Here is a 1153433-nt window from a genome sequence, read left to right as displayed (position 1 = left end):
ATAGCACCTAGTCCATATATCATGAAGGGAAATGTTGTCATAAAAGACAATGGACAACAGACTGTAGTGCATAACCTCCCTCCCCTTGCTAAGAAGAAGTATTATTATATGATAGAAGATCTCTGGGCTTTGTCAGCAGACCCCATACCTTAGCCTATTGATGGTAAATCTACATCATAGGTTTTGTCTCATCATCATCATCATTTTATCTTTATTTCGGTCACTAGGACCATAAAAGAGTGCAACAAGTATACAATTGAAAATTAGACTATGTAAAAAAATAACACACATGATTAAATTAAAATCAATCATAAAACAAATGAGCTAGAATCATCAAGAATATTCATTCAACTGTGTTAGCTTAATACATCGGTTACGGCTGATCCACATTGTTGTTAAAAATTTTGCGACAGCAAATACAATTGGGGCGGATAAATCTGTTTTTAGGATTCTGAATGCTGGAAAATGCTGCCTAAAGCCGAGATTTTGGGACAAGCCAATAATTCCTTGGTCTTTGATAAGCTGGACAAAAGAATATAATATGCAAATCAGTCTCTCGCGGATACGCGCAAGCTGGACATTGCACTGTGGGCTGAGGATATGTCCAGTGGTCTGTATTAGCCCTGAGGGGAAGAGTACTATATCGCCATTGCATGTATAGCTTCCTTGTTAACGAAGGGCCTATATCATCGAATGCGAGCTCTAGTTGATATGAGTCTTTAAACCCCAAGAAGTGTGCGGATAGGGACCCCTCCCGTGCGCTCTTGATTAAAACGCGTAAGTTATGCTCATAGTAAGCCTTGGAGATGGATTTGCGTGAGATCCTGCAGCATGCATTTCCTGGATCAGACCACAAATCCGGTCTTCCTAGTGACTCACATGTTTGCTTGATATGTCTTAGCCATGGGATTTGTACAGCTTTAGCAAGACGCAAAATCTCTCGGAGCTCGGCTCTGTAATTAGATAGTTCCGGCGTGCTCCATATTTTGCACCAAAAAGTTATGGGTTTGAGTCCCAACTCCTCTGTAATAGGTCTTAGGCCCAGGTCTAATCTCAGTGGGAGGAGAGGGGTACTAGACGGTAAAGCTGCCAATTGCCTTACAAAGTTGTTCTCCGTTACCTGCAACTTCTGGACGGCAGTATGCCCCCATATTTCACCTCCATAAGTCACTGCCCCTCTTGCCTGGATTTTATAAATTTGGAGGCGGGGACCAAATGGCTTATATGTCAGTCCTCTTGTCATCCTAGCTATGCCACCCGTCAACTGAACCAGTTTCAGGTTTGCCTTGGTTCGGTGTGAACCCCACGTCATGGACTGGTTAATTGTTACCCCCAGATATTCGAACGTGTAAACCCTCTCTAATCTGGAGGACCCTATAGCGGGATTCGCGCGTGTTGAGGAGGGCGGGTTGAAGCTCACGTACTTGGTTTTAGAAGCATTAGTCTCCAATCCACGTCTCGCACAAAAATTTGCGAATCCGTCCAACACCCGTTGTATACCCATAGGGGATTTGGAAAGCAGCAGGGTATCATCTGCGAACATGATAGCAGGAACCCTGCTGCCATCCAACCTAGGGGCATCGATGTTGCTCAGCTCATTGAGATGGTTAATGACCCCGTTGACAAAGAGGCAGAAAAGGGTCGGTGCGAGCACACAACCCTGCCTAACCCCCCTGTCAACGGGGAAGCCATCCGAAAGAGTACCTCCTCTTCCACACCTAACCCTGGCAAAATTTCCCTGGTGTAGTCTTTTCATAATTAGTAAGATGTCAGCAGGAACCTCAAGGTCCATTAAGACAGCCCATAGTTTATCCCTGGGCACTAAATCGAAGGCGGCTCGCAAGTCCACGAACACCGTGTATAGGCTGCCGCCCTCGATTAACACAGTCTTCCAATATAGAAGGTTCAGACGGAAGATTTGGTCAATAGTGGAAATACCTCTTCTGAACCCTGCTTGATATGGACTCATAATCTCGCATTCTTCAATCCAATCTTGAAGGCGATTAAGCATGAGTCTACCAAAGATCTTTTGGGGCACATCGATGAGACTGATGGGTCTGTAGTTGGCTGGGAGCAGAGGCGAGCCCTTTTTGAATATTGGGACAATCTCTGCGCCCAGCCAAGTATCAGGCAGCTCCATGCCCCCCAGGATAGAATTAAATAGAATCATAAGATAAGGTGCCCAGACATCCGGTTCTTGTTTAAATAAGTCACCGGGCAAGCCATCCAAGCCTGGTGCCTTGCCTGATGCCAACCCGGTGATAGCCGCTCGGACCTCCTTTAATGTGAACGGCACCCCTTTCGAAGTGGTACTAACCGTCTGGGTGGAGTTTGTCCTATCCCCCTCAGGTAACTTATAAAGGGACTGAAAATGATCTTGCCATGCCTTAGCTGAGATATTGGGCTCTATGGCAGGGGCCAACTCATCAGAACCTGTATTCACGCAACGCCAGAATTTGCGCGAATCCCTGAATGCCAGGGAGGTGGTAAGTTTTTCCCATCTTTGGTACTCCCATTCGCTTTTAGCATTGATAGTCAGGATCTTATAGGCCGTTCTCCTGGCCCTAATTTCCACACTTCCCTTCCCCGCCTTAATCGAGGTCAGGAGATCAGTTTTTGCCTTGCGGCATGCACTGTTATACCAGGGGGGGGGCCGGCAGCGCATCCATTAACCCTTTTTGGTATGATGGTAAGGATTTCAGACACCGATTTAATAAGGTCTTGTGTAACTGCCCCAGTTGTTTATATGCACCCTGGGTAATGCCTTGCAAGTTTAGTGCCTGGACCTTTTCAAGTGTAGGAATTACCCGAGCGTACAGCTTGGATATCTTCCCTGAATTGGAAGCTATTTTCTCCCACTTCACTCTACGTCTATTGTTCGCAAGGACTAACCCCACCTCAGATGCCTCCCTCTGCTTCCCCCTGACCTCAAGACCAGGGTGGTCATATTCCAGTTCTAAAGCGTTGTGGTCGCTATCTTCCCTGGCTGTCACCCGGAAGTCTCTAATGAGTGACCACGAGGCCAATGGAACCAGGATATAATCAAGTCTTGACTCCCTGCCCACTCTGTTGTAGGTGCATCTTGGAGGGATATCAGATTTTAGCCTTCCATTACAGGCCCAGAGACCATATTTCAAGGTTAGAGATGTGATTTGTAGAGCCAAAGGGGTCCATGCGCTCGGGCCGGTGCCTGCGAAGGAGGTATAGACCACGCCAGGTTCTCCTCCTGAGCCAAACCATTCTGTGTGTCTGAAAGGGGCTCAAAATGGCAATTCAGGTCACCGCCTATTAACAAAGGGATGCCCTCCGGAATTTCGTTTAGGGCGAGCGCAAGCTCCTCAATGGTGCACGACTCCTGTGTAATATTGACTGGCCTGGAGTAAACATTTATCAGCAGGAGGCTGTGTGAGTTTGGCCATTCCAGCAATACAACTAAAATGTCCTCCATGTTCAATAGGAGGACAGCGGCCCTACATCCCAGGTCGCTAGCCACCCAGATTGCGAGACCTCCCGAGGGACGCCCTCTACCCCCCCATGCTGCATGTGTGGAAAATACAGCGAAGCCCGTGCGGGTGACGTCTTCCCTCGCCCAGGTCTCTTGGAACAGGCATATATCTTTATCCTCAATAAAGGAACTCCAGGCCGGGCAGTTCAGTTTATTACCCAAGCCCGCCACATTCCATGATAGAATCTTAAGCGAGGAGGGGTTAATTCTCTCTGTTTGTGAATTAGGAGGCGCAGCCATACCAAAGTGTATCCCCAGTGAAGGGTTAAAGTCAGAGCTACCAGCTTGAGCAGCCATCACCTCGGATGTATTGTGTGGAGGGCTGGGGGTCCCTGCACGTCCCTCTCCATTTATTTGGATATGCTCAGAGTAATCCTTCTCCGTGGGGATTGCTAGTCGTATATTGGCTATCAGGATCCTATTTTGGCCCAGGTCCTCTCCATCCCCCGTCTTACTCGGTCAATCCACCATATCTAAGTTACTAAACCTGTTATAGGTGGAAAAATGATCATATCGCGGAAACCTGGGAATAGGGTGATCCCTTCTTTCACTTGGGCCCCACCTACCTCCTCTCTTGCATACTGGTTCCCACCCCTCCTCTTCCTGCTCATTACTTGTGGAGGGATAGAAGAATGAAAGGGGAAGGGATTGGATAGAAGTCCCCTGGGCGTGGTGAGGCCAGCTACATATATGTGAGACAGTAAGAGGGTCCCTGAAATTAATCAGAACACAGTCTCCATGAATAGATTTTCTGGTGTTACCTAGCCAAGGGACTCTCCTCACCATGAGGACCTCACTATGAATACCTTCAGGGAGGGGCCTGTTAGTGGAAAGCCAGTGGATTACCTTGTTTTTTAGGGCCTCCATAGGTTCTCTAGTAGATGGTTTTAGTTCGGGAATACCGGTTAAAATAACTGTGTACGGAATGGCCTCCGGTGGCAGATTGACTGGCCTATATTTTGTACCATTACCATATACCCCTATTACGGGCGCAGCTAACTTCTCTTGAAGACTAGCGTTTGCTACGCAGGATGGAGCCTGTAGATTTGAGGTTTCTGGGGTGGATAGTGTGAGATGGTGTGTTTGTACAAGCTTTGATGGAGGGCGCCCTTCCTTAACTGGAGGTGCTGGTGTAAACTTCGTGCATTGGCTGGCTATTTTTGGGGCATCTACTAGTTGTGCAATTCCCTTTTGAAGGTTCAATAAGCACGTTTCGATCTTTACTAGACGGTCTTCTAGGGGATCTAGCATTTTCCTCAGGAGAGAGCGAATATCCGAGAGAGTGAAGACCTCCTGCCCTGATGTGACATTGAAGCTAGGAGATGTCTGGACTGGGGTATGGGAGGGCAATGCCCTTTTTTTTTAAAGCGGGTCTAACCCCTTACTAACTGTGCCATGTTGGTTTTCCTACCGCATCGGATTATGCTTTGGGATCTTGGGCTTTCGGCCCCCTGTGATTTGCGCCCTTCTTTTTCTTTTCGGAATAGCTCCCTCCCTCTACCCCTGTGTTGTCTGCACAATCAAGTGAGCCCTATCAATAATTGCGTCCTTATCAGGGACACTCACTTTGGCAATGATTGGAGGTGGAGGGGGCCTAGATGATGGGAAAGGTAATATACTAATCTCTACGGGGGCAGAGATGTCACAATCAGTGATGGATATAATAGAGCTACTTAAATCAGGTAGGACAGGCATGCCATTTATCCCCCCAGCATCTGTTAATATGCAGTCAGGCGTTTGTTCTGGGGTGGTGGCATGTGCAAGGGGTCCCAAGGAGGATCTCCTAACCCAGTCGATTTCTTGTGAAATACGCCTTTCTAGGGTAGTTATTTCATCAATAAGAAGTGACCCTGCCTTAACAAAATACGTGTCCAGAGTACCTTTTGCCATCCCAGCGGCCAGCGTGGTTTTGCTCCTTGTTTCTCTTGCAGTCATGGTCCAAAGCTCAGCTCCACGATTAGATGGTTTTAGGCCATGAGGGGTGGCCCAGGCCCTATCTCTCCCCATTCTCGAACGGCCTCAAACGGCCCGCTCTTTGCCCGGGCTAGGCCCCGCTCACGTCCCGCTCGCGCGGGTATGGGCGTGCCTTAAGTAATCAAGGGAGGGGTCAGGAAGAGGCCCCCAGGTGCTGGCGATGTTCTTGGCGCAAAGCGCCCTGGTCCTCACAGTCCTGACGTTGAAAATCCCGAAGGCAAAGGCACACGTTCCTGTTGTTTAATGTGCCCTTAGCTCCACAGTCAGCTCAAAGTAGTCTGGAATTAAGCAGCAGAAGACCCGGCCTACGAGCGGCTCCCGCAAAGCGGGGGCCGCGAGGCGTGAAATACCTTTCAGGGGAGGGGTCAGGAAGAGGCCCCCAGGTGCTGGCGATGTTCTTGGCACAAAGCGCCCTGGTCCTCGCAGTCCTGACGTTGAAAATCCCGAAGGCAAAGGCACACGTTCCTGTTGTTTAAAGTGCCCTCAGCTCCACAGTCAGCTCAAAGTAGTCTGGAATTAAGCAGCAGAAGACCCGGCCTACGAGCGGCTCCCGCGAAGCGGGGGCCGCGAGGCGTGAAATACCTTTCAGGGGAGGGGTCAGGAAGAGGCCCCCAGGTGCTGGCGATGTTCTTGGCGCAAAGCGCCCTGGTCCTCACAGTCCTGACGTTGAAAATCCCGAAGGCAAAGGCACACGTTCCTGTTGTTTAAAGGACCCTCAGCTCCACAGTCAGCTCAAAGTAGTCTGGAATTAAGCAGCAGAAGACCCGGCCTCACTCTTCTCCCTGAAAGGTCCATCTCCAATTGTGTGCCACCTATTCGTGTACCGCACTAAAACGTATGCTGTACAAACAACAGCTGCATCAGTATGTTTTGTCTAAGGGCTAAGGTCTGGCCAGAACAAAATAAAAAGGGGCATTGTTGTTCGACATTGCACATAATGTTCAGTCAAAAACCCAGGAATATGCAGAGAGCGAACACAGGGATGATTTCTCATGTGAAATTGATAGAGATCAGGGTGTATATAATATCCCTACTTCCACGGATAGAGTAATCCCACAGTTACACGCACATACATTCTTCATACACTAGGGCCCATTTCACTAACATACACTCAAATACTCCACCAGCAATAACCTGTGGAAGGAAAACTCTGAAACACCCTGCATCTATATCGAGGTCGATAAAATCTAGTTATTGTGACTGCCCTTAAACATAATCTAAACAATCTATACAATAATAATCAAAATATAATACTCAATGATTGACAAGAAATAATAACCAACACAATATTCAAAATTATATTGCTTTATCTAAAATTAGTCAAAGGAAATCAATCAGAATAAATCATTTTTCTCATAGTTACCTATTCTAGCTAAATGTCAGAACGGGTCAGGACAAGTCTCTCGGTAAAGTCTCTCAAGACGAAGTCCTCTCAGCAACGATCCTCACCAACGCAGATTCGGAACGCGGCAAAGGCAAATGGCAAGTGGCAAAAAACCCTCTCTAGGCTAACAATTCTTATAGTGAATTAAACAAAGGAAAGACACATTTTGTATTGACTTCTTCCGTCGAACCTCTGAGCAAAGCGAGGAGGAAAGGATGTAGTATCGCTACATTTGAAAATCTCCGCTCAGGAAAAATCACAAAATAAACATAACGGAACAGGAACCAAAAAATACAACTGTATCTTGTAGTTTCCACATTTCCTCTGCAATGAGATCATAGTTCAGAGTCTTTCTTTAAAGCTCCTTTGTTTCCCAAAGCTGCCAAGGACGTTTCATTTCATTTGGAGATCGCCCAAAACTGCTGCTGTCCTCACGGAAAGTTTTAACCAGGCAAAGCAAGGACTGTGGTCAGCTGACTTCAGGACCATATTCAGCAAGGCTCTCTCTCGTCACAGTTTTCTACTCGAGGCCAGGCTCTACATGTCGGCCATCTTTACTTAGGCCACAATAGGCCACAATAGACCATCTTAATTAAAAGAGACAAAAACAACGTTACCACAGCATAGTGATTGAACAGTGTTAACCCCACTAATACCCTTATGTGTATGTAATTATCTAGCTCTTGCAACATAGAAAAGCATTAATTCAAAAAGCGTTTTGTGCTTAAAAATAAACAGCACACAGCAATCTTTAAACATGTAAACACGCACATTATTATTAAACAGCACACTTATGCGTTCCCACGTGTAATTCTCTCTTGTTAAAACAAACGAGTTGATTAGTACAAACACTTACACAAGACAAATAATTAATAATTAATAATTAATAAATTAATATAACAAATAGACATGCCAGAGCTTCAAAACCCAGTTAATTTTCAAACTGAAAACTCTGCTCTAGCAATCCCCCCTTTGGTGATTTTATCACCAAATAAACCCCAAAAAAAACTTAGTGAAAATTTAGTCCCATTTTTGGAGAAATCGGAAATGTCTTTTTCTCCTTACACAACACTACACACCAGTCACTCTTTCATCATCCCTCTTTGTTTCTAAATAAACACTCTCCCTCAATTCTTCTAATTCAATTTCTTGTGGTTCTCTTTTCAACCTTTTGTTTTTCTTCTCTTTATTTAATTTCTTTTCCCCTCCCCTGTTTTTACAACACACACACACTAATCTCAGTATCAATAAAGCAACAATTATACAAGTTAAAGGAAACAATATTCTACCTATAATAGTACTACCTATTTTTGCAATAAAATCTTTAACAGCTATCACCTTATTAGCTATTTTAGTCCATAAACTCTCAGCTTCAAGTGGTACTAATTCTTCATGCAAATCAGTAATATTTTTGATATAGACCTTCAGGTCTTTGCTTTCATCTGGAATGTAAGTGCAACAATGTTGAACTTTCAGTATTCCACAAACTCCACCCTCCTTGGCCAATAGAATATCAAGGGCAAGTCGATTTTGCATTGACATGGCACGTACGGCACTTAATTCCGTATTCACTAAAAGAAACCCTCCAGCGGTACTTGTTGATAAGCGATCCACCACTGTTGACAGTTTCCGAATCCCATAAGCATTTAAAGAAATTCCCACTGCTGGAATTAAAGCTCCAAAAATGTCACCCACTATTTCAGACCAGGTTTCTCTCTTGAAACGCATTAGTAAATTAATATGTTCTACATCTCTTATTTTATCTATATGGAAAATCTTTGGAAAGACCAGGCCCACATAACACGTGCCATACCAATGGTCAGGCAACTTGTAATAAGCCTTGTTCCCACAAACATAATACACTCCTGGGAAAACTGTATCTTCTCCACCTCTGAAACCCCAACCTGTTGCAATGAAGTATGTATCATGGCACTCACTAGTCCCAACAAAATATGTATCATATTGGGATTTCCTCCTTGTAATGCATAGCTTACCCTTCTGTGGTGCATCTAGAGCTAAAGTTGGACTAGCCCCATTTCTCAATTCTTTTCCCATCTCAATGTCCCAAATTGTCTCACTTACTTTATGTTTCCCTGCTTTCTCATGCATGTTCAATCTCCTTTCCTCTACCATATCCAGGAAAGCTTTCTCCTCTTCTTTCAGACTGCAAGTTAAATTATTCTTAAAAATGTAATCTAATGTTAATCCTTTCTCTTCAATAAAAATTTCACCAACAGTGTTAGCTTCTTTAGCTGGATTCAGCTCTTTGTTCATTGGCAAATGCCCAAAAATACTATCTCTGTTAGACATCTTATAATCTATTTTCCCTAACAAATAGAAAACACTACTTAATATACTACATGAAATACCATATGTAGCTGGCAAATGATGATAAGTAACACCCTCTGAAACGGATGCAGGTAATTGCATACAAACGTAGCAATCCCTAACTTCCATTGTTTTCACATATTCGTATAACAACTTCGAAAAAACATTACTAGAAAAATTATTAATTGACCTATCTTTGTGTATGTAAGTATTAATAATTCTAGTCGGAACTACTTTTTGCGAATTCTTCTCTATATCTGTAATATTTTCTGTATGCATCTCAAATGTAACTTTAAAAGTAACTAATAAAACTAAAACTCCCCATAGTAGCATTAATAATCCAGTACAGCAGCAGCACATTCTACACCATCTTTTAAAGAAGGCACATCTACTTTGATTATCCTCTATGTTAGCCATTTTACTACTTTGACCTTGTCTTTTGACTTAGCCTCTACTACTCCACTACTGTAATTTCCCAACTTTGGATTACTTCAGACAACCGAATTTCAGACTTTCTCCTTTCACTTTTTCTCCAAGTGATTTCTCAGTTCACTCAATTTGGATATTCATCAGTTTTTACTCCTTCTTCTTCAGTAACATCAAATTGTATCAGATCATCAACAACATCTTGTGCATCTGACTCTTCTCCAATGTCAGTCAGGATAACTTTTAAGATTCCAACAGTTCCTTCTTTTTCCTCAACCACTTTTCTCAAGATCCCCTCCGGATTATCTCGAGTCACTGTTTCTTCTTCTCCTTCTTCAGACAGTGCCACATAAGACCATTCCGGTGATCTGTACTTTTGGTTGGGTCTTCTTATTCTTTTTATTTCCTCAGGTTCTCTTGATTCTTCTTGCTCCTTTCTTTTTACTTCATTTTGACTCGATACTTCATTCACTTGTTCAGCTTTTGATGTATTTGCTCTTATTACTCTGTATCTCAATCTCTTTACTCTGTTGTTAGGCCAACAATCTCCTTTTATCACCTTTTTCGGCCTAATCTCTTTATTATTTCTTTCTCCAATCCAAGTTCTCTTTCTCAGAACTCGACCCTCTGTTTGTTCATTCTCACTCTCATCCAATTCTGTTTCAAGTGCCTTCTGTTTTCGTTTTCTAGCAGTTTTCTTTTTCTCCACAGTTTCTTTCACCACTGTTTGAGACTTCCCTACTCCTGTCCCTCCTCGGGTCTCCGACACGCAATCTTCTTGCTGTCTACTTGTCCCTTCACCTAGCTTGTCAAGAATGTTCCCTACACCTCCTCGGGGGTCTTCCGCAATCTGTCCCTCTCTATCTTCTTCTGACCCTGCTTCTTCAGGTGTAATCTCAAGTGGTTCTTCAGTCTCCTCCTCTTCTGATTCAGGAGTAATCTCTGTGGAATTGCTCATTTCTTTTCTTTTTTCTTCACTGCTTTTTGAATTTTCAGGCTCTCTTACAGAATCTGATCTCCTTTCTGAGACTCCCAATTGTTCTCTTGAACTTGTAGAAAAGGCTTCTTTTCTCACTTGTTCTGTATCTTCATCATCACTGGAATCCGATTCTTCAAAGTACTCTTTACCAGTTCCCTCTTTTGGGTTTGGAACTCTCAGAGTATGACTTGCATGTATCCAGTTTTTCACACCAGCACACTTTACTGCAGTTGTTGTAGTCAGAATGACTTGTCTCGGCCTTCCCCACCTTGGAACTAAGCAATTTCTTCTTCTGTGCACCTTAATCCTCACCCAGTCTCCTGGACTCAGGTCATGGGCTTGCTTCTTCTCAAGTGTGGTAGCTTCTTCTCCAACCTGGTGAAACACAGAATGAACTGCGTCAGCCAGGCCTTTACAGTAATCCAAAATCATGTCATCAGTTATTGTCATCAACTTATTGACAGGTACAAATGCATGGCGCATTGCACGTCCCATGATTATTTCGTGCGGACTTAAACCAGTAGTTCTATCTGGAGTAGATCTAATAGTCATTAGCACTAGAGGCAAGACGTCGGGCCATTTCATTCCAGTGGCTAAGCACATTTTACCAATCCTGTTCTTGATTGTGCCGTTTATCTGCTCAACCACACCAGAAGCCTCTGGTCTGTATGCACAATGTAGCTTCTGCTGTATGCTTAATGCTTCACAAATCAAACTCATGAGTTCATTATAGAAGTGTCCACCTCTATCTGACTCAATCGTTACTGGAAATCCGTACCTAGGAATCAACTCTCTTAACAGTAACTTTGCCACTGTTACTCCATCATTTCTCCTAGTCGGATAGGCCTCAACCCATTTTGAAAACAAACAGACTACAACTAGTACATATCTCAGTCTGTTCACTTGGGGCATTTCAATGAAATCAATCTGCATTCTTGTAAAAGGACCTCCTTCTCTGCCTATTGTTCCCAGACTCACCACTGTCTTTTTCCCAGTGTTAAATTGCTGACAAATCAAACACCTTTGACAGATGCTCTCTGCAATTGTCCTAAACTTTGCATTGTACCAGGTTTGCTTGAACGACCTGATCATCGCATCCCTCCCCAAATGTCCCTGGCCATGATACATTCTTGCCATTGACGACAAAATGGAGTTTGGCATTACTGGTCTGCCATCCCTATAGACCCAAACATGGTCTGTTTCTCTTGGAGCACATCCTGCCTTAATCCAATCTTTTTTCTCTTCCTCTCCTGCCTCATCCTGCAACTGTTTCACTTCATCCCATGTCTCTAAGACATTAGTAAACATCACAGAGCAAAAAGACATTTCACCCTCTCGTTCCCGATTAATAGACTGATTGTACTTCGCACAGTATTGAGCAATGTCATTGGCATAACGGTTTCCAACCGTTACAAAATCCTCTCCTTGTCCATGGGCAGCACACTTTACAACTGCTAACTCCTTAGGCAGCTGTATCGCCTCAAGTAATTTCCCAATCACTTCAGCATTCTTTATTGGAGTTCCACTCGATGTCAAGAAACCTCTTTGTAGCCAAAGCTGGCCAAAATCATGCACAACTCCAAATCCATACTGACTATCAGTCATCACAGTCGTCCTCAAATCTTTCCCAATTTCACAAGCTCTTGTCAATGCCACCAATTCAGCAACTTGTGCAGATTTCACTCCTTTCAATGGTGATGCTTCCATAACCTCTGAAACTTTGCACACCGCATATGCTGCACATAGCACACCATCATCATTTCTCAGGCATGAACCATCCACAAACAACACATGATCACTCTCATGCAAGGGAAGATCCCTTATGTCCGGTCTCGGTTTTGTACAGTAATCAAGCACATCCAAACAATCGTGATCATCTTCTGTTTTCACACCCATATTTTCAATATCCGGCAAAAGTGTCGCTGGATTCACATTTACACATCTCTCAAGAGTCACATTCGACGCTCCTAGAATCACTTTCTCATATTTAGTCAGCCGACTATGTGACATGTACTGAGTTCTGCTTCTTGTCAAAAGAATTGCCACATTGTGAGGTACGAATACCCTTACAGGATATCCCATTATGATTCCCTCACTCTGTTCCAGACTCCTGCATGTTGCAGCCACAGATTTTAGACAACCTGGTAAACCCACAGCTACAGGGTCAAGTGTCGATGAGAAGTACGCAATAGGCCTTCTCAGTAATCCATGCTTCTGAATTAACACTGAAAGTGCACATCCATTTCTCTCACTGCAGTACAATTCAAACTCCTTCTCGTAGTCAGGCATACCCAAAGCTGGAGCCTCACACATTCTATTTTTGAGCTCTTCAAATGCTGCCATTTGTTCTCCATCTAGTTCCAATGGGTCTGTCATCTCACTTTTTGTCAGTTTAATCAGTGGCTTTGCTATCAGCGAAAAATTAATTATCCACTGACGACAATAACCCACCATACCCAGGAACATTCTCACTTCCCTCTGGGTCTTTGGGGCTTTCATTTCCCTGATGATTCTGATTCTGTCATCAGTCACTTTTCTCAGACCTTTTTCAATATTGTGTCCAAGATAATGCACCTCTTTCTTGCAAAATTGCAATTTGGCTGGAGATACCTTTAACCCTCCATCTGCCAGATGATTCAGTAAAGCTATGGTATCTACTTCACAAGCTTCACGTGTCTTTGATGCCACAAGTAGGTCATCAATATATTGTACTAGCACTGAGTTTTCAGGCATGATCAAACTCTCCAACGATTTTTTCAACAACTGATTGAATATCGAAGGACTCTCTGTATACCCCTGTGGGATACGACACCATGCTAAAATACGCTGGCCAAACCTAAATGCAAAAATCGGCTGGCTGTCATGATGCAATGGAATTGAAAAGAACGCATGACACAAATCAATCACTGTATACCACTCAGCATCATGTGGAATCTGATACAGGATCACTGATGGATTTGGCACGATAGGACAACATGCCACCACAATTTGATTAACTTTTCTCAGATCCTGTACGATCCTAAATTTCCCATTAGGCTTCTTTAGCCCCATTATCGGTGAATTACACGGACTACTCAGTAGTTCTCTCAGGACTCCCTGCTGAATCATTTTCTCAATTATAGGAGTTATTCCTTCAATTATTTCTGGTGTCATTTTGTACTGAGGAATGTTAGGATATGTAATTCCCTCTTTCACTGCAATTTTCACTGGATCTACATTATTCATCAATCCCACATCCTCTCCAGTAAAATCCCAAACTGTCCTTTTCACTGTGTCCCTCAGCTCTCGAGGCAAATCCTCTGGATCAAACACAGCAAATGCACCAATTAACTCACTTTCCCTATTTTCTAGAGTCACTCGGTACAAAACATCCTCATCTGGTGTTTCAAAAGCTATTCCATCCGGTGTACAGAAAATTGTGCAGTTCATCTTGCACAACAGGTCCCTACCTAACAGGTTCACTGGACTCGTGTCACAGACAATAAATCTGTGCATGTCTGAAAATTTCCCTATCTGTACTCTTACTGGTTCCGTAAGACGTGTCCTGATTTGTGTATTGGCTACACCAACTACTTGGATTGCTTCATCCGAGAGAGGAAGATATCTAACATCTGTTGACCTGACAGTTGATCTCGTCGCACCTGTGTCTACCAAAAAAGTAACACTCTCTTCATTTATTTTCCCATCTACAAATGGTCCTGCCTGGTCTATTTCTAGAGTTGCACCAAGTATGCACTCTTCCTCCTCTCTTCGGCACCGTCAATAATCACCCTCAGATTCACTCCCTTCATTCTTTAACAAGTACTGTTGTACCTGATTAGAACGCCTTGGTTTGTTTACCTGTTCATCATTGTAGAATCCTGAATCCTGATTATACTTTTGTGACCCTCTATTCTGCGGCAAGGGCGGTTTTGGCTCTTGACTCTGCTGTCTCACAACTTTCTGTTGTTGCTGCTGTTGATTACTTCCTTCACTCTGTACCTGTTGATTTAAGGGTTTATTCTCATTACTCGCTAATGGTGGATTGGTACATTCTGATCTCCAATGCCCCAATTGGCCACAGTTGTGACAAGGAAACTTCTTCTTTGCTTCCTCAAGATTCCCCTTTCCTTTCCCTGCATATCTAGGTCTATTCCCTGCATTATTTCCTGGATTATTTGCCTGTTCCATCAACTGTGCTTCCTGTCTTTCTGCAACTTTCACTTGTGCCCACATTGCTTTCTCTTTCAGCTTTCTTTGTTTTGCTTCAATTTCATCACTGAAGTATTTCGCATGTCTCAAAATCTCATCTATTTTCTTACTCTGCCAATCCACTGTGTGCTCACGAATTCTCTCACCAATTTCAGGTCTCAGGCCATATACAAATCTGTATACAAAATGACTCAAATCTTTGTCACCCAGGTGTTCATCTCCACTGAATTGTTTAAACGCCAGTATCAGCCTCTCGTAAAAAGCATGAACTCATTCTTTTGCTTCCTGTTGTGTTCTATCTATTTTTACCCAGTCTGTCTCTTTTGCAGGTACTTTACTCTTCAGGTATACCATCACCTGATCATATTTTCTCATTACCTCTGGATCTGGTGCTCCTGTTCTTGGATCTCTTGGATATTCCTCAGTAGGCCAACTCACAACTATTTTACACTCAGTCCACAAGTCTGCTGGAACAATTATATCAAACAGACTATTCAGGTCAATCCACAGCACTTTTGACAATTTCACAAACCTATCTACCTGCCTATACCACTCGACGGGCTTTTCTCTCAATCGAGGGAAATCATTCGTAAATGATAAAATATCCTGTCTGGTCCATGGAACATGTACATATCCTCCTCCAGGTATTTCTCTCATAGGATAATTATCCACTGGTTTCTCTTTTTCTCTCACTGGAAATGCTGAATAAGTTGTTCTATCTTCAGATTCCTCTCTTTTCTTATACCACCTATCCTTCCATTTTTCTACACCTCCCCATCTTCGCAATAACGCAACCATTTCTTTAATCTGTCCTGTTCTACCAGTTGCATTCAAATTTTCAATATCCTTTTCTGTAAAATCCATCCTGTAGGTTTTTTGCAAAGCTTTCACTTTATCAATGTCAACTCCCTGCTCATTCGCTATTGCTCTTATCCTGTCATGTGTATTTCTCGCTCTCCAGGTAATATTTTTGCACATGAACATTAACTCACCATCATGATGACTCTTAAGAATTTCTGTTGGAACTGTCCCTGTAACAAGCTCTTCTAATTCTACACGTAACCTAGCCACATCAATTGCTTGTGAATCTTTATCCTTTTTCTGAAGAACTTTCATCCAATCATTCAAATCTTCAGCTGTTATTCCAGTAGTTTTTCTCACTGGAACCACTCTCTTTTGCGGTTCTAAAATTGGCATCCCTGAACAACTAGCTTCACTAGCATCCAATATTTCACTACATGTGTCATGTCTGGATTGTCTCAGGTCACTATTTTCTGTCCTTTTTCCTGAATCTCCTGAAGGACCAACTGAACTTATCAAATTATTCCCAACATATGGAATCACCAAACCATTTTCACCCATTCTCTGCTTGTCAAACACAGGCATAACCGGACCTATGGTTACAGGCACCATAACAGCTTCCAGATTCTTCGTTAATTCCCTAATCTTTTCGGTCAGCTCTGTGGGAGTTCTGGCTAGTTCTCTTGCATTTTCGTCACCACTTCGATTCCCTCTCTCCCTGAAAGAATTACCACTTCTTGATTCAGATGTCACATTTTCTGTCTCAATGATACAAACTGTATCTCTTATCGGAGAAACAACTGGTGTACTCTCATCTGGTTCTGGTCTATATGGAGGTGGTCTTTTGTAAATCATGTCATTCAAGACCTCATCCTCATATTCATTAACTCCATATCTTCTCATTTCTGACTCAGGAACCCTCTCGGCTCCCCCTTCAACTGTTCTCATCGGATATAATCCCTCTGACATACTAGCATCTCGCCACCTTTTCATTCGATCATGATGAGTCTCACGATCATGTCTCCTCCCAAACATGTACCTGTACTGTCCTCCAGATCTCTGTTTTTCTCGCTCATGTACTTCCTTTTCCCATTCCACTAAAGCCTCAAACTGTGTAGGTCTTGGTTTCGGGTCTAGACATAACATCTTTTCCCGTAAATTTCTCAACACGGCCAGATTAAATGAACCATGTTCTGGAAATGCTAGAACACCATCCTCTTTGGTATACCTAACCCAATTCTCCAACCATATACAGGTATGATACCCATATTTTGCAGCCATGTAGGATGCAGGTGTTTTCGTTGGAGGTAACAATTCACCCTCTCTCGTCTTAACATCTTTATCCTTGTTAAACCACTTTTTAATTTTTCCAAAGAATGTTTTCTTCTTTCTCTCTTCTTGGTAATACATTTTAGCTTTTACCAAAACTTCTACTCTTTTCCCGTATTACAAATATACCATACGAATTTTCAACCAATAACAGCGCGACTCACACTAACGCACCAATCCTGGAGCGTCTACGTCACTAGAATAGCTCTTCCAATCCTTGCGCGGCTCACACCAACGCACCAATCCCAGCGCGAACACTATTCTGATCTATTATCCAATCAGAGCGCGGTCTTCCTGATGTCAGCAGTCGCTGCAGTCGCTTGTCTCCTGTCTCCTGTCACTCGTCTACCCCTCCTTTACAAAATCTTTTCAGTAGACTTCGTGTCAAAATTTCTACAAAATCTATTAGTTACAACATATAAACATCTCCATTGTCTGCTTCGCTAACCACAGAATAGTAAAGGAAATCTATTTCACAAGAACCATCAAACTTTCATACATCTCTTAACTGTTTCCTCCAGGACTTATCCAAAGAGTCTTACAATCAATTAAATGTATATGCATTCACGCACATTCATACAAGAAAATATAGTACATACACACAGAATCCTGCTTCCCGAGAACAGCGAACAATCTGTCCCATTACAGAATTATAACACACGTTAACCAAGCAGCTTACCCCTGCCCAGTTCCTCAAACAAGCTCAGAGAATACCTATTACTCCTCCCGCGATAAGCTTTAACGGTGAACCTTACGGATCCCTGGGACTTAAGACCAGAGTTTCACAGATAACCTTCACTACCATACACACTCCTTATATACCAGAAATATATTCTAATAGTAACATACAATAATGTCACTGATTCCGAACTCAGACAATGTGACGCGCAACTTCAATTGTCACACGTTTTTCCTTACAATTCCGTATTTCCCGAGAGCAGCATATACTTCCCTCTGCCCTACTATGGAACTGCTACCAGCTTCCAAGTTCCAGAAGCACTACATATAACTCAACATGACAACTCCAACATATAATATTAGTACATATATCAACATCAATAATCAATAATCAATATGTAATCTAATCAGATCAAGACAATCATCAATAACCATCCTCTGCTACCAGGAAATTGATAGAGATCAGGGTGTATATAATATCCCTACTTCCACGGATAGAGTAATCCCACAGTAACACGCACATACATTCTTCATACACTAGGGCCCATTTCACTAACATACGCTCAAATATTCCACCAGCAATAACCTGTGGAAGGAAAACTCTGAAACACCCTGCAGCTATATCGAGGTCGATAAAATCTAGTTATTGTGACTGCCCTTAAACATAATCTAAACAATCTATACAATAATAATCAAAATATAATACTCAATGATTGACAAGAAATAATAACCAACACCATATTCAAAATTATATTGCTTTATCTAAAATTAGTCAAAGGAAATCAATCAGAATAAATCATTTTTCTCATAGTTACCTATTCTAGCTAAATGTCAGAACGGGTCAGGACAAGTCTCTCGGTAAAGTCTCTCAAGACGAAGTCCTCTCAGCAACGATCCTCACCAACGCAGATTCGGAACGCGGCAAAGGCAAATGGCAAGTGGCAAAAAACCCTCTCTAGGCTAACAATTCTTATAGTGAATTAAACAAAGGAAAGACACATTTTGTATTGACTTCTTCCGTCGAACCTCTGAGCAAAGCGAGAAGGAAAGGATGTAGTATCGCTACATTTGAAAATCTCCGCTCAGGAAAAATCACAAAATAAACATAACGGAACAGGAACCAAAAAATACAACTGTATCTTGTAGTTTCCACATTTCCTCGGCAATGAGATCATAGTTCAGAGTCTTTCTTTAAAGCTCCTTTGTTTCCCAAAGCTGCCAAGGACGTTTCATTTCATTTGGAGATCGCCCAAAACTGCTGCTGTCCTCACGGAAAGTTTTAACCAGGCAAAGCAAGGACTGTGGTCAGCTGACTTCAGGACCATATTCAGCAAGGCTCTCTCTCGTCACAGTTTTCTACTCGAGGCCAGGCTCTACATGTCGGCCATCTTTACTTAGGCCACAATAGGCCACAATAGACCATCTTAATTAAAAGAGACAAAAACAACGTTACCACAGCATAGTGATTGAACAGTGTTAACCCCACTAATACCCTTATGTGTATGTAATTATCTAGCTCTTGCAACATAGAAAAGCATTAATTCAAAAAGCGTTTTGTGCTTAAAAATAAACAGCACACAGCAATCTTTAAACATGTAAACACGCACATTATTATTAAACAGCACACTTATGCGTTCCCACGTGTAATTCTCTCTTGTTAAAACAAACGAGTTGATTAGTACAAACACTTACACAAGACAAATAATTAATAATTAATAATTAATAAATTAATATAACAAATAGACATGCCAGAGCTTCAAAACCCAGTTAATTTTCAAACTGAAAACTCTGCTCTAGCAAAAGCAGTCATTGAAATTATTGCAGAAATAAAGACGTGTAGTAATGTGCGCAAAAGCAGCAGACCAGCTGCAACATGCTCATGCTAAGTTAGTTAAAAATTACAAAATCACTATGGGCCCACGTGGCAACACGTTGCTGATTTTGTAACTTTGTCTACTTTTCTGAAATCTATCAGTTTTCTGGGTCATCCATGGGATTCACACTGGTTTTCACTACAATCTGGAAATAGGTTGAGAGCACAAAAATGAGGAAAAATGGGCTACATCTTTGAAAAATGCCAAAACAGTGGTAAAACATGTTTTTTTTATACAGCTCTGCATGTTTCTGAAAGCTGGGAAGATGGTGACTTTAGCACAGCACACCGTTTGTTGATGTCATTTTTCAGAAAAAAAACGGAAACTTTTATCAAAAGTACTTCTTTCCTATTTTTCCCCCAAAACTCAACATTTAGCTATATTTTGCCTGTTTTCTCCATCCCCACTAGAGGACTCCACAAACCCTGGGGACTTTTCGAATTCCCAGGATGTTGGGAAAAAGGGACAAATTTTGTGTGGACACCTTATGTGGAACAAACGTTATGGAGCCCTAAATGCAAACTACCTCAAACAGCCCAAAAAGGGCTCAGCCCATCGGGGGGGAGAGGGGGCCACCTCGGCGATGGAGCGAGAGCAAGGTAAATAGTTTTATTTATTTAATTACTTATCTTACTCCTGTCCGTCATATGTCCGAGTCCACTACCCCCCACCCTGCCCCGCCCCCGCTTCCCAACCCGCAACACTCCCTCGGCGAGCCGGCACTGCCATAAATGTTACCAATAATAAAACAACGACTGATGTTTTAAAGCCTCCTTGATAAATTACAGTTTAGGTATTATTTGTCTCTCTAGCGCATGACACCTATTTACATCTCTAATTCTATTTACATTTTACTTGCTTGGAATAGGTTCGTATGGTTCCCAGTTCTGAAACGTAAGAAAGTTTTCCTCCTTCTTGTTAACAAAAAAAATGCTAATTGTTGAATTTAGCAATTGCGATTTTTATCGTTGATGAGAATAATTGCTATTTTAATTGTAAAGAATTGCATCATCCTATGTATTTTAGTTGTTACATATCTATACTTGAACTTTAAATGGCTATAATTGCTATTGTTGTTTGCTATTTTGATGTTCTCAATAAAGCATTTTTAAAACAACAAAAAAACATTATGTTGCTGAGCGAATCAGTGCAGAGATCTGTGCAATTTTTATAAAAATAAGTATACCATTCTTCAGACTATTGCTTTGCAGAAGCACGAAATAGAGTGGCATCTTTGATGTATAATTTTACTTTTTTTTTTTTTACAAGCTGGATGCATTTTCCTGTTTTCCCCGCCGTTAGACAATTTTTAGCCTCACATTGTGCGCGGTTTTGTTGAAGCACAGCTCATTATATGTACAGGACGCCTGCAACAGGATGAAATGAATCAGGCGTTTCGCAGTCACCTCCAGTGCCACCTGTGAAAGAAGATTACACCAATGATCCTCTCCCACACACCGATGAGGGGTCACGGTGCCATCGCCCTTGACAAGCCGTGACTAGATTAATATAAAGGATGTCTTTCTGACAAATGTAAGTTATCTCAGTGCCTCATCCGCAGCATTCGCTGAGGCCAAAGCTAATAAATATACATTCTTTACTGACATTACTGAGCCTTGATGCATCTTTGACTTTTTCAGCATTGGCTATAAAATGTCTCTGAAACCAAGATGTGTGCACTCTCCACCGCGGTGGTCCTTCTGCTTGAATGTTTGTTTTAAAGGGATTTATTTCAGACAGTGAATATTTAGTTTTACTTCTTTTTATTAATGGTATCCTGTAACACATTAAAGGTATATTAGTAAAATAAATTGCAATTAAATAAATGTGCTGAAAGACTATCAGGCAAACCTTTAACTAATAAATATTGATTTTACTGAATCGCCTTGTCTGACACTGTCTCGACATCCCCCAGCTCTCGACCATGAAAAATGAACAATGCACCGTGCAAACAGCAAAAGAGTTTGCCAATTACTCAGTGTTTGCAAATTTGGAATTGGAGGCGAATTCTCTCAAACACAAGACCACCAAAGACAGTGAAGCCTGGAATCACGAAACAACACAACATATCCCTTTTTCGCACAGCTACAGTTTGACTTTCAATATGTCAATTATAAATCACACGGAAAACATGTTTTACAAACATTACCACCTATAAATAATCACCCACTAATTGTGTCATATAGAAAACGAGAGGCTCACAAACATGCGCATAGAAAAAAAGTTTTATTATGAGCAAAGTACATATGAAATAAAAAATACGGCACAAATGAAAATTGCAAACGGGTGTGCACCAAAATCACTGGAGAAGTAGGTTTCTACATGGGTACATCTGCAACATCAAAACAAACATCAATCAAACATGCATGCACCTGCGCAATACAAAGAAGGCACATATTCAGTATCAATAAACCTCTCCATTGCACAACAAAATGTAACAACATAGATGATTATGACGATTGTTGGTTGACTGAGGTGCGAACCCTGGTCAAGCAACATCGGCAATCATTTGCGGATGTGAACCACAAAACCACAAAAAGTGATTAAATTAACCTGTGCTTAACCCTCCGGTAGCTTGCTACAAGAAGCAGTCAGGCTAAACTTAGCGACAATATGTAAAGTATTTATACAACACACAAACAATAATAATGTGAAAACACAACACAACCAAATCTATACAGAACTATAAAATGAAAAACAAAATTGATTTTAAAGCCAAAAAAGAGGAACGAAAGAAAAGATAAGTGCAGACATTGCTGTAACGCTGGTTGTACAATGAGAGGAAAATAACAAACATCAGCAGAGACAGTAATTAGAATATTTGAAAAATAAACTCAGGAGATGAAACTCATTTTCAAAGTAATGCTCTGGCAGAAGCAAAGGTCCTTCCTAACTCAAGCTCACAATCGGGACCTTATATTGCAAATTTGGTTGACAGAAAGATCACAGCTGGGAGTACATGCCTTCTGAGGATGAGGGGATGGGCCAAGCCAAACAGAGTTGCACGACCAGAAATGGAAGAGTAGGTGAGAAAGTGAACAACATACAATATTTCTACCGTAAAGAGTCAATTAAAATCATGGGCTTATTAAAGAAAAACCTGGGACCAGCTCCCTTGCACACATGAAAAAATACAAGGAGAAGATCCCAGATTTTAAAGCTTAGGAAATATAAGTGAATATAGGATTTTTAATCACTGCGGTTTGCATAATACAAGGAAATTTCATTTTCAATTTCATTCATGAGCTTGTGATGCAGTAAAGCGCAGCAAGTCACCTAGCTGTGTTGCACTGCGTGACTGGGAAGGGGAGGAATGTGCGGTATTTAACCCCTTGTATGCATCGGACGGCCCTCGCCCGTCCGACGTCACGGTGTGTGTGTGCGTCGGACGTCCAATCTGCGCACACGTGGAATTTGCCTGCACCGCGGGGAAATTCCAGCCGCGCCCAAAGGGTTAAGTCAATACAGTGCATTCCTGTCCTTTCCCTTGCGCTTTTTTGGCAGCCCCGCACCAACACAGGCCCCCTTACATCATGGTGCAAGGGTGCCTGTGTTGCATGCAGGATTGTGTTTGTAAAGGAAGGGGCACCTTCCTGCACAAAAACAATTCTGGGAGGCATATTCCTCTTTGTATGTGTGCTTGAATGCAGCACACATAGAAAGAAGAAGAAATGAGGAGAATTAGACATATTTCTCCTTGTTACACTTTTCCTGGAAAGGTGTAAGATTTTGGCGCATCCCCATGTTTACAAATTCTTGTAAATCTGGGGATGCGTCAAAATCCATAGGAGTTGCATGGGAACACCCATGCAATGCCCATGGAATGCCTTACCAGGGCAGAGTAACTCAATGCAGAGACGTGCGCGGTGCTTCATTAAGCTAGATCTTTTAAGCCACTGAGAGCCATGGAAAGTGACTTTGCGTGGCTTCAAAAACTGACTTTGAAGTTTGTATCACACATGTAACACATTGCTTGGTACAAACGTGATGTAACCCTCTCATAAATAGACACCCTAGTGTTTGTGAATAAGTGAAAGAGATAATCAGCATATATGAAAAGGAAAACAATATGACCTGATTTTAAAGTGATTTTAGGAACCACCAGAAGCACATTATTCTCCTGAATACATGACTTACTTAAGCAACATTCCCCCAAAGATCTGAACACGCATCTCTGGCTTATGCAGTCAAATATTTTCTTATTATCTAAGGGGGACACTGCCTGTGGCTCATATTTGCTGACTATGTGTATATTAATATACATTACTTTCATCTCAGTATCAGGAATTTGATCTAAATGTTAGTATTTATCTTTTCACCTGATTTCATTAGGTAAATAGGCCCATAATTGGTGCAAATCTTCTAATACTCTTGACTGCAGCATCTAGAGTTTCAAAAATGTGACCATATTGTTATATTTAAGTTTATTGGTCAGCAATTGATGCAAAAATAAATTCAATATAAAGCAGACGGGGACTGTCCTATAAAAATTCAAATGATCCTTTATTCAATGGAACAATTACAGCTCTATGGCATGGACTCGCAAAGATCTGTAGAAGTGTGAAAATTCAGAACATCAGACTTCACATCGACCAGAAGAAATAGATACCCTATGTTTAAATTTTTTTTCCACTAATTCCTTGATGGAGCTTGATATTTAACTGACCACCTCAGGTAAGCTATAATTGTTGCACTAAATAAAAGAGCTGCAGTGCCAGTAGCGGTCCCCACAAATCTGAATGTGATTTCTTTTTACAATTCCCTCACTCAGTAACATTGTTTTGTAAGGCTTTTGCTGTCATTCTCCAGTATCCCCATATACAGCCACTTATGTTCTCTGTTGAGAGTTGTAGGATTGTAAATAATGTGGTGAACATCCCTCTGGTTCTTGTGATCTCCCTTATTACTGTGCCAAAGGGGGTTTCTTGCCTATCTTTTGATTCTTTGTTAGGCTTTTGCATCACCGATTGTCAGAGGTGACAGTACAAAATAATGATTTTTTTTTGCAGTTATCCCATGACCTAATCTCTCAATTTTTAGAGATTCTCCAGCATTTTACAGTTCCTTTGTCACCATCTAAAAAGCCCCCTTCATAAGCCAATATGGCTTCCGAATGTACTGTCATGCACAAGTAAGGATCCATTGTGTACTCTTTGGGAAAAGATATGGCATCTCATTGGTTTAGTAGTATACTGGTGATTTGACTGCAATAAAGTCTCACTGACCTGTTGGATTTCTATCCAAAATGAGGTAAAAAAGTGCCCTTCCCACTACCACTCTGTCCATATGACGCCAATGTTTTCCAGGTTGTCTCTGTGATCATTCCACCACCAACCGAAGTTGAGTCGCTCCATAGTACTGGATATTGGAGAACCCCAGGCCCCTTCTTGTGATAATACCATCAAGAGCTTCACTGACAGTCAGGAGTGTTTGCCTTGTCAGGCAAAGTTCCGCATTTGGTGTTTAAGCTTCTTAAACGTAGGGTTGTTGATGCAAGTTGACAGGGCATGGAATATGTATATTAACTTGGGAATTATGTTCAATTGTTAAGGCTGACAACCTCCACAGCTATGGAATATATTAATCAACAGTCTCCTAAGCTCTTCCCTAATATCTCATAACAGTGGCAGTAACTGATGAGCTGACGATAATTTGGACTATTTGGTCATTACGTATACACCCGAATACCAAACATTCTCTCCGACCACTTTTCCAGGGCTTGCGTATTTGCGAGAGGCTTGTTCCATTATTGCTAGCATGATGTAATCTGTGTTCAGTGCTGTTATATGTTCAACCCAACTGATTATCACTCCTTTAATAGGAGCTAAAGCTCTTATGAGCATTGCCAGAGGTTCTATTGGAGAGTAAATAGAAGGGGGCTAGAGGGCATTCCTGTTGTGCACCTTTGCCCAGTCATAACCACCAGGAATATACTACATTTAACAATATCATATACCTCAGTATTTGGTAAGACACGATTTTGATATACCTTTACACTATCTAAAACATCTCCATTAACTTTCTAATGAATGTCCAGCTCACCCCGTTGAAAACATGTTCTGCATCGAGTACAAGCAGAACCATACACAGCTTTTTCCTAGTGGAGGTTTTTACAAAGTGTGCCACACTCCTGATATTATTAAACGTATGATGCTTTGTAATTAATCCAGCTAAGTCTGTGCAAATTAATTCTAGTGGCACTTCAGTCAATCTCGACACTGGTATTCATATATGTTTTATCATTAGATTTTGGAGAGCTATTTAACTGTAGACTCCTCACTCTAGGCCTTCTTTGACTGGCTTGGGGAGAACTACAACTTTAGCCTCTGTCATGGTCAGAATGACCACCAATGTTTGATTCAAAAACTTTCTCTAAGATGGGTGCATATTTGCGAGGAAAAGGTTGTATGAAATTTCCCTATGAACACATCTGAATGTGGGGTTTAAAACAACTTCATGTTTTGTTATGGCCCCCTCTTTTCAATCAGTCATAATTGGTGTTGCTAGACGTTCCTGTTGTTTGTTTGTTTATTGAGAGAAACGGAGGTGGCCCAAACTTTGGGGCTGATTACGATGGCGGATGGACTGGAGTCCGTCCGCCATCATGGTGGTGACCGGGACTGTCCGCAATACATGAGGCGGTTCCGCACACCCAATTAGGATGCGACCGCCACCATGGCGGTCGCATTTTGCATTTATAATTGCGGCGGGTGCTGCTGATAGCACAAAGCACTATTCGTGGTCATCTGGTCATGCTACTCCATGGGGAAGTTACAAGTTCAGGCCCACCATGATGGAGCACGAGCCAGCTACAGAGACCAGGCTAGTCCCGCTGAAAAAAATTACCTTCTCAAAGTACGGTGCAAATAGTTTCATTCGCGGTGGAGGAGGCTGCGAGGAGCAAGGAATGCACTGTGGATTATTGTTGCTGTATTGTGAAGAGCAGGCCGAGTGGCACAGGCTTTCATCACTTTATTGCAAAGAGCTGGTCAAACGTCACAGTCATTGCTGAAGTTCCACATTGTCGAGCACCATGGGTTGTTGCTGATGTAGTGTAAAGTGTAGATCTGACATTGCCGGTAGTTGCTAACAGCCACTGTAGCATGAAGAGTTGGGATCACCGGAGCTTCATGTTGCAGGTCATCGTGCATGGCAGAGTCTCTGTGCAAATGGGCCTCTTTGCAGTTAAAAAGAGGCCAAAACTTCAGGATTTTATCTTTCTTTGTAGATGAGTTGTCTATGATACCAGCCCAGGGTCCAGAATCTGGGGAGGCACCTTCTGAGGATCAGCCGCTCACTCTAGCAGACGCCATCAGGGCTAAGGGAGGTCCAGTTCCAGGGCAACGCTGGTCCAGTGCAGCAGGTCAGCCATGGAGTTGCAGGAAGACCTCTGGATCTTGTTGTGTCCCTGCAACTCAGAACAGACCCTTGGAGTCACTTGTTTATTTCACTGTTTGGCAGGAATACACACACCACAACAGCAGCGCCATTCACAGTCATGTGACTCAGGGCACTGGCAGAGGACACCAAATGGTTAGGGCAAGAAAATTGAAACTTTCTAAAAGTAGCATATTCAGAATTGTGACTAAAAATCTGACTTTACTATTCAAAAGAATTTTAAATTGTATTTAATTTAAGTCCAAACATAATATTTCGACTTGCTTGCAATTAAAAATGTAGCACTTATTATATGTAATGATGTGACCCAATGGTATCCAATGGAAGAAACATACCTTCTAGTAGTGAAAAATAAATCTTGGAGCTTTTCACTATCTGGACATCTAAAACGTAAACCCTCATGTACTACTTTTTAAATACAATGCACCCTGCCCAATGGGCCTTTAGTGCCGGTAGTGCCTACCTATATGTATTAAAAAAGAATGTTTAGGCCTGGCAAAAGGTTTATTTTGCGAATACGAAATGGCATTTTAAAACTGCACTACAGGCTGCAGTGTCAGGCCTGAGACATGTTTTAAAATGCTACACAAATGGATGGCACAATAAGTTCTGCAGGCCCACTAGTAGCATTTAATTTACAAGCCCAGGGTACATGGAGTACCATTCACAAAGGACTGACAAGTAAATTAAATGTGTCAATCAGGTGTAGGCCAATTATACCATATTTTAAGGAGAGAGCACAAACACTTTACCACTGGTTAGCAGTCGTAATGCCAACCAAAATGGATTCCTCAACAGAAGGGAGAAATATGGGGAGACCCTGTAAAAAGGGTCATGTCCAGGACCTTAGTTCGACACATGACCTGTGCCTAGTGTTAACGTGCTCTGCCCAACTTTCCTTTTACAAATGCATGTCTGGCCTGTCTGTCTGTTAACAATTCTAGAACAGTTATTCCCATTGCCCATCAGAACATGATTGAAACCCTATCATTTTTTGTATTTTCGGTGATGTGAATCTTTATCAGGTATTTCTAAGTTGCTATCCTTTGCGCATCCCTCCACATTCAAATGGGCCTCTTTGGGAGTGACCATGTCTAGTTTCTTCCTCAATAGTAATGATAGCACTCATGCTCCATTTGGTGGACAGTTTAAACCAAACATCCTAAGAGAATACCTCGAATGAGTGCACTTTGTGTGTCTCTGTTGCCTGTTTCCAGTTCTGTTTTTTGTGATCAGTATTGCAAATCCAGAGCGGGTTTTACTTCCCACGCCGATCCCATTTCGCATCTCCATAACATACAACTCAGGCATTCCTCCCTTAACTTTTAAATTGCTTTGTTTGGCTTTTATAATTTATTTATGACTTCCTCTAGCTCATAGCAGAACTTAATTTGCACAAGTAGTTGTGACCTGTATCTTTTTCTCTTTGGGTATGAGCAAATCTTGTTCCTCCTGTTAGCTGATTTTGGCAGCATCTCTCATTTAGGAATATGTTTTTCACATGTGAACCTGTTTGGCATAGGTCATTCTAGCTCTGAGTAGATGTCCATTGGTTATGCTTCCCCACTCTGTTCAGCATTTTCTCTATTCTGCTTTTCTGTCCTCCTTCGTGTTCCTTAGCAGTGTGCCTGCCACTCTGGAGCTACTCTTTTACGACTTTTACTAGTACTTTGGTCCTCAGTAACACCAACTTGGTCCAAGGGTTCCACCCTCATGAAGACGAAAAATTAAAATTAAAATCAATTAACGAAGCTCATAATATGCCTTGGTAGGCTGCTGTTTCATTTCTCTTTAACAAATGGAAGCTTTAGAAATTGCTGAACTAGGAGTCGGACACACCGCGACTTAAAAGGGCCACCTAGCATCAGAGCTCCGTTTCACGCCGGACTTTTAACGCAATTTCGGAGCAGTTTTACTGCTTGTTTTTGCATTCGAATGGCATAATATTAAATCGAAAGGTTGGTGCTTTCCAGGGATACCTTTTACAGAGATGGTCAATAATTTGCTGAAATAACTTTATACAGGTGACAGTTTTGCATTATTGACGGCCGCCATTTTTTTCTACTCTATGCTGGATTTCTCCTCATCCTTCTTTAATTGATGTCCTTCATGCATTTTCTTGATATTTTCTACGAATTTTATGCATTCCCCCCCCCCCAACTTTCATTATCTGGGGGAAAACTTGCATTTTCATCGATTTGGGCCTCTTTTCTGAAGTACTTTGTTGTTTCTCCTGTGTAACGTCACCATTTTTCTACGTTCTCCTTACCTCACTTCATGGGTAGGAGTAGACGTTTATTGCATCACACCAAAACAGTGGAAGTGCATGATCCTAACTCTTTTGGAGCCAACGTTTCTACTTTCAACAAATTCTCTTGTTTATCTGGACTTTTGCCAAAAGAGAACAGCCCCACCCTCAGAAAAAATCCCATCATTATGGCATCTAAAATGCCGTTATCTTCAACCACCAGCAAGAGGCTTAAGCAAGATCCTCCTTCGCCACCTAAGTCTTCTTCTCCGGTCTCATTGGACATGGTTTTGGAGGAGTTACGTGCTCTTCGTCCATTCATTGAGGAAACAAACTATTGTTTACAATCGTTAGACGATAAATGGTCTACTATGGAGTCCCGTGTTACTGTGTGGAACCTCATCTTACTGAGATACAAGCCTCAACTTCTAAAATATCCATGTTGGAGAAGGAAATCTTACATCTGAAGAAAGCGACTGAAGATTTGGAAAATAGGAACCGTCACAATAACTTGCGCCTTTATGGCCTTCCTGAGGGCCTTGAAGGTGATGACCCCGTCACGTACTTTGCATCTTTTCTACCACAGTTTCTGCGCCTCGCCGCTACAACTAAACTGAACATACAACGAGCCCATAGACTGGGTCCTCGTCTTTCTTCCTCATCTGCTAAAGCCCAAAAAAATCTATCCTGGCACGGCACCAAGGTATTCATTTCCCAAGATGTTTCTTCAATGACTGCCAAACGTCGAAAGGAATTTCTAGATCTTCACCCTGCTCTTTGCTCCTTAGGCGCAAGATACAGCTTGTTTCATCTCTGCATATTTAAAGTCACCTTCCTCAACAAAACTTCAACATTTGAGGATCCAGCTGATCTCCGCAGATTTATCTAGTCCCATTCTTCTACATCAATGGGAACTATCCCTTCCTCCTCTGGATCTTGACTTTTATATTTTTCTCATTGTGATATTATATTGAAGTTGCTATTCTAACTCTTGTTTTTTAAACCTCCCCCTCTCCCCTAAAGTTATTATACATAAACACTTGTTTCCTTTACAGGTACATTGTGTGCTTTATCCTACTCTCTTTCATGTTCTCCATTCTTATTTGTGTTATTTATTAGACACTTCGTTATACTATCCGCTGCCCTTTCTGTTCATACTATTATTCTTTCTGTCTGTCACCATCTCTTTCTTTATTTTGTCTTATCGCCTTCCTAAATATTCCTATTCCTACTTCTTCTCCTTCTTATTCTCTTTCTGGTCTTTAATGGCTTAATTTATTGTCTCGGATTTCATTATCTGTTCCTTTTTTCTTATATGCATCTTTATTTATATTTATTTATATTTACAGGTGCACCGTAATGACTAGTTTTTATTCATGTTCCATATCTCCGCTCCTGATCGAGTTTATTGTATAGATGTCCTGGTGTGATGTGTTGCCCCCTGTCAGGTGTGATGTTTCCGTTGTCCCTTGCCGCTTCTCATTCTTGTCCCTTGTTCCTTAAGGTACGTATTACAGTCGTCGTTTGACATGTACTGTCTTCTTTTATTCTTCTTCTCTCCTTCCTTACTCTCCCTCCTTCCTATTGTTTCTAATCCTCTTTCTCCTTGTTTGTCTTACTCTCTCCATTTTCTTATTGGTTATCTTATTTCCTTCCCTCTTCCATCTTTCATGTCTTTGGTGATGCATATTTTGTATTTTATGTTCTTTCAATGTTTTTACATTCAGAGTTATCTCCTGGAATGTGAAAGGTTTTATTACCGATTAAAAGACAGAGAATACTCTCTCATCTTGCCTCTTATAACCCGGATTTAGTTCTCTTACAGGAAACCCATCTTAGGCGTTAAAATTAAAAAGAGGTTAGGTGGGCTCAGTTTTATTCTCACCTACCACTAACAAAAAAAACGGTGTTATATTATTATGCCATAAGAAATTGAATTGTAAAGTTAAATCACAAGAAATTGATACAGAGGGTAGATTGTTGTTGGCTAAATTGTTCCTTTAACTGTTTTTGATATATATGGTCCTACACAGCCTGATTGTACTTTTTGGCCTCTGACTACACAGAAATATATACAGTTCAGAGATGATTTCTTTATACTAGGAGGTGACTGCAACAAAATAGTTGATCCCTTTCTTGACCGCCAATCTCAAGTTCGCTTCATCTCCCATAAAACTCATAAACATTTTCTTAACACTATCTCTCAGACACACTTCGTTGACTCTTGGAGACTCCCCCATCCTGATACTTTAGACTTCTCTTTTTTCTCTCCTCCTCTTAACTCTCTCTCCCGTTTAGAATTTATTTTTCTTTCTCAATCTCTCCCTCAAAATCTAATATCCTCTATTGAACCTATTGTCATCTCTGATCATGCCCCAATTGTGACAGATCTTGACTTGCTCCCTCCGCATCCCAGGTCCTCCCGTTGGCGTTTTAATAATCACCTACTTTCTGATCCCTTTTTCTCTTCCTCTTTTCATTCTTTTGCCAAGGAATTTTTTTACCTTAAAAATGAACCTGATTCCCCTCCTCATATACTTTGGGATTCCTTTAAAGCTACTGCGAGAGGCTTTATTATAGATTTTGTATAAAAAAAGAAGCGTTTCCTTCAACAAAAAGCCTCCTTAGCACATATTAAGAATTTAGAGCATACATTTTATACTTCTTCCATGGACACTATACCAACAGATTTGATACGAGCCAAATTAGCTTTCAATAAGACTATGACCGATAATGCATCCTCAATACTTCTTCGCAGTAGTGCTCGCTACTATGGTGGTCGCAATAAAGCAGGAAAATCTCTAGCAAATTACCTTAAAGGGCGCAAAGACCGTACTTTAATTGAATCTATTTACTCTTCAGATGGTTCTCTCATTTACAAAGACCAGGATATTCTTAATTAGTTTAAACGTTTCTATAAAGACCTTTACACTCCGGAATCTCCTCCCTTATCCAAACATACCTTAATAATCTTCCAACTCCGTCTAATTCTCACCTCAATCTTTCTAACCTTGAATCAGATTTATCCCTTCATGATTATCCACTGCCTTACATTCTCTAAAGAAAGGTAAGACTCCTTGTCCAGATCGATTCTCTGTTGAATTTTACCTCCACTTTTCTAACCTATTACTTCCTAAGCTCTTTAGTCTTTTTCATTCATTTTTTCTAGCTGGTAAGATGGAAGGCAATTTTCAGGAAGCCACAATATGTCTTATACATAAAGAAGGTCGAGATCCTATGTTTTGTAAAAACTTCCGCCCGATTCCACTAGTTAATGTCGATTATAAACTGTTTGCCAAAACACGTGCTTTACGCCTAGACCCTCTTATGCCCCAATTGATTGGTAAGGAGCAGTGCGGCTTTGTCAAGGGTATATTAACTTCAGATAATTTTCATCTCTTTCATAATGTCTTAAACAAAATTCCCTTCCTCTCCGATTCTTTAGCGGCCAATTCTGTCAATGCCGAAAAAGCTTTTGACAGAGTTGATTGGTCCTTTTTGTTTGCATCTTTGAAGTGGCATGGTTTTGGTCCCAAATTAATTTCTCTTATTTCATTATTATATTCTGCCCCTAGAGCTTCGGTATTAGTTAATGGCTCTACCTCATCTTATTTTTCTCTTCAACGCGGTGTCCACCAAGGCTGCCCTCTCTCTCCTCTTCTCTTTATCTTGGCTCTCGAACCTTTTCTTTCTTCAATTCACAATAATGATTCCATTTCAGGGTTCTCTTATGGGGATCATCACTTGAAACATTCCGCCTATGCGGATAATATTCAACTTTTTATTTCTGCACCTGAAACTTCTATTCCTCCTTTATTACAGGAATTTACTTCCTTTTCCCTTGTGTCTAGTTATAAAATTAATTCAGATAAAACTGAAATTCTTCCTCTTACTAAATTTTGTCTACCCTATTCTTTTTCTTCTACTGGTTTCACATGGAATAACTCAAAAATCAAATATTCAGGTATGTGGTTCTCCAATTCTATCGCGGCTTCCGTTAAATTAAATGTGTCTGCCGTTATATCTCGAATTGACAAATTACTCTCCTCTTGGAACCCCCTTTTTCTCTCTTGGTGGGGTCGTTTAGATTCAATTAAAATGATGATCACCCCCATACTGATTTATGCTCTTTCCATGCTCCCTGTCCATATTCCCTCCTATTATTTTAAGCAAATTGATTTGTCTTTCTAAGTTTCTCTGGAAGAACAAAAAAAGCTAGGATATCTTTATCTTCTCTCCGTCTAATGGTGGTGTGAATTTCCCTGACTTTCCTCTATATCATAAGTCATTCTCCCTACGGCAGGCATCGAAGTGGCTTCTTTTCGAGCTCTCCCCCTTCACTCACCTCTGGCTGTCTATTGAACAAACTTTTTTATTACCCTTCTCTCTCAAGGAAGTTATGTTTTTTTCGGCCAAAAATCCTTTTACCTCTCTTCCCCTGTTTAAACACACTAGCTCCCTTTTGAGACCCTTCATTCTAAGTACATTCTAACCCCATTTCTAGAGAATCTTTTCTAGAGTCTCCAATATGGCACAATTCCCTTATTCTCATTAACAACAAGACCATTTTTTGGAAATCCTGGAGATTAAAGGGTATAATTTGGGTTAAAGACCTATTTGATGGGTTATCTCCATGTTCCTTCCCACAATTCCAACTTTTATTTCTTTGTCCTCGATCTTTTGTACAGAAATTCACTACTCTAATGGCAATTATTCTAGACACTTAATATTCTCTCCCCTCTTCAGCTCCTCCTGTATTTCAAAATTCTCTTCTTAAGATACTCCTTTCTATACCTAAAGCCTCTCTTATCTATAAATATTTTTCCGCTTCTAATTTAGAACATACAAAATACAAACTGGATCTTTCTTGGGAATCTGACCTGTGATGCGAATGAACCATTTTCTTTTGGGACAAACTTTGGTCCCATTCTCTTAAAATCTCTCGATCTGCCTCTCTTACTCAATCTATGTTTTTTCTTTATTATAAACTCTATCTCACTCCTGTCTCTATTGCTAAATTTTCTCACTCCGCAGTCTCTAACTGATGGACCTGTGGCTCTTCAGATGCTGACCTTATTCATCTTATCTTTCTCTGTCCCTCGGTTTCTATCTTTTGGGAGAAAGTCTGGACCTACATTTCAAGCCTGTTCTATCTTTCTATCCCCTATTCCATTCCTCTTCTCTTCTCTGGAAGTCTATCTGATTCTTTAGACCTTTCTTCTCATAGTCATGGTCTTTTTGACCTTATTATTGCCCTAGCTTTCCAACACATTTCTCTGAACTGGAAAACTCTTACAAACATCTCTATACCAGCACTGGTGGAGTAGTCTTTGCCATTTTCATCGACTTGACATTGCTTTCGCCTCCTCATGTAAACCAATGGTTAATAGAGACCTTTTCTGGTTATCTCTTATGATTTATCTAGATAATTTATCTTTAGCTGATAAATCCTGTTTAAATTCTGAAAATATTAAACCTCCTTGAAATGGTTATCTTCTCTGTTCTCCGCTTTTTTACCCCGGTTGGCTTATTGCTCCTATTTATTAATTAAGATTTAATTCACCTTCCTATGTAAATATGCATTATCTCATTATATCAATGTGTAAGATTTCGCTCCCTCTCCTATTTCTCCCTTTTTCCCCTCCCTCCTTCTTCCCTTCCTCGTCCCCTTAAAAGGAAAACTTTAAAAAGCTTTTGTTTTTTCCTTATACACTAGCCAATTCTTCTATTGTGTTTCTATTTTATTATATTTAATCTGTTTGCTGGTCTTGTATTTCTTGCCTTTTTCAAATAAAGCTTTTCAAACACAAAAAAAGAAAGAAACAGAAATTGCTGAACTATGCACACATGTATTTGATAGCTTTACCTTAATGTGACTTGTTTAGAATTTTTGTCATAACTACAAAATGTTCTGGTTTTGTAAATGTATTATTTACATGTTCTTGTTTGCACCAAGCTCGAACTTCCTATCTCTCTCGTCTTACTATGATACCGAATAGAAAATGGCATATTTTAACAATAACTCTCATTTACATGACATGCGAAAAGCATTACCTAACTGGAAATCTGCAAGTAAATGTTTCTGTTCATTGTCATGCAGTGAAACATTGAATAAATGGTAGAACAGACTCTGCTTAAGCTTCCCTGGGAACCAAGGTTAACGCTTCCAGAAACACAAACGTTTATTGATGCCTGTTACATATTTGATAGTAAACCATTGACTTCATGTGGTGTCTGTGGAAAAAGGAAGACCGAATCTTACGACCCATCAAAAGTTGTCTTCCCATTGGTCCAGAGTGATATAACCTGCAACAATGTTGTTTGCATGTGTTCTTGTCTTTTATATTAGTGTGTATATCTAGTTAGAGACTGGGGTTACGAGCAGAGGCTGAGGCTTCTTTCTGAGGAGATGCTACTAGACTCTCTTGGAGACTTTTTGCGCTTGGCAGGTAATAGCTACTGCTGCATCTGTTGACCCAGATCTTCCCTTTTAAGGTTTTATTTGTACTGATTGCTACTGCAACTATATGTTGATGCTCTTTGGATATTGAGACTTGGCTGAGTTTCATTAACTACTCTTTATGGGGAGTTCACTTACTTAATTTGATCTTAAACTTCATGCACCTTTGATCTTACGTCTTTCCTGAACTCAATGTTGGTATCTATTAACTTATAATATGGACCTTATTTCAGAATAGAGATTAATTCCTTTATGGAACACGCTTGTTGTTTTGCATTATTATTGATTCTAACCATATTTTTGTTGATATACTTCTAATATAATTGACATACTATTTGAATAAAAGGAAAAAGACAATGACTAATCTCTTTATGAGAATAAAGGTTTTCGAAATTTATCTAAAAACTCTCATTACCGACCGAACGTAAGAACTGATAAATTGTAATGTTGTTTAATATATTTTGATGTAGCTTGCATAAAAAAATGGTGGCAAAATCTGTCGCCTAGAAGAAGAATTTGGCATGGAGTTGAAGCCCATTCATTATAAGTCACAGGTTGAACTGGTACTGGAAATAAACATGTTGGACTCTTTCCACAGTACCAACCCTAAGGGCCTGAAAACCTTTTGTAATATCTTGAAAGTGATGGTGCACCTCCTCACATTGGAAGCATAAGCCTCACAGTACGCCCAGACGAATATAATTCATTTCTTCAATCAGTGGATGGAAAGCCTTTCTCTTGTTCAGTGTTGTTTGGAGAGGTCGTGCAGCAAAAAAATCTTACCTCTGTTAAAAGTCAGTTCATTTTGCCTCCTTACTTTTTTATTGTATGTATTTCTTTTAGGGGAAGGATTACAACTTGCTAACATGTCCTGGGTATTTTGCTAAGATGTCCTAGGTATTTTGTTCTGCTGTTACCATTTTTAGTCACAGTTTGTAAACCTTTTCCAGGCCCACCTCCTCTTCTCCTTTCAGTCTTAATATTTGGACAAAGAGCAGCTTGGTATATAGCATGAGTGTTGTCTTCTTCTGCTCCTTCTGTGTGTTCCACACTTGCCTTGATCTATTTTCAAGGTATTTGCTTTCGTCAGTCAGAGCACGAAGATACTCTGACACTCTGTTGATTTTTTCTTCCTGCTTAATGTGTAAGGAACGGTTCTTTAACTTTTCAAGTCTCTGAGCTAGTTTATGCAAGTCTCCTGTCAGATCGCTGATTGCCTCTGTAAGGCTTTGCCTCATATCACCTAATTCATGCCTCAGGTTCTCCCTCCACTACTACCCAAGGTCCTGCAACATGTGCTATAGTTCACTTTTGGTCAATGGCAGTTCTGTCTGTGCCCGGTACATTTTGGCAGCTCGTTTTTTTCATAAGAGTTACTGGAAGTTGCCTTCCTAGATTTGTCAGGGTTCTTATAAACTTTTCTGATATGAGTTTGCCTTTCCCTACAGCTTTGTACTCATTTGTCTGTTGTGCTTTTTGGGCGCTCTTGGTAAGCTCTTGTTCTTAGACAATAGGACTTGTTTTCCCCAGAGGATTTTCTTGGCCATTCATGTAGTGTCATCTGCAATGAGGGGTGGACCCTGCCACATTCTCCACGGTTTCTTTTCATCACCTTAGTGACTCTGGGACTTTCTCAAACGTGTGCCAGATTTTCACTGGGAGTTTTCATCTCTTGGATTTCAGCGTTTTCACAGCCCAGAACCCCCTCAGCCTGTTTTTCTACACCTAGAGGGTGGGCATGTCATTCAACCAGAGTTGAAAGGGATCTACTATCTTTGTCATGGTGCTACCTCCCACTTGCTTCCACCCTCATACCAATAGACTCCAGACACCCATCCAAACTCTCCTAACCTTGTTGTCAGTTCAATTGGCTCTGCCTGCAGTTTTAAGCCTTTTCAACAGAGCCCAGTTTGGCCACTAAGTGCCCGGTAACTGGATATCTACCAGTGTTAGCAGCTTCCACCCACTGTGCCCCCCACACCTCTAGGCCCTGGATACTTTCCTTTTTGGGTAACTATTCACAAAAAAAAGCTCCTCCCAACCTCTGTTTTGGTGAGCTGTGGCTCTAAATCTCTATGTCACACCTTGCACACCATAATACTGGGCTCGGAAGTCTGACCTCATCTGCAGTGAACCGGTAAGTGACAGCTTCCATTTTGCATTTTGTCTATCCACAGAGGTATCTGTGCCCCATACTGCCTATTCTAAATTTATATTGTGGCTACTTCCAGCATTTTTCAAGCTTTAGATTCTTCTCTCCACACAGCATCACAAAATGTCATCTGTCACCTTTCCAGTCACATCCATGCCCCTCTAAATGAAAAATTCTGATCCAGCAAGTACTTGTATAACTGCAGTAGGTAGATTCTGTCTAATGCCAAGGGGCATTATTATAATCTTCATATATTTTCAATTTTAGGTTCCCCTTTTGAAATATGCATTGCTTGTTTATTTATGTGGATGTTTCAAATATAAATGCATTCTTATTTATGTTGGTATTCAGGGCAACATGATCATTCAGCTTGCTCAAATATATTCATGTTTATTTTTACGCTACTTGAATTGCTTTTCCAGTAATTGTTTTAAATATTGAATAAGGCTTCATAGAAACTGACATCTTGATTTCTCAGTTATTGTTTTTAAACAATAAGCAATGTTTCACAGATTATAAGTAGGCAAAAGGTTAGAGGGCCTTTACTATTAATTGAGTATTTTGAAAATGTTCAACCGTGTTTAATTGGAGTATATAAACTAGAACAATCCATTATTAAACAGATTGGATTTTTGCTCCAGTGATCGGAGTCTGTGGGTCATTTACTAGTTGTAAATACCTTTCCTTCAGGGAAGGCGCATTGTGTCCTGTGCTCTGCTTATCTCCCTATGTAAGGACATAGACATAGAGACACATAGAGGAACAGTGTGAGAAACCGGGTTGTTGACTGAAGGGGGATTGACCTCTATTCAAGCAACAGCCACAATCCCCATCAAGGAGAACCACAAAAAGTCCTAAATTTACCCGTGCTTAACACTCTGGTACCTTGGCACTAAAGAATTCAGGCTTAACTTAGAGGCAATGTGTAGAGTATTTTTGCAGCACACAAACAGCAATTAAGGGAAAACACAACACAAGAAAAATCCCACATCAATTTAGAAAAATTGAGTATATGCTAATAAATTATTTAAAACCAAAACAACAAAAATCCAATCCGCAGAACTAGAGATATGCAATTTTATAGGGCTCAGGTAAGTGAAGTGCCTAAAAGCACAAAGCACCAGTCACAGGAATCTGGTCGTGCGAGACTGGGTGAAAGTCACAAGTTCCGGGTGACCAAGATAAGTGTAGGCCAGATACAGGGACCAGGTTAGTTCCGCTAAAAAAGTTAGCTTCAAAATCCATTGTAAGGAGTTCTGTTCATGGTAGAAGGGGTTATGAGGAGCAGGGAGAGCGTCACGGATGGTCATTGATGTGGCACGAAGATCCTGTCAGGCATAGCGGATTGTCGTTGCTGTAGCTTTGCATTGGCGGTCACCAAGAGGTGTCAATGCTGTAGCATGAAGTGCAGATTTCGGGCTGCTGAGCGTTACTGGCAGTCACTGTGGCAGTCGGGTTCACTGGAGCTGCACATTGGCGGGTGGCAAAATCTTGACGCAAATGTGCTGTTCAGGATTATCCCAAATCGTCAGGCTTTCTCCTTTTCTTTGAGGAGATGCTTAAATGAGGCCACACCAAGGGTCCTGGACCTGAGGGACACCTCTTGGGGGTCTGGGAGTCACTCCAGCAGAAGCCAGCCAGGCTCAGCCATGTCCAGTTGCAGGTAAAGACACCAGGCCAAGTGGGCAATTACTGGGAGCGTCTGGAACTTGTTATGTCCCTATAGCTCAGAACAGGAGGTCAGCTGATTGACCCTTGGAATTATAATAATCTTTATTGTTTGACTAATTAAACTCATTACACTATACATGCACATTCATGTAGTGTTTAAAAAAAACAACCAAAACAAAACCTAGAAGTCACTTCAGCCTGGGAAGAAGGGTGCAGGTCCATTTTAACTTCTCAACTGGCAGGGCAGTGTTCAACAGAGTAGCAGGGCAGTATAGTGGCAGTCCTTGTGGCTGAAAAGCAGCACAGAAGTCCTTCTTCTGTTGTATCCACAGGTCCAGGAGTGTACTGAAAAGTTGTGTCTGAGGGTCTACTATTTATACCTGTGCCCACTTTGAAGCAAGAGAAATATCTAGAAAATGTATTTTGAAGTCCTTCAGGTTTACTCCCTCCCCTGTTCTGACTCTAAGCTGGCTGAATGAACAATGTAGTGGTTACAAGTCCTTTGTGTGAAGGCAGGACATGGCCTATTCATTTGTAAGAGGGGCTATGCCCAGCTCCACCCCACATCCTGCCTCTTGATGGTCCATCCAGACACACCTAATCCCTCATATTGTGGGGCTGTCTGGGAGGATTAAAATAAAGTGCAATTGCTAACTACTAAGCCTGGGCAAAGCACTACGCTACGCTCGCGTAGTTTGCGAAGTTCGCACTACTTCGTACTACGCGAATTGCACGTAGCACAGTGCGAACACACGTAACGTAGTGTTGCGTAGTGCTGCGGTCATTTTTTGCTTGCTCGCGGTCCTCAACGTCAAGTTGGCGACCGCGAGCAAGCAAAATGACATCCCGGCGAGACTTTTTTCCTTGTTCGCGATCAGCAACATCAAGTTGGCGATCACGAGCATGGAAAATAAACCTCCCGGCGAGATTCCCAACGCGAGGAGGTCAGGTTTCTCATTGCGAGTGGTCGCGTATGTTCGCGACCGCTCGCGATGAGAAACTACCAGTTCGCGTTGAGAAAGCTGCCGCTCGAATAAAAATCTACTCGAGCAGCAGAAAACTACAGCTCGCACTGTGCAAGATGCCATTTTCAATGATTGCACAGTGCAGGTTGCTTGTCCGCACTGTGCAATCATTGAAAACGACATCTGGCACAGTGCGAAAAGGTACTGCGCAGTTCGCGAAGTGCTACGCGTAGCTCGCGTAGTGCGAAGTGCACTTTGCGAAGCTTCATGAAGTGCTACTTCGCGAACTACGCCCAGGGTTACTAACTACACCGAGTCATGTGACATAGGAAACAAGCTGGAGGATAAGGGTGGGTGGCATTTTACCTCTGGCTGTGGAATTGGAGGAATTCGGTAATTCCACGTTACTCTTGTAATGCTGAATTACAGAATAAATTGTCACTCAGCCAGCAAAATTGATCTGCACTTGTTTTTAAGTTAAGATGGCTGGAAGAGGGAGCAGTCTCTCTGTGTTTAAAAACCACTACAGATAAAGTTTAATCCACTTTGCTTTTTTTTGTAACACAGAGGGACTGCTCCCTTTTCCAGCCCTGATTATACCACTGCACAGCAGGGCATACCCCTCGGCTCCCTTAAATTCTTATGCAATGCAGTGCATCCCCCACTTTGCCATCACATAGTATGTAAGTGCACTGAGTGGTATGCGCTGGAGTGGATACCCCTTGGTGCATACTTATGTAAGGGCACCAAGGGATATGCACAGCACTGCACTGTACTACAGTGAAGTGCATTCCCCTTGGTGTCCTTACATCAGTATGTAAGGGCACTGAGTGGTATGCACTTTAGTGAATCCCCCTTGGTGCCCTTACATACTTATGTAAAGGCACCGAGGGGTACGCACTTCACACTGCATACCCCTTAGTGGAATTCAGTGAAATTACATTAAAATTCTATGGACCAAATAGGGCCAAAAAAATCCAACTTTCTGAATGTGGCAGTTTCAGAATTGTAACTTAAAACCCGACTTTATCATTAAAGACGATTTTAAATTAAACATTTTCAGACACCAAACATGATATTCCTATATGCTCCCAATTGAAAGTTACCACTTATTGAATATAATAAGGAATCCCTATGTTATCCAATAGGAGAGGTAGGCCTCACATTAGTGAAAAACAAATTTGGGAGTTTTTCACTACCAGGACATGTAAAAGTTAAACGTTCATTCCCACTTTGCAAATACACTGCCCTTAGGGCTACTTATATGTATTAAAAAGGGAGGTCTAGACCTAGCAACATCTTTTTTTGTCTGGTTAAAATGTCATTTTAAACTGCCCATATAGGCTTCAATGGCAGGACTGAGACATTTTTAATGGGCTATGGTGTAGCACAGTAGGTGCTGCAGGACCACTAGTAGCATTTAATTTAAAAGTCCTGGGCACATGTTGTACCACTTTAATAGGGACTTATAAGTAAATTAAATATACAGAAAAGGTGTGAGCCAATGTTACAATGTTTGAAGGAGAGAGTACAATCACTTTAGCACCAGTTAGCAGTGGCAAAGTGCACAGAGTCCTCAGGCCAACAAAACGAACTAATCAAAAATAGGAGGATTGAAGCAAATGGTTTGGGGGTGATCTTGCAGAGAGGGGCAAGTCCAACCACAGAAGTGGCTGTTTCTTTATGAAACATTGGTTGAAGAGTACAGCCACATAGAAATGTTTAACCCCATTCCAGGGATTGATGCGACCGCTCCAGCTTTAAACCAAGTGACAACGACATCAACTGATGAATCAAATCATGCAATATAATTGCCAGTTTCAATAAGTAAATCTGATGCTGCAATATCAACATTTGCATCCTCTGCAACTGTGGGTTATTATGAAAATGACTCTGATTCATGAATTGGAATAAGAGAAGTAATCATCCCTCCAGTCAGTTGGCACTAAAAATGGCTTCGTGCTTGCTGTTGGTTTTGTGACAGATACCTTTTTCCACCATGCTAATATATTACACCTTTTCTGGCCAGGATACTTTAGATCCTCGAGCTGCAAAACCAAAGCTCAAAGTAAAAGGTGAAACTGAGGGCTCCAGTATATTCTGTCCATTCTATTGTGGATTATACCGTTGATTTCCTGATAAAACAGTGCTGTTTAATATGGTTAAGGAACTAGAACGGCATTCTTCTTCTCACAGAGCAAAAGAGATTATCATGCTGTGAATATTACTGGGTGTTGTTTGTGAACAGGTTCCTCATCACATTATGGGTCCGATTCAAATTATTCATGTTCTAAACATTTCTTTGGCTGATATCAATATTCCTGGCCCTTTTGCGAATTCATGGAGCAAATATGCTGTTAAACAATTAATGAATTATTTGAGTTCATTCACCCCATTAGATAATGAAGATGCCAATTTAATGAAGAAAATCTCCGAGAGCTATTTTTGTTTTCAGCATAATGGAATCCAGTACATTAATTGATTTAGCAACACTAGAGAAATAATTAATTGGACAGACTGGGAACATTGTTGAACCTGACCATAAAGAATCCCAAAAGGATCTGTGACGTATTCATGCATGCGTTTAGAATGCATGCCTTTACAACATGGGCAATACAGCGAATGTGTCATTACCACTCGTTCCAATTACAACGCAAGTCGTTACAACAACCTGCTTTTGGGAAGCGCTGGAGTTTGTAATAATAGGGGACGCTCTGTTTCTTTGCTTAACTCCTGCCGTGATGGGAACGGCTGCCCAGTGATCTTCGTCTTACCTGCTCTCGCTGCCACAAACAATCTTTTGCCGTGAGGGGAACGGCCTGCACACAGCACCACAACTCCCAGGGGGCACAGCTCGGCCAGTGACAGGCGTCACCAGAGGGCGCCAGGGCACCAGGGCTATATAATCAGCACCTGCTTTCCGCAGCGCGGGACGCTCTTTTTCTTTGCTTAACTCCTGCCGTGATGGGAACGGCTGCCCAGTGATCTTCGTCTTACCTGCTCTCGCTGCCACAAACAATCTTTTGCCGTCAGGGGAACGGCCTGCACACAGCACCACAACTCCCAGGGGGCACCGCTCGGCCAGTGACAGGCGTCACCAGAGGGCGCCAGGGCGCCAGGGCGCCAGGGCTATATAATCAGCACCTGCTTTCCGTAGCGCGGGACGCTCTGTTTCTTTGCTTAACTCCTGCCGTGATGGGAACGGCTGCCCAGTGATCTTCATCTTACCTGCTCTCGCTGCCACAAACAATCTTTTGCCGTGAGGAGAACGGCCTGCACACAGCACCACAACTCCCAGGGGGCACCGCTCGGCCAGTGACAGGCGCCACCAGAGGGCGCCAGGGCACCAGGGCGATATAATCAGCACCTGCTTTCCGCAGCGCGGGACGCGCACAGGCACGCCCGGGCGAAGCCCGGGCCAAGGGTGGGCCCGTCTCATGCCCGTCATCGCCAGGAAGAGGCAGGGCTGGACCCCCCCTCCAACGCCTGCTCCCTGACCGCTCCCTCAAGGTACTGTCGGCTGCGCGGTGTATTGCTTGCACCATCGAGACTATTTGGATTGTGGTTTTTATTGTTGTATACCAGGATTGCAAGGGGTAGTTACTTGTTAATTGCTACCCTAGTGTTTCGAGCACGTGACCCTTGCGGCTTTTTACATCTGTATTCCGGGGGAATTATGGTGCTCGACATTGTGGCCACATAAGTGTTCTATAGAACCACCGATCCTGCTAGCTTGATTCCCTACGTGTCATCGCTTTTTATCGCAGTTTATTACTCCATAGCAAGAACCCTGGTCTGTATTCTAATACATGGTAGGGAAAGGGAAGCGCACAGGGGGAGGAGGGACAGTCACTGGCACTCTAGACCAGTTTATAACTAGGGCTGTTTCGGTCCTAGAACACGAAATTGCCATAACTGAGCGGCGACTCTCTACTGAGCCAATGCATGTTAGACGTTCATCCATTGGGCCATTAGCATTAGTACAATCTCCTACTAGGCTAGTGGGGCATGATACTAGTGATCCATCTCAGTTTGGGGATCTTGAGGCTAGCCCTATTATCCTTCAGGATAGCACGAGGATTACTGAGGCCTCTGGAGAGGTCGCTTCTGTAATCGAAAGTTTTATAAGACCTGAAGTAACATACCCTCAGACAAGGGCTAGTAAAAAAGTAAAACGACCCACCAATCCAAAGAGGAAAAGAGGTGGGGATACTCAAGGTGGGAGGCAGCCGAAAATCCCTAAAAACCTGGAAAATTCTATCAAAGTACCTGGTGTCTTATTCGCTGGTGACTGTCAGGTTTCCGGGGTGGGTAATAATTGCCTCTCTGATCAGCCACAATCTGGTGACATGATTTCCCAAATCGAACAGGTGGTTCGATCACTAATACTCCCTCTCTTAGAAAGGGTAAAATTGGCCAATGAAAGAATTGAACGTCTTGAACAGACGATGCTTGATAATTTTTGCTCTTTAAAAAATGTCATTAAATTAGTAAAGGAGAGACCTAAACCTAATTCTAATCCTGTACCTTTGGGTGCATCTATGATGATCCCTACACCTGTTCCCACTTTTGATCCGGTAGTGTCTATAAAGGATAACCTACGGGTCGATTCTCAAAAGGCTCTGGCTAACGTTAACCAAACTAATTTCCGGCCAGGTCGAAAAAGTTTAGAATCTGGGGGTAATATTAATAGGGAGAATAAGGGTACGAGTGAAGACGTAAGTAGAGAGAGACTCATGATAAATCTATTAAACCTGCTAAAGGTCACGTCCATCTTCCTCCAGTTTCTCTTCCTTACGTCGCAGTATTGACCGGTGTTCCCGAACTAAAAGGTGTCAAGTCTGAATCCTACCAAGAACTCAAGAACAAAGTGACATTCTGGCTAAATAAAAATAGACCAATCCCCGATAACATGAACGGGAAGATTTTATTTGTCAGAAGGGTTAGTTGGGTTGGATCCAGACCGAAAGATGTCTCGGGTGACTCTATTATTGTGAATTTCCAAGATAGGCGCCTAGTGCGCTTTATCTGTGATTGTCCACCCTTTGGGGACCGGTCTGGAATAGGGGTGCATGATCTAAGCTATTTTTATAACTCGGCCTTTTACCAAGGTGGAAGAACCAGACAATATTGGGTTTAATATTCCCTCCTTCGACTATCCAAACGGTTTGTGCAATCCAGATTAACTGGATTGACCAGTGTTAAAAAGCCCGAATTTATTGGCCTCCACAGCCGGAGACGTGCTTATGGTTGGAGTAGATGAAGTGGACTTTGTTGCATCCGGGACACTTAATTTAATAAGGCCGACTTCACAAACGAACAGAGTGTATCAGAGCCAACACGAAGCAAGCCCTAAAACCAATCATCAGGCTAAAAAGCTAGTATCAGGGGTGGGTTTAATGATCTCATGGAATGTTGCTGGTCTGAAGGCAAAAATGGACTCTCTGGAGTGGGTTGAATTCATTGGTAACTTCGACGTTTGCCTTTTCCAGGAGACTTGGTCCTGTGAGCCCCAGTTCTTGCTGGGCTATTTGAACTTCTATGTTCCAGCATCCAAGGGACCCAAAGGGCGCCCTATGGGTGGCTTAACAACTTGGATCCACCAAGACTTATTCTCAACGGTTAACGAGCTACCAACAGGGTCTCCTGATGTCCAATTAGTTAGACTCTCCCTGGGCCCTCTGGGTGATGCGGATATTTATAATCTGTACCTTAGAGGGACCAAAGGGATAAGGTCTCAGGCTTTGGTTACTTTGGATTCCCTTATTGACCAGCACTCGAGTGAGAGGGGAGTGCTCGTCGTGGGGGATCTGAATGTAACTTTTGAACCACTCTTAAACCCAGACTTTCATTGGAGCCTTGATCCTGAGGAAGAACAGCTTTGGGGCATTCCTGGACTTGACCTAGAACCAATCAAAAGGTGGACAGAGGCTGTAGTGCAGGTCAATGCTCTCTGTTATGAGAGAGGTTTGAGGGCATTGAACGGGAGGAAACAGGGGGACAAGGAAGGGGCAAACACTTTTGATAACGGCCGCTACAGGAGTAGGATTGATTACGTCCTCTGTAGTATGAAGTTATGGCAATTTGTCAAAGACATGGTGGTTGAGTCAAGACCCGAAAGTGACCATAATCCTCTATGTGTAACCCACTGGTGGTGGATGAACGGTAATACAATAGAAGAGGTCATGAAACTTAAGCCACCTGAAGTAGTCCCCTCTAATGATATGCGCAGGCTCAAGTGGAGTGTGGTTAAGTCCAATGACAAGGTCACTGATAACATTGATAAACAGTTGACCAAAGCCACATCGGAACTTGAGGGTCTTATGGCCACTGTCCCAGGTAGCGCACTAACCACTGGGCTTCACGAAACCTTTTTTGAGGGAATACGCCGGCATTTTTTGAAACCAGCAGGAAAAGATAGGAGGGCACCACCCAAGTGTCTACGATGGTATGATAGTGACTGCAGGAGAGCCAGAGCTGATTTGACCGTAGCCCTCTCTAGTGGACATAGCGATTGTGTGCAAAAGGCAAGACAATCATACAAAAAATGTATAGCACAGGACAAAAAGAAATGGGATGAGCTCTACTGGTCTGATTTGAAGAGTGCCAGCCATGCCAGGAACACTAGATTATTCTGGAATATTATTAAGTGGGATAGAGGAGGTTTGCCTGACAGACCTTCAAACCATGCCTCACAAGAGGAATGGTTAAAATATTCTAAACCCCAATATGCATGTGATTTTCAGTCTAATCCCACTTGGGAGATAACTCAGGTTTTCTATCGCCATGGTCCTTTTAATACTGAAGACGCCCTAATGGCTCTGGGATCCGTAGCTAGTGGACGAGCTCCGGGACTAGACGGGATCCCGTCCGATCTTTTTCTCCACAATAAAAATTCCTGGAGTAAGTACATCACACTACTGGCAAATGCTGTGGCCGAAGGTGCCCCAGTCCCTAAATCTTGGGGGGGGGGGCTGTTATTATCCCAGTGTTCAAGAAGGGTGATAGGACATTACCAGGTGACTACAGACCAATTAGCCTGATAGACACAATACAGAAGGTTATAGGGAGGATGGTTCTGAACCAGATATTAGTGTGGATCGAAGACAACAAGATCCTATCCCCTTTCTAAGCTGGCTTTCGCAAAAAAACTAGCACAGTGGATCAGGTTTTTCAATTTGTGCAACTTTATTGGAAGGTGGTTACCTTGGGAAAAGGCAGTCTCTATGTTGCTTTTGTGGACCTAAGAGCTGCCTTCGACCCTGTGCCTCGTCTGCGGTTGTGGGCGGTGTTGGAAAAACTAGGGCTCCCCGCAGATATGTTGACTTTGATAATGAGGCTACACGAGAATAATTTTGCTAATATTCAGTGGGGAGGACCAGGTGATGTTACCCCCGAGTTCCCGGTGGAACGAGGTGTGCGGCAAGGCTGTACTATGGCTTCCACGCTCTTTTCGCTATACATTAATGGGATAGTAAAATCTATGCTTAGCGTCACTACAGATGCCCCAAAGTTGGCCGGAGTTATTACTCCGATACTGATGTTCGCGGATGATACGCTTATTGTATCAAAAACTCCGAGTGGCCTGCAAAGAGCTTTATTAGTCTTCGAGGATTTTTGCCTTGGTCATGGTTTGGAGGTAAACGTGGCCAAGACGAAACTTATGGTTTTTAACCCTCATCCAAGCTACAGAGGGAGAAAGTTCTTTATGAATGGAGAACCACTAGAAATGGTCACCAATTTTGTTTATTTGGGTATGTATGTAACTAAAGATAATAAATGGGGCAAGCACATAGAGATGGCTGCCCTGACATTTAGTCAAATATTGGGAGCGTTAACTAGGGAGCACAAAAAATCTTTTACTAAACCTATAAAACCTGTGCTCCAAGTCTACGAGGCAAAGGCCCTAAGTTCAGTTTTGTATGGGGCAGAGCTATGGGGGTTCGACCGGTTAACTGCCTTAACTATAGCTGAAAATAAATTTTTCCGTAGTATAACAGGTCTTCCTCAGTGTACCCCTATGGTTCCTCTAATATACGAGTTAGGTAGGAAGGCCATCACGGATATAGCTATACTCCGTCCAGTCTTATACTGGCGAAGGCTCTGGACTACTCCGGAGCTTTCCCCGTATGCTATGGGACTTATGGATGTCATAAAACTTGATGTCTTCCACAAAATCGGATGGTTGAGGAAGCACCGTCAGACCCTGATAGCCTTGGGTTTGGAGGGGCTGTGGAGCGACCCAGTGGCCGCACCGTTTCCTTAAAAGAGAACCCTACAAATGATCTATTGGGAACGAGTTGAACATCATGTATGGAGCAGAGCAAATTCCTCTGGGATGACTGGTGGTTATCTGGAGGCAAAGATCTCACCTGCTCTAGAACAATACTGGGACCTGATTATGAAACCCGGAGATAGGAAGCTCTACTTCCAGCTTAGAGCTGGTTCCTTACCTCTTAGGTTTCTTACAGGAAGATGGACCAGGGCTTGCGAGGAAGCATGTCCTGCTTGTGGGTTACAAGCAGAATCAATTGCCCATTTCCTGTTTGTTTGCCCAGTATTTGCCACCCCAAGACGAGTATGGCTGTCCCTTATGTGTCGAATTTTAGGTACTAGGAGTTGTGCTGTTGCACTAAGAATCCTATGCACTAGCACTTTACCAATTATTTCTATATCATTAGCCAAATTCTTGGGATGGACATGGACCCTAAGAGCCCAAGCCTCTAGCAAATACTTTGAAGCATTCTCATTAACTTACCCAACTAATGCAATTTGTTGTGACCCGTACTAATTGACATTCTCTTACTCTGTAGTAGGAGTGGGTGATTTTAGTTATGTTAATTTTAACTTTGTAGTCATCTTGATCTGTTTAATGCTTTTTTATGATCTTTTAAGTATTTATTGATGGATTCTAATTATTTTATTGGGTTTATTCATGTTATGTTTGTTTATATGTTTGTGTCTTTTATGATCTTTTAAAGTCGAATACAGACTGATGATGATGATAATAGTATATTTCACTATTCCAACTCCTGTCTGTGCAGCAGTAGGGAAAGTGTTGGTTTTAAAATCCAACAAGGAGTTCCCTAAAGCAAGAAGTTGTAATGTCTTGCATGGTAACAGAACGCATTGTAGTGCAACACGTGGTACCGACACGTTTGTTGTAGTGCCTGTGTTGTAATGACACTGCATTCTGACACCACTGTAAATGCTGTTTCCCATCCTGAAAAGTACCAGAGAAGGTTTCTCTATTTTAATGGTGATGACAGATACAATCCATCTGTTTTTTATTATTTTCAAGAACCAGAAAAATTGAAAATGATTCTGATCTTGAATCATAGAATTATTTCTTCCACACAATTTATTGATTCATTTGCAGAACAAGGTTATGAATATTGGAAAGAAAAGAAAAAAAGAAAACGTGTTTGCAGGGACAACATTTTGGCATATCAAATGCACTGATAACCTTTTTCTGGCTTACATGACTTTCAGAGAGACAGGATATTTCTAAATTAAACAATGGAGCAGCCCACATCCATGAGCTCTGCTTCTTTTGAAGATCTAAAGACAGCATCAGTTGCAAAATTTATTTAACACACTTTTCAGGCTGGAAATGGAAAGAAAATGTTCCTGATTGTGATTTAACTGAAATGGCGCTGAATAGAACATATGACCTAAATGTTTAGTTCAGATGGAATAGCCTTGTGTCCAATAGATACTGTGTGAATGCACAAGTTTCTGTCAAAAGCTGCTGGTCCATTGCCAAACAGTCCAGAACCTCGATATAATATATATTCTCCCATGACTGTAACTACATATAGTTTTGGGAAGTTTTGCCAGATATGGCTGGCCCATTCTAGACTGAGCAGTGGCATTTGCTAGAGAATGTTGGGGGGGGGGGTTTGGGGAGTTTAGAAAAAAAAAGAAAAGAAATGAAGACTTAGCTGCCGAACACTGGCTGCCGCCTCTCCTCTGTCCTCCCTCGGTTCCTGGCTCCCGGCAGCATCAATCACGATGCTGTTGTCACCAGCATGACAGCAGTGTTGTGATTAGTCTGAGTGCCGTGGTTCGGCACTCAGACGGGGACTGAGAGCCTGTACATGTTCTCCACCCAGGCTGTGCAAAGAGAGCCTACCAAACTGTCATGCAAACTTAAGTGCCCACCACTCCTCCCCCTTCTGGCTGTGATGACAGCCCAGGCCCACCCCACCCCACCCCGTAAAACTGCCTCAGGACAGAAAAATAAAATGATAATAACATTGTGTTATCATCATTTAATTTTTCCTTTTTGCACTGCTCAAAGAGTAATGGGGCGGCGCTCCTCCACCTTAGCAGAGGAGGTGCCGCTGAGATTGAGTGATTTGAAAGAACACCAGCCAAAGTTTAGTGAGGATGTGGATTTAAGTGATTTTCTTGTGGGGCTATATCTTGTCAAATATAAATGATTTATATAGACTTTGATATATAATGCTATTAAAGAGGAGCAGTCATGCTCTGAAAAGGAAGCTGTAGAAAGAATTAACAAAACTGACAAATAAATAATGCAGAACACATTAAACGTCATTGAGTATGGTTTCAAACATTATCCAAATGCAGAAATACAATCTCAATCATTATTTCTTTGGTTCTCAATCTTTCAAAAGAAGATTTGAATGCCCTGCAACAAAGGCAGGCTCAGGTGTTGGCAATACCATAATTAAACTTAGCATTACAAACTCGGAAAACAAATAAAGTTCCATGGCTGATCATAAATGAATCAGACATCTTTCTTCCTTATAACTGTACCTCAAGACAGATAAAAATCTCCAGAAAGGAAGCATTTTACAATCTTTTATCAATACAACATATAGAAAGCCCTCTCTTCATTGTAGCAGAAGAACCACCACTTATGTAGCTCCTGCATGGAGTAAGTTCTTCAGTAATCACTACTTTTCATTTCTATGATTGTCAAAACACACATCATTGGGTTGCTATAAAAACATACATGATACTTTACTTCAACATATCTGGAAATTTTCCTTCAGGTTCAACTGTTGGACAAAGGATTATGCCACATTCATTAGCAAATCTGCTTCCACCAAACCAGTAGAGCACTCGTTCCTTTGTTTTTCTTTCACTTTGTAGGGAGCTTGCAACCCTCTGATGCCTAGCCTTGCCTGTAAATTCCTTGCAGCACCACATTCATTCCTTCCTATCTATCATTCACTCCTTGGAAATGCTATCTATTTAATTAGAATAGATTAATCTTTCTGTGAATGTATCCCTGGTTTCATATGTACGTGCCACTCTTTAATAGCAGTGAAATATTGTGGTATTGCATTTAATCTTCCCCCAAATAATGCACTGCAAAGTGTTCTTCAACCAAAAGTAGACATGATTAATATGCACTTTGATAAATGAAACATGCTTGTTACAATTCTGATATAGAAAGAGGTGTCTTTAACCACTGTGGTAGCTAGTAACCTTGCCCTGCAAACAGCCTGGTTTACATTTGAAACTCAACAGTGTCTGCATCCCCTAACACATTTTTCTAACTTACTGTACATCACCTTCAATGCATCAAACACAACATGCATACTCAAAGTTTTTAAAACTATTGTAACTGGTCTATTGACTGGCTTCAGGGCTATTTTTTGGTGTATTACTACCTTCGTCAGTATGTTGTTTTCAAATCCTTTTTGTACAATCTCAACTACACTTCTGCCACTCTTATTTTTTCCTGAAGAAATAAAGCCAGCATAGAAGCCAATGTGAATGAGAATAAATTCTATCTGACTGAACAACGTCATTAATCAATGGCATTTTACGTATGAGGAGATCTTAGGAACAGGTCATGTGAGAATTTGACTTTGGCATTTCACAATTTCCAAGTTCCACAAGTGAGACCTGCTTTTTGGTGCATAATATCTTTTGAAACAGTTTATTTGGACATTCCATTGGAACAACTGCTAATAATGTCCCTTGACATTTGGGAAATAACTTGACTAAGAAGAGTGCATCAAGCATTCTGCACTCCAATGGAATTGCCCATCTTTAAAGAAGTTATATGGGACGATCTGCAAATGTCTTCTCCTAGGTCATCACTGCCCATGCTGAACATGATAAGCACCAAACCACCAGCAGTGTCTGCGTTTTTTGGATTCAATTACTGATGTTATGCAAAATGTTTCAGCTCGTCTTTGAAACTGCCAATGGCATTATTTTCAGCTTTACTTTCTTCAAATATGTTTAAGAGATTTATGGCTTCCTCACCATAATCAACATCAGGAGAAAATTCATAAATCTGCATTGAAGCCTAAGGCTTTAGGTATTTTCCACTGCAGAAGGACCATCACTATTCATATCTAGATTTTTTTTTTCTGATCCGGTGAGTGTGAAAATGTCTGTGTGCGTGGTGTGCCCATTCACAACTGTCACTAAGGAGATCCTCCTAGCTCCCTCCTTTTTGATTGACTGTTTAAGTAAAGCGGCTCAGCTGTGGAACAGTTGTAGATACCACTTCACTCTTCTTTCTATACTTCATTTACTGTGATTTACTGCAAGACAATGTTGACACTCACATCAGGCTTTATCTCACTATACTGTGACCCCCTTCATAATGACAGACAATCAGGGTCTACGTTTTGACTGTGACTTTGTAGCAAAAATACTCAGTGCACCATCCCTTCTAGGAGCAGAGGATTCCATTCCAGCAGGGAGTAACACAGAGGATTTGAACTCAATAGCGGCCCTGAAAAAACAACAGGTTAGGATTGCCTTACATGGCTCCATAATGACTGAATATTTAAGAGCCAATATTATACAGAAAGGCCTTTTGGTTACGATTACCCTACGCCTCTTCCTTGATGATACCACTTTTAGGCGTCAGTGGTCACAGATGGCTTGGAAAAGTACCTGCAACTGGTTACTCTTGATCATTAATGCAGCAAAACACCTTTCAAATGCATTGCTAATCAGGATAACCATTGCAGAGAATGCCCTTAAGGCAGGTATCAGCATCCCTGCATTCAAATCACGCTTTCAGAAATTAATTAAAAGGTTCGACAAGGAGAGGATGGATCCCTATATTAAGGGAGACTGTCAAGCACCCACTGTAGACACCTCTTTTAATGAGGGTTCCACCACATCTCACAGAAAAAACAGCTCCTTCAGTAGTGCATCTAGTAATGACAGTTGGAGAAGCTATGAGAGCCACCAGGGGAATCAACCAACATCTCTATATGGCTACTCGATAGGCCCTTCTCTTGGAACCAACCAATGAGTCAATACCCAGAACATCCCCATCCCCATTGTGGCACCCGATATACCAAATGGCCACCCAACCTCAGTTGCCAATGTTACGACAACCTTTTCCTCAGCCATCTTTTTTAACAGAGGATGGGGGAAGAGGCAAAAGAAGAGGAGGAATCAAAAGGGTACAATGGCAACAACCCGAACCTCAGATGTGGACCAGGAGTCAAATAGCCTAAAAAAAGTAATAGTCAATCTATCATCTAGGGTTTTGACAGAAGATGAACAAAATGTTTTACAAACATTTTTGGGCTTTGTCCCTCCCCTCGCAAAGACAGATTCTGTCTAAGCAGTGAACTTCACCAATTCTTTAGAAAGGTCCGTCCTAGAGCTTTCATTTAGAACAAAATAACTCCTTACCAAGAACTGTGGAGTTTACTAGACCCGTCCAGATTTACCCCTACATCAGCAATGAAAATGAGCAAGGTGATTACCATCCAAAAGGCAGTGCTCAAGGACACAGAACATATAAACCGTCCCATCACGTTTAATAACTTATCCAACAGAGAGATGGAAATCATAATAAATCTGACAGAAGACCCAATGATGATCATCAAACCGGTGGACAAAGTGGGAGAAATGTCCTTTTAGCCACTACTGATTATGACAGTAAATGTCCCTATCAATCAATCAATCAAAGTAAGCTTTATTCGATTTTAGTCATATAAAATCACAAAAGCAGATATAACAGTTAAAAACATAATAAAACACTCTTAAAATATATCAAATTATTCAGTATTTCCGAGAATTCATCTACCATAAAAAGGGTCCAGGAAGTAAATTTGACTCAGCTGTTTAAAGGTGGGGTGAAAATATTATGCAATTTACAATACTTGTGATACTATCATTTACAGTTTACTCAATTTTGGTTATTTGTGACAATTAGCCTCTAACAATCTACCTGATTCTAAGTACACTTTTTAAAAAACTAGCCATTGCACTGACACTGTAAGAGGTATCAAGTAATTGCAAGTATAGGAAGGATGGTCAGCATTGCCTCCAACCCCCTGCCTTCAAAAGGGGAAAAATCCATCTCACTCTTTCTTTTGGATACAGTTTACAAAAAAGGACCACATGAATTGTAGATTGTGGGGATAAATCAACACACGGGCAACAGCATAACTCTCTTGACCAGTCATTCTTATTTGGATAGCTGATCAATCGATGGAAAGTCCCAAATCTAAAACGCGTTAGCACATATCTATCATATGTCCCTATCAATTTTACAACGACCAGTACTATAGCCCTATTGATTGCGACCCAACAGTAAGGTTGTTATCTGGTCAGCGAAGCAGAGACAGACGACTGGGTGACTAAGAATGAAGCAGACTTCCTGGTCAGTCTCTCACCTAGGCCCCCCTAATTTTATATATTGCCAAAGATACAGAAGGGGATCTCACCACCACCGGGAAGACCAATTGTATTCAGTGTACTCCCACCTAGAACCAATGATCAACTTTTGCGATCACTTCCTTCAGCCTTTGGTCACCAGGATGCCCTCGTACCTTAAGAACACCACTGTTGTATTGAATCTTTTCAAGAACTTCCATCAGAACAAGGGATTGATCTACTGGTCACTCTCGATGGGGAAGCATTCTATACCAACATCCCTCAGGATGTTGGTATAGAATCTCTATCGAGGTGATGGAGATCTCTATAGAGGTCTATTGAGGTGCTGGATAGAATCTCTATCGAGGCGATGGAGATCAGCCTCCAGGCAGAGACCCACTGGGACTCGGCGCACTGATCAGATTCATCCTCGATTGTGCCCCCATAGATCCAAAAGAGAATTTCTTCCAATGCAAGTATCAAATCTACCATCAAGTACAGGGAACATCTATGGGAGCACATTAGTACCGAGTTGAAAAGCAATACATCTTCGGGGGTCAACAACCCATACAACACCAACATTTTGACGTGGCACAGACTCATTTATTAAGTTAAAGAGAACTGGTAGTAATGCACTCGGTAAGAAGGTGTGTATAATATTGTTGTTTACTAACTCTGTGATGGTACTTGAAAATCTTAAACGTGCTTCATGTGCACACGGTGGAAAGGGCTCCATCCTAGCCCAATAATGAATAATTTGAAAAGGAAACTAGAACTGATGTCCTAGACACTGTGTGCACTGTTGTGCCCTAAGGTTGCTGCGTCACCTGAAAGAAATGCAATTATTCAAATATTAAATAAAACATCATAATCTTGCTCAAATGAATTAACGACAATCAATTTGTTTCTTTTAGATTCTATTATTTCTGCAATTCAAAATATCTTTCATAAATGTAGTTTCGCATTTGTTTCATTTACAATAGAAATTTGATTTTTCTTTTGCTCAGCCTTGCAAACAAACCCAATGCATTTCGGGTCAAAAAGACCCTTCTCCAGGGGTCACTATAATCAAAGAAATCAAAATTCTTGAATCTGATGTTCTGTGCTTTGTGTCATGTTCATCATGTGACTAATCCTCTGAAAGTGACTGAGTAGAAGAATAGATGGCAAGATGAAAAGTGGAGTGAAGTAAATAACTGTGCAATAGATTATCTGCAAGATGAGTGATCTTAGCATGCATGTATTAAGGAGCTACAATTCCCAGCATGCAGCTAGAGATTGATCTGTAAAACCATGCCAATATACACCAATAAGAGAGACCAAATCAAAATAGTATTTTAAAGCTTTTGGGTGTTTTGCGAGAGGTCCATGCTTGGTGTTTAGATAACCATGCTGGATTCTAACATCTAGACCAATGTCGTCAGTCTGGGGTCCGAGTGGTGTTTGTGTGTAAAGAAATACAAGTTTCTTTGATTATAGTTACCCCTGAAGAAGCATCCCCAGGAGACAACAACGCACTCTCCGGGGTCTACCACCAGTAATGGGACACTACCCATGTGGAATGTGCATGGTGTGCCCATTCACTACAGTCCCTAAGGAGGTCCACTTAGGTGAATCACATACTTTGACACAAAAGGGCCCATCAACCGTAATATCAAGAATTGCAAATATTGAATCACCTGTCACAGTGTACTAAATTATGTGGGAAGGACAACAAGGCAGATAAAGAGGAGAAAAATGGAACATCGCAGCAGTGTGCATTGCAAACTTGGCACTACTAAGATGTCTGCACATTTTCTCACTGTCAACCATACACCAGATGACATCAGGTAGACTGTCCTGGAAGCTAATGAATGTTGGGACGGTTGCTGTTCAACAGAGAAAAACACTGTAGTTTTGTCTGAAAACCCCCGTACATGGATTGAATGGCAACAGTGTGCGGCATGAATGTAACAGATGATGCTGAGAACCAAATTATCCAGAGTAACCTATGATCATGACATCCCCTGAACACACCCAATGATATGGGCAATACAACACACATTTCCCAATGTACATCTCTCTCACATAGGTAGTCTACTCAATGCTACGACTTCTATCCCTGTAGGAGTCAATATAAATCCGACATGGAACAATTGTTCTGTGTCTTCCTCCAAAAAGACACTGTTGTGGAAGGTAGTCCTCTCCTCCTTTTGATAGGTAACCCAGAGCTATTGATCCATCTAGACTCATTACCATCTTTTTTTCAACGTATAAGCCATCACAATAATATCTGAAGGAAGTGGACTGCTTAGAGTCACCCGGGTCACTCACGACCATGTCTCAGCCTTCCATACCAAATGAAGAGTCGGTCAGACAGTAGAGAATACAAACCAATATATGTTTATGTAGATACACTCAAGCGGCGCCCGGTCTGCCCAGTCTCTTAGTAGTGCTTCAGAGGTACTGACATCAGCAAGCATGAAGACACATTATATATGTTTCAGAACCAATGAAGGCACACCCACAATGGAATTTTCTAGGCAGATGCAGCTAAACAAAGAAGTACCGATGGATAAGTTTTGATTCTGAGGCTAGGCACACACTATCTACGACTCAAGGTCGCTACGCCCGTGCCCGCCACTAGACTGGTGGGAAGAGGCCTCTGTCTAGTGGGAAAGGTATTCACTAACAAGAACAGTGTATTCATTAACAAAGCAAGGCCCAACCTTGGAGAAATGAAACTCATGAGAAGCCGTTTCTCAGACAGACATTAGTTTCGATCATGGTTTAAAATGGCGGCCAAACATTAAATGGTGCAACGAATGCTAACTTACATAGAATAATGCACAAGCAAAGGTAGCAGAATTTGTTTATTCCAACAGACTCTTCTTTGACCATGAGCTAACCAATTCATATAGTGATCAAAGAAAATATAACATGTTTGTGGACAAAGGCGCATCAGTATTAGGAGCAGTTCATATATTCAGTGTCAGGAAGAGAAGCTGTGAGGAAAGAGGTAGTCTCAAAAATACCTTCATCTATCTGCATCAAATCATCAATATCAATTTGTATCATAATTGCGGCATTAGTATCATGAATGGATATTTTCTGTTTGGGAGTGAGGATATTGACACAATGGGAGCAACAAGCTGGGAGACATTGTATGCAGAGGCAACATGTAAAGCAGATACCGGCAACTACAGCCAAGAAAGTAAGGATCTTCCAACCCCAGGTTGTTAGCGTGTTCCAAACCGACCCCGACAGTGTCCAAGTACCTGTTTCTTGGTGTATCTCAGCCGATATTCTATGTAAATTTTGTATAGCTGAATAAACATTGGGAGCATTATCAGGTAAATAAACCCAACACCTGTTTTCAAAGATGCAACAGGTCCCTCCCTGGTCTGCAAGTATAACGTCTAGCACCATCCTGTTCTGCAAAGTGACTAATCTCGTGGCCTGGAGCTCAGCAGTGAAATTTGTCATGATCTCAGCAGTTGTATTGATAACCGCTTCAACAACTCTAGTTAACTGACGAACTTGAAGGCTATGAGCCATGGCACCCCAAAAAGGCAGTAGGCCCTTCACAGCATCTCCAAATTGCTGTGCGGTGGTGTCCGTCTGATCTATATCCGTTGTGTCAACAACCCTTTTGACTCGGGTCATGAATGCAGTTCTACGTTGCACCTGATGAGTTTTGTGATAATTAGATTGGGCAAAATATACAGGGGGAAAGAGGAAAGAGAGATAATATGTGCCTGACCATCCCCACCGGGAGCCAGACATGAGCTTGTGACCCACTTACAAATAGACATTATGGGGCAAGATCAAAGATGGACTATTCGTCGTATTCAGCTTGTAGGTGAAATTACATTTACTCTCCCCCACCTTTATCTCCACAGTCCCCTGGACACAAAAACTAGCTGTTGTATTAACCACTGGCACAGGTATCGGTTTATCTTTGGTAATATTTTGACATTGGAAGGATTGAAAGTACTCAGAGGTGTTAAACCATTGGAAATCAGCCATTTTCATGCAAAACCAGGCATTATCCTTTACTCTATGGTACGATTTCAGACATGACTTTGAGGACATTGTCCCTAGAGTCCCTTGTTCTGATAGTCCTATGTGGGTAAACCCTTGATAGAAGCGTAAATATTAATTCACAGTGTGAAAATCAGTGGATGTCATACCCAAAGTAGAAATTTGATATTGGAAGTACACCAGTCGAAACAATTTGTACCGACCCTCGCAGCTGCCAGTATACGACCGTGGCATTGACAAAACCCACAAACCTAACAATTAGTTATAGTGGACACATTTTGAGCATGATGCAACATTTGTATAAATACATTGTCTGAGTAGGACTGCCTTGGCGCTTTGTTGTGTGGGGCTAGAGTAACAAAAATGTGTTCAGGGGGTGTGGGAGTTGTACCTGCCAAGGAATGTACAGGAAATGTCTCCTCTAAAAACTAAGCTGTACCAAACATTGTTGCTATTGCAATCACAATTAATATGCCTAGTATTTTACTCTGTGTGGACCAAACCTTTGTTAAACTTGGTGGTGCAAATGGCTGTTCCTCCTCATCAATAGGCCGACCAAAGGGATGCATAACTAAGCAAGAAAGGAAATGCAACAGTAAAGGTAGATGTTCCTAGTGTCCATCAGAGCCTCACTAGTACAGGTTCCTATTGTTCAGCAATATGTTGGCACTCTTGAGCACCAGCGGTGGATCTTGCTCTGCCCTAAGCTCTTTGAATGTATCCCACGTCGATCAGGATATAGTACCCCAAAGGGATACCTTTTGATCTATCCTGTCGAATGTTCAGAACAGTGCACAAGTCTCACCTCACCCTAAACTAATTTCGCTGGTACTATGGCAAAGTACACCTGACTTTCACAGTCCATCCTTATCTAATCTGACTTCTCCTTTTGTGCACCGTTCCTCAACCGAGGACGCAAGTTGTACCTGGCAGCCTCAGGCACCGTTGGATCAACAAACAGCGGCTCCTTAATAGCTCATATTTCTGAAGGGACCGCTGCATTTAGCACTTCATCATTTTGTAAATCTTTGAGGGTCCAAGTCAGCCTGGCGTCACTGAAGGGGACGAACTGAGGCACCTTCTCGCACTCAGAGTCCCCTATTTCATCCTTCACCCATTGGTCATAGGGCAAGGGCAGAGGTGTTCTGCGGCGGTGGGTGTCGTGCACCCAGTTCTTTCGGCCAGCGACCTTCACAGCCGTGTGGGTAGATAATCACAAGGCTGGATATCGTTTTCAGGCCCCTCTGGTGTAGCTGGCAGGGCTTCCCAGACCTATAGGTGATTAGAACGCAAACTTTCAGTTAACTGGCAAAGATAATCTATTAACAGTGGATACTCAATATCTGAAAACCGCAGAGGGCGAGGGACGCCCCAGACATTTGCCGGGCGTCCAAACACGACCGCGGACGGTGACAATTCTGTCCTAGAATGTGCTTATTGACAATAGAGATAACGGTAAAGCATCAGGCCACTGTAACCCTGTCGTCTCCTGAATCCTAGCCAATTTTAACTTGAGAGTACCATTGTACTTCTCAACCAATCCTGCTGACTGGGGGTGATTGGCAGATTGAAATTTCTGCTTGATACTCAAACCATCACATATTAGCTGAATTACCCTGGCATTAAAATGACTTCCGTTATCACTTCAAGTCAAATGGGGCGAACCGAAACGAGGATAGAACTCCTTCAGGAGTACCTTTGCAGTCGTAATGGCTGTATTGTCTTTACTGGGATAAGCCTCAACCCATTTACTGAAAGCACAGACAACCACCAACACGTACTTGAAATTATTACATCTATCTAGTTCTATGTAGTCCATCTGGAGGACCTCAAAGGGGAAAGTAGGTGGTGCAAAATTACCGGCTGGTGTAGGGGTGCCTTTTCCAGGATTGTGTATCATGCACACCATACAATAGTTCACTAAATGTGCAGCCATTTTCGAAATGTTATCATTCTGCTATACAGTGCCTAACGACTTGCAAATACCTTTAGCACTGATATGGGCTGGGCCATGAGCCATCGTGACCACAGGGAGAAAATATGCATCTGGCAACATCCATCTCTGTTTCCCTGACTTATCAAGCCAACATCCCTCATCATTCAATTGTTCTATACTCTCTTGCCATATTGCTAATTCATCTATTGTATCCTCACTTTGTATCTCTTTCACATTCTCAAGCGTATCCCTCAAACATGGTAACTTCAGGCACCCACCCAGTGGGACCTGCTACCAACATTCTCTTCATTTTAGTCCATGCCGTTTCCTTAACTATCTGATCAGCAAAAGCATTTCCCCTACCTACATCATCAGTAATTTTCCTATGGGCACTACACTTTACTATTGCCAACTTCGTAGGGAGTGTCAAAGCAGACAAAAGCCTCAATATAAGGTGTCCATATTGGATCTTTGTACCATGGGAAGTATGGAACCCTCTCTCAGCCCAGAGTCGCCCACAAATGTGCGCGCCCCCAAGGCATACTGGCTGTCCGTATAAATATTGACAACCAGTCCCTCGCTCAATTCACAAGCTCAAATAAGGGTGGCTAACTTAGCTGCTTGGGCTGACTGATAAGGGACTTGTGATGTCTCTATGACTGTTTGCAATGCGGTGATAGTATAAGCAGAAGTTGTAGTGACATCTGGTAATTTGAAACAAGAGCTATCAACATATACTTCCCCTTGTGGGCCAGATAAGTAAACATCAGTCAAGTCTACCCATCCTTTCGTCTCTTCTTCTGTCTGGAAGATACAATCATGTTTCTCATTTTCATAATTTTCAGAAGGTAGTGCAGTAATTTGGCTGGATTCAGAGTGGCACATCTTTTGATCGTGATATGTTTAATGAACACTGTTAATTCATAGCCTGTCAGATGTGCACTGGTGAGGTGCTGTGTCTTGGTATTATTTAAAAGTATATCCACAGCATGGGGTACCATGACTGTGAGATCAGTATCAAGCATTAGTCCAGCCGATTGTCGTATCGAGACAGCCGCAGCCGCGACCGCTCTTAGACAGCTCGGGAGGGCTCTTGCAATGGGTAAAAACAGCAGAGAAATAAGCACAGCGCCATTGCTTATCTCCAAATTTTTGTGTTAAAACAGAAAGTGCACAACCAGCCATCTCATGGACGTACAACACAAATGGTTTCGTGTAGTCTTAAGTGCCAAGTACTGGAGCAGAACAGAGCGCAGTTTTCAGTTGCTCAAAAGACTGTTGACATTCAGATATCCAAGGCAGGGACTCATGCACATATTTTAATGTTTGAGCAAACAGGGGTTTGATTAGTAGCGAGTAACTAGGTACCCACTGCCGACAGTAGGAAGTGATACCTATGAAAGCACGCACATTTTTCTGAGTTTGTGGAGCAGGCATTTTAACAATGGTACTAATGTGCTCAGGAGTCAATCTCCTACCCTCTTTTGACAGTAGGTGACCTAAATAGGCGACCTCCTGTCGACAATACTGAAATTTGGAAAGGGAAACTTTATGTCCGTGCTGTGCCAAGTGCAACAACAATTTAACTGTACTATCCCTGCAACCTTGTTCTGTGTCAGAAGCGATAAGGAGATCGTCAACATACTGAAGCAATACATTACTTGTAGGAAGCATAAGGGAATCCAATTGGGTATTTAAAGCTTGACTATAGATACTTGGACTCTCAGTATAGCCCTGAGGACCACGACAGAATCTAAAGCTTCTGCCAGCTAGTGTAAAGCCGAACAAATACCTGTGGTCTGGATGGATAGAAACACGGAAGAATGCATTTTTCAAGTCAATGACAGAAAATAGTTTGTCAGTCGAAGGAATCATTGTCAAAAGAGTAGTAATGTCAGGGACCACAGGAAACTGGAGAATGACTATTTTATTAACTTCACGCAAATCAATCACAAAACGATAAACATCTTCATGATCATCAGAAGAACCCAAAGGTTTCCTTTTAAGAAGGGGAAGAATAGGACGATTACAAATATTAGCAGTTGTCTCCTCAACCACTCCTTTCTCAATCAAATTCTGTACAATTTGCAATAACGCTCTGTCAGAAATGGGGGTCTCTAGTTTACAGAGGTAGGTACCCTTGTCCAAATTGGGACCCTTGCTTCTAGTCAGGGTAAGGGGAATACATACTTTAGATAACCCCTGCTCACCCCCTTGGTAGTTTGGCATGGGCAGATAGGCTTATCCCAAAGGCAATGTGTAAAGTATTTGCACCAACACTCACAGTAACACAGTGATAGCACCAAAAATGGACCCTACACCGGTTTAGAAAAATAAAGTATCTTTATCTAAACTTGACAAGATCAAAACAACAAAAATACAACATACACAGTTAGAAATATGACTTTCAAAAGGGTTTCAAGAACTTGTACCATAGAAATCTATGGATGCGTGAATTTTCACCAAAGTACCTGGAGTTTCGTCAAAGTTCACGAAGCCAAACAGCCACAGCATCGGAAAACAAAGAGATGCAACACTCCTGAGATCCTGGGGAGGTGATGCGACAGTCCCGCTGCACGCAGAGGAAAGGTTGCGTTGATCCCGGTATGTGTGGGGAGTGATGCGTCGATTCATCGAGCCAGTTCCGGTCCGCAGGTGATATGTCGGGGAAGCGTGTCGCACAGGTACGATGTGTGGATCTTAGGGATGCGTAGGCGATTGAGGCGGCGGCAGCGGCGGGCCGTGCTGCATATGTCCTCTTCAGCCACGATCCCTCGATGCGTCATTTCTTGCAGCGATGACAGTTGCTGAGATGTTTTTTTCAGCAGCACAGCGATGCGTGGAAATTCTTCTTGCGCCGTGAAGATGCGTCGGAAAAACAGCCGCAAGAATAGCGATGCGTCGGTTTCTGTAGTTCTTTGAGTTTCTTCTCTCTTCCAGCACCTAAACAGCAGCAACAACCTACAGAGGCCCACAACTGGCACAGGCACCTCAAGGCAGGTCAGAACTCACAACAGCAGAGTTCAGGGAAGCTGGGGGTAAAGTCTTTGTCCCTGAGATTTCTGAACAGGAGGCCAGCTCACTTCAGGCCCTTAGAGAGCTCCTTCAAGCAGGTAACACAGCACACAGCAAAGTCCTTCTCCTTCTCTTGGCAGGCACAACAATTACAGGCCAACCCCAGACACACAGCATGGGCAGTACTTCTCCTCAGTCTCTTCAGCTCTTCTACTCGGCAAAGGTTCCTTTTGAACTCCAGGAATGATCTAAAATCTGGAGTTTTGGGTCTGATACTCAAACCCAAAATGTCTTTGTTCTCTTTGTGCAAGGGGCTCTGAGCCCAGTTCAAACCAGTTCTGGGGGCACTCTGCAAGTGCACAACAACATCCATTGTCAGGGTGAGCCTTGGCTCTAGACACACCACAGGGGGGCAGAGCCAGCATTGTGCAAGGCAGGCACAGCCCTATTCAGATAGAGGTGCTACTTCTCCCACCACTCCAAATGCAGATCAGGCCTATTCAGCCTAGTGCTGACTCATCCAGACTCCTGGAGCCACTGTACTTCCCCAGCCCCTGTCACTCCAAAGTCAGACAGTCAATCCACAACCACATAGAGGCACACTGGATGGTTGAACAAGAAAATAGCCACTTTCTAAAAAGTGGTATTTTCAAAAACATAATTTAAAAATCATCTTTACTAAAAGATGTGTTATTAAGTCCTGAGTTCAGGGATACTAAACTTCATTTTTTCATCTTATCCTTATGGGAAGAAATGCTTGTAAAATGTTACAAAGCATTCCCCATTCTGTCCTATGGGGCAAGATTGCCTTTCAACAGTGAAAAACAAATTGGCAGTATTTCACTATCAGGAAATGTTACACACACCAGTACATGTCCTACCTTTCACATACATTGCACCCTGCCCAGGGGAGTACCTTGGGCCTACCATAGAGGTGTCCTATGTGTAAGAAAAGGGAAGGTTAGGGCCTGGCAAGTAGGTACACTTGCCAAGTCGACATTGCAGTTAACAAACTGCGCACAGGCACCTAGGTGGCTGGCCTTAGGCATCTTTTTAGGGCTACTCATTTGGGTGGCACAATCAGTGCTGCAAGCCCACTAGTAGTATTTGATTTACCAGCCCTAGCACACTCAGTGCACTTTACTAGTGACCTACTGGTAAATCAAATACGACAATCATGGATAACCAATCACAATAACAATTTACACAGAGAGCATATGCATTTTAGCACTGATCATCAGTGGTATAGTGCCCAGAGTCCTATAGCCAACAACAACAGGTCAGGAAAAAAATAGGAGGAAGAAGCAAAAAGTTAGGGCATAACCGTGCAAAAAGGGCCATTTTCAACAGGCTCGCTCTACTGCCTGTGGTATTTTATACTAAGGTATATGAGGCAAAATAGCATTGTCTTTAACTTGGATCGAAACCAGTGGTATCTGTAAGGGTCCCACATCTGTGCCACCTGTTGCCCACAGTGTGGGTGGCACACCCTTAAATTCAACAGGAAGGGGTGCATCTTTGGACAGACACTGTTTAGTGTGTACCACATTAGGACCCATTTTCATGTACACACCCACCGGGGAACAGTAAATCGTAGCTTGCAATTTCTTTGACAAATCCAAACCCATCAAGTTTTCTCCACAATTAGATGTCAACAAGAATGGCAAATCTACAGTGAAAGGACCAATAGTCAATGCAAGAGGTCTTGAAATGGGGCTTACAACCGGTACACCAGAGAAACCTGCTGAAACATTATTAAGGCCAGACAGAGCCACCCCAGGGACCAAAGAACGAGAAATAGAACTTTTTGTTGCACCTGTATCCACCAAAAATTCCTTAGCCGAGCTATGCAAATCTGAAGTAACATAAGGACCGCATTGATTTTAAGGTATCGGTAGGCCTGGGCCAAAATTCCGTTCCGTTCGCGGAAATTGCAATAATTTGGCATTTTCGCGTTCCGCGGAAAGCGCGAAAATGTCAAAATTTCCGCATTCCGCAGCTTAGCGATAATTTGTTTCTTGCTCGTGCTGTAAACTAATACATTCTCGCGTGCGCGCGATCGCCTTACCTGAATCCCCGCGTTCGCCGACAAGTTTTCCCGATCCGGTCGCGTTCTCCACGAGATGTTGGATTGTTGGTAGCCATTGCGCTGTCTTGCGACAGTTCGCGCCCACAGTAACGTCATGCGTCGCGCGATCATGTCTTTCTTCTCGTGATCATGCACCGCGAGACAATTGAAAACAAGATGCCCCCGAGCAACCGCATGGGTAAGGTGGCGAGCCGCGACCACGCAGAAAATACCGCGAACGGGCGGGAAAAAAACTTCTGCATCTTCGCGATATTTCCGCGTGTTTGCGGAGATTTTTAACATTTTCACAATAATTTGCGAAAGTGAATTTCGCAAATTCCGCCCACCCCTAGGTATCGGAACTGGTCCCTCCCTCTGTCCCTGGCTGTCCTAGCTGTAAGACATTCCTGTCACCTCATCCATGTCATAATCATCATGATAATACTGTCCGCCCGAGGGTCATCAAATAATTATTATCAGAACGACCCTGTGAGGCTGCAGCATGTTGAGCCCTGTCCGCCCCACCAGCTCCACGACCCCGTCCATGAGAACCTTGTCCTCCAGGGACCACCACCTTCTGCAACAACACGGGACACTTGTTACACCAGTGTCCCTCCTCTTTACAATATGCACACTGATTTGGCCCTAAAGGCATAGTATTAAGCTGCCTGCTCGTGCGTGGAAGCTGTCGGGCCAAACCACCACGTCCTCCACCATTCCCTCTAGAAGCCTGCTGCAACTACACCTTTTTCCTCAAATCCTTGTGCTTCTTTTCTGTCCTCTCCTTGTCTTCATATTCCCTATGCTCATAATACTGTGCCAAATACAAAATGACAGAAGGGGACGCAGTGGGCCAAGTGCTTTTGAAAGCCTGCAATCGAGTCGCAACCTCCGGAAGCAAATTGGAAACAAATCTATTAACAAACAGCCAGACACCTCCCTCAATTGACTAATCCTGCCCACTATAATTCAGAAACACATCTTCAAACCGAGTGAAAAAATCAGACACACTCTAATTTTTCTTCTGGTGACAACCCGTTAACTTGTCCCAATCAACCTTCCTCGATGGAATAAGAGAATGCATATATGTGATAATGAGGCCTGGCAAAGCAAGTATCTCTGCCTTAGGCTTATCACCTGGCTTCCTTTCCTGATCCCATACTTTAATTTGATCCCATGTACCACCCAATTCCGCAACATGATCTTGTGCGTGCACTTACCTCCAAATATCAATCGGAACCAATAACCCAAAGAACATTTAAATATCTGCAAGTGTCATTACTGTTGAAGAGGCAGTTTCAGTCAATTCTTTATAATATGCAGTAAGATTTTTCCTTGGATCAGGTAACTCCTTGAATCAGGTAACTGAGTCTTAAGAGACAAAACTTCACTCCTTTTCCATGGAGTATAAACCCATTGTTCTTGGAAATCGGCCGCCACCCCCGGTCTATTGACAACACCGCACTGATCTGTTAACTCTGGTATTTCGGGTGATATATAGGATGAACCTCCCGCATTGGAAACTGAGATACAGGGGTGGGACTCTTCTCAAATAGCCTACCCGGGTAAGTGATCAATGTCGTAATACTGCCAAAAACTTGGTCATGCTCCATATTACTAACATGTACACGATCTTTAATATCATATAAAATCTGTGGTGCTGCATCTTTGAAACACTGCTCCCAAAGACGAATCAGAGTAGCAGACATATGCTTAAGAGCATGCTGTTGTACAAAGGGCTCATAATCTTTCATCACATTCCACACATCTTCAGCACTGTAAATGAGGTTTCGGGTCCACTTCACAGCCTGGTTAGCCACTACCTCTTTCTCTGCATCTCCCACTTCAGATCACACATATGGACCTATTATCTCTTGAAACTGTGTCCAATCTGCATCTCCAAACCCGCTCACAGGCGTCCCATCCCCCTAGGAAACCGGAGGATGAAAAACCAAGGAAGGAGAGGCAACCAGAGTGACAGGTACCAACGATGCTGAGGGCTGCCTCACAGGGGATAAAACTGGTGAGAAGGATGCTGAAACAATGGGTTCAAGGGGGTGCTAACAGTCACAGTTGCTGCAAATGGCAAGGAAGCAGAAGGAAGAGAAAGGGGAGAAGGAGCCGAGGCCACGGCCTTCAAAAAAGCAGCAGTAGATACAGGAACAGAGACAGTAGAAGCAACAGTAACAGGTGACTGTGAGGGCAATGGAACAGTGGGATATATCCTTTGTGGGGCGTATGGGGTGGGGGTCTATTATCTAATAACTCCTCCATAAAAGTATCATTTTCTTCTTGGGCCACATAAGAATTATCAATATGTAATTGAAACCTCCTATCTTCACGTTCAATCCATATCTCTTTTTTCTCTCTATCCTGTGCTACAGCTTTCCGAGTCAATGTTTGCATTCTCCCCTTTCATGCCTCCTTTTCCATCTTTAATTATCTCTGTTTCGCCTACATCTGTCATGTTCGAAGTGAATCAAACATAGACTGTCTAACTTTTTTGTTCATCCAAAGTGCCCGTCAACGACCATTGGAACTCAGCATTGTCCCTCGTATATTTATGCCATAATGTACTAAACATAATAGGGCCAAGACCATGTTTCACATACATATCAAAATTAGGAGTACCTTCTGGAGGCGCCGGCTGAGCTTCTTCTGATTGAGCATCTGCAGGACAACAACAACAACAAGAAACCAAGAATCGACTGGTCACAGACATTTTTTAAAAGGACCCAAATTTGTTATTTTGCCTGGCAAAGCAATTGCAAGAGCTTTGATCCCAAAGACCGTCCTCAGACCATTTCAAATACAAGCCAAAATGGTACCATATCCACCACAAAGAACCAAAACAAACTCACCTGATATATGCAGGTCAAAATAATGTATTCTTTACTGTCGACTTTTCAGACCAAACGGTCAGATCCAAGGGTTTCACCGTCCAGGACCCCAGTCGGGATAACCCCTGGGCGAGGCACCGTCCAGCGGGACAGAAGGGGCAGCTGCGAGTACAGGAACTCTTTCATGCAGGGATCCCGCCCCGACAATGGCCCCACCTCCCCACACATCTGCGGGAGGGGTTGGGTCACACACCCAAAGGGGTCCCTGTTTGGGTGGCAACTGAAGGAAGTGGCCCGCTTAGGGTCACTCGGCTCACTCATGACCACCTCTCAGCCTTCCATACCAAATGAAAAGTCAGTCAGACAGTAAAGAATACAAATAAATATATGTTTATTCAGATACACTCGAGCGGAGCCCGGTGTGCCCAGTCTCTTAGGAGTGATGCAGAGGGACTGACATCAGCAAGCATAAAGACACATTATGTATGTTTCAGAACCAATGAAGGCACACCCACAATGGAATTTTCCAGGCAGTTGCAGCTAAACAAAGTAGTACAGAAGGATAAGTGTCAATTCTGAGGTCAGGCACACTTTATCTACGACTTAGTCTCGCTCCGCCCTTGCCCGCCACTAGACTGGTGGGAAGAGGCCTCTAGCTAGTGGGAAAGGTATGCGCTAACAAGAACAGTGTATTCATTAGCAAAGCAAGGCCCAACCTTGGAGAAATGAAACTCACAAGAAGCCGTTTCTCAGACAGACATTAGTTCTGATCATGGTTTAAAATGGCGGCCAAACATAAAATGGTGCTGCGAATGCTAACTTACATAGAATATTGTGCAAGCAAAGGTAACGAAAACATTTTAATTCCAACATATCAACATCTCTCCAAGATGGCTGCCCTTTAACTTTTGAATCCGGGATCAACCCTCTGGATCTCATGTGTGCTCTTTTAATATGTTACATGGGGAGGGAAACTGGAAGCCAAATAGCAACGTTATTTATGTACGTAACCCTCAAATGATCCACCTAGTACCACAACACAAATGGCTAAGCTGGCTTATTTTTTTGTATTTTAAATAACCCCTTTCAGAGATCTTTAGTCAATGCCTCAGCTATATTTTTTACCCACTAAGATGACTGCATGGAGTCGACTTTCAGTGTGATTCATCACACTGAGACTTGCTCTGGAGGTGACTCGGTATGTCACTCGGAGGAGCCCAGGTGAGAGGAAATAATTTAAACTATCAATACAGAGGATACCAAACAAAATATCTAAGACCATGGATTGGCCGTTACAGATATGGCAGGGTTGGGTGAATTTCCTAACATAATAGCAATCTTCTAAATGCATTCTTACTAACTATGGCTAGGCTAAGATGGCCGCACTAATTTGACCCAATACAACGTGACCCAGAATCCGGGAAATAATCATGTGAACAAGGTACACCTGACTAAGATTCAACATATATAAACAGTTACCCCTAGCCCAGCACATTACCTCCAGATGGGCAGAAAATGGTAGGTCACAAGCGAAATTCCGCGTCAGACTATGTGAGTACCTTAACTGCAGCTGCACGTCCCAGGCTTTCCCCGGCGCTTGCACGCATCCCTAACCGATCCTATTTATTATTTTCACAGTTTGAGCTATTCTTACCAAATGGTTGTCTGCCCTGATCTAAGGTGCATCGACCTGTACACCAGCAGCGTAAGAGCAAACCCTACCCTGAGCTGGGAAACAATAGTAAATAGGTATATGGGTGTCGAGATATGTTTAAGTGTAATTTTTATATGTCTGTTTTTCTTGGTATGACAATGTCTGTAAATACTGCTATGTCACTCGCCTTATTCGTTTTGAGCTCTATTTCACCAACCATCACAAAGGACCTATGACTGCGGTCCTAGCACGTTTTTGATGCACTTTAAGACATAAGAAATACCTACCTATATATTTTAAGGAGTTTCTCCGGAAGGTACTTACCATTTATATTGCATTAATGGGAACTTCTCTCTATACTTTTTTTTCTTCTCATTCTGTGTAGGTTGGAATTTGAGGATTTTACACGTGGTATAAAGGACCTTATTTCCCTAGAGATCACCACATGTTTTCTTTACTATGTATCCTGCTCTGGTGTAGGGTAGGGATTCCTTACTTAAATCGGTCGTGAAGAAATGCCACAGATCCCTCCTGGATCACGCAGGAAACATGTTGACCTTTTGATGACACACTGCAAAATTGTCATAGCTTATAACACCCCCACTGACAATCTTTGCACTCTTGTTTTTAACCCTGCCAAGGGGATCATAGATTAAAGAACCTAGTTATACCTCTTAGGTAGATTTAAGACACAATTTTTCAGCACAAACATTACCCTACCTCCACATACCGTAACTTCTCATTAAGACTGAAAGAGATCTCCGCCAAAGAGGCCTCTTGTGGGGTCCGGGGGGCATTGCAGTGCTGGCCCCATGAGGAGCTAAGGCCTATGATGAAGCATGACACCCAATTGGGTTTCTGAGGGCTCCATCTTCCAGTAAGGAAGATCTCCTCAATCACCAGACCTTCCAACCCTACTCTCTCTCTCTAGGAACAGCTTTTATGAACAATGTGAGCTTAAACGAGATAGTTACAAATTACTGTTTAGATTCTGAATCATTTTGTGCTTATTATTTGTGATTAATTTTTAAATTATTTTTGTACCATGCCCCAATTATTGAAATTGAAATAGGATATTACAGCCTAGTTTTTTAAATTTATCAATGCATATACATACATATACCTATATTCATAATATGGACTTCATCATCATTCTAGGAATGTTATAATCATCATTTGTTTTATGTTTTAGTTATTCCCTTTTGAATTATACATGCTTGTTTATTATGGTGTTTGCTATAAAATAAATTCATATTTATTAATGTTCGTATTCAGTTCAAATTTATAATTCAGCTTGCTCGAATATATTCATGTTTATTTTTGCACAATGAACAAGACTTCATTGATATTGACATCTTGATTTCTGTTGCTTTTAAACAATAAGTAATGTTTCACAGAACATGAGTAGGTGAAAAGCTAGCAGGGCTTTGCTAATTAGTGCTTCTTTCGAAAATGTTCAACAATGTTCAGACAGAGTATGGAAAATGGAAAATAAGTGTCAATAGATAGAAAGTAAATGCAAACACCTTACCTTGCTGAAGGCTCATGGAAGGCACATCCAGTCCTCCGTTGAGATTCTCTACATATGCATTGACATACACACTGAGACACAGAGAGGAACTTCTGCTCCTGTTTCTTTAACTGAACATTGTTTCTGTTAATCAGAAACAGTGTACTGGTGTGAATTATCTATGAAACTCGAGTAGGCCTCGTGTTGGTGCTAAGTTTAGCTTAGCCTAAGAAAGAGGGGTTTTGGATACTGTGTAAAGAAGCATGTAATCACCATAATAGTACAATATTTTTTATTGTTGTGCCTTCTGACAATATTATTGCCATATTGTGCTTATTTACTTAATATTTACTATTCAAACTGTGTGCACTAAGATAGCATTTCAATTTTAATAAACCTTAAAAATATGTTCCTAGTGTTCTTAAGTGTGCCTGTGCATGATGAAGAGGGTTTGAGTTTCACTAATTAGCCATGTGAAGTCTTACAGGGCTGCTGTTAGGAATTGGGGAGCTTATTTAAAAGCTGATTGTGCCGCAGGTGCAGCACTTTTTGTGACGCACCGGCAGCGCAGTGTGCCTGCCCATATCTACAAGGCCACATATAGCCACCATGAGTGGCTTTTCATGGCCTTCTTTATATAGCCTCCTTTCACACATAACTCTGCGAGAAAGGGGCGTTTCATGGATGTTGCTGTGGGAGATCCCACACAACATCCCTGGAACCTGATGCATTCCCAGATTTACAAGGTTTTGTAAACTGGGAATGTGTCAGATTCCTTTGCCGTCCCAGGGAGGGCGTAAGGAGGGCGAAACTAGGAGAAATACCCTTATTTCTCCTCGTTTTTCCATTTTCAAGCACACATAGAAAGAGGAATCACCTTTTGTGATTGTTTTTGTGCAGGAATGTGTCAATCAATCACCTCTACAATGCAGTCACCCTTGCACCAAGTCGCAATGGTGCCTGCGTTGGCGCATGGCAGCCCATTGGGTGCAAGCAATGCAGCAGTAAAGGACAGGAATGCGCTGTATCTTGTAGATATGGTGCATTCAAGCCCTTTTCTTTTGACGCACAACACCACAGCATGAAGGCTTGTTTCGCTACTGTGCATAAAAATATTGTAAATGATGCCCTGGGTCTCCAGTTGGCAGAGGTATGCACCCTGTCGAAGTAGAGACCACAATCCTAGTCAGGGTAAGTCAGATACACACCCTAAATTAACCTATGCTCACCCTCCGGTAGCTTGGCACAGAGCAGTCATCCTTAACTTAATAGAAAATGTGTAAAGCATTTGTGCAACACTTAAAACAGGACATTAAAAACGCCACACAAAGGTATACAAAAATAGAGCTTAATTTTTTTAACAAAACAAGACGAGTCCTTCTCACCCAGGCAGAGAGGGCAGCAGGCAGTAGGCAGGTCAACACAGGAGAAAAGCAGTTCTTCCAGAGTAGCAGTCCAGCAGAGTGGCAGTCCTTCAGCAGCACAGAAAGTCCTTCTTGGCAGAGTATCCACAGGCCAGAAGTGTACTGAGTTGGTAGGGTCAGAAGCCCAGTTCTATACCGAATGGTGCCTTTGAAGTGGCAGAGACTTCATAGAGAGGCTTTGAGGTGCACAGTTGTCCTCCCATCCTGCCCTCACTCCAGACACCCTCCAGGTGGTCATGCAGCCCTTTGTGTGGGGAAAGGCACAGACTATTCAAGTTTAAGTGTCAGTTCCGCCCTCTCATCCTGACCAGTATGGCACATCAGGATGCTGATGGCCCATCAGTCACACCTAAGCTCACTTTGTGTGTGGCTGTCGGGTGGAAATGCACAAAGCCCAGCTGTCACCCTCCCTAGATATCTAGTCAGAGACAGGCAGAAGGCACAGAATTGTTAAAGTAAGACAATGACAACTTTCTAAAAGAGGGATTTTCAGACGTGCAACTTAAAATCCAACTTCACCATAGTTTGCAATTGTGAGTCCAGAGACACCAAACTTGACAAGTCTATAATTTCCAAATTGGAAAGTACACTTATACATTGCAATAAGGTAATCCTAATGTTAGTCTATAGGAAAGATAGGCCTCGCTGTAGTGAACAATGAAATTAAGAGCTTTTCACTACTAGGACATGTAAAACTTAAAAGTACATCTCCAACATTTTAACTACACTGAGCCCTGCCCTTGGGGCTGTCCAGGGCCTACCTTAGGGGTGACGTTTAAGTACTAAAAAGGATGGTATGGGCCTGGCAGGAGGGTAACTGGCGAGGGCAACAGGGCAGTTTAAAAATGCACACATAGGCTCTGCAGTGGGAGGTCTGAAACATGTTTAAAGGGCTACTTAAGTGGGTGACACAATCTGTGCATCAGGCCCACTAGTAGCATTTAATTTACAAGTCTGGGGCACATGTAGTGCACTTTCCTAAGGACTTATAAGTAAATTGAATATGCCAACTATTGATATGCCAATGTTACCATGTTTTAAGTAGAGAGCACATGCACTTTAGAACTGGTTAGCAGTGGTAAAGTGTCCAGTGTCCTAAAGTCAACAAAAACGAGGTCAGAAAAAGAGGATGAGGAAGACAAAAGGTTTGGGGGTGACCCTGGAGAGAAGGCCATTTCCAACATCTGATTATTACCTAAAACACACCTCACTCAAATAATTCTCAGATTGTTGCAGGGTGATTACAGTACAGCATGTTCTCTGCCTCATATTTGTAAATTTACTAAGTCGATAGTGACAGAGTGACAGAGGGTCTAGAGAGCCCAGATGTATCAAGCCTTTTCGTTGTCCATGCATCAAACAAGGCGACGCAAGGACCACACAAAGGCATCACTAATATTTACAAAGCCACGCCAGGGGCGATTTGAGTCACCTTGCATGGCTTCGTAAAGAAATGTAATGCAATGCAGCAGCTTCTGCTGCGTTATGTTACATTTCAACTTGGGAGGCATTGCATGGTAGGAGCATGGGCGTTCCCATACATTCACCCATGGATGTTGTTGCATTCTCAGATTCACAAAAGAGAGTAAACCTGGGGATGTGTCAAAATGATGCCCCTTTCTCAATGAGGTATATCGAGGAGAAATATCTGTTTCTCCTTCTTATCTCCTCTTTCCACATGTGTAGCATGCTGTAAAACAAATAGAAATAGGAAAATACCTCTAAGAATTGTTTCTGTTCAGGCAGGTATCCCTTCCTACACAAAACCAATCCTGCATGTAAGGAAGGCACCCTTGCACTATGGTGAACGGATGCCTAAGTTGGTGCTAGGCTACAAACACTGCGCCAGCATAGTGAGAAAGTAGAAATGCTCAATATCTTTGTAAATTTGGATAATTTCTTCTCTCTCCCTTTCACGCAATGCAGCACAGCAACTTTGTTTTACTGCCTTGCATTGCGTGAAAGACTAGTAAATATGCACCTCAATTCCAGGCTGTCGGGTGGAAATGCACAAAGCCCAGCTGTCACCCTCCCTAGATATCTATTCAGAGACAGGCAGAAGGCACAGAATTGTTAAAGTAAGACAATGACAACTTTCTAAAAGAGGGATTTTCAGACGTGCAACTTAAAATCCAACTTCACCATAATTTGCAATTTTAAATTGTGAGTCCAGAGACACCAAACTTGACAAGTCTATAATTTCCAAATTGGAAAGTACACTTATACATTGCAATAAGGTAATCCTAATGTTAGTCTATAGGAAAGATAGGCCTCGCTGTAGTGAAAAATGAAATTAAGAGCTTTTCACTACTAGGACATGTAAAACTTAAAAGTACATCGCCAACATTTTAACTACACTGAGCCCTGCCCTTGGGGCTGTCCAGGGCCTACCTTAGGGGTGACGTTTAAGTACTAAAAAGGATGGTATGGGCCTGGCAGGAGGGTAACTGGCGAGGGCAACAGGGCAGTTTAAAAATGCACACATAGGCTCTGCAGTGGGAGGTCTGAAACATGTTTAAAGGGCTACTTAAGTGGGTGACACAATCTGTGCATCAGGCCCACTAGTAGCATTTAATTTACAAGTCTGGGGCACATGTAGTGCACTTTCCTAAGGACTTATAAGTAAATTGAATATGCCAACTATTGATATGCCAATGTTACCATGTTTTAAGTAGAGAGCACATGCACTTTAGAACTGGTTAGCAGTGGTAAAGTGTCCAGTGTCCTAAAGTCAACAAAAACGAGGTCAGAAAAAGAGGATGAGGAAGACAAAAGGTTTGGGGGTGACCCTAGAGAGAAGGCCATTTCCAACATCTGATTATTACCTAAAACACAGCTCACTCAAATCATTCTCAGATTGTTGCAGGGTGATTACAGTACAGCATGTTCTCTGCCTCATATTTGTAAATTTACTAAGTCGATAGTGACAGAGTGACAGAGGGTCTAGAGAGCCCAGATGTATCAAGCCTTTTCGTTGTCCATGCATCAAACAAGGCGACGCAAGGACCACACAAAGGCATCACTAATATTTACAAAGCCACGCCAGGGGCGATTTGAGTCACCTTGCATGGCTTCGTAAAGAAATGTAATGCAATGCAGCAGCTTCTGCTTCGTTATGTTACATTTCAACTTGGGAGGCATTGCATGGTAGGAGCATGGGCATTCCCATACATTCACCCAGGGATGTTGTTGCATTCTCAGATTCACAAAAGAGAGTAAACCTGGGGATGTGTCAAAATGATGCCCCTTTCTCAATGAGGTATATCGAGGAGAAATATCTGTTTCTCCTTCTTATCTCCTCTTTCCACATGTGTAGCATGCTGTAAAACAAATAGAAATAGGAAAATGCCTCTAAGAATTGTTTCTGTTCAGGCAGGTATCCCTTCCTACACAAAACCAATCCTGCATGTAAGGAAGGCACCCTTGCACTATGGTGAACGGATGCCTAAGTTGGTGCTAGGCTACAAACACTGCGCCAGCATAGTGAGAAAGTAGAAATGCTCAATATCTTTGTAAATTTGGATAATTTCTTCTCTCTCCCTTCCACGCAATGCAGCACAGCAACTTTGTTTTACTGCCTTGCATTGCGTGAAAGACTAGTAAATATGCACCTCAATTCCAGGCTGTGTTCTAGAGGGAAGTGTCAAAAAAATATCAGCATTGCCACCCCGGATAGAGAAGAAGACACTGCCTTTGTAAGAGATGCAATACCCCCTCAATATGTCCCCTTATCAGCTGGTCACTGCCACCATCCTGAATCTCATGACTTCAATTGGGGTTGCACTGAAGCCTAATATGAGCATGTTGATTGCCACCACATGAAACTACTGACTGCACTGCATTTTTTTGTCACATACCACTTGCACAACATATTATAGCATCAATATGCAAATTGGGCTGGGCTATAGTAAGTGGCCAGCACTATAGAAGTGACCACAGATGCTTGAGTGGCCCCTTCTGTAATACTGATTGTGCTGTTGTATATTTTTCTCAGGCCCAATCACGAGGATGTATCCAGTCATTTGCATCGAGGAATGGCCCTATGAAAGTGGGGAAACACCTTGCCTCCGAATCAGTGCTGTATTACGGCGCCCCATCAATGAGGCCCCCAAGGGCACATCTTGAGAAGTGTGATGGGATGTCAATGATCCCCCAGGTGTGCCCCTGCAAGCAGGTGCTGTCACTCACTTCACCCACATACAGTAGGATTTTGGGCTGCCCATTGAAATACAGACTGGATGCCTCTTGCACAGTGAAAGGTGGACTGTCTGCTTTGAACAGCTAATCTGTCTTTCACTAATGGACTATTTCCAGAACAGGTGCAAGTTCACACCTGCACTGGGAAGAGTGCATTTAGTGTAGTAGGGTGCACTGTCCCAGCTTCTTCTGGGGTGCTCAGGTAAACGTATGCCATGGCACAGACTGTGAGGCTGTAGTCTCCTTGTTGCATGTTTGGGCCTGGATTTTCACACAATGCTGCACTGGGTTTCCTGGACAAATCCATGACTTTGTGAGCTAGAGGCACAGCAGAGTTCCTCACTCCATGGATACACAGGGCCTGCTCTGGACATGCCTTCTAAATGGATCTATAACACCCCTATCACCGATAGGAAAGGCCAAACGTGTCACAAGACAGCAATTCTGGGTACCATGAATAAATGTTGAAAAGCACAAGAGGTTGATGTTTGGTGATACAAAAAGACCATTCACAATGGATCCTTCAACCTTTAGAGAACAAATCACAAGTATGTCTGCAAATGTCGTATATTTAGAAAATATTTGAATACTCAAAAAGTGTGGCCTAGTGCTATAAACTGACGATTACACCAGAAAGAACTCAGTGGAAGGTGGTTAGGTGGAATCTAAACATGTTTTCATTACATATGACACCTTTTTATCTGCCCGAAAAGACATGCAGAATCAATCTTACTCCCTAGCTACATGGAACATAGCAGGTTATAATAGAAATCGCAGTAATGAGGATTGGTTGTCCATACTGGCTACCCATCAAATAATTTCTTTGCAAGAAACTTGGGAGACGAACCCAATACATATTGATGTGTATAGATCCTACCAAACAATGGCTTCCCCATCCATAGGGGGTAGGTCAAGGAGAGGTTTGTTAACACTGATTTCTAATGTGGTGGAACTGAAAGTTCTGTCTTTCGTAATTATATCTCCAAACTACCATATACTGGTGTTTAAAGGACCTGCAGCTTGGGACTTTATATTGATAAACTATTATAATAATAATTTTCTAGATCCAGTGGCGGTTCCCCAGTCTCTAGATAATGCATTAGAAGAACTGGTGGACTCATACCAGAAGACACTTCACACAATATGTTTTTTTTTCTTCAGAGTTTTATATAGCGCGAACTTGACCCGAATCCAATCAGGCATCAGAGCGCTTTACATAGCACCAGTTACGTTACACAAGGACACACATTAATTTTTTGTTAGGCACAGGGAGATTAAGTGATTTGCCCAGAATCACAGGATGATGGGTGATTTTAATCTAAAACCCTGCTCAAAAAACTCTGCAGAGTTATGCAGAATTTTGGTCTATAAAAATGAGTGCATTGACCACTTTCATCATAGTACTCACGGAAATGTGTTCAATACTATATTAATGAAATGGCAATATGTAATCCATAATGCCAAAGTCGCACACACTGGGTTTTTCTCCACAACATTTTATAGAGGCAAATACTGCTCTACACTAGACAATATTATCTCATCTGAGTCCTTAAGCTCAAGGCTTCTCTCACCCAATATCTCCTTTACTGAATTTAGGGATCACACAATCGTGTCCAGTGCCTTGTTTTGGCCAGTTGATAAGCCTCGAAATGGCATTAATTTCCCAAACCAATGATAAGTAGACAAAATGGCATAATTTTGAAATGGGAGAAGGTTGATGTGGCCACTCTTTATACTAGCTTTGTCCGGGCTAATCCAGAGAGTATACATATTTGTTTGGATCCCTCATTAGATCACTGTCATATAGTTGAGGTGTTTACTACACTACTAAAGTTCCTAAGATCACAGCTGATACATTCACCCACCACGAGAGATCCCACACTCAACTGGTGGTTTGACAAGAGCTGTACAGCTGCCTCGCAAAACCTGCATACGGCACTTAAAATTACCCCTTGAAATATACAGCAAATCAGGATTCTTAGGAATAATTATAAGTTAGCCAGGGCATACAGGCTAAAACAGATGAGAACAGAGGCATGGGAGAACCTCAAAAAAGCATTTCTTCTTTGGGATAACACAGCTTTCTGGAAAACTGTAAGTATGCCCTTCCTGATTGATAACAGCATCCCTTCTTTAGATCCTCACATCGATGAAGCTTCATCGGCAAAACACTTTCAGGATATCTTCCAAAGGGAGGAGCCCTCTCTAGATACATGTGACCCCCCTTTTTCAGAACCTCCAATATATTTGTCATTCGATTTGGAAGAAATCCAATTAGCCCTGAACCAATCCCCTTGGAGTAAAGCACAAGGGCCTGATGGAGTCCCTATGGATGTTTTCTTAGCTAACATCCCATTCTGGGCTCCGTTCTTAACTATACATTTTAATGCCATAGCTGTGAACGGTCCTTCTCCGTCTTGGAAACAATCTATATTTATTCCTATATATAAAAAAAGGGGACGCCTCTGCACCTGCCAACTATCGGCCATTTTCTTTGCTCGATACTACTGCTAAGTTAATGGGCTGTGCATTACTTAACAAACTAGAATTATGGGCAGAGGATAGGGCCATTCTGTTGGAAGTTCAGTATGGGTTCAGACATAGTAGGGGTGCGTTGGACCAGTGTTTAAATCTGACCCTAATCAATGGCAAACTTAAGAAAGCAAAAAACACCTAGATTTATCTGGCATTAATGGCCTTATCCAAGGCCTTTGACTGCGTGGTCCATAGCAAGCTCTGGGAAATTTTAAATGAAATAGGAGTGGACGAGGGCATCATTAATTTTATAAAGGAGCTTTATGCGGGCGCTTCCACAGTGGTACGATATGGGAGAAATGGTGAATGCACCAAACATTTCAAAATAGAGAGGTGTGTCAGGCAAGGGTGTGTCCTGGCCCCTTTTCTGTTTGCTCTCTATACCAACAGATTAAGCGCAGCCTTGATGGAGACAACTAAAGACGCCCCCTCGGTACTATCTTCTGCCCTCCTGATACTACTCTATGCAGATGATGCCGTTTTATTAGCGTGTGTAGGAGAGTAGGATCTGCTCTTATAGTTACCCCCGCTTTTTGCTGATGTTTCACTGTTTTTCGACTTTAGTCTGGCTGGGGCCCTGCTATTCAGGATCCCAGCCTAGCTCCTTCCTCTCTAAATTGATTCCATGTACCTTAGGTACACCACAGATTGGATTCTAGGGTGTCCTTATAAGTCCCTAGTATATGGTATACTATGTACCCATGGCATAGGTATCCCAGAGGCCTACCAGGGGCTGCAGCATATATTATGCCACCCCTGGGAAGCCCTCCAAAATGACACCACAGGTCTGCTACTGCAGCCTGGGTAAAGTGCACCCCTTACAGAGATATAGGTTCAGTATATCTCACCCTATCACTGCACATATAAACCTATCAGTCACCCCTATGGCATGCCTTATCAATCCTGAAGGAAGGGTGCTTGGTTTTGTGTGAGAGGGTGCCCATGCATGAGCAGAGCCCCTCTGCAGCCTTCAGAATCTCTTCTCCTTCTCCCTTGGTCTGTTGTGTATTAGCTTCTTTTTTATTGGCTGCATTGAGAGTCCGTAAGGCCATTCGCACTTTATCTTACACACTTTAAACATTTTGCTGCTGTCACTTCAGTTTGTCTGTTTTAAAAACAATAGTGTTTCTATATTAGTCTAAACCCTCTCTGTAACGAACATTAATGAGCATTTCGCACTGTATACATTTTAATGTATTTATTTGATTGCTAGCTTGTTTGAATCTACTTTTTATTGTGACCATTTTTACAATCTACAGAACAAGTATGCTGTTTAGCTCTCTGTACTAATAAGCATTGACTTAGATTACATATCTTGGTGATGTAGGAAGCACACTTAAGGACATGTTGAAAATTCAAATTACAGAGCAATGATCTCTCCCATGAACACTTTGTTGTAATGCCTGTGCATACAACTCAAGTCAACGATAACCCTTGAACTGGAAACAGAATTTACATAATTCCAGCAAAGCACAGAGGAATATCAACTGTATTGGAAATGAATGAACGGATTGAGAACTCTTCCCTAAGGAACATGGCATTAGGTAGATGCCTCCCAAGTACACGACACATGCACATCTGCATGTGTATCCTCTGTATTAATATTTTGTACCTTACACATCTGTTTGCCTATGTAGAAGGCTGTGGCAATATACAGAGCCACCGGCTGATGACCACTCTACATGAACCTGCAATTGCTCCAAACCAGATTGGACCGGACAGATTAGACCAAGCCTTCAATTAAACACACATCAGGAGGTGTAATACTATGTAATGTCCAGTTGGACTATTTAAGAGCCTTTTATTATGCCTTCACTGCACACTCCTCTGATGCTTACGGCCTGTCAATACCAGAGGAGGGGGATGAGGCCAATGACGACCAAAGTGATGATTAAGAAGAGGCACAAGTGGGATAAGACTACCATCATCAGGGTGACAAGACAGACATCAGAGTTTACCTCATTAGCATCATTTATTTATTTTAAAAGGTTTGATACAGCGTGAACATGACCACAGCGGGTATCAGATCGCTTTACAATTTAGCAATGGTGAAAGGTAGAAGAGAAAGTAACAGAAAACCAAAAGAATAACATACAACCATCACAGTCTCACAGAAACTAGCGTGACCTAGAGAGGATTCTTTTTTATATTTTTCATTTTCAATAGCCGTCAGTATGACAAAAGTACTCAACTATAGAGTACTAAAGGAACAAAAATGAGTAAAATTCACACACACGCAAGTCAAAAAGTTACTCCATTATAGCCAGAGGAGAAAAAAAAGAAGGAAGACAAGAGATAAAAAAGCAAAGAAAAAAAAGCAACAGCTAGATTACGGGGAAACAATGGCAAGGTGCATAGGATAAAGTAACGATGCAACGATGATCCAATTGGAGACTAGACCAGATCCTTCTAAATTTTAACCAAGAATGGGGACCTCTGACCTTGGCTAGAGCTAATTCCAACTCATACACCTGTCTATGTACTGTCCAGACTTCATTAAGACTTGGGCTAATATTATTAATCCAGGCTCTGGCAATGCATAGATGGGCACATGCAATGATAATAGTGGCTAATAAGCTCTCATAGCTAGCTACCTCACATATAATCCCAAGAAATATTTCCTTTTCAGTAAGCTGAAAGTTACGGCTGAGGTGTAGTATGAGGATAGAGGAAACATCATTCCAAAATATGTTGAGCCTTTGGCAGTCAATAAACATGTGCCTTAAGTCTGCAGCGAAGAGCTGACATTTTGGGCAATATGATTTGGCTTGGATTCTAAGGCAGTAGTTTCTCCATCAATAATATCACTTTAACTTCCTTTTTGAAAAAGGCAATAGAGAGATGCAGTCTGAACTCAGGGGGCAGGGAGTTCCATATTCTTGGGGGCGATCCCCGAGAAGAGTTGATTGAAAGTTTTCTTTTTATGGAATTTCTGTGGTTTGAGCAGTAAGGTGCTGGCACTTCTAGAGGATCTAGAGCCACCAGAAAGCTCCAAAATGTGAGCAAGGTATATCAGGGTGTTGAAATGAATGGCTTTGTGGGCAATGCATGCAATATTTAGTTGTATCCTTGCTTCATATGCGAGCCAATTTAGGGGTATCAGTTCATGCATGATATGATTGTTTCCTTTAGAACCTGTCATGAGCCTTGCAGCAGAGTTGAGAGTGGCACTAAGTAGAGCTGTCTTCAATCTAGAATGGCCACCTAGGGTTGCGCTTCCGTAGTCCAGCTTAGAGATCACTAGGGCTTGCACCGCAACCTTTAAGTTATTAGAGGGGTGGAAAGGTTTTATTTTCCTTAAGATGATGAGTTGGAAGTTCGCTCCTTTGGTGAGTGCACCAATGTGCTTCTGCATGTTCAAACTCTTATCTAGCATTATTCCCCATGAGTTTGTGGAATCAATGATGTGTTGTTAGTTGACTCATCCATTCTTCGATGACTGGTGACTGTTTGGGTGGGGCGATTAAGAGAAATTCCATTTTAAGAGCGTTTAATTTCAGGTGGTTAAGTGTCAGTCAACTTTGTGTTTTCTGTAAAACTGAGTTGAGGGACCTGATGTCTTCAGGGGAGAAGACCTTCAAGATCAGTTGGGTGTTGTTGGCATACATATGGTAGTGAATGCTGGATAATGTCCGAATTTCTGTTAAAGGCTCCATGAACAAGTCGAAGAGAGTGGGTGATAATGAAATCACAGCAATGCACAATCAAAATAAATGGACTTTGCACCATTTATATCTTATCATATGATTTCTATCTCCAGTCCTAACTCCAATTATCTCTATTTCCAAGCAGCTTAATTCTATCCTACTGGATAATCCCCAACTAACAGGTCAACTACATGTACACCCTACTCTAAACCATACCCTAACTACCCTATCCTACTTCCTTCTCTATTTCCAACAATCCCCATTCTCTGAAAGCTCCATTCACCACTGATCCCCAACAGACAATCACATAGAAAATTTTAGCTTGTTGGGTCTTGGCTTTTTGTTTGATACACCATCTCTCTGTAAACATTTTCCTAGAACCAGACTACAAGCAATCTTCTTAAACAAAGTTAATCAGGATAGATGGTACATTCATAAAAGGAAAGAATCTGAAAAGTTTTTTTTTTTAGTTTTAGCTACTACCATAATCTCAACTATTGATACAAACAGAATGAGACTTAATAATAACTTTTTTCAGGGTTTGCACTGCCCCTGACTGCTAGAACAATTGCTTGACCTATCTGAGGAGACCCGTTGAGAGGCACTCAAGGCGTTATTTGTGGGCTTGGATATGTGCCATCATTGCTACCACATGCTTCTTAGAATCCCAGATGGTGTATTTTACACGGTATAGGACCATCTTTGTGGCCTTCATCTGCCCTAAATAAAGTGACCAGCATTCAAATCCATCCCTTATGTCCCTGCTGTGCTGGATATGTTGTTGTGGTATCTGGTATGCACTGAAACTCCTGCCTCTCCCCTTTCACCAGTCCAGCTGTCATTTACAGGCCATCCTCATTGCTACGGCTGAGTTCCAAGAATGATTTGAGAGGGTAGCTTGGCTACTCTCCATGGCTGTAAAGTTCAGACCACACTGCACAGTGGATTTTCAAGGCTGATCACAGATGGCCCAGCTGCTGTAGATAACCCAACAACAGCCTCTGCATGACTGATAGAAAACAGGGCTCCGCGTGGCTTGGCACGTCAAGATGGCGGCTGCACTCTAAGAGTGCTCCTGGACCCCTCCGTCATCCGCCCAAGATCCGCCTGTCTTTGCACCCATCCAGTCTCATAATTCACTGCAATCTCATCGCTACAATGGCAGACAGCAATTTCTAGCCGCGGAGTGCTCCATGAACCCGCGATTCTGGGATCGGCGTTGGCGGGCTGCCCTCGCCCACAAGATGGCGGCCTCTGTGCCATGACTCGCGACACACGAACTTGCCGGAGGTGTGCAGCCCAGATTCCTGCCATTGTGTCCGAGATCACAGAGGTGGCCTGTGGAGCTAATGCGAGGCACCCATAGAAGGCGTTCCGCGGTTCTCCCTGAGCGAGCTGGGGAACTGATCTCCACCTGCTGCCCAACTGAAGCTCCCTCTCCCGACTGGCCCATACCCTGCCTTGGCGGCTTGTTGCCAGCGCTTTCCTGCACTGCTCCAGATGGGGGGCCCGGTCTCCCTGGTGCATGGCTCCGAGTGCGAGCTGAGACGGCCTAAGCCACCTGGGGCTGGTCCGTTGGCTCCCCTGCGGCAGGCAGCAGTGCCAGCCGTCATTTCGGGTGGCGAGGACGAAGTCTGTCATTGGCCAGGATCTATCTGCAACTGTCGATCTGCGGCCCACACGCCTTCCGGGAGGGGCTGTCCGACATCCAGTGCAAGGCCCGGAGCGCTGGTGAGTGTCCTGGCTACAGGGGGGAGCTAGGTTTGTGTTGAGAGGTGCCCCCCTCGCACTCTGGGCTGCCTTCTGGGAGGGTGGAATCGGCTGCTTGGTTGTGCAGCACGAGGTCTGGAGCCCCCTCCACCACTCCTGCTCACCTGCCCTGGTCCTGCAGTGCTGATCTGGTCCCCGCCGAACCCCACACCCGAGCCCACGACGTTGACCTAGGAGACTCGGAGACACTTCTGGCACGTGGGATCACACGGAGGGGGAGTGGAATCGGCCATGAACAGCGAGCGGCAAGGGGTCCTGGGAGAGGGCCTCCTCCACCCCCCTACCTATGACTTGCTCCTGTGGCTCCTGGTAGTGCATCATCGGCACTCCATTCCAGGGGCCCCTGCTGTTGTCCTCAGAGACCTAGCGCCTGTGATGCTGCTGCCGTTGGGGGGCACAGGAGACCGGAGTAGGATTAGCTGTATCCCATGACTGGTGCGGAGTCTGAGGGTCCTGCTCCTGTGGCCTGTTAACTTGGACAACGGTGGGGGGATGGTGGCTCGCTCCCTCCCCTGTGGCTGTGGTGGAACCGGGGTGTGGGATTGAAGTACCTGGGGCAGACAGGTACCCCCTAGAGGGGTTTGGCCGTTGTGGCGGGCGGCTGAGAGTGAGGGGCCCTACCTCTCATCTGGCCGCCACCGTTTCCCTCCACCCTGCTCTGGCCTGCTTTAGGGATCTCTACGCCTGGCCTCTTGAGTGGGGGCCTGAGGGGCTCTGCTGGGGCGAGTCTCGGCCGTCGATCGAGCGGCGGGTGGGTGGGTGTCCACCCTCCCTTCTCCTCGCATCCTCCTCTTCTCATTCTCTCCCCCCACCTGACTGCCAGAGGGCTGCTTGGCTCTCCAGCCCTGCTCAGTGACGACCATGGGCAGACATCGGGCCCCAAAACCCCCGCAGCGCAGACCAAAATGGACAGGTACACAACCACGGACCCTGGGGTGACTGGAGGAACCAATTCAGACTTGACCACCATCCTTCAAGCCATACATACCTCACAATCCTCAGTGGAGGGCAAGATTGCTGAAGTCCGGGTCAACATGACCATAAACCGGCAAGATCTCCGCAATGCTACGTCCTGGATTAAGGAAGCGGAATCCCACCTATTAACTGTAGAGGATGATGTCCACCAACTCAAGGATCAGGTTGCTCACCTCCAGACTCATACCCAAGAGCTCCACCGACGGGCTGAAGATGCCAAAAACAGGTCCCGGCGCAACAACCTCAGCCTGATGGGGTTTCCGGAAGGGGCAGAACAGGGCCGGGCAGCTGACTTCACCGAGCGTTGGCTACGCTTGTGGATGCCTAAGGGTTCCCTCTCCCAGTGGTTCGCAGTGGAGCGCGCGCATCATTCTCTTGTGCCCAAAACCACCACCGTGCGCACCCCATAGGCCGATAATACTGCGGATCCTCAACTTCAGGGACCGGGACTCCATTCTGGCCAAAGCCCGCAAGCAGCGACGCCTCCAATATGAGGGTCAAACAATCATGGTCTTTCCGGACTACACTCGAGAGGTTCAGGGCCAACGTTGCTCTTTTGGTGAGGTTGAGCAAAAAATGTGTGCCCTCAACCTCCAATACAGACTACTCTTCCCGGCCTGCCTCTGGGTTGTGTTTCAGAACAAGACCCTCTTTGATTCCCCTGAGGAGGCCTGGGCATGGGTAACAGAAGAACGCCCCATAAGGCTCAACACCCGGAGTCCGTCACCCCAGGGTGATGCCGGAGGCTCCTGACGTGGCATGCCTGCCCTACAACCACAGCATAACCGCTCTCACAGGAGGCGGGCCCGAGATGGGCCCGTTCAGATTTACTATTGGGTCCCTCTCTTAATCCGATGTCTGGAGCGCCCCTGGGGATCCCCGCACTAGGCCATCCCATCACTGTTGGACCTGGCGGACACGGACCTTTCCCGTAGCATGATTCTTCCCACAGGACCTTCTTGAGCCCGCCATGACCCTCCAGCTGCAGCCAGTTCTGCAACTCTGAGGCTACGCTTCATCTTGTAGTACTCTATCTCCCGATGGACATTGCCACTGAACATCCTGCTATGAGGAGGGGTCCTCCACGATTCCCCATTCCCAAGCGATTTAGTTTGGTTTTCTTTGTGTTTCCTAGTTAGGACGACAGATGCTTCCATTCCTGAAGTATAGGGAGGGGGAGGGAGTTCGATTGGGGGGGAAGGGACCATTGTCCCGGTTTTTTGGTTGTTTCAATTGTTTACTGCACTAACATTCCTTTCCAGCAGCAGAACAAGCACGTCAAATCCCAGCACTATAGAGTTGCACCCACTACCTCGTACAAGTATGCCTCTTCACCCACTCCTACCACACGCACTGGGCGACGATCATTTTCCCGCTTTCCCTATGTCTGACAAATATGCCAGGGTGGCGTCGCTCCACATAATGTGCTGGAATGTTAATGGCCTGCTAGATAAGGTCAAGTGCACAGCGGTCCTTCGATATGCCCAGCGTCACACCATAGGCATCCTGTTGCTCCAAGAAACTCACCTGGTAGGCAATCACTGTCCTTTCCTGGCACTATACTGTTATGGCGGGGTCTGGCACTCAGGTTTTAATCGAGGATCAAGAGGGGGGACTGTCCTGGTGCGCCGTGCCATTCCATAAGTGGTGCGTTGGGTGACCCACGATCCTCAGGGCTGCTTCATCATCTTGGAGGGGAGCCTTGGGGACCTGCCTCTGAGCCTTCTCACTGTATACTGCCCCCCTCCCTGCTGACCTCCACACTTCAGCGTCTCGACGCTCTGGTAGATGCTTTACCCCAAGGGATGACCATCATTGGGGGAGAGTTCAATGCTGTTATGGACCCCGACCTTGGCACTGCTAGGGCCCCCTCAACCTCCAGAATCACTCACTCCAATCTCCTGTCGAACTGGGCCGCTGTTCAAAGCCTCGGGGATGCTTGGAGACAATGGCATCTGACGACCCGACTGTACACCCACACATCGGCATCCCATCACACACATGGACAAATAGATTATGTTTTCATGCCAGCCCTGGACTGTCGAACAATTCGAGATATTACCATCCTCCCCAGGGGTTTATCGGACCACTCTCCAGTGGCGATCTGGCAGGGTAACCTCCCTGAATCCTCGCGCCCAATCTGGTGGTTAAACGCCTGCTTTCTCCAGGACAAGAAATTCAGGGACCAAGTGGGTGATGAGCTTCACCAGTACTTCACCACCAATCAGGGCTCGGTTCCCTCTCCTGGTACCCTGGCCAAGGGTCAACTCAAACTCCAGCATGCGAAGCAGGACTCCCGACTCATGCTCCTGGAAGCCCAGGCTGTTCTATTTGAGGCACAACCTCCGGAGGAGAGAAATACAGCCCAAGATAGGAGACTAGCGTTTTTGAGGGACGAGATTAAGCAGGCCTCCCTGGAAGCCGCCAAGCTGTTGTGGAGGTCCTCTGTGGTGCGAGTGTACAGGTGGGGAGATTAAAATGGGAAACTCCTCCACCGTCTGGCCACGTCTCCCATGGCCAATTGTATTACCTAGGTGCTTGACTCGGACGGAGTGATCCAGCGAGCCCCAGTGGCGGTGGCCCACTGTTTTGCCACATACTACGCCAGTCTGTACTCTGCACAGCCTCCCAGTCTATCACTCCCGGAACTCCTTCGGCGCGAACATTTCCCTCTTCCGCGACTCAGCGGATCAGAGGCGGAGGCGCTGGACGCTCCGGTCACTCCAGAAGAGATCAATGATGCCATATCACGCATGGCCGCCGGTAAGACACCAGGGCCAGACGGACTCCCACAGGAGTTTTACGCATCCTGCCAAGATACGTTGGTCCCTTACCTCCTAGAAGTCTACCAGGAGGCAGTTGAACGTGGCTCATTCCACCCAGAGACGGACACGGCCAGCATCGTGGTGATCCCTAAGTCTCAGCCTCCTTTGAAGCATTGCCCCGACTACCGCCCCATTTCTCTTATAAATTCGGAGCTCAAAATATTTGCCTCTATCTTAGCCAACCGCGTGAGAACATACCTGGCCAAGCTGGTCCACCCCGATCAGTGCGGATTCATGCCTCTCCGGGGGAACCAGACACTGCCTTAGACGCCTCCACTTGGCTTTAGCAAACCAACACCAGTTGACCCCATATTTATCCCTTGTTCTCGTGGATTTTGAGAAAGCATTTGATTCGGTGGACTGGAGATATCTAGAGACAGTGTTGACGGAAATGGGGTTTGGTGCTCCCCCCCCCTCCGCAGCCTGGTCAAGACATTATACTGTAAGCCGCAGGCCCAGGTACTAGTCAATGGAGCCCTGTCCTGCCCCTTTCCTATCAGGAGAGGCACGAGGCAGGGATGCCCCCTCTCGCCCCTCCTTTTTGCATTGGAGATGGAAACCTTTGCCAGCCTTGTCCGAGCTGACAAACTCATCATGGGATGGCGGTGGCCGGGCTTAGAGGAGGAAAAGATTGCCCTCTACCCGGCTCCTCACTTTGCATGACTGGTTTACTGGGGGCTGGTCAGACCAGGCATACCGCTTGGAACTGCACACCCTGGGCCTGCCCAAGGGATGCTGTATGGGAACACGATTTCCCAATCTATGCCTGAGGTCACACGTGGGGTGCTTTTGGCCTGGCGGGCTTCTCTGCGCCATACCTGCTGGTCGGATAAATTGACCCAATATACCCCATTGTGGAAGGTTACATGGCTCCGGGAGGTCACCAACCTCTCTGGTTTCAGGGCATGGGATCTTATTGGGATTTCACAACTGGGGGATGTCTGGGGTGGAAACCACATACGCACCTTTCAAGACTTGCAGACCAGATACTCCCCTCACACTTCCCAGTTTTATCTTTACCTGCAGTTACGCCACGCCCTCCACTTTCATATCTCAGAAGGCACCTCCCTAGCTGAATATAGCCCGTCCGAAGCCCAGATCATGACCGGTAACTTGGAGAGGGGGAGATCTCCAGTATTTACCGCTCTCTTACCAACAACACTCCCAACAGGCTATTCCAAATCAGGGACAGATGGGAGGGGTGGATTGGGTTCTTGGACGCCGCCGATTGGAGGGACGCATTGATGGCTCCCTAAACAGTCACAGACGCGGCACGGCTCCGCCTTGTTCAGGTATATTACTTCCACACTGCCTATCTCACACCGCTGCGCCTCCACCGCGCTGGGCTCTGGCCTGATGCTTCCTGCCCCCGCTGCAACAACCCACAAGCCGATTTCTATCACATGGCATGGCTTTGCTCCGCAATTACGTGATGCTGGGAATCAGTGACGGGGGAGCTCACGGAGGTACTAGGGTGGGAGATCCCCCTTAACCCACTGAATCTGCTTCTGGGTATTAACGAGGGTTGGATGGCTCTAGGGCTGCAAACTCTTTCTGATGGTGGCTAAAAGGGACATTGCGGCCAACTGGCTGAACTCGGCTGCTCCCAATATGGCGCTTTGGCGCAGGGGGGTGGATTGGTGCGTGGCACAGGAACGACCCCTGTACGAGGCCAGGGGATGCCCGAAAAAGTTTTGCAGAATGTGGGGCAAATGGGTTGGGGTGATAGAGGACTGATACTTACAGCCAAGGAATGGGGTGGGTGCAACAATGTCTTCTCCTTGTTTATCAATTCATGAATGCTGGTGTTCTATCATTACATTTTTGCTTTGCGCTGATACCTGTATATAATGTTGGTATTGTTCTCTCTTGTTGGTCTCTCACAAAATCAATAAAACTTGATTATCAAAAAAGAAAACAGGGCTCCATGCCAGACTGCTTTCGTCAGTGTACGAATGTGGAAAATTGTGGGGACTTATTTTGGGCATCACTTTACAAGGGCACCTCAGATCATGCTTGCAGACTATAAAGGAAGTCAGAAAAAATGTTCTGCTTGACTACTGTTTATGAAGAACAAATGTATGGAAGGCAGCACAACAGGGGTGATAAGCACAGTTGGTCAGAATTGTGCATATTTCCATGTTTAGGCACAAAAACTGAGGCAGCACAAGACAAGGCCTGGCAAAAGTATGATGCATGTTGAAGTTTCCCACATATACTCCAGTTCACACCGGACTCCACTCTCCTTTGCGTTTGTTGTTTTCTCTCTTAGGTTTTCTGCTTTAGCCTCCATTGTGCTTCCACACTGCTAAGTCTTTTGATCTGTGCTCCTTCCTTATGTGCATTCTGGCCTGCTGGGATTTAGGTTTGGCTGTTCCCTAGGTTTAGGTGGCAGACTGGTAGGACATAATGAGTGTTTAAACATCATAGTGTGTTTTTCGTTGTGCTTTCCCTGATATTGTATGACCTATGTATTTGCCTCCTGCTTATCTACTTGAGCACTTTCTGAAGAGTGATAATTTTTTGTCTTTTTCTCTCTTTTAATCTATTATAGTCTTTCATACGTTGCTGTGTGCTGTGCAAAACACCTGAATAGCACCAAGTGGAAGTGGAGGAGAATTTGCATTTGCATCAAGTCCCTTGGTGTTAGAGATCCTGACATAAATGTTGGCCCTCCTCTCCTTCCTCCTTGATGATATCCCTTTCAGCCTGGCTGGAATGCATGTCAGCTAGTGGGGTCAGAGAAGACTCAGAATGTTGTGTTAGGACAGAAGGTACAGCAGCTGGGATCCTGGTGTCTTTTGCACTTCACAGAGGTTGCAGCAGTCAGAGGGATGGGCAAAGCGGTGGGGGCATCTGACAGGGCCACAGAGGTATCAGCAGCTGGGAGTGATGGCTGGAGTAGTGCCTGGCAGATGAATGAGCCACAGCGGCAGTAGCAAATCAAGATCTCGGTGGTGCTGGTGGTGGCAGATTGTTGGGCCACAGAAACAGCATTATCTAGAATAACAGTGGCATTGTGAGTGGGTCTGACCATTGTCAGACTGTTCTATAGAGCAATCAGGCAGTGGCCGAAGAGTTGGTCTGTCAGGTCAGTGTGGGCCTATTTTATTTACTATTTACAGACCTGTGTATAGTCTTCTGGACTGGTTTTTACTGTTGAATTATATGCTATTAAAGCAACCATTGCCTGCAAAAAGCTCAAAGCCCTGCAGTCTTCCTGACTTTGCAAACCACATATACAGCATGTCTTTACAAGTTCAAAACTGCCCCAATTTTCCAAATTGGACCACTTTGTTTAGCTATCAAATTTACTAATAGGGGGCACTTTTTATTTTGGTGCCCAGGCCAATTTTTGTCCCAATTTGATCCTGGTGCTGGCATGGGAGCATGTCACCTGCTTCATGCAACTTGTGTGAGTGGCAGGGGATATGTAGGGGTTGGCATGTCCTCCTCATTCTGGATGATGTCACCTGCAAACAGAGCAGTCAATCAATAACATGTTAGTGTCACATTGTGCTTTCATTTATAAATTGTGCAGTGCCTAGGTACATAAATCAAGCTAAATACTGTGCAGAGATATGACCTCAAGCATAAGTCCAGTAAAACCCACATTTAAAAATTTTGCTTGTGTGAAAATGCCCCTTTTTGTCGAATTTGTGTTTAGACTTTGCACACCCGGGAGATGTTGTCCAGTGCCCAGTGTATATGCTGTGACCCCAAAAAATAACAACTGTCTAATCCCTAATTTGCATATTTAACTCTCCTGTAAGACCATAGTATGTTATGTAGAAACTATGACTATCTTATGATATCTCGAAAACGAGTGGGGGTCCAAGGGATAAAGTTTACAGACTCTAATAGTTGTGAAATCCCCAAATCAACACTATAATATATATAAACAACTATGAGTCTCATACAATTGAAGACCTTGACACAAGAGTAAAGGTGATGCTAAAAGTAGTGGAGCTGCGAATTCATGTATGCATATATGTGTGTATGCATAGGTGTAAAATTCCCATCATCCACCCAAAGTGGTTAGCTTCATCATCTGGGAATCAAAGACTTATTAGAGAACCATCTTCTACTTGGCAATTTGTAGATCTTGGTCTCTTATGTGTCCCAAACCAGTGGCTAGTATATTGTTGTTATTGGATGATGAAAGGGTGTGATGGTTACAGTGCTCGTGATAAGTGGTAGTGTATAGGTGCTATTTAAAAAATGTCTAACAAGGCACTAAACACATTTTATTAGATCGCTACCTTGTTGACAAAATCTAAAAACAGTGCTATAACAGTTTCAACGATATAATAACTGTGATGGAAAAAAAGGGTCTACATGTTTCTGCTATTGGATGAAATTCATCCAAGCTTTCGTCAGGACCAAATAAGCTACTGCAAAATAAATTGATACTCAAGTGAGCAGTGAAGTGGTGAATACAACCTGGACCCAATTGAAGGGCCAAGAAGCTTCGTGGGAAATAATTTTACTTCACTGACCTGCACAGGTGAGAAAAAGAGAAGAAAGAAAACACAACATAGCAAAAACCCTTAACAAAGTGGTATTTTCAAGGTCAACATTTAGCATCCAGAAAATTTATACAGTATGCAAATACTCATAAGTGTATCAAGACTGTGATAAGTCTATGTAGTTAGGTAAGGTAAATAGAGTTCATAGCACTTACCCAATTTGTGATGGGTGTGCACCTCACCTCACCTGGCCACTGCTCAGGTTTAGGGAGGCCCCGCTCTGTAAAACCATCAGAGGGTACAGAAGTGTTACTACCCAGATTTTGGGCAATTTGAACCGCTAAAGCCCACTCCGCGATGTGCCAGAAAAACGCCTAAACCCACAGAATGTCATTCGAATGCTGCGTAATAAATGAAATCATTAGGCATTGTTGGCTCAAAATGAGCTGTGTAACCGCCGTTGTTTCGACTAAAAGGAACCCGACTTGCGAGAGCAATCGGGTCTGTTAAAATAAAGCCGTGCCTCTGTCAGAATGCCCAGAGAGCACGAACGATAGGAAAAATACGCTTGCTTACTGACATTGGAAAGGGTGAGGAATTCCTACTCACCTATCCGTCGGTACCTCAGGTCGGAGCTGAGCTCGTAGGGGAGGCAACCTGCGGAGTGTGAGCACTCGATTGAAGTAAAGAATGCCGGTATCGGTTGTCAAGGCAACCAAGTGCAAGGCCGTCATTGGGACGCTGTTCAATACGTCATCCCGTCACGTTTAGTAAGCCTGGGAATTGTAGTATTTGACGGCCGCCTACATAGAAAGACGGGTTGGTGGCCAAGAATACATTCATAACTAGTTTTGTCTGACAAATAAGAATGACGATGAAAAAACCATGCGATTGCTATCGCACTACAGTGTAACAGCATCAAAAACATATCGTGCAGATAGAGGTCGGTTTGGCCGCAAGTGTTAGTGTAATCACGGATGAAAACACAGGCGACTTTGTTAATGTGAAAGCACGTGATGTTAGAATCATGCCGAACCTGAGTCACATTACATGTACGATACCAATATATGTCTATTCTTAGAGTGAGGACCATGGAATATCGTCATTGAGCCCATTCCGATCACTATGGAGTCTAAACACCCATTTCTGTTCTTTGTGAAAAAGGTAGTTGGTAACATCTGTTATATGTGATGGAATAAATGGTTGTTCCAGGACGAGCCATTTCATATCTTCTGGTTTATGGTTCAATGTCAGGAAATGGTTGGTCATTCTGGTTGCTTGTTTTTTACGCCTGATTGTGCTCTTATGTTCACTAATTCTCACTTTAATTTTACGGGTGGTCATCCCTACATATTTAAGTGAGCAAGGACAAGTAATCAGGTAGATAACTTTCTCTGAGTTACAGTTGGTGTGTTTGTGAAGAACCCATGGTTTAGAGGTGCCAATATCTACTGATTTGGTAGGTTCTGTCTGTGGGCACACTGAACAGGAGCCACAAGGATAATGGCCCTGCACAGGTGGCAAGTCCCAGAGTGTTGATGTAGGAGGATTCCTCTTGGTTTTAGGTCGTGTATGTACAAGACTATCCTTGAGACTCGTCCCTCTCTTGAATGAGAAGAGTGGAGGAGGAATTTTTTCGTTGTTCAGATTCAGGATGCGCCAATGTTTACGCACCACTTTTTGCACGTCGTTAGATAATATGCTGAAAGTATTGACAAAAGTCAGTCTCGTAAGTGGTGGTTTTGGTGTTGAAGGCGCAATGAGAGCGTCTCTGTTATTGTTCGCCGCTCTTTTCTTAGCTTGTCTTATCAGGGACGTAGGATATTTCTTTGCTTTCAGTTGTTGAGACAGGTCAGCAGCGTGTTTGTCAAAAGTCTCTTTAGTGGAACAGTTTCTGCGTATCCGCAGAAATTGTCCGACAGGTAAGTTTTGTCTTAAAGACTTAGGATGGTGACTCTGGAAGTTCAAAAGAGAGTTCTTTGCTTGGGGTTTTCTGTACAATTCACTCCCAAGGGTCCCTTGTGTAGGGTAGATGACAATGTCTAAGAAAGGCAGTCTGGCCTTATCGTGTGTCACTGTAAATCTCAGAAAGTTATTTTGGGCATTTAGCCATGCATGGAAGTCAAGCAGGGTGGTGACGTTGCCACGCCATATTACCAAAATGTCATCAATATATCTTTTCCAGACGACAATCCTGTCGCGGAAAGGATTGGTGTTATTCAGCACATTGTCCTGTTCAAAAAGATGAACATAGAGATTCGCCAGGCTGGGCGCAAAAATACTGCCCATCGATGTTCCTGAGGTTTGGAGGTAGATGGTTTCCTCAAACTTGAAGAAATTTTCTTTCATTGCTAGCCTGGCGCACTCCATGATGAAGTTAATCGGGGTGATCGTGATACGATCTTTTGTATCAAGTAGACCCCTAATAGCTTCTAATGTTTCGTCTTGGGGAATACAAGTGTAGAGTGATTCGACATCGAAACTAACCAAAAGGTCTGTTTCGATGTCGAATGTAGTCTCAGGCAACAGTCTTAGGACGTCTTTGGTGTCCTGTAAAAATGTTGGCATCTCTTTAACCAGTGGTCGTACAAAAAAGTCCACAAAAGTGGACAAGGGTTCTAAGAGTGACCCTATCCCAGATATAATAGGGCGTCCTGGTGGTGGTCTAGTGGCTTTATGTATTTTGGGGAGGACGTAGAAGTAGGGCATGACCGGATACTTCGTGATCAGGAAATCAGACTCTTGCGGTGTAATCCAGCCAGATTCTTTAGCTTCATAGACCAGGTCGTGAATCTCTTTAGACAGTCTTACTGTTGGGTCTTCGGACAGAACCCGGTAAGATTTACCGTCATTCAGTTGTCTTAAACATTCGTTCCGATAGGCTGTCGAATCCATAATGACAATGGCACCTCCCTTGTCAGCGGGCTTAATGGTGATGGTATCGTCATTGGATAGTGTCGTCATGGCTTGTTTTTGCAAGAGAGGAAAGTTGCAGTATCCTCTCTCACTTCTAGAGCAGAGAGAGGTGACCTCATTAATTACAGCTTGTTCAAAAACCTTTACGTGATCTGGCACCAAATGTACTGGCGGGTTGAAATTGGAAGGTGGTTTCAAACCTGTGTTAGATTCTAAGGGTAGGTTATCTAAGCCCATCATATCAGTTCCTTTTTCTTTATTCTTGAAAAAGAAGTGCAGACGTACTTTACGGAAGAATTTTCCAATTTCGCACCTCAGTTGAAATGGGTCGCCTACACACGTTGGGACAAAACCTAAACCTTTGTTTAGAACCTCATGTTCAGTGGATGTCAGTTGACGTTGGCTCAAATTCACCACTAATTGACTATTTTCTTCTGTAGTCTTAGTGGTTGTATGTTCCTTGTGTTCTATATGTTCTGTGGTGGCTGATCTGTTTGCCAGTGTACTTGTTGTGCTTGTCCTCCTCTTCTCCTGCCTCTGTTGCGTCCACGGCCTTGCCCTAAAAAAGGTTGCTGCCCAAAGAAGGTGGGTGGGGGCGGCTGGCAAGGAAAGGGGGGCATAGGTGGAGTGTAGGGTGAGGGTTGATAACCCCAAGGTGCTGGGGGCCACCAGGGACTTGGTTGATCATAGTAGTTTTGTGTACCGCGTCTTCTACTGGCACGTGAACGTTGATTGTTTAGTCTTTGCGACGGTGCCGATGTAGTAGAACCCTCTGAGTCAGATGAGGGGGTATCCGTCCCTGACGAAGAATAATTAGAGCCGTATCTCTTGCCCTTTTTGTTATATTCTGGCGGGGTGTAGGTGTCGTTTGTGTACGGATAGACTTTCTCAAAAAAGAAACGGGCCAGATCTTTTTTAAATTTTTCAATTTTCGTCAGTAGAATGGTATCTTTATGCTCTTTGTTGGATTTGTTAGTATCCTCAAGGTTTCTTTTGAATAAAGCACTCGTGATTGTGGCTTTTATTTGACCCTCTAGAGTTTGTATTTCTACAAGGATCAAATCAGCTGACTTTTTGGCTGTACTAATGATTAAAATAAGCCAATCGCGGGTGCATCGCCACGCAATAAGCGACCAATCCTTGAGAAAAGTTTTGTCTGTCAGGAAAAGTCGTGGTGTGTTTGTTACTATCAAGCCCATAGGAGCACTGTTACTTCTTAGGTATTCTGTCATTATCACGAGCACTGCAACCATCACACCCTTTCATCATCCAATAACAACAATATACTAGCCACTGGTTTGGGACACATAAGAGACCAAGATCTACAAATTGCCAAGTAGAAGATGGTTCTCTAATAAGTCCATGATTCCCAGATGATGAAGCTAACCACTTTGGGTGGATGATGGGAATTTTACACCTATGCATACACACATATATGCATACATGAATTCGCAGCTCCACTACTTTTAGCATCACCTTTACTCTTGTGTCAAGGTCTTCAATTGTATGAGACTCATAGTTGTTTATATATATTATAATGTAGAAACTATGCCCATGTTATTGAAAGTTAAATGTCATCTGTGGATCGCAGCAATTTATGTGCCATCCTCTAGTATGACCAGTGAAAACATGGCTTCAGGTTTACCCTGTAAAGCTTGGAAGAGGCAGGTACAATCACTATTACTTGGTGAAGTCTGAAAGACCTACTTTTACACTCCTAATCACGCTAAAAAAGTACAATGCAGATAGGACGCTAATAAGGTCTAACCTGATATCTGACATACTAAGTGAACAATTCAGACCATTTGGGGTGTTCAGTATACAAACTTTTGGCCCTGAAGAAGACTTACATTCACTTTTCAGGCCCCTCAGAAAGTCAAAATATATTGGTGTGCAACATTAGGTTGAGGGCAAACAATCATGCTATTGTCAGAAACTCTATAATATCAAGAGATTTGGACTGTCTCTATGCGAGGATTGAAAGTCCCAGGCAGGGAAATTGCTTACTAGTCCCCACACGCAGGGAGAAAATTCCCTATGAATGAGAATCATTGATTTTTTCTTTTTCCTGAATAAACTTGAATTTAGAGAGTTTATTCTTGAAAGGCAAAGTCTTTGCAGAGGAGATGCATCAAGCATGCAGCCACTCGGCAAAGCATCACTGACTTCAATTGAGCTGCCTGGCGGAGCTCTCTAAGTGTGGAAAGCGTCATCCACTGAGATGGTGCTGATGGTGTCCATCAACTTGGTGGCCTCGCAGACTGCCCTTCATGCTCTAAACAACGCCCATAATATAGGTTACCTACAAACTTCATTAAGTGTGCTTTATGTAAAAAAAATAGGGGAAAATGTGAAATGAATACTAATTTAAAGAAAACTACACCTGTGATCTTCAGGAGAACACTTTAACAAGCACCAGTTCTGAAAGAAAACAAGCATAGATTTAGAACATCATCAATTTGCCTCTAGAAATCACCTCTGCACACTTCCTCATGCCATGTGGTCTACCAAGGATCTACAGGATGATGCCCTCGCCCTCTCACTAGATGCAGAGGAGGCATTCAGTAGGATTGAGTGGAGATACTCTGCAACCCTCTTACAGTTTGGTTTGGGGGAGGACTTTATAGCCAAAGTTTAATGGCTTTATGATTCGCCTACTGCCCAAGTTAACTGTAGGGAGCTTTCTTTCAGGCCCATTCCCAGTCTAGTGAGGGACCCAGCAGGGCTGCCTGCAGTTGCCCTTGTTGTTCCGTCTTGCCCTGGAACCCTTGCTGCCTCTCTTTGCCAATCCCTGCACGTCACTGGTATTACCATCCCTGATGGGATGACATATTGTTCATACTTTTGGACCTCTCTCATTCTCTCCTGGCCCTCCTGGACATCCTGTCTGGCTTTACGGTGATCTCGGAGTATCGGGTTAATTGGGACGAAAGTGAGGCACTACCCATGTCACTGGTGATGACCAGTGCAACAATATCTGCTTATACCTTCTTATGGAAATCCAAGTACATAGGGCTTTACATAGACTGAGGACTAGACCGCATAGTCATGGATAATCTCAATCGTCTGCTTGCTCAAATGAAGTTGGACTTCGAGAAGTGGGCCCACCTTGGACTCTTATTATGAGTACAGGCTGGTTAGATGGTGGCCCTCCACAATACATCAATACACCTACATTCTTAGCATGTTCCCCTACTGGTCCCTCTTTCCTTGCTGCGTTACTTGTACGGGAGCATATAGTCCTTTGTTTGGGGGACCTCCAGTTCACGGCTAGCCATCAGAAAACTCCTGGCTCACCGATCTTGTGGGGGCCAGGGCCTTCCCTCAGTTGAGCACTATGCTCTGACCCTGCATTTGGTACAGATCACTTGCATGCTTCCCGGGGCTCTGGATCCGCCACAGTGAGTCCTAGTGGAGAGCACCCTGCTGAGTTTCCAGCAGGGACTGCACTCACTCTGCAAGAGTGGTGCACCTGTGCCAAGCCCCACCAACCCATTGCTGCAAGCCATGGTCAAATCTCTTGGGGGTGGTTCCCCTTCTTCACAATCATGCACCATTATGGTGAGGTGGTGAGATGTTGAACTAGGAGGCGGTGTTCTGCGGCATCCACAGCCTCCATCAAGTCCTCAAACAGGGTGTCCATAAATCTTTTGCAGTACTCCATAAAGAATTTGGTCTTCTATCCAATCAGTTCTGGTGATATTTTACGGTCCGACATTGCCTCAATCGTCCCCTGGGTGCACAGCCCTTGGTCCTCTAGCCCTCCCCTGTTGTTTCCTACCTTAGAATATGGGGTAGTTTCCCGGGCGTGGTGTTTAGTTTTCAGAGCCACTTAAGCCACCATCTTTTCCCCCTACCCCTTCTAAATAGCCCACATGGAAAACCAGACTCCAAACAGAATATGAACCAGAGGATTGGGCGGACCTCCTGGAGGCATTGGATAGTGGCACCCCAGAGGAACCAATTGAAATTCTGTTTCTTTAAGCCATTGCATGACTGGCACTGGACTCCAGTAAAACTGCAGGCAACAGGCATTTTACCTCATGCAAATTGCTGGTGCTGCACCCACGGCTGATATGACATGATGCACATCCTCTTTGATTGCCCCCGATGCAACCCTTTAGAGAGTCTGTCCGCACCACGCTAAATGAGACCCTACCAATCATGTCACCCCTACCTCATCCCCTGGTCCTTTTCCACGTTCTAGTGACCTCCATGGACCTTTCTCGCCTTCAGGGTCGTCTACTGCATTAGGCTCTTGCCACGGCTAAGATCTGCATTCTTCACCACTGGTGTTCCCCCACATCCCCCTCCCATGGTGAATGATGAAATTGTTAGTATATGAGGTTCACATTCTACATGGTGGAAGGCTGCATGCCATTTCATTGTAATTTGTGGATTCAATTGCAGTGAATCACAGTATACTTATATGACAATAATCACATTTAATATGTCGAATGTGATTTGATTTATTGTTGAAATAATACATCATTATAAATTCACATCACAATTTCACCACTCCAATATGGCGGCCATGTTTTATAAAGATCAAAGGGCCGCTGTTGGCCTGAGTCTTATCGCAGTTTCTTTTACATTGAAATAGACTGACTAAGATGGCACTGACGCAGAACGCCAGCTTCCGAATACATGAGGGGCCTACTTCTGAAAAGAGGTGAGCACTCTTACTATGAGTTAACAGTTGTCTTTTGGAGCTATTTAATAACATTGAGAGTGATTCCGGTACCTATGCTTCATAAGATGGGTTGTTTAGATAATTTCAGAAGTTTGGAGGGTTAAGTCTCGAATGAGGAGGATACTTATTGATGCACTTTGGTAACTGGGGAATTACCATTCTGTTACAGATATTACTCAGTATATTACCGGTCCATACTCTGGGACACGAAATATATGGTAAGAGATCTTGTTTTTTCGATACTCGTTTTAGGGATGGCATGATGGAATCCTTAACTGAGTATTATTTGTGGTTCTCCTTAGATATGACTTACAAATTATCCAATTGATAATGATAAATGGATCTGTAACTATGAGAGACTTAATAAATGTTGATTACGTTTAGTGTGAGAAAGAGGTCAGTTTTAGTGCTTGATATTAATCTACTAGCAAGTATACTTTGGGTTATTTGAATCTAACCAGATTCACTATATAGATGGCATGTGATACACAATTGGAGCCTAATAGCATGAAAGACAACTCTATATACACATTCCTCCCTTTCTTTCTACACCTCTATCAAACTTCACTATTTTAACGAATCATCTCGCTCCTGCATCGACACTTACCTTTACAGTTTTTATTATCTAATGGGTCATACGTAGCATGATTGGGGTGACTTCTTGGATCACTGATCCAGGTGATTGGAATCTTTAAAAGAACATTTTAGAATTTCCTTTGCTTTTAATATATGTATATTTACATTATAGCCATGGGGAAGTCTGCTGTGACAGGATACAGCATAGACGAAACACGTGTTGGGAAGGAAATTGGGCTATTTGCAAGTCTGAATGTGTGGACTAAAAATCAGATACTGCAATAAAAGTACAAGTGGATACCGCAACCTTGACAGTGATCTATTGAGTGCTCGGAGACCTAGTTGTTTCATCTTGCACTGTGGTTTTCAGTACAGCATTACTGTTTCACATATGGTAGCTTATGTTCCCTGTCATGCCTTCCCCTATACATTGATTTGTTTTAATAATCTAATAAAGAATTGTGAAACAGATTATGATCCTGCTGGCACTAGTTTGAAAACATCCAGGTTTTGAGATATTTCCTGAAATGAAACAGGTTGGTCTGAGATTTTAAATGCAAAGGTAGACTGTGTCACAATTTTCTGGGGGAAAAGATTAAACTTCTGCCACCTCAAACTGCTGTTTTAAATTTAGGTATCACTAAATTATTTGAAAATGTGAAACATAACATTCTACTAAGGACATCTTATTGGAATCTGGTCTTCAGACATTCTGGGCCAGAGTCATGAAGTGCTTTATGAGCAAAGCACAGAGCCTTAAAAGCAACCTATTTTTTATACCGGCAGTCATTGAAGATCGACTATTTCCTATTAGACTAACTAAAATTGTGGAATATTAAGGAGAAGGGAGGAGGCTACGTTTTGTAGGATCTGGAGTTTATTTAGTGATCGTTGTTGGATGTCAACATATAAAGCATTGCAATAGTCGACTCTGGATAGCACTAGAGCAACAAGTACAGTTTTCTGAAGCTCAAAACGGATGCAAAAACAATTTTCCTCGGAAGTCTTAGAAGATAGAAACAGCTCTAAGTGACTTGGTTTGACTTTTCTGGCAGGATATAAAAGAGTGCCAAGATCCTGAGGCCACCAGATGGTGGACCAAAAAGAGGTGTCATTCCAGAACAAAAGAACCTCAGTTGAGTTTAAGACAGTTGTTTTTCATCAATCTACCAACCTCTAGCATGCAATTGTGGAAACGATTTGCTACCTCGAGACGGTCACTGCACGGTCACTGGAAATGGAGACCGCAATATGGGTGTTGTCAGCACAGGAAACTAAGGAGAACCCAAAGGCACAAATCAGCTTTGCCAAAGGTGTGACATTCCCATTGAATAGTGTAGGGCTTAATGATGGCCCTTGTGTAACTACACAGGTGAGGGAGAAAGACTAAGATATGTAATCACAGAGGGAACCCGACAGTTCCCTGTCTGAGGGGTAGGAACTTAGAAGGGCTAAGGCAGAGCCCCTAATCCCTATGCTCTCAATGTCAATGTGTGTAAAAAAGGAAGGATTTACTACACATCACTTTGTGCACACACATTTTAGGCATGTCAATACCGGCATTATGCAAGGAAAATAGAAGTCTGCAATGTTGGTTCTGGTTGGAATGTTTGAATGTCCTTAGGTCCTCCTCGAGCGGGTGCGGATTTATTTTTTATCTTTTCATCTGACCTAGGCCATTTTACAGAGACTCAGTGTATTCTGGTTGGATTAGAAAAAAGACAACCTGTGAAATAACAGAGCATGTCTGGCCGTCACTAAACTCGCAGCCACGCTCCCCATGGCATGTAGATGTTAATGCTTGTTAAGAAGCCCTCATGTACCCACCATCATATAATACAATTATGTGACATCTTGACCATTTGTCCCTTTCAATGTGTTAGGATCCCTTTGAGTGCCACAACATATGACCGATAAGAATGAAAAAAGTGATATGCAATACGCTCTTCACATTTTAGCAGTATGTACAAAAATGTAAATATTATTCACACGTACACTAGTAGTAACACATTTACTAATCCAGACACTGCTACTTACAGCTCACCAAAATTCGGTCTGTGCAATCTCAGCATTGCTCAAATAAGGTCACAGCTGCTTTGACAATCATTGAAACGCCTGAATTTGGAAGTACTCCAAAACGTTAAGTACAAAACTCATACTGCAAACACTTCTTTAATGTGCAGATAATAAAAAAAAGTGTGTACGATAAAATGAGGGCAGGATATATGTAGTCTAAATGAGCAAGATATTGTTCCCAATAAAACACTTTTATGAAAATCCACAAAAGTTTTCATTTAAGCGCAATGCACTATTGATAAAAAGATATTTATTGAAAAACATGCTGTGGTTTTATGAGCTACTGTCAGCGTGAAAGATAAAGGTAACCTGGAAACATGCATACCAATGAACCTTTTCAGATGCTTGTCAATTTCAAAACAGTTTAAATCCTATTAAAATCTTTAAGTGCCATTCTTTGAATGGAGTGTCGGAAGGAAAGAGCTGTTGCTGCATTACTGATAAAACACAAATTAATTTTCAAGGTTGCCATGGAATCTTTGCAGAAAGCAAAGAAGAAACGTCTCTAAATTCGAGTTAATGATTTGGTTGCAAACATACAATTTAAGAACAGGTATTGAAGGTTACAGAACACCTTCTTAGAGCTGGCTAAACAGAGCTTAGGCTCTCACAATTGAGTATTGCATTTACAGCGAAAAAGGCAATTAAGCAAATGGCTGCAAGAGATCTATTTTACCCTTTTTTTTTATTGGTGTTAATTGTTGACTTTCAAACGTCATGGCTGATGACCTAAATATTTTTCTTAATTTACAAGTATTATGCGTAAAAATATCACCCAGTTTTCTTTTACCTCGTGTTGCACTTATGTTCATTTGAACCTAGAAACCAATGTAAAGTTATGTCGTGCTATTTTGTGTAACTTTAGTTGAAAGGACTGTGTATGGAATCCTAGGTGTGTTTGTATCGTTTTTTCCCCTCTTTTTTGTCTATGCGATGCAATGTGGTGATTAAAGTATCATGAGACTATCAGGCACATGCATCAGAAGCTTTTTGCGATCGCAAACTGTGCAATTTACAAAAATCGTCCGTTTGCGATCGCAAAAATAGCTTTTGCGATGCATGAAACAACTTGCCATTCGCAATGTAAGAAATAGCAAATTTTTGCGATTTCTTAAATTGCGATTGCATTTAAGGAATCGCAAATTGTGATTCCTTAAATGCAATGCAAGATGCCTTTAAAAATAGTGATTTCGCTATTTGGGCCCGCTATTCACCGTGGAATCATACCACATGGTAAACAGCGAAAACTTAGAAAAATGCACTAAAGTGCATTTTTCAAAGTTGTAGGTTACACACACACATGTCCTTGTGTGTGCGCAACATATGTGCACGGATCAATTTCAGGGGTGCAACAGGGTGTCCTTTTGACACCATTGCACCTTTGAAATTGCATGCGCAATTTGCAAGTACCTATTGGTACTCGCAAATTGCGCTTGCAATTTGCCATTCATTCCTATGGGCCCATAGGCCCATAGGAATGAATGGGAAGATATTCCTTATTTTTTACTCGCTCGCACTCACCAACGTTGAGTTGGTAAGCGCAAGCAAGCAAATCTTACTCCGAGCCACCTCCCAGCGAGCTTTCTCAACACGGGCAGTTGCGGATGGCTGCTACCACTCACTTTGTGAAACCTTCCGATCACATTGAGAAAGTGGCAGCTTAAGTAGAAAATCTATTGGCAGAAAGAAGCAGCACCCTCTTGCGCTGCGTATGGTGCCATTCTCGCTTATTTTGCAGAACGGTGTTACCTAACGCAGTCTGTCGCTTGCGGAACTCTGCATAGCGTGGCAGAGCTTTTGCACGGAACTCCGTGAACTCCGCTCAGGCTTAAAAGACATACTAGTTGATGAGTTTTTGTTATTTGTACTTTGTTGTCATGGTAGAAATTAATGAGAAACCTTACCTACTTGCAAATCACTCAGTAATGCACAAATATTTTGTTGTACACATTTAGAATAATATGATAGAATGTATAACAATAGCATGAATACAGAACAATAACTTTAAAATCAGTCTTCTATTTTGTGATTCTTTTCTGTTTTTGAATAAAGGGACATTAAAAAAAAAATGGGGACGAAGCAAAGAAAATAATATAAAGTCAGTCTTGGTGAATGAAATTATAACTGTCTAGCCAAAACTATTTGAAGTTCAATGTACAAAATATACATGTCCTCAGAAAGTTTTATGTGACCAGAAATAGTCCAGAGAGTGAATGGTAGTAACACGCTGGATAAAATTAGATTGCGTTTTTTTGTCAGTGGTGGGGGTATTGCCATCCTCTCCTTGTGATGAACATGTGTGCCTGCAGGTGGTTGGTGGATCAACAGTTGCAGGGACTGAAGTGGCTGCAAGTGTTGCCTCTGGTGGCAGGGCCTCCCTTTGCGTGGCTGAGGCTGATAGGGTAGGGCCAGATGGAGATGTCCCACAGAAAGGGGAATATCATGCAGGAAAAGCTTTGCAGCACCCCAGTCAGGGAGTGCACATTGGAGTTTAGATTCTGCATTTCTACATTGTGCTATCTCTGCAACTGTGTCTTCTCTTGCACCCCGGACATCATTTCTTGGGCCTGAAGGACTGGGTTTTTCTAAGACCCAGCGGTGCCAGGGAACAACACCTGAAACCTTCGCGGGTTACCTGTTCTGGCGTACCAAACACAGAGACACGGGACACTTCCAGCGACGTCAGAGATCAGCGTTTATTTACTGCAGGGATACAGAGGTCACAAGAAGTACACAGCGTGTAGGTTCTCGGAGACTGCTTCAATTTGCAAAAGTGGATCACTCCTTTTATACACGTTTTTCCCATAGAACAGTATAGTGAACAAAGATTACAACCCGGTTCCCATAATAAACTTCAAAAGGGTTGCGTTCATGTTTCAGGAGGCCGGAACATAATCACCACAGTATTGCCGGTTCCCAACTGTAAAAACATATCTTCTCTGCAATAAAACACATTCCATCCTGATCGTAAACACATTAGGAGAAGGGACAAGAACAGATGCAAAGAAAGGACAAGGATGCACAACAGATTAGAGAAGAGTGTTAGGGGTAATAAAGGGAACTTGATAACGGGATCAGAGACACCGTGTCTAATGTATGCATGGCTGAAACAATAGACCGGCACGGCAAGATGAGCCTTGAGAGGGGCCATCTGCCTTCGTCGTGTCGTTTCCCTCGTCATAAAAGTCATACTCCATAGAACACGTGTCCCTCATGTAAGCTTGGGAGTCCCAGGGTCACGAAGCGGACAAAGTCCGTTCGCTGGCTACTTGAGGGCAAGAAACAAAATGGATGCCGTATCTAAAATGGAACCCGAGGGGTCAGATGAACAAACCCAAAAATCAGACGAACCATACGTGGTTGCGTAGCGAAACTGCGTACACCCACTATACTCGTCATTTGCGGTTCATAGATACCCAACTCACCCATATTCGTCACCACCCAAAAAGTGTTGTTCCGTCCCACACGGAACCTCAGACGCTCCTTTTGCCCTCATGTAGGCAAGCACTAGTCAAGATCGGAATCTATTTCAATATTCATCAGATCGTGCAGTTGCTGCTGGAACATTACTCTATTCATCAACGTCTCCTTGGTAACAGATGGTCGTCTTATACACGTTGTAGCACATAGGCCACATAAGGCAGGACCACACTGTACACAAAGACAACACGTGAACAGAAACGTTACAACAACCCCTACGATCATCAGAATCTTCCAACCCCAAGTTGACATCAGGCCCCAAAACCATCCTAGTAGCGTCCAATTACCCTCGTCCACGTGTATGGACTCGGAGATCTTGTGCAACTTCGAGATGGCTTGGTAGACAGTTGGAGCATTGTCAGGAATAAAAATGCAACAACTCGAATGGATAACTTTACACACGCCACCTCTATCTGCGAGAACAACATCTAGAACCATACGGTTCTGTAACGTCATGAGTCTATCCGCCTGAAGTTCAGCTGTGAGATTACCAAGGGCACTTGCAGTAATATTAGCAGTCGACTCTACTACACGTGTCAGCTGTCTTAGGTTCCTACTATTAACCATAGGTCCCCAAAACGGCAAGAAACCCTTAAAGAAGTCTCCTGCTTCTTGACTGGCAGTATCCTCTTTGCTAATAATGCCTCTCACAACTCTAGTCTTGTGATAATCTGAGGCAACTGTGAAAGTCGGTGGTAAAAGATTCGCAATATAACATGTACCCGAAAAATCACGGGGTAACCATGTATAGGCATGTTCATAACATACAAAATAAGTGCCCTTAGCAGTCAGAAAAACAGGGGAGGAGAGCATCGGCAGAACATACGTGTCAGTGCAAGCACTGTTCCCAAGTTGTGCTCTCGGATTTCGACCCAGACCTTTCAAGCAGAAATTACCGAGGTGTGGTACAATCCATATTGGGGACGAGCTCTTAAGCTGTCTATCACCCACTGACGTACTATACTCAGCCTCGCTCAGATCCTTATAAGCCTGTACCTCTTCATCTGGGATAAGCGATGCATCAAAAACATCTCTATCTAAATCCGCTATCGCTATCGCCAAAGGTTTGTGATACGGCCCAGGACCAAAATTGGCAGAACGTGGCTCTCGACTGGGGTAGGAATCTAGTGCACTACGGAACATAGTTTGGAATGCTCGAGCCGAACCCTGGGAACTGTAAGGAAGAACCAAATATGGAATACCCCTATCCATGGTATGTGGCATTAACCCACACACCCAACAATTGGTAGTATTCATCACCAACTGATGCTGATGTAGAAGTTGAACGAAGGAGTTATTCATAAATTCCGCACGCCTAACCTGTTCATGTTGAGGCAGGGGATGAAAAGAATGTGGGGAAACAGTGGTGAGGGAGCTCAGTTTAGGAGCAGAGGTAGGTGAAACAGAAGGCAATAACAACTGTACTCCAAAATACACTCCACCCACCAATAACATAGATACGATCAGGAACAATAGGAACACCTGAAACAAAAAGCATTTTGTACATACAACTCTTCTTAATTCTGATCTCTGCGCCGACATCCTTTCTACTTCCAACAGCTTAGAGAATGCCATCCTCTACAAACCGTCCGTGACGTATTTGACGCACTTCGTTCTGAGTAGCGATTATCAATCCCCAGGAGTTCCCAGGAATCGACAAAAGTAACCGACCTAGCGTCAGAAACCTGCTAAACAGAAAGGAGTACCCGCACGGCCCTACGGTGACCCGGATGGAGAGGTTCCCTCGAAAAGTTTAGATTACAAATCTCTAAGCCGTGGGAAAGCACATAAAAACTCAAAAAGGAAGGATATAATTGTCCATAATGTTCATAACATCAAAAGCAAATATACAACTAATTTTTATTAGTCCTTGAACGAAGAAAGTATCGACTTCTTCCAGGTCGAGTTTGCTCTACAAACAATTGTTCGGCTGGCGCAACAGTATTCGATGAAATGGACAACGAGTCAGACCTTGGGCTTTCTGCTACCGATAACTCCACATGTGGGTTTGGCAGTGACAAATCATTCCCCACAGGTTGAGCGTCGCTAAACGGCACAAAGTGCAAAGGAGTCTCAGTTTCTGTTGTCGAAATCCCAGTCCTCACCCAACCATCCGTCGGTAAGGGAATCGGTACCCTTTTCGTATGGCTGGCGTGCACCCAATTCTTCCGGCCCTCCAGTCGAACCGCAGTCCTCGTCGTCAATAAGACTTGAAAGGGGCCTACAAATCTTGGCTCCAAGTTGCGCTTTCGACCAAAATTTCGGGTAACAACCCAGTCTCCTGGCCGGAGCTGGTGTCCAGGGCCCTCTGTCTGCGCCGGTAGAGCTTCAAAGACCTGTTGATGGATTAACCGTAGTTTAGTGGTCAAATCATGCAGGTAATCAATTAACATTGGGTACTCAAGACTATTAAAAGCCCTTGATCTCGGGACCCCCCAAATATTCGCAGGGCGGCCGAACACAATCTCATATGGGCTAAGCCCTACTCGAGAGTGTACGGTCGCTCTGGTCGATAGGAGAGCCAGAGGCAAGGCATCAGGCCATGATAGACCAGTCGTAGCCTGGATCTTGGCGAGTTTTAGTTTTAGGGTACCATTGTACCCTTCAACCAAACCCGCTGCCTGTGGATGATTAGCGCTATGGAACTTTTGGTGAATTCCAAGACCCTTGCATTACACTTCCCACGAACTCACTTCCATTATCCGACCATACAATCCGTGGCATTCCGTACCGAGGAAAGTATTCCTTCAGCAGGATTTTTGCTGTGGACAGGGCAGTGTTATCCTTAAGAGGATAGGCCTCAATCCATCTGGAGAACGCACAAACCACAACCAAAACATACTTTAGGTTATTGCATCTCTCCATATGGATAAAGTCCAGCTGGATAACCTCAAAGGGACAAACAGGAGGAGCAAAATAACCAGGTGGAGTGGGAGTGCCCTTGCCGGGATTGTGCATTAAACACACCATACAGTTCTTAACCACTCTCTCGGCACACTTAGCAATACCCTCATTTCTCCATACAGGTGACAAAAACCTACATATTCCTTTCGCACTAATATGTGCCAACCCATGAGCCATCGTCACAACAGCTAATACGTACGCATCTGGTAACATCCACCTCTGACATTCCGTCAGGTCAACCCAACATCCATGCATGTCCAACTTTCCCGTACTTTCTTTCCACTTAGTCTTTTCAGCTTTAGCTTTAGTAGCTTCGTTCTGAATTGCTTTCACACTCTCAATAGTATTTTCACACATACCAGTCTCCATCGGCCACCTCACTGAACTCGTGACATACATTCGGGTCGCAAGATCCTTAGCCGTTTCCTTAGCAATCTCATCCGCGAACGCATTACCACGACCAACATCATCCGTCACCTTCCGATGTGCACTACATTTAACAATCGCCACTTGTTTAGGCAGTGTAAGTGCATCCAAAAGGTCATTCACAAGCTGCCCATGCTGAATCTTCATACCATGTGATGTCATAAATCCTCTTTCTCTCCACAATCTTCCAAAGTTATGCGCAACACCGAATGCATACTGACTGTCGGTAAACACATTCACTCGCTTTCCTTTAGACAAGACACAAGCTCTTGTCAATGCAATCAACTCTGCAGCTTGCGCTGAATTCTGATTCAATCTCGCAGTTTCCACAACCGTGCTCAACGTCACTACAGCATACGCAGTCGTCACATCACCATTCGGCAATTTGAAGCACGACCCATCCACATACAAGGTACCATCGGGATCTGTCAAGGGAGTGTTTTTTAGGTCCACACGACCTTTTGTTTCTTCCTCAGTTCGTAAATAACAATCATGTGGTGGCACATCATCTGATTCCATATTAATCGGCAACAATGTCGCCGGATTCAGTACATTACAACGTTTGATCTGTATATGACTTGCCAAAAGGGTCAGCTCGTACCCAGACAACCTTGCACTCGTCAGATGTTGAGTCTTTGTCCGATTCAAAAGAGTATCAACTGCATGCGGAACCATCACCATGAGCATATTATCCATCACAAGACCTGCGGACTGCCGAATAGACGCCGCTGCTGCCGCTGTCGCCCTCAAGCAACTTGGCAACGCTCTAGCTACCGGGTCTAAGGTCGAGGAAAAATATGCACACGGGCGCTGCTTGCCACCAAATTGTTGCGTTAAAACACTCAACGCACAACCTTCCCTCTTGTGAACGTATAATGTGAATGGCTTGCTATAATCAGGAGTACCTAACACAGGAGCCGAACACAGTGCGTCACGTAGTTCAGAAAAACTTTTCTGACATTCCTCCGTCCATGGCAAAGGAGTCGAAACGTCCTTGCACGTGAGAGCTATCAATGGCTTCGCTAACAGTGAAAAATTCGGAATCCACTGTCTGCAGTATGACGTGATACCTAAAAAGGCACGCACATCTCTCTGGGTCGTCGGCACGGTCATTCGAGCAATTGCTGCAATTCTTTCAGGGGTCAACCTTCTTCCCGCCTTTGACAATAAGTGACCTAAGTAGGTAACTTCTTGACAACAATATTGTAACTTAGAAGGTGACACTTTATGGTGTAAGTCACAGAGATGCTGCAATAGCGACACAGTAGCAGTCCGGCAAACTTGTTCAGTATCTGCAGCTACCAACAGATCGTCAACGTACTGAATCAAAGCCGCACCAGTTGGCAGCACAAATGCATCTAGTTGACTTTTAAGAGCTTGGCTGTAGATCGATGGGCTCTCACAGTAGCCTTGAGGTGCGCGCTTGAACCGGAAACTGCGACCTCCTAATGAAAATCCGAACAAATGACGGCTTTCCTCAGCAATCGGAATGCTAAAGAACGCATTCTTCAGATCGATTACCGAGAACCACGATGCAGAGGCTGGAATCAGAGTCAGTAAAGCTGTAATGTCTGGAACCACAGGAAACTGCGGGACAACAATTTTATTTACTTCACGCAAGTCAATAACTAGACGGTACACGGGAGGCTTGGACGGATCAGTTCGTTTCAAAATAGGCAACACGGGACTATTACACACGTTACCTCGTGTCTCCTCGATAACGTCTTTGCCGATCAGATCATAGATGATCGCTAATAGTGCCCGTTCACCATCAAGGGAAATACGATACTGTGGTATGCGTGGTAAGCGCGCATCAGCTTTCAATTGAACAACATAAGGTGGGATGCTCAGTAGGCCCACATCATTGGGACCTGTCGCCCACAAAGAAACCGGAAGAGAACTCAATTCCGGCGGGAGCTTATCAATTGACAGGTACATAGGGAAGATCACATTCTCACCCAAGGTAAGCTCCACACCCGTAGGAGAGCAGTACAAAGTCGCATGTAACCTCTTCAGCAAATCCAAGCCCAAAAGATTCTCACCACAACCAGTAGTCAAAATCAAAGGAGCTTCTAACTCATGAGACCCAATCGTAAGGGGCAAGGGGCTAGAGACTGGATTGCTAACGGGGGCGCCAGAGAATCCAACGGAAACATTCGTTAAGCCAGACAAAGGCGCGCCAGGGAGTTTCGAATGCATAATGGAACTTTTTGCTGCACCAGTGTCCAACAGAAAAGGCTCAACGACGCCCAATGTGGCTACTGCAACATAAGGCCCTCTCTGATCAACCGGAACTGATACTTCTCCCTTCCTTTGTCTATGGCTGTCTGTGAGAAGTTGGCCTGATATGTAGTGCTCACTATTCTAGTGATCACTGTGTATCATTCCAAACGACCCTTATTGATGATTGGTTGTAAGTCAACCTTTTAGACCAGCTATCCTAGTAGCGTGGATACGAGCAGTCTTAGGCTAAACTCTAGAGGGCGTGTTAAGCCAGCTGTTTACCATCACATATACCCCTTGAACACCAAGTGAAAGGACACCACACAAGTTGTTATGAAAATAAAAGGATATTTATTTATAACAAGACTACCCTGGCTCTTTATGAGTCAGGGAGCTAAGCACACTACAAAACTCTTAGGAAAATACTTCAGTTGCACAATTTACACAAATGCCCGAGGGGCACGAGAAACCACCTACACTAACAGTGAAATGCGAATGGTTAGAGTCTGGAGGTACTGATTCCGGAGTGATCCGATCAGTGGGACTAAACGAAAAAGGAACTGGACACTTGTAGAGCAAACCTGCGATGGAGCACCGAGATGCTCGAGTTACCTAGCCCGGAGGCTGCGGCTGCGTGAAGTTCGTCAAGATGTCGGGAGTCCTCGTGTAGTCTCAGGAGCCTGAAAGAAGAAGTTGCTGGCAGGCGACCAGTGACGATGTTCAGAGCGATCCAAGCCTGGATCGGTGATGAAGGAAAACCTGAAAGCAGAGGGGACTCAGTTCTCAACCGCTAGCCAGCGATCGTGTGGGTACCAGGAGGGTACCGGCTGAAGTCACCTCGACCAGGTGAGTGGGTGACGTCGGACTCGGCTGTTCCTCGGACCAGGAGGCGCGGCGGCGACCAGGATGGAGGGCGAGCTGTCCCACGAAGGTGTCTGCTGTCGAGGATGCTGGGCCCAGGAAGGGGCAGCGGATCTTGGCAGTGGCAACCCAAGCGGGGGAGTCAAGATGGCGTCGGGAGTGGACCAGGAGGGTCCGGGGTACTCCTCTGTTGAAGGGGAGCAAGAGCCAGTCTGGAGCAACCAGACTAGTGATGAAACCAAACGTGGTGCGCCGTGAAGAGGGCCACAAGCCGGTCGGCAAGTGGTCGGACAACGCGGTGAACAGCAAGGAGCGGAAGGGCCCCCACGCAGATCTCGTGGATGCTGGGGAGACAGACTTCGATGCTGGAGCTGCTCAGGGTTTAGGGCTTCTCAAACCCTAGGTGCACTCACTCGAGGGTCCCTCGGTGGGCGTGCTAGATAAGCGTCGTGCAGGTTCTGAAGATAGCCGGTCCCGCAGGTCTCGTCACACCTACGACTCTCAGCTGAGCTGATGAGGGAGGTAAAAGGTCAGAGATGGCAGGGAACTCGGGTCTCGTCGAGCTGGGCAGTCTTGATCCGTAGGAGAGACTTACAGCAAACCGCAAGCGCTTAGGTGGTGCCTGCTGGTGCAGGGTGGCTACTCCTTAGCCACAAGGGAGAGTCTTCAGAAATAGTCAAGAGTTCCTTTCGTGGAAAGTGGTTCGTGATTCGGAGGTATCCGATTATCTGATTATCCAATTTGGGAAGGGGACTCGCTCCTACCTTTATTCTAAGAAAAAGGGGCTGGCCCGTGACTAGGTTCTACCTATGGGTGGAGCCAGGAGGGGGGTGGTTACACCCCTATCCTTTGTCCGGCTTCGCGCCAGCTCAGGGGCTGGTGTGCCCCCGAAACTGGTTTGAGCCGGGCTATGCACAGTGAGCACCGGGGTGCCACTTGCAATCACCTTCCTTTCAGCCCTGCCTACCTGGGATACACAAACCCTGTCTGGGACGGTGCTGACACCGCCCTCGACAGGAAACCCTTTGTCCAAGCTCCCCTCGCTGGAAGGTCCCCCAGCAGCGGGAGGTCAGACTTGTGTCTGGTGGCAGCATCCATTTTGTGATGCTGAGGCTTGAGTCAACTTTAACCGGGGTTCAAGGTTACTTCCATGTCGTGTCCCTCTAAAAGGGGGGAATGCCAACCCCGTCACCAGGACTGGCGAGGGGTTCGTATTCCCATTCGTATGACACCTTACTCGACATGTGTAGGTGATGCGAGGCCAAAGTTAGCAGATAACCGCAAGGATTATAAGGCATTAAAAGTAGTTGGCCCGCGTCACCATGGAACGGCTATTAGGACTTGGTTCCGCAAGCCGTCGACGGCTCAGCTCGCGCCAGAGCACCGTCCCACAGGATCCCCTGCACTCTGCCTTCAGGATTGATAAGGCCTGCTATAGGAGTGACTGATAGGAATCCATGTGTCCATTTTAGGGGTTAGGTGTAGGAATACTACACCTACAGCAACGGGTGATTACACCGCGTGGCCCCAGCTGTCGTGCAGCCAGTTGTGTCAGATTTGGGCGGCCATTCCAGGGGTGGCATAATACATGCTTCAGCCCCTGGTAGGCCCTGGGTACACCGATGCCCTGGATACCTGTGGTATGCTGAGACAGGGACTGACAAGGCGGCCCAGTTCCAATTAGTGGATGCACCTAACGTACATGTGTGTTAATTTCGAGAGAGAACAGCTAGGCTGTGGGTCTGATTGGCAGGCCCACAGCCGGAGAAAGTCGTAAACCAATGAAGCAAAAGCAAAAAATCTGGGTGATCATAGGATTGCAGACCCTACTCTCCTACATGACCCCCCCCCAAACTTTGGGACAATAAGCTAACCTTGACCAGGTGAGTCTTCTTGCTCTAAGTGGAAATACCTGGAGAGCCCATCTGCATTGCCATGATCAGTGCCAGGTCTATGCTCCACTGTGAAGTCCATCCCCTGTAGGGAAATGGACCACCTAAGTAGTTTGGGGTTTTCACCCTTCATCTGATTTAGCCACAAGAGGGGCTTATGGTCGGTCTGAATCTTGAAGTGAGTGCCAAACAAGTATGGCCTCAACTTCTTCAGGGCCCAAACCACAGCAAAGGCCTCCCTCTCAATAGCTGACCAATTCTTCTCTCTGGGGGTCAGCCTCCTGCTAATAAAAGCTATGGGCTGGTCATGACCATCAAAATTCAGTTGCGATAGAACAGCTCCCACACCCAGCTCCGAAGCGTCTGTTTGGACAATGAATGGTTTGGAGTAGTCTGGACTCTTTAGGATAGGTGCTGTGCACATGGCCTGCTTTAGGTCATCGAATGCCTTCTGACAGCTTGCTGTCCACTGAACTTTTTTTGGCATCTTTTTACTTGTCAGGTCGTTTAGCGGGGTCACAATGGATCCATAATTTCTGACAAATTTCCGGTAATAACCAGTCAGGCCCAAGAAAGCTCGAACCTGAGTCTGGGTGGTTGGAGGAGCCCAGTCCTGGATGGCCTGTATTTTGCTCTCCAATGGTTGAACCTGGCCTCCACCTACAAGGTGGCCCAGGTATACAACCTGTGTCTGCCCAATCTGGCACTTGGTGGCCTTGATAGTGAGGCCTGCCTTCTGCAGGGCCTCTAACACTTTCCTCAGGTGGACCAGGTGATCCTCCCAGGTGGAGCTAAAGACAGCGATATCGTCCAGATACGCCGCACAGAAGTCGTCCAACCCAGTGAGAACTCGATTCACCAGCCTTTGGAAGGTGGCAGGTGCATTTTTCAAACCAAAGGGCATTACCACGAACTGATAGTGCCCACCCGGGGTAGAAAATGCTGTTTTGGGCTTGGCCTCCTCAGCTAACCTGATTTGCCAATACCCAGCTGTCAGGTCAAACGTACTTAAGTAGCTGGCCGAGGCCAACCGGTCGATAAGTTCGTCTGCTCTTGGTATCGGGTGGGCGTCAGTCTTAGTGACCGCATTGAGACCTCTGTAGTCCACGCAGAACCTCATCTCTTTCTTACCGCCCTGGGTGTGAGGTTTCGGCACGAGCACTACGGGACTAGCCCAGGGGCTGTCCGAGGGTTCAATGACTCCCAGCTCCAACATTTTCTGCACCTCTGTCTTGATGCAGTCTCTGACATGATCAGGTTGCCGATAGATTTTACTCTTTACGGGCAGACTGTCCCCAGTGTCGACCTCATGGGTACACCACTTGGTCTGACTGGGTGTCAGAGAGAACATATGTCGAAAGGATTGAAGAACCTGTTTACAATCCTCTTGTTGATGTCCAGAGAGGCTGCCACAAAAGACAACACCATCTACTGATCCATCGTCAGGGTTCTGAGAGAGCAGGTCTGGGAGAGGGTCACTCTCCTCCTCCTGTCCCTCATCTGTGGCCATGAGCAAGCCCATGCCCTCCCTGTCGACATATGCCTTGAGCCTGTTTACATGGAGCACCCTGTGGGGGCTCCGAGGAGTTCCCAGGTCTACCAAGTAGGTGACCTCTCCCTTTTTCTCAATGATCGTGTGGGGCCCAGACCATTTGTCTTTGAGTGCTGCTGGGGCCACTGGCTCCAGCACCCACACCTTCTGTCCAGGCTGGTACACAGTCAGGACAGCCTTTTGGTCGTGCCAAGCTTTCTGTAATTCTTGGCTCGCCTCCAGGTTTTTAGACGCCTTTTCCATGTACTCCGCCATCCGCGAGCGGAGACCGAGCACATAGTCCACAATGTTTGATGCCGGCTTTCTGAGAGGTCTCTCCCATCCTTCCTTTACCAAACAAAGGGGTCCCCTTACAGGATGTCCGAACAGAAGCTCGAAAGGGCTGTAGCCAACCCCCTTCTGCGGGACCTCTCTGTAGGCGAACAAGAGGCAGGGTATCAGGACATCCCATCTCCGCCGAAGCTTTTCAGGTAGTCCGTGAATCATCCCTTTTAGGGTCCGGTTGAATCTCTCAACCAGCCCATTGCATTGTGGGTGATAGGGTGTGGTGAACTTGTAGTTGACACCACATTCCTTCCACATAGCAGTCAGATATCCCGACATGAAGTTTGCACCTCTGTCTGAGACGACCTCCTTAGGGAAGCCCACTCTGGAGAACACTCCAAGTAGGGCCCGTGCCACCACAGGTGCTGTAGTGGTCCTAAGGGGAATAGCTTCAGGATACCTGGTGGCGTGGTCCACCACCACCAGTATGAACTTGTGCCCTGATGCTGTCTGGGGTTCCATTGGTCCGACAATGTCGATCCCCACTCGTTCAAAGGGTACCCCCACCACTGGCAGTGGTATGAGGGGGGCCTTTGTCGTGCCACCTGACTTACCACTGGCTTGGCAAGTGACACAGGAGCGGCAAAACTCCTTCGTATCTTCGGACATGTGGGGCCAGTGAAAGTGTGGAACAATTCTGTCCCAAGTCTTATTCTGGCCTAAGTGACCTGCAAGGGGAATCTCGTGGGCCAAGGTGAGAAGGAAACCTCTCAGAGACAAGGGGATGACCAACCTCCTGGTCGCACCAGGTTTGGGGTCTCTTGCCTCGGAGTACAGGAGTCCATCGTCCCAGTACACTTTGTGGGTACCTGTGGCGTTCCCTGCAGCCTCAGCAGCGGCCTGCTGTCTGAGGGGTTCAAGTGAGGGGCAGTCTAACTGTGCCTTCCCCAGGTCTTCCCTGGAGGGTCCCCCTGAGCCCAGAAACTCAACCTGACCAGGTTCAAGCTCTTGCGGCTCAGTTTCCCTCAGTTCTTTAAGGTCAGCCTCCTCGGAGACTTGATCCACGACCTGGGGCAATGGGGAAGGCGAAGCCTTACCCTTACTGCTCCTTTTCTTGGAAGGTGCCTGGTCCGTTCTTCCAGGATCCAGCACCTGTTCAGTGGGGCATCTTTTGGCCTGTGACCTGGTCACAGCAAGGACATGTGCTGGCAAGCCTAACATCTCCATGTGAGTCCTCTGCTCCACTTCTGACCATTGTGACGTTTCCAAATCATTGCCCAACAGACATTCTACGGGGAGGTCTGAACTAACCACAACCTTTTTCGGGCCACTTACCCCTCCCCAGGAGAAATCAACAACTGCCATACTGTGATTGGTAGTGACGTTGCTGGCATTGGTCACTAGGTAACTGGTACCTAGCATGATCTGTCCAGGGTCCACGAAGTTAGGCGTCACCATGGTGACACTGGCACACGTGTCCCTGTAGGCCTGAGCCACTCTTCCATTTATCAAAGGTGTCTGTCTGTATTTGCCCAAAGTATTGGGACTGGCGTCAGGGGACATATCCATATCCCCTGTACAGACAAGGACGGCCTGAGTGAGCGTGCCGACTAAGTCGTCACTCCCCTCGGTTCCCAAGGTTAACCCAACTAATGCCTTGGGAGGCGCACTACCACTGCTGACTGTACTAGGGGGTGCAGGTGCCTTAGGGGCTGCAGTGGCAGGAGTTTGCCCTCCTTTCTTGGTGCACTCACTAAACCAGTGAGTCTTACTTTTACAGTATTGGCACCACCTTTTTGACTGGCCTTCTTGAGTCTTCTTCTTCTGTGAAGCCTGACCCCCACCCTCTTTGGTTTGTTGGGGACCTGTCGAAGACTTCTGGTCATTTTGTTCGTTCTTGTTACCCTTTTGGTCTGCTTTCTTCTGACCACCCTGGTTCTGATTCTGGTTCTGCTTGACCCTTGTTCTGACCCATCTGTCCGCCTTCTTTCCCAATTCTTGGGGAGAGGTCAGATCCGAGTCGACAAGGTGCTGATGCAACAATTGGTTCTGACAGTTGTTTAAAATCTGTTCTCGCATGATAAGATTGTACAATCCTGTGTAATCAGTAACCTTGCTACCCAGCAACCAGCCTTCCAAAGCCTTAGTGGCACAATCGACAAAGTCAGCCCAATCCTGAGACTGAATTTTCTGGGTGTCCCGGAACAGCACCCGGTACTGTTCCGTGGTTAAGCCGAACCCATCAATCAGTGTGTTCTTCAGGACCTGGTAGTTGTTAGCATCCTCAGCTCTTGTAGTGAGGAGCTTGTCCCTTCCTTTACCTTCAAAGGAAAGCCACAGTATAGCTGCCCACTGACTTGGGGGGACGCACTGGACAGTGCAGGCCCTCTCCAAGGCAGTTATCCACTTGTGGATGTCGTCCCCTTGTTTAAAGGGGGGCACGATTTTACTCAGGTGTCTAGTGTCTATACCCCTGTCTTTCTCTCTATGGAGAATGCTGCCACCAGTGGGATCTAACCCACTTAATTTCTGCTCTCGGGCCAAGGCAAGTCTTTCTTTGGCGAGGGCAAGTTCTTCCCGCTCGATCCTCAGATTGACCTCCCGCATCTTCGCTTCATGCTCCCACCTCTGAGGGGAAGTCATTCCTCTCTGAGAAGATGCCTGAGAGACATGTGTATGAACCGATCTGCCAGAGCCTCTGGAGAGAGACCTAGCTCGTCCGTTCCCAAGGTTAAGCCTGCTTGAGCGTGGGCCCGGGGCTCCCCCAGTTCCATTCTCATGCCTGCTTAAGTTGGTCCTTGTAAGCCTGCCGACTACCACTGGACCTTTGTCTGCCTCGTCTCCCGATAACTCGTCCTCGTCCTCCTCCTCTGTGTGAGGGTCGAGGTCCGGGTCACCGAGGGTTCCCTCTAAGGGCGGCATGTTCCCATCTGCACTGGGGGGACCTGTGTTAGAGGACCTCCTAGCATCGTATGCCTCTAAGAGACCTATCAGTATTGCGATGGTAGGGTTAGAACCCTGGTTTAGCTTCCTGGAGGCACACAGTTGTCGCATCTCCTTGAAGCTAAGAGTTGCATATCGTGACACGACCTGTGGAGGGTCACTGACCACTAAGGGAGTCTGCGAAGACTCTCCGTGGATCGACATGCTTTTCTAGTGAGGTGTAAGTGTTGCACCTACCTACACTATGGGTTTACCTACTGATCCCTTGCTAGGAGTTGTAGTCAGGGTGTGCTAAGCCCTGTTACACTACAACAGCCGGTTCAGTAGAACTCGGAGTATTCTAAGTTAAGTTATATGTACCTGGGTACTTATGTGATCTTTCACTGCGATATTCTTAGGATACGTGTGTGGTAAAACAACAGCAAGCTCAAATCCCAACCGCTGCTCACCAATGTGAGAAGTTGGCCTGATATGTAGTGCTCACTATTCTAGTGATCACTGTGTATCATTCCAAACGACCCTTATTGATGATTGGTTGTAAGTCAACCTTTTAGACCAGCTATCCTAGTAGCGTGGATACGAGCAGTCTTAGGCTAAACTCTAGAGGGCGTGTTAAGCCAGCTGTTTACCATCACATATACCCCTTGAACACCAAGTGAAAGGACACCACACAAGTTGTTATGAAAATAAAAGGATATTTATTTATAACAAGACTACCCTGGCTCTTTATGAGTCAGGGAGCTAAGCACACTACAAAACTCTTAGGAAAATACTTCAGTTGCACAATTTACACAAATGCCCGAGGGGCACGAGAAACCACCTACACTAACAGTGAAATGCGAATGGTTAGAGTCTGGAGGTACTGATTCCGGAGTGATCCGATCAGTGGGACTAAACGAAAAAGGAACTGGACACTTGTAGAGCGAACCTGCGATGGAGCACCGAGATGCTCGAGTTACCTAGCCCGGAGGCTGCGGCTGCGTGAAGTTCGTCAAGATGTCGGGAGTCCTCGTGTAGTCTCAGGAGCCTGAAAGAAGAAGTTGCTGGCAGGCGACCAGTGACGATGTTCAGAGCGATCCAAGCCTGGATCGGTGATGAAGGAAAACCTGAAAGCAGAGGGGACTCAGTTCTCAACCGCTAGCCAGCGATCGTGTGGGTACCAGGAGGGTACCGGCTGAAGTCACCTCGACCAGGTGAGTGGGTGACGTCGGACTCGGCTGTTCCTCGGACCAGGAGGCGCGGCGGCGACCAGGATGGAGGGCGAGCTGTCCCACGAAGGTGTCTGCTGTCGATGATGCTGGGCCCAGGAAGGGGCAGCGGATCTTGGCAGTGGCAACCCAAGCGGGGGAGTCAAGATGGCGTCGGGAGTGGACCAGGAGGGTCCGGGGTACTCCTCTGTTGAAGGGGAGCAAGAGCCAGTCTGGAGCAACCAGACTAGTGATGAAACCAAACGTGGTGCGCCGTGAAGAGGGCCACAAGCCGGTCGGCAAGTGGTCGGACAACGCGGTGAACAGCAAGGAGCGGAAGGGCCCCCACGCAGATCTCGTGGATGCTGGGGAGACAGACTTCGATGCTGGAGCTGCTCAGGGTTTAGGGCTTCTCAAACCCTAGGTGCACTCACTCGAGGGTCCCTCGGTGGGCGTGCTAGATAAGCGTCGTGCAGGTTCTGAAGATAGCCGGTCCCGCAGGTCTCGTCACACCTACGACTCTCAGCTGAGCTGATGAGGGAGGTAAAAGGTCAGAGATGGCAGGGAACTCGGGTCTCGTCGAGCTGGGCAGTCTTGATCCGTAGGAGAGACTTACAGCAAACCGCAAGCGCTTAGGTGGTGCCTGCTGGTGCAGGGTGGCTACTCCTTAGCCACAAGGGAGAGTCTTCAGAAATAGTCAAGAGTTCCTTTCGTGGAAAGTGGTTCGTGATTCGGAGGTATCCGATTATCTGATTATCCAATTTGGGAAGGGGACTCGCTCCTACCTTTATTCTAAGAAAAAGGGGCTGGCCCGTGACTAGGTTCTACCTATGGGTGGAGCCAGGAGGGGGGTGGTTACACCCCTATCCTTTGTCCGGCTTCGCGCCAGCTCAGGGGCTGGTGTGCCCCCGAAACTGGTTTGAGCCGGGCTATGCACAGTGAGCACCGGGGTGCCACTTGCAATCACCTTCCTTTCAGCCCTGCCTACCTGGGATACACAAACCCTGTCTGGGACGGTGCTGACACCGCCCTCGACAGGAAACCCTTTGTCCAAGCTCCCCTCGCTGGAAGGTCCCCCAGCAGCGGGAGGTCAGACTTGTGTCTGGTGGCAGCATCCATTTTGTGATGCTGAGGCTTGAGTCAACTTTAACCGGGGTTCAAGGTTACTTCCATGTCGTGTCCCTCTAAAAGGGGGGAATGCCAACCCCGTCACCAGGACTGGCGAGGGGTTCGTATTCCCATTCGTATGACACCTTACTCGACATGTGTAGGTGATGCGAGGCCAAAGTTAGCAGATAACCGCAAGGATTATAAGGCATTAAAAGTAGTTGACCCGCGTCACCATGGAACGGCTATTAGGACTTGGTTCCGCAAGCCGTCGACGGCTCAGCTCGCGCCAGAGCACCGTCCCACAGGATCCCCTGCACTCTGCCTTCAGGATTGATAAGGCCTGCTATAGGAGTGACTGATAGGAATCCATGTGTCCATTTTAGGGGTTAGGTGTAGGAATACTACACCTACAGCAACGGGTGATTACACAGCGTGGCCCCAGCTGTCGTGCAGCCAGTTGTGTCAGATTTGGGCGGCCATTCCAGGAGTGGCATAATACATGCTTCAGCCCCTGGTAGGCCCTGGGTACACCGATGCCCTGGATACCTGTGGTATGCTGAGACAGGGACTGACAAGGCGGCCCAGTTCCAATTAGTGGATGCACCTAACGTACATGTGTGTTAATTTCGAGAGAGAACAGCTAGGCTGTGGGTCTGATTGGCAGGCCCACAGCCGGAGAAAGTCGTAAACCAATGAAGCAAAAGCAAAAAATCTGGGTGATCATAGGATTGCAGACCCTACTCTCCTACACTGTCCTAGTAGATACCATCCGTATCAACATCATGCTCAACGTAATGGTCATCCACATGATACTGCGCAGATCTACCGGACGATGGTTCACGTCGATCGAAACAATTCTGCGAGTCTGAGGAAGTGGCAAAACGCTCGGCCTGATTCTGTGTAACTCCACGACCTCTACCACGTGAAGCTTGTTGAGGACCACCACGACCTCCTCGAGCTGACACACCATTATTCCTATCACGGAGAACCGGACAATTAAACTTCAAATGGCCCTCCCCTCGACAGTACGCACATTGATTATATCCCAACACAAAACGAGGTGCGGGAGAGTCATTCCGTGTCTGCGATCTAGAGAATTGTGGTTGCGATCTATTTGGCTGGTGCGAATCATTGAAATTTGAGCGCGGAGGATACGCTTGCTGCAATAGGACCTTAGTTTTAAGATCCTTCGTTTTCTTATCTGCACGTTCACTTTCCTCCTTTTCCCTATTTTCGTAATATTGGGCCGTAGCCAATATTTGAGCAGTGGTAGAAACAGCCCATGAACTCTCAGAATTTTTCAACTTATTGCTAAGTTCGGGCAACAAGTTCGATACAAACTTATCAACAAACAACCGCTGACCACCTTCTGAACCCATGTCCTGGCCACTATGATCGACAAATGCTTCCTCAAATCTCGTAAAGAAGTCGGACACGCTTTCATCCCTCTTTTGTTTGCACGCGGACAACTTGTCCCAATTGACGCGCATCGCTGGCATAAGCGTTTTCATGAGGGTAATTATCCTCTGGGGCAATTCCACAATAAGCTGCTCAGGCTTAGCCCCACCAACTTGCTGAGCGTCTGCCGCTGTAAGGGCAGCCCAATCACCGCCCAACTCGGCCGCGTGATTCTCGTGACGAATTTTCGCCCAAATCGGCTGAGGCACTACATTGCCAAACAACATATCAATATCAGCAAGGTTCATAACAGTAGCATCCACCAATTGAGACAACTCCTTATAATAACCCGCTGGATTTTTATGGGGATCAGGCAAAGTTTGCTTCACCTGTAAGACTTCCGATCGTTTCCAAGGGAGGTGTATCCACACTCTCTGAAAACGGCCTGGGACAGCAGGGTTAGCATTAGGATCACCTGGCATCCATACTGGGGGAACTTCCCGCATCGGATATTGACCAGGTTGCGCCATCCACGCTGCAGTCTCTTCCTTAAACAATGCTCGAGGTTGCACTGTACATCGAAATGATAACAGACGTTCTAGAGCTTCTCGAACCTTGTCACCTACGATCACACCAGTTGTGAACCGATGCTGAAGATCAGAAACCTCTGACGGTACATTATCTACCACATCGTAATCCCACTCCTCCTTCAACGATTTACACAATTCCTCGAACACGAATCGTTGAGTGGGCAAATTAAACTGAGAAAATGTGTCAAACACTACACGTGAAGAGTATTTAATGGGATTACGTATCCATTTACGTGCCATTTTTACCAGCGATTCACGTTCCCTATCATCAGGAAGCTGACTACGCCGCTGAGCGGCATCAGAAAGAGTTGAGCCGAGTATTGGCCCAAAAAGCGGAGAATAAAGAGTAGCAACAGCAGTCAGGAGACGACTGCGAACAGAAGGAGAAGAGGAAGACGATGCAGGCGCAGCAACAGTAGGGGAAGAGGCAATAGAAGTTGACGCGGCACCAGGAGTAGTAGGAACGACAGACTGAGGAGGGACTTGAAGGGGTGCAGTAGGAAGAGAAGCCGGTAAAGGAGGATGAACGATCTGCGGTACAAGAGGATTCGGGAGAGCGGGAGGAACAGCGGGCTGACCAGCGGCCGCCAAAACAGCAGGTGGAGGAAGAGGTAGAATCACCGGACCCAGAGTATCGGGAGCATAGGGAGGTGGTGATTTCAACAGATAAGACAATAGCGAATCCTCTACCGCTTCTTCACCTGACTTATCGTCATTAGATGGTAGCACCGGATAACATTTATCCACCGCCATATGATGAAGTCGAGCCCTAACTTCCTGCTCTTTCTCATTTTTGTCTCGCTGATACTGTTCAGCATCTTGCATCACCGCAATAACACCGTCTCTTTTATTTTTCTTACTCTGTTTGATTTCTTTCTGCTTGGCCTCTTTCCGCCACAACCGGAAAGAATCAAACATGGCCGGCCTAGCCTTCTTTTTAAACAGTTTAGCTTCCAAATTATCTAAAACGGCAGTTTCGAAACTACCATGAGATGGCCAACTAAGAACCCCATCATTTTTAGTGTAGCGGACCCAATATTCATTATACACGATAGGACCCACGCCATGGCGACTATAGAGCTCGTAAATTGGAGTTCCAACCGGAGGTATCGGACATGAATCCTCCAGCCGGGAATCCATTCTGCAACATTTGAGAAACCCGAACAAAGGACTACGGCTAGGCATCGCGCACACTAACCGAGTTTACAAACTTCAAGGGCTATCGAATTTATGATATCCTCGCAACAAGTTTGCGAGACCCTCGGTTTTTGGCAATTGCAATCGTCAAATAAAACCCAACAACTAAGAACCACTAATGCTATGGTACCATGCAAACAACAACGGAACACTGGGAGTGACCCACAAATACTTAACTGAAAGAACAATGGCGTCACCAGGAAGGCCCGTCTATCGTCTCGCCGTACAAAGGACTACGCCAGGCGCCAAAACAGGTCGACAGTCAGGGCATCAGTCCGTCGCAGCCGTCAGGAGGCGGGGATCTTCGCGGGAAAAGACGTCGGGCCACTTATTTCGACAACTGGATCGATGAAGCGGGGTGCACCTTCCCTCGGAGATTTCACACGAAGTTCCTCACGATCGTCGGGCTTTGGACCGGTACCGCTGATGTCGCCCCACGTTGGGCGCCAACTGAAGGACTGGGTTTTTCTAAGACCCAGCGGTGCCAGGGAACAACACCTGAAACCTTCGCGGGTTACCTGTTCTGGCGTACCAAACACAGAGACACGGGACACTTCCAGCGACGTCAGAGATCAGCGTTTATTTACTGCAGGGATACAGAGGTCACAAGAAGTACACAGCGTGTAGGTTCTCGGAGACTGCTTCAATTTGCAAAAGTGGATCACTCCTTTTATACACGTTTTTCCCATAGAACAGTATAGTGAACAAAGATTACAGCCCGGTTCCCATAATAAACTTCAAAAGGGTTGCGTTCATGTTTCAGGAGGCCGGAACATAATCACCACAGTATTGCCGGTTCCCAACTGTAAAAACATATCTTCTCTGCAATAAAACACATTCCATCCTGATCGTAAACACATTAGGAGAAGGGACAAGAACAGATGCAAAGAAAGGACAAGGATGCACAACAGATTAGAGAAGAGTGTTAGGGGTAATAAAGGGAACTTGATAACGGGATCAGAGACACCGTGTCTAATGTATGCATGGCTGAAACAATAGACCGGCACGGCAAGATGAGCCTTGAGAGGGGCCATCTGCCTTCGTCGTGTCGTTTCCCTCGTCATAAAAGTCATACTCCAAAGAACACGTGTCCCTCATGTAAGCTTGGGAGTCCCAGGGTCACGAAGCGGACAAAGTCCGTTCGCTGGCTACTTGAGGGCAAGAAACAAAATGGATGCCGTATCTAAAATGGAACCCGAGGGGTCAGATGAACAAAACCAAAAATCAGACGAACCATACGTGGTTGCGTAGCGAAACTGCGTACACCCACTATACTCGTCATTTGCGGTTCATAGATACCCAACTCACCCATATTCGTCACCACCCAAAAAGTGTCGTTCCGTCCCACACGGAACCTCAGGCCTGCTGTAGTGATCCCAAGAACTGGTGAGGTTGGCCTAGTTGATACCGACCCCAGTGGCCTAACTATGCTGGGGTCCAGACCCACTCACTTGACCCCTAACCCCACTAACCTGTGGCCTTGGCACAGTGTGTCCCATCCCACTGCTTCCTGTCTGGACTGGCGGTGATGATTGTGGTGTTGTCTTACAACCAAGCGGGACTGAGGGGCACAAAATGGGGCTTCTTGCACTTCATCCACAGAAACTGGAGGGATCTGTTGACTGTGGTGTTACAGCTGGGATGGTAGGTGCAGTTGTGGGCCTGGTGAGACTCACTGTAGTGGTGTGCCCAGGCTGATGTGATGGACCAGGTGTGTCATGCTCATCCAAACTGTCTGCACTGGAGACATCATTGGAGGCTTGCTCATAGCCTAGAGTGGAATCATCCAGAGTGGCAGATGTTTGGCCATGTGCTGTGACAGTTGGGTCTAGCAGGAATGCAAGAGAAAATGTGTATGTAAAAGTGTGGATTTCACATCTAACAAGTTGTGAGCACCTATAATGTAAACACAAAAAGGGGAAAAAGACTTGCATATTGAACCTTTCAGTGCACAACTTTCTTTAGTACACAAACAGTTTACGTTTCATACAAAAGGTCTTGTAATTTTCAGGTAAGTAGATGTCCTGAAATGAATAAAGAAGCTTTAGTAAATGTACCTGAAACGTGGCAACCATTCAACCCAACACACAGTATAGAGGAGAAATGTGAAATTCACCATACCAAGGCTTGGCAGGCTAAGAAACCAACATTTACACAACTCAGAGAGAGGTTTAGAATTAGTCCTCATATGGACAGTGCATAGTTCCGTTTTAAGATATGCCACATGTATTCCACATTAAAATTTACATAGTATATATTGTTAAGGTCAATGTTTTGTGGTACTAATGACTTCAATTCACTTACATGACATGAAAATGACATGATCCTAACAAAGCCACAAACAATTTTCATAAGAGAGCATTAAATAGGGATTGATGACTGAATTACACTTTGGCATATGGGACATTTGTTGAAAAAGGGGAGAATGAGCTATATTAAATGGCAATATTGTTCCCACAGAAACAAGGCATCATAGTAGCTGTAGTTTTTTTCCACTCAATATTCATAACACTTGCAAAATTGTAACTTGCACAGACCTTGTGTAAATCTGAAGTAGTAGGAAAACAGACAGTTACTATGGGAAACATATCTATGCTATTTGGAGTATAAACACTTACAAGCACAATAACATCATGTGCAATGTGATGGCTATTGAAAGCTGTTATCTTAAATACATCTCATTAAAATCAAACAAACAAGCCAAAGAAGATGTTACTGATACATTTAGGTTTCTATGTCAAAAATATTTGTGCATGACACATTAGCAACAGCGAATGTCAAAGCAAATAGGAGATTTGTGCTTTGTGACATATTAAAAGGTATTGCCCACCACTCTCCACTCCACCAGGGATTCCTGTCAAGCCTTCAGAATGTAGGACGGACAAGACCTTCTCTTCCCAGGGCATGATATGTAATGGGAGGCTGGGAAAAAACACCACTCTACCACACCACTCCAAAGAAAAGCTCTCTCAAAGGACTCCACCACAACACTTCAAGTAGCATGTGCTGCTTGGAGGCCAGGAAACACACTCTCCCCCACAGGTCATTCTACTGCTTGCTAATTTCCTTCTGTGTATGCATATTGCTAGTGACAGCATTCACTCTCTCTGTCAACTATTCTGGTCCACATTATGCTTTTCAGAGACACTTTTGTATTCTGTACTTGTACTCCAAACAATTGTGGCTCCGCTTTTATGCTTTCAGCCATTATGACTGATAATTCTCTGTCTGTAAAACAGCGATTGTTGGTGTCAGGCTTTAGGGATAAAATTATATACTTAAATTATATTAAATGTACACAAGGGAACAAATTACATTTTAAAACAGAGGGAGAAGAAACAGGAAGAACCACAAAAAAACCTGCTTGCCTTCTGGGATTCAGTATTAGTGTCCGAGTGCTCTGTAATGGCAAAGGATCATAATCTGAAATTGGAAGTGTTTTATAGTGTAGGAGGCAGGTGTTCACAATTGTGCAATTGACATAAGGAGTGTGATGCTAACATCACCACTCCAGCCACAGAGCAGTGCAGTGCTCACCATGGACTCACTCTGTCAGCAGACCACAGATATGAGACCGCCAGGCCTATTATCTAAATAGGCTTGGTGGAACCCACTGCCCCGACGGTGTTGGAGTACTAACTGCCAACATTGGCGTCCACTATATCAGCTGCAGTGTTCCGAGACCACCCTTGTAACCACTCAGTTGACGGTGGCTGTGAGTCTGCCCGCATACACCTAAATCTTGCTGACAGTTTGTGCCAGTTTGATGGAGTAGTAGGGATCACTGCTGTGCTGGGACAGCAGGACTACCTTTAAGATCTAAATCAGATTCTTAGTCTCTTTTTTGGTAGTTGAAAATCTCGAGCGGGATGATGCTGGATGCTATAGCCGACAAGCATTGCAGAAGGTTGGCTATCCCTTTGGCGAAGGGCCGCTGAACTGGATTAGCTGCAATGGTGAATAATATAGTGGGATTATGACCGGTATTGTACCTTGGGAGATAGACAAGCAGATCTGTCCCAGTCTCCTCTCGGTTCTCAGAGCAGTTTTGACAAACATTTTGCAAGTCCTTCATTTTGGATTTTGGCTATCTGTGTCCCTTTAATATCACAACAAATGATCCAGGACTGGAGGGGCACCAGTTGGGGGTTAGGACACACTCAGGCTGGGTCCAGGTTCCGGTTCAAAATGTTGGGAGCCCTTTCTTTTCTGTTGTGGGGCTCTGTTTAGGAGGCCAGCCAAATAGCCCTTGGAGTGACTCTGGGTTCAGTAGCAGAACAGGGCTCAAGCAGCAGACTTCCGGCAGCAGAGTAATCCTTCCAGGTGCAGCAAAGCAGTTTTCTGAAGCATACAGCATGTCACAGCAGCAGGCAGTCCTCTTAGAGTACTTCTGCAGGTCCAGAAAGTGAACTGAGGAGTGGGTCTGAGGGTCCTATTTTTATATCTAGTGCCTTTTTGAAGAAGGAGATGTTTTGAGATAATTCCCCTTGAATTGCTTGAAGTTTCATTCCTCTCCTGCCCTGGCTCTAATCTGGCTGCATGAACAATGCAGTGCGGATAAGTCCTATGTGTGAAGGCAGGGCTTAGCCTATTCATTTACAAGTGAGGCTGTGCTCAGCCCCGCCCTTCCCATCTGGCCAGTGATGGCCCATCCATGTCCACCTAATACCACTATTGAGTGTCTCTCTGGGAGAATTAAACAAAGGCCAACTGTCAACTACACCCCTTCATGTGACCCAGTAACAGGTTTCAGGCACCAAACAGCTAGGACAGAAGTATGCCAACTTTTTAAGGTGGCATTTTCAAAATTATAACTTAAAATCTTACTTCACCATCAAAGTGGATTTTAAATTACAATTTCTCAGACACCACGCATGAAATGTTTACCTGTTCCCAAAAGAAAGTTAGAATTTATTGAATGTAATAAGGCACATAATGTTATTCTATGGGAGAGGCAGACCTCACAGTAGTGGAAATTGAATTTTTCACCACCAGGACATGTACATCTTAAAAGTACATGGCAAACCTTTTAATTACAATGTACTCTTCCCTGTGTGCTACCTCGGGCCTAGCGTACAGGTGACTTATATGTACTAAAAGGGTGTTTAATGGTTGGCAAGGGGTTTATTTTGCAAAGTCATAGTGGCAGTTTAAAATTACATCCAGGCTGAAATGGCTGGAATGGCACATGTTTTAAAAGGCTACTTAACTGGGTGACACAATATGTGCTCAGTGGCAGCTTCAAGGGAGTGCTGCGGGGCGGTTGGGTGGGGGAGGTGCAGGGGGGGACAGTAAACTCCGGAATACAGCCGAACAGAGTTGAGTAAATAAATAAATAAAACAAATTACATTCGCGCTGCATCGCCGATTTGGCGTTGCAGCGCGCACAATGTAATTTGTTTTATTTATTTTCATAACTCCGTTCGGCCGTATACCGGAGTTTACTACCCCCCGCTCCACCCCACAGCACTCCTTCGAGGAGCTGCCACTGTATGTGCTGCAGGTCCACTAGTAGCATTTGATTTACAGGCCCTGGGTATATGGTATACCACTTCACTAGTAACTTACAAGTAAATTAAATGTCCCAATCAGGTGTAAGCCAGTTTTACCATGCTTTAGGGAGTGAGCAAGTACTGGTTAGCAGTAATAAAGTGCAGAGAGTCCTATTGCCAGTAAACAAAATTTAGAAAAATGGGGGTAAAGGCAAAAGGTTTTGGGGATGACCACCATAAGGCTGAGAGGTCTAACAGTGAACACACCTGGACCAAATTAAAGTCAGCAGAATATCTCTTTTTTGCATGTCTACCTTCCAGAAGTATATTGTTTTAGTTGGAATACTCACAAAGGGATTCCTTGCAGGTGTAAATGGTTTTAATGCTGTGGATTTTATGGCCACAAGTGCATTGAAATCCTTAGTAGTAAATCCCATATAAGGGGTGGGAAGTGGATATAACAAGTCATGGGTATTCTAGAAAACCTGGGACTCCTCCAAATATGAACATTTGTGGACATTTCTAAACCATTTGTGGTGACACGACTGTCATGAGGGAGACAAACTATAAACATGTAATTTGTTCAAAGGAGAGAGAGGCTGGCAGTGTTGTGCAGCCTGGCAAATGACCTTGCATGTGTGAAGAAGGCACTACTTGATGACTCCTAACTAAGGCAATACATTTCCAAAGGAATTCTGAACACTCACAATGGTTGTAGATGCTGACTGCCATCTTTAATTACTGGGTTTAAAATTCCTAGTATTTCACTATATACTTGCCGCAATGTTGGTGCAACCAGGACCCTTGCTCTTATGATGTTGTAATTTATGTTGAAAGGACAACTACATCCTTAAGAGCTTGCTGAAGAACAATTCTGGTTCAGAGAAATATTCTGGATATCAGGTCAAGTTGGTAACAAACTTTGAGTGGTTTTGCACATGGACTTTAGCAATTAAAGACTGTGAATTATTTTGTGAATAAACAGAAATAATTTATTAGATAAATCTTGCACGTATAATTCATTTAGCTTAAAGTGGTACATTTGTGATTAAGAATAGGCATCACAGAGGTGCCGATTCCGATCCTGTAAAACCCGGGTGAGAACCGTCGTACGGAGCGTTTTCTCTGTCCAACTCGTACCCGGGAAAACCACCTTACAAACCCGCAAGTACGATTCGTACAGAAATACCATTTCCGTATGAATCGTACAAAACACCGACCTGCTAAAATATACCCACAATTCTGATCCGGGACACCGCGTACGTGACGTCCGGACGGAGTCAGGCAGCGTTTTACGAACAGCAAGTACGATTCGTGCCTACGTCACTCCACAAGTAGCATTTTTTATGGGAACCAAAAACTGCCGGGAAATTGAGGAGGACGCGAGGAAGGAGCACCTGTACGCGACGGACAGCCATGGACGCCATCCTACGTGTCATCCCGGCCCTCATAGCCTATGACCTGGTGCACAGGAACCGACGCAGACGCCGCAGAAGGTCAGAACAACACCCAGGGGCAAAGGTGGGGGGCAGGGGCAGGAAACATATCCCCCACCCAAGGCAAAATGTATACATGCCCTGTATATACCGTACCTCCAGGGACTGGTCACTCCGGGGGGGGGCGGGTCCACCAAGGCCTGCATCCCGCCACAACGGAAGTGGACGTGGACGCGTCCCGTCACCACAACAATTGTGGTTCGCACCGTACCCACGCCTTAAGAGCGTGGGTACGGGTCGTACCACGCCTACCCCTACGTCACCCCAAAAATGGTTTTACGGCCCGTATCCACGTTCTGTAGGCCTGGGTACGGGCCGTACCCCTACGGCACCCCAACAATGGTGGTACGGCCCGTACCCACGTTCTTCAGGCCTGGGTACGGGCCGTACCACCATTCTTGGGGTGACGTAGGGGTACGCGTGGTGCGACCCGTACCCACGCTCTTCAGGCCTGTGTACGGGCCGTACCACCATTGTTGGGGTGATGTAGGGGTATGGCCCGTACCCAGGCCTGAAGAGCGTGGGTACGGGCCGTACCACCATTGTTGGGGTGACGTAGGGGTAGGCGTGGTACAGCCCGTACCCACGCTCTTCAGGCCTGGGTAGGGGCCGTACCCCCAATGTTGGGGTGAATTAGAGGTACGGCCCGTACCCAGGCCTTAAGAGCGTGGGTACGGGCTGTACCACCATTGTTGGGGTGACGTAGGGGTAGGCGTGGTACGACCCGTACCCACACTCTTAAGGCCTGAGTACAGGTCGTACCCCCAATGTTGGGGTGACGTAGGGGTCGGCGTGGTACGACCCATACCCACACTCTGAAGGTTTGGGTACGGGCCGTACCCCTACGGCACCCCAACATTTGGGGTACGGCCTGTACCCAGGCCTGAAGAGCGTGTGGGCGGGTGGGTGGGTGTCATGCTACGATCCACATCAATGGACAGAGACATAGGGGTGGGTGCCTATCACTCCCAGCAGTGCCCAGACATATGAGGGGTGGGTGCCTATCACTCCCAGCAGTGCCCAGACATATGAGGGGTGGGTGCAGAGGACTCCCAGCAGTGCCCAGACATATGAGGGGTGGGTGCCTATCACTCCCAGCAGTGCCCAGACATATGAGGGGTGGGTGCAGAGGACCCACAGCAGTGCCCAGACATATGAGGGGTGGGTGCCTATCACTCTCAGCAGTGCCCAGACATATGAGGGGTGGGTGCCTATCACTCCCAGCAGTGCCCAGACATATGTGGGGTGGGTGCAGAGGCCTCCCAGCAGTGGACAGACAAATGAGGGGTGGGTGCAGAGGCCTCCCAGCAGTGGACAGAGACATGGGGGTGTGTACATCATCCTCCCATTAGCAAAACTCCATGGGTGCATGAAGGCATCCACAATGTATGACTATGTTGATAGTGCCATGAGAACACATCACTGACAGCAGTGTCCCACTCCCATGAGGATGGATGTCCTTCCCCCACTGCTTGACACACCACATGTGGGTGTGATGACAAATTACACATGCATACCCACCCCTGGCGGTGGCAGCACAATACACACACTGAGATCATGCAACAAGACTGTATCCTCATGTTAAACCCCACTCAACTAAGAGAGCCTAAGGGAACACACACGGTCACCCACATTCCAGGACTGATAGGAATGTACAGGTGCTGGGGCTGCCAACAAGTTGTTGCCTCCAATGGAGGGAAAAGGGTGGAGTACCCACAGATACAATGCCCACAATTGTCAGTCAGGTGCCCAAATACCCTGCAGAACAAGTAACACATGTGTGCTAGGCTGGGAGTACACACATGCATAGTGCGGAAAAGGGACCATGTCCACATTAAGCCATGGCAACATACTCCATACACAAGTACAGTGACTACCAAGGATGGCACAGACGATGCAGGCGGAGACATTGCTGAGCAGGCATGGGCAAAGTTGAAGGAATCCCTCACACAGCAAGGAAATGTAGACACAGGTCAGCAAAACAATTGGGAAACACCCTGCAGGGAAGAAGTCAGGTGCCAAAGAGGAAGGAACACTCCTTGGGACAATGTCACCATACAGTAAGAGCTTACATGACCAAAGATTATTTGCAGAGACCTTGTGATGGCACGCAGCTACCAGGGTCCTCCCCATGAGCAGCACACTACAACATTTCCCAGACACCTAAAACATTATCACCTCCCCAACTCAGGGAGCAGCAGCACCAACAGCAATACCAGAAAAGCATTTGTGTGCAAATGAAAAACAAAATGCTTTATTCAGCATAAAAAAAGATTGGATTTGAAATGTAAACTATATACAAGGCCCATAGGCCAGTCCATATGCGAATTCCGGGGGGGGGGGACACATTGGGACGCGTCTCCCCTAGCTTGCCTGCACAGTTCAGAGATCCTTTCCATCCACAGGGGGGGGCCATCATGTGGAGGGGAAGGACCAGGCACCGCAGGGACAGGAGGGGCAAGGGTAGGTGTTGTGGGTGCAGGGATGGACGACTCCACCACAGGGGGTGGGGCAGCGCCAAAGGTGGTGGTTAGGATGGCGCTGCACACGGTTGCAAGGTCTCACAGCGTCTCCCCTGCACCCGAAGGAACCACAGGCCCCAAGGAGGGGGGGTCGGAGGGATGGGTTGCAGCGCTACTGGGGGAGGCTGTGGACGGGGGGGACTCAACTCCCCTGCCTGGGGTGGTGTCACACTGGGGCTGAGGGACAGACTGGCCATGAAGGTCTCTTTGTCCGACTGTTGGGCAGGGGAGCTAAGGGGAGTGGTTTTGGAGGAAGTGGGTCGTGAGGGCTGCGGACTCCCAATATGGCTGCGTGGCTGCCGTTTGCCCTCCGACCCAGTGGGTGTGCCTACTTCCCCCTGTGTGTGCATGACTGGAGTTGTGCGCTTGGCCTTCCATGTTGGTGTGCTGCCTGTGTCTGGTGGGGTGCGTGCATGGGGATGTCTGGGTGTGCTTGGGACAGCCATGGGAGTGGAAGTGTGGATGGTGCAGGGGTAGGGGGAACGGAGCAGGAGACCCACTGCTGCCGTCAGTGACGAGTCCATGGACCTCAGCAACATCCGTTGGTCAGACATCGCTGCTGACATGCCCTCCATGTATGACACCATCTGTGTCAGCAGTCTGGTGTGGCCATGGAGGACATTAGGCAGCGATGTCTGACCAACCTGCAACTGCCGCAGGATGTCCACAGACTCGGCATTGACGGCAGCAGGGGAGACAGGGGCAGGGGGTGCGGTGCCTGGCACGAAGGAGAAATGTGGTCGCCTAGCACGGACAGAAGGGACCCGAGCAAGTGGGAGGGTGGCGATGGGAATGGAGGGGGCGGCGAGAGATGTACTGCTGCTTTCAGCTGTGGAAGCAGCCTCCGCCCCCTCTGGGAGCTCAGCCTCGGACCCGTCAGCATCATAGTCGGTGTTGGGACTGGACAGGTCCTCCGCCTGACTCCCCTCGCCCTCCGTGCCACTTGCTGCGTCAGACTCCCCAGCACTGGTGGCACTGGTGCTGGATCCCTCCTCCACGTCCGTGCCGGTGTCTCCCTCGGTGTCCCCCGACGATGCTGTGGGCAAGGTGAAGAGACAGGAAATAATCAGACACCTGTATACATATGACACATGAGTCCAAACTACATAGGTCACAGTGCATAGCATAAAAAGCATCATGAGTAACATTTACAATACTACACACATATGTAGGCCCTGCACTACACAGTTGGTTGACCCACCATGCCACTTTGAAACAATGGAGAGCATGACACAACAGCAAAGAACTTGATATCGAATTATACAGAGAAGCTAGTGTCTGTGGACAGTCGAGCACAGCATCTGAACCACACACCGTTGCCAAAAATGGATGAGCAGGAACCATGTCTTTTAACTTTTGACACATGCTCCAAAGCACAAACATTGAACCCTGCACAACATGACTGGGTCAATACTTGTTGAGTGTCTGTTCCGACTATCATCACACACAGGCCAGACCTGGCAAGGAGACATAAGCTTTGGACATGTAGGCCTTGCCCGCACAAACCCCCCTCCTACCTGAGACAATGTGATTGAGACAGAGGAAGGACTTACACCTCTTAATCAGGGATCACAAAAATGGGCTCCATTAAATCCTAATTGCACTCTAACTACCCCTCGTGGGGCTGACCACACATAATTTTGACAAAGAACCATCATCAGATAGTTGTACACAGACACACAGGCACCGGCCAGTGTGAGGATGCACAAGCCACATTGGGTCACCCTGTACAGTGTACACATGTAGCACACTTTGCGTAAATACAAATGAGACCAGGGCAATGCCACAGAGGCCAACCTATGCTGAAGACACTGAGAATGTCCACAGTGTTGGATGACACACATGATTCCTAGGAAAAGGTGTCTCAGGGAACTGTAGTGGCCACACTGCTCCATGGTCCTGGATAGATCTGACTGCAACAGGAGCAACCGTCCCCGCACTATGCATATCTCCCCCTCATGCACATCATGTCTGAGGCCACAACATCGGTCATGCATGCTGCAAGGCAGTTCATTTTACGCCTCACACTCCTATGTTGAGACTCTGCATCAGTGCCAACAATCATGGACCCCCAAATGACTGAACTGGACAGGGCAAAGGCAGGGTCCCAACACATGTCACAGACCACCCCCACACATGATGCTGCAAGCATTGGGCACTTGGATTAACTGCCAGCCTAGATTACCTTGTACAAGAGTGACTACACACAGACCAGGGAACACATGTTAAGGAGGGGAAGGGAGGAAGAACAGGACCGGTTGACTTTGGGGAACAGGATATGCACTGCACATATAAACCCTGGCAGTGTATCCAGGCGACTGAGCACTTCCAAAAGCTGGTGACACACAACAAACACACATGTACCTACCCCCTTCCTGCTGCTGCTTCTCCTGTAACCGCCTATCCATGTCAGGGAAGACCACCGCCAGGACACGCTTCATTTGGTGGGTCAGGTGCCGGCGCCCGCCGTGTTTGCGTGGAGGTGAGTCCCCCAGCAGGACTCGGGCGATCCTCCTGGTCCAGCACCGGATATCCTGCCAGCGTTTCCTCACCTGGGCCAGGCGCCGACTGCGACCCTCCACCGACCTCACTGCCCTGATGGCCCACTTCCAAATCTCTCCCTTGGCGTAGGCAGCTACCTGTGAGGATGACAAAGTGAGACAACATCAATACACCTGCTCCATGTCACAGAGACACACATTAGAACAATTGGGCTTGTTTGAACAGGGCATAGTATGCAGCCAACTCATTGCACCTTTGTCATAGGGACATTATCCTCTGGGGAAGGCCAAATGCACTACGTGGCATTTAAAGTACACAGATGGCATGAGGGGTGCAACAGAATCAATTATCATGGCTCACACTGTGCATCACAAGCAACACCAGGATTATGGACAGCACCTCAAAGCAGTCACATGCCCCAGGCCACTGACGCAACCTCAGCGGAGTACACAGACACACACAGGCACAGGACAATCACCTGCCATTGGCAACTGCGGGTACAAACATCACTCTGCACATGTGCCACTTGACTGGGGGGAGTCACAGGTGTGGGGCTTGCTCAGCACGTCAGACACACAGCACGGCTCCCTGCTCACATCAGATGGGTAGGGCATATGCATCCTCCATGCAGCTGGGGTGCAACACTGCACATAGACACTCACCCACACGACAGGGGACTTATGTTATGTTATGTTATGTTATGTTAGTGCTATTTGTATTGCGCACGGCTGCTCCAGCGAAGGAGCGTCCCGGCGCTTACACACACACCAATGTCAAGGGGCCGTACACTTCATTTGGACACTATCACCACAGGTACACTCAACTCACACACATCTGTGGGTACAGTCACCTGTCACACTGGGGGGACCACAGAATCACATCAGGACTATAGAAACAACATTCCCAAGAGGATTAGCCAGGCTGAATGTGGCATGCACCATGCAGTGATTGTCACAGTAAGCACAATGCAAGTGAGGAGTGCAGATATGAACCACATCAGGCTCTGCGTGGGAGACATAAGGCATTCCCCCCTGGGACCCACCATGAACAACATTGCATGTCTGTCACACCTGGACATAATGCCAGAAGTGACAGACACAAAAAAGGGGCACAGTCACAGCTAGTGGAGTCAGCACTCACCTGCTCCCCTGGTCTCCCATACAGGCAGGGGTACTGTGGGAGGATGACGTCCAGCAACGCCTGATTCTCCTCTTGGGTGAAAGGCTGGGCCCTCTCCACAGACCTGGACATGGTGCCAGAGGAATTACAAGCAGGGTCCTGGCTGCCTTATATCTCCCTTGCTGGGCTGTTTCATTTACAGGAGTACAGAGTAATTGGTCAATCTCATTTGCATCCTACGTTTCCTCCAATCCCTTTAAACCTACCCCAGTGAGGGCCTTTGCATGGTTCAAAATTTGAGCATGATGTCAAGTCAACAACCACTTGGCAACATAGTATATTGTCTCCAACCGACTTTTGCTGGCCACCTGATGAAAATTTTTGAACTGGAAACTCGGTCTCCATGACAACCAGCATGCTTTTAGGCCCTTATACTTGTCCCTCATGTGTCCCCTATGTAATTTCACTATCCACACACAGGTACGGTGCGTTCCACACGTACCCCTAGGGTACCACTACTCCAGTGATACGGTCCGTACACTCGTGTGTAGGGCCCGTATCACTTTGGTAGTGTTGCCATAGGCGTACGCCATTGTGATACGGGCCGTACACGCGTGTGTAGGGCCCGTAGCACTATGGCGTACGCCTACGCCAACACTACCATAGTGCTACGGGCCCTACACACGTGGGTACGGCCCGTAGCACTAGGGTAGTGTTGGCGTAGGCGTACCCCATAGTGCTACGGGCCATACATACGCGGGTATGAGCCGTATCTCTATGGCGTACGCCTACGCCAACACTACCCTAGTGCTACGGGCCGTACCCGCATGTGTAGGGCCCGTAGCACTATGGTAGTGTTGCCCTAGGCATACGCCATAGTGCTACGGGCCGTACATACGCGGGTACGAGCTGTATCTCTATGGCGTACGCCTACGCCAACACTACCCTAGTGCTACGGGCTGTACCCGCGTGGGTAGGGCCTGTAGCACTATGGTAGTGTTGCCGTAGGCATACGCCATAGAGATATGGGCCGTACATACGCAGGTACGAGCCGTATCTCTATGGCGTACACCTACACCAACACTACCATGGGGATAGGACCAGTGTGTACACGTACGTGTGTACGGTCCTTGCACACACGCGTACTCCTACCCAAACCCCATATTGTGATACGACCGTACACACGCCCTCAGAGCGTGTGTACGGTGCGTTTCACAGCTCACACTGGTGATAGGAGGCGCACAGGAAAGGAATGGAGGTGTATGACTCGCACAAGGATGGATATCAAGTCATTTTCAGTGCAGTGCATCATGTGTAGGGCCTAGGTGTGTCAGGCAGTGAGCTGGCACATGTCTCCTCATGTTTTAACCCAATAGTTGTGTGATGACCTGTGTACACATGTCATGTGTGATGGGGCACCATGTGGCGCACTTCCCCTTCACACTTTTTACATGTGTGCATGTATTTCAAACTTGTCAAGCACTGCATCACTGGCATGGCACAGTCCCCAACACCCGCAACTGTCCCCTGATGCCAGGTACACGGATGATGACACCTGACATCTCACTACCAGCGTGCCACGATGTGACTATGTCATGTGTGTGTCATGTGTTCCCATGATCTTGCTGTTGGTGTTCCGTCAACGGCATCTGCTGTAGCTGCATCCAACATGTGTCTGTGTGTAGATGCCCATGTCACACTATTACGCACACCAGGACACATGTGGAATAACACGTGACGTGTGTCTGTATGCATCTAACAGGGACTTGCGAGCTTAGGACATATCTGCGTAGTCTCAATGTCTGTGTGATCATATTTGACATGTACCCCTTCATGGCAAGGTGTGTGGTCTGTCCTTTTTCCATGACATGTGACCTGTGCGTCTAGCTTGCCGGCAGCTGTCTGTATGAGATGACATCCTTCAAATGCACATATGTGGATGTATGTCACTCCTGTAATGTGTCTGGCTGTTCACTCACACTGGCCCACAGCTACTTTCATGGCATGTCATGTAGACCTTGACAATCCACGTTTGTAGCTGGCTCTTGGTAGGAGTATCACCTGGCTGGCATACGTGTGCAGGATGTATTGCACAGACCAGACTCTGTATGTGGCATATGTGTATTAGCTGTTGAACATGTGCTCAGTTCATTGACATTGGTGTAGTAATGTACTCAATCTTCGTTATTCCTTCCAATTTTCTGCAGGGCACCGCCTCTCCCCCGACCAATGCCAGACTTGGCTGCCATGAGGGAACGTGACTGCATACGCCGCTACAGATTCCCCCAATGGTTAATTGTGGACCTGACAAACAGGCTGGCACCACACCTCCAACCGCGACACAGTTATCCGACTGCGCTGACCCCCAAGATGAAGGTGATGTCAGCCCTACATTTCTTTGCCACCGGTACGTTTCAATTGACCGGAGGAGGAGGAGGACATCCGGAGTCAGCTCATACGCAACTTCTTCTCATAATGGTGAGTCCCTGGGACTGAGTGTGCACACTTTGAGCCTTGTGTGGCATGTGTTGCAATGTGTGTGTCCAGCTGACTGTATGCTAAGTGACTTTGAGGTGTGTGCTGATGTGTCACTCGAGTGCTGATGTCATTCCACACATTTTAGCTGACACACTCAAGTGACAACTGGCATGGTGTCAACCTTATTCATGTAGAGTACATGACCATGCATGCGGATGACTATGTTTTTCCTGACTTCTTGTGTGTCTCTCATCCCCAGGTAGTTGCGCATGCTGTCTGCTCGTGGCATCGTTGTGCTCCTGCTATTCCTCATGAGTAATGCAACGTGTGCTGAATCAGCATTACATGCACGGACATGGTGAAAATTCTCCTTTGGGTAAGGATTGCAGCAAGGCTTTTTGGGTGTGGTAGTTGTTTATAATGTGTGGGCACTGCTCCTGTGCAGGTTATGTTACTATGCATACATGTCAACTCACCATGGGGCACATGACATGTGGCATGACTCACATGAATTGATAGTCACACTTCGTGACAGTCATCTGTTATGGGATTGTGGTTTGTGATGAAGGCATCAATGTGTGTACAACTTCCCTCGGAAACATACGGGAGGCTACGGGTGGACATATTGCGGGACATCCCCATATGATGCTCAATGGGGAATTGCAGCCTCTCCGTGTGCAACAGGGGATGTTTGGCTCAACCCCTTCACTTGTGTGCCAGTACAATGGATTTACAGCATCTGTGGTGCAAATGGGATGTCCGGTGTAGGTCCCACATGTTAATCCAATAGACCTGTGAGTCTGTTAATGTTGATGCTTTTGCATAGGTGTGAGCCTGAGTAACAAAGGTGTTCCTCAGCCTCCAAGGTGCCTCATCTCTGTCAATGCAGGTCTCTTGCCACTGTGCATGCAGCATCTCTGGCATGGTTGTCAAGGATTGTGCATATGAGTCTATGTGTATATTAGCAACCTGCATGCTGTTCTTCATGTATTTGATTCTCTATTGTGCATGATGTCCATGGCTGTGTATGTGTTTTGGCATGTTAGTCCCCCCCACGGGCCGTCAACACCTTCTGGGGTGTGTTTCCTGTGTGCAGCTCGGCCTTCAGTTTCATGATCAGGTGTCAGTCATCTTTGGTGATTGTGCAACCTTTGTCTCTGGGTGTGCCATTGCAAACCGGTAACTCCTTCCTTGACATACACCTGTTGCAGTAGTCCTTTCTGACATCCTAGTCTTTGCGTGGATATTGTGGCATAATTCCCAGGACATGCCGCCTGCTGTTGCAGCCACTGCAGCAAGGGCACACGTAGTTTCCAGATTTGGCAACACACACATCAAAGGTGCTCCTCCCTTCCTCCCTCAACACATTCATTTGGCTGTCTTCGGCTTGTCTGTGCCACAGTTGCGGTCACGCAGTACCAAAGGCTGGACCATCTGCACATGCAACGTGCACATTGCATGACCCTCAGGTCCTTGCATGACCCACATCACACTACAGTGTGATGTTGCAGCCACCCTCCAAGCAAGGTCCATCCACAAATCTCCCGCCTGCTCTCAGGCATGCACTGAGCGCACACACAACACCTTTGCATGATGAGTGTGCAACTCCGACTGCCTACACAGTGCTGCCACACCTTCCAGGACCTGTCACACCCACCAGGTCATGTCCCTCCTACTCCCCACCGGCTCTGTACCCCTGCAAGGCCAAGGGAGTGTGACTCAAGGCTTCTGCATGTAGTATGCTGTCGTCGTGAGGCACATGGCACAGGTATCATCTCTCAGCGTGTCAATCTACAATGTGTCCAGGAGTCTAGGCCTGGGCGGTAAATTCCGTTCCGTTCGCGGAATTTGCGGAATTTGGGTAATTTCGCGTTCCGCGGAGAACGCGAAATTGCCCAAAAATCTGTGTTCCGCGACTTCGCGAAATTTTTTGCTTGTTCGCGTTCTCAATATGCGTGTTCGCGAGATATTTCACCCCGAGCACGCAAACAGCGATCGCGAACAGGAAAAAAGTATCGCGAACATGCAATTCCGCGTGTTTGCGGAATTTCTGCGTGTTCGCGGAGAATTTTTACCGTTTCGCGGAGATTTGCGTAACGCGATTACGCAAATTCCGCCCACCCCTATCCAGGACCCCCCTATCCACCATCACATGCGCATACAACCTCATCATCAACTCGTATGCCATTGACAGCCAGGCGCTCCTCACCAAGGACGCAGACATTTCCAGTTCCAATATTCAAGATTGCATGGGATCCATAGATGAATGGCAGAACAGCAGCCACCTGAGGCTGGACTTGTACAGGACTGAGGTCAACATCTGAGGATTGTCCCCTTACAGCTGTCTCAACTGCTTGTGTCCCACCCACAGAAGCCCCGCACAGGCACCCAGTGTCCATGCACACAAGATGTTGTGCATCATGGATTGCTTGCTCTAATTTGCCATGGTAATCACCAGCATCTGTACCTCACACTGCAACACCCTCAGCATTATGCACATGATCCCCAGATAGATCCACTCCAAGGTAAGACGGACCATCCCCCAGGTCCACGACAACTTCCGTGTCAAATACTGCCCTGCCCTCCACGGAGTAGCCACATCCAAAATCCAGGGACACTTGTCCACATCCAGGCTGCATCTGCACACCTCAGCGTCAACATCCCGCGCCCCAGCCACATCACCGTCCAGCAGAGATAGCTGCAATGGATCACTGGGTGCTGCAGGATGACCTTCAGACTCCTCACCCACACTCAGGAGGCAGGCCACAACCCTGACCCAAAACCAACCTTGTACCACTGTTATCCGAGACCCCGTAGTGCCATCTCTGTGCAGCCAACCTTGACCTGGCCACCATTCTTCTGATCCACCGTACTCCTGCATGCAGGACATAGTTCTCCCACCTGGGAACACATACCTGGGATTCCCTCCCCGGGAACCTCCAAATGAGGCATGACTTCTACGCCTTAATGTTACTCTTCCAAATAGGTGTGTCCTCACAGTTTCCCTAGCACCCCCTCAGCAGCTTCAGGCCATCACAGGTGAGTATTGTGCTCCATGTCTGCATTGAATGATACATTGTGACCCATGTGTGTCCTGTACCAGACTCCGATCCCAGGGTATGGATGTGTGGAGTTAGTTCAACACTCAGGCATAGTTTGACATTTACACACACATATGTTGGGGAATAATGCCAAATGACAGCAACATCTCATGACAAAATAAAGTATTTATTTTTGGTGGGGTAAGTCTTTTGGTGGATGAAGTAAGGTGCTCCACCGGGTGCATTGAATCCAAAGTTCACAGGTGGAGATGGCATCCTTGTCAGTTGGAGTCATCAGAGTCCAGACCACAGTGTTGGTCATCATTGGTCAGACTGTGACCAGCAAGTCCATGTGGCAGAGAATGTCATTGGGTGAGGTGGTGCTGTTGCGCCAGAGGGCCAGGTGCCAGGCCAGGTGACCTGGGAGATGTGGATGGTCCGCTGACTCTCACGGTCTTTTCCGTGGATGACTCACCTTCCTGGGGGGACTCTCAGATGCAGGCCTTGACGATGCTTGTGATGCTCCGTCGGACGAATCCTCCTCCTCCTCCCTCCCTGTGGCTGGTGGTGGTCTTCGCCTGGTGGCACAGGGAGGGTTGCCCATGTTGTCGGCGATCCGACGGATGAACGGCTCATGCACCACCAGGAGCTCAGCCAGTCTTGCCTCCATCCGTCCTTGGTGTTGTTGTTGACTGGCATGTTGCTCGGCCTGCAGGTTCTTCATCTCGTTGAGGGTCCCCTTGATGTCTGTGAGGCTCGACACAACCTGGCTGATGCCCCTGGTGTCACGCCGGTATGTGTCCAGGATGTGGCGCATGTGTGCCATACCGGTTACCGCAGCTGGCTGGTCAGGTTCTCGCCTCCGCCTGCCTCCACTCCCACCACCCCTGCCCACACGAGCCTGGCCTGCTGTTGTGGGCACATCAGGTCTACGGGACCCCTGAGGGATGGCATTAGCGTGGTCGTCTGCCTCCTCCTGGGTGCCCAGAGAACCTTGTCCCTCCTGGTCAGACTGGCTGTGTTGTTCAGTGCGAGCAGGGCTCCTGGGTGTCTCCTGGGATGTGGCAGGAATGGGGGTGGGGGTTGGCACAGATGTACCTGACGCAGGTGCTGCAGGGGCTAGGGCACCAGAGGGGCCAGGTTGGTTGGGGTCATCCACGGAGTGGTGAGAGTCGTCGCTGCCGGTGGGATCATCTTCACGCTGAGCCTGGGACTGTGATTGTTCCCCCCCCATTGTTGGGGGAGGTCGATGACGTTGCCCTGTGTGTGTGAGAGAGACAATGGTAATGCTGTTTCATGCCACATCCATGTTTCATACATATTCAAGTAGTCACCGTTCCTCCAGGTGGTTGGATGTGCCTAGCATTCCTCTCAATGTACACTTGGGGATGGGTATGTTGCGGGGGACAGATTGGTATGTGCTCCTGAGTGTTTGCCAGTAGATTTTTGGCTGGGATGCTTATTTGGCTATGGATTGGGCTTGTTGTGTCACATGTCCATTGTGAGAGTGGGTAAATACATTGCCTGCCCCAGGGGTGTGTACTTGTGTGAGGGGGTGTGTGTGACCAGGCCTGCTGTTGTGTGTAGTGTGATTTGTCATTGGGTCTCCCAGGTGATGTGTCTGTCCCCTCATGGTGCATGCTGGCATGACAGTGTGTGTGAGTTCCTGTGCTGGGTATGTGAGCTAGTGGAGTTGTTGTTTGAGTGTACAGTGGTCACAGGAGGGCCTTGTGCTGCCTTCAGCAGGGCCAAGTGTCAGCTACCTTGTCATTACTTTGCCAGTCCCTGTGCATTGGGCATGGTGCATGGGTATGTACCTAGGCCATATGGGCTGTGGGCATTGGTGTCTGGTTCTGAGTTGCACAATGTGTTGTGTGAGCCCCACCCTCCCAGCAGCCCGGACATCCAGTCTTGGGTTTGTGGTTGGTGTGGCCTGGGACATGGCATTGCCTTTATTTGTGAATGGGGCATGGAGACATTAGTGGCATGAGCGTGGTTTTTGGGTGTGGTTGTGTGCGGTGAGGGCTTGGGGGTAGTTGTATTCATTTGGTGTATTTGTGGTGTGGATGCCATTCCCCCCATGTTACATGAGTTGTTTGTGTACTCACCAGGCTCTGCGACTCCTTCGACTCCGTGTACTCCCATCGGCGGAAGCGTGGCCATCACCTTCTCCTCCCAGGGATGGTAATGTACGGGTCTGCGAGACAGCCCACCTCCAGTGATGTTACTCTGGGCGTATTCCTCGTTCATTTTCCTCTTGACTTCCCTGCGCAGATCGTACCACCTGGCTTGGCATTCATGCCTGGTCCTTCAGATGGGCGCAACAGCATTCACCTTATCGACGATCCTCTGCCACAGGCTGGATTTTTGGGCTATGCTGGTCTGTCTGACCAATGTTTCAAACAGCTGTGGCTCGACTCTGATGACTTTGTTGACAAGGAGCTCCAGCTCCGCCGTTGTGAACTTTGGATTCTTGTCAGTGGGTATGGTGTGGGGTGTGGGTGTGGATGGTTGTGGGTGTGTGGGTGTGAATGTGACGGTGTGTGTGTGAAGGTGAAGAGGGGGTGTTTGTGAAGGAGGTTGTGTGAAGGTGTGTAAGTTAAGGTGTAGTTAAGGTGTGAGTAAGGTGCAGTTGTTTGTCTGTGGTGTCTGTGAGTAGTGGGTCTGTTGCAATGGCTCATGGGTTGTGTGTGTGGGCCCTTTTTATTGGTCCATTTGTGGGTGTGGCTGTGTTTGAATTTGTGGTGGGTGTGTTATAAGAGGTGGTTGTGATTTGGTCCTCTGTTTGCCTGTTTGGATGTGCCAGGTCAGTCATAGAGATGTATTTTGTCATGTTGACGTGTTTTGTGGTGTTGTGCGAGTCGAATTGACCCTCCTTGTGCTGTTTTACAGTGTCCTAGTTCTGTACGAGTCTTTTTCGCGTAGGTACGGTCCGTACATATGCGATGCTGGGTGAGGGTGCTGGGGTACGGTGTTGGGGTACGGTACGTACAGGTGCGGGCTGTGCTACGGTGTTGGGGTACGGTGCATACAGGTGCGGGGCTGTGCTACGGTGTTGGGGTGCGGTGCATACAGGTGCGGGCTGTGCTACGGTGTTGGGGTGCGGTGCGTACAGGTGCGGGCTGTGCTACGGTGTTGGGGTATGGTGCGTACAGGTACAGGGCTGGGCTACGGTATTGGGGTACGGTGCGTACAGGTACGGGGCTGGGCTACGATGTTGGGGTACGGTGCGTACAGGTATGGGGCTGGGCTACGATGTTGGGGTATGGTGCGTACAGGTACGGGGCTGGGGTACGGTGTTGGGGTATGGTGCGTACAGGTACGGGGCTGGGAGACGGGCCTGGGGTGCGGCACGTACAGGTGGGGGGCTGGGATATGGTCCTGGGGTACGGGGCGTACTGGTGCGGGGCTGGGAGACGGGCCTGGGGTGCAGAGCGTACAGGTGCGGGCTGTGCTACGGTGTTGGGCTACGGTGCGTACAGGTGCGGGGCTGTGCTACGGTGTTGGGGTATGGTGCGTACAGTTACGGGGCTGGGCTACGGTGTTGGGGTACGGTGCGTACAATACGGGGCTGGGCTACGGTGTTGGGGTACGGTGCGTACAGGTACAGGGCTGGGAGACAGGCCTGGGGTGCGGGGCGTACAGGTGGGGGGCTGGGGTACGGTCCTGGGGTACGGGGCATACAGGTGCGGGGCTGGGAGACAGGCCTGGGGTGCGGCCCGTACAGGTGCGGGGCTGTGCTACGGTGTTGGGGTACGGTGCAGAGGGGGGGCACGGTGCTGACATACGGGGGTACGGTGCTGACATGTGCGGGGTGAGGGGGGCTGTACGCCTCGTATTCGGGCACAAGTTTACCGTGTACATGTGGGCTACAGCGTTCGCTCCATACGGGGCCTTTTACATGCGGTTGTGTATTCGGACGGGCGGTACGGATCGTACTTGCGCGCTCGGACTTCTGTTTTACGATTTGCACGTAAAAATGTCTGGCTCCCTGTCGGACACTTTTCCCGACGCTATTCGGACCTAAAATTTTACGGCTCCCTCTCGGACCTTTTTCCCGACGCAATTCGTATGTATTTTTCACGTACGAATCGTACTTCGCAGTTTGTACGGTACTTGTACGATTCGTACGTAAAAAAATACGGATACGAGTCGGACGGTAAATTTTTTTAACGGATCGGAATCGGCACCAGAATGTTTATGAATTGGTATTATTTTTTACTTGCATAAAAGACAAGTCAGAGAATAAGCTAACCTGTCTACAGAGGTAAGTATTTAATTTGCACAGTTAATAAAAACCAGTGCAATACAGGAAATTCAAGAATACATAATAGTGCATGGTTAAAATGAAAAAAAGATTATAAAAATCGACTTTGTATCAATTAAAATTGCTTAACAAAAATTGAAAAAAAGAAACGCATATCAGACAGCTAAAAAGCCTATGTGTAACCAGTGCAATTATATCAGCCAGATGTACCTTATTATCAGGGTTCCAACTGTCCTTCAGTACTGGCCTAGGTCGAGAATGTGCAAAATGCGGTAGGCCCCCTGAGAAGATAACGATCCTCAATGTCAGAAGTGTCCTTCCTTAATGAGGATGATACTTTTGGGCCAAGTTCAGAAATTACAAAGTGCACTGCCTGCTTTTAAGAGAAACCCAGTGGCACTGATGCCCGTAAGAGCAAAGCGTATGGACCTCCTGTCTGAGTGACATAGGAGGCCGAAGTTGCAGGGCTTCAGCTGGCCACTTTATTTGTGACATCAGATGTAAGGGGTGCAGTATGCAGGCTGGCTTGTGGCATTTTCTTTTTCACCAGCCCAAGACATTTTTCCAGCCTGCAGTTTAACTGCGGGTCCCTTGGCCTAAAGGAGGCCAGCACTGCCTTTCTCTGGGTGTGGATCCCTCTGTAATTAAAATGAGTTTTGAGCAGCCAGGACCTTTCCCCCATCAGCTCTTTACAAGTGCATAGCAAATGCAGCAGGCCCAACGTTCCTTTGCCACATAGGAGGCAGGAGGATGAGGCTGAGGTTGATTCCCTCTGCCAAGATGGAAGATACAGAGCAGAAGCATGTATCCCCAGACGGTGTTTAAAAAAGAAGGGCCATATTATCAAGGACAGAGTTAAAAAGTATCGCTGCAGAAAACTGCTGCTAAAGTGGCGATAATGGGCTTGATAATATGCCCTTGTGAATTCATATAAAAACCCAGGTTCCGGTGTGAACCTGGGCTTCTATGGGAATTCTCCAGGGCGTATTATCAAGCCCATTATCGCCACTTTAGCTGCAATTTTCTGCCGCTAAACCGGCGATAATTTTAATGCCGTCCTTGATTATATGCCTCGAAATTCTTTCATGATGCTGGAGTTACAGAGTACAAAATACTTTTGAGGGGTGATTGTGCAGTAGCTATTTATTGTCATCCAAGTGTGGCTTCTGCCTGAGAATGTGGTCTTGTCTTCAATCAGCGACAGCCTTTTTTATTGATTTCCAAACTAGTTTTTTTTAAAGCATGGCTGGTTTGTATGTGCTAAAGCTGGGACAGCCTGGTTTTTGCAAGAGATTCCTGAAGATAGTTTCTGTCGTTGATGTATTCCTGCTGGCAGTTCATTACAAAGGAGATTATTTAAGATGTTTGGGGATGCGTTTTCTGATCTGATGCCAGCAGATGGTAAACGATCCTTGCCTTGCCAGAGACTGTGTCATTAGGCCAAACTCTAGCCGAACCTGTGCCGCCGAGGAGTGATTTGGGAGATTGAACAAGATTCTGTATGCCTTGACCCAAATGCCATCCAATATTTCAGCATCTCTGCCTCTCAGGGATTTGCGGCAATGAGTGATTGTAGGTAGTATTTTAGCTTGAACCACCCAGAAGAGAGGGAGCAGTGCCGGTCCTGTGAGTCTACAGAGGTGAAATCAAAGAGGGCATCACTCCTGTTTGAAACACAGTACAAATGTCAGTGCTTTCTGGCAGAGAAATGTATTCTGCCAGACATAAACAAAAAAACACTGTTGCAGATTCACTACTGCTCTGTGTATTGGGCTAAGTATGGTTTAGATAAGTCTCCATTGAACTGGATGTACTATTCCTATAGGGTGGTGTTATTGTAGTATGTGGTTTCAAAAGATGTTAAAGAGAATGCATGTTTTAAAAAATGTACTGTAATAAACCAAAGTTTCGGAATATTTCCACAGCACTTCATGGCTGAAACAAATGTATTTACTCCATGCTTTATAGCGGATGGCTATCTATACATTTTACGTTAATGATTAGAATGCTGATATGTACTATGATAACATGTTTCTTCAATTAGGAGATGAAGATAGAGGAGTATTGACGTTGCATACTACATAATGAAAATTGTTTACATTGCTAATATAAGGAGTGAATAGTTGTGGAGAACATTTTAGAGAAATTCACTTAGTGAATGAATGGTTGTCAGAACCCCTTTCAGAGGGCCACTGGCCACGCAGGCATTACGTGGCCCAACAATGGGGGTTGAGGCCTTTTACCCTTGATGTCCTACTATGGACCCTGAGCTGCTCGGCCAAGTGCCCCCTTCTGCACTTGACTCTTAGTGGTAACTGTAGTTGAGCAGTTCAAGGCTCCCTCCGGGGGATAGGGGGGAGGTTGAATACAGGTTAGTCAACACTACTCATAAATCAAAGAGCATACAGCGGTGCCAATAAATCAATGTCCAGTCAAATACTTTTTTCGTGATGAAAAGTAGCATTTTATTTCTAACTCTATGAATTCAAAGCAATGTTACGACATATGTAGGCAATAACATATTTCCCCTTGAGGTTGGGGCTCTAGACTTTCACTCACAAATCCTTGTCGAGCCGTCTCTAATGTGGTTGGGGTTATTCCCCCTTCACTGGTGGCTGTATCCAGGGAATGCTCATTAGTAAGCCTTAACTCAAGAGTCCACTCTGACTCTTCATAATATAGTCAAAAGTGTTTTGGTGCTGCAGTGCCCATAGCAGCAAGTCCCTGAGTGCCCGATTGGCCCATAACCAGTCTTATTAACTCCAGCTGTGATGAGGGTTGGAATGTGTCAGTTAGTGCACTGACCTCGGGTGCATAGACTGCTCTGACCTTGTTTAGAAAGGTGGCTTCCTGCGGACTCCCTCCTGAACAGACGCGGCCTCTCTAGCAGCAATCAGAGGTGCTTCAGTGCTCCTTCTGCGCAGTAAGTCTTGTGCTCCCCAATGGGGATGGTAGCTGGATTCTACTACTCCGGGATGGGGTCCTGGTGATATTGCTATGCACCCATGGTGTCCTCTTTGGTTCATGAGGGAAAACCTGCATAGCACTGCTCTATCACTGTACTGTGCCCTTCACAGGCACACATACATCCAGCAGAGAATCACCACTCCTGCGCAGCACTCTACATTTAACTGAAGCAGGTGAAGGGGAAGTTAAATACAGAGCAGTAGAATAGTAGAAAGATGAGTGAGCCTGTAGGCCTCACTCCAGTGGCACAGGTTAGAAACTGATGCTTCTAACACCGTGCTCGTGCTGCTTAAGTCTTTGTGAAGGGAGAAATCTTCCACCACAAGAAAAAACAGAAGATCAAAACAAAAGAAAAAAATAAGGATTTGCACAAGAGGCTCTGGTTCCCAAGCGTAATTCTATGTAACAGAATTGCACTCATGGTGATATAGGGACCTTGGCATCCGCACCCTCCTTGACCAATGACACACCACAGCCCTGATCCTACTCAACCTCTCTGCAGCCTTCGACACCTTCTCTCACCGCACACTCACCGCAAGACTCCACAAAGCCGGCATACAGGGATGCGCCCTCGACTGGCTCCGATCCTTTCTCACCGGCAGAACCCAAAGAATCAGACTTCCACCCTTCCTCTCTGAACCCACAGAAAACAACTGCGGAGAACCCCAAGGATCATCGTTCAGCCCCAAGCTCTTCAATATCTATACGGCCCCCCTCACCACCATCGTCAGACATCACAGACTCAGCATAGTTTCCTACGCTGACGACACCCAGCTCATCCTCTCCGTCACCAAGGACCCCATCACCACCAGACTCAACTTCCAGGAAGGAATGAATGACGTTGCATCCTGGATGAGCATCAGCTTCCTGAACCCCAACTCAGAGAAGTCAGAGGTCCTCGTCCTCGGACCCTCCCTGTCTGCATGGGACAACTCCTGGTGTCCCACCGCCCTTGGCCCTCCCACCCCCACTGGTCATGCCTGAAACCTCCCTTTCCATGACCCGGCAGGTCTACGCCGTCGCCTCCAGTGGCTTCAACAACCTCCGCATCCTCCGGAACACCTTCAAATGGCTCCCCCCCGAATCTAGGAAGACCGTCACCCAAGCACTCATAACCAGCAGACTAGACTACGGAAATGCCCGCTACACCGGGATCAACAAGTCTCTGCTCCCCAATCTCCAGATCATACAGAACACTGCAGCTAGACTCGTCCTTCGCATCCCTTGACATGAACACATCACCCTGCACCTGCGTAACCTCCACTAGCTCCCTGTCGAGAAAAGAGTAACCTTCAAGATACTCACCCACACCTACAAATGCCTCCACAACACCGGACCCCAATACCTCAACCACGGATCCTCCTTCCACGCACCAAGAGAAACCTCCGATCCGCCGATCTCACCCTTGCCGAACTTCTGAGGCTGCAGAGCAAAAAGTAGTGGAAGAACCTTCTCCTACATCGCTGCCAAGGCCTGGAACGAGTTGCCAATCAACATCAGATGCGCCCCCAACGTGCACATCTTCCGGAAGACCCTCAAGACCTGGCTTTTCGACTAACTGGAGCTGCTCACCTTCCCTCCCCCCCAGCACCTTAAGACCCTCACGGGTGAGTAGCGCGCTTAAAACTCCCTGAATGATTGGGATTATGTCACATGCCACAGCTTTCCCGGTCGACCCCTGGAAATGTTTGTGAATACTAAAAATTAGTAAATCACATGCTTTCACTGTTACAGATTTACTACTGTTTTGTGTATTGAGCCCAGTACGTTTTAGATAAGAGTCTCCATAGAACTAGATGCAGTATTCCTACAATGGTAGTGTGATTGTTTCAAAAAATGTATTGTAATAAACCCAAGGTTCCGAAGGTTTCCACAGCTCTTTATGGCTAAAACAAATGTTTTTACCTCATGCTTTATAGCTGATAGACATCAATCCATTTTATGTTAATGACTTTAATGCTGAAATATGCTATGATAAAATATTGATTCAATTAAGAGATGAAGATAGAGGAATATGGACATTGTATATTAAATAATGAAAATGGCTTAGATTGCCAATATAAGGAAGGGATAGTTGTGAAGAACAGTTGAGAAAAGTTCACTTAGTGAATGAATGGCTGTCAGAACCCCTTTCAGAGGGCAACTGGGCGCACAGGAGTTACTGGCCCCAACCAATGGGATTGAGGCCTTTCACCTCTTATGTCTACAAATTCTAACAAGTATTACAACATATATAGACAGTAACACATTTCCCCTTGAGTTCCAGGCTCTAGTGTTTCACCTGCAAACCCCTGTACCACAGGCTCCTCTTAATGTGGTAGGGGTTATATCCCATTCACTGGTGCCTGCATCTAGGGAATTCTCACTAGTAGGCCTTAACTCAAGAGTCCATTCTGACTCATCATAAAATGGTAAAAAATGTCTTGGTGCTGCAGCGCATGTAGCAGCAAGCCCCCCTGGCTGACTAACCCATAACCAGTCTTATCCGGTCCATCAACGATGAGGCTTGCAGTGTCCAAATGAGTGCACTGACCGTAAGCACTGACACTGATCCAATCCCATTCAGTCCTGGCTGGGGAGATGTGATTATGCACTTATGGTGTCCCCCTCTGTTCACAGGGAAAACCTGGGTCAATCTGCTTCAGAGTGATCTATGGGTCATGGCTCACAGTTCTTGGGCAATGGCCTGATCCTTAGAACAACTTGGATGTCAGCAGCCCCTCCTGGAACGTGGGGTTGCCATAACTCTACCGGGCAAGGCATTGGCCCTTACTGCATGGTAGTCCATACCATGGCGGCCCCTCCTGGCATAGAGCGTTGCTGATAGACTTCTCACAGTCTTCAGTCCTTCGTATCCAGCACACCTTACACAGCAATATGTGGTGAATGCAACCTGCGCTGCACAAGGTTCCATTGCCTGCACGGCCCTCTACTGATGGGTATCTTCACGGTGGCCCTCGCCTGGCACACAGGGGTTGCAGACTGCAATCTGCAAAGGGCAACAACACTATAGGTACAGCAGCCATCTCCTCACACCTCACACCAGGAGTCCACTTGACTGAGCTCCCAACTGGGCCATGCTCCCTCCAACACTGTTCTCTTCCTGACACGGCACACTGGTCTTGGCAAGCAACTAGGTGCTGGTGATTCAGGCTCCAGTGCAACTGATCTAGGTTTCCCCGAATGATATCCCGCTACTCAGCAGGGAGCCTAGCAGGCCTTGGCCTGCAGTTCAGTTCGCACAGCTAGTCTGGTTGCCTGGCAGATGACACATTTTTGGGGTCTAAACTTTCACTTCCTATAGTACATTTCTATCCACCAAATGGGATTTAGAGTCTGGGTATTTAACATTTTTGTTTAAGTTCTGCTTCTTTTGAAGTGCACACTCTTCTTTTCTCTTTTTTCTCTTGAAAGGCTGTCTGTCACATCAGGAGTTACTGAAGCTGATAGTCCCACAACACAGGTTATTGGAGTGACTAGATTTCACACCTGGATGTCAGTCACAGTGATATGTGCATCAAAAGTATAATCCCGACCTCCCAGCCCTACTATTTATGATTCCCTTATCAGCCCATCTCCTTTCTGAGACTTGTTCATGTCTTTTCCCTTATGATCTATCACTAAATCAAAGAGCATCCTTTGAAGTATACAGGAGGACTCTCTCTGTCTCCCTTCTCCAGTGTGTCCCACCCAGCTTACAAGAATGCAGCAATTCACAAATCTGTCTGGGGGAATTCCTCTACTCCTCATGTCTTCACCAGGCAGGCATGAGTTTCCCAAATCGGAACCAAGGTTCCTCCATGTAATGTACCATTGCAGGCACACATGCACTCTGTGTACATATAGAGCACACATACTGACCTGTACTGTCACCTTCATGTCAGGCCACTCCAGGCACTCATACATTCAGCACACAAAATCACTCTGTGTGCACTGTTCAGTACTGTATCCTTTCTGTATTGTGCCATGGTGTGCTACAGGTGAGACGAGTTGCGGTGAGTGCACAGCGGACTGCGGCCTATGGTGACTGGGTCCCGCACGGTCGAGGACGAGGTGCCGGTTTCTGGTGGACGAGAGCAGCGTTGCCTGAGACCCAGAGCAGTGAGCCAAAGATGAAGATTGACTGGGAGTGCGGCGGGGGGCGGCTGCGAAGGCGCCACTGCACTGAGTGCTCGTGGTGACGCCTGGCCCACGGTTAACGGGCCCTGGGGGCTGTAAGGCCAGTGGCAGATCCAGCATTGTTGAGGCTGGACACCAATGCGGTGGCCCCTGCTGTGCCCTGCTAATGTTATCCAGTATCTCGGAGATGCTGCCCTCCCCCCGAGAGATATATCAGTGAGTGCAGAAGCTGCCTGATACACATTGTCAGTGTGTGGCATTACAGAGGGCCCTTGCTCCACTACAAGTAAAGTGTGATTATGACTTCTCCATGGACTTTCAGGCTATCAGGCGCAGGCGGGCCTGAAAGGCAGAGCGGCCCTACTGAGAACATTGCTTCAGTGCAAAACTCTTTTAGCCAATAAAACTAAGCACGATATACCAACTAGGTGCAGGATTGTGATATCACGCTGGATTAGACCTATTGGTGCCACCAATAGGGCCTCAAAACTAACCGAGACCCCAGAAAGGGCGAAGCTGGCCTGGAGGACCCACACAGGTCGGACGGAGGCACCAAAAACTGACCTGAAAAAGCAAACATAGATACATCCTGCTAATGGGATACGGCAGCTGAGGGGGGACCTGATCAAACAAGATGTCGAGTCACAAGGGACCCGATGGGACACATCTGATGAAGCTGGATAAATGAGTGCAGCCAAAATCAGATGGGCTGGCTGCAGAGGGGGGGATGAGCAGCAGCACTAGCCAGGTACAGAGGAGAGAGCCCTTATTCTACAAGACACATTGGTGGCAATTAAAGGGGTACGCTCAGCCCTAGAGAATGAAATTGATACAGTTACTTCGGAAGTCACACTTATGCATGCAGATTTCCGTAACTTGGGTACCTGAGACAAGGTCACTGAGGACTCTATAACTGAACTCCTGAATACCACTAAAACACTTGAAGTTCACGTAAAGGAGCTCCACGCTACTACAGCTATGTTGGAGGCGAAACTTGAAGACTTTGAGGAGTGCGCACTTAGGAACAATGTCAGAATCCTAGGGGTGCCAGAGAGGGCAGAGGGCCAGACTTTACAGTTAATGTCCAACGGTTGAGGTGTTCCTTCCTTGAGATGAAGATGGTGCTGTGCGAAAAAGAACTAAAATATGCAATGTTGTTTGCAGTCAAACTCAGGGTGGAGGCGGAGGGAAAGATGTGGTTCTTTAGCTCACCTGAGGAAGCCTGGGACTGGCTAGATGGATGGCGACAACCTGGGAACAGATGATCGAATGCATACCATCAGAAGAACAACAAGGAGAGACAGCGACAGGCACTACAACAAAGCCAGAAGGCAGGAGATGCTGAGGTGATAACTTCTGACATGATTCCACCATAGAGATATGATGTCCAGACCTGGTGAGACCCGGAGGGGCTTCAGAGCCTATACACACACACCTTGGTTACACTTACAGAACCTTGCACAGAAACAACGGTCTTGGACCCGAATGGGTCCAGCTGGCCAATATATATTGGATCTGCTGGGGTAGTAAGGGACCGGGCTGATGACTTTTCCCTCATCACTAAACTTGAGTTGTTGATTTTGTGAACTGATGCCAAGAGGACCTGGGACCCTGTGGTGACCCGTTAGGACAGCCGGAGTGTGGTAAAAACATTACATGCTTACCTTGGAGGATGCGGGGCGAACTATCTGGTTGGGGTATGCCCACCCATTGTTAGTCATCAGGGATGGGATACACAGGCACTCTGCAATGTTGGGGTGTGGGCAGTTTTGAGTCCACGCGGCAGGATGGCAAGTTGTGTTGCTGTGTTCTGTTGGCTATGTATGTAGATGACAGCTCTATTAACTAACGGTAAGTGTTTTGGACAATTGGACAATATGGGTTGGAGTAAATCCTTGCGGACCTAATGGCATGTTTTGGGGGCTTCCCTGCTGTTCTCCAAAATTCCAAGTTTAAATCGAGATTCTCAACTGGGACAACCTACCACCCCTTTGAGATGCTGCGAAAGTGCATATGGTAGATAATATGAGTACTTCCCAAGTCTCCTGTAGTTTTACAATCCTTTCTTAGAATGTGAATGGGTTAGGGGACAAAATGGGGGATAGTACTACAAAACTTGAAACATCACTCACCCAGTATAGCCCTTCTGCAAAAAACCGACTTGCAAGGAACTACCTATTGCATGCTAAATATATGGGGTTACAAGCTGGTAGCACATGTGTTAGGAGTTGCGACCAAGCACTCACCTGAAATCCAGGACCGTCTGCAGGGGCGATAACTAGTTCTCCAACCCTCCCAGAACACCTCTCAGCGCTACCGAGGAGAACAGGAGCCCTGGCAGGCATCCCAAGGGGGAAGGGGTTTTGGAGGAGAGAAAAGAGAAGACACCGCTATGTTCTGCCACCTGGGCCAGCCAGGATCCTAGTTCTGGGATTGCAGGACTACCGTTCGTCTTTTTTACCTTTTACAAAAACCTTAATTAACTAACAGGGAATGTATAGCTATCTACATATAAAGTATCTATATGTTACTATGCCTAAGGAATTACCTCTAATGTTTGGTCGATTATTATCGTAAGCAGGAATGCACAAAGGGTCACTTTTTCCCCAAGCTTTCTCTCATCATAAAGATATTCAAAGCTAATGTTGACAACTGGTGCTGTACAAAAAATAAGGAACAGAACATATAATGATGACATGCTCTTTTCCACAGTACGTACTAATATGCACCCATACAGAACTCTCTCACCTGTGATGACTTGTAGGACTCTATATATATTATATCGTTGCGCTGATACTTCTCAAGCGCGTAATCGTCGATTAAAAGCCCAGCACTAATATCAAAAGTCTAAAGCCCAATTAACAAGAGTCCAATGTCCACTTTAAGCAGTTATAAGGGTTATCAAAAATCAGGCTGTTAAAACAAATAAAGAAACATGTTCTGGCCATACAACCATGGAAACGTGAAACGCTAATGTCCAAAAGCGGAACACACTTAGCACATAGTTAACTTAGCTGACACGCGGCATCAGCCACAGTCCTGCTGTTGAGAACATGAAGAGCTGGAGCCAGCTTGACGAAAAGAGGAAAGCCCGGAAGAGTTCTTGACACGGAAGACACGTCTGCTGCTGGAAGATCCGGCTGAGCTTGTGACACGACGCGGCAGGGAAACAAAGCCAAGCGCCGCATACCGGGGTTGTGACTATTTATAGCCCATGAGCAGGGCATTGCCGGGCCCATTGTTAGCAATGTGTTTGGTGACGTTATGTTCCCACGTGACTGGCTTGTTGTTATTCTCTGGTCTCGTGGAAGAAGCGTTGTCATGGCAACCAGGAAACATAGCACCATCATGGCAAAGGCCCCCCCCAAAGCATGAATTCCCGCAATAAAAACACACCACACAAGTGTATACTTGGGAAAAAATTGCTGCAGGTTTATTACATACAACATTATGTAATCTGGTGGGTGAGCTTACGGGTGACAGGCAGCCTTCTCGCCACCTGCCCTCCTGATGAGCCTAGCAGCCCCGTGGTGAACCACTTTGTACTGCACCTTCTGGTGATCCCCTTCCCGGATCACCTGACCACCCTAGGTCCATTATACTCACGCCTCATTCTGGGCGGAGCGTAGCTAGGCAAGCCCCCGGTTGCTCTGGCCCACAACCGCCCGAAGGACTAACGGGGCACCGACATAGATTCCGTGAACCTCCCATGAGGCTCCTGGGGTTTGGCTCTGGCACCCCTGTGTGCCGCGCAGAGGTACCGTTCTGTACCCGTATGCTTCCAGATCTCCCTGTATCTCCGCCACAGCCCTGGAGGCAGCCAACCATCACTGCTGGGGCCCCCCACCAACCGCTCTAGTCTATTACCTGCAACCCTTTTGTGCTAGCGCCTCCTCCAAGTCTAACAAGAGCAAGTCTATCCCCACTGGAGTGAGGTGTACCCCACCAGCCTCGAAGTATCCTTTGACTCTTTCCTGAATCATTTTGTGTCTGATGAATCCCAGGCCCCTCTGCTGAGTGAACTTTGGCATGGAGCTGTTCACCTGTCTCCTGGACCGCTCCACCGCCTCGCCAGACTTAGCCCCCTGCCAGACCCTCCGTGGCACAATCTCTGACCACCAGAGCTTGCACTGACCTAAGCGCTCAGTTCCCCCAAGTCAGTCTTCATGGCATGCAGGAGCAAGGTCCTCCCAGAGGCAGTCAGGTCATTGCCCCCCAGGTGGATCACCCAAAAATTAGGCGGGGCACCCAGCGCTGCTAGCGAGTGCTCCAGTCTGTTCATGAGGCTGCTCCATCTCATCCCTGGAAAACCCAACCACTCAAACTTTGTCTGCAAGAATCGACGTATCCAGCTCCTGATCAATGCCCAATGGGCCAACCGGGAGATGGCAGCGTGCTCAATGACCCACACACGTGACCCTGATGAAACAAAGGACACGTTTCAACTCAAAAAGTTTATTTCCATAAACAATATGTCATTGCACTTAAAACCACAAAACCATAAAACATGTGGCACACAACACTGCACGTTACAGTACTATTTACACTAAGTAGGCCCCTTCAGGGGCAGATATATCGCTTATAACACTGTGACTCCCAGCACCCTACTTTTTTAACACGTGCAGGTTCCAAGCCTGCTGTGAATGCAATAGTGGCTGCCCCAATCCTGAAAGAGTGGCTTGAATATTTTTTATCAGCCTGGAGAAGGCTGGCCCTGGACAGGCAAGCACCCATTACGTGCTCCACCTGGAAGATGGTTAAGGGAACTAAGTCTGTGTGTATCAATAAGTACCCAGGTGCTACTGGGCGAACTGAGACGTATTCCCAGACCTTGGCAACCGGGCAGTACCTGGTAGGGGTGGCCGGAATTTGCGAAATCACGTTACGCAAATCTCCGCGAAACGGTAAAAAATCTCCGCGAACACGCAGAAATTCCGCGAACACGCGGAATTGCTTGTTCGCGATACTTTTTTCCTGTTCGCGATCACTGTTTGCGTGCTCGGGGTGAAATATCTCGCGAACACGCATATTGAGAACGCGAACAAGCAAAAAATTTCGCGAAGTCGCGGAATGCAGATTTTTGGGCAATTTCGCGTTCTCCGCGGAACGCGAAATTACCCAAATTCCGCAAATTCCGCGAACAGAACGGAATTTACCGCCCAGGCCTAGTACCTGGGGTCTCCTAAAGGCAATAACTCCACCTCCACCCCCTTCCCTTTCTGGTCCGTCTTTGACCTCCTGAGGTGAATCGTCAACTTACCCTCCAACCGAATATTCACTATGCCCAGAGCGTCTCCTGACCTATCTGTTTTGGACCGGGCCACTAACTCACTGATACGGAACGCTCCATAAAATGCTAAGCAGAAAGCAGCGGAAAAGAGGGACGCCTCGTAGGGCGAGTGGGTGACTCCTCCCAGGATGTGGAGCATGGCCTGCAGGATGGGGAAGGTGATGGGGGACCTGTTGTCTGGAACCCGGAGCTTGTCCCTGGCCCACCCCTTCAGTTCCGCCCTGATGACAAAGGACTTGGTTGGGTCCTTTCCTCCCCTAAGCTTGACATCGTGGCTGACCGCCGCTAAATGACCACAAACCTATGAGTGGCTCTTCCCTTGTTTTTTGGCCCATACCACAAACGCCTGTACCTTGCCCTCCATGGGTTCCCCGGACAGGCCCAAGGCATCAACCACATTGTTGAAGGAGGTCATGTGTGCCAGGTACCGTTTCCTGGTACCGGAGGCCAAGGCCCGTTCCCCCATGGCTCTTAACTGTTGTTCCACTCCAAGATCCTCCAGAGAGTTGCTGAGAAGGGGTCATCTCCGGTCTCGCCTGCGGCCAGGCCTCCCAGAAACAGAGCCACTGAAAACGAGAGAGAGCGTCAGCTGCCAAATTCTTGACCCCCTCAATGTGTCTAGCTCTACACTCAAAGTTGCAGCGCAGGCTCCCGTTGATGGCCTGTACGACCGCCATGTTGTCCGACCAGAAAAGGACCTTTCTGTCCAACAAGATCGCGGGCCACAGGTGGAGGGATATGACAATGAGGAAAAGTTCCAAAACTGTGATTTTATCAGTGATGCCGCGCTTGCGCCAGGCGTTGGGCCATTCCTGTGCGCACCACTCCTCGCTCAGGATTGCCCCAAAGCCCTCTCTCCCAGATGCATCCGTGAACAGGCTGAGCTCGAGACTGTCCACCCAGGGGGCCCTCCAGATGACCGTCTCATTGAAGTGTGACAGGAACTCCCCCCACATGACCAAGTCCTTCTTCAAGCCTGCCCCCAACTTGACCAGGAGGTGTTTTTAGCTGTGGCCCTGGCTAATCTCCTGGCGAACACTTGCCCCACCGGGATGACTCTCGCTGAAAAATTGAGCTTGCCCAAGAGGCTTTGGATGACACACAAAGTAGCTTTGTCTTTCCCCAGCAGTGACTGGATGTCCTGTCGCAAAGCCTGGACCTTCTCTGCAGGGAGCCTAGACACGCCCGTCACCGTGTCCAGCTCAATGCCCAAAAAGGTGAGAACCTTTGCAGGACCCTCCGTCTTACCAGGTGCTAACGGCACCCCAAGGTGTCATGCCAATTTCTGAAAGCATTGTAGCCCCCTGCTGCACTCCTGCGTACCCGCACCCCCAATGAACAAAAAATCATCCAGGTAGTGGGTCACCCCTTCTACATTAAATCTCCCTGAGAGAGCCCACTGCAGGAATAAACTGAAGGCTTCGAAGTAGGCACACAACACCGCACACCCCATTGGCATGCACCTGTCGTAGAAGAATTCACCTTGCCACTTGAATCCAAGGAGGTGCTGGCTCTCAGGGTGGACAGGGAGAAGGCGGAAAGCAGACTCAATGTCAGCCTTGGATAACCACGCTCCCCTGCCCGCCCTCATGACCATGTCCACTGCCATGTTGAGCAAACAGTAAGAGACCGAGCAAGAACCCTCCACCAGCCAGTGGTTCACTGAATACCCCTCCGGATATGACAGGCGTTGGATCAGCCTGAAAGCCCCTGGCTCCTTCTTAGGCACCACCCCCAAGGGGGAGACCACAAAGTTCGGAAGGGGGGGTTGCAGGAAGGGGCCCGCCACCCTCCCCAGGGCCGCTTCCTTCTTGATCTTTGCCCCTACAACTTCGGGATGGTCCCTGGCCGACCTGAGGTTCTCAGCGTCCCTGTTGACCAGTGGCCCCTGATAGGGAATTCTGAAGCCTTCCAAGAACCTATGGGCTAGAGACAATCTATCCTTAGCATTGGGGTACTCCCTTAATAGTGGTAGCAGGTTGGCGGTGACAATGGGGGACGGACCTTTGCCCTGGTGGTCCAAGGAGGGGGCACCACAGGGGGTGCAAGTTGGGCTGACCTGGGGGGAGAAGGGGGGAGGACCTGGCCAGGGAAGGCCGGCCCAGGGGCCTACTTGTCGTGTCTGGCCGGCATGAAGGCGTGCTCGCGCTTGTCGCAAGAGGTGGCCGAGTGTGGAGAACCGTACTTGCTGCAGGTGTTGGAAAATCGACAGGCCTTGCCCCAGGAGCATGCCCCTGCATTGAACAGCCTGCATGTTCCACTGAAAACTCTCCTAGGTCCCTGCTTCTGGCCCCCACAATGGCCTCCCCGAAAGGGCTGCTTAAACTAACCCTTCCTGTCCTGCCTCTGGCCCTTGCTCGCCTCCCCCTTCATCACGTTGGTGCTTGGCTTCATGTCGGCCTCTACCCTGCCCTTGCCCATGTGCTGGACCCAGAGACGCACCTCCAACTGGTCCCACCCCAGTTCCGGACACATGGCCATCTTTTTCCTGAACTCGCAGTCATACCTGTACCAGTCTCCGCCTCATTGGTAATGATGCCGGCGTATTGGAACAAACCCGGCCCTTGTTCTGGGTATCGGTCCATGACCACCGCTGCCAGGATAGCAAAGGCCTGCCCCCATCTCTTAATTGTTTTATCAGACCATGCTTGGAAGCGAACCTTCTTGTCCTCCTCCTTGCCACCCATTTTCCTGGTATCCACCCCTTCAGCCCCGTGCATCAGAAGCTTAAAAATGTCGATGAATTCCCTCCTCCATATTCCTTCCTTGGCGGCAAGTGGCACCTCCCATGCTAGTGAGCACTGGCCTGACAGCAGGGGGGCCAGTGTGACTAGTGGCGCAGGAGCAGGGAGCACGGGAGGCATCGCAGCGGGGGGGAGGGAGTGCCTGCTGCTGGGGACGCGGGCGGAGGTGTCGCGGTGGCAGGAACCGCAGGGTGCGCATGTGGCTGTGGGCGGGAGGGCTGGCTCTGCCCGATGCTGGCCGCCTAGCCCAGGAGAGGTCCCCCCTGGCGCACCGGCTCCCGTAGGAGTGAGGTGTGTGCTCTATTGCCCCGGGCTCAGGCATTGGCACTGAGACCCCTTGCTGCAGGCTGCCCTGTGGCAACTCTGCTCGGTGACTGCCCCCCCACCTCCACCCCAAACGTTTGTGACTGAAGGGGCACCTAGTGCCGCACGGGTGGTGCTGGTCTAGCTACCCCCATGCCACTGTTCGCTATGTTGACCACCCTGGGGTTGTTAACCGCCAGGAGGCCAGCTCTGACCTCCGTCATGAAGTTCGTTAACATGTCCGTGAGCTTACCCAGGTCGTCACGTGTGGCAAAGTTCGGTGGCGGCGTTGACCAGGGGGGCCACTGGTCCGGCTGCGGGGGGCAGTGGTGCATCGGCCACCGGCAAGGCCACAGTCCGCACAATGCCCGTGGTACAGCTCTTAGATTGCAGCGGATCTGCTGGGAAGTCCTTAACTGTGGCCTGCGAACCCTCTTGGATCTGGTGGGACCGTTCTCCTCGGCGGGTTCCTGACCCGTGCATGGGGCCGGCATGGCGATACCAGAGTCGTCCGGGCTGTGCTCCATCAACAGCTCAGTGGCCCAAGCCACTCCTTTAGCCCTGACCATCTCCATAACGGCCGACAACTGCGCATCTTGAGAGGTTCCTGGCTGGGAATCCTCCACCTGGGACATCAGCGAGAAAAGCAGAGGGGATCCCTGACTATTCATCCGGACGGATCTGCGACAGCCCACCTGGAAGAGAAATTGAACTGTGAGCCAAAACCTAGCTGCTGGTGCCAGATCGGCATTCCTGTCCTCGCCTTCGACGCTCGGTCCCCAACCCTCGACCCCTTACTGTAGTCGCTACACTCTTCCTGATGATGCTCGTGTTGTCATGTTGCCTGGGGAGGATCTTAATGAACCCTGTGTGCGGATGATGGGAAAAATGTTAACCATTGGACACTCAATGGTCTGCCGACCGCTAGCACGGCTCCCATTCCCTGCCTGCCCATCATGTCTCCTTTCCCTCCTGAGCTGGTGTTGTTCTTGCATACCCCCCAACCTTGCCCCATCGGCTGTACTCCCCCCGTGCGTTACCTCTGAAAACACCTCTGTGAGAGGGCTGGTGCTGCACCCTGCACCTCTGCGATCGTCCAGGAGCGTGAGACGTAGCTGGAAAACAAACCAGTGCGGCGTAAGATGAAGGTGGTGACTTATCCTCCACCTGACTACGGTCACCCTGGAAGGCCTCTTAGGTTACCCTGGCCATGTGGCGCACGCCCCCTGGCCTGTAGAGAGGACACACTCGCCCTGCGCCACACTGGTTGGCGTCTAAACGCCCTTTGTGTTACCTTGCCCCTAGCGGCTCTTACCCTTTACCTGTGCGGTCCTGGCGAATCCTTAGGAGGGGTGGGGGGGGGCCTGGCATCAATCCCTTCCTGCATAAACAAATAAATCACATTAATACATTTGCACAGGCCGGAGCTGTCGCAAACAAGGCAATGACGGCAGCTATCCGCCGGTGCACTGTGGTACCACCATAGCTAGCTACACAATGTGTCCCACAAACTCCCGCGTGCCAGTAAGAGGGCTGGGTGATCAGCGGAATCCGGCTGGGGCTCCCAGGTCTAGGAGCCGCACCGTTCTCCCTGGGGTCATCAGGGCCGACCTTACATCCGTGCCCCCCAAGACGGCAGGAGCCCAGCCTGGGCTGTAGTCCCCTGAATATGCATGCATGCAGCGATTGCGTCTCAGGAGGGGTGGCACCGCCACAGGCAGCTGAAAGGGGAGGGTGACACAGGCAAGCGGCGTCGGGGCACCTGGGGGGTGGTGTAAGGCCACTGGGGAAGAAGGCCGCTAAGTGCCGGGATGAAACCCCAGGGCCTCAACACCTGGAGCATGCGCACTACCACTGAGCTCCATCCCTCGTAGAAGCACTCAGCACCTGTGAACTGCTGTTTTGCTGATGTCATACGTAAAATTTATATCTTTTTTTTTTACAGTGTCTGGCCCGGAGTCTGCCTGAGGAAAATATCACCCAACCTAACGGGGAGAATTACAGTTGCCTCCACTTTTATTGAAAAGAGATCCTTCAAGACAGGAACATTGGGAATTGAACTCTTAACCTTGAGAGTAAGAGTCCCAGACCTTAACAGTTGGGCCACAGTGGCTCTGGCTGAGCAAGCAGAGACCTTGAAAGACCAGGGCAGGAGCATCTAGTTGCAGTGTGGAATCTAAGACCTAACCATTGGCCCTCGTGACTCAGGAGGGAGAGGAGCGCACCGCGCATGCCCTGACCCGGAGCGCATGCTCAGCGCGGGGAGTCACCTAGCCTGCGAGCAATGTTAGCGCGAGGCCGTGTGCTGAGACCCGGTCTTCCCGCCCGCCTTGGCAGACCCCGCCAGGACACGCTCCCCCCCAGTGCTGCTCCGACGGGGGGACACATGCCCCTCCAGCACAGCCACGGGAGCACCACAGGGATCCTGCGGCGCAAGGCGGAACCCGCAGTGCTGGGGCGCACCACGCGAACCCTGCCTCCCGACCGCCAAACAAACCACGAAACATCACCACTGCAGTGTCGCGGGATGTGGGCACAGCCCTGAGGCACGCGCCCCAAACACCCACCCCAAGGCCTGCCACCAGCACCGGACCGTGACCCATCGCGGACTCCAGAGCCCCCGCCGGCCACCGTGGATCACCAGGGAAGGCAGGAGACAGGGAACATGAGGGCCGAGCCGCGACTCGCAAGCAGAGCCCCACCGCGCTCCCAGAAGCACCCGACGCCGCCCCGTACCGGCTGCGGCAGGCCAGAGAGCATGTCCAATCCCATGCCAAGCAAGCGCCAAGCTTCCCAGCGTTGAGCCCAGGGCAGCGGCAATTAACCCCAACATTGGCAAGAGGCTCCACACAAACATAGGCCGCAGTGCTCGGGAGGATGCATGCGGTAGCTGCACAGTCGGGAGGGCCCAGGAGCGAGGGGGTTGGTACACGGGCTGCTGGCCAAGCCCCTCACGGTCTCGTGCTTGCCCACAACCCATGGGCCCAGCTACATCCCCCGAGGCAAGAAGGAGGGCAGGTGGGGGTGCCGCGCGGAAGAGTACGAGGGGCCCCAACGCACGAGGATGGTGCAACGCTGCGATCGGAATCAGCATCCCCACAGCAGGAGGGCCCGCAGGGTGGGCGACCAGCTGCGTGCCCCGGCGGACCCCCAAACACACCCCCAGAGCTGCACCCTGCTCCCCCTGTCCCCGGCAGCCTCCAGCTTAGGCTGGACCGCCCGCCCTAAATCACCCACATGGGAGATCCGGGAGTGGGGGGGCATGACCTGCACCCACCACGCTAAATCGGGTCAGCTCCAGAGCGTGTGAGAAGTGTGGTGTCCACGGCGCGTCCGGTGCACAAAGAGGCAGAAAAGGGGGGAGGGGGACATGTGTAACCCTCACCCTGCCCTGCGCACCGGACGTGACGTGGGACACCCGCGACCTAATGGGGACTCCTCCCCTGGCCAAACCCCCTGGGAGAAAAAAGGGGGGGAGAAAGGTGGGGGGGTGGTGGGAAGCCTGAAGCCACTACAGGGCTGCCCTCTGGAGTGGCCCCCTGTGGTGGCCTCGGGCAGCCGCAAAGCCGGTGCGTGTTTTCCAGGCACGCAATAGCTTGCTTTTTATTACAAAAATAGGGACAACCAGGAATGCACAATAAATAATACAAACAAGCATTTGCAGTAACAAGTATTGTATGAAAACAAGCATTGGCAAACATCAGGAAGTCATGAACCTTTCCAGCAAAAGCGTATGTTGTTAGAAGGCGGGAGCATACTGTAACATGATTTCTGTGGTGCTCACGTGGGAGACTATTGCAACATGATTTATGTGGAGACCATAGGAATGTTGGCAAATCACACAGGTAATATTACCAGCGGTGTTCTATGAATTCCTGACAACATGCTGGCTACATTAGGGGCTCGAGAGGGAAGGGGATCCTATTCGTAAATCTTTTCCATTCACCATACGTAATATTGTGCATGACTCTCACAGGCGCTTTTTTGGTGCTATCAGGACATTGGAAGGGCAGGTTGTCCCAAATACTTTCCCTATATACACCCCGAGACTCCATGCTGCGACACTCAAAGATCTAGACTCCCTCACTGTCTCTTCGCCACAGGGGGAGCTATTCATAGGGGTGACTGCAATGAGGCTCTCTGCGGGGAACTTGGCTGTTTGCCAGCAAGGCAGGGAGACCATTCTGGTAAGGCCTTGGCAGACTTTTTGTCGGCAATGGGCCTTGTGGATGTGTGGAGGATGTGCAATCCACTGACCTGCCAATATATACTTTTCACTCTGGTGCACACAGCAGTTTGTCACGTACTGACTATAGGTTTGGACTCACAAGACAACACCTAACATTTGGCAGGGTGTACCACCTCCTAAGGGAAATCTCGATCATTCCCCGCTCTGCGCAACTTATGGCAGAAGAGCTATGTCTAAGGTAAATGTGATGCCACTTAGCCCATGGTATCTTAAGGTGCCATCGATCAGAGTACGCCTGCAAGCGGCCAGTGCCCACTATTTTGAAGAGAATGAGGGATCAATCGAGTCAGCCTTAATCATATGAGAAGCCTTTAAGGTAGTAATTGGAGGTCAAGGGGTGCCTCGCATTGCAGGTCACAAAAAAGAGAAAATGAAACAACTGGCTGTGATAGAAGAAGAGATCAGGGCATTGGAGTCTGAGCTGCTGTTGACAGAAAATAATGGTGCTCAGCACAGGCCACAGATCAAACAAAAAGAATACAGAGATATTGCGGAAGAGGAAGCCAAGGCAAGATACCGGGTGACACTAAACCACTTATACGAGGTAGGGGATAGAGTGTGCAAACTTCTGACGTGGTTGGATAAAAGGGAAGCAGCTTCTCAATCGGTATTTTCAGATAACCAAAGAGGTTGGCACACCAGTTAGAGACAGACAGGGTGTGGCCAATGCCTGTGCTACTTACTATAAACAGTTATATACACCGTCATCATGAGCCACTGTAGATGACAGGGACAGTTTGGAAACGAACCTTACGGATAGTGAAGTGGTCCAAGCTATTAGGTCGCTGAAGGCCGGGAAGGCTATGGGCCCGAACGGCCTCCCAATTGAATTGCATAAATTAACTGCATCCAAGTCTCCCCTTTATTGAAGATGTATCAGGAAAGTCTTAAGATGGAGACTCTACCGGAAAATCAGAGACTCATCAGTATGGCACTAATACATAAAACTGGTACACCGCCAGATAACTGTGCATGTTAGAGACCAATCTCTCTGTTAAATGCTGAGGGAGAATACTAGCAAAAGTGTTGGTAATCCATTTGGCTCCAGTGTTGCATAAATTGATCCATCCTGATCAGTCAGGATTCATGCCAGGTAGAAATACAGCGCTCAACTTGAGATGCCTGCACAAAATGTTGGGGAGGGTGGACTACATTGGCCTCTGACATGATAGAATGGCCCTTCCTGTTTGCTGTCCTTAAGAGATTTGGACTAAAATTCTTAGCTTAGATACAGCTCTTATACACTGACCCCCTAGTGCAAGTAACAGTAAATGGGGGACGCTCTGCAGTTTTCAAATTGCAAAGCTGCCCCCTCTCCCCACTAATCTTTGCGTTAGTATTAGAGCCGCTGGCAGTTTGGATACATGGGGGACCATTGATTAGGGGACTAAGATGGTCTGAGAACTGAGAAGATAGGATCTCCCTCTATGTAGATGACATCCTTCTTTATGTGGCGAGCTCTTATTCTATACTGCACAGGATATTTCATATTTTTCCCCTCTATCAAAAGTATTTAGGCTATGTTGAAGGAAGTGTCCCTTAGGGGCCACCCAGGTTATCTACAACCTCCTACTCGCCAAAATGAAGAGTTGGTCAGGCAGTAGAGTATACAAACAGTTGTTTATTAGCAATACTCTGCAGAGGAGTCCAATCTGACCTGCACCCTAAGATGTCTGCCGAGGGACTGGCCCCCCAACAGTCTGCAACGCATAACCATTCCTCCCCAAGAACCTCCAACCACGCCCACAGTGGAAAGTTACCAGTTTAGGACGAACATGAAGAAAGGCGGCACAGGAGGATGGGCTACCACCTGCCAGATGGGTACACACTATCACAGTCTCAAAGTTGCTGTGCTGGGTCTCAGTGTCTCCTAACGTGGGAGCAGAGAAACACACACGGATAGGTATGCGAGGGCAGAATGGACTAATCATTAGTAAGTCAGAAGGCAACCTTGAACAGGAAAGAAAATAATAACTAAATACAGTGTTCAGCTGAGGCAAGCTGTTGCAGGGATTCTGCTTATACACAGAACTATGCGTAGAACCCCAGGACCTCAGTGAGTTGTGGTGTACCAGAAACTCACCTCAGAACCCAGAACCCAGTATCCGGCTAGCATAAGTGTCCCATTCGTTATCCGAGATTTAGCTCGGCGGTCCCAATGAAAAGACAACCCAGAACAAGCGACTCAGTATACTCTCAGTAATGGTGGGAATCGGAAATACCTGTTCGTATATTATTCTCACATCAGTCCACAACAAGAATCAACAGAGACACGGTAAAAATAAAAAGAGTTTATTTTTATAGACCACGTGTCCTAAGATGCAGTACTTTGGCTAATACAAGCAGACAAATGATTAAAATCAAAACCGTCAACATAGTTACAATTCCATAGAATATAAAAGGGGTGATCATGTTATAATGACAGTGGATACTACCACCTTCCCTTTACTAAGAAGCTAATATTATTATTAGACTAACAGAAGGTCTCTTAGGCTTGAATAGGGGACCCCATACCTCAAAGATCAGCTTAGTGAAATCACATCACAGGAGCATCAGGAGTCTTCTCGCAGGAAGGCTCGTCTTCGGTCCGAATAATAAACATGATGTCTGTGATATTAAAAGCACCAACTTTCAGGTATTTGCAGCTGCTCGTGTGTTATGACTAAATAGTGGGTCGATCAACCTAGAGTGGAAAACATGCATTGTCTAACAACTCAGACTGTTTGTCACATCGTGTGCAGACCAAGGTCGCTGCGCAGAGCTCGGGATGGTAACAACAGATTGCTCTCGTGTGAGGCAAAACTCGAGTCAGCAGTTTGTTTAAGCAATAACATGTGAACGCAGTGTCGTGTGCAAAAGCAGCAAGATGGCTTTCTAACCTCTAACGTGGTTATGCTAACTTAACAATGTATGTACGTATTAAGGGAGTCCTTACTACATGCCCCCTTGATCGAAGCACTACTTAGTATGCAAGAAAAGAGAGAACGCAGAGTTCAAGCGCGACAGAGCAGAACAAGGCGTATCCAATTTAAAAAACACTGGTCAGTTCAGGCAAAGTCCGAATAGGAAAAAACCAAAAGTGGAAAGAAAAAACAAAAAACCTCAAACGTGCCGTGTGGGGTGAAAAAAACAAAAAACGCCTCACCGGGCAGAAGTGCAGACCTACAGGGACAGTTCAAGACACGTGAGGAAAACACAATGGACGATAGTTCACTCAATCCATGAAAGTATATGCAGCATATGTGGCCACTGCTTCCAGCAGAAAATCATTGGCACGGCCACTGAAGGTTTCAGCCATCCAGTTAATCAAAGAAAAGGAACATACATGTTCTTCCATTAGCGGAGCCTCTAGCACCATCAGAGGGCAACCAGCGTGTACGTCCAAATAACTCATATCCAAGAAGTCATATGCCGCTCTCGCGATGTCCCAATTACCCAGGATACCATGCGCCGCACCGCAGGCCATAATCCGAACACCAGAACAGGCGGACTCGTGAGACACTAAGGGCCTCATCAGTCGATCATAATCCGGGTCCGGAGACACCATGTTGGTTAAGCACAAATCCATAGGCCATTCAAAGGGACAATCTAGGCAGTGGAAGACAGGTTGCACGCAGGTGAAGTAGGAATACCGGAAGGATAATCCATATGCCAGGCTCAAAGTCGCCAACGGCAGGACACCATAGTAATCAAGCATCCTGTCACGAAGAAGCTGCAGACGGGACAGGCTGTCGTGTGGCACAGAAAGAGCAGCCATTCCGCAGGATGAAAAGTAAAAGTAGCACACCTGCCACCAGCGCCAGAATTAAAGGAACACCTCCAAAGACGCTCGAGAAAATAGAATGAAAAAATGCCGGAATCACACCAAAAATAGTTTGGAAAGAGGTCACGAGGCCCGAGCCCACAAGTTTAAAAAAATGAGCCAGGCCAGTCGTGGACGAGGCATTGAAAATTGTTTGGATCAAAGCTCCAAAATGCAGGGGGAGGTCAGTATTCAAAAGCGCCTGTACCTCAGTGCGCGTATTTGCTACGTGAAGGACAAATGTTTCCCGGGAGGAAGTCAATGGCACCTCTTTCTGGGACAATAGCGCTCTTATTCTGCTCATCTTGTTGAACTCTGCTTTCAAGGTTGGAATCGAAGGCCAGATGGAAGCATCCAGCCTCCCATGCGGGGGTGGAAACAGGACGTTATTGCAGCAGACAACCCTCTGTGATACAGTTACTATATACGGGATCCCTACTAACATCCCGCAGCAAGCTTCATTGTTTAAAATTAAATAACTACCGTTTGCAAGCAGCGTGAAAGATGGCGTAATTACTGGTACCGGGATACCTTTGAGGACGCAGGCCAAATTCGGAGCGTGGACATTACAAGCTCCGTGCAATTGAATGTGCCTACATACAACAGAATGATCAGGTGACGTTGTACATTCTTCACCCTTCAGATAAACCTCAGTACCGTCCCTTGTACATCTATACGTAAAGGGGAGGGACCAGACTTCATGTATGAAAGCGGTACCCAGCTGTTCATATCTACCCAGAGCATAGTGTTTCATACAAGAGGTAAACTTAAAAAGTGCAAACGGTAGAGTTATCAATCCGTGTAAGAGCCACACAGCGGAGTCGACTCCCGCTACAGAGAAAGGTAACGGCTCCAATTTTTCAATATGTAGCAAGGAATATGTAGCATCCTTCATGGACATGAACTGCTGTTTGTCAGTAAGGTTAAAGGGAAGAAATAGTGATGATGTATTCAGATAGTCCCAAGGGACCTTCCCTGCCTTCAATGTTTGTAATGTCCATGCAAACTGCATAACAGAACGCAACTGGTTTTGGCCATGATACAACACAGACATATCATCCTGCACAATATCCACAATTGAAGAAACAATATTATGTAATGTATAAATGCGAGAAGAAAGAGTGCTAATGCTGTTATCAATAACTGCTAATACTTTTTCCATATTAGCCTGATCAATAGCTCTCAATCTTGAAGCTGCCTCAATTTGCGACAGTTTCCATACTTCGTTGTAAATAGCATACGCCCATCTCTTGGATCTGCCACCCACAGGACCTTTAACAAAATCATTCAAATCTATTTTGTCATGTAACTTCGATAAATGAACTTTGACAGATGCCAAGGTGGAATGTCGCAGCCAGGACTGACATAATTTCCCTACAGAGTATGTAGTTACTGTATGTGACGACTCAAACCGGGGGTCCACGCGATCTTGAGTATACCCCGGTTTCAGTCCTAGAAAACGACGTTGACAGGTATCAGAACTGCTTTGCCAAATTAACCATCCCTCACTATTAAATTTCGAAATATTGAAAGATGAATTAGAAACCAATAACTGCAAAGCAGGAAGGGACAGATCTGTGTGGTTATCCCAATTAGGGTAAGCGCCCAGATCTGGCACAGAAGGCGAATTTAGTTTTTTAGAAGTGGCCAATCCGAAACAGGTGGTTTGGAAGATGGTTGCATTTAAAAACAACATATGATTTGGTACTAGACAGGCACGGTGTAAAGCTTCAGTTCCCTGAACCTGCCACGGCTTGGAACCCCAAACCGACTTAAGATCAATAGTAGCCTTCCATAGATCATAACCTTTGATTGACAACTCATCCATAAAGGACTTAGAATATAGCAATTTGGTGTGTGTCAGTCTAACCTTAGAGGCAGACTCAGGCTTAACTTTAAAATAAAAGGATGCCGGGGCCGAAACACTGAAATCAGTAAAATAAGTAAACTTATCAACTAATGTATGTGAACTGCCAAACAAGGGGGTGGGACAGTGCTCCCACTGGGTAAAATTTACAAAATTTCTAAACGTATTCGCTTTATGCAGGAAGTGATTGCCATAATGTTGAAAACAATACTGTTCCGCATAATTAGCCGCATTTTCATACAAATCCTCAGCATCAAAGGCGGCATAATATTTCAAATCTGAAAACAGTGCTTCAATGGCGTGTACATCCCAATCATCAGAACGTATGTTCTGTTTAACTACATCACCCATAGAAACACGAAATACATTAGGCACATTAATGACCTCTGTAGGCCCATGAATCTGAAATTTAACTGCATCCCATGCGATTCCATCCATGACGGGCCAGGCAGTAATATTCACAAAAGTCTGGTCCCTTTTCATGATGTGGGATGAGGAGTGGGGGGCCAAAGTTCCATTGATAAGTCTAATTGTCGATCTCTCTTTGAGATAATGGCCATCCACCAAACGGAAGAAAACTACAACAAATCCAATGGACATGAACAAAAAAATACTGAAAAGCAGCAACCAGATGTATGTCCAAGGGGCTATCAAAAAATGTCTCTTAAACCAACTTACAAAAACAGCAATGTTCGATGGGGGAGTTGAGGGCAAAGAGTTAGTGTCAAAGGAAAAACGGGACTGGCCAAGCGCTGTAGATTGCAAAACAGGCGAGGGTCCACGCGTAGGATAAGCATACTCAGTCTCTTCGGGCAAACCACCAGCCGGTGGTATCAGCAAGGGATCAGTAACTGAATGCATCTCGATGGCAACATCAGACAAGGTGGTAGAAGCAGGAACCAACATTGAAGTTCTTTGCATTGTCTGGCATGAAACTGCCGGAGTCATACTAAGAAGTATCGGCCACTCGCTGAAGTTTGACATTGTCAATAGAGATGTACCTGTTTTCTTTGCGACCAGGAAGTGGAGGTAAAATGACTGTTCTTGTACCCTGCACTCCAAGCACTGGAACTGGTGCACGATAAGAGGGGCCGAACTCCTTCTTGTTCTCCACCTTCTCACGGACCAGATCTCCAACTCGGGGTAGCCAGCCGACTACCGGAATCTGAACCTCAGCTTCAGATGTGGAGGGCAAATGTTCTTTCGAAAGAGAGTCTCTGGCTTCTTGTAGAGTCTGCAAAACAGCACAGTGATCATCTACGTCAAAGGGTGCGGTCGACGCCGCACTGTCTAGACCATCAAGGTCTGGAACAAACATTCTGATTCCGAAGAGCATCATGTACGGGGTCCGCCCACCCAGAGACCTTCTAGGGAGATTATTAAGTGCACGTTGGACGTTATACAAATGGGCTAGCCAGTTCCGGCCCGTGCCTAAAACACGTGCTGTCAATGATTGCTTTAAGTCACGGTTCATTCGCTCCACCACACTATTACCCTCAGGTCGGTAGGGAGACGAAAATTTGACAAGGACCCCCAAATTTTTCATAGCCTCCTTGTAAGCCTTAGAGGCGAACGCAGGGCCCTGATCAGAATGGAAGGTACCACACGCAAAAGTTCCCACAAAGACACGCAAATCCCTGATGACAGTCCGCGAGTCAGCACTCCTTTGTGGCCATACCCATAGAAAACGTGTGCACGAATCCACTGCAACCAAGATGTACTTGTACGCAGTATCAGAAGAAAAAGGACCGCAGTGATCTAAATAAACACAACCAAATGGCTTATTAGAGATGTACAGCTGTGTCTGTGGTGGGCGCGCAACAGTAGAAGGTTTAATCTGTTGGCAAATGTCACAATCAAGAACATAGGCGCGCGCTTGTTTATATAAACCAAACCACCAGTAACGTTGTTGTAACAGAGATATAGTAGCTGACACACCGGCGTGGGCTGACGCCAACCCCTCGTGCGCAGCTAGGATCAGTGCTGGTCTGCAGTCCGCATTGGGAATAATTCTATCACCAACGTCGTTAATCCTCACTAATGGGACGTTATCAGGACTTAAATGATAAATATACCGAGAGGGAAAACCCTTCGGGTAATCACCTCCCTTCTCTGTAGCAGCAATAGCTGCCAAGATGTCATCATCAATCTTACTTTTGGATCTTGTAACTGCTGCCACTAAGTATGTAGCCACTGCTGTTTTCGCTGCCTCGTCAGCTAAGCTGTTGCCGACAGCATGGACACCAAGCCGCTGGTGACCAAGAGTGTGTATAACACTCACGAGAGGGAGAAGTTCTTTAAAGTCTGCCACTTGAACCCAAAGCGTTTTATGCTTAATTGTGCTACCTTTAGTGTCGCGGTAATCATTCTGAGACCAGAAGTGTAAATTGTCATTGTAGGACTGGACACAGTAGAAGGAGTCACTAACTATAAGGGTAGTGACTCGGGGATCAGCAAACTCCAGTGCAAGCACCAGAGCCCGGAGCTCCGCCAATTGCGCGGTACAATCACCCAATGACTGCGTATGCACTGCATCAGATTGGAATTCACCATTTACGAATGTACCTACGACAATTGCGCAAGCCGCTGAATAAGCGTGCTTCGATCCAATTGCGGGTTGCGCAGACCCGTCCGTGTATATGACACAATGGTATTCTTCTAGCGGGCGCAAAGACAGAGGTGCCGGATGAACGAATTCATACTGCAAGTACTCTTGAGTCTGTAATGAGGCATCAAAGATGTAAGTGACATCTGGCGACGTCAGTGTTGTGGCCCATTGTATCCACCGTGGATGCAAAGCTTTAGAATTTGGTACACTTGCTTTAGTCACTGCCTCTAAGGCAGGATATGGTGTTACAACCAGAATCTGTTTCCCATGCGACAGTGCGCGTTCCTTGAGGATCGCCATCTGCACAGCAGTCAGAACTTTTTCGACCGTGGAAAAACGTAATTCAGCAGAGGTGTACAAGTGGGATTTGTATGCAATGGGGACTGTGTCGCCCTCATTAAACGTCAAATACGTGAACCCCACGGCGCCTGGTACTATTCTTATTACCAGGTTAGTGTGGTTATCACGTGTCAGCAAGTATTGTGAAGCAAGAAGGTCAGCCTGTAAAGACTGTAAAATTGCAGAGTGTTCTAGCTGCCAGCTAGACTTCGAAAACGAAGGTTGTACCAAGGCGTAAAGCGGCTTGATACGCTGGGCATAATCAGGAATGTACGTACGGCCGAAATTCAGAAAACCCAGCAAAGATTGTAATTTCTTCAGTGTCGTAGGAGCACTTAAGCGTGCACACTTCTCCAGAAAGTGGGGGGCTAACCCCTTACCTTCATTGTTGAACTCGTAGCCCAAAAACAACACCGTATATTCTGCGATGTGTGACTTCGCAAAATTGAATTTGTAGCCATAGTCAGCAAAACTCACGATAATATTGTCGAACGAGATAGATGCGGCATCAGCTCATCATCCGTAAGATAGATATCGTCAACATAGGAGTATGCGTCGGGGTCTATTCTTTCCAAGAGAGAAACCACGCGAGCAGAAAGACGCCAGGGCTATTTTTGTAACCCATGGCCAATCTTGTAAACTGTTTTTGTTTGCCGCCCGAAGTAAACGCCGTCCACTGGCTACTCAGTGTGGACAGGTTGTGGCTAAAAAAGCCATTGGAAATGTCAAGTGTCGTTTTAAACCTTTTACGCACAAGACTGTCGACCAAAGCCGAGCTATGTGTATTTTGTACCGCGCAGGTCCGGCAATGGGAGTTTAGGTGCCGGTAATCCAAAACTAAACGGTACGAGCCGTCAGGCTTCGTTACAGTGAATAAAGGGTTATTCATAGGGGACACACATGTTTCAATAACACCCTGATATTCCAATTGTTCAAGGATTGCCACGACGTGGGGTCTCGCTTCACGACGCATAGGATATTGAGGTTGAGGCTGGGGCATAGACCGCAATGGAATCTCATGGCAGGGGGACAACCTGTCCCATCCCACCTGAGTACGATACACCGCCGGCGCAAGCGCCCACTCACCAGCATACACTTCAGCTTGGTCCTTAGGCACTGTGTGCGCAAAGGACGGGAGGATTACTTCTTCCCCTCTAGGAGCCTCTAAAATGAAAGCTGGGGGCCAATCTGCCTCCGCTAGGCGGATATCATAGGTGGTGGTCAGATTATCCCAAAAAATCCCTTTTATTGTACGTTGTATGTCACCCTCAATTAATAAGACTATTTCATAAAGTCTGTCAGGGGGAGCCACTCTGGTGTCAGCTGTTTCAACAGTAACCGAGATATCAGTTGCTGTCACCGCCAGAAATGGACGCAGAGCTTGACGGACTATGGTAATTTCCGCTGCGCTGTCCAGGAGCGTCAGCGCCCATGTCCGGTTCCGAAGCTGTGTCCGCACTATCTGAGGCATACCTTGCCGTCAGAGCCGCCACTTTCTTCTTCTGAAACGGGGGTCTTTGTCGTGCAAATTCGTCCTGCTTGCCTTTACCCTCAGTCTGTCGGGGCTGGTCACGCTGTTGTGGAGCACCCCGACCTTTGCCACCGCCTCCGCCACCGGACTGTGTAGCCGATGTTTCCTGTGAAGAACGAGGAGAGCGCTGTTCAGAAACCTGAAATCTATCAGGAGACTTTATAGCAGCACGATCGCGCAGATCATAAGTGCGTTCACTACTTGACTGTACGGGAGAGGCAGGCCGAGAGCCCTGTTTCTGTTGCTGCTGCTTTCCCTGTTGTTTAAACTGCCATTTTTGTTTTGGAAAAATGGGTCGTTCGTCCTTACCAGACGTTTCAGCCTTACCCTGCTGTTTTAGATCGGGATTCTTTATGACAGGCTTAACTCCTAAAGAGCTACGACCCAAATCCCGATATGCCTCTGCGATTATTTTCGCAAATTCCTGCGGTTTGTCCTCCTCAGCAACTCGCTTCAGTTCATTTCGAACCTGGAAATGCAAAGCATCACCCTTTAGGTTTCCAATTATCATGGTAGCCACCAGGTCAAATTGACCGAGGAGCCGCATCCCTAACTCTATCGCAGACTCCGCACCATGGTTCTCTTGAACTCTTTTGATAACGGAGGGCAGCTGCAACATAGACGGAGTGCCAAAGCACTGCGCGTACGTCGCTGCAAAGACCTTGCCCCAATTTACACAATCATCTATGTGGGGGACCAAGTCCTTAGGCAAACTAATGGTGAGGATCCTGTGTTTCTCCACAGGAGTAGTATTCGGGTAAACCGCTTCTATCTGGTCAAATTTTTCAGCAAGCCAAAAGGGGAAATCATCCCTATTTTGGGGGCGCTTGCCCATAACAGAATTAACCATAACAGGACTAATGACCACCGCGTGGTGATCAGTAGGCTGCCCCGCAACAGCAGGTGCCCCCGCCTGCATATTGCGCGACACGTACTGCACCAACGCCCTATATACCGTAATTAGGGCAGTGTGTAGTACACGCAACTCAGCTACCGTCACCGTGAGGTAACGGGGATGAGGCGTAAATCCGGCTAGTACCGGCCAAGTGGCCCCTGCAATTGATAAAGGGCCCATTCTCGGCGGTATAACCACATGGGGAAGGGCGCCATTAAACCAAATAAGATGCTGCCAAGCAGATATCGGTATTTCCTGTGTCCTATACGGCGTATAGCTCGCTGGCACGGCAGCGGCAGTGTAAGAATGAAAGGTGTCATCATCCCCCACCGCCGGAATCGTCACCCAAGAGTAGAACAACTCATAGGGATGAGCCGCATCGGCTCCCACCACAAAGATGACGTTCATACCAGTGTCCGGCACCCCATACTGCGTCAAATGACGCTTCAGAGCTGCACGGCTATGCGCCGCAATATCCACCGACATTAAGAAAACACACTTGAAACTATCAGTAGCACAAGGGTTCAATAACCTTTTTAATTATCAAGCTTGAAAGAACCTATATCAATAGACCTAGGTAGGTTTTAAATCCGTCAGACTTGTTATCCGGAAACAAGAATGAGGGTGTTGTGGACAAACGCGAGCACTACTAAGGCGTTTCAACTCATAGACCAAACGTTAGGTGCGCCATGTTGCAGGGATTCTGCTTATACACAGAACTATGCGTAGAACCCCAGGACCTCAGTGAGTTGTGGTGTACCAGAAACTCACCTCAGAACCCAGAACCCAGTATCCGGCTAGCATAAGTGTCCCATTCGTTATCCGAGATTTAGCTCGGCGGTCCCAATGAAAAGACAACCCAGAACAAGCGACTCAGTACATACTCAGGAATGGTGGGAATCGGAAATACCTGTTCGTATATTATTCTCACATCAGTCCACAACAAGAATCAACAGAGATAGGGTGAAAATAAAAAGAGTTTATTTTTATAGACCACGTGTCCTAATATGCAGTACTTTGGCTAATACAAGCAGACAAATGATTAAAATCAAAACCATCAGCATAGTTACAATTCCATAGAATATAAAAGGGGTGATCATGTTATAATGACAGTGGATACTACCACCTTCCCTTTACTAAGAAACTAATATTATTATTAGACTAACAGAAGGTCTCTTAGGCTTGAATAGGGGACCCCATACCTCAAAGATCAGCTTAGTGAAATCACATCACAGGAGCATCAGGAGTCTTCTCGCAGGAAGGCTCGTCTTCGGTCTGAATAATAAACATGATGTCTGTGATATTAAAAGCACCAACTTTCAGGTATGTGCAGCTGCTCGTGTGTTATGACTAAATAGTGGGTCGATCAACCTAGAGTGGAAAACATGCATTGTCTAACAACTCAGACTGTTTGTCACATCGTGTGCAGACCAAGGTCGCTGCGCAGAGCTCGGGATGGTAACAAAAGATTGCTCTCGTGTGAGGCAAAACTCGAGTCAGCAGTTTGTTTAAGCAATAACATGTGAACGCAGTGTCGTGTGCAAAAGCAGCAAGATGGCTTTCTAACCTCTAACGTGGTTATGCTAACTTAACAATGTATGTACGTATTAAGGGAGTCCTTACTACAAAGCAAGACGAATAACGGGGCCTAGTTCAGACACAGCTTAGGAATTAAGGATTGCAAAATACAAAATAGAGTCACACTCTCTAACTGAAGCTCGCACATTGCAGGTATAACTCAGTGGGTTGCATAACGTGGATACGAATGGTGTCTAATTTAGCCGCATACTGCTAACCTAAAATAACACGTAACAGGTGTATAACGAGAATGGGGTTTTCAAACCTAACAATATCATAAATTGGGACAAATCACTGATAAACATCCTTTTTGGCCCGAAACCGTGGCTCCCACGGTCATGTACAGCAAAGGTTGTGACAGAGGGATTTCAATACTTAGGTATATATGTAACCAGATATCAAATGGTTTTTAATGAGCGTAATTTAGACCCCACCCTGTGGTGACTTTGTGCAGATGTTCAGCACTGGAGAGCACTGCCCCTGTCATTGCTGAGAAAGGCTTCCCTATAAAAAATGATGGTGTTACCCCGCTTTTTATAAGTTTTACAAAATACGCCTTGCCTAGTGCCACCTAGATAATTTCAAGCGGTAGAAGTGCTAGTGCATTCACTTCTCTGGGACGGGGGAACTCTATGGATAGCTTTACCAAAACTGATACAAAGCTGGTAGGATGGAGGGATTGCTCTTCCGGCACTCCAGTATTATTGTTGGGCTGCGCAACTCATAATGGTTAACCAATGGGTCTATCTCACACAAGATGAACCAGCTTATAGGATGGACAGATATATTATGCGAATGGGGGATACCTCAGAGCCATCTATGGGGAAAATATGAAATGGCAAAAGTCACCTCGACCTCGGTGACCATGAGAATATGTCATATAGCGATGGCTACACTGGAGTGGCGGAATAAGACTCCGCGAGCTACTCCGCTATGGGAATCGAAACGGTTAGGTCTACTAACGAATCAACCAGGCTTTGATAAATGGGACCTTATTGGTATTTCGAAGGTGGGCGACCTATGGAGTGACAATCTTCAGAGGGACCAGGAACTGACATTGGCGGAAACCTTCCGATATCTCTGGATACGACATGCATTACAGAAAGCAATTCCAAAGGGGACAGATCTTCCAGCCTCCAGCCTGCTGGAAGATAGGTTGTTAGATGACTACCTACAAAAAAAAGGCCGTATCCCTGATGTATCGCAAGATACTAAAAATCTCATCTGACGTGTTGGAGAAACTACGTGATAAATGGACGGAAGAATTGGGGCAATTAGGCGATGATGAGTGGCTGGAGGCTCTGTTGTCTCCTAGGGAAGTGGCTATAAGGTCCTGTTTCGGACTAGTCCAGCTGAAAATATTACATAGTACATACTACACAAGAGTAATATTGGTTAAGATGGGCAGACTAGATTCAACGCAATGTCCAAGGGGTTACGGCCCCGAGGACACATTTTTACACATATGGTGGGACTGCCCGGTGATTCAAGACTACTCAGATACGGTCATAACCTGTATGACGACTCTATGTGGGAAGGATATAAAAGCCTAGCCTCAGGGGTGCCTACTGAATATTTGGGAAACAACTGACCTAATTGCAGGGTAGTGATTATGGGTCGCAGTAGGCCTATGGTGGCTAAAGGCAACATGGCAAAAAGATGGAGAGGGACCTCAGGACCTACACTGAGTGAATGGAAAACCGATATCATTTGGTGTATGCAGACAGAGAAGGTGGTGTATGAAATTAGGGGCTGTCCGCATAAATGGACAAAAATGTGGGGGTCTTGGAACAAGAGTAGGGGAATGCTCTGTTTGTCTGTTAGTGAGATTTCCCAGATGCTAGACGATTAAGGGTGTAGTGATGTATGCATGCCACTGGGGCCTAAGGGTAGGGAGAGAAAGTAGTGGAATAACAATACAAATTGAATGTCCTGACACTTGCAATGTCATATACTCTATGATGTGTTGTCGAATTTGCTGAACTCCCCTGTAATAGGTTTTCATTGCAATAAAAATAGTTTTTTTTAAACAGTGGCTTTATGGAGTAGTGGTAGCTTCATTTTGGATAGACTTAGTGTAGCGATTCCTAATGGGTCTGCAAATAGACCTACCACTTGAATATTAACGAGGTAGGTTGCAATGTGGAACCCATTGGGAATCGCTGCCATCACAGTGATTGTGGCCGGCTGAGGTCAGCAGACACCATGTTATTTAATAAAGCAATCTTTTTTTTTAAATGCAGTCTATTTTCCTTAAAGGAAAACAGGATGTATTTAAAAAGACTGAAAAATTAAACTTTTAAGTTGAATTCTTAAAAAGTAGGCAGTGGTCAGTTGGACCACTGCCTATTCTTAAAAAATATTTACTTCAACATTCACAAACGGTAAGAGGTCCCTTTCAGACTTCTTCCCATTTGCAAATTGTTACCACCTCCTTTGAGGTGGTGGTAAAAAAAATGAATGCTTTGCAACTGTAATCAGTTACAAAACATCCATACATCAGTTTGCTTTTGTGCACTGCTCCATTACTGTACATCTGTTTGAAAGTGTCACACTCTGGACTGTACGCATGACATACACTACACGTAGTAGTTTAGCTGTTGATTAAGATCCTGTTGGTGCACCATCTGGATATGCACTGCTCATGTGTGCCATTATTGGTACACATGTATGTTTACTGTGCAAATAGGGGTGATGGGGTAGGTTGTAAATCCATAGATGATGGACTTGCGTTTCTATTTTTGTCACACCTCGGAGCAGGCTAGCTGGTTGTTGCATCATAAAGGATGGACATGCTTGTTGTGTTCTTTGTTGCACCATTATGTAGGGTGAGTAGACCTGCCTTGTTTCTCCTTTAGTCTGATGTATAGCAGTGTTTGCTATTTAGTTGCATGTATGTGGGTGGACATGTAAAGTGGAAGTGGCACCAGAGCTGAGTGTACTTTCATATTGCTAATTTTGCATTATAGGTTATGCGCCTTGTCCAGGTTAGTGTGGGCAGGTATACATATCACTAGTGCATGCTATGCACCTAGGTCAGGATCTAGGTCCTAAAGCAGTCTACTGAAAGGTTGCATCCAAGATGGTGTGAACATTTACTTGCCTTGTGGCATCCTTGTGGATGCACAATGTTTATAGTTTGCATTCTGACAGTTCACAGGATTCGATGTTTTTCAAGGCAAGGGCATATGGTGATTTAACATACCTTTAGTAAATGCTTAGGGACTGGTTGTGGACCTAGGTTCCATATAGTATGGAATGCATGTGTTGGAAGGTGATTTATTAGTATGTGCAGGTAGGTACTTACAGCTAGTAATAACACCACATCCATAAATTAGGTTCAGCCAAATCTCAATAGAGCAATTCTACTCAACCCTTGGTAGTATGGCTGATGAGCAGTCAGGCTTAACTTAGAAGACAGGTGTGTTAAGCATTTAATACCAACACAGCAATAAACAAGTAGAAGACAAAACACAATAAAAATACAACACCAATTTATAAACGTTGAGAATATTTCTTTCTTTAAAATTACACCACAATGACAAGCATCCAATGTAGATATGAATTTTTAAAGTTTAAATAAGAAAATATGTGTCCAAGTGCCTAATAGTGTAAACTGCCAACCAGGGTACCAGGTTGCACTGGACCAAGACAAAGTCAAAGTTTCAGGCTGACCGCGATGGAGTGTGGGTCGGACATGATGAGTCGTTGGACCCGGTCAAGTTTTTACCCTCTGACTTAGTCACTTTTTTGGAGTTTTTTCTCTTGACATCGGGTCTTCGGATTCGGATTTCGATTTGACGAAGGAGGCCTGCTGCAGTGTAATGCCTCACTGAGTTGTGGAGGTCTTTGTCTTAATCGTTGATGGCGAGGAGTTCCGGAGCTTTAAGTGGGGCTAACCTGCATAGTCCGGCTGAGTCGTGGTTAAATGCTACTGTGTTGGCTCTAATTGTCGATGCCGGTCTTCTTCTGGAGCTTTTTCCACAAAAGTTGGCAAAACATTACCAAACTTTCAGATCTTCTTCTGAAAGGTTCCTTGGAGGTCAGAAAGGGTCCACAGTTCCAGCAAAGGGTTTAGAAGCTCTGGTTTGCCTCTTGGGTGTCTGGCATTCCAACTCCCACAAAGCACCTGGTCAGTTCAGGAAAATACATATGAAGCTGGTCAGCTGGAGTTGTCCTCTTAGTGGATGTTGCAGGTGGCTTCTTCCAACACTGTTCTTCCTGTTGCTGCTCAGGGAGTCCACTCTTTATCCTTGAAGACAGGCACAGTCCTTCGTATGTGAAGCCTTTCAAGTGCAGCAGGTATAGTCCTCCTAAGTGCAGTGCTCTATTGTGCATTGCAACGGTCTTCTTCAAATGTTTCAGGCAGGGATCCGGGGTGCTCTTACAGCTCTCTCATATTTATTCCCCATGACAACTTCCTGTGAAGTGTGGCACATCCTTGAAGTTCAGGTCTGGATAAACCAACCCACAGGTGTGGCTAACTTTTTTCTACACTCCCCTCCCAGGGCCTGGTCCTGGCCTGGGTCCTGTGGCATCTGTGCTTCTACCTTTGAATTTCAGTTTATCAACTCAATCCCCTTCATGTCCCTGGTTTCTCCAGGAAGCACATCTTCACCCACCAAATGGCTGTATTGTTTGAGCCCAAGTCCTATTCACACCAATCAGGTAGAAGCTTGGCTCAGACTGTCAGAGGCTGGCAAATCTGAGGAGACTGCTACACAGCTGGTTTAGGTAACTTCAGGAAAGTAAGTTCTAAAAATACTTCCTACAGTAGTTATAATAAATCTGATCGTGGCAGGTTGTTGGATTTATTGCAACAATAATGTTGAAACTTTGAATTATGTTGCAAGCTAACTCCTGTCAAAAGGTAGACCTTATTCAAATTTAATAAAGCCGTGCCATGTTCGCCTAATGTGACCATGCAATCAGAATGAAACCTATAGTACCTAAAAGATTTACCAAAGTGTAAGGTGCTCAGTGAGATAGCCAGATAGTGTCTGCCTAAACCATGCATTACGCGGTGGACTGAAGATAAAGTCTAGCATACAATGTGGCATAACTACTCAAACATCCTTCAAACGTCTAGATAAAGTGACAATATTTATCCCACTTCACTCCAATATCCAACATCTACTTTATCAGCAGTTGTGGTTATGTACATCAAATTTTGTCCACACTACTGAGAACCTCGAAAGACACCTTAAAGGCTAGTCAGTCTAGTGAAGGCTTCTTCAAATACTTTCGGCCTCCATATTTTGGCCTGCTAGTTATCCAATGATGGAATTTCTGTTTGCAATTTTGAACTGCATGCCATTGCAATGCCGATATAAACCAAGTACTGCACATTTTTGCTGACATTTCTGACAGCATAGGAAGAGCCGAATAATGCTAGATGATCTCGGGTATTTTAAGGAATTGGGTGAAATCTGTAAGCTCTGGAAATACTTTCGCCCAAAAATCATGAAGAGATGGGCATTTAAAAAAGATATAAAAAAGATATAAGACCATTCTCCTGCCCCATTTATTTGGCAGCAAAAGGATTGTATCTACCATTTTATGCAGCTTTTGAGGGGTAGAATATGCCAACTAGGGCTGGGTGGAGCTCACAGAGTTGGGCTCCGAAGAATTCTGTGGATTTGCCAAAAAACCCTGCAGAATGCCACAGAGTTACCTGAGCGGATAGAGTTCTTGAATACCTACCATGATCCACTGTTGCCTATATTGAGTGGTACCAGTGATGCAGTGACGTGTACAGGGTGTGCAGACTGGGCTTACCTTGAACACCTTGCTGTCGCTGAAAGCACCGTCACCCAGCTCACCGATGATGGTCATCTGGTTACAGTCCTGCATCACTTGGCAGGGAGGTGGCATCACATGGTCCTTCTCTGGCAGGGAGGTGGCATCAACACGGGCAGAGCCAGCGTCACTGCTTAACACAAAAATCCACAGTCCATAGGTGACCACCGGAGTAGTAGTAGTAAATCTTTATTCGGTTATAAACCATTAATAACCATAAAAGTACATAAAACACATATTAAACACAATTTATGCAATGCAAAAAAGCAAGTGAAGTATAAATAGATTGTTAAAACTCATGTGGTCAAAAGGCGTTACATAAAAGTAAACGACAGCTGGGGCATTTTTCCAAAACTCATTCCGACTCAACGCATTACATTGCAATGCCAGTCTGAATGATATTTTTTATAAATCGCTTTTGAACTGCCCTTTTCCATGAGTTGATAAAATTTACTTCATTCAAGATTTACTCTGTGTTTAAATACACACTTTAAAAATGTGCTAACGACTTTCGAAGTCAAAGCAGAATTCAGAAATTGCAAGTGCAGCATAGCGGGACGACATATTCTAAGGACAAGAGTTCTCAGCAAGGGGATTAGCCATAGATTGCGATGTGCGGTGTAATATTTACCAAACAAAACGGTGTGCATCGTTGATTGTTCGGACATTTCGTCGCAGGGGCACACCGTTAAACGCTCATCCCAATTGTGTCTTTTAGGAAAGGCTACAAGCCTACGAAAGATATTCAATCTGAATCGTGCCAACAAAAAGCGCTCAAATTGTGACTCAACGTATGTCAGAAATGGTTCTATTTCCAAGGTGGTCATTACTACCAAGGAATGTAGGACTGATGGTTTATTTATTTCCTTGCTCAACCGCAGTTCTTCCATATGGCTCAGAGCCCTTATTTTTAAATCATTCTTTGGGATCTCAGCGATTAATTCGGGGTTAGAATAGTATTTGTCCATCCCCAGGTCTGCAAGGAGATTTTTCACATAAAACAGCCACTCAATTTTCCCCACATGTTCCAAGGACATACAGTCCGCCACTATCTCTTTTGTAAATGAATTTTTTGTTGACGTCCAGATGCGGCGCCACAACAAAAGGGGTTGGATTTTTGCCAAATCCTCGATGTGAGGCATTCCAAGCTCTACATGGCAGGAAAAAGTAGATGTTCGCTTAGGTACCGCCAGGAGGAATCTCATAAATGTATTCTCTGCTACCTGTAATACATTGGTGTTTTTGTATCCCCACAGCCCTGCCCCGTAAAGTGCGATGGAATGACACTTTGCTTTATAAATACGGAGCAGCTCTACTGGTGGCCTCTTTCCTAACTTCTGAGAGAATTTTATGAGAGCAATGATTGCTCGCAGAAGTTGGTGTTTGCGAGCCTCGATGGCCGCTTTCCAGTTGAGCTTTTCATACATCATAATCCCGAAGTAAGGGTATTGGGTGGTCGAATCTAGTCTCTCTTTATCAAGAGAAATGATCCTTCCCCTTTTCTTTCCCTTTCCTGCCACCATAACATATGTTTTTTTTATATTTATTTTAAGATCCAGGCGGCCCATAAACCTTGAATATCTTTCCAAAGCTTTCTGCAGCTCTCGCGGGGTGCGTGCCAAGATCACTGCGTCATCCGCATAAAGAAGCGCGGGCACCAGGCGATTTTTCACTCGAGGGAGGTCCTGACCCCCCCTCAACATCTCTACCTCAAGGCCGTTGGTGTAAAGGGAGAAGAGAAAGGGGGCCAGCACACAGCCCTGCCTCATGCCCCGTTCCACTTTAAAAGGCTCAGTTAATTCACCCTGGGTTCCGAAGCGGACTCTAGAAGAAGCGTTAGAGTATAGTGCACGGAGAAGGTCTACAAGGGCTGGATCTATACCCATCTCAGTAAGGACTGACCAGAGCTTCAAGTGGGAGACGCAGTCAAAGGCCGCAGATAGGTCAACATAGACCATATATAACCTTCCTTGCTTTGCTGATACATATTTTCCCATTATTAAGGCTGAATTCAAAGCCTGCTCGGTTGTTCCGAAGCCCTCTCGGAAGCCGAACTGAATATCGGATAGAATCTTACGGTCATCTGCCCACTCCTGGAGACGCTCGAGCACCACTCTGCCCAGTACTTTTCCGAGCGAATCCAGTAGCGAGATTGGACGATAGCAGGTCACCTCCTCCCTGTTTCCCTTCTTAAATATAGGGACCATAATCGATTGGGTCCAGGTTTCAATTATCCCACACTTCATTGCTGCGTCAAACACCCTCTTTAAAATTGGGGCCCACAGGTCTAATTTAAACTTGAAAAAATCGACTGGTACTCCGTCTGGGCCAGGGGCTTTTCCACATTTACTCATTTTAAGGGCATTTATAACTTCAGTGATTCCAAAGTTTAAGGGAATTGGGAATAAGTTGCTTAGTGAGCTCTGATTATTCTCCTCTGATATATCTAGTCCTGGTAGTTTGCCAAAGACTTTAGAAAAATGATTTACCCATGCTGGGCCCTCAATCGCCACTTCTACTGTTGGGTGATCACTTGCATCTCTCAGGAAGGGTGTCTTCACCACCTTCCAGAACTGTTCGCTGTTTCTGTTCTGGGAACTCTCATATAATTGGTCCCAGAGTACTCTTTTCAATTCCTGTTTTCTCATTTTGCAGGCTAATCGATAGGACCTTCTTAATCTGCGTATCTCCTCTTGGTCTCTTACGGATTTTGTCAGGGCCATTTTTAGGGATTTATGCGCCATGGTACAACCGTGGTTAAACCACCCTTTTTTCCCACCCTTGTTCCCTTTCTTGCTGCATATTAAACAATCATTTACCTTCTCCAGAATTAAACTGAAGTTGTGCAAGAGTTCCTCTTCACCAATGTTGGTGTCTAAGCACTTCACTATGGCGGGATATACCGCGAGTACCACCTTGTTTGTCAGGTCTACTGGATCTATCTTTCCCCATCCTAAGGCATAGCCATTTGTTTTTGTTAAATGCATCTTATTCAAAGCAAGTGCGGTCATCAACAGATGTGAAGTTAATTGCCCCTGGTCCACAACCAAATCAAAGGCCAGGGCAACGTGATCACTAAGAGTGTTAACTATTAGTCTAAATCTCTGAGCATTAGTATCGAGGGTCGCTGAGACCAATATATAGTCAATCGTCGACTCCCACCCCCTGCCCAGATAAGTTGGCTGTAACTGCCCACATGGGGTGTTAGTTTTATTTAGTATCACCAGACCTAATTCTGACAGGGTTTCGTTTAGAAAATCTCCTACCCCAGAGTGACTAAAGTGGGTCGTATAATTTTCTGTTTCTTCCCCCACACCACAGATGTTGCTATTTTTCGCATCGCAGGGGTGATGATTAAAGTCACCCCCCCAAACGATGCATGGGACATCTGACCCTTGCATTCTTTTTATCAAGGTGGAAAGTTTATTACGGAGAGCCCCGAGTATTTTTACTCTCTCACTTTCTAGCAAGTTGTCATATGTATTTACCAAGATGATTGTCCTCTTCTTGTGGAACGATAGTCTCAGTATCTGATAATTAGGCTGTAAACTAAGAGCTGTTACTTCTAACCCAGGTATGGTGTTTTTTATATATACCATCAAGCCACCCTTAGCCCTACCATGAGAGCCTGCGATTGCCGCGGAAAAATAAGTTTTGTACCCTGTCAGATGCAATTCATTGGTGGTTCATGTCTCCTGTAAGCATATCACGTGGTAGTCATGGACGAAATCCATAGCACTTCCATTCGTTATTTTTGTGCGTAACCCCGCTATATTCCAGGACATAATTTGTACTATATTATCGTCCTTTTTAAGGTCTAGGCATTTGTTTGTGCTGGCATCCTCAGCTACGGGTAGATTCTCCAAGACTTTTTGCACATCATCCCCCATATGAATAGGTCTACTACAAGGAGTAATCCCCAGGGTAATAGGGTCAGCTCCTCCAATTGATGTCAGATTAGATAATGGTGGGTAGTTACTGCTTTCCATTTCTTGTCTATCTACACTTTCGCTTGGGATGGCACCCTCTTTGAGAATAATAAGGTCTGCCACGCTAGATTTATGTAGGGGGACCTGGTCTAGACTAAGTCAATCTACATTTTCCAAGCCAAACAGCGTTGAGAAATGGTTAAAGGTGGGTACATTAAACCTCTGGTGTAGCTGGGGGCTGTTGTACTGGTATGGTACATTAAGCCTCTGATGTAGATGGCGATTATTATTCTGTAGTCCCCTAAATCTGAGGGTGAAATGAATGGTTGCGGGAATTTTGATAAGGAAATTGATAGTCTACTTCCCTCCAGTCTAACAGAGAGTCTTTTACAGGGTTTGGTTTTAGATAGGAAGTCAGTTCACGTGGGTAAAAGTAATTAACATAGTGTGTAGAAATACCATCCCCCCCCTCTGGCTTCGTACCAGTCGCCAATACACCTAACAGCTCTATGATCCCTAAAATGTATGATTATCACGTCCCCCTTCTTTTCTTTTGGTCTTGTTCCCACCCAACTCGTACGTCTCACCATTAGGATTTCCCCATTTATGTGCGCGGGAAGAGGTCTGTTTTGCTTCAGCCAATAAATGGTTTTATTTCTTAAGGCGTGATGATCCTCCCTAGTTCCCTCTACCAATTCTGGTACCCCAGTCATGATGATCGTATATGGGGCTGATTCTGGGGGTAGGTCTACTCTTCTGCTCGGTAGAATATGGGGGGGCTGAGGTAGCCACTCGCTATTCCCAATCTCCGATCTATCTTTTACAGGTGTATTATTTGTTACCAAAGGATTTATTTTGTTTTTTATTTTTTCTGCTTCTCCTGTCTTTCCAACTTTGGAGCTATCGCCCACCTTTATCTCCCTTTCATTTTCTTTACCATTTGGAGGGGGGTTAATTTTACCTTTATCTCTAGGTTCTTTGGATGATTTGGCCAAAGATTTTTTCCCCTGCGCGGTATAAGATTTTGTTAGGATGCCGCTGGTTGATGGCTGTTCTGGCAGTCGAGTAAGAGGGGCGACTGGGTCAACAATATTGGTTTTGGTCTGTTCCCTTAATAATTCGGTTAGGACCAAATTATTCCCTTGTATTTGTTTGCCCAAATCGTCCAAGTGTGAACTTATTAGTCTAGTCCTCTCTAAAAGAGGGAGTAGGAGGGACTTAACCATGGTCTCTATTTTGACGAGTAATTCGCCCACGGGGACCTGGCTAGTAGGCCACCCTATAATGTTGGTGCTTGCAGGTGGGTTATTTATCTCAGAAAGCCCTATAGATGTCAAAGTTTGTACTAAGGGTTCTACTTTCTCCTTTTTGGCCAAAGATGACGTAATAGGAGGACCTCGTCTCTTTTTTATGTTTGGTCTGTTATCAAAATGCCCTGTAGTCAGCGGAGGGGATATAACCAAATTCGGCGAGTCCGATAGCCCAGATATGGTTAAACTAGAAGTATGGTCGAAGGAGGCAACTGCACCTGGGGAATTTATCTCAATAACTATTTCTTCCCTTTCGGGGGTTGGATGGGTTCTGGTACAACCTAAATCCTCATTTATCGCCCCCGGAGAGAGTGCTTTCCCAATTGTGCCTAGAGAAGAACGTTTACCAGTTAGCAAGTCTAACGAAAGGCGCTTTTCTGTGTCCGCAATTTCCTTTTCCAGAACAGTTGTTACACGTTTAAAAAATTGGTCTATCGTACCAGTTACTGGACCTTTAGAAGTGTTGACTGTTAATGTGCGCGATTTCCCTGCGTCTGATGACATATTGGAAAACAAAAAGCAATTGACAATTACCACGAGTATAAAACCAAAGTTTAAGAGGGATACAGTGTCCGTGTATTGTGAATAGTTGTAGCAGTTCGGGGATAAGGCTCTTACCAAGAAGTGGGGGTTAGGGGGGTGGCCCGTCCCGTCCTCAATCATCCTCGGACAGCCACAGACGGCCCGCCCTTTGCCCGGGCTTAGCCTCGGTCTGCGCCCCGGACGCGTCCCGCGTACGCGTGATTAGGGGTTCAATTATAGTAGTGCTCGAGGGAGGGACCGGGAAGGGCCACCAGCTGCGGCCAATGTTCAAAGCAGCAGAAAGGCCGCTGGTACTCGCAGTCCCGGGTAAGGTTTAAATATTAAAATCAGCACTCCCGCACTATCTCCGCCCTGCAGTATCCTCCGACAATCCCAAGGGTCCAAACACAGTCCAACACCAGAGTCAGACTCCGAGCGGCTCCCGCAAAGCGGGGGCCGCGAGGCGCTTAGTAGTGCTCGAGGGAGGGGCCGGGAAGAGCCACCAGCTGCGGCCAATGTTCAAAGCAGCAGAAAGGCAGCTGGTACTCGCAGTCCCGGGTAAGGTTTAAATATTAAAATCAGCACTCCCGCACTATCTCCGCCCTGCAGTATCTTCCGACAATCCCAAGGGTCCGAACACAGTCCAACACCAGAGTCAGACTCCGAGCGGCTCCCGCGAAGCGGGGGCCGCGAGGCGCTTAGTAGTGCTCGAGGGAGGGGCCGGGAAGAGCCACCAGCTGTGGCCAATGTTCAAAGCAGCAGAAAGGCCGCTGGTACTCGCAGTCCCGGGTAAGGTTTAAATATTAAAATCAGCACTCCCGCACTATCTCCGCCCTGCAGTATCCTCCGACAATCCCAAGGGTCCAAACACAGTCCAACACCAGAGTCAGACTCCGAGCTGCACCGGAGTAGAAGGAGGTCACAGTAGAGGTCAGCTGGCTGAGGCGGCCCCTCGGTTCCAGTCATCAACCAGCCAGTTTTGGCCTCAAGTTTCCTCCAGAAAGGGCGAAACAACACTCCCTTCTCTAACTCAATACCCAACAAATCTCATGAGAACTGTGCAGCTGCCGGTATGTGTTGTCTGCTGCTTCAGGTAATGTAATGTTGATTGTTGCAAAGTTGTACCTAGAGAGTCAATGCAACTTCATCCAGGAGAGCTAGACTGCGCATGGGTGAGAAGTGAGCACATCATGGTGACGAACATCTTAGGGTCAGGCAAACCTATTAGTAACTTAAGCAGACTAAATAAGCCTGCTTACAAATAGGGTTGCCTGACCATAAGATGGTCATCACCATGACATTTTCACTTCTCACCCTGGTTAAAGACAGACCATAGCAGTTGCACGCCGAGCCTGATCCTGTAAATATTAGAAGTGAGCGGTGTTTGGCAGCGACTCAAGCATGCCGGTAAATTGAACTCTGCTCCGCTGCCAGTAGGTGGAGTTTTTGCAATGGAACTCCACGCTCCAAACGGAGCGCAGAGCGCAGAGTGGCAAAACTCTGCAGACTCCATCGGCAGAGAGGAGATTGCTTCCCACCCCTAATATCAAACACCTAGATAAAAAAGCCATCCTTTTGAAATTTTTGGCATGGGAGGATTTGTGGCCCATTTCTGAAATATAGCGTAATTCCCCTTCAGTAATTCTGCAACTTGTTTCATGATAGATTTTGTCCAGAATTAAAACAATCAAGTGAGAATCTGTATTTTTACACAATGCCCGATACCAATTGCCCATACCTGTTAATTTACTTTCAACTAAAAGATGCAACACTGCATGCGTCCCTTGACTCATTTCCAAATATGCTGTGCAAAGTAGGCTAAATATCTGTCTAAAACTAAACGTTAGATCTCCGGATCACCTGATTGCACTATATTAATTGAAATTTGTAGCAGTTTTATCCTTTTTAACAAAACTAACAACTATTTATTTCTTGAAATATGTGAAAATAACCCTTCCCTCCATGTACTGATTAAACAAGCTATCTAAAAAGGGAAACAATTCCTCAGAATTAAAAAAAAAAATCTGTGGGTATACCATAGCTACTACAGGCTTTCCCATTAGACATATTTTTAAGTGCACATACTGCCTTGGCAACCTGTGTTTCCTCCAGGATTGCATCTCTTTGTTCCCTAGCAAGTTATGGTATTGTAACGGTATTAAACGGTTCTAATCTAGCGACCTCCGTTTTATCATATACGTTTCCACAGTGTTGAACAAAAACCTCAGCAATCTCCCTGCTTTCTTCAACCATACGCTGAGTGTCCGGGTTTTTGATCCTATCTATTACCTGTTTATCCTTTCTAAGTTTTGTGAAAAATGCACTGAATTTGACAATGTGTTGGCTTTCCTCATAGATTTTTTGTTGGAACACATTATGGCTATTGATCTCTTCAATTAGAAAGAAGTCCGTACAGCATCTCCTGTTTGGCTCCAGTCAGCTATTATTTTCTCGCCTCCCTATTCCCAATGCACATATTAGCATTTACAGCACCATCCACCGCAGCTTGCATCAAACAGACCAGAGTATTATACTCTTTAATTTTGTGGACCTGATAGGCTATAACATGACCACGAAACGTGGCCTTGAAGGCCTCCCACATTATTGAGTCATTGGCTGTACCTCAGTAGATCTAAAAAATCCTTAATAAAGGATCTAGTATTTTTTAACCAAATTGGGCCCGAAGGTAAATAGCGACTGAATCGCCATTTGGGTCTAGCTTTTTTGCGGTCCTTTTTTTAAATTTTCTATTTCAAAGTATTTTTTATTAATTGTTATGCAAAACATTAGCATTTCTGTTACAAGGTTAGCCAGTCGCAGTTTATGCAACAGTGTCCTGAGACATTATGATACATTTGCTTAGCTAACCCCACATGACGTTATTTATTGAAAACAAGCGAAAGTGAGACAGAAAAAGGCAGGAAAGAAATGGGTGAAAGCAGAACACGGAGACAGGCTCTGAGAGTTACATAACCTTTTAATCGCTTGTTAATCTGACATACGACTAGCATACTTGTGAAGAAATTGGAAAACATGTTGGCCCACATGCAGGCCCATGGGGCCATAGTAGTTGCGCCCGGTTACAAACACTTGTCCGTACATAAGGGGAACCAGGGTAAGTTTCGCCGACATGTCTTATTTTCATGGGGGTTCATAAAAGTCTAGGTACGTGTCGAGTGATTTCCACATCCCTCTGGAGGCTGGTCTCCAGGGTGAGTTCTGTAGTACAATGTTGTCCGCTCCTCTGAGATGCGTGATCCAGTTGAACCAAACTTTGTATGAAGTCTTACTTGTGTCTTTCCAATTGGCTAGGACCATTTTCACTGCTGCGGTCAGTAGCAGATCTAGTAGGTCCTTATCATGAGCTGATCTCAGTTCTGCGGTCATAAATGCAGTGGTGAGGGAGGAAAATTATTTTCTTAGCGTACTGCCTAGCATCCTATTTATAAAACCAAAGATTTCCTCCCAGAATGTTTTGAGTGTTGGGCATCGAAAGAGAAGATGCGCTAGATCCCCCCTTTCCTTGTTACGGGTCTAGCATAATGCGTCCACCCTGAGACCTAATGAGAATAAGCGTGCAGGGGCCCAAAAAGCCTAATGGAGTAGCCAAAATTTAGTTTGAGAGAGCACTGGGGAGATTTTATTGCGTGAGGCTGAGCACCATAGTGTGGCCAGTTCTTGTTCATTAAATGTGGTTTTAGTTTGATTATCCCAATAGGTAATTGTCTTATCATTAAGTTTAGAGGATTGTGGGCAGAGGAGTTTGTAGAGGTGTGAGACCTGGTACCCTAATTTATTAATGTTTGACACATATCGGGAGATTGACGGTTGTGCGGTGGATAGTTTGGTTTTGGTCAAGCTCGCTCTGATTTTCTAAAAGTTATAGAATTCAATGTCAGTTAGGTTATGCCTTGACTTGAGGTCTGTGAAAGTAACGGGGTATGCACCGTTTTCTAATTGGTAAGGGTGGTAGATACCTTTCTCAATCCATGTATTTAAGGCTAGGCTTTTCCCCTTGTACAGAATCTTACCATTGGCCCAGAGTGATTCCATCTTAGAACCCTTGATGCTATTCTCCAGTTTCTTATCTATCTTTAGTTGTGCAATTTTTGTGTTTTTAAAAATAGACTTGGAGGTGTGGTGGTGTCTATTTGCTGTTAGTAGAGCCAGAGGGCTCAGATTGTTCAGGATGGCCCTCTCTACCTGAAGCCAAGCCGGTGTGTAGTTGGTAGGGGGTGAACCAGTATGACCCTTGTTTTGCCAGAAACGCTAATTGGAATATTCTGAAGTCTGCTAGGTTTACCCCTCCTTGTTTTTTCTCTACTCATAATGTTTTTATGCGTATCCGTGCTTTCTTCCCTCTCCAGAGGAATTTAGAGATCAGGATATCTACTTTGCAGAGAAAATCATCTGTGAGGAGGAGAGGGAGCATACTGATCAGGTAGTTAATCATTGGGGTGGTCATCATTGTGATAGTTTCAATTCTGCCTCACCATGTTACGAATTTTGGAGACCAGGAGTCCAGAAGTTTCTTGATCTTTTCTAGTTGTAGTTTCTCATCATGAATTAGTGTGTCAATTAGGTCACTCCCAAAATGTATAACTAGATATTTGATAAACCCTGTTTGCCAGGCTAGGCCCGACCCCCCCCAGAATATCCCTGGTGCAGTGAATATTTAGTGGTTTGCATTCTGATTTGTCCCTGTTTAGCTTGTACCCTGAGAGCCCGGAGTATTCTGCTATCGTATCCATTAGGGCCTTAATTGAAGCCTTCGGTTGTTCCGTTACTATTAGTATGTCATCAGCATTGGCGGCAAGTTTTATCTCAACGCCATTAATAGCGACCCCTTTTATGTTCGTGTTTAGCTTGATGTCACGGATAAGGGGTTCCAGTGCCAGTAAGAATAGAGAGGGGGACAATGGGCAGCCCTGTCTTGTACCTTGCTGTAGTGTAAAGGGTTCAGAGAGTGACCCATTAACGACAATATGAGCTGTTGGCTCCCCATACAGGGCCATAACCATCTGTATAAATCCTTTCCCTAAGTTGAAAGATTGCATGCAGCGCTCCAGGAAGGCCCAGGAAACCCTATCAAAGGCCTTCTCAGCATCTAGGGTAATAGCTACTGCCGGTTCTGATTTTGTGGCCGTATGTTCCAATATATGGCAGAGAAGTCGGGTATTGTCATTAGACATACGAGTGCGTAGGAATCCCACCTGGGAGTTGCTTATTAGTTTGGGTAGGGCAGAATTGAGTCTGACTGCCAAAATATTAGCGTATATTTTACAGTCCACATTAATAAGGGATATGGGTCTGTAGTTTTTGGGTGACAGTTGGTCTTTACCCTCCTTTGGAAGGACTATTATGTTGGCTTCCGGCATGGATTTTGACACAGTCCCTGTAGATGCACAGTGGTTAAAGACCTGTTTCATGGTAAGTTTCAACTGTTTTAAGAAGGTCTTGTTGAAGGCGGCTGTGAACCCATCTGGCCCGGGGGCTTTGTTTTCTTTCAGTGCTTTGACCGCCAATTCAATTTCGGTATCGCTAATTTCTTGACCTAATCTAAGTGTATCCTCGCGGCTTAGCTGCGGTAACCTGAGTCTGTTGAGGTATTTTGTGTATTCCTCTAAGTCCGGGGTCTGATCATTTTTGTAGAGTTCTTGATAGAACTCCTGAAAGGGCTTGAGGATGTCTTTGTGTCTAGTGTGGGTTTTGTTGTTTGAGTCTGTGATGGACGAGACGGTAAACTGGTTGCGTTTGTGTTTTAGGTAGGGGGCAAGTAGTTTCCCTGCTTTATTGGCTTCGCATAGGTTAAGGGCCTTGTATTTATTAAACCACAGTTCCGCTCTCTCACTCAGGATTTTGTTGTATTCGCACTTTTTTTGTTAGTTCTGCTAGGAGTTTGCTATCTTGTATGGCCCTAGCATGGGCCATTTCTAAGCTTTTAATCTCCTGCTCAAACTGTGTCATCCTCAGGTTTATGCTTTTGTTTATTTTGTACTTAATTTCTATTATTGTGCCTCTGACAGTCGCCTTCAGGGCATCCCAGAGTGTGTTGGTGCTAGTCCCCGGGGAGTCATTATGTTTGAGGTAATATGTTATGGCCTCCTCAATCTTTTTTTTGTTTGCGGGGTCTGATAAAACGTCTCTGTTAAAACGCCACCTCCGGTGTACGGCCTCGTTGTGACTGCCGCTCAGTTTTAGGCTGATACATGAGTGGTCTGATACTAGTCTTGGAGCTATATCTGAGTGTTCTATTTGGTGTTTGTGGGGTCTCGAGATTAGTATATAGTCTATCCTGGTGTAGGAATTGTATGGGTTAGATTAGAATGTGTAGTCCCTAGTGTCCGGGTGCTGGAGGCGCCATGCGTCCTTAAGGTTACATTTTGAGCAGATATTTTGGAGTGTGGCATGCAAGTTTGTGGAATGATATTGGCAGGATGATTGTCTATCCATTATATGATCCAGTGGTATATTAAAATCCCCCGCCACCACCATGAGTCATTCTGGGGGAAACTTTCTAGCATGTGCGATAACTCAGCCCAGAAGGCTGGGTTGTCCGCGTTTGGGCTGTATATGTTAGCTACATGGATTAGCTCCTCTCCCCTTCTCAGATGTGTCACCAAAAGCCTGCCTTCGTCATCGTGGGTCTGTGAGTCTATTGTTAAGTTGGATCTTTTGGATAACAGTGTCATAACCCCTCGCTTATTTTTTTCTGCAGGTGAGCAAGCCATCTGTGAGATCCAGTTGCCTCTCACTAGTTTGGTTTCCTTCATGGACAGTTTGGTCTCTTGTAACAGGATTATATCTCCTTTAGCTTTGGCTAGGTAGTCTAAGATCTTCCTGCGTTTAATGGTGTGGTTAAGCCCTTTGACATTGAGGGACACTATGTTGAGGTCAGTTGCCAGGTTGAGTGTGTTACTGTGGGCCATCATCTAGGGTGAGGCGTGGCGGGCACTTCCGTTCTATATACCCAATACACAAATTCGCTATCTCAGAATTTAGAGCTGGTTGGTGGCACTATTCATCCCCCCCTTCTCACACCGTACAGTGAGGCTTCAGCCCCCATGCAATCTGCATGTAAAATAAGTGTCGTCTCCGGGTGTCCCAATTATATAGGATATCAGGGCTTGCCAGAAACCTTTTGTAGAGAGAAAAGCTGTGAAAATGGAAAGGAAGATAGAGAATATAGAAAGCAAAGAACTGAGCGATTCCCCCCTCTCCCACCCCTCCCCCCAGCCCCAAAACCTTGTGTGTCGGACGTGCGACAACAGGGTCGTTGACCTGTCTCCCGGGGAATAACTGACTTGTGGGTTATTTTTCTGTATTCCCAAAGAGATCCTAGAAGTCTCGTAGCCGTATATCATTTCTGTGGTTGTAGGCCCCCCCCACTGATATATGACAAAGCGTCTATAAATGATATGAGGTTTGTCTCTTGGGTTGAGCGTAGGCATCTCGTGTCGTACCCCGCCGATGTCGATTGTCCGTTGGACCGTTGGCTCGTGGATGAGACCTGAGGTGTCCATTGAGGTAGGAATGTGTAGCATGGTGAGGTAGATACTGGTTGCGAGTCTCTTCTTGCTCCATAGAGCACACTGGATTCGCCGGTGAGGTAGATGTGCTTGATGGCTTAGTGGCACTTTCCAAAACCCACCAGGAAGGCAAAAGCAGACCCCTGGCTCTGTGATTGAGTTATGATTCAATCAGTCACTGGCTCCAGTGAGGCTCTCCTTTTGCTGGTTCCGGCTTCTGATGTTTCCACTTCTTGGGCTTTTGGGCCGCCCAGATATGTATCCAGCTCCTCCGGGATGTTGAAAATGTGAGATCGTCCGCTGTCGCTTATCTTGAATTTTGCGAGTCCAACAAAAGAGAATTGTATGTTTTTTCTCCTGAGTTAATCACGTAGGGCAAGGAACCCCTTCCTAGTGTCTACCGTGGGTTTAGAGTACTCCTGCGTAAAAATTATTTTGTGCCCTTACCAGGTGATCTGGTGGTTTCTACGCGCAAAGTTGAAGATGGCCTCCATGTGCTGCGATCTCAGAGGCTTGCAGATTATAGACCGGGCTGCATTTCTTGTTGTAGATTTAAAGGTGGGAACTCTGTGCGCCCTGTCTATCTCAAACTGGCGGTCGAATTTTAGGTTTGTGAGTTGTGGGGATCAGGTCCTTGAGAAAGGCTAAGCATGAGTCTGCTGTGTCTTCAGAGCCCTCCGGGACCCCCAGTTTTGGAATGTTTCCTCGCCGATTGCGATCTTCAAGCTCCGCTGTCTGTTTCTGGAGTGACGTGGTAATTTTTGTTAATGCCCTCACCTCCTGGCCTGAGCTGTGGTTAGTGTCCTCAATATCACTGATTCTTTGTTCTGCTGTGGCGAGTCTTTTGTTAACTGTGTTCAGGTCGGCCCTGACCGCTGCGATCTTGAGCTGGATCGCGTCTGTAGTATGCTTTGTGGTTTTAGCCAGGTCATGGACATCTGCTAATTTCTTTAGGATCATCTCTAGGGTGCCGTTGATGTCTGGTTTCTGCTTGAGCGGGGAGTCAGATATCGCTGGTTCTCCTTTGTTCTTTTTAAGCTGTTGTTGGAGAATATATTCTCTCTCCGCCATGTTTGTAAGTCGTGGGTTCTTCTGGTGTTACACAGGTTTTTACGCTATTTCTTGGTTTGGTTGTTGCCCCCTATACAAATGGGCTTGTTGCTATCAACCCAATGGTTTTCTTGTGATCCGTTTTCACCTGTTGGTTTCTGTAGCTCCCTACCTTGGTGGCAACAACCTACTCAGCGGTTGGGCCGCGCTCCTCCACCGTAAGTTCTTAGGATGATGCCTTCCAGTGCCCATTCCCCAGTGAGGTGTAGTTCTGTTGAATCCCTACTTCAGCGACTCTCGGGTGTTGTTGGCACTGGGGGTGTGTTAGGGGTGTGTTAGCATAGGGTGGCCTGTATGGTGGACCTTATGGTGTACACTCTGCCACCTGCTTGTTGTCCCGCTGTAGCTGTTGGTATTCTATTGGTGCCCCCCTGTCTGCTTTCCAAGGGGTTGCTGTTGGTGCTACTTCGCTTTTATTTCTGGGCCGTTAGGTGAGTGGCCTCTCTTTTGCAGGTTTTCTTTTTAGAGCAGAGAAGCACACTGAGTGAAACCTTTTAGCTCTCCCCCGCCGGGCTACACTGTGCGTTGGTTGAGGGCATCATGCGCTGGTTTTGGGCACCGCTCTCTTTATATTGGGTGAGAAAAACTGCACCCCAAGGGCTCAGGGGGTTCTTCTACTTTTGTGCACCAAACGCTATTTTAAGTCCCGGCGGTTTTGTTATCGAGCTGGCTCTTCTTCCACTCCCCCAGATGTCCGCTGTGATAATGTTGGGACGAGCGCTAGACTGACAATGCCGAAGTGCTCCCTGATCCGTTGGTTCCTGGGATAGTCGGCTTCTGGCATGCTGAATTCTCCGCATTTGAGGGATCACTTGCTACAGACTCTGCTGCGGGAGGAGGCTCCCCTTTTGCTCCTCTGCCTGACCCTCCGGGCTCTGCTTGACACTCTGCCCGCTGCTTTTAGCCCCCTTTCTGGTGCAGACGTGCTGGTATCGCGCTGTGGTCCCGGGGAAACCCGGTGCGTGATTTTCAGGCGCACTGGTAGCTGGTCTCTATACCGCCATTTCGTGGGGTTATGCGGCACCGCAGTGTATGGGGGTTTCACTTTCGTTTCTTTATGAGGGGTCTGCCGGGTAACCGGCCATTTTTGGTGTCGGTGCTCCCGTAATGTGGCATCTCTCCCCTCTCCTTATGCTGCATTAATCCCTGCCCTTGTTGAATTCATCGCTCACGCTCTCTGTATTTTTGCTGGTTCGAGAGTGGGGGAACCCTTATTCCTTCGCCGGTACTGTGTCACCTTGTGATCACCCCTCGCTAGGTCAGCCGGTGCGGTCTCAAGCCTCCGCTCGTCTCCCTCATCTCCCTTGCCCTTTGTTTTCAGTGCTTGGCTTACCAGCGCTGGATAGAGATGGAGATAGAGATGGGTAGAGCAGCGCCCCCTCTGCCTTTTCAGTTTTTGGTTTAGTTTTGAGTTTCCCAGGCTGCCATTTCCTTTGTGTACTTGGACTCCTCACACCGGGCTCATCACAATTTTCTTCCTCTTTCCAGCCTCGGGTGCCTTTGTGCTGGCGTCGGCAGTAGCAGCTATCATTCCGATGCACAGAAATACATTTGGTGTGCGTTCCCTGTTCGTTGATCTCTCAGGATCGGTGTTCTACTCCCCCGATCCGACGGAGCGACGTACTCAGGCAAATTGGAACGGGACTACAAAATGGGTTGAGCACATATTAGTTGCTTCCCACTTAATTGAGCACTTAAGGAGTAAGGAATCCAGACATGAGGCTCAATTGAGCTGTCATGAAAAGCAGGTATATTGCATATGTTGTAGATGTTCCGCATGCTATGGATCAATCAATAGGAAATCATGTTTGAACAATGCAAGGGCTTTTAACGTTCAAGACTTAAGTTGTGTTTTTTACCCTGTTAGAAGTATCTCGTCTTAATTCTTGAATGGTATTGAAATCGACCCCACAGATCATTGGTCCATCAGCAGTCATTGCTGGATTGTGTAAGTGTACTAATGGCTCTGTGTTGTTACTGATAGGGTCATCATAATTTATCAAGTTTAACAAGTTGCCCGTGACTTGACCCACAGCCAGCACCCTCTATATTCTCTGATCACATCCTGCATTTGCTAATCAATGGTAGTTGCTACCCTCTTCACCGCAGCCCTTGCTGATGCATAAAATTAATGTGAATATCTGTTAAGCATGAATGACTTAGGGAAAATATCCTTATAGTGAGTTTCCTGAAGAAAAATCACTTCTGGCTTAAATGTTGACAGACATCATAGCGTGATTTTTACACTTATTTAACATCCAATTTGTGTTACAAGAAACAATCTTAACCTCTTGCACCATGGGGTTTGCCAGAATTTTGCCTTAGTGGCTGCTTCCGTCTCCTTCGCAGACTATAATTTATTAATTTAAAATAAATAGACTGAACCTTACAAACTTCAAATATTCTTGGTGACATCACTGCTTATTTTCTCAGCTTGTGATTCACCCCATCCCCACACCGGCCGGCGACCCTGGAAGGGAGTTATACCCACCATCCTCCCTATCAGCACCTAACTCTCTTCATGGGTGCCCTGTTGCTGTACCTGACTGTGAACCGGTCGACCCCCCCTCCCTTCAGTGAATGACATAATTGTATAATAAGTGCTAAGTGCAAATCAACAAGGGCTGGTAAGCATAGGATTGTTGAGATTACAGGCACATGCATCAAGCGTTTCAAAAATCGCAAAATCAGCGAATTGCTAAAAAATGGCTTTTGCGATCGCAAAATACCTTGTAGCAATGCATCAACTGTATATTTACGAAAACACAAGTTTTCGCAAATATAAAGAATCGCTAAACATTCTGCGATTTATATTGCGAATCTGTATTTGCGTCTCCCAAATAGCGAATCGCAAATAAAGATTCGCAAAATATATGCATGAAAACTTGCAAATTGCGATTTCACAGAAAATCGCAATTTTGCGAAAGCTAAATAAGAAGGATCACAACCAGGTGGTAATCATGAGTGCAAATCAGATACAGCTGAAAATCAACTTAGACCTATTTAAACACACCCAGAATGAGCTAGCACATTTCTCAATGGCAGGGATTTACGAAGAGGATGAGGCTGCAGGCTGCTGGACACAGACGGAATCAAATAAATGAGTGCATTTTCAGAGTCCGCATAACTTTGCTAGGACAGCAAGAGGATGAGATATACGATAAGTATAGGCTCAATGCAGCAATGATCCATGATCTAATCAATTAATTGGATCCCATTCTGCAACGACATACACGTAGGACCAATGCTATCCCAATGCATGTGCAGGTCCTATGTTGCCTACACCTACTGGTGTCAGGCAGTTTTCAGGGGGTCATTGCTGTAGCGGTAGGTGTGTCACAAAGCGCACTTTCAAGAATATTCAAAGCATTCCTTGATGCCATGATGCCTTGATCGGGTCACACATCAATTTCCCTACCACTGCGCTTGACCTTGCGAAAACTAAACAGGAGTTTTACCAGATAGCTCGCTTCCCACATGTTTTGGGTTGTATTGATTGCACCCACGTGGCAATATGTCCCCCTGCAGCACAGGAATATTTATTTAGAAATAGGAAATGTTACCATTCCCTCAATATTCAGGTTGTTTGCAATGCCAAAAACATAATAACTGACATTGTTGCGCAATTTCCCGGGAGTGCACATGATTCTTATATATTCAGGCAAACACACCCGTCTTCTCAGGGGAGAATTTGGAGAGGGACATCTGCTTGGTAAATATGTGTAACTGATTCTCACAGTCATTGCACGTATGTCAATGTCAAACTGCCACTGACCCTTTGCTTACTTACATGTAGGTGACAGCACATACACCTTGCGTAATTACCTTATGACGCCTTACCTCCATCCCACATCTGCCAATCAACAGAGGTACAATGCAGCACATATTTCAACAAGGAACATCATAGAGCGCACATTTGGGCTGCTGAAGAGCCGATTCAGATGTCTCCATAAGACCGGTGGAGCACTTCAGTAAAACCCTGAACAATGCTGCAAGATAGTAGCAGCATGTGCCATGCAGCACAATATTGCGACAAAGGGAAGAATGGAAATCGAGGTGTCTGACAGCGACTCGGAGGATAGAACCAGCAAGTGCCACACTACCGTGCAGCACAAGGGGCAAGCGCAGCAGAAGGGCGCAGGAGAAGATTGGACATCACACAAAATTATTTCTGAGGTGAGTAATGATGACACAGAAACTTTATATTGCAATCAAAGTAATCTTTAATTAAATAAATAATGACATGAGTATTGAAGCACACTTTTAATGTGACCAGTGGCACAGGATTCTGAGTAATGGACATAAATGGATTGAAAAGGAATAATAACTTGTAAATCAGTCAAAAGGTCAGATTACAACAATGGTTACGTCACCATATTGGAATGTTATTGTACATGGCAGTCTAGCGCTTTCTCCCACGAACACCCAGACGCCTGTCAGAGCCAGCATCATCATCCCTAATGTTGGAAGCGGAGGGGGACCTGCTGCGTGTATTGTGTCTTCCTGCAGTGGCGACTGGCATTGCCAAACTACTTATACTTGAGGCCCTATCACTACCCTCTTCCTGCATGGAAATGTTGGCCGCAATTGTGGAAGCATTAATCAATTCCACTGCATTGGTCACCTGGTCCAGTGCTTTAGCCACATCCCCGCTCCAATGGCACATTTCTGTTTGCATGGTCACAGACCTACGTGCCAGCAGTGCAGTTGTTGTGGCCAGCCTATTGTTTGATTTAGCATACATTTTGAGGTGCTGCATTAGTTCAACGATGGTGTCTTTTCTGGGATACATGTCCCTCCTGCATGACCTTGGTCAGTTGCTGCACACTGTCAGACAGTACTGCAATATTGCTTGCCATCTTCCCAATTTGTAACTGTACTGCACGTGTGTTCTTGGTCTGCAGGCGCTGCATACGGAGCATCTGTCACTCAAGACCACCCCAGACATCATTTGGTTGCCCCGCCTGCTGTGTTCTGAGTGATCTAGCTCTTCTACGGCAGACTCTGACATTGCTTCTGCGGACCTGTGTTTGTGGATTTGGGATGGGAGTGGCTTGGCCATGGCTGGCATCTGGTGTTGCATCAGCCTCATCATCAGAATCCATGGTGACCAGTGATGGGACAGTTGCCCTGCGTGAGTTTGGGGCACGTGATGGATTTTTTGGCAACACGGGTGTGTTCATATGTTCAACTGCGCTGGTGTTCTGCATGTCCTGGAAATCACTATCCTCAGTTTCTACACGTTGTGCATCTGTGAGGTTAAACAGTGCAAAACAGCATTAATTAATCTCTGTGATGTCATGTCACAGTAATATATTTTTTGATTTGTTATTAAATTGAGAATATATTACACTATTTAGAGTTGTTTATCTCATATTTGTGTGTTTGTCATTGTAACTGCTTGACCAGACTACATCTCCCATAATGCACCTCCCTTTATGAATACATTGTGTACTGGATGTTCAAAGTGTAGACTTGCACTGTACTGAGGTCATGTTCTACCTTTATAATTTAGGACAATGGTAACATGCATTCATCTTACCTTCAGATGTGTTTACAGCTCCTGACGTGTCTAGCTGTGTCACACCAACAACAGCTTCAGGCTGGATTGTGGATTCAGGTGGTGCAGGCTGGACCCGACTGTATGATTTCCTGACGCGTTCGCGCCCCTACACGGACATAGGAGTGCATCCACCGTGTTCTTTTCAATGAGGAGAAAAAATAGATATTCCTATTGTTGATGACATTATTGATATTACCCCTGAGGTTTTCGACCCATCTATACATTCAAGACATTATTTCATCATATGCACGCATTTACGCCATAAGAACTAGGCTAAAGAAGGCTAAAGTAGACTTTATCAGCTTTTGGCCTGTTGTAGCAATCTGAATGAGGAACAAGGAGGAGTTTATGAGCCCTTCATTAACCGATGTCCAATTAATTGGTGCATATAAGATTGTTTATTGACGAAATGGGAGAATTTTATTACTTGTCCTGAAGAAGGTGGTCTGCTATCTTCATACTTCCACCGAAACGCGTCGACGCACTTGTAGGAGGGAGAGTATAGATTGTTGTGACTCTCAGTTTCCAAATTACGCGATTGTTGATATTATCAACTAGGGAATGAAGAGATCATGATCATATGTCTCCTGTCTCCTGATGATGAGAGATTATAATACGCTCCTTACTGAGTCTCCCCTTTTTTTTATTTTACATTATTGGATTTGTAGTGTGTAGTGTGTTCTATGTATAGGTAGGATACTGTGCACTGTCTTTTAGAATATTTTTGTATCGTCATTCTGTGTATTTTTATGAATTTGTGTTTCATTGAATGATCTATTTTATAAAAATAAAAATATATGATAAAACTTTTTATATACAGGCTGCTATTGAGATGATTTTTGGGTGTCTTGTCCTGGTGATCAAGTGTATGAAGGTGTGATTATGTTTTAAATAAGTTGCTTTTCCAAAAGGGGAATCTTTGTTTTGACCTGTGTCTGTTGGCGCTCCACCCCTTTTGTGGTACGGGGCCCCTCTCTCTTGAATTTTTATATGGATTGTGGATTCTACCAAGTCCTCCATGGGAGTGTTCCCAGTGTCTGTCGGTGTTCCCCCTCCTGTCTTCATTGCCTCCTTGAGCCGGTCAGCAATGCGCACCTTAGCCCGACTGCGCAAGTCGTACCATTGTTTTTTCAGCTCTTCGGCGGTGCGGTGTGTCACCCCAATGGCATTGACCCTGTTTTGGATCCGGATCCATATTTTTCTTTTCTCCTGCTCTGCCACTTTTAATGATAATTTGCCAAAAACCTTATCATGGCTGTGGACTACTCCCTCAATGAGGGTATCAATTTCTTTTTCAGAAAACTTTATTTTCCTCTTCCTGCCTGTTTGGCTGGCCTCTGCTGTTTGTGAGGCTTCCATTTAGTTGAAATTCCAGGTGTTTCAAATGTCTCTGTCCCACTCCTGTTCAGCTCCCAGAGCCAGCTCCCTCCTCTCCCTGAGACTGTGCACTGAAAATGAGGCTGGAGCTGCTCACTTCCTGGTTCTGATGTCATCAAGATGCATCAAAAAGCGACTTCGTAATTGCGATTTCGCAAATAGCGAAATCGCTAATAGCGAGTTCGCAATTGCCGGAATCGCTATTATATTTGCGATTTTTAGAGATTCTTTAATTTATCTCAATTTTTTTGTTGCATCGCGTTTTGCGAGTCTTTATTTGCGATTCCTTAAAAATCACAAATAAGGAATCGCAATCTTTAACATTGATGCATGTGCCTGATAGTTCGCTAAAATATAAATTGAAAACTTTGTCTGGTGAAAAATGTTATATTACAGTGTTTAAAGAAAAGATAAAACAGTTCAACCGTGTAACCTATTTCAACAGCTGAATCTTGATTGTATAACCACTACCTAGTTCTCTGCCTCCTAAATAAGGAAGGAAAGTTCCTTAGTGCCTTTGAGCAAACTGGTATATTAGTGACTTAGTGCCTGATTTAGATCTTGGCTGATGGGTTACTCTGTCACAATGGTAAAGAATACCCCGTCTGCCGAAATATAAATCCCATAGGATATAATAAGATTTATATTTCGGTAGATAGAATCTCCGTCACAATTTTGAAAAAGTAACCCTTCTGCCAAGACCTAAATCAGGCCTTTACTATGCTTTAAGCTAAAGATCAGGCTGCGCCTAGTGCAAATACGTTTTACATGGTATATCACAAATGTCCTGTCCTTTATAAAACATATTTGCAACATTTCTTACGTCCAGGACAGATAACACCCAATGAATAAAAAAAGAAAAAAGGGGACTCCTTTCTATCTCTTCCTTTTTAGAAGATGTGCAGATAGATCAGTGAGTTAAGCACTCAATAAAGTGATCTGTGCCCACTGTATGAAAACAGCAGGGTTGACTCAGCCCCTACTCCTCTAAAGCCTATAATTTAATAACTATTAGGTGTATGTACCATACCTTTGTAAAACACAATTACCTTCTATGTACCACCTCATACCATGGGTTCCAGAACAAAAAGGAGTAACTGGCACTCGCCAATGAGCAGAAGTGGCATTTCGCTGAGAAGTAGGGTTTGAGCGATATGACCAGAATAATTTAGCCTTCCTTGTGCCTTCATCCTGAAAAATACAGAAGTGATACCAATCGCTTTTAACCCTCATAGGAAAATGAAGATACAGAAATCCCTTGGAACTTAAGCAATACATTACTATAATATAGTATATTCAATATACCTGCAGAAGCAGAATGAACTATAAACGATTAAATAATTGCTCCTCTGTGACCAAATGCAAACTTTCTTGCCGGATAGGAAAACATAAATATACTATTGCAAAACTTAGAATGATAGTTACCTGGATGCTATGATGACTAATTTTAGTACTTTAGTGGCAGCAAAATCGTTGTTTATCTTATCTTCTTTGAGAATGTGAATAAAAAACTATCCATGCTGTGTTTCAAATATGAAGCTGAAAATGAAAAACTGAATAGAGGGCAGAATTTACCTTCAGTGAGTTTATGACTGAGGTTATATAAACTCTAACTATGAATAGGAGACCTTGACAGAAACCAAACTGCAAACATAAGCAAATTTCTGTCTTGCATTTGGGTGAGTGTCTGAAAAGTTCCAGTGCTCTATCCTCATCTCCTTGTGTTTGCTTTGTTTGCCCTAAGTAAAAGAGTATGCCCAGACGTGGGTCCCTTGCTCCCTTGTTCGGGCTGGACTGTTCCCATGAGGCACAGGGTCAAGACTGATTTGAATATAGCTGTGTCTGAACTGAGGTGAAGTGAGCTAAAGAACGATGAAGTGTTCAACCCAGATCTGTGACTGGGGGTGAGAGTCTGAAAAGTCTGAAAAGTTTCAGCTCTCCGTCCATCATTTGTATAAACATGATGCAGATAGTCAATTGATACAATAGAATGATTAGATAGTACACCTCACACACAGCCTCTGCAGGCCAGCACACTTGCTCTTAATTGAAGGGCCATAGGAAATTCCCATTAGGGATACATGGGAGCTTGTAGCTGAGTGGGGATTCTAAGATGTGCTAAAAGAAGCAAACATGGTGGTTTCATCTTGCAAATAAATTACCAGGTAAAACCAGGTGAAATATTTGCTTGGGAAAATTGCAACACTCCAAGTTCCTCACCTTGGTTTACTCTAAAGTAATTTGTTTCAGCTTTGACTCATTACGCAGCACACTAATTTATTAAGTACTTTGGGGCTTGTTTACAAGCCCATTGCCCCGCTGGCGAGTCATTTTTTTTTTACACAGTGCAATGGGCTTGCCTAAATATACAAGGCTGCATAAAGTCAATCTGCAAGACATTTCAAGGCCTTGTAAATATGTGCCCCTTTCACGCACTACTCTGCGTGAAAAGGGCCTTCAATGGGTGTTGCTGTGAGTGTTCCCTTGCAACATCGGTGGAACCTGAAACATTCCCAGATTTACAATGTTTTGTAAAGCTGGAATGCGTCAGAATCCTACGTCTCCCCAGGGGAGGCATAGGAGTGGTGCAACGAGGAGAAATACTTTTATGCAGCACGCATAGAAAAAGGAAAATGCCATAAATTATTGTTTTTGTGCAGGAAGGTATTCCTTCCTGCAGAAAAACAGTCATCCCCGGAACGCTTGCACCCTTGCAACATGACACAAGTGTGTCTGCATTGGTGCACGGCTGCTGTTTGTGTGCCGGTGCAGTGGGGAAGGACAGAAATTTACCACCTCTTGCAGATATGGCGCATTCCAGCCCGTTTATTTTGAAGTACGCCATCGCATCAGGAAGGCTTGCTGCACTGCTGTGCATCAAAATATAGTAAATGAGTCCCTCCGTCTCTACTGTGACTTACATTGCTGAGCACTTCTCTCATGATGCAATTTTCTTCTACTCTGATAAGGCATCATTGTGAAGTGCTTAGAATCTTTTTGAAGGTCATGTCAGCAATGCTAGTCATCAGGCTTAGGTCAACTCTTCAACAGCCTGTATTTATAGACTGTTCTCCTTCTGGTTTCTTGGGGAAGCAAAATTGATCACCTCCTTCAATTGTCGAAGCACTGACTATGAGTTGGCTAGAAAAAGAATCATATACTACCACACCAGGGGGTCTATTATAATGGCAGGCGGATCCAACCGCCCGTATGGCGGTGGTGATCCGCCCGTCTTTATGCTCCGCCCGCATGGAATTTACCCCCCGCCTGATTATGTTGGCGGGGGGTACCGCAGCGGACGGGAAGACCGTCTGCCGCTTTTTCGCCCGGTCGATGAGTTGACCGGGCGGATAAGGTTTGAATATGGTGGCGGTGTCTGTTAGACACCGCCATCCATATTACAATGCATGCGGGGAACAGCCTTTCCGTGGCGGCGTTGCCGCCATGGAAAGGCATGCGGATTCCGCAGTTGGGGGCCCGTTGGTGGCCCCAAGGATGTTGGGGGGTAGAGTGGGCACATGGGGGGTACGTATAGAACCCCCCTGCATTGGCAGAGACAAAGTGGCAGGCACCGCGCGGTGCCTGTCACCTTGTGCATGCCAATGCACGACGTGCATTGCCAGCATTGTGGCGGGCGGTGCTTTGAGCACCGCCGCCACAATGCTGGGAATAGAGGATGCCACCGCCATGGTGGCATCCTAATTGCCGACGCGGGACAGCCGCACCACTGTTGGACGGTCCCAGCACCGCTAGAGTGGAGGGCGGACTTTCGTTCTAATAGGCCCCATAGTGTCACTGATGCCATGGGCTGATGCTCCATAGTTTAACATTCTTGTTCAGTTTAACCTCATTAATATGGGACTACTCAACAATTATTTTTGAATACAAGAAGCAGTGCTCCTGGAAATGTTACGTCATGTACTCACTAGTGCTATTTACTAAAGAACTGGAGGAAATCTCAGCCTTTGCCTCTCTATCTCTTATATGAGGAGTTCTCTGCTATTAGTCCAGAGAAGTCAGTGAAAGTAGGTCTATGTTTTTTGTATACATTTGGATGGGGCAATGGGCAATAGCAGGAAAATGGGAAGTACTAAATAATGGGAGAAAAACAAAGATTTTAGGATGGGTACAATGAGGGACATGCAAATACAAGAATAAAATTATAAAAAGGTAAGTTATGCCATGTGATGTTAGCATCACTTAGTACAGCACGCCAAATCATTCCTGGAGGAATAGCTCATCACTTTGGCCGAACTGTAAGAATACCGAAACTAGCTAAAGCAGCCATGTTTTTAGGATGTTACTTATACTTTCCCAGCTCAGTACACATGAAAATTGGTAGGGGAAGTCTATTCCAGTAGAAGGGGGCCAGGTAGGAGAAAAACCTCCCACCAAATCTGGAGGTACGGATTCATAGAATTTTAAGTAGGGCTTTGTCTGTGAATCTCAGCAATCTGGTCGGGTGATAGTATCTGAGTCTATTTTGTAGGTAGGTTGGGACATTGCAATTCAAGGTTTTATAGGTTAGGTAGGACATTTTAAAGATAAGCCTTTTCCTTCTAGGTAGCCAATGCAGAGAGTGTAGTAGTGGAGCAGAGGGAGAACCAGATGGAAGATTGCACAAGAGTTTGGCTGCAGCAGTATTCTGCACCACCTGCAGTTTAGACAGTAAAGTCTCATTGGCTCCAACAAGTAGGGCATTTCCTCAGTGAAGACGACATGTGATTAAGCCTTTAACTAGGGTTTTCCTAGAAGTAGAGGTTAGCCAAGAAAATGTTTTTTTCAATAATTGCCTGGTGGCAAAATAAGTTCCACAGATGGTTCAAACATGTTCTTTCTTGGACAACAAAGTGTCCAGCTTAATACTGAGGTTTCTGACTGCTTGTTTTGGGGATGGGGCAGGTCAGAGGTCGGATGGTCACCAGTCCGACTTCCACAGATGTTGGGCTTTCCGAACAGAAGTATTTCGGTCATTCCTCCATTCAAGTTCAGGTAGTTATTGGACATCCAGGAAGCTATCCTCCGCATGCAGTCAGAGAAGCTGGCTTTCAACTCTTCAAAATTGGGGCCAAAGGAGATGACCAACTTGAAACCACATGCCGTGACGATTTGTGCCAATGGGGCAACATAGATGTTAACTAATGTGAGGCTTACTGTGGATCGCTGTGACACTCCTTTTCCGACTGGTATGGTATGAGATTTAAAGGGCTTCAGATCGATAGTTTGAGGGCAGTCTTTCATGAAATCAATGAACCAAGCCTACAAGCCGTGATGGCAAAGGTCAGCGGAAGGATCAAGTGGGGGAAGGAAAGGGAGGGAACAGTAGGGAAGGAGATCTGACGGAAAAAGAAAAGAACACCAGACTGAGAACACCTTCTTTTACACATATCATGTGAACAAAGGTTTAATCTAAAACTGACCATACCAGGGGTGGATACACCTCGTATACCTGAAAATAAAATGAAAACATCCTTGTAATGGCTGTTGCTTGGGTAGAAGGGGATGCCTTCTATGTGGACGGAACTGGAATGTTATAACTGTAGGGAGGAAACAAGAGAACATATAGCCATATATATATGCACACTCCTAGCAGCCAGAAGCAAACTGTAATGACCTATACTCTGTTATGGAACACAAACCTACCCTTGTCTCGACTCCACCGCACTTCACAGGGATAGAGCGTAGGCTCCTACCACTCATACCAACCCCTGTTAAAGATAGACCCAGAAGAATTACTTATAACGAGACCTTAGATGTCCTTGATACAATTAAACCAACAGCAATCCATAACTTTTACCACTGCAGTAGTAATACAGTCCTTGGACTTTAATTTCACAAATAGTCGTTTGTATTTCCATGTAAGCAAGAACAGTAGAATAGGCCTGGGCGAAAATTTCGTTCCGTTCGCGGAAATTGCGATAATTTGACATTTTTGCGTTCCGCGGAGAGCGGGAAACTGTCAAAATTTCCACTTTCCGCAGCTTGCCGATAATTTGTTTCTTGCTCGCGCTGTAAAATAATACATTCTCGCGCGCGCGCGATCGCCTTACCTGAATCCCTGCGTTCGCCGACAAGTTTTCTTGATCCGTACGCATTCTCCATGAGATGTTGGATTGTTTTTAGGCATTTGCGCTGTCTCGCGACAGTTTGCGCCCGCAGTGACGTCATGCGTCGCGCGATCACGTCTTTCTTCTCGCGATCATGCACCGCGAGACAACTCAAAACAAGATGGCCGCGCCCGTGAGCAACCACATGGGTAAGTTGGCGACCCGCAACCATGCAGAAAATGTTGCGAACATGCGGGGAAAAAAATTCCGCATCTTCGCGATATTTCCGCTTGTTTGTGATAATTTTAAACATTTTCGCGATAATTTGCGAAAGTAGATTTCGCAAATTCCGCCCACCCCTACAGTAGAACCTCTAGTGTAATGCCTCTTACACCGTAAAGTCTTTGGTAATGTAGAAATATTAACTCAAAGTGGCCCAAAGGGAAAACGCTCAGTTGTAGAGTGAACACATAAGAGAAAGTAAACCACTCTGCTCTAGACAGAAGTAAGGACCGCTAATTACGAACCCCCGCCGGCCGACAATGCAGGCCGAACAAATCCAAAGTCATTTAAACCCCTCGCCGCTGGCCGGTAACGACAGCCGAGGAAACCATCAAGGAAGTAAGCGAACCCTCGCCGGTAACGCCAGCCGAGGAAACATTCAGTGAAGTGGACCAGCCTTCGCATGAGCAGCCGCTCTCCAACGGAGGTTGGTCTAACAATCAGGGGAAACAAGTGGTGCAAGGCACCCTTACCGCTCTACGCGAACCAGAAACAGGAACGTGGCAAGAATCACCAGGGACGAAGAATTTCCAACGCTGGTCTCCGGACTCCATTGCCTTTTATGCCGACTTCTCGCGATGTTAGACGTGACATGCGAGTGCTCATGGGAAATGTAGTTCAGGACACCGGCACTGAATGCACTCTTAGAAGGATTCGTCATGCAGCGTGCACTCGCTGTATTGCGCTCATGACACACCTAATAATTTTCTCCATGAAAATTAAAATCTCCCAGAAGTAAAAAATTGTTGATGCTAGGATGTGAGGGGTGATATGGTCTGTTAAGAGATGACTAAACATTTTCCTCGCTCCAGGGGGACAGTAAATTAGCGTACTCTTTCAGGAATCGGTAGCTGAGAGCTTGATTCTAAAAATACACCATTCCATCCATTCAGCTAACAAGGTCTCGTTTATAGCTATTTCCACTGTTTGTTTGAAAGCGATTAGCACTCCTTTTCCTGGTCTGGAGTCTCTATGCAGCTGGAGCAGTTGATACAGCTTTGGAAGAGCTAAAGGGATGCATGGTAGAACTGCTGAGTTCAGTCACGTTTCTGTTAAATAGCACAGGTCAGAAGAAAGTGTAGTGAAGACAGGGTTCTGCTTGCACACATTGCTCTGTTAGCATAAGGGTATTAAAAGTTAAACGCCATTTTGCCACTTTGCCGCTTCTGCACACGACACTGCATGTAACTGTTGTTGTAAGTTACACTGCTTGCTTTTCTTCCCATGAGAACGGTCTGTTTTTCACATCCCTACACTTACACCGCGACCTTAGTCTGTACTCTGTGTGCAGAAGTCTTCAAGGTCATAATAACAATGTATGCTGTTGATTCAGGTTGATCGGCCCCCACTCTAGACACAACATGCACACAGCTGCAACTAACAGAAACTCGAGTGCCTTTAATATTGCATTGTATGAATGATTTGGGCACTTGGAGAAAAAACCTTTCCAGACAGAGAGCGCTGCTGATCCTGTGATGTGATTCACCTCAGCTGATCTTGGAGGTATGGGGTTCCCCGTTTAAACCTAGAGACCTTCTATTATTATAAAACTAGCTCCTAGCCAGGGGAGGGTGGTACACAAGGCACTATAAGACCTGTTTCCACTATCATTATCACATGATTTCTCCCTTTGTGTTTTATGGAATTGTAACAATGTTGATTGTTTTATTTCTAATCATTTGCCTGCTTATGTTAGCCAAAATACTGCATCTTAGAGCACGTTGTTAAAAATAAACATTTTAAACTTTTCAGTGTCTCTGATTACTCACGTTGTGGGCTGGTATGAGAATAAAAACGAAAGAGTGTTCTTGATTCCCACCATTCCTGAGAGTACCCTAAGTCGCTTGTTCTGGGTTGTCTAACCATTGGTAGCTTCGCTGTTGTACGGAGAACGAATGAAACACTGATGGTAGTCGGATAGGGGTTCTGGGTACTGAGGTGAGTTTTTTGGTACACCACAATTCACTGAGGTCCTGGTTTCCTGTGCATAGTTCTGTGCATGAGCAGAATCCCCGCAACATGGTGCACCTAACGTTTGGTCTTGTATTCCAGACGCTTTAGTAGTAGTGCTTATATTTGTCCACAACACCCTCACTCCTATTTCCGGTTGAGAGACCAAGTGTTACACTTGGTGAATGACTTGAGATCAATTGGTTGGGCTGCTCCAAACTTACTTTTGTATTATTGGGCAGCTTTTCTGCAACAAATGGGTACCCTGCTGAGAGCAGATATCTCTGCACGGGAGGACGGCTTACCATCTGGCTATTGGGGAGGAAGCAACGAGACAGCTCGAGCCCAGTTATTATAAAAAGGTCCGCTTTAAGTGCTTGAAAGCAGCTAGAATGGTATGGATTAAAGTAAGTAAAATTATGAAAATCCCCAAATGCAATAGATATACCCCTTTATGGCGATCTTCGGTTTTTCCTGCGGAGCTATCGGATGGTATGTCCAGAGATTGGGCACAGGCTGGTATTCATCAGGTAGCGAGCTTAATTAGTGATAAATTGGAAATACTACCGTTCCCAGAATTAGTTCAAAAATTTGGGATTAACAGCAGATCGCACTTTAAATATATCCAAATAAGGGGGTGTTTAAAATTTTTGTTGGAAAACGTGACAAACTTCGATCAATACCCCTAATGGACAAGCTATATCGGGGTAACAAGCGGATCGGGATTATTTTAACATACTGATGGAAACAATACCCAACGATTTAGGTAAAACTGAGACAAGGTGGGCGTCAAAAATAGGGGATAATGATTTTGATGTGGATATGTCATTCGAATTAGGGAAAATATATTTTTGGCAGCAAACCTTAAAGCGCAACACTACAAAACCCTATTTATCTTATATTATACCCCAGCAAAACATTTTAGCTGGAGGAAACAAAAGACTGATCAATGCCCTAGATGTCAGCATAGCCCTGCCGATACTATACATATGTTTTATGAATGTAAGTCCCTGATTTTGTTGAAAAAGGGTATAGATAAATTCTGGGGAAAATCAATTAACCGTGCAATTACTATTAGCGCGCCGCTGATGCTATATGGATATGATAGCCGAATTGGTCTATCATCAGCACATCGGGATTTTGTGTTCGTTACAATTGTGGTAGCAAGACTATTAATTGCTGCATGGAAGGATTCTGAACCCCTTGTATATACTGCTTGGCTACATCGATTATTGAATATACGTATTCTCGAAATGGCTCTTTATAAGAACAAGGGCCACTGAGCCAGAGTGAAAGGGGGTAAGATGTGGGCACTGATGATAGATTGGCTTAAAGGAAACCAAGGGGAGCCGGCAAGTAGGACAGGAATTGGTTAATCTGTGTTTGCTGTTTTTCTTTTGTTTTTCTCTTTGCTTCTTTCCTTTTCCAATGCCTTTTGAGAACTCCAAGTGTATACTGTAATAAAATGTATGAATTTAGAAATGTAAACATCTTTTCTTTTTGCCTTATGATGTACCTAACGGCATAAAATTAAAAATAATTGAAAAAAAAAGGAAATTCAACGTATGGTTGAATGCAATTCAATCATATCTCTGCTGCTACGTCCTGCACCCAACAGACACGGTCGACCAACCTCCATTACACATGGCCATAGCCCGTGTGTATACTGGGTTGTATGTAGAAAGTGGCTTTCATTCAGGCCTTGTGTCTACCCATTCATAGATAGACAACCCCCACCGCATAAATCCTGCAGACATGCACCCATCAATCCGCATTGGCCAACTTCAAAAGCTCCGGTCATATGCTTTATGGGTTGTCCTCAGGGCTTGACCTGCAGCAAGGCCTAAAGGCACAACCCTCACCAGGCACCAACCCTCACTGTATGGCCTTCAGTTGTGTGGATTAGGGGTTAGATACAAGGTTCGGCCTTTGGCCAGACCCTGCTTCCAACCTGCCATAGGTGGCCAATCCCCATTGTGTACAGACCTCGACTGTTCACAGTGGGGGCTGGACGCAGGGCATTGGACAAGTATGTCTTGGTTTTCATGGTGATGCATCCCTTGAGGATGATGTCAGGTGAAACTTAATGACATTTTCATTAGGTGAAACTTGGGGTTCAAATCTGACCATATTCATTTTGCTGTTGAGCAGGTTTTGATGCTAGTCATTCTTGGAGAAAAGTTGGAATTCTAATTTGATTGAGTTAAGCTTCAGGCATTCAGGTCTAGATGTGATGCAAGCAATGTTTGACGTGTGGATGGCTGGAGCAGAGTAGACTTTCAAATATAGTTCTGTATCATTCAGCTTATTGGTGAATAGTTTTTGTGCTATTAGCAGTGAGTAGATTCCTAAATGACTCCATGAAGATGTTATAGATGACAGGGACAAGAGGGAACCATGGGAGACCCTGGAGGGTATACAGATCTTATGAGATTTGGATGTGTCCTAGTGAATGAACTCATGTAGGAAGGAGAAAAACCAGGGAAAGACATTTCATTGAAGTCCATTTGAGATTTTTATTTGTGAATGTGGGTGGGGTGGATAAAGACATTGAAGGCAGCTGAGAGGATCATCAATGTGAGAGGGCAGGGGCCATTTTAGTATCTGGTTGGAAGAGCATGGTTTTGAATTGTAAGGTAACTGTCCCAGTACTACACTGTGATCCTAAGCTGAATTGGTAGTCATGCATGGTATGATCAGCATTGATGTGATGTTGGAGATGCGCTTAGACATCTATTTGGATGATATTGCTAATTAAGGATAGATGAGGGTTGTCAGCATCTAGTGAGGGTTCCTTCAGGAGTGGTGGATCTGACAGCTTGGAGAGCGTCAGGGAAGATGGAGTCAGGGAGAAAGGCATTGACAATGGTGAGTAGTGGAGAGAGAGCTTCCCTGGAGAAGGCATTGATAAAGGTAAGTCTTCATTCTCATAGGTGCTGGCTATGAGAGAGTTGCGGATGTTGGTGAAGTCTGTGAGAGACAGGGATTAGAAGGATGCCTATTAAGCGATGCAGCTCGGAGCTGTGGGTGTAAAAAGAAAGGCTTGAGATTTGTCATGTGCTTTGGATCTTCTGCATTTTTTCATTTAAGAAATCATTGATTGCATTTCACTTGTCTGCAGAGTGTGGGCTAGGAGGGTCAGCCAAGGGGTTGATGCAGTGCTTAATAGTCTTGAGGAATGTTCTGCTTCTGTTGGCAGACTCATTAAAGAGTTGGTACAGTAATTGGCATTGGCTGGTGTGATGACTTATGGTATAGCTGGCAAAATACGTTATTAACTTTTAATTCAAACATAGCGACATACCATCTAGTCAATACTTAGAATGAATAGTACTTTAAATTACTGCATGTATGGAAGTGTATCTATTGATTTTGTGAAGCTGTACAGAAAAGTGACATTTGTATTACCAGTTCTCGGGCAAATGTCCCTGTACTTTAGCTGTTTTAAATGAATAATGATGATTTATATAAGGAAAACCTGTTATACTTTTTGGACAAATGGAGCAAGTCCATGACAGCATTAGCTCCATTTATGTGGTGTCAAATAAAATGGAATATTGATCAAACTTTCAGAACTACTTTGCAGATAATATAATGCATTTTTTTGTTCTGCAAATGATCTTGCAGAGTGTGCTTCCAATTGATTTTTAATTTAATATAATTTATACTAGATGTAAATCTATTAAGCACTGCAGCGCATAATGTCGAACATTCAACGAAGCAGTAACTAACCAATCTTGAGATGTTCGCTTACTTTCTGGTTATTCTTTCTTTTGATTTCAAACAAAACCTTTGCTCCTGCTAGCACATCTATTAGACCAGTTCATGTCATTTAGATAGTTATTTCTACTTTCATAGCAATACCTAGCACTGTTTGATGCATTTTGCACTTGCGGTTTACACAAAAATGTGTATAAACCTGCTGGGATTTGTGCATTTGTCGCATGTGTTGGACAAGAGACTGCACTGAAGGGCATATTTACAAGCCCCCTGCACCACGAAAGCATCTCTTTTTGTGACTCACCGCAGCGCAGATTACAAAATCATATTTATGAGGCCAAAAAAGCCACTATGTGTGGCTTAGAATAGACTCATAGATATGGAATAAGGCAAAGCACCGTAAATCATACCATTGCCTTTCTCTGCGCTCGGGAGGCATGCCATGGGAGTTGTGGGGTATTTTCTCACACAATGCCCATTGATTTTGACACGTACCCAGATTTACAAGACCATGTAAAGCTGCGGAAGCTCCAAAACCTTACTTCTCCCCCCTAGGTAAGGCATAACAAAGAAAATAACTTTGTTTCCTCTCGTTTTTTCCTTTTTCTATGTGTACTGCACTCTGCAGCAAGCATAAAAAGACGAAAACGCCTCTTAGGATTATTTTTGTGCAGTAAGGTTTCCTTTCCTGCATAAAACACATGGTGCAAGGGTGCGGCAACAGCACCAGCGCAAGGTGAAAGGACAGGAATGCACCATATTGCATAAATTCTATGCATTTCTGCACTTTCACTTTGGCATAGGGCAGCGCAGCAAGCTGACTAGTTGCGCCACCCTTCACTAAATTTCCCAAAATGCGGCCAGTGTAGGAAGGGAGAATTGTTCCCAAAAATTCAATCATACTGTTCTGTAATAACATAGACCAAAATGCATTCACTGATTTGCATGTTCATTTATTTAAAGCAATTCCAACATTTTTAAGTCAAAAAGGAGGAAAGTAAGAACAGCAGCTGACTTGTGTTTCACCCGTAGGGCTAAATAGGCCAAGGGTTTTCTCAAGGCTGGTGGTCACAGTGGCACCCATGTGATATATTGGACATCAATTATGTACAAAATGTTGAGATCACGCTCGCGCAACACATAATACGTAGGGGTTTCCAAAGACGAGGACGGCGAGGACGAGAAAGGAGAGTGAGACCAGGGCGAGCAGGAGGCAGCCACAGCAGGTAAGTGCCTTTTTAAAATTATAGTTACATTAGGGATGGTGGAGGGGAGAAGAGCGGAGTTCCACAGAGTTTCTTTCCAACTTCGTGGAACTCCACGTAGTGGCACTCTGCTATCTCTGCCAGGGGTTAATCAATATATAAGAGCAAAGAGAATCGGAGAACAGGGACACCCCTGTCCTGCCCTCTAGCAACCTCTATCCTTTTGGATTCCCTGCCCATCTTTTCTATTCTGGCATAGGGCTGACAGTACGTTTTTTTGATGGCTGTAATTGATTGTGGCCTGAAGCCATTCTGCCTTAAAATATTCCACACATAATCCCACGAGACTCGATCAAATGCTTTTTGTGCATCAAGAAGAATCACAGCCATCTGTTCCCCTGTGATGGTGACTATCTCAAACAGAGCATTGGCTCACCTAATATGGTCCGTGGTCCCTCTCCCCAGTATAAAGCCACGTTGCCAGGGGCTGACCAACCGGGATATGATCTTTCCTAATCGAACGCAAAGAATTTGGAGTAAAGTATTGCATCTGAGTTTATAAGGGAGATAGGGCGGTACAACGCTGGGTCCTCTGGGGGTTTCTCTTTCTTTAGAAAGACAATTATATCAGTGCCTACCCAAGACTGCAGGGACTGCCCCTTATGTTGAATGGCCAGAAACAAATCTAGCAGTAAAGGAGCCAACTAAATTTTAAACATCTTATTGATTTCCATAGGAATTGTATCCAGGCCTATGGCTTTCCCTGAGGCCATCATCTGAATTGCTTCTTTGACTTCCCATAATGTGATATCAGCCTCCAGTTCTTGTAGTACAGGAAGACTAACCCCTGCTATCCCCCCAGTAGCTAATACCTTTCTGTATCTACACCCATGTCATGTGTTTCTGCCTGGTACAACGCCCGATAGAATTCTGTAAATACCTTAAGGACCTCCTCTGGATCCGTTATATATGCCCCATCTTTCTTTCTGATCTTAAAAATATTGTGTTTAGTTGTTTTCTGTCTTGTGCACAGAGCCAGGAGCTTACCAGTTGTCTCTCCATACTCATAGTTTTCTCTGCTGTACGCTTGGTGGGCCTCTGACACCTTTTTATTGTAATAACTATTAATCTTGGCTTTAATCCGAAGGACTTCTAGCTGTAGTTGATCTTGTTGTTCTTCCTGTCTCTGTGCTATTGCAATAGTGTGTTTTTACTCAAGTGAAGCAAGCTGCAAGGTCAGCCGATGCATCTCATCTTGCTGACTTTTTCTGGTCTGTCCCACAAAGCTAATGACTTCATCCCTTAATCCTGCCTTAAACGTATCCCAAACTACTTCCATCAAGGCGCTAAATCTATTCTATTAAAACAATTATTGGCCCCAGCCCTACAAATGGGTCAATAATCAGTAATTCTCGATTGAATGTCCATTTGGACCGGGGTTTCATGTGCTCTTGTACCCTGATATCAAGAACCAAGGGATATGGTCTGAAAGTATTTTAGGTAATTTCCTAATGCTTGTATCATCAACGAGTGTGGTGGGCACAAAGAAATAATCTAATCTCACATATTTCCTATGGGGAAATGAAAATTACGTATAACCAGAATCTGATGGATTTCTCCTGGCCCAAACATCCACTAAGCCATGACTAGCCTGTAATGCTGCTAATGCCTTGTACACTTGTGGTTTTCTCCCCTGATATTTGTTAGTCAGAACTCCGCTAACATCCAAATGGATATTTAAATCCCCGCATATTATCAAGGGATCTGGCCAGGAGGCTAATTCCCCCTAAAATGTTTCCAATGCCTTAGGGTCATCCTGACTAGAACCATAGATGGTGCATATCGTCAGCCCTATGGGTAATGTTATCGTGGAGGTCTGGGTAGAGCACGCCAAAAGTGTATATCCTGTAAACATGATAGGTTCCTGTTGACATATTATGTCAAACTCCAGGATCTTAATGTCTCACCCGCCCCACTGCATTTTGTTTTGTCGTTAAGACCACCAATGTTTATTTAACAAATAGAATTTTACCCATACGTGTAGTAGGTAATCAAGCTAATCTCCATTCTAAAGTTAGCTACAAAAGGATCATTTTTTTTCTTCGCTGGTTCTCTGGATTTTTTTTCCCCCTGCTACACCCCCACACCACCATCCACCACTCCCACACCTCTGTCACCAACCCACCTCCCCCACCCTCTCCCTCCCACCTTTAAGCACCCCTCTAATGAGGAAAAACAGACCTGTGTTGGTCTGTGGTGAATGGAGAGTAGCTTTCCCAACCAGTGGCGATTATTACCTATCAATTACCACCCAATACCCTCTACCCGATTGCCCTACACCCTCACCACCTAATAAACACCTAAATTTACTCTAGCAACTGTATTGCTCACTAAAACCTCAAAGACAAGATAGGGGGATTGACCTGCCAAAATAGCCTACGGTTATACCCCATCCTCTGCAAGGAACTCCTTAGCTTTAATTTCCGAAGTAAAGAATCGAGTCTGCTCCCTCCAGATCACTTTCAAACAAGCCAAGTTCATTAAAAAAGCCTATGCGCCCTTCTACTGAAATGGTTTGATCATTTGAGGGAGCCGCCACCGCTGTTTAACAGTTATGTGGCTGAAATCCGGCCTGGCACAGAATGAGAGGTCCTCAACAAATCACCGAGCTTCAGGTCTGGCTATCTCAAAGATATTTTGTCTCAGGAAATAGTTTCCAAAGTGCACTAGCACAGCACAGGGTTTTGGGTCAGCTTTGACCGGTTGTCACAGGGAGAAAAGGACCCGGTGTGCTTGTTGGACCTCTTGATGCCAGTTCCATCCTTCTAGTTCCTGAAAAGCTTTACTCTGCAACTCTACCATGTACAGCAGCATGTCGGATCCTTCTCTCCCTTCCGGAACTCCTCCGAAACATAGGTTGTAACTTCTTTGGTGGTTCTCCTGGTCCTCCAACTTCCACTGGATGTTGATTAGTTAGGATTAATGCGCTTCCGTTTGTCCACAGGTGCCTGCAACATCTGTTTCAAGAGCAGCAGTTCTGAGCTCTATGCCCGTCACCCGCTTGCTAATGGCGATGCATGTCTTGGCAATCTTCCTGATATACCCCTGTAGATTACGTGTTGCAGCTTGTGAACGGCGGCTATCCTGCCGGGCCACTTTGTGATGCGACATGACACACTGTAGGATTGTGTCCAGGGTTGGGGGTACAGTTGTATGAACCTCTTGCAGCCCGGTAGCCTCACTTCCAGCCTCTTTTCTAACCAGCCGGTCATCTGGGGAGTAATCCCACTTGAGTTTTTTGCCCCCCTTACTATCATGGCCACCGGCTTTCCTGGTCACATTGCGCACAATAACTACCGAGTCCACTCTGCTAGTATTGGGCCAGCTCTCAATCTCACTTGGCTCCACACTTGATTGTGATCCATCTACTGACCAGTTTCCAGCCAACAAGGAGCAAAAGGAGTCATTTGTCCCTGGGTCAGAGTCCCAGTCAGTGCCCTCTTTCTCCACCCACGTGGAATGGGGGGCTGAGTGATGGTTTTGCTTCCCCCTTTCATTACATCGTGAAGGGATTACATCAGCTGCCTCCGCTGAGCCCGCCTGAATTTTCATATGGTTTTCCCTCACACCTTTATGTTTGTCCAATATATCTTTTGCGTGTTCTATGTCATCCTCCAGAGGAGTTTCACGTGGTTGGGCATGCTCCCCTGCTGTGTCCTTAAGTGCATCCCCCTCGCCCTCATGTGCCAGCATCCCCTTACTTAAATTCTTTACCTCCGCTAATACAATCATCGTCGCCTGTGCCACAATCTTCCCTGAGGCTTCCTCTATAGGATCTGAAGGTATGGCAATCTCCTCATCTTGCTGCAGGCTCTCACCATCCTGCATATTTCTCTATTAGCTTCCCTAGGATGGTTCATGGGAGGTTTGCTGTTGGTCTTGAGCCGTAGCTGTCCTGGCTGGTAGGCTACAAAGCAGCTCCAATGCCATTGTGCTGGGCAAACGTTGCTGGGGAGGTGTGGTCCCGCCCTTCCACTTCCTTTCAGATGAAGTCTCAGTCGAAGTTGAGGTTGAGACCTGCAGTTGGGGCCCCGATCATGGAGTGGATGCTAAAGCTATGTCTGTGTCTGGTGATGCAGAAGAGTGAGCTCTGGGCAATTGGGGGGGCTGCAGTCACCTTTCCCCTGCCACCGGCTGTCTTAGGTCCCATGGCGAGCGCAGTGTGCGAGGTCAGCTGTGGGCGTCTTTGATCTGCACGGGCTGCCACTTCCAGCATCTTCCAGCAGGCAAGTACAAGCTCCGCTTGCCTCAGGATAAACTCACAGCAGAGTGAGCTCTAGGTGGGTTAATTCACAAATACTGCTACTGTAGTTGCAGTAGTATCAAGCATTTTTAATTGTGCGGGAGAGAGGATAAACCTGTCGACTGGCCAGGGAGCTATGCACAGCCGTCTCAAGCGGCCAGCATCTTCCCCCTCTCTGCTCCAATGAAATCTTCCACCAATACAATTCCAGAATCATGGAGAAGTAGTGTTCTTCACCCCCATCTTAAATTCAGGCTCATGGACAAACCCAGAGAACTACAGATGAATTGCCCAGATTGATGTTGAAGCTAAACCTTAGCTGCTAATCTTTTAACAGATCTGGAAGCTTGGGCATCAACTGAGAACATCATCCCAGCTACTCAAATGGGTTTTAGGGCCGGCGTGAGTGCAACCACCAATCTTCTGGCCCTTAGTCTTCTGATCGAGAAGGCAAATTACAAGCCTTCCAACTCATACACCTGCTTTGTTGACTTGAAAGCAGCATTCAACACGGTCCCAAGGAACCTTATATAGGTAAAGATGGCTAGATGGGGTGTACCTCCAAACCTTCTCAAGGCCATTATTGAATTATACTCAGATACTTGGGTACAAATTAAAATAGGGATGGGTTATAGAAGGACTAGAAAGATCCCCACATTCATAGGCCTAAAACAAGTATGTATCCTCACCCCTTACTCTTTAACATATACACACCAGACTTGGATACCCTGCTATCAGAAGTCTTGAGTGATCCACCAAAACTCACAAATAGACCAGTGCACAGTTTACAATACCCAGACAATATTGTTTTGTACAGCCAGATTCCCATCGACCTGCAGCACCAAATTACTGCCCTCCTTAGTATTACTGAATCATTAGGCCTGAAGCTAAATGACAGCAAAACTAACGTCTTCTGCGAAAAAATCAACAGGAAAACACAAAACTTAAATGGAAAGCAGCTGGGAACAGGATCAGGCAGGTCAGTACCTATAAATACTTAGAGGTGGAAATGGACTCCAGATTAAATGTAAAAAAGGGCCTTAGCTAATAAGCTATTCTTCAATCTAATTAAAAAAAGATGGGGAGCTTGTCTCAGTTAGATTTACTGCAAATCTTCTAAGCAAAATTTCTACCCTCTCTAACCTACAGTTCAAAACTTCTTAAGGGCAAAGATGTAACGACTCTCAATCATCTACAGTCCGCCCTGTTCAAATGCATCTTTCACCTACCACAACACATTTCTCAAGCACACGGGTGCCTGGAATTCAACCTGTTTTCACTAGCTCCCAGTGAGGATGGCCGCAATAAGTAAATTGTGCTGGAAGATGAGAGCCGCTCCACCTGAGTCATTGGCTGCTCTGTGTTGGTCTGAAATGGAAAACCAGCATACCAATAAAAATGACTGGCCAACAGTGCTTCACCAAGCTTTGACATCTCTTAACCTTTTCAAGGCCTGGGAGTTAAACATTAGCCTTACAGCATTTAAAAAAATAAATCGCCAACAAAGCAGCTAAGCAAAAATCTTGGTCACTTGACAAAGCGGAAGTGCCCAGAAAAAAAGCATGTCTGGGCAGTCTTCCAATCTTATAGCAACTGGGGTCCCCAACCGTACCTTACGTGCTATATCTCTCAAACCATCCAGCCTTTTTTTCTAATAACCCGAATGGGAGATTTTCCCTCAAAAGATCAAGTTCCGCAGGAAACAAAGATGGCCTAACTCTCTTTGCCATTTATGTGGCCAATTTGATGAAAGCTAATTACACTTTCTGTGTATATTCACTATAGTTAACCAACTGAGACAGAAATTACTCTGCCCTGCCTTTCGGGCACTCAAGATAGGATCCTGCCGCTGTGCAGTGCTGACACTAGTGAATAGTAAATCAATCCAGCTTTCTAGGAGGGCCGCCAAGTTCCTACTACAAGTATAATAATTCATCATAAGTACATTCTGCCACGCTAGATAAGAAACTCTCCCACCCCCGGGCATGTGCACTACAGACAAAGCAACTGGAACTTGTCAGCTGATCAACGCGGTTATTTCCCATTACCACCTAACATATAGCCCTTAGCCATCAAGGAGCCCCAGTTCCTTAAACCTGCTCAGACAAATCCACCTTAGCCTGACTTGCAAACTCGTTGAGGCCTCCCAATTAGAAGTTGGTACAAATTCACCTGCAAATATCGGGAGTACCTGGGCATGGAGCACTTTAATGGACTATTGGTTGTAATGCATGAGTTAATCCTTTTTATACAGTATGATGCTTTTAACAATGAGCTCATTTTAATCCACAACGCTTATAATAATTATTTTTGTTTCATTCTCTTGTGTGACTTAAATTTGTAATGATTTTAATTAATCAGCAACTAAATTATTACTTACTTGATTGGGTTGAATCTTTGATTTGTTCTGCATTCCGACCATCATTTGGGTGTCTTTTGTTGTCTCACCCTAAGTGTATCCCAGGCTCACTGTGCCACCAAATTCAAGCTAGCCTGGCTGATGAGGGGTAATACCACGAAACCGGTTTCAGGATGCTTGTTTCTGGCCCAGGGAGGGCCCTGCTTGGAAGTTTGAGCTGGACTGTTCCCTTGATGAGCAGACTGATTTTCATATAGCTGGGTCAAAACTGGGGTGGCATGGTGAACACAAGAACAATGGATTTAATCCAGATCTCTTGACTGGGGTGAATTTTAGATGTTTTCCTCATTCTGTCCATCATTTGTGTCTTTTGCATGACCACCAGAGGCAGAAGGCTCCAAACTGACCCTTTCTATTTCCCAACTCACCCAAATGTCACAAGATTGTCACAATCAAAAATCATCAACAGACGCCTCACAGAATACCACAATGACCACTGACTCCTTTACACATTGTCTGGTTTCAAACCCAACCACAGCACTGAAACTGCCTGATCGCCACCACATATAGCATCTGCATGATTCTGGATGGCGGTCCTCATTCTTCTGGATTTTCACACAATCGCCCACTCCATCCTCATCCAAAGACTACACAACATCAGACTCCAAGGACACCCACTCTGATGGATCCACTCCTCACTGGTTGAAAGGGCCAAGTCACTCAGCCTGGCACCGTAAACCTAGCATGCCCACTACCTCATCTGCAGAGTTCCACAAGGATCCTCCCCGAGCCCGCCCCTCTTCAACACATACATGATCCCTCTAGCCAGAATCATCCGCTCTCACAACATGAATGTTCTCTCCTACTCTGACAACACCAAACTCATTCTCTCCCTCACGGACAAGATGCCCAGTACCCACATCAAGTTCAATACCAACATTACTAAAATTGTCTACAAGATGAAGACCAACTGTCGAAAGCTGAACACTGACAAGATGGAAATCGTGATATTCAGGAAGAGAACTTTACTGTGAGACTCCACTTGGTGGCCAACAAAGTTAGGAACTGACACCCACCCCCCACCGCCCACTGCAAGAACCTCGGAATCGTCATCAACAGTAAACTCGACATGACCACCCAAGTCAATGCTTTCACCACTTCATTCTTCCATACCCTGACGATAATGAGGAAGGGTTTGGAATGGCTTTTACTCAGCACCCAGAAAACTGTCAGGCACCCCCTGGTCACAAGCAAGCAACACCCTGTATACCAAGAACAATAAAGATCTCACCAGAAGGCTGCAGACCATTCAGAACTTGATGGCTACAATCAATCTTAACCTCCCACACAAGACTCACATCACATTATACCTGAAGGCCTCCCCATGCACGAACAAGTACAATTGGGAGGCATGGCTTAGCCACCATGCTGTAGAGACACATTCCGGGGCAGCTCTCTCTTGCCCCTCTTTGAAATCCTGTATAAATCCGTACCTCAGCTAAAGCATCACAACTGAAATCTTTCCCCTTCACATATGGCAACAACAGTGCACAGAGACTCAAGGATTTGCCCAGTCTGCCATCGCTGGTGAAATTGCACCTGATCCTCAAACGAGCAAACATGGAGCCTACACTGCTGCAGCCTGTTCTGCTGTGGGATTCTGTGGAGGATGGGTATGGGAAATTTGGGGGCATTCATGCCGCTGGGTCCTGCTGGCCTGATGTGGGAAACTGTGGTAAAGAAAAGGCATCACTGCGATAAGTAGCGATTGAGAAACTGAAGAGCACGGACTAGGTGGTGACCAAGCGAGGTACGCTGAGGCCCATGCTGTGCAGTGCACACACTGCCAGGGGATTCAACTTACTGGAGCTGGCTAATGAAGCCCGGGTGATTAAGCTGGCCATGCCCATGCTGCTGTCAGAGCAGCATTCACACTGGATTGGCTTGATGTCCAATTGATGCCAAAGTGAGGCATGTATCATCAGAATTTCTGCTCTACACCCTGTGAGGGACTTGACAAGATGCACTGATCCTGCACGCTAGGGCACCTGCAGGTCGCACTTGGTGAGAGATCCGGAATAAGCACACTGCATCAAGCTCATCATGAGTTTCTGACATGCTCAAGGAGGCAAAAGGAGCGATGACGCAGGTGCCATCGATAAATATACCAGACCACTATCACAGGATGACTGTTGGAGGAACATGGAGCGCAGCACTGACAACCCATCCTTATCAGACATACTCAAGGTAGTCCAGTAAACAAGGAGATCCTTGGAACATAAAAATGACTCAATGGCAATCGACTTAAACTGGGTGAATACAGACCTGCGAGGTGTCACCTAGCGGGTGACACATGTGGAACCACAGTCTGTAGATTTTATGAAAGACCTCCTAAGTACCACCAAAGTGACTAATGACCTCTTGCGCAAGATAAAGATACTGTGTGGAAGAAGCAGAGGGCAGTAATGCCGGAATAATATATGCCAGGCGGGACTCCCGGAGTGCGCAGAAGGTGACCGTCTCAAACTCTACCTTGAGAAGTGGATCCTAAAACTCTGGCAACCGAAAGGACTATGGCACTTCTTCTCAATCGAGAGAGCTCAAAGAATGCTGGTAAACCCCTTCCAAGATCTCCCCCAAGCACCATCATCTTCCAGCTACTTTTTTGCAGAGACCAAGATGCCCTATTACAGGTGGCAAGGAAAACCTGTAATCTGCATATTTAAAAAGCATGTATCAGACTATTCCCAGACTATACACAGCAGGTACAAAAACTAAGGGGGTCATTTGCAGTGGTGAAGCGTTGCTGCAGAAACGCGCCATGAAATACATGATGCTTTACCCAGCTACACTGAAGATCCTACATGAGGGTAAGGTCCACTGCTTCACAGAGTCAACCTAGGCTTGGGACTGACTGGATGTTAGAAGTGACATAGCGACTCACGAGTAAGAATAGAGGAGGCAGAATACAGCATCCCAGGATTTTGTGGGCATCAAATCGATGGCATTGGACTTCCTCCTGCCCACCAAAATGATGGTAAACCCACAAGTCTCAAAGCACAGGACACTATGAATGCTGAATGAAATATTATTTTCAGCTGGGCAACGTTTCGGGGCATGCAAACTTTCATGTATGAGTGGGACCGTTGACCTGCAGTGAGTCTTTGAGTGGAGCTCCTGAGCACCCTACATGGTCTGGTCAGCGTATGCGTAATTGTTTTTGCTAAGTATAGTTACCTAATACAAGCAGGCATGCTGGTTTACACAGTTCATTTACTCAGTTCACAATATTTGCATTGTGCACACGTTGTTAATAGTCGTAGGCATCTGAACCTTTATACCATAAATGAGCCCACACTGCTCGACTGGCAAGTAGGGTAGACGACATGGCACAAGCAGAACCGAGACACACCCAAAGGCTGAACACACCGTGTACACACCGATTAACACCAATCTAATGGACGAGATTACACTTTTTAGATGGAACGTTATGGCCCTTAACTGCTACTCCAAGGGGTTGAGGGTGTGGGCATATTTATGCACACATGTGTACAAGCAGCATATTTACAGGAGACACATCTACTGACAGTCGAGAAACAAAGGCTGACATGCAATCGGAAGGGGCATGTTTTCATGTGATTTACACTACATATACAAGGGGTGGGCTTGTGGGTCTCACTGACTCTTTCATTTGCAACTGATATGATACACCTTGATGAAGATGGTCGCTATGTTATAACGCATGGCAAACTAAATGACAGGGACCTATTCTTGGGAGGAATTTATGCCCCAAACACAGATGATGGGACTTTTTTCCCCAATCTTAGACATAAACTCGCATCATATGTAGGCACACATAGCTGCTTTGGATGGTAGACCTCAACTGTCTTATGGATGGCGATATAGATCGCTTCCCTAGAAATCCTGTCTATAAACATAGGATGCCACCTTCACTCCGTCAGGTCATAACAGACCTGAATTTAGTGGATATGTGGAAATGGGGCAATCCACACAAATTGGAATTCGCCCACCCAGGAGGCCCTAGCCAAACCCACTCCAGATTAGACTTTATAAATGTGCTCAGAAACCACGTGAGCACTAGAGCAGTGGAGTGGGAAGGCCCTTAATGTTGTGGTGTGCCGTGGATCAAGGACACAACATCGACTCCTATAATATCGAGCTACAAAATTATTGAGTCACTAATATAGAATACAAAAATATCAACACCCAATGAACAAAACTAAAATAACACAAACATCGATAAAAAAATATTGTTCATAAAAATTTCTATGATAAAAATATCAACAACAAAAAAAGAACACAAGAATAACGATAACAATAAAATAACATATATCACAACAAAAACATCGATAGGCATAATATTGACATCACAAACATCGATAAAATACATATAAGCTATACCAAAAAATGACATTTAAACATAACAATAAACTATTTTGAATAATATAAACAAACAACATATGTCAAACATTAAAAACAAACACTAAAAAAATTACAAAATTAATAAAATTAAAACACAAACAAATACACTTAAAAATCAAAAATAAATATATCTACTATCAAAAGTTAAAAAAACATATACATAGTGCATATATGAAAAATATACAACATGTATTTACGCATACATTTTTATTATATCACTAAACAAATTTATTTACGCATACATTTTTATTATATCACTAAACAAAATAAAAACTAACATTAAATAAACATAATTAACATTAAACAAATTAAATTATAACTGCCAAAAAATTCAAAAATAGCTATCTCGACCAATAAATTCAAACTACATCAATACAAACCAATAGGAAACTCTAACTAATTAAGTAAAAACTATACAAGCAATCTGTTAATTAACACAACATTTACTGTGAAATGGACAAACACTTGAGAAGCACGAAAGTTTGCAAGACAGAAAACAGAACGAAGAAGATCTACACAAACAACTAATCAGAAAAACTCTCATTAAAGGTAAGAACAAAACTTTTTTTTTAAATTAGCTTAAAAGAAAAAAAATGATAAACAAATTAATTAAAACTATAATAAGCTTCCCTTTATATTTCACAGACTAAACTTCACTAGAGCTCCACCTCGAAAATTCAAAACAACAATTTACTTCCAAAACAACAAAAAATATAAAACAAAGTAAGTATAAATCTTATCCAACAAATAGAGTTAACTGATGAAAACTAAAAAATGTATTGAAAAAGCAAAACACAAACTAACTAGGGTTCTTGAACATGAAACAGGACATTTACCATCCATCCCCAATCTAAAACGCCTAATAGCCAGAACTAAAAGATCTAATGCTCAAATACCCGCCACCCCCAACCTTTTGCAGAAATAGAAATGTTACAAGAATACATAGTCACTCACAAAGATGAAAATGTCATTCTTTATGACAATAACAGTCATGAAAAAATAATTCTCATCTTTGCCACCAACACCAACATTCAAAAGTTAAAGCAGTGTGAAACATGGTTGATGGATGGGACATTTAAAGTTTGCTCTACACCCTTTTACCAACTCTATATCATCCAAGGAGAATATGGAGAAACCAACATCCCCTTCATATATGCACTATTTCCCAACAAACAAAATTCAACCTCTATAAAACTCCTTACAGCAATAAAACAATAGACAGAAAACTACTTCCCACAAAAAATAATAGTAGATTTCGAACACGCAATGATTCAGACAATTGTAAAAATATTTCCACATACTGCAATATCAGGTTGCTATTATCATTTTAACCAAAGTATCTGGAGACATCTGCAAAAATCTACCCTACGTATAGATTATGCTACAAACAGCAACTTTGCCTATGAAATCAAAGAACTAATATCCCTGACCTATGTACCAACAACAGAAGTAGCCAACCACTATAATATACTTATTGAAAGTCCTTTCTACCAAGCCAATGAAATGAAGCAAAACTAACACCCTTCCTTGCCTACTTCGAAGACACCTGGTTAGGAAGACTACACAGGTCAGGGCACCGAAAACAACCAAAAGCCTAAATCCCTTAGTGGAACGTCTATGATAACACCCTAGCACAAAAAGATAAAACAAATAATGCAATGGAATAATGCCTTCCAAGCCACAATAGGAAGAGGACAACCAACGAAGCCTCGAACAATCCCTCACTAAAATAGGTCCTAAACTTAGTAAGGAAACAAAAACAATGTACCAATAGTTACAACACAAAACTCGACTCTACCCATACACCAAAGGACTAGACCAGGGGTCTCCAACCTTTTCTCTACTGAGAGCTAATTCTGCTCAAGGAAAGTCCTGCCGAGCTACTAGCATATTTTATCACTGTAAAATGCTGATGATCTGTATTAACTTTACCCTATGACCACCCTAAGCACGAATATCAGTAGTAACCACCCAAACATTCTAGGTGAAGTTATCAGCAGAATGCTAGGAAGTCATTTATCAATATTAAATGCTTGTAATCAAGTGACAGTCAAATCATCACTGGCTGTGTGCCACAAAGGGTATTACCACAGCAGTAAGTCTCCCCAACTCAAATTGAACTATCATTCAGCTAACAACTTTAAATGTGTTTTAGATTTGCAAAATTTTGTCTTCATTAGCATATTAGTTTTTGAAAATACACATATTTTTCTATCAAAACCACTTCCCACTTTGAGCAATCAAACTCAATTTTCAAGAAGAAAAACTTTTTCTGAAAAAGCATAATTTTGTCCTTTAAAAATCAAATCAGTTTTCATTATTAGAAAATACACAGTCCCTAAACATCAGCTTTTCATTTTCATTGAGTACCGCCATGTAAAATTGCCTCTCATGGACAAATTCTGCTTCAAATACCCAAGCATTAGAATCATAGGCCATGCTTGCTTAGCATAACACTAAGAATGCCTCTTTTATGCTAATAATTAGGGGTGGGCGGAATTTGCGGAATTAACCTTCGCAAATTATCGCGAGAATGTTTAAAATTATCGCAAACAAGCAGAAATATCGCGAAGATGCGGAAGTTTTTTTCCGGCATGTTCGCGAGATTTTCTGCATGGTTGCGGGTCGCCAACTTACCCATGTGGTTGCTTGCGGGCGCGGCCATCTTGTTTTGAGTTGTTCTCGCGGTGCATGATCGCGAGAAGAAAGACGTGATCGCGCGACGCATGACGTCACTGCGGGTGCGAACTGTCGCGAGACAGCGCAAATGGCTAAAAACAATACAACATCTCATGGAGAACGCGACCGGATCAAGAAAACTTGTCGGCGAACGCAGGGATTCAGGTAAGGCGATCGCGCGCGCGCGAGAATGTATCATTTTACAGCGCGAGCAAGAAACAAATTATCGCCAAGCTGCGGAAACCGGAATTTTTGACATTTTCGCGCTCTCCGCCGAACGCAAAAATGTCAAATTATCGCAATTTCCGCGAACGGAACGAAATTTTTGCCCAGGCCTACTAATAATGCCCACCATTAAACCAGAGCTACCACTGTGCCACAGCTGGATGCCCAACATATATCAATTATGGCCATTATTATAGGAGAAGCGGTTGCCACTCTGGCAGGAATGGCTAAAAGCAGGCCAGTCATGCTCTTAATATGTCAATGATGGCAGCAAGTATGTAATTACTAGACTTGTATGCCCAAAATAGTCAAGGATACAAATATTATCGCTATGGCACAATTATACCACAAACGGGCACAATTGCGTCAGAGATAATACTCTTATGATGGGGACCAGCATACATATTTAGCAGTCCTTGACACTAGGAGTAGCTTTAAGGAATCAACATTGTTAAATAGGGAAGGACAAAATGTCACACACCCACACAAAAATGAATGTGATGCTTTAATTTTCTGCTGCCCTGGATGCATACTCTCATCTCCTCAGTTCTTTGGTTGATCATGCTCTCAACTAACACATTTTCACTCTAGTTCTTGCAGTCACACACTTTGATAGGTCAGCCCTGGTTACAGCTGCCACTATTCTTTGAAGTCACACACGGTTCGACTGATAGAGCAGGGCATATAACATGGCTAATCTCCTTCTTAGGTAGATTTAAAGTGGATAAAGATGGTTCATGTGGCAGGACCATAGGCCAACGCCGTAGCCTCCACATGCTTTAACACCCTCTGCATACTCCGCAAAACCTTCAAATAGATCCCCCCGAATACAGGAAGACCGTCATCCACGCACTTATCACCAGCAGGCTGGACTACGGGAACACCCTCTATGCCGGAATCCAATAAATCTCTACTCCAGAAACTCCAGACCGTTCAGAACGCCGCAGCCAGACTCGTTCTCAGCATTCCATGACAAGACCACATCACCCAGCACCTACGAGACCTCCACTGGCTCCCCATCGAAAAAGAGTGACCTTCAAGCTGTTCACACACAACTACAAAGCCCTCCAAAACACCGGAGCCCAATACCACAACAAAAGAATCTCCTTCTACGCCCCCAAGAGAAACCTTCACTTCGCTAACCAGGCCTTGGCTGAAATCCCCCACATCCCCAGAGCCAGAACAGGAGGCAGATCCTTCTCCTACATCGCGGTCAAGACCTGGAACAAATTCCCCCTCAGCATCAGATGAAGCCCCAACCTGCAAGCATTCAGGAAGAGCCTCAAGACCTGGCTTTGCGAATGACCGGAGCTGCCCAAATCCCCCCCCCCCCAGCACCTTGAGACCCATTGATTGATTGATAGGCCAACACAGTGTGTGTGTTTGAGTGTTATCAAGAGGCCCTGCCATTGGTTTGGCTGTCTGTAACTCTTACGGATAATGAAACGAGTAGTGCTGCCTTCTTTAATATACACAGAAACTCGGTGATCGGCTTGGTTTAGCTTCACCTCTGAGAGCTACTTTGAGGGTGCTGGTGAGCTACCAGTAGCTCCCGAGCTACTGGTTGGAGACCACTGGACTAGACTGTCTAGAGACAATAGCCCAAACTATAATCTAAACAAAAAACAATCGCAAGCACCACCGAGCATTTAAAAATTACAAAACATTTGAACACCATATTTCTAATCTTTTTTAAATTTATAATTATAATTAAGTCATTAAAAAATTAAAAACGTACATAAAGGAGCCGATTCCGATCCTGTATTTTTTGTGTCCGTACGACCTGTATCCGTAAATTTTTCCCTACGAATCGTACAAGTACCGTCCGACCCATGAAGTACGATTCGTATGTGAAAAATACATACGGATCTGCCCTATCCGTACGAATCATATCTGGAAAAGTTGTACGAGACGGACCCGGACACTTTTCCGTACGAAGCCTAAAAATACAGTCCGACCATACAAGTACGATCCGGACCGGCTTTCCGAATTACGAATTGTACGGAAAACGTCCCGTACACGGGGAATGACTTGTACATATGCAATGTCGGTGTACGCACCGTACATAAGCAATGTTGTTGTACGCACCAATGTTGTTGTACGCACCGTACATATGCTATATCGGTGTACGCACCATACATATGCAATGTCGGTGTACGCACCGTACATATGCAATGTCGGTGTACCCACCGTACATACGCAATGTTGTTGTACGCACTAATGTTGTTGTGCGCACCAATGTTGTTGTATGCACCATACATACGCTATGTCGGTGTACGCACCGTACATACGCAATGTCGGTGTACGCACCATACATACGCAATGTCGGTGTACGCACCGTACATACACAATGTCGGTGTACGCACCGTACATACGCAATGTTGGTGTACGCACTGTACATAGGCAATGTCAGTGTACGCACCATACATACGCAATGTCGGTGTACGCACTGTACATACGCAATGTTGTTGTACGCACCAATTTTGTTGTATGCACCAATGTTGTGGTACGCACCGTACATACGCAATGTCGGTGTACGCACTGTACATACGCAATGTCGGTGTACGCACCCTACATACGCAATGTCGGTGTACGCAGCGTACATACGCAATGTTGTTGAATGCACCAATGTTGTTGTATGCACCAATGTTGTTGTACTCACCGTACATACGCAATGTCGGTGTACGCACCGTACATACGCAATGTCGGTGTACGCACCGTACATACGCAATGTTGTTGTACGCACCAATGTTGTGGTACGCACCAATGTTGTTGTACGCACCAATGTTGTGGTACGCACCGTACATACGCTATGTCGGTGTACGCACCGTACATACGCAATGTCGGTGTACGCACCGTACATATGCAATGTCGGTGTACGCACCCTACATACGCAATGTCGGTGTTCGCACTGTACATACCCAATGTTGTTGTACGCACCAAAGTTGTTGTATGCACCGTACATACGCAATGTCGGTGTATGCACCGTACATATGCAATGTCAGTGTATGCACCATACATACACAATGTCGTTGTACGCACCGTACATACGCAATGTTGTTGTACGCACCAATGTTGTTGTATGCACCAATGTTGTTGTACGCACCATACATACGCTATGTCGGTGTACGCACCGTGCATACGCAATGTCGGTGTACGCACCGTACATACGCAATGTCGGTGTATGCACCGTACATATGCAATGTCGGTGTACGCACCGTAAATACGCAATGTTAGTTTACGCACCGTACATACGCAATGTTGGTGTACGCACCGTACATACGCAATATTGTTGTACGCACCAATGTTGTTGTGCGTACCAATGTTGTTGTACGCACCGTACATACGCAATGTCGGTGTACGCACTGTACATACTCAATGTTGTTGTACGCACCTATGTTGTTGTATGCACCAATGTTGTTGTACGCACGTACATACGCAATGTCGGTGTACGCACCGCACATAAGCAATGTCGGTGTATGCACCATACATACGCAATGTTGTTGTACGCACCAATGTTGTTGTACGCACCAATGTTGTGGTACGCACCGTACATACGCTATGTCAGTGTACGCACCATACATATGCAATGTCGGTGTATGCACTGTACATACGCAATGTCGGTGTATGCACCCTACATACGCAATGTCGGTGTGATGAATACAAGCCCCAGCTAGGCCCGCAAGAGACAAGGGTTCGCTCTTCTGTAACGAAATCTATAAGGAAGTTGGCACGGAAACTGCAAAGTACAAAAACAACGTTTATTAACCCTTAAGGGTGGTCCTACAATCCACACAACACTCTTCAGTATTGCAAGGAGTAGCACACAGAACTTGCGTACATTGTCCCCTTTTATACACAACAGAGGGGCTCATGAGTGGGTGGATACCACATGAAGTCGAAGAACATTACCATTTAGGGTCATTCTCGATACCAAATCAATACATGGGCGGAGCTAACACACTCCTTGGGCCCGCGAAAACACATGGTCAAGCAAAGCTAATTATAACAGATGTGGTCAAGTCTGGGCATGCGCCAGATGGACAAGAGAGAGCTATTTATAACTGTTGCTAGGCAGATTACAAGAGCAACTAACACAGAGGTCGGACTCTCCTCGTGGTGAGCACGTGGCAGCATGTCAATACAAAATGGAGTCCGGACTTCGGCCAACATAATGAGGAAAACACGATAAAAGGGAAACACTAATGTTTTCAGTGAATGCTTAATCACATTCTGCCTTAATTTACAACAGACGACCCTTTCAGCATTCACTGAAGACATCCGGTTTCCAAGAATAATCATCGTATATGTCAATTATCATCATTCCTTTAACCTCTTTAGCTAGACCCTTCTGGCGGGCAACATCGGCAATAGCTTTCTTATCTGGAATGCAAAATGAAATGCATACGGAACAGCACAATGGTCCACATTGAATACACATACAGAGAAAAAACAGAATTGCTATAATAATGCAGAGACCAGTTAAGACCTTCCATCCCCAGGCAGTAACCAACGCCCAAAACCATCCAGAAAAGGACCAAGTGCCGTTTTCCGTGTGGATTTCAGCTGCTATTTTATGCAGCTTATTAATGGCGTTATAAACGGATGGCGTATGATCAGGGATGAACACACAGCAGCTACTTCCAATAATTTTACAGGCTCCTCCTCGATCAGCTAGCATCACATCCAATACCATACGATTCTGTAATGCAACAATCCTGGTAATCTGTAATTCTTCCGTAAGATTCCCAAGAGCAGCAGCAGTCTGATTAGTCACAGCTTCTACCACTCTTGTTAATCTTCGGATCTTCCTACTATTCAGAGCGGCTCCAACAAAGAAAAACAGTCCTAAATTAAAATCAATATACTGTTGCAAGCTGGTATCTGTTTGATCCACCTCATCAATAGATAGAGTACGTTTATATCTATTTACAGTCACATTATTCAGCAATTTCAAATCCTTATGATATGACGCAGGTGCTAAGAATACAGGAGGTAATAGGAATGATACATAGCATACCCCAGACCACCCAGCCGGCAAACGGTAATAACCTTTATTTCCACATACAAAATAGGTATTATGGGATGCTAGGAAGGTGCTGTTATTTAACCCATCAATGTTTAACACAGTTATACAATCACTGACACCGACAGGGATAAAACCCACACTCTGGACGCACAGGTCCGCTTGGGCTTGTGCTACTTGGATTACAAATTTATCCTTCCCCACAGTGTCTCTGGTGTTCGTGAAGATATAGGGGATGGATTCATTGTCCGGTCGGTACTCTTCCCATTCCCAAATTGTCCCATTCGCTTGTGGATATCCATTCTTGTCCTGATGGCATTCTTTATTAAGTCTGAAAAGCAATCGTCCCACTGTCGGTTTTCGAGTGGCAAACAACAGAGTGTACCATGCTCTACAAGAGCCATTGTGAGAGAAAGGAAGGGGTATGAATGGCGTACCTCCTTTCTTCTGATGGGCTGGCATCATCCCACATATCCAACAGTTCGTAGCATTTGTAGCAACGTGGGTGTGATGCAGCATCTGAATGAAAGTGTTATTCAAATAGGATTGTCGATGCTTCAACTCTTGGTATGGCAATGTGTAAAAGTAGTGCTCCGCAGGCACTGGAGTCGTCAACACAAGTGTCTCTCGGGCAGGAGTTGCCTCCTCCACAAACCATGTGGTTATACCAATGATAGCTACTGTTAGCATGAACCCCAGTGCACAAAGAATTTTCTTCTTCTCCATGTCAAAGGAAACAATACCCTGGTATCTTCCTGAAACTAAAAAGTCTGTCAGAACTCTTCCCCTTGGGCAGCGGTTGATTTCTTCACCAGCGGGCCAAGACGGGTGTCGCTACACTAATGCAGGGCTGATCCCCCCCCCTTGCCTCATTGGCTCTCCGTTTCACTAACCCAAGGGCCGTTCTGACAGTATGTCCCGGTACTGGAAACCTCACTTCCTTGGTCGCAGATGATATCGCCTTCCTCCAGAAGTCGTGTGGTCCGAAAAGAGCTCCTCAGTGTCGTTTGGCTCTGCAGCACGGCCTGTCTCTGCTGCTAGGATGTCTCGTTGATCGGTCAGCACGGCAGACTCCACCAATCCGGGCGGTACCTTTCGACAGTGCAAGGAATGGATCCAATTCTTCCTGTTCGAGACTCGCACAGCCGTCCTTGTTGCAAGAAGGACTTGCTCAGGTCCGACCCATCTCGGCTCCAAACTGTTCGATCTGTCGAAAACCTTTATCATCACATGATCTCCAGACCGGAGACCATGTCCTTCGCCAGTAGACCGATCAGGGAGCGCCTCTCGGACCTGTTGATGAATAGAAACCAAGTTATCCGTTAACTGTGCCAGATAATCACTCATCATCACACAAGGTACATCATACACAGCCTTAGGCCTTGGTGGACCCCAAATGTTCATTGGGCGTCCAAATACAATCTCATAGGGTGTAAGGCCGGTTCGGGAGTGTGGCACCGACCTAATTGACAATAACGCCAGTGGCAAAGCGTCTGGCCAAGTCAAAGACGTTGAAGCTTGAATTTTGGCGATCTTAAGCTTCAGTGTACCATTATATTTCTCGACTAGTCCTGCAGACTGAGGGTGGAACACGGCGTGGAACTTCTGGGTGATGCCTAGGCCCTTCAAGACATACTTTATAACATCTGCTACAAAGTGAGGGCCATTATCACTCCACAGAAGTCTACAGACGCCGTATCGGGGGAAAAACTCTTTCAGCAATAGCTTCGCTGTAGTCATTGCAGTATTGTCTTTCGCAGGGTACGCCTCGACCCATTTACTAAAGGCGCAAACCACTACTAGAACATACTTCAAATTGTTACAGCGCTCAAGCTGGATGTAATCCACCTGCAGAACCTCAAAGGGTGCAGTGGGTGTCGCAAATCCTCCTGCTGGAGTTCGCGTGCCTTTCCCTGGGTTATACTTCAGACAGATCATACAGGTCTGCACCACCCTCTTTGCCGTGCTAGCAATCTCTGGATGCTCCCAGACTTGGGTAAGCAATTTCACAATTGCGGAAGCTCCAACATGTGCTAGCCCATGTGCCATCTGGACCATAGGTTGTACAAAAGCCGTGGGTAATTTCCATCTATCCATCTGCTTATTTCTCCAGCAACCCTCGTCATCCAGTTCTCCTTCGCTAGCCCATTGTTCCCGCTCTTTGTCAGAAGCGATCTTTTGTATTTCTCGCACTTCCTCCTTCGCATCATGCCATCTCTCCACCTGTGACTTCACTACATACATGGCAGTAGTACCGGGCTGCATCGCAGTCTCCCGTGCTACTCGATCCGCTAACGCATTCCCTTCTCCAACCTTATCAACTACTTTCCTATGGGCACTACACTTAACAATGGCAATTTTCTTTGGGTATGTCAATGCAGTTAAAAGATTGTGGACTAACTCCCCATGCATTATCTGCACCCCATGTGACGTTAGAAACCCTCTCTCCTTCCAGAGTAGGCCGAAATCGTGCGCTACTCCGAAGGCATAGCGGCTGTCTGTGTAAACATTCACACACAATCCTGTACTAAGCTCACACGCTCGTGTTAACGCTATCAGTTCCGCTGCTTGGGCTGATTTCTGTGGTATGCGTGCTGTCTCCACTATCGTCTGTAACGTGGTAATTGCATATGCTGCTGAAGTCGTACCATCTGGTAGCTTCAGGCATGACCCATCTACCCACAACTCTCCATCTACATCTGAAAAGGGCGTATCCTGGAGATCAATACGACCCTTTGTTTGTTCCTCAGTCACAAGAATACAATCATGCGCTTTCTGTGCCTCAGGCTGTGTCTCGGGGTATGGCAACAATGTGGCCGGGTTTAATGTCACGCACCTTTTTAACGTAATGTGAGGAGCTAAAAGCGTCAACTCATATCCCGTTAAACGGGCACTGGTCAAATGCTGCGTCTTTGTTTGATTAAGCAGGGCATCAACAGCGTGGGGAACTAACACCAACAGTTTATGGGACAATACAATTCCTTCACTCTGCCGTATTGACACAGCTGTCGCCGCAACCGAGCGAAAACACCCCGGCAATGCTCGGGCGACAGGATCAAGTACAGCCGAAAAGTATGCACAAGGGCGCTGCTTATCACCATGCATCTGTACTAAAACTGATAATGCGCATCCATCTTTCTCATGCACATACAACGAAAAGGGTTTTGCATAATCAGGGGTCCCTAACACTGGTGCTGAACAAAGGGCCTGTCGCAATTGCTGAAAAGCAGCATCACACTCATCTGACCAAGGGATTGGGATAGGCGTATCTTTTGTCAAGAGGGCTAGTAATGGCTTAGCCGTGTGTGAAAACCCCAGTATCCACTGTCTACAAAAAGAAACGAGGCCCAAAAATGCACGCACATCCTTCTGCGTGGATGGCCTCGGTGTGTCCAAGATTACTTGGATACGATCTGGTGTGAGTGCACGCCCCTCCTTAGACAAAAGGTGACCCAAATAAGTCACCTTTGGTCTACAGAATTGCAATTTCTTCCTAGAGACCTTGTGATTGTGGGAGGCTAAAAAGGAAAGTAGGGATAGCGTGCTTTTCTCGCACAACTCCAGGGTGTCAGCCGCCAACAAGATGTCATCGACATATTGAATAAGGGCGACCCCCTCGAGTAAAACAAAGGAATCCAACTGTCGCTTCAAAGCCTGACTATAGATACTAGGGCTTTCTGTGTAGCCCTGGGGAATTCTACAAAAACGATAAGATCTGTTGTTTAGTGTGAACCCAAAAAGAAATCGGCTATCAGGGTGAATGGGAATAGAAAAGAAGGCATTTTTCAAATCAATCACTGAGAACACGGTCGCCGTAGGCGGGACCAAGGTAAGCAACGTCGTGATATCGGAAACCACCGGGTACTGAGGTATCACGATCTTGTTTACCTCCCTCAAATCAATTATGAACCGATAGACCTTTGCATCCGTGTCCTTTTTCAGAATAGGGAGAATCGGACTGTTACAGATATTATAGGGAACTTCTTCCACTACTCCTACTGCGATCAAATCCTGCACAATCTGTATGAGAGCTTCCTCGCCCTCCTGGGAAATACGATACTGTGGGAGGCGTGGTAGCACCGCCCCCTCCTGGACACTAATGTGGACCGGAGGAATCACCATTTGTCCGACATCTGTGTCCGAAGTCGCCCATAAAGCTTGGGGGAGGGTAGCCAACAACGCATCCTCTGAGATCGTACACATCCGCCCAGATCGGGGGTAGTTGTCATTTAAAATCACCCTCACACCCTCAGGGGAACAACGAATTGTAGCCCTAAAGTACTTTAACATATCAAGGCCCATAATGTTATCCGGTGTGTACGGAGCAAGCAGAAACGGACAAGGCGCAGAAAAACAATCAACTTTAAACGCAAGGGGCTGTGAAAGAGGGCTTCGGGAGAGTGTACCGTCAAACCCTACCGATGTAACTATTGAGCCGGATGGGGGAGCCCCCGGAACCAAGTACCTAGACAATGCACTACGTGTCGCTCCTGTATCCACTAGGAACTGATCAGTAGAACCTAAAACCTCAGCCGATACATAAGGACCCGTCTGATCGACCGGCACCTCAACTGATTCGGACCCCCATCCTACGCATTCCTATGCATGCTGAGAATCATGATATCCCGAGTGATCGATGTCCGATACATGATACTGATGCTGGCGATCGAAAACGTTTGAGCTATCTCGGTGCTGCCCAGCAGTGTCGAAACGGACATTATCGTTAGGATTCCCTCTAAAGTTCGAAAAGCCCCCTCTACCTCTCTGGCCACCCGGAGTGTGCCCCTGCCGCGAAGCACGCAATGCTGGGCACTCCCTGGCCCAATGGCCCAACTGCTTACAGTACGCACATTGGTTCTTATTCAAATCAGATCGGCCCGAAGGGGGACCATAAGATCCGCCCCTTCCCCTATTATTATTACCCCGGCGGGGCGGGCCATATACTTGTGCTAACATCACTTTGGTTTTGAGATCTTTCGATTTCTTCTCCTCCTGGCCCTTCGCCTCGTGCTCCTGACGCTCATAATACTGAGCGATGGTCAGAAGGGCCGTCGGTGTCGCGGAGGACCAAGAACTCTCACTCGCTTTTAACCGGGCCGCAACTGCCGGCAGCAGATTGGCCACATATTTGTCCGCGAAAAGGTGGCGGCCTGTGTCGTCGGTAAGCGACTGGCCACTAAAGTCATGGAACGTTTCTTCGAAGCGCGTGAAGAAATCTGCAACTGACTCATCAACTTTCTGCTTACATGCCGCTAACATATTCCAGTCAATCTTTTTAGGGGGGATTATTGTTTTCAATTTAGCCACAATAGCAGCAGGGAGATCTAGAATATTCTGGGGTGGTTTCTGTGCGGGCTTCCGTTCCCTATCCTCATCCTCAAGCTCAGACCACCGGGCCTTAAAAGCAACTGCATCATCCACCTTTCGGACAGACCGCCACGTGTCCGGTGGTAGAATAAGGCCAAAGAACAGATCTATATCCGCTAAGGTCATAATGCAAGAATTCAAGGCCCCCTCGACTTCTTCATAGAAGGCCGCTGGATTCTTGCGGGGGTCAGGCAATGCATTCTTTAACGCCATAACATCGGCCCTATGCCAAGGAGTATAAACCCAATTATACACAAAATATCCCCTAGCATCGGCGGAGTTAATGTCCGAGCTAGTCCCTGCTCCTTTCGGAGGGACATACAAAGGTGCCGCCTCTCGCATCGGTTTAGCATGCACTACATTATCCTTATCTGACTGGGAGGTGGATGGGTGGCCCCCTGCCGCAACTGAATCCGACCGCTTCTCCTCCTCCGCTCGTTGGCGTGCTTTCTCTCGAAGGGCCAGCACCTCGTCCCGCAAGGCGACAGCCGCCGAGCCGCCTCAGGAGCCTTAGAGGGAGAAAAAGCACCGTTACGTATTGCTCTGGCATCCGAAGACACTTCGTCAGGCTCAAAAACATGAGAATATTTTCGGAAAGCATTAATCACTTCATCCGCGAAATGACCCAGAAAATACACTTTATCTCTCTCCTGCCATGGCCCCCAAATTTGAAATAATTCCTCCATGGATACCTTGCCTTTAAGCGTACGGAAGGAAATTTGCCGAAGCTCAGCCATTTGCTCGGCCGGCAGCATGGACCGTGTGTCTACCTTACCCGGAGCCGGGTCAGAATCTTGCGGCCGCGGAGCGGATGCGCCAACATAAGGGGGCGGAGAGCGATCTAGCAAATAAAAATCATCATCAGGATTATTAAGGACAGGATAAAGCGGCTGGCGAACAACATATTGACCCGAAACTTGTAGCCTACGCTCTTTCTCTTGTCTGTCCGTTTGCTCTTTGTCCTCCCGATGCTTGGCTTCCTGCGCTCGCATATGATCATTCTTTCGTTGCTCCTTATCAAACAGCGCTTTCTCACGTTTCTCCCGCTCACGCACTTCCTTCACCCATAATCGCACACACTCAAACATATCCTGGCGAGCACGTCGCTTACACATACACTGTTCCACATACTCAATCTTACGTATATCAAACGATCCATACAAAGGCCATCGCAACTCAGGATCCTTCCTAGTATATTTCCTCCATAACGTGCTGTACATTATGGAAGAAAGACCATGCTTCACGTACATATCCCTATTAGGAGTCCCCTCTGGGGGAGCTGGAGCAGATTCCTCGAGGTTCAACCGGTTATCCAAACAGCAGCACCACTTACGGAGTGCGCTAAAAGCAGGCATGCTAGGAATAATGCAAAATATGCAGTATTATCAAGAAAAATGGCACTTAATCGTTGCGCCGTTCCAAGTTTACACAGCTCCGGAGAAATTTCTCCACATTACCTGCCTATATGTGTTGCAACGCATATATTTTCACAAGGACAAATTCAAAATATGACTAGTCACCATCAATCAAACTCAAATAGCCAGACCAGGCTTCAAAACTCGGAGCAAGTACCGTACAACGGTTCTTACCAATCAAGAGTCCAGGTTCCAACTGCCAAGCTCCACAATCGCCCAAACGGCTCTCACGGCAGGACCGACAGAAGAGGTCTCAGTCGATGACCGGCGCCACCCAGATGGTCAGCTCGGAAGGGAAGGAAGAAAAACCTCGGGATGCCAGGGCTAAGACGCCGCTGGCAGTGATCACATCCCCGGCCAAACTCCTCACCTTCGTCGCGACCAGTCCTTCGAGCATCCGAGTCGCCGATGAGCCCCACGTTGGGCGCCAATTGATGAATACAAGCCCCAGCTAGGCCCGCAAGAGACAAGGGTTCGCTCTTCTGTAACGAAATCTATAAGGAAGTTGGCACGGAAACTGCAAAGTACAAAAACAACGTTTATTAACCCTTAAGGGTGGTCCTACAATCCACACAACACTCTTCAGTATTGCAAGGAGTAGCACACAGAACTTGCGTACATTGTCCCCTTTTATACACAACAGAGGGGCTCATGAGTGGGTGGATACCACATGAAGTCGAAGAACATTACCATTTAGGGTCATTCTCGATACCAAATCAATACATGGGCGGAGCTAACACACTCCTTGGGCCCGCGAAAACACATGGTCAAGCAAAGCTAATTATAACAGATGTGGTCAAGTCTGGGCATGCGCCAGATGGACAAGAGAGAGCTATTTATAACTGTTGCTAGGCAGATTACAAGAGCAACTAACACAGAGGTCGGACTCTCCTCGTGGTGAGCACGTGGCAGCATGTCAATACAAAATGGAGTCCGGACTTCGGCCAACATAATGAGGAAAACACGATAAAAGGGAAACACTAATGTTTTCAGTGAATGCTTAATCACATTCTGCCTTAATTTACAACAGACGACCCTTTCAGCATTCACTGAAGACATCCGGTTTCCAAGAATAATCATCGTATATGTCAATTATCATCATTCCTTTAACCTCTTTAGCTAGACCCTTCTGGCGGGCAACATCGGCAATAGCTTTCTTATCTGGAATGCAAAATGAAATGCATACGGAACAGCACAATGGTCCACATTGAATACACATACAGAGAAAAAACAGAATTGCTATAATAATGCACCAATGTTGTTGTACGCACCAATGTTGTTGTACGCACCGTACATACGCAATGTCGGTGTACGCACCGTACATATGCAATGTCGATGTACGCACCGTACATAAGCAATGTTGTTGTACGCACCAATGTTGTTGTACGCACCAATGTTGTTGTACGCACCGTACATATGCAATGTCAGTGTACGCACCGTACATACGCAATGTTGTTGTATGCACCAATGTTGTTGTACGCACTGTACATACGCAATGTCGGTGTACGCACCGTACATAAGCAATGTCGGTGTACGCACCGTACATACGCAATGTTGTTGTACGTACCAATGTTGTTGTACGCACCAATGTTGTGGTACGCACCGTACATACGCTATGTCGGTGTACGCACCATACATACGCAATGTCGGTGTACACACCGTACAGACGCAATGTCGGTGTACGCACCCTACATACGCAATGTCGGTGTACGCACTGTACATACCCAATGTTGTTGTACGCACCATACATATGCAATGTCGGTGTATGCACCGTACATACGCAATGTCAGTGTATGCACCATACATACACAATGTCGTTGTACGCACCGTACATGCGCAATGTTGTTGTACGCACCAATGTTGTTGTACGCACCATACATACGCAATGTCGGTGTACGCACCGTACATATGCAATGTTGTTGTACGCACCAATGTTGTTGTATGCACCAATGTTGTTGTACGCACCGTACATACGCAATGTCGGTGTATGCACCGTACATACGCAATGTCGGTGTAGGCACCGTACATACGCAATGTTGTTGTACGCACCAATGTTGTTGTGTGCACCAATGTTGTGGTACACATCGTACATACACTATGTCGGTGTACACACCGTACATACGCAATGTCGGTGTACGCACCGTAGATACACAATGTCGGTGTACGAACCCTACATACACAATGTTGGAGTACGCACCGTACATACGCAATATTGTTGTACGCACCAATGTTGTTGTATGCACCAATGTTGTTGTACGCACCGTACATACGCAATGTCGGTGTACGCACCATACATACGCAATGTCGGTGTACTCACCGTACATACACAATGTTGTTGTACGCACCAATGTTGTTGTACTCACCAATGTTGTGGTACGCATCGTACATACACTATGTCGGTGTACGCACCGTACATACGCAATGTCAGTGTACGCACTGTACATACACAATGTCGGTGTACACACCCTACATACACAATGTTGATGTACGCACCGTACATACGCAATATTGTTGTACGCACCAATGTTGTTGTATGCACCAATGTTGTTGTATGCACCGTACATATGCAATGTCGGTGTACGCACCGTACATACATAATGTCGGTGTACGCACCGTACATATGCAATGTTGTTGTACGCACCAATGTTGTTGTATGTGCCAATGTTGTGGTACGCATCGTACATACACTATGTCGGTGTACGCACCGTACATACGCAATGTCGGTGTACGCACCATACATACACAATGTCGGTGTACGCACCCTACATACGCAATGTTGGTGTATGCACCGTACATATGCAATATTGTTGTATGCACCAATGTTGTTGTACGCACCAATGTTGTTGTATTCACCGTACATACACAATGTCGGTGTACGCACCGTACATACGCAATGTCGGTGTACTCACCGTACATACGCAATGTTGTTGTACGCACCAATGTTGTTGTACGCACCAATGTTGTGGTACGCACCGTACATACGCTATGTCGGTGTACGCACCGTACATACGCAATGTCGGTGTACGCACCCTACATACGCAATGTTGGTGTACGCACCGTACATACGCAATGTTGTTGTACGCACCAATGTTGTTGTACACACCAATGTTGTTGTACGCACCGTACATATGCAATGTCAGTGTACGCACCGTACATACGCAATGTTGGTGTATGCACCGTACATACGCAATGTTGTTGTACGTACCAATGTTGTTGTACGCACCAATGTTGTTGTACGCACCGTACATACGCAATGTCGGTGTATGCACCGTAAATACGCAATGTCGGTGTACGCACCGTACATACGCAATGTCAGTGTACGCACCCTACATAAAGCAATGTCGGTGTACGCACCGTACATACACAACGCATGGGGGTGTGTGCCTGTACGACTCGTACCCCTGTACCGTACTGAACCACGAACACTGTAAAACAGCACAAGGAGGGTCTATTCAACTCGCACAACACCACAAAACACGTCTACAGTGCACAAAAAATGGAAATGACTGACATGGACACATCCAAACAGGCAAACAGAGGGGCAAACTCACAACCACCCCTTATAACACACCCACCAAAAATTCAAACTGATGCCCGCCCACAAATGGACCAATAAAAAGGGCCCACACACACACACCATGAGCCTTCGCAACAGACTCACTGCAGCTACAGAGCACACACCAACAACTGCACCCATCCACCTTAACATACACACCTTCACCCAACCTCCTTCACACATACCCCCTCTTCACATTTAGACCCACACCTTCACATTCAGACCCACACACCCACAACCATCCACACCCTCACCCCACAACATGCCCACAGACAAGAATCCAAAGTTCACAAGGAAGGAGCTGGAGATCCTTGTCAATGAAGTCATCAGAGTCGAGCCACAGCTGTTTGGAACATTGGTCAGACAGACCAGCATAGCCGAAAAACACGCCTGTGAAGAGGATCATCGATAGGGTGAATGCTGTCGCACCCATCAGAAGGACCAGGACTGAATGCCAAGCCAGGTGGTACGGTCTGCGGAGGGCGGTCAAGCGAAAAATGAATGACTACTACGCCCAGAGCAACATCACTGGAGTGGTCGGCCCCGCAGACCAGTACATTTCCATCCCTGGGAGGAGAAGGTGATGGCCCTGCTTCCGCCGGTGGGAGTAGATGGACTTCAAGGACTTCCAGAGCCTGGTGAGTACACAAACAACTTATGTAACATGGGGGTAATGGCATCCACACCCCAACTACACAAAATGCACACAACTACCCCCAAGCCCTCACCCGCCAGAACCACAGTCAAAAACAACGCTAATGCCAATAACATGTGCATGCCCCATTGAGAAAGCAAGGCCATGCTATGTCCCATGCTACACGAAGCACCAATCCAAGAATGGATGTCCGGTATGCTGGGAGGGTGGGTGTCACAAAACACATTGTTGAACTCCAAATCAGACACAATTGCCCTCATCCCATATGGCCCAGGTACATGCACCATGCGCAATGCACAGGGATTGGGAAAGTACTGACAAGATACCTCACACTCGGCCCGGGTGTAGGCAGCACAAGGCCATCCTGTGACCAGTGCAAACACAAACACCAAGACAACAAGGTCAGATATCTAGGACACAAACTCACACTCACTGTCATGGCAGCATGCTCCATGGGGGGACAGCTACATCACCTGGGAGCCCCAGTGCCAAATCACACTACACACCAGGAGGTCCTGCCACACACACCCCTTACACAAGCAGACACCCCGGGACAGGCAATGTATTTATCCACTGTCACAATGGACATGTAACACAACAAGACCAATACATAGCCGAAGAAGCATCCAAGCCAAAAATCTACATGTCAAAGACTCAGGAGAACATATCATTCTGTCCCCCGCAACATGCCCATCCACAAGTGAACAGTGAGGAGAATGCTAGGCACATACAACTACCTTGAGGAACAGTGCCAACTTGAATGTGTATGAAACATGCATGTTGCATGAAACAGCATTAACATTGTCTGTCTCTCACACATAGGGCAACGTGATGAATCTCCCCCAACAATGGGGGTGAAGAATCACAGTCCCAGGCTCGGGAGGAACATGATCCCACCGGCAGCGACGCCTCTCAACACTCCGCGGATGACCCCGACCGACCTGGACCCTCTGCTGTCCAAGCCCCTGCAGCACCTGGTTCAGGAACATCTGTGTCAACCACCACCCCCATTCCTGCCACATCCCAGGAGACACCGAGGAGCCCTGCCCGCAGTGAACAACTGAGCCAGTCAGACCAGGAGGGACAAGGTGCGGCGGGCACCCAGGAGGAGGCAGACAACACTGCCACTGCCATCCCTCAGGGGTCCCGTAGACCCGATGTGCCCACAACGGCAGGCCAGGCTCGTGTGGGCAGGGGTGGTGGGAGTGGAGGCAGGCGGAGGCGAGAACCTGACCAGCCAGCTGAAGGGACTGGTATGTCACACATAGACAACATCATGGACGCATACCGGCGTGACACCAGGGAGTTCAGCCAGGTAGTGGTGACCCTCACAGAGATGAAGAACCAGCAGGCCGAGCAACACGCCAGTCAACAAGAACACCAAGGACGGATGGAGGCAAGACTCGTTGAGCTCCTGGCGGTGCAAAGGGACATAAGCCATTCACTCCGTCGGATCGCCGACAACATGGGCAACCCTCCTTGTGCCACCAGGTGAAGGCCACCACCAGCCACAGGGAGGGAGGAGAAGGAGGATTCGTCCGATGGAGCGTCCCAAGCATCGTCAAGGCCTGCATCTGAAGGTCCCCCGAGGAAGGTGGGTCATCCATGAAAAAGACCGTGAGAGGAAGCGGACCATCCACATCTCCCAGGTCACCTGGCCTGGCACCTGGCCTTCATGTGCGACAGCATCACCTCATTCACTGACATCATCTGCCACATGGACCTGCTGGTCAGAGTCTGACCAATGATGCCAAACACTGTGGTCTGGACTCTGATGACTTCAAATGCCAAGGATCCCATCTCCCCCTGTGAACTTTGGATTCTAAGCTCCCTGTATTGCACCTTTTTCTGAGCACAAATCACGCCCCAGACCTATAAATAAAAAATTATTAATTGAAATTTTATGTTGCAGTCAGTTAGCATGAGTCCACAACATACGTGTGGGGATATGTCAAAGTATGCCTGAGTGTGGAACTAACTCCAGCCATCCATATACTTGGATCTGAGTCCGGTCGAGGACACAGATGGGTCACAATTTATCACCAAATACAGACATGGAGCCAATACTCACCCTTGATGGTCTCAAGCTGCTGAGGGGGGTGCTTGCAATACTGCTCAGACAGACAGATACTGGAAGAGTATCATGAAGGTGTAGAGGCCATGGGTCATGTTGAGGTGCCCGGGGAGGGAGTCCCAGGTCTGTTTGGCGAGGTGGGAGAACTATCTCCTGCATGCAGTTTTTCTGTGGATGTGATGAATGGTGGCCAGGGCACGGTGGGCTGCATGGAGTTGGGCCAACGGGGTGTTGGATGACAGACATCCAAGGTCGGTTTTGTGTCTGGGGTTGTGGACTGCCTCCTGAGTGTGGTTGAGGAGTCTGAAGGTGATCCTGCAGCAGATAGTGAGCCATTGTAGCTATCTCAGGTAGACGGTGATGTGGCTGGGGCGGGGGATGTTGAAGATGAGGTGTGCGGATGCACCCTGGATGTGGACAACTTCTCCTGCAGTTTTGCTGTTGTTCTCCATAGAGGCCGGTGCTGTAGTTGAGCTGGCTGGTGTTGTGGACCTGGGGGACGATCTGTCTTGCCTTGGAGTGGATCTATCTGTGGATCATTTGCAGCATGCGGAGGGTGTTGCAGCATGAGGTACAGATGGTGGTGATTTGCATGGTAATTGTGAGCGATGAGTCCATGATGAACACCAGCTTGCGTGCGTGGCCACTGGGTGCTGGTGCGGTGCCCAGGCTGGTGGGACACAAGGAGTTGACCCAGCCATAAGGGGACAATCCTCAGAATATGACCTTAGTCCTGTCCAAGTCCAGCCTCAGGTGGCTAATGTTCAGCCATTCGTCAACGGATCTCATGCCTTCTTGAAGTTTGGATCTGGCAATGGCTGGGTCTTTGGTGAGGTTGATGAGCAGCTGGTTGTCAATGGCATATGAGATGATGATGAGGTCGTGTGCGCATGTGATGGTGGAGAAGGGGGTCATGGAGACATTGAAAATCGTCACACTGAGAGATGAGCCCTTGGGCATGGGCCAGATGACCCCAGTGTACTACATGCTGCAGGGTGGAGGCCGACTCCCTGGGCCTTGCTGGTGAGCTACTTGTTGATGTAATCCTGGGCCCTCCTCTAGATACCAGTGTTGGAGATGTGTGAGCTGACAGTGTGGTAGCACATGGTGTCGAATACCGTTCACAGGTCAAGGGGGGTGGTCTCACCATTGTTGAGCAGGGCAAAGTTGTCATTGGTGGTGGCAATGATGACGGTTGCAGTGGTGGGATTACTGTGGAAGATGGTCTGGTGCCGGTTGCCTGGAGCTGTTTGCGTGGACGAAGTTTGTCAGTTGCTCGTTGAGTGTCTTCCTGATGACATTTGCTGGGTAGGGAAGCAGGGTGATGTTCCAGGAGATCCTGCGGTACTGCCGTACGTTATTTAAGAAGGGCCTGGGTCTCTGCATGCCTACAGCTCCCATGGAATGTGTCAAAATCAAAGGAGACATTCATGACGCGCTGGACGTGGGCTGCAAGGATGGGGAATGATGTGGTTGAGATGTTGTGTGTGAAGGGGCCTGATGGAGAGCCAGAGTGGATGGTGCAAATGAGGCAGGTGGTGTTTTTGCTGCTGACGGGAGTCCAGAACCTGAGGGGGCTTTGTCCTGTGGATAATAGTGCTGTCTGCCTCTGTGTGCCAAGGCTGTTGCGTATGGCCATGAGCTTGTAGTGGTAGAAAGTTGCAAGGGATGTGATCTGCCTTGCAAGGGTGGGGTGTCTTTTGGATGGAGATCTGCTGTCAGTTCACTCACCATGCTGATGAGCTCCTTGATGTCGTGTGTTTTGGTGCCTCGGCCCTATCTGAAGGATCTCCACTTGTCCGTGCTGATGATATGGTGATGGCTGTGTGTGGTGTTTTCCAGGGCTGTAAGGTAAATGATGGTTCTTTGTGTTGCAAGGTTTGCACAAGAGTCTGGCTAGATCTGTATGAGTCCAGTATGTCTGCCTTGTCCCAGTTGGCTTAACTGTTGTTGTACTTCACAGGAAAGTCTTTCAATGTGGCAAGATTGTTGGATCAGTTGCTGATTCAGTGTGTGAGGTTGCAGGGTGTGGTGGTAGTGTTGTTTTGAGTGTCCCACACAGCTTGTCTGTGGTGACTCACATCAAGCATCTTTGGGGGATCGGTAGCGGGGTGTGGGGCAGTGTGTTGCTTGTGGGAGACGTGGATGCAAATGTTGATGGACCAATGATGGATGGTGGTTCTCCTCCAGCAAGAAGTTACTGCCCCCCAGCCACATGTAGCCTGTGGAGGTGAGGGCGTACGTGCAGATGTACGTGTTGATGGCTTAGCGGAATTCTGGATATAGGCCCGGAGATCTGTGGATGAGTGTTACTCTGAGGGTTGCCAGGAGGTTTGTGCGAATACGGATTTGTAACTCTGAGGGTGTACCTGTGAACAAATTGCAATTCATCCTCTGTGATTGTTGCTGGCATCCCTGCGGGTGATCTTGTATCCGTCTGCGATGGCAATGAAGAAGTTGTGTGCTGAGGATACTTTTATCGAGGTTACTGTCATGAAGGTGATGTGTGGGGCTGTGTTGAGGAGGTAACAGAGTCCAATGGTGTGCTGGTGGATGGAGCGGGTGTGGAGTAGGAGGCACATGACCTGGTTGTTCTGACAGGGTCTGGTAGGCAGGACAGCACTGTGTAGGCAGTTGGAGTTGCACACTCAGCATGTGAAGGTGTCGTGTGTGCGCTTAGGAGTTGCCTGATAGCAGGCGGTTGATTGGAGTACATTGCTTGGAGGGTGGCTGCACCATGAGCCTGTTGTGTGACGTGGGTCATGCAAAGACCAGAGGCTCGTGCACTGTGCAGGTTGCAGTCGCAGACGGTCCTGCCTTTGGCACTGCGTTGGCGCAACAGTGGCACAGACAAGCTGCTGGCTGCATTTAGATTGGGTGGAGGGGAAGGGAGGAGCATTTTGGAGGCATGTGGGTTGCAGAATCAGGGCACTCGGTGGGGCGGTGCTGCAGGTGAGGCAGAAGCAGGCGGAAGGGGAGAGAAACTATGCAAAAAGTAGCACACAAAGACAAGGAGGTCATAAAGGCACAGTGCAACAGGTGTATGTAACGGAAGGAGTGTGAGGTTACTCATGGGTCACTCCGAGAAAATGTATGAACAATCACCAAAAATTACAGCCTCAGGATCAGGCAACAAAATGCGGAGCTGCGCACAGGAGACACACCATCAGCAGGCTTTGACGTCCCGTTGTGGGGATGAACCTGCAGAAATAAATACACACCCAGGAACTTCATGCACAATAGATATTATTAGCCATGAAGAACTGCATGCATGTAGCCGAAGTACACATACACCCATATGCTCAATCTTTGACAATTATGCCATAGATGACGCATGCAAACTGGCAAGAGATCTGCACTGACAGAGATGAGACACTTAGGATTGTGCTGAACATCTTTATTCCACAAATTCACACAAAGGGAAATGCATCCATATGAACAGACTCACAGGTCAGTTGACATAACATGTGGGTCATACGCTGGACCCCCCTTCACAACACTGATGATGTAAATCCCAATGAACTGGCACACAAGTTAAGGGGATGAGCCAAACACATCCTGCTGCACACGGAGAGGCTGCAATTCCCCATAGAGCCTGTTGTTGTGATGTCCCACACTATGTCCACCCGTACCATCCGCAATGTTTCTGAGGCAAGGTTTACACACATTGCTGCCTTCATCAGACTCCACAATCCACTACAGATGACTGACAAGAAGGGTGACTATCATGTCATGGGAGTGATGCTACATGTGATATGCTCCATAGTGAGAAGACATGTATGCATGGTACCACAACATGCACAGAAGCAGTCCCCACACATTCCCAAGCCGTACCACCAAAAAAAAGCCTTGCTGCAATCCTTACCCAAAATGATATTTCCGCTTGTCCGTGCATGGAACGCTGATTCTGCACACATTGCTATCCTCATGAGGAATAACAGGAGGACAATGATGACACGAGTAGACAGCAGGCGCAAAAACCTGGGAATGACAGACACACAAGAAGTCACCTGAAACAAATCTCCTCACATATATGGTCATTTACGAAACATGAACAATGTTGGACATATGCAAATTTCAAATAAAGTCTCTCTGCAAAACTGTGTGGCATGACATCATCACTCGAGTGACACATCAGAACACACATCAAAGTCACTTTGCATTCAGTCAGCTGGACACACACATTGCAACACATGCCACTCAATGCTACAAGCTTGCACACTCATACCCAGTGACTCACCATTATGAGAAGAAGTTGCGTATGAGCTGACTCCGGATATCATCCTCCTCCTCCTCATCACTAGCCTCGTGACCCAGCCCTTGATCCTCCACGGGTGGATGTTCCTGCTCATCCGGATCCAGGATGAGTGGCACTGCCTTCTCAACTGCCATGTTGTGCAGCATGTAGCACACGAGGAAGATTTGGCAGACCTTCACCGGTGCATATGGGAGGGACCCGCCTGTCTTGTCAAGGCACCGGAATCGGCTCTTCAGGAGTGCAAACGTCCTCTCAATCACTCACCTGGTCTGCCAGTGTGCATTGTTGTACCGGTGATCTGCAGCTGTTCTTGGGTTGCGGAGAGGTGTCGGCAGCCATGGCATGTTGGGATATCCAGAGTCCCCTACATGGAAACATCATGTAAATAAGTGGGCCAGGAGATGGCGTATGAGCCAAAGATACCACAACACACAGGCCAAATAGAGTATACCCACCAACAAGACATTCTCGTTCGTTGTGCAGCCGCAGCATCATTTGTGGCACCCTGCTACGCCTCATGATGTAGGCATCGTGTGCTGATCCTGGAAAACGTGCACAGAGATGGGAAATCAGCATGTTAGCAAAACACACCACAAGGCCATTTATTGAGTGGTAATGTTTTCTGTTGCGATAGGCTTGCTCCTGTGCCTGTGGTGGTACCAAAGCCACATGTGTCCCATCAATGGACCCAATTACATGGGGCATCCCTCCCAGGGCATAGAAATCACCCTTAACATCTGTCAACTCCTCAGAAGTAGGAAATTTGATGAATTCATCAAGGTGCTCCAACATGGCTGCCAAAACATCACGCAGGACAAGGCTGAACATTGTCTGTGACATCCCACCAACATCAGCTATGGTCAATTGAAACGTACCTGTGGCAAAAAAATGTAGGGCTGCCATCACCTTCATCTTGGGGGTCAGCGCAGTAGGATACCTGTGTCACGGTTGGAGGTGTGGTGCCAGCTTGTTTGTCAAGTCCTCAATCAACTGACGAGTGAATCTGTAACGGCGGATGCAGGCACATTCCCTCATGGCAGCCAAGTCTGGCATTGTTCTTGGGACAAGCATTGCCCTGCAAGACATTGTTTGGAAGAATGAAGATTGAGAGTCGGCCAACATCAATGTCACTGAACATAGCACATGCTACACTGCTACTACACATCAGGTAACTATGGAGTCGGGTGTGTGCAATACATCCAGGACACAGATGCCAGCTTGCTGGCACTCCTATGAAAAGCCAGATACACCTGTTGATTGTCAAGTCTACATGACATGCCCTGAAATGACCTGGGGGCCAGTCTGAGTGAACAGCCAGAGATATCACCGGAGTGACACACATCCACTTTGCTGCATTGGAAGGATGTCATCTCATCCAGACAGCTGACTGCAAGGCACATGCACAGGTCACATGGAATGTCAAATGTACATATCAAACACATTGCGATGAAGGGGTACACGTGACAACAGAAAAACACAGCCATTGAGACGACGCAGACATGTATGCCTGGGAAAATATGATGTCCGATGCACACAGACCTTACAGCTGTGGGAATCCACATGTGGCATGATGTGCGTAGATGTGTGCCATGGCCATCTCCACACAGACCCATGTTGGATGCACCAACAGCAGATGCAGTTGACGGAACACTGACAGCAAGCTCATGGGAACACATGACACACACCTGACATAGTCACAAAGGGGCACGCTGATTGTGACATGTCAGTTGGTAGAGTGTCCCTGTCCCTGGCATCAGGAGACAGGTGCGGGTGTTGATGACTGTGCCATCCCACTGCTGCTGTGCATGACACAGTTGGACTACAGACACACATGTGGCAAGTGGCAAGGTGATGTGTGCCACATAGTGCCCCATCACACATGACATGTGTCCACAGGTCATCACACATCAACTGTGCAACTAGATGAGATGACCTGTGCAATATCACTGGCTGCCACACCTAGGGCCTGCACATGAAAGTATGCAATGACAAGTACTTGATGGACATCCTTGTGCGACTCGTAGCCCTCCATTCCTGTCATGTGTACGCCTGTATTACCATTGTAAGCATGTGAAACACACTGTACAACTAGTGCGTATCTGTACGTGTGCAACGCACCGCACAACTAGTGCGTACCTGTACATGTGCAACGCACCGTACAACTACTGCGCAACTGTACGTGTGCAACGCACGTACAACTAGTGCCGTAGGGGTACGTGTGCAACGCACCGTACAACTAGTGCATACCTGTACGTGTGAAACGCACGTACAAGTAGTGCCGTAGGGGGACGTGTGCAACGCACCGTACAACTAGTGCGTACCTGTATGTGTGCAACGCACCATACAACTAGTGCGTACCTGTACGTGTGCAACGCACCATCCAACTAGTGCCGTAGGGGTACGTGTGGGTACGTGTGCAACGCACCGTACAACTAGTGCGTACCTGTATGTGTGCAACGCACTGTAAAACTAATGCCGTAGGGGTACGTGTGCAATGCACCGTACAACTAGTGCCTTAGGGGTATGCGTGCAACGCACCGTACAACTAGTGCGTACCTGTACGTGTGCAGCACACTGTACAACTAGTGCCATAGGGGTACGTGTGCAACGCACCGTACAGCTAGTGCCATAGGGGTACTGGTGAAACGCACCGTACACCCACAATCAGACACAGACACACATGTGGCAAGTGGCAAGGTGATGTGTGCCACATAGTGCCCCATCACACATGACATGTGTCCACAGGTCATCACACATCAACTGTGCAACTAGATGAGATGACCTGTGCAATATCACTGGCTGCCACACCTAGGGCCTGCTCATGAAAGTATGCAATGACAAGTACTTGATGGACATCCTTGTGCGACTCGTAGCCCTCCATTCCTGGCATGTGTACGCCTGTATTACCATTGTAAGCATGTGAAACACACTGTACAACTAGTGCGTACCTGTACGTGTGCACGCACCGCACAACTAGTGCATACCTGTACAAGTGCAACGCACCGTACAACTAGTGCGTACCTGTACGTGTGCAACGCACGTACAAGTAGTGCCGTAGGGTGACGTGTGCAACGCACCGTACAACTAGTGTGTGCCTGTACGTGTGCAACGCACCATCCAACTAATGCCGTAGGGATACGTGTGCAACGCACCGTACAACTAGTGCGTACCTGTACGTGTGCAACGCACTGTATAACTAATGCCGTAGGGGTACGTGTGCAACGCACCGTACAACTAGTGCTGTAGGGGTACGCGTGCAACGCACCGTACAACTAGTGCGTACCTGTACGTGTGCAACGCACTGTACAACTAGTGCCATAGGGGTACGTGTGCAACGCACCGTACAACTAGTGCCGTAGGGGTACTTGTGAAACGCACCGTACACCCACAATCATTGCGTGTGTACGGTCCGTATCGCTGTTCTACTGGTGCCGTAGGAGTACGTGTGCAATGCACCGTACACGTCCACTTCCGTTGTTGCGGGTACGCAGGGGTTGCTGGACAGGCCCCCCCAAGTAACCAGACCCTGGTGGTAATGTCTGGTCTTCATATTATAGGTTTGGGTTTGGGTATGGGGTATGTTTCCTGCCCCTCACCCCCACCCTGGCCCCTGGGTGTTGTTCTCACCTTCTGCGGCGTGTGCGTCGGGTCCGGTGCACCAGGCCGTAGGCCAAGAGGACCGGGATGACACGTATGATGGCGTTCATGGAGTGTACGTCACGTACCGGGGCTCCATTGCGTAGCGGTTCGCGTAGGACTCTGCTTTTCTGGCTGTGTTTGGCTCCCGTAAGAAAAGAGCCGTACGGAGTGCCGTAGGGACGAATCGTACTTGCTGGGCTGGAAACCGCTGCTTAAATAGGTCCGGAAGTCGCGTACAAGCTGTTCCGGATCAGAATCGTTGTTTTTTTTTTCCCGTATGGTCTTTTGTATGATTCGTACGGAAAAAGGTTTTCTGTACGAATCGTACTTCCTAGGTTGTAAGGAAAGTTTACAGGGTACGAGTCGTATGGAGAAAACGCTCCGTACAACAATTCGTACAGCCTTTTTCCAGGATCGGAATCGGCCCCAAAATGTAGGAGATAATATAATGATTAAAATAAAAAAGAAACAAACAATCCAAATGTTACCAAAAACATTTCCCACCCAAAATAATCAAAAATAACTTACAGTTCTGTCGCAGTAGATGGTCCTCAAAAACGAACATATCGAAACACGAATCCATTCAAAAGGAAAGCCCAAAAAAATGCAACAATACAACTGTAGAAAATAGGCTCCAACGACGCAATCCTCTCAATAACAAAACCCTCAAAAACCCGAAAATTTGCTTAAAAAAAACAAACGCTCCAACAAACCTGAAAAATGAAAGGAAATGTAAAAAAGTAAAAACGCGTTTTCAGCACCATCCCATAATGAAATGGGAAACCTGCAAAAAACAAAAACAACACCCTCCCACAATAACATATACAAACCCACATACCTTAATTACAACATTAAATACAACATAGCATAATTAAACATCACATAACTAACACTATAGAACACTATTTAAAACTACGTCAAACACATCAAACACTAAGGGCCCCATCACGATGGCCGGCGGACCACTGGTATGGAAAATGGGACAGACCACCAGAGGTGTGGCGGTCCCGCGGGGCCAATCAGGATGCGACTGCCACCCTGGCGGTCGTATCCCGCATCTTTTGCATTGCGGCCGGCAGTGCTGTAGGCAGCACCCACCGCAATGTAAAAGTGTCATGTTGTGCATTGACATGCACAACGTGACAGGCACTGTGTGGTGCCTGCCACTTTGTGCATGCCAATGTAGGGTGGTACCATAGGTACCCTCCAAGTGCAGCCCCCCACCACTCCCCAGGTGCTCCCAACTGTCCCCAAAGCAATTCCAGCATGCCTTTCCATGGCGGAAAGGCCTTCTCCACCAGGCATCCTGATATAGATGGCGGTGTCTTCCAGACACCACTACCATATAAGGCCGAGTTCCGCCCAGCAGGCAATTGGAACAATTGCCTACCAGCGGAAAAGCAGCGGACGCTCTTTCCGTCCGCCGCTGTAACACCCGCCATTGTAATATGACGGGGGGTAAATGGAGGGCGGGCGGGGAAAGATGTTGGGCGGATCGCCACCGCATGTCCGGCGGTGGCGATCCGCCCGACATCATAATGGACCCCATAATATTTAATATATATTAAAATATATATTTCTTTCATGTATTGACCCTGCGCCCACTGGGAATAGTCCAGGCCTGATAAGGGGTGAAACCCCGAAACTGGCCCTAGGGAGACCCTGGCCTGGCAGCTCGGGCTGGACTGTTCCCATTGGGCACAGGGGCAAGACTGATTTGAATTTGGCTGGGTTCAAACTGGAATGGCGAGAAGAAAAACTGATGGATTTGGCCCGGATCTCTGTACTGGGGTGAATGTATGACATTGTTCTGCATTCTGTCCTTCAATTGTTCTTTTTGCATTCTTCTTTTTGCATACGTTTAGACATAACCAAAAAATAGAGAAAGAACTACTGCAGAACCACATGTTCTGACAAGCACTACACATGAAGGGAGATAAAGCGGGCAGACTACTGTCCTGGCTGCTAAGACAGGAAATGTCTCCACCCTATATCACTGCTATTAGAAGAGTAAACATTGCAATAGCAGATACACAGGAAGAATAAATAACACTTTCCATGCGTACTACCAACAACACTACAAAAATCCACACTCTGCAGAGAAAGACGCAGTATATCCAATATTGAAGGTGCAAACTGACACAGGACCAGAGAGCCCAGCTAGATGAGATGCTCAACACAGATGAATTAAAGAAGCCCTGATAGAGCTGAATTCCCTTTATTGCATGCGCTGATGGCTGAGCCATTAGACTGCCAGCTCAGGACTTCTCTGGCGAAGTGGGCCATTGAGGTGGGTGCTGCCACGATTGCTACCAATGTGGATGAATTTGACCAGCAATCAGTGCTGAAGGTCAATACGCAGAAATTGATGCTGTACCCATTGGGCTTTCAACTCAGCCTAGAGTCCAGCTCCCCCACCCCCAGAGATCCCAAGGAGAACTGAGGCATCTCGTTATCTGGGAATAATGCTATCCACTTTGGAATGCATCTGGCACAAACGGAACACACACAAACCGATACAAGGCATAAAAGACTCCACACACTTCTGGACTTCCCTCCCACTGTCAGTGGCTGGGCGCATTGCAAGTAGCAATCATAAAAATGATAGTATTAGCTAGATGCTTTTAACTCATCCAATGCAGCATCGGAAATACATTTGAGATTCCACTCCCTCATAAACACACATCTGTGGATGAAGAAAATGAGCAGGCTCAAAATGGACACACTAGTCAGCACATATGAGGAGAAGTGACAGCGAGTCAGAGATATGAAAGCATATTACCTGGCAGGAGAACTGCGGATTGAGGCCAGCTGGTTTGTGGCCGCCACTAGTACAAATGGGGACTTCTGCATGGCTATGTGGAAGATGACTATCTGCCCAAGCAGCTCCTTGTGTTGCCACGGGTGCTGCGGGGGGGGGGCACCCCATATTATGCACAACATGGTACTCCTCTGGCAGAGATACTACAGGAGGTGGGCAAATACAAGCCATATGCTGTGGACCTGTCAATATGGTAGATTCAGCAATTTGCCCACCAGGAGGACAACATTTATATATCCAAATGCAGCCGCGGTCCATGCAGGTAACAGCTTTGGGGCTGGGTAAGGGGGGATATTGAGGGACGATGCTGAGGAAACATTTAATAAATAATTAAAGTTGGTCTATCCTGTTTACGAGACAGTGTGGGTCAGACGCAAGGCCGCCCGACATCGCAATTGCCCCCTATGTGTCATGTGAAGCACTCAGCGTAGGCATTTAAGTGGTGGGAGTAGAGAGCAGGAGTATCACTATTGATAAAGAAAGATACGGCACAAGAGTATTGCCAAATAATTACGTCAGATGTAATGTGGTAGTAAAAACGTAATTGGAGAAAGGTTTAACAGTTCAATTAGGCAAATGTTTGGTTGCCGATAGGTAATATTTACTACAACCATTCCCGCCGGAACAGATAGGTAATATTTACTATAACCATTCCAGCAAGTACAACAGTAAGGAAACTGTTCAATTGCAGAGGGGTAAAATGTACTATTCCCACTCCAGCCAGTACAACAGTAGGGAAAGTGTTGGATAATGGAAAAGTAAAATTTACTATTCCCACTCCACTCAGTACAACACTAGGGTAAGTGTTGGATTGCGGAGCGGTTAAAATTGACTATTCCCACTCCAATAAGTACAACAGTAGGGAAAGTGTTGGATAGAGGGGGTAACATTTACTATTCCCACTCCAATTATTGCAACAGTAGGGAAGGTGTTGGATAGCGGAGGGGTGAAATTTACTCTTCCCACTCCAATAACTGCAACAGGAGGGAAAGAGGTGGATAGCAGAGGGGTAACATTTGCTATTACCACTCCAATAAGTGCCACAGTAGGGAAAGTGTTTGATAGAGGAGGGGTAAAATTTACTATTCCCACTCTAACAACTGCAACAGCAGGGAAAGTGATGGATAGAGGCGGGGTAACATTTACTTTTCCCACTCCAGTCAGCACACAAATAGGGAAAGTGTTGGATTGTGGAGGGGTAACATTTAATTCTAATTTATCACAATTTTTTTATTTAGTTACTACCCACCCTATAACCCCACAAAACTATCGACCTGCACCTAAAACTTCACTTAAAAAAAAACCAATTACACTATTGATATAAATATTTATCAACAAACCAACTATAATTAATTAAATATTTATTATTAATGTAATATAATTCATGTACTCCCACAATATACCCCCACAAAACACACAACACACTCATAAAATTTTACAGAAAATTATTTACACAATTACCATTATTAATTATCAAATTAATAATTAATATTAATAAAGAAAAATAATTATGAATTACTTAAAATTAATTTACCTCCCATCCTATACCCCTACAAAACCCACAACCCACATATATATAAAAGAAATGCACAATTTACACATTATCAATTAAACAAATATTATTTATTAAAAACCAAATATTAATTAATTAAAACAAATTAACTTCCCACCATTTACCCCATAAACCCCACAACCTGTACCTAAAATTAAATTGAAAAAATTAATTACTCAACTAAAATATTCAATTGTAAATTAAATATTTATTAGTATTTAACAACTAATTATTAATTAATTAAAAATGTACTTACAAAAAAGAATAACACAATTAACATAATTACATATCAATTAATAAAAAGTGTGCCATAAATGTATTAAATTAAAATACTTCCCAACCTATACCCCTATAAACCCACAACCCACTACGGAACAAAAAATCACCAAAGTTAATTAAATCAAATTTAATAGCTACTAAAAATTGAACAAATATATTAAAAAACATAAACAATTATTATACAAAAAATTACATCATATACATTTAAAATATATATTAAAATGCATAATAATAATTAAAAAACGATATTTTAAAAAACTATATTTTTTCTAATGATATTAATGTCTTCGATTTTGGAAAAATCAATATTACTTACCTTAAAGTTCATATTGTTGATATCAATATTCTTGCTGTTGATATTTCCATATCAAGATATTTTAGACTTGATATTCTGTTATGACGATATTTTTAACTCAATACGTTTCCTACTCCCACTTCAAAACTAAAAAGAGAATAAATATATATACAAATTAAATACAAAATAAATTTCAATAAATATATTACAAATATGATTTCATATTAGATAATTGATGTGATTCATTGCAAATCACAATTGAAGATATTACTAACACATACTTAACAATTAAATCCCTTAAAATATATATCTTCTTAAATCACTTCCAACCTTACTACCTTAACAACTCAACACCCACCAAAAACATACTACTTGCAAAACTGAACACACTAATAAAAAAAATGAAATTAAAATCATATAAATTACTCATAATTATCAAATGATGAATTAATCAAAAATGCTCATACATAATCCATTTAAATGATATCATAAGTTTAAAAAACTATTTAAATCATGTACACAAATAATAAAGCAATGAATCAATTAGTTGCTGAATTTTAAAAGTATGCATTAAAGGCTTTTGCAATAAATTAATTCACATAATTCGTTTTTAAACAGACAAATTAAAATCTATTCAATATAAACTGCATGCAAACAGCTATAAATTATATATTTAGAAAGTCCCACCTACCACTTATAAATAAATATAATCGAATAAGATCAGAGATATAACATTGAATATATTACCAAAGTAAAAATAAAACAAACTGTAGAAAAAGTATTACACAAAGCTAGCATGAAAATAATATTTACATACAGCACAAAATATAATTTAAATAAATTGTAAAACACTATGATAAACCGCTATAATCAGAAATAATATAAAGCAGTGGCCACTAAAAAAGGCACAAAAAACAAAATGCCAAACCTGACCCTCTATCAAAAACCACACTCACTTGCACACACTTTACTCGATAACAGCCGTTGCTAACAAGTATCTGTTACCCACAGTTTATTTATTTTGAAAAAAACCTTTTTGTCACACACAGAAAAACACAGGCAAATTATAAACAGTATTTGTTTCTCCCACCCACAAAATACGTACATGACAATAAATATTCACACAATAGACAAACAAATCAACATATATGTAACAAATTAATACATTAAATCAAGTTTGACGGACACTCATCCAATATTGCATGGAGCCATGGTGAGCGAACAACTAGAAGACTGTCATGATCCCAGATTGAGCGCGGAGCCATAGGTCATGTGATGACATAGGTGATTTATGAGAATGGCTTTGTCCTACGTTCGAATCATGACAGATCCCAACTAATGGATTGTACCTACACTACGATACTATTGAGAATGGACATCAGTTGAATGTCCTGAGGAGAACCCCATTAAGGTGGAACAGGGGTTTGAAACGCGTCGACCATTTACATTGGATCCACTGTTGTAAAGTGGAAAATGTTGTGTATTTCTGTGTACTGGCTTAACCCAGGGAATACAAAAAGAGAATGATTGAACAAATGTGCCTGGTGTTCAGTTTTGCTCTAACAGGGATCCGATATTTAGCAAATTAGGGAGTGTTTGGATTCAATTTGAGAACTATTTAGAGGCTTATTGTACTTACCCTGTGACGTAGCTCCTGTTTTTGTAGAAAATTAACTGATGTGTTGATGGATTTTTTCTGCGTTAAACCTTGATTTGATGTATTCATTTGTTACATATGTGTTGATTTGTTTGTTTATTGTGTGATTAGTTATTGTCATGTATGTATTTTGTGGATTTATGAGTAGTGCAGAGTTTCCGCACTTTTCATGTGTTGAGATTTCGCACTCGTAAAGATACTACTTGTAAATCCCTTTGTGAATAGCAAACAATCTTAAACTTACACAAGAGTGTAGGTTTACCTTTATGAATTGGGACCTGAGTAAATATCTGTGGATGATATACAGATATGTTAGCATACCCCAATGAAAAGATTTGTGGGTGAAACCATTTGTGGTTTCAGTATATCTCTCATATAAGGAGATAGGTGGGGCCATTAAAATGAGCTTCTACATCTTCTAGATACCCAACTTCTCTTCCATGGTGGGAGAGAGGTTCTTCTATAACAGATTCTTATAAGTGAAACAAAATCATTACTTGTTAAAGTCCATGAGGACTGCAGTAATAATACAACATTAGCTATATTATGACTTATAGTTCTAACATAAAGCTTCTACTGAATTTCTGCTTTTTCATTTCAGGTATCTTGTGTTACTGTTGGAGGATTGATTAAGCTGGTACCTCACCCTTGCCAGTGTGTCGTAATCTAGTGCACTCATACCTGCAAACACTCACTCATATGAATAGAGAGCAAGGAGTACCAGCCACCGAAGGAGAGGAACAATTTACTACATTTGATCTGGCTAATGCTAACTAGTTACGCGACCCCCAGCAATGATGAAGCAGGCCACAGGTGGTACCTCTGGGTGAGGACCCTAATATATATATATTCCCAGATATATATCCATAAAAACTCTTCTTTACTCTCACACAAGTCCGAGACAAATGTACGGTGAGCACCGATTTACCTGGTTACTGTTACTTACTGGCTCTCGGATAGACCATATACATGCACTTTATGATATTTAAGATATTTTCTCATTTAATTTGTTCAAACACCAGACAGAACATCCTTGTTCATGTGCACTCCCTCTTCATTTAAAGAATTGCTTTCAATTGGACTTTACCGAACAGCCTTCATCCTATTACTCTGCGTCTTGTAGAACCTTTCCACACGCTTCTGTTTTAGTTAGCTTCCCCAATGCTTGTATCTTTTTCTAACCAGATTTACGAGGAAGACTGTTCACTATGTATCCTTCTTTGGAGAAATGCACACTGCTGAAATCCCTTGTACAGCAACTGCTCCTGAAATATATGCTGGAATACTACCTGTTTTAAGACACTACCCTCCATGGAAGCAAAGGGAATGACATGAGATCTGCAGGCTATGCGAGCAAGGGCCGGAGGACATTCTCCACGTACTATGCTTGTGCAGTCCTGTTATGGGGGAATGACGCGTGCTTTTGTTAAGGAAATGGAAAGATTGAGGAATGAGGTCATGCAGGGAGGTGGTGATGGCCTGTTTTGAATCAACAGATCCCCTGCTGAGCTGTGCATTGGTGTCATTTCTTTAGAGGTTTTGGAAAAGAGATCTGGCTAAAGATCTTGCGGAAACAGTAGGGGTGAGAACAGGTTTAAGAATCTAACTTGCATGGTTTAGTGACTTGCAGCACCATCGAGAACGTACATTCTGTAATGCCAAAGGGTCCCTTTAGCTCAATTTCACCTGGCATTGAGGACGATTCTGGGTGAGAGTTGGTTAGGGCAAAGTACTTTAAAATACCTTCTGCTTTTAACCTTTTGGAAGGTCTACTAGAAAATTAATTTTGCAGCTCCCCTACTTCTTGCAACGACCATTTACACTTTAACATCCACATTTTCCTATGCACCTTAACTGTCGCACTGAAAACCGCAGACTTTCTAATGCGTCTTGCAGGGAAGGTAGTGATGCACTTGTTTGGTGAAGGCACAATATTTTAAGGCACGCCGGCTCTTGATTCCAATGCAGGCCTATAAGAAAGCCTTTTGTTTGGCCATAAATTGTAATGTTCATTTACACATTAACTTCCACGCTGCCATATGCAACTTTATTGGCACAATTGCACTTTAGTCCCCACTCAGTCATATGCACTTTGCGAGGAGGGAAGGAGCATGGTGAGGAAGGCACTAGCACTTTAATTACATTTCTCTTTCTGACCCAATGTAAGGTTGGTTAAAATGGTTGTCCTGGGGCCAACTTAGAACTTATTATGAGCAGGTGCACTTTAACTCTCATTGTGCCCTATGTACTATAAACCCCATGTTTTAGGAATGGTGTTTAACCATCATTTAAAACAATGATTATTTTTAGTATAGAATATGTACCTTTTTACAAAAACCTTGCCCAGGAGGATTGAGTGCATACAACAGACGACGTTACACATGTTTTTTGTTTTTGTTTTGTTGTTTTTACTCAGATGGGAAATATGTCATCGACCCAGAATCACAGGGTATTGAGCAGAGATCAGCATGCAAATCTGGTTTCCATTGTATGCAATACCATTTCAAAATGAGAGATCAATGTTCTCATTATGGACCTGATTATCATGACGGTGAACCCGCCACCGACAGGCTGTCGGTGGCGGGCTCACCGCCATCGTGAGGCCATTTCCCGACCTCCATATTATAATGGTGGGTGGGTCCATGGTGGTCGGAAAATCTAACCGCCTCGCATCCGACGGGCTCATTCAGCCCATTGGTGCTGCGGAGGCCCTCACAATCCCATACATGGCAGCGGTGCCTACCAGGCACCGGCATTGGGATTATGATGATGGATTTTGGGGGCCCATAGCGGGCACCCCTTCATCACAGGCACTTTTGTTTGGGGATTGGGGGGCACCTATCATTTCCCTGCGCCTTGTGGCACACATCACATGGTGCCTGCCACATAGTGCAGGGAAATGTAATCAGTGCCTTTTTTGCATTGTGGCGGGTGTTGCACTCAGCAGCACCCGCCGCAATGCAAAGTAAGGCGAGTGTGACCGCCACGGTGGTGGTCGCATCCTAATACCCCCTGTGGGGCTGCCGCCTTGTAGGTTGGTGGTCCCACTCCCCGAGATGATGGCATCAGCCCCCTGATCTTCGGAATTTGTTACCGACATCCAAAGCAAATGCACCGGTATCATAGAAAAAAGAGACAAACCAGTGAGCACGGGTAGCAGGAGAAAATACACGCCCTGAAGAGTGAAAGTACCTATAATTATCTGTGTTTTTGCTCACTATAAATGTAAAATAAATATATTTTTATTTCATGTTTTCCTTTGAAAGCTATACGGTGAATATTCTAACAATCCGCAAGACGTCATTTGCGCAGTGAACCATTTTAGCAATTGGCGTAAAGGCCTATCTGTATATTACGTTTATTTGTTCTTCCCGTCCAAAGAAGTTTCCCTGTCTCCATATTCCATTTGTAGGTATGGCTTGACAGTGCAGCTCTTTAAAATACACCACTTGGCTTTGGCTTCACCCTGAGGAGTATTATTGTCTCATCTCATCCCACTGACTATTTGCTATATGATTCTTCCTTACTGGAATAGCCTTCATTGGAATGCATGATGGACATTTTCTGAAAAGTAGACCAAATCATCGCACAGTTTTCCACATTCAATTAATAATCTCCTTTATGTAATCTATACAGTGAGCAATCTTTGCTACTTGTTTCCCCAGCACTGATAAAGTGAATAGGACAGGCCTTAATGTGATATAAAGCATCTGTGCATTTGTGAATGCCTGCGTTTAAGTTTGTTAGCATATTAAAGACAGAGGTATTGACTTGACCGATGTTTGTTCATTGTGGCCTACAGTAAAGGTTATATCAGTTTCTTGAGTATAACGTTCTTCATTAAATATCCTTCATATTAGAAAGCGGGCTCGCATTTTGTTCTGCAAAAACATGGGCAAAATATTTCGCTTTTTTTGTACAGACTGAATTCATATCATACTCTGCAAACAATTTTCTTAAACTGTGCATATGATTTACAGGACTCCATTGAGCTGTATTTTAACTGCAAAAAAAATGTCAATAAGAGCTCCAATGTTGTTTTTTAATCCTTGTCATCAAGAGTTCCCAGGTGCTTATGTCCCTCCATTATATTCCCAGTTTCTCATCCTAAAAAGGCATAATCTTTAGGGCTTTGTTGTCCCTTAGATGGTATGACCCACGCGTTAAACACAGCAGAGTTGGTTGTCTTTTTTCACTAACCTTTTATGAGAAAACCATTTCCCTCATGTAAGCAGCTTTTATCTTGTTCTTTTCTACTTTCTGTTGTCAAGACATTATTTTCAAATTGACTGTCTCAGTAAAATATAGCAAATTTAGTCACGACTGTTGTTACTAAGAAGTTTTGTTTTGCTAAATGTATTTTTTGACTTGCATTTCTCTGATTTTCAAAATGTCATAGGTAAAGCCGTGATGCCTCAAACATTACATTTATCCACTAAACCTCTAAGATGTGCACTGAGTTACAGATGCAGTTGCATTTGTTGGCCTCCCTCATGACCACAGCTTGCAGCCAAACTATGGGCCAGATCGCTGTAGAATTCAGCCGAGAGAGTTCTCCGTCGCAATGGGGCGCCCTCTCTGCCAAACCGAAGGTCTGCCTGCCTCATTTATAGTTTCAGCATGCCGAAGGCAGAGACTGCTTCACATAAATACACCTCAGACGGCCCAGCAGAATAATGCCCATTGCAGGTTTTTCCATTCGTCCTCGAGCCCTGTTTCGAGTGGCCAGACAAGAGCTAAATTCTCACTGTCCATCCCCGCGAGTTAAAACTTGACTGTAAGTGGTTGTGAAAACTGCAGAACGACCCCCATGCCATGTGAGAAACCTGCCATGGCAAGGGTTTCATTGATCTTTTTATTTTCAATAAGACAAAATCCCTCTTTGAGATTTTGTTTTTTTTACAAATATAAAAATTTGATGGATGGCTCCGTCATGTTGACAAAGCTGTCGATCAAACTTTCAATGCTTTTATAGGAACCTTCATGATGGCCGTTCCTGGAAATGCAAGAGGTGTCTGCTGGGTCACCAAATATCTCTAACTTTGGTGGGCAGAGTACCCTCGCCATGGTAGGACTAAAGTACTCCACCATGGTGACAGTGCACCAACTCTAAAATAGGCCCTATGTTTTGTTGCACTGGAATTACAAAAAACAGATGCCAACCATGCTTTCTTCTTAGACCCATAAAATTTGGATGACAACCGCAGCTATGATTTGTGCGTGGGTTTCATGTATAGTAATGACAGACCACACCCTCCTCTGGGAATCTCTCTTTAATGTACTGATGAGTACAAAGGCACTCTGACTTATGGCCATTTTTCATGTTTCATGCACCAGCATAAGGGAGGCTGTTAGAAATGGGGGTCTCTAGTTGGCAATGGTTTGCACCTTTGTCCACGTAGGGCTCCTTGCTTCTAGTCAGGGTAAGGGAGTTACTCCCTTGGACAACCCTGCTCACCCCTTTCCAAGCTTGGCACGAACAGACAGCCTTATCTCAGAGGCAATGTGTAAAGCAGTTGTGCATACATAGAGGAACACAGTGAAAACACTACAAATGAACACCATACATATATCAAGATATCATCAAAAATATGTTTTTCATACAAATAAGGCTTGTAGCAACAAACACCTCCACCTGGTGCTATTACAATGTCGAGACAGATGAAAAATCCCAAAGTACGGCGCCAACAGTGAGGTGTGCAGCATCGGGCCCCAAAGAACAGTACCATGGCAAGCGATGAAAACGAAGACATTGAACGACATCGGAGAGGTGATGCTTTGTTGGCGCCGGGCAGCGTCTGTTCCTTATGTCCACAGTGGGGGTGAAGTGTGCGTTCCTTACGACCATACGGGAGGTGAGGCGTGGGTTCCTTACTACAATGCAGGGGAGGTGGAGGTGAAGCGCCTTTTCCTTACTGTTGCAGAGGAGATGACGTCGCGGTAGTGGTGAGGCTGTGGTTCCTTATGACGGTGAAGTGTCGATGGGTTGGGGAGGTCACCCACATCAGGTATTGGCTCAGCGATGCTAAAGCACCAGCGTCGGTGAGATTGGGGCTGCGGTACGAGTTGGGGCGGAGTGTCTTGGTTGTCACGCACGGTGCCCTGGGCTCCGGTCCAGGCAGCAGCCTCAGTGACGGTGTCTGAATTGATACAGTGTGGCATTAGCAGGCATCGGGGTTGTGGTGCAAGTTGAGGAAGTGCATTGTGCACTTCTAGAGTGGTTCCCACGGCTTCATTGAAGGTTGTAGGATCACTCACCGGCGTTGGTGTTGCTTTTTCACTCTGTGGCAGCTGAAACCGCAGTTCCAGGTGCAGGAGGACAAAGGGAGTGAAGTCTTTGTGTCCCTGAGACGTCAGAATAGGAGGCAAGTTCTGCATGAAGCCCTTGGAGATCTTCTTCAAGCAGGATACACAGCACAGTTCTGTCTTTGTCCTCTCATTGGCAGAAGCAGGCACAGATGGCCAACCCAGCAAAGCATCCACACAGCAATAGGGCAGTACTTCTCTTTCAGGTTTTCCAGCTTTTCTTCTTGGCAGAGATTCCTCTTGAGTCCAGAAGTTCTGGGGTCTGTGGCCCAATATTTATACCAAATTTTCCTTTTTCCTCTTGTGACTAAAAGCCTCTCGGCTCAGTCTAAACCAGTTCTGTCCTCTCTGGACCAGCTTCTTGGCAGGAGGTGAAGACAGCATTGTGCACAGGAGACAGGGCCTAGTCAGGTGCAAGGAGAACTCCTCCCACTGCTCTAAATGCAGCCCAGGTCTATTCAGCTCAGCTATTAGTCATCCAGGATAGGCAGGACACACTTCAACCCCCCCAGTGACTGTCTACAGTCAATGCACATCCCCAGCTCCTGTCACTCCACAACCAGAGAGTCAATACACAACCCAGCAAGGCACATAGGATGGCTTAGCCTAAAAGTGGCATTTTCAAACACACAATTTAAAAACCATCTTTACTAAAATATGTGTTATTCAATTCTGAGTTTAGAGAGTGTGTGGCACAATCAGTGCTGCAGGCCAACTAGCAGCATTTGATTTACAGACCCTGGGCACACCCTCAGTGCACTGTACTAGGGATTTACTAGTAAATCAAATACACCAATCATGGAAACATCAATACAGAAACACAATTTACCAAGGAAGCACTTGCACTGTGGCACTGACCAGCAGTGGCAAAGTACCCAAAGCATCTAAACCAGCAAAAACGAAATCCAGCACACAGCAAAAAATTCAGGAGGCAGAGGCAAAAAGACAGGGACAACCATGCCAAGGATGCCAGGTCTAACTGATGCATACTATGTTACATATACTTCTGTGGTAAAAACAGTCTACATGAACAGTCTACATTTGTAGCACTTTGGCTGGCAAAGAAGGACAGCACCCTAAGAGCATGTTCTGTACTTTTTTCATCTCTTCGTAAAGGCAAAATGTGGCCTCACAGAATTTCATTTTGCCTTCAACATGCAAGTTCTGTTTGTATCCAAACTCTTTTTGTTATTTCTTTTTTTATAATTATTAAGGATGTTTATACTGTATTTTGGGTAGTCTTGTGGTTACTGCAGAGTGTACCGGATAGATCATGTAAAAGATACACAGGTGACCACAGCCCACGAATCATGGTTGGGTCATGATTGGAAGTTTGGTACAAAGACGCAGAGAGAGGAGGGATAGAGACAGAGAGAAATGAAATTGAAGTAGATAAAGATTAGACATAAGGTAGAGAGATGAGGATGTTAGCAAGGTGTAGTAGTGGGAGGTGATATGGAAACAGAATAGTGAGCATAGTGAGCACAGAGAATGGGCTGAAATTGCACAAGAGCTGAGGTACAGAGATTGGGTTGAAAAGAAGTGATAGTTACAGAGTGTGATACTTCTGCTGCTTATGGGCTGCCTGGGCACCCAAGAACCACAATACTTTGCAGCATTCCATGGTTCCCGGTCCTCAGAAGATGCTGTATGAAGCCCACAGCAGCTGGCTTTCACAGTCTCTCACCTGGGCCTGTTTTCCTCTCATGCTCCTGGGCTCCTGGTTGCTGGTCTTTCTCTCTTCAACTACAAAATTGCAATCATCTCTCTAAGCGTTTCCAGTAGCCTTTTGAGGCAATTCCACCACTAGTTAACTTCATGTTTCCATTCCATTTTTTTCCTTTCCACCATGGCTGTTCCTCAGTTGGTTTCTTTCAAACTTTCCTAATCCGTCATGTTTCCTGTCAAGTGCTATTTGATGTAATTTCCTTTTCCTTTTCTTTTACTATTTAAAGACATCAATATGGTTGGATGGTGCATCACTATAAAACTGTGTTCCTTTACTTGTTTCCAAGCTCACTGCATTTGCTGATCCTGACTCTTCTCTCTTGCAACTCTCTCAGTTAGATTCCTGACTCCTAATTTTTTTCAATACTGTGAAATACTTCATTAGCAATGAAGGTTTTTTATGGCTTTTGCTTCTTCCTCATTATAATGTAGCATCTACTTGTAGACACTTGCCCACCACATATTCCAGTGTGTGTTGATATAAAGGCTTCTGGAAACAGTCACTCTCATCTTGAACAGCAGAAGACTCAGAACTAGGAATATGCATGCATCCTGCCCTGAACAGAAGAAGTCAGAAGTAGAAAAGAGAAGGCTAAGAGGGAGGCACATTGGATAAGGAGAGGTAGATGGAATTGCACATAGACCCTCCGCTCTGGATTTTAGAGCATCTGTTCATGTTTCAAAGATAAGAAACAAGAAAGAAAGAGAATTTTGAATATGAACGTAAAACAAAAGACTTGATTCAAGCATTGAACTCTTTTTCTTCTGTCTCCGTGTACTATGTAAAAGACTGATACTGTGTCAGTTTTCGTTCCTTTTTGTTTGTTGAAGTATAGGAATTAATTAATTCCTTAAGTTAATGATTAACAAGGTATCATTATGAGTGGACGGTGTTGGCTTGTAGGGAGGAATGCTGTACTATATATAAATGTATAAGGCTGTGTTGGAATTATTCTTTTAGGATCACAACTCGTAAGCGTTGTATATACAGTTTGCAGTTCAGGTTGTCAGTGGGAAAAGAGGGAGGTTTTGGGTAAGAGTTCATGATTGTGTTATATACATTTTGCAATTGACATCAGGGATATTGGAAAGAGTAATAGTTGTGATCTTGTATTTTCCAGACTCAATGACGCAGTCAGGTTCTTAGCAAACATTCCTTGTGGACCCTAAGTCTTCATTTGCTTTTTTTTCCCCCCCATGGTCTGTTGTGACTGGGAGAGTGTATCTTCCTCCAGTGATAGCATGGCTTGGGAAACACGGGAAGGTAACTTCTGAGTACTATTCTTGCTCCTACAAGATTTAGTTCCACCATCAGTCATTGGTGGTGTTACCCATGACAGATCGGCCTGAGGGTGGGCTCAGAAGGTAATGACATACACAGGTTCATGGTACAACTATTCAAATCAGCCTTCACTGAGCTCAGTGAGTGGGACTGAGAGTCTGAAGTACAAGGGGCACACCGATTACCCTTTGTTAGAATGCAGTCATGGGCTGAGAAACTGTGCCATGAATCAGATTCCAAGCCAATGGTTATTCAGGTTTTTTTGGGGAACTACTTACTGAGACTGAAGGTGTATGAGAAGGCTTGACCTGACTCTCAAAGTGAAGTTAATGGACATACCATTTTTACTAGACTGGATCTGTGTCATATTGACAGATGATCATCCCTTTTTCAGGAGAAGGGATGTCACACATTTCTATTAAATCCTGCTAGATTAAAAGTGGTCAAAGATGGGAGAGCTCTATTTTTCAGATATGGAGACAAAATAATTTTTGGAAACACAGTAACTCTATTTCTGGTGTAAAGTATATGGGGCGTGGGCCTGGACACGGCAAATATTCAGTTTAAACAGTTTTTTCACTCGAGTTAATGGTTTTTGGTATGTGGGAATATTTGAACAACTTCAATCACTGGGCATTGTTTGGGTGTCCTGGTGGGTGGAGAGGGAAGAGTGACAAATCGCAGATGTATCCAAGGATAATTTTTCTGTGTGGGCTCTGCTACACAAGAGGGATAGGAGATAAGGGGTGGGTGGGTAGAGTTGGGAGGGGGAAAAGGGGGAAGTGGCAGGGAAAAGGAGGAAGGTAGCAGGGGGTAGGGTGTGCATCTACGGTGTTAAGGGCATTTTCAGGCTTGTGGAGAAGAGTAAGGTGGATGTTGAGGATGGTGGCTTTGGTCGTAAGGTCTGGAGAAGGAATTGTTCAAATGGCAGGAGGGTTTGTTTGAAAAATTGAGGTTGCTGCTACTTAAACTGTGATTGTTTTTCAAAACCTTTTTAACCTTGCTCGCATGTTGCACTCATATTGCAGTGCATGCTAGAGCCCACATTGACTCTCTGCCTCCTTTTCTCATCTTTCAACAGCCATTTTGCTCATGCTGCATAAAGGAGAAGGTCATCGCTCTAGCACTGACTTCATGTGCCTAATGGGGTATAAAAAGCGGGCCGATGCGTGATTGTGCTGCTGGTGTGCCAACGCAAGCCTGTCAATGCCTGTATAGCGCCAGCTACCAGGAATGCTGCCTGTTTGAACTTAATGGGTAAGTGCTTTTAATACTCTCACTCTGAGCTCAAGAATTGGGGGTGACATTTTTAATCCAGTTAATACTTATGTGGCCTGCTGTATGCATGGTAATTACTGATGGTGCAGGTAAAGCAACATTTTGTATACCTCCTCTATTTTGCATGAAAATACTAATTACATAACCTACTTATATTATAATTTGAATTAACTGTTTGCAGTGTTATATTAATCAACTATTTGCACCTTTATTAAACACCAATTACACGTGGGATTTATTGCTATTTGCATGGCAGAATAACACTAATAACTACATTTTGTACGCCTATTAATAGTAGTACGTGCGGTAATAGGATATCGCATGATTTATGTCACTTTTGTGATGTTTCCGTTTCCATTTGAGACCGAAGGGTGAGTTTTATTGCTTTAAATGTTGCTAAAAGCTAGGAAAATACTAATACGTAAAGGGATTAGTGAGGGTTTAACATTAGAATCTTCATTTCTGTGTATTAATTACTCTTTTATGTTTGTTTTGCTTAAGTTGGCATTTGGGCCTACCAAAACATGGCGTCCAAAATGGAGTTCAGAAGTGGCCACCGTCTCGTGAACGCGATGCCTACTGCACAGACTCGGATGGCTCCGTAGACCTCCAGGCAACCTCAAGTCCGAAGCACAGTGTTCCTGGTCAAGGATAGGAACATGGAGGACTGCCAAACTTCAGTCAGTAAAATCTGGTCTAAATGAACAATTGAGACATACAATCAAAACTTTACAATGTTGCATGAGAACAACATGGACGGAGGAAGTGAACCAGCAAAATTCATGAGAACCCATACTGATGTGAAAATCGGATGATATTACAAAATTAATCAAATTGACCAATCATCTGCTTCCTTAGTCTAAGAATGTTTCATGTTATCCCGAATTTCATTATAAAAAGGGTAGTAGAATAGGGAGGAGCTGGCATTCTGCAGTTTTCAATGACTGCACAACCCTATCGACCCCACAGGCGATGACAGATGCTTGCACAATTCCTGGTCCTTTGGAGATCTTTGGGACTGTAACGTGCTGAGCAAAGAACTTTCGGACTTTGAGTTTTGGCCTGCTTTCTTGGGACAATTAAACGGCTAAATTCGGTTATGCAGAGCCAAATGAATTAGGAAAAATCCCGATAGCAAGAATAGGTAAATATAGATGTCATGAGATTTGTGCTGATTGAACACAATTCTAAACTTTGATTGACCAAAATGCTAATATTAATTGCAAACAATATTTAGATAAACAAATAATTGATTAACAGAAATTACGAGTTTGTGGTTTTTCAATGAAGAGATTAGAGGATTCTGATGCTTAAATGTGTTTTAGCTGGTTCTAAATCACCATCAACCAGTCCAACTAATTGGTCCGTCGACCAAGTGGTGGAGTGTCTTGATGTCTAATGTTAGGATCCTATAGGTGGTGATGCAAATGTATATTTTGTAAAATAACTTTTCTTCCCTATAGGTAATAAGGTACTCCCCCACATGTCCAGCCCTTGATTGTCATTTTTATCCCTCCTGTGTGCAGACTCGAGTGAGAGAGAAAACGTATGAGTGTTGGTGTTAAGGGCCACACCAATGACTGCGTGTGTGAATGAGCTAGTGTGACGTCAGGTCTGCGATGCAGGAAGGATAGTTGTCAATTTGCCCCCCCCCGATTTCGCGCTGGATCAGTTTTTCTGGTAGCAGAATGATGGTTATTATTGGCTAGTTTGGTGATTATTGCTTATTTCCGATTTTTGATTATTGATTATTGATTGCGGATGTTTGGATGAGTGTTGATTTATGTACTAACATTCTATGTTGAGTTGCGTTGCGTTCTATGTTGTTTTTGAAGACTTCTGGGATGTAGGAAGTCATATGGCCTGTGGCAAATGATGTCACATGGTGAATTGTTTGCTGCCCTGTAGGTACACGGGGAAAACGTGTGACGATTGGAGTTGCACGACGCATTGTCTGGGTTCGATTTGGTGACATCGCCGTGTGTTACCGTTAGAGACATTTCTGTGTGAAAGTGGTGTATGGGTAGCGAAGGACATCTGTGAAATTTTGGTCTTAAGTAACAAGAGTACATGTGAGCTCTGATTACGCTTATCACTGGAAAGGTAATAGGTGTTCCCTAAGCTTGTAAGAAGGATAAAGTAGAGGGAAGTGCTACTTTATTAACGAATGAAATCATTCTGTAGTAGGGCAGAGGTAAGCGCTGCTCTCTGGAAAGACAGGATTCTGCATGAATGAACTACATTTTCCATATGAATGTGTGTAAATGAAATAGCATTCAACTTAATTGTGAAACTCTGGTCTTAATTCTCAGGAGCAGTGCGTCTTCAACAGGTGTCTTATCTCCAGAGAAACGGTTAGTTAATGCATTCTAGAAGGGTATGGTAGAGGGAAGTGCTACTTTATCGGTGAATGTAATGATTCCGTAGTAGGGCAGAGGTAAGTGCTGCTCTCGGGAAAGACGGAATTCTTGTGAAAAAGGTCAAGTCTATCTCTTTTGTTTGCAAAACAGATAATGGTGGTGTTTTAATGTCGTTACTAACAGAATTTGAGTAAAAGAAAACGTAAGAAAAGTTTGCCGATATATTTTGTAAAGGAGGGGTCAGCAGGAGTAGCGAGAAAAGCTGACGTCAGAAAAGACCGCGCTAGGATTGGCCAGTCAGTAAGAGACGAAGACGCTCCTGATTGGTGCGTTAGTGTACGCCGCGCTAGGAGTGGAGAATTACAGGGTGACATAGACGCTCCGGATTGGTACGTTAGTGTAAGTCGCGCTGGGATTGGAAATTGCAAAAGTGACATGGACGCTCTGGATTGGTGTGTTAGTGTGAGTCGCGCTACGATTGGATAAGACAAACAGAATAGTCGTAGGAGAAATCTAGCGATACTAAGAAAGGAAAATGATGTATTACGATCCACCAGAAAAAGAGAAAATGTCCTGGTTCGGAAAGATCAAGAATTTATTTAAAAAGGACAAACCGATTGTGACTAGAGAGGGACAGTTGCTACCTCCACCGAAATCACCTGCATCCTTTATGGTTGCGAAATATGGATATCATGCATGTATTTGGCTTGAAAATTGGGCAAAGTATACAAAAGATGATGGAGTTTTAGCATTTCCGGAACATGGTTCATTCAATTTAGCGGTATTTAGGAATCTAAGAGAAAGAATGATGAGATTAGAACCAAGACCTAGACCTACTCAGTTCGAAGCATTGACAGAATGGGAAGATGAGATGTATGAAAGAGAACAACAGCAGAGTGGCGGAAGGTATAAATATATGTTTGGTAGACCGTGTGGACAAGGGAATCATGATGACAGAATGAGGCGATGGCGAAGTACAAATATGGCTGATGGTATGTTCCCTATGAGAAGTGCTGAAGAGACTAGTAGTAGAAAATGTACAGAGAAGAGAAATAATACAGGATCAGAAGGTTATAAGTGTGGTGTGCATGAGTCGGAGGATGATGTACTTGAGGACATGTTTTATAAAAATCCACCCCGTACCAACCAAATTCCACATTGTTGACACCAAGTGCCCCAGTAAAATGACAAATGAAAATTCAGCTGAATTAGCCAGAACTACTTTAGAGTTAACTGAAAAGATTAGGGAAACATGGAAGCTGTAACTGTTCCTGTAACAATAGGACCCATAATGCCTATTTTTGATAAGCAAAAGGATAGTGAGCATTGTCTGACGATTCCTTATAACAGTAATAAACAAAACGAAATGGAAAGAAGAGGTTCAAGAGAAAATCCATGGGGACAGGTGGTAGGAACTTCTGGACTAAGTACTCCTAAAAATTTGACAGTAAATCAGTCTAGCGAATAGAGCAATAATGACGACAGAATCAGTACCAGGGTCACCAAAAAGTTTAGAACAAACACGAAATGAAACAATTCCTGTAGGTCCTACTTCTGATGAATTAAGTGAATGGTTAAGGAGTTTACAGCAAAAAGATGCTGAACCTCGACCTTTAGATGTGGCTAAATTAAAAATAGTTTTAGAAGAATTAATAGTAGGAACTATTCCCACAGAAAAATGAAAAGCATATCAGGATGAAGAACTAATGTTTCTATGCAAAAGTATAACATGGAGAGCAAGAAATTTACATGAAAGATTGGAAGCAGTAGCAAGTGAAATGGGTATCGACTTTGAAAACATAAAATCATTACAGAAACCATACAGAGTAGACTTTGCTGAAAAGGACATTGAAAATTTGAATACAGCAGGAAGAATAACTCAGATTAAAGATCTAATTGTTTTACTGAGAAAATGGGGCGATGTAGACAAATGGAAAAGTAGGTGGTTTCGAAAACGAGACGATGCAACAGACAAAAAGTTTGCAGCTTAACCAGTAAGAGAAAAAGAAAAGGGGGTAATTGAAGGTCCCATGAAGGAGATTCCAGGCGGAGGCTATGTGCATGTCCCCTGGACCAGACAAGACATTTTATCATTCACCAATGACTTTCCTCGCTTGCGCAAGAAGCCGGTTGAATGGTACAGGCAGGTAGACAGGTTTGTAAAATTATCAAAAGTACTATGGATTGATTTGAACAGTTTATTAAACATAATTGTGCCAGCAGACCTATGGGCGTGTAAAATTACAATAGGTTGGCCTACTCAAGAATACCCTAGGGATCCAAAAACAGGTGCTCCTGATCCAGAAGTAATGAGAAAATATGAACAGCGAGTTACCTTCCTTAAAAATAAAGTGCCTCCTAAAGAAACTGATTGGGTAAAAATTGATAGAACTCATCAAGTAGTAAAATAATCTGTACATGCCTACTATGAGAGATTGTTGTTGGCTTTTAAACAATACAGTGGTGATGAAAATTTGAGTGAGAAGGATTTGAGTAATTTTGTATATCGATTTGTGTATGGGTTGCGTCCTGAAGTAAGTGAAATGATTAAACAGCATAAAGTGGATTGGCAAAATAAAAAGATAGATGAAGTACTGAGATATGCAAAATATTTTAGTGATGATATTGAAGCCAAGCAGCGCAAATTAAAAGAAAAGGCCATGTGGGCTCAAATAAAAGTGGCAGAGAGACAGGAAGACCAACTGATTGAACAAGCAAATGGTACGAGCATGAAACAAAAACCCAACATTGGGAAAGGGAAAGGACAGATTAGTATAGAAGAAGCCAAAAAGAAGTGGCTATGTCATAATTGCGGAAGAATAGGGCATTGAAGAACCAAGTGTAAATTTCCCCCAAGTGCTGATGGCGATAATGCATCATTGAATCCACAGGTGCAGAATGAGGTGAGTTGTCAACCGCAGCGACAGCAGCAGGTTGTTGCCTAACAGTGTCAGGTACCAAAACCACCTTTTCCACAGAGTGTAAATCCTCAGAAATACAGTAATGAGACAGGATTCTACAACGAAGAACAGGTAACTAAGCTGCTGCGCGCTAGTGCTGTTTCGCAGTATTGGCTACAATGCGATGAGAGTGAGTCAGAAGAAAACTATTGACGGTGCCGAGGGGAGGAAGAAGAGTGCGTACTTGGCGCAACTCTAGAAGTAGACCAGACAGGCCCTTTTGTGGATGGAAAGGTTAATGACGAAAACATTACTTTCCTAGTAGTTCTACTGTTAGGTCAGCTAATGTCAAAAATCTTCCTCTCTCGGATGAAACAATCCAAGTAGTTGGAGTATCCAACAGATAGATAAAAATGTATCTCACTGAACAAGTTAAGGTTAAAATAGGGACATTTTCTGAAATGCACCGTTTTGTCGTGTGCGATTCAAGCCTTTAAATTTGTTAGGGAGAGACTTGCTGTGCAAAATGAACTGCACAATATTCTGTACTCCTGATGGAATAGCTTTTTAAACTCCTGATGAGGATGTACTATAAAAGATGACTATAGCTAATATGGAACCTGAAATTACTGAGGCATTTGCTGTATTTGACCCCGGGGATTAGCCTCAAGAATTGAAGAAGACAGTAAAAACAGAGATATGGGATTTCACAGGAGAAGATGTGGGATGAATGAAAAATTTAGATCCCGTAAAAATGTCTGTAAAGGAAGGAGTAAGTTACCCAAATATTCCACAGTGCAAATTGACACCCGAGATAATTGCAGGAGTTACTCCTATAATAGACAGAATGATTGAACAAGGTATTTTGAGGGAAATAATGAGCAGTCCATGTAATTCACCAATTATGGGTCTGAAAAACCTAATGGAACTTTCAGAATAGTGCAAGACCTGAGAAAAATAAATAAAATCGTTGTATCATGTTGACCCATTGAACCAAATCCATCTGTGATTTTATATCAGATTCCTCATGATGCAGAATGGTACACAGTGATTGATTTGTGTCATGCTTTCTTTTCCATTCCTTTGCACCCTGACAGCCAACAGATTTTTGCGTTCCGGTTTGACGAACGTACTTTGGCATGGTGGCGAATCCCACAGGGGTATACAGAGAGTCCCTCGATATTCAATCAAATTCTGAAAAAGTCCCTAGAAGATTTAAAAATGCCCGAAAGTTCAGTATTGGTCCAATATATCGACGGCCTACTTGTGGCATCGAGAACTCGAGAAGCTTGTGTGGTGGATACCGTTGCATTGTTGAATCATTTGGCAGATGGAGGACTTAAAGTATCCCTATCGAAATTGCAATTCTGTCAGAAAGAAGTACAATATTTAGGCCATAAAATTGAAAAAGGACTAAGAAAAGTAACTGCAGATAGAATGAGGACAATAAAAGGAATGAGAGCCCCAATAACTCAGAGAGAAATAAGAATGTTTCTTGGAATGGTTGGATATTGCCGTCAGTGGATTAGTAATTTTTCATTGATTGCAAAACCTCTGGTACGCTTGACAAAAAGTGATGTAAAAGACCCCATTGAATTAAATAAAGAAGAGTTGAAGGCTTTTAAACAATTGAGAGATGGTTTGTGTGAAGCACCAGCTCTTGGCATGCCTGACTATGAGAAAGAATTTGAACTCTATTGCAGCGAAAGAAATGGATGTGCACTTTCTGTATTAATACAGAAACACGGAAAATTGAGGAGACCAATTGCATATTATTCAGCTATGTTAGACCCTATAGCTGTAGCACTGCCTGGTTGTTTGAAAGCTGTAGCAGCAACTTGTAAGAGTTTGGAACAGAGCGAAGGAATTGTGATGGGATATCCTGTGAGAGTGTTTGTACCCCATGATGTGGCAATCCTTTTAACAAGAAGCCGCACTCAGTTTATGACACATAGTCGTCTAACTAAATATGAGAAAGTCATATTAGGTGCAACAAATGTGAGCCTTGTGAGATGTCTGAATGTGAACCCTTCAACACTGTTACCTGATGCTGAGAATGTGGAAGTCAGAGATGATGTGGATCATGACTGTTTGGAAGTGCTTGATTTTTGTACCAAACCACGTCCTGATATAAAAGATGTACCTGTGACAGAAAGGGACTATGTGATGTTTGTGGATGGATCATGCATGAGAACGGATGAGGGAATTTTGAGTGCAGCGTATTCAGTATGTACGGTAGCTGCTGTACTGGAAGCATCCTCTCTGAAAGGAGTGAAATCAGCCCAGGTTGCTGAACTTTTTGCATTAACAAGAGCATGCAAGTAGGGAAAGAATCTGAGAGTGACTGTGATAACCGATAGTCAGTATGGCTTTGGTGAGGTGCATGACTTTGGGCAGATTTGGTCCCAAAGAGGGTTTTTGACATCGAGTGGAACTCCTATAAGGAATGCTGAAGTGGTTGGAAAATTGCTTGAGGCGATACAGCTGCCTAAGCAATTAGCAGTGGTGAAATGTGCTGCACATTCAAAGTCTGCTGATTACATTTCAGCGGGAAATCAGTTCGCCAATGACATGGCACAGTATTGTGCACGAAATCAGAACTCTGTGAATCGGGGTAGAGAAAAAGAAATGAATTCATGTCCCTTGCTGTTTACTAACACTGTGAATACATGGGAAGAAGTGAGGCAGTTACAAGAAGAAGCAGGAGATGAAGAAAGGAGACAGTGGGTAAAAGCAGGATGTGCACCACGGGAAAGAGATCATGTGTGGGCTTATCGGGATGGAAGACCAGTCGCGCCTGATAGCATGGTTTCTACCATGGCACGGATGTATCATGAACAAGCACATGTAGGAAGAGATGCTATGATCAGACTTTTCAAACAGACATGGTATAATGCAAAATTCAGACTTGTAGCTGAATGCCTTTGTCAAAGATGACTTATATGTCAGTAATACAATCCCGGAAGAAAAACAGTGGTAAGTCTGGGAACGATAGGACGAGAAGGAGGGCCTTTCACAAGAATGCAGATTGACTTCATTGAAATGCCCCCCTGCAACAGGTTGAGGTATGTTCTAGTGATAGTTTGTCTGTTCTCTCGATGGGTGGAAGCATACCCAACTAGAAGGAGTGATGGAATTACAGTAGCAAAGCTACTATTGAGAGAGTTCATTCCCAGATTTGGTTTTCCAGTCACGATCGAGTCAGATAGAGGAAAACATTTCCATAATGAAATCATGAAATTAATTTGTGACATTGAATGTACAACAGAAACTACATTGTGCCTATCGCCCAGAGGCTCTGGTGTGGTGGAACAAGTAAACAGCACCATTAAAAACAGATTGGGAAAAATGTGTTTAACCACAGGTTTGAAATGGCCTGATGTCTTGCCTCTGGTACTCATGACTATTAGATCTATTCCGGATAGGAATACTGGCTTGAGTCCTCATGAGATAGTGATGGGGAGAGCAATGAGGCATGTTTTCATTCCTGTCAACAAGCTATTGCCTATATCTGATGACTTGGTGTTGGATTATTGCAAGGGGTTGGCTGATTCCGTTCATTCTGTGTTTCATCAGATTGGATCGGATGCAACCAATCTTGAAAAGAAGCCAGCTCATGATCTGAGCCCAGGTGACTGGGTGAGAATCAAAGTGCATAGAAGAAGAAATTCTTTGGTCCCAAGGTGGGGTAAACCACGTCAGGTGATCCTGACCACGACGACAGCTGTAAAATGTGCAGGAGGTAAGAATTGGATTCATGCTAGTCATACCTTGCAAATTCCAAATCCAGTGGATAACAGAGAAGAAGAATACTTTGAAGAATCTGATACAAGTTCCGAATCAGATACAGAAGAAATAAGAGCAAGACCAACTCCTGAGAGGGGGAAGTCAGAACCAAGTTCAGTTGTAGCACCAGAGAATCTACCATTAAGAAGAAAATTGCAAATTTCTAACACCAGCTCAGAATCAGACACTGAACCAGTACACGCACATAAGAGCGTAAACAATAACAGTGAAGAGACTGTCAAATAAATCCTTGATAAAGAAGTTCCGTATGAAAAGGCAAGAGAAATTCCACCTGAAATAACAGAAGTAGATGGTAAGGTACCAGATACAGAGAGAGAGGGAAAGATTGTTGCGGAAGACCCCCAAGGAGATGTAGGGAAACCATACATCCAGGTAAATGAAGGGACAGTTAGTCAGCAGGAAGATTGTATTGAAGAACCACGAGGAGGGACAGAAGTAGATAAGAAAAAGGAAGTGGTGGAAAGAAGGACTACTGAAAGTAAGAGTCAAGTTGGAACTGAATCTGAGGACAGTGACGAAGAAGTACCAGACGGTCGAGTCCTGAGAAAAAGATCATGGATAACTGAGAGAAATGAAAAAGGAAATAAGTTAAAAAGGCCAGCAAAGGATGATGTTTGGCCAAACAAGATAAAGCGATTGAGATACAGATTGACACCAGTAAAATCATCCAGAGCTGAACAAGTGAATGAGGTGTCTAGCCAAGAGAAATCAAAAGACGTTGAACAGATACCATCAGAAGAAAGCAAAAGGACTAGAAAGCCTAACCAGAAGTATAAGTCACCAGAATGGTTGTATGTGGCACTTCCTGAAGTACTAGAGGAAGCAGACAGCCAAGGAGATCTGGAGGTGACTATACCAGAAGTGGTTGAGGATGACGAAGAATCGGAAATCCAGAGAGTTATCCTGTCCGACATCGGGGAAGAGACGGATGTTCAGGAAATTCTGAATCAAGATTGTGAGAGAAAAGTGAAAGACGATCAAATGCCAAACTGAGGAGACAAAAGTGCTCCAGAAAAGAAACTTGAAAATTACTGAATAAAAGACATAACAGAAAAAGAACCAAATAGGTGCTTAGAGCCTTGGGTTTAGACAAAACTAGTTGTGAAGTAGACGAGGCTAAGTCAAAAGACACTGATCATTTTCCGAAATGGCAAACACAGAAAGTAGAAAATCTACATGTGTGTCCCTTCGAAGATGGTGCAAAATGTGTTGTTGTTGTACAGGATTACTAATGCTTCTGTGGAGTTTGTTGACTTTAATGGTTTCATTTAAAGTTACAATAGAAACAATAGAAGGTCATAGTGAGAATAGGACTGATGTAGAAAAGATTCAGAAGATTTACCCGACTAAAATAGATAGAAATTATTTACATAAAGATAGGTCCATAACTGATTTTTCTAACAATGTTTTCTCAAAATTATTATATGAATATGTAAAAACAATGCATGTGAGAAATTGCTATGTATGCATGCAGTTGCCTGTATCAGTGTCTGAGGGAGTGACGTACCATCACCTTCCAGTGACATATGGAATAACATGTAGCGTATTAGCAAGTTTGTTTTACAAAACATGGAAACTAGAATATTATTTTTCAGATGTAGATAACATATTTTCACAAGTACCTGTAGTCCATAAACTGAATAAAGTAAAACCTGGTAAAGTGTTAGGTGAATTTTTCTTAGAAACTAGAGAATTAACATTAGAGTCAGTATTCAAAAATAATCTCACTTGTAGTCTGAAAAGAGAAGAGAAGATTTTCTTAGATATGGTAGAAGAGAGGAGAATACAAATGCAAAAGAAGGTACCTGAAGGAAAAGAAGAAAAGACAGTTTGGGATGTTGAAAGAGAAAAACATTTGAAAGAAGCTAGTCCAGCAATGGCTTTAGATTGGCCTCAGAAAGGGAAATTGAGTATTAGAGGAAATCAAACTGTGCATGATAACTATTTCATAGGTGCAAGTGATTGCCATGATACTTATAGAATCATGGGTGGATGGGGATTTAAAGGAGGAAATGATCCAGTATTTCCTGGATTATATTTTATCTTTGGGAACAAAGCTTATTATCGATTACCCGACCATTGGTATGGCACATGTTATCTAGACCTGATTTTCCCAAAGATATTTCATGTGGGTTAGAGGAAAAGCTGGTGCACACGAGATAGGTAGACAACTAACACGTAGAAGAAGAGAAATTGTAGGAGACATTTTTGGAGCGTTGATACCAGCAGTTGGACTATCTCTGAATGCACATAAAATTAGAAAATTATCAACAGTAGTGGATCGCTTGTCAACAAGCACTGCCGGAGGATTTTTATTGGTAAATACCGAAATGGTTGCCATGCGAGCCATGGTGACTTGCCCTTGATATAATTTTGGCAAAAGAGGGTGGAGTCTGTGGAATGCTGAAGGTTCAACATTGTTGTACTTATATTCCTGACGAAAGTCACGATTTAAAAACGTATATAAAGAATATAACTGATTTGCATGAGGAGATTGTTCCACTGGAGGTTGAAGGTATTTGGGAAAAGATTGGAAAAAAGTTTTCTACTATTAAGAACTTTTTACTAAAATTAGGTAGTACCTTTATTGGTAAGGTTTTATTTCCAGTAATATGTGTGATATTCTTAGTATTAATTCTGAGATTAGGATGTTTATGTAGCAAATGAAGAAAAATACGAAATAACATAAAAAGATAAGCTGTAAAGAAAAGAGAGAAAGAAGGAAAAGAAAGAGAATTTGAAGAGGTAGAATTAGAAGAATTGAAATAGAATGTGTATAAGAAAACAAGAGAGGAAGAGAGGGGAAACAATTATGTGATCTAACAAAACTTAAAGAGAGCTGAATTCATTTCTATTACAAATGTTATCAAAATTTAAGGGATTTGTGGTGATATTAAAAATCACCAAAGGGGGGATTGATGGAGCAGGTAAAGCAAAATTTTGTATACCTCCTCTATTTTGCATGAAAATACGAATTACTTAACCTACTTATATTATACTTTGAATTACCTGTTTGCAGTGTTATATTAATCAACTATTTGCACCTTTATTAAACACTAATTACACGTGGGACTTATTGCTATTTTCATGGCAGAATAACCCTAATAACTAAATAGTGTACGCCTATTAATAGTAGTACGTGTGGTAATAGGATATAGCATGATTTATGTAGCTTTTGTGATGTTTGCGTTTCCGTTTTGGACCGAAGGGCGAGTTTTATTGCTTTAAATGTCGCTAAAAGCTAGGAAAATACTAATACATAAAGGGATTAGTGAGGGTTTAACATTAGAATCTTCATTTCGGTGTATTAATTACTCTATTGTGTTTGTTTTGCTTAAGTTGGCATTTGGGCCTACCAAAATATGGCGTCCAAAATGGAGTTCAGAAGTGGCCACCGTCTCGTGAGCGCGATGCCTACGGCGCAGACTCGGATGACTCCGTAGATCTCCAGGCAACCTCAAGTCCGAAGCACAGCGTTCCTGGTCAAGGATAGGAACATGGAGGACTGCCAAACTTCAGTCAGTAAAATATGGTCTAAATGAACAATTGAGACATACAAGCAAAACTTTACAATGTTGCATGAGGACAACATGGAAGGAGGAAGTGAACCAGCAAAATCCATGAGAACCCAGACTGATGTGAAAATCGGACGATAATACAAAATTCATCAAATTGACCAATCATCTGCTTCCTTAGTCTAAGAATGTTTCATGTTATCCCGAATTTCATTATAAAAAGGGTAGTAGAATAGGGAGGGGCTGGCATTCTGCAGTTCTCAATGAGTGCACACCCCTATCGACCCCACAGGCGATGACAGATTCTTGCACGATTCCTGGTCCTTTGGAGATATTTGGTACTGTAACATGCTGAGCAAAGAACTTTCGGACTTTGAGTTTTGGCCTGCTTTATTGGGACAATTAAACGGCTAAATTTGGTTATGCAGAGCCAAATGAATTAGGAAAAATCCCGACAGCAAGAATAGGTAAAAATAAATGTAATGAGATTTGTGCAGATTGAACAAAATTCTAAACTTTGATTGACAAAAATGCTAATATTAATTGCAAACAATATTTAGATAAACAAATAATTGATTAACAGAAATAACGAGTTTGTGGTTTTTCAATGAAGAGATTAGAGGGTTCTGAGGCTTAAATGTGTTTTAGCTGGTTCTAAATCACCATCAACCAGTCCAACTAATTGGTCCGTCGACCAAGTGGTGGAGTGTCTTGATGTCTAAGGTTAGGATCCTATAAGTGGTGATGCAAATGTATATTTTGTAAAATAACTTTTCTTCCCTATAGGTAATAAGGTACTCCCCCACATGTCCAGCGCTTAATTGTCATTTTTTTCCCTCCTGTGTGCAGACTCGAGTGAGAGAGAAAACGTATGAGTGTTGGTGTTATGGGCCCCACCAATGACCGCGTGTGTGAATGAGCTAGTGGGACATCGTGTCTACGACGCAGGAAGGATAGTTGTCAATTTGTCCTTTTTCCCCCCCCCGATTTCGTGCTGGCTCATTGGCATCCTGTGTTTACATTAGATTCTGGGGCCCATATATTTAACAGTAAAGAATGATGTAAGGTTTGGCGTACACATGCTCAGGTTACCCTGTCCAGGAGGGGATTACTTGTGCCTTGATCAATGCATGTTCCATGGCCAAACACAGTACAGAAATAGGTGAGCTGATCTTAATCCAGGACTTTGATGTTTTGTTCGTCACTGAGACCTGGACGAAAGAAGAATCTGGACCTGATTTAGTAGTGCTCATCCCTCCGGACTACACTAGTGCTCAGTTTGATAGACTCCTTTGTAGATGTGGAAGTCTGGATATTATTTCAAAAAATTTAATTAATTGCACTTTAGAGCTCAGCCTACTAGCTTGATTTTACCTGACACCCATGAACTGGTGGGATTTGGAGTCAAAGCTAAAAATAAAACAGCATTCTCAGGGCTTTTGGTCTACCGCCCCCCCTCTGGCTCTTGTATTAAATTTTTTGACGCATGGAACCAAGCACTAGAACCCTATATTGCCAACACCAATTTTACGATTTTGGGTGATTTTAACTTCTATTTGGAAGATACAGGGTGTAATGATTCTGTTATGTTCTTAGAATTAATGAGCGATTTGCATTCTCTCAATTGGTCATCTTCTCTTGCCATATGGCAGGCCATATAGTAGATGGTGTTTTCGTCAATCATGTGGCTTTGGTGATGAGAGATCTTCTCCTGTTAAGTTGGACAGACCACCTAGCAGTAACCTTTAAAATCAATCAATAAAAGGATATAGAACAGATGCAGTGTAAATACACTTTGTATTGAAGGTGGAGCAAAATCTCCCCTGAATACATGGAATCTGCACTGAGCGAGTCATTAGGGAGAAACTACAGTTCTCAGGAACCAACAGCAGATGATTTTAATGTTTGTGTGATGACTACCATCTATCAGATCACCCCTATTGTCAATAAGACTGGCGCCAGAGCTAAAGATTCTGCTCCTTGGTTTTCAGAGGAATTAAAATACCTCAGACATCAGTGTTGGAGGCAAGAATGAAGGTGGAGGGCAATCTTTACTCCAGACAAGAGATATGAGCACAAAGGGCCCGATCTCACTGGGAAAACCCTCCATACGACTCGGATCCGGAGGGCTTTCTGAGCGAAACGTGCTCCGGGAGTCCGAACGAGCGAGTATGAGGCAGCCATATGCTTACGGACTCGGTTTGCTCGAACTCCTATTGAACTCTACGGGAGCCTATGTACAGGATCATACACAGGCTCCCATAGCAAAAAGGGGTAGGTGGGGAAAAGCCTACACCCTATGGCGGGCACCCCATAGTGCCCACCACCCTGTGCATGCGTGGAGCGGGAGCCCCGTGGGCAACTCCCTGTGACAGATTCGGATGCCCTGGTATGAAGGGGGGCCTGCTACGGCCCCCTGAATGACAATTCCGACAGCCATTACATCTTGCTGAGACCGGTGCGAAGCGGGCGTCCGAATCATGCATCATACTAGGTCGGAATTTGGCTCCATTGCGCGGCACGATTTGGCTGCGAACGAGTCGTACGGACAGCTCCCGGAAACAATTCGGTTCACGCGTACGCGATCTATGCATCGTACTTGGTCGTTCGGACCTGTATATGCTTTGGTCGTAAACAAGGGCTATGAATAGGATCCGGGAAAGCCAAATCTGATTCAGAGGCCTTTCAAACGGCATTGGTGTTGGGCCCAAAGAGTTGATTCTCAGGTACAAACGTGCCACAATGGCTGCCAAGTTTTTCTTTTTTTTACTAAAATAAGATCTGCCACCAACAAACCTAATTAACTTTTTGAAATGGTTAAAAACCTTTCCACTCCTTTGGTTCAGCAAGCTGTGAAAAAATCACAAGGTTTTTGCAACAGTGTTGCTGCTTATTTTAGGGATAAGATCCTGAAGATCTTTTCTGATTTCAATGTGAATGAGGATAACCCTCCCCTCAAAGGTAAAGATGAGGATTTGATTGACTGGATATCTACTGCTACATTGTCTGCCTTCCCCCCCCCTATATCTCACTCAAAAGTTAAAAATCTTCTCATGCACATGACATTGGGCTCTCCTGATGACCCATGTCCTCCCAGAATCTTACAATTGGTGCCGGATCAGATTGTTGTGTTTCTTGAAAAGATATACAATCAGAAACTTATAATGGGAGGATTTCCACAATTCTGGAAGGATGCACTAGTTATCCCCCTCAAAAAGAACCCCAAAGGGGATTCTGAGGACTTAAAAAAATCTTTGTTGTATTTCCCTCTTACCTGATTGTTGAAAAATACATTAACCAGGAATTGACAAAGTTCATTACCATCCAGGATCTTCTGGATTCCTCTGAGTCATAGCACTAAATCTGCTTTGCTGGCTGCTGCACATTCCATTCCTTGCCATGTGGACGAAGGAGGCTCAGCCATTCTGGTAATGTTGGACCTGTCCGGAGCATTTGATAAATTGCCTCCTTCCCGCTTGGTGCAAAGGCGGGTTGAGACATACCAAATTGACCCTTTGGGAGTCCTTTCTGACTAACAGGACCCATACCATTAGTTGTGGGAATTTCAGGGCAGAATTATTCCAGCTTCCCTGCAGAGTTCCTGCAGGGTTGTTCCCTCGGTCCCACCCTGTTTAGTTTATATATCGCCCCCTTGGCCAAGCTGGTGACGTCATTTGGTTTTCAGGTGTTGTCCTGTGTGGCTGACACCCAAATCATCATTTCTATAGCAGATATGTTGCTGGTTGCAGAAAAGTTCAAATGTTGTATTACTGAAATCAATATCTGGATGAAAGATAATTGGCTGAAACTGCATGCCAAAAAAAGACTTTGATCTTTGGGGAACAGACTTCTGTATGGTCAGAGGTTTGGTGGCCATAGACATTAGACCCCCTACCTCTTCCAGTGAAAAACCTCAAGGTGATCTTCAGCAATACCCTTACTTTATACACTCAGGTTGAGAGGACTGTGAGTTGTTTCTTCATTTTTAAAACTTTGAGAAAGGTTTTTCACTTTATACCAGTTGAACTTAGAGTTGCAGTAGTTATTGCGCTAATTAGATCTCACCTTGACTATTGCAATGCCATGTATTTGAACATTAACAAGCCCTCACTGAACAGACTCCAGGCCATTCAGAATGTTGCAGCTGGACTGGTTTGGATGTACTCAAAAAAAATTCAGTCAGAACGGGTATGAGTTCCCTTCACTGGCTGCCAGTCAGGAGGCGAGTGACCTTTTTAAAGCCCTTTGTTTGGGTACGGCTCTCCACCTTCATATAATTAAACACATTTGTTGAAGCAATATGATTTCAGGCTAAGCGTGCCACACATATTATGTATCTATCTATCTATCTATCTATCTATCTATCTATCTATCTATCTATCTATCTATCTATCTATCTATCTATCTATCTATCTATCTATCTATCTATCTATCTATCTATCTATCTATCTATCTATCTATCTATCTATCTATCTATCTATCTATCTATCTATCTATCTATCTATCTATCTATCTATCTATCTATCTATCTGTCTCTCTGTCTATCTGTCTCTCTGTCTCTCTGTCTCTCTGTCTGTCTGTGTTTATATATATATATATTTTTTTTTACTGAAAAAAACAAAACAAAGGGTACAAGACGTCATAGTTAGGCTCAGATTTCACTTGTATAAACCATAGAAATTCAGCAGTTATAGCTAGCTAAGCTAACTATAACTCATGCACCTGCAATGCACTGCTTATGACCTCACATATCACACCACTCATGACATGGTCCGTGACATCACTGGTGACATCATCCAGTGTCTGTGAGTGTTTTTAAAAAGTTTATGAGTGTTAAATAGATATACTAAAGTTTATTGGTGAATCAGTGGGTGTATGAGTACCTGTCTGTATAATCCAGTGTGTAAGTGAGTAATTAGGTGTCTCAGTGAATGTATGTGTGAGTGAGTTATTTTCTCGAAGTTTTATATAGAGCGAACATGAACCAACGGTATCAGGTATCAGAGTGCTTTACATGAACACCAGTTGATTTACACAAGGGCACGTTCATTTTGTTAGGCATGGGGAGATTAAGTGATTTTCCCAGGATCACAGGATGTTGAGCGACGTTGCTGAGCTTCGAACCCGGTTCCCCAGATTTGAGGTCGACCGCCATAGCCGTTAGTCCACATCCTCTCCCCTTCAACATTGTGTGAATCTTTTTTATCAGTATGTTAGTTGGTGTCTAAGTGGCTGTATGGGTATGTGAGTGTGTACATAAGTGGCTGTATGTTTGATTGATAGGTTGTTAGAGTACCTGTATACCTATATGAGGGTTTGTGTGGGTGGGTGAGGGTGTGTGTGACTTCCTGTATGGATGAGTGAGTGGGTGAGTCGGGGCTGTATGGGTTAGTGTGTGTGTGTGAGGGCCTGTATGGGTGAGTGAGTGGATGTGTCAGTGGTATATATATATATGGGTGAGTAAACAGGTATGTGAATGGCAGTATAGGTGACTGATGGGGTATATGAGTAACTGTATCAGTGAGTGAGTGAATGTGAGAGTGGCTGTATGGATGAGTGTGTGCTTGTGTCAGTGACTGTATATGTGAGCGAGCGTGGGTTAGTATACGCATGAATAAGTAAGTGGGTGTGTGTGTGCGTAACTGTATGGGTGAGTAAGTGGCTGTGTGATTGACTGTATGGGCATATGAGTGGATATGTCAGTGGCTGTATTAGTAAGTGAGTGGGTGTATGAGTGGCTGTATGGGTGAGCAAGTGGATTTGTGTGCAGATCTATGAATCAGTGAGTGGGTGTATAAGTACAGGTATGGGTCTGTGAAGGAGTTTGTGAATGGTTGTGTGGTAGTAGAAGTTGAAGTAGGCACATTAAAGGTTCATTGGGGTGTGAGTGGGTGAGTTGGTGATTTGTGGATGATGTCATCAATGAATTAATTTGAGATGTCATCAGTGATGTCACTGACCATGTCATGAGTGAAATAATATGTGAGGTCATAAGCAGTGCATTGCGGGGGCATGAGTTATAGCTTACTCAGCTAACTATAACTGCTGAATTTTACTGGTTTTCTATGAGTGAATTCTGAGCCTAGCTATAACATCCCTGTAACCTTTTTTTCAGTGAATTTCTAAGGTTTTTTAAATTATATTTCCTAACTATAACATCCGTGCAACCTTTTTTTTTTTAATGATTTTTTAACGTGAAGTAAGATTCCCATCACAATGCACAGTGGGGGTGGGGTTGAATGCAAGGCTTGGCCTAGCATTTTGCTGTCCCCACCAAAGCTCGCTGCTCCTGCCCCCTACTCCTTGCCATCAATTGTTCATGACCCTGCTTCCTCATTACAGCCATGTATGGCCGTTGTTCTGGTACTGCCCTTCCTGCCTGCCCTAAACAGTTAGCTTGCTGCCCCATTTACCTCCTCCGTACTCTCTGTTGTCCGAGTCCATGCACCAGCCCCTACCTCATGCACTGCATGGTCTGATGTGCTGCCACTGCCTTCTATTTAGCTCGAACCCCCTGCCCACTTCCCCTGCCCTCTGTTCTTCAATTCTACCCATCATCATTGTCCTCCTGCTTAGCCTCTGTGCTTATCTTGCTGTCCTACTCTCCTTCCCCCTGCCCTCCATTGTTTCTGCGCATGCCCCATTCCCTCCTTTCTGCCCACCAAATCTCATGGACATGCCACCCTCCTATCTACTCTGAGGGGCATATGTACAAGCCTCTATTGCCACCACAACATCACTTTTACCGACGTTGTGGTGGCGATAGGGGCTGCGCCTTATGTGCAAGACAGCGTTAAGCCACTTAATGTGGTTTAACACTGCCTTGTACATAAGGCCCCCTTTCACACTATGGTTAGCATGAAAGGGGTGGGCAGTGGGTATTGTGGTGGGCGTTCCACCGCAACACCCATTCTTTTTTACGTTGTCTCCTATGTACAAGGGTGGCGTACATAGGAGGCAGTGCCGAAACTAAGACCAGGTAAATCCTAGTATTAAGTTGGTGAAACAAGGATAAATGCATTCTTTCTCCTCATTTTTGCCTATTCCATGTGTGCTGCCTTGTGCACTTTAATTGAATGTGCGCTGTGAAAACATGAGACTGCTTTAAGACTGTCCTTTGAAAGACAATTCCAATATGGCTGAGACCCATTGACGAAAATCTCTCTTTTAGCACTCTAGATGTTGCCAACAGGAAGTATGGGATGTGGACGCATGAATCCTTTGTTGTTTTTTAAACACTGGTTGTGGGTTAGATGGGCTAGCCCGGTAGAAGGCAAAAGCTGAAACGTGTAGGCTTTTCATTGGGAGGTGTTGCTAAGATGCAAGAAAAATAATAAAAGTCACCTAGCACTGGACCGGTGGGCACGCTGTAATTTTTTCAAAATACGAGGGAAAGTGCGGCTGGACTGACCTGGAAGAGGTGGTAGTCATTGTGGAATTATATTACAGCGTGATCCAGCGAGCTGATAGCCTGCACGCCCAGAGGAGAAGCACTTGAGTGGATGTTTGGGAAGTCAAGTTTAGAGGAAGAGCTGCTCTACCCCGGTTGACTGGTGAAGCACTGTACATGGAGGAAGGTGGATGTCAAAAGGGACCCCGGTAAGAGTTCTTTTGCTCAACTGTTGTTCTGTTGGGGCGCGGGCTCAGCCTGGGTCTCTGTCAGCTGAATCAATGCTCCGGACGTTATTCGGTCCGACCACCCACACGTTCATAGGAGGGCGGCGTGTCAGATCCCTCATATCTGAGCATGTACATTGTACGGACGGTGTGCATACACAAAATTGGTCAAGTGCATTTGATAAAGATATTCAGCAACACCCACCACAATAGCAACTATCTTGAATCTGATCTCCTGAAATACCTGCTGACTATTGGTGCAGAGTGATTGACATTTCTTAACACAGATCTTATTCCAACGTGGCTGAACAGAAAGCGCAATGGGAAAAAGCTGCTTTGGATGTATTCAGCAGCACAACAACACAAACGGGCACATGTCTTGAGAGAGCGGGGTCCACAAGAACACCGTAGGTAGTGATAAAAGAATGAGAAAAAGCCTGAATAGCTGAATTAAAAAAATAGTGGGAGATGACATTGCTAACCAAATACATTGAAAGTAAAAGAATACCTTGGGATTTGTGGATATTTGGAATGCCAACTTTTGAAGACATGGATGCAGATCTAGTTGAGGAATGGAGAGCCAACATAGAAGGTTGCTGCTTCAGATTGATGGACACCATGAACACTCATGCTAAACGGCATATGGAAAAACACACAGCTATATTTGACTTAATAACTCAAGAAATTGAAGCTGTCAAAGAACAGGAGAAAGTTAGAACGATCCGGAAGAAAAAGGAAGAACACATTTAAAAGCAGGAGGATGAGTTATGGGGGCGAAAGGCTCATAAATTCAATATAGACATTTTGCATTATCAATTTGGGAGAATATACACCTTTGCCAAAAAATATGAACCATTGAGAGCCAAAGAAAGATTGAATAATCTGAGCCGGAAAAATATGTCTGTCACTGAGACACAAGTTCTGAACCAGGATCATTAGCCGAAGAAGGACCAAGGGAAACATTGGATTTTCAGCAGGACATGCGACTTCTGTGGTTGGTAATGCCCCAAAGAAGGAGAGGGCAAAGTCGAGGAAGAACACAAGGCAATGCAAAATGAGGAGGGGAAAGAGGAAAAAGAAAGGCAAAAGAGGTGACGGAAGCATAAGTCGAGTTCTCCCATTGACATGGAAGACAACAAGAACAACACAGTTATTAACATCTCTGGCATAACGCTAACATCTGGCCAAATGAAGTTGCTCCGATTATGATTTAAGCTTTTGCCCCTCGGTAGGACCTGATTTTGTTGTTGCAAAGATTGAAGCATATAAGTTTGTGTGGAAATTGAAATTGAATAAATATTTAGCGATGAAGAACTCCCGACCCTCCCATAACATACATTCAGTGACTGATCAATCCACCGATTTCCCTGCTGGGGACATCTTGAGTATTCTGGAATTAATGCCGTGGATTCAGGCGAGGAAAGTCACAACTCTGGTGCATTGTCTGAAAGCATGGAGATTTCTTTGCCTAATCAAATAGGATTTTCTACTAATCGAACAGTTGATGGTGGCTTGAGGAGTAGAGCAGATTCACTCCCCAATTGCCTACTGGTAATTTGGTTGATGTCTTTCACAAATTTTTTATTGATGATATTAACAAATTGAGAACAGCAGGACGACAAAATAATCAGAGTAACTTTTCTGCACAAGATTGGCTTGAATTAAAGGCATTATAGAACAACAAGGCCATTGTCATTAAACCCTCCGACAAGGGTGGGGATGTTGTTGTCTTAAGTACCAATCAATACAGAAAAGAATTAACCCCTTCGACGCGCATGACGGAACGGTTCCGTCATGCACGTCGGTTGGGCTGTGCTTATGATGGAACCGTTCCGTCATGGCCCCGCCCGCGCTCAGAACCTTCAGCGTGGCGCGGAAATCCGCGCCGCGCTGAAGGGGTTAAAAATCAACTGAAGGTTAAGGATCACTATCAAGAATTAAGATCTAATCCTATTAATGAGGATCAAAAAGGATACAACATCTTGCTGGAGGGTTGAACTCAGCAAGGGCTGCTATCACAGGAAGAATTTCAATATTTAAAAACTGACTATCCTAGAATGCTGGTCATATAATGTCTGCAGAAGATACACAAAAATCTTCAAGAACCTCCTGGTAGACCAATAGTTAACATGAATGGGTCCTTGTTAGAAAACATCTCCAGATTTCTGGATTTATTTCTTAGCCATTATGTCACTGGCCTTGCTTCGTACATCCAGGATATCAATGATTTTTTAAGAACGATGAACAATATATGGTGGCGCAGTGGGTACGTCATGGTAACACTGGATGTCTGTGCCCTTTATTTCATTTTGCATCAATTTGGGATAGAAGCTTGTTGTTATATTTTGAGATCCAGGGCTCTGGCACTCACTCAACATACCATGATGCTTCCTACCATGCTTTCTTTCTGTCTAACCCACAAAACTTTCCTTTTTGATAAAAATAAAATTCTCTAAAGGCAGGGTGCTGCGATGGGGGCAGCCTTCGCATCCATGTATGCTAACTTCTACATGGGATGGTGGGAGAAAGAAGTTGCATGGGCAGAAAACAATACAGAGTACACCAACAAGATCGCCATGTGGGTACATTTCATTGACGATTTGTTCATCATATGGGAGGGAGATGAAGCATCTCTTTTTTTTTTAAGGTTCAGTAGAGTCTTTATTGACCCTGACCCTGAGCCTGACGAAAGCCGTATAAAAGGGATACACGAGCAAACAAGGACGAATTTAACGGAGATATCCAATCCAAAGTTAACTGAGACCCACCCTGATATCTCTCACAGTCATTCGTTGTCCCCTGGGCTTCCTACACCTGCAGGGCAAACTGATAACTCCAGGTAAAATGTAGGTACTCCACCAGGAAACAATGCTACCCCCCAACATATACACTCAGATACTCACTGCTTCAATCATGCTGAGGGGCTAAAAATCTTATCATGGAATGTGGCGGGTTTATCCTCCCTGTTGGACTCCGCCGATTGGGGGGAGTTCATAGATGAACATGACATTTGCCTATTCCAGGAAACATGGGCATTGAGGCCCTACCACCGCCTAGGGTACGTTACTTATTGGGAACTGGCAGTGAGGGCCAAACGAGGGAGGCCTTCAGAAGGGCTGACCATATGGGTGCGAACGCATTTGGGTTGTGCAATCAGGAAAATCATCACTGACTCGATTGATATCATGTGCCTAGCTATGTCTTTTCGGGATAACCGCGAGTTGAGTCTGATAAATATTTATTCCCGCCCAGTGAATAATGGCCAGGTTTCCAGTACTCTCTCCAGTTTAGAGAAATTTCTGAGCTCATTCACCAACTCAGACCACCAGATAATCGGTGGCGATTTTAATTGCCACTATGAACCCTTGAATGGGCTGACTACTCCAGTGTCACAGGAAGAGAATCAAGCATGGGCAATTCCCTTATGTCATTCTTATACCACGAGGGCTTGGACACCTTTGGTCCTCCAACTTACTTCGATAACTCTCACTTTTTCTCTAAGGGCATGCAATGGAAGGTTTTCGGCAGACAATCCAGGTAAATCTACCTTTGAAAGGAATGGTCAAACATCCATTATTGACTATCTAATGCTTAGCTTGGGATTGTGGTCCAGGATCCTGGATTTCCAAGTAAAGCAACGATGCGAAAGCGACCATAACCCCATTGTTGCAACTATGGAGGGCTTTAGTAACAGCCCACATCCCAGTAAAGACTTGATCCCTCCAACGGCCCTGGTTACAACCTGTGACGCTCGTAGAGTCAGATGGGAGAAGATTGTCCAATCCCAAACGGAGCTAAGAGATATGTACAGGGAGATCTATCCCCTCTTGGAGAGGACACTGGGTGAAGCCGCTATGGGTGAGGTCTCACTAGACCAGGCTATGTTAGGATCTACACATGTAGAGCTTTGCAGTATCTTGGAGACCCATTTCCATCGGGAAACCAGGAGGAAACCGGCAGCCGCGAGGGGGAATAACTCTTGGTATAACAAACCCTGTAGGGAAGCTAAGCTAGCCCTTCTATAAGAACTAAAAAAGGGAAATAAGACACCGATTAAGGAAGCGAGGGCATATTTTAAGAAAGTCACAGAAGAAGCTAAAAAAGAATGGGAACTAAACAAATGGGAGGAGATCTCCTCTGCACTAAAGAAAAGGGACTCGAGGTCCTTTTGGAATCTGGTTAAAACTGGGTCATCAGGTTCCCAGCAAGCAGTTCAACCTAACTTAGGGGAGGAACTATGGCGTAGCTACTTTGAAGACCTTTACGCCTCCAAACTATCAGATTCAGATGCTCCTTCTCCCTTGCCAAACGAAACCTTATCCCCTTATCAGGGGGTGGTCCAAATGTGCACGCTTGCAGAAGTTAAAATGGCTTTGAGCAAAGTTCTCCCAAACAAAGCCCCAGGCTTAGATAGGATCCCAGGTGATCTATTTAAGAGCGAGCCGGACATCTGGGTTCCCTATCTACATGCCCTTTTCAATGCAATCTTGGCTGGAATGCCGTTACCGCCGACATGGGCCGGTGCCGAGATTATACCCATACATAAAAAGGGTTCACCCCTTGATCCGGCAAATTATAGGCCGATCAGCCTAATCGACGTGGCCCAGAAGATCTTTGCGCGTATTATACTAGGGAGACTCCAAGTATGGATGGACGACTCCAACATTTTAACACCACTCCAGGCGGGTTTTAGGGCTAAAATGTCAACAATAGACCAACTGTTTAGATTACAGATGATCCACTGGAAATCCATTATCTTAGAAGGAGGCAGCCTTTATCTCTCTTTCGTAGATTTAAAGTCTGCCTTCGATATGGTGGATCGCCGACAGTTGTGGGAGTTGTTAAAAGGGATGGGAGTGCCCCTCTATTTATGCCATTTACTAGAGCGCTTACATAAAGACACCTTCGCCAGAGTTAGGTTTGGCCTAAACGGAGAACTAACTTCCCCGTTCCGAGTTGAGAAGGGAGTCGGGCAGGGTTGCGTACTAGCGCCAACCCTCTTTTCTCTTTTCTTAAACGGGCTGGTCGAGGACCTCCTGGCCTTAAGAGATGTAGACGCACCCAGGTTGGCAGGCAGGAAAATACCTGCATTAATGTTCGCAGACGACACCTTGCTCCTGTCCAGGACCCCAATGGGGATGGAAAGAATCCTGGATGGATTCGCTTCATTCTGCAGGAAAAGGAACCTGGTCATCAATGTGAGCAAGACTAAATATATGGTTCTTCATGCCGACACCACAAATCGCCCCATGCCAAAATTGGATGGCTTGCATTTAGAACGGGTGAGCATTTTTGACTACTTGGGCCTAACACTTAATAATAAAATGAATTGGGGCCCCCAGATATCAAAAGCAAACTTAAAATTTACACAGATAACAGGGGGCATCTTCAAGATGCATAAAGATAGCCCACTAAAGCTAATCAGCTCATTAGTAGAGGTATACAAGGTCCAGGCGAGAGGGGTGGTCTCATATGGTGCTGAACTTTGGGGCCATAATATGGTCCAGATTTTATCTAAGTCAGAAAATCATTTTATAAGACAATTATTGGCACTACCCACGAGTACCCCCATCCAGCCTCTCAGGATGGATTTGGGCATACACCCAATTGCCGACCTTGTAGCCTCACGCCCGGTCATGTACTGGCGTAGACTATGGAGCACTCCTGAACTTGTCAACTTTCGGGAGGAATTGAAATCTATTTTGTTGCTCCCAAAGGCAGGTGCCATCCCGTGGCTAGCCTATGTAAAAAAATCTTTGAGGGCAATCAGGAGAGAAGATCTTTGGCACACACCTGAGGAGTCATGCCCTATCCTCCCAAAAAAGACCCTGGCTAAAGCCTTGGAGGAACATAACTTGATGCAGGCCCTACAGACAGAGAATAGAACTAATCTGACCTCGGCATTTCTCGAGGTGAAAATCGGATATAGTTTTGAGCCTGCACTAGACTTGATTCACCCGCTAATCGCCAAGAAATTATACATGCAATTTAGACATGGATCACTCCCCCTCTTTTGCAGAACAAGTAAGTGGGTTGGTTTTAGTAGACAGCCTTGTCCTGGGTGTGGTGTTGATGAAGAGACAGAGGTCCACGTCATATTCTTCTGTACAGCCTACAAAATCCCCCGTAGAAAATGGATTATCCAGCTCGCTAAAAACTTGGGGGCTAGGAACTATAGAGATTTGTTCAGGCTGTTGAAGTATGACCCATCCCCTTTATTCGTCACAGCGATAGCTAAATTCTTATTTTCAATGTGGTTAATCAGAAGACGCTTAATACCACGATAAGGTATATCTCTGTACTATTTCCTTTTAAACATAGTGATAAATTTGCTGTTCTGGCCTAAGTGTATGCTTACATGCCTTTTTATCCACACTTTTAATGTTGTATCTTTTTATTTAATTTATTGTTTTAAAGTATTGTGATGTATGAACTTTTATGGCTGACAGCCGAAATAAAGTTTGCTGACTGACTGACTGACTTTATTAACGTCAATACACCGTCAGAGGTTCCAGTTAGCTGGAGCCGGCTGTAGAACCTTCACGTCAACAAATCACTCGCACATTCCAAAAGGGTCTGGACAGAAGAGGAGGAGGAATGTACCATTTAGATACATTAAAACACACCTTCCTTATTAGGGAGAAAAATAAAAACAACAACAAGGTCTATAACAAAACGAACTAAACTGAGTCAAAGACAGACTAGATAATAATGTCTCACAACCTATATACATACTATGTATACACAAATACCAGAAGCAGAGAGCTAACATACCCTTAGTTGTGGATATGGATATGTAGAAATGATAAGACAGATACATCATTTAATGCTATAATCCCTTTCCCCCGCCCCACAAAAAAAGACCTTTATTGACACTGCGCAGATTTGACACAGCAATATGCCTACATCCCAGTGGGCCGGCACTGCGCTATGCGATAGTCTTTGCGTAGGACGATGGGGATGTGAACACAGCAAGCAGCCTACAACCACATTGGGCCGGCCGTGTCGGGTGGGCAAGCATTGTGGGCAGCTATCAACTCAGGTCGCAAACAAGTGCCATTAAAACATCAAAGACATTTAGTCACTTTAATAAATCCATCCTCAGCTAGTGTGCCAGAACATTACCAAATTCAGTTCCCACCCACCGCCCTCAAGCCTATGTCTTTTTCCCCACATAGTCGATTACAGTCCCTCAAACAATGTAAGGAATTCAATGCGTCCCCATCTCCCGGACAGCCCCTGCCTCACAATGTCCCTCTACATTCCTCTCCATGTCCTCACTCTGATTCGGGTCCGGGATCGTGTCCCTAGTTACAGTGTGTTCCAAAAGATATGTTAGAAGAGGAGCCCAAATATCTCTAGGGCGAGAGGAGGGTGGCATAAGGTCAGCATAGGTGTGTATCTGCTCCTGGCAATATATCAGATCGTTCAGCCAGTCCTTGAATTTGGGAGCATGGCCACGTCCCCATCAGCTGGCTATTCGTCGTTTCGCCAGTAGGAGAGCTAATGAAGCATATCTCCGTATCTTGGCAGGGATTTGTTCTGTATAACCTAGAAGAACAGTGAGGGGGTCATCAGGCACGTGTAATCCAGTCATTTCATCCAGCGCGTGAAGTACTTCCCTCCAATAATCCCTGACAGATGGGCATCCCCAGGCTAAGTGTCCGAAGTCCGCACCTCCCGCCCGCATCTATCACAGCAGTCTGTGTCTCGTAAATGCAAACGGTGAAGCCGAGCCGGCGTGTAATATAATCTGTGAATGTATTTATAATGTATAAGGCGTAGCCTACTATTGGCAGGGATGGCGCCAGTCTGGCGACAACAAAAGGCCCATTGTTCAGTCATGATGGGACATCCCAATTCCGCCTCCCATTTACCCTTGGCCAGAGCCGGATCCCTCTCCCATTCCCCCTGAGTTGTGCGATAAAGTATCAATACTACACGATCAGGGGAGTTCTGTTGTAATAGAGGAAGCATAACATGGGGCTCCAGCGGGAAACACTGAGTCAAAGAGCGCATGTATTGCCTGAGCCGCATATAATAGAATAGCTCCAAGGGAGTGGGGGATGTGGTTCCAAAAAATTCTCACTGGTGCTGAACTTCCCATGTGTATACAATTGGCCCCAAGTAAGGCAAGACAATTTACGCAGCAATCGGCAGCATCCCCCCTCCGTCGTAACTGGCAGGTCGTGTCATCTCCATATATGTGTTCAGTCTCTCGTATGGGGGGGGGTCAGCGGCGGTCCCACACAATTTGGGAGCCATCTTTCCACTTCCTGTCTCCTATCGTTGTCTGCAAGAAGCCCCTTTATGTGTGATTCCTGGCCCGGTTCTATGTGACTTGGACCCTACATGAGCAAATCACAGTAGTCTCGGTTCACTCTACATCTGATGTACCTCCTCCGCCAGCTGGGTGTTGGGGCGGGGAGGAGCCGCCCGTTGCTGGCTTCGGTAAGGTCTTGAGGAAATCCTACACTAGCTGCGGAGTGCTGAAGAAGTGATGTTTACTCTGGTATGTCACTTTGTGTCGGGCAGGGAAGAGCATCGCATAGGGAATGTTGAGCTGCTGCAGCTTCTTTTTCACAGGGAGGGATTTCCTTCTCTGTTCTTGAACTTCCATGGTGAAGTCGGGATAGAGAAAGATATTCATCCCCTCATACCGGAACTGGCCCTGTTCCCTTGTTAGGCGTAGGGCTGTATCCTGATCCCGGTAATTGAGTATCCTGGCGATTATCGGGCGGGGCTCCAGGTAACGGGCAAGTTGCCAACGAGTGATGGGCTCGCTCTACCACCAATACCGGTGAGAAGGCCTCCCTACCAAACAACGTAATAAGGAGGTGCTCCACGTATTGCTCCATCCTGCCCGTAGCCGTTGATTCAGGCACTCCCAGTATGCGGAGGTTGTTTCTCCTGGAGCGGGATTCCAAGTCCTCATTCTTGGCCGCTATAACTTTCAGGACACTCTCCACTTCTAGCGTTCTTGACGCTGTTGTGGTGGAGGTGTCTTTCAAATCTGAAATTCGTCTCTCCGCCTCCGTCAGTCGATCCTCATGTTTATCCCCTCTATGCGTGACACCATCTAGTCGAGCATTCATGGAGTCCATCTTGGATTCTATGGAGGTCAGGCTGGATTGCATAGCCAATAGTAACTCTTTCAGGTCCGCAGTTGAAGGCGCTGGTGCCTCCGTTTGATCGTCCTTGGGATCCGTTTGAGAGCGGGTACCCTTCCGCGCCTCAAAAGTAAGCTTCGACTGGCGCACATCCAGTTTTCCCATGATGTCTGGGGGTCTGGTGTGTCCCAGTGTAGGCCCCCATAAAACTGTTGTTCTGCGCCTATTGGTGTGTCCAAAAAGTTGAGTGATGGCAGAATGGGCCACCGTCAGCAAGTCCTAGCCAAAGTGGGATTTATGCCTTTGCTCTCCTCTTCCGCCGTGTCACCCTCGCGCCCGCCGGCTACAGGGCGGGACAGCAGCCGCTGTGCACTCCTGCCGCAAACGGAGCGTGACAGGGCCAATGAGGCCGCCCGAGAACCGCCTCAGTATTGGAGTGTATGCCTACGGCCGCACTCCTGCCAGAATGACACAGCGGTCTGCCAGGCGTGATTAGCAGTGTTGATTATGCCCAGGCACACTCTCGCGCCTACACGCTCCAATGTCCTGTATAGCGGTCTTGAGGTGCAGATGCACCCAACTCGTGTTCAGCGTCCCCTGTTAGTCTGAATCCCTAACTATTGCTGTATGGGCCAGGGCACAAAGCAGCACATACGGGGGTGGTTCTAGGTCGGTGTGCTTCCCAGGCAACAGCGGGACCGGACCCCCAATCAGGTCTATTCCCCAGTTTCAGCCTTGCCTCCTGATGCTTACTGAGGCCGTTCCGGAATGGGGAAGGGGAGGGGGTGGCACGTCTCGACAATCGCACCCCCGCAGGCATACAATTCTTCCTCAACAATGGGGCCAGTGCAGCTTCTCGCGGCACTCCACAACCTCACCGCACGTGAAGTTTCTCGCGTCTGTAACCTGCCGGGCCTCCACGCAGAGCAAAGAGCTGGGCCATGGAATGCACTCAGTTAGTTTCCCAGTTGTCGGGCCTCCGGTCTGTGCAGGCAGCACGGTGTCAGCAGTTCGTTTCTATTTCCGCCGCATGGGAGGGCCAGCCGGCCCCGGGGGATGTAAATCACTCACCGGTCACGATCCAGCAGCGCTCCTGGTCTATGGCCCCTCTTCACAGCGGCCATCCACCTCCACAATAGTCCGCCGATCCGCAGCAGCACGTCCTTGGGCCGCAGCGTCAGATCTGAGAGGGAGCAGCACACATCCTGCCCCGGCCACCAACAGGGTTCCTCACTGCGTTCTTTCCGCATAGGTCATGAGTTCCGGCCAGTCACTTCAGTAGATTTCCCCTGTGTCGCTCCGTTCCGTGACTCAGTCTCCCTCCGCCGCCATTTTGTGAGCTTCGAGTGTTGGGGATCTGCGGCAATTTCTGCGCCTCTGTAACCGGGTACATCTGCTATTTCATTTAATTTGTGCTGCCAATATGTTCCGATGCACAAATCTTTGTTTTTGGCGTTTCTGTGATCCGAGTTTACCAGGATCTTGAGCGGATCTATCCCCGAACTGCAAGAGCCTCACGCAAGTGTGGCCATCTTGCTTGGCGCCCTCTAGCGTCCCCGAGATGAAGCATCTCTATGTGAATACATTGCGATTCTTAAATTCAATCCCTATGATATACAATTGACTGCGAATTGGAGTACGCAAGAGATTGATTTTCTGGAAGTAAAATTACAAGTGGCTGGTTACTCATTACAAACCAAGGTTTACAGAAAAAAGACTGCCTTTAACTCGATTTTACATGGTAATAGTGGTCACCCGTGTTCTCTAAAGTGGAGTATCCCATACAGTCAACTGTTGAGGGCCTGCAGAATCTGTTCGAATGATGAATTATGTGAGAATGAAGCCAAGTTGATGATCATGAGATTTGCAGAAAGAGGGTATCCAATGAGGGTCCTTAGGGAAGGCAAACAAAGGGTTTTATCAAAGAACAAGGAATAGCTATGAGCACTCTAGCCTCGTCTGCTCCAATATGGGGCATGGGGGGGGGGGGCTTATGGAAACCAGGACCAAACTATATGTTTTTTATGGGATACAATATGGAACACAGTTTGATCACTTCCTTGATCAACAGTAACTGGCACATTTTGAAACATGTTTGGCATCTGAAAGATGTAGTTGGTTAGCACCCTAAGATCACATATCATAAGGCACCCTACTTTGGGGATTTGTTAACTAGATCCATGTATCATTTAGAATCCAATTGGCTGACTGAAAGGAATTTAGGATTCAGAAAATGTGCCATTTGCAAGTCTTGCAAATGTGGACTGAATTGTGACGAATATAAGACATTTGAGGGTAGAACGATCAAAATCAAAGAACTGATCACTTGTGATACTGAATATGTTGTATATATATTGCAATGTGTCAGTGGGTTGCGCTATGTGGGTAGCACAATTAATTGGTTAAAACTCAGGATTTTGCAACACATTAGGGCCATCAAACATCAGGATTGTACATACAGCCTGCCGCTCTCCCTTCGTACTGCTGAGTCAGAAACCATTTTCCGACATATCCTAAAGATCCAGTTGTTTTCCAGCACCTAGAGCCCTCCTGGTTCCCACTTCTGTCGTCTGTTATAGCACCGGGACACCCCCATCGGGGGTAGCTGTGCGTGCTACAAACTTGTGAATAACTAAATAAATACTCCATGGCTAAGAGGTAACAGAGAGTTAGAATTGCGCAAATGTGAATCAGGTATGATCATCCTTCTTAAAGGATAAAGACACTGGATAATATATTTCAAGACATTGGTCAAGAAATCCTGATGAATTATAGTAGAGGTCCCGAGCAGGGGGAATATTTGTACTATGTCAATGTAGACGAACCCATGTGACAGCATTTAAATATCTGTAAAATAACAGTGCTCTTAACAGTTGAAAAAGGCTGCAGGGACAGCTGAAACGCATCCTAAATTAAAGCTGCTGCATTTGGTTATGAAAACTGTCTGGTGTTTGAATCAATGACAATACTCTCATCCACCCAGACCCATTAGCCTCGTGCCCTAGAATGCCCCCTGCCCTGTCCTCACCCTGGCGTTAAATCAGCCTGCCGCGCCAGGGGGGCAGACCCCCCTGGCACAACCCCCCCAGCCCGTCTCCCTGGCTGCGCACATCACCTGCCACCTGAGCTCAGTCTCCTCAATAATACGCCGCTGGTCGCGTATGCGCTCCTCCAGCATCATGTTATCCCGCCTATCGGACCAACGCCCACCCTCCTCTGTACTGGGGCCTGGCCCCCTGCCCCTGGAAGGGCCAGGGGCATCACATCCTGGCACCACCTTCGCCCCCTGCTCAAGCGCTGCCTTCAAGGGGCCTTTCCCCTTGCCACCCCGCCCCCCACTCCCACCTTGGGCCCACCTGATAGATTGATCGGCTGCTCTCCCCAATCCCCCTCCTCCCCCCAACAGAATCACTGCCTGAATATGCCAAAACAAACTCTTCTCCAGCCAGGACTTCACCGTCACTCTCCCCTTCCCCTTCCAACTCACTGGCTTCACTGGGAGCAGCACTGGGGCCTTCCAGCACCTCCCTGTGCCCCTGCGCGCTTCCGCCTGGTGCCTGCAATCTCCCCCCTCTTCCCTTCCACCCTCCGTAGCCTCCAAAGCTACCGCTTAATTCTGCACGCACGCGGAGAGGCTCAGGTGCCGTCCCCCGTGCTTACTGGCCTCTGCCTGCCGCCTTCCCCACCCCCGCGCTGCCATAGCCGATTTGTGCAGTGGTGGCTCGTCCTGGCACGCCACCACCGCTGCTGCCACACCTGCAGATGCCGACCGTGGCGTACGGGTCATTCCGACCAACGCCTGGTCGAGCACGCTGGGCCGCAGGAGATCGGTTCTCCCGGCCCAGCCTATCACCAGTAGAGCGGCAGGCACGGCCGCCGCGTCCGACTCAACCCTTCCCCCACCTTCACTGACGATCCACCTCCGCCGCCGAAGGTACCTTTACCAAACGGCCGCCAACAGCCCTCCGGCCTACCGCACACCAGGACACCAGTGGCGCGAGCTCCCCAGTCCCGGCCGACGGACCAGGCCAAAACTACCTATGCCTAGACATCGGAAATCTTTTTTCTAACCCTCCCTAAGGCGCTGGGGACAGGAAGAGGAAGAGCTTCCTCTCCTGCCCCCTTTTAACCCTTTCCTAAGACCCCAGCCGCTAAACCCAACTAAACCCCCCTGTCCTAGGTCTCGCGCAAATTCCTTAGGGGAAGACTAGTCTGCCGACCTTACTTCCCCTGGGGGCCGCATTCTGAAAGACCCTGAAGCTTGAACAAAGGCAAGTGCGTGCCGATTGTAATGAAAGTTACTTCGGAGCTGGGACCACGCACGGCAGGAGCCTAGTGAAGAGGTGAATGCTAACAAGAACTGCAAATACTGTTAAATGATTTTTTTAAAGCAGCAAGAACGCTGGGTTTTAAATTTTGCATTTTTGCACAGTGGGTTTTTATTTTCTGCTCACACCATAAAGACACTGGATAATATATTTCATGACATTGGTCAAGAACTCCTGATTAATTATAGTAGCGGTGACGAGCAGGGGGAGTATTTTTACTATGTCAATATACATTTGAGATGTCATCAGTGATGTCATCAGTGATGTCACTGACCATGTCATGAATGATGTAATATGTGACATCATCAGCAGTGCATTGCGGGCGCGCAAGTTATAGTTAGCAGAACTAACTATAACAGAGGAATTTCTATGGTTTTGTACGAGTGAAATGGCCAGCTAACTATAACACCCCTGAAACCTATGGTCTTTTCTGTGAATTTCTAAGGTTTTTTAAATGCTAATTTCTACCTAAAACATCTCTGAAACCTATGGTTTTTTCAGTGAATTTCAAAGCTTTTTAAAATGCTAATTTCTAACTAACTGTACTGATTTTCTACAGTTTTTGAACTGTTTATTTATAAATATTTTATTCATTAAATAACATTATAAATTTTTCTGAAAATTGCACATTTTTTAAAAAAAATTAAAACTGAAATATTGATGAATTTTCTTGTTTTCATTTTTTATTTCAATATATTTATAATATTTTCAGAGTCGCGCACTCAAAGCGTACTCATCACGGTGGGTGTGCGCATTCTAGCTGCCATTTTAGAAAAGTCATGAAGGATCCGCGCATGGTGTGCGATGGCTGCGTGTTTTTCAGTAACTTCATATACATTTAATATCACGTGATGTGCGCGATTGGTATGCGACCAGTCCGCCATTCCTGCTCCCGCACATTCACGACACATGCGCATTAAGGAACGAGATGTTTGCGCGGTTGCGGGTCCCGCATGACATCATATACGTGCTGGGGTGCGCTGGGTGTGCGACTCCCGCAAAAAAAATGTATGTTCCAAAATGATATGTATGTGTCTTTAATATGCATATTAGGGCAAGAGATTATGTAAGATATTCATAAAAATAATATATTTGTACTTATAATAAATGTATATTATTTTTAAATATATTTTCACGAAGTCGGGTGCGTGCATTGTGAGTGCAGAAAACCAGGTCAGCAGAGCTGCTGTAGAGCCAGAGAACCAGGTCAGCAGAGCTGCTCTAGAGCCTAAGAACTAGGTCAGCAGAGCTGCTCTAGAGCCAGAGAACCAGGTCAGCAGAGCTGCTGTAGAGCCAGAGAAACCAGGTCAGCAGAGCTGCTTTAGAGGGAGAGAACCAGGTCAGCAGAACTGCTTTAGAACCAGAGAACCAGGCCAGCAGAGCTGCTTTAGAGCCAGAGAATCAGGTCAGCAGAGCTGCTTTAGAGCCAGAGAACCAGGTCAGCAGAGCTGCTCTAGAGCCAGAGAACCAAGTCAGCAGATCTGCTTTAGAGCCATAGAACCAGGTCAGCAGAGCTGCTTTAGAGCCAGAGAACCAGGTCAGCAGAGCTGCTCAAGAGCCTAAGAACCAGGTCAGCAGAGCTGCTCTACAGCCAGAGAAACCAGGTCAGTAGAACTGCTTGAGAGGGAGAGAACCAGGCCAGCAGAGCTTCTCTAGAGGGAGAGAACCAGGTCAGCAGAGCTGCTCTAGAGCCAGAGAACCATGTCAGCAGAACTGATTTCGAGCCAAAGAACCGGGTCAGCAGAGCTGCTTTAGAGCCAGAGAACCAGGTCAGCAGAGCTGTTGTAGAGCCAGAGAAACCAGGTCAGAAGAGTTGCTTTAGAGGAAGAGAACCAGGTCAGCAGAGCTGCTTTAGAGCCAGAGAACCCGGTCAGCAGAGCTGCTCTAGCTGACACTGACTGACTGACACTGACTGACTGACACTGACTGACACTGATTGATTGACACTGACACTGACTGACACTGATTGACTGAAACTGACTGACTGACACTGATTGACTGACACTGACTGACTGACTGACACTGATTGACTGACACTGATTGACTGACACTGACCGACTGACTGACACTGATTGACTGACACTGACTGACACTAACTGACTACTCTCTACTACTCTACTACTCACTCTCTACTAACCTCTACTACTCTCTACTACTCACTCTCTACTACTCACTCTCTACTGCTCTACTACTCACTCTCTACTACTCTCTACTACTCACTCTCTACTACTCACTCGCTACTACTCACTCTCTACTACTCACTCTCTACTACTCTCTACTACTCACTCTCTACTACTTCTCTCTCTACTACTCTCTACTATCCACTCTCTACTACTCACTCTACTACTTTCTACTACTCTCTACCACTCACTCTACTACTCTACTACTCTCTCTCTACTACTCACTCTCTACTCCTCGCTCTCTACTACTCTCTACTACTCACTCTCTACTACTCACTCTCTACTACTCTACTACGCTCTACTACTCTCTCTACTACTCTCTCTACTACTCACTCTCTACTACTCACTCCCTACTACTCTACTACTCTCTACTACACTCTCTACTACTCACTCTCTACTATTCTCTACTACTCACTCTACTACTCTCTCCTACTCTCTACCACTCACTCTCTACTACTCTACTACTCACTCTCTACTACTCTCTCTCTATTACTCACTCTCTACTACTCACTCTAGTACTCTCTACTACTCACTCTCTACTACTCTCCACTCCTCACTCTGTACTACTCACTCTCTACTACTCTCTACTGCTCACTTTCCCCTACTCACTCTCTACTACTCGCTCTCAACTAATCTCTACTACTCACTCTACTACTCACTCTCTACTACTCTACTACTCTCTCTACTTCTCACTCTCTACTACTCGCTCTACTACTCACTCTCTACTACTCTCTAGTACTCACTCTCAACTACACACTCTCTACTACTTGCTCTCTACTACTTGCTCTCTACTACTCTCTAGTACTCCCTCTACTACTCACTCTCTACTACTCTCTACTACTCACTCTACTACTCACTCTCTAATACTCTCTACTACTCACTCTCTACTACTCACTCACTACTACTCACTCTCTACTACTCACTCTCTACTACTCTCTACTACTCACCCTCTACTACTTCTCTCTCTACTACTCTCTACTATCCACTCTCTACTACTCACTCTACTACTTTCTACTACTCTCTACCACTCACTCTACTACTCTACTACTCTCTCTCTACTACTCACTCTCTACTCCTCGCTCTCTACTACTCGCTACTACTCACTCTCTACTACTCACTCTCTACTACTCTACTACGCTCTACTACTCTCTCTACTACTCTCTCTACTACTCACTCTCTACTACTCACTCCCTACTACTCTACTACTCTCTACTACACTCTCTACTACTCACTCTCTACTATTCTCTACTACTCACTCTACTACTCTCTCCTACTCTCTACCACTCACTCTCTACTACTCTACTACTCACTCTCTACTACTCTCTCTCTATTACTCACTCTCTACTACTCACTCTAGTACTCTCTACTACTCACTCTCTACTACTCTCTTCTCCTCACTCTATACTACTCACTCTCTACTACTCTCTACTGCTCACATTCCCCTACTCACTCTCTACTACTCGCTCTCAACTAATCTCTACTACTCACTCTACTACTCACTCTCTACTACTCTACTACTCTCTCTACTTCTCACTCTCTACAACTCGCTCTACTACTCACTCTCTACTACTCTCTACTACTCACTCTCAACTACACACTCTCTACTACTTGCTCTCTACTACTTGCTCTCTACTACTCTCTAGTACTCCCTCTACTACTCACTCTCTACTACTCTCTACTACTCACTCTACTACTCACTCTCTACTACTCTCTACTACTCACTCGCTACTACTCCACTACTCTCTACTACTCACTCTCTACTACTCTACTACTCTCTCTCTACTACTCACTCTCTACTACTCAGTCTCTACTACTCTCTCTCTACTACTCTCTACTACTGACTCTACTACTCACTCTCTACTACTCTCTTATACTCTCTCTCTGCTACTCACTCTCTACTACTCTCTACTACTCACTCTCTACTACTCTCTTCTACTCACTCTCTACCACTATCTACTACTCTCTACTACTCACTCTACTACTCATTCTCTACTACTCACTCTCTACTACTCACTCTCTAATACTCACTCTCTACTACTCACTCTGCTACTCTCTACTACTCACTATCTGCTACTCTCTCTACTACTCTCAACTACGCTCTACTGCTCTCTACTACTCACTGTCTACTCTCTATTACTCGCTCTCTAATCTCTACCTCTCTATCTCTCGCTACCTCTCGCTACTACTCTCTACCTCTCTACCTCTACCTCTCTACCTCTACACCTCTACCTCTACACCTCTACCTCTCTACCTCTCTCTGCACACACACATATGCACATATATATGTATATGCATTTATATATACTTGACGAATCACCCCAAGACTTTCAGGGTAGGAGCTGAGCGGAGCGCCCCTTTAGTTTTGAAAATTTCACGAAGATAAGTCAACCGGCGCCAAAGTTTTTCAAAATAGAATTTTCAGATTTCCTATGGGAACTCGGTCCTAACTATAACTATCTACTGGCGACCGCCAGTAGATAATGTATGTTTATATATATGTATATATATATATACATACATATATAAGCATATATATATAATCTGCATATCTATATAAATATAAATACATGCATACATATATGCATCCATATGCATGTTATGTGCATGAAAGTTTGAAAAACACTAATACAAGCAAAGCTAAAAGCCACCTAATTACAAACGGAATTGCTTTAACTTAAACGAGTGCGAGACCTATTGCATTTTCAATGCTTGTTTACTTTGGTTCCATCAAGAAGGCATTCAGATGTGTCACACATTTGCCATAAATTCTGAATGGTAGCACTCTAGTTGCTCATTAGATCACTGTAGTAAAGCTACTGCTCACCAGGGAAGTCTGCTGCTGGTATTCAAAGTGCATATTTCAGTCTGCATGTCAGAATATTTTAATGAAATAGAAGAGGATTTGAGAAGTGAAAATGTGCCCTAATTTTTCTTTCTGCATCACTAATCATAATTTCTATGGCAAAATGAACCCATTCATTTTGTTCCTTTGCAAATTAAATGTTTTAATTGTTACCACTTTATTCCAATCAAGATGGCTTCAGGTGTGCCATACTTTTGTCATAAGTAAGACTGTTAGCGCTCTAGTTGTTCTTTAAAACACTCTGGGACATTCTGTCATTGGGCTATACTTGGGCTACATCTCGGTGATATTTGTGCTACATTTGGGCTCTTTTGTCTCTGGTGGCCATCTTGGGAGACTTATTTGTTTTGAAGTTTCCTAATTTCCTCATTTACTACATTCTCCTCAGTAGGCATACTTTCAGTTTTTTACTTTGATTCCACTATTTTACTGTGACTTTTGTCATAAGTAGGACTGTTAGCGCTCTAGTTTGGAACACTCTGGGAAGCTGCAGTAGAACACAAAGGAATCAACTGACAGTCTCTGCCCTTGTTGGATGTACATGTTTTACTGAGAATGTCAGACTTCATTCTCACATGACTGAGAAAGATATTGTGAATTTACAGAAAATATGTTCTCAGTTGAGCTTATAGATCACCTTCCAAACCTCTGTGGGAAAAGCATGAGAAAATAGTTTTCTCTCAAACATGATTCATGATATCCCAGCAGAAGGCTTTTTCACATGGTAAAATCACCTTAGAACATACCACAATTCCTAAAATGAGTATGGTACCATCAACAAATGATTTATAATGTAACTAAAGTCTTAAAACCTTCTATTAATTGCAATGCTTTTTAATAAGGTGCTATCATGTATATTGGTCCCAAGATGGCTGCCAAAACTTCTTGTAGGAAGTGCTGACAGCCAATCACGATGAAATGTGTGGTTAGGCTCCGCCCAGATATATATGTGATTTTACTTTTGATTTTCTCAGGCACTACTGAACGGATTTACACCATTTAAGCAAAAGGCATGACTCTGAAGCAAGGTCTACCTTTCTGCCAAATTTGGTGTCATTCCGTTCAGCAGTTCGGGCTGTAGCTGCGGCTAAAGGTCCTATGGGAAATTGCATTGGGAAAACACGTTTTGGACCCCCCTTTTTTCTCAGCCCCCGCTACATGAATCATCCCGAGACTTTCAGGATAGGAGCGGACCGGAGCTGGCCAAAAGTTTTGAAAATTTCGCAAAGATTCGTAAACGGGCACCAAAGTTATTCCAAATAGAATGTTGCGGATTTCCTATGGAAAATAGGTCCTAACTATAACTGGCGACTGCCAGTAGGTAATATATATATATATATGTATATATATATATATATTTTCCACTGGCGGTTGCCAGTAGATAGTTATAGTTAGGACCGATTTCCATAGGAAATCTAAAAATTCTATTTTGAATAACTTTGGCGGCGGTTGACGAATCCTCGCGAAAGTTTCAAAACTAATGGGGCGCTCTGCTCAGCTCCTACCCTGAAAGTCTCAGGGTGATTCGTCAAGCGGGGGCTGAGAAAAAAGGGGGGTCCCAAAACGCGTTTTCCCCATGCATTTTCCCATAGGACATTTAGTCGAAGGTACAGCACGAACGGCTGAACAGAATTAACTGAAATTTGGCAAAGAGGTTGTCCTCAGGTCAGGAATGTGCCTTTAGGATATATGGTGTCAATCTGTTCAGTAGTGCCTGAGAAAATTGCAGTTAAAAGTACATAAATATCTATAAGCGAGCAACCGTGCGCGCACGGTGTGCGCACTTTAACGTGTGCGAGTGTAATTCTGATTGGTGGTTACATGTCAGTCAACATTCGAATCGGTTGAAATCAGGAAGTGTCGGCCGCCATTTTGTGTGTGACAGTGAAAAACAAAGGTGGAGAACGTGAAAAGGGGGCAGGGTAGAGAGTTCCTGACCCCCTAGCCTTTGTCAGGGGGTCCCTGAAGGACTCCGAAGGGTGAAAAAAACATTTTTTTTTTTTTTTAAATCACGTTGCACGCACCATGAAAAAAACCTTAAAAAAAAAAAACATTTTAAACTGTTTATAAGTTTATAGAAGATATTAAGTATGCTTTTCAACTTTATCCAAATTCAAAAAAAAAGAGCTGAGCCATTCCATATTACAGGATACAGTCAATCTATAAGTATATACATAGGTAGTTTATTGTAAAATAAATATATAAAAAATATAATAATACATACATAATTTAGCATTTAAAAAACCTTACAAATTCACTTAAAAAACCATAGGTTTCACACATGTTATAGTTAGCTGGACATTTCACTCGTAAAAAACCATTGAAATTCCCCCGTTATAGTTAGTTCAGATAATTATAACTCGTGCGACCGCCACTCCTATCACAAGGATGATGTCATCAGTGATGTCATGAGTGATGTCACTGACCATGTCATGAGTGATGTAATATCTGACGTCATCAGAAGTGGATTGCGTTCGCACGAGTTATAGTTATCTGAACTAACTATAACGGGGGAATTTCAATGGTTTTTTACGAGTGAAATGTCCAGCTAACTATAACATGTGTGAAACCTATGGTTTTTTAGGTGATATATATATATATATATATATATATATATATATATATATATATATATATATATATATATTTTTTTTTTTTTTTTTTCAAAACAACTCCAATGGGATATACCAGAGACGGCACTCCACGAAGTGCGGCAGAAACATTTATTCAAAATGCTCGCATATCGCAGACTACCACGTCTACCACGTCTACGCGTTTTGGCTCTCACTGAGCCTTGTTCAGCAAGCAGTATGTGTGTCAAAGACCCCTTCATGCCAGCCACAGAAGGAAGCTTCTTAAGCAAGGGAGGCACACAGTTGTCTGGCAACACATGAAGCAATTGGTTACTGACCAACTAGGAATACTTACATTCTGAGTATGTTTTGAGTCCTCAGATCACTACATTCAGCAGCTGTCATTGCCACACATTTTCTGGTCATTTTCTGTTCCCGACCTCTACGATTTTCACAACAGGGGAGCCAAATGGAACAGTGAATTGAAAGAGGCTGAAAATTGAAGGGGGTGGTAACCCAGTGATGTAGTGAAGGCTGGGCATAACAAATGCAAAGGCATATGCAACCGTACTGAGAGGAGTAGTAGGATGCGAAGGGGTGCAAGGGGTGCAAAGCAGGACAGATTTAAGGGCAGGATAGGTTAAAGGTGGAGAAGGGCAGAGCTATACTGTGCAGTGCTCTGGGACATTAGTTTAAAATCCACACTGAGTGGAACTGGAACTCAGTGCTGCTGAGGGGTCTCATTGGATTGTTATTAGAGATGAGTTTTGTGAGAAAGTGGGTTATTAGGTGGGAAGAACGGTAGTCCACCTCAAGTAATAAGGTCACTTTCCTAGTTAGGTCCATTAAAATCTTCAGTAATTATACCTGCGCTCAACAACTAGTAGCTTTGGTACAGAGCACACAGGCTTAACTTGAGAAAAATGTGTAAAGGATTCAGAAGTGTCAAAGCAGTTAAAGAGTCGACAACACAACACAAAAAAATACAACTCTAAATTACAAAAATAGAGAATAATTTAACAAACAAAATGACACCAAAAAACAACAATCCAATAAGAGGACCGGAGATATGAGTTTTTAAAATTTTAAATCAAAGTAGCATCTAAAAGCATTAAACACGAACTGTGGTAATCTGGCTGCACTTGACCAGTACCAAGGCACAATTCATGGTCAAGCATAATGAAGTGCTGGTCATAATCCAGTCAGAAATGTTACCTTTTGACATAGTCTTTGAAATGCAATTCAAAAATTCTCAGGAGGGCAAGGCAACAGGCTGTGCTTGAGATGGACTCCACAAGGCCAGATAGTTGCTAGACGAAGTCCAGGTGAAGCTTTTGGTGGGAAATCCCAAAGCAGTCAAAAATTCAATATTCATGCCCAGGGAAGGTCTCTCACTGGCCGGATACTTTTGGCAACTTCACCTACATTTCTATGCTCTGACTTAGTTGCTTTTTTTAAGCTACAATTCGTGCTGTGGGTGAAGGCTGCAGACTGTTGCTGAACAGGGTTCCACAAGGCCAGATACCCTCCTCGCCACATCCTGCTGCAATTAATTTGATGCTGTGGAAAAGCTCTGAGCAGCAGCAACCTGAGTCTTTGGCCTATGACAACGCACCTTCATTAGATTGATTTGACAGGTTTGCCCACATCCTCTGGAGGTCTATGGAGCCCAAAAGTTTCCAAGTCCCAGATTTTTCCCAATGTCTGGAGGAGTATACTACACAGCCATGGTTCCTAGGACATAAGGAAGAGCTCTTGAGGGATGAGTCACTACAGTAGAAACCACCAGCAGGGTACAGGTCAGGGCCAGTTGGAACTGAAAAGCTGGGATCTTCAGGGAAAGGGCGCCTAGCACCTTATTTTGTCCCTGTAGCTTAACAGGAGGTCAGCCAACTGATCCCTGGAGCTCACTTCTTTGTCCTGGGTACCAGTGGGAGCAAGCCTTTGACAGGTCTCACAGGTCTCAACAGCAGATGCAGTTCCTCTTCTGCCTTCCTTAGGTCCAATAGAGTTTCTAAGGGGGCCACAATCATGCTTGGCTCAAGCCTCTGGGTCGGGTGTCTCTAGGCCCCTCCCTTACCGATAGGAAAAAATGTCCTAGGGGTAACTCTGCCCTCTTTTGCCGCAGTTCATGTGTGCCCAACTGCAAACAATCCCAACCCACAGTGCCACTCTCTGCCTAAATCCAACATGACAGTAACTTTCTTCCCCTGTACAGAGCTCCTGTGCCCACCATGGAAGTGAACTGGTTCTGGGGCAGCTCCTCTCCCACTGAAATAGTGCCTGGCATACTGGAGAGACAAAGAAGGTGACAGACCTACGTGTTAGCTACATCTGCCTGTGACAGGGTAGGCCTCTTTAAAGGTAATTAAGTTCCTGAGCACTACTCAGTTTGTCATCCTTCCAGAGGCAGAGAACACCTCCTCTATACCCAAGGCCTTTGTCTCAGTTCTAGGAGCAAGTTCACACCTCATCAAGTGCCCTTTTCAGCTCCTGGAAGGCAGTTGGAAACTCATGCAAATGGGCTTAAGAGGTCTAAGAGAGGGAAGAGCTGACTTTCTAAAAGTTGTTTTTACAAATTAAACTTTACCCGTGAATTGGGCTTGTATTAAATATTTTTAAAAGTCCAAGAATGCACTGACCTTTGCAGCTGTTTTATAGGTGGAGATAATATGATTAGATGTATTATTCTTTCCCATGGAACAGATAATCATGCTACAGTGAAAATAGCTTTTGATGCATTTTCACTGTAAGAATGTTTAACATTAAACTTTTACATGTCCTACTTTTAAATGTCAAGCACCCACACCTAGTTAGGGGTGACTTAGAAATAGTTAAAAAGAGGGATTAGGACAAACAAGAATATGCAGTTTTAAAGCTGCACAGACAGGCTACAGTGGCAGGCTTGTAGGCATGTTTACACTATCACTATAGGGGGTGGCACAATACGGGCTGCAGTCCACTAGGAACATTCAACTTACAGGCCCAGCGTACACTTTGTATCATGTGCTAGGGACTTGCAAGCAACTTAAATATGACAATTAGGGGTATAGCCAATTTTTACATGTTTTAGAGGTCAGAGCAGATGCATTAAGGCCTGGTTAGCAGTATTCATGTGCAAAGAGTCAAAATACAGCAGAATCAGCCCAATATTATTGAGGGCAATCATGCAAAAGGGGACATTTCCCCCCTAAAGGTTATCAGTGATTGATATGAGCTGAGCGATCTTGTATGTGCTTCCTTGCAAAGTTCCTATATAATACCTCTCCAAGGGACCATGCCCTGACTTTACTGCTTTGGAATCACCTGCACCATCTTCTATCTGTGTTTGTCACTTCATTTTTTCCACCTTTGTTTAATGTCATTTTCTGGTCAATTTCTCCATCACTACTGTGTGAGGTGGCATGATGCACCTATGCATATAGCTCTAATTGGTAACGTGCAGCCGATCTTTTCAAACACCTCAAAGCAATCTGTCCACTTATGTTAACCAAATGCATGACACAGAAAATCCTAACATAGCAATGCTCTGAATCTATGGACACCTTAAAATGTTATCCAAATACTACAGGCAGAGCAAAATGCTATAGCTCGGCCTATGCTGTTTTCAACTGGAAAGATAATATTTACAACATAGTTTAATTCACTCTAGGTCAGAAATAATTAAATGTAAGGCACCAAGTCCTTGTGTGTTAGTAACTGCACAAAAATCAAAGGTGTCACTCATAAGATGTATGAAGGGTCTACGTCCCCCATATAATTGATAATTATTTCCATAGATTCCCTGCAATCCCACCACCCACCTCTAAGAAAAGCATGAGTTCACCCAAATCACCCCCCTTCTTTACAAGGGTCTCCACCTAATCCTCAGCTGTCATGGCAGTAGTGTCCAACCAATAGATGCCACTATTTGAAGGACAGGAAAAAGAGTTGTCCTAGCCGCCACATTCATGTGCTGTTAACGCAATTTAAGAGACTACAGACCATAAACTTAATTCATATGGACTTTAAGCATTTATTTGCTAAGTTATTCATTTGTTTTAGAAACTTTAATCCAAATTATTTCCTGTGTCAGACAAGTATGGATACGTATCAATTAGTGAACGCTATAACAAAACATGTGACAACACGTAAAAAGACACTGAAATCAGCTTTGTGAAACAGCAATGTGACAAAACATACAATTAATAAAGAACAATAAAGAATAACAATTGTGTACGATAAAACACCAGTCTTGATTCACAAAATAAGAGCAGCAACTGGATAGTCTTTAACATTCAAATTGTCTACCACATTTACAGTGCTGCTACACACAGGGAAAAGCCACTGTGAATAGTAGTTAGAAATTTGAACAGCATTTCTACTAGGATGACCTTAATTAAATGCAAGAGTCCCGTGCCTACAGACAGATTGAACACTCAGAAGGCAAATTTCTTCAGTTGGAAGCCGGACCCTCAAGCAACAGGAGTTGATGCCTTCCTCCAAGACTGGCAGGGCTTAAAGCCATATGCCTTCCCGCCGTTTGTTATGCTTCCACGTCTTCTCTTACATGATCGCCGCTATCTACAGAGCATGGTGGTGATAACCCCTCTTTGGAGGTCTCAGGCATGGTTTCCAGTCATCTTGGAAATCACAGTCGACTTCCCTCTTCAAATACCACCTTTCAAGCAACTACTCCTGGGTCCTCAGGGAGAATCACATACTCTTATAGACCAAGGTCTAATGGTTCTGATGGCCTGGAAGATTTCAGGCAACAGTGGCAAATCCTTGGCCATTCGTAGGATGCTTTCCAACTCATATCTGAGTCTTGGGCATCTGGAACAAAAAAGGCATATCGACTGGCATGGAACAAATGGGTTCACTGGTGTCTTCAACGACACTATGATCCCGTTTCAACTGATTTAGTGCATGTAGTAAACTTTCTTTTGGAACTGTTTGCTCCTAGCCTAAGTTATAGAACTGTTAATGTCTATAGGTCAGCAATAGCTGCAGGACATTCCTTAGTCAATGGTGTCTCGGTAGGACAAAACCTTTTGACAAAAGATTATGAGAAGCATGCTCGTTGTTAATCCTCCAACTCCGAAATATACAGCCTTATGGGACGTAAGAAACATATTACAACTTATTTCTTCTTGGGGAGATAACATTAACCTCTCTCTTAAGCGTATTTCCTATAAGCTTACTGGGTTACTTTGCTTGGTCTCTTTCAGTTGAACCTCAGATGTTAAGGCTTTAGGCATTACTAGCAGCCTGAAGGAGTTTGTTTTTACCTTAAGAAAAGAACCAAAACTATGTCATCCTCTATCTTCTATCCTTTCTTTCCACTAAATGAAAGTCTATGTGTTGTCAAATGTCTTAAAGAGTATGAAAGGAGAACTGTAAGTCTGAGAGGAGTTGGAATTCAGCTGTTGATCTCTCACAGATCCCCTCATAAAGCAGTTTCTTCCCCCACACCCGCAAGATGGGTGAAAGAAGTGATGAGTGAGAGTGGTGTCGATGTTTCTGTTTTCGGTGCACATTCTCTTAGAGGCACATCTGCTTCTAAAGCTTTTATGTTAGGTGGAGGGCTCCAGGATATTCTTAGAGCCGCTGACGGGTCGAATGAGAGTATGTTCAATTTTTTTTATTTTAGACCAATCAATAACGTGATTGATAACGTACTTAGTTCACTTTAACTTGCATAATGTTGGTGGGCAGAAAATCTGGATTTTATTAAGGACACGGAGACCAAGATTATCCCTCCACTTTCTAACCCTCCCTAGGGATTTTACATTTTGACCTGTTGTGTCTTTTTTCCTTCCAGAATAAGACATCTACAGATTGTTAAGAAAAGGAGTTATTCGTTCCACATCAAATTTGAAGTCATGTTTTTTCTGAGTTTATTTCTTGTTTGCAGCACTTGACAAAGAAGGAAGATGGCTGAATTCTCATGGACTATATATTGTAATGGATCGTTGTTTGAAGTTCTATATTCTCTTCATTGTTACTGACAATAAAGGAGATTTGTATAATCTTGGCCTCCGTGTCCCTAATTAAATCCAGATTTTCTGCCCACCAAGCTGTGAAAAATCTAAATTGTCTACCACAGTAACGTGCTGCTACACACAGGGAAAAGCCATTGTGCCTAGTAGTTAGAAATTTGAACAGCATTTCTACTAGGATGAACTTAATTAAATGCAAGAGTCCCCGTGTTGTGAAATGCTGACGTGTTTCGATTTCCAAGACAATTTGCGGGATTCTCTTCAGGGCGTGGACTGGTTTATCTAGAGAAAGAGGGGATAGATAATTAAAAATAAAAAGATCTCTAAGCCTCCCGTTTAATGTGCTCTCAAATCTAATTCTCCTGATAGTACCTGATCAACAGAGGTGTATTTGCATAGGTTGCAGTCTCGGAAGGCCAAAGTTATAGCTTTCACTAATTGATACGTATCCATATTTGTCTGACACATGAAATAATGTGGATCAAAGCTTCTAAAACATATTAATAACTTAGAAAATAAATGCTTAAAGTCCATATGAATTAAGTTTATGATCTTGAGTCTGTTAAATTGCTTTAACAGCACATGAACGTGACGGCTTGGACAACTCTTTTTCCTGTTCAATTATATGGCCCTGTCCAGCCGCCTAGGGCCAAACCCCTTCCTCCTATAACATTTACAAGCAGGTCTACACCCATGAGGGTACCTCTTTTGATTGATACTATTGACCATTTATCACTTATGGTCTAGTTGGTGCAATCCCGAGGGATTGGTAACCACGTACACAGTATGTCAGAGAGGGATACAATGTAATTCATGAAGAACACATCCAAAATCTGATCTCTACTCCTTTCCCATTCTCCACAATATCTGTATGTACCTCTGCAAGACATAAAAATGAGTCAGAGAAATTAATGCACCTCCATAAAAAACATACGAGGACGGAACTACATGGCTTCTTCCTTTTCAAAAGTTTTAAGCAGGCATAATCCCCTGGGGCTTACAAGTTAAAAATGTACCAGTGATATTTACAGATGACCCGGAATACAAGAAGGGCTTCCGCTGCATCCCTTTTGGAAAAAATTGAAAAGGAATTGACAACTTTCAAGGACAACATTATCAGCTTTAAATCAGCAAAGCTTGAGAAAGATATCAAAACTTTTAACCTTGAGTCAGTCTATCTGTACCTGAAAGAGGACTTTTTATACAAAAGCTGAGACCCAGAGGCGCTGATAGAACACCAAGGTCAGGTTCCAGACATCTTCGTCAGTCGACAAGCGAATCTGATTCGGGCGAAGGCCCTTCAAACAGGAACCAAGCAAGACAAAACTCTTTTTTAGAGAAAAGCCAACCTCAAAAAAATGTTTGCTTTAAGCTACAGCCCTGGGCGATGTGCACACGACGCCAATTCTACAAGACTTAACAAATACAAACATTGTGAATTTGTCAAATAAACAGTCTACGAAGGAAGAAGAACAAGTACTCCAACTAGGGTTGAAATTTGTGCCAACGTCTTGCACAGATTTTGCCAGACTTAAAATGGAAGCGATGGAATTTTTTCGCAAAATTCGACTCAGAGCCTTCTTCTCTACAAGAGAGACTTCACTCACCCCGGAACTATCGGGATTAGCTAACAAATTCAACTTCATACCACCATCACATACCATCCCCAAAGATATTATGACATTTGAGCAGGTCGTTCTTTCCTCCATTTAACAACTTGAGCAGAGAAATTCCTTCAGTAAAAACAACTTGACCAGTGCACAACAAAGAGCGATAAAAGCACTGAAGGAAGATGATTCTATAGTTATAAAGGAGGCAGAGAAAGGGGGAGCGGTAGTGGTGTGGCCCACGGTGATGTTTTTAAGAGAAGGACGCAAGCAGGTACCTAACCTCTCATGTTACAGACCAACCCAAGAGGACCCCTCACGTGAACTTACAGAACAAATCAGTCAAATAGTCAATGCTGGCTTCGAACAAGGAATCGTAGAAACGAAGTAACATTTATTCCTCACTACGAAGCACCCAAGGACCCCAGTCATCTACTTTCTCCCAAAGATTCACAAGCAACTACAAGAACCTCCCGGCAGGCCTATAGTATCGGGTTGCGACTCGATCCTGGAACCTATCTCTAAATATGTGGGCAAATTCTTCAAACAGTTCCTACCTGAAGTCCCTTCATATTTACGGGACACCACAGATTTCAATAATAAGGTTGACTATACCCCTTATGACCAGTTGCAGCAATGGCTAGTAACCTTTGACGTAGTTTCATTATACACCCAGATCCCGCAGTACGAGGCATTAGAAGCAATGGAATCTTTTCTGGATTCCAGAACACAACCACACCGGGTCCCCACGGGAATTATTCTACAGTTAGCTGAAGTGGCATTAAAGAAGAATTTTTTCAGGTTTGAGGAGACCTTTTCCTGGCAAATTAAAGGAACAGCTATGGGTTGTCCCTTTGCCCCAGAAATGGCCGTACTCTATATGGTAAGGTAAGGACATAGGTGTTCCGCGATCCCACCCCCCACATGATTGGAAATAGCCCTGGGGAGGTGGCGGTCTCCGGGGCTGTGGCCGGTTCCAGTGGGCCTGCCCATATTCATAATTAAAAATGCCCCGGGGAGGTGGTGGTCCCCAGGGGTTTGATAAACCCTAGGAGGGGAGCCCCGTGTGCCCCCTCCTATATTTCTCATATGACCTGGGACCTGGGCCACCTGGGAGTTATTTAAAGGCAAGCATGGAGCTCATGCTTTCTTTTTAAAAAATGAATTTGCTTTGGATTCCAGAATATTGCGATTTAGCTGCAACATTTAAAAAAAATGCTTTTATGCCATGGAGGGGCACTAAGGGGGCCTCAAGACCATGGCTTAGGGATCAGGGTATTCATACCCTGCCTCCTTTTATTTCTTTTCACTTTTTTGGGGGGCTGGACTCAGTGAAGTGGAGTCCCAAGATGCTGCCAACACTTGAACGGTTAGCAGCCAATCAGAGCGGTGCATTTCCCTTCATAAGCTCCTCTTTTTTCACGAAGAGATATCACTATAATTTCCAATTTTAAAATTTTCAACAACTACTGAAAGGATTTACACCAAATAAGCAAAAGGCACTTTCTTGAACTAACATCTACCTTCCTACCAAATTTAGAGTACGTCCAGCAACTCGGGCTGTAGAGGTGCCTAAAGGTTCCTATGAGAATTAACATTACAAACGCAAACTTATATCGCACCGCAAATTCTCGCTCTCCACTGCATGGATCACCCCAAACTTTCCCAATGAATAGTACCCAAGGACACTTTTTTGGCAAAATTTCATGCAGATTGGTCAAACAACGTCAACAATGCTTTTCCTATGGAAACTAGGTCCTAACTATAACTTCCTACTGGCAACCACCAGTAGGTAATATATACATATATAAATATGTTCAAAAAGAATAAAAAGTTGCTGGGATGCTTTCATTAAGAAATTAATTAATTTTGTTTTAGAAATTCGCTGAAAAAACAAAATAGATGTCATCAGTGGTGGCACTGACCATGTCATGAGTGATGTAATGTGTGAAGTCATAAGCAGTGCATTGTATAGTTTGCTCAGCTAACTATAACTGCTGAATTTTACTGGTTTTGTATGAGTGAAATCTGAGCCTAGTTATAATGTCCCTGTAACCTTTGTTTTTTCAGTGATATTCTAAGGTTTTTTAAATTCTATTTCAATTCTATTACTTCCAATTGCCAAACACTTTTTGCACAAACATGAAGGAAAGACACAAGAACTGATATTGTGGGATTAAGCACATCGAAGCTGGAGAATGAGGGGGCAATCGAGAATTAAATCTAAGAAGAATGGAATCAAGATTAATAATAACAATAGGCACAGAGCCCCCTTAGACATTATTTGGATGCTGAATTACATCATGTGCACCTTTAATACAAATAACAGTGGAAATTAATTGGATAATGTGCATCACATTGAAGAACAAGGTGTTAGAGGATTATTCATTGTTATATGTGTTGTTTTAAGCTCTATCTCCTTATATCATTGGAACCTTATCTTTGAAACATCACTTTACACAAATTGGACAAGTTTTTAATTGCCACACTTGTTGCCAGGTTTTTAGATTAAGATTTATATTATTTACTTATGTTGATGCACACGCTATTATTAAAGACACAATATGACAGTAAATCAGAGAAGGACAGTATTTATTCGGGCTTCCGTTCTTCTTTAATTTTCAGTAAAGTCTTCCACTCCCAACACGTTTCGTCACTATAGGGGTTAACCCAAACGACTTCCTCAGGGCTTTTGTTCTTTGGTTCAAAAATCCCTCCAAATATTTTCATTTCAATTCAAATTCCCTCAGAGTTCATGTTATTCGTAACAGTTATCAATGTTGATATAAAACCCCTTATTCAATACGTGAAACCAGCACCTCTGACTCCCACGTTGTCCAATACAAATAAAATCTAGTATTATCATCTGAGTATCAGGTCTGTAGTCTTCAATGACCCCACAAGTGTATGCTTCACAAATAATTCAATGGTAGCGTTCCAATGTAAAGGACTTTATTCAAAACGAGTTCCCTGAAGTACCGGGACCTCTCAATGCTCCCTCCAACCCGAATACAGATACAGATTTATATTAGATATATAATTGAAGAAGAACTGTTCAAGAAAAATTGTTGAATGCACATGCACTTTATTGTTCTCTAGGGGTGGTACAATAAATCATAGTCATTGACACTACATATTTATAGCACTTTATAAGGGGTGGTGCAATGAATCATAAGCACTGACACTTTATTAATCTATAGGACTTTTTTCTTTATCCTGGATGGAATAAAATGGCAATATTAATCAAGAAAATTGAGTACATTCATTTATGGCATATATACTTAATTACTTGGGAACCTTTGCCGATTCCGATCCGGGTCGGAAAGCACTCTGACCGAGTCAGATCCAGAGTATTTTCTGACCGAGCCGGATCCCTACAGTCCGACCGAGCGAGTACGATGCGCACGTATGCTGTCGGACTCGGTTCGGTGCCCTTCCGACCCGGATCGGAATCGGCCCCTTAATGTGCATAGCAAAGCAATGCTTAGAGATTTGTGCAATAAATCTTGAAACATTTTGTTAGCACTTTATGTGCACAGCAAAGTATTTGCTTAGAGACACATCTAGAACAGAATATTCCTATGATATATTTGCATACATTCCCCCTTATTAGATTGGCATTCCTGTTCTGTAGTTCAATTTAATCTACTGAAAATATATACAAATTGCTGGCATCTGTAATTATCCATGAGAAACTGGATGTGAAAATAAACAAGGAATACATTTGGTGAAGATTCGTAAATGAGGGCCATCCTAGTAACTGGAGGGAAGCAGAGTTACTATAAAAACATGTACTTTACATAAAAAAATGTGTCTTATATCTAGTTTAATCTCATTACATTGAGGTATGTTAAGTTTTATTATACGAAACTGTGTTCCATCTCAAGGAATAATTGTATTTTACAATCCTAAACAATTCATAACCCCTTGTTGCACTTAGGATCCTAGGAAATGATAAGTAATGTAAAAGTACCTTCTAGTACCTAATCCTCCTAATACAATACAGAAGAATATGAGTCCTAATTAGGAATTGATATACTTTTACCTCTTTCGATATTGCTTTGGGTGAAGAATTTAGATCCAGTGTCTACATAAATAGATAATCTTGAAATAGCATGAAAATGGTTTCTGTCTTACATAATCATGTTTTTTTACAAAAAAAGATCTTTCTACAAATACGTTGCATTGCATAAAATATTATTTGATATATTATTGTGTACTTTACAGTTGAAAACCCATTGAAAATGTTAAAGATTGAGAATGACAATGTTAAAAGCAATATGGCAACGTGTTTTGTTAATATTTTGAGCGTGTGCATTCTAGTTGTTTTTAAAATTAACACTGTTCAGGGACAAGCAATTGATTAATAATTGAAGTGGTTTCAAGCAAGGACTCTATAGTCCAGCAGAAGGTAACAATGATGAAACGCATCGGCTGTCTTTTCAAAATTGTACACCGATGGTGGTTTGTGGAGCAGAATTAAAAATATCAACAATACCTCCTTTGTGTGCTGCTCTTTCTAAACTCAGCAGATATATTTGGTTGAGCTAACTATAACTTACATCCCAGAAATGCACTGCTTTTGACCTCACATATTACATCACTTATGACATGGTCAGTGACATCACTGATGGCATCTCAAATGTAGAAAAAATCAATTCGGAACATATCTCCACATATATTACACAATTTTACACACTAAAGGTTTCTTAAAGTAATCTCTAGAGTAATGCTATTCTAGAGAGTATATACACACATATATATATATATATATATATATATATATATATATATATATATATATATATATATATATATATATTATCTACTGGCGGTCGCCAGTAGATAGTTATAGTTAGGACCGTGTTTCCATAGGAAATCTCAAAATTCTATTTTGAATAACTTTGGCGCCGGTTGACGAATCCTCGCAAAATTTTCAAAACTAATGGGGCGCTCCATTCAGCTCCTACCCTGAAAGTCTTGGGGTGATTCGTCAAGCGGGGGCCGAGAAAAAGGGGGGTCCCAAAACGCGTTTTTCCCATGCATTTTTCCATAGGACCTTTAGTCGCAGCTAAAGCCTGAACGGCTGAACAGAATTACGTGAAATTTGGCAGAGAGGTAGCCATAAGGTCAAGGAAGTGCCTTTTGCAGGTATGGTGTGAATCTGTTCAGTATTTCCTGAGAAAATAGCATTTAAAAGCATATCAATATCTGTACGCGCGCACCGTGCGCGCACTGTGCGCGAGCGCAATTCTGATTGGTTGTTAGATGTCGGTAAACATTCGAATCGGTCGACACCAGGAAGTGTCGGCCGCCATTTTGTCTCTCGCAGTCTGAGGGGGTGGAAAAAAAAGGTGGAGAACGTGAAAAGGGGGCAGAGTGGACAGTTCCTGACCCCCTAGCCTTGGTCAGGGGGTCACAGAAAGACCCCCAAGGGCGAAAAAGCCAATTTTTTCATTTTTTTAAAAATCGCGAGGTGCGCGCAGGTTGCGCGCATGGCGATCCGTGGGTGCTCGGTGCGCGAAGCGCACCGAGGGCCCACTGAGCGCGCATGGTGCGCGAAGTGCACCGTGCGCGCAGGTTGCGCGCACCTCGCGATTTAAAAAATAAATAAAAATTCACGGTGCACGCACGGTGAAAGACCTGAAAAAATATATTTTTATAAATACATAACTTAGCATTTAAAAAACCGTACAAATTCACTGAAAAAACCATAGGTTTCACACACGTTATAGTTACGAATTAGCATTTAAAAAACCTTGCAAATTCACTTAAAAAACCATAGGTTTCACACATGTTATAGTTAGCTGGACATTTCACTCGTAAAAAACCAATGAAATTCCCCCGTTATAGTTAGTGCAGGCAACTATAACTCATGCGACCGCAATCCTCTGCTGATGACGTCACATATTACATCACTGATGACATATGTGTCTTTATGAAAAATAAATATTTGTAATATATGTATAGCTAAAGATTAATGGAAGAAGACATGGGTAAATAAGTGTCTAAATACAGTGAAATAAAATCTGACGTCATCAGCAGAGGATTGCGGTCGCGTGAGTTATAGTTGCCTGCACTAACTATAACGGGGGAATTTCATTGGTTTTTTACGAGTGAAATGTCCAGCTAACTATAACATGTGTGAAACCTATGGTTTTTTAAGTGAATATATATATATGTAAAACTGAAACTGCTTCCTACGTACATATAAGTCTTTCACAAGCATGAAACGAACTGAACAACGACAAATGTCTTTAACTTCTTCTATCTGATCAAATTTTATTTTTAAACATTCAATTCCTTCTTTTTTCTGATAATTAATAAAACCCACAACTCTTCCCATAGCTCCATTCACTAAACCTTTTTCTACATCCAAATTTCTCCTTAAAATCACTCGACAATGCAAACATATAGATTTTTTTCTAATCCAGCTGTTTTGGAAATATTCTTCTCTAGTGAATCCAATTTATTTTTCAGTTTGCCTGTTAATGTAAAAGTAATTCTTTCATGCTGAATTTTGTCCTCTGCTTCCATTTTCTTAATCTCTTCCTTTTCCAATTTCAAAAGTTCCTCATGAATATTGAGCACTCACGTAGTGTTGGCATTAAGCAGATTACAGTATTTTTTTCTGCAATGTTCTGGTATTATATTTTCTCTGCAACTATTTCTTCATTTGGAAATAAGTTATGTAGCAACCGACTCTGTAATGCTTTTTTGCCAACTTCTGTGAGTAGTCCAATTCTGATATCTTTCAGAATATTTGCATAATCTTCATCGTTTGCTTGTCTCATATTGGTAGTGAGTTCTTTGTACTCAAAGAATGACCAAATATTCGCATTACCAATGCTTCCTAATGACTTCTTCGTGTCTTCATGTGTCACAGTATTAAACACTGGTTGTCCTTTAACTGGAGTGAGCTGTAAAAGATCTCCAAAAACTATGACGTGTTTACCTCCAAATAACACGTCATAGTCTCTCTTAAGAATTTGTTGCATTCTTAAATGCACAAAGGCAAGCATTAAATTTGAAACCATGCTCACCTCATCAATAATGAGAACTTGCATCTTCTTCAACACTCTTGAAACTTCGAGGCATGCTTCTCCAGTTAGCTTGTGGTATTCTATTTTGTTCTCATGCTCCACTGGTAACATTAGCAAGCGATGTAAGGTAATTCCTTTTATGTTATAGGCTGCTAACCCAGTTGGAGCAGTTACCACACAAGACAAATTTGAAGCTGTTTTTTGCTGTAGGTAGCTTCTGATGACTTTTATTAAGAAACTTTTACCAGTTCCAGCTTGTCCACTCACATACATCCTGATTGGTTCAAATGATGTGCATGAGCACTCTTTCTTTTCATGTAGTAATCCATGATCAATTTTTTTGATGACTTCTTCATAAATTTCTTTTTGTTCTTCATTCAGTTGTAGTTCCAGATTTAGTAAGTCGATTGAATCTTCCTGTGCTTGATTCATAGCCGTTTCTACTTCAGTCATGGCTACTGCAGCTTCATTTTCTATGATTGGTTGTCCTAGGGGATCTTGACTAAGTGTTCCTGAACTTTGGCTGTCTTGAGAACTGTCTCTAGCTACTTCAGCTGCAATTTTTGCTTCCTGTTCATTTTCTTCATTTAACATTTGGACATAAGTTGTGAAAGTACTGCATTCTATACTGTCTTTGCTAGCATTAAAAGAATCTTCATAGCTTTGAAATTCTCCCAGTAGTTCGTCCTCTGAACGCCATGGTTTAAACAGCTGTAAAAGAGCCAAGTAGTAAAATTCCTTTTTGTCAGTAGTTTCGCAACTGAGCTTCCTGTGATTTATCAAACTTCCTTTTGTTTGCTTCACCAAACATCCTTCCTCACCAATGACTTTATATTTTCCATTGTTGATGTCTTCTGTGGCTTTCCGTGAAAAAATGTAGTTCTGCAGCACTTCATAGAGACACATGTTCTCAAGATGATGACTTCTCTTTGGGTAATATGTGTCCAACATGTTTGATTTCAAAATATCTGTACTTTCTGGGTCATTCTCGGCCAAATATTCAATTTCTCCAACAGATTTCAGTACCCGATTTCTCATTCCTGCAAGGCCTAAGCTTACCCAAATTATTTTTCTGGATTTTGAGTAAAGACTTGCAGATGATAACCTATCTGAGCATTCGTAGGATCCAATTTCTCGATGCGATAACATCTTTAAACTGAAACTGTACAGCTTCTTACTGACAGTCTTCTCGTGAGAAATCTCTTCCCACATTTCCTTCAATTCTGTTTTCTCAGATTTAGTGATGTAAGATGTGACATACCGAGCAACAGCAATAGAATTGTCTGCCACATACTGAATATCCATGTTAGCATTCCACATGGATAAAATGACTGGGTTGAAGTCATTTATAAATTTTGACTCTTCATTTCTTTTTAGGTTGTAGGTATTTTTGGGAGATTTTCTGGTTATAGTATGTCGCACAGCTGACATAAAACTGTTGACTCTTCCTTTTGAAAGAGCAGGTCTAGGAAATCCAAATCGACACTTTGTGTAGAATTTATCTTTGGTCTTGTACTTCCGTCGACAGTATTTTCCACACCGATGACTTTGGACACGTAAAACTTGTTCTTTTAACTTTTTCTCTTCTGTGCTTTTAGGTATAGCACATGTTGCATATTCTTCAATGAAAGATAACACTGCTTCATCAGTATCTGTTCCAAACTTTGGGGCATCCTTGATCCACAACAGCATATGAATATGAGGAGCACCTCTTGCCTGGTACTCTTTTCTCCAAAAGAAATCCACTACTTCTCCAAGAGGTGGATTTTTTTTATTGCAGATGAAGGACATCATAGCCTCAAATCTATGATTGAAATATCTGCAAACATTAACTGGATCCAATGAGCACAGTTCTCCAGCTGTCTTGTATTCAATGTTTTTAATGTTTGAATTTGCCTCTCGTAGAAAATCCAGTAAATCATTCCAAGCGTACTCGGCACAGCTTAGGGTTAGAAACCATGTAGGAGTTCCTAAATTCCGTAACATGCATTTTAATTCACCATGGCGTCGGTACCAATATTCATTTGTCCCACGCTGACAAGCCATCAGATTGATCAGTTGTGTTTCCAAATGATCATCTTGGTGCTGCACTTTCTCCATAAAATCCTTAGCAGACACATTTTGTAAATGTACTCCACTTTTTAAAATGTGATTTACTGCATAAGATAATGCAGACAAGTCGCTTTCAAATAAAAGATGGAACAAATAAGGAATACTTTGACGAAATCTTGGATCTTCTGCATATAGTCTTGTAGTCCGATACTCAGAAGCTGGAATCTGTTCTGGACGATCATCGTATCGTCCTCCTTTTCCTGTAGGAAACAGCTGGGGAAAACATCGAGCTTCCAAGCTCTCCTCCCATACACTCACGGGAGTTCCTTTTGCTTTCTTCATCTGAAACAGATCAATAGTGTCTCCCATAACTTCTTTTGAATGAAGAGGATGTATGCTAAAATGTTCATAAATTTCTTCTTCCTTTGACTTGTCCACTTTTTCAATTTGACCAGTTGGTGTTTCTGTGTCTTCTTGTAAATCTTCTTCTTCTTCATCTATATAAATTGATTCATACCATTTATTATTTTTTTTCAAATACAAATTTGCTCTTTGTACTTTTCGTACACCCACCAGCTCCTACTAATGGTTCAGTTTCCAAAGTATCTGCATCAATAGTTTCCATATTTTTTTTCAAATCCAAGGGCAAATACACCACTCTTCCTTTTAAACCTCTCAGTAAATCAAAAGGAGGTAATTTACCAGTTTTGGGCTCCATACGTACTATGGTCTGGAACGGATGAACACATTGAATGAGTATAGACTCATATGTATTTAATTCAGAAAGTTCGGCAGGAATAGCATCCAATTCTAAATTATTATGTACAGCTCTGGTCGGCATTCTATTTTCTTCTAACTTATTATAACAGTATTTACAAATACGCTGATCTTCACCCAATTCAAAACAATTTTCAAGAAATATATATGTTGCAAAATCCTTCCACTTATAATTATCTTCATTTTCACTTTTTTTATACAGATCAACATTCCTTGTTTGAATTTTTTAATGACTTCTGCGCCAACAAATACAAGTAATATTTGGTCTTTCATTAGAGGTGATAGTAAATTTTGTCATTTCATCCTCAAAATTTTTAGTAATAATGAGTTCTACATACTGTTCCTCATTTTCCTCATTTACTGTGTCCTTTTCTGCACTTTCTTGTTCTGGACCAAAGTAACAAAACTGAATCTCATCAGTAACCTTCACTACATCTGATACAGATCCACGGAACAGAGCATTATTCAACTCATTCAACTTTACTGCTGGACTTTTAGCAAAATACAATGTTCTCACAAACTTTCTCATTTCAGTATGATGAACAGCCAGCATCCTAAAATGATGAAAAACACTTTTACACACTTTTCTAGATAGACAAGCCAGAGAATGTCCCCGCAAACCAGTATTTTCTCTCACTCTGCATGGATCTAGTGTTTGAAGCACCTTCATCTTCTGTTTTACACTCTTTTTACTATATTCTCTTAGAAAGTCACGTAATTTATCAATAGATTCCTGACGCACAGTACAAATACTACTACAGTTCCAAGTGTACATTGGGGCTTTTGGACGTCTCCCCATAGCCTCAGCAGCCATTACTTCTTCCTCATTTCTTGGGACCATTTTTTCTTTTTCCATCACACAACCATCCTTAACTTCATATGCTCTACCATTGGTGTCAACTGCATGCAACAAACTATTACTTTGAAGATAACTCTCTTCATTAAAAAATGGTTCAGTACTTGAACTGTGTTTCCATTCTCCCAAGAACACTTTACAAAAGTTACTTTTTTTCACTTCTCTTTTCCTTTTGCTTTGTGACATCATTGCATTCACTAATTTATCTAATCTACGCATCCTATTCAAAATTAGAATAAAAAGTTTTCTTTTTATTTCCAAAGCCTTACTTACAATATTTTCCATAAATTATTTTTTTCTTAATAAATTTTGTTTTTTTCTTATATTTTTTCACATCCTTTAGCAAATTTAACATCACTCTTCTATGAAACATTTTTCGACGAATGTTTTTAAAATCTAATTTTCGTGTTAAATCAGTTTGACATACTTCTGATTGTACATTAGCTTTTTTTTTTTGCTGTTGACTGTGTTGTTGTTTTGAACATAAACCTCTGTTTGTTTTACAGTTATTTTTGCCATTTTTTTGTTTTTTGAAAATCTTTTTTAAGAAATCTCTGCTCTGCTTACCAGTAGACTTTTTCTTTTTGCCATCACCAGCTTCTCCTGCTATTTTTTTTCCCAGTTTTGTCCAGATATACTTGTTGTTGCTTTTCTTTCCTCTTTCTTGTCCTTAAAGGCATTTTTTTTTCACTGTTGCTCAGCAATACCTGCAAGGAACTAAAAAAAAAATCCTTTTTGTGATTATAATTCATTAAAATATTTTCTTTTACTTTTAATTTATTTCAAATGTTTTTCCATTTGTCTCTCATTTGTGATTTACTAATTTGTGCACAGTGCTAACCACCACAGTTGAAAAAAACCAAGCTGCCCCTTTCCTGCAAGTGCATTTTTTAACAGAACAACTGCAACACAAATTATATCTGTGGCCACAATTCCTGTGCGCACACAGCCTCATGGTGTGCTTCTAAGCAGAAAACAGAATTTGATTTGCAAATTCAAAGCACATTTACTACTCTGGTAGATCAAGTGATAATTGCTGTTACAGCCTTACACATTTTCCTTGTAGATCACAGAGGCAGAAAAGAACACATTTCCTAACAGCTACTTCATACCATAAGTATCTGCAACCTGGGTGAGTGTTTAGAGTAGAGCAAAGAAAATGAGGCCTTGGTGACGTTGAATGTGTTTGCATTACACACTGTCCTGAGTAGTACGCATGGGAGTGTTAGAGAAGCTGCTGCGTGTGTCCCAAGAGTGTGTTTCTGCAGACTATGTATTGTCAGCTGCAAGAGACATGAGCAAAGAGATTTCCAGAACTGCATGAAGACTGCAGGGATGTACGTAACAGTGCATGTGTGCTAAGGGATAATTTGTGTAAACACAACAGGCTGCCCCTTTCCTGGGACTGCAATTCTTTCTGAACAACAACTTCACAAACTAAATCTCTGCCCACAATTCCTGTGCGCACACAGACTCATGCTATGTTTTTTGGAACAAAACAGTGTCCCTGAATAGTACCAAATTACTGTTACAGCCTGACACATTTCCCTTATCATTTACAGAAGCAAAAAACAGCACATGTCCTAACAGCTCCTTAAGACCATGACCATGTGCTACAGGGTGAGTGATTAGACTAGATCAATTTAAATGAGGCCTTGGTGACGTTGAATTTGTTTGCATTACACATTGCTATCTGAAACAGCACACAGAGCTGAGTACTACACATGAGAGTGTTGGAGAAGCTGCTGCGTGTGTGCCAAGAGTGTGTTTCTGAAGACTGTGTATTGTCTGGTGCAAGACAGATGAGCAAAGAGACTTCCAGAACTGCATGAAGAATGCAGGGATATATGTAACAGTGCATGTTTGCTAAGGGATAATTTGTGTAAACACAACAAGCTGCCCCTTTCCTGGGACTGCATTTCTTACTGAACAACATCTTCACAAATTAAATCTCTGCCCACAATTCCTGTGCGCACACAGACTCATGCCATCATTTTACACACATAACACAGGCTGCCCCTTTCCTGGGACTGCATTTCTTACTGAACAACAACTTCATAAATTAAATCTCTGCCCACAATTCCTGTGTGCACACAGAGTCATGCCATCATTTTAGGCACATAACACAGGCTGCCCCTTTCCTGGGACTGCATTTCTTACTGAACAACATCTTCACAAATTAAATCTCTGCCCACAATTCCTGTGCGCACACAGACTCATGCTATGTTTTTTGGAACAAAACAGTGTCCCTGAATAGTACCAAATTACTGTTACTGCCTGACACATTTCCCATATCATTTACAGAAGCAGAAAACAGCACATGTCCTATCAGCTCCTTAACACCATGACCATGTGTTACAGGGTGAGTGATTAGACTAGATCAATTTAAATGAGGCCTTGGTGACATTGAATGTGTTTGCATTACACATTGCTATCTGAAACAGCACACAGAGCTGAGTACTACACATGAGAGTGTTGGAGAAGCAGCTGCATGTGTGCCAAGAGTGTGTTTCTGAAGACTGTGTATTGTCTGGTGCAAGACAGATGAGCAAAGAGACTTCCAGAACTGCATGAAGACTGCAGGGATGTATGTAACAGTGCATGTGTGCTAAGGGATAATTTGTGTAAACACAACAGGCTGCCCCTTTCCTGGGACTGCATTTCTTACTGAACAACATCTTCACAAATTAAATCTCTGCCCACAATTCCTGTGCGCACACAGACTCATGCTATGTTTTTTGGAACAAAACAGTGTCCCTGAATAGTACCAAATTACTGTTACTGCCTGACACATTTCCCATATCATTTACAGAAGCAGAAAACAGCACATGTCCTAACAGCTCCTTAACACCATGACCATGTGTTACAGGGTGAGTGATTAGACTAGTTCAATTTAAATGAGGCCTTGGTGACGTTCAATGTGGTTGCATTACACATTGCTATCTGAAACAGCACACAGAGCTGAGTACTACACATGAGAGTGTTGGAGAAGCTGCTGCGTGTGTGCCAAGAGTGTGTTTCTGAAAACTGTGTATTGTCTGGTGCAAGACAGATGAGCAAAGAGACTTCCAGAACTGCATGAAGACTGCAGGGATGTATGTAACAGTGCATGTGTGCTAAGGGATAATTTGTGTAAACACAACAGGCTGCCCCTTTCCTGGGACTGCATTTCTTACTGAACAACATCTTCACAAATTAAATCTCTGCCCACAATTCCTGTGCGCACACAGACTCATGCCATTATATTACGCACATAACACAGGCTGCCCCTTTCCTGGGACTGCATTTCTTACTGAACAACAACTTCATAAATTAAATCTCTGCCCACAATTCCTGTGTGCACACAGAGTCATGCCATCATTTTAGGCACATAACACAGGCTGCCCCTTTCCTGGGACTGCATTTCTTACTGAATAACATCTTCACAAATTAAATCTTTGCCCACAATTCCTGTGCGCACACAGACTCATGCCATCATTTTAAGCACATAACACAGGCTGCCCCTTTCCTGGGACTGCATTTCTTACTGAACAACAAATTCATAAATTAAATCTCTGCCCACAATTCCTGTGTGCACACAGACTCATGCCATCATTTTACGCACATAACACAGGCTGCCCCTTTCCTGGGACTGCATTTCTTACTGAACAACATCTTCACAAATTAAATCTCTGCCCACAATTCCTGTGTGCACACAGAGTCATGCCATCATTTTAGGCACATAACACAGGCTGCCCCTTTCCTGGGACTGCATTTCTTACTGAACAACATCTTCACAAATTAAATCTCTGCCCACAATTCCTGTGCGCACACAGACTCATGCTATGTTTTTTGGAACAAAACAGTGTCCCTGAATAGTACCAAATTAATGTTACTGCCTGACACAGTTCCCATATCATTTACAGAAGCAGAAAACAGCACATGTCCTAACAGCTCCTTAACACCATGACCATGTGTTACAGGGTGAGTGATTAGACTAGATCAATTTAAATGAGGCCTTGGTGACGTTGAATGTGTTTGCATTACACATTGCTATCTGAAACAGCACACAGAGCTGAGTACTACACATGAGAGTGTTGGAGAAGCTGCTGCGTGTGTGCCAAGAGTGTGTTTCTGAAGACTGTGTATTGTCTGGTGCAAGACAGATGAGCAAAGAGACTTCCAGAACTGCATGAAGACTGCAGGGATGAATGTAACAGTGCATGTGTGCTAAGGGATAATTTGTGTAAACACAACAGGCTGCCCCTTTCCTGGGACTGCATTTCTTACTGAACAACATCTTCACAAATTAAATCTCTGCCCACAATTCCTGTGCGCACACAGACTCATGCCATCATTTTACGCACATAACACAGGCTGCCCCTTTCCTGGGACTGCATTTCTTACTGAACAACAACTTCATAAATTAAATCTCTGCCCACATTTCCTGTGTGCACACAGAGTCATGCCATCATTTTAGGCACATAACACAGGCTGCCCCTTTCCTGGGACTGCATTTCTTACTGAACAACATCTTCACAAATTAAATCTCTGCCCACAATTCCTGTGTGCACACAGACTCATGCCATCATTTTAAGCACATAACACAGGCTGCCCCTTTCCTGGGACTGCATTTCTTACTGAACAACAACTTCACAAATTAAATCTCAGACAACAATTCCTATATACACACAGACTCATGCTGTGTTGGTAGGCACAAAACACAGGCTGCCCCTTTCCTGGGTCATCAATTCTTACAGAACTAATGCTTTTTTCAAATGTGCTGCCATTTTCCTCTCTTTTCTTTCAAAGTGATTTCTGCTAAATGCTAACCATCACAATTAAAAAGAAGCTGACCTTTTCTTTCAACTGCAAGTGTTACTTTTCAACAGCAACACAAATTAAATCTCTGTCAACAATTCTTCTCTGCACACAGACTCATGGTTTGATGGTAGGCACAAAACAGTATTCCTTATTGTTACCAGTACACATTAACTTATGGTGAAAACATACTCCATAATATTTTACATAAATATCTCCCAAAACAGAAAATGTAAATCACAACTTTAAACAAATAATCACAATTCTTTTTTTATATCTAAATTAACCACAAACACCCCCTCTCAAACTCATAACTCACCTTTAAAATTAGTTATTTGGGAAAGAAATGTGGCAGTCACACAGCAGTTTATCAGACCAGAATCTCTGAGCTGAACACCTCTCTCCTCTCAGCAGAACCAGTTAATGGCACAGTTTCCCTCTTTTTTCACACATATACATGTTAATTACAAATCTCAGTGCTTCCCACTTTTTTTCAAATGAAATCACACATTTCTATTGGTTGAAAACTTCAACCCCGAATCAAATGTACCCTTCCCCCAACTTGACTTCTGCCTGCTACCATAGCAATAGGTCATGGAACACAGGTGTGAGCAGAGAGGTCAGAAGTTCAGCAGACAATGTTTCATTTCCAAAGAGCAAGAGTGCTTGACTTTTCAAACCTAACAGCAAATCCAAACTAATGTTCTTTGTTCACACATTTTTCTGAACCAATACAAAACATGCTTTTTAAAATTTAAACATACAGCCTAGTTTTTAGTGTAGAATGGTTTGAAACAGCCAATGAGTTCTTTTTATAAAAAAAGTATGTGTGCCCCCATTTTTCAACTGTCTTTCATTTCTTTTTGCCTTTCTACTGAAAGACACCTCCTGAGTGCATCCAGAACTCCTTTGAAGATGTTCACAGTGTGGATTGTAGGTCACAGCTATGTCTTCTGGAGTGAAAAATTTGCAGAAAAAAGAGGTATGGTGAGAGACCTTGCTTTGCCAAATGTAGACATTAAATGGATTGGTCAGAGAGGGTTAAAGTGGCACCAATTAATGCCTTTGGTGAAAACCTTTCTACATCTCCCACAGCCTAACCTTATTATTGTGCACTGTGGTGGAAATGACCTAGGCACTTTAACTTGGGTAGGTCTGGAAATGCTTATTAAGGACACCTTTGTGCAATTGATGTCGCTTTTTCCATAAACTGCCTTCGTATATTCTAACATATGCCAAAGGCAAAAGTGGAACTGGTCCAACCAATTTTGTCCGCAGATTGACAAAGCAAGGAAGCACGTCAACAAATCTATTTCTGCTTTCCTCAGAGACTATGGTATGGGTTCTATATACCACAACAACTTGCGTTACAACATGCAAGACATTTATAGAGGAGATGGTGTACACTTCACTGATGAAGGCAACAGAGTCTTCCTCTTGAACTTTAGACTCTGCATCGGTACTTACTTGTAGGTACCAAAAAACAAACAATAAACACAAGGGCTCTTTTTAGAGCCACCTTATATCTAAACACTTAAATGCGATTTTTTATTATTTTTTTTTAAAAAGTTTTTTTTCGGGTGCGCGCTGGGTGCGCGCACTCGGCGATATTTTTTTCAAAATATAAATCTTTTTTTGTGCCCTACAAGGTCCTACTGTGACCCCCTTACAATGCCTAGTGGGTCAATATCTCCCCACTCTGCCCCCTTTTCAAGTTCTCCCCCTTTGTTTATCACCCCCTCTTTATGCGAGAGACAAAATGGCGGCCGCCGCTTCCTGATTTCCACCGATTCGAATGTTTACTGACATCTAACAACCAATCAGAAGTGCGCTCGCGCACGGCAAGGTGCGCGCACAGGACTTGCTCAGTGCGCGCACGGTACGCGCGTACAGATATATATATTGATTTAAATGCTAATTTCTCAGGAAATACTGAACAGATTTACACCAAACCTGCAAAAGGCACTTCATGGACCTTATGGCTACCTCTCTGCCAAATTTCACATAATTCTGTTCAGCCGTTCGGGCTGTAGCTGCGACTAAAGTCCCTATGGAAAAATGCATGGGGAAAAAGCATTTTGGGACCCCCCTTTTTTCTCAGCCCCCGCTTGACAAATCCCCCCGAAACTTTCAGGGTAGGAGCTGAGCGGAGCGCCCCATTAGTTTTGAAAATTTCGCGAGGATTCGTCAACCGGCGCCAAAGTTATTCAAAATAGAATTGTGAGATTTCCTATGGAAACACGGTCCTAACTATAACTACCTACTGGCGACCGCCAGTAGGTAATATATATATATATATATATATAGTATCTACTGGCGGTTGCCAGTAGATGGTTATAGTTAGGACCTATTTTCCATAGGAAATCCGCAACATTCTATTGGGAATATCTTTGGCACCGATTGACGAAACATCGCAAAATTTTCCAAACTTTTGGCCAGCTCCGCTCCGCTCCTACCCTGAAAGTTTCGTGGTGATTCATCAAGCGGGGGCCGAGAAAAAAGGAGGGTCCCTAAACGCATTTTTCCCATGCGATTTCCCATAGGATCTGTTGTCGCAGCTACAGCCCGAACCGCTGAACGGAATGACACCAAATTTGGCAAAGAGGTAGTCCTCAGTTCAGACTTGTGCCTTTTGCTTAAATGGTGTAAATCCGTTCAGTAGTTCCTGAGAAAATTAGAGTTAAAAGTACATATATATCTATGGCCGGGGAGGATCCGCGGATCCTCCCCGCACCCTCCCCGAACCCTCCCGAGCATGAGCTGAATGCTAATTGGCTGCTAACACTCTGAATCAGGAAGTGTTGGCAGCCATCTTGTGCCTCGGTAGAACCGAGGCATAAGAAAGCACAAAAACAAAGACGCAAAATGCAACAAGGAGGCAGGGTAGAAACACCCTGACCCCCTAGGCCTGCTCAGGGGGTCTCAAAAGGACCCCCAAGGCCAAAAAAAATATATTTTTTTTTTAAAAAAATCGTGGGATGCGCTAACAAAAAAAATCCGAAGCGCGGGCTCCCGCGCTTCTTTTAGATTTAGCCCCGGGGGGGCCAAGTCCCGGGGGCAATATGGTTTTCTCTGGGCCCCCCAGGCCCGGGTCCACCACCCCCCGGGGCTTATGTTAATGTATGCGGGGGGGCTCATGAACCGCCACCACCCGGGGTTTTTTAAAAAAGCAACAAAAAAACAAACCTGTGTGGGGGGGCTCGAGCCCCCCCACACACTCCGGGGACCGCCACACCCCGGGGCACTTAATATGTAAAATAGGGGGTCCGTTACGGACCCCCAAGCCCCAGGGACCATCACCCCCGGGGCTTTAACTTAAGTCCCCCCTGGAGCCAATGATGGCCCTGGGGACCGCCACCCCCCAGGGCCAGCTCCTGCAGTGTCCCGGGGTGCCCACCCCCGGGACACTGCTGTTTGCTATGGCAGGGTGGGAGCCTCGCGGCTCCCATCCTGCCATTGCAAACTGCTTTGGTATTTGGAAGAGAGAGCAGGAAACCTGCTCTCTCTTCCAAATACCAAAGACGATTGCTTTTCCACATGGGGAGCAGCATGTTAGCCGGCGGGGCCATGGGGGGATTGGGGACCCCCCATGGCCCCCAACGGAGGCCAGGCCCCGGGGGATGGGGTCCCCGGGGCCATAAGTGGCCTGGGAGGGGGGCCACGTGGCCATTTATGGCCTGCGGACGGGGGCCACGCGGCCCCATTCCCATTTAAAAAAAAAAAAAAAAAAAAAATTGGGGGCAGGCCCTGGGGGATGCGGTCCCCAGGGCCAAAAAAAAGAAAAAGAAGGGGGGCTACACAGCCCCCCTTCTAAAAAACAGAGGGGGAAAAAAAAAAGGATCGGGCCGGAGGCCACGCCCCCTCCTTACACCACTCTGCTAACGCGCCCCCTGGCGCGTTTGCAGAGGGGGAACGAATTCCCCTTCAATACTGGGTGTCCGCAAACACGCCCCCTGGCGCGTTTGCAGAGGGGGAACGAATTCCCCTTCAATATTGGGGGTCCCTGGGGGCCAACTAGCCCACCAGGAACCTCCAGTATGCGCCAGGGGGCTGCGTTGCAGAGAGGTGTAATGAGGCCACGCCCCTTTTTACACCTCTCTGCAACGCAGCTCCCTGTCGCTTACTGGAGGTACCTTCCTTCACCATTGTACAAATATTCCTCTAAAATCAGCCGAACTACGATCTCCGATTTACTCACCTGTAATCAGGAGAGAACCCAGTGCTGCATCTTTTAGCCCAGCACTGACCCTGAAAAGTAATTCTAAGCATACTTACCAGTAACTTGTATTTCCTCCCATAGCAATCCATTGTGTGGTTTTCACCAGAAAATTTTCAAAGTGTCCATTTTTGAAACGTACAAATATTCCTCTAAAATCAGCCGAACTACGAATTCCGATTTACTCACCTGTTATCAGGAGAGAACCCAGGGCTGCATCTTTTAGCCCAGCACTGACCCTGAAAAGTAATTCTAAGCGTACTTACCAGTAACTTGTATTTCCTTTCATAGGAATCCATTGTGTGTTTTTCACCAGAAAAGTTTCAAAGCGTCTATTTTCACAAACTAAAAATATTCCTAAAAAATCGTCTCTATGACTTAAACACATTCTTTCAACTGTTTACAGGAGGTTGGCCAGTGCTGGATCCAGGATCCACCACTGAGTAAGAAAAAGTAACGATAACACTACTTACCTGCTAAGTGAATTTTCTGCCATAGGATAACATTGGTGATTCTATGGGAAAAAGTTTCTAAGTGTCAACTTTTAAAATACAATAATGTTCCTTAAAAATGACTACTGTAACCAAAGCGCTTTTACTCAACTGTTTACAGGAGATGTCCAAGGACTGAATCTAGGATCCAGTCTTGTGTTTAGAAAAGTAATCCATAAAGTGACTAATTGCATTTAACTAGAAATTCACATTGAGCTCAATGTTGCTTTGTGTTTGAATTTTTTTTGCCCATTGCAACAACTGTAACTACTGTACTTAAAAGTCTGTTGCCTATTTGCCCAATATCTAAACAAAAGTAATTCATTCTGAGAAAGTATATTTTGTATTGTAATGTATAATGTAATTATAATGTAATAAAAAAAATATATCTAAAAATAAATAGTTTAAAAAATGTAGTAAATCAGTATCAAAAAAATCAGTATAACAATTAATACATTCAAAATTGTCATTTAGAAAACCTTTGAAATTCACCGAAAAAACCATAGGTTTCAGGCCTGATAGAGTTAGGAATTAGCATTTAAAAAACCTTTGAAATTCACTGAAAAAAACATAGATTTCAGGGGCGTTATAGTTAGCTGGACATTTCCCTCGTACAAAACCCTAGAAATTCCCTGTTATAGTTAGTTCAGATAACTATAACTCGCGCATCCGCAATGCACTGTTGATGATGTCACATATTACATCACTCATGACATGGCCAGTGACATCACTGATGACATCACTGATGACGTCATCCATGTGATAAATTAGTGCATCTTCTCACACCCTTTGAAATACTCAATCAAAATTTCAGACGTCCATTCTCAAAACCATAGATACTCCAATACCAATAACTACATACCCACTCATTGACTCTTAGATCTACACTCACTCACCTGTACAGTCACTCATACTTACAGTCACTCAGTACAGGACTATCATATGCATTTATACACCTACATAGACACTCACACACCACCAATCATCCATAGAGGTACTCTCACACCTAATCAGACTCCCATTTACTCACCTATGCAGTTATACACACACAAGTTCACTTACTCATAAAAATAGTACCACATTCTTACGCTCTTATACAATCACTGATACAAGCACACACTCATCCATACAGCCACTCTCACAATCACACACTCTCACATATACCCACTTATATACTCTTACACACATATATACTGCCTTTCACATATGTAGTTACTCACACATGTACCACTGAGATATACATTCAATCACTAACACACCCATACATACACTCACCCAACCATACAGTTCATCACAGATGCACTCTTAAAACCATGCACCCATAGAATCACCCACTTACACATGTATGCACAGAGTCACACACACCCCACCCACACAAACACTCAGGCACCCAAACAGATACTCACAAAACCAATCAATAACCCATAGAGACACTCATATAGCTATTCACAAAACCATGCAGCCGCTTATACATAAACAGATAGACAGATGCAAACATTCACACAGTTTAGTCACTAGTCTGCAGTGAGATACGTTTAATGACTCACTTATACAGTCAGTCACGCACCTACTAAATCATCATTCTTCCATAGGTTTTTCCCTATATATATATTAAACATATTTAAAATTTACAGAAACACACACTCACTGGATGACGTCATCAGTGATGTCATCAGTGATGTAATTTCAGATGTCATCAGTGATGTCATCAGTGATGTCACTGACCATGTCATGAGTGATGTAATATGTGACATCATCAGCAGTGCATTGCGGGGACGTGAGTTATAGTTAGCTGAACTAACTATAACAGGGAAATTTCTAGGGTTTTATACGAGGGAAATGTCCAGCTAACTATAACGCCCCTGAAACCTATGGTTTTTTCAGTGAATTTCTAAGGTTTTTTAAATGCCAATTCCTAACTATAACGCCCCTGAAACCTATGTTTTTTTCAGTGAATATATATATATATATATATATATATATAAAAACTAAAGGGTTGCCTTTTCTTGAGGTGCACCCACTGGTCGTATTTGTTGCCACACACAAGCTGCGCAGATTCGAGGCATCCAGCTCTCCCACCTTTGGCCGACGCATTTCTGGCTGGAACGCCCTTCTTCATAGGCACTGAACAAAATGGCTCGCTGAGACCACCATATCATCCCCTCATTTTATTGGTTGTGATCATGGGACAGTTCCACTCAGGTGACACTATGGGGGTGGTAGTCTTCTTATTATAATACCCCAGTTGGTTACTTGCCATTATTTTCCCTGTAAAACGTGAATGTCCCACACTGCTGCTTGTTGGCTCCGTCCTACTCAAGCATTTTGCTGCTCCAATACGCTGCGGCCGAATCGCACGGGAGTTGCGGCAGTGCTCACTCGTGGCCCAGGCAGGACCACATTAACAAAAACGAAAGGGTTGCCTTTTCTTCAAGTGCACCGGCTGGTCGGATTTGTTGCCACATACAAGCTGCGCAGATTAGAGCATCCAGCTCCCCCACCTTTGGCCGACGGGTTTCAGGCTGGAACACCCTTCTTCATAGGCACTGAAAAAAATGGCTTGTTGAGACCACCATATTATCCCCTCATTTTATTGGTTGTTATCATGGGACAGTTCCACTCAGGTGAGTTAAAACACGTTGCACTATGCGCCTCATTATAATACCCCAGTGGGTTACTTGCCATTATGTCCATATTAAAAAAAAAAAAAAGATTTTCCCGGGAAAACGTGAATGTCCCACACTGCTGCTTGTTGGCTCCGTCCTGCTCAAGTATTTTGCTGCTCCAATACGCAGCGCCGGACCGCACGGTTGTTGCGGCGGTGTTCACTCGTGGCGTAGGCAGGACCACATTAACAAAAACTAAAGTGTTGCCTTTTCTTGAGGTGCACCCGCTGGTCAGATTTGTTGCCACACACAAGCTGCACAGATTCGAGGCATTCAGCTCGCCCACTTTTGGCCGACGCATTTCGGGCTGGAACGCCCTTCTTCATAGGCACTGAACAAAATGGCTAGCTGAGACCACCATATCATCCCCTCATTTTATTGGTTGTGATCATGGGACAGTTCCACTCAGGTGAGTAAAAACATGTTGCACTAGGAGGCTGGTAGTCTCCTCATTAAGGGTGGGTGGAATTTGCGAAATTGCCTTTCGCAAAATTGCGCGAAACGGGAAAAAATCTCTGCGAACACGCACAATTTTGCGTGCTCGCGGAGATTTTGGGCTGATTAATGCATTACTGAATTTGACCTTCAACTCGGGCACCTGCTTTATTTATATCTGTAAGTGCTTCCTGTTGAGGTTTAATTTTTGTGACAGGAGCATCGTGCCAGAAGGAATCCTACCCTGTATATTTATCCAAGAAGATGCCACCGTTTTGTGCAATTCCTCTACTCAACTGGAGTACTTTCTACTGGCTAATCAGTAAGTGCTACCTCGGTGGGTAAATGTATAGTGCTTTTCCTACACTACAGCTGCGTAAAGGGCCAGAAGAGTTGTCTCCAGCGACCATGTGTGTCTGTAACTTTTGCCACCGTGCCAATGGGCGCCGGGGTCTCTCGAGTGAGATGTCCATCATAGTGGGGAAAGGGCGGGAAGACGTTGCACACCGCTGGTGTGTGGGCTGGGGCCAAACGGGCAGGGCTTCTATGCAGTTCACATGCCTCTTGTTTATAAAGGGTCAAAGACCGACCAGATCAGCAGATGAGGAAACAGAACCTCCTGGTGTCAGGAACTACACGGGGATTGCGCCCGAGAAACTCATGGATGCACAGACCTCCATCAAGGATTACAGCAAATTGTTGACGGTAGATATGGGGAGAAAGCACACCTGCCTAGCCTCCACCGTGCTCACAAATCTTTTGTGCTGATTAATGCGTTACTGAATTTGACCTTCATCTTGGGCACCTGCTTTATTTATATCTGTAAGTGCTTCCTGTTGAGGTTTAGTGACAGGAGAATCGTGCCAGAATGAATCCTGCCCTGCATATTTCCGTTCCGCCGCAGATCGCAAAAGATTTGACATTTTCGTGTTCCGTGCAGAGCGCGAAAATTTCGAAATTTCGCAATTTCCACGAGTGGAACGGAAATTGTCGCCCACCCTTACTCCTCATTATAATACCCCAGTGGGTTACTTGCCATTATGTAAATATATAAAAAAAAAAAAAGATTTTCCCGGGAAAACGTGAATGTCCCACACTGCTGATGTTGGCTCTGTCCTGCTCAAGAATTTTGCTGCTCCAATACGCAGCGGCTGAACCGCACAGGTGTTGCAGCGGTGCTCACTCGTGGCCCAGGCAGGTCCACGTTAACAAAAACTAAAGGGTTGCCTTTTCTTGAGGTGCACCCACTGGTCGGATTTGTTGCTACACACAAGCTGTGCAGATTCGTGGCATCCAGCTCCCCCACCTTTGGCCGACAAATTTCAGGCTGGAACGCCCTTCTTCATATGCACTGAATAAAATGGCTCGCTGAGACCACCATATTATCCCCTCATTTTATTGGTTGTTATCATGGGACAGTTCCACTGAGGTGAGTTAAAACACGTTGCACTATGGGGCTGGTAGTCTCCTCATTATAATACCCCAGTGTGTTACTTGCCATTATGTCCATATTAACAAAAAAAAAACAAAAAAGATTTTGCCGGGAAAACGTGAATGTCCCACACTGCTGCGTGTTGGCTCCGTCCTGCTCTAGCATTTTGCTGCTCCAATACACAGCGGACGAACTGCACAGGTGTTAGGACGGTGCTCGCTCGTGGCCCAGGCAGGACCACATTAACAAAAACTAAAGGGTTGCCTTTTCTTGAGGTGCACCCGCTGGTCGGATTTGTTGCCACACACAAGCTGCACAGATTCGAGGCATCCAGCTCCCACACCTTTGCCATTATGTCCATATTAAAAAACAAAAGAAACAAAAAAGATTTGCCCGGGAAAACGTGAAATATATATATATATATATATATATATATATATATATATATATATATATATATATATTTTTTTTTTTTTCACTAAAAAACCACAGGTTTCAGGGACGTTATAGATAGGCTGACATTATATTCGTACAAAATGAGAGAAATGCGGCTGTTATAGTCAGTTGAGCTATCTATAACCCGCGCCCCCACTATGCACTGCTGATGACATCACATATTACGTCACTTATGTTTACATATTAAACTATTTAGAAACACTCGGTCACTGGATGATGTCAACAGTGATGTCCTTTGAGATGTCATCAGTGATGTCATCAGTGATATAACCCCTTCGCTGCTAGGCCTTTACCCCCTGTGCTATTCCTTTTTTAGGCTATTTGGGGTAGTTTGCGCTTAGGCCCCTGTAACTTTTTGACCACAAAAGGTATCCACGCCAAATTTACATCCTTTTCTTCCAACATCATGGGGATTCTAAAGGTACCCAGGGTTTGTGGATTCCCCTGGAGGGGACCCAGAAATTAGCCAAAATACAGCTACATTTTTGTTTTTTGGGGGAAATATTTGAAAAAAGTGCTGCAAATGAAAGTGTCTGGGTTTTCCCTGCGAATGGTACCAAAAAAGGGTTTGTGGGGCTGAAATTAACATTTTCCCAGCTTTTAGGGAATCACAGACTTTTGTCAGAAAACCAACATTTTTTACACAGTTTTGGCATTTTTCTGGGACATAGCCTATTTTTGCTATTTTTTGTGCTTTCAACCTCCTTCCAGTTAATGGTAGAAATGGATATGAAATCAATAATGGATCCTGGAAAGCTATACATTTTTTTGAAAGTAGACGAAATTCTGAATTCAGCAAGGGGTCATTTGTGTAGATCCTTCAAGGTTTCTTTCTAGAAACTAACAGGTAAATATAGGAAAAATTGAAAATTAGTTGAAAAAAAAGCCTTTTGTGTCAACGTTTTCACCAGTAACTTCTTATTATTATGACATCTCTTTGAAAACAATATACCTTTACATCCGCGGGACCCTACTGGTTGTGGGGATATATAGGACTTGTAGGTTCACCAAGAATCCGACGAACCCAGAGACAAAAACTGAGCATTTTATTCTGTAGCGGGTATATAGCAATTATTCTGGGAAAATGTGTACATGGAAAAATTGGTTTGAAAGACACGCATTTATTTCTGAAATGGGAACAAAATATAGAGTTTAGAAACAGTAGATATTTGCACATTACCGAAATTGGGAACACTCATACTAGCATGAGAATTATCGGTCATTTTTCAAAATGACTTATTTTTTACAGATTGTCTTTCATTTGGAAGGCAGAAATGCATTGAAAGTGAATAGGTAATAACAGTTGCTGTACAAATCTGAATTACCCCAAGTCTCCCGATACAAATGGTAACTCACTTGTGTGGGTAGACATAGTGCCCAGGACAGCAAATTGTTCAAAACGCAACTTGAACACACCACATTTTCACAATGAAAAATTACCCTTTTTTTGCAAAGTGCCTAGCTGTAGTTTTTGAACCCTAGCTCTACCGGCACCTAGGTAAACCTAGCAAACCTATACATTTTTTAAAACTAGACACCCAGGAGAATACAGGATGGGGTGACTTGACTGGCTCTCACCAGGTTCTGTTACCCAGAATCCGTTGCAAACCTGAAAAACTGCCAGACAAACACATTTTCCTCACATTTGTGTCGTGGAAAGTTCTGGAATCTGCGTGGATCCACAAATTTCCAACCACCCGCGTTCTCCAAAGTCTTCCAAGAAAAATGGTACCTCACTTATGTGGGTAGGCCTATTGCCCGCAACAGGAAACGGTGCAAAACACAACGTGGACACACTACAATTTCACAGTGAAAAATGACCCTTGTTTGGCAAAGTGCCTAGCTATAGTTTTTGAACCCTAGCTCTGCCGGCACCTAGGGAAACCTAGCAAACCTATACATTATTTAAAACTAGACACCCAGGGGAATCCAGGATGGGGTGACTCGACTGCCTCTTGCCAGGTTCTGTTACCCAGAATCCTTTGCAAACCAAAAACATTGTCAAAGAAAACACATTTTCCTCATATTTCTGTGGTGGAAAGTTCTGGAATCTGTGTGGATCCACAAATGTCCACCCACCCCGTGTTTCCCAAAGTCTTCTGAGAAAAATGGTACCTCACATGCGTGGGTAGGCCTAGTTCCTGCAACATGAAACGGCACAAAACGCAACGTGGACACACCACAATTTCACAGTGAAAAATGACCCTTTTTTGGCAAAGTGCCTAGCTGTAGTTTTTTAACCCTAGCTCTGCCGGCTCCTAGGGAAACCTAGAAAACATATATATTTTTGAAAACTAGACACCCAGGGGAATCCCGGATGGGGTGACTCGACTGCCTCCCTCCAGGTTCTGTTACCCAGAATCCCTTGCAAACCTAAAAAAGTCCAAAAAACCCAACTTTTCCTCACATTTCTATGGTGGAAAATTCTGGAATCTGCATTGATCCACAAATTTCCACCCACCCCGCATTCCCCAAAGTTGTGCAAGAAAAATGGTACCTCACTTGCGTGGGTAGGCCTAGTGCCCGCGACAGGAAACGGTGCAAAACGAAACATGGACATAGCACAATTTCACAGTGAAAAATGACCCTTTTTTGGCAAAGTGCCTAGCTATAGTTTTTGAACCCTAGCTCTGCCGGCACCTAGGGAAACCTAGCAAACCTATACATTTTTTAAAACTAGACACCCAGGGGAATCCAGGATGGGGTGACTCGACTGCATCTTGCCAGGTTCTGTTTCCCAGAATCCCTTGCAAACCAAAACAATTGTCAAAGAAAACACATTTTCCTCATATTTCTGTGGTGGAAAAATTTCCACCCACCCCGTATTTCCCAAAGTCTTCTGAGAAAAATGGTACCTCACTTGCGTGGGTAGGCCTAGTTCCCGCAACATGAAACGGCACAAAACGCAACGTGGACACACCACAATTTCACAGTGAAAAATGACCCTTTTTTGGCAAAGTGCCTAGCTGTAGTTTTTGAACCCTAGCTCTGCCGGCACCCAGGGAAACCTAGCAAACCTATACATTTTTGAAAACTAGACACCCAGCGGAATCCAGGATGGGGTGACTTGACTGCCTCCCACCAGGTTCTGTTACCCAGAATCCCTTGCAAACCTAAAAAAAGTAAAAAAATATATATATATTTCCTCACATTTCTGTGGTGGAAAGTCCTGGAATCTGCGTGGATCCACAAATTTCCACCCAGGCCACGTTCCCTAAAGTCTTCTGAGAAAAATGCTACCTCACTTGTGTGGGTAGGCCTAGTGCCCGCGACAGGGAACGGCGCAAAATGCAATGTGGACACACCACAATTTCACAGTGAAAAATTACCCTTTTTTGGCAAAGTGCCTAGCTGTAGTTTTTGAACCCTAGCTCTTCTGGCACCTAGAGAAACCTAGCAAACCTATACATTTTTGAAAACTAGACACGCAGGGCATTCCAGGGAGGTATGTCTTGCATGGATCTCCCAAAGTTTCCGTACCCAGAATTCTCTGCAAACCTCAATTTTAGCTGAAAAAATCACTTTTTTCACACAAAACAACCTGGTTTTACAAGGGGGGGTCACCTGGGTTTTTGGCCCAATGCTCGGCGGCCATCTAGGGAAACCTACCAACCCCACACATTTCTGAAAATTTTACACCCGGGGAATGACTGGGAGGCATGGCTTGCGTGGATCCCCCAAGGTTTCCTTACCCAGAATCCCCTACAAACCTCAATTTTAGCTGAAAAAAATCACTTTTTTCACACATTTTTGTGTGGGAAAGTTGTGGCATCAAGAGGCTGACACAAATTTCCTACCACCCAGCGTTCCCCCAGGTCTCCTGATAAAAATGGTGCCTCACTCGTGTGGGAGGCCCAAGTACCCGCGACAGGCAAGGGCCCAAAACGTATTGAGGCGACATCAAAAATTGCCTATCTCAAAGCGACCTGGTTTAGCGAGGGGGGTCACCTGGGTTTTTGGCCCGGTGCTCGGTGGCCACCTAGGGAAACCTGGGGGAATGCTGGGTGGTATGAAATTTGTGTCAGCCTCTTGATGCCACAACTTTCCTACACAAAAATGTGTTAAAAAAGTGATTTTTTTCAGCTAAAATTGAGGTTTGCAGGGGATTCTGGGTAAGGAAACGTTGGGGGATCCACGCAAGCCATACCTCCCAGTCATCCCCCGGGTGTCTAATTTTCTGAAATGTGTGGGGTTGGTAGGCTTCCCTAGATGGCCGCCGAGCATGGGGCCAAAAACCCAGGTGACCCCCCTTGCAAACCAGGTTTTTTTGTGATAGGCAATGTGTGAAAAAAGTGCTTTTTTCAGCTAAAATTGAGGTTTGCGTAGGATTCTGTGTAGGAAACGTTTTTTTTTGCAGAGTTTTATATAGCGCGAACTTGACCTGAATCCAATCAGGTATCAGAGCGCTTTACATAGCACCAGTTATGTTACATGAGGACACACATTCATTTTTTGTTAGGCACAGGGAGATTAAGTGATTTGCCCAGAATCACAGGATGTTTTTGCGTCATTACCGAGACTAGAACCCAGTTCCACCAGGTCCGAGGTTGAGCACCCTAACCGTTAGGCCAACTCCTCTCCCCCGTTGGGGCATCCACTCAAGCCATACCTCCGTGGAATCCCCCGGGTGTCTAGTTTTCAGAAATGTGTGGGTTTGGTAGGCTTCCCTAGATGGTATCCGAGCATGGGGCCAAAAACCCAGGTGACCCCCCTTGCAGAACCAGGTTGTTTTATGATAGGCAATTTTGATGTCGCCTCACTATGTTTTGGGCCCTTGCCTGTCGCTGGAACTTGGGCCTCCCACGCTAGTGAGGTACCATTTCTATTGGAATACTTGGAGAAAGGCAGGGGATAGGAAAGTTGTTATTTCTTTCTGCAGCATGAACATTTTGGCACAATAATGCAAGGAAAATGTGACAGACATTTTGAGGTTTGCAGGACATTGTGGGTAAGATAATGTGTTGGTATCCACAAGAGAGACATCACCATGTACTCCCATGGGTGTTTAGTTTATGACAATATCTACAGTTGGTAGGTTATTATTAGATGGAATGTAACCCTTGGCAGGGAGACTAAAAAGACAAAGATTCCTACACAGCCATCTATTCCTAAAGCACACACACATACTGGTTGAATTTGGCACAAGGGCGAGTGATGGTTCAGTATATAAAATGTTATTAACAAGAGATTTCACAAAAATAAAATGCACTGTCAATAATTAAACGGACACAAAAATGAACCAGTGACTCGCAGCTTGTGAGCTGTAAAGCCACGGCAAGGCACCAACCTCTTTACAGGCCATTCACACACCTTTCATATGTGATACACACAAGACCATTCACACCACCGGGCACGAAACCAACACATTACAACACTCACAAAAAAGGACAAGATACATCCTGCTAAAGAAAGACAAAAAAGACAAATATTTCTGCACAACTACCCATTCTTCAAGCACACAGACATACTGGTTGGATTTGGCACGAGGGTGAGTGATGGTTCAGTATATACAGTTGTATTAACCAGAGATTTCACCAAAATGAAATGCACTGTTAATAATTAAAAGGACGAGAAACTGAACCATTGACTCACAGCTCGTGAGCTGTAAAGCCACGACAAGGCACCAACCATTTTACAGACCATTCATACACCTTTCATACGTGTGACACATACAAAACCATTCACAATGCCAGCCACGGGCCCAGCACATTACAACACTCACACTAGCAAAAAGCGCCATTCAAGGGCTCATCACTTTCACTCGCCCACATTCCTGACACAGAAACCACACCAGCTCACGGATTGCGTGGAGTGGCGTTTGGCTAGCAGTGTGTGTAGTGACCAGCAGCTAGTCACTACTCACATACCGCCAGCCAAGCGCCAGTCCACGCACACCACCAGCCAAGCGCCAGTCCACGCACACCACCAGCCAAGCACCAGTCCAAACACACCACCAGCCAAGCACCAGTCCAAACACAACGCCAGCCAAGCACCAGTCCAACCACACTGCCAGCCAAGCGCCAGTCCAAACACACTGCCAGCCAAGCGCCAGTCCCAACACACCACCAGCAAAGTGTCAGTCCAAACACACCACCAGCCAAGTGCCAGTCCATGCACACTGCCAGCCAAGCGCCAGTCCATGCACACCACCAGCCAAGCACCAGTCCAAACACACCGCCAGCCAAGCGCCAGTCCAAACACACCGCCAGCCAAGCGCCAGTCCATGCACACCGCCAGACAAGCGCCACTCCACGCACACCGCCATCACATTTAGGATTTTTTTAAACAAATAAGAAAACACATGCAAATTGCAAATAGATACAAATCTACTAACACAAAATCTGAAATGACATACACTACACAAATGCCAACCCTGAAACTGAACAAAAAATATTAAACAATAGAGACCAGGCAGTTCACTTTACCACTCATGGATGCTCCCACAAATTATTTTGCATGTGGTACATTCTAAAACAAGCAGGCACACACAGCCCAGGGTTACAAGGACACTTGGAGCAGTACATACCAGTCTCATTCCACGTACCTCTTCGCCAACAGACTCTGCATTTCCTACTCGGAAAGTCTTTTTAGGGTGTGGGAGGAATGTGATCAGGAAAGTGGCGATCTTTCAATCTAGCCACATCCTCCACCACTCCAACTCTAGGAACACTTGCCTGTGCCACTAAAACAAGGCTGCCTATTACAGACTCCTGAAACTTAGCAAAAGTCATCTTTGATTCAGGACAAGAATCCTTGAAAACAACAAAAGCATTAAAGGTTGCCAAGTGGAAAAAATGGATAGCCAACTTCTTATACCAAATGTAAGCCTTACGAAGAGCAGCGTAAGGTTCCAACCTCTGATCTACTCTGTCAACACCAACCATGTGCATATTGTAGTCTAAAATGCACACAGGTTTGTGCACTTCAGCAACCTGACCCCAAACAGTCACAGGTGAAGTGCTTTCATCATGGATGGTAGTCAGCATGTAGACATCTCCCCTCTCTGAAAACTTCACAGCTAGAAGTTCCTCGCAACGCAACGCACTGCACTGTCCCCGCACAAGTTTTTGACAAACAAGTTATTTTGGGAAACCTTTACGGTTAGAGTGGATTGTGCCACAAGCAACAGTGTCCACTTTGGCCAATTCCCTGAACAATCGCACACCAGTGTAGAAGTTATCTACATATAAATGGTGATCTTTGTTAAAAAGTCTTCTTCCAAGATCCCACACAATTTTCTCAGTCACTCCGAAAGTGGACGGACAACCAGGGGGGTTAATCATGGATTCCTTACCAGTGTACACCTTGAAATTAGAGACATATCCAGTCCTACTGTCACACAGCATATACAGCTTAATTCCATAGCGTACCCTCTTACTAGGAATGTATTGCCTAAAAACCAAGCGGGCCTTGAACAAGACCAAAGACTCATCCACTGCTATTTCTTTCCCTGGAGCATAGATCTCAGAAAATCGATCTACAAAGTGATCAATGACAGGCCGAATCTTAAAAAGACGGTCACACTCAGGGTGAGCTAGTGGCAACGCTAAACCATTATCGACAAAATGCAGCATCTGAAGCAGAAGCAAATACCTATCACGACTCATGACTGCAGGAAATATATCTGTTGCCGTCAAGGGACTAGTAGACCAATATGAAGACATTGATGGCTTCCTTAGCAAGCCCATCAAAAAAAAGTTAAACCGAAGAACTTCTTCATCTCTTCCAGATTTGTGGGAGTCCACCGGGTAGCTCTAGAATGGGGCTTAAGGCTGGCACTGTTGTCCCTCAAAAACTGTTCGGCATACAAATTAGTCTGTTCAACAATCTCTGCCAAAAACACATTGTCCATAAACAACTGAAAAAAACTTATCGGCAAAATGTTTTCTGTATTCACTCTACACCCTGGAACACCAGTAACGTCTGGCAATGCCGGCTGCACCATGCCTGGGGCAACCCAGAGGTCATCACTTCCAACTGGAAGCCTTGCAACCCAGATGCCTCTTGCCGCACTATACCAACGGGATGCCTTGCAGCCCCAGGCTGCAGACCAGATGCCTCTTGGCGCACCATCGGCACATCAATGTCCTCCTCTAACACAGGCACTTCATCCACACTAAGAGTAGCTTCATCCGCACTGAGAGTAGCGTCATCATCCGATCATGCCATCTGGAGAGAAAACTCACTACCTGCATCTTCCCCTCCCACCTCTGCCTCAGAATCAGAGTCAGTCTCTGAACCATGGTCAGAGGAAGACTCAAAAAGCATACCAACAACCTGCTGAGCAGTAATCCTGCAGCTAGCCATTATCCTTACTAAGAAAGGAGACAGCTCAAACAAGTCAACAACAACCAACACTATGCAAAATAAGTAGGTAAAAAAATGTTCCTTTATCACAGAGATCTATATACTCAAAAACTATACGATTCACTTGCAAGAGACCGCTACCCTCACCTGCAACTACTCTGCAGAGAGACAACAAAAATGATATCCCACTAGAAAGAAAAAAACAAAAAACAATTACTTTCAAAACAACAAAATACACATCGAGCACAAATGCAAAAAGTTTTTGACACTCAAAAAACAGAAGCCAAACATACTGCAATTATTACACCATTTGCAAAAAACACATTCATGCAGAGAAATTTAAAACATTTACATTGTACAAAAAAAAGTATCTTACCAAACACAAGCAACTACACAAACAGCAGAACCAAAAGTAACGAAACCGCAACCTGGAACAGTCTAAAGAGCAAAAGCTTTCAACTAGAACAAAAAGGGAGAGATAAAGCATTACAACTGCAATTCACAAGAAATAAAAGAATTAACATTATAACACACTATGTCACTACCCAATTGGTCAATCTGCCAGATGGGCCTTCAAATAGGGCTGTGCAAAAATGGGCGGTGAACTTTCCCAAGGGATCGGGTGAGCTTGTCTGAGGGCGGGGCAGAAAACAGCAGACAGAAATGGGCCCCCCCTTGCAAAAGAAATAAATCCCTGGTGCCTAGTAGGGTTTTCTGCCTCCCGCGTAGGGCCAAAAAAAGGCCAAAAAAGGGGCAGATCTGTCCCCAAGAGGGGCAGAAAAAACATTAACCAAATGTATTTAAAAAATCTGCCCCCTGGAAGCGACCCTTGCCCAAGGGGTCACTTCCATTTTAATTTCAAATAAGTCCCTGGTGTCTGTGGGGTATTCTGCCCACCCCTGGGGACAGAAAGGCCAAATACATGGGCCGATCTGCCCCCAGGGGGACAGAATACACATTTTTAAAAAATGAGGCCCCTGGAAGCGACCCTTCCCCAAGGGGTCGCTTCCATTTAAAAAAAAAAAAAGATCCCTGGATCTAGTAGGTTTTCTGCCCCCCCCCGGGCCAGAAATGCCAAAAAACCAAGACAAACAGTCCCCAAGGGAGGCAGAAAAGTCTTTAAAAAATGTGCCCCCCTGAAGCAACCCTTGCCCAAGGGGTCGCTTGCTTTACCTAATAAAAGTACTCCCTGGTGTCTAGTGGGGTATTAACACGGTCCGATCTGCCCCCATGGGGGACAGAATTCACTTTAAAAAAAAATGAGGGGCCTAGAAGGGACCCTTTCCCAAGGGGTGGCATCCTTTTAAAAAAAAAATAAAGATCCCTGGCTCTAGTGGGCTTTGCTTCCCCCCCTGGGGCCAGAAACGCCAAAAGACCAAGGCGATCTAGCCCCGGGGTGGCTGAAAAGTCTTTAATGTATTTGCCCCCTCTAGGAAGCGTCCCTTGCCCAAGGGGTCGCTTACTTTTCCTGGAAAAAACATCCCTAGTGCCTAGTGGGGGCATTCCTGCAGCACGATTGCGACGCTGTGCGCGATCATGCTGCAGGAATGCCCTGTATTGAGACATCAGGGAAGAAGAAATACTCTTTCCTCTCCCCGATGCCTCAATACATTCAAAAATCCCCCCCTTGCCCCACCGGAGCACACCAACTTACCTGCTCCTCCTGGACGCGCTGGAAACAAATGGTTTCCAGCGAGTCCAGCGCTTCTTGATGACGTCGGTGCGCGTTGTGCAGGCTGATGTCATGGGATTGCGTGGGGGTGTCGGGGGTGGCAGCGGAAACTCTTCCACTGCGTCATCCCCCTTTGTGGGGGCTAGATGGGCTGCCCATGGGGGGAGCACCAGCGCTTCCCCATGGGTGGGTGCCATGATGGAGCGGTTCCATCATGAGCACAGCCCAACCGATGCTCATGACGGAACCGCTCCGTCATGAGCATCGAAGGGGATAATATGTGATGTCATCAGCAGTGCATTGCGGGCGCATGAGTTATAGTTAGCTCAACTAACTATAACGGTGAATTTCTTTGGTTTTGTAAGAATGAAATGTCAGCCTAACGATAACGTCCCTGAAATCTGTGATTTTTTCAGTGAATTTCAAAGGTTTTTCAAATGTTAAATCCTAACTATAACCTCCCTAAAACCTACGTTTTTTTCAGTGAATTTCACAGGTTTTTGAAATACTAAATCCTAACTATAATGTCCCTGAAATCTATGGTTTTTTCAGTGAATGTCAAAGGTTTTGCTATTGCTAATTTCTAACTATAACGTCCCTGAAATCTATGTTTTTTTCTGTGTATTTCTAAGGTTTTTAAAATTGTAATTCTTAGTATAAAATTATTTCTAATGCAAAGAGAACAATTGATGGACAGAATGTAGAACAATGTCATACATTGACCCGAATACAGAGATCTGGGCCTAAATCCATTGTTTTTTTGCCCACATGCCATTCCAGTTTGAACCCAGCGATATGCAAATCAGTCTTGACCCTGTGCCCAATGGGAACAGTCCAGCCCAAACTGCCAGGCCAGGTCCTCCCTGGACTGTAAACAAGCATCCTAGAACCAGTTTTGGGGTTTTGCCCCTCATCAGCCAGGATAGCTCGACTCACGTGGCCTGGAGAGCACGGGACCGACGTCTGGGCATGCCCGTCCCACTTGGGGTGACAAATGCAAAAAGACCAATTGATGCTTCCGGTCCAGAGAGGACCTGGCTTAGCAGTTCAGACTGTTCCCATAAGGAACAGGGTCAAGACTGATTTGCTTATGGCTGGGTCTAAACTGGGGTGGTTGGGTGAGAAAAAGAATCATGGATAAAACCCAGATCCTTGTGACTGGAGGTGAATGTTTGCATTGTCCAGCATTCCGTCCATAAATTGTTTTTTTTGCATATGTTGCCCTAAGTGGGACTGGCATGCCCAGACATGGGTCCTGTGCTCATTACACCACTGGATTCAAGCTAGACTTGCTGATGAAGGGTGATGCCCTGATACTGGTCCCAGGATGCTTGTTTCCAGTTCAGGGAGGACCTGGCTTGACAGTTCGGGCTGGACTGTTCCCACAAGGAACAGGATCAAGACTGATTTTCATATGGCTGGGTCCAAACTGGGGTGGTGTGGTGAGCAACAGAATGATGGATTAAACCCAGATCCTTGTGACTGTGGGTGAATGTTTGCATTGTCCAGCATTCCGTCCATCAATTGTTTCTTCTTTGGAAATTATTTCTAACCTTAGCTTTTTTTCAATATTTGTGATTGTTTTTTTAATTGCTTTTATTTAAAAATGATTAGAACTATATATATATTTTTTTGAATATACTTAGTTTTTCTAAAATCTTCAACATTAAAAATCACTGTTTTAAAATATATATATCATACACTGCTAAAAATATACTCTGTTTTTTATATGTAGATCTTAGATGTATGTTTTCTTGAAATAATGCTTTTAATACTGTGAAAGTTGTTTTATTGTATTGTTATGCTTTTTAAATTGTTTTTTACAAAGGAGTTGCGCACCCTACACAAAACTATTTGATGGGTGTGCAGATTCAGGGTGCTGTTGGCGCGCATTTGCGGAGTCGCGCTTGAGTCACGACTCCGGTGTAATTTTAAAAGTATAAAATATAATTGTGTGAATTATAAATATAAGTTTTGGTTAAAGACTTTCACTAATATAATTTAGAAAACTGTATGTGACGTATGCGCATAGGGTGCGCGACCCTTCCTGGCACGTATTTCCAGGGTTGTGCAGAGGTCGCGTCTTTGGCGTCATTTTCAAAGTGTAAATATCACTATATAATGTGTAAATCTCAGTTTTGTTTAAACTCTTTCACTAATATACTTCTAATATATTTTATAAACAACTATTTATACTTTATAATTATGTATAGGGAATTTTACGGGTGCGCGACTGGTGCACGCACTCTATGCGACTCCATGTGACCTGAAAAGAAAGCTTCTGATTGGTTTAAATCATTTTTATTCTTTAAGATGGAAGATCCAACACTTGGGCTTCCAGCAACACCAGGATCACACATTGTACCAGAACTGTTGGATGCGGCTATAAGCTGTAAAAAATGTGATGCAAAACTCTGCATCGGGGAGCAGTGCATTGATGTTATTGCCAATGCAATTAAAGCACATAAGTGTTCTATTTTTTTTAATGTGCTCCCAAATATTCTTTTCCTTTTTTTCCCCTAACAGTTCCTTTGGAATTTTCAAATTTGTTTTGTTTAAAAAGGGTTCTTATGGAACCACATATATTGGTTAAAAATAGAAAAATTTCGTGAGTGATTGCATGAGTGCAAGGATACTTCCTGAGTGATTGTAGGACTACTTGTATGGTGTCTGAACGATTGTTTGAATGCATGGGTAATGCTTGGATGATTTTGGGAATGATTGGGAACTGCTTGAGTGATAGTTGGAGTGCATGGATAGTGCCTGGATAATTTGAAGAGTGCAAGGGTATTGCCTGGGTTATTGCATGAGTGCATGGGCAATGACTGTGTGATTGCGAGTGCATGAGTAGTGCCTGGGTGATTGGAGGACTGCAAGGCTGGTGCCTGGGTTATTGCATGAGTGCATAGGTAGGGCCTGGGTGATTGAAAGAGTACATAAGTACTACCTGGGTGATTGCATTAGTTTTTTAGAGTAATGTCTGGGTAACTGGAGGAGTGCAAGGGTACTGCTTGAATGATTCGAGGAGTGCATAAGTAATGTTTGGGTGATTGCATGTGTGTAGGAGTAATGTCTGGGTGATTGGAGGAGTGCATGGATACTGCCTGGGTAATTAGAGGAGTGCATAGATAATGCTATGGTGATTGCATGACTGCAGGGGTAATGTCTGGGAGATTAGAGGAATGCATAGGTAATGCCTGGGTGATTGCATGAGTATAGGGGTAATGTCTAGGGATTGCATTAGTACAAGGGTAATGTCTGGGTGATTGGAAGAGTGCTTGAGTAATGTTTGGGTGATTGTATAAGTGTAGGGATAATGTCTGGGTGGTTGCATTAGTGGAGTGGTAGTACCTAGGGGATTGGAGGAGTACATAAGTAGTGTCTGGGTGATTTTATAAGTCCATGGGTACTGGGTGGATGATTGCAGGAATACAGGGGTAGGGCCTGGGTGATTGGAGGAGTACAAAGGTAGTGCCTGGGTGATTTTACAAGTACATGGGTACTGGCTGGGTGATTGCATGAGTACAGGGATAGTGCCTGGGTGGTTGCTGGAGTGCAAGGGTATTGCCTGGGTGATTGGTGGAGTGCATGAGTACTACCTGGGTGACTATATGAATTACGCTTCACTACGCCAAGGCTTGAAGTGTTGCAGTAGTGCTAAATAAAAAAATTCTATTTTTTCTGGAGTTTCAAAACCGAGTTTTCTGTGGTTAATACTATTTCCTTTGGTATGTTTTACCAAACATCCATCACATCAAATTACTGCATAGGTTTCATCATTTATATTTTCAGTAACAATTCTCTGAAAGCTGTAATGTTGAGGTACTTCATAGAGACATAGGGTTTCCAGATGTGGACTTCTTTTGGGATAGTATATATCCAACATATTAGTTTTAACAATATATGTACTGTCTGGTTTATTCAATGCTAAGTATGCAATTTCTTGTAGAGATTTCAAAACTCTATTTCATGTAGCCGCAAGACCTAGACTTACCCAAATGATTCTTCTTGACTTTGACTATAAACTCGCTGAGCTCAACCGATCTGAACATTCGTAGGATCCAATTTCCTGATGTGAAAGCATTTTCAAACTAAAGCTGTACAATTTGTTACTAAGACTCTTCTCTTGTGAAATTTCTTTCCACATTTCCTTTAACTCTGTCTTTTCAGATTTCATTATATATGACGTAACGTAGCGAGCAACAGGAATTGAATTATCTGCAACATACTGGATATCCATGTTTGCATTCCACATTGTCAAAATCACTGGATTGTAGTCATTAATATACTTTGAATCTTCAGTTCTTCTTATGTTGTATGCATTCTGCAGAGATTTTTGGTGTTATAGTATGTCTTACTGCTGACATAAAAGTATTGACTCTTCCTTTTGAAATTACTGGACGTGGGAATCCAAAATGACATTTTGTATAAAACTTTCCCTTTGACTTGTATCTTCCCATGACAATTTTTTCCATATCGATGGCTCTGAAAATGTAACATTTGTTCTCTTAAGCTCTCTTCTCCTTTTTTTGGAATAGCACAGGTAACATACTCTTCGATAAAAGACAAAACACTTTCAAATAAAAGATGAAATATATATGGAATGCACTGTTGAAATCTTGGATCTTCTGAGTACAATCTTGTTGTCCAGTATTCTGAAGCTGGAATCTGTACTGGTCGTTCATCATACCGTCCACCTTCTCCAGTGGGGAACAGCTGTGGAAAACTACAAGCTTCTAAACTTTTTTCCCATACACTCATGGGAGTTCCCTTTGCTTTCTTCATTTGAAATAAATCAATAGTCTTCCCAATCACTTCATTTGAATGTAAGGGATGTTACTGTAATGTTCTCTTCACTCCTGCTCTTGTCTTCTTTTTCTATTTGGCCATTAGAAATTTCTGTATCTTGTTCTAAATATATTTTCTGGTCTTCCACATTTACAGTTTTATAATAAATATTGTTCTGTACAAGATATAAAGTAGCCTTTTGAAGTTTGGTGACATCTACTAACTCTTGTCATATTTTCTGACTCTTTGTTGGTACACCGTTAACTGGAATGACTACAGGCTCACTTTCCTCTCTCTCTATATCAACAGTTTCAATATTTTTTTGAAATCTAAAGGTAAGTATACAACTCTTCCTTTCAGACCTCTTTCTAAATCTGTTGGAGACAGCTTACCTGTCTTAGGCTCCATACGAACAATAGCCTGAAACGGGTGCACAGAGTGAATAAGAATGGACTTATATGTATTTAAATATGCCTGTTCTGGAGGAATAGCTACCAACTCTAAATAGTTATGTAGTGCTCTAGCTGGCATTTTATTCTCTTCTAATTTGTTGTAACAATATTTCCAAATACGTTGATCAGTACCCAACTCAAAATGACCTTCCACCAACAAATAAGCACCAAATTGCTCCCATTTATCATTGTTTTCCTTTTCACTTTTTAAATACACATCAACATTCCTCGTTTAACTTTTAAAGTGAGTACGTCGACAACAAATACCAACATGGTTTGGTTTTTCACATGAAAGTATCTTAAACTTTGTAATTTCTACTTCAAACTTCTTAGTACTAATATCTTCCAACTGTTGTTCAACACCTACACTTATCAAGCTCTCGCTTTCTCTACACTCGTCTTGTGAATCCAAGAAACGAAACTGTATATCATCACAAACTTTTTATACATCCGATACTGAACCATGCAAAAGAGCTGTGTTCATTTCACTTAAAGATAATGTAGGACTTTTTACGTAGTACAATCTCCTTACTAACTTCCCCATTTCTGAATGATGTACTGTTAACATTCTTAAATGATGAAAAATACTTTTACACACTTTTCTAGAAAGACAAGCCAGAGAATGACAATACAACTCAGTATATGTTCTTAATTTACATGGATCTAGTCCTTGCAACATCTTAATCTTCTGTTTAACACTTTTCTAGCATATTGTAGCAGAAAAACTCATAATATATTAAGAGGTTCCAGTTGAATACTACAAATACTACTACAATCTGACTTATATACTGGAGCATGTGCACGTCTCCCTTGAACTTCTTCAGCTATTACTTCTTCCACATTTCTAGGAACCATTTTTTCTTTTTCAATTGGACAGCCATCCTTTATCTCGTAACAAGGACCACAGGTATCAACTGCGGAACTAATGTACTTTGTTGAAAACCACTTTCTTCATTTAAAAAAAGGCTCAGTACTAGAAGTATGCTTCCATTCACCAGAAAAAGCTTTTCAAAAGTTACTTCTCCTAAGTAGTCTTTTTCTTTTGCTTTTCTTCTTCATAAAGTGCTTTGTTTTATTCAATGTTTTCATCCTATTCTATACCAATATAAATAATTTATGTTTCAATTCAAAAGCAGTATCTACTACACTTTCAATCTGTTGCTTCTTCTTATATGCTGCAGATCTTTTTTCTATACTTTTTAAAATCGTTTAATACATTTTGAATTACACTATTTTGAAACATACGTACACATATGTCCTTAAATTATTTCTGTCTTTTTGTCACATGTGCTTCTTTTCCATTTGCTTCTCCTTTGTTCAATAAATTTCTTTCCTCCTTTGCTTAGTATTTTGATTGTTAATTCTCTCCACAACTTTTTAAATAAATTGTTTAGTTCTCTTACCAGAAGCCACTTTAACCTCAGCATCGTTTTGGTGTTTTTCTGCTCCACTCGCTTTAGTTTTCATTAAGTACTTCTGTTTCCTTTGTTCTCTTCCTTTTCGTGTTTTTTTGCCATCTTTTATTCCTAATCCAAATAAAATATCTTCCTAAAAAACAAATGATTTGTTTAATTATTTTAGTACATTAATTAAAATTTCAAATTTAATAACATTTTAATTTTGAAAATAACAACTAAGCGCAAAATTACAATTACATTTCTATTGCATTTATATCTCAGAAGAAGAGAAAAGTATAAAAATAATGAAAACATCTGCAAAAACACAAGAATAAGTGGGCACACAGCCAAAAGGAGAGAGGAAAAAAACCAAAAGGTTTACAAACAGCAAAATGAAATACTCAAACAGCACAGCAACTGAAAAATGTAAGAAATGCAGAAAGAAGCAACAGATGTACAAAAAGAAAAAAGACAGGTGCAGAAAGAGGCAAAAGAAGTGCAGAAAGAGGAAACAGTTGTGGAAAAATGCAAGTAAGGTACAGAAACAAATACAAGGGGTGCAGAAAGAGGCAACATTAGTTGAAAAAGAAATGAGAAATGTCCAGTAAAAAGCAACAGAGGTGCAGAAAAACACAAAAGAAGTGCCCAAAGTAGCTAAGAGATACAGAAAAAGACACCAGAGGTGCAGAAAGAAACAAGAGAGGTGCACAAACAGGGAAGACTAGTGCCGAAAGAGGCAACAGGGGTACAGAAAGAAGCAAGAGAGGAGCAGAAGAAAACAAGCGACAGAAGTGCAGAAAGAAGCAACAGAGATATAGAAAGAGGCAACATGCTTGCAGAAAGATGCACTGGAACTCCAGAAACAAGCAAGAGAAGTGCAGAAAAATGCAAGAGAAGTGCACAAACAAACAAGAGAAGTTCAGAAAGAGTCAAAAGATGCACAGAAAAAGGCAAGACAGGTGCAGAAAGAGGCAAGAGAAGTGCATAAAGAGGGAACAGGGATGTAGAAAGAGGGAAGAGAGGTGCAGAAAGAGGGAAGGGGGTACAGAAACAGGCAAGATAGGTGCAAAAGCGACAAGAGGGGTGCAGAAACAAGCAAGTGATGTGCAGAAAAAAGCAAAAAAAGCACAGAAAGAAGCAACAAACATGCACAATGAGACAACAGTGGTGCAGAAAGAGTCAACGGGGGGACAGAAAGAAGAAAGAGAGGTGCAGAAAGAAGCAAGAGAAGTACAGTAAAAAAGCAACGAAGGTGCAGAAAGAGGCAAGAAAAGTACATAAAGATGCAAGAGAGTTGTAGAAACAGGCAAAAGAGGTGCAGAACGAGGGAACGGGGTGCACAAAGTAGCAAGACAGGTGCAGAAAAAGTGAACAAGGGTCCAGAAAGAGGCAAGAGAAGTGCATAAAGAAACAATAGAAATGGAAAAAGAGGCAGGAGAACTGCACAAAGAGGCAAGAGAATTATAGAAACAGGCAACTCAGGTACAGAAAGACAGAAGAGGGGTGCAGAAAGAGGCAACAGAAGTACAGAAAGAGGGAAGAGTGGTGTAGAAAGAACCAAGACGAGTGCAGAAAGAAACAAGTGACGTGCAGAAAGAGGCAAGACAGGTGCAGAAAGAGGCAAGAGAAGTGCATAAAGAGGGAACAGGGATGTAGAATGATGGAAAAGAGGTGCAGAAACAGGGAAGAGGGGCACAGAAACAGGAAAGATAGGTGCAAAAGAGACAAGAGGGGTACAGAAACAAGCAAGTGAAGTGCAGAAAGAAGCAAAAAAAGTGCAGAAAGAAACAACAACCATGAGACAACAGTTGTGCAGAAAGAGTCAACAGGGGGGACAGAAAGAAGAAAGAGAGGTGCAGAAAGAAGCAAGAGAAGTACAGAAAAAAACAACAAAGGTGCAGAAAGAGGCAAGAAAGGTACATAAAGATGCAAGAGAGTTGTAGAAACAGGCAAAAGAGGTGCAGAACTAGGGAACGGGGTGCACAAAGTAGCAAGACAGGTGCAGAAAAAGTGAACAAGGGTACAGAAAGAGGCAAGAGAAGTGCATAAAGAAACAATAGAAATGGAAAAAGAGGCAGGAGAACTGCACAAAGAGGCAAGAGAATTATAGAAACAGGCAACTGAGGTACAGAAAGACAGAAGAGGGGTGCAGAAAGAGCCAACAGAAGTACAGAAAGAGGGAAGAGTGGTGTAGAAAGAACCAAGACGAATGCAGAAAGAAACAAGTGAAGTGCAGAAAGAGGCAAGAGAGGTACAGAAAGAGCCAGAGAGTTGCAAAACAACTAAGAGAACTGCACAAAGAGGCTAGAGAGATGCTGAAAGAGGATTAGTATGTGTATAGGTAGTTTCTTCTCAACTGTATGACTGCATGGTAGTGCCTAAGTAAAAGGATGAATGAGTCATGAGTCAAATAGAGATATGAACCTCTTTTTATCTGTGCACACCTAGTGCTGGAGTATAAAGATGAAATTCTCATTATAGTTCTAAAAACTAACATGCATATCCATGTACCTTTTCCTAAAGGCATAATATGTAAAAGAAACATACAAATACATATATATAAGTGTTTTATACCTCTAATATCTCTACAGAAATAATACATTTGAGAAAATATGTGCAAGCTGACACATACTTGAGTCATAAAACTACAAAGTCCCTTACCCTTGACAGAGTCCACTTTCCATTTTAAAGAGACACTTAAAATTATGTGGCATATTTGAAGTATGCATTTCCATAGACCAATACGAGCTAACCTCATCACTAATCCTTTTATCAAAAAGTTTTAAACCTCACTTTTTGGCTGCAGCATCACTACTACTCAGAGTGTTGAGCCTACCAAATACAAAGGAGCAAGTTTTTCAATGTGTCTGTTAAAAGTCTCACCATATTCCAGAGAGAATGCATACATGGGTCTGTAACTTTTAAAAGTGTCAATATATATAAAGAAACATACAAATAGATGAGTACTGGGTAGTGGCTGGGAGAATGGATGACTAGATAGGTAGCACCTGAGTGAATAGTTCAGTGTAACAGTAGCGCCTGGGTTATTGAAAGAGAGCAGCAGTACTAAATGAGTGATTAGATTAATGCAGGGGAAATACCTTACACAAACCATGAGTGCAAAGCTAACACATGGTAGAAGACAAGAGTGTATGAGTAGTGCTTGAAAGAACAAAAACATGCATGGGTGATTCTATGACTACAGTGCTAGTAACTCGATGATTGTATCATTGCATGGGAACCCCTTAAGAGTAAATAAGAGTGTAAGGGTAATGCTTGAGCCATTCTCTGAGTGACTCAGTAGTATCACAGTGAGTAGTTAAGAGCATGGGTAATGCCTGACTGAATCTTTCAGTGGAATAGTAGTGCCTGGCTGATTGTACGAATCTATTGTTAATGCTTGTCAGATTACATGACATGCATTTGTCTCTGCTTTTTCCTAGTGGCATCATATACCACAGATACATGTATACCAGAGTTTTATACCTCTACCATCTGTTTAGCCATAACATGTGAGAGAATACATGTGCACGCAGACACAGACCTCAGTCATAAGACTAAAAACTCCCTTAAACTTGACAGACTGCACTTCCCATTTTAAAGAGACACCTAAAAGTATCCGTCATACTTGAAGTCTACATCTCCACAGACCACTACAAGCTAACCAAATCACTAATCCTTCTACCAACAAGTCTTAAACATCACTTTTGGGCAGCATTCACTATTCAGCAAGTCCTCAGAGTGTTGGGCCTAGCCAAATATAAAGCAGCAACGTTTTCAACATGTCTGTGGGTAGTGCCTGAGAGAATAGATGACTGGATGGGTAGTGCCTGAGTGAAAAGTTCAGTGCAAGAGTACTGCCTGGGTGACTGCATGAGAGCAGCATCACTGAATTGGTGATTAGAACAGTGCAGCAAAAAATCTTAGGCAAACCATGAGTGCAAGGCTAATACATGGTTAAAGAAAAGAGTATATGAGTAGTGCCTGAAAGAATAAAAATAAGTGCATGGGTACTGCCTGAGTGATTCTATGACTTCAGTGGTAGTAGCTGTATGATTGAATGACTGTATGAGGAGTACATGAGAGAAAATATGAGTGTAAAGGTAATGCTTGGGACATTGTATTAGTGCATCAGTAGTACCTCAGTTGTGCACTGCGCCTTCACTATTGAGTAACAACTCAGAGTGTTGGACCTAAGCAAATACAAAGCAGCAACCTTTTGAATATATCTGTTAAAATTCTCACAATATTCTAGACAGCACGCATGCATGTGTCTGTATCTTTTAACAGTGCAGTCATATATCAAAGAAACATACAAATATATGGGTAGTGAGATATGGGTAGTGAGTAGTGCTTGAGAGAAGGAATGACTGGATGAGTAGCACCACAATGAATAGTTCAGTGCAAGTACTGCCTGGGTGATTGCATGAGAGCAGCAATAGTGAATGGGTGGTTAGAACAGCGCTGGGGAAATACCTTAGACAAACCATGAGTGCAAGACTTACGCATGGTTGAAGACAAGAGTGTATGAGTAGTGCTTGAAAGAATAAAAACATGCATAGGTACTGCCTGAGTGATTCTATGACTGCAGTGGTAGTAACTGGATGAGTGTATGGGAAGTACCTGAGAGAACATATGAGTGTAAGAGTACTGCTTAGGCCATTTCATGAGTGCATCATTGGTCCCTGAGTGAGTAGATAAAAGCATGGGTAGTGCCCAAATGAATGTTTGAGTTGGATAGTAGTGCCTGAATGAATGCACAAATCTATTGGTAAATGACTGAGGGATTACATGGTATGCATGTGTCTGTGCTTTTTCCTAGTGGCATCATCTATAAAAGAAACATTATATATTAAGTCATAACACGTGAGGGACTACATGTGCAAATTGACATACTTCAGTCATAAGACTAAAAAGAACATTAAACTTAAAAGAGTGCACTTCCCATTTTAAAAAGACACCTAAAATTATGCTGCATATTTGAAGTATACATCTCTACAGACCAATACAAGCTAAGCTAATCCCTAATCCCTCTGCCAAGATGTCTTAAACCTCAGTTTTGGACTGCAGTTTCACTATTCATTAACTACTCAGAGTGTTGGACCCAAGCAAATGCAAAGCAGCAGCCTTTTCAATCTATCTGCTAAAAGTCTCACAATATTCCAGAAAGCACACTTGCATGGGTCTGTACCTTTCAAAAGTGGCATCATATATCAAAGAAACATTGGAATAGATGGGTTGTGGGTATTCCGTGAGAGAATGCATGACTAGATGAGTAGTGAAAAGTTCAGTACAAAAGTACTGCCTGGATAATTTCAGAAAACCAACACTAATCCTTCTACCATGTTACTATCTACAAACTATTTCAAAACTATTTTAATTACAATAATACAAAGTACAATAGAGAGCTGTACATTTCATAACATATTCCATACATCACAATTGTCTTACATTTTCCACATTTTATTTTTAAAGTAAAAATATCACTAGAAACAATAAAGCAGGGCTGAATAATATATATTACACCTTACAAATTGGTTACTCACGTTTGAGGTAGAATTGCAGAATATCAAATATCAGAAACTCTTAACAGATTTTCTTTTCCACACAAGAAAAGTCATGCACCTCTCTCAGAAAGGTGAAACCAGAAATCCCAAACTTTCCCTCTCTTTTTGCACTCAAACAAATGTGAGTATCAAATCACACTGCTTCCATCATTATTTCAAATTGAAAAACACATTTCTATTGGTTAGACATAATAACCCTTTCTAACTGTCTTCAAATGGTGCCCAAATTGCTTCTGTAATTTTCCGAAGTTGTGACTCCAGTAGGGTTGAGCCGCGAATCCACACAGGAGTTCAAAAAACGATTTTTAATAATACTAGTATAGTTAAGTTACAACCCTTCCCCCATTCTACTTAATGCCAGGTTCTGTAGTAACTTTTCATGGCACATTCAACTGTACTGGCAGGTCACAAGTTCACCGTAGTTTCAAGTTCATCACACAAGCTTACTAATGCAAACAACAGGTGTGGTTGACTTATGCTAAATATTACCTTATGGTATCTTCTGTACCTTTCAAGCATTTTCCAATTTCGAATCACAAACATGATGCCCCAGCCAAGTAACATGCATCCCATTTTTGAGCGCACAATCTTTATGAACAGCCAATCACTTATCAACTTTTTAAAAAACATGTTATCTATCATTTTAGATACCTCTCATTCTGCCAACTGACTACCTCAGCAACGGACATCTTTTCATTCCTTCCAGACATCCCTTCAAGATGCTCACATTGTTGATTGTAATGCACAGCTATGTTTTCTGGTGCAAAAGGTATGCTGAATGCAGAGATATTGCAAAAGACCTAGATTTGGAAAATGTGGACATTTAATGGTTTGCACAGAGGAGATTAAAGTGGCACCAAATGTTGCCTTTGGTTGAAACCTTTTTGCATCTTCAACCCCCTTACCTCATGATTGTGCACTATGGTGGCAATGACCTAGGCACATTGACTGGGGTAGGTCTGTAAATGCTAATGAAAGAGACCTTTGCACAATTGATGTTGCTTTTGCCTCAAACTTTCTTTGTATACTCTAACATATGCCAAAAACTAAAATGGAATTGGTCAAATCAATTCTGTCCACAGTTTGAGAAAGCTAGGAAGAATGTCAATAAAGCTGTTTCTGAATACCTCAGAGATCATAGAATGGGCTCCATCTACAACAACAATCTACATTTTGATATGGGCAACATCTACAGAAGTGATGGAGTGCACTTCACAGATCAAGAAAACAGAGTCTTCCGCAACACCCTTAAGTGTGCATCCGCACTTACATGTAGCTATAGCAAACTCATAATGAAAACAAGGGCTCCTCTTAGAGCCACCCCATAACCCAGCAGTTAATCTTCCTTTTTTCTAAATCATACAACTCTTTTTTTTTTTTTGCTTGGAGTGATGGGCACACCGGGACATTGCCGGAGCAGGCCCTGGGAGGTTGTGGTCCCCAAGGCCATTGAGGGGTCCAGGAGGGGTGCCGTGAGGCCCCCCTTCCAACATGTATGCAGCACAAGGAGGTGGTGGTCCCAAGGGCTGGGGGTCTGCAACGGACCCCCATTACAATAATTAGATTCCCGAGGATTTGGCGATCCTGGGTCTATGGGGGGTCGACGAGGCCTTCCCCAATAATTAAATAAAGCCCCAGGGAGATGGCGGTGCCCTGGACTGCGGGGGCCCCTACGGGCCCCCCATCAAAAATTAATCATTGCCCCCGGGACCTGACCCACCCGGTAGCTCATTAAAACTAAGCATGCATACCACGCTTTTATTTTTGGGTGGGATATGTGCACCCAGCATGAATTCTGCCAATTTGTTAAAAAAAAATAATACTTTTTCAGGCCTAGGGGGTCAGGGTGTTTCTACCCTGCCCCCTTTTCTTTTCTTTAATCATTTAACACACTTTTTTCTTCTGACTCAGTTTTACTGAGTCACAAAATGGCTACTAACACTTCTTGGCTTGGAGTGTTGACAGTGAATCGAAATGAAGCTCCTGCTCTGGAGGTTTCGCGAATCCACTGCGGTCACCAGATATCGATATTTTTTTTTTTACATTTCTCAGGAACAACTTTACAGATTTACACCATTTAAAGCACAGAGGGCACTCTACAACTACAGGTACCTCTCTGCCAAATTTGGTGTAATTCCGTTCAGCAGTTCAGGCTGTAGCCTCAACAAAAGTTTCTATAGAAATTAACATGGAGAAAACACGTTTTGGGACCTCCCATTTTTCTCGGCCCCCGCTGGACAAATCACATCAAAACTTTCAAGACAGGAGCTGACCGGAACGGGCCATTAGTCTTGAAAAGTTTGCGAAGCTTTGTCAAACAGTGCCAAAGATATTGGCAAATCAAAAAACGCTTTTCCTATGGAAACTAGGTCCCAACAATAACTACCTACTGGTTACCACCTGCAGGTAATATATTTACGTAATAAATATATATTTATATATACACACAAGTACTTAGGGGGCAAGGCAAGCAGCCTAAGATGGAGGTCGCATAAGTGACGACCTCCGGGCCGCCAAATCCGATCATTTATCTCTGGACCCCTTCATGACAGTGAGACAGGCAGAACCGCCGGACATGGCGGATTGAGGTGTGCACCCACTACTGTAAGGCTGCAGGGCTGTGGAATGCTCTGACCCGAATATCGATGGTGGCGAGTGTCGGTGATGCAGTGGGCCTGGGTAAAGTAAGGGGCATCCTGACGCCGTGGATTCGCCTGACGTTGTGCTGGCTGGGATAGACCCGAAGCCGGAAAGAGGTTGCACGAGAGGTCCGGGCTTTGGGCCTTGGGAGGCACGCACTGCACGAGAACCTGGAGGGCCCTGCCGCTACATGGCTGTGAGTCTCACACTGAGTGGTGATATATGCTGCCCCACCCTTGCTCCCTAATCTGGTTGGAAAGCTGTGAGGGATGCTGGAGTCATAGATACACTCCTGAGTCTGCATTTCCAGCTGCGGAGGTGACCGGACGATCGTGATGTGTGTCTACCCTGCCCAGAGGATGCTGACTGACCCCTATCGGGTGGTTTGAGGTACAAGATGCATGTTGCCCTCATCTGGCACTGACCTGCTTGGTATGCGTTCGCCCTCCCGGGGGTGGCAGAACCAGTACAAACTTGAAGACATCACTGGGCATGTGATTCTGCACCATCTGGGGGCGGGGTCCGATGCCCCCTCCTCCGTTGGCTGCTTCGGGGCTGTGCCACTGACGCAAAAACACAGACTGATGTGGACGGAGTGGCAGGCCCACAGACGGAGACTGGCCTGCTGATACCAAGGAGTCCACTGGCGGTGGCCCGAGTGCAGTGGTCCGGGGAACTGGGTGCTGGTGCTTGCAAGGTCCTGGCTTCGAGCCTAAAGGGGCTCACCTTATACCAAAGCTCGCTGGAGCCCAATTCTACTTGGATAGGGATCATGCGCCAAAGATGAGGAGTGTGGCCCCCCACTCTTTGAGGTGCTGTATGAACTGAGGAGATGCCAGGATCGGCAACGCACTACTGAGTTACTGATTGTATGTACAGGGGAGGTCGGCAGGGGCAGATGATCTTTCCCCCCTCTACAAGATTGCCTCCTGTCAGGATTGACCGCTTCTAATACTGTGGACCTCTGGGGCCTGGATCCTGTAGGGGGCCCGCGTGGGCGCACCTCCTGCTCAGGCGCTGCTGCAATTGGCTACTGGCTGCCCCCCAAGGGTATTGGTGCTAGTGCAAACACGGTGGGCTATGTAGGCATAACATTGGCAGACTACGAGACCAGTCTCAGGATCCCCACCACTGGTGCCCCTCCTCCATTGGGAAGAGTACCTACACTGCTTTGGAGCTGCAGTGAGGGGTGCTTTGTTGGTGCACTTGACAGTTGGCTGAAAGACCACCCGGGGCTGTTTGGTTGTCTGGAACTACAGTGGCTGGTACACCTGGACCATGGCATGGTGAATTGGTAACAGTGCTGCCTAAGTGACCCGCCGGAAACACATAGAAGCTCTTTACAATGCGGGAAGGAATCGTGAGGGCTCCTACTACCCCCAATTATTAGAGGTTGGTCCTGGTCTATTGAATGGTGCTAGCACCTTAGGGCTTGGATTTTAGTTCCTTGATCAGTAGTCAAAATGGGTAGAGGGAAGTCGAGGACCACCTCGAGGTCCAGTAGGTGGGGCTCCTGCTCGCCACCCTTGGAGTCTTCATCAGGCAGATATTGTCAACAAGAGGTAGGGGCCGTGGCGGCCCCTCCGCGGGACAAACTGGACATGATCCTGAAGGAAATTCAAGAGTCACGCTCGTCGATCGAGAGCCAGCTAGGCACCATCTCTGTGGAACTAAACCTACTTAAGGATGACCATTGGAAGCTATCTGATAAGGTCAAGAACACTGACCAACTGCTGGACACGATTGGGCCTCAAGTAGTGGACCATGATGGGCAGTTGAAGCAGATGCGCCAACAGATAGAATCCTTGCAAGCCCGTGCCGACGCTGCGGAGGGGCGAGCGAGTCGTAACAACCTTCGGATAGTGGGACTCCCTGAGGGGGCGGAGGGCCCCAACCCGACGATTCACCTTGAGGAATGGCTGAAGTCTGCAGTGGCCCCCACGGACCTGTCTCTGCACTTTACTGTGTAATGCACCCACGAGTGCCCACATGTCGACCCATACCCGGATGAAACCCACGTCCAATCTTGGCAAGAACATTGAATTATCGGGATCGGGATCATGTGCTGCAGGCGGAGAGGGATCATGGCCCGCTGCAAGTGGAGAATGCAAGGATTTCTATATTCCCGGATTACATATTGGCAGTTCAACAAAAGCGCTTCTCATTTATGGAAGTCAAAGCAAGAGTCCGGGTGGAGGGCTTGATATTTGCACTGCTTTTCCCTGCCAAATTTAAGATTAATTACAACCAACATTCTTAGTATTTTGACACCCCTGACAGTGCTTGGGATTGTTTGGACAGGCACTTCCCTCATGTATTGTTGGAAAGGCGCTTGGAATCAATGCAACCAAAATCTCAGTGGGCCCCCCAGCGGCATAGGACAGGCCTGGTCACGAAGCGTGTGGGATCCAATCCCCTGCCTCATCAGCAAGTCATGGAGGGCAGGCAGGAGGCCCTCTGGACTGCTCAAGCGGTCCGAGTTCCAGGGCCGCCAATCAGTACTAGCCCTTCCGATGAGGCGAACACGGACTCTGATTCTGTGGGTAGTATGGCATTATTCCCATCTGAAACTACTCAACACAGCCATGACCCATTGGGCTGAGCCAGGAAGGCGATGGAAAGAACACTGCCGCTAACTATTTGAAACATACACACCTACTTCAGCAGTTGGACAATGTAGAACCTCAGTGCATTCCTAACCAGTCTATATTGTAAAATGATTAGGTTTTACTGCTGTATACACACAAAGGGGGTTGTATAGTAGTATGTAGGCCCAGCGCGTCTTGGGCACGTACTCTTATTGTATACCAGGAAACTTGTGTATTGACCACGCAGCTTACCCCACAAGTGAAAGCAAGACTTCCAAGTTATCATGTTAACCCTTTTTTGCACAGTTTGGTCAGGCGAAGTTCAATCGTTGGACCCAGTATTGGGGTTTGTTTGTATTGTTTTGATTGTTGCTGCACATTCTGATGGGGGACTCAGGGGCAGGGGGCCGGTGGGGTGGGGATGGGGTAGGGGGTCTTTTTGAATAAAAGCTAGTAATGTTGGTTATCAAATTGTATACTGTTATATCCTGGAATGTCCGGGGCATGGGGTCGGTCCAGAAGAGACACTGAATAGTTGCCCAGCTACACCGATGCAAGGCTCAAATAGCATATCTTCAGGAGACACACTTACAACCGTCGGAATTGAGTAAATTGCAGAAAAGATGGAGGGGCCAATTTTACGCAACAGCTTACTCCGCCTTTTCTTGAGGGGCCGCAATATGGATTCAGGCGGGAATCCGCTTTACTCAGACAGAGTCTATAATAGATGACCAAGGTAGGTATGTTTTGATTCGAGGGGCCCTAAATTGTAAACAGGTAGTATTGGGCTCCATCTATGCTCCAAATGTGGATCAAGACGCATTTTTATCATGGCTAACTCAGGCACTCTCAAACTGGGTGCAGTACCCATGGTTACTGGGTGGGGACTTCAATGCAGTGTTTGACGTACACTGGAACCGCTCCATCCCCCTTTACTGAACACCAATTCTGGGACCCAGGCTGCTGCACTGACTAGATGGGCATGGGGTGGAATCTTTTGGATGTATGGTGGTGACAATACACAAATATGGGGGAATACTCCTACTCCCTCTCACATAACCTACATACCCGACTGGATCATTTTCTCTGTACTCCGGATTTAATCAGAGTACTTTCCTAGGTAAAACAATCTCTGACCATAACCTTACAGAACTGACATTGCACTGGGGACGGGTCCCTACGCCTATACCAACATGGTGGCTGCAACCTTTGAACTTAGAGGGTCAGGTATTTCGTGCCACGCTAGATAAAACCCTCACTACGTATTTTGGAGAAGATGAAGGCAGGGCCACAACCAAATCGGTAGAGTGGGAGGCCTTTAAAATAACAATAAGGGGGGTCTCTATGGGAAGCTTGGTGTGAGCCAAAAGGGAGGTGACAAGGGACTTAGCGGAGTTAGAAGATAAGTTGCAGGCATTAGAAATGGCAGCTCAAGCAAATGATATGGGCGCGAAGCAATTACAAGAAGCTAGGATCAAGTATGCTGAACTGATGGAGTGGCTGCGCACAGTCGGTCTACGTGCCTACACACTGCATACACACGCCGAAGGGGACAGGACTGGCATGCTACTGGCACGACTGATCGTGCCCCCATTGACTCCCACTCCTACTCTAGCGATATATAATGCACAACACATGCTGGTTACTTCTCAAATTGACATAAACATGACTTTTCAAGAACATTATACAAATCTCTACATGGCTCCTTCCACTAGATATGACGGATGCGACTACACAATTTCTTGAGGGAATATACCTTCCCATTGTAACAGACTCGACTGCTAAGTTGTGAGCAGCCCCGATTACCGCAGCAGGGATCCGAGTCGCAATAAAAGTATTGGCACTTAATAACACCCTGGGCTCGGATGGGCTACCTGTTGAATTTTATTCCACCTATGTGGATGCATTGGCACCGAAACTGTTGCAATTGTATGTCAGCTCGCTTGCAGAAGGCACGCTACCCCCCACTACTAGAGAGGCAATAGTCACATCCCTATTGAAACTGGATTAGGCCCCCACTGACTTAGCGTCTTACCGACCCTTGTCGATACTCAACACATTATATAACACTCTAAGTACAATTTTAACGTCTAGATTACTTCCTCTATTGCCCAAATTAATAAACACGGACCAATTTGGAGTTATTCCCAGGCATAGCACTTCTCTTAACATCCGTCGGTTACATGCTCTGATGCACGCAGTAGCGGGGGCAGTACCGTTAGCAGGATGCTTGTCACTAGATATACGACAAGCGCTTGACACATTGAGTTGGTCATACATTCTTGCAGTACTAACAAAGTTTGGAACATCCCCTGAATATTGTAGATGTATTCAATTGCTTTATACTAAAGCCACAGCCCGCACCAAGACGGCAGCGATAATACTGCCCCCATATCATATTTCTCGGGGAACTCGCCAGGGGTGCCCCTTGTCACCCCTATTGTTTATGTTGGCATTAGAACTTTTGGCGCAATAACTACGTTGTGTCATGTCTCCATATGGTATCCGAATACAAACAGTAACCCACTCAGTATTACTCAATGCTGACGATATGCTGTTGTATTTTAAAGACCTTGGCATGAATATGCAGCCCATAGCTACAGTATTCTCGCACTTCGGTGACATCCCTGGCCTATACCTTAATGCCATGAAGTCAGTAGCGTACTCCTTTTCTGACACTTAAGAGGGAACCCACTTGCAATTTGGTCAATTACAGTTCAGGGTAGAACCCACAACTTTTAAGTACCTTGGGATACAAATGTATAGGTGCTCAACAGACACAATAGACTGGAATGTAGCACGAACAATGAAATCTCTCAGTTCGCAGGTGACATTTTGGAACTCCCTGCCGTTATCAATGGCAGGCCGCTTAGCAGTGTCCAAAATGCTCATGTTACCCAGACTTTTATACCACTTTGTGAATATTCCTGTCGCTATGCCGGCCTGGATTTTAGGACATTGAACACCTTGCTGACATCCTTGTTGTGGGGACAGGGGAGACACAGACTAGCTCTGTCTTAGATGCATTTTCCCAGCCCGCTTGCGGTATGGGGGCACCTGATTTTAAAGCATACTGTATTGTTGTGCAGCTACAGTGGTTGGCGTACAGGTTGGCGGGCCACAACTTGTTTGAAATCAACTACACCCATGCGCGATTACAGCACGGAACGCTACAAGCATTGCTATGCCCGGGGGCCAACAAGATACAAGACCCTCCCTTTCTATAGTACATAGCATTACACTATTGGAAGCAAGCTCTAAAATATGTAAAATTACTAAATCAATACGCTACCAACATTCCCCTTTGTGGATTGCCTACCCGCCGTGGCGTTTTGTCTACTGTTCGGGTGCGGGGCTGGACACAGGCGGGGATGACCACTGTGGGAGACCTCTTTGTAGATGATAACTTGATTCCCCATGGCGAGTTTGTGCACACCAACGCAATGCTGGACACTGTTTCTCACACATGCAATGGTCATGCAATATGTCCGGAAGTACTAGCTAGTAGATCAGAAAGAAACCCCTACATTTCAATTGCTGCGGCCCCTTCACATAATGGGACATGGGCACCATCTTGTTCGATGGCTGTACCGAGGACTTCTAGAGAACTTAAATATACCGCTATTAGCTCTCCGACAGAAATGGGAAGTGGTCCTGACAAGAGAATTAGAGAATAGGGAATGGAGCTCTGCCCTAGAACATCCCCGACAGGAGTCCCGTAACACCCGACTGAAGATGATACAACTATTAATATTACACAGGGGCTACCTTACACCGCAGGCAATTAAGAAGATGTATCCCGCTTCCTCTGCGATATGCCCCAGATGCTCCCACCAACCCGCTGATTTTACTCACATGTTATTGTCGTGCACTACATTGTGGAGGTTTTGGTAGAGGTTACTCGAGGTTTATCCCAACTCACTGAATGCTCCCCTTGGGATACTATGGAGGTGTGCTTGTTAGGTCTTCTCCCACGCAAAACTGCTATGCCGCTTCACGGGTTTGGCTCTGATGCTCACCAAACGATTAATAACACAGCGCTGGAAATCTCGCACGGCGCCACTGGAGGCCAAATGGAAGGATGAGGTCATTAGATGGGCAGTGGCGGAAGGGGAAGCGATTTGACGCGAAGAACATAGAGGACTGAGAAAAAGACCAATTTCTCTTGAATGGGCTCAGTCAATAGAGCAGTGTAAAGCGGAAACAGACAAGGACGCAGCGGTGCCCCTAGATATAATGACAGACTGGATAAATAGGGCCTGGTTCTTGAGTAGGTTCTCGCCCGGACATGAGAGGATTTCCCCCCCTCAGCTTACTTCTTCATTCTGGTCCCGTCCTTCCCCCTGTTCTTCCCCCTCTTCCCCCAGAGTTATTTTGTGCACCATTAGTTTGATCGGTCCCCCAGGGCTCCAGCCCCGGCCAAGATGATTGGGAAAAAGCGGCTAAGTTTATAGTCATCTTTTAGTAGGGAAGATAGAATTGCGGGTGGGATAACTAGGGAGGGCGTTGAGGGGGGAACGACAATGTTCTGAAACATCCGGTTGTACTGTCTCAAGCATACTGATATGTTTATATGTGGTTATCCTAACTACCAGTAAATGTAACATGCAACTTCAGTTAGTAGATATGTAAGAACGAAGACACAGGCATAGTTGTATAATATGTCTGAATGATGAAATATACATAAAAATTGTAGACATGCATACTGCTTTTTTCATGCCAGAGAATCACAATAAAAATTATTAAAAAAAAAAAAACTATACCCACACGTACTTCCTCCAAAAAGCAGGATGGGCACTCACGGGGTCATTGAATCAATTTGTTTGTTTATACACCCAATGATAGTAAAAGATAGTTTATCCCATTGATTTAATAATACACAAGCTTTAGTTAACAAAGGTGCATAATTTAGAGTATATAAGTCACTGTAATTTCTAGTCACCTTAATCCCAAGATATTTAAACTGGTGTGTAGCCTAAAATGACATCTGCATAGTTGCGGGAAGTATCTCAGAGGTGCTGTTAAAAATTAAGGCTTCTGATTTTGCTTGATTAATTATATATCCACTGTTTGCTGTAAATTCGGCAATCTTATTAAAAGCATTTGAATATTACCCTTATCTGTCTTTAAATAAAGAACTATATTGTCAGCATATAACTTACGTTTAGGCGTGCCACAGATAGGTGGTTTAATAGTTTGATTTTGAGGAAGAGTGTAACCCAATGGCTCAATAAAAAGTGCAAACAAAATCGGTGATATAGGGCACCTTTGACGAGAGCTGCAATTAATATTTATACCCCCGCTGGTGAGTTAATAATAACTTTAGTTGCCTTTGCCCCTATAGCATAAGTAGCATACATAAAAAGCCTATTCGAAAGGCAAATTTATAAAGAATTGCAAAAAGAACTTCCCATTCAACTAAATCAAAAGCTTTTTCAGCGTCAGGCATAATAGCAGTGGTGCTAATAGTCTGAATCGACAAAAAAAATAGATTGCATCAAAAAGTGTGTATTGGAAGTTATCAATCTCCCGGGGAGAAAGCCAGTTTGATCTCTGTGAATGATATGTGGTGTGACTGCTACAAAACTATTAGCAATGACATTGGTAAACAATTTATAATCACTGTTAGGAACACTAATATGGTGATATGAATTTGGATCAAGGTCCGCTATATCTTTTTTTAAAAAACAATCATTACTATAGAGTCTGAAAAAGAACTGACAGCACTGCATCCTTGTATAATCTGATTAAATAAGAGACCCAAAAAGGGTGTTAATTGCTAAGAAAAAGCTTTGTAAATTTCAGCGGGTAGTCCATCCTTACCACATGCTTTAGTATTGGGGGGAGAGTTAATTGTTTGTTGTACCTCTGCCAAAGTTATTGATGTTATAATTGAATCAGCATGAGCTGCCGTCAGGGTCAAGAAATAAATGCCCCTAACCAACCCTCAATTACCTTGTGAGAGTTGCCCAAAGCGGTAGCATACATTTTTTCTTGTTGGTACAATATCTGAGCTACTTCCGATGGATGTATTCTAATATTATACGACAGGTCTTTTATTGCTTTGATACAGTTAGAATGAATTCTACATTTTGCTGACCAAGCCAGAAATATGCCTACAAGTTCACATTCCACATATCTTTGCTGAAGATATGGGGCCCGATTCACAGAACTAACTTAAGACAAAATCCTAAACTTACTACTTTTGGTATTCACAGAAGTTAGGATTTTGTCTTAAGTTTGTCTTAAGACAAACTTAAGACAGACTTAAGACAGACTTAAGACAGTCTTAAGACAGACTTAAGACAGACTTAAGTTAGGATTTTGTCTTAAGTTTGTCTTAAGTCTGTCTTAAGACTGTCTTAAGTCTGTCTTAAGACTGTCTTAAGTCTGTCTTAAGTTTGTCTTAAGACAAACTTAAGACAAAATCCTAACTTCTGTGAATACCAAAAGTAGTAAGTTTAGGATTTTGTCTTAAGTTAGTTCTGTGAATCGGCCCCATGAGGAGTGGCTCAAATTTTATTTTGTAAAAAAGAGCCTCTGTTTAGCTTCTGTGAATGCTTTATGCATATTGCTGCTTGGGGAAAGGGTCTATGCGGCTATGACGTTATCAACCACCCTACTCAAATTAAACTGTTGTATTTTCTCTTCATGTCTATGGGCGGCAGAAAATGCAATGACTTTCCCTTTAATGCCTCCCAAATCACGAAATCTGAAGCTGAATCAATATTAAGATTTAAAAAACTCCTCCAACTTACTTTTCATCTTTTCCACCCAGTCCTCCTTAGCTACTTACACCATATTAAAACTCTAACTTGCTCCTAAACTAGAAGATGTCCCCAATGGAATTTTTAAACTAATCAAAGAGTGATCCGAAAATGCATTATTCAAAAAATCTACATCCTCGAATGCCAATACAAATGATGTTAAAGAGGGCTCTATACGAAACGCAGCACCATAACGCTTAGAGTAATACTTATGCTGCACTAAGGGTCTACAAGAGCAAAGTCATGAACAAGAGCTCACAGGGCACTTATGGATTTAGGTTTATTTTGTTGCCTATTAAAATGAGAATCATCTATTTCTAAATTCTGAATTAAATTTAAATCCCCACCTAATATAATGTAGCCCATTTCATCCTGCAGAAGAGAGTGCAATTCTTGTAAAGCAACAGGTGATTCTTCAATAGAACCGTAATAACTTATGAAATTGTAAATTTCCCTATTAATTTGTATTTTAACTAAAATCCACCTTGCTGCTGGATCCCAAACTATTTTACGATCTTCTGATTGTACTGTACGCATTATCAATGCTGCTACTCCTCTAATGGAGGCCTGAGATGAAGCAAAACATTTTGAATCTGCAGGGGATCCGAGGTTATTGGCCATAATTATTCTTATGCGTTTCCTGCAATAATATTGTATCAGACTTTGAAGATCTAAACCAGGCTAGCATTGCCATTGTTTTAAGTCCCTTATTTAATCCATTGATGTTACATGATACAATTTTCAACCTTGTATATGACGTTTTGTAGACTACTTCTGTTTTCCCATATCTCCTGCTTTTTTCCATTTTTACCCTCATGCCTACCTCTCACCCGTGCCCTCTCCCATCGCTCTCCCCCTTGACCTCTAAATCCCCCCTCCCTTCCCCCTAAGTCCCTGGATCCTGACCCACCACATGCGTCCTCTTAACTGGCCCCCCAAAAACCCATGGCCCACCTCTCCCCCTCTGATCCTTAATGTGGTGCTTTGACATGGCACCTGAAGATCGACTGAGACCACTCATGGCATACAAGAAAAGAAAACAAAAAAAGAAAAAAAGAGGAGGGATAAAAAGAGACCCCACCGACAAAATCCACCCACAGTTATCTAAAGAGAAAGTCTCAGAATTCAAGGTACAACTACATTAAGACATTCTTACTTCTTCCATCATTTTCCTACAGTCAAAAATTAGTACAAAAGCTCAAATTAATCCCCTCCCCCCGCTTTCTGCCCTGACTGATTAATTGACTGCAAGAAATCATAGGCCTGTTCTATGGAATTACAGTTTTTTTTGCTGGTCCCATAAAAATAACTTTAAGCTTTGATTGTTGTATGATTCCTGAAGGTACCCTTATGTTATGGTATTTTAATATATTGCATGCTCGAATCACCCCCAAAGGGGTATCCCGGTGCAGGGGCCAAGACGATGGGTTGCAGGCAAAAGAAACGGCACTCTTAAAAAAAGTAGGACTTAAGCGCTTTTCTGAATTGCAGTTTATTCCAAAGATGAGGGTCAAGAAAGGAGAACGATCTGCAGCCTGACCTAGCCTTTCTGAACCTAGGGACTTTAAGCCAGGCTTTGCCATGTGATCTTAAACGTCTGGGAGGGTAGTAAGGCAAACTTTTGGAGGCTAAATATGTGGGCCCTTGCCCATGGAGGGCGTTGTGGGTTATACAGCAGATTTTGAAAATAATTCTATTTCTAACAGTGTTGGGATTGAAGTAGAGGGGCTGTTGCAAAGCCGGGGGGGAGGTTGCAAACATGACGTGCGGCGATGTTGTGCCCTGACTCAAGTTTAGAGATCAGCTTCTCATTTATGGAGTCCAGAAGTGAGTTGCCATAATCCAGATGGCTGATAACCAGTGCCCGGACAAGGTTTCATTGAGGAGAGAGGTAGTAAAGGAGAAACTATTCTGAAGCGTATGGAAGGAAGAACCAGTAATTGCTGGGGTTTGTTCTGACACAGAAAGGGGTGCGGTCCAAATGGACACCCAGGTTTTTTTACCACTCATTTTGGAACTGGAGCCAGACCCAGTTTGATGGCTACCAGTCCAGTGACCATAGAAGTTGGAAGTCTGGTTATGTGCTGAAAGCTACTAATAAGCTCAACAAGACGGCGGGCGTTTGCTGAGCTCCGTCATTTCACAGAGCTCCTGAGGAAGATTACAGCTGTCCCGTGACCTCGCCCTGCATCCTCTTGCCTGAAAAAAGCCTCCTGATGCATGACGGCACACTTTGCTCACGTGAGGTGATTTTCCAACTTACTTTCTGGCTGTTTTTCACCTCAGCTCCGTTTTTCTGGCAAGCGCAGCCATCATTTTGTCTGCGCGGCAGCCGCGCTGCTCGAGAATTACCTTTCTGCGTGACTTAATGGCGGTGAGTTGTGTTGCTACACTGTGGCACTGAATAATTTTGTACCTCCTCAAGCTTCTGTCATGTCTAGTTGAGGAAACAAAACTGGACAATAATTGGGCATTACCGTCTGATGAGGCAAATGCATTGTCATGTGATACCTGTGATAAAAGGCTTTTGAAGGCGTTTTCTCATATTTATAAGTATTTGATACAGCTTTTAAGGAGCATCATCACCCCATTTTTCTTTATGACTTGTATTGTTTACCAACTGCACTATTCGCTTGTGGATGGAGTCATTGCCTGGTTAATACAATGCTTTCTATGCCACTCTCCTGGTCTTTATTGAAGCAGAATAAGCCTAGCCCTTCATAAATGCCTCGTGTTCAAGAGGATATAAGCAGATCTCTGTGCATGGTGAGGTATTTCCTCATTAATTACTTCACATCTTGGCCTTTATCTGCAAAGCATCCACTTTACAGTCTGTTACTCATTACAGCTTTGATATCTGGATCTGCATTGAGTCATTCATCATCACTAGGTCTGAAGCATTTTTACATCCATGCTGAACTTTAGTTCTTTGAGCATATATCTTTATGGGAAGGATCTCTACTTATAAACCACCTCCTCACCGACAAGTTCACTTTATCAAGATGGCTAGTGAAACTCTCTCTCTGGCAAAGGCATCCTCATCCGGCACCAAACCAAAACAAGACAAAAATGATCCTCTGTCTGCGGTCCAGTCATTTTCTAATCCGGTTCTGGACTCCATTCTGGATGAACTATGTGCATTGAAACCTTTTATAAATACCACCAATGAAAAGCTTCAACTGATTGAGGATCGATGGATCAGCATGGAAGGTAAAATGTCCCAAATGGAACAATGTATAAGCAACCTTCAAGATGTGGCAATTAAAGTACCCTTATTGGAGCAAGACATTCACAAGCTTAAACTTCATACAGAGGACTTAGAAAACCGTAATAGAAGGAACAATCTGCTGTATGGAATGCCTGAAAATAGTGAGGGTCCTGATCTCCTTTCTTTTTTAAAGAGATTTTTGTCTGTCCCTCTCAATCTTCAGTCGTCTACTCCTCTCAACATTCAGCATGCTCATCGCCTTGGTCGTCTTCAACCTCACTCCAATAAACTCACAGTATTATTATGCTTTTCATAGAATTTACTGACCTGATGCATGTATTAAAAATTGCCAGAGGAAAACGCTGTCTTGTCTGGTCTGGACATAACATCTTCATCTCATAGAATCTTTCCAATGCTACTAATGGCAGGCGCCAAAAATTCCTAGCTGTATGTCCGCAATTAAGATCCATGAACATTCATTATGGCATTCGGCATCCTTTTCTTTGCAAGATTACTCATGAAGGTGTCTCCCGACCATTCGAGGATCCATTTCAACTAAGACAGTTTTTGCATTCTATAACCAGAATACCTATGGACACAAATGCTCAATGTTCTTACATTTTTATTCTGTTAATGCTTCACAACTCATCATTTCTTGCTGCGGTTATTTTGTTCTTTACATCTTCACTATGACTTCTATGGTCTGAATATCTTATTATATTTCTATTCTCTTATCTCCTTGTCTTCCTCAGCTCTATCTTCTCCCATTGTTGTTCTTGTTGTTGAGCGCTAACATGTCAGATTCTTTTTTTCTTCTCTTTACATCTCAGATCTGGCTCTTTGTCCTTGATCTGTCCCAGTTTTTCTTTCCATTTTCCACTTTCTTTACATCTTTGCTCTTTATATATATTTTCTTTTTTTCTCCCCTTCTCCACCTTTTACGCCATCTTTTTAATTATTTCTAATAATGATCGCTTTATCTGTTCCCTTGTGTATTCATTAATTTTAGTGTGTTCCCTGATTTTTATGACCTGTGTCTTCCCCCTTATTTGTTATTTCTTGCAGTTTGTTCTCAATGTGATTATTCCCCTATTCTTTAAACATTATCATGTTTAATGTTGTATCGTGGAACGTCCGTGGTCTGGGACACCCAGTCAAACGTCAAAAGGTACTTTTTCAGTTATCAAAACTTAATTGTCAGATTGCTTTTTTGCAGGAAACCCACTGTAATGATGTTGAATCTCTTAAACTCAAACGTCAAGGTGGTGTTGCCATCCTTTGTCATAAATATTTGAAATTACAAATTGTATTAACTGAAATGGATATGAGTGGACGTTGGGTAATACTTCATGCCACAGTTCATGAGAAACTTGTCACCTTTTTCAATATTTATGGACCGGTTAAACCTGACCCAGATTTTTGGCACAACATTAACCTAAAATTATCCTCAGTTACTAATCCCAATATTATTGCTGCTGAAGACTTTAATTATTGGCTCGACCCCTTTTCTGACAGAAAATCAGATTGTAAATTTAAACCTGATAAATCCCATAAAGCATTTCAATCTGCTATTGCTTCTTGTCCACTCTACGATGCCTGGAGAACTAGTAATCCTGATTGTTATGGGTTCACATTCTTTTCTAATGTTCTTCATACTATGTATCGTTTTGATTATGTATTGATTTCTAAAACGTTGTTACCCTCGCTCCATTCTTCTGAGATTGGTTCTATTTTATCTCCGACCATGCCCCGGTCACAGTTTCTCTTGATTTATCCCTTGCCATTCCCAAACAAAACAGATGGAGATTGAACAACTCCTTATTAGCTGTTCAAACTTTTATTTTAAATACTACTTAATTTATACAGGATCTTTTTCAATTTAACAAACCAAGTGACACCTCTATTCATAACAATTAGGATGCATTCAAAGCCTTGTTTAGGGCTTTTACCATTTCCTACACTGCTAGAAAGAAAAAGTCATTAAATTCTCAGTACATCTCTTCCCACAACCATGATAAAACCCTTGAACATTCTTATCAAACTTCCAAATCCCCTGTCCACCTCTGAGATCTAATTAAGACTAAATATGAACTAAATAAATTGGCCACAACTGATGCTTGTAATATTTTACTCAAGATAAAATCCAAATATCATGGGGCGACAAAACAAAGCGAGTAGAATGTTGGCTAATTATTTAAAAGTCAAATCAGAAAAGAAAGCCATTGGCCCTATTTGTAATATCCTTACCAACACTTTAGTACACTCGGACTTAGATATTGTTAAGGCATTTCAGTCCAATTACCACTCATTATATACGGAAAACACCCATCCCATTATAAGAGATACTCAGTTAGTTTTTGTAGGTTCCCCCTCTCCCACCTCGGTCCCAGATGCCATGGTTTCTATGGAAAAAGATATAACTCTTCATGAGATATTAGATGCAATTAAATACTTAAAAGGAGCTAAATCCCCTGGTCCTGATGGCTTTTCTATTGAACTTATTTCTTCCTTTTCATCTATTTTTGCACTACACTTACTTGAGCTTTTTTCTTCCTTTATATTACACTCTAAACCTGAAGGCTCCTTCCTTGATGCTCTTATTGTCATTCTACCTAAACCAAACAAAGATCTCTCCCTTTGTCAAAATCATCGCCCAATCTCTTTAATCAACTATGATTGCAAAATATTTGCAAAAATTCTCGCCTCCAGATTGGAAGGGGTTATTCCCCTCCTTATTAAACCTGATCAATCTGGTTTTATTAAAGGTAGACTCCCCTCAGATAATGCTTGAATGTTTTCTGATATTCTCATGTTGGGGAAAAATTACTCTGATCCTCTAGCCGCATTGTCGCTTGACACTGAAAAAGCTTTTGATCGCATAAATTGGCAATTCATGTTCCAAACTCACCAATGGTTTGGTTTCGACCCCAAATTTATTTCATTTATCAAATTATTATATTCTGACCCCCTGCATGTGTATCTGTTAATAGTCTTTTCTCTTCTTATTTTAACTTACACAAATGCACACGGAAAGGTTGTCCCCTATCTCCTCTTTTATTTCTATTATGTCTTGAACCCTTTCTTGAGCGTATTTGCCACAACCCTTTGATTGCTGTATTTCTCCATAATTCTCATGAAATGTTGGCTAATTATTTAAAAGTCAAATCAGAGAAGAACGCCATTAGCCCTCTTCGTAATATCCCTACCAACACTTTAGTACACTCTGACTTAGATATTGTTAAGGCATTTCAGTCCAATTACCACTCATTATATCCGGAAGACACCCATCCCATTATAACAGATAGTCAGTCAGTTTTAGATGGTCTCCCATCTCCCGCCTCTGTTCCGGATGCCATGGCTCCTATGGAAAAAGATATAACTCTTCATGAGATATTAGATGCAATTATATCCTTAAAAGGAGCTAAAGCCCCCGGTCCTGATGGCTTTTAATAATAATAATAAACAAGTTTATAAAGCGCCTGGTTACACTAGGCTAGTGTGTCACCGCGCTACGGCACATGCCTCGCAGCACTCTGACAGAAATTACATAATTTACAGACCCCTAAGAGGAAGAAGACAACAGTGGTCTAATCTACGGGAAAAAGACAAGTTTTCAGCTCCTTGCGGAAAACCGCCTCCGAAGCCTCCAGCCGGCGTCCCCACGGCAGTTTGTTCCACTGCTGTGCCGCCAAGAAGAGAAAGGATCGACCACCCATCCTTGCTCTCCTGATGATAGGTATACTAACATGCCCCATTGAACTTATTTCTTCCTTTTCATCTATTTTTGCACTACACTTACTTGAGCTTTTTTCCTCCTTTATATTACACTCTGAACCTGAAGGCTCCTTCCTTGACGCTCTTATTGTCATTCTTCCTAAACCAAACAAAGATCTCTCCCTTTGTCAAAATCATCACCCAATCTTTTTAATCAACTATGATTGCAAAAAGTTTGCAAAAATTCTCGCCTCCACATTGGAAGGGGTTATTCCCCTCTTTATTAAACCTGATCAGTCTGGTTTTATTAAAGGTAGACTCCCCTCGGATAATGCTTGAATGTTTTCTAATATTCTCATGTTGACACTGAAAAAGCTTTTGATCGCATAAATTGGCAATTCATGTTTAAAATTCACTAATGGTTTGGTTTCGGTCACAAATTTATTTAATGTATCAAATTATTATATTCCGACCCCACATGCATGTGTATCTGTTAATGGTCTTTTGTCTCCTTATTTTAACTTACAAGGTTGTCCCCTATTTCCTCTTTTATTTCTTTTGTGTCTGAAGCCTTTCTTGAGCGTATTCGCCACAACCCTTTGATTGCTGGATTTCTCCATAATTCTCATGAAATTAAATTATCTGCTTATGCAGATGTCATCTTAATTTACCTCTCGAAACGCCTAACCTCCTTACCTCCTTTTTCACAGTAGATTGACTTATTTTCTAAAATATCTGGATACAAATCAAATTTCTCTAAAACTGAAGTTTTACCCTTAAATCTTTTATGCTATCAATTCTTGTTCTCTGATACCAACTTTAAATGGTGTCCATCAAAAATTAAATACCTTGGGGTATGGTTTTCGCCTACCATCCCCCAAACTCTTATCCATAATTTTGCTACTTTAAAACTAAAACTTTGAAAGGTACTCTCCTCATGGTCCCCCCTACTTTTGTCCTGGTGGGGCAAGTTGGACACCATTAAAATGATGATTGTACCGCTTATTTTATTTCTGCTATCTATGTTACATTTTAAAATTATAATTATTATTTTAACCAAATTAATTCAATTTGTACTAAATTTCTCTGGAACAATAAACCTGCCCATATTGCTTTAACTAAATTAATCAAATCAAAGAATGAAGGGGGTGTATGATTTCTTAATTTTAATTTATATCACACTGCTTTTCTAATCAGACAGTTATTTGCACTAGACAGACACCACCATGATGTTCCGATGCTGGAGCAGAGTTTTCTGTTGAAAATTTATCGTGTTTTAAGTTCCAGTTTTGTCTATATGTTATGATTTAAATAACTAATTTGAAAACACACTAATAAATAGTTTGTTTTGTTAAAAGTCTGAACTAACCAACATTACTAATGAGAGGAAACGATTACACGTGGGACGCATATATGTTGCTTAATAATAATGTGCGGTTTTACTAAATGAGTGTTGCAAAAGTGCTATTTGTTTCATGTTTATGCTTTTAAAATAACGTGTACTAATGCTTTATTGCGTTGCAGAAGGCTAGATAATTACATACACATATGGGTATTAGTGGGGATTAACACTGTTTAATCATTATGCTGTGGTAACATTGTTTTGTGTTTCTTTTAATTAAGATGGTCCGTTTTGGCCTAAACCAAGATGGCTGCCTTTTACAGTCTGCACTCGAGTGATTGAATTTTGATGGAAGGCCTTGCTGAACATGGTCGAGAGTCACCTGACCGCAGCCTTTGCCTGGTTAGAAAGCTTTCCGTGAGGACAGCAGTTCTGGGAACGTTTCCAGCTGCCCTTGGACAAGGATAAAGTCACAATGAACACAATGAACAATTGCGGTGACTCTGCTAAGATATCAAGGAAGAACATTTATGAAAGATACATTTGCAAACTCGAGTTTCCTTTTTCCGTCTTTTTATTTTTGTGATTTTTCCTGAGCGGAGGTTTTCTAAATGTAACCGAGAGACTTCCTTTCCTGCTTGCTCTGCTCAGTGGCTCAACGGATATCTAATATTTGTTTGTTACTTTTATTTGCAACATACCCTATAAATATGTTAGACTAGAGAGGGTCCATGTTGGTTGGTTGGTTGGTTCGTTCATTCATTCTTTCCTGGTGATCATCGCGTTTGGATGTTACCCATACTGAGGACGGCAGCTCGAGAGACTTTACTGAGAGACCTGTCCTGACCCCTTTTAGCTAGAATAGGTAACTATGAGAATAATGATTTCGCTAATGATTGACTTTCATTTTGAACTAATTTAGATAAATAAGCATTGATTGAATTATGGTGTTGGGTGTTCATTTCTTGTCATTTATTGGTAGCAGTATGATGGTTAGATTATTGTCTTGATCAGATTAGATTGCTTGTACATTGGCTTTTGGTTCATTGATTATTGATGGATGTTGGTATATGTACTAATACTATATGTTGGAGTTGTCGTATTGAGTTTTATGTAGTGCTTCTGGACTTGGGAGCTGGTGACGGTTCCGTAGTAGGGCAGAGGGAAGTGGGTGCTGCTCTCGGGAAAAACGGGATTGTTGGAATTACCTGTACGTATGCAGGAAAAACGTGTGACAATTGAAGTTGCGCCTCACATTGTCTGGGTTCGGAATCAGTGACATTGTCGTGTGTTGCTATTAGGGATATATGTTCGGAATAAAAGGAGTGTGTATGGTAGCGAAGGTTATCTGTGAAACTCTGGTCATAAGTCCCAGGGATCCGTAAGGTTTACCGTTAAAGCTTATCGCGGGAGGAGTAATAGGTATTCTCTGAGCTTGTCTGAAGGACTGGGCAGAGGTAAGCGCTGCTTGGTTAACGTGTGTTATAATTCTGTAGTGGGACAGACTGTTCGCTGTTCTCGGGAAAGGCAGGATTCTGTGTGCATGTGCTACATTTTCTAGTGTGAAAGTGCGTGAATGTATGAGCATTTAATTGATTGTAAGACTCTTTGGAGCAGTCCTAGAGGAAACAGTTAATGGATGCATGTTAGAAGGGCAGAGTAGAGGGATGTGCTACTGTGTCAACGAGAGTAAAAATTCCGTAGTGGAGCAGAGGTAAGCGCTGTTCTAGAGAGAAGCGGGATTCTTGTGAAAAAGATTTCTTTTACTATTCTGTGGTTAGCGAAACAGACAATGGAGATGTTTATATGTTGTAACTAATAGATTTTGTAGAATCTGAAACGAAGTCTACTGAGAAGGCTTTGTAAAGGAGGGGTAGACGAGTGACAGGAGACAGAGCAGAAGCGACTGCAGCGACTGCTGACGTCATACAGACCGCGCTCTGATTGGGAAGTGAATCAGAACAGTGCTCGCGCTAGGATTGGTGCGTTAGTGTGAGCCGCGCAGGGATTGGAAGGAGTACAGTGTGACGTAGACGCTCCAGGATTGGTGCGTTGGTGTGAGTCGCGCTGTTATTGGACAAAAGATCGCAACTGCACGGAAGGGAATAGAGAATATTGGTAAACATTACAATGTATTACCAACCGGAGGAAAAGAAGAAGAAATCCTTGTTCGGTAAAATAAAGAGGTGGTTCGACGAGGTTAAGAGCATAATAACCAGAGAGGGTGAATTGCTACCTCCGACGAGAACTCCTGCATCCTTCATGGTTGCGAAATATGGGTATCATACCTGTATTTGGTTAGATAACTGGGCTAAGTATACTAAGGAAGATGGTGTCTTAGCGTTCCCGGAACATGGTTCATTTAATTTGGCCGTGTGGAGAAATTTACGGGAAAAGATGATGTGTCTAGAGCCTAGACCAAGGCCGACACAGTTCGAGGCGTTGGTGGAATGGGAAGATGAGGTACATGAGCGAGAAAAGCAGAGGAGTGGAAATAATTATAGGTACTTTTTTGGGAGGAAATATGATCATGAAACTCATCATGATCGCATGAGGAGATGGCGAGATGCTAGTATGTCAGAGGGATTATATCCTATGAGGACAGTTGAAGAAGCGGAAGGGAGGGAAGGTGCAGCGAAGGTGTCTGATGCAGAAGTGAGAAAGTATGGAGCTAATGATTATGAGGATGAGGTCTTGGATGACATGATTTACAAGAGACCACCTCCGTATAGACCAGAACCAGAAGAGAGCACGCCAGTTGCTACTCCAATAAGAGATACTTTGCGAATTATTAAAACTGAAGTTGTGACACCTGATCTGAAAAGTGATAGCTCTTTCATGGAAAGGGAAAGAGAGAGAGAGCGGGAGAGAGAGAATCGAGGAGTCAGTGACGAGAAAACAAGAGAATTAGCCAGAACGACATCTGAGCTGACTGAGAAAATTAGAGAGCTAACGAAAAATCTTGAAGCAGTTACGGTACCTGTAACTATTGGTCCGGTGGTGCCTATTTTTGATAAGCAAAGAATGGGTGAAAATGGTTTGACTGTTCCCTATGTTGGAAATGGTTTGGTTGGTACTTGTTCTTTGGAGGAATCAGGAATGAGAACGGGAGGAAATAATTTGAGTCAATTGAGACATGACACCTGTGGTGGAGGATTAGATGTACAGCCTAATTCAGGATTGAATACTGGTTGTTTGGGAGGAACAATTCTGGAACCACAGAGGGTGACAGAACGAGTGAGTGCAGTGAAAAAGTCTACTGAAATAACAGCTGAGGATTTGAATGATTGGTTGAAGGTTCTTCAAAAGAAGGATAAAGATTCACAGGCAATTGATGTAGCAAGGTTGCGCATAGAACTGGAGGAGCTTATTGCAGGGACAATTCCTACAGATATACTCAAAAATCATCATGATGGGGAGTTGTTATTCATGTGTAAAAGCATCACCTGGAGGGCTAAGAGTACACATGACAGGTTAAGAGCAATAGCGAGTGAACAAGGAGTTGACATGGATAAGGTGAAAGCTTTGCAGAAGTCTTACAGGATGGATTTCACTGACAAAGATATTGAAAATCTGAATGGTGCTGGTAGAACAGGACAGATTAAGGAAATGATTGCCTTATTGCGAAAATGGGGTGATGTAGAAAAATGGAAGGATAGATGGTACAAGAAAAGGGAAGATTCAGTGGACAGGACTTATTCAGCTTTCCCTGTGAGAGAAAAAGAGAAGACAGTGGATGCCTATCCTATGAGAGAGATTCCTGGAGGTGGATATGTACATGTCCCATGGACTAGACAGGATATTTTATCATTTACGAAGGATTTCCCTCGACTGAGAGAAAAGCCCGTCGAGTGGTATAGGCAGGTAGACAGGTTTGTGAAATTGTCAAAAGTGCTGTGGACTGATCTGAATAGTCTGTTTGATATAATTGTTCCAGCAGACTTGTGGGCTGAGTGTAAAATAGTTATAGATTGGCCTTCAAAGGAGTATCCAAGAGATCAGAAAACAGGAGCACCAGATCCAGAGGTTATGAAAAAGTATGATCAGGTTATTGTGTTCCTGAAAAATAAAGTACCCCCGAAAGAGACAGACTGGGTTAAGATAGATCGAACACATCAAGAAGCAAAAGAATCGGTTCATGCTTTTTACGAAAGGCTGATACTGGCTTTTAAACAGTTCAGTGGAGATGAACACCTGGGTGACAAGGATTTGAGTCATTTTGTATACAGATTTGTATATGGCCTGAGACCTGAAATAAGTGAAAGGATTCGTGAACATACAGTTGATTGGCAGAGTGAAAAGATTGATGAGATCCTGAGACATGCAAAATACTTCAGTGATGAGATTGAAGCAAAACAGAGAAAGTTAAAAGAAAAGGCAATGTGGGCACAAGTGAAAGTTGCTGAGAGACAAGAAGCACAGTTGATGGAACAGGTAAATAATCCAGGAAATAGACCCAGATATGCAGGAAAAGGAAAGGGGAATTTAGAGGAGGCCAAGAAGAAGTTCCCTTGTCACAACTGTGGACAATTGGGGCATTGGAGATCCGAGTGTACCAATCCACCATTAGAGAGTAATGAAAATAAATCATTAAATCAACAGGTGCAGAACGAGGGGTGTAATCAACCGCAGCAACAGCAGAAGGTTGTCAGACAGCAGAGTCAAGAGCCAAAACCGCCCTTGCCGCAGAATAGAGGGTCCCAAAAGTATAACCAGGATTCAGGATTCTACAATGATGAGCAGGTAAACAAACCGAGATGTTCAAACCCGGTACAACAGTATTGGTTAAAGAATGAGGGGAGTGAGTCTGAAGGGGACTATTGACGGTGCCGAAGAGAGGAGGAAGAGTGCATACTTGGTGCAACTCTAGAAATAGACCAGGCAGGACCATTTGTAGATGGGAAAATAAATGGGGATAGTGTTACTTTTTTGGTAGACACAGGAGCGACGAGATCAACTGTCAGGTCAGCAGATATTAGAAATCTTCCTCTCTCGGACGAAGCAATCCAAGTAGTTGGTGTAGCCAATACACAGATTAAGACTCGTCTTACTGAGCCAGTAAGGGTGAGTATAGGGAAATTTTCAGACATGCACAGATTTGTTGTCTGTGACACTAGTCCAGTGAACTTATTAGGTAGGGACCTATTGTGCAAGATGAATTGTACAATCTTTTGTACTCCGGATGGAATAGCTTTTGAGACACCAGATGAAGATGTTTTGTACCGAATGACTCTAGATAATAGAGAGAGTGAGATTGTTGGTACATATGCTGTGTTTAATCCAGATGATTTGCCTCAGGAGTTGAGACACACAGTGAAAACAGCAGTGTGGGATTTTACTGGAGAAGATGTGGGATTGATGAATAATGTAGATCCAGTGAAGATTTCAGTGAAAGAGGGTATTGTTTATCCTAATATTCCTCAGTACAGATTGACACCAGAAATAATTGAGGGAATAACACCTATAATTGACAAGATGATCCAACAGAGTGTTTTGAGAGAAATACTGAGTAGTCCGTGTAATTCACCGATAATGGGGCTGAAGAAACCTAATGGGAAGTTCAGGATTGTACAGGATTTGAGAAAAGGTAACAAAATTGTGGTGGCATGTTGTCCCATTGTGCCAAATCCTTCAGTGATTTTGTATCAGATTCCTCATGATGCTGAGTGGTACACGGTGATTGATTTGTGTCATGCTTTCTTTTCAATTCCATTGCATCATGACAGCCAGCCGATTTTTGCATTCCGGTTTGGCCAGCGTATTTTAGCATGGTGTCGTATCCCACAGGGGTATACAGAGAGTCCTTCGATATTCAATCAGTTATTGAAGAAATCATTGGAAAGTTTGATCATGCCTGAAAGCTCAGTACTAGTGCAGTATATCGATGACTTACTTGTGGCATCGAAGACACGTGAAGCTTGTGAAGTAGATACCATAGCTTTACTGAATCATCTGGCAGATGGAGGATTAAAGGTATCTCCAGCCAAATTGCAATTTTGCACGAAGGAGGTGCATTATCTTGGACATAATATTGAAAAGGGTCTGAGAAAGGTGACCGATGACAGGATCAAAATTATCAGAGGAATGAGAGCCCCGATGACCCAGAGAGAAGTGAGGATGTTTCTGGGGATGGTGGGTTATTGTCGTCAGTGGATAAGTAATTTCTCGCTGATAGCAAAGCCACTGATTAAGCTGACAAAAAGTGAAGTGAGAGACCCATTGGAATTGGATGGAGAACAAATGGCAGCATTTGAAAAGTTGAAGAGCAGAATGTGTGAAGCCCCTGCTTTGGGAATGCCAGACTATGAGAAAGAGTTTGAGTTGTACTGCAGTGAGAGAAATGGGTGTGCACTTTCAGTGTTAATTCAGAAGCATGGACAACTGAGAAGGCCGATTGCGTACTTCTCATCGACACTTGACCCCGTAGCTGTGGGTTTGCCAGGTTGTCTGAAAGCAGTAGCTGCTACATGCAGAAGCTTGGAACAGAGTGAGGGTATTCGTACCTCATGATGTGGCAATTCTTTTGACAAGAAGCAGAACTCAGTACATGTCACATAGTCGGCTGACTAAATATGAGAAAATCATTCTGGGAGCATCAAATGTGACTCTTGAGAGATGTGTGAATGTGAATCCAGCAACGTTGTTACCAGATGCTGCCAATGTGTATGTTGGAGATGATGTTGATCATGATTGTTTGGATGTGCTTGATTACTGCACAAAACCCAGACAAGACATAAAAGATTTACCATTGCCTGAGAGTGATCATGTGTTGTTTGTGGATGGATCATGTCTGAGGACTGATGATGGTGTGCTGAGTGCAGCATATGCAGTGTGCAAGGTTTCAGAAGTTATGGAAGTTTCGCCTTTGAAAGGAGTGAGATCTGCTCAAGTGGCTGAATTGGTGGCATTGACAAAAGCTTGCAAGATTGGGAAGAATCTGAGAGTGACTGTGATGACTGATAGTCAGTACGGATTTGGAGTCGTTCATGACTTTGGCCAGCTTTGGCTACAGAGAGGTTTCTTGACGTCGAGTGGGACTCCAATAAAGAATGCTGAAGTGATTGGAAAATTGCTCGAGGCGATACAGCTGCCTAAAGAACTAGCAGTTGTGAAGTGTGCTGCTCATGGACAAGGAGATGATGTTGTTACTCTTGGTAATAGATTTGCCAATGACATAGCGCAGTATTGTGCGAAAACAAATCAATCGATTAATAAGGCACGAGAGAGGGAAATGTCTTTTTGTTCTGTGATGTTTACTAATGTCCTAGAAACTTGGGATGAAGTGAAACAGTTGCAGGATGAGGCAGGAGATGAGGAAATGAGAGATTGGATCAAGGCAGGTTGTGCCCCAAGAGAGACAGATCATGTTTGGATCTATAGAGATGGTAGACCAGTCATGCCAAATAGCATGTTGTCGACAATGGCAAGAATGTATCATGGTCAGGGACATCTGGGAAGGGACGCGATGATTAGGTCATTCAAGCAGACCTGGTACAATGCAAAGTTCAGGTTGATTGCAGAAAGCATCTGTCAGAGATGTTTGATTTGTCAACAGTTCAATACTGGGAAAAAGACAGTGGTGAGTCTAGGAACAATAGGCAGAGAAGGAGGTCCTTTTACCAGAATGCAAATAGATTTCATTGAAATGCCCCAAGTGAACAAATTGAGGTATGTTCTAGTGGTAGTCTGTTTGTTCTCAAGATGGGTGGAGGCCTATCCGACTAGGAGAAATGATGGAATAACAGTTGCAAAGTTACTGTTGAGAGAGTTGATTCCTAGGTACGGGTTCCCAGTGACAATTGAGTCAGACAGAGGTGGACACTTCTACAATGAGCTCATGGGTTTAATTTGTGAAGCATTGAGCATACAGCAGAAGTTACATTGTGCATACAGACCAGAGGCTTCTGGAGTCGTAGAGCAGATGAACGGCACAATAAAAAACCGAATTGGTAAGATGTGTTTAGCCACTGGAATGAAATGGCCTGATGTCTTGCCTCTAGTGCTAATGACCATTAGGTCTACTCCAGATAGAACCACGGGTTTGAGTCCGCACGAAATCTTAATGGGACGTGCGATGAGACATGCTTTTGTGCCTGTCAACAAGTTGATGACAATAACTGATGACATGATTTTGGATTACTGTAAAGGCCTGGCTGACGCAGTTCATTCTGTGTTTCACCAGGTTGGAGGAGACGCTACCACACTTGAGAAGAAGCAAGCCCATGATCTGAGTCCAGGGGACTGGGTGAGGATTAAGGTACACAGAAGAAGAAATTGCTTGGTTCCAAGGTGGGGAAGGCCAAGACAAGTTATTCTGACTACGACAACTGCAGTGAAGTGTGCCGGTGTGAAAAACTGGGTGCATGCGAGTCATACTCTGAGAGTTCCAAATCCAAAAGAGGGAACTGGTAAAGAGTATTTTGAAGAGTCAGATTCGAGTGATGATGAAGAGACTGAGCCAGTGAGAAGAAGAAAGAATCCTGAAAGAGCTGAAGGAGAAAGAGAGTCAGGTGATTCTTTCTTTCCAGGAGAGGCTTCAAGAGAAACATTGAGAGTTTCAGGGGAAAGATCAGATTCTGTAAGAGTGCCTGAAGTTCCAACAAGCAGTGGAGAAAACAGAAGAGAAAGGAGCAATTCCACAGGGACTACTCTTGAATCAGATGAGGAGGTTGAAAATCCACTTGAGATTACACCTGAAGAAGTAGGGCTAGAAGAAGATAGAGAGGGACAGATTGCGGAAGACCCCCGAGGAGGTGTAGGGAACATTTCTGATGAGCTAGGTGAAGGGACAAGTAGACAGCAAGAAGATTGCGTGTCGGAGACCCGAGGAGGGAAAGAATTAGGGAAGTTTCAATCAGTGGTGGGAAAAACTTTGGAGCAAAAGAAGACTGCTGAAGAACAAGAGCCAAATGAGACAGAATCGGATGAGAGTGATAATGAGAAATCAGAGGGTCGAGTTCTGAGAAAGAGAACTTGGATTGGAGAGAGAAATAATAAAGAAGTGAGACCAAAGAGGGTTGTAAGAGGAGATCTTTGGCCTAACAGGATAAAGAGGCTGAGATACAGACTGACACGAGTAAATTCATCAAAAGCTGAACAGGTGAACGAGGTGTCGAGTCAGAATCAAGCGAAAGGTGAAAAACAAAAGGTTACAAAAGAACCAGAAGAGATAAAGAGAATAAGAAAACCTAACCAGAAGTATAGGTCACCGGAATGGACGTATGTGGCACTGTCTGAAGGTGAAGAGACAGAAGGTCAAGGAAATCCAGAGGGGACCGTACGAGAAGTGGTTGAGGAGAAAACTGTTGGAATCCTGAAAGTAATCTTGACTGACATTGGAGAAGAGTCGGATGCACAGGATGTTGTTGATGATCTGATACAATTTGATGTTGCTGAAGAAGAAGTGAAAAGTGATGAAAATCCAAATTGAGTGAATTGGAAAAGTCACTTGGTGAAGTGAAAAGAGAAAATCTGAAATTAGCTGTTTGGAATAATCTAGTGTTCTAAATCTCAGTAGTGGAGTAGAAGAGGCTAAGTCAAAAGACACTGCCAAAGTAGTAAAATGGCTAACACAGAGAATAATCAAAGTAAATGTGCCTTTTTGAAAAGATGGTGTAGAATGTGCTACTGCTGTACTGGATTATTAATGCTATTATGGGGTGTACTAGCTTTACTAGTTACTTTTAGAGTTACAATAGATACTTTTGGAATATATACTGAGAATGTGACTAATGTAGAGAAAAGTTCACAAAAAGTAGTTCCAACTAGAATTAGTAACATTTACATACATAAAGATAGGTCAATTAATGATTTTTCTAGCAATGTTTTTTCAAAGTTATTGTACGAATACGTAAAGACAATGGAAGTTAGGGATTGCTACGTTTGTATGCAGTTACCTGCATCCGTTTCCGAAGGTGTTACTTATCACCATTTACCAGCTACGTATGGAATTTCCTGTAGTGTGTTGAGTAGTGTTTTTTATTTGTTAGGGAAAATAGATTATGAGATGTCTAACAAAGATAGTATTTTTGGACAATTGCCTATGAACCAAAAGCTGAATCCAGCTAAAGAAGCTAACATTTTTGGTGAGATTTTTATTGAGAAAGAAGAATTAACATTAGATTACATTTTTAGAAACAATTTAACTTGCAGTTTGAAAGAAGAGGAGAAGGCTTTCCTAAATATGGTAGAGGAAAGGAGAGTGAGCATGCATGAGAAGGCAGGGAAATATAAAGTGAGTGAGACTATTTGGGACATTGAAATGGGAAAGGAGTTGAAGAATGGGGCTAGTCCAACTTTAGCTTTAGATGCACCACAGAAGGGTAAACTATGCATTACCAGAAAGAAGTCTCAATATGATACGTATTTTGTTGGGACTAGTGAGTGTCATGATACATATTTCATTGCAACAGGATGGGGTTTTAAAGGTGGAGAAGATCCAGTTTTCCCAGGAGTGTATTATGTTTGTGGGAATAAGGCTTATTACAAGTTGCCTGACCATTGGTATGGCACGTGTTATGTGGGCCTGGTCTTTCCAAAAAATTTTCATATAGATAGGATAGAAGATGTAGAGCACATTAATTTACTAACACGTTTTAAGAGAGAAACTTGGTCAGAGATAGTGGGTGATATTTTTGGTGCTTTAATTCCAGCAGTGGGAATTTCTTTGAATGCATATGGGATTCGGAAACTGTCAACAGTGGTGGATCGCTTATCGACAAGTACCGCTGGAGGGTTTCTTTTGGTGAATACGGAAATGATTGCCGTACGTGCCATGTCTATGCAAAATCGACTTGCCCTTGATATTCTATTGGCCAAGGAGGGTGGAGTCTGTGGAATGCTGAAAGTTCAACATTGTTGCACTTACATTCCTGATGAAAGTAAAGACCTAAAGGTCTATATCAAAAATATTACTGATTTGCATGAAGAATTAGTACCACTGGAAGCTGAAAGTGTCTGGACTAAAATAGCTAATAAGATAGTTGCTGTTAAGAATTTTATTGCTAAGATAGGTAGTACCTTTATTGGTAAAATATTATTTCCTTTGACATGTGTAATTGTTGCTTTACTGATTCTAAGATTGGGGTGTTTGTGTTGTAAAAACAGAGGAGGGAAAAAGAGAATAATTAGAGGAAAGACTGACAAGAAACAAAAGAGATCAAGGAGAGATCAGCAAGAAATAGAATTAGAAGAATTGAGGGAGAGTGTTTATTTGGAGTCAAAAAGAGATGATGTGAGGGAGTCTGGTGTTTAATGTTGTGTTGAAAAAGACATTTTCGATTTCTCCTAAAAATTGGGCTAAAAATTGGGACTACATTTTTTTTTTGGGTTGGTTTTTGTGGTGATAAGATATCACCAAAGGGGGGATTGCTGGAGCAGAGTTTTCTGTTGAAAATGTATCGTGTTTAAAGCTCCAGTTTTGTCTATATGTTATGATTTAAATAACTAATTTGAAAACACACTAATAAATAGTTTGTTTTGTTAAAAGTCTGAACTAACCAACATTACTAATGAGAGGAAACGATTACACGTGGGACGCATATATGTTGCTTAATAATAATGTGCAGTTTTACTAAATGAGTGTTGCAAAAGTGCTATTTGTTTCATGTTTATGCTTTTAAAATAACGTGTACTAATGCTTTATTGCGTTGCAGAAGGCTAGATAATTACATACACATATGGGTATTAGTGGGGATTAACACTGTTTAATCATTATGCTGTGGTAACATTGTTTTGTGTTTCTTTTAATTAAGATGGTCCGTTTTGGCCTAAACCAAGATGGCTGCCTTTTACAGCCTGCACTCGAGTGATTGAATTTTGATGGAAGGCCTTGCTGAACATGGTCGAGAGTCACCTGACCGCAGCCTTTGCCTGGTTAGAAAGCTTTCCGTGAGGACAGCAGTTCTGGGAACGTTTCCAGCTGCCCTTGGACAAGGATAAAGTCAAAATGAACACAATGAACAATTGCGGTGACTCTGCTAAGATATCAAGGAAGAACATTTATGAAAGATACATTTGCAAACTCGAGTTTCCTTTTTCCGTCTTTTTATTTTTGTGATTTTTCCTGAGCGAAGGTTTTCTAAATGTAACCGAGACACTTCCTTTCCTGCTTGCTCTGCTCAGTGGCTCAACGGATATCTAATATTTGTTTGTTACTTTTATTTGCAACATACCCTATAAATATGTTAGACTAGAGAGGGTCCATGTTGGTTGGTTGGTTCGTTCGTTCATTCATTCTTTCCTGGTGATCATCGCGTTTGGATGTTACCCATACTGAGGACGGCAGCTCGAGAGACTTTACTGAGAGACCTGTCCTGACCCCTTTTAGCTAGAATAGGTAACTATGAGAATAATGATTTCGCTAATGATTGACTTTCATTTTGAACTAATTTAGATAAATAAGAATTGATTGAATTATGGTGTTGGGTGTTCATTTCTTGTCATTTATTGAGTTTCAAATGTATTTCCTGTGTTTTAAAATCATGACTCAAGGCAATGATTTTCTGGTTGCATTGACCTCATTGTAGATGCAGATTGGTTCTCCTATATTCAGTGTGGATAGAGTAATAGTATGAATTTTAGTGTGATGGGCCCTAGTGTATGATGTGTGTATGTGCGTGTGACTGTAGGTTTACTCTGTCCGTGGAAGCAGGGAGAATTTATATGCGCCGATCTGCAGCACCGACACCTAGTTGGATTAAGTTTGAACGTTCTTTATTACATGATTTTTTTTTATTACATCTGTTTTATATCTATATATCCTATTTTGAAATACTCTCAACACTTGCTACATTCCTTGTTTATGGACGGATCTAATTTTCACCTAGTCTTCCTTACCTCTTCTATTTGGTGCAATACATTTATTAAGTTTCACCACAAATCATTTTACTTCAAACTCTGGAAAGAGAAGAATATTATATCTGTTCACTAATTTGTATCTCATAACTCTGTTTTGCCTTTTAATGCATTGCAAGACCACTATGACCTACCCACTTCCTGTTCATCTCAATACTCTCAACTATCACAGGCACTTCAATCATTTCTTTTATCTAAAATCCTTCCTATTAACGATACTCCATTTATTCTCTTAACTCCTCTACAGAACATCCCTTCCTACTCTAATCCCAAAGCTTCTTTTACATATAAACGTATATCTACTCCTATTTCTGAAAGACTAAAATCCCATATTGAGCAAGCTTGGGACCTTGACCTGTCCATTACCCTTTCCCCTCAAAAATGGGACAAACTATGGCACAACGTTTTCTCCACCTCTAGTGCTGCTAACAGTACTCAATCTTTATTTTTTGCTTTATATTAGAGTTGTTAGGACACTAGTATTTCTACACAAAATTAATCCATCGTCTTCCCCCCTTTGCTGGTCATGCCTACATTACCTCATTTCATTTATTATTATCCCAATGTCCTAAAATTTTGGAGATCCATCTGGGCTAAATGTTTCAAGAAGTTACATCTCTATATTCCCTTATCATTTTAAAATGTATTTCTTGCATCCATGTCAGTTGATTCTCATTATACAGTGCTTAAGCTGAAGTTGTTTGATCTTTTTCTTGCACTTGCGTTTAAAGTTATTCTTACTTGTTGGAAAGACAATTCCAAAATATGCATATTAACATGTTGGAATCTTATTTGTGTTGAACATAGAATTTCTACTGTTTCATCTTCATCTGTTGCTCAAAGAATTAAGGGGCATATTAACAAGGAACAGGGAAAATTAACGCTAAGGGTGCTTAGCGTTTACTTTTTTAACGCCCGCTATTGCTGGATAATATCGCCTGGTTATCGCGTTATTAACAACGCTAACCGCCTAGGCGATAAAAAATCCAGCGATATTGGCATTTTGGAAGGTTATCGCTGGTAATGCAGCGATAGAACTACAAAGATAGGGATATCCTTGTTGATAGCCCATGGTGGATTAAGCCATGTAATCCACCTCCCATTGGATTCCATGGCTAAGTCTGAAAATTAGCAGACGTAAAAAAGCAGCGTTAACCATGGTTAGCGCTGCTTTTCTTGTCTCTAACAGGGTTAGCGAGAAGCTTGATAATAGGAGAAATGTCGCTTAGCGTAGTGAAAAAGGGTGCTAACATGCGATTTTGCATGTTAGCACCCTGTTGTTGATAGGGCGATATTTTTATCTCCGCTTCTTTGGCTTTTAAAGCCAAAAAAGCGGAGATAAAACCCTTGTTAATATGCCCCTAAGTCTGATTTACTCTGGTTACCATTTACTACTTTTCTAACTACACATTCTACTTTACACTAATTCTTACCTGATAGATCTTTTCCTTTCCTTTTTTCTCTTCTCTTCTTTATATCTCCTTTATTGCCTCCTTTTCTTTCTTTCTCCCTCTATCTCTTTTATTATTATCATTCTAAAAATTATTTAGATAAACTATTGATTTGGAAGGTATCCTAATCTTATCCATCTTTAAGATGATACATAAGGTTGTATTTTAGAATCTCTTTTATCTATATTCTGTATTATCGCTTCCGTTTATTGTATATTTTGCTATGTTCCTTCATCCCTTATGTTAACTATGTTTCAGATACCTGTTTATTAATCAATAAATATTAGTTTTAAAAAAAACTGACATTGAAGTGACTACTACTATCATTAGGCCTTGTGATTCCAACTCTAACCAAGATGCCACACTCCTTTGGCCCCTTCTCACTTGTCTGCCAATTCACTATTGATCTTCATTTATAATGCAGGTTATCATTTGTCAAGTGTTTCTAAGGTGACATTGAAGTGACTACAACCATTCAGGTCTTGCCACTCCAACTCTAACCAAGATAATACACTCCTTTTGCCCCTTCTCACTTGTATCCCATGTCACTACTGTCCTTCACGTACAATACAGGTTACCATTTGGCAAGTGTTGCTAAATTGACATTGAAGTGATTACAACTACCATGAGGACTTGTAACTCCAACTCTAACTAAGATGATACACTCCTTTCCCCCCTTCTCACATGTCTCCCAAGCAGATACTGATCTTCACTTATATTGCAGATTATCCTTTGTCAAGTGCTGCTAAAGTGGCATTGAATTGACGACAACGACCATGAGGCCTTTTCATTTCAACTCTAACCAAGATGCTACACTTCTTTTGCCCTTTCTTGTTTGTATGCCATGGCACTACTGATCTTCACTTATAATGCATGTTAGTATTTGTCACATATTGCTAAAGTGGCATTGAACTAACTACAACTACCATGAAGACTTGTTGTTGTAACTCTAGCTAAGATGCCATAGTGATTGTGTAACACGCTCATGATTGCACTCGTCCCAGGTTCTGTTTTGATATTAAAAAACATCTGTATGGATGTGTCAGCTAAGACACACTCACCTAGTCTTCTACAACTCTATATTAGACTCTCACACATCATCCACATGAAAAGGCATTGTCAGTCAATGGGAGTACATAGAATCAGTGTGAGGCCCATTTTAAGGGCACAATGTAAACACTCTCTGAAGGATAGCTATGCCTTTATTAGGGGGTACCATGAAAGGCTGGGGCCTTGGGCGCAGTACATTTTGCAAATGCCTGACAAGCTCCATGTGCGCTGGACCTGGGAACTGAAGCATTTCAGGGACAAATAATAGCAGAGCCAAGTGCCATGCATGAGTAGGCAATGGGTAAGTGCAACTTAGCAAATCAAACACAACACTAACAGCATGTTGCACACATCTAGATGAAGCAGCTGTAAGGTACACACTGCAAACAGGACAAATGTCCATGCAGAACTACAAAAAGGTATGACAAGTTGACACCCTCCATGTGTGGATACACAAATATCTAATTCAACACATCAAACACATGTCCAACTTACATCATAGGGAGGAGTACAACTTAAATGATGATGACAGTGGCCAAGCCAAGCTGGAATACTTACCACATACCATTTCACCCAATACAATGTCTGCCCCATTTGGATGTCATCCCATATAGACATCCATCCAACATTTCCCCTTATCCTGTCTAACTCGAGCACTGGCTCCAAAGGGACATCATACTGACCACTTCAACTGAATCAGCAATCAGGAATCAAAAAAACACATCTGCACTCACACATCACTGATTATGCAATAACATCAAATGGAAATTTAATGGTAGGACCAATATATTCTAAAAGAATAGAAGTTTTATTCAAACTCTAAAAACCCATCAAGGGAAACAAAGGCAAATGGCCAGTCCATATCATCACAATGTGCTACAGCACAAGTCTGTGAGATGTAACTTGCCATTTCTGACACTGCCAGGGAACCTCCTCACAAAGGGGCATCCATTGGGCACAGAAGGAACCTCAAAGATAGAATTTGGGAAAGGCGGGCAGAGGTTTAGGGAGGGGTGGGTTTATCCTTGGGAGGGTACTTCTTGGGTTTGGGTATTTTTGTGGTAGGTTAAGAGGGTGGAAGTCTGTTTTTCAGGAGTGGAGTGGGAAGTGGAAGGGCTGGGTTTGTGTGTGAAGGAGGTTTTTGGGACTTTGGGAGAGGGTTCAGGTTTCACAGGGTTAAGGGCAGGGGTGACCAAGAGAGACTCACGGGGGAAATGGGTAGGGTGTTCAGGATGGAGTTCGGACTGGGAGAAGGAGGGAATGAAAGTGTGTAGTGGGTCTGCTGTTTGCACTGTGTGTTGTGATGGTGGCTGTTGTGTGGGTGACTGTGAGCATATGCATTTTTTTGGTGGGAGTGTTGTAGGTGTGCTGGGTGTTGTGGAAGGGTTGGTGGCTGTTGCTGTGAGGTCTGTGGGTAAGGTTGTGTCTGTGGAGGGATCAATGTGTGTTGCTGCTATTTTTACAGGTATGGGTGTCTGTTGAGGTGTCTGTGGCTGTTGATGTGATATGTGTGAGTATGGTTGCATCTGCAGAGGGGTCAATGTGTGTTGTTGTGATTTCTAAGGGTGTGTTTGTGTCAGTGGAGGAGTCTGTGACAGTTGCTGGGATGGTTATGGGTATGGTGTGTCTATGGAAGGGTATGTGGCTGCTGCTGTGATGTCTGTGGGTATGGTTGTGTCAGTGGAGGTGTCATTGTGGGGTGGTGTGGTACCTGGAGGTATTCAGGTGATGGTGATGGTGATGGAGATGTCTGCTGTGTGTGTGCATGTCTGAGTTTCTTGGACGTCTTGGGTATGTATGTGGTGCTTGGGTTTGTTAAAGTGTGTGCATGCTTAGGGGATGGGATTGGGAAGAAGGGATGTGGATGGGGAAAGGGAATGTGCAGGATGGGAGGTGGAAGCTTGAAAATAACTCTGTAGGTCAGACATGGCAGTGTGAATGCCTTCCAGGAAGGCCACCATCTGGGTCATCTGGGGGCTTCGCCCCTGGATAGTGTTCGCCCCTGCCATCTTACCCATAGAGATGCTCCTCAGGAGGTCAATAGCTTCCTCACTCAAGGCAGCAAGGCTAACAGGGGGAGGGTCTGAGATGCCTGCAGTGAAGGAGAGCCCTCCCCTCCTAGGGGAGTACAAATGGCCAACTTGTGGGGGACAACAGGGTGGGTGGTAATGGAACTGGAGGTGGTGGACAAGGTGGAACTGATCCTGTTGGGTCCACCACCACTTCGGAGTGTTTTTCAGAGGATGACTTCGATGAAGATAAGATGTGGATATTGTCTTCCGGGGCACTCCTCATACCCTCCTGGTCACTGGGTCCCTCTGTGCCTGATAGCTCTCGTCTGGAACCACCCTGACCACATGTGTCCCCACTGACATTGTCCCCTTCTCCTCTGCTTGCCCTGGATGTATCTGAAATGGCATGCAGCACGGATTTATTGCAACTGCATTTCCACACCTTTCACAATTCACCAGAAAACATAGAAGTCCACATATCAGACCAGCTTCATGGTTCTCTCCATAAGCTTCCAAGTTAGCACGAACACATGCCTGCATGCTACATAACCTGAAAACAGTTGGGTCCACTCGTGTCTGAACCCCAGACTGGCCCAAATGCATGGATGGAATGCTCTACACTTCATCCTTATATCCATACTTAGATAGTTGATCAACTTTCATACTTTGGAACTTGTATATCATTGTAATGAGATGCAACAAAATAGGATGGATACAATTTTGAGATCTATGCAATGCTCACCCAAGGCCTACATTCCAAACGATCTACCTATTCCTCATAACACATCATGATGTCATGAAGGTCAAGCTGAACAGCAATGTATGATCAATTACTGTTGTGGCAGATATCATGTCATATGCAAATGCACTTTGCACACTGATGACATTTTGGACTCCAAATTACATCATTAGACTACAACCTGAAAAGTGAATTGAAATGTTGACACATGCAGTTTAGCTATGTTACACATTACACAGATAAAGTTCCCAGAAAACAATGAGGTGCTAACATTTGGGAGCTAGATACTCTGTATTCACACAGCACAACACTCCATATAGCCATGTTAACATCCCCAATCCCGCTTGGTACATGTGATGACGTCAGTTAGAAATTGTATATTCGCAAGCCAATACCCCTTTGAAGGTTTTGGGTGCCCCTGAACATCTATGACATAAAGATGTGAGATCATAAGAGTCACAATTGGCAGGCACATTAAACCACTCTTTGGTATTGCATACTCAGATTGACTTGTGAGAATCAGTGTAGATACTCACATAGGATTCCCACAGTTCCACATCTTACTCACTCATGCATGTCACCAGTTAGTGAAGTAGTGTTTAGGAACACTATTGCAGAGGAACCATCAACTTCCAAACGCACACTGGCCAACATGTAGGCACTAAGGCCGATGGCACCAATGATGTGTGCACTTTCATTTCACTGTATAACCAATACTTACCAATGGGAACTGTTGTATAGTCACTGCATGTACTGTAAACTCTCTGTCATATCACATGCAATAGGGCCACCGTCAAATGAGAGAAAGTAGTACGGGTACATAACTCCTCACTCAAGCATGATCAGTTGCATGTGTGGTACACTTGTGACCCAGATTCACTGAGAACATGAGATAATTACTCACTTCACTCAGCCAGATGTCTGCTTTAAGGGAGAGTATTGGATGTGGACAGGACTCTGCTGTCTTCCAGGTCAGAAAGACAATAGCCACAGCACAGCAGCATGCACCTGCTAATATCACACTTATAGTAACAAGATTCAACTTGTGTGTGGCACATGGGCCATCACTAATCTTGGTTTGGACATGCCTGCCTGTAACACACAAAGTTGGCAGAGCAACATGTATGACTCTGGCCTGGACACACCCCTTGTTGCTGCAGTTGGGCCTACAACTGCCCATCAAGGTCCGGGTAGGGCACAGCCAGTATGCGGGCCAACAGGGGGGTCAGAGTGCGGCGCATGCCACTTCCATGTTTAGAGGACTTCCCCAGGTAAACCTCCACGATCTTCCTAGTCCAGCACCGCAGGTCCTCCCACCTCTTCCTGCAGTGGGCACTATGCCAGTTGTAGACCACCAGAGTCTGCACCGTCCGGGCGATCGCTTTCCAAATGGCCTTCTTCTGATGGGCGTTGACCTGTAAGGATGCAATAGATGTCGAAAGAGTTTGTAAGTGGAAGTTTGAGCACAACTAAAGCATGGATACACACTTTTGTGTTCATTTGATACATAACCTCAACCCTGGTCATGGCCTACACTGACTGAGCCACCCCACTAACATCATGTAGGCGAGGCCCATCCTACATGGAATGTGATGTGAGGTACCATGACACACAGCAAATCGTTTGGATGTTCTTAAGGGAAAACTAGGTTACATGACTGTCCAGACACCTTTCCTGCCAAGACCATATCATTGAAGCATGAAGCATAATATGCACTACATCCAGGGCTTTAAGTGGGCCAGGTTAAGCCTGTGCTGAGCACTGTCAGTTCTTAAAAGCAGGTGCCCAGACGGGTCCCTGTTGGGCTCTCCATTTTTACCTTCCCCCTCAGGTTGGAAAAGAAAATCTTAACTCTGCAGCTGTACCACTGCTCAAGACTTTTATGTGACTTTAAAGAGACTCGCTGTAGTTCTTTCACAGTCTCATCATTTCAGAACTAAAGCATTTTCCATATTATATGCCATAGTTGTTGCTTATTTATTTTATGCAACTAACAACCATCGACTTGTTGTAGGTGAAATATTGCTTGTTGTATTATATATCTGGATGTAGTGACTGAAGCAGAACAATACCACAGACTGCAACCTCCCGTTCCTGTCCAACAGGCTCCTCCTAGGGCTTTGTACATTGCCTTGTCACTTTTCATTGGGATTCAGAGCAGGAAGTATCACTCTCCTTGTCTGCTGCATATATACACTTTTGGATTTAAGGACTTTGTACTTGGGATTGCACAAGTAAGTTTAAAAACTGGTGTGTAAGGGTGTTGTTTGTTTGAATGGGGACATGCACCAGGGTTTATTTGTACTTTCTTTTTATTTCTAAAATGTATTGTGGTGGGTGGCCAGTCTCAGGAGGGGCCTAGTTATTTTTTGCATGTGATTTTTCTTATTTTGTAAAAGAAAAATGTTGCACAGTTTAGTACATTTTCTCCATGTTTTTGTTAAATACATTTGCAATATTCATTTAATTCACTATGTGGCCTAGTCTGCCAATGGGCCTTCCAGCCAGTAGTCCCAGTAGTAATCATGAGTGCATGAAACAACAGTTTCTGTGGCGACTGTTGAATTGAAACCTCATTTAGGTCATGGATAGCATTGGATTAAATTACAAAATGTGTCTTTTGGGGGCATTTCACATTTTTTGCGGAAAACAGTGTATGGGTGGGGTAATTATATCTGAGGATGTGTGTTATTGTAAAAAAAATTAGAACAGTTAATTTTTGTTTTTGGCATTGCTGAATTATTGTTGTTTTTAAGGTCTCGTCTAGCGTTGCAGTGCAAATGCAATGCCATAGCTCTGCGAGGCATGCAGTATACACTATACCTGGGAAGCTTCGCTTAAGCTCCACTCATTCTACGCCCATGTTTTGGATTGGTTTAAATCCTAAATGCTGCTTTCTAATTGGTTTTTGGTGTGTTAGTCCCTCCTCCTGATGGCCATGTTCTCATTTGTATCCTTCCCTGGCTATTGGCCCCTTTACTACAACACTATTTTCTGCCCTGTGTTCTCCCCTCCCTCCCCCACCTGCAGTCTACTTCTCGCCCCCCATCATCACCCCCACTCCCCTTTGTGCCTTCTTCAACGCCCGCTCTTCCGTTTCCAATGCAATAGATCTCACGTATATACCAGTCCTATTGCATTAGAAATGCTTGTTTGTCGTGGGATTGGCTGGGTGATCGTGCTCTTTTTTTGTCTTGCGCATCTCTGCCTGACGTAAACATGGCAGCGGCACAGCAAGTTAACTGTGCTGTAGTCGCTGTGGGGGTGTGCTCAGCTTCAAGGCGCAGGAGTCGGTGTGCGCGAGGGGCGGGCATGGCGTGTTGTTGCTTGTTTCATTCTGCTTTGGTGCACGAGGTCAGCAGATTCCCTGACGAAAATCGATGTGCCTCGCTCCCGTTTTATTTGATTGCCTCGGCTGTGTGATTGTAATTTTGTGCTTGTTGGCCTTCGGCGGCAAACGCATGCAGCTCATATTTTCAACCACATGCGTTTTTGTTTTTTACTTCAGAAACAGACTGGTTACTTTGTTTGCGCTCCTCTGACGGCATAATCTTCTTCGCCCGTCACATAATCTCCCCATACCTTACACTACCTCCCCCTCAACACAACAGTGCTTGCCCGCCCCCAGCACCCCTCTAACGTCAATCTTGTGTCGGTGCTTCTACAGCTTATCTCAGTTCGGCAGTCGGCAGCTCTTGATGTTTTGCGTTTGCATATCAACGAGCAGCTGACGGCATTTCAATACCCCACACCCCTCATCCACCCAGGAAGGTTTTCCCGTGGTCAAGTATTTTTTTATTTTATTTATTCAAGCACAAAACCTCTTTTGTGCACGGGGTTTCTTGCAGGCATCACACTCCTTTCCCAACGCCTGTGTGAACATGCCTGAGTCCACTGGAGTGAAGGAGAATGCACTGCTCATAATACATTGCCGTTTACCATAGGCTTTACATTGTTAAGATGGCCACAGCTTTGATCTGTAAACGCCTGTCAGAGCACACCCTGGGAGGCTCAAGCCGATCCTATTGCACGCCATAAGGTAACACTATATAAGTGTTTTGGGTGATTTTGCAAAGAGCGCCGAAGAGACATGGGTGCCTGTGCTCGGGAAATTGCATGAGGTGAAGTTATGGCCCATGCTGGAAGGTTGTGCTCCGCCCCTTTTCTACTCGGCAATGCTCCAGCTGCTACTTCTCTCCAGGGACAGATGAAACGGCTTTGGAGTGTAGAAGCAGGGGTGGAGATTGTCCCAGGGACGAATACAAAAGCTTTCTAGCCAGCGCCTTCACAGGCACATTCATGACAGCCGGAGCCATTACAGGGGAGCACACTGGCATGTATACTGTGAAGGTGAGCATGGCGTCAGGATGCTAATGAAGGGATCTTCTCCTAGCAATCCTTTCACCACCTCCACAAGCAACACCTCTTATCCCTTTGTGTTGTTTGTTTTTACTCATAGAACTTTTAAATTCCCCGAGAAACCAATGTTTCTACCATGATATTCCACAGTACAGTAGCTCTTATGGCAAGACTTCTGAGTATTTCAGGCTGCTGTGGAGGGCACTTGATTTGCGAGTAAGCTACACTGTGTACTTACAAGGGAGTGACTATTCCCAATGCTGCTTCTCTCTGCCTCAATTTGTGTGCACTTAATTGCCTTGGCATGCAAAGATAGTGTTTTGTTTCATCAAAATACACTTTGCAGTTGCAAATGTACAGTATATTAGATTGGAAAATAGCACATTTATAGAACCTGAAACACATAAATCAGTGCCTCAACGGCCATTAACAAGGTGCAATGTTATGTTTGTATTTTGTACATACATAACATTGCACTTGTTTGTATTTTGTACATAATTGTATTGTTTCCTAGAAAAGGCCAAAGTTAGAACAGATAGACAGCAGCTATAAAAGTTGATAAATAAGGAGGGGGGGGGACAGTGTATGCATAAAGCATAAGGTAACCAAAATCCTGCCCTGATTTGTTGAAGCGAAGCAAAACGTTTGTTTGCACTTTATATGGTATTGCTGCAGCACTTCCACAAGGAGGAATCTTTCTAAATAGAAGGGCAAATATTGCTCTCCTTTGTGGCCCTATTGCATTCTGGTTCGAAGTCCAGAAGTCCAGTTACAGCATCGTTAAGCTCTGTATCAACAGACAAAGGCTTGAAAACAATATATTCTGGTGTGCAGGCTGCAGTCGCCTTGAACTTTATTGTTGCAACTTGTTTACTTGATTTTATTTGTATTTTTCCTTACTCCATTTGTTAACCTGTTGCCAGAGCTGGTATACTGTAATTCCCTCTACCAATATGGCTACTAATCGCACTTCCCTGCACTCTACCCTTCCCAGCCCTCCTGCCCCTAGTTCTTTCTTTATCTCCCGCGACTACTCCTCTCTTTATCTTGATCTACCATGGTCAACTGCATTTAAATGCCGGTGTGCATTTGAAACCCACTGCTATTCAAGGCACACATAGCCACAGCACGTCCTTCAGGCTCCTGCCATTCTCATGGCATCCAGCCCCATGTAGTTGGACCTCTCAATTCAGATATGGCCTTAACAACTCTTCCCCTCAATTTTAGTGCATTATTACCTTATTAGCTTAACCAATCATTTGATATTTGGCATTTTTCGGGTTTCACCAAGTTGAGATCAGGTTTTACCCGGTCTCAATTTTGGGGCTGCCTCCTATTTACGCTTTCCTTGTAAATAGGGGGCTGCATCAAAATCAATGGGTGTTGCTGTGGAACGCCCACCGGAACACCCACTGCCCACCCCTTTCATGCTAAGCATAGAGTGAAAGGGGGCCATATTTACATGGCAGCGTTAAGCAATGTTAAGTGGCTTATCGCTGCCTTGTAAATAAGGCGAAGCCCCCATCGCCAAGGGAATGTCGCAAAAAGTGGCCTTCCTATGGCTATAGGGGCTTGTAAATATGCCACAATGTGTTCCTTCCCTGCATCCCGGTGGAACAGTTACTGGCCCTTAGCTGCAGACAGTGTGCCCCAAGGCTAAATACTTATAAGGCCCCAAAGGCGAGACCGATTGCATTGCAAATGCTTGTTTCTGTGTTACCATTACCATGCCTCCTTTGTCTGACCAGTGTGTGGGTGTGTTTGCCATAGGACACCATTTGTCTTTGTTTTCCCTGCCATGTGGCAAGGGGCCCGTTTTTTTATAGTCAGTGTACATAGCTCTGTATGTGTTCTTTGTTTTCCATGCCTCCTGTTCGTTGTTGCTTGACCATGTGGCTGGCGGTCATTTTGTGCAGGCAGCCAGTGTGCTTTTGCCACAGGCCTGCATGTGTTCTTTGTTATGGCCATGCCTCCTTCCAGGGTGTTGTTGTGGCCATGTAGCTGGTGGCCATTTGTGAAGGCAGCCAGTGTGCTTTTGCCATAGACCCCCATGTCTTCTTTGAGGTGGCCATGCCTCCTTGCTGGTTGTTGTTTTGACCATGTGGCTGGCAGCTATTTTGTGTAGGTAGGCAGTTTGTTTCCATAGTCCTGCATGTCTTCTTTGTTGTGGCCATACCTCCTTGCTGGTTGTTGTTTTGACCATGTAGCTGGGGGCCATTTTCTGTAGTCAGCCAGTGTGCTTTTGCTAAAGGCCTGCATATGTTCTTTGTTGTGGCCATGCCTCCTTGCTGGGTGTTGTTGTTGTGACCATGCGGCTATCAGTAATTTTGTGTAGGTAGTCAGTGTGCTTTTGCATAGGTCTGCATGCCTTCTTGCTTAGTGTTATGGCCCCCTTCACTTTTTCAAAATCAGAGATCGAGCAACTGAAGAAGCAATCGTAGTAAAGACATTGATTTCTTTTACTTGATGCTCGATTTTGCCTCTGTCTAGATGGTCAAAAAAGTGCCACCCCTACCTCAGGTTCAATCTGTCTATACAATCCCCTACTTAAGGCATCAAACACTTGTTCCTAAAACCGAGCTATCTTTTGGACAGGTATAAAATGTATGCAGCCAGTTACCTCCCCCTAACTAATTACAACGAAAACAATGAACTTACATTTCTGGATTCATTTTCTGGAGGGCTTTGGGACTCTTTGTGAAGGAGAACATGAAATCCCTACCTAGCATCAAGGAGATCGACGGGTTTCACTATAGGTGCAACCTTCGTAGGGTCTGTCTCAGTAAAGGATCTCTGGGAGGAGGTTGCTGGGTGGATCTCCTAATAACTAAACCCACTCCAAGGGTGAAGAGTGAACACTCCAATCTAGTACGATCGGATAGTATCTAAAAATTCCCCACCTGAGGATGAACATGCCCCCACTGCTGGCCTTAAAACCAAGGCTCATTTTGTTCAAGCTAAAACTACATCAGCGGCCGCAAGGGAAGACTGCAGGTTAAAATCACTGCATGGATCTGCATCAGTACAAAGCTCATTAAACTCTGATTTTGGACCCGGGTAGGGAGGTAGCTATTAAAAAGCCTGATATGTTGAACACTCAACAGGGGGGATCTAAGGGGCAAGAAGGACAGGAGCTGAACTCTGTTTTACACAATGCACCTTCAAACTCTTCTAGCGGGAACAAGAGGGCAGGAGACGATAAAGAGGTGCAGTCAAGCGAATCTACCACAGAAAGGAAAAAGGAAGCTTGCCCCTCTTCAATGAAAACAACAATTGAAGAGACTGCGACTTTATCTTTAGGACATTTTAAAGAATATCCATTGTTCTTTAAAACTAAAGTTACTACCGCTATTCTGTCAGACTCTCCTAGTACTCCCCAACCGGAGCTACCCCCAGGTCTTCAGGCAGATGTTCTAATCTTAGATCTGGTGCTCCTCTCGAAAGAAACAGCTATACATCGAGGTCCATTACAACTAAATCCACTTATCAATACACAGCTGTTATCACAGCCCCCCCACTGCAGAAGCTAGCACGTGTGTGGTCTCACAAAAACACTGCCAGGCGTTCGCATAAAGATCTGTCAAGCTCCATCAAGGGAACGGGTTGGCAATACAATGGGATATAAAGAACATGTGTAAACTCATCCTGGATGAAATACTAGAATTAGAATTAACGCAAGCAACTGAGATAGCTTCTTGTGTCATTGTCTAGCGAAAATAGAGGAAGCAGTGGCGAGCTTACCGGAAAGAATGCAGGAGGCAGAGTCCAGGATTTCGCAGGTCGAGGAGCAGATGAATAGCATGTAGCAACAAGTGGATCTAGTAAGGAAAGAGAAATCCTCGCTGTAGAACAAGATCAACAAATTGGAAAATCACTCAAGATGTACCAATCTTTGATTAGTTTTTATGTCAGAAAGCTGTGAAGGGACTCAAACCATGCAATGGGTTGAGACTTCAATTAAAAATAATGTTTTACTGGAAGTCTCCGGCGATTTGTAAATTACTTGAGCACACGGGGTGCCGGCACATCCCTATCAAAATTCTGAACAGCCGAGGTCAGTTCTGATCAACTTCACAGATTACTGTATCAAGGAACAAATACTATCCAAGGCTATCCAGAAGAAACAATTCACCATGAGTGAAGTACCTTGCTGTCGAATTTTTTCAGATATTTCTGCAGCTGCTGCACAATGGAGAAAAAAGTTTGTCAAGCTTCTATATTTATTCAAGGCTCAGGGTGCACAGGCAACAATAGCACAACAGTCCAATCTTAGGGTGCTAGTGAAAGGGACATTTTACATGTTTACCAATCTAAAAGAAGCTCAAGAATTGCTGCAAATAATTTCTACTTAGTAAATGAGGAGAAGAGGTGAAATCAAGTTTGAAGATCTGTTTTTTTAATATTTCTTGGTGAACTTCTATCTTTGCAAAAAAAAAGTAGTTGGTGGAACATTATTAGTTTTGTATCAGAATTATGCTACCCCACCATTTTTAGTCACATTTAGTGCCAGAGTGCAGTTGGACCAGTGTGCATTGAAGAAGTCTAAACAATTCCTTCATTACATTGGAGTTAATGCCTGCCCCCTTGCATGCCTTTTGCCTATCCCTTTTTGCATCACTTAGTACTAGCAGGTCTACCCCAAAAGACCGTTGATTTACAAGAGCATCAATACCAAATTCCAATGTGTTGCCTACGTAAAAAAGTAATACCTAATACTTAAACTACCCATGCTTGGATTGAAGGAGGTAACCTACAAGTATTGCAAAGGTGAGTGAGTGATTGTGTGAGTAATGATGACTGATGATGAACTGTAATGTGGGAACTTGCTTGAGATGATTGATTTGCAATGTTTGGGGTCTGAGTGATGGGCAATCATTTTTTCCTTGATGTTGAGCAGCCACTTTAGTTAACAAACAAAACCTACGCAAAATAAATACTGCGATTCTGTTTTTCTATTTTTACTTCAACAGCAGTGTTCTACACGTCTATCTTGCTCGGGTCATGACTGTTCTTGGACGGAGATATAGGGAGTCAGAAGAAGGATGGAAGAACTCAGTGTGGGAGCTGCGGGACTCCCTCATCAACAGCTATAGGTAATAAGTTATCAACTTCTTAGTTAAACCAAGAGTCCGAGGCCTAGTACTCAGCTATGTGGAATGGAGAGAGGTGTGTTTATTTGTAAAATGCTGCTGCTGTGTGTGTGTGTGTGAGTGTGTTACACTTGTAGCAAAAGTTAAACTCTGAGTCCCCTCTTGTTTTTTTACGCTACCTCTGAGTCTTCTTGATACACTCCTCATGAAGTTTATCTTCTTTCTGTCCTTCTACTTGAATCTAAAATACAGTTTCTGTTTTACAATTCGCAGGACTTCTAGTCTCCTGCATGAATGAAAGGCAAAAGCTGATCTCAACACTCTTGCTTACCTACAGGACCAATTCAGACAGGCACCCAAGAGTGATAGACATTCCAGAGGAGAACGCAGATGCATCACCTAATTTGGCAATACAGTATCATTTTTCTTTTAACAATCATACTTGGAGAACTAAGTGCATGGGTTCACTCCCAACTGAGAAGAGAGAACATTTAGATATCTGATGACTTGGGCCTCGAGGGCAGAAGGATGTGTAGAATGGCTAGGGCGGTCAACCTCAAATCTGGGAAACCAAGTTCGAATCTTGGCACCAACGCTCAACATTAACCCTGGGTGTACTTCGCGTAGTCACGCTACGCAAAGCTACGTGAAGTTGCAAAAGTGCAACGCGTGCTATGCGTAGCTACGCGAGCGTGTGTAGTTGCTTGTCCTGCCCGTTCGCGTTGCGTTTTTCTTGCTCGGGAACGCGTATTGTGTGTTCGGGATGCTGTTTGCGTGCTCGGGGGATAGTATCTCGCGAACTTGCTCATGGGGTCACCTATGGGTGTGGCCATCTTGTTTTTCACTTGTCCTGCCCGTTCGCGATTCCTTATTTCCTGTACTGGGTCGCATATAGCGTGTTTGCCATGCGCATTTCATGTTTGGGAATGCGTTTTACATGTTTGCGACGCTTTTTGCGTGCTGGGGGGAAATATCGCGCAAACTTACCCACGCGGTCGCGATGGGCTCGGCCATCTTGTTTTTCACTCTATGCTATGGTTTTGGGCCTGCTTTTCTATCCTCCCTCTATCTTTGCAATCCTTAGGTTTTTACACAGTTTTTCTGATCTTTTTTTATTTATTATCTATCCCTTTCTGTCCCTAAGTCTCTATTTTGCATTTTATTTCTACTTTTACTGCGCTTTGTTTTCACTTTTCTACTGTTTTATATTACTTCCTTCTTTAAGCTCCTACTTCTTCCCCTAACTTTATTTTTTCCTTCTAAATTTTCTTTTCCGCCTCCCGCACAACTCAGAACCATGGCTAAGGGTACTACTGCGCCCAAGAGCTGCATGCCTTGCGGCAGACTGCGCCCTGCAGGGGTGCAGGCCTAGGAGCTTTTCAGCGGATGTGGCCGCCCTTGTTCTTTTTGTGCAGCACCACCTCCCTTTGACCTTGGCAGCAGGCGGCAGGCCTGGCTCCGGGTACCCTACCCAAGAGTGTCACCGCCGGTGGACGAAGGTGCGCCGGGCAGTGTTTCGCTGCTCAGGGGTCCGGCGCACCCATAACCAGCTGGCCCACCGGTGGTCAGACATCTTGGACCAGGAGCAGGACCTGATGGACCTGCTAGGTGCCGAGGTCATTGGGCTTGGTGAGTAGCTAATATACTAGTAGTATACGTATTGTGTATAATATTTTTCCGAATAGCAGGAATACTGCTGCTTACATTGCAGGTAAATTGCGTTTCAAAATCTTCTGTGATTGTAGGACACAGGTGCTCGGCACTACTCTTACTTGTTTGCAACTTTGCGCTCGCTTGGGCTGATTATGTAAGAGTTTACTTAGAGAACTTAAGTTAGGTAATGCTATTGCCAGAGAGATTCTAGTCCTTCCTTTGTCCTCCTGTCACTAAGAAGAGATAGTGGTGAATGGATTGATAGGTTTAGTTAGTATTAGTTGGTAATTTTTTAGCGGTCTGCGTGACGCATCTGCTGTCACTGAGTGCTGCTTACACCAGTCCTTAGTAGAACCTTTTGTTGTTTGTTTAGTGAGTGGTAAGGCTTAGCAGTGTCACTAGCAGAACATCAGATGCAAACAACCAACAATTTGATGTATGCACAAATTTATGCATGTGTCCTCCATCTATGCATTTTTGAGGGCTAAAATTGAAACGCAGACTTAGTGAACAATTGGCCCGTCTGGAATATGTGGGCTAGGTCAGGTGGTACTTAGGCTTAGTTAGTATTCTGGAATCAGAATGGAACACTGGATTAGTGTTCATGAATAATAAGTAGATGGTCCGTGAATCCCGCAATAATACTACTAGTCGATCTGATTAGATAGGTCAATTTTATTGCAATTGTTGTTTCCTAAAATGTTTTTTGAGTGTTTTTTAAAAATATTTTATTTGTTTCACACTAGTCATTAATGTTTGTCTCTTTCTTTATTATATCTCAAATGATCAGCATCCAGGGGCAAGAAGACGGGGTCAGAGTCGGCGGGACAAGATCAAGATGCCTCCCAGGGCCAGGATCGCTCCTCTACAGAGGGCTCTGCTGCTGGCCTCAGTAAGTCCTCCAGTGGTTAATATTAATAATTATATTTCCCTAACTTTTAGTGCACCTTATTTTTTCCGAACTAATATTTCTGTTTCCTAATTCTATTTTTTTCAAAATCTTCTTCGATCTAGACTATCTGTTTCTAAATTCTTGTTATCCTTGCCTCTAACTGCCTCTAATATGACTCTCTGTACTACTACTATTAGTCTGTCTGTAGCTAAGCTTGCCCAGTTGGCCACTCTATTTAAAAGGTTTTAAATAAAACTCAGATTCACCAATAGCTCTAGCCACTGAGTCCAGTACTTTGGGTTGTCCTCTTCTAGTCTTCTTAATCTTGAGGCTTTTCGACAATTCCCAACAGCAAAATGCCCAACCAGATATTTGACTACTTTTGATAGGATATAGTACAAACTACTACTGGTGTGGGGATTCTGCACAGCCACATACTGAACTATGCATAAGAAAATAGGATGTTGGTGATGGGAGGTTGGACCTTCCTCACACCTCAGTCAGAACCCACAATCCCCTGACCGAGTAGCTATAGTGTCTCATTAGGTCCCCGAACCCCCCCTGAAGATACCCAATGATTAGACAACCCAGAACATAATAACACCCTTTTGCTCACTCACTCGTGCAAGTCCACCACACCAAATACCACATAGTCAGTGTGTAAGTTCAAAAGGTTTATTTTCAACTAACAAGCTCTGTACATTGTTCTACAATTCAGTATACTATATGAGCTAGCTGCAACAGCAAAATGCATGAGATTAAAACAATAAACATTGTTACAAGTCCTTCGAAGACAAAAGATCTCTGTGCGAATTCTGGGGGACCCCTCACCTTAGAACGTAGAAGTACTGGTTACATCATAAGCTCTGCAAAGCTCTGGTTTGTAGAAGGGAATCTTCTGCCTGTTATGAGAAAAATGGTGCACGTTAGATAGTATAACGCAAGCATTTCTCAGTCATGCCAAAAAGTGTAGCATGTTATGGCTAAGCAATACGGACTGACCAGAACTCCATAACAAAGGTTGTTTTTCAACCTCTTGTACGCAACGCTCAGACAGTAGCTGTATGAGCTCATGTGTGCTCAAAGGCGTCTTACACAACAAGCTGTGAGGTAACGTCACGTGCACAAAAAACATGAAGCTAAAATGGTTGCATGGCTCAGGCTAACTTTGCAAAGAGTATAGTAGACTAGAATGACCCTAGGGACCATAACACTACTAGTGTCTACTCAACTCTATTACCCGATGTGGACTAGTGATGTATGTTGTATATGTATGTAATGTATTAACTTTTTTTTTTCAATCTTGCTAGTGAAAAAGAATAAATAGGGGGAGGTGTATATATGGCATCTAAAAACGTGTAATGTTTTTTCTAGGCGTACTTCCGACCACCAGTGCCGGGTCCAGCGCGATGGGGCAATTTCAGAGGGAGCAAGAGATGCGGCATCTGCAGGAGCTACAGGAGGTGAGCCAGCAACAGTGGTGGGCGGTGTTAAGTTATATTCCTTACTTATTAACATTACACTAGCGGGAAGGGTGTACACTCACTGTACTGTTGAGACTAAGCAAGTAGGAAGTTGTAGTGAACATTAGACAACGGTTGAAGAAGATACCCTTTACTTAGCATTAGCAATAACATTAGCAGTGTGAGTTGAGTAACCAATGGACTCTTCTATCTGACTCCAACTCAGCTGTGAAAGTTTTATGGAGAAGATTAAAGTCAGATCAGATAACCTTGATGGATGTGTTGAACAAAAAGGGAAAGAAGGGTGGAAGGAGGAAGGACGGGTGAGATGTAATATGACCGGCAGAGAAGGATACATTGGAAGCATGCATAGGTGGCTGATAGGAATCAGATGCATGGGTTGTTGAAGGATGGGTGGAAGGTGAAAGAAAAGATGACTGCCTGGGTGGGCGACACCGTATGGGTGGATAGGATAGCAAGAATCGTCAGCGATGTTTGGGTCAAACTCAAAGCCAAGGCATGCAAGGAAGGACGCATGGGTGGTTGTTGGTGAAACAAACTCAGGTTTGTCGAGAGATTAAGAAGAATGATAGAGTTTACTTTGAATGGATGGATGCCTGGATGTATAGATAGCATAGCTGGAGACTGTCACTGGATGCAGACCAGAGTCTTAGTTTGAAGAGAATGTAAAAGAAACTGCACCAGAGTAGCAAAGCCGAGGGGAATATAAGTTGTATTTCCAGAATACTCCTTTGACTCAAGGTAGTTTGCAAGCTCATCATATATATATATATATATATAGTGTATGTATGTAGTTAACAAGCGCCTTCCTCCGACTCCGAGGACCACTCTCTACCTATGCTAATTTATTTTCGAGTGTCTCAGCCAGCCTGCCATGGGGGTGTCCTATCTGTTGGTTACACAATCAATCAAAACAAAGTACCTCATGTTGTCCCATATATAAGCAATGGTCATTGGATCAGATGTATAATCTGCCTTTTTGTAGTTGTCAGGGCAGGGTGAAAGTGAAATTGAGCAATTGCCCTTGATGTAACAGAGAGAGTATGGCCAGTGCCACCCATAATAGAAAAATACGAGCTTCCCCACCTGCAGACAGTAGTAAATAAAACTAACGTGAGTCTGTGTCATGACTCGAGTATGTTTGTCTTGGGCGCAAGCTGACTGAGCTGGCATGCCGGCTACAACAAGGTTATGTAATTTCGCTAAACTAGAGAGACGAAGAAGACTGGTGTACTGTGTACTGGAGTCCATAGTGCTAGTATAATGCCTGAAACTTCCACACATATATGAGGCGGAGGAAGTGGGAGGACAGATACATAGTACAAATGTTATGTACTGTGCTTGCTAGTGCTACTGCTACTATACCACTATGTGTTGAATTAAGTTTGTGTTACTGTTTTGCTAAGAGTATTGGTAATAGTCTTTTTTTCTTTCTTGATATAGCTCCTCCAAAACCAACCAGGAAGGAGTTGGCAGCCATGGCCTGGCGCCAGAAGCTGGAGGCCATCTGTAAAGAGTAACAGTGGCTGGTGGTTCTGGCGGAGGAGGAGGAGGCGGCATCAGCTGCAGCCTCCTCCAGTGCCCCAGGCCCCAGCCAGGCCCCTCCAGCGGCACGGCACCACGGTCAGGCAGCTGCCCGCCGCCACACACCAACAACATCCAGCAGTGCTGCCCCCCTGTGGATGCAACTGCAGGGCATATGCGCGCTACATGCTCCTCCGAAATGCGCGACTGGAGGAGGAGGTAGAGGAGCTTAAGAAGAGGGTCAAGGTCCTAGAGATCAACATTCGAAGAGCCCGCCACTAAAGACCCTGTTTAATTGCCCCTTTTTTATAAGTTCTTCTGGTGGGTGGGAATCGGGTTTTTGCACTTTATTATTTATAGACAATTGGACATTTAATTTGTTGGACTTTTTCGTTTTGGACATTGGTTGGGGTTAGGGAGAGGGGTGGGTTAGGTGTTGTTGTGGGATTTTTTACATAGTTTATTTTTGTTAGGGGATTAAATTATATATTTATGCTTTACAAACAATGTGGTTAATGTTTTGTGGGTGGGGTTACTGTTTTACGTCACACTGTTTCCTTGCTACTGCAGGGCCACAGCCAGTGTTTGATTTAAATAATTGGCTGGTCTTTGTAAGACACAAACAGATAGATGCGGTACCCCTCACTGAGTGACTTGTCCTACTAGTACTGTCAGTCTCTCCTCCTAGTCCATTATTATACCTCCCCCAAACATCTTTTCTTACATGTGATAGATGTTTAAGTTAGGCACAGCGATGGCTGCATGACGATTCAGGTTGGGTTTCCGAAGAGAATGGAGATGCCATGGTTGTGGTGGTAGTAGTAGACACTGGCAGTAGCATTTACAAAAAAAGAAAATGAGACAGTCAGTCGCCTGAGAGAAAATCTGGGAGGAGTAGTAGAGCGAAGTAAATAAAACATAATGGTGGAGGGGATAGCCTAGTACACAGGGCTGGACTGGGAGCTGAAAGCAGCCCTGGCAAATTTTGCAAAACCAGCCCCCGTCCTGCGCGTAGCGAGTGAGCGCAGCGAGCGAGCCCGACCGCTAATAAGGACGGTTTGGGGGGGTTCTCCCCACAAGAAAAGTTTGGAAAACAACAGACCAAAATGGGCGAATTTTACAGCATATTTTTCATTACACATTCAATTGTATCTACTTTCAAAGCACAGTAAATAGTAGATGATGACCTTAAAGAGCACCAGGTTACCAAGTGGGGGAAAAAAAGTAGGGGAACTGTGGGCGGAGAATCAGAGGGTGGGAATAACCCAAGGATAGGATCAGTGGGCAGAGCAAGAGGTGTGGCAATAATGCACAAACATCTCAATTTTTAGAATTTGTTTGGCATTTCACTGCCCAGTTTAATCAACCAATGGATACACATGATTATTTAAGGTTATAATGAGTTATTGACATTAAAATACATTCACAAAGTGGGATATGCTTCTAATCACAGAATGTCCCAAATACGATAAAATGTGGAAGCACAAGCCATTTGTTGCCAAGCCATGGAGTTTCTGTCATCAGCACTTCTCCCTTTTTCCACAACAGCAGTTCAAACATGAATGGCAAAATATCCTAGTTTGCAAATGTTTTCTATATAATCATGGCTCTGCCGTATCTGCCTCATAATGCTAGATCTGCTGCATGATCTAACCATTTAAACTAATAAATTGTTTAAAGCTCAAATCAAAAGTTAATAAAAAATGTGACTTGTGTTGCTGCGGAGTGGATGGCTTATTGCAAAGGTTGACTGGTCACCTTTCTCACTGCTGCATTTGTATGTTCCACCAGAACTAATGAGGCAAAATCTTTCCAGAGACTGTTAGCATGTGTACAAATGTCAAAAATAATAAAATATCAGAAAACATACTGCATTACGCTGCCGCCTTTTTTTAATGCATAATTTAGTCAACACTGCGGCATCATTTTGTCCTCCTTTGCTGCAAGATTCCAGTGCCCCAAAGCAGGCAGCCCATGTTAAAAATGCTTTTGCATGAAGCAGAGACACTGTGAAGTTTGCAAACTTAGTCTGGTGTGCGTGCAAATCCTGCATTGCCTATCCCTTATGAGTTGCAGTAACTACTTCTGAAACATGGCCAATGGAGGTACCCATGGGTGAGGCAGACTGCCCTCAAGGGCAGGGCTGGCCTTGGCATTGGTGGTGCCCTGTGCATTAATGTTTGTTATTGTCCCCCAATGACCACCTCCGCCATAGATTCTCCAACTACCACCCTTTAACAGTGCCCCTCAAGTCACCATAACCACACTCTCTCTCAGATGCATTTAGGATAATCAAAGACTGGGCGGGAAAACATAATGCTGTAATTTATACCTTGCAGTTTATATGCAGCTCTTGCATGACAGTTAATAGCTCACTGTTCTATGTTAGGATTTTAACTTATTAACTGCAAGTAACAATAGGGTCTCTCTGACAAAAGCAGTCACCCACTGACCTATTTACAGTATGTGCACTTTGTGATCTGCATGGTAGATGTTCTTTGCAGCAGGCACATTAACCCTCTGAGCTACCTTTCCATGAGTCAAAACTTCCACTAGACAAAATTCCAATCTCTCTCTAGGAAGAACATTAAACACCAGAGTCATCATGCCATTTTTATTGATGCTGCAAATTGCTGGAGGTCAGGATGGAGGCAGCAAGCGCTTTTAAAACCTTAATATACTTGCAAACATAATGCCTCCACCCAAAGTCAGCATCCGGGGCGGTCACACCGGTTGCACTGCCCTAGAGCTGGCCCTTCTCAAGGGTCCTGTGACCTCAGTGACAGAGTCACTGTTGTTCTAGGGTGTGCTTCTTCATAGGCCTGCCTGCAAGACTGGAGGTGAACTTCAGTATGGATTGTGGTGGACAAGTCTTGAAGGTTAAACCACACTTGCCACTGCTAGGGTCCACCTGCTGGTGCTAAGACACCAGGGCTTCTAAGGTCTTGCGAAGCCTTCTAAGGTCTAGCATGGGATTGTGCTCTCTCAGGAGAGTGGTCTAATGGACTGGTTATTAAGCCTGAACCTGGTTCACCAGTTCCAAATTCAGCAGCTCTGGCCATAGTGCCAAATCCTCTCCCCCACTGAACACCATACTGTCCCACTGAGAAAAACTCACACTGCCTTCAATTACAACCCAATTGTTGCAGGCTATAAACACCTGGATGTGGCTCAATTTTAATGACGCACTAGACAAGAGCAATATGTGGCCTACAAAAAAAAGTAACAACATCCTGGAAAAGCAAACACTCATAGGGAAAGCAAAATTGGCAAACCATGTGAAATGTATGCAGGAACAACATGGTTAGCTTAGCGCTTGTACACTCACTATTCAGAAATCAGTGAGAGATTGCTTTTGCCTGAAAAGTTGAGGACATGACTACAGGGCCCTGAATGGACCCATTTTAATGTCCATTGCTTATATCCTTACAAAATGTAAGCAGTATGGTAAAAAGAACACACCCCTGGATGCAGAGCTGCAATACACATTTTGTTTTCCAGTCCACACATTGCAGTACCTCCAGGATTGGTATACTAGTTGCAAGCCAGGGAAAACAAAGACAAGAAAACAAAAATAGCGCTTCACTGGCAAACTCAGTAAAAGTGACACTAATGTGTTTGGGTGTAAATAAAATCAATCTGGCCAGTTTGCTACCACTCTGTCTTACTTTATTTAGTTATTTTATCATATTTGTAACCTTTTATTCCCAATGCTGCACCTTGGAATTAAAATAACAGAAAAATACGACATTTCCAGCAAAAGTGTTTTAATTTTTTGGATCCATTTCACAGGGGAGCAAATAAAAGAAAGGAGAGGAAAGAGTCAGGGGACGCACATCGCACCGTGAACTAGACTGTCAATCAGTGCTGCACAGTCACTCAGTCCGGCGGCTTTCAGTGTCAGGGCCGGCTCCGCGTTGCGTGTCAGGCAGTAGGCGATAATCATAAACCCTTACATACATTCAAGCTATAAAAGAACACTTCTTTCCTTGGAATAATTGGCAACGATTCCACATGCCCCAAATAATGTTTGCTCTGTTTTTCGTTTGCACATACCATCAGAGAGGCCTCAATCTGATGGTATGTGCAAAAAAATTCATTGGGCCTGTAATTTACTTTTGTTGCCCGTGCCTCCCCCCCACAGCCCCTGAGAGGCTGAGGCAGCAATCACAGTAGCCCAGGCCGCAATTAAAGTAGGAGAATGAACAAAGCAGCCAGCCAGCCTGCATTAGCTTAGTTCAGTTCTCCTACTTTAATCGCGGCCATCCGGCCTGGCCGCCTGCACCATGCGCACCAAATCAAAAATTGTAATCATGATGATGATGATTGATTCACCTTCATAATTACAAATTTTGATGTATAGCCTGCACCCGGGACAGTCGTGTGGAAGGCTGAGCTGAGCGTGCAACTGACTTACTCAGGCCAGTGAGGCCACCAGTCCTCGCTCCGCACTGCCTGCTGCCTTCGCCCCCACCCTGCTCACAGCAAGTCACTCACAACAACAATTACAACACAGCAATCAAATTTAAAATTGAATTCACCACCCCCACTGCGCGAGGGAGGCGCGTCACCCACCCAGTGCCAACTGTGCCACCACCATGAATCATTAATTGGTGCCGGAAAAACTCATCTGCTGTTGGCGGCAGACAGGGGGGCTACGGCTAACCTAGGAATAATTCAATTATGGCCGTTTGCAAGCTCCGGTCAAATACGCTGAAGGACTGGGTTTTTCTAAGACCCAGCGGTGCCAGGGAACAACACCTGAAACCTTCGTGGGTTACCTGTTCTGGCGTACCAAACACAGAGACACGGGACACTTCCAGCGGCGTCAGAGATCAGCGTTTATTTTACTGCAGGGATACAGAGGTCACAAGAAGTACACAACGTGTAGGTTCTCGGAGACTGCTTCAATTTGCAAGAAGTGGATCGCTCCTTTTATACACGTTTTTCCCATAGCCCAATACAGTGAACAAAGATTACAACTCAGTTCCCACAATAAACTTCAAAAGGGTCGCGTTCATGCTTCAGGAGGCCGGAACATGATTACCACAGTCTTGCCAATTCCCAACTGTAAAAGCATATCTTCTCTGCAATAAAACACATTCCATCCTGATCGTAAACACATTAAGAGAAGGGACAAAAACAGATGCAAAGAAAGAACAAGGATGCACAACAGGTTAAAGAAGAGTGTTAGGAGTAATAAAGGAAACTTGATAACGGGATCAGAGACACCGTGTCTAATGTATGCATGGCTGAAACAATAGACCAGCACGGCAAAATGAGCCTCGAGCGGGGCCATCTGCCTTCGTCGTGTCGTTTCCCTCATCATAAAAGTCATACTCAAAGGAACACGTGTCTCTCGTGTAGGCTTGAGAGTCCCAGGGTCACGAAGCGGAAAAAAGTCCGTTCGCTGGCTACTTGAGGGCAAGAAACAAAATGGATGCCGTATCTAAAATGGAACCCAAGGGTTCAGATGAATAAACCCAAAAATAAGACAAACCATACGTGGTTGCGTAGCGAAACTGCGTACACCCACTATACTCGTCATTTGCGGTTCGTAGATACCCAACTCATCCATATTCGTCACCACTCATAAGTGTCGTTCCGTCCCACACGGAACCTCAGACGCTCCTTTTGCCCTCATGTAGGCAAGCACTAGTCAAGATCAGAATCTACTTCAATTTTCATCAGGTCGTTCAGTTGCTGCTGAAACATCATTCTATTCATCAACGTCTCTTTGGTAACAGATGGTCGTCTTATACACGTTGTAGCACATAGGCCACATAAGGCAGGACCACACTGTACACAAAGACAACACGTGAACAGAAACGTTACAACGACCCCTACGATCATCAGAATCTTCCAACTCCAAGTGGACATCAAACCCCAAAACCATCCTAGGAGCGTCCAATTACCTTCGTCCACGTGTATGGACTCGGAGATCTTGTGCAACTTCGAGATGGCTTGGTAAACAGTTGGAGCGTTGTCAGGAATATAAATGCAACAACTCGAATGGATAACTTTACACACACCACCTCTATCTGCAAGAACAACATCTAGAACCATACGGTTCTGTAACGTCATGAGTCTATCCGCCTGTAGTTCAGCTGTGAGATTACCAAGGGCACTTGCAGTAATATTAGCAGTCGACTCTACTACAAGTGTCAGTTGTCTTAAGTTCCTACTATTAACAATAGGTCCCCAAAACGGCAAGAAACCCTTAAAGAAGTCTCCTGCTTCTTGACCAGCAGTATCCTCTTTGCTAATAACACCTCTCACAACTCTAGTTTTGTGATAATCTGAGGCAACTGTGAAAGTCGGTGGTAGAAGATTCGCAATATAACAGGTACCCGAAAAATCACGGGGTAACCATGTATATGCGCGTTCATAACATACAAAATAAGTGCCCGTAGCGGTCAGAAAAACAGGGGAAGAGAGCATCGGCAAAACATACGTCTCAGTGCAAGCACTGTTCCCAAGTTGTGCTCTCGGATTTCGACCCAAACCTTTCAAGCAGAAATTACCGAGGTGTGGTACAATCCATATTGGGGACGAGCTCTTAAGCTGCCTATCACCCACTGACGTACTATACTCAGCCTCGCTCAGATCCTTGTAAGCCTGTACCTCCTCACTTGGGATAAGCGATGCATCAAAAACATCTCTATCTAAATCTGCTATCGCTATCGCCAAAGGTTTGTGATACGGCCCAGGACCAAAAGTAGCAGAACGTGGCTCTCGACTGGGGTAGGAATCTAGTGCACTACGGAACATAGTTTGGAATGCTCGAGCCGAACCCTGGGAGCTGTAGGGAAGAACCAAATACGGAATACCCCTATCCATGGTATGTGGCATTAACCCACACACCCAACAATTGGTAGTGTTCATCACCAACTGATGCTGATGTAGAAGTTGAACAAAGGAGTTGTTCATGAACTCCGCACGTCTAACCTGTTCATGTTGAGGCAGAGAATGAAAAGAATGTGGGGAAACAGTGGTGAGGGAGCTTAGTTTAGGAGAAAGGGTAGGTGAAACAGAAGGTAATAACAACTGTACTCCGAAATATACTCCACCCACCAATAACATAGATACGGTCAGGAACAGTAGGAACACCTGAAACAAAAAACATTTTGTACATACAACTTTTCTTAATTCTGATCTCTGCACCGACATCCTTTCTACTTCCAACAGCTTAGAGAATGCCATCCTCTACAAACCGTCCGTGACGTACTTGAAGCACTTCGTTCTGAGAAGCAATTATCAATCCCCAGGAGTTCCCAGGAATCGACAAAAGTAACCGACCTAGCGTCAGAAACCTGCTAAACAGAAAGGAGTACCCGCACGGCCCTACGGTGACCCGGATGGAGAGGTTTCCTCGAAAAAGAGCTCAAATCACAAATCTCTTAGCCGCGGGACAGCACATAAAAACTCAAAAAGAAAGGATATAATTGTCCATAATGTTCATAACATCAAAAAAACAAATATACAACTAATTTTTATTAGTCCTTGAACGAAGAAAATATCGGCTTCTTCCAGGTTGAGTTTGCTCTACAAACAATTGTTCAGCTGGCGCAACAGTGTTCGATGAAATAGACAACGAGTCCGACCTTTGGTTCTCTGCTACCGATGACTCTTCATGTGGGTTTGGCAGTGACAAATCACTCCCCACCGGTTGAGCGTCGCTAAACGGCACAAAGTGCAAAGGAGTCTCAGTTTCTGTTGCCGAAATCCCAGTCCTCACCCAACCATCCGTTGGTAAGGGGATCGGCACCTTCTTCGTGTGACTGGCGTGTACCCAATTTTTCCTGCCCTCCAGTCGAACCGCAGTCCTCGTCGTCAATAAGACTTGGAAGGGTCCTACAAATCTTGGCTCCAAGTTACGCTTTCGACCAAAATTTCGGGTAACGACCCAGTCCCCTGGCCGGAGCTGGTGTCCAGGACCCTCTGTCTGCGCTGGTAGAGCTTCAAAGACCTGTTGATGGATTAACCGTAGTTTAGTGGTCAAATCATGCAAGTAATCAATTAACATTGGATACTCAAGACTATCAAAGGCCCTTGGTCTCGGAACCCCCCAAATATTCGCAGGGCGGCCGAACACAATCTCATATGGGCTAAGCCCTACTCGAGAGTGTACGGTCGCTCTGGTCGATAGGAGAGCCAGAGGCAAGGCATCAGGCCACGATAAACCAGTCGTAGCCTGAATCTTGGCGAGTTTCAGTTTCAGGGTACCATTGTACCCTTCAACCAAACCCGCTGCCTGAGGATGATTAGCACTATGGAATTTCTGACAAATTCCAAGGCCCTTACACACACTCTGCATTACACTTCCCACAAACTCACTCCCATTATCCGACCATACAATCCGTGGCATTCCGTACCGAGGAAAGTATTCCTTCAGCAGGATTTTTGCTGTGGACAGGGCAGTGTTATCCTTAAGAGGATAGGCCTCAATCCATCTGGAGAACGCACAAACCACAACCAAAACATACTTTAGGTTATTGCATCTCTCCATATGGATAAAGTCCAGCTGGATAACCTCAAAGGGACAAACAGGAGGAGCAAAATGACCAGGTGGAGTGGGGGTACCCTTGCCAGGATTGTGCATCAAACACACCATACAATTCTTAACCACTCTCTCGGCACATTTAGCAATACCCTCATTTCTCCATACAGGGGACAAAAACCTACATATGCCTTTCGCACTGATATGTGCCAACCCATGAGCCATCGTCACAACAGCTAATACATACGCATCTGGTAACATCCACCTCTGACATTCCGTCAGGTCAACCCAACATCCATACATATCCAACTTTCCCGTACTTTCTTTCCACTTAGTCTTCTCAGCTTTGGTAGCCTCGTTCTGAATTGCTTTCACACTCTCAATAGTATTCTCACACATACCAGTCTCTGTCGGCCACCTTACTGAACTCGTGACATACATTCGGGTCGCAAGATCCTTAGCCGTTTCCTTAGCAATCTCATCCGCAAATGCATTACCACGACCGACATCGTCCGTCACTTTCCGATGTGCACTACATTTAACAATTGCCACTTGTTTAGGCAGTGTAAGTGCATCCAAAAGGTCGTTCACGAGCTGTCCATGCTGGATCTTCGTACCATGCGATGTCATAAATCCTCTTTCTCTCCACAATCTTCCAAAGTTATGCGCAACACCGAATGCATACTGACTGTCGGTAAACACATTCACTCGCTTTCCTTTAGACAAAACGCACGCTCTTGTCAATGCGATCAACTCTGCAGCTTGTGCTGAATTCTGATTCAATCTCGCAGTTTCCACAACCGTGCTCAACGTTACTACAGCATACGCAGTCGTCACATCACCATTCGGCAATTTAAAGCACGACCCATCCACATACAAGGTACCATCGGGATCTGTCAAGGGAGTGTTTTTCAGGTCCACACGACCTTTTGTTTCCTCCTCAGTTCGTAAATAACAATCATGTGGTGGCACATCATCTGATTCCATATTAATCGGCAACAATGTCGCTGGATTCAGTACATTACAACGTTTGATCTGTATATGACTTGCCAAAAGGGTCAGCTCGTACCCAGACAACCTTGCACTCGTCAGATGTTGAGTCTTTGTCCGATTCAAGAGAGTATCAACTGCATGCGGAACCATCACCATGAGCATATTATCCATAACAAGACCTGCGGACTGTCGAATAGATGCCGCTGCTGCCGCTGTCGCCCTCAAGCAACTTGGCAACGCTCTAGCTACCGGGTCTAAGGTCGAGGAAAAATATGCACACGGGCGCTGCTTGTCGCCAAATTGTTGCGTTAAAACACTCAACGCACAACCTTCCCTCTCGTGAACGTATAATGTGAATGGCTTGCTATAATCAGGAGTACCTAACACGGGAGCCGAACACAGCGCATCACGTAGTTCAGAAAAACTTTTCTGACATTCCTCCGTCCACGGCAAAGGAGTCGAAACATCCTTGCACGTGAGAGCTATCAATGGCTTCGCTAACAGTGAAAAATTCGGAATCCACTGTCTGCAGTACGACGTGATACCCAAAAAGGCACGCACATCTCTCTGAGTTGTTGGCACAGTCATTCGAGCAATCGCTGCAATTCTTTCAGGGGTCAACCTTCTTCCCGCCTTGGACAATAAGTGACCTAAGTAGGTAACTTCTTGACGACAATATTGCAATTTAGAAGGTGACACTTTGTGGTGTAAGTCACAGAGATGCTGTAACAGTGACACAGTAACAAGCTTGCAAATGTGTTCAGTGTCTGCAGCTACCAACAGATCGTCAACGTACTGAATCAAAGCCGCACCAGTCGGCAGTACAAATGCATCCAATTGACTTTTAAGAGCTTGGCTGTATATCGATGGGCTCTCACAATAGCCTTGAGGTGCGCGTTTGAACCGGAAACTGCGACCTCCTAACGAAAATCCGAACAAATCACGACTTTCCTCAGCAATCGGAATGCTAAAGAACGCATTCTTCAGATCGATTACCGAGAACCATGATGCAGAGGCTGGAATCAGAGTCAGTAAAGCTGTAATGTCTGGAACCACAGGAAACTGTGGGACAACAATTTTATTGACTTCCCGTAAGTCAATAACTAGACGGTACACGGGAGGCTTGGACGGATCAGTTCGTTTCAGAATAGGCAACACGGGACTATTACACACGTTACCTCGTGTCTCCTCGATAACATCTTTACCGATCAGATCGTAAATGATCGCTAATAGTGCTCGTTCACCATCAAGAGAAATACGATACTGTGGTATGCGTGGTAAGCGCGCATCAACTTTCAATTGAACAACATAAGGTGGGATATCCAACAGGCCCACATCATTGGGACCTGTTGCCCACAAAGAAGCTGGAAGAGAACTCAATTCCGGTGGGAGCTTATCGATCGATAGATACATAGGGGAAATCACATTCTCACCCAACGTAAGCTCCACACCCGTAGGAGAGCAGTACAGAGTCGCATGTAACCTCTTCAACAAATCCAAACCCAAAAGATTTTCACCACAACCAGTAGTCAAAATCAAAGGAGCTTCTAACTCATGAGACCCAATCGTAAGTGGCAAGGGGCTAGAAACTGGATTGCTAACGGGGGCGCCAGAGAATCCAACGGAAACATTCGTTAAGCCAGACAAAGGCGCGCCAGGGAGTTTCGAATGCATAATGGAACTTTTCGCTGCACCAGTGTCCAATAGAAAAGGCTCAACGATACCCAATGTAGCTACTTCAACATAAGGCCCTCTCTGATCAACCGGAACTGATACTTCTCCCTTCCTTTGTCTATGGCTGTCCTAGTAGATACCATCCATATCAACATCACGCTCAACGTAACAGTCATCCACATGATACTGAGCAGATCTACCGGACGATGGTTCACGCCGATCGAAACAATTCTGCGAGTCTGAGGAAGTGGCAAAACGCTCGGCCTGATTCTGAGTAACTCCACGACCCCTACCACGTGAAGCTTGTTGAGGACCACCACGTCCTCCTCGAGCTGACACACCATTATTCCTATCACGGAGAACCGGACAATTAAACTTCAAATGGCCCTCCCCTCGACAGTACGCACATTGATTATATCCCAACACAAAACGAGGTGCAGGAGAGTCACTTCGCGTCTGCGATCTAGAGAACTGTGATTGTGATCTATTTGGCTGTTGCGAATCATTAAAATTCGAGCGCGGAGGATACGCTTGCTGCAATAAGACCTTAGTTTTAAGATCCTTTGTTTTCTTATCTGCACGTTCACTTTCCTCCTTTTCCCTATTTTCGTAATATTGGGCCGTAGCCAATATTTGAGCAGTGGTAGAAACAGCCCATGAACTCTCAGAATTTTTCAACTTATTGCTAAGTTCGGGCAACAAGTTCGACACAAACTTATCAACAAACAGCCGCTGACCACCCTCTGAGCCCATGTCCTGGCCACTATGATCGACAAATGCTTCCTCAAATCTCGTAAAGAAGTCGGATACGCTTTCATCCCTCTTTTGCTTGCACGCGGACAGCTTGTCCCAATTAACGCGCATCGCCGGCATAAGCGTTTTCATAAGAGTAATAATCCTCTGGGGCAATGCCACAATAAGCTGCTCAGGCTTAGCCCCACCGACTTGCTGAGCGTCTGCCGCTGTAAGGGCAGCCCAGTCACCGCCTAACTCAGCCGCGTGATTCTCGTAACGAATTTTCGCCCAAATCGGCTGAGGCACTACATTGCCAAACAACATATCAATATCAGCTAGATTCATAACAGTAGCATCCACCAATTGGGACAACTCCTTATAATAACCGGCTGGATTTTTACGGGGATCAGGCAAAGTTTGCTTCACCTGTAAGACTTCCGATCATTTCCAAGGGAGGTGTATCCACACTCTCTGAAAACGGCCTGGGACAGCAGGGTTAGCATTAGGATCACCTGGCATCCATACTGGGGGAACTTCCCGCATCGGATATTGACCAGGTTGTGCCATCCATGCTGCCGTCTCATCCTTAAACAATGCTCGGGGTTGCACTGTACATCGAAAGGATAACAAACGTTCTAGAGCTTCTCGAACCTTGTCATCTACAATCACACCAGTTGTGAACCGATGCTGGAGCTCAGAAACCTCTGACGGTACAGTATCTACCACATCATAATCCCACTCCTCCTTCAATGAGTTACACAACTCCTCAAACACGAATCGTTGAGTGGGCGCATTAAACTGAGAAAATGTGTCGAACACACACGCGAAGGATATTTAACAGGATTACGAATCCATTTACGTGCCATTTTTAACAGTGATTCGCGTTCTCTATCGTCAGGAAGCTGGCTGCGCCTCTGAGCGACATCTGAAAGAGTCGAACCGAGTATTGGCCCAAAAAGCGGAGAATAAAGAGAAGCAACAGCAGTCAAGAGACGACTACGAACAGAAGGAGAAGAGGAAGAAGATCCAGGCGCGGCGACAGTAGGGGTGGAAACAATAGCAGTAGACGCGGCACCAGGAGTAGCAGGAACAACAGACTGAGGAGGGACTTGAAAAGGCGCAGTAGGAAGAGAAACCGGTAAAAGAGGAGGAACGATCTGTGGCACAAGGGGATTCGGGAGAGCGGGAGGAACAGCGGGCTGACCAGCAGCCGCCAAAACAGCAGGTGGAGGAAGAGGTAGAATCACAGGACCCAGAGTATCGGGAGCATAGGGGGGTGGTGATTTCAACAGATAAGACAATAGCGAATCCTCTACCGCTTCTTCTCCTGACTTATCATTGTTAGGCGGTAGCACCGGATAACACTTATCCACCGCCATATGATGAAGTCGAGCACTAACTTCCTGCTCTTTCTCATCTTTGTCTCGCTGATACTGTTCAGCATCGTGCATCACCGCGATAACGCCTTCTCTTTTACTTTTCTTACTCTGCTTGATTTCTTTCTGCTTGGCCTCTTTCCGCCACAACCGGAAGGAATCAAACATGGCCGGCCTAGCCTTCTTTTTAAACAGCTTAGATTCTAAATTATCTAAAACGGCAGTTTCGAAACTACCATAAGATGGCCAACTAAGAACGCCATCATTTTTAGTGTAGCGGACCCAATATTCATTATACACGATAGGACCTACGCCATGGCGACTATAGAGCTCATAAATCGGAGTTCCAACCGGAGGTATCGGACATGAATCCTCCAGCCGGGAATCCATTCTGCAACATTTAAGAAACCCAAACAAAGTACTACGGCTAGGCATCGCGCACACTAACCAAGTTTACAAACTTCAAGGGCTATCGACTTTACGATATCCTCGCAAAAACTTTGCGAGACCCTCGGTTTTTGGCAATTGCAATCGTCAAATAAAACCCAACAACTAAGAACCACAAATGCTATGGTACCATGTAAACAACAAAGGAACACAGGAAGCGACCCACAAATACTTAACTGAAAGAACAATGGCGTCACCAGGAAGGCCCGTCTATCGTCTCGCCGTACAAAGGACTACGCCAGGTGCCAAAAACAGGTCGACAGTCAGGGCAGCAGTCCGTCGCAGCCGTCAGGAGGCGGGGATCTTCGCGGGAAAAGACGTCGGGCCACTTATTTCGACAACTGGATCGATGAAGCGGGGTGCACCTTCCCTCGGAGATTTCACACGAAGTTCCTCACGATCGTCGGGCTTTGGACCGGTACCGCTGATGTCGCCCCACGTTGGGCGCCAACTGAAGGACTGGGTTTTTCTAAGACCCAGCGGTGCCAGGGAACAACACCTGAAACCTTCGTGGGTTACCTGTTCTGGCGTACCAAACACAGAGACACGGGACACTTCCAGCGGCGTCAGAGATCAGCGTTTATTTTACTGCAGGGATACAGAGGTCACAAGAAGTACACAACGTGTAGGTTCTCGGAGACTGCTTCAATTTGCAAGAAGTGGATCGCTCCTTTTATACACGTTTATCCCATAGCCCAATACAGTGAACAAAGATTACAACTCAGTTCCCACAATCAACTTCAAAAGGGTCGCGTTCATGCTTCAGGAGGCCGGAACATGATTACCACGGTCTTGCTAATTCCCAACTGTAAAAGCATATCTTCTCTGCAATAAAACACATTCCATCCTGATCGTAAACACATTAGGAGAAGGGACAAAAACAGATGCAAAGAAAGAACAAGGATGCACAACAGGTTAAAGAAGAGTGTTAGGAGTAATAAAGGAAACTTGATAACGGGATCAGAGACATCGTGTCTAATGTATGCATGGCTGAAACAATAGACCAGCACGGCAAAATGAGCCTCGAGCGGGGCCATCTGCCTTCGTCGTGTCGTTTCCCTCATCATAAAAGTCATACTCAAAGGAACACGTGTCTCTCGTGTATGCTTGAGAGTCCCAGGGTCACGAAGCGGACAAAAGTCCGTTCGCTGGCTACTTGAGGGCAAGAAACAAAATGGATGCCGTATCTAAAATGGAACCCAAGGGTTCAGATGAATAAACCCAAAAATAAGACAAACCATACGTGGTTGCGTAGCGAAACTGCGTACACCCACTATACTCGTCATTTGCGGTTCGTAGATACCCAACTCATCCATATTCGTCACCACTCATAAGTGTCGTTCCGTCCCACACGGAACCTCAACGCACAGTGCCTCTGTCTCAGACAGTCGTCACTCGTGATGCTGCAGGGCAGGCAGTCATGCGCAAGGCCCAATGCCCATGCCGGAATGACATCAGCCGCACCCTAGAGAGGTGCTCAGACGCGATGGAGGAGGAGACAGTGCATCATTCGGCACGCTGCGCACAGGCACCTCCTCCTCCTCCTCCTGAAAAGTTGGGTTGCACACCGCACGGGTCAATCAGGCTGTGCTGTTTTCCCTGCAGCTGCAGGCTGTCCACTCCTGCACCGCAGAGGCTGACCGAAGACACGTCGGCGTACACTACAGAGATAGCGGACTCGGAGTAGTAGTCTCAGGAAGTCTGATTGACTGTCTGTCTGAGTCTGAGTCTGACATACAGACTGTCAGTCTGTCAGAGTCAGTCAGACTTCTCTCTGAAGTGACTCACGTCACTCACGGTTGGACCAAAAATCGGCCCCAGCCACAAAACCGGTACCCTGTCGGAAAACCGTCCCCCACCCCATACAGCCTACCGGGGGATTGCCCGGTGCCCGAAAGTACCAGTCTGAGCCTGCTAGTACAACAAGTTACAAACTGTAGTTGTGTTGAGTCACTCAACTAGGCCTACACTCGACACAAGCGTAATATTTAGTGCTGTGTGTAATAGGATGACAAATCCAATCGATGCCGGCAATTAATGATGATAGATTAGGTTCCTTTGTTAAAAATGTTACCTCGCAAATATACTGATCATGTGTGGGCAAGCAGAAGAAGATCCTCCCCCCGCCTTGAAATTGAATCAGTGTTGCTTTCGCCACATCCGCCCTAGCAAGCGTGTGATCAATTAGTGGTGTACACTTAATTTAGTCACGCCTCAATAAATCACACAGCCCGGGGGAAGAGGGTTAGGGTTTGATGAATGGTTGGGAAGGGGGGTTTAGGGAAAGGTTTGACAAAGGAAAACAGTACGCATGGACAAACAACAAAACACAATCTTTGTAGACTACCATATCCATAAATCTGTTAAGGGTGAAAAAGGAAATGCATGCATGATGATGATAACTTGATGGTTATTGATAAGTAGTACTTACTAACTACTACTAGACAATTAGACAGTACAGGGCAGCAGTATATTAATATTATGCAATTTGCCTTGCCTGTCTGCCCTCATAGAGACCCAGATTACATACAGTTTGTGTTCTGTTGTACCGGGCTTACTTTTAAAGATAGCAAAGAAAATTTAAAAAATAGCTGTAGGGATGAATTATAAGCAGAGAGCAAACATAATTAATAATAACAACAACACACGGTAGTAATGATTGAAGACAAAAAATGAATCAAATTATTTAAAAGATGATGAAAGTTGATACTGTTACTGTGTTATCCTGGTCAAAATGGGGAGTTGCATCTCGGCATTCCTCTTGGTCCTCCCTTCCATGGATGCTACGTCCATCAATCTTGGGTGACGGCACTGCCTGCCTAGCAGATGTAGATTCATTGGTAAGGTAAGTGTGCATTGTTTTTCCAAGTATAGCACAGGGTAAAAGTCGGCCTGTAAGTGTATATGGAAAAACAAAAGGGATATTGAAAAATCAATTAATAAAAAAAATGCATCAATTACGATGGAGTGCAACAAGAGAAGAGAACACTTTCAGACTGAGGTGGCAGGGATACATCATGTCTACTCTGTTTACAGCATTTAAGCTACATCAATGACAACAGGACAGAGCAGGCCCATGGCACCGGGCCGTGACCAAACCTCCATTTAGCTTAAATTTTGACAGAGCCAGAAAAAGCACATTTACAGCAACCTAGCTTTTTCAAAATTAAGTGACTAAATCAATGCACCGCTGTCAGTCATACCACTACACTTGACTCCACCACTACACGGACATGTAGGTCTGCTGTGGTTCTTGTTGACTTGTGTTTACCTTTTATGCCACTTCATGAAACGCAGTTATTCCATCAATCATATCCGATCCTAAGTACTGACTGACTGCAAAGAGTATAGTATGTGGTCATCTTGATCATGGTGTCCAACTCAATCTGTAGTGTACCGAGTGAGTCCAGAGTCCATACTCAAATATCCAATGGATAGCCCTGCAGTAGAAGTACAATTTTGTTATTAAACAACAAGTCTGTTTCCAGCATTAACCTGAAACAGTTACAGGAGGACACATATACAGCGACATAACATTTTCCAAAGTAAATAACTAAATCAACACACAGCTGCACTCATGACTACTCGACTCCACCACTACACAGACATGTAGGTTTGCTGTGGTTGTTGGCTTATTTACCTTTTATGCCACTTGATTTGAAACGCCCCGAGTTATTCCATCAATCATCACTGATCCAACTGACTGACTGCGACGATAGTATGGTCATCATCATGATGTTGTACGTGTTGTCCAACTCCAACTCAGTCTGTAGTGTACCGACTCCGAGTAAGTTCATATTCCATATAAAAAAATGCAACGGATATTGGCCTGCAGTAGTAGGAGTAAAATTTGGTTATTAAACAACAAGAAGGGAAACATTGACTGTCACATGAGTCACTTTTAGTTGGTAGATTAATTACTAGTATAGTTCGACTTCATGCACAACGTTATCAACACAAACAAACAGCAATCACACTGAGTCTGCATCCAACGCATGCCATCATTACCTGTCTTGCTCTACTCTTTGATGTCAGATGCCTAGTTCTGACAGGTGTGTGTTTTTTTACAGAGGCAGTGGCCTCATTATTACTCCACATTCATTTCGAGTGTTAGTCGCTGTTTTGGTTTTCTTATTCATCTGTGGCACTTTGTCACAGTTGAAGTTGGTTCACATGGTCAGTGCTGTGAGATGGGCCGCGGACTGGATAGCGGTCATTGGTCAATTGAGTTTGCAGAAAAGTGACATGTCAGCAAGTTTCTTTGAAGAGTCTTGTCTTTCTCTGCCAATTACCTTCTGTTCTGACATTGACAAGCTTTTGATGCCTGCCGAGGCTGTAGCCTTCTGACAGTGATGAGTTTACTTTTGGATGCCTGCCAACTGGCGAAAGCCTTCTGACAGTGAAGAGTTTTGGATGCCTGCAGAGGCGGAAGCCTTCTGACAGTGATGAGTTTACTTTTGGATGCCTGCCGAATGGGGAAAGCCTTCTGAAAGTGAAGAGTTTTGGATGCCTGCAGAGGTGGTAGCCTTCTGACAGTGATGAGTTTCGGCTCGGAAACAAAAAGAGGATAGCTATAGTCATGTTCCACTTCTTCTAGAGGGACTGTTAGAGGCAACATTTCTTGTACTATTCTCCATCCAATGTCTGGCTTGAGGGAAATGTATTTAGGGTGAGTCAGGAAGATGGAGCAGGACTCTGAGGAATGGACAGTTAAATGCACAGAGGTGTATCTCCAATATGGAAATAAAAAGAGAAGACAGTGGTGATTGATTTGTTGTGATTTGAACCAGAAAGATAGAGACACACACAAATAAAGGAATGAAGAAAGTAACAATTTGAAAGCCTAGTTGCCAGGGAAGAGGAGCTCGTCCTCAAACTCTGGTGGTTCGATCAGAAGTAGGTCATCTAACACAGTACTTCCGTCACCTAAGTCGCTCTCCTCTTCCTGCTGTGATTCAGGTATTTTGTACTCTGGTGGTATAAAGTGCTGATTCATTTTGATCATGGTTAACCTCTCCATGCTTTTCACAGTTACAATGGCACCAGCAGCACTGAAAACACGCTCAGAGGAGACACCTGCGACAGGGGAAGCCAGATACTTTATCGCCATCCTGCTGAGCACTGTCCATTGGCTTCTTTTCCCATACCAATACACCAATGGGTATCCATCCATGAAGACCTCTGTTGTGTCATCCAGATTGGCCTGGACCATACGCTCAATGCTCAGGGGAGCTCCAATTTGCTTGGCCTCATTTGCCTGTGCATCAGCACTGGACTTACCATACCCATGCTGTAGAAACCAATCAGTTGCCGATTGTACTGTGGCTGATGATCCTGTTCTTGCTGTTGTTGATGTTAGTGGTGTTGTTGGTGACTGCTGGGAGACAAACGCACTGTCCTTGGTCTCTGAAGTAGAACTTGACTCTGGATGACCTGTAGTACTTGTTCTGGCCTGGGGTGGCGGGCTTCTAATTACCAGCCGTTCATTTTCGAAGTCAGTGGCTTCCTCAGCTATCAAAGTTTTGTTCTTGGCAAAATCCACTTCTGAAAAAGGAATTACTGCCTTACTGTTCAGAAATACTTTGTACCGTGGATCCACAATTGTAGCAGTAATGTAATGTTGATGTGACACAATGTTATTTCGAATCCTTTTATTTTCAGATAAGCGAACGGCTAATGAGTCCGCCAAATAATATGCGTCTTGCTTGTCATACACACCTGCGTACGTTTCAGACACCTCCTTCAGCTGTTGCTCTAGCATGTGCAACAATGGGATAGCTTGGCCCATAGTACAGTCCTCCCTGCTGACTTCACGTGTGAAGACCTCAAAAGGAAGTAGCATCTCTGTCAGGCATTTAGCAAGGTCCCATTGGTCCATCTCAACGGTCATGCCTCTCACAGAAGGATCCCCTAATCTTTGCATGACATAAGCATTGAGTGGTATGTACTGCTCAAACAGACGATCAAGCATGTAATAAGCTGTCGTATTGGCACCTCCTGGATGAGTGCTTTGACTGGCATTTTAGGCTCACTTTGAATGACCCTCAGCTGCTTCTGGGCTTTAAAAGAATGGCTGGAATGTGTGCATATTCTTCTGCAGGTGGCCAGTAAGTTGCTGACTTTGTATTCATTTTTCAGAAAGTCTTGAACAACAATGTTAATGCAGTGTGCCAAACACGGGACCCTGAAATAGCCACCATCTTTCATGCCCCTAACTACATTACTGCCATCGTCCGTGGCAACAAAACCAATGTTGAGCCCTCTTGGGCGCAGCCACTCAAAGACCTTGCTGTTAAACTCATCCAAAATGTTTGCAGCAGTATGAGATTTCTCCATGGCAAACATGGCTACAGTTGTGTGTTTGTGAGTGGCATGAAAAATCTCAGCAGCGTCAACACCAGCAGATATCTTTTCTCTAACCCCCACAAAAGAGATCCAGTGTGCAGTGATGCACATGTAATCAGTGGCTTGGCAACTGGTCCACATGTCTGTTGTCAGGTGGATACTCTGAACAGCACTCTGCTTGAAGGCTTTTCCAAGCAATTCCAGCATGTCGTGATGTAGTGCTGGAACAGCAACTCTGGCGAAATAGTAGCGGCTGGCAACCTTCCATTGTGGATAGATGGCTGTCACAAATTCCAGAAAACCCACCCCTTCAACAAAAGACAAAGGGAGAAGATCCAGTGCTAACATTTTAGCCAGCTTTGCATTGTACAAACGTGCTATTGGGTGGTTGCGTTCGTTCTGCCCCTCTGCCCTAAACATGCTGATAATGGTAGGCTGCATGATTTTCCTTTCTGTTAGGCTCAACGACGCACTTTTTATCATTGCGGTACTCCTTGCTGTCTCAGGCTGACTCTTACTCTTGTGCCACTGAGATGTTGCTGAGGATGTGGGCGATACCACTGCACTGCTGGGGACAGAGCTACTTTGTGTACCACTACCAGAGAGAATGTCTCCCTCTCCTTCCTCTTCCACCATGATCGGATATTCTACTCATTTATCCCCACCAACAGCAATGGTTGCAGTTTTTATGCGGCGAAGGTGGTCCTCCCAGTCGAGCAAGTGGTGTTTTTTCAGGTGGGTTATTTGGCCTCTGGTACTATAGTTTGTACCAAGCTTACCCCGACTAACAGAGGTATTACAAATGGAGCATATAGCAATGTTCTCCTCCTTTTCGCTAACCATAAAGAAGTCCCAAACTGGGGAGCTTAACTTTTGTCTCCTGCTGGAGGTGCCACTTCCAATGCCTGATGAACTGGAGGGTGTACGTTGAATTTGACTCTGTGCAGTACCACTACCTACTTCTACTGAGGTGGTGGTTGTGCTGGATGTAGGTCGCTGCCGGGCCTTTGCTAATGCAAATATGGAAGCTGAAGGTGGTGTTGGTTTTACCTGTGTTGGTGTTATCCGTGCCACATCCCTCACAGCAATTTGGGATGTGGTAATGTCAGTCTCCACTGGGGCGGAAGTAATGTACATGATGACTGGCTCATCATCATTCTGCTGTTCTACATCGACCTCCATAAGTGTAAGGCTTTCTGAAACCTTCCTTTTCCCTAGCCTGGTTTTGGGACGTGTATCCCTCTCAGACTCAGTTTGTGGCTCCCAAGTGGCATCTAGATCATCAGAAGGGGTGCTTCACAAAGAACTCGATGGACTAACCCTCCTTTTCCTTGCTGGGATGTAGAAGACAATGGATCTTTTGAATGAGTGGCTTCCTCTTCTTCTTCCTCTACACGAGGCTCGATTTCCTGAACTGCCCCTACTTCGGGAGGAACAACTACTATTGCGGGCGGTGGTTGCAGCTGTTGTTGACCACTTATCTGCTGTGTTTCCTCCTGCGTTGATTGGGTACTACTTTGAGATAAAAATACGTTTATCTCAGGCTCAGCTTCACTGGTTTCCACCATTAGGCTGGCTACCTCTTCTACACTCATATGCTTGGGCCTGGGTTGGTGGACTGGGCCAACTGATGCGGAGGTGCTGCCCCCAGCTTGCCCCCCAGACACAGCTGCTGCAGGTGTAATTTTTGGTTTCCCAAAAAAGGTTTTGGGCGGCACACCAAACTTAAGTGTTGCTTCCTTCTTCTGTTCCTTCTTCTCAAGAGCAACTTTCTTGGTACTGGAGGACCTGGTACCTGCTTTCTTTGAGGCCATCTTCTTCAGATGTCAGCAGCACTCAGTTGCACAAGTTGCAGAGATGTCTGGTCAGGTCACATGTCACGTCGTGTACAGCAGCAGGACGGGCGATGATGACACACCTCCTCCTCAGTCTTTTGTGCACCTAAAAGCAAAAAAGCCAGAAGAACATCAGTCAAACGTGGAATTTGTTGTGCTTAAATTACTAATAGTACAATCACACAAATATAATATATAAATTAGTGTGTGGTGGTCCCAATTATTACATTTTAGTAACTTAGTGAACACCAACAGTGTAGCCATTTATTAGACTTTGACAACAAGGGCTTTCCTGGTGTACTATGTACACTCAGGAAGAATAAGAATAGCAAAGAACAAAATTAAAAATACAAATGTAGTGGAGCCTGTTTGGCCTTAATTTGTGCATCACGTGGGATGGATGCAGCATCAGGGAGCTGCAGCTGGAAATGGGGATGGAAGCAGTAAGCCAAGAGGAACTATTGGAAGACACGCAGATAAGACTGTATTGACTAGAGAGGGAATTCCTATTCCACTGCCAAAGATGCCTGCTTCATTTATGATGATGGAGAGAGGATATCATACATGTGTATTGATGGAGAATTGGATAGAGTACACGAAAGGTGATGGTGTTTTGGCTTTTCAGAACATGGTACGTTTAATGGGAGAATTCTTCAGAATTTGATAATGTGGATGAATGATTTAGATCCGAGACCCAGGATGACGCAGTATGAGACATTAGAGGACTGAACAATATGAACGAGAGAAAAACAGGAGTGGAAGATACATGGGTCATTTTCCTAGGTATTTGCGTGAGTCACGTGAGGGTCAGATGAAGCAATGGAGAACAGCAATGGTATTGGAAGGTTTATATCCAGTGTTAGTGGCTGAGAAACAGTCAGGGGGCAAGTGTAAGGAGAAAACAAAGCACATGAAAGTGTCAGGTTATGGTGAATCAGAGGATAAATTTATGGAGGACATTTTAACTAAAACCTCTCCTCCATATCAGGAAGGACCCAGTAGAGTCACCCCGAGTGCACCAGTCTTGGGAACACCCTTGATTCCACAGATTTTACATGATTCAACAGTTAATAAGGTACTTCATGATAAAGAAAAAGATGCCTTGAATAAAAACAGAGAGAAATTAATACAGAAAATAGGCCAAACAAATATAAACCCTGAAGCATTGACAATACCCGTAACTATAGGTCCGGTTGTTCCATTGTATGGAGACAAGGTAAATTTTCCAAAACCACAAGCTGTAACAACTCCTTTGAATAATCCTAGAAAAGAAATTGTAATAACTGACGACAAAGCCAGTGAGTGCGATTCAGTAATTTCATTAATGGATCTGCCGATAAGGGAATCGGTAAATGAAACCCCAAAGAGAGTCACACCCAGTAGCTCAAAAGAAGGGGAGAGAAGTTGGCCTAACGGCTAGGGCGCTCGACCTCGGACCTGGGGAACTGGGTTCGAGTCTCGGTAATGACGCCGAACATCCTGTGATTCTGGGCAAATCACTTAATCTCCCCGTGCCTAACAAAAGAATGAATGTGTGTCCTAATGTAACGTAACTGGTGCTATGTAAAGCGCTCTGATACCTGATTGGATTCGGGTCAAGTTTGCGCTATATAAAACTCTGCATAACAAAAAAAGGACAGAGGCATCCTCAGGAACCAGAAGTGCAACAGCGGTAACTCCAGAAGATCTGGAGAGATTGGCACAGAGAATAGAAAAACAAAGCTCACCCCCAAAGATTTTAGATATTTATAAATTAAAGGTAGAATTGAAAGAGATGATAGCTGGAAATGTGGGAATAGATAGATTAAACACCAACAATGAGGAAGAGTTGTTGTTTGTATGTAGAAGTATAACCAGAAATTAGAGATTATTTCATGAGAAATTGACAGAACTTGCCTCTACATGGGAATAGACATAGGGAGATCAAAAGTGCTACAAACTATGAATGTGTCTGGTAAGAAGTTACAAGTAAAGGAGTTGATGAATATTTTGCAAAAATGGGGAGACATTGACAAGTGGAGAATAAGGTGGACAAGGAAGAAGTATATTGCAATGTAACAAGGGTACCCCTAATTTAGCTTCCTATATCAGGGTTTTAAAGTAAATATTTGTGAAAGAATATATAGGAAACAATTATTAAAAAAGTGAGGTAATGTACAAATCATTTAACTTCATTGACCAAATATGACTACAAAGAGATGAACTAGTTTATATTTCTTTCTTTATTACTTGTTATTGTAAATCTTTGTATTAGAAAATTATTTCATTTTTTCAAAAGTTTATACAAAAAAACTCATATAGTGTCCTAACATATCTTTTCTAAGCCTTCCTTTGCCAACATCTGGTTTTCAGAACACAATATTGTTGCATATTTGATCAAACAATTACATCACAGCTTATCTCAAACAAAAAAAGTGAATATTAAACATGGCTTTATTCAGTCTACGCGCGTTTCGGCGTTCAGCCTTCCTCAGGCGGCCATGATATTCATAACTCCTATAACATAATAGAGAAAAAGAACAATCTATAACAATTTGTACATACCTAATTATTCAAGTGCACATTTCATTAAAAAGGACCTACATTGACCCTATACATATATACATTTATATACATCTTATTTACAAAAAACAAACAACAAACTACAAACACATGCCATCTCCAATTACATTAGCAGGACTCAGAATAGTTTGTCCATCGTAGTACAAAACCCACTATGCATTTCACATTACTACATTATTTCTTGTTCTATTTAGCCTGGCTGCTCATGTGTAACGCAGATGGATACAGAGACTGCCTACTTTATTTATATCAATCTTGCGTTCATATTATGAGTTCATGAGGCTTAAAGTATAGGGCTGGGAACAAAATGCTCAATGTCAACCTCTTTTTCTCGCTAATGGGTCAAAGACCGTCCCAGTGTTTCTATAGACAAAGCGACCAACCAACCATCTTTAGTAATCCTATTTCTTTTAGGAACAAAGTAACTTAATCAACACTGTGAGCGAAACTAATTTGGATCCCCTTGCTACATTCATAACTGCAATAACGTGCTACTATTGTTACCTTGGCTTTTCTCACGTCCCAGGTTTCAGATGGAAAGAGTGCACACTTCTCCCTACTTGATAGATATTAGATTCTATCCTGTTATATCGTTTCAAATATTGGTATTTCTGTAGTGGGGCGGGCACCAGCGTGTCTGTCAGGCAGTCACCATGCAAGCGGCCATGAATACTCTAAAGTATCGACAAATGAACACAGAGGAAAAGAAAGAGAACAATGCATGAAAATTGCAGTCACGATGTGAACCGCTCTAGTTGCTCATAAATCTTATAGTGCTAATTGCACTTACTAGCAAACGTTCCAGTATTCCAAACGCCTGTCATCTAGTTGTTCTCACGCACTTTAAAAAAGCTGTATTCGTTTTTTTGCTGTGTCACCGCGTCATCTAAACAGAAGCGCGTGAAGTTAATTAGTCCTGCTTTTAAACGAGGGCGTGCCGCAACTCCTTGTTACTACGGTTCATTTTATAATTAAGGGAATCTCAGGACAGCGCGATCCCGTCACACTTACCCGGTCACATTCATGTGTCCCGAGTGCCCGTCGTCTGATTATTTCCAACCGCTTTTAAGGCGTGTCGTAATGTATTCGCTTTTAGATATGCAGCCGCATAATCACGTAATCTAAACACAAGCGCATACAGTCAATTAATGCCGCTTCGAAATAGAGCGTGCCGAAACAAAGTCTAGTCTACGGTTCATTCAGAAATCAAGGAGTTATTTAGAATATTTTCGGTATGCATATCCCTTTAATGAAATACCTAGTGCCATTGGAGGCTTTGTATCCACGCTGACAGGATTTGACCAATCAGCATAGAGTCTAGGGGATATATAGAACGTCCTGATGCCTAGTCCCGTTTCTACCTCGGTAACTCATTTCGAACCGAAAGGGAGGGAAGACTAATGTAACCGGGTAAGTTTAATGGGATCGCATTGTTCAAATAACTCCTTGATTTCTGAATGAACCGTAGACTAGACTTTGTTTCGGCACGCTCTATTTCGAAGCGGCATTAATTGACTGTAAGCGCTTGTGTTTAGATTACGTGATTATGCGGCTGCATATCTAAAAGCGAATACATTACGACACGCCTTAAAAGCGGTTGGAAATAATCAGACGACGGGCACTCGGAACACATGAATGTGACCGGGTAAGTGTGACGGGATCGCGCTGTCCTGAGATTCCCTTAATTATAAAATGAACCATAGTAACAAGGAGTTGCGGCGCGCCCTCGTTTAAAAGCAGGACTAATTAACTTTACGCGCTTCTGTTTAGATGACGCGGTGACACAGCAAAAAAACGAATACAGCTTTTTTAAAGTGCGTGAGAACAACTAGACGACAGGCGTTTGGAATACCGGAACATTTGCTAGTAAGTGCAATTAGCACTATAAGATTTATGAGCAACTAGAGCGGTTCACATCGTGACTGCAATTTTCATGCATTGTTCTCTTTCTTTTCCTTTGTGTTTATTTGTCGATACTTTAGAGTATTCATGGCCGCTTGCATGGTGACTGCCTGACAGACACGCTGGTGCCCGCCCCACTACAGAAATACCAATATTTGAAACGATATAACAGGATAGAATCTAATATCTATCAAGTAGGGAGAAGTGTGCACTCTTTCCATCTGAAACCTGGGACGTGAGAAAAGCCAAGGTAACAATAGTAGCACGTTATTTCAGTTATGAATGTAGCAAGGGGATCCAAATTAGTTTCGCTCACAGGGTTGATTAAGTTACTTTGTTCCTAAAAGAAATAGGATTACTAAAGATGGTTGGTTGGTCGCTTTGTCTATAGAAACACTGGGACGGTCTTTGACCCATTAGCGAGAAAAAGAGGTTGACATTGAGCATTTTGTTCCCAGCCCTATACTTTAAGCCTCATGAACTCATACTATGAACGCAAGATTGATATAAATAAAGTAGGCAGTCTCTGTATCCATCTGCGTTACACATGAGCAGCCAGGCTAAATAGAACAAGAAATAATGTAGTAATGTGAAATGCATAGTGGGTTTTGTACTACGATGGACAAACTATTTTGAGTCCTGCTAATGTAATTGGAGATGGCATGTGTTTGTAGTTTGTTGTTTGTTTTTTGTAAATAAGATGTATATAAATGTATATATGTATAGGGTCAATGTAGGTCCTTTTTAATGAAATGTGCACTTGAATAATTAGGTATGTACAAATTGTTATAGATTGTTCTTTTTCTCTATTATGTTATAGGAGTTATGAATATCATGGCCGCCTGAGGAAGGCTGAACGCCGAAACGCGCGTAGACTGAATAAAGCCATGTTTAATATTCACTTTTTTTGTTTGAGATAAGCTGTGATGTAATTGTTTGATCAAATATGCAACAATATTGTGTTCTGAAAACCAGATGTTGGCAAAGGAAGGCTTAGAAAAGATATGTTAGGACACTATATGAGTTTTTTTGTATAAACTTTTGAAAAAATGAAATAATTTTCTAATACAAAGATTTACAATAACAAGTAATAAAGAAAGAAATATAAACTAGTTCATCTCTTTGTAGTCATATTTGGTCAATGAAGTTAAATGATTTGTACATTACCTCACTTTTTTAATAATTGTTTCCTATATATTCTTTCACGGACAAGGAAGAAGCACAGGCAAAAGAAGTGTCTACTGCATATATGTTGAAAGAGTCAGAGAAAGTAGAAAGATCGTGTCCCATGAGAGAGGTACCTGGTGGTGGATATTTTCATGTTCCAAGGAGTTGACAAGATATTTTGTCATTTACAAATGATTTCCCTAAACTGAGAGAAAAACCAGTTGAATGGTGCAAACAGGTTGAAAGGTTTGTGAAGGTTTCGAAGGTTTTGTTGAAAGACTTGGATGGTCTGTTTGAAATAGTGGTACCTGCTGATTTATGGACAGAATGTAAGATCACCTTTGATTGGGCTAGTGACGAGTATCCAAGAGACTCAAAAAAAGGAGCACACTCAGATGATGTGATGAAAAAATATCACCAAGTAATTACTTTTTTGAAAGGGAAGATTCCTCCTAAAGAAATAGATTGGGTAAAAATAGATAGAACAACCCAAGACCGAATTAATCTGTTCATGCGTATTATGAACGATTGTTGCAGGTGTTTAAACAGTATAGTGGCTTTGAGAACATTGGCGATAAGGATATGGGTCATTTTGTGTTTCGGTTTGTGTACGGTCTGAAACCAGAAATTAGCCAGATGATCCAACAACATATGTTGTGTTGGCAGGGAAAGCCCATAGATGATATTTTAAAATACGTAAAGTATTGTGGGGATGATATTGAGGCAAGACATAAAAAGCTAAAAGAGAAAATGATGTGGGCACAAGTGAAATTGGCAGAACAAACAGGAACTTAAATTAAATAGTCAGACTGATGGTCAGATAAAAGAACAAGGATGAATGAATAGAGAGGCTGCAAAGAAAAAGTTTCCTTGTCATGGGTGCGGAAAGCTTGGACATTGGAAAAACGAGTGTAAGAGTATTTCGAATAATAATGGCCCAAACCAAAACTTAAATCCACAGTCGCAGAATAAGGTGCTTATGAATCAACTGCAGTGGGTAGTTAATCAGAAGTGTCAGGTGCCACATGCCCCTATGCCACATTTTGTGAGCAAGCCAAAGTACAGTGCGGACGCAGGATTTCAAGGAGGAAGTGGTAAGACAAATTCTGTGATTTCACAATATCTTTTGCAGAATAACAGTGACAGTGAAAATAAACAATGATGGTTCCTGAGGGGGGAGGGAGAGGAGTGCGTACTTGGTGCATCCTTGCCGGTAGATCAGTCAGGTCCATTTATTGATGGGACAGTGGAAGTTAATGATATCACTTTTCTATTGGATACTTGTGCTACCCGTTCTACTGTGAGAACAGCAGACATCCCAAACCTACCCCTCTCGGGAGAAGCAATCCAAGTAGTCGGAGTCTCGAATCAGCAGATTAGAACGCCAATTACAGAGCCTATGGAGGTGCACATCGGAAATTAAGACATGCACAGATTTGTGGTGTGCGACTCTTGTCCAGTGAATTTACTAGGAAGAGATCTGCTGTGCAAGATTAACTGCACAATTTATTGCACACCGGATGGTGTTGCTCTTCAAACCCCTGATGAAGATATTGTATACAAGATAATGCTTGCTAAACAAGGCACACAGGTAGATGAGATGTATTCTTTAATGACTAAAGATGACTTACCAGAAGAACTGAAAACACTGTGAATCAACAAGTGTGGGTCTTCACTGGTGTCCTGTAGTGCCAAATCCAACAGTGATTCTGTATCAGATATCCTGAACTGCAGGATGGTTTATGGTAATTGATTGGTGTCATGCTTTTTTCTCCATTCCTTTACATCCAAACAGCCAGTATCTTTTTTCTTTTAAGTTTGAGAATCGTATCTCGGCATGGAACCGAGTTCCTCAAGGGTATACAGAAAGTCCTTCAATTTTTAATCAAATACTGAAAAAGTGTTTAGAGAAGTTAGTTATGTCCAGAAATTCAGTTTTAGTGCAGTATATCGATGACTTGCTTGTGGCATCGAAATCCCGAGATGACTGTGTTACTGATTCAATTACATTGCTGAATCATTTGGCTGATGGAGAACACAAAGTATCTCCAGAGAAATTGCAATTTTGCTTAACAGGAGTTAAGTACTTGTGTCACAAGCTAGAAAGGGAAGTGAGGAAAGTGACCCCTGAGAGAATTAAAATTATCAAACAGATGCAGTTACCGCAAACACAAAGAGAGATCAGAATGTTTCTTGTAGTGGTGGGATACTGTAGACAGTGGATTGTAGGTTTTTCCTTACTAGCAAAACCATTGATTCAGATGACACGGAAAAGAGTGAAAGATCCAATAGTTTTGGATGATGAAAGTGTGGAAGCATTTGTAAAGTTGCAAAATTATTTATGTGAGGCCCCTGCTCTAGGTATGCCAGATTATACGAAAGAATTTGCACTGTTCTGTTGTGAGAGAGAGGGTTGTGCACTTTCAGTCTTAACCCAGAGACATGGATTAAGCCGACGTCCAGTAGCATATTTCTCTGCTACCTTGGATCCTGTGGCTTCAGCATTACCTGGCTGCTTAAAAGCAGTAGCTGCTACCTGTATGAGTCTGGAGCAAAGTGAGTCAATTGTGATGGGACATCCAGTAAAGGTCTATGTTCCACATTCAGTTGAGCTACTGCTAACAAGAACTCGAACACAGCATCTTACCCCTAGACGGATAACTAAGTATGAAAGAATAATTTTGGGAGCAGAGAATGTGACAATGATCAGGTGCACAATGGTGAACCCTGCTACTCTATTGCCAGATGCACGTTGTGAAGAAGTGAAAGATGAAGTAGATCATGATTGCTTGGATGTGACCGAAATGTGCACTAAGCCCGGCCCTGATATACAGGAAGAGCCTCTGAAAGAGCCCGACCATTAACTATTTGTCGATGGCTCTTGTATGAGGCTTGAGGAAAGAGGACTGAGTGCAGATTATGCTGTTTGCAAAATATCTAGGGTCATTGAAGCATCCTGTTTACCGGGAGTCAAGTCTGCACAAGTAGCCGAATTGATAGCTTTAATAAAAGCATGCAAAATTGGGAAAAGTTGGAAAGTGACCATATTTACTGATAGCCAATATGGTTACGGGGTTGTGCATGACTTTGGCCAGCTTTGGATGCAGAGGGCATTTCTGACTTCTTCAGGATCCCCCATAAGAAATGGGAAAATTGTGAAAGAACTGTTGGAAGCAATACAATTGCCAAAGGAAGTAGCAGTCGTCAAGAGTGCCGCTCACCAGTCAGGAAATGACTATGTAGCGGCTGGTAATTGATATGCTGACCAGATTGCTCAACACTGTGCAAGAAATACTATGGCAATAAACAAGAAAATTTAAACAAGTGGAATCAGCTGCCAACTTATGCTATTCTCAGCTTTCGAAAAATGGGATGAGGTGAGACAGTTGCAGGATGAGGTAGAAGTGAGTGAAAAGGAAAAGTGGATAAAATCAGGTTGTGAAAGGAGAGCAGAAGATGACGTGTGAGAGCATCCTGATGGCCGACCAGTAATGCCAGACTGGTTGATCTCCCAATTGGCATGAATGTATCATGGAGACACTCATGTAGGCAGAGACGCTATGATTAGACTATTTAGACAAGATTGGTATAGCCCAAGGTTTAGGGTAGTCGCAGAAAGTCTTTGCCAGAGATGTTTAGTTTGTCAACAAATGAATCCAGCCAGGAAGACAGTGGTCTGTTGGGAAAAATCGGAAAGGCAGAAGGACCATTTATAAGATTACAGCTAGACTTTATAGAACTCCCACCATGCAGGGGATTGAAGTACGTCCTTATCATTGTGTGTTTGTTTTCACAATGGGTGGAGGCATACCCTACTAAGAGAAATGGCAATATAAAAGTTGCAAAATTGTTGTTGAGAGAGTTAATTCCACGTTTTGGTTTTGCAGTAACTTTGGAATCAGATAGAGGACCTCATTTTAATAATGAAGTAATTTGATTAATCTGTGAAGCATTAAAAATTTCACAAAAACTGCACTGTGCATACCTCCCAGAGGCTTCTGGAGTGGTAGAGCAATTGAATGGCACAATCAAGTCAAGACTGGCAAAGGCGTGTGCATCCACATCACTGAGTTGGCCAGAAGCATTGCCTCCTTTATTGATGCGATTTAGAAGTATTCCTGACAGAAACACAGGATTGAGTCCCCATGCAATTCTCATGGGAAGAGCCATGAGACAAGCATTTATACCAGGCCATAAACTGTTGAATATATCTGATGATCTGGTATTAGACTATTGCAAAGGATTGGCTGACCTAGTGTGTTCTGTCTCTCACCAGGTTGGAGACGACGCAGCTGCCAGGCAGCTGCATCAGGCGCATGATTTGAATCCCGGAGACTGGGTGGAAGTGAAGAAGCCCACCAGAAAGTCGTGCCTAGCACCTAGGTGGGATGATCCACGGCAGGTCATACTGGTCACTACTACAGCAGTGAAGTGTGCAGGTGTGCCAAATTGGATTCATGCAAGCCACACAAAAAGGGTTCCATCCCCTGATGAAGAGAGACCGCAACTGACCCAAACAGTTGAGGCTGCTGAAGGGTGTGCAGTTGAAGAATCTAGAGTAACAGATTCTGAAGAGGCTGACAGAGAACAACCCAGCACAATTCAGGAGGACTGGATACCAGTGGTTGACACACCTGAGGTGATTATTCAAACAAGAAGCAGAACTAGATTAGAAAGACAAGAAACTAGAGAGGACCAGATAGGTGTAGAAGAACACGCTCAGGAAAAAGTGAATAAAGCTAATGGAGACCCTGAGCAGGAACAGACAGGGAAAGAAGAAAATACTCAGGCAAGCAGATCAATCAAAAGACCTGAGCAGGGACAGACAAGTATAGAAGAACACGTTCAGGCAGCAGAAGAACCAATTGTGGTAAGACCTGAACAGGAACAGTTAGGTGAAGAAGAACAAGCTCAGGCGGAAAAAGAATAATTTGAAATAAGGCCCAAACAGGAACAGATGGAGGAAGAAGAACAAGTTCAGGCAGATGAATCCACAATAACAAGACTTGAACGAGGACAGATAGACAGTGACACGGAAGGAGAGGAAAATCAGATTGTGCCACAACATTACGAGAATAAAAGAGCTCTTGAGAGAGACAAAGAAGGTGAAAGTGCAGTGCAAGCTAAAAGGGTCAGAAAAGGTGATAACTGGCCAGGTGGAGTCAAAAAGTTAAAATATAATTTGAGGAAAACAAGTGGAAATCCTGAACAAGTGAATGAGGTTACTAGTCAGTCTGGGCAGTAGACTGTGAAAAACAACCGAAGAAGCCAAAGGCTGAAAATCTTGAACTATAAGTTCAAGGGTCCTGAGTGGACCTACGTGATGCTTGAAAAATTTGAGAATCTAAATGTAAATGAAGAATCCGATGAAGAAGTAAATGCAGAACAGATTGACGAAGGGGAAGTGAGGCCTCCTTGAAGTAACAAAAAATAGAATTCATAAATAAAGTAAATAAAAGAAGAGGAATCTTCTTAGACTAAAATGGCTGAAGACAGGGTTCCTGAAAGACCAAAACGAAATTGTGCTTAGAAATGCTGTAGAGTTTGCATATGTAGCATTTTATTAGTAATCATAGTATGGCTATTTTTAACAGTAGCAGTTCCTTATCTCATAACAACAGACAAGAAGAATGACACAGATACTAATGAAAAGATACCTAACATTAAAGGAGATAGAGTAGACTAAGAAGCATAAGATGAGATAGATTTACATCACACAGTGACAGATAATTACACTTCTTTAAATGTATTTACAAAATTGTTGTTTCAATATGTAGACACAATGGAGATTACCGATTGTTATGTTTGTATGAAATTACCAGCTTCAGAAGGAGTCACATATCATCATTTACCTTTAAGATATGGTATTTCATGTAGTATACTGACAAGTTTATTCTATAGAACAGGAAAACTTCAATATTATTATTCAAATTTAAATGTAGCATTTTCAGAAAATCCTATTTGAAAGAATATGAATCCAGTACTTAGTAGTCCAGATGCACAGTTTATGGGTGAATTTTTCTTAACAATGAAGTCAATAGATATAGTCAAGGCACATAAGAATAATTTTACATGCTCATTACGTGAAGAAGAGAAAGTGTTTTTGAATTTAGTTGAAGAAAGGAGACAGGATTTCCAAAGAAAAGCTGCCGAACAGAAACCCATATACCACCATGGGCTGAGAAAGAGGGAATTTATACTGCTGGCAAGACTCATGCTGCGATGTCCCTAGACTTTGTAAAGACAAGGAAGACCTGCCTCCATAGATTAAAGAAAGACTATAACAATGTATTTATTGGTTCCAGTGAGTGTGAACATAACTCCCTAATTCTGGGAGGGTGGGGACTAAAAGGGGGAACAGATACAGTATTTCCTGGTGTTTACTATTTGTGTGGGAATAATGTTTATTATAAGCTGCCTGCATGGTGGTATGGGAGTTGCTACTTCGGAATAGTATTACCGAAGATATATCATGTAACGAGAATCACTGGAAGCAATGAAAACACTAATGAAGAAAGAGAGCTAGTTTTTCAGAAATAATAGATGACATATTTAGTGCATTGATACCTTCAGTGGGAGTCATTTTAAATTCACGTAGAATAAGTCAATTGTCAACAGTAGTTAATCGTCTTTCGACTGATACTGCTGGAGGTTTCGTGATGATTAATACAGAAATGGTTGCAAATAGGTCTGTGGTTTTACAAAATCAACTTGCGCTTGATATATATTGGCAAAAGAAGGCGGTGTCTGTAAAATGTTAAAAGTGCAACATTGCTGCACTTACATACCGGATAAAATTAAAGAAATCAGAGGATATAGTAAGAATATTACAAAACTTCTAGAAGAATTTAAACCACTGGAGGTTGACAATGTATGGGAAAGCCTAACAAAAAGTATTTCTACAATAGGGACTTGGTTTACTAATCTTGGTAAATGTATTATAGGTCAAGTAATCTTTCCACTAATTGGTATAACAATAATAGTTCTACCCATAATGATATGGTGCAAATGTTGCAGAAAGGGAAGGAAATATGAAGTAAATGGAAAGGGAAAGAAAAGAAAATATGAAGAGATACAACTAGAAGAAATGAAAGAAGAATTATATAAAACAATGAAAGATTTGAAAAATAAAGATGAGGAGAAGAATGAAAAGAGTGGAAAGGGAATTGCGATGTGCTAAAGTTGGCATCTGGTTGGATGGGTGATTTTGTGATGGCTCAAAAATGCCATCAGAGAGGGGATTGATGGAGCAAGGACTCATAGAAAAGAGACTTGCTCGGAAGCAATCCTCTCATCTAACTTCTAACATTGTATTAACCACGTATTATGTAAATTAATATGCACCACATTGAATGTAAGAGACAGAGAAGCTTGCCTACGTGTTTGCTAATATAAATAACTCAAGCAAAATTCTAAAATGGCTGATAACGGGAGATCTTTATTGCGCATGAGTCAACTGCATCTACGCAGTATGACGGGCTGTCGCTTGGAGGGAATTTCTTGCGCCTGTGCAGACGCTATTAAAATGGCTGCTTGGAAGCTCACATGCTTAGCATCTGCTTTGCTGAAACTAAACCCAGCTATTTTTCTAATGCTAACGCGGGGAAAGTAATATTGATTAAAGGGGGTTAGAGTAGAGATAGGTGGTATACTGTGAAACCATTTATTCTTAGGATTAACATTTGTTTTCTGACTCTCTTATTAGTGTGTAATTTGGGCCTCTCATACAAATCCAGAGTCTGTTAACCACCTGACCTTCACACATGCGTGGTGTGATTGTGCCGAACGAGTGACGAGACCTTTTGAACACCATTCAAGGATGCAAAAGTTACATACCCTGGGGACCAGCTTCGAAGACATATGAATGAATAGACATGCATGGAAAATTTAACAAATGTTGCTAATAGGATGTGAATACGGGTGGGAATAAAAGTTTTGTATAAAAATGAAGGGGTTGGATTTATGAACAATAAGTTGATAGACTGAGAAGACCCTTTAGCAAGGTGTGATGATCTTCCCCCCTTGCCTGTCCAATCAGAGTTAGTATTTTTGTGATATTGAAACATTAATGGGTGGTACATGAATGTCGAAGACTATAATTGAGGTAGTTTTAGTTGGTTTGTCAGATGGAGACAGAGATTTGCTGAATGCTGCAGAGCTCGGGATGCTGTCGGAGTGACGAGCGAATGCTGATGATGAATCGAATGCAGAACCATCTACCTAAACTTAATTAATTTAGAAGAAGATCGCCGAAGAATCTCGAAGAGGTAAAGAGTATCAGAGAGGGGTGCTATGCAAGTGTCGGTGTTAGAGAGGTCATATATCCTGTCCTGATTCCTGTCCTGAAGTCTTTGTCGCCTGATCTTTCCCGGGGGACCCTTCCCAGCTCCTTGGCCAGGGGGTTGGTTTTCACACCATCCTAGGTAATTATAATTTCTGTAAATGTGTAGGTATTCTATTCTCTCTGTCCTCTCCCTTCTTCCCTTTTGAGCGCAAGTCATTGCAAATGTAATGTATGATTTGATGATTGATTAATTGAATCTTCCTTCCTATGAGTGACGGAGACTGTACTGTACTTTGAAAGTGGTTTATATGAAATTAATTTAGATAAAGTCTTTAAAATGTTCTTGAGTCTGTGGCTATTTCATCGCAAGGAGAAATAATTAATGTAATTTCACCATCAACTAGTTCAACTAATGGTCCATTTACCAGAGGAAAGAACTTTTTGATCAGTGAAAGATTAGTTAGAAATGATAGGTAATTAATCTTGAAGTAAGTAACAACACAAAGTTTGACTCCAGCGGTTTTACTGGCCTGTGTGTGTATGTGTGTTTATGGGCCTGGGTGAGTATATGGTATTGGAGTATCTGTTGCTGGTTCACCGCTGGATCAATGGTTTAGATGGTTTTCTTTTCTCCCTGAAGCTGTGTTTTAATAAAGATAAAGGGCTACGCCTTGGTTACACCACATTCAAAGTTGTATCTCCCCTGTGAGTCTTTTCTGTGGAGGGGTGGGGGGGACAGCGACTTGCACATTGTGAGCGTACTATGAAACCTTAAACTTGCACCATACGAAATGCTTGTGAAACAAAATGACAACAGACAGGCTCCTTTCCAATATAAATTGTGCAGGATACGTTCTGAATTTAGAGCCGTTTTTACAGCTGGACGTAAATAAGCATTCAATTATAAATGCTAAATGTTGTTAATTCGCTGACCGGAGGTTCCTGCTCGCAGACCCCCCATGTCGGGCCCTTCTCAGGATAGAAGTCGAGGGCGAGCAGATAAAGGAGAAGGACGGGCCTCGCCTCCCTTGATATGCCTCCCGCCTGGAAACCTGCCTCTGCACTTTGTTCACACACTGGGGAATTAATCATTAATATTAACATAGCCACATGGGGAAGTTAAAGTTCAGGTCCTTTTCAAAGACAGTGACAAGGGAACAGTGCCAGTCACAAGGAGCTTTGCTAAATCTGAATATTCAATTAAAGCGCCACATTACGCATTCAGGTTATGCGTAGAGACCCAGATCTTGTTACTTAAAAAGCATTCTCGGAGAGAAAAGAAACGCGCTAAGTCCTTAAGAGTTTGGGTTGAGACATTTAAAGTACACACTGATTACAAAGCCGCTATGCAAGCTTTCCAGCCCGGCATTATGCCGTCAGGAACCCTTCGAAATCTATTGACATCGTCAACACGTGAAGCATTCGCTTCATCAAGTCTCTCTCGTAAATTGACCAAATATTTTAAAATGTTTCCCAGAGCAAACCATCCAATTTCGTGCAGCAAGCATCAATTAAAACCTGTGGCATGCAGAGAAGATGCCAGATATTGATCTGTCTGGGAGTGAATGCGCATTTAGCTGAGAGAAAATTGGAAGAGTATATAACTAGCTTGACATTCTTGGTGCTGCTGGGCCTAATGCCAGGGCCGCAGTAGCTGAATATATAGCTAAAAGGGCACTCGATTTTCTTTGCCGGTGTAAAAGAAAAACATTTCTTTGAGTCTGTCAACGTCTTGACAAGAGGATTTGTGCAAATGTTGGCTCCGATGTACTGAAGACAACGGTAACGTGAAAAATGGTCAACATCTTTGTTTGTTATATATATTTGGAAGCCCCTTGAGTAACACACTCTGATAATCATCAATGTTTACTATCTGTAGTCGGACCTGGACACTGCTTTGCTGTTTTGCAAGCCTCATTAATCAGAAAATAAAATTAGTATGTATATAATGCATTGAGGGGCTTTGCGTCTGCCCTCTTCATCCATCAGCCCATTCAGCTTTCCTTTGCATTTTGCTTCAGGCCACCAGAACATCAGCAAATGGGTCAGCCCACTCCAATCATTCACTGACGTGCACTGTGAATGATGGTATTTGGCCAGATAACAGGTGCACATCCCAGTCGTGGCTGGTATAGCTCGCGGGTGGGATGGTGGGCTTGGGGTCGTGCTGGGAGGGGAGGTTGCGCTGGGAGGGGGGGGGGGGGTCGGGCAGGGAAGGGGGTCAAGAAGAAAAATCAAACAAATTAAAACCAACCTTTCTGCCGACCCAGGTCCCGCGTCTTCAATGCTCCTGCTCTTCCTCCCCTTCCCTAAGCCAATCACAACGCTCCAGTTGGCCGTTGTGATTGGTAGGGGTGCTGCCCAGCCAGGGGCTTAGGGGATGGCATGTTCTCCATGTAGGCTGCAATGCAGCCTGCATGGAGAAGCGCAGAGTGTGCATGACTGCTTTAGATGGACCAAACCAGTCATGCGCACTCAGGAGTGGGCAAACCACTTCTGCCCTGCCCGGGCAGCTCCGCCCACCCGCCTGCCCGAAATGTAGAAAAAAACATAAAATGGTAATAACCAAAAGTTATTACCATTTTATGTTTTGGCTTTCTCGCACTGCGAGAAGGCAGTGGGGAGATGCTCCTCTGCCCTAGTGCAGGAGCCGCCGATGGCACATCCACCTAAAAAGAAGTGCAGTGCAGTCTTCAGGTGACAGTACTTTAAAGTTAGAAATACCTTTCCTTTGCCTTAATAAGAATCATCTTTTTCTTTGATTCCCTTTAAAAGTATCAATGGTTGGATGCTGGAGGGTCAAGGTGGGCTCAAATCCTTTCTGTTGGACTGAGTGTCCGTCCTGTGGAGTCTGGTCTTCTTCAGGTGGGGGAGGGAGGTCGAGCCCCTTTAAAATCAGGTAGTAAATGGGTAACATAAACATGCACTGAATTTTGATTGCTGCAATGTGTTTATGAACTGCCTTGTTATATGAAGTTGATGGGTGTTCACATAAAATGATTTATATTATAAAGCTAATGTATGGCGTAAATGATTGCATAAACTTTAGCAATGGTTTATAATATTGAATATACTGCTGCAATAGGTACAAAATCGGGGTCTTTTTGAGTTTGAATGTACTGCTTGCATTGAATACAGCAGGTTGATAGAGGTGTTGCCAAATTGTGATTACAGGTACTAGGATGTGTTTAAATGTTGCACTGTTTGACTGTCACTCAGAAAGGGGTGTCAACAAGCATTGGGTTTGCTTTTTGCAGTGGGGAAAGAAACTGCTACATCTTCAAAAGTGTCTGTTGAAAGAATGTTAAAAGCCACATTTCTTCAGAGCTGAGTATAAGATTATATCCACTGGTTACATTTGCGGATTGCTTTCACAAAAAATCTCTCCCTCTTATATTCCTTACAATCTTGCATGAAAACTTTACGTTGATTTAGGGGCATGTTTACAAAGAAATGATGCAGCGTGGCACTGTTGCGTTATTTTAAAAAAATGGAGGGATGTGCCGTATTGACTAGAATACGGCTCACCACTGTGTTTTCTCTTGCACCAGCTGCTCTACAAAATTTGCCTAGCTCCAACACAGACACCCTTGTGCCATGATCATTAAAGGTGATTTGCTTCTTCCTACCACACATAGAAAGAGCACAAAATGAGGAGAAATAAAAGTATTTCTCAGTATTGCGCCACTTTTTTTGTTTTTTTTTGCAGAGTTTTATATAGCGTAAACTTGATCCGAATCGGGTATCAGAGCGCTTTTCATAGCACCAGTTATGTTACATGAGGACATACACTTATTTTGGTTAGGCACGGGGAGATTAAGTGATTTGCCCAGAATCACAGGATGTTCAGAATCATTGCTGAGACTCGAACCCATTTCCCCAGATTCGAAGTAGACCGCTTTAGCCATTAGGCCAACTCCTCTCCCCTTTAACGCCTCCTTTTCAATTGCGTTAGTATTTGGCGATGCCTCAGATTTTCAGATCCTTGTACCATCAAAGAGGAATGGAACACCCTTCAGCAACATCCATTGCATGCCCCTTTCATGCAAAGTGATGTGTGAAAAAGTGCCGTATTTACAAGGCCATGAAAAGCCACGCAAGGTGGCTTTGTGTGGCCTTGTGTATACGGGCCAGCACACAGCACCACCAGAGCGTCAAAAAGAGCAACGCTCCAATGGCGCTAGGGGATTCGGAAATATGCCCCTTAATCTTTTCCTTTTTTGTCTTTCTAATTTCTTTTGAATGTATCTCTGCTTTTCTTTTACTACCTGCCTATTCTGCTAATAAACTTCTCAAAATCCCCCGCCTGGCTGTCTTAAGATTTTTTGAAATCATAACATTATTAATTCAAGCAAGCATTTGCTTCTCACATAGCTTCACACCTTATTCACTAATGTACCACAAAGAGAGTGGATTAAATGTATGGAATGTTTCCTTTAGCATGATAGACTGACCCCAGTAACCGACTGGCAACTAACTTTGTGCACCTGAGTAGTCTACTAATCAATAATAATAATGATAATCTATATTTGGCGGTAATCACAGCCCTAAAAGATACAATAGTAAAAAATGTCAATAACAAATCCAATACAACAATATATCAGAACTGTACAAAATAGCAGGAGTCCCTATCTATTTGAATCGGGTCTCAAATTCCTTGATCTTAACACTGCTCTTAGGAAATTTGTGACCACAGACAGTATGCGAACATTGTGCAAGTGTTGCAAGTGCAAAAGTGCAATACGAATATGCCTGAATCCCAATTCTTTTAAATAAGGTTTAAGGTACAATCGCCTAGGATGAGTAAAATATTTACATAAAAATACAAAATGTAAAATATCCTGTGGAGACCTATTGTCGCAGCCACAGGGTCCTCTATCCTTAACTCGTAAAACAAAGCCTGAGGGAGAGGCCACTAAATGATGGAACATATTTAATCTAAAACGAGTAATTAAAAATCTGTCATGGGGGCTAGTTAAAATGGTGAGATAAGTCTCCATACCCTGCACTGATTTAACAAGAACATGTACTCTTACCATGGGTTCACTGAGCTCCTTGCCCTCACGCTCTGCAGCAGCTTTTTAAAAAAACATCTTTAATCCTTTTTTTGTCCTGCCGCTTCACTGTGTCATGATTCATTAAAATGTCTGCTCTTCCCAGGGCCAGAAAATTTTCCTTAATGGCTCTTAGCCAAGGGATTTTAAAAGTGCGGTCTCTTCTATATTTTCTATATTGTAAGATGTGGTAATGTTCTGTCTGAGATACTGCAGGGATCCCTGAAACTGAAGAAAGATTACACGAGCTATTCATAATCAAACATTACTACTAACAGTGTGTGAGGATCTAGCACTAATATACCTTCTGTCTCAAACGGCATTTATCATAGTTTTACATTCCATTTAAGTCTATTTTAGCTGGTGATGGTTCTTCTTGAAATACTCCAGTCTTTAGCCAATGATTTACAATCCTCTGTTTTATTACGTGCAAAGAGGTACAAGGCAGGGAAAAGAGGGAGGAAAGAAAAAGGGTAAGCGCAACAGAGGGGACAGAAGGACCACCTTAGCGCAAGGTAGGAAGAAGTCCACAGAATGGCATAAAATTGAAGCAAGCGCTACTTTCTTGGTTGAGTCTTACTTGAAAGACGATTTTCCAGGAGAGTTGTTATGTCACTATAGCTCAAACGCCCTGCAGGAGTGCCCCGGAACCTGAGGAGAAGCGCTTCTGGCTGGTGCGCTCAACTCGAGTGACGATAGCGCCAAAATACTGCATACTCGGATGTGTTGAATCTACCTGGTTCGATACTCCGAGTATCTGGGCAGAATGCGTGGGTAAACACTCCTGTGACAAACTTACCCTTTACTCTGAGTCTCTGAGAAGAATGCGTGGGTAAACACTCCCGCGACGAACTTTACTTTAATAGACTCTGAACGCGGAGAACTCCGTTTCCGCAAACTCCTCAACAAACTATGAAATCCGTTCTCTCACTCTACCACAAGCTGAGGAGAAACGGAGGAAACGTGCTAACTCTAACGAACTTCAGTTGAAGTGCGCAACAGGGATCGCGCACACTTCCCTTAACCACTAGACTGCACAGGTGCTTACAGAGTGTGTAGATAATGGCTACAAATGCAGTGGCCATCTTGTAATGTCCAATTAATCCTAATGTAAATCTTTCCAAAGATTTACCAGACAGGGTTTGACAATGTCCCTTGCCTTTTTCAAAGTACTGCGCTGATTCTGATTCATAACTGTGGCAACCATGAACTTCCAGACATTCGTGAAACGGGGCACAGAAGAATTTGTAGAATGTGTGCTGAAAGGGGGTGGGGGCATGGCCAACCACCATGTAGTAAAGAGCCTTCTTTCGCGATACTCTGGCTGCCCCGAGCATGTTGCTCAGTTGGCTGACTCCACGGCTCCGAGTTTGATCGAGGAGCCCTGGTGGGCTTGCTAAGGGCACTCTGCTTCGGGTCTCCATATGCCTCTGAGGTAGGAGCCGACGCTTGCGGAGCCAAGATGTAGGCCAAGCTTGCCTGAATAAGGAATCTACTTTGTGCTGCGCTGGGCTCAGGTAGATTCCCTCTCTGTGGATGAATTCTAAAACTTGTCTGGCCTGAGGCTGAACTGGTCCAAATCTTGCAGATATGTATTCGCTATGATTCAAACTGTAGGAATATACCATTCCCACTGGGCACTGTCAATTAGTGGGACCCGAAAAGACAAAATATGTGGGTGTGTTGATCTATAGGCTCTGAGAACTCTTCAGCAGTCAATAACTTTCTGAAATACACCTGCCGATCTCGGTTTTGGGCAGGATTCCTTTATCAAAAATTATCCATGCTGCCAAGGCTACTGTCGTTTTTTGCTCTTCTCCCCATTCAGATACCTTTGTGAGATGTATACAATGGTGAGCAGTCTAAATATCGAGTTTTAAATTTCGACCTACAAGTATATCGAGTTGTAAATATCGTAGGTAAAGAATATCGAAGTCAAGAATATCGATGGACAGAATATCGACCCCAAGGTAAGTATTATCGAAGTTAATAATATCAAAGTCATTAATATAGATGTAAGTAATATCGTAATCAAAAATTTCGATGTCAAGAATCTCGATATTTTATTAGTGTAATGTATTTTAATATGTATTTTATTTGTATGTTAAAGATTATTGTAATGTATTTTAATACATTTAAAAATAAATGTTTAGAGATTAATAATTATTTAAAATATAATTTAGCGTTTTAGTATCAGAGGGGGTTGTGGGTGTATAGGGGAATAGGGTGGGAAGTAATTTAATTATAATTAATTAATATGTATTGTTTAATTGGTATTTATGATTAATTAATTGTTAATTAATTACTAATTGTTAATTAAATATATTAATTGATTAATTAATTGTTAATTAATTATTAATTGTAAATTAATTTTATTAATTGGTTAATTATATAAGTTATAATTAGTTTAATATTAATATTTATTTATTGGTATTGTTAATTAATTAATTGTTAATTAGTAATTAATTGGTGATTTAATTTTATTAAGTGATTAATTGATGATTAAATTAATTATGTGAATTTTTATGTGTAGTGGGTTGTGGGTTTATAGGGGAATAGGGTTGGATGTAATTAAATTCAAATAATTACTGATAATTTTTATTTATTTGTAATTATTAATAATTATTTGTTAATTAATTATTAATTGGTAATTAATTGTTATTAACACGTTAAATATAGTAAATATAAAACATTTATTATTTCATGTTATTTGTTGTTATTGCTAATTAATGTATTGTTAATTAATAATTAATTTGTGAATAATTGTAATTTGGTAGTTAATATGTATAAATTTGTAAATAATAAGTATATTAATTATAAAGAATGTATTATTAATTGTAAATATTAGATAAACTGATATTTAAATGTATTGTGTATTTTGTATGTGTAGTGTGTTGTGTGTTAAAGGGGGATTAGTGTGGGATGTAATTTAAAGTTATTTATATAAATATTTATTTTAAATAATTGGTATTTAATAATACATATTTTGTAAATTAATTATTAATATGCTATTTTGTTATAACTAATTATTTAATTGGTTATTATGTTTATAGAATCCCTATGCTATCCAGTGCTTTCCCAACTGTTTTACTATCTGGAGTTGGAATAGTAAATTTTACCCCTACGCTATCCAGCGTTTTCACTACTGTTGCACTCTCTGGAGTGGGAATAGTAATTTTTACCCCTACGCTATCCAACGCTTTCCCTTCTGTTGGACTCACTGGAGTGGGAATAGTAATTTTTACTACTACGCTATCCAATGTTTTCCCTACTATTGCACTCTCTGGAGTTGGAATAGTAATTTTTTTCCCTACGCTATCCAACACTTTCCCTACTGTTGCACTCTGTGGAGTGGGAATAGTAATTTTTACCCTTACGCTATCCAACGCTTTCCCTACTATTGCACCTCTGGAGTTGGAATAGTAATTTTTACCCCTACGCTATCCAACGCTTTCCCTACTGTTGCACTCTTTGGAGTTGGAATAGTAATTTTTACCCCTACGCTATCCAGCGCTTTCCCTACTGTTTCACTTACTGGAGTGGGAATAGTAATTTGTACCCCTACGCTATCCAACGCTTTCCCTACTGTTGCACTCTCTGGAGTTGGAATAGTAATTTTTACCCCTACGCTATCCAGCGCTTTTCCTACTGTTGCACTCTCTGGAGTTGGAATTGTAATTTTTACCCCTACGCTATCCAGCGCTTTCCCTACTGTTTCACTTACTGGAGTGGGAATAGTAATTTTTACCCCTACGCTATCCAGCGCTTTTCCTACTGTTTCACTTACTGGAGTGGGAATAGTAATTTGTACCCCTACGCTATCCAGCGTTTTCACTACTGTTTCACTCTCTGGAGTGGGAGTAGTAATTTTTACCCCTACGCTATCCAACGCTTTCCCTACTGTTGGACTCACTGGAGTGGGAATAGTAATTTTTACTCCTACACTATCCAACGTTTTCCCTACTATTGCACTCTCTGGAGTTGGAATAGTAATTATTTTCCCTACGCTATCCAACACTTTCTCTACTGTTGCACTCTCTGGAGTGGGAATAGTAATTTTTACCCTTACGCTATCCAACGTTTTCCCTACTATTGCACTCTCTGGAGTTGGAATAGTAATTTTTACCCCTACGCTATCCAACGCTTTCCCTACTGTTGCACTCTTTGGAGTTGGAATAGTAATTTTTACCACTACGCTATCCAGCGCTTTTCCTACTCTTTCACTTACTGGAGTGGGAATAGTAATTTGTACCCCTACGCTATCCAACGCTTTCCCTACTGTTGCACTCTCTGGAGTTGGAATAGTAATTTTTACCCCTACGCTATCCAGCGCTTTTCCTACTGTTGCACACTCTGGAGTTGGAATAGTAATTTTTACCCCTACGCTATGCAGCGCTTTCCCTACTGTTTCACTTACTGGAGTGGGAATAGTAATTTGTACCCCTACGCTATCCAGCGTTTTCACTGCTGTTGCACTCTCTGGTGTGGGAATAGTAATTTTTACCCCTATGCTATGCAATGTTTTCCCTACTGTTGCACTCATTGGAGTGGGAATTGTAATTTTTACTTCTAAGCTATCCAGCGTTTTCACTACTGTTGCACTCTCTGGAGTGGGAATAGTAATTTTTACCCCTACGCTATCCAACGCTTTCCCTACTGTTGGACTCACTGGAGTGGGAATATTAATTTTTACCACTATGCTATCCAGTGGTTTCCCTACTGTTGCATTCTCTGTAGTTGGAATAGTAATTTTTTTCCCTACGCTATCCAACACTTTCCCTACTGTTGCACTCTCTGGAATGGGAATAGTAATTTTTACCCTTACGCTATCCAACGCTTTCCCTACTATTGCACTCTCTGGAGTTGGAATAGTAATTTTTACCCCTACGCTATCCAACGCTTTCCCTACTGTTGCACTCTTTGGAGTTGGAATAGTAATTTTTACCCCTACGCTATCCAACGTTTTCCCTACTGTTGCACTCTGGAGTGGGAATAGTAATTTTTACCTTTACGCTATCCAACGCTTTCCCTACTATTGCAGTCTCTGGAGTTGGAATAGTAATTTTAACCCTACGCTATCCAACGCTTTCCCTACTGTTGCACTCTTGGGAGTTGGAATAGTAATTTTTACCCCTACGGTATCCAACATTTTCCTTACTGTTGTTTTTGTTGGAGTTGGACTAGTAGTTTTATTGTGTCTGATATTTCATATGTTTTGTATTAATTTTGCTATTGTAATATATCATTAATAATAAAAATTATTCACATAAAAAATATTGATTATTATTTGCTATATGTAATTATTAAATATTTATTAATGTTATTATTTTATGTGTATAGATGTATTGGTAATTTTTAAAAACATTTAATAATTTATACGTTACAGAAATTATTATTAAAATTAATTATTAAGTAAGTATATATATATTATATATTATATGTATATGTTTAATTAAAGTTTTATTAAATTATATATATTAATTATACATTTTAAATATTATACAATATATTTAATTATGTTTATTTAATTTCTAAGTATAATTTGGTTTATTTTACATATATTTTTAAAGTAAAAAAAAAACGATATTTTTAATAACGATATTTTTGACATCGATATTTAATTTTCGATATTTTTGTACTTACCATGTTGTAGATAGGATGTCGATATTCTTGACATCGATTTTTTGTTCCGATATATTTGTAGGTCGATTTTCTGTCTGTCGAAATTATGTATACAATGATGGTAATGTTAATCTAGGGGCGGACAGGCACAGGATAGCATTATCAATCCTGCAACATCTGAGGGACAAGGGAGGCTTAGTCGCTCCTGACTTTGGACTCTATCATTTAGCTGCCCAGCTACAATGGGCATATAGGTGGGGTGAAACAATATGGTAGGGAATGACCATGAGGACAGGCACATTTTACACCAGACATTCCAGTTTGTTTGGTCTCACGGTTTGCAAAGAACTCACATGTGACTGCCTTACACAAAAGAAATACCTATAACGTCCCTATTGGTTTGTCCTCATCAAGGGCTTTGGAAATAATTGTATGCATGGGCTGAGAGGGGCCTCGCTCCGTGGGTGGCCTGTTTCCAGGAGATGCCAGTAAAGATTTCCCTGAACTCCGAGAGGATTATAACCTAGCACAGGAACACTCTCTGTTGCATTCCACTCTAATGGAGATGGTGCGAAAATGTTGAAGCAAGGGCGCATAGGAAAGCCTGAACATAAAAGTATGTAATCCAACTGCCTAATCAATGGTATGATCACGCTCTCACATCACTCACTATTGGATCCTTTGGGGGCAGATCTGCTGGTATTGAATGATAAATGGGCAGCGGACATGGGAGCACAAATTACGGATGCTCACTGGCCCACTATACTAAACTGCTAAAGTCTCCAGAAATGCTGTGTTCAAAGTAATCCAAAGCTACTATCCATACCGCTTTTACACTAACACTAAGAACAATAATAATATGCTTTTTGATGTGAGAGCAAGCTTCCCTAGATGTGGGGATATAGAGGCTGACTTCTACCATATAGTCTGGGGTTGTGAGTGACTTGAAGGATTTTGGGTAAAGGCGCGCCAGATCCTTAACCATGCTACAGAGGCAGATATTTCACTTGTGACTAGAATGTGTCTTCTGGTGCCTTGCCTCAGAGCCAAAACTAACTTGAAGAGAAGCAGATTTATTGACCTGGCACTGATGTTAGCTAGGTGCCAGGTAGCTAAAAATTGGAAAAGTTTGTTGGCCCTGATCTTCAAATATGGAGGAAAAACTCACTACCTGGGCCTCTTGTGAGAGTGTAATTCTCCAAAGACCAGGACTGGGCCATCTTGCTATTGCACAAGCCTGGGATGCCATAGTAGAGTCTTGCCCAACTATAGAAGTGATGGCCAGCTGCAGCTATTGCAGCTTAACAATGATGACTCATGATGACCGGTGCAGTAGCCATGTCCTGTACCTGCATGGTGAAACCACCTCCCCCATTCACCCCCGACGGACACCACCAGGTGCAAGCCCTTCCAGACTCAATGATATACTATGGAAGAAGAATGCTCTTTACCTGATAGTACTGCTCTGTTAGAAGCTGGCTTAGTATATAGTGCACACTTATGTCAGTGGGCACCCTGCACTAATTCAGACAACCATTATGGTGATTTTAGTGGTCTTAGACATCCTTAGAAAGCTCTCTAAGTGGTAGGTGTGGAGAGCAGGCTTCAGGCTTAGTCCAGAAAGAGTGCAAAGCAGCTTGTTTTACCAGTACATAATTGTATTGATATAGATTAAGTGAAAAAGAACCGCACAGTGTATGTATAAAAATTAGGCCTGGGCTAAAATTCCGTTCCGCTCGTGGAAATTGCGATAATTTGACAGTTTCGCGTTCCGCGGAGAGCGCGAAAATGTCAAAATTTCTGCAATCTGCATTTTACCGGAAATTTTTTGCTTGCTCGCACTGTAAAATAATACATTCTCACGTGCGCGCGATCGCCTTACCTGAATCCCCGCGTTCGCCGACAAGTTTTCCCGATCCGTTCGCGTTCTCCACGAGATGTTGGATTGTTGGTAGCCATTTGCGCTGTCTCGCGACAGTTCGCGCCCGCAGTAACGTCATTCGTCGCGCGATCACGTCTTTCTTCTCGCGATCATGCACCACGAGACAAGTGAAAACAAGATGGACGCGCCCGCGAGCAACCGCATGGGTAAGTTGGTGAGCTGCGACCACGCAGAAAATACCACAAACGGGTGGGAATAAAACTCCCACATCTTTGCGATATTTCCTCGTGTTTGCAGAGATTTTTAACATTTTCGCGATAATTTGCGAAAGTGAATTTCGCAAATTCCGCCCACCCCTAATAAAAATATGTATTTATTATAAGACACTCACTAACATGAACAGATATCTAAGCCTCGGAGATATATACAATGCACACAATACTTAGAAATAAAACAGGTAAGAAGCACAATTACACAGTGGTCGCCTGGGTGAGACCAAACCATATACCAAAATAGTGGGATGCAATCCACGACTTACGTCAAGACCCAGAAGACTTAGAAGTGCTGGGGATCCAAGTAACCAGGAATCCCACGGAGGCCGAGTGCAATGTGGGAACACGAAAACAGGCTCAATACAAGACAAGGGGTAAGTTGTGGCTGCAATGTTAGAGAAGAAGGGCCCTTCTCAGTGGACCCTGAGGACAGCCTGTTGAAGACAGAAGGTTAGAGAGCTATGACACCCATGGACACTCTCGCAGTCAGGATACCTACAACCAGTGACCGCTCAGAATAATCAGGAAGAACGTCCGGGGTAACGACAGACAGAGCGTTGCCTCACACCCTAAGTTGTTACCAGGAGCGGTGGGCGATATCCCCGATTTGGTGCGGGTGATCACTGATTACTCCTGCAGTATCATTTATCTAGGAATACGCAGGTACACTAGTTGGTTGTATCGTTCCTAGTCCAGTGGTTAATTTACATTTGACTTATTCTTGCTGCAGTAGTATCGTTGTATGGTCCTGAAGAAAGCCACGATTACATCTTTTGATCACAGTTGGCTGAAACATGTAGACCGCTTTATGGTATTAGCGCACTCGGAGACTCACCGAGCATACGCTTTCATGTTTTTTATTTTTGACACCCCGAGATACTGAATAAACTTATTTTCTCTGGGTAGTTAATTTTAAATCACTGGTTATACACACTGCACATTTTTCACATCTTACTCCACCACACGATAGGTAGCTTCATTGACTATTTGGAGGTATAGTCCTCCTGTTACACACCGAAAACATCTGCGTGCTCCTCCTATTGACACTAGCAAGGAGTTGTAGCTCCTTAACGGCACCAGGTGCGGTTAAGAGGAGGCCCCAGATGATGAAGCATGCCACTTCGGTGGGTGATGAGACTCCGTCCTCTTTATGAGGACTTCTTTCATGAACAGTTTGTTGGGTTATATTCAGTCCTTAGTTTTGCTTTTTGAAGACCCGCGGACTCTTTGTTGATACACATACCTACAACGATTGTCAAGCACAATCGAGGACTTCAGGAAGAGACCGCTGTTGAAGAAGGATGAAAGAGTCTGTTGGAACCCGGACACGGGTTTGTGTCGAACAGTACCTGAAAGCAGAGGGGACAGAATTTATTCCACACCGGGACATCAGGGAGGCACGGAAGATGAAGGCCACTCAAGTTCAGTGAAGCAGGTCAGTTGATGAAGAAGCTTCAAGTACAGGTACCCTGACTCTGTAGCTCAGCCTGAGCCACCGGGATCCTGTAGACGACAGAGTCCATCCGTCAAACCAACCGCGTCAGCACGGGTCAGTTATAGTGGGGACACACTCATTGACAGAACCTTTTTGATGCGTCTGACTCTGTTGATACGAGTCGGTGGAGGTAACCAATGCGGTTACCATGTGATGAAACAATGCAATAACACGGTGCACAGGTGTTCGGTTGCAGGACTTCTACGTGGAATGCTGGCCTCAACTCGAAGAGAAGACAACTCGGGCCTCGAAGGAATGCAGAACCACCACCTGTGTTGCTAAGCCTTTGAGGATCAGGAGAAGTCAAGGTCCGGCAGACCTGTCGATCTTGTTAAGTGCCTGAAAATGCAGTGGAGTGACTCCTTCACTCCAACGGAAATTCCTTTGGATGTCTTTAGATGTCCACAGGCCCAGGGCGGAACCTGTATGGAACACGGACACTGATGGTGCAGTGAGTTGCAGGACAACGAGATCAGCCGCAAACAGGGTCTTCTCAGTGGCAATCTCAGTCCCAAAGCAAAGGACGATGCGATTAGTCTGGCACGGTCAGCATGACTCGGCCAGGATGTCCAGATGGTCAAAGTTGAAGTGGAGTTGGAGCTGAATCGAATCCCACGACGTATCTAGGGACCCACCCAAAGGTAAGCCCTTAAGTATCCTAAGGAAAGGGTTGAGACGATTCAGGGGTTGGACAGTGGGAGGATACTACCATGTCCCATGTCCAGTTTCGTGCCAGAGTGGGAGCCAAAGGCTCCCTGAGCTGGTTTGAACTGGACTATGCAAGAGGGCACTTAATATGCCCCTCAAGCAGACTGAGTGGCACTGGCTAGCACCCCCACTGGCCACAATACACTAAACCCTGTCTGGCTGTCTGGGCGATAGTCACACCTCCTTGTGCCAGTGAGGGAAAGTTGAATTGAAACATGGCTGACACAGGTGGTTGTAGTTCTGAGTACAAAGCCTGATGGCAGCTGTGGTAATTTCAAGTACTCCTCCCCTCCGACCAATGTCTCCCTGTCAGTGAGGAGTAGTTGAGCTGAAACATGGCTGACACAGGTGGGTGTAGTTTGGAGTACAAGGCCTGATGGTAGTTGTTGTTATTTCAAACAATCCTCCCCCCCTTGACCAATGCCTCTATCCCAGTGAGGGGATGTTTGGTTCGAAGCATGGCTGACACAGGTGGCTGTAGTTTGGAGTTCGAGTACAAGGCCTGAAGGTAGATTTGGACCTTTCAGACACTCTTCAACCCTTGACCAATGTCTCCTTGACAGTGAGGGGACCTTAAGTTGAAATATGGCTGACACAGGCAGTTGTAGTTTGGAGTAAAATGCCTGATTGTAGTTGTGGTTATTTCAAACACCCCCCCTTTAACTAAGGTCTCCCTTCCAATGAGGGGAAGTTGAGTTGAAACATGGATGACACAGGTGTTTGTAGTCTGGAGTACAAGGCCTGATGGTAGTTGTTGTCATTTCAAACACTCCTCTCAGCCACTTAACAAATGGCTCCCTGCCAGTGAGGGGAAGCTGAGTAGAGGGATGGCTGACACATGAGCCTGTAGTGTGGAGTTAGGAGTGCAACAGCTGATGGTAATTGTGGTCATTTCATACACTCCCCCGACCAATGTCTCCCTGCCAGTGAGGGGAAGTTGAGCTGAAACATGGCCGACACAGGTGGTTTTAGTCTGGAGTACAAGGCCTGATGGTAGTTGTTGTCATTTGAAACACTCCTCCCCCCCTGACTAATATCTCTTTTCCAGTGAACAGACGTTGAGTTGAAACATGGCTGATACCTAGGAACCCCAAATCAGAGAGCAGAAGGGGGACAAGGAGCTAATTAGAAAGAGGTCCTGAACCAATGCTCCTAAAAGTAGTACATAATAACAATGGATGGTGTCAGTTCCTTCAAAGAAAGGGAATTACAGCAGGCAGATAAGCTGTAAATAATGGAAAGTGTCTCCATGGAATAAGTGAGTATGCGGAGAGGAGAGAAAGTACTCCTATGTATGGTACGTGGTGCCCTCACACACCCTTGTGAGGGACCCTTTTCTAAAAACACTCCAGTTACACACTACATGGGTTAAGAGAAGCGGGATTCTATTTGGTCTTGTTTCCCCTCTCCCAGTGGCACTACAGTGCATCTCCATCCCCGTGGTTTTTTACTCTGAACCAGGGGTCCTCCGAATAAAATAACTAGGACTTCCTGGCTCATTTTAAATTGCACTCACTATCACTCCCCACCCACATACCTTCAGACACAAATGCGGCAACTCCTGAAAAGATCTCCACCAGAGAGCCCCTGAACAGGGCCCGTGAGGGACTGCAGCGCCACCCCCACGAGGAGCAATTTTGCCCAATGATGATGCTATATACTCGCAAGGGTATGTGAGGGCACCACGTACCATACATAGGAGTACTTTATCTCCTCTCCGCATACTCACTTATTCCATGGAGACACTTTCCATTATTTACAGCTAATCTGCCTGCTGTAATTCCCTTTCTTTGAAGGAACTGACACCATCCATTGTTATTATGATACCTAGGAACAACAACCACCTGTGTCAGCCATGTTTCAACTCAACTTCCCCTCACCAGCAGGAAGACATTGGTCAAGGTGGGGGGAGTATTTCAAATTACCACAACTACCATCAGGCCTTGTACTCCAAACTACAACCACCTGTGTTAGCCATGTTTCAACTGAACCTCTTCTCACTGACAGGGAGACATTGGTCGGGGGAGGAGTGTTTGAAATGACCACAACTACCATCAGGCCTTGTACTCCTAACTCCAAACAACAGGCAGATGTGGCAGCCATCTCTCTACTCAACTTTTCCTCACTGGCAGTGTGCCATTGGCCAAGTGGGGGAGAAGGGAGTGTTTGAAATGACCGCAACTACCATCAGGCCTTTCACTCCTAGCTAAAACCACCTATGTCAGCCATGTTTCAATTCAATATCCCCTCACTGGCAGGGAGGCATTGGTCAAGGGTGGGAGGAGTGTTTGAAATGACCACAACTACCATCATGCCTTGTACTCCAAACTACAGCCACCTGTGTCAGTCATGTTTCCCCTCCACTTCCCCGTACTGGCAGGGAGACATTGGTCACTAGGGAGGAGTACTTGAAATAATCACAACTACCATCAGGCCGTGTACTCTTAACTCCAAACCACAGGCAGCTGTGCCAGCCATCTCTCTACTCAACATTCCCTCACTGGCAGTGTGCCATTGGTCAAGTGGGGGAGAGGGTAGTGTTTGAAATGACCGCAACTTCCATCAGGCCTTGTATCAAGTTTAATTGGCCGCACACTGCTCGTCACACCAGCATGTTGCCCCAAGGAACTCTGGTCAATGTAGTGGCGACGGCGAGTACGCCTATGCCACAGTGTGTATGAAAATGTATGTGTCGCATTAGCCATCCCCGGACACGTGTTTCGAGGTAGTTGCCTCTCGTCAGCAGGGATCAGGTAAGTGGAAAGGGGTGCCGCGTGGACTGCCAAGAATTAAAAACAGGTAAAGTACCTCTCATGGCGCGCAGGTGCTGGTCCAAGACTCGTCAGTCTGCTGGCTCAGGGGAGCCGTAATATATCAAGTTTAATTGGCCGCACACTGCTCGTCACACCAGCGAGTTGCCCCAAGGAACTCTGGTCAATGTAGTGGCGACGGCGAGTACGCCTATGCCACAGTGTGTATGAAAATGTATGTGTCGCATTAGCCATCCCTGGACACGTGTACTCCTAACTACAACCACCTGTGTCAGTCATGTTTCACCTCAACTTCCCCGAACTGGCAGGGAGACATTGGTCACTGGGGGAGAGGAGTGTTTGAAATGACCACAACTACCATCAGGCCATGTACTCCTAACTCCAAACTATAGGCACCAGTGTAAGCCATGTTACAACTCAAGTTCCCCTCACTGGTAGGGGGACATTGGTCAAGTGGGGGGGGTGGCTGAAATGACCACAACTACCATCAGGCCTTGTAAACCAAATACAACCACATGTGTCAGCCATGTTTCAACTCAACTTCTCCTCATTGGCAGGGAGACATTGCTCAATAGGGAAAGGAGTGTATGAAATGAGCACAAGTGTCATCAAGCCTTCTAACTCAAGCTCACAAATTAGTCACCTGTGATGTACATCACAAAACATTTTTCTCACATATTACCATGGAGTGTAAGGTCGAATTTATTGAGCTATGTATACACAACGCTATGCTCTTACACGTTTGTCTACTTATGCTGAATCACCCCAGACTCTTGATTAGAAAATAATGAGCACATTACTGACACAATGACTAATTTGTACTTAAAATCCCATAATTTTGTGAGGGTAAGGGTGTCCCTTCAATGTTCCTGGTGATACGATGACAAACCACAGCACACAGGAATAACAACAATGAAATATTACCAATTAATATGTAAGTATGTCATGCCAATAATTTTAATTTTGAACTCAATAATCCTCAAGTATCAGCTACAGCGTGTCAGGTCCAAGTCAATGTTAGTAGCCATGTTACAATCCAAATAGTAATAATGACCATATCAGCACAGAGGTAGAGCAAGACCATAATCCCCATTGTCATAAAGTTGCATTGTTTAGTCCAAATAAATACTAACATAATGGGGATAGGTGCCAATTCCGCCATCTAAATCTTTTTTTTGTTCCAGGCATTTATTCAATGTGTACTTCTTAAGGCACAATGTATAATCACATAATTGACTGTGAAATATCAATACCAACAGGGCAATCTGGGAACACCTCCAGGCTGAATGACGAAACCAGCCAGCCTTAGTCTCCAACCGAGAATGAGCCCTCCGGCAACAATGACTCTCCTGAACACTTGGACAAGGAGGAGGAACCTAGCCCATCAGCTTTGGCTGGGCAGACGGCACCAGTATGTCCAGCAGGTTCCACTGTGACATCTCCCACCTCAGCTACCACCTCTCAGCTGACCCCTACCCCAACAGACACACAATCTACCACTAGCCACAACATCACCAGTGCACCACAATCTACTCTGGAGTTGACTAACCCAAGCACAATCAATGAGGATGGAGGATCCAGTTTGACTGTGAAGGCACAAACCGTGCCAGCTCATGGGGGTAGGGTTGCTGGGAGTGGAGGTGTGGGCCCACAGCTGGTGCCACAGATGCCCAGGCCAACCTCACCCGAGTAATGGATGCCTATGAGGGGTACCAGAGATCAATGGGCCAGGTTTTTCAAGAATTCTGAGACATCAAACAACTACAGGTGTTTCTAGACCACTGCCCAGAATGACACAATGACCAAATGGACGAGGTCATAGGGGTTAGTACCACCCTCCGCCAGGTGTTTTCACACACAAGTACCCCTCCCTGTGGGACAACTACATCTGTCCTATCAACATCTGTGCAAGCCACAGGGAGGGACAGTGAGCCAGGTGGAGAATCCTCAGCACCCCTGGAGCCTGCAGTTGTGGATCCCCCCACCTGACATGGGTTGGGACGTCCAAGGAAAAATCCAGGACGGTCGGATGGCAGTGCACAATACCAAGGCAGTAAGTAACGGTGCCCCTGATAATCTTCTTTTTTGTGCGCTAACTGTTCACTTTGTTGACTATTCACACCAAATGTTCCACCTCAGACAGGATTATACTTTTGGACTCCAATAACTGTGGCTTTGGTCTGTAGAATTTCAACCAACAATACTGACAACTTCACTCCATTGTTTCTTTTTTGTTCTGTTCCATAATGTGTTTTCTCACCTAATCATGTGTGAACAATAAAACCACTTAACATATCAATACTAGCTCATGTTGTGTCTTTGACATCTATTGCAAATTGTTGTAATTACCATGTGACCACTCTGTTGAACGTGCAATCAACTTACGTCAACAAGTACATGTAAATTGTAACTTAAGTGCAAAACATTCTCTCAAATATGGCACCACAAGATAGACATACACATGTACTGTATCTTTCAAACTTAGTTCTACGGTACCTAATCACAGATCGTCAATTGTACAACAATCATCATGAATTGACATCCCACTCAACAATCTGTGCCACTAACCTAATTTGTCATGTACAATTATAAAAACAACAATTTAGGAGGAGTAACATCTGACAATGCAAACTTTAGTGTGAAACACAAAATTTTATTTGCATCAACACCTAGTACCAGATCCTAGACACCATAAGTGCCAGTAGATAAAAATAAAAGTAAACAGGCCAGTACTACTGATCGGTAAGAACAGGTCCCATCCAAACAAGTCTAACAGCATCTTTAGGGAGGTTACAAGCATATGTCATTGGTGTGGCACTTGCACTGTGTCAAACAATGATGATACATATCTATAGCTACACCCATTTTTCACACATGGATGATATAGGTGATGTGAATGAAAAGTACCATGGCCTGTCCCAACAACCACATTGTCTTGGAGCACATGATGCTGCACACATTGTAAAACAAATAACACAAGATCGGAAATTAGTCCATTGGCATTGTAGCAACTTCCATTCCTTCAAATTGCAAGCAGGTGTCATAACAGATCAGTATGTTTAAAGTCTGTGACAGACATTCCCAGGATCATTCCATGTCCAGGTTGGACTCAGACACCGCATCATATGCCTGGTGATGGCACAAGTCTGGAACTCCCGTCAGTTGATGACATGGCAAAGTTCACTGAAAGAAAAATATGAATTAAGATTAGTATGGATAACTTATGTCTCACAAGTAAGAGTAATCTTAAACTTCAGACAGAACAATGTTACTTGAATAATACAGTGTGCATGTAACATTTATCATATTTAAAACCTGTTTTGCACAAATATTAGCACACTTATCCTACACTCTGATGTGTACATACACAGAGTCCTCAAAGCTACACAACAATAAGCCTGGGCGGAGCTCTGCCGCGCTATGCAAAGCTCCGCAAGCAGCTGAGTGCATTAGATAAATGCAATTCATGGTGATTTTCAGTGCCTGGTGTTTATTCGCACTTTGCAATCATCGCAAACAGCACCATGCATAGCTCAAGCAGACGCTGCTTCCTTTCTGCCACTCAAGTAGATTTTTTACTCAAGCGGAAGCTTTCTCAACGTGAACCGACAGTTTCTCAATGCGAGCTGTCGCGCGCATACGCGACCACTCGCAATGGGAAATCCGACCGCCCGCGTTGAGAAATCTTGCCGGAAGGTTGATTTTCCACACTCGTGCTCACCAACTTGACATTGACGATCGCGAATGAGGAAAAATCTTGCCAGTAGGTGAATTTTTCTCACTCGAGGTCGCCAACTTGTCGTTGACAAGCGCGAACAAGGAGTATAACGCGGAGTGCGGAAAACTCAGCAAACTCTGCGAGTGGAGCGGAGCAGAGTTCACCACCCAGACTTACACAACAGCAAGCACTGTAGAATTGCAAATACATCTCAGTGCATACTTAGTCATGAAAATAGGCTATCGATAAGATGTTGTGGCAAGTCCCATCCTTCCTCCTCACCACTGTCATCATCACCCAGTCACGGATCCTCAGCCGGTGGCTCCTGCTGGTCTTCTTAATCTTCAATTATAGGGATGTTTTTCCTTACTGCCAATTTGTGGAGCATGCAGCAGACAATGGTGATCTGGCACATCTTCCCAGGTAAGTATTGCAGGGCTCCTCTAGTTTTATCCAGACAGTGAAATCTGGCCTTTAGGAGGCTAAAAGCCCATTTCACTGGCCGCCTTGTTCTCCTGTTAGAATAGAAAACTCATGCTTTCGCATTGCTTCACGTAAGTTAGTATTCGTGGCACCATATTGTATTTGGGCGCCATTTAAATCATGATCGAAACTAACCTTTGCTATTTCTGAGAAAAGGCTTCAGATGAGTTGCGTTTCTCCAAGGTTGAGTTTTGCTACACTAATGAATGTACTGTTCTTATTAGTGCATACCATTCCCTTTATATAGAGGCCTTCTCCCACTTGTCTGACCGACTCTTCATTTAGTATGGAAGGCTGAGAGCGGTTTGAGATTGTTGCAGTCCGAGGACTGTTTTGGATAAAAGCATTTGCAATTGCTTTGCCAGGCAAAATAATGAATTTGGTCTCTCTTTGAAAATGCCTGGGATTAGTAGGTTATTGGTTTCTTGTTGTTCTCCAGATGCTCGATTGGAAGAAGGACAGCCGGCGCCTCCAGAAGTCACTCCGAATTTTGATATGTATGTAAAACATGGCCTTGGCCCTATTATGTTTAGTATGGAATGGCACAAATATACAAAGGACAATGCCGAGTTACAGTGGCTGTTGACGGGCACTTTTGATGATTGGGTTTTTACAGGAGCAGTTGTTTAAAAGACGAAGTAGGCAGTCAATGTTTAATTCCCTCACAACATGACAGAAAGTAGCTGTTATTTTGAATATGGCTCAATATTATGAACATCGTGATCAGGAAGCAGAAAAAAAGAATAAGGATTTAAAGACGAAGGTGCTGTTGCAGTAAGCATATGGGGGAAATGGTAGAGGGCGTGCTGGTTCTGCGAGACAGCTTCCACGCACTAGTAGGCAGCTGAACATGACACCTTTGGGGCCGAATCAGTGTCCATATTGTAAGGAGAAGGGCCATTGGCATAGCGAGTGTCCTGTGCTTTTGCAGAAGGTTGCGGTTCCTAGAGGACGGGGTTCTAGGGGATGAGGTCGTGGGACGGATAGAGCTCAGAAAACTACAGCCTTGCAGGGTCGTTCTGATAACAACTACTTTGATGACCCTCATGATGGACAGTATTATCGTGATGATTATGATACAGATGAGGTGACAGGGATGTCTTATAGCTAGGATAGCCAGGGACAGAGTGAGGGACCAGTTCCGATACCTGTAGATCAGTGTGATCCTTATGTCACAGCCGATTTGCATGGCTCGACTAAGGAATATTTGGTGGACACAGGTGCAACAAAGAGTTCTGTTTCTCGATCTTTGGTCCCTGGGGCGGCTATGTCTGGCCATAAAAATGTTTCAGTAGGTATTTCAGGTGTACCGGTTGTAAGCTCAATTTCACGCCCCCTTGCATTGACTGTTGTCCTTTTACTGTGTATTCCCCATTTTTGTTAACATCCAATTGAGGTGAAAATTTGATGGGTTTGGATTTTTTGAAAAAGTTGCATGCCACTATTAATTGCTCTCCGGCAGGTGTTTATATGACGATGTGTCCAAGTGTAGTCACTAAACAGTGTCTGTCTCTCCCTCTCCCCGCTGAATTTGCTGATGTGCCATCCACTTTATGGTTGACAGGTGATACAGATGTTGGACTGTTATATATACCGCCGGTTTCGATTCAGGTTAAAGATAATTATATTTTGCCTCGTATTCCCCAGTATTAAATACCTCAGGAAGGAGAACGGGCCCTCCTACAGATTATTAAGGATTTGATTCACAAAAGAGTAGTTGAGGAGACGCCTGCCAATATTTGTTATAGTCCCATTCTTACGATTCTTAAACGGACACCTTCGGGTACCTCTGATGATTATGAGGATGATTATCGTTTTGTGATTGATTTGAGCGAAGTTAAAAAAAATTGTGGTTCCTCAGTTTCCAGTAGCTCCTGATATTACTGCACTTTTGACAATGATTCCTCCCACTGCTAAATACTTATCTGTTATTGATCTGAAAAATGCATTCTTTAGCATTCCTATTCATCCAGACAGCATATATTTGTTTGGGTTCACCCTAGATGGAAGGAGCTTTAGGTTCTGTCAAGCTCTTCAGGGCTATACAGAGAGTCTGAGTATTTATAGCCAGACATTGAAAGGCCAGTTGGATTCTTTGTCGCTTCCCACAGGTAATGTGTTGGTACAGTATGTGGATGTCTTACTTACAGCTTATGACATGAACAAGGATGTAAAGACAGTACGGTCCAACTGCTGTTACATTTAGCTCAGAATGGCCACAAAGTTTCCCTTTCTAAATGTAAGTATTGTCGACAGGAGGTCACCTATTTAGGTCACCTACTGTCGAAGGAGGGTAGGAGGTTGACCCCATTAGTGCATTGTTAAAATGCCCATTCCTCAAACTCAGAAAGATGTTCGTTCCTTTATAGTCATCACGTCCTACTGTCGCCAGTGGATACTTAACTACTCGTTACTAATCAAACCTTTGCTTGCCTTAACAATGAAAGAAGTGCATGAGCTTTTGCCTTGAACGCCTGAATGTAAGCAGTCTTTTGAGCAATTGAAAACTGCGCGCTGTTTGGCTCCAGTACTTGGCTCCCCTAACTAAGGCAAATCGTTTGTGCTGTACATCCAAGAGATGGCTGGTTGCACGCTTTCTGTTCTAACACAAAAATTCAGGGATAACCAACAGCCGTGTGCTTATTTTTCAGCTGTGCTTGACCCCGTTGCTAGAGCCCTCCCGGGTTGTCTAAGAGTGGTCGCGATAGTGGCCACTTCAATCAGACAATCGGCTGGACTCTTCCTTGATACTGACCTTACAGTTATGGTAACCCATGCTGTTGACACGCTCTTGAATAAGACAAAGACACAGCACCTTTCTCTTTAGATAGAGTTCTTCTCCCTATTGTCTAGTGGCAGGGACGGGCAGAATGACCTTGAGTAGTAGATAATGTGTGCCCAGCCTCAGAATCGAAACTTATTCCTCATATTTTACTGTCTAGCTACATCTGCTTGGAGAATTCCATGAAGGGCGTGCCTTTGTTGGTTTCGAAGTGTACATATTGTATCGTTATGCTTGCTGATGTCAGTCCCTCTGCAGCACTCCTAGCGACTGGGCAGACTGGACTCCGCTCTTAGTGTACACTGAATAAACAGTTATTGGTTTGTATTCTCTACTGTCAGACTGACTCTTTATTTTGTATGGAAGGCTGAGAGGTGGTCATTATCGCCCCGGGTGACCCGAAATGGGTAACTTCCTTCACTCCCATGGGCCTCATTGAAGCGGACTTCTCCTGGGGTGACAGGATTCCTCAATGGTGTCAGTAACCATGATTGGCTGGGGTATCCTGAGCCTCCTACGTGGAAGATAGACAGTAGTGCAATGTTCAAGCAAACATTTACCTAATTTACACACAAAACCAGTCATAACAAACGTCATTAAAATTATTGCTTACCAAAGAGCCAGGCCCACTCTGGAAGTAGTTGAGTCATCAAATGGGGTATGATGCTGTCCTGTAGTATGTAAGACTCATGGGCTGAACCTGGAAATCTGGGACAGACGTTTGAAATATACAAATCTGCCAAAAAAACACCTGTGCATTAATTGAGTGGAAGTGCTTCCTGTTCCTGTACACCTGTTCATTGGCCAGTGGTGGGATTAGAGCAATATGTGTCCCATCGGTAGCTCCAGTCACACGTGGTGTCCCACCATAATCATAACATTTTGCTTTAATAGTGGCCAATTCTTCCTGTTTTGGAAACTTAATGTAGCTGTTCATGTGTCTCTTCAATGCCTGAAGTACATCACGAAGTACATTGCTGAACATAGGCTGGGACATTCCGCCTGATGTTGCTACTGTGTACTGGAAGAAACCTGTGGCCAAGTAATGTAGTACTGCCATCACCATAACTATTGGTGTCAGAGATGTAGGATAGTTGTGATGTGGACCCATTGAAGTTTTCAAATGCTGGCACAAGTCATGATGGTTACCTTTTTGAGATGTATTTGCGGATCACGTCTCTCTTCCATGGTTTGTAAACCTGGAAAGGGCCTGTAGATGGGAGGCTGTCTTCCTGCTCCTCCACAATACCTCTGTGTGGAGTGTATACACAGTAGGTGTTAGATCACATTGTCCACAGTAACATATACTTAGGCAGATACAAAAGACCATGTAACTATACATGACAGTCCAAGTCAGTGCAAAGCAGATTAAAAAAACAACAAAACTAAACATACCATTTCAGAAAACGAAGCATATTTTTAGAAACACAGGAATGAAAGTACAGTAGACTCATAATTCACTAGTGACAGATTTCGTCAAGGCCAATTCAAGCAGTAGACAGTCCAAAACCAACAAGCAAAAAAAATAAGAGTTAGGTATGTTTCCTGGTTGAGCAAGTTTTTGCTTCAACACAGTAGATTCATGTTATGCATACCATCCTGTACACCAAATAATCTTGAGTTGCATTCAGCAGTTCATGCAGACAAATGTTTCATGGTGGGCACTGTCATGTTGTGATTTCTGTATTGCACATACAATACCATACGCTACCAATTTCCAATCCACAACTTTATTAATGTGCAGATGATCACTTAGGTATAGAACACAAAGACCACTTACAATGTTCCCTTTAATTGGAATGCGTCAGTAGGGTGCTTGAAATTTGAGAATTTCAGCCTTTTGTGAATGTGGGATTCTGTACATCATCAAACGCCCCTCCTCCTCACCACCTGAACATCACACAGATCACACATTGGGTGACTGTGGCTTTCAGCAATGTTTTTTGGAGTATTTACAACTGTTAACGGGCATAGGCCCCTTACTGCCTGAGAGAAAGAGGTAAATCTGAAACTGTTGTTTGTGATTTCATGCTTGTTTAGCCTGCCAATGAGTGTGTAAGGCTCCTCTCAAGGTTACTTTGTTATGGGAGTGTGGCCGATTTATTTTGATGCTACTTTAACACACAATATTGTGCATTTAACCATGGTGGAGTACAAAGCCACAACATTGGCAAATGTATTTGCAGCGATTGAACCATTTTTCAAAAGTCATGGTAGGCGGTCCCGAATCAAGGAAGAAACAGCAATAGGTTATAACTTAGTATGGTGACAGTTGCGGCTCACTGATTGTGTCTGCCTACAGTGAAGTCTGACTAATGGAACAAGCTTAGTCACGGACCGCCAGCTATTTTGAATTGTGCGGTAGATGGAGTGTCAGCAAGCAATTACAGCCATTGGACGAAGACGGAAAATTTGACCGACACAGACCTATTCCTCTGACTGCCTGCACAGATCACTGCTTTTACAGTCTAGATTAATGTCTCAAGATTTGCATTACAGATCACTTGCCTTCAGAAACTGTACTTGTGTGGAATTCCCCATCCCTCTGCTACTGTTCTCATTGTCTAGGAGCTACAATGACTTGCTTTACAGGGAGCAGGGCCCCTGCCTTCACACCTGAGGAGCTAGAAACCCTGGTAGAAGCAGTCCTTCCCCTGTATAAGCAACTGTATGGCACACCAGAAGAGCAGGTGAGCACAATTCTGACAGAAAAACTCATCTAAATGCCAGGTAACCATACCTTAGTTAGGAGTCTTAACTTTACTACTCCAAAACTGAGAAAAATCCTAACTTTAAGACTTTCGGTATTCACAGAAGGCATTTAGGAGTCCTAAAGTTAGGAGTCCTAACTTTACTACTCCTAAACCGAGAAAAATCCTAATTTTAAGACTTTCGGTATTAACAGAAGGCATTTAGGTGTCCTAAAGTTAGGAGTCCTAACTTTACTACTCCTAAACTGAGAAAAATCCTAACTTTCAGACTTTCGGTATTCACAGAAGTCATTTAGGAGTCCTAAAGTTAGGACTCCTAACTTCTGTGAATACCGAAATGAGTAAGTGCCTTCTGTGAATACCAAAATGAGTAAGCGCCTTCTGTGAATAGCAAAATGATAGTAAGTTTAGGATTTTGTCTTAAGTTAATTCTGTGAATCAGGCCCTACGAGCAGAATCTAGCAATGAGACACAGAACGTATTCTATTTCCTATTGTACGAAAGTGTGTCGGTGAAGGTTATGACCAAGTTCACTGCTATATGTGTGACAGTACTGTTCAGGACTTTACATCAATGTTATCATGTGCATATCTCTACATAGACCAAATACATTGTATGGTGTTTTAGTTATGCATGTACACATCAGTTTTACACAATGTTAAATAGTTTTCTGTCATATTTTACTAAACAATTGCTGTGGATTCATATTTCTTCAAACTCAAATGGTGATTGTAAAATGGCAGTTGCATTTGTGGATATGTTGTTGATGTGGACAGTAACACCAACAACTCAACACACATGAGGCAATATTATTGTTATGTCACAACACCTCACATATTAATTCACAATGCTCAACTATGGTCATGTCACATGTAGGAAGGCCACCAGGTGTATAGGTTATAGTTTTCAGTCAGGTCATATGTTGATCATGTTGAACAACAGTGCAATAATGCTAAGCTGAGCTGACACGCAGGCGAAGTTGTAAGCACTATATGGACCATTAGCCAAGTTGGAGCACAGTTAGTGGCCAATGTTACTTTTGTGTAGATTGTTCCATCAGTTGAGCTAAAGAGCCACTGTTTTTTCATCATCACATCTCATTGGACTATGGTTTTGCAAAAATGCTCTTAGTGTGGCAATATATGTTCAAGTACATGCTGTGAGGCACAGACCCAGTTCTCCAGGACATAAAGACATTTTGTCACTCAGTATGTTTGCTTGTCAATAAAATCCTTTACCATTGCAGTTGATAGTCAGACTGTCATGAGTGATGCCAAGAGGTATGTGCACATTTGTGATCACAAACATGTCACCTACCAATATTTTGGGACAACTGCAGTGCAGAACATAAGTGCATCACATTCACTGTTGTACTGTGGCAATTATTACTGTACTATGGTATGTTGATGTTGTCCCCTTCACTCTGGCATAGATGGCACACATTTTATTTTTTGATAACCTGAATTGTCACAAGGTAACACAGTAATTGTTTGTCCTATTGTGTCAGAAATATGTCCATTGTTCCACATGTCCATTGTTATCCATACTAGTTAGGTGTATGTCCAGGCCTGAACTGCTACTGTTCCCTTCCTAAGGACACAATGGAGTGCTGAGGTCAGGTTGGATTGTGGTGCCAACGGGAACTGAACATGTATTTTTCAATGTTAACATGATGCATGATGTTTGACAACAGGTTCAGTGTTAAAAATGTAGTCTGCTACCTTTTATCATGCTTAACCTAGCTGTATAGGACCTGTGTGACAAACTAGCTGCAGATGTACATCTTGCATATGTACTAAGTGTCTGATACTATGTCATCCTTACAGGTCAATGCCCATCAGAAGGTTTTCCTGTGGAGGACCATCGCCCGGAAGGTGCAGTCCCTGGGGGTCACACGTCGGTGCAGTGGCCACTGTAGAAAACATTGGCAGGACTTGCGAGGCTGTCGAAAGAAAATAGCTGAAGTACAGCTGGGTCTGTCACTTCCAGGCAGAAGGTGCGCATGCCGCACCCTGACCCCCTAATGCACTGCATTCCTGGCAGTGGCCCATCCCAACATCGATGGGCAGTTGAGAGCCAGACAGTAGCAAGAAGGGGTGAGAATGGGCCTTGATGTCAGGATCCCTAATGTGAGTCCCAAAGCGAAGCGCAAGGAACTTAGTTCAATAGCCATTTCGGTTTCGAATGGGCTTCAATGGTCGAGTTTGTGGCATGCCAGCAATTCCAAGATGGCTGCTCAGGCGCTGGGGTTTGCGGTCTAGTAGTTGTTTACAAATCCAGAGAGACGATGTGACGCGCGCAGGCCTGAAGTAATACGCACTTCACCAAGACATTTCCTCAGAGTAGACGTGTTCGAGTGCGTTCCCAGTTTTGAAGTGAATTTTGAGTAAGAAGTTTTCCAGAGTAACGCTTGAGAGTAGTTCCGAGTCAAGAAACCGATACTTACCGATACTTACTGAAGAGGTTAGAAAAGCCACAAGAGTTTGTAGTGGGCTATTTACCGGGAGTCGAGTACGGAGTCACCTCGTCACTACAGGGAAGAAACGAGTGAAGACTTCAGCCGCACCTGAAAAGAAAACCGAAGAAAGCTAAGTGAATTACTGTTAGAATTTTCGTTCACATTAAAATGTAAGCAGTGTTTTGAGACGCAATAAGTATAACCCTTACCAAGGTCAGCAGAGATCAGCATACAGAGTCCTGTAACAGAAAATGAAGAACATTATAGGATTTACTGAGAAAAGGTTCCTCAGGAAAAGTTTATAGACAATACCAACAGTTAACTAGGGAAGTAAGAAGAAAGACTTACCAGAGTATTAGCAGCTCCGCAGAAACCTAAGGAGAGGAAGCAAACAGAAAAGGTTGAAAGCACAAAAGGCTTAATTTAGAAAACGATAGTTTTTAGAATAAGCAAGAGGCAAGAAAAGAAGGAAGAGAAATCACGAGAAGAAAGAGAAGGCCACACACAGAAAAATTAATGGTAGGTTTTAAAAGAGAAAGAGTTAGAAGATGTATCTAAAAGACCAAGAGTACATAGGTATAATAAAAAGATATATGTTTTACAGATAATTAGCAACATCAATAACAAGAAAGAAGAAAAGGCAGAGTTGAACAGGAAGAGAGGCACAGAGTTCAGGATTCTGGGTAGGTAGAAAAGTCATAAGAGAAGAGAAGAAAAGAGACAGAATAGAGTAGAGAATGAATAATAATTTGTTGTATGCTTAGTTACCCTTAGGAGTCTTCAGAAGGCAGAGTGATAGCTGAAGAAGAATTCCAGATAGGAAAACCAGAAGGTCCAGAACCAGTCTCTTCTATCGTTTATTATTTTATCCAATTTCCCCCTTCCCCCTTGCTGATCAGTTAGAGCCAAAGACATATTTTGGGGCTGAGTGATTAGTAGTGGGAGTCGGGAAGCTAGTGACTTCTGTTCCTGTGCAAGACAACGGTAACCAGCGAGAAGCTGAAGGTGAGCTCTGACACTTGATGAAATGTGAACTATGCAAACACAAGGAGATAATGGACGGAGTGCTGAAACCTTTCAAACACTCACCACCAGTCACAGATCTGGGTTGAATCCATCATCGTTCTTTAGCTCACTTTGTCACCCCACTTCATACCCAGATATATGCAAATCAGTCTTGACACTGTGCCTCATGGGAACAGTCCAGTCAGACCTGCCAAGCCTCGTCTTCCCTGGACAGGAAACAAGCATCCTGGGACCGTGAACTAAACCATGCATGTTCATGTATGGCAGCCAGTTTTCACATGTTTAGGGTTTGAGAGACTCCAGACCCATGTAATGTGAAAGATTTACCATATGCAACAATAGTAGTAGGTGCATGGTAATGTCCCTTTATTATGGGACATGTAAGGCTAACCCTGGGTTTAGTTCACGTAGTAGCGCTACGCATAGCTACGCAAAGTGCACTTTGCACTACGCGAACTGTATAGTGCGCTGTTCGCGATGATTGCACAGTGCCGGATGCTTGTCCGCACTATGCAATCATTGAAAACGGCATCTTGCACAGTGTGAGTTGTTGTTTTCTGCCGCTCGAGTAGATTTTTACTCAAGCGGCAGCTTTCTCAACGCGGACTGGTAGTTTTTCATCGCGAGAGGTCGTGAGCATACGTGACCACTCGCAATGAGAAACCTGACCTTCTTGCGTTGAGAATCTCGGCGGGAGTTTTATTTTCCGCGCTCGCGATCGGCAACTTGATGTTGCTGATTGCGAGCGAGGAAAAAGTCTCGCCGGGATGTCATTTTGCTCGCTCGCGGTCGTCAACTTGACATTGAGGACCGCGAGCAAGCAAAAAATGCCAACTACGCTATGAGATTTTGCACTGTGCTACGTGCAATTCGCGTAGCGCGAAGTAGAACAAACGATGCAACATTCGCGAACGTAGCATAGTTGTCCGCCCAGGGTTATGTAAGGCTTAAATATGCAGGGTATTGCCAGTAGTGCTATTCCATTGTAGAATGGGCACATGACTACAAAATGTTTAAATGCCCTTTACGTATTGTGGTCATGCACAACATATTTCATCAAAAAATCCACTTTTTCCCTGGTCTCTGTATTGAGGCAACAACACTTCTGTGTTGAGTGATGCTTGAGCACTTGACTGTGACATGCCATGCAACACATTCGTGTAGCAGGCAATGTGTAATTGCAGGCCTTTGTAGGTGGTAAATGATGTGTGTGCAACAAATGCCAACAGCACTGGTGCTACCTGTTGTCCAATATAGCAGCTGGCAGGTGTAGACGTATGTGTATTGATGTCACATAGCAGACCGACCCTTACCTTAAGTGAGGGATTGAATGCATCCTATCTGATTTGAAGCTGTTTCATGTTTAGACCTATGTGTTGGTGACAACATATGTCTGTGATTGACTAACAGAGTAGGTGTTGCCTGGTAACAGGAGGGTAACTACATGGATGTGAGAGTAACACATTACCAATGGCATTGATGGGTGTTAAAAAGGGGCATAAACATGTGGAGGCCAAAATATCCATTGTTTGGCATGATAAATAGGATTTTCAGGAATTGTGCCTGAACATACCTCTGAGAAGGGCAGATTCATTCAGGTGAAGAACGCAATTTCATCTATGAGGGTCAATATGTGCATAATGATATTTATCATGGAGGGATAGGCTGACTTGTCATGGTGAGATGTGGACATCAGCTGGATTCACTGGCTTGTAAGTAGTGTTGTCAATAGGTAACAAGTTACATTATTTTCACTTAAGGATTCTACATGGCGTGGAGGTATTGTAAGCCACATGTCCTTTAAGTAATCTGCAATCATTGACATTGGCAGTGTGATAAGCTGTGTTTACATGCACCCATGCTTACAGTGTTGAAATCTTTTGACAATCTATTTCATAGTTGCACTGTGCTGACATGACACAATACCTGCAGACATAAATCTTGTCTTTAAACCTATTTTCTATGTGTGACATATATGAGTTGCAAATGTGACACAACTGCTTCATCTGCCGGTGGGGAGATGTGCAAGTGTCATGTGAACATTGTGAAGTGGCCTATTTCATGCCCCCTACATCTTGTTAGTGACATATTAAAATAGGTTCACTGTTTTAGGGGACCTGCTGCTCAACAAGGTCTGGATTAGGGATAGCTCACTATGGGCCTCATGTAGGTCGCCAAATACCGGTCGGTAACGGCCGATTTTCGGTAATTATACCGTTACCGACCGGTATTTTGGCTTTTGGTATGTAGGGGGCTCATTTCTGTATTCGGTAATTTACCGAATCGGTAAAATTACCGAATCGGTAATTTTACCGATTCAGTAAATTCCGAATACAGAAATGAGATGTAGGGGGAGTGTGTGGGTGTTTTTAGGAGTCGGTATTTACCACCAACTAATAGTTGGTGGTAAATAATTAATGGATGTGTGTAAGCATTTTTAAGCGCTTAGCAGTGTGCAATGTGGCAGACATACATGCCCTTAGGGCATGTATGTGTGCCACATGTGCACACATGGCCGAATCAGGGGTGCAACAGGGTGTCAATGTGACACCCTGCCACCCTTGCATGTGTTCCCCCCATTACCGAATCGGTATTTACCGATTCGGTAATGAGGCATACCTTCCCATCAATGGGAAGGTATGCCTCATTACCGAATCGGTAAATACCGAATCGGTAATTACCGAATTTTAACGAATCGGTAAAAATTACGACACTTTACCTACATACGAGTTACCACTTCTTAAATACCGATTCGGTAACGTTCGGTATTTAAGAAGTGGTAACTGGTATGCTACCTACATGAGGCCCTATATGCTGATTGTCAAGCTTTGCAGTGATAGTCAATTTCTAAAAATAATTCTATTCTCGAATGGCTCCCATGAGGTAAGTATGGTATACTACAAGGGCATGAGAAGGTAGAGTCAATACATCAGCTGGTACATTCATGTGTATCCAACTTAAGAAGGAGAAACATGAAGTTCTGTTAGACAATGATTCTGACACCATTATGTGAGAGTGTGCACAGGCCATGTAGCTTTCAGTCATGTGCTAATGGCTATGTATAAACTAATGTGGAGAGGATGTGGTCTTACGGCTAAATCGGTTGACCTTGAGACTGGGAAACGTGGTTCAAGTCTCGGCAGGGATGGTCAACATCCTGTGATTCTGGGCAAATCACTTAATCTCCCTGTGTCCAACAAAAATGAATGTGTCCATCTGTAACGCAACTGGTGCTAATGTAAAGTGCTCTGATACCTTTGGGTCAAGTTTGCGCTATATAAAACTCTGGAAAAAAAAATAATGTAGTCATCCAAGTAAAAATTGTAATATATGACAATTTGATTAGAGTTGTTTTCACACCTATGTAGCCAGTATATATCAGCATTTCAAGTAATTTCTATTTACATATATTTTTCATCATCACACTGGAGCAGCAAAGGAGACAGTGCCACAAATAATGAGGAAGCAGCTGGGCACAGTGGTTCACGTGCTGGCAGTGAGCAAGAGGGAACCAGTGGCACAGAGGGTAATGGGAGTGCCACGGACGAGCTGACAAACGTGACAGCTATGTTATCTTCATCCAACTATAGCTCCATTGAGCCCTCCCAGGTCGTGGTGGATCCCTCTGGACCTGTGTACATCTCCACCTTAGTCCACCACCCCCTTACCATTTCCACCCTCACAGCTGCTCCCCAGCCAACTGTCTGTGGCCACTCCCCTAAAAGGGAAGAAGTCTCCTTTGCACCATATCTCTGTGAGTCAGACAGCAGTGCTGAATGTCCTCCAGGTGCATACCAATCAGCTGACACAGATGGCATCTTTCCTGGATGGTATTCACTCTGACACTCACGGTTGTCTTATCCCAATTCTAACTTTCCACCCACCCTCCTGCTTCTTCCGCAACCACAGTCCCTATTCCCATACCTGTCCAAGGCATGTGCAAACCTGACCATGCATCCATCTCAACATCCATACACAGCACACAAACACATAGACATAAGGCCAAAGACAGACATTCACACACTCAGCAGACACAAGACACTTGCACATCTGGCACATGCAGGCAGACACAACACCCACTGCACCACAGAGCTCAAATACAGATTAACAGGCAGACAAAACAGCATCACACACAGCCACTACAGACACCACACCAGCAGACACAGACATAACACATCCTTCACAACACTCTTACTCCACAACCCGTGCCCTTGCCTCTCCTCATACTCGGTCTGCTCAAAAACTCCACCAGATTGCCCTTGACCTCTTCCCTACCCAAAGTGACCCAACCCTTCCAAACCTAAAAAGAAGACCCTGACACCCCTGCCATACCCTTCCACATCAATCCCCAAAAAAGAAACCCAGCCCCCTACTAAGACCCAACCTACTCCCAAAGGAACCCGAAAAAGAAATGTTCCCCATCCTGCCAAAGCCCTACCCCCTCTGAAACCCAAAGATCATCTTCTCCATCCCAACCCAGTTCCTCCTAAGGTAAAAAAGAAAAGTAAGGGAAAATAGACCCCCCCCCCTCCCTATTCCCTTCACCACCATTCATTGTTATATTATTCCCAAGATGTTGAAACCCAGCTCCTTACAACTGAATTCTGCCCTCCCACTGACTCAGCTGACCCTTCCATTCCTGAGTCCAGCCCTTCCAAGGACCAACTCACCCCACCCTAGTTTTGTTCTTTTGGTGCCTGGCCTGTCCCCTGGATGCCCCTTCTGGGGGAGGTATCCCGTTGTGTTGTATCTGAAGGCAAGTTTGGATGGGCAACAGTTTGATGGCCCACAACATGGACTTTTGGACTGGCCATTGCCCTTTTTTTCACACCTATCATATGGAGGCTGAATAAAGCATTCACTTGATTTGTTATTCCTGTGTCCAACCTTTTCTACTGATGTTAACTGTCATTCTTGTGTAATTTTGGATGTGTGAGTACAGTTTAGTTTGTATGACAATGATAGCACATGGTTCAGTGAGTAGGTAAGTCTATTGAGATCTTATGTGGAATTATGTACCTACAGTGGCTGGGTGGCAATGTCCACATGATGTATCTGCAGGTGTGTGGGGTAAATGGCCAAACCTTGCATTGGCTATTGTATGCATTCATAGTTTTTGCAGCTTTCTTTGTCCAGTGTGCACGTGTGTCAATGAGCAGAACTCAATGAGATGTACTTGATGTGTACAAAGGTAATATTCTTGTCAACACACGTGGAGGCGTTTTGTCTCTTCATACAGGATAGGTACTTTAGACACACATGTATATAAAGCAATGTGTAAATTACAAAATATGTCTTAATAGCTATGGGCCAATTGATGTTTCTTCTGTGGATATTGTAAATAATGTCCAATGACACATTTGCCACATGTGGATGCCACTTTGTGCCAATACATAGTAGTCCCAGATTGTCACTGTGCTGTCCACATGGAGACAGTGAGGAAGTTACAAATCAGACTGTGTACTGGCCGTGTAGGCTTCCAGGGCTCCCATTAATTGTAAGAACCATTTTAAGCAAGTTGTCTATGCACTATGGCCTCCTGATCTTGTGCAACTTGGATGGTTATAATCCCATTCACTTTACTTGCCTATTTCATGTGGGTGATATGTGTGGGTCCATAACAGTGCTTAGTAAGTTTAACTGTGTTTGTCTCCAGTGAAATTCCCTATAGATGTATTTGTTAGTTGCATGAGGACCTAGCTTATGGTACTGAAATGGGCATCACAGGAGTTGATATCTAGTTAAATTATGGTCAGATTATCTTGAATTACACTTATTTGCACACAAATGAACATCAGCTTCTGGGCTTCACTCACAGTTATGTAAGTCTATGCATGGACATTATCAGTACCGTGGACATATGGCTCATCATGCTGATGCAAAGTGGCTTTATATTCTGTCTTTGTGCACACATGGCTCTACAATAAATCTTCCACCCAGGGATAAAATACCCTATACTTTACCATGGTTTTCAGCCTCCAAGGGGATGTATATGCAATCAGAGGGTCATGTTTTTTTGTAAGGTGGGGTCACGGTTGTCAAAGAGTGTTTGTGTGTCAAGTGATGTGGAGTGTGTGCATATATATATCCAGATAGGATGCACATACACAAGCTTTAGGGCTTTTAGGTTGTGGTAGAGTGGATTAGTCTAGTGATGTTTGCATTGTGGATACGTTATCTTGTTCATCACAACATGAGTTTGAGTGGCTTCATTTAAGAGGGAATTAGGGTGGGAACTCATAGGGATATGTATCAAGTCCATGTGGCCACCTTTTACAGCTGTATGAGCCACATGAATGTGCTTTTCAGTTACTGGTACACATATGGTATGTAAATACTTCTGGCATATGAGAAGATCTAGATAGGTGAATGCACACATTACATTGTTCCTAAGATTCCAGAGTGTTTGTTATTGGAAAAGGCTGTTATTATCAATTCACTTTGGTGATGCAAATATAACTTCAGTACAAAGGTTTTTGTTATAGGCTCAATGCTGACAGCAAGAGATTGTGCTTATAGTGTTACAGATTTCTCAGCTATTAGTTCAGGGGCAGTGGTAAGTGATGCAGCTGCAAAGTCTACTTTCTGTCGTTTCAAGATGTTTCTGCACTCAATGGAGTTTCGGCGGTAGCTTTCTGTGCAGACACGTTTTCCTACTGTCAGTGCTATGCACTATCATTCACAAACCACTTCACAGACTGATATACATTTATCAGTGCTCGTTCCTCCAAAGCATCTTTGAGACCCCTCATGTGGTACTCAAGGTATACCTTTTCGCGCTGACATTGCACTGCGACAACGTCCTTCCCGGTGCAGTTTGGAAGCTCAACTGTACCCTAAGTCTTTGCTCCCAGCAGTGGTGATGAGGGTATTGGGTTTAGGGAGGATGTTGTGTGCCAGTGTATCGGTGGCATTGGCACATACATTAATGTGTACATTGATGTTAAGTTGCCAGGACATGTGGCAAATATAGCAGTGGTGAGTTCACCATACAGATATATACTTATATATGTGTCTATGCGCATTTGCAGTCCTACCTTTATCTTGGGCCTGTCCCTGTATTTTCTGATTGGACTTTCTGATTGGACTGTGGTCACTTGATGCTGAGATTCCCTCCTTCCTCATGTTCACCATATTTCAGGGCAGTTTGAAATTAGTGCACCTTGGCTTTGTGGTCACTTCAATGTCTATGGGTAGGTGAGTCACTTACTGACAGTGACGTATGTTAAGGTTCTGATTTTGCAAGTCTTCAAGTACTCGCAATAGTGGTCTGACATGCATGATGGGCTCCATAGCTGCACAGGAAGTGTGAAAGTGTGTTGTGGTGAGTTTCAGACTTATATGCCTCTCTTTCCACCAGCTCTGATGAGATGGTTGGACCAACACAGATGGCATGATGGAAATACGCACCATAAGTAGGCAGGCGGATCCAGGGTTGGACCGCACTCAGATCGGATCCATTGGTTGTTTACGAGATCCGTGCAGTCGGAATTTCCTATCGGAGTAGGAAGGACCGCGTCAGACAGTAAGCCATGTATTTGAATGCATCATAATCCTGCGGTCGGAGTGGCAGCTTCTGACGAGCCCTTCAGCGGTCCGACCGACTCTGACAGGACATCGGAAGCCGTTCTGCCTGACATCATAATCAGACCCTTAGATGGCAGAGTGTGTGGTTACTTCCAGTGGTCCAATGTCTCAATGGGTCATTAGTAGCTGTATTTTCAGGGAGGGAAAATTAGGTACCATATAGGCGACAGGTTTCCAATGTCATTTACATTGAGGTTAGTTTGTGGGCTCTTGGATGCCAGGACCCGACAGAAGGCCAGGGAGCAAAATTAGGGATGGTCTGCAATGTCGATTGGCTTGAGTGGCACCCTCTTTGGGGAGTGATTGTACCCACTAAAATGAATCCTGCCTGCATTTGGGATCTTTTCTATGAGCCCTTATTTAACAAAAGTGGTGAAGGCAATTCTTAATTGCACCCTGCATATAATTGTTTTGTAGGGACAGAACCAGCCAACATGTACATTGCTAAGTACTAACTGTTGCTTTGTTATTGTTAGCCTTTGCCTCTTGTGAGAAGTTGGCCTGGCATATGCTGGTCACTAGTTAAAGTGGCCACCTTGCACCAGTCCAATTCGACTCTTATGGTAGATAGGTTTAAGACAACCTTTTAAAGAAAGCTATACTAGTGGTTGCTGTGGAGAGCAGCCTTCAGGCTAAGTCTCAGAGGAATGTAAAGCAGCTTGTTTTTCCTTATAATCTCTTGAATTACCAAATGAAAGGACACCACACAGGTATATATATAAAATATATATGTATTTATTTCTAGACACACTCTACTAATCTCTTTATGAGATTAGAAGTCAGGAACATATGCACAAATCAATGTTTCACAACAAATTAAGCATTTATATGGCTGGGGCCCTAGGGGCGTACCAGACCATATTCTAAAAAAGAGGTATAAGAGGAACGACTTGAGAAGAGAGAAGGCCTAAGGTCTTCAGAAGTGCTGGGGCCTCACTAATCCACCCAAGGCAGGTAAGTAAAGGACCCACGGGAGACGCATGCAGTGTGAGAACACAGCCGCGGATCCCAATAGACTTCAATGGAGCAAGTCGCGGTTGGAATTTTAAAGTTTTAGGGTACTTCGGGAGAGTCTACAAGCAAGTCACTTACAGGGTAAGTAGTTCGAGGGCCAACACACACAGGAGCACCGGAGTGCACGAGTTACCTCACCCAGGGAAGACGGATACATAGGTGTCTTTTGGTTTCGGGTCGCGGCGTCGTTTTCAATGGGAGCCAAAGAAGACTTGCTGCTTGTGAAGACAGGAGAAGTGTCCAGTGGAATCCAAGGCTGGATTCTAAAGAAAGAAGACCTGAAAGCAGAGGAGACAGTGTTCAAAGTCACTTGCTAGTGACCCGGGCCCAGGAAGATGGATGCCCACAGTCGTCGGGTGATTTCAGTTTATCATGGGTGTCTTGACTCTTCAGCCACGAGGTCCAGGAGGTGTCAACGATGACCAGGAGCTGGATTCAGAGTGTGCAACAAAGTCGGCAGTTTACTGACATGTTGGCAACCAGATTGGAGCCAACAAGCCTTGGCAACTGCAAGTCTTGTGGAATGTGAAGAAAGTCAGCGGTGCAGACCAGCAAGGTCTGAGGGACTCACCCAGCAAGGGTAAGTCAGGGCAGGCCTGGAGCAACCAGGGGAGACCTTTGGTTTGATGAAAAAGTCTTCAGGAGACCCACAAGCCAACCAGCAAGGGATCGCAAAGATGCCTCGTGAGGATTCACTTCACAGGAGCCCACGGTCACTCAGGATGAGGTAGGCCTCTGACTTTCAGGAGAAATCCTGCTGGAGGCTTGTCCCACACGTGGTCCAATGCACAAGTTCATAGAACATCGTGAAGGGGTTGCACTTGACAATAGTGCACGGTACCCGGGTATTGCTGTTCCACATCACTCGTGGGGTCCACTTGCCTCAGGTTTGCTGGGGACTTACAATGGCCGTCGGGAAGTCAGGAAATCCTCTTTTGGGGCTGCAGGGACTTTGGACTCCGGCGGGAGCGGGAAAGTTTGTGACCGTTGATTCAAAGTTTTGGTGCCTGCCAAGCAGGGGAGTCACTCCTTGACTCCAAGGGAGATTCTTCACTCTTCCAAAGGTAGTGGAACATCGAAGGTCCAGGATTCTTCTTGTAGAGCATCGTCCAGGGATATATAGTTTGTAATGGCAAGGGTTCCCTAACTTATACTAAAAGAAAGAGTGGGACTAGCTCTCTGACCACTCCTCTGGGAGGGTCAGGGGAGTGGGTGGTTACACCCACTTTCCTTTGTCCAGTTTCATGCCAGAGCAGGGGCAGGTAGCCCCTGAACCAGTGTGAGCTGGCATATGCACAGAGGAGCCTACTGCTCCCCCAGTGCAGGACTTCAAAGCACTCTAGGAGTGCACCCACCCAGCCCCAATACACTAAATCCTGTCTGGAAGGTGGTTACACCTCCCTGTGACAGGATGCCTATTGTTGGGCCTCCTCCTCTGCGAGTTTCGGTCAGCAGCAGGAGGGCAGCCCAGTGTCTGTGCTGGTGGCATCCATTTTGTGATGCCAGGGCTCTTTCAGGATTCTACAGTGTTTCCACAGTAGGTACATGTCTATCCCTCTAGAAGGGTGGGATCATACTCCCACACCAGTTACTGGTGTGGGGGTATGATTCCAAAGCATTTGACACCAAACACAACATGTTTTGATGCAGCCATCCCAGAGTTAGCATTTACCGCGAGGTTATAATGCACTTAAGAGTATATGGTTTAACCGCATCCACAAACAGCCACAGAGAATAGACTCTGAGGGCTGCAGAGGGGCCCTGCTCAGGCAGAGGCACCCCCTCAAATGTAAACCAAGCACCCTGCCCTCAGGATTGATAGGGCCTGCCTTAGGGGTGACTGATAGGTTTACATGTGTGTGTAAGGTGAGATGTAGGAACCTATACCTCAGTGAGGAGTGCTAACACTACCTCACCCAGGCTGCAGTATCAGGCCTGTGGTGTCAGATTTAGTCTGCTTCCCAGGGGTGGCATAATACATGCTTGAGCCCCCGGTAGGCCTGTGAAGTACCTATGCCCTTGGTACCTAAGGTACCATATACTAGGGGCTCATAAGGTACCACAGTATCCAATCACTAGTGCATCTAATATGCACTCCAAGTTGTTTAGAGAGAACAGAGAGGCTGGGGCCCTGATTAGCAGGGTCCCAGCCAGACTATAGCCAGAAACCAGTGTAAACATCCGAAAAAAAGTGGGGGCAACATAAGTGCAGATCCTACTCTCCTACACCTCTTGATTGCAGTCCGGACAAATTCTGGGATGTATGTCAGAACAATGAAAGCCATTACAACGAATGGCTTTACAATGCTGTTTTTACAGCGAAAATGCCTTACAACAAAAGTCTTTGACAACAATTTTTTTTACAGAAGATATACCTGTACCACGGATGCTTTTACCTTGAAAATGTAAGTATTTTACAGGTGCATATGAACCTCACAAATATATATATATATATATATATATATATATATATATATATATATATATATATATATATATATATATATATATATATATATATATATTCCAACGTATCGTTCGGCACACCAAAGCCACTTCGACGGCGGGCAACACGGCCAGGATGCCACTCCCAACAATTTCCAACGCAATCCAGTTTATAGTTGTAAAGAAAACTCACTGGTGCCGTGGCCTCAATTTCAAGACGTGTTTTATTCAACGGATATCCCTACACGTTTCGGAGTTTCATTTCAATTCAATTGAAACTCCGAAACGCATAGGGATATCCGTTGAATAAAACACGTCTTGAAATTGAGGCCACGGCACCAGTGAGTTTTCTTTACAACTATAAACTGGATTGCGTTGGAAAATATATATATATATGTGACCAAGGCCTCCAGTAGGTCGAAACGCGTCATGGCGGTGGTGCAGGTTACGGAGTAAAATAAAAAATTAAGAGCACCTATTCCTGGGTCCGTGTTCGTCTCTGGCGTTTTCATGCAGCGCATCCTGTGAGGCGATTCCTTGTGGCATATATATATATATATATATATATATGTATATATATATATATATATATATATATATATATATATATATATATATATTATCTACTGGCGGTCGCCAGTAGATAGTTATAGTTAGGACCGTGTTTCCATAGGAAATCAGCAACATTCTATTTGGAATAACTTTGGCGCCGGTTGACGAATCCTCGCGAAATTTTCTAAATAGGTGGGGCGCTCCACTCCGCTCCTACCCTGAAAGTCTCGGGGGGATTCGTCAAGCGGGGGCTGAGAAAAAAGGGGGGTCCCAAAACGCGTTTTCCCCATGCAATTTTCCATAGGGACCTTTAGTCCAAGGTACAGCCCGAACGGCTGAACAAAATTACTTGAAATTTGGCAAAGAGGTAGTCCTCAGGTCAGGCATGTGCCTTTTGCATATATGGTGTCAATCTGTTCAGTAGTTCCTGAGAAAATCAAAAGTAAAATCACATACATATCTGGGCGGAGCCTAACCACACATCTCATCGTGAGATCTGATTGGCTGTCAGTACTTCATCCAAGAAGTGTTGGCAGCCATCTTGGGACCAATATACATGATAGCATCTAATTGAAAAGCATTGCAGTTAATAGATGGTTTTAAGACTTTAGTTACATTATAAATCATTTGTTGATGGTACCATACTCATTTTAGGAATTGTGGTGTGTTCTAAGGTGATTTTACCATGTGAAAAAGCCTTCTGCTGTGATATCACGAACCATGTTGGAAGGTGATCTATAAGCTAAACTGAGAGCATATTTTCTGTAAATTCACATTATCTTTCTCAGTCATGTAAGAATGAAGTCTGACATTCTCAGTAAAACATGTACATCCAACAAGGGCAGAGACTGTCAGTTGATTCCCTTGTGTTCTACTGCAGCTTCCCAGAGTGCTCTAAAGAACAACTAGAGCGCTAACATTCTTACTTATGACAAAAGTATGGCACACCTGAAGCCATCTTGATTGGAATAAAGTGGTAACACTTAAAACATTTAATTTACAAAGGAACAAAATGAGGGGGTTCATTTTGCCATATAAATTATGATTAGTGCTGCAGAAAGAAAAACTAGGGCACATTTTGACTTCTGAAATCCTCTTTTATTTCATAAAAACATTCTGACATGCAGACTGAAACATGCACTTGAATACCAGCAGCAGACTTGCCTGGTGAGCAGTAGCTTTACTACAGTGATCTAATGAGCAACTAGAGTGCTAACATTCAGAATTTATTGAAAATGTGTGACACATCTGAATGCCTTCTTGATGGAATCAAAGTAAAAAACTGAAAGTATTTCCTACTGAGGAGACTGCAGTAAATGAGGAAATTAGGAAACTTCATAACAAATAAATCTCCCAAGATGGCCACCAGAGACAAAAGAGCCCAAATGTAGCCCAAATATCACCCAGATGTAGCCCAAGTATAGCCCAATGACAGAATGTCCCAGAGTGTTCTTGAGAACAACTAGAGCGCTTACTGTCTTACTTATGACAAAAGTATGGCACACCTGAAGCCATCTTGATTAGAATAAACTGGTAACACTTAAAACATTTAATTTAAAAAGGAACACAATGAGGGAGTTCATTTTGCCATAGAAATTATGATTAGTGCTGAAGAAAGAAAAATTAGGGCACATTTTGAGTGACTTCTCAAATCCTCTTCTATTTCATTAAAAAATTCTGATATGCAGACTGAAACATGCACTTCTAATACTAGCAGCAGACTTCCGTGGTGAGCAGTAGCTTTACTACAGTGATCTAATGAGCAACTAGAGTGCTAACATTCAGAATTTATGGCAAATGTGTGACATATCTGAATACCTTCTTGATGGAATCAAAGTAAAAAACTGAAAGCATTTCCTACTGAGGAGACTGCAGTAAATGAAGAAATTAGGAAACTTCATAACAAATAAATCTCCTAAAATGGCCACCAGAGGCAAAGGAGCCCAAATCTAGCCCAAATATCACCCAGATGTAGCCCAAATGTAGCCCAATGACAGAAGTGTGCAAAACACTTATTTTTTGTGTATTTGCAGTTTTATATAGTGCAGACTTGTCAGGTATTGGAGTGCTTTACATGAACATTGGTTACATCACACAAGATCAAATTCATTTTGGTTGTAGACATGGGGAGATTAAGTGATTTGACCAGAATCACAGAATGTTGAGCTGAAGCAGAAACTCCAACCCAGTTGCAAAGTCTGCAGCTCTGGAAGTAACACCACACCCTCTCCCCTTGGATGCAACATTTAATCAAGTGGTCAACTGGATAAAAAACAACATAAAGATAACAAATAATTTAAAAGTGTGTTGTCGCTATTTGAAAACTCAGAAAATATATACTCATTTTAGTTTTTTAGATCACTAACCATAATTTTGCAAAGAAGACCCTCTCATATATGTAATTTCTAAAGGAAATGCTCTAGACAGGGCATGCGGGACGGGAGTGCAGCACAACAATCCATAGAAAGCAATAGGGAGGGGACAGGTCCATGCACATGGACAACAGAGAACAGAGGGGAAAGAGGCAATGGTAGCTAGCTGACCATAATGGACAGACAGGAGAGAAAGCTGCAGCATAACAGACCATAAAGGGGAGGAGGGACGGATCAGGGGCATTACAATGGAACAGACAAGCCAGGAGGAGGGAATAGGGGTCTGCACATGGAAACAGAGGGCTGGGGGCAAGGGGGCAGGGCAGGAGCAGCAAGATGACCATGGAGGTCAGGCAGGATGGGCACTAGAAGCAAGACACACCATGGAGAGCAACAGTGAGACTATGATGGCAAACACACAGACCATGGAGGGAAGGTGGGAGGGGGTCAGGGGCAGCTAGCTGACCACACAGGGAAGGTGGGAGGTGCCGTAGCAGCTCAGAAGACCATACATGGCAAGCGGGAGGGTTAGTGGCAGCACAATGGCTATGATGGGCAAGAAGGAGAGTGCAGGGGCATGCACAAAGGACCATGGAGGATAGAAGGGAGGGTCAGGACCTGGGCACAGACAAGAGAGTTCAGGGGAAGAGGCCTCACAAGAGACCACGTGGGGCAGGCAGGAGGAGCAGTTGCAGCACAACAGACCAGGGAGGGCAGAAGGGTGTGGCAGTAAAATGGACCATGGAGGACAGGAGGAAGGGGATAGGGGCATGGAATGTGGACAGGCAGGGTGGAGGTGGCAGGGACAGGTTACAGTCATCTGACAATGCTAGGCAGGTGGGAGGGGAGTGGCAGCTCAACAGAACACTCAGAGAAGATAGGAGTGGCAGGTCCAAGGAACATGGTGGGCAAAAAGGATGGAGCAGGGGCATGCACAAAGACATCGGAGTGCAGGGGGAAGGAGAATAGGGGCAGCAAGCTAAGCACAGAGGCTAAGCAGGAGGTGAATGATGTGTCATAGAATTGGACAATGGAGGGCAGGAGGAGTGGACTGGTACATCATGCTAAATGGAGGGCAGTGGCAGCACATCAGACCATGCATGGCAGGAGGGAGGAGGCTAGTTCATGGATTCACACAACAGGGGATAGGGAGGAGGTGGATGGGGCAACAAGCTAACTGTTCAGAGAAGGCGGGAAGGCCAGTGGCAGGACAACGGCCACACAGAGCTATAATAAGGGAACAGGGACATGGACTTGGACAATGGATGGCTAGGAGGAGGGAACTTTCTGAATTTATTGCCATTTCAAGGTTGGATCTGCTGATTTATGTGCGGTAGTACATTGGTGTTTTGTTCACCGATTCATGATATGATCCCTCTAACTACAAGGATTGATGCCATTAAATCTAATATATACAAATCTGGATTCTTTGAGACAGGTTGCATTTTCGAATTCAGGACCTTTTGTGGCTGGTTGAAGTTATATCTTCCCATTTTATTGATGTTGTGTAATTGTCCTTGGACCAATCGAAATAACTAAGGTTGCAGTCCTCCCCTTTTTAATAGATACTGAATTATTTGTGACGCTCAATGGAACTTTTAGTCCTGAGGATGACCGTGTAATTCTACAGTGGTCGCAACGCCGTCGACGCCTTTGTGGCCAATATTTATGAAGGACACATTTATTTTTGTATATTTTGTTCCCTCAATGTTACATGTATTTTCTCGTTTGCCACCTGTCTTGTTTGTGATTTGTATTGTTTGTATACCAGCACATTGCTTTGAGCGTTATTGTCTTAATTGTTGCTGATTCTGTAATACATTTACATTGATTGTTTTGTTGCATATGGTTATTTCTATTTTTCTCTTTTTCTTCCTTTCCCCTCTCTTTTTTTCATTAATGTATCCTTGATTTGTATATTTCTGTCTTGTATTTTTAAGCAATTTGCTTCTTGAACCTTTGTTAGGTATAAATAGGAGGAGGGAAGGCAGGAGCAGCAAGCTTGGGTGGGGGCAGCACAATGCCAGGCCCTGCTTCCAACCCCCCACCATCCATTGTGATATGCATCTTACTTAACGTTTAAAAAAACCTAGAAATTTGCTGAAAAAAACAAACATTACAGGGACGGTATAGTTAGACTCAGATTTCACTCATACACAACCAGTGAAATTCAGCAGTTATAGTTACCTGAGCTAGCTATAACTTACGCCCCCGTAATGTACTGCTAATGACCTCAGATATTACATCATTCATGACATGGTCAGTTACATCACTCATGACATCTCTAATGAGCTGTGAATGGAATTGAACTATAATCGTTAGAACTTTATTTAGGGATAGTGTGTATATATTAACACCCCTTTTTTTCCTTTTCTTTCGTGTAAGAACCATTATATTACGCAACGTGCCCAGATTAATATGGCCGAAAGCCTTTCACTTTAAAGTAATGTGTAGTCCATTGTTTATGTTGATGTTTACAATTCTAAGTATGTTTATTATGAATAAGTCACGTTGACGAACATACAGGCATGGTGGTCACGGGGCAAGATATGCTGAAATGACATTGTGTGCATATTAACACTTGTTTTCTTTTCTTTATTGTATCAATTCCTGAATTTTCACATCATGACCAGGCCAATATGGCCGCCAGCTTTTTGGATTAAAGTAATGCACTGCTGATGACGTCACATATTACATCACTCATGACATGGTCAGTGACATCACTGATGACATCTCTGATGACATCTCAAATGACATCACTGATGACATCATATACGTGATCATCTGATGCACCTCCTCACACCCTAAAATACAGACTACCATTCTCGAAACCATAAACACACCAATACTAGTACAGCTACAATATTCTGTGCACTATGCATGCAAACCTCTAATCAACTACATAGCTTTGATACAGTATTTTACATACTCAGTTAGTACCTATGCAGTATAGGAATCCTTCTGTCTGTCCCATGCACTTCTCCATTCACCCATCCAGCACTATCTAAATATTCTATCACTCCACCAATACCTAAGCACTTAAAAATTCAGCAGGCACTTTCTTCGCAACACTGAAATTACTCCAGTTATTAGTCGTATACTTAAGGACTGGCGTAGTCAAAAACACAAGGGCAGGTACAATATTTTGTACACTATGCATGCACTACTCTAACCAGCTACACACTATTGATACGCTCTTCTAAATACCCAGTTAGTACCTATGCAGTGTAGGAATCCTCCTGTCTGTCCCATGCATTTCTCCAATCACCCATCCAGCACTATCTACTTATCCTATTACTCCACCAATACCTAAGCACTTATAAATTCACTATACTATACTATTACTTTGTAATATTGTAATTATTCTAGTTACTAGTCATGAACTTATGGAATGGCCCAGCTACTAACACAAGTACATCTATAATATTTTGTCCACTATCCAAGCAGACCTCTAACTAGCTACATACTATTGATACACTCTTCTAAATACCCAGTTAGTACTCATGCAGTGTAGGAATCGTCCAGTCTGTCCCATGCACTTCTTTAATCACTTATCTACCACTATCTACGTATCCTATCACTCCACCAATACGTAAGCACTTATAAATTAAGTGTTCACTCTGCAGCCCTGTCATCATTCCAGTTACTAGTGGTATTCTTATAAAGTGACCTAGGCACCAACACAAGTACACATAAAATATTCTGTGCATAATCCCTACAAATCTCTAAGCAGATACATACTATTGGTCCACTCCATTAAATACTGAAGTAGTACCCATGCAGCGTAGGATACCTCCTGTCAGTCTCCTGCAATTCTTCAATCACCCATCCAGCACTATGTTCTTATTGTATCAGTCTGCCAATACCTAAGCAATTATGGGGCAGATTTACAAGCACCCTGCGCCACCAGTACGTCACTTTTTGTAACGTAGTGATGGCGCTAGGCACTCCTTCATATTTACAAGGAGAGGAAAAGCCACCCTGCGTGGTTTTTCCTCTCCTAGTAAATACGACCCCTTCATACACAGAACTTTGTGTTGAAGGAGCGTCCCATAGGTGTTGCTGTGGGTGTTCCCATGCAACACCCATAGAACAAGACACATCTCCAGATTTATGAGAAATCGTAAATCTGGAGACGTGTGTGAATGCTGCGCCATCCTAGATTTGGTGTAGCAAGGCGCAACGAGGAAAATTGTTTTAATTTCTCCTCATGTTTTCCTCTTTCAACGCATGCTGCATTCCACAGCATACATTGAAAGAAGAAAATGCCTTTACTGATTATTTTTGTGCAGGAAGGTGTCCCTTCCTGCACAAAAACAATCTCCACACGACACAGACATTCTAGCACCATGGTGCTAGGGTGCCCGTGTCACTGCATGGCTGCAGTTTGTGCAGCAGTGCAGAGGGAAGCACAGAGTTGCAACATATTCATGTACATATGTCACATCCCTGTGCTTCGGAAGTGCCGCAGGGCAGCTAAAGAGCTTGTAGTGTCAGGCTGCAGTACTTACCTTGCAATTATAGTTCTTTCTTTAACCAGATAAGGTAGTTCTGATAAGAACTTTTTTTCTTCTTTTGTATTTTTTTAAACAATTTTGTCTTTTTTTTGTTTTTTCAAAAAATGAACAAAAAAAGAACGAATAAAACAGGAAACATTTGGAATTACGTATCATTCCAAAAACAAAAACAAAACAAATTAACAACGATGGTTGCGTTGCGCAGCACAAACTGCATCCATCGACTGCTCACCAAAGCATATAAGTTTCTCACACTTCACGCAGTGTTGCTCGAGAAAGACGAAATCTGGCCTAATGTCCATTGCAGCTGTTCCTGAGGACGCTCCAGATGTACTTACCACAACAGGTGAGGGGTTCAAAGCAGCTCACCTCATTTCCTCCCGAGCAAGATTGAGAGGATGTGTGGTCCGGAGATGCTTGTATATAGAAGCACTGCCACAAGAGTATTTTTTTTCACTGCCTCTTGACAGGACTCGGTCACAAATTTTGCACGTCACCTTTCTCGCATTTACTTTCTTCTCTCCAGGAGGAAAAGGGAAGAATTTCCACACGACAGATTCCGGCCTCTGTGGACGTGGTGCCTCCTGCAAGAATTCTTCTTCAGAAGATACTTCCTCCTGCTGCTGCTGCTGCTGCTGCTGTCCAAATGCCATTTTGTTTGATATTTTTTGAAAAACACCAAAAAAAACAAGCACAAAGGGTTCTTGTAGGAAAAGAGATGTCTCTCTAAAGATGTTCCAACAAGAATGATTAAAATGGGTGGGGTCCTTCAATAGTTACAGTGGGAAATGTTATGAACCAATGAAATCTTTTTTTTTAGGTCACATGGGATCCGCGCACTCTGCGCTCACGAAGCACTCACCCGACGTGACTTCGCGAAAATATATTTAAAAACAATATAAGTTTATTATAAGTACAAATATATTATTTTTATGAATATCTTAGATATCATTTTAGAACATAAAAAAATTAGCAGGAGTCGCGCACCCAGCGCGCCCCAGTGCACCCCAGCGTGCCCCAGCACAGATATGACGTCACGCGGGACCAGCCACCACGCAAGCATCACGTACCGTAATGTGCATGTGTCATGAATGCACGGGAGCAGGAGTCGCGGACTGGTCGCATACCAATCATGCACATCACGTAATATTAAATGTATATGCTGTAACTGAAAAACACGCAGCCATCGCACACTGTACGCGGACCCTTCACGACGTTTCTAAAATGGCGGTTAGAATCCGCGCACCCACCGTGATGTGTACGCTTTGGGTGCGCAACTCCGAAAAAAAATTGGAAAAAGAAAATAATATAAATATATTAAAATAAAAACAAAAAACAAAAAAATTAAACAATATTTCAGTTTTAATTTTTCCCAAAAAAAGTTTGTGTAATTTTCAGAAAAATATATAATGTTATTTAATGAATAACATTTTTATAAATAAACAGTTAAAAAACTGTAGAAAATCAGTACAAAAAAATAGGTATAACTGCTATTACACTAAAAAATGAGCATTTAAAAAACCTTTGAAATTCACTGAAAAAACCATAGGTTTCAGAGACGTTATAGTTAGAAATTAGCATTTAAAAAAGCTTTGAAATTCACTGAAAAGCCATAGGTTTCAGAGACGTTATAGTTAGAAATTAGCATTAAAAAAACCTTAGAAATTCACAGAAAAAAACCATAGGTTTCAGGGGTGTTATAGTTAGCTGGACATTTCACTCATACAAAACCATCGAAATTCCTCCGTTATAGTTAGTTCTGCTAACTATAACTCGCGCGCCCGCAATGCACTGCTGATGATGTCACATAATACATCATTCATGACATGGTCAGTGACATCACTGATGACATCTCAAATGACATCACTGATGACATCACTGATGACATCTTCCACGTGACAATCTGATACACCTCATCATACACTAGTATAAACTTTCATCACTCACTGTAAAATACAGAGTACCATATTTGAAACCATTGACACACCAATACCAGTTACTACGTACCCACTCACTGATTCCTAAGTCTACACACACAACTACCCATTCAACAACAGAATCACTTATACATGCAGTCACTAATTAATAGAACACTATCAAATGCACTTATACACATATATAGACATTGACACATCAACAGTCATGTTAGTCGGTTATGCAGTCATCCTACTCACTCATGAAAAAAATTAATCACACTTACATTTACTCACTTACACAATTATACACACAACACCTCATTTATCAAACACATAGTAACTCATAGATAATATGTTAAAAAATCACCATTACAATTATACACTCATTCATATAGTTACTCTCACAATCACTGACTCTGATATATACTTATTTATATACACCAACTCTCACATACAATGCCTTTTATTTTTTTACTTTGTTGAAGATGTACAACTAAAACATATATTCACTCAGCAACACACAAATAAATACACTCAGTCACCCAAACAACTGTTTCCACATGCACTCTTAAACCTATATATCTAGTCACTCAACCATTCACACATCTATGCATAGAGTTATACACACCTCATCCAACCACACACAAACTCAGTGTCCCATACAAATACTCACCAAACTAATCAATAACTAATATACACACTCATGTAGTTAGTGACCAACTGATGCAGCATGTTATACAACAACAGAGACAGTGATGCACACATTCACATAGTTTAGTTACTAATCCATGTATTAAGTGAAACACTTTTAATTACTCACTTAAACAGACAGTCAGACAGCTACTAAATCCTCCATCCAGACAGTTACATATCCACTCAATCTTCAATACAGATTGGTATATATATATATATATATATAATACATATTTAAATTTCAAACTAAACCACATTCACTGGATGATGTCATCAGTGATGTCATTTGAGATGTCATCAGTGATGTCATCAGTGATGTCACTGACCATGTCATGAATGATGTAATATGTGACATCATCAGCAGTGCATTGCGGGTACGCGAGTTATAGTTAGCAGAACTAACTATAACGGAGGAATTTCTATGGTTTTGTACGAGTGAAATATCCAGCTAACTATAACACCCCTGAAACCTATGTTTTTTTCTGTGAATTTCTAAGGTTTTTTAAATGCTAATGTATAACTATAACGTCTCTGAAACCTATGGTTTTTTCAGTGAATTTGAAAGCTTTTTTAAATGCTAATTTCTAGCTATAACGTCTCTGAAACCTATGGTTTATTCAGTGAATATATATATATATATATATATATATATATATTCACTGAAAAAAACATAGGTTTCAGGACTGTTATAGTTAGAAATTAGCATTTAAAAAACCTTAGAAATTCACTGAAAAAAACATAGGATTTAGGGACTTTATAGTTAGTTGGACAATTCACTCGTACGAAACCATAGACAATCTCCTGTTATAGTTAGTTCACCTAACTATAACTCGCGCCCCCGCAATGCACTGCTGATGACGTCACATATTACATCATTCATGGCATGGTCAGTGACATCACTGATGATATCACTGATGGCATCTCAAATTACATCACTGATGACATCATCCAGTGACTGTGTGTTTGTGTAAAGTTTAAATATGTTTTATATATATGCCAAGGTGTATTGAAGAATGACTGGGTGTATGAATGTGTGTATTGATGATTTAGTAGATGTGTGACTGATTGTATAAGTGACTGATTAAGTGTATCTTACTTAATGCATGGGTTAGTGAGAAAACTGTGCAAATGTCTGTACCAGTTTCTTAGTTGGTGTGTAAGCGGCCACATGGGATGGTGAGTAGCTACATGAGTGTCTATATGGGTTATTGTTTGGTTGTCTGAGTATCTGTCTGGGTGCCTGAGTGTCTGTGTGGGTGTGTGGGGGGCTGTGACTCCATGCATAGATGTGTGAGTGGGTGATTCACTAGGTGTATGGGTACAAGAGTGCATCAGTGAAGGGCTGTATAGGTGGGTGAGTGTGTGTATAGCTGTGTTGGTGATTTAATAGACATATTAGTTGTACATGTGTGAGTAACTACATATGTGAAAGGCAGTATATTTGAGTGTTGGAGTATATAAATGATTATATGTGAGAGGGAGTGAATGTGAAAGTATCTGTATGGATGAGTGTGTGCTTGTGTCAGTGATTGTAGAAGAGAGTAAGTACGTGTTATTATCTCTAGTAATAAGTGAAGTGGTGTGTGTATAACTGTATAGGTGAGTAAATGGAAGTGTGATTGATTAGTTGCATGAGTGACTAGGTGTGTGAGTAACTCTGTGGGTGAGTGGTGGTGTGTGAGTGTCTGTATAGCTGTATGAGTGCATATGATAGAGCTCTATTGATGAGTGACTGCATGTATGAGTAATTGTTTGGGTGAATGAGTGGGCATGTGTATACCCATAGGAATCAGTAAGTGGGTATGTAATAACGAGTGTTGGTGCGTCTATGGTTTCGAAGATGGTAGTCTGAATTTTTAAGTGGGTGTATCAAAGGTTATATTAGAGTGTGAGAAGGTGCATCAGATTATCACGTTGCGGATGTCATCAGTGATGTCATCAGTGATGGTCATTTGGGATGTCATCAGTGATGTCATCAGTGATGTCACAGACCATGTCATGAATGATGTAATATGTGATGTCATCAGCAGTGCATTGCGGGGGCATGAGTTATAGTTAGGTAAACTAACAATAATGGGGGAATTTCTATGGTTTTGTACGAGTGAAATGTCCAACTACTTATAACGTCCCTGAAACCTATGGTTTTTTCAGTGAATTTCTAAGGTTTTTTAAATGCTAATTTCTAATTATAACGGCCCTGAAACCTATGGTTTTTTCAGTGAATTTCAAAGGTTTTTTAAGTGCTAATTCCTAAGTATAACAGGCCTGAAAACTATGGTTTTTTCACTGAATTTCTAGATTTTTTTAATTGCTAATTTGTAAATTTAAAATAGTTATACAATCTTATATGCTTTTCTGGAAATTGCAAGTTTTTTTAACAAAAATATTTTGTAACTGTAAATTGCATAATTATTTTATTTTATTTTTTTGTTTTAATTTAATTATGTAATGTCCTGTCTTTTAAAATAGATATGTTTTTTTCTCCCAAAAAATATTGGAGTTGTGTACCCTACGCACACCTATCACGGCGGGTCAGCGTATTGCAGATGCCATATTGGAAAAGTCTTGAAGGAGCCGCGTAAGGTTTGCGACGGGTGCGTGGCCCCGCATTACATCATATTCGTATGAGATCACGTCATGTGCGCGATTGGTATGCGACGGGTGCGTGACGCATGGCCCCGCGTAATGTCATATACATATGAGCTTGCGTCATGTGTGCTGTTCCGTACGTGGCGTGTGCACGGTGGCGTGACCCGCGTGCCATTATATACGTGCCTGGTCGCGCTGGGTGCACGAATCCCGTAAAAATTTTATGTTGTGAAACTGTATGTATGTAACTTGAATGTACACATCAGGGCAAGAGATTATCTAAGCTATTTATAAAAATAATATATTTGTACTTGTAATAAACTTATATTATTGTTAAATATATTTCGGAAAGTCGCGTCGGGTGCGCTCTTCTTGCGCGCTGGTCCCGGGACTCCCATGTATGGATAGTGCACATTTGATTGTAGCACTGCATGTCTTAATGCCTAAGTCATTGTACAAGTACATGGATAGTGACTGGATACTTAGAGTGCTGCAAGTTGACAGCATGGTGAATTTATAAGTGCTTGAGTTTTGGCGTAGTGATTAGATAAGGACATGGTACTGGCTGGATCATTGGAGGAGTGGACGGAGAGTGACAGAGTGATTGCTGGACTGCATGGGTACTACCTGGGGAATTGAAGGAGTGAATGAGAAGTGTGGAGGTGGTTAGAGGGCTGCATGCACAGTGCACATTTGATTGTAGCACCGCATCTGTTAATACCTAAGTCATTGTACAAGTGCATGGATAGTTACTGGATACTTAGAGTGCTGCAAGTTGATAGCAGGGTGAGTTTATAAGTGCTTGTGTTTTGGCACAGTGATTAGATAAGGATATGGTTCTGTGAGGATGATTGGAGGAGTGGACGGAGAGTGACAGTGTGATTGCTGGACTGCATGGGAAGTACCTGTGAAAATAAATATGTAAATGAGCAGTGTGTAGGTGGTTGGAAGACTGCATGGCTAGTGCACATGTGATTGTAGTACAGCATGTGTTAGTTTCTGGGTCATTGCATGAGTACATGGGTAGTGACTGGATGATTACAGTGCTACAAGGAAAGTGTGTGGTCAATTCATAAGTGCTTGGGTTTTGGCAGAGTGATTGGATAACTACATGGTGCTGGATGGCTGATACAAGGAGTGCATATGGAGTGACAGGGTCATTCCTGGACTGCATGGTAGTAACTCAGTAATTTAAGGTGTAAATGAGTAGTGTTTAGGTGGCTACAGGACTGCATGCATAGTGCATATTTTATTGTATCACTGCATGTGTTAGTGTCTGGGTCATTGCATGAGTACATGGCTAGACACTTGATTATTACAATACTGCAAGGATAGTGTATAGTGAATTTATAAATGTCTGGATTTTGGCAGAGTGATTGGATAAGTACATGGTGGTGACTATGTTATTGGAGAAGTGCATGGGGAGTGATAGTGTAATTGCTGGAGTGCATGGGTAGTACCTGTGAAAATGAATGAGCAGTGTGCAGCTGGTTAGAGGACTGCATGGCTAGTGTACATGTTATTGTAGCACAGCATGTGTTAGTGTCTGGGTCATTGCATGAGTACATGGGTAGGGACTGGATGATTACAGTGCCGCAAGAAAAGTGTGTGCTGAATAGGCCTGGGCTAAAATTCCGTTCCGCTCGCGGAAATTGCGATAATTTGACATTCCCGCAATCCGCATTTTACCGGAAATTTTTTGCTTGCTCGCGCTATAAAATAATACATTCTCGATCACCTTACCTGAATCCCCGCATTCGCCGACAAGTTTTCCCGATCCGGTCGCGTTCTCCACGAGATGTTGGATTGTTGGTAGTCATTTGCGCTGTCTCGCAACAGTTCGCGCCCGCAGTAACGTCATTCGTCGTGCGATCACGTCTTTCTTCTCGCGATCATGCACCGTGAGACAAGTGAAAACAAGATTGCCGCGCGAGCAACCGCATGGGTAAGTTGGCGAGCCGCGACCATGCAGAAAATAACGCGAACGGGTGGGAAAAAAACGTACGCATCTTTGTGATATTTCCGCGTGTTTGCGGAGATTTGTAACATTTTCGCGATAATTTGCGAAAGTGAATTTCGCAAATTCCGGCCACCCCTAGTGCTGAATTCATAAGTGTTTCTGTTTTGGCAGAGTTATTGGATAAGTACATGTTGGTTGATGGCTTATAGCAGGAGTACATATGGAGTGAGAGGGTGATTGCCAAACTGTATGGGTACTACCTGAGTAATTGAAGGTCCAAATAAGTAGTGTTTAGGTAGTTAGAGAATTGTATACATAGGCGATTGTAGCAGTGCATGGGAAGTTCTTGGATGACTTAATCTTACCTGTTTTGAAGTAGATATGAAACTTATTGAAACATTTTTTCCCTTTTTTTCTAATGTAAATTTAAAATATTTTAAACTTTAGTAATAGGGTCTGTAGAAGAGAAGAAAAAAATATTTTATTACTTATAATTTTATAGTTTTAAAAACACAACATAATTGTATAATTACATAACATATTCATATTGCCTTTTTTGCTGTCTTCAGATTCTATTGAATTTTACCAAACACAGTGATTTCAATTTTGATCGTCAGGTGACAGCGGGCAAAAAAATACAATCAGTAAGATTATTAAAAAACCCACATCTATCTTGAAAATATCTACTACAAACTCGCTTCTCTATTTACATTTTCACAAATGAACATCCTTTTCAACATTGTATATAATACAAAAATTAAATATATGAGCACTTTCTTTCGAACACATTTTTCAAAATGCAATATGAAAAAACAGAATCAATTATTGAAACCTTAATTCTGAACATCTTTCCAATAGGCCAAATGACGTTTCTGAAAACATTTGCATTGAGGATATCCAAAATAAACTTCTGAATTCATATTGACACCTTCCCAATAGGCCGAAAGATGTTTCTGAAATTATTTGTTGTGAATATATCCAAAATATACTGATTAATTCATGTTGACATCTTCTTAGAATGTTGGCATCAGAAATATTAGATATGAATTTGGTAATTCATAAGGCAACCGACATTTGAACTCTAAATGTGCATCATTGCACAGTGTCCATCCTTTATTGCATTTTAAATACACAGTATAGTGTCCAGATGTTAAAGTAGGTCCATCGTGGAAAACAATAGCCACTGTTTTAAAAGTTCTTCCTGAAATTGACACTTGACCTGCCACAAACTTTTTAATTTTGGTTTCCAATTTTGTCCCGTCCCCTCTACAACGTTGCAGCATTAAAATGATATATTGTCCACATCTTTCTATAAATAATGTTTGACAACATTTCCGATTTGCACTGAGCACATTCCATATCTGGATTAGCTGATTTCACTAATTTGTTGAAAGACACTGTTTCCAAATCTGTTATTGTCAAATATATGAATTGTTCAGTGTCTATTTTAGTGGTAGATGAAAATGAACAGCTGTCACATGTATGATACCATCTGTAACGTAGTCCAAACAAATTTTCAATTTGTATTCCTTCATCTTCCAATACTGCAAGCATAAACATAAGAAATTCCTGAGCATCTTGCTGTACATTCTGTGTAAATTGGGAAGAACCAGAACATATATCCAGAAGATTTTGCACATCAGACGCAGTATGGATCTTCGTTTTATCAGTTTTCAACTTTTCAAAACTGTAGTGTGGGGCTTGGTGAGTAACTAATATATAGTAGTATAAGTATTGTTGTGTATAAATTTTTGTTGAATAACAATATTACTGCTGCTAACGTTGCTGGTAAATTACGTTTCAAAATCTTCTGTGATTGTAGGACACAGGTGCTCGGCGCTACTCTTATTTGTTTGTAATTTTGCGCTAGCTTGGGCTGATTAATGTAAGAGTTTATTTTAGAGAACTGAAGTTAGGTAATGCTATTGCTAGAGAGACTCTAGTCCTTCCATTGTCCTCCTGTGAAATAGTGGTGGATGGATACTAGGTTTAGTTAGTATTAGTTCATAATTTTGTTTACGGTCTGCGTGATGCCTCCTCTGTCACTGAGTGCTGCTTACCCCAGTCCTCCTTAGAACCTTTTGTAGTTTGTTTAGTGAGTGGTATGCTTAGCAGGGTCAGTCAGTAGCAGAGCAAGATCAGATGCAACCAACCCACAAATTTATGCATGTGTCCTCCATCTCATCTATGCATTTTTTATGGCTAAATAAATGGAAATGCAGACTTAGTGAACAATTGGCCAATCTGGAATAGGTGGTCTAGGTCAGATAGTACTTAGGCTTCATTAGTATTTGGAATCAGAATGATTATGGAACACTGGAGTGTTCATAAATAAGTAGACGATCCGTGAATCCAGCAAGCAGCCCAGTAGTCGATCCATCTGATTACATAGGTAAATTTTATTGCAATTGTTGTTTCCTAAAATGTTTTTTGACTTTTTTTTTAATGATTTATTTGTTTCACAGCACTTAATGTTTGTCTCTTTCGTTATTATATCTTACATGAACATCAGCTCCACCCATGGGCAAGAAGACGGGGTCCGAGTCGGTGGGACAACAACCAGAGGACCACTCCTCTACCAAGGCCCCTGCTGCTGGCCCCAGTAAGTCCTCCAGTGGTTAATATTAACAATTATATTTCCCTAACTTTTACTGCATTTTTTTTTCTGAACTATTAATTATGGTTCCATTTTCTGATTCTATTTGTTACAAAAGCTTCTTTGACCTTGACTATCTGATTCCAAATTCTGGTTATCCCTGCCTCTAAGTTCCTTCTAACTGCCTCTGCTATGACTCTCTGTACTACTACTAGTCTGTCTGTAGCTAAGCTTGCCCAGTTGGCCACTCTTTATTGAAGGTTTTCTTTGGAATAAAACTCAGATTGACCGTTAGCTCTAGCCACTGTGTCCTGTCCTTTGGGTTGTCCTCTTCTAGTCTTCTTAATTTCGAGGCTTTGACATTTCCCACCAACAAAATGCCCAACCAGATATTTGACTAGTATTTTGGATAGGATAGTACACACTACTACTGTTGTATGGATTCTGCACAGCCACATACAGAACTATGCACAAGAAAATAGGATGTTGGTGATGGAGGTTGGACCTTACTCACACCTCAGTCAGAAGAACCCACAATCCCCTGACCGACTAGCTATAGTGTCTCATTAGGTCCCGACCCCCCACACGAAGATACACAATGATGATGACACAATCCAGAACAGAACACCCTTTTGCTCACTCACTTGTGTAAGTCCACCCCACCACACCAAATACCACAGAGTCTATGTGCAAGCTCAAACTGTTTATTTTCAAATAAGTAACAAGCTCTGTACACCGTTCTATGAAATCATTACTACAGCCAGCTTCAACAGCAAAAAGCATAAGATTAAAACAGTAAACATTTACAAGTGCATGATACAAGACAAAAGATCTGTGTGAATTCTGGAAGACCCCTCACCGTAGAACGTAGAAATACTGGTTACATGCATCATAAGCTCTGCAAATCTCTGGTTTGTAGAAGGGAATCTTCTGCCTATTATGAGAAAAATGGTGCGCGTTGGATAGTATAATGCAATAATGCAAGCATTTCGCAGTCATGCCAAAAAGTGCAACATGTACATGTGATGGCTAAGCAATACGGACTAACCGAACTCCATAACAAAGTGGCTTGTTTTTCGACCTCTTCACTTGTACGCAACCGTCATGTGGCCTCAAAGGTGTCTACTGCACAACAAGCTGCGAGGTAATATGCGCAAAAAGAGTAGTAGACATGATGAATCTAAAAGGGTTACATGGCTCAGGCTAACTTTCCAAAGAGTAGAGTAGAACTAGATGACCCTAGGGACCATAATAACACTACTAGTGTCTGTCTACTGACTCTACTCTAGTACCCGATTTGGACTAGCGATGATGTATGTTGTATTAACTTTTTTTTCAATCTTCCTAGTGAAAACTAATAAAATAGGGGGAGGTGTACTGGCATCTAAAAATGTGTAATGTTTTTTCTAGGCATTCTACCAACCACCAGTGCCGGCGGGGCCAGCGGCAATGGCGATGCGGCCATTCCGGAGGGGGCGGGGGACCAGGCGGCACCTTCAGGACCTACAGGAGGGGAGCCAGCAGCAGTGGCGGGCGGTGGTAAGTTATATTCATTACTTATTGACATCACTACTAGATGGAAGTGTGTTCACTTCACTCACTGTACTGTGTGACTTATTAAGTTGTAGTGAACATTATACAACGTTTGAGGAAGACACCCTTTACTTAGCATTAGCAATGCATTAGCAATAGCATTAGCAGCGTGACTTGAGTAACCAATGGCCTCTTCTATCTGACTCCAAATCAGCTGTGAAGGTTTTATGGAGAAGACTAAAACTCAGATCAGATGACCTTGATGGGTGTGTTGAACAAAGAGGGAAAGAAGGGTGGAAGGAGGACGAGATGTAATATGACTGGCAGAGAAGGATATGTTGGAAGCATGCATAGGTGGCTGATAGGAATCAGATCAGATGCATGGGTTGTTGAAGGATGGGTGGAAGGTGAAAGAAGATGCCTGTCTGGGTGGGCGACACAGTGTGGGTGGATACTAGATAGCAAGAATCATCAGCGGTGTTTGGTTCATACTCAAAGCCAAGGCAAGCAAGGAAGGAGCGGACGCATGGGTGGTTGTTGGTGAAACCAACTAAGGATTGTTAAGAGATATATAAAAAAGAATGATAGACATTTACTTTAATGGATGTTAAGCCTGGGCGTAGTGGGGCTACGTGGAGCATCGCGTAGTGTGGCCAAATCTATGCACACTCGCGCGCTCCGCGTAGCCCCACTACGCGCCGCCCGCCTTCCGCCTGCCCTCCTTTTAAATTATTGTAAACTACGATAAAAAAATTAAATATAATGCCTTACCTGCAGCGGGCGTCTCCGGGGCTCCCTCTTCCTCGTTGACAACTTCTTTTCACAAATGCGCATTGCGCATGCGCGGACGCCCGCGCATGCGCATTTGTGAAAAGAAGTTATCGGTAACGAGGAAGAGGGAGCCCCGGGATGCCGCGCTGCAAGTAAGGCATTATGTTTAATTTTTTTATTATAGTTTACATTCTTTTAAAAGGAGGGTGGGCGGGAGGCGGGTGGCGGGCGGCAGGCAGCTCTGCTTCGCCCTGACGTGTGCGTAGCGCTGCCTGCGACGCGTACTTCGAAAACCGCGAAGCAGGCAGCGCTACGTACACTCCGTGGGCGAAGCGGAGTACTACGCCCAGGGTTAATGGATGTATCCCTGGATGTACTATCATCAATAGACAGCATAGGTGGAGACTGTCACTGGAGAGTCTTACTTTGAAGAGAATGTAAAAGAAACTGCACCGGAGTAGCAAAGCGGAGGGGAATATAAGTAGTATTTTCAGAATACAGTTGACTCACACTAGTTTGCAAGCACATCTTAAATATATATTATCAAGCGCCTTCCTCCGACTTCGAGGACCACTCCCTACCTATGTTAATGTATTTTTGATTGTGTCAGCCAGCCTGCAAAGGGTGGCCTATCTGGTGGTTACACAATCAATGTAAACAAAGTACCCTATGCAGTAGCGGTCGGTGGTGGGAGTGCTGGCGGGCGGTGACGTGGGGAGGGGCAGGGTGGTGGGTAGTAAACTATGTATTACGGCCAAATGCAGGTAAGTAAACATAAAAATAAATAAAACGATTTTCATTGTGCGCACTGCACCGCCAAATGCGATGCAGTGTGTGCAACAAAATTTGTTTTAGTTATTGATATGTATTGTTTATTTACCTGTGATTGTCCGTAATCCATAGTTGACTACCCACACCCTGCCCCTCCCCACGTCACCGCCCGGCAGCACTTCCACTACTGACCGCTACTGACCTGATGTTGTGTTCCCATCTATAATATAAGCAATGATCATTGGATCAGATAAATAATCTGCCTTTTTGTAGTACCCAGGGAAGGGTGAAAGTGAAATTGAGCAATTGCCCTCATGTAACAGAGAGAGTATGGCCAGTGCCACCCGTAATATAAAAATTGAAGCTTCCCCACCTACAGACAGTAGTAGTAAATAAAACTAACATGAGTCTGCATCATGTGATTCGTATCTGTTTCTCTTGGGTGCAAGCTTAGCTGACTGAGCTGGCATGCCGGCTACAACAAGGTTATGTAATTTCGCTAAACAAGAGATAAGAACAAGACGACTGGTGTATACTGGATCACATAGTGCTAGTATAATGCCTGAAACTCCCACAAATGGATAGATACTTACCACAAATGTTATGTACTGTGCTTGCTAGTGATACTGTGCCACTATGTGTTGAATTAATTTTGTGTTACTGTTTTACTAAGAGTATTGGGTACAACCATGTTCTTTTTCTTTCCTGATATAGATCCTCCTTCCCAACCAAAACCTACGCGGAAGGAGTTGGCAGCCAGGGCCCGGTGCCGTAAACTGGAGGCCATTTGTGAAGAATACCGGCGGCTGGGAGCTCAGGCGGAGCAGTAGGAGGAGGTGGCTGCAGCTGCAGCCTCCTCCAATACCCCAGGCCCCAGTCAGGCCCGCCTCTAGTTTTACGAACCCTGGGCGTAGTTCGCGAAGTAGCGCTACGCGTAGCTAAGCAAAGTGCACTTTGCACCACGCAAGCTACGCGTAGCACTTTGCGAACTGCGCAGTACCCTGTTCGCACTGTGCACAATGCTGTTTTCAATGATTGCACAGTGTGGACAAGCATCCGGCACTGTGCAATCATTGAAAACGGCATCTTGCACAGTGCGAGCTGTAGTTTTCTGCCGCTCAAGTAGATTTTTACTCGAGCGGCAGCTTTCTCAACGCTGACTGGTAGTTTCTCATTCCGAGCGGTCGCGAGCATACATGACCACTCGCAATGAGAAACCTGACCTCCCCGAGTTGAGAATCTCGCCGGGAGGTTTATTTTCCACGCTCGCGATTGGCAACTTGATGTTGCTGATCGCGAACGAGGAAAAAGTCTCGCCGGGATGTCATTTTGCTTGCTTGCAGTCGCCAACTTGACGTTGAGGACCGCGAGCAAGCAAAAAATGACCGCTGCACTACACTACGCTATGTTACGCGTGTTTGCACTGTGCTACGTGTAATTTGTGTAGTGCAAAGTAGCGCAAGCTTCGCAAACTATGCGAGCGTAGCGTTGTGCTTTGCCCAGGCTTAGTTTTACGGTGCTGTGGTTAGGCAGCCGCCCGCCGCCGTGCTTCAATATCAAGCACTGCTGCCCCCACCCTGGATGTAGCTGCAGGGCATTTCACTGCCAGATGCTCCTCCGGATGGCACGCTTGGAGGAGCACCTAGAGGAGCGGGTGAAGATCCTGGTATATAAACATCTGAAAGCCTGCTGAATTTAGTACCTTGTTAAATTGCCCCTCTTTTAATTCCTTTTGTTGGTGGGTGGGTTTTGGGCGTTGGGGTTTTTTCTGGACATTTGGGACTTTTGGACATTGGTTGGGGTTAGGGAGGGGGGTGGGTCAGGTCAGAGTGGGATAGTTTATTTTTGTTAGGGTAATAAGTTATATATTATTTGCTTAAAGATACGATGTTAATGTTTTGTGGGTGGGTTGCTGTTTTACGAATTTACGTTACATGGTTGGTTTCCTTGCTGCTGCAGGCCCGCAGCCAGTGTTTGATTTAAAAGATCTGCCGATTTTGTGACACACAAACAGATAGATGCGGTACCCCTCACTGAGGTATTTTAATTGTCCTACTAGTACTGTCAGTCACTCCTCCTAGTCCATTATACCTCCCACCAAGCTTATCTTACCTGTGATTGATGATGATTAAGTTCGGCACAGCAATGGCTGCATGGTTTCCCAAGTGAATGGAGAAGATGCCATGGTTGTGGTGGTAGTAGTAGACACTGGCACTAGAATTTGGGAAAAAAAAGAGACAATCACTTGCCTGAGAGAGACTGTGGGAAGAGTAGTAGAATGAAGTAAAGTACAGCATGGGTGGTCAAGCAAAAGAAGATCCTTGCCCTGCCTTGAAATTGAATTAGTGTCGCTTTCACCACATTGGCCCCGGCAAGCATGTAATCAATTGTTGGTGTACATTTAATTTAGTCACATCACACCTCAATATAGATCACACAGCCCGGGGGAAGAGGGTTAGGGATTGATGAATGGATGGGAAGGGGGGTTTGGGGAAAGGTTTGACAAAGAAAAACAGACAGTATGCATCGACACAACAAAAGTAAAACACAATCTTGGAAGACGACCATGATCCATTATCCAAGAAATCTATAAAGGGAGAAAAAGGAAATGCATGCATGATGATGAAGAGAACTTGATGGTTAATGAGTTGTACTTACTAACTACTACTACACAATTAGACAGTACAGGGCAGAAATTATTAATATAAAATTTGCCTTGCCTGTCTGCCCTCAGAGCGAACCAAATTACATGCTGTACCGGGCTTACTTTTATTTTTAAAGCTAGCAAAGAAAATGAAAAAATAGTTGTAGGGATCAATTACCAAACAAACCACAACACAGAGTTGTAATGATTGAAGAGAAAAAAGGAATCAAATAAATTAAAAGACGAATGATGAATGATACTAAAGTTACTGTATTATACTGGTCCAATTGTGGAGTTGCATCATTCTCATCATTCATCTTGGTCCTCCCTTTCATGGACACTCCGCACATCAATCTTGGGTACCACTGCCTGCCTGATGCGGATTGGTAAGATAAGTGTGAGTTGTTTCTCCCACTATAGCACAGGGTAAAGGCCAGCGTGTAAGTGTAGATGGAAAAACAAAAGGGGTATTGAAAAATAACTGAATTAAAAATAAAATAAACGCAATTACAGTGCCTTGCAAGAATAGAAGACAAGACTCTTGATAGAACACTTTCAGACTGAGGCGGCTTGCCTTGGATACATCGTGTCTACTCTACAGCATTAAGCTACAACAGGACAGGAGCCAGCACAGAACAGGCCCACCACGGCACAGGCCCGGCCCGGGTCCTAACCTCCATTTACCTTAAATTTTGACAGAGCCAGACAAAAGGCATATGCAGCAACCTAGCATTTTCCAAATCAAGTGACTAAATCAATGCCCCACTGTCAGTCATACCACTACACTCTACTGCAGTCCACACCCCTACACGGACATGTCGCCTATGTCTGCTGTGGTTCTTGTTGAATTGTTGTGTTTACCTTTTATGCCAGTCCACGAAACGCAGTTATTCCATCAATTATCTCCGATCCAACTGACTGACTGTGTGCAAAGATAGTATGGTCATCATCTTGACCGTGTGGTACGTGTTCTCTGACACCAACTCAGTCTGTAGTGACTATGATTAAGTTTATATTCCATATTACAAAATTGCCATGATTATTGGCCTGAACCTGCAGTAGTAGGAGTACAATGTGGTTATTAAACAACAAGGAAACATTGACTGTCACTTGAGTCACTTTTACTTTGTAGATAAGCTAGTATAGTAACCCTGGGCGTAGTTCGCGAAGTAGCACTTCGCAAAGCTACGCAAAGTACAGTTCGCACTACGCGAGCTACGCATACCACTTCGCGAACTGCGTAGTACCTTGATCGCACTGTGCCAGATGACGTTTTCAATGATTGCACAGTGCGGACAAGCAACCGGCACTGTGCAATCATTGAAAATGGCATCTTGCACAGTGCGAGCTGTAATTTTCTGCTGCTCGAGTAGATTTTTACTCGAGCAGCAGCTTTCTCAACGCGAACTGGTAGTTTCTCCTCGCGAGCGGTCGCGAGCATACGCGACCACTCGCAATGAGAAACCTGACCTCCACGCGTTGGGAATCTCGCCGGGAGGTTTATTTTCCATGCTCGCGATCGCCAACTTTATGTTGCTGATCGCGAACAAGGAAAAAGTCTCGCCGGGATGTCATTTTGCTTGCTCGCGGTCGCCAACTTGAAGTTGAGGACCGCGAGCAAGCAAAAAATGACCGCAGCACTACGCAACACTACGCTACGCGTGTTCGCACTGTGCTACGTGCAGTTCGCGTAGTGCGAAGTAGCGCGAACTTCGAAAACTACGCGAGCGTAGCGTAGTGCTTTGCCCAGGCTTATAGTATAGTTCGACTTCATGCACATTTACTCGTAGTCAGCAAGCATCCAATGCAATTCATGCCATCATTCATTAATCATTACCTGTCTTGCTCTTCTCTTTGGTTGTCAGATCAGATGCCTAGCCTTCTAACAGTGATGAGTTTCGGCTAGGAAACAAAACGGAAGATAGCTGTAGTCACTTTTCACTTCTTATGGAGAGACTGTTGGAGGCAACATGTATTGTACTATTCTCCATCTCCATCCAATGTCTGGCTTGCTTGAAATGTATTTAGGGAGAGTAAGGAAGATGGAGCAGTACTCTGAGTAGTGGAGTGGACAGTTATGCACAGACGTGCAACTCCAATAGGGAAATAAAAAGAGGAGAGGGTGTTGATGGATTTGTTGTGATTAGATTTGAACCAGAAAAACAGATACACACACAAATAAAGGAAGGAAGAACAATTTGAAAGCCTAGTTGTCAGGGAAGAGGAGCTCGTCCTCAAACTCTGGTGGTGCAGACAGAAGTACGTCATGTAACCCACTACTTATCCCATCGAAGTTTCTCTCCTCTTCCTGCTGTGATTCACGCATTTTGTACTCCGGTGGTATAAAGTGCTGATTCATTTTGATCATGGTTAACCTCTTCACGCTTTTGGGCAAGAGACTGGTCTTTTCACAGTAACAATGGCACCAGCAGCACTGAAAACACACTCAGAAGAGACTCTTGCAACTGGGCAAGCCACATACGTTATCGCCAGCCTGCTGAGAACTGGCCATTGGCTTCTTTTCCCGTACCAATACACCAATGGGCTTTGCTCCATGAAGACCTCTGTTGTGTCATCCAGATAGACCTGGACCCTCCGCTCAATGTTCAGAGGTGCTCCGATTTGCTTGGCCTCTTTTGCCTTTGCATCAGCAATGGACGTACAAAATCCTTTCCTTAGAAACCAATCACTTGTTGTTTTTTTAAATGTGGCTGATGATCCTGTTGGTGCTATTGTTGATGTTATTGCTGGTAGTGTCGGTGACTGCTGGGAGGCAAACGCACGGCTCTGAAGTAGAACTTGACTCTGGGTGCCCTGTAGTACTTGTTCTGGCCTGGGGTGGCGGGCCTCTAATTAAGAGCCGTTTGTTTTCAAAGTTAGTGGCTTCCTCAGCTATCAAAGTTTTGTACTTGGCAACATCCACTTCTGAAAAAGGAATTACTTCATTACTGCTCAGCAATAATTTGTAACGTTGATCCAAAATTGAGGCAGTAATGTAATGTCGATGTGACACAATGTTATTTTGAATCCTTGTATTTTCAGATAAGCGAACGGCTAAGGTGTCCGCCAAATTATATGCGTCTACTTTGTCATCCACACCTGTGTACGTTTTAGACACCACCTTCAGATCTTGCTCTAGCATGTACAACAATGGGATAGCTTGGCCCATAGTACAGTCCTCCCTGCTGACTTCACTTGTAAAGACCTCAAAAGGTAGTAGCATCTCTGTCAGGCATTTAACGAGGTCCCATTGGGCCATCTCAACCGTGATGTCTTTCACAGTAGGATCTCCTGAACTTTTCATGACATAAGCATTGAGTGGTATGTACTGCTCAAACAGACGCTCAAGCATGTAATAAGTTGAGTTCCAACGTGTTGGCACCTCCTGGATGAGTGCTTTGACTGGCATTTTATGCTCACGTTGAATGACCCTCAGCTGCTTCTGGGCTTTAAAAGAATGGTTGAAATGTGTGCATATTCTTCTGCAGGTGGTCAGTAAGTTGCTGATTTTGCTTTCATTTTTCAGAAAGTCTTGAACAACAATGTTAATGCAATGTGCCAAACATGGGACCCTGAAATAGCCACCATCTTTCATGGCCCTAACTACATTACTGCCATTGTCCATGGCAACAAAACCAATGTTAAGCCCTCTTGGTCGCAGCCACTCAAAGACCTTCCTATTAAACTCATCCAAATTGTTTGCAGCAGTATGAGATTTCTCCATAGCAAACATGGCTACAGTTGCATGTTTGCGAGTGTCATTAAAAATCTCAGCAGTGTCAACACCTGCAGATATCTTATCTTTATCACCCGAAAAAGAGACCCAGTGTGCAGTGATGCACATGTAATCAGTGGCTTGGCAACTGGTCTACATGTCTGTTGTCAGGTGGATACTCTGAACAGCACTCTGTTTTAAGGCTTTTCCAAGCAATTCCAGCACGTCGTGATGTAGTGCTGGAACAGCAACTCTGGCAAAATAGTAGCGGCTGGGAACCTTCCATTTTGGGCAGATGGTTGTCACAAATTCCAGAAAACCCACCCCTTCAACAAAAGCAAAAGGGAGAAGGTCCAGTGCTAACATTTTAGCCAGATTCGCATTGTACAAACGTGCTATTGGGTGGTTGCGTTCGTACTGCCCCTCCAGCCTAGTAAACATGCTAAGAATGGTAGGCTGCGTGGTATTCCTTCCCGTTATGCTCAACGACGCACTTTTTTTAAAAGCAGTACTCCTTGGTGTCTCAGGCTGACTCTTACTCTTGTGCCACTGAGATGTTGCTGAGGATGTGGGCGTTACCACTGCAGTGTTGGGGACAGGGCTACTTTGTGTACCACTACCACAGAGAATGTCTCCCTCTTCTTCTTCTTCTTCCTGTGCCACCGTGAGCGGACCTTCTTCTACTCGCTTATCCACACCAACAGCAATGGTTCCAGTTTTTATGCGACGAAGGTGCTCCTCCCAGTGGATTGCGTGGTGTTTTTTCAGATGGGTAATTTGGCCTCTGGTACCTTAGTTTGTACAAAGCTTACCATGACTAACAGAGGTATGACAAATGGAGCATATAGCAATGTTAACCTCCTTTTCGCTAACCGTAAAGAAGTCCCACACTGGGGAGCTTAACTTTTGTGTCCTGCTGGAGGTGCCACTTCCAATGCCAGATGAACTGGAGGGGGTGCGTTGAATTTCACTCTGTGCCGTACCACTACCTACTTCTGCTGAGGTGGTGCTTGTGCTGGATGTAGGACGCTGCCGGCCCTTTGCTAATGTAAATATGGAAGCTGGAGGTCGTGTTGGTGTTACCTGTGTTGGAGGTATGCGTGCTACATCCATCGCAGCCATTTTGGATAGGGTAAAAATGTTGGTCTCCATCTCCTCTGGGCCGGGAGTGATGTTTGTGATGACTGGCTCATCATCATCAGCATCCTGCTCTTCTACATCAACCTCCATAAGTGTAAGGCTTTCTGGAACCTTCCTTTTCCCATGCCTGATCTTGGGATGTGTCTCCCTCTCAGACTCAGTTTGTGGCTTACAAGTGGCATCTAGATCATCAGAAGGGGGGCTTGGCGAAGAACTTGATGGACTAACCCTCCTTTCCTTGCTGGGGATTTGGAAGACAATGGAACTTCTGAAGGAGTGGCTTCCTCTTCTTCCTCTGCATTAGGCTCAATTTCCTGAACTGCCCCTACTTCGGGAGGAACAACAACTACTATTGCGGGCGGTGGTTGTGTCTGTTGTTGTTGACCACTTATCTGCTGTGTTCCCTCCTGCGTTGATTGTGTACTACTTTGAGATAGTGATAAGTTTAGTTCAGGCTCAGTATCACTGCTTTCCACCATTAGGCTGGCTACCTCTTCCACACTCATCTGCTTGGGCCTGGGTTGGTGGGTTGGGCCCACTGATGCGGAGGTGCTGCCCCCAGCTTGGCCCCCGGACACCGCTGCTGCAGGCGTCATTTTTGGTGTCCCAAAAAAGGTTTTGGGCGGCACACCCGACTTATGTGACACTTCCTTCTTCTTCTGTTCCTTCTTCTCAATGGCAACTTTCTTGGTACTGGAGGACCTGCTACCTGCTTTCTTTGGGGGCATCTTCTTCAGATGTCAACAGCACTCAGTTGCACAAGTTGCAGAGATGGCTGGTCAGGTCACTCACACATCAAGTCGTGTACAGCAGCAGGACGTCGGTCTGGCACCACAACGGGCGATGATGACACAACTCCTCCTCTGTCTTTTGTGCACCTAAAAGCAAAGAAGCCAGAAGAACATCAGTCAAAAAATAGTACAATCAAACTAATATAATATATAACTTCTTAGTGTGTGGTGGGTGGTCACAATTATTACATTTTATTAAGTCAGTGAACAACAACAGTGTAGCCATTTATGAGACTTTGACAACAAGGCCAGGGCTCCTGGTATACTACTGTACTGTGTACACTCAGGAAGAATAAGAATAGCAAAGAACAAAAACATAAATGTAGTGTAGCCTGTTTGCCCTAAATAAAAATGTGTGCATCACATGGGATGAATGCAGCATCAGGGTGTGGTAAATAATTTAATTACCGGGACTTAATTTGATACAGAACATAATAAAAATAGCTCAATAAATAAGAGGCAAAATCCGTGGTATTAGAGGTTCGGAATGGGCTTTATTCCAGTGGACGATTCGGAATTGTGGCCTCCAGGTTCCATCACCACGGAGGTTCAGGAAGTGAAGTACATACATTATTGATAATTAATCACTTTTATACAATAGGCATTACAGTGAAGCAAATGCGAGAGGCGTAACAATTGATAAGGAAGATAACATTATTCATGCGTAATGAAAAATGGGCGTGATTGGGCGTAACAAAGGAACGTCATCAGGTATGATGTCATAATGGGGTGGTTCCATGAAAGAATTTCGCAATGTCAGCAGAAATACTTGGCAGAAATGCGCGCGCAGCAGTATGACGTGTGATTGACGTGCAGCTAGGGGGTGAAGGGGACTTGACATTTAGCTCTACATGTGGCGACAGATGTCTGGAGGGTCAAGTCAACCTAATCCCAAATCATATCTAACATCCTATGTTTAAAGAACTACGTTATCCAAAAGAGAGGTCTTCTTGGAGTAGAATCTTATTCTATACTGACTATACTGACTGTTAGTGCGTATACAAGCGTCTAAGTGTCTACACTAGATGCGAGGGCAGGAATCTTCCATAGTAACAGGGCTATGAATTACTTGTATAAAGACAGAGAAGCCGGGCCTTTGCTCGGTAGCTGGCAGAATGTTTACTTAAACTACTAGACAGGAATGCATTGGGCAGGGAGCGGAGCAGATAATTTCGAAGGTGAAATACAGTTCTTGGCAGGCAGCAAGCTGATGTCAGGCATCGTGAGCCGCGCAGAGGATGAGACAAAGTTCATGGTCACAGATGCAGGCTCGGACTGGAGCTTCAGAGACAGAAAGCAAGAAAAGCTTGATGACAGAATCAGGGCCTACTTGCCTGGACTGTAAAATGGCATAAGTGAACCATATAAAGCCGGTGGCCTTTTGTACTTAGGAATGGAATATCCGGCCCATTCATGGCGGATCTGAAAGAGGACATGTTAACGGTGGACGCACATGTATTTGCGTCTTCATAACTGGAACTGGAGGGAACATACATGTACTTGTAACATGCACATAGAACCGTTGGGGTCCAAGATAGGGGACATAACTGACCAGGAAAATCCATATTTCCACATTCCCTCCTTGTCCCCTACTTGCCCGTCAAGAGATATCAATCTTCATCAATCCATTGATCTGTTCATATAGCATCATTTGTTCTTCTTTCTTCTTCCGGGATCTTGAACGAAAATCTTGATGTGGAATACACGATGTGGCACACAGACCACAAATCGCTGGTCCACATTGCAGGCATAAGCAGCAACTGAATAGTATGAGAAGGCCAATACCTAGGAAGGATAGAACTCTCCATCCCCAGGCTGATAACACGCTCCAAAACCACCCGGACCAAGTCCAAGTGCCTGGATTCTGGTGTATCTGGCTCACAATCTTATGAAGGCGGGTTATAGCTTTATATACAGATGGCGAATTTTCTGGTATAAATACGCAGCAGCTTGATCCGATGACCCTACAAGCTCCGCCCCTATCAGCCAGGATGACGTCAAGGACAAGACGATTTTGAAGCACAACAATCCGCATGGCAGACTGCTCTTCTGTTAAATTGCCTAAGGCGGAAATAGTTTCGTTCACTACTGCTTCAAGGGTTCTAGTTAATCTACGTATCAGCTTACTATTAGTAACGGTACCTATATAGGGAAAGAGACCTTTATTGAAATCTGTGTATTTTTCCCATGCTGTTTCAGTGTAATCGACTATTGGGAGATCTCTCCTTTCTCTATTGTGTACTAAATGAGTATTTCTGTGATAATCAGGAGGAGCTAGAAAAACAGGTGGCAAAAGGAATCCAATGTAGCAGGTACCATCCCAATCTAGAGGCAAACGTACATATGCCGTCTGACCACATATAAAATAGGAATGGCGGGAAGCTCTAAATGTCGACTTGCCTTGATCACTGAATTCTATTACAGTGGTGCATCTACTATGGCCCATATGTATGGAACCATTCTTTCTCACACATAATTCACCTTTTACTGGAAATACTGACATGGCGGGCAAACTTGGAGTAGCTTCGGATTCGACGTTCAAGATCAAGAGATTAAGCGTAAAGTTACCTAATCCATATACTTCATTTTCTAGATCAGTTCCTGTTCTTTTGGGAAGTCCCTCCTTGTTGGGGTGGCAGACTTTAAGTAAAACTAAGTTCAGATTTCCCCATACCCAGTTGTCTTGATAAACTGCAGAATTTGAATCTAAGGAATTAATTAAGCTAAACCATGCTCCACAGGAGCCGTTGTGTGTGAACGGGTATGGAAAAAGAGGTAGAATTCCTTTATAGTTCTGATAGGGAGGGAGTCGGCCACATATCCAACAATTTGTAGCATTGCTAACCTGGTGGGAATGATGTAACATACTAATAAAAGTGTTATTGCGCAACGCAAATCTGTATGACAATTCATGCGGAGGTAATTCACTAAAAGAATGTTCAGCAGTAACATTATAAACGTGTCTAGAAATAGGATAATATATGTGCAACAATATACTTGCAATAATTATTAAAAGATTTAAGAAGAACAAAATTAATAACGTTACTGTGCAATGACTACGCAATGATTTACAGTATGCATGTCGTTTCAACATTTTTCGGGTTTTTCCTCTATTCAGATCTAAGGGATACATGTCAGAGACAAATTCAACCGCTTCACCTTGGAGAGGACTTAAACAATCAAATTGCCCGACTGATTAGATCTGAGTTTTAGTTTGTATTGTTCGTGACTACTTGATTCAACCAAAGGAAGTTTTGAGTCAATGGGTGAAGACACGCGAGGTGTAGTTTTTACATCCGATGGTAGTCCATAAAATTTCTTGATATGACTTGAATGTACCCAGCCTTTTCTGCCTTCGATCTTCACGGCTGTCCTTGTGGTGAGCAAGACCAATTGCGGCGACCTCCACCTAGGATCCAGCTGAGTCTTTCGATCAAAGTTCCTCACTAAAACGAGATCCCCCGGAATTACGTCGTGGGGTTTCACCTCGGTGTTGTCAGGAAAAGCTGCAGCTACCTGTGAACGACAAGATTGTAGTGCAGACATCAAGGAAGCCAAATAATCTGTCAGCATATTACAGTCAATATCAGTTATTTTACGTGGTATAGGCGTCCCCCACATATTTGGTGGTCTGCCAAAGATCACCTCATACGGGGATAGCCCTGTTCGAGAGTGTGCTACCATTCTCATGTAAAAGAGTGCAACTGGTAATGCTACTACCCAGTCGACACCTTTCTCCCTGCATATTTTGGACAATCTAATTTTCAGGGTCTGATTATGTCTTTCCACGAGACCTGCTGCCTCGGGGTGTCGGACACAGTGGAATTTCCACTGGTAGCCTAACAAAAGTGAAACGTGTTTCATTAGTTCGGATGAGAACGGCTGGCCGTTATCTGAGTAGACAGCACGTGGTAAACCGTATCGTGGGAAGAATTCTCGAACTAACTGTTTGGCAGTAGTCGGGGCAGTGTAATCTGAAACTGGGTATGCCTCTGTCCAACGGGAAAGAGCACAGACAACTACGAGAACATATTTGAATCCTCGACATCGTTCCATCTGGATATAATCCATCTGGAGGATTTCAAAAGGGTGATCAGGAGGCTGAAATCCACCCTGCTCTACGGGGATGCTTTTTCCTGGGTTGAACTGACAACAGATCATACAGGTACGAACTTTTTGTTTCGCTGCTGCTCGTAAATGTTTGTTGAACCAAATGTGTTGAATGCTGTCTAGCATAGCTTTCTCTCCTAGATGCGCTGGACTATGGACAGTGTTAATAATGACTTGGACCATTGAATCAGGAAGGAACCACACAGATTTTTCTTTCGTCATCCATCCTTGACCCGTTTGGATCCCTCCTAATTCAGTCCATTTCCTTATTTCGTCTGGAGTAGCATGTGTCTGTATGTCAATTACATCAAGAGTGGGATCCTTAACCATCATGCAATGTGTTGGCGTCTGGACTATTGTCTTTGTCATATCGGATGTTTGAGTTTGAGCAGTCTGTTTAGCTGTTCTGTCAGCTAGATCATTGCCTTGAGAAATGATATCAGTAATTTTCGTATGAGCTTTGCATTTCATAATCGATATTGCAATGGGTAAATGTATTGCATCTAATAAGGCATGAATGAGGGGTCCGTGCTGAATGTGGGCACCGTGAGAAGTTAAATAACCTCTCTCTCGCCACAGCACGCCGAAGTCATGTACAACTCCGAATGCATAACGTGAATCAGTGTATATGTTGACTCTTTTATTTGTGGCTTGAATACAGGCCTGTGTCAGAGCGACGAGCTCTGCTGCTTGAGCGGACAAGGTATTTATACACTTGGTTTCAATAATTTCAGTGTCAGTTGTGACTGCGTAAGCGGCCACTAACTCTCCTGTACCTGTTCTCATACATGAACCATCTACATACAACGTCAGGTCTGGGTCTGACAATGGGACATCTGTCAAGTCTTGTCTGGGTTTCGTCGTTATTGTAATAACTTCAATACAATCATGAGCTAGTGGGTCTGTTCCATTTACAGGTAAAAGTGTGGCAGGATTCAATGTGTTACAACGTCTGATTTCTATATGTGGCTGAAACAATGTTAATTCGTAACCTGTAAGTCGCGCTATAGTCAAGTGTTGTGTTTGCGTTCGATTCACAAGAACCTCTACTGCATGTGGTACTTGTACTGTCAATGGATGTCCTAACACTATGGCATCGCTTTGTCTGATTGCTAAAGCTGTTGCTGCCACTGATTTCAGGCACGCAGGCAGAGCCTGAGCTACGGGATCTAATGTACTAGAAAAATAAGCACACGGTTTGTGTGATCCTGCTTGTTCCTGTGTGAGTACTGACAAGGCAGTACCTTCTCGTTCTGTAACAAAGAGTGTAAAATGTTTTCTGTAACATGGTGTTGCTAAAACAGGTGCTTGGCATAGAGCTTTCTTTAAGCTTTCAAAAGCTAGTGTGTGTTCCTGAGTCCAAGGGAGGACAGTCGATGTGGCTGCCTCCTGTGTTGTTAATTGAATGAGTGGTTTTGCTAGAAATGCATACTGAGGGATCCACTGCCTACAATATGAAGTGAGGCCTATGAAAGCCCGCACCTCCTTTTGTGTCTTGGGTATTGGCATGTTAGCTATTAACTGAATGCGATCTGGTGTAAGCTGCCTTCCCTCCTTGGACAGCGAGTGACCAAGGTAAATAACTCGCTGGACACAGAATTGCAGCTTAGAAGGGGACACCTTGTGCCCCTTTTTGGCTAGAAATTGTAAAACCGTCAGTGATGCTTTTTCACATTCAGGTTCGCTTCGGGCGGTGATCAGCAGATCATCGACATATTGAAGCAGAGCAGTGTTGACTGGCATGTGTATACTGTCAAGTTCTCGTTTCAGTGCTTGGCTATAGATGCTGGGGCTTTCTGTAAATCCTTGAGGTGCGCGTGTGAATTTAAAGCTACGTCCATTTAAACTAAATCCGAACAAGTATTGGCTTTCCGGATCTATTGGGACGCTAAAAAAGGCATTTTTGAGATCAATTACAGTGAAGAATGTTGCTTCGGAATCAATAGCTGTCAGTAATGAAGAGATGTCTGGAACTACGGGGTATTGTGGTACAATACATTTATTTAATTCGCGCAGATCAATAACCAATCGATATACTGGGGGAGCCTTTGGATCAGTTCGTTTAAGAATCGGAATTATCGGTGAATTACATACATTGGAGTCGGTCTCCACAACCACTCCTTGGCCAATAAGCTCGTCAATGATTTGCAGTAAAGCCATTACAGCATCTGGGGGTAACTTGTATTGTCGCATTCGTGGTAGTACCACTCCTGCCTTTAGTGTGACTCGATATGGTGTAATGTTCATGCAACCAACATCTGTAGGGCCTTGTGCCCATAAATGTGTGGGTAAAGTCTGCAGTCGGGAATCCATATCTCGAGACACATAGTGACCTTTGAAATCACGTAAAAACAATCTTACTCCTTCCGGAGAACAGCATATTATAGCTCCTAGAGCTTTCAGTGTTTTTATACCTAACAAGTTTTCTGGACATGATTTAGTAAGCAATAAATCTGTAGTTCTGGTCAAGGGTCCTATCGTAAGTGGAAGAGGCTGTGATACTTCATTAACAATAGGTTTTCCTGAAAAACCAAGGGAAATATTCTGTGAGCCTGAGAGGGGTGCCCCTGGAACTTCACTACGTTTTATAGTTGTTCGACTTGCCCCTGTATCAAGTAAAAATTTTCTATCTTGGCCTAATAATTCACTATGTACATAAGGTCCTTCTTGGTCTACAGGGACCTCGATAAGGGGTAAGTCAACTTCCCTCTCTAGGCTGGTTCATGCATATCGTTGATAATCAGGATAGTCATACTGTGCGGTCTGGTACAGCTGTCGTGTCGTGGTTTGTGTGGCAGCAGCAGGCAACGCTGGTGCGGCTGGCACAAACTGTATAGACTGTTGTGGAGCTGGCATGGCCTGTGCATGCTGCGGTGCTCCTTGTTCATTCTGATCCTGTCTAGGTGGCCGTGGTCTTTCTTTTGTAATACCTGTGGCGATATTACGCTTCAGGACTGGGCAGTCGTGTATGTAATGTCCTGGCTGTTTACAATAGTTGCATGTCCCTTTTACAGGTCCTGCTGACTCACCAGAATGTGTCGTACCCTTTTTATGTCCTTCAGCTGGAACTGTCTGAGAGACTAGCATTTTCCTTTTCGTGTCTTTCATGCGTCTTTGTTCATGTTCTTGTTCTTCTCTAATTCTATTGTAATGGTACTGTAACATTTGTAACATTTGTGATGGAGTGTTACCTTGCCAGGTACTCTCGAATTTTAATACTCTATTCTTCACTTGGGGCAAGGAATTTTCAACTAATTTTGTCACAAACAGATGTGGGTATGACTCGCTACTTGCTTTTATACCACTATTTATACCAAAACATTTTTCGAATCGGGCATAGAAATCACTAGTGTCTTCATCTTGCTTTTGTTTACAGGCTGAGATTGCACCCCAGTCTTCCTTTTTCGTGGTTAATAAACGTGGCAGTACCTGTACTAGTAAACCTGGTAGTGCTTTAGTTTTGTCCCCAAGCCCCGAACCTGGACCTCGGGCCTTTTCTTCATTTTCTAATGCTGTCCAATCTATCTTTTGGTCTCCTACCTCCCACTCTTTTTCCTTGAGTTTTTCATAAATGCCAGCAGGCATTAATACCTTTAATATTGTCATAATGTCGGGATAGGTATACTCTCCCATGAGTAACATGTCTTTAATTTCTCGGTGGAAACCCGCTGGGTCTTTGTCATGACTGGGTACCACTTTCTTCATTTCTAACAATTCTATTTTTGATATGGGCGTATATACAAATACACGTTTAAACTGATTGTCCTCGCCCTTTATTGGGTGTACTTCTCATAAGGGATTCTGTCTGTCCATGTAATACATCGGTCTTTCCTTGATGGGCAATGAAACATGTTCTGGACATACAAAAAGAATGTACTGCTTTCTGGATTCTAGTATTTCCTTAATTAACTTAGTACCTGAACCTTTCCATCTATTCGTGAGTAATTCAGTCAATATATCAGGTAAGGGACCAGGATCTGAATGTTGGCTTTTATATAGTATAAGAAGTTGTTGAATCATATAAATCCCAGCTAAACGCTGTTCATCTGGGGTGAGGTTCAAAAATGTGTGTGCTACTGTATCATCACCATATTTTCCGGGACTGTCAACCCAATGAACGGCTGACCTGGCTAATTCTTGTTCATCCATAGAATCGAGTAAATGATAACCCCTTCGTTCTCGGAGTAATTTATCGGCGGCTTGGAACGAATGCTCGGGGAACCTCATATTTATTATAGGTGTTTGGAAATTCCTGTTATTATCTGGACATATCGGACGTATCGGGTCAGTAAAGCATCTAGTACTATTACAAGATCTTCCTCTACCTACATAGGCTATGGTTTCTGACTGTCCTGTGGACAGTCCTGATCCTTCCTCCTCCTCGTTTTGTTCAAACTGGTCTACCGCTAATCTCTCTTCGTGTAGGCGTTCTATTTCTTTACGGATCTTTCTGCACATGGCTATTATACATTTTTGCCTGTCATGTCTCCCTTCTGATATATTCTGGCTCCATCTGGTAAGAGTTTCCATTGTTTCCGGGTCTACCCCCGGTCGGTCTTGATTTCTGATCACACAATTTATGAGGAAACGTAACAGTTCCCCCTGTATCTCCACTTTCTGGTATTCCATAGCTCTGTTAATACTTTCAGAATCTCGCCCTGTTTGGACAAAATGATATATATTATCTAGATGCACAGTCATTCCTGGTAACGTCCCTAAATACACCGCGGCTCGTCTGATACGTAATGATGCCAGGATCATTTCGTCCTCTTTGCCGGGCACAGGGTCATATCTACAATCTATAAGAAGTTCCTTAAGCGTGCGGGCATTTATGAGTTTGGGGGTACGTGGATGTGCTGACTCTTGAAAGGTAAGTTTATTTATTCTGGGTGGCGTAGAAAAAATGTTGGTAGCACCTCCAGTAGCCCCGTCTGGAGTATCGGGCGTGAAAGGATTCGTAGAACGCGATACAGCAACTATAGGTGTGGACGACACAGCTATAGAAGTAGCTGTAGGAACAGATGTGGAAACGGACGTGCTTGCCGGAACTTGTGTCAGGATTTGATGCTGTAAGGATACAGATACAGGATCTTGGCGTTGAACCTCCCCGGCCGACGGTCTATGTGGGGCGGGGTTAGCATACTCGGGAGCTGCGTCATCTAAATATGAGGAAAGGAAAACATCTTCTGCAGTTCTAGGATGCCCCTTAGGATGTACTTTTATTGGAAATAATGGGGGTGGCAAGTCTTTTGGTATCCCCGGAGTAGCCTTACGTAATCCTTCGGCCAGAAGGGGATACATACCCTTCATAAGGGCATTTCTTTGTCTGTCTACTTGTTCTGATTTTACTCGTGTACCTTCTTCAATTAATAGATTTTCTCGGACTTTATTTGAATTCTCTTTACTCTTCTCTTCCTGTCTACGTGCTTTTTCTGTGTGTCTATACGATTCTTTACGCCATAATTCAATGGCGTCTTTCTGTGACTGTCTGGCTTTCCTTTTCCATAACTCTTCCTCTACTTTGACGATGCAATCTGCATCCCAGGTCCCAGCTGCGGGCCACCTCTGACTTTCTGGTAATTCCTTAGTGTAGTCTACCCATAGATCAAGAAATAATATAGCGTCTAGGCCGTGTTTATGATACATGAAGTACCCTGGAGTGTCCCTAGGAGGAATGGGAACAGCTTCTTCGAGTACCCCTTTTCTAGTTGTGATCTGTCTTAGTTTCGAAAAGAGCGGCATATTGAGAACTGGTCTGATACTTGATCTTGAACAAACTTAATACAATAAACCACGATAATGAACAGTCATTCATACCACAATATGCAGGACGTATTAATACATTTAACATTTAACATTTAAATGAGCAGCGATGATGATGACGATCTAAGAAAACTTAATTACAAAACATAATTCTCGACATTTAACGGAATTATTCTGAATTTATATATACTTGATATACTAGATATACTGCTAAACAGTACAGATACACTGCTAAAACAGTGCAGACCGGATTTGTGTACCCAAACCCGTCTGGACCGGCACAACTTATGTGCACGCCAGAACGCCTCCCCAGTAATGGTACTCACCGGGTAGCTCGGAACGGAAGGCCTCGGAACGGAACTGAACTGAACTGGACCGGACTGGACTCGACTCGAAAACTTCGGACACTTCAGGACATCGGAAACCTGGTGGGCCTCTGTATACCTCGGATCTTGCTCTCTCAGCTAGGCTCTGGTCGGGATACTTCGCACTTCTCACCGCCTCGTCTGGGTGTTGATCGCAGCCTCAGTCGCCCCCGCTTGACCGGAGGGAGATACAGGAAATCCTGCTGGTACGCGTTGTTGTCCGTCCAGCTGTGGCAGGAGACCGGGCCTGCAACGCACCGCCGGCGCGTGAGATGAGAAAGTGTCCCTGTTCGGGCGCCATTTATGTGGTAAATAATTTAATTACCGGGACTTAATTTGATACAGAACATAATAAAAATAGCTCAATAAATAAGAGGCAAAATCCGTGGTATTAGTGGTTCGGAATGGGCTTTATTCCAGTGGACGATTCGGAATCGTGGCCTCCAGGTTCCATCACCACGGAGGTTCAGGAAGTGAAGTACATACATTATTGATAATTAATCACTTTTATACAATAGGCATTACAGTGAAGCAAATGCGAGAGGCGTAACAATTGATAAGGAAGATAACATTATTCATGCGTAATGAAAAATGGGCGTGATTGGGCGTAACAAAGGAACGTCATCAGGTATGATGTCATAATGGGGTGGTTCCATGAAAGAATTTCGCAATGTCAGCAGAAATACTTGGCAGAAATGCGCGCGCAGCAGTATGACGTGTGATTGACGTGCAGCTAGGGGGTGAAGGGGACTTGACATTTAGCTCTACATGTGGCGACAGATGTCTGGAGGGTCAAGTCAACCTAATCCCAAATCATATCTAACATCCTATGTTTAAAGAACTACGTTATCCAAAAGAGAGGTCTTCTTGGAGTAGAATCTTATTCTATACTGACTATACTGACTGTTAGTGCGTATACAAGCGTCTAAGTGTCTACACTAGATGCGAGGGCAGGAATCTTCCATAGTAACAGGGCTATGAATTACTTGTATAAAGACAGAGAAGCCGGGCCTTTGCTCGGTAGCTGGCAGAATGTTTACTTAAACTACTAGACAGGAATGCATTGGGCAGGGAGCGGAGCAGATAATTTCGAAGGTGAAATACAGTTCTTGGCAGGCAGCAAGCTGATGTCAGGCATCGTGAGCCGCGCAGAGGATGAGACAAAGTTCATGGTCACAGATGCAGGCTCGGACTGGAGCTTCAGAGACAGAAAGCAAGAAAAGCTTGATGACAGAATCAGGGCCTACTTGCCTGGACTGTAAAATGGCATAAGTGAACCATATAAAGCCGGTGGCCTTTTGTACTTAGGAATGGAATATCCGGCCCATTCATGGCGGATCTGAAAGAGGACATGTTAACGGTGGACGCACATGTATTTGCGTCTTCATAACTGGAACTGGAGGGAACATACATGTACTTGTAACATGCACATAGAACCGTTGGGGTCCAAGATAGGGGACATAACTGACCAGGAAAATCCATATTTCCACAAGGGAGCAACAACAACGAACACATACACATAAAAAGGCATTTATTTACCACACCCAAAAAGTGAAATATATCCCAGAAAAAAAGTAAAACCCACATTTTGCAATTCAATCCAAAGCCATCCATGCCATACATGATGTTGAAATTCAACAAACAATACAAAAACAGTTGTTTAAGTTCCATGCACCCGTGATGATTGATGAGTAGTACCCCTGGGCCTACTGACAGACTAGGCCACAAGCTTGGAGGCCTATGGAAAAAGCACAGTGGCTGGTCCCACAAAATGGCCACCACCACATGGCCAGGTCACTCACAAAAACAAGAAAAGTTCAGGAATACAAGACAGACAATGCAGGCCTATGGCAAAAGCACAATGCCTGGCTTCACAAAATGTCCGTCACCCACATCGTCATGCCACCCACCACAATAATAACAAAAAAGTGAATACAAAGGACAGGAACAGGAAGTTGGAGTGTCTGTGGAACTTACTTCCTCTTTTAAAAGTTTTAAAAAAAAATTAAAGTGACTCCGTGCTCAAAACTACAGCCAAATGACAACCTGAGGAGTTTTTTTAGCAAAATGCACAACATCATCGTTTTCAAGAAGGTTTTATGTTGCTCGCAAGATATTGTTTGCCAGATTGCAAATTCTGCGTGTTCGGCATCGCGGACTGTGCAAAAAGTTGTTATCGCGTGCGCGAACAAGCATATTGAGAGCACGAAAAGACAAAAACTGTAAGTCCGCATTGTCGCGCTGTGCAGGGTTGCCAAAAGTACGCGAGCTGAATTCCGAGGGTTACCTACTGGCTGAAGGCCCTATTTATTTAACACTCATCCAAAAACTGCAATTCCACCCCAAAAACCACCTTTTGCAATTCAATCCAAAGCCATCCATGCCATACATGATGTTGAAATTCAACAGACAACACGAAAACAGTTGCACCCATGATGATCCTGTGATGATTGATGAGTAGTACCCATGGGCCTACTGGCAGACTAGGCCACAAGCTTGGAGGCCTATGGACAAAGCACAGTGGCTGGTCCCACAAAATGGCCACCACCACATGGCCAGGCCACTCACAAAAACAAGAAAAGGTCAGGAATACAAGACAGATAATGCAGACCTATGGCAATAGCACAATGCCTGGCTTCACAAAATGGCCGCCACCCACATGGTCAGGCCACCCACCACAATAATAACAAAAAAGTGAATACAAAGGACAGGAACAGGAAGTTGGAGTCTCTGTGGAACTTACATCCTCTTTAAAAAAAAATTAAAAATAAAAGTGACTCAGTGCTCCAAACTACAGCCAAATGACAAACTGAGGAGTTTTTTTAGCGAAATGCACAAAATCATCGTTTTCGAGAAGGTTTTATGTTGCTCGCGAGATATTGTTTGCCAGATTGCAAATTCTGCGTGTTCAGCATCGCGAACTGTACAAAAAGTCGTTATCGCGTGCGCAAACACGCATATTGAGAGCGCGAAAAAGACAAAACTGTAGGTCCACATTGTCGTGCTGTGCAGAGTTGCCAAAAGTACGCGAGCTGAATTCCTAGGGTTACCAACTGGCTGAAAAGCCCTATTTCATTAACACACACCCAAAAACTGAAATTCCACTTCAAAAACCACATTTTGCAATTCAATCGAATGCCTTCCATTGTGTTAAAATTCAACAGACAACACAAACAGTTGTTATGCACCGATGATTTGATGATGACTACCTCTGGGCCTACTGACAGACTAGGCAACACGCTTAAAACAGAATTGCAAAAGCAAGCACACTGCCTGGATGGCTCCACAAAATGGCCGCTAGCCACCCACAACAACAAGAAATGGAAGACAGACAATGGAAGCCTATGCCAAAAGCACACTGCCTGTCTTCACAAAATGGCACCACACACATGGTCAGGACACAACAACAACAAGCATAAGCCACGGGGAACAAAGAAAAGACATGCAGGCCTATATGGAAAAAGAAGCACACTCCTAAACTACCACCACAAAATTGCCACATGGGCACTCACAGTCACAACAGGCCATTGAAAACAATGAACTGAAGCAGGCCTATATATGACCAGACAAAGGAGGCCTTCTAAACAACACAACTTTAATACAAAAATGAAAATCAACAGGGCTACGAAAGGATTGGAAAGTTACACATCAAGCACACACACACATCCAACAAAGGTATTTAACACACACACCCAAACAGTGAAATACACCACAGCCACATTTAGCAATTCAATCCCATGCCACCCATGCCCTACATGATGTTTAAATTCAACAAGCACCACAGAAACATGGACCCATGGGTACCCTACTGGCTGAAATTGCAAAGAAAAACAACTAGGCCCCTATTGAAAGTACAGGCCACCCACAACAATAATTTTTAAAAACAATGAAAATCCCAGAAAAATGTAGGTACAAACAAGCCCCAATGAAACAAACATGTACACCAATTCTCCAACTTACTTTTAAAATTAAATCTCAAATCAAAAAGTCCTCAAATAAATCCAATCCAATGATATGATGCAGCAGACAGACACAAAAAGTGATCCTTCCAGCTCCAAATCCAAATGAAAGTGAACAGCAAATGGACAAAGCACTGGGAGGAGCCTGCTGGACAGGAACAGGAAGTTGGAGACTCAGGGGCACTTCTGTCCTCTTGAAAAAAAGAGTAAAAAAAAAAGGACTCCTTGCACAAAAGACTACAGCCAAATCTCAATCTGAGGAGTTTTTCTGAGCAAAATGATCATTTTTTAGAAGGTTTTATGATGCTCGAGAGATATTCTTTGCCAGATTGTAGTTTTTGCATGTTCGGGATCGCGATCTTACCAAGACATCCGCCGGAAGTCAGCTTGCGCATCCGAATGACGAGTTCGCGTTCGCACACTCTTGCGGGATCGGGCGGCCATATCTCATGGCGCACACGAATGGAAAGAAAATTGAGTTGGTGAACACAGAATCACGGTAAGACGTTACCACGCACGCGAGAACGCATATTGAGCGTGCGAGGAAGCAAAACAACTACGCTATGCTGTAGATTGCGCAGTAATCGGCAACTTCACGCTCTACGCAAATCGCGAAGTTACTGAAACTTCACGAACTCCGCGAGCGGAGCATAGCTCACCGCCCAGGCTTACTTTTATCAGGAGTATCGCAACTTAGTTTCCTGTGATTAATCAGATTTCCTTTGGCATGCTTTGCCAAACATCCTTCAGATCCAAATACAGTGTATTTTCCGTCATTTATATTTTCTGTAACATATTTTTAAAACTATAATGTTGCAGTATTTCATATAGACATATGTTTTCCAGGTATGGACTTCTATTTGGATAGTACGTATCCAACATATTGGTTTTTAGAATATCTGTACTTTCCGGTTCATTCAGTGCCAAGTATTCAATTCCTTGTACAGATTTCAAAACTCGATTTCGTGTTGCAGCAAGACCTAGACTTATCCAGATGATTCCTCTTGACTTTGAATATAAACTTGCAGATATTAATCAATCTGAACATTCATACGATCCAATTGCTTGCTGTGAAAGCATCTTCAAGCTGAAGCTGTACAATTTTTTGCTAATTGTCTTCTCCTGTGAAATTTCCTCCCACATTTCTTTCAATTCTGTCTTCGCTGATTTGGTAATATAAGACGTGACATAGCGAGCAACAGCAATTGCGTTATCTGAAACATATTGTATGTCAATATTTGCATTCCACATCTTCAAAATTACCGGATTGTAATGATTAATGTAATTCGATCCTTCTGTTATTTTTATATTATAAGTATTTTTTGGTGATTTTCGAGTGATAGTATGCCTCACTGCTGACATAAAACAGTTCACTCTTCCTTTGGAAATTACTGGACGTTGAAAACCAAATCGACATTTTGTGTAAAATGTCTCCTTTGACTTATATTTCCGTCTGTAATATTTTCCACATCGATGACTTTGAAATTGCAAAACTTGCTGTCTTAAGATATTTTCTCGTCCTATTTTCGGAATTGCACAGGTAACATAATCTTCAATAAAAGATAAAATAGTCTCATCCGAATCAGTTCCAAATTTGGGTGCATCCTTGATCCGTAAAAGCATATGTATATGAGGAGCACCTCTAGCTTGGTATTCCTTTCTCCCCAAAAAATCAGTAACTTCACCAATAGGTGGATTCTTTTTATTACAGATGAAAGACATCATAGCTTCAAATCCATGATTAAAATATCTGCAGACGTTTACAGGATCAAGGGAACACAGTTCTCCAGGTGTCATCAATTCAATATTTTCTATATTTGAATTTGCTTGTCGTAGAAAATCCAGTCAATCATCCCATAGTACTCAGCACAGCTAAGTGTAACAAACCACGTAGGGGTTCCTAAGTTCCTTAACATACAATTCAGTTCCCCATGACATCGATACCAATATTTATTAGTGCCACGTTGACATGCCATAAAATTAATTAACTGTGATTCTGTTTGTTCGTCTCTTTCTTCAACTTTGTCCATGAATTCCTTTGCAGAAACATGTGAAAGAAAAATTCCTGTTTTCAATATGTGGTTGACTGCATATGAAAGTGCAGACAGGTCACTTTCAAATAAAAGATTAAACAAATATGGAATACACTGGTGAAATCTTGGTTCTTCTGAGTGTAGTCATAAAGTACGATATTCTGAAGCTGGAATCTGAACTGGTCGTTCATCATATCATCCACCTTTTCCAGTAGGGAACAGCTGTGGAAAACAACGAGCTTCCAAACTTTTTTCCCATACACTCATGGGAGTTCCTTTTGCTTTTTTCATCTGGAACAATGCAATAGTATCTCCTATCAGTTCTCTTGAATGTAGAGGGTGTATAGTATAATGTTCAGAAATGTCTTCTTTCTTTCTATTTGTTCACTTGAAATGTGTCTTTCATCTTCTAAACTCATTTCTTCTTCTTCTACATTTACATTCTTATAGCTAATATTGTTTTGCACCAGATATAATGTAGCCTTTTGGACTTTCGTAACATCTATTAACTCTTGCCATATTTTCCAACTCTTTTGGGTACACCATTAACAAGAATGACTACAGGTTCAGCATCCTCTCTTTGTACACGAACAGTTTAAAAAATGTTCTTAATATCTAAAGGTAAATACACAACTCTTCCATTTAAACCTCTTTGTAGATCTGTTGGAGGCAGCTTACCTGTTTTAGGCTCCATACGAATTATAGCCTGAAACAGATGCACAGCTTCATATGTGTTTAAATCTTTAAGGTCTGGAGGTATAGCTACTAATTCTAAGTCTTTATGGATAGCTCTAGCTGGCATTTTGTTATCTATCTCTAATTTATTGTAACAATATTTACAAATACATTGTACAGTACTTAACTCAAAACGACCATCCACAAACAGATAAGCAGCAAATTCTCTCCATTTAAAATTGTTTTCCTTTTCACTTTTTAAAAACACATCTACATTCCTAGTTTGAATTTGATAGTGAGTATGTCTACAACAAATACAAATATAGCTGGGATTTTCACCAGAAACTAATTTAAACTTTGTTATTTCTTTTTCAAATTTCACATCAGTAGTATCTCCCATCTCTTCTTCAACACCTACACTTATCAAACTCTCACTTTCTCTACACTCCTCTTCGCCAGTCAAGAAACGTAACTCTATATCATCACAAACTTTTTTTACATCCAACACTGAACCATGCAAAAGAGCTGTGTTAATTTCATTTAGACATAATGCAGGACTTTTTACATAGTATCATTTTTTTTACTAACTTCCGCATTTCAGACCGGTGTACTGCTAACATTTTTAAATGATGAATACAACTTTGACACACCTTCTTAGAAAGACAAGCTAGAGAATGACCTTGCAGCCCTGTATTTTTCCTCACTTTGCAAGGATCCAGTCCTTGCAATATCTTAATCTTCTGTTTGACAGTTTTTTTTTCCATATTCTCTTAACAAATTAAGAAATATATCAATAGATATCTGTCGTATACTACAAATACTACTACAATCCCACTGTAAGCACTGCAGCCTGTGTACGTCTCCCTTGAACTTCCTCAGCTATTACTTCTTCCACATTTCTCACATTTCTAGGAACCATCTTTTATTTCTCAATTGGACAACCATTTTTCAGTTTGTAACAACAACCGCAGGTATCATCTGCATGCACTAATGTATTTTGTTGAAAATAGCTTTCCTCATTAAAAAAGGTTCCGTACTAGAAGTATGCTTACATTCCCCAGAAAATATTTTACAAAAATTAGTTCTATTTACAATTCTTTTTCTTTTACATTTCTCCTTCATAGACTGCATTATTGTATTTAAAGTTTTCAGTCTTTTTAAAACTAAGATAAACAATTTTCTTTTCAATTCAAAAGCTTTTTCAATAACACTTAGAACCTCCTTTTTTTGTTTGTAAAATTCTGATCTCCTTTTGTATTTTTTAATTTTTTTTAACAAATTGTGGAGAACTCTACTGATTACAATGCTGCAAAGAGAGTGCATGTTAAATTTATAACTGCTAAGGTATTGGCGGAGTGATTAGATAAGTAAATAGTGCTGCATGGATGATTGGAAAAGTGCATTGGCAGAGACAGGGGTATTGCTGGACTGCATGGGTACTGCATGGGTACTACCTAGGGAATTGGAGGAGTGAATCAATTGTATGTAGCTGGTTAGAGATCTGCATGGATAGTACACAGAAGATTGTAATAGTGCATATGTTAGTGCCTGGGTCATTGCAAGAGTATGTGAGTAGTGACTGGATGATTACAGTGCTGCAAACACAGTCCATGTTAAATTTATAAGTGCTAAGGTATTGGAGGAGTGATTAGATAAGTATATAGTGCTGCATGGATGATTGGAAAAGTGCATGGGCAGAGAAAGGGGGATTCCTAGAGTGCATGGGTACTACCTAGTGAATTGGATGAGTGAATCAGTAGTATGTAGCTAGTTAGAGATTTGTATGGATAGTGCACAGAGGATTGTAGTAGTGCATATGTTAGTGCCTGGGTCATTGCATGAGTACGTGAGTAGTGAATGGATGATTACAGTGCTGCAAAGAGAGTGTATGGTAAATTTCTAACTGCTAGGGTATTGGCGGAGTGAGTAGATAAGTACATAGTGCTGCATGGATGATTGCAAAAGTGCATGGGCAGAGACAGGAGGATCACTGTACTGCATGGGTACTTCCTAGGAAATTGGAGGACTGAATGAGTAGTATGTAACTGGTTAGAGATCTGCATGAATAGTGCACAGAGGATTGTAATAGTGCATTTCTTAGTGCCTAGGTCATTGAAGAGTATGTCAGTAGTGACTGGATGATTACAGTGCTGCAAAGAGAGTACATGGTGAACTTATAACTGCTAGGGCATTGGGAGAGTGTTTAGATAAGTACATGGTGCTGCATAGATGATTGCAAACGTGCATGGGCAGAGACAGGAGGATTGCTGGACTGCATAGGTACTACCTAGGGAATTCCATGAGTGAATCAGTAGTATGTAGATGATTAGAGATCTGCATATATTTTTTCAAAAACTAAATTATATGTTGGGTTATTAGGTTGCTCTAAAATTTACAATCCTCTGTGTACTATCCAAGCAGAGTTATTGGATAAGTAGATGGTGCTGGATGGGTGATTGGAGGAGTGCATGGATACTAACAGGGTGATGACTGTACTGCAAGCCTAGTGCTTAGGGGATTCTAGCAGTGCATGAGTTTGTGTGCTACTTTACCATTTTTCAACTACTTTTAATGTTACACCTAGCCAAATAGAAAGCAGGAACCATTCACATGTCTCTGCTACAAATCACACCATATTCCTAAAGCATGCATGGATACCTCTCTACCACAACACTATGTACACCTCATAAATTCACAGAACAAACTTCAAATTTGAACCAAACACCAAAAATGATGTGGCATATTTACCTGTACCTCTCTAGAGACTTATGAAAACTAGTCTAAACAGAAATATATTAACTCAACATATGGAAGTAGAGACATACTTCACACACAACTCCATGCACACCTTAAAACTTGACAGACGACACTTCCAATTTGTAAGCAACACCTAAAATTATATGGTATACCAAATATGTACATGTGATTGGAGAAGTCTAAAGGTACTGCATGTGCACTGCCTAAGTGATAGGAGGAGTGCATAGATCCTGACAGGGTGATTGCAGGAGTGCAAGGGTACTGTCTGGGTGATTACATCATTGCATAGGTAGGGCCTACATGATTTTCAAAGTGCATCACCACTGCCTAAATGATTGGAAGAGTGCATATATTCTGACAGTGTGATTAGAGTTGTGCAAGGATAGTGCCTGAGTGATTGAACCAGTGTATAGCTAATGCATTGGTGAATCTGTGACTGCAGAAGTACGTCTGGGGGAATACAGGAATAGATAGGTAATGCTAGTGATTCAATGAGTGATTGCAGTGCTGCAAACAGAGTGCACGGTGCTTAGATATTGGCGGAGTGATAGGATAAGTAGATAGTGCTGGATGGGTGATTGGAGAAGTGCATGGGACAGACAGGAGGATTCCTAGACTGCATAGATACTAACTAGGTATTTAGAAGAGTGTATCAATAGTATGTAGGTGGTTAGAGGTCTGCATGGATAGTGCACAGAATATTGTAGCTGTACTTGTGTTAGTAACTAGGCCATTCCTTAAGTACATTACTAGTAACTGGAATAATTAGAGTGCTGCAAACAGAGTGCATGCTGAATTTACAAGTGCTTAGATATTGGCGGAGTGATAGGATAAGTAGATAGTGCTGGATGGGTGATTGGAGAAGTGCATAGGAATGACAGGAGGATTCCTAGACTGCATGGGTACTAACTGAGTATTTAGAAGAGTGTATCAATAGTATGCAGCTGGTTAGGGGTCTGCATGGATAGTGAACAGAATATTGTAGCTGTACTTGTGTTAGTGGCTGGGCCATTCCATAAGTACATGACTACTAACTAGAATGATTAAAGTGCTGCAAACAGAGTGCATGGTGAATTTATAAGTGCTTAGATATTGGCGGAGTGATAGGATAAGTAGATAGTGCTGGAGGGGTGATTGGAGAAGTGCATAGGACTGACAAGAGGATTCCTAGACTGCATGGGTACTAACTGAGTATTTAGAAGAGTGTATTAATAGTAAGCAGCTGGTTAGAAGTTTGCATGCACAGTGCACAGCATATTGTAGCTGTACTAGTATTACTGGCTAGGCCATTCCATAAGTACATGACTACTAACTAGAATGATTACAGTGCTGCAAACAGAGCGTATGGTGAATTTATAAGTGCTTAGATATTGGCGGAGTGATAGGATAAGAAGATAGTGTTGGATGGGTGATTGGGGAAGTGCATAGGACTGACAGGAGGGTTCCTAGACTGCATGGGTACTAACTGGGTATTTAGAAGAGTGTATCAATAGTATGTAGCTGGTTAGAGGTCTGCTTGGATAGTGCACAGACTATTGTAGCTGTACTTGTGTTAGTGGCTAGGCCATTCCATAAGTACATGACTAGTAACTAGAATGATTACAGTGCTGTAAACAGAGTGCATGCTGAATTTATAAGTGCTTAGGTATTGGCTGAGTGATATGATACGTAGATAGTGCTGGATGGGTGATTGGAAAAGTGCATGGGACTGACAGGAAGATTCCTAGACTGCATGGGTACTAACTAAGTATTTAGGGCCATATGTAGAAAGCAAAATTGCGATCGCAAACGCCGAAATCCGCCGAATTTCGGCGTTTGCGATCGCAATTTTGCTAAGTGGTATGTAGGAAGGCAAATCTGCGTGCAAAATAAGGAATCGCTAAATTTGCGATTCCTTATTTTGCAACTGCATTTAATGAATCGCAAGTTTTGTGATTCCTTAAATGCAATGTAAGAAGCACCAAAAAAGTGTAATTTGGCCTTAAGGAATCGCAAACTACCACCAACTACAGGTTGGTGGTAATTTGCGATTTCTTTAAAAAATGCATATTTTTGCATTTTTCAAAGTGGCATGTGGTGCACACACATGTCCTTAGGGCATGTATGTGTGCCACATGTGCACCCATGCTCATTTCAGGGGTGCAACAGGGTGTCCTTTTGACACCCTGGCACACTTGAAATTGCATTCTCAATTTGCGATTCTCTAATTGAGAATCGCAAATTGAGAATGTCTTCCCATTCATTCCTATGGGCCTCTAGGCCCATAGGAATGAATGGGGAGGTATTCCTTAATTGCCAATTGCAATTTGCAATTCGCAATTAAGGAATATGTAGGATTCGCAAAATTATTTGCTAATCCTACCTACATTCCGTTTTGCAATTCTCTAATTGCGATTCCCTAAAAATTGCAATTAGAGAATCCCAAAACACGTTCTACCTACATATGGCCCTCTAAAGAGTGTATCAATAGTATGTAGCTGGTTAGAGGTCTGCATGAATAGTGCACAGAATATTGTAGCTGTACTTGTGTTAGTGGATAGGCCATTACATAAGTACATGACTACTAACTAGAATGATTTGAGTGCTGCAAACAGAGTCCATGATGAATTTATAAGTGCTTAGATATTGCCGGAATGATAGGATAAGTAGGTAGTGCTGGATGGGTGATTGGAGAAGTGCATGGGTCTGACAGGAGGATTCCTAGACTGCATGGGATCTAACTGGGTATTTAGAAGAGTGCATCAATAGTATGTTGCTGGTTAGAGGTCTGCATGCAAAGTGCACAGAATATTGTAGCTGTAGTTGTGTTAGTGGCTAGGCCATTGCACCATTGCATAAGTACATGACTAGTAACTGGAATAATTACAGTGCTGCAAACAGAGTGCATGGTGAATTTATAAGTGCTTAGGTATTAGAGCCCAGAATGGATAAGTGTATGTTGCTGGATGGGTGATTGGAGGAGTGTATGAATACTGACAGGGCAATGCCTGCTCTGCAATGACAGTGCCTATGGGATTAAAGTAGTGCATGAATCTCTGCTGCTACTTTACCTTTTTACAACTACTTTTAATATTACACCTAGCCAAATACAAAGCAAGAACCATTCACATTTCTCTGCTATAAGTCTCACCATATTACTGAAAAACATAAATGGATGTCTCTCTACCACAACACTATCTACACCTCATAAATTCACAGAACAAACTTCAATTTTAAACCAAGCACCAAAAGTTATGTGGCATATTTCAACTGTACCCCTTTAGAGATTAATAAAAAATAGTCTCATCACTAATACCTTATTTCAACATATGCATTTCCAATTTGAAATCAACACTTAAAAGTATGCCATATGCTACTAATGCACATATCCACACACTGAAACAAACTGCCATAATCTGCAACCCCCATTCCAAAACACACATAATACTATACAAAATTTATATTAAACAGCATTTAAATACATTACAACAATTGCAATAAACATTTCTTCATTACAAAATATATCTCACACTTCAAATTTAATGATTTATATTTTGTCTTTAAAAACAAAGGCACCACACAGTACATCTTACAAATTGATAACTCACCTTTCAAATTGATTTGTAGATTATGAAGTATCAGAATCTCACACCAGATGTTCTTATGCACACAATCAATATAATGCACTGCTCTTAGCAAAACCAGAAATGGCAAAGTTTCCCTCTCTTTCTCCTCACATATACATGTAAATAACAAATCACATTGCTTCCCAGATTAGTTCAAATTCTAAAACACATTTCTATGGTTACACATATCAACCCTTGCCAACTGACTTCTAACTGAACCCAAACTGCTTCTGGAATTTTTGGGAGTTGCGCCTCCACCGTGCACTGTAAGCGATGGCACCGCGCGAATCCATACGGGAGTTCAAAAATATGTTACAAATAATGTTACCACTTTTTTTTAATAACACCACTTCTAAACATAGCACTGACTTGGGAAATCTCACTACAATAACATATTGCTTTATTATTTATAACAAATTCACATTTTAATGCCACAGATAACTTTCAATCCATCACCCCTTCTGCTTAATGCCTGTATCCATAGTAACAGGTCATGGAACACTCAACTGAACTCACAGGTCACAAGTTCAGCATATTTTCAAATTCAGCACACAATGTTGCAAATACAAACAAGTGTGCTTGACTTTCCAAAATATCAGCTTATCCTATGTAATGTACCTTTCAAACATTTTTTACTAACCAATAAAAAACATGCTTTTTAAAGACAGAAACATGCACCCTATTTTTCACTCTATAATGTTCTTAAACAGCCAATCATTTCTCTTCTTTTTTTAAACTGCATCTTATCCACCATTTTAGATACCTCTCATTCTACCAACTGCCTACTTCAGCTACAGACATCTTTTCAGTGCATCCAGACGTCCCTTCAAGATGCTTAGAGTGTGGATTGTGGGACACAGCTATGCTTTCTGGTGCAAAAGGTATGCTGAATACAGAGGTATTGACAAAGATCTAGCTTTGCAGAATGTTGACATTAAAGGGACTGGACAAAGAGGTTTTAAGTGGCACCAATGACCTAGGTACATTGACTGGGGTAGGGCTGGAAATGCTAATGAAGGACACCTTTGCAGAATTGATGTTGCTTTTCCCCCAAACTGTCTTTGTATACTCCAACATATGCCAAAGACAGAAATGGAAGTGGTCCAATCAATACAGTCCACAAATTGAGAAAGCTAGAAAAAATGTCGATAAAACAGTTTCTGCTTATCTCAGAGACCATAGGATAGGCTCCATTTAAATCAACAATCTGTGTTTCAATATGGATGGCATCTACAGAAGTGGTGGTGTACATTTCACAGATAAGGGAAACAAAGTCCTTCTCAACAACCTAAGGCTCTGCATCGGCAGTTACATGTAGCTATAAAAATCTCCCAATAAACACAATGGCTCTTTTTAGAGCCACCTAATAACCCAACATATAACTTAGTTTTTGAAAATATATATTATATATTTTTGCTTGGAGCCGCGCACCCAGCGCGACTTCACGAGCCGCACACCCATCGCGTTCACACTAGGGGCCGTGCTGAGAGCCGCGCACCCAGTGCCTTCACACTAGGTGCCACACTGAGAGCCACGCATCCTTCATGTTCACACTGGGGGCCACGTTAGGGTCGCGACTCCAATTTTTGTTTAAAAAAGTCGTCCCCTTGCACTAATTTACATTCACCTCGGGGACCCCATCCCCCGAGGCATGTCCACATGTTCTTTTAAAAAAAATTAAAAAGCAGAAACGGGAGGAGGGCTGTGTGCCCCCCCTTGAGGCCTCTATTTGCCCCTGGTGACCCCATCCCCCGGGGCCTGCCTTTATTTATTTTAATTTTTTTATTTATTTGGGGAGGAGAGCTGCGTGGCCCACCTTCTGGGCCACTTCTAGCCCCGGGGACCCCATCCCCCAGGGCCGGCCCTATCCGTTGGGGACCGTGGTGGGACCCCAATTCCCCCACGGTCCCGCCGGCTCCCCACGTCCTGCATGGGCCAGCATTGCTTTTCCACATGGGGAGCTGTTAACATGCAATGGAAAAACAATATGCTTTGAACTTTCTAAAAGTTTCCAAAATCCAAAGCAAGTTTGCTACCATAGGGCGGTGCTCCCACCCTACCATAGCAAACAGCAGTGTCCTGGGGTGGGTACCCCGGGACACTGCAGGAGCCGGCCCTGGGGGGTGGTGGACCCCAGGGCCATCAATTGCTCCAGGAGGGGGGCCACGTGACCCCCTCCCAATATGATAGAAGCCCAGGGGAGGTGGCGGTCCCCGGGGCTGCGGGGGCCCCCTTGGGTCCCCACTAATATATTTTTGCGATGCCCCTGAGACCTGGCCCGCCCGGGGGCCTCAATTAAATGTAGCGCAGAAGGCTGCGGTTCATTTTAAAAAAAATTAAAAATTTAAATATTTTCGTCCGTATTCGTGCACCCAGCGCATATTCGGCGATTTTTCTTTAAAAAATAATGTTTTTTGGGGCCCTGGGGGTCCTTGTGGGACCCCCTGAGCAGGTCTAGAGGGTCAGGGTGTTTCAACCCTGCCCCCTTTTCTTTTTTCACCTTTGTTTTTCTGTTTTCTTGTGACTCGGTTCTACTGAGTCACAAGATGTCTGCCAACACTTCCTGGTTTGGAGTGTTGACAGCAAATTAAAATGAAGTTCGTGGTCGGGAGGGTTTGCGGATCCTCCGCGCCCCACGATATCGATATTTGTTTTTTAACAATTTTTCAGCAACTACTAAAAGGATTTACACCATTTTTATAAAGGTCGCTTTCTGAGCCAAGCAGTACCTTTTTGCTAAATTTGGTGTAATTCCGTTCAGCAGTTCATACTGTAGCCTTGGCTAAAGTTTCCTATGGGAAATTAATTTTTTGACTCTTATTTTTTGAATTTCCCAGCAACTACTGAACGGATTTACACCATTTTAAAAAAAAGGTCGCTTTCTGAACCAAGAGCTACCTTTTTGCCAAATTTCGTGTAATTCCGTTCAGCAGTTCAGGCTGTAGCCTTGGCTAAAATTTCCTATGGAAATTAACATGGAGAAAACACTTTTTGGGACTCCCCTTTTTTCTCAGCCCCCACTTGACAAATTACCCCCAAACTTTCAGGATAGGTTCTGACCTGGATAGACCTTTTTTTTGGAGAATTTCGCAAACATTCATCAAATGACGCCAAAGTTATTAGCAAATCAAAAAATGCTTTTCCTATGGAAACTAGGTTCTAACAATAATTACCTACTGGCGACCGCCAGACTCCCAGGGAGTCTCAATTTCTCTTTTATTCTCATCCGACAACCACTGACGCATTTTGACAAAGTGGGTAAGTTAAAACGGATGAGTCCTTTACCAATTGCTATTTATACAATTTCTTCCAAAGTGGGGGCACTTTCTGGTAGTTGTACTTTGCTTTAGCGCCACTGTACCCTCAAAAACATTTATTTGAAATATTGCAATTGAAACTATGTTTTTTAATCACACTTTCAAACCTCCTGGGACCGTTCAAGCTGAAACTGTCGCATCGGCATCACTTAAAAAGAAGTGTCCCAGTGTGGAGCACACGGCATATGAAAGTCCATACCTGGTTGTTTGTGGTCACTAATAAAACTCTTCAAAGCGAGCCCGAGCGTGCTGGAGTCTGTTCACATGCTGGAGCAGGCATTTTGAATAGAATGATATATATATATATATATATATATATATATATATATATATATATATATATATATATATATATATATATATATATATATATATAGCACACAATTCCGTTGCCTGCAGGATGCCTCCACATATGGACACGGACCACTCTGTAAGTGCATAAATTTCGTTCATTGCATCGCCGCCATTACACATTTCGGCTCCAACGAACCTTGATCACATGACATGGCATAGTGGTTTCGACTTTGCTTTTAAAGTGACAAGTGCAGAGTGTGGCGTACCACGTGCATATTGTAACCATAGACATAGAAAAGTTGGTAAACACTGCACATTGAGCTCAATTTGTGCATAATCACAGTACGGTTTTACTGATGAAATTGTCAATAAATTTGTCAATGCAGTTAAAACATGGCAGTCTCGAGAATAAATAACAATAAAATAACTATTAAAATAATACTTTATTGGGGAGGAGCCTAGCGCGCATCCACGATGGTCGCGTGAGCACAGGGCTCCCCGGACCCTCGCTGCTCCTCGGAATTTATCCTGACTTTATCCTGACTTGGTTGATGGATTCTGGAAGACGAATGCTGGCTGAACACTAAACTCCTTTCGGAAATCAAATCGGACCTGGCAATCCTGAGTTATGGTGGTTTGAACTTTTGAGGCCCAACCGATGGCTGTGCCCGATGCGAGGGTGATCTGTGGAGCCGGGGCGTAGTTGAACAACAACGGCAGCGGGGCTGTGCCAGTGGCCGTCACATCACTTTCGGTTTCACTTTTGGATCTCTGAGGGGCTGGACAGTGGACTTGCTTGGTGTGACTGGGCTTTCACTTTGCCTTCGCTTGATGCCTGTGTCTTCGCCTACTACCAGTGAGCCCATCGACGTTGGTCCCTTCGCTCCACCACACTGCGGCCTCTGGTGCGGCCCGCGTCTGCTTGGCCTGTGCCCCCTCGCCGCTTCCTCGGTGGTCCCCTTCGGCGAACGTGGTTCTCATGGGAGGCAGGGGAGACCCCGAGAGGCGTAAGACCAAGACATCCCTACGTGGGGGACCGGTCCAGACGAACAACATGGACCGCTACACTCAGGGTAAAGGATCCCCTGGGACGGCCAGTGTCCCCCGGATGATGCCAGTGGTGGCCCGTCCGTTTCTCCGGATCTGTCCTTGCAGGACATCATGGGCGCCATTAATGGCATCAGGGAGACCATTGCTACGCAGTACGAGGCCTTGGCCCGTAAAATCGACACGGTGGCCATTGATGTTACGCTAATCCGGGCGGATCTCTCTAAGACCAACGAGAGGGTTCAATCGCTGGATGTGCGGACGTCCTCCCTTGGTGCGGACGTGTCGGACCTGCAGACTACTCTCGGCGATCTCAAGTCGGCCAACGATCTGATGGCCCGGCGGCTGGAGGACTTCGAGGGACGGGCCCGACGCAATAACATCCGCGTCATAGGCGTTCCGGAGACCTCCGATAACCGCCCGGTTGATCTCATGGTCGAGGAGCTCATCCTCGAACATCTTGCTCCCGCTGGCCTGAGTAAGTTCTTCGCTGTGGAGCGGGCCCATCGAGTCCCAGGTGGCCGGCCGCGACCGGGGGCCCCCCCGAGGCCTATTGTTGCGAGACTTTTCCATTACAGAGACCGAGATGCGATTCTGCAGGCCTCACGGGTCCATGGCCCGGTCCGATATGAGAACTCGTCCATTAACTTTTTCCCGGACTTCACCCAACTTGTCCAGAAACAGCGGATGGGCTTCCAGGGGGTGAAGCGGCGTCTCCGGGACCTCGGTCTCAAGTACTCTATGCTTTTTCCTGCAAGGCTCCGAGTGGAACATGAAGATCGGACTACCTTTTTTGACTCTCCTGCGACTGTGAGTGACTGGCTGGATTCGCTTCCGGACCGGGGTGACCGGACTGGGCCCTCTGCCGGTACCGAGGGTGGCGGGTCTCCTTCGGAGTGACTTATGGTCCCTGACTTTGCCATGTTGTACTGTTCGGCTGGGTTCTACTTCTCTTGTGCATTTTGTTTCATTATGTTCTGTGTGGGGGCGGGCGGGGACGGGTCCCTTTCCTCCTCCGGGGTCTTTTCGTAGAATGGGGTTTGTAGGGCGACAGGCACACTGCAAGTTGGGGTGGTTTTTTGGACCGCAGGGGTGCAGGGTGGGGGGTGTTGGATTTGGGGGGGGGGTTGGTGGGTGGGTGGGGTTGTTTGGATTTGTGTTTTTTGTTTTCAAGGCGAAGTATCGGCTATGGTTTAGTCTCGGGTGTTGCGCTATTTGCTAGGGGACCCTTGATCTACTGGAGGGGATGGGGGGGACGGGTTGAGATTGATGTCTTGGAACGTCAATGGATTGGGGGACCGTATCAAACGAGGTGTTGTGCTGCAATATCTGCGTCGTCTGACTCCTGATGTGGTGTTCTTACAGGAGACGCATCTGGTTGGTAATGTTTGTCATGCCATGAACAGGGGGGGATACCGACTCGTGGCCCACTCTGGTTTCACCACTGGTTCGAGAGGGGTAGGCATTCTCCTGCGAGCTTCACTTCCGTTGGAGATCACCAGGGTGGTCCTAGACGATAGAGGGCGCTATGTGGCTCTGACTGGGAGGTGGGAGGGGCAGTCCCTTTCCTTGATCTCGGTCTATGTTCCCCCGGGCCTCCAGAACTCCACCTTCTCAGACTTGGGTCGTATGTTGCTTGGGCTTCCTGACAGTCTTTTGCTTGTGGGTGGGGACTTTAATTCGGTTGTCTCGGGTGACCTGGATCGTCATCCGCCCGGGGCCCTCCCTGCTGCCCAGGCATGGCTCGGCGGACTCCTGGAGACCTTTGGTCTGGTGGACTGTTGGAGGTTAATGCATCCGACACAGTGTCAGTACACCTTTCACTCTGGGGCCCATGGGAGTCTCTCCAGATTGGATTATTTACTTATGCCCGCGGCCCAGGCTACTCGGATTCGAGAGGTCAAACACCTGGCCCGGGGTATCTCTGATCACTCCCCACTGTGGTTGCTTTTTGACACTGGGTCGCGGTCCGCTGGGCGGATCGCTCCTATTAACCCTTGGTACATGCGAGACCCCAAGATCCGTGATAGCCTGATTAAGTCGATTGATCAATATTTTCTTGAGAATGAGGGGTCGGTGTTGTCCTCGGTGTCCCTGTGGGAGGCTTTTAAAGCAGTGCTCCGCGGGCATGCCCTGTCCCAGATAGTGGAGGCTAAGAGGGTTAAGAGAGAGGCGGTGGTGACGCTGGAGACTGAAATATCGGGGCTGGAGGCAGCCTTGGAGGCGGGTGTCACTCCGGATGGGCTGCACGCCCTCAGCCTGAAGCAGTTTGAATATAAGTCTCTCGTTACTGACGCTGCCAAGATCATGTATAGGGAGCAGCAGGGTAGGTTGTATGACGCCGGAGACAAGGCGGGTAAGCTGATTGCCTGATTGGACAAGAAGGAGAGAGTGAATCGTGTGGTCCCGGAGCTTCGGGTTTCGGATGGAGTGTGTGTGACTGAGCCTGGTGAGATTGTGGAGTGTTTTGCTGACCACCTCCGGGCAGTGTACTCCCCGGTGTCTGATAGAGATGTGGACGACTCTCGTCTTCTGCTGCGGGATATTGCCCTGCCCGGCTTATCCGTCGAGGACCGCGAGCTGATGGATGCCCCTTTGTCTGTCGAAGAGATTGCTACTGCGATTCGCTCCCTCCGCTCGGGCAAGGGTATGGGCCCCAACGGCCTGCCGATTGAACTATATAAGTTACGCCCGGATAAAATCGCACCTTTCCTCCGTCATATGTTTCAGGAATCGCTCGAGAGGGGTTCCCTTCCCGACGACCAGCGTCTGGCTACTATAGTGGTGATTCCCAAGGAGGGTAAGCCACGTGACCGCTGTGCCTCATATAGGCCTATTTCCCTACTAAATGCCGAACCCAAAATCCTTGCTAAGGTCCTCGCTAATCGCCTGCTGAGCGTTATATGTGACTTGATACATCCGGATCAATGCGGCTTCATCCCACATCGTAATACCGCTCTCAACTTACGGCGTCTGCACGGCGTCCTCGCTAGGGCGGAGTACTTCGCTGAACCGGCCATATTGGTTTCCTTAGACGCCACGATGGCCTTTGATACCATTGAGTGGCCATTCCTTTGGGCCGTCTTGGCGAAGTTTGGTTTTGGGGAGGGGTTCCTTAGCTGGGTGAAGCTCCTTTATGCTGGACCAATGGCTCAGGTTGTTGTCAATGGGCGGGTTTCTCGGCCTTTCGCTCTCGGGAGGGGAACTAGGCAGGGGTGCCCGTTGTCCCCGCTGCTCTTTGCTCTCGCCCTGGAACCGCTCGCTGCCTGGCTCCGTTGGGAGCCCTCGATTAGGGGGCTCCGGTGGGCCCCGGGCTTCGAGGATCGGGTCTCATTGTACGCGGATGATATTCTCTTGTATCTCACCTCACCGCGGAAGTCGCTCAATGTTCTCTTTGATGTCCTTACTTCCTTCGGGAAAAACTCGGGTCTGATAATTAATTGGTCCAAATCTTGTGTGTATCCTATCTCTGGTGGCCTTCCTCTTTTGCCGCCTCGGCTTCCGCTCCAAATATCTCAGTCCGGCTTTAAATACCTGGGGGTGTACGTTTCGTTGGATCCGGCGGTCCGCTATGAGCAGAATCTCCTGTCTCCACTCCGGCGTTTGAGGGCAGATACGGCTCGGTGGTGTAAGCTGCCCTTGTCTCCACTTGGTCGCGTGGCGCTGTTTAAAATGATGTCCCTTCCCAGATTCCTTTATGCACTCCAGAACTCCTTCGATGTCATTCCGGCGGCCTACTTTAGGGAAGTGGAGAGTTTGCAGAGGAGACTGGTTTGGGACGGGCGATCGCGTATCGCTTTGGCCAAGCTGACTCTTCCCTGGTATGACGGGGCATCGCGCTTCCTGATATTAGACGGTACTATTGGGCCTCCCAGCTGTCTGCCATTAACCATGCTACGTACGCTCCTGGTTTGAACCCGGCAGATGAGATGGATAAATTCCTGCTTCCCGGCGGTAACTATAACAGAGCGCTTTACTCTCGATCCGCTGGTAGGACCCTTACGGGCCCTACTAGGATTGCGGTACGTGTGTGGAAGGCGGCTAACGTAGCGATGGGCTGGAGTGAGCGTTTAACGTGCGCCACTCCTTTATTCGCCTCAGAACGCTTGGGAAGCCTCTGGACAACGAAAGGCTTCGAGCGCTGGGATACGATCGGCATCAGCAGAGTGGGGGACCTGTGGGTTAAAGGTGCGGTTAAATCCTTCGCGGCGCTCCAGCGCGAGCACGAGCTTCGTGAAAGAGAGTTCTTCCGTTATGCACAGGTTCGGCACGCCCTGCTCTCGGTCTTTGGGGAGGGGACCACGGTCCCTTCTTCTTCGCCTCTCAAGGACCGCATACTCGATGGTCACGTCCCCGACAGTACTATCTCCTTGATCTACAAAAAACTGATAAACAATCGGGCTGACCTCTTGGTGCGTCTTCGGGAGGCATGGACGGGAGATGGGGTGGAGCTGGACGACGAGGACTGGCAGAATGCACTGTCATCCCCTAAGGAGGTGGCCATCCCGGCCCGTCTCCGCCTGGTCCAGCTTAAGATTCTCCATCGTGTATATGTGACGGGCCCCCGCTTGGTCTCGATGGGGTTTTCTGACGACGGACTCTGTAAGCGTGGCTGCGGGCTCAGTGCCACTTTTCTCCACATCCTATGGGAATGCCGCGAGGTGGCGGAATATTGGCGCCAGGTGCATGATATTATGAGACGAGTCACCGGGGTCGCACTGCTGCCGGAGGTGCGTCGCTGTGTTCTGAATGTATGGAAGCCCAATGACTATAATGCGGCTCAGGCTCGGTGGGCGGCCTTGGGGAACATGATCGCAAAGAGAGATATAGCACAGCTTTGGGGTTCACAACGGCCTCCCACCGTGTCCGTATGGAAGGAGAACATGGACTGGTGCATGTTCAGGGAGAAAACTGTGTATGTGGCTCGTGGTAAACCGGGGGCTTGGGGTAGAATTTGGGGGCAGTGGAACGTGAATCGTGGGTCTATCTGTGCTCCCCCCCTGGTGGATACGTCTGGGGTTGCCTCGTCCCCCTGATCCTTGAGGGTTCCTTGTGTATCTCGTACTTCGGAGTACAGATTTGGTTCTCCCGTGGCCCCCCCCTCCCTCTCAGGCCTTCTTTTATTGACCGCCCTCGGGTGGTTGGGTGTGGACTCCCCCGGCTGTGGTTCGCCGCCCGTTTCAAGTCGTTTCGCCTTGCTTTTTGTATTTCTTTATTTTTGTTGTTATTTATATTAAAAGTGTGTATCCTGATTTCCCTTATGTGCAGTCTGATCTACTGTGATATAGCGGAGCCCCTGTGGGCCAGTCATTGTTTTCTGATCTGCTTGACCACTTTAACTACTAGCGGCCGGCCCTGGCGGTTGTAGGCCCGTGCTTGTAACCCTTTCTATGCACAATAAAAAAAAATTCAAAAAAAATAAATAAATAAATAATACTTTATTTAAAACACCTTATGTGTTGTTATCCTCTCAATTGGACTTGCCTGTCATGTCAACCTTATATAATCATGAGTTTTAACAAATGAGTACATATATAATCCTCATGAATTCTCATCCAGAGAATACATGTATAATACGATTGTGTTAACTGACATCATTACTCATTGTTCACTACATATGTGCGTTCATCTCTTGTCTTGGTTGCTAAGTGTGAAAAGTGCTCTGGTGCGGTGATTAAAGAGCTTGAATTGTTCATGTGCAAAAATGCATATTTACAATTGTTTAATATTACCTAATCTCCATTATTTCAATTAATTTCACTTCCCGTTGAAGGGGTGATGTTTTTAGTTTACATTTTATTTAGGTTGTCTAGGAACAAATGGGGGGAGAAAATGTAAAGGACAAATATCCTCGTTGTGCCAATAATGGTATAAATACCGTTTGTAATTCTCAGATAACATTGTGTCTTATTTTACTCCTCATTATTATTAGTAGTTTTCTGATTTTATGGGCAAACCTATGCTAATACATACAACGTTCTCCAATATATACACATCACCATAATTGTTTTAATTCTATCAAAATTTAAAATGTTAAGCATATAAATATTGGATAAAATCATAAATATCATAAAATCTTGGTAAAATACTCCTCTGTTAGATTCAACCCTCCCAGTTGCTTTTAATCCATTTCCAATATGTAGTGAGTCTCCAATTTTCTAAGTTTACTTTCTCTGTCACCTCCTCGTCTACTGGGGGGAACCGCCTAAATAACATAATAGTTAAGTTCCTGGCTATTTGAATTGTGGTATTCCCTGAAATGTCGTGCTATAGGATACATGTTGTCTTGATTGTTTATTGCTCGCATATGCTGGAGGACTCTTTTATGTACTTGAAGCTTAGTGCTTACTGCAAACCACAAAGGCAAAGTAACACGTAGATAATATGGTCTATTTTGCACATTAATAGTTTAATGATTTTATTCTCTTTTTCACTGAACGGGGTATGATAAGTAGTTTTATTTATACCTCTTTGGCATGCCTTGCAAATTTTGCACTTATAAAAAACTTTGTGTGTCTGCAACCAGCTGGTCCCTTCAATGGTTTCTGGGCTTGTTTTCACCAAACTGTCTCTCATGGGAGGTGCCTTGCTGTGAGTAATAGATACCCTGTGCGGTAGTAGGGGTCCTATTACTGGATCGTTCAGATCTAAGGGCCAATTTTGTTGAAAAATGTCCTGCAGGTTTTTTTGTTGTCTACTGTACCCCATAATTATCCTGAATTCATTAGTATTTGGGCTTTTCTCTAATGTTGATGTTTCAGAGTGTCCTACGGGATTCAACCATTTACCTTTAAGAAGCTCTTCCCTTATCTGCATCATTGATTTTGATTTTGCCTTATTTATAACTCCATTAGTGTATCCTCACTCAAGAAATCTAACTTTGCTGGCTTCATGCGCTGCTCTTAAATCTGTATTGTTGCTGCTGATTCGTCTAAGACGCAGCATCTCACCATAAGGTATGCTATTGATCAGATGTCTTGGGTGAGAGCTACTGGCATGCAATGTTGAATTGCCAGCCATCTCCTTTCTGTAAAGCTTGTTCTCAATCTTATTGTTCCTAATGTGAAACTTGTGTGTCTAAAATATTCACTGCACTTTCACTGATGGTGGCAGTAAAGTGTAGATTAACATTATTTGAATTGATGATATTCACAAATTCTGTTGCTTGATCATGCGTGCCCTCCCATACCACAAATAAATCAATGAATTGTAGCCACATCCTAATGTTATCTGTGTTCAGCTTCAAGGACCAGCTCCTCCCACCAGCCCATGTGAAGACATGCGTAGCTGGGAGAGAAGCTGGCCCCATTGCCACTCCTCTTGTCTGCTGGTACACTAAATTGTTAAACATAAATATGTTATTGTTCAAACAGAATGTGACCATTCTACCAGCATTGTGTTATGTTTCCTAAAGTGTATCGGTCTTTTGGCAAGATAATTTTCCATGGCCTTGATACCATCAGCATGCCTGATGCTGGTGTATAGTGAGGTCACATCAAGTGCCACAAGAAGATATTTGTTATGCCAATTAAAGTTGCTTATCTTTCTTAGAAAGTCACTTGTGTCCCGTACATAAGAGGGCAAAGCTTTCACAAAGTCCTGAAAAAAAAGTCTACATACTGGGATGTGTGTTCTAGGAGACGTCCCTTGCAGAAATTATGGGTCGAACTGGAGGTTTTTTTTAGGTCCTTATGCACCTTGGGGATAAAATAAATAGTTGGTATCATTGAATTTTCTTTTTTTAAGAATTTAAATTCTTACACCGTTATCAGCCCCTTTGTTCTCCATGCTGATCATTTTTAATAAAATTCATTGTACATGCTTTTCACACACATATATATACATACATATATATATATATCTACTCAAATGTCTGCCTACGAATTAAAACAGACTCCAGCACGTTCGGATTCGCTTTGAACACAGGAATTATTTGGCAATAAAACAAAGGTGACTCATTTCAGTAGCTTCAGCTACCTTTCTCAAACCAATTGCGGTTGCCATTTTGATTACTTATATATACATGTTCCAGGGTTTTTTTCTTTTCCACATTAAAGTGACAGTGCATAAATAAAGATCTTTACATTTAAAGTGACACAGTGCTCATTCAATAAAGTGACTAGTGCATGCTGCTGCGCAATTCTTTTACCATCATCAAACTTTTGCTACAAATACAATAACACATATCAATTCGATTGTTTCTGATAAGTGATGTTACACCATGTCCACTCAGAAACAGGATAAACACCTATCATATCTCACAAGGTGTGAACTCATATTTCTATTGGGATTCAGACTAATCATGGGCAAGTTCCCTAAATATTCACAGATCTATTTTCAAAAGGATGTTCTCAAGTTATTTATATTTGTTTCGTACAAGTTGGGATGAAAATGGGTCTGCAGCTATACGACACTATATATATATATATACATATATATATACATACATACATACATATATATATATATATATTTTCACTTAAAAAACCATAGGTTTCACACACGTTATAGTTAGGAATTAGCATTTAAAAAACCTTGCAAATTCACTGAAAAAACCATAGGTTTCACACATGTTATAGTTATCTGGACATTTCACTCGTAAAAATCCAATGAAATTCCCCTGTTATAGTTAGTTCAGCTAAATATAACTCGCGCACCCGCAATCCACTGCTGATGATGTCACATATTACATCACTCATGACATGGTCAGTGACATCACTCATGACATCACTGATGACATCTCAAGCAGCAGCTGAGCCGAGCACATCATCGGCAGCTCAGCCGAGCACTTCATCTGTGGCGGCAGCTTCACCTGGTTCGGTTCCTCTGGATATACACCCTCTGTTTAAGAGGGTGCATATACGGTGCAATGCATGCAATGCTCTTCTCTCTTATGCGGACACCAGGATTCCCCTAATAGAGAGCAAGATACAGCAGCACACGTGCGGCACCCTATAATTTTTGCCATGTCTTTTTTTTCCTCTGTCCCTCAATTAACACAACAGCTCTTTTTAGAGCCACCTAACATCTAAACACTTAAATTTGATTTTTAATTCTATTTTTTTTATGATTCCGCCGTGCGCACACCCCACGATTTTTTTTTTTTTTAAATAAAATGTTTTTTTCACCCTTCAGGGACCCCCTGACAAAAGCTAGAGGGTCAGGAACTCTGTACCCTGCCCCCTTTTCACGTTCTCCACCTTTCTTTTTCACTGTCACACACAAAATGGCAGTCGACACTTCCTGATTTCGACCGATTCGAATGTTGACTGACATGAATCCACCAATCAGAATTACGCTCGCGCACGGCACGGTGCGCGTACCGTGCGCGCTCGCGCACGGTGCGCGGCTATAGATATTTATGTGCTTTTAACTGCAATTTTCTCAGGAACTACTGAACAGATTGACACCATATATGCAAAAGGCACATACCTGACCTGAGGACTACCTCTTTGTCAAATTTCAAGTATTTCTGTTCAGCCGTTCGGGCTGTACCTTCGACTAAAGGTCCTATAGGAAAATGCATGGGGAAAACGTGTTTTGGGACCCCCCTTTTTTCTCAGCCCCCGCTTGACGAATCACCCCGAGACTTTCAGGGTAGGAGCTGAGCGGAGCGCCCCATTAGTTTTGAAAATTTTGCGGGGATTCGTCACCCGGCGCAAAAAGTTATTCAAAATAGAATTTTCAGATTTCCTATGGAAACACGGTCCTTACTATAACTATCTACTGGCGACCGCCAGTAGATAATATATATATATATATCGTTCCACAAGTTGCCCCTAGAGCAAAGATGCACTCGAACAGCAGCTTGCTTGTGAAAGCATTTATTTCAACAAAAACTGCAACCTGCATTCCAATTAAAGTTCCAGCCCGACGCGTTTCAGAGCTCTTTGCTCCTTTCTCAAAGGCTCAACACTGAGTTTCACAAGCTGACACACCTTTAAATGATTAGTTACCCGGCCTTTAATGAGCATTGCCTTCTGGGATCTGTAGTGTGTGCCAAAAAATACCTGCCCAAATGGGTGCTGTGTCTCTCAGGTTGTTGCAGATTTACAGCCCTCCAATGGGCCTCAGAGTGCAAGATCGTTTTTCAATTTAAAATGCTGCTGTTCCACTTTTAGGTTCTGGCATGATTCCAACCTCGTGGCCCCCTTAATGGCAGGGTGGTGCAATCCTCCACGGCTGGGCTGCCGCGATAAACATCGTTCCACAAGTTGCCCCTAGAGCAAGGATGCACTCGAACAGCAGCTTGCTTGTGAAAGCATTATTTCAACAAAAACTGCAACCTGCATTCCAATTAAATTTCTTCCTTACGCGTTTCAGAGCTCCTTGCTCCTTTCTCAAAGGCTCAACACTAAGTTTCACAAGCTGACACACCTTTAAATGATTAGTTACCCGCCCTCTAATGAGCATTGCCTTCTGGGATTTGTAGTGTGGGCCAAAAAAATACCTGCCCAAATGGGTGCTGTGTCTCTCAGGTTGTTGCAGATTTACAGCCCTCCAATGGGCCTCAGAGTGCAAGTTCGTTTTTCAATTTAAAATGCTGCTGTTCCACTTTTAGGTTCTCGCATGATTCCAACCTCGTGGCCCCCTTAATGGCAGGGTGGTGCAATCCTCCACGGCTGGGCTGCCGCGATAAACATCGTTCCACAAGTTGCCCCTAGAGCAGGTTGCAGTTTTTGTTGAAATAAAGGCTTTCACAAGCAAGCTGCTGTTCGAGTGCATCCTTGCTCTAGGGACAACTTGTGGAACGATATATATATATATATATATATATATATATATATATATATATATATATATATATATATATATATATTATCTACTGGCGGTCGCCAGTAGATAGTTATAGTTAGGACCATGTTTCCATAGGAAATCCGCAACATTCTATTTGGAATAACTTTGGCGCCGGTTGACGAATCCTCATGAAATTTTCAAAAAAGGTGGGGCGCTCCGCTCCGCTACTACCCTGAAAGTCTCGGGGGGATTCGTCAAGCGGAGGCTGAGAAAAAAGGGGGGTCCCAAAACGCGTTTTACCCATGCAATTTTCCATAGGGACCTTTAGTCCAAGGTACAGCCCGAACGGCTGAACAGAATTACTTGAAATTTGGCAGAGAGGTAGTCCTCAGGTCAGGGATGTGCCTTTTGCAGGTCTGGTGTCAATCTGTTCGGTAGTTCCTGAGAAAATCAAAAGTAAAATCATATATATATGTGGGCGGAGCCTAACCACACATCTCATCCTGAGATCTGATTGGCTGTCAGCACTTCATCCAAGAAGTGTTGGCAGCCATCTTGGGACCAATATACATGATAGCACCTCATTAAAAAGCATTGCAGTTAATAGAAGGTTTTAAGACTTTAGTTACATTATAAATCATTTGTTGATGGTACCATACTCATTTTAGGAATTGTGGTATGTTCTAAGGTGATTTCACCATGTGAAAAAGCCTTCTGCTGGGATATCATGATTGAGAGAAAAATATTTTCTCATGCTTTTCCCACAGAGGTTTGGAAGGTGATCTATAAGCTAAACTGAGAGCTTATTTTCTGTAAATTCACATTATCTTTCTCAGTCATTTGAGAATGAAGTCTGACATTCTCAGTAAAACATGTACATCCAACAAGGGCAGAGACTGTCAGTTGATTCCTTTGTGTTCTACTGCAGCTTCCCAGAGTGTTCCAAAGAACTACTAGAGCGCTAACAGTCCTACTTATGATAAACGTATGGCACACCTGAAGCCATCTTGCTTGGATTAAAGTGGTAACTCTTAAAACATTTAATTTAAAAAGGAACAAAATGAGGGGGTTCATTTTTCCATAAAACGTATGATTAGTGCTGCAGAAAGAAAAATTAGGGCACATTTTGAGTGACTTCTCAAATCCTCTTCTATTTCATTAAAACATTCTGACATGCTGACTGAAACATGCACTTTCAATACCAGCAGCAGTTTTCCCTGGTGAGCAGTAGCTTTACTACAGTGATCTAATGAGCAAAAAGAGTGCTAACATTCTGAATTTATGGCAAATGTGTGACACAACTGAATGCCTTTGGAATCAAAGTAAAAAACTGAAAGTATTTCCTACTGAGGAGACTGCAGTAAATGAGGAAATTAGGAAACTTCATACCAAATAAGTCTGCCAAGATGGCCACCAGAGACAAAAGAGCCCAAATGTAGCCCAAATATCACCCAGATATAGCCCAAGTATAGCCCAATGACAGAATGTCCCAGAGTGTTCTTAAAAACAACTAGAGCGCTTACTGTCTTCATTATGACAAAAGTATGGCACACCTGAAGCCATCTTGATTGGAATAAACTGGTAACACTTAATACATTTAATTTAAAAAGGAACACAATGAGGGGGTTCATTTTGCCATAGAAATTATGATTAATGCTGAAGAAAGAAAATGAGGGCACATTTTGAGTGACTTCTCAAATCCTCTTCTATTTCATTAAAAAATTCTGACATGCAGACTGAAACATGCACTTTTAATACCAGGAGCAGACTTCCATGGTGAACAGTAGTTTTACTACAGTGATCTAATGAGCAACTAGAGTGCTAACATTCAGAATTTATGGCAAATGTGTGACATATCTGAATACCTTCATGATGAAATCAAAGTAAAAAACTGAAAGCATTTCCTACTGAGGAGACTGCAGTACATGAGGAAATTAGGAAACTTCATAACAAATAAATCTCCCAAGATGGCCACCGGAGACAAAAGAGCCCAAATGTAGCCCAAAATCACCCAGATGTAGCCCAAATATAGCCCAATGACAGAAGTATGCAAAACACTTATTATTTTGTGTTTTTGCAGTGTTATATAGTGCAGACTTGTCAGGTATAGGAGTGCTTTACATGAGCATTGGTTACATCACACAAGAACAAATTCATTTTGGTTGTAGACATGGGGAGACTAAGTGATTTGACCAGAATCACAGAATGTCGAGCTGAAGCAGAAACTCCAACCTGGTTCCCCAGTTGCAAAGTCTGCAGTTCTGGAAGTAACACCACATCCTCTCCCCTAAGTGCAACATTTAATCAAGTGGTCAACTGTATAAAAAAACATAAAGGTAACAAATAATTTAAAAGTGCTTTCTCGCTATTTGAAAACTCAGAAAATATGTCCTTATTTTAGTCATTTAGAGCACTAACCATAATTTTGATGCCAATAAGACCCTCTCATATATGTAATTTCTAAAGGAAATGCTCTAGGTATTACAGTTTTGATTACATCAAGATGACGTCAGGCGTTCCACACTTTTGTAATAAATATAGAATGTTAGCAATCTAGTTGTTCATTAGGATACTGTTGAGAGGCAGAGGCCAGTGGCACGGACTCTGAAAATTGAAGGCAGGTAGGAGGGTGCAAAGGCAACAATTTAACCACACTGAGGAGGCAGGAAGGGCCGTGGCAGCACAACAGACTATGGAGGGCAGTGGAAAGGGGGGCAGGGGCAACAAACCAACAATACAGGACTTGCAAGAGAGGCTGTGGCAATGTAATAGACCATTGTGGGCAGAAGGAAGAGGCAATGGTAGTATAACCATACATGCCAACAGACCCGATTCAGCCAGGAAACGTCCAATGTTTTTAAGCTCAAATGGGCTTTATTTTATCTGTCTCCTGTCTACAATCTCCTCTTTTTCAATGTAACTCAAAGGGGAAAATCAATACCCCAGTTTGTTTTCAAAATCTCCCTCTTACCAAGTTCAAAATGTTCGCAAGTATGGTACATTGGATCATGGAAGGAAATGGGGTAGGGACATGGACTTGGATAACAGAGGACAGGAGGGACATGGAGAGGTGCACCAAACTGACCCTGCAGGGCAGGCATCAGGGTTTGCAGCAGCACAATACACCACACAGGGCATGCGGGACGGGAGTGCAGCACAACAATCCATAGAAAGCAAGAGGGAGGGGACAGGACCATGCACATGGACATCAGAGAACAGAGGGGCAAGAGGCAGGACCATAATGGACAGACAGGAGAGAAAGCTGCAGCATAACAGACCATAAAGGGCTGGAGGGATGGATCAGGGGCATTACAATGGAACAGACAAGCCAGGAGGGAGGGAGTAGGGGTCTACACATGTAAACAGAGGGCTGGGGGCAAGGGGGCAGGGCAGGAGCAGCAAGATAGCCATGGAGGTCAGGCAGGATGGGCACTAGAAGCAAGACACACCATGAAGAACAACAGTGAGACTGTGATGGCATACACACAGACCATGGAGGGAAGGTGGGAGGGGTTCAGGGGCAGCTAACTGACCCCACAGGGAAGGTGGGAGGGGCCATGGCAGCACAGAAGACCATGCATGGCAAGTGGGAGGGTTAGTGGTAGCACAATGGCTATGATGGGCAAGAAGGAGGGTGCAGGGGCATGCAAAAAGGACGATGGAGGATAGAAGGGAGGGTCAGGACCTGTGCAGAGACAAGAAAGTTCAGGGGAAGGGGCCTCACAACAGACCGCACGGGGCAGGCAGGAGGAGCAGTTGCAGCACAACAGACCAGGGAGGGCAGAAGGGTGTGGCAGTACAATGGACCATGTAGGACAGGAGGAAGAGGATAGGGGCATGGCATGTGGACAGGCAGGGTGGAGGTGGCAGGGACAGGTTACAGTCATCTGACAATGCTAGGCAGGTGGGAGGGGAGTGGCAGCTCAACAGAACACTCAGAGTAGATAGGAGTGGCAGGTCCATGGAACATGGTGGGCAAAAAGGATGGAGCAGGGGCATGCACAAAGACATCGGAGGGCAGGGGGAAGGAGAATAGGGGCAGCAAGCTAAGCACAGAGTTTAAGCAGGAGGTCAATGATGGGGCATAGAATTGGGCAATGGAGGGCAGGAGGAGTGGACTGGTACATCATACTAAATTGAGGGCAGGTTTTTTAAATGCTAATTCCTAACTATAACGTGCCTGAAACCTATGGTTTTTTCTGTGAGTTTATATATATATATATATATATATATATATATATATATATATATATATATATATATATATATTGCATATATTATCTACTGGCGGTCGCCAGTAGATAGTTATAGTTAGGACCTATTTTCCATAGGAAATCCACAACATTCTATTTCCAATAACTTTGGCGCCGTTTGACGAATCTTCGCAAAATTTGGAAAACTCGTGGGGTGCTCCGTTCCGCTCCTATCTTGAAAGTTTCGGGGTGCTTCGTCAAGTGAGGGCCTAGAAAAAAGGGGGGTTCCAAAACGTGTTTTCCCCATGCAATTTCCCATAGGAAACTTTAACTGGGGCTTCAGCCCGAACTGCTGAATGGAATTACACCAAATTTGGCAAAGAGGTAGTTCTTGGTTCAGAAAGAACCCTTCTTGTTAAATGGTGTAAATCCGTTCAGTAGTTGCTGAGAAAATCAAAAGTAAAAACACATATATATCTATGGCCATGCAGGATCCGCGCACCCTTCTGATCACGAGGTTCATACTAATTGGCTGTCAACACTCCAAACCAGGAAGTGTTGGCAGCCATCTTGTGCCTTGGTAGAACCGAGGCATAAGAAATCAGGAAAACTAAGGCGCAAAACGCAAAAAGGGGGCAGGGTAGAAACACCCTGACCCCCTAGGCCTGCTTAGGGGGTCGCCCTGTGGCGTGTTTTTAGTTGGGGAATTAATTCCTCTTCAATCCTCAGGGTCCCTGGGGGACAACTAGTCCACCAGGTACCTCCAGTAAGCGGCACAGAGCTACATTGCAGATTGTTGTAAAAAGGGGCGTGGCCTCTGAACACCACTCTGTCACGCAGCTCGCTGGCGCATACTGGAGGTACCTGGTGGGCTAGTTGGCCCCCAGGGACCCTCAGGATTGAAGAGGAATTAATTCCCCAAATTAAAAAGTGCCACAGGGTGTGTTTGCACACGTCACCTCAGGCCCCGCCCCCTTCCTTCACCATTGTGCAAACGCGTTCCGTGGCGAGTTGTAAGTTGGGGAATTAATTCTTTTTCAATACTGAGGGTCCCTGAGGGCCAACTAGCCCACCAGGTATCTCCAGTATGCGCCAGGGAGCTGCGTTGCAGACAGGTGTTCAGAGGCCACGCCCCTTTTTACAACACTCTGCAATGCAGCTCCGTGGCACTTACTGGAGGTACCTAGTGGGCTAGTTTGACCCTAGGGACCCTTAGGATTCAAGGGGACTTAATGTCCCAAATTAGAACAGCCACAGGGCGTGTTTACACAGTGGCGAACGGAGGGGACGGGGCCTGTAGTGACGTGTGCAAACACGCCCTGTCGCATGTTTTAAGTTGGGGAATTAATTCCCCTTCAATCCTCAGGGCCCCTGGGGGCCAACTAGCCCACCCGGTGCTTCCAGTAAGTGACACTGCGCTGAGTTGCAGAGAGGTGGTGCAGGCCGTGCCCCTTTTTACACCTCTCTGCAATGGTGCTTACTGGAGGTACCTAGTGGGCTAGTTTGTCCCTAGGGACCCTCAGGATTCAAGGGGACTTAATCTCCCAACTTAAAATGGCCACAGGGTGTGTTTACACAGTGGGGAAGGGAGGGGACGGGGCCTGAGGCGACATGTGCAAACATGCACTGTGGCGCGTTTTAAGTTGGGAAAATAATTCCCCTTCAATCCTGAGGGCCCATGGGGGCCAACTAGCCCACCATGTGCTTCTAGTAAGCGCAACTGTGCTTCGTTGCAGAGAGGTGGACTAGGCGTGTCCCTTTTTACACCTCTCTGCAACGCAGCTCTGTGGCGCATACTGGAGGTACCTAGTGGTCTAGTTGGACCCTAGGGACCCTCAGGATTCAAGGAGACTTAATCTCCCAACTTAAAACAGCCACAGAGCATGTTTGCACAGTGGTGAAGGGAGGGGACGGGGCCTGAGGTGACTTGTGCAAACACGCCCTGTGGCACATTTTAAAAGGTAGTTTTAATCACCCTGCCCTATTATATACTAGGGACTTACAGAGGAGGTCAAGCTAATCACAGGGGGACCCCAACGTATAGTGTTCCCTAGTGAATGTAGGTCTTTTCACAGTATTCTAAGTGTCTTTTAACATAGCACTGGCTCTAGGACTGGTTAGTCAGACTCAGTTACCACCAGTATGCGTCAGAAAAAGTTGAGGGCACAGGATGATTTTGCAACAAGGCTTCTTTCTGCTACTCTGTTGGTTCTTTCTGCACATGTCTTGCTTCTTCCTGCACTTTTCTTCATCTTTGAGGACTTCTGTTGCTTCTTTCTGCATTTCTTTTTTTTCTTTCTGCGCGTTTTGTCTTCTTTCTTCACATGTACTATCTCTGTAGGCATAGTTAGAAATTAGCATTTAAAAAACCTTTGAAATTCACTGAAAAAACCATAGGTTTCAGGCACGTTATAGTTAGGAATTAGCATTTAAAAAAAACCTTAGAAATTCACTGAGAAAACCATAGGTTTCAGGGGCGTTATAGTTAGCTGGACATTTCACTCGTACAAAACCATTGAAATTCCCCCGTTATAGCTAGATCAGCTGACTATAACTCACGCGTCCGCAATGCACTGCTGATGACGTCACATATCACATCACTCATGACATGGTCAGTGACATCACTCATTACATCACTGATGACATCTCAAATGACATCACTGATGACATCACTGATGACATCATCCTTGTGATAGAGTGGCAGACCTCCTCTCACCCTAATATAACCTTTGGATATACACATACAAAAATAGAAACTAAAATTTTCAAAACAATGGACATACCAATACCAGTTACAACAATCTATTCAGTAATTCTAAGATCTACATACACATCCACTCATTCACCAACAGTCCTATATAGTCACTCATATATGTACTCACTCATCATATGTACTCATACACCTATACATCCTGTTACACACCACCACTCATCCATAGAGTTACTCACACACATAGTCACTCATGCTAATAAAGAATCAAACTTCCTTTTACTTGCATATACAGTTATACACACACCACCACACTTACTTCTACAAAAACTTACACATACTTACTCTTTTGAACAATCACTTATAGAAACACATACTTATTCATACAGAAACTCTTCCAATCTCTCACTTTCACATATACTCACTTATATACGCCAATACTCACAAATACTAGTTTAAAACATATGTAGTTACTAATAAAGACACTATTAAGACAGTCATTCACTCACTAACACACCCATACACACACTCATCCACCCATTCAGTCCTGCATACATGCTGTGTTCAAAACATACAAACAGTGAGTCACATATTCATGCATCTATGCACTAAGTAATACCCCCCACCTAACCACACAGACGCTCAGGCACTCATACTGATACTCGAAGAACCAACTAATAACCCATAGAGACACTCATGTAGCTACTCACCAACCAATGCAGCCACTTATACACAAAGTGAGAGACTGATACAGATATTTACATATTTAAACATCACTCGCTAACCCATGTATTCACTAAGATACACTTAATCAGTCAGTTATACAATAATTTTTCACAAACAAATCATCCATTTAGACACTTATATACCCATTTATTCTTCCATCGACCTTGAGATATACATATATAAAACATATTTAATTTTCAGAAAAACACACATTCAATGGATGATGTCATCATTGATGTCATCAGTGATGTCATTTGAGATGTCATCAGTGATGTCATGAGTGATGTCACTGACCATGTCATGAGTGATGTAATATGTGACGTCATCAGCAGTGCATTGCGGGCGCGCGAGTTATAGTTAGCTGAACTAACTATAACGGGGGAATTCCAATGGTTTTGTACGAGTGAAATGTCCAGCTAACTATAACGCCCCTGAAACCTATGTTTTTTTCACTGAATATATATATGCATACGCAAATGATCTCAAAGGAGACATGCTTTAGCTGCTGGTGCAAGTGTTAGGGTTAAAACCACAACCCTCGTAAATTTCAAAAGCCAGGAAAAACCACACTGCACTCCCAGAAGTTGTATTTAGTGAACTTCATTTACAAGCCAACTGAATATTGCATCAGACACCACAACGTGTTTCAACTCTCGTCTTCTTCATGGTGGTTTAGTCTGTTTTTAGTCTCTGCTCATTATTGCCTTTACTCTTTATATAGTTGATGGGCATTCTGGGATATGCAGTCCATTCATATTTACTGCTTGAAGTAATTGTTGTAAGTTCTTACTTGATTATATAAATGGCTTGCACTTTCTAATACTAATTGATGAACCTGCATTGGATTAATTGCATTCCTAATGTCTTTCAAAAAAGTGCTGATTTTCAGGCATTTTCGTTCTCTTGCCCTCTTCCTGCATACTTCCACGGAGGACAGATTGGAAAAAATGCTTTTACTCTTGGCCCGCAGTCCCTCAATGTACTTATAATTCCCAGTCAAAATATATGAACACATTGGTACCGAAATATTGCATTAGATTCTGGGCCTCTATTAAGGGGCCGCATCGGCTCTGTGGAAACATACTTCCAGGTCAGTTACTCACCATCATCCTGATGCAACTGTCCTGTTCATCGTGGAGTTGTGCACAGCATTTGGAATTTTCGAGCTTTGGTCGTGTAGTCCTCCACTGCTAAGTACAGTTGCAGAAAATTGGTATGTCCTCGCTCGCTCCGTGAATGGTTTCAAGTTTCCACCAGCGTCAGGCGCTGCAATCTCATGTTAAGTCTCAAAGCAAATGGTCTCAAAGAAGACGCACTCTAACTGCTGGTGAAAGTGTTAGGGTCAAGACCACAACCCTCATAAATTTCAAACGCCTGGAAACAGTGATTTTTTGTTTCTTTGTTACTATACTTTTTCTTAACATTTGTTCCTAACGGGCATTGCATTTTGTGAGAAAGTGCCATCTTTCTTGCATGGTATGCCCCCACTTTTTGCTAAATTGATGAATGTACTTTGATTAAGTGTACCCTGGACTCCTGCCAATCAGGTGCCCAGGGCCTATGTTCCTTCCTTAAAACACACCAACTCCAAATTGGCAAACCCTAGCCACATGTCAGCCCCTGGTAAATGGTACCCTAGGTACCCAGGGCCTTGTGGCCAGGGAAGGCCTCTAGGGGCTGCAGCACTCTTTGTGCCACCCTTAGAGGCCCTGTACCCTTACACACCCACACTGTCTTTGCAGGCTGAGTGTCTGGGTGCAGGACAAAACTAAGAGTCGACATGGCACACATCTCTGCGTGCCATGCCCATCACCTACACTGCCAAGGCATATATCAGTCACCACTCTAGCTGGGTGCCTTACGCCTATGGTGTGGGCACAGGAGCAGGAGCCCTGTGCCCCTACAGTACCCGGGTCCATTCCTGGGCACTGTAAGTGCAGTGCTGCCATTTAAGAGTACATGGTGCTGAGAGCTCGTCAAACACGAGCTCCACAGCACCATAATGGCAACACTGAAGACTGGGAAGTTTGGTATCAAACTTCTCAGCACATTAAACCCACACTGATGCCAGTGTGGGATTTAATGTACTAAGCACCCCAGAGGGCATCTTAGAGATGCCCCCTTACAACTAACCTACAATCCACGTCTGCTCTGAGGCTGCCCAGGCTGCCACACAGCAGACACGTTGCTGGACCCCTGGGTGGGAGAGCCCCTGCTCTCCCGGGCCTGCAACAATGCACATCCTGGGTGAGGTGATAAATCTTCTCCCCCAGGATGAGCAAAGGGAAGCTTCAAAGGCATGCCGCCTCTTGGAGTTTCCCCAGGCCACTGCAACCCCCCACTCTGGCGGGAAGCTTGGCCGGAAACCCCATACAAGGACAGGGGATGTGCCAGCCTGCCCACCCCACCTCTCAGGTGGGGGAGGCGAGGTGAAGCACATCTCCGGGCTCTCGCCATCTTGAAGATGGGGGGCCCTACCCTATCAGGATTAGGCTACTGCCCCCCTCCCACAGGAGAGAGGCAGGATAGGGGGTGTACCCACCCCAGAACAAGGACCCATTGGTCCCTGGCCTTCACCTACCTGTAACGCCCCTAAATCTAGTATTTAGGGGCACCCTGAACCTTCCTTCCCCAGATTCCAGATTCGAAAAACTACAAGAAGAGCAAGAAGAACAAAGACCTGCCCTGCAACTGCTAAAAAGGGAAGAAGACACCAACTGCTTTGGCCCCAGCCCTACCGGCCTGTCGACTCCCAGACCTGCACCAGCGCGGCATCTCTAGTGGCCAGCAACCTCACCAAACCCCGGAGGACCTGGCTACCTTTTGGCTCTAAGCCCCTGGGACTCCCATGAGTAGAGGCTCTAATCAGAAACCTATTTCTAACCCCTGGCAGCAGCCCGGAACCGCGAACCCAGCACACTCTGCACCAGCCAAGCCTGGCCAGTGCCGGAGTGGACAAAGACCCTGAGGACGACCCCACAGCGACTGTGACCCCGAGTCCGGCACCCAAGGACCCCCCTCGACATTCCGGAAGAAGCCTGCAGCCTCAGAACAGAGTGCCACCCCAACCGCGATCAACAAGAGGGTAAGATTTCCGACATCAAAAGGCACCCCTGCACCCGGCACCCTGCGGCCCCCTGTGCCCAATCCCGGGGTACCCACCTAACCTAAAACTACCCAACTTACCTCTCGAAGTGGTGGTGGCACCTGAAGCATCCTCGTCCCCGAGCTTGCAGCCTTTTTCCTAACCGGAACATTCCCATTGATTTCCATTGAGCGCCCGACGGCTCAAAAGCACCCTGCACCCAGCCGCCCGAATGGCCCTGGCAGTGCAATCTCTACACTAGCCTACTTCCCCACTTGCCCTGAGTGAGTGACCAGGAGCCCAGCTCCCACAGCCGCGTGGCCTGCTAGTCAGCAGCCACCAAACCAGGCCCCCCTATTCCTCATAGGCTAACATTGGGCCTAACTCTCTCTGCACCCGGCCGTCCTGAAACCGCTGAGGGTGAACTGACTGTACCTACCGGACACTGGGAGACCCCTGAGTCTATGCCCAGAACTTCAACTCTGCCAGTCGAGAACTTACCCTTAAACCGCGATCTTCATTTTCCTCATAGGGTAACATTGGCTGGCTTTTTCTTGGAAATTCTTCTAAGTGTGAACTTTTCAAAACTCAAAATATTCACCAAAAATCAGCCGAGTACCAAAAACGAATTTACTCACCTGCTCTTAGGTGAGCTCCCAGTGCTGGATCTTGGTGCCCAGCACTGACTCTGAAAAGTACCCACAACTACACTTACCTTTAACTCCTTTTTCTTCCATAGGAAACCATTGACTGCTTTTCTGTGAAATTTCTTCTAAGTGTTGATTTCTGCACTCTTGAAATATTCTTTTAAAATCGTACAATTTCTGCAAACGTAATTACTTACCTGTTTCTGATAAAGACCCCAGTGCTGAGTCTAGGTACCCAGACCTGGATTACAAAAGTAACGATAAAGTACTCTACCTGCAACTTGAATTTCTTGCCATCGAGATCCATTGAATGTTTTCTTTGAAATATTTTCTAAGTGTCAACTTTTGAAATAGCTAAGTATTATTTAAAAATCAGTACAGTAATTAAGTTGACTTTCACCACTTGATTCTGAATATTGTCCCAGGGCTGGATCTAGGAACCAGACCTGGAATTCCAAAATTAATCTGAAAAGTAATTTATTACAAATAACCTGAATTTATCATTGAGCTCAATGCATTGTTATGTTTAGGAAATAGGATTGTTTATTGCAACCAACTGTGACTATTTACAAAAATCCATTGCTTATTGCAAAAGTATTTATATTCAACCTCTCATTCTGAGAAAGTATATTTTTATTCCCTTTGTGGTTCTAAAAATAAAACAAGCATATATTTTATATATATAAACCATTGGCCTAGAGTTCAGTTATTGAGTGTGTGAGATCATTTGCTGACTGAGTGTGTACAACAAGTGCTTTACACTGTCCTCTGGTACTGCCTTACTGCTCGACCAAGCTACCACTTTAGAGAGTAAGGTCATATCTAACTTTAACCTCTATCAGCCCCTGGGGGACTGTGGACTCTGTACACCCTGTACCTATTAGGGAACAGTATATACAGAGCCACTTTCTCACACATTTTAATTTAGAACTTCCTGGTATTCCCTACTTCTCCATATTCAACTCTATTTGAAAGTTATCTTTCTCAACAAGATACAATTCTTTTATGTCTACAGGTAATTTGTTATAAATATTCTATTTTTTATATATCTCACCAGGAGCGATGTGTACCATTACCAAAGTGCATCGTGCTATGGATATTTCTTTAAAACATTGTTTCCAGATGCTTCTAAACTGAAAACAAATCAAAAAAGGGAATTTCTAAAGCTCTATAAGTGTGTGGAGATCTTCTTCACTATTCAAGCCCTATGGTGTCTTTGTGTTATGTTCAATATTGTAGCTAGACTCCAGTTGTCTGAGATTCCTTTCCCTGTTCCCTTCCTGAATGCTTTTGGTCACCGAATCGATTACAAAGTATTCCAGTTCTTTCATGTCACTTCCATGTTTCTCTTCGAAATGGCCAGCAACTGGGTAGGTCTTATCTTTGTGCTTGATCGCTCTTCTATGATGCAAGGTTCTTTGATGTGCTGGAAGTACTTTGCTCCCCACGTACATGAACAAACATGGGCAGCATAGTACATAAATTGTATGATCTGTTTTGCAGTCAAATTGGTCTCTTTTTTGCTTTCTCTGTTTGGTCAACGGTGATTCATAATGTTTTACGTTGATCCCCTACCCTCAAGAGTTGCATTTACTGCACTTTCCAAACACTTTCAAGTTGCCCAACCAAGTGTTCATCTGTCTACTGATTTCCGGGCTTCTTTTAGTTGGAGAATCCCTCACTGATTTGGCCCTTCTGAACGTTAGACCTTGCCTACTAGGAGCTTCTCTATCAATTATCGGGTCATTTTTAGGTCTCGCCTATGCAGCGCACATGCGCTGCTTAGGAAAAGACCTTTAGCAATCGCTTCAGCTTTGCTGCCAAAAACGTGCACGCATTGCATTGGTTTGGTTGCAACGCGTGCACGTCTGACAATTCCCTTGAGGGAGCGAGCTTTCAAAACATTTGTTAATTACAAACATATGGTTCCTGCTCGCTCCCGCAAGGGAAACAGGCCAGGTCCCCTCCTCTCTCCCCTCCCCCTACTGCCTCCTCCTCTCCTCATCTTTTTTCCCCCCTTACTGCCTCCTCCTCTCCTCATCTTTTTTTCCCCCCTTCAGCATGAAGCGCGCGCTTGTTTTCTAGAGGGAACGCGGTTAACTGTGATGGATCAGAAACGCATAAGTACATAATATATTTTCAGGCCTAAATTGTGTGCTGATTGGAAAACACGTGTTGATGCTTCAGGTAAAAAGCGCCTATGAGTTATTAGAAGAGCTCTCTGAATGTATTATTTTATTGCATTAGAGTTCCTAATGTGCATGCATACAAAGAGATTCAAACTAAAAACAGGACTTTAAAGCTCTTAGGCCATATTAAAAAAAAACACATCCAATGATTCTGAATTAAACAGGCTGAGGTCCGTTACTAAACCTTTCTGTACAAAGGGAGCCCTAGGATAGTTACAGAAGTACAAAAGGCATACATTTAGTGTTTTAATCTTATCCAAAACATTAGACAGATTAATGTTGGGGATTTGTACCTGAGATTATGCTTGATCTTTAGCACCATAAAATTATAATTAATAGCGTGCAAAGTAGTTAAGAACTGACCACAAACAGGAGCGGTGCTAGGACTTTCCAAAATCCATGGAAAAAAAGTTACAACATAGAGCACTTTCCAGGTGCTAAAATACAATTATTCAGCTTCTCCCAGTTATGTGGCACCCTAAGCGTGCTACTTTATATCGCCTGACAAAAACGGCACCCTTTACCATAGAAGGAAGTGCAAAACGTCAATAAATGAAAACGCTACTGGCAATAGGCTGGGTGTCCAAATATGAAAATCTTACTGATAATAGTAAAACCCAGGGGCCAGATTGTAATCTTTTTGCATCATAAAACCAATTTACACACGGAAAGAGTAACAAAATCTGCATAAAAAACTGGCAGGTGACTTCGTGTTTAGCCTGTTACAAAAATATTTTTCTATTTTAGACTGCAATTTATTTGAGATCGTGGAATGTGGCAAACCGGGCCGTGATATTATGGGGGGCCTGCTTTAGCTTTTACAAAAATGTTCTTGCAGCACGCCGCCAGGCGATTGGGTGACTTGCTCCAGGAAAAATATAGTAATACATTCTACCAACCAAAACAAAGTTGGCACTTTTGATTGCCTAAGGATATGGTTTGCGGCCATTAAGAGTCGTTAACACAGAAAGAGCAGTAGACTCGCTCGGATTCAGTTTGCTACCAGGGTTCTAAGAATTATTAGAAAAGGTGGAAAATGTAGGGTTTTGCATTCTGGAATTTAAACAAAATTGGTAGCGAATCTACTATTCAATGCTGAACTTTGTGGCTACCAGAAAAAGCGAACTTTTTTTTCATGCAGAAAATTCATTTAGCTAGTTATTGTTCAAGCTCTCACGCTGCAAACGCTACCTTTTCACAGAATTGAACATTCGGGTAATAGGAGTCAGGACTGTAGCTAATGCACATCTAACCATCCAGCTGTGACACGCCACAGAATGCCTGCCCAAGGATTTAAAGAACTGCGAGGGAAAGTGGTTGTACCATGAAGCATATAACGACCTTGTATCTCATAAATAAGGTGTATGTCTAATTAATTGATCTTTGCAAATATGGGATTCACCAGAGCTGTAACAAAGCATAACATAGTGAGATTTAAGGTTCTTTATCATGAAACACAGAGTGTTTGTTATAAACATAGGTGACCAAATATGAGAGTGTAGTCACAAATAAGGCCACTCTTAGACCAGATTTTCCATCAATATTTTCAATTAATGTTATCTTCGGAACTTTGACGGGCAGAAAAGTGGTTGAAAGCCTTCCTAAAAACGTACGGTCCTCAGAAATTACCAGAAAGCCTTTTTTCTCATTTGAATGATCATTATGTCGCTTAATTTAGTGTTAATGATGAGGAGAACGTTTTCAAAATAGGCATATTATTTTCATTTAGACTTTGAAGACTGTCGATTCTACTCGTATTATCATCTTGCATTTTGTAATATATTTGTTTTGCAATAAATTGAAACTCTTAATTACCAAGTGCCTGTTTCACCGTGATGTTATTTCCCTTCTGTCGCACCTTAAGCCGTGTGGTTTTGGCTCGGAAGTAGTGACTTCATTGTACCTCCTGTACTACTCTGCGAGGCCAACCACTTGAGCCATCTTGGCTAGCCTTTTGGCTCTGTACTCATTGCTACAATGCCACCCATGTAGTGGACTGTGACAGACAATAGGCCTGGGTACCAAATAAAAGCGGCACCTATTAGCGACCAGTTAACTAAACAAGCATTGGCATAGCCAATAGGTATCGCCTTTGGGACCTTATAAGTATTTAGCCATGCAACACTTGATGTTGTTGCACCAAGGATATTGTGCTGGATAACTAAACACTTGTAAGATCCCAAAGGCGAGACCTATTGGCTATGCCAATGATTGTTTATAAAGTGCCTGTATTTCTGTAGTATTTTTCTTATTGCACCCTCTTGTTTGTTAAAAGTTGTAATAAATCTAAAATGTCTCAATTTCTTGGATTCTTTTTCTTTTATCACTCTCTGAAAGACTAACTGTTCTCTAGGTGTTGCTTTTGCCTTTCTCTTTGCTTCCTCAATATTGTTACAAGTGTAACCTCTTTTTTGGAACCTACAGGGCATTTCCTTCACAGCTTTCTCCTCTTCCTGTTCGTTACTACAATTCCCTCTTATTCTTAGGTTTTCACCATATAGTATGCTCTATACAAGGTTTTGGGGATTAAAGCTTGTTGGGTGTAGGAGTGTGATAAAAAACATCTTTTGATCATAGTCAGGATTATTTTTGTGTGTTTCTCAAAATTGAGAAGCCTGCATCCCATGAAGTGCTCTACTGCTTTCGAGCCATCTTCATGTTGTATGCTCGTATATAATGTTGACACATCGATAGTCATAAGCACATAATCGTCCTCCCATGGGATGTAAAAAAAAAAGTTTAGTATATGCATAAATATATGAAGGAAGCATATTCACAACTGAATTATTATGTGTGTTATTTAGGAGTTACACAAGATACTTTGAGATTGGCCCCAAAAAAATACAATGATGAATTGGAGGGATCAAGGCTTATTAAGTCACGATGAGTATCAGTTTTTACATATAGACAAACCTAAAATCACTGTATTTTATCTAATACACAAAATACACAAAAATAGAACTAAACCTCCAGGGCTCCCCGTAATTTCAGCGCTAGGGAGCACGTTTGAAAATGCGTCCAGATTTGTAGACCACTTCCTAAGAGATTTTGTGATTAACCTTCCCTCGGATTTAAAAGATACTGGAGAATTTAAAAAAAAAGGGTTTTCACATCCCATGGAAGGAGGAATATGTGCTTATGACCTGTCAAAGCTATAGCCCGAAACGCTGGATGGAAGTACACCAAATTTGGCAAAAAGGTAGATGTTGCTACACAAATTGTGCTTTTTGTTATTTGGTGCAAATCCATCCAGTAGTTTTTGAGAAATTTAAGCTGAAAATAATAGATATATCTCTGGCAGCGGATATTTCACAGAGGTTTTGTGATTATTCGAGGATGCGTGCGCCAATGGGAATGTTCTGATTGGCTGTAAACAACCTGAACAGAATGTTGTGGCTGCCATTTTTTTGTCTAGGAATGGTTCCAGGGCTGAAATTTTTGTGAAAGCCCACATAAGGTTTGAGGGTGGAGATACTCTGACCCAGGCCTGGGCGGTGAACTTCGCTCCGTTTGCGGAGTTTTCTGCACTCCGCATTCTGCGGAGCTCACGGAGAGCAGAAAACTCCACTTCGCAACGTGCAGCAGAGTTTTTTCCCAGCTGGCGAACGGTAAGTTCGTGAGCACGAGCTGCTGCTCAGGTAGAATTTCTACCCAAGCGGCAGGAATACCAGCACAAACTGCAGTTCGCACTGCACTCCGCCACTCGCGGAACTTCGCAGAGTTTTTTTGTAACTTCGCGGAGTTTCGCATAGCAAAACTCCGCGCACTACGCCCAAGACTACATTGACCTCATGTTTGAGAAATGGATGTGTTAGTGACACAAGTTATGTGTTCCAAAAAATATTTGTAATCCTGGCTGATATTTGCTACGGCGCCGCCACAACCAGCGAGGCCTCCTGTGTATGGTCACGGGGACGTTGTGACTTCTGACGTCATTGTGTACATTAATGAAAATATGTATTTTAAAAATATGTATATATTTGTACACACTTACCGGTCACTATCCACACGCTCAGGTGTGCATTCACAAACTCACTCAGACACTTATACACCCATTCACATTCCCACTCTCACACTTATGCATCCAGTCACATACCCCATCAGATACTCATGCACTCACTCACACACCATGCAGGTACTTATGCACCCACTTACAGATTCACTCGGAGAGTGACACACCTATGTACAGACCCACTCAGAGACTCATGCACCTACTTAGTGACTGATGTGTACAGTTTCAGACATACTTAGAGACTCTTACACCCACTCACAGACCCACCTAGGCACTCATGCACCCACTCACAGACCCACCCATGTACAGACCCACTCAGAGACTCATGCACCTACTTAGACACCCACTTATAGACTTGTGCGTTCAGTCTCACACCGACTTACGCCTACCCACAGACCAACTTGGGCACTCATGCATCCACTCACAGACCCACTCAGATACTCATGCACCCACTTACAGACTCACTCAGAGAGTCACGCTTACATGCACAGGCCCACACAAAGACTCACGCACTCACTCACAGATCCACTCACATACTCACATATGTACTCACAGAGCCACCGAGACATTCATATACCCACTTACAGATCCACTGTCATGCACACACTCACACACCCATACAGTCACTCACACACTCAGTCACAACCCATCTCAGAGACTTATGCACCCACTCACAGACTTACTCTGATATACATGCACCCACTTACTCACCCAGTCAGTCCTCATGCATCCACTCACTGGCCCACCCAGACGTTTGCCCTCCCAGTTAAAGACTCACTCAGACAATGATACATGCCCCTATTCACTCACTATTCAGAGACATATGCTCTCACTCACAGACCCTTTGAGACACTCATACTCCCACTCACAGATCCACTCAGACACTCATATGTCCACTCAGGGACCCACTCAGAGACTCACACACCCACACAGTCACTCACACAGCCATCCATAGACCCACTCAGAGACTTATGAACCCAGTTAGTTATACACTCAGAGACTCATGTAACCATGCACACACTCACAGACACATGCACCCACTGACAGAACCACTCAGACACTCACACTGCCAGTCATAGACCCACTCAGAGACTAATGCACTCACTGACAGATCCACTCAGATACTTGTGCACCCACTCACTCACCCATTCAGACACCTACTTAGACACTCCTGCATCCACTCACAGATCCAGTCAGACAGTCATATACTTACTTACAAATGTACAAAGGAACACATGCACCTACTCACAGATTGAGTGAGAGACTTACATAACCAATCATAGATCCATTATGACACTGCTGTACCCACTCATAGATATACTGAGGCAGTCACACATTTTGTTACAAAAGTATTGATAGACTGATGCATTGTTTCACAGATCCCCTCAAATACTTATAGAGTGAATGAGAAACTTAGTGATACAGTGATGCATGCAGTCATAGATTACACTGAAAAAGTTATGCACTGTGTTACAGAAATAATAAGGGAGTTGAACATGCTGTTATTCAGTCGTTTAGATAGTAATGCGTTTAGTGTGTTGGTTATAGTTCATTTTGCAGTTTGCGTTTTAAATGTGGTGGTGGCTATTGAATGCCTGCATTTTATTCTCATTTCACGACGCATTAGCAGCGATTACGGCTGTCGGTATCATTGTGACGCCCGGCGTCACAGCAAAAACTGAAAATCAGTTTAAATTGTTGTTTTCGTACAAACTCCCTACAAAAAAATGACTTTGAATAGTTCAGTAATAAACTTCTAGTGTCCAAAATACTGCACAATGTATGCCTATACATGTTTTAAACCGCCTACAAAAGGCGCAATCATCGCAAGTACCGGAGCATTCGCGACTATCAGTGTAATTGAGAAAATGGAAGTAGGGCTCACACTCAGTTTTTAAAAAGTTACTATAAATTTATGTTTACAAATATGTTTTAAAGCAGTGATGTGGTTACTAAAGTGTGCATTGTAATAGAATTATTTTTTTTAATTAAAATCTTTTAATGTGGTGGTGGTCATTGAATGTCTACTTTTGTTTTGTGATTTCGCAACATGATCGCGATCATCGCAACTGCGATGCAGATTTTAAATATTAAAAGAAAAATTATATGACAAGAAAATGAACAAAATGTAGGCCTCTTGGGTGGCTCTGATTTAAATAATGCCTTAAAGTGTATTTTTTAAGTCTGTGAAATACATTTAGTGATAACAGGTTTCTCTACAGTAAATGTGACAATGTTGTGCCAACTCCAAAAATTCTTAAAAACCAGTGATTAATGTACTTTCTGATAAACACATACAAAATCAGAAAAGGAGTGGTATATAATATGACTATAATATACAATAGCCAATAATAGAAAGAAAATACGAATATCAAAATCTTAGAGGCTCACTTCCAAAAACTGAATGTTACAATTAATAAATAGAATTTAAAAAACCTTAAAAATTCACTGATAAAACGAAAGGTTACAGGAACGTTATAGTTAGGCTCACATTTCACTCATACAAAGCCAGAGGAATTCAGCAACTACCTTGCGCACCCGCAATGACCTTACATATTACATCATTCATGACATGGTCAGTGACATCACTGATGACATCTCAAATTCCATCACTGATTACATCATTCATTGACTGTGAGTGTATTTAAAATGTTTATGAATGTTAAATATATATACCAAGGTGTATTGATGAATCAGTGGGTGTATGGGTGCCTGTATGGATGATTCAGTGGGTGTGTGACTGACTGTATAACTCAGTGATTAGGTTTCTCAATGAGTGAATGGGTGACTGTACCGATTACCACCAGTAGGTAGTTATAGATAGGACAGAGTTTCTATCAAAAAGGTGATTTTCAGTTGCATATCTTTGTTGCCGGTTAACCCCTTCGCTGCTAGGCCTTTCCCCCGCCTCTGTGCTAAGCCTTTTTTTGGCTATTTGAGGTAGTGCGCACTTAGGCCCCTGTAACTTTTTGACCACATAAGGTATCCATGCCAAATTTGCGTCCTTTTCTTACAACATCATGGGGATTCTAAAGGTTCTCAGGGTTTGTGGATTCCCCTGGAGGAGTCCCAGAAATTAGCCAAAACACAGCAAAATGTTGTTTATTTTTGGAAAAATGAGAAAAACGGGCTGCAAATGAAAGCGTCTGGGTTTTTCCCTGCACATGTTATCAAAAAAGGGTTTGTAGGGCTGAAATCATCATTTTCCCAGCTTTTAGGGAATGACAGACTTTTGTCAGAAAACAAACATTTTTTACACAGTTTTGGCATTTTTCTGGGACCCAGCCTATTTTTGCTATTTTTTGTGCTTTCAACCTCCTTCCAGTTAATGGTAGAAATGGGTGTGAAAGCAATCATGGATCATGGAAAGCGCTACATTTTTTAAAAGTAAACAACATTATGAATTCTGCAAGTGGTCATTTGTGTAGATCCATCAAGGTTTCTTTATAGAAACAAAGAGTTAAATATAGGAAAAATTGAAAATTAGTTGAAAAAAACAGCCTTTTGTGTCAACGTTTTTACCTGTAACTTCTTCTAATTATGACAGTTCTTTGAAAGCAATATACCGTTGCATCCGCTGGACCTTCCTGGTTGTGGGGATATATAGGACGTGTAGGTTCACCAAGAACCCGACGAACCCAGATTCAAAAACTGAGCAGCAATTTGCAATGGCTTTTTGTAATGTACCGGGTATATAGCAAATATTGTGGGAAAATGTATACATGGAAAAATCGGTATGAAAGGTACCTATGTAATTCTGAAATGGGAACAAATTATAGAGTTTAGAAACACTACATAGTTGCACATTTTCAAAATTGGGAATACTCATACTAGCATGAGAATTATCGGTCATTTTTCAAAATGACTTCTTTTGTACACATAGGGGCAGATGTATGTTGCACTTGCGCCACTTTTGCGCCGCCGTTGCGTCACTTTTGTGATGCAGCAGCGGCGCAAATCCTGCGCCATGATGGGGGTATTTACAACGTGACGCATCTGGGAGATGCGTCACGTTGTAAAGCCCTGCGCCACATGTAGGCGTTCCAGGGCAGGTGGGGGCGTTCCGGCGCAGGAACGCCTCCTAAAAGTGGCTGAGTGAAATCTACAAGATTTCACTCAGTCACTTTTAGGCCCATGCTGCGTCAAAACCCTGCGCCTGCTTGAAGCAGGCGTAAGGATTGACGCAGCATTGTACAGATAGGGCCCCCCAGAACATTGCTGGAGCTGCGTCGCGCTCCAGCAATGCGCCACTTTTACGGCACAGATGCGTTGCATTATAAATGCGGCGCATCCATGGTGGCGCAGCTGTGGCGCATAATAACTGGCGCATCCCTGCTGATATGCAGGGATGCGCCAGTTATCATAAATCTGCCCCAATGTCTTTCATTTGGAAGGCAGAAATGCATCAAAAAGCAATAGGTAATAACAGTTGCTTTACAAATCTGAATGACCCTAAGTCTCCCAATAAAAATGGTACCTGACTTGTGTGGGTAAGCATAGTGCCCACGACAGGAAATGACTCAAAACCCAACGTGAACACACCACATTTTCTCAATGAAAATTTACCCTTATCTTGCAAAGTGTCTAGCTGTAGTTTTTGAACACTAGCTCTGCTGGCACCTAGGGAAACCTAGCAAACCTATACATTTTTTAAAACTAGACACCCAGGGGAATCCAGGATGGGGTGACTTGACTGCCTCCCACCAGATTTTTTTACCGAGAATCCCTTGCAAACCTAACAAATTGTCAAAAAAAACACATTTCCCCACATTTCTGTGGTGGAAAGTTCTGGAATTTGCGTGGCTCCACAAATTTCCACCCATCCCGCCTTCCCCAAAGTCTTCCGAGAAAAATGGTACCTCACTTGTGTGGATCGGCCTAGTGCCCGCAACAGGAAACGGCGCAAAACGCAACGTGGTCACACATCAATTTCGCAGTGAAAAATTACCCTTTTTTGTCAAAGTGCCTAGCTGTATTTTTTAACCCTAGCTCTGCCGGCACCTAGGGAAACCTAGCAAACCTATACATTTTTGAAAACTAGACACCCAGGGGAATCCAGGATGGGGTGACTTGACTGCCTCCCACCAGGTTCTGTTACCCAGAATCCCTTTCAAACCTAAAAAAATGTCCACAAAAACAGATTTGCCCCACATTTCTGTGGTGGAAAGTTCTGGAATCTGCGTGGATTCACAAATTTCCACCCACCCCGCATCCCCAAAGTCTTACAAGAAAAATGGTACCTCACTTGTGTGGGTCGGCCTAGTGCCTGCGACAGGAAACGGCGCAAAACGCAACGTGGTCACACCTCTATTTCGCAGTGAAAAATGACCCTTTTTTGACAAAGTGTATAGCTGTACTTTTTGAACAATAGCTCTGCCGGCGCCTAGGGAAACCTAGCAAACCTACACATTTTTGAAAACTAGACACCCAGGGGGATTCCAAAATGGGGTGACTTGACTGCCTCCCACCAGGTTCTGTTACCCAGAATTCCTTGCAAAACTAAATTGTCCAAAAAAACACATTTCCCCCACATTTCTGTGGTGGAATGTTCTGGAATCTGCGTGGATCCACAATTTTTCACCCACCCCGAGTTCCCCAAAGTCTTACAAGAAAAACGGTACCTCACTTGTGTGGGTCGGCCTAGTGCCTGCGTCAGGAAACGGCGCAAAACGCAACGTGGTCACACCTCAATTTCGCTGTGAAAAATGACCCTTTTTTGGCAAAGTGCATAGCTGTAGTTTTTTAACCCTAGCTCTGCCGGCACCTAGGTAAACCTAGCAAACCTATACATTTTTGAAAACGAGACATCCAGGAGAATACAGGATGGGGTGACTTGACTGGCTCTCACCAGGTTCTGTTACCCAGAATCACTTGCAAACCTGAAAAAATTTCCCAAAAAACACATTTTCCTCACATTTCTGTGGTGGAAAGTTCTGGAATATGTGTGGATCCACAAATTTCCACCCACCCCGCGTTCTTCAAAGTCTTTCAAGAAAAATGGTACCTCACTTGTGTGGGTCGGCCTAGTGCCTAGGACAGGAAACGGCGCAAAACGCAACGTGGTCACACCTCAATTTTGCAGTAAAAAATGACCCTTTTTTAGCAAAGTGTCTAGCTGAAGTTTTTGAACCCTAGCTCTGCCGGCACCTAGGGAAACCTAGCAAACTTTAACAGTTTTGAAAACTAAACACCCTGGGGAATCCAGGATGGGGTGACTTGACTGCCTCCCACCAGGTTCTGTTACCCAGAATCCCTTGCAAACCTAAAAAAGTGTCATAAAAACACATTTTCCCCACATTTCTGTGGTGGAAAGTTCTGGAATCTGCGTGGATCCACAAATTTCCACCCACCACGCGTTCCCCAACGTCTTACGAGAAAAATGGTACCTCACTTGTGTGGGTCGGCCTAGTGCCTGCGACAGGAAACGGAGCAAAACGCAACGTGGTCACACCTCAATTTCCCAGTGAAAAATAACCCTTTTTTGGCAAAGTGCCTAGCTGTAGTTTTTAAACCCTAGCTCTGCCGGCATCTAGGGAAACCTAGCAAACCTATACATTTTTTAAAACTAGACACACAGGGAAATCCAGGATGGGGTGTCTTGACTGCCTCCCACCAGGTTCTGTTACCCAGAATCCCTTGCAAACCTATAAAATTGTCCAAAAAACCAGATTTTCCCCACATTTCTGCGGTGGAAAGTTCTGGAATCCACAAATTTCCACCCACCCCGCGTTACCCTTTTTTGGCAAAGTGTCTAGCTGTAGTTTGTGAACCCTAGCTCTGCCGGCACCTTGGCAAACCTACCAAACCCACACATTTCTGAAAAGTAGATACCCGTGGGCTTCCAGGGAGGTATGGCTTGGTTGGATCCCTCAACGTTTCCTTACCCAGAATCGCCTGCAAACCTCAATTTTGGCTGAAAAAAATAAATTTTTAAAGACATGTTTGTATGGAATGATGTGGTATCACCAGGCTAACACAAATTTCCAACCAACCAGCGTTCCCCAAGGTCTCCCGATAAAAGCAAATTTTGATGTCACCTCAATACATTTTGGGCCCCTGCCTGTCGCGGGTACTTGGGCCTCCTACACGAGTGAGGCACCATTTTTATCGGGAGACCCGGGGAACGCTGGGTGGTAGGAAATTTGTGTCAGCCCGGTGATGCCACAACTTTCCCCCACAGAAATGTGTGAAAAAAATGATTTTTTCAGCTAAAATTGAGGTTTGCAGGAGATTCTGAGTAAGGAAACGTTGGGGGACCCACGCAAGTCATACCTCCCTGGAATCCCACGGATGTCTAGTTTTCAGAAATGTGTGGGTTTGGTAGGTTTCCCTAGAGGGCCGCTGAGCACGGGGCCAAAAACCCAGGTGACCCCCATGCAAAACCAGGTTTTTTGGTGATAGGCAATTTTGATGTCGCCTCAATACGTTTTGGGCCCCTGCTTGTCATGGGTACTTGGGCCTCCCACATGAGTGAGGCACCATTTTTATCGGGAGACCCCGGGGAATGCTGGGTGGTAGGAAATTTGTGTCAGCCCGGTGATGCCACAACTTTCCCCCAAAGAAATGTGTGAAAAAAGTGATTTTTTCAGCTAAAATTGAGGTTTGCAGGGGATTCTGGGTAAGGAAACATTGGGGGATCCGCGCAAGTCAGACCTCCTTGGAATCCCCCGGGTGTCTAGTTTTCAGAAATGTGTGGGTTTGGTAGGTTTCCCTAGATGGCCGCCGAGCACGGGGCCAAAAACCCAGGTAAACCCCCTTGCAAAACCAGGTTGTTTGGTGATAGCCAATTTTGATGTCGCCTCAATACGTTTTGGGCCCCTGCCTGTCGCGGGTACTTGGGCCTCCCACACGAGTGAGGCACCAATTTTATCGGGAGACCCGGAGGAACGCTGGATGGTAGGAAATTTGTGTCAGCCCGGTGATGCCACAACTTTCCCACACAAAAATGTGTGAAAAAAGTGATTTTGTCAGCTAAAATTGAGGTTTGCAGGGGATTCTGGGTAAGGAAAGGTTGGGGGATCCACGCAAGCCATACCTTCCTGGAATCCCCCGGGTGTCTAGTTTTTAGAAATGTGTGGGTTTGGTAGGTTTCCATAGATGGCCGCCGAGCACGGGGCTAAAAACCCAGGTGAACCCCCTTGCAAAACCAAGTTTTTTGGTGATAGGCAATTTTGATGTCGCCTCAATATGTTTTGGGCAGCTATCGCGGGTACTTGGACCTCCCACACGAGTGAGGCACCATTTTTATCGGAAGGCTTTGGGGAACGTGGGGTGGGTGTAATTTTGTGGATTCACGCAGATTCCAGAACTTTCCACAACAGAAATGTGAGGAAAATGTGTTTTTTTGGACACATTTTTAGGTTTGCAAGGGAGTCTGGGTAACAGAACCTGGTGAGAGCCAGTCAAGTCACCCCATCCTGGATTCCCCTGGGTGTGTAGTTTTCAAAAATGTATAGGTTTGCTAGGTTTCCCTAGGTGCCGGTAGAGCTAGGATTCAAAATCTACAGCTAGGCACTTTGCAAAAAAAGGGTCAGTTTTCACTGTGAAAATGTGGTGTGTCCACGTTGCGTTTTGGCCGTTTCCTGTCGTGGGCACTAAGCCTACCCACGCAAGTGAGGTACCATTTTTCTTGGAAGACTTTGGAGAACAGGGGATGGGTGGAATTTTGTGGATCCACGCAGATTCCAGAACTTTCTACCTCAGAAATGTGAGGAAAATTTGTTTTTTGGACACATTTTTAGGTTTGCAAGGGATTCTGGGTAACAGAACCTGGTGAGAACCAGTCAAGTTACCCCATCCTGGATTTCCCTGGGTGTCTAGTTTGTAAAAATGTACAGGTTTGCTAGGTTTCCCTATGTGCCGGCTGCGCTAGGGCCCAAAATCGACAGGTAGGCATATTGCTAAAAGCAAATCCGTGCCTAGTCTGCTTTCTTCCGCCCTGGGGGTGATATCGGGGGTGAGGTTGCCCTGATATGTCCCCAAGGGGGGCAGAAACACTGTGGCTATTGGTTTAGGGGGTGGGGGCATGGGCATGCACGTTTTGGGCAGCCCCACTCTCATTCAAATTTGCCCCAAAAATAACCCTGGCGTCTAGTGGGCTTTTTGCCCCCCAGGTGGGGCACATTGGGGGCTAATGCCTCCATCTGCCCCCCAGTGGGGGCAGAAAGCCTACTAGACACCAGGGATTTGTTTGAGCAAACTTTACTTAGGGTGGTGGGGCCAAAAACGGCCATGCCAATGCCCCCACCCTAATATAAATGTGCCCAAAAAAATCCCTGGCGTCTGGTGGGCTTTTTGCCCCCCGGGGGTGCAGATTGGGGGCTACTGCCCCATCTGCCCCCCGGGGGGGCAGGAAGGCTGTAATTTTTGTGGGGGAGGAGGGGGCATTGGCATGCCTGTTTTGGGCTGCCCCACTCCATTTCAAATTTGCCCCCAAAAAACCCTGGCATCAAGAGGGCTTTGTGCCCCCCCAGCAGGGAAGATTGGGGGCTAATGCCCACATCTGCCCCCCGGGGGGGATAAATGTCCACTAGATGCCAGGGAGTTCTTTTGGCAAATTTTAATTAGGGTGGGGGCCACCCTAATTAAAATTTGCCCAAAAAATCCCTTGCGTCTACTGGGATTTTTGCCCCCCGGGGGGCATATTGGGGGTTAATGCCCCCATCTGCCCCCCAGGGGGGGCAGGAAGGCTGTCATTTTTGCGGGGGAGCGGGTGGGAGCATGGGCATGCCTGTTTTAGGCAGCCCCCACACTAATACAAATTTGCCTAAAAAGAATCCCTGACTAATGGGCTTTTTGCCCCCCCTGGGGGTGCAGATTGGGGGGAGCATAAATCCTACTAGACGCCAGGGATTTTTTGGACAAATTTTAATTAGGGTGGCGGTTGCCAAAAACGGGCATGCCAATGCCCCAATCCTAATAAAAATGTGCTAAAAAAATCCCCGGCGTCTAGTGGGCTTTTTGCCCCCCGGGGGGCAGATTGGGGGCCACTTTTTGAGGAGGAGGGGGTGGGGTCATGGGCATGCCCATTTTGGGCAGCCCCCACCCTAATTCAAATTTGCCCCAAACTAACCGTGGCGTCTAGTGGGCTTTTTACCCCCCTGGGGGGTAGATTGGCGGCTACTACCCCATCTGCCCCCCGGGGGCAGAAAGGCAGTAATGGTGGTGGGGGGGTGGGGGCATTGGCATGCCCATTTCGGTGAGCCCCACCCTAAAAACAATAGCGCGGAAAAAATCCCTGGTGTTAAGTGAGCTTTCTGTCCCCCCGTGGTTGCAGATTGGGGGCAACTGCCCCCATCTGCTCCCCAGGAGGGGCAGAAAGGCTGTAATGGTGGTGGGGGCCCATTTTGGGCAGCCCCACCCTAAAACAAATGGTGCAAAAACAAAATCCTAGGCGTTTAGTGGGCTATCTGCACCCCAGGGGGGGGCAGATTGGGGGCTACTGCTCCATCTGTCCCCGGGGGGGCAGAAAGACTACTTTTGTGGCTGGGGGTGGGGGCATCGGCATGCCCATTTTGGGCAGCCCCCACCCCTAATTAATACCCCATAAGAAAATCCCTGGTGTCTAAGGGGCTTTCTACCCCCCGGGGGTGCAGATTGGGGTCTACTGCCCCATCTACCCCTAGAGGGGGCAGAAAGACTGTAATTTTGTGCCGGGAGTGGGGGCATCGTCATGCCCATTTTGGGCAGCCCCCACCCCTAAAAAATACCCCATCAGAAAATCCCTGGTGTCTAGTGGGTTTTCTAACCCCCCGGGGGTAGATTGGGGGCTACTGCTCCCATCTACCCCCGGGGGAAAAAAGACTAATCATGCCCAAAAAATTATGGGGGAAGCAAAGGCCCTTGCCAAGGGGCCTCTCCCCCCTCCCTGATGCCTAGTGGGTGGATCCCTGCTTGGGGATCACCCTCCTGGGGCGATCCCCAAGCAGGTATCTACTAGGGAGGGGTACCATTGGAAAGGGGAGATTTTCCCCATTCCAACGATACCTCTGCTGAGTTTCTACATGCTCAGGGGGCTGAAATAGCCCCCTGAGCACGTAGAAACTGAAACTGAAATGACCCTCTTGTGTCATTTCAGTTTCAGTTTCACTGAAATGACTTCAGCGTGACGTGCGCACCGATCATCATTTCAGGGAAACCAGGGGGGGCCTCGGGAGCTGCGGAAGCTCTTTCCCAGCTCCCGAGGCACTTTTAGCATAAAGGGAATCCCTCTGGTGCCCGCACCAGAGGGATTTCCAGGGCGATGTTTCATGACAAGCTGGACTCGTCATGAGCACACGACCACTGTGTGCCATGACGAGTCCAGCTCGTCATGAGCATCGAAGGGTTAATGAATATTCATGACCTTTTCCTAAAAAAATGTGCCTGGTACTTCAGATGGAACTGTAAAGTTTTGTGGTGTTTCGTGTAGTAAGGGCAAATAAATAAGGGGGGGTAAAAAAGTTGTGTTTCCCATGTTAAGTCCCATTGGACCTTTGAAGAATCCGACAGACCGAAACCTCTGGATGGAATTACACCACTTTTGCTAGATCTTGGTACGCAGATAGTGCTTTTTGTGATTTGATGTAAATCCATTCAGTAGTTTGGGAGATATTAACTTGAAAATACATTTGTATATCTAGAGATGCGGATTACCAGCAAATCCGACAGGCCCCGTGCTGTAATCTGACTGGCTGCCAACACTTCAACCAGGAAGTGCTGGCAGCCATCTTGGGACTCGGCTTGAGCTGAGTCACACAAAAGACTTAAAAAAATAAAGAAAGTGGTGCAGGGTAAGACTACCCTGCCCCCCTAGAACTCTTGATTGGGTCCCACAGGGAACCAGATGAGGATTGAATTTTTTTTTCTTAAATACATTTTGCCTCAAATTTGTGGGTGGATCTGCTGATTTGTGGCAAATTTGAAAAAAAGAAGTGTGGGCTGCCGCGTTTTTTTTCAAGAAAGCCCCCAGGTGGGGCAAATCCCAGGGGCATGTGGGCATAATAAAGAAAAAGGAGGGGGAGCATGGGGCCCCCCTCCAAGGCTTTCCAAAAGCCCCAGGGACCGCCACCTCCCCGGGACAAAACAAGTAATAATGTGGGAGGACCAGTATGGCCTCCGCACAGCCCCAGGAACCACCACCTCCCTGGGGCTTTTTGAAAATGCTGAGGCAGGGGGCCGTTTGAAAGATGCAGGCAGGGAAACAGAGGACAATTGTTTTGACACACAATGAGCTGCATGTTTAGCAGTGCCCTATGTGTCAAAACAATGCTGCTTCCCAGAGGAGGCGGGGAGCCGACAGCAACTGCAGGGGCCTTGAGGCTCCCCCATGGTCCCAGTGGAAAATTGGTGCCCTGGGGACATCTAGCAGACATGGGGGGGCTAATGCCTCCATCTGCCCCCCAGTGGGGGCAGAAAGCCTACTAGACACCAGGGATTTGTTTGAGCAAACTTTACTTAGGGTGGTGGGGTCAAAAACGGCCATGCCAATGCCCCCACCCTAATATAAATGTGCCCAAAAAAATCCCTGGCGTCTGGTGGGCTTTTTGCCCCCCCGGGGGTACAGATTGGGGGCTACTGCCCCATCTGCCCCCCCGGGGGGGCAGGAAGGCTGTAATTTTTGTGGGGGAGGAGGGGGCATGGGCATGCCTGTTTTGGGCTGCCCGACTCTAATTCAAATTTGCCCCCAAAAAACCCTGGCATCAAGAGGGCTTTTTGCCCCCCTAGCAGGGAAGATTGGGGGCTAATGCCCACATCTGCCCCCCGGGGGGGCTAAATGTCCACTAGATGCCAGGGAGTTTTTTTGGCAAATTTTAATTAGGGTGGGGGCCACCCTAATTAAAATTTGCGCAAAAAATCCCTTGCGTCTACTGGGATCTTTGCCCCCCGGGGGGCATATTGGGGGTTAATGCCCCCATCTGCCCCCCAGGGGGGGCAGGAAGGCTGTCATTTTTGCGGGGGAGCGGGTGGGAGCATGGGCATGCCTGTTTTGGGCAGCCCCCACACTAATACAAATTTGCCTAAAAAGAATCCCTGACTAATGGGCTTTTTGCCCCCCCCTGGGGGTGCAGATTGGGGGGAGCATAAATCCTACTAGACGCCAGGGATTTTTTGGACAAATTTTAATTAGGGTGGGGGTTGCCAAAAACGGGCATGCCAATGCCCCAATCCTAATAAAAATGTGCTAAAAAATCCCTGGCGTCTAGTGGGCTTTTTGCCCCCCCGGGGGGCAGATTGGGGGCCACTTTTTGAGGAGGAGGGGGTGGGGTCATGGGCATGCCCATTTTGGGCAGCCCCCACCCTAATTCAAATTTGCCCCAAACTAACCGTGGCGTCTAGTGGGCTTTTTACCCCCCTGGGGGGTAGATTGGCGGCTACTACCCCATCTGCCCCCCGGGGGCAGAAAGGCAGTCATGGTGGTGGGGGCATTGGCGTGCCCATTTCGGTGAGCCCTACCCTAAAAACAATAGCGCGGAAAAAATCCCTGGCGTTAAGTGGGCTTTCTGTCCCCCCGTGGTTGCAGATTGGGGCAACTGCCCCATCTGCTCCCCAGGAGGGGCAGAAAGGCTGTAATGATGGTGGGGGCCCGTTTCGGGCAGCCCCCACCCTAAAACAAATGGTGCAAAAACAAAATCCTAGGCGTTTAGTGGGCTATCTGCACCCCCGGGGGGGCAGATTGGGGGCTACTGCTCCATCTGTCCCTGGGGGGGCAGAAAGACTACTTTTGTGGCTAGGGGGGTGGGGGCATCGGTATGCCCATTTTGGGCAGCCCCCACCCCTAATTAATACCCCATAAGAAAATCCCTGGTGTCTAGTGGGCTTTCTACCCCCCGGGGGTGCAGATTGGGGTCTACTGCCCCATCTACCCCTAGAGGGGGCAGAAAGACTGTAATTTTGTGCCGGGAGTGGGGGCATTGTCATGCCCATTTTGGGCAGCCCCCACCCCTAAAAAATACCCCATCAGAAAATCCCTGGTGTCTAGTGGGTTTTCTAACCCCCCGTGGGTAGATTGGGGGCTACTGCTCCCATCTACCCCCGGGGGAAAAAAGACTAATCATGCCCAAAAAATTATGGGGGAAGCAAAGGCCCTTGCCAAGGGGCCTCTCCCCCCTCCCTGATGCCTAGTGGGTGGATCCTTGCTTGGGGATCACCCTCCTGGGGCGATCCCCAAGCAGGTATCTACTAGGGAGGGGTACCATTGGAAAGGGGAGATTTTCCCCATTCCAACGATACCTCTCCTGAGTTTCTACATGCTCAGGGGGCTGAAATAGCCCCCTGAGCACGTAGAAACTGAAACTGAAATGACCCTCTTGTGTCATTTCAGTTTCAGTTTCACTGAAATGACTTCAGCGCGACGTGCGCACCGATCATCATTTCAGGGAAACCAGGGGGGGCCTCGGGAGCTGCGGAAGCTCTTTCCCAGCTCCCAGCAGACATGGCTGGGCCCCAGGACATGGGGTACTTGTCCCATGGAGGGGGACCGTACAGCCACTTGCTACCATTTGAGAAAGGCTGGGCCACAGGGGATAATGTCCCTGGGTCAAAATTGGCCAAGGGAGGAGGGCTGCATGGCCCCCCTCCCCTATTGAAAGTAGGCCGGGCCCCAGAGAATGGGGTCCCTGGGCCGAAATCAGCTCAGGGAGGTAAGCCTCTGCCACCTCCTCTAAATAAAGTAAGAAATAAAAAAAGGCCAGGCCCAAAGGAAAGGTTTCCCGCGGTTGAAATCGGATGGGGAGTGGGACAGCACAGCCTCTTTCTCCATTCAAAAACAAAAAAGTCGACCCCAGGGGATGGGATCTCCAGGGCCAAAATTGGCCACGGGAAAGGGTGAGGTCCCTTTCAATAACAAAACAAAACATTTTTTTTTTAAAGTCTGGCCTGGCAAGTCGCCGGAGGCTTCTGCCTTTTCTTCAGCAATCTGCAAATGTGCCTCCTGGTGCACAATTGGTTGGGGAGGAAGTCACTTTGGTTTCTATGGGTCCTTTGGGGCCAATTATGCCTCCTGTTGCCTCCAGTAAGTCCCACACAGAGGGATTTCTGAGACTATCAGACACCCCACACCCTTTCTCCACCACTCTGCAAACGCACCTCCTCTTTCTCCACTGGAAGGGGGATCAGGTCCCCTTGGATGCTGAGGGTCCTTGGGGCCAGGAGCCCCTCCTGTTACCACCAGTAAGTCCCAGATCTACTCTCCAATCCAGCCACTCACACACTAACTCACGTAAGCAAACTCCCACTCAAAGAGCCACTCACTCACCCATTCAGCACACTTACAAACCCAGTCACTCACTCATATAGCCATTCAGACACCCACTCACTCACCCATACAGTCACTCACATACCCACTCACTCAACAATACAGCCACTCACACAGCCAATCACTCACTCATGTTTTTTGGCTTTGGTGGCCTGCCTGGTGGACCCTTACACCAAGGCCAGGGGGTCAGTATATTCCTACCCTACCCCCTTTTCTTTATTTTTTTGGGACTTGCTGAGTCAGAATCCCAAGATGGCTGCCAACACTTCCTGGTTAAAGTGTTGGCAGTGTTACAAGAGGGGGGACAGGGAGGGCTGATTTAACGAGGTCCAGTGTACAAGCCCCAACAGACTGTATACAAAACAGGGTACAAAGTTCCTCTCGCACGTAGAAGAGATATCCAAGGAGCGAATGACAATGGAGGACAAGTTAATCCTCCGCTTGCGCCCGGTTGTAGCCAAGGGAAGAAAAAAGGGGGGGAATTCCCTTGTTGGAACTTGAGCTCTCACACACCCAGCGAACTAGGTGTCATGCTTCATCATATGAGCTTGCCCCTCGTCAGGTCGGCGCTGCAATACTTGACGGGCTCCCGAACCGGGGCTCTTTATCAGGGATCTTTTGTTCCTGCCGGTCAGTGCATGGCGGTGAGGGCCCTAGAATGTGTAGATGTGAGTGAAAAGTGGATTCAAACGGGTCAGTTAGTCCTAGTCGATATTTATTCAGAATGTTTCATGCCTTGTATGTCAGGAGGATCTGGGCACTTCTTCAGGATCAGAAAAACCTATCTACACTCCGTGGTAAAGTGCGCTCTACATACCACGGTCTCAGGTCCGTGACCTGAAAGGTAAGTAAAGATTGGATAAGCATGATAGTATGTAAAAACAGAGGGAATGCATAAGTACAAAAACAGATCCAAGGACCTTTCAAGTGCCAAGTGTACAGAGCCATAGCAAATCAGATTACCACCGTGGGATACTTAAAGAACTTTGGGTAAACTTTTACAGTAATTACAGAAATATATATACAGTACTACAATAAGAGCTTTAAGGGCTAAAAATGTATAGTAAAAGCAGGGATTTTACGATTCAAGGTACAGTACACAATAGCCAGCAGCATAATGAAAGTGCATGGAAATTAAAAACATCATAATAAAATACAGGGTTTTACGATTGAAGGTACAGTACACAATAGCTTGCAGCATAATAAAAGTGCATGGGAATTAAAACTCTTAATAGAAACAAGGATTTTCAATTTCAGAATACAGTACTCGATAACTAGCAGCATAGTGAGTAACAAAAAAGTGCAAGTGCTCGTAAACATTCTTAAGAAACCAATACTGTTCTAAAATATATTTAAGAATTGTTTAAAGAAGCAAAACATTTTAAAGCAAACTATTTCAGAAGGGGGGGCAGGTAGACAGTTACAGGCTTCTTCTGCTGTGGCAATGTTGTACTTTAGAAAAAAAAATCTTAGGTATCTATGGCGTAAAGGTTGTTATGTGGGACGAATGAATAGGACATGATTTAAGTCTTGTACACAGGAATTACATAGGTGGCAGAGTCTTTCATGTCTAGTAAGACCCTCCCAAGCTCCTGTTACAATTCTTAAAGGGAGTAAATTCAGCCTAAGCAACAAAATAGCTCTACGTACTCCATGTTGGAGATTCCATAAAACAAAAGGTGGAGGTTTTTTGCAGATACTACTCCCTGCTATACAGTCATTATTACTATTCTCTGCGCACAATAGAATATCTCTTTTACGCGATACACTGTAGATTGTTTTTTAAATTCTGTTTTTCAGAACTTGTTTAGGAAGCACCGCCCCACTGTCCATCTCAAAGCCGAACAGTTTTATGGCTTTTTGATGATTCCTAAAAAGAGCACTTTTTCCCTTCATGATGGCAAAACAATCCTTGCACAATGCTACCTGTAAAGCGTTCTCAGAGCTATTCACTAGTGCGTTGCTCCATCTTAAGCACGCAGCCATTGAGAGCACGTAGGTGGAGAGTAAACTGAGTTCTAGCCAAATCGCTGCTATAGGGGCACCGCGATTCAGATTACGGATTTGGCTCCAAATCCGTCCCTCTACTGTCTCACATTTATCCCATTCTTGTGCATCTACTGTTTGGCTGGCCGTATCTTTATTTTATAAACTGATAAAATATGTGCAAAATGTCTTTTCCCACAGTGTGTATAGAATTGATTAATTGCAGAGGCCTGTGAAATTTCCTTGCCTCTGCATTGTTCCATATGATTGCTGCTGGAACACCTGTTTGTAAAGATTTTTCCTAAATATGGGTAAAACTTTACTACGTCTAATTTCTCATTCCCCAAAAACCAATGCATATTCTTTCTGACTCTACATCCCCGATACATACACCAAAAATTGGTAAGATACCACCATATAATCAATTAGTGAATGTCCATATGGGCCCCAGTAAGTATAAGAGGCAGGGGAGTCCTCTGGGAATCTGCCATTCAACATCACAAGGTCGAACATTCTCAGATTATGCAAGAGTGACAAGCCTCATTTATTCGATCTTTAATGGTCGGGTAGTAAAGATTCTGGAATGGACCATACTTCCTCCAACTCAGGGTTTGAAAAAGACATGACGGAACTATTGGAAATTTTTGTGTCGAAATCACCCACCATCATAATCCAGGAGCACTCTTCAGAGCTACTTATCCTTTGCACATTAGAACACATGGAATCAACCAGTCTGTTGGATGCTCTCCCTGGAGGAAAATACGCATATAGCAGGAAAAGAGAAACAGACTACCCTAGTTTATCTTTACCTATCCTCAACTTAACTCCCATGCAACACTTAGAGGGATGAATATAAATCACAGGATTCCATTTTACATTACTGGTAAGTAAAATGGCTAAGCCACCGCTAGTGCGCCCTTTTAAGGAGGGTTTTACTGCACAACAATATACAAATAAATTCTCGAAATGAAAATACCCACAGTTCTATGTTTCCTGAAGACAAATTATTTTTTGAGTCATGTTCTAATAATAAGTGAAGCCTACAATTAGTTTTTCCTACCCCCGCTAGATTCCAGGATAAAATTCTTCCCAATCAGCTACCTCTGAAATTTGTAATTTCTTTTGAGCCATTCAGAGTGCCGGCTACCCAACTTCACTGGGCCATCTCATCCTCTACTATGGTACTACTGGGCCTTTGAACCTGGGGGCCTATAATGTTAATCTCTCTTTTTCCTATACTACTCCCTACTGATATTTTAATGTGTTTAGGATTTATGACACCCATGGGAATAGGGAACCTGCTACCTGGCTCCTGATGGATTTTCCCAGAGGATTCAAACGAGACAATCCGGGAATTCTCAAAATGGAAAAACATCTATCCCTCTTTTCCTAAAGGAGCCTACACTGGCCAGTACTAGCATTGAAATTACCCCTGACATGAATGTAACTCTAATGTTTGGGGTACCACTCCTAAGGTCTAGATATCCCAACTCAATGTCTTTGCTAGTTACCAGTCACCAGTCACAAGTCCTCTATTTCTAATAAAAACTGAAAAAGGGCACTTCTATTCAGTGGGGTCAAATCAGTATCAAACAGGGAGACAAAAGTCAAAATATTGTTCACTTGCCCGGTACTCGACCCAATGTGCCACTTATCAGTTAACCTGAGGTCAGTTCTCCTCACCGACCTAAACCTATTACTACTACTAGCTGTGATAAAACCCCTCTTCCCCAACCTTCCCCTGGCCGGGATCAAACTGTACTGGGAGAGTATCCCGTCCGGAAGGGGAAATAAGAGCACGCCCGATAGCCGAGCCCTGTTCTAACATAGTAGCATATGTATGTGTCAATACATTTCTTGGTGTAGGGTGTCTACTGGTTCCTTGATAAGCTGCACCAATATCGCAGGAGTATCTCAAATTATCTGCGCCACCCATGATGATTTTAGGCAATCCTCTATCTTCCTGACCTTCTTGCCTCCCCAACTTATTCAGTGAGGGGTCCAAAAAGCTCAGCTGATTTCCGAGAACAGGCCCTAAGTTACAGCCTGTTCAATACTGATGGCCGGAGGGCCCAGGGACCTTTCTACTTGATGGCTGATTTGTGCTATCTGGCTCCTCAAGTACGGTAGGGAACCACAGTTTTTTCTGTTTCCGTTTAGGGATATGTAAAATCCTGTTCTTCTTATTACCCTCCGACCTTATAGTCCGTTGCTTTCTCTCGAGGGGGAACCTCCCCAAAGGGTGCAGCGACTTAAGTAACAGTGGACTTTTCAATAAAATGGGGATTAATGGAGGGACCTGTGATGCTAGAAGTAGTTATGTTGCATTTTTTTAAAATAGGGTATACCTGCATTGGGGACTTAACTGGTGTTACAGTTAGATTTAAATTACCCTAAGACTGATGGACTGGGTACTCTCTGTACTTTGTTAAACTGGAGCTGAGCTTACCAGGGTGCTACCTCTCAGTGGTAAAGCTATAGAGACCTCCTTAACTTTCTGCTCCTCTATTTTAAATCCCTGTTTAGACACCCCATTACATGTCTGGCATGAACGGCATTCCATTTCAAGGTCCTTTACTAACTTATTTGATACTGGGATAACCAAGTTGAGTTTTTGGATCCGCATTAAAATAGGAGAGAGAACTTCCAATGTATGATCAGAATTCACTGTGGTTTCCTCCAACAAAGATAAAATTGATGAGAGGATTTCATTACAAGACCGGAGGCTATCATTATGCAAATACTTTTATTTGCTGCCCAAAGAGTAGAACACTCATAACATAACTAGTAGCCACTGTGTATTCCAATCTTCCTCTTTTGTTCGCTGCTCTGACACAGCTAAGTACTCTCCTCATTTATGGGTTTCTTGTAAGACTGTATATATTCCTTAGACAAATGTTATCTTTATATATGGATTTTACTATTGTAAGCCTTAATGTCTACGGCATTATTTATTGATTTTTTATGCTTTTGCCTACTTTATGCTTATACTGCTTACTCGCCTTGTTTGCTTTCAGCGTTATGATGTTATTTCTATCATTGTTTAACTGCCTTCCCTTTTCCAATTTATGGTAGGGAGAACGTTTATTTCACTTTCTGTATGCTTAATGTTTATTTCACTTTATATATGCTCAATGATCGCTTCACGATCGTGACATCCGCTTCAGGTAAGTTTTTGCCCTTAATTTCCTAACACCGCGATACCTAAACCTGCCAAATACTCCGCGTTATCTAAACCGCTAATTTCATTACGGTGCGGGACTTAGTTAAATAAAAACAAGAAAAAGAAAACCGGCTTACTCATTTCCTTGTTGGCATTCGGCTCCCGCGTCTCTTAGCAACGCGCTGGGAGACGCGGGAGCGTGCCTTGCTATACGTCATCTGCCGTCACTTCCCCAATGGTTACCGGGGTTACCGAGACGGTTACTCTAGCGAGATTTAACAAAATAAACGAGCCGGAGCATCTCGAAACGAAGCCCTCTTTCAACGAAGCCTCTCTCACATTAACTAAATAGCGAGAAATCTCCCCTTTGAGAACCGCTAGTGCCACCTTGTGGAAACATTCAGTAATTGGTTCATGGCTAAGCCATTTTATGAAGGAAAGATAGCAACTAAAACGAGAGGCTTATTTCTGTAAGTAATCCTTTATAGGATTTTTTAAATTTAAGAGAGAGCTTATTATTTAAATATCTAACAATGAATAATGATATTAATAACCGATCGCAATCCTCTCAGGAATTGCTGGGTGAGAACCTAAAAAAGATGATTGGTGAGGAACTCAAGTCTTCACTCAGGGATGCGGTCGATGCCGCTCTAACAAAAAGGAAAAGAACGCCTCCCACTGAGGAGACTTACTTCTCACTTTCGGATGGGGACTCCCCCCCTATTTCAGAGCCTAAGAAAAGAGGCAAAGTTACAGAAAAAAAGAAGCACATGAATGAGGCACCTACCCGTGCTTTTGTTATTGGTAGCCCTCGCGCTACAATAGATTTTGGTGCTCATAACAGCACAAGAGAAAGAACCTCCTACCCTGGGACAGAGAGAAGAGTTATCCATAGCGACATGAAAAATAAAGGTAACCTTTACGGTACAAATGAATTTGACAACGAGACAGAATCTCATATTTATGAGAATCAAAATATAGATGAATTCTTTTTTGATCCCCAAGACAACTTGGAGGACCTGGATGAGGATATTAATAATCCTTCCATCTCATCATGCACTGTCAAAGATCCCCTTGGTGGGGAAATGTTTAATCCTAATGGGATTCGTCACCCACGGAGTTCGGAATGGTGGCCAATTGACCACGTCGGGAAATACCTCTCTCAAAGAGTAAGGAAACCTTTAGACAGAGATGCACGCAATCTTATGCGTAACGAGTGCCCTCGTCCCTCCTCTGAGGACAAGATTTGTAACACCCCTAATTTGGACCCAGAGATCATTACCTTTTTTTTCAAATCTGGGAGAGATCCTAGAAAGGGTATAGAAAAATGCCTCAAACAGTGTCAAGATAAACTTCTTGATGTGCTTGGCCCTTTAACGAAGATTCTCGATATGACAGAAGAGGCTAGGATCAACAATATTCCAATAAATGTGGAACTACTAAGAGGTTGGTCCCAACGAGCAATTTGCTTCGTGGGCAATGCCAATTCTAACCTCATTAGCGAAAGAAGGAAGGCTGTCCACTTAAGGATGAACCCAAAGCTCGCAGATCTTTCTACCAAAGAAGACATATGCGATGCTAAAGGGCTTTTGTTTGGGGAAAATTTCGCACACTCACTTGGAAAGTATGTATCCACCTTTAACGCTTTCAGTAGAGCGCAATCTAACATGCGAAGGGTGTTTGGAGGCCGTGCAGTTTTTGGAAGGGCTGATAGGAGGGGACAGTCTATCAGCCGAGGTTTCTACAGGTCCCATATCTATCCACAAGATGAAAGAGGCTCCTTCCGCTCCAAGAGAGGCTACCGCTCATACTCAAATTTTTACCCCTCAAGAGGAAGGGGATCAAGATCCAGGGGTGGCAGACCCAGATCCACTAATCAGCCCTATCAAGGTAAGCCAAGATTATCTTTGATCATTAAAGGTGGCAGGGAGACTAAGATATTTTGCACACAAATTACTCTAGATCCTTGGGTACTAGAAACTATTGTGGGATTCAAAATAGATTTTTGGAAGATACCCTTCCAAGAAAAAATTCCAAGGGAAATGTCTCTAGACATGGAGAACTCAAAACTTATAGATCTGGAGATCTCCCAAATGTTAGAGAAGGTGCCATTGTGAAGATCCCTCTTTCAGAAATAAAGGAAAGCTTCTTAAGTACCATTTTCCTTGTCAAAAAGAAGGACAAGGGTTGGCGTCCCGTAATAAACTTAAAATATTTGAACAATTTTCTGACATACAGACACTTCAAGATGGAAGGTATCCATCTGTTAAGAGACATTTTACAAGCCAAGGATTGGCTAGTAAATCCAGACCTCAAAGACGCATATTTTACGATTCCCATGGACGAGGGTTTTCGCAGATACCTCCGTTTCACATGGAAAGGAACCCTTTATCAGTTCCAATGTCTTCCATTCTGGCTTTCATCAGCACCTTGGTGCTTCACGAAGGTCCTTCGTCCGGTGGTCTCTTATCTCAGAGAAAGAGGAGTTCACCTGATAATTTACTTAGACGACATCCTCATTATGTCTCAGAACCCCTTGACTATCCAAGAACATCTAAAATTGACAACAGATCTTCTTCAGAATCTGGGCTTTATTATAAATCTAGAGAAATCCATCATGAAACCTTCTCAGGAGTTGGAATTTCTGGGTTTTCAAGTAAATACGGTCCTCTCAACCTTAATACTTCCTCAGAAGAAGGTGACGAAAATAAAGAAATATATTTCCGTCATCCTTTCGAAGGACTTAATTCACCTCAAACACCTGGCCAGGGTTTTAGGTCTCCTTTCCTCCTCCATCCAAGCGGTTTCACCTGGTCCTCTCCATTACAGGGGTTTACAAAGACTGAAAGCTCTAGCCTTAAGAAAAGGTCTTTGGTACGAAGACTCAGTTCCCCTCTCGGAGGATGCTCGAGAAGATCTTCTCTGGTGGTTAAAAAATCTTCAAGCATGGAACGGGAAAGCAATATTTGGGAACGTTCCGGACTTCACTCTAGAATCAGATGCGAGCTCACGGGGATGGGGCGCTCGCCTAAACAATCTAGAGAGCGGTGGGAGATGGTCCTTATTAGAACAGTCCCTTCACATAAACTCGCTGGAAATGCTAGCAGCTCTGAATGCTCTTATGAGCTTCAAAGAAATTCTAAAGAATTCCAACACTCTAATCCATCTAGACAATTTTTCTGCAGTCTCTTATATAAACCGTCTAGGGGGAGCGAGATCCAAGAATCTTTCAGATATTGCCAAAAAGATTTGGTATTTCTGCTGGGATCACAAGATCATTCTCAGAGCGGAATTTATTCCGGGAACTCAAAACCTGAGGGCAGACTGGAATTCTCGCTATCTCCACGACTCCAGCAATTGGAAATTGGATTCAGAGATTTTCTCTTTGATCCAAGAATTGTGGGGTCCCTTCCAGATAGACCTTTTTGCCAGCAGGCTGACCCATCAACTTCAGACTTATTTCAGTTGGAGACCGGACCCAGATGCGTCAGGGGTAGATTCCTTTCTCCAGTCCTGGAACGGAATAAATGTTTACGCTTTTCCCCCTTCCTCAATGATCCAGAGATTATTATGGAAAGTAAGACTGGAGCGGTGCTCAATCATCCTCGTAACGCTGTTTTGGAAGTCACAAGTCTGGTTCCCAGGGGTTATGGAGTTAACAGTGGATTTCCCACGCTCTATCCCATCATCACTCGGCCTCCTCCAAGGCCCAGACGGAGAGGAACATCCTCTGGTTCTGGAGGGGAAATTGAACCTTCTTGTCTGGAAGATATCAGGAATTCAGGAAGATATTCTGAACTTTCAGGAGAAGCTAAGAGTCTTTTGGAAGACTCATGGGCACCTGGAACAAGGAAGAGGTATTCAGGTGTATGGAGAAAATGGTCTTGCTGGTGCTTGGAAAGGGATCTGGATCCCGTACAAGCCTCTTTACAACAGATAGCCAACTACCTTGCTTATCTCTTTGATTCAGGGCTCTCTTATAGAACGATTAATTGCTACAGATCAGCAATTTCTTCAGGACACTCGTTGGTTAATAACCTTGCTATTGGAAGCAACTCCTTGATCAAGAGAGTTATGAAAGGTATTAGGTTGAGGAGACCTCCTAAAGCTCGTTACAAGTCTCTATGGGATGTTAACCTCATTTTTAATTTATTTGTTTCATGGCCTTCCAACGAAATTCTTTCTCTTAAAAGAACCTCCATGAAATTGGCCACACTTTTATCCCTTATCTCCTTTAGAAGAATTTCAGATATCAAAGCTCTGGAAATTTCTAACAGATTCTATTCATCCGAAGGTGTTCATTTTGACATTTGGAGAAGAACTAAAACAATGTCTGAATCTGTCTTTTACCCCTTTTTTCATGAATGTGAAAAACTCTGTGTTGTTAACTGTATGAAATGTTATGATAATAAAATTTCAAATTTTAGACCTGCTAACAGCGATCAACTTCTCTTGTCTTATGTTAAACCTTTTAGGCCTGTTTCTTCAGCCACCTTAGCCAGGTGGGTTCGTCTGGTTATGCATGAAACTGGTATAGATCTGACTAGATTTGGAGCTCACTCCTCTCGAGGAGCTATGGCTAGTAAAGTATTTTGGGGCGGAGGCTCCCTTCCTGAAATACTTAGAGCTGCAGATTGGTCTAATGCTTCTACTTTCTCAAAATTCTATTTGAGACCAATAGAGCATGTTAGCAATTTAGTCTTACATGGCTTTAAACATGCATAATGGTAGCCTCCGGTCTTGTAATGAAATGACGATTCTCCAATTCTTATGCAGAGAGAATCTTGATTTCATTAAAGACTTACGGAGGCTAACATTATCCCACCCTCCTCTCCCTGAGGGGGTTTGGGTCTGTTTTTTCTTGTTGGATGTATTTAATATAATGCACATTGTAACCTTTTGATGCTTTATTCATTATCTCTTGAATTTTATCTGCCCTTACCTGTTTCACTATACAGTGTTTTATTATGATCGTATCTCCTCAGATAACAACGCTTAAGAATACTTCTTTCTTCTCCTTTTACGCCTGTGTCATCGCAGCCCAAGAGGAAGATTGGAATACACAGTGGCTACTAGTTATGTTATGAGTGTTCTATTCTTTGGGCAGCAAATAAAAGTATTTGCATAATGCTAGCCTCCGTATGTCTTTGATGAAATCAAGATTCTCTCTGCATAAAAATTGGAGAATCGTCATTCTCTCCAAAGCAGAGAACATCTCTAAGGCGCCCCTACAAACATTCTCTATTGAGTTCAAAGTGCCATGTACCCCTTTGTCTTGAGATGCGACTGATGTCACAGCATCAGACAAGTCTAATGAATGGACATGAGACACAATAGTGTACTTCTGTACAGGGTGGGCATGTGAGGGTGACCAGCTGAGAGAACTGGAGACAGTCTCAATTCCGGATCCATTGTGATTGGTTTTCTTAAATGGGCCTCCAAATCTTTGTTTTTTTCCAATGGTATAGCAATGTCCGGCAGGGTGTAGTCCTCCAATTTCTCCACTACAGGTCTAAGGTCCCTAGACTGTGGCTCCTGCTCGAACAATTTCAAACAGGAATACCAGCCCTGCCAATGGTGACAGTGGTGTGGTGAAAGTTCCTTTCTGTCATGGTTCACAGCAGGGAAGACCTCAGCTCTGCCCTTGGATACGTTCATTTTCATCTTGATATCTTCCACTCCCGCCAGTAAAGCGTTTCCACCAGGAGCCTGTGTTAATGAAGACAATGAAGGTATTTTGCCTGTATTCTGATGGCGAATATTTGAAGAAGGAGAAGGAAGCACTATAAACTCCGGGAGAATGGGCCAATCGCCCCTGAACCCCGTCCTTTTCCACATTACCCCATAGGGAGCTCCTTACACCCTTCATGAACATTGACATCACCGATGGATATGATTTCAAATGAGAAAGGTGTCCCCGGTTTTTACTTTGCCTGATAGTTTTTCTGAGCTTTAGGGTACTTAGATGGTCTGAGGAGTAACTGGCTGGCCTTCCTGGTGACCCTGAAAGTCCTGTGGGTGAACCTACCGGTGCATGTGCATTTGCGCACCCTGAACGCAAGCACCTGGATGGAATCCTCTACAGAGTAATTACGTTTTTGAGAATTGGGGGACCAGAAAGCGCCTGTCTGGCAAAGTGGCAAGGTGGTTGAAAAGAAATACTGACGGAATGATGAAGATGAAAAACAGTTAGCCTAGTTCAACCCACTCGGCCACAAAAAAATGGGTTGTAAAGATGTGCAATGCACCACTCAAGCTGCTCGCCCCCCCCCCCGTTCAGTAGATGGGACGAGGCTGGTTAAGATTAACTGAATCCAACAGATGAACAGTTTCCCAGTTATTGTGGTGCTTGGTACAAAGCTTTTTCAATTTTATTTTGCACGAAAGCAATTCATGTATTCATGTATTCACCCCCCCCAATTTTGGTAGGCAAAAATCAAACGGGGAGGGCGGGAGGCTGCGCTGGACTGGGCACACTGATTGAAGTTAGCTTCCAGGTGAGGTGTGCCGGGGCCACGTAATTCCGCCGCCTCTGCACAAAGCTTGTGCTGCTCCAGCCTCTGGACTCACCCGCTGTGACCCCGGCTTCCCCCCGGCATGCTCTCCTGAGCCTCAACTAGGGGTGATGGCGGGCTCGTGCGGACTTGGTTGCACTCCTCCTCCGATTTTCCTGCCACCACCGCCTCCGCTGCTGAGCCTGCATAGGAAGTTCGTTGCCCCTGCAGAGGCTAACTAGCACCCAGTGCTGGCTCTACCATGTAGACAGCATCTCAGTGTCTCAGCGCGGCTCAGACGGAGCTCCTGCTGTGCACCGCTCACTCTCTCAGCGTCACTCTCAGCATCAGCATCTGTTCATTCAACAAGGTCTCACATTTGTGTACAATAATTTACAGTGAAGTATATTTTAGATTAAATATTCAGGCAGCTGTAATCAAGGCATGGTGTCCTCAAGTTATAACTTTGACTTTCAGCTGCTAGGCAGATTTCTCGAGTATGAAACCATTCTTGGTGGCTTAAGAGCAACCAACACAAATACTCAAAAAATATATTCCTTATGTTTATGCTGCATTCGATGGGAACCCTCCTATAGGGGTACAAAGAGCTCCTATTTGTGTAGAGGTTGAAGGGATTAGGAGATCAAGCTATGTAATCCAGGGGTGCAATATAGCAACCGAATAAACATATTTACCTTTCATTCTCGCAGTGATTGATCATCTAATGCAAGATGATAGCTATTAATAGGTCAATTAGTTTATATGTGTAATACAGAACTGATTGGCATTGAAAACAGAGCTAATATTAACTTATTAACAAAATGGAGAATTTAATTGTTTAAAGTTGTTGCCATTGTTGTTACGAACATTTATATATTGGTTGTCAATATGATGAGTATGAGTTAACGTACCTCTCTCTAGTTTAATATAGGGATGCACAATATAAGTCCAAGAAGCCTGGATCTATATCATATTTGCAAGATAACTTTATAAAATTAATTTAATCTATTTTGGAAATAATTTAATATTCAGTGGTTATTCTGAAACTGTGGCGTGGAACCGTTCCTCCTGGACCAAAGACCTTGACTGGAAGCTAGTCAGCCCTGGCAAAAATGTTCAAACCAATCGTGCAGTTTAAGAGGTCGTGGCCAGAGTGGGGACATTGGGGCTTTCATGGATGGTTTAAGGCTTGTAGCCCACCAGGAAAATGCCAGAACCGACCCTGCTTACCATAGGTTGGAAGACCAAGGCTTAACTTGGCCAGCATAACTTTCTCTTGCCTCTATTTCTGTTGCTGTGTGCTACAGAAGTCTGAAGGGCTCAAGTATAAATAAGAAAGAGAGTTTTCTCGTAATATCACCAGCACTTGACATTCTGTGTATTTCGGACCATAGATTATTCCAAACTTCCACAAGAAAAACAACATTGAAAAAACATTTGTTACATTAAAAATAAAGGATTAGAGGCAAAGACTTCAAGGTTTCTTCAATTTTTGTTTTATCAAAGTCAAACTATTAACAGCAAATAAATGTGCTTAATTTGAGCTGGTGGTTGATGGTGGAGGTCACACACAGTCATTTTTGGGGACTGGTACTTATTTTACCTCATCAGATATTTCACTAGTGCAAGATAGGGAACCACACACAAACGGGAATGAAGGAGGAATAGAAAAACCTTCACGAAAGGAGAAAGCAAGAGCCTGGAAAAGTGAAATAAAGTGACAAAGAGTGTTTGGTAGTTGTTTAGAGGCCTGAAGTGGTTTCCAAGCTGCGCAGACTTGGTGTTTGGCATACTGAAAATTAATAGTGCTGGCAGCGGGCTTCTGAGCAGCTGTTTGGGTACCGGCACCCATCATATTACCAATTAAGCACTATGGGGCTGATTTCGATGTCTTTCAGAAACTCTTCTAACCATATCGGTTTTGGAATTGTTTCCGACCAACTCGGGTTCTACAAGTCCGACCGAGCGATTACGATGCTTCCGTATATCGTTCGTTAGGACTCGCATTGACTTTGATGGGAGCCTATGTGCCGAAAGAGAACACAGGCTCCCATTGAAAAAAGGGGTGGTTGGGGAAAACCTGGCACCCTGTGCCAAACTTTGCATGGTTTAACAGGGGGGTCCCTTGGGAACCCCCATTGGTCCCAACCGGAGTCATACGGGTGAAGGGGGGCCTGGTACGGTACCCCAAAGTCTGATTCCGACAGCTGTTTTGTGTCAGGCAGACCGAATAAGAATGGCTGTCCGAATCAGTCATCATAATCGCTCGTTCGGAAACCGTGTCTATAGAGCTGTACGATTCGGCTCCGGATGACTCAGGCTGTCCAAATGCTGTTCAGAACCAGTTCAGACAGCCCGAACGGTTACCCATCATATTACAAATTAAACACTATGGGGCCGATTTCGATGTAGTTCGGAAACTCTTCCGACTGTATCGGTTTCGGAACTGTTTCTGACCGACTTGGGTTCTACAAGTCCGACTGACCGATTACAGTGCTTCCGTATCTCGTTCGTTAGGATTCGCATTGACTTTAGTGGGAGCCTGTGTTCTGAAAGAGAACACAGGCTCCCTTTAAGAAAAGGGGTGGTTGGAAAAAACCTTGCACCCTGTGCCACACAGTGCATGGTTTAACAGGGGGCTCCCTTGGGTACCCCGATTGGCCCTAACTGGAGTCCTACGGGTGAAGGGGGGCCTGCTACGGGCCCCCAAAGTCTGATTCCGACAGCCGTTTTGTGTCAGACAGACCGAATCAGAACGGCTGTCCAAATCGGTCATCATAATCGCTCGTTACAAAACCGTGTCCATAGAGGTCTACGATTCGGCCCCGGGTGACTCAGGCTGTCCGAATGCTGTTCGGAACCGATTCGGACAGCCCGAAAGGTTTCCTTGCATAGTAATCAGTCGTCCAGAAAGGTGCCCAATTCGGCCGGAAACATAGGTTCCAAATCGGATTCACCAAATCCTGTTAGGAGCCTTTCTGGATGGCATCTTAATTGGCACCTATGTCTTACACTTGGTCAAAGTCAACGGAGCAAGTTGCAGGGGCCTCAGGACCACAGGAGCACAGCTGGTTCATCAACACCAAGGCCGGGCGGGCTGAGTGCACAGTAGATGAGTTAGCTGGGCAGCGCTCGTCAAGATGTCCTTGCAGTTGGGAGCAGGCAGCGTGGAGAGGAGATTTCAGGACACCTGGGCCACAACGTGGGTCTCAGGAGTCTTGATGGCCCTCGATGGGTGCTTGCTTCATGGGCACTTGGAGTCTAGATTGCACTCTTCATCTCAGTGAATGCTGCAGAGAGTCCCGTACCCTGGGTATTTGTTAAGAGTGGGTCGTGAACTTTGCTCTGCCAGCGGAGTTTGTGGCATTTTGCCAACTCCGCTCTCTGCTGGGAATACGGAGTTTGGCAAAAACTCCTCTTCTGCCGTGTGGCGGAGTTTGTCCCTGCCGCCCAGCCCTACGGGAAGACCGCTACAACTTACACAGTCTTTCCTGGTCCTGGATCTGGCGTTCTCTGCCATGCCTGGGCTTTCCTCCTCTTGGCTGTCTCCTCATTGGTGTTAAACCCATAAGCTGTACATCTTGGGAGGACATATGCGCAGTCCTCCCAAGACATACAGCGTAGGGGTTTTGCACTGATGAGGAGACAAGAGGAGGAGGATAGCCCGAGCACGGCATAGAATACCAGATCCAGGTAAGCCATTAAGCAGGTGGCAGTCTGGGGGTCCGGATCCCTCCAGGTCTGCTGCCTCCAAGCCCTGCATACATGGTTAGGGTGGAGCGGCATTCCACTGAGATTTTAGGCAACTCCGTGGAATTCTGCGTAGTGGCATTCCGCCATCTCTGCCCACCCTTAGTATTGGTTTTGCACAACTTCAATAGGTCCTGGTGTCTCCAGACTTGGTGGGGAGACAGATTTGACCCTCCAGAGCTGGTGTACTACTTTTGTTTGAGGTGCTGCATCAGAGTCGCCGGGGAGCAGCAAGTTGGTAAATCCGGATTCTGGGGATCGGTGCCTGTGGGCTATAGAGGAGTGGTGCCTCCACTCCAAGGGAGTTTTTTGGTGATTTGTAGAAGACTGGAAAAGCTCTGGCATTCTTGGAAACCCCACAGTTGCAGGACAAGACAGTACACCATGATTGTCGAGTCCTTAAGGCAGCAGGCAGGGTTTGGCGCCAATTTTCTTTAGCAGGGCTTCAGTCCTCAGGTCAGCAGCTTTCCTTTGTCCTTTTTTTCTTTTTGTCCCTCGAATCTGAGTTTAAGGTCCAGGGATGCAATCTAAATACTAAATTGAGGGGCGTTAAAGGGTGAAACAGGAAGTAGCCAATGAGCTACCTACCTTTAGGATGACTACACACTCTAAGTGACCACTTCCTGTGGGAAGGGACACTACCCTGACCCTACTTGGCTGATTTCCCCTCAAACCAGGATGGAGGGAAATGAAAAAAGGGATCCACATCGCCTGCCCCACCTTAGGGATGGTGCTGGCTGAATGGGTACCCACCTCCTAATTTACCTAATTTTCCTGCCTGTCCTCCCGCCAAAAGTGAAGCAGGAAAGGAGGTTTGGCATTCTCCGCCAGCTGGGGCTGCCTGGGTCGCATTTCAAAGGCAACATGGCGTTTGAAGCTTCCCGCCTTGGAAGGCCATCCTGTCTGAGTAAGGTGTGAAGCACCTCCACCCAGAGCAGGCTTTGTTTCTGGTATCTGAGAGTGCTGGCCCTCACACCATGAGGCAAGAAACATGTCTGGTGGTGGCAGGCTGGCTAAGACTACTCAGAGACCACAACAGTGCTTGGCAGGTTTAATGGGGACTCTCAAAAGGGTCTCCTGTGTGCTATTATTTTTTAATCCAATACTGGCATCTTTATTAATGTAGGGTACAGTGAAGCCATCATGGAGCTAGGAAGCTCATAATGACAAGTATCCAGTCCATGGACTCTCAATGGCTTCCCTGTGTACAATATCCGAGAATGGACTTGATATTGTGGAGTCATTTTTGCTTATGCTGATATGCCCACACATGGGATATAGTGCACCCTGCCTTAGGGCTGCAAAGCCTGCGGTGGGGTAACTTACCTATACCTCATGCAGTATTTGGGGGCATGGCACACTGGGCTGTGTGCCATGTCGACTCTTTAGTTTTCTCTGCACAAAGACATGCAGCCTGCAATGGCATCTTGCATAGTCTTGGAGAGGGGTCTCTGCGGTGACAATTGATGCTGCAGCACCAGTGTACCCTTTTCAGTCTCAATGCCCTAGGAGCCAGGGGGTACTATTTAGTAGGGAGTTACAGGTGTGGCTGAAGTTGCACTAATCGTGGTACGGTTTTAGGAAAGAGATATGGCATTGGAAAATGGTTTCAGTTCGAAATCACATCATACACCAGGTAAAAAGTGGGGTCTAACCATATCAAAAGAGGCACTTTCCTACATTGCGCAAACATGAAACTAAGCAGTGTACAGCATAAGGGAGGGAGGGCATCGACCCATATACATCCAGTCATTTAGACATACATCTATAGAATTAAGACAGTAGTCTAGTGGTGGGCCCAGCAACTATCTCAGATGCAGATGTAAGGGCATTCAACCTTAACCAAAAACAAGGTGTCCAGACAAAGAACAGACTATCTATACATAACCCATCCAGGACAACAATACGATGAAGGGACCGGTTAGAACACAAAGGGGATCTGTACAAGACAGATTAGAGTCACTACAGAAAGGTAGATGGCACAGAGGTCTTGAGACTAATCAAAAAATCACAGGAGGAGGCCTAGGGAAGGTTTGCCACACCCTATCAAAGACAGTCATCTAGTCTTTAGTCCTGCAATGGCACTCTCATAGTCAGGAATCCTCACAAGTTTCATCAAGCACACCCTTGGGTCAATAGCATGGATATCTTTTAGTGCATCAGGATGCAAGTCATAGCTGCAGCACATGATGTCACAAGTCATCCACGCCTATGTTTGGTGGGAACTAGGTCATAGGCCATGTCATATAGTAAAGCCCCTAAAGCGCTGATGGAGTCAGGGAAATGTCATCTGTATCTACCACAGGGAGCCAAAGTGCACCCAGTACGATCTCGGATTAGACCACTCTAGAGAGTATCAGCAAGATTGCAACTAGTACCTCCTCACCTCCAGCCGTCTGAATGATACAAAAGTCTGTGTTGTGCAACCTGAGATGAGACTAGTATGGGTTGTTGAAAACTTCAAAACAATCACGGGAGGAGAACTGGGCTGACCATGTCAGAAATGCAGTCATGCAGAAGCCCATGGCTGCAGCTTTCACTTGAATGGAGTATGTGTGATGTATCAGTAACCCATGCAGCCCTGATACCACTCCTTTGAACCCTCCTTAATTTTGAAGCTATGTATGTACCGGAGAGGACTGGACAGAGTTTGGGTGTTATCAAGTCAACCATAGAGGCAGTGAGCAAGCTGAATGTACATTCACTGCTATGTGGGGCCAGGTCTGAAATCAACTGTGGATCGAGGAAGAATTTTAAGGTGTGTCCAGCAATAAGCAGTTCCACCCTCAATACTGGCTGAAATCACACACCCCAGGATATAGGACCGTCCACCGTTATGTCTGCTTTGTGCCACAGAAGCACTGAATCGTGTAACTACGAGTTCACTTTCAAACATCTATTTGCTGATCTCCAGTTCCATATCAGGACCTTAATACTTGGGTTATCGATCAGTGGCAGAGATTTTATTCTGTACAAACCTTCAAGGCTACTGTCACAGGACAGGATGGCACTCTCAATAATGACCATGGGTGGCTGGTCAGCAGCTGGTTTTCCATTATATATCATGGGTGAGGCAATACGATGCCATATGGGACAACTGGAGACCACCCAACCTGAGCTTGCTTGGTTTGATCTTCTGGCTTGAAGTTCTCTCAGATTAATGATGATTGATAATCCACTACAATGTCACTGGTAATGGAACAAGAGATAGGCTTTACCTCTCTCTTTGCCCAGCTCTCCATGTACCCATGAAACTGCAAAAACACGTTGATCAAGGACATTAAGTTAAGTAGATAGGAATCAGGGCTTGTGATAGTCATAAGTACATCATACATGAACGCAAAGGACTTAATGGGACCTATCTGAGAGTGAAGCATCTGGTTTTGTTTCAAAGATCGGATAGCAGCTGCTAAACGTTCTAAAGCCAGAAGGATAAGAAGATGAGATATAGCCAACTGGGCTTCCCTCTGCCTCAGTTTATTGTCCATGTATCAAAACAATTGGTTCACTTGTGAAATATTTTGAGCTAAAGCAGTATAACAACTAGACAGGAAATATTATATCAATGTAATAGATAAATAATGATATTTGATTCCCTCGCCAAAACAATGGACACATAGTATAGAGATTTAAAGAAGAAGGTTTAAATACACAAATCATAATCGAGAATAGAATACAAAAATTGGAGTCAAAAATCACATTGTAATAACAACTCAGGGGTTTTGATGCGTTAAGAGGCAGTAATATGAAATAAACTAGAAATAATAGACTGCAAGTAAAAATAAGGGGCATATTTACAAGAACTGAATCATTACTAAGGTGAGGCAGCAATGCACCAGAAATACTTGTGCTGTGGTATCACAGTTCTAGATGGCTTGGATGCTTCAAATTTACGATACAGCGCACATTGGCATAAGGTCCCAGGCAGCGTCCCAAAAGCTGATGCATATGTGGGAGGGATGTCAAAGTGAAAACTGTCACATGTGCAGCAAAAGTAATGTCAAGCTGATTTGTAGCATGTAAAGCAATGCAAATTAGCCTTGCGTCTCATTTGAGAGCGTACTGCATCAGAAATCCTACAATAAGTGATGCATTTGAAATAAAAACATTTCCCCATACATCTATAGGGAGAAATGGAGGAGGCAGCAGAAGCCAGGGCATCAACACCAGAAACTCCAGCACCAGTCATGATGTCCAGACAGACCCCCCTGAGGAAGAGAAAGAGTACATTTTAGTGAGGATGAGAGTCAAATACTTATTACAGAGGTGACAAAGTATGAACATCAACTCTTTGTCACCTCAAAATTGCCATTAGGGAAGAAAGAGGCCATTTTGCAATCCATATTGAACAAGATCAACATGGCCAGTCACATATTGCACAGTCCAGTTCAGCTCTGTCAAGTTTGTCCAGTCCTTGTGTGATGTGCAGCACCAGTCCAGATTCACATTTGTATACTGTCAATTGTTATGCAATGTATAACATTAGTGACCAGGACTACAAGTCCCAAAATACCAATCAAAACATTTGGCCTGGAACATCACAGCATGGCAGGTTACTGAAACCCTGCCCACCCTGACTTGGATAATGCATGCCCCCATGCACCATGAGGGTAGTGTGTTTGTCTTTGGGCCATGCAGCCAAATCTGGACTGCAAAGCTATGGAATTGAATAAGGTTGTCAGGGGAAAAACTCCTCACCTGAGAAGGGGTCAGGCGTTGGGTATGTGAAGCACTATCACATAGGAACATGTGAAGAGTCACGTCTATTGTCACTAGAATGAAACAACATTATACACAGCTGTTCTGGTGTGGGGGTGTGAGCACACAGATGTAGCCTGCCATGGTAGACACCACCCTATCTCCTGCTATGTACAAATTCTTAGGGGGGGTGCAAGTGATGCACACCAGAGGAACATGTTTGTTTGTTAAAACATTAGATGGTGTGTGAGTCTGGTGGGCCCCTGGTAGGTCTGTGCAATGTAGGTGTGGCTGACCACATTGAACTGGCACTGTGTCTAAATGGGGACACAGTGCATAGTAAGGAGGTGAGAAGTAATGTGTGTACTGCAAGACAGCCCGAGCACTGCTGTGTCTGATAGTGCCACACTTCTGGGAAGGGATAACATGGAAGAGGGCCTAGGCATACTACATCCTACATGTGTCGGGGACCTGGATGAAGATGTAGCACGTGCCAGGAGAGAGAGGGGAGAAGAAATCTATTACCGGACCACATATCTCAATGAAAGAGTATGTCAAATTAGGGATTTTGAAGTGAGAGGATGAGTTAGGTTTCCGCAAATATGTGCATGATATCGCGATGGTTGGAGACTAAGACGTATAGGTCTAGTTGTGTGGCAAATCAGGGAAGGTACATGTCAATGATTATCACATCTATTAACATGTCAGGGTACAGCTTGACACATAGCCCTTAAATACAGGCAGCCAGGTTGGGCAATTGGAAGTGGTGACTCATATTGTAGGGCTTGCTGTCACATGAGAGTCAATGTATGATCCCAGTGGCATCCGTGTGTGACCGTAAGTGTAGTCCCTTGGTCAAAATGAGGATTACTAGAGGAGCCACATGCATGTACAAATTAGATGGGCGGAGTCAAACGATGGGTGATATTGAGCCAATAAAAAACTCAGGCAATTATGAAATGGGGTGAGAGTCAATGCTACGAGTCTACCTAGTTTCACTAGACCTATACCCTCAAAGTTAGCACACACTGGTCCCTGTTTTCAACTATGGACTTAACTGTCTCTTTGTAATGAAATCTTAGCAGTATACACACATAGCACAGTCATTGTAAGTACATGCCCTTACACATTTCCGCACTATAGCAAGGTTGCTAGCTATGTAGAGTAGTGTGGATGTATGACCAATATGAGCCCTTGCCTACATAAATTCAAAATGTGCATGCAAGACAGCACAACAAGGCATACTGCAGTAGTATACTGTTTGTTAGGCAGACTGCAGGATCCAATTAAATACATTGCCAAACTCACATCACTTTTTCAGGAGCTGTGGCCTGAGTAGTGGCCATAGGGAATGCATTGCATCCTGGTGACGTGCTGCGTGCAATATGCATAGTAGTGCTGTCAATACATGAAAACACATTAAGTATAGCCACTCATCTCCTAGGCTGATGTGGACCACATCTCAATTTATCCACACTAGTAGTACACTAGTAGTACAGGCCAGCAAGCTGTGTAACTGTGTTGCAATGTGTGGAATGACACAAACAGTCCCCCTTGTGGTGGGTGAACAATGCACAGAGACTGCCATCTGAAAGGCAACTACAGTGCCAAATGGCTTCAATACATACAAGTTGCAAAGTTACTACACACCAATCTTTAAATGAAAGTGAATCAGGATAACTACTGTATGTCAGCCAGATTACTCTTACCAACATCTAGCAGAGCTCACCATTGACATTGCTCCATTTTATTGCGGAGGGAGAAACTCCTCCTCCTGACCAGCAGCCTGTCCTGGATGACCAACCTGCTGTCAATGACATCCTGCCCCCCATGGACGAGGGCAGTTTTCAGCAAATCCTGGAATATATTGTATCACTTTCTCTGGTTAATGGAGAGGCTGACAGCAGAGATGGGTCTCCAGGGAAACTGTCTACAACAGGACCTACCCCATCTGCCAACCGAAGCCCAACCCTGGACTCCTGGAACCCCCATGTTTTTTTTCAACAGCAGGCAGTAGGCGCCCAGCGTCAGCTAGTAGATGAAGTGCGGGGGTGGAGACAGTCATGGGCACCCCAGAGGGAGTTCGTAGGTGCCTCAGTCCAAATAAGGATACCTCTGAGGTAATAAGAGGCACCTACCCTTTGCACCAGAGATTGTAACAGTCTCTGGCTTACATCATTGGTGTCATGACTTATGAGGCAGAGGCAAGAACAACAACAGACTTGCTGCACTGTCCTATGCCAATTCCCATACATATGGAATAATATGTTGACTTGCATGATCACAGACACACTTGCACCACAGGACTTTGGTGTGTGCATTGCATTGAGATTTGTCTTTGTGCAGGGAGGGAACCTTTCTACTCATGAGGTACAGCCCTGAAGGTTGAAATTTGGTACTGGGTTTTTTGAGAAAATTCAATAACAACCCTCCTTAGGGCAACAAGCAAACAGTGTACTAATAAGGCTTCCAACATAATTTCTGTGTTTTTGTCAATCTTTTACAAAGTTTTTTTGGGGGATGAGCCACATAGTAGATTTTTTGCACACTTGTGTGATTACATAATAGTCGACGGGTTTTGAACCCACGTGCAAGTTATTAGTGTTCTCCTCAGGACCTAGAACTCCTAGAGAGCTCTTTCTGAGATCAACCGATCTCCTCTCTTAAATTTCTCACGTCAGCCATGGTAGTCAAGCTCAGATATTGCTTGTTGAAGAACACGTGTACGTCCTGATGTGGTCTTTCGTGGTGAAGGAGGACCACTTTAGAGTGCAACTTAGGCAATAAGTTGTTTGTACGTCCTTGTACCGTATTCTGTTGGTGAAGAGGGTCCGCTTTTGTCTTGAACTTTCGGTAACTGGTTTTTATAATTGTTTTTTATAAAAGAAATCAGGGCGTGGGTGCGACTTTCCAAACTTTTGTCGTCAATGATTCTTTTTTCTAATTGAATGTGGTGCTCGGGACTGTTGCTCGTTGTCTTCGTGAGCTTTTAACACCTACCTTAGGGATGACTTTTAATTATTAAAAAGGAAGGTTTAGCCCTGAAAAAAGGTTTATTTTTCCAGGTTAAGATGGCAGTATAAACTGCACCAGAGGGTGCAGTGGCAGGTCTGAGACATGTTTAAAGTTTTACTATAGTGGATGGCACAATGGTTGGTGCAGGCCTCCTAGTAGCATTTTGTTTACATGCCCTGGTTACATGTAGTACCATTACTAGAGACTTACAAAATACATTAAATGTGAGAATTACGTGTATGCCAATTTTACCATGCTTTAAGGAGATAGCAAATTAGCACTGGTTAGCAGTGGTAAAGTACACAGAATCCTTAAGCCAACAAAAAATAATTTTTCAAACAAGAGGGTTGAAGGCAAAGAGTTTGTGGTGACCCTGCAGCGAGGACACAGTCACAAAAGTTAAAAGTTTATTGGTTGATTCAAATTACCTGACAATGACCTGATAATTTGGGTGATTTTAATTTCAGCTGATTTGATTTGGTTTTCCCAGGACTATTAGCTGTGCAGTCTTTGTTCAGACATCGGGGTTGGTAATATTTGACATCACCAAATCATTTGTGTTTTTCAGCGCGTGTAATTTAGGGTGGTTTTAGAACGTTTTGGCTTTTCCTCGAACTGTTTAACAATAATGTAAATTCAATGATCGTGGTTGAGTACTATCATCTATCAGTCATATATATTCACTTTCTTCGCTAATATTGAATGTGGATACAGAACAGATGCAGCTACAAAATGGAAGCAACTCAATTCCTCTGGCGTAATGGCAAATCGAAAGGACTTCATACTGATTACTGAATAATTTGTTTTGGGCATAGAGTAGTAAAGCAACTTTCCGTGGCTTTTCAAGGTTTTCAAATCTTCAACATATAAATAATAAATGAGAATATTTCTTGGTGTTTCAACGACACAAGGTAAGTTATTTAGGGTGAGTTCATTTTTAATTATTCTGTGGAATAATATTGTCAAACAAATACACTTTCCAGGCATGAGCATTCTACAACACAACACGTTTCTGTGGAAAAGTATGGAACGAATTTGTGTCTTAGCTTGTCTCATGACGAATAATCGAAATGGACAACTTGTCCCACATTGAAGAATATATTTCATATAATTCAACAACATATCCTGGGAAAGTGCAAATATGCTGAGTTAAAAGCATGAATCTGATAGTGTTCTTAGGAAATAATAGCTCTGTTCGGATAGCTTCAAACTAAGTTCTACACAGATAATGTTTGGTGTTTAGCATATGTTCTGAAATAGATTATATTCGAGATGCTGCAGTTCCCATCTACTTCACTGCACAACAGACTTTTACAGGAGGATTAGCACTTTAAAGCAGAGCATTGTCTTTTTCACTAATGTTCTAGTTCTTTAAAGCAAAACTTTTAGGTAAACTGACTGAAGAGAGAACCTCGAGGCGTACCATGCTAAGTCTGCACATCTGGTTGTTTACACTGCCCTGGCTAGGCCTAAGCCTCACTCTAACCCACTAAATTACTCGGGTCTTCGACTTGCTAAACTGTAGTTCCAAGCATCTGCCCCATTAAACAAACTATTGTCCTATCTAAAAACTCTATGCATCGGCCAGGAAGGAGCTGGTTAACCCCTTCACAAAAGGTAAATCAAGAGGCTGCTGTCCTGAATCCCTCCCTTCCACCTCCTCTGCTGGAGACGAGCTACCCTCTTTACCAAATATTACACATTCACTCCTGGCACACCAGTGGGAGATTTCTAACCTTCTCCACTCCAGAAATTGGTGTACTTATTCCAACTGAAACATGGTTACATATAGAGACTTTATCTGACTTGGGGGTTGCAGAATCTCATGTCTTTGTACATTCATAGCAATCTATTGCCCTCCTGGCTCAGGTACCTAAATGTATAACCACTTAATGGACTTCCTAATTCAGATCCCCCTCTACCCATGTAGCTAAATATTATAGGTAATTTAACCTTCATGTGGATAATATGTGCGACTCCATGGTCTTTGATGCTCTACAGACCTTTAGATCTTATGGTCCAAACACAATTTTTAATGTATGTTGCTCATCTGATGAGTCATATCTTTTATTTAATAATGACAAGTCTAGCTTGGAGAGAACTAGGGATTGCACTACTGACTTTAAGTCTTCCAGGGGGATGAAGATTTTTTAAAAAAGGTTTCAGCAAGAAGAACGGACTTTTATTGAGGCATTGATGTAGTCTTTCATTTTTAGGTGTTTGTCTAGTGTGATCCAAGAGATTTAATGGAGTTAGAGATAGAGAGTTTGCAGTTTTGTGCAATTTGGTTGTCAAGCCAATTGTGGACAGACAGTGACTTCCCTTTACGTTGGATGAGGAGAAATTCATTTTTGTCGGGAACAAGTTTTATGTGGTTGTTAGTCAGCCATAATTGCACCATGCAGCGGATGTGATTTAGGTGATGAATACCTTTGGATGATGAGATTGTAATGTAGAGTTGGGTGTCATGTTCATATTTTGGCTTGATTCAGGATCATTGTAAGTGGTTCCATAAAGAGGATGAACAGGGCAGGGGATAGGATTGATCCTTGGGGGACTCCTTGTGGAACTGATATTGCTGCTGAGGTAGAAATATTTAGTTTGATTACATGTGATTGTTGGCTCAGGTATAAAGTGAACCACTGAAAGACAATACCATTGATGCCTGCACATTGAGGGAGGGTATTTAGGAGAATTTTCTGGTTGATAGTATTAGAGGCCACAGAGAGGTCCAAGAGGATTAAGATTCATGCCTGCCCATTGTCTAGAGATCTGTGTAGGTCATCCGTGAGGTTCAAGATTGCAGTCTCCGTACTACAGCCTTTCCTGAACCCAGATTGAAAGATGTCTTGCAGGTTGAATTTGTCAATGTGGTTGTTGAGTTGTGAGAGCACACATTTTTCTATGGTTTTGGCAAGGAGAGGGAAGTTAGTTCTTGGCCTAAAATTATTGAGGCCATTCGGGTCGGCATCTGTTTTTTTGATGAAGGGGTGACTTGTCAGAGTTTAAGGGAGGTTGGTATATAGCCACTTCAATGGAAGGAGTTAATAATTTTGGTCCATGTAGGGGCGATGATATGCTTTAGATTTTTCATGAAGGGGTAGGAGAGCGAGTCAGAGAGATGTGAAGTTGGCTTAATACTTGCAAACATTTTGGTGACTTCTTCTTCCAAGACAGTATCAAACTGGTCCAGGGTGCATTCTTTTTTTTAGTTGTATATGGTTGTGGTTGGTGCTCTTCTTCAATGGGGTTTAGTCTGGGAGGACTGTCATTGATTGGGAGTGTGACAGTGATGAGGCCATCTTTGGTAGACAAGGGATCTTTGATGCAGGGAGAAGAGGAGGGGGGCTCCAGTGAGAGTTTGATGCTAGTAATGTTTTCAGAGAAGAATTTGGCAAAATCGTCACATTGCCTTTGGATGCTCCGAAAAAGAGGAGGATTGCTGTTTTATGATGTTGAAGAGGTCTTTAGGCCTATTTCTAGAATGGTCAAGTTGGGCTTGCTTTCTCTCTGTAGATAGTTTTTTTGTATTTTAGGCATTCAGATCGGAGGAGAGAGAGAGATGGGTCAGCGAGGGTTGTTGTTTCCATGTTCTTTCAGCAAGCATAAGTTGTTGTCTCTCATTTTTGTAGTCTTGATTGAACCAGGGTCTGGAGGGGATACTTCTTTACTTTTTGGATTTTAAGGGGGAAATCGTGTTAAGCAGATCTGACATTTTCATGTTATAGTTAGAGGTGAGGTCATTGGCAGATGAAAGATCAGGAGGAAGTATAATTTGGGAAGTGATTATGGATTTTTGCTCTGGTTGGGGGATTTGGTGCACATTTCTCACCCAGTGTTTAGGAAGTTGGGTTTGGGTCGGGAGCTAAGGTTGATTGACATTGAAATTGAACAGAATTAGGTGGTGGTCAGTCCAGTCAGGGGAAGGATGGACTGGAGGGTTATGATGTTTGGACTTGAAAGTTATTGCGTTAAGTGTTGAGCCTTTGAAGTGGGCCTGTTTATTGCAGTGTTAGGTGAGATCTTTTGTTTCAAGGAGGGTGGATAAGGCTTTAACAGTTATATCTTCTGCAGCATTCAAGTGAAGATTTAGGTATCATAATATAATGTCCGTGGTGTCCTTCAGAGAGTTTTGTGTTCTTAGGAAAGTTAAATCCTCGAGTAGTGTTTTTCACCTGGGGGGGTGATAGATGAGGTGGAATTGAATAGGGTCGGAGTCTTTGTAAGAGAGATCAACAACTAGATATTTGAAGTTGGAGCATCAACTGTGTGGAAGGATTTTAGACATGATTAGTTTTTCTATTTGATGGCTAATCCACCACCGATACATTCCTTAGAGTCACAACAAACGATTGTGAAGCCTGGTGGAGTGTGGGGATCGATAATTGGGGTTGAATGATCTTTTAGCCAGGTTTTGGTAAGAAAGCAAATGTCACTATTTTATAGAAGGATGGTTTCAGGTATTTTGGTGGCATGCTTGCCTGCTGAAAGCATGCAATTTAATGTGGGAGATGTTCTTGGCTCAGATTGCTTAAGCTGGATGGTGGCCAGTTTGGCAGGAGGTCTTGGGGTGCGATTGGAAGAGGGGATCCTGCTGGATTCAAGGATGACTGGAATTTTATGGTAGCAGGGTTGGGTGGGAGCATTGACTGATGTGATGCTCAGCATTTCTATTTCTAGCTGAGACAGTCCATTAGTGATGCATTTAGGTTGGGTGGGGGCATTGATATATGTATTATGACATATGTATTGCTAAATATTTCAGCTTCTAGTTGAGACATTCCAGTAGCGGTGTATTTAGGTTTGAGGTGGTAGTGAGTATAGGTGATAATAGCCTATGGGGAAGTAAGTGAGAAGTACAGGTGTGTGTGTGTGGCAAGATTAGGGTCCGCCATAGATGTGGTGCTCAGAGGTGAGTTGGAGCAAAACTTTGGGGCATATTAACAAGCCAGGCGATAAAATTATCGCCGCTTTAGCGTCAGAAAACTGCCGCTAAAACGGCGATAATGGTCTTGATAATATGCTCTATTGGAATTCCATAGAGCATATTATCAAGCCCATTATCACCGTTTTAGCGGCAGTTTTCTGCCGCTAAAGCGGCGATAATTTTATCGCCTGGCTTGTTAATATGCCCCCTAGTCTTTTAGTAGTGAGGTGATTTCATCCAGTATGGTGTTGATTTTGAGTTTAAGATGGGTGACTATGGGGATCAGTTGAGAGGCAGTTAGATCAATGGTAGATAGTGGGGTAGATTGGTGGTCGACATTAGCTATGGAGGGTGTTATAGGACGATCTAGCCTGGTTTGGTTCAAGGACTGTGGGGATTCAGGTGCGGTATTTAGGTCTAACTGAGTGGGGGAGGTAGGTCTGGAGGGGGAGGATGTAATTCTTGGGATATGGTTCTAGCTTTGTGTGGCTTGGGGGAGGAGAGGGCACAGGGTCGTGTAGGTGGTGCTGGTGACTGGTGATTTGGAAGGATAGCACATTGGGTGGAGAGAGTGTGGAGATATGTTCTATGGAAGTAGGAGGCAGAGTGAAGTTGGAAGTGGATAGCAAAGAGGCGCAGAGAGTGGGGAAATCGGGTCGAAGATGGATAGGTTACGTTCTGCGGCTTGGATAAGGATATTCCTGTTTCTGTATAGGGACATGGACAGTTAACCACAACATTTTTGGGAGGGGGATATGGTGAGTTGGGATCATATTGGATATTGATTAGGCTGGTGAAGTAGAGGTTCTGTAGGAAGTTTTATCTGAATTTAGCGGGTTACTTGGTATAGAAGATGAGGTCCGTTATTAAACCTCCATGTGTTGAGCTGTAGTAAATGTCTGTTATTAGGATTTCAGGGTGTTCTTTGAGGAGTTTGAGCTTGTAGTTTTTCGCTGCATGTTTAGAGAGATTTTGTGTAAATTGTATGCAGTAGTTGGGACCATATCTTTCCAAAAAAGGTGGTGTGTGTGTTTGGACCATATTTTTCCATGCTGGAGGTGTGTGAGGGCATAGTTGGTTAAGTGAGGGGTAGATTTAGGATAGTGAGGAGAGAGTTAGAAGATCAGGGGTGGCATAAGGGTTGTGCGGTTGTGCTTTGGTGGCTCTGGCTGATTATATAAAGGGAGTCGCCATACCTATTTTGTTCATTTAGTGGAGCTCTGAGGTTGTGTTAGGTGCATAGACCTCTTTTACTCTAAGCTGGACTGAAGAGTTGCCATTCATGAGTTGGTCAATAGGAGGAGCTCCAAGGTTATATTCGAGGCATAGTTCTCATTTAATAGTCCTGAATGATGAGCTCTGTGCTGGACTATGGATAAAGTCGGTTTTAAGGTCTTGGATTTAGAGGGTGCAAATGCACTGTCTCGAACTGATACATGCTGTATCTCCTTCTGGGTTAACAGCCAGCCATCACTTCCCATTTGCTAGTGATTTAGTTGCTCCATTTTGCATTCTCCTTATTTGTCAGGGTCATGTATATGTAGTGCTTTTTCCAGTGTTAATCCTGCCCGAGAGCACCGGCCAACTACTGTTAACATACGCAACAGCCATTTTGTAAACTTTGCTTCAGTACTACTTTTTTAGTTTTCTGTGCCATAGCAAGTGTTTTAAAGCTGCATACCATTGCAGCAGAGCAGCGACCTTGAAAATAGCTGAAAACTCCCAAGTAAATTTGAAACATGTTTACCTTCTTACCAGCAGAGACAAGTGCTGCATAAATAATCTCCTGGGAGTCATTTTAATTTTATTCAGCAGGCACATTGAGCGGAGAGTGCCTCACAGGAGTAATTCATGTCAGCAAAGCTCATGCTGGACGTTTGTAATAGATTTCTATTGCCCCATAAGACCAGGGGGCAGATTTATAACGGACTTGCACCACTTTTACGCCGCCGTTGCGTCAATTTTGTGACGCAGCAGCGGCGTAAACCCTGCGCCATGTTGCGCCCCATTTACAACGTAACGCATCTAGGGAGATGCGTCACGTTGTAAAGCTTGCGCCACATGTGGGCGTACCTGCACAGGGGGGGGCGTTCCAGCGCAGGAACGCCTCCGAAAAGTGGCTGAGTGAAATCTACAAGATTTCACTCAGTCACTTTTCCGGCCATGCTGCGTCAAAACCCTGCGCCTGCTTGAAGCAGGCGTAAGGATTGACGCAGCATTGTAACGATAGGGCACCCCCGAGCCTTGCTGGACCTGCGCCGCGCTTGCGACGCAACTCTGGCAATGCACCAACCTTCCGCCATCAGATGCGTCACGCATCTGTTTATCCTTGCGCCACGATGCGCTGGATTGTAAATGCGGCGCATCTATTGTGGCGCAAGGGTAAACTTTTGTGACGCATCTTCCCTGGCGCATCCATGCTGATTTGCAGGGATGCGCCAGGGAACATAAATCTGCCCCCTTGTGCTCAGCCTCAAATGTGATGTTCTATCTTCTCTCTCTGCTTGGGATTCCGATTGGCTGCGTGTAAAGTGAGCATCGTATGAGTTCACAAATGGGTCCCTTGTTCCCCAAGTTTACTGGAAGGTTAGTGGGGGTTAGTACAGCTGAGCATGTCTTTCAAAGCTATCTCTACCTGCCTGCTGCCCACCTCGGGTCACATCCTCAGTCAGGGACACGGAACTGCTATCACCTAGCACACCAAGGCGGCACCACAAAATGAGCAGGAAGCATGAAGTGTGACAGAGTCTGAGGTTTTAAGTGCCAGGTCAAACAACTCGAGACCAAAACACAACTCCCTTCTTTTTTTTTTTTTCTTTATTGAAAAAGTCAGATAAATATATGGTTATATAAAGTAATACTGTTTCATTATAATTATACTTACAATCAGAGCCACAGTACAATCCTTTGCATTAAACATTCCATATTTACAGATTTATACATCGTTCCCTACATTTCTTAGTTATTCCACCATAACAATAGGGGTTCCCATATCTTCATACCGATCTTTCTCGCTTTTTGTCCTTTACACTTATATAATGAAATTTACTGCAGACTAATATTCAGTAGCCGGTGTAGCAATAGCTGGTATGTAGGTAGCTCTGTGTCTTTCCATGCTGTGGCTATCAACAGCTGTACTATAGCTAATGTTATAAATACAAAATCCCTTTGTGATATATCAAGATTTGCCCGACTGTCATAACCTAGAAGCATTAAGACTGGAGTGATCATAATTTCCTTATTAAGTGCCTGCAGCCAAAAATCCTCTATACCATTTTTAAGCTGAAAGCTTAGTGCAAGACTAGAACATATGTATAATGTCTGCCGGACCTGTTTGACATCTTGGACATTTGTCCTTCTCCCTTTTCCACATCCTACTTCGAGTACTCCTACTTGACCTCTGTGCACTGTGTCTGTTGTGCTTTTGCTTCCTAGCATTCCCCTAATACCCTTTCTAAAAAAACTACTGATCGTGTACTGCACATTTGACAACACTGTATTTAACCCCTTCTGTGCCCATGACGAGATAGTCTCGTCATGGAGCGCGGTTGCGCTGTGCCCATGACGAGACTATCTCGTCATGGACCCCGCCCGCTAATGAAAGGGCCGGCACAGGAGGGGGAAAGGGCGGGGCACTCAAGGGGTTAAACAGAATCTGACATAAACATTGTCTCCTTAAACATCATCATTTAATATGTTGCAGTCACAGAAAACACATTCTTAATATTCAAAACGTAGCAGAAATTCCATTTCATGCTTGCGACTGTTTCATGCTTGTGCCCAATGCATTTCGGGCCCTTCTGGCCCTTCCTCAGGAGTTCGAATCTATAAACAACACAATTTTTTTTTGATATGACATAGATTCAATGAGCAGGGAAGTATACTCAAAGATAATAATCACCCTTTAGAAAGGGCATTAAGGAAATACTAGGATGCAAAAGCACAACAGACACAGTGCACAGAGGTCAAGTAGCAGTACTTGAAGTAGGATGTGGATAAAGTAGGCATGATCGGACAGCATGTCTGCCTCTGTGGCACGCTAAATTTATAGAAATTACCGCAGCAAAAATAGTTCAATTATAAAAATAAGAAGTGCTCCTCTTCTCTGCAAAATGTCTCCCTCTTCCCTCATCCATGGAGCTTACCCGGCGTATAGTATAAGTTAAACAGGGTTTTGTAATGCTGGGCTTTTAAATTGGCTGACAGAAAGATCTTTGTCCCTAATTCCAGTGACATGTCCAAATCCACATTCCCATCACCAAGCTTTTCTACCCATTTTATTTCTGTTTTTTCCATATCATCTGGGAGGATCTTAATTAGTTCATAATAATACTCCCTTATCCTACCATCCAGCCGCTTACTGATTTTCAACCCTGGAATTTTATCCAGATTAATAGAATCCTTGGGGAGACTTTATAAACCTCTGCACCTGCATATACTTATACTGTCTATTATTCTTGATACCGAACCTCTGCACGAGCCCTGCAAATGAGATGTGCTCATTGGTCTGTAGAAGATCTGCCACCCTATCTATACCCGCCTTTTCCCAACTCCTAGCCATTCCATCATATAGTGCTTCCGGTAGTAGAGCTGAGCGCCACAGAGGAGTGTATCTATTATACTTGGCAATCTTCAAAATCTTACTAACCTTTTTCCAGACCTTCCAGGCCCCCTTGACACACTTAAGCCGCTTTTTTTGTAGTAGCTTGGTTCAAGTTACCTTGAGAAAAGCCCTTCTAAATCATTTCCCATAGATAGCTAGTATATTGTGGGTAAGCCCGGGACCTCAGCTCTGCCTTGCTCTGGTAGAAGTAAGATACCCATCTGCTGTAGAGCAGTGGCCCAATAATAGAATAAGATATTGGGGGCTCCCCATCCCCCACGCTCTCTTGGAAGATTCATAAACTTCAGTGCTCGCCGTGTCTTCTGATAGCCCTAAATGTAGTTAGTAAAAAAGTAATTAATTTTACTTATCTTGCCATCTGCCAATTTCAATGGTATTGCCTGAAGAAGATGTAGTATTTTGGGAAAGATTTTCATTTTCATTACATTCATTCTTTCTATTATTGTGAGATGTAATTTGTCTATTTGTGTAAATTCCACGTTTTTTTTTTCCATAACAGGGTCAATATTGGCTGCCCAGAGAGTATCCAAACAATTTTTTATATTTAACCCTAAATAGGTAGCCACTTCACTTTTATGGGGATCTTGTAGCTGACACTGGGGAGAGCAGATAATTCAAGTTTTCCCCTTATTCAAAAGATATCCAGATTTCTTCCCGAATTCCTCAGCCATATTTTCTATTTCCCTAATAGCCGTATCTGGTTCTGATGTGATTATTGCAATGTCGTCCCTATACACTAAAATCTTGGTTTCATATCCTTTAGTAATTACGGGCTTAATTGCTTGATTGTGTAGAATTTGGCAAATAAATGGGTCTAGATAAATGGCGAATAAAATAGGGGAACAGGGGCACCCTTGTCGCTTCCCTCTGGCGATCTCGATCCTCCCTGAAGTGTTGCCCATTACTTGCAGCTGGGCATAAGGTTTATAAAGCATAGCTTGGATATCCCTCATAAGCCGTGGGCCGAGCCCCCTTTCTACCAAGGTACCCCACAGATATTGCCACAATACCCGGTCGAAGGCTTTCTCAGCGTCCACAGCCACCTCGCTAGATTCTACTTCTGCTATGCAAAGTATTGCAATGAACCGCCTGATGTGGTCTGTGGTCCCCCTGCCTGGGACAAAGCCATGCTGCCAAGGTGATACCAGTGCCACTATGATCCCTTGTAGCCGTTTGGCTATAATTTTGAGTATATCTTAGCATCGGAGTTCATAAGTGAAAATGGACGATAAGAGGCTGGTAGTTCTGCTGGTTTACCCTTTTTTGGAAATATCAGCACGTCCGTTCCCTGCCATGATGAGTGCGGGATCCCGCTATGTTGCACAGCCAGGAACAGGTTGTGCATAATTGGAGCAACCTTGTGTGCAAGTATTTTACACATTTCTATCAGGATTTTATCAGGGCCTGCTGCTTTCCCCGCAGAGAGGGATACTATAGCTTCCTGGACCTCTTCCAAAGTAAATTCTTTGTCCAGCTCCTGAGCTGTAGCTTCATCTATTCTTGTTGATGCTGACCACCTAACATCTTGAATGGTCAGGCTTGCTTCTAGAGAGTCAGCTTGATACAGCCTTCGATAGAACTCCTCAACAACATCTATGATCTTTTCTGGACCAGTCACATTTTGGCCATTACTGTCCTTAATTTTTAGAATGTTATTCCTGGCGCTTTTCTGCCTCGATCGCAGTGCTAGTAGCCTTCCTACTTTCTCACCATATTCATACATCTCCCCCCGATATGCTTGCTATAATTGGGCCAGCCTTTCCTGAAAAAAACTATTGATTTCCGCCTTTACTAGAGCTAGTTTCACCATATGATTCCTGATTAGGTCTTTCCGCCCTCACTTGCTGATCAAGTTGACATGCTCTGCCTCCAGTCCCGACAGTTTTTCTATTAATGAGTCGACCTCTGCCTTTCGCTGTTTCCAGCGTTGCCCCACATAACTAACAGCTTCTCCCCTCGGGCCAGCTTTAAAAGTATCTCATACTGTCCTGCGTGAGGTGCTGTACCTATTAATATCAAATAATTCTGTAGTGCTTTGCTTTATGTGAGAACAGAACTCTTCATTAACGAGCAACTTTTTATCAAATGACCAGGAACTATGTTTCTTATCACATCCAGGTCCTTTCACCTCCAGCAAAGGAGGGTTGTGGTCAGAAAAGAGTTGTGGTAATTTTTTTATTTCCACCTTGTACAGCATTTTGCATGAGGCTAGAAAATAATCTAAGCGCACATACTTCCTATGGGGATGAGAGTAATAGGTATATCCGGGGTCACTCACGATTTTCTCCACCCATACATTAATCAGTCCATGTCTACCTTTAAAGGTAGTCAATGCCCTATATACTTTGCGTTTCCTCCCTCCTTATTTCTGAGTCTGATTTTTTGTCGCCTATAAATGCATGTTCAGATCGCCACACACTATCACTGGTTCTGGCCAGGAGGCAAGCTCTACTTCAAGTTCTTCCCAAATTACAGGATAGTTCTGGTTTGACCCGTATATAGTCCCCACTGTCACCCCCATAGCTAGTCGTGCGATTGCCCAGCGCCCCCATTTATCTACTACTACCCGCTTGGCCATTCCAATGAAGTGTTTAGAATATATGGCTACTCCTCTAATTATAGAGGTCTGGGTAGAGCATATCGACAAGTTATATCCCCTGATCTCAAGAGTGCTTTTGTAGTTCCAGGGGATACGGGTTTCCTGTAGGAAGATTACATCTGCATTAATAGTTTTAAGTATTTCATAAACTCTACCTCTCTTGTTATCATTTAGCCCACCCGCATTAACTGAACAGATCTTGATTCTATCCATATTGACCTGTAGCTTTCCTCATTATTAACCTTTGATGGTTACATTTCTCAATTAGGTTTTTTCCTTCTTTAGTGTTTATACCTGACTTTTCTTTTCCTTTTTTTCCCTGTCCCCCCTGACCCACCCTCTGTCCCTCCCCCTCTACCTTCCCTCCCTGCTCCTTCCCCCTCCCCCAATGTCCCCAACCTCCTTGCTCACCCGTGGAAGCTTCCAGACCGAAGGTCTGTGTATGCGCTGAATCAGTGCCACACCATGATCAGTGAAACCCAAATTGCTATCCTATAAAGAGAATACAAAAAGAAAAAAATAAACTGTGGAAATACATTGGCTGAGTAACTCACAACGAAGATTGAGCAGAAGGAAAGAAATAGAAAGACAAGCAAATCATCTCCATATTCAACCACAAAACCTTCTATTACCCAGATTAGTTTATGAAGTTACTTACTGCCACCGTTACTTAACTTGTGACAACCAGCCCCCCCACTTGGCACCCTCTGTTAAAAACACAGCAAATGCATTTTCCATCTTTATAATACTCATTCTATATTACAGCCCCCTTGCCGAACATCAAGTCCTTGCCACCCCTATCCCCTTAGCTCTGCCAGAGCTTCGTTCACTTTAATCTCTGAATTATAGTAGTAGGTACGGCCTCCTACTACTATCTTTAGTTTTGCAGGGTTCATCAGATATGCCTAGGCACCCATGGCTTGAAAGGGGGCAATCATCATCGCAGTCTCCAGCACCTTTCGACAGTAATGTGGCAGAAATCCGGCCTCGCAAAGAAGGCGACATCCTCTACCTTCTGCTTCGTTTCTGGTTTAGCCTTTTCCCAGATATTTTGCCGTAGTAGATAGTTCCCAAAAAATAGCAGGATGGCTCTAGGTTTCGTGTCAGGTCCAGTTGGGTTTTTCATGTTGAAGGGAACTCAGTGAGCACGTTGAATTTCCTGTTGCCAAGTTCCAACCTTCCAGGTCCGGGAATGCCTTATTAGGTAGATCCATCATATAAAGCCACACATCGGTACCTTCGCGACCCTCTGGAATACCTAAAAAGCGCAGATTGTTGCGCCGTTGCCAGTTTTCCTGCTCCTCCAGCTTCCATTGGATGTCTGTTAGTCTAGCCTCATGCGCCTCTGATTGTGTCTGAACACCTGAGATGTCATCCTCAAGGGCTCTAGTTCACGTCTCCAGCTCGGTGAGCCTCTCACTGATATTATTACAAATTTTTGCAACTTTGTGAACAGAACCTTGCATTTTCCGAAGAGCCGACTGCAAACGTCTGCTGTTTTGCCTTGTCTCTTCACAATGAGACATAATTGATTGTAATATGACATCCAATATTGAGACTGTACTATCTTGAGGTTCGGTACCTGGTTTCCCAGCAGCAGCACCGACCAATTGTGTGGGTGGAGAATAGTATCATTTCAAGTCTTCTTGCCCTCTTTTTTACTTGCTTGCAGCTTTCTCTGCCTGGCTAGTCCTTCTGCGTACTTTGCACAAAGTTGCTGCGGAGTCCACCTCACTAGTATAGCTTTCACTAGAGCCTGTCAGCGATATAGATTCATCCGCTGAACAAGTACCATCCAACAGGGAATAGAAGCAATCTGCAGCTTCTGAGTCATTCCCTTTTTTTCCTGCCCAACCTTCATTACTACTTTGCGTTATGTCCAACCCTACCCCACCTAGAAAGCTGAAATCATGCTACAGGGATTGTGCGGCTTCATGTGCCATTATTTTTGATGGGTTCTCTTCTGTCACTGGTGCCCCCAGCTTGCCATTCACTTGTTGGAGGCAGTCAGATTCCACTTCTGATTGTAGTTGAGGTTGTAGAGGGTCCTTGCCTAATGGATCGTCTTTTTTAACCTCACTGCCCTCCTCTTCTGATTTTGCCCCCTTAGATCCTGTCATACTTTTCCCCTCCACTCCCACTGAACTGTTGTTGTTGGCAAGTACCTGCATTTGTGAGTTCCACACTTCTACTGACCAAGATGATTTCTCCCTTTACCTCGGTTCCATCTGCTGCCCCCATACTCCCATCAGGGGTGCCTGCATCCAAGGTTCCACCTAATTCACTGAGCGATGTACGCTTCTTCGATCCCCTCAGCAAATCCGCAAATGTGTGGCTGTGTAGACACTGGTGGCGTGAAGCTCTGCCTTTCCAATTCCCCTACAAGGCGAGCTCATTTCGGTTCGAGCCCTAACCTCACCGTCCCAGGCATCACGCAGTTTCAGCTCCTGGCTATGCATCGGTACGAGTCACCGCAACACCAACACCAGCACCCTATGTCCCAGAGCCGGTCGCCGTAGTCGCTGTGGTCACCAATCCCTTTCCCTGAGCCCTGGGTGGAGCAGGCTTCAGCTTCATATTTCCCAGTATGTGACCTCCGGGATGGGCAATAGTTTCCAAGGCAGTACTTAGGGGCAGATTTATGAGGGACTTGCGCCCCTTTTACGCCGCCGTTGCGTCACTTGTGTGACACAGCGGTGGCGTAAACCCTGCGCCATGTTGCGCCCAATTTACATCGTGACGCATCTATGGAGATGCGTCACGGTGTAAAGCCCTGCGCCACATGTAACCTGCGTCAGGTTTCATGTGGGCGTGTCTACTCTGGGGGGGAGTTCCGTCGCAGGAACGCCCCTGAAAAGTGACTCAGTGAAATCTATAAGATTTCACAGAGTCACTTTCCCAACGCTGATGCGTCAAAACCCTGCGCCTGCTTGAAGCAGGCGTAAGGCATGACGCACCATGTTAGGGATAGGGTAGGTTGGAACAGTGCAGGAGTTGCGTCGCGCTTGCGATGCAACTTCAGCACTGCGCCAACCTTACACCGGCAGATGCGTCACGTATCTGCTTGTCCTTGCGCCACGATGCGCCGCATTGTAAATGCGGCGCATCTGCAGTGACGCAAGGGCAAACTTGCGTGACGCATCTTCCCTGGCGCATCCATGCTGATTTGCAGGGATGCTGCAGGGAACATAAATCTGCCCCTTAGTTTGCAGCAGGCAGAGGACAGTCCGAGTTGCCCCGTGGTTATCTCTGCCTGACAGCTATGCGTCCAATCTGCCAGAGCTTTCTGTAAAGCGTTGAGGATTGACCGTAGGGACTTCAGCATTCTCTCCTTCCCAGCCTCTTCAAATATCTCTCTCTGGGTTTACTGAGTCATGGTGCTGCGACCTGCAGCGGCCTTTCAGCCGACCCCCATCTTGCTTCCAACTCCCTTTTTTCAGTGCAAACTTTTTCTTCTTCCCTTCTCAGTTCATTCTGCTCAGAAAACGCTAACTTGGACTTCTCTCTATAAGTACCGAGAAGAAATAATCTCAATACTCTGAATGTAGAGCTGTTTTATTTTGTACTTTCTACTCTATACCACTCCATACCCTTTCTCGAGCACCTCAAAAGCAAGTAGGCTTTATGAAGCACCAACAGGCATTCCAGGAGGCCGCTTTGCTTTAAGATGTCTACTTGGGTTGGGAGAGTTTATGTGACATCATTCACTGGATGGCCCCTTTAAGGAGCTAAGTGCGGGAAAAGTGACCAATGCATGTGATCTGTGATGTCATTGAGCTGCTCTCGGTCATTATGATGAATTAACATGTAGGATTCAAAGCATGAGGTAATATTGTGTTACATCATCGTATGGTGCAGTATCCTCTGTTTCTTTGTGGTGACGCCATGAAATAAGGTAATCTGTTATGGCTTGTGGTCGCGCTACAGTAGTGGCATGTTGTGCTGTTGTATAGTATTTTGTTACAGCATGTTTTGTCCTTCTATTATAATGTAATGTCATATTGTTAGGAATCCTAGAAATGCATACAAGAAAAGAGTAACTAGAGAAGCATTTAACGCTATACTACACAAGCCACGTCAGGGATAGTAAGCACTGTAATCACATGAATACCAATAAAGCTCGCTCCGCGCCTTCAGGGATAACTTCATTCCTTCAAGAAGCGCGTCGCTCCTTCCCTCTACCTCCCGCATAGCCTCACCCGAAGAGTGACCCTGCACCCATATTCACGTCTTCCTCTTGCGTGTCACTTCTATACGCTCTTGCACAGCGCCAAGAGGCTTCCCAGCCAGGTTTACCTTCTAGAGATACCTGATATGCATGCATGTTAGGATGTGTTAAGGACGAGCAGTAACGTCCCCCCTCCCCCTCAGTGCCTTGAGACCCTCACGGGTGAGTAGCGCGCTATACAAATTCCGATGATTGATAGATTGATTATGTCATGGTATTTTGTTTTATGATATTGGGAAGTTATGATTTGTTGTGGTTCTTGCATATTTTGCTGTAGTATATTTTGTTATGGTATGTTATATAGCATTACTGTAATTTAGATCATGATATTGTATCTAATGACATTGATATGTTAGTGTGCTATGATGGTATGTTGTTTTAATGTGATGGCGTGATATGACGTTTGTTATAATGTTGTGATACGATGTGTTGTGGTACAGTGAGACTGGGTTTTGCTGTGGTATATAGGTTATGTCAGAGTGTGTTATGTTATCATGTAGCTTTTAATCTTAATGGTTATTGGTTCTTTCACATAAGTTACATGTGTTTGAAATAGTCTATCTATGCCACTTAACTTCCTCAACCAACCGCCATGGTCATCCCCTCCTAAATATCTACTCGATTCTGATTCATATTCTTTATATACAGAGGTCTGAACTTACCAGAGTGTGACATTTGGGCAATATAGAAAGCACCTAAATAAATACAAAATAAATAAAGTCATGCCCTGATGGTGGTTTGTTGTGTTGTGATGCTATGACAGTATGCTGTTTTAATGAAATGCTATGTTTTAATGTTATGGTGTTATACATTTTGGTATGAGGTTATGTTCTGGTTCATGCTTTGATATGTTGTGGCATTAGGGTGATATGGAGTTGCGCTTATTGCTGTGGTACATCATGGTATTGTACACTCTACAGGGTTTTTAATACACCAGTATGGAACCGAAATCCCATACAGCAGCTTTTCAACTGATTGGAGTAATGCTTAAAAATTAGGCATTTGCCCTATTTCTGTTGAAAAGCGTGTATTTAATATATATTTGATAGAAAGTTTAAACATAACAGTGTCTCATGGTTCTCCACATTGAATACACCATTACTGAAGCCAAATCAAATCAAATCAATTAAATGTATTCCTCCTTACACAATAAGATCATAAAAGTGCAATGATTCATAAAATACATATTATGTAATATGTTACATTCCAACGCGGTTCGGTTCAAAATCTTTATTCGATTCATACAATGAATCATAAAAGCACAAAGTTAAAAAACATAATACACAATAAGGTGATCCATCCGTAAAACAAAGATTACAATTCAAAAAATCCATCATACAGCATAAATACAAATCCAATGGCAAAGCACAGTTCTACAGCTAAATTATCCATAGCGTTTCCTAATCTGAAGTGCAACTCGTATAAAATTTAACATGGCACAGCAAGTATCAACAGAAGATAATGACAGCAAATAATCATAGCCTTCTTTATAGGTGCATGGTTGCCGCCCCTTCAGGATAGGCTTAATAAATCTAATCCTTGGATTTTGATATAAGGAGCAAAACAGGACAACATGTATAGTACTTTGGCTAACTCTGTCATTACAGGGACAAGGGGGTAGCTGCTCACACCAACCCCCTTGTTTAGGAAAGGCAAAAAGAAAATGAAGGATATTTAGCCTAAACCTCGTGAGGTAAAAGCGCCATTGGACATTAGTTGTAAAAGTTAGATAAAATTGATGCTGTAACTTAGGTACATAGCCAATAGGGCCTCCCAGACAAGGTGAGCCTAAAAATTTCCAGTAATTTGACTTAATTTGGGTTTTTATGTTTCCCTGGATATTTACAGGATTTTCATAGACATGACCCAAACCTATCTTATTCAACATGTCACTGACGTATGACAACCAGGGGATTTTGTTTGCATTATCCAGGCTCAAGCAGTCTGAGAGAATTTCTCTCGAGAGCTGCAAATCGTCAGATAACCATATACATTCCAACTCATTTCAATAGATAAACACAGATAGGAACCGTATTTAAAACTGTAAATAAAATACTATATTAATACCTGCTGAGTTCATTCAATATATAATAAACAAAGGGCAAGACAGTACCAAAAGCAAATTAAAATGCAGATAATGAGCCATTCAATCTTCTATTTGCTAAAACTAGATGAATGATGATAAAACCTGTTAAAAAACATGTTTAATTCATCTAATATATAACATAAAGTGTAAGACAGTACCACAGTCAGTTAAAGTGCAAATTATGAGCCAATCAATCTCCTATTTGATAAAACCAGACATAAATAGGATGCAAGAGAAAAAATTACATAAGGGCCAGGGAGCATTTGGAGAAAAGACAGAGTTGGGCGGCATTGTACAAAATTATATTTCAGAAACATGGGCTGGATGTACTTTTTCCGCTCATATATATAAAATTTACAGAAAAATATAAAGTGAAGATTAGATTGAGGGGAGGTGCCATCACCAGGACAAACTGGCAATTCATGTATTGAATATGTCCCCGCAGGGAAACCCAGCATGCCAGGGATACGATTTAATCTGAATCGCACAAATACATATCGGTGACAAGTATTTGTCATAGAGACCAGGTATGAATTTGCTTCCCCAAAAGTAGGGGGAAAGCCCAAATATATTGCTATCATGGTTTTATTACAGTTTTATGCTTGCCTTTTGTTATCCCTATACATTTTCGAGTGTGAATTCATTTCAGCTTTTGAGGTATTCAAACAATTAAGTCGGTCATAAAATAGAGATTCGAAGCTCAATGTTAACAAGGTATCCTTTACGTATCGAAGCCCTGGTACCTTGTGCTCCTGCTCAAGGGTTAATCAGTTAGTTCCACAGTGTCCCGCCTCCAGATCGAATGCCAGAGTAGGACCCGCGCAATAAATATTAAATCTGATAAAAATGGGATTACTGAAGTCTAAAATGGTGCCTGCCATGCTCTCTCCTCTCAGTTTTTTTGCCGGTAAGTACCAGTCTTTCTTCTGTTTTTATAACGGACGCTCTGTGTTGTGCAACCAGAAGTGGTTGCTCGCTGTTGTTGGTGCTGTTGGTGTCACCGAGTGACCCTTGCCCATCCACCGGTGGGATAAAAAATTAAAATAAAAAAAATAAACAAAGAAGGGGGTATCCTTAAATGAGAGAAGGTAAAGACCTTCTGTCTGTTAGAGAGTTCTCAGAGAAGTAAAAAGAGAAATTATTTCTTTTTTATGAAACCCCTCACACACCAACCTAGTTGGTGACATGCTTCATCATCGGGGTCCACCCGAGCAGTCGAATACCACTCGGGTGTGCTTCAACGCCTGATTAAAGCGGAGCAGGTTTGTTATTATATCAGTACGTGTAAGTGACGTGTGTGAGTGAGTGAAATAAAGTTAAAAATAATCCTACTGTACTCCCTAACAAATTTAATATGGAGCAGCAGGGTCACGATTAAAAAAGTGGTGAAATGTAATACTAATGTAGGTTTAATTTGACCTAAAGTATTTTCCAAAGATTGACGGTCTACATGTTTCAACCTTTATGTGTAATCACAGGTTTTCGTCAGGACCTATCGACACACCGGGCGGTCTACACGCACTAAGGTGCATCCAACCCTGGAGCGTCTGTGTGCCACCTACATATACTTGCGCAGATGGTAAAAAGGATTCAGGGAGTCCTCTGTGTACAGATGAACCTGAAAAAAGCACATACAGTTCTGGGCAATCAGAAAATGATCTATTTAGAATTAGAATGAACAGTGCCCATTTCCGTGTGAACTCTCATTTATGCGCATATAATCACCTCATTCTGAGTTATGCGCCCCATGTAATTACCATTGGTTGTTGGAACCGAGCATTCGTTCCATATTATGCGAAATTAGCATCAACCCACTGAATCATTGTGGAAATCGTGGGTGTCTTACGGCTACACAGCAATTGTGATTATACTTGATGTGTGATTCTATAGAGCGGACAAATAGGCACGTGAAAAAGACTCTAATTGTGAAATGCGTGCGCTAAGGAAAATTATTTAAAAACAGAACACGGTGGAAAAAAAGGAAAAACGGCTCAAGACTCACTCGCGATTCTTACTCGAATCGTGTCATGGGCTCATAAGGGAGACAGACGGTGCTGCATTACTGTTGGACAAGAAACACAAAACACGGGCGGCAATGGTCAGAACACATAACTTTAAGTGCCTCACGTGTGCGTGGCCACCAGCTCTTCCCTACATACTCTTACCTCAGCTCACCGACTGCCTGCCACAAACCTGCGGTGCTTCCCCCAGGCACCCGGATGTTACTGAATGGGCAGCAAGGCTTCAACTAAATACTCCTCACTTCCTGGTAATACGTCACATGACTAGTAGGCGTGGCCTGGAGTGAGGAGACAATTCTTAAAGCGACAGGTCGATTTATGCTGGTGAATGGCTGGTCATAGGTGAGACAATAAAAGGAGTCAAGAGTGATTATTAAAAAAATATATTTACATGGAATAGAACCTTCCACACGTAACTGCAATTAAGATGCCGCCTAAGTCTCCTGATACCTGGTGCCACTGCACCTGATGCACTACATATAGCTCTGCCCCAGCACGTACTCCCACTTGTTCATTACTTTATGACCTGTAACTAACTGAATGTTTCTAAAGGCTTGTAATATTTTTTGAAAACTGCATTTGCATTGAGTGAGATTGTGAGTACATTTCTTTAGTACCTATCTGAAACAAATTACTTTCAGGTGCTGGTCGTCTGAGGTATGATGCTTCCTGGTTACTGTACCCACAATATCATGCTGCAGAACTAAATACTTATAAGGTCCCAAGGACGAGACCGATTGCATTGCAAATGCTTGTTTATTTCATAAGAAGACTTTAGGGGAAAGTGATCTGAGAAGGGAAGATGGCTGCTATGAGGGAGGTAAGCATAGTTGGGGCAATGAATCCCAAAATAGGGGCAGTTTATTTGGTTCACGTCAGACCATGCTGGTTACAAGTTCACAAAAGATCATGTCAATTTAACAGTTCATAGGCAACACAAGAGTCAGCTGCATAGAGCTTCAGACCACAGGGCCAACCAGGCAGTCTACATATAAACTCCCAAGACGCCGGACTCTACATTGGAGAGACGCTAGGCACAATGCACGGGGTGATCAGCTGAATTGCCCAAGCTGTGGCCGTTCTAGAGTCGGCAATCCCTGGGATAAATGTGTTGCAGCTGTGATTAAAGCAGCAGAAAGTGCCAGTCCAGTGAAGTGGATCACTGGCCAACGCTGAGCAGGGGCGGCAGCGGTGGGTGAGCTCACCTCGCAGAACACAGAGCACTGGCATAATGAAACTTGAGGGGGGGCTGCAAAGTACGTGCCCTTGTTACACCACTGACATAGCTGCTTCCCTCTCCTCATACCCAGGTCTAGAACAGCATATCAAACACTTGCAGAGGATGGGGGGGGGTGATGTTGGTGAGCCCCAGCAACTTTCGTGATGACATCCCGGCTCTACTGCCGTCCTGGAGTCAGGTAGGTGCAGGAGGATCAGAACTAGTGGTCGTCTAGGGGAATGGCAGAAATCCTTCTCGTGAATTGTTGTTCCCAATTGCACACGTGCTTCTATTTGTCTCCGAGTAGGTGGCGGCTCGATGGAAGGGCTTTGGTGGATTTACGCCGATGGCGATCCCTGGCCCTGGAAGCCTCCGAAGGGAGCTCCTTCACGGTCGGCAATTGTTTCATTACCCATGAATGAGAGGCTCCTGCTATGGTTCATGCTACTCTTATTTAGAACCAAACTCCTGGATTTGCCCTTCGTGCTATGCACCAACTAAAGACACCTGAGTTTCAGGAAAGTGCATAAAACGTGTTCAACACTCTCCGGTCCATGGTTTCGTCTTGATGTTCCTCAGCTCTAAGATGCCCTTAAAAGTGGATGCTGACGCTCAAGAAATAAAGGAAGCAATCAATGATTCAATTACTCAGGAAACCCCCATGTTATGATGTACCAGTGTCTCTGGACCAAGGTACACATTATGAAGTAACGCACATTGGGGCATATTATCAAGCCAGGCGATAAAATTATCGCCGCTTTAGCGGAAAAAACTGCCGCTAAAACGGCGATAATGGGCTTGATAATATGCTCTATAGAATTCCAATAGAAGCCCATGTTAAATGTGAAGGACGTCTAACATGGGCTTCAATTGGAATTCCATAGAGCATATTATCAAGCCCATTATCGCCGTTTTAGCGGCAGTTTTCTGCCGCTAAAGCGGCGATAATTTTATCACCTGGCTTGAGAATATGCCCCATTGTATTCAATAATTCGACGCTTCATTATTATTAAAATGCAAGGTTTTCGACAAAATTGGATCCTCTATGGACCCTAGAGGTCCCACCCTCGTAGCAGTGTTAGGGGCAGATTTATGTGGGACTTGCGCCCCTTTTACGCCGCCGTTGCGTCACTTTTGTGACGCAGCGGTGGCGTAAACCCTGCGCCACGTTGCGCCCCATTTGCATTGTGACGCATCTATGGAGATGTGTTACGGTGTAAAGCCCTACGCCACGTGAAACCTGCGTCAGGTTTCACGTGGGCATTTCGACACGGGGGGCGTTCCGTCGCAGGAACGCCCCTGAAAAGTGACTCACTTTCCCAACGCTGATGCGTCAAAACCCTGCGCCTGCTTGTAGTAGGCTTGACGCACCATGTTAGGGATAGGGTAGGTTGGAACAGTGCTGGAGTTGCGTCGCGATTGCGACGCAACTTCAGCACTGCGCCAACCTTACGCCGGCAGATGCGTTACGTATCGGCTTGTCCTTGCGCCACGATGCACCGCATTGTAAATGCGGCGCATCTGCGGTGGCGCAAGGGCAAACTTGCGTGACGCATCTTCCCTGGCGCATCCATGCTGATTTGCAGGGATGCGCCAGGGAACGTAAATCTGCCCCGACGTGCGTATTGTATCGTCTGAGACCTTGAATTAAAGGCTCTAGCGAACCCTGTTCCTACATTCCTGTTTGCGTTTACGGACTATGGTACCATTTATTGTTTATTTGTTGCTCGTATTCTGTATTCAGAAAGCTCTTTTTTAAATATTTGTTTCTGCTCCTTCGTGTCTGTGGAATAGATCTGCGATTTTAATGTGTACTCCTATATCACGTTTACAATGGGGTAAATGATGTAGAGCGGACATGGATGCATTGATAAAGTACTCTTTGTAAAGAATTCTTCATAAAGCAGCGTTTTTTGTTGGCACCACCATGAGATTTTCTGAACTGTCTGTTACAATTTAATGTACCCTGTTGCCTGGCTGCGTGACGGCCTAAACAAGGTTTTCTGCTCGAACTATTAGCAGCGTTGCCTAGAGCTTGGTTTTATAGTTTTATGTTGCTTCATGTACTGCAAGTTGATTTTATTTTAAAATACAGTAATATGTCAAGGCTGTTATTGCGGTTCCAGGATTAAATGGAGCATACGATTTAATGAGAATTTTTTTTTTTTTGTCCCGACCAAGTTTTATGTCTTCAGTGCCTGGAGTGGATTCCGCAGTGGAAGATGAGCAAACCGATGCAAATGAAATCTGTACCGCGCAGAATCTAAAGGAACCTACAGGGCCTGATGTTCAGAGATGTACCTTACAGCGCCACCTCCTATACTGGTATTCATCGGGTCATTTGCTTTTCCGTTCAGTTACAGAAGTTCTGTTCCCTAAGTGTTTTTTTTAGATGTTTGTTACAGAAATGCGGTGAGTGGAGGACGGAAAATGTATACAGCTTCAGGGGGACTTTGAAATGTTCACTATGAAGGAAAAAAATACAATGAATGATGTACTTGGACGACGCACCTAGTTTTGCCTTTTATGTAGTGAAACATCATTTGCTGCATGGGGGTGGCTTGTTTAGCAGCGAGGCAGCGTGCCCACACACAGCAGAGGCACAGTGAGCAGAAACATTTCAAGCTTCTTTCACTCACATCGACTGTGGATATCGAATGCGGCTGTTATGCAGAGCAGGATAGTTGGGCAGACCACCACAAACTGCCTTGGTCATACGAGACATGGTGCAGAGCTAGTAGCGCAAGTATACCCTTCCGTACACATTGAAGGGGCACAGGCAGCCAGTACTGGCTCACAGACGCAGGCCATATATTACATAAACAGCATTATTGCTCACTTCACTTTCACACAGAAAAAATCTTGGCCTGTGCCATTGTCCCATTTTTGTTCACAATAACCCCTAAAATACCAGGTTCATAGAACCAAGGGGCATATTATCAAGACAAGCAATACAATTATCGCCGCATTAGCGGCAGAAAACTGCCGCTAAAACGGCGATAATTGGCTTGATAATATGCTGTATGGAATTCCAATTGAAGCTCAGGTTAGATGTCCTTCACATCTAACATGGGCTTCAATTGGAATTCCATAGAGCATATTATCAAGCCCATTAGCGCCGTTTTAGAGGCAGTTTTCTGCCGCTAAAGAGGCGATAATTTTATCGCCTGTCTTGATAATATGCCCCCAAGTGCGTTCGATTTAATCCGTGGACAGTGAGGATAGGCGGCAGGGTGTGGCTTATCGCTGTGTACGAAGGCCTAGCGCCCATTCTTCCAAAACCCTGGACAATGCTGGCGGAATATGGGTTCCAATCAGTGATGTCATCAAGAATGTAATTTGAGATGCGGTCAGTGATGCCTATGAAAATTTAATTTGACATGTCATCGGATATTCCATGTGTAACGAAATGGTAGATCCAGGCAAAACAAGCATTGGCATAGCCATTAGGTGTAGGCTTTTGGACTTTATATGTATTTATCCAGAGCTATTGACTTTGACAATGTCTTTAAGCTATGTTGTAGAGCAGTGTGGCTGCTGTGCAACATGTTGAAAAGTTATAATAAAAAAGTGTTATATGCATTTCTGTTACCTTAGATGTATCCAAGAAGACATTATCTACAACCGAATGACCCTATTAAAAACAGAATTAAATCAAAAAATGCCTCTAGTTTTTTTGTCCTTGGAATGTTGGCAACTTCTTCCTGCCTTTTCTGATGCTTGTTTGTTATAGCTTTTCTTTGTTATGGGGGAAGACGCAAGCAACGGGAAGGTGTATGTTGGGAAATAGTACCTGAATTACAACATGAGCAGTGGTTGGACACTAGGGGGGACTCAACAGATGCCAGATTCCGAAGGCAGACTGAGGTGGTACTGAGTGATGCTGAGGTGGTGCTGAGGTGGTGGTGTGCTGATGCAGAAATTATGGTCAGCTGATGCTGAGTGATACTGAGGTGGTGCTGAGTGATGCTGAGGTGGTGCTGAGTGATACTATGGTGTTGAGTCCTGCAGAGGTGGCAATGCTGAGCTGCTGCTTAGGTGGTGCTGAGTGATGCTGAGTTGGTGCTGTGCTGAGGTGATGCTGCGCTGATGCTGAGGTGGTGCTGTGCTGATGCTGAAGTGGTGCTGTGTTGGTGCTGAATTGCTGCTGAGGTCGGGCTGTGTGGATGCTGAAGTGGTGCTGCGCTGGTTCAGGTGGGGTGAGCTGGGAGAGGTGCACTGAGGCGGAGGTGGTGCTGTGCTAATGCTGTTGTGGTGCTGTGGTGGTGGTCAGGTGATGTTGAGTGATACTGAGGTGGTGCTGAGTGATGCTGAGGTGGTGCTGCTGAGTAATGCTGAGGTGACGCTTAGTTATGCTGAGGGGGTGCTGAGTCATGCTGAGGTGGTAGTGGTGCTGTCCTGGAGCTCAGGTGGTGCTGAGATGGTGTTGTTCTGCGGCTGAGATGGTGCTGATGTTGTTAGTGTGCTGATATTGAGGTGGTGCTGCACTAGTGCTGAGGTGGTGCTAGGCTCAACCTAACAAGCTGGCCATATTACCAATTATTGTGTGGAAGAAATCAGGTCTAGTTAGAGCTGTTTAGCAAATAACCAAAAAACATACATTTACATTTTCAAATTGAATAATAATACAATACAATGGAGAAGAAAAGTGTGAAATTGTGTTGATTGCACAATAAAAATACGCCAAGTCTGAGCAGCGTCCTTGTAGTCCTTGTATTTCAAAGACATCTGGTAAAAATCATCTATTCCAAGAACGATACTTTTGCTCTAGGAAGAAGATTCTAAAGTATGCTCTTGAGAAAACACATAAATCGTTAAAAATCTCGACAATTTAATTTGATTTGTATCTTTCCTCATTTGGAGAGGCTTATGTGGTCTGCATTTCAAAGAATGTTGAACTTTTTGGTAAACTGGCAGCCCTATTTTCTTCATTCTTTTGGCATTTGAGTACACCCATGCACTTACTGAGACCCGACCACCACTCAAGAGAAATGACACAGACACTCCAAAACAAACTGACAGCCCTGGAAATCTGGAAACATTCATCGGGTCAGCACTTTTCATGATGTGAGATGTCACCTGCAAACTATGCCATAATCTGGAATGCCCTTAAAATTTGAGGTGTTGTCTAGGACACCAGTGAGTCACAATACCAGCTAGTTTTGACACACTTGTGTGACCATGGGCAAATACCTCCCTCTCTCAGTACCTCTCTTTGCACCTCTTCTCAAATGAGTTCCTTTTAAAGTTGCCTAGAGCCCTTAATAAGTCTTGGGGGTTCTTGTGTTTCATGTAACTCATGAAAAGTGCTTTAACGCCTCTGCATGGGTAGTAAGTGCTGCATAAATGCAATTAGAAATCATTATGTTAAACTAGACACATTCAATAACTTTTAAGGAAATGGTTTAAAATTGACTAAAAATCTGTTTTCCTGTATGACTTACTGCTGAAGGCACCAGCCACTGCACACAGCAGGATGAATGCCTGCTACCCCATAAATGAGCACATCAATCCCGCTTAGCATAACATCCACCGAGCGCCAGTGGTCCTTCTTCTGAGAGGAAGTTCTGGTCCAGTAGTGGAAGGGAAACTGGCTTCACAAAGCACAAGGACTTTATTTTCACCCACTCCCCAGGGGGTTGGTTCAAGGGGAGGTGGAGGGGACTAAAGGAGGGATAGTGGGAAAATAAAGTGACCAATGACAACACTCGCAGGGAGTTTTCTCCCCTTCTCCCCCTTGTTGGGGAAGGTTGAAGCCAATCAGAAGTATGCTTGTTCCCCATTGTGAGGTAGAAGGGTTTACTACGAGTGCTGAGAGCGGAGTCCCATGTGGGACACCGGGAAGGGCAGAGATGCGTCCTGCAGACAGGACCCCTTAGTGTAGGAAAGTGTAAGCATTTAGGGCAAGACAACCCCAGCACTGTGCTGCTCTGTTCACCGACCCGAGTACTTTATCCTACTGCACATACGCCTCCACCAATGTGATTGAATGTGAGCCTAAAGCCCAAATGACATTGTGTCAGCAACTCAGCACACACTTTAACAACCATTTTCAGAAACTGGAAACAGATGCTGTATTTCAAATGGTGCTATGGGGTTGCAAATTAAAAGTTAATAGACTGGGTGTTTTTTTCTGATGGAAGCATGTCAAGAAACCTAATTAACATTGTTTCTTTTATACATGTCATGGAAATATGCTGATGTTTACGTGTACAAAGTGTGAGCTGTTCGATAGTCTTACAATAAACAGTGCAATGGTACACGTGGCGGTACAGGAAATCTAAAAACAGAAGCCGAGGCAAACCAAAAAGAAAATAGTGCGCACAAAGGAACCTAAATTAAAAAAAAGGTAAGAACACATATAACAGAGTCTCCTGGAAGGATCTGAAACACCAAAAGGGGGGACTAAATAGGAATATTCACCAAAGGAAAGAGGCATTTACTAAGGGCACTAACAGGAACCAAGAGAAAAGATGTAAGGAACTAGAAGCTCATGTTTAGAACAGCATATTTCAAAGACAGTGCATGCACGCTGCCTAGGTGAGACCTAAAAATGGTATGTGGGGGAAATATCATGTAATGTGTTTTTTTTGTAATATTTAATCTTCGTGAGGTTTTCATAGGTGTGGAATTTGGAGTAATTTGTAACAGAGGGCCCTGATTTAGAGCAGAAAATGTCTTGCAGGAACAGAAAAATTGCAGCCGGGATGCATGGTGTTCTAAAATCAATATATTGCTGTTGTTTTGCATGACTTCAAAAAGTGAGCTATGTCCTTACATTACATTTTCAGACAAAGTATTGCCAAAACATACAATTTTATTTAATTTTTGTAGAGCTCACTCTTTCATTAAAAAGATGTGCCCTCTGGCATAAGTTATCAGTTACGTGACTTACGGTATAATTGTGGAATTTTAATTTACTTTAGGTTTGGCATCGTATCAACATCATTACTTTAACTGTATTTTTTATTGGAAGTTCTGGTATTTTTTAAAATAAATAAATGTTCATCTAATATGAGTAAACATACCTTCAACAAAGTTCACCACTGAATATAGCGATAATACACATCTCGCTACTATAATTGTTGATCATCAACACTTGAACGATAAAAGCACTTTTGCAGAGCGTCCATATAGGAGTTGAACTTAAAGCATTGATTTTACTGTTTTTATTCAAGTTGACAATAAGGTGAGAATTAAATGTAAATGGCATGAACTGAGTCTGACTGTCAAATTGCAATTTTCGAGGAACAAAAGTCAATTTTCTATGGCTTGGTTGTTGTGGGTGCTTTTGCCCTTTCAAAGAATTCACTTTGCAAGACTTGGATGGTTTTGTTGTGAACCACTTTGGGAGGGCCAGGGGTTTTTCCTGTAAGGATTCCCATCATTGCAAGTACCAGTCCTGACAGGGCAGTTTTTTTTAAATGCATAGTGATGTAAGCTATGCTTTTAATTGTGTTGACTGAAAACCTTAACTGGTGAATTCTAATGCTTTCAGTTATTTCATCCAGAACCATGACTCAGTTTTCAACTGTGGTTGCTTAATCGAATTCCTGTTTTTTTAATGATGCATTGTAATACCAAAACAATCTGTGCACAGCCCCTGCTGCGCATGGTTTTTAGCCATGCACTGTGTGGGTTGATCTTAAGACCTGCGCAGGCCCATATGCTCAACGTGGGTGGCCAACCTCTTTCTATACATGGTCTTTTGCTGTTTTCCTAGGAGGTTGGATGCAGGGTGCAGTACATGGCATGTGCCCAATCCCAGCACAACACTCATTAAAGTAATATATATTCACATTTCCTAACTATGACATCACTTTAACCTTTGTTTTTTCCTGTATCAATATTGTGTGTATATATATTTATACATATTTATATATGTATTCACTGAAAAAACCATAGGTTTCACACATGTTATAGTTAGCTGGACATTTTATTGATAAAAAACCAATGAAATTCCCCCGTTATAGTTAGTGCAGGCAACTATAACTCACGCGACCGCAATCCTCTGCTGATGCTAATACTGTATTTAGACACTTATTTGCCCATGTCTTCTTCCATTAAATTTTAGCTATACATATATTACAAATATTTTTTTTTCATAAAGACACATATGTCATCAGCAGAAGATTGCGGTCGCGTGAGTTATAGTTGCCTGCACTAACTATAACGGGGGAATTTCATTGGTTTTTTATCAATAAAATGTCCAGCTAACTATAACATGTGTGAAACCTATGGTTTTTTCAGTGAATTTGCAAGGTTTTTTAAATGCTAATTCCTAACTATAACGTGTGTGAAACCTATGGTTTTTTCATTGAATTTGTACGGTTTTTTAAATGCTAAGTTACTTTACGCCATTCGTGGCGTGCGCGCCCAGTTAACGCAGTTCGTTCCGTGCGCGCACGGTGCGCTTCGCGCACCGCGCGCCCACTTTACGCAGTTAGTGCCGTGCACACACGGTGGTCACGCGGTGCGCTGTGCGCACCGCGTGCCCACGTTATGTAGGATGGGCCATGTACGCACGATGCGCTTCGCGCACCGTGCGCACATGGGGGACATATTATGCGCATCTTTGTGAAATTTATTCTTTGTTTATTTCTTACGTGTAATAAGCCATGCACAAATGGTGCCCTTCGGGGACCATTTGCACACGGGGTGGGGAGGGTGTGGATAATTTAAAAAAAAAAAAAATTTTACCGTACGCGTACGGTAAGCGTAATCGGCGATTTTCCGAAAAAAAAAAAATTTTTTTTTTGGGCTTGGGGGTTGTTTGGGGACCCCTATATCAATGCTGGGTGGTTAGGATCTCAAGAAACTGCCTCTTTAGACATTTTTTGGCATCGTTTTTGCTGCCCAACTCAGAGAGCGAGAGAGAAAATGGCGGCCGCCGCTTCCTGGTTTCGACCGATTCGAATGTTTACTAAGATCTAACAGCCAATCAAAATCGCGCTCGCGCACGCCACCGTACGCGTACGGTAAGCGCACCGTAAGCGCACCGTAAGCTGGCTCAGATATATATATTGATTTAAAGGCTATTTTCTCTGAATCTACTGAACAGATTTACACCAAACCTACAAAAGGCACTTCCTTGACCTGAGGACTACCTCTCTGCCAAATTTCAAGTAATTCTGTTCAGCCGTTCGGGCTGTAGCTGTGTCTAAAGGTCCTATGGAAAAATGCATGGGAAAAACGCGTTTTGGGACCCCCTTTTATCTCAGCCCCCGCTTGACGAATCCCCCCGAGACTTTCAGGGTAGGAGCGGAGCGTAGCGCCCCACCTATTTTGAAAAATTTGCGAGGATTCGTCGACCGGCGCCAAAGTTATTCAAAATAGAATGTTGCGGATTTCCTATGGAAACGTGGTCCTAACTATAACTACCTACTGGCGACCGCCAGTAGGTAATATATAGATATATATTTTTTAGTTTGTAACGTTTTATATGGCACGGCACAAACATGACCCAATAGGGTTTCAGCATGCTTTACAAAATATCAGAAAGGAAGAAACAGTAAAAAAAAAAAAAAAAAATTTGAGAACTAAACAAGATGTGGGTGGTCCAAAAAGGAGGCAGGAGGTCACTAACAGGACCTAATCGTCACAAACTATACAAGATCATAGGAGTCCAGAACCATACATGGGCATAACAAATATAGGAAAATGTGGAAGGCTACTAAGGTGCAGGAGCCTCAGAGCACAAACTTGTTCTTTAGTAGTGCTTTGGCTTACTTTTTAAATGATACAGGTGAGGGGTTCCTTCTGATTTCAGTGGGCAGGCAGTTCCAGATTATTGAGGCAATACCCGAGAAAGCTCGATTGTACATTTTATTTTTACAGGGATAAGGACTCGCCTTATATCTCATTATACCCATACGCTCAAGCCCACAAGTGCAACTAAAATACCCAAATAAATATGAAGCAAAAGCTCCTGTGAGAGAAATTCGCTCACAGCTCAAGTACCAGGAAATAGTTGAACCCTGTGTATGTCCTATGAATAATCCCTTATTTCTAGAAGCTAAAGCAAATAGCTCCTATTGCATAGTCTTAGACTACAGTCATTTCAACCGTCATACATACACATTTGCGATTCAAAAATGTATATATTACGACTTCAATGAACAATGTTGTCCATAAAAAATACAAAGTAACCATGGATATTTCCAAAGTTTTTTTCTGCCAAAGCATAGTACCTGAAAGCAGAGACCTGTCAGTGTACTCCACACTCAGCTCACAACGCCGCTTCTATTGGCCACCTCAAGGGCATAAGAACAGTCTTGGATTGTTTGCCGCTCGAGTAATGTCAATTCTACATGATACTGTCCCAGAAGCATTGTCCTATGTTGATGATACATATCTAGCGAGTGATTCCTTAAACACATACTTATCCAGAGTAGATCGCATTGATTTGGGATTTGCTGAACAGGGCTAACAAATTCAACAAAAAAAAAAAAATTGCTTTTCTCAGGTTCTTACTTTTAGGATACAATGTATCAAATGAAGGCAATAGTCTGGCGCCACATTTCATAGAGAAATGTCCTCTTTTACAACCACCAAACAACATTAAAACATTGCAATCCTTGTTAGGATTCTTCAATTTTGGCTGAACATATATACCAGATTATGCACAATGCATAAAACTTTTCTACAACTTAATTCACCCTGATTTTTCCAGTACACATTGGACATTAGAGCATACACAAATACTTAGATCACTAAAGACTGACATTCTTGCATCAAGACACCTACATAAACGTGTCATCAAAACAAAGTTGGCAATCCGTATACTTGCAGGTGCCATTAGCTTTACATACGAACGATGTTAAATCCATCTCTGGGACCTGTTTCAGCCTGATAGGCATGCTTAGGAAAGCCTGTCACTGAGTTCCTTTGCATTCAAGGAAAACCATAGTCCATTCGTTGATAGTGAGCTGCCTGAACTGCAAGAATTCCCGTATGGTCACAATGAATGGAGGCCTTTTTTCTAGACAGGTGGTACAGAACACGGCAGCGTGCCTTGTCTCTAATCTTCCCCCATGATCTCCCTTTGGACCTTTATTACGCTCCCACACTGGCTTCCCACAAAAAAGCATGCACTTTTTAGACGTATGTGTTTGTTTTTTGAATCATTGCATGGGAGGGGATCATGTTATCTTAAAAACAAGTTGCAGCCTTATATCCCAGTACATCTGCTCAGATACAGTAAGCTACTATTGCTATGCCCCAGACGTAACTGTGCAGCCAGATATGGTGGCCATTCCTTTTCTTTTTTAGCTCCCAAATACTGGAATCAGTTACCCTTACCACTATGTTCTTGCTCAGACTTACTCTCTTTCAAGCAATCCTTGAAAACATGGCTGTTTGATCTTTAATCATGTTATGGAATTGTGACCTGTATTGACTGCTCCGGCAAGAGAGATCCTCTTGGGGATGATTCGTGCACCTATCAAATCTAAAATCAAACAATCAAATCATATGTCACATTCAATGAAGGTGACACAGTGTCCATTGTATATAAATGGCTTCTATATTCTAATGCTGAATTGTTTTTTGCATCCACTTCTGACTGCAGTTCAGATGTCTGTCATAAAGGAAAGACCATTGGCTCAAGGGAAACACATAATTGTCGTTACTCCTGTCCCAGCCTTAGAGGCTGTTACAAAGGCCATCATTCGTAATGCAAAAAGCTTTACATCCTAGACGGATACAATGGGCCACTTTCCTGATGGCTACTGATGTAGATTATGTTTGTGACCCTACTTGACAAACTCAAGAATGTCTCCAATATGAACATGAATACCCCATGCCCAGTAATATAGTGCCTCTTGAACAGTATAAACACATAATATATATTGATCGTTCAGCCTATCCTGCTATAGGCACCAAAGACTGATACTCCTCGGCCTGCGCCGTGGTACATGGTGTCATGTTGGATGGAAAATTCCATTCTCAGAAAACCTTTACTCAATCCCTCTGGGATTGCACTGCACAGCTGGCTGAATTGAAAGCTTTGATACTGGCACTAGAATATACAGATCCGGAATACTCTGGAATACGCCACACTAGGAGGGGCCGATTACAATGTCCACTAGTCAGAAGCTTACCGACCACGGTGGGTTTGTGGTCTGACTGCAGAATTATGATGTCGGCGGTCGGAGCGTGAACTGGCAGGTCACTCCGAAGCGGTTCCAACCGGCTCTCGGAACCTTCCGCCCGGTTGGAAGAGCACTGTAATCCCCTATGGACGGCATTTCCGCCATCCGGATTATGATGTTGGTTTCCCACAGCCTTTCAGTTCCGCCCTTTCCGACATGGAAATGCTGTTGGAAAGTGACTTTGGGGGGCACCTATCAGGCCTACGGTTGGTGGCCGAGGGTGTACCTAGGGTGCTGAAGTGCTAGAGGCACTCTTGTGGTCTGATACCCTGTGATGACCTTTGACTACCGGTATTTTAACCGACTTTATTGTATTATTTTATCCTAGCCTGAATGTGAGATATCCTGCATATGCCTGTTTCTCTTAAAAGTCTCTTTCTTGTAATCTTGCAGTCTTTCAGTGGGAGTTGTCACGGAGTAGAACAGCCTTGCCAAGGACCGAGGGTGTCGGATGTGCATTTGAAAGCATGAGAGGGAGAGAGAGGTGTGGAATGTACTTTTTGGTCTCGAAGTGCGGTGTTGTACATTGAGAGATAAAGTATGTGATGCTATAGGACATTGAGAGATGAAGTATGTGAATCTATAAGCAGTTGTGCACAATTGTGCATTGTGATGTATATTGATGAGAATTATGAAGTTCTTACTATTGGCTTTGACATGGCCTAATGTCGTGCTGAATTCTGACTCTGCCTTGCTTGAGCTTTATCTGCATGCACAGCAGCGCTTGCAAGTTGTTTGGGTTAATCACGTTCAAGGTCTTTTTGTTTTTGTGAGAGATTGTTTAATGTACTTTCATGAGCTTCGTCAATATAAAGGCTGGAACAAGCGAGGGAACGTGAGAACTCCTTCCTGCTATAGAATGCTTGTCTGGAAGCTGGCCAGTTTCAGGAAGGTTCCTGGCACAGAGGGAAAACTCTCCAACCTACTAGTGTGTATTTTGTGATTATAAAGCTGAGTGTTGTTGACTTAGAAACTGGGAGTTTGGAAACCGAACGGGGATGGACGCGTCTACTTTGGAGCGTGGAACCCTGGTTGCTGAGCCTCTGAACCCTGGCTGTTTAATTCCCCTGGTCAGGAGTGGGCTAAGATGCAGTGTTTGCACCAGGTGAAGTACTCCGTTTTGACTAGTGCCATTGTGATGCGTGGTTCCAGTGGCTGTGGTCATTTGAAGTGTTGAGTTTTGGTTGTTCCCATTGTGAAGTTTGGCCAATGGCTTTGATCATTTGAGGGATTTTCTTTGTGATGTGTGAGTGAGTTGACGTGCACATCCAAATGAATCATTTGATGTATATATAGCTTTCTGATCTCTTGCAGGACGTCCCAGTATATGTTCTTGAGTCCTATCTCGTATTATTTGCTACTTGTTTATTCATCAGTATTATTCATGTATTTAGCTACCAGGAGTGTTATTATTGCTTTCATATAAGCATATATATCTCTTTGTGTATTTGAATTTTCTGCATTAGGCATCTGGGAAAGCCTTTCTGTTATAGAGTATTGTCTAAAATCAAACCCCAAGCCTTATTCTAAAAAGAGTCCTTGCATTTTGTAAAATAAAACCCTTTTCCAAAGGTTTTGTCTATTTTGTGATATGTCTCCTGCTTCGCCCTGTGAGGTTGAGCTACAGTGTGGAAGATTCTGTATTATCTGAGAGGTGAAAGCAAGACAGGTTCCCCCCTGCAAATCCTCTGTGGCTGGCACCAAGGGGTGCCTGCCACTGGATGCAGGGTTTTACACACAACCCCATTTATGGGAGTCTGTAAAACGGCCGGTTTAGAGCTGTAACACAAGCTCCCATAGAGAAATGTGAGTATCCGACCAAACAGTGTAATCAGGTGGTCGGAACCTCCGACCAGAGGTCGGTCAGTCCACATACCGAGACAATGTAGATTGGAGGCCATTCCAACTGACATCGTAGTAAGCCCTAGAGTATATGATTTGTAATATTGTGTCCAGTTTTTTAAGAAAAATTTACATCACTGGTGCCTGAATCGATTCAGACTCACAAGGGACTACTATTAAGCATAAGCTGCTTTAGGGAAAGGTCATAAAAGTTAAAGACAGTTTGCCACAGGCTCATGTGATGCACACATTGCTTCATCAGCGTGTAGGGAATTCTTTGGCTGATGTAGCAGCCAAATATGGAGTTAAAACTGCTACAGTAGCTGCAATTACTCTTTCTCATACAAGGTTGGATGAAGATACCATGACTGCCATCAATGATTTGTGTAATGGCACACCTTTACCTTCAAAATATCCAGAAACATATTCCTATCACTTAAGTGCCCAAAATACTCCTTTTGCAACTATCTCTGAGGAGGTGATCGTGTGATTTCCAAACAAGACCACTGGTTAGAATTCATAAAAGCTGCCCATGAGGGCATAGCATCTGCCCATGATAGTGTGGTGGCCACAATTTCTCTACTACAGAAATGCTATTGGTGGCATGATCTGTATAAGAAGACAAAACAATATGTCCATGGTTGTGACATTTGCTAACAAATTAAAAGCTCCACCATTGCACGCCCACCATGGACACCCCTCTCAATTCTCAAATAAACCACTTCAATGTGTGTACCTCGATCATAGTGGTCCCTTTTTCAGATGGTACATTTAAATTCATTCTACTTGCTGTAGATTCTTGCTCCATATTCCTATGGGTGTGGCCATACCGGTCAGCTGACGCTCACACTGTTATTTATGAGTTGCAAGTCTTTATTGGGACATATGCAGTAGCTGCATTCTATGCCGACCAGGTCCTGCTTTTTGCCTCTAAGGATTACAGGGATACAATGGGAACCCTGGGTGTTGCGGTGCATTTTTTCTCTCCATACCACCCTGAAGGAAATTTGATTGTGGAAAGGAAAAAGACTTGAAGCAGTCCTTATAGGCTAGAGTATTAGGTTCAGTTCATAGTTAGTAGTTAGTCCAGAGAGCATCAAATAATCTGCCTAGATGATTTTTGGGTTGCCAGACCCCTACTAGGTCCTGTTTGGCATCCAGATGTGCGTTCCAGATCTTGAGAGTTCTGGCACAGTGGCGGCAGACACACCTTATGACATAAATGAACGTTTTGCTATCTTACAGGAAGTACACAAACTCTGGAATGAACAATCTAATGGACTTTTCAAACATTCTGCCACTGATGGAGTGAATGAGCAACCAGCACCTTCCAGCTGGATTTCAAAAGTTCGGGATCTAGTTTGAAAGAAGATTGCAGTAAAGAACGTGTTTGTCCCAACTTACTGTGCACTTGTGCCACTGTGCCAGTGTTCGGCATTCAAGATACCAGAACCATTATTTTGCCATCGCTTGCTGGTTGTAAAGACAAACACTTGTCTCAATTGACTAAATGAAAGTGCATCATGTGGCCAGTACTACACAGTAGGCCACGAGGATTCCTAAGTAGTTTCCTGACTCTTCTCACTACCCTACGGGAAATTCCTCTACAAGTTTGGAACAACACCAATTTTGTTTCTCCCCAGCTGGAGAGGGTGGAGAATGAACTATTATTGATTCCTGTTACCGCTACAAATACAAACAATACATTGGACAAGAAATACATTGGATGTGAGTATGCCGCTTGCTACTGCTTCTCCTAACAACAGAGTTGTTTATGATTAACCATCCTTTGGAGGTGTGTACTAGTTCACTTCTGCCAACTATTTCCCTTGACTTTCAGCAGGCTGTTTCTGGTTACTTTGTTGATGTTGATGATTTTTCTTCTGACTCTTCTTACACTACATGGTTTGTGTGATTTTCTTCTTTAGCTGAAATGCACTTATGTGATACCTCCATGGCTTTATGTTTGGATTGCATCTCATTACTTTTCCTACTTCTTTGGATTGGATTTGTGACTGTTTTCTTCTTGACAATAAATGGATATTATCTTCCAGAGCGTTCTACTACAGAACTGGTAGTCGAGGTGTTGAATACTCATTCATCTGCACACAAAGTACGAAGAGACCTGTCCCTTGTGAACATTTCCACTTTTCCAGTGCTAGATGGAATTGTTTGGAATAAGGCCCCATATTAAATTTTTTGTCTTGCAGAGACACTGCAGATTCTGCCAACAAGTCCTTTGAGTTATTTGAGGTGCAGAGTAGGGTCAGTCCTTCTCCCTGCCAGAAGCAGCAGGCCAGCACAGCAGAGCACATTGCAAAGGGGCAGTCCCTCCTTAATGCACAGCAAACAGCAGGCACCAGGCCAACACAGCAGAGAAAATGGTAAAGTGGCAGCCCCTCCTGTCAGCACAGCTCCTTTTCTTGGCAGAGTCTTCTCAGTACCCAAAAGTGAACTGAATTGGGGATGTCAGGGTTCCAGTACTTATACCCAAATGTGCCTTTGAAGTTGGTGAGACATCAAAGAGGCCTTTGAACCTCACAAGGTCCCTGCCCTTTCTTCTCTGGCTCCAGACACACTACAGGGGAGTAATCTGTTCTGTGTGTTGGGACAGTCACAGCCTTATTCAGTTGCAAATCTCAGCTCTGCCCTCCCAATCTACCTCAGGAAGGCCCATCAACCTGGTGATAGGATGCAAATGTCACACCTCGACTCCCTTTGTGTGGCTGTCTAGAGGGAATAAACAAAGCCCAGCTCTTTTAAATTGTGAGTCCAGAGACAACCTGTGAGATGTTGGCCTGGTATATGTTGTTCACTAGTTAAAGTGGACACCTTGCACCAGTACAATTCAACTCTTATGGTAGTAGGTTTAAGACAACCTTTTAAAGAAAGCTATCCTAGTGGTAGCTGTGGAGAGCAGCCTTCAGGCTAAGTCTTTAGAGGAATGTAAAGCAGCTTGTTTTACCTTATAATCTCTTGAATTACTAAATGAAAGGACACCACACAGGTATATATATAAAATATAGATGTATTTATTACTAAAACTCTCTGCTAATCTCTTTATGAGATTAGAAGTCAAGGACATATGCACAAATCAATATTCCACAACAAGTTAAGCACAAATATTGCTGGTGCCCTAGGGGCGTACCAGACCATATACTAAAAAAGATACTTAGAGATAACGACTTGCAAGGGGACAAGGCCTACGGCCTTCAGAAGTTCTGGGGCCTCTCTAATCCACCCAAGGCAGGTAAGTAAAGGACCCACGGGAGACGCATGCAGTGTGAGAGCACAGCGGCGGATCCCAATTGACTTCAATGGAGCAAGTTGCGATAGGAAATTTAGAGTTTAAGGATACTTCGGGAGAGTCTACAAGCAAGTCACTTACAGGGTAAGTAGTTCTAGAGCCAACACCCACAGGAGCACCGTAGTGCTGGAGTTACCTCACCCAGGGAAGCCGGGTGCATAGGTGTCTTTTGGTGTCGGGTCGGGTCGCGGCGTTGTATTCAATGGGAGCCAAAGAAGACTTGCTGTGTGTGAAGACAGGAGAAGTGTCAGGTGGAATCCAAGGCTGGATTCAGAAGAAGGAAGACCTGAAAGCAGAGGGGACAGTGTTCAAAGTCACTTGGCAGTGACCCGGGGCAAGGAAGATGGATGCCCACAGTTGTCAGGTGATTTTAGGTGATCCATGGGTGTCTTGACTTTTCAACCACGAGGTCCAGGAGGCGTCGTCGACAACCACAAGCTGGATTCCGGCTGAAGTCTCTAGATCATTGCCCAATAGACATTCTACAGGGAGGTCTACACTGACTACTACTTTCTTGAGGCCAGTTACCCCTCCCCAGGAGAAATTCACAACTGCCAGACTATGGTTGGTCCTGACATTGCTTGCATTGGTTACCTGGTACATTTCGCCCAGGATGTTCTGCCCAGGGTCCACAAGGTCCTCTGCCACCATGGTGACACTAGCACCTGTGTCCCTGAATGCCAAAACCTGTTTGCCATTTATTACAGGCTGCTGTTTGTATTTGCCCAGATTACTGGGGCTCACTAGGAAGGACATATCAATGTCTCCATCACAAATCAGCAATACCTGAGTGGGTACTCTGACTAGGCAAGAGTCCACTTCAGAACCCAGGGTCAACCCTACTACACCCTTATTCTGAGTATCACCTCCACCAGTAGCTGAACTAGGGGGAACAGTTGCCTTAGGGGCAGGAGTGGTGGTGGTTTGGTCTTTGGACTTGTTACAGTCAGAAGTCCAGGGCCCTTTCTGTTTACAGAATTTGCACCAGTGCTTCTTTTGGCCTTTTCCCTTGTTGAATTGTGAATCCCCCCCAGATGCAGATTTTTATGGGCCCTTGTGAAGACTTCTGGTCTTTTGACTTATCCCCACCTTTCTCAGAGCCCTTAGAATCCTGCTTCTTGGTGTCACCCCCTTGGTTCTGGGTTTTCTGCCTCACTCTGGTTCTGACCCATTTGTCTGCCTTCTTTCCCAATTCTTGGGGAGAGGTCAGATCAGAGTCCACCAGGTATTGATGCAACAACTGGGTCTGGCAATTATTAAGGATCTGTTCTCTCATCATTAGATTATACAATCCCTTGAAATCAGTGACCCTACTGCCAACCAGCCAACCCTCCAGAGCCTTGGTTGCACAATTTACAAAGTCAGTCCAGTCCTGAGTCTGTGCTTTCTGGGTGTCTCTGAACTTCAACCTGTACTGCTCAGTGGTTAAGCCAAACCCATCTATCAGTCCACTCTTCAGGACTTCATAGTCATCAGCATCCTCTTCTCTAACAGTGAGGAGCTTGTCACTGCCTTTATCCGAAAAGGAGAGCCACAAGATTGCTGCCCACTGCTTTTGGGGGACCTGTTGTACTCTGCAGGCCCTTTCCATTGCAGTTATCCACTTACGGATATCGTCCCCACTCTGGTAGGGAGGAACAGCCTTGCTCAGGTTCCTATGGTCTGGAATATATTCTCTAACTCTAGGGACACTGTTGCTGCCACCAGGGGGTTCTGACCCCTCTCTTCTAGAAGCTCGCTGGAGCTCAAAGGATTCTCTATCTAATGCCAACTGCTTGGTTTTGAGGGCACATCTTGCTTCCTCATACTGCAGCAGTTTGTACATTCTGTCAGAGGATGTCTCCCGTCTAGGAAGGTAGGAGTTCCTCTGCTGGACAGATTCTCTTCCAGAGTGATAGGAGTGGTCAGACACCCTAGAAAGGGACCTAGGCCTTTCCTCCACTCTGTCAGTTCTCTTAGGGAGAATTCCTCTGTCCTTTTCAGACCCTTGTGGGTCTGGCCCTTCAACCAGTCCTGGTCATCCTGATTTTCATCATCTGACCCAGACTCTGTAATTGACCCACCCCCTGATTCAGACCCATTAGCTCTTAGAGCTAATGTAAGATCATCTGCTGTCAGCAGATCTATCAGGTGTAGTGTGTAGAGTTTAAGGATACTTCGGGAGAGTCTACAAGCAAGTAACTTACAGGGTAAGTAGTTCTAGAGCCAACACCCACAGGAGCACTGTGGTGCTGGAGTTACCTCACCCAGGGAAGCCGGGTGCATAGGTGTCTTTTGGTGTCGGGTCGCGGCTTTCGTTTTCAATGGGAGCCAAAGAAGACTTGCTGCTTGTGAAGACAGGAGAAGTGTCCGGTGGAATCCAAGGCTGGATTCAGAAGAAGGAAGATCTGAAAGCAGAGGGGAAATTGTTCAAAATCACTTGGCAGTGACCCGGGGCAAGGAAGATGGATGCCCACAGTCGTCGGGTGATTTCATGTGATCCATGGGTGTCTTGACTCTTCTGCCACGAGGTCCAGGAGGCGTCGACGATGACCAGAAGCTGGATTTCACGTGTCCCATAAAGTCTGCAGCTTACTGCAGTGTCGGCGACCAGATTGGAGCCAACAAGCCTTGGCAACAGCAAGTCTTGTGGAAAGTGTAAAAAGTCAGCGGTGCAGACCAGCAAGGTCTGAGGGACTCACCCAGCAAGGGTAAGTCAGGGCAGGCCTGGAGCAACTAGTCTTCTGGGGACCCACAAGCCAACTGGCAAGGGATCGCAAAGACACCTCGGGAGGATTCACTCAACAGGGGCCCACGGTCACTCGGGAGAGAGTAGGCCTCTGATCTTCAGTGGAAATCCTGCTGGAGGCTTGGACCACACGTCGTTCAAAGCACAAGTTTGTAGAATGTTGTGAAGGGGTTGCACTCGGAAATAGTGCACGGTACCCAGGTATTGCGGCTCCTCGTCACTCGTGGGGTCCACTTGCCTCAGCATCACTGGGGACTCACGATGGCCTTGGAGAAGTCAGGAAATCCTCTTCCTGGGATGCAGGGACTTCGAACTCTGGCAGGAGCGGGAAAGTTTGCGACCGTTGATTGCAAGATTGGGTGCCTGCCAAGCAGGGGAGTCACTCCTTGACTCCAAGGGAGATTCTTCAGTCTTCCAGAGGTAGTGGAACGTCGAAGGGCCAGTATTCTTCTTCAGAGCATCGTCCAGGGATATCTAGTTTGCAATGGCAAGGGTTCCCTAACTTATACTGAAAGGAAGGGAGGGACTAGCTCTATGACTCCACCTATGGAAGGGTCAGGGGAGTGGGTGGCTAAACCCACTTCCCTTTGTCCAGTTTCACACCAGAGCAGGGGCAGGTAGCCCCTGAGCCGGTTTGAACTGGTGTATTCACAGAGGAGCCTACTGCTCCCCCAGTTCAGGACTTCAAATCACTCTAGGAGTGCCCCCATCCAGCCCCAATACACTAAACCCTGTCTGGGAAGTGGTTACACCTCCCTGTGACAGGATGCCTATTGTTGGGCCTCCTCCACTGCGAGTTTCGGTCATCAGCAGGAGGGCAGCCCAGTGTCTGTGACTGGTGGCATCCATTTTGTGATGCCAGGGCTCTTCAGGATTCTACTGTGTTTCCACAGTAGGTACATGTCTATCCCTCTAGAAGGGTGGTATCATACTCCCACACCAGTTACTGGTGTGGGGGTATTATTCCAAAGCATTTGACACCAAACACAAGATGTTTTGATGCAGCCATCCCAAAGTTATCATTTACCGCATGGTTATAATGCACTTAAGAGTATGTGGTTTGACCACATTCACAAACAGCCCCAGAGAATGGACTCTGAGAGCTGCAGAGGGGTCCTGCTCAGGCAGAGGCACCCCCTCACATGGAAACCAAGCACCCTGCCCTCAGGATTGATAGGGCCTGCCTTAGAGGTGACTGATAGGTTTAAATGTGTGTGCAGGGAGAGATATAGTGAACCTATATCTCAGTGAGGAGTGCTAACACTAGCTCACCCAGGCTGCAGTAGCAGGCCTGTGGTGTCAGATTTAGTCTGCTTCCCAGGGGTGGCATAATACATGCTTCAGCCCCTGGTAGGCCTGTAAAGTACCTATGCCCTTGGTACCTAAGGTGCCATATACTAAGGGCTCATAAGGAACCACAGTATCCATTCACCAGTGCACCTAATATGCACTCCAAGTTGTTTAGAGAGAACAGAGAGGCTGGGGCCCTGATTAGCAGGGTCCCAGCCAGACTATAGCCAGAAACCAGTGTAAACATCAGAAAACAAAGTGGGGGCAACATAAGAGTCAGATCCTACTCTCCTACACAACCAAATTCAAAATTTCGATCTGGGAAATTACACTTAAAAGATGTTTTAAGGCAATGCTCATGTTAACCTATGGGAGCGATAGGGCCCTTGCAGTAGTGAAAAATGAATTTAGCAGTTTTGTACTACCAGGACATTTAAAAGTAAAAAGTACATATCCTAAGTGTTAAATACACTGCACCTGGCCTACCTTAGGGTGAACTATATGTAATAAAAGGGAAGGATTGGGCCTGGCAAAAGTTTACCTTGCCAGGTTGAAATGGCAGTTTAAAACCGCTCACAATTGCTCTTCAGTGACTGACCGGCCTGAGCATTGTTTATAGGGCTACTGAGTGGGTGGCACAATCAGTGCTGCAGGCCCACTAGTAGCATATACTTTAAAGACCCTGGACAAATAAAGTGCATTATACTAAAAGGCTTATTAGTAAATGAAAAATGCCAATTGTGGATAAACTAATGTAATCATTTTTAGAGTACAGGCCATAAACACTTTAGCACTGGTTAGCAGTGGTAAAGTGCCCACAATCCTGAAACCAGCAATAAGTATGTCAGCAAAACAGGAGGTCAGGGGGCAAAAAGTCAGGGAGAAACCACAGCAAGGATGCCAGTCTAACGGCTACTATTCACAAACCTGTCTCAACATTTTTGTGAACTTCTGCACTGCATATTTAATGCTCTCTACACACCTCAGGTGTAGTACACTTTTGTAAAGCGGTTGGGTCTGGCTTTGTCAGCACCTATCAGACCATTTTTGTAGTGATACTGTCCTTCATACATTCTATATTTTCTAGTGTTTTTGGAGGCATATTTCGCATTTGTAGTATTTTGGTCCTATTGCTGCTGCTCCACAATGAATGTTCTATTTAATTGGCTAACTATGCTGTGAATGTATGACACAGGTTTTTGGAGTATCTTCGCTTCAGGAACTGAATGATGATTGGTTCCTGTCGGGGAACAACCTTTACAACGCAACTTTTACAACGCAGTACCATTACAACGAAACTGTTACAACGCAAATGCATTGACAACGCATGCCATTACAACGCAAGTCTTTACATCGACTTGCACTAGATGGCGTGCTAACATTAAAAATAGTGTAGTTTACTATCCAAACACCTTCCCTACTGTTACGTGGACTGGAGTTAGAATAGTAAATTACACTTTTTTAATGTTAGCACGCCATCTAGTGCAAGTCGATGTAAAGACTTGCGTTGTAAAGACTTGCGTTGTCACTGCATTTGCGTTGTAAAAATTTCATTGTAACAGCATGCGTTGTAAAAGCATGCGTTGTAACATCATACATCCGTTCCTGTCCTTAGACCTGTGTAGTTTACCTGTGTGCAGCTTGTGTTCCACTGTTTGGGGTGCCTTTTCGGGTGTGCACTCACCATCTGCCCTGCAATGCAATTGGTACAATCTATGGATATTGATCTGCTGCTGAGTCTGATGAGGACACATTTTTGGAGTTGTCCCATAAGACTGCCGTTGCTTCAGGATGCTTTCTATGAGCCTTTCTCCTCCTTGGATCTGGAGGTTTTGGCTCCTGTGTTCTTGGATCCTGGCTCATTGAATTCAGGAATGCTGCAGGATTTCACACCTGCATCATTGACTGAGGGTGCTGACTACATTTTGTCTTTGGTACTTATCAACAATGCCATTGTGGAAATATCATCTGCGGATGTGGAGTCAGTCTTGAATTCCTTTGACACTGAGAGCATCGATAACATCTTGGGAGCCTCCTTTGAATTTTAATTCAGCCCTTGTTTTTATAAATTGCTTTAAATTTCTTATTATTTATAGCATATTTTAATTGTCATATTTTTAGATGGCTTCTGTTTGCTTAGCTTGTGAACGTGGCAATTTTTTAGTATATGTTTGGAGCAAACCAGCGATTCCAGAGCAGAGGAATTGGATGGATACCTTCAAGAAATTCTGGAGCAAAGAGACAACAACATGGAACTCCATTAGCAATTTGAAGACCTTGAAAACAGATCCAGACACTCTGATATGCACATAAAAGGGGTTCCTTTACATGCAGCCCAGGAAAGTTCAAAGACAATGTCATTCGCTTATTTCTCTCTGTGGCCCCAGATCTTGTAGACCAGGACATGGCCCTTGATCGTATACACAGGGCTGGGTACCTAGAACACTCCCCAGGGCAACCGCAAGACTTACTCACCTGCCTTCACTATTGTAAGCAGAAAGAGAACATCATGTCTGCGGTGTGTGACAGAAGCACCATTGACTTTGAAGGCATGAAGGTATGGCTTCATCCAGATCTGTCACCGATAACACTACAGTCCCTTAGGACTCTTCGGCCTCTGACTGACTTTCTCCATGAAAAATGGGTCAAGTACAAATGGGAATATCCTTTCCAGCTTCAATTTGTCTGGAACAATGAAACAAAGAGTATCAGCATTAGAGATGAGGCTTGACCATTACTGGCCATCGAGGCCCTCCCAGGGGACTCCTCCGCACAGTCTTCCTCCTGCGGTCTGACATCCTCTCCACCCAATATACCCCGTTCTACTTCTACAGTTTGAAAACCCTCAGAGTCTAAAAGTCACAAGGAAAGAGTGGCATTGCTATGCCAACTACAATTCTGCAAACAGTGCATCAGAACTGGACATAGAACATTGACAGTCTGAGTGTTCTACAGCCCTACACGTGTCAGTGGACCAGTGGTGACTGGGCTCCCTCCCATTCAACACTCCTGACCGACACGGTTTGTAGCTGCAAGGCTCGTGGACCAGCTCTCCCTTATTGATTTCTGTTACTTGGTGGCAGAGCTCGCTGATGACCTCGCACTGAAGAACTAATACAAACTGTTGGTGACGACATGAAACCTTCAGTTTTTGGTTACCATGTTACTGGGCTATTGTGTGTAGATTTAGATTCCGTATATAGGTTTCCTGATTTATGCATTTATATAGGTACAATTCATATTGCCCTTATTTAGGCATAGAAAATCCAGCACTTATTTAGGCATTGTCCATGCTAACCAAATACGGGCATGGTCTTCTACATTTGTCCATCCATGTCACAACGAGTTCTTGGAAAACCAGACTCTTAAGCCTTTAGGAATTTCCCTTGCTTGGATATTGATTTCTCCAAGAACTCATTTAGTATGCATGAACATCTATTCCTTAGGGGTTCATTCATGACGTTCCGATACCCGACTTTTACGTCAATACAGGCATTCCTAAACACTTTCAAGGTATAAATATACCTGCACTTGCCCTGGAAAACCACGGTTCCGGTACGGTCCAGCTTGACTGCCTACTTGCGGTTCGCCACGGCAAGTTCGGAAGGAAATCGAGTTCCAGCCTGATGCACTGACCAGACGCTGTCATCCTCCTCGCAGAGAATCCAGCTCCAGTGTTTCTGAGTCCCCTTGCGGGGTGTTAGATATCGAGTCCCGGAAAAGAGATTCCAACCTCACACATTCTAAGGCATGGAGCAGACTAGAACTTAGAGAAACTTTTGGCAGCTCTTGGCAAAACTAAAACTATAGCTTTAGCTAGCTGTACTTTAGAAAACAGCACCTACTTCTTACCTCGTACTACACTTAGGTTAGGTACACTGGGGTAGAACTATTTAGAAGCATTCAGATGAGTATCCACATTTTAGCCTGTGTTATTTATGTATGTATTTTATGAATATATGCAAAAACAACAGTTGATGGACATAATGCAGAATATATTTATATGTCATAGCTGCAAACCATGCTATTGCAGTATTATTTTATCTTACTGCTAACTCTGTACATATTGTACTTCGCAGCCTGTCTTACGATTGTAGCAGTTCATATCTCTTGCAGGTGAAATAAGACTGTTCAATAAACCCTTTTTATTGAAACGCCCGTCTCTCTATTTCTGTGCAACTCTTTAGAAACGAAGCATGCTCTATTGACTGAGTGAAACTATTATCTATTGTTTCCATGGTTCTGAGATTGTTCCGACTCTAAAGGAGACAAAGTTGTCATGTTTATGCGGTTGTCAGAAACTAATCCCTTCTTGTATATTCGAGAAATTTCTAGTGACCTCTGAGTTAGCTGGCACACACAAGTAATTAAGTTTAATGTACTCGATGGAGACATACTGACCTCAGTCCTATGTCAAAACTATAGTGTATATTATTCCAATGCACAGAGCCTATCAGGGATATAGGAACTACACTACATGGCGCCCAGCGTTTGGTAAGGCACTAATTTAATGCTAGATACTGAAGTAACTCAGTTGTGCTTTTCTCAGAGACCCCTACTCATAATACTCCATAAGACGTCTGGAGTGGGTAGGGATAATATCTGCCATAGCGGAGTAGGACGAAAATCCTATGTATTAGCTGTTTGGTTTGTTCAACGTTGAAGGATGCAGTGTTCCAAAAATATTGTGCACCTTATCTTTTTTCCCATGAAACTTGCTCTGAAACTTTCATTAAACAATGAACGAAAACGGCACAAACACCGATACTGGTGGAGCTGCGTCTGACCAAGTCACAGCAGCTTTTAATCGTACAGGTTTTCAAGAAACCGACGAGGATGCTATAATCCTCAATCCAAATTTAAGGAGAGCCATCACTCTAAAACTTATAAAACATGGCCTAACACCAAGAGGTGGCAGAGCAGTTTTTGTGATAGAGGCACATGAATCTCACCAGACAAAGGTATTCTATTCATGAATAGTATTCCCACAATCAAATCCAGTAACACATTTGTTTCACTTCTACAAAGAAGATGATCCACCTGAGGAATATATTCCTTTCGAGGATATTGAAATTGCACTCACATACCAGGAGCATGAGCTCTGGTTTAAAGGCACCCTAAAACATTACAATCACATTACCAGGCTTGGTCCACTTGGTAGACCAGGAGCAACATGGTCGATTTTAGCCGGCTACACACCTGACGTTTTACAGATTCTGAAGCACACGCAAATGATAACAAATCAGCAGTACAGTAATGTAAAAAACAAAAAGATTCTGTATTCTGTGGGCTTGCTTGGTCCTTTATTACACACGTTCTTCCACTCCCTTATGCCAACGCGTTTCGTCGCATTTGGGCATGTACCCTACGACTTCGTCAAGACTGGAAGTAATACAAATAATCTTGTTGTAGTATACATAACTTGTTAAAAATAAATATAAATACATGTAATAAAAGCCCATATATAACCTGTTGTGCGTCAAGGGACTAGTCAAAACCAATAATGTGTACATATATTCCAAGCTGGAATACAATAGAAAACAAAGTATATATACATAAATGCATTACAGAATTTGCAATAGATATTCTCTACATATTAATCAAATTCCACCGAATCACTGTTGTGTAAGTGAATCAGCACAGCACCAATAAAAATGACCAATGTGCTTGTAGACATTATCAAACCACAAGTGCAAATTCATGCTCTCTTGCTACACACCTGACCCTGACATTGAATCAATGCCAGACAAGGAATTACTTAATCACATACAGAAGCTAATAGAAACATACAGTTGAACCACAATTGTCTGAAAGTCCTGATAAGGTCTTTCCTAAAAACACTCCTACCTCTTCTAAAAAGAAGTGGGAAAATAGCAAACAGCATTTCAAAGAGAAGCGTTCTCAATCCTGAGGTAGGTCTCCTCAAAAGGAGCTCTCTGAAAAGAGGTACAACCTCAGGAATAGGGATAATTTGAAAAAACCTGACAGATATCAAGATACTGGTATATGTTCCTCTCGTACCTTTCAGATATCATCACAGCCATCCGAAAGAAGAGGACGGTCAGAGAACAAAGAAGAATGCGTGAAGTCCAAAGACGATCAACACATTCAGAAAAACAAACAAAAACCGCAATTCTTCAAAAAGAAGGTAGCAGGTCTGAAGATCAGACATGCCGAGGATTCTGAGAACGCAACTCAAGAACAGAGAATGGGCTCAGACAATGTTGGACAGTGCAGCAGAAGTTACAGTAGCTCGCCAGAACCTAAAGGGGCTTCTGGAGACAGTGTACATGAATGAGGACATTCAAGCTGAAACTGCAGACACCAGGGTTAGTTCTCCGCAAAGGTTATATGAAATAACATTCCAGAAGGCATACCAAGAAAAGTGAAAGCACTCTTTTGGGAGCATCTTTCAAGGGGTTATGATATACTTCTAGCAGAACGAGACTGGCCACCAGAATTTGTCAGGGAGTGCCCACATGGCGAAGACATCATTATGCCAGCCTTCTCCAACGATGTTCCAATACATTTAAAATATACTTATGCCAGGAAATGGGCAGTGTCCCAAACCCGAGCATTGTACAAGAATCATGTAGGATGGGATGAGGACTCACCTTGACACAAAATCCTGGTAAAAAATCAACCAACTGCACAAAGGCAGTACCCAGTTAAGCAAGAAGCTAAAAAACAAGTCCGGGAGATCTGAGATCAACTTGAATACCAGGAGGTGATTGAAACATGCACCTCATCAATGAACAATCCTTTGTTTCCTGTTTCCAAACCAGCCAATACATATCATCTAGTTTTGGATTACAGACAACTAAACTCATGTTGTAAAACATTTGCAGTGCAAAATGCACACAGTACAGCATTAATGAATAACATTGTGTGTAAAAGGTACAAAACCACATTAGACATTTCATATGGTTTCTTTTGTCAAAATATTGCACCTGAAAGTAGATATTTGACCGTTTTCTCAATAATGGGGATCCAGCGTCAATTTTGTCGACCCCCACAGAGGTTCAAGAACAGCCCAGGGTTATTCTCAGCAAGAGTAACAGAGCTACTACAAATTTATGATGAGGAGGCATTGTCATATGTCGATGATATATATCTGACAGACGATGACCTGGACAGACACTTGAACAGGGTGAACACCATTATATTGGGCTTTGCCTCTGACGGTTACAAATTCAACTTTAAAAAGTCCAGAATTGCCCATCTGTTCTGCTTGGGTTGTCGGATCAGATAGAACCCGCTCAACAGAGCCTTTCTAACCCAGCCAGAACGTTATCCCCTCCCTAGGGCCTATTCACTATAAGTAACCACATATATATATACCACCTAAGGACAGGGAATTCCTACTATATATATATATCAAGACCTCTTATGATACAAGTGGCGGCCTCGCGATCCCAGACGGACCCAGGACTTCCTACCCAGACGGCAGCCTTAGCCTCGCGGTCCCAAACGGACCCAGGACTTCCTGCCCAGACGGCAGCCTTAGCCTCGCGGTCCCAAACGGACCCAGGACTTCCTACCCAGACGGCAGCCTTAGCCTCGCGGTCCCAAACGGACCCAGGACTTCCTACCCAGACGGCAGCCTTAGCCTCGCGGTCCCAAACGGACCCAGGACTTCCTGCCCAGACAGCAGCCTTAGCCTCGCGGTCCCAAACGGACCCAGGACTTCCTACCCAGACGGCAGCCTTAGCCTCGCGGTCCCAAACGGACCAAGGACTTCCTGCCCAGGCGGCAGCCTTAGCCTCGCGGTCCCAAACGGACCCAGGACTTCCTACCCAGACGGCAGCCTTAGCCTCGCGGTCCCAAACGGACCCAGGACTTCCTGCCTAGATGGCAGCCTTAGCACGAGTTCATCCTATGATCACCCTAACATACAACAAGGGAATCAGTGTTACTACTTATCAGATCACACAAGAACCACCAGTTTGAGCACAACCTGTTCTCTGGTTCGAGGGGCTCCTCTCTCCCTTATTCAGTTACCACTTACCTGATCAGGGTTAACATCTGTTCATGTCAAGTCACAGCTGACTAGAAGAATAGGCTACCCTCTTATACAAGAACACGCAGCACATGTTGATTCACTACAAACTGACTTTATTATATATCATATACGCAAGCACATAACATTACTGTGTAACACATAACCTGTAAAGAAAAGTGAAAGATTAGGTTGTACACTCTAATAAGAAAGGGGTCGACATCACCTTAGTCGTGTGTAGCCTGCACTCAATGGTCATCTAGGTTCCCTTCTCGTCTGTGCCTCGGCTCGCCTGGAGATCACACCTCCGTAGCTCCCTTCTCCGAGTCACTGGGACCTCTTCCTCATCGGCTACTCTCTCCTCTCTGGCAATTCTGCTAGAAGAGTATCTGTCTCTTGGTCTTTCTCCGCCCTCAAGTTTGTCATCTGTCTTCCCTGGAATAAGTAGTAGCTTTTCTGCTAACGGCTAGGTGCCGCCTATGGATTGAAAGAATAAGTGCCAGTATCTGCCTCAGACTTTCACTAATATAGAGGTGCATTTTCTCATGGAAAATTCCAGCCCGTAACCTGCCGCCCACCAAATTCTTGTACCTCCCCGTGCCAAGGACACTTTCCCAGCCGGCCGGCCTGATGTAGCGTCTTCGGCATGAAGAAAAATACAATCCTTCGATAAGGGCCGGTCTGAACCGGTTCTCTCCAAGCGAATAACACCTCATAACTAAAACATCCCCTTTAACCTAGAAGCATCTCAAGCTGCTGGAGCAGAAAGAAAGATGGAGTCTCCCCCGTTTGAGGCCTACCAGGCCTGAATTCAGCACGGCTCCATGAAATACCCTCACTACAGGGCAGGCTATCCCTAAGACTAACGAATCTATCCCCTAGGATATGTGTGCAAGCCCTGATCTATGGGGAAGAACACAGGATCATGTCGAAGTGCCTAGAAAATAGACTTCATTCACTACTCTAACCCTTAGGCTTGAATGGTAGAGAGACTGAAGTCACCCTAATCACCCATCAACACAATAGGGCCGGGAAAATCGAGCAGTACACCATCTCAACATCCTTTTCCTAGGATATGAACTTTCAAGTGAAGGCAAAAACCTGGCAGCCAACTTTTTAGAAAAGTGTGCGCTGCTCCAACCTCCAAAAATGCTGAAGAACAGTCGTTTCTAGGTTTCCTGAATATTGGAAGAACATACATTCTAAACTAAACAGAGAGGGTTAAACCTCTCTACAAATTAATCAAACCTGATTTCAAAGCCACAACTTGGACACAAGGACACACAGAAATTCTGCGTTCACTTCAAACAGACATGTTAGCAACTAAACACTTGCAAACACGCGTAAACGTACGCAACTTAGTGATCCGAATCATTCCAGGTCAATGCGGATTCACCTACTTAACTTTTAACGAAGGTGAAAAAGTACCCATTTCATACAAATCACACTTGAATACACAAGCAGAAATTAAATTCACTTCTACAGAAAAAAATCTGACAGCAGTTCAAATCGCTGTAGCAAAAGAAAGAGCCCTAGCACAGGGGAAATGCATAATGGTCGTGACTCCTGTACCAGCTTTAGAGGCAGTTACTAAAGCTAGCATTCCGAATGCAAAAGCTTTACATCCAAGATGGATACAATGGGTTAATTCTCTAGCTGCAACTGATGTTTAATATGTTTTTATCCTTATTTGAAAACACAAGCATTCCTGCAATACGAACACGAATGTCCTCTGTCTACTGAAATTCTCCCTCTTGATCAGTATGAATTTATAATTTATACTGACGGATCTGCACAACCCGCTACGGAGAGTAAACAAGCTTACAGTGCAGCTTGCGCAATCGTTAAAGTTCGTATGCGCGATGGCAAATTCCGACTAATGGTCACAAAAACACAATCTCTAGGAGATTGTGCAGCTCAGCGAGCTGAACTACAGGCATTCAAGATGGCACTCATAGTGTGCGATTCTTTTTACTGTGTTCAATCTTACAATGAATATTTAGAGAATTGGCTTCAAAATGGTTTCAAGGATGCAAAAGGTGGCACAATCAAGCATAAAATGCTTTGGGAGCAAGTAGTTCAGTTGCAAAACGGACTACAAAACACTCACTTGATACACACGCTGAGCCATCAACGTGATGGTGTTCACGTTAAAGGGAATTCATTGGCTGATGAAGCCGTGAAAGGGGCTGTGCAGACGGCTTCCGTAGCTGCAATCACTCGTTCAAAAACAAAAATAGACAGTGAAATAATGATGGCTGTCAATGCTTCTAGCAAAGGCAGCGGTGCAGCATTACCTAAAAAGTTTCCACTCAAATACTCTATATAATTGATGCGAACAATGATCTGTTTGCTCAAATCCCTGGAGTGGGGGATAGGGTAATACCAAACATGGAACACAGATTAAGACTAATCCTAGCAGCACATGAAGGGATCGCATCTGCCCATGCAGGTGTTTCCGCCACAGTATTGTTATTGAAATAGAGATACTGGTGGCCAGGCATTAGGAAACAGACCAGGAATTATATTTTGGAATGTGAAATATGCCAGAAGATGAAAGTCTCTACTGTGACACGTCCTGCGCAGACACCCCTGTTAATTTCAGATAAACCATTAGCTTGTGTTTACCTGGACCACTGCGGTCCCTTACAAAGGGATGGTAACTATAAATATATCATGGTCGCAGTGGATTCGTGTTCTAGGTTCCTATTGATGTGGCCTCAGTGCTCGGCTGACGCTCGAACTGTTCTAAAAGATTTGCGAGTCTTTATCGGCACATACGCAATTGGCACACTACATTCTGACCAGGGTCCTGCGTTTCGCTCTTGAGCTTACAAAGAAGCCATGGCCAGTTTGGCCATAGCATTGCGGTATTCTTCTCCATTCCATCCTGAGGGAAATTCTGTTGTGGAAGGAAAAAACCGGGACATAAAGCAGTCTATAACAGCTAGGGTATTAGGTTCGGGTGATGGGTGGGTCAAACACCTTTATGGGATCCAGCGCGCACTTAATAACTTGCCAAGAAGTTCTCTGCGGGTGTCACTCCATATGAAGTTTTATTTGGAACTAGAATGTTGGTTCCGGACCTTGATATGCAAGGCACAGTGATGGAAAATAAGAAATTTGATATCAAAGATTGTTTGGCTGTTTTAAAGGACTTAAATGAACTAAGAACGAAACAAAGCAACGTGCTCCTGAAGCCAACAATCGCTGAGGAAAAAACAGCCGTCCCAGCAAGGCCTGTCTGGATCCCAAAGCTTGGTGATCTAGTCAGAGAAAAGATCGCGGACAAGAAGGAATTTGGGCCTTCGTACAGACAACCAGTACCTGTCCTAACAATCCACGGATTGAGAACAGTACTTTTGCCGCCCCTTGCTGGTAAAAAGGAGAAAAGATTTGTGTCCATCGACCTGATCAAACCACACTATGTGGGCGATACTAAGCAGTAGGCCAAGAGGACTCCGTCAATGTAGCAGACGCACTCCTCTAGCTAAAATCCAAGAGGTTCAAACTGAGAGATTCATCACCTTTGAAGATTCTGCAGTGAGAAGTAAAGGACTAAGCAACAAAGCTATGGAACTTGTCCCTCTTGAAACCCAAATAACAGTTCGTCCTGATACATATGACTACAACGAAGTAACAAGTGATCAACTGGTTCCAGCGAATTCAACAAATCCTGATACAATTCCAACCATTGACAGAACTGCCTCTGGCTATTTCATGAACTTTGATATGTTTTCTGAGGATCCAAGCGAACCTGAAACGACACCAGCACAAACAACTTTCAAAGAACAAGCAACAGATTTTTTTCATCACCTGAAAAAGACTTATTTGGTTTCACCATGGATTGAACTATGGATTGTTTTGGGAACATTTTTCTTTCTACTTTGGTTAGCTCTGGTATTTACTCTGGGTATGCTGATAAATGGAATGGACACAGCAAGTAAAAGAGTAAACTTACTTCTTCAGCCACACAAATCATCCCATCGTAAAGCAAGAGACTTGTCAGCAGTGAATATCACAGCCGTTCCTATACATGATGGTATAGTTTGGGACCAAACTCAATATAACATTTTTGGCCCGTCAGAGCTTTTAAAGATTTCTCATTTATTTAAGATTTCATTAAGTGACTTTATTACCTCTAGTACCTTTTCAGATGATTGGGACTTCACAACTGTTAATAATATGATGCCTGATCTAGAGATGTCTACTATATTCACAAATCATGAATATTTAGATAGTTCATCAGACTATGAACAAATGTATTGTTATAACCACTATGGTCATCATTTCTTGCATAAATCTGCAAAACTTAGAAATGTATTTAAGTATAACCAATGGGAACATTGTCCTACACCTCCAAAGGGTAGCTCAAAAACTTTTGCAATGAAGTTTCCATATTTTTCAGGCTACAATTTGTCTAATCCAGAAACGTTTTACTTCAAAAATGTGAACAAAACAGGAAGAAAAATATGTTAACCAATACGAAACAGATTTATTCTGCAGCCTTTATTGCCCAACTGTCTAGACAGAGTTTTGACTTTTGGAAAGACAACATTGAGACAAAATCTGTCTGGGATACAAAAGATTGGCAAGTACAGGGGGTAGAAGCTTTATTTAGAGCCTGTATCATCCCTGAGCAAATTATGTTTTTGAATGACACTGTCCAGCAAACGTCTTGCCTTGGATTAGCCAAGATCAAGGACATGAACACACCGAACATACCTATACCAGCAAGTAATAGCACTACACGGGGGAAGTCGACGTACATAATGTTTTGCATCACAACGGATCAGATCCAGAATGGAAAAAATGGGTGCTCTGGCCCACAGACACAAACAACTGTCAAAATTGATTCCTGAACAAAGCACAGGGTTTCACCATCAATAGGCCAGACCCACGCTATGTTCAAAGACAGCATCCAGGGGTAGTAACAACATACAGTGTAGGGAAACTATGCCTTGATTGGCTACAGAAAGCTACACTGAAGGATGTTAAACAACACTTAACTTTACTCCAAGAAGTCGCAGACCTTAGTGAACTCTTGTTAGGACCAAGAAAACCGCGTCAAAAATGTTTCATATATGCCGGTATCTACGCTGATTATAATGAAGCATGGAAGGTTACCCAAGCAGACACTGCGGAACGAATACGAGAAATTGATCGTATTAATTTAGAGAAAACTCTCTCTGTAGTAGACAATGGGTTAACGACTCTGTCGTCCAGAATATATTCATTGGACAGCATTGTATCTTCTGTCATAGACCTCATGGAACAGGACTTGGTTATGTCGCAACATGGTCAGTCTCAGCTATGTTCTATCATGCTATTAGGCTGGACGCTACAAAACTTGCCTGCAGGCTATGTGCCTTGGCATTTAATCAATACTACGTCACTGTTTTCAGAATTCAATCTCACTGAAAAACAGATCAGACTGGCACAAAGGGGAGCATACTACAATATGCTGAGCATTGTAAAATTGGAAAAATTACCATTAACGGTGGCAGAAAAACCAGCTACTGAGTGGATCATACATGGTAAAATTACGTTGCCTGTTACAACTTTCCATTTTCAGTATTGCCTAAAACATATACCAGTTGGCAAATATGAAAGGTTGGGTAAAGAATACATCAAGACACCCTGGGATTTACCTTACACACATAGATGTTGGAGTGGGGAACGTGAAGTGTTTATTAGCGGTGAAAATTGAACACACACTAAGCGGTACTCTCCTTTGTCAGGGTATTAAATTACACGGGGCCTGTGATGGTTCCACTACAAACTTATCCTGTCACCTGCAAGGTTCACCGGCTGCAGTGATTAATTTCTAATGGGAGTTACATTATGTTGAATGATCACAGCTGCTGTGGCATGTTGCTAGGTATTCCATATCTAGTTACGGTTACATCCAGGGTCACTTGCTGTATGCAAGTCTTGTTTCCACAAATAGACACAGTCAGGGAGTCGCCTTTGTGGCCTTCACTGAACATCTCTTCTATAAGAATTGATACTCTAAGCAGAATGAAAGCCATTCTTTTACAAAAAACAGTGCCACTGACCTCGGCCAGAGAAACCTATGATCTCCAAGTCGCAAGGACTTCTGCAGAGATACATACCCTTTTGTATACAAACTGCCCTGTACATTTCTCGGAAATGTTAGGTTGTATCTTAAACATGTCTGATACGAGCAGTATTATACATGTATTTAAGAACGTGTGTGCAGGACTGTTAGCACCTTTTCAAGCAGTCTTCGGAATTTTTCCATACTTCGTGCACTCTGTGTTTGGTGGACTGCCGCTCCTTTTAGCACTTGTTGCAGGGATCCTATTTTTGCTCCTTCTGCTACGATATGGCAAGCCTCATCACCAGCGTCGCTCCAGGCACCATAGAGAGAGCTCTATTGGAGATGAAGTGTCGTGAGTGCATCGTCCAAATGTTGGGTTTACCTCGTCTACGAGAATTAAACACCATATGGTTTCTGTCATTCAGACCAATCTGGCAAGATTGCATCTTACCTGTTCTACGCTGCCTGCTCTGCAGTGAAGAATGCGTGCTAGACATCTGTCTAACACTCCCATCAGTCATGCCTACAGATATCGATACTCTGCTGGACCCAGTAACGGCCCATGCTCTGCGCTGTCCGCAGCGGCTACCAATCCTGATGACGGCATTCGTTGAGATTTCACAGATGCGAATTGCTACTGCTGGGCTACGAGAAGAAACATCAGGCATGCAGGTAACATCCGATTCGAACATTGCTGATGCAACCAATGCTGAAGGCGATAGTTCACATCTATGTGCAGTTAATCTTCTAAAGGAGGTATTCCAACTTTCACCTACAACGGTAGATGACTTTTTGTCTACAGGATTAGACGATTTCATGTTTTCTCCAGATCCACACACTTACTTTTGATTCAGGAACACAGTGTTCTGAGTTTTGCCTTCGTTCTTTTCAGACAGGGGACTAACTTTGGAACTTTTTTCCAATGATTCATTTTTTTCTCCAAATCTTTATTTTTTTATTTTTGGCATAGTAATCTGCTTATAGTAGAATTATTCATAGAGAACAGAATTCTTTGAAAAACTTCCAGGGACATTATGCCACCTTGTCACATCAACAATTGATTTGTGTTAACCTGACATGAAATGGTTTGGGCCCTTTTTCTTCTGTATTAACGAGCCATTTCATCAAATGTATATATTTATGATTCATTCTTGTTGGCATTTTCAATGCACGCATCTGCTTAGAATGAAACATTGCTTTTAATATGTACAGCACCTTACGCATAGCAATGGGTTTGTAATGCATTTTTAGGACATATGTTTATAGATATGTTTTAGCATGTTTTCGATTATCATGCTATATTCTCTTTTAGACATGTTTAGTATGTTTAGGATTTAGAAATGTCGTTCATACGAAACTGGAGTGGGTGTTGTGTGTAGATTTAGATTCCTTATATAGGTACAATTCATATTGCCCTTATTTAGGCATAGAAAATCCAGCCCTTATTTAGGCATTGTCCATGCTAAGCAAATTCAGGCATGGCCTCCTACATCTGTCCATCCACGTCACAACGAGCTCTTGGAAAACCAGACTCTTAAGCCTTTAGGAATTTCCCTTGCTTGGATATTGATTTCTCCAAGAACTCATTTAGTATGGATGAACTATTCCTTAGGGGTTCATTCATGACGTTTCGATGCCCGACTTTTACATCAATTCAGGCATTCCTAAACACCTTCAAGGTATAAATATACCTGCACTTGCCCTGGAAAACCACGGTTCCGGTACGGTCCAGCTCGACTGCTTATTTGCGGTTCGCCACGGGAAGTTCGGAAGGAAATCGATTTTCAAACTGACACACTGACCAGACACTGTCATCCTCCTTGCAGAGAATCCAGCTCCAGTGTTTCTGATTCCCCTTGTGGGGTGTTAGATATCAAGTCCTGGAAAAGAGATTCCAACCTCGCACATTCTAAGGTATGGAGCAGACTAGAACTTAGAGAAACGTTTGGTAACTCTTGGCAAAACTAAAACTATAGCTATAGCTATCTATACTTTAGAAAACAGCACCTACTTCTTACCTCGTGCTACACTTAGGTTAGGTACAGTGGGGTAGAACTATTTAGAAGCATCAGATGAGTATCCCCATTTTAGCCTGTGTTATTTATGTATGTATTTTATGAATATATGTCATAGCTACAAACCATGCTATTGCAGTAATATTTTATCTTACTGCTAACTCTGTACATATTGTACTTCGCAGCCTGTCTTACGATTGTAGCAGTTCATATCTCTCGCATGAGAAATAAGACTGTTCAATAAATCCTTTTCATTGAAATGCTCGTCTCTCTATTTCTGTGCAACTCTGTCGAAACGAAGCATGCACGATTGACTGAGTGAAACTGTTATCTATTGATTCCACGGTTCTGAGATTGTTCCGACTCTAAGGGAAACAAAGTTGTCATGTTTATGCGGTTGTCAGAAACTAATCCCTTCTTGTATATTCAAGAAGTTTCTAGTGATCTCTGAGTTAGCTGGCACACACAAATAATTAAGTTTAATGTACTCGATAGAGACATACTGACCTCAGTCCTATGTCAAAACTATAGTGTATATTACTCCAATGTGCAGAGCCTATCAGGGATATAGGAACTACACTAGAGGGCAGGGAACTCACCTGTCTAACTTTTTCTTGTTCTAGGCCCTCCTTCCTGCATCTGTACTTTTCTTCTTGTACTACATACACCACACTACCGCCAAATTTACAAGGGGTAATCACAGGCTTTCTTGCCTTCCCTGCTTTCATGGCCTCACTCCTATTGAGGTGTCTATGAATACCATACTTAGCTTAGATGTCCAGAGACTAAATGGCCCAGTGAAATGCCTGACGATTCTCTCCTCTCCTTTCTTAAAGATGGCTTAAAGCAGACTGCAAACGCTTATGCTCCCAGTGGTTTGTCGCAAATACTTCTCCTCGGGCCCTGGTAAGAGGGACGGGGTGACGATTCTCCTGGCTACTCATTTGCCATGGAAGGTCACAAACGCAAACTGAATTGTCAGGCATGGTGTTAGCGCTCCAAATAGAACTGAAGGGACACAACTTTACATTGGCAAACGTATATGCCCCACAGACTGAGGTCCTTATCCTGGCGTGCAAACAGTGGTTAGCTGACGTCGGTTTGTTGGTCATGCGGTGAAATAAACACCCCACTACTCAAGACTACACCTTCTTTTCCGTGGCACACCAGAATTATGCAAGAATTGACTTATTTCTCACATCCTCCTGCAATACTAGCGCATCCACGGCGGTTGATATTGGTGTAGTCGCCCTCTCTGACCATTCCCCCATCATCCTTAGTTGCACCCTTCCTAACACTGCTCCACCCCTGAACCTGGCACCTTAATGTCAAGCCCCTCAAATAAGTGAAAATAGTCACTGATATTGCCTTTTTAACTACTAATGACACATCAGAGATACCAATAGCATTGATGTGGGATACACTGAAAGTCGTTGTACAGGGTCAGTTTATAGTTATAGCTGCCGACCTCAAGAAGGACAGACGTGATACCCGAACTCAATTGGAGAACAAAATAAGGGAATTAGAAGTATCACATAGGCACACTGGTTTGTTCGCCAACTGATGGCGGCTTGCAAACAACTGAAGGCCCTAAACATCGATAATGCAGAATATGCCCTGCTTCACACCAAGCAGAAATATTACATTGGTAGGAAAAGAGCAGGCTATTGCTGGCCCTCCACCTTCAGTTCCAGGCTTTTAAGACAGGGTAGGAGAACATGTGGGTTCAGATGGTACCACTAAACATCAGGACATGCTTATTGTATGTGAATTTGAATGTTTCTATGCTGCACTTCATAGAACTGAGGATCTAGACACCGAGAACATTAACCTTTACTTATCTCTGGTCCCCCTGACCCTCATCCCTCAGGGAGATGCCCCAATTTAGATAAGGAAATTACTTCCATTTTAGTTCTCATGGCCATACAATACCTCCAACCCGGCAAGGCAAGATGGTTATAGCTCAGTCTTCTATAAAGCATTTGGGTCATTGCTAGCTCCCATAGTGGCAGGTTTGTAAAGCTCCTTTAGTGCTACTGTTACCTGGATGGATACCATGCAACTTGTTATGATAACATTCAACCCTAAGCCCAGTAAAGACCCTGTGCACTGCTCCTCCTACTGGTCTCTCTCACTACTTAATGTGGACGACAATATCTTTACAGGCATTCTGGCGCATTTCCTTACTCCTAATATGCAAGCCCTAGTGGATCCTGACCAGACTGGATTCATTTCTGAGAGAGGGTGCAGTGATAATACAAACCATGTTTGTCATTTGTTAAACAAGACACATCACTCACATTCTCTACAGATGCAGAGAAAGCCTTTGATCGGGTGCACTGGCCGTATATCCGCTCAGTGTTGACCTGATTTGGCCTTGGTCCACAGTTCCGTCATTGAATTCAGTGTAGATATGCCTCTCCCAAAACGATGGTGAGAGTCAATGGGCACATATCTGAGCACTTCAGTGTTTCTAATGGCACCCGTCATGACTGCCCCTTATCTCCTTTACTATTCACCATTCATATTGAGCTCTTTGCTGAACAGTTATGTAACAATCAAGAAATTATGGGTATAGCTATGGGAATATAAGGCAGCATTGTACGCTGACAATGTTTTGATGATCTTATTGAACCCACGGACCTCTCTGTCCGCAGTTATTGGGAGAGCTGGTGACTTTCGAGCTAGCTCCTGGATTTAATACAAACCTACAGAAATCCCCTGCACTAAATCTGACTATCGCAAAGGGCAATCAAGCCCAATTTGAGCGTGTCTTCCTATTTGTCTGGTCCTCATAAGGGATAGGGTACCTGGGCTTACAGATACATGCTACTCCTGGATGCACTGTTGACCACAACTATGCTGTGATTTTGGCGACCACCCGTTCTGATTTAACTAAATGGAAGGGATATGGTCTCTACTGGCTAGGGCGTGTAGCGTCCTTTAAAATTATGCTCTGGACAAAAATTCTTTACGTCATGCAAAGACTGCCACACCAACCCCCTCTGCAAGTGATCAAAAAGTTACAACACCTTATTGATGACTTTATTTGGGATAGGAAGAAGGCACGCATGGCCAGGAAGCAGATGTACGTGTCACAATTGGAGGGCGGGCTTGGTATTTTCAATGTATTATTCTACAATCAAGCAGCCCAGCTGAGCTACATTGTAGAATGAGCTCAACCTTGCACCGAAAAACATTTGGTGCTTAATAGATCAAGCAGTGGTGAGTATTCATATTTGAAATGTGCCATGGCTCCTGAAACAGTATCGACCAGTAGAGGTTTATGTTTCACCAGTGCTTCGGACTACCATGTGAGTCTGGGACAGGGTGCAAGTACCCTGGAAAATGGCTACTCGAATTTCACCCCAGACACCAAATATAGGCAACCCAGACTTCCCGCCGCACTACATGGCTCTGCGCTCACTCAGTGGCAGGATGCCAACTGCAAGAGGGTGGGTGACTTCTTTGATTTAAATGGCCATTTGGAATTTGCCCAGATTTATTCTGCCTGTGGTCTCCCATCCACCGAGCACTGGCAGTATACAGTCATCTGCCACTGGGTCTCTCAACTTCTTACTCACTTTTCAGGAAAATGCCTTCTCTCCAACATACACGCATTCCTCAATGCCCCACAGACACCCTAGAAAACACTGCCACAGTGTCGATGGGAGGAAGAATGTGAACGCACATTCACCTCTAAAGAATGTTGTGTCCTACACAGAGCCCGAGCTTCTGTCCTTCTGCCCACAGTACCTCCAGCAAAGAAATATTTCTCAAAATTGCACACTTTTAGTATTATACACCAGCTAGGATCACCCAGTGGAAGGTGGGCGGATACAGTACTTTTTGACGGCACGGCGGACAGACTGGCACCCTTACGTACATTCTCTAGCACTCCCCCAATTCCTTTTGGACAGAGGTGTTATTAGCATTGGATGAAATGTATGACACTGACCTCCCTAGGGGGCATATTATCAAGGTCCAGTGTTAAAATTATCACCGCTCTATTGGCAGAAAACTGCTGCTAAAGCGGCGATAATGGCCTTGATAATATGCCCTTGAGAATTCCAATAGAAACCTATGTTCTGGGGTCAACATGGGCTTCTAAGTTAAGCCTGTCTGGCCTGTGCTATAGCTGGAAGAATGTTGACCCCAGGTTTAAATTATTGAAACTTTACTTTATCCTGACAAGTTTGTGGCCCTACTCCATATAGTGCACTCACATCCACCCTGTTAGACCAGGTATCCTTGGCCTGGTTTCCCCCATGTTTCTTGCTTCAGCCCTCCTGTTTGCTAACTTTGTGTTTGCTGACTTTAGGACTCTGTGCACTTTGCCACTGCTAACCAGTGCTAAAGTGCTTGTGCTCTCTCCTTAAACTATGGTAGAATAGGTTTATTACCAATTGGTATATTTAATTTACTTGAACGTCTCTAGTAAATTGACACTACTTGTGTCCAAGGCCTGTAAATTAAATGCTACTAGTAGGCCTGTGGCACGGAATGTGCCACCCACTTAAGTAGCACTTTATGTCTCAGACATTGCAGCCTGTATGTGCAGTTTTTAAAGTACCATGTTGACCAGGCAAAATAAAACCTTTTTTCAGGCCCAAACCTTTCTTTCTAATACATGAAAGTCTCCTCTAGGTTAGGCGTTAGACAGCTCAGTGGGTAGGGTGCAATGTAATTAAAAAGTGGGGCATGCACTTTTTAATTCTGCACATCCTGGTAGTGAAAAACTCTTATATTCATTTTCACTACTGCCTGGTCTACCTCTGCCATAGGATAACATTGGAGTTACCTTATTACATTGAATACACTGTAAACTACGATCCGGTAAGCCCATGAGGTTTTGTCGAATCTTTAGTGAATTTTTAGCCTATTTAAGAATAGTGTTGGTTAAGTTAAGAAATTATTCATGGGCAATATATATAAAAAGCTGAGGTGCGTTAGGCGTTAGGCGCAAGCACTGTTTGACATTGTTACATTACGAAGAGTGATAATTTACATCTGCTGTGAATGACGCTTTACCGCAATACTATGCCGAACGACAATTGGTATTGGATTTTTGTAAAGCCTATTTTTATAACAACAAACCCCATGTGTGTATTTGAAATAATTATGTGAATGAAGGCACTGCTAATAGAGTGGGAGAATAACAGAGACTGTATATTGTAGCCGAATCAAATGATATCGAGTTTTACATAGACAACCATGACAGATGAAACAGTGAATAAACTGTAATAAGCAAATATAGATATATAGTTACCTTTTACAATAGAGAGAATAGTGATATCAAATCCTCTGATTACGTTGGTTAATGTATAACCTTATAAAATGAACAAATAAGTGAGGTATATGATTTCCTCGGTTTAGACCTTACAGACTGGTCCCATGTGTAATTTTTTGGATACAAGAGAATAAGGGCATAAATTGAAAAAGCGCATCAATACAAATTATCTGTAAGGATCGATTTCGACTCCATCTAAGGAAGGGGTAAGAGGCACAATATATTTATAAACAAAATCAAACTGTGCTAGTGGCCGTGTAAAGAGATAGAGACAGTTCTTAAAGAACAATAGATTGACACATGATTTGTCTCTTTTTAGAAAAATGTTTCATCAGATTTAATATCTATACCTGAAGACGAAATCAATACGGTGGCTCTAACGCATATATAAGTAGATCGTGAGATGAAAGGTATATAAATAAAACTAATTGAATGAGTATTATAAAGTGAGAGTCGATCAGTATTTAAGATGAATTATATGTTTTATCACTCACAGATTAAGATTTCAATGGTTGCTGGAAAAGTATATAAGGTCCATAAAGTCCGATCCAGATAAATCCATAGATATAAAGGTATTTTTTGTCAAATTACATACATTGTTATATACTGTGTTTCTACTCTTGTATAAATGCCCAGAGTAAGAGAGTAAACCTTGATAAAATACAAGGTAAATCACTATAAGGTGATATTGAAAGATAAACAATATAAATATAAGAATGAAGATGACAGAGATGATATAGTAGTCATGTACAAGTAAAACCCATGAATAAATAAAGACTGAGTATAATGACTATATAGAATGTAGCTCTCTGTAACTGATGAATTCTAAGAATCATGAAATAAGGTTGTCAGTGAAAAGATAAAGATAGTGAATTCATGTAATTCTATAGAAGATATCTAATACTTGAAAACAAATTATAGGAGAATAGGAGAAAAGTAGCAATTGTACTGTAAGAATGGCTAAAGTTTTGATTTATGGTCTTTTCCGTGAATTTTAATACGAAGTATAATTTTTTTACACAGATTTTTAATGTGCATATTTCGTTGTTTGTCCTGAAGAAGGTGTAAAACATCAAGATATCACCGAAACGCTGCGTCAACTTTTTTTTTAACAAATATAAACTTTATTGTTTATGTAAACTGTACTGACCACGTCAGTTTTAATAAATGTTTTTAATTATTTTATGCAAACACAATTTAGATTGTAGCCTATAATAGGAGGGGTAATTGGAATTGACATAGAACGCTGATTATTATCATTTAATAAATTGTAAATTGATATAGCTTGATTAGTCCCTGTCTTACTTTACAGTTAAGTGTTAGGAAAATGACATCTCTATTATGATTCACCAGATATTTGGTCTGTGTTAAGATAAATTCTCCTTCTTAATGAAACAATAGGGACGTTTCTCTTGAGTAGAATTACCTTTACCCTGTCCCTCTGCCTTGCATTAGGGTTGCTCCCTTTCTTTTATATATATCTCTTCTGCTGTGTGGCATGACCCCAAGCAGAAATGATACAGCGCTGCAACTGTGTGGACCACGCCAGCGCAAAGACCCACATTGCATCACAGCCCACAGCCTCATTGGAACTGCCAATGTGTGTCACACCCTCGGTGCAGCACCCTGCATACCTTGTCAACTGCAGCCTTGACGATGGACTACACAAATCCTGCAGAGTATTTTACAAATTCCATGCAACAATATTGTTTTAATATTCATTTTATTGGGTCCCTGTATATGGACCTGCCCGTCCAGGAAAAGTTCACCCTTCTCCCTTGATGCCCTTTCATTTTTATTTTTCCCAACACGGTGCACCATGCACCATGCTGGCTAACGATGCTCTCCTAAATGTATGTAGGAACATGGTAAAACCATTGTCCAATTTCTTCTTCAATAAATTTATAAGATCCCTCCTTTGATTTAAAAAAAATCAAAAGCATGCCATTTTGCTTGGAAGTTAAACAAGAAAAGGGATGCATCAAATCTACTTATCAGAAATGCCAATATCAGACTTTCAGAACATGACAACACAAATAATAAAATGCACAGAATGTAAGCACAATGAGAAGAAATTCACCTGAAAACTATATGACCAGCTGCAGATCTTTGAAAACATTTTTAGGCAAAAATTATTGAAATGATTATCCTGAGATTAGCAAGCTGGAAAGTAATCACTGAGAAAGGTGAATCATGGTTGTCCAATTCTTGTATGATAGGTGTGGTGGTGTTCTACTAAGGTTTGAAACTGCTATTAACCCACAATTCTACATTGCAAACCAATTACATCAAGGCAAGATATTGATTGATATGATCACTGTATTGCTTTGGTTTGCTTACCCATTGAACAATTATTTTAGGAGGGTGCCTCTTTATTTTTGAAGCACCATTGAGCATCTCTTTTTGCATGTACATATTTTCATGATGCTTTGCACAGGATGGTCAGTCGAGCAAAATTACCACATCCTCTAGAAAAATGCTTTCTCTTTTTTTTTATTTATAAATCTTTTTATTAGGTATTTGAACCCAATTTCAGTCTAGATAATTAACACTGTCAAACATTGAATTGACATCTTCTGCCTCCCCCTCGCACCCCTCTGTACCCCTCATTTAGTGTGTGATTTGATTGTGTTATCTCTGTTTCTGGTTTCCCCTCTCTTCTTTAGTCTTCATTTGTAGATAGATTCCCTCTATAAATATTCCAATCAGCCCAAATTTTCTCCCACTTCCTGGGGTAACCTTTACTCTCACAGAACACCCATTCCACCATCATACACTGGTCCATACCTCGTTGCCTGACCGGATACCCAAGCCTTTGCAATGTTCCTCTTTGCCACTGCCACCCCACCATCATCCATATCCTGTGTGCCCTAGTGGCATCAGTATCACTCCAGAGGTTCAGAATACATTGCTTTGCTAATACACTGATCCGCTCACTACCCACTGCCATCAGGCATTTAATCATCACCACCCAGACCTCCTGTAAGATCGGGCACTCCCAGAAGATAGGAAAGAAGGTGCTGTCTGCCTGCAGCCATGCACACATTGTTCATCCCTTCTCTGCCCTATCTGCACCATCGCTGTTCTAGCATAATAGGAGCAGTGAAGTATTTGGATCTGGATTAAACAAAAGCCAGAGTGTATGATCAACTTGTTGGAAGCTGCCATTGCCTCTTCCCATTCACCATCATTGAAACCTCCTAAGTCTTGCTCCCAATTTCCCTGTAATTGCTTTAGAACATCCCGAGAGTGATTAAGTAGCGCTTTACAAGTCAGGGAGGTGGTCTTCTGAGGCATAAACTCATCTAGTAGTCTGTCTTCTAGGGTGAGCATTCTGGAAGGTTTGTCCCCTTCAGGAGGATCACATGGAGCACATGTCTCGTTTGAGAGATATTGGTAATCTTCAGAGGGCGCCAATTGGTACACCTGCCAAAAGTTCAGGCCAGGGGAGGAGATCATCCCGACTCCAAATATTGCCGACTTTGGAGATCCCTATTAGGTCCCACGTATCAAATACCGGATACCTCCGCAGAGGCTTTAGTATATCTGCTAGCCATAGCAGAGTCACCTGCGTGATCTTGTCCTTCCACCCTAGAAACGCCTTGGCCTTCCTCCAGATCTGCACTACTGTCCATGTGGAATCTGGCCAGTCTCTTGTCCCAATGTCTCCAAATAAGGTCCTTGGACAGCACCGCAGTCCCATTACTACCCTAATCATGGGGAACACTAGTTCTGACTGGGAGAAACTCCCAGTGGTTGATAATGCAGAGTTGTGCCGTCCAGTAGTAGTTCTGGATGCTGGGCACCGCTATGCCCCATTGTACCAAACCCTCATTAACTTGGGTAGGGCTTTATGTGTCAGGAACCCACCCCAGGGCAGTGTTCGAACTTCATCCTCATTTGCCTTGAAGTAGGAGTTGGGAACCTCATAGGGAGTGTTTTGTAGGGTGCAGAAGAAGCAGGGTAGTGACAGTGTTTTGAACAAGGCCACTCTGCCCAGTAATAAAAGCAACAATGCCTTCCCGTGCCTCACATCTTAGCTTAGTCTACCTAACACCGGTGCCAGGTTTTTCTGCAGATAGAGAGACGCATCTGAGGTGATGTAGTATCAGAAGCCCATGGTGTCCATGGTTGCCACGTGATCAGGCGGCAGTCACGGCACTGGCCACTTCAGGGTTTATATTATGGATTTGTGCCAGTTGAGAGTATAGCTTGAGTATCTACCAAATGTCATGATGATCTGCATCAGTCGTGCTAGGGTCACTTTTGGGTATGTCACATACAGCAGCACATTGTCTGCATATAACAATATTTTGTCCTTCCATTGTCCCTCCTAATGCATACTGCTCACAAACAAGTCCTGCCAGATCCATGCCGCCAACTGCTCCAGGACCAAGGCAAATATTAATGGGGAAGAGGAGCAATCTTGCCGGGTACCCCTCTGAAGTTTGAATTCCCTAGAGTGACTGCCATTTACCTTGACCTGTGCCATAGGGCCAGTGTATAGAAGTTAAACCCATTTCATAAATTTGGGGCAAAATCCCAGTTTGGCCAATACTGCAAAGATGTAGTTCCATTCCACTGTATCGAATGCCATCTTGGGATTCAATGACAGTAGCAATGCTTTCTCCCTCAGATTGGCTGATTGCCCCAACACCATATGAAGACAATGGAGCTTAAAAGTAGTACTACAGTGGGGCATACGTGCAGATTGATCCTGGTGGATCCGGGATTGAATCACTTTGACCAGGCACCATGCTAATAGCCATTATTTATTTTAATTTAAGGAGAGATATTTGCCTATACGAGGCACAATTCTCAGCAGGTTTCCCCTCCTTATGGATGACCACAATGGTGGGCAGTCTTTGATCTTGTAGCTACACCCTTTCTCTCCTGTTTTCTTCGTACATATTTAATAGGTGAGTGGGCAGATTAGAACTAGTCTGTCGATGCCAGACTGGGAAGACGTTTGTCTTTCAGGAAGGGCTGGGTATCCTCGGCCGTTGTAGTAACCACTGGTGAATATATGTGGGCGTAATATACTCCAAACTTTTGGCTATGCTGCTGTTCTCTCTCTCTAACCCTCCCTCCTCAGTCTTGATCTCCAGCAACTGGTCCGATCTCTTTTACCGAAACATGCCAAAAGTTTACTGGTTTTGTTTCTGACCTCATAGTAGCGATATTGTGTGGCACAGTGCATCACCTTAGCAGCCTCTGTTGCTAAGTCCTGATATACCCTTTGTTTTAAAGGCAGTGTGTATCTTGCTTTTGGGGTATTTATTACTTGGAGGAGGCATTAATGGGTACTAAACTCCTGTTGAAGTTTTTCTAATTTTCGTTGTTTGTCTTTCTTATATCCCGCTATGAGAGAGGTGGTCTGGCCTCTGATCACCGTCTTATTGGCCTACCACAATGTTTGTGCCAACTTACCTGAGTGCAGGTTTTCTGTAAAGTAGTGTTTTGTGCTTTCTAGCAGCCCCTCCAATATGGTGCATTGCTTCAGGTATCAGGAATTGATTGGTGCAAATCCCCCCAGTCTTCTGCTCCAGAACATATCTCACCCACATTGGTGAGATATCCATCTAGCTGGATGTCGGACCTCAGAGTAAAACTTTGTGCACTGATGTTGTGTAAGGAGGTTGTCTATCCGGGATAGGCTCCCATGTGTATAGCTGCTCAGTGGGATTGTAAGTGCGTCAGAGATTCTCCATCTGCAGGGCATTTGAAAATTCCCCAAGTGGGCTGAATCTGCCAGTCTGGGAGGCCACCTGTCTTGCTGATCTTCTAGTGCTAAGTTGAAGCGTCATGCCCTTCAGCAGGTGCACAGTAGTGCACCCAGGTTGGAGAAGGTGGAGTGGGGTAAGTGTAGCAAAACATAAATCAAGAAAACATTGAGTCCCTGCTGCTCCCATGTACCTGATCGTGTCACATATATCCCCTGCAATTCCGACCACATGTGTTAGATAATGAGTGGGAGAGTCTGCTTCACTAAAATGTACCCTCCTTTCAAACCAGACGAGCAGCCCACATGTGCCACCATCTTGAATCCCCATCTATACAATGCACAGTAGTTGTCACCCAACATGTGGGTTTCCTGTAGGAGTACTAGGTCAGTTGCATGGTATTAGAGATATTGGAACACTGCCCCTCTCTTGATCTTATCTCTGAGCCCATTCACATTCCATGACAATGTCTTTATGTCAGTATCCCCTGTCATCCCACCCATGGCATATCTCTCGTCTGAGTCCCCATGGGGCTAAACTGGTTGATTGGGAGTGCGGAAGGCCTTGCCCGTCAGTGTGCACAGATAGCGTCAACAGATAAACTCACTTCCTAATGAACCAACAGTAAAAAATAAAACATTCCCTCTGTAACTCCCCCCTCCATGCATCTCTGCTTGATGGACCACCCCAAATATTGCATAGAAATTGTCACCCCAACTAACTCTAACCAATTAGGGATTAGTGGTTTCCGCATCTTACTTGCCTCTCACCCCATAATCCCTTGAACTCTCACTGTACATCATTTCTAAGCAATGTTACACAGGCAGGTGAGCCGGCTGCCAGTCTGGTTGTAAACAGCGAGACAGTTTGTTTTGCCTACTACTTACTGGTCATAGTCCTAAGTGCAGGCGAAGGGCAGTTACCTCTGGAGTTATCCCAGGACCTCGAACCAGTCCCCTGCTGTCGCTTCCTTAGCCCCATCCTGTGGATCCCTCTGGAGCGGTGATCGATAGTTTCCCTCTCCCTCACCTTCCACTGTTTGTCAATCTGGGCCCTTCCTATCAGGTCTTTGCTGTCGAGGATGATTGCGTGTCTTTGTTTCATGTGCTGGTCTCCATCCCGCCACCCTGTGTGCCCGCTTAAGCCCAAAATGTTTTGACAGACCTTGCAGCTGAACGGTATTTAAAATGTGATCTTGCTAGAAAAGGTCGGTGCTGGGGCCCTCGGCTCTTTCTAGAAAAATGCTTTCTTGTTGATTTCTCTCATTCTCTAATATCCAATTTGGGTTTAAGACTTAAACAACATTAACGATAAAGTATTTGGGTCTCTCATTGCCACATAGTCACAGAGAAGGGCTTATTTCCCTGACAACTTACTTGTATCTCCACTTCTCTTGTCATTTCAGGCCCTATTTCACTTCCTCTCTATCTTTCTCTTAATTGTTATGTTTTCACATATCCTTTACCAGTTTTAATGAATAATGACTTTATTATTAATGTTGCTTTCTTTGTATCTTTATTTGTGTCCCCTTTGTTTTAGTTGGGAAGGATGTGATTCCTTCCCAAGTAATAAGTCCCAAATCTTGTCAGGTCCCTCACTTAAGGTCAGTAAAAGAAACCTGGGCTCATGCCCTAGTAGCTATGTGTTAGTGTTAGACCTGTCAGCTTTAGTCTTCCCCCAATTGTTTTGCCTACTTACCTCCATTTGTAGGTGGAAATGTGTTTTCTATTGGCATTAGGACTCCGTGAACCTTACCACTACTAACCATTGCTAAAGTGCTCCTGCTCACTCAGCTAAATTGAATTGAATTGAATTGAGGACTTGTAAAAATCTCTGCCACTCCAAAAGGAGCACCCTGGTGCTTCATGGTTTGATTTGCTTCCCCTGATTGGCATATTAACATTTCTTTAAAGATTTTTGTTTTTTTTTGTCCTCATTTGCCGCCAATCTCGCTTTGAATGCACACTCCAGCAGTCCGTACCCTCACTCAGCAAGCTGAGAGTCGTAGGCGACTAGGAGTTTAAATCTCCCCCCTACTGGCACTAAAACTTGTCAATGTGTACCCCAAAGCACCCATTGAGATAACTCTGTTTTACAAGCTTCTAGAGCTAGAAGGCCTTTTGTCTTAGGTCCTCCCCCCATACTGGGAGGGGGTAATTCCAGGCTGGCCCTGAGAGTATTCAGGCAGCATAATCATAGGACCCGGAAAAAGGGAAGAGAGAAAAAAAAACTATTCCCCCAACTCCGGGTTCCATCTTGTTTTCAGTATGTTCCAAAAAGTTCTCTTCTTTTGGCTACCAGTTCTCAATAAGTCCAACCTGCAGATTGCCAGAATCGAAGATTGCCAGTCAAAAAAGGAGGGAGGGATAGAATCTGTCCATTTTATGCATATTTATCGCCTAGCCCGGAGCACAGCATAAAAAAGTATAGATCTTGCATGACCTCTAACATTATCTTGAAGGCCAAAACAGACCAAGGATAAATCAATATTGACAGGGGTTCCTATTAAGTCTGACAAAAATTTGCCAACGCTATCCCAAAAGGAGGTCAAAGCTGGGCACTCTTTGAACATATGAGTGTCAGAAGCCGAGGCCATTCCACATTTCTTACAGCATACAAGCTGCTCGTTATTAATCTTGGAGAGTTTTAGCGGAGTAAAATAAGCCCTATGTATAGTATACAGATGGTTCCTTTTTAACCATGCCGGCTTTACTATCTCGTGCAGGAGTTGGCACAAAGTTTGCCACAAAGTATCACAGTCTTGATCGAGTAGGAAATTTCCGCAGAAATCCTCAGCAAGGTTAAACTCTCCGTCCACTGCCTCCAGTACTGCCTGATACCAGAAGGAAACTTCCTTTTTCCCTCGGGGTCTGGTCACAAGGTTGTACTCTAGATCATTACCTTTCCTTAATAGGCTACCCTTGGTCGTTTGTGTCTGAGCCTGAACCCAACTAGTCAGCTGGAAATATTTAAATCTAGAGAGACCTGGTCCTACCCTCTCACTAAGTTGTTCCCATGTTACCAGAGTACCGTCTGTGATCAGGTCCCCCCAAACTGCCAGGCCAGATTCCCTTAACGGTATCGCCAAACTGTCCCTTAGGCATTCTGGACCCCAGGGGGAATCCCATAAGGGAGCCATACTAGAAAAGTAACCTAGAGTGACCGACCTCCTCAAGTCTGCCCAAGTTTTACCCAGGCCCTGCAAGACCTTTAGCCTTACTTTTTTGAAAAACTTAACATCCCCAAATTTAAACAAAAAAGCCTCCACCGGTAGCTGTGTACCCTGAAGCCTTGCTAGAAACATCCCTCCTATTCCAATATTGGCCGGCATTTTTAAAAGCATATGGGCATGGGAGAGTTGAAAGGCCCAAGCATAAAGCTTTGGCGTCTTCACTTTTTCCAGGGCAGCCTCGCAAATTTATAGCCCCAAACAAATGAGTTCATTTCCCTCTGAATCTTGTCTATTTTAGATTTTTCAAAATAGAGTGGGATACAGTTCAAAAGAAAAGTGATTTTTGGGAGAATCGACATTTTAGCCACATTGACTCTGTCAATAATGGAAAGGGGGAGCAAAGCCCAGGTCTTCATTAGGTTCCCACACTCTCTCCCCACCGCAGTCAGATTAAGCTCAGCAATGTTAGCTATATCTTGCACTATATTTACCCCTAAATATCTCATTCTAGAGCTTATCTGATGTTGATACTGATTTACCTCCTGATTCCAAACCATTACCTCAGTTTTAGCAGAATAGATTTCATACCCCGATACTAGTCCAAACTCCTGAGCTTGACTAATAACAGCTGGAAAAGCCTTATCTAGGTCGGCAGTAAAAACCAAAATATCATCGGCATATAGGGCTACCTTCCTCTCCCACTCCCGATACCTAAAAGGCTGAATGTTATCATCATCTCTTAGTCATTGAGCAAATGGCTCAATGTACAGGTCAAAGAGGAGAGGGGAGAGTGGGCAGCACTGTCTAGTACCCCTAGATATATTAAAGGATGCCGTGACACTGCCATTTACCAAAAGTCTGGCCGAGGGACTATTATATATAGATTGTACTGTATGACAAAACTTCTCGCCAAGATTGAATTTTTCCAAGACCTCCGACAGGTATAGCCAATTCACCCTGTCGAAGGCCTTGGTGGCGTCCAGAGTCATAGCTGCTAAGGGGATGAAGTATGTAGATGCCAGATCTATTGCCCCTATTAAATCATAGGTTAGATGGGATATCTGGCGGCCTTTCACAAAGCCCTTCTGGTCTGAGTGCAGGATATCCCCAGCCACTGTGCCCAGACGAGATGCCAATATAGAAGCAAAGATTTTATAATCTGCATTCAATAAAGATATGGGTCTATAAGACCCACAGTTGAATGCCGCTTTCCCTGGTTTCAGGATCAAAACTATGATGGCCTCATTCCATGAGTCCGGCGGGATCAGGCCTTCTTGTAATATCTGATTAAAAAGTTTGGTCATAATGGGTATAACCTGACCCCCTATTGCTTCATAAATCTCAGAAGGTAAGCCATCTGGCCCAGCGGCCTTACCGTTCTTACTACTGAAGATGGCCTCCCTTACTTCTGCACTGGAAAATTCCCTGTCCAGATAAAGTAGTTTCTCTAGACTAAGAGAGGGAAGCGAAATATCCTCAAGCCACCTATGAGCACTCTGGATATCTACGCTACCCTCCTCCTGATAGATGGTTTGAAAGAAGACCTGAAAAGCATCGCAAATTTCCTCATCAGTAACTAACGTACCCCTCTCATTTCTGATCTCTTTAATATAGCTCCTTGCTCGGTCCGATTTACTCTTCCAAGCAAGGAGTTTGCCTGCTCTAACACCATATTCGAAATGGGAGATCTTACTTGCTTTCCACCTTCGCATGTGCCTAGTGTTCAGAATATTTTCAAGCTGGGCTTTCAATCCACTGATCTTATCTCGCTTTTTCTGCAGGATTTCCAGAGGTACTGAAACTGAGAGGTCTACCTCTGCGTCCGTCAACCTGGCTTCAATACTTGTAATTTCTTCATTATATCTTTTTTTTCCTGTAGCAGGACCTATTAGTAATCTGGCCACGTAGGTAAGCTTTCAAAGTGTCCCAGACTGAGGTTATTAAAGCTGTACCCACATTCACCTCCAAAAACCATGCCACTTCCTGTGAGAGAAAGGAAAGTTCTTCCTCCTCCAAGAGTATGGCACGGTTAAAAGACCAGGTCCTAATTGGACACTTGGCATTTCAAAGTCATAAGGACCCCAGAATGGTCTGAAAGATGGGGTGCCAAGTATATTACACTCTTAACCAGGCTTCTTAGTGAATAGGTAACCAGAACAAAGTCAATACATGACTGATGTCCATATTTAAAGTTCCGGTACAACACCCCTTTCTGCTGCCCTGATTTGTCCCTCCAAATATCTGATAAAGTAAACTGTCTCATAGCCCGAGTAAATATTCCAGAGACTTGGAAAGGACTACAGCCCTGTTGGTTGGAGTTTTATCCAGTGCAGGGTTCAAAACAATATTGAAATCCCCTGCCAAAATCATTGGCTCTGGGTAATCAAGAAAGTGTTGAAAAATAGTCTTCAAACTAGAAGGATCATCCTGGTTAGGACCATAATATACGATTAAAGTTAACAGGGTGTCCATTATTGATACTTTTACAATCACCCATCTACCATTTAGATCTTTCATATACGAGTAGACGTTGGCCCTAGCTGACTTCTTAAAAATAATTGATACCCCTCGGATATTTGCTGACTGATTTGTGCTGACATGGGAGCCCACCCACCTTTGCAGTTTTAACAGAGAGACCATTTCCTCTTCCAAGAGATGTGTTTCCTGGAGGACAATGACCTGCGCAGATGAATCCCTGTAAGATCTTATCTCTCCTTGGTCTAGTGCGCAGGCCATTGACATTCCAGGAAAGAATCTGAAAGGAAGTCATGGCGGCTCCCCCTTCCGTACCTTATCAAAATGTGCAGTATCAGCAGTGTCAGCTTCCATCCCTACGCCTTTCACCTTAACTCTAAAAACGGATGCATCTAAAGTGGCAAAAAATGAGGATTTTTTTTATATTTTCTCCCTCCCTCCTCCCACCCCTACCCCTACCCCAACCCCAACCTCAAACCCAACCCCCAATCATCCGGAAAAATGCAGTCCAGATAATTGCATCCTGAAATTTCCACCTACATCCTCCTCAAGAAAACTCATCCAGAAGTGCCAAAAAAAAAAACATACAATACTAACCTGCTTATACCTAAGCCAGCCTACTACAAAGCAATAGATATAAGCCTAACATATTGAGGGAAGAAAGCAAGAAAGCAAGAGGGGAAAGGGCATTATCTGTGACCATCTTGATCTTCTTTTGTCTCTTTTGGTCTCTTCTCCCTTCTCCCCCTTCTCTATCGTTAAGACCTACCTATTCCCCCCCTAGACTTCCTACATCAGAAAGCACACATAATACTCAAAAGAGTGCTTTATATTATATCTTCTATCCCTGTATTCAAAAGACTAAGCTATCCATATGACAGATGAAACGAAAGGCACAACAAGGAACCAAAGGCTAAATATAATGCACACCTAACCTGCCTGTAAATTTGCAAGCAATTCTTCAGCCTCCTGTATCGATTTTACATTGTACATTTTATTTTGGAACATGATCTTCAAAAAAGCAGGAAATTTAAGTTGGGCCACTGCTCCCAGCTTTTTAAAATCCTCCAACTTCCTGCCCAGTTCCCATTGCCTATCTAACGTTTCTCTTGCCAAATCTGATCTAATTTGAAAAGGGAAGTCCTTGCCTTTCAGTGATTTAAATTTGAGGGATAGATTAAGTATCTTCTCTTTCACTGAATAAGTGTGAAAATTAATGAGGATCTTCCTCGGTTTAGAGCGATTCAGGTTACTTCTGAAGGGGTCCCGGTGGATTCTCTGAATATCCCTATCTAGTTCCTCATCAGAGAACTCTAGATCTAGCGCTTCTTTTAGAAGATTAATCATGAAGGGTTTAAGCCTATCCCCCTCACTCCCCTCTGGGACATTCAATATTCTTAAATTGTTCCAGCGGGAGTTATTTTCCAATGTTTCCAGTCTATCCCGTAGGGCTCCCTCTTCTCTTTTCAGGGTTACAAAATCCACTTTCATAACATCCAACTGCTCCGTTAATGCCCCCAAATTGGATTCTAGTGTTTCCGTCCTTGCATTTAGGAGATTCACTTTTTTATCCAGGGATTTGCAAAAGCTCCTGATCTCTCCTTGATTTGCGGCAGAGACTTCAAAACCCTTTTTTATGTCCACCGCTAATGAAGCCATAAGAAGGAGATCGAATGTACTTCTGGAGCTGGAGGCTCTAGACTTTGGACTATTGTTCCTCCATCCAAAGGTACCACCACAGAAACTAAGCTCTGGACCTTGGCTGGATCCTGAAAAGTTTCTCGAGAGACCCCTTTGGATGTCTGATTCATTACCTCCATCCTGTTGTCCCTCCTGGCTGATCCGGAGCTTTCTGTAGCCGCTAAAACACAGTCCTCTACCAACATGAAGCGCCCTGGCTTTGATATTACTATTTCTGAGGCTGTTTCTAAGGTGGGGTTTACAGGACCACTCAATTCAGATTCTAACTCAGTTATGACCTCCCCCCAACCTTCCAGCCTCTCCCTGCCTCACAAGAGATAATACTTCTGGCAGGACCTTAAAGTATGACCTTAGGGAAGGGGTATCCTAGGTTTAATATCTGGGAGAAGTCCCTTAACCTTAGTTGGTTTGGAATTCTTTTTTTTTACTTCTCCTGATAAGAAAGTGGAAGTGTTCTTCTTATCTATTTTCCCCTCCTTTCGGGACATTGCCTTCAAATTTGCATTGCTACTATTACCACTACTACTATTACCGTGATCTTCACCGATATTCGGCTGAAACTGATCAATAGTGCTTTTAGTAGATTTAGCTGTTGCAAGCCTTCCACCGCCCCTGTACCTTTTACCCCCTCTAAAACTCTTGCTGTTACTCAAGAGGGAGACAGGAGTAGAGGCAGAAGCAGAAGCAGAGGCTGAGGCAAGAGCTAAGGCAGCGGAGCTCACACCAACATCAACTGGGACGCCTCCTATCTTAGTATTGGACACCCCGTTGCCCCACAAACCTCCACAGTCTCGTAGCTAAAGAGATGCATCGACCGACCCGGTACTGCAAGCCCTCTGCTCCCGATTATTCTTGCTGTTGGCCTCAGTTTCCTCAATCTGCTCCAGGTTGACCGCCACTCCTCTGATGCTACCCCTGAGGAGTCCGCGGGCCGCAACTCTCCGGCTCCTCCTCAGCTCCAGCGCCGTTACCCCCAATGCGTTGAGCCGAGAGGGGGGAGGGGGGAGGGGAGGGAAGGGAACAGAAACCGGACCGGGACAGCAGCCTGCACCACCACCAACGCACATCCGCAAGAGACCGAGCACCAAAAAAACCCGGATAGGGCCCAGACAAAAGCCCAAGTGAGCACACCCCACAAGCGACCCAGGCACCTCAATATAAACGTCCAGGAGAGCAGGGAATCCAGGCCTTCCAACTTTCCTCGTCCTCCCAACTAGGATTTTCTCAGGCAGAGAACAATATAATTGAGACTGGGCCCCTTAAATCCGATTAAGCCCCATACAAAAAATGTCCGATGTTGGGACTGCTAAGAAAACAGAGCCAATGATCTCCAGTCAGAGTCTATACTCACATATACTCCTGAAGCGCAAATGATGTGCCTTGATGTGCGATCTCCAGTCACTGAGATCAAACAGCTGCTGTATCGCAGCAGATGTCGCAAATGTCACAGCAAACAAACTCGTGGTCCCGCCAAGCCTCGTGCCTGATACCCAGCCGGTCGCACTCCCTCTGCATACAAGAACACTCCCAGGTGCCGATGTCCGAGGGAGGGGGGATGCCGCGTTTTGACCGTTTTGGTCGCCCATTCACTATGCGGCCCGCGCTGGCTTCACAGACGTGGAAATCGTAGCCAAACCTTGACAACAGAGGTGCCGCGAGTGCTGCCGCCTCAAGCCTCCGAGCACACGAAGCGCCCAGACTCTCCGCTCGGAAAACAGAACGGAAACAAGCGCCACTGCTCACGCCCGCAGGCTGCTGGCGCTGCCAAGACCAAACCCCGGGACCAAACCACCCCCACTCAAAACAACGGAGCGGCCTCGATGGTGAAAAACTGGAAAAGAGCTGAAGAAAAGGCCGGAAAGGGTGGTAAGAATCACTGGTCCATGTAGAAACCTCTGCACTTCATTACAGGGCTAAACCAAGCATTTCATGTGCAGCAGCAGCTCAGCGTGCTGCCGCCATGTTCTCCGTCCACGTCCCTGCTTCCAACATTTCTTTACAGTTGTAGAGTAGTATGCTCAGAGCCTGTAAATTAAAGGCTACTGGAGGGCCTGCAGAACTTAGTGTGCCACCCACTTAAGGAGGACTTTACAAAATTTGACTTGGCTATATAACTTCCTTGCCAAGCCTTAAACTCCCTTGTTATTGCACATAAGTCACTCCTAATCTAAGCACTAAGTAGACCATAGGGCATGGTGCATTGTATTTAAAAGGTTGGACATATGTTTGAGTTTTACAAGTCCTGATCGTGAAAAACTCCTAAATTCATTTCTCACTTCTGTGAGACCTAGCTATCTCACAAGATAACACTGGGTTGCCTTATTACATTTACTAAGTGCAAATGTTTGATTGAACGAGGTATCTAGTTCATGTTTGGTATCTTTGAAATCATAATAAAAAATCCTCTTTAATGGTAAAGTGGGACTTTTAATTGCAATTATGAAAATAACACTTTTAGAAATGTGCCATTTTCCTGTCCTTTGTGCCTACAGCTTATGTTAAGTTTAATGACTGGGTGTAACTGACAGTTAGGCTTTGTGAATTTCTCCCAGACAGTCACATAGAGTGATTAGGTGTGCCTGAATGGGTCATCTGCTGGCAGGATGAGGGGCAGAGCTTAGCATAGCCCCACTTGTAACCGTATAGCATGTGCTCTGCCTTCACGCAAAGGACCTATCACCTCTACAATGTCACTGCAGCCAGCTTGGAGCCAGGTCGGAGGAGTTATGAAATTCTATGCACTTCAAAGAACAGTTCTAGAAGATTCTCCCACCTCCCAGAGGAAGGGCACTAGGATATAAAAATAGGACCCTCATTCCTACTCTTCTGTTCCTTTCCGGGCCTGTGGAAAGACTCTCAGAGGACTGCCTGCTGTTGTCTGATGTGCACTCTGCAAGACTTCTTTATTGTGCCTGGATGCACTGCTTTGCTGTCTGGAGCCTGCCTAGAACCCTCAGAGTCCAACCCTGTTATTTGAGCCCTGCATCTTTACCTGAACCCAGGACTTCCAGAGTGACTCCAAGGGCTAGCTTGCTGGCCTCCTCTTTAAAGCCATAGGGACACAAAAAGCTCCCACCATCTTCAACCCGCACCTGGATCCAACCTATGTGAGTCCTGAACACCCACCAGGTATCCCACCAGTCATGGACCTTTGGTGTGGCGCTAAAGGTGCCCTAATGGCAACAACCCACAATTAAAGATTTAGACCATTTTTGGCCAAATAATGCTCTGAGAACCAGAAGGAGACCAGGACCAACATGGCCGCCTACCTGCCCGAGGTGCATCACCAGACGGATTAACTTTGTGGCTTCTTCCATTACAATTTTCTGTGCAGCAGCAAATCCTGTTCAGCAGGCCTTTCCCAAAGGGGTATCCAGCCTCATGGAACTCTCTTTGGCTACAGCCCTGTGCCTCACCCCGCTGGAGATTTTGGACTTCCAAAAAAGAGACTAAGTCTGAATGTAGAAATCTTTACTGCTACTTCGATCCAAGGGTTCCTGACGTTCCCTCCATGAACACCACCTGTAGCCTTGCCCCGCTAGACTTAACCTTCTCAGAACATTTTCTCAAAATTTCTTCTAAGTCTGAAGATAAGTGGTGACTGGGCCCAATCCACTTCTTGTATCTGAAACACCTCCATCGCTGTCGGCCATATTTTTCAACTCTGACCCCATCTCGCCTGACTAGATGTTTGCGGTTGGCGCTATGATCTTTTAGGTGATACATTTTACTAAAAACTATGCAAATTCTTAACTACAATTGTACTGATTGTACTTATTCCATTTTGGTGTCCAATAGTTTAGTAGAATTAACTTTATTTTTCTTAATTGGTGTGCAATTTTCCTTATATTGTGTATATAATTAATTTTTGTTTGTGTGCTGCATAAATACTTTGCACATTGCATCTAAATTAAGCCTGACTGCTTTTTTTGGCAAGCTACCCAGGGTTAAGCAAAGCTCATGTAGTGACTTTTATGGTTCATCCTGCAATGGATTGTGGTTGTTGCGTGACAAGGAATCACACCCCAGCCAACTAACAACGGAATTTCTTACACTATGGCATGGAGCAAAGATGTTTAACTTAAGGAAAGGTCTGTAATATCTTTAGCAGTACTAAGAAATGAAAAAACTGGGCACAATAAAAAGCCCACAACCATTTTCTAAAAAGTGATATTAATTTAATAAGAAAAATCACATTAAAATGACTCATATCTAAGAAGGGGAACCTGAGATATGAATTTTTAAGGTGTTATTGCAAAAAAAAAAAAAAACCCCCAGAAGTTACTGTTTGCAGTTGACATGATCCTAGGTGCGTTTTCAGGCCCACCTCTATGAAGCAGATCCCGAATACCCTAAGATGGTCATCCAGGTCAAAGATTATAACTAATACCTTATGGCTTGCTTTACAGCTTGTCAGAAAGGGTACCCTGACGCAAATTTAAGTAAGCACCCTATTCACCAAACTCTGTTCACCATCCTCATTCCGAGATAAGTGTACCCTAAGCCTTCTGTCAGTGGAGCTCCCCCATTGGCTCCATTGACAGAAAACCTCCTCCAGCTGGCCAACTGAGACGAGGCTATTGGAGGAAGGGCATTGTATCACCCACCCTATTTAGCCAATTGTTCTTTTTTTCTGTATGTCACTGCCAGGTAAAACCTAGAGGGATAAAAACAAAAAATGAACCCACACCATGAGAGAAAACTCGCAGGAATGGGAACTATTAGTTTGGGGATTTTGTTTATAAAGAACAAAAAAAGTATAAACTTTTAGTGGATGGCCATCAAAATTAACAGGAGCAATCCACCAAACTTTTTGTAACTTGAAAGGAACAGCTGTGATAATGTTTCCTTACAGCATACAGACATGACTGATGGATCAGTCATGATCTCTAAATTTGATGAGTAGTAGTCCACTAGAATGGTCCGGTCCTCTACCACTCTGATGGACTTTACTCCATCCACCAAAGACTAGACCAGAGCATTAGTCTCTGAAATGGAATTGAAAATCATCTAGTGGGGTAAGGGTGCAGGCTGCTTCCAGTGATGTCATTTCAAACTCAGATATCCACTGGAGAAGGTCCCTCTGAAGCTGTTTGTTTTAATGGGAAATATCTCAACAGGAAAATTCAAATTTCGCAGTCTCTAAATCCTGCAGGCCAGGCAGTATCTTTTTGAGTTTTCCTCTAGTCAAGATTTCGACCTTGGGACCTGAGGACTGATAAGAGTTAAGTAGACAGATTATTCTTTACAAACGTGATGGATGGTCTGTCCGCCTTCTGTCCACCTTATTACAAGTGCATTGTATCCTATGGCACTTGCAATAAGGTAGAAATTACATCTGTCATGTTTGTGATGGAGTAAAGCATCCACTAAGCTCTAAATCATGTACTTTGTAGAAGACAAAATCCTCCTGGAGGGGGAAACCTGGAAGATTTAGCCGATGAAGGCCAGAATAAATTGGAACCTATGTTTCAATGTCTTGAAAGTCCAAGTCCTAGCAGCATGTTGTGTCCCTGTACCCACAAAGGAGGTCAGACAATTGACCCTTGTAGTCCACTTTTAAGTTCTGGGTTCAAGTGGGAGCAGGTCCAGTTCTATTCTGTTACTCCACAGACCCAAATGTGTTTTGATGACCTGTGGTGGGGTGCAACTCATGTAGGATTCACTAGCCAGTGGATAAGGGGTGACTCCTAAATCACTTACTTCCTAATCAACCACAAAACAATTCCTGGGGCAACACTTCCCACTTTGCAGCACATCCTATATGCCTTACTGTACTATTCCAATCAAATCCATCAAGGCAGAACCCTTCTGTCCATGGAGGAATCTGGTGTTCCAGTTAGTGGAATATTTAGGGAAATGAGCAGTCCCCTTTGGACCAGCCCATCATCATACTGCACTGATGTTATGCTGGCTACAGTTACCTTAGGGAACTAAGGCTTTTCTTTCCAAGTTCTCCCTTTACATCGAACACTGAATGGTCATGCCTCATTCTTGTCCCTTTCATGATAACACAAAATCTGCGTCCATCCCCATCTGACCCTTTTGAGTTGAGAGAATTCAGATATCTCCCACCAAAAGATCCAAGTCATTGTTTCTGCTTTGGGAGCATTTGTTGAACTAAATGAGGGGGAAGCCATGACTGGTGCCAGCTTCTGGCTGGCCGACTAGAGGTTCAGGTGGAAAAAGTAAAACATGTTTAAAAGTTACTTTAGTTAAATATCTATCAAAATCAGTGATGTGGATTTTAATTAAATATTAGAAATGGTGGTTTAATTATTCTGGTACCTTATCCCAAACCTAAGTCAGCAGAAAAAGAGTATTGTTTCATAGGAGAGCTAGACACTGTTGGTACATACCAGCACTATATTCTTTTAAATACTAGGCACCTAACTTCATGGGCTACAGGTGATGTATTTAATATTGATAAGTTCACCTACTGGTTTAAAAGCTGCTGCATTCAGGCATTGTCAGGATATATGAAATATTTGACTTTCTATGCCTTTGGTATATTGTAATGCACCATATACTATAGCTTTGCTGCAAAGTTAAATAATCCAATGATCATTGGCCAACTTTACCATGTTTTAGGGATCAGAACACATACACTGGGGATTAGACAGTAGTGCTCCAGTGTGCATGGTTCAAAAGACAGCAATTCCAGACCCCAAATGGAGAATATCACACAAAAAGTGATTTTCTTATAGTGAGGTGTTGATATGTTTATGCATTATGACTAAAATGGTTTATTCTTTATTCCAAATTCTGTTAATTGCAATTTTTCCTGATTGGTATTGAATCTGAAGATGTGTTAATGAAAACCATTTCAAAAAGATAAACATTGGACAAAATGTATCTAATATAGACAAGAGTTATGCAGCCTTATCTTCAGTTTGTAATTCAGTAGACTATTTCTAGTTTCTGATTGATTTCAATACATCAAAACTAAATGCAGATCTTCAATGCGCACAAGAATATTATCAATTGGTATCTGAATACATAATTTTTGTTTGTATGAGGTCTCAAATAAGTACCCTAGATAATAACATTTTGCAATAAGTAATTATTCAAATAACAAGTACAGGAAAGTGGGGCACTTAATGAAAGTGCGCAAAAGCCCTCAATCCATCACAATTAGTTGTGTGCCTGAAATTGTTCAGTGTTTTCTTCCTACTGAAGAAAATGTTAATATTGTGACAATATAACCGTTTATGTAGGTCAAGCAGATATTAGTGAATAATCTGGAAACCTGGATTTAGGTGTGATTGCTAAAACAATCATGTACCTAGGAACCATTGAAAATGGATTAAATCCACACACTGTGGATGAATTTAGCACCGCATACAAGAGTTGAACACCTACTAAAAAACTCAACCAACTACAGATATGCTGGATTTGGACACTAACCACAAAAACTATCTGACACCAAATAGGGAACAACGGACCAAGGTGCAATGTGCCTAACAATGCTAGAAACTGTGGAACGACCAACCATAAAAACCTAAATATCATAAAAATGAAAATGGGGTAACAGAGAGATGAAGACAAGTCAATTTGGATCAAGACTACTGTGAATAGGATTAAAATACCAGCAATTCAAGCCACACATTGCGTACATGATACGCAATAAGAAAAACGAGTGGGAAAAACAGGCGCAATAAACTACTGCCATCATGATGAAAGATTTACCGGAAGTCGGAAATAACGAGGTATGAGAAATCATGTAAAGTCAAGTGGCATCAAGATCATCGGGAAAATGACCCAACCACTAGTTAATTCAACTCAAAAATATACATCATGCACTGGATGAGGGATTATGACACGCTAATTAAAAAAGGAGTGGAAAAAGTGGTGAATCGTCAGCCGGCTACCATGACAACAGTCACACCGGAAGTCAGGCATAAACTAGGCACAAGATAGCCAATGTGGACTATGCGTCCTCACAATGCATGCCTGGTAGCGCAGAACACGTCATCACGCCTCGACACTAGGCCTGGGCGAAAATTTCGTTCCGTTCGCGGAAATTGCGATAATTTGACATTTTCGCGTTCCGCGGAGAGCGCGAAAATGTCAAAATTTCCGGTTTCCGCAGCTTGGCGATAATTTGTTTCTTGCTCGCGCTGTAAAATAATACATTCTCACGTGCGCGCGATCGCCTTACCTGAATCCCTGCGTTCGCCGACAAGTTTTCTAGATCCGGTCGCGTTCTCCATGAGATGTTGTATTGTTTTTAGCCATTTGCGCTGTCTCACGACAGTTTGCGCCCGCAGTGACGTCATGCATCGCGCGATCACGTCTTTCTTCTCGCGATCATGCACCGCGAGACAACTCAAAACAAGATGGCCGCGCCCGCAAGCAACCACATGGGTAAGTTGGCGACCCGCAACCATGCAGAAAATCTCGCGAACATGCGGGAAAAAAACTTCCGCATCTTCGCGATATTTCCGCTTGTTTGCGATAATTTTAAACATTTTCGCGATAATTTGCGAAAGTTAATTTTGCAAATTCCGCCCACCCCTACTCGACACAAGAACCGGAAGAACGAGATAGATTTAAAACTGGACGCAGGCAAACTCTCTGGAACGCTGACCCGCTGGAAGAAGAAAGGAGAACGGTGATGGCTGCCCGCATCAGAACCTCAGAAGAAGGTAGGACAAAAGAGACGGTGGTGACTAATGCCATTCTGCCTCTATAAACAAAAAGATCATACACTCCAAAACACCGCTAGAAAGGACAATGGGGACATGTGTCCATACAAGTAAGGGCCAATAAGACCAATTGCAGATATCGATAACGAAAAAACGAGCCACAACACCCAACAATTTTAACAACTGAAAGATTTAAAGATCTAGGGCCTCATGTAGGTAGCCCAATACCGGTCGGTAACGGCCGATTTTCGGTAATTATACCGTTACCGACCGGTATTTAGGCTTTTGCAATGTAGGGGGCACATTACAGGATTCGGTAATTTACCGAATCGGTAAAATTACCGAATCGGTAATTTTACCGATTCGGTAAATACCGAATCCTGTAATGATATGTAGGGGGAGTGTGTGGGTGTCGTGTGGAGTCGGTATTTACCACCAACTAATAGTTGGTGGTAAATGAAGAATGGCTCTGTAAATGCATTTTCAAGCGCTTAGAAGTGTGCAATGTGGCAGACATACATGCCCTTAGGGCATGTATGTGTGCCACATGTGCACACATGCAGGAATCAGGGGTGCAACAGGGTGTCAATGTGACACCCTGCCACCCTTGATTGTGCTCCCCCCATTACCGAATCGGTATTTACCGATTCGGTAATGAGGCATACCTTCCCATTGATTCAATCAATGGGAAGGTATGCCTCATTACCGAATCGGTAAATACCGATTCGGTAATTACCGAATTTCTACGAATCGGTAATTTTTACCGCAGGAATACCTACATAGCATTTACCACTTCATAAATACCGAATCGGTATGATTCGGTATTTATGAAGTGGTAAAAGCCAGGCCACCTACATAAGGCCCCTAGTGCAGTCATTATACATTGGGCGACCGAGTTATAAGAACACGCTGATAATAACATACAGCACGGACAACAACATGCATAGCGGCGCAAAAGAGGGTCCCTTAAGTATGCCACAAGTCAAAAACTGCCAAAAATTGATAGCCCTGCAGATAATGGGCCCGATTCACAGAACTAACTTAAGACAAAATCCTAAACTTACTACCATTTTGGTATTCACAGAAGGCACTTACTCATTTTGGTATTCACAGAAGGCAATTACTCATTTCGGTATTCACAGAAGTTAGGAGTCCTAACTTTAAGACTCCTAAATGCCTTCTGTGAATACCGAAAGTCTTAAAATTAGGATTTTTCTCAGTTTAGTAGTAGTATAGTTAGGACTCCTAACTTTAGTACTCCTGAATGCCTTCTGTGAATACCGAAAGTCTTAAAATCAGGATTTTTCTCAATTTAGTAGTGGTAAAGTTAGGACTCCTAACTTTAGGACTCCTAAATGCCTTCTGTAAATACCGAAAGTCTTAAAATTAGGATTTTTCTCAATTTAGTAGTAGTAAAGTTAGGACTCCTAACTTTAGGACTCCTAAATGCCTTCTGTGAATACCGAAAGCCTTAAAATTAGGATTTTTCTCAGTTTAGTAGTAGTAAAGTTAGGAGTCCTAACTTTAGGACTCCTAAACTGAGAAAAATCCTAATTTTAAGACTTTCGGTATTCACAGAAGGCATTTAGGAGTCCTAAAGTTAGGATTCCTAACTTCTGTGAATACCGAAATGAGTAAGTGTCTTCTGTGAATACCAAAATGAGTAAGTGCCTTCTGTGAATACTAAAATGGTAGTAAGTTTAGGATTTTGTCTTAAGTTAGTTCTGTGAATCGGGCCCTGCATGTGCAGCTCACTATAATAGGGTCCATGAAAGCCAAGACTCTAAAATATACTCTTTTTTTAAATTTTACTTCCAGTGCAGTAAAGACATGGAGTGAAAAACAGTGCAAAGATTAAAGAAAAGAAACATATGAAGTTTCTACCATGACAGCTTCAACTGGTAGGTCACGTGACATTGATCAGTAACATCTGAACTGAATTGAGAAGAGAGCCAAGCCTCAATATTACAACAGGATTTTTATCCACACAGTTTGGGAACAACTACAACACAGCGTGATACGAGCATTTAGTATGTAAGGAGCCAAAAAGGAAAAATTGTTTTGGTAAAACATATGTCTGAGTTGACAACACAGACTTACACAACTGTAATCCTTTATTTATATAGGCTACAGAAGTCCTACCGGAACACAATCTTGCCCTGATGAAGACCTTCATATATATACAGCTTGTTGGTCCCCCCATAAGGAAGGTCGAAATGCTTTGGCTCTTACCACCAAGAGGCTCAGAGCAAACAGAGACAATAATACGCCAAATAGCAGGCATCTTGAGCAAGAGCATTCAAGCTCGAGATTTGAGTTTGAGAATAGTATCTGACCTCTAGAGGACCATGAGAGTAGACAAGATTGAGGAAAAAGTAAAAGATTCCAATATCATAAAGAGTAGGACACCATCTATAAAAAAGTCTATAAGAAAAGTACAGTCCAATGCAAATTGAATATAGCACTACAATAGTGCCTGATGTTGATATACAAATTTATGTGTAAATATTGTAATCTGTCTTTTGATGCTGACTTTTGAAAAAAACCACTATGGGTATGTTCAAAGAAACTTGGTGAGATGAACCTTTTTCTAAATATATTTAAAAAAAGCAAGAAAAATAATTGGTGCCCGGGGTTAATAAAAGGAACTACAGTGGCTTAAGTAAAGTTGAATCAATGGTTTCAGAGGTGTTTTAAAGTGTGAAAATATTGCTCATAGCTTCGGCAGTCATGTTTTTTTCATGAGTGAGCGCAGTATCTGGCCTATAAGAGAGGGACTGGATTCTCCTTAATATCACCCTAGAGTATATATCAATATATATGGCCTTCATTCGAATTGATTCTTTTTGTATGGATTGAATGTCTCCTTCCTTGACTCTTGGAGTAATTTAGTTCAAATACAATATGACTCCCATTGCTAAAGGAAACAATGTAATTGTTGGACATTCTACCATTAAGTTTTGTCTGTCCTGATGATGACCATTTAAGTTTAGTTTGGTCAAAACGCCATTGACGCCTATGTGTGGCCTTGATTGAAGAGGACGCACTCAATGCTATCTCTGTTTTTTGGTTTGTCTGAACAGTTTGTGTGTAACATTTTTTCCTCAGCCACTGTTTATGTTTACACTGTCAATTGTCTTTATATTGTTTGTTCTGGAAGTAAGAGAGCACCATTTTCTACTGAGTGTCTTGTTTTTACATTATTGTCTTTTTACATTTTGTACATATTCAAGCATATGTAGGGGTATCACTTGGTGATATTATTATGTTTTATTGTTTTGCATAGTTTGTCTTTTTTATTTGATGTATCCCTTATAATATTTAAATTCATGGTGTATATAATGCATTACTTGAACCTTTGTGAGGATTCTAGTATGATAAATGTCAGAGTACAGTGTCTGAAGAATAATGGTGCAAAGCGTGTGAAGAAGATGACCTTTTTAACAGACAGTTTGTGCAGAAAGGTCGGCCTCAGGTTAAACATTTTAAAGAGGAGCTGTACTGTTTCTCTATATTGGCAGATCATCTCACCATTGAGTCAGACATTCTGCTATGAGTGGGAAAATGTGTTGTTCCTAAGGGGCTAAGAAGGAAAATATTGGATTTGGCTCATAGGGGGCACCTAGAGTTCACAGAAACAAATTAATCTCTTAGGTATATTTTTTGGAGCCATATATGGAAAAGGAGGTTGATGATTTTGATAATGCTTTCCAAGAGGGCATTATGTTCAACAAACATTAGAAATTGCAAGACATCTTTTTAATTTCTACTGCTTTACCTCATGGACCATGGTGTAAATTAGCACTTGATTTTGAAGTGCCCATTCCCCTTTCCAGATGAATTTATTATGATGTTTTACCTGAAACATCTTCTCAAGTAGTTATTAACTTCCTAAATAAAATGTTTCCTTTTTAAGGGTATCTGGAAGAATTGGTCACCGATAACAGTGGCCAGCTGGTGTCCGAGAGTATGGAAACATTTTGGAAGCACAAAGGAATTAAACATTCCAATGTTGCCTTATATGCGCCTCCATCCAAATGTGCTGTGGAAAGGGCCAATCTCCTCCTCAAGGAAGGGATTCAAGCAGCTTTGATGTGTAGTGTGGATGTAAAATGTATTCAGAGCAAAGTACGGGCTTATCATAATACCCCCCACAGTATCACTGGTGTGTCACCTTTAACTTTATTAAGAGGAAGGCAATCTTGCACAGGTTTGTGTCCTGGTTGTTTCAGGCAGAAATAATCAAGTATCTTGACAGTAGATTTCAAAGATATTGAGTCAAAAGTAAGAAAGGCTCAGGATAAATAGGAAGATATATCATGATGCAGGCAAGAAAGCGAATGCGTATGTTGTTACTGTGGGAGATTGGGTTATGTTGAGGGACATGAAACCTAAGAAATCCAAAGTGCATTTTCACTTTAATGGTCCATTTAAAGTGCCCAAAGTGGCATGTTCCTCAGTTAGATTAGAGGATGGCCATTGGTGGGCAATAAGATATCTAATTCTCTTGAAGGATTTCCAAAGCAACGATATAATGCATAAACTGCATAAACCTAGAGAGCTGTTGTTGCCCCCTGTTGTTTCTGCTTTTGAAAGTGAGGGCACTCATTTCTCACAGCTGACTGTTGCTGGTGGTGTCTCCTCGAATGATACTCGTGTCATACGAAACAGCGCTGCATCATTTCCTTCAGCTGTGATCCCACATTGTGTCGGTTCTTGCATCCGTGCTAGGTGCTGCGTCATCTCTGTAGCAGTGCGGCGGTGCATGGAGATTCTTATCGCATGGTGGTGCGGCATCAGGAAAAACAGCTGTAAGAAGTGCAATGCATCGATTTTCTCAGTTCTTTCTTTAAGTCAAAGACACACTAATGATGAACAGAATGCAGAGTAAATCAAACACTTAACCCCAGTCAAAAGATCTGGGTTAAATCCATCATTCTTTTGCTCACCATACTACCCCAGTTTAGATTCAGCCATATGCAAATCAGTCTTGACCCTGTGCCTCATAGTAACAGTCCAGCATGAACTGGCAAGCCCGGTCCTCCCTGGACCAGAAACAAGCATCCTAGTTCCAGGTCTTGGCGGCGAGGTGGGAGAACGATGTGCCGCCGGAGGTCGCTTTTCGGATGCGGGGGACTGTGGCGAGGGCGAGGTCGGCGGAGCGGAGCTGGCAGGTGGGGATGTAGAAGCTGAGTCATCTGTTGAGGTATGTTGGTCCTGTGTTGTGGAGTGCCTTGTGTGCGTGGGTGAGGAGCTTGGAAGTTAGCCTCTTGTTGACGGGGAGCCAGTGCAGGTCTCTCAGGTGGGGTGTGATTTGGCTGCGGCGAGGGATGTTGAGGATCAGGCATGCAGAGGCATTCTGGATGCATTGAAGCCATTGCAGGAGTTTGGCCGAGGCTCCTGCGTATAGGGCGTTTCCGTAGTCCTTGAGTTCAGTGACACAGTGAGCACAGGACCCAGGCCTGAGCATACCCGAGGCACTTAGGGTGAGAAAGCAAAAGGTACAAAGATGATGGATGGAATGCAGAGCAAATCAAACATTCACCCAAGTGAATAAATCTTGGTTAAATCCATTGTTCTTTTGACTGCCATGCCACCCCAGTTTAGATTCAGCCGTATGCTTTCAGTCTTGACCCTGTGCCTCATGGGAAAATTCCAGCCCGATTGACAAAGTCAGGTCCTCTCTGAACTGTAACCAAGCATGCTGGGACCAGTTTTAGGATATCACCCCTCATCAGCCAGGCTAGCTTGAATCCAGTGACACAGTGAGCACGGGACCCAAGTCTGGGCATACCCAGTGAACTTAGGGCGAGAAAGCAAAAGACACACATAAGATGGACAGAATGCAGAGCAAATCAAACTCTCAACTTCAGTCAATACTCTGGGTTAAATCCATTGTTCCTTTGCTCACCATGCTACCCCAATTTATATTCAGCCATATGCAAATCAGTCTGACCCTGCGCCTCATGGAAACAGTCCAGCCCGAACTGCCAAGCCAGGTACTCCCTGGACCAGAAACAGGCATCCTGGGACTGGTTTCAGGACATCACCTCTCATCAGCCAGGTTCGCTTGAACCCAGTGACACAGTGAGCCTGGGACCCACATCTGGGCATACCTGGCTGACTCAGAGTGAGAGCAATTCAAACATTCACCCCCCTGTCAATAGATCTGGGTTAAGTCACTCATTCTTATGACAGCCAAGCCACCCCAGTTTAGACCCAGCCATATGCAAATCAGTCTTGACCTTGTGCCTCATGGGAACAGTCCAGCCCAAACGGCCAAGCCAGGTCCTCCCTGGCCCAGAAACACGAATCCTTGGACCAGTTTTGGGACATTACCCCTCATCAGCCACCTAGCTTGAATCCAGTGAGACAGTGAGCCTGGGACCCACGTCTGGGCATACCAAACGCACTTAGAGCAAGAAAGCAAAAGACAGACAAATGATGGACGGAATGCAGAGATAATCCAACATGTGCCCCCAGTCAATAGATCTGGGTTAAGTCACTCATTCTTTTGACTGCCATACCACCCCAGTTTAGATCCAGCCATATGCAAATCAGTCTTGACCCAGTGCCTCATGGGAACAGTCCAGCCCGAACTGCCAAGCGTGGTCCTCACTGGACTGGAAACAACCATCCTGGGACCAGTTTCAGGGCATCACTCCTCATAAGCCAGGCTGGCTTAAATCCAGTGACACAGTGAGCCCGGGACACCATCTGGGCATACCTGGTGCACTTAAAGCTAGACAGCAAAAGACACACAAATGATGGACTGAATGCAGAGCAAATCAAACATTCAACCCCAGTCAATAGATCTGGGTTAAATCCATTGTTCTTTTGCTCACCATGCTACCCCAGTATGGACCCAGCCATATGCAAATCAGTCTTGACCATGTGCCTCATAGGAAAACTCCAGCCCGAACTGCTAAGCCAGGTACTCCCTGGACCGGAAACAAGCATCCTGGGGCCAGTTACGGGGCATCATCCCTCATCAGCCAGGCTGGCTTGAATCCAGTGACACAGTGAGCCCGGGACCCACGTCTGGGCATACCCGACACACTTAGAGCGAGAAAGCAAAAGACACACAAATGAGGGGGAGAATGCTGCGCAAATCAAACATTCACCCCCAGTCAATAGATCTGGGTAAATCGATTTTTCTTTTGCTCACCATGCTACCCCAGTTTAGACCCAGCCATATGCAAATCAGTCTTGACCATGTGCTTATTGGGAACACTCCAGTCCGAACTGCCAAGCCAGGCTGTGACCTCTAGAAAAGCAATCTCCATGCTGAAGCCTTGTCAGAATTAGTTTGAATATAGTGCAAAGACCCTCTCCTATCTATAAATTGGATATGAACAAACTGCTCAAACATTTTCCCCAGTGCTGGAAGAAGGGACATGGGTCTGTAAATACTCAGCAATCCATGATCTGCATTGAGTTTGTTTTTAGTAGTGGGAGAACTAATGTTTTTATTTCCAGATCATTCTGTTTATTAATGATTGATATCTGTTTATTTAAAAACTAATTTGCACATTAAAGATTCCTAGGCGCATAAGGGTCTAATGGGGATTTTGAGCTGGCTGATAACATCATTGCTTCTGCAAGGGAGATTCCTTCAAATCCTGCTAATTCCTCTCTCCCTGATTTTAGCAACTCTTCCAGTTGAGGGCAAGATTAGAGTAAATGGTAGCAAATTTATCTTGAAAGTAACTAGAAAGGTTTTGGTAGAGAGCTTGAGAATCCATTGTGTTTTGTTTAGTTCCATCAGGGGAAAGAAACAACCTAACAATTTGAAATATAGTTTCAGTAGAATTCCCTACTTCATCAGTTTGTTTGGCAAAGGCATCAGTGTTATACCTGTCAACCTTGGTGTGGTCTTCCCCCAAATGTTTTGCCTTCACTCCTCAAGTTTTCAGATTTTTGTTTTGTTGCCATTAGAACACTGTGTTTTTTTTTATTTGAGCCCTTGCATCACTTTTACGCCACAAGTGCATCACTGTTTTGTGATGCACCGGTGGCTTAAAAAATGCGCCATGTTGCGCCCTATTTACAAAGTGACACATCTGGGCGCAGATGCATCACTTTGTAAACCCCTGTGCCACATTACCTGCGCCAGGTATAATGTATGCAGGGTGGTAGTTCCCCTGCAAAAGGCCACACAGAAGTGGTGCATTGAAATCTATAAGATTTCAGTGCACCACTTCTAGGACGCTATTGCGTCAATTTCTTACGCCTACCTCACAGCAGGCGTAAGACTGACGCAGGCCCTTTCACATGGGGCTTACCCCATGTGAAAGGACACGTTCACGTGCAGCAATACGTCAGTTTTGTGCTGACTGATACATCAGTAATACTGACGTATCTGTCATTCCTTGCGACATAATGCATCATACTGTAAATATGACGCATCCATCATGTCGCAAGGAGGGCGCAATGAAAACTGTTACATCGCTCTTCTCATGCAGTGATGCGACAGTTTTCATAAATAAGCCCCTTTGTACTTTACCACTGCTAACCTGTTCTAAAGTGCTTGTGCTCTCTGATTAAAACATGGTGCAGTTGGCATACACTAGATTGTCATATTGAATTTACTTATAAGTCTCTAGTGGAACTGCATGCATCCAGGGCCTGTAACTCAAATGCTACTAGTAGTCCTGCAGCACACATTTCACCATAAAGTGCCAGAAGAACTGACAGAAGACCAGGATCTACGTCTCAGCCAATCTTCCCAAGATGCGATGCTGGTCGGCCTAACTTTGTGGTATATCCAGCTATGTTATTCTCCAAAGCAGCAAATGCTGTTCAGCGAGACCTCTGAGTGATGGTTTCCACTCTCATGGGGCTCTCTTCCACTACAGCTTGCAGCTTCGTCCCACTGGATGTTTTCATCTTATGAAAAGATGAAAAAATCTTTGGGCTTGAAGAAGACAGGCTCCCCATCGATGACAATGACCTTCTCAGCATGAAAATCCAACTTCTCCCGCTCTGAACTTTTTTCCACTATCATCGATAGTTTCACTGAGACCTTGTCCTGCATTGACGATGACTCCTCCTCAGACACAGCCTGCTACCTTTCCGGTTGAAATCTACCTTCTCCTGCATGTTTCTTCACAATCTTTTCTAACTCGAAATTGGGCCAAGTCCACCTCATTCATCCGAACCACACTCCATCGTGGTGAGCTTTAACTTTTGACTTTGCCCTGGTCTTGTGTGATCAGATACTACTGGTTGGCGCTTTTATCTTTTAGGTGAGAGTTTTCACAAACATTTTAAAAATTCATAATATCAGTTCTAATATATGGACTTAATTCATTTATATGCAATTTTAATTATTGCAATTGTCTCTATTTTTCTATCTTGGTGTGGTACTTTTGTGGAGTGATTTCACTTTATTACTGTTTAAGTGCTGCATAAATACTTAACACAGTGCCTCTAAGTTAAGTCTGATCACTTTTGTGCCAAGCTACCAGAAAGTTAGGGACAGGATAATTTAGTGACTTTTGTGGCAGCCTGATATGGATTGTGGTTGATGCTTGAGTAGGGTGTTCAACCCACTCAGTCAGAAACTCAACTTCTTACAATAAACTTAGGCTTTCTTGATATTTTTTTAAAAAGCACTAAGAGTTGCTTTGGAAATCAGCTTGTCTGTGAGCTCATAACTGTTTCTTCATTTTCTTTCTAAGTGTTAACAAATGTTTTTTTCGCCTGAAGGAGCAGTGAGAACCGTTCTGTGGCAGGGGATTTTCTTTTTGGTGTACCCCATTTTATAAGAGCTAGCTGGTCTATAGAGTGCAAAAGGGGTGAGTTAAGCAAATCGACCACATCGTCCAGAGTGGATTCCAATGTAAGGTCAATTTATTTAAGCAAGTTTGACAAATTAGCCTCCGAGATTTCATACCAAGGTCGCAATTCGATGACTGTTATTGTTGAAGGTATAGAAGGATCCTGTAAGATGCACAAAAAGGGAACTAACAATGATCTGATCTTGTCACAGGATGGGAATTATTTGTGACTTGAGAAGACAGATTGGAAAAAAAATGTGGGTAAATGTATGCCCCTTTTTATGAATAGGCCCACTAACTCTCTGCTGGAGGATCAAATCAGCCATCGCTTCTGCCAGCAGAGAGGTCCCTTGGCGGTCACCCACATGGCCATAAAAATATTCAAGGACCATAAAATTTGTGTATTGTGTTGAGGCCACCATCTTTACAAGCATCACCCCAAATTTGGCAAAATGGTGAGGGAGCGATAGATTAGCGCACCGGAAAAGGAAAACATCTCTGACAGATTTATAGAAAACGAGAGACCTTCCAACTTTCCTAGACCCTACAGCTTTTGTATCTGCAAAAAAAGTGAAAACCAAGAGTAGGCTTACCATGCTATGTTTCTGCAAAATGTTGTGCAGATCTATAAAGCCATGCCAACTTTATTTGTAAATCAATGTTTTGATTCCCCTTTAATTTGCCCTCCAATTAGATCTGTTTGAAACCTGAAATACCAACACTGCATCTGACTGGCTATCTTAATGTCACATTTGATGCAGAATAATCAAACAATATCAAAGTTATAGGCAACTGAAAATGTAATCAGACCTCTTTATCTTTGCACCCCTTAAGGACTGGCACAAAAATTGACATACCAATAGAAAAACAAACCTCCAGAACGTCTGTCAACTATTGTGCGGATTAGTCACACAGTGCTAATTTATTTGAGCAAATGAACACTCTAATGCCACCTTTTTAACTCAACACCCCTTTATCGGATCTGTGTGAACTTAAAACTACCACAAGTGGTTAGATGTACTAGGACTATAGCAACTTTTTACAAACGCATGCAATGATGTCAAGGTTATTTTTAGTTAATAAAAAATACTATCTGACCCTCAACATTCCCCTTTGAAGCTGCATATAATCTGAAAATACCTGCATTGGATGCAGCTTGTTAACTGCATGTCACATTTGTTGCAGATTCATTAATCACTGGCAATGTTATATCACCCCACCCCCTTTAACTTCACCACTCACATTGATAGATTGGCACCGAACAAATATAAAACTGACCCTTTCAAGACTCTGCAAATTTTTGTGCAGGCTTATCACACAGAACCATATCTACTGACAATTTAACACATTGGTGTCCCCCTTTTAAACTTGGCTCATCTCCTTGATGGATCTGCACAAATTTGAAGATATTAAGAGTATTCCCAACATACAAAGTGCCTGCCTAGTTTAATACATAGTTGTCAAACTGTGCCTTTCAACTGACAAGGCATGGAAAAGTGTTAACCCTTTCAAGCCCACAAAGCCCCATTTTTAAACACTATTATCTCAAAAACTGCTGAATAGAATTACACCTATCCAACAAAAGCCAGCTAATTGAGTAAAGTCCTACTTTCTAGCTAACTTTGGTGTTAATCAATTCACTGGTTTTGGCTGTAGGTGTGAGCAAAATTTCCAATGGGTGCTAAAAGAGGTAAATAACTCTTTTTTACCTCTTAACTTTTTCCCCTGAACAGATCTAAATGAAATTAGGCACCCTGCCAGGTATTTTGTTGATTATACTAAGGGCTTGGTTATAAGTCTGGCAATCCTCGGTCCAGCAGACTCATGGAGGCGCAGCCGTAGCAGTCTACTGACCACACTATTACAATTAGGGAAGTAGGATCGCCATTTCCCCGCCAAAGCTGCCAGGGAACCGTTGTTCCCTAGTGGTGTTAAAGCAGTGTAGAGGAAGTAATATGCTAAGCATATTGCAGGATTTCGTTCCACCACAGTTTTCCGAGGCAGAGAGGAAGTAAAGGGGACCCTAAAGGCCCCCCTGATGCCTCATGCCATGTGGATGCACACAGGGGGGCACCAAATGTGCCCCCCTGTGTGCATGCACACCAGTTCCTGCACTGCATGGACTTTACAGTCCATGCCATGCAGGAGCTGTTTTTGGAATTCCCATTGTGGTGCCCATTTTCTGAGTCACCACTGTGGGAACCTAAAAAAAAGCCCGCCAGACATGAGAAACACTCATAATCTGGAGGGCGGCCCAACCATGGGTTTGGCGGTGTGCTGCTGTGAGGCGGACCCGACACAGCACCGCCAAACTCATAATCAGGCCCTTAGTGAGTGTCAAATTGTTTACCTATCCATGGCATAGACAAATAAAAAAATGCCTTTAAAGAAACTGTTGATGAACCATAGTTAATGAATGTGTGTAAGCAATTGACGTCAGCATCAAAAGAGGTTGCACTCCTGGACACAGTGCCGTGAGACAAGGGTTATTACAGAGGACACCCTACCTGAAGCTGCTGCCCACCCTAAATTGCTGCTCCTCTCTTCAATGTCACTGCACCAATATGGAGTCTTTGACAGGGGTGCAAGAATGGAATGAAACACTTGAAGGCCATTCCAACATGGCCACTGGATACACACATTGTGTAATTTCAATTCGAGCTCCAAAAGGCCTTTTTAAATCCAGGCAATTCAACATGCCTGTCCTACAGCCGTACTGGAATTATCTTAGGAGCTGACTGCAGTTCTTCAATACTCTGTCCAAGTTGTTGGAGTGGTGCGCCACTCCAACAACTTGGATTCAGTATTTCTCTGCTCAGCAGTTAGCACCAAACAACGGCAGGTGCTGGAAGTGGCTAATGCACACCTTCTCCATACGAATTACGGACCTTCACACTAAGGGTACACATCAGGATAGTGCGGTCACTGTGTCCTCCGTTGTCTGCAACCATACACCTTCAATACTTTGGGCCTCATTACTATAGAGATTCACTAAAGGAGTGGAGGGACTCTGTTATTTAGCTTGTGCTCTTGAACAGCTCCTGCCCTTTAATTATGACTGCTCACTCGTGCACATTTGGCCATCATTACGACGTTGGGAGAATTGCATCTGCCCGACACCGTTGTGGAATCGGGATGACCAACCTTGGGTCAGCGGTCCTGACCTCATTATAAGGATGCTACCGCACATGGTGCGGTCAAACACTCCCAATCTATGAGAACTTGTGCTGTGGCCATAAACTGACTGTAGCACAAGCTCCCATAGAGAAATAGGTGTTAATCCCTGCACTGTGTGACTGTGTGACAGGCACCAACATGTTCCTATCACATGGTGCAGGGTTTAACAAAAATACCCATTTCTCTATGGAAGCTTATGTTACGGCCGGTTCACGGCCGCAGCACAAGCTCCAATAGAAAGTCTACCACATGGTGCAGGGATTAACAGGTGGGCACCATAGGTGCCCCCCATGCTTCCAAATGTAGGCACTCTGTGCCAAGGGGGCCCTGCTAGGATCTACTAAAGTTGTCTTCTGACAGGCTTTTCATGTCGGAATGTCCAGCATGAATAGCCTGCAGGAAACCGACATCATAATCCCCACAGCATAAATGCAGTACATAGGGGATTATGAGCGTCCTACGACTGGCCAACAGGTCCAGTCAGTCCGACCGGCTGGTTTCAAATCCAACATCCTTCATCGTACTATGGCTCTCAGATTTAAAACCAACGATGTAAGTCGGAAAACCTGTGACCTGTGGTCGGAGTCTTTCCCTTAGTATCTCACGTTCAGCTTAGCACCTGAGGCTCTTTGATGTGCTTTTATTTTGGCCCCTATTGATTGGATGGCCCCGGAGCATAGCGTCAGTGTTAGTGGAAATTGCAGACAAAAACATACACACACCCTTAAAATGAAGTTATGCTTTGGTTATGACACCTAAACATAGGATAAAAATACTGAAAAGCACAGTTTAAGTGGAGCTATGATTGCAAATCAAAACCAAAAAAAACATATAAATTATTAGTTCTAGTTAGGATTAAAACACAGAATTTGCAGACCTGACATTCATACAGCAAAACCCACCCAACAGAATCATAACGAGTATAGCATGAAAATAGAACTTTAGAAGGTGTTTCATCTGTGGTTTGGTGTTAATCTACTCAGTACATTTTTTTTGTTCTTAAAGTGAACTTCAGACGTCAGATAGGACCTGAATTGTATATATATTTTGTATGTCCAAGTTGAAGTGTTCAATGCACTTGACATAAAATTCATGCACAGAATGTCTGGTAAGATGAACAGTGCAACATAACAGGGGATAGATACGTTGACAGGATTGGGAGAAGAGTATTTCATAAAATGGAAAAAATGATTATGTGTAAATAAACTAGTGACTTTCTGAAAACAAGTGCCATTTTTCCAAGCTCACAAGTTTGGCAAAATGTTTCATGAGGCCTCATTGGAAAGTAAACACACACGCAAGGCTCCACTGCATGAGTGATGTCACTGACCATGTCATGAGTGATGTAATATGTGACGTCATCACCAGTGCATTGCGGGCGCGCAAGTTATAGTAAGCTCAACTATCTATAACAGGCGAATTTCTCTGGTTTTATATGAGTCAAATGTCCAACTAACTAGAGCGTCTCTGTTTTTTTCAGTGAATTTCTAAGGTTTTTTAAATGCTAATTCCTAACTATAACGTCTGTAAAACCTATGGTTTTTTTCAGTGAATTTCAAAGGTTTTTTAAATATCGAACTACTATTGTGCTATTTGTCATTAATACTGTTTTTTCTAACTTTTCAACTACATAAAATAAACTGCAAAAGTGCTATGTAATGTAATATATTTCACAAATTGCAGTGAGATTTTAAATAACATAAAATAATTAAACGTTCACAAAAAAAATTTCTCCCTTTTTTTGCTGTCATCAGCTTCTACTTAACTTCACTATTCACAGTGATGTCAGTGTAGTTTCATCATAAACAACAGGGGGAAAAAACAATCAACTAGATTGTTAAAATGCTCACAAATATAATACAAAATCAACACAAATAACACATCCAATACTATTTCCAATCTTCAAATATTACCTTTACTTTGTAGTTTCTGTTCACATTTTGCAATACGCCAAATAATGTATCAAAAATTTCGCTTTGAAATCATCCAGTATGAATTCCTTAAAGTATCTTTACACTTTCCCACTGGGCCGAATGATATATCTAAAATCTTTGTTTCAGAAATATCAAGTATGAGTTGGGTAATTCATAAGGCAATCTCGGTTTCATTTCCAAGTGTGTATCGTTGCAGTGACTCCAACCATTATTACACTTTAAATAAACTGTATAATGTCCACTTGTGGTAGTACTTCCAACATGGAAAACAATAGCAACTGTTGCAAAAGTTCATCCAGAAATAGATACTTGACTAGCAACAAAAAATTTAATTTTGGTTTCCACTTTTCTTCCATTTGGTCTACAGCGTTGCAGCATTATAATCAAATATTTTCCATATCTTTGTAGGCATAATGTAGATAGCATTGTTGATTTACAACGAGAACAGATCATCTCGTGATCAGCTTGTTTTACTAATTTGGAAAATGGTACAGATTTGCTGTCAGGTATTGTCAAATATAGAAATCGTTCTCTGTCAACTATAGTGCTTGAAGTTAATGAACACTGTTCACATTTATGTTCCCATTTGTAACTGAGCCCAAATAAACTCTCAATCTGAATTCCTTCATCTTCTAGTACTTGAAGCATAACCATCTGAAATTCTTGTGCATCTTATTGTATATTAGCACTGAACGTTAAAGATCCAGTACGTGTATCCAATAGTTGGCGAATACCAGAAGCAGAATGGATCTTACTTCTATCAGTTCTCAATTCTTGAAATAAAGTATAAAGTGCCGAACATAATCTTTTTTCCTGCCTGTCCATAATTTCACCATAAACATCTTCAAGATAAAATATAACGTTTAGAAGAACATTACCATAGCAGCTGACACCAGAAGCATTTTCTAATTGGTATCTGACAACCTCATCACTTGTTTGTATTTTCTGTTTCATTACATCTTTTTTTTTCTCTTGATTTTGCTTCTGCTTTCCAACCATAGTTGATTCTTCAACATGTTTGCGTTTTGAACACACAACACGTTTCTCATAAATAGGATATTCACCTAAACTTGGAGCATAAAGCCTTCTCACATAATTATATTCTCTTACACAATTAACAGCAGCACTAACCTTGTTCTCATAAAAATTAATTAAATACAAACCAGACAATATTCTAACTCGAGATAATGCAATATATACCATTCCCTCTTTAAATACAGTTCTTCCTACATTTACCAAAGCATTATCTACACTTAAACCTTGAGATTTATGAATAGTTATTGCATATGCTAAACAGAAGGGAAACTGTTTTCTACGAACATACAAGTCTTTTACAAGCAAAAAACGTACAGCACAACACGCAATCTGTTTTACATCTGTAATCTGTTCAAATTTAACTTTCAAGAATTCAATTCCATTTCTATTTTGATATTTCACAAAATCAACAACTTTTCCCATTGCTCCATTCACTAAACACTTTACACATACATCTAAAAAAAATTCTTAGCCAGCAGGTTTTGATACAGACTTTTCCAGAGAATGCAATTTAGTCTGTAGTTTTTCTGAAAGAGGACTTGTTATTTCTTGATGCTCGATTTTATCAGTAGCTTCAATGTGAACTATTTCTTGATTTTTTCATTTCATAAGCTCTCTATTAAATGTATAACACTCTTCCACTGTAGGCATTACGCAAACTACAGACTTTTTTCTTTCATTTTCTTGTACATTACTTCTGCCTGGTGTGCTTTCATTTGTAAACAAGTTCTTTAGTAGACGACTTTGAAAAGCTTCTTTACCATGTTTGCTTAGATCACCGATTCTTACATCTTTTAGAATATTTGCATAATCTTCATCTCTTGCTTGTCGCATATTCTGAGTGAGTTCTTTATATTCAAAATGTAACCACAGATTCACATTTCCAATACTTCCCAGAGATTTCTGTGTGTCTTCATGTATAAGAGTTTTAAACACTGGTTCTCCTTTTACAGGGGTTAGTTGTAGCAGATCTCCAAATACAATTAAATGTTTTCCTCCAAAGAGAACATTGTAATCTGTTTTTAATACCTGTTGCAATCTTAAGTGTACACAAGCAAGCATTAAGTTTGAGGCCATGCTCACCTCATCAATAATTAATAGTTTCATATTCTTCAGCACTCTTGACACTTCATGAGAAGCTTCTCCAGACAACTTCTTATATTGTAATTTATTATCATGCTTAACTGGTAACATCAGTAATCTATGCAAAGTAACTCCTTTAACATTGTGTGCAGCTAATCCAGTTGGAGCTGTTACCACAGAACATATATGGTAACCAGTAGTTTTTTTAAGATAACTGGTCAAAACTTTAATTAAAACACTTTTACCTGTCCCAGATTGACCAGTGATGTACATCAGAAGAGGTTTAAAAGATGAACACACACATTCTTTTTTTCATGCAACAACCCATGTTCTATCTGTTCTCTCACTTGTACATATATTTCTTTCTGTTCAACATTTAGTTGTTCTTCTAAGTTTTCCAATGTAATATTCTCCTCCTGTGCTTGTTGCATTGCAATTTCGACTTCATGCATAGCAATCGCTGCTTCATTTTCCAGTATTGGTTGTCCAAGAGGATCTTGACTACATTGACCACTACTTTGACTATCTTGAGAACTTTAATTAGCTATTTCAGCTGTAATAGTCTTTTCCTGTTCAACTTCATTATTCAACATTTTTAAATATGTAGGGAAAGTTGTACATGCAATGCTATCTTTACATGCATTAAAAGAATTTTCATAGCAGTCAAAGTCTCCAAGTAATTCACTTTCGTCACTTTCGCTACGCCATGGTTTAAAGAGTTGGAGAAGTGCTATATAGTAAAATTCTCGCTTATCTGGAGTTTCACAACTGAGTTTCTTGTGGTTTATAAGATTACCCTTTGCATGTTTTACTAGACAACCATGTTATCCAATTACTGCATATTTTCCTTCTTTTAAATTCTGTTTAAAATTTCTTTTGAAGCTGTAATGTTGAAGTACTTCATACAGACATAGCTGTTCCAGATGTCGACTCCTTTTTGGATAGTATGTGTCCAACATATTAGTTTTAAGAATGTCTGTACTGTCTGGTTCATTTTCTGTTAAGTATTCAATTTCTTCTAATGATTTCAACACTCTATTCTGTGAGCAGTCAAGACCTAAACTTACCCAAATGACTCCTCGTGACTTTGAATATAAACTTGAAGAGCACAAGCGGTCTGAACATTCATAGGATCCAATTTCTCGGTGGGAAAGCATTTTCAAAGTAAAGCTGTACAATTTTTTGCTAAGGCTTTTCTCTTGTGCAATTTCTTCCCACATTTGTCTCATCTCTGTATTTTCTGATTTTGTTATGTACAATGTAACATAACGTGCAACAGCAATTGAGTTATCTGCAACATACTGGATGTCCATGTTCGCATTCCACAGTTTTAAAATGACTGGATTTTTGTCATTGATATACTTTGACACTTCTGTTCTTTTTAAGTTGTAGGTATTCTTTGGAGATTTCTGAATTATTGTGTGCCTTACAGAAGAAAAAAACAGAATTTACTCTTCCTTTACAAATGACTGGATGTGGAAAATCAAACCGACATTTGGTATAAAATTTTCCTTTAGACTTGTATTTTCTTCTGCAGTACTTTCCACAACGATGACTTTGGAAATGTAAAACTTGCTGTCTCAAGCTCCTATCACCTTCTTCTCTCGGAATCTCATATGTCACATACTGTTCAATGAAAGAAAATACTGTTTCATCAGAATCAGTTCCAAATTTAGGTACATCCTTCACCCATAGTAGCATATGTATATGAGGTGCACCTCTTGCTTGGTACTCCTTTCTCCAAAAGAAATCGGTAACTTCTCCAAGAGGTGGATTCTTTTTGTTGCAGATAAAATACATCATAGCTTGAAACCTATGATTGAAATATCTGCACACATTTACAGTATCCAATGAACACAGTTCACCAGGAGTCTTTATTTCAAAATTTTTTATATTGGAATTCACTTCTCTTAGAAACTCAAGCAAATGTTCCCATGCATACTCTGCACAGCTAAGTGTGACAAACCATGTTGGTGAACCTAAGTTCCGTAACATACACTTGAGTTCTCCATGACAACGATACCAATACTCATTTGTTCCACGTTGACATGCCATCAAATTGATTAACTCTGCTTTTAAATTTTCATATGTTTCTTGAACTTTCTCCACAAATTGTTTCGCAGAAAGAAGTGATTGATGAACTCCAGTTTTAAGTATGTGGTTCACTGCATATGACAGAGAAGATAGATCACTTTCAAACAAAAGGTGAAATATGTATGGAATGCACTGTCGAAATCTAGGTTCTTCAGAATATAATCTTGTTGACCGATATTCTGAAGCTGGAATCCGTACAGGTCGGTCATCATATCGTCCACCTTCTCCACTAGGAAACAGCTGTGGAAAACAACGAGCTTCCAAGCTCTTCTCCCATACACTCATTGGAGTTCCCTGTGCTTTTTTCATTTGAAATAACTCAATGCTGCTTCCAATTACTTCTTTTGAATGCAAAGGACATATTGTGTAATGTTCATAAACCTCTTCAGTCCTTGACTTGTCCACTTTCTCTATTTGACCACTTGAAATTTCACATTCATCTTCTAAACTTATCACCTGTTCATTCACATTGACAGTTTTGTAATACATATTTTACTCTATAAGGTATAAGGTAGCCTTTTCAACTTTATTAACATCCACAAATTCTTGCCATATTTTCCAACTCTTAATTGGTACACCATTGACTAGAATGACTACTGCTTCATTTTCCTCTTTCTCTCCAGCAATAGTTTCAATATTTTTCTTAAAATCCAAAGGTAAGTACACCACTCTTCCTTTCAGCCCTCTTTGCAAGTCTGTTGGTGGCAATTTACCTGTTTTAGGTTCCATTCAAATTATAGTTTGAAAAGGATGAACAGATTGAATTAGAACCGACTCATATGTACTCAATTCTGCCAGTTCCTCCGGAATAGCTACTAATACTAAGTTATTATGTACTGCTCTAGCAGGCATTTTGTTCTCTTCTAATTTGTTATAACAATATTTACATATACGTTGATTACTACCTAACTCAAATCGACCTTCCACCAACAAGTACGTTGCAAATTCTTCCCACTTACTATTGCTCTCCTTTTCACTTTTCAAATAGAAATCAATATTCCTAGTTTGACTTTTATATAATGAGTACGTCGACAAAAAACACAAACATAGTTTGGTATTTCAGAGCACACTACATTAAACTTTCCAATTTCTTCTTCAGACTAATCAGTGCTAATCACTTTCCCATCTCCTTCAACATCTGCAATTGTCAAACTTTCACTTTCTATGGACTGCTCTTCTGAACCAAAATATCGCATTTCAGTATAATCACACTTTTTTTGAACATCTGATAAAGAACCATGTAAAAGAGCTATATTCAGTTAACTTAACCATAATGCAGGACTTTTTACATAGTACAGTTTCCTTACAAACTTCCGCATTTCTGAATGGTGTACTGCTAACATCCTCAAGTGATGAAAAACACTTTTACACACTTTTCTTGAAAGACAAGTCAGAGAATGCCCATGCTTCTCAGTATATTTTCTTACATTACATGGATCTAGTCCTTGCAACAACTTAATCTTCTGTTTAATACTTTTCTATGTATACTCTCGTAGCAAATGTTGTATTATATCAATAGATTCCTGTTGAATACTACAAACACTGCTACAACCCCACTTATACACAGGAGCTTGTGTACATTTCCCTTGCACATCTTCAGCTATTAACTCTTCTGCACGTTTACCAACCTATTCCTCTTTTGGAAGGGGACAACCATCCTGAACTTTGTAGCAACGACCTCCAGTATCAACTGCAAATGGTAAACTATTTTCCTGGAAAAAACTTTCCTCATTAAAAAAATGCTCACAGTAGAAGTATGTTTCCAATGTCCACTAAAGATTTTGCAAAAGTTGGTTCTGTTCACAAGTCTTTTTCTTATACTTTTCTCTTTCAACACTTTGATTACTTTATCCAACACTTTGATCCTCTTCAAAATCACAATGAATAACTTCTGTTTTAAAGTGAAAGCAGTGTCCCCTATACTTTCAATACGCTGCTTCTGTTTGAATTGCAGCACTTTCTTTTTATATTTGCAGCATGTTTTCATTAAATTCTGAATCACTCTAGTTCGAAAAAGTCCATGACGAATTTCTTGAAATTGTTTTTGTCTCCGGGTAACAGATACTGTTTCTTTAGCATGTTTTCTTTTCCTGCTATTTGAAATTGAAGTCTCCTTCTCCTTACTTGAAAAATTATTCTTTTTCCTTTGTGTAATGTTATTTTCATTAAAGGTTCGAAATTGTCTAGTGTTTTTGTCAGAAGAAACTGTTTGTGTAGTACTCTCATTTTTTCTAATTGAAAATGTTTCCTTTTCTTCAAATACATATAGTTTTTCAGTTCTTCTAGGCATTTTCAAATTTTAATCCAAACGAAATAATTTTCTGAAAAAAAAATAGATTCAATTATTTTTTACATCAGTTCAATATATTAAAATAATAACATACAATTACATAAGATCTACTGACGGCTTCCGGAGGCAGTGCTGCAACATGATGGAGCAGGGGAGCAGTAGGATGACGGGTAGTGCCACAGAACACACAGCAAGTATTTATTTAATTATTTACATACACCTTTACAATTTACATGTAACTGCACTGCCTCGTACTTTTCACCTCTCCACCGCACCCCACCACCCCACAGCACTCCCTCTGCAACCCACCGTAGACAACTTTATAGATAGTATTTGTAAAAATTGTAATCTATGTACTTAGTATGATATTTATTATCAACCATATGGCACACAGAAAAATTACCATTAGCCTAACAATTTTATCTACAACTTCGCAAACATAACACTGCAACCAAAGCTTTAAGTGGGGGGGGGGAGGTCTGTGGGGGTATGAGCACCAGCAGTTTATTTTTGGGGGCCTCGAAATGGATCTCTGTGGGGCTCTATTTTCGGGCCTCGCAAAGGTAGTTCATTGTCTTTTTTTTTATTGGATTATAGTGAGACAGTGAGAGCATGCACATTGCTCACTACTGAGAAGTGGAGACATTATGCCAGGTGAGTCGCGTTGTAGGAGAAAAGAAATCCTTTAAAGAGAGCCATTTTCTCTCAAATTTCCCTTATCTTTTTGCAGCGCAGGGGAAACATCATCGTGGCGTGATTAGCAGAGAGACCACCAGGCGCTCAACCCCCATTGCCCCGGACTCCCCGAGACAGCTTCCCAATCGCACACACAGAGCCGCACCCGAGTACTTCATAGGTCTTCAAAAGACCATTTGCTTGTAAATGAGGCTCTGTTCTTTTTCACCCCTTTTTAGAGCCCCTACATCCCCACTCTGCCTATTGCTGAAAGAATTAGCCTCCCCTGAAATTTCACTCTGGATGCACCTTTGAAGACGACCACACACAGCCAACTCCAGCACAACCCTGCTCTCACCTTTCACACTGTCTTGTTGTAGTGCTACGAAAACACACCCCTTGCCTGGCTCACTTAGGAGCATATTACCAAGAACGGCCTTATAATTATCGCCGCTATAGCAGCAGGAAACTGCCGCTAAAGCGGCAATAATGAGCTTGATGATATGCCCTTGTCAATTCCCATAGAAGCCCAGCTTCACACCAGAATCTGGGCTGCTATGGGAATTCACAAGAGCATATTATCAAGCCCATTATCGCTGCTAAAGCGGCAATAATTTTAACGCCGTTCTTGATAATATGCCCCCTTATGTTTCTAAATTAACGTCTTATACTGAAAAGCTGCTCTACATTTCATTTGCAGGATCAACTTTTGTTTAAAGCACCACCAGAGAAGGGTGGTGAACTATGGTCCACAAAGAGCAACTCAAAGCTTTCCGGTCTTTATCAGAAACATCTGCCTGTCAATAATTATCGCCTGCCTTTTCGGCCCCTTAAGAGGCTGGGTGGATGAGTATAATAAGTGGTATTTAGGATCGGGGGCAGAGGGTGCACGGAAATAAGGACGGATAGTCGAATAAAGTGCGAGTGGATGGATGGCCAGATGGATGAATGGATAGCTAGATGGATGGATTTATGGATGTATGAATGGATGGAAGGATGAATGGATGCATGGACCAGTACTTAGGATAGACGGGTGGGCTGATAGATGTGTAGGATTGGTTCTGGGACAGATGTATGTATGGATATATGGGCGTACGACTGGATGGATGGCACAGTGCTTACCATAGACGAGTGGGCTGGTAGATGCTTAGGATAAGTGCAGGGACAGATGTATGTATGTATATAGGTAGGAACGTATGGATGAATTGAAAGATTGTTGGATGGCGCAGTACTTAGGATGAATGGATGCAGGGCTTTAAGTGGGCCGGGTCTGAGCACTGGCAGTTATTTTCAGGAGGCCTCGAAACTGGTCTCCATCGGGCTCTATTTTATGCCCTCGCAAAGGTAGTCAGTTTTCTTTTTTTTTTATTGGATTGCAGTGAGAGCATGCACATCGATGTGTGCATGCTCATTTTGCTCACTACTGAGAAGTGGAGACAACATGCTAGCTGAGCCACGTTGTAGGAGGAAGGGAAATCCTTTAAAGAGTGTGTTTTCCAAATGTAGGATAATTGGAGGGGATTTTCTTAAGCACATAATGCTAGTTATCTTGATTTACACCACGCCCTTACTTGGATAGCCCACACCCCTTTAAGAGGTTTGCCACGCCCCTATTAGAGCACCCCCAGTTTTTTTCCCACTTAAAGCCCTGACTACACCATAGTAACAAAGAAATGGTCCAAGCTTCCATTTAAATGTACAATGGCACCAATTTTCATAACTTGCCATCAATGCTGGCAGCCTTCTACCACAGTGCGAGAGTATCTATCAGCACGAAGATTTGTTATCCACAGAAATGTTGTGTGATTTGCATAGCTGTCTGCTGGAACACTCATCACCAAAAGGTATTAAAACATGCAAATTTGCGAGTAAAACATATACCAAACCATAATGCGGTTATAAATGGGCCCAGTGCCACTACACCACCCTCCTCCCCATCCTTGCTTAACCTTACGAAATCAAAGAATGAGCCCCAGCAAACCTGGTAGAGCCACTATAGCAATACAGGGACTTAATTGCAACAAGTGTCTGCTGGAACACTCAGCAACAAAAGGTATTAAAACATGCAAATTTCCAGTTAAAACATATACCATGCCATAGAGCGCTTTATAAATGGACCCAGTGGCACTACATCCCCTTTACTAGCCACACATGTGCACGTTACAAATGTCCATGTTATAATCAGCAACATACCCATCTCTCCTACCCCCACCCCTGCCCTTGCTAAAACTTACAAAATCAAACAACGAGCCCCAGCGCTCCCGTTAGCGCCACTATAGCCATACATAGACTTAATTTCAACAGGTGTCAGCCGGAACGCTCATCAGCAAAAGGTATTGAAACCTGCAATTTTGCAAGTAAAACATACACCATACCATAAGGCGGTTTATAAATAGTCCCAGTACCACTACACCACCTCCACACCCACCCTTGCTTAACTTTACACAATAAAACAAAGAGCCCCAGCAAACCTGGAAGCGCCACTATGGCCATACAGAGGCTTAATTTCAACAGATGTCTCCCAAAACACTCATCAACAAAACATATTAAAACATGCAAATTTGTGGGTAAAACATGTACCATGCCATAGGACGCTTTATAAATGGTCCCAGTGGTACTACTTCACCTTTAGTAGCTAGACATCTGCACGTTACTAAAGTCTGTGTTTTAATCACCAACATACCCAACTCCCCCACCCCGCCCTTGCTTAACAGTACGAAATCAAACAGAAACCCCACCATTTCTAGTAGCGCCACTATACCCATACACAGGCTTAATTTTAACAGGTGTCTTCCGGAACGCTTATCAGCAAAAAGTATTCAAACATGCAAATTGGCGGGTAAAACATAAACCGTCCCATAGCACGGTTTATAAATGGCCCCAGTGGCACTACACCACCTTTACTAGCTAGACATCTGTATGTTAACAAAGTCCTTTAAACACTCTGTAGAGTGTATAGCAGAGGCTGGGAAGAGTAAACAAAGTTCTAATTCCCAAACTTTTGATATACCCTCCCTTTACTGTATGCAGGGCCGGACTGGGACCCAAAACCGGTCCTGACAAAGTGCTCGGCCGGCCCCCCCGGGAGTTGGGGTGCGGCCGAGCTCTTTGCCAGGGCCGATTTTCGCCCGATTTTGTTACAGGGCCAATTTTGCAGCTATGCTGCAAAAACGGCCTTGGAACAATAACGGCCCCCAGGGGCCCAAAACCGGCCCCCACCCGTGCGGCGCACCGGGGGATTGCCCGGTGCCTGCTACGGCCAGTCTGGCCCTGACTGTATATATATTAGGGACATTAAATGGAATTAAAAAATTGACAAGTGTCTCAAAAGGGATAGTGAAGCTGAGCACCGGTCAATCCTGGACCACTTAAACACCTACGTATATTCAGCACAGGGACACAGCCTGACAATTAGTATCACTTATAATCACATGCAGTTTACTAATGTCAAGAAAGTCATACAGAAAATATACCGAACATTTTCTTTTCTTTTTTTATCTCTCACACATTTATAAAACATCTCTTTTAAAGAAACACTCCCCAAACACTTCTATTTCATAAGAACAGACAATCATTAATACGTTTACTACCATATATTTTAGTATATCTACCTTTTTATTATTCACTAGTCACAAACTACTAAAACTATTAACTATACCCAAATGCAAACCAGAAACCATGTTCATATTATATCTCAACCTATGATCAAACGATTCAAACTATGCTTACATATAAAAGGAACGTATCACTTTTGCTATCTTCATCTCTTCTCCATGTAATCTCCAAACACTGTAGACGGTCTCACAGTACAACAACCTACCTAGACTTATATTCAAATCTACCTCTCACTGTCAAAAATGAGACCACAACCTGTTTACATAACATTTCTGGGTTTGGTTTTATCGCTTTTATCTTAATAACACATACATCTCCTACCCCCATACCCACTACTTCCACAAAAAGTATAATTTGCAAACGTGGGACATTTTGTTTATCTCGCCTGAATACAATAGCAAACCCAAATTAACGCTGTACCTCATTATCAAAACCATATAGTCCTAAAGATGACAAACTACATTTGTTCTTTGTGAAAAATTCCTAAACATAAATAAAGTACTTATTTAACATGAGGTCAAACTTTATGCATATTTTATAACCAAAGTGAAACAACACACTTTACCAACAGTATATTATTTTGAAATAAAAAATACTTTCAAACTTAAAAATATCACCGCAAATACTTAATCACTACTACAGAACACATAACACACCTTGTTCATTTCTACCTCACCTTTGTAGTTGGTATGCAGATTTCAAATGTCACACACGCATGCAATTCTTTCTGTGTCACACAGTACATGTAATGCACCGCTTTCATCAAGAATGGAACCAGTAATGGCACAATTTCTCTGTCGCTCCACATATAAATGCATGTAAAGAACAAATCAGAATACTTCATTCCTTCATTGACATTCCAAAACTTATCTCCATTGGTTATTTTTTAATTTTCCATCTGAAAAACTACCTAATATTCCGCGCTACATTCAGGTCAGAAGTTCAACCTATTTTATCACCACACTTTCTGGAACATTCTACGACACCTGCAGGATAAAAGTTCATGACATTTTTAAACATAACTTTTTTGTTTCTGCATATTCTCGAACATCTAACAGCACCTGCGGGTTAAAAGTTCACCATTGTTTCAAGTTCCAAATGTACCTTCCAAATGCAAGTAGCATGTTTGGTTGAGCTGAGCACATTTCATTCTATCGTATGGACTCCAAGTTTAGACTGCTCTTTATTAACCAATGACAAACATGCTTTTTCAGGCAACTAATGTGCACCCTAGTTTTTAGTACCCAATGCTTCATATCTTCCAATCAATTATCGTTTTCTGTGGGGTAAAAAAAGATTTTCCAGATCTTTAAACATATCTCTTACTCAACGAAGGAATTGCATGAGCTACAGACATCTTTCCATACCTTCCAGCCATACCTTCAAAATGCTAGTGTGGATCGTAGGACATTTGTATTACAAAAAGGTGTCATGTGGGCTTTAATGGTTAATTATATATATATATATATATATATATATATATATATATATATATTCTGCTCCAAAGGTTGTCCACCAGGTGAGCAGCACTCGATCAGCAGCTTTGTTTATGATAGGCATGGACGAGGATCCGCTTGTAGAAGCCGCTCCGTAGTGGAATTGCCTGACGCGTTTCGAAGCTCCATATGCTTCTCTTCAGAGGCTTTAACGGAGACAGTGTGTGCAAGCGCTGAACCTACTTCGCCATTTTCATATTGCACTCCCACCAATGGGAAGCTCAAATGAGACTGTGCATTGTGGGAAATATGGTCCGGATAGCACACAAATCTTGTCCTGTATGGACCCTGCAAGTGGACTCGTCCTCAATCCTGTTTGCCGCTGCTGGCCCACATTACTGGCATGATGGTTACCATAGGTTCAGCGCTTGCACACACCGTCTCCGTTAAAGCCTCTGAAGAGAAGCATATGGAGCTTCGAAACGCGTCAGGCAATTCCACTACGGAGCGGCTTCTACAAGCGGATCCTCGTCCATGCCTATCATAAACAAAGCTGCTGATCGAGTGCTGCTCACCTGGTGGACAACCTTTGGAGCAGAATGTAACACACGGCCGTCCTGCCGCGGAGCTTGCACCACCCCACAATGTTACGGGGGCCACCTGACATGGTAACCATCATGCCAGTAATGTGGGCCAGCAGCGGCAAACAGGATTGAGGACGAGTCCACTTGCAGGGTCCATACAGGACAAGATTTGTGTGCTATCCGGACCATATTTCCCACAATGCACAGTCTCATTCGAGCTTCCCATTGGTGGGAGTGCAATATGAAAATGGCGAAGTAGGTTCAGCGCTTGCACACACCGTCTCCGTTAAAGCCTCTGAAGAGAAGCATATGGAGCTTCGAAACGCGTCAGGCAATTCCACTATGGAGCGGCTTCTACAAGCGGATCCTCGTCCATGCCTATCATACACAAAGCTGCTGATCGAGTGCTGCTCACCTGATGGACAACCTTTGGAGCAGAATGTAACACGCGGCCGTCCTGCCGCGGAGCTTGCACCACCCCGCAATGTTACGGGGGCCACCTGACATGGTAACCATCATGCCAGTAATGTGGGCCAGCAGCGGCAAACAGGATTGAGGACGAGTCCACTTGCAGGGTCCATACAGGACAAGATTTGTGTGCTATCCGGACCATATTTCCCACAATGCACAGTCTCATTCGAGCTTCCCATTGGTGGGAGTGCAATATGAAAATGGCGAAGTAGGTTCAGCGCTTGCACACACCGTCTCCGTTAAAGCCTCTGAAGAGAAGCATATGGAGCTTCGAAACGCGTCAGGCAATTCCACTATGGAGCGGCTTCTACAAGCGGATCCTCGTCCATGCCTATCATAAACAAAGCTGCTGATCGAGTGCTGCTCACCTGATGGACAACCTTTGGAGCAGAATGTAACACGCGGCCGTCCTGCCGCGGAGCTTGCACCACCCTGCAATGTTACGGGGGCCACCTGACATGGTAACCATCATGCCAGTAATGTGGGCCAGCAGCAGCAAACAGGATTGAGGACGAGTCCACTTGCAGGGTCCATACAGGACAAGATTTGTGTGCTATCCGGACCATATTTCCCACAATGCACAGTCTCATTCGAGCTTCCCATTGGTGGGAGTGCAATATGAAAATGGCGAAGTAGGTTCAGCGCTTGCACACACCGTCTCCGTTAAAGCCTCTGAAGAGAAGCATATGGAGCTTCGAAACGCGTCAGGCAATTCCACTATGTAGCGGCTTCTACAAGCGGATCCTCGTCCATGCCTATCATAAACAAAGCTGCTGATCGAGTGCTGCTCACCTGATGGACAACCTTTGGAGCAGAATGTAACACGCGGCCGTCCTGCCGCGGAGCTTGCACCACCCCGCAATGTTACGGGGGCCACCTGACATGGTAACCATCATGCCAGTAATGTGGGCCAGCAGCGGCAAACAGGATTGAGGATGAGTCCACTTGCAGGGTCCATACAGGACAAGATTTGTGTGCTATCCGGACCATATTTCCCACAATGCACAGTCTCATTCGAGCTTCCCATTGGTGGGAGTGCAATATGAAAATGGCGAAGTAGGTTCAGCGCTTGCACACACCGTCTCCGTTAAAGCCTCTGAAGAGAAGCATATGGAGCTTCGAAACGCGTCAGGCAATTCCACTATGGAGCGGCTTCTACAAGCGGATCCTCGTCCATGCCTATCATAAACAAAGCTGCTGATCGAGTGCTGCTCACCTGATGGACAACCTTTGGAGCAGAATGTAACACGCGGCCGTCCTGCCGCGGAGCTTGCACCACCCCGCAATGTTACGGGGGCCACCTGACATGGTAACCATCATGCCAGTAATGTGGGCCAGCAGCGGCAAACAGGATTGAGGACGAGTCCACTTGCAGGGTCCATACAGGACAAGATTTGTGTGCTATCCGGACCATATTTCCCACAATGCACAGTCTCATTCGAGCTTCCCATTGGTGGGAGTGCAATATGAAAATGGCGAAGTAGGTTCAGCGCTTGCACACACCGTCTCCGTTAAAGCCTCTGAAGAGAAGCATATGGAGCTTCGAAACGCGTCAGGCAATTCCACTATGGAGCGGCTTCTACAAGCGGATCCTCGTCCATGCCTATCATAAACAAAGCTGCTGATCGAGTGCTGCTCACCTGATGGACAACCTTTGGAGCAGAATGTAACACGCGGCCGTCCTGCCGCGGAGCTTGCACCACCCCGCAATGTTACGGGGACCACCTGACATGGTAACCATCATGCCAGTAATGTGGGCCAGCAGCGGCAAACAGGATTGAGGACGAGTCCACTTGCAGGGTCCATACAGGACAAGATTTGTGTGCTATCCGGACCATATTTCCCACAATGCACAGTCTCATTCGAGCTTCCCATTGGTGGGAGTGCAATATGAAAATGGCGAAGTAGGTTCAGCGCTTGCACACACCGTCTCCGTTAAAGCCTCTGAAGAAAAGCATATGGAGCTTCGAAACGCGTCAGGCGATTCCACTATGGAGCGGCTTCTACAAGCGGATCCTCGTCCATGCCTATCATAAACAAAGCTGCTGATCGAGTGCTGCTCACCTGATGGACAACCTTTGGAGCAGAATATATATATATATATATATATATATATTCACTGAAAAAACACAGGGACGTTATAGTTAGAAATTAGCATTTGAAAAATCATGAAAATTCACAGAAAAAAACGCAGGTTTTAGGGACATTATAGTTAATTGGACATTTCACTTGTACAAAACCAGTGAAATTCTCATGTTATAGTTAGTTCAGCTAACCATAACTCGCGCCCCCACAATGCACTGCTGATGACGTCAAATATTACATCACTCATGACATGGTCAGTGACAATTATTTGGTGAATGCCCCCGGGACCTGGCCCACCCGGGGACTTAACAAGAACAAACGTGGGAGCCCGCGCTTAATTTTTTTAAATTGTCTTGCCCGGATTCGCGACCCCAGTGCGAATTTGGACGATTTATATTAAAAAAATCTTTTTTGGCCTAGGGGTACTTGTGGGACCACCTGAGCAGGCCTAGGGGGTCAGGGTGTTTCTACCCTGCCCCCTTTTCTTCATCTTTTACTTTGTTTCACCCTTTTTCTTGTGACTCGGTTATCGAGTCACAAGACGGCTGCCAACAGTACCTGGTTTGAAGTGTTGGCAGCCAATCAGAGTGAAGCTCGTGCTCTGGAGGGTTCGCGAACCCTCCTTGGTGTTCAGATAGTGATATCTTTCTTTTTTAAATTTCTCAGGAACTACTGAACGGATTTACACCATTTAACAAAAAGGGTGCAGTCTAAACCAAGACCTACCTTTTTTTCAAAATTTGGTGTAATTCCATTCAGCAGTTCAGGCTGTTGCCTGTAATAAAGTTCCTATGGAAATTAACATGGAGAAAACGTGCTTTAGGTCCCCCCTTTTTTCTCGGCCCCCTATTGACGAATCACCCCAAAACTTCCGACACACAAACTGAGCGGTCCAAACCTGTTTTTTTCTGGAAACTTTCACAAAGATTCGTCAAACGGCACCAAATGTATTGGCAAATTGAAAAACGCTTTTCCTATGGTAGCTAGGTCCTAACTATAGCTACCTACTGGCGACTGCCAGTAGGTAATAAATATATATATATCAAACCACAGTCCCGAAATCCAAGTCCTTGGAACAAACAGGTACGGACCATAACGTGCTTTCCAAATCAAAGTGCTTTATTGCATTGCAGTCAGCATGTCAGCATGACGCGTTTCAGCCGCGTCTCCACGGCCTTGATCACATGACACGCTAGAGCACATGACAACACAATTTATAGTGACGCGAGTTAACCATTAACCAATCAGACTGTTACATGGTATCATGGGGCTAAACAACTTACTGTTTCTATGCAGGGCAATACGTATAACAACGGTACTACATATATATACATATAGATATATATATATATATATATATATAATTTGCTTATTTTTCAAGTTCAAACTCATGAATTCTACCAATCACATTTGTATTTATATTAACGGTGATTGGTTGATGAAGAAGATGAAAAGTTTCCGTTATCCTGAAACTCGCGTATTTGGCCAAAATTGAGAGTGTAACGGTACAGATATAAAATCACATAGAAAAGGACCAGCATGATGAGTGGCTCTACGATTTAGAGTGAAGTAGAAGTCAATCGAGGCATGTGAAAATTATGCTAAAACAGGAAAAAAATGCATTTTGTGTGCAATAAGCTTATTAGTTCCTGATAAGTGTTAAGCACAGGAAATAATAGACAAATCATTTTAAAAAATATAGAGCATTATAAAACGTAAACAACGTAATTTATTTGTAAAAGCCAGAATTTATAATATGGTAGCAAGTTAAAGAATTATTAGTCAAAAGATCTTTGGTATTTTGATTTTTTAAATATATATATCTAGCCTTTGAAACTGGCATCCCTGAAGGAGCAACTGGGAGCTCTCAGTGTTCTTGGCTTGCAGACATGGCGCACACACAAAATTTGATCTGCAGACCTCAGAGTATGGTTTATGATAAGGACTCTGTACGCGTCAGCAGGTCAAATCTATAAAATTGAGAATGCAGTGTTGTACTTACAGTGTGTTCTAGGTTACATATCAAAATGGAAAAATGACGAATGTTCGAGCCAATTCTGTGAGGAAAAATGTATTGTGTTCCTGTCATGTCATTTTTATGAGAGCTTCAAGGCCACACTCAGAGTTTATGTACAGTTGTCTGCTTTCAAAACCATCCAGCAGACAATAGCTGTATTCCAATTTTAAAGTTTTAAACCCAAGGGCAAACAGCGGTTGCTCTGATTGTCGGCAAAAACGTATTTCTTAGATACGATCATACTGCTACAACTAAAACAATATGAATCGTTCTTTGGTAAACAGATGGCTACAATAAACCTGAGATTATATTGTGTTGAAGCAAGGACAACTCTACTGAAATTAAACAGTGAGGGAAAATGCCATGTGACAATGAAATAATGTAAACAAGCTAGGTTCAAAGGACAATCATTTTGTCTACCGGTGCTTGCCTTTGAAAATATTTCTTTCAATCCCAAACTGAGATAGGCAGCAACCATTATCTAGTGATACTGGATATAGTCTGGTCTGTTCAAAAGAAAGCCTTGCTTTAGTGATGTTTCTAAATATGTCACACCCACACATTCCCCCACTTTGAGCTTGTGATGAGTTTGAGCATTTGTTGGTGGGTTAGCTGATTATGAAACAGAAAAGAGGCAGCAAAGATGCAAAGTAATGTCTCTTCCTAGAATGAAGGCAAGGGGCAATAACTAACAATACTTTGGTGGCCAGTGGGTACTTTGGCAAATTGGAACAATTTTTGCAGCAAGATATAGAGCCACAAGTCCACATCTCCCCTGCCTTGAAGGCCCTACATTTGTTATCGGTTGCCAAAAGATCCACATTCTAGCTGCTTTGTATCACCCACAAAGCGATAAATGGAACAGGACCACTCTTCCTCAGGAATTAAATCACCAAGTACATTCAACAAAGGACATTCACTCTAGATTGGCACCTCACCTCAAAATCCCACCATACACAAAACAAAACATAGGTGTCACATTCTTCTCTGTTCAAGCAGACAAACTATGGAACTCTTTACCCCCAAACATAGGATCCACGGATAACTTATCTTCAGAAGACTACTCAAGAGTTGGCTCTTCTCCACATAACCGCCATCCTCAAACATAAATATAGAGCATATCCCTGTGTATATAACCATTTATTTGGAATATATATTTGTACCTAGATATGTATAAACCTTTGAATAACTATATAGAATTATTATGTTTCTGAATATAAAGATATTCGCTATTTTTGCTTAAGAAATGTACATGTTACATATGGTTATATTATTTTAAGTTAAACATGTATATAGGTCAATGCACAAATAAGTAAATTTTTATCATAACTATTTATCTATAATTGTTTCACTATTGTATAAAAAATATATATATATATATATATATATATATATATATATATATATATATATATATATATATATATGCACCAAATCCTACAAAGGAGAGTCGACGCCGTGTCGTTCAGCTAATTCTCTTTATTGTCAGCTGGTGATGTTAGACGCGTTTCGCCTGTCCTGCAGGCTTGCTCACTAACATTGCAATAAAGTTTTTCCTTCAATTTAAGTGAAAAATATGCCGTGTCACGTGAAAACTACAAAGTAATGGAGGGTGAAAACAGACTCGTAGTTTGTATTACATTGAAGGCATTAATTACAAATTGTTTAAATTATATATCATTTCATTCACAATTATTCATCACATAGTGTGTCGTTACTTTCACAGATATATATACATTTGCATGTGCAATTTATACAACTGTATTTAAATTTTTATCCATCTATTACTGTGCTCGTTTTACGTTGATTTACAGACTGGGTGGTTTCAAATCCATTAAACCATAAGTGAACAGACCAAACTATATATAGTAAGACTCAAATCAGAATTACTACAACTGGTCTTCTATCTTTACGCATATTATTGCCTTTCTTCCTTGCTGGTCCGGCCCCAGTGGGCTTAATCGCCTGGCGACCAAGTAATTGATAATATATTCAAACAGTCAGGTGACCTGTTGTACCCTACACCCAATCTTGAAGTAACAAAACACACAGCTAGTCAAATGTACATGGCTTCAGCCCTAGTGGGCTCGTAACCAAATCATATAACGAAAGAAGGGACAGTTGATATAACTAATTAGGAACAACAAGAGAGAGAGGGTGGAGTTACACTCTTATTCCCCCGGGTTAAGTACAAAAAATCAACAACGTAAGAGTGTATATAAAAAGAAGTACAACCAGCCGGTTGAATTCTAAAATACAGTTCTGAGTGTAAGTGAGACAGAATCAATCTAATCTTAAAATAAAACCCTCACTCACCAACATAGTTGGTGACATGCTTCATCATGGGGTTTTGCCAGTGGTGCCTTGTGCGCCTCTGGTGTGCTTCGACGCCTTTAGTATGGCGGAGCAGCTGTAATCAGATTGAAGAGGGGTGTGTGATAAACCAAAAGTGAATTTAAAAGTCACATGGCGTCAGCCAGAAAATTTTAATGATGGCGTCATGTGAACAAGATAAAAAAAGTGGTGGATATCAATTCCTGAGCTTTAAATTGGTCAGGTCAATCCTACTAATGATCATGTGGTCAACATGTTTCAGCTTTTTGTTGTGTATTCACCAAGCTTTCATCAGGACCTAATCAAAAGAACAAACACCTTGGCGGTATAAGCGCGCTAAGGCTTATCCAAACCTCAGGTGTGATTGAACCGATACACTCACGGTTACATCAGGGGTCTTCCGTTAATTCAAGGACAACCTCGTCTGTCTGGAAAAGATGTATGTATATTAGAATCCACATACAAGTATTGAGTATACAGTATATATCAAAAAGACAAGGTCAAGTATCAAACAAACACTCATTCAGATTGTCCCTATGTTTTTACATGGCTCGTAATAAAACACGGGGCAGTCCAAGCGGACAAAAACTCAATGTCATTTCAATCATCCAGATACGTCTGCAACCAATTAGGGGCAGAATAACATTTGAGCGATTCTCTCAAGAGTCTGGGTATGTAAAAGATTACTTATTGGCTATGCGGTGATCTCTGTTAAGAATTTTTGGCACGTGCAAATGTCATTTGAAAGGGGCAATGCATAATCCCCAATACTGTGGCATAATTTTGAAAGATGGAATTAAAACAACAGAAAAATTGTTAAAATGAGGCTTACGTAAATGAAGACGAGGAAGTGCTCCTTGGGCAAACGAACGGGTGGCGGGACTACAAAACAACTGTGGTGGAGACAGACAAAGAGGTAAATGTCAGACTCCTATAGTCCGTTAACCCAATAAATTTCTAAGTTCCGTTTCGAAGGAAACTAAAAGATAGTTTTACAGCGGTACTCACATCATCCAAGTCCTCAGCCAGGCAAATTCACCTACATATGACCGCCGAGCCCGGAGTCAAGGTGAAGTGGAAGTATTCGCATTTAAATAGTAGCCATGGCGGGAAACCAGGAAGGATCTACCACTGCCGGTGTGCGCACGCATCCGTGCTATGGACATGGAAAGCGGACTATCACGCTAGTCCTAGAGTGAGATGAAGGACTAAGTTCCAATTTGCCTTTGTTAAAAACTTTATCGACAACCTCGAATAAGCGCAAACAAAAACCCAAAGTTGGATTAAAAATGATCCGGAAATAATCAGACATGTTCCCAGCACCCCAGATCAATGTAGTCAGTGACGGCCCTTGTCAGGCCTATACTAAATACCCTCTAGGTGACCAAAATAGTCAGGTGGTGAAAAATAAATCGGGACTATTCAGGCTTTGCTGGGAAATAGTGCTAAGGCAATACGATCCAAACACCCAGGCACACATTAGTTAGTTCGTCTCAAAACAGATCCCCAAGGGATCATATCATTGAGTCCCCGGAGGTGTGTCGAAAGGCGATAAACCCATCGCTGTTCTTTCTCAAACAGTATGGAGGGTTTAGATTGCTCTATGATGGTCCAGTGCAGATCATCCGCAGTATGTTGGAATCGTAGGAAATGTTCCGTTAGTTTCGTTGTACTCTTTCTGCACCGAATGTTGCTTCGATGCTCCCCAATACGTAACTTGACCTTACGTGTGGTCATGCCCACATATTTCAAATTGCAAGGGCATGTAATTAAATAGACCACATCGGTCGTGTTACAGTTGGTGTGGCTACGTTGAGTCCACACCTTGCCCGTTTCCAATAGTAGGGTTTTAGTAGATGACGTGAGGTGACACACGCTGCACGACCCACAAGGATAGTGGCCATGTACAGGTGGTAACCCCCAGGTGTCAAGGACAGTTGAAATAGTAGGTTTTCTTGGGGTCCTCGGTCTTGTGTGGACAAGAGAGTCTTTAATGCTTGTGGCTTTCTTATATGCAAAAAGGGGTCTTTCCCAATTCTTGTTGTTGCTCGTCAGGATCCTCCAGTGCTTTTTAACTGATTTTGCAACAGCGTTAGACGCAACGTTGTAGGTGGTTACACACGTCAGTGGTGGATCCGTGGATTCTTTATGAAAAGTTTGCAAGAGGACCTCTCTGGGTTGATTTCTGGCTCGTTTATAGCTTTTCGTTAGGATTTTATCAGGATAGCCCCGCTGTTTGAGTTTAAGTGTCAGGTCACTGGCCTGTTTACGGAAGTCCTCCAGCTTGCTACAGTTCCGCCTGATGCGGAGATACTGGCCATAAGGAAGATTTTCCCGGAGTGGTCGGGGGTGAAAACTGGAAAAGGCCAGAAGATTGTTTTTGGCTGTCGGTTTATGGTAAGTTTTTGTTACCAAGATACCATCCCTTTTAGTGACTACCACATCCAGAAAAATCATTTCTTCTCTATGGAAGGAATTAGTAAATAACAGATGGGGATCACAGGTATTAATCCATAACAGAAAATCTTGAAGAGTATTTTCAGGGCCCTGCCAGATGATGAAAATATCATCAATATATCTTTTCCAAAAGGAAAGATAAGAAGAAAAAGGGTTTTGTGGACTTAAAATGAATTTACGTTCGAAATCAAAAACATAAAGACCTGCCACACTGGGCGCAAAAGTGCTGCCCATCGAAGTACCAGTTGATTGGAGGTACAAAGTTCCTTGATATTCAAAAAAATTTTTCTTCAGGGCCAAAGTGGCGCAGTCAATGATAAATCCTTTAGGTGTTTGAAACTGCCAGTCAACAGAGTCAAGAGCTTCCCCAATAACCTGGATGGTGTTGTCTTGTGGGATGCTCGTATAAAGACTTTCGATATCCAGAGAGACAAGTATAGTATTGTCAGGGTCTATCCTTAGTTCCTGTAATGCTGCCAGGAAGCTCTTAGTATCTTTTCGGTAAGTTGGTGTTTCCTGTATTATAGGTTTTAGGAAGAAGTCACAAAAGATCGACAGAGGCTCAAGAAGGGAACCAATGCCCGATACAATTGGACGACCTGGAGGAGGTGACTTATTTTTATGGATTTTCGGCAAAGTATAAAAATATGGAATAATACCTTTGCCTTTTGTCAAAAAATCCGCCTCTTGTTTGCTTATAAAGCCACTTGACTCAGCATGTTCAACAAGGTTGCATATAGTGGTTTTCAGAGCCACAGAGGGGTCGGTAGTTAAAGGGATGTAGTTCTTAGCATCGTTAAGCAAACGTCTGCATTCGAGGTCGTAATCAACTGCATTCTGAATTACAATCCCTCCGCCCTTGTCCGCGGGTTTTATTACAATAGCAGAGTTATTTTGCAGTGATTGAAGAGCCTGGAACTCCTGGGCATTCATGTTTTTATATGCTCCTTGATCCTGAAAGGCTTCAACATCGTTGATTACTGCTTGTTCGAATGCAATAATTTCTGCTGGGACCAGATGGGCGGGAGGTGTAAAAGTGGACCTCAAACGTAAGGCAGTGTCACTGGGATGATCTACACGGACATCAGATTGAGTCTTTTCAAAAAAAGATTTCAATTTTAATTTTCTGAAAAATTCAGAGAGTTCACATTGTAAGCGAAAGCGGTCCAAGCGTGCCGATGGCACAAAACCTAGACCTCTCTCGAGTACTTTGCTCTCTGTCTCTGTCAATATGACTGAGGAAAGGTTGAAAACTAGACTCTCTGGTTGCTGGATGCCGCCTTGCTCCGTGTGTTGTTCCCCATCCCTTCTTCCTGTTCCCAGTGTACTTGACTGTTTCCCCTTCTTCGCCCTCGTCCTCGTCGGCCTCTGTCTAAAAAAGGACGGAACGTGTTGGGTGGAAAAGGAGGCATTTGGGCATAACCAGGGTTCCAACCCATCATAGGGAACTGTGGTGGTTGGAATTGATTGTAATAACCCTGTCCCCCTTGGTTGGGAAAAGGTTGCCAGTTAGGTTGGAAGTGGTAAGGTCTATTTCTACCTCTACCTCGCTGTCTAGATTTAGTACTCTCATTACTTGATCCGCTAGAGAAGGAATCATTGTCGTCAGCAAAAAGAGAGATGCATTACTGGCCGATTCCTCTCTTTTTGCTGACTCCTCGATAGCGCAAACAATATCACAGACAAGCGAGTGGGAGAAACTGACCGAACAGAAACGAAATCGAATTCGTACCATTTTGCACGGTACTATACTAACAGAGTACCTACGCAACAATGTAGCGCCTAAGGGTCTACTGGTCACTAATGCCCCTCGCATTTTTCTTGACGATCCAACTTTTCGCAGGGACTGGGCCCAAATCGCGTGGCACTGCACCCGCGATTGGCTTGTGTTAATTATAAAAACTGCCCTCAGGTTATCTGAGGCCTTGATGGTTGAAATTCAACTAACTGAAACACACTTTCGGACAGTTTTGACTGGTTACAAAAAGAAATTGGATGAGCTAAATAAAGAGATCAATGAATATAAGGACTCTTTAACACAGTCGAAAGCTCAGAAATTTCAGAAAGATCTCAAACGCTTTTCATTTAACAAAATTTACCCTTATGCCAATCCGGATTTTGTCCCTCCAACTGACAGTAATGAACAGACACATAGTACTGACGACAATGATTCCTTCTCTAGCGGATCAAGTAATGAGAGTACTAAATCTAGACAGCGAGGTAGAGGTAGAAATAGACCTTACCACTTCCAACCTAACTGGCAACCTTTTCCCAACCAAGGGGGACAGGGTTATTACAATCAATTCCAACCACCACAGTTCCCTATGATGGGTTGGAACCCTGGTTATGCCCAAATGCCTCCTTTTCCACCCAACACGTTCCGTCCTTTTTTAGACAGAGGCCGACGAGGACGAGGGCGAAGAAGGGGAAACAGTCAAGTACACTGGGAACAGGAAGAAGGGATGGGGAACAACACACGGAGCAAGGCGGCATCCAGCAACCAGAGAGTCTAGTTTTCAACCTTTCCTCAGTCATATTGACAGAGACAGAGAGCAAAGTACTCGAGAGAGGTCTAGGTTTTGTGCCATCGGCACGCTTGGACCGCTTTCGCTTACAATGTGAACTCTCTGAATTTTTCAGAAAATTAAAATTGAAATCTTTTTTTGAAAAGACTCAATCTGATGTCCGTGTAGATCATCCCAGTGACACTGCCTTACGTTTGAGGTCCACTTTTACACCTCCCGCCCATCTGGTCCCAGCAGAAATTATTGCATTCGAACAAGCAGTAATCAACGATGTTGAAGCCTTTCAGGATCAAGGAGCATATAAAAACATGAATGCCCAGGAGTTCCAGGCTCTTCAATCACTGCAAAATAACTCTGCTATTGTAATAAAACCCGCGGACAAGGGCGGAGGGATTGTAATTCAGAATGCAGTTGATTACGACCTCGAATGCAGACGTTTGCTTAACGATGCTAAGAACTACATCCCTTTAACTACCGACCCCTCTGTGGCTCTGAAAACCACTATATGCAACCTTGTTGAACATGCTGAGTCAAGTGGCTTTATAAGCAAACAAGAGGCGGATTTTTTGACAAAAGGCAAAGGTATTATTCCATATTTTTATACTTTGCCGAAAATCCATAAAAATAAGTCACCTCCTCCAGGTCGTCCAATTGTATCGGGCATTGGTTCCCTTCTTGAGCCTCTGTCGATCTTTTGTGACTTCTTCCTAAAACCTATAATACAGGAAACACCAACTTACCTAAAAGATACTAAGAGCTTCCTGGCAGCATTACAGGAACTAAGGATAGACCCTGACAATACTATACTTGTCTCTCTGGATATCGAAAGTCTTTATACGAGCATCCCACAAGACAACACCATCCAGGTTATTGGGGAAGCTCTTGACTCTGTTGACTGGCAGTTTCAAACACCTAAAGGATTTATCATTGACTGCGCCACTTTGGCCCTGAAGAAAAAATTTTTTGAATATCAAGGAACTTTGTACCTCCAATCAACTGGTACTTCGATGGGCAGCACTTTTGCGCCCAGTGTGGCAGGTCTTTATGTTTTTGATTTCGAACGTAAATTCATTTTAAGTCCACAAAACCCTTTTTCTTCTTATCTTTCCTTTTGGAAAAGATATATTGATGATATTTTCATCATCTGGCAGGGCCCTGAAAATACTCTTCAAGATTTTCTGTTATGGATTAATACCTGTGATCCCCATCTGTTATTTACTAATTCCTTCCATAGAGAAGAAATGATTTTTCTGGATGTGGTAGTCACTAAAAGGGATGGTATCTTGGTAACAAAAACTTACCATAAACCGACAGCCAAAAACAATCTTCTGGCCTTTTCCAGTTTTCACCCCCGACCACTCCGGGAAAATCTTCCTTATGGCCAGTATCTCCGCATCAGGCGGAACTGTAGCAAGCTGGAGGACTTCCGTAAACAGGCCAGTGACCTGACACTTAAACTCAAACAGCGGGGCTATCCTGATAAAATCCTAACGAAAAGCTATAAACGAGCCAGAAATCAACCCAGAGAGGTCCTCTTGCAAACTTTTCATAAAGAATCCACGGATCCACCACTGACGTGTGTAACCACCTACAACGTTGCGTCTAACGCTGTTGCAAAATCAGTTAAAAAGCACTGGAGGATCCTGACGAGCAACAACAAGAATTGGGAAAGACCCCTTTTTGCATATAAGAAAGCCACAAGCATTAAAGACTCTCTTGTCCACACAAGACCGAGGACCCCAAGAAAACCTACTATTTCAACTGTCCTTGACACCTGGGGGTTACCACCTGTACATGGCCACTATCCTTGTGGGTCGTGCAGCGTGTGTCACCTCACGTCATCTACTAAAACCCTACTATTGGAAACGGGCAAGGTGTGGACTCAACGTAGCCACACCAACTGTAACACGACCGATGTGGTCTATTTAATTACATGCCCTTGCAATTTGAAATATGTGGGCATGACCACACGTAAGGTCAAGTTACGTATTGGGGAGCATCGAAGCAACATTCGGTGCAGAAAGAGTACAACGAAACTAACGGAACATTTCCTACAATTCCAACATACTGCGGATGATCTGCACTGGACCATCATAGAGCAATCTAAACCCTCCATACTGTTTGAGAAAGAACAGCGATGGGTTTATCGCCTTTCGACACACCTCCGGGGACTCAATGATATGATCCCTTGGGGATCTGTTTTGAGACGAACTAACTAATGTGTGCCTGGGTGTTTGGATCGTATTGCCTTAGCACTATTTCCCAGCAAAGCCTGAATAGTCCCGATTTATTTTTCACCACCTGACTATTTTGGTCACCTAGAGGGTATTTAGTATAGGCCTGACAAGGGCCGTCACTGACTACATTGATCTGGGGTGCTGGGAACATGTCTGATTATTTCCGGATCATTTTTAATCCAACTTTGGGTTTTTGTTTGCGCTTATTCGAGGTTGTCGATAAAGTTTTTAACAAAGGCAAATTGGAACTTAGTCCTTCATCTCACTCTAGGACTAGCGTGATAGTCCGCTTTCCATGTCCATAGCACGGATGCGTGCGCACACCGGCAGTGGTAGATCCTTCCTGGTTTCCCGCCATGGCTACTATTTAAATGCGAATACTTCCACTTCACCTTGACTCCGGGCTCGGCGGTCATATGTAGGTGAATTTGCCTGGCTGAGGACTTGGATGATGTGAGTACCGCTGTAAAACTATCTTTTAGTTTCCTTCGAAACGGAACTTAGAAATTTATTGGGTTAACGGACTATAGGAGTCTGACATTTACCTCTTTGTCTGTCTCCACCACAGTTGTTTTGTAGTCCCGCCACCCGTTCGTTTGCCCAAGGAGCACTTCCTCGTCTTCATTTACGTAAGCCTCATTTTAACAATTTTTCTGTTGTTTTAATTCCATCTTTCAAAATTATGCCACAGTATTGGGGATTATGCATTGCCCCTTTCAAATGACATTTGCACGTGCCAAAAATTCTTAACAGAGATCACCGCATAGCCAATAAGTAATCTTTTACATACCCAGACTCTTGAGAGAATCGCTCAAATGTTATTCTGCCCCTAATTGGTTGCAGACGTATCTGGATGATTGAAATGACATTGAGTTTTTGTCCGCTTGGACTGCCCCGTGTTTTATTACGAGCCATGTAAAAACATAGGGACAATCTGAATGAGTGTTTGTTTGATACTTGACCTTGTCTTTTTGATATACACTGTATACTCAATACTTGTATGTGGATTCTAATATACATACATCTTTTCCAGACAGACGAGGTTGTCCTTGAATTAACGGAAGACCCCTGATGTAACCGTGAGTGTATCGGTTCAATCACACCTGAGGTTTGGATAAGCCTTAGCGCGCTTATACCGCCAAGGTGTTTGTTCTTTTGATTAGGTCCTGATGAAAGCTTGGTGAATACACAACAAAAAGCTGAAACATGTTGACCACATGATCATTAGTAGGATTGACCTGACCAATTTAAAGCTCAGGAATTGATATCCACCACTTTTTTTATCTTGTTCACATGACGCCATCATTAAAATTTTCTGGCTGACGCCATGTGACTTTTAAATTCACTTTTGGTTTATCACACACCCCTCTTCAATCTGATTACAGCTGCTCCGCCATACTAAAGGCGTCGAAGCACACCAGAGGCGCACAAGGCACCACTGGCAAAACCCCATGATGAAGCATGTCACCAACTATGTTGGTGAGTGAGGGTTTTATTTTAAGATTAGATTGATTCTGTCTCACTTACACTCAGAACTGTATTTTAGAATTCAACCGGCTGGTTGTACTTCTTTTTATATACACTCTTACGTTGTTGATTTTTTTTACAGTTGATATAACAGCTACCCACAGTGCCTTTTAGTTGATCATTCTTACCCTCCTACTACTGGTGTGCACATAATAAAATCAAAACAGTTAAAATTAGGAACTCGAGGAAAATTACAGATACGTATGGAGATCCTCCTCCATATTTAACCCCATCGGGGCTTTAGTATTCAATTTGATAATATAGCTGGATTCCAGCTTGCGAAGTGTTTTTTGGCGATCACCTCCCCTCCTATTTATTGGAACAGCATCGATAACAAAATATGACAACCCTTTGACATCACTGTTATGGCAACTTGCAAAATGGCGAGCAACTGGATAGGATTTTTCTGCATTCTTAATGGCGCGTAAATGCTGCAACACTCGCTTGTGGACTTGAAGAATTGTACTGCCTACGTACTTAAGCCCGCAGGGACATTGAAGCACGTAGACAGCAAAATCCGTTTTGCAGGAAAATTGACCTTTGATTTTCTGTTCTTTCTTGGTGAACCCAGGAATGTAGCTAGAGGTATTCTTACCAAAGGTACACGCCTTGCTCTTGGTACACTTCAGAAACCCATCTTTTTTCACTAGCCATGATGTACCTGAGTTAGCCTGAGTTTTGTTAGTAAGCATGTTGCTGACTAGAGCTTGTTCAAGAGATCTGGCTCTTCTAAAAGTAATGAGGGGCCTACGTGGCAATAATTTCTTTAGGATTGGATCATTATAAATGATATGCCAATGTTTCTGCAGGATTTGTCTCAGCTCTTTTTGTTGGTTGTTAAATGTCATAATCATCCTACATTGTGAATTATCACTATTTTTGTTCTTATTTTTATTTTTATTATTGTTCTTGTTCTTGCTAGGGTTGAAGAGTATTTCTTCCCTAGTTTTGAGAGTGGCCTTCCTCATTGCTTCTTGAATGCATTCTTGAGAGTATCCTCTCACGGAGAATCTCCTCTCGAGGCATTCCAATTCTGCATCTAAGTCTTGCTTGGTACTGCAATTTCTCATTGCTCTAAGACATTCCCCATAGGGGATACTCCTGACTAGGTTGGCTGGATGGAAACTTGAAGCATGGAGTAACGTGTTTCCATCTGTGGGTTTACGAAACAGCTTGGTATGCAGCTGCCCTTGATGTATATAGACTGTCAGATCTAAAAAATTCACTTCTGAACTGCTTATAGTGCTGGTAAACTTCAAATTCAATTGGTTAATTTGTAGCTTGTTGCTGAAGCCATGTACATTTGACTAGCTGTGTGTTTTGTTACTTCAAGATTGGGTGTAGGGTACAACAGGTCACCTGACTGTTTGAATATATTATCAATTACTTGGTCGCCAGGCGATTAAGCCCACTGGGGCCGGACCAGCAAGGTAGAAAGGCAATAATATGCGTAAAGATAGAAGACCAGTTGTAGTAATTCTGATTTGAGTCTTACTATATATAGTTTGGTCTGTTCACTTATGGTTTAATGGATTTGAAACCACCCAGTCTGTAAATCAACGTAAAACGAGCACAGTAATAGATGGATAAAAATTTAAATACAGTTGTATAAATTGCACATGCAAATGTATATATATCTGTGAAAGTAACGACACACTATGTGATGAATAATTGTGAATGAAATGATATATAATTTAAACAATTTGTAATTAATGCCTTCAATGTAATACAAACTACGAGTCTGTTTTCACCCTCCATTACTTTGTAGTTTTCACGTGACACAGCATATTTTTCAGTTAAATTGAAGGAAAAACTTTATTGCAATGTTAGTGAGCAAGCCTGCAGGACAGGCGAAACGCGTCTAACATCACCAGCTGACAATAAAGAGAATTAGCTGAACGACACGGCGTCGACTCTCCTTTGTAGGATTTGGTGCATATGGGGACCGAGTCTCGGAGGTCCGGAACGCCGACGCGCCCTTCGGTCTGGAGGAGGTGGGATTACCGAGGCACTCGTGGATTATATATATATATATATATAAATAAATATATGTATTACCTACTGGCGGTCGCCAGTAGGTAGTTATAGTTAGGACCTATTTTCCATAGGAAAAGCATTTTTTATTTTCCCAATAACTTTGGCGACAGTTGACGTATCTTCGCAAAATTTTCAAAACTTGTGGGGCGCTCCGGTCAGCTCCTATCTAGAAAGTTTTGGGGTGATTGGGCAAGCAGGGGCTGAGAAAAAAGGGGGATCCCAAAATGTGTTTTCTCCATGTTAATTCCCATATGTATATATGTATGTGTATATATATGTATATTACCTACTGGCAGTCGACAGTAGGTAGTTATAGTTAGGACCAAGTTTCCATAGGAAGAGCATTTTTTGTTTTGCTTATAACTTTGGCGTCGTTTGATGAATCTTCATGAAAGTTTCCAAACTAATTCTTTGTTCATATCAATTTCTATGTTGAAAGTTTGAGGGTGATTCATCAAGGGGGGGTCTAGAAAAAAGGGGTGTCCCAAAACTTGTTTTCTCAATGTTAATTTCCATAGCAAACTTTAGACAAGGCTACAGGTCGAACGGGTGAGCGGAATTACCCCAAACTTGGCAGGGAGAAGGGTCTGGATCTAGAAAGCACGTTTTTTTTATTTGGTGTAAATCCGTTCAGCAGTTTTGGAGAAATATCGAGATTTACAGATATCGATATTTGGGAATTCTGCCATCTGATTGGCTGAGGCGTTACAAGCACGAGCTTGCTGCTTATTGGCTGCGAGTGGTGAGAGCGGTTGCAACTAGGAAGTGTTGGCAGCCATTTTGTGAGTCTGTTGAAGCGAGTAAGGGGAAAATAGGGTGAAAAAAGTAGGAAAGAGGAGGGTAGGAGCACTGTAACCTCTGTGGAGTGTTTAGGGTGTGCTATACAGGGGTACGTAGTGAACTACTCATCCCTACCGGGCTGAAAGTGCTGGGCATCAGAAATTTAGGGGCATATGTATGAAGGGAAAAATTAGTCGCAAACGCTGCGAATCGCTAAAAACAGCGTTTGTGACTGATTTTTCGCAATTTCATATGTATGACACACTTCCACACAGGAAACTAAGAAATCGCGAAATTAGCGATTTCTTAGGCTGCAAAACATTGAAACTGCCATTTTCCTTGCGAATACTTAATTTGCAATTTCTTAGCTTAGCGAAAATCGCAAACAAGAAATCGCAAACTAAGAAATCGCAAGCGCATGTAAGAAAAAATCGCAAATTGTGATTTCACGAAATTCGCAATTTAAGAAATCGCAATTAACACCAATTGCTTGCAGGTGGTAAACTGGTGCAAGGTACATAAATCACCCCACAATGCAACAGACCCACCCACAATGGCAGCAATGTTTGTGATAGCCAGGAGGCTGCGTATTCGGGCCCTTGCTCAGAGGAGAATGACACAGGAACGTATATTCAGGCTGCGCATCACTCTGTTCCAGCACACTGAAGAGGACATCTATGACAAGTACAGACTGCACCCACAGACCATAATGGACCTAATTGAGGAGCTGAAACCCTACTTGGAGCACCCTACACGCAGGACAAAAAACAATTCCCACATATGTGCAGGTCCTGTGCTGCCTGCACCCCCTGGCATCAGGGAGTTTTCAACGGGTAATAGCGGAGGTTGGTGGGGTGTCACAGAGTGCACTGTCGCGTTTCTTCCATGCCTTCCTAGATGCAATGCTGCAGAGGCTCTCACATCACATTTACTTCCCCACCACCCAACAGGCATTACAGCAATCAAAACTGGACTTCTACCAGATTGCACGTTTCCCCCACGTCATTGGCTGCATTGACGGGACCCATGTGGCCATCACACCCCCAGCAGCAACTGAATATGTCTACAGGAATCGGAAATGCTACCATTCCCTCAATATACAGATTGTGTGCAACGCTAAGTATCTCATCACAGACATCGTACCTAAATACCCCGGCAGTACACATGACTCTTTCATCTTCAGACACAGTGGAATACACAGACGTCTGAGTGCTGGAGAGTTTGGGGAGGGGTACCTGCTACATGGCACACATCAATACATCCACTACATCACTTGAGGGGGGGGACATTGACTTACCTATTGTGTTTGTCCATGCAGGTGACAGTGCCTATGCAGTGCGCGACTTCATCCTGACCCCATATCTGGATCCTGCAAATGCAAGTGAGAGGAGCTACAACAGGGCACACAGATCTACACGCTGCGTCATTGAGCAAACCTTTGGAATCCTGAAGAGCCGCTTCAGGTGCCTGCATAAAAGTGGAGGCGCACTGCAATACAGCCCTGAGACCTGCTGTAAAATCGTGACAAGCTGTGCAATGCTACATAACATGGCAATGAGGAAAGGCACCACAATTGATGTGACCGATACAGACACATCGGATGACGAGTGCCCTGCTCCCCCTGCCAGACCTGCAGCAGTAGTTGGGGCAGCTGCTGGACGCCAGAGACGGACAGAGATCACACAAAACTACTTCTAGGTGAGTAATGATGAAATGAGACAACAAAGCTTGATGATGTGTGAAGTGTTTAATCACACTTCACATGAAAGAAATAGTAGCTGTCCCCAGCACATGTGGTGCACACAGTGCAGGTAAGGCACAAGTAATTGTGCAAACAGCATTTTCGGTTTAATGCACCCGTGTTGCAGTGAGGGTCCCCGCAGATGTTCACCTCCTTCGGTGACATCCAGGCTGAGTGCCCCCCATGGTGTTCCCTTGGCCTGCACCCTGTCTGGCACTGCGGCGTCTTTCCCCTGGCAAGGTGGGAGTGAGGCTGCTGCGACTTGAGGTGTCCTCACTCTCGGCAGAGGCCATGAGTGCGCTGCCACCAGCATTGGCTGTCTGCAGCTGCTCCACAGCAGTGGTTACCTGCGCAAGCCCTCGGGCAATATCCTGGCAGCAGTGTGCCATGTCGACCTGCATTGTTACGCTTCTGCGTGTGAGGGTGCTGGTGGTGGTGCAGAGGCGGTTCATGGCCTTTGTGTAATTGTGTAGGCGTGCATTGGCACGTCGGCCAGCCCTGTCATTGGCAGCTTGGGTGTGCCTCAAAGTGGCACAGAGCTCATGGATTGCCCCTGCCATGGCCACAAAGCCCTCCCCCATGTTCTTCTGGTCCTTGTGTATGCGGCATAGCTGCCGATTAATTGACCGCAGTGCTTTGCTTTGCAGGCGCTGTTCCTGCAGCATGCTCTGTTCCAGGCCTGAGAACACAGACCTTTCTGCTTCAGTCGCAGTGCTGCTCCTGGGCCTTGATCTGGATGTCTCCTGCGGTCTTATCCTTGGCGTTTGTGTGTCATGACTGGGCATATGTGACACACCCTGACTCCCCTCTCTCCTGTCGGTGTCATCCCCTGTGGCAGGTAATTCGTCCTCAAATGGAGGCAGTGGGGGCACATGTGCGCGCTTCCTGCGCTGGATTGGCTGCTGCTCTGTGTCATCGCTGGAGTCCGCAGGGTGTGCAGGCTCCTCTCCCTCTGCGCTGTCTTCTTGTGCCATGCCATGTGCTGTGGATGTAAAGGGAACTACATGAGTTTGTGTTATTGTCTGCATGTGGCAATCAATAAAGTTACTACTTTTTTTGGCTTACCTCTGACACTGTATCATTCACTTATCCCCAACCCACATGTTGCATTTAATTTCGTTAGTGTCATGGACACACAGTCAGACATAGTACTACGAGTCCCATGATGCATTGCTGGGTGTGCTGTAGGACCTGGCCTGGATTGACATTTTGGGAGTTTACTATGCGCATTTGGGGAAGTGTGCAAGGGATGGGGAGGAGTGCAGATTGATTTTGCATGCATCTTACCTTGACTGCTGGATGCAGGGTCGGAGCTGTCTATGTCAGCCACACCACCAACGCTCTCAGGCAGGAGAGTAGACTCCACGAGCTCCTCATTGGGGGTTGGCTGCTCTGCAGTGGATGGTCCTCCTCCAGTCTGATTGGCGTCCTTCAGTCTGGCTGCCACCCTCTCCTTGGACCTCTGGCGCATGTCGTACCACCGCTTGCGCAGCTCTTCGATGGTACGTGTGGTGACTCCCACTGCATTCACCTTACTCTGTATTTCTAGCCAGATTTTCCTCTTCCTGGCCTCTGGGACACGCAGTGCCTTCTTGCCGAAGAGGAGCTCATGGCTGCAGACCATCTCCTCAATGAGGACCTCCTGCTCCTTTTCAGAAAACTTATGTTTTCTCTTCCTTTTCTCTGCATCCTTGCCCTGCTGTTGTTTGGTGGAATCCATTGCTGGTTGCACTCTCCTGGGATGCCTCCTCTCACTCCCCAAGCAGCCTCTGGGTGTGGCTCAGGTGAGCAGGTGCAGGAAATCACTCCAGTTTCCTGTTTGTGATGTCATCAGGCTGCACCTGGCTTGCAGATTCCCGTTTTTGCGATTTCTTAATTAGCGAATTTCGCTATTAAGAAATCGCAAAACGGGTGTCTGCGAATTATTTGCGATTTTTAAGGAATCGCAAATGATTAACGATTCATTTTTTACATCCCGTTTAGCGAATCTGAATTTGCACATCACAAAATATCGCAAATTAGGATTCGCTAAACGGGAGTTTGATACATATGCCCCTTAGAACGTAAAGGGATTATTGAAGCAGTAGAATGTGCAGAGTGGATGGCACCACTTGTTGTGCCCAGAAAGGGAAATGGTAAATTGAGGTTGTGCATCAATTTGAGGGACCTCAACAAAAATATTGTGGTGGACAAGTTTTCGCTGCTTAAGATAAATGAATTGCTGGCCATGACCAAAGGGATCAAGTGGCTCTCCATGATCGAATTAACTTCAGCCTACCACCAAGTGACCCTACATCCAGACAGTAGAGATCTCACAGCGTTCATAACCCTGAAGAGGTGTTTCAGATTTATTCGCATGCCATTTGGACTGACCACGGCAGCAGCAGTTTTCCAAAGACTTATGCACAGATTTTTTAAGGACCTTCCTGGGGTAGCATACTTCCAGGATGACATATTGATCATGGGCATGAGCAAAGAGGAGCACAATTGTAGGCTATATGAAGTCTCAGAGAAGTTTAAAACCTGTGAATTGACGGCCGAAGTAAACAAATGTAAGTTTGGGAAACAATCTGTGACTTATCTATGGCATGAGGTATGTGGCAGTGGTATTACTCCCAAAAAGAAAGACTTAGAGTCTATTGAGGATGCCCCTGCTCCATCAAGTAAAGAAGAAGTAAGATCATTATTAGGGCTAACAATTTTACTTCAAGTTTGTCGAAGGGTTTGGGGAGAAAACGAATCACTTGGGACAACTCCTACACATTAGGCAAGTGTTTGAGTGGAGTGGTGTATGTCAAAAGGAGTTTAAGAAAATTAAACTAAACATTTGTGAAGCGATACCCTTACAAGGATTTGATCCTAGTGCAAAAACTGTGATTACCACTGATGCCAGTGGTAAGGGGCTTGGGGCAGTTTTGTCCCAATTTTCAAGTGATGGGGTGGATAGCATCATTTCTTTCACTTCTAGATCTTTAACTACCCCTGAGGAAAAATATTCTGTAATTGAACGGGAAATGATAGCATGTGTAAGGGCCACGACAAAATTAAGACCGTTTGTATGGGGTACAGCATTCATGATACGTACGGACCATAAACCGCTGTTGAAAACTTTAACCACGGAGGGGTCTAGCATTGCCACTCCCCACATAGCTAGAATGGCTGTTCGTTTACTGGATTATGCATACAGTGTAGAGTATCTTCCAGGAAAAAAAAACAAGTTAGCTGACTATCTGAGCAGGTCACCTCTACAAGGGGACTGGAATGAAGTGAGTGAGTGAGATGACTATAGCGTAGCTAGTGTAGAGTGTGGTATTGAAAATATTTCTGATTCTGATTGGGAAGTTGGATACAATGAGGATTTATTTAACCATGAACAAAGTCAAATAATATACTCTGCATGGATGGCCAGACAAAAGAGTGGTGGAAGAGGAATGCAAGTGTTTTGGGGATCTTAGAGATGAAATATCTATCTTGAGTTCTGGTTTCCTTCTAAGGTGCAACAGAGTCATTCCACAGCAGAGCCTATTATGGAAGATACTGGAATTAATGAATGAAGATCATCAGGGCATTAAGTCTAAATGTAAATGTAAGAATTTATATTGGTGGCCAGGCATGGACACTGCTATGGAAAAAATTGTCAGAACATGAAATACTAGCATTTGTAAAGCACACAGTTACCTCCGGAGAGATGTCCCAGCGCTGGGGGCCGTCGGGAAGATTAAGCGAGCTATAGCCCAGAGTCACATGGTGCTGAGCTAACCTGCCGCCGGCGATCGAACCATGAACCCCATGGTCCGGAGTCAGGCACCCTGGCCGCTGCGCCACACCTCTTACAAGTGAACATTGTATCAATGCGGATACGTTTCTAGTTGTGTTGAGACTGCCCCTAGGCACTAGAGAAATACCTTCCATTCTGTGGGAGGTTTTAGCTATTGATGTTCTGGGCTCTCTGTTGGATAGTAAGGGTATGTCCAAATAAACTGTGGTATTAATAGATATGTATTCTATGTGACCAGAGTTAATGGTCAGTTGAACATCTGGTGCTGCCGCAATTGTTACTTTCCTGGAAACAGAATTCCTCAGAGAAGGTGTTCCTAAGTTACTATTGAGTGATAATGGACCACAATTCATTGCTGAGAAATTTACTTGTTTTTTGAAAAGGAATGGGACTAAGGAAAAAAGACACCTGTGTACCATCATGCTTGTAATGGTGCTGTTGAGAGGTTCAACAGAGTCATTATGGGCAGTATTCAGGCTGCCATCAATGCTGGTAAAATTTGGGCACTTGAATTAAATGATTTGGTGTGGACGTATTTCATCACACCTACAGTAACAGGGTACAGCCCTTTTAAGATTTTGAGTGGAAAAGATACGTTCATGAGACACAATTTGCATGGATGTCCCAGGAAATGCAGTGCAAATGGTCACCAGAAGTAGTCAAAGCAAATCTTGTGAATTACTGCAATAGATATAAGCAGTACTATGACATGAAGAGAAGCACAAAAGAAGTGCCTCTGTGTGAAGGGGAGTGGGTGTGGGTTAAGTCTTGTAGAATGATCAAAAAGGGCAGTAGACATTTTTCTGAACCCCTGAGGGTGAGGAGGATGTCACTTGTTCTGCCGAATTGGAGGATGGCTATATTTAGCATTTTAGCAAACAAGCAAAATGCAACTAGATCATGTCATGGAAGAGGGGTAGAGAGTAGAGACCATCACTCAGGTTCGTGGATCTGGGATTATGATGCTATGGATAATACTGAAACAGGGGCCAATCTCAATGGTGTGTCTGGAGATGGCAACACTTTGGGATCAGGTGATGGAGTGCAGCCTTGTGGTACACACGAGGTGTGTAGTGACTTCAGGAGCATCAGTGAACTTCCATTGCCACCTGTTGCACAAAGTGTACCCAAGGAAGATACTGGGGTAAAGGTTACATGCTTGTGTAGGCCAGTGAACTTACTTGTTAAGTTTAATGATTATATTGTAGGTTAGGACATCAGAGTCTGTATGCCTTATATTCATTGTTATGTTTTACAGTGTACCTTTTAGGGTCATATTTACTGTCTTTATTGCATTGATTTTTATTTGTTGCTATTTCTTTCCTTGTCAAGGCATAAAAAGGGAAGATGTGTTGTGTCTGGCATTATCCCAATACACGAGGTAGCCACTCAGCGTGTAGGGATAATGTCGGTGGGTGGAACGGGAATGTAGATTAAAGAATGCTGGGGCAGTGAGACTGTTGTTCAGGGTAGATGCAGTCAAGTCTGTACCACTCTTCTTCCTAAGGAATAAACTTTTGGCAACCATTTGAGTTGTGGAGTCGTACTTACCACATCACTGTTAAATACTTTATTTTTTAACTACATGAGGCCTGCCTGCTCTGTGTCATAACTACCAAGGGTTGAGCCCAGGTTTAAATTATTGAAACTATGTTTTACCCTGATTAATTATTCACTATCTTACAAATAGTACTTTTAACGCTGCAGTAGCAATGAAGCGATTGATCTTCACCTCCATTTTTACGGGGATCACAGTAGTGAGTTGTCCCAAAAGTTTAGTTTATCAAGGATCAGATTTCAAGTTGAGTTAACAGGTTTCACCATGTATGACCACTATGTGTAGCTCCATATAGAACTCCAGTGATTGCCCATTGAATTGACACCCAGGGAGTAGAAGAGGCAGGTTTACCAAATTTGTTTGGAAATCTAATGATTCCTGTAATTTGGACTTTACCTTTCTGGTTTTTTTCTCTTTGGTTTGTTGAAGCAGCTTGCATCATCTTAAAAAATGGATCCATAGAGGTGGGTGATATGTCATGGCCAGTACTCTAGGTTGATCAGTGGAAAATAAATTATTAAAAAAGTGTCTGGATAAAGCACACTCCTGTCTAATAGCAACAGTTACTGCGAAAGTTTAATGATATGATTATGAGTTTGGTGGATTGGTCACTTAGTCCCAAATGTGATGTATAACCTGTCTGTTTTATTACAAATGCATTTCATCAAAGGGTGGGCGATATGTCCCGCTCCACTGGCAGTTGGTACAGCTTTGTCCACTCTGCGTTACACATGTAAGTTGGAGTTCCGGCCATATTCCACCAACTGCCAGAGTTTCTTCTCATGCACGGCTCGCCAATGGTAAGTTGGTGAACATGAGCAAGAATTGGCATACCCTAGCAACATTTTCGGATGCTAGGAGGGCATCTGGCAAGATTTTCCCAAAGTTGGCCTTTACGGGCGGTCACGACAGTTTGCAATTGCTCCTTGGAGGGTGCAGTGCTGAAGATTTGCAGTGGCTCCATGGAAGGAATGGGGGCGCCCTTGAGTGGTAGGTATGGAGTGAAATGAATGGCAAAAGTGAATGCACATTTACAAGTGGGGGACTGCAGCGAGACTGGTCATATCTCAAACCAGACAAAATCCACCCATAAAATTATAGATGGTTCTGCAAAAGGACCCAATGCAAGACGCCATAACTGAATTAGTTTATCACATGGACTTAACTAAAACATGAAATTCCTAGTAAATACCCAATAACTAATGCATATATTTTTTTAGTGAATACGCCAGGAATTATGCGGCAGGTATGCACCAAATTATGTGGCAGGACTGACTAAATTATGCAGCAAGAAAAAGAGTATTAAACAGCATAATGCGGCACAGTTTTTGATACTATTACTTTATTATTTTGTCATTTTTAGGCATGGGAATACTGGGCAAAACTGTTCCCTCATTAGTACCAGTTTAACAACCAAGTAAATACTGGAAAAGGGAACAGAAAGATGACTGGTTAACCTTTGCAAAGGGCCTTCCATAGCGCAAAACCACATCATTGTGTTTTCAGTAACTTCTGATCTGTTGGAGCTAGAGCCAATTAGAGGATGGGTTACTTGGCAAATGCGGCAACCCCATGATTATGTTAAATAAGGCATGACATTGCATAATTCCAGTGTCTGGGTATGACAGGTGCCTCACATTTTGTTTTCAACTTATGCAGTGTAAGTTTTGACCAACTTTCCATTAAAAATAACTGACCCTTTAGTGTGTACATATGCAATGCTGATTGGTTGGCAGTCAAGCAGGATTCTTTCAATGTGTTCTATTGTTTAGCTTCAGAACAGTTCCGAGGTGAAGATACTAAGGGGCTGCTTACGAGATTGGCAGTCCAACTGCCTGACTGCTGCGTCATCTATGACACAGCTGAGCCGGCGATCTACCGCCCACTGTATTACAAGTTGTGCTGTCTGAAATTCCAACCACAGCCATGGCAGTCTACCCGCTGGGACCATGGTGGTGTGCAATCTTGGCAGTGTGTCTATGGACACCATCAGGTCCGCAGTCCACACGTCGAACGGATTGCGACAACACAGTCGTATTCACGATCTCCCAGCGGCTGTTAGCTAGGCTACCTAGCGATGGTTAATAGCCATGGTTGCACACAAAAAAACACCACAACAGTGACCATTGGATGGATTTAAAACCTACACACCTGATGTGTTTGGCAAGTGGACATGCCTGCAAATCACACTATAAAACACACCCCATCCTTGACCAGCATCGTTTGCTTCACAGCTGCATCACAGCAAGACAAGCAGCCATTTTCTCTGCTGTCTATTTTCATCTTCCCATTTAGCACTCTCCACCATCTGTTTTGCACCTTTTTACCTCAATCACTTGTTAGTTTTTCAGTCATATACTTACTCACATTTTATTTTGTCGCCATGTATGGCGAGAAAAAAACACGCTTCACTGAGCAAGAGTTGACAGTCATGGTAGATGAAATCATTACAGTAAAGCTACACATTTTTGGAGCCCAAGTCCAGCATACTCCTCTCAGAAGGAAAACTGAAATGTAAGACAGGATGGTCAACAAAGTGAATGCTGTTAGTACCACCCTGTGCACACAGCCCAACATTAGGAAGTGGTGGAACGACCTCAGGCTGAGGGTGCATACCAGGTACAGCATAAACCACCTGGAGGCTCAGAGGACTGGTGGTGGCCCTCCCAGTTCACCATTACAACTCTTTCCCTGGGAGAAGGTCTTGGCCATCCTGCATTATGAGTGCTTGTTACGAAAAGAGGGGGGAGTGGACTCTGGTAAGCCACACTTCAATAACTGCCACAATATCACAATGTCCTGTTTGCTCTCCACTCTGCTTTTGCTATTGTGATCTCTACCTATGTTCCTAACATGCAATACTCAAATGCATGTGGCAATGTGTAGTGCTGCATATAAGAGCACATGTATCCAACTAAGGACATGCCACATGTTACAATGCTGTCTGTAAGTGAAAGTTGCCATCAAAGTATCAATCCAGGACCCATAATATGGGTTTAAATATAAACTCATGGTCCATCCCAAATGCATGTTGCCAACAGGTATGGTTCAATAACCGTTTGCCAAGTGTTGGTGAAAGTGAGATTGAAGTGACTGCAACTACCATGAGGCCTTGTGACTGGAATTCTAACCAAGCTGGTAGACTCCTATTGCCCCCTCTTAGTTGTGTGCCATGTTACTACTGATCTGCACTTATCATACAGCTTACCATTTGTCAAGTCTTGGTAAAGTGAGACGGAAGTGACTACAGCTACCATGAGGCCCTCTCACTCCAACTCTAACCAAGTTGCTAGACTCCTATTGTCCCTTCTCACTTTTCTGCCATGTAACTACGTTATCTACACTAGTTAGGCAGCTTATCATTTGTCAAGTCTTGGTAAATTCATATACAAAAGCTACCAATATTACCATAAGACCCTCTCACTCTAACTCTAACCAAGCTGCTAGACTCTGTTGCCCCGTCTCATTTGTCTGTCACTTATCATGCAGCTTACCATTTGTCAAGTCTTGGTAAGGTCAGATGCAAAACCTACCACTACTGCCATGAGGCATTGTGGGACTCTAACCAAGCTGCAAGGCTTCTACTGTCCGTTCTCACTTGTCTGCAATATCACAACTGATCTCCACTAATCACGCAGCTTACCATTTGTCAAGTCTTGTTAAAATTAGATTAAAGTGACTACAACTACTATGAGGCCCTCTCACTCCAACTTTAAGCAAGCTGCTAGACTGCTTTTGCCCCTTCTCACTTGTCTGCCATGTTGCTACAGATCTACACTTATCATGCAGCTTACTATTTGTCAAGTCTTGGTAAGTTCAAATATAAAAGTAACCTGTACTGCAATGAGGCCATCTTTCTCCAACTCTAACCAAGATGATAGACTCCTATTGCCCCCTTCTCACTTGTCTGCCATGTTACTACTGATCCTCACTCCAATTTACAGACAATGCTCCACTCAGATATACGTCAGAATACTTTGCTTGAGGGTATCCTGGACTCATTAACTGAAGCTATTGATGGCATTTGTGACACCATAGTAATGGTGTACCCCTAATATATATGAGCCATGAAGGAAGCTCAGCAGATCAGCAGTGGCAGGTGACCCCTTGACTCTGCACTTCTAGCATGATGAACAATGCTAAATATACAACCAAGCTGGGTGTTTGCCTGTATTAGACACAACGAGGCCTTGAAATGGGCAAATACACATTTTATGACTACATTGTGTTTGTAGCAGAGTTTTGGAGATGCCATGTCTATTCCCAAAGCCAAAATGCCACATACCTGCACATCTCATGAGCTGATGAAATTGACTACATATATTGAATGTTAACAAATGCCTAGTAACCAACTTCAACTCCACGCAAATGGATGACAGTACTAATCTCTATCTACTATGTTCATTCTAGCTCCCCATTTACTTTGACCCAAACAACGTGGATGTAGATACCTCAATTCCACCATTAACAATGTTCTTTATTTCTCAACAGGTTGATCCTCCACTGCACTTGCACAGAGGTTGGAAACCAAACAGAGTTCCTCTACACCCCAAGACAAAGCCCTCAGTGATGACAACACTCCTGAAGAGGTGGACGTGGATGACAGTCCTGGCCCATCTGGCCAGTCTTGGCAGACATCAACAGTGGGTCTCACTGTGCCCACAACAACACCTCCCATACATAGTCAACCACTGCCCCCCACCCTGTACACCTAGCACAATCACTCCCATTCTGTGCCCCAGTTCTGGATTCTGAGATGGCTAACACCACTACAGTCATGGACGGACCAGGTCCAAATAGGAGGGTGCAGTTTGGGCCAAGGGCACAGGCCCATGGGGGTAGGCGTCACTGGAGAGTAACTGTGGGCCACCCACGTGAGCCCACTGAGGACACAGAGATCCAGGCTGCCATCATTCAAGTCCTGAAAGTCTACCAGTACTCCCAAAGTGTCACAGGCCAGGTAATGTCCGAAATCCGGGAAATGAAGGAGCCTCAGAGGGACACATACCAGGAGGTTGCAGCCATCCATACCGAGGTGGCGGGCATCCACACCGAGGTGGCTGGCATCCACACTGAGTTGGTGGGCATCCATACCGAGGTGGCAGGCACACACACTGAGGTGGCGGGCATCCACAATGAGGAGGCAGGTATCCAGACCATGGTGGCCTCCCTGGTTGGGGTGCTGCGGGACATCAATCAACACCACCCTCTGCAGGGCTTTTCCACCTTCATCTATCCCTTCCTGTGGTCCAAGTACATCATGACCATCAACATCTGCTGTAGCCACAGGAAGAGATGCCCTGTCAGAGAAGAACACGCCTGCATGCTCCCCTGTCTCAGCAGCTCTGGCAAACCAAGGGGACGTCCATGCAAAAATCCAGGAGCTCAGGATGGCAAAACACCCACCACCGCCAGGAAGAACCCTTGCCACTAATGTCCTTCTGTGTGTGCTCCACATTCACTTTGTTGGACTATTCCTGCCCACTTTTCCATATCTGATGCAAAGAGTATGGACTCCTTACAATTTGGACTCTAGTACAAGGGTTTCATCCACCATTACTGAAGACTTCACTTTTTGTTTTCACTGTGTAATTTTAAGTTCATTTCTTGATCTTATCTTTGTTTACTTCATCAAAAACACACCTCACCAAAGCATTGGCTCCTGTTGTAATTCTCACATATAACAATGTGACTACCATGTGAACTTTGCAATGCCAAAACTAGGGACTTCTGGAAGCCTGGATATGTTGAATGTAAACAATGTTCAACTCAGGATCACTACCATGTCACAACACATGCATACATACAAGTGTATGGGCTGGGAACATCGTCCCAAGTACCATCTTCTCAGTGTCTGCTATGTCCAAAGGATGCCCCTTTCTGATGAGGTTCCCTGACAGTGTCAGTAAGGGCAAGCTTGGTGGCACTGTGGAAGCACGTAGACCTTAGAGGGGGTGCCGCAAATTAAGGAGAGGCAAGACGGAAGAAAAGGGAGTGGACGGTCTGCCGGGAACACTCCTAGCTCTGAAACGTGCTTTCATTTTGGTCCTTGAATAAGGGGCTTTTCAAGTGATTTTTGGCCCACCAAAGCAATCAGGAGTTTGTTGCTTGGATGCAGAAAAAGGCAAGAGAATATTTGGATTCTTAATGCACACTCAGCCTGCTGCTTTGATATCATCAGATTAGATTTGTGGGAATAAATTAGGGTCTTTGGTTCACAAAATAGAAATTTTGTCCTGAAGATGGTATAAAAGATGAAAGCAAATAGACCGAAACGTCGACAAGTTCTCCTAATTCCATATACAAATGAATTGTAATAACACTGATGGTATTTCGTACAGCGTTATCCAGACTGTCTCAGACTTGGAATAGGTGTTGACAAAAGTGTTATTGAGAGATTGATTAGTACAGAAAGGAAATTTACCTCATTTCACTTTTGGATATCTTCATGTACCCTCAATGAATTTCCTACATACATTTTATTTTTCTCAAAAAAGTATACAACCATCTTGTTTTTACGATTCCTTCAGGTTGAAAAGATAATGTTTATTGTAAGTGACTGTTTAGGACTTCACAAATATATGAGAACAACATCAAAGACTAGAGTTGCACAAATCCCCCTGTTGGCACATTTACCTATTACTGTAACCTACCCGAGCTTCCAAGGATTTATTTGAATGCCCTATTTGTTTGTAATAGCTTGGTGGCACAGCATGGTGCTGTGGCACATGGACAATTAATGGACTGGCCATTAGCATTTGTTTCTTTTTTGTATTGCTTTAAATCCATTCATTGAAAGCTTTCAGCATTAGGAAAACATTAGTCCTGCCATTTCTTTTCAATTTATTTGATGTTATTATATAGTTGGGATGTGTGAGTACCGTTGTGTTTGTTTGATCCCTGATTGTAATCCAGTTGAAGTGGTTAGTATGATGTGACCTTAGAGCCAGTACAGGAGTTAGACAGGACAAGAGGAAATGTTGGATGGATGTCTATGCATGTTGACATCCAAATTGGGCAGATATTGCATTGGGTGACATGTCATGTGGTAAGTATTTCAACTTGGCCTGGTCACTGTCATCATAAGGTTGCACTTCTCCCTATGATGTAGGTTAGATATGTGTTTGATGTGTTCACGTTAGATATGTGTGTGTCCACACATGGAGGGTGACAACTTGTCATACCTTTGTGGAGTTCTGCATGGACATGTGTCCATTTTACAGTGTGTATCATATAGCTACTTCATTAAGGTGTGTGCCACATGCCGTTAGTGCTGTGTTTGCTTTCACAAGTTGCACTTACCCTTTGCCTACACATGCATGACACTTGGTTCTGCTATTGGTTGTCTCCGATATACTTCAATTCCCAGGTCCATTGCATATAGAGTTTGCCAGACATGCACAATTTACTGCAGGGCCCCAGCCTTTCAGGGTTCACTCTGATAGAGGTATAGCTATCCTACAAAGAGTGTGCCCTTAGAATGGTTCTCACACTGATTCTATGTAATCTCACTGACTGACATTGCCTTTCCATGTGGGTGATGTGCGAGAATGCAATATAGAATGGTAGCAGAGAAGGTGTGTTTCACTTTAATGACACATCCATACAGAGGGTTCTTTAACACCAAAAATGGACTTGTGATGTGTGCAATGTAAGTATGTCACATTTACTACAGCATCTTAGTTGGAGTTGCAATGATAGGCTGCCATGGTAGTAGTTGTAGCTTTTCAATGTCACTTTGCCAATATTTGTGAAATGGCAAGCTGCCTGACTCGTGAAGATTAGTAGTAACATGGCAGACAAGTGAGAAGAGGCAAAAGGAGTCTAGCATCGTGGTTAGAGTTCCTATCTCAAATCCTCATGGTAGTTGTAGTCACTTTGATGTCACTTTCCCAATATTTGAGAAATTGCAGGCTGCCTGACTAGTGAAGATCAGTAGTAACTTAGGAGACAAGTGAGAAAGGGCAAAAGATGTGTGATAGACATTAATAGGTGTGATAATGTTGAGGAGGTGATGTTGTGGAACGCAAAATAATGCACACATTACCATCACTGTATATTATTTGCAAACATATGTCCATTTGTGTACTTTGCACCCATGCAGTACCAGTGTTTTGGCCTAGGAAGACATCCTACAGATGTATTTTTGAATATGGTTTTGAAACCATCCCAGACAGGGTCACTGTATACATCTAAATTACTTAGAGACCCAGACTCCCTTGCCTGGTCCATGGCGGGGCATCGTTTTGCAGAGGAGTCTATGGCAAAAGATAGTTGTATGACATACTGCTGATTTAGTCTGCGATGGAGCAGGTTTTGAATGTGGTCAAGTAGGTGGAGCCGAAGCAGAACATGTTCGATGTGCTCCATGACGGTAGAAGATTTGTAGAGGTGAGTAGAGGTGAGTTTCATCCTAATATCCTTCCCTTTCTTCTGTCTCGGATGTAGTGGTTGGACCACCATGGTCACATCCGCTGTAAAGGAACTCATAATTTGGCTGTCAGTTTCACTGGCGGGTTAAGCTTACCACAGCCTCATAGGCCCATTCCGCAGCCTCCCCTGTCGGAGTTGGCTGGCGGTGTCAGCGGTCTTCACAAAGCCAATCTGCACAACTCTTAATACGATGATAGGACCACCGAGCTCTCAGGGGTCGGACTGCTAGTGTGGCAGTCCACAGACTGCCAAACTCATAAAAAAGCCCTAAATCCCAATCTTCTAGTGTGCTACATGCACAAATGTGTGATGATAGAGAGATGCTAAACAACGATGCAACTCAATCTTGAACCTCTATCTAATTGCTGGTTTCAGTGATTTTAACTGGTAGCCAGGCAAGCAACACCCAGCTAGATTCCTGATTGCATAATGATGATTTCCTTCCGGCCTGGCATTAGAAATATGAATTCATCTTTGGACTGCAGACATCACACCATAGCTCTGGCAACGCCTTCTACATGACATTGAAGGACAAGCTGCACACTCCCCGCTGTTTTTTATTCCAATGAACAAATGCCCGATGAGAAATCCCCAAAAAAGTCTTTAGGGTCAAAGAAAACGTGATCAGATGGAAAGGAACAACTTCCCAAGTGTTGGCTTTTGGGTAGCTCACAATATACAGCATCTGGCCATATGACGCTGCACAGACAAGTTTTGGGTAGGAGAACACTGGAAATGCAGCATGTTAAAAATGGTGAACATTATTCCTTTAAAATAATTATTTTTTGCCTTTGCCAATTTTTTGAGGAGATTCTGCTTCTTCCAAATAAATACCAGAAGCCAATCTAAAAGTACATAAGGAGGAACTAGTAGGTTAAGATTGAGGCCACTGGTAAATACAGCTTAGTGCGCTTTGCGATTAATGTGCAAGTAAGGTTATGCCAAATGTCATTGTCTCTGTGTAATGTGTGTGTGATGTAAAGTGCTTTAACACCCTACACTGGCATGAGTGACGCTACAAAACAAAGAAATGCATGTGAGAGAGAGTGGTTATGGAGACTTAGGGCACCGCAAAGGGTGGTAGTGAAGGAATGTAGCTAAGGAGGTCGTTGGGGTCGCCAACAAACATTGCTGCACTGGACGTCACCAGTGCTAAAGCTGGCACTGCCCATGCCCAGTTCTCTACCGCAGGCAAGACTACTGAGATAGTGTTCACCGTCAGGACCTGTTCTCCTTCCATCGGCACACCTGTGCAAGATCCCCGGCGACCAGCGGGATTTCCGAGTATAAAAGGAAAAGGTTTCCCAATGTCTCCACCGTGGGAGTTACTGAGAGGTGCCATCCCAGCAGGCTGGTGGGAAATCAGATCATGCAGCTAGGCAAGCAGACGCAAGCAGCAGTGATCCCACCACAGCGCCAGGAGTTTGGGAACAAGAAAAGAAGACATCTGGAAATTACTCCGGTGCCGAAAGGGTTGGGGTAGCGTTGGGGGTTGCCAGGGACAGCTAGACGAGAAAGGTCAATCAGGTAGCCTTGACCATTGTTGGACTTGGCCCTTTTTGCAGCGTCATCCCTGACCTTTTTATCTTCCTCCTATATTTTTTCTGACCTGTTGTTGGCTGTTTTATGACTCTGGGCACTTTACTACTGCTGATCAGTGCTAAAGTGCATATGCTCTCCCTGTTGTAAATTATTGTACGAATTAGTGATTTCATGATTGGTTGGTTTGGTTTACCTGTCAGACCCTAGTACAGTGCACCAGGCGTGCCAACCATAATGGCGCCGCACGCCCGGAATGAGGAGTTATGATGATTTTTCACGATCTTCTCGAGAGTCTACATAAACAATTATAAGGGTCAATCCTTGCTCTAAAGGCTCGGTGATTGCTGGACGAGGAACACAGCAGTTTCAAGACTCAGACTCTGACGCCATAGGAGTTAACCATTATCCTGACACCACAACAGCTTGACAAGTCATTCGACAGTTTTAGAAATAATTTTGAAAGTCTCCTCTGCATACATTCAGTCGCAGCAAGAGTTGGTCCTGATGAGAATCCCCACATGTGAAGGGATTCGAAACGCGTAGACCTTTTTTCGCTTCTGGCCAATCATTTATAAACAATAGAATACAGTGTATCATAATTGCGCTAATTTATCTTGTTGATGGCCCTATGTCCATTCACTGCATTCAATTATTTTCTCTGTCATAAACAATGCCTACTGAGCACGTTTGATGAGTTTGTTTGATGAGTATGTATGAGTGATTGTTGTATGTAAGTGGTGGTGTCGCTAAAATCAGTATATTTAAATGTGGATACTAATGTTGTATCGTTTTTTCCTCTTTTTAGATATGTTATAAGTGTTATATTGAAATCATGTTTTGCAAATTGGAAAAAGACAAATGTATTGTATGAAAATATTTTGGATTAAACCCAACGGAAAAAGTGGTTGCTAGTGAAACTGTTTTATTCAGTTCATGGTCCAATCCCTATTAGAATTAAGTGCAGCATTGGCACCGTTCTTGTTTTTTGGATAATATGTGGCTTGGCCTTGCTGCTATATAGCCAAAACCCGAGTTTGTTCTTCAGACTTTTAGAAAGTAGGCATTTCTTGTCTGACAATTCAAACCTGTCTCTGCTAGGCTGTGTATTGCCTGTCTGGAGTTTGAGTGACAGGGCTGGGGAATTCCAGGAGACAGGGTGAGGTGTCCCAGTGGTAAATAGAGAGATCTGCTTCTAGATGGGTGGGAGGAGTTGCACCTGGGACCTGAATAGGGCTGTGCCTTCCCTCCACAATGCTGGCTCCGCCTCCTGGAGTCAGGTAAACAAAGTGCTCCAGGACTGACCAGAACCGGTTTGAACAAGGCAAAGGCCCCTCTGCCCTCAGAGGACAAAGGATTTTGGGGTATAAGTATTGGGACCCTGATCTCAAGAATTTAAAACAAGAAGAACCTCTGCTGAGGGAGGAACCAGAAGAAGCTGAGGAGGAAACTATCCCCGAACCTGGGGGGTTGGCCTGCAGTGGTTGCCTTACTGCCAAAGAGAGGAGAAAGGAACTTTGTGTGTACTTTTGCTCAACTTGTAAAGGATCTCTAAGGGTTTGGAAAAGAGCTCGCCTCCTGCTGAAGTCTCAAGAACAACAGACTTCACCCCCCAGCTCCCCAGAGTTATTTGGAAGTGCCTGCTGCTGTTGTTGGGCCTTCTGAGACTGTGTGTCGCAAGGTGCTGGAAGCGCCACTCAAGAAGGAGAAGCGTGCCACCGTCGGAAATGTTGTCGGAGCATCTCGTAAAGTGTGTCGCCGCTGCAGCATCGCATTGAGCGGAAGCGTCTCGCATCATCCAGGAAGTGTCTCGTAATGCCGAAGAAGCGTGTCGCCATCGCACCCATCGTAGTTGTCACATTGCACCGCATCAAGAAAAGCGCCTCGCATCCACGGAGAAGCGTGCCGCCGTCGGAGCTGTTGTCGTCGCATCGCATAAAGGGGTGTCGCCGCTGCAGCATCGCATCGAGCGGAAGCGTCTCGCAACGTCGGAGAAGAGTGCCGCTGCCAAGGCTGCTCTCGTCGCATCGCATAAAGGGGTGTCGCCGCTGCAGCATCGCATTGAGTGGAAGCGTCTCGCAACGTCGGAGAAGAGTGCCGCTGCCAAGGCCGCTCTCGTCACATCCCGTAAGGGTGTCGCCGCTGCAGCTGAAGCATCAAGTCGAGTATTCTCGCAACATTGGAGAAGCGTGCCGCATCTGGAAGGTCTTCACGTCTTTATTTATTTGCACCAAAAACTTCATCGCATCAACATCGTTGCAACAGTTTCGTTACCCTGCGTGTCGCATCTAAAAGGTACATTGACTTAAAGTGTTGCATCTAAGAACTTAAGAGAACTAAGCACAATTCTACCATCTAAAGTAACAGTATTGTGTGTTTTTGTCGTTTAATGGTCTTGTAGTAAATCTATATAAAGAATACTTATTTTTGATATAAAACCTGTGTGGTGTCCATCTGTAGTGTTGTCATTTGATTACTGTATGTGTTCACAAATGCTTTACACACTGCCTCTGAGATAAGCCTGTCTGCTCGTGCCAAGCTACCAAGGGGGTGAGCAGGGGTTATTTTAGGAGTGTACCCCCTTACCCTGACTAGAGGCGAGGGTCCCTACTTGCCACAAGTGCATACCTGTGCTAACTAGAGACCCCCAAGACTAACAACCATTATTTAAATTGTGCTGCTGCCCCTGATGCTCGACCAAGCGAGATCCCGCTCCTCCCATGGCAACCAATTGCTGCTGACCTTGGGAGACCGCCAAAAAGTCGAAACATGGCCACCTTGGCAACTCCCCCAGACTGGTCCCAACCGGACCGCCCTGCTCTCCAGGGCCAGTGCGCTTGTGCCTTGGCACCTTGTCCAAACTAGGGAAGTAGAAACCACAAAAAATACGTATTTAAGAGGTGTGGCACTCTAGATCAAATCAAATATTTAGAGCTGGAGAAATGGCCTAATTCATAGGTTGTCGGTGTTTTAATTATGACGACAATGCTTAAAACATTGTGACATTTATTTTCTGGTTACAGTCGCATTTTGCTGTCTTTTTAGGCAAGCAGTACGCGGAGGTTTGACTGGTCTATGACTTTTCTGAGTTATGAATGTTAATATTGTTTTTACTTTTGACGTATTCTGCCAGACAGTATTTGTGCTTTTATTTAAATACACAAATCTGCCCAGAAGCGACAGCTCCACTACATTAAATCATATAAATAAGGCTTCATTGATTTGCTCTTGTCACGTCTTGCCACATATTTTCTTATGCCAATGTGTTTGTGACGTGAATCTGCTTCTCGGGTATACTCTCAAGTTCGGAATATATGTATTCATAATTGCACAGCCCCAGCTGGTTGCGGTTTTAGAAACCGTGTAATCAACAAAAAGCGCGCCTTGGAAGGAAGAACTCTTGTCTATTCTGCATTCCTGTACAACGAAACGAGAGGGTAGTGAATCCTTTTGGTGACATTTTTAGTTGCTTTAAAGCCATAACCACATTTTCTCCTGACGTCTTGCTTCATGCAGCCTCAACTGTAGACCTTTTTGCTGTGCGTTGGCTTTGTATTTTATTTCTATAAAAGTATCACGTCGGGAACACCAAGTGTGTTGCCCCTTCATCTGACAGTCCATGGTTTATGCAATAGCTCAATGACAGGCCTTCAGGGGGTGGTGAAACCGATGCCCTAGTTTCAGCAGCTATAAAACAAACCGAGAAAGTGGAGACTTTTTATACGTTTCGTGTTGTTTTGCTCTAATTCTGAATTATCGTTATGCTTTTTCTCAAAATCATCTGCACAACGCACAGATAAGTTACTATAAAAAACACACCATTTACTCTTTAACTTACTTACGTCTTTGCACTTTGGCTACAGATTGAAAAATGCATGCGGTACTAGAGCTCTTTTCAGACATGCTCCATACGTGCGCCATGTGGTTTCAAATCAGTTCAAAAGTAGGTCGACTCATTTGTTTTTGCAAGATGAAAGCACAATTTTTTTTTTTCCCCTCATAAAGGATTTCAGATGGCATTGGTGCATTTGTGGGAGGTAGATAATGGGGGAGGAAGTGCTCATCAAACAGAGGCATATTTTCAACAGTTTTTACGACTGTAGAGGGTATTAATGAGTTGGCATGTAGCATCTTCATGCCCTCTCTAGGTCTGCTGGAAGCAAGACCTGTGATCTAGTGCATCACGGAAGCACAAATAAGTGTGTACAATGATTGGCGTGGGGGTCTGGTGCAAGAAATATCCGTGTATTTTTACTTTCCTCTGGCCCTAAGGCCCTAATTACCTTGCACGGTGGACCGCCAACGACAGGCCATCGTTGGCAGTCAGCCCGACATCCAGGACATGGGTCCGACCCTCGCATTTTGATGCAGCCGGTTGGACCACAGAGTTCGAGGGGAAGACCACCACTTCTGACAGGATCCAAGATCCCGTCGGGGCTGTGGTCGGAAACCTGTCTGTACAAAGGAGACAATGCAAGTGCAGGCACCGTCAAAGGGATTAGGATGTCCGGTTCCAGCTGCCTTTTTATGGCGGTCTTTAGGGGCTCCAAGCAGGGCTCCCGTCCCCTGTGGGCCACTGCTTAGTGGCCCTGGGGGCACATATTGTGCCCCCCACACACCCATGCACATGTGCCAGGCACCACTTGATGCCTGGCAATCATGGCGCATGGATATGCATAAAGTCCCTTTTTCTACTGCAGCTTACGCTACGGACCTTTTTTGTCGGCCGCAGCATAAGCTGATTATAATTGGGTAGGTGGGACCTTCAACTCAAGGTCGGACATTCACCTGCCTAATGGCAGTAGGCAGTCAAACCGACCACCAACGTAACTAGGGCCGATGTATCACCTTGTGACTCCATCACCAACACTCTTTTCATTGACATCCTATTAGGTATTGAGGTATGCAGTGATAGAAGAATGGAACTTTTACCACAACTTGTATAAGACAATTGGTTAAGGATATTGAACTTGGCATACTATTTAAAGAGTGGAGTGAGAATATAAGGCAGGGGTTGGCCCGAAATCAAGTATCAATCAACGTGATAATGTCTCAGCAGTTGAATTGCTGTACGCCAGGGAAATTGCAGAGAAAAAGCATCTAAAAACATGTTCATTGTGTCATACCACTGACATGCAAGCATACAAGGAGGCCCATCAGTTCACTGGGTATCTCTTTTCTACTTAATACAATGGGTCTCATTTGGATGTCGGTGGGACCGCCACGGAAAGGCTGTCGGTGATGGTCCCAGCAACATCAAGGCCGGTCTGCCCGCTGCATTACGGTATGAATGGTTGGACTGCAGCGGTCTGGCGGACAGACCGCTGCCTCTGACAGGATCAAAGATCCTGTCAAGGCAGTGGTCGAACTCCTATCCCTACCATGAGGGTGGTGCCTGTGCAGACATCACAGTAGCAAATAGAATGTACCACCGCCATGGAAAGGCAGGCAGAAAGGGGCATTGGGGGTCCCAAGCAGTGCCGCTGTCCTCTGTTAAGTAGCCAGGGGCCACATGTAGTGCCCCCATACCTCCATGCACCTTGCACCACATGGTGCCTGGCACACGGTGCATGGTTGTGCAACAACTGCCCTTTTCTCCTGCGGCTTGTGCAGGACTCATTGTTGGATGACCACCTGCCTGGGGCGATGCATCCGACCACCATCATAATCAGGCCCTCTGTCTCAGAAAAATACAACAGTGCCCGAACGTAACTAGTGATATGATTTCATTTTTGGCAGATGGAATAGTCACCATTGACCTGGCATAGGACTTTACGCCTGCCAGGCATTGACTACTCCATCTGCTAAATTTATAAATGACTGCCTAGCTTGCCTTTGGCCCAAATTAATTCTTGGCAGTAAAGATGCAGTCTGCCAGCCACATGTAGAAGTGGGCAGACTTTTGGTTTAATCATGGTGGAGACTACTATGTCTCCACCATGATTAACCTTCTCCAACAGCCCTGGGGAGCAAGGGCCATTGGAGAAACGACGACATGTCCACTCACCCAATTTGGATGGGCAGTCATGTAGTCAAATTTTACTGTTTCTTACCCCCAGGTAAAACCTGGAAGTAAGGAACAATAAAAACATTTTCTTTTTTTCCCTGACTTGGAAGAAGCTTCCCATGTTCAGGTGAGCATTACTTTTTTCTTCACAAAAAGAAAATCCTGTTTCTTTGTAGAGAAAAATAATATCACTATTTGTTATAGGGCTGCATCCTTCCAATGCAGCCCAGTAAAAAACAGTAAAATACATTGACAGGACCAGGCATGATAGCGGCTACTTCCAATGCCATTATGAATGACCGCCTGCAAGGCTGTCATTTTTAAATCTGGTGGGAGGAGTAGTCTCAGCCTGGCAGATGAAAAGTCCTCTGATAGGCCAATGATAACTACTCCGCAAGGCAATAATTAAATCTGGTCAAGAGTAGTTTCCACCGTGATTAACTCAAAGGAATGCCCGCATCAAAATGCAGCAGATGGAGCGCATCCTTGGAGGTGAGGATACTAAGTCACCATTTCAATGGAGCATCCTTACTGCAAAGGATTGAAACGGGCCTGTAGGGCCTGAGATAAATCTTGGTAGATGGGATATGTTGTATTACAAGTGCCATAGGATGTAATTTACTTGTAATAAGGCTGATAGAATATCCATAAATGTTTGTGACGGAGCATCTTATTTACTAAGTTATAAATCAATCCCTAAGGGCCTCTTTACGATGTCGGTCAGAAAGCATTCTGACCGACCCCTTGTTGGAATCGGTTCTGACCGACCTGGGTTAGGAGAGTCAGACCGACCGATTACGATTTTTCCGAACACCGTTCAGAAAGTCTCCCATTGACTTCAATGGGAGCCCGTGTTCCGACCGACAACACATGCTCCCATTCAAAAAAGGGGTGGTTGCAGAAAACCTTGCACCCTGTGGCGGGCACCCCAAAATATTAATAATTCAATATTTGTGTATCTCAATATTTATAATTCAACATTATGTCCATATACCTGTTTCGTTGAACCTGCAAGAGTAGAAAAACAAAGTAGTGACATTACTGGACACAAATTACCTATATCATCTACCTCTATGCCAGTATTATTTCTATTGTATGCTATCTATATTTCTATACCTTCAGTGTATCAGTAGAAAGAAAGTAAAATATAAAAAGATGGTGGAAATTGTTACAGTAGATTGACAGATTTACTATGCCACATAGTGTACAAAAAGGTTTTTTTTTTTTTCTGAGTTCAAAATGTTTTATTAAATTTTTTTCTAATAATGAACAAATACAGACAATACAAAAAAAAATTGACCATAAGCGAAAATACCTATATAAAATAAGAAATTTCCAAAAGCATCAATAAATTAAAATAGGTAAAGAAGTATAAATAAACAATTAAAGAAGGGAAGATAAACTAAAAAGTAAGGGAAGGGAGGGAGCCATGAAAAATTACAATGTCAACTATTAGACAAAAAAAGCTACGTTCATCATATAAGGCTTTAAGTATAATAACTGTAAAACAGTAAATCAAGTATAAATATACAATTATAAAGATAAGCAGACATCTATAGGTAACCAAAAAGAGTAAAACAAATTAGAGTTATTACTAATCCCTTTCAGGGATAATTGAGCACCTCTTCTTGTAAAAATGACCCATGACCACCAAGCATGAACTGATAAAGACGAAATATCCTTCCAGCAAAATGTAATGGACTTTAAAGCAGCTGATAGTAGGAAATTAAACAGTTTACATTCTAATTCAGTTAAGTTATGCAAAAGACCAACAGATTTACATATTAATATTTTGTAAGAAATAACATCATGGATATGAAATATTTGTTGAACAATATCCCAAACATCAGACCAAAATAAAAAAATTAGTGGGCATTCAAAAAGCATATGTCGTAGTGATCCAGGAAGTAATTTACAATGCCAACAAATGTCGTCTTGCATCAGTTTAGCACGAAATAAACGTATTGGGGTCCATAAACAATTGAATAAAATAGAAGAATTGGTTTGGTAAAGTGAAACAGGCAGCCAGCCTGAAATACTATTAAGCCAAACAGTCTTCCAAGTATTGTTGGACAAAGAAAGTGAAAGCTCAGCATTCCAAAATGCTGAAATTATATTTAAATTGTTTCCAATAGAATTAGATAATTTTTTATATAAAATAGAGACAGTATGTGATGACGTAGAGATAGTTCGAATATATATATTGCTAAATCTGCTTTAACATTAAACGGAATACCATGAGGGAAGGAATCTAAAATTGAATTACATAAAGACTCATATTTAATAAAATCAGATTGAGGTAAACTAAATTTCATTTGTAAAGCTTCAAAAGAAATAAAAATATTGTCGAAAGAGATATCTTTAAGATAAAAGATACCAGCTTTAATCCAAGCATTCCAAAAATTAACATTTCTATTCAATTTAATAACATTACTATGCCATAATGACATATCTTCAGTATAAATCATAGGGGATAAAAAATATGAATCCAGGTCATTAAAAATGAGTTTAGTGGATTTGATAATAACCGATCTTTGCACATATGTTGACCTTTTAGACATTGTTAGCAAGGAGTTCAATGGGAAAGGATCCACAAGAGACTGCTCTATATGAAGCCAAGTAGGTTGGTTATTTAAAGAGGAAGGAGTAAACCATATGGAACTCTGTTTCAGTATAAATGCTTTGTGATATAGACAAAAGTCAGGCAAACCAAATCCAGCATTGCATTTGGGTATTTTTTATTTTTTATAACCAATACGAGTTGATTTATTGTTCCAGAGAAATTTGGAGAGAAGTCTATCAATATCTTTATAGAATTGTAATGGAAATTGAATAGGAATCATAGCAATAGTCATTTTAATGGAGTCCATTCTACCCCACCAAGAGAGGTGAAGTGAAGACCATTTAGACGTTTTATCTTTGATATAATTCAGAATAAAGTTACTATTGAATGTTAATGTTGCTTTTATGGAGGACGCAAATAGAATCCCAAGATATTTTAATGTATCTTTTTGCCAAATAATATCGGTCATGGGTAACATATCAGGAGTACAAAAGGGAAGAATTCAGTTTTATTAATGTTAAGTTTATAGCCAGAAACCATGGAATATTTTGCAATAATTTCTAAGACAGGTAGTGAGGATATAGGGTCACTAATAAATAACAGCACATCATCAGCATAAGCTAAGGTTTTAATATTAACCTCCTTAATCATAATACCTTTAATATTAACACATTTTCTTATATGAGTAAGGAAAGGTTCAATTCCAATGAGAAATAAAAGTGGAGAGAGGGGACATCCTTGTCTTGTGCCTCTAAAAAGAGAAAACTGACTAGATACTTGGCCATTGATATATAAACGAGCAGTAGGGGCATAATACAGAGCAGAAATCATGCGTATAAATGAAGAACCAAAATTAAATGATAATAAGGTTTGAAATAAAAATTGCCAATGGATTTTGTCGAAAGCTTTCTCTGCATCCAAAGCCAAAATTCCAGTGGGGGAACTTAAAGTGGAACTCTGTTCAATAATGTGTAATAAGGTTCTTGTGTTATTTGTAGAATATCTATTCTTCATAAAACCGGATTGATCAAGATGTATAATAGAATCTAATATAGGGGCCAGTCTAGAAGCAAGTATTTTAGCATACAATTTACAATCTTGATTAATTAAAGAAATAGGACGGTAATTTGAAACAAGAGTGGGGTCTTTATCTGGCTTGGGAAGTACAATAATTAAAGCATCAGTAAAAGAACCTGAGATCGTTCCTGAAGAACCAAAAAAAGTAAAAAGCTGAAATAAATAAGGCAAAAGTTGGGACTGGAACTCTTTATAAAACTCAGCTGGGATACCATCTGGGCCAGGGGATTTATTTTTTTTAATGGATTTAATGGCAGCTAAAATTTCACCCGTAGTAATGGGTAAATCTAGCCCAAGCCTATCCGAGTGTGAAATTTTGGGCAAATCACATGCATTTAAAAAAGAGTCCAGTATGGAGGGATCATGAGGATCAGGCTTATTATATAAAGTAGAGTAAAAATCCAAAAATTCCTTAACAATATCATTATGAGAAATTGCAATTTTAATATTAGGGCCATGAATTGAGGTAATTTGCGTTCTATCTTTTTTTATACGTAAATAATTTGCTAAAAGTTTCCCAGATCTGTTGGCATTAAAACGGAATTTAGCCTTAGAATTAGAAATTTGGATGCCAGCTCTTGTACTAAGGATTGAGTTAAATTCATATCGAAGTTTTTGTAGCTTGACTTTAAATTGGGGATCATTTGATGAAATAAAAAGCCTTTCAAATTTCGCAATTTGTTTTTCCAAACATCTGATACGTGCATTAAATGTTTTATTTTCATAGGCCATAATAGAAATAGTTACACCCCTAATGTAAGCTTTGAAGGCGTCCCATCTATTGACCATAGAAGTGGATCCTTCAGGATTGAGTAAAAAATAGTCTTGAATGGCATTTAAGATTTTAGGCTTATTATGTTCATTACCCCTTCGCTGCTGCGGACATTCCGCTGCAGCGCTGGGGGGGGCAGGGGGGCAGCGCGGTGGGCCTGTGCTCATGACGGAGCCGCTCCGTCATGAGCCACAGTTGAGCTGTGCTCATGACGGAACGGTTCCGTCATGACTCCGCCCATTTGCGGTATCGCCCCGCACAGGCGGGGAAACAGCGCCGCGCAGGCGGAGCGGCCGCCAACAGGATTGTCATGACGGAACCGTTCCGTCATGAGCACACGCCAACCGTGGCTCATGACGGAACGGTTCCGTCATGAGCGGGGAAGGGGTTAAGAACAATTCCAGTATTCATACGCCATCTAGTTTGGTTTGTAAAAGTTAAAGTTAAATTCAGAACAAAAGAAATCAAGGCATGATCTGAGATGTCAATATTACCAATCTTAGGAGTCTTAACAGATTGGACTAGTTGCTTGGATATTAAAAAGTAATCAATTCTAGAATGCGAGTTATGTGGATTAGAGAAAAATGTAAAACATTTTTCTGTAGGAAAGTACAAACGCCAAATGTCAACTAACTTGGTGGTATGAATAAATGATTTAAAAGCATGAAAAACCTTTGGAGGGCGAAATTTAGTACTAGATATTCTATCCAATAATGGGTCAACAATAACATTAGAGTCACCTCCAACAATTAAAGGAACTTTACCCAACTTTAGAACCTAAGTGGTAATATTAGACCAAAAAAGAGGGTCATCTGCAGTAGGACCATAAACATTGAGCAAAAATATGACTGAATCATGAATTTTTATTTTAGCTATAATATATCTTCCATCCGCATCCGAAATTTTGCTTATGACTTGGCAATGCAATTTTTTTGCAACAAAAATAGCCACACCGTTTTTTTTACCAATAGCAGGTGATGAAACAATAGTATCTACCCATTTCTTCTTCATATAATTTAAGATTTTGTCATCTATATGAGTCTCTTGAACAAAACAAATGTCTGCCTTACAACTACCTAAATAATCTAAGATTTTTGTACGCTTAACTGGATGACGTAAACCTTTAACATTTAGTGAAACAACTTTAATATTGTGGATATTAGCCATAATGAAAAGATAAAGAATAAAAAAAGATCAAGAAGAGAAGAAAAAGAAAAGAAGAAGAACAATAATAAGAGAAAATAGTAGCTCCAGAACTAGTAAAAGGACAGGAAAAAATTAAAAGAAGGAGAGAACGACAAACAGGGTACAAAAATATCAAGGATGAAACGCACATACGCTTAACAAGCATGACCGAGCCGTTGGAGCCCAATATAGTAATGAACCATTAACCTGTCAGAAAATACGTAAATTAGATATAATCAGGTATTAGAGTCATGAGTATCCATGGAATGCTGTGAACGTTGATCCAAAAACTGACGCAAGTCATCAGGACGCTGAACAGATTTTGAAAAATTGTCCTTCCAGATACGCATTGTTGAAGGGTCAAAAAGACCATATTTGAACCCAAGACTTCGCAGTTGAGGCCGGAGAGCAGTAAATTCCTTACGAATTGAGACTGTTTCCTTGACAAAGTCTTGATGAATAAAAATGTTATTCCCATTGACCATCAAGGAAGGAATCTCTCGTGCTGCCTTTCGAATCAAAACAAAATGATGATGCCTGAGGACTTTGAAAATCATTTGACGAGGTTTGGTATGTTGAGGATTGCGATGTGAAGGAATTCTATGGGCCTTGTCAATCTCAAATTTTCCTGGAAATTCAATTTGTAGAAGCCCAGGAATCAGATTTTCCAAATACAATCTACAGTTGCCGCCCTCCACATTCTCTGGTAAATTAAAAATGCGTAAATTATATTGTCTGTTACGATTTTCCATCTCTAGAAGTCGGGTAGACAAAGGAGATAGTTTCGCTACGAGTGGAGTGAAAGTCTCAAGCTTAGCCTTATTATCTTGTATTTTAATTGCATTATCAGAGATTTTCATTGACAGACTCGCCATTTCCTTTTGAACATTTTTAATCTCTGAGGCTATAGAATCTGTGTTGACACGAAGTGCTTGAATTTCCTCTAAAATTAAGGATAATGAAGGTTCTGCTGACTCTACCGCCTTTGATTTAATTGGCGGAGGTGAAACCTGCTGCTTCCTTTTAGGATGAATATTTTTATTATCCATGTTGTTCTAGTATCGAAAATAGAATAATAATAATAAAAATAAAATAAAATAACAAAATTGCAAAAATAACAGCAGCAAAACAAGAAAATGAAAGAAAAAATACTGCAGCAGTGAGAAAATCCTTATTAGAGCTGGTGCAGCAGCTATAACAGGCTATGGGAGTGGTTAGGCCCAAGCCAGGCCCTTTCCTGAAGGATTGCTCCGCCCCCTGACAGACAAAGCTGGGAATACCTGAAGGCAGAGCTGTAAGCAGAGGCTGGACACCGAGAAACGCCTCCAACACCATCCAAATCCCAAGAAAATCACAGCAATCAACAGGTATGATGTTAACAAGTCCAGCGACCTCATTTGCGCCGCAAAACTGACAGGAATCGTCGTTTAAACACGAAAAACGGGCGAAAAAGCGCCGGAGCTCTCTAAATGGCAGCCATCTTGTTTCGCGCGCTCGCTATAAAGCGTTCAATAATCCTAGATGAGGGCCAACATAAAAGGCAGTCAAAAATCATACTTTATAAAGTTTTGTTAGCGACCTACATCTGAATGGAAATAGTTGTATTGAAGGATTCATGTTGGAGCAAACAATGAAATATGTGTATGTCAAAACATATTCATGTCTGAAGTGAGATCTGATTCTCACTGTCAGCAAGTTCCCTGATATTTTTCGATTCCAAGTTCTTGGAATCTATAGTTCTTAAGTAACTTATAATAGATGTGAGTTTTCCATCTTAATTTTTTTTATTACATACGTCTTGTGATATCTACAGTCACCTATAGTAAAGAAATGACATAGCTGTCCAGCTGTAATAAATTATTACAGGTGAGTTTGGGCATCATAAGGCAGCCGATGAAAAAAGGCAGAACAGAGCATAATTAAAGATGCAGATTAGGCATTGAAGATAAAACCTGCCATTTCCTTCTTCTGCTCTGTTTTATTTCTAGATGAACAGTGATCAGCAAAAAGGTGATATATATGGCAACCTGTTTTTCTTTTATTCTGCCTGTCTGCAAGCATGCTACCACTTTCTTATGAAACAGCGACTATGATTTAAGCAGCCTGTGGGAAGGGTGATGCTGTGACCAATCCATCAAAAATGTTTATTCCGTAAAATGATTCCATAAAACATGCAACCATAAAACAGTCCTTATGACAGTTACATAAAAGTAAAAACATTTTTACCATAAGATCAGTCCATTTTAAATTTATCATAAAACATTTCCTTGTACTCCCTAATCTAAGAATGTAAAGTGCATCCAGTAAGATAACATAAAATAAGATAAAATACATCCTATACATTAGGGGGCCAATTACAATGTCGGGTGGGAAGCCTCTGACCGACACCGACTCAGATTCAGGACCGACCGACATGCAGTCGGCGTTTCCGACCGTCGGATTACAATTCAACCAAACACTGCTCGGTCGGAGTCCCATTGTTCCCTATAGGAGCTTGTGTTCCGCCCAATAACTGGCCGTAACACTGGCTCCTATGGGGAAATGGGGTGTTGGCGGAAAACCCTACACCCTGTCGCAGTCACCCCACGGTGCCTGCCACACAGTGCAGTTTTTTAAAGTGGGTTCTTTAGGTACCCACTTGGCCATCAACCATAGACCGCGGGGCCACAGAGGACCTGGCAGGGCCCCAAAAAGTCACTTTCCAACAGCCTCTCCATGTCAGTCAGGCCGACATGGATAGGCTGTTGGAAATTGACATCGTATTCCAGAGTATGGAAATGCTGTCCATAGGGGTGTACAATGTGGTTCCAACTGCCAGGAATACTCTGCGAGTCGCTCGGAACCGATTCGTAATGACCGTGCGGTTTACATTCCGACCGCAAACATCGTAATGTGAGGTTGGAATGTAAACCGACGAAGTCAGTTGGAAGGGCTCCGATGCGGTCGAGAAGATTCTGACTGGTGGAAGGAGGCTTTCTGCCCAACATCTTAATGAGCCTCAAGATGTATAAGAATGGTAATCTTGGCTAATGTACTTATTCTCAATTTGCTATCATATGTGCTACTTATCTTGGTTCCTGTGCTATTACAAGGCAAACATTTTCATGACTTAATTTGTGATAATATTAAGGCCATTCAGTTTCCCATTAAGGGTGACTGAAAATAGATAACTGCAAACTGCAGAAACTGTGTAGGTAGACGTGTTGATCCTCAGGATTCTCAATGCAGGATTCTCAATGCAACCTGATACCGTCATACTCCAAGGTTTACATAGTGGCAGTATCCACTTCCGTCTTGGTTTTTTGTATGCTTGACAGAAAAACATTACGTGATGTGCTGTTTTGATCTCTAACTTAGAGCATAAAGTGCATAAAAGTGTGCAACCGACACTTCCACTGCCAGCCCGCACTGCATAAGTGGCCTTATTTCAAGTGTGTCACAGTGGAATTTTAAGAAAGCGATTTCGATAGTTGCTTAATTGATAGGTCGAGAAAATCCTCGTAGCATTCTGCATACTTGATGCAGAGGAATGTATCCTTGATGCAGAGGAATTGCAGTGTCAATCAGCCATGAGTAGAGGAGCTGTGGATGTTGGCCTGATCGATCTCCAAATATCAAACTTTCAATTGCAGTTTGGATATGGCCACCAGCAAGCCAGGGTATGCCCAAAATGGCCAAGATCCAACCTGTCGAACCAATAACAGATATGTTTGAACCATGGGAATGTAAGACTTGTATCTTGAGTCAACAATTCTTCTACTGCCCTCCATATATAAACGAGCAGTAGGGGCATAATACAGACCAGAAATCATGCGTATAAATGAAGAACCAAAATTAAATGATAATAAGGTTTGAAATAAAAATTGCCAATGGATTTTGTCGAAAGCTTTCTCTGCATCCAAAGCCAAAATTCCAGTGGGGGAACTTAAAGTGGAACTCTGTTCAATAATGTGTAATAAGGTTCTTGTGTTATTTGTAGAATATCTATTCTTCATAAAACCGGATTGATCAAGATGTATAATAGAATCTAATATAGGGGCCAGTCTAGAAGCAAGTATTTTAGCATACAATTTACAATCTTGATTAATTAAAGAAATAGGACGGTAATTTGAAACAAGAGTGGGGTCTTTATCTGGCTTGGGAAGTACAATAATTAAAGCATCAGTAAATGAACCTGAGATCGTTCCTGAAGAACCAAAAAAAGTAAAAAGCTGAAATAAATAAGGCAAAAGTTGGGACTGGAACTCTTTATAAAACTCAGCTGGGATACCATCTGGGCCAGGGGATTTATTTTTTTTAATGGATTTAATGGCAGCTAAAATTTCACCCGTAGTAATGGGTAAATCTAGCCCAAGCCTATCCGAGTGTGAAATTTTGGGCAAATCACATGCATTTAAAAAAGAGTCCAGTATGGAGGGATCATGAGGATCAGGCTTATTATATAAAGTAGAGTAAAAATCCAAAAATTCCTTAACAATATCATTATGAGAAATTGCAATTTTAATATTAGGGCCATGAATTGAGGTAATTTGCGTTCTATCTTTTTTTATACGTAAATAATTTGCTAAAAGTTTCCCAGATCTGTTGGCATTAAAACGGAATTTAGCCTTAGAATTAGAAATTTGGATGCCAGCTCTTGTACTAAGGATTGAGTTAAATTCATATCGAAGTTTTTGTAGCTTGACTTTAAATTGGGGATCATTTGATGAAATAAAAAGCCTTTCAAATTTCGCAATTTGTTTTTCCAAACATCTGATACGTGCATTAAATGTTTTATTTTCATAGGCCATAATAGAAATAGTTACACCCCTAATGTAAGCTTTGAAGGCGTCCCATCTATTGACCATAGAAGTGGATCCTTCAGGATTGAGTAAAAAATAGTCTTGAATGGCATTTAAGATTTTAGGCTTATTATGTTCAATCCTCGGCAATATGGGCACCGCTCCTGGGTTGTCCAATTCTTACCTAGTACAATAATGGTTTGAGTCTAGCAAGGACCCCCATTCTTTTTAGAGCAACATCCAAACACATAGGGGTTAGGGGGGTGGTAGTTGGGAGGTGGAGGAGTGAGCATACAAACTTGTTTTCTCTGATTGTAAGAAGATCTAACTTGAAGTGACCCCTATTTCGGCCCCATATAGAGCAGCAGATTGGGCCTTCAGTTTATACAGATGTTCAGTGGTGAAGACCGCCCTTGAGGTTGTCTCCTGATACCTCCCATAGATCACTGAAGCTTGGTGCTGTATCACTGCGCTTCTCTTCTTGTTATGGGGTAGCCATGATAGTTTACTTTCAAGCATTATTTCCAGATATTCAAATCTATGCATTAGCTCCAAACTTTCATTTGCCAAGGTTAAGGGTTTCTTTAATGCCTTGTATGGTTGAACTTCCATGAACTTTGTTTTAGAAATATTAACCTCGAGGCTCTTAGATGTGCAATATACATTCAAATTCGCCAGAAGCTGCTGGAGGCCCATGGGAGTCTGGGATATTAGGATGATATTGTCTGTGAAGAGAAGTGATAGAATCTCCACCCCATCTAGTTTTGATGCATCTATGCTCCCTTTTGAAAGTGCGCCTACTACATCATTGACATTGAGGGAGAATAGGGTGGAGGCTAGAACACACCACTTTCTCACTCCTCTACAGATTGGAATCCTATCAGTTAGTTGCCCCCCAGGGTCCCAACGAACTTGGGGGCATAGTTGTTTTGATGAAGATTTATTCTTTTCCTATAAAAAAGTCTCTGGGATTCCCAGTTCCCAAAGGATACCCACAACAACCCTCTGGGAACAAGATTAAAGGCTGCTCTGCAATCCACAAATGTGATATAGATATGTCCTTCACTAAGTTTAATGTGTCCAGAGAATAAGGAACAGCCTTAGCACTTGGGCAATAGTGTTTCCTTTTGGTCTAAATCCTGCTTGGTATGGGATAATAATGTCCCTTTCCTGGATCCACTCATTAAGCTTGTCAAGCAGTCCCCTAGCATGCACCTTCTAGGCAGTGCCCAGGAGGCAAATGGGCCTATAGTTAGACTGAAGGCCCTTATCTCCCTTTTTGAAAATGGGGATAGTTCCAACTCCTTTCCATGTATCAGGAATGGGGACTCCCTCTGCTATGGCATTGGTCAAACAATTAATATATGGGGTCCATAAAGACAAATTATGGCGAAATAGATCGTCTGAGATTTTATCTGGGGCTTTACCCTGTTTGATTAGGGTGATTGCACAGCTAGTGTACCAATGGAAAAATAGGGTTCAGGGGAAGTGTACTGTGATGGGGCATATAAATGTGGTGCAGTTTCAATAGGCGGAGATTCGTACAGACGGGTAAAGTGTTCTACCCATGCATTGGGATTCAGGTAGCACTCTATCTGAGGGTTTGAAGACCTGCTCCCATTGGCGATTATTTCCCAAGATAATGCATTGTCCCCCATTTTAGCAGCTATCACTTAGTCACCCTAGCATGTATCCTTCCAAGCTCTCTTTGCCATTCTAGTTGTTTTCTTTTATGTCTTACATAAGTCTGAAACCTCCTGATGGTGTTACTCTATATTATAAGGAAAAAGCACCCCCTGCCCTACTATATATGGATATTGCTAGTTACCTTGGAATTCCATGACTTTATAAAGGAATAAATGAATTTCAACCTAATTACTCCACATGGTCAGTCACAACACTCCTCAGTGACTTGCAGTATTCTTATAATTTACAATAGAAGGTACTTTAAATAAATGTAAGTATTAGTTGAAGGCAGTTAGAACTCACTTCATATCATAATCACATTCCCTGTGAGGGTGAATCACTAAGTCACTAAATTTACCTCAGCTCACCCCCATGGTAGCCAGGGCATATTGCAGATAAGGGTAACTTTAGAGGCAATGTGTAAAGTATTTATGCAGTATTCAAACGGAAATAAAGTGAAAATATAACACAAGAAAAATCTCAATCCAATGTAGAACATAGAGAATATAAAATACAACACCAAAAGCAATCAAAAATCCAATAAGTAGAACTAGAGATATGAATTTTCAAAGTCTGAGTTAAATACAGAGCCAAAAAGCACAAATTGTCGAACGCAGATATGTGTGTGTGCTAGCCTAGCTCAAAGTCAAAAGTTAAGGCAGACCTTGATAGATCACCAATCTGTTACAGGGACCAGACTCATCCCAGTGGAAAGTTTACCTTCTGACTTAGAAATTTTTATGGAGAAAAAGTGGTTGTCGACGAGTCGCTGGTGAGGCAAGCTGCAATCTGGATTTCAAGCAGGGCTCAACAATGGCGGACTGCTTAAGAGTAATCCTGGGCGTAGTGGGCGTAGTACCGCTACGCGTAGCTACGCGTAGTGCACTTCGCACTACGCGAGCTACGTGAACTGCGTGGTGCACTGTGCAAAATTATGTTCGCACTGATTGCACAGTGCTGGATGCATGTCCGCATTGTGCAATCATTGCAAACCGCTTCTTGCACAGTGCAAGCGGTCGTCTTCTGCCGCACGAGTAGATTTGTACTCGAGCGGCAGCTTTCTCAACGCGGACTGGTAGTTTCTCACCGCGAGCGGTCGCGAGTATACGCGACCACTCGCAATGAGAAACCTGACCTCCCCGCGTGGAGAATCTCGCTGGGAGGTTTTTTTTCCACGCTCAAGATCGGCAACTTGATGTTGCTGATTGCGAACGAGGAAAAAGTCTCGCCGGGATGTTATTTTGCTCGCTTGCCGTCGCCAACTTGATGTTGAGGACCACGAGCAAGCAAAAGGTGCCCGCTACGCTACGCGTTTTTGCACTGTGCTACGTGCAATTCGCGTAGCTGCACAAACTATGCAAACTACGCGAGCGTAGCGTCGTCCTACGCTCAGGGTTACTTAAGAGCAGGGTCCCAGTGCAGTATTTGATGAAGGCTGGAATGCTCTGAGTGGGCAACGTCCGAAGTCTTTGCCCAGGAAGGGCTCGATGTTGATTGGATGCTGCTTGTTGTGAATACCAGTTAAGCCTGCTACATTTAGAATTAGAAACTTTTCTGGAAGTGTAATCTCCTTTAATGGGGCAACTGTCAAGGTGAGGCACACATAATGTTCGATGTTGATGGCTTCCATTTTGAAGGTAACCATAAACTCCTAGCAGAAACCTGAAAGTCCCACTTTTTGCTGTTTTGAGACAGTAAGAGTACAATCTAACACCAGGCAAAGGTCCAGGACCTGGGGCGGGGGCACTACTTAGAGGTTAGGATTCACTTCAACAGAGGTCAGCTGCAGGGCCCAGGGCAGGCCCAGTTGGAAATGGTCAGTTGTGCAGTTGCAGGGAGAGAGGCCTCTGGAATCTTGTTGTGTCCATGTAGCTCAAACAGGAAGTCAGCCAACTGACCCTTGGAGACACTTCTGGGGTCCTGGGTTTAAGGCAAGGAGTTCCAATCTTCCTTGAGTTCCAATCTTCCGTAAGGACATTCATGCCACAGACAGCCCTTCTTTGTTATTTGTCCTCTTTGTTTTCTTGCCTGGTGATTCGAGTAATGGCCATCTATGCTTACTTCTGAGGCTGGTCGATTTTCAGCACAAGGGAGCTCATCTATGTAGCTCCTGAACACCCTGGCTAGATGGGAGAAGCATTATGTCAGGACTTGAATGCCTGTTGTTAGTTGATCTCTTATAGTAAGTGGCGCACATTTTCCTTTAATTTTATGGCTTTTTAACACCGGTCTATGGAGGTGCCTGGCTCCATTTAGTATTAATGTCACCTTAGTAGTTCTTAGTAGTACACTTCAGGAGGTTTATTTTGAGTTTATATGTTGGTATTTTGCAGGTAGGAGATAATGGACTCCAGATAATTTTTGATTGTTTTATTGCCCGATGCATCACATCACAGCCAGCCACGCCTCCTTCTGTGGATGGTCTAATTTAATCACATGACAGCGAGTCCACACAGCAGGAGCACCAAAGGCTAACCACTGGCACACCAAATTCAAGCCTATAAGCAACCGTCCATGCCTGAACTGCGCCTTGCACCAGAAACCCTGGCATTTTTAACTTACAATTGAGTCTACATTTAGTCTATGCCAGTTCTTAGATATCCTTTAATTAGACATGTTTGGATTCTGGCGCTTGTCCCAAGTGCAATTTTTCTCTAATATTGGATGGCTACGATGGTCTGTCTATGGCGGGGATGTTTTGAATCCTAGGCACTCAGTGAAGATTACAGCGGAGGTGGACTGTACTTTGGCTTGCTCACTGATTACCACACACTCTTTAATTAAAAACAAAATAGAAGTCATGGACTTCATTCAATTCCCCAACTTGCATTGTGTTTTTATTACACATACCTGAGTGCAAGAGCACTTTGGGCCTAGCCTCACAGAGGCGGTTCCTATAGGAAACACTATTGCTAGACTGGACCACCCCAATAGAATTGGTGGTGGACTTGCTACAATGTTTGCTTTGCATGCTGGAGCCGCATATGTCTCAATCTCAATTTCATTGTGAGGCCGCACTGTTTAAACTTAAAATCCATGATGCCTTTACCATCTGCTGGGCTTAGGGCTAGCTTTTTGTTATCTTGGGGCCAAACAATTGAACCTTATCTCCTCACATCCAATTTCTTGGGGATTTTATTTTTCATATAGAGGCTGCCTCTTGTCAGACACCTCTTCTTTTATTGACATTATCACCAGTATGGGCTTCACTCAGATCATTTAGGGCTATATGTAGATAAATTATATTTACCGATTTATGAATACTGAATTTTACCGATTCGGTATTTATGAATCGGTAAATAGTATGTAGGTAAACAATCGGTAATTATTACCGATTCGGTAAATATCGGTATTTATGAATAGGTATTTACCGAATCGGTAATAATGCATCCCTTCCCATTCATTCCTATGGGCCTGGAGGCCCATAGGAATGAATGGGAAGCCATTTACTATTACCGATTCGGTAAATACCGAATCGGTAATAGAGGAAGCATAATCATGGGTGGCAGGGTGTCACATTGACACCCTGTTGCACCCCTGATTCGTGCATGTGTGCACATGTGGCGCACATACATGCCCTAAGGGCATGTATGTCTGCCACATGGCACTTTTAAAGCAGCCAAATTTAGCTTTTTGAAAGGTATTCGTTATTTAACATCAACCTGCAGTTGGTGTTAAATACCGAATCCTTACTACTGAAATTCACTCACTTGAGTGCTCCCTACATATGATTTAAGGATTCGGTAATTTACCGAATCTGTATTTTACTGATTCGGTATTTTACCGATCCCTTACCGATTCGGTAAATTACCGAATCCTTAAATCATGCCTCCTACATCTCAAATGCCTAAATACCGGTCAGTAACGGGATATTTACCGAATATCGGCCGTTACCGACCAGTATTTAGCTACCTACATATGGCCCTTAGTCTCCCAAACTTGTGGCATACACTTGATGAAATCTTTCTTAATCACTCGGGGAAGTCACCAAGCTAAGCTGGTCGCATTACTGGGCGGGAGGTTTCTCAATTAATGCTACTCTATCTTCTAGTCAGCAAGGGACTCTAAATATGCATATTAAGAGAAAAACCTGGTAAAAGATCTCAAGCACTAATCTTAAAGAAGTGCTTGCTGCAGCTCCTCTAAAGCCACAACAAGATGCAGACTTAGTGGCTGCAGAAGTCTCTCATTGGTTAAGTTCTGCCTTGGAGGTTGTATTCCCGTTTAAATCCTGCAGGTCTTTTTGAAGAAAACCTTACAGTCCTTGGATTTCAGACACACTTAAATTGGTGAGGCAGGAATGTTGCAGGCAGGAACTTAAATGGTGTCAGAAATTTGAGCAGGACAAAAGGAGGAAACATGAGACGCTGTTGCAAGAGTATAAATGAACTATTTTTAAAGCTGTAGTGTAATTTTTCATTATGAAAATCAAGTCTGCTGGCAACTGCTTTAAGGAGCTCTTTAATATTGTGAACTCCCTGTCCTCTGAACTTAGATATTTAACTCCCTCTCCTCTGAACTTAGATATTTCTCAATCTTTTTGTGATGATTTAGGAATTGTTTTCCAAATCAAAGTTTTGTATCTATCTGAGCTCTCCAACTCTTCTGAACAGGTGCATTTGGTCGCTGAGTCCCTTGACTCCCTTCCTGTGAGCACTGCTGTTATTCCCTTTTTTCCTCAGGTTTCTGTGGCACAAGTCAAGAAGTTTCTTTGAATGATTAAATCAGAATCTCTGGTGGATCTGTGTCCTCCCAAGATTCTTCAAATAGCCCCTGATATTGTGGCTGAGCATCTTACTCTGACAATCAATTTTGTCTTAGAGGCAGGACGCTTTCCCAGCGCCCAGAAAGAAGCCATTGTCAATCCACCTCTAAAGAAATCGAACCTCAATTCTGAAGAATTTAAAAACTATCAGCCTATTTCATTGTTACCTAATCCAGACAAGAGCCAGGAAAAACATCTGGATCAGCAACTTATGGAGTATATTGATACCCATGAATTCCTGTATCTGCACAACATTCTATGTAGTCCTCTACTTGGTAACCCAAGACCTTTGGCTACCCTCTAACCCCGGTCAGCTGTGCCAAAAAGCTTGGGGTCATTTTGATAAAAAGCTACCTCTTGAAAAACAAGTGTCAGTCAAATCACCAGCTCTTACATTCACATTATTAGATAATTGAAGAAAGCTTTTCCTTTGATTCCTACTGATTTGCACAAAGAAGTGGTTCTTGCATTGGTGTCCCCCCAGCTGGACTACTGCAATGTGCTTTATCTTATTATCAACCAGGTCTCTCCTAATAAGTTACAGGTGGCCCAGAACACGGCTTCCTGACTCACTTTGGACATTCTGAAACACAAGTCAATATTGCAGGATGTGAGGAGCTTGCATTGACTTCCTGTGAGGAAACAAGTTATGTTTAAAGTGCTGTGAATTGCTCACAAAGCTCTACATAACATTGGTCCATGATTCTTTAGATCTTTAAAACAATTATATGAGGCTAAAAGGTTGTTGCATTCAGCTCATAACAGAATGATGGCAGTGCCCAGAAATTACAGAGCAAGATGGGCTGGCAGATCTTTTTATTATGCCATGGCTGAGCTTTGGAATGTGCTGCCCAAGCACACATCTCTGGAACTGAAGATTAGCCTATGTTCAGTAAGCATCTTAACATTCCTTTTTTCTCATGAGGTCTAGTAGCTCCTTATTTAGTGCCTCCCGTTTCTGTGCCTTTGTGTTCTGGTCATATCAAGCCAAGACACCTACAGGTACATGTTATGTGGTATAGATGTATTTTCCTTTAATTCTTCTGATTCTTCTGAAGGCAAGGAGTGTTCAGAGAATAGGTCTGAGGAGTCCGTATATATGCCCAGTACCAGCCTGTGGCTTACTTTATCCACCCCCAAAACCTGTTCTGGACAGTTTCTTCCTTCCTACTAACTTTGGAGTCAGCTTGACTAGAGAAAGAAAATGGAGACCGACCTAAATGTGAACTTTATATGCCAGCGACCAGGTAGGTCTTCTTTGAAGCTAAGGGAGGGGTTGGGTACAGTCGCTATCTCATTCCATTAAGGGAGGAGACCCTCTCCACACTCCCAGAGTCCATCGTCCACTGTCTGGGAGTAATACATATCTCACCACAGGTCAGGCATCAAGTGACAGGTGACAGCTAGACACTGGCAGGAAAGCCTTTTGGTTTTAGGCAGGACAATGCCTAAAAGGGGTTTTTCCAAAAAAGTGATATAAAATTTTAATATTTTTCTAGCTATTCCCATAATAATTTAGACATATTAAACGAAATAGTGTAAACCACTGCTAACCTATGGGAAATCTAGCTTTTCCACAGTAAAAAACAGTTTTTCACTGCCAGGACATACAAATAATTAAATACACATGTCCTACTTTTAAATACTGTGCACCCTGCACCAATGGCTTTAAAGGCCTATCTCAATGGTGATTTGTTAGTATTAAAAAGGAAGGTTTGGACCTTGCAAAAAGTATATTTTGCCAGGTCGAAATGGCAGTTTAAAACAACACACCCATGCAGCACTACATGCTTTATACGGCTACTGCAGTGAGTGGCACAATGAGTTGTGAAGATTACTACTAGCATTTAATTCACTAGCCCTGGGTACAGGTCGTACCATATACTAGGGACATAAAAGTAAATTAAATGGGTTGATTAGGTGTTTGCTAATTTTACTCTTTTAAAAGGGAGAGCACCTCCCAGTTCCTACCAGCCTTACAACTGCATGCATTCCCATCCTGGAATCAGGGAGAATGCCACACAATTCAAGACCTCTTTAAAGGGGACAACTTTAAAACTTTTCAAGAGAACAAAAAATCCTTCCAAGTCACGGAATCTGATAGATTACAGTACTATCAGCTCCGCCACTGGCTGCTTGCCCCTAACTACACCCAGGGAGCCACTAGACCGCTTACTCCCATTGAAGCTCTCGTCCGAGCCTTGGAGTGAACCCACGGCTTAATCTCTCATGCATTCAAGGTATTACAACACTCACAACCCAATCAACTCTACACCTATCAGAAGCAGTGGGTGGCAGACACGGGGGAAGAGGTGACCCGACAAAACTGGGAACAACTATGATGTGACATTCCCAGAATATACAGGAGCATTCCCCAACGCAAATCAGCATACAAACTAATGATGCATTAGTACTAAACCCCCGCATGACTACAGAAAATGCATCCTACAATCTCCTCTCTCTGCTGGAGATGCCAGACAGCGATGAGAGACTTCATACACATCTGGTGGAATTGTCCACTTCTAGTAATGTTTTGGAAGGAGGTTCTAAGTCACATAAAAGACACAGCAGGCTTCCCTATACCAAACTCCCCCATAGTGGCCCTATTGGGTATCAGACCAATTCAACTTGCAGCCATGACACACTCCGATTGGTGCAAAAACAGCAGTTGATGGACAGAATGCAGAACAATGTCATACATTCACCTCAGTACAGAGATCTGGGCCTAAATCCATCATTTTGTTTGCTCACCATGCCATTCCAGTTTGAACCCAGCCATATTCAAATCAGTGTTGACCCTCTGCCTCATGGGAACAGTCCAGCCCGAACTGCCAAGCCAGGTCCTTCCTGGACTGGAAACAAGCATCCTAGGACCGGTTTCGGGGTTTCACCCCTCTTCAGCCAGGATAGCTTGAATCCAGTAGCATGGAAAGCACGGGACCCACGTCTGGGCATACCCATCCCACTCAGGGTGACAAATGCAAAAACAACAGTTGATGGACAGAATGCAGAACAATGTCATACATTCACTCCAGTACAGAGATCCGGGCCTAAATCCATCGTTTTTTTGCTCACCATGCCATTCCAGTTTGAACCCAGCCATATGGAAATCAGTCTGGACTCTGTGCCTCATGGGAACAATCCAGCCTGAGCTGCCAAGCCAAGTCCTCCCTGGACTGGAAACAAGCATCCTAGGACCAGTCTCGAGGTTTCACCCCTCTTCAGCCAGGATAGCTTGAATCCACTGGCATGGAGAGCACGAGACCCACGTCTGGGCATACCCGTCCCACTCGGGTTGACAAATGCAAAAACGACAGTTGATGGACAGAATGCAGAACAATGTCATACATTCACCCCAGTACAGAGGTCTGGGCCTAAATCCATTGTTTTTATGCTCACCATGCCATTCCAGTTTGAACCCAGCCATATGCAAATCAGTCTTGACCCTGTGCCTCATGGGAACAGTCCAGCCCGAACTGCTAAGCCAGGTCCTCCCTGGACTGGAAACAAGCATCCTAGGACCGGTTTCGGGGTTTCACCACTTTTCAGCCAGGATAGCTTGAATCCAGTGGCACAGTGAGCCCAGGACCCACGTCTGGGCATTCCTGGCGCACTTAGGGCGAGAAATCAAAAGACACACAATTGATGGACAGAATGCAGAACAAATCAAAACATTCACCCCCTGTCAAGAGATCTGAGTTAAATCCATCATTCTTTTGCTCACCATGACACCCCAGTTTAGACCTGGCCATATGCAAATCAGTCTTGACCCTGTGCTTCATGGGAACGGTCCAGCCCAAACTGCCAAGCCAGGTTCTCCCTGGACCGGAAACAAGCATCCTAGGACCATTTTGGGGTTCCTCCCCTCTCCACCCATATCAACCCCTCTCAAACTCCCACCTGTCTCCTATCCTTTGTTCTTCCTCAACTTCCATAATTTAGTCATCATTGAAGAATATCTATTAGAGGCTGCAGAAATCACCCCGGTATTCCTGGGGTCACTTTGGGCTCCCTACTCAATGTATGAGATACATGCAGCGGCTACTTGGCACCTCTTATCTGAAATGTTTTTTGTTTAACTCCTATGTATTCCTATGTATTTTATGATACCGGATAATTATATGCTGCTCTTCTTGCATTTATCGTTTGAAGCCATGTAAGCTTACACTTCCTTTTCAGTGATTTATACTGAATATGATAACGGCCCCTGTTTTTTTCCTTAACCCGGTCTGTGTCCATGACGAGCTGGACTCGTCATGGAGCACAGTCGCGATGTGCCCATGACGAGTCCAGCTTGTCATGACACCCACCCACGGGGAAGCGCTGGTGCTCCCCCCGTGAGTGGTCGATCCTTTTTTTTTTTACTGGGAAGGCAGGGGAAGACCTTGCCCAGCCTCCCCCCATCCCCTCGTCATCAATGACGTCAGCGCGCGAGCCGCGCTGATGTCATCGGAGGTTTCCCCTTTGTTCTCCGTCACGCAAGAAGCCATTTGCTTCCTGCGCGTCGGAGAGGAAAGGTGAGGTTTGGGGCTGGGAAGGGGGGATTTTCGGCGATCAGTGTTGTAGTTAGGGTGGGGCGGTGGGGGCACTATTTTGGGGGAGGACAAAGGCTTTAAGTTAAGGGTCGGCTTGCTTTAGAGGAAGTTCGGGGACGGACAGAGGACGGACAGAGGACTCGGGCAATGTCCTCTTCTTTTTTTGTGCTCGCAGCTGTCCCCACCTCTCTTCCTATTATTCCCTCTCTTTCTGTCTTGCCATCACTTACTGAAAACCCTGACTTGAAGAAATTCACGGATCACAGCCTCTCTTTCCCTCTTTCATTTAGTTGCTTCCCCTGGGAAATGGATCCAAAAAAGAAAAACACTCTTCCGAGAAATGCCCTTTTTCTGACATTTTTCTATTCCAAAGTGCAGCACGATGGTTAGAAATAGAAGGTTTTAAATATGAAAAATAAATACATAACTAAATAAAGCAAGACAGAGGGGTTGCAAAGTGGCCAGATTGGTTTTATTTACATCCAAATACATCAGCATCACTTTACAGAGTTTGCCAGTGAAGCGCTACTTTCGTTTTCTCGTCTTTCTTTGAACAGCATTGTTGTTCCCAGGTGGGAAAGTGTACCATTCCTGGAGGTACTGCAATACCTGGTTGATGGGTGGATTGGAAAACACAATGTGTACCATGGCTCTGTGTTTATGGATGTCGTCTTTTTATACCATACTGCTTACGTTTTGTAAGGATATAAGCAATGGACATTGAAACGGTTCCCTTCAGGGCACTCTAGTCATGTCCATAACTTTTCAGGTAAAACCACTCGCTGATTTCTGAATAGTGAGTGAGAGATCGTTAAGGTAACCATGTTGTTTCTGCTTACATTTCACATGCTTTACTTAATCTTGCATTCCCTATGAGTGGTTGCTTTTACTTTTTTGTTAGGCAGCATATTACTCTTATCAAGTGCATAATTTGTATTGAGCCACATCCAAGTGTTTATAGCGGGTACAATTAGGTTATAGCTGAAGGCAGTGCGAGTTTCTCTCAGTGGGGAAGCATGGTGTTCAGTGGGGAAGAGGATGTGGCACTATGGCCAGAGCTGTCGAATTTGGAACTGGGGAACTGGGTTCAGCCTTCATGACCAGTCCACCAGACCACTCTACTGAGGGAGCACATTCCCATGCTAGACTGTAGAAGGCCCCACTAGACCTTAGAAGGCTTGATGTCTTAGCACAAGCAGGTGTACCCTAGTGGTGTCAATTGTGGGTTAACCTTGAAGGCCTGTCCCCACAATCCATACTGAAATTCATCTCCAGTCTTGCGGGCAGGCCTACGAAGCAGCACATCCTAGAGCAACAGGTTAGGGTGATGCGAACGGTGTGACCTCACTGGGTACCTATTTCGGTGGGTGCGTAGTGTTTGCAAGTATATTATGGTTTGAAAAAAACTTGCTGCCTCCTTCCTGGCCTTCAGCAATTTTCATAAACAATAAAAATGTCATGATAATTTAGGTGATCAATGTTCTTCCTAGAGAGAGATGGAGTTTTGTCTAGTGGAAGGGTTGACTCCTGGAAAGATAGCACAGAGGGTTAATGTGCCTGCTGCAAAGAACATGTACCATGCAGATCACAAAGAGCACTGCTTTAATGGGGGGACCATGATGAATGGTCATTTAATGTCAGCTGTAGATGATGGATCCCTGAACAGTATCATGTATGTGCATGTTTGCATTGTGCGGAGGGGATTACCAGGTAATTATTCACGCAGCTCTCTGATGGATGTCACATGCGGTTTTTCTGAGTCCCTATATAGATCATGCAGTCTGTGTGTTCTCTTTTGTACTGCCAGTCACCGGTGTATTCAACTGTGTTGCCTTGGACCGTGTCATGTATGTGCATGTAACTTGCATGATCGAGGTAACTATTAGCAACGATACTACGTGTCTCTCGGACCTCTTTCAAGTGGTCGCCGTCCTTTTTCTCCAGCAACCCCCCCTCCTCAGGGGCGGCAATCTGAGAGATAGCCCCGGGCGCCACAAGCTCTAGCTACGCCTCTGCCCCCGATGTCTCTTTTATGCATTCCTGCTGCGTGATCGTGCAGCAGGAAAGGCCACTAGCGCCAGGTTTTTTTTTCTTTTTTTAGGTTTGGGGTTGTTTGTGGGAGCGGCCCCTTAGGCAAGGGTCGCTTCCCATATGGCCACAATTTAAAAAAAATATTTTAAAGTGCAAACAAAATCAAAGAGGTAGCAGACGATACGTTACAAGAGGAAAAAGTGATGTGTGCATGTTACAAAAGAGTACAAACTACATTAGAGGTAAAATACTGCAATAAATGGTAGACACTCAGAAAACAAGAACAAATGTTACGTTACATGAGGCAATGGTGGTAATTGTGCATATATCAAAAGCAAAAAAAATACAAGAGGTAGCAAACAATACGTTACAAGAGGAAAAGTGACGTGTGCAAGTTACAAAAGAGTACAAAGTACAAGTAGAGGTATACAAGTGCAATAAATAGCAGACACTCAAAACACAGGAACACACTGGGAAGGCACTTCTATAGGCATGGAGAACAGAATTTCCTATAATGTAAAGACCTCCTTCAGACAATAGAGAGGGCGTGAGTTAAGTTTGGAAGTGTCTTTGCAGGAGGAGAACTTTGAGGTCAGTTTTGAAGGACTGGGAAGAGGGGGTGGTCCGGAGCTGAGGCTGAGTTCCAGATTCTCGACGCGTTGCCTGTAAAGGATTGGGCCATCGATCTTTCCTTCTTGAAAGTGGGAGGTTCAAGCAATAAATTTTGCGCAGTACGTGATGGTCTAGAGCATTATATGCATTTGTGACATTAATGTTTTTTTCTCCTTTTCATTCTAGTCTAAAGCTTTTGATTCCTGTTTCCGGTTTTGACAGTGGTTGTTCTGCAGTTTTGTGAAGTTGTATTTTTTTGGTAAGAATTTTTATTTTTTTTGTATTTACTCCAAATGAGTAATATTGTAATGTTTGAATGCATTTTTTTGTAAGTGATGTCATAATGGCAGCATATTTAGTTAGTGGTTTGAGCATGAAATTCTTTGGGATGTGTTTTGCATAGTCTTATGTGTAATTTCTTTTCTCTTTCTTTTTTAGTGGGATATTGTTGATCCATACTGTGTCTGTGCAGAGTAGGTGGTGGTGAGTAGTTTAGCTGCCTCTGGCAAGTGAGTGGTATTGTTTTGGAGTATAGATGTGTTTTTGATAAAGGTGATTTTTGTTTATTACTTATTTTACAAAGTGTTTGTTGTTGTTGACTTGTTTGACAAGTTACCTTTATTAATAAGCATTATGGCTAGCCGTAGAATGACTGCTCAACAGGTGGTTGGTATGCTTCTTGAATCTTCCTCTGAGCATGATTATGAGACTGACAGTGTGTCTGAGGGAGAGGAGGGAGGGGAAGATTCTGGCAGTGAGTTTTCTCTCCACATGGAATCATCGGATGATGAAGGTACTGTCAGTGCAGATGAAGGTACTCTTGGTGTGGATGAAGCAACTTTCAGTGCGGATGAAGTGCCTGTCTTAGAGGAGGAAACTGCTGTGCCGATGGTGCAAGAGGCATCTGGATTGCAGTCTGAGGCTGCTAGGCTTCCTACTGGAAGTGCAGGACTTTGGGTTGATCCAAACATGGTCCAGCCGGTGTTGCCTGCCTTTAGCGGTGATGCAGGGTGTAGAGTGGATTGTGAATTTTTTTTGCCTATACAGTTTTTCAGTTGTTTATGGATGATGTATTTTTGGGTGAGATTGTTGAGCAGACGAATTTGTATGCTGAACAGTTTTTGAGGGACAACAGTGACAAACTTAGGCCGCAGTCTAGAGCTATCCGGTGGACTCCCACAAATCTGGAAGAGATTAAGAAGTTTTTGGGTTTGACTATATTGATGGGTGTGGTAAGGAAGCCAAACTTGGCTTCATATTGGTCTACTAGCCCCTTGTTGGCAACTGCCATAATTCCTGCAGTTATGACTCGTAATCGGTATTTACTTTTGCTACGTATGCTGCATTTTGTTGATAATTCTATGGCGTTGCCACAAGATCACCCTGACTGTGACCGTCTTTTTAAGATTCGGTCCATTCTTGATCACTTTGTAGATCGATTTTCTGAGATCTATACTCCAGGGAAAGAAATATCTATTGATGAGTCTTTGGTCTTGTTCAAGGGCCGTTTGTTTTTTAGGCAGTACATCCCTAGCAAGAGGGCACGCTATGGAATTAAGCTGTATATGTTGTCTGCGAGTAGGACAGGATATGTTTTTAATTTTCGTGTGTACACTGGTACAGATTCTACTATTGACCCCTGAGGTTGCACGTCCATTTTTGGAGTTTCAGAGAAAATTGTGTGGAGTCTTGCTAGAAGACTGTTTAACAGAGGCCACCATTTGTACCTTGATAACTTCTATACTCCTGTGCAATTATTTAAGGAATTTTAAAAAGTAGACACTTTTGCATGTGGCACAATCCGCTCTAACCGTAAAGGTTATCCGAAAGAGCTTGTTTGCAAAAAACTTCAGAGGGGGCAGTGCAGTTCCTTGCGTAGTGATGAACTACTAGCTGTAAAATTTGTGGACAGGAGGGATGTGTACATGCTGACTACCATCCATGATGAGAGTACTTCACCTGTGGCTGTTTGGGGTCAGGTTGCAGAAGTGCGCAAAGCTGTGTGCATTCTAGACTGCAATAAGCACATGGGTGGTGTTGACAGAGTAGATCAGAGGTTGGAACCTTACTCTGCTATTCGGAAGGCTTATGTTTGGTTGGCCATCCTTTGCTTCGAATTAGCAAGTTTCAATGCTTTTATTGTTTTCAAGGAGTGTTCTCCTGCGTCAAAGTTGACATTTCTTTAGTTTCAGCACTCTGTGATAGCTAGCCTTGTTGTTGTGGAACAGGCAAGTGTTCCTAGATTTGGAGTGGTGGAGGATGTGGCTCGATTGAAAGATCGCCACTTTCCTGATTACATCCCTCCCACACCTTCAAAACATTTTCCCGCTAGGAGATGTAGAGTCTGTTGGCGAAGAGATACGCGGAAGGAGTCTCGTTATTTCTGTCCCGGGTGTCCTTCTAACCCTGGGCTGTGTATGCCTGCTTGTTTTTAGAGCGTACCACACACAAAATAAATTTTGGGAGCTTCCATGAGTGGTAAAGTGGTAAAGTGAACTGCCTGGTCTGTATTGTTTAAAACAATTATTCTGTTTCAAGGTTGGCATTAGTGCAATGTATTTAGTTTCAGATTTTGTGTTAGAAGATTTGTATCTATTTGCAATTTGTTTGTGTTATTTTGTATATAAAATCCTAAATGTGATGGTGGGGTGTGTAGGTTGGCGCTTGACTGGAGGTGTGCATGGACTGGCGCTTGGCTGGTGGTGTGTGTGTTCTGGCGCTTGGCTGGTGGTGTGCGTGGAGTGGTGCTTGGCTGGTGGTGTGCGTGGAGTGGCGCTTGGCTGGCGGTGTGCGTGGACTGGTGCTTTGCTGGAGGTGTGCGTGGACTGGTGCTTGGCTGGAGGTGTGCGTGGACTGGTGCTTGGCTGGGGGTGTGCGTGGACTGGCGCTTGGCTGGAGGTGAACATGGAGTGGTGCTTGGCTGGTGGTGTGCGTGGAGTGGCGCTTGACTGGTGGTGTGCGTGGAGTGGCGCTTGGCTGGAGGTGTGCGTGCACTGGCGCTTGGCTGGCGGTGTGTGTGCACTGGCGCTTGGCTGGTGGTGTGTGTGGACTGGCGCTCGACTGGCAGTGTGTGAGTAGTGACTTGCTGCTGGTCACTACACACAATGCTAGCTGAGCGCCACTCCACGCAATCCATCAGTTTGTGTAGTTGCTGTGTCAGGAATGTGGGTGTGTGGAAGTGATGGGCCCTTGAATGGCGCTGTCTGCTGGTATGAGTGTTGTAATGTGATGGGCCCGCGGCTGGCGGCGTGAATGTTTTGTATGTGTCACACGTATGAAAGGTGTATGAATGGCCTGTAAAGAGGTTGGTACCTTGTCGTGGCTTTACAGCTCACGAGCTGTGAGTCAATGGTTCAGTTTCTCGTCCTTTCAATTATTAATAGTGCATTTCATTTTTGTGAAATCACTTGCTAATACAATTGTATATACTGAACCATTACTCACCCTCATGCCAAATCCAACCAGTATGTGTGTGTGCTTTAGGATTAGATGGCTGTGCAGTAATATTTGTCTTTTTTGTCTTCCTAAAGCAGGGTATACCTTGTCCCTTTTTGTGAATGTTGTGATGTGTTGGTTTTGTGCCTGGTGGCGTGAATGGTCTTGTGTGTATCACGTATGAAAGGTGTGTGAATGGCCTGTAAAGCGGTTGGTGCCTTGCCGTGGCTTTACAGCTCATGAGCTGCGAGTCATTGGTTCAATATTTTGTCCATTTAATTATTGACAGTGCATTTCATTTTTGTGAAATCTCTTGTTAATAAAATGTAATATACTGAACCATCACTCGCCCTCATGCCAAATCCAACCAGTATGTGTTTGTGTTTAAGGAATAGATGGCTGTGCAGGAATCTTTGTCTTTTAAGTTTCTCTGCCAAGGTGTATGTTCCATGTAAGAATAACCCACCAAATGTAGATATTGTCGTAAACCCATGGGAGTTCATGGTGATGTCTCTCTTGTGAATTCCAAAAAGTTATTTTATCCACAATGTCCTGCAAACCTCAAAATGTCTGTCACATTTTCCTTGCAATATTGTGCCGAAATTCTCACGCTGTAGAAACAAACAACTAATTATGTCAAAACTATCTGGTTATGCAAGGGGGTCAACTGTCTTTTTGGCCCGTGCTTGGCGGCCATCTAGGGAAACCTACCAAACCCACACATTTCTAAAAACTGGACACCCGGGGGCTTCCAGGGAGGTAAGGTTTGCATGGACCCCCCAACGTTTCCGTACCCAGAATCTCCTGCAAACCTCAATTTTAGCTACAAAATCACTTTTTTCACACATTTTTGTGTGGGAAAGTTGTGGCATCACCGGGCTCACTCAAATTTCCCACCACCCAGCGTTCCACCGGGTCTCCTGGGAGGCCTAAGTACCAGCAACAGGCAAGGGCCCAAAACATAGTGAGGCAACATCAAAATTGCCTATCTCAAAACCACCTGGTTTTGCAAGGGGGGTCACTTGGGTTTTTGCCCCGGTGCTTGGCGGCCATCTAGGGAAACCTACCAAACCCACACATTTCTAAAAACTAGACACCCGGGGGTTTCCAGGGAGGTGAGGTTTACGCGGATACCCCAACGTTTCCTTACCCAGAATCCCATGCAAACCTCAATTTTAGCTGAAATAATCACTTTTTTCACACATTTTCGTGTGGGAAAGTTGTGGCATCACCGGGCTCACTCAAATTTCCCACCACCCAGCGTTCCCCCGGGTCTCCCGGTAAAAATGGTGCCTCACTTGTGTGGGAGGCCCAAGAACTCGCAATAGGCAAAGGCCCAAAACATAGTGAGGCGACATCAAAATTGCCTATCTCAATACCAACTGGTTTTGCAAGGGGGGTCACTTGGGTTTTTGGCCCGGTGCTCAGCGGCCATCTAGGGAAACCTACCAAACCCATACATTTCTGAAAACTAGATACCCGGGGGCTTCCAGGGAGGTATGGCTTGCGTGGATCCCCAACGTTTCCTTACCCAGAATCCCCTGCAAACCTCAATTTTTGCTGAAAAAATCACATTTTTCACACATTTTTGTATGGGAAAGTTGTGGCATCACCGGGCTCACTCAAATTTCCCACCACCCAGCATTCCCCCGGGTCTCCCGGTAAAAATGTTGCCTCACTTGTGTGGGAGGCCCAAGTACCCGCGACAGGCAAGGGCCCAAAACGTAGTGAGGCGACATCAAAATTGTCTATCTCAAAACCACCTGGTTTTGCGAGGGGAGTCATTTGGGTTTTTGGCCCCGTGCTCGGCGGCCATCTAGGGAAACCTGGGGGATCCACGCAAGCCATACCTCCGTGGAAGCACACGGGTGTCTAGTTTTCAGAAATGTATAAGTTTGCTAGGTTTCCCAAGGTGCCCGCAGAGCTAGGGTTCATAAACTACAGCTAGGCACTTTGCCAAAAAAGGGTCATTTTTCACTGCAAAATTGAGGTGTGACCAAGTTGCGTTTTGCGCTGTTTCCTGCCGCGGGCACAAGGCCAACCCGCACAAGTGAAGTACCATTTTTCTCGTAAGACTTTGGGGAACGCGGGGTGGGTGGAAATTTGTGGATCCACGCAGATTCCGGAACTTTCCACCACAGGAATGTGGGGAAAATGTTTTTTTTGTGACAATTATTTAGGTTTGCAAGGGATTCTGGGTAACAGACCCTGGTGGGAGGCAGTCAAGTCACCCCATCCTGGATTCCCCTGGGTGTCTAGTTTTCAAAAATGTATAGGTTTGCTAGGTTTCCCAAATTGCCCGCAGAGCTAGCGTTAAAAAACTAGAGCTAGGAACTTTGACGAAAAAGGATCATTTTTCACTGCGAAATTGAGGTGTGACCACGTTGCGTTTTGTGCCGTTTCCTGTCGCGGGCACTAGGCCGACCCACACAAGTGAGGTACCGTTTTTCTCGTAAGACTTTGGGGAACGGGGGGTGGGTGGAAATTTGTGGATCCACGCAGATTCCGGAACTTTCCACCACAGGAATGTTGGGAAAATGTGTTATTTGACAATTTTTTAGGTTTGCAAGAGATTCTGGGTAACAGAACCTGGTGGGAGGCAGTCAAGTCACCCCATCCTGGATTTCCCTGGGTGTATAGTTTTCAAAAATGTATAGGTTTGCTAGGTTTCCCAAGGTGCCCGCAGAGCTAGGGTTCAAAAACTACAGCTAGACATTTTGCCAAAAAAGGGTAATTTTTCACTGCGAAATTGAGGTGTGACCACATTGCGTTTTGCGCCGTTTCCTGCTGCGGGCACTAGGCCGACCCCCACAAGTGAGGTACCATTTTTCTCGTAAGACTTTGGGGAACGCGAGGTGGTTGGAAATTTGTGGATCCACGCAGATTCCGGAACTTTCCACCACAGAAATGTGGGGAAAATTTTTTTTTTTGACAATTTGTTAGGTTTGCAAGGGATTCTGGGTAACAGACCCTGGTGGGAGGCAGTCAAGTCACCCCATCCTGGATTCCCCTGTGTGTCTAGTTTTCAAAAATGTATAGGTTTGCTAGGTTTCCCAAGGTGCCCGCAGAGCTAGGGTTCAAAAACTACAGCTAGGCACTTTGCCAAAAAAGGGCCATTTTTCACTGCGAAATTGAGGTGTGACCACGTTGTGTTTTGCGCCGTTTCCTGTCGCAAGCACTAGGCCGACCCACACAAGTGAGGTACCGTTTTTCTCGTAAGACTTTGGGGGACGCAGGGTGCATGGAAATGTGTGGCTCCATGCAGATTCCGGAAATTTCCACCACAGAAATGTGGAGAAAATATGGGGTTTTTGACAATTTTTTAGGTTTGCAAGGGATTCTGGGTAACAGACCCTGGTGGGAGGCAGTCAAGTCATCCCATCCTAAATTCCCCTGGGTGTCTAGTTTTCAAAGATGTATAGGTTTGCTATGTTTCCCAAGGTGCCCGCAGAGCTAGGGTTAAAAAACTAGAGCTAGGCACTTTGCCCAAAAAGGGTCATTTTTCACTGCGATGTTGAGGTGTGACCATGTTGTGTTTTGCGCCGTTTCCTGTCGCGGGCACTAGGCTGATCCGCACAAGTGAGGTACCATATTTCTCGTAAGACCTTGGGGAACGCGGGGTGGATGGAAATTTGTGGCTCCACGCAGATTCCGGAACTTTCCGCCACAGAAATGTGGAGAAAATATGTTTTTTTTGACAATTTTTTAGGTTTGCAAGGAATTCTGGGTAACAGACCCTGGTGGAAGGCAGTCAAGTCACCCCATCCTGGATTCCCATGGGTGTCTAGTTTAAAAAAATGTATAGGTTTGCTAGGTTTCCCGAGGTGCCCGCAGAGCTAGGGTTAAAAAACTACAGCTAGGCACTTTGCCAAAAAAGGGCCATTTTTCACTGCGAAATTGAGGTGTGACCATGTTGTGTTTTGCGCCGTTTCCTGTCGCAAGCACTAGGCCGACCGATACAAGTGAGGTACCGTTTTTCTCGTAAGACTTTGGGGGACGCGGGGTGCGTGGAAATTTGTGGATCCACGCAGATTCCGGACCTTTACACCACAGAAATGTGGAGAAAATATGTTTTTTTAGACAATTTTTTAGGTTTGCAAGGGATTCTGGGTAACAGACCCTGGTGGGAGGCAGTCAAGTCACCCCATCCTGGATTCCCCTCGGTGTCTAGTTTTAAAAAATGTATAGGTTTGCTAGGTTTCCCAAGGTGCCCGCAGAGCTACGGTTCAAAAACTAGAGCTAGGCACTATGCCAAAAAAGGGTCATTTTTCACTACGAAATTGAGGTGTGACCACGTTGCGTTTTGCACCGTTTCCTGTCCGGGCACTAGGCCGACCCCCAAAAGGGAGGTACCATTTTTCTCGTAAGACTTTGGGGAACGCAGGGTGGGTGGAAATTTGTAGATCAACGCAGATTCCAGAACTTTCCACCACAGAAATGTGGGGGAAATGTGGTTTTTTTGACAATATTTTAGGTTTGCAAGGGACTTTTGGTAACAGAACCTGGTGGGAGGCAGTCAAGTCACCCCATCCTGGATTCCCCTGGGTGTCTAGTGTTAAAAAATGTATAGGTTTGCAACATTTCACTAGGTGCCGGCAGAGCTAGTGTTCAAAAACTACAGCTAGACACTTTGCAAAAAAAGGGTACATTTTCATTGTAAAAATGTGGTGTGTTCACGTTGGGTTTTAAGCCATTTCCTGTTGTGGGCACTATGCCTACCCACATAAGTGAGGTCCCATTTTTATCGGGAGACTTAGGGTAATTCAGATCTGTAAACAAACTGTGATTACCTATTGACTTTCGATGCATTTCTGCCTTCCAAATGAAAGACATTGTGTAAAAAAGAAGTCATTCTAAAAAATGACTGATAATTCTCATGCTAGTATGAGTATTCCCAATTTGAGAAATGTGCAAATATCTACTGTTTCTAAACTCTATATTTTGTTCCCATTTCAGAAATACATAGGTGTCTTTCATACCGATTTTTCGATGTACACATTTCTACAGAATAATTACTATATACCCGGTACATAATAAAAAACCATTGCAAGTTGCTGCTCAGTTTTTGGCTCTGGGTTTGTCGGGTTCTTGGTGAACCTACAAGTCCTATATATCCCCACAACCAGTAATGTCCAGCGGATGTAACGGTATATTGCTTTCATAGAGCTGTCATAATTAGAAGAAGTTATAGGTGAAAATGTTGACACAAAAGGCTGTTTTTTTCAACTAATTTTCAATTTATCGTCTATTTAACTGTTAGTTTCTATAAAGAAACCTTGATGGATCTACACAAATGACCCCTTGCTGAATTCAGAATTGTATCTACTTCTCTAAAATGTATAGCTTTCCAGGATCCATTATTGCTTTTGTACCCATTTCTACCATTAACTGGAAGGAGGTTGAAAGCACAAAAAATAGCAAAAATAGGCTATGTCCCAGAAAAATGCCAAAACTGTGTAAAAAATGTTGAGTTTCTTAGAAAAAGTCTGGTATCCCCTAAAAGCTGGGAAAATGGTGATTTCAACCCCACAAACCCTTTTTTGATAACTTTTGCAGGGAAAAACCCAGATGCTTTCATTTGCAGACCGTTTTTCCAATTTTTCCGAAAAAAACCAAAATGTTGCTGTATTTTGGCTCATTTCTGTGACCCCTTCAGGGGAATCCACAAACCCTGAGTACCTTTAGAATCCCCATGATGTTGGAAGAAAAGGACACAAATTTGGCGTGGATACCTTATGTGGTCAAAAAGTTACAGGGGCCTCATCGCGCACTACCCCAAATAGCCAAAAAAAGCCTTGGCACAGGAGGGGGGAAAGGCCTGGCAGCAAAGGGGTTAAAATTGTAACAGATTTGAAGAAAAAAAGGGAGCGCACAAGCAACTTACCACTGGTTAGCAGAATCAAAGAACACAGAGTTCAATTGTCAACAAAGACATAGTTCAGTAAAAAGCCCCCCCCCCCCCCAAAAAAAAATCCCAGTTGACTAAAGGAAGGGCAAGTTCAGTGTAAGCCTGGGCGTTGAACTACGCTCCGTTCGCGGAGCTTGCAAAGTTTAGGTAACTTCGCGATTCGCGTAGAGCGCGAAGTTGCAGATTGCTACGCAATCTAGCGCGTAGCGTAGTAGTTTTGCTTCCTCGCGCGTTCAATATTCATTCTCGCGCGTGCGGTAACGTCTTACCTTGATTCTGCGATCGCCAACTTGCTTTTCTGTCTGTTCGCGAGCGCCACGAGATTTGTACTATGGCTGTCCAAGCCCACGAGAGTGTGCGACCCCGAACACGTCATTGGTGCGCGCGAGCTGACTTCCGGCGGCTGTTTTGGTAAGATCGCGATCCCGAACATGGAAAAACTGCAATCTGGCAAAGAATATCTCGCGAGCTTCATAAAACTTTCTCTAAAATGATCATTTTGCTCAGAAAACTCCTCAGATTGTGATCTTGCTGTAGTCTTTTGTGTAAGAAAGAGTCCTTTAATTTTTTTAACTCTTTTTTTTCAAGAGGAAGGAAGTGCCCCTGAGTCTACAACTTCCTGTTCCTGTCCAGCAGGCTCCTCCCACGTGCTTTGTGCATGTGTTGTTCACTTTCATTTGGATTTGGAGCTGGAAGGATCACTTTTTGTGTCTGTCTGCTGCATCATACCATTGGATTGGATTTATTTGAGGAATTTTTGATTTGAGATTTAATTTACTACAAGTAAGTTGGAGAATTGGTGTGTTTGTTTCATTGGGGCTTGTTTGTACCTACATTTTTCTGGGATTTTTATTGTTTTTAAAAATTATTGTTGTGGTGGGTGGCCTGTACTACTTTCAATAGGGGCCTAGTTGTTTTTCTCTGCAATTTCAGCCAGTAGGGTACCCATGGGTCCATGTTTTGTGGTGTCTGTAGAATTTCTACATCATGTAGGGCATGGATGGCATAGGATTGAAATGCTAAACGTAGCTGTGGTGTATTTCACTGTTGGTGTGTGTGTGTGATTTACCTTTGTTGGATGTGTGTGCTTGTGGCCTAGTAGTCTTCCAGTAGGCCCAGAGGTAGTCAGCCTCCAATCTGTGGTGCGTGATTTAAATGTACAGTTGGTGTTGTCTGGTGATTTTCCTTTACTCCATGGATGGCTTTGGATTTTATCGCAAAAGGTGTGTTTGGGGTGCAATAGCATTTTTTGGGTGTGTGCTAAACAAATTGGGCTTTTTTGGCCAGCATGTAAGGCAAGGGATTCAGCTCGCGAACTTTCGGTAACTCTGCACAGCGCGACAACGCGGACTTACAGTTTTCGTCATTTTTGCGCTCGCAATATGCGTGTTCGCGCACGCGAGAAAGCCTTTTTGTACAGTTCGCGATCCCGAACACGCAGCTTTTGCAATCTGGCAAACAATATCTCGCGAGCAACATAGACCCTTCTCGAAAACACTTTTTCGTGCATTTCTGCACAAAAAACTCCTCAGGCTGTCATTGAGCTGTAGGTTTGGAGCAGGGAGAAGCTGTTATTTGTCTGGAAAACATTTTTATGAGAGGGATTAAGTTCCACAGACACTACAACTTCCTGTTCCTGTCCTTTGCAATCACTTTTTGTTTATTATTGTGGTGGGTGGGCTGAGCATGTGTGTGGCGGCCATTTTAGGAAGGCATGCATTGTGCCTTTGCCATAGGCGTCCATTGACTGTCTCCCATTTCTTGGGGTTGTTGTGGGTGTGTGGCGCCCATTTTGTGGAGCCATCCAAGCAGTGTGCTTGCTTTTGCCATCCGGTTCCAAGCTTGTGGCCTAGTAGTCTTCCAGTAGGCCCAGAGGTAGTCAGCCTCCAATCTGTGGTGCGTGATTTAAATGTACAGTTGGTGTTGTCTGGTGATTTTCCTTTACTCCATGGATGGCTTTGGATTTTATCGCAAAAGGTGTGTTTGGGGTGCAATAGCATTTTTTGGGTGTGTGCTAAACAAATAGGGCTTTTTTGGCCAGCATGTAAGGCAAGGGATTCAGCTCGCGAAATTTCGGTAACTCTGCACAGCGCGACAACGCGGACTTACAGTTTTCGTCATTTTTGCGCTCGCAATATGCGTGTTCGCGCACGCGAGAAAGCCTTTTTGTACAGTTCGCGATCCCGAGCACGCAGCTTTTGCAATCTGGCAAACAATATCTCGCGAGCAACATAGACCCTTCTCGAAAACGCTTTTTTGTGCATTTCTGCACAAAAAACTCCTCAGGCTGTCATTGAGCTGTAGGTTTGGAGCAGGGAGAAGCTGTTATTTGTCTGGAAAACATTTTTATGAGAGGGATTAAGTTCCACAGACACTACAACTTCCTGTTCCTGTCCTTTGCAATCACTATTTGTTCATTATTGTGGTGGGTGGGCTGAGCATGTGTGTGGCGGCCATTTTAGGAAGGCATGCATTGTGCCTTTGCCATAGGCGTCCATTGACTGTCTCCCATTTCTTGTGGTTGTTGTGGGTGTGTGGCGGCCATTTTGTGGAGCCATCCAAGCAGTGTGCTTGCTTTTGCCATCCGTTTCCAAGCTTGTGGCCTAGTAGTCTTCCAGTAGCCCAGAGGTAGTCAGCCTCCAATCTGTGGTGCGTGATTTAAATGTACAGTTGGTGTTGTCTGGTGATTTTCCTTTACTCCATGGATGGCTTTGGATTTTATCGCAAAAGGTGTGTTTGGGGTGCAATAGCATTTTTTGGGTGTGTGCTAAACAAATTGGGCTTTTTTGGCCAGCATGTAAGGCAAGGGATTCAGCTCGCGAACTTTCGGTAACTCTGCACAGCGCGACAACGCGGACTTACAGTTTTCGTCATTTTTGCGCTCGCAATATGCGTGTTCGCGCACGCGAGAAAGCCTTTTTGTACAGTTCGCGATCCCGAACACGCAGCTTTTGCAATCTGGCAAACAATATCTCGCGAGCAACATAGACCCTTCTCGAAAACGCTTTTTTGTGCATTCCTGCACAAAAAACTCCTCAGGCTGTCATTGAGCTGTAGGTTTGGAGCAGGGAGAAGCTGTTATTTGTCTGGAAAACATTTTTATGAGAGGTATTAAGTTCCACAGACACTACAACTTCCTGTTCCTGTCCTTTGCAATCACTTTTTGTTTATTATTGTGGTGGGTGGGCTGAGCATGTGTGTGGCAGCCATTTTAGGAAGGCATGCATTGTGCCTTTGCCATAGGCGTCCAAACTTGTGGCCTAGTCATACAGTAGGCCCCGGGGTACAACTCAGCAATCATCACGGCGGGTGCATGGAATGTAAACAACTGTTTTTGTGTTGTGCATTGAATTTCAACATCATGGCTTTGGATTGAATTGTAAAATGTGGCCTATACTTTTTTACGGGGTTAGATTTCACTTTTTGGGTGTTGTAAATAAATGCCTTTAGTTTTTATGTGTATATGTTCGCTGTGTTGTTGCTCCCTGATGCTGCATCCATCCCTAAGATTCACACTTTTATTTAGGTCAAACAGGCTAGACTACATTTATGTTTTTGTTCCTTGCTATTCTTCTTCCTCAGTGTACACAGTACAAATACAACAGGATCCCTGGCCTTGTCAGTCTCTTAAGAGTCTTAATGGCTGCCTATACTGGTGATGTTGTTCACTGACTTCATAAAATTTAATAATTGTGTTGACCACCCACCAGACAATAATAAGTTATATATTAAATTATGGGTTTTTTGACTGATGTTCTTCTGGCTTTTTTGCTTTTAGGTGCACAAAAGACAGAGGAGGTGTGTCATCATCATCCACTGTTGTGGTGCCAGACCGACGTCCTGCTGCTGTACACAACGTGACGTGTCAGTGACCTGACCAGGCATCTCTGCAACTTGTGCAACTGAGTGCTGTTTTGACATCTGTTGAAGATGCCCCCAAAGAAAGCAGGTAGCAGGTCCTCCGGTACCAAGAAAGTTGCCATGGAGAAGAAGGAACAGAAGAAGAAGGAAGTGTCACTTAAGTCTGGTGTGCCTCCCAAAACCTTTTTTGGTACACCAAAAATGACGCCTGCAGCAGCGGTGTCGGGGGGCCAAGCTGGGGGCAGCACCTCCACATCAGTGGGCCCAACCCGCCAACCCATGCCCAAGCAGATGAGTGTGGAAGAGGTAGCCAGCCTTATGGTGAAAAGCAGCGATGCTGAGCCTGAACTAAACTTATCGCTATCTCAAAGTAGTACACAATCAACGCAGGAGGGAACATCATCAACACAGCAGATAAGTGGTCAACAGCCGCAGCCACCACCCGCAATAGTAGCTGTTGTTCCTCCCGAAGTAGGGGCAGTTCAGGAAATTGAGCCTCATGCAGAGGAAGAAGAGGAAGCCACTCCTTTAGAAGTTGCATTGCCTTTTAAATGGCCAGCAAGGAAAAGGAGGGTTAGTACATCAAGTTCTTCACCAAGCCCCCCTTCTGATGATCTAGATGTCACTTGGAAGCCACAAACTGAGTCTGAGAGGGAAACACATCACAAGAGCAGGCATGGGAAAAGGAAGGTTCCAGAAAGCCTTACACTTATGGATGTTGATGTAGAAGAACAGGATGATGAGGATGATGATGAGCCAGTCATCACAAACATCACTCCCGGGCCTGAGGAGATGGAGACCAACATTTTTACACTATCCAAAATGGATGCGAGGGATGTAGCACGCATACCTCCAACACAGGTAATACCAACACGACCTCCAGCTTCCATATTTACATTAGCAAAGGGCCGGCAGCGTCCTACATCCAGCACAACAAGCACCACCTCAGCAGAAGTAGGTAGTGGTCCTGCACAGAGTCAAATTCAACACACAACCTCCAGTTCATCCGGCATTGGGAGTGGGAGTGGCACCTCCAGCAGGAGACAAAAGTTAAGCTCCCCAGTGTGGGACTTCTTTACGGTTAGCGGAAAGGAGGAGAACATTGCTGTATGCTCCGTTTGTCAAACCTCTGTTAGTCGTGGAAAGCTTGGTACAAACTATGGTACCGGAGGCCAAATGACCCATCTGAAAAAACACCACGCAATCCAGTGGGAGGAGCACCTTAGGCTCATCAAAACTGGAACCATTGGTGTTGGGCTTAAACGAGTAGAAAGTCCACTCACGGTGGCACAGGAAGAAGAGGGAGACATTCTCTTTGGTAGTGGTACACAAAGTAGCCCTGTCCCCAGAACTGCAGTGGTAACGCCCACATCCTCAGCCACATCTCATTGGCATAAGAGTAAGAGTCAGCCTGAGACACCAAGGAGCACTGCTGGCCCAAAAAGTGCGACGTTGACCACAGGAAGGAATACTATGCAGCCTACCATTCTGAGCATGTTTGGTAGGCCGGAGGGGCAGTACGAATGCAACCACCCAATAGCACGTTTGTACAATGCAAAGCTGGCAAAAATGTTAGCACTGGACCTTCTCCCTTTTTCTTTTGTTGAAGGGGTGGGTTTTCTTGAGTTTGTGACCACCATCTGCCCAAAATGGAAAGTTCCCAGCCGCTACTATTTCGCAAGAGTTGCTGTTCCAACACTACATCACGACGTGCTGGAAATGCTTGGAAAAGCATTAAAACAGAGTGCTGTTCAGAGTATACACCTGACAACAGACATGTGGACCAGTTGCCAAGCCACCGATTACATGTGCATCACTGCACACTGGGTCTCTTTTTCGGGTGTTAAAGATAAGATATCGGACGGTGTTGTTGACACCGCTGAGATTTTTAAAGACACTCGCAAACATGCAACTGTAGCCATGTTTGCTATGGAGAAATCTCATACTGTTGTTAACATTTTGGATGAGTTTAACAGCAAGGTGTTTGAGTGGCTGCGACCAAGAGGTCTTACCATTGGTTTTGTTGCCACGGACAATGGCAGTAATGTAGTTAGGGCCATGAAAGATGGTGGCTATTTCAGGGTGCCATGTTTGGCACACTGCATTAACATTGTTGTTCAAGACTTTCTGAAAAATGAAAGCAAAGTCAGCAGCTTACTGACCACCTGCAGAAGAATATGCACACATTTCAACCATTCTTTTAAAGCCCAGAAGGAGCTGAGGGTAATTCAACGTGACCATAAAATGCCAGTCAAAGCACTCATCCAAGAGGTGCCAACACGTTGGAACTCAACGTATTACATGCTTGAGCGTCTGTTTGAGCAGTACATACCACTTAATGCTTATGTCATGAAAAGGTCAGGGGATCCTACAGTGAAAGGAATGAGAGTTGAGATGACCCAATGGGACCTTGTCAAAAGCCTGACAGAGATGCTACTTCCTTTTGAGGTCTTCACACGTGAAGTGAGCAGGGAGGACTGTACTATGGGCCAAGCTATCCCATTGTTGTACATGCTAGAGCAACAGCTGAAGGAGGTGTCAGAAATGTACGCAGGTGTGGATGACAAAGTAGACGCACATTATTTGGCAGACACCTTATCCGCTCGCTTATCTCACAATACAAGGATTCAAAATAACATTCTGTCACATCCACATTACATTACTGCCTCAATTTTGGATCCACGTTACAAATTATTGCTGAGCAGTAATGAAGTCATTCTTTTTTCAGAAGTGAATGTTGCCCAGTACAAAACTTTGATAGCTGAGGAAGCCACTGAGTTTGAAAACGAAAGGATCTCCATTAAAGGCCCGCCCCCCCCAGGGCCGAAAAAGTACTGCAGGGCACCCAGAACAAAGTTCTACTTCACAGGCCAAGAGCAGTGCGTCTGCCTCCCAGCAGTCAACAACACTGCCAGCAATAACATCAACAGCACCAACAGATCATCAGGCACATTTACAAAAACGGCAGGTGATTGGTTTCTACGGAAAGGGTATTGCACATCCATGACTGATGCAAAGGCAAAAGAGGCCCAGGAAATCGGAGCACCCCTGAACATTGAACGGATGGTTCAGGCCTATCTAGATGACACAACAGAGGTCTACATGGAGCAAAGCCCATTGGTGTATTGGTATGGGAAAAGAAGCCAATGGCTAGTGCTCAGCAGGCTGGCAATTAAGTATGTGGCTTGCCCTGTTGCAAGTGTCTCTTCAGAGCGTGTTTTCAGTGCTGCTGGTGCCATTGTTACTGTCAAAAGGACCAGTCTCTCGCCCAAAAGTGTTGAGAGGTTAACCATGATCAAAATGAATCAACACTTTATACCACCAGACTACAAAATACGTGAATCACAGGAGGAAGAGGACAGCGACTTTGATGACATAAGTAGTGGGTTGTTAGACGTACTTCTGTCCGCACCACCAGAGTTTGAGGACGAGCTCCTCTTCCCTGACAAGTAGGCTTTCAAATTGGTCTCCCTTCCTTTATTTGTGTGTGACTGTGTGTATCTATTTTTCTGGTTCAAAATCTACATTCACAACAAATCCATCAACAGTCTCCTCTTTTTATTTCCCTATTGGAGTTGCACGTCTGTGCATAACTGTCCACTCCAATCCTCAGGGTCCTGCTCCATGTTCCTTACTCTCCCTAAGTACATTTCAAGCAAGTCAGACATTGGATGGAGATGGATAATAGTACAATACAGGTTGCCTCTAACAGTCCCTCCATAAGAAGTGAAACGTGACTCCACCTATATTCCATTTTGTTTCCAATCCGAAAGAAACTCATCACTGACTGGCAGAAGGCTAGGCAGGCATCAGATCAGACAGCCAAAGAGAACACCAAGACAGGTAATGAGTGATTATTGTGAATGATGGTGGCATGCATTGCATTGGATGCTGGCTGACTACAAAGAATTGTGCATGCCATGAAGTAGAACTATACTAGTTTATCGACAAAGTAAAAGTGACTCAGGTGTGGTGACAGTTAATGTTTCCTTGTTGTTTAATAATGACCACATTGTACTCCTACCACTGCAGGTGCCGGCCAATATCCGTTGCAATTTGGTAATATGGAATATATTATAAACTTAATCAGTCACTACAGACTGAGTTGGTGTTGGAGAATACGTACCACACAGTCACCATCATGAGGATGCTGAGCATACTGTCTTTGCACACAGTCAGTTGGATTGGAGAAAATTGATGGAATAACTGCGTTTCTTGGGCTGACTTAAAAGGTAAAAAATTTGAACAAGAACCACAGCAGACCTAGGCTAGATGTCAGTGTAGTGGTGTGGACTGGAGTAGAGTGTAGTGGTATGACGGACAGTGGCGCATTGATTTAGTCACTTCATTGTGAAAATTCTAGGTTGCTGGAGTGCATATGACATTTCTCTGGCTCGGTCAAAATGTAAGTAAGGGGTAGGGTGCCTGGCCTGTGCCGCAATTCTCCTGTTCTGTGGCTGTGCTGGCTCCTCAATCCTGTCCCGTTGTTGTTGTACCTTAATGCTGTAGAGTAGACACTATGTAGCCTATCCAAGCTGCCTCAGTCTGAAAGTGTTCTCTCCAGAGTGTTGTCTTGCACTCCACTGTAATTGAGTTTATTGTTGTAAATGCTGTAATTTTTCAAGACCCCGTTTGTTTTTTCATCTACAATTACAGGCCGGCCTTTACCCTGTGCTACAGTGGGAGAAACGACTCACAGTCACACGTACCTTACCAATCCGCATCAGGCGTTTCTTGGGCTGACTTAAAAGGTAAAAAATTTGAACAAGAACCACAGCAGACCTAGGCTAGATGTCCGTGTAGTGGTGTGGACTGGAGTAGAGTGTAGTGGTATGACGGACAGTGGCGCATTCATTTAGTCACTTCATTGTGAAAATTCTAGGTTGCTGGAGTGCATATGACATTACTCTGGCTCGGTCAAAATGTAAGTAAGGGGTAGGGTGCCTGGCCTGTGCCGTGATTCTCCTGTTCTGTGGCTGTGCTGGCTCCTCAATCCTGTCCCGTTGTTGTTGTACCTTAATGCTGTAGAGTAGACACTATGTAGCCTATCCAAGCTGCCTCAGTCTGAAAGTGTTCTCTCCAGAGTGTTGTCTTGCACTCCACTGTAATTGAGTTTATTGTTGTAAATGCTGTAATTTTTCAAGACCCCATTTGTTTTTCCATCTACACTTACAGGCCGGCCTTTACCCTGTGCTACAGTGGGAGAAACGACTCACGCGTACCTTACCAATCCGCATCAGGCACGCAGTGGTACCCAAGATTGATGTGCGGAGTGTCCATGGAAGGGAGGACCAAGAGGAATGACGAGAATGATGCAACTCCACATTTGGACCAGGATAATACAGTAACTTTAGTATCATCATTCGTCTTTACATTCATTTGCTTGCTTTTTTCTCTTCAATCATTACGACTGTGTGTTGTGGTTTGTTTGTTAATTGATCCAACTTTTTTTTAATTTCCTTAGCTAGCTTGAAAAATAAAAGTAAGCCCGGTACAGCATGTAATTGGGTTCGGTCTGAGCTCTGAGGGCGGCAGACAGGCAAGGAAAATTTCAATTTCGTCCCTGACTGTACTGTCTCATTGGGTCATAGTAGTTATAGTACAACTCATTATCATTAACCATCAAGTTATCCTCCTCAGCATGCATGCATTTGCTTTCTCTCACTTCATACTTTGATTACTTTGATAATGGATCATGGTCGTCTTACAAGATTGTGTTTTACTTTTGTTGTGTCCATGCATATTGTCTGTTTTTCTTTCTCAAACCTTTCCCAAAACCCCACTTCCCATCCAATCATCAATCCCTAACCCTCTTCCCCCGGGCTGTGTGATTTATATTGAGGTGTGATGTGATGACTATGTACACCAATTGATCACACGCTTGCTGGGGCAGATGTGGTGAAAGCAACACTAATTGAATTTCAACTAAGGCAGGGCAAGGATCTTCTTCTGCTTGACCACCCATTCTGTAGTTTACTTTGTGTTCTGTTCTACTACTCCTCCCATAGTCTGTCAAGTGACTTTCTCTTTCTTTTTTCAAACGCTATTGCCAGTGTCTACTACCACCACCACAATAATGGCATCTACTCCGTCAATTTGGGAAACCAACCATGCAGCCATCAGTGTGCCGAACTTCATCATCAATTACAGGTAAGATAAGTTTGGTGGGAGGTATGGACTAGGAGGAGAGACTGACAGTACTATTATGACAATTAAAAATAACTCAGTGAGGGGTACTGCATCTATCGGTTTGTGTGTTACAAAATCGGCAGATCTTTCAAATCAAACACTGGCTGTGGGCATGCAGCAGCACGGAAACAAAGTAAACAACCATGTAACTTACATTGAATTCGGAAAACTGTAACCCACCACAAAACATTAACATCGTATAAATAAATAGTAAGTATATTTTTAATGTCCCCTAACAAAAATAAACTATCCCGCTCTGACCTAACCCACCCCCCTCCCTAACCCCAACGAAACGAAATGAAAGTCCAAAGTCCCAATGTCCGTAGAAATCCCCAACGCCCACAAACCCACCCACCAACAAAAGGAATTAAAAAAGGGGCAAACGACGAGGTCCTCCATTGTCGGCGGGCCTTAAGGTGTTTGTCCACCAGGATCTTTACCCGCTCCTCCATGTTCTCCTCCAAGCGGGCCATCTGGCGGAGCAGCTGGCGGTGAAATGCCCTACAGTTACATCCAGGGTGGGGGCAGCAGTGCTGGAAATAGAGGCGCGGCGGCGGGCGGATGCCGGACCACGGCGCCGTGAAAGTGGAGGCCGGGCCTGACTGGGGCCCGGGGCATTGGAGGAGGCTGCAGCTGCAGCCGCCTCCTCCTCCTCCTCCTCCTGAGCCACCAGCCGGCGATAATGCTCGCAGATGGCATCCAGTTTCCGGCGCCAGGCCCTAGCGGCCAACTCCTTCCTTGATGGTTTAGTGGAAGGAGTATCATCTATATCAAGAAAGAAAAAGAACATGTTGGAGCCAATACTCTTAGCAAAACAGGAACACTAAAATCATTTAACACATAGTGTCACAGTATCACTAGCAAGCACAGTTCATAACATTTGTGATTTGGTGGTGGGGTAAGTATCTCTAATCCTACTTCCTTGGACTCTAACATTTGTGACAGTTTCAGACATTATTTATAAATATAATCGTACTATGTATGTACTCCGGTACACCAGTCGTGCTGTTCTTATCTGTAGTTTAGCCCAATTACATAACCTTGTTGTAGGCGGCATGCCAGGTCCATCAGCTAAGCTTGCACCCAAGAGAAACAGATATGAGCCACATGATGCAGACTCACGTTAGTTTTATTTACTACTACTGTCTGCAGATGGGGAAGCTCATCTTTTTGTCTGACGCCTTACGGCCGTTGGCACTGGTCATACTCTGTTACATGAGGGCAAATGGCATGCACAATTTCACTTACAGCCTGCCATGGGTACTACAAAAAGGCTGACTATTTATCGGATCCAACGATCATTGCTTATATTCATATTATAGATGCTGCTAGTGCTAATACGATATACGACATCAAGTCGGTAGCGGTCGGTGGTGGGAGTGCTGCCGGTCGGTGACGTGGGAAGGTGCAGGGTGGGGATAGTAAACGATGGATTAAGGACATTCACAGGTAATTAAAGAATACATAAAAAAAAAACATTGCTGCACACAGTAGCACACACTGCATCGCATTCGGCGGTGCAGTGCGCACCTTGAAAATAATTTTATTTATTTTTATGTTGATTACCTGTATTCGCCAGTGCCACCCACCCGTCCCCTCCCCATGTCACCGCCCGCCAACAATCCCACCACCAACCGCTACTGCAGAGGGTACTTTGCTTTCATTGATTGTGTAACCAATATCCATAAACAGATAGGCCACCCTTTGCAGGCTGGCTGCCCCAATCGAAAATACATTAATAATAATAGGTAGGGAGTGGTCCCCAGAGTGGGAGGAAGGGGTTTCCGCTTGATAATATATGACGTGCTTGCAAACTACTGCAAGTGTACTGTATGCTCATAATACTACCTTGATTCCCCTAGGCTTTGCTACTGTCGCGCAGTTTCTTTTACACTTTCTTCAAAGTAAGAATCTCCAGTGACACTTTCCACCTATACTGTCTCTTGGTGATAGTACATCCAGGCATACATCCATTAAAGTAAATGTCTATCCTTTTTTATATCTCTTAACAAACCTTAGTTGGTTTCACCAACAAACACCCATGCTTCTGCTCCTTCCTTCCTTGCCTTGGCTTTGAGTTTGAACCAAAAACACCGCTGATTCTTGCTATCTTGTACTATCCACCCATACTGTGTCGCCCACCCAGGCAGGCATTCTTTCACCTTCCACCCATCTTTCAACAACCCATGCATCTGATCTTATTACTATCAGCCACCTATGCATGCTTCCAACAACATATCCTTCTCTGCCAGTCAGGCATATTGTTTATCTCGCCCGTCCTTCCACCCTTAGTGCTTTCCCTCTTTGTTCAACACATCCATGAAGGTCATCTGATCTGAGTTTGTCTTCTCCATAAAACATTCACAGCTGATTTTGGAGTCACATAGAAGAGGCCATTGGTTACTCTACTCACGCTGGTAATGCTACGTAAAGGGTGTCTTCTTCAACCGTTGTATAATAAGTCGCACAGTACAGTGAAATAGTGAACACAGTTCCATCTAGCTGTAATGTCAAGAAGTAATGAATATAACTTACCGCCGCCGGCCACTGCTGCTGGATCCCCTCTGGGCCCTGTGTCTCCTGCAGGTGCCGCCAGTTCGCCTGCCCCCTCCGGAATGGCCGCATCGCTGGCCCCGACGGCACTGGTGGATGGTAGTGTGCCTAGAAAAAAGCATCACAAATTTTTTAGATGCCTGTAAACCTCCCCCTATTTTAAGTGTTCACTTGGAACATTGAAAAAAAAGTTAATGCGATGCAACATACATCAGCACTAGACAGTAAGTACAGTCAGTAGACAGACACTAGTAGGATATGGTTCCACTTCCTAGGGTCATGTAGTCCTACTCTACTCTTTTGAAAGTTAGCCTGAGCCATGAGTAACCCTTTTAGATTCATCATGTCGACTACTACTCTTTTGGTGCATATTATACCTGCCAGCTTATTGACATGTGCAGTAGATGCCTTTGAGGCCACTTGACTGTTGCGTACAAGTGAAGAGGTCGAAAAAAAAACAACTTATTGACTTTGTTTAGTTTATATTGCTTAGACAGGACACATACATGTTACACTTTTTGGCATGCCTGCGAAATGCTAGCATTCACCAGTATACTATCTAACGGCTAACTCGCAGCGTTTTTCTCATATATCATAGGCGGAAGATTCCCTTCTACAAACCAGAGATTTACAGAGCATATTGGATGCAAGATGATGTAACCAGTATTTCTACGTTCTACGGTGAGGGGTCTTCCAGAATTCAAAAGATCTTGGCTCTTGTTCTTGTTGTCAATCATGCACTTGTAAATGTTTACTGTTTTAATGTTAGGCTTTTTGCTGGCTTATTGACTATGGCTGTAGTAAATTAAATTTCATATTAACGATGTACAGAGTTTGATACTTGTTTCAAATAAACCTTTTGAACTTACACATAGCCTCTTTGGTATTTGGTGTGGTGGAGTGGACTTACACAAGTGTGTGAGCAAAATGGTGTTTGTTATTATGTTCTGGGTTGTCTCTGTCTCAGTCATCATCAACATTGTGTATCATCTTCATGGGGGGGTGTCGGGAGTGGGACCCTAATGTGAGACACTATAGCTAGTCGGTCAGGGGATCCTGGGTTCTTCGGACTGAGGTGTGATCAGTAAGATCCAACCTCCCATCAGCATCAACATCCTATTTTGTTGTGCATAGTTCTGTATGTGGCTCTGCAGAATCCTAGACAATAGTAGTATCATGTACTATCCGATCAAAAATACTAGTCAAATATCTGGTTGGGCATTTTGTTTGTGGTAATTGTCAAAGCCTCAACATTGAGAAGACTTGAAGAGGACAACCCAAAGGACAGGACCCAGTGGCTAGAGCTATTGGTCAATCAGAGTTTTATTGTTGCAAAGAAAACCTTCTATTAAAGAGTGGGCAACTGTGCAAGCTTCGCTACACACAGAGTAATAATAGTAATAGTAGTAGTAGTAGTAGTACAGAGAGTCATAGCAGAGGGAGTTAGAAGCAACTTAGAGGCAGGGATAAACAGAATTAGTAAACAGATAGTCAAGGTCAAAGAAGTAAACTTTTGTAAAAAAGAGATTCAGAAAGTGGAACCATAATTTAGAGTTTGGGAAAAAAAGATGCAGTAACATAACATTTAGGGAAATATAAATGTCAATCTAACCAATGGAGGACTTACTGGGGCCAGCTGCAGGAGCCTCAGTAGAGGAGCGGTCCTGGGGTTCCCCCGCCGACTCCGACCCCGTCTTCTTGCCCCTGGGTGGTGCTGATGATCATGTAAAATATAATAAAGAAAGAGACCAACATTAAGGAGTGCTGTGAGAAAAATAATAAATCATTTGGAAAAATAAGTCAAAGAACATTTTAGGAAACAACAAGTGCAATAAAATTGACCTATCTAATCAGATGGATCGTCTACTTATTTATGAACACTCCAGTGTTCCATGATCATTCTGATTCCAAATACTAACAAAGCCTAGTAAGTACCACCTGACCTACACCACCTATTCCAGACGGGCCAATTGTTCACTAAGTCTGCACTTCAATTTTTTTCAGCCATCAAATGCATAGATGAGATGGAGGACACATGCATAGTTGCATACATTAGTGCATACATACAACAAATTGTGGGTTGGTTGCATAATTCTGATCTAGTTCTGCTACTGACTGACCATGCTAAGTCTACCACTCACTAAACAAAGTACAAAAGGTTCGACGGAGGACTGGGGTAAGCAGCACTCAGTGACAGAGGATGCGTCACGCAGACCGCATAAAACAATTAGTAACTACTACTAACAAACTAAACCTAGTATCCAATATCCATCCACCACTATTTCACAGTAGGACAATGGAAGGACTAGAGTATCTCTAGCAAATCGCATTACCTAACTTCAGTTCTGTAAAGTAAACTCTTACATAATCAGCATCAGCACAAGCTAGCGCAAACTAAGTTGCAAACAAGTAAGAGTACCACCGTGCACCCGGGTCCTTAAATCAAAGAACATTTTGCTTTTTGGAACGTAATTTACCAGCAACGCTTGGCACGCAGCAGTAATCTTGTTGTTCATCTAATTTCATATACACAATCAGTTACTCACCAAGCCCGACGACCTCGACACCTAGCAGGTCCAACAGGTCCTGTTCCCGGTCCAGGATGTCGGACCACCGGTGGGCTAGCTGGTTGTGGGTGCGGCGGATCCCAGTGCACCGGAACACGGCCCGGCGCACCTTCGCCCACCGACGGTGCCGCTCCTGGGTAGCGTACCCGGAGCCGGGCCTGCTGCCTGCTGCCAAGGTCAAGGGGAGGAGGCGCTGGATGAAGAAAACAAGAGCCGCCACCTCCTCCTCCCCAAACAGTTGCCGGGCCTGCACCCCTGCAGGACGCATTCTGCCGCAAGGCAGGCGGCGCTTCTCTGCGCCTGCAGGTCCTTTGCCCTTGGGACTTGGTGTGCCCTTGGCCATGGTTCTGGGGTGGGTGGGAGGCGGAAAAGAAAAGTCCGAAGGGGAAAAAAAGTTAGGGGGAAGAAGATAGAAAGAACTTTATAAAAGTAAGAAAAACACAGTAAAAGTAGAAATAAAATGCAAAATATAAACTGAGGCAAACAGAGAGATAGATAACTAAAAAAAAGTCAGGAAAAAGGCTTTAAAGACAAAGGATTGCTAAGATAAAGGGAGGATACAAAAGTAGGCCCAGAAACATGGCATAGAGTGAAAAACAAGATGGCCGCGCCCATTCGCGACCGCGTGGGTAAATTTGCGCGATATTTCTCGCGAACTTTATTTCAGGCTCCCTTGAGCCGTTGGAGCCGACGGGCTCATGGTTACGCACCTGCGCGCTACGAGAGGTACTTGACCTGATAAAGATTTTAGCAGCTTACACAGCAACCCCACACACTTTCCTACTCCCTGCTGATGAGAGGCAGCTACCTCGAAACACGTGTCCAGGGATGGCTAACGCTACTCATACTTGCATGCATTACACGGGCATAGGCGTACTCACCGACGCTGACCTCAGGGACCATTTTTCATTGGGGTAACACGCTTGGTAGGTGGAGCAGTGTGCGACCAATTAGACTTAACTTTATTTCAGGCTCCCTTGAGCCGTTGGAGCCGACGGGCTCATGGTTACGCACCTGCGCGCTACGAGAGGTACTTGACCTGATAACGATTTTAGCAGCTTACACAGCAACCCCACACACTTTCCTACTCCCTGCGGACGAGAGGCAACTACCTCGAAACACGTGTCCAGGGATGGCTAACGCTACTCATACTTGCATGCATTACACGGGCATAGGCGTACTCGCCGACGCTGACCTCAGGGACCATTTTTCATTGGGGTAACACGCTTGGTAGGTGGAGCAGTGTGCGACCAATTAGACTTAACTTTATTTCAGGCTCCCTTGAGCCGTTGGAGCCGACGGGCTCATGGTTACGCACCTGCGCGCTACGAGAGGTACTTGACCTGATAACGATTTTAGCAGCTTACACAGCAACCCCACACACTTTCCTACTCCCTGCTGACGAGAGGCAACTACCTCGAAACACGTGTCCAGGGATGGCTAATGCTACTCATACTTGCATGCATTACACGGGCATAGGCGTACTCGCCGACGCTGACCTCAGGGACCATTTTTCATTGGGGTAACACGCTTGGTAGGTGGAGCAGTGTGCGACCAATTAGACTTAACTTTATTTCAGGCTCCCTTGAGCCGTTGGAGCCGACGGGCTCATGGTTACGCACCTGCGCGCTACGAGAGGTACTTGACCTGATAACGATTTTAGCAGCTTACACAGCAACCCCACACACTTTCCTACTCCCTGCTGATGAGAGGCAACTACCTCGAAACACGTGTCCAGGGATGGCTAACGCTACTCATACTTGCATGCATTACACGGGCATAGGCGTACTCGCCGACGCTGACCTCAGGGACCATTTTTCATTGGGGTAACACGCTTGGTAGGTGGAGTAGTGTGCGACCAATTAGACTTAACTTTATTTCAGGCTCCCTTGAGCCGTTGGAGCCGACGGGCTCATGGTTACGCACCAGCGCGCTACGAGAGGTACTTGACCTGATAACGATTTTAGCAGCTTACACAGCAACCCCACACACTTTCCTACTCCCTGCTGATGAGAGGCAACTACCTCGAAACACGTGTCCAGGGATGGCTAACGCTACTCATACTTGCATGCATTACACGGGCATAGGCGTACTCGCCGACGCTGACCTCAGGGACCATTTTTCATTGGGGTAACACGCTTGGTAGGTGGAGCAGTGTGCGACCAATTAGACTTAACTTTATTTCAGGCTCCCTTGAGCCGTTGGAGCCGACGGGCTCATGGTTACGCACCTGCGCGCTACGAGAGGTACTTGACCTGATAACGATTTTAGCAGCTTACACAGCAACCACACACACTTTCCTACTCCCTGCTGACGAGAGGCAACTACCTCGAAACACGTGTCCAGGGATGGCTAACGCTACTCATACTTGCATGCATTACACGGGCATAGGCGTACTCGCCGACGCTGACCTCAGGGACCATTTTTCATTGGGGTAACACGCTTGGTAGGTGGAGTAGTGTGCGACCAATTAGACGTAACTTTATTTCAGGCTCCCTTGAGCCGTTGGAGCCGACGGGCTCATGGTTACGCACCAGCGCGCTACGAGAGGTACTTGACCTGATAACGATTTTAGCAGCTTACACAGCAACCCCACACACTTTCCTACTCCCTGCTGACGAGAGGCAACTACCTCGAAACACGTGTCCAGGGATGGCTAACGCTACTCATACTTGCATGCATTACACGGGCATAGGCGTACTCGCCGACGCTGACCTCAGGGACCATTTTTCATTGGGGTAACACGCTTGGTAGGTGGAGCAGTGTGCGACCAATTAGACTTAACTTTATTTCAGGCTCCCTTGAGCCGTTGGAGCCGACGGGCTCATGGTTACGCACCTGCGCGCTACAAGAGGTACTTGACCTGATAACGATTTTAGCAGCTTACACAGCAACCCCACACACTTTCCTACTCCCTGCTGACGAGAGGCAACTACCTCGAAACACGTGTCCAGGGATGGCTAACGCTACTCATACTTGCATGCATTACACGGGCATAGGCGTACTCGCCGACGCTGACCTCAGGGACCATTTTTCATTGGGGTAACACGATTGGTAGGTGGAGCAGTGTGCGACCAATTAGACTTAATTTCTCGCGAACATGTACTATTCATCGCGAACAAGTAACATGCGCTCCCGAACACGTCAATGCACATCGCGAACACGCTATCCGCGACCCGGAACAGGAAATAAGGCATCGCGAGCGGGCGGGACTATAGAAAAACAAGATGGCCGCGCCCATTGGCGACCGCATGGGTAAGGTCGCGAGATATATCGCCCGAGCATGCAAACAGCTCCCCGAACATGCTTACCGCGCTCGCGAACAAGAAAAAGCCATCGCGAACAGTTTGCCACAAGCAACTACGCAAGCTCGCGAAGCTTCGCGAAGGTCGCGTAGTGCAATGACACCTTCGCGAAGCTTCGCAAAGCGCGACTACGCCCAGGCCTAGTTCAGTGCCTGATTTGTAAAAACAAAATAAAGGCCAGAGCCCTTGTGACGAGGCTACTGCTGCTTGCACCACCCATTGACCCTGCCAGCACTACCAACAACAGTACCAACACAAGTACTTATCACTTTCAAACAAGTGTGACAGTATAGATAGTTTCAGGCCCCCAAATCTATAAGAATGGCTTGAATGGAAAATATTAGTAATTTTTAATACATATTAAATTAATAAACAACTACTGCTGTGTTCATTTCTAAATAAAAAAAACAATGCCATCATATGGCAGACTGTCATAATTGCCAGTGTTGACAATTAAGTGTTGAGCAGCGAAAACCCCTGGCTCAAATTAAACACTGGCCAAATTTCCAATGGGTACATTATCCCGTATATATTTTTTAGAAGCTATGTGACCACCACCGATCATCTCCTCGAGTTTCATCTGGATCACTACAAGGCACAGGCTTCAATAGGCGTCAGATCACTCTAAAACTCCACTAAAGTGATTTGAGGATGGTGGAAGAACTCACTGCCTGTGTGATCCCATTCCTGGGAGAATGGAGCTGTGGGGGGAGCAAAGAATCAGCTTCAGTGATGATAAGTACCAGTGCAATGCCTGGATGAGAGCAGATGCCCCAACAGTGATGCCAATTTTCAGCTCTATTTTTAATTTACATATTTTATTGATTTTCAATATACAGCAGAAAAACAAAACAAAGACCAACAACACAGTCACATTTGTAGCACATTCACAGCACATAGGAGAATCAACAGAGAACACATTGAGCGGCACACTAACAGTGTTAGAGCTGGCACCTTGGCGTTGGTCTCCCTTCCATTTTTTGCTGTTGCCTCATGTGTTTTTGTTGGTGTTAGATGCTTTGGCCATTGTGCCAGTGCTATCCAGTGCCACAGTGCAAGTGCTCCCTATTGTAAATTGATGTATGGATTAGTGATTCCATGATTGGCTGGTTGGTTGGTTTACCTGTCAGACCCTAGTACAGTGCACCAGTCGTGCCCAGGGCTGGTAATCCAAATGCTGCTAGTGGGCTTGCAGCACTGGTTGTGCCACCCACAGAAGCAGCCTGTTAAAGTGTGTCTAAGGCTTGCCATTGCAGAGCCTGTATGCAGTCTGGTACTGCCATGCAGACTGGGCAAGTGCACCCACTTGCCAGTCCCTAAACCTTCCCTTTTCTTCATATCAGACACCCCTATGGTAGGCACCAGGGCAGGGTGCATTATAAGGTAGGACATGCCCTGGTGTGTGTGGCATGTCCTAATAGTGAATTACAGCCATTTTCGTTTTTCACTATTGCAAGGCTACCTGTTCCCCAGAGGCCAGAATGGGCAGTTTGATTATTAGAGATTATAATCCTAACTGACTCAGGGAACATGGTAGAAATTCATGTTTAGTATGCCTGAACTCGGAATGATAAAATACATCTTTTAGTGAAGTTGGTTTTAACATTCTGTGTTTGAAAATACCACTTTTAGAGAAAGTAGATATTTTCTTGTCTAACCAGCCAAACCTACCTCTGCTAGGTTGTGTATTCCTTGTCTGGAGTTTGAGTGACAGGGGTTGGGGGATTCCAGGAGACAGGGTGAGTTAACACAGGACTGAATAGAGAGATCTGTATGCAGATGGGTGGGAGGAGTTGCACCTGGGACCTGAATAGGGCTGTGCCTTCCCTCCACAATAGTGGCTCCACCTCCTGAGGTGCGTCTGATGTCTCTGCCCTGCTCTCTGAAAGGAAAGAAGGAGTCTTCTCACCAAAGTGCTCCAGGACTGACCAGAACTGGTTTGGACTAGGCAAAGGCCTCTCTGAGAAACTGAGTATAAATATTGGGACCCAAACCCAAGAACTTTAGATCACTTTGGGAAACAAGAAGAAACCTTTGCTGAGGAGAGGAACCAGAGAGACTGAGGAGAGACTATCCCTAAGCTTGAGGGATTGGCCTGCATTGGTTGCCTGACTGTGAAAGAGAAGACAAAAGAACTTTATGTACTTTATTCAACTTGTGAAGGATCTCCAAGGGCTTGAGAAAAGGAGCTTGCCTCCTGCTGAAGTCTCAGGGACAACAGACTTCACCCACCAGCTCCCCAAGAGTTCTTTGGAAGTGCCTGCTGTTTGAAAGGCTTTCTGAGGGAATGCGTGTCACAAGGAGCTGGAAGCGCGACTCACAAGCAAGAAGCGTGTCGCTGCACTGCCTCTGTCGCTTCACAACGAGAAAGCGCCTCGCATTACCAGAGAAGAGGATCGACCTTATAGCAGATACCGCCGCATCGTTGGGAAGCATGTCGCAGGGCCTGTCGCAGCCCAGAAAAACCGTTGAGTCATCGTAGGGTCCCCGAAGCACATCACATTGCCGGAGAAGAGGATCAACGTCACATCAGATGCAGCCCCATCACCGGGAAGCGTGCCGCAGGGCCTGTCGCGGCTCGCATCATTGCCGAAGCACCTCGCATCGCGGGAGAAGAGGATCGACGTCGCATCAGACTTTGCCACATCACCGGGAAGCGTATCGCAGGGCTGGTCGCGGCTCGCATCGTTGCCGAAGCCCCTCGCATCGCCGGAGAAGAGGATCGACAACGCAGCAGACGCCGCCACATCACCAGGAAGCGTGTCGCAGGGCCTGTAGTGGTCAGCATCGTGTCGGATCAAGAAAAGACACCATCTTTGTTACATTGCATCGGATCTTCATCACATCACGGCGTTGCGCGCCGTATCACGGCGTTGCTTGCTGCATTGCCACGGAAGCGCACAAACCGACACATCACCTCCCCATGCAGCAGTAGGGGCCCAACGCATCACCGTTCTTGCATGTAAGGAACCGTCGCATCACCTTCCCTGCAACACTTTCGTTGTATTGAGTTACGCATCTTAAGGTACATTGAACTCAAAGTGTCGCAATTTAGCATATAAAGAGAACTAAGCTTATTCTACCATTTTAAGTACAGTATAGTGGATTTTTGTCGTTTGTGGTCTTGTGATAAGTCTATATAAAGAATACTTGTTTTTGATATAAAACTTGTGTGGTGTCCATCTGTAGTGTTGTCACTTGGTTACTGTATGTGTTCACAAATGCTTTACACACTGCCTCTGAGATAAGCCTGTCTGCTCATGCCAAGCTACCAAGGGGGTGAGCAGGGGTTATTTTAGGAGTGTACCCCCTTACCCTGACTAGACGCAAGGGCCCCTACTTAGACAAAGGTACCTACCTCTGCCAACTAGAGACCCCCAAATCTAACAAACAGCATTCCAGGTGGGCAGTAACAATGTAAATATCAATCAGAACTAGCTAAATGGTGGAAGCTAAATGTTCATATCTGGGAAAAAAACATGTTGTTTTTTATGAAGACCCTCCCCCACCAACCTAGTTGGTGGCATGCTTCATCATCGGGTCCCACACAAGGTGCTGAGTGCACCTCGGTGTGCTTTAATGCCTGACTACAGTGGAGCGGGGTTTTGTGCAGTGAGAGTGTAGTGAAGTGAATGAGTGTAGATTAAAAACTGTCCAATGGGTCCCGAGCAGTTGGGGAATTTAATCGCAGGCCCTTGGCAGTGTTAAAACAAAATGGCAGATATAAGGGGAGGTTAAGTAATGTCTCCTATATCCTATAAGGTCTACATGTTTCAGCCAGGTTACAAAGTGTACTGACTTTCTTCAGGACCTATGTGTGTGGTGAGTTAGTGGTGGTCAAGTGTAGTTTGTTAGATCAACATGTGTCGCATGCGCTAAGGTGCGTCTATTGAGAGAGTAGGTATTCTCAAGTTGCTCAAATTCTGTTAGGGAAAAGAAGACAGACAAAAACAAACAGACATAAACATATACATTGCAATAGCTTCTCTTTATCACACATGGTATTGTGGTATGAGTGCGAGGGGAAAGAGATCCTCATCCCTTACTCATCATATAATAAGCGTAAAGTTTTCAAGTACTGGTTCTGGCCCAGAGACAGGGGGAGATGCCCCTTTCCCCCTAAATCGAAACTAGTTTTGAAATGGTGTGTCCGGGCTAGAGTTTTAGTTTCCGTTGTTGGGGATAAAATCCAATTAAGACATGCAGATCCGGGTGAGATAAGTATTATTTATTCTTTTTGAGTAGCTGCAAACGAAAGAAGGATGGCACAGCCAACACGTGTTTCGCCCCCTAGTCGGCCATCAGGCCTGGGGCTTCCTCAGGGCTGTATATAGACAATGTTAAACCAAGGTAGGAAAAGGGGATGGTGTCATAAGGCATGTGTATAATATATACATAGTGAGGGTGATTCCGGGAAGAATTATAAAGTTGTAGGGAGACGCAGCATTGAAAGGCAAGATGTGAGTGAGGGAACAAAGAAAGACAGTGAGGTGAGGAAGGGGTCAAGGTAAACGTGCGGCAGGTATGGATAAATTGAAAGGGACAAGGTGTGTCGTCAGTGAGGGAGACAGGAAAATAGATAAGAATATGGTTCAGAGTGTTATCGATTTCGAGGGAGAGAATAAGTAGTTGTGATTGAGTAGTAAGAATTTAGAACACGAAAGTGGGTATAATTAGTGGAGAGTATTACACAAGTTTCAAATGGAAGCACATTTTGCAATTATAGACAATACCCGGTATATATATAAGCAGGAGAGAGCAAATTGTGAGTTACATTGAAATCAACAACCGTTCATATGTAGAAAGAATATAAGCAGAAATGTGGATCACATAGTAGTATGATGTGCAATTGAATTCAGCATATAAACATTAGCATGGCATAGCGAAATTATATAAGATTGAAGTTACGCGATTTCGTTATTAACAATTTTAAGGACAGTAATGCATAATCACAGTCGGTGTTTTGTGAATTATTTTTTAAGAAAAAAGTGTTATCGAAGATTAGAATGAATTTATAGTTACAGTTACGATTTATGAGGAGGCCGCATCCGGAAACCGGGTCAAGCACAAAGAAGAAGGAGGAAGGGTTCGCATTAGTCTAGGAACGAATGGGGATTTTGTGCCAAGAGTGACTAAGTGACTTCATATGTTTATAAAGTGCTGGTGCTTCCTAGGTCACATGGTCTAATTCATTGTTATTATTTATTAATATCGGAATTGTGGCAAGGCATATGACTAGTATGTTGTGTCAATATTGTGAATCAGTAGCCTCGTGAGGTGTGAGGTACTGCTGTGTCATGCCATATAAGGAAAAGTAGGCATTTTTTAAGGGTGGGAAAAGGAGGCATTTAGTTTCACAAGTGAAAGTTCGGACGGTGCAGGTAACGGTTTGTTGATAGTGCAATTTGTATAAAAATGAGTAGGAACTGGTTAATAAGGGTGCAATAATTGCCGAGTGCGAGTAGTGCTTTTAGGTGTTTTTATGCTTGTAAAAGTTCGAAGCCGCACGCGGAGGTTAATCTATACGGAATCCAAGATCGTGTAGATAATGCAGTGAGGCATACGCATGCTCTAGGCGATCAAGTGAACAAGTGTAAATGAGAAAAGAGGATATGCTTAGGGTTTCCTTACCGGGTGGTCAGGTAATTCGGTATTTAGTAAGAAGGGTTTAAATACCCGAAGATTTCTAAAGAGCGGAGAAAACACAAGGGGGAAGGAAGTGAAACAGGAAAATGTAAGCGGAAGGCATTATTGAATGCTGGGTGACAGGGAGGGGGAGCGTGGGAAGGGGTCCCTTACCTCTGGTCTCGGCTAATGCCTGGTGTTGCAGTTTTCAAAGTCGCGGTAGTAATGACAGCTCGTGGTAGCGAGCAAATGTAGAGGAGTCATGTGAGAACTTCCGGTTCAATACCCGGAAGTGAACGGGTGCTTTTGCTGAGCGCCATTTTGGGTTGGGGGTACATCGGGATTGGCGATATTAAAAAGTGACGGTCAGCAGTAATAATGGGAGCTGAGTGCAAGGAGATAGCGAAAGGTTTTAGAGATCAATAGTAAGAGAGAGTAAATGAATATTCCTGACATTATATTTACTTAAAGCAAAATGCTAGAACATTAATATAGAAATAATTAACAGTTACATAAATACATACACTCTGGTTCTATAGACTGGAAGGTGGGCAGAGTAGTGTTAATTAACACAGAAGCGTCCATTAGTCACAATGTATGCTAGCAGGTATCCGTATAAATTAGTGTATAAATAACGATCAATTGTTTTTATAAGAACTGAGTAAGGGTGAAAAATTGGCGAGGAAAGAGTAGAAGAACAATATCAAGAAAGAGTAAATGTGTCAGGTATTATAATCATTTAAACACGATTTGCTGCAAAATTGGTGTTACAATTAATAATAGCACATATATCTCCAGGCTCTGATAAGCTAAATTAATAGACAGGGCGATGGGCAGAGTCGTGTTAGGTCACACTAAGACGCCCTAAAGCAGAAAGTATGCAATCACATATTGATGAACAAAGTCGTGTTGGGTCACACTGAGGCGACTTTGTAGCACAAAGTATGCTATCGCATATTCCTACATATTGTTGTATCATCTGAAAAAATGGCAAATATCAGGAGGGTAGGCTGTATGTTTCTTGATGGTATTTGGGGAAACTTGTTTGGGGTTATTGTAAACAACAGACACGTTGTATTAATCCTTGGGTAATAGGTGGTGCGGTTGTAACAGTGTGTTGGGGCATCTAGTCGTCTCCTAACCATATATGCATTTCCGCATCCTTATTGAGCCCCAGATTGGTGGTTTTATAGTTCATTATTAGTTCACTTTCGCGTCTTCGGAGTTTGAGTTCGCGGTCTCCCCCTCTTTTAGCTTGGTGTACAATCTCCAAACCAAAGAAGCGGAAGTCTTTTTTGTGGGGATGATGGTCTTCAAAGTGTTCAGTAAGTGGATGGCCTGAATGATGTTTGTGGATGTTCCGGTAATGTTCCTGAATCCTGGTCCGTAGTGGTCTGATTGTACTTCCGATGTATGGAAGATTGCAGGGACAGATAATCACATAAACACAGAATTTGCTGTTACAGTCAATCCATTCTTTTATGAAAAATTCTCTTCCTTCAGTTAGTTGGACTTTTGTTGTTTTGTTGTTGCTAAGTTTGCAAATATTGCAATTTCTGCAGATGTGGAATCCTGGAGGTCTGTCCAGGAAGGTGCTGACCAAGTTCCGTCTGTCCACAAATTCTGACTTGCACAGGAGGTCTTTCAGATTAGGGGCGCGTCTGAATGTTATCTCTGGATATGTTTTTAGGTCTTGACTGAGGTTAGGTGTTTGTTGAAGCAGATGCCAGTGTCTCTTGAGGCTTTGTCTAATTTGGTGGTGGCCGTTATTGTAGTCCGTTATAAAACGTATGGCATGACACAGCAGTACCTCACACCTCACGAGGCTACTGATTCACATATTGACACAACATACTAGTCATATGCCTTGCCACAATTCCGATATTAATAAATAATAACAATGAATTAGACCATGTGACCTAGGAAGCACCAGCACTTTATAAACATATGAAGTCACTTAGTCACTCTTGGCACAAAATCCCCATTCGTTCCTAGACTAATGCGAACCCTTCCTCCTTCTTCTTTGTGCTTGACCCGGTTTCCGGATGCGGCCTCCTCATAAATCGTAACTGTAACTATAAATTCATTCTAATCTTCGATAACACTTTTTTCTTAAAAAATAATTCACAAAACACCGACTGTGATTATGCATTACTGTCCTTAAAATTGTTAATAACGAAATCGCGTAACTTCAATCTTATATAATTTCGCTATGCCATGCTAATGTTTATATGCTGAATTCAATTGCACATCATACTACTAAGTGATCCACATTTCTGCTTATATTCTTTCTACATATGAACGGTTGTTGATTTCAATGTAACTCACAATTTGCTCTCTCCTGCTTATATATATACCGGGTATTGTCTATAATTGCAAAATGTGCTTCCATTTGAAACTTGTGTAATACTCTCCACTAATTATACCCACTTTCGTGTTCTAAATTCTTACTACTCAATCACAACTACTTATTCTCTCCCTCGAAATCGATAACACTCTGAACCATATTCTTATCTATTTTCCTGTCTCCCTCACTGACAACACACCTTGTCCCTTTCAATTTATCCATACCTGCCGCACGTTTACCTTGACCCCTTCCTCACCTCACTGTCTTTCTTTGTTCCCTCACTCACATCTTGCCTTTCAATGCTGCGTCTCCCTACAACTTTATCATTCTTCCCGGAATCACCCTCACTATGTATATATTATACACATGCCTTATGACACCATCCCCTTTTCCTACCTTGGTTTAACATTGTCTATATACAGCCCTGAGGAAGCCCCAGGCCTGATGGCCGACTAGGGGGCGAAACACGTGTTGGCTGTGCCATCCTTCTTTCGTTTGCAGCTACTCAAAAAGAATAAATAATACTTATCTCACCCGGATCTGCATGTCTTAATTGGATTTTATCCCCAACAACGGAAACTAAAACTCTAGCCCGGTCACACATGGTATTGTGACTGCATGAGCGTCGTGTCCGTTATCTATGCGGGAAAAATAGGCAGAAGTGAAATGGATAGTGACACTTGTGAAGGGGTGGCTGTATACGATGCCGTTAATTATGCGCTATTGTGCCTTCAGTAAATAGCGTCATGTTAAAAAATCTGTTCATGGTATGAGTGATAAGGTAAACCATGCAGAAAGAAAAAGAATGCTCACACTGAGATTATTAGTTGGAGCTCCATGAATCCCGTGAGGCGGCCGGACCTGTAGTCACACACTATGTGTGTGGAGAAAGAGAGAAACGACAAAATGTTTTACAGTGAACTTTCCAAGTAGTGTGTGGACTTGTATCCACCTGCTGGGAAACGAAACCCCCCATATCCCCACTTACTTCATCAAGATCTCTGGCCCTCATTCCTTACCTACTGCGGCCTACTACTGAGATCCCATCGAGGTGGACCGGTAGCTGGGAGGTGGTTTAAGTACCATTTGGTTTCGCCAGGTTCAGTGTATCAGGCGGGTGTGCCCTTCATTGCTGACAGGTGTCTCCGTGAGTAGCGTCCCCTCCGTATGGGAACTGAAGAAGGACTACGTGGGCTTCAGTTGGAGTGTTGAGAACTCCATATCAATAAAGTTATATGAAATAGAGTTTTATGTCAAAAAATGTTAGCATATCTTGAAAGATGCTTATGAGCTATATTTGTGTAATTAGTAAATCTAATACCCCGCTCCGAACCAACGGGGTGTGTAAAAAGAAGAAGACACTGAAAAAAGACTACATGAGCTCTCAGTAGTGTTGAGAGCTCCGTGTCTATAAGGTTAATTTAAATGAAATTTCGTGTCAACAAATATTACAATTTCATAAATAAAGTTCACAAGTTATAGATCACGTGTATATGTATCATTAGTAGGTCAGATCCTCTGCTCCAAACGGGTGAGATGAGTGCTAAAGATGGAGCCACTGGGAATCTGCTGTGTGGGCTCCCGGCAGTCACTGGAGCACTGCATGTACATGAAATTATGGGGGTGGAGCTTTGTGTACACAGTGTCCGTGTCATTGCTCATAAGAGGGAAATATATTGGTGAAAGGGTAGTCCCACTCATGTAAATGAAATTATGGGCTTGGAGTACGGCCATTGAAAGACAACAGGTTATCCCCATACTTGTATTGTATTGTATTGTATTGTATTGTAGTTAAATTTATAACGGCGCACAGCTACCCACCATGGGGTCTCCCGGCGCCAAGGAAGGTAAAGGCCAAACTGAGATAGCTGTTTATTGAGGGAAGAGCCAGGTTTTCAGGTCCCTATGGAACTGTGTAAAAGTGGGTTCCAATTTTAAAGAGACAGGAAGAGAGTTCCAGAGCTTAGGGGCGAGGTGGGAGAAGGAAAGACCGCCCATTCTAACCAGTCTAAATCTGGGGATCACATAGTTACCCTGAGATGCTGATCTAAAGGACCGGGAAGGGACATAAGGATGAACAAGTGATCGCAGATACAGAGGTGCCAGGCCTTGTTTGATTTTAAACATAAAGCAGAGAGCCTTGAATTTAATACAGCTCTCTATACACAGACTATGTAGGTCCCGCAGACAGGGAGAGATGGAAGATCTCCTTGGGACATTACATAGGAGCCGGGCGGCAGAGTTTTGCACCAACTGGAGCTTCTTTCGTACCTCCTGGTTACTGCCCAGGTAAAGTACATTACCATAGTCAAGGCGGGAGGTGACAAGTGCCTGGACCACGGTACGTCTAGATGAAGCGGGAAGTAGCCATAGGATTTTCCGAAGCCACCTTAAGATGGTAAAACAGGTGGCTGCAATGCTGACCGCTTGTTGACGCATGGATAGAGAATCGTCCAGCAAGAAGCCCAGATTGCGCACATGCGTAACCGGTTGGGGTAGCGGGCCCATTGCCAAGGGCCAGTGATTCGGGCCCCAGAGATGTTTGTCCTTGCCCAATATAACTACCTCAGTTTTATCACCGTTAAGTTTTAGTAGATTCGCCTTCATCCATTCTGCCACGCGACCAAGTCCCTCCTGTAAAGTAGAAAGGGAACACTCCTTGTTCGACGATAAAGAAAAAATAATTTGCGTGTCGTCCGCATAAGAATAGAGGGATAGTCCAGCATCCTCCACAATCGAGGCCAAGGGTCGCACGTAGATGTTAAAAAGCATAGGGCTTAGCGTGGACCCCTGGGGAACCCTGTAGGCAGATGCGCGAATAGAGGAGGAGGAACTAGATGAACAGACCTGAAATGAGCGCTGACACAGAAACGAGGCAAGCCAGGTCAGAGCGGACCTGGTCACCCCAGCATTTTTTAGTGCAGTGAGAAGAATAGAATGGGACACCGTATCAAATGCGGCGCTCAAATCAAGCAGGATCAGCGCCATGGTTTCGCCTTGATCCAAACGAACACGTAGAGTCTCTGTAACCCCCAATAAGGCAGTTTCCGTAGAGAAATGAGTGCGGAAGCCTGACTGAGAAGAATGGAGATAGCCTACTGCCTCCACATGGGCCGTCAGATGAATGTTTACATGTTTCTCAAGGATTTTTGAGAACACCGGTAGCAAAGAGATAGGACGGAAATTAGCAAACGTTTTAGGATCCGCCCCATGTTTTTTCAGAAGATGGATCACCATAGCCCTCTTCCATTCTACGGGAACTGTAGATTCCCGAAGAGAGGCATTAAGCAATTCTTGGACAACCAATAGGGGAGCGGGTGCAAGCTGACTAAGAATGGCAGTAGGCATAGGATCTAGAGGGGAACCAGATTTCACCTTGGAAAGGCAAAGGCGGAAGGACTCTCGATCCAATAGAGGCCAGTCAGAGATCACTTCCTTGGGAGAGGAAGACTCACCATAAGTAATGGGAGAAGGCTCACCCCCAGGCGACGGCAAGCCAGCTGCCAGGGAATTATGGATAGTTTCGACTTTGGTGGTAAAAAAGTCAGCGATCTCATTGCATTGGGATTCCTCGAATGTCGGAGGAGCCGGGGAGGTGTCAGCCCCTGCAAGTTTCTTTATCATAGAGAAAAGAGCCTTAGGGTGATTACTGGCCTTAGAAATAGAGTCGGAAATAAAAATCCCTTTCGTTTTCCTGCAGGCCAGGTGATAGTGTTTTAGAGCTAACCTATAAGTTAATTTACTATCTGATGAATAGGTTTTCCTCCAACATCTTTCCAGGTGTTTACACTTAGACTTCATTATTTTAAGGTCCTGCGTAAACCAAGGGGCAGGGGGCAAGTGCACAAGGGGACGCCTAGTGCATAAAGGAAGATGGTGATCGATAGTAGATGACAGCCATTGTGACACCTCCAAGTTCAGAGAGGACACAGGAAGAGAGGTATCAGGGCATGTAGATGTCAACTCGGCATTGAACTTATCCAAGTTCAATTTAGACCATGCTCTGTACCTAGCAGCATTAAGGGGCAGAACTGGTGTGGCAACACTATCGGAAGTTAAGCTGAATTGAACGGCAAAATGGTCCGACCAAACAAGAGGGAGGGGCGGGATACTACAATCAAGCAAAATATTGGATAGAATAGGGTCAAGTAAGTGTCCAGCCTGATGGGTAGGTCCTTGATTACATAAAACTAGATTAATTGCCTCACAGTCAGCAAGAAACATTTTGCTCAAGTTGTTGTGAGCATCTTCTATATGAAGATTAATATCACCTACGATGATGAAATTTGCAGCCTTCAAAACATAAGGAGCTATCTGCTCTGAGAATGAGGAGAGCCAATGGGTAGGTTTATCTGGGGGACGATAAAGAAGAATTCCCGATAGAGTCAGGTGAGGTGAAAGTGCTAATTTAAACAGCCCAGCTTCACAGTGGGGGAGTGGCAGAGCCTCTAACCGGCATGTGTAGATGTCTTTAAATATGATTGCAATCCCGCCACCTTTCCCAGAACTTCGGTCTCTTCTCAGTATTACAAAACCAGGCGGAAGGGCATTGGCCACATCCGCACCGGAACTAGAGTGGAGGCAAGTTTCTCACAATAGACAGGAGTTAACATTCTCCTAAAGGGATTTTGACTTTGATGGATCATGTTGCAAATTTGGCATTGTTGACAAGAATTGGATTGAACTTAATTTTGCTATTGGAGTGTACAGACACAGATTTGATAATTTTCGCTTCAGGAGATCTTGACCTTGAACACATCTAAATCCCAAGCACTGAGGAAGTCGAGGGGTGTTACCCCCAAGCAACGAAACGCGTGGCTAAAAGGAGTTGAATGAATAAAAACTACAAAGAAAAAACAAAGTCTATATCATTGCTTTGATTGTTTACTCAAATGTATTATACTTTGATTTGACTTGGGAAATGCATGTGCTTCGAACAGTGTGAAATAACCCCAAGGGACTGTCAATCAGTACTAACAATACTACCTTACCCTTCCAAGGTTGCACGCTGCTTCTGCCCAGGGCCCGTCTCCACCAGAGGTCCACAGGCCCACTCACCTGCCAGCTCACCACTTTGTCTAGGTAGGCTCCAGAGTCCTCAGGCACAGTCCAAATGCCAGCAATGACCCATTGCCAAGGAGATCAGCAGGGCCTGGGCTTGTATATTTGCTGTCATAGATGGGAGGACAGGTCAAAGGCCCTTCTTGCCGACTGTGGGATGCAGGGGAAAGTGCTCAGGCAGTCAAAGAAACAGGCCCTCACATCCTTGACTGTAGGCCTGCCATGGCTGCAGCCTATCTTCACTGCAGGTGGGCCGTATAACAGCCAATGCCGCCATTCCGGGCTGCCCGGGGCCCACAATGCCTCACTGTCAATATCAGAATCCGCCCACAGCCAGCCACGGCTGCTCCAGTCCTGGACTGGCTCTGCCACCCCCAGCTGCCGTGAGTGTGAGTAGTGCCTCTTTAGCACCTGCAGCAGCTGGGCCCCACAGCATGCTGCCAGCAGGCTGAAGATAGCCATAACTGACAAAAGGGGAGGCCCTCACTTCACAGCAGGCCTTGTGGGCCCTGGATGTGGTGCTGTTACTGCCCGCGGGAAGGCAGCACCGGCAAGCTGCTCCGTGGCCGGCAGTTAGAAGCCCTGTGGAAGCCATAAAATCCCTGGGAAGTGTGCAGGCAGCCCATTGCAGGGGCTCCCTAATGCCACCCTCAGTCTAGAAGGGCCAGGATGCGTGCACACAGGTCTGATAGAGCTGGTGTCAAACTTGTGCAGGACGATGGAAATGTTTAGCTCTATTTTTATTTAAAACTTTAAAAATCATATTTCCTGTTCCCCTTATTGAGTTTTGTTGCTTTGGTGTCATTTGGTTAATTGAAACAGTCTCTATATTTCTACACTGGAATGGTATTTTTATTGTATCGTGTTTACAATGTTTTCACTGTCTTGTTACTTCTAAATGCTTTCCACATGCTCGTAAGTTATGACTGTCTGCTCTGTGCCAAAGCTGCCAGGGGTTGAGCTAGTTCAGGTTTAAATTACTCAAACCTTTACTGATCTTAACAAGAATAGTGACATTATTACATATAGTGGAATACTATCCACCCCAACTAATGCAATTTCTCTCAATTAGCCATTCTTATTCTTAGTACCCTGTATTAAAATATGTAGACAGGATTTCTTTTTTTTCGTAAAACAATTTGATCTTTTTTGCTTTGTGAAAGCCTACTCAAAAATGAATCCAATCAATCAATCAATCTATATCTCTTTATTTGAGTTTGTGATACAATCATACAAGAAACACATAGTAAAATTCAGCATAAATACACATAAAAGGAGGAAATAACTGTAAAAACACATTATATCCAGAGTAAAATTCATCAAAAACTGGTTAACTCCAGGATCAAATCTAACGTTCGGAGCCATAAACCCGGTAGGAAACTTTGACACGTTATAACATATTTTATGACTTTATAAAAGTTGCAGGAATGCAGGTATACAAAGGCAGGTCTAGTCTGATAAAAATCCAGAGAGCTTAAAAGTGGTTTTAAATACTTGTGCTGGAGAGATTTGAATACTTAAATATGAATCATTTTAAAGGTTTGATTGATATGGAGCCTGTGATGTTTCCAATCAATAAACCCATGCCGAATTCACTGGTCAAATTTTCTTCCCTGGGGATGTACTTTTATTTTTACCACCTCACTAGCCAGGAGGCACCGATCAATTTCATTTCGTAGATACAAAGATTTAAAACCACAATTTTGTATGACCTTTGTGTGTTCTGCTTATGCTTCAGTATTAAAAATTCAAAAGATATATTAAACATTTTTACATAGCACATTCTGTGCCAATTCCACAGCCTATATGAAATGATATGCTCTTTCACAGTAAAGTGATGAGCACATTTTTAAATTGACCTCATCCACTAGGGAACGCGTGAGGCCTCATCCCAGTCTATAGATATTTTCACACACTATGCCACTCTAGACAGAGACCAGCCATATGCACATCAGTCTTGCACCAACAGGAACAGTGCAGACCAAAGTATGAGTTCAAGTCTCCTCCAGATGGGAACACAAGCAACACTAGACCATTTCCGACCTATTTAGGTCTCTCAGGTCATTGAGGTATTACCTAAATCCTATTGGACAGTGAGCACAGGACAAAAGTTTGAGTATAACACTCACACTTTGGAGCAGTAATGTGCCCTGAATTATTGCTGTCAATTAATTCAAGTGTTTCTTCCTTCACTGTGTTGTTCCTTGCAGGTTTTGTACACAACGGAATAATGTCCCCACCACCTTGCTTCTACTTCATATCTTTCCCTTCGCAATCCATCAAACATGTTGGCTGTTCACTCTAAAGGTATATAGGCTCCTGGTTGCAGCCTTTACAGAAACTCTAGAACTCTATTTTCATATCTTCAGCTCCATTATAGTCTACTATATACTCCATAGTGCCTTGCCCATGGTAGTCCTCTGTTTTGTTCCTACTCTTCCCTACTATGTGGCATATTATCAAAGCCCTGGGCTTGATAATATGACCTTGAGAATTTCAATAGAAGCCCATGTTCTGGAGTGAACATGGGCTTCTATTGGAATTCTCAAAGCCCTCCAGGCATACTATTGTACAGAGAAAAAAGTTAAAGTACTCTTACGTGGAGATGTAAATATCGACCCATACTTTAAATTATTTTTGTGAATAGGTCCTTTCACTTTTTTATGCTTTGGTTTTATATATGAGTACATTCATTCAGACTATTACATTTCCATGCCTTTTACTTCAAACTTTTTTTTTCACCCATCTTGTATCAAACGTTTATCAAGATAACACGTTTTACTTGCATCTCTAAATTTATTTTCTTCCCGCCTAATGTTGCAATTCATTCCTGGGCACAATTGTTTTCAGTTTTAAGTTGAAAGAGACAGACCTTCTTAACATATCATTAACATTTTGAATGCCATGCTTGCATTAATCATTTAAAACGTAAATAAAATATTCTATGGATTGCTTGTTGTTTATTTTGTTTTATTTTTAGACAGTGGGTCTAATGACATGCCTACTATTAAATTGTCCTTGCAAAGGAAGACTGTGGCTTATTCCTCCTTGTAAATAATCAAAATAAAAAGTAATGCAGTTTACTATATTCATGTGAGAGAGAATAAAACCATCATTTTATGCGGCATAAATGTATATATAATAACCAACCACCAGACAATGTCATTGGCACCAACCTTTATATTCAACCTTTAAAATTGTGTTGTCTTAAATAAACATTGGATTAAGTCTGAATGGATGAACTTAACATACTTTTTTGGTCTGATGTTACCCAAGACTTTTTGATTTAAATGAAATATGGATTATATACCTACATATAGGGGTTTTTAGCCACCTCTCTTAATCCATTGGTCTGTCGATGTGTCACTCATATTTTGCTTCAGCCCACTATAGCTTGCAGCATGGGGCAGTGGGTCAGCCTACTTAAGCCACTGGTTAACTTCATTTTGAGTGACTGCATTTTGCTCTCTCACAAGGAAGATATTTACACACAAGCTAGTTCCCTTACGTGCAAGTATTTTTGTTTTTACTTTATAATTATTTTAGTGTTGCCTTTGTGTTTATAGCCTGATGTGATAGCTGAACTCTTCTGATGTACAATGCTGTTGCAAATTCCTTTTTGAGTGATTTGCTTCTCTGACTGCTGCTACTTCACAGCATACCAGATTGTGTGCATTTGAAACTATTTTTTATTAAGTTATCCTCTTTTTAATTTTTTCTTTGTTATAATCTTTCTTTATTTCCTTCTTTCTTCCCTTTGTTTTTTACTTTCTCTTTCCTTCATTCCATTCCTTCTTTCTTTCTCTAAGCTTCTCTCTTTCGTTCTTTCTTGCTTGCCTTTTTTCTTTCCTTCTTCCTTTCCTTCTCTTTCCTTTTCCTTCTTTCTCTCTTCCTTTCTTTTGCCTTCTCTATTTCTTTCATTTTCCATTTCCTTCTCTTTCTTTCTCTCTTTCCTTTTCTTGTTTTCCTCTTTTGCTTCTCTCTTACCTTCTTTCATTCCTTCTCTTTCTTTTTTCTTTTTCTTTCTTTCCGTCTTGACTTTTTCCTTTCCTTTCCTTTCCATTCTGTTCCCTTTCTTTCTTTCTTTCTTTCTTTCTTTCTTTCTTTCTTTCTTTCTTTCTTTCTTTCTTTCTTTCTCTTTTCTTACTTTCTTTCTTTCTTTCTTTCTAGAAACTTGCAGCCAATGCCATACTGATTGACTTTCTAAGTAGTTCCCTTCAGTGCCAGGGAGTACAATGGTAAATTGTTTATTTTTTTCTGTGAATCGGCCCGTTTGCAAAGGGGTAAAGTCTTGATGCATGTGCCCCTATGTTTATCAAGGAAATTGTGATATAACTTTTAGGGAGTGTTAGGTCTTTTCCTTCTTTCGGAATAACTACATTGTTGGCTTCTGCTGTGGTATCTGTGATAGCTCCAGATGTAGCAAAATGGTTAAAAAGCTCGGACATGGTTGTATGGAGTGACTGGATAAATATTTTATAGATTTTGGATGTAAAGCGTTCAGGTCCAGGAGGTTGTTTTCTTTGAGCATGCTAATTGCTTCATTAATTTCGGCAAGGAGATTGGTTTAGCTAAAGTCGTTTAATTTTCCTCTGAGGTATTTGAAATTTGTTTAGGTCGTTTTTTCATTGATCCGGCGTGATCTTTTGTTGACTCATAGGATTTTTTGAAGGTGTCCAGGATTTTCTGGGGGTTAGTACAGTTTCAATTACAAACTTTTATCATGGATATCTTGTTTGGGCCCTGTTTGTGTGAAAGATAGGAGGCCAACATGTTGCCTGTGTTGTTGGCTTTGCAGACTTAAGGCCTTTAAATATATTGATTCACACTCCAGCTTTTCGCTTAAGATCCTGTTATACTCATATTTTTAATGTGTGGGTAGGGAGAGAGTGTCTTTATCTAGGTTTTTAATGTGTGTTAACTCAAGTTGTTTAATTTCTTTTTCTAGTTTTAGTAGTGCGGTTTTATTTGATTTATTGACTTTTGTTTTTATGTCAACGAGGGTTCCCCTCAGTGTTGTCAGGAGGGCATCCCAGAGTGTTTGTGTAGTAGTATCTGGTAAGGTGCTATCAGCTAATTAGTTTGAAATAGTGTCTTCATTTTTCCTTATGTGGTCAGGATTAGCTATAACATCGTTCTTCAATCACCATATTCTAGTGGGTGCTTTAGGGTCTTTACCAGCTAGGTTCGTGCTGATATAGGAGTGGTCAGAGGCTAATTTCGGGGATATGTTTGTTTGATCTATTAGATGTGTAAAAATTCCAGAGATTAGAATATAACCTATTCTTGTGTAGGATTTATGTGATGCAAAGTAAAAGGTGTCTTCTCTGAGGTCAGGATGCTGTGGCCACCAAGTGTCTATAAGATTGTGTTTAGAGCATCATTTTTTAAACATTTTATCTGTTTTCGCAGTGAGTGGTAGTTGCCAGTAAATTGACAATCAAGAATCATGTTGAGTGGGTGATTGAAGTCACCAGCAAGGATAACAAATTTTGTTGGAGAGTATATGCCCAATTTTGTTCAATATATTATTCCAGAAGGTGGTGTCGCCATTAGCAGGACCATATGTATAGATTACTAGGAGTAAGGATTCCCCTCTTCATAAAGTAGTGGTGATCCATCTGCCTTCCTCATCTATAGAGTTTTAATCAAGTGAGATGTTGGAGCGTTTAGAGATTAAAATAAGCACTGTTTTTTATGTACTGCAGGGGAACAGTAAACTTCTGAGATCCAAATTTATTTGAGGGTCACAGCTTCTTTGTCAATGATTTTCATTTCTTGGAGAAGAAATAATATCTCCTTTTGATTTATAGCGATAATTTATTATTTTTCCTCTTTTTACTGTGTGGTTTAGTCCTTTGACGTTTAGGAAGAAAATGTTAAGATTGTCTGTGAATGTCAGTATGGTCATGTTATTGAAGTGAGTGATGTTGACTCAGATTGCCAGAATAATGTAAGTAGGTCCTCAGAGTGTATTAGTAGGTTATCGTGTGTATCAAAGAAAATAGTTTCTAGGCATGGTAGTGAGTACAGGGGACAATGGTCTTCCTCATCAAGAGTGTGTTGTTGGATATACAATGTGTGGCATGTACTATCTAGAGACAACAATAAGGCTGAAGGGTTAAGTCCTTCCCAGAACGGAATCAAGGTAATGCACATGGTTAACAGAATTAGTGTGTAGTTTTATGTGGCATTGTGGCAGTAATAAAGAAATATTAAGGTGTGTAAACAAGTGAATAGCAAAAATACAAGAAAGGTGAAAAATCCAAACCCACAAACCTAACCTCTGTCCGTCCCCACCCTCCTCCTTACAACCATTGAAAACATAGGAGGCGATGACGAAGAGCATCCGTACTCCGGCTTGGAGCAAATAACACAACATAAGAAACCTGTTCAACATTGTATAAGGTGTGTAAAGACAATATAGATAAACATGTTTGAAAATGATTTGTATACTCATTTAGAGTATATGGATGGTTGCCATGGACTAGGTGGATCGCTGGAGGTACCAGTAACTATGGTTAAGCTATTAGTTCTTAATCTAATGGACTGTTAGTTTCTGTGGGAGACATTATCTATGTATGATACGATCACTCTCTGCATATGATCAATTTGGGAGTAGCTAGTGTAAGATATACTGATCTCGGTTGTTTACATTGTAGAGATATAGGCAACTATGAAGACGAATGGAACAGTAATTGACAAAGGGATGGTTTACATTGTAGAGAATACAGGCAACTATGGGGACAAATGGAACAGTAAACATCCAAGGGGTTCATCATGGTTTTCTTTTATTAGAGGTGGATCTAGAGAATTCCATTTTTTGTTCATAGATCTCGTCCAAGAAGTTTTCTGGTCATCAAAGGCATGAAACTTGACTTTAAATCTCACTGGTGCTGCAGAGGAAAACTGGAGCTCCATATCTTTTAACCTGCTGCGTAGGGCCAGAATTCCTTTCCTGACTTCAACTGTTGTTTTGGAGTAATCTTGTTAGATATGAGGTTCTTGGCATCTTGGAAGTTAGTGGCCTCAATGGCTAGGGTCGAATCTATTCCACTTTGCTAAATCCTCAAGGAGGCCTTTCCATGACATTAGAATTCAATGTTATTATCTTGTCTTCTTTTTTCTTGATTTTCTGACAGATGTTTGCCTCTTGTATTGTCTATTATATTTTGCAGGTAGTAGTGGTGATTCTTATCATATGTATTTTAGGCCAGAAGAGGCAAGTGAGGTAAATGAGTTGGGGGAAGAAGAAATGGTTTGAAATAGGTAAAGTGAAATATCAATGTCTAAATAGTGTACTATCATAGTCAACATATTGACTACAAATAATCTTGAAGCTAACTATTGGTTTACAATATTTAACTCACATATATCTGCCTTGATGGTTTATATTTTCAAGGTGTGTAGATGTGGAGTTAATAACATTATATCTATATTTACCTTAATACATTTACTTTCAAAATACTTTAATAGTCAATATTTTCATAGTGTGATATTTTCACAGTCGGATTAACATGTAACTGTGCTAATGATCATATCGACACCATGCATGGCTTGCAAGAGTAATGGCAAGTTCATTTGTATGCTTACTGTTGTAGTTAGTTTGAGTAGAGACATCTCTGTAAGCCAGAACTTTATTTGAATGTATGAAGACAAACACAGCCTTTCGCCAAAGCTGTCACTATGCATACAATAGAGTTACTGAAAGAAATAACATAGGCCTGGGTGGAGCTTGTGCAGTTTCAATCTGCCGAATTCCACAGAGCTGCTGAAAAACTGTGACAAATTCTGTGGAGTTCCGTGAGTGGGAGGAGGATTGCTTGGCCACCCCACAGCGGGATTGCTGAGATGTCATCAGAGGCCCGCCCTCTTTCTCAACCACTCTGCAAAGGAGCATCCTGGTGCACTACTGGTGGGGGGATGAAGTCCCCTTGGCTGCTGAGGGTCTTTGGGGTCCAAGGATCCAGATTCTTGCCACAAGTCCCTCATTGCGGGATTGCTGAGACAAGGGGTGAAGGGTGACCGCACAGGTAAACTCCACTCCACTGTCGGGTTGGCAGATGGAAGTCATCTCAGCTGTCAAGTTAAAAATAAACTTCAGTGGCCTGGCAACACCTGCTTGTTTGCACAGGAGGATTCAAATGTGACTGCTAACAGCAGAAAATTAAGTGTAGCATTGAGAATGCAACTCAAGGAAATGAATGCATGATATAATCTGGGGCATCTTTTTGTTTTTAAGTTATCAGAAAGATAAAACTTCCATGTTTGAAGATCCTACCAGCCTGAAGGAATTAATTCAACAGCATAGACCAGAAGATAGATGCCTCATCACTACTAATGTGGGCACATGAAATCACATTGTTTTCTCTTCTGGTAAGGTTGTAATGTGATTTGTATTATTTAACCTATTTCTTGTTTTTCACAGGTTCAGTGTATGTTATTATGTGCTTTATATTTGTTCTTAGTTTCTGAGTTTATGTGATCTTTTTCTTTATTTCAAATTAGGGTATACCTTTGTCTCATTAAAATGTGTTGTTTTCTCTACATGTTCTATGGAACTCACCTGTTGTCTGTTCCATAGTCTTCCCAGAGTAATCTCCTTATGTTTGTAGGTAAGTTGTTTATTTTCATATATGTTGCTTCTTATTCTTTATTTTTGGAAATTGCATTTTTTTCTTACTACTTCTGTATAGTCAACCATGCCAATTATATTGTTAGAGTCCTGGACTGCACGTCATCTTTAAGGTGTTCTGCTATTCCTGCACCTCAAGAAGATTTTACTTATATTGTCTGCTGTTCTTTTTAGCTACTTAGATCTTTGTTGCCTATTACACTCCTATTTAACATGTTTCATATTCTCCGTCTATTCTTTTGTTTTCTTTTCCTTTTTGTATATAATGTTTGTCTTCTCTTTTTATTGTCATTAGTATTTTGTAAGTTTATGAGACAACAGTTATTTTCTCATACAATTTAATATAATCTTAGGATTATAACATGAATGTTAGGGGTTTGACATCTACTATGGGTATATAGAAACTTACAGAACCAGCAACAAGCAGACATGATATTAGGGATCCGTGTGTACACATGAAGTCATTAAAATTCATTTATTTAATTCAAAATTCTTTAACATCATCCCAATACATGTCTAACAGTTTCTAAGTGCAGATATATAACAAAATCTCAACATCATTTGCATAATATAGAATACAATAGACAGACATTAACGTTTTTACAGAAAGCAATGAGAGGCTCTGTGCATCCAAAGAATAAACATTTAAATCAGGTGGCTAAATGATGGATCTTCAAGGCACAGACTTGTAATTTTCTGGGAATAAAAATTGAGTTCTTATTTTATGTAATGAACATCTTCACATAACTTTTATTTCTCAAGTATGGTTCTGACGGGAGATTGACAATAGTTAAAGTTAAAGTTGGTAATACTAATTTATCTCTTATTAATGTATTTGCTTCTAATCATCTTGAACCAGCATTTTGACATATTTTACTGTATCTAGCAAAATATATAAATAATCAAATGACAACTTTATTCTTGGGAGATTGTAATCAATTAACGGATCCTCTGTTAGATAGGAATTCTTTAGTTACGTTTGTCTCTAATAATACATAGAAAACTTTTAAAAAGGTTATTTCTCAAAAGGCTCCTACCGATTAATGGAGATGTTTTAGTCCAGAATTTAGAGAATATGCCTTCTATTCTCCACTTCATCATTCCCAAACTAGATTGCTTTTTAAGTTGAAATGTGGTCCAAAGCTTGGATAATTCCGCAATTGACTCTATTTTGATTATGGTACACTCTTCTGGTTTGGTCTGATTTAGATATTCCTTCTTCATACGAAATCCAAAGCTCACAGATGAAGACTTAAAAACTCTTTATTAAATGACACTTCCTTCATAATAGGATTTAAAAAATTTGTTAAGAAATCTTTTGATTTTAATATGTGGGAAGAAACCCCGGTTCATTTTGTGTGGGATGCTTTATAGACTGCATTATGAGGCTATATAATAGGTTTTGTATCTTTTAAGAAGTAAGAGCTGAAAGTGAATCACTAGCTACTCTAGATTAGTTTTAAAAAGTTGACTATAGATATACATATTTAGAAATAATTATGCATCTGTCGAAGAACTTGTAAATGCCAAAGGAGACTTAAATAATTCACAGTGAAAGCTTGTAACTACTGAAGCTTAATGCTAGACATTTTGTTGGGGAAAAATGATTTGACTATCTTCTAGCAAATTATTGAAAGTTTCAACTGAAATGTCAACAGTTAACTCACTAATTAAAGGGGCATAAAGTTTTCATGGGCACAGATATTGTTGGCTGCTTTGTAAAATACTATTGGAGCCTCTACACTGCTGAAATAACTCTCGGAGGAACTTTTGAATGCCCATTTTGTTAAATTAATGAAAAAAACAGACATACTTCTGGCTTCTCTTCCCTAGAAGATCCTTTGAAGATAAAAGAATGGTTAAACACTTTAAAGACGCTCCCAGCTGGGAAGGCACTTGGACCTGACAACTCAAAAGTTACACTTTATTTACAATTTTCTATAATCCGGATCGGAATGATCCCAGTATGAACAAATCCACAGATTCCTTAACAGAAGCCATGTTATGTCTTATCCCGAAGATAAATAAGGATCTTAATCTTTGTCAAAATTATAGAGGTATAATACATGGGATTCTCTAATCTCTTTATATAAACCCTCTAATTTCTCTATATAATTGGTGACTTGTGACGTACCTAGTCACCGATCATAAAGAAATGACATCAGAACTCAACTGTATTAACCTATTACAGTTGAGCTTGCGCATCACAATGCCGGCTGCCAGAGCCAGCAGGTCAGGTCAAGGAGCATAATTAAAGCAGCTGGTTGAAGAAAAGCAAAAAGTTGCTTTTCTTTCTTCTCTGTTTTTCTAGTTTACAGTGACAAGCAGAAAGGAAAATATTTATGGCAACATGTTTATTGCTGCACTCCTTGGGTAATATTCAATATCCTTTAATGTAATGCAGGGGTACTTTATCCAGTATATATCGTTAATAAACATTGATTACAAGATATTTGTAAAAGCATTGGCTCTAAGATTAGAAAGGATATCACCAGACCTCATCGGCTCGTGTTGGAACCACTTTCAGAGGGCAATAAGGCACACAGGGTTTACTGGGCCCAACCCTGGTGGTTGAGGCATTTTACTCCTGATATCCCCAGGCCCATCCTACTATTGATCCTGCTAAACTGCGCCAAGTACCCTTCTGCACTTGACTCTCAGTGGTAGCTGTAGTCAACCAGTCAAGACTTCCATGGGGGGATGTAGATACAGGTCAGTGAACACGACTCATAACTCAAAGTGCAAACACTATGGACAACAAATAATGTCCTGCCAAATACTTGCTTTTATAAGAAAAAGTAGTATTATATTACTGACTCCACACAGGCAAAGTAATGTGACATTCACAAGCAATAACATATACCCCTTGAAGTCAGGGCTCCAGCATTTGTCAGGCAAACCCTGTCCCACCCATCCGTAAAGTAGCGTGTGTGGGATTATTTCCCATATAATAGTGGCGGCATTCAGGGAATGATCACTATTACACTGTACTCAAGAGTTACCCTTTGACTTTTCAGGATTTTAGTCAAAAGTGTCTATGGTACTTCAGGACCATTAGCAGCAAGTCCCCAGGGGCCCCACCGCCCCAATCCACATCTTACCTGCTTTTGCAGCACGGAAGAGTTTTGTGGTGCAGCAGGTTCCTTCAACGTTCACAGGTGAGTCCTGCTCAGTTCAAAGAAGTCCGGCTGCTCACGGCCCACGTGGAAGGACCTAGCAACTCCTGAGCGGTGCTGCCAGATGTCTCTCAATTGTCAGAGCAACTCTCAGCTCACGAAGATGCTGTAATTTGGCTTTTTAATCCTATGAGGGAATCCTTTCTTCAGATCCCGACTGGAGCCAGAGAGGGTGCGACATCATCCATGGCATCTACAGCAGTCCTCAGTAGTGAGTCTGGGGCAATTACCCTGCAGTGCAGATCCAAACCCCCAAATATAGCCTCTGTCTATCTTTTGAATCCTGTGGCAACGTTGGTATCGATAGACCCTGCTGGAATACGGGGTTCTTGCGGTATGTTGAAATAAGGTTGCAGTCTCTTTTAGCAGTAGTGCCCCAGCCCAGACAGTAACAAGTCTTGTCACTCCTCTAAGTAGTAACTTTACCGGTAGCCCCCTCTGGCATATAGGATCATCGCAGCAGGACTGTAGAGGCTTAATGGGACCTGCATGTCATTCAGTGCTCAGCTCAGCTTACGGTGACCCTCTCCTAGAATACAGGGTCACCGGAAACAATCCTGCACACAGGCTACAGTCTAATCAGTGCTGAGCTGAATCTTCACACCTCACACAGGAAGTGCACACAGTATGGCCCTCCACTGGACCTTGCTCCCTCCAATGCTCTCCCCTTCCTCACAGGGGACATTGGTCTTGGCTAGCAGGCAAGTGCTAGTGCTCCAGACTCCAGGGCAGGTGATCTTGGTTTCCCTGGGTGATGTCCCTTCATCCAGCAGAGAGACTAGCAGGCCTTTGCTCCCAGTCCTCGTCACAGGCAGAAGTCTTGCAGAGGTTCGCCAACTCACACAGCTCGTCTGGCTGCTTGGCAGATGACACATTTTTTGAGACTCAACATCCCCTTGTTATAGTTCTTTTCTAGCAACCAAATTTGATGTAGGGTCTGAGGGGCACATGCATCAAGATATTTCAGTGCGATTTGCAAGAATCGATCGTTTGCAATTGCAAAATGGCCTTTTCCAATGCATGAAAGGCTTTTGTATTCGCAATTTAGGAAATCACAATTTTATGCGATTCCTTAAATTGCAAATTCAAATAGGGAATCGCAATTTGTGATTATCTACTGCACATGCAAGAAGCCTTTCCTAATTGCGAACTGTGCATTTAGGAAACGCTAATTAACATTGACTTCAAGTTGATGTTAACCTTGTGCATACTTTGAAAAATGCACATAACTGCATTTTTCAAAGTGCCATGTGGCACACATGTGTGTGCCTTGCATGTGCACCTTTTATTGCTAGGGGTGCCTCAGGGGGGCCTAGTTCCCCAGGCACCCTTGCCCTTGCATTACCTAATTTGCGATTACCAATTAGGTAATCGCAATTAGGTAATGCAAGACCATTCTCACCTATGGGCATTGAGGAAATAATGGAGTCCCAATTGCAAATAGCGATTTCCTAATTGCGTCTGCGATTGTTAAGGAATTTCATTTTACAATTACCAAATAGCGATTTCCTCAAAAACGCTATTTGTTAATCGCAAAATGAAACTTTCATGTATATGCCCCTGAGTCTTTTAAGTGTTATTATTAGCACTCAGTTTCCTGGGTTTACAATTATTACTCTGCACTGTCCAAGCAGGAGCAAACAAACACCCACAAGGGATGGGGTTATGGTCGCTCTTTTAGCAGCACTAGATGCCATAAGATAATAATAATAATAATAATGATAATAAATATAATAATAATAATAATAATAATAATACACATTCAAAATATAAACTATATCCATATCCATGCATGGCTTATTGCAGAATGTAAGAGCAAAATGTATTGCAGAGAAGCGGGGGCAAAGGGGCCTGGGAAGGGCAATCCAGTCTTCCTATGGTAGCTCCAGGACCTGCACACCATCATTCTTGTCAGGGTTTGACTGAATTGTGCATGTAAGAACAGCATTAATTGTAGAGAAAGAGAGGAGTGGGGCAAAGGGGGCCAGGAAGGGCAATCCACTCTGCCTACAGCAACTCCAGGACCTGGACACCACCAATCTTGTGAGGCATCAGCTCAATTTTGCTGCCAGGACTCTACTCCACAGTCTACCCCTCCTCAGAGTCAACTGTAGTCCAAGCCCCAGGAGATTCCCATTCATCAACCACTTCCCTCCTGAGTAGTTCAATAGGTCTCTGATGAACACCCCTTTCTTCCTCCCTTTGAAGCACCCTTTCCTCAGCCCGTGCCCAACATGTGACATCATACACCCATGTTTCCACATTAGGTCACCTGGGTGATTTCCAGGCCATGGCCACTCGTCACTTGGCCAGAGCCAGGGCTAAGTCCACAAATCTGTTCCCCACTCACGAGGCCCAGCCTAAGGAAGAAGCCTAGTAAACAAATGTCAAATGTATTAATGAGTGACCTAAATAGGGTCTTAAAGATGCAAAAGTACCTCCCCCCAGAACCGTGCAAGCCCAGGGCAACCCCAGGTCATGTGCCCAAAGTCAGTGTATAGTGTCGCTCAGCGAGGGCAACCTCTGGGCTCCCCGCCATGGATAGTCTGAATCCTATGAGGAGTTAGGTATGCCCTGTGGGTGTAGTTGAATTGTATGTATTTAAGACAAGTCTTACAAGAGACTTTCTGTGGATATTAAAGCTTTCTCCCCCATTCAGTGTCTGTCATGTCCCGGCCCAAGTCAGAAGTCCTTCGAGCCCCAAGTACTCCAAAAGGCTTCATTACCAGCCGATTTAGAGACTTAAAGAACCGTGAAACTAGGCAAGATCCCAAACCCAGCATCAGGAGCAGCTGAAGGACCGCATGTGAGGAGGGTTTCGCACCCGCATCCCCCCACAGATCCTGTAGAGCATGAGTAAGCACTTTGTAGGTAAGACATTTTACCACTGGCAGGCTTGTTTGTTCCACCAGGTCTCTGAAGGGAATTAGGATATTCATCTGGAAGCAGTCTCCCAGGGTCACCATACCCACCTCCATCCAGGAGTCCATTTGCCTTGCACTAAAGAAAGTCAATGGGTTCCCGTGAGAGAGGCCCACCAACGGGAGTTCCAGGGGAATAAGGGGACACAGTACCAGTACATCGCAGCCCATGTCATCAGCAGCTTAGGGCAGTAGACAAAAGGATGCCCAGGACAGCCGGGTACAACAGCTTCACCAGCAGGAAACCCTGATTGGGTCCACTGTCCAACTGACCAAGTTCCAATAAGCCCACACCATCAAGTCATTGCGTGATCCACTGAAGCTGAGCTGTAAGAAAGTAAAATTCAAAGTCTGGTACTCCCAGGTCACCCCCAAGTGTGGGAGGTGGAAGGTAGTTAATGCAACTCTCTGCTGTTCGTCATCTCAAATCGATTCACGCAGGACTGTGTCAAGCCTCCGAAACCAAGACACTGGAATTTTCAGCGGGATGCTTACAAAAGAGTAAAGAAGCCTCAGAAGAATGACCATTTTAGAGAGCACAATACATCCCATAGTTGGTAGCTTCTGGGTGCACCAAAAGGAGACACAAGACTTCAGACACCGGATGCCCCCCATACATCCCTCCCCCAAATGCCTCTCATGGAGACCTTCCCCACGTATTTAAAAGCATGTGGAGCCCAAAGTATGTCAGGTGGGCAAGAAATAGGGAGACCCACTCCAGCAACCACCGGAAAAGCATATGGTTTACTCCAGATTACCCAGAGGCCCGTGCGCCATCCAAATTCTTCCAAGAACTAAGATCCCAGGAAATATAATTCACACCATCCCATAGGTGAATAAGCGGGTCCTCTGCAAAAAATGAAATGAGTCTAATTATGTCAGTCAACTATTTGATATGAATTTGAGGGATGGTATATGCATGTATGGTTCTTTTCAATCTTTGTATTAGATATCTGATATCTATCAATGAAAGGGATTTTTCCGTATTATCCTAGTCACTGTTCTACACTGGTTGTAGTATCTACTGCAAGTACAATTGACCTTTATGCTATGTTTGCAGGTTCTCTTGAATTACTAATTTAGAGTAAAGTAGTTATTTTAACCATCAATTCTGCAGTATTGATAACAAACTGATTGTTTGTACTGTTTAAGAAACTAGGGGTCTGAATTGGATCTTAACGATGGGTTACTCATATTCCGTCGGCCAAAATGTCACTCTCATTATATCTTATGGAATTTATATTTCGGCGGACGGGATATCCGTCACCGTTGTGACAGAGTAACCCATGGCCAAGATCTAAATCAGGCCCTATTTGCTTTGGTTTTTTTTTTTAAAGAAAGCCATAAGCTTGTCATAATTTTAAGGCTTAAACATTAGTATTTATTCTAACATTTTGGAACACATCAGAGGAAGCTCCTAAACCCACTAGGACAACATTTTTAAAAGTATGGCTATGAGAACAAATTCTAGCTATTTTTTTTTTCTAACTGGGAGTTCTTTCAAGAAATCCTTATTTTACTGCCCCTCTCGTGAAGCGGACCAATGAGCTTCTCTGCCTGACATGTTCACGGATGAGCCCATGCACAGAGCAGCATGGCTGGAGCATAGCAAGTATAGTGAGGTATGAATTCACTGTCTCTAGTGCATCTAAATAACTGCCTCCCTGAAGCAGAATGAAAGCGATGCAACTTTTACCCCTACCCCTCGCTACCTGGATTCGATTGTGGGCCGGTTTTACGACATGTTCTGATTATGAGTAACTGCTAAAAAATAACTTTTATTTTTTAATAGTGAGCCAGAAACTCTCGCACAGTTTCTACAAGGGAAATATATAAACACACCATGAAATACTTTGGAATAAAAGTTGCAGAAAGGTATGATGACCTATACAGGTTAAATTATGCTACTTTGCACCAAAAAATGTATCAAATCAATGAGCTTTGAAGAAACCTACCGATATCTAAAAGTGGGCAGGATGAAGTTTTCAAAATATGCGTATTGCCTCAGCTTTATTTCCTTTTCACTATTCTCCCATGTAAATGGACTCAACATTTTTTTTTCGAGAAATAGAAGCAAGAATTTGTAACTCTTTATAGGGTAAATCTCAACCCCGTTGCAGTTTGAAAATTTATATCTCACAAGGAAAGATGGAGGGACGGTTCTCCTTGATTTCAGGAGATATTACTAAGTGTCTATCATGGTAATGCATACTAGACTCCATAATGTAAGATAATTAAAATTGTATGATACCTATTTTATCTTAGGAAGAACTCATGAGATGAGAATAGATGAAACTGGGAAAAAGGATGCATTGATATGTGAATAACAAATTCATATCTTGGGAGTATGTGAAAAACAAGCTAAAACCAAAGATGAATGGATATCAGTTTGACTGTTGACAAATGCATAGTATTTTACAAACATTCCCACCCCAACCAATGGAGACTTTGAATGATGTAGTAAAGTACCTATCTCAGATTGCCATTACCCATAGATGGATTAGTAATTGGGTGAAATCTCTGCGTGAAACGGGACGCTTTTACACACTCATGTACAAATGCACGGTAAAAAGAAAAGGATTAGCTTTAAACCGAAAAACTGAGAAGAGACTTTGTATTGCAATGTGAAAGTTCTACCAGGAGCTAATCTTAGACAAATGAAGATGTGCTCTCAATGACCATTCTACTACAGCTCGTCTTCACAGTTTGAATAATAATGTATTTTACAGCTGCCCCAGATCAAGGCAACTTTAGGGCGGTGCGACTGGTGGGGCTGCACTGGGCCCTGACCTGTAGCATGGGAACTGACCTCCTGGGCGGGGGAGCTCTGTTTAGCAATAATTTAGGATTTAAAAGCACCTGCTCCAGAGTGCTATATGTGTCTAGCTTCAAGGCAGCAATATAAATGTCAAGATAACTCTTGTGATTACTGTTCCTGCTAGAGAAGGAGATCGGAATGTTGTCAAGTGGCAGCTTTGAGTTGCCATAAGGTGTTATTATGCCTGCTGCAAAGAACCGATCTGTATTTTATGTGGATAGCTGAGTGGATTAGTAAAGTCAAACTTTATCAGCAATTCAAAACAAATGAAATTAATATTATAGAGGGCCTATGAAGAGATGAGGTGCACTTTTGCCTGTGGTAGTCCGGGAATTTGAGGAGGAGGCCAGCGCTAAAGCCAGCCCTTCCCCAAATGTGTGTGGGGGTGAGCTAGGTCCATGTTATTTGAAAGTGCTCAAAACTTCAATCTTTCTGGCATCAGTTTTTAGAATATATAAATAATTGCTTAAAAATAGCAATGGTTCCAGATTCATTAGATATAGTACTAAGACATTCTCAACACTTGGGAAGAAATTAGAAAGGAGGTAGACTATGGTGGTACGTAGCTATTTTAATAGTGAGATCAGTAACACCCGCTCTTTATAAAGCAAATGAACCATCAGACTTTCAAATGTGAATAAACATATTAAAAGGAGTGCACAAAAGGGAAAGCAATGCAAACGTATTGGTTTGACACACAAATTTCGAAAAACATGGAACAAATATGAAGAATATGTAAAATGAATAATGGGCTATTTATTTTACAGAGTTTTTTTACTGCGCGAAGGTATCGGGTATCAAAGCGCTTTACATAGCACCAGTTGCGTTACATGGGGACAAATTAATTTTTGTTAGGCACGGGGAGATTAAGTGATTTGCCCAGTATCACAGGATGTTCAGCGTCATTGACGAGACTCGAACCAGGTTCTCCAGATTCGAGGTCGACCACCCTAGCCCTTAGGCCAACTTCTCTCCCCTCTCTATTATTTGTAAAGTTATCAGTTCTCAATATATGATGATTCAATGTGGTTGAAAAATTGAGATGATAAGAAATTAATGTGTGGAAAATCAGGAAATCGAGAAAAACATTAAATAAAAAATTGATGTCCCATATCAATGGCCGCTTTCAGGCACAGATTTAAGGAAAATTCATTGCCATCTGCTTTACACAGGAGAAAATAAGTTACTTTGCTTAAATATCATCTTTAAAATTAACCGATTTCTTTCCTACTGGAAGTTGCTCAATTTTAGCAACATGTTGCTGCCACATTAAAAGAATGCGCATCAACTAACTGAGAAAAATTAGTACTCGCACCTTGAGAATCGGTCATTGTATCAAGTGTTTTTTGAAAGCCAACAGTGACAAAGAAGTCTCTAATTATTGTGGCTTTGCAGCTGGAGAAGCAAGGTACAGCGGAGCATATTTGAAAGCCCCTATCGCCACAGGAATGTCACCTTATTTACAAAACAGTGTTCAGCCACTTAACATGGCTAAATGCCGCTTTGTAAATAAGGCACCCTTGTAGTGTAGTACCTATATTTCTGATAGGCTCTGGGCATTGGAATAATATACACTATAGATTTGACATAGGACTGAGGTCAGTATGTCTCTATCAAGTACATTAAACTTAATTACTTGTGTGTGCCAGCTAACTCAGCGGTCACTAGAAACTTCTCGAATATACAAGAAGGGATTAGTTTCTGACAACCGCATAAACATGACAACTTTGTTTCCCTTAGAGTCGGAACAATCTCAGAACCATGGAAACAATAGATAACAGTTTTACTCAGTCAATCGTGCATGCTTCGTTTCTACAGAGTTGCACAGAAATAGAGAGACGGGCGTTTCAATAAAAAGGGTTTATTGAACAGTCTTATTTCTCATGCAAGAGATATGAACTGCTTCAATCATAAGACAGGCTGTGAAGTACAATATGTACAGAGTTAGCAGTAAGATATAATAATACCGCAATAGCATGGTTTGTAGCTATGAAATGTATTAATTAAAATACATACATAAATAACACAGGCTAAAAATGTGAATACTCATCTGATGCTTCTAAATAGATCTACCCCAGTGTACCTAACCTAAGTGTAGTATGAGGTAAGAGGTAGGTGCTGTTTTCTAAAGTATAGCTAGCTATAGCTATAGTTTTAGTTTTGCCAAGAGTTGCTAAAAGTTTCTCTAAGTTCTACTCTGCTCCATACCTTAGAATGTGCGAGGGTGGCATCTCTTTTCCGGGACTTGATATCTAACACCCCGCAAGGGGAGTCAGAAACACTGGAGCTGGATTCTCTGCGAGGAGGATGACAGCGTCTGGTCAGTGTGTCAGGCTGGAACTCAATTTCCTTCCGAACTTGCCATGGCGAACCGCAAGCAGGCAGTCGAGCTGGATCGTACCGGAACCGTGGTTTGCCAGGGCAAGTGCAGGTATATTTATTAAGGGTGGGCGTAGTGGGCGTAGTGGGGCTACGTGAAGCAGCACGTAGTGTGCCCAAATCTACGCACACTACGCGCTTCGCGTAGCCCCACTACGCGCCACCCGCCACCCACCACCCACCCACCCTACTTTTAAAAGATTAAATTAATTTGTAATAAAGCAAATTAAAGCCGCACTTACCTGACGCGCGGCGTCTCCCGGGGCTCCCTCTTCCTGTTTTTCAATTTTCCTGACAAATGCGCATGCGCGGACGCCCGCGCATGCGCATTTCTTGCGAGAAATGCGCATGCGCGGGCGTCCGCGCATGCGCATTAGTCAGGAAAATTGAAAAACAGGAAGAGGGAGCCCCGGGAGACGCCGCGCGTCAGGTAAGTGCCTAATTTCCTTTATTACAAATTAATTTTTTCTTTTAAAAGTACGGCGGGCGGGAGGCGGGTGGTGGGCGGCAGGCAGCTACGCTTCGCCCACGTAGTGTGCGTAGGCGCTGCCTGCTTCGCCTACTTCGAAAACTGCGAAGCAGGCAGCGCTACGTACACTACGTGGGCGAAGCGTAGTGTCGCGCCCAGGGTTAATATTTATACCTTGAAGGTGTTTAGGAATGCCTACTAAATGAATTCCTGGAGAAATCAATATCAAAGCAAGGGAAATTCCTAAAGGCTTAAGAGTCTGGTTTTCCACTAACTCGTTGTGACGTGGATGGACAGATGTAGGAGACCATGCCTGTATTTGGTTAGCATGGACAATGCCTAAATAAGGGCTGGATTTTCTATGCCTAAATACGGGCAATATGAATTCATATGAGGGCATAAATCTACACACAACACCCACTCCAGTTTCGTATGAACGACATTACTAAATCCTAAACATACTAAATATGTCTAAAAGAGGGTATCGCATGATAATCGAAAACATGCTAAAACATATCTAAAAACATATGTCCAAAAAAATGCATTACAAACCCATTGCTATGCATAAGGTGCTGTATATATTAAAAAGCAATGTTTCATTCTAAGTATATCCGTGCATTGAAAATGCCAACAAGAATTAACCAGAAATATATACAAATGATGAAATGGCTCGTTAGTACAGAATAAAAAAGGGCCGAAACCATTTCATATCAGGTTAACATGAATCAATTGTTGATGTGACAAGGTGGCATAATGTCCCTGGAAGATTTTCAAAGGATTCTGTTCTGTACTAAAATTAATCATAGGAAAAAGTTCCAAAGTTCCCAAATTCCTTGTCTGAAAAGAATGAAGGCCAAATTCAGAGTCTCATTGGATCACTGTGTGCCTGAATCAAAAGTCAGTGTGTGGATCTGGAGAAAACATGAAATCTTCTAATCCTGTAGACAAAAAGTCGTCTACCGTTGTAGGTGAAAGTTGGAATACCTCGTTTAGAAGATTAAATGCACATAGATGTGAACTATCGCCTTCAGCATTGGTAGCATCAGCAATGTTCGAATCCGATGTTACCTGTGTGCCTGTTGTTTCCTCTCGTACCTCAGTGGTAGCAATTTGCATCTGTGAGATCTCAATGAATGCCGTCATCAGGATTGGTAGCCGCTGGGGACAACACACAGCATGGGCCGTTCACTGGGTCCAGCAGAGTATCGATATCCGTAGGCATGACTGATGGGAGTGTTAGACAGATGTCTAGCACGCATTCTTCACCGCATAGCAGGCAGCGTAGAATAGGTAAGATGCAATCTTGCCAGATTGGTCTGAATGACAGAAACCATGTGGTATTTAATTCTTGTAGATGAGGTAAACCCAAAATTTGGACGATGCGCTCACAACACTTCATCTCCAATAGAGCTCTCTCTATGGTGCCTGGAGTGACGCTGGTGATGAGGCTTGCCATATCGTAGCAGTAGGAGCAAAAATAGGATCCCTGCAAAGAGTGCTAAAAGGAGCAGCAGTCCGCCAAACACAGAGAGCATGAAGTTTGGAAAAATTCAGACGACTGCTTGAAAAGGTGCTAACAGTCCTGCACACATGTTCTTAAATACATGTATAATACCGCTCCTATCAGACATGTTTAAGATATGACCTAACATTTCCGAGAAATATACAGGGCAGTTTTTATACAAAAGGGTATGTATCTCCTCAGAAGTCCTTGCGACTTGGAGATCATAGGTTTCTCAGGCCGAGGTCAGTGGCACTGTTCTTTGTAAAAGAATGGCTTTCATTCTGCTTAGACTATCAATTCGTATAGAAGAGATGTTCAGTGAAGGCCACAAAGGCGACTCCCTGACTGTGTCTATTTGTGGAAACAAGACTTGCATACAGCAAGTGACCCTGAATGTAACCGTAACTAGATATGGAATACCTGACAACATGCCACAGCAGCTGTGATCATTCAACATGATGTAACTCCCATTAGAAAGTTGGCCTAAAATTAGATTAATCACTGCAGCCGGTGAACCTTGTAGGTGACAGGATAAGTTTGTAGTAAAACCATCACAGGCCCCGTGTAAGTTAATACCCTGACAAAGGAGAGAACCGCTTAGTGTGTGTTCACAGTTTTCACCGCTAAAAAACACTTCACGTTCCCCACTCCACCATCTATGTGTGTAAGGTAAATGCCAGGATGTCTTGATGTATCCTTTACCCAACCTTTCATATTTGCCAACTGGTATATGTTTTAGGCAATATTGAAAATGGAAAGTTGTAACAGTACTCAGTAGCTGTTTTTTCTGCCACCGTGAATGGTAATTTTTCCAGTTTTTCAATGCTCAGCATAGTGTAGTCTGCTCCCCTTTGTGCCAGTCTGATCTGTTTATCAGTGAGATTGAATTCTGAAAACAGTGACGCAGTATTGTTTAAACGCCAAGGCACATAGCCTGTATGCAAGTTTTGTAGTGTCCAGCCCGATAGCATGATAGAACGTAGCTGAGACTGACCATGTTGCAACATGACCAAGTCTTGTTCCATAATGTCTATGACAGAAGACACAATGCTGTCCAATGAATATATTCTGTATGACAGAGTCCGTAACCCATTGTCCACTACAGAAAGAGTTTTGTCTAAATTAATACGATCAATTTCTCGTATTCATTCTGCAGTCTCTGCTTGGGTAACCTTCCATGCTTCATTAAAAGCAGAATAGATACCGGCATATATGAAACGTTTTTGATGCTGTTTTCTTGGTCCTAGCAAGAATTTCTTAAGGTCTGCGCCTTCTTGAAGGAAAGTTAAGTGTTGTTTAACATCCTTCAGTGTATCTTTCTGAAGCCAATCAAGGCATAGTTTCCCTACACTGTATGTTGTTACTACCCCTGGATGCTGTCTTTGAATATAGCATGGGTCTGGACTATTGATGGTGAAACCCTGTGTTTTATTCAGGAATCGATCTTTACATTTATTCGTGTCTGTGGGCCAGAGCAACCATTGTTTCCATTCCGGATCTGATCTGTTGTAATGCAAAATATTATGTACGTCGACCTCCCCCCCGTGTAGTGCTATTGCTTGCAGGTATAGATATGGTCGGTGTGTTCATGTCTTTGATCCTGGCAAATCAAAGGCAAGACATTTGCTGGACAGTGTCATTCAAAAACATAATTTGCTCAGGGATGATACAGGCTCTAAACAAAGCTTTTACCCCCTGTACTTGCCAAACTTTTGTACCCCAGACAGTTTTTGTCTCAACGTTATCTTTCCAAAAGTCAAAACCCTGTCTAGACAGTTGGGCAATAAAGGCTGCAGAATAAATCTCTTTCGTATTTGTTAACATATTTTTCGTTCCTGCCTTGCTCACATTTTTAAAGTAAAACATTTCCGGATTAGACAAGTTGTAGCCTGAAAAATATGGAAATTTCATTGCAAAAGTTTTTGAGCTACCCTTTGGAGGTGTAGGAGAATGTTCCCATTGGTTATACATAAATACATTTCTAGGTGTTGCAGATTTATGCAAGAAATTATGACCATAGTGGTTATAATAATACATTTGTTTATAGTCTGAGGAACCCTCTAAATATTCATGATTTGTGAATACAGTAGACATCTCTAGATCAGACATCATGTTATTAACAGTCTCAAAGTCCCAATCATCAGAGAAGGTACTAGAGGTAATAAAGTCACTTAATGAAATCTTAAATAAATGTGGAATCTTCAAAAGCTCCGACGGGCCAAAAATGTCATATTCGGTTTGGTCCCAAACTGTACTATCATGTATAGGAACGGCTGTGATGTTCACTGCTGACAAGTCTCTTGCTTCACGATGGGATGATTTGTGTGGCTGGAGAAGTAAGTTCGCTCTTTTACTTGCTGTGTCCATTTGAATATATCTTCCATTTATCAGCATACCCAGAGTTAATACCAGAGCTAACCAAAGTGGAAAGAATAATATACCCAAAACAATCCATAGTTCAATCCATGGTGAAACCAGATAAGTCTTTTTCAGGAGATAAAAAAAATCGTGGAACAACCTTTACAATGCAACTTTTACAACGCACTACACTTTCAACGCATTTTTTACAACGCAACATCCACTACAACGCATTCCATTACATAGCATGACACTACAACGCATTTTTAAAAACTACCTTTACAACGCATCCCATTACATCGCATACTACCTTTACAACGCATACCATTACAACGCATAATATTACACTACACTATCCAACACTTACCCTACTGTTGCACCCCCTGGAGTTAGAATAGTAATTTTTACCCCTATACTATCCAACACTTACCCTACTGTTGCACCCCCTGGAGTTAGAATAGTAATTTTTACCCCTATACTATCCAACACTTACCCTACTGTTGCACCCCCTGGAGTTAGAATAGTAATTTTTACGCCTATACTATCTAATACTTACCTTAAATGCAATTTAATATTTTGCGTTGTAATGGTATGCGTTGTAAAGGTAGTATGCGATGTAATGGAATACGTTGTAAAGGTAGTTTTTAAAAATGCGTTGTAGTGTCATGCTATGTAATGGAATGCGTTGTAGTGGATGTTGCGTTGTAAAAAATGCGTTGTAAGTGCATGCGTTGTAAAAGTGTGCGTTGTAACGACATACATCCAAAAAAATCTGTTGCTCATTCTTTGAAGGTTCTTTGTGCTGGCGTCGTTTCAGGTTCGCTGGGATCCTCAGAAAACATATCAAAGTTAATGAAATAGCCAGAGGCAGTTCTGTCAATGGTTGGAATTGCATCACGATCTGTTGAATTCGCTGGAACCAGTTGATCACTTGTTACTTCGTTGTAGACGTGTATCAGGACAAACTGTTATTTGGGTTCCAAGAGGTACAAGTTCCATAGCTGTGTTGCTTAGTCCTTCACTTCTCACTGCAGAATCTTCAAAGGTGATGAGTCTCTCAGTTTGAACCTCTTGGATTGTAGCTAGAGGAGTGCGTCTGCTACATTGGCGGAGTCCACTTGGCCTACTGCTTAGTATCGTCCACATAGTGTGGTTTGATCAGGTCGATGGACACAAAACTTTACTCCTTTTTACCAGCAAGGGGCGGCAAAAGTACTGTTCCTGATCCATGGATTGCTAGGTCAGGTACTAGTTGTCTGTAAGAAGGCCCAAATTCCTTCTTGTCTGCGATTTTTTTCTCTGACTAGATCACCAAGCTTTGTGATCCAGACAGGCCTTGATGGGATGGCTGGTTTTTCCTCAGTGATGGTTGACTTTAGGAGCACGTTGCTTTGTTTCGTTCTTAGTTCATTTAAGTCCTGTAAAACTGCCAAACGATCTTTGATATCAAATTTATTATTTTCCATCACTGTGTCTTGCATATCAAGGTCCGGTACCAACATTCTAGTTCCAAATAGAACTTCATATGGAGTGACACCCCCTAGAGAACTTCTTGGCAAGTTATTATGTGCGCGCTGGACCCCATAAAGGTGTTTGACCCACCCATCACCCGAACCTAATACCCGAGCTGTTATAGACTGCTTATGTCCCGGTTTTTTCTTTCCACAACAGAATTTCCCTCAGGATGGAACGGAGAAGAACACCGCAATGCTACACCCAAACTGGCCATGGCTTCTTTGTAAGCTCGAGAGCTAAACGCAGGACCCTGGTCAGAATGTAGTGTGCCAATTGCGTATGTGCCGATAAAGACTCGCAAATCTTTTATAACAGCTCGAGCGTCAGCCGAGCGCTGAGGCCACATCCATAGGAACCTTGATTTAGTGTTTGTGGGATTGCATTTGTCGAAGAGGACGCCTGCACGTAGATAATCTAATGCTGTCTAATAATGGTGTCTGAACTGGGCTGGCTATGTTGTAGTTAGATATTTGGTGGCGTTCTGTACTGTGATCTCTATTGCAGTCTATGCAGTTATTGATGAAGATATGAATCCGCGTATTCATTCCTGGCCACCAGTACATCTCTTTTAGTTCTAAAATTGTTTTAGAGATCCCCTGATGTGTCAGACCCTCTCCCAGATGTGCTTCATAAATCAAAGCTGCTCTTCGTTCCATGTTTGGTATTACCCTATCCCCCACTCCAGGGATTCGAGCAAATGGAACATTGTTCTCATCAATTATATATGAGTATTTGAGTGGAATCTTTTTAGGTAATGCAGCACCGCTGCCTTTGCTTGAAGCATTGACAGCCAGCATTATTTCACTGTCTATTTTCGTTTTTGAACGAGTGATTTCTGCTACGGAAGCCGTTTGCACAGCCCCTTTCGTGGCTTCATCAGCCAATGAATTCCCTTCAACGTGAATGCCATAACGTTGATGACTCAGCTTGTGTATCACATGAGTGTTTTGTAATCCGTTTTGCAACTGAACTACTTGCTCCCAAAGCATTTTATGCTAGATTGTGCCACCTTTTGCATCCTTGAAACCATTTTGAAGCCAATTCTGTAAATATTAATTCATACTATGGTGCAAGGGTGCCTGCGTTGGCGCTAGACGGTTGTAATTAGCGCCAGCGCAGGGGGAAACACAGGGCTGCACCGTATTGTTGTAAATACAGTGCAGCCCTGTGTTTCAGAAGTGACGAAGTGGGGCGTTCAGGAGCGGCTCCTCGAGGGAATGCTGCTGGGCGGTGGGGCGGGGTGGGGTAGGGTGGGGAGCAGTAAATTCCAGCATACGGCTGAACGGAGGAAAGTAAATAAATAAATAAATTACATTGCGCGTGCTACATCGCCATTTGGCGTTGCAGCGTGCGCAATGTAATGCGTTTTATATATTTATTTCCTTACCTCCGTTTGGCCGTATGCGGGAGTTTACTACCCCCCACCCTGCCCCTCCCATGCCCCCCCACTACCCCGCAGCACTCCCTCAAGGAGCTCCTACGAACAGCGTTACACCAAGAAGGCTAACACCGCGCTTTGCCACTTGTTTTTAAATATGCCACAGAATCTATTGAAGTAAATGACTGTGCAAACACCAACAACGTGCCACAAAATATAACTGAATGCTGGCAGCAACCGCAGTGCTGATTGGTAGCGTTCGATGACAGAAACCAGTGCTGTCAGAAATCAATACTGATAAAAAAGTTTCAAGTGGAGGAACAGGTATATATATGATTCAGTTGAGGTTCAAATGACATACTAAACATGTGTAATGACCCTGTGTGCCTTGAATATCGCCAATATCACCTATGCCGCCTCATCCATACTTTGTATGGGTGCTTTCATTTATTCTTTTCCACAAGTCGAGGAGAATTTTCCCTGTTGACGGCCATCAATCCCAATCTGGTGCTACAAAACGTATCTTCTCACAACCCACTATAATGAAGTAGATATGTTATTGAGACAGATAACATTGTTAATGCAGTCATTCAAGCAATACTTAATAGTTTATCACAGTAACCAACAAATCTGTCGATTCCCAAATTGACCGAAAATCGGTGCATTAACCTCAAAGAAAAGGTGGAGACAGTGAGAAACACATTTGTAGCAAGGGAACTCATCACAATAAAAAAACAATTTAGAAGCTTATCTACGAGCCCATTGTTTTTTTGATGCACTGGCGTCGCAGTGTGCCTGTGTGGCTCTTCATGGCTTTGTAAATATCGCCCCTCTCACGCATTACTCTGCATGAAAGGGCGTTCCATGGGTGTTGCTGTGGGTGTTCTCATGCAACATCCGTGGAACCTGACTCATTCCTATATTCACAAGGTTTTGTAAACATTGAAATGCATCAGATTCCTACGTCTCCCCAGGAGAGGTGTAAGGGAGGCACAACGAGAAGAAATACCTTTATTTTGCATTGTTTTTCCTTTTCTGTATGTGCTGCATTCTGAAGCAAACATAGAAAGAGGAAAACACCTCTTGTGATTGTTTTTCTTCACAAAGTTGTCCCTTCGTGCACAAAAACAATCACCCCTTCAATGCAGACACCCTTTCATCATGGTGCAAGGGTGCCTGCGTTGGCGCATGGCATGCCATTGTGTGCCAGCGTAGGGGAAAATGACAGGAATGTGCCATACTTTGTAGATACAGGGCATTCCTGCCCTTTTCTTTTGACTCACAGCTGCACAGCAGAATGACTTGCTGCGCTGCCGTGTGTCAAAATATTGTAACTGAGGCTCTTAGTTTGTGGTGAACATCAAAATGGACTGAAAGTTACAAAACAAGAAGTGTTCAATTTTCTGACACCTTCGTAAACTGCATTTCTTAAAAATCGATATAATAACTAGGTCTTGAATATCACATACGTGTTCTGCATATGTGATGCTACTTCCAATTAATATGTCCCCATTCTCTATGCATTACACATGCATCTGCATCCACATGGAATGGTTGATAGATAGGGGTAGACTTACAAACATTTTGCGTTGGGTTCGCACCAGCACAAAATGTTTTCCTAATTTGCTTTACAGGTCAAAACTTGTTTAGTACTGGAAAGTACCCTAAAAGTAACTCACAGCAGTGCGAACACTGCTTTGCATTGCTTAGTGCCAAGGTGGCATTACATGGGTGGTACATGGGCATTCCCCTGCAATCACCCATGCCTTTTGATGCAAAACCGTATCTACAAACAATGGTAGAGAGGGTTTAGCACCAAAAGTTAACGCCAATTCAAAGGAGGCCTTAAAGAGAGAAAATCTTTCATTTCTCCTTTCTTTTCCCACTTTGCACGCGTGCTTCTCTATGCATCACACATCCAAAATAGGAAAAGTGTTTAAACTTGTCTAGGCGTAGTATTTTGTACAGGAAGGGTACCCTTCTTGTACACAACCTATGGCAGACTCAGGCATGCACTCTAGCACTATGTCACTAAGGTGTGTGCCATGAGCAGGGCAGCTGAAATCAATGCAGGCGCTAGGGAGAGGGGAGGAGAGAGCCATATCTCTGCAGATATGGCTCTCTCTTGCTCCCTCCCTGTCATGCAACGCAGCGTAGCACTTTTGACTGCTGCATGCGCAGGGTGAGAGTTTCGAAAATCTGCCCCAAAGTGTTATTCATGTGTAACGGGTGTGATGCCTTTCTTGCACCCAGCACATTGCTGCAGACAGCAACACTAGGTCCAGTGCACTGACAACCAACAGGGCCTGGTCCGTGTGCAAAAAAACACCCACAAACATAAATAAACAATTACATTTGTACTGCGAGGACCAGAAAAAACCCATGTATTCTGCATTTAGATTTAGATAGCTCATTATAAACATGTTTATGTTAATTATTTTCCTGGGTGGGTGGCGTAAGGAACATACATGGATTACTGGACCAACATATTCCTGTGCTGTAGCTTAAGTACTGCAGTAGTGCAGTAGTGCAGACTTTCATTGTTATCTGACTTTCATTGTTACCTCACTTTGTCCTCTCGAGTGGACTGCTAGGAATCATGGGGGCCTTTCCCACAGCTCTTAAGCCTGCGGTCACCAGGGACTTTCTGAGCATGTTTTTGCCACAAAGCCTGCTTCACGTTTTACCAGCCGCATCTGCAGTGGATTCACATATTTGTGGTATGACTGCCCTTGAGGGACAAGCCACAAATCCTGCCGGATTATACCTGTACTGTGTAATTGTGTCCGCGTGTGCACGCGGGGCAGAAGTCACGACAAGATTTAACAGAGATCGGCCTACTTCAATGCAGAAGTAACTGGTATCCATTTGAAGTGAAACTCGAAATGTAAGGCTGCCCGGGGGGGGGGGGGTTGCGCAGCGGCCCGCCCCTTAGAGGGCGGCCGCCTTAGTGCCACAGGAAGGCACAGGGGTGGGAGGTCGAGTCCCTGGGCTAGTCCGGGGGAGACCCCAACTGATAGCGGCTTCCGGCGAGGGCAGGGAGGAGACAGGGGTACTTATACTGTCTCCGCCCCCTCCTCGTCCTCTTGTCCGCTCGTTCGCCTTGCAGCTCGGTCCTCGCGTGCCCAGCAGCCTCGGAGCCCCTCGCTTGCGGTGAGTTTGCCTGTCTCCCCTCCCCGCCCCGGCCCTGTCCCTGGGCAGCACCAGGTGACAGGGCCCTGTGGTCGGAATACCACGGGCGGGGGGGTTGCGGGCACAAAGCCAGGCCCAAGCGCCGGCTAGAGAGGTTGCGGGTGCTGCGGGGTTGGGACGTGCGTGTGTTTGTATCGGTCGGGCATCGGCAGGCCATCGTGTAAGGATTTAGCATTGCGGCTAGAGCGGTGGATTTCCCAGCTGGGGAACCAGGTTCGAGCCTGGGCAACGGCGCTTAGCATCCTGCGAGTTTGGGCAGATCGCTTAAGCTCCCTGTGCCCAACAAAAATGAATGTTTTCATTGGTAATGGTGCGCATGAGCGCTCTGATACCTGATACAAATATCTCCCCGTGTAGGAATCGTAATGTGATACAAATGTCGCTGCGGCTGCAGCGCAATGTCTCTGCCGTCTGCCCCCATCTCCCGTCCCACAGGCTCGGCCTCACACGCGGTCTCCTCCAGGCGGCTAGTCACTGCTGATTTCGGCAGCTTGCGGGGTTTCCAGTCAGCGACTACTGAATCCTCACAGATGGGCACTTATCTGGTACGTCTCGGCGATTATTGCCGCGGATGAGGATCCTTTATTCCCGGCAGCAAGATGGCGCAACGAATTAAGTGCTTCCCACTGACATCTATTGTGACCTCTGGGTCACAAGTTCGAATCGGGTAAGCCAACTCCCATCTCATTCTCTCAAGCTCAATGTGATGCGTGTTATTTTTGGACAGAGATCAGGTGCGGAGTGGTGAGCACGCTACATCCGCAGCTGTGAAACCAGGGCGCACACGAGTTCAAATCGTGGCATCCCAAATCGATGATTTTAGGATTATGGCAGGATTTCCCTGGTCGGGGCACGGAGCTCTCTTACTTAATACCTCACTTAATTTCAAGATATCTCGTGTGATTATTTTTCTTCCTGAGAGAGATCAGCATGTTGTACAGTTGAGGTATTGACTCCGGTGAAGTTAGTGCAGAGGGTCACTGCGCCTGCTGCAGAGAACGTGTGCCAAGTAGTCCAGAGTGCGTAGGATGTAAACAGGTCTGCAGGTTACTGTTTTGGATCGCGTCGTTTGCTGGACTCGCATCGGTCGGGGATCCGCGATTGCGAACGGCATTTCCCTGTCTACCTGCCTAATTTCCCCTTAATGATTGACTTTGGAATATCTCTAATATTTATGGCTTCATACCCTGTGCCATTGGAAGGCAGTGCCCCCTTTTTCTTTATCAGGATGTGACATCTTAGCACAGTGACATTTTAAATGTTGGATATGTGTATGGGTATTGTGGCATCCTGTAAATGTTTTTGCCTCTGTGACAGAACCTGTTTCAGTCGGCCACAGCGCTCTGTACACTTCAACTCCTGCTACCAAAAGTAAAAGGCTTGTGCTCTCCCACTTAAACCTGGTGAATTCCAAACACCTATTTCGCACACTTAATTTACTATTAAGTACTGATTATATGGTGCTATTTGTACCGAGGACCTGTAAATTAAATGCTACAAGTGGCCTGCAGGACTTATCGCGTCTCCCTACTTCGGAAACCTGAGCTAGTTGGGGAGCCCTGCAGACCAGTTTTTTAATTCTTATCCAATATTTGTAGCTCGCGCTGTTGGTGTCTTTCCAAAGAATTGGCTGTTTACTGGGGTGGGGGGACAGCCCAGCGGGCGCACACACAGGCGGGCTGACATGAGGTAGAATAGCTCTTGGTGGGCCTTGCAACAAAGCTATGATGGTGAATTACTTCACTATATGCAATTAAAAGCACTGACCAGCCGATAGATGGGCTTGGGTAGGTAGTGCCCTTCGCGTTGTAAATATAGAGATGCGATGCTAGGGTGCAGTATGTCATGTAACTGGAGTGCTCCCCACCACTATGGTCGGGAGCAGGGGGAGGTGTCACTTTGCATCCAGCACCTAGGCGAAGCAAAGAGTTACACCTAGTGTTGAGTGAGTGTTAATGTTACCTGGTCGTTCTTGGCCTCCTGAGGGTAGGATGACCTAGCGGCAAGGAACAGCTAGGATGGTTTCCGTGTGCTTCAGTGATCAAAAAAAATAATAATAATAATGCAACGGGGGCCCCGGCTCACACGGTAGTGGGCAAAGATCACACACGCCACTGGTGCCGAGGCCTGTCCTGATGCCTGGCGTTGGGCTCCCAGGTTACTTCTGTAGGGCTAGGCCTTCAGATGCTGAAAGGATGTCCGTTGTTATTTACTCGATTGTTAAACGATGGGTTATTTCCTGGGTCATCCGTGGTGTAGAGCGTTAGGCGCTTGTCTTTCCATTGTGTCGGTTTGTTGCAGGATGGTGGTTTTGGGGCAGGTCACAGGCTGATTCCTCTTGCTGTGTTTGTTCTTCTAGGTGTGGTCGGGTCAAGTGACGGAGGAGAGCAACCATCGCGTGGGATATCTGGGCATGAAGGAATGCCAGGAAGATTGTAGCGTAGGCAGATAGTGGTACTTACCGGGGACTGGATGTTGGTCTCAATGGCATGCCGCCATGCATGGGGACCATGTACCTAGGTCACGTCGACCAGGCAGTGACAGGTGAACTGGGACCATGTGTACTAGAATATACAGGAGTGGGTCCCACCACGGTCGGTCAGATGGGAAGCTGTCATCTTGATTCTCACTGGATACCCTCACTACATCACGCCTATTGTAAGCTGAGGATGCCTGTTGATGCTGTTAGACCTGCTATTAGTTAGTACACTCACTGTTGTGCCTTGGCCCGGTTTGTCTCGCATCAGGGCCAGTTTGGGGTTACTGGCGAGTTGTTTGCTCTACGGCTGAAGCGGGCGCTTCTAGAACCGGGCAAGATTGATTAGGCCAGGCAGCATGACAAAGGTCTTTTCGGCACTGGCAGAATGGTGCAGGCTGCGAAGTAGTGCCAGTACAGAACATGGATTTGTCAACATTCAGCTAGGAAATGATTAGCGGTAGGAAGGTATTGAACCATGGTGAGCAATTTGTTTTGGGTTCGTGCTCAACAGGAGCAAGGGAATTGCATTCTGTTCCATCAGGTGTCAATGTCATCCAGCTTTGCAGCCAGACTCGGAGCAGGCAAAGCAAAGGCATACTTGCGATGGTGCAACAGGCACTCAGCAGTAGAGTTAAATGTGTCATCATACCCCGGTATGACGCAGTGATGAAACATATGTTTCGGCTACACACGACCAGGCACTCGAGGGCAGCTGGGGCGGGGGTGTGCCAGTGCCAAGAGGGTGCGGGTTGCCTGGGTAGGGCTGCTGGCTTGGAGGGAGCACTATTCGGATCGCCACTAGGGCACGTTTTGTTTCATAGAAGGCTGAATTGTTACTTTTATGGCATGGTGCCAGTTGCTTTAGTTATGCGCATGTTTCTTGGCAGTGCCAGAAACATTCAGAACGCAATACTGGTGGTTAGCCTGTTGTCTTGCTGTTCAGAGGTATTTTAGCTCAGGCAGGGCCAAGCATGGGTTATAGGCCGGTGGTCTTCCCTGGGTGTCCTGTTTACAGGCAGGTGAAGCAGCAGAACTTGGAGGGGCTTGGGTTTGACCTCGGGATACTAGGGCGGAGCCTGGTTGCTCACTTAGCAGCCCACCTTGAGTTCGACGAAACGGGTACCTTTGATGCCAGTATCGGTTCAGGGCATCTTCTCCCGCCCTCCAGCACTAGCTGGCAGCTATGCAGGTTGTGGAAGGGGCCTTCCAACAGGGGCGTATGGTCCATATGATTAAGGGAAACACCGGGGTAACACTTTTGGGCTACAAATCAGCAGGAGAACAATTGGCTTTCCCAGAATTCAATTAGAGAAGAATTTTACACGTTGTTCTCCTCTGTGGTCACCCTGACCTGTCTCTCCCTGGTATACTAGCAGAATTTTGGGAGGGCAAGGCTTTACATTTGGTGCTGACTGATGGAATACGACGGGCGTACTCCAACGGAGTGAAAGAGGAAGTAAGGCGGGCTTGTCAACTCTTACCTCCTCCCGCATGGGCACTGCCAGGCAGGAGTGTCATGTCAAAGGGATTGTTCCATGCAAAGGCAACTTTGACCATCGCCTATTTTAGGTTTAAGGTCATTTCAGTCAAATCCACGGGGGAGTTTAGAAATGATGGGGAATCTTGTCCTGATGGTGCACGCTGGCCGCCAGCCCGGTTGGGCGTAGACTTGTTTTGGCTGGACCGGGGAGAAGCCCGGTATCAGTATGCTGTAGGTATAAAGGCCTACCGGGAGCCAAGCGCAGTTGCGCAGAGCAAAGAGGTCTTAGCTTCATCAGGCATGGTCTTATACACGACAAGTGCACAGGGTGCCAGGAGGGAGAGGGGGTGCACCTCTCTAGTTTAGGCATGGATCTTTTCCTACTGGACCTAGGGGAAGCTTTGGCTGCAGCAGGTTGTAAGTAAATAGGTCTACCTTGGTGGGGGGCCCTGGTAGTGACGGTGGCCACTCCCAAGGCTGTGGAGGAGTTACAGGGCGATCCAGGGTCTGCACATACCAAGGGGTACGTCATGCAGCAGCACCGCGGGGTGCTAAGCCACGATACCCAGGGATGTTTTAGCGTGTCCCCTGGAAGAACGACGGCGCCCCGTTAACCGAAAGGCGGTTGTGGGTCTGAGCAACCGGGGGCTGCCATGTATGCTCCGCCCACCCATCACGGGGGGGCGTGTGAAGCAAGTGGACTGGTGGTCCACGGATGGGAGGGGTGGACCCTCCCAATATTTGGTATACACCAGTTGGCGTTGCCATGGTGACTCTAGGCTTATCAGACGGGCAGGCGGCATAGGTGCTGGCCTGCCCTGGGATCGCCCGTAAGATAACCCACCTTGTTTGCATATTGGTTATGCTAATAAACCTGCAGCAATATTTCTCCACTTACATTACAGTGTCGTGTGTTTATTTATGTACTTAGGTGTTTTGTGATAACTGTTACTGATGTGTTTTGTGATAACTGTTGCCGATATTGGCACTAAGTAAATCTGGCTTCATTGCGGAATCCACTCGAGTTGCGTTCTGGCTTGGAGTGCGTTAGTTTAATTAGTTTAACGTACAGAATGGAATACTTGTTCGTATGTATTTCTTCGATCCATCTCATAAAATATTCACACGGACTTGGCCTCTTGTTCCCAGTAATACTTTAAGCACACATAGCTTATTACAAGTAATCAATACACGAGTTTGTCCTGGAGCTGCAGGGGCTGGGCCGAGAGTTAAAAAAGAGCGCACAATTATGAAATGCACCAGCAGGTGAACATGAAATATGGACATGCTATCAACTGCAAAGAAGCTGAAGTAAAGTATAAATTCACTTTGCCTTGCCAAGTGGAAACTGGGGGGTTGTGTGTCTTTAAGCTAGGGATCTATCACATTTGTTATTTTCCTCCATGCTGTATTCTGACAGTTTCTGTTTACAAAAGTGCTACAGTAATCGAAGAGGGGTGTATTGACCTTGAAAGGTAAGAGGCAGCCGTTTTCCAAGTGCAAGGTGTACAAAAGGTCGAAAAGATGAAAAGACAGAAATCACACGATTTTCAAATGTCAGAAATATTTTCTAATCGTCCAAACTTTACGTTAAAGATTATTTGTTCCAAATTCCTTCATTCATGCCAATTTGAGGGCGCACCCCCGCGAAGGGCAACATGTGCCTTTCAATTATGCGAATGCATTTTCTGTGGCTGCTGCCTGGTATTAAATACCAGCGCAGGTCTCAGCCTCCAGGAGGGCCTGCAAGCAAGCGCAGGTGATGCGATCTGATATATAGGCTGGCCCAAACTTGCACAGCAAATCAGAGTCTGTGCAACTGCTGCTGAGCTGCTCCCTATGCGTTGGCTCCAGTGGTCGAATTGCATAAAAAACAGAATGGGAACTGTGATCCTGGGTACAACGGGGCGCAGTCAGTGAGAGTGGGGGCAAGATCAGGGAGTGTGGGGGCAAAGTCAGCGATATGACAAAAGAACAAAATATTCTGTAACTTCTTTTTGGCTTTCACTTACAGGTAACCACATATACCATAATGCACACATCTTAACTGAAAAACAAATGCAACTTAAATTTATCTGCGAGAAATGCACGTTTCTCTTAGGACTTCTCGGTGGCAAAATGCAATCACTTCAGATGACGGTGACTAACCAAACAGTTTCTGATTTGAATACTGGTCAGTGAGATGAGGGGGAAAAGTGTTGTGTATTTATAGTGCTAAGAAGTCTACACCTGTGACGGAAAGCACTGTAAACAAGTAAGTCATTAGTTAAAAAAATTATATTATACATAACATATGAGAGGTTGCACACTGCGTAAATAAGCTCTTGCTAAATATGCAAAAAGATGTTGTCAAAATATTTATGGTGCTGCCAAAAGTTAGGCTTTTAGTAATAGGCTTATTGTACCCAGTGAAAACCTTTTTTGTAGGTTTCTATTTAAATGACACATTCCAGATTTTGTCATTGAAGCCTATATTGGCTCCCAAACAGCCTTTAGATTTGCTGAGTAACCAATTGACACATTTACATTGTATGTAGGTTGCATACATACTGGAGAGAAGGCTTGTTTCTTCTTTGACTGCCTCTTCCTTTTTTCACTTAATGGTAAAGGAGTCCCATCTCACCTTTCAATCTGCAGAAATTCAAGCGTTCAGAAAGTTTTTTTTTGTTGTTTTTTTTAAATAAAAAGCATGGGATCTCTTTGATCAAGTTAAAGGAGCTTGAGAACATTGTTCTTCGCCCCCCCCCCCATTTCAATCTGTGATTGCCTAACACCGGCAGGGTTGGATTTGGAAAAAAAATAGGGCAGTGCACCCTAAAAATAAAAAGGGGCCTACATTTGCACATTGCACCTTTTAGCAAAACACTGCTACAGTGTTTTCAGTGTTATGACAGGGCACGGGGTTCTCTAAAGGAGGCATGCTTTCTTAACTTCACTGAGATAAAAAAAATTGCAAATGTTGCCAGGACTCCTCTTTGTTCACGGATTAGTTCACAATGGTGAACTTAATCTGCCCCCTGCTCAATCTGCATACATTAAAGGACCGTCCCAGCGGGAGACTGGGAATGATACCTCTGCGCCATTGGTAAAAGAGAAGTAACAGAGCCACATCTTCCCTGAGAAAGGCTGCTCATGCTCCCACGCTGGTGGCATGTGAACACCAGAGACACACCCACCTGCTCTCCCGAAAAATGGCTCACAACTGCAACTCAGATACAGTCCCATCACCCATCGCCAGACTACCCACATTACCATTCCAACCCTGAACATAAGACATGTGGTATGGTGATCCGATGCTGATTTCTGCCGGCCCAGCATAATGGTCATTATTTAGAATTAGAAATCTATTTTCAGAAACTGCTCCCTGAGGGATAAAAAGGTAGATTTCCCATATATAAGGAGTATCGGACCTATATTATGTTAGCATGACGCATCTATACGTATACTTTTTGTTTGAGATATATGCTTTTGCTTGGAGGAAACTCGTTTATTTCTTCCTGTATATCTATTGCTAAAAGAGTAGGCCGAGAACCATATAGACGCCATCTTCTGAAAATAGGCTGTGATCATGTGTTGATCACGTGCGGTTGTCAGGCCCCAGTTCATCTGAGTTACTGGTAGCAGCTGAAGGTAGGCTGTTTTACTCGACTGTTCTAAGACTCAAGGTCGCATCTGGATATGGAGACGATAAGCGCATTCCTGGAGGCACCGTGTCTACACTCCCAGGCACCAAGACGAAAGGGAGTCACCCTTCCTGACCTCATCCGTAATAGATAGTCAAGCCTTTGTACTGGTCTTATTTATGCCATATATGGTCCTTCCCTGGAGCTCGAGGGCCAACTGTAGTATTTTTCCTTTTACAGTGATTGTATGTGTTGAACCGAAAAGTATATAACCTCATGTTTGAATACCATCCAACCGTCTTCTCGGCGCACCTGATGGATGAGGTTCGGAGAGGCTCCTCTATAGAGTATTTTGTTTAGTAAATGATTGAACCTTCTTCACTGCCAACTGACTGATTATTTGGTAATGGTACCCGGACTATTGGTAGGTATAGTCCTTTAGTTTATTTTTATGGTACATCAGTTGGCGACTCCGCCGGGACTCCGTGACTGGGTCGTCCTCCCCGTAAACGGGTGGTAAGGACAATGGGTAATTCTGGTCGAGCGGGTGGACGGAAAAAAGGATCCTTTGAAATTTAGCCATCTTTGGTATGAACTTACTCCGCTCTCATGATCAGAGTATCCCCAGCTGTTGGTGACCCTTCAACCGAGTCCTACGGGCATAACCCAGGAGCTGACCGTGTTGGTCTTCAGGAGTTGGCAGTGGAGAACACGCAATTGTACCTGTGTGCACCAGGTGAGTGGTATTGTCTTGATGTTCTTGGCATGCACTGTTGAGCAGTGCTTTTGAAGCAGTTAACTGTGTCAGTATTTGGTGGTCAGTGTACCATGGAGAATCTTGGGGGTCTGAAGGGGCAGCGTTGTGGTGGCTGCACGTATAGATGCTTCACGGACCTTTTGTGACTAATAGAGACGCCGATCGGATGCCCGGTGTGGCACGTGTGGTGCGCGCCCGGCCGTACTTCTCTCGGAAAAGCCTGTGCCTGTACCTGGGTAGCCTTGGAAATACATCTGAAGCGGTGCTAATGAAGCGGGCTTAGTCAGAATAGTCCCAAGAGTGAACCAGGAAGGCTGCAGGATGGTCTGTAGGTCAGTCTGTGTTTATACCTGTCTGACGGTCTCTTGGTAGTCTTTGGACTGCTTGATTTTGGTATCTGTCAGTCTTGGAATCTGAATTTGATTGATTCTCCACGAACAGGAGTCGACGGGCTCTGTTCTTTGTTTGAAAAGACGTTATTTTGAATATTTTTGTATGTATATGTATATTATTGTCTTGTGTATGTTTGAATGAGCGTGAGGTTGTATGTTTTGTGAATGTTTGAACATGGCCATGTTTGGAAGTTTATTTTTATGATCGAATGAGGAACGCGTGACTACAATAACCATGCCGTGTTTTAGCAAATTGAGTTGTTTTGGATGTTGTTGTCGCCTTAATGATACGCGTTTGGCTGAAAGTCAACCTGCCCCGCCTGAGGGCAGCCCAAATTATGATATGTATGTAAAGCATGGTATTACACCTCTCTTGTTTAATACACTATGGCATAAATATACTAAAGTTAATGTGGAATTACAATGGCCCTTAACCGGGTCTTTTGATGAGAAAAAGATACATTTTCTGCAGGATAGATTATTTTCTAAATGTAGTCGACAGTCAATGTTTGACTCTCTAAGCCTGTGGCAGAAGGAAGCAAAGCGTAGACATATGCGGGAGGAGAAAGTATGTAGGATGAAAGGAAATCAGATGATTACGCAGAGAACTGAACAAGGGATTGATTGTGCAGACAGACAATTTAGATTGCAAGTGGATAAGACCTATGTGGCTAGGACTGAAGTGGAAGATGAGATAGAGGATTTATTGGATACTCGTCCACCTCCACCGCATACTCCGCAGCGTATATATCCTGTTGTTCCCCCGACTCTAGTACAGGCCCCTTCAGCTTCCACCCCTGTTGATTCCTCTTCCCTTGCCTCTCCGGGAACGTCCTCTGTTTTGTCTCCTTCAGTGTCTGAGACGGCTACTTTATGGCCTGTTACACTGCCATCTTCTGTTACGGCCACAGCTGTTTAGTCTCCCCCCACCCCTGTGTGGGCCTCCCTTTCTGCGAGCATGACCCCATCTCCAGCTGTTTCGACTCCGTTTCATGCTCCGGGGATCTCAACGCACGGAAGTTGTTTACCCGTTCGGCTGTAGGACCGAATGAGAAACAGATAATTGAGAAACAGTCATCCCAGTGGATGCGACAGCCTATTTACACTATAACTGACATATGGAACACGCTTCAAGACTATGAGCCAGTTATGCAGCAACATGCCTTGAAACACATGGCGGCACGTATCATTACTCTCTGGGAGCAGTGTTTTCCAGGAGGGATGGTACCCCAAGTGATGTATGACATCCCTGACAGGGCTCATAAGTCTGAACTTAGCCCGGAGGAAGTGTATAGAAATGTGGAGGTTTTATTAAATTATCTCGAACGGATGCATCAAAAGTGTCCCTCGTGGGACTCTCAGCATTCTATGCGAGAAGTTCATCCTATCTTTCATCCTGAAATATCGGAACTAAAGGATGACCATGGCGTGGTGACTAGACCTCATGTAGAGGCCCGAGTGCAGGAGCAATGGGTTTATACCCCCTGGAAGAGGAGTGAAGTCCTCTTGCTAAACTCACAATTACCCGACCCCCGTAAGAATCCCACGGCTTATTATAAAGAACTCACAGAGGCGGTCTTTCCGGCCGTCATGACCTTAGCTGACATAGAGCTATTTTTTGCTTTGTTAGCTCCCATTGACGTATGGCGTCAGGTGCATGATCAGGACCATGCTCAAGAATTCAGCGGAACATGGGAGCAGATAAAGGATTGGGATAAGGATCGTAAGCCTGGAGATAAGCCGAAACCTGAATTATTGGCATTACCTGGCCGTATTATCACTTACATGCATTTCTTAATTCCGCCCCGTAAGGTGGATTGGGACAAATTGACCGCATGTAAACAGAAGAAAGATGAAAGTGTTTCTGATTTTTTCACTAGATTTGAGGGCGTATTCATTGATTTTAGTGGACAGGATTTATCGTTAGAAGGTGGTATATGATTATTTGTTAATCGTTTTGTGACCAATTTGTTACCAGAAGTCTATGCAAGGTTACAAGCCGCTGAAAGTACCTGGACCACTTCCACGCCCTCGGTAATATTGAGTATGGTCCAATATTATGAACATAGAGAAAATGAGAGTAAGGATAGACGGAAAAGAAAGCGAAGGATCTTAAAACACGGGTGTTGTTGCAACACGTTGCTCAAGTACGAGGCAGAGAGAGAGGTGGTAGAGGGTTCGTCCCGAGGGAGGCAGGAACTGGACGGGGCAGAGGGCCGGCTGTCATTTTGGGAGTAAATCAGTGTGCTTATTGTAAGGAGGAAGGGCATTGGCGATTTCAGTGTTCGTTGATGCTGGCCCAGAACGGGGCTATGAGAAGTAGAGGAAGAGGTCGGGGAAGTGTGGATCGCAGTGATATGCGACGAGAAGAGGCGACGCAAGTTGGACAAGAAAATAATTATTTTGATAATCCAGGAGGTAGGCAGTATTATAATGAGGAGTGTGCAATGGACGCGACCGAAGGGTATGCTTATACATAGGATAGCCATGGACAGAGTGAGGGCCAGGTATCAGTACCCGTTGATCAGGAAGGACCTTATGTAGAGGCGCGTTTGATGGGGACATCTGAAAAGTTGTTAGTTGATACGGGTGCAATGAATAGTTCTATTTCTCGTTCCCTGGTCCCAGGGGCTGCTTTGTCCGGGCACAATAATGTTTCGGTAGGATTCTCTGGAATTCCGGTGGTGAGCCCCATCTCCAAACCTATTCCTTTTACAATTGGTCCTGTTACGATAGATTCCCCGTTTCTTCTGACTTCCCATTGTGGCGAAAATTTGTTGGGTTTGGATTTGTTGAAAAAATTACATGCTAAGATTCATTGTTCACCTCCTGAGTTTGCTGCAGCAACATTGTGGGACCACTGGTGTGACACAGATGTAGGATTATTAAAGATTCTGCCCGTTTCTATTACTTTGAAGCAAAATGCTCAGCTTCCTCGTATAGCTCAGTACAAAATTTCTCCGGCAGGCGAGAAGGCATCATACAAGATTTGGTAAAAAGGGGTGTGGTAGAAGAGACAGCTGCTAATGTGTGTAACAGCCCCATTTTACCTATCTTAAAGAGAGCCCCTGTTGGAAGCGATCCTGACTATGCTGATGCCTATAGTTTTGTGATTGATTTGCGTGAAATTAATAAAATAGTGGTGCCCCAATACCCTGTGGTTTCTGACATCACTACTATCCTTACTATGATTCCTCCTACTGCTAAATAATTCTCTGTGATTGATTTAAAGAATGCTTTCTTTAGCATTCCGATTCATCCTGAGTGGCGTCATATTTTCGGCTTCTCATTGTCTGGTCGTAGCTTCCGGTTCTGTTGCGCTCCCCAGGGGTACACAGAGAGTCCTAGTATTTATAGTCAAGCTTTGAAAACAATGTTGGTTGATTTGGTCTTGCCCCCTGGTAATGTGCTTTTGCAATACGTGGATGATTTGTTAGTGGCTTCTGATACAGAGGACGGATGTAAGAAGGCCACCGTTCAATTATTGTCTCATTTGGCTGCTAATGGCAATAAAGTATCCCTTTCTAAATTTCAATATTGTCGACAGGAGGTGACCTATCTCTGTCATCTACTGTCGAAGGAGGAGAGGAGACTAACCCCTGAGCGTGTGACTACCATTTTTAATATGTCTGTACCTCGTACTCAGCGTGATGATCGTTCATTTCTTGGCATTACTTCTTACTGTTGCCAATGGATCCCTAATTTTTCCCCTTACTAAACCTCTTCTGTATTTAACCACTAAAGATGTGCATGAACCTTTACCCTGGACTGATTCTTGTCAAGATGCTTTTGACTCTTTGAAATCTGCGCTTTGTTCTGCACCTGTTCTTGGTATGCCTGACTACCGAAAACCTTTTGTGCTTTATGTACACGAGGTGGACGGTTGCTCGCTTTCTGTGTTAACACAAGGATTTGGTGGTAAGCAGAAACCTTGTGCCTATTTCTCGGCGGTGTTAGATAACGTCACCAGAGCACTCCCTAGCTGTTTAAGAGCTATTGCTGCGGTGGCTATTCGACAGTCGAAAGGGCTTGTTCTGAACACTGACCTCACAGTGATGGTACTGCACGCTGTGGATACATTATTGAACAAAACTAAGCCTGGGCAAAGCACTACGCTACGCTCGCGTAGTTTGTGAAGTTCGCGCTACTTCGCACTACGCGAACTGTACGTAGCACAGAGCGAACACGCGTGGCGTAGTGTTGCGTAGTGCTGCGGTCATTTTTTGCTTGCTCGCGGTCCTCAACGTCAAGTTGGTGACCGCGAGCAAGCAAAATGACATCCCGGCGAGACTTTTTCCTTGTTCGCGATCAGCAACATCAAGTTGGCGATCGCGAGCATGGAAAATAAACCTCCCGGCGAGATTCCCAACGCGTGGAGGTCAGGTTTCTCATTGCGAGTGGTCGCGTATGCTCGCGACCGCTCGCGATGAGAAACTACCAGTTTGCGTTGAGAAAGCTGCCGCTCGAGTGAAAATCTACTCGAGCAGCAGAAAACTACAGCTCACACTGTGCAAGATGCCATTTTCAATGATTGCACCGTGCCGGTTGCTTGTCCGCACTGTGCAATCATTGAAAACGACATCTGGCACAGTGCGAACAAGGTACTACGCAGTTCGCGAAGTGCTACGCGTAGCTCGCGTAGTGCGAACTGTACTTTGCTTAGCTTCGCAAAGTGCTACTTCACGAACTACGCCCAGGGTTAAACAAAACAAAGACCCAACACCTTACGAGTGCGCGTCTTATTGGATACGAATTGACTTTGTTTGCTCCACATATTACAATTAAACGATGTGCCACTCTGAACCCTGCTACGTTACTACCCCTCCCTTCCAATGAAAAGAACAATGATGTTCATGATTGTATATTTCGGACTGAGGAAGAAACGAAGGGACGGGTAGACCTGACTGACACTCCTCTATCTGACCCTCAAGGGGAGTTGTATGTCGATGGCTCTTGTTTCAAGTTACCAGATGGCACGACAACTGCTGCATATGCGATAACTACTCTTCATACTATAGTTGAGGCTTCTCGAGTACCCTATCAGTTAGCACAGGCGGCTGAATTAGTGGCATTGTTTTGGGCCTGTGAGTTAAGTGAAGGACTGAGAGCAAATATTTACACCGACAGCCAGTATGCCTTTGGCGTGGCTCATAGTTTTGGCCGACTGTGGGCAGAGAGAGGTTTTCTTACTTCTCATGGTCAGCGAATACAGCATGGCCCCTTGATTTTGCGATTTCTGACAGCATTGACGTTACCAGAAATAGTGGCTGTAGTCAAATGTAATGCACACAAGGCAGTGGTTGATGCAGTGGGGGAGGGTAATGCCTTTGCCGATCAGGTAGGTAAGGAAACTGCGAAATCCAAATTGACCTCAATGTTTGTGACTAGCTCTGCTAGGTGGGTGGCTGAAACAGAGATGTTTGATAATACCATGGAGAGTGTCCGAGAAATACAGAAAGAAGCTACCCCTATTGTACTGGCTCACTGGAAAGAGCGAATTGGGAGATTAGATGCAGATGGTTGTTGGATTGATCTGACAGAAAAGCAGCGGTGGATATTGCCTAATGCATTAGTGAATGCGGTGGTGACAATGGCACATGGTTCAGTTCATATTGGGGTGAAAGGTATTTCTGCATTATTAGATCCTGTATGGTACAATCCCAATATTTCTAGGACCGCTGCTCATTTGGTACAATATTGCATGGTTTTCTTACGACATAATCCAGGGGGCAGGGAGCCTGTTCTGAGTGGAAACTTTGCACCACCATCTTTGCCTTTTGAGGTGCTTCAAATGGATTATATCCAGCTGGAGCACGTTAACAATTTGAAGTATGTCCTGGTCGTGGTATGTGCTTTCAGTAAATGGGTGGAAGCCTACCCGACAAAAGAAAACACTGCTTTGGCAACGGCAAAAGCTTTGGTAAAGTAGTATTTCCCTCGCTACGGATTGCCTCGTGTGATCTGGAGTGATAACGGAAGACATTTTAATGCAGAACTCATCACACATATGTGTAATGGACTACAGATTAAACAGAAATTCCATGCGGCTCGACACCCCCAGTCCGCTGGGTTAGTCGAGAAGTATAATGGGATATTAAAGCTCCAATTAGCTAAAATTCAAGAAAGTACTGGATTGAGGTGGCCAGATGCTCTGCCGCAGGCATTAATGTCAATACGAGTTTCCCCACATTCTCGTTCTGGTTTGTCTCCGTATGAGGTCATTTTTGGGTGCCCTGCTAATGTTTGGGGCGTCCCGAGACCCAGAACGTTTCGTGATATAGAGTATCCTATGCTGTATGCTTTGACTAAAGATCTTCGTTCCATTCATCAACATGTTTCAGCAGTTTTGCAGCCCCTGCCGGAGGGTCCTGGACATCGCTTGGAACCAGGATAGTGGGTTCTGGTCCCTAACTATCAGCGAAAATCCAGCTTGGATCCTCGTTGGTCTGAACCGTTTCAAGTCTTGTTGGCCACGCGGACGGCGGTAAAAGTGAACGGCAAGCGACACTGGATTCATGTGTCACATCTGAAAAAACGACCCCTCCCGCTTCCATATGATCAGCGAATCCAGGACGGGGTTCTGGCTCAGGAAAGTGAGCGAGTTCCTCGGTTCATCCCTTTTTCTGACGCCCAGGTAATTGGAGAAGGGCAAGGAGAAGGTGCACCGGGCTCGGAAGGGGCTCTGTCATCAGCACAATTGATCGCCCCAGATTCTGTTCTCCCTACAGCTAATCCAGAGGCTTGCAGTGCCCTTGTTTCACCGGATTCGTCATCCTCTGTTTTGTTCTCTGATCAAGAAGTACCTAGCCATACTCGATACAACCTGCAGCCCAGAAAACAACACGGTACACCAGGTGAACATGGTAGGAGATAGGGAGAGGCTTGAGTGATAGGGTACAGACCTGTGCTATGAATGTCTGTTAGATATGCTTCTGGTGTACTGAGCGAGACACTGGACTGAACACGCTGAAAGCCTTGAACATTTGTTTGCTCTGTTCAGAAAAAAGACTGAATTTCATGTTCAAAGCGGCCCAGGTTGTGTTTTATTCAAGGGTTGTGTGAGAACATAACACCAACGTGAGAAGTTTTTTTTTGGTATTTTCTGTGATGAACGATAGGAGCCTGCCTGTGAGGCTCTAAATGGACACAGGAAAGTAGCACCCTCTGGCAGGTTGGACTGCATTGCCCTAGTTTATTGTTGGACTTTTAGTTAGCATGTATCCCTTTGCTTGTTTTGTTCCTGAAGAGGAACGTCCTTTTGTACCACACTATTTTTCTACATATATGCCTGTTTTTTCTAGTTGGACCAATCGTGTTAAAATTGCATTTTTAGCTACTATAGCAATATTGCTAATTATATTATTGGGTGTATTCATATATTTAGAATTTCGCCACCCTATGCATAGCTACCCCACCTCCGGAACATGTGTTTCATACTTTAGCCCCTCATAAGGAAAGGCATCGGCAGAGCTATGCTTCATCAAGCACACAGTGCCACCAATACTACAAACTGCTGGGTTTGTTGTCTTTTATCATCTGTTATGCACTAGCACGACTTATTTATATCCCTACCTTTGTCTCATCTGGGAAGTTGCGAGGCTTGGTTCAAATTGCTTTCTATGATGTATATGCACTACACTGTGGACGCTCAAAGGTTTTCAGAGAGGGATTATGAAATGATTTTAGCATATATTGAGGTTCATCAAGGATTCAACCCCGAAGGGAATAATGGAGAGGGAACCTTAGATCCGAATGCTTGTATGAATATGTATATAACGCATGAAAATACCACTTGGTTGAAAAATTAAATTGTTGAATTCATTTCCACTCAATATTATCGACACTTTCAGGACCGAAATGTTACTGAAGATAGGGCTAATCCAGTGCCTGTATTAAACAGTACCTCTACGTTTTGTGTTCAAGGAGTAGGGTACATATCAGTAGGAGAAAGCCGATGTAATTGCACTTATCAGTTGCGTACCTTTTGCAGCCCTCCGTTGTTAACCCCTCCAAATGTATACTTTGTCTGTGGAGAAAGTGCCTATTCTTGGCTTCCGCGAGGTTGGACTGGACGTTGCTGCCTGTCCTTCCTGTACCCTCCAGTCTATATTGCCCCTTCTAATTATCACAAGGATCACCGACTAGATAAACGAAGCGTGCTTATTAGGAGAAATAAAAGGTGATAGATACCCCCGATATAGATCAGGCCGATACGCCACTGTAGCATTTCACCGACATTATGAAGGGAGTGTTACCCTTTTGGGGGCCTATGCTTACTAGCCGAGAAGTACAACATTTGTCTAGAGTAGTTGAAGGGGTAATTAACACTGCTGCAGGAATACTGACCAATATAACAGTAGAGCTACAGGCGACCAGACTCGTTTTGGTTCAAAACCGTATGTTTTTGGATGCTATCTTGGCAAATCGAGGAGGAGCATGCCATGTGATCGGCAGCTCTTGCTGTGTTTATATTCCTGACTCCCCCCCTTCCGTTCATTTGGCTATACAGAAGCTACATCGTTTAGCTTCTGATATACATGTTGAAACTGGTACGTGGTCTCTCTCTGGTTGGTTCTGGGGTTTGCTGTCTACTTGGGGATGGAAAATTTTGATGGTGCTGGCATGTATAGCCGGTATCATCTTCACGTGTTGTGTTTGCCTGCAATGTGGACCTGCATGTTGCTCTTATTGCGCAACAAAACTCACTTCTTCTGTGTCTGGCCCATCCCCAACAGCGGTAAAAGCTCAGCTAGTTCAACAGGAGCTCAAAGACTTAAAGATTGATGAAGGAATATTTGAAGATTGAACGGTTATTGTTAGCTACATCATGCTAAAAGGGCCGTTGTGAGGGATAAAAAGGTAGATTTCCCATATATAAGGAGTATCGGACCTATATTATGTTAGCATGATGCATCTATACGTATACTTTTTGTTTGATATCTATGCTTTTGCTTGGAGGAAACACGTTTATTTCCTCCCTGTATATCTATTGCTAAAAGAGTAGGCAGAGAACCATATAGACGCCATCTTCTGAAAATATGCTTGAGCACGGGCCGTGATCACGCGTTGATCACGTGCGGTTGTCAGGCCCCAGTTCATCTGAGTTACTGGTAGCAGCTGAAGGTAGGCTGTTCTACTCGACTGTTCTAAGACTCAAGGTTGCATCTAGCTTTGGGGGCGATAAGCGCATTCCTGGAGGCGCCGTGTCTACACTCCCAGGCACCAAGACGAAAGGGAGTCACCCTTCCTGGTCTCATCAGTAATAGATAGTCAAGCCTTTGTACTGGTCTGATGTGTGCCATATATGGTCCTTCTCTGGAGCTCGAGGGCCAACTGGTATTTTTCCTTTTACAGTGATTGTATGTGTTGAACCGAAAAGTATATAACCTACTGTTTGAATACGAGCCAACAGTCTTCTCGGCACACCTGATGGGTGAGGTTCGGAGAGGCTCCTCTTTAGAGTATTTTGTTTAATAAACGATTGAACCTTCTTTATTGCCAACTGACTGATTATTTGGTAATGGTACCGGGTCTATTGGTAGGTATAATCCTTTAGTTTATTTTTATGGTACATCACCCCTTAAAGCATTGTGCCTTTCCGAGCAGCAGTTCTGCAATAGGTTAAGCTTGCAGAAGAGGAAAGGTCAAATGGTGCAAGGTGCACATTCTACTGGATCTCTCAGGGGTTAAGGGGTGTGTTGTTTATGTGTCTATCTTAAATCTTGGAAGGCTCCCAGCACATAACCCAGCATGATGTTTGCAAGCTAGTTAGAACACACCCTTCTCCTTTTGGTCATGCACAGATTCCATATGTAAAATCACATGTCTGGGGCTATATTTTAGGTATCCCTTAGAGAAGGCTGCCTGTTGTTGAAGAACTATTGTCTACAGTGTAATATATGAATTGGGTTTGGGCCAGCTCCTTGCTCATGATTGGATGGCTTTCATGTCTGTCTCCATTCCTGTTCTTTATTCAATGGCTTTCCTCTATATTCCTGTGGTTTTGATGCCCTGAAGTCTTAGGGTCATTCTGATCACAAGATTAGTGTTCTTTTGCTTTTGATGCCGGGTACTACTTTTTACTTCAGGAATGTATCATATTCATCCCACTTTCTCTCACATCCGCTTACTAACACCCCGAACAACTTCCACGAGTGTATTGTTAGCCCTCCACTCCCCACCCCATGTTTATTAGTTTTCCTATATGCATATTTCCCTTCTGCTTTAGTGTTTCTTGTAGGAGAACCCAGCAACAGCACATAGCTGCCAGCCCACATACTTTCCCATCCATTGCCCTTTACCTCTCCCCTTTCCCTGTTGTGTTTTTTAAGGTTTGTTTATGAGAGATTCCTGCAGCTAGCTGCACACTGCTTTTGAGCTGCTCACTACTATATTATGTTATGTTATCCTATGCTACATTATGTTATTTTATGATCAATTGTAGAGTGCACCAATCAATTGTGAGTGTATCCAGACATTTCAGCAGGTGTCTAGGCATGTGGTTCCCACAGAGTTATTTAAAGAACCAGGTCTTCTGCTTCTTGGGGAACTCCAGAAATACGGAGGAGTCTCTGGTGTGTTGTGGGAGGTTTTTACATGTATTAGGTGTGATGTAGGAGGACAAACAACCTCCTGATCTGATTTTGTAGATGTGATGGGAATGGGCAATTAACAGTGAGATCAGGTTCTTGGCCTCCGATGTGAAGGGAGCGAGTCTGACTTTTTTGGTTATTTCCTTGAAGAAGGAGCAGATCCAGCTGAGTGTGGGTTCTTGAATTGAGATCTTGTGCAGTCTTCTGATGAGTTTGTTGTGGGAGACTGTGTTGAATACCGCAAAGAGGTTGAGGATCATGAGAGCTGCTGTTTCTCATCAGCCCACAATGGTCTGGATATCATTGTGTTATTGGTGGCTGCATTGAGGGCTATTTCGTTGCTGCGTTTTTTTCTGAAACCTGATTGAGTTTTGCACAGTAGGTTGTGTAGTTTGAGGTGGCTTGTGAGTTAAATATTGATGGTATTCTCTATCAATTTCACTAAATAGCTGAGCGAGGATATCAGGCATTTTGCTCAGTTAGTTCTGGTCAGCCGATGGCTTCTTTATGAAGGCACTGACCGCTGCATGCTTCCAGTCTTTAAGGAATGTGGTGGATATGATAGAGGTGTGGATGATGTGGGTGAGGGCAGTGCTGATCGGGTATGCTCTGAGGCTGTAGATGTGGTGGGGGCATGGATCTCTTGGGGCCCTTTAGTGCATGATAATGTCTGTACCTTCTTTGGCAAGAGTTTTCCTTTTGTTCAAGTGGCCATTTTGGAAGGTGATGGGGCAGGTTGGTCATCCTTTGGTCTGCATCTGTTGCTCTTCACCACTAATCTTCCTGTGTTTTTTTAACGTCCCTTTTTCTTTAATGTGAAGGCCTGATAGCTGGACACTGCTACCAGGTCACTCGCTTCTTTTATTCTGCATTCCCGTGTATGTATAGATTTTAAAATGTAACATTTTATGATGGACTTCCGCTATGTGGGAATGGTAAATTAAAAATAGCAAAATTGTATTTGTTCATTACAATGTGTGTATATGCAGGTGGCAGCAATCTTGCAATTGTGAAAAATATAAGCATGGGCAAAATTTGAATTGCAATGATTTACTGCGGCAATTTCTAGAATATTCTATAGTGTTTTGTACGCAACATTCACAAAATGATGTTGTTGTGCTACTTTACATAATTACTAACCCTGGGCGTAGTTTGCGTAGTAGCGCTACACGTAGCTATGCAAAGTGCACTTCGCACTACGCGAGATACGCGGAGCACTACGTGAACTGTGTAGTGCACTGTTCGCGATGATTGCACAGTGCCGGATGCTTGTCCGCACTGTGCATTCATTGAAAACGGCACAGTGCGAGCTGTCGTTTTCTGCCGCTCAAGTAGATTTTTACTCGAGTTGCAGCTTTCTCAATGCGGACTGGTAGTTTCTCATCGCTAGCATACGCGACCACTCTCAATGAGAAACCTGACCTCCCCGTGTTGAGAATCTCGCCAGGAGGTTTATTTTCCACACTCGCCAATTTGATGTTGCTGATCGCGAAATATGAAAGAGTCTCGAGGGATGTCATTTTGCTCACTCGCGGTCGCCAACTTGACGTTGAGGACCGCGAGCGAGCAAAAAACTCCCGCTACGCTACGCGTTTTTTGCACTGTGCTACGTGCAATTCACGTAGCGCGAAGTAGCACAAACTACGCAAAATATGCAAGCGTAGTGTAGTTGTCCGCCCAGGGTTAATAATTACCTGGCATTCATAGAAAAATGTTTGAGAATGCTTCATGGTTGGTAAAAATTTACAGCAAATGGATGGGAACAACAGAACACTTGCAACTATTGCTAATCGTGATTTGCATTTTTGCACTATTTTTTAGTATGAAATAAATCCCTGCCTCAAAATTTGTGGCAAGGATACATTTTACGCAAAAATTTAGGGCCTGATTACAATCTCGGACCAACCTCCAGGCAGGTGGTCCCGACACCACTATTACAATGCGACCACACATGGTGCAGTTACATACTCCCATTTTTCTATGGGAGCTTGTGCTGTGGCCGTAAACTGGCTACAGACAAGCTCCCATAGAGAAATGGGAGTTTCTGTTTAGCCCTGCACCGTGTGGCAGGCACCAGGTGCAAGGAGTAACATGGGGGGCACAATAGATCCCCCTCGGCCCCCAACCGAAGGCCTCGGAGGAATGGGGTCCCTGCTATATGCTGGCCAAAGTCTCTTTCTGACAGGCTTTCCATGTCGAAAAGCCCAGCATGCAAAGTCTGTTGGAAACCGACATAGTAATCCTGGTGGCGGAAACGCCATCATTAGGGATTACAGTGAGACCTCCGACTGGCTGACGGGCTCCTTGAGCCTGTTGGAATCCAGCCGGAATGACCGTCCAGTTTCACTTTTGTCCAGTTTCACTTTCGATCGCACTCATTGTAATGTGGTTGTCAAAAGTGAAAGAATATGTGTACCTTCTGGCTAGTGGTCAAAGATCGCAATTCTTTCAATCATCACACACCTTGATATCTGCACTATCATAACCCACTCCACACTGAATCTGTTTGAAGCACTTGTCGTGAAACAACTTGATATCAAAAATATTTATACTTTAATAATCATTGTGAATTCATCAAAAATCCTTTATAAAAACATGCACAGTTTAAAACAATAAAATCACAGAAATTATATTTCCAATTATGCAGAAAAAATATTTTTCTTTCATCACACAAGAAAAGGAGAAAATTAATAGACAGACAGTGTGTCATACATAAGTTGATTTGGTTTGGGCAGACACAGTGTCAGACACAAGTCACTGATCCCTGACTCTCCCTAACTTTACCAAATTCCACATACAAAACCGTAGGCGTCGACGCGTTTCGGTGGCAACTAACTCCAAATGGGGCCACCTTCTTCAGGACAAAAGATCTTTTCTCCTTGTATGTCTATATTCGGCTCTGGTGTCTTATTCACCTATTGAAGATATATTTATACATTATAAATAACAAACTTATATTGTAAAAATCTCCACATTGATCAAGTTATACATATTTCCCATATCCATCTAGGGTACTAGGGCGGCTATCCAATTCATAATAAGAAACATATTAAAAACCTTGTTCAAGACATCAGTGCTTCATACATTTCGCCGGATATTTCAAGATCTTACGTGACTTTATGTTACTCACTCAATCAACCATTCGTTCCTCCTTCATCATTCATCCCATTTCTCTGTACTTAATTATAGTCAGTGCTTAAGTAATGGCACTCACCGGTACGGCAGTACTGCGGTAACAATGTCTCCTCTTGTAGGGAGTACCTTTAAATTCCTTCGCGGATGGCTCAAAGCTTGCAATGAAAGCTAAAAGCAATAAAAAAAAAAATGTATTAATTAAAGGTGAAGTTCTTTTTATTGATGTGTGGCTGCAGGTGCCTGCACAGATTAGCCTTTTTGTTATTAAGTAACTTTTCTTCTCCTGCAGTCAGCTATTCAACCCAGGAAGTGTACACTGTATCATTTCCTTCCTCGTGTGGTTATCTTATCATCTCACAATGCCCCTCATTATTTAGAAATCCTTAATCTCTTATATCTATCTTGTGAAATTGATTCACTGTATCGGCCCCAGAAAAAACACCCACCTTGAAACTTGTCCCAATGTCTATAGACCGGGTCCTCTTCAGTACATGTTCTTGTTTAAGGCCGGATTGAATCTTGGTCGCTGAAAAATATAAACCCTATATATCTCTATGGTCTGATAACGGGGATGAAAGTCACCATACTCTGGATATTTCTAGTGATTCAAAAGGTGTTTCTTTTAAAGAGAATTTTTTGTCCCATATGGCTCACCTCTTAGTTCTGAAGCGAGTATATTCCCTGTAGGTGTGGATCCGTATATCACGTTTTCTTGTTGTCTCTAGGGGTGAATATATGATTGGTTCACTCCCTTGATAGTCTGTGTCTATAATAAGAGTACATATACAGAAATACTCGTTATTCCGTTATTTATTAAGAGTGCTCAATCATTAGGCTTCATTTAATATTACCCCATTTCAGTGAATAGCTAGATTCCATAAAACCGGGGCAATCTATCAAAGCATATTTTACGTACCTTTCCTTAGCATAACGACATGTTTTTACTTTCATTCTACTCCTAATGTTTCAATTCCTGGTGTGTGTTATACCTCCATGATTCTAAACCCACTTTGTCGTTTTCAAAAAGAGCAATTTTAACCAATAGAGTTGAGGGTGTTTAGACTAGGGAGTATCAAGTTTCCTTAACGCTATAGTCGTTATAAACCCGTCTTCTCACTCCCGGACCTGTCGTTTAGGTTAAAATGTTTTCACTATTATTATTATTATTTTATTTTTGCACTACGAGGTCCCCCTATCTCTTCACTAAATGGAACCCATTCGGCCATGACTCTTAAATAAGTGGTTCCGCAACGGCCTTTCCCCGTTTTTTTATGTAGTTACATACTCTAAGCATGCACATTTATATTCAGCATCTCAGTTAAGCTAATTTATTTTTCCCTTATGTAGAGTTTAAACGGACCCTGCTTCTTGTTGGCTTACCGCTAATCGTCGACGCATGTATATCCCTCCATTCGCGGCTCTTTCTCCCGGTATAAACCGACACTGTATGGGTCTTACCCATATATCAAGTGAGAGCGTGTGACGTATCGCTGTATGCGCGTCGCTCTCTATCGACGTTACGCGCGTCCCGTATGCCATTTTGGGATGGGGAATAAATAGAAAAAAAATTTGGGGGAAAAATATGTATACCGAGAAAGATCAAACGTGTCAAAGTGGATAATGTTATAGCCCGTGTTAATCTATTAATTCCAACATGGACAGGTTTTTCTCGATGTACGTCGTTTATCTCAAAAAGGGCTCTTTCTAGGAAATAATAGGGCGGACGGAAACTAATAACCCGTTCCTCCATTATGAGTTGGGGAAAGAAATTATCTATGTTGATAAATTCTATTGGGTATGGGACTACTACCAGATAGTGTTCAAATCCCCATTCTGTATCATGGTGAATAATTTCATTTCTTTCTTCATTTTAAACAAAACATTATTAAATACTTGTTCCTGATAATTATCCTTCATGCGGGAGTTATGAAACTAGTTTCATCCAATCTTCTTTGGAATTTAATCACTTTTGTACAGTGTTAAGCGTAAAAATATACCACTGTTCTCTATTTTTCCTTTTCATTTCAGAGTTTCCTCCTCTCCTATTTGTCGTTATCCTTTCTATAATGAACCATTCAAACTCAGTGTGTTTATGGTTCATTAAATTAAAATGATCAACTAAGGGAGCATTGGATTTCTTAGTTTTTACAGCTGATCTATGTTCCAATAGTCTTAACCTCAATTCTCTCCCCGTTTCGCCCACATATACTAAACCACATGGGCAGCGTAGGAGATATATCACATTTTTAGTTCTACAGTTATTTAGATGTTTGGAGGTCATTGTGTATCCATTGTGTGTCAGAACTTTGGTAACCACACAATTGTCACATATCGAACAATTGCCACATTTATAGTTTCCCACTGCTATTGTTCCCTCAATGGTTTTCTGTATTCGAGGATCTTCCTCCCTGTATGTTCTTACTAGGTTTTTCCGTATGTTATCGTTTCGTTTGAACGCAAACAATGGTTTGGGTAACTTGATCTCATTTCCTTCATTAAGGATACACCAATTAGAATTCACTATATTCTTGAGTTTGTTACTTATATTTGAAAATTGAGTAACAAAAACAATTTTGTTCTCAGTGTCCTTTTTTCTCCTCTCCTTGTCTTCATTGTTCGGGTTTAACATACTCTCCCGGTCATAGAAGCGCGCCCGCTTCAATGACCTCTTGATCAATTTTTTGGGGTAACCCCTATCTAATAACTTGCTTTTGAGTACTGCTGCATGTTTATAGAAGTCATCCAAATTTGAGCAGTTCCTCCTCAATCGTAGAAACTGCCCAAACGGGATATTATCCCTCTGGGTTTGGGGGTGATAACTTGTGTAATGAAGCAATGTAAGAAGCACACCCAGATATAAACAATATGTCGCATGAACTTAGAACAGCTTTGAGAACCCTAAAAAATGACCCAAATTTAGTTATAAAACCAGCCGACAAAGGCGGGGGAGTGGTTGTCTTTGACACCATAGACTATGAAAGGAGGATGTTAATACTCCTCCAAGTGGAAGAACACTACATCAAAGTTCCTGACTCAAGATTGAAAGAATTAAAAGGACAAGTACAGGCACTGATAAAAGAAGAAAGTGACAATGAGTGGATATGTGAGGCAGAATATAAATTTTTGAATAATGAAAATGCTATCACTCCAGCAATTTATGGACTGCCCAAAATCCACAAAAATGAAAGGAATCCACCCATGAGACCCATAGTCAGCTGTATAGGCTCAATATTAGAACCCTTGAGCCAGTATGTGGACGTATTTTTAAAACCATTAGTCCACAAACAGCAGTCATATGTACGGGACTCTGCACATATTATCTCTATGATCGAGGGCACCAACTTTGACGTTAGGAATCAAATAATGGTGACCCTCGACATAGAAGCGCTGTATACAAATATTCCCCAACTAGACACCATTAAAGTCATTGATGACATATTGATTGAGGAGGATCTTCGAGGCGCAAATAAAGGGTTTATAATGGACTGTATCAAACTGGTGCTCACAAAAAACATGTTTCTATTTAAGGAGGATCTCTACTTACAATGTAAAGGTACCAGCATGGGAGCAACCTGTGCTCCCAGCTTGGCATGCCTCTATGTAGGCAGATTTGAGGATAAACACATCTTCAATGAGGCGGCGCCCTTCTTTGAGAACATCCGGTTGTGGCGCCGCTTCATTGATGATATCTTTTTTATCTGGGAAGGCGACGAATCCACTTTGGTCGAATTTCTAGAGTGGCTAAACCTGGGTGACACTAATCTTAGATTCACAGCTAATTACAGCAATAGTACAGTGAATTGTTTAGATGTCACAATTAAGATCAATAAAGGATCCCTAGAAGTAGAATTATTTTCTAAACCTACGGATAAGAATACATTGCTTCATTACACAAGTTATCACCCCCAAACCCAGAGGGATAATATCCCGTTTGGGCAGTTTCTACGATTGAGGAGGAACTGCTCAAATTTGGATGACTTCTATAAACATGCAGCAGTACTCAAAGCAAGTTATTAGATAGGGGTTACCCCAAAAAATTGATCAAGAGGTCATTGAAGCGGGCGCGCTTCTATGACCGGGAGAGCATGTTAAACCCGAACAATGAAGACAAGGAGAGGAGAAAAAAGGACACTGAGAACAGAATTGTTTTTGTTACTCAATTTTCAAATATAAGTAACAAACTCAAGAATATAGTGAATTCTAATTGGTGTATCCTTAATGAAGGAAATTAGATCAAGTTACCCAAACCATTGTTTGCGTTCAAACGAAACGATAACATACGGAAAAACCTAGTAAGAACATACAGGGAGGAAGATCCTCGAATACAGAAAACCATTGAGGGAACAATAGCAGTGGGAAACTATAAATGTGGCAATTGTTCGATATGTGACAATTGTGTGGTTACCAAAGTTCTGACACACAATGGATACACAATGACCTCCAAACATCTAAATAACTGTAGAACTAAAAATGTGATATATCTCCTACGCTGCCCATGTGGTTTAGTATATGTGGGCGAAACGGGGAGAGAATTGAGGTTAAGACTATTGGAACATAGATCAGCTGTAAAAACTAAGAAACCCAATGCTCCCTTAGTTGATCATTTTAATTTAATGAACCATAAACACACTGAGTTTGAATGGTTCATTATAGAAAGGATAACGACAAATAGGAGAGGAGGAAACTCTGAAATTAAAAGGAAAAATAGAGAACAGTGGTATATTTTTACGCTTAACACTGTACAAAAGGGATTAAATTCCAAAGAAGATTGGATGAAACTAGTTTCATAACTCCCGCATGAAGGATAATTATCAGGAACAAGTATTTAATAATGTTTTGTTTAAAATGAAGAAAGAAATGAAAATTATTCACCATGATACAGAATGGGGATTTGAACACTATCTGGTAGTAGTCCCATACCCAATAGAATTTATCAACATAGATAATTTCTTTCCCCAACTCAAAATGGAGGACCGGGTTATTAGTTTCCGTCCGCCCTATTATTTCCTAGAAAGAGCCCTTTTTGAGAAAAACTACGTACATCGAGAAAAACCTGCCCATGTTGGAATTAATAGATTAACACGGGCTATAACATTATCCACTTTGACACGTTTGATCTTTCTCGGTATACATATTTTTCAAAAAAACAAATTTCTATTAATTCCCCATCCCAAAATGTCGTACGAGACGCCCGTAACGTCGATAGAGAGCGACGCGCATACAGCGATACGTCACACGCTCTCACTTGATATATGGGTAAGACCCATACAGTGTCGGTTTATACCGGGAGCAAGAGCCGCGAATGGAGGGATATACATGCGTCGACGATTAGCGGTAAGCCAACAAGAAGCAGGGTCCGTTTAAACTCTACATAAGGGAAAAATAAATTAGCTTAACTGAGATGCTGAATATAAATGTGCATGCTTAGAGTATGTAACTACATAAAAAAACGGGGAAAGGCCGTTGCGGAACCACTTATTTAAGAGTCATGGCCGAATGGGTTCCATTTAGTGAAGAGATAGGGGGACCTCGTAGTGCAAAAATAAAATAATAATAATAATAGTGAAAACATTTTAACCTAAACGACAGGTCCGGGAGTGAGAAGACGGGTTTATAACGACTATAGCGTTAAGGAAACTTGATACTCCCCAGTCTAAACACCCTCAACTCTATTGTTTGAAATTGCTCTTTTTGAAAACGACAAAGTGGGTTTAGAATCATGGAGGTATAACACACACCAGGAATTGAAACATTAGGAGTAGAATGAAAGTAAAAACATGTCGTTATGCTAAGGAAAGGTACGTAAAATATGCTTTGATAGATTGCCCCGGTTTTATGGAATCTAGCTATTCACTGAAATGGGGTAATATTAAATGAAGCCTAATGATTGAGCACTCTTAATAAATAACGGAATAACGAGTATTTCTGTATATGTACTCTTATTATAGACACAGACTATCAAGGGAGTGAACCAATCATATATTCACCCCTAGAGACAACAAGAAAACGTGATATACGGATCCACACCTACAGGGAATATACTCGCTTCAGAACTAAGAGGTGAGCCATATGGGACAAAAAATTCTCTTTAAAAGAAACACCTTTTGAATCACTAGAAATATCCAGAGTATGGTGACTTTCATCCCCGTTATCAGATCATAGAGATATATAGGGTTTATATTTTTCAGCGACCAAGATTCAATCCGGCCTTAAACAAGAACATGTACTGAAGAGGACCCGGTCTATAGACATTGGGACAAGTTTCAAGGTGGGTGTTTTTTCTGGGGCCGATACAGTGAATCAATTTCACAAGATAGATATAAGAGATTAAGGATTTCTAAATAATGAGGGGCATTGTGAGATGATAAGATAACCACACGAGGAAGGAAATGATACAGTGTACACTTCCTGGGTTGAATAGCTGACTGCAGGAGAAGAAAAGTTACTTAATAACAAAAAGGCTAATCTGTGCAGGCACCTGCAGCCACACATCAATAAAAAGAACTTCACCTTTAATTAATAAAACATTTTTTTATTGCTTTTAGCTTTCATTGCAAGCTTTGAGCCATCCGCGAAGGAATTTAAAGGTACTCCCTACAAGAGGAGACATTGTCACCGCAGTACTGCCGTACCGGTGAGTGCCATTACTTAAGCACTGACTATAATTAAGTACAGAGAAATGGGATGAATGATGAAGGAGAAACGAATGGTTGATTGAGTGAGTAACATAAAGTCACGTAAGATCTTGAAATATCCGCCGAAATGTATGAAGCACTGATGTCTTGAACAAGGTTTTTAATATGTTTCTTATTATGAATTGGATAGCCGCCCTAGTACCCTAGATGGATATGGGAAATATGTATAACTTGATCAATGTGGAGATTTTTACAATATAAGTTTGTTATTTATAATGTATAAATATATCTTCAATAGGTGAATAAGACACCAGAGCCGAATATAGACATACAAGGAGAAAAGATCTTTTGTCCTGAAGAAGGTGGCCCCATTCGGAGTTAGTTGCCACCGAAACGCGTCGACGCCTACGGTTTTGTATGTGGAATTTGGTAAAGTTAGGGAGAGTCAGGGATCAGTGACTTGTGTCTGACACTGTGTCTGCCCAAACCAAATCAACTTATGTATGACACACTGTCTGTCTATTAATATTCTCCTTTTCTTGTGTGATGAAAGAAAAATATTTTTTCTGCATAATTGGAAATATAATTTCTGTGATTTTATTGTTTTAAACTGTGCATGTTTTTATAAAGGATTTTTGATGAATTCACAATGATTATTAAAGTATAAATATTTTTGATATCAAGTTGTTTCACGACAAATGCTTCAAACAGATTCAGTGTGGAGTGGGTTATGATAGTGCAGATATCAAGGTGTGTGATGATTGAAAGAATTGCGATCTTTGACCACTAGCCAGAAGGTACACATATTCTTTTACTTGTATTACTGGGTGCTCCAGCCTTTTGGCTTTGAGAGCCCCCTCTCCTTGTTTCAAGGTTGTCAAAAGTGAAACATATAATGTCGATCGGAAAGCCTCCGACGACATCATAATAGGGCCTTTAGTGTGGAATTATGAATGTGCATGTTGGAGAAGTATGGATAATTTCACATAGTTTCACACAATTTTGCCTAAATTTAACATAATATTAGAAAGCAAATTATGTGAATTTTTCGCACTCATAGAATAACATTTTTGCCATTCCACGATGGACACAGTGTGCGCACATGCATGTGTACCTGCATGCTGTGATGCACAGGCGGGCAATTTCCCATTTTGAATTTACCATTTCAAGATGGCTGATAGTAATTTTAAAATGGGGGAAAAACATGTGCAGCAGTGTAAAATACAAAAAGCATTGAGAAAGCCAATAGGTGCAATCTATTGGCTATGCTAATGTTTCTCAGTGTTGTTGACTGTGAGAGATTGGGTTGTTGGTTGAGTGGGAGTTTAACAGCCACAATATCTGTCAGGGTAATCTAAAAAAGTCACCAAACTTACCTGTGCTTAACCCTCCGATAGATTGACACAAAAACAGTCAGGTTTAACTTAGAGACTATGGGCCCTATTCACAGAATTAACTTAAGACTAAATCCTAAACTTACTACTTTGTGGTATTCACAGAATGCACTTACTACTTTTGGTATTCACAGAATGCACTTACTACTTATGGTATTCACAGAATGGATTTACGACTACTAACTTTACGTCCGCACTCGGGCCGGAAATTCCGGCCCGGAGGCGGGGCTTCCGGGCCGGAGGCGGAGCTTCCGGCCCGGAGGTGGGGATTCCGGCCGGTGGCGGAGATTTAGCCATGGCCGAAATCTCTACCTCTGGCCCGGAAGCTCCGCCTCCGGGCCGGAAGCCCTGCCTCTGGGCCGGAAGCTCCGCCTCCGGGCCGGAATTTCCGGCCCGAGTGCGGACGTAAAGTTAGTAGTCGTAAATCCATTCTGTGAATACCATAAGTAGTGAGTGCATTCTGTGAATACCAAAAGTAGTAAGTGCATTCTGTGAATACCACAAAGTAGTAAGTTTAGGATTTAGTCTTAAGTTAATTCAGTGAATCGGGCCCTGTGTGTATAGAATTTATGTAGTACGCAAACAGTAATAAAGTGAACACAACACAAGAAAAATCCCACACCAATTTAACAAAAATAAAGTAAATTTGAAAAAACTATTTGACACCAAAATGACACGAATCCAAGCAGTAGAATTGGAGTTCTGAATTTATAAAGGTTAATATAAAAATTAGCGTTAGAAATTGTGCTAGTGGTTGATGGGGCTGAAACCCTATTTAAGTAGCAACCACACTCCTTGTCAGGGTGAAGTCAGAAGAAAACCCCAAATTAACCTGTGCTCAACCCTCTGGTAGTTTGGCACAGAGCAGTCAGCCAGAACGTAGAAGCAAATTGTAAGGCATTTATGCAGCATGTCAAACTGGTATTTTCAAACACAGAATGTTAAAACCACCTTCACTAAAAGATGTATTTTATCATTCTGAGTTCAGGCATACTAAACTCGAATTTCTACCATGTTCTCTGAGTCAGTTAAGATTATAAACATGTAATAATCTAACAGCCTATTCTAGCCTATGGAGAACAGGTAGCCTTGCAATAGTGAAAAACGAAAATGGCTGTAATTCACTATTAGGACATGCCACACACATCTGGGCATGTCCTACCTTATACTTACAATGCACCCTGCCCTTGGGCCTACCATAGGGATGTGTGATATGAAGAAAAGGGAAGGTTTAGGGACTGGCAAGTGGGTGCACTTGCCCAGTCAGCATGACAGTACCAGACTGCACGCAGGCTCTGCAATGGCAGACCTTAGGCACATTTTACAGGGCTGCTTCTCTGGGTGGCACAACCAGTGCTGCAAGCCCACCAGCAGCATTTGGATTTACAAGCCCTGGGCACACTCAGTGCACTATACTAGGGTCTGACAAGTAAACCAAATCAGTCAATCATGAAATCACTAATCAATACATTAATTTAAAGTAGGGAGCACTTGCACTGTGGCACTGGACAGCAGTGGCACAGTGCCCAAAGCATCTAACACCAGCAAAAACATGAGGCAACAGCACAAATGGAAGGGAGACCCACACCAATGGTGCCAGGTCTAACAGTAATGAAGTGAAAACCAAACACAAGAAAAATCCCACAGTACTGTAGAAAAATAGAGTAGAAATCAATTTATAATTTGACACCAAATTGACAAATATACAATTAGCAGAATCAGAGATATGCAACTTAAAATATTTAAGTGAAAATAGCACTAAAAAGCACAAAGCACCAATCTAATCTATCTTATCATGTGAGACCAGGTGAAAGGCGTAAGTTCAGGCCGACCATAATGGAGCGTGGTGTTTATACTGCGACCAGGTTGGGCCCACTGAGAGTTGCTTTCAAATTCCAGCACAATAAGTTCCTTTCGGAGTGGAAGTGGCCACAAGGATCAGGAAGAGGATCGCGGATAGTTGTGGAGGTAGCGCAAAGAGTAGGCTGGGCATAGCGGATAGTCGTCACTGTAGCACAAAGTTCCTGTCAGCGTCACGGACAGTCCTTGCTGGGGTTTTGTGTTGGTGGTCAACATGAGCTGTCTATGCTGTGGCGCGAAATGCAGATCTCGCACTGCCTTGACTTGCTGGTAGTCACTGTAGCACTGGAACTTCACGGTGGAGGGTGGTTGGGTGGCAATATCCTAGTATGAATGGGCCTGTTTGCATTGGTGAAGACCTGAAGAAATTCAGGGGAGCTCCATTGTGGCCACAACAAGGGTCTAGGACCTCAGGGGCACCACTTCGGTGTCAGGAACTCACTCCAGCAGAGGCCAGCAGGGCTCAGGAAGACCCAGTTGCAGACCCAGCAGCAGGTCAGCTGGGCAGCTGCATGGAATCTTAGGAGCTTGTTATGTCACTGTATGCACAGAACAGGAGGTCAACTGCCTTACCCTTCAAGTCACTTCTGCCTGGGATGAATGGTGCAGGTCCAATTACCTTCTCCGCAAGCAGGGCAACAGGCAGAAGAGCAGTAGAATAGCAAGGCAGCAGAGTGACAGTCTTGGCAGCAAAGCAGCACAGCAGTACTTTTTCTCTAGTATCCATAGGTCCAGAAGTGCACTGAAGACTTGGTGTCTGAGGTCCAATATTTATATTTGTTGCCTTCTTTGCAGTAGGAGAAACTTCTAGAAGATTCCCTTTTAAGTGCTGAGATTTCCTGCCCCCACACCCTGGCTTCAGTTTGACTACACAGGGTACGCAATCATTTGTGTCAAGGTAGAACAAAGCCCATTCAGGTGTAAGTGGGGCTGTGCCAAACTCCATCCTCCCAGCCTTCAAGGGATGTCCCATCCAGGCACACTTAAACTCGCTATTGTGTGCAACTGTCTAGGTCACGTGACCCAGATACAAGCTGCCAGCTTTAAACGGCTAAGGCAAGAAAATGCCAACTTTAAAAAATGTGGCATTTTTCAAATTGGAACCAAAAATCTGACTTCACCATAAAAGAGGATCTTTCCTTACAAATCCAAAGACACCAAACATTAACTGTTAACTTGTTCCTATGAAGTAATCTAATACTTACCAGTGGCCCGCAATATCAAGTCAATAATAAGCAGTTGGCAACGTAGAAGATTCAAGCATTTATTGGCCACAACAGAACTCTACATAGAGGAGCCTCATCAAACCTCACCCATCAGGTGTGCCGAAGAAGACTGCTGGCTCCTTGACAGAACCACAATTATATACATTACAGATTCAGCATACAAAGCATTGCAAGTGGAAAAGTACCAGTTAGTCCTAGAGCTCCTAAATGAGCTCATACCATCTGCCCGTATAAGGTTACTATCTCGTTCAAAGAAGGTCGGCCGGGTGACTCCCTTTCGTCTCGGGCACAGAGGAATTTAGCTTAGTACTCCCTACTGCAGATGTGACCTTGGGCCTCGGCCGTAAATACAATTCACCCTGTCTCTAGGCTGGTACGAGCTAAATCATACAGAAGGGGGGTAGAGAGAGACACGTGATCCGAAGCACGACCGTTCATGAATCAAGATGGCCACAGTATGGCTTTTCGGCCCTTTCTATCGTGCAGGACACGGAGACCAGAGGAGGTACTTTATAAAGCAGTCCTCGATGCATATGGAGTAGAGATACAGTCTAAGATACATTATGCTAGCTACACATATTTGACTCGAACCCCACACCTATTTGGGAGTAACAACTTATTAAATGTAATAAGGTAACACCAATATTATCCTATTGGAGAAGCAAGCTTTGTAGTAGTGAAAAACACATTTAAGAGTTTTCACTACCAGGCCATGTAAAACTTAAAACTACATGTCCTATGTTTTAGATACACTGCACTCTGCACTGTGGCTGTTTAGGGATGTCCTAAGGGTGACATATGTATTAAAGAGGCAGGTTTTAGCGTGGCAAAGGGTTTTTTGTCAGCTTGAACTGCAAGTATAAAAACTGTACATGGAGCCTGCAATGGCAGGACTGAGACAAGTTTGAAAGGCTACTTAAGTGGGTGACACAACCAGTGATGCAGGCCCACTAGCATTTAATTTACAGACCCTGGGTTCATGCATTTTACTAGGGACTTACAAGTAATTTATGTATGCCATTGGGTGTAAGCCGTTTTATCATGTTAAAAGGTGAGAGCACAAGCAATTTTGCACTGGTTAACAATGTTAAATTGCATAGAGTCCTAAGGCTGACAAAAATAAATTCAGCAAAAATAGTAGGAGGAAGGCAAAAAGTCTGGGGATTACCCTGCAGAAAGTGCCTAGTCCAACAACCAGCACCTCAAAGGTCAAAGCACTAATCATGGACATCTAGTATCATGAAACCAGGGCAAAGCCGAAAAACATGGCTGACCGGAATGGAGCATAGTTCTGATACAAAAAAGTGGATTGGGCCCAGTCAGTGCCTACCTTCAGACTTAGAAGAATTTTTGACAAAAAATTGCTCGAGGAACTAAAGCTCAATGAATGTCGCAGTGAAGATTTCAATGTTCAGACTTAGTCTAATGTTTGGACGTCAAAAATATCCAGTGGGATGAGGCTGTAGCCGACAAGAGTTCCATGTGATAACACTTTGGCAAAAGACCACTGAACATGATTCCATTTGAAGAGCTTTGAAGTTTCCTGCTTCTCCTATCCTTGGTCAAACTGGCAGCATAAACTATGCGGTGGTGACATACCCTTTGTGTGAAGGCAGGGCACAACCTATTCAGTTGCAAGTGGGGCTGTATCAAGCTCAGTGATGGGCTTCCCAAGCACACTTCATCCCTCTATTGTGTGGCTGTCTGGGTGAAGTAAACAAAGTCCAACTGCCAACTACAACCATTCATGTTACCCTTGAACAGGCTGCAAGCACCAAATAGCTAGGGCAGGAAAATGCCAACTTTCAAAAAGTACAAAAAGATATGATTGAGAATGCACTCCTTCCCTTAAACTTAGTAATCAATCTGTCCAAGAACCATATTCTTTGTATATGTGCAGACAGATGCTGTGAACTGTCACGTGTCACAGCTCCATATATAGTTAAAGACTCCCAAAGGTACGCGGCTTGCGCACCTAGCCATTGCACTGCTATTAGTGGGGCTTATCCCCAATAAACTGCTTTCATCTTAGTTTAGCCAATGCTTTAAACATAGTATACCAAAACTCACACTTTCATCATTCTTCCATGCTTATATATTCACTGTGGAGACAGCGTGGTTCCATGTATATGCTTTATTAGACATTTTCAAATGCCGACTGTGTGCCAATCCAGGCTTTCAAACAACGGCACGTTGTGCTTCGCAATTAATTGTCCCGACAAGGGGTTTCACCCCACGGATTCCTCTAGATGAACGTTTTATAAATACAGATAGTGAACATTTATGACTTCGGAGACAGTGGAGAATTTAACACCTTGTGTGGACTCTACGAAGTTATGATGGAATACATCTTATACGAAGAACACAAGTCTAATGAGTGGGACAATTGTATACCAAATGCATTTTTTACACAGGATATACTTATAATTTTAAACCTCACACACTTGCTTTTTAAAACATGATATACTTGTTGTTTTGGAGAATGTACTTATTAATCTTTATATAATAAGGTTTATTTTGAAGTTTTTGTACACATTGTTTACGGTACATTCAATGTGCTAAATTTATATGGGGGGTGTTGACTGTTAGGTTTGATTTATTACCTAAGATGTGGAGTTTCTATAGGGTTAGGTCACAGGGTTAAAGTGCGTTAGTGAAACACTTAACACTGGAGCAGGCACAAGAGGATGCATACACTGTATTATTATTTATTTTTTTCTAGGTCAGATCGGCAGTGAGTGATAATTGTAGTAATAATGAGGTTGGAGGGAAGTGGGAGTAGGTTGGGCTGCTGGTTGTGGCACTTTAGGGGGCACTTGTGGAGTTTTTGGGGTTCACGGGGTAGGTCGGTCTGAGTGGAAGGTGGTGTTGGGTGGGTTAGAGGGATTGGTATATTCATTTTGTGGAATTCATTTGAGTGGGGTCACACACAGAATGAAGGTCAATAGCATTAGGCTTTTTTGCATTAGGTATCAACATGGGTGTGTTTATTTTAAGTGCAGTATGAGAGTCCGGTTGAGTTTGAGATTTGGGCATGGCATTGTGGGTATTTTAGTTTATTTTCTTTCTGGTAACTTTTGTAGTTTCCAGAGGGAGAGGTCACGGGGTTTGATTGATTTTTTTTGAAGCACCTAGGTTGATAGGGAACAGGTGGGTGCTATTATCATTTATAACGGTCTGTTTGGCAGGAAGAAAAAACTAGAGAGAAATGCATGTGAGGCTCAGTGAGGATGGAGTGAAACGTGAGAGGAGGACAGGCTGACGATCGTGTAGGTTAAAGGTAACAGCGGGGTTTGGTATACAGGGGAGGTCATCTTTATTGAGGAAGGTGCTGTTGGGGTGAATGTTAGAAAGTAGTGGGGTTTATATCAGCAGTATGGTATCACAGTGGAGTTTTTTCATGTAGTTTAGTAATTTGGTTGTTGAGGCTGGAGGGTTATAGCACATAGTGGAAAGGAGACTAGCATCGATTTCACATACATGTTTGTTTTGATTATGACTGGGAAGGTGTTGGACACAGTAATTTCAGCTTTTCTGTGTTCTTGTATGGAGCAGTTGGTTTAGTTGTGTTGTCTTATTTGTTGCAATGCCCCCTGACGAAGAGCCCAACGGGCTTTAAATGCATTGGGTAATATACATTGAGTCTACTCGGAAGTGTGATTAATTCACACGTGCCGTTGTTTGAAAGCCTGGATTGGCACACAGTCGGCATTTGAAAATATCTAATAAAGCATCTACATGGAACCACGCTGTCTCTGCAGTGAATATATAAGCATGGAAGAATGATGAAAGTATGAGTTTTGGTATACTACGGTTAAAGCATTGGATAGTCTAAGATGAAAGCAGTTTATTAGGGAAAAGCCGCACTAATAGCAGTGCGACAGCTGGATGCGCAAGCCGTGTGCCTTTGGGAGTCTTTAACTTTCAAAAAGTGCCATTTTGAAAATTGTAACTTTAGATTCAGATTTGCCATTTAAGAGGATTTTTAATTACAATTTCTCAGATAGCCAAGATGAAATGTTTGCCTGTTCCCAATCAAAAGTTATCACTTATCAATTGTAATAGGGCAACCCAATGTTATCCTATGCGAGAGGTAGGACTCCTTGTAGTGAAAAAGAAATGTGTGAGTTTTTCACTACCGGGACATGTAAAATTTAAATGTATATGTCCAACCTTTTAATTACAATGCACCCTACTCTATGGGCTACTTTAGGGTGACTTACATGAAATAAAAGGGGAGTTTAAGGCTTTCCAAGGGGGTTATTTTGCCAAGTGTATTTGGCAGTATAAAACGGCATTCAGGCTGCAATGGCAGGCCTGGAACAAGTTTTAAGGGGCCACTTAGGTTGGTGGCTCAATAACTACTGCAAGCCCACTAGTTGCATTTCATTTACAGGCCCTGGGTATATGGTATACCACTTTACTAGGGACTTATGAGTAAATTAATATGCCAATATGGTGTAAGCCAATTGTACCATGTTTAGGACTGAGCACAAGCACTTTAGCACTAGTTAGCAGTGGTAAAGTGCACAGAGTCCTAAAGGCAACAGAAATTAATTCAAGCCAAAATTGGCGGGTAAAAGCAAAATGTTTGAGGGAAGACCACCATAAGACTCACAAGTCTAATATTGACTACACAACATCATCATTGATGTGCAGTTATGAAGCAATTCCAAAGTACCACAAAAGTGTAAGTTTACCTTTGTGACACAGACCCAAAGTGTTCTCATGATGTATCCTTGCACTGCTGTTGTGATACATTGAGTGAATATCAGGAAAATGTTTCTTTCCCTCTCTCTCTCCCTACTTTCTTGACATCTTTGTAACCCTCCCTTTTCCTCCTTCTACCTAGTGTCCGTTTGCCCCATATTCCCTTTGCACTTGTATTGCTGCCCACCCAGCTACGGGGCAACTTATAATGACTTTTATAACCATTGCAAGATGGCCACCCGCTCATGTGCATACAGATATTTGAGGAAGGCATGTTTGAATACTAGTTTACTATTTTAAATAAATCCCATTCAAGATGGCTGCAATGGATTCGATCTTTGTTAACACGCTATGTTTTTTGTGCTGCTTTTATTATTTTTGTGGTATATTGTTTTATTTGTTTGCATTTTAGTAACCGCAAATGTTTTAATTACAGTCATGATTTATCCCAGTTATGTTTCCTGCCTATATCAAGGTGAAATTCATGCAAATTTTTAGCAGTCATGGTTTTGATACTATTATTCTATGGACTCTTACCACCTTTTCCAAATGTTATACATTACCAGTAACCTTCAAGTCGTTAGACCTACATTTGTCATAGTTGTTTAGGGCGACCATTTGAGACCTCTTGTATATACTTTAGTATATACTTATATGTGTATGTACTCTTTGGGCTCTGGAGATCAGCCCTAGGACTTGTCTCCTTCCGCCTAGGGACTTTTTTCTCTTCAACTGCCTCTATTTAACTGTCTTGATAGAAAACGACCAGTAGAGGTCAGTAAAATACCAGAATTGCTTTCTGCTGAGGGACTTTATTTTTCAAATTTTTCTGGCAACTGCCTCTATTTAACTTTCTTGATAGAAAACGACCAGCAGAGGTCAGTAAAATAGTAAAAATACCAGAATCACTTTAACATTCTCTAGATTCCAGTCCATGGAAATGGTCTTCCATGAGCACCCGCAGACAATAAAAAAAAATTCTAATCTTGTATTTTCAGTGATATGACCACCGAACATCCTGATTTTGTATTAAAACAGAGCTTTGGACTATACCATTTCCTGCTGAAAGGCAATATTTCACTCCATGTGTTCCCATACCTGGCATGTCACACAGTTTGGTGCCTACTTTCCCTTCATGTTAAAGAACAGTAGATATTTCAGCATCCAGGCTAATGTGCTGCATAACTAAATACATATAAGGTCCCAAAGGCGAGACGGATTTCATTGCAAATGCTTGTTTTATGTTTCTTACTAGTGGTGCTGGTGACAAAATAAGCTGTGGGAACTAATTGTATAACTCTCTTATCACCTAAATTTAAATAAATTGAATAAAATGTTTTATGATGCTTTTCAACATTTTCCAAATCCAAATTACATCCAGGTGTGATTTTTGAGAAATTTGCTTTTTAGGCTTCTGTGCTTGAGTTTTATACTTTGGAACTCTGCAGTTTTCTGCGTGCTTCCCATAGCTAAGTGCAGGTGTCTCATCACATATCTTAGTCTAGCATAATACATCTGCTTTGGCAGCCTCGTTGTAGCACAGGTTCTGCAGCATCATTTTAAACGTTAGGCCCTTACCATCAATTCAAACTGCATATGGGCAATTTTAGTGCAGTAGATGTCTATTGTTTGGTCAATATTTGTGGGGCTTACTTCCGTGAAGTCTCAGTCGCTCATGTGTATAGCTTACGTTGCTTTTTATCAGTGTTATGGTATATATTTGACCTGTTGAGGTGGTTACTGAGAACGCCTGTTCAGTAACTCCAGTGGTGTCTTTAGTCTTCAATGTAATCTCAGGCCAAGCAGCATTTGTTCTTTGACTACTCGCCTTGTTGGTGCAATGACTGTTTTCGCAATCTTACCTACATAAGTGCCCTGTCTAGTTGGAGAGTTCATATTAGTTTCAAAGACATTCAATTAGGAATTTTGGTAGGAACCGTGGCAATCTGGAGTACCATGGCTTTGTCTGCACTTGCTCTTTAAACCAACGCCTCACCTTCACTTTCCTCTGCAGGTCCAGTGTGCTTCTCGTCCTTTGTAATAAGGATCAAAATATAGTACATCACCAATTTTCTTAAATACAGAGGGTTTTTTTTTACAAGCCCCCTGCTCCGCTGGTGCGTCACTTTTTATAGCTCTCCAGTGGTGCAGAGTGCAGACCAATGCCTACAAGGCCACACAAAGCCACTTTGTGTGGCTTTTCATGGTGTCATAGATATTGTGTAAGGCAACGCAGCATAACTCACTGCGTTGCCTTACACTGCATCAGAAAGGCGTTCAATGGGTGTTGCGGGGGTATTCCCATGCAACACACATGGGTTTTGACTCATTCCCAGATTTAAAAGGATCTGTAAACCTGGGAATGCTTCAATACTGTACACCTCCCCATGGCAGATGTAATGAGTAGAAATATCTTTATTTCTCCTCTTTTTTCCTCGTTCCATGTGTGATGCATTCTGCAGCTCACATAGAAAGAGGAGAACACCTCCATGGATTGTTTTTGTGTAGGAAGGTGTCCGTTCCTCAACAAACAGAATCCTGCCAACAACACAGACACCCTTTCACATGGTGCAATGTTGCCTGCGTTGGCACTAGGCACCAAATTTATAACCAGCACTGGCTGAAAGGACAGGAATGCACTGTATCTCGTAAATACGGTGCATTCCTGCACTTTCTATTTGGCATAGGGAAGCGCAGCAAAAAAACTTGCGGTGCTGTCCTGCGCTAAATCTTTGTCAATAAGGCCCATGGTTTTCATGCTTTGAAATATAAATATGTCACATCATGAGTTCTCTTAAATACTTGAGGCTTATTTATGAGAGGCGTGCGCCACTGAAGTGTCACTTTTTCTGATGCTCCGGCAATGCTAACCTCTCAACCGTACCTATGAGACCACACAAAGCTACTCTGCGTGGCTTTGCATGGCCTCAGAGATATGGAGTAAGGAAAGGCAGCACGACTTGCTGCGTTACCGTACTCTGCTCCAGGTTGGTGTTCCATTCGGGTTGCAGTGGGTTTTCCCACACAACACCCATGGATTTTGATGCTGCCCCAGATTTACTTAATTAGGTAAACCTGTGGCAGCACCAAAACCTTATGCCTCCCCAGAGCAGGCGTAATAGCGAGAAATATTTTTAGTTCTGCTCGTTTTTTGCTCTTTCAATGTGTGCTGCATTCTGCAGCATACATAGAAAGAGGAAAATGCCTCTCTGGATTGTTTATGTGCAGGAAGGTAGCCCTTCCTGCACAAAAACAATCCTGCATGTAACATGACACCCTTGCACCATGGTAGAATGGTGTCTGTATTTGCACTAGGCAGCAAATTGTGGAGAATCCCAGGGGAAAAGGACAGGAATGCACCGTATAAATAAATACGGTGCATTCCTGCCCTTTCACATTGGCTTAGGGTAGGGTAGCAAGAAGACTTGCAGCCCTGCCCTACGCCAAATCCCCATTTACATGCGTGCCATTAGTGAAAACGGTGCATTCTGTGACACCTTCACTAGCCATTTATTGCTATGCTTGTATTCTGGGACTTCACTAATATCATTAGCTTCGTGGAAAGCTCTTGTTTTTCTCTTTATAATAAGTTGTTTAAATCAGTAGGTATATATTTTACTGTTTAAAGAATGTTACATACGTTTTACGCAGTTGCATCGCCATGTTCTCAACACCAGTTTAATGTGGACTTTTGTGTCTTTACATTACAAATGTATATCTTAATGAAGTCCGCTTTATTTTTCCCATCAGGTAATGTGGGTCTAGTGACTGTCCGGGTTAAGCATGTATATCTGTCTCAAATTCGTTGTCACGGTCAATATATGTCTGTTTTGCAAGTCTGCTTCTTGAGCATTTTCACATTTGTTCTGAAGCAGTGGCAAGTGCTCAACACACAGGCCAACAAAGGCAAATGCATTAAAACTCTTATGGTTGCAACATTGCTGACAATTGTGTGTCAGAAAGAATACCTTTAGAAGAAAATGTCTCACAGAAATATTGTGTGCAAAATATCTTTCATACAACATATTTTCCAATTAGGTGGAGATTTTCTATTAATATTACCAGTGGGTGACATTTTTGTGAACAATATTTAGGCCACACATTTCTGTAAGGCAATATTTTCTTTGCAACAATTTATTTTATTATGCTTGTGTAAGAAATTGGGTTACTGGTTGGGGGCAGTGAAATCCTATTCAAGCAGCAACCACAATCCTTATCAGTCACAAGCAAACCCCAAATTAACTGTGCCCAACCATTTTGCAGCTTGAATCAGAGCAGTCATGCTTCACTAAAAGGCAATGTGTAAAATATTTATGCAATACTTCAAACTGTAATAAAATAAAAACACACCACGAAAGGGACCCCACACCAGATTTGAAATATAGAGTAGATTTTAATAAATAAAACAAGACCAGAATTATTAAAATCCAGTTAATAGAAACATGCAATTTAAAAGATTTGAGTGAAAATAGTCCCAAAAAAGCACAAAATGTCAACTGTGGATATCTGGATGCGCCAGACCGATACAAAGTCACATGATCAGGCCGACCACGATAGAGTGTGGGACGGCTACAGTGACCGAATTAGGCCTAAGTATCTTAATTGCTGGATGTGGAGAGTTGCGGAGGCCCATTTCAAGAATGCGTCGCAGAGCCAAGGTAATCCGTCGGTTCCGAGGTGCAGCGAGATGCGAAGTCCTGTGTCATTGAAGAGGATCCTGTTGATGAGGGCTTGCGATGCAAAGTCCAGCATTGAGGATGCACTGCACAGCTTAGACAATGTGTCGGTTCTGATGAGTTGCGAGGCTGCAATGAGAGGTCATGCTTCCTCTTTGAGGATCCCATTGACGAAAGCCTTGTGATGCTAGGGCTGTATCAGGGATGCATTCCTCAGCGGCAGTTTCAATGGAGCTGTGTGGCAGTGATGCAAAGTCCTTACATCTGGAAAGTCTCCACTTAGAGGCGATGCATCAGTTCTGTTCAGAGTTGTGCTGCGCAGCAGAGGAGATGTGTCAGTTCTGCTGGGTCCACAGATGGACTAGCAGAGCCCACTTCCAAGGGACCAGGACTGGGGTGGCACCACTTGGCAGGGTAGGATTCACAGAGAGCAGAGTCTAGGCGTTGGGTTTAAGGTCATTAGAGCCTTCTGTCCTGGAGGGTCTATGTAGGAGGACAACCAACCATCCCTTGGAGTTACTCTGGGGTCATGGGTTTAACAGATGCAGGTCCTGTATTTCTCACCCAGGCAAGAGGCAGTAGGCAACCGGTCAGCATAACAGGGTGGAGGTCCTTCAGAACAGCAGTCCAACAGAGTGGCAGTCATTTCAACTGCACAGCAGTCCTTCCTGGCAGAGTCTTCCACAGGCCCAGAAGTGTACTGAAGAGTTGGTGTCTGAGGTCCAATATTTATACCAGGTGTCTCCTTTGAAGTGGGGAAGATTCCAGAGGTTTCCCATTGAAGTGCCCAGGTTTCCTGCCTCCCCTGTCTTGGCTCCAGACTAACTGCAGGGAGTATGCAGCCCTTTATAGGAGGGCAGGATACAGCCTATCTAAGTGTAAGTAGGGGTGTGCCCAGTTCCCCGCCCTTCCTTCCTGACAGTGATGGCCCATTCAGGCACACCTAGCCCTCTATTATCAGTGGCTATCTAGGAGGAATATACAAAGCACAACTTCCACTACACTCAGACTTGTGACCCCAAGACAGGCTGTAGGCACTAAATGGCTTAGGCAGAAAAGTGCCAAACTTTCTAAAAGACCTACTTTCGAAATTGTAATTTAAAATCTGACTTTACCACAAAAGAGTATTTGTCATGACAATTTGCAGACACCAAACATGCACTGGTTACCTATTCCCATTTGGAAGTTACAGCTTATCAAACATTATAAGGTAACTCTAACGTTATCCTATGGGAGAGATAGGATGCACAGTAGTTTTTTTTACTACCAGGACATATAAAACTTAAAATTAGATATTCAACTTCTTAAATACACCACACCAGGCCATCTGTGCTGTTTAGTATCTGCCCTATGGGTGACTTATATGTATTAAAAAGGAAGGTTTGGGCCTGGCAAAAGTTTATTCTGCAAGGTCGAAATTGCAGTTTAAAATTGCAAACACATTGCAGTGGCAGACCTGACATGTTTAAAAGCTACTTATGTGGGTGGCACAATCAGTGCCGCAGGCCCTGTAGTGTCATCTAATTTCCAGGCCCTGGGCACACATAGCATCACTTTAGTACGAATTACAATTAAATTAAATGTGTCAACTGACAGAAACGCATTAAGACACTAAACTCATTGTCGAATATGGTGCTAAACACTCCAATGAAGTTGGGGACACCACCAACAACCCTGACACCAATATCTCTGGCATTGTCGACACTCGCCTTATCATCACATTTAGCAAGGAAGAACATACTATCCGATCCATTGATAACAGGCAATTGCACATTGTCCAAACAGATCCTGTCTTGGGTCCTATAGTTGCCACCAAAACCATTATCACTTATCGTCGGGCATTCTCAATGAGAGACGCTCTAGTCAAGAGCAGCCCAGAAGTCATCACTATGAGTAATTGGCTTTCTGACAACAAGGGGTTCTACAAATGCAGCACTTGCAGAGCCCGCAGGTTCAGCATTAACACTTTCCAGGTCACTGCCAAGTTCCCCACTGAACCTATAGTGTTACAGCACAGATATACGTGTAGAACTGAATACGCAGTCTACATTCTCCAATGCACTTGTGGCCTTCAATACGTGGGGAGCACCAAACTCCAAGTACACATGAGAATCCTTGAACAGTTATGAGCTATTGTCAACAATGACCACACTTACCCAGAGCAAGACACTTCAAAGAGGTACATAATAACAATCTAGATCACCTCAAATATTTTGTCATTAACAGTGTGCCAACATTGAGACGAGGGGGCAATCGGGAAAAAAAGCAGTTAGAAACACGGTACATCCTTGAGCTTGATACAAAGACACCATTCGGTCTTAATATCAGTGAGGATTTATATAACTATCTGTGATCCATGTGTCTGCCTCCATTGTACCCATTATGCCTCCATGTATTCAGTTCATTCCTATTATTCTGTATCTTCATCTCCAAGTTTTTTATCTTCTCTCTATCTACTTTATGCTGGTATTTTGGCATACATTCCTTCTTCCCAGCAGTTGCTCAGACTATCTGATTTACGACCCTATGATATCTTATAGTATAATCTACGATATCTCTATCATGCGCCGGCCGCAGATTAGCCCAGCACCATGTGACTCTGGGCAATAGCTTTCTTAATCTTCCCGACGGCCCCCAGCGCCTAGAGACCCTTACGGGTGATTGTTCGCGCTTTACAAATGTGGATTACTATTATTATCTAGATATCACACACTATCATATTGCTGTATTCATATTAATTTTTGCACTTTCCATTCACTTTGGGTATTATTTGTATACTCGACACGTGCATTACACCATTTGCCATCTATCCACTTGGATGCACTTATTCTATTTATTGATCACCATTCACTTTTATCTCTCGTTGTACAGACACAGTGTGCCCCCACTTGTTTAAGGCACACAGACATTTTTTCGCCGATCCTTACCTGATCGGCTCTCCAGATTTCTCTGGTGGTTTCAGGATGTCACCACCAGTCAATGCTTTGGGCTCCCTCCACCCTTGGGTCTCTCCGCACAGTCAGTTCTGTGCACTGACAGCCTAATAGCCTGGGTTGTTTCCATCTTTCTTCCATTTCCTTTGTGATTTATTTTATATTGTTTCTGTTGGCACTATGGGGCAGATTTACAATAACTGGCGCATCCCTGCATATCAGCAGGGATGCGCCAGTTATTGTGCGCCAAAGCTCCGCCGCCATGGATGCGCCGCATTTACGATGCGGCGCACCATGGGGCAAAAACAGCACAGATGCGTGACGCATCCGTGCCGTAAAAGTGGCGCATTGCTGGAGTTGCGTCGCATGCGCGATGCAGCTCCAGCAATGCCCTGGGGGGTCCTACCTTATTAATGCTGCGTCAATCCTTACGACTGCTTCAGGCAGGCGCAGGGTTTTGACGCAGCATGGGCCTAAAAGTGACTGAGTGAAATCTTGTAGATTTCACTCAGCCACTTTTAGGAGGCGTTCCTGTGGCGGAACGCCCCCCTGCGCAGGAACGCCTACATGTGGCGCAGTGCTTTACAATGTGACGCATCTCCCAGATGCGTCACGTTGTAAGTACCCCGCACCATGGCGCAGGATTTGCGCCGCCGCTGCGTCACAAAAGTGACGCAACGGCGGCGTAAATGAGGCGCAAGGGGCTTGTAAATCTGCCCCTATGTGAGTATTGCGACCTATCTCCATGTTATGGTCCTCTGTCGATGTTTGTGGTGGGCTCTGAGATTCCTTTCTCCACCTAATCAGGCGATCTGTATCAACGTTTAGCAATCAGCATTAATACATATACAGCGCCCATTCTACACTAGTAGATATACTAAACCATTGGGTCAGTCGTACTGTTTGGTAATCTACTATTGCCACAATTGGGGTCTTTTCGCATTCTCACGTCTTTTCTTTATCTTTATGTCTGTCAACCTATTTGCCTGTCCAATTTACTCATCTTGACTTGGGGCACTGAAGTAAGTCAGTCGATAATTAAACACGTGTGTAAATACAGTAAAGCATATGCATGTCATACAAGTAAAATACCGCAAAGTAATGTAACATGATTACCTACTGTAAAGCAAACTTACCTGCCTTTAAATAAATCTACTTGCATGTATCGCGTTGTGTGATCAAGGTCGCAGGTCGGCGGCCGAAAACGCGTTATTTGGACTATGTAGCATCTGATTAAACTACTGCAACTGCAACCGTGGTCTGTGCCCGTGTGTTTTTCTCTAATGGCAACACTACGGGATCTTTTGACAATATATATTTTATATATATGTTGCTTGTATATGCTTTCATCTGCAGCTCTAATGAAGTCCTCATTGACGAAACACTTTGGCTGTGCTAAATAGCATTTGATAAAGAAATTAATAAAATTGGATTTGGATATCAATACATGACTCCTGGCTCAATGATGGACTGAGTGGATGATTGATATTTAAGACTTTTTTGAAGAAAAACTTTCTATTTGAATTTTCATTACTCAAATTTCAGGGGGTCACCTGATAGAGTTAGCTCTGTTCTGCTGAGAGTCTTGCAATGATAACTCTGAATAATTCTTCAACAAATTGTTTTAAATGCTGTTTTCGTTTAACTGATTTTCAATGTGGGCGATCTGTGGGAGTCTATTACAAACATTTTGCAGATAAATGTTGTGTCTAGGCTTACTGCAACATCCCGAAAAAAGATTCTTATAGATCAAAACCGGACTGCACATAGAAGAAATGGGAAGGTGTGTAGGAAAGTGCCTCTTATGACTTGTTATTCCCAACTTTTTGCTTGATGCCTGATGTGATTTTGAACTTTAAGTGCACTGGGTCAATGCTAACCAGGCTCTCAGTAGCGGATCGCTTTCCCAAAACTGTAACACAATTGGCAGCACTTCAGACACCCCTGTAAGTCCCTAGTGAATGGCACATCTGATCCTTAGGGTAGTGGGACTGAAGAAGGTCCTCTGGGGCTGCAGCACCAATTGTGCCACCCCAGGGACCCCTCACCAAGACTATGCAAACTGCCATTGAAGGCTGCATGTCTTGGTGCATAGAAAACTGAAGAGTTGTCATGGCACACAACCCTGTGTGCCATGGCCCATACGCTGCATGAGATATAGGCAAGTCACCCCTACTGCAGGCCTAACAACCCTAAGGCAGGGTGCACTGTATCCCATGTATGGACACAGGTGCATGAGCATATATAACCCTACAATATCAAGCCCATTTTTGGATACTGTCAGTGCCCCAGGAGGCCATAAAGAGTACATGAGCTGGATACTTGTTACAAGTTTCCTAGCTCCATGATGGCTTTACTGCACACTAAGATAATTGGTATCAAGCATCTCATCTTAATAAATCCTCACTGATGCCATTGTTGCATTTATTAATAAATGCACACAGGAGACACTTTAGCTGATCCCCTGTCAACATATAAATAAAATTAATTTTGTTGCGCGCGCTGCATCGCATTTTGCAATGCAGCGTGCGCAAAGGAATGTGTTTTATTTATTTAAATGTGTACTTACCTCCGTTCATCCATATTCCGGTGTTTACATTTCCCCTCTCTGCCCCTCCCCCACCCCGCCTCACTGTCCCACCGAACTCCCTTCACGGACCGCTACTGCTGTACACTGTCAGTGACCTGGCCAAAGAGGGTATGGAAGAGCTGAAACTGGATAATAAATTCAAGGCTATTTTGAATAGGGGTCTCCAAAACATGTTTGGCCCCCAAAATCCTTAAGATGACCCTGCCAATTGGGTATATGCCAGTTTCACCTTGTTAAAGGGAGAGAGATCAAGCACTTTAGCACTGGTTAGCAGCAGTAAACTGTGCAGAGTCCTAAGGCCACCAAAAGCGATATCATTGGAGGGGTGAAGGCAAATGGTGTGGCGGAAGGTGACCCTAAGAATAACAGGGCTAACTGTTTGCAATTCATGTACATGGGCCTAACATATATCTGTTGTGTTGTTGCAGCTCCCCAAAAGTGTGCAGAACCAAACAAGTTGTATGACAAAAGGGCACTTGTCAGTGTTTCCTCCTTCCAACCTGTTACGGGCAACTCATTTGTAGTTTCATTTGTGGGCTCCTGAGGCTTTTATTTTATCTTGCTTGCTCAAGGAAAACAACTGTTGGATTTTTAATCAGTTTCCATCTCCTGAGCGTTGCACAAAGGATAACAGAAGGCAATGCTTACTCTAAAGCTCTCATTATAACAGTGAATTTCACATTTCTCACACGTCTTTCTGTGACCAGATACCTTACTGTCCCTCATATCAGGGAAAATTTTAGCCATTTGTATCCATTGTATCACTCAATATGGGTATTTTGCGATGGGGGCTCAAAGCGAAGGGCTATGCTTTAATTTATGTGAACAGTGGGCATTTTCTTGCTTAACCATTCTGTGCCTCTGCCTGTCTGTAGAATCCAAGTCTGGATTAGGATGAAAGTGGGGGTCTTGTGCATTCTCTATAGACAGCCACACAAAGGGAGCTGAAGTGTGGTGAAGTGTGCCTTGCATATCCCGATAGGCCATCACCAGGCTGATGGGCCTTCCTGAGCTGGAGTAGTTGAAGGAGTTGTCACTCACACCTTAATAGTGCTGTGCCTGTCCCCCCCAAAGCTGTCTACCCCCCTTAGTGTGGCTGGAGCCAGGTCAGGGAGGGGCAGGGTCTTGTGCACTAAAAAGACTATCCTTTGAAGTTTGCCGACATCAAAGTATAAAGGGGTATAAGTGTTGGACCGCTGAAACTCTCAAATCAGATCACTTCTGGGCAAAGGAGATTCTGCTGGGAATAAGAGATGGATGCTGTAGGAGGAACTGCCACACTGCTTGTTGCTTTGTTGTGCTGACCTGCTGCTTGATGCTTCTATCCTTGGAGTGAAAGGACTTGACTCTGCTTTCTGAATCCTACTTCTAAGGTTATCCATGGGCTTGTGCGTGCTTGCCTCCTGCTAAGAAGTCTCAGGACCATCAAGGACTTCACCTGCATCTTGTTAACAGTACCTGGATGTCTCTGTTGGAAGTCCTGATAGCTAAGTGGTGCCACATCCAGTCCCTAGGCCATTGGAATTGTGTGACTGGTGCTGCAACATCGACAATGTCTCTGATGTCGCTGTCTGCATAGAATCCGAGGGCACCACTTGTGAGAGCATGATGCACCGTGTCGACTTACACCGCAGCTTTGGTGCTGCCTGTGACAGCAAACATATTGATGCAAACTTCCTCATTGAGGCCGCTGCCTGCACTGGAGCTGAGGGCACGATTTGTGAAGAGCACAATGCGCCGCCCTGACTTACACCACAGCCCTGATTCCGGTTAACTTCAGTGCTTGAACCGCATCATCATAGAGTTGATAACCAATGTGGCCCAGAAGCATCTTTGAAATAACATCAAACGCTTCTTCCACAATTATTCTGTTACTGAGGCCTCGCAAGTCCATCTCGGGTGGTGGACCTGAATCAGATAGATTGAGTTCTGTCTCATCCATATAAAGACTACAGTGTAGTGCTGCACCCAAATATCAGCAGATATTAGAGCCTTCCAAATCTGAAAAAAATTAGTGGTTCACTACCACCCAGAACCTCATAGGGTCTCTCGCTCTTCCTGCTTCTACCAGATCTTCCCATGCCTTTTGTCTTATCTTGGACTTATGCTCCTCCAACACCCCATTCTAAGTGTGGCATGCTTGACTAATCTTTAAGGGACATCTGGGATTGGAATAAAGAGCAGATTTGAACTGTTTATGTGTAGCTGTACAGGCAGCATAAAATAACCTAGAATATTTTGTCTCAAGTCTACAAGGAGTATCTGTAAACAAGGCCGAAACAGACATGCAGATTTTATTACCGATAGACACATTTAAAAATCTTCCCTATTTCCACCAATTAGTAAGCGTTGTTATGGAATATCTATGCAGCACTTCTAGGTTTACTTTTTGGAGAATAATTGAAGACTTTAAGGTTTAAGATGTCTGTGCCAGAAGGATTATATTGTTAGCGCATCTTTAGTTGTATGGTTGTTTTTCTCCCACTCAGGTTAATGTCAGGCCTAACCAAAATAAAAGATGTACATGATTAGAACTAATTCTATTGTTGGGAAATCACACATTCACCAGAAGCCATCAGTGACAGTGACAGAAAACATGGTACTAATGTGATGGTTTATCACAACCATTGTGCCATTTACATGAATTAAAACCTTTTTAAATTATGTTCTGAAGTTTTCGGTGGGGCAGTGGTCAACAAGTTTGGTAGCCCTTATATATATGGACTGCAGGGCCTGCATTGCATTGCAAAAGGTAACATTTAGTGTTGGGGAAGGGCTGGGTGGGGGGGTAGTAAACTCCAGAATGCTGCCAAATTGAGTTGCGTCTATAAATAAATAAATAAATGAAACAAATTACATTGTGCACGCTGCCACGTCAAATCGGCAACGCAGTGCACAATGTAATTTGTTTTATTTATTTATTTATATACACAACTCTGGTCGGCAGCATTTGGAGTTTACTACTCCCCCGCCAAGTCCCTCCCCAGGCCTGCCACCCCGCAGCACTCCCTCGAAGAGCCGCCACTGGTCATGCTTTTTTAGGTCGAGCCTAGAGTCAGCGCGCAAGCGCTGCTCTAGGGAATATCTGTGGTACTTTAGTATGTGAGAGAAGGTCTGCCCACTCCCCACCCTTATTTTTCATTGACTTGTGTTTTTGTCTTTTGTAATTGCTGTCTTCTGATTTATTATGAGGCTTGTTAGTCCCTCCTTAGTACAGCCATGTCGTTATTTGTATCCTCCCATGGTTACTGGCCCCTTTACCTGGTTGTTACACAGGACGTGTTCTATTTTCTCTATTGAGATTCTCCTAAGCACGAGGACATGCTTTGCTTACATTCAGTGGGCCATGCCAGCTTTCGCAGCAGCTGGGACAGTGGCGGCCATTTGTTTCCAATGCAATAGGTCTCGCATTTAAATGAGAGACCTATAGCAGTGCAAATATTTTTTTAAATGTTTACTTTATGACGTAGCTGCCGCTCGTCAGTGCTTGTTCAGCTGTCCTCAAGCAGCCCTCGTGCTCACCTGATGGCTGCCTTTTCTTTCTTGTTATTATTCACCGCTGTCCATGTAGACTTTAGCCCCTCCCCCATGCAATCCAATTTGTGAATTCCCCACTCCCCTCCCATGCCTAAGCAAGCAGAACAGAGGCGACTTCGCAGCGCCACTTCCGCTGGTGCATTTAGTTACCAGCTTTAGTTTGACTGTCGGCATTCCTTATTTACTTTGCCGTTGTTTTAATGATCTTCATTTAATTACATTCTATTTTCTTTTTTTATGTACAGTTTTACCAATGCAGAGAACCGAACCGGGTTTCCCAGGTCCAAAGTCAGCAGCTCTGAAGGTTATGTCACAGCCTCTCTCTTGCTGGGCATAGGCGTCCCTGTATTTATCTGCGACTTTCTTGAAGCAAGCTGCCGGCAGCAAGGCCTGCTTCCTGGGGCTGTCCTCGTCTCAATTGTGACACTATCATCCATCCATTCAAACCAAGCTGCAGCTTCCTGAGAGGCCCTGGGGGGCGGGGCTATCTGCTAAAAAATGTAAATCCCACTTAGATACGTGGTGCTTTTATCAAATGTTTGTACAGATATATACTGCTTTGAAAGCAAACATACTCAAGCCATTTCTTTCTGGGTTTCAAAGATGACAGTGTTTTAGAGAATGTGATTGATAATTATGGGTCATATGCATCAAGGATTTTTTGCCTTCGCAAAAGGCCGATCGCAAAAAAATGCCTTTCTGATGCAGCAAACCCTATTTTGCGATTCGGTGACCTGTTACCGAATCGCAAAATGGGTTTGCGATTAACTATTAGGAAGGGGCTTGTTTAGTGAGTCCCTTCCTAATACCGAATCGCATCGATATGCATGAATGTTTTGAGACTGAAATGTCAAAAACATTCACATTTTACCAACTACTTCAAGTAGGTGGAAACCAACTAGCAAATGGGAAGGGGTCCCCAAGGGACCCCTTTCCCTTTGTGAAAGTCTGTGAATTCATTTTCTAAGACCAGGCAGTGGTCCCACTGACTACTGCCTGCTCTTAGAAAATGAAAGGAAAAGTTTTCATTTTCTCTTTCGTAAATCATCCCATTTTCCTTTAAGCAAAACAGACTGCTTTACAAAAAAAAAGATTGCTTTATTTGAAAGCAATCAAGGACATGGTGGTCTGCTGACCCCAGCAGGCTGCCATCCCCGTGATTTTTGCGATTCCAAGGGGGTTGCAAATTGCGACCTACCTCATTAATATTCATGAGGTAGGTCATTTGCGATCCCCTAGGAATCGCAGAAAGTGTTAAACACACTTTCATGCATTCCATTTAGTGATTTTCCAATTGCGAATCGCAAGAACTCGCAATTTGGAAATCACAAAATGGATTGTTGATGCATATGGCCCTATATGTTAACTATTGCTTATTGTTTTCTCACAGAAAATAATTGAATTTTAATGCTTTGATAGAGTACATTAGTGAGGGGAAGATTCAACCCTTCTACAGCAGATTGGTTAAATTTGCAACTACTTAAAAAAACATTGTGATCTGTGATTTACTTTTTATTTAACATTTAAGCATCATACAACAAATAATATGTAAATTGCATAAACTGATATCCCATGTCAGTAAAACTATGTCTGGTCTGGTAGAATAGTTTGAAGTTTTGCAAATATGCAATGGCGTTCACAGAGTGTTGTTTCTTTCTTTTAGCTTGAGGTATTAGCAGCTTCCCGTTAATTAGTGCAACTGAATTTCACGTTCAAACGTGGCTTTTATTATGTATGCCAGCACACTTGTTTGAATGGAAGTTTTGATATTGCTCATGTATTTTATTATGAAACATACGTGTCGCATATCACATACAAAAAGTACATCTAGTCCAGTCTTGTTCGTTGCATTCTGGGGCTTGTAGTTTTCTAATGTAACTACATGGCCGCGCAAGGTTACTTGCCTCCACTGACCTTTCTCTCCATTCTCCGGGCCGCCTCTCAGTTACACATTTGGACATTCCCAGCTTCCCCCTCGCTGCAAAATGTATGAGGCTTTAGGGCTGCGACAACAAGCAAGAACATTAATCCCTCATGCAACCAGCAGAACTCGCTGCTTTGGGACAGCCAAGACTTTGTGCAATAACTACACTCCACGCTGTTACTTGAAGCATAAAAGGCCATTTTATTAGGACAAGGTTGGAATCATTTAGACTTTATTAACAGTGCAATAATGCAAGAAATATACTTTTTCCATCCCATACCGTCTCATTTCCCCTTCAGCCTTCTCAAAACCATCTCACCTGTTTGACTCTTCCCCATTCACTCGGTGCCCTCCTTCCTCTCCCCATTCTCACCTTTACTTGCACTCCAAGCATCCTCTGTTGAATTTCCTTCATTGCTCATTGCCTTCCGCGCCCAGGTATCAGTCACCTGTGTAGCGTTCTCCCCCCGGAGGGGTGGATCTGCCCGTATGTGATTCCCCACCCATCCAAAGTACCGCCAACCAGGGAACCCCTGTAGGGCGGTTCCCTGCCCCCCCCCCGGTTCCTGTGCTCCTTACGCCTCCCGACTGCCAACCCTGTGGCACCATGTGGACGACCATCCACCACCTAAAACATGTCTTTCGTGTAAAATTAATATTTCTGTGATCGTCCCTGACCGCGAAAGGTGCACCATTTCTAAACAAGACCACTTGTTCCGCCCTAAAACTGTCCCGGTACCTGCGGGCCATTCCCTTAAAGCATGTCCGACAGCTCCCCCATTCCGTCCTCTGCGAGGCACAATTATTTCACTTAACCAACAGCCCAAATTCCATTTTATCGAACCATAACCCCTTCCATGTATCTTTGTGTAATGCCAGACCTGACATACTCCAGAATACTTCCTCTCCCACATGTATCGTCATATCGGGGCAGTTCCATTTTCCTTTTTGACATGGTTTCACAAGTACTGGCAGCAACTACTCCCCCCTATTACATTCTACTTTTTCCTCCATCATATCACATCCTGGTGAGTGTGTTCCCCGCCCGGTGACGTTTTTACACCTGCTAGTCTGCATCCTTTGCTGCCCAATGCCCGGGAGAATGGCCACCTATCCGGGCGAGCATCCTGGATCCAGGTTCATTCCCACCTCCTGCAGTGGAAAAAGAATGATTAGTCTTGGAAGAAATACTTCCCCTTTCCCCTTGCCCTCTTTTACCCTTTGTTCCAAAACCCAATCCTAAAACCCCTTCTCCAGTACTTATATCGTCACAGAACACCTTTTCTGTACTCCCCTCTCCCCCGTCTTTCAACCCCCTCGCCCCCCCAGGTCCCTCCTTGCGCCAGCGCTGCTACAGCCCCAATGCGTAGGAATTGTATGTCTCCGAAAGTTAGACCCACCCATTCTACATGGCCCTTGAATAAGACCTATAATGTCTGGCAGAACTGACACTCTACCTTCCAAATGCGGAAAAACACATTCGCCCAGCCAGAGGCCTTCCCTTTCTTGACACCAATCACCACTGCATCATGATCTCTCCATGCTGCCCCCTGCTCTGATAAGCACAAAAACAGTGGTCCTTAAACAATATAAATGACAGTCAGATAAATATAGATTGGAATCAATACTATGTTCGGAATGTCCAGCCGGACAAACAGTTTAATATTGTAATAAACTAATGAACACATATAAAAACAAAATTCACGTGGGACACAGTCCTGTATCCCGTAAGGAACAGCAACATTACAAAACACACAAGGGCATTTCAGGCAAGACAATTAGAGCTTGTAAGATATCTGTTTTGTCAAGCTTGGAAAAACAGTCAGTTCACTTTTTTAACACAATGGATTGATGTGCACACTGTTTTGTTTGGGTCGACGACGTTTCGGTTCTTTCACGAGGATAATAGGATCATCTTCAGGACATTGATAGGTGCATGCCTGATTTTAACAGAAATTGCCTGTGAGAAAACGGGGGTGGTATGAAGGAGGGGAGTGGTAAAAAAGGGGTATATAAGGAAAGAATTAGGGCGACCATGTAGTAGCGTAGTAGGATCTCATGTGGATAACACATATATTGTGGATTGTGGTAACCAAAGGCATGCTGTGTAGGTGAGCATGCGTATAGCTCGTAATCCGTGAGCGCATATCAACCAAGGCGAAAAGTGAAGAGCGGCTACTGTATTGACGTGACGTTGGCATTTTGTGATGGCAATCAGTGATAGATGGTGTCAAAAGTGAGCAATGCGATTATAACTGGCATAGAATTAACCCGCTCAACAATTACCAAGAACCAAAACCCGAAATCACAGAAGACGCGCCCAAGGGTGATACGCGTGATTCCAACTAAGTCAAGGGGTAAACAAGGCAGGGCTCACCTTGGCAAAGTCAAAGGGAACCTGGGGAAGACACAGAAAGTGTTCCGTGCCATCGGTCTGAGGGGAAAAGAAGGAGGAACTGGACCAATGGCGAAAGAGTAAACAAATGACAGGCTAAAGTCGTGCTATAGCGACTAACCAGGATAAGAGTGGCTACAAAAAAGAGACAACCTCTCACCTACTGAAGTAAAGGTCCGTGCTATAAATTCCGACAGGGTTAAGGTTTAACGAATGTTACCAATGTAACGCAATACTTCGGTGGCGTGATTATACACTAGGGAAGACAATGCCAGGCGTTAAGTAGATCAGACAGTCGTGATCGTGGGATTTAACACTGTACAAGGGGGTGGAGGTGCCAGCGCTTACCGATTTCCTGCCGAGTCCTCTGGTGTGATGAGCCAAGTGACGGAGCGGTTGCTTGCTCTACGTGGTTAAAAAGCTCAGGACTAAAAACGTGATACGTGCGTGAATGGCGCCATCTTGGGTGAGTAATATAGAAAGGGTAGATAGACTGGGAGACAGAGGCAAAGGGAAAGGGGGTAGTGAAACTTATATTGACGATACAATTGCAATGGGGGACACGCAATTCTTTGGATACAAATACAGGCATAATTACGAAGTCACCAACAGTGAGTGCTCTTCGCCATTGGTCCAGTTCCATCTTCTTTTCCCCTCAGACTGACGGCACGGAACACTTACTGACTCTTCCCCAGGTTCCCTTTGACTTTGCCAAGGTGAGCCCTGCCTTGTTTACCCCTTGACTTAGTTGGAATCATGCGTATCACCCTTGGACGCGTCTTCTGTGATTTCGGGTTTTGGTTGTTGGTAATTGTTGAGCGGGTTAATTCTTCGCCAGTTATAATCGCGTTGCTCACTTTTGACACCATCTATCACTGATTGCATCACAAAATGCCAATGTCACGTCAATACAATAGCCGCTCTTCACTTTCGCCTTGGTTGATACGCGCTCACGGATTACGAGTTATACGCATGCACCTATCAATGTCCTGAAGATGATCCTATTATCCTCGTGAAAGGATCGAAACGTCGTCGACCCAAACAAAACAGTGTGCACATCAATCCATTGTGTTAAAAAAGTGTACTGACTGTTGACACAACAGATATCTTACAAGCTCTAATTGTCTTGCCTGAAATGCCTTTGTGTGTTTTGTAATGTTGCTGTTCCTTACGGGATACAGGACTGTGTCCCACGTGAATTTTGTTTTTATATGTGTTCATTAGTTTATTACAATATTAAACCGTTTGTCTGGCTGGACATTCCGAATATAGTATTGATTCCAATCTATATTTATCTGACTGTCATTTATATTGTTTAAGGACCACTGTTTTTGTACTTAACTGCTACCCAAGGTCCTTGATTACCTTTTGGGTCCCCTTGCTTTTTTCTCAATATGCCCCCTGCTCTGATGACACACGCTCCACTTTCCCCAGCCGCTGCATCCAACCTAACTCACTCAACCATCCCAAATAATCCTTGCCCCTCCCGCTCCTTACCTACTCCTCAAAAAGAGCCGACCCTTCTCTGCCTGAAAACCCTTTGCTTCATTTTCCACTCCAAACACGCCTGTCACCTCAGCCAATGTCCCCTTGCCCGCTCTCCACATTGAACCATATCATCCCGTCTCCAGGTTTTTCCACCTCCAGACACCCAGTTCCACCAAACCCTTACAAAAATTACCCAATTGTCATATGTCGTTCCGAGTCGACCACTGTGCGATGGCCTCTCCACCCTCCATACAACCTTGGCCGTCCCCACACATCTTCTTCACACATTCATGTTGCTACACCATTTTGCACCTGTCAAAACAATGTCCCCCCTCCGAACCTCCTATGGCGCCCTCGCACTCTGTCTCACTTGTCCCACACCCTACTGTTCTCCCCACTAGGGGTGGGCGGAATTTGCATAGTCACGCTACGCAAAGCTCCGCGAAACGGTAAAAAATCTCCGCGAACACGCAGAAATTCTGTGAACACGCGGAAGTGCTTGTTCGTGATGCCTTTTTCCTGTTCACGAACGCTGTCTGCGTGGTCAGGGGGAAATATCTGGCGAACGCGCATTTTGAGAACGCGAACAAGCAAACAATTCCACAAAGTAGCTGAACGCGGAATTTTGGGCAATTCCGCGTCCCCGCGGATAGCGAAATTCAGCAAATTCCGCAAATTCTGCGAGCGGAATGGAATTTACCACCCAGGCCTACTCCCCACCTGAACCATACTCTATGGTACAGCAAACCTGCCACACCCATGCCTGGGCGTCAGCACTCTGTCTCCCTGTAACCTCCTCCACGCTTACCCTTTGTGCAACTCCCCCTCAGCCCCTTATGCGCTACCATATGCCCTCCCTTGTATCCTGCCCTGGTCTCAGCATCCTCCCACCCCCACAGTGAAGCTTTGTCCTGCAACCACGCTCCCCCTTTAAAATATCACCCTCAACAAACCCATTAGACCCTCCTGGGCACAACCGTTTCTTGCGACACCAAGGCCCCTCCAACAGTTTAGGTCCCCAAAGCATTGGCCTGTCCCTTCCCCTGGCCATAGGCTCCCTATCTTTTGCACCCTCTTGCGCTTAGTTACTGACAAGGTACCTGTACATGTCTGGCCCCCCAGCAAGTCCTCTGCTTTACGTAGCTGCGCACCGCCGCGCTACACAACGCTCGCGCCCATGTACTGTGATCCCCCCCAGAGCCCCACAGCTCTTCGTGACCCAAAACCTCCCACCAAGCATGCAACGTGTGTCAATCAAGCCAGACCCATGCATGGTTAGCGTAGTTGAAAACCATCTTGACGTACAACGCCATTTCTCCCTCCTCTGCCCAGTCGTCCCCTCTGACAGACGTCCTCATCCACTGAGACCCACCTCCCCCCAGGGAACCTCCACTACGCCCAATCCTTAACTGCCCCCTTTATTAATGAACTTGAACAGCAACATCTCCCTCATTGACCACTTTTTCCTTAATCTGCCAACCCTTGCCGTAGTCACCTCTTGCAGATCGCATGCCTCTTTAAGCCCTCGTAGCCTCAGTGTCATACCAGACCAACATCAGATAACAAACCTCTTCCTTGCTGTAGCACCGCCCCCCTCTTGGGAGATGCCGAGCGCCATGGACCCATGGCCTCACGCTAACTGGGAAGGACCTGTTGGCCCTGACTTGACCTCATCGGAGTGAATGACTCTCCCTCCCGTGTATCGTCCCCCTTAACCTCGTTGGGTATCAGACACAGGAACCTTCACTTAATAAATTACCATAGACTACACCCTTAATTGAAAAAACAGATTTATTGAAACACCAGGAACCGAAAACATAACCATGCGAGTAAGAGTCTAAGAATTAAGCCATTTTTCCCCAGTGCCTCTCAGGTCTCCCCTGTCCATGACGTGAGACCAGTTGTTTGTTGGTGTTCTGAGGAAAACCTGCTCCCCCTCCTCCCCAAGTCCGGCATTTCTGCACCTGGTGAAGTGATTCCTTGTAAGGGCCAATAAAGTCGCTATCACGCCCCCGCTATGGGTAGAGGCAGAGTATTGCGTTGATGCCCCTTCCGGTTTAGGCAAGTTTGGACTGACATTATCCCGTCTCCCACATTTCTTAGCCGAACGAAACCCCCCATCCCTCGTTCCATTCAGCCACTATCCATGGCTTTCCGCAGGGCAATTGCCCTGCCCCCGAGCCCCACACCAAAATATGCTGCCCAAGTTGTGGACACCGACGTCCTCTTTTGTGTCCACTGGCATCCCCAGCCCATTTGTCACTCTCCTCCAACATGGCCAATCGTGATAAGTGACCCATTGCTTGCTTTTTTCCTTCCGCTTGTTACCACATTGTCCGTTTGGACCCATCCCTACTCATCGCTTGTCCCCCAAGTTACCCATTTTCTTTGAAGCATGCCGCAGCTGCACCTATAACGCCAAAATCCCCCACAGCCCCCTACATACCCCAGCCGACCAGCTGGATTTATTTTGCCCTGTGTTACCTCGTCCCCTGGCATCCCCTCTATTCCTTTACCTGAGTGTCCGTCTTGGACCTCCACATCCTGGCCGGAGCTGCTGTTCCCTTTCGCTTCTTGACCTCAGCTCCGTCTTCGGCCGCACATGCCTCCTGCCAAAACACCAAACGGTCTGGTTACCTCCACTCCCCCCCACCTCCCGACAACCCCACTCCGCATCATCCTTCCTTGCACTTCTTCTACCATTCAACACTGTTGCGGACCCCCCTACTGCTTCCAGCCAGTGCCTCGAGGCCATTGTGCACCCCACTGGTGGCGCCCCTTTTTCTGCCAGCCTCAATCGCCAGTCCTGGTCCCCCCCTACCAGGTCGCACAAACTTGGTGGATCCCAAGCACCACCGGGCATCGTGCCATACTGGCAGTCCCTCACCCCTACTCTGTGGACCGGCTATCAGCTGAAAACCCCCGGGCCCCCCGCAGTCTACCTCCCCCATCCCCAGTCCCCTGACTTACTGCGCCCAGGAGTGTTCTGAGGAGATATTGGTGAGTTTTGTCATGTTCTCCAGACAGTTATTGGTGAATTTCCTACACCCAGTCCAGACTACTTTCTGACAGTATCCCCATCCTCTTTTTCAGCACTTCATCTGTCAGTTTTCTGCAACCTACCCATAGCCTAAAACCAAGAAATATCCCATCATCATCCACCTTGCAGAGTCATGGTCCTTCCCCTAGCCACTTCCATATGGATTTGAGATGTTCTCTCCTCTGTCAGGGTCCGAAGTAGTCTTCCCTCCTGCTGGGGACAGAACCAGGAAGACTAGGGTGGCCCTGGGAATGAATGGTGACAGTTTCTGACAAAATAATTTAACATTTCCGGGTCAAAAGAAACACTACGAAAACTGCTCATTTTTCTGCCAACTATTCCCGCAGTAGCAAGCTGTCAGCAGTCCAGGAAAGGATGTGTATTGTGCCTGAAAAGCAAACCAGTTCTAAGCTGGTACTACCGTAGTGAGCACATCGTACAACACCTTCGTACATTGCAAAGGCACCTCTACCTGCCATGTGTCACTGAGGTGTTTTTATACTGCAGACCAGCAAGAGCACAATTGTGCTCACTGACGTCCTACATTTGTAACATATCTGTGGGTAGCATAAATGCACCCATCAGCATGGACATGATATTTAGCTCCCACTCCACAGGTACAATTATTGCACCAACTTTCAATTGCCTTACTTGAAAGTTAAGCACACCAGTTGGATGAAACAATTTTGGTTTTAGGGACAGAACGCTTGCATACATGCAGCAATGAATAGCAGTGCCACTGTGCACAGAGCAATACCGCCACATTGAAAAAAAGGCAGATTTCCTACAATTGTGTTTTAATTAAAAGTAGTAACTGGAAACAGTTTGTAGTTGTTTTGTTACTTGCCAGTATAGGTGCACACATCTTTTAATAGTCATGCATGACACATTCAGCGAGTTTCAAAGCTGACATTTTCTGTGTCTGGCTGTTTCTGTGACAAGAGAGGTATCCGAGATGTGGGTCATGAGCTTCTAAGTCTTCTCGAATATCTGTGAGTTGACAGTTTTTGGGATGATTTCATCGAGCCTGTCTTCCATATTTATAAAAAGGAAATTCTTTCCTGACAGTTTTAGTGCAATGTGTCCGTGGAACGAAAAAAAGCTGTTGGAGTGCATAACAAATATTTACAGTACTGAAGTGTTTTCAAATGCATTTGACAAGGTTTATATCCCATTCTGTGGGGACTTGATTCCCGAAAGCCACTTTAAAGCCGTGTGTTTTTCAGGTGAACACATTTTTAAATTATGTTAATTCTCTTCTAGTCCATTTTCTCTGTGGCTGAGGTGGTCATGTGTTATGATATCACAGAGCATTGTGCAGATTAAGAACTGAACCTTCAATCTAAGCAAAACTCCTTTAAATACGACTTCGTGGGGCGCCAAGTGTAGGGTTTCACGCAGTCTGGTGTCTCTTGTAATGGTCTGCTTCTGATTTCCTTACGTTTAATACATAAATATGTGGGTACATGAGTAAGCTTGGTTTGAAAAAAATTGACTCCCTAATGCTCGACCAAGGGTCTCCATACAGATGCAGGTCTTTCTAGGATTTTTCTCAATCACAGAGTTGAAAATGACATTGATAAATCCTTGAGACCCTCCTTATTTATATAAATGGATTATTACTCTTTTGTTCCAGGGGTATATATGATGCAGAAATTCGATTGTAAATTAATACACCATCAAAAATATCTTACTTCTAATAGACATCAGGCGCTTTGTTGCTGTACTTCAGCTACACTCCGAAGGCCTATGAACTCATAAAATGTGTATGGCTTGAGTTGTCTTCTATATATTTCCTCTGCTGCTGTTTGGAAGCGCCTTTGTCTCTTTACAGGTTTTTGAAATCTGAGAAATCTAGAAATGTTGCTGCACGCAGCCGTTTGAGATGTGTTGACAAGTAGAACCAGCCCAAAACCATAGCCACAACCACAATGGAGGGGACCTGGAGCCCTAATTTTAATGGAAGAAAAAACACATAAGCTTTATTTGTGGCCATGCCTCACATCGCTGTCATGCGGATTTTGTGGCAGAAAAAGTAAAAAAGTGCAGACGAACATGTTTACATTCTGAATATAATCTTAATTGGGAAATGATTTTTAAAGCCACTGAGGCTTCACTGCATAATTGTATTCGGCCATCATTAATTATTTGCTGTCTGCCACAAATGCATAACAGAGAGAAACACATACACTGCACTGAGTGGAAAGACACATCATTAGCTCTTTCAAGGGAGAAAGGTAAATGCTCCGATATTAGCACCTTTAAAGTAACATCATTGAAAAAAATACATTTTCAACTCCTTATGAGCCTAAAATAAATTTGGTGTTTACTGGAGCCTGGCAGATCAGAATAAATAGGTATACGGTTGTCTAGTGTGGAAAACAACATCGCATGCTTGCTACTGAGGGAGGAAAAAGCTGGAACAAAGTAGGAGATAGTCTTTCACCTGCAACCAAAGTTGTTAAAAAAAAAAACTTAGATGTCGGGTGGAAACTTTTGGTATATGTTGTTTCGCGCCTTTAACCTTTAATCTATGAGATAGTAACTTCACCATCCTGGAGTACAATGTTATCTTAAAGATGTACCAGTTTGGGCGCCACAAACAATATAACTGGCTTTTGGCTCTAATTCATCAGGATGAGCTTTCAAACAGTCCTGAACCAAGCTGTAAATTCCAAGACCTGAATTGATTCATTCGCTCAAGTGTTGCTTATAGAACCATGTTTTCAAAATATTAGACAAATAAAGAGACCACAATATATGTGCATGGAAAGCTGCACTGTGTCTTTCTGATACCCGTTGGGAAAAATAAACACAATAACTTTGAGACAACTGAATTTAAGTAATAAATTAGGACCGTAGAATAAAAGCATGCATGTTGGGGAACATATTGTACATATTCCAACTAAAAGGGTGGGTCCAAAGTCATTCATATAAACTTCTGTTTCACTGTGCAGGATAGAATTAGGCACAAATTATATTGCATGTCTAAAAATACAGATTTTCTAAGAAAAGCAGAAAAATGTTAAGGTTTTACTAAAAAAACAACTGCATGTTCTTAATTTAAATGTCTTCCGTAGTGTAACGTCAGATGAAGTAGCCTAAATCTCTCGTTCTATGCTGCAGGCATCATCATAACTGAGCCACCAAGTCAAGTCAAAAGTTAAGTTTAGTTAGACCATTGGTCTTTAAACCACATAAACACATTTTATATAAAATTCTAAAAAGTATACCAAATTCATCATCTCACTCCATTCTAGGAGACTAAATTTCCTGTAATCCATCTCAGTTTTGTTAAAAACAATTCCATACATACGTTATACACACATTCAAATATCGCACATATGATCCAAATAATACTAAAATCCTGTTTTAAGACATTTAAAAAGAATAAAACTTAAAATCCCTATACATCATTACTCGATCTAGCCCAATATTCCCTATCCCATAAGAAACCTTTTAGCAGCCTGAATAAACTTCGCCACAGCTATTGCGATATCAAGATTTTGCATATCAGTAAGGAGCTTGATTGCTTGCATACGTGACCTAATACCATATTTTAAGAAAATTGGTCGTAAAAACTGTTTTCGCTGGGCTAACAATATGTGACAGTCCATCATAATGTGTAAGCAATTGCATTTCATGCCCATCCTACATGTGCATCTACTGTCTGGTTGCATCAGTTCCCTTTTTATTTTGTCATTTAAATGAGCAGGATTGATACCGATTCACAGCCTTAATACTTCCATTCTGCACCATTGATTTGGTAGGGTGTCTAGATAGGGATACCAATTTTCTTTCCTCCAGCTATGAACTGCACAGACTCTTTCTTTATCAGGTACTCAATGTCATTCAATCTAAACATTTCCTTCCTTAAAGATTTGAGTACACTTTTTGATTCATCAATGTACAAGGACTGCGGATCAATTTTCACCTTCAACTTTTCACAAATGGAATAGAGTTTCTTTCTTATTGTTTTAGCCCAATTTAATTCACTCAGCTGAATCTCCTTCATACACCATCATGACGCTTTCATATCTTCTCCTGACCCCAGCCGTTTCCAAAATCTAAGAAAACCCACTTGCACCTGGACGTTCCAAGAGGTCGCGTCTATCTCCAGTCTAATTGCCTGAATCATTGATGAGCTAGGCAATGACATCAATGATTTTCCCTTCCTCACTGTCCCAGGTACTTTTCCCATCTAAGCATAGAATTTCTGCTCCATACTGCAATTGCGGGTCTATGGGACAAAGCGCCATAGCTACTATTACATTTGTTCAACCCGCAAACAGAAGCTAAGGCTTTCTGGGCCTTCAGGTGTGTGTCCCATTTTAGAGACTTGTCAAACCATATTCCAAGATATTTATACTCGTTGACAATCTCTAGTTTGGTTTGCCTCAAAAACCAGTTAAACTTTTGATCTCTCTTCCCAAAGCACCGGATTTTTGTTTTATCCATGTTCACTGTAAGACGTTTAGTTGCACAATATGTGCTGAACATTTAGCTTCCTTTGCAGACCTAACTCTGTCTGATCAAGAATTACTAAATTGTCTGCATACAGTAGACAGGACAAATGCTTCCCATTCACTTTTGGGCTTGCACTTCTATCAGTCATCAAAAAAGAAGGTAGGTCTGCAAGAAAGATTGCAAAAAGAAGCAGGGCCAATACGCAACCCTGTCTTATGCCATTATTGATCGCTATTTCTGGTGTCAGGCCCCCGATTGCATCTTTAATGACCTGGGCCCAGTTCTGACTTTGCAACTCCTGGATTATTACTAGGAGCTTCTCCAGAACATTATAGCTTCTTAAAGGCTGCATTTGAGGTATATCACCTTCCAATGGGTTTTGCTGATTGAGAATGGTAATGGCTATGATGGAGCTCTAATCACACTTGATAACTGGGAACATAAAATCAATTTGGGGAGGGCATCTTACCAGCATCTTTTTGGAGTAACATCCGAATAGGCATGTATTGCATCAGTCTTGATGCCTCCAGTTGACTACTCGCTTAATTGATCATTCCCTTTTTTGGAATTAATCGATAAAAAACAGTTAAAGGGGAGCTCTAACAGAACTACCAAGATATTATGAGTGAAGCTGAGGGGAGGTTTCTGCTGCATTCCTTAACCTTTTGTGTTTCTTCAGTGTCTATCAATATGACTGATGTGGTTAGGATAGAATTCCGGCCCTTACCTACTCCGGGAATGCGCTTTTAAAAACTTACATAACTTCTATCCATGTCACTTCCACTATGGAAAATAACACTTCACTCTTTGATCAAACCCAGACAAAGAAAATTCACTTTTTTCGATTGGTAGAGTTCACATAAGGAATGAAAATTTATTACAGCACGATAAATAAACAAGATGACCCACCGGACGCCCTCATTTGTCCGGTAAAAGCATACAGAATTTTGTTTCTCCTAGCAGCAAACTCAATATGCTCATAACCCATCCCAGAGGTTACAAAATATATCATATGAGCCAGATTGCATTGCATAACAACATTCTAAACCTCTTACCTTCAACATTTTGGCCCACCAGTGTTCAAAGGAAGAGGATACCTCAGACTTCCAGTTTTGTAGAATAGACATCTAGCTATGAAAGTAACAACAAAAAAACAGCTTCTTCCTATCTACAAACCGAATGCTAGCATCTGAGGAACACCCCAGTATGATGGCTTGAATATCCTGGGCACTATCAATATTGAGCGTGCGTGTGCAATATTCCTTGATTGAGGCCCAGTATCCTGCAATTTTTGGACAATCACCTATAATATGCTGCCAGGTGCCTTCGCCTTCTTTTAAATATCCAGAGCCACTTTGTACAGAATTGCATTAGGCGTAGGTTGGCGCCATTTAATCAAGAGAATATAAACATATTGATCTTATTCCAAACCTTGGCTGAAATTAACACTCCATATCTTGACTCCCATTTCTGTCTAGCTTTATTAAACAAATTCTCCTTCTTATACATTCGAAATGTGGTTATCCCGTATCTAATGGGTCAGTGAGTGCTGAATTTAATCAGTTCTTCCACTAAATCCGAGCTGGATTCAATTTTCATCAAGTCCACCTCTTTTAATAAATACGAATAAAGGACCAACAAGGCTGCCATCCTGTGTCTGATAAGCAGTTCTGTATCTAGCAATTCTGACCAGGTATCCATTCTTACGAAATTGCTGATATTCTGCCATTTATTTCCCATTTATGATTGATATCTTGTCAAAAAGTGCATGTGATTCTTTAAAAATATTGGTGAGTCGAGTTGAACCGTTAATAACTAGTATGCTAAAATATATGAATAGTTGTTGTTTATATTTAAAAGCCAGTGCATATATATGTAAAAAACTATTTTGTGATTTTGTCAGGCACAAAAACTCATTGGGGCATATTCTCAAGGACACATCGCCGATTTATCGGCACATTTCCACAACAAAAGTGGCGATAGATTTATCGCCCTATTCACAAGCCTGCGCTAACAGCCGACATCGTCAGTTTACCTGCGATAACTGCCGCTAAAAACATCGCCAAGGCTGACAGCGACAACTAACTCAGAGTAGGCGTTCCCGTCCAAAAACTCACGATAACACCACTTCGCGATATTCTCAGCGACCAGCCAGATCGGCAATGCAGGCCAAAAACAGGCTTTTTCCTGGTCTTAAGTAGGACGAAAACCTGCAGTAAAAAGGGAGCCCAGCCCAGAGCCACATCTGAAGACCAACAGATGCCATGGAGTTACTCATCATGCAGCTCGGAGACCCAAGAGGGCCACAACACCCACCGCTACCACCCCCAGGACCACCCCCACCCCAGGATCATCACCCCAGACTACCACCGAGGCAGCGCAGAACAAGACAGCGGACCTTCCGAAATTGCACCAGCCTCAGAGACTTAACGCCAGAGGATGTCATTGCCAACTACAGGCTCAAAAAGACACCCTTTCTCTGTATCCTGACCCACATTGCCCACGGGCTGACAGTACCAACACAGCAGGCAACCAACATCCCTCCGCAGACAAAGCTGCTGGCTGTGCTGCACTTGTTGGCCTCTGGGACCTTCCAACCAACAACAGACAGAGCCGGAGGAGTCTCACAGCCAGTCCTATCAAAGTTCCTCACACTTGTCTTGGATACCATCATCAGCTTGATACCCCAGCACCTTCACTTCCCCCACACTGCACAGGAACAGCTGGAGACAAAGCAAGGCTTCTACGCCATAGCTGGCATCCTACATGTTTTGGGGGCAATTGACTGCACACATGTCCTACTTCTGCCCCCTGCTGACACTGCACAAAATTCCCGCAACAGAAAGCACACACATTCCATCAATGTGCAGGCAATAGTGGACCACAGGAGACTGTTCACCAATGTCGTCACCAACTTCCCAGGCAGTGTGCATGATTCCTACATCTTCTGACAGTCCATCATCAACCAGCGCTTCAAGGTTTGCACCTATGGAAATGGACTGCTCGTTGGTAAGTACCAACGAAACACACCACACACCTCAACTCCACAATCATACGACTCACAACTGTGGGAATGCACACGAAACAAAATCACATACAACATGCCAAACAACATGCCCACCTACCAGACACAACAACACAAGTAACTGTGGTAACAGGGGCCAGACATGGAGACAAATCCACAAAGGCATAGCCCCTCTGCCACACAATTGCAGAATGTGGGGAGAGGTGGGAACCAAGAATGTGCGAAGGAGGCAAATGACCCTTGAATAAGAATGTACTGAATGCCAAGTGTGGCGGTGATGTGCTGGACAGCGTTGAGTATGCAGATCACAGACATGTCCATGTGGGCATATACTGCTGGTGTTTGTAGTGTTGTGGACAGTGGACGCAACCATGTTACCTCAGGCAGTGGGGAAGACCTTGAACATGTAGCTATGTCTCCCACCCTGTAAGCGTATGCATAGTGTGCTTGCCCGGTGTGTGCCAGTCCAGCGGAGGAGTGTGAATAAATAGCACGGGGCTCTGGGCGTGGTTCAATTCCGGGACAGCCACCAAAGTAACTACTGCGTGTGTCTCTGTGTCCGCCATATCCTGACCATAGGCCTACACAGAAGTGCCCGACCACTTCTAAAGGCCAAATTTACACTGGCGACAAGGTGGCTATGTCACACGCCACCTGGCGCCCACTCATCATCGCCTGCAGGGGCGTGTCTGCCAGGGTGGCGCCCCTCACCCTGCCACGAGGCTGCCACCGTGACCGGTGGTGCCTGCGCGATCCTGTGCGCCTGCTGCACCCCAGCCTGCTGGTCCCCAGACCTGTCCGGCACCCAGCGGTGATTGCCCTCCCCTGCTCACCAATGCCTCACTCCTCACCTGCCGCCACCAACGTGTCTCCAAGAGGGCCCACCATGTGCCGGAGCGAACTTCAAGACTGAGGCTTGCCAGCCTGGCAGCCTCCTCAGCAGATCGCTGGCTTCTGTGCAACAGGCCCCCGGCGCACCCTGCAGCACCGCACCGCAGTGTTCTGTGTGTGCTGACTGGTCCCTTCGGCCTACATTGCGGTCCAGCAGGTCTCAGTCAAATCCATTCCAGTCTGGCCCAATAGGCCACTGCATCATCGCAGGCTGCACACCCGCTCAGCTCTTCAGGTGAGCCTAACTCACCGCAAGCCACCGTCCAGCCTCCAGGCCACTGCATCATCAGTGTCAGGCGCTGAGCATGGGCGCCTACCAGACTTTGTGGTCAGAACCAGGACTACGAAGCCTAGAATACCCGGTGGTAGGAGGGCGTGGCTACTGCTTTAAAGCTCGGGGACGCGAGCTGAGTGGCGCGCGTTATCCTGCCAATTTCCGTTTGAACTCAAGGAGAGTTCTCCTGTGGCTGCAGACTTTAGGAAGACGGGGAAGTCTTTAGCGGTTCCCAAGTCGGGAGACCACAGCGAAGCGCTGAAGCAAGCGCTCCATCGCCCACCCCGGACCTGGAAATCTTTGGCGGTTTCCAAGTCGGGAGACCGCAGTGAAGCGCTGAAGCAAGCGCTCCAACGCCCACCCCGGAACTGGAAATCTTTGGCGGTTTCCGAGTCGGGAGACCCCAGCGAAGCGCTGAAGGAAGTGCCCCCGCGCCAAACCCGGAACTCCGAATTCGTCTTTCCTGGAAGCCGACCGTGGTTTGAGAGGCTTGTTGTGAACGTGGTTCGAGAGGCTTGTTGTGAACTTCTGTTCGAGGTTCCTGCCAGGAGGGAGACCACTGCGAAGCGCTGAGGTAAGTGCCGCCGCACCTGCATTAGGATTGTTGACACTCAACTGTCCGGACTTTGGGGAAGTGTTTAGCCTCTTAATTGCTCGGCGTTGTCCTAAAACACTGGGAGTGCATCTCAAACGCTTGACAGACACGAACCACGGAAGTGGAGGCAATCACGGGCGAGACTGTTTCAGTTGTTATTCAGAATTAATTTCATTCAGTATCCTTTGGTTCATGACTCATAATGATACTAGGGAGGGCAGCGTGAAGCGCCTAGAAAGGCTTATTCTAGACTGTCGAATCTTTTCTTGAATTACACACGCTGGATACTGTTGGAAGGCACAGCAGTAATTAGATAATATTTTGGGGCAAAAAAGGGAGAGGAAAAGGGTGGAGTATTGGTGTCTTATGGATGGTGCTTTACTCTGAAGGTCCTTGCTGGCGAACGAGGGTTCCTATAGAGATTTGGTGTATGTGTGATGTATGTAGAAGACACATTTAGTGAGACCTAACGAGAGTGGCGCTGTTTGTATGCTATTGTTTAATCATTGTTATCTATGTAAGTCTTTTGTTGCAGGTATCCTTCTCCCCGCTGTTCCCTTCCTAATCGCTTTCCCTCACCTGATTGCCCTAGTGCTCTGTGGTGGTTTGAATCCAGAGTCGGGGACATCTGGTGGTGGAACCATTTGTGCATTGTTCAAGGCCGGAGGAGTCACAGTGGAACATGACAGAATAACGCGCCCACGAAACTTACTCCTTGTGGCTTGAGCGAGGCACAAACATGGCCTCCCTGGATGATGTGTTACAGGCCCTCCTGGTGGTGCAACAGGAGTTAGCTGCCTCTAAGGCAGAAACCGCAGCCCTCAGGGACAGGGTGGATCGACAGGGTAGGAATCCGTTTGATGCCACTCAGGGGTCAAATCCCATTCAAGTGCACGTATCGTCACCCATTCCCTTAGCTAGTCCTGAAAGATTTTCAGGAGATCCCCTCAAGATACAGACATTCCTCACACAGATTATGTTACACTTTTCATGTAAACCGGCGTCATTTCCTACCAACCATTCACGGGTAGCTTTTGCCATCTCGTATATGACGGGGGATGCCACCAATTGGGCGGTACCTTTGGTTAAATACGATGACCCTCTGCTCACAGACTGGAACTCCTTCCGCAGGGAGTTTGAGCGGGTGTTCGACCGCAGGGCCACCACATTGTCAGCAGACCGAGAACTGCTGGAACTCAGGCAGGGAAAACGGGACCTGGTATCATATCTCACTCAGTTTAATCGCCTTATAGCAGAAACTGCCTGGCCGGAGGAAAAAAGAATGTCTCTATATTATCAGGGACTGCGTGACGAAATGAAGGATGTGCTCGCACAGATCGATCCGCAACCCGTCACTTATACCGATCTCAAGAACCTCACACTGAGACTAGACCATCGGTTGGCCGAACGGAAGGGAGAGAAGGTTTACGCTCATGTTGAGAAAACAGAGAGGGGCACCAGAACGATGGGCTCCTCCTCGGAGGCCCATCCAGAACCCATGGAGGTGGGTGCGATCAGGGCTCCGTTGTCCAGAGCCGCGCGGGAGACCTGTAGAATTTCGGGTTTATGTATGTATTGCGGGAAAAAGGGCCATTATGTGCATGAGAGTCCCGCAAAACCCAAGAAACCAAGTTGGTATGTCTCGGGTAAAAAGGTGGTGGTCACCATGATTAGTCCCCCGGGTTCTGACAAGGATACCCCAGGAAAGCGGGCCGAAGAACCTCTACTACATGACTTACTACTGCCCTCTTTGGCGGTAATAGACTCGGTTGCCTCTGAGTCCCACATCATGTTGCCCATGCTTCTGGCGGAGTGTACACAGGCCCATGCGGTTGGGGTAATGATAGACTCTGGAGCCACCGGGAATTTTATAGCGGGTTGGTGCAGCGCTTGGGGCTGCGGCGGCTCCCGAGAATCACTCCTGAAAACGTCTTAGCGGTAGACAGGAAGCCGCTTAAATCGGGACCCATCACGGAAGTCACTGAGACACTCACACTGACCAAACACGGAAAGGATGGGGATCACGTAGAGGAGTTGGTATTGAATATTATCGAGGCACCGCAGTATGAGATCATACTCGGTATGCCTTGGTTGGGGAGACACAATCCCACAATAGATTGGAAGCGGAAGACCGTCGAATTCGAAACACAACAGTGTAGAGCGAGTTGCTTGAACGCTCACAACACCCATCTCTTGGCCCTTACCCAGGGATATCAGATCGCTACAGCCGCTGAGAAAGAGACTATTCTTCCCGCGGTATACGAAGAGTATCGGGAGGTGTTTAGTGAAGTCAAAGCGGAGCATCTACCGCCACACAGAATCTATGACTGCCAGATCGACTTGATCTCTGGGGCACTCCTGCCTTCCTGTAGAGTGTATGCATTATCCGAACCTGAGACCGCTCATTTACGCCGTTATCTCGAACATTATGTGGATATAGGGTTTATTAGACCCTCGTGTTCCCCTGCTGCTTCGCCTCTTTTTTTTATTAAAAAGGCCAACGGCGATTTACGGACATGCATTGATTATCGCGTGTTGAACAAAAATACTGTGCGCAATCGATACCCTCTTCCACTCATCCCTGTCTTGTTGGACCAGGTGAAAGAGGCAGCCATATATACTAGGCTAGATTTAACGGGGGGCCTATCACCTGGTCCGGATAAGAGAGGGAGATGAGTGGAAGACGGCGTTTAAGACGTGCTATGGTTTATTCGAATATCTGGTAATGCCGTTTGGGCTTTGTAATGCCCCGGCGGCTTTTCAATACTTTCTTAATGATGTCCTAAAGGAGTACATAGAGAAGACCACCGTCGTGTACATAGACGACATCCTGATTTATTCCAACGATCTAGGAACGCACATCCAGCACGTGTCTCAAATATTACGCAAATTGAGGGAACACAGTTTGTTTTGCAAGTTGAGCAAGTGCGAGTTTCACGTGGACAGAGTGGAATTTCTGGGGGTGATACTGAGTCCCTCTGGGTTGTGCATGGCGGAGAGAAAGGTGGGGGCAGTGCAGGAATGGCCGATCCCGAAGACTGTGAGGGATGTCCAGTGTTTCCTGGGTTTTTCCAACTATTATCGTAGATTCATTTCTCATTTCTCTCAACTTGTATCTCCGCTCACGAGGTTGCTGTGCAAGGGACATCAGTTTTGTTGGACCCCGGAGGCCATGGAGGCTTTTTGCTGCCTCAAGAAGGCGTTCACCACCGCTCCGATACTGCGACACCCACAATCGGATGTGCCATTCATAGTCGAGGCGGATGCTTCCGACATAGCCGTGGGAGCAGTGTTGTCGCAACGGGAGAAACACTCGGGACAAATGCATCCCATCGCTTTCCTGTCCAGGAAGTTAACCCCAGCCGAGATAAACTACACTATTGCAGAAAAGGAACTGTTGGCCGTAAAAAAGGCCTTCCAGGAGTGGAGACACTATCTGTGGGGGGCTCAACACCAGGTTACGGTGTACACAGATCACCGGAATCTGCAATACCTGAAAACAGCCAGACAGCTCACACAACGTCAGATGCGTTGGATGTTGTTTTTCGCTGACTTTGATTTTACTATCACATTCCGTCCAGGGTCGGAAAACAAAAAAGCGGATTCGCTATCCGGACGAGAAAGCGGGGATGTGCCTAGACAAGAAGCCACCTCGGCCATCATTCCGCCAGAGAAAGTGGTTTGTGCCATCACTGCGAATACGTTTTTGGAAGCAATAAAGACACACCACACTCTGGTTCAATGGTTGTGATGGGCAGAACAGGACTCGCAGCGGAACATCAAAGATGGGTTGCCGTTCTTTCAAAACAAGTTGTTTTTACCTACGTTTGATCTGCGTCGCCAGGCTATCGCTTGGTGTCATGACTCACTGGTGGCTGGTCATCCCGGATGCACGAAGACCATGCAACTCTTGCAGCGCCAATTTTGGTGGGATGGCATGGCCAAGAACGTTTGCCTCTGGATTAAAAAATGTGATACATGTGCCCGGGCCAAAGGAGACCACTCGAAAGCCAAGGGTAAATTGGTTCCCTTGCCTACACCTGCAGGACCCTGGCATACCATTAGCATCGATTTCGTGTTGGGACTGCCGCTTGATCAGGGATGTGACGCCATCATGGTAGTGGTGGACAGCCTCACAAAGATGGGGCATTTTGTCCCGTGCAAAAACCTTCCCACGGCCAGCCAAACCGCTCAACTCTTACTATCACATGTGGTGCGGTTGCATGGATTTCCGAGAGCGATCGTGTCGGACAGGGGTCCGCAGTTCGTAGCTCGGTTTTGGAAAACATGGTGCAATGCGGTGCAAATCAAGGGGTCCACCTCCACCAGTTTTCACCCACAGACGGATGGCCAGACCGAACGGTTGAATCAAACGCTGAAGACCTATCTCCGATGCTACTCGAAGGACGTAAGTGATTCGTGGGTGTCAATGCTTTGGCTGGCCGAACTGTCTTACAACAATGCTTGGCACAGTTCCATTCAGGAATTTCCCTTTCGGGCCAATCACGGGTTTCATGCCAAGGTTCTTCCGCTGTCGTTCCCTGACGCAGTGCGGAATCAGCCAGCTATAGCCTTCCGCTTGAAAGTCCTCTGGGTGATCCAAGGGAAAATAACGAGGAACCTGGAACGGGCTAAGCTACGTTACAAGTTTTTGGCGGACCAACATCGCCAAGACGGGCCCTCATATCGGCCGGGCGATCGGGTCTGGTTGTCCACGAAGTACATCCGATTCAAGTTACGCAGCATACTCCATCCCCGACTCATCGGTCCATATACCGTGCTGCGTCGTGTGGGATTGGTGGCCTATCGCCTGAAGCTGCTCGTCTCTATGCGAATCCACCCGATCTTCCACTGCAGTTTGCTGAAGCCGGCGACAGGGGCCCGCTGTGTGGCTGTTCCGCCGGTGTGTCATGACGGACAGTGGGAATACGAGGCGAGGAAGGTGTTGGATTCCCAATATCGTCGGGGCCGCTTCTGGTATCTCATCGCGTGGAAGGGGTATTCTGCGGAGGAAGACTCCTGGATTCCGTCATCGGACGTGCATGCACCTGCCGCAGTGCGCCTGTTTCACGCACGCTTCCCGGATAAGCCTGGTTCTAGGAGGCACACGGGAGGGGGGCATACTGTCAGGCGCTGAGCATGGGCGCCTACCAGACTTTGTGGTCAGAACCGGGACTACGAAGCCCTGAATACCCGTGGTAGGAGGGCGTGGCTACTGCTTTAAAGCTGGGGGACGCGAGCTGAGAGGCGCGCGTTATCCTGCCAATTTCCGTTTGAACTCAAGGAGAGTTCTCCTGTGGCTGCAGACTTTAGGAAAACGGGGAAGTCTTTAGCGGTTCCCGAGTCGGGAGACCGAAACGAAGCGCTGAAGCAAGCGCTCCAACGGCCACCCCGGAACTGGAAATCTTTGGCAGTTTCCGAGTCGGGAGACCGCAGCGAAGCGCTGAAGCAAGCGCTCCAACGCCCACCCCGGAACTGGAAATCTTTGGCGGCTTCCGAGTCGGAAGACCCCAGCGAAGCGCTGAAGGAAGCGCCCCCGCGCCAAACCCGGAACTCCAAATTCGTCTTTCCTGGAAGCCGACCGTGGTTCGAGAGGCTTGTTGTGAACTTCTGTTCGAGGTTCCTGCCAGGAGGGAGACCACTGCGAAGCGCTGAGGTAAGCGCCGCCGCACCTGCATTAGGATTGTTGACACTCGACTGTCCGGACTTTGGGGAAGTATTTAGCCTCTGAATTGCTCGGCGTTGTCCTAAAACACTGGGAGTGCATCTCAAACGCTTGACAGACACGAACCACGGAAGTGGAGGCAATCACGGGCGAGACTGTTTCAGTTGTTATTCAGAATTAATTTCATTCAGTATCCTTTGGTTCATGACTCATAATGATACTAGGGAGGGCAGCGTGAAGCGCCTAGAAAGGCTCATTCTAGACTGTCGAATTTTTTCTTGAATTACACACGCTGGATACTGTTGGAAGGCACAGCAGTAATTAGATATTATTTTGGGGCAAAAAAGGGAGAGGAAAAGGGTGGAGTATTGGCGTCTGATGGATGGTGCTTTACTCTGAAGGTCCTTGCTGGCGAACGAGGGTTCCTATAGAGATTTGGTGTATGTGTGATGTATGTAGAAGACACATTTAGTGAGACCTAACGAGAGTAGCGCTGTTTGTATGCTATTGTTTAATCATTGTTATCTATGTGAGTCTTTTGTTGCAGGTATCCTTCTCCCCGCTGTTCCCTTCCTAATCCCTTTCCCTCACCTGATTGCCCTAGTGCTCTGTGGTGGTTTGAATCCAGAGTCGGGGACATCTGGGGGTGGGACCCTTTGTGCATCGTTCAAGGCCGGAGGAGTCACAGTGGAACATGACAATCAGAGGCTGCACACAAATCAGCTCTTCAGGTTGGACTAACTTAGTGCACCGCAAGTCATCGTCTCATGAGGCTACTCCACACGTCTGCCTCCAGTAGCCTCCAGCATGTCCTCGGTAATGCCCCTGGAGCCCTTCACAGTCACGGGGCCTCCCCCGTCCCAGGCAGGCCACTAGAAAGCCTGGGTGGAACGTCTGGAGACGTACTCCGAAGCGCACGACAGTCCAGCGCCATGGCTGCGGCCCACGCGTAGGCGTGTGAGGAGTGTGAAGAAATGACGCGGGGCTCTAGGCGTGGTTCAGTTCTGGGCTCTGGGCATGGTTCAGTTCTGGTCTGGCCACAACCGTAACTATGGTGTGTGTCTCTGTTGTAGTGTCGGCGCACCCGCACCTTAATCAACAAGTTGCAAAGTAGCATGCAACCGGAGGGTGGGGTCGCTCAAATGGAAAAATAAAGGAGTTCTTGGCTAATACAAGTCAACTGTTGTGTGTGTGTATCTTCATTGCCGCAGCATAAGCCAAAGGCCTAGCCTCAATTGCATACTCACTTGATCATAGAAATGACACATCTGTGTGAATTAGAATGTTTTAATCACATTCGGTGGAGTGTTGAATCTGGACCAATACATGGCCATGCACACCCCACTTTACATTGTTGCCCTGTGGCGGGCCAGCCAGAGTCCTTTAGGGATTGACAAGTTCATCGAAAGAGGAAGAGTTCAGTCCGCAGTCTGATTGCTGTGTCATTATTAACCAAACCAAATATGGCAATCCATGTCGAGGTCCAAGGTGAGTGTCGCAGAGTGTATCGGGGGACAGTGGCAGGTGTTATTCCAGGGCATGATGCAGAGGGCAGAACCAAGTTGAAACAGGCCATATCGCGGAGATGAATGATACCGCTTCCTTCTTACCAGAATGGCAGAATCATCCACATCATCGTCCTCTGATGTGTGATGTGCCTCACATGTGGGTGGTGGTGTTTTGTCTGCAGCCCTGTGTGGCACTGACAGATCAGGGGCCGGAGGTGTAATGTCTGCCGCACTGTGTGGCAGTGCCACATCAGGGGCCGGTGGTGTAATGTCTGCCGCACTGTGAGGCACTGACATATCAGGGGTGGAGATGTGGATGGAGTAGTTGCAGCAGCATTCATCTGTGCCAGGCCTTGTGGCAGCAATGCCATGATCAGGATCTGCAGGGCATGGAAGATCCCAGCTACATCTGACTGGTGTGCAGCTGTGGAAGCCATCCTTTCCACCTGCATCCGCTCCATGTTCTCCATGATCCTCCGCATGTGTCCTAACTCCAGGTGACATCGCTGGAGCCACTCTGACTTGACTGTTGTTCTTGTCTCAGGGTCATGACTCCAGCGATATCAGCCATGGATTGTTGGAGAGCATGGAGCGGACTGTGGGTGTTCGTTAGGGACTGTAAGTGGTCCCTGATGGGACTTAGACACCCACATATGGCATCTAGTTTGGCTGCCATGAGGTCGAACCCCACCCGCACTTGAACAGCCATCTCCTTCTGGCCATCTAACACATGGCGTTGGAATGCCATGTGTTGGTCATGGGGGTCCCGGGAGACAGCCATGGTGGTGGGTGCTTCCTGCTGTGTGGTCTGTGCAGGAAGTGGGGTCTCCTCAATGCAACTGGGCTGCCCTGCTCCAGGGTGTTGGGTGCTGAGGGTGTCCATGAGCTGTTGAAGGGCAACGGTGTCGATGGTGTGGAGGTCCTCTTCATCATCTGTGAAGAGATGTATGGTCTGCTCTGCAGGAGGTGTTGATTCTCCCTCTGCAATGTAAAGGGGAGATGCAGTTTAACATTGTGTTCCATGTATGTTCACGCATTGGACAAGGTTACAGACAGACTGCATGACAATGTACATTGTGACTGTTTGGGAGGGGATGCCTATTTGATGCGGGACAGTGGACATTTCTACACCATCAGGGATGTGAGATTGTACTTGTACATTGTCATCTCACAGGTTCCTGCTATGTCAAATGTGATTGGCCAGTTTCTACACACAAGCGGCAGCAGTTGTGTCCTCTGTTCTGTTGTGTGAGTATTGCAGTTTGTACCACATTGTTGTCAATGTTGATGTGCTCTGATTCTTATGTGTGTGTGCTGCGTTGTGGGAGAGTCGCCCCTGCAGCACTGATTTTGCTGGCCCTTATACCTTTCAGGCGGTGTGCCTTTCACTTCTGGGCTTATACAGTGTTGAGATGTTGCAGACCTGGGTAAATTGAGCGCTTGGTGGGAGTTGGGACTCTTGGGCATGGTTTGTCCACAGATGTCTTGTTGACGTCAGGGGTTGTTTGAGCATGTGGATGTGTCAGAGTGTGACCTGCTCCATTACGGATGTGGTCAGCCACCTCAGTGTTGGGGCGTGCACCATGTCATGATAATTGGATGGCAGCCATGCTAATCGTCATGCAGTGTCACTTGCATTGTCAGTGTTGCTCATGGACCCGCAGCTTTGCTGGGTTCAGCACATGTGCATGGGTTTGTTGTGAGATTAGTGATGTGTGGGGAGGGCCCCCTCTGGGCACATTGTCGACAAGGGTGTACTTGCTGTTTCTATGTGTGCTGCAGTATGCCAGGGAGATCAGGGACATGATCCAGAGTCATTGTGGATGTGCACTGTGCAATACTTAATTGTGCATATGTGCCATTGTGCCCATCTCCCCCCGTCCCCCCAGTCCCTGGTCGTTGCTCACCCTGTTGCTGTTGGGTCTGGTCATGTTGAGCAGTGTCAGGTCCCCTAACTCCTGCCACCGTCTCCCCACTGATGACTGTGGACACCATTTCTCTCATCCAGCTCCTGCTGAGGCGCTGTACTCCCACCTCCAGTCTGCATTGCGGCTTTCTGGTTGTTAGCGAGTTTCAGCTTGGTTTTGCGCTTCACATTAATCCAGCGCTTCTTGCAGTCATCCACTTCCCTTCTCTTCACTCCGACGGCATTCACCTTGGCGAAGATGGACTGCCATCATGCATTTTTGGTTGCCAATGACTTAGTGGAGGGGATGAACAGTTGTTGGTGGTGTTCTATCACCTCCGTATTCAGGATCTTGTTTTCCTGTGGACTGAATCGCTGGTTCCTCTTCTCCTTGCCCTTCTCCTTCCCCGAGGTCCCTGGCTGGTCTTTCGGGGGGTTTGTGTGGTTCTGGTTGGCTTGTGTAGTTGCTCCAGCTTCCTCCATGCTGCTTCTCAGTTCTTTGGTTTTTTTTTTTTCGGCAGCTTTTTGTGAATTTTCCCGCCTGACATGGGAATAGCATGCCTGGTGCTGATTATCTCTGATATTTTTATCACTGTTGGGCCCATCGCAACTTTTTTCACGTTCGGGTTTACTTTTTTATCGGCATCCCAGTAATTTTAACGCGGACATTTGACACGTTATCAGGGAACTATCGCCTGTTGCTGGCATGTTGAGAATACGCCGTTAACATGGCGTTAGTTTCCCGCGATAGATGGCGTTATGTAAATTTGCGTTAGCCTAGGTTGGCGATGATTATCGCACGTTCTTAAGAATATCCCCCCTTCTTTTTATATTTCTGCATGATTAAATCTAAGAAGAACTTATCAATTAGTTTACCAGGATCTAGGGGTGAAAATAATCGAAATAAAAAATTTGCTAAATTGGTAAAATATTATTTTTTTATATTAGGCAGTGCAAGGCCACCTTCTGTCATTGGCCAATATAGAGTGCTCAGTGCAATCTGTGGTGCAATCCGTGGTATTTTATTAACCCAGATATAAGTAGAAAACAGTCCATCTATTTCCTTAAATAACTGTCTCTGCAAAGCAAAGGCCAGTGCAGGGCATACAAAGTTAAACAAAGGCAATACAGACAGTGGTAGATAATTGAATGTGAATACATCATCAACATCTTCTCTAGAATAGATGCCTAGATATCTCTTGGGTTTTAGAGTCACCAAAAGAAGAAACTCTGGTGATAGAGAATCAATTGTGCAGTTACATATGAGAATCTCAATTTTTAGCATATTTATTTTATAACCACCCACTGAATGAAAATCCCTCAAAAAGTCCCAAACCCTCTGTTGGGGGATCAGGTTCTAAAAAAATAGCAAAAAAAATGGGTGAAAGAGGACACCCCTGTCTGGTGCCTCGATTTATCTTACTGGTGCCTAAATCTTCAGAGTTTATAATTAGTCGCACCATGGCCCCTTCATGTGCCAAACAGGTTTTGGACCACTCCCTAGCTGCAGTTCAGTTATGTGATGCGGCTAGATGGACTTTTAGCATGGTCAAGCTAGAGGATGATGACTGGTCTAAGGAGACTGAGATTGAGATTGACCACTACTTTTTGGCTAATCAGCACACATCTAGCCTAGAAATTCCATTGGGCACGTTTAAAGCAATCATAAGGTCTAATAAAACCTCTAAGAGTATTGCGGTAAAGAAGCACCTAGCAAGAAGAAGTGAACTAGAGCAAGGTTTGAAGAAAGCTAATGAAAATGTTTTGCAGCACAGCAGCCCTAATAATCAACGTGAGCTTAGGAACGTGAACTGTTAATACAGGACGACTGTTGTAATAGTAATAGTGTTTATATATAAAAGGTATATGAAGAGAGTGAGTACACAGGAGTTTTTTTAATTTGGCTGGCTTGAGAGAAGAAGACCCAGAATAAAATTATGTCACTTTATACTGATCACACTAAGACCTAGATTACTGATTTTGGGAAGATTCAGGTAAAGTTTCAGAAACCTTATGAACAGATTTATAATATTAGTCAGGAGACTGATGTTGAAAATGTTGGTCACTTCCTGAGTAGTCTACCTATTCCCAGGCTAAAACAAAACCAGATACAGGAATTGATGGTTTCATTCACTTCAGAGGAGTTGGCAGAAGTCATATAGTTGTTAGCCAAAGGAAAGGAATGTGGGAAAGATGGCCTAGTGGTTGAATTAAAAAAAAAAGATTTGCCTCTGTTACAATCCAAAATCGCGAACCATATTTTTAGGAGTGGTGAAATTTCTCTGTCATTTAATATGGACATTGTCATGGGCTATTTAAAAGAAGATAAAAATCTAGAGAACATTAATTCATATCAGTCTATTAGTCTCCTCAACACAGACTATAACATAGTAATGAAGTTATTGGCCAATCAAATGAATAAATTAGTAGGAGCTCTTATCTACCCAGATCAGTGTGGATTTATTTTAGGGAGGCAACTTTCAAAGAATAAAATGTTTTGGGTCGAAGCTTAAGACTATTTTAAACAAACAAAGGTTCCGGCACAGGTACATTTATTAGATGTCGAGAAGGATTTTGACCTGGTCAGTTGGAAGAGCTTTTTAATCCTCGACAAGTTTGGCAAGTTTGATTTCACTATACATTTTATTCAGGCTATTTCTGATACAAATAAAATACAATAAATAAAAATAAAATACACTTTTATGGCGCTGTTCATTTCCACAAATGCAATATCAGTTATATCACTTTTCCAGTATACCAGACTAGAAAATGTGCTGATACATTTCAGCTTTAACCAGACCCACTTCTGTGATATTGCAGATCTACTAAAGGAATGCATTGTTCATCTAGTACTCATTTTAGAAACATAGTTCTCTCCAACATCTGATTCTTTAATAAATATTCTGATTCGGGCAGAATATTGTATGCTACATACAGTCACAGCAAATAAAAACAGAATGGGCCTAGAGGTGGGGCCGAGTGGAGACCATAAAAATGATGATCACACCCATAATAAACTACCTCACAAATATGCTACCATTAACTCTATCAGAGGAATTTCTAAAAAAGATTGACAAACTACTTAACAAATCCTTTTGACAAAACAAACGACCGAGAATTTCAATAAAAAAACTATGCCTCCCAGTGCATCTCGGGGGCGTTAGTCTTGCTGACTTCAAAAGCTATCAAACTGCCTTCCTGGCCAGAAATGGCTTAATGTGGTTAGCCGAAGCTCTGGATTATACCCTCACATGGATTTCAGTAGAAAGGAAGCTTCTAGGCAAATTCCACCCAATCTCTCTCTTAACTAGCAACCCCAAACTCCCGCTCTCTGGCAAATATATCTTCCTCAACACCAAAAGGGGGTAAACAACCTTTACAACGCAACTTTTACAACACACTACCATTACAACAAAACTGTTACAACGCAAGTGGATTTACAACGCATGCCATTACAACGCAAGTCTTTACATCGGCTTGCGCTAGATGGCGTGCTAACATTACAAATAGTGTAGTTTACTATCCCAACACCTTCCCTACTGTTAAGTGGACTGGAGTTGGAATAGTAAATTACACTTTTCTAATGTTTGCACGCCATCTAGCGCAAGTCGATGTAAAGACTTGCGTTGTAATGGCATAGCGTTGTAAATCCACTTGCGTTGTAAATGTGTCGTTGTAACAGCACGCGTTGTAACGTCATACATCCCCAAAAGGGCCCTCCTGAGAATAGATAGAACCTTAGAAACCCCGATCTGTAACTCAAATATGACCTCCCTATGGAACAACCCTAAAATCAGAATCCATGGCTCTCCTCCCAGTTGGTCCCTCTAGAGGCGTCAACTTCTAGAGTCTTCTCAATCCCCGCTAGCCTTCAGGGAGCTAAAAAAACACTTTAACTTACAGGACATAGATCTTTATGATTTTTTTAAACTTAAGGTTGCTTTTTCTAAATTACCACTTCCAAATAAGGACCTTTCACTTATCAAGACCATTTTATCCTTTAATAAATCTGGTCACCAGGCCTCTAAGTTTTACCACCTTATAAAACCTGAAGTCCTCTACCACATCCTCAAAACTCCAAGCTAAGGGGGACCCCATGAAAAGATTACGCCACAAACATAGCATCAGATATGGAGATCAGTCGTCTCATGTAAAATCTCCCCCACACTTGCACAGACAAAATTCTGGTTATTATGCAGGACATTCTGGACCCCTGCACACCTTCACAAACTCTCACTTAGAGAGACACCAGCTTGCTGGAATTGCAATGACCCATTGGGTGATCTCCCTCATCTCCTCTTCTATTGTAGCACAGTCTCCCCTTTTTGGGACTCAGTGTTTAGCTTTATCTATTCCACCTGTGGAGTCCCTATAGAGTGGACTTTCTTAACACTACTCAAGGGTTTTTTAGACCCAAACATAAGATCTCATGAAGACAGTCTACTAATTGATATCCTACTCACTGCTGCATGCAAAACTATCTTAGCTAATTGGAAGAACACATCCGCCACCTCCTTCCGATCCTGACTAAACTGGGTCTCCTTCCTGAGAGGACCAGATAACATCTCACTACAGAATTCCCCATGGATTGTACGCAACAAACCTATCTGGAACTCCCTTGACAATTACTTTGCCACCTCTATACTACCATGAAAGCCCACCAGGAGATCCTCCTCTACATTCCTATATATCTCCCATTCTCGCACATGCACAAACATGAGAGTAACCCCTCTAAACCCAGTGATGACTGCTTAGAGGGATCGGTTCACATAACTTGAACTCCACTTGAAACTAATTGCTCTACGTGCATCCTTGATGTTACCCACAGATAGAGCGGGGTCGACTCTATAATTATTAACACTCCTCCCTTCTCTCTTTATCTACCTCTATCATTTATTATATGTCAGACCATTCCATTCAAGGGCCCGTTAAGACATCATATGTTGCTTTTCTTCTGCTCATCAACTGTTACCAACCATCCAGGTCTATACACTACAGAAATATATATCTCAGATTGGTCCCTTGTATTATTAGACTCTTTTTCTATTTTTTGTTTGCTCCTTATTGTTCATTGTTTATGAACAATGCTCAATAAAATACTCCTGAAATTAAAAACAAATATTTTCACATTTACAACAATGTTTCTTATAGCATTCTAAAGTGTCTAAAGGATTTAAATGAATAATTCCCCGAAAATGGACTTCTATCATACTTCATAGGAACCCCAACAAATGGTCTTTACAATGTACAATTACATAAGTTTCACCCCATCGGTTTACTTAACTCTCCTGTAAGCCCATTATAAGTTGGCACAGAAATTGCCCATGTAGGTTGGAATTTAAATATTTGATGTAGGCTCATCACTTGCATATATGACAACAGTGTATGGCTCCAGAGAGCACTATTGTACTTTAGCGTTGCTGCAATTTAAAAGCTCAGCTGGGACACATGGCAAGGAAAAGTACTTTTTCCCTATAGAAACCAATACTTATATATATTTGTCATTTCTAAATTGTGCATTGCAAGCCTCCACTGCTGGGTGCAGCAGATGCAAAATGGGTCATGCTAAATATTAGGTAAATAATTGCAAAAAGCTATCTGTCACTATGTTGTAAAAGCTACAGTTTACATCAAGATGTCTAGTATGAATACAAGTTATGTTATTGCATCTTGGCTAGCAAAATGCTAGTATGACCATTCAAAGGTATTTTACATCTAGCTTTAAAAATATAATGCACTGGTAAAATTAGATTTCTGATTATTTTATTGGAAAAGTAATTTTAGAAAATGCTACTTTGGGTTACCTGTGAGTAAAGAGGTTTAGAATTAGTTTGCTTCACAGCTTTGCTCTAAAGACTCAATAGGCATCCCTACAGCTGTAAAATACTAACGCCATCCAGGTTGAGAGATTCCTGGAAGGTTAGCAGAAAACAGAGGGGTCTATTTACAAACAGCATTTTGTGCTGTAACGAGTAGTACTAAAATAGCAATACTCACTTATTTTATATATGTATATATGTACATATCATAATCCTCCATATGGAAAACAAGGCCACCACTTCTCTTCTGTGTGGCGGTCTCTGTCCCAATTACAGAGATTGCCACATACGTGCGCATAAGTGTTAGCATTATATGAGAGAGGGAAAGTGGAGGTCGAGAGCTGTTAAACGGGGACAACATGCTACAAAATGAGAGTGGTTCAGAGAGGTGTAGGGAGTAAGGGAGAGCTAAGGAGGGATTTAAGCTGGGAAAAAGACCCACATAATAAGTGTAAGACTATTGTCATTCATAAACTGCAACATTGTTATTCACAATGCTACTGCAGTCAAATTGGGCCTAAATCAGTAGTAGATGTGACCGAACTCATGCTTTGAGTAAGTCCAGTGCCACATACCCAACCACTGGTACTGTAACACACAGTCATATAAAATATTGGCACTAACAAATAAAAATAGAAATATATTGCAAAAGAAAATAAATATTTTTGTTGGCTTTTGGAAGCTCCTAATCAGTGAAAGTTTGTATGAAATCATGTGTTATCTAATCAGTTTTTTAATTTCATCCTCCAGTCTTTTCTTTTTTGAAAGTATACCCTGTTGAATTTTATTATAAGCCTACATGTTTTTAATCATATTTGTTTGGAAAAGCAAAGCCTGTTGAATGTTATAACTAGGGTAAAGTATCGTAATTCTTTTTCATTAAAAGCAAATGCTGTTGAATTCTACAACAAAGCTTACAACACTTGCAACACACCCGGTAACTAAAGAAGTGGATGTTCTGAATTAGACCACCCATCTCTACCTGTAACTCATTTTTACTCCAACCATTCACAGCCATTCTGACCACATAAGAAATTAACTTACATGGCAAACAACCTTTTCTTCCTTCACTGTGTCAGTAAGCATATTAGTAGGTTTGGCCATTATTCCAAAAAATTAATTATTTGAGAAAAAGAATAGTAGGAGTGGGTGATAAATTCTGCTCTGCCAGAGTAGTTGGTGGAGCTTAAAATGTGGCGATTTGATCAAATTCCACCAACTGCTGTGTGGCTGAGTTTTTGTTGTGCGTGACTCGCCAACACTTATTTGACAGGCACGAGTGAGAATTTGCCTCACCTATTGCAATTTTTGGCTGCTAGGCAGGCACTTGGCGAGATTCTCTCAATGCGGATGGTCGAGGGCAGTTGCGACCATTTGTGGTGAGAAAGCTGCAGCTCGAGTAAAAAATCTACTCTTGTGCACAGCAGGATGCAGTTTGTGCTGATTTTGCAGTGCGTAATAAGCTCCCAGTGTTAAAAGTAATTGAAAGTAATGCTTGTGGAACACCGTGGAGTCACACTGAATTTTCGTGTAACTCAGCGGAGTGAAACTCCACGAGTTCCACCAACCCCTACAGAACAGAGAGGGTTTACAGGCAAAAGGCTAACATCTCTTGAATGTTCAGGGTTACTGTCATTGCCACATATTGCACCTCACCTGATGTGATCTTTGACATGTTGTTATGTTATGTTATGTTATGTTTGTAAAGCACACTATCCCCTGTGAGGGGAGCCTGGTGCTAAGCATGAGTGTGTGCCTTTGGGATGTTGGTTAATTGGAAAGCCAGTTCTTTAGCTTCTTGCAGATTTAAAAAAGGGAATGGAATCTCTGATGTGATGTGGCAGGTCATTCCACTCTTCAGAAGCAATGTAGGAGAATGACTGTCCTCCTGATCTGGTTCTATGTATGCGTATGATGTGTGCGAGTAGGAGTCCTGCAGGAGCGGAGGTGTCTTGATGGTTGTGGAAGGAGATGTTACTGTTCAGGTAGGTGGGGCCTGACTGGTGTAGTGTCTTGAATGTGTGTGTGAGGAGTATGAATTGAGCACATTTGAATATCAGGAGCCAGGGTAGGTCCTTGAGTAGCGGTGTGATGTGAGTTATCTGTGGGAAGCTGAGGATGAGTCTGGCTACAGAGTGCTGAATGACTTGCACTCTTCTAGTGAGTTACTTGGTGATTCCAGCATAGAGGGTGTTCCCATAATCTAAGTTGCTGCTGACAAGGGTATGAATGACAGTTTTGCTAGTGTTACTTAGGAGCCATTTGAAGATCTTTCTCAGCATCTTCATTGTGTGGAAGTGGAAGCAAGATGCAGTGACAGCGTTCACATGCACAATCATGTCCTGTTTGCTGTCAATAATGATTCCAAGGTTCCTGGTATGTGTTATTTGTGTGCGTGTGGGTCCGAGTTAGGCCGGCCACCAGTTGGAGTTCAATGATGAGGTGGTCTTGCTAAAGATCACTACTTCTGTCTTGTAGGTGTTGAGCTTTAAACTTGTGGCTTTCATCCAGTTAGTGACAACTGTCATGCAGGCAGTAAATTTGTTTCTTGTGTTGAGGGTCTTGCCAAGAAGGAGAGCATGAGGATGTTGATGACACTGGTAAAAGGGATCATGGTTTCAAAAGGAGAACAGGAGCTTGAATCGCCTACAGTCCAATTCCAGGCTATCCCTGCCTATATCAAAATACTGGCTGCACTTTATTTAGTGGTCACTGGATCTTTGCAGAGGGTTATCTCTGACAATTCAGGTATCTCCTAGATAAGCTAGTCTTGATGCTTGTATAAGGTTCTTTAAGGCAGAGTTTCATTTTATATGGCCACCCCCGTTTTTTGCTGATTGCTATTGCTGTTGTTTGAACTATGTACACTGGAGCAATCCTGTCCATTACCCAGTGTATGTGCCCTGACCCCTGAACAGTGAGGTCATAGTCTATGGTGCTGAAATATACCAATGTATTGGAAAGTTACATTTTACCTGACTTAAAAGTTTCGGAGTGATGCGTTAATCAGGGGCCGAGAAAAAAGGGGGGTCCCAAAACGCGTTTCCCCATGTAATTTTCCATATGAAACTTTAGATAAAGCTACAGCCAGAACTGCTGAACGGAATTACACCAAATTTGGCAAAAAGGTAGCCCTTGGTTCAGAAAGAGTCCTTTTTGTTAAATGGTGTAAATCCGTTCAGTAGTTTTTGAGACATTAGAAAAAGAAAAAATATCGATATCTAGGGCAGCGGTGGGTTCGCAAAGCCTCCCGACCATGAGCTTCATTCTAATTGGCTGCCAACACTCCAAACCAGGAAGTGTTGGCAGCCATCTTGTGACTCGGTTCAAAACAGTTGAAAAAAAGATTAAAAAACAAGAAAAGACGGCAGGGTAGAAACACCCTGACCATCTAGGGCTGCTCAGGGGGTCCCACAAGGACCCCCAGGCCCCAAAAAAGCATTTATTTAAATCATTTCAGTGGGATTCGTGCTGGGGTCGGGGTTGTGATATCATGCATTGCCCCCTCCCTGCACCACTGTGCAAACGCACCCCATGGCGTGTTAAGTTGGGGGATTAAGTCCCTTTAAATCCTGAGGGTCCCTGGGGACCAACTAACCCACCAGGTACCTCCAGTAAGCGCCACAGAGCTGCGTTGCAGAGAGGTGTAAAAAGGGGCATGGCCTCAGATCACCTCTATGGCACTTACTGGAGGTACCTGGTGGGTTAGTTGGCCCCCAGGGACCCACAGGATGCAAGGGGAATTAATCCCCCAACTTAAAACCCGCCAGGGGGTGCGTTTGCACAGTGGTGAAGGGAGGGGGTGGGGCCTGATGTGACATCTGTGTACTTATCCAATCACTCTGCCAAAACCCAAGCACTTATAAATTCACCATGCACTCTCCTTGCAGTACTCTAATCATCAAGTCACTACTCATGCAATGACCCATGTATGTATGTATGTATGTATGTATGTATTTAAGCTTGTATAGCGCGCAGCTACCCCCAACGGGGGTGTCCCGGCGCTTGCGGATGCAGTGAAGGTGAAGGCAAGTTAGAGTTGTCGGTCCCTAGTTTGCTAAGGGAGGCTGAAGAGCCAAGTCTTCAGAGCCTTCCGGAAGATGAGTTCCGATATGGCTTTTCTGATAAGATCAGGCATGGCGTTCCATAAGGTCGCAGTTTTGACGGAAAACGACCGTCCTCCAATTCTGGATTTAGAAAAACGGGGGATGACAAGGCATTCACGATGATTAGATCTTAGGGTCCTAGACTGATGGTATTTGCGGACTCTCTTCTTTAGGTATTGTGGGCCAGTATCATTAAGTGCTCTGTATACAAGAGTTAGTGCCTTAAATTCAGTTCTTCTCTTGGCAGGCAGCCCGTGGAGACTACGCAAATGAGGAGATATGTGATGTCTTAGTGGGATGTTCGTAATGAGCCTGGCTGCCGCGTTCTGCACTGTTTGCAGTTCTCTAAGCAGATATGCTGGCAGCCCCAAGTACCGATTGTTTGCATAATCAAGTTGTGATGTAATCACTGCATGGACTATTGTTTTCCTGCAGTCCATTGGTAGAAAGTAGAGGAATCTCTGGAGGGCTTCATTTTCCAGAAGCAGGACGAGGAAACTTGGCCTATCTGGGTCTTACATGACAAGGAGGTATCTAGTTTGAACCCTAGATTCCTAGCAGACGAGACTGGGAGGGGGGGTTGAGTTCTGTGGGCCACCAGAGATCTGATAGTGGGGGTAAGGGCTGGTTGAAAAATAGCACCTCTGTTTTTTCTGTGTTCAGTCTTAGGCAGTTAGCTGTCATCCATTCTGAGATGTCCATGAGACACTGCCTAAAGTTTGAAAATACGGCCTCAGAGCGATCTTGGAAGGAAAACATGAGCTGCGTGTCATCAGCATATGAGATAACATCAGCACCGCATGGTTTTACCAGAGGGGCAAGGGGGGGCGAGGTAGACATTAAAAAGGCTTGGGCTAAGTGCTGAACCCTGAAGCACTCCACATATCAGGGGGCGGGAGTTAAAGGTGTGGGGATGCAGCCGGATTCTCTGGGAGCGGCCTTCCAAGAAGGAGCTGAACCAAGCTAGAATAGTCCCTGTTACTCCTAACTGTTGAAGCCTGTCTAAAAGGATCTTATGAGAGACTGTGTCGAATGCTGCAGAAAGGTCCAATAATACCAGCATTGCACAGTTGCCTTTATGCACTAACTCATGCACTACTACAATACCCTGAGCACTACCCATGCAGTTCAGCCATCGCCGTGTCACTACCCATGCACTCCTCCAATCACCTAGCGAGCACCATGTACTTATCCAATCACTCCGCCAAAACCCAAGCACTTATAAATTCACCATGCACTCTCCTTGCAGTCCTCTAATCATCCAATCAGTTTTCATGTACTCATGCAATGACCCAAGCACTAACACATGCACTGCTAGAATCCCCTGAGTACTACCTATGAAGTCCAGCCATTGCCCGTCAGTACCCATGCACTCCTTCAATCACCCTGCCAGCACCATGTCCTTATCCAATCACTCCGCCAAAACCCAAGCACTTATACATTCACCATGCACTCTCCTTGCAGTACTCTAATCTTCCAGTCACTACCCATGTAGTCATGCAATGGCCCAGGCACTAACACATGCACTTCTACAATCCCCTGAGCACTTCCCATGCAGACCTCTAACTACCTACACACTACTGATTCACTCCTCCAATTACCGAGGTAGTACCCATGCACTCCAGAAATCCCTCTGTCACTACCTATGCACTCCTCCAATCACCCAGTCTGCACTATGTACTTATCCAATTACTCCACCAAAACTCAAGCAGTTATAAAATCACCATGCACTGTCCTTGCAGCACTCTAATCATCCAGTCACTACCCATGTACTCATGCAATGACCCAGTCACTAACACATGCACTGCTGCAATCCCTTGAGGACTACCTATGCAGTCCAGTAATCTCCCTGGTACTACCTATGCAGTCTTCCAATCACCCAGCCAGTTCTATGTCCTTATCCAATCACTGCGCCAAAACCCAAGCACTTATAAATTCACCATGCACTCTCCTCGCAATACTCTAATCATCCAGTCACTACCCATGTAGTCATGCAATGATCCAGGCACTAACACCTGCACTGCTACAATCCCTGTGTACTACCCATGCTGTCCTCTAACCACCTACACACTTCTCATTCGCTCCTTCAATTCCCCTGGTAGTACCCATGCAGTCCAGCAATCACCCTGTCACTCCCCGTGCACTCCTCCAGGTACTCAGCCACTACGATGTGCTAATCCAAACACTCTGCCATTACCCAAGCACTCATAAATTCACTCAGGCACTCTCCTTGCAGTATTCTAATGTTTCAGTCAGAAGCTATGTACTCATGCAATGATCCAGGCACTAACTAATCACTGCTACAATTTCCTATGCACTACCCTTACAGTCCTCTAACCACTTACACACTTCTTATTTGCTCCTTGAATTCCCCAGGTAGTACCCATGCAGTCCCGCAATCACGCCCTCACTCCCTGTGCACTCCTCCAGTCACCCAGCCACTATCATGTAAGAATCCAAACAACTATAACACCTACACCTATAGTAGTCAAAGACTGACAGGAGGATTGCTGGAGTGCATAGGTAGTCCTCAGGGGATTGTAGAACTACACCTGTTAGTGCCTGGGTCATTCCATAAGTACATGGTTAGTGACTGGATGATTAGAGTACTGCAAAGAGAGTACATGGTGAATTTATAAGTGTTAGGGTATTGGAGCAGTGATTGGATAAGTACACAGTGCTGATAAGGTGATTGGAAGAGTGCTCACGGAGTGACGGGGGAATGCTAGAGTTCATAGGTACTGCTGTGGCAATTGTAGCAGTGAATGTATTAGTGCCTACGACATTGCATGAGTACATGTGTACTTACAAATTCACAATGCACTCTCCTTGCAGCACTCTAATCATCCACTTACTACCCATGTACTCATGCAATGGCCCAGTCACTAACTCATGCAGTGCTACAATCCCAAGAGCACTACCCATGCAGTCCAGTAATACCCCTGTCACTCCCTGTGCACTATTCATGCTATGGCCTAGGCACTAATACATTCACTGCTACAATCCCCAGAGCAGTACCTATGCACTCCAGCATTCCCCTTGTCACTCCGTGAGCAAACTTCTAATCACCCTGTCAGCACGTATACTTATCCAATCACTGTGCCAATACTCAAGCACTTATAAATTCACCATGTAGTATCTTTGTAGCACTCTAATCATCCAGTAACTAACCATGTGTTTATGCAATGACCCATGCAGTAACAGATGTAGTGCTACAATCCCCTGAGGGCTACCTATGCAGTCCAGTAATATGGCTGTCACTACCTTTGCACACCTCCAATCACCCAGCCAGCACAATGTACTTATCCAATCAGTCCGCCAAACCCCACGTACTTATAAATTCACCATGTACTCTCCTTACAGTACTGTAATCATCCAGTCACTACCCATGTACTGATGCAATGGCCCTGGCACTAACACATGCACTGCTACAATCCCCAGAGTACTACCCATGCAGTCCAGCAATCCCTCTGTCACTCCCTGTGCACTTTTCCAATCACTCTGCCAGCACCATATACTTATCTAATCGCTCTGCCAAAACCCCAGCTCTTATAAATTCACCATGCAGTCTCCTTGCAGCACTCTAATCATCCAGTCACTATGCATGTACTCTTGCAATGGCCAAGGCATTAACTCATGCTGTGCTAAAATCTCCAGAGCATTACCCATGCAGTACAGCAATCCCCGTCACTCCCTGTGCACTCTTCTAATCACTCTGCCAGCGCCATATACTTATCTAATCGCTCTGCCAAAACCCAAACACTTATACATTCACCATGCAGTTTCCTTGCAGCACTCTAATCATCCAGTCACTACGCATGTACTCATCGAATGGCCAAGGCACTAACTCATGTAGTGCTGAAATCTCCAGAGCACTACCCATGCAGTCCAGCAATCCCCGTCACTCCCGGAGCATTCTTTCATTCGCCCAGCCACCACTATGTGCTTATCCAATCACTCCCCAAAACCCAAGCAGTTATAAAATCCCCATGCACTGACCTTGCAGCACTCTAATCATCCAGTCACTACCCATGTACTCATGCAATGACCCTGGTACTAACACATGCAATGCTACAATCCCCTGAGCACTACTGATGCAGTCCAGCCATCACCCTGTCAATACCCATGCACTCCTCCAATCACCCAACCAGCACCATGTTCTTATCCAATCACTCTGCCAAAATCCAAGCACTTATAAAATCAGCATTCTCTCTCCTTGTAGCACTCTAATCATGTACTCTTGCAATGACCCAGTTATTAACTCAGGGCAAATACAGAGGAGGTCATGCTAATCACAGGGGTACCCCAACGCATAGTGTTCCCTAGTGTATGTTGGTGTTTTCACTGTATTCTAAGATTTCTTATAGCACTGGCTCTAGGCCTGGTTAGTCAGAGTCAGTTACTATCAGTACCCCTCAGCAAAAAGTTGGGGGCACAGGAGGACTTTCTGCTCCTCTGTTGGTTCTTTTTGCACATCTCTTGCTTCTTCCTGCACTTTTCTTCGTCTTTCTGGGCTTCTGTTGCCTCTTTCTGCATTTGTCTTGCTTCTTTCTGACGCTTTTCTTCCTCTTTCATCACATGTCCTTCCTTTGTAGGCATAGTTAGAAATTAGTAGTTAAAAAACCTTAGAAATTTACTGAAAAAAACACAGGTTTCAGGGATGTTATAGTTAGGTGGACATTTCACTCATACAAAACCAGAGAAATTCGGCTGTTATAGTTAGTTCAGCTAACTATAACTGGCGCCCCCGCAATGCACTGCTGAAGACGTCACATTTTACATAATTCGTGACATGTTCAGTGACATCATTGATGACATAACTGATGACATCTTAAATTACATCAATGATGAGATCATCCACGTGATAATCTGATGCACCTCCTCATACCCTAATATAAACTTTGATACACTCCCTCTAAAATACAGACTACCGTTTTTGAAACCATAGACACACCAATACCAGTTAGTACATACCCACTCACTAATTCCTAGGTCTACACACACATCTACTCATTCACCCATACAGACACTCATACATTCAGTCAACCATCAAAACGGCATTATTATATGCACTCAGATATCTATACAGACACTCACACACCGCCACTCATCCATAGAGTTACTCACATACCTAGTCAGTCATGCAAAGAAGCAATCACACTCCCATTTACTCACCTATACAGTTATACACACACCACCTCACTTATTCAAACATATACTAACACATACTTACACTCTTATATGATAAGTAATACAAGCACACACTGATCCATACAGCCACTCTCACAATCACTCACTCTCACATATAGTCATTTATACACTCCAACACTCACATATACTGCCTTTCACATATGCAGTTACTCACACATGTACCACTGAGGCATCCATTAGCTCACCAACACACCCATACACACAATCAGCCACCCACATAGCCCTTCATAGATGCACTCTTGAACCCATACACCCAGTGAATCATCCACTCACACATCTATGCACAGAGTCACACCCCCACCCACCTACAAAGACACTCAGGCACCCATACAGATACTCAGACAACCAATCAATAACCCATATACAGCCTCATTTAGCTACTCACCAAGCGATGCAACCACTTACATACCAACTAACAAACTAAACTGTGTGAATGTCTGTATCAGTCACTAACTCATGCATTTAGTAAGACACATTAAATCACTCACTTATACAGTCAGTCACGCACCTACTAAATCATCCAACCAGACCCTTGTACACCTACTCATTCTTCAATACACCTTGGCATATATATAAAACATTTAAACTTGGATAATGTAATCAGTGATGTCATTTGAGATGTCATCAGCGATGTCATCAGTGATGTCACTAACCATCTCATGAATGATGTAATATGTGACGTCATCAGCAGTGCATTGTGGGGGCGTGAGTTATAGTTAGCTGAACCAACTATAACGGCCGAAATTCTCTGGTTTTGTATGAGTGAAATGTCCAACTAACTATAACGTCCCTGAAACAAGTGGTTTTTTTCAGTGAATTTCATATATATATATTATTCGACCTATGCCATATATGCCTAGCGATATTTGCACTGATGCACTTGCACTTTATTTCTGATATAGCCGAATTACTATATTAGGCTAGCATCATCAAATATGCCTTGCGGTATTTATCGTATATGCTATGCGTTATTTGCACCAATGCACTTGCACTTTATATAACTGAATTGGTTTTACTATTATGCGTGCAAATGTGTATTTATGTGTATTTTCATGTGTATATTTATGTCATTCTGTAGTTATGAGATATAATTGTAAAAAAAGAAAGGGGTTTGTGTCAGTTTGTTTACATCGAATTTACTTCATCTAAGTCATGGGGCTTTGAAGGTTTAATTTGATGAGGATGTTCCGCTTTGACTTCTCTATATTTAATTTATTATTTAGTTTTCTGCATCAACTGTTTTTATTTGGTTGTCCCTCCGTTATGTTAAAATTCATTCCCAATTTGATTGGGTATATTCTTTGCTATTATTTGGCTATTGTAAGGAAATGCGTGCATAAAACATATATCAGGGTGTATTCAGCTTTGTAACCACTATGGTAGCATTGGTTTCGACATTGTCATTTATTTTTGGAAATATGTACAGTTTTAGTATTTCTTCCATGATCACCCTTTTGTAGTTTGAACTTTGTTGTTTTGTATGCCGCTATTCCATTGGTTCCTGCGTGAGGGAGGGTACGACATTACACTATATCTTTATTGATTGGTTCTTCAGGTGTCATGTGATCAAGGCCATGGTAACACAGCCGAAACGCGTCATGCCGATCGACTTGAAAGAATAAACCTGCACTGAATACATTCTTCAGCGTGTTGTGGTCTGTACCTGTTCCAGGTATCTGCTGGAGTTTGGGAACTCTTCGTTATATATATATATATATATATATATATATATATATATATATATATATATATATATATATATATATATATATATATATATATATATATATATCAAAGAAATACCCTTTCAGGCATAGAGTGACGAATAAATGCAAAAAAGAAAAGCAGAGAACTCTGGGTAGTTCTCAAGTTTAGGTGGAAAGCAGCTCCTGTATGGAGCACTCTCAACACCAGCGACACTCTAGATCTGCTCACCTCAAATGTCTGTTTTTCTATCAAAGTTTTTAAGCATGGGATTAGCACAGTGCCATCCACGCCGAGATAGAAAAGGACAAAGTCTTTTGCCATTTGTACAGCAAAGTCTTTAAGCATAGGACTAGCACTGTCCTTGCCGAGCTGTAAAATGATAAAAGCCAATTACCACTTCAGGCACAGTATTACAGCTTTGAATCGGTAAAATACCAACCAAGCCAACCTGAAATGAGTAAGAGCAACCCCTGACACAGTGTTTCGCTCTAATTAGAGCTCTTCAGAGAGGTATAGCTTTGTCCAGACACAAGGGAGCACCCAGTAAAAGTCAAAGAAATACCCTTTCAGGCATAGAGTGACGAATAAATTATGCAAAAAAGAAAAGCAGAGAACTCTGGGTAGTTCTCAAGTTTAGGTGGAAAGCAGCTCCTGTATGGAGCACTCTCAACACCAGCGACACTCTAGATCTGCTCACCTCAAATGTCTGTTTTTCTATCAAAGTTTTTAAGCATGGGATTAGCACAGTGCCATCCATGCCGAGATAGAAAAGGACAAAGTCTTTTGCCATTTGTACAGCAAAGTCTTTAAGCATAGGACTAGCACAGTACTGTCCTTGCCGAGCTGTAAAATGATAAAAGCCAATTACCACTTCAGGCACAGTATTACAGCTTTGAATCGGTAAAATACCAACCAAGCCAACCTGAAATGAGTAAGAGCAACCCCTGACACAGTGTTTCGCTCTAATTAGAGCTCTTCAGAGAGGTATAACTTTGTCCAGACACAAGGGAGCACCCAGTAAAAGTCAAAGAAATACCCTTTCAGGAATAGAGTAACGAATAAATTATGCAAAAAAGAAAAGCAGAGAACTCTGGGTAGTTCTCAAGTTTAGGTGGAAAGCAGCTCCTGTATGGAGCACTCTCAACACCAGCGACACTCTAGATCTGCTCACCTCAAATGTCTGTTTTTCTATCAAAGTTTTTAAGCATGGGATTAGCACAGTGCCATCCACGCCGAGATAGAAAAGGACAAAGTCTTTTGCCATTTGTACAGCAAAGTCTTTAAGCATAGGACTAGCACAGTACTGTCCTTGCCGAGCTGTAAAATGATAAAAGCCAATTACCACTTCAGGCACAGTATTACAGCTTTGAATCGGTAAAATACCAACCAAGCCAACCTGAAATGAGTAAGAGCAACCCCTGACACAGTGTTTCGCTCTAATTAGAGCTCTTCAGAGAGGTATAGCTTTGTCCAGACACAAGGGAGCACCCAGTAAAAGTCAAAGAAATACCCTTTCAGGCATAGAGTGACGAATAAATTATGCAAAAAAGAAAAGCAGAGAACTCTGGGTAGTTCTCAAGTTTAGGTGGAAAGACTTTGCTGTACAAATGGCAAAAGACTTTGTCCTTTTCTATCTCGGCGTGGATGGCACTGTGCTAATCCCATGCTTAAAAACTTTGATAGAAAAACAGACATTTGAGGTGAGCAGATCTAGAGTGTCGCTGGTGTTGAGAGTGCTCCATACAGGAGCTGCTTTCCACCTAAACTTGAGAACTACCCAGAGTTCTCTGCTTTTCTTTTTTGCATATATATATATATATATATATATATATATATATATATATATTTTATTCGCCAAAGATGCCCCAGCATTGAAAGGTGCACTCGACAGCACCCCTTGCCATTCAGCTCTTTTAGCCTCGCTGCAGCCTGCCTTTCATGCATCCTAGAGTGTCCTCATGCCGACGTGTTTCGAGGCCAACGCCTCTTCTTCATGGGCTTGAAGGGAACAGCATTCAAACAATCCACTTCCAAAATGCGCTTTTTATTCAATTCAATAGAAACGCCCTCAGTGGGCTTGGCTTAGTGCAACCTCTATTAGCAAAGCATTATGGGGTATGTTGTCCCTGGAAGTGCATCTCATTATCCTTAGTAGGTAGAATGACCCGTTCCCATCAATTAAAAGCATATTGATAACCTGTAGTAGGTGGATGAGTTCGAAGCAGGCATTTGTTTGCAGAAGGGGCGCTGTGCTTCAAGGGAGAACATTTTTCTCACCACGGCCTTCCATTCATCAAGAAATGGTGCTCCTTTCCACGGCGGGCCGCCGTGTAAAATTTTATTCGCCAAAGATGCCCCAGCATTGAAAGGTGCACTCGACAGCACCCCTTGCCATTCAGCTCTTTTAGCCTCGCTGCAGCCTGCCTTTCATGCATCCTAGAGTGTCCTCATGCCGACGCGTTTCGAGGCCAACGCCTCTTCTTCATGGGCTTGAAGGGAACAGCATTCAAACAATCCACTTCCAAAATGCGCTTTTTATTCAATTCAATAGAAACGCCCTCAGTGGGCTTGGCTTAGTGCAACCTCTATTAGCAAAGCATTATGGGGTATGTTGTCCCTGGAAGTGCATCTCATTATCCTTAGTAGGTAGAATGACCCGTTCCCATCAATTAAAAGCATATTGATAACCTGTAGTAGGTGGATGAGTTCGAAGCAGGCATTTGTTTGCAGAAGGGGCGCTGTGCTTCAAGGGAGAACATTTTTCTCACCACGGCCTTCCATTCATCAAGAAATGGTGCTCCTTTCCACGGCGGGCCGCCGTGTAAAATTTTATTCGCCAAAGATGCCCCAGCATTGAAAGGTGCACTCGACAGCACCCCTTGCCATTCAGCTCTTTTAGCCTCGCTGCAGTCTGCCTTTCATGCATCCTAGAGTGTCCTCATGCCGACGCGTTTCGAGGCCAACGCCTCTTCTTCATGGGCTTGAAGGGAACAGCATTCAAACAATCCACTTCCAAAATGCGCTTTTTATTCAATTCAATAGAAACGCCCTCAGTGGGCTTGGCTTAGTGCAACCTCTATTAGCAAAGCATTATGGGGTATGTTGTCCCTGGAAGTGCATCTCATTATCCTTAGTAGGTAGAATGACCCGTTCCCATCAATTAAAAGCATATTGATAACCTGTAGTAGGTGGATGAGTTCGAAGCAGGCATTTGTTTGCAGAAGGGGCGCTGTGCTTCAAGGGAGAACATTTTTCTCACCACGGCCTTCCATTCATCAAGAAATGGTGCTCCTTTCCACGGCGGGCCGCCGTGTAAAATTTTATTCGCCAAAGATGCCCCAGCATTGAAAGGTGCACTCGACAGCACCCCTTGCCATTCAGCTCTTTTAGCCTCGCTGCAGCCTGCCTTTCATGCATCCTAGAGTGTCCTCATGCCGACGCGTTTCGAGGCCAACGCCTCTTCTTCATGGGCTTGAAGGGAACAGCATTCAAACAATCCACTTCCAAAATGCGCTTTTTATTCAATTCAATAGAAACGCCCTCAGTGGGCTTGGCTTAGTGCAACCTCTATTAGCAAAGCATTATGGGGTATGTTGTCCCTGGAAGTGCATCTCATTATCCTTAGTAGGTAGAATGACCCGTTCCCATCAATTAAAAGCATATTGATAACCTGTAGTAGGTGGATGAGTTCGAAGCAGGCATTTGTTTGCAGAAGGGGCGCTGTGCTTCAAGGGAGAACATTTTTCTCACCACGGCCTTCCATTCATCAAGAAATGGTGCTCCTTTCCACGGCGGGCCGCCGTGTAAAATTTTATTCGCCAAAGATGCCCCAGCATTGAAAGGTGCACTCGACAGCACCCCTTGCCATTCAGCTCTTTTAGCCTCGCTGCAGCCTGCCTTTCATGCATCCTAGAGTGTCCTCATGCCGACGCGTTTCGAGGCCAACGCCTCTTCTTCATGGGCTTGAAGGGAACAGCATTCAAACAATCCACTTCCAAAATGCGCTTTTAATTCAATTCAATAGAAACGCCCTCAGTGGGCTTGGCTTAGTGCAACCTCTATTAGCAAAGCATTATGGGGTATGTTGTCCCTAGAAGTGCATCTCATTATCCTTAGTAGGTAGAATGACCCGTTCCCATCAATTAAAAGCATATTGATAACCTGTAGTAGGTGGATGAGTTCGAAGCAGGCATTTGTTTGCAGAAGGGGCGCTGTGCTTCAAGGGAGAACATTTTTCTCACCACGGCCTTCCATTCATCAAGAAATGGTGCTCCTTTCCACGGCGGGCCGCCGTGTAAAATTTTATTCGCCAAAGATGCCCCAGCATTGAAAGGTGCACTCGACAGCACCCCTTGCCATTCAGCTCTTTTAGCCTCGCTGCAGCCTGCCTTTCATGCATCCTAGAGTGTCCTCATGCCGACGCGTTTCGAGGCCAACGCCTCTTCTTCATGGGCTTGAAGGGAACAGCATTCAAACAATCCACTTCCAAAATGCGCTTTTTATTCAATTCAATAGAAACGCCCTCAGTGGGCTTGGCTTAGTGCAACCTCTATTAGCAAAGCATTATGGGGTATGTTGTCCCTGGAAGTGCATCTCATTATCCTTAGTAGGTAGAATGACCCGTTCCCATCAATTAAAAGCATATTGATAACCTGTAGTAGGTGGATGAGTTCGAAGCAGGCATTTGTTTGCAGAAGGGGCTGCACTGAATACATTCTTCAGCGTGTTGTGGTCTGTACCTGTTCCAGGTATCTGCTGGAGTTTGGGAACTCTTCGTCTTATATATATATATATATATATATATATATATATATATATATATATATATATATATATCAAAGAAATACCCTTTCAGGCATAGAGTGACGAATAAATTATGCAAAAAAGAAAAGCAGAGAACTCTGGGTAGTTCTCAAGTTTAGGTGGAAAGCAGCTCCTGTATGGAGCACTCTCAACACCAGCGACACTCTAGATCTGCTCACCTCAAATGTCTGTTTTTCTATCAAAGTTTTTAAGCATGGGATTAGCACAGTGCCATCCACGCCGAGATAGAAAAGGACAAAGTCTTTTTCCATTTGTACAGCAAAGTCTTTAAGCATAGGACTAGCACAGTACTGTCCTTGCCGAGCTGTAAAATGATAAAAGCCAATTACCACTTCAGGCACAGTATTACAGCTTTGAATCGGTAAAATACCAACCAAGCAAACCTGAAATGAGTAAGAGCAACCCCTGACACAGTGTTTCGCTCTAATTAGAGCTCTTCAGAGAGGTATAGCTTTGTCCAGACACAAGGGAGCACCCAGTAAAAGTCAAAGAAATACCCTTTCAGGCATAGAGTGACGAATAAATTATGCAAAAAAGAAAAGCAGAGAACTCTGGGTAGTTCTCAAGTTTAGGTGGAAAGACTTTGCTGTACAAATGGCAAAAGACTTTGTCCTTTTCTATCTCGGCGTGGATGGCACTGTGCTAATCCCATGCTTAAAAACTTTGATAGAAAAACAGACATTTGAGGTGAGCAGATCTAGTGTCGCTGGTGTTGAGAGTGCTCCATACAGGAGCTGCTTTCCACCTAAACTTGAGAACTACCCAGAGTTCTCTGCTTTTCTTTTTTGCATATATATATATATATATATATATATATATTACCTACTGGCGGTCGCCAGTAGGTAGTTATAGTTAGGACCACGTTTCCATAGGAAATCCGCAACATTCTATTTTGAATAACTTTTGCGCCGGTCGACGAATCCTCGCGAATTTTTCAAAATAGGTGGGGCGCTACGCTCCGCTCCTACCCTGAAAGTCTCGGGGGGATTCGTCAAGCGGGGGCTGAGATAAAAGGGGGGTCCCAAAACACGTTTTTCTCATGCATTTTTCCATAGGACCTTTAGACACAGCTACAGCCCGAACAGCTGAACAGAATTACTAGAAATTTGGCAGAGAGGTAGTCCTCAGGTCAAGGAAGTGCCTTTTGTAGGTTTGGTGTAAATCTGTTCAGTAGATTCGGAGAAAATAGCCTTTAAATCAATATATTTATCTGAGCCAGCTTACGGTGCGCTTACGGTACGCTTACCGTACGCGTACGGTGGCGTGCGCGAGCGCGATTCTGATTGGCTCTTAGATCTTAGTAAACATTAGAATCGGCCGAAACCAGGAAGCGGCGGCCGCCATTTTCTCTCTCGCACTCTGAGTAGGGCAGCATAAATGAAGCCCAAAAATGGGTAAAGGGGCAGTATATTGAAATAATAATCACCCAGCAATGATATACGGGCCCACAAACAACCCACAAGGCCAAAAAAAAAATTTTTTTGTTTTTCGAAAAATCGCCGATTACGCTTACCGTACGCGTACGGTAAAAATATTTTTAAAAAAGTATCCACACTCTCCCCACCCCATGTGCAAATGGTGCCCGAAGGGCACCATTTGTGCATGGCTTATGAAATAATTGAAATTAATAAACAAAACATTTCACAACGATGCGCATAATATGTCCCCCATGTGCGCACGGTGCGCGAAGCGCATCGTGCGTACATGGCCCATCTCGCATAATGTGGGCACGCGGTGCGCGCAGTGCACCGCGTGACCACCGTGCGTGCATGGCACTAACTGCGTAAAGTGGGCGCGCGGTGCGCGAAGCGCACCGCGTGCTCACTGTGCGCGCACGGTGCGCGAAGCGCACTGTGCGCGCATGGAACGAACTGCGTTAAGTGGGCGCGCACGCCACGAATGGTGCAAAGTAAGTTAGCATTTAAAAAAACGTACAAATTCACTGAAAAAACCATAGGTTTCACACACGTTATAGTTAGGAATTAGCATTTAAAAAACCTTGTAAATTCACTGAAAAAACCATAGGTTTCACACATGTTATAGTTAGCTGTACATTTTACTGATAAAAAAACAATGAAATTCCCCCGTTATAGTTACTGTAGGCAACTATAACTCACGCGACCGTAATCCTCTGCTGATGACATATGTGTCTTTATGAAAAAAAAATATTTGTAATATATGTATAGCTAAAATTTAATGGAAGAAGACATGGGCAAATAAGTGTCTAAATACAGTATTAGCATCAGCAGAGGATTGCGGTCGCGTGAGTTATAGTTGCCTACAGTAACTATAACGGGGGAATTTCATTGGTTTTTTATCAGTAAAATGTACAGCTAACTATAACATGTGTGAAACCTATGGTTTTTTCAGTGAATATATATATATATAAAATATATTACCTACTGGCGGTCGCCAGTAGGTAGTTATAGTTTGGAAATCCGCAAAATTCTATTCCCAATAAGTCTTGCGCCGGTTGATGAATCTTCGCAAAATTTTCCAAACTTTTGGCCAGCTCCGGTCCGCTCCTATCCTGAAAGTTTCGTGGTAATTTGTCAAGCGGAGGCAGAGAAAAAAGGGGGGGTCCCAAAACTCTTTTTCCCCATGCAATTTCCCATAGGACCTGTTGACGCAGCTACAGCCCGAACTGCTGAACGGAATTACACCAAATTTGGCAGAAAGGTAGACCTTGGTTCAGAGTCGTGCCTTTTGCTTAAATGGTGTAAATCCGTTCAGTAGTTCCTGAGAGAATCAAAAGTAAAATCACATATATATCTGGGCGGAGCCTAACCACACATCTCATCATGAGATCTGATTGGCTGTCATCACTTCATCCAAGAAGTGTTGGCAGCCATCTTGGGACCAATATACATGATAGCACCTCATTAAAAAGCATTGCAGTTAATAGAAGGTTTTAAGACTTTAGTTACATTATAAATCATTTGTTGATGGTATCATACCCATTTTAGGAATTGTGGTATGTTCTAAGGTGATTTTACCATGTGAAAAGCCTTCTGCTGGGATATCATGAATCATGTTTGAGAGAAAACTATTTTCTCATGCTTTTCCCACAGAGGTTTGGAAGGTGATCTATAAGCTAAACTGAGAGCATATTTTCTGTAAATTCACATTATCTTTCTTAGTCATGTGAGAATGAAGTCTGACATTCTCAGTAAAACATGTACATCCAACAAGGGCAGAGACTGCCAGTTGATTCCTTTGTGTTCTACTGCAGCTTCCCAGAGTGTTCCAAAGAACAACTAGAGCGCTAACACTCCTACTTATGATAAACATATGGCACACCTGAAGCCATCTTGATTGGAATAAAGTGGTAACTCTTAAAACATTTAATTTAAAAAGGAACAAAATGAGGGGGTTCATTTTGCCATAGAATGTATGATTAGTGCTGCAGAAAGAAAAATTAGGGCACATTTTGAGAGACTTCTCAAATCCTCTTCTATTTCATTAAAGAATTCTGACATGCAGACTGAAACATGTACTTTCAATACCAGCAGCAGACTTCCCTGGTGAGCAGCAGCTTTACTACAGTGATCTAATGAGCAACTAGAGTGCTAACATTCTGAATTTATGGCAAATGTGTGACACATCTGAATGCCTTTTTCATTGAATCAAAGTAAAAAACTGACAGTATGCCTACTGAGGAGACTGTAGTAAATGAGGAAACTAAGAAACTTCATAACAAGTCTCCCAAGATGGCCACCAGAGACAAAAGAGCCCAAATGTAGCACAAATATCACCGAGATGTAGCCCAAGTATAGCCCAATGACAGAAATCCCAGAGTGTTTTAAAGAACAACTAGAGCGCTAACAGTCTTACTTATGACAAAAGTATGGCACACCTGAAGCCATCTTGATTGGAATAAAGTGGTAACACTTAAAACATTTAATTTGCAAAGGAACAAAATGAGGGGGTTCATTTTGCCATAGAAATTATGATTAGTGCTGCAGAAAGAAAAATTAGGGCACATTTTGACTTCTCAAATCCTCTTCTATTTCATTAAAAAGTTCTGACATGCAGACTGAAACATGCACTTTGAATACCAGCAGCAGACTTCCCTGGGGAGCAGTAGCTTTACTACAGTGATCTAATGAGGAACTAGAGTGCTACCATTCAGAATGTATGTCACATCTGAATGCCTTCTTGATGGAACCAAAGTAAACAAGCATTGAAAATGCAATAGGTCTCGACCTCGTTTAAGGTAAAGCAATTCTGCTTGCAATTAAGTGGCTTTTTAGCTTTGCTTTTATTAGTGTTTTTCAAAATGTCATGTACATAACATGCATATATGTATCTGTATGCATGCATTTATATTTGTATTTATATAGATATGCAGATTATATATATGTTTATATATGTATGTATATATATACACATACATATATATAAATGCATATGCATATATGTGCATATGTGTGCGTGTAGAGAGAGGTAGAGAGAGGTAGAGAGGTAGAGGTGTAGAGGTAGAGACGTAGAGGTAGAGAGGTAGAGGTATAGAGGTAGAGAGTAGTAGAGAGAGAGGTAGCGAGAGGTAGAGAGGTAGAGAGTAGAGGATGAGTAATAGAGAGTAGAGAGAGAGTAGTAGAGAGAGTAGCAGAGAGTGAGTAGGAGGGAGTAGTAGAGTGAGTAGTAGAGAGTGAGTAGTAGAGAGTGAGAAGTAGAGAGTAGTAGAGAGTAGTAAAGAGTGAGTAGTAGAGTGAGTAGTAGAGAGTAGTAGAGAGTGAGTAGTAGAGAGTAGTAGAGAGTGAGTATTAGAGAGTGAGTAGTAGAGAGTAGTAGAGAGTGAGTAGTGGAGACTGAGTAGCAGAGAGAGTGAGTAGGAGAGAGTAGTAGAGAGAGTAGTAGAGAGTGAGTAGTAGAGAGTGAGAAGTAGAGAGTAGTAGAGAGTAGTAAAGAGTGAGTAGTAGAGTGAGTAGTAGAGAGTAGTAGAGAGTGAGTAGTAGAGAGTAGTAGAGAGTGAGTATTAGAGAGTGAGTAGTAGAGAGTAGTAGAGAGTGAGTAGTGGAGACTGAGTAGCAGAGAGAGAGTAGTAGAGAATGAGTAGTAGAGTGAGTAGTAGAGAGTAGTAGAGAGAGTAGTAGAGAGTGAGTAGTAGAGAGTAGTAGAGAGTGAGTAGTAGAGAGTAGTAGAGAGTAGTAGAGAGAGAGTAGTAGAGAGTGAGTAGTAGAGAGAGAGTAGGAGAGAGTGAGTAGTAGAGAGTAGTAGAGAGTGAGTAGTAGAGAGTGATTATTAGAGAGTAGTGTAGTAGTAGAGAGTGAGTAGTAGAGAGTAGTAGAGAGTGAGTAGTAGAGTGAGCAGTAGGGAGTAGTAGAGAGTGAGTAGTAGAGTGAGTAGTAGAGTGAGTAGTAGAGAGCAAGTAGTAGAGAGTGTGTAGTAGAGAGAGAGTAGTAGAGAGTGAGTAGTAGAGAGTGAGTAGTAGAGAGAGTAGTAGAGAGTAGTAGAGTAGTAGAGAGTGAGTAGTAGAGAGTGAGTAGTAGAGAGTAGTAGAGAGTGAGTAGCAGAGAGACTAGTAGAGAGTAGTAGAGAGTGAGTAGTAGAGTGAGTAGTAGAGAGTAGTAGAGAGTGAGTAGTAGAGAGTGAGTAGTGGAGAGTGAGTAGTAGAGTAGTAGAGAGTGAGTAGTAGAGAGTGAGTAGTAGAGAGAGAGTAGTAGAGAGTAGTAGAATGAGTAGTTGAGAGTGAGTAGTAGAGAGAGAGTAGTAGAGAGTAGTAGAGAGTGAGTAGTAGAGTAGTAGAGAGTGAGTGGTAGAGAGTAGTAGAGAGTAGTAGAGTGAGTAGTAGAGAGTAGTAGAGAGTGAGTAGTAGAGAGAGTAGTAGAGAGTGGGTAGTTGAGAGTGAGTAGTAGAGAGTGAGTAGTAGAGAGTAGTAGAGAGTAGTAGATTAGTAGAGAGTGAGTAGTAGAGAGTTAGTAGTAGAGAGTAGTAGAGTGAGTAGTAGAGAGAGAGTAGTAGAGAGAGAGTAGTAGAGAGTAGTAGAGAGTGAGTAGTAGAGTAGTAGAGATTGAGTGGTAGTGAGTAGTAGAGAGCAGTAGAGTGAGTAGTAGAGAGTAGTAGAGAGTGAGCAGTAGAGAGTGAGTAGTAGAGAGTAGTAGTAGAGAGTAGTAGAGAGTAGTAGAGAGAGAGTAGTAGAGAGTGAGTAGTAGAAAGTAGTAGCGAGTGCGTAGTAGAGAGTGAGTAGTTTAATTTAAAAGGAACACAATGAGGAGGTTCATTTTGCCATAGGGATTATGATTAGTGTGGAAAAAAGAAAATTAGGGCACATTTTGAGTGACTTCTCAAATCCTCTTCTATTTCATTAAAAAATTCTGACATGCAGACTGAAACATGCACTTTCAATACCAGCAGCAGACTTCCCTGGTGAGCAGTAGCTTTACTACAGTGATGTAATAAGCAACTAGAGTGCTAACATTCCGAATTTATGGCAAATGTGTGACACATCTGAATGCCTTCTTGATGGAATGAAAGTAAAAAACCTGAAAGTATTTCCTACTGCGGAGACTGTTGTAAATGAGGAAATTAGTAAACTTCAAAACAAATAAGTCTCCCAAGATGGCCACCAGAGACAAAAGAGCCCAAATGTAGCACAAATATCACCGAGATGTAGCCCAATTATAGCCCAACGACAGAATATCCCAGAATGTCCCAGAGTGTTTTAAAGATCAACTAGAGAGCTAACAGTCTTACTTATGACAAAAGTATGGCACACCTGATGCCATCTTGATTGGAATAAAGTGGTAACACTTAATACATTTAATTTGCAAAGGAACAAAAGGAGGGGGTTCATTTTGCCATAGAAATTATGATTAGTGCTGCAGAAAGAAAGATTAGGGCACATTTTGACTTCTCAAATCCTCTTCCATTTCATAAAAAAATTCTGACATGCAGACTGAAACATGTACTTTGAATACCAGCAGCAGACTTCCCTGGTGAGCAGTAGCTTTACTACAGTGATCTAATGAGCAACTAGAGTGCTACCATTCAGAATTTATGGAAAATGTGTGACACATCTGAATGCCTTCTTGATGGAATCAAAGTAAACAAGCATTGGAAATGCAACAGGTCTCGCCCTCGTTGGTAATTCTGTTTGCAATTAGGTGGCTTTTTAGCTTTGCTTGTATTAGAGTTTTTCAAACTTTCATGTACATACCATGCATATGTATGCATATATGTATATGTATATGTTTGCATGCATTTATATTATTTAGATATGCAGATTATAATTATATGTGTATATATGTTTATATATATATATATACACACATATATATATACATGCATATATATGCATATATATATGTGTATATGTGTGCATGTACAGAGAGGTAGAGAGGTAGAGGTGTATAGGTAGAGGTGTAGAGGTAGAGAGGTAGAGGTAGAGAGGTAGAGCGTAGAGAGCTAGTAATAGAGAGTAGAGAGTGAGTAGTAGAGAGTAGTAGAGAGTAGTAGAGAAAGTATCAGATAGTGAGTAGTAGAGAGTGAGTAGTAGAGAGTGAGTAGTAGAGAGTGAGTATTAGAGAGTGAGTAGTAGAGAGTAGTAGAGAGTGAGTAGTAGAGAGTAGTAGAGAGTGAGTAGTAGAGAGTAGTAGAGAGAGTGTAGTAGAGAGTGAGTAGTAGAGAGTAGTAGAGAGTGAGTAGTAGAGAGTGAGTAGTAGAGAGAGAGTAGTAGAGAGAGAGTAGTAGAGAGTAGTAGAGTAGTAGAGAATGAGTAGTAGAGAGTGAGTAGTAGAGAGTAGTGGAGTAGTAGAGAGTGAGTAGTCGAGAGTAGTAGAGAGTGAGTAGTAGAGTGAGTACTAGAGAGTAGTAGAGAGCGAGTAGCAGAGAGCAAGTAGTAGAGAGTGTGTAGTAGAGAGTGAGTAGTAGAGAGTAGTAGAGAGTGAGTAGTAGAGAGAGAGTAGTAGAGAGTGAGAAGTAGACAGAGTAGTACAGTAGTAGAGAGTGAGTAGTAAAGTGAGTAGTAGAGAGTAGTTGAGAGCGAGTAGTAGAGAATGAGTAGTGGAGAGTGAGCAGTAGAGAGTAGTAGAGAGTGAGTAGTAGAGAGTGAGTAGTAGAGAGTGAGTAGTAGAGAGTAGTAGAGAGTGAGTAGTAGAGAGTAGTAGAGTGAGTAGTAGAGAGGGAGTAGTAGAGAGAGAGTAGTAGAGAGTGAGTAGTAGAGTAGTAGAGAGTGAGTGATAGAGAGTAGGAGAGATTAGTAGAGTGAGTAGTAGAAAATAGTAGAGGGTGAGTAGTAGAGCGAGTAGTAGAGAGTAGTAGAGCAGTAGAGAGTGAGTAGCAGAGAGAGTAGTAGAGAGTGAGTAGTAGAGAGTGAGTAGTAGAGAGTAGTAGAGAGCGAGTAGTAGAGAGTGAGTAGTAGAGAGCGAGTAGTAGAGAGTGAGTAGTAGAGAGTGAATAGTAGAGAATGAGTAGTAGAGCGAGAGTAGTAGAGAGTGAGTAGTAGAGAGTAGTAGAGTGAGCAGTAGAGAGTGAGGAATAGAGAGTAGTAGAGAGAGAGTAGTAGAGAGTGAGTAGTAGAGAGAGAGTAGTAGAGTAGTAGAAAGTGAGTGGTAGAGAGCAGCAAAGAGTAGTAGAGTGAGCAGTAGAGAGTAGTAGAGAGTGAGTAGTAGAGAGTGAATAGTAGAGAGTAGTAGTAGAGTAGTAGAGAGAGAGAGTAGTAGAGAGTGTAGTAGAGAGTGAGTAGTAGAGAGTAGTAGCGAGTGAGTAGTAGAGAGTGAGTAGTAGAGAGTAGTAGCGAGTGAGTAGTAGGGAGTGAGTAGTAGAGTAGTAGAGAGTGAGTAGTTGAGAGTGAGTAGTAGAGAGTGAGTAGTAGAGAGTGAATAGTAGAGAGTAGTAGAGAGTGAGTAGTAGAGGGAGTAGTAGTAGACAGTGAGTAGTAGAGAGTAGTAGAGCATGAGTAGTAGAGAGTGAGTAGTAGAGAGTGAGTAGTAGAGAGTAGTAGCGAGTGAGTAGTAGAGAGTGAGTAGTAGAGTAGTAGAGAGTGAGTAGTTGAGAGTGAGTAGTAGAGAGTGAGTAGTAGAGAGTAGTAGAGTAGTAGAGAGTGAGTAGTAAAGAGTGAGTAGTAGAGAGTGAGTAGTAGAGAGAGTAGTAGAGAGTAGTAGAGAGTCAGTAGTAGAGTAGTAGAGAGTAGTCAGTCAGTGTCAGTCAGTGTCAGTCAGTCAGTCAGTCAGTCAGTGTCAGTCAATCAGTGTCAGTCGGTGTCAGTCAATCAGTGTCAGTCAGTCAGTGTCAGTTAATCAGTGTCAGTCAGTGTCAATCAGTGTCAGTCAGTGTCAGTCAGTCAGTCAGACAGTGTCAGTAAGACAGTGTCAGTCAATCAGTGTCAGTCAGTGTCAGTGTCAGTCAATCTGTGTCAGTCAGTGTCAATCAGTCAGTGTCAGTCAGTCAGTATCAGTCAGTCAGTGTCAGCTAGAGCAGCTCTGCTGACCTGGTTCTCTGGCTCTAAAGCAGCTCTGCTGACCTGGTTCTCTCCCTCTAAAGCAGCTCTGCTGACCTGGATTCTCTGGCTCTACAGCAGCTCTGATGACCTGGTTCTCTGGCTCTTGAGCAGCTCTGCTGACCTAGTTCTTAGGCTCTAGGCACGCACCCGACTTCGCGAAAATATATTTAAAAATAATATACGTTTATTATAAGTACAAATATATTATTTTGATGAATATCTTACATAATCTCTTGCCTTAATATGTATATTAAAGACACACACATATCATTTTGGATCATCAATTTTTTTTGCGGGAGTCGCGCACCCAGCGCGCCCCAGCACCTATATGATGTCACGCGGGACCCGCAATCGCGCAAACATCTCGTACCGTAATGCGCATGTGTCGCAAATGCGCGGGAGCAGGAGTCGCAGACTGGTCGCATACCAATCGTGCATATCACGTGATATTAAATGTATATGATGTAACTGAAAAACACGCAGCCGTCGCACACCATACGCGGATCCTTCATGACTTTTCTAAAATGGCGGCTAGAATGCACGCACCCACCGTGATGTGTACACTTTGCGTGTGCGACTCCGAAAAAAATTGGAATTTTTTTCTTCAAGAAAATAATAGAAATATATTAAAATAAAAAATGAAAACAAGAAAATTAATCAATATTTCAGTTTTAATACATTTTTTATTTTTTTGCAATTTTCAGGAAAATATGTTATTTAATGAATAAAATATTTATAAATAAACAGTTAAAAAACTGTAGAAAATCAGTACAAAAAAATAGATATAACTACTATCACACTTAAAAGTTAGCATTTAAAAAACCTTTGAAATTCACAGAAAAAAACATAGGTTTCAGGGGTGTTATAGTTAGCTGCCCATTTCACTCATACAAAACCATAGAAATTCCTCCGTTATAGTTAGTTCTGCTAACTATAACTCACGCGCCCGCAATGCACTGCTGATGATGTCACATATTGCATCATTCATGACATGGTCAGTGACATCACTGATGACATCTCAAATTACATTACTGATGACATCATCCACTTGACAATCTGATACACCTCATCATACACTAGTATAACCTTTCATCACTCACTGTAAAATAGAGTACCAAATTTGAAACCATTGACACACCAATACCAGTTACTACATACCCACTCACTGATTCCTAAGTCTACACATACAACTACCCATTCAACAACAGAATCATCTATACATGCAGTCATTCAAGTCAAGTCAAGTCAAAAGTTTTTATTTTTGTTACGGTACTCTTTCGAGGACCACAAAATAAAATATACATTATACTTTCCATTTAATACATTTTCAATGAGATTTTCAAAAACTTAAAAATTCTGTAACAGACGAATTCGTTAGGAGGGCTTTTGCATAATGATAAAAAGTCTTTTGAGTTAACGATCCTACAGGACCGATAGATGGGCTTAAGACATGTTAACCTTGCGTTTACAATTTCTGCATTTGGACATATAAAAAGTAAGTGTTCCAAATTCTGGTTGCCCCCTTGACAGAGGGTACAAAAGGCAGAACTGGCAGGCCTCCAGGAGGAAGTAAAGGTTTGTACAGGAAGTGTTCCCAGGCGCAACATCATAATTGCACGCCTTGCACCGTGTTGAAGTGTATACTCTAAATAAGGCTGGCATTGATTGTATTCCTGGGAGGCTGCATAGATCTTATATGACGATAGTCTATTACAATGTAAGCGGTCAATCTCGTAGCTCAGTTTGGGAGTGAAGTTTTTTAGAAAAAGTTTGAGTTGGGCTGGTGACATAGACAAAATTTCCACACTAACTTTTGCAAGCTGTAGGGCCTCTCGCATATTTTTTAAAAAGGTAATACGGGTAGAGCTGGTCTCAAATGTCTCTATTTTTAGTAAACTTCTTAGAGTGCCTTCTTTTGAATGAAGAAGGTTATAGGCCCACCTTATAATACTAGCTATGGCTGCAGCATATGCACTTGTGATGGTACATTCCAGTCTCAATGCCTGTACTGGGGTAGATGTAGAAATCTTCAGTAGTTTTTTCAATATTTTACCTTCTACTGAGTCCATTTAAGTCCATTGTTTAAAAGGAATATATTCCGAGGCGTAAGACAGGACCGGTGTGATTTTGGCTCGATAGACTTGAATTAGTGCAGAGAAATGCCTTTGTCCAGTGGCCGAGTATAAGCGGGACAAAGCCCCAGCATGTAGGTCACTTTTCCTTTTCAGGTGATTGATTTGGTTGATGTTACTCATGTTTTGTGAGAAAATTCTGCCCAGATATGTATACTCCTTTACTTGTTCTAGCTTCTCACCTCCCAACTTCCATTCGTACCTTACCCTTTTCTTCTGGTTTGAAAAAGCAACCACTTTGGTTTTGTTTGTATTTGGGGTTAAAAAATTTTTTATAGAATACTTGTATAAAATATCTAAAAGATTTTGTAGTCCGAAAGGCGTTAGGTCAAACATGACTATATCGTCTGCGTACAGCAGGGAATGAATATATTCAGTGGCTATCTTAGGAGGAGTGCATATCCCTTGCTGCAGTTGGGAAGGTAGGTCACTTAAATACAGTGAGAATAAAATTGGAGCCAAGAGGCACCCTTGTTTCAGGCCATTTGATGTTCGTATTATCTTCGATAGGCCCTTGTCACTCCCCATTTGGACACGGCACCAGGTGTCACTGTGTAGGTTCACTATCAAATGTAATAGCTGCTCCGGAATGCCCATTCTTCTTAACTTTGACCACAGGGTCGGTCTGTCCACTCGATCGAAAGCTGTCGAGTAATCGATGAACGCTGCGTAAATAGTTTGTTTTTTCCCTGTTGCGTACTTGTCTAAAATGGTTTGGAAGATTGCTACATTGTCAGTGACTGAGTGGTTTGAGCGAAATCCGGACTGAAACTTAGGGATTAGACCCAATGAGAAGGCCCAATTTTTCAGCCTATCCAGGATTTCTGCTGCAAAAATCTTCCCGGCAGCATCCATGAGGGCAATTTGCCTATAGTTTCCCGGTATGTTTCTTTTTCCTTTTTTGTAAATCGGGATTATAATACTTCCTTTCCAGGAGTTTGGCATTTGACCACTGTCGAATATATAGTTAAATAGCGGCGAGAGCACCAGTCCCCACTCTTTATGTTCAGTTTGGTAGACCTTGATAGGTATCTGATCGGGGCCAGATGCACCCGTGCTCCTTGCCTTCCTGATATTCGTAGAGACTGACATTGCCGACGTTTTATTGATCTTAGTGTCTTTAGTTTCCACAATTTGTTCTCCCGCCTCTTCATTTTTAATAGACTTATTCTGTTTATATAGCTCACGAAGGTAAATATCCCAGTTTTCTTCTGAAACAGGAGTTGCCTCCAGCTTTTTTTTGGATCCCGTCATTATTGCAATCAGTGTCCAATATTTGCGCTGGTTGTTTTGTTTAGCTGCTTGTTGGATTTCAGTCCAATTGAAGTCCTGTTTCAGTTTTTTCTGTTTAGTTTTTTCTCGTCGTATTTGATTCTTTAATCTATTGATTTCCTTTTTGTTTGCTGACGAGAAGTTCAGATACTGGGCGCGTATCAGCCTATTGAGTTGTTTTACGACTGGTTGGTTCCAGTTTTTATTCTTATTTCTCCATTTACTTTTTACTGATCTGTTGTGTTCTAACTTACTTTGCAGAGCTTGTTTGAGATTATTCGTTAATTGTTCGAAATTCTTTATAGGGTCATCTGAATATACGTTAGTCAATATATTGGTTTCGGAAATTAATAGCCTCAGATAGTCCAGATTTTCTGTCCCCCAATAAATGCGACGCCTTGTTATGTTTACTTCCGTTTTTGTTGTAAGAAATATTGGCTGGTTATAAGAAGAGGACTGTGCAATCCAATGGGTTGAAAGGTTTAGAAGAGCATGATCACTTTCTTCATTGAATATTATTGAAAGTTGAATCATTTGTTCTTTTTCTTCGATCCCGCATATAAAATAATCCAGGGTAGAGGGAGATCCATTTCCTTGCCGTGTGTATGTTGCTGGTATGTCACCGTTGATGTTACCGTTTAATATAGTCCCATTAATGCTGGAGAGAAAAGATAATAGTGCGCGTCCTCTCTTATCTGATTTAGATCCTTTTGGGAATTCAGGGAGTGATGTTTCCAAAGATTCCTCTTTGAAAAGACGAGCCCATTTCTTTATCTCACAGTTTGAAATTTTAGCGTTCAAATCCCCCATTATAAGATATGGCAAGTGAGATTGATCTTCAATGATATGGGTGATAATCTCCATTAGGCGGTCAAACAGCAAATCATTATTATTACTGGGAGGTGCGTAGATATTGAAAAGTAATATTTTTTCAAGTTTGGCTGACGCTTGAGTTCTAAGGGATACTTTTAAACATTGTAGATTGTCTATGTTTGTATCGATTATTTCCTGTGACCAAGAGTGATCTTCTTTTAATAATATTGCCAGACCACCCTTGGCGTGTCCCCTTCTAGATCTTTTTGCCAACGTTTCATATACATAGTATCCTTTTTGAGTAAAGGTATTAATTAACCATGTTTCCTGGAGGGCAATGATATCAGGGGAGTTTTTGATTGCATGTTTCATTTTTAAATCAGTTTTCCCTGCCAAGTTCCAGGACAATAACGTCAGACCTTTGCTAAACTTGGTGTTGTTGTGAATTCACCGTTTTTTTGCTGTTTAAGGTTTCTGATAACCATGCCCACGATTTTATTGAGTTCTCAGTGTTACTAGAGCTTGAATTCCGGGACCATACTGACCTCTCACCTTGTATTACTTGTATTTTGAGTGAATCTTTCCTCATAATATTTGATGCTGAATCTCCCCAATTAAAACTATTGTTTTCTTTTCTTCTATTAGTTTGTCCTAATGTACCTTTGTTTAGGTTGTTGATTTTAAGATCTTCCACCGAGATTACATCATAGCCATTTTTGTGAAGAATTTCCTTCTCTCTGATTATTATTCCAGGCAAAACTGGGGAATAAAAGGATACCTGTACTAGTTTGTTATTTTCTTTTATTGGAAAGAGTACTAGGTCGATTTCTTTACTTGTCAGAGAGTTCAGGGATGGTATTTCTTGTAAGAGATTGATTATTCTACCACGATTAAACGGCTCCTTATCTGAGGGAAATAGCTCTTCGATAGTTATGTGTTTAGATGGAATTACTTCCCATGATTGAGATTTATTATCATGTAGTTCTTTTATATCCATGATATTTTGCGTTGTTGATCTGTTTTCTATCGGAGGACAAAATTCGTCTGCTTTTGGGTTTAAGGGTTTTTCTGATGGTATTTTTTGAGTTTCTGGAGAGTTCACCAAGTTTACGGGAGTGAATTTTTGGAATTTAAGCTTATTCCCTTTTTTCCTCTGTATTCTCATCAAGGGTTTTCTCTTCTTCTTCCCCCTTACTTTTTCCCTAGTGTTACTTTTTTCAGACTGTCCTCCTTGGCTGAAATCCTGTTCGGCAGTAACTCCCGAAAACTCTGCTTTATTTTCCCCGATAATCTGATCACGATTATTATCGGATACTTTATTCGAAAAGATAGGATAATGTTTAGTTTTGTTTTCGGTGATGGTTTCCGATTCTTCTTTGAACAGTTTTTTAAGTGAATATGTGATTAGAGGTTTTTCCTTATTTCTTAGTCCCTTAGTTTTAGTCTTAATTATTAGTACGTCGTTCGTTTGCGTGCTTGCTTCCTGTTGTTTTGGGGTCGCACTTCCATTTTTATGAAAATCATCTATTTGTTGTGATTCGACTGCTCCGGGTTGTTTTGGTGAGACTTTAGTTAGATCTTTTTTCTTTTTTTCTTCAACCAGGAATTTAAGTATTCCTATTTGTACGTCTAAAGTATTGTCCGAGTTAGCTAAAATTTGACCAAAATGAGTTAGTACTGATTCCAAAATTTCTTGCAATGAAAAAAGTGCTTTTGACAGGGGAGAGGCAGTATTTTCAGAATTTGGATTTATAAAATTAGGGTCTGATAGGTTGGCCAGATTAGAATAAAGGTTAGGCGATTTTTCTGGTGAACTGGTTAGTGGATGTTTTTGACTTAGCAATATTTCTGTTTTTTCTTCTTCGGTCTTCGTGTTATGATTTACAGATACATCGAAGAATAAGTCGTTGTCCTGGTTTTTTATAGGTGTTATAGATGTTATTTGAGACGTATCTGGGAATGATTTTTGACATTCTTCCGAGAGAGAGAAATTTGCCAAATTACTTTCAGTTGGTATTTGACCTTGTTTATTGGGTTTCTGATCTGAGAAATGTAACGAATCATGTTCAACCTTATTTATTGAAGGATCCAGCTTATTTTGATCATCAGTTGAATATGGAGAAAGATACTTTTTCTTGGAGAGGGTAGAGAAGTATTGTCTTATAGCTGGAGTACTTGATATTTGACCAGGTTTTAGTGATTTGTCAACAGATTTTCTTACAGCTGCGTCTGTCTCCATACGCCTCATGTAGATTGTCCGTGAGCGTAGTTTTTTTAGAGCCCTCATACTTGGGACCGGAAATCTACTTTATAGCTTATAGTAGTCGCAGCAGGTTTTGTGTATTTGTAATAACTTTATCTTTATCTCACAATCTCAGTTGATCAGTAAGAAATGGGGGGTTTTTTCACGTCGGTTTCAGAATTTGGTTGAGTAGTGACCTCGTGTGCTGAACGTTAGTGGGGTGGCCCGTCCCGTCCTCGGTCGTCCCCGGACGGCCTCAGACGGCCCGCTCTTTGTCCGGTCTTCGTTCCGCGCTTGGTCCCGCGCGCGTCCCGCGTCGCGGAAGGCTAATTGGTTTTTCTACGTTTCGTCAGTGGGCGTGTCCGTGGGCGTGTCGCCTGGGGGAAGAGGAACCAGCTGATCCCAGCTTGGAATTCTGGTCCTCGCAGTCCCCCAGGTTAGGCGCGCTGTAGTTTTTCGCCCAGCCTCAACCCTTCTGACTCCAGCTGGGAGCGACAGGCAGAGCGTGCGGATTGCAGCTCACGCTCACACCAGCGAGTCAAGGGGAGGCGCGCCACGGAGCAACAAACAGAGACAGCGTCAGCTCAGGCACAGCAGCTCAGGACACAATCGGTGAGCAGAGGTAGAGATCCCTCGCCAGGCACGAGTAGCAGCAGTTCACAGAAACCAGATAGCGGTGAGTGGCGCCCGCGAAGCGGGTGTCACGAATACTTGTCCTGCCTCGTCAGTGGGCGTGTCCGTGGGCGTGTCGCCTGGGGGAAGAGGAACCAGCTGATCCCAGCTTGGAATTCTGGTCCTCGCAGTCCCCCAGGTTAGGCGCGCTGTAGTTTTTCGCCCAGCCTCAACCCTTCTGACTCCAGCTGGGAGCGACAGGCAGAGCGTGCGGATTGCAGCTCACGCTCACACCAGCGAGTCAAGGGGAGGCGCGCCACGGAGCAACAAACAGAGACAGCGTCAGCTCAGGCACAGCAGCTCAGGACACAATCGGTGAGCAGAGGTAGAGATCCCTCGCCAGGCACGAGTAGCAGCAGTTCACAGAAACCAGATAGCGGTGAGTGGCGCCCGCGAAGCGGGTGTCACGAATACTTGTCCTGCCTCGTCAGTGGGCGTGTCCGTGGGCGTGTCGCCTGGGGGAAGAGGAACCAGCTGATCCCAGCTTGGAATTCTGGTCCTCGCAGTCCCCCAGGTTAGGCGCGCTGTAGTTTTTCACCCAGCCTCAACCCTTCTGACTCCAGCTGGGAGCGACAGGCAGAGCGTGCGGATTGCAGCTCACGCTCACACCAGCGAGTCAAGGGGAGGCGCGCCACGGAGCAACAAACAGAGACAGCGTCAGCTCAGGCACAGCAGCTCAGGACACAATCGGTGAGCAGAGGTAGAGATCCCTCGCCAGGCACGAGTAGCAGCAGTTCACAGAAACCAGATAGCGGTGAGTGGCGCCCGCGAAGCGGGTGTCACGAATACTTGTCCTGCCTCGTCAGTGGGCGTGTCCGTGGGCGTGTCGCCTGGGGGAAGAGGAACCAGCTGATCCCAGCTTGGAATTCTGGTCCTCGCAGTCCCCCAGGTTAGGCGCGCTGTAGTTTTTCACCCAGCCTCAACCCTTCTGACTCCAGCTGGGAGCGACAGGCAGAGCGTGCGGATTGCAGCTCACGCTCACACCAGCGAGTCAAGGGGAGGCGCGCCACGGAGCAACAAACAGAGACAGCGTCAGCTCAGGCACAGCAGCTCAGGACACAATCGGTGAGCAGAGGTAGAGATCCCTCGCCAGGCACGAGTAGCAGCAGTTCACAGAAACCAGATAGCGGTGAGTGGCGCCCGCGAAGCGGGTGTCACGAATACTTGTCCTGCCTCGTCAGTGGGCGTGTCCGTGGGCGTGTCGCCTGGGGGAAGAGGAACCAGCTGATCCCAGCTTGGAATTCTGGTCCTCGCAGTCCCCCAGGTTAGGCGCGCTGTCGTTTTTCGCCCAGCCTCAACCCTTCTGACTCCAGCTGGGAGCGACAGGCAGAGCGTGCGGATTGCAGCTCACGCTCACACCAGCGAGTCAAGGGGAGGCGCGCCACGGAGCAACAAACAGAGACAGCGTCAGCTCAGGCACAGCAGCTCAGGACACAATCGGTGAGCAGAGGTAGAGATCCCTCGCCAGGCACGAGTAGCAGCAGTTCACAGAAACCAGATAGCGGTGAGTGGCGCCCGCGAAGCGGGTGTCACGAATACTTGTCCTGCCTCGTCAGTGGGCGTGTCCGTGGGCGTGTCGCCTGGGGGAAGAGGAACCAGCTGATCCCAGCTTGGAATTCTGGTCCTCGCAGTCCCCCAGGTTAGGCGCGCTGTAGTTTTTCGCCCAGCCTCAACCCTTCTGACTCCAGCTGGGAGCGACAGGCAGAGCGTGCGGATTGCAGCTCATGCTCACACCAGCGAGTCAAGGGGAGGCGCGCCACGGAGCAACAAACAGAGACAGCGTCAGCTCAGGCACAGCAGCTCAGGACACAATCGGTGAGCAGAGGTAGAGATCCCTCGCCAGGCACGAGTAGCAGCAGTTCACAGAAACCAGATAGCGGTGAGTGGCGCCCGCGAAGTGGGTGTCACGAATACTTGTCCTGCCTCGTCAGTGGGCGTGTCCGTGGGCGTGTCGCCTGGGGGAAGAGGAACCAGCTGATCCCAGCTTGGAATTCTGGTCCTCGCAGTCCCCCAGGTTAGGCGCGCTGTAGTTTTTCGCCCAGCCTCAACCCTTCTGACTCCAGCTGGGAGCGACAGGCAGAGCGTGCGGATTGCAGCTCACGCTCACACCAGCGAGTCAAGGGGAGGCGCGCCACGGAGCAACAAACAGAGACAGCGTCAGCTCAGGCACAGCAGCTCAGGACACAATCGGTGAGCAGAGGTAGAGATCCCTCGCCAGGCACGAGTAGCAGCAGTTCACAGAAACCAGATAGCAGTGAGTGGCGCCCGCGAAGCGGGTGTCACGAATACTTGTCCTGCCTCGTCAGTGGGCGTGTCCGTGGGCGTGTCGCCTGGGGGAAGAGGAACCAGCTGATCCCAGCTTGGAATTCTGGTCCTCGCAGTCCCCCAGGTTAGGCACGCTGTAGTTTTTCGCCCAGCCTCAACCCTTCTGACTCCAGCTGGGAGCGACAGCCAGAGCGTGCGGATTGCAGCTCACGCTCACACCAGCGAGTCAAGGGGAGGCGCGCCACGGAGCAACAAACAGAGACAGCGTCAGCTCAGGCACAGCAGCTCAGGACACAATCGGTGAGCAGAGGTAGAGATCCCTCGCCAGGCACGAGTAGCAGCAGTTCACAGAAACCAGATAGCAGTCATTCATTAATAGAACACTATCAAATGCATTTATACACATATATAGACATTGACACATCAGCAGTCATCTTAGACGGTTATGCAGTCATCCTACTCACTCATGAAAAAAATGTATCGCACTTAAATTTACTCACTTACACAATTATCCAACAACACCTCATTTATTCAAACACATAGTAACTCATTGTTAATATCTTAAAAAAGCACCATTACAATTATACACTCAGTCATATAGTTACTCTCACAATCACTGACTCTTACACATACTTATTTATATACACCAACTCTCACATACAATGCCTTTATTTTTTTTCTTTGTTTAAGATGTACAACTAAAACATATATTCGCTCACCAACACACAAATAAATACACTCAGTCACCCAAACAACTGTTTCCACATGCACTCTTAAACCCATACACCTAGTCAATCAACCATTCACCCATCTATGCATAGAGTTACACACACCCCATCCAACCACACACAAACTCAGTGTCCCATACAAATACTCACCCAACTAATCAATAACTAATATACACACTCATGTAGTTAGTGACCAACTGATGCAGCATGTTATACAACAACAGAGACAGTGCTGCGCACATTTACATAGTTTAGTTATTTATCCATGTATTAAGTGAGACACTTTTATTTACTCACTTAAAAAGACAGTCAGACAGCTACTAAATCCTCCATCCAGACAGTTATATATCCACTCAATCTTCAATACAGATTGGTATATATATAATACATATTTAAATTTCAAACTAAACCACATTAAGTGGATGATGTCATCAGTGATGTCATTTGAGATGTCATCAGTGATGTCATCAGTGATGTCACTGACCATGTCATGAATGATGCAATATGTGACATCATCAGCAGTGCATTGTGGGCGCGTGAGTTATAGTTAGCAGAACTAACTATAACGGAGGAATTTCTATGGTTTTGTATGAGTCAAATGGGCAGCTAACTATAACACCCCTGAAACCTATGTTTTTTTCTGTGAATATATAGTTATAGTTAGGACCAAGTTTCCATAGGAAGAGTATTTGTTGTTTTGCTTATAACTTTGGCATCGTTTGATGAATCTTCATGAAATTTTCCAAACTAATTCTTTGTTCTTATCAGCTCCTATGTTGAAAGTTTGGGGGTGATTCGTCAAGGGGGGGCTGAGAAAAAAGGGGGGTCTCAAAACATGTTTTCTCCATGCACTTTCCATAGGAAACTTTAGACAAAGCTACAGTTCAAACGGGTAAACGGAATTACCCCAAGTTTGGTAGGGAGAAGGGTCTTGGTCTAGAAAGCATGCTTTTGTTTATTTGGTGTAAATCTGTTCAGTAGTTTTGGAGAAACATTGAAAATTACAGATATCGATATTTGGGAATTCTGCCATCTGATTGGCTGAGGCGTTACGAGCACAAGCTTGCTGGTTATTGACTGCGAACGGTTGCAACTAGGAAGTGTTGGCAGCCATTTTCTGATTCTGTTGAAGCGAGTAAGGGGAAAAAGGGCGAAAAAAGTAGGAAAGAGGAGGGTAGGAGCGCTTTGAATTCTGTGGGGTGGTTAGGGTGTGCTATACAGGATGTGTGAAGTGAAGTATTCACCCTTACCAGTGTGAAAGTCCTGTTTTGCCCAGAGTGAGATGGTGGTGAGGTGAGGTGCCGGTACACTCGGGGATGAAACCGTGAGCTGATTGCTGTAAACTGATGTGCTCTGGGCACTGTAGCATACTGGCCGCTGTAGCATAGCTGTGCAAGTGGTGTTAGTATGTGTTTAGACTATAGCGCTGTGAGCTCTGTGGGGTGGTTAGGGTGTGCTATACAAGGAGTGTGAAGCGAAGTATTCACCCCATGCGGTGTGAAAGTGCTGTTTTGCCCAGAGTGAGATGGTGCTAAGGTGAGGTGCCGGTAAACTCAGGTATGAAACCGTGAGCTGATTGCTGTAAACGGATGTGCTCTGGGCACTGTAGCATATTGGCTGCTGTAGCATAGCTGTGAAAGCACGCAAGATTTGGGGCTGTAAGCTTAGAAGCGTCGTGCAGTTGGACATTCTTGCATAGCAATGAATGACTACCATTGTGGTCGCACTTTTCACCTGTGAGAAAAACTTCTGTATCCTCTTTAAGACAGCGATATGTAAATGGGAGAAACCACTGCTCGTAAATAAATGCACTACCTTATATAATCACATACAACATGACAAAAAACATGTACACCTAGCAGACACAACTACACTACATACTGTGGGAACCGTGGCTAGCCATGTACACAAACCAAACAAGGCATAGCACCTCTGCCACACAATGCAGAATGCGGGGAGAGATGGGAGCAAAGTATGTGCGAAGGTGGCAAGTGATTTAGACTATAGCAGGAGTGGGAAACAAACTACTCACCTCTACCGGTCTGAAGACTCAAATGGAGTGTTTTAGCAAGCAGGAATAAATAAATAATCGTGAAGAATATAATGCAGAATGTTGCAATGCCACAGAAGACAAATGGTGAAGGCAGGTGTGTTTAAGAAAGTGGCTGTGTGTAACAAAGTGATGGAGTCTGCAAGTTATATAAAAAGTGTCTTTATTTAAGTGCCATAAATGGACCCACTGGTGCAAGAGTTAAGGCATCCAGCTTAGGCAAACTCCAACCGCTTCTGCTGTAGTCAAACCTAAGCTCCTGTATCAGTCAATTCCACATTACATGTCACAGTTCCATGTGACATAAACAATACCTATTAGACTTGAATGACCGTAAATTGTATAATGAAAATAAAGGTAGGATACGATTACCACACTGACCAAACTAGTTCCTAAACAATTCCGTGTTTTTTGATCTTGATGGCCAACTCGTGAGCAGAGGCTGAGGATGAATTAATTTGTGTGAAAGGGCTTCGTGGATAACAGGCAGGCAGAGAGACATGTGCCCAAAGAATAGACATGGTTTCAAAATGGATGTCGGGTTTAGGCTAATTTAGCAAGTAAATAGCGTATTTGCATAGGCCATAGATAACCCATACCTGGTTAGGCTGGAGACGTAAGGGGCAATAATCAAAACAGAGTTCAAATGCCTAAGAATACTTAGAGAGTTATTATATGAAAATAGTTCAATTGAAGTGTATTAAAAAAGTTTATAGGAAAAAGTAAAAAAAGTTGGAAAAAATCAATCCAAGAATAAAGTGAATTTCTTACAAGTCTTGGAGATTGCAATCCGGAAGTTCTTCAGCAGCTTGAGATGCGTAATGTTCCAAGAGGCGATTGTTGCCATCGTGTGAGAAAAGCAAAGTGATCCAATTCATATCCTTGAAGGGACAGTAATGTTCCTCGAATGTTGGAGTGGCAATTTGAATTGGCAGGCAATCTGCGATGTTGTCAAAGGTCGCACGTTGCAGGAGATCTTTCGTGGCTGTGCAGGAATCCCATTCCGCCAGGATACCTTTTTGCGTTGCATCCGCCATTGCTCCACTGCCCAAAAAGTCAAGTTCATGGTTTTCAAGATACTCCATTACCTGCTGGATATCGGGAGCGATTGTTGGGATGTTGGCAGGGCATAGATCCATTCGCAAGTCTAGTGGGCAAGTTTTGCAATAAAAAGATGGTTGCACGCAGATTGCATATGTGTAAATAAATGTCATGTTGTAGCTGGCTCCGATAATAGATAGAGGCAGGCAGCTGAAAAGTTGTTCAATTTTTTCACGGTATTGATGTAGCTTCGCATAGAGGCGTATTCTGTCAGACGTGCTTGTTACCACAGGGAAAACAGCCAATTTTTACAAGCAAAAATAGTAGTAGGATGGCTGCAAACAGAGCGAGAATTATGGCCACTGTTCCTGTTATTCCAGAGATGATCAAATGAATGAAGTCTGGTATTATACCAAAACCAGTTTGAAAGCCTGTGACAAGGCTGGAGGAGACACTGTTAAAAAAGTGTGCCAGAGCTTAAATGTCAGATGTGTTGAAAATTGTGTAACAATTCACAAAGTGTAATGGTAGGTTCGTATTTAAAAGGGACTGTATTTTACTTGAAGTTCGTGCTATCTGCAGTTGATAAATTACTTTTGCAGAAGTGAGGGACACTTCTGTTTGAAACAAAAGCGCTTTCAGGTTGCTCAGTTTAATAAAATCTGTTTTCAAACTAGGTATTGAAGGCCAAGTTGAACAGTGGGAGTTACTTTGTGTGGGTGGGAAAAGACATTGCCACAGGAAGTTACTCGGTTTGAAACAGTAAGGACATACGGCATAGCACCTCTGCCACACAATGCAGAATGCGGGGAGAGATGGGAGCAAAGTATGTGCGACGGTGGCAAGTGATTCTCGATTATAAAAGTATACAATGCAAAGTGTTGAGGGGATGTGCTGGACAGACTTGAGTATGCAGAGCACAGACATGTACATGTCAACATACACTTATGGTCTATTGAGTGAAGTGGACAGTGGAGGCAACCATGATAGTACTGTCAGTAGGGAAGATTACGAAAACATAGCGCGTCCGTGCCCCCCCAAATCTTTAGCGTAGTGGGCTGGCTCGGCGTACGCAAGACTAGCGTTGGGGTATGAATAAAAGGCACGTTTCTCTGGGTGTGGTTCTCTTCCGGAATGGTGAACATTTCTGCCAGGTCTGCACAGCTTATACCACCATGAGGCTGACACTGTGAGCGAAGGTGGCTGCGTGAATAATGCTCTCAGCCTGCTGGTACCCAGAAACCGTCATGGCCACTGCAATGCACATATGCCCCACAGTTCACCTTTCGACACTGTCGTATGTGAAAGAGGGCCCACCACGTGCCAGCGGAAGCTTTTGGGCCGAGGTCTGCAAGCTCGGAAGGCTCCTGAGATCAACGCTGGCTACTACGACACAGGCACACAGTGCCCAGCCTGAGGCCCAGAACCGTGGTGTGCTCTGTATACTACTAACGCAGTAGTCCAACAGGTACCAACAGTGGAACATGTCTTGTTCCCACAATGGACGATGTTAGAACTGCATCTGAGAGGGGAGATGAAAGTACTCCCTTCGACCAGGTGCAACTAACTCTAGGTCCCAACATTGGAACGGTGTCTTGATCCCACAATGGACAATGTTAGAACTGCATCTGAGAGTGGAGATGAAGGTGCTCCCTTTGAACAGGTGCAACCAACTCTAGGTCCCAACAGTGGAACGGTGTCTTGATCCCACAATGGACGATGTTAGAACTGCATCTGAGAGTGGAGATGAAGGTACTCCCTTCGACCAGGTGCAACCAACTCTAGGTCTCAGCAGTGGAACGGTGTCTTGATCCCACAACGGACGATGTGCGATATTACCTGCTGCTTAGTTTTCACAGAACTTCCTCCGTTGAGGTGCATCAGACTCTGTGCTTCCGTAGCTAATTGCTGCACATGATCATTGGGCTTGGCTGACTGCAGTCGCTGGAGTACACCGCGGTACAGCAGGTCCGAACAGTGAAACGGGGTCTTGATTCTATGATTGAGGATGTCAGAAGTTAAAGTCTGTGATGATTTGTGTGTACCCCCTCCGATCAGGTGCAACCACCTCCGTGCTTCTGAATCCAATGGCACGTCGCTTTGAGGCGTTTATGACCACTGCCTCTGGCCTACTGTGAGGTCAGCAGGGCTCACAATTCAGATCGAGTGGTGATTGTTTAATTACAGAATCCAGTGGGCAACTAACTTCAACGTCTATTGAAATATACACAGTATCCTTTTAGTATGCTTACTTGAAGAACTTTTTTTAGATGAGTTATAGGTTTAGTACAATGACCAAATTCTTCTTGGTAGTGGAAAAGAACACTGAATAACAGTCTACACTGTGGACAGCAGAGATCCCAATTCGAATTGTTTTGATTTATTTATTTCAGAGTTTTTTGTAATTTATGTTGTTGTATTTTGTGAAGAGGAAGTGAGAAAAAGTATTCATGGATGAATGTGGTGACTACTGCTTTCAATTTACAATGCAGACAGCAGTGTTCACAATTCAGATCAAGTCGCTATTGTAGATGACGCAGTCCTGTAGGCAAAAGACATTGCTCCAGTGCACTTTGTCCGCACCACGCATACACATCATCGCAGGCTCCGCACATAGTTTTTGTTGCTTCGCGTATGACAAACTGGGCAGCTTAAGTCAACGCCACGTGCCTGTGGGCCGTTGCTGACTGCTCTCTCTGGCCTACACTGCAGACAGCAGTGTTTACAATTCAGATCGAGTCGCTATTGCAGACGATGCAGTCCTGTAGGCAACAGACATTGTTTCTAGTACGGCCTGCCCGCAGCACGCATCATCGCTGGGTGTGCACATGCTGAATGCTTTTGATGTGGCTATCTGAGTGCACTAGAACTGATGGACCCTTTATGATACAATCTTTTTGCCTATTATTTCAGATCTACTGCCTGTATCTCAGTATACCGCAAGTTATGGTTCTTTTACGATAGAATCTTTTGTGTATTATTTCACATCTACTGTCCCCACCTTACTGCAGAACAAACTATTGACCCTTTTATTATTGAATCTCTGTGTGTGATCCAATGATTACTGTTGTAGTTGATGCTAGCAGCAGCCATTGCCTGAGGGCTAGTTTACACTCACCCCACACGCATCCAGCACAGACGTCACTGGATATGTGACCCTGGTAATAAAGAGGAGTCGAGTGCACGTGCCCGTACCCACTTCCACTAGCTATCTGTGTCAGTGAGTTCATTATCTATGCATGATACTGCCCCTGGGCTGTACCACATTACCTTGTGCTGTGGACAGCGTATGCAGCCATGTTACCTCTGTCAGTGGGGAAAACTTTGGGTATGTAACTTTTAGGTGCATGGCTATCACAGATGGAAGGCTACTTTACAGAGCATGAATATTGATGAAGATGATGGTTGCATGTTTTGTGTAGTGTCAAATATGTGTACATAGCAAATAGTTTGTGTAAAAGCTCTCAAAGCAGAAGAGGAGTCTCTCATCAAACGCTGTAGAGAGAATGACTAAAATTGGTGGTGTCCTCCAACTGTTACAATGGGAAACGTTATGAACCAATCAAATGCTTTTTTTAAGGTCACATGGCAATCGCGCACCGGGCACGCAAGGAGGCCGCACCCGACGCGATTTGGAGAAAATATATTCACCATAATATAAGTTTATTACCGTTAGAAATATATAAATGTTTAAAATATTTTAGATTATCGCTTGTTCTCATATACACTTTAAATTTATTTAGATATAGTTTTGAGACATAAAAAAAAATGAGGGAATGGCGTACCCGGCACGACACCAACCTTCTATGACATAACACAGGGCCTGGCAGCATGCACTCGTCGCATACGTAATGCACAGCGGGCGTGACCCCATACGTACATGACGTAGCACACTGCTTGGTACTGCGTACCCGTCGCATACCAAAGTAGCAGCTGGCGCAACCACATATGTATATGATGTTACGCGGGACGCGGTGCCACGAACCCATCGGATATGAAATGCTCATCATTTACGAGTTTAGCAATATGGCGAATAGGATTCGCGTGCTGATGGAGCTTGGTACACTACCGGTATGGGACTCCAGTTTTCTAAAAAAAAAAGAAAAGATATACATACTTTTTTTGAAGATATAAAACATTACATATTTTTTAAAATTACAAAAAAAAGGAGAATAGAGTTCCCAAATATTACAAAAAAAATTTGAAAAAATGTAGGTTTTATAAATATTAAAATATGAAATTAACATTTAAAAAACCTTCGAAATTCACTGAAAAAAACATAGGTTTTACAGACGTTATAGTTAGGAATTAGCATTTAAAAAACCTTTGAAATTCAGTAAAAAACCATAGGTTTTAGGGACGTTATAGTTAGTTGGACATTTGACTCATATAAAACCAGAGAAATTCACCCGTTATAGTTAGTTGAGCTAACTATAACTCGAGCGCCCGCAATGCACTGGTAATGACGTCACATATTACGTCACTCAGGACATGGTCAGTGACATCATGTTATAGTTAGCTGGACATTTCACTCGTAAAAAAACATTGAAATTCCCCGTTTATAGTTAGTTCAGCTAACTATAACTCGCGTGACCGCAATCCACTACTGATGACGTCACATATTACATCCCTGTATTTACTAAGATACTGTTAATAAGTCAGTTATACAATAAATTTTACCAAAAAAACATCCATTTAGACACTTATTTACCCATTTATTCTTCCATTAACCTTTAGATATACATATATAAAAAATATTTATTTTTCAGAAAGACACATATTCACTGGATGATGTCATCAGTGATGTCATCAGTGATGTCATTTGAGATGTCATCAGTGATGTCATGAGTGATGTCACTGACCATGTCATGAGTGATGTAATATGTGACGTCATCAGCAGTGGATTGCGGTCGCGCGAGTTATAGTTAGCTGAACTAACTATAACGGGGGAATTTCAATGTTTTTTTACGAGTGAAATGTCCAACTAACTATAACATGTGTGAAACCTATGGTTTTTTCAGTGAATTTGCAAGGTTTTTTAAATGCTAATTCCTAACTATAACGTGTGTGAAACCTATGGTTTTTTCAGTGAATATACATGTATATATAGATAGATAGATATATGTATTCACTGAAGAAAACAAAGGTTACAGGGACGTTATAGTTAGCCGGGCATTTCACAGGTACAAAACCAGTGAAATTCAGCAGTTATAGTTAGCTGATCAAACTATAACCCGCGCCCACGCAAAGCACTGCTTATGACCTCACATATTACATCACTCATAACATGGTCAGTGACATCACTGATGACACCATCCAGTGACTGTGAGTGTTTTCAAAATTTTTATGAGTGTTAAATATATGTCACAAGGTGTATTGATGAATCAGTGGCTGTATGAGTGCTTGTATGGATGATTCAGTGGGTGCGTGACTGACTGTAAGTGATTAGGTGTCTCAGTGAATGTATGGGTGAGTGACTAGGTTTTGAGAACATCTGTATCAGTCTGTCAGATAGTATTTAAATGGCTGCATGGGTTCCTGAATGGGTACTTGAGTGGCTGTATGGGTGATTGATTGGGTGCCTGAGTAACTCTATGGGTACATGCGTGACTGTGTGGCTGGGTGGGATGGTGAGAGGCTGTGTGATTGCCTGCATAAATGAGTGATTGGGTGAGTCAGTGGCTGTATGGATTAGTGAGTGTGTAAGTGAGGGGCTATATAGGTGACTGAGTGTGTGTATGGGTGTGATGGTGAGTGATTGAATGTGTCAGTGGTATATGTAAGTAACTAGATATGTGAACGGCGGTATAAGTGAGTGTTGGAATATATGAGTGACAGTATGTGTGAGTGAGGGATTGTGATAGTGGCTGTATGGGTGATTGTGTGTTTGCATCAGTGACTGCATAAGGTGAGTGAGTATGTGTTAGTACCTGCATAAATAAGTGAATGCATGTGTATAACTGTAAAGGTGAGTAAATGGCTGTGTGAGTGACTCTAGGTGAGTGAGTAGGTAGGTGGATAGCTCTATGAGTGACTGACAGTGTGTGAGTGGCTGTATGGGTTTATGAGTTGATATATCAGTGGCTATATTAGTGAGTGAGTTGGTGTATGAGTGGCTGTATGGATGACTGAGTGGATGTGTCTGTAGACCTATGAATCAGTGAGTGGGTGTATAAGTACTGGCATAGGTGTGTCAATGGTTTCAAGAATGGTAGTGTGGAAGTCGGAGTGGGTGTATGAAAGGTTATATGGGGGTGTGACTGGGTGCATCAGAGATTCTGTGGATGATGTAATCAGTGATGCCATTTGAGATGTCATCAGTGATGTCATTGACCATGTCAGGAGTGATGTAATATGTGAGACCATAAGCATTGTATTTCGGTGGCTTAACTTATAGTTAGCTGAAGTAAATATAACTGCTGTATGGTTTTTGTACAAGTGAAATTTGAGCCTAACTATAACATCCCTGTAGCCTTGTTTTTTCAGTGAATTTCTAAGGTTTTTAAAATTCTATTTCCTAACTATAACGTCCCTGTAACCTTTGGTTTTTCAGTGAATTTCTAAGGTGTGAAACAAATTATATTTCCTAACTATAATGTCTGTTAGAAATGGGATTTCTGGTTGGCTAAGGCTTCCGCCAAAGCCAGGCAGAAACCACCACTCTTGTCAGGGCAAGGGAGTTACATGCTGAAGATAACCCTGCTCACCCCCTTGGTAGCTTGGCACTAGCAGTCAGGCTTATCCAAGAGGCAATGTGTAAAGCGTTTGCACAACAAACGCAGCAGCAAAACACTAGGCACACCACAAAAGGAACGCCACACAAGGTTATATCAAAAATAGCCTTTGTATTATCATAAACACGTTCGAAACATAATCACACATTTACACTGTGCCAACTGGCTCTAACAATATTCACAGGGCGTTATATACAGGACCAGGCCAATCGGGCCACGGTCAGAACCATCAAAATGCAGGTAGTAAATATAAGACACAACCAGTAATTACTGGTACAATAATAACCTACGCATTATCGCATTAGCATTAGCCACCATCATAAAATATCATAGAATGACATTAGGCATAACCACATTAGACCCAAACCTCATTAGCGTAAACATATTACGCATTAGGCCTCACAGAAACATAAACACATTATGCAATAACCTCATAAGCATAAACACATTACGCATTAGGTATCACCAGCATAAACACATTATGCATAAATCACAGTGCATAATATTAGGCATCAACACAGGGTGCATAAATCATTAGCATATACACATTGTGTAAGGGGCATCACATTAGGGCCTTGCACCCCGTTTACCATCACCTAACTGACCCCAGGCCAACTGGCCATATACTGCGGCTCAAAGGCCCTTTGTCCAGAATTTCAGGGCACTAAGGGGGACCTCTCCAAAGGGGCCCCCTGGCTGCCTCAGCAGCAAATACAAATTGTGCAAATGCGCTGGTGCATGGGGTGCACTCACCCCTTTCTCACCTAGAAGAAATGTCCCCCTCGTTGCAGTTGCCCGCTATGACGGTGCAACTAAAAAACATAAGAGGCACTGGCACTTCTGTGCCCTCTGGGGCTCTGCCAAACAACTGTAGCCACACGTTGCAGCTGCTCGGCGTGGCAGCTGTGGCGAAAATGTGCACCGACAATGTGCCCCAATCAGCACCAACAATGCCAAAGGACTTCACAGAGAAATGCCCCCGTTGCAGCTGCCCTCTATCCTGTGGGGCAGCTGTAAGAAACTGACTCGGGCACCACGGTGCCACGAAGCCCCACTCCAGGACTTCACGAACAGAATTGCCCCCAATGTTAGAGCGGCCCACTACCCTGGGGGAACGCTGAGGCACCAACAAGGTGTAACAATGAGCCCCCACTCACTGGGCTCTCTGGGGAGGCTCTCCTCTCTTCACTCCTCTGGGCTCCGTTGCAGGTAAGGTGCCTCCACAAGTCCCACCTGCACTCACTGGGCTGCTCTGGGACTCCGCTGGTGTTGTGGGACTCCCACAGATTTGCTGGCACTTCGCCCAGTCCCCCTTCCTGGCACTGGGACTTCGGCGTGGAGCCCATGAGGCTCCGGACGTGGGAGGCTGCAGGCCCCGCCCACAGTCATGCCTGACTTCTGGGTCGGGCCGGATCCTGGGCCACTGCGTCTCTCTTCATTTAGTGGTGCAATGCGGGGTGGGCACCCGCTTTAAAAGGAGGCTCAATTGTGGGGTAGGTACCCGCTTTTCTGCAATATGCACTGAAGTGGGGTGGGCTCCAACTCTGATTAAAGATAATTGCAGGGTGGGAACCCGCTAAATAAGCATGCTAGCGGGGTGGGCACCCGCTCTCCAAACCAGCACATAAGCGGGGTGGGCACCCGCCAGCCAATATCAAATGCGTGGTGGGCACCCGCTGTTTAAAATATGCAAAAAGCGGGGTGGGCTCCCACCGTTAAACAGGCATCAATGCGGGGTGGGCTCCCAACCAAGTAAACAGCACAGGGGGAATTCCCCACGCCGGCATGCCTTCTGGGCTCATCGCAGCCCCATGCTGTCAGGCCACACGCTCCTCTCTCTTCCTTGACAATTTAAATGTAGCACTCACGAGGCGCTGCATTCTCAAAGAGGTCCAAGGGGTCACAGCTGGGCCCAGGCAGGCCAGCACACACGGCCCTCCAGCAGGGAGGCAGTCCCTCGTGGCGGTTCCTTCTGAGGCCCAGCAGCAGCCAGCCCACCAAGCACAGGAACAACACCATCCTTCAATGGGTCACAGCCCCTATATTTATATGGCATCTTGGCTTTGTCTGCCCTAGCAGAGGGCTTGGGGAAACCAGCCAAAACTGGTTCAGGGGGGAATTGGAGCACTTTGTTTACAAGGCTCCTCTTCCCCTTTGTCAGGCTCGTCATCAGACACACCACAGGGGGGCGGAGCCACCATTGTACAGGCTAGGCACAGACCTATTCAGGGACCAGGGACTTCTTCTCCCGCTTCTCCAAATGCAGATGTCCCATTCAGCCTAGTGCTGACTCACCCTGCCCTCCCTGGACCAACACACACACCTCACCAGCCCCTGTCACTCAAAGGCCAGACATGCAATTTACATCAGGCAGGCTGACACATAGCACACAGAAATGCCAACTTCTAAAAGTGGAATTTTTAAAATAGCTACAATAAATCTGCGCACACCATTGCGTAGCATTTATTATCACTATTCCAGGCATACCAAACTTGACCACGCTGTTCCTCTCATATCAGGAATTTCCACTGAAGCACTTATCAGGGAATCCCCAATGCATTCCTATGGAAGGGCAGCCCCACAGTAGTGAGAAACCAAAATGGCTGTTTGTCACTACCAGGACATGTCACACACTTAAGGTACATGTCCTATCTTTTACCTACAATGAACCCTGCCCATAGGGCTAGCTAGGGCGTACCTTAGGGGTGACTGACATGTAGTAAAAGGGGGGTCACATACATGGCACACACTTTAGGTGCCACGTCACAGCTGCAGTAACACTGCGCGCGCAGGCCCTGCAATGGCAGAGGCCTGGGATAAGTTTGAAAGGCTACTTTGGTGGGTGGCACACTCAGCGCTGCAAGCCCACTTGTAGCATTTAATTCACCAGCCCTGGGTATATGAGATACCACTTTACAAGGGACTGACAGGTAAATTAAATATGCCAAACAGGTGTAGACCAATCCTTAGCATATTTATCACAGAGAGCACACGCACTTTACACTGAACAGCAGTGCTAAAGTGCCCAGAGTCCTAAAACCACCAACACCATGTCAGAAAAAAGGCTAGGAGAAAGGCAAGAAGTTCAGGACTGACCCTGCACAAAGGGCCAAGTCCAACAATGTCCTTGTAACTTTTGGTTTTTCAAGTGAATGTTTAAAGTTTATTAATTGTATTTCTAACTGTATCCTATAACCTTTTAGAGTGAGTGTGTGAGTGAGTGAGTATATGAGTGTGTCAGTGGTTCTGTGAGAGGGTGCATGAGTGTCTCAGTGGGTTGTACTCATTTACTGCCTTTTTCTGCTCACTTATCACCTTTATTTTGCCTCTATCTCCTTGTTGCTGGCATTTATTTTTCCTCTTTATGCTATTTTCTGGCCTCTATTTTATCTCTTTCTGCTCATTTCTGACCTCTATATTGCCTCTTTCTTCTCATTTCAGATCTCTATTTTGCCTTTCTACAAATTTTTTACCTTTATTTTGCCTCATTTAGCTTGTTTCTGATCTCGATTTTGCCTTTCTCCACATTGCTGACCTTTATTATGCCTCTTTCTGCTCGCTTCTGCTTGCTATTTTGCCTCTTTCTGCTCCTTTCTGTTGCATTCACTGCTAGGGAATGTGAAATGTAGGGGTGGCAGGTGCCAATAATGAACGGAGAATGGTTGGGGGAATAGAATTCCAAGAAGGGCAGTTTAAGATCGTACCTGGGCATGCAAGGTGCGCCACTCTTCTCGTCCAGTACCTGATTAATAAACTGCCTTGGATCTCCCGTACACAGGGTGGAATCCTTAACTTTAACATTGGTGATGAGTGGGAGGCAGTTATATGTTGATGAGTGTCGCAGGACCAGGAGTGTTGAAGCTTTGGAATTTATAGTTACGCTGCTGAGATGACTTTGCTACCATTGGGAAGGGGAGGTATTAGGTACTGTATGGACATTTGAGTGAATATGTATATGACATTACTGGATTTCCACATGTGTTGGACGCAATGGACTGAACTCATGTGCAACTGGTGCCTCCTGCTGCTACATCCCACCTGTACCACGATTGAAAGCACACATATTCAATCGATGTGCAGGAAAGAGTGGACCATCTGTGGATGTTCATCAATGTGCTGGCAAAGTACCCTGGAAGTGCTCCTGATGCATACATCTTCAGACATTCCAACATAAACGAGCACTTCTAGAATGAGAGATAAGCAAATGACCTACTGGTTGGCATATATATCTGAAGTACATGACGAACCTCATGCCATTCAAATATGTTGGACAAAATAGCCATATTTGTCTTGTGTGAATCAGACAGTGCATACATAGAAGGTGCGGGCCCAACCCTCCCGGGTCCGTAGCTCCGTGGCTCACCTCGGAGGTGCTCTGCCTCTTCAGCCTTTCAGACCACTGTTTTAGCCCCGCGTCTGCCGCCAGCTTATTTCCTTATTATCTTTTGCCAGGTTTAGCCCCGCTTCTGCTGTCAGTTTTGCCAGGTGACTCTGCTATTAGCAGCTCGGTGGGTTTAGTGGGACAGGGTCCTTCTATTTTATTTTATTAATTTTAGTGGCCGGACAGGGAACTTCTATTTTATTTTATTTATTATAGTGGTGGGGCAGAGACCTTCTATTTTATTTTATGTATTTCTTATTTTTCCTACTCGGCCTTCAGCCCCAGGCTTCCTCCGTTTCCCACCACTGTGGCCCCTGCAGTCCCTCCATCTTCCGCGCTCTCTCTCCCGATCACGGTTCCTGCCTCCCAGCTGCCCCACACTCCCCCAACCTCTACTTAGTGGAGGCTGCTGCGCAGCTGCGCCAAAGGCAAGCCCGTCTGCACACATCCGCGACCGGACCACGACCATCTCCAGGGACCTTGGATCTCCAACCTCCCACTGCTACGACTTAGCTGCCCTGCTCGCACTCAACCCCGGAAGTAACAACAACTGCCAGCTGTCCACACCGAAGAATACCCATGGCCAGTTCTCCTGCCGCAACTGCTGCCAGACATTCACCACTGCCCCCGCTGCCAACACCTCCAATTCCATGAGGTGCATACTCCTCAACATGAGCTCCCTGCACAGACACACCATAGAGATCTGGAACCTGCTTGACACTCTCTCACCAGATGTCGCCTTCTTTTCTGAAACCTGGCACACCGCCTTCTCTACCGCCGACATCACCATCGCCATCCCAGACGAATACAAGATTCAAAGGAAGGACAGCCCCAACCACCCATCGTACACAAAAGCTCCCTCTGCCTCTCCACCTCAAGCGGCGCCTTCCCTGCCGCTGAAAACCTGCACATCCAGATCCAGAAAAGCACCAGTACCACACTTTGTGGCACCCTTGCCTACAGACCCCCGGCACTCGCACCCTATTCGCCACCACCATCACCGATTTCATTGCACCCCACACCATCGCTTCCATGGACTACATACTCATGGGTGACCTCAACTTCCACTTCAACAACCCCAGCAACCCCAACGCCACCTCCCTCCTGGGCAACCTCACCAACATCGGACTGAGACAGCTCTTCACCATGCCTACCCATAAAGCAGGACACACCCTTGAGCCCATCTTCTCCGGAGGAAACAAAATCCAGTTCAGCCACACCACACAGCCCCCATGGACGGACCACCAATGCATGCACTTCCTCGTCAACAAACCCAAGCCCCCCAAACTGGCCCTGCACCCTTCACAAATAAACTGGAGCAAAGTCACTGAGGATCAGCTCAACTCCACCTTCAACCACGACAACCCCACCAATTTGACCGACGCAATCATCGAAGCCAGGGAACTGCACAAATGGACCCTCAACTGCGCAGACAAACTCGCGGCTCCGACAAGCAGTGCCCCAGGAAGGCCACCTGGTTCACGATCGACCTCCAGGAAGCCAGCCGCTTATGCAGATGCCTCGAGAAGAACTAGAGGAACAGCAAAAGGACCACACCACCTACAGGACCACCATGACAGAATACCACGCATAAGAACCACCAAATGGAATTTCATCCAAAACAGAATCCTCACCAACTCCAGCAACTCAAAGGAGCACTTCAACATCATCCAGGAATTCACCACACCCCCCAGCAAACAACCTTTACAACACAGTTGTAACAACAACCACGTTGTTATAACGCGATGCCATTACATCGCAAGTCATTAGATCGACTTGCTCTAGATGACGCTCCAACCTAAGGAATAGTATGATTTACTATTCCAACTCCTTCCCTACTGTTGCACAGGGTGGAGTTGGAATAGTAAATTATACTACTGCTAATGTTGAAGCGCCATCTACTGCAAGTCGATCTAATGACTTGCGTTGTAAAGGTATCGTGTTCTAGCAATGCGACCGTTTTAACGACTGCATTGTTATGGAATACGATGTAAAAACATGCTTGTAGCATGCTATATTCCATCAGCCCATCCCAGGACCGCTGCAACAAGCTTGGATCTTCCATCTAAATATCAGGGGCCTCTACGACAACTACAACTACCAGACACCAGACTCCGAAGCCACCCCCTCCACTGTCAACACCAGCCACCCCACCATCTCTACCTGGACACCGGCCACCACTGAAGAGACAACCTCAAACATAAAAGGCATGCACTTGGGGGCCCTAATGACCCCTGCCCACCACACATCTTCCACAGAGCTGCCACCGCCATCGCGCCAGAACTACGATGCACCACCAACACCACCTTCAAGACCAGCACCTTCCCCGACCAGTGGAACACGCTGAAGTCAGACCCCTCCTCAAGACGCCCTCAGCAGATCACACGGACCTCAAGAACTCCCGGCCCATCTCACTACTCCCTTTCGCAGCAAAATTCACCGAGAAGATCGTCAACTAACAAGGTTTATTGAAGACAACTCTGTCCTTGACCCCTCCCAATCCGGATTCCGCAGCAACCACAGCACCAAGACCGGCCTACTCGCCGCTACAGATGACATCCATGGTCCTGATCCTGCTCAACCTCTCAGCAGCTTTCGACACCTACTCCCACCACACACTCGCCACCAGACTCCAAGACGCCGGCATTCAAGGAACTGCCCTCGACTGGATTCGCGCTTTCCTCACACCGAGAACCCAAAGAATCAGACTGCCACCCTTCCTCTCCAAACCCATGAAAATCAACAGTGGAGTACCCTTAGGATCATCGCCCAGCCCAACCCTCTTCAACATCTACATGGCCCTCCTGCTGCCATCATCAGATAGCACAGCATCAGCATAGTATCCTATGCAGTTGACTCCCAGCTCATCCTCTCCCTCACCAAAGACCCCACCACCACCAGACTCAACTTTTAGGATGGAATGTTTTCATCCTCGGAACCTCCCCGTCAGCTTGGAACACTACTTGTTGGCCTACCTCCCTCAGCAGCCATCCGACTCCCACGGACCACGCTCAAAACCTCAACCTCAGCATTTTACTCGACTTCTCCCTCTCCATGCCGGGATCAACAATCTCTACTCCACAAGCTCCAGACAATACAGAACGCCGCAGCCAGGCTTGTCCTCAGTATACCACGACACAAACATATCACCCAACACCTACGGGACCTCCACTGGCTCCCCGTCGAGAAGAGAGTCACTTTCAAGGTACTCACCCACGCCTACAAATGCCTCCACAACACCGGACCCCAACACCTTAGCGAGAGAATCACCTTCCACATACCCACATATCCAAAAGAAACATCCGATCCACCAACCTCGCCCTCGCCGAAACCCTTTGCATCTACTAGAGCCAGAACAGGAGGAAGAGCCTTCTCCTTCATCGTGGCTAAGACCTGAACGAGCTTCCGATCAGCATCAGACGTGCCACCTCCCTGAGCATCTTCAGAAAGACACTCAAAACTTGGCTTTTCGGCTAAACGGAGCTGCTCAACCCCCCTCCCTGCAGCTCCTTGAGACCCTAGCGGGTGAGTAGTGCGCTTACAATCTACTGATTGATTGATTGATTGATTGATTGATTGATTGATACCTGCACCATACTACATGGCACATGTGCTATACAAACCTGCAAGTCACACATGTTAAGACCTGCTAAGCCTCTGTGGGTCTCAGATTCAAGAGGTCAGCACTTCTGGTGATCAATTTCCATGACACTTTAGTGGACCAGGTCTCCCGATCAGCATCGAAGACACCCTGAAGACTATGAAGACCACCCACTCTGGGGCGCACACTGATCCCTGCCCCCACAGCGTCTACCACAGAGCTGCAGACATCATTGCCCCAGAGCTTTAACAAATCATCAACTGCTTCTTGGAGACCGCCTCCTTCTCCGACAACTGGCAACACGCTGAAATTAACCCTCTCTTGAAAAAGCCCTCGGCTGACCCCACCTACCTCAAAAACTTCAGACCGATCTCCTTACTCCCATATCTGGCCAAAGTCATGGAAAAAGCCATCAACAGTCAACTCGCCACCTTCTCAGAAGAAAACAACATTCTCGACTCCTCCCAATCAGGCTTCGGGAAGAACCACAGCACTGAAACCGCTCTCCTCGCAGCTAGAGATGACGTCCACTCCCTCCTTGACAGAGGAGAGACTGTGGTCCTCATCCTCCTGGACCTCTCTGTGGCCTTTGACACAGTCTCTCATCGTACCCTAGCCCGCAGACTCCACGGCATTGAAATCCAGAACAATGCCCTCGACTGGATCCACTCTTTCCTCTCAAGCAGAACGCAAGGGGTCAGACTCCCTCCTTTCCTCGCGGAACCCACACCGACCCATTGTGGAGTCCCACAAGGGTCCTCCATCAGCCCAACCCTGTTCAACGTATACATGGCCTGCTCGCATCCATCATAAGATCACACAGACTCAACATTGAATCATACGCAGACAACACCCAACTCATCCTCTCCCTTTCCAACAAACCAAACATCACCAAACACAACTTTCAAGATGGTATGGAAGAAGTCACAAGGTGTATGAAGAACAATTGCCTGAAACTCACCATGAAACAATCGAGGTACTCATCATGGGCCCACACCCGATGCCTGAAATGATACCTGGTGGCCCCCTGTCCTCCAAAACCCTCCCTCCTCCACAGACCACGCACGCAAGCTTGGAATCATCCTGGTCTCCGAACTCAAAATGGACCACCTGATAAACTCTGTAACCTCTTCCTGCTACCTCACTCTCCGCCTACTCTGAAAGAGCTTCAACTAGATTTCCCCCTAACACAGGATAACCACCAGTCAAGCCCTCATCAGCAGCAGGTTGGATTATGGCAACACACTCTATGCCGTGATCAGCAAGAACCTCACCGGCAAACATCCAGAACGTCGCTGCCAGACTAGTCCTAAACCTACCATGGCACTGCCACATCAGCCAACACCTACGGACACTGCACTGGGTCCCCGTTTATAAGAGAATCACTTACAAGCTTCTCACCCATTCCCACAAGGCTCTTCACAACTTCCGTATCTGCCTACATGAACCACTGCCTCATGTTCCATGCATCGCAAAGTTCCCTCCGCTCGGCCCAGCTCTGCCTCGCGATGGTACCTCGCATCAAGAAGACCAGAGCAGGAGGACTCTCCTTCTTCCACCTCGCTGCCAAGGCATATAACTCCCTTCCTCTCCACATCTGACAGATGCCATCACTCCCAAATTTCTTGAAGGACCTGAAGACCTGGCTCTTCGATGGACCTTCGTGATCTTCCAGGAGCTGCGCGCCCCTCTCAGAGCCTGAGACCCTTTTCGGGTGAGTAGCTGCGCTCTACAAACCCCTGATTGATTGATTGAATCACAGCGATAAGGCAACAAAAAGTCACCCTGTGTGCCTTTGCATGGCCTCGAAGATATGGAGTAAGGCAAGACAATGCAAAGTGCTGCATTACCTTATGCTGCGTCAAGGATGTTTTCCATGGGCCCTGCAGTAGCTTTTCCCATGCAACACTAATACGTTTTGACACATTCACAGATTTTCAAGGATATGCAGACCTGAGAATGTGTCCAAACTGTGTGCCTCCCCCCGGGATGAGTACCAAGGTTAAATATCTTTATGTCTACCCGTTAGTGCCTATTTCAGTGTGTGCTGCATTATGCAGCAAACTAGACAGTAGAAAAAGCTTCCATTGTTTGTATGTGTGCATGAAGCTGTCCCTGACTGCATAAAAACAATTGAGGTAACAACGCAGACACTCTAGCACTGTGGTGCAATGGTGCCTGTGTTGGCACTAGGTGACAATTTGTGATCTTGTGTATGAAGAAAGAACGCTAATGCATGTCATTGCTACAGCACATTCCTGCTCTTTCCCTTTGACGCAGGGCATCGCAGCTATATGACTTTGTGTGCTGACCTGTGGCAACAACTCTGAGGCCCTGTGTGTGTCCTGAAATGCTGGAAAGATCCTCAGCAATGCAACCCTATGTAAAATTCTGTGTTGCAACACTGTGTTGAAGAAAGGGCCTCCGTTTCTGTTGTCTGTGTGTCCACAGGTAACTCCCATCATCATGAGGATTCTCATGTGTCCAATACCTTTGAAATTGAGATATGCTGCAAATAATTGGTCCTTTCCAGGTCATGCGTAACATGGATATTTACTTTAACCATCCTATTTGAGGTCCAGTTTATGCCACATAGACCTACTCTATCAAAACTCCAAGGCTTCAGACTTTGCAGCAAGGTAGACCCTCATGCACAAAAGACATGGCATAGGAGAGGCAGCCTCAGTTTCACCATTTTGCTAATGTGTCTGTCTTGGTGCAGGCTGGAAACCCAGGACACTACATCATGTTGAAAAATATGCTCTACACTGCCCTCAATCAGTGAGGTGGGGCGCTAAAATGCCGGCTGCAAGATAGCCACCACGCAGTGAGGCTCTGCAGGCTGGATTGCCAATCCGCAAATTATCCTGCAGTCTGGGCGCACGTCACGGCCTGAAAACATGTGAGGGCACTCCTGGATAGCTGCTGCTGTCGCTGACCACCAATTTGCTGAACTTTGGTGGCACCAGAAGCTGACGCGAAGTGAAGACTTGGGTTCTGCCTACAACAGGAAAATGGCGGCCCCAGCCTACATGGAGATGGAGCTGCAGCGCCGGACCTGGCACGACTGAGGGGGGTACAGTGGCCCGATTGATGCGTGGGGGTGCTGTTGAAATGACTGGATCTGTGAAAAGTGCAGCTGGAACCCTGTGTGTGCTGCGGACCCTTGAAAAGCTACCCGCCAGCGGACCCCGCTTCAGGCCCGGGTGACACCTACAGAGCGGAGGACCCTCGGCCGAACCAAATCCTTCTGGTGCTGAAATTTGCCACAGCACGATCAGGTGAGGAGCAGTCAGCCCGGCGGTCACCTAGTGGAGTGCCGTTGAGGAAATTGGGTGGAGACCTGTTGGTGGTAGCCGACCCAGAGGAGTGCGGGGCTGCGGCCGGGACTGCAGGGCCCACTCTCGGCTGGTCCCTACTTGGCCGGAAAGATCATCCCTGACCTGCGGGGGTGCTGCCGTGGATGGGCAGCTGCACCGTAGGTGAGAGGGTGCCGTGACTGCAGTGGCCGCATGGCCTCGCACAACCGCCGATCGCAGCCATGGCCTAGGGAGGCGGCACCAGCCGGGATGGACGGTGCCTCACACTGCGAGGTCCCCACCAAGGAGGTGCACTGGTGTATACACATGCCCTGATAAAGGACTGACCTGCAGACACTGATTTGCATGGAGGTCCGATCCCTGAAGAGCCCCGCCGACCTGCAGACAACAGAGGCTCCTGAATAGGTCCAGCACAACAGCATGTTGCGCAGCCTCTCTCAGAGAGCCCTAGTGACGAGGCTGGGACTCTGATATGCCGCAGTCAACTCGAGGGGCACCAGGGCCGCGGCAGCCCGTGGGTGTGGAGGACTGTACCCGCCCGGCCCAGCCAACCTTGAGGGGGGAGTCCCCTGGCCTCCCAGAAAATGGAAAGTGACAGCACATGGTCCTGACCACAAACGGAGATGGTCCCGCAGAACGGCAGCAGCCGTGGGGGGAAAAACAACTGACCGTGACTGGGGGGAAGAACCCCAACAGGGCCCACGGATAGTGGAACACAGCTGGAACCCCAAGGACATGCCGAGCAGCACGAGAGACGCTGATGGAGCATACTGAGTGAAAGGACTGGAAGCCATGAGACCTAGACATTGTGGGGGCATGGGGACGGCCCCCCAGCATGAAGCTCCAAAGTACAACTATACCGTCGCTTGACTGAGTCTGGACCAGCTGGGATCGGACGGACCCAACTTGGTGGAGGCCACCCCTGGCCGCACAACCAGGCAGTATTCCATGGGCAAGGCAGATGTGACCAGCACAAAATCCCTATGGGAGCTACCCCCCAGTGGAGGAGCAGACTGAAGCTAACATGGCGTCCATATTGACCCATGAGACAAACATCTGTGATATGTTCACAGACTTGAAGCACTCTGTCAGCAATTGAGTTGAACATCGACTCAATGTCAGACCGACTGGACCGGCTCAGAGACAAAGTAACGAACCACGACAAGCGCATCGCGGAGGTCGAACAGCAGACCTCCGCGCTGGAAGGTGAAGGAACAGCAACTCAGGAGAAAGTGCTCCACATGGAGAAGGTACTGGAGGTCATAAGGAATAAAAATGAAGATCTTAAAGCCAGGTCTCGGCACAACAATTTGCGCATCCTCTGAATCCCTCAATTACCCGAGTGGAGGCCTACATTGAAGACATGTTACGATCCCTCTTTGGTGAGGCCCTATCGCCGATGTGCACTGTGGAAAGTGCCCATAGAGCCCACGGCCTGACACCCTCCCAGGTGCTCCAGCTCGGGCAATCATTGTGAGACTCTTAAACTACAGGGACCAGGTACTAACCAGGTACGAAGGCAACCTGATCTCTTTCTTTCCCAACATTACCCTTCTGTCATCCGCCGAGAATTTGTGCCGGTGAAAAGAATGCTGCAGCAACAAGAAATCAAGTACTCCTTGCTATACCCAGCAAAGCCCTGAATCTTCCATTCCAGCAAGACATCCTATTTTAAGGACCCCAAGCTCGCTGCCAAATTTGCACGCAGCCTCAAGCATTCGAGGTTGGCAGCCCCTGTGGACAAGGACCAGATGGCAGAGGAGGACCCGCTAAACGAAAACGATTAAAAAACCTGATGGAGTTCCACGGAGCAAGCTTGACCGGGGAGATTCCAACTCTCGAAGAAACTGGACTTTGCTCTGTGCCTCTTTGTAACTGCTACTCAATGAGCACATGAGACAGCAGGTACTGAACTTTTATCGCCCGACTGATTGACTGCACGGCCCTTGCGGGTGCTTCATGTCCAGCCACCCAGCACTCAAATGCTGGGAAACGCCGAGTCCCCCAGTGCCACCCCTTGGGATGAGTCCCATATTGCAGTTTGCTTTTGGCCTCCTGTGGCCTTGCTAGGGTGGGGAAGATGCTCTCCAGCCAAGTTGGGCGGTTGTAGTGGGTGGGAGATGGGCTGTTTAGGTGGTGGGTGAATCACCCGGGTTGTGTTGCTCGTTTCTTCCTGTTACTTCTCCCTCCCTCTCCTTTTCCTTCCCCTCTCTGGCCTCGAACCTACAACTGTTGAGATCAATGCCTGCTCCGTGGACTCCCCATCCACATTATGGGAGGCATTTAAGACCGTCATTAGGGGGAAGTGCATGGCCAAACAAACTGGCGTTTTACTCTCACAGAGGAATGACCTGCGGCGGTTAGAAAGGGAGATACGCACACTTGAATCAGAATATTTTGAGCTCAATCAGCTTTCGACTCTCGGGCAGATTAAGGCAAAGAATGCGGAATTTGAGGAGGCGGCGCACAGAGAGTGCGCCCGTCAGTACGGTGAGGGGGATCGAGCCAGCAAAACCCTAGCAGGTCTGCTAAAAAACCCATGGACAAATGACTGTATCAGTAAGCTGCGTACAGGCGAGGACGCAGTTGTGGTCAGGCATGGGGCGGTCTAGAGAGAGATGACCACATATTATTCTTCACTATATGCCACACGTTAGTCAGAGGCACTTCCCAACCTGCGCCCCTTTTTTGACTCAATTGAATTAATATGGCTCAGCGATGCACAACGCAAGAACCTGGAAGAGCCGTATTCAGAGGAGGAGGTGGTTGGGGTAATACGGGCCATGCCTGGAGACAAAATCACCGGGGCTGGACGGACTGACTTCCACCTTTTATAAGAAATTTATGCCACTTCTCACACCCCATGTCCTCAACATGTTTGAGTACTCACTTGAGGAGGGCGCTCTCCCTCTGTGAGGCACTCATTGTGAGAATGTGGCCTGATATATGATGTTCACTAGTTCTAGTGGGCACCGTGTATCAGTCCAAACAACCCCTCATGGTGATAGGTTAAAGAAAACCTTTATTGAAAGCTATCCTAGTGGTAGCTATGGAGAGCAGCCTTCAGGCTAAGTCTTGAAGGAATGTAAAGCAGCTTGTTTTACCAGTCTATAATCTCTTGAATGATCAAATGAAAAGACAACCACACCAGGTATATATTCAAAATATATGTATTTAAGGTTAAACACACCCCTCTAGTCTCTTTATGAGACTGGAGTTCAAAGTACTATAGTTACAAGTGATCAAGCATCAGTAAAAGCACAAATACACGTTTGGGCCCTATACTAAAAAAAGTGGTATAAGAGAACCACGACTGGAATAGGCACTAGCCCTATTGCCTCTAGAATCGCTGGGACCCCAAGGAACCACCCAAGGTAGTGACACAGGGGACCCACAGGAGCTGTATGCAGTGTGGAAACACAACCGCAGGTTCCTATTATCTTCTATGTGCAATGTCGCAGTTGGAATTTTAAAGATTAGGGACACTTCTAATTGAGTCAGGACCAAACCCTTTTGGACTTAAGAATTTCTAGGGCTAACACCCACGAGAGCACCAGCGTACTCGAGTTACCTCACCCAGGGAAGCCGGGTGCATAGGTGTCTTTTGGTGCCGGGTCGCGTCGTCCATTTCAATGGAAGCCTACAAAGAACTGCTGCTGCCATGAAGATGAGAAGTGTCCGGAGAGATTCAAGCCTGGATCTGGGATGTAAGGAACCTGAAAGCAGAGGGGACAGAGTCTGGGTCACTTGCCAGTGACCAAGGGCAGGATGGACCAATTCCCACAGATGTCGGTTGCTTCAGGTGAGTTGATGGGTGTCTTGACTCTTCAGCCACAAGGTCCAGGAGGCGTTGATGAAGCCCATGAGCCGGATTCGAGCTGTCCCATGAAGTCTGTCGAGTGTTGCGGTGTCGGCGACCAGAAAGGACCCAATAAGCCTTGGCAACGGCAAGTCACAGGAAGGCAGAGAAAGGACTGCGGTGCAGGCCAGCAAAGTCTGAGGGACTCACCCAGCGAGGGTAAGTCAGGGCATGTCTGGAGCAACCAGGAATGCCCAATCAGAAAAGGAGTTGCCTTCGTGGGGACCTGCTAGCCAATGGGCTAGTGATCGCGAAGGAGCCTCAAGCGGTTACACTTCAAGCTGGCCCACGGGTCACTCATGGAGTGGAGGCCAATGATCTTTGGTGCAAGAGGTGCTCAAGGCTGGGGCTATTTGGAGCCCAAAGCACAGCTTCAAGGATGACCAGGAAGTTGGTGTTGTTGCAAAAGTTCACGGTGTCCAGGGGTCACGGTTCCACGTCACCCAAGATAGCCCCAGGCCTCAGCCTTGCTGTGGACTCAGGGTAGCCTTGTGGAAGTCTGGAAATCCACTTCTGGGGATGCAGAGGCTTCGGCGTTCGGCGGGAGCTTCAGAATTGCAGACCGGTCAGTTGCTTCTTTGGTGCCTGCCAAGCAGGGGAGTCACTCCTTGACCCCAAGACAGATTTCTTCCATCTTCTAGCCGAAATAGAAAGTCGAAGGTCCAGGATATATGTTGCAGAGTTTCGTCCAGGGTAATCTTGAGTCCTAGGGACTGGATTCCTATACTTATACTAAGTTTAGGGGATGGACTAACTCTAAGGCCCCACCTATGGTTGGACCTGGGGTGGGGGTGGTTACACCCCTTCCCCTTTGTCTGGTTTCATGCCAGAGCAGGGGCTGAGTGCCCCTGCAACCGGTTTGAACTGGGCTATGCACAGGGACACCTTGTGTGCCCCAGGCAGTGTCTCAAAAGCATTCTCTGAATGCACCCACCCTGCCCCAATACACATCTGCCTGTCTGGGGAGGTGGTTACACCTCCCTGTGACAGGAAACCTATTGTCCAGGTCTCCCCTGCCGGAGTTTCCCTCAGCAGCAGGAGGCCATGGCAGTGGCATCCATTTTGTGATGCCAGGGCTTTGGAAAGTTTTAACCGGGTTTAGCCAGTGTGAACATGTCTCTCCCTCTAGAAGGGTGAAATGCTAACCCCGCCGCCAGAACTGGCGGGGGGGTAGTATTCCAAAGTGTTTGACACCAAACACGACATGTTTTGATGCAGCCATTCCAAAGTTAGCATTTACCGCCAGGTTATAATGCACTTTAGAGTATATGGTATGGCTGTATCACAGAACAGCCATAAGGAAGTATTTCCGAAAGCTGCTGAGGGGCTCAGCTCATGCTTGGGCACCCTCTCACATAAAACCAAGCACTTTGCCTTCAGGATTGTCAAGGCCTGCCATAGGAGTGGCTTATAGGTTTATATGTGTCTGTATAAGGTAGTAATATAGGTAGCCTATACCACAGTAAGGGATGCAAGCACACCCTTACCCAGGCTGCAGTAGCAGACCTGTGGTGTCATTTTGGAGTGCTTCCCAGGGGTGGCATAATACATGCTGCAGCCCCTGGATCGGCCTCTGAGGTACCTATGCCCTAGGTACATAGTATACCATATACTAGGGGCTTATAAGGCACTCCAGAATCCAATTAGATATGTACCTAATGTACATGGAAACCATTTTAGAGAGGAAGCAGCTAGGCTGTGATCCTGATTAGCAGGGCCACAGCCAGACTAAGGTCGAAAAACAGTGAAACACCAGCAAAAAGTGGGGGTACCCATGTGAAGCAGATCCTACTCTCCTACACTCATAGTAACCATTCTTAAGCCGGATAAGGACCCACAACTGTGCGACTCCGATCGGCCACTCTCAATGAATAATTTTGATCATAAAATCCTCGCAACATTGTTGGCTACGCGATTGCTCCCACTACTCTCCACACTACTCAGACCTGATCTATGTGGCCTCATTCCTGGCAGGAGCACAGCTCACAACCTCTGTACCCTCTTTGCGTTGATGCAGGAGATGGATCCCTCCCTCCTCACCAACTCCATTTTTCTGGATGCAACCAAAGCATTTGACACGCTTGAATGACCTTATTTATTCTCACTCCTTGCCCATTCTCAAGAAAGATAGCATTACTTTATACCACCCCGCGTGCCAGATTACGGATTCCCCAATCGAAGTGGCTCGTAGCCATGGAGCCACTGACGGCCAAACTGCGGCAGCACCATGCTCAGAGAGGTCTTGATTTTACACCACGGATGATTCTGGAGTCCATATATGCGGACGATGTGACTTTATATGTCAACCACTCAACAGCTAATCTCGACCCCCTCATACATGAAATCACCAGATTTGGTAGCCTTTCGGGTATCAATATAAACTGGGGAAGGTCTACGATCTTTCCGCTCACAGCCGCCACAGACAAGTTCCAGTCAGAGTTCCCACTCAAATGGTCAGACTCCCTAGTGAAGTACCTGGGTATTTGGATCAGCAGGGATCACAGGGAGTTGTGGCGATACAACTATGGCAGGCTCATGGTGTGGCTGGAGAGTTGATTACCCCACTGGAGGGCACTCCCTCTTTCTTTGGCTGGCCGAATCGCCATTGCCAAAATGGTGATACTGCCCAGGTTCCTGTATGTTTTTGTAAACCTCCCGCTCCCTCTTACCTCGGAATTCAAGAAGCGGCTTCGCTCAAATTTCATATCTCTTGCCTTGGCAGGTGGGCAACCTCGTGGGGCCTGGAAGATCCTCACACTCTTGTTTGAACAAGGAGGCCTAGGAGCACCTGCCATGAAACTGCATTACAGCTGTGCACAGGCCCAATTTGGGTTCCATAGGATATATCTGACTCAATTTATGGCGCACACTGCCCCTGAAAGGGATGTATGACGTTACAACGCACACTATTACAACGCATGCACTTACAACGCATTTTTTACAACGCATAATCCATTACAACGCATGACATTACAACGCATGACACTACAACGCATTTTAAAAAAATACCTTTACAACGCACTACCATTACAACGCATACTACCTTTACAACGCATACCATTACAATGCATAATATTAAATTACATTTAAGGTAAGTATTAGATAGTATAGGGGTAAAAATTACTATTCTAACTCCAGGGGGTGCAACAGTAGGGTAAGTGTTGGATAGTGTAGGGGTAAAAATTACTATTCTAACTCCAGGGGGTGCAACAGTAGGGTAAGTGTTGGATAGTGTAGGGGTAAAAATTACTATTCTAACTCCAGGGGGTGCAACAGTAGGGTAAGTGTTGGATAGTGTAGGGGTAAAAATTACTATTCTAACTCCAGGGGGTGCAACAGTAGGGAAAGTGTTGGATAGTATAGGGGTAAAAATTACTATTCTAACTCCAGGGGGTGCATCAGTAGGGTAAGTGTTGGATAGTATAGGGATAAACATTACTATTCTAACTCCAGGGGGTGCATCAGTAGGGAAAGTGTTGGATAGTATAGGGGTAAAAATTACTATTCTAACTCCAGGGGGTGCATCAGTAGGGTAAGTGTTGGATAGTATAGGGGTAAAAATTACTATTCTAACTCCAGGGGGTGCATCAGTAGGGTAAGTGTTGGATAGTATAGGGGTAAAAATTACTATTCTAACTCCAGGGGGTGCATCAGTAGGGTAAGTGTTGGATAGTATAGGGGTAAAAATTACTATTCTAACTCCAGGGGGTGCATCAGTAGGGTAAGTGTTGGATAGTATAGGGGTAAACATTACTATTCTAACTCCAGGGGGTGCATCAGTAGGGAAAGTGTTGGATAGTATAGGGGTAAAAATTACTATTCTAACTCCAGGGGGTGCATCAGTAGGGTAAGTGTTGGATAGTATAGGGGTAAAAATTACTATTCTAACTCCAGGGGGTGCATCAGTAGGGTAAGTGTTGGATAGTATAGGGGTAAAAATTACTATTCTAACTCCAGGGGGTGCATCAGTAGGGTAAGTGTTGGATAGTATAGGGGTAAAAATTACTATTCTAACTCCAGGGGGTGCATCAGTAGGGTAAGTGTTGGATAGTATAGGGGTAAAAATTACTATTCTAACTCCAGGGGGTGCATCAGTAGGGTAAGTGTTGGATAGTATAGTGTAATATTATGCGTTGTAATGGTATGCGTTGTAATGGTAGTATGCGTTGTAATTGAATGCGTTGTAATGGTAGTTTTTAAAAATGCGTTGTAGTGTCATGCGTTGTAATATCATGCGTTGTAATGGATTATGCGTTGTAAAAAATGCATTGTAATGGTAGTGCGTTGTAAAAGTTGCGTTGTAAAGGTTGTTCCCCCCCTGAAAGTGACCAAGCAGACCCAACTCCACTGCACATGGCATTGTTTCATCCTCATAACCGCCCACGGTCTGAGATTGACACAGTAGGCTGCACGGTTTGGGCATGGCAGCAACTCCTTCACACAGCACACCTTGACACCCTATTTGCCCCTTCGCTGCCACTCACTAGACACCCAGCATTGCCTTTCACTGCCGAGGAGGGGGCCTATCAGCAACTGTGCAAGCTCCAGCTGCATACGCTAGGATGAGCATTCCCAGACAGCGTCTTCATCGGCCTAGATTGCACACTAGGGGACGAACACAATGGCCTCCTGAACAGAATGACATTTCCAGCTGCGGGCAGTGATGCGAGCGCTATATGCACCGTTTCTGGGCTGAGTGTGGATGTGCATTGTGCACGCTGTGGAGCACCTGAGACCACCTTCATGCACCTGGCTTGGGAATGCCAGGACGTTGAGAGATACCGTGGCTGTGTATTTGATTGGTTGGATGGAATGCTGAAGTGCAGGTTTGAGCGCTCTCCATTGACCGCCCTGCTAGGATATGTTAAGAACCTCCCGGAAGACACTAGGAGACTGACGGCAATGATGCTGCTATTGACTAAGAGATGTGTGGAGATCTGCTGGGGTTGCCTGCACAAGCCACGTAGGGACGAATGGCTTAGGGATGCAGCATTCTGCCATAACCAACTGTCAGAGTTCTGGGAACTAAAGCCTGCACAAGTGCACCCTCAGGACATATAGGAACCATTGCAAAGTTTTCTACGAACATATCCAGTTGGCACGGCACATGCCCCTGCAATGGAAATGTAGGGGATTGTGGGGATGTAAGCAAAGTAGGGGGGGCTACCTTATACAACGACACATCATTTCATTAAGCTCGGTCAGAGAGGCACACCTCTCCTCCCCTCCTCCACCCTCCCCTCCCCCCATTCCTCCCTCCTCCCTCAGTTTATCCCTGCTCTAGCCTTCTCCTCTTGTTCTATTTCTTTTACTCCCCTTATTGCTGACAAGCGGATGTTGCCCTCCGGACTGAGATACGAATTGACGATGGAATATGTGGACTCCATAACATTGCATGAACTGCTGGACTATCATGCCTCTGGATTCGGTAGATGTATATATGAATGTAAAGATGCAATTACTAATCCCTACATGTACCACCAGTCCCGGTGCAATATGTCGCTGTCTGTACTTGCTGAAAATCTATAAATAAAGTTTAAAAAAAATAACAATAATCAGTGAGGCAGGGCAGTGTTTACCAGTTGCACAGTACAGCGCAAGACTCCCCCATATCACTCCCATTGTGTTCTGTCAACATAATGGACACAGTGCACTGCCATTTGTAGACTTTTATGTTCCACATTGACATGCACTTGCTAATCTCCCGATGGCAGTAGCTAATGAACAACAGTGACTACTACTGTCACCAACAAATATATGTGAATGAAGGGGACAACATCATCTGGACTGGCTAAATTGTGAAAGAAGTAGACATGTTGCATCTCTGAAATGGCAATTGTAGTCCCAAACCAACACAATAGAGAAGTGTGTGGGAAGTGTCACCTCAATGGCTAAAAATTCACTACATTCATGGCTTTGGCAATCACAAATATTACAAATAGTAAGTGTATCACACAGATCAGTATTCTTGTATGTGTAGTACAGTGTCAGTCACACCAAAAATGAACGTGTGTGTATTCCAAACAATGTCAGTGCACGTCCCTTACCGGTTAAAATGGGACTCATCTCAATCTTCTTTCTACGACTCTTTCCAATGCACTACTCTATCTCTCACCCTATAGATCTATCAATATATCCTCTACATCCACTCTCTCATTTATCCCAAACCCCATACTATTACTATGATCCCCAAAATAACGCTTTCCAGACTCTCTCCTACTCTACCCCTCCTTGCATCATTTGAACCTCTTTTACTATAGCGATCCCCCAAAATAAACCTTTCTAAACTCTTCCCTCTGACTCTTCCCCTCCAAAAACCATTTTTACTCATACAAAAGTCTACTCCTACTGCCACGACCTAAAAAAAGAAAGAAAAAAATAAGAAAAAAATCCTTCACTCTTTTATCCCTCCACTATCCTTTTCAATCAAAATAACATATTCCACAATACTAATTCACCACTAATCCTTTATTGGTTCCCTTTTGTACCCCCCCCAACCCTTCTCAATCCAAATAACTGACTAACATATCCACCACTCAAATTAATTTCTTATTTCACCATACTAGTTCAACACTAATCCTTATGGGTTCCAGAGTATCGTGCTACTCGCCAAAAAAGTGCTTCAAATACCCTTCCGGGGTAGCAAGGGCTATATAAATACAAACCTCTTTCCCTCTTCTATCCCACCACCTACCCTTCTCTATCCAAATAACTGAATAACAAATCCACCAATCAAATTACTTCATATTTCACTATAATAATTTTCAACACTAATCCTTTATGGGTTCCGGAGGAGCGTGCTACTCGCCAGAAAAGCGCTTCAACACCCATCAGGGGTAACAGGTGCTATATGAATGCAAATCTTTCTTCCTCTTCTATGCCTCCGCTATCCTTCTCACTCCAAATAACTGACTAATATCCACCACTCAAATTACTTTCATATTTCACCATACTAATAAACCACTAATCCTTTATGGGTTTCTGGAGAAGTGTGCTTCAACACCCCATCAGGGGTAACAAGCGTTATATAAATACAACCCTTTTTTCCTCTTCTATCCTTCCGAATCCAAATAACTGGCTAACCTATCCACCACTTAAAATTTACTTGCATGTTTCACCATACTAATTCAACACTAACCCTCTATGGGTCCCAGAGTAGCGAGCTACTCGCCGAAAAAGCGCTTTGACGCCTCGTCAGGGGTAGTAAGTGCTATACAAATGCAATTACAATACAATACAATAAAATACATATAAAATAAATTAATAAATATTAAATATATTAAAGAATAAAATACATTTTTAAAAATAAATTAGATTTTATATACATTTTAACAAATATAACAAATAAACTTAATTTAAAAAAGTTAAACACACATATATGATAATAATAATAAATATATATATATGTATATGTATATATATATTAAGGGGCTGCTGAGAAGTTGAATCCGTGTGTGCTCGACTTCTTTGAAAAACGAGGGAGTGTGGTTTGGTGTTTAGGTGCGGTCATTTGGACATTCAAACATTTTGGAAAGCGCCGAACCACCGCATTTTCGAAATCTGCTTCGCCAACACTGTTTGGGACTAACGCTGAAGGTCCGCTCTACACAGGCTCGGAGTTCCGGGCTTGAACATTCCCCTCATTGCCTGCCATCAATGCCTCAACCAATCGAAGCGGGCATGTGACTTTTTAAATGTGGGTGTGGTACTTACCTGATGTTTGGCGGGCATCTGATGAAGATATTCAAGCGAAACGCATCATGCTGTGAGCCAAATAAAGGGGCTGCTGAATCCGTGTGTGCTCGACTTCTTTGAAAAATGAGGGAGTGTGGTTTGGTGTTTAGGTGCGGTCACAGCACCTGTGACCACCCGTCTCTAAAGTTGTTTGGCAGATTGTGGCAAAAGTTTGGACATTCTGAAAACATTTTGGAAAGTCCCGAACCACCGCATTTTCAAAATCTGCTTCGCCAACACTGTTTGGGACTGCAACTTTGCGGGAGGACTCCACTTTTTGAAGCGCGGACCTGGGCATGATAAAGAAATAATGCGGTGAGATGAGGATTCCTGTCGGCAGCCCTCCACCTACGGTGAACATCGAGGTGGGCGTGAGGTGAGAGCAGACACCGCCCACTGGGGCAGTACTAACGCTGAAGGTCTGCTCTACAAAGGCTCGGAGTTCCGGGCTTGAGACATCCCCCTCATTGCCTGCCATCAATGCCTCAACCATTCGAAGCGGGCATGTGACTTTTTAAATATGGGTGTGGTACTTACCTGATGTTTGGCGGGCATCTGATGAAGCTATTCAAGCAAAATGTGTCATGTTGTGAGCCAAATAAAGAGGCTGCTGAGAAGTTGAAACCGTGTGTGCTCGACTTCTTTGAAAAACGAGGGAGTGTGGTTTTGATTGATATATATATATATATATATATATATATATATATATATATATATATATATATATATATATATATATATATATATATATAAAACCAAAATGATTCTGGAATTTGACAGTAAATGGCCAAACGGGTTGAACTATACAGAGGATATGTACAACTTCCTTTAATTATTCTAGTTCCCCGCGAATAGTACCCATCTACTTTATGAATTTACAAAATAGCCAGTTTATGTGTCCTATATGAAGCACATTAAGTTTTGTTTACTTCTTTGTCTTCATAACTAGGTTCCCTATTATTAAGCACAATATGATATGGATTTTATTGCTTCATAATATTCGAATAATTCTAATGCCTTTTACATGAAAACAAATCGTTTTATCACCTCTTTGCACTATTTTCCGGTATGATGAATTTTAGAAATGTTATTTATATGATTTTAGCAATACTAGCCAGAAATGGTTTTTTATTGTTAATAATATTTATACATTTATTTAATCATACGGATGGCACTTTAAATAATGTTTGCACTATTTGCACAGTTTTGCACAGTGATTTGATTGCTGCTTTGTTCTAATGTTTGCACTTTAATGGGTACTTCCAACGATAGGATTCTGTTTAACATCTACACCATGCAATTATCATTTACAGATCAGCTTGGCTCATATATTGTTAGCGGCTCTTTTATAGGATTCATCCAATTATCAATAGGGCATTTTAGGCCCTTTCATGTATTGACCAGGTCAAAGAAAGAGAAAAAATATATAATCTTGATTGTATATATTTTAGAAAAAACTCTTTTTTACCTGTGTATTTATACAGACAGAATCACTATAGAAGCCTGCATTATGAGGTTTATATGCTGCTAAATTGTAAAAAATAATCAAATGTATTTTTACATTTTTTTTATATATGTATTTTAATTGCATTTATGAATTTGAGATTTATCTCTGTATTCCCTTTTTTGAAAACGATATAATGCTCAGTAAACAGAACGACAGTATGTTTTCACTTTTTATGGTCATGTGACCAAAAACGTGTTGGTAGTGGGTGTGCACTTTAAGCATTTAAAAAGAATCATTTTTGCTGTCACCCGTATGTGAACAAGGGCTCTTGGGCCCGAAACGCGTCATTGCTGAAACAATTTGAGTCTAATAAAACCATTTCGCCAGATCCCTGTGGTCCGGCTCCTTCTTCCCCAGTCCTTATATATATATATATATATATATATATATATATATATATATATATATATATATATATATATATATATATACCAATTTTTGAAGATCTCCTGACTCCGGAATCAGAAGAGGAACGGACACCGGTTTCTTCGTGATGGATAGATTTTATTTGTGCAAAGTGCAAAGTGCTGTTCCGCCATGACGCGTTTCAGCCCCTAGAGGCCTTGATCACATGACGTACCGGTGTTTCCCCCACTATTTAAAGTGACAAGTGCAAACATCACTGAAAACAGACTATCCGTCTGTTTTCCTTACAGCCTAGTGAAACATTTTTTTACTTATTTTCCCCACAATGTTTCAACTATTTTTTCTCCATAGTCTTTTATCCTATACATCCAATTTTATAAATGTAGCATTAATCTTTAAAAACATTCTTTTGTTCTTAACTGTATCAATACACTTGCTAAAATTGACAGGGGAAGATAAATATTTAAACATTTCCACATTTTCCTTTCTACAAGACCTACGCGTGTCATTCTAATAACAGTTTAAAATACTATTGGTCATGTATAATTTACACCACTGATTGTGTAACATACGCAATTTGCAGAGCAAAAATGCACAAATCCATAGTTGTACCACATTCACCTTTCTAAAGGGTCAAACATGCATCTTTTGGCTAACAGTTTAAATACCATTATTCATGTGCAAAATAACGCCACGGCCTGTGCAAAATGCGCAATTGAAAGTGCATATAGTGCACACCTGAAAGGCTGTACCAAATATCAATACACACATAACATTTGCTTATGCTTTAAAAGATTTCCTGTTTAGTGCATTTAGATTTTGGATGTGTGGGCCTTTATACTATTTACTGTGTAAAATACATCAGCAGCACCCCTTTTCCTAGAGCTTGCTAAAAACCCACACGATTCGCATCACTTCTTATGGTGTATTGCTGTAGTAGTGCTACTACCTGGTACAATATTCACAAGGAAATTAATTTTGCTGTATCGTACTGTTAAAACACTTGTGCTAATGTGAACAATTTAAATAAAGTGCATATGTGCTGTGTCTATAATGAGACATCACCCAAAGTGCTAATGTTCAACAAATGATTTGGCTGATCTTGGGGGGCTTGGAAGGCACACCCTCGATGGCCGGTATATGGAAACACAAAAAAGGGAGAGAGTGGCCGTTTCTATCTAAGGGATTTTAATCATCTAAAATTGATTGGATCTCTCTATAAAAAAGTGTCTCTTGAGCACAGTATATACACAATGGTGCCGATTCCGATCCTGTAAAACCCGGGTACGAACCGTCGGACGGAGCGTTTTCTCCGTCTGACTCGTACCCGGGAAAAAACACCGTACAAACCCGCAAGTACGATTCGTACAGAAACACCATTTCCGTACGAATCGTAAAAAACACCGACCGGCTAAAACATACCCACAATTCCGATCCGGGACACCGCGTACGCGACATTCGCACGGAGTCAGGCAGCGTTTTACGGATCAGCAAGTACGATTTGTACCCACAGCACTTCGGACGGCAACATTTTTACGGGACCCAAAAAGTGCCGGAAGAGCTAAGTACGCCACGATGCACAATGAAGAGGGGGCCCGGTATGCATCGTACCCCCATCCCTACACATCCGCACTGTACCCACAGCCCCCCCATGTACGCACCGTACCCCAGCACCCATACGTGGACGCGCCGTACCCCCACCCCCGTATGTACGGTGCGGACCTCCACCCCGTAGGTACGGAGCGTATCCCCACCCCCGTATGTACGATGGGAACCCCCACCCCACCCCGTAGGTACAGAGCGTACCCCCACCCCCGTATGTACGGTGCACACCCCCACCCCACCCCGTAGGTACGGAGCATACCCCCACCCCCGTATTTACAGTGCGGACCCCCACCCCACCCCGTAGGTACGGAGCGTACCCCCACCCCTGTATGTACAGTGCGGACCCCCAGCATACGGGGGTGGGGGTACACACCGTACATACGGGGGTGGGGGTACGCTCCGTACCTATGGGGTGGGGTGGGGTGGGGGTACGCACCGTACATACGGGGGTGGGGGTATGCTTCGTACCTATGGGGTGGGGTGGGGGTACGCACCATACATACGGGGTGGGGGTATGCTCCGTACCTACGGGGTGGGGTGGGGGTACGCACCGTACATATGGGGGTGGGGGTCCGCACCGTACATACGGGGGTGCGGGTACGGCACGTGAACGTATGGGTGCTGGGGTATGGCGCGTACATGGGGGGCTGGGGGTACGGCGCGTACTTGGGAGGGTGGGCTGGGTGGGTGTTCGGCGCGTATGCGGGCACATGTTTGGACGTCTCCATGGTTGCTATGGGAGTTCGCACCGTACGGTGTTTTTTCCATACGGTTGTGCATTCGGACGGACGGGACGGATCGTACTTGCACGCTCGGACTTCAGTTTACCGATTCGTACGTAAAACTGTCCGGGGACGTGTCGGACACTTCTTCCGACCCGAGGACGTGTCGGGGAATTTTCCCAATGCGATTCGTATGGATTTTTTCACATATGAATCGTACTTGCCAGTTTGTACGGGACTTGTACGATTCGTACGTAAAAATATCCGGATACGATTCGTACGGGGAATATTTTTAACGGATCGGAATCGGCACCAGAGTGTGTGAATTCTCCTGTTAGTGCATTGTTTAGTTAAGTAATTGCAGTGACTATCAGAGCCATGTGTATAAATCCTCGGTTGTGTTAAGTCCGTTTGGAGTCTTACAATCAAATTCTAAGATATACTTAGGGGCCCATTAGGATGTAGGGCGGATCGCCCCTGCCCGCATGGCGGAGGCGATCCGCCCTACATCCTTTGCCGCCCGCCACCCATTTACCCCGACCATATAAGTATAGTGCAAGAGGTAAGGCAATCAGTTGAGGCAAATTCCAACCGGTTCTGCTGTATTCAAATGTAAGCTCCTGCATCAGTGAATTCCACATTACATATTACACTTCCATGTGACATAAACAATACCTATTACACTTGAATGACTCGAAATTCTATAATGAAAATAAAGGTACGATACGATTAGCACATGTATCCTTTAAGAAAAGAAACCAAAAAAAATTGCAAAGTGTAATCATCAAACTTCTTCGTTACACTGGTACTCCTTTGTTGTAACACAAAATTATCAACAGTAGAACAGTCAGCAATCTCTTGTACGGTAGATTCAATCTGGTGCATGTCAGAATTGCCAATAGTTCTAGTCACATCAGAACTTTGAGGAAGAGTACAAAATTGTGCTTCTGAGAAGCACATTAGGTACCTTTCTCGTCAAACCTACATTATTGTCTTCAGCTCTTTCAAAACAAAATTCTTGTGCAAACAACTAAGGCACTGAGCTGAGGCAAACTCCAAACGATTCTGTTATATTCAAATCTGAAGCTGCTGCATTAGTGAATTCCACATTACATGTAAGATTTCCATGTGACATAAACAATAGCTATTAGACATGAATGACTCAATTCTATAATGAAAATAAAGGTAGGATACGATTAGCACACTGTGCCAACCAGTTCCTAAACAATGTTGTGTTTTTTGATGTTGATCGCCAGCTCGTGAGTAGAGGCTGAGGATGAGTACATTTGTGTGAAAGGGTTTCATGGATAACAGGCAGGCAGAGAGACGTGTGCACAAAGAATAGAGATGGTTTCAAAATGGATGTCGGGTTTGGGATAATTTAGGAAGTAAATAGTGTATTTGGATAGGCCATACATCACCCATCCCTTGTTAGACTGGAGATGTAAGGTGCAATAATGAAAACAGAGTTCAAATGCATGAGCATACTTAGAAAGTTATTATATGAAAATAGTTCAATGGAAGTGTATTAAAAAAATTGAAAGGGGAGGAGGAGCCTAGCCCGCAACCAAGATGGCCGCGTAGGTGCGAGGCTCCCGAGGACCTCCGTGACCTCCTATCACTATCCTGAACATATCCTGTCCCAGATGAGGGGACTGTGTTGGTGAGCCCGAGCTGAGGTGGCGCCCGTTTTCCGCTTCCAAATCGGACCTCGGACACCGACTTTAACACCGATTGAGGTTTGCGGCCTTCTCCTAGCCGAACCCCGGATTTGCGTTGTGGGGCGATCCAGTGACGAAGTGAATAACAGCGGCGGACAGGGCTTGGTGGCTCGCGTAACCCGCACTTTCACTTTCGCTTTCGTACCCTCCTTGCTGTCTATGCGAGGTTGGGTCACGGGGCTTGGTGTGTTGGTGTGGCCTCGCTGGGGGACCCTGCCTGCCCGCCGGCTGTGATCCGCCCCGCAGATCTGGGGTGGCACCCCCCCGGAGCCCGTGGACCGGCTTGCCCGCCCTTCACGACGTGGCTGGTGCGATCGGGAGACTGGGACCATGGCCACGAAACAAGATGGCGATCGGGCAAAGGTAAAATCGACCCGGCGTGGCGCAGCCCATCAGTCCAACAGCATGGATCGCTATACCCTCCAGAAGGGATCTCCTGAGGTGCCACGCAGGTCCCCTGAGGGCCCTACTGATGCCCCCGATCTGCCCACGGATCTGACTCTGCGGGATGTCATGGGCGCCATCGCCGAGATGAAGGCCTCTGTGGGCCAGCGTTTTGACACACTGGCGCAGAAGATCGACTCGGTCCTCGTAGATGTTGGCCTGATAAGGGCCGATCTCTCCAAGACCAACGACCGAGTCGATTCTTTGGCCCACACCGCATCGGGCCTTACGACAGATGTGGCGGCCCTGCAAACGGAGGTGCGCCGACTTGCTCGGGCGAGTGCGCTGATGGATCGTCGCCTGGAGGACTCCGAGAGTCGGGCCCGGCGGAACAACATCCGTATCATCGGGGTGCCTGAGGGACGTGAGGAAGCGGCGGCGGACCTTTTCGTGGAAGACCTGATCGTTACCCATCTCCAGCCACGGGGGCTGAGTAAATTCTTTGCTGTGGAGAGGGCCCACAGGGTTCCCGGGGGAAGGCCTAAGGTCGGAGCCGCTCCGAGACCTCTCATCACCCGGATTTTTAATTTTCGGGACAGAGACGCTATCCTGCAATCCTCCAGACTACAGGGACCGATTAGACTTGATAATATGGACATTAATTTCTATCCTGATTTCACCCCTGCGGTCCAGAAGCAGAGACTGAGCTTCCTTGGTGTCAAGCGCCGTCTTCGGGACCTAAATCTCAAATACGCCATGCTCTTCCCAGCTAAGCTGCGAGTGGAGGTGGAAGGTCGCACACACTTTTTTGATCGTCCCGAAGCAGCCGGGGACTGGCTGGATACTCTGTCTGGAGATCGGGATCGGGGTGGCGGGGGGGGAGCGGCCGGGGGAGAGGGCTCGCCGGATCAAGACTGAGTGACTAATATTAGGCCTCGCTCGGGACAAAAATGATGCCACTTTTGACTATACGTCGGATTGTTTAAGTTCCCCTCCTATGGAGGTTGTGTGGGGTCTCTTGGGGGTTCTCCCTCCTCCTCTGGGGGTCTAGTTAGTTTAACTATCTATGGGGCGACAGGCACACTGCACGTTGGGGGGGCTGTTTGGGCTCATGCAGGGGTGCAGGGAGGGGGGAGTTTTGTTGGGGTGGGTGGGCAGGGATGGGGTGTTGTTCGTTATTATCACAAGGCAACCCTTTTTTTGTGTTGGTTCTACTGTGCTCTCGGGGGGACGAATTATGGTTTTTGTGTATGATGGGGGGTAGGGAATTAACTTTGTTGTCTTGGAACGTCAATGGACTGGGGGACAGGATTAAACGAGGTGTGGTCCTACAGTATCTGAAGCGACTCTCGCCTGATGTGGTCTTCCTGCAGGAGACACACCTTATTGGCAATTCCTTCTGCGCCATGAATCGGCGTGGCTACCGCCTCGTGGCCCATTCGGGCTTCACGTCAGGCTCGAGGGGTGTGGGTATCATGGTAAAGAACTCGCTCCCGTTAGAAATTGATGAGGTGCTCCACGACGACAGGGGACGTTACACTGTCTTGGTGGGGAGAATGGAGGGCAAAGTGGTTGTCTTTGTGTCAGTGTACGTCCCACCGGGGCTGCAGTCGACCACCTTTGCAGATCTGGGGCGCCTCCTCCTTAGCCTTCCGGGGGGGCTTCTGGTGGTGGGGGGGGGATTTCAACGCGGTGGTTTCTGGGACTGTGGATCGTCACCCCCCTAGGGACCTCCCCCGGGCACAGGCGTGGCTATCCGGCCTCTTGGATACACTGGGATTGGTGGACTGCTGGCGCTTAAAACATCCCACGCAGCTGCAATACACTTTCCACTCGGGGGCCCATGGTAGTCTCTCACGGCTTGATTATGTCCTTGTCCCGGCGGCCCATGTCGGGAGGGTGGGGGAGGTGCGCCATTTGGCACGGGGTATCTCGGACCACTCCCCGCTATTGTTGCATTTTGATGTCTTTCCGAGGGCTGAGAGTAGGGTGGTCCCAATCAATTCCTGGTACCTGCGCGACCCCACCATTCGCGCTGACTTGATTAAATCCCTCCAGCGCTATTTTGAGGAGAATGTGGGGTCAGTGCCTTCAGCTATCTCCCTGTGGGAGGCCTTCAAAACAGTACTTAGAGGGGAGGCCCTGTCCCTTATTTCCCACGCCCGGAGGCGCGAGCGGGAGGAGGTGACCCGGGTGGAGGCTGAAATAGTTGAGCTGGAGGGTAATCTAGAAGATGGGGTGACGGATGCTGCATTACATGTCCTCCAGCTCAAGCAGGCGGCTTATAGGGCCCTCGTTACGGAGGCGGCCAGGGGCCTCAGTAGGGAGCAACAGGGGCGACTGTATGATGTGGGTGATAAGGCTGGTAAACTGATAGCGTGGTTGGATAAAAAGGAGAGAGCGAATCGTGTGGTCCCGCTGATTGAGAAAACGAATGGTGTATGTGTAACTGAGCCAGAAGAAATTGTCTCCTGTTTCGCGGAGTATTTCCGCGAGGTGTATTCCCCGGTCTCTTCTTGCTCGGAAGAGGATTCCCGTGCTCTGCTCAGGGATATCGCGCTGCCTTCCCTGTCCGGGGAGGACAGGGTGTCGCTGGACGCCGCTCCCACCTCCGACGAAATCGCCCTCGCCATACGCTCGGTCGCTTCTGGCAAGGCCATGGGCCCGAATGGTATCCCTATCGAGCTGTATAAGCTGCGACCGGATACATTGGCGCCTCACCTCCGCGCAATGTTCCTCGCGGCCCACTCGCTGGGCTCCCTCCCGCTTGACCAACGTCTGGCAACAATTGTGGTGATCCACAAGGAAGGGAGACCTCGGGATCGGGTTACTTCCTATCGGCCTATCTCACTACTGAATGCGGAGCCCAAAATTCTCGCTAAGGTACTCGCCAATCGGCTGGTCGGTGTGGTGGGAGATCTTGTTCATCAGGACCAATCTGGCTTTATTCCCCATCGCAATACAGCCCTTAATCTGCGGCGTTTGCATGGGGTGCTTGCGCGCGTCCCGTTTATACGGGAGCCGGCCATTTTGGCGTCCTTAGACGCCACCATGGCGTTTGACACGCTTGAGTGGCCATACATCTGGGCGATGCTTGCGAAGTTCGGGTTTGGCCCAGGATTTATCAGTTGGGTCAAATTATTGTATGCGGGCCCATTGGCGCAGGTGGTCGTGAACGGAAGAGTATCGGCCCCGTTTGAGCTGGGCCGGGGCACGCGACAGGGCTGTCCCCTGTCGCTGCTTCTTTTTGCGCTTGCCTTGGAGCCCCTGGCGGAGTGGCTGCGGTGGGAGCCTTCCATCCGTGGTCTCCGTTGGACCCCCGAGTATGAGGACCGCGTATCCCTATACGCTGATGACATCCTTCTGTACCTAGCCTCCCCACGTAAATCGCTTATAGTCCTAGTTGATGTTTTACACTTGTTTGGTCGTAACTCCGGTCTCGTCATCAACTGGGCTAAATCGTGTGTGTATGTTCTCTCTGGGGAGGCTCCTATTCTCCCGCGGGGCTGTCCGATCCAGATCGCCCCACAGGGATTTCGGTACCTGGGTGTCTTCATTACTCTGGACCCGGAGGCCCGGTATGAACGGAATCTGCTCTCCCCCCTCCAGCGTTTGCGGGTAGATGTCGCACGCTGGCGGCGCCTGCCGCTTTCGCCGCTCGGCCGGGCGGCACTGTTCAAGATGATGTCTCTGCCGCGTTTTCTGTACGCTCTGCAGAACACTATGGACTTGGTCCCGGCGCGCTACTTCCGTGAGGTGGAGAGTCTGCAACGCCGCCTGTTCTGGGACGGGAGGCCGCGTATTGCTCTGGCTAAGCTGACGCTCCCATGGTTTGACGGGGGGATTGCCCTCCCGGATATTAAACGGTACTATTGGGCCTCCCAGCTCGCTGCCATTAACCACGGCCTCTATGGGCCCGCCTTAAACCCGGCATTTGAAATGGACAAGATGCTCCTGCCAGGTGGCGATTACAATCGAGCGCTCTACTCTAGCGCGCCCGACGCTCGTCTGACGGGCCCCACGCGTGTCATGGTGCAAGTCTGGCACGCGGCCAATGCAGCTATGGGGTGGAAGGACCGTTTGACCCGGGCATCACCACTATACGCTTCTGAGCGGTTAGGTTCCCTGTGGACCTCTAAGGGCTTCGAGAAGTGGGACATAATAGGTATCAGTAAAGTGGGGGATCTTTGGACGAGGGGAGGATTTAAAACGTTCGATATGCTGCAGACGGAATTTCATTTGCAAGGCAGTGAATACTTCTGGTATTTGCAGGTCCGACATGCGCTGGGCTCCGTCTTCTCGGACGTTGCCTCCATCCCGGAATATTCCCCCCTTGGAAGATAGAATGCTGGATGGGCACGTCCCGGACAGCACGATCTCACTTATATACAAAAAGCTGATAAACGACCGCTCGGGCCTGTTGACTGCCCTTCGTGCGACTTGGGTTGCCGACGGACTGGAGTTGGACGACGAGGACTGGACCTCCGCGGTGGCCTCCCAGAAGGAGGTGGCCATACCGGCTCGCCTCCGCTTCGTCCAGCTCAAGATACTCCACCGGGTCTACATGACGGGGCCAAAGCTTCTGCGTATGGGCTATGCTGGAGATGGGTTGTGTAAGCATGGGTGTGGTGCTTTGGGGACCTTTATGCATATTTTGTGGGAGTGCCCGGAGGTAGAGGGGTTCTAACGTGGTGTACATGAGGTGCTGCGACTGGTTACGCATGTGGCGCTGTTGCCTGAAGCGAGGAGATGCCTGCTGAATGTGTGGGAACCGACTGATTACTCAGCGCCGCAGACGTGGTGGGTGACTCTGGGATATATGATAGCCAAGCGTGATATTGCTCAACTGTGGGGATCCCAGAGGCCCCCGACGGTCTCGGCCTGGAAAGAACACATGGACTGGTGCATGTTTCGCGAAAAAGTGGTGTATGTGGCGAGGGGTAAGCCTGGGACATGGGTGAAAGTATGGGGCCCCTGGAACGCCTACCGAGGGGGTATCTGCGCGCCACCGCTGCTGCCTGATCCCTCGCCAGCCCCATCCCCTTAGCCGACTCGTTCCCCCGCTGCCGGGCATTGGGTTCCCCCAGTCCTCGCTTTGCTCTCTTCCCCCTCTTCACACTTCTGTGTATAGTTGGGATCCCCCCTCTTGGGGAGCACGTGCTGCTATTTTTGATTGTGGGTTGCCTTGTGGGTGTGGTTTTAATTTTTGTTGTTCTTAATTTAAAATGAAACCGCATAATGGGGCCTGGATGCTGTGGCTTTTGACATTGTTATCTACTGAGAAATGCTCCTCCTGTAATACCACGTGTTCCATAAATGTATGTCGTATGTTCCTACCATTGCTAGTGGCCGGCCGGAAGGTTGTGGGCCCATACTTGTATACTTTTAAGACCTGTAATAAACGGTTTCCAAAAAAAAAAAAAAAAGAAAAAAAAAAAATTGAAAGGAAAAACTCAAAAAAGTTGTTAAAAATCAATCCAAGAAGAACGTGAATTTTTTACACGTCTTGGAGATTGCAGTCCGGAAGTTCTTCAGCGGCTTGAGATGTGCAATGTTCCAAGAGGTCATTGTTGCCATCGTGTGAGAAAAGCGAAGCGATCCAATTCATATCTTCAAAGGGTTAGTAATGTTCCTCGTATGTTGGAGCGGCAGTTTGAATTGGCAGGCAATCTGTGATGTTGTCAAAGGTCGTACGTTGCAGTAGATCTTTTGCGGCTGCGCAGAAATCCCATTGCTCCACGAAACCTTTTTACGTTGCGGCCGCCTTTGCTCTACTGCCTGAACAATCGAGTTCATGGATTTCATGATACTCCATTACCTGCTGGATATCGGGAGCGTTTGTTGGGATGTTGGCAAAGCATGCATCCATTCTCCAGTCGAATGGGCAAGTTTTGCACTAGAAAGATGGTTACACGCAGATTGTATATGTGTAAATAAATGTCATGTTGTAGCTGGCTCCGATAATAGATAGAGGCAGGCAGCCGAAAAGTTGTTCCATTTTTTCACGGTATTGATGTAGCTTCACGTAGAGGCGTATTATTTCGGAGATGCTTGTTACCACAGGGAGCGCAGTCATTTTTTACAAGCAAAAATAGTAGTAGGATGGTCGCAAAGAGAGCGAGAATTTTGGGCACTGTTTCTGTTATTTCAGAGATGATCGAATAAATGAAGTGTGGTATTAAACGAAAAACAGTTTGAAAGGCTGTAAGAAGGACGGAGGAGACCGTATTGAAAAAGTGTGCCAGACCTTGAGTGTGAGATGTGTTGAAAATTGGGTAACAATTCACAAAGTGTAATAGGAGGTTCGAATTTAAAAGGGAGTGTATTTTACTGGAAGTTCGTGCTATCTGCAGGCGATACATTTCTTTACATTTCTGTTGTGAATAAAAGCACTTTAGTTTGGTTAGTTTAATGAAATCTGTTCGCAAAGTAGGGATTCAAGGCAAAGTTGAAGTTTGGGAGTTAGTTTGTGTGGGTGGGAGTAGACATTGCTACAGCAAGTTACTCAGTTTGAAACAGTAAGGACATACGGTAAGCCACCTCACATTCCGTAGGATTGCATGTTATCGAGAACTGCTGTTAGAAAGCTGTGTGATTGTTGGTGGGATTGTGAGAGTTGGCATGCTTTCAAGAAAGCAGGCTAGATTGAGGGCTGTAAGCTTAGAAGTGTCGTGCGGTTGGAAATTCTTGCACAGTAATGAATGACTGCCATTGTGGTCACATTTTGCACCTGTGAGAAAAACATCTGTATGCTCTTTAAGATAGCGATATGTAAATGGGAGAAACCACTGCTCATGAATATACAAGCTACCCTATATAATCGCATACAATATGACAAACAACATGTACACCTATCACACACAACAACACTACGTACTGTGGGAACCGTGGCCAGCCATGTACACAAACCAAACATGGCATAGCACCTCTTTCACACAATGCAGAATGCAGGGAGAGATGGGAGCAAAGTATGCGCGAAGGTGGCAAGTGATTCTCGATTATAAAAGTATACAATGCAAAGTGTTGAGGGGATGTGCCGGACACACTCGAGTATGCAGAGCACAAACATGTACATGTGAACATACACTGAGGGTCTATTGAGTGAAGTAGATAGTGGACGGAACCAGTCAGGAGGCTGATGCCGTGAGCGAAGGTGGCTGCGGGAATAATGATCCCAGCCTGCTAGTACTCAGAAACCGTTGTGGCCGCTGCGATGCACATATGCCCCACAGTTCACCATTCGCTACCGCATTATGTGAAAGAGGACCCACCACGTGCCAGCAGAAGCTCCTGGGGAGAGATCTACGAGGTCGGAAGGTTCCTCAGATCAACGCTGGCAACCGCGACACAGGCACACAGTGTTCAGTTTGAGGCCCAGCAGCGTGGAGTGCTCTGTATAATACTAACACAGTAGTTGGACAGGTACCAACAGTGGAATGGTGCCTTGATCCCACAATGGACGATGTTAGAACTGCATCTGAGAGTGGAGATGAAGGTACTCTCTTGGAGCAGGTGCAACCAACTGTAGGTCACAATAGTGGAATGGTGTATTTATTCCAGAATGGACAATGTCCGATATTACTTGCTAGTGGGTTTTCACAGAACTCCTTCTGTTCACGTGCATCAGACTCTGTGCCTCCGTAGGTAATTGCTGCACATGATTATTGGGCTTGGCTGAGTGCTGTGGCTGGAGTACACAGCGCTATAGCAGGTCCGAACAGTGAAAAGGGGTCTTGATCCCACAATGGATGATGTTAGAACTGCATCTCAGAGTGCAGATGAAGGAAGGTCCTCCCTTCGACGAGGTGCAAGCAACTCTAGGTCCCAACAGTGGAATGGTGTTTTGTTCCCAGAATGGACGATGTCCGATATTACCTGCTGCTGAGAACTCCCTCCGTTAAGGTGCATCAGACTCTGTGCTTCCGTAGCTAATTGCTGCACATGATTATTTGGCTTGGCTGACTGTAGTGGCTGGAGTACACCGCGGAACAGCAGGTCCGAACAGTGAAATGGGGTCTTGATCCCACAATGAACGATGTAAGAACTGCATCTGAGAGTGGAGATAAAGGTACTCCCTTCGACCAGGTGCTACCAACTTTAGGTACCAACAGTGGAACTGTGTCTTGATCCCACAATGGACTATGTTAGAACTGCATCTCAGAGTGGAGTTGAAGGTACTCCCTTCCACCAGGTGCAACCAACTCTATGTCCCAACAGTGGAACTGTGTCTTGATCCCACAATGGATGATGTTAGAACTGCGTCTGAGAGTGGAGATGAAGGTACTCCCTTCAAACAGGTGCAATCAACTCTAGGCCCTAACAGTGGAACGGTGTCTTGATCCCACAATTGGCAGTGTCCGATATTAACTGCTGCTTGCTTTTCACTGAACTGTTTCCGTTGAGGTGCATCAGTCCGTGTCTGTGCTTCCGTAGTTAACTGCTGCACTTGATTATTGGGCTTGGTTGACTGTAGTCGGAGGACTACACCGCGGTACAGAAGGTCGGAACAGTGAAACGGGGTCTTGATTATATGATTGAGGATGTCAGAAGTTAAAGTCTGTAATGATTTCTGTGTACCCCCTCTGACCAGGTGCAACCAACTCCGTGCATCTGAGTCCAACGGCACGTGGCTGTGAGGTGTTAATGACTACTGCCTCTGGCTTACATTGCGGTCAGCAGGGCTCACAATTCAGATTGAGTTGTGATTGTTTAATTACAGAATTTAGTAGGCAACCAACTACAACATTTTGAAATATACAGAAAATTCTTTTAGTATATTTGCTCAAAGAATTTCTTTTAGATTAGTTATATGTTTAGTGCAATGGTGAAAATCATCTTGCAAGTTCAAAGGAACACTGAATAGTCTACACTGTGGACAGTAGAAATCGCAATTCGAATTGTTTTGATTTATTTATTGCAGAGTTTTCTGTAATTTATGTTGTTGTATTTTGGGAAGTGGAAGTGAGAAAAAGTATTAATGGATGTCTGTGTGACTAATGCCTTCAATTTACACTGCTTACAGCAGTGTTCACAATTCAGATCAAGTCGGTATTGTAGATGACGCAGTCCTGTAGGAAAAGACATTGCTGCAGTGCGCTCTGTCCGTTCCATGCATATGCATTATCGCAGGCTCCGCACACGCTTTTTCTTGCTTCGCGTATGACAAACTGTGTAGCTCAAGTCCACATTACGTAGCTGTGGGTCTTTGCTGACTGCTCTCTCTGGCCTACACTGCAGTGAGCAGTGTTCACAATTGAGATTTAGTCGCTATTGCAGATGATGCAGTGTTGATGGCAACAGACATTGCTGCTAGTACGGCCCGCTTGCAGCACGCTTCATCGCTGGCTGTGCACATGCTGAATGCTTTTGATGTGCCTATCTGAGTGCACTAGAACTGCTGGACCCTTTATGATACAATCTTTTTGTGTATTATTTCAGATCTACTGCCTGTATCTCAGTATACCACAAGTTATGGTTCTTTTACGATAGACTCTTTTCTGTATTATTTTACATCTACTGTCCCTACCTTACTGCAGCACAAACTATTGACCCTTTTATTGTTGAATTTCTGTGTGTGATCCAATGATTACTGTTGTAGTTGATGCTAGCAGCAACCATTCCCTGAGGGTGGTTTACACTCACCGCACACGCATCCAGCACAGACATCACAGGATATGTGACCCTGGTAATAAACAGGAGTCGAGCACACATGCCCGTACCCACTTCCACTATCTATCTGTGTCCGTGTGTTCATTATCTATGCATGATACTGACCCTGGGCCATACCACATTACATTGTGCTGTGGACAGCGTATGCAACCATGTTACCTCTGGCAGTGGGGAAAAGTTCTGTTATGTAGCTTTTAGATGCATGACTATCACTGGTGGAAGGCTGCTTTACAGAGCATGAATATTGATGAAGATGATGGTTGCATGTTATGTGTACTGTCAGATATGTGTACATAACAAAATGTTTTAAAAAATGGTCTATAAGTAGAAGAGGAGTCTCTCATGAAACGCTGTAGAGAGAATGGCGAAAATGGGTGGGATCCTCCAACTGTTACAATGGGAAATGTTATGAACCAATCAAATGCTTTTCTTTAGGGTCACATGGGAATCGCGCAGTGAGCGCGCAAGGGGGCCGCACCCAACGCGATTTTGAGAAAATATTACCATAATATACGTTTATTACAGTGAGAAATATACAAATGTTTAAAATATTTTAGATTATCGCTTGCTTTCATATACACTTTAAAGTTATGTAGATATAGTTTTGAGACATACAAAAAAAATGAGGGAATGGCGTACCCGGCGGGGCACCACACGTCTATGACGTAAAACAGGGCCTGGCAGCGTGCAGTTGTCGCATATGCAACGCGCAGTGGGCGCAACCTCATACGTACATGACATAAGGCGCGGCTTGGTATTGCGTACCCGTCATATGCCAAAGTAGCAACTGATGCGACCTCATACATATGTGTTCTTACGCAGGACGTGGTGCCAAGAACTCGTCGGATACAAAATGCGCATCATTTCAATATGGCGGATAGGATTTGTGTGCTGATGGAGCTTGGTAGACTACCGGTACGGGACTTTAGTTTTCTCAGAAAAAAAAAACATTATATAGATTATTTTTTTGAAGATATAAAACATTACATCATTTTTAAAGTTAAAAAAGGTTTATAGAGTACGAAAATATTCTTACAAAAATTAGAAAAATATAGGTTTTATAAATATTAAAATATGAAATTAACATTTAAAAAACCTTTGAAATTCACTGAAAAAACCCATACGTTTTACAGACGATATAGTTAGGAATTACCATTTAAAAGACCTTAGAAATTCACTGAAAAAACCATAGGTTTCAAGGACGTTATAGTTAGTTGGACATTTCACTCATAGAAAACCATAGAAATTCCCCTGTTATAGTTAGTTGAGCTAACTATAACTCGCGCACCCGCAATGCACTGCTGATGAAGTCACATATTACATCATTCATGACATGGTAAGCATGGTAAGCATATCGTACGCGCACGGTGACGTGCGCGAGCGCAATTCTGATTGGTTGTTAGATGTCAGTAAACATTCGAATCGGTCGAAATCAGGAAGTGTCGGCCGCCATTTTGTCTCTCGCAGTCTGAGGCAATGAAAAACAAAGGGGGAAAACGTGAGAAGGGGGCAGGATGGACAGGTCCTAACCCCCTAGCCTTTCTCAGGGGGTCACTGAATATTTTTTTTGCGAAAAATCGTGGGGTACGTGCACCGTACGCGCACGGCACGAACAACGCATCGTGGGCGCTTGGAGCGCGAAGCGCACCAAGCTTCCACAGCGCGCGCACGGTGCGTGAAGCGCACCGTGCGCGTACGGTACGCGCACGGAGAAAAAACTTTAAAAAAAATAAAAATACATAAAAAAACTTACAAATTCACTGAAAAAACCATAGGTTTCACACACGTTATAGTTAGGAATTAGCATTTAAAAAACCTTGCGAATTCACTTAAAAAACCATAGGTTTCACACATGTTATAGTTAGCTGGACATTTCACTCGTGAAAAACCATTGAAATTCCCCCGTTCTAGTTAGTGCAGGCAACTATAACTCACGCGACCGCAATCCTCTGCTGATGACGTCAGATATTACATCACTGATGACATATGTGTCTTTCTGAAAAAAAAATATTTGTAATATATGTATAGCTAAAAATTAATGGAAAAAGACATGGGTAAATAAGTGTCTAAATACAGTGATGTAATATCTGACGTCATCAGCAGAGGATTGCGGTCGCGTGAGTTATAGTTGCCTGCACTAACTATAACGGGGGAATTTCAATGGTTTTTCACGAGTGAAATGTCCAGCTAACTATAACATGTGTGAAACCTATGGTTTTTTAAGTGAATATATATATATATATATATATTACCTACTGGCGGTCGCCAGTAGGTAGTTATAGTTAGGACCGTGTTTCCATAGGAAATCTCAAAATTCTATTTTGAATAACTTTGGCGCCGGTTGACGAATCTTTGCGAAATTTTCAAAAACTAATGGGGCGCTCCGCTCAGCTCCTACCCTGAAAGTTTCGGGGTGATTCGTCAAGCAGGGGCCGAGAAAAAAGGGGGGTCCCAAAACGCGTTTTCCCCATGCATTTTCCATAGGGACTTTAGTCGCAGCTACAGCCCGAACGGCTGAACAGAATTATGTGAAATTTGGCAGAGAGGTAGCCATAAGGTCCATGAAGTGCCTTTTGCAGGTTAGGTGTAAATCTGTTCAGTATTTCCTGAGAAATTAGCATTTAAATCAATATATATATCTGTACGCCCGCAGCGTGCTCGCACTGAGCAAGTCCTGTGCGCGCACCTTGCCGTGCGCGAGCGTACTTCTGATTGGTTGTTAGATGTCAGTAAACATTCGAATCGGTGGAAATCAGGAAGCGGCGGCCGCCATTTTGTGTCTCGCATAAAGAGGGGGTGATAAACAAAGGGGGAGAACTTGAAAAGGGGGCAGAGTGGGGAGATATTGACCCACTAGGCATTGTAAGGGTGTCACAGTAGGACCTTGTAGGGCAAAAAAAAAGATTTATATTTTGAAAAAAAATATCGCCGAGTGCGCGCACCCAGTGCGCACCCGAAAAATTAAAAAAAAAAAAAAAAAAATCGCAATTAAGTAGTGATATAAGGTGGCTCTAAAAAGAGCCCTTGTGTTTATTGTGTGTTTTTTGGTACCTACAAGTAAGTACCGATGCAGAGTCTAAAGTTCAAGAGGAAGACTCTGTTGCCTTCATCAGTGAAGTGTAGACCATCTCCTCTATAAATGTCTTGCATGTTGTAACGCAAGTTGTTGTGGTATATAGAACCCATACCATAGTCTCTGAGGAAAGCAGAAATAGATTTGTTGACGTGCTTCCTTGCTTTGTCAATCTGCGGACAAAATTGGTTGGACCAGTTCCACTTTTGCCTTTGGCATATATTAGAATATACAAAGGCAGTTTGTGGAAAAAGCGACATCAATTGCACAAAGGTGTCCTTAATAAGCATTTCCAGACCTATCCCAGTTAAAGTACCTAGGTCATTACCACCACAGTGCACAATAATAAGGTTAGGCTGTGGGAGATGTAGAAAGGTTTTCACCAAAGGCATTAATTGGTGCCACTTTAACCCTCTCTGACCAATCCATTTAATGTCTACATTTGGCAAAGCAAGGTCTCTCACCATACCTCTTTTTTCTGCAAATTTTTCACTCCAGAAGACATAGCTGTGACCTACAATCCACACTGTGAACATCTTCCAAAGAGATCTGGATGCACTCAGGAGGTGTCTTTCAGTAGAAAGGCAATATGAAATGAAAGACAGTTGAAAAATGGGGGCACACATAGTTTTTTTATAAAAAGAACTCATTGGCTGTTTCAAACCATTCTACACTAAAAACTAGGCTGTATGTTTAAATTTTAAAAAGCATGTTTTGTATTGGTTCAGAAAAATGTGTTACCAAAGAACATTACTATGGATTGGCTGTTAGGTTTGAAAAGTCAAGCACTCTTGCTCTTTGGATATGAAACATTGTCTGCTGAACTTCTGACCTCTCTCTTCACAGCAGTGTTCCATGACCTGTTGCTATGGTAGCAGGCAGAAGTCAAGTTGGGGGAAGGGTACATTTGGAAAGGGGTTGAAGTTTTCAACCAATAGAAATGTGTGATTTCATTTTAAAAAAGTGGGAAGCACTGAGATTTGAAATTAATATGTGTGAAAAAAGAGAGGGAAACATTGCCATTTACTGGTTCTGGAGAGAGGAGAGAGGTGTAGAGCTCTGATATTCTGACTCTGATAGTCTGCTGTTTGAGTGGCACATTTCTTTCACAACTAACTAATTTTAAAGGTGAGTTATGAGTTTGAGAGGGGAAGTATGTGGTGATTTTTGAGATAAATATTAGAATTGTGAATCTTCTTCAAAAATTATGTTTTAGGAGGAGCCTAGCGCTTGACCAAGATGGCCGCGTGAGCTTTGAGCTCCCGAGACCCTCGTGCCCTCCGTCGTCTATCCTGTATATAATCCTGTTTGTATGCATGGCATCGTGTAGATGACTTGTCAGGGAGGCGATCGATGCCACCCGAGGTCGAATCGCCCACCGGGAACCGGAGTTATTCATGGCAGAAGATTGAGGCCCATCTCCGAGGGATGCCAGGGGCTCGAGTTGGCAGGATGCCCGACCTCTAATTGAACAACAGCGGCCAGGCGAGGTGTGAACTGCCGGACGGAGGTCCCTATCCTTTCACTTTCACTTTCTCGCCCTTTGTCTGCCCAGCCCAGGGAGTGCTCGCGTCTGCTTTATTCTCATTTGGATGCTCTGCATGCCACACTGGCGACCCATCGTAAGACGGAGCACTCCTGATCTCTCTCGCTGAGAGAGGGCAGTCCTGTTTGAACCGACTTGCTTGAGCCCACCATGTCGGGCAAAGCAGAGGTGGACCGGCCGAAGCCCAAGGCCACCAGGCGGGGAGCCTCCCCTCAAGCCAATAACATGGACCGCTATGCCCAGCAGAAGGGGTCACCGGGTGCACCGAGCCAGTCCCCGGACACACAGAAGACTGCCTCACCCTTGGCCCCGGAGCTTTCACTGCAGGATGTCATGGGTGCACTCGACGGGCTGCAGACTTCGATTGGGAGACAGTTTGATGCCCTGGCGCACAAAGTGGATACCATCTTGGTGGATGTTAATCTGATCCGCGCGGATTTGGGCAAAACAAATGAACGGGTCAAATCCCTGGACATCAAGACCATGGGCCTCGCCGATGATGTCTCGGACCTGCAGACCGAGGTCCGTAAGTTGCGGACCGAGAGTGATCTCGCCGCCCGTCGGCTGGAGGACTTCGAGAGCCGGGCCAGGCGCAACAACGTGCGCGTTATCGGAGTCCCGGAGTCCTCGGACGAGACTTCAGTGGACCTGCTCGTGGAGGACTTGGTGCTCAATCATCTGCAGCCTAAGGGTCTAGGGAAGTTCTTCGCAGTTGAGAGGGCCCATAGAGTGCCGGGTGGGCGGCCCAAGGTGGGAACCCCGCCGAGGCCGATTGTCGCCCGGCTCTTTCATTTTCGAGACCGGGACGCTATCCTGCAGGCCTCGAGGGTAACGGGCCCGGTCCCCTTCCAGAACGCGTCGGTGAATTTCTATCCTGACTTCACCCAGCAGGTGCAGAGGCAGCGGCAGGGCTTCCTGGGGGTGAAGAGGAGGCTTCGGGAGAGGGAACTGAAATACGCCATGCTCTTCCCTGCCAGACTACGTGTGGTGTTTGAAGACCGCACATTCTTGTTTGAGTCGCCTGCCATGGCGGATGAATGGCTGGACGCTCTGCCTCGACGTCGCACGGAAGAGGACACTGCCGTAGACGGGGACAGTGGCCGGGATGAACAAGGTTGATGTCTTCGGAACCGGACTGACTCGGACTGACTTTATATAATGACTTGCAGTAAATACGGAGGTTGTGGGAGGACGAGCGGAGCTCTTTCCTCCCTTAGGGTACTTTTTGTAGATTTTGGGTTTGGTAGGGCGACAGGCACACTGCAAGTTGGGGGGGCTTTGTAAGCTGCAGCAGGGGTGCAGGGTGGGGGGGGTTTCTGGGATTTTGGGTTTGTTGTTGGGGGGTTTGTTTCCGCAAGGCATAGTGATTATTTCCAGGACTGTTCCATGGTGGCTCTTCGGGTGTGGGGTGGGCCTCTTTACGTTTGGGGATGGGGGTAGGGGTTTAAGTGTTATAAGCTGGAATGTTAATGGTTTGGGGGATCGCATTAAGCGTGGGATTGTTTTGCAATTCTTGAAACGGTCATTGCCGGATGTTGCCCTGCTGCAGGAGACGCATCTTATAGGTAATACGTGCTATGCCCTGAATAGGAAGGGTTATAAATTCATAGCTCATTCGGGATTCTCCTCTGGGTCCAGGGGTGTGGGCATCCTAGTCAGAGCCTCGCTACCATTTGAGGTGGACTCCACCATTGTTGATGATAGGGGGAGGTTTGTGGCGGTGGCGGGGCGGTGGGAAGGAAGAACTTTGGTTTTAGTTTCGGTTTATGTCCCGCCGGCCCTGCAGGCCTCCACGTTCACAGATCTGGGTAGGGCCCTGCTGGATCTCCCGGGGGGTATGCTTGTGGTGGGAGGTGATTTCAATGCTGTTGGCTCCGGTCTGCTGGATAGATACCCGCCCAGAGACACTGGGGGGGCTCAGAAGTGGCTTCCAGACTTTCTAGATACGCTTGGCCTGATAGACTGCTGGAGGCTCCGGCACCCCACACAGAGCCAATACACTTTCCACTCCGGGGCGCATGGTAGCCTTTCCAGGATTGACTACCTACTCACTCTGGCTGCGTATGCCTCATTGGTGTCTGAGGCCAGGCACATGGCGCGTGGAATATCTGACCATTCGCCGGTGTGGGTCAGGCTGGATCTGGGTCGAGAGGGAGGGGGAAGGGTGGCCCCTATCAACCCTTGGTATTTCCGAGACCCCAAGATGTGCAGCGCGCTGGTAAAGACAGTAGATAATTTTTTCAAGGACAATCAGGGATCCGTGGACTCGGCAGTGTCGCTGTGGGAAGCATTTAAGACCGTGCTGCGAGGGGAAGCCCTCTCCCTTGTAGTGGCTGCCAAGCGGCAGAGAGATGGCGAGGTTTTGCAGGTTGAGGAGGAGATTGCGGCTTTGGAGGGAGCGCTGGAGGAGGAGGTTACAGAGGCCTCACTGCATGAGCTGTGCTTGAAGCAATCCGAGTATAAGGACCTGGTGACGAATGCCGCTAAGACCCTCGGTAGGGAACAGCAGGGCCGTCTGTATGATGTTGGTGACAAGGCCGGGAAACTCCTGGCTTGGCTGGACAAAAAAGAACGGGTCAATAGAGTAGTGCCGGAGTTGACGGGAGAGGGGGGAGAGGTGATTGTGGAACCTGAGAGGATTGTGCAGTGTTTCTCTGACTATTTCCGTATGGTTTATGCCTCAGTGTCGGACAGGCCGCCCGAGGACTCGCGTGACCTCCTGCGTGATATCGCATTGCCCTGTCTCTCTGATATAGATAGGGACGATCTAGATGGTGACATAACGGTCGATGAGGTGGCGGGGGCTATCCGCGCGTTGAACTCGGGCAAGGCCTCGGGTCCGAACGGCTTGCCGGTCGACCTGTACAAGCTGTTTCCGGATAGGGTTGGCCCTCACCTGCGCGCCATGTTCATGGAGGCGCGGGGGAGTGGGGCCCTCCCGTTGGATCAGCGACTGGCGACGATTGTGGTTATACACAAAGAGGGCAAACCCCGAGATAAGTGCGCCTCATATAGGCCTATCTCACTCCTTAACGCAGAGCCGAAAATTCTGGCTAAAATCCTGGCGGCCCGTTTGATTAGGGTACTCGGTGACTTGGTCCACCCGGATCAATCCGGATTCATCCCGCACCGTAACACAGCGTTAAATCTTCGGCGCCTTCATGGTGTAATCGCCAGGGTGGGCACGCTGCGTGAACCAGCTATTGTGGCGTCTCTCGATGCCACGATGGCCTTTGACACGGTGGAATGGGCATATTTGTGGGCCGTGTTGACCAAGTTCGGCTTTGGCCATGGTTTTGTGAGCTGGGTGAGGTTGCTGTATGAGGGCCCTCTCGCGAGTGTGGTGGTAAATGGCCGGGCGTCGACTCCGTTTCAGCTTGGGAGGGGTACTCGACAAGGTTGTCCCCTGTCACCATTGTTGTTTGCCCTCGCCCTTGAGCCGCTGGCTGCGTGGATACGCTGGCACCCGGATATACGGGGACTTAGATGGTCGCCTGAACACGAGGACCGTATATCGCTCTATGCTGATGACATCCTGTTGTATCTTGCCTCACCCAAGAAATCACTTATAGTGGTCTGTGACGTACTCACATCTTTCGGTAGGAACTCGGGTCTCGTTATCAACTGGAGTAAATCGTATTTATATGTTCTTAGTGGCGAGGTTCCACCGATCCCTCAAACTTGTTCGATCCAGGTTGCTCAGCAGGGCTTCGTGTATCTGGGGATCTTTATCTCCATGGACTCTGCTGTGCGATATGAGAGGAACCTGCTCCCCCCCCTAGCGCGCCTGAGGCGGGATGTGGAGGGCTGGCGGAGGCTGCCGCTCTCCCTCGTTGGGCGCGCGGCCCTGTTCAAAATGATGTCTCTGCCCCGGTTCCTCTACGCACTGCAGAATACTTTGGATTGGGTTCCGGCCAACTACTTTCGGGAGGTTGAAGGCCTCCAACGAACGTTGCTGTGGGACGGGCGGCCGCGAATAGCTATTGCAAAGTTGACGCTTCCATGGTACGACGGGGGTATTGCGCTTCCAGACATCCGACGGTACTATTGGGCCACCCAGCTGAGTGCGATTAATCATGGGTTTTATGGCCCTGCCCTCAGCCCTGGGTATGCCATGGACAGGTGGTTGCTGCGTGGTGGTAACTATTACAGGGCATTGTATTCGCGGTCCCTGGACTCGTCCCTCACGGGGCCCACTGGTGTGGCGGTGCGTGTGTGGAAGATGGCAACTGACTCGCTGGGCTGGAAGGATAGGCTCACCCTCGCTACCCCGCTGTTTGAATCTGAGAGACTGGGTAGGCTTTGGCACACAAAAGGCTTTGACAAATGGGACTTGATCGGCATCTCCAGGGTCGGAGATGTCCTGATTAAGGGGAGGGTGAAGTTCTTTGAAGAGTTGCAGAAGGAGTATGAGCTGGGGCCATCTGAGTTTTTCTGCTATATTCAGGTGCGTCACGCCCTCCGATCAGTCCTCATAGAGGGTGAGAAGGTGCCTGAGTCCTCTCCTTTGGAGGACCGGGTCCTTGATGGCCATATGCCCGAGAGCACGATCTCGCTCATCTATAAGAAACTGATCAACGTCCGGGCGGATATGCTTCTGGGGTTGAGGGACCAGTGGTCTAGGGATGGCCTCGAGTTGGATGACGAGGATTGGCAGTCTGCTGTTTCCTCTCCTAAGGAGGTTGCGATCCCATCGCGTCTAAGGCTGGTGCAGCTTAAAATACTGCATCGAGTGTATGTGACGGGGCCAAGGCTGGTTCACATGGGATTCTCGGAGGACGGCCTATGCAGGAGGGGATGTGGTATGGTGGGTACTTTCCTGCATATCATTTGGGAATGTGGTGTCATCACGGAATTCTGGAGGAGAGTCCATGCAGTGATGGGGGAGGTGACGGGCATTGCTATGCAGCCGGAAGCGCGGTGTTGTCTCCTGAATGTCTGGGGGCCCACTGATCATAATGCGGCGCAGACCCAATGGGTGACTCTGGGTAACATGGTCGCTAAGAGAGATATAGCGCGATTGTGGGGATCCGTGGGGCCCCCCACATTGACCGCGTGGAAAGAAAATATGGACTGGAGTATGCTAAGGGAGAAGACGGTATATTGCGCTAGAGGCCGCCCTCGGAAGTGGCACGCCATTTGGGGGCGGTGGAATCAATACAGGGGGGGAATTTGTCTTGCCCCTGATTTGGATCTCCCCGAGGAACAGCTTTCCTCCTAACCTTCTTTCCAGCTCAGTATTGTTAATGGACTTCGTAAGCCTCTGCTGTCCCCCTTCTTCCTCTTTTCACAGTACTGTAAATGGTAGATGATTGGGGTCCCGCCTCCCCTGGGGGGCTATCACCATGGGCATTCAGTGTTCTTGCCTTGCTGGGGGTTGTTGTGTGTTTTGTGTTTTTTTTAAAAATAGAACCTTTGCACTCCTCCTTCACTGTACTGTGGACGCGTCTCTGTTCCTCTTTATCGAAGCTGCCGAACCTCCGGGTTGTCGGCTGAATAGCTGTGTCCAGACTTTTGAAAATAAAGGTTTTTAAAAAAAAAAAAAAAAAAAAAATTATGTTTTACATTTTGAGGTTTGCGAGATATTTAACTGTTTTGAACTTGTAAGATATTATGGAGTATGTTTTCACAATAAGTTAATGTGTACTGGTAAGAATGAGGAATACTGTTTTGTGCCTACCATCAAACCATGAGTCTGTGTGCAGAGAAGAATTGTTGACAGAGATTTAATTTGCGTTGCTGTTGAAAAGTAAGACTTGCAGTTGAAAGGAAAGGACAGCTTGTTTTTAATTGTGATGGTTAGGATTTAGCAAAAATCACTTTGAAAGAAAAGAGAGGAAAATGGTAGCACATTTGAAATTAGCATTAGTTCTGTAAGAATTGCAGACCCAGGAAAGGGGCAGCCTGTGTTTTGTGCCTACCAACACAGCATGAGTCTGTGTGCATATAGGAATTGTTGTCTGAGATTTAATTTGTGAAGTTGTTGTTCTGTAAGGATTGCAGACCCAGGAAAGGGGCAGCCTGTGTTATGTGCCTGCCAACACAGCATGAGTCTGTGTGCATATAGGAATTGTGGCCAGAGATGTATTTTGTGTTGCAGTTGTTCTGTAAAACATGCACTTGCAGGAAAGGGACAGCTTGTTTTCTTCAAATGTGGTGGTTAGCAGTCAACAGAAATCACTTAATCTGAAATGAGAGGCAAAAGCTAAAACATTTGAAACCAATAGGGTAGATTTTCAAATCAAAATAGCAAAGGCACAGGTAGTTGCCATATGTTCAAAACTGAAAATAACCCTTAGCACACATGCACTGTTACATACATCCCAGCAGTCTTCATGCCGTTTTGGAAGTCTCTTTGCTCATCTGTCTTGCACCAGATAATACACAGTGTCCAGAAACACACTCTTGGCACACACGCAGCAGCTTCTCCAACACTCCCATGTGTAGTACTCAGGTCTGTGTGGTGTTTCAGATAGCACTGTGTAACGCAAACACATTCAACGTCACCAAGGCTCATTTTCTTTGATCTAGTCTAATCACTCACCCTGTAACACATGGTTATGGTCTCAAGGAGCTGTTAGGACATGTGCTGTTTTCTGCCTCTGTAAATGATAAGGAAAATGTGTCAGGCTGTAACAGTAATTTGATACTATTCAGGAACACTGGTTTTTTTAAAAAAACAGAGCATGAGTCTGTGTGTATACAGGAATTGTGGGCAGAGATTTAATTTGTGAAGTTGTTGTTCTGAAAGAAATGCAGTCTCAGGAAAGGGGCAGCCTGTGTTATGTGCCTAAAATGACGAAATGAGTCTGTGTGCACACAGGAATTGTGGGCAGAGATTTAATTTATGAAGTTGTTGTTCAGTAAGAATTGCAGTCCCAGGAAAGGGGCAGCCTGTGTTATGTGCCTAAAATGATGGCATGAGTCTGTGTGCGCACAGGAATTGTGGGCAGAGATTTAATTTGTGAAGTTGTTGTTCAGTAAGAATTGCAGTCCCAGGAAAGGAGCAGCCTGTTGTCTTTACACAAATTATCCCTTAGCACACATGCACTGTTACATACATCCCTGCAGTCTTCATGCAGTTCTGGAAGTCTCCTTGCTCATCTCTCTTGCAGCTGACAATACATAGTCTGCAGAAACACACTCTTGGCACACATGCAGCAGATTCTCCAACACTCCCATGCGTAGTACTTAGCTCTGTGTGATGTTTCAGAAAGCAGTGTATAACGCAAACACATAAAAACATCATCAATGCCTCATTTTCTTTGCTCTACTCTAAACACTCACCCAGGTTGCAGATGCTTATGGTATGAAGTAGCTGTTAGGAAATGTGCTCTTTTCTGTCTCTGTATAAGGAAAATGTGTCAGGCTGTAACAGCAATTATCACTTGATCTACCAGAGTAGTAAATGTGCTTTGAATTTGCAAATCAAATTCTGTTTTCTGCTTAGAAGCACAGGAATTGTGGCCACAGATATAATTTGTGTTGCAGTTGTTCTGTAAAACATGCACTTGCAGGAAAGGGGCAGCTTGTTTTTTTTCAACTGTGGTGGTTAGCACTGTGCACAAATTAGTAAATCACAAATGAGAGGCAAATGGAAAAACATTTGAAATTAATGAAAAGCAAAAAAAAAATATTTTAATGAATTATAATTACAAAAACGATTTTTTTAAAGTTTCTTGCAGGTATTGCTGAGCAACAGTGAAAAAATAAAAAAATGCCTTTAAGGACAAGAAAGAGGAAAGAAAAGCAACAACAAGTATATCTGGACAAAACTGGGGAAAAAAAAATAGGAGGAGAAGCTGGTGATGGCAAAAAGAAAAAGTCTACTGGTAAGCAGAGTAGAGATTTCTTAAAAAAACAAAAAAATGGCAAAAATAAATGTAAAACAAACAGTGTTTTATGTACAAAGCAACAACAGAGTCAACAGCAAAAAACAAAAGCTAATGTACAATCAGAAGTGTGTAAAACTGATTTAACACAAAAATTTGATTTTAAAAACATTCGTCGAAAAATGTTTCAGAGAAGAGTGATGTTAAATTTGCTAAAGGATGTGAAAAAATATAAGAAAAAATCAAAATTTATTAAGAAAAAAAAATGTATAGAAAATATTGTAAGTAAGGCTTTGGAAATAAAAAGAAAACTTTTTATTCTAATTTTGAATAGGATGCGTAGATTAGATAAATTAGTCAATGCAATGAAGTCACAAAGCAAAAGGAAAAGAGAAGTGAAAAAAAGTAACTTTTGTAAAGTGTTCTTGAGAGAATGGAAACACAGTTCAAGTACTGAACCATTTTTTAATGAAGACAGTTATCTTCAAAGTAATAGTTTGTTGCATGCAGTTGACACCAATGGTAGAGCATATGAAGTTAAGGATGGTTGTGTGATGGAAAAAGAGAAAATGGTCCCAAGAAATGAGGAAGAAGTAATGGCTGCTGAGGCTATGGGGAGACGTCCAAAAGCCCCAGTGTACACTTGGAACTGTAGTAGTATTTGTACTGTGCGTCAGGAATCTATTGATAAATTACGTGACTTTCTAAGAGAATATAGTAAAAAGAGTGTAAAACAGAAGATGAAGGTGCTTCAAACACTAGATCCATGCAGAGTGAGAGAGAATACTGGTTTGCAGGGACATTCTCTGGCTTGTCTATCTAGAAAAGTGTGTAAAAGTGTTTTTCATCATTTTAGGATGCTGGCTGTTCATCATACTGAAATGAGAAAGTTTGTGAGAACATTGTATTTTGCTAAAAGTCCAGCAGTAAAGTTAAATGAGTTGAATAATGCTCTGTTCCGTGGATCTGTATCAGATGTAGTGAAGGTTACTGATGAGATTCAGTTTTGTTACTTTGGTCCAGAACAAGAAAGTGCAGAAAAGGACACAGTTAATGAGGAAAATGAGGAACAGAATGTAGAACTCATTATTACTAAAAATTTTGAGGATGAAATGACAAAATTTACTATCATCTCTAATGAAAGACCAAATATTACTTGTATTTGTTGCCGCAGAAGTCATTATAAAATTCAAACAAGGAATGTTGATCTGTATAAAAAAAGTGAAAATGAAGATAATTATAAGTGGAAAGATTTTGCAACATATATATTTCTTGAAAATTGTTTTGAATTGGGTGAAGATCAGCGTATTTGTAAATACTGTTATAACAAGTTAGAAGAAAATAGAATGCCGACCAGAGCTGTACATAATAATTTAGAATTGGATGCTATTCCTGCCGAACTTTCTGATTTAAATACATATGAGTCTATACTCATTCAATGTGTTCACCCGTTCCAGACAATAGTACGTATGGAGCCCAAAACTGGTAAATTACCTCCTTCAGATTTACTGAGAGGTTTAAAAGGAAGAGTGGTGTATTTGCCCTTGGATTTGAAAAAAAATATGGAAACTATTGATGCAGATACTTTGGAAACTGAACCATTAGTTATTCTGGTTGATGGTGTACCTACAAAGAATAAGAAGATTTGGCAGGAGCTGGTAGATGTACGGAAAGTACAAAGAGCAAATTTATATTTGAAAAGGAATAATAAATGGTATGAATCAATTTATATAGATGAAGAAGAAGAAGATTTACAAGAAGACACAGAAACACCAACTGGTCAAATTGAAAAAGTCGACAAGTCAAAGGAAGAAGAAATTTATGAACATTTTAACATACATCCTCTTCATTCAAAAGAAGTTATGGGAGACACTATTGATCTGTTTCAGATGAAGAAAGCAAAAGGAACTCCCGTGAGTGTATGGGAGAAGAGCTTGGAAGCTCAATGTTTTCCTCAGCTGTTTCCTACAGGAAAAGGTGGACGATACGATGAACGCCCAGAACAGATTCCAGCTTCTGAGTATCGGACTACAAGACTATATGCTGAAGATTCAAGATTTCGTCAAAGTATTCCTTATTTGTTTCATCTTTTATTTAAAAAACCGACTTGTCTGCATTATCTTATGCAGTAAATCACATTTTAAAAAGTGGAGTACATCTACATAATGTGTCTGCTAAGGATTTTATGGAGAAAGTGCAGCACCGAGATGATCATTTGGAAACACAACTGATTAATCTGATGGCTTGTCAGCGTGGGACAAATGTATATTGGTATCGACGCCATGGTGAATTAAAATGCATGTTACGGAATTTAGGAACTCCTACATGGTTTCTAACCCTAAGCTGTGCCGAGTACGCTTGGGATGATTTACTGGATTTTCTACGAGAGGCAAATTCAAACATTAAAAACATTGAATACAAGACAGCAGGAGAACTGTGCTCATTGGATCCGGTTAATGTTTGCAGATATTTCAATCATAGATTTGAGACTATGATGTCCTTCATCTGCAATAAAAAAAATCCACCTCTTGGAGAAGTAGTGGATTTCTTTTGGAGAAAAGAGTAACAGGCAAGAGGTGCTCCTCATATTCATATGCTGTTGTGGATCAAGGATGCCCCAAAGTTTGGAACAGATGCTGATGAAGCAGTGTTATCTTTCATTGAAGAATATGCAACATGTGCTATACCTAATAGCACAGAAGAGAAAAAGTTAAAAGAACAAGTTTTACGTTTCCAAAGTCATCGGTGTGGAAAATACTGTCGACGGAAGTACAAGACCAAAGAAAAATTCTACACAAAGTGTCGATTTGGATTTCCTAGACCTGTTCTTTCAAAAGGAAGAGTCAACAGTTTTATGTCAGCTGTGCGACATACTATAACCAGAAAATCTCCCAAAAATACATACAACCTAAAAAGAAAAGAAGAGTCAAAATTTATAAATAACTTCAACCCAGTCATTTTATCCATGTGGAATGCTAACATGGATATTCAGTATGTGGCAGACAATTCTATTGCTGTTGCTCGGTATGTCACATCTTACATCACTAAATCTGAGAAAACAGAATTGAAGGAAATGTGGGAAGAGATTTCTCACGAGAAGACTGTCAGTAAGAAGCTGTACAGTTTCATTTTAAAGATGTTATCGCATCGAGAAATTGGATCCTACGAATGCTCAGATAGGTTATCATCTGCAAGTCTTTACTCGAAATCCAGAAGAATAATTTGGGTAAGCTTAGGCCTTGCAGGAATGAGAAATCGGGTACTGAAATCTGTTGGAGAAATTGAATATTTGGCCGAGAATGACCCAGAAAGTACAGATATTTTGAAAACAAACATGTTGGACACATATTATCCAAAAAGAAGTCATCACCTTGAGAACATGTGTCTCTATGAAGTGCTGCAGAACTACATTTTTTCACGGAAAGCCACAGAAGACATCAACAATGGAAAATATAAAGTCATTGGTGAGGAAGGATGTTTGGTGAAGCAAACAAAAGGAAGTTTGATAAATCACAGGAAGCTGAGTTGCGACACTACTGACAAAAAGGAATTCTACTACTTGGCTCTTTTACAGCTGTTTAAACCATGGCGTTCAGAGGACGAACTACTGGGAGAATTTCAAAGCTATGAAGATTCTTTTAATGGTAGCAAAGATAGCATAGAATGCAGTACTTTCACAACTTATGTCCAAATGTTAAATGAAGAAAATGAACAGGAAGCAAAAATTGCAGCTGAAGTAGCTAGAGACAGTTCTCAAGACAGCCAAAGTTCAGGAACACTTAGTCAAGATCCCCTAGGACAACCAATCATAGAAAATGAAGCTGCAGTAGCCATGACTGAAGTAGAAACGGCTATGAATCAAGCACAGGAAGATTCAATCGACTTACTAAATCTGGAACAACAACTGAATGAAGAACAAAAACAAATTTATGAAGAAGTCACCATAAAAATTGATCATGGATTACTACATGAAAAGAAAGAGTGCTCATGCACATCATTTGAACCAATCAGGATGTATGTGAGTGGACAAGCTGGAACTGGTAAAAGTTTCTTAATAAAAGTCATCAGAAGCTACCTACAGCAAAAAACAGCTTCAAATTTGTCTTGTGTGGTAACTGCTCCAACTGGGTTAGCAGCCTATAACATAAAAGGAATTACCTTACATCGCTTGCTAATGTTACCAGTGGAGCATGAGAACAAAATAGAATACCACAAGCTAACTGGAGAAGCATGCTTCGAAGTTTCAAGAGTTTTGAAGAAGATGCAAGTTCTCATTATTGATGAGGTGACCATGGTTTCAAATGTAATGCTTGCCTTTGTGCATTTAAGAATGCAACAAATTCTTAAGAGAGACTATGACGTGTTATTTGGAGGTAAACACGTCATAGTTTTTGGAGATCTTTTACAGCTCACTCCAGTTAAAGGACAACCAGTGTTTAATACTGTGACACATGAAGACACGAAGAAGTCATTAGGAAGCATTGGTAATGCGAATATTTGGTCGTTCTTTGAGTACAAAGAACTCACTACCAATATGAGACAAGCAAACGACGAAGATTATGCAAGTATTCTGAAAGATATCAGAATTGGACTACTCACAGAAGTTGGCAAAAAAGCATTACAGAGTCGGTTGCTACATAATTTATTTCCAAATGAAGAAATAGTTGCAGAGAAAATATACCAGAACATTGCAGAAAAAAATACTGTAATCTGCTTAATGCCAACACTACGTGAGAGCTCAATATTCAATGAGGAACTTTTGAAATTGGAAAAGGAAGAGATTAAGAAAATGGAGGCAGAGGACAAAATTCAGCATGAAAGAATTACTTTTACATTAACAGGCAAACTGAAAAATAAATTGGATTCACTAGAGAAGAACATTTCCAAAACAGCTGGATTAGAAAAAAATCTATATGTTTGCATGAATTGTCGACTGATTTTAAGGAGAAATTTGGATGTAGAAAAAGGTTTAGTGAATGGAGCTATGGGAAGAGTTGTGGGTTTTATTAATTATCAGAAAAAAGAAGGAATTGAATGTTTAAAAATAAAATTTGATCAGATAGAAGAAGTTAAAGACATTTGTCGTTGTTCAGTTCGTTTCATGCTTGTGAAAGACTTATATGTACGTAGGAAGCAGTTTCCGTTTTCTCTAGCATATGCTGTAACTATTCACAAGTCTCAAGGATTGACTGTAGATAGTGCTTTTGTAAACATTGGATCTAGTGTGTTTAAAGAAGGTATGGCATATGTTGCTTTGACACGCGTGAAAACATTATCGGGTTTATTTATGATAGACTTTGATGACTCAAAAGTTAGTGCTGATACAAACTGTGTAAAGGAGTATAATAGATTAAGAAGAACCTATGCTCCTCATTTAGGTCAGTATCCTGTGATTGAAAAACATGTTGTTTCTCAGAAAAGGAGATTTGAAAATATTTGTAATGTGGATGAACAGAACAAAAAAAAAAAAGGACAGTGATGTGATAGCAAGGAAAAAGAAAAAGGACAGTGTTGAAGAGGTTGTTGGTTGCCATTTTGAAAATAGCTCTGGTGTCAACTGCTATGCAAATGTAGTGCTGAATGTTGTATTTTATCTTGAAAAGTTGCTAGAACAGATAATAGTAAATCATGGAAAAAGATTGTGTTCTCTGCTGAGTCTCCTTTATGAGAAGCTGAGTAATGATAAAACTGAAATAGAAAGTGCTACTGATGTTAGAAATCTTTTAGATGTATGTTGTGGTTCTACACAGTTTAAAGAAAATGTCCAGCAAGATGCACAGGAATTCTTAATATATATTTTGAGTGTACTTGAAGATGAAGGAGTAGAAGTAGAAAACGTATTTGGTGTCTCTTACAAATGGGAACATTGCTGTGAAAACTGTATGAACACATGTAGTAGTAATGTTGATTCAGAAAGGTTCATATTTTTACCATTACCACAAAGTAAATCAGTGACTTTTAGTAAATTAGTTAAAGATGCCAATCACAACATTTAATGTTCTGAATGTAAATCTGACATGTTTTCCACGTTATTTTTACAGAAATATGGTCAGTATGTAATTTTAATGATGCAACGTTGTAGAGCTGATGGTTCAAAATTAGATACTTTAATAAAGAAGTTTACAGGACAACAATTATCAATTTCTGGAAAAACTATTGTTACAGTTGCAATAATTTTTCATGAAGGACCTACTGTAACTTCTGGACATTACACAGTTTATCTTAAATGTGAAAAAGGCTGGATACTGTGTAATGATTCCCAATTGATTTTCAAGCAACGTTTGCCTTATGATTTACCCAATTCTTACTTAATTTTTCTGAAACCTAAATTTTGAAAACTAAAAACTGCATCTGAAGAAAGCATTTTTTGTAATTTTAAAGGATTATAATTGAAGATATCACTTAAAAAGGATTTTGAAATTACTATTTGGCCTAAAGGAAAAGTAATAAAAACAATTGTGGACTCCTTTGACAGAAATTATTTTGGCATGTGTGCTTTTGCGACAAGGTTTACAGACGGTTTGTCTAGAAAATTTTTATTCACCTAGAAAAGTACTTGTAATATATATGTAATATTTCTAACAAGGTATATTTTAGTGAGGAAAGTTTTAGGGCTTTTTTTAAACAATCTTTCAGATTTTTTTTTTTTGCCCGCTGTTAAATGATGAATACAATTGTTTTCACTATTTTAAGTGAAAAATAAAAAATTCCGAAAACAGCAAAAAAAGGGCAAAAAATTGCTTTGTAAAATATGTAAAAACATGTAATGCTTTTTGTAATGTACGATTGAATATTATTACTTTTTTCTTTTTTTGCAGAACTGGAAAGAAAAAGAAAAAAAAAATTCTGTTCTCTTGCAAAATACTTTAAAAAAAAAATTTCAAAATAATTTTTTTTTTTTTAAAAATAAGTGAAAAATATTTGTATTTCTCAATCCTCCCTTTTCATGCTTCCATTTCTTCACCTCTTTTTGTCATTAAATTTAAAAAAAAAAAAAAAAAAATTAAAAACATCCTTGGGTGCGTGCAGGGTGCGCGCACCCCAAAAAAATAAAATAAATAAATCCCCCCAAATCTTTGGGGTTTAGTTTTTAAGTGGCTCTTAAAAGAGCCCTTGAGTTAATGGAGGGAACCAGGAAGAGAAAAACGAAAAAAAAGAAAAAACATCTATGGCCTACTGCACTCATGCGCATCAAATTTTCTCTGAATGAGATCAAGACTGGTCTCACACACAGAAATAAGTTTACCGCAATCAGTGCAGCGTGTGGACAACCTCGCAAAACAAGGTGGTCCAAAACGAGGTGTGGAAGAAGGCAAAGGCACCACTGCAGAAGAAGTGCTCGCCTGAGCTGCCGAAGATGTGCTCGGCTGAGCTGCTGCAGATGTCGTCGGTTGAGCAGGTGGAGGGTTTGCTCCAGAAGCTCGACGAAAAGTCACTGGATGCATTTTGTCAACATGCCTCAACATAGTGTGAATGCTAAAAGAATACTTCTTGTTAGGATTCCCACGTGATAAGACTTTTTGACACAATGTACAAGTCACTGTCTGAAGATGTCTGCTGTTCAGCCATTGTCTCTCAACAACGGAATAGCTCCTTCTCCAAAGGAATCAGAACTAATAATGAGGGGAGTAGGTGTGGTTTGGGAAGAATCTGGAACTGAAAGTACTTCAAACCAATCAAAAGTGATGATTCGTGATCACATGACTTGCCATGAGGGGATTGGGTGTGGTGTTGAAACAATCAGAAACTGAAAGTAATGATAACCAATAAGAAGTGTTGTTTTATTAAGCATATAACCCGAGGTGCGCGCACTGCGCAAGCTCCGAGCGCGCACCTCGTGATTACGCATGCGCGAACGCGTAGGAGCGCATGTGCATACGTCATATGCGCATACGTAGCGCCTACGTTGAACACGCGTATACGCGAACGTTATTGCGCGTAATTTAAGCGTATGCGGAAGTGAACCGCGTGGAGCGCGTAGGACGCACGCACGCATGCGTACGTATGTACGCATACGTACTGGGTGCGCGCTCCCAGCGCGCACTATGACGTATATATGCGTACGTAAATAACGTACGAAGGTATTCATAAACAATTTACAAAATTGTACTAGGAGCGCGCTCAGAGCGCGCACCCCAAGAATTTATATAAAAAATAAAAAAAGTGGGGAAAAATTCATTGCAAAAATTAAAAAAACTGTTCAACTTTATCCTAATTGAAATTTTTAAAAAAAAGCAAAAACAAATAAAAGGATACAGATAATATATAAATGAATACATAGGAATTTTATTTTTATTATAAAAAACTAATTATTTAATTAAATAATTCAAAAATTAGCATTTAAAAAACCGTACAAATTCACTGAAAAAAACAAAGGTTTCACACACGTTATAGTTAGGAATTAGCATTTAAAAAACCTCAGAAATTCACTGAAAAAACCATAGGTTTCACACATGTTATAGTTAGCTGGACATTTCTCTCATACAAAACCAATGAAATGCCCCCGTTATAGTTAGTTCAGCTAACTATAACTCGCGCCCCCGCAATGCACTGCTGATGACGTCACATATTACATCACTCATGACATGGTCAGTGACATCACTCATGACATCACTGATGACATCTCAAATGACATCACTGATGACATCACTGATGACATCATCATTGTGGTAGAGTGGCAGACCTCCTCTCCCCCTAATATAACCTTTGATACACACATTCAAAAATAGAGACTAAAATTTTCAAAACAATCGATATACCAATACCAGTTACAACAACCTCTTCAGTAATTCTAAGATCCACATACACATCTACTCATTCACCAACAGTCCTGTACAGTCACTCATACACGTACTCACTCATCATATGTACTCATACACCTATACATCCTGTTACACAATGCCTCTCATCCATAGAGATACTAACACATATAGTCACTCATGCTAATAAAGAATCAAACATACATTTACCTGCATATACAGTTATACACACACCACCACACTTACTTCTACGGGAACTTACACATACTTAGTCTTTTAAACAATCACTTATAGAAACACATACTTATTCATACAGGAACTCTTTCAATCTCTCACTCTCACATATACTCACTTATATACACCAATAGTCACATATACTAGTTTAAAACATATGTAGTTACTCATAGAGACACTATTGAGACAGTCATTCACTCACTAACACACCCATACACACACTCATCCACCCATACAGTCCTGCAGACATGCTGTCTTCAACACATACAAACAGTGAGTCACTCATTCATGCACCTATGCACTACGTAATACCCCCCACCGAACCATGCAGACACTCAGACTGATGCTCAAAAAAACAACTAATAACCTATATAGACACCCATGTAGCTACTCACCAACCCATGCAGCCACTTATACACAAAGTGAGAGACTGATACAGATATTTACATATTTAAAGATTACTCACTAAGCCATGTATTCACTATGATACACTTAATCAGTCAGTTACACAATCAATTTTTCAAAAACAAATCATCCATTTAGACACTTATATACCCATTTATTCTTCCATCGACCTTGAGATATACATATATAAAACATATTTAATTTTCAGAAAAACACACATTCACTGGATGATGTCATCAGTGATGTCATTTGAGATGTCATCAGTGATGTCATGAGTGATGTCACTGACCATGTCATGAGTGATGTAATATGTGACGTCATCAGCAGTGCATTGCGGGGGCGCGAGTTATAGTTAGCTGAACTAACTATAACGGGGGAATTTCATTGGTTTTGTATGAGAGAAATGTCCAGCTAACTATAACATGTGTGAAACCTATGGTTTTTTCAGTGAATTTCTGAGGTTTTTTAAATGCTAATTCCTAACTATAACGTGTGTGAAACCTTTGGTTTTTTCAGTGAATATATATATATATATATATGTACATATATATATATATATATATATATATTACCTACTGGCGGTCGCCAGTAGGTAGTTATAGTTAGGACCACGTTTCCATAGGAAAACCTCAACATTCTATTTTGAATAACTTTGGCGCCGGTCGACGAATCCTCGCGAATTTCTCAAAATAGGTGGGGCGCTACGCTCCGCTCCTACCCTGAAAGTCTCGGGGGGATCCGTCAAGCGGGGGCTGAGATAAAAGGGGGGTCCCAAAACGCGTTTTTCCCATGCATTTTTCCATAGGACCTTTAGAACGAGCTACAGCCCGAACGGCTGAACAGAATTACTCAAAATTTGGCAGAGAGGTAGTCCCTAGGTCAAGGAAGTGCCTTTTGTAGGTTTGGTGTAAATCTGTTCAGTAGATTCTGAGAAAATAGCCTTTAAATCAATATATATATCTGAGCCCGCTTACGGTACGCTTACCGTACGCTTACGGTAAGCGTACGGTGGCGTGCGCGAGCGCGATTCTGATTGGCTCTTAGATCTTAGTAAACATTCGAATCGGTCGAAACCAGGAAGCGGCGGCCGCCATTTTGTGTATTTCACTCTGAAAAAAAAGAGTGAAAACAAGGAAAGGGGGCAATGAGGAGAGTTACAGACCCCCTAACATTTGTAAGGGGGTCAAAGAAGGACAGAAAAGTACAAAAAAAACATTTATTGATTTTAAAAAAAATCACGGGGTACGCGTACGGTAAGCTTACGGTAAGCGTACGGTAAAAAAAAATTAAAATAAATAAATGAAAAGCAGATTTAAGAGTTTAGATATTAGGGAGCTCTAAAAAGAGCTGTTTTTATGAAGTCATTTTTTAAGTGGTACCTACAAGTAAGTACCGATGCAGAGTCTAAGGTTCAAGAGGAAGACTCTGTTCCCTTCATCATTGAAGTGCACACCATCTCCTCTATAAATGTCTTGCATGTCATAACGCAAGTTGTTGTGGTAAATGGCACCCATACCATAGTCACGGAGGAAAGCAGAAACAGATTTGTTGACGTGCTTTCTTGCTTTGTCAATCTGTGGACAGAAATGATTGGACCAGTTCCATTTTTGCCTTTGGCATATGTTGGAAAACACAAAGGCAGTTTTAGGGAAAAGTGTAAACAGTTGTGCAAAGGTGTCCTTCATAAGCATTTCCAGACCTACCCCAGTCAAAGTGCCTAGGTCATTGCCACCACAGTGCACTATTATGAGGTCAGGGTGTTGGATTTGAATGAAGGATTTCACCAATGGCATCAATTGGTGCCACTTTAACCCTCTCTGACCAATCCATTTAATGTCTACATTTGGCAAAGCAAGGTCTCTCACCATACCTGTTTTCTCTGCAAACTTTTCACTCCAGAAGACATAGCTGTGCCCTACAATCCACACTGTGAACATCTTCAAAGGAGAACTGGATGCACTCAGGAGGTGTCTTTCAGTAGAATGGCAATATGAAAAGAAAGACAGTTTGGAAATGGAGGCATACATATTTTTTACAAAACAAAAAGAACTGATTGGCTGTTTCATACCATTCTAGAATAAAAACTAGGCTGTATGTGTAAATTAATAGAAGCATGTTTTGTATTGGTAAAAAAAAATGTGTAACCAAAGAACAGTACTATGGATTTGCTGTTAGGTTTGAAAAGTCAAGCACTCTTGCTCTGTGGAATTGAAACATTGTTTGGCGAACTTCTGACCTAACTCAACACAGCAGTGTTCCATGAGCTGTTGCTATGGTAGCAGGCAGAAGTCAAGTTGGGGGAAGGGTACTAGGCAGAAGTCAAGTTGGGGGAAGGGTACTTTTGGAAAAGGGTTGGTTTTCAACCAATAGAAATGTGTGATTACATTTGAAAAAAAGGGGGAAGCACTGAGATTTGAAACTTACAAGTATATGTGTGGAAAAATAGAGGGAAAGTTTGCCATTATCTGGTTCTGCTGAGAGGAGAGAGGTGAACACAACAGAGATCCTGGCTCTGATAATCTGCTGTTTGAGTGTCACATTTCTTTCACAACTAACTAATTTTAAAGGTGAGTTTACAGTTTGAGAGGGGATGTATGTGGTAACTTAAGAAATGAATAATAGAAATGGAAATTGTTTTTGTTGTAGTTACACATGGTGGTTTCATAATGTGTCAGTCTGTAAAAGTGATTTTCACTTGCCCCGAAAAAAAAAAGAGCAGTAAGTGTGCTTTCAAATTGGCAAAGAAATTTTGTTTTGGGACTAATGTGAAAACATGACTCTGTGTGCAGAGAGGAATTATAGGCAGAGATTTATTGCGTCTTGCTCTGGTGATTTCACAGTTGCATTAGATGGAAAGGGGGAGCGAATTTTTGGGGGAAGAAGCAGAGTCTTAGCACACACCCATGTGCTTGCCATGTATAGTCATGCACAGTATTTACAAGCGAGTGGGGTTTTCAGGTTTCAGTCTGTAATGCAAATACATTCAGCATCACTAAGGCTGGTTGCCCTTGCTGGAGTGTAGGCAGTCACCGAGAATACACATGGTGGTGGTCTGAAAAAACAGTTTGGACATGTGCATTTAAATAAATCAAAAAAAGTGGTTTCATAATGTGTCAGTCAGTAAAAGTGATTTTCACTTGCCCCGAAAAAAAAAAGAGCAGTAAGTGTGCTTTCAAATTGGCAAAGAAATTTCGTTTTGGGACTAATGTGAAAACATGACTCTGTGTGCAGAGAGGAATTATAGGCAGAGATTTATTGCGTCTTGCTCTGGTGATTTCACAGTTGCATTAGATGGAAAGGGGGAGCGAATTTTTGGGGGAAGAAGCAGAGTCTTAGCACACACCCATGTGCTTGCCATGTATAGTCATGCACAGTATTTACAAGCGAGTGGGGTTTTCAGGTTTCAGTCTGTAATGCAAATACATTCAGCATCACTAAGGCTGGTTGCCCTTGCTGGAGTGTAGGCAGTCACCGAGAATACACATGGTGGTGGTCTGAAAAAACAGTTTGGACATGTGCATTTAAATAAATCAAAAAAAGTGGTTTCATAATGTGTCAGTCTGTAAAAGTGATTTTCACTTGCCCCGAAAAAAAAAGAGCAGTAAGTGTGCTTTCAAATTGGCAAAGAAATTTCGTTTTGGGACTAATGTGAAAACATGACTCTGTGTGCAGAGAGGAATTATAGGCAGAGATTTATTGCGTATTGCTCTGGTGATTTCACAGTTGCATTAGATGGAAAGGGGGAGCGAATTTTTGGGGGAAGAAGCAGACTCTTAGCACACACCCATGTAAATATGTGTACTGTATTATAAAATGTTTTAAAAATATTAATACTTTTTTCTTTTTTTCCAGATAGATATAGAAAATTTTCGAAAACTACAAACATTTTTAAAACTATTTTTAAAAAAAACAAATGAATAAATATTTTTTCAGTGAGTATGGTAAGTCAATAATAATAATTGTAGTCTCTCAAGGACCTTGTAATGTGTTTATTGATTTTTAGTGTTTTTAAAAAAAAAAAAAAAAAAAGTACGCGCACCGTACGCGTACGGTAAAAAAAAAATAAAAAAAAGTTTTTAAAAACATATGTAAAAAAAAGATGAAAGATAAGGTTGGCTCTTAAAAGAACCGTTGTGTTCATGCAGGGACAGAGGAAAGGAAGCATGGGAAAATTATTCAAAGCGACAAATGTGTTGATCTATTTTGTTGTTCACTAGGGAAACACTGGTCTCCCTATAGCAAATTAGATCTTGACAAAATGTGCATCGAATATCAACCTTCCGAAATCGAGGGTTGATTTCCAGAGGGCCAGCAAAAGGAGATTCTCCCCCCACAGATGAAGGGCTCACCTGACCTGCAGAAGAAGGAGTCAGCCCTGCAGATGATGGTTCAGGCTGAGCTGCTGTGGATGTACTGGCTTGTCTTTCTGAAGAGTTACCTCCAAAAAGATGACCATGTGTCCTTCTGTGTACATCCTGGAGGTGTCTCTTCATGGTGTGATTCCCAAAGGAATACTTCCTGTTAGGATTACCTCTAGAAAGTACACGCTTACACAGCTTACAAGTCACTAAGGGTGCATTTACCTTTTGCTGGCCTTCAGGAAAAGTAAAATAATCCCATACATAAGAGGGCTTTTGTTTCCTCGATCTCTGCCTCTAGACAGTGCTGCTAGTGCTAGCCTCACTCTCAGAAGAGCTCTGCTGTTCTGCCATCGTATCCCAAAGACAAACCAGCTCCTTCTCCCAAGGGATCACAAGCAGAAATGAGGGGAATGGGTGTGGTGTAGGAGAGTTCTAGAACTGAAAGTAGTTTCAACCAATCAAAAGTTGTGTTTCATGATCACATGACCTACCGTACGCTTACGGTACGCTTACGGTACGCTTACGGCAAAAGTGCGCATGCGCGTAAAAAAGACACGCGCTTGCGCGCATGCGCATAACAGTGACTCCCGGCACTTCCGCGTAACGTGCGCGTGTAGCGTACACGCGTACGCGTCCCACGCGGAGTACGCGCGGCTACGCAAATTGCGTAACTATACGCAAGCAGCGTAGGAAAATTACGGACGTTGCATAAACCGTACGCTTACCGTGAGCTTACGGTACGCGTACTAAAAAAATAAAAAAAAAAATAGAAAAAAAGTACTGCAAATAAATTTTACATGTTTATTTTAAAAAATATATAAAAAAAACATATTTAAGAATTTTAAAAATTTAATCATAGTCTTTATAAAAGGTAAGAAATTAAAATAAAAATATGTTAGAAAAAATAGAAGAAAAAAAAAATTAGCATTTAAAAAACCTGGCAAATTCACTGAAAAAACCATGGGTTTCACACACGTTATAGTTAGGAATTAGCATTTAAAAAACCTTGCAAATTCACTGAAAAAACCATGGGTTTCACACACGTTATAGTTAGGAATTAGCATTTAAAAAACCTTAGAAATTCAGTGAAAAAACCATAGGTTTCACACACGTTATAGTTAGGAATTAGCATATAAAAAACCTTAGAAATTCAGTGAAAAAACCATAGGTTTCACACATGTTATAGTTAGCTGGACATTTTACTCGTAAAAAACCAATGAAATTCCCCCGTTATAGTTAGTTCAGCTAACTATAACTCGCGCGCCCGCAATGAACTGCTGATGACGTCACATATTACATCACTCATTACATGGTCAGTGACATCACTCATGACATCACTGATGACATCTTAAATGACATCACTGATGACCTCACTGATGACATCATCCTTGTGATAGAGTGGCAGACCTCCTCTTCCCCTAATAAAACCTTTGATACACACATTCAAAAATAGAGACTAAAATTTACAAAACAATGGACATACCAATAACAGTTACAACAACCTCTTCAGTAATTCTAAGATCCACATACACATCCACTCATTCACCAACAGTCTAATACAGTCACTCATACATGTACTCACTTTTCATATGTACTCATACACCTATACATCCTGTAACACAATGCCACTCATCCATAGAGCTACTCACACACATAGTCACTCATGCTAATAAAGAATCAAACATACATTTACTTGCATATACAGTTATACACACACCACCACACTTACTTCTACGGAAACTTACACATACTTAGTCTTTTAAACAATCACTTATGGAAATACATACTTATTCATACAGGAACTCTTTCAATCTCTCACTCTCACATATACTCACATATATAAACCAATAGTCACATATACTAGTTTTAAACATATGTAGTTACTCATAAAGACACTATTGAGACAGTCATTCACTCACTAACACACCCATACATACACTCATCCACCCATGCAGTCCTGCACACATGCTCTGTTCAACACATACAAACAGTGAGTCACTCATTCATGCACCTATGCACTACGTCATACCCCCCACCGAACCATGCAGACACTCAGACTGATGCTCAAAAAAACAACTAATAACCTATATAGACACCCATGTAGCTACTCACCAACCCATGCAGCCACTTATACACAAAGTGAAAAAATGATACAGATATTTATATATTTAAACATTACTCACTAAGCCATGTATTCACTATGATACACTTAATCAGTCAGTTACATAATCAATTTTTCAAAAAGAAATCATCCATTTAGACAGTAATATACCCATTTATTCTTCCATCAACCTTGAGATATACATATATAAAACATATTTAATTTTCAGAAAAACACACATTCACTGGATGATGTCATCAGTGATGTCATGAGTGATGTCACTGACCATGTCATGAGTGATGTAATATGTGACGTCATCAGCAGTTCATTGCGGGCGCGCGAGTTATAGTTAGCTGAACTAACTATAACGGGGGAATTTCATTGGTTTTTTACGAGTAAAATGTCCAGCTAACTATAACATGTGTGAAACCTATGGTTTTTTCACTGAATTTCTAAGGTTTTTTATATGCTAATTCCTAACTATAACGTGTGTGAAACCTATGGTTTTTTCACTGAATATATATATATATAGATAGATAGAGTAACTATAACATGTGTGAAACCTATGGTTTTTTCACTGAATTTCTAAGGTTTTTTATATGCTAATTCCTAACTATAACGTGTGTGAAACCTATGGTTTTTTCACTGAATATATATATATATAGATAGATAGATATATGTTTACTTTAGGACATTTATTAAACAAATAATATGAATGTATTTTATAATTGACAAATTATATAAAATTTTAACAAATATATATATGAAATTATATATATATACCAATATCATAAAATCTATTTAAAAAACATTCTATTATATATTAAAACATTAAACTATGTAAAAATCTTTATTCATACATTTCCCACTCCAGTCAGTGGAACAGTAGTGAAAGTGTTGGACAGCAGAGGGGTACAAATTACTATTTTCGCTCCAAAGAGTGCAACAGTAGGGAAAGTGTTGGATAGCGGAAGGATAAAATGTACTATTCCCGATCCAGTCAGTGCGACAGTAGAGAAAGTGTTAGATAGCGGAGGGCTAGAAACTACTATTCCCACTCCAATGAGTGCAACAGTAGGGAAAGTGTTGGATAGAGAAGGGGTAAAAACTACTATACACACTCCAGTGAGTGCAACAGTAGGGAAGGTGTTGGATAGCGGAAGGATAAAATGTACTATTCCCACTCAAGTCAGTGCAACAGTAGGAAAAGTGTTGGATATCGGAGGGGTAAAATTTACAATTCCCACTCCAGTCAGTACATCAATAGGGAAGAGTTGCATTGCGAAGGGGTACAATTTACTATTCTCACTCCAGTCAGTTTAAAAAAATAAATATATATATCATCAACAAAATAAAAATATAATTTTTTAAAGTATACACAAAATATATTAATATGTTAAAAATAAAAATATATTTGATATTAAAAATAAAAAAGTAAAACATATTATAATGTTAAAAACAGATCACAAATACCTAGAAATATTTTATTCAACAAAATACAAAAATAATTCTCAAACAAATAAATATTTATATTTAGAAATCATTTATTAACAAAAAAAATAATTATTAAAACATGTTAGTCTATTTACTTCCTACCCCCCTATAACACCACACAACACACAACACACATCGAAAATAAAAAGATGCATTTGCATAATCAACATATTTAGTCATCAATGATACAAATGTTATTATTTAAAAATCAAATTAAAACACACAAAATGTAATTAACTTCCCACCCTTTACACCTATTATCCCCACAACCCACACATAAAACGAAACTGTAAAAATATGTATTACACAATTTAAATAAAAATGTAATTAAAAAACTAATAGTATTAAACAACTAGTTATAAAGTGAAATTAACTTACTCCCCACCTTTCACACCTATAAACCCAAAACCCACACACACCAAAAAATTAAACAATTACCCTAATTAATAATCAAATAATTAATTCCTATTAAAAATACATTAATTTCCACCCTTTACCCCTAAATACCCCACAACCCGCAACTTAAATTAATTACAATAGTTCCATATTTAATTGTCAATTAATTAATTCATATTAATTAACAACTAATTATTAATTATTTACAAATAAATTACTTCCCACCCTTTACCCTTATAAACCCCACAACCCGCACCTAAAATTAATTAAACAATTACCATAATTAATTGTGAATTAATTAATTAATATTCATTAACATCTAATAATTAATTAACATCAAATAACTTTCCACCCTTTACCCCTAAAAATCCCAGAACCCACACCTAAAATAAATTACACAGTTCCCATAATTAATTGTGAATTAATTGACATCGATTAACAACATATTATTAATTAATTAAATAGAAATTACTTTCCACCCTTTACCCGTATAAACCCCACAACCCACACATAAAATTTACAACAATGAATTAAAAACATAATTACCATTCTCAATTAAATAAATATTATTAAATATAAAATATTCATTAATATATTATAATTAAAGTACTTCCCACCAATTCCCCTATAAACCCACATCCCGCTACGGTATTAACAAAAACGAAATTTAATTAAAATAAAACTAATAATTAATAAAAATGTAACACATGTATAAAAAACATAAACAATACTTATACCAAAAAATACATCACATACATTTAAAATATATACTGAAATACATAACACTGAGTAAAAAATCGATATTTTGAACAACTATATTTTTGCAAATGATATTAATGACTTCTATATTTTTAAAATGGATATTTCTTACCTTAAAGTCGCTATTCTTGACCACGATATTCTTGCTGTCGATATTTCTGTCACGATATATAAAACTCAATATTATTTGCTCCTCCTCACTCGAGTAACTGCCGCCGCACGCCAGAACAGAGGGTGCGTCGTCTTTGGCGAACTACTCCAGCGAAGTCCGCATAACATCAACCAGTCCTCTGCCAGCAGCCAAGGATGACGACGCCGTGTCTAGGCTCGAAAAAGTTTTATTAAATCAGCCGATCAAACTCAATATTAGTGTAAGTCGGCATTTCCAACTCAATATTTTGACTGAATACCATCCATTACACATCACAACTGTCAATGTGTCCCCCAGATGCCACATATACTGTAGACTGGCTGAACCAGACATTGCATGTCACGCCCCCCGGAGTGGGTAATGCATCCACAATACATCCTAGGATAGGAATCTAGACATATATGTGCTCATGTACCACAGGCTAGTGCTGCTGGTGTCTCACTATTTTTAGACCTCATATTGAACAAGTCTCTCAAACATATCACAAAGTCACCCACTTTGGCTCTTCCTGCCCTGTGGAGCAAATCAAGACACCTCAATAGGCTGCCTTGGTCTACTTTGTGCCATGTGTGTGTTGCAGGGTGCTTGCAGGGGGCAACACCCCTGGATATTCAGGATGATTCATGTTAACTCATGGCTCTAAATCTGGTTCTTTAGAAAAGGCTTATGCCTTCACCCAATTTGAGGACAAGTTTGAACATAGTTCTTCCTGCACCTTCCTGCACAAAAACCATCCATGGAATGTTTTGCAGAATGCCGCACACATGGAAACAGAAGATCCAAGGAAATTGTCATTTTTTTTTCTTCTTTCGGCTCCACTGGAGATGTGCAATTTATTGGAGCTGCACCGGCTGAACGTGATTCTGATAATATCGGTCAGTGTCAAAATGCATGATTGTAGCGTGTGAACACCCTCTGTAGGCAACATCTCATTTGTGCAGAGTAAAGCAATGCTGTACTTTACGCTGCCTTGCCCTACTCAATAAATATGAGGTCGTGCCACGCCATACATGGTGGCTATGTGTTGCACTCAGTAGCGGCTCGTGGTGGGAGTGCTGTGGGGCAGTGGGGCAGGGCGGGGGAGGAGCAGGGTGGGCGTAGTAAACTACAGAATACAGCCAAACGGGGGTATGTAAACAAATAAATAAACAAAACAAATTTTGTTGCGCGCGCTGCATCGCATTTGGCAATGCAGCGCGCAATTAAATTTGTTTTATTTTTTTATTTGTTTACTTACCTTTGTTCGGCTGTATGCCATAGTTTACTACCCCGCACCCTGCTCCTCCACCCTCCCGCAGCATTCCCACCACGAGCCGCTACTGGCTTGCACTATTAGTATGAGTGAGATTCCTAGGCCCCACTGAATTTTGCAAAAAGTGACTTGCCAGTAAAGCAGGACCCTTGCATATGATCACTTAACCAAGACTGCTCCAGATCACTCGTGGCCAAACATTAAACCACTTTGCATCATGTTTGCACCACTGGTGTTGGGCATCCATGACATAAAATGCTAGTAGAGAAAAAAAAAGCCAGGCAAGGGACAATTTGCATCATCCTTGTGTGGGTGAGCAAATATATGGAGGCAAGTCAGCGGCTTGTTCTGCATTATGTTACATTTAATTCTGGAAGGCGTTGCATGAGGAGAACGTGAGTGTTCATGTGCATCAGCCCACATATTTAAAGCGGTCTTACATTTGCAAAGCTTTGTACACCTGGGATTGCATGAGTTATTCATGCCTTATGGAAGATGGCATAAGGAGGAAAGACATATCTTTACGACCTTCGTAATTTCCTCTAGCCACATGTGCTGGAATCTGCAGCATGCATAGAATTAGGAAAATGCATTTCAGAGATTGCTATTTTGCAGGAAAGTAACTCGTCCTGTACAAAAAAAGTATCCTTTTAATTTTGCCACCCTGCCACCATGGTGCATGGGTGCCTGTGTTGGCCGTAGGCAGCCTGAAGTGCATCAGTGCAAGAAGAAAGCAGAAATGCTAGATATCTCCATGAATATGGAGCACTTATGCCCTATCCCTTTCACGCAACACAGAGCATCAACTTAACCTGTATCAAAGTTTCGTTTATAGGCCTCGTAACACGGCAGGGTATACACAATTACAACTTTTCATGACGCAGTATTCAAACTAGGGGCCATATTATAGAAGTGCAGTGGGGGTGCAAATGGTATTTGCACCCACTTTGTGCACCCCCAGGGCACATTTAAATCACAGAAGGGGCTGCATATGCTTTGCCAGACTCTTATGTAATACCGATGGTGCTAGGGCACTGATAGCGCGATCACCAGAGGTTTTTTCCTCATTTGCAGGGGGGCATGGTCCCATGCAAACGAGGGAATCCTTTTCCCTCTTCATCTGTGCTGTATTATAGATGCGGCCACAGAGTCACTGAAGATGTCAGGAGGTGCATTGAGAGCGCCACACCTAATAGGTGGCAAAATGTCAGTGCACCCCTTGATGGCAGCCATCTGGAGGAGTGAAATTGGCCTATGTGGTGGGTACAATCACTCACTGCACCAGCCTGCAAGTGGATCTGCAATCTCCCATAAAAGTGCAGACAGTTTGCTGCCTAAATGGCGAAAGAGTGGCTGAACAAAGCTGCTCCATTTGACAGTTAAATGTGCTGCCCCCATGGCAGCAATAGTTGTCTCAACCTTGGGGGAAGTGCATTAAACTTAATAGGGTGCATTTTCTCAGTTTGTGCAGGGCATGCTTCGAAATGGTGTGCCATTGTGCAAACAATGTAAGTGTGCCCTATGGGTTATAGGGCCCGAGTTATGCAAGATGTCACACATATGTACAGTGTCAAAATACACATGCAACACATTCAAAGACATCAAACATGTCACCACAAATATTCACAGGCTAAACACTGATCCCTGGAATTCTTTTACATGCCTTGCACTGTAAAACACAGAGTTGGCCCAATGCATCAATTTAAACTGACACTTTTGCCTAACGCATGATGCATTGCACCTTTCATGCCCTCTGGAAGACCTGCATCCAGGCCAATGCATCAAAAATGTAGCATTGTGCATTGACATGTGTGGGGTGTAAATCACACATGGGTGATTTCTGCCAGGATGCCTCAGAAAAAACGATACGTCCTGTGAAAATATGACGCATCCACCCAAGAAATTATGCAATGGCTCTGCCATGTTGCAAATCAGGAAGTGTGAAGTTACATTCACTTTCCCTTACAGTCTCTTTGTCTAAGCTGAGTGCTGGAGGTGTTTTTGGTGGCTTTTGATTTTGTAAGTGTTTCCTCATCTTGTTGGTGACTGGTGCTGTCCCTGTTGTGTCCTCAAAGTGTCATTATTGTCCTTTGATTGTATTTTATATATTTTTTGTGTAGTGTGTTGTTAGGTGTTTGTCTTAATTGGAGTTCATTCTTCCAGGGGGATGGAGCACTTGTAATGTTAGATTGTTTTGTGATAAGGCTTTCCATTTTGTTGAGGAACATGTCAGGGAGGGATAGATCACATAACCTATTGACGGATGAGTTTGGAGGCTCATAGAGCACTACCTGCCAAACATGTTAGCCACAGGTGGTAGGGTCATCCAGGGGTACACTACCCATGAACGTAAGGAGTGGTGGTCCAAGGTAAAGTTCCATCTTGACCGTGTTTTGGGGGTGGACAGCACCATCCATCAACTGAACTACCTGTGGGCGGATGTCAACAGCCGGAAGCAGATCTGATTGATCATGCATTGAAGCTGGTAGACCTGTCGGTAAAAACAGACACATAAAAAGCTGGTAGATGTGTTCCCTTGACAGATACCTCTCATTGATGTCATGACTCAAGTGGCAGACATCTTTTAGTCTTAGTAAGCGAGGCTACTAGCCAAATCTCTTTGGTCTCACATGTAACAGAGCATTGTTCACAGTGGCCTAGCAGTAGCCCAAAATGAACAAGCTGTTAAGGGGCGGTCCAAAGGTGCTTGAGGACCCATCCTACAATGTGCATGGACTGTTGTCACATGTCCTGGCACATCATTACTGAGTCCATACTGGGTGGCCCACCCTCAATGTATGTTGCAGGGGAGCACACTCACATGACATAACATCCAAAGTTGGAGAGCTTCTGATTTGTACCATGAACAATTTCATAGGCAACTAAAATTGTTGCTGTTTAATAATGCGCAGTGCGCCTGTACAGGGCCATAATGTACAATGCTCATTGACTGTGCAGTAGTGACATGTAATGAGCAAAGTGGAGCTAAGGAACACGAATGGCTGCTGTATGTGTGTGTAGCATAGCAAAGGACACATATTTTTTTAAGAAAGTGTCAGCTACATAGTTTACCTGCTGAGTGTGGTCTGTCCATTTATTTGATTCACAAAGCCTTCAAATGCAGGCCTCCTTACACCATGGCACAATGAGGGATGTTTTTGTAATCTGGGGCTCATTTGCAAGCCCTGTGTGCCACCGGAACATCACTTTTTGTGATGTTTGGTGGTGCACAGGGCTTAACCATATCGGAAAGGGTATGTAAAGCCACACTACCCTGCCCGGCTTCTCATGGCCATGCAGATATGTAGTAAGGTGAAGCAGTGCAAGTCACTGCCTTGCCTTTAATTTGCATGAAAGAGGCATTCCATGGGACTCGCTGTGGGTGTTTCCATGCAACACCCATGGACTTTGACGCTGCCCCAAATTAACTGTATCTCATAAACCTGGAGCAGCACCAAAACCTTGCACCTCCCTAGAGAAGGCATAAAGAGGAGAGATGTTTACATTCTCCTTGTTTTTCCTCTTTCCACATGTGCTGCATTCTGTAGCACTCATGGCATGAGGAAAACGCCTCTTGAGATCGTTTTTGTACAGGAATGTACCCCTTCCAGCACAAAAATAATCCTGCCAACAACACTGACACCCTTGCACCATGGCACAAGGGTGCCTGCATAGGCACTCGGCTGCAAATTATCCACCGGTGCATACAGAAAGAACAGGAATGCGCTGTATCTTGTAAATACGATGCATTCCTGTCCTTTTGAATTGGCGTAGAGCAGTGCAGCAAAATGAATTGCAGTGCTGCCCTATACCAATTCTTTGTAAATACACCCCTTGGTATGCAGTCTGTGCTGCTAAAACATCATACTCCTGGTTTTACCCATTGACAAAGCAACATGCCATACTTTTGTTCATCATTAGACCATTTGAATGTTTCCTTATGCTTCATGTCCAATGTGCAGATTCAATGATGCATTTGTTATGTAAATGTACTAAGCATCTTTTGTACACAGTGTACCATAACAAATTTCACTGAATATTGTTCCATGTTTTTGTGTTGTAGGTGGACCTGAATTGTGTACAGCCAGAGAGGTGGCAACATTTGAGTATCCCAACGCTACCAGTGAGTGTCATCCGAATGTTTTCTGTGCTATTTGAGGATTGTGTCTGATTGCCCCCGAATGCATATTTTTGGAAACACTTATTAGAGCACATGCATCTGGATACCTGTGAACTGTCATCCTGCATTATGGGTACCAGAGCAGCCCTCAGATATTTGCATCTCAGTGAAAGATATGAAGGGGAGGCAGGGGATGAAAACCCAATGTTACTAGGTGTGTTGTTTGGTTGAGTATAATAGGACGACTATGTGAACCTGTACTTTGATGGCTCAAATACAATCTGCTCGTGTGTTGCATGTTGCTACTATGGTTGTACACATGGGCATGCATGGTCATAATATGATTCAGGTTCTCCTCTACCCAATGAATGCTGAGCAACACATAATGATACTATTTGAAGGATTTTGTAAGTGAGAGGACAATGCGAACTAACATATACATGCGTATGCTGTGTTGTCAGCTTACAGAGGATAACACAGTCACAATACTGGTGCCGTTACCCATACTGTGCCATCATGACAAATGTCTGCCTTGATTTTCTGTTGGAGAAGACGTGCAAGATACAGCACAGGATACTCATACATGTGAGAACTAGATCATTCATGCACACACTCATCACATTACAGCGGGTTGAGGTGTTGTGCATCACGCTCACAATCCACATTGACTTGTGAAAGCAGACACTAGCGGATGTATAGGGCCATATGATTTGAGTGGAATTAGAGTAATTGGAGCCTGTTGTATGGTTCCATGTATTCACGTGTGTCAGTAATGTTGAAGTGTCTAACACGCCAACTTGAAGAGTGGATAGCTAGCCACCCTCCATCTATGTTTTAACTCTATCACATGCTGCTTGAACCACCACAGGGAGTACCTTGTGAGACAATATGTGGCATGCCTTGTGTACTCAACATCACATCCACAGCTCGGTCTCAGTACTATTAACTGTAGACATATATTTGGGCATAGGCTGCCATTTTGTATACATGCTGTCTTGTAACAGGGGAATCTTTGTCTCATTACCTTTGTAGGAGTATGTATTTCAGAAGACTGATTGTCATTTTTACAAAGCCGTCATTGTTTTTTCTGAACATTGCATATGTGAGGTTTTTGCTTAGTAAAGAATATTGTTGAATGAAATCTGTTTAGAGTCAGCTATGTCTTATACATATTTCCATCCTCTACAGCAAACAACATGACGCCAGGCCAGACCAAGGCTCATGGGATCTGGAAAGAACGTTACCGCTACCTCAGGCATGTTGCCTGGGCATACCGCAGGATGAGTCGGTGATATTTGAATGAAAAGGCAGCTGACAAATGGCCAGCTGTCCAACAGGCCCAACAGGAAGCATCCAAGGCAGGACCCAGCCAAGAAGCCAATGTGCCCCATGATGGGGGAGATGGATGCATTCCGGAAACCTCCACAGGACAAATCTCAACTGTGCCACACACACGACCAGCAACCTCTGGGAAGCCCCCTGGCACTGATCCACAGATATTGATTGCCTGGCTGAACTCAAAAGATGTGTGGGAGGTGGGAGCTGTAGCTGTAGCTGGACATTATCATCCGCAGGCTTAACAGTTTGCAGCAGGACAGTGAACTGCTGCTCAAATTGGATCCACTCTGTTAAATCCTGCCCTTCCCCATTTGTTTTTTTAAGGAAAATTTAATAATGATATTGTAGGATAACCTAGTTTAGACTTTATCATAGGGTTAATTTAGTGTAGTTGATTGTTATTAGTTTTTATTTTTTATTTCATAGCTTTTATCTTGTTAGGTGGGGATATAGTGGGTTGTTTCTTAAGTGAGGGGTAATGTTTAGTATATGGCCAAAATATGAAAATGAACAAAAAATACAAAACTTTTCCAAAGACTTACAAAAAAATATGTATTTGTTTAGATTTTAATGTATAGTTAGTTTGTGTATGGGAGTACTTCTTGTAGTTATTGTGTGCAAATTTGTTTTAAGTGGGCGGGGCATTGATGTTTTACATGTCTACTGTGGTATCAGTGGCGTCTAGTGACATTTGAAAGCGGTGAGGCAAATCATACCCGATTAGACCGGGAGACTCCCGATTTTTCAAGCAAACAACAGCTTCATTTTACTAAAAGAGACAATATCAGCAGATGGATTTACAGGATGCCGGGATGATTTTCTTTTGTTGGGCCCTGGAAAGAGTCTGATGGACCCGTCGTGATTCACTGGAGCACGTCCACCTGCCCGTCACCTTGTCACCTTATTTGCAGTATATCTATCCATGTAATTAAGTGGAGGCAAATTTTCTATCTCAGTGTGTATTCATCACATTGTGTGAGATTTGTTTAATTGTTCGTCAGTACGACAACCTAAACTGTAAATTAAACAAAGCAATACTGTTCTTATGTATAAAAATGTAAACAAAAAACAGATCGTAGGCATTAAATTTCTTATGTAAAGCGCTCTGTCGCCCTGTTGGCTGTTATTTGCACTACACAAGACCCCTAATCAACAAGGCATGTATGCATACTTCCCTCCTCGTTTCAGGAGAATTCATGTTTTCTTTAAGACAACTGTGTGGAGCAGGAAAAGCATTTTAGAATAGAAAAGCCAATCGCTATTCGCGTAGCGGGCGATGTAGATTCTCTGGCTAGGGTTTGTATTTTCGGCTGCACGTGTCAGACACCTCCACACACATCCAGCCTTTTTTACTGCCAATAATTGGAACCGCCGTCCCCCTCAGAGGTACAGGCTGTTTTATGAGTTTGTGAACTGGGTATGTGTAATATATGGCCATGGTCACTGGAATAATGGCTACAAGGCAGGGCCAACATATGCAGAAGGGTTTGGAAAATTGCACAGAATGTCACTGATTTCCCATTTGCGCAAATTAAGATATTTTTAAAACCATATCTCAACAGTGCGTTAGAACATACACAACTTTTATTTGAGAAAAAAAACAATCAGCATTCATTTGAGAATCATAAAAATGATATGCCGCAATAATTCATGCTTTTGTCTTTCAGTAACAGCATTTTTTAATACCCGCTGTGTCCCGTTCCCCCAGCGTCTTGTGGTGAATTTGTTAGTGTGAAAGATACACAATTTTTCATATGCTGAAGCCACCTACAGAGGTTTCCTACCTCTGTTTCCTTTCCTGTTGCCATTTGTTTAAAAGCGCAAATTGATGTTGATGTGTCGATTCTAGGTGTGCTTTGTGTTGTCGGTGTGAGCTTACTGAAATTGATACATTGCCAGTTCCTTACAGAAACAAAACCATTAGGTCCATTTGTAGCACTTGTATAATTATTATGGGAGCGGCTCAATTCGATCATTTTTAAGATTCATTTACGTCTCAAGAAGACATCAAACATCAAAATCAGAGATATGTTTTAAGATTGTCAAACCTGGCAGCACTCTTCTTACCAAAACTTCTATGCACAGTGAGCCTCTTTATTAGGTAAACAGTTCATTCTACATGCCCCGCAGCTTAATGGAGTTATTGTTTCAGAGAAATCCTCCTGATACAGGGGCTTTGCAGCTGAGCTCTGCCTATCTTCCCGCCCCCACCAATCGCACCGCAAGAAGACACTGTCTGTCACTGACTGTGGCAAGAAAATACAGCAGAGCTGGTTCTTCTACCACACTTGTTGCTTCAGTGAATCCTGGAAACAAATACAAATGGACAGAGACAGTGACATGATAATAAAAGTACTTACAAACGTTGGTTTAGGGACACCATGTTGTTGGTGTCCTCAGAGAAGGTGCTGTTGACTGCTCCAAGAAACCACAGACGGAAGTGACACTGACCAATCGTGAGCTCCTCTAATGCCATTTTTGATTGGTCGGAAGCAAACGAAGGCAGCGCCCTTTCTGAGATTAGGAGCCTGTGTCTGGAGCCTGCCAGGCTGTTCTACAGCTTAAACATTACTGGCTCTTAAGTGCGTATGTCAGGCTGGCCGTCGCAAGCCAGCTGCCATTCTGACATGCAGACTTTGGGCCTCATTTATGAGAAGTGACGCATCGCTGCATGAAAGCAGCGATGCGTCACTTCTCAGTGCGCCCTCCTTGCGACACCAATGATGCGTCATATTTATAATATGACACATCATGTCGCAAGGAAGGACAGATACGTCAGTATAACTGACGTATCTGTCGGCGCAAAAAGTGGCGCATTGCTGGAGTTGTGTCAGAAGCCTGACGCAACTCCAACAATTTTCCTTTCACATGGGGCAAGCCCCATGTGAAAGGGCCTGCGTCACCCTTACACCTGCCATGAGGCAGGCGTAAGGTTTTGACGCATTGGCGTCCTAGAAGTGGCGCAGCAAAATCTCACAGATTTCGCTGCGCCACTCCTACGACCCTTGACCCTTTCTTGCGGGGGTACGCCCCCCCCTGCATACATTATACCTGGCGCAGGTATAATGTAGCACAGGGGTTTACGAAATGACGCATCTACCTAGATGCATCACTTCGTAAATATGGCGCAACATGGCGCATGTTTTACGCCACTGGTGCGTCACAAAAAGTGACGCATCGGTGGCGCAAAAGTGACGCAGGGGCTCATAAATGAGCCCCTTTGTGCTTTAGACAACTGTATGGAAGTCAGAATGACCCTACCCCGGCCCTCAAATTTGAAGTGCACTTAACTTTATAAAAATGGTAATAACCCTTACCAATTATGTTGTTGGCTGCACAGAAGTCGGGGCGACAATCCTCCGCCGTAGAGGAAGAACCACCAATGTGTGGTATATGTGTAGAATAGAGTAAGCTAAGGCTAGGTAGTTAAGGTTGTTGTTAGATGAGTTAGTTTAGATTAGATGGGTTAGGTTTGTTTAATGTTATTGTAGTTAGGATGGGTACGTTAGTGTAGGTAGGTTTAGGATTCATAAGTTAGATTTAATTACAAATAAAGAATGTTTTCTACTTTCACAAATGCTTTATGATTAACAGCGTAGGAGTTAATATATCTTGTCCGGTGGTGTTAAACACATACAGTGGGGTTTCCATGCTGTTTTTGTATACATGTGTTACTAGATGGAGCACCTACGGAAAAGGTCCAGTCAAGTTTTGCAATGGATTCACTTAAGGTCTCCTCAAATATTATTGTAAAATGTTAGTGTCATTCTTGCTGTGAATGGACACCCAAACCTGAACAGGTCTTCCCATTTGGTTGCAGTCTGTTTGTGAGTAGTACTACAAGTTCTGTATGGATGATGATGTCTAACAATTGTGAGTATCCCTAGAGGGTTTCCCCACACACTGATGTCTGCCACTTACACAATCCCTCTTGCATACACTTCTTGTCACAACAGTGTCGTTTGCAGGCTAGTGTATATGGATATGCTCACCACCAGTGCTGTAACTTCATTCACCATTAACATTGACTGCATGCTACTCATTTCGCTTTATGCTTGTGACCTTGAGTAACCACTTGCTAGTCTTGGTACACATATGGTTCACCAAATATATTTCCCTTGGCCTGTGGAGCTTTGCCCATGTTTCAATGATACAAACGTCCCTTTGTGGAGTATTTGGGGTCTTTGGCTCACAAAATCCACTATGGTACACTTGCTCAAGACACCAACAGACATACAACACACATGTTGAACTGAATGCATTTATTTACATGAGCAAAATTGTTTAGGAACACAGGACAGTTCTTTCGGAAACAATCCCAAAAGTTTTCTTGAGCCATTGAATGTCCATAAAGAGTCCATGGGGGATACACTGCATGGGGCATTTGGAGGAGAGGAGTGTTTCAGTGAGGAAGGAGATGAACAAATTGCTAATAAGATTTAAGCCGAACATGGGTGAGATCCACAGGTCGAACAGCAAATTAAGGACAGTACCAGCTGGGAAGTACACTGGCATGGCACAGAGAAATGCTACAGGGTAGATTTACGTTGGAAAGAGCTGAAGTTGACATCTTCCTCCTCTGATATGTGTGGTGCTTACCGTGAGGGGGAAGTTGTAGGTGCTAGAGGCAATGGAGGCTAAAGATGTGGAGCCCCTGTCTGCAGCAGCATTTCTCTGTGTCAACAGTGAGGCAGTAATGCACTGAGAAGGGCCTGCTGGTTTGTCAGCATAGCAGTAGCTCTAATAGGCACCTATAGTTGAGATGTATGTGTCCTGCTTCCACTCCATGGACTTCAGGATGTTGCAGATAGCCCCCAGCTTTTTAGCAACCTCACTGGTGCGACTTTGGCAGGGCAGTTGTTCATGCGTCTGCCTCATGACACCAACGACGTCAGCCAGTGACTGTTCAAGTTCACAGAGTGGAGGTTAAGTGCCTCTTATAGTGGCTCAGGTGTCCTTATTTGGACTGCCTTTAGGGTGCCTGCCATCGTCTCCATTCCCATCCGCACCACATCTATCATCTCTCTCTGGACTCCTACCGCACAAGTTTGGAATTTAACTGGTGGCAGGTGGTGATTGTTGGTTGATGGGTGGATCCTCTGGAGATACCACAATGCTGTTGGCCCTTCCCCTAACTGGAGATGATGTTTCAAAGGAGGCCAGGATTTGCCAGAAGGTCTCTAGGTCAAGGGTTGGCAGGCTGTCATCCTCAGTCATATCGTCATTCCAGACAGGCAGCTGGTCATGAAGTGTAGGTACATCCTGTGCAACAAGATAGACAAATGTTAACAGTGTTCTAAATCAGATGTTTAGATGAGTGATCTGAATGACAATCTGACTTGCTATTATTTGACTTTCTATACAAAACTGATGCATTGGTTTTTTGTTACACAAAAGTAGAGTCCAAGTTGCACTGTAGTTGCCTTTCAGATGGCAGTATCTCTGCATACTTCATACAAACCCTGTATGACAAGGCTTACTTTTTGTCTCATGACACATGTTGAAACACAGTTACACAGGTCACCGGACCTACTATTCCTGGACATATAGGAAGAGGTCAGGTCCACATCTGCCAAAGTGATTTGCAGTCTTTTTCATAGTACCTATACTGATTGGGATTTGACATATTGACACCACTACTGATCACATCAAACTAATTCCCAGGGTGGCTGAATTCTCTGTGGCCAGTATTCAGCCCACTGCTCCTCTGCAGGTAATGTTGGTCTGTTTATGAATTAGTTATGATCCTGCCATTTGGCTTTCAAACTGTACACTATGGCACTCTGCCTTGTGCTGTCTTGCATTTATGAGGGCAAGGGTTTATTTTGTAACACATATCCTGCACAACTCTACACACTGACCAACATTGCTACACTGCAGAACTGTGCGAGGGCATGTACTTACCATGTATTTCAAATTTGTGGATACTCATTTGCTTTGATTGGATCCACATTTGCCTTCATCTATGTGGACAGTGGCCACTGTGCACCAAATCTGAGGGGATGGGCCCTATCGCACAAGGTAGGTTGCTAGCACTGACACCGCAGTTGGAGAATTTTCAGAGTTGGATATCTGCATAGTATAACTTGTACATGTACATGTCTTTTTGGCCACTCCTCATTTTGTGCCAGTGACTCAACTTAATGCCACTCCGTGATGTAACCCAGATCATACATTGGGTCACAGGTGCCTACAACATCATAAATATGTGTGACCATATCCAATGGACTGACATGGCTGGCACTTATTGAGGGCTATGGGTCAAGCTGTACCCCACATGGTAGTAGTGCTGGAATTGGTGACATGCATCTGCCAAACTTTAGAACATAACTGGACACATTTGCCTTATTTTCCAACCATCGCTGACTCCTGCAATTTGTGGAAATAGACTAGTTTTTCAGGTTCATTGACAGATCCCTATTTCACATCCTCCTACTGAGACATATGTGGCATGGTGAGAAATATTCCTTCAGAATCCCCATGGCACATACTAAGCTTCACCCAGGACCACATCACATGTAGAATGTTGGACCCCAATGGGCTCTTCTCTGTCATCCCTTCTCAGCTACAATACAAGTGTGACAGTGTCAGATACAGCAGTGCATGTGCATGGGTTAGGCTACTTTGCTGACCACATATCCATTCTGACTTCCATGCTATGCAATGTCTCCCCATTCAGAAACAGTGGCAGTTCAACCTTCTCAGTCAGCCCTTACAATGCACTGCACAGTCAGGGGCCCACCAGGGCCACACATCATCTTTGGTTTCAGCACACATGGTCCTCTGCTGTGCATCACTTGCATTAACCCTGATTCAGTCAGATTTAGTACATGACGTGAGTTCTGGTGGTCCCTACCATGGGAACTGACACCTGTGTGGTCTCAACCCACACGTCAGGACAGCAGTGTACTATGTATTATAATGCCAGATAATGTACACGTGGCTCTTAGCATTTTCCTATGTGTTGATACTTCACATGCCCCACACCTGACCTCCCTCTCAGGTGAACAGTTTCTCCTCTGACAAACCCATTCAATTTGTTTGTTTTATAGTGAATATTCATGTGCATGGGCCTAAGCAATACACAGTGGACTCAAGGTGCAAGGTAGTCTACATTGTCACCATCAGGTTGTGCAGGGTTCAAGTATCCATGCTTGATGTGTTGTTCCAGTCTATGAGGCATACATATTTACATGCAGTTGGAGCCACTGGTGCATCACTTTTTGTGGCACACCCGCGGAGCAGGATGTAGGCCCATATCTACAAGACCCCACAAAGCCACTTTGCATGGCTTTCATTGCCTTGGAGATATGGCATAAAGCAAGGCAGCAAAAGTTGCTGCATTGCCTTATTCTGTATAAGGGGGCCGTACCATGGACGTTGCAGTTGGTTTTCTCATGCAACACCAATGAATGTTTATGCATTTCCAGATTTACAAGGATATGTACTCCTGGGAATGTATCAAAAGCCTACACCTCCCTAAGGGTGGGGTAACAGTTGTTTTTGTGATGGAAGGTGCCCCCATATGCACAAATACACCCTGATTTCAACTAGGCCTGGGCAAAAATTTCGTTCCGTTCGCGGAAATTGCGATAATTTGACATTTTTGCGTTCCGCGGAGAGCGCGAAAATGTCAAAAATTCCGGTTTCCGCAGCTTGGCGATAATTTGTTTCTTGCTCGCGCTGTAAAATAATACATTCTCGCGCGCGCGCGATCGCCTTACCTGAATCCCTGCGTTCGCCGACAAGTTTTCTTGATCCGGTCGCGTTCTCCATGAGATGTTGTATTGTTTTTAGCCATTTGCGCTGTCTCGCGACAGTTCGCGCCCGCAGTGACGTCATGCGTCGCGCGATCACGTCTTTCTTCTCGCGATCATGCACCGCGAGAACAACTCAAAACAAGATGGCCGCGCCCGCAAGCAACCACATGGGTAAGTTGGCGACCCGCAACCATGCAGAAAATCTCGCGAACATGCCGGAAAAAAACTTCCGCATCTTCGCGATATTTCTGCTTGTTTGCGATAATTTTAAACATTCTCGCGATAATTTGCGAAGGTTAATTCCGCAAATTCCGCCCACCCCTAATTTCAACACAGGCACCCTTGCACCATGGTGCAAGGGTGCCTGCATTGGTGCTAGGCAGCCATTTGTGCTCAAGCACAGTGTGAGAGGACAGGAATGTGGTATATCTCTTAGATACAGCACATTTCAGCCCTTTTCTATTGACACAAGGCAGCACAACTAATTGACATGCAGTGCTGTCCTGCATCAAATTGTAGTATACAAGCCCCTCTTTTGTGCAAACAATTAGACGTGCCACTATACAAAGGTAGACAGGGACTGGTGCTGCACTTCACACATAGAATGGAGAAACATGATGGAGCTAGAGAGAGCTGTGCAACATGTAACTGTGTAGTGTGAGTGACATTTCTGTGCTTTTTAAAGGGACATGATCCTGACTCCTGCCCTTTGCACTGCACACAGCACAGTAGAGCACTGGGACATAGCTGGGTGCACGGCACAACATGGCCTTTTTGCCCAAATTGCCCCTTGTTAATATTTACCCTGCGGCTGTGGTTGCACTGTCATATCCTGGTACTGCAGCCTCCAACTTATCTGGGATGACAGCTGCCAACCATTCCTCCACGGCATCCAGCCCCTCCTGGGGTGCTGGACTCTCTCCTCCAGTCCGCATTGCTGCCTTCAGATTTTTAGCCAGTTTCTCCTTCATCCAGTGCTTATAATCATGCCAGTTTTTCTTGCAGTCGGTGAGAGTCCTCTTCACTTGCCCCACACTGCTGATCTTCTCCTTGATGAACTGCCAATTGGCCTCTTTCCTCCATAGTGGCAAGTTGTAGGTTACACAAATCGAATGTTGGTGCTGGGTCACCTCCGTGAACAAGCCATCATTCTCCTCCGCACTAAAGTTGGACTTCCTCATTCCATGGGGGTCTGCCTGGATAACCTGGCTGGTGCAGGGGTTGTTGTCCTTGATTCTGCTGCCTGCTCTCCACTCCATGGCTGCCTTCTGTAAAATGTGAAAACAACAATTGATGGACAGAATGCAGAACAATGTCATACATTCACCCCAGTGCAGAGATCTGGGCCTAAATCCATCGTTTTTTTTGCTCACCATGCCTTTCCTGTTTGAACCCAGCCATATGCAAATCAGTCTTGACCCTGTGCCTCATGGGAACAGTCCAGCCCGAACTGCCAAGCCAGGTCCTCCCTGGACTGGAAACAAGCATCCTAGGACCGGTTTCGGGGTTTCACCCCTCTTCAGCCAGGATAGCTTGATTCCAGTGGCATGGAGAGCACGGGACCCACGTCTGGGCATACCCTTCCCACTCGGGGTGACAAATGCAAAAACAACAATTGATGGACAAAATGCAGAACAATGTCATACATTCACCCCATGTGGCCATTTTTATTTCCCCAATGCATCAGTTTTTGTATTTTTTGATGTGTTCCACACTCAAAAGTGATGTAGGGCCAATTTGTGTCACTTTACATCCAGTAAGTCAGCCCTGCATCACTTTTGAAGCAGAAGCATCACATTTCATTACAACATAACTCACACAGATACGTAATTATCTTTTGATGCTCACAGATCCTTAGAACACAGTGTGTGCAGTGTTGAAAATAAGAAGCATCCATGGCATAGGATTCTGTCATACCGAAGCGCAAGTTGTTTAGACGCAACACAGATATGTGTCTTTTCTTGTAAATATCTCCCAAAGTCTGTGAAGTACAAAGAGATTTTAAATTACAAAACATGCAATTTGTAAACGGCTTATTGTTACATACTAAACCTATTTTTTGAATCGGTAAATCGTTACTGATTCGCAAATGTGTTTGACAAGTCCTATGAAATCACTATTTGGAAAAGGTGTTTTCCAAAAAAGCTATTTGTTAAGGTCTGTATCAATGACCGAAATCTGATCCCAAAACATTGCAATTTTATCACCAGCTTGAAGAAGGTGTTATCCCATGCAGAAAAAGGGAGAGGAAAAAAAAATAGGGGCATATTATCAAGAAACGGCGTTAAATTTATCGCCGCTTTAGCGGCAGAAAACTGCCACTAAAGCGGCGATAATGGGCTTGATAATATGCCCTTGAGAATTCCCATAGAAGCCCATGTTCTGGTGTCAACATGGGCTTCTATTGGAATTCTCTGCGGCATATTATCAAGCCCATTATCGCCGCTTTAGCGGCAGTTTTCTGCCGCTAAAGCGGCGATAATTTCAACGCCGTGCTTGATAATATGACCCATAGATTGCTTGGGAGTAGGCAGTGGTCCAAAGAAACCAAAAACAAACCTTTCCTTCCTTAAATGCAGCCCAGTTTTTTTTTTAAAGAAAAAGGGCTGCATTTAAAAAGAAAAAAGTTTACTTTATTAAAAAAAGAGATCACAGACATGGTGGCCTGCTGGTCCCAGTAGGAAGCCACTCTTGTGATGACATCCAAATTTAGTGATTCACCATTTATGACCTACCTCATGAATATTGATGAGGTAGGTTAGACCCTGGCACTGTAGTGAACGAACCTATTAATACCTCGGCTGGTTTGCAAAACTCTTTTCCATTCTCAAAACGTCAGTGCCCAATTGTGGCCACATTTTGGTGAATGCACATGTTGTACATCAGGCCACAAGTCGTCAGTCCAGTCAACTATGATTCAACATAGCCTCTGAAGCAGCATCAATGTTATACTCGCTGCTGGCTACCTCCCCTGGGGAAACTACTGCTTCTCAAACTGATAGCTGCAATCTGCACAATTCCTGCAGCGAGCACCACAATAACCGGGTTTTGATTTTGAGTCATGCACGTTCAACAGCAGTGTTGATTACTTTTTATGCAGGAAAACAGTACCATGGCCAATCTAGTCCTCTATCATTGGTGCAAAGATGTCCTGCAGATGGAGCAGCAAGGCACAATAACCGCTTTCCCTTTCTTCCCTGAAAACAATCTTCAGGTGAAGGAGATCACTTCACAGGCACCTGTGTCTTGGCTTTCTCTTGGGTGTCACGTTTTCAGATTTCTGCAGCTTTCTTTTTTAACATTTCTGGCAGCATAATTTCAGATTTATGCATTACTTTTTGTAGCTTTCCTGTCTGTTGTGCCTAGACTTGAGAAAGAACATATATCTACTTATTCTCACTTTGCCTTTAATGCATTACTTAGGTTTCACATCAACAGTCTCTATTCATGTCTATTTAAAATGTGTGGGGGAGTGCAGATTAAATTCACATGCTAGGGAGAAGTTTATTTTTGGAGAAGACAAAGACATTGCTTTTCCAGCTAAGGGCTTCAGACAGCCTGATCGCAAAAAGTGAATAGAGTAAAATAAAAAATAACATCCTTCATTTTTATTGTGCTGTTATCTATCAAGATGGAATGGTGGGATGATTTTGCTCAAGCTAATAGCTTCTGTGCCTTTTGTCTCATAAATTCAAGCCTGTGTTGTGCTGGATGGCGCGGCTCGTGTGTAATGGTCCGCATGACAATGGCCATAATCTAGAGCCTGACTGATAAATGCCCCAAGTTACTTATGTGGCCATGGAGGAGTCCGGCTTTCGCCTCATTGTGTTTTTAAGAACTACCAAATAAATAATAATGGGACTTCATTGCTCAGTTGTGTGAAAAACTGAAAGAGAATAGCTCATCTCGATTTTAGTGATGCTATTTTTCTAGGAGGATCGGGTTTTTGTGCACATTTTACCCATATATGAACCTCATTACGAGTGGCTTGTAAATTCTGATAGGCCTGGTAACTACCATTGGAATGAGGCCTTGAGTACGAGTTATAGCATACAGCAACGTCTCAACAGGTAATATTCATAGGCAATTATGTAAAACATGAACAGAAAAGAAGAAACAAGGAGACATCAATGGTTTTTAAGAATATTGTATAGAGCAGTCTCTATTTTGCAAGAATGAATACAAATAAAGTATCAGCACCATACAACCTTGTGCACAACTGTGCTCCTCCGGAAAAGAGGATGGCGAATGAGAGATGGGAAACAGCAAGAAAGCGGCACAAAGAAAATATACAATTACTTATATTATTGCAAAACTTCAAAAATTGTTATGAAAATACAGTTATCATCAAGTTAGAATACCAAAAACGCGCCAGGAGTTGCGCTGTGTGGTCAACGGTGTTTTGACCTGTGATCAGTTCAGTTTATCTTCAGGACTGGATTACAAATGGATGGAAATCTTAGGAATTGTACTTCCAAATGTGCACCCCAGGTAAGGTGTGCAGGAAATCCAAGTAGATGGATGAAGAGAAAACACTACCACTCTGGGATGCAAGACGAATTTGTTTGCTGAAAACAACAGAGCGGGCGTGCAGGTCCGGGCATACGCATTGCGCGTGACACTGTTGTCATGGGGGCGAGGATTCCTCTCTGGGTGCTGCCTGGATTCATTACACAGCTGCCCTGCCTGCCTGGACGTCGTCGTCGTGACGCCGGCCCTTGTTTGACTACCCATCCCTGCACCTTTTCTTGGATTTCCACAGGGCACAAGTCCTAAAAAAGAGAAGTGGGGGGACGCTCCAAGTTAGGTGGTGTCGCCGGAAGTGACGTCACGACAGGAAGTGTCGTCACGAAAGGTGAAGGGGGCAAGCTGCCACCAGCAAACCTCGGCGTTGTCATCACACTTCCTTCCTATTCCAAACCCGGGCCCCTAGTGAGCGTGCGCCATTTCCTCTCTTGCTTTATTTGGTGGTGTGCTGGGATTATGTTTTCCTCGTGAAGCCCTCAATGCGGCCAGCTTTTGCGCAGGGGGGACGGCGTCCACCCGGTAAAATAAGTGGGGGGACGCCGTCCACCCGCGTGGTACCCCGACTCGAGCCCTGGATTTCCATCACGGTTCTTAACCAACACTGACAATTTTGTGTGTAACCCCGTCCTGAAGATGACCTGAAGCGATCACAGGTTGAAACGCCGTCAACCACCCAGTGCAACTCTCGGCGCATTTTTGGTTCTCTAACTTGATGATGACTCTGTATTTTCATAAAATCTTTTGAAGTTTTGCAACCATTTAAGTAATTGTATAATTTCTTTCCACTGCTCTCGTGATGTTTTCCTCGTCTCACTTGTCACTTGCGTCGTTCACTTTTCAGCAAGAGCAATTTGTGCACAAGATTGTATGGGTTACACCTGTATATAATGTAAATAGTGCTGATACTTTATTTGTATTAATTCTTCCAAAATAGAGACCACTCAATACAATTTTCTTCCTTGTTTCTTCCTTACTGCAATTACTGTGCATGTTTTACATAATTGCCTATGAATATTACCTGTTGAGACAATGTTGTATGCAATAACACAATTTTCCCAGGTCTCATCTAGGTTTACTGGTAAACTCCTTTGGTTATTTACTGTTGATATCAGTTAGGCATAGTGGTAATTACCATTTTCAAGGGTGAGAAGTGCATACCTTTAACTAACCATCTGATCATGAGTTACAAGCGAATCTGATATTTAGCACTTGCTAAATACCGCATGTCTATAGTCAACTTGTGCTATATAATGCATATGCTACTTGCTGCAATTGTTATTTACCACATTTGCAATAAATACATGTGGTAAATAACACCCAATTACAAGTATGAGAAGTCATTAAAAACGGTGGAAATGCCACCTTAAAATACCACCAGGCAAAAGCCAGATGTAAAAGTTCATGAAAGTGTAGCGAATTAAAGAAAAGCTCTAAAACAATAGAAACATTCAAGGACCAACACAATAATGCAAAAAAAACACAATACAGGCACAGTTTGAGCTGAAAGTAATAAAATATGAACACAGGGCCAGACCTACATTAACCGCCGTGGACAGTTGATACTCTCACAGGTTGATTGCAGCAGCTCACACTTTCATTCTGCAGTTTACCACCATGGATGAAGCATATATATCATGCTATGACAGATCTATCTACTGCTTAGACAAACTGTGCAGCATGAGCATGGAAACCAGGCCACCAATTTATGTTCTCAAATGGTGCAGTAACACAGGATAGGAACCTGAATTCACAGAGCAAAGCTGGAACCCATAAACATAGGCCAGGGTGAAATATAGAGGATACTCAGGCTTGATATGGGCCCCATACAAAACATATTTTCACCATTAAGACACCGTGGAGATCGAAATAAGGTTTCACTGCCATACTCCTTCCTGAAGGTGCTAGAAGTGCTTGTTCACATTATTTGCAACAGGCACCACACAATGGACAATCGGATTGGTGTGTGGCATTTCTTCAGCAAAATACTGTGCTAAGTGATGGATGCCTTGGAGACAGTGAGCGAGCAGCATATAAAGGTCACATTGGACACCCACACACCTAATGCCAGCAAAGCAAAACATGTGTGCTACAGCAGGATTTCCTGATATCCTAGGGTCAATTAGCTGCATTCAGGTATATTTGGTGATCTCAGGTGAACAGAAACAAGTATGCTGAAACTGTAAAATGTAACACACTATTTATGTGCAAATGCTGTATGATGCAGATCCGTGTATATTGAGCTGGTGTGTCAGGTGCTCTGGATAATCCAGACAAGAAGATGCATTAGTCTTACTGTGTGAGAAATCAGGACCTGTTTGCAGAGTCCCCCATGGTTTTCCCTCTTTATGATGACTAGGTGCTGGTTTTCTGATTGTGCGCTGGGCTCTGCTTGACTAGACCCAGGGCCTGTGCTCTGATTAAACGTACATGGCAAGGTATACTTATAATTGGCAGTAACAGACCCCTGTAAGGCCCTAGTATATAATAAGGCAAGGGGGATTCACACTACCCGTAAGTCAATAGTATGAAAATAGGGCAGGGAGGTTTAGTGGCACAGTAGATTTCCTGCACTAGAGTGTGCACTGCTGAGTTTCCAGCTGTCATTTTAAAAGCCAGCCCTGCCTTGCAGGCTGCTTTTTAGTTGAAATTATATGCAAATTCGACTTTGGACTCAAAGGTACTTCCAGAGTCTCAAACTACCTTATTTTCCATATACGTCATCCTTAAGGTCTCCTCTAGGTGTCCCAGATGTAGGGTGACTTGAAACTATAAGCAGGGACATTATAAATATATTTTATAAGCCCTGGTGAGGGAAACGCTGCCAATTCTGTTTTCCCCATTGAACTCAATGGCTCCATAGGCAAATATTGAGACATTTTATTTAAGTATACATATTGAGAGGAGCCACCTAAAAATCTAATTCAAGGTATCTAATTAATTGTTAAGATAACTCCAACAACTTGTCACTGTTAGATCTGTAATAACTATTACAAAAAATAAGTTTATTTTCTGTGAGCCAAAATCCAGTTTTCCTGCTTCCCTCTCCTGATTGGCCAGCTGATTGGTCAGCCTTTCCCAGGCTGAGCTGGAGCTGCTTGATTAGGTGTGAAATGTCCTGTTAGAGTAAGCAATGGATTTCCTGTGGGTGGAGAACTTTAGCTGCAAAAGACAAAAAGAGTGGGGTAGCCAAACTGGAGAGTGACAGTTTGTTACCAGCACAGGCTGACCCCCACATACTGAAATCTCAGCCACACAGACCCCTCAGAAATTAGATTAATCAGGGGATTGGAAGGGAAGGGGATTGTTCATGAAACGATTTTGAGAGAATGGTGCTTTCCTGAATAAGAATTTGCAACACTTTAGAGGAAGTGGTCATACACCTCGGTGGCACCCTGTATCCCATTGGGCAGGGGTGCACCCCTGCTTGATGCCCACAAGCTGTGAATACATATGGGAGAGCTGAATTGCAACTCACGTCTGCTACCTGACACCTCAAGGAGAATAAGGACTGCCCCGCTGGAATCTGGTTCTGTACTCAAAGAACTGCACTCTGAAGGACTACTCCTGCTGCACAATGTGGTACAACAGCCCTACGGACTTTGCCTCTCTTCAGAAGGATTAAGAAGTGGACTCCCTGTAAGTTACAGGTTAACAGAGCCCACCTGAATCATCTTCACCAAGAGCACCCATCCTGGAGTGCATTTAGTGAACTTTTATGGCCAGGTCCATTGTGGGAACTGTAATCTAGATGTTTGTCCGAGGCCTTGCGAAGAAGTAATCCATGACGTTGCATTGAAATGGGCCTGCTGAATGGAACGGCTTGAAGTCGAGAGAAAAATCCTCCAGAAAACTCTCTAAGTCTCTAAGTCTGAAAAAAAGTTTGATCAAGGCCTCCCGCCCAGTATATCCGACCAGGGCTCCATTGCGATCAGCCCCAAACTTTGACTTTGTCAAGGTCAAGCACGACAAAATGTTCCAAAGTGGCGGTATATGTTTTTATTTTTAAAAAAAACATTTTTATTAAACATTTTGCATAATATTCCAATGACAGTGTACTTTGCATGGCATACAGACACAGATCCAATGTTCTATATATATTCAGTCTTTCATGTCTCACAGTACAAACCCCCAAGTTACATCCCCCTGCGCGCATGTGCTTCTTAGTAACACTGATATTAAGCAACCATTCATCATCGATTGTCTATACACTAGTATCAGAGTCTGATTCGTCCAGTGGGGGAGGTTCACATATATTGCCCCGATAGGTGTTCCAGCTTCCCCAGACCATCCCCCATTTTTTCAGACACCCTTGATTGATATACACTGACTTTTCCGCCATCATCACCATGTTCATGTCTTTGCACCATTGATTGAGAGTGGGACTAAACCTGGATTCCCAGCGTTGTGCAATGTTTGTTTTTGCTACCAACATGCCTAAAGTTACCCAGTCCTGAGCAATCGCATTTAAATCCGTCGGCTCCCAGATATTGAGCAGGCAGCATCTCGGGTCTGGCAGCATGGTAACATGTGTGACCTGGGAGAGTGTCCGCATCACCGCCTTCCAGTAGTACACTATCTTGGGACATAGCCAAATAGTATGGTAGAACGTGCCTGCCTCCCCGCATTGTCTGAGACAGAGCGGTGTGTCTGCACAATGTATCTTATAAAGGAATGTCCTAGCGCAGTACGTGCGGTGTAAAATGTTTAATTGCACTAACCTAAGTCTTGATGGAATGGCAGCCTCTCTGGGGGACGCGAATGCCTCCTGTAAGTCATTCTCATCTATGTCACCCAACTCACTTTCCCACGTGGTCTTCAGTGTCGCTGTGGGGTCCGTGCGATTATTGACTGCTTTCCGGTCGGTCAGTGAGATTGCCTTTTTATGTAGGTGGTCCTTTAAGAGCCTATCCTCCAGTGGGGAGGATTCTTCGGGTCTTGTATCTGGTGGCAGTAGGGACTGAAGTGCATGTCTGATCTGCATGTACCGAAATAGTTCTGTCTGGGCTAGGCCATAAGTGGCCTGTAGATGGGCAAAGGTAGCCACTCCTCCCTTCTGCCACCGATCCCCAACTTTTGATATGCCTATCAAGTCCCAACTGTGAAAGCCCTTGGTATTGGCCAGCATCCCGAGTTGCTTTGTATCCCATAACGGCATCGCTTCTGTGACCACCCCTGCCCAGCCTAGCGTTCGTTGCGCCTCGAACCAGATGTGTATCGTGTGCAGCGTTGGACCTGTAATATTGTACTGTTTCTTTTTATTATATAGGGCACCCATGATCCCTGATGGGGCTAGAAGGTGTCTGTCTAACTGGTATGCTGGGTCCTCCTGGGGGACATGGTTAATAGCCACAAGCTGGGAAGCCCAATAGTATACTTTGATGTCGGGAAGAGGGATCCCACCATCATACCAGCTTCTAGTGAGTTTATGCAGTGCTATACGGGGCGTTTTCCCATCCAGAGCACCGCCTTCACCTCTGCATTGACCGCTGTGAAGTATGTAAAGGGGACAGGGAACTGTGTGTTCTGTAAAGCGTATAGAAACCTGGGGAGTGCCATCATTTTAAAGAGGGCAGCTCTTCCCAGGAGCGTCAAGGTTAGCGTAAGCCAATATTTAACGTCTTTTTTAAATCATGTCAGGGGTTGGGTCATGTTCTTTTCAGTGAATTGTGCATGATCATGTGTTACAAATATCCCAAGGTACTTAAATCCGTCCGTGACTATTTGAAGTGTGCGTCCACGCGGTAGTCGTGGTGGGTCCATCTCAGCCCCCGTATCTTAAGGTCTTGCCTAATCCATGCCGTTAGAGGCTCAAGCACTATGGCAAATAGAAGTGGCAATAACGGACAGCCTTGTCTTGTTCCTCTACCCAACGGGAACTCGGACGATAAATGGCCGTTGACCACTACCTGTGCTAGTGGTCGAGTATACAGCAGTTGAATCCATGCGCAGAATTTTGGTCCAAACCTCATGTGTTTAAGGACTGTGAAAAGGAAAGGCCACTCTACTAAGTCAAACGCCATTCGCGCATCTAGCGAGAGTATGGCTGCGTCCTCTGCTATAGTCGATCTACGCTCCATTACGCCATGCAGTCTTCTGAGATTAAGTGCTGTGTTGCGGTGGGGCATAAATCCGGACTGATCGGGATGGATCATCGTTGATAAGTGTGGTTGCAGCCTAGTTGCTAGCGTCTTGGCGAGTATTTTTACCTACGCATTTAGTAGGAAGATCGGTCTGTAGGATGTACATTCTTGTGTCGGCTTACCGGGCGTATGTATTGCAACTATGGTGGCGAGACGTTGGTCTCTAGGTAGGATCCTTTTTGTCTAGACTCTCAGTGTACATGGCCAAGAGGTGTGGTACTAGTTGTGGGGTTGCTTGTTTATAGAATTCGACCAGAATCCCATTGTGCCCTAATGCCTTTCCCGTGTGCAGCGCCCTAATTGTTTGAGTAAGTTCCTCTGGTGTGATGTCCTCATCTAGGGCTGCTATGGCATCCTCACCAAGTGTAGGCATGCGTATGTCGTGTATGAATGCCAGGTTCTCTTCCACCGTTGCAGTGGCAATTGGTGTATAAATTGCCTCGTAGTGGTGTGCAAGCGCTTCAGTGATGTGCTGCGGCATAGTGACTAAGTCTCCGTCATGTGACCTTATCTGAGTTATTCAATTATTCACTCGTTCTTTCTTTCCCAACCAGGCCAATAATCAGCCTGCTTTATCTCCCTGTTCATATATTATGTGTTGTGTTTTGGTCAGTCTACTAGATGCCTCTTCACGCGTGAATGCTCTATATTCCTGCTGTGTCAAGTGTAGTCTGTGTGTCGTCTCTTCAGTGGTGTCAGCGGCCTGGGCCGCCTCCGCTAATGCAATCTCTATTTGTAATCCGTCAATATGTTTTTGGCGTACTCTCTTCTGTCCCGTAATGAGGGAGATGGCGTGCCCACGGAGTACTGTCTTATATGCCTCCCAGAGGGTTATTGGAGAAGGAAATGAGTGTTGATTTTCTTCGAAATAGCATTTTGTCACCTTAACTAGGTCTTTCTGTATTTTGCGATCCCTAAGATACCCTGGTTGGATTGGGAACAACCTGCGGTTTTGCGGAGTGAATGGTGCATAAGCAACGAGGACTGGGGAGTGGTCCGATATACCTCTGGGCAGATGTCTAACCTCTGTCATGCCTAGCATCCCTGTGGCTAAGGTAAAAATGTAGTTGAGCCTGGAGAGGCTATTATGTACCCCAGAATGAAATGTGTATTGCCTTTCCTCCGGATATCTGATCCTCCACACATCTAGAAGTCCAAGCGCGTCTACAAATTCCTGCAACCTATGGGTAGTTCCACCAGGCTCTCTAGGGGGCTGTCGGTCGACAGCTGCATTCATGGTGGTATTGAAGTCGCCACCAATAATTAGCTCTCCACTGGGGAGTGCAAGTAGGAATTTCCCAAAGTCTGAAAAGGTGCTCTGGTGTAGCGTCGGAGGTATGTACACCGACACAATATTGTATAGTCTGCCATCCCATTGGCCTGTGGCTACCGCAAACCTCCCCTGATCGTCTTGGTGTGTTCTGGTCACTATCAAAGGAAAGCGCTTGTGTATGAGGATCCCAACCGCTCTGGACCCGGAGGTGAACTCGGAGTGGACCACCATTTGAAAACCCCATCGGTCCAGGGCTTTGACAGCCGTCCCCTATAGGTGTGACTCCTGCAGGAGCGCCACCGCTGGATTTTTCCGTCTAAGATAGTTCAACACCAACCCACGTTTAATTTTGTCCCCTAACCCGTTCACGTTCCACAAGATCACAGTGAGTGGGGGGCCTTGCCACTGGGTGTCCTGTGGCCTCTAGACATTATTCTTAATGACTTGGTCTGTGTCTGTCATAGTTATTTTTACCGGTCAATCTGCCCTGGTCTATTCCGAATCTGTCTGCCGTGCAATGGTCTGATGTACCTCGCTGTAGCTTTGTGAACAATGGCTTCATTCAGAACTAAGAAACTAAACATTAACTGATCCCATCCCACCACTCCCTCCCTGCCTCCCTGCCTAGCCGATTTAAAATTACCCGTCTCCCCAACTCAGCAGAGTGCTTAAGTCCCATAACTGTGTACTCGTGTGAGGGGGGAGAGTCGCTTCATGACCCCCGCGCACCCCCAAAATCGTCTTTGCAGTCTATTATGTATGATCTGCATCCAACTTCCTCTCCGTCTGGGGCACAGTGTTGATATACCGTCTCACATAGTTTATTGCATTCTTCGTTTTGTAGCCTGTAGGCACGGCGACCCTTTCACCGCATTAGTTGTCTGTCTTTAGGTCAGTAATTGAGCCTTGATATGATGCTGGGGTGAACCTTAGCGGGCAACATTGCACCAATCACATCTCAGGGCTTTGAAGTAATTCTGTCACAGTATCATTCTACGTCACTCCCGTTTCCTGTAGCAGCGTTCAGTCCTGTCGTTTCTTCCATCCCCGTGTGCTGGGCAATTTGTGGGGGTTGTTGCTGTCGTCTCGCCTCCTGCTGCCTATTGCTACCTTTAGCTGGGTGCCAGCCCTCCAGCCAATCCTGCACCTCTTCCGGCGTCGCGAAAAATCAGCTTCTGCCTTCTGCTTCGACTCTTAACTTTGCCGGATAAAGCATTGCATATTTAAGTTCTCTGTTGTGGAGCTCTCGTTTGACCTCTGTAAAATTCCGCCGTTGTTTAGTGACTGCCACTGAGTAGTCCGGGTATAGGGTTACCTCGCTGTTGTCAATCTGGAGGGGTGGTCCGACTCGTGCCGCTTGTAGGATTGCGTCTCTATCTCTAAAGTTAAATATTCGTGCCAGGATTGGCCGAGGGGGGGGCACCCAATTTTGGTTGTCCGCCCGGCACTCAGTGGGCTCTTTCCACTGAAAAGAATTTGGAGAGTCCACGGGGTTATAATTGTGCTTGGACTAGCTCTTCCACAAAGAGGTCTAGTGCTGGCCCCTTGACACTTTCCGGCACACCCACCAAGCGGATGTTGTTGTGCCGTGAGTGCCCTTCTTGATCGTCCAGTTTCTCCGCCATCTGCTTGGTCGTAAGTTCTAAGTGGCGTACCTGCCATTGCAGGGTCGCCGTGTCTGTTGAGAGGGCTGTCGTGGTGGCTTCAACCTCTGCCATCCTCGTGCTCATTTTGGAAATGTCCGCTCTGAGTAGCGTTATGTCACAAGAGATGGTACTGATGGAAGTTTGCATTTGCTGCAGAGTAGTCATTACATCATGTAGGGTGATCTCTTTTGATTGTTCTGCCTGTTGACTGGTGGCAGCACTGGGCGTTGTGTTCGGCGCGTCTTGTTGTTCTTTAGTGATTGCATATTTGTCTATGCGATTGCTTTGCACAGACTTTGGTCCCCTGCCGCTCATGGCTCTTTGAGGTTAATGAGAGTGGATCCTGTTCAGACGGTGTAGGGCAGGCGTCGCCGGCCATGGAGAGATAGTACTGGACCAGTATTGGGGGTAGGTGCCTGCAGCTCCTGGTCGTGGGTATCTGACTGTGGTCCTGGATAAGTGGGATTTGGTGTTGTGGCTATATAGCGTAGTGGTCCACAGTCCAGGGTTTACTTCTTTCTCGCAGGGGAGCCATCCGCAGGGGCCAAAGGAGTGTTATAAGTGTTAGGCGGGTTGGCGCTGAGTAGCTTTTCCTGGTGGCGCCACAGTGGCTCCGTGGCTCTGCCTCAGATTTCTTCTCAGCCAGGCGGTTGTCACTAACCACTGGTGATCGTCTTTTGCGGCCACTGCTGGCCCAACCGCTGCTTCTTCGGCAGCTGCCATGTATCCAGGGCGTCTATGCTGCATCTCCGTCGTGTCACTCTTCCACTTCTACACCATTTCAGCGCCTACACGGTGCCTCCGCTGCACCATACATTAATTTTCCCCGGACAGCATGGTCTCCGCAGGCCGTCTACCTTGCGTGGAGTGTGAGCTATACGAGGCAGCCTTCCTCCGCTATTCTCCGCTATGCGCCGCTTTATGGCAGGAAGGTAGGCCCTATCAGGGCACCCCCGAGATGTTGCTGCACCACAGTTCTTGTACCGGGCCTGTAGTGACTTGGGCCCCCACCTGCATCTCACCTTCGGTCTGTGTGCAGTGCCGGTCGGTCCCTCTTTTGATCCTGATGCGGTCTGAATTAAGCGTCTATATTTCCCCCTGGATCAGCGCCCGAGCCGCTGAGTATGTTCTTGCGGTGGGCAGCTGCAAGGATCACTTTAGTCCCCGCCGGTCGTCTCCCCCACTTGGAGTGTGAGCTATATGGGGATGCTGTGCTCTGCTCTTTCCCGCTATGTGCCTCTTCGTTGCAGGAGGGTAGGCACACTCAGGGCACGAGTCTTCTGTGCCACAATACTGTTCCCAGACCTTTATTGACTTAGGCCCTCGCCTGTGTCTCACCCCTGCTCTCTTGGTGGTTCAGAGGGTCCCGCTTTTGATCTTTGTGCCGTCTGGGTTATGCGTCTATATTGCGTCCTGGACCGGCGCACAAGCTGCTGACTTCAGTTCCGTGGTGGGCGTCTGCAGTGATCACTTTAGTACCTGGCTTCACCGCTGGGTGTCAGCCGCAGCTCCACTTCTCAGTCTACAGCGGCTCCGGCCGCGCGCTTTTCCTTTCAAACTTCGGCAGTGGCCGTCGGAGGTGCTGCGATTCCTCCGCCTTCTATTTTGGTGGTGCAGATTGCAGGATAAGTGCCAGGATTGTCAGGGCATGCTCGGTGGTCTCTGGAGCCCTCCTAGGCTGCGGCCATCTTTTCCGGTCGTAAGCCACGCCCCCTCCGATATATGTTTTTAAGCACTAGAAAGTGGTTATTCTTTGAAAATTCATATCTCTGATTCCCTGTGTAGGAATTTCGTTGTCTTTTTTTCATAAAAATCGAACTTATTTTTATAAATTGGAGTTAGAGTTTTATTGTGTGTGTGTGTTTGCTTATTTAATGTATTGATGCATCTAAATGCTTTGCAAACCAGTCTCCTCAGTTAAACCTAACGAAGATAAATACCTAGGCAATTAAATGGTCAAACAAAGACCTAATACAATTCATTGATATATGAAGTGACTCAGTGTACTAAACATTTAAATTAAAATATACATTTTATTCTTATAAATTCATAAAAACACAATCTGATCCAAAATATTGTGACATATTCCATTTGACAACATAATAACCAAAATATAATGCATACACAGAAATTAAATACAATATACAAATTTCAGACATACGACATAAAAACATATAAAAAATGAATATATTATTGCTTGTTAGAAAAAACGTGGCTAGATGTTTAGACAAGTTCTTGTTATTTGTCTACGCGCGTTTCGGCGTGTGAGCACCTTCTTCAGGACAGCCACAGTAACCTGAACAAACATAAATAGACACAATATATAACATCGATACATAAAACTGAGCACACTGAGTCAAATGAACCTACATGAAACAACACATAATACATATCAAATTAATGATGGTAACAATTTTCTGTGTAAATCAGGCAAGCAACCACCAGTGCACTAACAAAGAAAATATAAAGCATATCAATAAAGAATGGAATTGATCTAAAAAGATAAGACACATAGTACCAACTAAGTTAAACCTGCCTGCTCGTTGCCAGCTAGCGCTGGGTTGAGCAAGGGAATAATTTATTGAGAGCCTAACTGAATCTTTTATGGTGTTTGTGGCCTTATTACTAGTGGTAAGTCACTACTTCTCACTGCTAATAATCCACTTTCCAACAAACTGTGCTAACACATCACCCTAAAGGTACTGGACAGACAATTCAACTCCTCATCATCAAGACTGAAGTGCATTATGATTGTTGCAGTCCAATCTCAATACATGTCAGCAGTACCATTAAAACGTTGTTAGCCCCTATGACATAAACAAGGACCAATGAAAATATGTCTAACAAATTACATCAGCCACTGTTCACAATAATGATGTTTCTCAGCCAAGTCAACTTTTTAAGAATCACAGCTACTTTCTTCCATGAGTCTCATGACTGTTAACCCGTTTTCCTCTTACCTCAAGACCTTCCTTATTGTCTTTCATTATGAACATGTTGAGAATGGTCATAATGTTTTCTTCTCACAGCTTGAGGTACAGCTTAGATGGAGAACTGCCACCAATTGCCATGCTTTAGTGTCTGTGCCTAGGTACATAGAATGTAAAGGTGTGGGCCCTATTGTTAATGTTCTCAACATCATGTGGATATGTTCATTTGGCCATGTCTCCATTCATTTTTGGTGGCATCTTCAGCATGGTCATGCTGTTTACTACCTCTTTGGCCAGGACCTCCAGTCAAGCATATGTAAACTTGTACTTCTTTTCCCTGCCTGGGTCCATAATGGAGGAGTTTGGTAGGATTCTACTTGTGAATACTTTTTGACGTGGCACTTTCTGCAGGGTCATTCACCAAACATTTTGCCTTCACCCTCCTGTTTTCAGAACTCATTTTTCTTGGCTTTTAGGACTATGCACACTTTACCACTGCTAACCAGTGCTAAAGTGCTTGTGCTCTCTCCTTTAAAGATGGGTGAATTGGCTTACACCCAATTGGCATATTTAAATTACTTTGTGCTAGCTGTGCCCAGGGCTTGTAAATTAAATGCTACTAGTTTGCCTGCAGCACTTATTGTGCCCATGAAATATGTCTCATGTCTGACATTTCAGCCTGTGTTACAGTTTTAAACTGCCATGTCAACCAGGCAAAATAAGCCTTTTGCCAGGTCCAAAACGTCCCTTTTAATACATGGAAGTCACCCCTAGGGTAGGCCCCAGACAGCCCTGTGGGCAGAGTAAAGTCTATTTAAAAAGTGGGACATGTACTTTTTATTTTATCTGCCCTGGTATCAAAATAATCTAAATTCGTTTTTCACTACTACAAGACCTACCTCTCCCATAGGCTAACATTGGAGTTACATTATTACATTTAATACGTTGTAACTTCCAAATGGGAGCAGGGGCGCAGTTCATGTTTGGTGTCTTTGGAATTGTAGTGTCAAATCTTCTCTGACGGTAGGGTCAGATTTAAAATTGCAATAAAACAAAATGGTACTGTTAGAAAGCCGACATTTTCCTTCCTTAGCGATTAAGTGCCTGCAGTCTGTCTCTGGGTCGCATGTTGGCTTTATGTATTCCTTCTAGACAGCCACACACAGCAGAGAGCTCAGATATACCCAATGCACCTTCGCTGGCAGGACGGGAGGACGGAGCTGGGAACAGCCCTACTTACACTTAAATAGGCTGTGTCCTGCCTCAGCCCAAATTGATGCATACCCCTGTATTTGATCTGGAGGCAGGACAGGGAAGACAGGATGCCTAAGGAATTCAATAGTAACCCTCTAGAAGCATCTCCCCACTTCAAAGTCACAACTGGGTCTAAATATTGGACCTCAGAAACCAACTCTTCAGTACACTTCTGGACCTGTGGATACCCTGCCCTGAAGAAGGACTGTTGTGCTGCTGAAAGGACTGCCACTCTACTGGAATACTGTACCTAAGCACTGCTGCCCTCCTATGGTGACCTGCTACTCTGATGCCCTCTTACCTGGGTGAGAAGGACTGGACCTGCAACTCTGAACCGAGGACACCAGAGTTACTCCAAATGCTGGGTGGCTGGCCTCTTGATCAGAGGCCACAGTGACACAACATTGAACTCCTGCTATCTGTGAGTCCAGCCCTCCCAACTGGTGCCACCCCAGTCCTGGACCATTTGAAGTCAACCTGAAGATGCTCTGTCCAGACCAGCTGTTTTCCCCATCAGAAATGACCTGCAGCCCCACAACACCTTGCTGTACAGCTCATCTGAACTGACACAAAGCGATGCAAAATCCTGATGAAACGCTACTTTTTTGTTGGCTTGTGCCTCACCCTCACACGGACTATGGTCTGCTAGACCATGGGTCACATCCCCGTCAACAATCAACCCAATTTCTTACAAGAACTGAGTAATATCAGTGGATAGCAGTGGATTCTGTTTGTCTTATTCAAGGTCCTTTTGTGTATTGCTCTGGCTGTTTCTCTCTCTAGGGATTCATTTCCACACTCCAGGAACTTCCAGTGCACTTTCTGATGTTTAGTGCAAGTGCTCTTCATTGGGTGATGTATTAAGCGTGTGCACTAAACATCATTTGGTATTTACCACATTCTCTAATTAACACATTTTCGGTATTTAAGACGTGCTAAATAATGATTCTGTGGTGCAGCATGGTAAAACATATAGGGGCAGATTTACGAGCCCCTTGCGCCACTTTTGCGCTGCCGTTGCGTCACCTCTGTAACACAGCGGCGGCGTAAACCATGCGCCTCGTTGCGCCCTATTTACAACGTGACACACCTAGGGAGATGCGTCACTTGTAGAGCCCTGCGCCACATGAAATGTGCGTCAGGTTTCATGTGGGTGTTCCGGCACAGGGGGGAGCGTTCCGGTGCAGTAAAGCCTCAGAAAAGGGCCTGAGTGAAATCTACAAGATTCCACTCAGTCACTTTTATGATGCCGCTTCGTCAAAACCTTGTGCCTGCTTGAAGCAGGCGTAAGGCGTGACGCACCACGTTATGGATGGGCAGGCCACGAGGATTGCTGGAGTTGCGTTGCGCTTACGTCACGACTCTAGCAATGCGCTACCCTTCCCGTTGGGAGATGCGTCGCGCATCTGTTTATCCTTGCGCCACGATGTGCCGCATAGTAAATGCGGTGCATCTGTGGTGGTGCAAGGGTAAACTTGCGTGACGCATCTTACCTGGCGCATCCTTGCTGATTTGCAGGGATACGCCAGTCGTCATAAATCTGCCCCATAATGAGTGTTATTTAACATGTGTTATTTACCGAACCCTGTGGTATCGGTATTTATCCTGTTTGCAAGTCTGGTGGTATTTACCACCAAGCTCATAATTGAAGCATAAGACTTTAGCAGTAATACTGCTCCTCAGTGTTATCTAACCCAGAGAGCCCACCTGCGGCCGGTATCCAAAGTCTCTGGGTCAAGTACGAGAGAATAAATGTGGAAATCGGCATAATATGTAAGACTTCTGCATGCTATACCCTAAGAATGCATGTTATTCCTCCAAAACTCTGATTTGCCCTCCTATGAAATTATCAGGACCCCCATAATGGTAAATCCAGGGGAGGGAAATAATGGTCATTTTTATGTCCCACTCGTAATGAGGGCATTTGCATGTTTCTATTGGAAAGGGACTACATGCCATTTTCCACATGTGCATTATTGCTTTCATTGTCAATGTAAAGTGTATGTTGCAAGCACTTTTCACATTAGTGAATGATTCGATGTTGAACTTTATATGGTTAAAGGTGTACATCTTAGTGGGTCTGTGGGATGACGGTCAAGGCTTCCTATGCATCATCTCGACCCAGAAATAACAGTTTGTACCCACCTGAGCCACCTGTCTGTTTATGCCTTTCCCTTTATATTGAGCCACTATGCCAGGGGCAGGGACTTTCACAAGAAATTGTATGGCAAACTTTTGAAAAAAATACATGTGCATATTACCAGCCGAATGGAATGTTCCATACGTATTATTTTATATTTTTGTGCTCTGATTTTGTAAATAAATAATGAAAGTGAATGATTGACAGATTGTTTGGTTGACCAATTGATTATTTTATTGATTGATTTCAGTGATTACGAATACGAACCATGACATTATAACCCTGGACAGCTATGAAGTGATTTTAACGCCTAGCTCATAATAATTAAATATCAGGGCGGGGGAATATTATTTGCTACTCTGGTTTGAGCCTCATAAACGTTACAGTCGTTCATTAAGGACATTATGTTCGACTTTGAGAGAATCTGATTCCATTTTAGGACTTTTCACACACTTTTTTAACAAGATCCCATCAGCATTGCTTCTAGTGTCAGAGTCTTTCAAATATTGCCATCTGACAAGTATTGCATAGAGTACGCAGCTCCTCTGGGCCTGGCAGATTTATTTTCACACCCTAATGTGAAGCGGTGGGGGTGGGGATGGGGGGGGGGGGCGGTGGGAGATACTAAGCCTGTTCTTGTTCTCGGCCTGCTCAGCCCATGGTAAGGTTTCAGATCCAGGATTAGTTGCACTGGTCCTGATTAGGGTAAATAAGCCTCCTTTCCTGGCAGGCTTTGGAGCTTCATAATCCGATCTCTCTAACCCCTGAGATTCTGTGATTAGATCAGACAGCCGAGGGTCCCCCAAACCTGCTTCCAGCTATAATATAATTTTTGCGCCATTCATTTAATCTTCACCAAGCTAGGATTATTTTGAAACAGAAAAAATAAATGCATACCTTGAAATTAATCTTCTTACTCATCACGATGAAGGAATACACGTTGCCACACAATGCAATATGGATATAAAATTGCTATATGGTTGCTTTTAACAACACGCATTGAAAATTCCAATAGGTTTGACCGTTGTCAAGTGCAGGCACACAACATCAGTGTGAACATTGATATAGATGAAGTATATATGTCCGTATGCAGACAGTGCAACATACCTACAAAAATCAACACACATAAATGAACATAATTAGAGTCACACAAGCACATAGACATCCCTACTATTGGGCATCTATACATATAGATCTAGAGGCAGTATTAACCACTTGCCTTGCCAGACCCTTGAAACAAAGACTAACGTGCTTTTGTTTACTGTTTGCATGCTTACCACAGTGCCAAATGTCACAGGAAAGTGGCTCCGAATGAACAAGAGACAAGAAACTAAGATGGAGGTTTTGCTAATGGAAAGCCTTCTTCAAAGTAGAGTGTAACAGATTTTAGGTATTTAGATTTAGGAGGTGTATGGCATAGAAGAGGCAGAAGAGGGTAAGAGTTCAAATCTAGGGGCAGATTTATCAAGGTTTTGCTTGGCCTTCCCACAAGAGAGGGTGCAAGGGTGATAACGGCAGATTCTTATCTTACCATCTCTTATTACTCTTAAGAATCCTCGGCCGACTGGACCTTTTTACCTGCTGTGGAGTGTAAAGGGGGAGAGAACCAACTCATTCAGATAAAATCAATAACCAATCAATTCCGACGCTGAAGAATCACTAACTCTGAGTTAAGTTTTAGGGGATTTATTACAAAACAAAAAATAACTGGACATACAAGCACCTCATGACGAGGTTAAAAAAAGTACATAGACACTAATACAAAGTTTAATCTACACAACAACCTAATTCGATGAAGCATAAAAAGAATATTGAAATATCAAACCAAAGATAACTGCTCCAATATCTTAATCAGTCTTCATGGAAACCTACAAAGGAATTGATTAGTCTGTCCCTACTCTACCACTAAAGTGACAACCCTACTTAACATTTTCCTAAAGCAAGATCAGAAAAAGGTGTCAGCTCGTGAGGACTTCCTAAGAAGTACACTCAAGTTGAAAAGGTCAGAAGCCAAAGCTACTGCTTCATCTCTAAGTCTCCTTCCTCAGAATTGATCTCTTACTTTTATCTTCTAACGGATCTCTGCTCCATCTACCCCATCTGCCTCTTCTCTGACGCTCATCCCTCAAGGCACTGTCCCTAATACAAAATGCACAACATGGAGGACACGCCTCCGTAACACCTCTTCTGGCTGGATAGAGGTAAATTTCCATTGAAACCTGTATTCCGTTCAATAACAGTTGAAACATCCTTGAGTCCCAGGCTTCCTCAGCGCTGAAAGCATTGGCTCCTCATTATCTGCATTCCTGGAGACACTTGTATCAAACTCTCCTCCACACCTAACTCCTAAAACAAAAGGTTAATCTTAGCTAACGAGGACGGTGTCCTTGCACCTGCAACAGGAGCCTGAGAACAGAAAAACCTTCCCTGCACATGAAATTCTCTGACTACCTCCAAATGAGAGCCATCCCAAGGAAAGTACATTTCGGCCTGCACAATTCAGCTAACATAAGGAACACAAGTAGGCCTTTCATAGCAAAACAGGGACATTCATTTAGGCCTCTATACAGCAAGAACTACACGCATTAATAAACGTTGCATCTGTAAGCACTATATTTCATTACATTTAGTGTATAAGTAATCATTCCTACACGTGCAGACTTTAATATTGTGCAAGTTTAAATCTAATGCATTACATTGCACATGAATTAATTCATTAGGCACTTTGCAATAGGCATTTACATTTAAAGGTCAATTTACTCTTTCGACTAACACGAATTACATTTCTAACATGATCATGTCTATCATGTCTAAGCGTGATTATAATTCACCCCTACAATTTTCAAAACCTCATGGCGCTCTATCAGTTCCCTTTGATGACTAGTGTCATCACCAATATCACAATTCTGTGGAGAAAGAACCGACCTAAACAGAGCTCATGGCCATTCTTCCCTGTCGGAACTTCTCTATATTCTTGATATTCTGGTAGTGACTGTCCTGCAGTCTAGCCATCCTTATCTCTTGCTCCCTAAGGGACCTTTCAACTTCATTCGCCTTGTACCACTGATAATCTCTGGCAAATCCCCACAAGCAAATCACACAAACCACTACGATAACGATAAGCTTCAGAATATAACCAAGAATACCCTTTCCCAGATTTGCAAACCAATTTGCCACATTTCCAAATCCTTTTCCAACCTTTTCCCAAACACCCTCTTCAGTCAGATCCTTGATCTCATGATGGATCATAGTGATGTTACTTATATACTTCTTTAGATCTTTGCTGTTGTCTGGTATATAAGTACAGCACTCTTGAACCTTCAACATTTTACAGACTCCGCCCTCTTTTGCCAATAAGACATCTAAAGCAAGACAGTTCTGCATCACCATCGTCCTTATCGACAACATCTCTCTATCCACAAGTATCAACAACTTAGCTGTATTCATTGACAGCTCGGCAACAACAGTTGCCAATCTCCTAATCTTCACATCATTCAGAATCACTCCCAGACTTGGTATCGCTACTCTTCGCACTCTAGAGGGCTTTCCATCTTCCAAAAGCTCCAATTCTTCCGCGTGGTATATTTTGGGAAAAAGAATTCCTAAATAACAAGTTCCATACCAATTTGCAGGCAATCTCACATAAGCATTCCTTCCACACACATAATATACTGTTGGCACCACTTGCACCGACCCTTGGAAAAAGTTCTTTACACACTCTTCCATAGTGAAAACATGATCACACGTACTTTGTCCCACATAGACCTTATCATAGTAGGTCTGTACACATTTCACACACAGCTTCCCCTTCTGCACTAGGTCCAATACTATAGGGCCATAACTCCCCTTTGCTCTGTGAGAACTCTCCTTCTCAGACCAATCTACTGGACTTTCCCCAGTATCACGTGTTTTTGTTAACTGTCTATATCTATCTTCTATTGGTCTACAAATTTCTTCTCTACCTCAGTTAATGAACAATTCAGATTGTGTCTATGGGCATGCGCTGTATCTAATGTTGAAGTTGGTATGAAATACTTCCCTGTCCTATCATCCTGCTTATAATAATCATACTTATTCAAGTGCTTGTAAGCTGGTACTTCTGAAAGCACTGCATCGTAATTCGAAAAGAAGTACTCATAATGGCCTCTCCCATAGAACATACTAAGCAACAAACTACATGAAATTCCATACGTCAGTGGAAGATGGCGATATTTAATCCCCTCGTCCACTGAGGAAGGCAACTGCATACATACATAACAATCTTTCGCATCCATCGCCTCAACATACTCGTATAGCAGCTTAGCATATGCATTAAGCTTAAAATCGCCTCTAGACAAATCTACATGCAATCTACGACTATCTTGATCTAGCAAAGCCTTTTCAGCTCCTATGATACTCTCTTTCTTGGTTGAAGTACTGAGTGTAGGTGTACCCTTCACCTCTATGTGGAATAGCAACTGACACTATAATAAATACAACTATTGAAACTATCACTCCCCCTATGAGTGTACCTATCATACATTTGGATATACGGTTCGGATTTCCAGCCTCCATTTTTGTTGTCGGTTTTGGGTTCAGCAACAAACACTTAGAGTCTCTTTCTCCACCACAAGCTGCTGTTCGAACCAGTTCAAAACACCACTCCGGAAGTGCTGGAAATTCCCTTAAGAGTAATTTTAGTTCCCTATTTACACAGTCCAAAAAGACTTCCTTAGCACTCGTTCTTCTTCTATGGAAAGTCCCTAAATTTCTTCTTCTTCCTCTTGGGCCTAGGTTATCTTCTTTTAAACACTTACTTATGAAACATAGTTCATTCGCAATCCACGATAGGTTCAGATCCAATTGCAGCTAGAACATGATGCAAAATTTCAAGACGAACATCTACCATTTGGTTATTCAAATCCAAATGATGGAAAGACCAATCTGTGCAAGATCAGGATTCGTACCTTACTCAAAACTGAAGGTTCTGGAACCGTGATGGTCAACACACCTTTGATCTCAAGTCCTGGAACTAGCAGTTCAACATAAATTTTCATTTGAGGGCTCCTGCTGATCACTTTCACGGACCTCAGCCTCCCAGAACTCACTACTCCCGGCATTGGTTACAGCGTAAGTCCACTCCGGGGCAGCGTATCTCTGGCAAGGCACTCTTGTCCTTTTTGGTCTCCTCAGACTTTGAGTTGGCTCTTCTTCACTCTCTTCTGATTTACACACCTCAGACACAGGGGCAAGATCTCTCTCGGGAGCCAGTCTCAGATTCAGCCTTCTCTGTCTCCCAGGCCAGGTTTCTTCTGCGCTCCTAGCCCTTCTGCTTTTTTCTTGGTCACTCTGCCCACCACTTCCTTCCACTGAATCTGACTCTATGCCACTCCCAACGTCGCTTTCTTCCTCAGAGTTGATATCTGGGTTATGGATAACGTGACCCTCCTCAGCCTGGTCTGGTGAGCAACCAGCTTCTCCAGCAACCCTCACAGCTTGACTTGTCCTCTCTTGTGGCCCTGCCACCACAGCTGGATTTTCATTCGTGAGAGGAGCTGTTTCTTCCAAGGGTGCTGAAACTCTGCGGGTGTGGGAAGCATGTACCCAGTTTGGCAATCCTCCGCACTTCACTGTCGTGTTCGTTACCATTACCAGTATCACCTGATAAGGGCCTTGCCACTGAGCATTCAGGCAGCTCTTCCTCACGTGCTTACGGACAAGTACCCAATCTCCCGGGCACAAATCGTGGCATAGGTCACTTGAAACTGGAACAGCGGCAGCCTGCACCTGCTGAGACACAGAACAGACCACATCAGCTAGTCCTTTGCAGTAGTCAAGGATTAAGTCATCGGTGATGTTTATCAAAGCTGTGGACGGTACTGCTGGCAATCGCATCGCCCTCCCCATCAGGATCTCATGTGGGAAAAGACCCGTTCTTCTATCTGGGACACTGCGAATACTCATCAACACCAAAGGCAATGCATCAGGCCATTTCAGAGATGTAGATGAACACACTTTTGCCATCTGTGCCTTTAAAGTTCCATTTATGTGCTCTACTATCCCAGAAGCCTCGGTCAATAGCTACAATGGAGTCTCTGATCAACATTTTGGGCGGCACAAAGCAACTTTATGATCTCACTGTGGAAGTGCATCCCCCTATCCGACTCCAGCGAAGTTGGAAAACCGAACCTCGGTATCAGCTCCCTAAGTAACAGCTTTGCCACTGTGAGGGTGTCACACCTTCTAGTTGGGTAAGCTTCCACCCACCGTGAGAAAACACACACCACCACTAGAATGTACCTCAATCTGTTATACTTAGGCATCTTGATAAAGTCTAATTGCATCCTATTGAACGGCCCTCCTAACCTCCCAATGTGACTCAGTGTAACCACAATCTTCTTTCCAGCATTAATCTGTTGACAAGTAACACATCTCTGACACACTGCTTTAGCAACAGTCTGAAAACTTGGGTTGTACCAAGTCTGTCTGAACACTCGCACCATCGCATCCCTTCCAAGATGCACAGCACCATGAATCTGCCTCACCGTCAGGCTCAATAAGTCATCTGGTAATATAGCTCGACCATCGCTTGAAACCCAAATGTCAATGTCTCTCTTCTCACAGCCCGATTTGACCCATACTTCCTTTTCTAGTTCTGAAACCTCTTCCTGCAGGCGCTTGAGCTCATCCCAAGTGCCTGCCATGGCTAAGATCATGTTGAGCTTGGTTCTCTCTTGGCTCTCTCCTGTGTAATCTCCAGTATATATACACCCTTGTTCAGCGCAAAAACGTGTGACTTAATCCGCATATCTATTTCCTAGAGAAACAAAATCAGTTCCCTTTCCATGCGGTGCACATTTCACTACAGCGATTTCTTTTGGACATTGCAGGGCCTCTAACAGTTGTCTCACATATTCTCCGTTCCTAATGGGAGAACCAGATGATCTCATTAAACCCCTCTGAGACCATAGCTGTCCAAAGTCATGAACCACGCCAAACCCATGCTGTCTATCGGTGTAAATGGTGATTCGGATCTGATTTGCTGCCAAACAGGCGCGAGTCAAATCAATGATTTCGGCCACTTGTGCGGAGTATGCACTTTCTAAACAAGCAGCTTCAACCACTCCTGTAATGGTACATACAGCAAATGCTGCTCTCAACTGGCCAACATTGTCTCTTAAGCATGAACCATCAACAAAGAAAATGTTATCAGGGTCAGGCAGAGGTTCATCAACAATGTCAGGTCTCGGCTTGGTACAAAGTTCAGTCACATCGAGACAGTCATGGTCCTCACAATCTTCATCATCTGTGTTTGGCAAAGGCATTAGTGTAGCAGGGTTTAAAACAGAACACCTTTTCAGTGTCACATTCTCTGCGGCACGGATAACTTGCTTGTAGCGTGTGAGTCTGTTGTTTGTCAAGTGCTGTGTTTTAGTCCTCGTCATCAGCAGTTCAACAGAATGCGGAACGTACACAATCAAATGGTGACCCATGACAATGCTTTCACATCTCTCAATGCTGACACCCGTTGCAACGGATTTAAGACATCCGGGCAATGCTGAAGCTACTGTATCTAAAGTAGCTGAGAAATAGGCAACTGGTCTACGGACACTTCCATGACTCTGAGTCAGGACTGACAATGCGCAACCTTCTCTCTCACAACAGAACAATGAAAAAGGCTTGTTGTGTTCAGGCATTCCCTGAGCAGGAGCACGACACATGCCCTCTCTCAACTCCAAGAATGAAACCAGACAATCATGGTCCCATGGTACCGGATCACTTACATCCTTGTGAGTCAATTTCTGCAAAGGCTTAGCCTTCATCGAGAAATTGGGAATCCATTGGCGAAAATAGCCAAACATCCCCAAGAACATTCTGACCTCCCTCTGAGTGGTAGGTGCAGCCATGTTCTTGATCTCCTCAATCCGATCTGCTGACACCTTTCTCTTGCCCTTCTCAATTCGATGACCCACGTACTGCACCTCACTCATACAATACTGCAATTTATTCGGGGACACCTTGTGTCCTTTCTCTGCCAAATGATTCAGTAGGGCAATCGTATCAATCCTACAAGCTTCCTCAGTTTCTCACGCAATAAGGAGGTCATCAATGTATTGCACAAGAACAGAGTTCTGGGGCAACACAAGACTCTCAAGATTCTTTTTCAATATCTGATTAAAGATCGATGGACTCTCTGTATACCCTTGAGGGATAAGACACCATGATAACACACGGTCTTCCAGCACGAAGGCAAACAAAAATTGGTTTTCCACGTGGAGAGGTATCGAAAAGAATGCTTGACACAAGTCAATCACAGTAAACCACTCAGCTTTGCATGGAATCTGGATTAGTATAACTGATGGATTCGGTACCACTGGACAACATGGAACAACAATTGTGTTGACCTTTTGCAGGTCTTGCACGATTCTGAATTTCCCGCTTGGTTTCTGTAATCCCATAATGGGTGAGTTGCATGGACTGCCCATTATCTCCTTCAGAAATTCCTGCTTAATCATGGAGTCGATTACAGGTTTAATCCCTGCTACAAATTGTACTGTGGTGTTCTCGGGAACTCAACATTCTGCTTAATCTGGATCTTAACTGGCTTGACACCTTTGATTAACCCAATCTCTTCTCCCGTGAAATCCCACACGTCCAATGAAATAGAGTCTCTTAAGTCAAGTGGAAGCCCCTCCACTGCCAGCACAGGACACATCTCTATGCACAAATGCTGGTTTGCGACCTTAAAGGTGGCATCATCGTCTTTCATCTGAACTTCTACTCCCTTGGATGTGCAGTAAATAGTGCAATTCAACTTGCACATAAGATCTCGTCCTAGCAAGCAGACTGGACTTAAGTCGCACACCACAAACTGGTGTCGATCTCGAAAGGTTCCTATTCTCACAGGAATCGGCTCAGTCAATGGGTTTGTCATTTTCTTGTTTACCACTCCTAAAACTTGGATTGATTGTCCTAAGAGGGGTAGGTTGGGACCTACTGCAAACCTTACAGTAGAACGGATAGCGCAGTATCAACCAAAAAGGTGGTAGGATGACCGTCAACATCTGCCTCTACAAACGGTCCCCTCTGGTCTACCTCTAAGACTGCCCCAAGAGTGCAGTCTTCCTCCCCCTCAGGCACCATCATTTCAACGGGTCTGAGCTGTACTCATCAAAGTTATTGAAAAGGGGCATCTGCTGGTACGTCCGATTTCCCTGTGGAATTCTCTGAGGTTGCGGGACTTGGAACTGAAGGACCATCTTCCCCCCTTGCATGGATCTAGGTCTCGTTACTGTATTGACAGCTTCAGGTACCTGCATTATCTCTGCTTCTTGCTGCACCTGATTTGCTGGATTTAACCTACACTCGAGCTTCCAATGCCCGATCTTGTGACAAAGGTGACATGCAGTGGTCTTCTTCAGTGTTGCCACATCCATCCCTGTCTTGAGGTCTATAGGTTTCCCTTTCCCTTGACCCTGCGCATTCTGATTCCCTCCTTGATTGTTTCCCTAGCGTCCCTCCATTTGACTGCGTCTGGAGCTCCCTATCAGCGGTCTGCATTTGAACCAGCATCAACTTATCCTTAAGTTTCTTGTGTTTTGAATCCACTTCATCACTGCAGTACCTGGCGTACCGCAGGACTTCATCCACTGACTTGTTCTGCCAGCAGATCAGATGTTGCTGAATCCTGAAGCTAACCTCTGGTCTGAGACCCAACACGAACTTGGAAACAAACTGTCCCATATCCCTAGGGTCTAATGTGTCTAGCCCACTATACTGCTTGAAGGCTTGTAGAAGCCTTTCGTGGTATTCGTGGATGGATTACTTTGGTTCCTGAACCGTTCGGTCTATCTTGACCCAATCAACATCTTGTGGCGAGATCTTGGACTTCAGCCATGTAATTACCTGTTCAAACTTTTTCATAACAATAGGTGAAGGACCATTGGTAACAGAATCCCTATCCGGTTCAGAAGCTGGCCAATCAACTGCAACTTTACAAACTGCCCACAAATCACTCGGTACTACAATGTCAAACAATATATTCAGATCGACCCACAACACCTTCGAGATTTTGACAAACCGATCGACCTGCTTGTACCATTCAACGGGCTTCTCCCTCAGCCGAGGGAAGTTGTTCGTGAACACCGCCAAATCACCTCTACTTCAAGGCACATGCACATTAACCCTGGGCGCGACACTACGCTTCGCCCACGTAGTGTACGTAGCGCTGCCTGCTTCGCAGTTTTCGAAGTAGGCGAAGCAGGCAGCGCCTACGCACACGCGAGGGCGAAGCGTAGCTGCCTGCCGCCCACCACCCGCCTCCCGCCCGCCCTACTTTTAAAAGCTAAAATAAATTTGTAATAAAGCAAATTAAAGGCACTTACCTGACGCGCGGCGTCTCCCGGGGCTCCCTCTTCCTGGTTTTCAATTTTCCTGACAAATGCGCATGCGCGAATGCCCGCGCATGCGCATTTCTCGCAAGAAATGCGCATGCGCGGGCCTCCACGCATGCGCATTTGTCAGGAAAATTGAAAACCAGGAAGAGGGAGCCCCGGGAGACGCCGCGCGTCAGGTAAGTGCCTTTAATTTGCTTTATTACAAATTAATTTTATCTTTTAAAAGTAGGGTGGGTGGGTGGCGGGTGGCGCGTAGTGGGGCTACGCGAAGTGCGTAGTGTGCGTAGATTCGGGCACACTACGTGCTGCTTCACGTAGCCCCACTACGCCCACTACGCCCACCCTTAATGCACATACCCTCCGTTCTGTACTTCTCGTAAAGGGTAATTCTCCACTCCAATCATTCCTCCTCCCGGAGGAGGCGTCTCTCCTATGCTTCTGTTAGTGATTTTTTTGGGACCATCTTTCCTCCCACTTATCAAGCATGCTCCATGCACGTATCTCTATTATCAATGCTCGAATGTGAGCTTTCAACCCTATGACTCTCTTCTCTTCCAATTCCTGATCACTGCATTGTAACCTGTGGCTACCCTGTAACATCTTCATTTTGGACAGATCCACCTCATACCGTTTTGCCAGTTCAGTCAATTTCTCGTATGCTAACCTTGCTTTGTGAGTCACATCCTTCACTACAAACAGTAACTCATCTGGCTCATAAAGTTCCACCCTTTCCAAAGGCAGGTTCCCACTAACTATCTTGTGTACTTCAGCCTTCAATCTCACCACATCTAACATCTTTGCTCTTATAGCAACCTTCAGGGTCCCACGACTTGATGCGCCACTCGACTCTTCGTTCTCACTGTTCTAATCTCCGCATCAGTTCTTTTCTACTACCTTCCTAAGGACTGGTCAATCTCCTGGGTCCTCTCGATCCCAATCTCCTGCCATTCTGTTACACTGATTTCTTACTGGTGGCTCCCACATTCGTAGATCTGATCTTGACTCGGCCAAGGACTTTGGTCTCACCGGTCTCACATCCACCTGTCCTCTAGAGGAGTCTGCAGTGGCTGGCCATGACGTACTCGATCCTATGGGTCTTGGAAGGTGAGCTACTCCACTCACCATACCGTTCCCTCCAGAGCTAGTCTCCTCTCCTACTGCTGACTGCACCAAACTTCCATTCCTCACCTGATTCGGATCATAAACTGACACTATGGGTTCAATGGTAACTGGCACTGTAAGAGCATTAACCTTGCAGTTCCATTAGCCTCAATACTTGCTGGTGTCTGTGCCCTCATTCCTTTTGTTCCAGCTGAGATTTTCCCAACTACTCTTGCATTAGGTTGAGTCTGCGAATCCCCAATCCCCTCTGTCGTTATTGACTTTCCCTCTTCTGAGTCTGGGTTATATGGGGATGGTCTCTCTGACAATAGCCTCTCTAGCTAGCTGTCATCTGTGTCGCTATTGTCTTCTTCTGTGCTCTTCTTCTGCATGTCACCCACCTTCACCATCAACAGGAATAGCCTACCCCCTCTGTAGTTTCCACCCCAATGCATCCCATCTCACATCTTGAAATGCTCTGATCGACTTTTTCACTCTTTCCTGACTTCGGTCTCATTTCCTATCATGTGCTGCTCTAATCCATGCATGTAGCGCTTCAAATTGTGTTGGTCTAGGTAGAGGTTACAATGAAGACATCACTGATTTCAACTGATACAACGTTTCCAATCTGAAAGTACCATATTTCGGAAAAGCCAATTCTCCCTCTTTTTCAATCATTTTATGCCAATTCTCAAGCCAAATTATAGTATGCAATCCCACATTTGTTGCCATGTAATGAGCCGGGGTATCTTTGAGTGGAGCCTCTTCCCCTCCCCGAGTAACCACCGCTCTATCTTCTCTACACATATCTCGTAAGTCTTTAAAACATTTCATGGTGGAATTAACTTAAATCAACTTCTTTTATGCACGGCATTTCGTTCTACCTCCTGAAGTCAATCCACCAATACCAGCACGGCTTCACACTAACCGAACTATAGCAGTGCGGCACCCTCTGACATCACTATTCCTCTGCATGCAGCAGTTCCCTTCCGTTACAATTCGTCTCTCGCACACTCACACGTCTCTTTCATACAATGAAATAACTGTTTGTCCACGAATGACCGAACAGTCACTTCTCTGACTGTCTGTCCACCAAATGACCGGACAGTCTCACAGAATTGTCGACCTCAACTCCAGCAATCGTCTGTCCGCGAAACAACCGGACAACTCCCTCAGACTATCTGCCCACGAACGGCCGTATAGTCATGTACTTAAATGATAGGATCCAAACACTCGATGTTCCACATACAGCAACCCATGATCTGCGTCGGTTACTCATGCATACACACACACATTTCCTTATCACCGGTGGGTCAGTCAATGACGTGTCATGACTCCCACAATCACTGGTCAGACAATTTCAACTCTGGGTGTCTTCTACACCACAATCTCTTACCTCGGGATAGCAAAATCAAATCTCATGGACCGCGTGCGCTCACAGTCCGAAACCACAATCACTCGACTCTCACGCCAGCTCCACAAGACCTCACACAATCAACACAACACCGTAATCTAACAGACACACAACCCTGTTCATGCTCTCCCACGAACTGCTGCTTCCGCTGCACCGCTACTCTCCACCGGCTTCCATCAACGCCATCGTCCTCCACTCACGATCCACTGGATCACCATTCTCGGGCTCTATGGGATCAATGTCTACCTTTCTCTACTTCTCCCCTTACTACAGAGATAACCATCCTACTCTGCTACCAACTGATAACGCCGGATTAATATCCTATCTTACCATCTCTTATCACTCTTAAGAATCCTCGGCCGACTGGACCTTTTTACCTGCTGTGAAGTGTAAAGCGGAGAGAACCAAGTCATTCAGATAAAATCAATAACCAATCAATTCTGACGCTGAAGAATCACTAACTCCGAGTTAAGTTTTAGGGGATTTATTACAAAGCCAAAAATAACTGGATATACAAGCACCTCATGACGAGGTTAAGAAGTACATGGGCACTAATCCAAAGTTAATCTACGCAACAACCTAATTCAATGAAGCATAAAAAGAATAATGAACTCTAAAAATATCAAACAAAAGATAACTGCTCTAATATCTAAATCAGTCTTCATGGATACCCACAAAGGAATTGATTAGTCTGTCCCTACTCTACCACTAAAGTGACATCCCTACTTAACATTTTCCCAAAGCAAGATCAGAAAAAGGAGTCAACTCGTGAAGACTTCCTAAGAAGTGCTCTCATGTTGAAAAGGTCAGAAGCCAAAGCAACTGCTTCATCTCTAAGTCTCCTTCCTCAGAATTGATCTCTTACTTTTATCTTCTAATGGCTCTCTGCTCCATCTACCCCCATCTGCCTCTTCTCTGACGCTCATCCCTCAAGGCACTGTCCCTAATACAAAATGCACAACATGGAGGACACGCATCCGTAACACCTCTTCTGGCTGGATAAAGGTAAATTTCCATTGAAACCTGTATTCTGTCCAATAACAGTCAAAACATCCTTGAGACACTTGTAGCAAACTTGCCTCCATACCTAACTCCTAAAACAAATGGTTAGTCTTAGCTAACGAGGTCGGTGTCCTTGCACCTGCAACAGGAGACTGAGAACAGAAAATCCTTCCCTGCACATGAAATTAGCTGACTACCTCCAATTGAGAACGAAAGAGTGTGCCTTTTTGAAAGTAGAGCACAACAGTAGAATCCAACTAAGCTCTTAATAAGGCCCTCACTCACCAACCTAGTTGGTGACATGCTTCATCATCGGGCCCCACGAGGAGAGGCCAAGTGCCACCCTGGTGTGCTTCAACGCCAGAATTACTGCGGAGCTGGTAGTGTGTATTCAGTGTTTAGTGAGAGTGACTTAAAAATGTCTTCCGGTGTTCAGCACTGGCACTCAATCATCAACACCAGCACTTTTCATGAGCACTAGTTAAGGACACATTAATTTACTGGGAGATTAAGCGATTTGTCTCTAATGAGATGCAAAGTGGGCGTTCCTGCCCTGACATGACTGGAGAAATGTCGCTAAGCGACATTTCTCCTATCATCAAGCCCCATGCTATGAAGCATAGCGGCAAGAAAAGTAGCGATAACCCCTGTTTTCGCTACTTTCCTTACGCCTGCTTCAGGACTGACTGAGCCATGATATCCTATGGAAGCTGGATATCATGGCTAAGTATGTGAGGGCCTATCATCAAGCTAACGCCAAACTTCGTGAGATTATCGCTGGCTTTCCAGCGATAATCTCACGTTTGGCAGTTAGCGCTAGGATTTTTATCGCTTTTGAGATAAGCGTTGCTAATAGCACGCTATCTCAGCGATAAAAATCCACGTTAGCCGGCGACAATTATCCTAGCGCTAAGTGCGCTTAGCGATAATTATCGCCGGTCCTTGATGATATGCCCCTCTATCTCTTACTGAGGTTGCGGTAACACTATTATGTTAAACGACTGCTCTTAGGCCGCCATTCACCCTTTCACTAAATCAGAAGTTCTGGTAGATATCATTGCCTTCAGGTGTCAGGGTAAGGAAATGTACAGTCGAAAAATAATTTCACAGAGAGCGGAGCTTTGTAAAGTATTTACAAATAAATAATGTTTCTGTTTTAACATCTTTATGTCCTGTATCCCGTCTTCCGCCATGCCTTCGCCATTGCTCACTCACAATATTCCGTAAAAGAAGAGAGGTTACTGTGTTAGCCAATCTTTAATTTTTTGCAGGAATACAGTGTTAAGGGTTTTCAGGATCTCCATATTGCCAATCCTTTTAATCTTTTAACACAGTCGGGGGAACCCTCCTGATAGTGGTACAGAGATATTCGTCTTTTATCGAAAGTCTCTTCTTCACAAGCATGAGATTTCAAAGTTCTACAAAGCCAATGAGGTACACACGTTTCTTTTCTACTATTGTTTCTAATGTAGCTCCTTAGATCTAACTTCTTCTCTCGAATTGCCACATCGGCCACCTCTCATCCAATGTCCAAATTATTAGTAGCATTAAACCATTAAACCATTATAACCATCCTCCCAAAGTCTACTACCATTTATTCTTTCAGTACCACTGAGGGTAATCTCGTAAAATCGTTCAATCTTCTTGCTGTCAGATGGAAAAACAGAATGAACAGTCTTTGATGGCAGTGAGTTTTTTGTTTGCATTCTCCTAAGATCCCATTTGATGGCATTTAGATAATGTTTATTCCAAGCCCTTATCCTCAGATGATTTAGTGTGCACAAAGTCATCCATCATAAGCAGGGGGCATCTTAGTGAATGAATTTTGGGAAGTGGGGGGTGGGGGGACGAAACTAAACTTTCCCAAGTAAAAAAGCAGTGGGCAGCAGGGTGAATGTGTGAGATGTCCAAGGTTCGGGACGGATTGTTCCCATGAGGAGCTGGGTCAGTACTGATTTGCATTATTTGGGACTCTAAGGCCGATTTAATGTTTAGTGGACAGGTACTCTGTTGCAATGGCAAAGAAGTACACTTTCTGTCAAACTCAAGTTTTATGATAATGGAGTAAAAATTATTTTGTTGGTTTAAAACATCTTCCAGGGGCCGTGAGAAGCACTGCAGAGGGGACAGACCAGAAGCCCCAGGACTCCTTGTGGCCGGAAGCCACCGACACACGTTCCCTGTTCCTGAAGGCACTCTTAAAATTCTAGGAGGCAGGCCTGCTGCTCGGGGGCTGTGAGAAGCGCTGGAGAGGGGGCAGACCACAAGCCCCAGGACTCCTTGCGGCCGGATGCGAACACTCATTCCCTGTGCCTGGAGGCATTCTTCAAATTCCAGAAGGCAGCCCACTGCACGGGATGCGCGTGGGTCACACCTGGGTGTGGCCCGGGCCAAGACCAGGCGCGTGTGCCCCTGTCAGCGGCCAGAGAAGGCTGGGCTGTGGCTACTCTCTTGTTTCTTCTGCCTCCTTGATCAAGCCTCCACCTTTCAAATCTCGTGGTGCAATGACAACAACAGAGGCATATTTGGCAGCAGGGACCAAAAGAAGATTCCGCAGTAAGTAGCTGTCATTGTACAGTGGTCTTGTTGTTCTGTCCCCCTGCAGTTTTCTGTGATACAGTGACTACAGGGAAATGGAAAGCTATGTCTGCTATAACCCCATGGGTCTAAACCGCTCAACCATTGACTCCTTGAAAGCAAAATCAGTGGGCCCATTTAAAAAGAAATTAACTGGGCAGAGAGGGGGCTCTCTGTCGGTCCTGGAGGCTCTTCCCTGTCATTACCCCTGGAGGCCTCCCACTCAACCGTCCTGAATGTTCAGGAGTCAGAGGTATCATTGACAGGCCCAGATGGCCTCTCTCCCAACCAGGTTCTCAAGGCCCCCCTCTCTGGCCCCACTAACATCACGCTGACTTAGCCGCACCCTCTAACACAGACACGATGATCTCTCCTGCCCCTAAACAGAAGCGTAAGGCCAAAAGGTTTGAGGATTTGCGGGGCCATGGTTGAACATCCAAGAAACACTCTTGAGGATATGGAGGACTTTTGGGCTCGCTTAATGCAAAAAATCACAGATACAGTCACTAGTTTAATGGCCCCATTCTGGGACAACATTGCAAAACTGGTGGTGGACTCAAGAGGAATGCTTGATAGATCTGAGAGAATTCTGTCCTCCATCAATAAAGCTTTCCCATCCCTACCCCCACAGATTCAAACCAAGATTACTGACTAGCCTCCCATTGATCACTCAAGCGGTGGACAGCCTCGTATTTGTAATCCCACGCTACTGGCAGCCACGAGTCAGAATGCCCTTACTCGCCCTCTCGATTCTCACTCTTGTAGTAAGGATATAGCCTTTGCCAGCCAGAATATCCTGGCAGGCACCCCTGTAGTAGCTATGCAAATTTGTGGCCCTGCCACTAATAGTCCCCTCTTAATGGTAATAACCTCCCCCCAGCCTGTTACCATTGCAATATAGTCTTGACAGGGGTTACACGGCTTGCCACTTTCAACCAGGAAACTACAGGCTAAATGATCAATAAGGTCTCACATTGGTTAGGCAAACACACTAGATATAATGCTGCAGACCACAGGAACACCTTGATGGCTCGGAGGGTTTCTTAAATAGAGCCCTTCTGCAAATCTTTTGAGGGGGACTGGGTGATCATCATCATCAAACACCCAGAAATGGTACAAAACATCTTGAGGTGCTTTTCCCATACTTATTTTCCTGAAACCGGTATCAAACCACTACTGCTGGGTTTCCTTCATAAACCCCCTCAGAGCATTCAAAATAGGATTCAGCCGTTAGCCTATGATGGGGTAGAACACGCCCTTGGTGGGCTTCAGGCGCCTTCAAACTGTAATGCCCCTCTGGCGGATCCTAATGAGCTGGACTGACTCCCAGAGAGAGTCAGCAGAAGCACACCCCAGGGCCTCCTCATAGAGCCGTCCTTACGAGATGCGGCAAACACAGAGGCCTTGCCTCTTTTAAATTTAGAGCACCATTTTAGCAGGTCACCTTCGTATGGGGCCACAGACCTTCCTGTAGGCCCTATACCTCTGTCTTAGGCCACATCCAGGGTACTGGGAAAGATTTAAGCCTTGTCACAAAGTGTTTGGACGAAGGGTGGATTTTGTTTATTAAGTCCTTCAATATCATTTGTCTTCAGGAGGCGTGGGAAGTCGAAGATAATTTATTTCTTGAGCGGTTTAAAACATTTTTCTTCCCGGCCGTGGGCTCTAGAGTGAGAAGAGCGAGTAGGGGCCTAAATATGTTTGTAGCCCACCACTATTGTGGGTTCGTAAAGACAATTAAGTGGGACTCCAAAGTGTTACAGGGCCGTAAATTGGTAGTTGGGAGATCTCTTCGCTTGGTATTAATCAATTTATATAATGCAAAAAGGGGGAAGCGTGGACTCTCATACCTCTCAGTTTTAAGTGACTCTATTGACTCATTATTGGGGAGGGCCTTACCCGAGAGAAACTTATCTTGACAGTGGGCTTTAATGGCCACCTGTGCCCAAACCCATTAAATTCATTGCATAGCAACCAAACCTGCAGCATCAATGAGGACATGCATATGGAGCACTCCTTAGAAGGTGCTGAACTGAACTGTTTTTTACACACTCACAATCTCGTATTCTCCCTAGATAAGATGACTAACCCTTTCAAGCTTCAAATTCCCCCAACCTATAAACGAAGGGAAAGTACAACGATTATTGATTTTATCTTTGTTTCTGCTTATTTGTGATGGCCTTATTTTCTTTTTATATACTACACAGCTCTTCCAGTGATCACAACCCCTTGCCCGTAGTGCTGGAATGAGTAGGGTACCAATGGGAGCATCCTCGCATGCCCCCAGGATCATTATCTATAACTGACCAGGGGAGGCAACTACGGTGATCGCAGATAGACTCTAAGGTTTTTAATTGCACCCTTTTTAAAACCTGTGAGCAGGAGATGCTAACCTGTTTAGACCCCTTAGCCTCTGGTGAAGAGATTCTAAGTTCACTTATTTCCATCATCCAGTCAGTTGCTGGTTTGTTAACGGTGCCCATGGCTGGGCCTGCCCCTGAACACCCAAAATGGTTTGACACCGTGTGTTCTCTGGCCCTTTGCTTCCTGCTGAAAGCCAGGCAGCTGTCCTCTCAAGATAGAGTGTGGGTGGCACACTGCCAAAGCAATTACAAGGGGGAACAAAAAGAACGGAGGCATTTGCTACAGAGACAGGCATGGGACGAGCTAGCCCAAGCGAGTGAGCGGCGAAAGAGTACACTTTTCTGGCAGGTCATAAACATACCTTATTTTTCTGGGCCATCAAGGCCTGCGTTATGCCATCATGTTATCCCAGAACAGTGGGTCGACCACATTGAAGGAATGTATAACTTTGGACATAGTGAAGGGACCATCAGTGAGCTAGAACCCTGCCCCGGTGATACACCAGGTACTTTCTCCTGGAGGAAGTATGCCTGGGCATTGAGGGATTGTCCCGGAATAAGGCACCAGGACCCTCTGAATCTTTTCTGGGACAACATCGATGTATGGGCCCCCTTCTGGCCAGGGTGTTAAAGACAGCAGCAAGGAAAGGGATGCTGCCTTCTTGGTCAACTGCAACCATTATTCCGATTATCAAGATGGGGGATAAGGACAACCCCCCCATTGTTATTGCCCCATATCTCTCATTAACTCCACAGTTAAGGTTCTGTGTTGGGTTTTATTGACTAGGCTCTCTGCCTGGGCTGACACAAATCGAATAACCTCTGTGGTGCAGTTGGGTTTCAGTTCGGGAAAATCAACCACAGAGCAATGTCTTAACCTCTACTTGTTAGTGTCCAAATACATGGTAGCTCAACCTGGTGCCCTATTTTTATGTGTTATGGACGTTCTGTCTGCCTTTGACTGGGTGAACTGCAAGAAACTGTAGGACCTACTTAGTTCCCTGGGAGTCGAGCCCACTATCGTACCTTTACTAATTACCCTTCATGCCCACACCACAGCAGCAGTTTGATACTCAAAGGGGCCTTACAGATCATTTTAACTGCACTGGAGGGGTCCGCCAAGGTTGCATTCTAGCCCCTTTTTTATTTTCCATTTATATTAATGGCTTAGAAGCCGCGCTGTCCTCATTACAGTCTGATTGCCCCCGAGTGGGCAGGAAATCATTGCCAGTTTTATTATATGTCAACGATACAGTGCTGATGGCATGCAAACCTTTGGGCCTCCAAGTTTTGATCGATGTGTTTGTTTCTTTTATGGGCAGGTTAGACCTGATGTCCAACTTCACAAAATCATACATTTTGGAAGTTGGTCCTTGGGCGACTCAGTCTCAAACTTTTAAGGCAGGAGTCCACAGCTTTGCAAAGGCCCCGGCTTTCCCCTACCTGGGAATGCTAATTGATGTAACATTTAACTGGAAATAACTGATAGAGGGAAAGTTGTATGACATGAATAAATCTATGTGACTATTGTCAACTGTGCCCACAGATTGGGTTCTTGGTCTCCAGGCGTTATTTTCAAGTTATACCAGTCTATATGTATCTCTAAGGTCTTATACAGTAGCGAGGTTTGGGGGTATACAGCAACTAATAAGGTACAGCTCACTCAAAACAAGGATTCTGAGATGAATTCTGAAGGTCCCACAGGGCACCCCCTCATTTACTCAACACAAAGAACTTGGACTCAAATATATAGTTGATTTGGTGGAAGTAAGCCCTTGCTATGTTGGGGGAACATAACGTCTAGGGAAGATACCAAGTTTAACATCTCAATCATTTTAGACTGTTTGTCACTAGATCCTGCTCTTAAAATCCCCTGGTTACAGTATGTAGAGGTTTCCTTCATGGCTTTAGGCAGGGTCAGATATTTTTCTTAAATGCTGTGCAGTTAGGCCTCAGGACCTGAGCATAGTAAAGGAGTTGTTTTTTAAACATGCCACTGCTCACCGTGAAAATATAGAGCTTATGAAACCATCTGTGAGAGGGCATGTCTTGGTAAAATCCATGCAGGGTATGGAGAAATACCTATCTACTCTCACAAGTGCTTCTGATAGATTTCTAGTAGCCCGTTTCAGATTCAATCAGCTTCATCATCTCCTGGCGTCCTCATCTGGTTTCTTCCCTGCAAATCCGAGAGGGCCCTGTGTCTGCGACGCTAGGTCTCCACAAGACACCTTACACTTTGTCCTCTTATGTAAATATTTCAGCTAACCCAGGAGACTGATCCACAGGCCTCTTTTAAATGCTATGAAATTTAGACAAGCCTGTGTAGCACTAATGTATTTGCAGCTTTTGCCCAATGACCACACTCTTTTTGTAGTCATTAATTCCTTAAGGGCTGCTTTTAGATCAAGAAGCTCAAGACTCGACTGATTGCTGCTTGGACCTTGCAACTTTGCGCAGTACTTTAATGAATTACAACTGTAATGATGTTCTTTTTATAGTATGTTTTTATCTTTTATGGTTGTTACTACTTCCGAATAAAGATTTATTTATAAAACATCTTCCGACACCCCAACAGAGTAGGTACAGTGGGAAGTAAGCAGTGCTTAATTTGTAAAAATATAGATGCCAGGGCCCTGGTCAGGAGGCCGCTGCAGCTTGCACCACCCACTGCCCTTGCCAGAGCAGTGGGTGGTAGTTACTAACACTCCTACAGGTGTGACTATTTCAGGCCCTCAAAGCCATAATAGCTTGGACAGCAGGCATCAGTAAGTTTTAATGTGTGTTGAATCAATAAGTAACTGCTGTTGTGCTAATCTCTAAATTGGAAAAACAGCGTCACCTTATGGCAGGCTGTGGTAAGTGCCGATGTTGACAATTATGTGACGTGCTGATCGGCGGAAACCACCTGCTCAAATTAAGCACTGGAAGAAAGTAATCATACTATCCGCTCTATTAGAGTGGAAGGTCAGATAGCTTCTTTTTACTATCCATTACCACCTGGCAGCGAGGGACAGTAAAAAACGGAAAATTACTTCCACACCATTGGAGAAAACTCCCATGGTTTAAGGGTCATTCATTTTGTTTATTTTTTTCTGAAACAAACTCCCACTTTAGGAGTTTGTATTTGAAAAATAAGAAAACTTTGTAAAGCTTTGATGGCCAGCTATAATGTGTAAAGGAGATGTCTGTGAAACCTTTCTTACATTGAAAGGAACTGTCATGACGGCAGTTAGTGCCATTCCACAGATATGTCCGTGGTGCTGGCAGACTTCTCTAAATTTGGCAGGCACAGTAAAGGCAGTAAAGTCCTCCAACTGTCTGGCCTTACTCTAACTGCTAAACCCTAAATTAGGCCCTCTGTCTAGAGTGGCACAGTGGGTGAAAAACAGTGTTTTGGAATACCACCCCGAGTAATTGCCAGCGGTTAGTCTATTTTCAAGCATTTGTTCCATCACCCTTTAGGTTTATGATTGCCTGTAGTCTGCCTGGACACTGAGACCGGTGCAGCATTCCAAGACTACTACTGTGATTATTTGTAAATTCTAAAAATCAGTCCATTGGCATCCATTCAAGAAGAACTTCTATGGGTGCAGATGTGCTACCTTTTGGCAACGAAGTACTAATTATATGAAAGGTCCTGATAAGAAAATTCAACAGGTTAAAACATCTTAGTGAAATAAGGATTGCAAGATAAACTGACACAGACATAGCTACCAAGCTAAGAATAAATTTATATGCAGAGGGGTCACACTTCAAACCTCCCCCTGAAACTGAGCCCCTGTTAGCACTGACATTGCAGATCAAGAGTTCTTTGCTAGGTCTTATATTGATCTGAGTGAAAAAGGGTAATCTATTCTCCCAAAAATTAATCTGCAGGCTCATTTTCAGGAAGGAGTATGCCCAACACAGCAGATATCACTACTGTCTTCATCACATGGTTGTAATAATTGTCATTCTATCAGTGGACATTACAGCTTTTCCACATGACAAAGAGGTACTCCTTTTAAACTCCTATGGTGACATCTTTAATGCTGCACGATGCTATTATACCATCAAAAAGATAACACTGATTGATATTGGAAACGTCAATAGGTGTGTGTCACATTGTGTATAGGCAAAGGTATGAATGCAAGAATAAAACAATAGTTGGATAATTAGATGCTTCCATCATGCAGACTCATTCACTCCTTATACACAACTCAATCACTCATCCATTCACAACACCACCCACAAATAACCAATCTAAGAAGAGCCAGTTGACTTATATGCCAGATGTATTGGTTTTATTAAGGCTGTTTGTTTACAGTTGATGTCTCTTATTTAGGAAAGGACAGCTATGGATTTACCATTTTGTCAAATGAAAATATGACATATGTTTGTCTTCCATGAATCCACAATCCAGTTTTCAACAATGTATGTGGATCTTTTCACAATGTTTAAGAAGGATATTCGTTTGACTGATACATGATTTAGATGAGCCAATAGGTAGCTGGGTCAACAATTACCTCACCCCTTTCACTTTGAAACTAGGAGTGGGTGGAACTGGTGTAATTTTACTACGTGGAATTCCATGGAGCTACATAAAAACTCCATGAGATTCCATGGAGATCCGCCCATCCCTAATTGCCAGCCTTGGCTCTAAACAGTCACTATAGGGCTCTGTGTCTTTAAAAAAAACACACAAAAAAACAGTGCACTCTTCACTCAGTTAAATGGTTTATAGCTTTGTAGAAATTGAAAGTAGATGACAGTGCATTGATTTTTGTACATTATAAACTCAGTTTACACACCATCTGCAAGTTATCATGCATGGCTCTAACCAAGTGCTTTTGTGTAGCAGGGTAATACAGTAAAGAAAATAGTGCAAAGAGAAAACGAATAGGAAATACAGTATTATATGACAAGAGGGTGCAAAGGTTGTATTCTGTGTGTTCATTTTCAGTCACAAGCACCATCAATCTCGTGGCAGCCCTGTCTGTTCATGGACCCTAAATTTTTCACATCAATTTGGGTCTCAGTGTAAAAAAATCAGTTAGCACTTAGGGGCCGATTCCGATTTCGGCCGGAAGGGCTCTGAACGATGGTCGGAGCCCTTCCGACCGAATCGGAACATCTCGGCGGGATTCCTTTCCAACCGAGCCATTCCGATGGGCTCGGTCGGAAAGGAATCCGACTCGGATTTCCGGATGGCTGACGACAGGCTCGGAGAGCCCTTCCGCCATCTGGAAATCCCTCAGTACTCCCCCGGCCGCCTCTTTGCGACCGAGGGAGTACGATGGCAGTTTTTCACTGCCTTTTCGTTCCGGACTTTCTGGCACAAAAAGGCAGTCGGAAACTGTCTTTGGGGGCTCCCAGTAGTGGATCCCTGCACCCGGTGGCAGGCACAGGGTGCAGGGATAAACTGCACCCCTGCTTTTCACAATAAAAGCATGCATTCCGCTCGGAATGCATGCTTGTATTGTGAAGTATACGAGTGCGACCGAACCCTGTTCGGTCGCATCGTACTTGCAGGGCCGTTACCGACTACAGCAGGTCGGTCGGTTACGGCTCCTGACCGATGTCGGACAGACCTGAGTCCGTCCGACATCGGAATCGGCCCCCAAGTGTTTCACATGTTTATTAGGGTCGCGCATCATAAACATAATAAAACTGGATTTTTTCGTTAAAATCTTTTGGCCTAAATATTTTAATCAATTACAATGAAAATCTGTTTCCTCATTTAAAACGAGTGTAAAAGTTTGGACGGGTCATTTATGGGTCTCTGAGGACTATACCATTGCAGCAGCAGCTGCCTTGTAAGAGGTTAGTATTACTAAGGAGTCACCTGAATTCCTGGATGGTGAGGAATTGGAGAGGGACCAGCACTGTTGGCAAACATCTTTTTCACTTTCTGATTCCTTTCTACAGGTTCCCCCAATACTTTCTGAGCTGAGGATGCATTCAGTAGGCGTGGCTGAACCTCTCTGATGGGAGGATATTCACAAGCCCTTCTTTGCTTCCTTTGATGTCTTCGCTGTTGTCACGGTAGTCTCCCAAAGAAAGTTTTATTTATACCACATGTGCCTTGTTTATTGCATTTACTTGACCCCAGACAGCTGTAGCTACTTGTTGATTCAGAAGCTATGGCCAGAGAAAATTTCATAGGCTTATCTATCACAAAATGTCCTCATATTTGCCTCCAGAATATTTTTTTTCGGTCTAGTATTTCAGTAAACTCTTCCTGCCGCCTTGCCCTTCCCTTAACTGTAATTTGTTTTCTCCCTCTGTTTCCCACCATGCTATATCCTAATATAATTGATCTTCCAACTATTTTGGGAACTGCTGATAGTTTATCATTTGTATTGCAGTGATTGTATGTTTACAGTTTAAAGCATGTTAATAGAGCTGCATTGATGGATAATTAGAGGCTGGTGCAAGTAAACTCTGCCATGTGGCAGTTGGTGGAGTTTTTTGCCAACCTCTAGTCTCCAAGTGGAGCGCAGAGTGGCAAAACCTTGCGAAATCCACCATCGGAGCCGAGTTTAATACCCACCCCTATTTATAACAAGGTTTGCAACATAGTTTTGTGACCAGTAAAGTATTTTAAGAATTCCTAATCTAAGTGAGTTGACATTTGACCTACCTCATGCATATTAATGAGGTAGGTTGCAAATCAAAGGATGGTGGCTTACTGAAGTCAGCAGACTACAATGTCTGTTATTTTGGGTTTTTTCAGCTTCTTTTTGAATTTTTGTTTATTAAAGTTTTATTGATTCACATGCATACATATGTTACAGAATCAAAACAGTTGCATATATTTCAGCGGTAACATAACAATGTAAACCACACGTGGCTATACATTACACAAAGTCATTTGTCCTCAGATACCCCACGTATATGGTTGGGGTGGAATGCCATCCACAGCATCTTGCGTCTACAGTACTACTATTCTCCATTGTCAGATGACATGTCTTGTGCAGTGGAACATAAATATTCTTTCTTTGTAAAACTTTATTTCGGTCAATTTGACCATAAAATCAATTGAACAAAATCTAACATTTCATTTATATTAAAACAAATAAAAACCATATACAGTCATCCTATGGCTTTGTGTACTAAATACATAATGTAATCTATATTGCAATCAATCCTGAAATCATGATCTGCATTTAATTACGTTTGCAATGCATAATACAATTTACAATATTGGGATATTTTTCCGCTCTTGCTCTATCTCACAGATCATCTATTCAAGAGAAATATCTGTGTTTGTGAAAAGTGCTTGTTGTATCAGTCAATAAGGAGATTATTAGCATCATCACTGGTTACATTAAAGTGCTTGTGCAATATATAATAAACAATTTACAATTCTACTTCTTAGCAGTCCTGCTCGTTGAAGTAATGTACACCATGATAATAATACATTATTAAACTAATGCTAAAATACACATTCAATTCACATAAAATTCCTTCAGTTAAAAAGGGATACACATCGATTTAATCGCCATTTTTGGGGGACATTTTCAGGAAAACTCTACAGGAACACCACATAGAAAATAAGAAGCCTGCCACTGAAAAAGCTATAGGGAGACTAGCATCATATTTCAGTAACCTGAAAGCCTCTGAACATTGCCTAGTTCCCAAATTTCTGCATATCTGGACCAGCCACCGTTTTCTTGCTTTCTTATAGCCAGTACAGACAAAAAGCATGTGGTATTCAGATTCTTTTGTTCCATTGCAGGCAGGACAACCCAATGTTTGTAAGCCCGCCCATTTATTCGTAAAAACACGCAGTGGTAATACCCCGTGCCTAAAATGCAAGTAGAGCTTCCTTGCGGCAGCCGGCTTGATGTCATTACGTGCCTGCTCTAGTATGTACTGCTCTTTAATTTCCATGAAGGCTACAGTAAGTTTTCCCATTGAATGGTTCCCCTGTAGTTGGGCCAGTTTATACTACCAGTAGCAAACCTTTAACTCTTTCCTTGACAGTGTGGGGCATGTCATTTCTGGATTTTCCCACAGATGACCCCGTCCCATAAGCGTGAGGGTGTTCCTGACATAGGTAAGCCATGGTAGTCTCCTCGCCCCAGGTAGATTCATCACCTCTCTTAGTTCTTCTCTGTACTCAAACAATACTGGAGTAACCCACAAGTGTCTCCAGAATAAAAGGGGTCTCAGAGAAACGTCTTCCTCAATTGACCTAACCCCCAGATCTAATTGTAGCGGTATGAGTGGGGTACTACGGGAGAGACCAAGCAATTGTCTAACAAAGGGGTTTTCCGTTTGTGTTAGGCTATCAATGCAACAGTGGCCCCACATTTCTGCTCCATATAGAGCAGCACCTCTAGCTTGAAACTTGTATATTTCTAGTACTGGGCCCACCGGTTTATGGCTAGAATTTCGGAACACCTTGGACAAACCCCCTATTATTTGAGCTAACCTCAGGTTGTTTTTTTTTATTTGTGCCCCCAGTACATTTTTTTAGTGATTGTAATGCCGAGATAATCAAAGACAGATACCCTCTCTAGGGGTCTGCCGTCTAAATATGGGTTTGGTCGGGTACTTTTGGCTGAGTTAAATACCATGAATTTTGTTTTTTGCAGGTTGATCTCAAGCCCCCTTTCCTTGAAGAAGGCATCAAATTTATTTAGGACCCTCTATATACCCATTGGAGATTTGGATAATAGCAAAGTATCATCGGCAAACATCATGGCCGGGATATTACGTGCTGCCAGCTTGGGTGCATCTAGATCCTTCTAAGTATGTAAAATGTCAATTAGCCCATTTATAAAAAGACTAAAAAGGGTTGGGGCAAGAACGTAACCCTGGCGTACTCCTCTACCTACAGGGATGGGTGTGGTGGGTTCCCCATGTTTGCCAAATCTTATTTGCGCGTAGTTTTCTTTGTGTAGCTGCCTCATGATTTGACACAAAAATAACGGGACCTCCATCTCAAGCAGGACTGCCCACAACTTATCTCTTGGGACAAGATCGAATACAGATTTCAGGTCAACAAAAATTAGATAGAGGCTGCCACCCTGTATACACACGGTCTTCCAGTGTAATAATTATAGCCTGAAGATCTGGTCCAATGTGGACATTTTTTCCCTAAACCCTGCTTGGAACAGGCTTAGAACTTTATGTTCCTCCATCCAACTCTGCAGGCGCTATAGCAACACACGTGCAAAAGTTTTTTGGCTGATGTCAATTAGGCTTATGGGCCTATAATTTGTGGGTGACATCGGGCAACCCTTTTTATAAACTGGTATTATTTCAGCCCCGGCCCAACTGATGGGGATTGCCATGCCTTGCATGATGGCGTTAAATAAAATCCCAAAATATCGAGCAAAATAGTTGGTTCACTACGGAACAAATCCCCGGGAATCTTGTCTAGTTCTGGTGCCTTACCGGGTGCGATTTGACTTATAGCGCCGGTTACCTCTGTGAGAGTTATCGTCGGGGTATCATCTGCCGCTCCAAGGCTGATCATGGTTACATTAGAGTGATCAGCCTGCGGGGAGTGACATGCATTGTGCACTACATCGACCTTTGGCGTTGCCCTCGAGTAGAGAGACTCAAAATGGTCCTTCTACACGTTTGCCCCTAAGTTTGGGTCTATTGCGGACTTTCCTTCAGAGCTACCCATGTTTACCACATTCCAGAATTTCTTCATGTCATGGGTGCCCAGAGAGCTTCTAAGAGTATCCCACTTGTCACTTTCCCAGCCTTTTTTTGCCTCCTCAATGCTAGTTCGATAGGCCGCTCTGTTGGTTTTAATCAGAGATCTATCATTAACCTTAATGGCAGAAATAAGATCTGTTTTAGCCTTTTGACATCTTTCATTGTACCAAGGATGGCGGGGTGTTCTTTTATTGCTGACTTTTTTGAATGGGAAGAAAAAATCAACCATAGTGGCCATTAACCTAGCGTGATTTAGGGCAACCTTCAATAAATCAATTTGGGTACTGTCAGCAGAAACAGATTGGATAGAATCCATAAGAATCGGAATAACAGTTTGGTACATAGTGCCTAACTTTACTTGGGATTGACTTAGTTCCGCTCATCGGACTCTCTTCCTGCAATTGGTGAGAGTCAATCTTCCATCAGCTGGTGTAGCCAAATTCGTGGTATTCCCAGGGTTTAATGTAAGCAATTCCAAAACTAGGGCATTATGGTCACTATCGTGAAGTGGCACGATCTTAAAGTCTACTACCCTGTGCCATGATGTTTGCTGACCAAAATATAATCAATTAAGGAGCCTTGGCCAATTCTATTAAAAATATGTTTACCTGGGGTATCAGACTCGGTTCTGCAATTACCTGCCCTCAATGAGTGTTTTAATACCAGAGAATTCATCTGGAGTACCAGAGGAGTCCAGACTCTTATTAATGGACAAGTTGTTTCTGGAACAGCTCAGTGTAAATCTTCTTCACACGGGTTATCCCAATTCATACCATCCAGGGGTTCATACTGACAATTGAAGTCACCGCAATGCAATCAACAGGTAGTTATCAGGGATAGTGGCAAGGAATGTCGTTAGCTCTTCGAGGGTCTTTGACTCTTGACTACGGCTGACTGATTTTGAGTAGACATTTATTAGAGCAACTGTAATCCTTAAAGGGAAGTTAAGGAGGACACACAGAATGTCATTTGAAGATATTTCTAGCTGTGTAGATGTGCAGCCCAAATGTGTCCCCACCCAGATGCAAAGGCACCCTGACGGCCTCCCCTTTCCCCCGGATGACGCTGCTATGTTATACGTGGCAGAGCCTAGTTGGGAGATATCCCCCCTTGCCCATGTTTCTTGAAATAAACAGATTTCAAATTGCTCAATAAAGCTCCCCCAATCAGCAATATCCATTTTGGGGGCAAGGCCGGCTACCTTCCAAGATATAACTCGCAACCTTGAAAGGTCCGGCCGACTAACTATGCCAGCAAGTTCTGGGGACGGGGGGTGCAAAAGCTCGCCAGTGCAAAAGTTTGATTTTGGGGAAATCTCGCTGTTAAAAATACGAGATTGGTTGTTAGTAGTAATCCCTTTGGATTCAGCTTTGTTACCCCTTACTGTCCCTCTCGACCTCCCACTGGTCTCACCCTCTTCCAGTGTTATGTGCTGGTCTATAGTCTTCCCTGCTTGAACAATGTTCTCCTTTAGCTCTCCCAGGTGATTATCCTCTTTCAGCCAATACCTCTTAAGTTCAAGTCAATCCACTCCTTCAAGAACACCAAATCAATTAGTTGTGGGAATATTGAAGACTGGTTGCCTAGGCCGTTGGCAATCCAAATTGTCAGTTTGATGATTTTGTTTTAGAGGCCTCCCCTCCCATCCATCTCTGCAATGTTGTGGACTTGCTGGGGGATACAAAATAACCTAGCGGAAGGGCTCTTATGGTCCCCTCCTGTCTCCAGTCATCCCTACTTAGGATTGCTCAGGCGACTGATGGGTTTCTAAAGTTCATCACTACGCAGTCTCCCTGCAATACCTTAGGTCTCCAACCCACCCAGCCACTCAACGAGTTGTTAGGATTTCTCCTGCATCCTCATAATAAAATTGCTTGTTGTTAGCTAACCAGAACATGCATTTATTTTTCAAATCCTGGTGTGATTCCTTTTGCCCCCTCGCAAGCTCGGGAATACCTGACAAAACAACAACGTAAGGAGTTGAGGCTGGTGGTAAATGAATACATGGTGGAGGATGGTTTTCTTTAAAACTGTCAGTATTTTTAATGGGTCCTACCCCCTCCCGCTGTCGACTTTCTTGCCATTGACCGCTGCTATGTGGATGAACAGGTATTGATTTTACCCTACTAGTACTTTCAATACACTGTCTTACTTAATCTGTAGCGGTAGTGGGGGGTGTCACTCTGACATGAGGTAGGGCCAGCCTTGCTGATACTAGATGCAGCCTGTGTTTCTTGGCCACTACCAATCCCTTCTCTCCCGTTTGTGACCCCTGCCCTGACCTCAAGCAACGTGGTCAGCTTATCAACCCATTCTACCAGCATTTTAAGTTTGTCCTTTACAATTGCCCTTACTTGAAATTGTAAGTCCACCACTAGATTTGTAACCCATGCAGGTTGTTCCATGCTCCTTTCAGTGCAACTGGACAAACATCCTTCCCCGATATCGTTATCGTCAGTGATTTCTTGTGCTACCTTCTTTTTCACCCCTGTTCTTACTAGGGCTTTAGATTTTCTCTTCACTTGACGCGTGGGTACTACCTCCATATGTAGTTCACCATTGGGCACTTCATCAGTAGTTATCTGGGCCCTGGGGTGGTGCTGATCAAGGGACCAGAGGCTTGTGATGCGTCCAAATCTATCAAGGGAAGGTCCAAATTTGGAGTGATAACCGTCTCTCGGTCCGTTCTATTTCTGTTGCCACCACTCCTATTGCTCTCTCTAACATCCTATCAATGGAGGTAGGCTGGACTTTGGGATTTGATTTTGGGAGTGCCGTTTGTTTTTTATCTGCACAGATTTGCTTGCCCCTTTTTCTGCTTGTTTTCAACTTGCCACTTATGTTCTAAAATACCAGTAGGGCACCTACTTTTGTCTAGGCTGTGTACCAGGTAGTCTCAGATGAAGTTCAAGTACAAGCAAGTAAGACAGGAGAGCCCGCTTGAACAGTAAAAAAATATCGAGGGTTATTGGGGCACTAACCTTGAGCCAAGTAATGTCCAGGAGCCAAGTCTGCTTGCTTCTGTGGCCAAAACCAATGGAGATGGCCCAGCCCAGCCTTAAACGGCTGCGTATGGGCGCAGACAGGCCTGCCCTTGGCCCGGGCACGCCCATGCATGGTTCGGTGGGGAATGTGGTGTAGTGTGCTTGCATTGCCTTTTTCAATCTGTGAAAAATGAAAACCAAAAGTGGTTTCCTGTTCTATACATAGCCTAGGTCAACGTCCGAGTGAAAACGCCACTGAGGTAGACATCCTGCATTTTATCTATTCCCACAATCATCAGCGTTCGCATAGCTCCCATTTCCTGTGTCAGTGAGATGTCCGCATGGTATGCAATTGGCAACACGGGAGCGTATAGTGGCAGTTTCGCAGCCCTACGGCCCAGTGCCTGCCATGCAGCTATTGTGTTGTTGATCGTATTGATTTCACTTTTGGGTGTGCCCCTACTTGTGTGCGTTAATATTGATCCCAGTGGGACCGGGGTGCGTCGCCATTCTAGACCGCAACATGTGGTATAAAGTCGTGTGGGATGTACCAGCAGTGTGCATACTGTGCCAGAGCGCAGAGATAATATAAATACATGTCGGGCACGCTAAACCCGCCCCTATTGTAATCTAATGTAGGAGTCTTCCAGCTCACTCGGGCTTGCTTGCCCACCCAGACCAGCCTGATCAGCAGTGACTATATTGTGTTAAAAAAATCTGTGGCAATTTTACAGGTATGTTGAACAAACATAAAAAATGCAGTAAGATGACCATCTTGATGAGGGCTATGCGGTCTGCCACCGATAGAGGTAGCATTGACCACCTGGCCACCTGTTGCTCCAGTATAGTGCACGCTGTGCCATTATTCTCTTGGATAACTGTTTTGGGGTCTCGGTGTACCCAAACCCCTAAATATTTTACAGGTTCTGTCGGCCATATGAGAGGGAAATCTAGGGGCAGATTTACAAGCCCCTTGCGACATGTTTACGACACCGTTGCGTCACTTCTGTGACGCAGCTATGTCGTAAACAATGAGCCACCATGCAACAGATTTACAACGTGACGCATCTAGTGCGATGAATCATGTTGTAAAGCCTTGCGCTACTTTATACCTGCATCAGGTATAATGTATGCAGGGTGGGCATTCTGTCGCATGGAAGGCCCGTAAAAGAGTCACTTCTACGTCCATGCTGCGTCAAAACCTTACGCCTGCTTGAAGCAGGCGTAAGGAGTGACGCAGCATGTTGGGCATAGGGCGCCCCTGAGCATTGCTGGAGTTGTGTCACGCTTGCGACATAACTCCAGCAATGCTCTGCCCTTACTCCAGAAGATGCGACACGCATCTGACTAGCCTTGCGCCACGCTGCATCGCATTGTAAATGCAACGCATTGGTGGTCACGCAAGGGTATTCCTACGAGTCGCGTTTTTACTGGTGCATCCCTGCTAATCCCTGCTAATATACAGGTATGCGCCAGTCCTCATAAATCTGCCCCCTAGTGTATGTGGGGGAGTATTCTCCATCAACGGCACCAACACCGATTTGGCCCAATTGATATTTAACCCTAAGAACAGTCCAAAGCTGATATATTCTCGCAAAACTGGAGCCATGTAAGATTGTGGTTCCCTAATGAAAAGCAACATATCATCCGCGTTAAATATGCTCACGGACCTGTTTATAAAACGCAATTCCACCACTCTATATCATTGCCTGATAATGCAGACGAGAGGCTTCAGCGTCAATGCAAAGAGGAGTGGCGAGAGGGGACATCCCTGCCTTGTTCCCCTGCATATCTGAATAGGGTCTGATGTGTTTCCTTCCATGCAGATGCGGGCTGTTGGGGCAGTGTATAGTGTATAACAATTGTACCCAGTTGCTAAACATGAGAGGGAACCCCATCCTCTGTAGTGTATAAAATAGGTAGCTCTACTCTATCGAATCGAAGGCTTTGGCTACATCAAGCATCAAAGCTGGGGCCTGTAAGTTGGGATCTAGTATGTGAAACATTGCAAAAAGTGTCCGTAAGTTATATGATGTTGACCTATCAGGAATGAATCCGGATTGGTCTGGAAGGACCAATTTTGGCATCAGGGGTTGGAGTCAGGATCTTTGCCAAAATGTTCACGTCTATATTAATAAGCGACAGGGGCCGATATGAGTCGTTTCTGGAGGGTGGCTTGTCTTTTTTCAATAAGGTGATTATTAAGGCTTCCCTAAGTGTTGGCGGTAGTTGACCCTATTCGTAGGCTTCTTCATACAGTTCTAAGAGGTAGGGTATCAGTCTGTCTGCAAATTCCTTGTAGAATTCACAGGTGAGGCCGTCCGGACCTGGTGCTTCCTTATTTGTGAGGTATCAAATTGCTTCACAGATCCCAGCAGCAGTAATTGGTTGACACAGATACTCCCTTTGTCCGTCGGACAGCCATGCAATAGCCATGTCCGATAAATAATCAAGTTCCTCTATGGCAGCCCCACCTTCCAAAGTATATCATTCTGCATAGTTATTTCTGAACTGTGCTACAATGTCTTTTGTGATGTAGTGATCTATACCATTCACATCCGTTATCTTAGTGATTGTTTGCCTCTCTGAGCGGATTTTGATCTTGATGGCCAAATTGTGCCCAAGTCTGCCACCTTCGCCATAGTTGCGGGCTACATGTATTTTTGATAAATAGTGTATCTCTACCGCAGCCAACTCCTGATACTCCAACAACAGATCTTTGATGGCGGCTAACGTCTGTGTACAGGGTAGGTTCTCATATTCCCGCTCAAGGCAGGACAGTGTGTTTTCAACTTTGGATAATTGACCCCGGATGTCGTTTAATATTCCCGCTGATGTGCCAATGCATTTACCCCTTATAGTGACCTTAAACGCTTCACAAAGGATCGCAACGCTGTCTACAGAGCCCTTGTTTTGGTCAAAATATTGTATAATAGCTTCTCTTATTGTTGTAACATACAGTGGATCCTGCAACGCTTCAGAGCGAAATCACCATGTAAATTGACGATGTATATTTTGTGGGATGTGCATCTTAAGTTGAACGGGGCTTTGCACCCTCACTTAGTAACCAGTAGTCCAGTCGCGACCAGCTGCCGTGTGCTGTGGATTGGTGATTTCCTACTAGTCCTTCCACATTGCGCAGACCCCACACATCTATTTCAGCCATTCCCTCATTTATGATTCTAGCTGCGTTGGGTGATTGCCCGCCCCTCCCACTCAACTTGCCTCTACTGGGGTCTAAGTGTGTGTTGAGTTCCCACCCACAGAGTATTTCAGCGTAAGGCCAGTCCCGCAGTATAGATAGTATTTTTACAAACCAGCCTAGTTCATCTGTATTAGGGCTGTAAACATTCACTATAGTCAGCAATTTATCCGCTAGCTTACCATGTACAAATGCATATCGGCCGTCCGCATCCGTGCAACTTTTGATCATAGTGAAAGGAAGATTTTTTTTTATCAGCGTGATCACCCCTCTAGCATATGTGGAATATAAAGATGCCAGTCTACACTCGCCCCATTACGCACCAATTCTTGACTTAGAGTGCTTCATCAAGTGTGTTTCCTGAATAAGGGCTATCTATATATCATGTCGATCTAAATAGGCAAACACCTGTTGTATTTTTTTGGGCGAGTTCAGCTCCATTACATTCCACGTCAAACAGTTGATTACTTCACAGTCTAAGTGTGGCATAAATTTGTACTGTACATCTTGCATATTATATCTGAGGTTTGAGACATACCAACGATAATCAGGTTGACATCTGAGTTGTATCTAGCGACATAAAAACATCCCCTAGTCCCCGCCCTCCCGAAGCCCCTCACCCACTTCAGCAACCCCAATTCGCTAAAGCCATTCCATACCTCCCAACACAATCCTCAAATTGAAAACAGATCTATGAGTACTGCAGGGATCAACCGTGGGGGAATGCTGGAGCACAGTTAACCTCCCAGGTGCAAAGGGAGGCAGCCGAACTACAATGGTAAAATTTCCCATCTTGGTTACTATACAAAATAGTGAAACACAGTGGTTAACATTGGTTTAAACAGTTATGTGATATCTTATCTGATTGGTTAGAGACCGTGTCCCAATTCTCTCTGCATGCAAGAGTTCAACATCGCAGCCGTCTTGTTCATTCATGCAGTCTTTGAGGAAATGGGCAGGTACTCAGGGCTCAAAATTAAACTCCCATACAATCATTTTATCCCTTTGCCGCGTCGTGCATAGATTCGCAATGCTCGTCCTCTGCGGTGCTGGTGGATACCCTGTGCCTGCGCTTGAGAGTCTTGGCATAATCCGTTGTGACTTTGGGGTTGTGAAGATTCTTGATTTTCCTTCTACCTCAATGCGCAGCCACTCCGCCTAGAGCATGGCGTAGGGACCTTCTCGTCCATGAGAAGTATCTTGACAGATTGGTATTCTTTCCTTGCTACTTGCACTGTTGCGATAAAGTCTGGAAAACAAGCCAGGTTATTCCCTTTGTAATTTATTGTGCCCTTTTCTTTTGCCAAACACAGAATGGCTTTCTCGATCTCTTTAATTTAACAGGCATGCGATGATGGGGCGCGGAGAGGCACCCGGAAGGGGGCGCAAGGCAAGTGATCAGAGCGTCCGCTCCACAATCAGTATTTTTGACAAATGTTCCACCCCAAAAATCTTTAGAAGTAGTGCTTCTACGTATGTCTCCAGATGACCAGTGTTGGTGGATTCCGGCAGGCCAGTTATCCATAGATTATTGCATCTGGATCTGGCCTCCAGATCTTCATTTTCTGCTTGAAAAACAACACTTTTTCCATGTCGAGTGTCTTAGAGGCCATTTGCTTTAAGCCGTCCTCCGCATCCAATATGCGCGTCTCCCTTCGCTCAGTCACACTGCTTGTTTCTCCAGCTTTGTTGACATGTGGTCCATCCTTAGATTTAGATTGTCTATTTTACCATCAATGGATTGCAGGCTGGTCTGCATGGCTAGGAGCGTTTCTTCAATGGAGGTTAACTTGCCACTGGAATTGTCTCATTCCGAATCAGATATGGCTTGCTGCTGCGATGTACCGGCTTTCCGTGGATCAAACATGAGACGTGATTGACTGCTCTTGGTTCTCCCCGTGTTTGTGCCGTCGTGCACGTCTGCTGCATCAAAAGGACTCGTTCCCCCATAGAAGAGCATTGCACACCCAGTTCCAGGGTTCCTCTCTCTTGGTCTGGTGACTCAGGCCTATTATGGGAGCGAGCAGCAGGAAACCCCAACAGCACGCTCCACCTAGCCACACCCACTGCACGTCATGCTCTTCAGTCTGGGATAAGATAGAGACTGCTTGGCGCCAGTACCCCTGCGGCCCCAACCAGCACTGCATATCAGTGAAAGCAATGTGTACAGCAAGACCTCTTTTCCACAGCTTAGGATATGTAGTAGGCCTCTGAGTGCTCAAAAATGTCTCCTCTCACCCCAGCGTTGGCAGGGATAGCGACATCTACACGTGCCTCCACCGTCAGGATCCTCACATGGAAAGGCACTTAACTATGTTTAACTGGCAGTCACTGCAGCCAGGGCCCCAGGAGATCCACAGAGTCAGCCCTTATAACTCATGGTCTCCTCATTGCTGGCTGAGATAAATGCATGGGGGCGCCTATACAAAATCTAGAAAGTCAGTAGCCTGACACAGGGAGAGAGGCCAGAACAGAGCGCAGTGGTAAGGCTCCACGGGTACAACCAATGTGCTGTAGTGTTTATGACCACCTCGTAGCCTTGCCTGCCTTGGGGTTGTGCAGCATTCCACTCCACACTGCTATCCGGGCACTCGTTGCAATCTGGTGTCAGGGCCCGCTGGGCGGCAGACATGAGGCCTGAGCGCAGACGCTTGCAGCCTAGACCCCCATGCCAACATAAGCCCGTGCTGTGGCACTCACCCGGCCAGCCCGTGTCATTTGCGTCTTTCACCGGCGGCCACAGCGCCACTCCGATTGCCTCTCCAGATCGCAGGAGGGATTCGGAGCGCCCTCGATGCAGGCCTCAAACACCTCACACCAGCCGATGGGGGGGAGAGAGGGGGAGACGGCCCCAGCAGCACTGTTCAGACCGCCCACCCCGTCTCACACACTCACCGGCTGTCACGATGGGCATTGACCTCGGGAGCAGCAGCATGGGCCCCAGTTCCCGGTCACTGGTCGCAGACACCTCCGCCTGTCATCTGTTGCGCCGTGATGATCAGAGAGCTCAACGGGCTGCCATGTTGTCGATTCAGGCCCCGTCTGTCTGAAGCAAATATCTCGGCAATCAGGTCAGTGTCCTTTAATATTTTGCACCCAAATCATTTGTCATGGCACCACTGCATCACCCTGTTAGTGCAGACATTGGATGCAAACGGGAACTGCAGGATTTTGACAGGATGAATTATTTAGCATTCGGAGCTGCTCTACAGCGCAGCTCTCTTGCTGTGCGCCCTCTATCGTCCCCCCCACAATGTCTGTTATTGATTTTTAATAAATCATTTTTTTTTTATTGCAGCCTTATTTTATTAAAGGACACTCTGGACCACTTTCTCCTTTTAAACAAACTTTTTTAAAAGAGGAAGTGGTCCCAAAGGGTTTCCTTCCCTTTTGAAATGGGTTACCTTTGAGGTGTCTGTGAAAAAAGTCAATGTTTTGCGACTATTGGTCGTAAAACATTGATACTCAACATTTAGAAGGGAAGCCTACAACAAGCCCCTTCCAGATACTGAATCAGTATCCATTTGGAAAACTTCCTCACCTGGGTCTTCTTAGTCTAAAAAATCAGAAGGCAGCCCCCGGGATGGCACTTTGGAATAATATTTGTTGTTGTTCATTCTACAAGGTAAATGTTCAACCAATACCATTCCCACTCATTCTGCCAGTACAGCCAGTTATATTGTCTCTGAGAGGATAGGTATTTCACCCCTCATAAGTGGACCTGGGCAACATTTTAATTATGCCAGAGTAATTGTAGTAATTTTGGGAATTTTGTGTCACTCATGTGATGTGAAATTACTAGAAATTTTAAGGCTGATTTATGAAGCCACGCAAAGCCACCCTGCGTAGCTTTGAGTGGCCTTATAAATCTTGAGTAAGGCAACGCAGCGCATATCGCTGCATCACCTTACTCTGCGCCCAGAAGGTGTTCCATGGGCTTTGCAGTGGGATTTCCCATGGAACACCCACGGATTTTGAGGCTGCCCAGGTTTACAAAATCATGAAAACCTGTGGAAGCACCAAATCTGTATGTGTCCTCAGGGGAGGCATAACAAGGAAAAGTCTGTTTATTTATCCTCGTTTTTCCTCTTTCTAT

Source organism: Triturus cristatus, chromosome 3_2 (genome assembly GCF_964204655.1).
Source record: "Triturus cristatus chromosome 3_2, aTriCri1.1, whole genome shotgun sequence".
In the NCBI taxonomy this organism is placed as follows: Eukaryota; Metazoa; Chordata; class Amphibia; order Caudata; family Salamandridae; genus Triturus; species Triturus cristatus.
The sequence above is the reverse complement of the archived record's forward strand: the minus strand, read 5'-3'. Positions refer to the sequence as shown.